General features: G+C 33.2%; 37 protein-coding genes, 1 long non-coding RNA gene and 18 other non-coding genes across 70 annotated transcripts; 35 read left to right on the top strand and 21 right to left on the bottom strand.

Annotated features, from left to right (window-relative positions):
• Nucleotides 1-11,909: 11,909 nt before the first annotated feature.
• Nucleotides 11,910-12,335, top strand: LOC130453212 (uncharacterized). The gene has a single exon (XM_056792836.1). The coding sequence runs from the start codon at nucleotides 11,910-11,912 to the stop codon at nucleotides 12,333-12,335; it is 426 nt and encodes a 141-aa protein (XP_056648814.1).
• An 11,729-nt stretch (nucleotides 12,336-24,064) lies between these two features.
• LOC130453255 (forkhead box protein L2-like) lies at nucleotides 24,065-104,065 on the bottom strand. Its single transcript, XM_056792892.1, has 5 exons — nucleotides 103,727-104,065; nucleotides 75,559-75,658; nucleotides 40,753-41,141; nucleotides 37,906-38,135; nucleotides 24,065-36,945 (listed from the first exon to the last, which is right to left on the bottom strand). Exons 1-5 carry the CDS (start codon nucleotides 103,802-103,804, stop codon nucleotides 36,720-36,722), a joined length of 1,023 nt encoding a protein of 340 aa, XP_056648870.1. The 5' UTR covers nucleotides 103,805-104,065; the 3' UTR covers nucleotides 24,065-36,719.
• A 37,469-nt stretch (nucleotides 104,066-141,534) lies between these two features.
• LOC130452835 (tRNA N6-adenosine threonylcarbamoyltransferase, mitochondrial) lies at nucleotides 141,535-166,393 on the top strand. The gene is made up of 7 exons (XM_056792310.1): nucleotides 141,535-141,771; nucleotides 142,267-142,400; nucleotides 162,377-162,633; nucleotides 164,202-164,409; nucleotides 165,726-165,874; nucleotides 165,955-166,100; nucleotides 166,155-166,393. Exons 1-7 carry the CDS (start codon nucleotides 141,575-141,577, stop codon nucleotides 166,321-166,323), a joined length of 1,260 nt encoding a protein of 419 aa, XP_056648288.1. The 5' UTR covers nucleotides 141,535-141,574; the 3' UTR covers nucleotides 166,324-166,393.
• On the bottom strand, nucleotides 145,868-161,981 carry LOC130452834 (E3 ubiquitin-protein ligase TRIM37-like). The gene is given in 9 exon segments (XM_056792309.1): nucleotides 145,868-146,195; nucleotides 147,538-147,707; nucleotides 149,384-149,582; nucleotides 151,275-151,465; nucleotides 153,807-153,976; nucleotides 155,088-155,268; nucleotides 157,660-157,956; nucleotides 160,391-160,550; nucleotides 161,942-161,981. Coding segments are annotated over 9 exon segments (1,641 nt in total). The 3' UTR covers nucleotides 145,868-145,962.
• Nucleotides 166,334-172,606, bottom strand: LOC130452836 (GTP-binding protein 10). The gene is made up of 6 exons (XM_056792311.1): nucleotides 172,416-172,606; nucleotides 172,142-172,359; nucleotides 171,872-172,090; nucleotides 169,782-170,020; nucleotides 167,408-167,531; nucleotides 166,334-166,616 (listed from the first exon to the last, which is right to left on the bottom strand). Exons 1-6 carry the CDS (start codon nucleotides 172,541-172,543, stop codon nucleotides 166,393-166,395), a joined length of 1,152 nt encoding a protein of 383 aa, XP_056648289.1. The 5' UTR covers nucleotides 172,544-172,606; the 3' UTR covers nucleotides 166,334-166,392.
• Nucleotides 172,607-173,106: 500 nt separating this feature from the next.
• Nucleotides 173,107-174,144, top strand: LOC130453076 (uncharacterized). The gene is made up of 2 exons (XM_056792667.1): nucleotides 173,107-173,447; nucleotides 173,611-174,144. The coding sequence occupies exons 1-2, from the start codon at nucleotides 173,229-173,231 to the stop codon at nucleotides 173,989-173,991; spliced, it is 600 nt and encodes a 199-aa protein (XP_056648645.1). The 5' UTR covers nucleotides 173,107-173,228; the 3' UTR covers nucleotides 173,992-174,144.
• A 2,696-nt stretch (nucleotides 174,145-176,840) lies between these two features.
• Nucleotides 176,841-199,357, bottom strand: LOC130452967 (sterol regulatory element-binding protein cleavage-activating protein). Of its 2 annotated transcripts, none has more exons than XM_056792521.1 (12): nucleotides 199,134-199,357; nucleotides 195,524-195,708; nucleotides 193,084-193,311; nucleotides 192,813-192,990; nucleotides 189,423-189,568; nucleotides 186,682-188,015; nucleotides 184,538-184,849; nucleotides 181,876-182,320; nucleotides 180,755-180,926; nucleotides 179,732-179,950; nucleotides 177,632-177,905; nucleotides 176,841-177,561 (listed from the first exon to the last, which is right to left on the bottom strand). In XM_056792521.1, exons 2-12 carry the CDS (start codon nucleotides 195,676-195,678, stop codon nucleotides 177,176-177,178), a joined length of 3,849 nt encoding a protein of 1,282 aa, XP_056648499.1. In that variant the 5' UTR covers nucleotides 195,679-195,708; nucleotides 199,134-199,357; the 3' UTR covers nucleotides 176,841-177,175. The 2 variants fall into 2 exon arrangements, with proteins under 2 accessions (XP_056648499.1, XP_056648497.1); XM_056792519.1 differs by having other exon boundaries at nucleotides 184,538-184,861; nucleotides 199,134-199,325.
• A 3,218-nt stretch (nucleotides 199,358-202,575) lies between these two features.
• LOC130452690 (uncharacterized) lies at nucleotides 202,576-226,916 on the bottom strand. Of its 2 annotated transcripts, none has more exons than XM_056792089.1 (4): nucleotides 226,820-226,916; nucleotides 209,281-209,475; nucleotides 207,811-207,948; nucleotides 202,576-202,745 (listed from the first exon to the last, which is right to left on the bottom strand). In XM_056792089.1, exons 1-4 carry the CDS (start codon nucleotides 226,832-226,834, stop codon nucleotides 202,587-202,589), a joined length of 507 nt encoding a protein of 168 aa, XP_056648067.1. In that variant the 5' UTR covers nucleotides 226,835-226,916; the 3' UTR covers nucleotides 202,576-202,586. The 2 variants fall into 2 exon arrangements, 1 of the variants encoding a protein (XP_056648067.1); XR_008910990.1 differs by lacking the exons at nucleotides 202,576-202,745; nucleotides 226,820-226,916 and adding exons at nucleotides 203,729-203,860; nucleotides 213,986-214,063.
• Nucleotides 214,003-249,097, top strand: LOC130452689 (serine/threonine-protein kinase OSR1). The gene is made up of 11 exons (XM_056792087.1): nucleotides 214,003-214,292; nucleotides 224,270-224,374; nucleotides 234,505-234,716; nucleotides 238,969-239,187; nucleotides 239,926-240,070; nucleotides 240,139-240,304; nucleotides 241,425-241,598; nucleotides 243,104-243,280; nucleotides 243,580-243,797; nucleotides 243,977-244,163; nucleotides 245,868-249,097. Exons 1-11 carry the CDS (start codon nucleotides 214,243-214,245, stop codon nucleotides 245,943-245,945), a joined length of 1,731 nt encoding a protein of 576 aa, XP_056648065.1. The 5' UTR covers nucleotides 214,003-214,242; the 3' UTR covers nucleotides 245,946-249,097.
• A 2,883-nt stretch (nucleotides 249,098-251,980) lies between these two features.
• Nucleotides 251,981-272,117, bottom strand: LOC130452688 (5'-3' exoribonuclease 1). The gene is made up of 20 exons (XM_056792086.1): nucleotides 272,039-272,117; nucleotides 271,643-271,952; nucleotides 271,149-271,589; nucleotides 270,182-270,346; nucleotides 269,438-270,093; nucleotides 268,210-268,402; nucleotides 265,282-265,455; nucleotides 264,908-265,198; nucleotides 262,907-263,070; nucleotides 262,685-262,813; nucleotides 261,313-261,589; nucleotides 261,108-261,255; nucleotides 260,763-261,048; nucleotides 258,663-258,852; nucleotides 257,205-258,080; nucleotides 256,254-256,406; nucleotides 255,192-255,410; nucleotides 254,320-254,409; nucleotides 254,034-254,222; nucleotides 251,981-252,192 (listed from the first exon to the last, which is right to left on the bottom strand). Exons 2-20 carry the CDS (start codon nucleotides 271,715-271,717, stop codon nucleotides 252,121-252,123), a joined length of 4,788 nt encoding a protein of 1,595 aa, XP_056648064.1. The 5' UTR covers nucleotides 271,718-271,952; nucleotides 272,039-272,117; the 3' UTR covers nucleotides 251,981-252,120.
• A 628-nt stretch (nucleotides 272,118-272,745) lies between these two features.
• Nucleotides 272,746-281,236, top strand: LOC130453139 (geranylgeranyl transferase type-2 subunit alpha). Its single transcript, XM_056792747.1, has 6 exons — nucleotides 272,746-272,847; nucleotides 272,942-273,177; nucleotides 273,251-273,456; nucleotides 273,540-273,771; nucleotides 275,672-275,766; nucleotides 277,744-281,236. The coding sequence occupies exons 1-6, from the start codon at nucleotides 272,845-272,847 to the stop codon at nucleotides 277,926-277,928; spliced, it is 957 nt and encodes a 318-aa protein (XP_056648725.1). The 5' UTR covers nucleotides 272,746-272,844; the 3' UTR covers nucleotides 277,929-281,236.
• A 1,079-nt stretch (nucleotides 281,237-282,315) lies between these two features.
• On the bottom strand, nucleotides 282,316-289,203 carry LOC130453211 (lipase 3-like). The gene is made up of 4 exons (XM_056792835.1): nucleotides 288,911-289,203; nucleotides 286,066-286,391; nucleotides 282,817-283,061; nucleotides 282,316-282,753 (listed from the first exon to the last, which is right to left on the bottom strand). The coding sequence occupies exons 1-4, from the start codon at nucleotides 289,201-289,203 to the stop codon at nucleotides 282,316-282,318; spliced, it is 1,302 nt and encodes a 433-aa protein (XP_056648813.1).
• A 1,714-nt stretch (nucleotides 289,204-290,917) lies between these two features.
• Nucleotides 290,918-312,212, bottom strand: LOC130453138 (lipase 3-like). Its single transcript, XM_056792746.1, has 4 exons — nucleotides 311,856-312,212; nucleotides 304,651-304,976; nucleotides 300,573-300,811; nucleotides 290,918-291,465 (listed from the first exon to the last, which is right to left on the bottom strand). Exons 1-4 carry the CDS (start codon nucleotides 312,146-312,148, stop codon nucleotides 291,028-291,030), a joined length of 1,296 nt encoding a protein of 431 aa, XP_056648724.1. The 5' UTR covers nucleotides 312,149-312,212; the 3' UTR covers nucleotides 290,918-291,027.
• A 1,238-nt stretch (nucleotides 312,213-313,450) lies between these two features.
• Nucleotides 313,451-326,652, bottom strand: LOC130453210 (lipase 3-like). Its single transcript, XM_056792834.1, is given in 5 exon segments — nucleotides 313,451-313,888; nucleotides 315,067-315,243; nucleotides 315,245-315,312; nucleotides 321,302-321,627; nucleotides 326,351-326,652. Coding segments are annotated over 5 exon segments (1,311 nt in total).
• A 5,047-nt stretch (nucleotides 326,653-331,699) lies between these two features.
• Trnar-acg (transfer RNA arginine (anticodon ACG)) lies at nucleotides 331,700-331,772 on the top strand. The gene has a single exon. It is a non-coding gene; the product is annotated as a tRNA-Arg (tRNA).
• A 92-nt stretch (nucleotides 331,773-331,864) lies between these two features.
• On the top strand, nucleotides 331,865-331,937 carry Trnar-acg (transfer RNA arginine (anticodon ACG)). The gene has a single exon. It is a non-coding gene; the product is annotated as a tRNA-Arg (tRNA).
• Nucleotides 331,938-332,872: 935 nt separating this feature from the next.
• Nucleotides 332,873-343,670, top strand: LOC130453182 (lipase 3-like). Its single transcript, XM_056792797.1, has 2 exons — nucleotides 332,873-333,278; nucleotides 341,246-343,670. The coding sequence occupies exons 1-2, from the start codon at nucleotides 332,921-332,923 to the stop codon at nucleotides 342,091-342,093; spliced, it is 1,206 nt and encodes a 401-aa protein (XP_056648775.1). The 5' UTR covers nucleotides 332,873-332,920; the 3' UTR covers nucleotides 342,094-343,670.
• Nucleotides 343,671-347,515: 3,845 nt separating this feature from the next.
• LOC130440852 (protein 5NUC-like) lies at nucleotides 347,516-382,600 on the top strand. 2 transcript variants are annotated; one of them, XM_056774223.1, is made up of 4 exons: nucleotides 347,516-348,096; nucleotides 364,250-364,424; nucleotides 370,176-370,511; nucleotides 377,421-378,361. In XM_056774223.1, exons 1-4 carry the CDS (start codon nucleotides 347,752-347,754, stop codon nucleotides 378,293-378,295), a joined length of 1,731 nt encoding a protein of 576 aa, XP_056630201.1. In that variant the 5' UTR covers nucleotides 347,516-347,751; the 3' UTR covers nucleotides 378,296-378,361. The 2 variants fall into 2 exon arrangements, with proteins under 2 accessions (XP_056630201.1, XP_056630200.1); XM_056774222.1 differs by lacking the exon at nucleotides 377,421-378,361 and adding an exon at nucleotides 381,276-382,600 and having other exon boundaries at nucleotides 347,558-348,096.
• An 8,326-nt stretch (nucleotides 382,601-390,926) lies between these two features.
• LOC130440850 (uncharacterized) lies at nucleotides 390,927-439,927 on the bottom strand. Its single transcript, XM_056774220.1, has 25 exons — nucleotides 439,635-439,927; nucleotides 429,344-429,596; nucleotides 425,983-426,190; nucleotides 424,479-424,762; nucleotides 422,964-423,168; nucleotides 421,453-421,677; nucleotides 420,864-421,028; nucleotides 407,843-407,997; nucleotides 407,571-407,772; nucleotides 405,316-405,574; nucleotides 404,964-405,200; nucleotides 404,109-404,404; nucleotides 403,242-403,485; nucleotides 402,174-402,360; nucleotides 401,729-402,117; nucleotides 400,757-400,992; nucleotides 400,395-400,699; nucleotides 399,898-400,034; nucleotides 399,592-399,831; nucleotides 398,008-398,409; nucleotides 395,984-396,301; nucleotides 395,350-395,769; nucleotides 394,144-394,424; nucleotides 393,755-394,070; nucleotides 390,927-392,682 (listed from the first exon to the last, which is right to left on the bottom strand). Exons 2-25 carry the CDS (start codon nucleotides 429,586-429,588, stop codon nucleotides 392,525-392,527), a joined length of 6,114 nt encoding a protein of 2,037 aa, XP_056630198.1. The 5' UTR covers nucleotides 429,589-429,596; nucleotides 439,635-439,927; the 3' UTR covers nucleotides 390,927-392,524.
• On the top strand, nucleotides 439,488-458,892 carry LOC130440851 (all trans-polyprenyl-diphosphate synthase PDSS2). The gene is made up of 5 exons (XM_056774221.1): nucleotides 439,488-439,522; nucleotides 450,136-450,368; nucleotides 452,119-452,427; nucleotides 455,254-455,481; nucleotides 457,217-458,892. The coding sequence occupies exons 2-5, from the start codon at nucleotides 450,164-450,166 to the stop codon at nucleotides 457,402-457,404; spliced, it is 930 nt and encodes a 309-aa protein (XP_056630199.1). The 5' UTR covers nucleotides 439,488-439,522; nucleotides 450,136-450,163; the 3' UTR covers nucleotides 457,405-458,892.
• Nucleotides 458,893-459,804: 912 nt separating this feature from the next.
• LOC130453209 (lebercilin) lies at nucleotides 459,805-477,117 on the top strand. The gene is made up of 7 exons (XM_056792833.1): nucleotides 459,805-459,839; nucleotides 460,093-460,149; nucleotides 463,752-463,965; nucleotides 464,061-464,125; nucleotides 466,913-467,324; nucleotides 473,726-474,293; nucleotides 476,423-477,117. Exons 1-7 carry the CDS (start codon nucleotides 459,805-459,807, stop codon nucleotides 476,821-476,823), a joined length of 1,752 nt encoding a protein of 583 aa, XP_056648811.1. The 3' UTR covers nucleotides 476,824-477,117.
• Trnar-acg (transfer RNA arginine (anticodon ACG)) lies at nucleotides 467,867-467,939 on the top strand. The gene has a single exon. It is a non-coding gene; the product is annotated as a tRNA-Arg (tRNA).
• On the top strand, nucleotides 468,529-468,601 carry Trnar-acg (transfer RNA arginine (anticodon ACG)). Its single transcript has one exon. It is a non-coding gene; the product is annotated as a tRNA-Arg (tRNA).
• Nucleotides 469,136-469,208, top strand: Trnar-acg (transfer RNA arginine (anticodon ACG)). The gene has a single exon. It is a non-coding gene; the product is annotated as a tRNA-Arg (tRNA).
• Nucleotides 469,301-469,373, top strand: Trnar-acg (transfer RNA arginine (anticodon ACG)). Its single transcript has one exon. It is a non-coding gene; the product is annotated as a tRNA-Arg (tRNA).
• Nucleotides 469,908-469,980, top strand: Trnar-acg (transfer RNA arginine (anticodon ACG)). The gene has a single exon. It is a non-coding gene; the product is annotated as a tRNA-Arg (tRNA).
• Nucleotides 470,073-470,145, top strand: Trnar-acg (transfer RNA arginine (anticodon ACG)). The gene has a single exon. It is a non-coding gene; the product is annotated as a tRNA-Arg (tRNA).
• Nucleotides 470,680-470,752, top strand: Trnar-acg (transfer RNA arginine (anticodon ACG)). The gene has a single exon. It is a non-coding gene; the product is annotated as a tRNA-Arg (tRNA).
• On the top strand, nucleotides 471,287-471,359 carry Trnar-acg (transfer RNA arginine (anticodon ACG)). The gene has a single exon. It is a non-coding gene; the product is annotated as a tRNA-Arg (tRNA).
• Nucleotides 471,452-471,524, top strand: Trnar-acg (transfer RNA arginine (anticodon ACG)). Its single transcript has one exon. It is a non-coding gene; the product is annotated as a tRNA-Arg (tRNA).
• Nucleotides 472,059-472,131, top strand: Trnar-acg (transfer RNA arginine (anticodon ACG)). The gene has a single exon. It is a non-coding gene; the product is annotated as a tRNA-Arg (tRNA).
• On the top strand, nucleotides 472,224-472,296 carry Trnar-acg (transfer RNA arginine (anticodon ACG)). The gene has a single exon. It is a non-coding gene; the product is annotated as a tRNA-Arg (tRNA).
• On the top strand, nucleotides 472,389-472,461 carry Trnar-acg (transfer RNA arginine (anticodon ACG)). Its single transcript has one exon. It is a non-coding gene; the product is annotated as a tRNA-Arg (tRNA).
• Trnar-acg (transfer RNA arginine (anticodon ACG)) lies at nucleotides 472,554-472,626 on the top strand. Its single transcript has one exon. It is a non-coding gene; the product is annotated as a tRNA-Arg (tRNA).
• Nucleotides 477,118-478,298: 1,181 nt separating the features above from the next.
• LOC130440848 (iron-sulfur clusters transporter ABCB7, mitochondrial) lies at nucleotides 478,299-492,758 on the bottom strand. The gene is made up of 11 exons (XM_056774218.1): nucleotides 492,339-492,758; nucleotides 491,871-492,288; nucleotides 491,208-491,360; nucleotides 490,345-490,488; nucleotides 489,121-489,269; nucleotides 487,619-487,793; nucleotides 484,830-484,987; nucleotides 484,610-484,773; nucleotides 483,075-483,233; nucleotides 481,493-481,739; nucleotides 478,299-479,356 (listed from the first exon to the last, which is right to left on the bottom strand). The coding sequence occupies exons 1-11, from the start codon at nucleotides 492,486-492,488 to the stop codon at nucleotides 479,132-479,134; spliced, it is 2,142 nt and encodes a 713-aa protein (XP_056630196.1). The 5' UTR covers nucleotides 492,489-492,758; the 3' UTR covers nucleotides 478,299-479,131.
• Nucleotides 492,710-496,317, top strand: LOC130440849 (vacuolar protein sorting-associated protein VTA1 homolog). Its single transcript, XM_056774219.1, has 4 exons — nucleotides 492,710-492,954; nucleotides 494,709-494,937; nucleotides 495,034-495,305; nucleotides 495,363-496,317. The coding sequence occupies exons 1-4, from the start codon at nucleotides 492,852-492,854 to the stop codon at nucleotides 495,779-495,781; spliced, it is 1,023 nt and encodes a 340-aa protein (XP_056630197.1). The 5' UTR covers nucleotides 492,710-492,851; the 3' UTR covers nucleotides 495,782-496,317.
• A 1,252-nt stretch (nucleotides 496,318-497,569) lies between these two features.
• LOC130440847 (all trans-polyprenyl-diphosphate synthase PDSS2-like) lies at nucleotides 497,570-502,151 on the bottom strand. Its single transcript, XM_056774217.1, has 5 exons — nucleotides 501,669-502,151; nucleotides 500,955-501,067; nucleotides 499,549-499,819; nucleotides 498,259-498,430; nucleotides 497,570-498,196 (listed from the first exon to the last, which is right to left on the bottom strand). Exons 1-5 carry the CDS (start codon nucleotides 501,920-501,922, stop codon nucleotides 497,816-497,818), a joined length of 1,191 nt encoding a protein of 396 aa, XP_056630195.1. The 5' UTR covers nucleotides 501,923-502,151; the 3' UTR covers nucleotides 497,570-497,815.
• A 28,933-nt stretch (nucleotides 502,152-531,084) lies between these two features.
• On the top strand, nucleotides 531,085-558,066 carry LOC130453208 (zinc finger protein 578-like). The gene is made up of 6 exons (XM_056792832.1): nucleotides 531,085-531,219; nucleotides 534,971-535,399; nucleotides 538,203-538,666; nucleotides 549,213-549,400; nucleotides 555,173-555,340; nucleotides 557,308-558,066. Exons 1-6 carry the CDS (start codon nucleotides 531,085-531,087, stop codon nucleotides 557,523-557,525), a joined length of 1,602 nt encoding a protein of 533 aa, XP_056648810.1. The 3' UTR covers nucleotides 557,526-558,066.
• Nucleotides 558,067-572,358: 14,292 nt separating this feature from the next.
• Nucleotides 572,359-597,858, bottom strand: LOC130440846 (novel acetylcholine receptor chaperone). The gene is made up of 3 exons (XM_056774216.1): nucleotides 597,576-597,858; nucleotides 583,629-583,767; nucleotides 572,359-573,201 (listed from the first exon to the last, which is right to left on the bottom strand). The coding sequence occupies exons 1-3, from the start codon at nucleotides 597,699-597,701 to the stop codon at nucleotides 572,990-572,992; spliced, it is 477 nt and encodes a 158-aa protein (XP_056630194.1). The 5' UTR covers nucleotides 597,702-597,858; the 3' UTR covers nucleotides 572,359-572,989.
• A 5,293-nt stretch (nucleotides 597,859-603,151) lies between these two features.
• Nucleotides 603,152-807,863, bottom strand: LOC130440844 (afadin). Of its 5 annotated transcripts, none has more exons than XM_056774210.1 (21): nucleotides 807,571-807,863; nucleotides 757,580-757,705; nucleotides 727,704-728,003; nucleotides 727,430-727,589; nucleotides 725,207-725,332; nucleotides 719,377-719,625; nucleotides 647,483-647,691; nucleotides 634,026-634,327; nucleotides 633,723-633,872; nucleotides 630,771-631,037; nucleotides 628,172-628,523; nucleotides 626,508-626,769; nucleotides 626,116-626,444; nucleotides 625,737-626,058; nucleotides 616,489-616,804; nucleotides 615,955-616,434; nucleotides 615,697-615,895; nucleotides 612,864-613,226; nucleotides 612,479-612,811; nucleotides 610,519-610,890; nucleotides 603,152-608,998 (listed from the first exon to the last, which is right to left on the bottom strand). In XM_056774210.1, exons 2-21 carry the CDS (start codon nucleotides 757,694-757,696, stop codon nucleotides 608,678-608,680), a joined length of 5,529 nt encoding a protein of 1,842 aa, XP_056630188.1. In that variant the 5' UTR covers nucleotides 757,697-757,705; nucleotides 807,571-807,863; the 3' UTR covers nucleotides 603,152-608,677. The 5 variants fall into 5 exon arrangements, with proteins under 5 accessions (XP_056630188.1, XP_056630189.1, XP_056630190.1 ...); XM_056774211.1 differs by having other exon boundaries at nucleotides 633,723-633,869; nucleotides 807,571-807,826; XM_056774212.1 differs by lacking the exon at nucleotides 633,723-633,872 and having other exon boundaries at nucleotides 807,571-807,826.
• Nucleotides 807,864-808,904: 1,041 nt separating this feature from the next.
• Nucleotides 808,905-814,810, top strand: LOC130440842 (putative uncharacterized protein DDB_G0282133). Of its 2 annotated transcripts, XM_056774207.1 has the most exons (4): nucleotides 808,905-809,162; nucleotides 809,259-809,350; nucleotides 809,404-810,236; nucleotides 810,720-814,810. In XM_056774207.1, the coding sequence occupies exons 2-4, from the start codon at nucleotides 809,264-809,266 to the stop codon at nucleotides 813,376-813,378; spliced, it is 3,579 nt and encodes a 1,192-aa protein (XP_056630185.1). In that variant the 5' UTR covers nucleotides 808,905-809,162; nucleotides 809,259-809,263; the 3' UTR covers nucleotides 813,379-814,810. The 2 variants fall into 2 exon arrangements, with proteins under 2 accessions (XP_056630185.1, XP_056630184.1); XM_056774206.1 differs by having other exon boundaries at nucleotides 808,906-809,350.
• A 7,535-nt stretch (nucleotides 814,811-822,345) lies between these two features.
• Nucleotides 822,346-844,796, bottom strand: LOC130440843 (aldo-keto reductase family 1 member B1-like). 2 transcript variants are annotated; one of them, XM_056774209.1, is made up of 5 exons: nucleotides 844,672-844,796; nucleotides 825,446-825,730; nucleotides 822,974-823,168; nucleotides 822,512-822,867; nucleotides 822,346-822,452 (listed from the first exon to the last, which is right to left on the bottom strand). In XM_056774209.1, exons 1-5 carry the CDS (start codon nucleotides 844,741-844,743, stop codon nucleotides 822,413-822,415), a joined length of 948 nt encoding a protein of 315 aa, XP_056630187.1. In that variant the 5' UTR covers nucleotides 844,744-844,796; the 3' UTR covers nucleotides 822,346-822,412. The 2 variants fall into 2 exon arrangements, with proteins under 2 accessions (XP_056630187.1, XP_056630186.1); XM_056774208.1 differs by lacking the exon at nucleotides 844,672-844,796 and adding an exon at nucleotides 830,822-831,192.
• A 3,320-nt stretch (nucleotides 844,797-848,116) lies between these two features.
• Nucleotides 848,117-851,080, bottom strand: LOC130440841 (puff-specific protein Bx42). Its single transcript, XM_056774205.1, has 4 exons — nucleotides 850,049-851,080; nucleotides 848,872-849,123; nucleotides 848,422-848,818; nucleotides 848,117-848,365 (listed from the first exon to the last, which is right to left on the bottom strand). The coding sequence occupies exons 1-4, from the start codon at nucleotides 850,821-850,823 to the stop codon at nucleotides 848,179-848,181; spliced, it is 1,611 nt and encodes a 536-aa protein (XP_056630183.1). The 5' UTR covers nucleotides 850,824-851,080; the 3' UTR covers nucleotides 848,117-848,178.
• A 277-nt stretch (nucleotides 851,081-851,357) lies between these two features.
• On the top strand, nucleotides 851,358-863,190 carry LOC130440839 (cohesin subunit SA-1). Its single transcript, XM_056774203.1, has 10 exons — nucleotides 851,358-851,777; nucleotides 852,615-853,063; nucleotides 854,760-855,143; nucleotides 855,306-855,536; nucleotides 856,836-857,246; nucleotides 857,297-857,512; nucleotides 857,567-857,845; nucleotides 858,865-859,074; nucleotides 859,629-859,765; nucleotides 859,823-863,190. The coding sequence occupies exons 1-10, from the start codon at nucleotides 851,486-851,488 to the stop codon at nucleotides 860,589-860,591; spliced, it is 3,378 nt and encodes a 1,125-aa protein (XP_056630181.1). The 5' UTR covers nucleotides 851,358-851,485; the 3' UTR covers nucleotides 860,592-863,190.
• On the bottom strand, nucleotides 861,617-894,900 carry LOC130440840 (sodium channel protein Nach-like). Its single transcript, XM_056774204.1, has 9 exons — nucleotides 894,643-894,900; nucleotides 894,236-894,591; nucleotides 883,276-883,453; nucleotides 881,829-881,971; nucleotides 879,673-879,952; nucleotides 876,082-876,265; nucleotides 874,623-874,776; nucleotides 863,006-863,094; nucleotides 861,617-861,884 (listed from the first exon to the last, which is right to left on the bottom strand). Exons 1-9 carry the CDS (start codon nucleotides 894,790-894,792, stop codon nucleotides 861,721-861,723), a joined length of 1,698 nt encoding a protein of 565 aa, XP_056630182.1. The 5' UTR covers nucleotides 894,793-894,900; the 3' UTR covers nucleotides 861,617-861,720.
• Nucleotides 894,901-895,730: 830 nt separating this feature from the next.
• LOC130440837 (MPN domain-containing protein CG4751-like) lies at nucleotides 895,731-913,576 on the top strand. 5 transcript variants are annotated; one of them, XM_056774197.1, is made up of 9 exons: nucleotides 895,731-896,262; nucleotides 896,399-896,521; nucleotides 897,061-897,117; nucleotides 900,898-901,050; nucleotides 901,571-901,820; nucleotides 902,549-902,651; nucleotides 904,654-904,823; nucleotides 904,880-905,128; nucleotides 907,632-913,576. In XM_056774197.1, the coding sequence occupies exons 2-9, from the start codon at nucleotides 896,399-896,401 to the stop codon at nucleotides 908,750-908,752; spliced, it is 2,226 nt and encodes a 741-aa protein (XP_056630175.1). In that variant the 5' UTR covers nucleotides 895,731-896,262; the 3' UTR covers nucleotides 908,753-913,576. The 5 variants fall into 5 exon arrangements, with proteins under 5 accessions (XP_056630175.1, XP_056630177.1, XP_056630179.1 ...); XM_056774199.1 differs by lacking the exon at nucleotides 896,399-896,521 and having other exon boundaries at nucleotides 896,115-896,262; XM_056774198.1 differs by lacking the exon at nucleotides 895,731-896,262 and having other exon boundaries at nucleotides 896,420-896,563.
• A 5,730-nt stretch (nucleotides 913,577-919,306) lies between these two features.
• Nucleotides 919,307-924,214, top strand: LOC130453206 (uncharacterized). Its single transcript, XM_056792829.1, has 2 exons — nucleotides 919,307-920,086; nucleotides 922,430-924,214. Exons 1-2 carry the CDS (start codon nucleotides 919,307-919,309, stop codon nucleotides 924,212-924,214), a joined length of 2,565 nt encoding a protein of 854 aa, XP_056648807.1.
• A 5,176-nt stretch (nucleotides 924,215-929,390) lies between these two features.
• On the bottom strand, nucleotides 929,391-929,462 carry Trnac-gca (transfer RNA cysteine (anticodon GCA)). The gene has a single exon. It is a non-coding gene; the product is annotated as a tRNA-Cys (tRNA).
• Nucleotides 929,463-929,950: 488 nt separating this feature from the next.
• Nucleotides 929,951-930,022, top strand: Trnac-gca (transfer RNA cysteine (anticodon GCA)). The gene has a single exon. It is a non-coding gene; the product is annotated as a tRNA-Cys (tRNA).
• Nucleotides 930,023-931,359: 1,337 nt separating this feature from the next.
• On the bottom strand, nucleotides 931,360-931,431 carry Trnac-gca (transfer RNA cysteine (anticodon GCA)). Its single transcript has one exon. It is a non-coding gene; the product is annotated as a tRNA-Cys (tRNA).
• A 3,004-nt stretch (nucleotides 931,432-934,435) lies between these two features.
• Nucleotides 934,436-956,752, top strand: LOC130453204 (uncharacterized). Its single transcript, XM_056792827.1, has 6 exons — nucleotides 934,436-934,726; nucleotides 937,765-938,892; nucleotides 941,977-942,673; nucleotides 942,918-943,381; nucleotides 949,270-949,972; nucleotides 956,275-956,752. Exons 1-6 carry the CDS (start codon nucleotides 934,561-934,563, stop codon nucleotides 956,750-956,752), a joined length of 3,636 nt encoding a protein of 1,211 aa, XP_056648805.1. The 5' UTR covers nucleotides 934,436-934,560.
• A 1,935-nt stretch (nucleotides 956,753-958,687) lies between these two features.
• LOC130453203 (radial spoke head 1 homolog) lies at nucleotides 958,688-964,102 on the top strand. The gene is made up of 4 exons (XM_056792826.1): nucleotides 958,688-959,018; nucleotides 960,514-960,679; nucleotides 961,563-961,783; nucleotides 963,897-964,102. The coding sequence occupies exons 1-4, from the start codon at nucleotides 958,688-958,690 to the stop codon at nucleotides 964,100-964,102; spliced, it is 924 nt and encodes a 307-aa protein (XP_056648804.1).
• An 18,377-nt stretch (nucleotides 964,103-982,479) lies between these two features.
• LOC130440836 (uncharacterized) lies at nucleotides 982,480-1,003,465 on the bottom strand. Its single transcript, XR_008909563.1, has 3 exons — nucleotides 1,003,301-1,003,465; nucleotides 1,002,899-1,003,139; nucleotides 982,480-982,851 (listed from the first exon to the last, which is right to left on the bottom strand). It is a non-coding gene; the product is annotated as an uncharacterized LOC130440836 (long non-coding RNA).
• Nucleotides 1,003,466-1,006,166: 2,701 nt separating this feature from the next.
• Nucleotides 1,006,167-1,015,028, top strand: LOC130440835 (facilitated trehalose transporter Tret1-like). 2 transcript variants are annotated; one of them, XR_008909562.1, is made up of 3 exons: nucleotides 1,006,167-1,006,405; nucleotides 1,009,365-1,011,163; nucleotides 1,011,202-1,015,027. XR_008909562.1 is itself a non-coding variant. In XM_056774196.1 (2 exons), the coding sequence occupies exons 1-2, from the start codon at nucleotides 1,006,324-1,006,326 to the stop codon at nucleotides 1,010,669-1,010,671; spliced, it is 1,389 nt and encodes a 462-aa protein (XP_056630174.1). In that variant the 5' UTR covers nucleotides 1,006,198-1,006,323; the 3' UTR covers nucleotides 1,010,672-1,015,028. The 2 variants fall into 2 exon arrangements, 1 of the variants encoding a protein (XP_056630174.1); XM_056774196.1 differs by having other exon boundaries at nucleotides 1,006,198-1,006,405; nucleotides 1,009,365-1,015,028.
• A 2,858-nt stretch (nucleotides 1,015,029-1,017,886) lies between these two features.
• Nucleotides 1,017,887-1,030,313, bottom strand: LOC130440834 (facilitated trehalose transporter Tret1-like). The gene is made up of 2 exons (XM_056774195.1): nucleotides 1,030,208-1,030,313; nucleotides 1,017,887-1,025,258 (listed from the first exon to the last, which is right to left on the bottom strand). Exons 1-2 carry the CDS (start codon nucleotides 1,030,290-1,030,292, stop codon nucleotides 1,023,937-1,023,939), a joined length of 1,407 nt encoding a protein of 468 aa, XP_056630173.1. The 5' UTR covers nucleotides 1,030,293-1,030,313; the 3' UTR covers nucleotides 1,017,887-1,023,936.
• An 11,247-nt stretch (nucleotides 1,030,314-1,041,560) lies between these two features.
• Nucleotides 1,041,561-1,051,480, top strand: LOC130440833 (facilitated trehalose transporter Tret1-like). Its single transcript, XM_056774194.1, has 2 exons — nucleotides 1,041,561-1,041,745; nucleotides 1,050,104-1,051,480. Exons 1-2 carry the CDS (start codon nucleotides 1,041,637-1,041,639, stop codon nucleotides 1,051,414-1,051,416), a joined length of 1,422 nt encoding a protein of 473 aa, XP_056630172.1. The 5' UTR covers nucleotides 1,041,561-1,041,636; the 3' UTR covers nucleotides 1,051,417-1,051,480.
• Nucleotides 1,051,481-1,072,655: the final 21,175 nt, after the last annotated feature.

Genomic DNA, 1,072,655 nt, shown 5'->3' with positions numbered 1-1,072,655 from the left:
ACTGTTTGCCGCGCGTTTCGATAACCAAGTTATCGTCTTTAGAGACTGAAAGTAAACTTTACATACACCAACACTCGCAATTACACTGATTGGCGCGCGTTTCGATAACCAAGTTATCGTCTTTAGAGACTGAAGGTAAACTTTACCTACACCAACACTCGCAATTACACTGATTGACGCGCATTTCAATAACCAAATTATCGTCTTTAGAGACTGAAGGTAAACTTTACATACACCAACACTCGCAATTACACTGATTGGCGCGCGTTTCGATAACCAAGTTATCGTCTTCAAAAACTTAAAGTAAACTCTATCTACACCAACACTCGCAATTACACTGATTGACGCGCGTTTCGATAACCAAGTTATCGTCTTCAGAAACTTAAGGTAAATTCAGCGTAACTGTGAGTGTTGTAGTGGTTGTGTAGATAGGGCGCTCAGTATAAAGATAAGAAATATACTATTCAGAAAGTATCAAAAAAATGAGATTAGAATATTTACAAAGAATCAAAAATTTTGATTGCAATTTTTGATTTTAATGCAAACCACAACAATGATGTTATTTTAAGATAAAAAAGTAAACAATTGAGAAGTGGGAATTAAAAATTAGTAGGTTTTTTGAGATTTAGTGAGGAACGTGTTTATTAATAGGGGATTTCGGGATTGTGAAATAGGAATTAAAGTATTTAGAATATCTTATGGAGGCATTTATATCGTTTAAATCGTTTCAAATGAGCTCCAGAGCCATTGTGGTACATTTAAAAATACACTTGGGCTTAAATTGAAAAACATTTCATCGTAAATAACATTTAAAAATACTTGAATACGGTATTTTGAATAAAGTAAAACATATAAACAGATCACTATTTCTAGGCCTTTCCTTATTACGTTTCTTATTGTGGGGGGGTCAACGATAGAGTTCGATATAAATAATCAAGAAATCAAGAAAAATACCCATTTTTACTTTTCTTATATACCTCACAATGAATGTTTTCAGCTGGGGTGTAAAAACCGTATTTTTTTCTTATTGTGCCAGATCGTCGGTGTTGCAGGTTTTCTGCAGCTTCCCTGTTCTCCAGCCAAATGCCCGATGATAGGGATTAACGTAGCCGCAGCTGAACCCACCCGTCCCCCTCGAAAATTTTTCAAAAATTAAAAAAAAATCCAAACCGAAAGATCCAAGTTTTACTTGCAAGCTCTCTTTTCGTTTTATTTTAGCCTAAAATCCTAAATCTTCGTTTTTCCTTACCCAGAAAAGTTAGCAAACACAATCCCACACAGCCACCACAACCCCAGCCCTGCAGAGGAGCAATTCCTATATCAGAGCCCACTCCAACAAACCCTCCTCCTATTGAAATTTTCCTTTTCCTACCTAATTCAATCTAACAAATCTCTCTGTCTTTTATTGTGCCTTGCAAGATTGCATATTGGATTGCAGATTGAATATGGCAATCACATTGACTAGCTGATTCCCACTTCAAACAACTGTTCGTTGCTATGTATCCATCTATTCCCAGATGTTACTTAACCAGGATATATATTTTTTACTACGCTCCTGCGACCCTCTATTTTGCTCTTCATTATAAGTCACATATAAACAAAGAAACATCTAAAATGTCTGAACCTAAAGGACGAGTACCGTCAACTTTGAAACACCTTCTTCATCTACTTTTTTCCAAAGAAGACTACGATATCTACATTTGGAAATACATGGGGAGTGAGAGCATTATGTGAAGATTTTTTTGACGTAGAGAGTAATAGAATGAAGCCTTGTTATCGATAGACGTACCAGTTTTAGTAGACACTTAAAATATGTTATACCTCGAGTATTTTCGTATGAAATAACATTTTATATAAATAGAATGAATATATCGGGTGTCCACTTATATTTTCAAATATTGATTTTATAGATACTTGGAAGATTCATCTTGGTCAAAAGAGCAACGTAGGAGATCAATTCTCCATGGCAAAAAATCAGGGTAACCAATCGCAAACAAAAACGTTTTTGTACAGTCAGGAAATCGAATTGATAGGTTACCCTCAATGATGTCTTCTTATTCTCACAGATCAAAAATAAGTTGCGAGGTTAACGTTTTTCTACAACCCGAAGAAGAAGTTGATGCGTTCAAATTATAGGTACTTCAATCGGAATGGAACAAATGCTTCGACAATTAGTTAAAACCCATGCATAAGTGTATGGATCTTGATGGATAATATTTTGGAAAACAATAAACAGTAATAACTATTTATCTGAATAAAAAAATGTTTGTTTCCTTGTTATGTCAAAAACTTTCCAAAAAAACATTAGTACTTCTAAATATCAAATCAAATGGTAAGTCTAAAATTAGATCTGGAATTTTGTTTTTTCTAACTCTTATTGATCAGGAAGACGAACAACGTTAGAAAATGACATGATAAGTGCAGAAGTGGTACCAATTCAATGTTAGAAAATCGAAGAGCATCAATAACCGGACTTGGTCGACCATTTAAAAACAAAAATAAGCAAAGCAGGTAATTGGATTCCCTATAACATGTCCGGAGAGATCCAATTCATCACGTATTGCTTCAACGGCACCATACAGTACCGATTTTTAATCGCTTGATTACTGGAGACGAAACTTTCTCCAAGGATGGTCCCAGAAGTACCTGGCCTGACCTAGAGATGGCGGTAGATGCTTGAAAAATACCACTGTATTAGAAAGTACACAATCTGTACAGCATATGTTTCAAGTTTGAAGATGCCAAGTTATTTAGTATTTGTTTGACAGTTATGTGATACAATAATTTTATTTGAAAGGCATTGGCCCAACCACTATAAAAGCTGGAATAGTTTCTACTCTGGGTGGCACTACTCCTTCATTATCAACAGTAAAATATTGAGTAGCAGAGTTTAAACGAGGCCGTACGACCTGCGAAGACCAGCATCTCAGTGGTCGCCCAAATGAGATAACGACTCCAGAAATGTTAAAGAAAATTCACAAAGTGCGCGAGCTAAAAGACATGGTAGGCAATCCAAAAAGTGCAGACATGAGAAAGCTGTGCATAAATGGGTGCCGCGTTTGCTACCAATGGAACAAAAACAGAGTCGTGAAGATGTTTCCATCTAGTGTTTGGGCATTGTTTTATGGAAATTAAGCTGAATTTTTGCGCCGTTTCAAAACCTCGGATCAAACGTGGGTTCATCACTTCACACTAAAACAAAAGAACAGTGAAAACAATGGATCGAAAAGGAGGAACCGGCTCTAAAAAAGGCAAAGACCATTCCATCTGTAGCCAAGGTCGTGGCGTCGGTTTTTTTGAATGACTATCTTTAAAAAGGAAAAACTATCAACGCGAGTATTATGTGAACTTATTGGCAACGTTTGAACGAAGAGATCACAAAAACAGCCTCTTTTGGCTAAGTAGAAAGTGTAGTTTTATCAAGACAATGCTTGAGCTCACACATTCGTTATTGCAATGGCCAAAATTAATGAATTAAAGTTGAAATTGCTACCTCATACACCCTATATGACAGATTTAGCCCCCTCGTATTATTTTATATTCCCAAACTTGACAAAATGGCTCGGTGTCAAAGATTTTCCATCAATGAAGAGGTGTTGATTGCTGTTTTGGGAAGTTTGACGATCCTTATTAATAAAAGGGTATCGAACTTATTGAATATCCCTGGAAAAAGTGTATGAAGCTAAAAGAAGATTACGTTGAAAAATAAATATATTCTGTTCCATAATTTTCGTATTTTCTTGTTGGGCCTGGTACTTCTGAGACCATCCTTGTATATGATGAATAAAAACGCAAAAAGCTCTCTCCAAGTGAATCATCACGAAGCACTTTGAAGTCTGAAAGTGTCAAATGATCCCTTTTGACCCAAAAAATTGTAAGGCACCATCATAGACGGAGAACGGCATTGCGTAAAATAAAAGAACATAATTCTCTTTGACTAGTTTTTTATCGTTCCTGTTTAATTACCGTCGCCGGCGACGCTGATAATCCATAGGGATTATTTAGGAATGTTTACGAGGTAGATATTCTTTCAAAATAGCAACATATAAGCGACGACACAGCGGACCCCAACTCGCGAGAGTTGACAAGACGTACTGGCAACAGCTGACTCCCTGAAGATTTGGGAAAATGTAGATAGATATGTTCCAGTGAGTGATGAGATTCAACTCTCGGTGGTATGTTACTCTAAGTAGTTGAATGTCGACGAAAAATAATTTACCTATTTACAAAAAAAATCGAAAACTCCGTCAAGAAGAGTAGCTTTCGAGTTTCAGATAATATTTATCATGTGAGGAATTTTCGAAATGTTTATAATTTGCTCTAAAATAAATTGTCCGTGAAGAATTTTAAACCGATATTTTTGGAAATAGAAATATATTGTAAAGATACGATTTATAAGATAAATTCCCGCCATTTACACATTTAGTGATATATCTCGGAACAAAAAAAATGATATCGATGTGAATCTAGTTCAAATCCTTTTCAAACCCACACACCTACCTAAAATGGATGTATTGCTGTTTCTACGAGGGTTGCTTCTTAAAGTTGGAGAAAGACAAATATTTATAATTGGATATGGATTTATTGTTTTCCAAAATATTCCCTATTAATATTAATACAGGTTTGCATGTGTTTGAATCAATTGCCGATTTTCCATTCCGATTGAGCTACACCTAAATTAAAATAATAACACTTTTTAATAAAAATATTTTTATAAAATTATACAAGTTGAAAAATAGTTATTAAAATATAAAACAAACACTTTAGTTTGTAACGAATTTTTGAACCTTAGGTAAGTAGACTATAAATATTAGATACTAGATACTATAACATATAGTTAAAATTAAATAGTAATTTGACTGGATAGCTCTGTATGTCTAATGCAAGATTAGAGACGAGGCACGCGAATTTTAAAATTTGAAAACCCAGCGCTGTTTCAAAACTATTCAGGACGTCCCAGGACACTACAAAAACTAGAACTACTTAATCCTAATTTAAACGCTTCAAATTTTTCCTTGGGCGTAGAAAAACGTTAACCTTGCAATTTTTGTATCTGCGGGATTAAGAAGAAATTATTGGTTGCCAAACAAGGACTGTACGCCGGATGACCCATCCATTCGATGTTTTGACTGTTTTTCGTCTTCTGCTATTGGTCTCCCCGAATTTTAATATGAATTCTACGAATGGAAAAATTACAACTACGGATATACGTGGCCTGCTAGTTAGGTTTCCCTATAAACCGGATAATTATACATCGACAAAACGGCAGCCATTTTGTGTGTGTATGTGGTTAGGTTGTGTAGGTGTTGTGATTGCTGTGATGTGCTTCTTCTTTTTGTGTGCTATCTTTTACCGAAAATTGGCGACCATCATTTGATCGACTTTCTCTATTTTGCGCCGCATGAATTATATTCGAAGATTCTAGTATTTGGAACCATTCGCGTAGGTTTTTCAGACAGGATTTTTTCTTTCTCCCTAACCGTCTCCTACCTGTTATCTTGATTTCCACTATAAGCTGTTCTTTTTTTAATAGTTACAAGCAATTCTAATTCTTTAGCCATTCTTCTCAGTACCTCCTTATTGGTTACTTTATCAATCCAAGGTATTCTTAAAATGCGTCTATACAGCCACATTTCAAAAGCTTCTAGTTTTTACATTGTTACTACTTTTAGTGTCCACCCTTCCACATAGTAAAGCAGCGTGGAGAGTACGTAACTTTTCATGGCTCGCCATCGGGTACCAATGCTCAGGTTGCTGTTGCTCAAGAGCTTCCTCATTTTTATGAATGTGGATCTTGCCATTTCAATCTTAAGACCAGCTTTGTCGCCTATTGTAGTTACTCTATTGAGAATCATCTGTAGATCTTCGGCGTTATCTACCAATTAGCAGTGGCGGAATCACGAATTTGTCGCCTACGGACCAGATTTGATTTGCCGCCCTGCCCAATACCATGTAATAAGGTAGGGGGGACTTGTGAGTAGGTGTAGGGGAGGTGAGATGCTTTCAAGGTTGGCAAAGTTGGAAACTAACATGACCAAGAAACTAAATCTCAATAAAATTGTCTAAATACGACGATAGATATTGATGGGATCTAGTCTTAGCTTTTACATTATCTCTGCAGCCAGTTGAATGATGAAACAGATTTGTCTCTATCAGAATATTATAAACATTGTAAGGGAGAATGGAACTAAAATCGCAACTTTAGTTTAGTATTGTACAATTTGACAGTTGACAGTGTGTGGCGTGGGAATGACTTAAAGCAACAGGGTGCACAAATAGACTGCAAGGGGCAGCACGGTAAACTACTTCATCTTCCTGCTTTGCCGGTAGTCAACGGTATCATCACCCCGAGTTGCATCTACCTTATCATTGCACAATCCAGTTTACACATGCACATTTTTTACTGACTGAACAGTCCTCTACATCGTGTTTTAATTATAGTTTATTTCAGAAAGGTATAGAGTAATAAAACCTCATTAGGTATGCAAGGGGACCACAGAGTGATGAATATTTAAACCACTTTCATTGTTTGGCATTGATTTCATTGTAAAATTCTTTATTTTTATCAAGTGCGAGTAGTACCACCTAGGTTGGGATCAATATATGGGTTTAGCTTATTGTTATTCATTCGCAAACACTGAAAATAGTTTGCCAAAGGTGTGCCGGTAGGATACTCGTAGAAGGAAAGAAGCATCCTTTTCCTAATTCTCTTACGCAATTACTTGAAATTTTAATATTACAAACAATACTATTTCAAGACCTACATCTATGGCCGGCACCGGACGGAATTCCCCATTTTATTACTCTATATCTTTCTGAAATAGACTACAGAACATTTTAAACGGAAATGGTGAAACGGAAGGCGTTTATCAAAGTGATTTTATCATTCATCAATTGTTTACTTCAAAGTAAAAAAACTTATTTTTCAATTTTGCCTCCACGAAATTCATCCTGTAGTGATGTGCCACAACGATTGAATTCGGAAGCCCAGCGAAGCACGGTGGATCGAGATGGCGTTTCATCACCAAACACTCGAAGCGAGTTGATCGGTACACTTCTGTTGGTTTAATTCAAGGTTACTAGAATAATAGAAGGTTTGTGACAATAACAAGATGCACAGTAGACAAGTGACGTCGCCGGTTCTTCACAGCTGTGAGTCTCAATAAATTAGTTAGTTAGAAATATATTCGTTTGTATAACCAGAGATAAGACACATTCTCATAACTCGAACATAATGTTAGTGAGGTTCTGTTTGACATAAAAATATATATTCAAAACAAAAATATAAACATAATGACGTAGCTGGTGTTCTAGCAGCTGATCGTTTGCTTACAAAAACATGCGCATGTCACAAATCTTCTATTATTCTAGTAACCTTGGGTTTAATTCACGTCGAATGTCATGTAACTGTAAACAACTCAAATAGTACTCGTATGACAAGTACGGTCATTGTCAAATTTGAGATATTCACAACAGCATCGGCATACTTTAAAACTTAAGTAGCAGCCCTCGTAACGTTGCATTTTGATTAAAAAATCACCTCAGCGCCAATTGTTCCTAAATTACTTTTTTAGACGACGCCATCTGAAAGTTGTTCGTTCTGTGTTCATTTATATACCGAAAGTTGCGTTTTGAGTGTTCCATGTAGTGAAAGTGACAGTTCCGTACTGCAAAACACTTTCGGGACGCTCTGGAGTAGACAACTTTAACTTTCTAAAACGTGACTCTAGCCGCTTCAATGTTGACAGTTGACATATTCACTTCGATGATTTTGCATAACCTTAAATTTTTAATTTTCTGATATCATTTGTTTTATCCGAAGTTTTGTTTAAATTAATGAATAACAATGAATGATGATGAAAAAGAAAACATCAGTGATGAAGAGTTACTTCTTAATTCGTTGCCGGATAAATCTCGTGCAAGGTACGAAAAACAGTATGAGTTCTTTATGAAGTGGTGTCACCAGAAAAAATTATAAATAAAATGTTTATTTTCTTTCCTCAGTGTAATTGAAAAAGTTTTGGATCTTCTGCGTCGTCTAAAAAAATGTTGTGTACGCCTCGGTTGAAATAATACTTTGTTGGACTCGTCCAACAAAGTAGCACTCTAAGTCCTTGACATACAAATAACTATTTTTTAAGTACCTCACCTTTTCTTAATTTAGCAGTGCATAAATGCGAAAATATTCTGTATTTGGAAAAATATCTATTTGATACCATTAATGTTTCATCGTTTAATTATAAAATATTAACAAACAGAATATCATTTATTTTCAAATTTTGTAATCCTTAAACGCTACAAATAAAAACGTTATATAAATAAATATTATCAATACGAGTGTTGCTCGGTTTCTAACAGTGTCATTATTTATTTCAAAAAAAAGTTGTTTTAAAAATAAACCCACAACACCTGTCGTAAAACACTTAAATGTAGACTTCCACACGTCTAAGTGATAAGTAATAACGATATTTACTATAAAATGATATGTTTGTAATACAAAGATGATTGTTTGTTGAAAATTTTCACTTTCGTTTACTAAACATAAAGATTTCGTTTGACACTTTTCAAAATAACCACGCGAACAAGTTTACAATTTGCGTATCCCTTCTACCTACTCGCTAGATATGTTTTTGTTAAAAAGTTCAAATGATTTAACAGGTGGACCAATAAAAACCATCATCGTTACGTGAGATAAGGAAAAATTTGTTTAAAAACATACGTGAGAATCATAAAAACGAAGAATACATTAACTACACGAATAAGAAAATAACTAAAACACCATGGTTCTGTAAGGAAGTGAGAGCTAAATGTCAAGAAAAGAAAGAAGTTTACCTGAAATACAGAGCGTCAAAAATCCTGAATTCTTTTGAATATTACATAATGAAAAGATTACATAATGAAACAACAACATTAGTAAGAGAAATCAAGAACAAATATTGGGATCAATTTCCAAACAGACGCAGAATGATTTTTACGGCCTCCAGAAACAGATATGGCGAATGATAAAGGGACAATGAGCTCTTCGAGACAAACCAAATACAAAAGGAAACATGGGTCAAGTACCTCCAAGAACTGTACGGGAATGAAGACGAAAATAGAACGAAATAACTACGGACGAAGATCTACAGTTTGAACTGACAGAGGTGCAAGCGGTTATCAAGCAGCTCAAAAATTGAAAAAGTCCAGGTCAAGATGGCATAACTAACGAACTACTCAAATACGGGCGAGAAAGCCTTGCCATGCAACTAATAACTCTCATTAAAAAGATCGTGTCACATCAAAAATCCCAGACGATTGGACGATTGTCATGTTCAAAAAAGGAGATAAAAACATACCATCTAATTATAGAGGAATCAATTTGCTTTGTAGAACTCTGAAACTTACAACAAAAGTCATCACAAACAAAATAAACAGTCTTATCACGAGCAACAGGGATTTAGATCGGGAAGGTTGTGCACAGATGCGATCTTCGTCATCAGATAGATCACAAAAAAATCGATCAGGGGCCTATTCCACAATAATACTTTGCAACTTTGCACTTGCCACTTTTTTTTGTAAAGACTTTGCGGATAAGGACTTACGTCAATTTGACATTAGATTAAATTTTGTTAGTTCCTGACTGAATTTTGCTGAATATTTATAAAAAAGATGTTAGAATTTGAATTAATTTATTCAAGTGAAGATAACGACAATGCTGTCCGAAGACGCAAAGTGTATAAAGAGCGCTTCAACTTTGAACACTTGGATGATTTTCATTTCAAAGAAGATATTGTGTTACAACATATTTAAGACATCCACAGGAAAGAGTAAAGCGCTTCAGCCGGAGCGTCAGTTGCTGATTACCTAGGAAATGGAAGCCAACTTCATGGTATAGCCGCAATGCATGGAGTTAGCAAAGCAGCCGAATGCAAAGCTGTGCATCGGGTTGTCAATGCTATTATACAAAATATGTTCCCAACATTCGTACGTTGGCCCGAAAATCCTGTGAGAATAGCACAACAATTTTTCAACATTGCGGGGTTTTCTTCTGTACCATTCTCTCAACCGCATGATTGTTTGCGGCCCTAATTTTCATTTTTACGGTGTCAATGCTAATTGGCCTGGCAGTGTCCACGATGCAAGAGTACGACGTAATTCAGCAATTGCGCGGGATTTTGGTCAAGGATTCCGACCTTTTCCTCACGCAGTGATCTTGGGAGACAGCGCATATGGACTGAAAGAGTGGCTTATGGTTCCCCTGAAAAGAAATCCAAATGATATAACCAAACATAATTATAATAGGAGGCATAAAAGCACACAGCGAGTTATTGAGAATGCTTACGGCATTTCGAAGGAGAGATTCCCATGTCTTAACCATCTCAGAGTTTCACCACGAAGAGCGGGGAAGATTGTACTAGCCTGTGCCACGCTACACAACATTTGCTGCCCGAAGGTGACATTAACAGACTAAATCGCCTTTTGCAATTACTTAGCGTATAAACTGAAAATTTTTCGGTAGATTCTCTTCATTGATGTTTATAGTTTCTTATAATTGTTGAGATGTGGCAGCATGCACATGATTGATTAAATGTGTTATTTATGTTAATTCATTGGTTATTTTTTAATTTACATATCACTGTCACTCTAAGTATTATCCACTGGTTTTGTAACACTTTGTAACCTAGTAAGGTGATTAATAAACTGATTACGCAAGAGTTTAAAGGTCCATTTTGTATTGCTGTTTTCCAATGTAATCAAGACTAATAGTTACTTGATAGAGGAGGTTTCTTTCGCGGATATAATTCAGAATCGGATAATATTTGATTGTGTGATATAGAAGCTTTCAAAATAGGTCCTGAAACAAACTTGTTTTGCGACGACTTTTGATGCCTCCTTAAGAAATAAACATGAAACAATGTATTAATTTATTCATGCTATATAACAAAAGCTAACCTAAAAAACAGAAACTACATAAGACAACATTACACGAAATGGGTAGATACTAGATATTTATCCCTCATAATGAACTGCTTAGTCATAAAATTCTTTTGTAAATATACTTGGTTGTAAACCTAAGTCTTTTTCCAGTTTTAATACCTCCGGTTTTTTTATATATCTCAATCTCCAATAAAGACTCTTTAGTTTGACTCTCATATCTTCATTGTGGTTTTTCTTGTTTTGCACACAATTTTCTGCTGTCTTCCTTCTCTTCCCCTTGTGGTAGTCAATTTCAGCTTTCAAAATTTCAGTTTCAGTTTCGTTAGAAACTGTGTTCCTGTTCGACGTGCGTTATCTTGTTTATTCTACGAAACACAAACAACTCAAATGTACTGAACATTTTGAATTATTTATTACGTGAACTTACCAAAGTGCGGTTTTTCCATAAGCCGAACAAATTGTCTCTTACATGGGTCCACTTTTTTTCTGGAGACGCCAATTCTAAAGACTTAGCCAACGACGATATACTCTTCCAGGCATTTTGATTGTCTGCATTAGAGGATGTTTTGAAATTTCCAAATAATATATCGCATTTTTTTTTGATGGCAGCTAAAACAGCTAGCTAGATATATATTGTGGAACAAAAATCGGAAAAAATATAGCTTATCGATGTATTTTTTGCACTTAGCACTTCTCACTTTGCATCTTCTTGTTATTGTGGAACAGGAATTTGAAAATAAATTGCAAACTGCAAAGTGATAAGTGCAAAGTATTATTGTGGAATGGGGCCCAGCATTTATGTGCTTCATAGATCTACAAAAAGCCTTCGATCGAGTACAATTAAAAGACGTAATACATCTACTATGCGACACACAAATCCCTTATGACTTGATAAAAACCATTGAAAATATATACATAGACAAAAAAACCCAAGCCAAAATGATCTTCAAAGGCTTTTGTATGTGCTTAACTGCACTGAAAAATCTTTCAAAATGATAATATGTGCGTCCAAAACAAAATGTATGACCACATCCAAAACTCCGATAAGATGTAAGCTAGTCAGAGACGACCAGATAATTCACCAAGTGATGAAATTCAAGTACCTAGGAATCGAGATTTCAGGATTTGGAGGCGCAGAAAACGAAGTAAGAGAGCAAACAACTAAAGCCTTAAGAATAGAAACATGTTTCAACGAAACCATATGGCGAAATATCGGAACAGAAGCCAAATCGAGAATATACAAGGCCACGGTGAGACCCATAATGACCTACACCGCAGAGACACGACCAGATACGTCGAAAACCAAAAGAATGATGAAAACAGCAGATATGAAAGTGCTACGCAGTATAGCCGGAAAAACCCTACTGAACAAGGAAAGAAGTAAAGAAGTGAGAACATTAGAAGATTGTGCAGAATAGATGACGTCAACGAATGGGTTCTATCAAGAAAGAAAGAAAAAAAATACCGGCCGACCCAAAAAGGTGGAGCGATAACCTTGGAGAAGGATAGAAGGCAAGGATGTCGAAGATAAAACAGATGACTACGCCTCATACACGGAAGAAGAAAAAGAGAAGAAGAAGACATTAATAAGGTAAAAAGCGCGTATACAGGGTGTTTCAAAAAAAGGTAATCCTTTCTCTAGGATAGTTAGAAAAATATTTGGGATTTGCTCGGTGAAAAATCTTCATTCAAGATAAACGGCGTTGAAGAAAAAATCCAATGAGTTTGTTTTATGACTGACTCCCATAGATGGCGCTAGTTACACGGTTCGTACCAAGTAATATTGAATATAACCTTTTCACTAGATTTATTAAGGAAAATTTCACGTCAACTTGAACATCATGTAATTTTACCCAAAATCTTGATAAAACTCTATACTGTATACCGTTTTCGGAATATTTTGATTGAAAATTATGAAGTAATAACCGATGCTGATATAGAGTATTGATAAAGTTATTAAATATTATTATTATTAATTAGTAAGTATTGATAAACCGGATACATTAAGAAATGGGACTGAGGGCTTTCGTTTCTTGTAATGGTTCACAAAAATCCAGTCTAATCAGTATGGAATCTTGTTTTTCAAAGTTAAATAAGTATGGGCACTGAGCTATTGGAGCTAGTATAAAGCAAACAATTTTGTATTGTATTGCGGTTCTGGAACTCAAAATTTTATTTTGAATTTTACACAGCAATAGCTGAGCAATTTTTCTGAATTTTCCTCAGAAAACTGTCATTCATTGATAGTTATGACGTTAAGTTAATAATAATTACATTTTTGAAATCTTGTTATTTGTTAAATTAGATATTGTTAATCAAAATGTACTCAAATTTTGAATATACTGACATGTTAAGAGCCTCGAGCGAGTGTGGAGCTGTTACAGAAAAGTTTCCTCGAAGAAACTTACCAAGTAAAAATACATTTAGAGCCATTGAAAGCCATTGTCGAAGAGCTGGGAATGTCAGACTTAAAAAAATAAATTCTGGTAGACCAAGAACAATAAAAACCATTTATAAAGAAAATATCATCATCTAGAAACATCCTTATCATTATAGACAAGTCTAGTGGGAAAGAGCTCTTGCCAGATGATCTACCGGTTACAGTGGATTTTCGTCAAACATTACAAAAAAGGAACGGAAGTCCTCTATCCAAATTTTTACAAGACAACACTCATTTAAAATTAATGCTTACGCAGTAACTTCAGGTTAATAGGTTATCACATTCTACCTGGAACTTTTAATGGTGATATGTACCTGGATTTTCTAACCAATCACTTATTCAAGATTTTAGCAGATTTAACGCTAAAAGAGCAAAGATCTCTATTTTTTATGCACGATGAAGCACTTTGATTTGATTTGTCGTAATTGGTTGAGTAACCATTTTCTGAAACGATGCATTGGTTGAGGTGCAGAAGTTCTGATTCGCCAGATTACACAGTTTGGTCGTATCTTAAAGAAAAACTTTATTCTACAGAGGTAAGTTCCTAAATTACCACAACCCAACTCTTTCGATGTTATCACCCTTAAAATATGGTGACTTTCGCTGGATTTTTATTTTTTTTTATGTTTTCGTCCATGAATGTGATGAATATATATATATATATATATATATATATATATATATATATATATATATATATATATATATATATTATGTATGGAAATAGCTGTTGCAGGAAAAGACACAGAATAAAATAATAGCAGCAAAAATGAAACAACTGTGAGGAATATTATCACGGAACTAACGATTATGCTTGTTAAAAATCCAAACTATACAAAGAAAAACATCAATTTCAACAAAAATAATCATCGCTGGATCATTGGAAAGAGCTTGTTTTGTAATCATTGAGTTGTACTATAAGCAATTGAATTTCCATAGAAAAATATTCATAACGAGTTTAATGGCAAATATTATGAAATTCATTCATACGAATACTTTTTTGGAAAAAAAAAATATAAAACTTGTACTGGGCCACATTGTAAACGTGGTCCTAGTACTTCGAAATACTTTACTGCTCTGGCAGAAATATTTTTTAATACTTGAAACGACATAAAATATATTGAAACACATGCAATATTTTCTAAAATCAAAATTTCACCCTAAATACTCCTCCTGAACTTATTAACGCTGGTAAAGGTGAGCTGCAGGAAGAAAAGACATGAAAACGACAGCTGAGAGGGAAAAGCAGTTATCTCGATATCTCTTTGCCGGATACAGATCTAAAATGTACGACTTCCATCCCTTCTAACACTTGCTTATATGTTTCATAACAGTAGCGCAACTTTCTTGGTAATAAAAAATATGATTTTGGATAAAAAAACCTCTTAGAAATCAAATGTAATTTGAATTGGTATTTCATTTGTAACTGACTTAATTCTCAATCGAAACTTGTATCGTGGCTTTGAGCTTGTCTCAAATGGAAAGAAAAGGAAATTAAAAGCGAAATACTTTAGATAAGAACGAAATACTTGAATTAAGACAGGAAAATGCAAGATTAAGAGAAGAAAATGAACAAAGAAAATGCTAAAATCAAAGAAGAACTAAAAGATTTTTCAATGAAAGAATAATGAATGCAAATAGGGCTTTCCACGCTAATAGGAAATTATTGGAAAAATAATAATATAGTAAACTATATTATTATGATAAGACCAGAAGTGGTATACTCAACAGTAACAAGAAATGGCGAAGAAAAATGGAGAAAAATGAAAAGAAAGATAAGCAGAACAATAATGGATCAAGTTTAAATTAGTAATGGAGGATAGAGGATAATAACGAACTGAGAAATAATTGACGGGCTAAGCGGCGAAGAGTGAAGTGCTTGGTGTGTATTTGGGGGGAAGGAACAAAATCTCGATGGACGCGCCAGGCCTAGGACAAAATAAAATACTCTAAATAGAGAGCAGTTAAAAACTGACAGAAAAAGCCAAGAGATAGTATGTTGTTACGAGAAATAAGTGAGAAGGTTTAGACATCGATTATGGGGGCTGATCTATCTCAAAACGAGGATGCAGAGAGCTTTTTTACGAAGCAACCACATTAAAATATATGTACGGGTGTCTCCTATGATGAATATTTTTTGTCTGTATTATACATTTTTCCTAAAACGTTGGATATCTAGCCAAAACAAAACCACAAAAGATAAATACTGAAAGTTATGATAACTTTACTAATAATATCGTTTCCATTAGCTCTACACTCTACATTTACACATAAAACAATTCAAAAGACATAGTTCTTTTAACTCTTGAAGTCAAGCATTGCTTCAACATTGATGTGGTGTACCTATAAAGGTCTTTGTTTCTATAACATCAAGGACTTCTTAGTACGTTGATCTGTTAACCCCATATTTCTAGGTTATGCTTTATGGAATAATCCCATAGCTAAATGCCATATGTCCATACGGGCCCAATAGCTTGATTGTGATGATTTGGAATTTTTTAAGCATTCAATGTCATAGCCAAATAATTTTGGTGTTAGTGCGGTTCATGATTCCTAAGCTTAACATGAGAACAAAATATTATGAATAAAAAAACTGTGATTATTTCTAAATATATTTTCCCTTCACTCTCAGAACTTCTGGTTAAAGTTCCTATGTTACTACAAAAATATGATGCATCTTTAGGGTTAAAATTTTCGTATACTACCTGGGTAATTTCATCGTCGTTGTAAAATATTTTACACCTTAACTCAGTCTTCTATTTTGAGAACAAAAACTAGTCGGATGAAGTTAGACAAGGGTTATTAGGGCAGTGTGTCCTGGAGCTGGTCATGACCCACCTCTTAAAGTTGATTTCTTCAAGGTAATCAAAAGGATACCCTTGCAGTCCAAAAATGTTGTAACAATCATTTTTGGTGATTTTCGTGACCTTTTTTTGGCACGGTCCCTCTTCGGATTATACTTTTTTAGACCTCGCAGCGATGCCTCAAAAACCGCTGACATTCTACTCGTCGTTGCTTTTGCACTGCGCTAAAAATTCCAGGCACCCACTTGAATTAACTTTTGTCATAATTAAATCCTCGAGTAGGATCCTTAGAACACTTGCTCTGGAAACGGTGGTCTGTACTACAACTAATTCCATTTTCAGGCGCTGGTCCCTTAGAACAATTTCTAATTTCACAAATTTAATATTTTCTGGACTAGTCAACGTTCCAGGACCTGCCGTACGTGACTCAACTTCTAATGACTCTCGTTCCCAACGAAACAACTTTTTAATTGTTCACAATGATGGACACGTCACCATAAACAGCTTGAGCTAAGAATTGTAAAACAACAACAAATTTGAAGTTATAGGATCAAAAGTCTGAATAATTATTGATTTCACATCAATTGTTTGAAGTCATGAAAAGTTTTTTTCTATTTTTAGTTATTATTTTGGTATTATCTTGTTTCTTATCACAACGAGATATTTTTCTGTAGAAGCTATAGAAAACTATCGTCATTTACAATCTCTTTCATCAAGAATTTCATGTAAGAATTGAAGAGCAATGACGAGATATTATGTGAGTACGCCAATGTTATTTAGTTCACCACCCCCATGCGTTCACACTCCTCATTTAGTGCTAAATACTTAAATAGTATTTACTAAACAAGATATTTTACTCAACCTTGCCGACGACTATCCGACTCTTAAAAATGTCAAACATAAATCATCAGATGGGTAGTTAAAAGGACCGCCACGAAGTGCATGCTAAAATGATACATTCATTTTATAAGGGGCATTTTTGAGAGAAAGAGAGAGGCTTTATTCTCAATAAAATGTTACAATTTGAAGACAAAAGTTTATACAAACTAAAAAAATACATAAAAATAAATAAAGATACAAAAGAAATAAAATTTTAATAAACAGAAGAAAACCGCAAGTGGCAAGTGATTGTGCATTTTTTTTATTGTAAAATATTGAGCCCTCAAATAATTTTGAATGTGGAGTAGGTAGGTAAAGGTTGTGCTCCGCGTTAGTATACAGTCTCTGAAGAAGATAACTTTGGTGGGTGTTAGTGGTAGTGTAAACAGTGTGTTTAGCATGAATATCACCAACGGTTCCAAAAACTTCAAACTTCAAATGTAAAATGGAGAAATGAATTTTCAAAATTTGTGGAAACTGTAATTTGTAAACTTCCATTTAACATAATAATGCACAGTTGCAATTGGGTAAAATTCTACCCCCAGTGGGTGTTTGTGATAGGTTAAAAATGGCACTGTTAGGTTTGGTTAAAACAAAATGTGATATTTTTCATTGTTTGTTCATGTATTTAGAATATAGAATATTTTTTACTGGAATACACCGTAAATAAATACTTAATCTTTGTTTTTCATTACAAAATTGAAGTACAGAGCTGCATAATCTTCCGTCACGAGTTGTTTAATCTTCATGACAACAACGATCACAAGCACATTGTAATAAAAGTTGAAACTTTATGGCGGGTATTATTAAAATAAAAATCGCTCAAGGTTAATCACTTTTTAAGGATGGGAATAGCCGCCAGACAAACAAATTACGATATCTGTCGGAGTGTTGAGACAGGTATTTCGATTGAAAGAAAGTCAGGTTCAGGAAAAAAAAGCAAAAGAATGCTAAAAAAGAAGGGAGAAGCTTTAGTTGAAGCGGCTCACGGAACACTAGGAATCAATTTCCGAAACTTCAAATTCAAAATCGATGATATCGAAATATTTTAGGAAGCAACAAATTGAACAAAAATCACAATCAGTTTTCGCCCTCTAAAAGTTTGGAAATCATCACCAAGGACGAGTCATGTTTTACTTCTGACGGTAGTGAAACGGCTTTTCTGTAAAACTTTTTTCGAAATATTTAGACAACTCTGTAAAAATATTCAAAATAAACGAACTAAGATTGTGCTTTGATAAATAAGAAAATGATTAAAAATAATTTGTTTGGATTTTTATTGGTAATCTGATACGAGGAATATTTCAAAACGTATATAATTTATTTTCTTTACGTGATGGCATCGGCCCTTCCTTTCGTACACGCACTATAACAAGTTTATATTTAAAAAAATCGAGACTTTAGTTCTCGTATGGCAACACTGTATCCTCCGCTTCCTAACCTAAATAACAGTTAGACATTTGTGACCACAATAAATTTAATTTTATGGGATTGCTTATTTTGTAATGTATACATAACCAGATTGATATATATTTTGTTTTCAATATAAGATATAATTTTTTATGGGTTTTTTATCATTATAGCCTATTTGAAACCTATAAAGTAACACGAGACAAAATAATAATAATAAACAAGTAAATAATTAATAAGCGTAGCTTAATAACATTATCTAAGATATTTTTAAATTATGTAAATAAAAAGGTGAACAGAATATATTTCGAAGATATTGGTACGGTTTGGAGAAACTTATCTTTAATATAAAGCAGGCTGTAGGGAAATTAAAGGCAAAATAGAGCGGTTGAATTACTTTGAAACATACTAGAGCCATCTATTTGTTGAGTAGTAAACCTAGTCAAACCCGCACACTCCGATGTGGGTCAGTATCGGTGAACGTGCGCAGAACCGAGCTGGAACCTCGGAGGATAGAGAAAGCGTTATCATTTTGCCTTCCTTAGTCGGAACAGTTTCCAATTATAGAAAATGACCACATAGAAGTATTACATAATGGTGGGAAGAGCTTTTTTTCATATTTTGATGTAAAAAACGTCATTTTTAATCAGCCTGTACTTTTGTTGTATTATACAGTGCTTTTCAGATAAAAGTATCCACCTTTAATAACTTTTGTAATACTGGTATTTAGAAAAAATCCAAAAATACGTCAATTTATGTTGGAAGGGGCAAGCATTATGGCTTATTTGAACTTACTGGAAAAGCCACCCCCTCACCCCTAGCAGCATCCCCTTTATTTTTTTAAATTACTTGTCATATTTTTTATGTAAAATTTGAATACTCCTCTTTGAGCTGATTTCAAAAATGTATAATACTTGTAGGTTAAAGTGGTTAGTTTATGAGATAAACAATTTTTCTTTTAAGAGCACAAATTTTACTTATTATTTACTTTCACCTTATTTGCCTGTACTAAAATGGGTTGTACAACAGTTCAAACTCTTTAATCTTTTTAACTGTGCTATTTATTCTACTTAAAAAATCCAAACAACAAAAAACTCTACTTTTTATTAAAGTTTGACATTGTCAATTAGAATTTGTAGTCACTATTGATAGTGTAATTTGATACATTATTTATTTTGTTTCTCTGAAATGGTTTACTCTTTGCAAGAAAGAATTGAAATTGTAGGTTTATACTACCAAAATAATAATTGTGCAAGAGCTGCTGCTAGAATATTTAACGAATTACATGATGGAAGACATGCAACTCATAAGTATGTAATTCAACTCATGGAGAAATTTACCACAACAGGGTCTGTTTGCAATAAAGTGCATAAGCGAGAGGGACTCGTAAATAACGAAGCAATCCAAGTGGCAATTTTAGGGCAAGTCAGCTTAGAGGCTCAACAACCCCAATCGTTGTCAACAATAAGTAGAGCGATCGGTGTTTCATCTTCTACAGTTTTCTGAGTTCTACATAAATTCAAGTACCACCCATACAAAGTTAAGTTGGTGCACGAGTTGAATGAAGATGATTTTGATCGTCGTCTAGAGTTTTGCGAATCAATGACGCAAATTATCAATAACAATCCACAATTGTTAAACAATATTTGCTTTTCTGATGAATGCTCATGGTCATTAAATGGCTTAGTAAGTAGGCATAATTGTAGATATTGGGCTGAAAGTGATCCACATATTATGCGTGAATTCCATACACAACATCCCCAAAAGTTAAACGTTTGGTGTGGTATCCTAGGTGACCACATTGTCGGACCTTTCTTCATCAACGGAAATTTAAATGGTGAATCATATCTTGAGTTACTCAGGGAAGGGGTTGACCCACATGTTACAACAATAATAGAAAATGATGATAACCTTTCCGAAGATTTACTGGTATTTCAACAAGACGGAGCTCCCCCACACTATGCTATGCCTGTCCGACAATTTTTAAACGAAACATTCCCCGCTCGTTGGATAGGTAGAAGGGGGCAGATGATGGGCTAGCCACCTAGGTCACCGGATTTAACACCCCTAGACTTCTTTTTATGGGGGTATTTAAAAACAAAAGTTTATGCTACCCAACCAGAATCTCTGGATGATTTACGAGAGAGAATAGAAAATGAATGTCGACAATTAAATCCAGCCGTATTAAGCAATGTCAGAGAGGCATTTCAAAATAGATTATACCATTGTATGGAAGTGAATGGTACTCATTTTGAACACTTATTGTAACTTCATAATAAATAGCACAGTTAAAAAGATTAAAGAGTTTGAACTGTTGTACAACCCATTTTAGTACAGGCAAATAAGGTGAAAGTAAATAATAAGTAAAATTTGTGCTCTTAAAAGAAAAATTGTTTATCTCATAAACTAACCACTTTAACCTACAAGTATTATACATTTTTGAAATAAGCTCAAAGAGGAGTATCCAAATTTTACATAAAAAATATGAAAAGTAATTTAAAAAAATAAAGGGGATGTTGCTAGGGGTGAGGGGGTGGCTTTTCCAGTAAGTTTAAATATGCCATAATGCTTGCCCCTTCCAACATAAATTGACGTGTTTTTGGATTTTTTCTAAATACCAGTATTACAAAAGTTATTAAAGGTGGAGACTTTTATCTGAAAAGCACTGTATATTGTTAATTAATTGATATAACACAATCACTTGCATCGTTTTGTCCTAATTTTTGTCTCTAAAGAATGAAAACAAGTTAAATACCTAACCTCGAAATTTGACATTGATTCAAAAGCGCCCTAATAAAATTCGTTAATTTGTTTTATTGATTACTTGAGATGGTTAACAGATATATAAGAAAAACTACTAGATAGTCATTAGACGAGGAGAATATGAGAAACAGTGAAAAATAAAGAAATGGAATCCAAAAAGACAGCTGCAATCCGTAACGTACCAAAGACTACACCAAAACGAGGATTCAACACATATAAGGAAATAAATGATCTAGAACAAGCGACTGTGAAAAACTACGACGTTTTGAGCAGATATTTAGCAAGAAAAAGAGTTGGATTTATATATCAAAAGCAATACAAATTCACAACGAAAAAATCTTCAAAGTTAACGAGACTTGCATGACTGCGGTATCGAAAAGTTTGCCGCGGATTGTTGGTATTTTACATAGGATGAAGGATAAATTACTGAGAAATTCTCCACGAGGATCTTGGTTTGGATACAGAAGGATATATTTACCGCATGATTCAAGAAATTCATTCTGTTCTTAAGAGCATCTCCAGAAAATCCCTAATTGACGGATAAAAATTTAGACGTTTTTTATTTGGGACAAGAACATGGAGTATATTTCCTGTCGTCTCAGTCGCTTTGCACACACCGTCTTCAACCCTTAGATGTGGGATTTATGAAGTCAATCTCTGCTTATTATGCAAACAATTGGCTAAAAATTAGTGGAGGAAAAGTTAAATAACTCAATTTCAAATTGCTTCAGAAGTTTTTCAGAAAACTACCACTAAAACGCAGGCATCTGGCCTAGAATCGTTTCACAGAGGTAGATTTTTTGGCGACTTCTACAACTGATATCGCATTAAATGTCAGTGAAAGGTTGATAGTTAACGAACCCTAGCTACCAAATACAAATGGACCATCTCAAGTTACTTGAAACAACTATGCAAGAACTGATTGATTACTAACGCAGTCGTTCCACTTCACGAGCTACTCAGTACTCTGGAACAAACTAGGAACTCATCGTAATCGAGCCTCAGCCGTCTACTTCGGGAAATGTGCCTCGAAGGTCAGTTTTTTGAGGCACAATATCTAGAAATGTATCGCTTTCTACATAATTACAGCCAACTGAAAACACTGTAAAAGATTTTTCATCAGAAGATCCATAAATCCTAGCATTAACTTCAGAAACCAATCCATCTGTGATAGAGTGGAATAAAGAAGAGAATAGCGAATTTCTTGTCAGTTCAAAAATGATAATGCTATTTCCAAAAACATCTGTCCCTAAAAGATGTGGCAAAACAGCAGTGATAATGTCTTCACCAGATCGGAAGAATCTTGATATAACATAAGAAGCAAAGAAAGTGAAAAATAATCTTAATCTGAACCTGAAACTGAAAAGAAGTTCAATAAAGGAACAAAGACAAAAAAAAATACTATAAAATGAGGAAGAAAGGGACAAGAAGGATTTAATATCTGACGACGTGCTTCTATTGCTCTCATCTCTTTTCCATATCGAGTATTGGTGCAATGCCCGATTATTCTCCTTTGAGCACATTGTTGTGTAGATTAGACTGCGAATGTCCGTCATTGGGTCCATTTTGCCCTTTAACGTGGTCCATTTTACCTTCCTGTTTAGGCAAAATGGACCGTATCGAAGATTTTGGAAATCATCCAATATCTTCTTATTCTCTGTATTTGAGATTTATAAAAAATATCGATTGATTTCTAATAAGTATATTACATACAAAGTTCCTAAAATAAATATATATTCTGTTGATTACCACCAGTTCTTCCTAATATACCATTTTACCTTCAGTTCCCTTACTGAAAGAGATTTTATTTTTCTTACCACACCACCGGTCAAATAAAAACAATAAGATCGATTTTTATCTATATATTTCAAAGGACATATAAAGGACAACATAGTAATAATGAAACTACACATTTCAATTTTTAATTCGTCGATGTAATTCTCTTTTGCTTATATTATTTCGGTGCACAATTTTGGTTTGTCTGTAACAATTTGGTGTCTTCACTGCCCTCTTCTAAAAAGTCCAGCTTCTCTCAATCTCCTTTTCATTGTATAAGTACTCCAAAGCAGATCACTAGATTCATTGATCTCAACTGATATCTCTGGACCTGTGAGTTGTAGATAACGTTTACTGATCAATAAAATACGTTTATCTTTACCATTTTTGGCGAGGCCGTCCTAAACGTTTTCTATCGGCTTCAGGTGGATGTATATTTTTTCACGATGTACTTCACTTTTACCTAGACTATGAAGACTTGTGGTTCGTAAACGAGTTTCAACCGATAGTTCCTTGGTTTTACCCATTTACAAACTTACAAATCTGAATTTTCCAGATCGAAAACAATTCGTATAGGTCTTGGTCTAATGGGTTAACTGAAGCACAGTTCCTGGTCTGTTGCAGAGTACATGAAGTGGAAGGCCTGGGCTCGTTATCAATCAGTTCTTGCAAAGTTGTTTCACGTAACTGATATGGTCCGTTTGTATTAGGTAGCTGAGGTTCGTTAACCATCAGCTATCTTGGTGGAAAAATTATAAAGCACAGAACGTTCTTGCGTCCCTCAGGCCTAACTAGGACTAAACTACAATCATAAACGCCGGGTAATAATTCATAGTCAAAGAATAATAAACAAATCAGCCGCTACTTACAAATTTTTGACTTATCGCATTCACCTAAAAAATATAAACATGCCATTGTATAAATTAAACAAATAACGGACACTAGGTATTATTTTTGGTTATAAGACACCGTTTTGAACTTCGCGCTAGACGTACTACGGTTTTCAGTTGATAATTTTCACTTTAAACTTTAACCAACAGGGAAATTTTGAAAACAGGACAATAAAAATTCAAGGTATGTTTGGATTATATATTTAATTTTCATTTGCTATTACAATAAAAGCGTTTTTAGTAACTTTTAGAATTAATTTTAAGTTTCTAGAATGTAGTATTTCCAATTAAGTTACAGAGTGAGGAAACTAGTTTGATTTTAAAGTTCATTTGATAATGAAATTTTAAAAAAAACTATCAATTCAGCATTTTTTGCAGTCTTATTGCAAATTAGATATTCAAAAGCAAGTTTTCCAGCAACCTCATCGCGGGGCTTCTTAAAAAGAAATATAAAATTATTTTCTATTGGGAAAAAGTGAGGCTTACATTTTTTGCTCTAAAACCGTTAGAGCTCCTTAAATCAGCTTGACATGATGCAAGACAACATGCAAGGAATTGCATGCAATTTATTGCAAGATCAATATATTGCATAGCTGCACTTCGCTTGCTATTACATCATGGTTGTCACTAGTCATAATTCCATATAAGTAAAAGTAAACAATTTCCTAACCTCACATTTTATTTAGTATTTGTGTGCGGTTTAGAAATGGAAACAAAATCAAAGTTAATTAAAGTAAACAAGGAAAAAGAAGTAAGTGCATGACTAGCAATAATTATATCGTCTCTACCTTGCTTCTGCCTGGATAGAGCAAGGAGAAACATTAGTTTAGCTATAGAAAAAAAAAGACGAGCAAATATGTGGATGAAGAAACAGTTAACAAAACTCCCAACGAAAATAAAATGTGAGCTAACTAAGAAATTCTTGGGGAGAGACGTACTATCAGCAGATCAGAAAGTCATTTCTCCTTAGTATTTCAACGTGTTCGCAATGAAAATGCCATCAAACCAATAATATTGTGAGTGCGAGATCTTGCATGAGACTATCAACCTGGATTTCACCTGAGCATGCTTTTGAATAGAAATATTGCGTCTTGCATTGCATTGAATTGCACGTTGTCTTGCACCATGTCAAACTTCCTTAGTAAAGTAAGTAAGAAAAAAGTGGTCGTTGCATCACTGGAAATAATTATATCTGCCTCTGCCTTAGATGAAGAAGCTCATTTCTCTCTAAAAGTGCAACTTTCCCGCAATAAAATTTGCACCAAAACGATAAAATTGGAAGTGCAAGATCTTGCATGAAACAATCAACTGAACTTAATTTTCGCATGCTTTTGATTAAAAAATTTTGCGTCTTGCATTCCACGTTGTGTTGCATCATGTCAAGCGGCCTTTAAGGTTTGAAATATTTAGTTTTACGGTATCAAGCAAGCCTGTATTTTTGAAAATTTAATTCATCTTACATTTGAGGGATATATATTAGAAAAATGTTTCAATTGGGGGGAGGGGTATAAATAACTACATCAAAAATAATTTGCTGAAACTATCTTAATGAAAAAGTCTTAATTTGAAAATATGTAATATATGTAATTATTTCTTAAAGGAGTTTTTCTAATATGATTTTTTATATTTTGATCATATCAAAATACAATTTCTATATCAATTTGCTTGAAAGATACGAAAATTTAAACAGTGAGGATCATCAAGTCTTCCTCCCCCTGTTATCTTATTTATTATGAAGATTTCACAAAATTATTAGATGTGATCTAAGGGTGTGAAGACAAACTGTTTTAATTGTTTGCAATTTACTCTATTGAACGATGGTTACTACACTATAATTTCACAAATTTACAAATTTTATGCAGAGTTTTCTCAAAATTGTCTTTCTTTTAATTATTCATGTGTAGTTTTGTTTCCCATATATATTTCTCCAGAAACTTTCAACTGGCATCAGTTGATGCATATTAGGAGCATTCTTAGACTTATCAATAAAGTTCGTTTATTTTATAACTATTGGGAATATATAGAAGCAGTAATAGATATAATTCAATTACTTTTTCTTTTGATTGATTGCTTCTGTCTCTCTCTATTTAAAACATTAATATAAATTCTATCAAATTATCAAAGAAACTTTTAATGATATATGTAAAGTAGAAATGTATATTTTCACAGTTTTCTATCCCCCTAAATATTTGAGATTTAATGTACCCGGTACCCCTAAGTGTGGTAGTCAAAAATTCTATTCCAAACAGTGGCATAAATACATAATAGATCAAGCTGGTTAAATCCTCTTGAAAGTAAGTATCAACAGATAGAAAAATGGTATGGGTTAGTATAAGGAAAATAGACCGAAGAAATCGAGTTTAAGATGGAAAAAATTTCTTTATGATGCTTTTTTATGAACTGCATTAATCTAGATCTTACAAACTCTTTTTCATATATTTTGGCGGATAAGGGATTTTCAGAAAAACAAATTTATGTTGAAGAATGACCACCAGAAAATATATATACTTTCGAATTGAGCTTTTTGTGTCTTTTTAAATACACTTTGAATTTATTTCTTCGCCTTTCTGAAAATAATAAGACTTATTATTTGCCATTTTCCTCTGTCAAATATGACTCGTTGACTATAGTGATTTTCAAACCTTTCGGGCGAAAATTCGTTTTCAGTTTTGATGTTTGTTCCATTTGTTGCTTCTCAGAATATTTGGGTGCAGATTTTCTCGATTTCTAAACTACATTCTGTTCCTTTAGAATGTTTTTGACTTTTCTGCCCAAAATTCTTACCGTAAACGATTTCTTCAGATCTTGATTTTGTTCAGAAAACTTGGCGATCATTGTACGTCGTTTTTTATCTTCCAGTTTTTCCACACTTGAAATTAAACTTCTAACAGAGAGGTACTGTTCATATTTGGGATATTTGACAACAACAAGAAAGTGTAAACCAAATTGTAACGAGTGGTGGAACTATGATCCGACATCCAAAAAAGATTCTATCGAGTGGCATCGAAAAGGAGAGACCGTGCCAAGAAAGGTTACCAAAAACGCGAAAAATATATTACAATATTCTTGAACTGCGAGGGTATACTTTTGATTTGAAGGAATTAAATACAACCGTACAATTTTGTTTTACTAAGTTGCGACAAAAAAATTATTGGTAAAAGACGCGGCAAAACCATTGTTTGGCTTTCCATGGCTATTGTACATGAATATGGTTTGAGAAAGATTGAACGCCTACATTATAGCCCTGATCTAGCTCCCTCAATTATTATTTGCTCGCGAAGTTAAAGGGGAAAAAGATTTAACAGCGACGATGAAACTTTGATTTACCAAGTTGTACTAAGTGTTTTGATATAAAGGAAAAATATATTGGAAAATATCACATTTTTGTGAGCCGCGATAAAAATTTCCGGTTATGGATGTAGTTATTTGTTCAACAATTAATTTTTAGATGTTGTTATAATTTTTTTTTTGGTCGCGAGATATTTCTCATAAACTTTTTTCCACCCCCAAAATAAATTCGAGATGTTTTCAACTATAAATCCTTTTATTTTAATGATCAATTTACTAAATGCTACGACTTGTGGTTTAAATATTAAATTATAATTATAAATATACACCACAAGAGTTATATATATTTTTTTGATAAGATTAAATATTCTACATACTCAAATCAGCATTTCTCAATCTTATTAGGGCGCAATTTTAAACGGTATATTCGCCGGAGACTAGCTACTTTTCTGCAAGCTACATCACTCGCTTTATTTGATATTTGAAATTATTTTTTTATGGGGAAAACAACCAAGAATCGTCAATCACGCTGCAAAAAGAGGGTAGTTGATCGAGAAATTAAATATCCGTAGTTGTCAGTTGTTTTTTGTAGAAAGTTAGAGCTGTGAAGCAAAAATATTTACAAATGTCAATGATAGTCCAGGCTACCAAGGTAAAAATGGGTATCACCTCCGATTTCCATGAACCTGCATCACTTTACATGAAAATTTGGAATTAAGCTTGATTTACCCTTATCTCAAAAATTTACACTAGGCTGATGTGTGCTTATTATTCTTAGGGATGAAAACTACCCCTTATTGTAACAAATCACTAAAATTTTAATTACAATTTTAATTAATGTGTAAAAAAATACTTTTAAGGTTTGAATAAAAGTTCTTTAATGCTTTAATATAGTATTTATAATTTTTCAATTCTGTTTGATATATTTTATCCCTTATAAAGCAACCCCGGTTAATATAAAATTAAAAAAATATAATTTAATTACTTTGTTGTGCTAATATTAAGTTGACTCATTTTGTTTGTGTTGAACTCAAATATTTTACATCCAAATCTTCAACCCTTATAAATATTTCCTTATTTACAAAAAAATATTTATAGACGTATTTATTCTTTTTGATGATTTATTTATTTTAAATGGATATCTCTTTATCTATTTCGATTTGAATATTTTCTATTCACAATTTTCAACTTCCATTTCGGAAAAAATTGAAAAAAAAATATTTACAGACGCACTAATATAATTTTTTGATATATTTATTTCTAATTGACATTTTTTTATATCTTTTAACTTGAATTATTAATAAAATTTGTACAATGTTTAATTACACAGGAAACTTTTTAAATTAAAAAGGAAAATTATATTGTATTTAGTTTTTTTGCCATATCTCCGTTAATTTTCAAGCAAATTAGTCGCTGAAAACGTAGATATATAAAAAATTTTATAACCTATAAATTTATAAACTTCTTCACCTCAGTTATATCAAAAGTTACAGAAAATTTAAAAAAAGAAAATATTTGTTAAAAAAATACTAACTTTTTGTTCTCAATCGATTTTCGTGTACCTATATCGTATAGTTTTTGAGAAATTTTGAAAAACAGGAGAAATTTTGAAAAGGTTTTTGCTAAAAATGATAACGATAACTTTGTTTATCCAGACTGTTTGTAATAAAATTAGGTTACAGTTTAAAAAAAGTTTCCCCCCTTTCTTAAAAAAATAAAAAACTTTGGTTTTGTTTTGGAAACTATGTTATTTTTAAAGTTATATAGTTTTTGTTTTCTTTGTGGTTGAGTTGTTATAAAGACTGAAGATTATTTTTTTTAAATAAAAAAAAAAAATAAAAATGAAGAATACTTACACATACTTACATAATAACAACATACTATGGGCATTTAACCAATCTATGTACAGTTGTAAAAATTTAAAAAAAAAAAAGAAAACTGAAAAATAGATAAAGAACCGTTTTTTTGTGTTGTATAAAGGAATCTTATTAATCTGAGCATATTCCCTTTACTTATTTTATAAAATCTTCTTATGAGAAGCTGAGCAACGAATTGAAATTTTGTATTTTTAACGGAATTACGGCTATGAGTAGTCTACTTCATACTTTATAGTCTACTTGTACAAATACAAATATTTGAGTGACACAAAGCATTCAGTGAAAATCGTCAAGTCGTTCAAAGCTTAACTCATGCTAGTCCACCATTCTCCTCTTTTGAAGACTATAATATAATGGTAATGGTACTTATAAATGGTCGAGACGGAATTTCAGAGATAGTCGAAGCTCTCGTCTTGTCTTGTGGACGGACTGACAATATTTTGGTTAATGTTTTGGGTACGAAGTGGGTCAATTCTAGACTCGTACCAAAAGGTCCGAAGATAGATTCTGTATAACGTAGTTAAATACCCCAAATTATTGGTAAAGAGACGTGGATTCATGAATATGACGTTGAAACTGCCTGACAATGAATGGAACTCAAAAATTGAGCCGAAATCGGCAATTACTGTCGAGAGTTTCTCCATAAATTCGTTCCAGAGGATCAAAAGGTCATTGTGGAGTAAATAAGATTGACATTAAGATTCGTTAATATTATTTTTTTTCGGTAAGTTAAGGTATAATTTAATCACATTTAGAATAATTAATTATATTAGTTCAAACGTGTACTCTATTAATTTAATTGGTTGTTACATCGGAACGAATATCATTTTGCTTTTATTTTTGTGAATCATATATTTTTCAATATTATCAATCGTTTTTCTTTTCATTTTTAAGTACTGGCAACCACTACGAGAAGTTATGGTGGCCGCTTATGAAGGAGCGTCCCATAAGTTGTGAAACGCTGATATAAATGCATTTTATATGACTATAAGTCTTATTTTTTGTACAATGAACACAAAATATCAGTAACAAGAGTTAACAAAATATAATAGGAAATAAAAACTGTAATTCTGTCTAATAGATTCATATCGTTTATTTAATAAGAAGATACTTTAATAGTAATGTAGACAAATTTGATATTTATGAAGTTGAACTTTGAACACTTTTTATAGACACCCCGTATAAAATAAAAAATTTTTCAACATAGATTCAAATACCTCCAATCTTGCTAGAAACAACCGAACAGAAACTATTTTCATATATTTAAGGATATTCTCGTAAAAAAATAATTATAAGGGTCTGCAACGGTCAAATTTCTTATAAAAAAATTAATAACTCAAAAATTATGCATTTTTTGAATAAAAATTTTAAACAATATTATACTAAAATTTTTCGTATATTTCAAAATTGTATTAATATACAGGGTGTTCTATTGGAAATAACAGCCGGTAGATCCGGAAGTCGGCCATCTTTTAAAATATTTTAGTAGTACACCCTGTATATGTGTCAACCTATCATCTTTAATCGTAAAATACTCTATCACGTCATATTTTTCTTCTCCAAACCAATCGTTTTTTGACATATAGACAAATGGGCCAAGCGCCAGAGCCAAAAAAGTAGGTTCATAATGCAAAGTTCTAGAAGGATTTTTTTGGTTTATGTGCATATATTCAGGGGACTTCCCCCCTGAATATAAATCCAAGTTGGGCGTTATGGGGGGCCCCGCGTCATCCGCCATCTTGAAAAAAACGTTTTATTGAATAACTCGTAAACCGTCCATCCTACGACAATATTGTTTTTGCTAAGTATATAGTTAACAGTTAACATGATAAAGTTTGGAGCGCTATAATTAAAAACCTATACATTATATAAAAAAAAAGTTTCAAATAAAAAAGATGGCGAAAATCATTATGTATAGAAATGATATGTATTATTTTTGTGGTACAATGCTCGATTTGCGTGATATTCGATGAAACGTGTTTTTCAAGATGACGTCTGACGCAGGTGGTGCCCCTACTTGGATTCACATGCAGGGAACTCACCTGAACATATTTAAAAAAAAATCCTTTCTCCAGAACTTTGCAAAAAAAGTACCTGGTGCTCGGCCTATAAACACCAGGCTGATTTATGGTTCTGTCGGAGCTGCATCTGCTATGAGCCAGGTCAAGTCTTTCGATAATTTACCCCTACAGTTTTATTCTGAAAATTAATTCCTCATTCCGAAATTATTAGTGATTGATGATTGACCTTGGACAATTTGATGGGTCCTCTAAACTTCTATGGGGGAGAGAAGTCATTTTTTGATCGCGAAACTTTGGGTTATTTTAACGATAAAACAGCGAGTTTTTCTTCAGAGACTTCTTCAACAATTTTCTTCATAATAAATAAGGAGACCCAATTCAAGGAATTATTATCTTTGCAAAAACTCAGAGTCAACATTATCAGAGTTAGATGACTTCAAAATGAAAAGTGCCCAAAATGGTGTTTTTTGAAGTAATTTCAGAATATCTTAAAAAATTATTGTCTTATCAAAAAAAAACTGTAGATTCAGAAAGGGCACAAAATTTTACAAAAAAAAGGTTCGTACAACAATTTCGCCAAATTGCACCGTATTCCTGAAAAAAATTGTTGAAGATAAGCGTTTTCGCGATCTGCATTTTTTGAACCAGCGCGGGGATTAAAAATCGATAACTCTCGATAGAAATGCCCGATTTTGACGAATCTTACGTCATTTTGAAGATAAATATTTGCTCTAAATCACTGAAATCTTGTCTCTATCTTTGTAGCGAGTACTTAATTTTTAAATTCCATAGCATTTATTCGGTACCAGTAATGCTGGTTTCAAATACGATTATTTTCGAATGTTCGCTTTTTTTCGGTTATAAAATCTTGACAGAGTTGATAACTTCAAATGTTGATATCTCAGGAATAAGCGCACGTATTAACATGAATCAAAGTGGAATCTGGAGGGGAATATCTAATCTTTTTGAGAAGCTTTATAAAAATGCGCTTACTTTAAGGGATTTTAGATAAAACTCAGCCAATCTTGTAGTAGCTGAAAACATAACTATTTCGACGTTTACAATACATTGTCGGCCAGGGACCTAGTTCGAGCGGTGATAGTTCCAGACTGTGAAAACGCAGATAGTGACTATGAGAGGGATGATGAGTTCGATGATTAAATAAATACTCGTATATTGTTCTACCCATTTCTTGATGGTGATTTCTCGAGATTTCATTTCTTTGTACCCTCCTCAATATAAATGAAAAAAACGAGTGATTCCACATATTTTTTCATATATACCCCTCAAACACGTTTCTGGGATAACATGAGGGTTCTATGGCCCTGGGAGGGGAGAATTAGCGCCAATAACTTTTACTTACTATTTTTAACAATTTTGATTATATTCATTACGTAAGAGCGATAATCTCTAGAAAACACTTTCAGGAAAGATATTTTATCGATTTGGGGAGGGAGGATTTGTATCCCAAAACTGATAAATTGCACGTTTTTTAGAGAATACCTCCCAAAAATACGTTTTTTCCATTTTAGGGGGGTAGCACCCCTCTAAGACGGTGATAAGATCATTAGTAATGATTTAGCACACTGCGACGACCACAAAGCAAAAAAAAATCGTACGAGCAATTTAAGTTGAATCTTTGGGAGAAAAATTGCTCTATTTACTGGCCTATAATAATTCATAAGTCATATGCAATCTCTACTGATATCTAAATTCTACCTGACTCTTGTACCTTCTCCAGAAATAGAAGTCATGGCATATACAAAACGGCTAAATTTCGGGCAAAATGAACATCAAATATAAGTCTAACTTTGTGAAGGCGCTTAACAAGAATAGTGATGCATTCCGGTATTGGCATATAATATTTCCAAATAAAAAAACATGCTACTCTATCAAACCGCCTGGAATATAACACGTGAGTGTAAATTATGGAAAGAGTAGGCAGAGCAGAATCTTGTATCCCAGATGGATAATGAAACTGAAACAGCGTATGAAGAAGAATATGAAGGTGGATTCGTTAATTCACTGGTCGACTCTATTAATATATAATTTTTGTCTCAGTAATAGAAAATGTTGTATGTATTAATTTAGAGTATTAATATTCAAATTATGTAATTATTATTTTTATGCATCTAAATGTTCATGATTTTAGGTCTCTTTTGTTTTGAAATTAGTTTTGTTTTGATAATTTTTAAAAGAAAGACAAATTTTGACGTTTCGACTTTTCTTTAAGTCTTTATCTAGTCGAAACGTCAAAATTTGTCTCTCATTTAAAAATTGCTAGGTCTAATTATTTTTTAGAACTCTCCAGTACTTTAACGTTTATACTGTAGCGACCCCTGCAAAAATCACAAAATGACGTTTTGTAAGTAAGGTTATGAGTCTCACAATCACAAACATTTCAGCAAAAAATACAAAATTAAAACTTTTACATTATTTTAAATTTTATGTTTAATTTGTATCATTTTCTCTGACGTATAAAACCAAATTAATGATATTAATGTACAATTACTGGATCTTCTTATCAATATTGCGTATAATAATTTTAAAACGATACGGGGGTATTTAGATAATTTTTAACAAAGTATTACTACGATAAAACATATATACAATTCCCATATTTGTACATTATATAAACTAAGATTAGAAAATCCAAAATGTAAGATTACAAGAAAGGTTTATTTCAAATAAAACATTGTAGTATTTTTATATAGGGTTAACTATGAAGAACTGTACATCCTTCTATCATATGTTGTACACTTCCTAGGGGAGAAGTATGTAAAGTTCTTCATGTCTCATCCCGTAATATACTAGATGGAAAAGTTAAAAATATTTTGTAATTACTTTTGCGAAACATAATTAAATGTATATATAGATACTATTGGATCATAAAATGGTACACTGAGCACTATAAACAATAATTAACTAACTATAAACGGTTAGGCCCAATAAACATGTATCAATTTAAAAGGAACTAAGCTCAAAAGTGACGGAAATCACCAAATGGTTGCCAACTTACAAGTGATACGTCTCTGCAAACACAGCAGATTCAATTGTGACCAAAGCCTGACGCAAAAGTAAACAATAGTTCATTTTGGTTTATAACAACGTGAGGTTTGATAAGAAATTCTATTCTACACACCCTTCTCAAGTTTAACTATAAAAAAATAAATTATCCCACTATCGAACCAAAGAATCCAGTCAAATTTTTTCTCTTAATAATGCACAAAATATCCTATTCGTCCATCTTTAGAATATTGCTCGCATAGTTAGAGCTCGTACCTTCAGAGGATGTTCGACTCAATACAGATGAGAGTAATTAGAATTACAGGCGTTGATCAGAAACTTTGAGGATAGAAGAAACGTCGCTGAGCTGATTCTATTTTACCGATACTACCAAAACGCATGCTCTTCCGAATTATCCAACATAATCCCACCTATAGCAGTTTGCCTGCAGACATTCAGATCGTCAATTAATAAAATCAACAATTATTCCTTTGCAGAAGTCTTTGGAATCAGCTACAAAGGCACACTATAACCAACTGAAGTTCAAGATCAATATCTACAGACGGTACTACTCCAATTACAAGAGGGTTCAATAACTTGTCCTTGCTTTTCTCATAAAAAAAATAATAAATAAATGAAGAAAGTAATTCTACTAAAACAAATTACTAACTTGTTGAAGTGAAAAAGTAGTGTCGTGATTAGATTGAAACTAAAATAACCATCGTCCATTAAGAAGACCTTTGAGTTGATTCAAGTTGTTATTTAATCCACTAGTCGAGTTTCTTTAAACAGGTTAGCAACCAGTTGCCCGTTGCCCCGTCAGTAGTTTCCCATTCTAATACAAATGTTGCAAACTGAGGTCTTTTTTGAGTTGATTCCTGTATTCTTTCACTTGTGCACTGATTTTAGTAGTGTACTCTTCAAATACACTATTGATAGCGGTAAACGCGAATTGTTTCATTTCGTTTTAAACTTAACACGTGTGGTGTGTTTTTTCAAACTTTTCTCATGAAATAAAAAAAATGAATGTTGAGACTAGTTAAAACTGTCTGTATATGGCAAAATACTAACTAAAAAAGATAACCGACTTCAGGTTCTATTCTATATATTAATACATTTTTGAAATCTACATGAAATTAGTATACTTTTGTGTGAAAACTTTATTCTAAAAATGCATACTTTTTGAGTTATCAAATTTTTTGTAAAAAATTTGACCGTTGCAGACCTTTATAAATTATTTTTTTACGAGGAAACCCTTAAAGATATGAAAATGGTTTCTATTCGGTTGCTTTTATCAAAGTCAGACGTATTTGAATCTATGTTGAAAAATTTTTCATTTTATACAGGGTGTGTATAAAAAGTGAAAAAACCGGGTGGTTCTATTTGAAAAAATAAAGAAATTTGGTATTTATGAAGTTAAACTTTGAACACTTTTTCAAATTCAAATTCAAATACGTCTAATCTTGCTAAAAGCAACCGAACAGAAACTATTTTCATATCTTTAAGGGTATTCTCGTAAAAAAATAATTTATAAGGGTCTGCCATGGTCAAATTTTTTACAAGTAAATTAATAACTCAAAAAGTATGCATTTTTCGAGAAAAGTTTTTAGAGAGAAGTGTACAAAATTTTTCGTAGATTTCAAAATTGTATTAATATACAGGGTGTTCTATTGGAAAGAAGAAAGTTACAGTCGACTTCCGGTAGATCCGGAAGTCGGCCATCTTTTAAAATATTTTAGTTAAAAAGATCGCAGATTTCAAAAATGTATTAATATATAGGGTGTTCTACTTAAGCCCAAACGTAGAAATTTTCATGATTTTACTAGTATTTTGCCATATACAGATAGTTTCAACTTGTTGTGGGACACCCTGATAAGAAATAATAAAATCTAGGTACAAAACCTATAGGTACTAAAATAGAAGAAGCGCAGCTGAGATGGTTTGAACTTGTAATAAGAAACGGAGACAACAAAATGCTTAGGAAAGTATAGGACAAGAACAGCAAAAAAGAAAGACCAAGAAAACATTGAGTGAGGAAGTTAAGATGAAATGGAATAAAACAAAAAGAACGGATGAGACTTTAGAGAAATGAGACTACATCGTAGCTAGATTCCACACACATCTAACACCCGCGAAGCTAGAAAAGCTTAGGAAGTAATTATATTTTTTGTTCAACCCATTTTTTTTGTTTTATCATATACTTTTTCGATTTTTCGTTTGTGTGCGACGTTCGGATGACATGCTCAAGTAAATCTGCACAGGTAACTATTCCAGTAGGCCGTAGCTTGTATGATATACTTTGAGCGGTACGAGGTTTGAAGGATCAACTAGTTAGGTATAAAAAATAACTAATTCTTTTGGGTGAGTCCCAAGTATTTTTCTCCGACTATTATAATTCTTTGGTAGATAAAAATTTGTTTTATTTGATTGCTTAACAAGATCAAGTGAATTTCTAAAAAATCTAGATAATACTAATAAAAATTAGAAATAATTTTATATTTTACCTTTCATTGCATCCTTACATTAAGATAAACTCATCATAAAAATCACAAGAAAACCAATTATTTTACAAAATCCTATAAACACTTCACTATCGACAATCAACCAACCTCTCTTTATTTAAATCACATTCCTTTATTCAACAAGAGTCACCATTGAAGTAGTAATTGTGTATCAGTTGGTGGTGAACCGTGTGATCCAGGTGAATAGTCTCCTTCGGGAGGCCAATAAGGTGGAGGGTATCTGGTCGCTGCTTCTTGTCGTACGTTACACGCACCGAAAGCTGCTGCGGAAGGATAACCTTGTTGGGGGTACGCTGCCGTATTGCAAGTTGTATAACAAGGAAGTTGGGACTGACCAATCCAATCACCGTACCTGAAAAAGAATATAAACACTAATAAAAACATTACAAAATGTTTATAGACTCCTTAACTTTAAGAATCTTTATCAGTATTGTTCAAACTAAATTCTTTAAACAGATCATTATTCTGTCCGATAGCCTGGCAGCCATTAAAGCTCTAGTCTCGAATATCATAAAATCTAAACTCGTTTGGGATTGCCTAGGAAAATAAAGTTCATATACAATAGATTCCGGGACACATCGCAGTAAAGGGAAATTAATCAGCTCGTTAAAATTGGGGTAGTTGGATCAGCTCAGAACAAAAGAAAAAACGTTGAAAAAGAAAGTAGATAAAAGCAAAACCAATTATTGGGACAACCTACTAGGGCTGAGACAAGCAAAGACTCTTCTGGGAAACTATAACCAGAGTAGATCTGGTGCATGTATCCATCTGAGTTAGAAAAATTTACGAATACTTATAGGAATTATATCAGGGCACTGTCGCCTCAATAAACACCAAAAGACGCTGGACCTAGCAGATAATGCGGCGTGCAGGTTTTGTTGCACAGAGGATGAAACCTCTATCCACATTCTCTCGAAGTGTGAAGCTCTACGAAGCTCCAGAGTATTACACCTGGGAGCGTATGGAATAGAAGACGAAGATTTCTGGCAGCTACAACCATCCCACTTGATGGACTTTCTAAAAGGAGTGGGATTGATGGATCAGTTGTAAGCACTGGGTTACTCAGTACCGCGGCAAAAAAGGGGGGTACAACAGATAGTTTGGGTCGCAGTGTATATGATACCCCAATATCTACATACATACGTAGATCCATTTCAGGTCTATGATCATTTCCAGGAAGAAACGTACAAGTATAACATGAAGATGTTATTTCACTGTATTTAATTTCAAAAATTTCGATATGAATGCATTTATGGATGTCATCTATACGAAATATAACCACTTAGAATAATATATAATGTATACAACTAACCTTGAAAATTCTGGAGGATAAGTAGGTGGCGTAAATATATTTCTAGCTAAAGGTAAAGCGTGTTGACCTAGGGCGTCGCCGAAGAAGGCTTTCGGATACGGTTGGGCGGAGCGATAAGGTCGCTTCATTCTTCTTCGTCTTCTGTAATTGCCGTTTTCGAACATGTCTTCGTATTGAGGATCCAGCGTCCAATAGTTACCTTTGCGTTCACCGCCCCCTTCCCGAGGTATCTGAAATTAAAAAAGATCAGGTGTAATATGGCCGTCAAGAGAGTAAATTGTAATTTTTATTATTTCCTAAAAAGTGATGGTGTTTTCATGAAAATTTGGAGCATGGAATTGGAGTAGATTGTCTTTGAAACAAGAAATTAAAAACCAACGGAAAACAAGAAGAAGAAAATATGAAAGAATCATGACAAAAACTTCATCATAATATCATAATAACCACGGCGGAAAATATATTTTTGGTATAACAATAATCAATATAAACAGAAAACTAACAAAATAGAAGAATAATAAAAACTAAAAATAAAGAAGAACTTATGAGAAAGATATTTGGAAATATAAAGAACATAAGTGAAACAATTTAATATTATTTCAAAAATTTGGACGGAAAACGGAGAAAGATGCAAAAGCAAATTGAAAGCTATATGATAAGAGCTTGAGGAAAAACAAGTAAAAGAGGAAAACCACGAAATAATGACAGATAACCAGGAAATAACGCAACGATGGAATGAGTACTACTAGAAAATGCTGATCACAGATCAATACAAAGAGGAAGATAGAGAAGAAAAATAATACACGGAGCATAATGGAGGTGATCAAAGGAAACATGGAAGAGATCGAAGAAAGTATTAAAAAGTTAAAGATGGGGAAATCGGAAAGAAATGATAGAATTTAACCTGAAATAATAATGAATCTACTTAGTTGTTTCGGAAAAGATCTGCAGTATTCAACGGTTATGGTCCACCACGATAGGGATTTGGTTTTGTCACGATACATATAAAAAGGAGAAACAATCAACAGTTTGGGAAATTCTGAAACCGAGAAATGCAACTAAAATACTGCTTAATGCAATCACAACTCTATTTGAAAACAACAAGGATTACGACAATAAAAACAAATTGGAATCTCAAAGATTCATAATAGAAGATGGACTAAGACAGACAGAGCACTCTGTTCTCTATAATTCTAATGGATACAATTAAAGCTACAAAAAGAATACCAAAAAAGTAAGAATGGGATAATTTAGGTCAAACCCAGTAGAATTCTCGGAATGCGCCATTGCAGATGACCTCATGATATATGCATTTAGCGATATAGATTTAGTGAAAAACTGGATATGGGGAAGACAATTACAGAAGAGAAAGGCAGAAGAAAAGTAGTATATACTTAAGTGAAATAAAAAAACAGATGAACATACGATAGAATTGGAAAAATGGAACAAATCAGCGATGAACAGACGACGTGCAAATAAATGAAAGAATTTCTATTGTCTTGAAACTACAGCATGCACTTTAGACAAAAGCTATCAGCGGGAAAACCAAGATGACGGAATATAAAACAGTATACCGGCCAATATTAACAAATATGAAAGAAATAATCGAGATAAACAGATCAAAAATCAGAATATAAGCAATGGAGATAAGATAAGAGAAGAAAGAAATGAAGCAATAAGGGAAGAATTTAGTATTGAATTGATAGCTGAAACTATATAAAATAAGCTAAATTGGACACATATCTAGATTTACAAATGATATACTAGTTGGGGACCAGTTGAAGCTATATTAGAAACACGAAAAAATAACAAACAGAAGAGAGGTAGACCTCAAAAAATTTGGAATCAAGAGATAGCGATAATACTGAAAGGAAGGAGGTTAATATGGCACTAAGTAATAACTATGGGCCGAGTTTATTCATGAACAGCAAAAATAGAAGGAACTGAGCCCTATACCTCTCGGTGATATACATATATGTTCGGAAAGGTTTCCGCGGAAAGGTGATTACTCCGATTCCGTGGTGCAGGATCTTCAAACCTCAAGGTTTTCGTACAATCTTTCTACAAACTCTCCGACCTAATCAGATCCGTCAAAGATAAAATATCTAATGAACGTCATGGAAAGTAAAAAATCCCCTGCTCACATTGTTTCCGTTTCTATATTGGCCAGACAAATCGACTTATTTCCGTCAGGGCAAATGCACACTTTTTGACTGTCACTAAATCCAATATTTCCTTCACCTTTTCCCAACATCGTGTCCATACCGGATACAAAATCGATTTCAATAGATCCCCAACTATCGCTCCACCCAGCTCCTAAACTGTCTGAATACAAAAGAAAATAGCCAGAGATTGCCTTCAACGTGGAAACACCTTCGTCCATTTTTTCCCAATACCTCCAGCCCCCGAGAAGCGTAGAGTATGCAGATTAAAACCACGGAATCTGACCATTTCTTCTTTATATTGATAAAGACTAAAAGAAGTCGAAACGTCAAATTTTCATTTGTCTTTAAAAGAAACCAATTTTGAATCAGAAGATATAACATAAATGTATCAAAAGGTCTAAAAAATAAGAAATTAAAGAAATATATGTACGCACCCTCTTCTTAGAGGTATAATTATAAATTGAGAGAATCAAATTAGATTTTTTTAAGTAAAGGTATAAACCTGAAATTGTGAATTCCATGTAGCCACGAATGCATAGCCCCCCGTATTTCCTTCAATGTTTATATTACATTATAAAGGGGTGAAATTAGCCATCCTTACAATGTAGTTTATTGAAAGAGGCAATACTTAAGAATTTATTTGATTGATACATGGATAAATGAAGGACGATATGTCAATACCAACCTTAACAAAGCATTCGTTGAGACTCAGATTATGTCTTATGGAGTTCTGCCATCCTTTCTTATTTCTCTCGAAGTACGGAAACTTCGACGTGATGTACTGATAAATTTCCGATAGCGTCGCCTTTTTAAGATGACTACTCTGTATGGCCATCGCTATAAGAGCTACATACGAATAAGGTGGTTTACTTTGATTGTTATTCGAAGAAGAGGAATTGGAAGTTGAAGTCGCCGTCGACGAAGATGGTTGAGGTTGGGGCGAATTGCAAGATGAGGTAGACGGAGCACGAGACTCCTCATTGGAATCGATGCTAGGTGTGTGCGGACCCGGTGTTGTGCTTCCCGCCAACGCAGTATTGGTTATCGATGTGAAGGTGCTAACAGGAGGCATTGCTGGAATAGAAAACAAAACTAATTAGTTAAGTATGGATGAATCTACAAAATATTGGAAATTGTGTGATGAACTACACATACTAAACTATACAAAATGATTTGAGAGCACGGAAATTAGTGTTACTGCATAAGAAATATAAAACATTATTTTGATATCTTTGGTTTCTTATGTAGACGTTGTTATCATCAATAAACGAGTGTATTCGATTTGGATTAGCTTAATTCTATTACCATTAGAGTAGTGGAAAGTATATTCAATGAATTTTTGAATAAATAATTAGAATCACCACAGCTGTTTCGACCAAACAAAAATGTTCATTTTTTTCAATTGTTCATAGTTATTGAATATAATAAAACAAAACGTTACATTGTATAAAAACCTCGCCCTTTGTGTCTTAGGAAAACGGCGGCGCAATAAATGCCCTCGGCATCTTAAGATGATTCCTTGGGTAGAATGTTTTCATCTTTGGAAGAATCAGCAAAGGAAACCTCATCACTTCTTGAACCATCAGATGAGAAGTAACTGATCTGTTCTTACACAGTTTTAGATTTCTTAGGCTTGAGCTTAACGTCCTCAACCAGTACCAGCTATTACTTTGTTTGCTGCTGGATGGTATTTTTCTTCGTATATTTTCCTATTCACATGATTTCTAGATTTTGGTATCTTAGCAAGCGAGAATGATTGCTATAATTCATTCTTATTAGGAATCGATGATATTAATTCAGCTTTGCCGAGTTTCTGCCCTCTGCTTCCTTAGTCAAGATTGAAATTGTTTAAATTTCAGTGCGTATAATTAAGCCTATGCCTAGGTAGGCGTTCTACGCTGCATATCAGGAATTTTCAAATTCTTATGATTGCTACTGTTGATGCTAGTCTTTCCAAAACCATTTACAGCTGATCCCCACTTTATGCCTTCCCACAAAGGTCACTAATGTCAAAGTGATTTACTGAACGGTTGTTTATTATCAAAAACTGAGGAATTTCCTCGCTATAAAGTTCTTAATGATGGGATGGTAAACAAATCATAATGTCAAAATTTTGCGGCTATGACAACACCTAAATTTTTCGTGTGACTGTGATATATATCTAATATTAGATGCACAGATCTTGCGGCAGTTGGGGAATATATTTAGAAAGTTTTTGAACCACTGTGTGAATATTTCAGTTCAGATCCAATCTAAGTGAAAAGCAGATGATTTTCTAAGACTTTCTTCAACGTTTCGCTACAATTTTTACGAGGGAAAATCATTAACGATGGAACAACCCAGCTGTGCTGATACATAAAACAAATGTGACTGTTCGTTTGAAATATAAGCTCCCTCTCATCGAAAAGACTTCGGCGCATTTTGACTGAACAACGCACAATCCAGTTTAGTCGACATTAAAAACTCTATCGGTTGTGAAGCTGTATCTGTTGATTTCCTCCTCCAAGATATCAAAAAAGACACCGACATATTTCTTATTAAGCCTCAAAGCTCGAGAAAAGAAAATTCTTAAAACATCTTGTAGTCTTTTTCTAAATCTGCAAAACCAATCTTTGCCTGCTGAACCATTTATCAAAGATTTTTCTTCTTGTAAGTTGAAAATCAATATTGCAGACATCTCTGGATCTAGCACAAATTATAGCGCTCCGAAACATGGCATCTACACCAGAACGTGTTGAGTTTGAAGCGTAAGTGTCACCCAACGATTCCGTTAGGGTTTCGTAACAATTGGCCAACAGTTTCGTTCGCCGAAAGCGACCAATGCTTAACTTTTTCTTTATTCGCAGCACTTGTTAGATATTTTTAATAGTTGAGGTTATGTTACCTTGTTAAAGTGAGATATTTACGCTATGATACATAAGGCGGTGAAACCATTTTGTTTTAAACGAAATACCCGACCTATTCCATAATACTCTACTAATTTTATTAAAATTAGTTTACGTTCGACGTGTTGCTAAGAACATGATGTTTAAACATTCCATTTATTCCAATATTTCTCCTAAATTCAACAACTTATGTCAAAATTTGACTCTTCAAAACGTATATAATCGAAAAAATCTTGTATGCTATACACTGTATATGAAAATAATGTTTTCAAATTTAAATGTTTTTGTTTAGCTCAAAATCATTGATTCGAATGGATCCTTGATTTAAATAAAATACGGAACAAGATATTTATTTATTAAAAATGGAGAATTGAATTTGTTTATAAAATATATACATGTGTATAACTTGAAACTAATACTATTTAATCATAAAGAAATATTCATTAATGAGGCGCATGTACTCTATCCGTAGCGATAACCCCAAACCATCAAGTTCATCGTTTTAATTCGATTTGCAGCCTCGAAGGAAATTAACCATTCTGATTAATATGAGACGAGTTTCACTAAATTTAAAAAGACATTTTTATTATGTTATTTTTTTGTTATTACAATATTTTCTTCACTTTCTTCATTAGTTGATTGATTGTGAGTGAATCCGCAATATCGTAACACAATTTTGCGACACTTAAATACCTCAAATCCTTTTCAAATTTAAAACACTTACTTTAAATTGATGTACTTTTCGTTTCTGATATTCTATTTTGATTAAAAAAACTCACTTCAGACACAATAATTAAATAAAATGAGCACCATAATTTCCACGTCAAAATAAATCTTTTTGTCTGCAAAAATTTGGATTTTTCGCAATCTTGTTCACGCTTATCTCTTTTCTGCAATTTAATATCTTTATCGAGTGTCTGGTATAGCAGTTTGAACTGTCAGTTGAAGCTGTGTGCTCAATAATTTCGTTGTCCTTTCTATTTCTTCCGGCTTTTTATGACTTATCTTCGAATCAGCCGCTTCATAACCGTAATTTGATTCTAAATGCGTGTAATCTGAGTTGTACCATTCTAGATGGTGAGCTCAAGTTTTGGGTATCCAAGAAACCGCAAAATTATTGCACTATTTCAAGTTTTTTGCTTGTATCATGAAAACCGGGCGTCGAGCGGAAATTGTATCTATTTGAAAATGTAAAGGACTTAATTCTACATCCCAAATATAAAACTTCAAATACGATTAAGTGCTATAGCCGAAATTGAAAACGAAAAAAAAATAGTATTTCGTTGCAAACTCATATTTTGTGGCTTTCCAAGATCACCCAGATACTTCTATTGAAAAAACACGTGAAATAAAAGGCGCAGAGAAAAAAAATTCTCAGTCATTTCTCATTTCAGAAGGTCAACGGTTCTTTGCAGATGAGACCTCTTTGAACCAGAGACATTTTCGAAGTCACTAACAAACGCAGCCGCCGCCCAACATATTTTGCTTGTGTACCTTCAAATCCAGAGGAGGAATGATAGACCAATAGATGTTATGAGCTGGGGATTGAGGAGGAAGGATCTTGGCCAGTAATGGTCCAATCCAGCATTTTTCGAGGTTGAGGATGTGATTCATATTGCCGTAGAAGCAAAATTGGTGAAGATAGTCCCGTTGAAGTTAATCTCGATTAAGAGGACCTTGATATACAACCGCACCGTCCGAGCTTCTCAGATGAACCAGCTACAAGCAAAAAATGGTAAAAAGTGCAAAAATTCGGCAGTTTTTTAACTACCAAAAGATAATTTAACCACCTGGGATGGTGCAAACTCAAATTACACGCATTTAAGACCAAATAGAGATTTCAAAACGATTTCCAGCTTCCTCAAAATGGAATTTTTCGACTTAATTTTATTGGCATACTAGTTTCCAGTTTTTTTTGAAGTTGTGTAATTTTTGTGATCGGCTTCTAATTATGCGATAATACAATATGTCCGCCGGGAAGGTGTACTACTTTGTTTTGTCGCCATTTTGATAAACATTAGTTTTGACAGTTCATATTTGGCAGTCGTGAAGTAGAGACTTGGTAAATTTATGATGGAAAAATATTCGATAAACTAACGTGTTTTAATCGTTAAAACATTTTATCAAACTCAATCATCGATTACTGTGACGATTAGAAAGTTACGTGAAATTTTTGGGAAAACAACGTGCCAACAAGACGCATTATTTGTCGTGTAGTAAATGATTTCGAAGAAAGAAGGACTGTAGTTGATAGGCACAAGCATGGACCTCAACGTACTGCAAGATCAGCTGAAAACATTACTGATGCTCAATTCGACGCCGTGCTCAGGAACTTGGTCTTCAAAGAACAACTTTGGCCACAATTTTGCACAAGGATTTACATTTGTTTCCATTTAAGATTCAGTTGACACAAGAGCTTCTTCCAGAAGGCAGCTCGCCCATGACAACCCCGATTTTAAAGAAAAACTCATAATGGGTGACGATGCACATTTTTATTTGAATGGATATGTGAATAACCAGAATAGTCGGTTCTGAGCAATCGAAAACCTTCAAATTATTCATCAGTCACTTTTGTATCCATTAAAAGTGACACAGTCTCGTGTGCAATTTGGTAAGGAGAAATCATTGGACCTTACTTTTGAAACGGCGTAACGGTGGTTGTCAATGGGGAGCGATATCATGATAATTAACGCCACGAGTGCATGCTTTGGGCTTTATTAACATTTGGTATCAACAAGATGATGCCACATCGCACACAGCCAGGATTATAATGAAATTACTGCGAGACCTCTTTCCAAAGTTATTTCCAGAAATGGTGATGTTGATTGGCCTCCACGGTCGTCTGATTTGACTGCTCCGAACTTGTTTTTGTGGGGATATTTTGAAAAGTAAGGCTTAAGCAAACAAACCCGAAACGCTGGAGTAGCACAAACAAAATATTCGTGATGAAATTAATGAAATACCGCTTGAAATGTGTGAGAATGTAATGAAAAATTTATCCGATATTGTATTTCATATATAATTGCCGACATTAAATAAAACATTTATCAATATAAGTTACATTCTTTTTCATTTAATCAAAAATTGTAAACAAACAAAGTAGCATACCTTCCCGGCGGACTCCTGTTAGGTTAGTGGTCAGAATTTAAGTCATAACAGAGCAGGATGTCCGTATAATATGGATTTATGCCTTGTGTAACGAAGAAGTATATTGTGTGGGTAAGCTGACCAGTATGTCGGAGAAACTGTCAAGCTAAATTAGTAACGAAATAAATTTTATTCTTAATCATAGTATGTATTAAAAATTAATTTAAAGCGACCTAGAGTACACTTATAATAAAGCATACATATTCATTTAAATATTTATAATACTTTTCACAGAGGCGGCGCAAAGCGTGGACGGTGTGGGCTCCCGCACATGGCCTCGCTATGGTATAGAGCACTACCTCCTGTGTCCGCCGAGCGACCAGACTACTATATACGCGAATAATCTTGTGTTCATATTTTACAGGTAATATCGAAAATAAGCTTTCAAAGGACCGTAAAAAAATTCACTTTATCAGTCACAAGATGGGAAAGCAGAATCCAGGCGGTGAAGGCTGTATTATGTATTGCAATTTGATGATGTTGAATGCATAGAAAACTTAAAATGCCAAACGAAACAATCGGACACACTCAGTGATTGCGATTCCGAACGAAATGTTTAGTTTATTTTATCATTAGATATATGGTATGAGTTATTAACGCGTGTCAATACCATAAGCAAATTATGGCAATCTGTACAAGTCCATCTAAGCATTACTCTTGAAAATTTGCGTACATTTTGTGACTGAATCAAAGAATATAGACAAGATGGATTCTAAAAATGCTTATCTGACGCTCGTCAGTTTGTTGAGGAAAGCAGTTATGATTTGCCAAAAGATTTTAAAAATAAAAGAGTAGCCAAAAAAAAAGGATGTTTGATTATGAAGGCAGCGATCAACCTATAGAGACAGTTAAAAGCCGGTATGAAACAGAGTTTTTTTAACACCATTGATTCTATTATAGGTAACATGGATTCGAGATTTACGTCTTTAAATAAACATTTCGAAAATTTTGGTTTTCTCTATGACGAAAAGTAAAAAAAGGAAATACTGAAAAACTGTCAGGATTTGCATAGTTCTGCAAGAGAGCAGTGACTTCCAACCTTATGAGTTGCATGAGGATCCCAAATTTACCCAATTCCTTTAAAAGTGAAACATCTGCTCCAATATATCATAGAGAACGATTTGAAAGAAATTTAACTAAATATTAACGTTGTCACTAAAAATTTGTTAACAATACCTGCTTGCGTTGAAAGGAACTTTTCAAAATTAAAACTAATTAAAAATTATTTAAGAAATATTATGGGTCAAGAAAGACTTTGGCAGTTTTATCTATTGAAGCAGATATAGCAACTAAGATAAATTACGAACCAATCATTAAGGAGTTCAGTAAAATCAAAAGTAGAAAATTTCTATTTCTTTTTTATTCATTTTTGTTTAATGTTCCAAAGAAGTATAAGTGAAAATTAAGTTATTTTCTTAATGAATAAAAAACTGTTTAATTTCAAGCGATTTTTTATTTTATATTCCCTACTTTTGCACCATCAGAGGCCTCGGGAAATGTACATTGCCCACAATAAGGTTAGGTCTTGCGCCGCCACTGTCTTTTGAACACTGGGCGGTCATTTATAAAACGTTTGGGATATTCGAATATTCGAATCGCCCTCTTAACAATAAAATTTCCTCCGGACCAGTTAGTTGTGCTAGTAATTTTGTTAATACTTTCTATTGTGCATTTATTATTGTTAATCACTCATACAAATTTTATTCCTCATCCAACTTGTTATTTATGTTATCGTTAAAGAAACTTTCGATAAAAGCAGTTGATTTCAACACCCTTAGTTTTTTACTTTTGTAATATCACCATCCCTCCTTACATAGAAATCGGTAGCCCTTGACAGCCAAATTTGTTTAGCTTTGTGTTCCAATCTGGTACGAAAAACAAACATAACTCCAGATAGAAATGCATAAAATGCACAAAATGTTTATAAAAACACTACATCATTTAATTCCGCCAAAACTATCCATTTTGAATCAATTTAAGCGAAACTTTTGAATTGTCAATAATATTCGATTGTCAAGAGTCAGAACTGTCATAACTAGTCAATATTATCTTACTGGTAACCCCATGAAAGTTTTGTTTCACTTTGTGAAATTGAAAGAAAAAATTATGAACCGTCCTGTACAATTCTAGTCCTATTTTAGGATAATAACTATCATGAACTGATGATATTTTTAAAAATGTATTCAATTCAGCGTTGTGCACCTTAACAAAAATTTTTGTAACTTAGACAAATATCAGAATGTAGATTTGCGACAATAAGGACCTGAGACCACGATAATTTTCGAACGGGTACAATCTGTACTAAATTATATGTTATATAATTTGTTTTTAACTTTATCTGGTATCCACGTGTGAAAAGTGGACTTAAAAAAATTGATAATTATTGACCTGTGCCCATAACCTCTCTCTGAACTGAATATATCTATATTTGTCGGTAACCTTAATATAACTCGACCATTCTAGTTTGGCATTTTGGATGTCCCTGAATACAAGAAATTTTGTAATTTCATCTTTTATCCGAAATTAAAAAAAACACTTTATGAATATTTATTGTTAAGTAGAAATGCCAAACTTATTTTTTGTTAATATTGTGTTGGATTTTCTCTCAACTATTTCATTTAGGTTATGGATGTGAATATTTGCTTAATAATATCAATAAATAAACTGTAATATTCAATATAAAAACATTATCTTTTATTTATTTTTTAAGTTTAATCTTTTTATATTAGTACCCAGATTTGGAATTCAATCTTCAACAAACCGATCTACAATTTTCTTTCCGTTTATCCTCTATAAATTCGTTTTCCTTAAACATGGTTGTGACCACGTGGGAGTTAGAGCATCAATTATACCATAGAAAAGCAAACAACCGTCTATACTTAATATTAATAGAGAAAAGGTTTTTGAAGTTTTGAAGTCTCGAAAGAAATATTGTTGAACCGACTTGGCAATAAAATACAATATTGGACAATGGACAAACATTTTAGTCGTAAATTTCTGATCTCTCTATAAAAACCCAGTCTATGTATTCATAGTTCAGAACGTTGCTGGGCATTACGTCGATAGTTAAAACTACCTCCATGCTAGCCCTAAGAGACAATCCAAATGTGATTAGGTTACAATCACATGGAGCAACGCAATTTGGATATACGGTAATATTAAACTACAAGAATCTTCAACTTTAGCTAATTCAAAGCTACCTTCACTTATAAGCGAGTTTTTTAACACACAGATCAGTCCAAGTTGCAATTGGCAGCAGAAGAAATTTTTGGTAGTGACGACCCGAGAGCAGAGATGACTCTAAGGCTCAACCCACTAACCAAAAGCAGCCATACATGCAATTTGACCTCATTCACCTAAAAAAGAATAACAAACATATTTATAACTGTTACAACAGCCGATTAGCCCTCAAATCACTTGAAGTGGTAGCTATCATCTCAAAGGTGATACAAAAATGTATTTAGCTGCTTGAGAAACTGTCGAATAATTTGGAAGAGCCTGAGTAGGTATCTAGACATTCTGGTGTTTGAAGAAATGATAAGACAGAGGGGTCATCGAAAACTGTACCCGATGGTTCCAAGTCTACTGGAGAGAAGGGCTAGAAATAGTTGTCTGAAGAGGTAGCTTAAAAACCATCGGCATAAGAGCCAATAAAACTCTTTCCATAGATCTTATTTCCATTTAACTCTAAAGAAATCAACTATGGTTGATCATGGTGTTAATTACTGGAGCCTGGTATACTGAAAACTACCTCACACGATGGGCATCACTTAAAATACCCAAGATGAAGAGGATAATCCACGTATTGTTGAATTACGTTTTTCTCCAGCAGCAAAAGGAGACAAATATATGATAGCACGAGAGTTAGGCACTGTCCTTTATAGGGTGTAATGGTTGAATAGACTTATACAAAGTTCCATTCCCTATTTAACCTTGTATGGGGTGCAAAATATGAATTTCTTGTATTTTCGAGCTGTTTTTTTTTTCATAAATTGATTTAATGACGTCTTTAACACGTTGAGCCCCGGCGCGGTCCATAGGCCCGCAACTGAATTTTCCTCACAACCCAGAGCGGGCCTATAGACCGCACGACGTAATTTATTTTAAACCTTCTCCAAAGCCCAAGGGACCGCGTTTTCTTGGGTTTTATAGTTTGGTTGGACCGCCCTGGGTCCTTCACACATTACCTTACACTTGGGCCGTTTGATTTTTTTTCCTGATTTTCAACTCAAAACGCTTACTTTCATATTTTGGTTAGGTTTTTTCGACATTATTCAAATAAACTTGGATTATAACATTAAATATGTGAAATGTTTACATTACTTGTACATATTTTCATAAGTCTTAGATGCAGTAGCTAATGCTAATTGCACTAATCTGCTTCCGCTTGAAATTGTTGGCTTATTCATATTTGTCGAACTGTTGTTCTTTCAATACTGAGGCAAATCTCCAGTTATTTGGAAAGTAAAAGGGTGAAAGGATTGCAAAGAAGGGGTGAAATTACTACAATGAAGGGATGACATCCATTATGAGGACAATAGAAAAGTTATAAATCACCCATCTAGGATGCTTGGGCAGGTATAAAAATAATCACTAATACGTACATTTCAAAATGTTTTGACACAAAAATACAAAAACATTGAAAATAAGTAAATTTTTGGAATAGTGAAATTTCAATTCTCCAGAGCCAAATGCCTAGCATTTGAGCATACCTAAAAGCATTATTTTTGTAATATTTTATATGAAATATAATTTTTCATTTTACACATCGTATACTTTTTTTTGCTTTTATATGAAAACAGGTTCAAAAGTTAAAAAAGCGAGAAAAAAATTATTTTTCAAATTTCATGCTGCAAGTAGGGTGTAATTTCAAAGAAAACAAATGAAAAGATTTATTTCGAATAAAAAGTGTAAACAAATTCATTTTTTGTGTGCGGTCCAAAGACCCGCTCTGAGCCCTGGGGACAGTTGTACCGATAAACTTTTCTTGTGTGGACCGCACACAAAAAACATGATTTTTTCGCACTTTTTATTTCAAATAAATAAAATTATTGGGCAAGGGGGAAATTTCATCCATTTTGGTTGGAGCTCAACGTGTTAAGATTAATTTTCAGCATGAATTTGCTCTACTTTTCCAAAAAAAGTTGCTTATGAAGGATATTGAAGTGTTCTGGTATTATTATATAAATTTGCAATGTTTATTATAGTTTTATTGCAAATGATGAGAGGGAGAAGTATTTTGAAATGTGAGCTCCTCATATTTTATGATCTAGGAATTGGTCGAGTGATTAATCTTCATAAAATTTTCATTCCAACGTCAGGCAACATTGTTTTTTATTAATTAAATTAAAAAATGAAACTACTATACTTAGAATCTACTCTTGGTTTAACCAAAAGTGTAATTATTAAATCTCTCAGTAGTATGTTCTGCTGAGATGGTTGGAAACAACAAGCTAAGGTATACAGTTCATCGTTGAGTGCCTAGCTTCACAAGTAGTAAACTCGTACAAGTCTTACAGTTTGTCCAATAAGGTTAAAAAGTTCCATCTGAGGTCCCTGATTCGCTTTTTAAAAGACATCAGCTTCTGGTAGTTTTGAGTTAGCTTATCACAAGCCCAACGGCCCTTGAACTTAATTAAGAACTATAGTGCTATCAAATTGTAGTAAATTTTTATATTCTTTGAGGGACAACAGTTTTTATTTCTTCCTTTGGTTAATTTTACAGTGTGTTTCAAAAAAAGTTGATTCCGTCTCTAGGATAGATAGAAAACTGAATAATATTTGGGGTTTTCTTAACACCTCTCGAATTCAAAATAAAAGATGATGAAGCAAAAATTTTTTTACGATTTTGCCGCAATAAATATGTTTGAGAAGCTAATACATCCGATGAATTTGTTTTTAAGTCTGACTGTTTCAAAAGGCGCTAGTTACACGGTTCGTACCAAGTAATATACAACATAACTTTTTCAATATTAGATTTATTAAGCAAAATTTCAAGTGAACTTACACCAAAAAGGTATTCTTGATAAAACTCGATACTGTCTACCGTTTTCGGAATATCTTGAATAGGGATAGCGTTACGAAAATTTTTTACTAAATAAACCCGAAATATTTTTCAATTTTCTATCTATCCTAAATATGGGATCACCTTTTTTTGCTTGAACAGTCTGTAATAGGAGGTTTACTCTTGGAGTATACAAACATATGAAAATGGGTGAAAACAAGTTGTTACTTTTCGACATGTCTACTTCAAAATGCAATAAAAAATGTTGAATTTTTAATTTAAACATACATTATTTTTTATTTCACCTTATATATGTCGCGAAAGCTTCAAATGAGTTTGAAATTGTTTCCAACAGATAATTTCTATAGAAATACGAGTACCCTGTATATTAGTATAATTAAATCTGTAACAGATTTATAAAACAAATAGAATCAAAAGACCGTTGTTTAGATATTGTATTTAAACAAATCCTTTATGGGTGTAAAATATTATGAAACAAATCGAAATCAACTGCAAATATTTTAAATTTCTATATATAAACAAATAAACATCCAATAAATTATTCACAAATAACCTCACGAACGTTACTTGAAAGCAATTGAATGAAAAGTAGAAGTTTTTTCAAATATTACGCCAAGATAATATCAATTATTATAAAATAAAATGAAAAGCAAAATTTTCTCATGAAAAATGTTCCAGCGATATATTCTAAAGTACAAGGTTTGTTGTAAATGTAAACAAAGATTTTCCAGAACTCGATATCAACATAACCTTAGCGTGAATTCCAAAAATCCTATTTGAAGTTCTTTTAATAGATTTGAGATAACTAAATTTTTTGTTTTTTTTTTAAATTATTTTTTCAACTAGTTATTATTTAAAACTTTTAATATTATGGAAACCAAAGTTTCCCCTAACTTGGAAGTGCCCTCTCTGCAGTTCAGAGTATTCTTGTATTTCAGCAAAAAATAAACATTCAAGAAATATTCATAACCAACGGGACGTTAGTACTTAGAAGAAATCGCATATTATTTACCCATTGTGAACTAAAAATGAGTTAGTATGTGACTATAAACAACTGGAATTACAATTGGAGGCGAACCTTATGATTCTGCTAACCAGAAGAATTATGAACAGTGATTAGAAGAACAAAAATTTGATAAGTATTGCTTATGCAGCTTCCAGGACAAATAGATTTAATGGTTATGTGAAACTTTCTCATATGATGATGATTCGACTGAACTTAGGTTCTGCTCATAAATGGGCCGAATGTTTCCGAGGTATCTGTGACTTTTAATGTCGTCTTTGTTGTAACTGTCGATTTTCTAATTACGTTGGAGTTTCTGGAATCGTTGGTAATCTTTATATATCTTTATACACTCACAATTACAATGTCTGACGCGCGTTTCGACCTAACCTAACCAAGTTATCGTCTTGAGAGACTGAAGGTAAACAGTTTACACCAACACTCACAATTACACTGTCTGAGGCGCGTTTCGATAATCAAGTAATCGTCTAGAATTTTAGTAAAATGAGGAGCACAGGGCATAATTTTCAAAGATTATATTCAAGCACACACTTTTGAATATATGGAAACTTTGAAAAGTCGATGTTTAATTAAAAAATTGTAGTTTCTTCGATGTTCCACTAAAATGAAGTGCTCCGAACAACATTTTGACGTTTTCAAAAAGCCACGTGCTTCAAAAGATATAAAAATATCGCAAGATTGATTTTTAACTGACAAAACTGGAATTTAGTTGAGATTTCACTAAGAAAAGCTCAAATCTGGATTTTGACAGTTTGAAGAAACTCTTCTTAAGATATGGAAACAATGTAGAATCAATTTTTTATTGGAAAAACTTTAATTTTGTCAAAAATTTACTAGAATGAGAAGTTCAGAACTACATTTCTATATATTATCGATTATTGATAGAAAAACCTGTAATTTTGACAATACTTTACTAAATTGAAAACGTCTTAGCCATATTTTGAAGCTTTCAAATAGCCACATGGTTCATAAGATATCAAAATGTTGCAAGAATGATTTTTTACTGACAAAACTATAATTTCGTCGAGATTTCACTAAAAAAAGCTCAAAACTAGATTTTGACAGTTTGAAGAAACTCTTCTTAAGATATGGAAACAATGTAGAATCAATTTTTAATTGGAAAAACTTTAATTTTGTCAAAAATTTACTAGAATGAGAAGTTCAAAACTACATTTCTATATATTATCGATTATTGATAGAAAAACCTGTAATTTTGACAATACTTTACTAAATTGAAAACGTCTTAGCCATATTTTGAAGCTTTCAAATAGCCACATGGTTCATAAGATATCAAAATGTTGCAAGAATGATTTTTTACTGACAAAACTATAATTTCGTCGAGATTTCACTAAAAAAAGCTCAAAACTGGATTTTGACAGTTTGAAGAAACTCTTCTTAAGATATGGAAACAATGTAGAATCAATTTTTAATTGGAAAAACTTTAATTTTGTCAAAAATTTACTAGAATGAGAAGTTCAAAACTACATTTCTATATATTATCGATTATTGATAGAAAAACCTGTAATTTTGACAATACTTTACTAAATTGAAAACGTCTTAGCCATATTTTGAAGCTTTCAAATAGCCACATGGTTCATAAGATATCAAAATGTTGCAAGAATGATTTTTTACTGACAAAACTATAATTTCGTCGAGATTTCACTAAAAAAAGCTCAAAACTGGATTTTGACAGTTTGAAGAAACTCTTCTTAAGATATGGAAACAATGTAGAATCAATTTTTAATTGGAAAAACTTTAATTTTGTCAAAAATTTACTAGAATGAGAAGTTCAAAACTACATTTCTATATATTATCGATTATTGATAGAAAAACCTGTAATTTTGACAATACTTTACTAAATTGAAAACGTCTTAGCCATATTTTGAAGCTTTCAAATAGCCACATGGTTCATAAGATATCAAAATGTTGCAAGAATGATTTTTTACTGACAAAACTATAATTTCGTCGAGATTTCACTAAAAAAAGCTCAAAACTGGATTTTGACAGTTTGAAGAAACTCTTCTTAAGATATGGAAACAATGTAGAATCAATTTTTAATTGGAAAAACTTTAATTTTGTCAAAAATTTACTAGAATGAGAAGTTCAAAACTACATTTCTATATATTATCGATTATTGATAGAAAAACCTGTAATTTTGACAATACTTTACTAAATTGAAAACGTCTTAGCCATATTTTGAAGCTTTCAAATAGCCACATGGTTCATAAGATATCAAAATGTTGCAAGAATGATTTTTTACTGACAAAACTATAATTTCGTCGAGATTTCACTAAAAAAAGCTCAAAACTGGATTTTGACAGTTTGAAGAAACTCTTCTTAAGATATGGAAACAATGTAGAATCAATTTTTAATTGGAAAAACTTTAATTTTGTCAAAAATTTACTAGAATGAGAAGTTCAAAACTACATTTCTATATATTATCGATTATTGATAGAAAAACCTGTAATTTTGACAATACTTTACTAAATTGAAAACGTCTTAGCCATATTTTGAAGCTTTCAAATAGCCACATGGTTCATAAGATATCAAAATGTTGCAAGAATGATTTTTTACTGACAAAACTATAATTTCGTCGAGATTTCACTAAAAAAAGCTCAAAACTGGATTTTGACAGTTTGAAGAAACTCTTCTTAAGATATGGAAACAATGTAGAATCAATTTTTAATTGGAAAAACTTTAATTTTGTCAAAAATTTACTAGAATGAGAAGTTCAAAACTACATTTCTATATATTATCGATTATTGATAGAAAAACCTGTAATTTTGACAATACTTTACTAAATTGAAAACGTCTTAGCCATATTTTGAAGCTTTCAAATAGCCACATGGTTCATAAGATATCAAAATGTTGCAAGAATGATTTTTTACTGACAAAACTATAATTTCGTCGAGATTTCACTAAAAAAAGCTCAAAACTGGATTTTGACAGTTTGAAGAAACTCTTCTTAAGATATGGAAACAATGTAGAATCAATTTTTAATTGGAAAAACTTTAATTTTGTCAAAAATTTACTAGAATGAGAAGTTCAAAACTACATTTCTATATATTATCGATTATTGATAGAAAAACCTGTAATTTTGACAATACTTTACTAAATTGAAAACGTCTTAGCCATATTTTGAAGCTTTCAAATAGCCACATGGTTCATAAGATATCAAAATGTTGCAAGAATGATTTTTTACTGACAAAACTATAATTTCGTCGAGATTTCACTAAAAAAAGCTCAAAACTGGATTTTGACAGTTTGAAGAAACTCTTCTTAAGATATGGAAACAATGTAGAATCAATTTTTAATTGGAAAAACTTTAATTTTGTCAAAAATTTACTAGAATGGGAAGCTCAGAACTACATTTTTATATATTCGAGAACCTATATGTTTCAGGAGATGTGGGACTATATTGAATTTGAAACAAGCCCTAGTTTTGGATAGAATTGTACCAAAACAAGGGGCCCAGGGCAACATTTTTAAATATCACAATAAAAAACACTTTTGAATATATGGAAACTCTGAAAAATCGATTTTTACTTGATAAAAGTGACTCAAATATTGAGATATTCAAGAAACCAAACGCTTTGGAACATATAAAAACGCTGAAAATCGATTTTGCGTTAGCTCTCCATTTCAGTAAAGTTCTTGACTAAGTTAGAGCATTTTCAATTTAATATCGATTTTTTGAGGTTTCTATATTTTCAGAAGAGCAACAAATGTTGGAAGCATCGAAATGTAGTTCTCACTTCTTCATTTGAGTGAAATCTTTATATAAAAATGAGAAATTTTTGAGGCAACAATCGATTTTTAGGATATTTTCGAAAGTGTAAGTTTTATTTAAACTTCTAAAATGTGGCTATGAGTTTTTTCATTTCAACTTTATTCAATGTAGTCATTAAAATAATTCTGACTTTTTCATTTGAGTAAGGTCTTTCAATAAATTGTGAAATTTCCTAATTAAAAGTCGAATGTTCATCTATTGGATATTTTCAGAAGATTATCAATTTTTCATGATATGCAAATATGTTCCTGACTTCGTTTGAGCCAGTTCTTTCCCGATGAAATTGAAGTTTTTCAAAGTACCCATATTTTCAAAATATTTCATTTATTTAAACCATCAAGATACGATTCTGACTTTTCTGTTTCTAGAACAATATTATAGAATTCGCTTGGTTAGTAATCGTCTCATAGATATTCAGAGTATGTATTGAAAAAATTATGAAGCTACTAAAATATTACCCTCAATACAAAACCAACCCTTTTTTTCATTTAGAAATATATATAATTATATTAAGTTATTGATACGTGACGTACAGACTTACGTCACGTATCTGGAGTTGTTTGTCCCGCTGACCTTTTGACCCTCCTTTTTTCTGATAAGTCTCTTCAGGGTCATCCAAATCCATCGGATAACTCGACCGGTTACTTTTAATTCTTTCATTAATCAATAAAATGTATCGAAATTAACTTTTAACTGACATAGAGAAACAAAATTTTATATCTTATGTTATATAATTAAAAAAAAACTAACCTCAAAGAGACAGTAGAATGTGAATAGTATACAGAAAATATTATTTTTTATATGAGCACATTGTTTATAATAATACTACACCAACACTCACAATTACATTATCTGACGCGCGTTTCGATAACCAAGTTATCGTCTTCAGAGACTGAAGGTAAACAGTTTACACCAACACTCACAATTACACTGTCTGAAGCGCATTTCGATAACTAAATTTTTATCATCAGAGATTGAAACTTTCAGATCAAAGCTAGGAATAAGGATGATAAGACTTTAATACGTTAAAACAAAATTCCCTCGAATCAGCGATTCGTTATTGAAGAAGAGGATCTTTGTGGGTCTCCAAATACTGATTAAAAACTCAAATTTTGACATTAAGCTAACTAAAGCTGAAAAAGAAAAACAGTTTTCGAAGAAGACCGTCGTAATATTTTTGGAAACAAGAAAAGTGAAAGCTGCAAAGAACTTCTAACTTTTAATGCTTTATTTTAAATAAAATGTCTCCACAGTCTATTTCTTTATATTATAATCTAATCAATGGGTAATTTTTGTTATAAATTAATACATTAGTCTTGAATAATTAAAGTCTACTCAGTAGTATACGAGGATGGTCTCAAAACTACCTGGTCCAACGTAGAAAACACAAAAATTTTGGTAGATAATATATTGATTTTCCAACGTTATCTCCTTCTAGCTCCATACACTTTTCCCAGAGTTTCTATAATAAGAATCGTCAAGCTCATCAAAATAACCATTAACTTCCGACATCACCTCTTCACTGTTGGAAAATCTTTGACCATCGAACCATTTTTTCAATTCTGGTAACAGGAAATAGTCCGCATGAGCTAAATCTGACCAATAGGGTGCATAAGGTACAAATTCAAACATTAATTCTTGATGGAACAAAACTTTCTTTTTAGGTAAATGGTTTTTACAGCCATTAATACGAACTGCGAGACCAGAATTGAAATGTTCAACTCCAGAAATGTTGAAGAAAAGTGGTACTGGATGATCATCAACTGAAAGTGCGTGAGCTAGCAGACATAGGGCATTTAAAAAAGTGCGGAACATCGCTTATTAACTAAAAATTTTGACATGAGAAAGCTGTGTGTAGGATAGGTGCTTTGCTCACCATGGAACAAAAACAGCGTTGTGAAGATGTTTCCATCGAGTGTTTGGTGATGTTTCACAAACATAATGCCGTATTTATGCGTAGTAGCATAACCATGTTTCAAACGTGGTTCCAACACTTCCAAAACAGAAGAACAATCAAAACAATGGACTGAAAAGGGAGAATCGGCTCCAAAAGAAGGCAAGGACCATTCCATCGGTAGGCGTCGATCTTTTGTGATGCGCGTGGAATAAATTTCAATGACTATTTTGAAAAAGTAAAAACTATCAACCGCGAACTTATTGCAACTTTTGAGAGCGAAGAAATCAAGCAAAAACGACCATATTTGACTAAGTAGAAAGTATTGTTTCATCAAGACAATGCAAAACCTAGTAATGTTTGAAATAAAGCTTGAATTGCTATCTCATGCACCTTATTCGCCAGATTCAGCCTTCTCGGATTATTTTCTGTTCCCAGGCTTGAGAAAATGGTTCTTGTTGTCAAAAAATAGGTGATGTCGGCAGTTAATGGCTATTTTGAAGAGCTTGACAATTCTTATTATAAAAAGGTTATCAAACTTATTGAAAACCGCAAAATTTTTCTGTTTTCTTTGTTGGGCCAACTACTAGAATAATCCTCGTATAATAATCTTGCATAATAATGAGAAGTAACAGTGTAATTATCTATTCCATGATATCCGTCTAAAAAATTGCAATTTATCTTAAAAATCCCATTCTGCATACTAAAAAAAGTGTATCGAATTATGCCTGGAAGGGAATCACTCCCAATACAACTAATTATTCAATTAAACCAATTAAGCATCACAAAAAACAGGTAAATTAACCTTACATTTCAGATATGGTATCCTCCCTAATTTGAACACGAGATAACGACAAATGAAATGGATCTGTTTGCCTCGAGGATAACAGCCGAATGAAAATAACGAAGTGATCCCCGCTAATTAATAAACAGCTCTACTTCCGCTTGTACTTACATCTAATCTAGACTAGAATTGAAATATGATATTGATGATACCGAAATTATTGAGATGTTGTTTATGAAACTTGGTATGACGTTCCCGTAAGTCGTTGATATAATTTTAAACTTTCAGTAATTTCACCAATTAAACTATTATCTTTTACACTAAATCGCTCACTTTGGACAATTTTAAGTTTGAACAACTAGAGCAATGATTTAGAGAGAGAGAAGCTTTATTGTCACTAGTGAAGTTTTACAATTTTATGGACCAAGCTACATAATTTTATATTACACGATATCATCATCATCATCATCAAGCCTTTCAATTCCATGTGGATTATGGCTATTTATTTGGCTATGGCTATGGATTATGGCTATTTGGCACTTTAAATCCTTTTTTTTTTTAGGTGGATTACTCCTAGTTTTCTAATTTTTGTTTTCCTTATAGTGTGTCGATTGTTTGGGCTACTTTTGTTATTATTTTCCATTCTTTTTGGTTCCGGCATTTTGCTCTCCAGTTTTCTATATTGAGTGCCCTTATATCCTCCTCTATTTCGTTTCTCCAAGTTTTTGTCGACCTGTCTCTTCTCCTTAGCCACAATGGGATCCATTGCGTTATTCTTTTCATCATTTCAATTGGTTTTCTTCTCGTTCAGCCACAGAATAATAAGATCTTTCAAGCAGAAATGCCTTTGTCAAACAACTTCGAAACTTATCAAAAGTGTTTGCCATTTTTATTTCAGAATGTAGCTGATTGAATAATTTTTTGCACTGCAAATAATAGAATTTTTCAGCAGATTAGAAGTAGGTATAGTCAAGTAAATGTCCAACTTCTTTGTTATAGTAGGGTAGGTATGCATGGTTCTTCCAGTTAAGTTGTGGAAGTATTTCTGAAGCAAACAAGCAGATTCTAAAATGAAAAGAGCGGGGAGAGTTAGAATTTTGTGTTTTTTAAAATAGAATTCGCAATGCGTTGTACTACTCAAATCATAAATACAACGAAAAGCTCCTTTTTGTAATTTGAAGATAGAATCGAAGATGTGCAAATTACAAGACCCCCAGAAAGGCAAACCAGAAGACGCGATTCGAATAACGAGTATTAAGTTGTTTAAACCAGTATGAAAATCGAATTGTTCAGATACAGATTTAATGGCAAATCAAGCAAAGGATAATTTTTTTGTCAGGTTTTCTGTATGTACAGACCATTGAAGGACACCGTCAATATATAGACCAAATTGATCGAATTTGACATGTTATCGTTGAGCTTTAGAGGTTTTAAATGATAAAACTAAAGTTTTCTCAGTGTTTAAACCGTTTGCGTCAGACCAGGACTTAATAGTTATGAGATCATTGCCTTGGTCGAATATAGATCTTGTATATCTGGATTACTCCAGGTTCCTCTGGTATCATCAGCGATTAAAAAATTGTGAAAAGAAAAGGAAAATATTCAGCAATCTGCTAATGCAATCATAATAAGAATTGCTGCTTTAACTAGAGTAAATAAATTTTCCATTAATTCTAGTAGTCATGAAAGGCGTTGCTGTGGATCATCCACAGAACCGAAAAAAATGTAAAGAAAAACTGAAATTAGTTGACAAAGCTACTCAAGATTTTCTACGTAGAACAATATTAAGAAGAATAGGGTTGTGACATTGGAAGTAATATAGTAAAAGGTTTTAAATACAAAAAACTGAATAAACGGATAGCAATAACCGAATTGTCAAGGATAGTTCGATAGCGACAAGATTATTTGCGTCAGATAAAAGACTACCGAATTTCTAATAGACGAATGGGGTACAAAAAAAGCTCAGTTCACGTCTGGTATCCTGTTTAAACCAAACTTCCTTACAGGCAGATACATCTAACACGTCTATTTACGTTTTGTAATTTAATATTCAGTTGTAGCAAGTTATAATGATTCGATTGCCTTTTAACTCGTATAAAATCTACATATTTTCAAAAGTATTTATAAAAATAATAAATTTATATATTTATTTATAAAATGAGGCAACTACGCGTATGGTAGATCAAACAAAATTGTTGGAGAGGGTTTTTATAATCTGCAATTGATATTGGGAGAACTAGTATCATATATCATAACAGACAAATAATATTAACGGATTAATTTTTACACAAAAAGTCGTAAAATGAATTCATTTCAGCATATAATTTTCAGGTTGAACATCTAACAAAAGTACTGTTTAAATACATTAAAGACTAACAAATTACTTCGAAACCTTATTTTACGTTACGAAAAGTTATTTGCAAATAGCTTCTCTTTGATGTCACCATGTAGGTATATTTATAAAACATTCGGTGAACGTGTGAAAAATAAAAAATGGCAAGAAATGAAATGATTTACTCAGGAATTGTGACGTTTAAGAATTCTCGAGAGAATTACCACCTCGTTATTTATTATTTTGATTTAGGAAGACTAAGTTCGGGTTTACAGATGGTGTTTATACCCTTAATTGCTTTTTAACACCACTTTTCAAGCTCGCAGATTTATCTGTCTTCGGATGTGTTATCTTTTTTTTTTTTTTTGTTATTTTTGGTTATATTTAGTTTGGTATGTTAAATATTTTTGTAGTGAAATGAACGTACGTACTAATATCAGCAATGTGAATGTAATATTTAGATATGTTTTCAGGTACAAGTCTTTTTTGCAAACGAAGCTTCCACAAAGTTTCTTTCCGAACGCTGTTATTTACCAGATCTGGCCTCCAACGACTCTTCCTGTTTCCTAACTTCAAATTTTTATGTATAAACGTCTATTTTGATAATAATATTACTTTGCTAGATCGGAAATGTTTTATGGAGCTCTCTTATTTAACTGGTCATAATTTGCAGGTTTGTCTTGCTCATTATATGTTCCAAAGCTCTTCTGTCATTACTGCCTTCCACTCACATGTCCCAATCATTTTATTCTCTGTTGCTTCATACTCCGGTTATTCTCAAGCTTTCCCTTTTTTGAACCTTCTTCTATTTTCTTGTTTTCAAAAAATTATTCTCAATCTTTTGTGGCAGAATTCATTACTTTTTATCATCATCTTGTATATTCATATCTCTGCTTATTGATCGATTGCAATCATCTTATTCTTTGTGGCTTTATATTTTGGTTATCCCTAAGCTTTCCCTTCTTCTTGACCCATCTTCTAGTTTTTTGCCTCCAAAATTTTCTTTGAGTATTTTTTTCAACCACATTTTAACGTCATTCTCAATATTTTGTACCAGTATCCATTACTGTTTATCATCACCTTGTATATTCTCATTAATCGATTGTAACCAACTCATGCTGTTCTGTCTTCTTTTAGAAACCCTCTCATCTAATTTAATTTCACCGGTTTCATCATTCACATTGTTAATTGTTTCTAAATCGAATAAATCCATAGATAAATAGTATCCCTGTTTCAATGCTTGTTTTGAAATAATATTTTTGGAAAAATTTCTTCTGTCGATTATATTTTTTCAAAGATAAGTCTTATGATGTCAACTAAATTTGTGTAGCTCCAAAATGAATCAATTTCAATCTTGAAATAGAGTCATAAGCTTGTTTAAAGTCAACAGACATTAAATATAATAATAATAACATTTTCGTTATGGTTTGACCTCGTTCCAGGTAATAGATGAGGATAATAACACCATATGAGTCCCATAATATTATTTTCGTAACTTTAAGAGAACAAATTCCTTTCATAGTGCTTGTGGAGATGAAATGATGATGTCAAATTTCGTTCTACATGTTATCTTCTCATTTTTTCGTCACCGTACACTTCCATGATACTCACTGTGGATGTCAGATCAGATTTTCCAAACTTCAAAACCAGTTTCAAACGTCACTATATAAAATTTCATCTAGTTTTGTTTTATTTCAAAAGGAAACCCAAATATGACTGGACTATATCGTTTACAAACACAAATTGCTACTGCTCTCGTATTTGTCTGTGAAGTGTTTTTATTTCGAGATCATCTTCGATGTAATAAATTACATTTGACTGCTAATTAATATTATTGAAATTTTTATATGACAATATTGTTATAACATTATCTGGCACTTCATTTGAAAATATTTCCAACTTATTCAACAGTTTTTGAGACAATTTTTGAGTATTTTCGAGTTTTAACATGTTCTATTTCGGTTTAATCTATTTATATCTTAATAATTATCATTTTGTATCTTTTATATACTTTTGATATTTGATACCAAAGTTATAAAACATTCGTAGAGGAAACTAATGAAGTCTAAAAGCTCTAAAAAACATGATTCATCTTTCTGTTCACATTGCGATCGCGGGCCTTATTGATACGGCCCGAGGGCCGGAAGCGGCCCGCGGGCCGTATCTTTGACGTGACTGTTCTAGTATATCTCTTAATATTCTCATCCATCTTGGTGATAAATAAGTCGATGGTCTTTACTACATCTCAAAATGTTTATATCGTTAATAATTTTCCAAGAAGTCTTTGATGAGATTTAGGCTTCCTTCTTACGAAATTATTTCACGGTGTTAATTTCATGAATTGTTTCTCTTGAATCACTCTTGAATGATTTTTTTAGGTTTATAATTATTCTTATCTTCTCTTCATATGCTTTCTGTGTTCCTTTTTCTATGTAATCATATGTTAGTCTCGCTAAAACTCGAGAAAGACTAGACAGATTTGGCTAATTTTGGTGTTGAATTATTTGTGGAAGTCCAGAGAAGGTTTAAAAGGTGAATAAATATCAAAATACTCGGAATTAAATAAAAATAACAATTTTGATTTTCGTTGATGTTTTATCACAAATTTAATTTCTGAACGCAACCATAATATTTGACATTTGACAACCAACTATATGTGGATTGATAAATCTTGAGTATTGTCACAAAGTACATTCCAGAACGCAACCATAATATTTGACATTTGAGAATCAACTATATGTAGATTGATAAATCTTGAGTTTTATCACAGATTAAATTTCTGACATTTTACAACCAACTATATGTGGATTGATAAATCTTGAGTTTTATCACAGATTAAATTTCTGACATTTGACAACCAACTATATGTGGATTGATAAATCTTGAGTTTTGTCAAAAATTAAATTCCTGAACGCAACCATTATTTGAAATTTGACATCCAACTATATGTAGATTGATAAATCTTGAGTATTGTCACAAAGTACATTCCAGAACGCAACCATAATATTTGACATTTGAGAATCAACTATATGTAGATTGATAAATCTTGAGTTTTATCACAGATTAAATTTCTGACATTTTACAACCAACTATATGTGGATTGATAAATCTTGAGTTTTATCACAGATTAAATTTCTGACATTTGACAACCAACTATATGTGGATTGATAAATCTTGAGTTTTGTCAAAAATTAAATTCCTGAACGCAACCATTATTTGAAATTTGACATCCAACTATATGTAGATTGATAAATCTTGAGTTTTGTCACAAATTAAATTCCTGAACGCAACAATAATATTTGACATTTGAGAATCAACTATATGTAGATTGATAAATCTTGAGTTTTATCACAGATTAAATTTCTGACATTTTACAACCAACTATATGTGGATTGATAAATCTTGAGTTTTATCACAGATTAAATTTCTGACATTTGACAACCAACTATATGTGGATTGATAAATCTTGAGTTTTGTCAAAAATTAAATTCCTGAACGCAACCATTATTTGAAATTTGACATCCAACTATATGTAGATTGATAAATCTTGAGTATTGTCACAAAGTACATTCCAGAACGCAACCATAATATTTGACATTTGAGAATCAACTATATGTAGATTGATAAATCTTGAGTTTTATCACAGATTAAATTTCTGACATTTTACAACCAACTATATGTGGATTGATAAATCTTGAGTTTTATCACAGATTAAATTTCTGACATTTGACAACCAACTATATGTGGATTGATAAATCTTGAGTTTTGTCAAAAATTAAATTCCTGAACGCAACCATTATTTGAAATTTGACATCCAACTATATGTAGATTGATAAATCTTGAGTTTTGTCACAAATTAAATTCCTGAACGCAACAATAATATTTGACATTTGAGAATCAACTATATGTAGATTGATAAATCTTGAGTTTTATCACAGATTAAATTTCTGACATTTTACAACCAACTATATGTGGATTGATAAATCTTGAGTTTTATCACAGATTAAATTTCTGACATTTGACAACCAACTATATGTGGATTGATAAATCTTGAGTTTTGTTAAAAATTAAATTCCTGAACGCAACCATTATTTGAAATTTGACATCCAACTATATGTAGATTGATAAATCTTGAGTTTTGTCACAAATTAAATTCCTGAACGCAACAATAATATTTGACATTTGACCTCCAACTATATGTAGATTGATAAATCTTGAGTTTTATCACAAATTAAATTCCTGAACGCAACCAAAATATTTGACAACCAACTAATATGTCGATCCATCCTCGATCGATACCTCGCTAAGTGCGCGAGAACTTTACTTACAATAATCCTTTGTGATAGTGACATTTCAAGTTATGTGATCTTTTTTGTTGGTCTTTTGTGATAATGCTAACATCCGAGTATTTTGGCAAAAAGATGAAACTGCAAATGTATTTGTGAAGCAGTTATTAGACATTGGAAATAATTCATCACATTACCCACATTCTGTCACATCACAGACTCAACAAAGGAGCTTATTCAGCGAGTTTTCCCAGATATAGCACAACAGTTCAATATCCATAATTGGCTGGGTATTGGCGGCGAAAAATAAAAATGTCGCGGATCTCAACGCGACCATTCAAAATTTTCTTCCGGGACAGTTGGTTTCCTTCACATCAGTGACACCGTTATGAATCAAGAAGACGTAGTCAACTATCCCTCGGAGTTTTCAAATTCACTGGAATTGCCTGGATCAAAAATTTGCTGTTAAAAGTAGGATCAGTTGTCAGCATAGTGCGTAACATTAATCAACCTCGACTGTGCAATGGAACAAGACTGAAAAAGGTGATGAATAACGTCATTGAGGCAACAATCATAAATGGAAAATATAAAGAAGAGGATGTCTTGATCCCGCTTATACCGCTGATTTACCATTCGATTTTAAACGTTTGCAATTTCCGGCAATTGCGATGACCAGAAATAAATCGCAAGGCCCGTCGCTGAAAGTTTGCGGATTCAATTTGGAATTTCCCTGTTTCACGCATGGACAATTATACGTCGGAAAACCGTCATCCGAGTTTATTTACGCACCACAAAATTCCCAAAACAAAAAATATAGTTCATCAGAAGTTAATTAACAGACTGTATCATAACTGTGTGTGTCTGTCAATATAAAATTGAAACCTTATAAATAGCCAGGAAAACTCTGTTTTTTAAGTAAGCAGCACCATGTATAATTAATCGAAAATCATTAATTTCTTGTATTCCCCTTCAATTCCCCATGTCATCCTAGTTGCTACGGCTACTTTAAACTTTTATTTCCAATAATATCTTAACGTCGTCAATATGAACAAAGAGAAAATTATTGAAAGAAAGTAAAGCAATGGAACTTTTCATAGATTTTTAGACTAATCTACTACAATTGAGGCGTAGAAATTTCCACATGTGAAAATCGACATTACTTACGAAACGCCCTCTGTATAATTTGAATCGCTGACGAGGAAATTTTGATTTAAATTAAAAATTCAAAATTAAATTAGGTCAAATTATCGTTTCGAAACGTGTTTACAATTTAGTAAACTGTAACTGAAGGCGCAAAATATTATTTATATAATAACTGATTTTATAGTAAACAAGCTGGGCATGCGATGTTCTTGTCCTTTTTATTCATTATTGCGAAACATTGAATCTTCCAACCAACGATCGGCTCTAATCTGAATAGTTATTTTTAGAATTCAATAGTGATTTTCATATTAATATCATCAACAAATCGAGACAATTTAAATTAATTTTGAAATTATATTTATTTATACCGTTTCCTACGAGCTCAGATTTCATTTTACCTCATAACCATAATTGTTAACGTTAATTTGCATAAACCAGTTACTGTGCAGATTAACAATGTATTCTGCAGATTATCTGGCTAAAAAATTGATGCAATTCTCACATTAACTAGGTAATTTGCAAACTAATCACCATACATACGGTAAATTCCTTAAAACAGGTTCTTGTTTGAACAAAACATCTTAATTAGTTGTTGGTAATTATTTAATATAATTTCTGAGATGCATAAACGCTTTCTTCTTCTTTCTTACGTAATACGAATAATAAATTCTGTTAGGCCAAGAACAACAAGAACCATCAATAAAGAAAATATGATTTTAGATTTACTTGATCAAAATTCAACAGTAAACGTATGGAATATGGCAAGACAAACAAATACGTCTTCTTCAAGTACTTGGAGGATATTTAAAGAGCAACAGCTACATCCTTATCATTACAGACGAATCCAAGAGCTCTTGCCGGACGATCTACCGGTTAGAGTGGATTTTTGTCAAACATAACAAGAAAGGACTAAAGTTTTCTCAGTGTTTAAACAGAGACCGTTCGTTTAAGACCAGGATTTAATAGTAATGAGATCTTTGCCCATGATAGAATATAAAGCTTGTATATTTGGACCACTCCAGGTGAAACTGGTATCATTTGCGAATAAAATGAATTAATTAATACCAAAAAAATATTTAGACCTAAAACTAAACCACTACCAAATGGTAATTTACTTGAAACTTCACCATTAGCTTGTACCAATTGTTTTAAACATTCAAGGTTAGATTCAAACCATCTTCGGATGCCATAATACTCTAGAAGGTCCAAAAGAGTAGTGCTGTTAGTAGGTTCTTCTTCTACTATTATTTTGCAACCTCAATATCCCCTTCTCAAAATTGAAGAAAAGGATCTAATAAAGCGCTTACGTCATCGTCTGATGAAAATCGCTTTCCTGCAAGTGAAACTTTTAGGTTAGGATAACCGAAAAAGTCACTGAGTGCCAGATCTGATGAATACGGTGGGTGTTCAACCAATTCTCAGGGCAAGTTTAGCCATGGTGACCATAGAGGTGTGAAAAAAATGCGTTGTCATGATGAGAAAGCAATTTCTTTTCAAACCACGAAGCAAATTGAAGAAAAAGATATAATAAATCTAAAACGAAATCATTTGTTCAATTTCTGTCATTGTTCTCACTTGCACCTTGTATAAAAATTGTGTTGAAACATCTTTTGTGATAAAAATCGTTATATTTGCTGCTATCAAATAGAAAAGTTTCAGGAGTTTCGGAATTATAAACAAAAGTCTTAGAGATACATAAAATTGTCATCTCTCATGGAAGGTAGAAGAAAATGGAAGATCAAAGAGGAGGCTGATAATTACAATATTCGCTCATTTACGCAAGTGTTTTCAAAAAGACGTGTAATGCCTTCTATAACGAGCTATTGACCTAAATTATTTATACACGTTAATTCTAATTTGAATTTGAGAAGAATGTAACATAATTATGATTTTCTCTAGTCGCGGATCGTTAACATTTAACAAATACGAAACATCGATCATCTGGAACGATATTAATTTTAATATGCGACCTTAACAAGAACGATGTAAATTACTTTTGGCACTTACTTACAAACAGGTTACAAATGTGCAAACGGATCTAAAAAATACTGAAATTCTATATATTTGTGTATAATTTCAATAATAAAAGAAAGTAGACCCAAGAAACTGTAACGATTATAAAGAAATCACCTTAATAATCACAGTTAGCAATATACAGGGTGTTACTAAATTCTTGCGACAAAATTCGGATAATTGCTCGTATGAAATTAAGATGGGTTTTTCCTGAAACAAAATGTCCTCAGTCCACCCCTTTTCGGGATATTTTGAATTTAGTGATTAAATTTAATTTTTTTTTTCTAAAATTTTAGTGAAGCTAGAAACTTGAAACTTTGTAATTTTAGCGCATTCGCAAAGGGTCTTTTCTAAATATTCCTGTTACATTATACGGGGGTGAGATTAACAACCCTTACTATATTTCATATTAAAACCTCTTGTTCAAGATGAAGCTCTATGCGATTAGATTATAACTTGCAATCCTTGTTTTATTTGAAAATATTTTGATAATTTTATACTTTCGCAGTTCCCTCGTTTTTTGGCTTTAGAAAATCGAAAAATCATCCGATTTCGCTTAATTTTTTTTAATTTGTGTATCCGGTGGATTTATGAAAAAAAATATAGGAAATATCTCACCTAGAGATTTCATATAGTTTTATGACTTTAACTATAACTTTTTTATAAAACATCAAACGCAATTCATATACAATAAAAAAAACAAACATTTTGGCAAGGAAAATTGAAAAATGTTTGTTTATCCATTTTTTATGTTACTTAAAGATTTCATATGGTTTTCATTTTTCATAAACGGTCTAGAAAATCAAAAAATCATCTGATTTCGACGAATTTTTTTTAAAATCTTCGTTCTTATACCGAATTTATGTGAAAAAATATAGGAAATATCTCACTTAAAGATTTTATATGGTTTTATGACTTTAAATGTGGTCATAAATGCACTTCTTGAGATAGAATCATTCATAACTTTTGTGCCAAGCATCAAACGAAGTTCATATGCTTTTTTGTTAATCTTAATCTAAAAATCTAAAAATCTAAAAAAAAACAAATATTTAGAAAAATAAAAATCACATAATTATTTTTGTTTATTAATTTCTTACAAAATCAACTTTTATTGTTAATAATGGTACATAAAATTTATGTTATATATAAATTTATATAGTCAAAAATACTTATTTCTTTGGTCTACACAAAAAAAAGAATATTTGCAAAAAAAATCATATACAACTGATGATTCTTGAATGTTAAGTTACTTAAAATAATATTTATGACTTCAAAATTTGATATTTTCATGTTTAATGGCAAAAAAATATCATTTATTTGTATTTTAAACAAAAAATAGAATAACTTTTTTTTCAATTTTTTCAATCGTTTTTCGTTTTTGTTCGTTTTTTGTGTAGGTACCAATCCGCCGTAAAAACGAAAATTTAGAAAAAAAACATCGAAACCGGATGCTTTTTCTAGAGCCAAAAAACGAAGGGACCGCGCAAATATAAAATTACCAATATTTTTTATTCTCAAATTTTTTCCCACAATCAATAACTGGACGGAAAAAATACACCACAATTTATGATTTTTTTAATGAATTGAGTAGAAAACAGTAAACATACAAAATGTAATACGATAACCACCTCTAGCCACGTTCAAAGATTTGAGTCTTACGTATTTAAGTATATGGTAAGATTCAAAGTAACCCCCATAAACCGAAATCACAATCATTTAACTCTGGATATCGAGGAGGCCAATGCTGAGGCTCGGATAATTTTCGAAAAAACTGGTGTGGTGATATTCCATTCAATAGCTTAGACAGAAAATGTAGCCCAATTAAGTTATTCCCTACCAATTCATACGTTCACTGAAAAAACATTTTTAAAATGATGCTCTATAATTTCATGGGGATACTGCTAAAATGTGTCTCGTTCGTAAACAATACACTATTTAAAACTTGAGGATTTTGTCTAACTTCGTCTGTTAACAATTCACAAAATCTAAATCGTTTAGGTCTCCAGGTAAAGGGTTTTAGTCACCACATTTTAAGGGCTATATCTCGGAATAGGGGTGGGCTGAGGAAATTTTGTTATAGGAGAGACCGATCTTAATTCCATACAAGCAATCGCCTACTGAATTTTGTCGCATGAATTTAGAAACACCCAGTATATAAGAGAATAATAGAAAATACACTAATAGACGATCCAGAAAAAACTATAGAAGACTCACAACATAGATTTTGAAAAAGCATTAGACCGAGTCAATAGAAATGACTTATGAATAATTCTAGTACACAGAGATAAAAAAGAAAAACTAATAAACGGAGAACCGACGAAGAGTTATGTCAGAATAAGGCAATAAGATCAAATAGATTGGAAACGACAAAAGGTGTGAAGCAAGGATGTATACTAAGCCCATCATTATTTACCCTAGTGTTAGATGAAGGAATGAAAAGAACAAAGAGACAAATTAAATAGTATAAAGTCGGACATTGGAAAATGGAAGACATTGAAAAGGAGAAAATACATAAGATAAAATTAGAAGAATCAAATATAAAGCATGTTAAAAGCTTTAAGTACCTTGGAATCACACTAACACAAGATGGAATATTGGAACAAAAGATAAACGGGAAAGCTTGATTAGCTGGAAAATTATTCAGTAAAATTAAAACTGAGTTTCCAGCTAAAAAAAAATACGTGGACATTTTTACTGAAACAAAATATAAAGTACAGAAATGAGATTTCTAAGAAGAATTGGAAAATCAAATAAAATAGAAGAAGGAAAATTAAGATGGTTTGGCCATATTATGATAAAGGGAGAGGAATGATGAATACGGAAGATATATGAAGCACGAACTTATGAAAAAAGGAAGACCGAGGAGGAGCTGGACAGACATTGAGATGTCAGGGGAAAATCGAGGAATAAGATGGCAGGAAATAAAACAAAAGACATAGAATAGGAAAAAAAATGGAAACTGTTGTGAAATAAGGAGCCTATGTAATGGCTCAACTCCAGATGCCTCACACCTGAAAAGGCCTCAGAATTAAGTTTTAACATTATTAATGGGAAGAAACTAATAGCATGGTTAAAATGAAAATAAAATGGAAAACTGGAAAACTAAGAATAACGATTTTGTAGCAACATTTTTAGAATTTCTGGAAAAAAAAATTTTGTTGCAAAGGAAACTTTTCAAACAACTCTGATACACTGTTTCTCCGGATAGATGAATCGACTTTTGTAAATGATAAGAATTTCTCGATTCAATTTAACGCTTGCTTTAAAGCAACGCAATGATGATCTTTAGTTGCTTTATTAATTTGATGTAATGCTTCAACTGCAACGTTTTCTTTATGAATTTATTAATGTTACAATCTGATCATATAATTCGATCAAAGAGTAATTTTTGTCTAACTTGAATTAATAGATGAGACTTGAATAACTAAAGTCTACTCTCTTGTAAACCTTACGTTCTGTTACACCCAACGTGTAACATAACAAAAACTATTAGGGTTGTTAAAACAATTTTTTAATGTAAGAAAATTCCTGAAGATATAAGTTAGTTGAATGCATTAATGAGACAGTCCAGTCGTCTAAATGAATTTATTCAAAAAAAGACACGTACATCATGTCAGAACTGAAATATAGGGTTGCTGTTTAAGTTGTTTACAGATAAATGAAACATTAATATTCGTCAAAAAATGGAATTGGATCGTGCGATGATTTTCTATGATTTTAGACGTGGATTGAATCAATAGTAATGTACCGATCAATTCGCTTTGACTTTTGGTGATGAAGCAGAAGCACTATCTCGAGCTACAGTGTTTTGCTGGTTTTTCTAATTGAATCGTAGTCCCGCTTCGATAAAGAATGAATTTCGTGAAGGTCGTTTGGCTATCGAAAATATTTGTTCGCGTTAGATACCCCATAATTTGACAATCGCTTTAAAAAAAGCTGGCGTCGGTTGGTGCAAATAAACGCTGAAAAAAATTCAATCGCAGTGCTTCAAAAGGCGTCTATAAGATCATGACAGGCGACGAATCATGGATCTATACATATCAACCCGAAACTAAACAATAATAGACTGTATGGGTCCAAATCCAACAAACGTTGTTCGCGCACAAGGTTCTTCGGAATAACTGGACATGTCACCACCGTTCCGAGCAACTTAGAACGGTCAATTCTGAATGGTACACCAGCATTTTTTTGCCAGAAGTGTTCGACAACATCAGGGAAACCAATCGCAGAAGACAAATCACATTCCACCACGACAATACGAGCTTTTACAAATCAGTTCAAACTAACAGTCAAAACATCGAATTGACGGGTGATGCACAGTCCTTGTTTGGTACCCAATTATTTCTTCTTATTCCCACAGATAAAAAAATAAATGGTGAAATCAACGTATTTTACGTCTGGAAAAGCAATAAAGCCATATCCAATCCTCGTGTGTAGCTGTCACAAAACAACTGGACGTAATTAAAAAAAAATTGTTATATATTGTTAATGAGATAACATAATTTTCTATTATATTCTTAAAAATACAAGTGACTCTCAAGAAATAAAAGATTTATCAATTAACAATCGGAATTTCGAGTAAATTTTCACATCTATGATATCTAAGATTCATTTAACAAATTGCTATATCTAAATCAATTTGATTGTCGCCGAAATATGAATTATATGATAGAAGTACAATGTACTTTAGTAATTAGTTTTATTCATCAAAGTAAATGAACGAATAATCAGATCTTTGACCCGAAATAAATCTAACCTAGAAATCGAGTTCCTTCAATTCTTCTAAAGGCACGTTTGCCCGTCGCGCTCGCGACAAAAAGAAGAAAAAAAACTGACGACACGGGTTTGTGTATGTACGTGCGTGTTAAAGAATGAAATTCAACTTCTACGTGCACACGAATTGTTCGATAGTCTCTCTTTTACTTAGTAAAACGTGCTCGTAGAGTAATTGGAGATTATTGAGACACCTACAACTTAACACCAATCCAGCACCTGCTCTTGCATGTCATTTTGTATCAGTGGCGAAGATAAAAGTAGTTTCTCTAAAAAAACATATCGGAATTTGTTTACTTTATATCTAGACACTACTGTATGTTTATTTAATACACTTTTCAATCAATCTACTACATTTAAATAAATAAGTTTCTCTTAGTAAATTATTCATGCCAATTACATCCACGAATTTATGTACCATACTTTGAATTTGTGTAACATACTTGTGAAAGTAGTCGACGTACGAGGATTGTACCAAAACTAAGGTTTCCAATGAGCTATAGGATCGAGTAAAGGTGCTGATCTGACAACAGCACCGCGCGTAGTGATTCCATCCACTTTCGAGCCCATTCGAGTTCGCTCGGCAGCCGACAGAGATGAAAGTATCGATCTCCGCTCACTCCAAATGCAAACTTCCAGCAGTAATCCCATTTCCCCAAGCAAGGAAGTTATCGCCTGTAGAAACCCATCGGCATTTGACTGAGGTTTATGCTGAGGAATAGATATCCGTTCCTCACGTCCGCAAATGCCACAGTGCTTTTACTGATCGTCGCACGGAGGTTCACGATGAAGCTCGTCGATTTCGGATGAGTTTGTCCGTAAGATCAAGATCAGGTTACTATACGTGAAATTGTCGAACGCATTCCTGAAGCTTCCCGCGGCATAATTAAAGGAAGGAGGGTTGAAAAATGGAGACTGCTTTCAAGGAATATCAAAAGATATTATTTGGAGTAATGCGAAGTGACAACTTTACAGAATGTGAAACACGAATATGAACAAATTATAACAGGAGAATAAGGAATCATGGAAAGATGGAGACGATGTTTGAAACAATATGTTGGAAGGAAAAGAAAGAACAACAGAAGGAGAAGTAAACAGGAAACAGTTCTGCTAAACCTAAATGGACACGATAATAGACAGTATATAATACAGGAAGAAATAACAGAAACGATTTAAAAAATGAAGACAGGATAAGACTGCATAACAGTTGACTTACTGAGAGCAGGTAATGAAGAGGAGAAAGAGAGAATAAGGAATCATGGAAAGATGGAGAATATACGTTACAAGATACGAAATCCAAATAGAGGATTTATAGATGCGAACTGTATAATAGTCCAAGTTCCGGAATACCCTCTATATGTTGTTTATGAGTCAGTAGTCCTTCATAAAACTTACCATGATTGTGTAAAGACAGTGAGAGGGAAGGAAGAATACTATTGTAGGGTACGACATCTGGTTCAGATTTAATTTTGTGTAAATCTGATCCCAATAAGTCCTGAAACAGAAAAATAATCATTAGTCAAATATTCCTGCAGAAAAAGTGGCTTAAATGTTTAGTGGTTACATCTAACGCAAAACTTACGGATATTTTAAATAATATTACAAAATAATCTAAATATTTCTTATAATTTTCATATATGTACCTGAGGTAATACACGTTATCGGTCTGATATGGGTCTTATACAACTTATGGTTATAAAAGACCCATATCAAATCGATAACTTGTATTAGTTCACAACTTATGGTTATGAAAATAATAATATAAAAATAAATAAATTACGTATGTGAGTAAAAAGCATTGTGTATAAATCCACTTCACCAAGAAAAACATTGAATCATCTTCACATGATGATATTGTTTACTAAACTAAAAAACACGTTGTTTCGAAGCAATTCTTTCCAAAGTGGTCCAGGTGCGCCCCAGAGGTCCACGGGAAGCTCTACAGCAGGAATTTTCTTAAATTTTCATAGTGAGATCTGATTTTTTGACGAGTTGATTATATGGTGTAAATATATCAATTAAAATTAGTATTTTGAAAGTAGATTACGAGGAAAAAAAGTAGATGCACCTTGTGCGTCTCACACCAAACAAAACTGCTCCAACTAATTAGACATACTGTCACCTAAGACCCCATGGCCATCACGAACGATCCGGAGTAACGCTGGTGCATGGAGGAGGATGAAACCGCAGACCACGTCATCTGTGAATGTCTAGCATTCAAACGAGCGCTATTTAAACACATGGACAAGCCTCACATTTTGCCTAATAACATCAAAGGGTTCAAGCCAAAGCGCCTGATCGGCTTATCAAAGGACATCGACCTTTGTATGTGTTTAACAGCCTCTTGCCGCTCACAATGTAGCTAAGAAACTCAAACCTAATGACAACACATAGTAAACAGAATTTGTTGAATAGATTATTGAGGATCAACATGCAATTTTTCGCTTTGATGGATTTGTTGATCGCCAAGATTGCCGGAGTTCTGAGAATGTAATTCTCGAAAAACAAATGCATCCATAACGTGTCACTGTTTGGTGTGTATTATGGGCATATAATTGGACAATACTATTTTGAAACTGTTGTTAATATTGATGTGGGTTTCAACAAGACAGTGCCACATCCCATAGAGTCAATGTAACACTTCAAATATGAGACATTTCAATGGCGTGTACTTCCTCGTTCCGATTATCACAATTGGCACCCTAGATCGTGTGATTTAACACCCCCAACTATTTTTGCCTGGAGGAACAACTTGTGACCTGATTGCGTCATATCCAAATCGTGCTTTGATCGGACAACAGCTAAGTTTCACATATTTCAACGTAATTCGTGTGAGATACATCCTATTCAATTTATTAATTAATATTGTGAAAGTTACAACATAATAATTGATAATTTCGTATATTTACATGAACAGATAATCATAATAAGTGGTATAATAATATTGTGTACAGAAAGTGTCAAAACATTAATATTTCCAAAATAAATTTTGAATTATTAATAGAGTTATAAACTAGTAGAGCGTTGACAAGTAACGGGCCAGAAATTAATTTGAAACGCCTCTTGTTTCCGGTTTCAGAAATTCAAAATGCACTTTATATTTTTTTATGTATATATCTATATTGTGATTATTTATTTCTAACTTATTATTATTATCAATCTAATTCAAGTAACGATATAAAGACGATGTTTTCGTTAGTATTTAAACATAAACAACTATTTTTATCATGAAGTATTCTTCTTCTTCTCTATTGGCCTTTTACCTAACGATATACATCCAGGATCTGTATTCTGCTAGTTACCAGCTTATTTGAAGAGTGTACCATGTGGTACGTATAAAGATCTGCTTCATGCCCTTCAAAATGGGAATAGGTTACTACAAAAGGGAGCAGATAAAGACTCTTATCGTCCTGTGGTGTATCCAGAGAGTTGCACCGGGAGAGTACGATAAAAAAAACTTTTTTTTCTATTTCTGGAAGTGAACAACAAAAAAAATAGCTTTAGAAAGTAGCTCCTATGGAAGTAAAAGTATGGTCTACGATTCTAATACAATTATAAGCTAAGCCATGCATTACATAATTGGATATAAGCGCCTACTGTCTACTCAAAGTGTTAAGCCATTTCGCATCAGATATTTGACTAAAAGCTCAACTGATTTTGACCTTGGAACCAAAAGCAACGAATAGATATTAATGGGGCCTTTATTATACTTAAGCAGTTCTTTGTACAATTCGTCGCTTTGATATGATCTAATTGTGCATCTAAGAAAAGTGTAGTTCAAGTCTCCAAATTGTCCACAGTCACAGTAAGGATCTTCATTAGCTTTTATTTTATATAGATGTTGTGGAGTGCCACAATGTGTTGATCTCATTCTATTTAGCATTGTTAAACCATGGAATTTTCCTAGGTGTATTTTCTATAGAGGAGAAATTTCTTACTTTAATTTTGCTCTCATTTCGATAAAATTAAGTCCAATTTTTCCACAATTCTTCTTTTCTAGTCGCGCCTGACAGATAGCGAGAGCTGGCAATAAATTCTTGGCCACAATTTTTGCTACTTCTTCAGCTAGATCTGAACTTACTTCTAGAATAGCTTCATTCAGTAAAACGCCATTTTAAATTAATTGAAATGCATGTAACATGCAAATGGATGCTCACTTGAACAGTGTAAACGCCCAATGGTAGTGTTTGGACATAATATTTTCCCATTTAAAATTATTTAAATTCAAACTCACCCCCGGTGCGAGTTAGTCATTTAGTTGAAGTATACTTATATTTACCCTCCATTAACTTATCCTCTCGGATTACTAAATTTTTATCTTATATTAATATGGCTGTGAAGAATCATAAATTTAACTACTTAAATTCAAGGTTTATTGTATTCATTGAGATTTATGGTACACGATCCTAATGGGGACCCACATCATAGATGATTGATTCCGGTTGTCCCTTGGACGCTTGAGTTCCGTTAAGGTATCAAATTACATACTTTATTTTGTATCGATGTGACCTTTCATATTATTTAAGAGCGGTATGTAAACAGATAGTTGTCTTAATATTCTAGCGTTCGTTCGAGTATGATCGTCGGATTATTGAAACCACGTTTAACTACTTATTTTATTATTTAGTTAATAGTTTTGATATTTTAATACAACGAATATCGTCAACCATAATTATCTCGAAGATACTTCTCTTTACCATCATTTTTGACAATAAAATTTTGGAAAGGTTTTTGAAAATATTCTTTCTATCTACTCGACATCCATGGTGAGTTTAATTAATAATATTGAGTTTGATTAACCCAAATATAATATTCACAAATTTAACGACGTTTCTCGGTTAGTGATATCTAACTAGACGCTCACGATGATTCTTAATAAAAACTAATAGAAATATTTGTTAGTTTTTATCGGTGCTTCGTATTATTTTTTTCTGCGAACTCAAAATCATTAAGCGATAAAATGTGTTTATCAGAAAATTTGAGATTTTCATCGAAACGATATCTCAGTAAATTATTTATATTGCCAATTGTTCATCAGGACAATTAAACTAACTAGAAATAAAAACAACTAAGTAATGATTAGATTTCAAGTATACTCTTTTGAAAATTTGAAAGTTTTCAGGAACTGATTTAATCTTTCCGTCTTGGTGGTTAGTGTCACTAACCAGCTATTTCTGATCCTAGTCTAACCTAACCTAACCTACTGATTTTTTATAATGAAATTTACGCCATCTAGCGTCTATACTAATGAATTTCGGCTGAACTTCCGAAAAACGCCAATGAAATTTTACAGGCGACGTCGATATTTTTGAAATTCCCGCGTCCTCGCAAGGTCGAAAATCGCGGTCATTTCGTGCGCAGGTAAGTAGGATCAGAAATATCCGCCATTCTGCTCGTTCATTGAATTAGAGGTAAATAAAATATTGCAAGTTCAAAACATTTTTTGTGGTTTGGTTTTTTGGGTTAAAATTAAAAGGAATACTTTCAAAAATAATTCGATTATCGTATTCAAAGTAATGGACCCAAGATTTCGAAAATAATTTTCACGTGATTCTTAGAACCATTTTTGTTATTATTACAACTTTTTCCTAAAGCTGTAATATAATCCGTTCCCGCAATATGGCCGAAGAACGTCCTTGGATACAAAAAGAAATTTATGAATCCTGGACAATTTAATCAAGATAATCACATGTTTTTATCAAATAAGTATATTGTCGTCAGTCTGAAAGTAGGTCAAAATCGGGGCCAAAAAGTCATTCACAAACCTACGGGTGAATCTAATAAAAGCGTGAAGAAAATTTGAAAAGCTTCAAAAAACCGTAACAAATTTATTTATTCACTGTACAGAATACTTAGTAATCAATGTGTTACTTTATGATTTTATATTTTTTTTTTTTGTAAAATAATTAGAATTGACCGATTTAGACCACCTGTATATAAAATGACGAATAAAAGTCGATCGAGTCCAAGTTGCAAAATTACGATTTCGTTGTTCTACTTGTCGGATTCTTAGCAAAACTCACGTTCTGCTGAATTTGCAATATTTCTATTTCTGCTTGCTTCTAATATGTCATGGATGACCTCGTACAAGCTACACTTTACTCACGTTTACAAATGAACCCGAAATTCATAAGGGAGCTTGCACGTGTCTTATAGTAAATCAGATCCGTTTATTTATTATTTTAAAACTTGATGAACACTACAACGCGTTCAAATAATACAATGTGTTGCTTTTAAGATGAAGACATTGACTTATTTTCTGTTTCATTAAGTTGTTATTTAGTGTGCTTTGAAAATTCATAATTTAACATGTTAACATGTTAATCATTTATTAGTCTAACATATTCAAAAATATCAATAAAACATACATAAAACATTTATTTAATAAATTAAACGTTGTTTTAAACGTTTTAATACTGTCTAATAGTTTAATATGTGATACTCCTATATGGATAGTTTCTATAAATGGAAGCTGATAACAATTTCTCTATTCTCCGAGGTTGCAGCTCGATTCTGCGCATTCTCAAGCATGCGCAGTATAGATGAAGTGTCTCGAACGAGGGAGAAAATGAATATTGTCAACACCGTAACGTATAGACGTTTTTTCCCATAAAAACTCTCCACATGGGAGTTTTACATATATGAGTTTATTAGAAACTTGACCTAAAATATTATACATCAAAAGTGGTTTGTTTGTTTATTATACTCATATTTGATTAGTTTAGATTTGGAAATATTCGTCATACAATGGATGCTTTCCAAGATTTAGAAGATTTGTTTGATAAGGAAATATAGCTAATTCCAGAAAAACGAGCTTATTTCGTCAATTTTTGGTCCCATGATGATTTTTTTCCTTTCCTATCAATTATTTTCAATATAAACACAACTTTCTCCATCTAGTGACTACTTCAACATTAACCTTAACAAAACACGTGCAAATATGTATAATCAAATATGTATAATTAAGCACAGTATACACTATACTGCGCATGCTTCATGTGCGCAAAATATGCGCAGAACTAACTGCAGCGCCCAGAGGAGAGAGAGAACGATACATTATTTCTTTCACATATATGACTAAACTTTTAAATTGACAGTTGTGACTGCCTAATAACTTATTTGGCAAATGACTCAATTAATTTATCAGAAGAAGAAGAAACCGAATTTTTGGTTATTCGGTAAATAATAGGTAGTAGGGACTTTATTATGAAGTGAAGAAACTTCGCCCTATTCAATTTAAAATTAAATATCGGCCTAATTATCAGAATACTTTACTGGGACCAGTAAAAACTATTTATTTTTACTATGCACGGAAATCATTTGATTGCAATCATTAATGTAGTAGTAATAAATATCAAGGAACTCAATTTTACAATTTATTTCAAAATTTGCAAATTACATTACTAATAAAATAATAAAACTTTTCTTTAATGCAGTATCCCACCTTATTTGGAGCTATGAAATATGTGTGGAGCTTTTTATTCTTCTTATTTATCTTTTTGCTTACAACATACTAGGTTATAATTTTGTGATAAAAGTCGAAAATATTTTTACAAAAACTTCTTATTCGCAGATAGCGACATTGTTAATCACAATCAAATGTCAGTACTAACAATTAACAAAAAATTTTCAACAAAACTCTCAGTATTATAATGTATTTAGAAACCTGAACTCCAGCTATAGTACCACCTCATTGAAGGTCTGCCTACAGGTCTGAGTGTGTTCGGTCTCTGAGTTTTAGCTCACTTTGCCCAATCCTCCAGAACCTTTGTCGTGCCCTGACCCATCTCACCATATCCTGTACGCCCAACACTTCTCTTATCTCATCACTCCTTATTCGGTCCGTGAGGGTGACTCCCTTGATGGTTCGCAGTATTTTCATCTCTGTGGTTCTCATTATTCTTTTTGTTTTTGATGTCTCCGCTCTAGTTTCTGAGAATAGGTCTCGCACACGTTTTATAGATTCTGGTCTTTCTCTGTAAGCTCATCGCTTTGTTTCTCCACACTATATCTCTCAGACAGCCGCTGACTTTTGATGCCTTCATCGCTTGTGTTCGTGCCTCCTCTGTCAGGTTTCATTCACTAGATATCCCAGGTAATTGAATCTTGATACCTGCTGTATTATTTAGCTATTTTTTGATATTACCATTGATTGTGTCTTGTTGACTGAGATGCTCATATTAAATTTTTCGGCAGAAATTTTCATCTTCATTTTCTGCATAAAACAATACCTGCAATCCTGCATTGACTTTGTTAACTTTTTCGGTAATTTGATCCATTATGATGTTAAATAGGGTTGGGCTAAAACTGTCTCCCTGCCGAACGCCAGTATTAATTTGAACCTCTTCAGAGAGTCCTACCTTAGTTTTAATTCTGGTTCCGGTATAAAGTGTTTTGATGACTCGTTGGTACTTGAGAAGAAAAAAGAAGAAGATTGTGATTGAGAAGAAGAGAATAAAAAGCTTGTAGGAACAGTGAGAAGAAGCTTACGGTTGAGATACGATAAAAAAAGTTGAAATACAATATAGAGATCATAATATGATGATAAAGGAGTAGGGAGTTTACGTGAAATTGAATGGAGAAGACTGATGATGTGATACGAAAAGAGAATCCGTTTAAATTCTTGTTGATTTTTGAATTCTTATATATTTCTTTTATAAAAAAAACTGTGATTAAACCAATAAAAAAATTACTAATAATCGTCACAAAGTGAGTTTGAAACGGAAAGTTTGTACTAAGAATTTTTCGAAAATATGTAATACTACATTAGTATTTTTTTAAATTATTTTCTGAATAGTGGTTAGCAAACTTTACATCGTATATGATACTATGACTGCAATATATGTATGTTTGAACAAATCCCAAGTTAATTCACCTAAATCCACACCTGGAATTAAAAAATTCCTAAAATTTAATCAGGATCAATGACTCCTAATCACGTCTCCCAGGCGTATTCTATCAAATGCTTTGGTGAAGTCAACAAAACAGACAAACATGGGTTTATTGAATTCTATCGACTTTTCCACCAACTGACGAACTATGAATATTGCGTCCACTGTTGATCTATTAGACCTGAATCCTGAATCCCAGTTTTAAATCTCTTTATTTATTTTCTAATAATTAACTTATAAAATATAAAACATAGATCTTTTGTAAAGTCTTAGGTACCTAGTAATTTAAGAATAAATTAACTTTTTAATGAAGTTTCTAGTTACACTAAAGTAGCAATGGCACAAAATCAGTCTCAAAGTTTGGTAAAATGTTATGTACATATATAAGTTTCTATACAATATAAAAAATATGATTAAATTGAAATTAAATTTGAAAAATGAGGTAAATTATCATAATAATTATGATCTATCCATCATCTGTATACCACGGAGCTCTTATATTAATCATTGTCAGATCACCTGCCCTTTTTCCAGGTCCGATTGACTTGTAAGAAAGAAATGCTGTCTTAAAATCTTTGAATCACAATTTTGGTTGGATTTGGTTTGTCTTGAAAGACCCATACAGTAGATTTTTGTCTAATTTCGGGTACATGTGCACAGATCCACGATTCGTCGGCTGTCATGATTTTATAGACGTTTTTTGAAGCACCTAGATTGAATTTTTTCAGTATTTCTTAGCACAAATCAACAAGAGTTTTTTTTTTGAACGATTTTTAAATTATGCGGTATCTAACGCAAACCAATATCTTCGGCAGCCAAACCTTCATGTAATATTGAATGTATTCGTGTGGAAGTGATGCCCAGGTATGCCTCAATCCCACAGTATGTCACATGACGCACAATTTCGGAGGACCTTCACGAAATTCATTCTTTAGCTAAGTGCGACCACGATTCAATTAGAAAAACCAACGAAATACTGTAGCTCGAGATGGTGCTTCATCACCAAAAGTCAAAGCGAATTGATCGGTACATTGCTATTGATTCAATCCACGTCGAAAGTCATAGAAAATCATCGCAAGAATTAATTCCATTTTTTGACAAATATTAATGTTTCATTTATCTGTAAATAACTCAAATAGCACTCGCATGAAAAACGTTCACCATTACAAATGTCAAACTTTATGATGGCAATGTCAGATTTGACATATTGACATCAGTGTTGCCATATCTCAAAACTTAGATAGCAAACCCCGTACAATTTATGATTTTTATCTTTAGCAGAACTCTATAATATAAAGTTGCTACCGGTATTAAATTCAAGAACAATGAGTCATATAATTTAACGAGACGCTTAATTGTTTAGCAAAATAGTGACTTGAAATGGGACTATTGTTTAAACAATTAAACGCTTTATTTGGCCAACACATAAATCATTCAAAATAGGTACTTAATATTTTAATATGCGACCGTTTTGTACCTTGTTTCTCTAATTTATTGGATGCAAAAATTCTTTTCTTATCATCAATATATTTATTAACTACCGACTGTGTTGAAAAAATCTGATTTGAACAGATTATTCTTCATACCGTACATAAATTATTCCTTTCTTTAATTAGATAGAGATTATAACTCATACAGGATTAAAGTATAAACTTACATCTCGACTGTTTAAACATATATGGGAAAAAACGTCTCTGAGTTCTGAAGTTCTAATAGACGAATGGGGTACAAAAAGGTCTCAGTTCACGTCTGATACTCTGTTTAAACCAAACGCCCTTATAGGCAGTTACATTTTACTCGTCTATTTACGTTTTATAATATAATATTCAGTTGTAGCAAGTTAAAATTGTCGGCAAGGGTTTTTATAATCTGCAATTGATATTGGAAGAACTATAAATTGTAATTTTTGAGTCTTTCGACTCAAAAAGTTGCCGGTCATTGGTCTAGGCCATACGCAACTGACCTATAGCTACTCATTCGATGATAAACCTGAAGCCAAATGTGACAATTGAAATTGTAAATTGACTATAAAGCAAATAATCGCAGAATATCTATCAATATAAACAACCAAAAGAAATTTGAATCGCTAATAATCATCATTTGGTTCGTGCGAATTTTGGGATTAAAAGCACTTTTCTTCTCAAGTTGAAATCACCTAGATGCCACTGGAACTGGAGTTATTTAATTAATTATTTCGTTCAGTTTTTCCCTACTGTATACTTTCATTGTTCTCCGAGCAAGTTGTTTATCTTCTGATACTCAAATTACTTACAACTAATTTAATCAACTTCTCGTGTCATTTAAACAGCTTACCGCTGATAAACATGTTAAATGATTTTCTCCAGTGGAAGACTATCAGTTATATTTCTCGGTAACTGTTAGGTTTGTAGTCTTACCATGTCAACGATCTATATCCTCGACGAATATTGAATTACAGTTACAGCTGATAAACATGATTTCGAGTCAGCAGTTGGACGTTTATATACCTATAGCAACGAGGGTTTTCTGAAAAGTTTCCAGCCTAACAAAGAATCAAGACATTTTAATCCATGATCATTTTTATTTTTATATAAGCTTGTTCTAGCAATTCTCCATCCTTAGAAATAATAATTCTCGTCTTTCTCCTCAAAATAGTGGAAATTTCAGGATAATAAATATGAAAAAGTCGCCGGGGGCCAGATCTGATGGATACGTTGGATGGTTAACCAACTCAAAGAAGTGCAATTTGTGAATTTTAGCCAACGCTATAACCGAGTAGTTATAGCCTTGTTAGTCTAGTGGTAGATTCAGATTTATCTATTAGTTATGAACTGGTGAAAAATAGATAGATTTTTCTTAAACTGCTTCAATGGGAAATGTTCATTCGAATCTGTTTTCAGTCCAAAGTGAGCAAAAGCTAATAGCAGACAGTCTTTAACTCATTAAAGTTTAACTGAGCTGAAATTTCTCTCCGATTTAACAGAAGAACTTGGTACGCAAAAAAATTTTGAGGCTAATTCTTGTATAGAATTTAATTAACAAATATTGACCTAGAAACAAGAAACATAAAACTTACTGGTTCATCTGAATAAAATAAACAAATTACTTTCAAAAATAATAATGCATTAACATCTTTGGGCAGATTTTGTCTATCTAAGAATTGTCTTCGTACGATAATTGTGTTAGCAACATAATGTTTTTATGTTACATTTTTGCAGCCTTAAATCCGAAAAGAACTGATTCGGTAAAATTATTTAACACAGCTGATTAACTTCCTTCAGCTCTTCGATTTGTTTCTAAAGCTTTGACTAATTGATTCATTTCCTGCTCTCTAAAAAACAAGAAGCCTGATTAGCATTTTGCAAGTTTCCGATTTATGTAAGAATTAGCCTCAAAGTATTCATGCATCCAGGCTCATCTGTTGAATCGGAAAGAAAGTTTGACACAGTGAAAGAAGATGTAGGATCAACGCAAAATATGTTGATATTTGTTTAACTATTTGAATAAAAGAAAATGTTAAATTCCAAACATTGATCAAGATTTTATACACCTTACATAAAATTGCAAATAACGTAATTAAATATCAAACTATCGATTGTTTACAAGTGGAACATCGACTAAATCGATAGTGCCCACTATCGATAGCTTCGTATCACTAGATTGAATGACTACGAGCGTTCGGGATGGTAAAAACTGCGAAACCTGGCAGCGAAATCTTCATCACCATCAGCGCGTCGGACCAATTTGGACATTTGAATGAACGTTTCCCGGGCCTTATTGACGTGGTTTAAGTAAAATATCACTATTTTTGCGTTAATTCTAGCACCACACTCCCGAAAAGAAAAACCAGTCAATAGAGTGGATTACAAAGAGTGAACCTGGTTTCCTAAGCCGAAAAAGTGTTGGTGGGCATTTTTTTAAGATAGTAATGGGATTGTGTTCATCGATTAGGTAGAGTTTGCATATAAATTAGAGATTAAAAAGAATAAACATGTTTTTAGCAATAATCAAACTAAAAAGTAAAAAAAGTCAGTGATAAATATATAGGTTAAACTAAAAAAAGCGTGCTGAAAAGCGACCGCATTTGTAGAAAAAAGAAGTGCGTTTCCATTAGGATAATGCACCTTGTCACGATTCGGTTATAAACAGGGCTAGCGTTCACAAATTGCACTTCGAGTTGGTTAACCATCCAACGTATCCACCTGATCTGGCCCCCGGCAATCTTTCATATTTTCTAACCTTAAATTACCACTTTCAGACGAAGAGTTATTACGTAAGAGGATGATCCCAGAATCGTCAAGTTCCTCAAAATAGCTATTAACTGCTGACATCATCTCTTCATTGTTGGAAAATCCATGACCACGAAGCCATTTTTTCAAGTCTGGAAACAGAAAATAATCCTAGGGGGCTAAATCTGGCGAATAAGGTAGCAATTCAAACTTCAATTCATTAATTTTAGCCATTGTAATATTGGATGTGTGAGCTGGTGCATTGTCTTGATGAAACAACACTTTCTTCTTAGTCAAATGCTGCCGTTCAAGCTTGATTTCTTCACTCAAACATTGCAATAAGTTCTTATAATACTCGCCGTTGATAGTTTTTATATTTTCAAGGCAATCAATGAAAATTATCCCTCGCGCATCCCTTTTCAGTATTTTGTTTTGATTTTCCTTTTGTTTTCATCTTCACGGCGCTATTTTTGTACCATTGTGAGGAAACGCGTCGCCAATATTGCACACAGCTTTCTCATGACCAAATTTTCAGTTGATATGGGATGTACCGCACTTTCAGTCTACGATCCAATACCGCTTCTTGGTGGATTTTTTTCAACATTTCGGAGTCGTCACCTCATTTGGTTAGGTGTCCACTGCGATGCTGGCCTTCGCAGGTCATATTGCCTCGTTTAAACTCTGGAGAGCAGTCTCGTCCAGAGTAGAAACTAGTTCAGCTTTTTTATTGATTGTGATAATGCCTTTGAAATAAAAGTTTTGTATCACATTTCGATGGACAATTTTTTTACAATTTTCACTGAAAACATTCACTATCGATGGCTGTCGAAGCAACGTGAAGTCTTTAAACTTATATCATACACTGTATAGATTGTGTACTTTCTAATACAGTGGTTTTTCCAAGTAACTACCGCCATCTCTAGATCATGCCTGGTACTTCTGGAACCATCCTTGTAAAGGTTATTTCGAAGAGAAACACGACAATTGTTATTTGAAAAGTGTTGAGACTTAAAAATAGACAATGTTGATAAATTAAAATAAAATGGTTCTTTGTTAGATCGGAAACTTCTCAAACAACCCTCGTAGTCCACTGAATATAGTGGTGAATAACAAGTTTTATTAAAATCAAATAATTACTTCTTTTTTTACTAGCTTTAAAAGAATTTAGCTTCAATAAAACTTTTGCGAGATGATGGGTCATTGCACAATGCACATTAGCTGCAATTTTTTTATAGATTCTGCAGTATTAAATCTTTGGTCGAATTTCTTAGAATGCTGCTTTTTCTTGGATGTATTGTGAAACTTTTGCAATATAATGTTTTTACACCTGCGACAGATGTTTGAACATTTATAATGTTAACTACAAGTTCAGTGAACTTAAAAGTTAGTAAGCAGTTTTCGTAAACAAATTCCAATCAAAGTCGAATAATTTTGCAGAGATTGTTGATACTTTCTAAAAATGTACTTCAAAATTAAATTCTTTTTATCGTTCTTACATATAAAACAAAAATCAAATTATTATAAGATTGCAAAATGTGAAAATTTTAAAAAAATTGTAGGTAACTTGTGTTATTTAAAAAAATATTTATTAACGTTTATTCCATAATCATTGCTGTCGTTTTCTTCCAGTTAAGTAATCAAGTATTCAAATGCAACATTTAGATTTAGGTGAGAATCTTCTGTTTAATTTAATATCGCCATTATTTTGGATCGAGAAGAACTGGAAGTTGTACTCGCTTTGGACGTCATCCATTCCATGGGATTTGTTCATAGGGACGTCAAGCCGGATAACATACTTTTGAAAAAATACTTAAAATTGGCAGATTTCGGTACTTGTATGAGAATGGACGAAGGAGGTTTTGTTATATTGAATAACGTAGTCGGAATTTCGGATTATATTTCACCAGAAGTATTGAAAAACCACGGGAAGAGATTTATGGAAGTTAATGCGATTGGTGGTCGTGATCATGTATTAAGAAAATAATTTATCGTTGTCCGACGAGAAAAATTTTGGAAAAAAATATATTTATTTTTTGACGTAATCTCCTTTTACCTCCATATACTTTTCCTATTCATTATGGAAAATATTTGACCAACAGCCATTTCAACAAGTCTGGAAGCAGAAAAAAATCAGAGTGGGCTGAATCTGGCGTATATGGTGGATGAGGTAGTAATTCCAACTTTAATTCATTAATTTTGGCCATTGCAATAACGGATGTGTGAGCTGGTGCGTTATATTGATGAATCAACACTTTCTTCTTAGCCAAATGCGACCGTTTTTGCTTGATTTCTTTGCTCAAACGTTGCACAATACTCGTCATTTACAATTTTTCCTTTTTCTATATAGTCAATGAGAATTATTCAATGCACATCCCAAAAAACCGACGAAAGGTCATTGCCTTCTTTGTAGCCGATTCCCTCTTTTCAGTCTTTTGCTTTGGATGTAACGTGATGGACCCACGTTTCATCCATGGTAATGAAACGGCTTTATTTCGGTGTTTCAGCGAGTGTTCTTAAACCAAAATGAAGTCTCTATCTTGAATAGAGCCTGAGATATTGAGAATAGAACGTGTGTATGTGAAAAAAATCCATAAGTAATGTACAGGGGGAAATCGCATTTGAGTATAACTTGAGAATGGTGAAAATTAGATGAAATCCGATGGTTGATGACTGATCTGTGCATCAATACCTTTCATTGAAAAAAAAAAATTAAGCAAATCGGTTGGGTAGAACGCCTGAACGGACTCGGAATGAAAATCATCAATTTTTTTAATATATAAGATAAACTATTCAAAATTTGATAAAGGATATAATACTAGAAAATGGATGAAATAATGATAATAGACCAGAACAGTGGGATTCAAAATGGGAAATACATTCTTCCAAGTCATCTTCTATGCTGACGATTCTATCCTTATTGCCGATACTGAAAATAATCTGCAAAGGCTACTAAAAAGAAAGACTGAACTGAACTGAACGAGCTCATCAACACCATCAAGACCAAATGCCTAGTAACATCCAAAGAGCTGATATTATGTTAGCTGAAAATCAATTTAAAAATCTCGAATCAAATACTTGGGAGCAAAAATAATGAGTCAAGGAAACGTTTTAACAAAGTAAGAGAACAAACAATGAAATCGGTTCGAGTTTCGGGATGCTGAGAGATACATTTTGGAAGAATTAATATCTAAATACCGAAAGTAAAATCACTATAACTATAACTATAAGACTATAACTATCATTACGTACGCAGCAGAAACAAGACCATTTACGATTAGGACACTACAGACGATGAAAACAGTCCAAATGAAAATATTGAAAATACAAGGCAGAATCCTACACGATTGAATAAGGAATGAAAATCTTAAAGAGTGGAATACAGGACATAGGAAAGTGTGTGAGTCAAGAAAGAATTATCTGGATCAAACATATAAAAAGAATGGACTTGTTAACAATGCAAAAATGCACAACCCAGAAGGAAGAAAATCACTTAAACGATGGCGGGAATGCTGGACTTTCTCTTGCGGGGAAGACTTTCTGGCAATGGTTAGAAATAAGAAAAGGAAACAAGAAAATGAAGAAGAAGAAATAGTTTTTTCGCTTTCCCTGCAGTTTCAGGGGACAGGAATATCTCAACTTCAGGATGATTATGAAGTTACAAACCAAGACTCGTGGCAATTGTTTACGCAAAAAATAACGCTTAATAAATACGTGAAATAAGCTTTGCTCCATTTTGTTCACAAATTACGACACAGTCTAAACTAAACTAAGCGACTAAACTTCTTCTTTTTCTAAAGCAGCGATTCCTCCAATTGATTGTCTATTATTTTCCTCAGTCTGTACTCGTGAACTTTCAGTACGACACTTAGCAATATTATTCATCTATAACTATTGAATTTTTCTTTCATCCAAATGCGTTACAACAACTTTATTAGCGTTCCTAGACCTCTTCCACCCAAATTTTTCAGCATTTCTAATGTAATATTGTTGTAACCAGCTGCTTTACCTCGTTTTAACTTCTATATCGCTTGGTTAACTTCTTCTGTTTGTATCAGTTGTTCGTTTTCATCGTTTTCTAGTTCCATATGCCTCTCAACTGGTACTTTCAGATGTTTCTCTTTTACTACATTAATTAGTTAGTCAAAGTAATATATAATTTCTTCATCTTATCTTAATGCAACATTGATTTTGTTTTTTTTATGTTGTACGATATCCCCTTTCTCAACCCCTTTCTAGCCTAATATTTTTTTCTTTGAATTTTATTTTGTTTTATTTTATACTTTTATTATGTTCGTTTTTATAAAAATTTGTTCTACCATCTTTTTGTTGCCACTAGTTCCGGTAATGCTACATATTTTCATTGCTGTCTCCAGTATTATTTACTCAAAGTTCCTCTACATTTCTTCTATGGTTACACTCAAAAATATAGGGAACAGTTTTTTATAACATCAAATTTTGACTTTTAGTCCAGTGATCACAGCTCCTGACCCACGAAAATTAGTTATGTCGCTGATTTTCAGGATTTGGGTAGTTCTCAGGGAGCTTTATCGATACAGTGAAAATTAACATAAAAATTTTGGCCGGTAAGCGATATATTTTTGTTTAAATGTTTAAATTTTCAAAATTCCGAATTTTGCCAATAACTCGAAATCTATGCCAAATTTAGGAAAAAGTGAACAAATTAAAAATGTAGATTAAAAAATTTTCTACAAAAAAGTTTTATTATAATTTTTCTCTAAGAGTTGTCGTTTCTTTGTAAAATGCACTCAAACTTCGGGGTCGCATCTTACTAAAAAGTTTTCGCGCCACGTAGAGTTTGAAGGAAATTACGTCCCCGGCTGAAGAAGAAACTTCTGTATCTCCTCTCAACCTTTTGTGACGAAAGAAAGTGTATTTTACTCGTTAGAGTCTCTACTTTTCAACTGCATCGCCAAAAAATTCAGACTTGTAAAATTTTCTTGGAAAACAACACGAATGGGATTGTTTTTTGATGGTTGTCTGGGTGAGCTTAAAACACATGTGTTTGTTACTCTGCTACACCCAGTAGCGAACCCTTACTTGAGGTCGTCAATTAGACGATTACCTTTAAAATGAGACCAATTATACCTTTGAACTCACTCCGTGATAGGAAAAAAGCTACTTTTACAAATATAATATTTTTTCATAGTTGACAAGTTTGTTTACTTTTTTATAAGTTGTTGAATACCAGCCATTTTCGCAAAATAATAAGAAAACTAAACCATACATTTTGTAGCTGAGTTGTCGAGCTTCAATTTCCTCCCCGAATAAGTTCGTAAAACCTTCGGTTTCTCCCATCAAAATTTAAAAACTCGCTCAAAAAATGACTTTTTCTTAAATCTTTTTGGGATTTTGGGGGGTTTGGATTTAACGCATCATACTGGGGGAACTGAAAGCTTACGTGATAGAGAATTACAAAAAAGAAACCACTGTCTACTGGGAGAGTTTTTTCAATACATTAGCCGAAGATTCTACGGGTGTAGAGGGCGCTGTTGGAGCAAAACAGACAGACGGCAAAAGAGATCTTATTAGTGCACGTGTAAAGTTTTACCGTTAATTGTTGATTGATAATTGTAAAAAAATAAATAGTGAAAATGGCAGAAAAGGAACCTAAGGTTAAAAATTAATTATGATCCTTTTTTAGTACATAAAGTATCATAAATTACAGCATCAAAACACTATTTGAATAGTGAAATGTGGAATTGTTTTTATTGTTTTGATCGCGATTTTCTTCGATAAATATGACGAGTCTGATGTAAATATTCATAGCAAATCGCTTGTCCAGTTCAAGACTGGTTTATTTCAAAAAAAGCGATTTCTCAGGGGAGCTGATTAAAGTTTATGCTTTTCTCTTTTCGCTTTGCACGAATCATCTAAATAAAAGTACTCCTCTATAGATTTACAGAGGTTTTTCCCTCTCCCTATACCATTATTATTTTTTATAAGTAATTATGCGCAAAATTCCAAGATGATCCTATCTTGCGCCGAAATATTTCAGGTTTTTATAGATAACTACAGTTATTAACCATTCGAAATCTTTTTATTTTTTATAAAAGTACAAAAATAAGAACAATATTGTAAAACATAACATATATCTGCATGAATTGAAAAATCCTTGACACTACTGAGACATTTTTAGTGAAAAAAGTCATGAGTCTTTATTCTCAGTGGTAACTACATCTTTCTTCAGACTTGGTAGGCAGTTTTATCACAAATTGTAGATAAAATAAGCATTTTCATTATTATAAGATGATCACAACTTATTACAAAATATGGCTCTGTAAAATAAATGCATGTAAAACTTTTATATCTACATACTACAAAAAGAGAAAAAAAATACTGAGCCAATTCGTTTCCTACTGTAGGAACTCAACAATACAATTACTTGGGAAAAAATGCATGTAAATACTTTTACACCAAGATACTTAAAAAAAGAGCAAAAAAAATACTGGGCTAATTAATTAATTATTAAAATAATTAATAAAAATAAAATAACAAACACTGTGGGAAAACCAGGGAAGCGATTAGTTTGCACCTTTTATAAATTTTTGTAAAACTCTTTGTAACACAGAGGCGTGACAGCTACACCATTGGTTTTTTCAGGAAAAGTCAAAGTAATGCTTCTTTTTTTTATTAGTGATACTAGACTTTTTCTTGTATAGGCCTTGGAGAGTGTTACAGTTGGAGTGAAACTGAAACTGCAAAAAGCAGATGAACTGCTTCGACGTTTCCTGTTCTGGTTTGCTATGTTGATAGATTTGAAATATTGCTGAGAGAATGATGTTTTATATCGAAAAAATCCAGGCCCATCTTTATGGGTCTTAATTACAGAGATATCAGCGATTGGTACCTTAACACTGTCTTCATTGAACAAAGCGTCCTTTATTGTCAAGTCAGCTGTCAGCTTTTTCAAATCGATGGTTTCGAAGAAATCTATTTGTTTGATAGCGTATGCTGGAGGTGTCTTCTTTGCTTGTGAGATGATAGAAATATAATTTTCTGGGACATAGATGGCTGAGGCTTTTCTATATTTCTTTAGAGCCCGTTCTATAACAGAGTGAACGTTGCCGCCCTCGTTTTGAGTATGTCCAGTTACGAAGAAAAGATCGATACGAAAAAGTTACTTACTGTTGGTTTATCACATAATAACCCACTATTGCACAATAGAACTCCACTGTCTCTATGTGTGGTAAGGATCAAAACTGAAATGATTCACTCTTGCACGGCCCACCCTCCACAAATCAAACATGGCCCACTTACGTGCACTCCATCTAGGGGTGATCCACTAAGTTCTTTAAGAAACGGTCTTGCACAGAATTAGGAGTGGCAACTTGAAGATAATTTATGCAAAAAACTGAAAATCGCTTTATTTTGAGTTAGGCCAGTCTTGATCTGGACAAGCGAAATGTAGTCCAGAGTTTCAGTCGTGAAATAAGGCTTTACTATAAAATGTGGTTAGGATAGCAGTTTAGTTAATTGGACAGGCATGATGGAGAACAAGGAGCTGCTATGTATTTATAATTTGATGATGGATTATAAAATGTTAAGCCGTGATCTTGATAAGCCAACTAAATTTGACTCTGTAGAGTCTCTCTTGCACAAAATTTATCAGCAAATAGGAATTTTGGCTTTGCCCGAGTACGGTTACATCGTCCCAAACAAAATTACAACAATCAAGATTTTAAAAGAGGATTTCTGGCATTTTAGAGTTGTTTGTAGGTTACGAAAATCACATTTGAGCTTCCTCGAAGTTAATTTTCTGCTCGGCATTTTTTTTTAAAAAATTCCAAGTCTTTTTTGAGTTGGACGCAAAAAATGTAATGTTGAAAAAATCCAATAACACGAAATTCGCTTTTTGTATGAGTAATTTTGAGATTAGGAAAAAATCAGAGGGTACCTTTTTTATAGGAAATTTTTTGAACTACATTTTTTATTCCTTCACTTTTTTCAAAATTCGGCATAGATTCCGAGTTATTTGCAAAATTCGAAATTTCGAAAATTTAAACAAAAATATATATCTAAATCCAAAAAATCAGCGACATAACTAATTTTTGTGGGTCAGGAGATGTTATCACTGGTCTATTTGAATAGGTTTTCGACACCCATGGGATATCAATGTAAACTTTATTTCTACTGGAGTCTTTACGAACATTTAGCTCAGTCGGAAGTTTTTTTTATTCGATCTATGTTCAAGTTGATAAGACACTAGGACAGTTCTTCACATGGTAATCATTTCAGTGTAATTTATAATTAGATATCGATTTCTGGCCTCAAATTTAATGAGCAAATAAAGAGTTTATAAAAATTATTGATAGTTATTATTCGTAATCTGGCAACAGTGAGTAACATAATATGGAAACACATTAAAAAGAAGATTTTTTTTTTTCGAGTTCGTCAGCATTGCTCGTACGTGCTCTGGCAATATCTTAAGAAACATAAATATCAAGTTATCGTCGTTGAGAAGTGAAATAAATCTATCAAGCCGAAATAATCGTCCATTGGAACTGCTGAATTCGTAAAATAATTCTAAAATACGATGTAAGCTCGAACTTATCCGTGAAACAATCGGTAATTATAGAAATTTTTTCGTTAAATCAATTTACAGGAAATCGTTGGATATTTATAACCTGGCGAAAGTATTTATTTCAAATAGGAAAATGTAATATGTCAGCTATTAGTAAAGACGCTACGTATATAACGAAAAAAAGTTATGGTAATTTTATCCTTTCGCGGTCCCCTCGCTTTTTGGCTCTAGAAAATCGAAAAATTCCGATTTCGATGAATTTTATTTAAAATCTTCGTTTTTACGCGGATTTACGAGAAAAATTATAGGAATAAAAAAATGAAAACTTGTATTGGTTTCAGGCCTTTAAATGTTCATGAAAATACACTCATTCACGTATAATTTGTTGATAACTTTTTTCTAAATAATCAAATGGAGTTGTTACAATTTTATTCATAATCTACACAAGAAAACGAACAAAAAAAAATTATACAAAAATGTTGATTTATCATGTTTTTACAATTAAAAATTATAACAATTTCCCTTAAAATTGACCTTTTCTCGTATTTAATCGTTAATACCTTTTTAATTAAGTAATCATTAAAGTTACATGAACAAAAACATTCTTAAAATCACTTATTGCAATCAAGTGTACAATATTGAAAGTTAACTTTAAAAAATTGAAAATTTTCACCATAAAAAAATGGTAACTTACCAAGGTTAGAGATAAAAAATGAATAAACAAACATTTTTCAATTTTTTTCTCAAAATGTACGATTTTCATGTATATTAACAAAAAAATATTATATGAACTGCGTTTGATGCTTTGTAAAAAAGTTATAAACGATTATGTCTCAAGACGTGTATTTATGATCACATTTAAGGTCATATGTGCCAAAAATGGGCTTAGTATACATTCTTGCTTCACACCTTTTGTCGTTTCCAACCTATTTGATCTTTTTGCCTAATTCTGACATAGTTTTTCGTAGGTGTAGATGAATCACAGGTGTACTATCTTCTCTTATTACTATTTCAGTTATTTGTCAAATTATGAAATTTTCATCTATTATTCATCTGTTTGTTTTAAATCCTTGTTGTGAGTCTTCTATAGTTTTTTCTAGATCGTCTATTAGTCTATTTTCTCTTATTCTCGTTTATACAGGGTGTTTCTAAATTCAGGAGATGATTGCTTGTATGGAATTAAGATCGGTCTCTCCTATAACAAAATTTCCTCAACCCACTTCTTTTCCGAGATATAACCCTTAAAATGTGGTGACTAAAACCCTTTACCTGGAGATTTTCCTCAACGATTTAGATTTTGTGAAAATTCGACAAAATCCTAAATTTATAAATAGTGTATTGCTTACGAATGCGACACATTTTTGAAGAATATCTATCATGAATTTTTCACAATAATCTCGTAGGGGTAGCAGAATCCCCATGAGATTATAGGGCACCATTTTCAAAATGTTTTTTCAGGGAACGTATGAATCGGTAATTGGACTACATTTTCTGCCTAAACCATTAAATGGAATATCTTACAACAGTTTTTTCGAAAATGATCTCCCTGAGCTACTTGAAGAAATCGCACTTAATATCTGACAAAACTTTTGGTTCATGCACGATGGGGCTCCAATACACTCTAGTCGGATTGCTTAGCAATATTTAGATGTAACATATCCCAGCCTGGTCGAGAAGGAGCCTCAGCATTGGCGTCCTCGAATCCAAAGTTAAATGATTGTGATTTCCGTTCATGGGGGTTACTTTGAATCTTACTAAATACTTAAGACTCACGGCAATCCATGACACGTTCATGTATTTTGGTTAGAGGTGGTTATCGTATGACATTTTTTATGTTTACTGTTTTCTACTCAATTTATTGAAAAAATTATAAATTGTGGTGTTTTTTTCCCTGCAGCTATTGTTTTTGGGATAAAATGTGAGAATAAAAATATTGGTAACTTTATACTTTCGCGGTCCCCTCGCTTTTTGGCTCTAGAAAATCGAAAAATTCCGATTTCCATGAATTTTATTTAAAATCTTCGTTTTTACGCGGATTTAAGAAAAAAATTATGGAAATAAAAAAAATGAAAACTTGTATTGGTTTCAGGGCTTTTTTATTTGTTCTTGAAATTGCACTCATTCATGTATAATTTGTTGATAACTTTTTTCCAAATAATCAAATGAAGTTGTTATATATTTTTTATAATCTAAACAAAAAACGAACAAATTGGAAAAATATTTTTTTCTATTTTTTTGTTTAAAATACAAATAAATTAAATTTTTTGCCATCAAACATGAAAGTATCAAATTTTGAAGTCATAAATATTATTTTAAGTTACTTAACATTCAAGAATCATCAGTTGTATAAAATTTTTTGTTGTAAATATTTATTTTTTTTGTGTACACAAAGAAATAAGTATAATTTGAGTATGTACATAAATTTTTACCATTACTAACCATTATTAACGATAAAAGTAGTATTTGTAATAAATTAATAAACAAACATTATTATGTGATTTTTATTTTTCAAAATATTCGTTTTTTTTTAGATTTTTAGATTAAGATTAACTAAAAAACATATGAACTTCGTTTGATGCTTAGCCCAAAAGTTATGAACGATTTTATCTGCAGAAGTGCATTTATGACCACATTTAAAGTCATAAAACCATATAAAATCTTCAATTGAGATATTTCCTATATTTTTTCACATAAATTCGCCGTAAAAACGAAGATTTAAAAAAAAATCGTCGAATTCGGATGATTTTTCGATTTCCTAGAGCGTTTATGATAACATTTAAAATCAAAAATCCATATGAAATCTTTAAATGAGTTAAAAAATCAATAAACAAACATTTTTCAATTTTTTCTTCCAAAATGTTCGTTTTTTTTTATTTAGATTAACCAAAAAGTATATAAACTGCATTTGATGCTTCCTAAAAAGGTTTTGAACAATTATAAGCGAAGAATTGCATTTATGACCACATTTAAAGTCATAAAACCATATAAAATCTTCAATTGAGATATTTCCTATATTTTTTTACATAAATTCGCCGTAAAAACGAAGATTTAAAAAAAAATCGTCGAATTCGGATGATTTTTCGATTTCCTAGAGCGTTTATGATAACATTTAAAATCAAAAATCCATATGAAATCTTTAAATGAGTTAAAAAATCAATAAACAAACATTTTTCAATTTTTTCTTCCAAAATGTTCGTTTTTTTTTATTTAGATTAACCAAAAAGTATATAAACTGCATTTGATGCTTCCTAAAAAGGTTTTGAACAATTATAAGCGAAGAATTGCATTTATGACCACATTTAAAGTCATAAAACCATATAAAATCTTCAATTGAGATATTTCCTATATTTTTTTACATAAATTCGCCGTAAAAACGAAGATTTAAAAAAAAATCGTCGAATTCGGATGATTTTTCGATTTCCTAGAGCGTTTATGATAACATTTAAAATCAAAAATCCATATGAAATCTTTAAATGAGTTAAAAAATCAATAAACAAACATTTTTCAATTTTTTCTTCCAAAATGTTCGTTTTTTTTTATTTAGATTAACCAAAAAGTATATAAACTGCATTTGATGCTTCCTAAAAAGGTTTTGAACAATTATAAGCGAAGAATTGCATTTATGACCACATTTAAAGTCATAAAACCATATAAAATCTTCAATTGAGATATTTCCTATATTTTTTCACATAAATTCGCCGTAAAAACGAAGATTTAAAAAAAAATCGTCGAATTCGGATGATTTTTCGATTTCCTAGAGCGTTTATGATAACATTTAAAATCAAAAATCCATATGAAATCTTTAAATGATTTAAAAAATCAATAAACAAACATTTTTCAATTTTTTCTTCCAAAATGTTCGTTTTTTTTTATTTAGATTAACCAAAAAGTATATAAACTGCATTTGATGCTTCCTAAAAAGGTTTTGAACAATTATAAGCGAAGAATTGCATTTATGACCACATTTAAAGTCATAAAACCATATAAAATCTTCAATTGAGATATTTCCTATATTTTTTCACATAAATTCGCCGTAAAAACGAAGATTTAAAAAAAAATCGTCGAATTCGGATGATTTTTCGATTTCCTAGAGCGTTTATGATAACATTTAAAATCAAAAATCCATATGAAATCTTTAAATGAGTTAAAAAATCAATAAACAAACATTTTTCAATTTTTTCTTCCAAAATGTTCGTTTTTTTTTTATTTAGATTAACCAAAAAGTATATAAACTGCATTTGATGCTTCCTAAAAAGGTTTTGAACAATTATAAGCGAAGAATTGCATTTATGACCACATTTAAAGTCATAAAACCATATAAAATCTTCAATTGAGATATTTCCTATATTTTTTTACATAAATTCGCCGTAAAAACGAAGATTTAAAAAAAAATCGTCGAATTCGGATGATTTTTCGATTTCCTAGAGCGTTTATGATAACATTTAAAATCAAAAATCCATATGAAATCTTTAAATGAGTTAAAAAATCAATAAACAAACATTTTTCAATTTTTTCTTCCAAAATGTTCGTTTTTTTTTTATTTAGATTAACCAAAAAGTATATAAACTGCATTTGATGCTTCCTAAAAAGGTTTTGAACAATTATAAGCGAAGAATTGCATTTATGACCACATTTAAAGTCATAAAACCATATAAAATCTTCAATTGAGATATTTCCTATATTTTTTCACATAAATTCGCCGTAAAAACGAAGATTTAAAAAAAAATCGTCGAATTCGGATGATTTTTCGATTTCCTAGAGCGTTTATGATAACATTTAAAATCAAAAATCCATATGAAATCTTTAAATGATTTAAAAAATCAATAAACAAACATTTTTCAATTTTTTCTTCCAAAATGTTCGTTTTTTTTTATTTAGATTAACCAAAAAGTATATAAACTGCATTTGATGCTTCCTAAAAAGGTTTTGAACAATTATAAGCGAAGAATTGCATTTATGACCACATTTAAAGTCATAAAACCATATAAAATCTTCAATTGAGATATTTCCTATATTTTTTCACATAAATTCGCCGTAAAAACGAAGATTTAAAAAAAAATCGTCGAATTCAGATGATTTTTCGATTTCCTAGAGCGTTTATGATAACATTTAAAATCAAAAATCCATATGAAATCTTTAAATGAGTTAAAAAATCAATAAACAAACATTTTTCAATTTTTTCTTTCAAAATGTTCGTTTTTTTTTTATTTAGATTAACCAAAAAGTATATAAACTGCATTTGATGCTTCCTAAAAAGGTTATAAACAATTATAAGCGTTTGTGATCACATTTAAAGTCATAAAACTATATGAAATCTCCGGGTGAGATATTTCCCATATTTTTTTTCATAAGTCCGGCGTATAAACGAGGATTCAAAAATAAATTTCGATTTTCTAGAGAGAAAAAACGAGAGCACCGCGAACGCAAAATTATCAAAGTTATCATCTAATATATAATGAAAAAATAATTAGCGCCAATTTGACAACCTAAACTAAAGCTGGAGATTAAACTATGGTTAAACAGACAATTTTTTTCCAGTTGCCACAAATATAAACACAATTTTTTCGATATTAGATTTAAATAGACAAGGGTGCAATTTATCATATATTCAAAATATACTTTCAGGAAGCTCTGAGTAGTTGGAGAACTAAAATGGTGAGATTGGAAATTGAGATAGAGGATAAGTGCTTATCAACTCTATTTTACGCAGACGATGAAATTACTACAACTGGCGAGGAGGACGATGCAGATTATATATTGACAATGTTGGACGACGAATATGCATATGAAAATGTCAAAAATAGAATATCTGGCGGTAGGAAGCACTCAAGGAGACCCCTATCTACAAATAAATAAGGTTAGACGATGTAGACAATTCAAATACTTAAGAAACATAATTTCAGAAAATGGAACAACAAAAAACGATATAAGAAATCGAGTGCCACAAGGAAAAAAGCTACACAAATGGCAATATACAAAGTCATAGTGGAGCCCATTTTAACGCATGGATGCGAGCGCTGGCAGGAGATGGAGAGCAAGTCGAGTATACACGGCTTCAGAGAGAATACAGACTAAGAAACTCTGGCACAGACATGTGATAAGGATGGAGCACAATAGATGGCCGTAGAAAGTCTTGATGTGGGTATTAACCGAAGAATAGAAGAAGACGAGGAAAACCCTCAAGGAACTGGTAGGAAGGAATTGAACAAAATATGAAAGACACAGCTATCCAGGGAAAAGAGTGAATAGATAGCAAAGTGGGATGCGGCAAAGAAAGCTGTAATACCCCCGCTGGATGTATGATTTAAATTTGAACTGTTTGAGAAAGCTTCCTACTTTTCGATTGTGAGATTTTTTCTTCACTTGACGAAGAATTCAAAATGTAACGTATACGGAAGCTTGTACAAATTGACATTAAGAATTGTTTCAAAAATGTCACAGCACGTAAAATATCAATAAAAATCTGTTTTCCTATTAGATTTCTGAAATTGTCAAAGAAAAATAAAGAAATACTTGAAATATATCATAAACAAATAAGTGAAACTAGTAGATTCTGTTTTTAACATTTGTATCTTTGAAATGCTCAAAAATAAATAGAGAAATAGTTGAAATATGTTAAAAAGTTTCTCAAAAAGTAGTAGACTTTTTTCACATTTGTATTTTTATCATTGTCAAGATTAAATGGAGAAGTAGTTGAAATATGTTAAGAGCTTTAAGTGGCACTAGTAGATGCTGTTTCTTACATTTGTATTCTTAAAACCGTAAAAGTAATTGTCAAAACACTTATAATATGTCAACAATTTCGTGTCAAACTGATGAGAATCTGTTTTCCACAGTAGTGACTTTGAAATTGTCAAAAATTAATTAGAAACCACTTGAAATATGTCAAAAACTCTCTGCAAAACTGTCAATTAAATTGTAAAACACTTATAATATGTCAAAAATTTCGTGTCAAACTGATGAGAACCTATTTTCCACAGTCGTGATTTTGAAATTGTCAAAAATGAATGGAGAAACTCTTGTAATATTTAAAAAGCTTCATATAAAACTGGTCAGAATCTGTTTGTCTCAGTTGTAGCTTAGAAAATGTCAAAAATTAATTAGAAACCTCTTGAAATATGTCAAAAACTCTCTGTAAAACTGAAAAAAATTCTTTTTCCGTTGTTGTTTCTGTAAAACTGTCAATTAAATTGTAAAACACTTATAATATGTCAAAAATTTCGTGTCAAACTGATGAGAACCTATTTTCCACAGTCATGATTTTGAAATTGTCAAAAATGAATGGAGAAACTCTTGTAATATTTAAAAAGCTTCATATAAAACTGGTCAGAATCTGTTTGTCTCAGTTGTAGCTTAGAAAATGTCAAAAATTAATTAGAAACCACTTGAAATATTTCAAAAACTCTCTGTAAAACTAAAAAAAACATTTTCACCACTATATCTTTAAAACTATAAAAAAATAGTAAAAACACTAATGATATGTCGAATCTCTCTAGTTAAATTTTCAAAAATCTATTTTTTCTCTGAAATTGTTAAAAAAGAGAATTAGTCACAGGGTAATTTTCAGTTAAAATTTTTAAGAAAATAATTAGTACCCCTAGTGAAAGGTTGGTAAATAATTTTATATCACATTATATATTGAGCTGATTTAGGATTTCTAATTCATAATTACGTTGAAGTAGCTCTCGTTAAATATAGAAATTTCAATAATAATCAGTTTCATTTTTGTAATAAAATTGACAATAATTTTTAATAGAAAAAAATACTTTCCATTAGCAGAAATTCTGAAAAATATTCAATCCTATAACTATTACTGTAATTTTATCGAAAATTCATTAATGTTATTTTCAAATGAGAACATTGAATTTTAATCAGATTTTTTATCATTTGATACAATTTTGTCAGAAAAAAATTAAACTTACAGCATTAAGTCCATGATCAGTATTCAAACTACTTCCTCCCCTTCCCGTAAAGTTCAAAGCTTCTGGTATTTCTTCCATAGTCGTAAAAATTTATATAATTAAAAGAATAAAACACTAATCCTAACACAGCTCAATAACACATTTCACTCAAATACCCGAACAAAACTTATTTGTTTTCTCAATTTTTTCCCATCCACTGTTTGTAAACCAATCAATAATATTTACAAAATTTGTCCAAAAAGTCGCAACCGTTAAAATTGTCTCAGCAATGTTCAAATAGTGTCCCGAACACGCTAAGCGCAATTCGACGTCCACATACGACAGCAAACGGTCTTTTCCAAAGTAATTTCGTCGAGCGCCAACAACCACGTGACGACGACCCGTGTAGCGAGTAGTGGGAGATGGGGAAGCTTTTGGGACGGTACTGGGGTTTCAATTAAACCCCGCCTATTTTATATTCGATATACGAGCTTTCATTGAAACTTTAAATGTACTCACATGTACAAATAAACAAAAATATTTCATACCAAAGTTGCACAACAATTTTTGAGGAAAGTCAAAAACCATTTCATTTCTCAAATGACAATCCTGTGTATTTTCGTTCGCTAAAATCTTTATGCAATATGCACGCGTTAGTAACAAGTCTCAACAAGCTTTATACAATCTTTCTATTTGCTGCTTCGATCCAATTTATTATAGTAGAGCTCGAACGAACACTCAGGCAACTTGTTTTGATATAGCTATGACTCTAATTGAGTTTCTGATATAATATTTTTGACCAAACAAGTATTAACACCAACACAAATCAAAAACAGAATCGTGGTTGTTTACGGTGGCTTGTGTCCATCATTTTCAACAATTAAAAATTGGTCTAAGTTAAGGTACAGTACTGATTTTTAGGGCATAAGTCCTGGTAATCATTAAACAAAACCAGTACACGAAATGTACTGGTTTTAGATTAGAAAACAAACAAAAAAGGATAATAACATAAAAGTAATAAAATTATAACTGGCAACACTGATAATTCCATGTGATATCGTCAGGTGTCGCATGAGCAGGACCGCCACGACGTCTTACAAGCCAAGTGGTGATCTGATGTACTAACTACTGCGATGTACCTTCCTTATATATCTTGATCCTAGTGAAGTATATTGTGAAAAATGTAGAGGTACGTTTTCTATTGCAAATAGTGGAAAAAGCGACATTAAAAACCACATAAAAACAGTTAAAAATCAATGAGCAGTGTCAGCTGGTCTTTAACTATGATCGGACATCGAAAAGAGATTCCATGGAGTGGTATCTGAAAGAAGAGATCTAGTCTAAAAAGCAAAAGTAAAGAAAATCACCAAAAAATTGATGACTACAATATTTAGGGACTGCGAAGGTATCCTTTTGATTGATTTTTAGGAATCAAAAGGGGGGGTAAAGTTAGCAGCGATAATAAAGCTTCAACTAACTAAGTGATGTGATCAGCTTTTATTAATAAGAGGTCTAAATTCTAAGGGCCAATTCTATAACACGGTAAAACTGTAGGGTCTCTAAAGGCACAAGGATTGGAGTCGCTCTACTGCTTTTCTCCATATATTTTTGTTCATGGCAGCTTCACGACAGTTCTCTATTCCTATTCTTTCTAAATGTTCTCTGCATGCTTCTATCCCTTTTCCTTTTCGTTTCTTCTCCCCTCAATAAGGATCTTTTCACCCGAACATTGAATAAACAAAAATGAAATAAAAAAACGATCTCGCCATTACTTTGGTAATGAAGTAGGTAGTCCTTTTGGTTAACTTCGTGAAGAAATACAAAGAAAGAGTTGTTTCCAAAAAAAGTTATCTTGTAAGGAAAAAATTTATCAAGGGAATGATAAGAATAACAAAAACGTTTGTCTTTTTGACAGAAACACAACAAATTTGAAAATTAAGTGTTTGTTTTCGCGGCGCGTCGACAATGTTAATAATTTCTTCGTTATCATCGTCGATTTCATCTGATATAAAGTGTAAATCCTCAACCACCTTACCAAAAACATTTACGATATCGAAAAAATGTGAACAATTTGAAAATGTTAGTTTTGGATCATCCGTTTCACGTTAAGGGGCCATCCATAAATTACGTCACACGTTAAGGGGGTAGGAGAGGATCGTCGAAGTGTGAGGGTGGGAGTGGTCCTATATTTCGTGACGTCACATTTCAAAACCTATTACAATCTAAACGCTTTAAACTATTACGAAAACGTTAAAAACGTTAATTCAGCGATTCTTATTATGATTACATCATAAGATTACTGATTATTTTTCTTTCCAAACATTTGAATATATTTAAAACAACTTGCTGAGTGTGTTTATCTAAATCTTTATTATTAAAATCACACCTGTCATTCTCACAATTTCATTTTCTTCATTCGCAATGATCTAAAGAACGCCACATTTCTATTTATTTAAAAAAAATTATGAATTAAATGAATCTCATCAAGCCACGCCACTGCTTATCGCAGACTATCTGGCAGGAATGTATCGAGGAAATTGGGTACATACGCTTTCCGATAGCTTCGGCCAATAGAAATGCATTTATGTTTTCATTGGTTAACAGAGGAGATGATGAGTCCACGTGGTTGACAATGCTTACCAAATTTTATACGGGGAGTAAACATTATTTTTCATTAGTCTTCTTGGTGCGTCGACATTGTTGATCATTTCGGCGATTTCATCAAATATTTTATTAATACCAAAACTCATTACTCAAGGTTATATCGTAATATCCTTAGTTTTATGTTTAACTTAATTTAAAACTAACTTCAAACTACCGGTAACATTGAGGATTAAACTTATAATTGCACTTAAGTTAATTCCGAATCATACTTTATTTGAATGGACAGTCTCTTCACATGTTTAAATTACTGCAAGTGTTAATTTTGTTCAAGTTTGTAAAGGATTCCATTTGTGCTTAAATTGGCTGTTAGATCACATGTCATTTATTGTAATTTGAAAAAGAATGTTTTAAAGGTTATAAAGACAGAATGTTAAGGTTAGAAAAATGTTTCATTATTATAACTTAATTCTTTTTTATAATAAAATATACTTTATTTCGAAGAACTTAATTCATTAAAACAGTGATGACACTGTACAAAGTTATTCAAAACATTTTTGAAAATTGGAAAATTTAAAAAACGTTTGAAGGAATCCGAGGCAGTATATATAACTCTCTCTACAGAGAGCAGCACGGAGTTCATTGCTTCTCTGAAGAACGTCAGCTGTCAAGGTATATAACACGTTGCGCAGAAATTCATGTTTGCTTTTCCTCGTAAAAGCTACGGAAATTTCGAGCTTACCACTAAATACAATCTGGTGTTCTGGTGGGTAATGGATTCGTTGAACCATAACTTCATATTCGCGTAGCTGGAGGTGATAGCCTTCCAAAAGCGATTCCAAGATATATACAATGTTGACAAAATAGGCGTCACAACCGTCCAATGGTCTGATAAAGTAGTCGCGTGGCATACGGCAAATGGAAACTCTTGTGCGGTAAATCCCTTGGATAACTTTTCTTTATTCATATTTTCACGAATTTTTCATCACGATGATTTAATTAGAGATAGAGCAGTTAGAACCGATTGCGATAGCGCATAAAGTCTGGCTAGTGGTCGATAATCATTTCTCTCTATACTATAATAAAAACGATTTGCTTCTATTTCCTTCACACTACTCTCATAAAGTGCAGCTCTCAGATTGATCAATCTTAGAACCTTCAAATGAAACGTTAAATACTACTTGTGATGTATAGATGCAGAGTGAACCTAGAAAAACTATGACAATATACCAGAAGTGATCAAAACCGCCACTCTTCTGGTTTTCGAACTAATGAACTGTTTTGCGAAGCTGGTAGATATGTATTTATATTTATAATGGTAATTTGCTCCAATAAATCGACTTTGTAATAAACAGACCAAATCATGAAACTGAAGAAAATAGTCTCGCAGCACCATGTTTTGTAACAGACACAGCAATATCTCACATTGGAGAGACTTATCCTGCAGATCATCTTTTGTAACGAAAGGACCAAACAATGAAGAAAACAACGAAATATCACCAATACAAAAAGTTAGATAGATATGAAAGATAATTTTCAGCTTGCTTTGTAACAAACGGATATTGATGAGCAAACTTAAAATCAAGACCGGCTTAGTCTTGGTTTTAATCTTGGTCTTGCAAGTGTCGTCCTGGTCTTGCAGCCTCATATGTGATCTTGGTCTTGCACACTCGGTCTTAATCTTGGTGTTGTAAGCCTTTAGCTTGCATACTTTGCAAGATCAAGACCAATCCACTACAAACAGACCAAGCCCTGACCATGGAAAGAGCAACCCTGGATCCATCGATGAAATCCCGCGAATTTTCAATTCCAAATCAAAAATCCAAATTGTCAACCAACTGCGTCATTCTCAAACACATCATCTGTTTTTTCGCCTGAAATTACTGAAATTATTCGGCGTTTACACAAACTTTCCAAAGAAAAACAAATGGTTATAGAACCAAAAATCCACCATGTATACAGAACGAGGCAATTAAGTAAGTCATAACTGTGATGAGTTTGACTAGGTATCGGCATCTTTTTTACAACTAAAAACGAACTTTGGATGCTTTCTATTTCTTCAGTTTGGTTTTCAATACTCACACAAATGTTTAGTTTTGTTGAAGAAGATGTTTTGAGTCAATATTTACTTAGTATTTTAACACAGTTACTACAATATATTCGAAATGTTATACCGATTAGATTGTGATTAAAGTAAATACTCGTAATTTGATAAATTGGGCTGATAAAGTTGACTAAGGTTTTTGAGGGCATGAACAAAAGTTTAGAGATAATCAACGCTATAAAGCAAGCTGTTAAAGAAAGGAAAATTTTACCCTATCAAAATTTAAATTGCTTACGAACTCTCAGAAGACGATCCAAAAGACAATCAAAAATCAACTTGCTTACGAGCTCTCGGAAGATAATTCGGACAAACAATCGAAATTCAACTTGCTTACGAGCTCTCAGAAGATGATGCAGACAGACAATGAAAACTCAACTTGCTTACGAGCTCTCAGAAGGAGATCCAGACAGACAATCCAAATTCAACTTGCTTGCTAGCTCTCAGAAGACGATCCAAACAGACAATCCAAATTCAACTTGCTTGCGAGCTCTCAGAATATGATCCAGACAGACAATCCAAATTCAACTTGCTTACTAGCTCCTAGAAGATGATCCAGACAGACAATGAAAACTCAACTTGCTTGCAAACTCTTAGGAGATGATCCAGACAGACAATCCAAATTCAACTTGCTTACAAGCTCTCAGAAGACTATTCAAATGGACAATCAAAATTTAGGTTGCTTACGAGCTCTCGGAAGATGATCCAAACAGACAATCCAAATACAACTTGCTTACGAGCTCCTAGAAGATGATCCAGGCAGACAATCAAAATTCAACTTGCTTGCGAGCTCTCAGAAGATGATCCAGACAGACAATCCAAATTCAACTTGCTTATGTGCTCTCAGAAGAGGATCCAAACAGACAATCAAAATTCAACTTGCTTGCGAGCTCTCAGAAGATGATCCAGACAGACAATCCAAATTCAACTTGCTTACAAGCTCTCAGAAGACGATTCAAATAGACAATTAAAATTCAGGTTGCTTACGAGCTCTCAGAAGACGATTCAAATAGACAATTAAAATTCAGGTTGCTTACGAGCTCTCAGAAGATGATCCAAACAGACAACCCACATACAACTTGCTTACGAGCTCCTAGAAGATGATCCAGACAGACAATCCAAATTCAACTTACTTATGAACTCTCAGGAGATGATCCAAACAGACAATGAAAACTCAACTTGCTTACGAGCTCTCAGAAGACGATCCAAACAGACAATCAAAATTCAACTTGCTTGCGAGCTCTCAGAAGATGATCCAGACAGACAATAAAAGCTCAACTTGCTTACGAGCTCTCAGAAGAAGATCCAGGCAGATAATCAAAATTCAACTTGCTTACGAGCTTCTAGGAGATGATCCAGACAGACAATCCAAATTCAACTTACTTATGAGCTCTCAGAAGATGATCCAAACAGACAATGAAAACTCAACTTGCTTACGAGCTCTCAGAAGACGATCCAAACACACAATCAAAATTCAACTTGCTTGCGAGCTCTCAGAAGATGATCCAGACAGACAATGAAAGCTCAACTTGCTTACGAGCTCTCAGAAGAAGATCTAGGCAGATAATCAAAAGTCAACTTGCTTACGAGCTTCTAGAAGATGATCCAGACAGACAATCCAAATTCAACTTACTTATGAGCTCTCAGAAGATGATCCAAACAGACAATGAAAACTCAACTTGCTTACGAGCTCTCAGAAGACGATCCAAACAGACAATCCAAATTCAACTTGCTTACGAGCTCTCAGAAGACGATCCAGACAGGCAATCAAAATTCAACTTGCTTGCGAGTTCTCAGAAGACGATCCAAACATACAATCCAAATTCAACTTGCTTACGAGCTTTCAGAATACGATCCAAACAGACAATCCAAATTCAACTTGCTTACGAGCTCCTAGAAGATGATCCAGACAGACAATGAAAACTCAACTTGCTTACGAACTCTCAGAAGACGATCCAAACAGACAATCCAAATTCAACTTGCTTACGAGCTCTCAGAAGATGATCCAGACAGACAATCCAAATTCAACTTGCTTGCGAGTTCTCAGAAGACGATCCAAACAGACAATCCAAATTCAACTTGCTTACGAGCTTTCAGAATACGATCCAAACAGACAATCCAAATTCAACATGCTTACGAGCTCCTAGAAGATGATCCAGACAGACAATGAAATCTCAACTTGCTTACGAACTCTCAGAAGACGATCCAAACAGACAATCCAAATTCAACTTGCTTACGAGCTCTCAGAAGATGATCCAGACAAACAATCCAAATTCAACCTACTTACGAGCTCCTAGAAGATGATCCAGGCAGACAATGAAAACTCAACTTGCTTGCAAGCTCTTAGAAGATGATCCAAACAGACAATCCAAATTCAACTTGCTTACAAGCTCTCAGACGACGATTCAAATAGACAATCCAAATTCAGGTTGCTTACGAGCTCTCAGAAGATGATCCAGACAGACAATCCAAATTCAACTTGCTTATGAGCTCTCAGAAGATGATCCAAACAGACAATGAAAGCTCAACTTGCTTACGAGCTTTCAGAATACGATCCAAACAGACAATCCAAATTCAACTTGCTTACGAGCTCCTAGAAGATGATCCAGACAGACAATGAAAACTCAACTTGCCTGCAAGCTCTCAGAATACGATCCAGACAGACAATCCAAATTCAACTTGCTTATGTGCTCTCAGAAGAGGATCCAAACAGACAATCCAAATTCAACTTGCTTGCGAGCTCTCAGAAGATGATCCAGGCAGACAATCCAAATCCAACTTGCTTACAAGCTCTCAGAAGACGATTCAAATATACAATCAAAATTCCACTTGCTTGCGAATTCTCAGAAGATGATCCAGACAGACAATCCAAATTCAACTTGCTTATGAGCTCTCAGAAGATGATCCAAACAGACAATGAAAGCTCAACTTGCTTACGAGCTTTCAGAATACGATCCAAACAGACAATCCAAATTCAACTTGCTTACGAGCTCCTAGAAGATGATCCAGACAGACAATGAAAACTCAACTTGCCTGCAAGCTCTCAGAATACGATCCAGACAGACAATCCAAATTCAACTTGCTTACGAGCTCTCAGAAGAGGATCCAAACAGACAATCCAAATACAACTTGCTTACGAGCTCCTAGAAGATGATCCAGGCAGACAATCAAAATTCAACTTGCTTGCGAGCTCTCAGAAGATGATCCAGACAGACAATCCAAATTCAACTTGCTTATGTGCTCTCAGAAGAGGATCCAAACAGACAATCAAAATTCAACTTGCTTGCGAGCTCTCAGAAGATGATCCAGACAGACAATCCAAATTCAACTTGCTTACAAGCTCTCAGAAGACGATTCAAATAGACAATTAAAATTCAGGTTGCTTACGAGCTCTCAGAAGACGATTCAAATAGACAATTAAAATTCAGGTTGCTTACGAGCTCTCAGAAGATGATCCAGACAGATAATCAAAATTCAACTTGCTTGCGAGCTCTCAGAAGATGATCCAGACAGACAATCCAAATTGAACTTGCTTACGAGTTCTCAGTAGACGATCCAAGCAGACAATCCAAATCCAACTTGCTTACGAGCTCTCAGAAGAAGATTCAAATAGACAATCAAAATTCAGGTTGCTTACGAGCTCTCAGAAGATGATCCAGACAGATAATCAAAATTCCACTTACTTGCGAACTCTCAGAAGATGATCCAGACAGACAATCCAAATGCAACTTGCTTACGAACTCTCAGAAGACGTTCCAAACAGACAATCCAAATTCAACTTGCTTACGAGCTCTCAGAAGAGGATCCAAACAGACAATCCAAATTCAACTTGCTTGCGATCTCACAGAAGATGATCCAGAACGACGATCCAAATTCATCTTGCTTACGAGCTCTCAGAAAACGTTCGAAACAGACAATCAAAATATCACTTGCTTGCGAGCTCTCAGAAGATGATCCAGACAGACAATCCAAATTCAACTTGCTTACGAGCTTCTAGAAGATGATCCAGACAGACAATGAAAACTCAACTTGCTTGCAAGCTCTCAGAATACGATCAAGACAGACAATCCAAATTCAACTTGCTTATGTGCTCTCAGAAGAGGATCCAAACAGACAATCTAAATTCAACTTGCTTACGCGCTCTCAGAAGACGATCCAAACAGACAATCAAAATTCAACTTTCTTGCGAGATCTCAGAAGATGATCCAGACAGACAATCCAAATTCAACTTGCTTACAAGCTCTCAGAAGACGATTCAAATAGACAATCAATATTCAACTTGCTTGCCAACTCACAGAAGATGATCCAGACAGACGATCCAAATTCATCTTGCTTACGAGCTCTCAGAAGACGTTCGAAACAGACAATCAAAATTCAACTTGCTTGCGAGCTCTCCGAAGATGATCCAGACAGACAATCAAAATTCCACTCACTTGCGAACTCTCAGAAGATGATCCAGACAGACAATCCAAATGCAACTTGCTTACGAACTCTCAGAAGACGTTCCAAACAGACAATCCAAATTCAACTTGCTTACGAGCTCTCAGAAGAGGATCCAAACAGACAATCCAAATTCAACTTGCTTGCGAACTCACAAAAGATGATCCAGACAGACGATCCAAATTCATCTTGCTTACGAGCTCTCAGAAAACGTTCGAAACAGACAATCAAAATTCCACTTGCTTGCGAACTCTCAGAAGATGATCCAGACAGACAATCCAAATTCAACTTGCTTATGAGCTCTCAGAAGATGATCCAGACACACAATCCAAATTCAACTTGCTTACGAGCTCTCAGAAGATGATCCAAACAGACAATGAAAGCTCAACTTGCTTACGAGCTTTCAGAATACGATCCAAACAGACAATCCAAATTCAACTTGCTTACGAGCTTCTAGAAGATGATCCAGACAGACAATGAAAACTCAACTTGCTTGCAAGCTCTCAGAAGACGTTCCAAACAGACAATCCAAATTCAACTTGCTTACGAGCTCTCAGAAGAGGATCCAAACAGACAATCCAAATACAACTTGCTTACGAGCTCCTAGAAGATGATCCAGGCAGACAATCAAAATTCAACTTGCTTGCGAGCTCTCAGAAGATGATCCAGACAGACAATCCAAATTCAACTTGCTTATGTGCTCTCAGAAGAGGATCCAAACAAACAATCAAAATTCAACTTGCTTGCGAGCTCTCAGAAGATGATCCAGACAGACAATCCAAATTCAACTTGCTTACAAGCTCTCAGAAGACGATTCAAATAGACAATTAAAATTCAGGTTGCTTACGAGCTCTCAGAAGAAGATTCAAATAGACAATTAAAATTCAGGTTGCTTACGAGCTCTCAGAAGATGATCCAAACAGACAACCCACATACAACTTGCTTACGAGCTCCTAGAAGATGATCCAGACAGCCAATCCAAATTCAACTTACTTATGAACTCTCAGGAGATGATCCAAACAGACAATGAAAACTCAACTTGCTTACGAGCTCTCAGAAGACGATCCAAACAGACAATCAAAATTCAACTTGCTTACGAGCTTCTAGAAGATGATCCAGACAGACAATGAAAACTCAACTTGCTTACGAGCTCTCAGAAGACGATCCAAACACAAAATCAAAATTCAACTTGCTTGCGAGCTCTCAGAAGATGATCCAGACAGACAATGAAAGCTCAACTTGCTTACGAGCTCTCAGAAGAAGATCTAGGCAGATAATCAAAAGTCAACTTGCTTACGAGCTTCTAGAAGATGATCCAGACAGACAATCCAAATTCAACTTACTTATGAGCTCTCAGAAGAGGATCCAAACAGACAATCCAAATTCAACTTGCTTGCGAACTCACAGAAGATGATCCAGACAGACGATCCAAATTCATCTTGCTTACGAGCTCTCAGAAAACGTTCGAAACAGACAATCAAAATTCCACTTGCTTGCGAACTCTCAGAAGATGATCCAGACAGACAATCCAAATTCAACTTGCTTATGAGCTCTCAGAAGATGATCCAGACACACAATCAAAATTCAACTTGCTTGCGAGCTCTCAGAAGAAGATCCAGACAGACAATCCAAATTCAACTTGCTTACGAGCTCTCAGAAGATGATCCAAACAGACAATGAAAGCTCAACTTGCTTACGAGCTTTCAGAATACGATCCAAACAGACAATCCAAATTCAACTTGCTTACGAGCTTCTAGAAGATGATCCAGACAGACAATGAAAACTCAACTTGCTTGCAAGCTCTCAGAAGACGTTCCAAACAGACAATCCAAATTCAACTTGCTTACGAACTCTCAGAAGAGGATCCAAACAGACAATCCAAATACAACTTGCTTACGAGCTCCTAGAAGATGATCCAGGCAGACAATCAAAATTCAACTTGCTTGCGAGCTCTCAGAAGATGATCCAGACAGACAATCCAAATGCAACTTGCTTACGAACTCTCAGAAGACGTTCCAAACAGACAATCCAAATTCAACTTGCTTACGAGCTCTCAGAAGAGGATCCAAACAGACAATCCAAATTCAACTTGCTTGCGAACTCACAAAAGATGATCCAGACAGACGATCCAAATTCATCTTGCTTACGAGCTCTCAGAAAACGTTCGAAACAGACAATCAAAATTCCACTTGCTTGCGAACTCTCAGAAGATGATCCAGACAGACAATCCAAATTCAACTTGCTTGCGAGTTCTCAGAAGACGATCCAAACAGACAATCCAAATTCAACTTGCTTACGAGCTTTCAGAATACGATCCAAACAGACAATCCAAATTCATCATGCTTACGGGCTCCTAGAAGATGATCCAGAGAGACAATGAAAACTCAACTTGCTTACGAACTCTCAGAAGACGATCCAAACAGACAATCCAAATTCAACTTGCTTACGAGCTCTCAGAAGATGATCCAGACAGACAATCCAAATTCAACCTGTTTACGAGCTCCTAGAAGATGATCCAGGCAGACAATGCAAACTCAACTTGCTTGCAAGCTCTTAGAAGATGATCCAGACAGACAATCCAAATTCAACTTACTTATGAGCTCTAAGAAGATGATCCAAACAGACAATGAAAACTCAACTTGCTTACGAGCTCTCAGAAGACGATCCAAACAGACAATCCAAATTCAACTTGCTTATGAGCTCTCAGTAGATGATCCAAACAGACAATGAAAGCTCAACTTGCTTACGAGCTTTCAGAATACGATCCAAACAGACAATCCAAATTCAACTTGCTTACGAGCTCCTAGAAGATGATCCAGACAGACAATGAAAACTCAACTTGCCTGCAAGCTCTCAGAATACGATCCAGACAGACAATCCAAATTCAACTTGCTTATGTGCTCTCAGAAGAGGATCCAAACAGACAATCCAAATTCAACTTGCTTGCGAGCTCTCAGAAGATGATCCAGGCAGACAATCCAAATCCAACTTGCTTACAAGCTCTCAGAAGACGATTCAAATATACAATCAAAATTCCACTTGCTTGCGAATTCTCAGAAGATGATCCAGACAGACAATCCAAATTCAACTTGCTTATGAGCTCTCAGAAGATGATCCAAACAGACAATGAAAGCTCAACTTGCTTACGAGCTTTCAGAATACGATCCAAACAGACAATCCAAATTCAACTTGCTTACGAGCTCCTAGAAGATGATCCAGACAGACAATGAAAACTCAACTTGCCTGCAAGCTCTCAGAATACGATCCAGACAGACAATCCAAATTCAACTTGCTTATGTGCTCTTTGAAGAGGATCCAAACAGACAATCCAAATTCAACTTGCTTGCGAGCTCTCAGAAGATGATCCAGGCAGACAATCCAAATCCAACTTGCTTACAAGCTCTCAGAAGACGATTCAAATATACAATCAAAATTCCACTTGCTTGCGAATTCTCAGAAGATGATCCAGACAGACAATCCAAATTCAACTTGCTTATGAGCTCTCAGAAGATGATCCAAACAGACAATGAAAGCTCAACTTGCTTACGAGCTTTCAGAATACGATCCAAACAGACAATCCAAATTCAACTTGCTTACGAGCTCCTAGAAGATGATCCAGACAGACAATGAAAACTCAACTTGCCTGCAAGCTCTCAGAATACGATCCAGACAGACAATCCAAATTCAACTTATGTGCTCTTTGAAGAGGATCCAAACAGACAATCCAAATTCAACTTGCTTGCGAACTCTCAGAGGATGATCCAGACAGACAATCCAAATGCAACTTGCTTACGAACTCTCAGAAGACGTTCCAAACAGACAATCCAAATTCAACTTGCTTACGAGCTCTCAGAAGAGGATCCAAACAGACAATCCAAATTCAACTTGCTTGCGATCTCACAGAAGATGATCCAGACAGACGATCCAAATTCATCTTGCTTACGAGCTCTCAGAAAACGTTTGAAACAGACAATCAAAATATCACTTGCTTGCGAGCTCTCAGAAGATGATCCAGACAGACAATCCAAATTCAACTTGCTTACGAGCTTCTAGAAGATGATCCAGACAGACAATGAAAACTCAACTTGCTTGCAAGCTCTCAGAATACGATCAAGACAGACAATCCAAATTCAACTTGCTTATGTGCTCTCAGAAGAGGATCCAAACAGACAATCTAAATTCAACTTGCTTACGCGCTCTCAGAAGACGATCCAAACAGACAATCCAAATTCAACTTGCTTACAAGCTCTCAGAAGACGATTCAAATAGACAATCAATATTCAACTTGCTTGCCAACTCACAGAAGATGATCCAGACAGACGATCCAAATTCATCTTGCTTACGAGCTCTCAGAAGACGTTCGAAACAGACAATCAAAATTCAACTTGCTTGCGAGCTCTCCGAAGATGATCCAGATAGACAGTCAAAATTCCACTCACTTGCGAACTCTCAGAAGACGATCCAGACAGGCAATCAAAATTCAACTTGCTTGCGAGTTCTCAGAAGACGATCCAAACAGACAATCCAAATTCAACTTGCTTACGAGCTTTCAGAATACGATCCAAACAGACAATCCAAATTCAACTTGCTTACGAGCTCCTAGAAGATGATCCAGACAGACAATGAAAACTCAACTTGCCTGCAAGCTCTCAGAATACGATCCAGACAGACAATCCAAATTCAACTTATGTGCTCTTTGAAGAGGATCCAAACAGACAATCCAAATTCAACTTGCTTGCGAGCTCTCAGAATATGATCCAGACAGACAATCCAAATTCAACTTGCTTACGAGTTCTCAGAAGACGATCCAAGCAGACAATCCAAATCCAACTTGCTTACGAGCTCTCAGAAGAAGATTCAAATAGACAATCAAAATTCAGGTTGCTCACGACCTCTCAGAAGATGATCCAGACAGATAATCAAAATTCCACTTACTTGCGAACTCTCAGAAGACGATCCAGACAGACAATCCAAATTCAACTTGCTTACGAGCTCTCAGAAGATGATCCAAACAGACAATGAAAGCTCAACTTGCTTACGAGCTTTCAGAATACGATCCAAACAGACAATCCAAATTCAACTTGCTTACGAGCTCCTAGAAGATGATCCAGACAGACAATGAAAACTCAACTTGCTTACGAACTCTCAGAAGACGATCCAAACAGACAATCCAAATTCAACTTGCTTACGAGCTCTCAGAAGATGATCCAGACAGACAATCCAAATTCAACTTGCTTGCGAGTTCTCAGATAACGATCCAAACAGACAATCCAAATTCAACTTGCTTACGAGCTTTCAGAATACGATCCAAACAGACAATCCAAATTCATCATGCTTACGGGCTCCTAGAAGATGATCCAGACAGACAATGAAAGCTCAACTTGCTTACGAGCTTTCAGAATACGATCCAAACAGACAATCCAAATTCAACTTGCTTACGAGCTCTCAGAAGATGATCCAAACAGACAATGAAAGCTCAACTTGCTTACGAGCTTTCAGAATACGATCCAAACAGACAATCCAAATTCAACTTGCTTACGAGCTCCTAGAAGATGATCCAGACAGACAATGAAAACTCAACTTGCCTGCAAGCTCTCAGAATACGATCCAGACAGACAATCCAAATTCAACTTATGTGCTCTTTGAAGAGGATCCAAACAGACAATCCAAATTCAACTTGCTTGCGAGCTCTCAGAATATGATCCAGACAGACAATCCAAATTCAACTTGCTTACGAGTTCTCAGAAGACGATCCAAGCAGACAATCCAAATCCAACTTGCTTACGAGCTCTCAGAAGAAGATTCAAATAGACAATCAAAATTCAGGTTGCTCACGACCTCTCAGAAGATGATCCAGACAGATAATCAAAATTCCACTTACTTGCGAACTCTCAGAAGATGATCCAGACAGACAATCCAAATGCAACTTGCTTACGAACTCTCAGAAGACGTTCCAAACAGACAATCCAAATTCAACTTGCTTACGAGCTCTCAGAAGAGGATCCAAACAGACAATCCAAATTCAACTTGCTTGCGATCTCACAGAAGATGATCCAGACAGACGATCCAAATTCATCTTGCTTACGAGCTCTCAGAAAACGTTTGAAACAGACAATCAAAATATCACTTGCTTGCGAGCTCTCAGAAGATGATCCAGAGAGACAATCCAAATTCAACTTGCTTACGAGCTTCTAGAAGATGATCCAGACAGACAATGAAAACTCAACTTGCTTGCAAGCTCTCAGAATACGATCAAGACAGACAATCCAAATTCAACTTGCTTATGTGCTCTCAGAAGAGGATCCAAACAGACAATCTAAATTCAACTTGCTTACGCGCTCTCAGAAGACGATCCAAACAGACAATCCAAATTCAACTTGCTTACAAGCTCTCAGAAGACGATTCAAATAGACAATCAATATTCAACTTGCTTGCCAACTCACAGAAGATGATCCAGACAGACGATCCAAATTCATCTTGCTTACGAGCTCTCAGAAGACGTTCGAAACAGACAATCAAAATTCAACTTGCTTGCGAGCTCTCCGAAGATGATCCAGATAGACAGTCAAAATTCCACTCACTTGCGAACTCTCAGAAGATGATCCAGACAGACAATCCAAATGCAACTTGCTTACGAACTCTCAGAAGACGTTCCAAACAGACAATCCAAATTCAACTTGCTTACGAGCTCTCAGAAGAGGATCCAAACAGACAATCCAAATTCAACTTGCTTGCGAACTCACAGAAGATGATCCAGACAGACGATCCAAATTCATCTTGCTTACGAGCTCTCAGAAAACGTTCGAAACAGACAATCAAAATTCCACTTGCTTGCGAACTCTCAGAAGATGATCCAGACAGACAATCCAAATTCAACTTGCTTATGAGCTCTCAGAAGATGATCCAGACACACAATCAAAATTCAACTTGCTTGCGAGCTCTCAGAAGAAGATCCAGACAGACAATCCAAATTCAACTTGCTTACGAGCTCTCAGAAGATGATCCAAACAGACAATGAAAGCTCAACTTGCTTACGAGCTTTCGGAATACGATCCAAACAGACAATCCAAATTCAACTTGCTTACGAGCTTCTAGAAGATGATCCAGACAGACAATGAAAACTCAACTTGCTTGCAAGCTCTCAGAAGACGTTCCAAACAGACAATCCAAATTCAACTTGCTTACGAGCTCTCAGAAGAGGATCCAAACAGACAATCCAAATTCAACTTGCTTGCGAACTCACAGAAGACGATCCAAACAGACAATCCAAATTCAACTTGCTTACGAACTCTCAGAAGACGATCCAAACAGACAATCCAAATTCAACTTGCTTACGAGCTCTCAGAAGACGATTCAAATAGACAATCAATATTCAACTTGCTTGCCAACTCACAGAAGATGATCCAGACAGACGATCCAAATTCATCTTGCTTACGAGCTCTCAGAAGACGTTCGAAACAGACAATCAAAATTCAACTTGCTTGCGAGCTCTCCGAAGATGATCCAGACAGACAATCAAAATTCCACTCACTTGCGAACTCTCAGAAGATGATCCAGACAGACAATCCAAATGCAACTTGCTTACGAACTCTCAGAAGACGTTCCAAACAGACAATCCAAATTCAACTTGCTTACGAGCTCTCAGAAGAGGATCCAAACAGACAATCCAAATTCAACTTGCTTGCGAACTCACAAAAGATGATCCAGACAGACGATCCAAATTCATCTTGCTTACGAGCTCTCAGAAAACGTTCGAAACAGACAATCAAAATTCCACTTGCTTGCGAACTCTCAGAAGATGATCCAGACAGACAATCCAAATTCAACTTGCTTATGAGCTCTCAGAAGATGATCCAGACACACAATCCAAATTCAACTTGCTTACGAGCTCTCAGAAGATGATCCAAACAGACAATGAAAGCTCAACTTGCTTACGAGCTTTCAGAATACGATCCAAACAGACAATCCAAATTCAACTTGCTTACGAGCTTCTAGAAGATGATCCAGACAGACAATGAAAACTCAACTTGCTTGCAAGCTCTCAGAAGACGTTCCAAACAGACAATCCAAATTCAACTTGCTTACGAGCTCTCAGAAGAGGATCCAAACAGACAATCCAAATACAACTTGCTTACGAGCTCCTAGAAGATGATCCAGGCAGACAATCAAAATTCAACTTGCTTGCGAGCTCTCAGAAGATGATCCAGACAGACAATCCAAATTCAACTTGCTTATGTGCTCTCAGAAGAGGATCCAAACAAACAATCAAAATTCAACTTGCTTGCGAGCTCTCAGAAGATGATCCAGACAGACAATCCAAATTCAACTTGCTTACAAGCTCTCAGAAGACGATTCAAATAGACAATTAAAATTCAGGTTGCTTACGAGCTCTCAGAAGAAGATTCAAATAGACAATTAAAATTCAGGTTGCTTACGAGCTCTCAGAAGATGATCCAAACAGACAACCCACATACAACTTGCTTACGAGCTCCTAGAAGATGATCCAGACAGCCAATCCAAATTCAACTTACTTATGAACTCTCAGGAGATGATCCAAACAGACAATGAAAACTCAACTTGCTTACGAGCTCTCAGAAGACGATCCAAACAGACAATCAAAATTCAACTTGCTTACGAGCTTCTAGAAGATGATCCAGACAGACAATGAAAACTCAACTTGCTTACGAGCTCTCAGAAGACGATCCAAACACAAAATCAAAATTCAACTTGCTTGCGAGCTCTCAGAAGATGATCCAGACAGACAATGAAAGCTCAACTTGCTTACGAGCTCTCAGAAGAAGATCTAGGCAGATAATCAAAAGTCAACTTGCTTACGAGCTTCTAGAAGATGATCCAGACAGACAATCCAAATTCAACTTACTTATGAGCTCTCAGAAGAGGATCCAAACAGACAATCCAAATTCAACTTGCTTGCGAACTCACAGAAGATGATCCAGACAGACGATCCAAATTCATCTTGCTTACGAGCTCTCAGAAAACGTTCGAAACAGACAATCAAAATTCCACTTGCTTGCGAACTCTCAGAAGATGATCCAGACAGACAATCCAAATTCAACTTGCTTATGAGCTCTCAGAAGATGATCCAGACACACAATCAAAATTCAACTTGCTTGCGAGCTCTCAGAAGAAGATCCAGACAGACAATCCAAATTCAACTTGCTTACGAGCTCTCAGAAGATGATCCAAACAGACAATGAAAGCTCAACTTGCTTACGAGCTTTCAGAATACGATCCAAACAGACAATCCAAATTCAACTTGCTTACGAGCTTCTAGAAGATGATCCAGACAGACAATGAAAACTCAACTTGCTTGCAAGCTCTCAGAAGACGTTCCAAACAGACAATCCAAATTCAACTTGCTTACGAACTCTCAGAAGAGGATCCAAACAGACAATCCAAATACAACTTGCTTACGAGCTCCTAGAAGATGATCCAGGCAGACAATCAAAATTCAACTTGCTTGCGAGCTCTCAGAAGATGATCCAGACAGACAATCCAAATGCAACTTGCTTACGAACTCTCAGAAGACGTTCCAAACAGACAATCCAAATTCAACTTGCTTACGAGCTCTCAGAAGAGGATCCAAACAGACAATCCAAATTCAACTTGCTTGCGAACTCACAAAAGATGATCCAGACAGACGATCCAAATTCATCTTGCTTACGAGCTCTCAGAAAACGTTCGAAACAGACAATCAAAATTCCACTTGCTTGCGAACTCTCAGAAGATGATCCAGACAGACAATCCAAATTCAACTTGCTTGCGAGTTCTCAGAAGACGATCCAAACAGACAATCCAAATTCAACTTGCTTACGAGCTTTCAGAATACGATCCAAACAGACAATCCAAATTCATCATGCTTACGGGCTCCTAGAAGATGATCCAGAGAGACAATGAAAACTCAACTTGCTTACGAACTCTCAGAAGACGATCCAAACAGACAATCCAAATTCAACTTGCTTACGAGCTCTCAGAAGATGATCCAGACAGACAATCCAAATTCAACCTGTTTACGAGCTCCTAGAAGATGATCCAGGCAGACAATGAAAACTCAACTTGCTTGCAAGCTCTTAGAAGATGATCCAGACAGACAATCCAAATTCAACTTACTTATGAGCTCTAAGAAGATGATCCAAACAGACAATGAAAACTCAACTTGCTTACGAGCTCTCAGAAGACGATCCAAACAGACAATCCAAATTCAACTTGCTTATGAGCTCTCAGTAGATGATCCAAACAGACAATGAAAGCTCAACTTGCTTACGAGCTTTCAGAATACGATCCAAACAGACAATCCAAATTCAACTTGCTTACGAGCTCCTAGAAGATGATCCAGACAGACAATGAAAACTCAACTTGCCTGCAAGCTCTCAGAATACGATCCAGACAGACAATCCAAATTCAACTTGCTTATGTGCTCTCAGAAGAGGATCCAAACAGACAATCCAAATTCAACTTGCTTGCGAGCTCTCAGAAGATGATCCAGGCAGACAATCCAAATCCAACTTGCTTACAAGCTCTCAGAAGACGATTCAAATATACAATCAAAATTCCACTTGCTTGCGAATTCTCAGAAGATGATCCAGACAGACAATCCAAATTCAACTTGCTTATGAGCTCTCAGAAGATGATCCAAACAGACAATGAAAGCTCAACTTGCTTACGAGCTTTCAGAATACGATCCAAACAGACAATCCAAATTCAACTTGCTTACGAGCTCCTAGAAGATGATCCAGACAGACAATGAAAACTCAACTTGCCTGCAAGCTCTCAGAATACGATCCAGACAGACAATCCAAATTCAACTTGCTTATGTGCTCTTTGAAGAGGATCCAAACAGACAATCCAAATTCAACTTGCTTGCGAGCTCTCAGAAGATGATCCAGGCAGACAATCCAAATCCAACTTGCTTACAAGCTCTCAGAAGACGATTCAAATATACAATCAAAATTCCACTTGCTTGCGAATTCTCAGAAGATGATCCAGACAGACAATCCAAATTCAACTTGCTTATGAGCTCTCAGAAGATGATCCAAACAGACAATGAAAGCTCAACTTGCTTACGAGCTTTCAGAATACGATCCAAACAGACAATCCAAATTCAACTTGCTTACGAGCTCCTAGAAGATGATCCAGACAGACAATGAAAACTCAACTTGCCTGCAAGCTCTCAGAATACGATCCAGACAGACAATCCAAATTCAACTTATGTGCTCTTTGAAGAGGATCCAAACAGACAATCCAAATTCAACTTGCTTGCGAACTCTCAGAGGATGATCCAGACAGACAATCCAAATGCAACTTGCTTACGAACTCTCAGAAGACGTTCCAAACAGACAATCCAAATTCAACTTGCTTACGAGCTCTCAGAAGAGGATCCAAACAGACAATCCAAATTCAACTTGCTTGCGATCTCACAGAAGATGATCCAGACAGACGATCCAAATTCATCTTGCTTACGAGCTCTCAGAAAACGTTTGAAACAGACAATCAAAATATCACTTGCTTGCGAGCTCTCAGAAGATGATCCAGACAGACAATCCAAATTCAACTTGCTTACGAGCTTCTAGAAGATGATCCAGACAGACAATGAAAACTCAACTTGCTTGCAAGCTCTCAGAATACGATCAAGACAGACAATCCAAATTCAACTTGCTTATGTGCTCTCAGAAGAGGATCCAAACAGACAATCTAAATTCAACTTGCTTACGCGCTCTCAGAAGACGATCCAAACAGACAATCCAAATTCAACTTGCTTACAAGCTCTCAGAAGACGATTCAAATAGACAATCAATATTCAACTTGCTTGCCAACTCACAGAAGATGATCCAGACAGACGATCCAAATTCATCTTGCTTACGAGCTCTCAGAAGACGTTCGAAACAGACAATCAAAATTCAACTTGCTTGCGAGCTCTCCGAAGATGATCCAGATAGACAGTCAAAATTCCACTCACTTGCGAACTCTCAGAAGACGATCCAGACAGGCAATCAAAATTCAACTTGCTTGCGAGTTCTCAGAAGACGATCCAAACAGACAATCCAAATTCAACTTGCTTACGAGCTTTCAGAATACGATCCAAACAGACAATCCAAATTCAACTTGCTTACGAGCTCCTAGAAGATGATCCAGACAGACAATGAAAACTCAACTTGCCTGCAAGCTCTCAGAATACGATCCAGACAGACAATCCAAATTCAACTTATGTGCTCTTTGAAGAGGATCCAAACAGACAATCCAAATTCAACTTGCTTGCGAGCTCTCAGAATATGATCCAGACAGACAATCCAAATTCAACTTGCTTACGAGTTCTCAGAAGACGATCCAAGCAGACAATCCAAATCCAACTTGCTTACGAGCTCTCAGAAGAAGATTCAAATAGACAATCAAAATTCAGGTTGCTCACGACCTCTCAGAAGATGATCCAGACAGATAATCAAAATTCCACTTACTTGCGAACTCTCAGAAGACGATCCAGACAGACAATCCAAATTCAACTTGCTTACGAGCTCTCAGAAGATGATCCAAACAGACAATGAAAGCTCAACTTGCTTACGAGCTTTCAGAATACGATCCAAACAGACAATCCAAATTCAACTTGCTTACGAGCTCCTAGAAGATGATCCAGACAGACAATGAAAACTCAACTTGCTTACGAACTCTCAGAAGACGATCCAAACAGACAATCCAAATTCAACTTGCTTACGAGCTCTCAGAAGATGATCCAGACAGACAATCCAAATTCAACTTGCTTGCGAGTTCTCAGATAACGATCCAAACAGACAATCCAAATTCAACTTGCTTACGAGCTTTCAGAATACGATCCAAACAGACAATCCAAATTCATCATGCTTACGGGCTCCTAGAAGATGATCCAGACAGACAATGAAAGCTCAACTTGCTTACGAGCTTTCAGAATACGATCCAAACAGACAATCCAAATTCAACTTGCTTACGAGCTCTCAGAAGATGATCCAAACAGACAATGAAAGCTCAACTTGCTTACGAGCTTTCAGAATACGATCCAAACAGACAATCCAAATTCAACTTGCTTACGAGCTCCTAGAAGATGATCCAGACAGACAATGAAAACTCAACTTGCCTGCAAGCTCTCAGAATACGATCCAGACAGACAATCCAAATTCAACTTATGTGCTCTTTGAAGAGGATCCAAACAGACAATCCAAATTCAACTTGCTTGCGAGCTCTCAGAATATGATCCAGACAGACAATCCAAATTCAACTTGCTTACGAGTTCTCAGAAGACGATCCAAGCAGACAATCCAAATCCAACTTGCTTACGAGCTCTCAGAAGAAGATTCAAATAGACAATCAAAATTCAGGTTGCTCACGACCTCTCAGAAGATGATCCAGACAGATAATCAAAATTCCACTTACTTGCGAACTCTCAGAAGATGATCCAGACAGACAATCCAAATGCAACTTGCTTACGAACTCTCAGAAGACGTTCCAAACAGACAATCCAAATTCAACTTGCTTACGAGCTCTCAGAAGAGGATCCAAACAGACAATCCAAATTCAACTTGCTTGCGATCTCACAGAAGATGATCCAGACAGACGATCCAAATTCATCTTGCTTACGAGCTCTCAGAAAACGTTTGAAACAGACAATCAAAATATCACTTGCTTGCGAGCTCTCAGAAGATGATCCAGACAGACAATCCAAATTCAACTTGCTTACGAGCTTCTAGAAGATGATCCAGACAGACAATGAAAACTCAACTTGCTTGCAAGCTCTCAGAATACGATCAAGACAGACAATCCAAATTCAACTTGCTTATGTGCTCTCAGAAGAGGATCCAAACAGACAATCTAAATTCAACTTGCTTACGCGCTCTCAGAAGACGATCCAAACAGACAATCCAAATTCAACTTGCTTACAAGCTCTCAGAAGACGATTCAAATAGACAATCAATATTCAACTTGCTTGCCAACTCACAGAAGATGATCCAGACAGACGATCCAAATTCATCTTGCTTACGAGCTCTCAGAAGACGTTCGAAACAGACAATCAAAATTCAACTTGCTTGCGAGCTCTCCGAAGATGATCCAGACAGACAATCAAAATTCCACTCACTTGCGAACTCTCAGAAGATGATCCAGACAGACAATCCAAATGCAACTTGCTTACGAACTCTCAGAAGACGTTCCAAACAGACAATCCAAATTCAACTTGCTTACGAGCTCTCAGAAGAGGATCCAAACAGACAATCCAAATTCAACTTGCTTGCGAACTCACAAAAGATGATCCAGACAGACGATCCAAATTCATCTTGCTTACGAGCTCTCAGAAAACGTTCGAAACAGACAATCAAAATTCCACTTGCTTGCGAACTCTCAGAAGATGATCCAGACAGACAATCCAAATTCAACTTGCTTATGAGCTCTCAGAAGATGATCCAGACACACAATCCAAATTCAACTTGCTTACGAGCTCTCAGAAGATGATCCAAACAGACAATGAAAGCTCAACTTGCTTACGAGCTTTCAGAATACGATCCAAACAGACAATCCAAATTCAACTTGCTTACGAGCTTCTAGAAGATGATCCAGACAGACAATGAAAACTCAACTTGCTTGCAAGCTCTCAGAAGACGTTCCAAACAGACAATCCAAATTCAACTTGCTTACGAGCTCTCAGAAGAGGATCCAAACAGACAATCCAAATACAACTTGCTTACGAGCTCCTAGAAGATGATCCAGGCAGACAATCAAAATTCAACTTGCTTGCGAGCTCTCAGAAGATGATCCAGACAGACAATCCAAATTCAACTTGCTTATGTGCTCTCAGAAGAGGATCCAAACAAACAATCAAAATTCAACTTGCTTGCGAGCTCTCAGAAGATGATCCAGACAGACAATCCAAATTCAACTTGCTTACAAGCTCTCAGAAGACGATTCAAATAGACAATTAAAATTCAGGTTGCTTACGAGCTCTCAGAAGAAGATTCAAATAGACAATTAAAATTCAGGTTGCTTACGAGCTCTCAGAAGATGATCCAAACAGACAACCCACATACAACTTGCTTACGAGCTCCTAGAAGATGATCCAGACAGCCAATCCAAATTCAACTTACTTATGAACTCTCAGGAGATGATCCAAACAGACAATGAAAACTCAACTTGCTTACGAGCTCTCAGAAGACGATCCAAACAGACAATCAAAATTCAACTTGCTTACGAGCTTCTAGAAGATGATCCAGACAGACAATGAAAACTCAACTTGCTTACGAGCTCTCAGAAGACGATCCAAACACAAAATCAAAATTCAACTTGCTTGCGAGCTCTCAGAAGATGATCCAGACAGACAATGAAAGCTCAACTTGCTTACGAGCTCTCAGAAGAAGATCTAGGCAGATAATCAAAAGTCAACTTGCTTACGAGCTTCTAGAAGATGATCCAGACAGACAATCCAAATTCAACTTACTTATGAGCTCTCAGAAGAGGATCCAAACAGACAATCCAAATTCAACTTGCTTGCGAACTCACAGAAGATGATCCAGACAGACGATCCAAATTCATCTTGCTTACGAGCTCTCAGAAAACGTTCGAAACAGACAATCAAAATTCCACTTGCTTGCGAACTCTCAGAAGATGATCCAGACAGACAATCCAAATTCAACTTGCTTATGAGCTCTCAGAAGATGATCCAGACACACAATCAAAATTCAACTTGCTTGCGAGCTCTCAGAAGAAGATCCAGACAGACAATCCAAATTCAACTTGCTTACGAGCTCTCAGAAGATGATCCAAACAGACAATGAAAGCTCAACTTGCTTACGAGCTTTCAGAATACGATCCAAACAGACAATCCAAATTCAACTTGCTTACGAGCTTCTAGAAGATGATCCAGACAGACAATGAAAACTCAACTTGCTTGCAAGCTCTCAGAAGACGTTCCAAACAGACAATCCAAATTCAACTTGCTTACGAACTCTCAGAAGAGGATCCAAACAGACAATCCAAATACAACTTGCTTACGAGCTCCTAGAAGATGATCCAGGCAGACAATCAAAATTCAACTTGCTTGCGAGCTCTCAGAAGATGATCCAGACAGACAATCCAAATGCAACTTGCTTACGAACTCTCAGAAGACGTTCCAAACAGACAATCCAAATTCAACTTGCTTACGAGCTCTCAGAAGAGGATCCAAACAGACAATCCAAATTCAACTTGCTTGCGAACTCACAAAAGATGATCCAGACAGACGATCCAAATTCATCTTGCTTACGAGCTCTCAGAAAACGTTCGAAACAGACAATCAAAATTCCACTTGCTTGCGAACTCTCAGAAGATGATCCAGACAGACAATCCAAATTCAACTTGCTTGCGAGTTCTCAGAAGACGATCCAAACAGACAATCCAAATTCAACTTGCTTACGAGCTTTCAGAATACGATCCAAACAGACAATCCAAATTCATCATGCTTACGGGCTCCTAGAAGATGATCCAGAGAGACAATGAAAACTCAACTTGCTTACGAACTCTCAGAAGACGATCCAAACAGACAATCCAAATTCAACTTGCTTACGAGCTCTCAGAAGATGATCCAGACAGACAATCCAAATTCAACCTGTTTACGAGCTCCTAGAAGATGATCCAGGCAGACAATGAAAACTCAACTTGCTTGCAAGCTCTTAGAAGATGATCCAGACAGACAATCCAAATTCAACTTACTTATGAGCTCTAAGAAGATGATCCAAACAGACAATCTAAATTCAACTTGCTTACGCGCTCTCAGAAGACGATCCAAACAGACAATCCAAATTCAACTTGCTTACAAGCTCTCAGAAGACGATTCAAATAGACAATCAATATTCAACTTGCTTGCCAACTCACAGAAGATGATCCAGACAGACGATCCAAATTCATCTTGCTTACGAGCTCTCAGAAGACGTTCGAAACAGACAATCAAAATTCAACTTGCTTGCGAGCTCTCCGAAGATGATCCAGATAGACAGTCAAAATTCCACTCACTTGCGAACTCTCAGAAGATGATCCAGACAGACAATCCAAATGCAACTTGCTTACGAACTCTCAGAAGACGTTCCAAACAGACAATCCAAATTCAACTTGCTTACGAGCTCTCAGAAGAGGATCCAAACAGACAATCCAAATTCAACTTGCTTGCGAACTCACAGAAGATGATCCAGACAGACGATCCAAATTCATCTTGCTTACGAGCTCTCAGAAAACGTTCGAAACAGACAATCAAAATTCCACTTGCTTGCGAACTCTCAGAAGATGATCCAGACAGACAATCCAAATTCAACTTGCTTATGAGCTCTCAGAAGATGATCCAGACACACAATCAAAATTCAACTTGCTTGCGAGCTCTCAGAAGAAGATCCAGACAGACAATCCAAATTCAACTTGCTTACGAGCTCTCAGAAGATGATCCAAACAGACAATGAAAGCTCAACTTGCTTACGAGCTTTCGGAATACGATCCAAACAGACAATCCAAATTCAACTTGCTTACGAGCTTCTAGAAGATGATCCAGACAGACAATGAAAACTCAACTTGCTTGCAAGCTCTCAGAAGACGTTCCAAACAGACAATCCAAATTCAACTTGCTTACGAGCTCTCAGAAGAGGATCCAAACAGACAATCCAAATTCAACTTGCTTGCGAACTCACAGAAGACGATCCAAACAGACAATCCAAATTCAACTTGCTTACGAACTCTCAGAAGACGATCCAAACAGACAATCCAAATTCAACTTGCTTACGAGCTCTCAGAAGACGATTCAAATAGACAATCAATATTCAACTTGCTTGCCAACTCACAGAAGATGATCCAGACAGACGATCCAAATTCATCTTGCTTACGAGCTCTCAGAAAACGTTTGAAACAGACAATCAAAATATCACTTGCTTGCGAGCTCTCAGAAGATGATCCAGACAGACAATCCAAATTCAACTTGCTTACGAGCTTCTAGAAGATGATCCAGACAGACAATGAAAACTCAACTTGCTTGCAAGCTCTCAGAATACGATCAAGACAGACAATCCAAATTCAACTTGCTTATGTGCTCTCAGAAGAGGATCCAAACAGACAATCTAAATTCAACTTGCTTACGCGCTCTCAGAAGACGATCCAAACAGACAATCCAAATTCAACTTGCTTACAAGCTCTCAGAAGACGATTCAAATAGACAATCAATATTCAACTTGCTTGCCAACTCACAGAAGATGATCCAGACAGACGATCCAAATTCATCTTGCTTACGAGCTCTCAGAAGACGTTCGAAACAGACAATCAAAATTCAACTTGCTTGCGAGCTCTCCGAAGATGATCCAGACAGACAATCAAAATTCCACTCACTTGCGAACTCTCAGAAGATGATCCAGACAGACAATCCAAATGCAACTTGCTTACGAACTCTCAGAAGACGTTCCAAACAGACAATCCAAATTCAACTTGCTTACGAGCTCTCAGAAGAGGATCCAAACAGACAATCCAAATTCAACTTGCTTGCGAACTCACAAAAGATGATCCAGACAGACGATCCAAATTCATCTTGCTTACGAGCTCTCAGAAAACGTTCGAAACAGACAATCAAAATTCCACTTGCTTGCGAACTCTCAGAAGATGATCCAGACAGACAATCCAAATTCAACTTGCTTATGAGCTCTCAGAAGATGATCCAGACACACAATCCAAATTCAACTTGCTTACGAGCTCTCAGAAGATGATCCAAACAGACAATGAAAGCTCAACTTGCTTACGAGCTTTCAGAATACGATCCAAACAGACAATCCAAATTCAACTTGCTTACGAGCTTCTAGAAGATGATCCAGACAGACAATGAAAACTCAACTTGCTTGCAAGCTCTCAGAAGACGTTCCAAACAGACAATCCAAATTCAACTTGCTTACGAGCTCTCAGAAGAGGATCCAAACAGACAATCCAAATACAACTTGCTTACGAGCTCCTAGAAGATGATCCAGGCAGACAATCAAAATTCAACTTGCTTGCGAGCTCTCAGAAGATGATCCAGACAGACAATCCAAATTCAACTTGCTTATGTGCTCTCAGAAGAGGATCCAAACAAACAATCAAAATTCAACTTGCTTGCGAGCTCTCAGAAGATGATCCAGACAGACAATCCAAATTCAACTTGCTTACAAGCTCTCAGAAGACGATTCAAATAGACAATTAAAATTCAGGTTGCTTACGAGCTCTCAGAAGAAGATTCAAATAGACAATTAAAATTCAGGTTGCTTACGAGCTCTCAGAAGATGATCCAAACAGACAACCCACATACAACTTGCTTACGAGCTCCTAGAAGATGATCCAGACAGCCAATCCAAATTCAACTTACTTATGAACTCTCAGGAGATGATCCAAACAGACAATGAAAACTCAACTTGCTTACGAGCTCTCAGAAGACGATCCAAACAGACAATCAAAATTCAACTTGCTTACGAGCTTCTAGAAGATGATCCAGACAGACAATGAAAACTCAACTTGCTTACGAGCTCTCAGAAGACGATCCAAACACAAAATCAAAATTCAACTTGCTTGCGAGCTCTCAGAAGATGATCCAGACAGACAATGAAAGCTCAACTTGCTTACGAGCTCTCAGAAGAAGATCTAGGCAGATAATCAAAAGTCAACTTGCTTACGAGCTTCTAGAAGATGATCCAGACAGACAATCCAAATTCAACTTACTTATGAGCTCTCAGAAGAGGATCCAAACAGACAATCCAAATTCAACTTGCTTGCGAACTCACAGAAGATGATCCAGACAGACGATCCAAATTCATCTTGCTTACGAGCTCTCAGAAAACGTTCGAAACAGACAATCAAAATTCCACTTGCTTGCGAACTCTCAGAAGATGATCCAGACAGACAATCCAAATTCAACTTGCTTATGAGCTCTCAGAAGATGATCCAGACACACAATCAAAATTCAACTTGCTTGCGAGCTCTCAGAAGAAGATCCAGACAGACAATCCAAATTCAACTTGCTTACGAGCTCTCAGAAGATGATCCAAACAGACAATGAAAGCTCAACTTGCTTACGAGCTTTCAGAATACGATCCAAACAGACAATCCAAATTCAACTTGCTTACGAGCTTCTAGAAGATGATCCAGACAGACAATGAAAACTCAACTTGCTTGCAAGCTCTCAGAAGACGTTCCAAACAGACAATCCAAATTCAACTTGCTTACGAACTCTCAGAAGAGGATCCAAACAGACAATCCAAATACAACTTGCTTACGAGCTCCTAGAAGATGATCCAGGCAGACAATCAAAATTCAACTTGCTTGCGAGCTCTCAGAAGATGATCCAGACAGACAATCCAAATGCAACTTGCTTACGAACTCTCAGAAGACGTTCCAAACAGACAATCCAAATTCAACTTGCTTACGAGCTCTCAGAAGAGGATCCAAACAGACAATCCAAATTCAACTTGCTTGCGAACTCACAAAAGATGATCCAGACAGACGATCCAAATTCATCTTGCTTACGAGCTCTCAGAAAACGTTCGAAACAGACAATCAAAATTCCACTTGCTTGCGAACTCTCAGAAGATGATCCAGACAGACAATCCAAATTCAACTTGCTTGCGAGTTCTCAGAAGACGATCCAAACAGACAATCCAAATTCAACTTGCTTACGAGCTTTCAGAATACGATCCAAACAGACAATCCAAATTCATCATGCTTACGGGCTCCTAGAAGATGATCCAGAGAGACAATGAAAACTCAACTTGCTTACGAACTCTCAGAAGACGATCCAAACAGACAATCCAAATTCAACTTGCTTACGAGCTCTCAGAAGATGATCCAGACAGACAATCCAAATTCAACCTGTTTACGAGCTCCTAGAAGATGATCCAGGCAGACAATGAAAACTCAACTTGCTTGCAAGCTCTTAGAAGATGATCCAGACAGACAATCCAAATTCAACTTACTTATGAGCTCTAAGAAGATGATCCAAACAGACAATCTAAATTCAACTTGCTTACGCGCTCTCAGAAGACGATCCAAACAGACAATCCAAATTCAACTTGCTTACAAGCTCTCAGAAGACGATTCAAATAGACAATCAATATTCAACTTGCTTGCCAACTCACAGAAGATGATCCAGACAGACGATCCAAATTCATCTTGCTTACGAGCTCTCAGAAGACGTTCGAAACAGACAATCAAAATTCAACTTGCTTGCGAGCTCTCCGAAGATGATCCAGATAGACAGTCAAAATTCCACTCACTTGCGAACTCTCAGAAGATGATCCAGACAGACAATCCAAATGCAACTTGCTTACGAACTCTCAGAAGACGTTCCAAACAGACAATCCAAATTCAACTTGCTTACGAGCTCTCAGAAGAGGATCCAAACAGACAATCCAAATTCAACTTGCTTGCGAACTCACAGAAGATGATCCAGACAGACGATCCAAATTCATCTTGCTTACGAGCTCTCAGAAAACGTTCGAAACAGACAATCAAAATTCCACTTGCTTGCGAACTCTCAGAAGATGATCCAGACAGACAATCCAAATTCAACTTGCTTATGAGCTCTCAGAAGATGATCCAGACACACAATCAAAATTCAACTTGCTTGCGAGCTCTCAGAAGAAGATCCAGACAGACAATCCAAATTCAACTTGCTTACGAGCTCTCAGAAGATGATCCAAACAGACAATGAAAGCTCAACTTGCTTACGAGCTTTCGGAATACGATCCAAACAGACAATCCAAATTCAACTTGCTTACGAGCTTCTAGAAGATGATCCAGACAGACAATGAAAACTCAACTTGCTTGCAAGCTCTCAGAAGACGTTCCAAACAGACAATCCAAATTCAACTTGCTTACGAGCTCTCAGAAGAGGATCCAAACAGACAATCCAAATTCAACTTGCTTGCGAACTCACAGAAGACGATCCAAACAGACAATCCAAATTCAACTTGCTTACGAACTCTCAGAAGACGATCCAAACAGACAATCCAAATTCAACTTGCTTACGAGCTCTCAGAAGACGATTCAAATAGACAATCAATATTCAACTTGCTTGCCAACTCACAGAAGATGATCCAGACAGACGATCCAAATTCATCTTGCTTACGAGCTCTCAGAAGACGTTCGAAACAGACAATCAAAATTCAACTTGCTTGCGAGCTCTCCGAAGATGATCCAGACAGACAATCAAAATTCCACTCACTTGCGAACTCTCAGAAGATGATCCAGACAGACAATCCAAATGCAACTTGCTTACGAGCTCTCAGAAGATGATCCAGACAGACAATCCAAATTCAACCTGCTTACGAGCTCTCAGAAGATGATCCAAACAGACAATGAAAGCTCAACTTGCTTACGAGCTTTCAGAATACGATCCAAACAGACAATCCAAATTCAACTTGCTTACGAGCTTCTAGAAGATGATCCAGACAGACAATGAAAACTCAACTTGCTTGCAAGCTCTCAGAATACGATCCAGACAGACAATCCAAATTCAACTTGCTTATGTGCTCTCAGAAGAGGATCCAAACAGACAATCTAAATTCAACTTGCTTACGCGCTCTCAGAAGACGATCCAAACAGACAATCAAAATTCAACTTGCTTGCGAGCTCTCAGAAGATGATCCAGACAGACAATCCAAATTCAACTTGCTTACGAGTTCTCAGAAGACGATCCAAGCAGACAATCCAAAGCCAACTTGCTTACGAGCTCTCAGAAGACGATTCAAATAGACAATCAAAATTCAGGTTGCTTACGAGCTCTCAGAAGATGATCCAGACAGACAATCCAAATTCAACTTGCTTACAAGCTCTCAGAAGACGATTCAAATAGAAAATCAAAATTCAGGTTGCTTACGAGCTCTCAGAAGATGATCCAGACAGATAATCAAAATTCAACTTGCTTGCCAACTCACAGAAGATGATCCAGACAGACGATCCAAATTGATCTTGCTTACGAGCTCTCAGAAGATGATCCAGACAGACAATCCAAATTCAACTTGCTTACGAGTTCTCAGAAGACGATCCAAGCAGACAATCCAAAGCCAACTTGCTTACGAGCTCTCAGAAGACGATTCAAATAGACAATCAAAATTCAGGTTGCTTACGAGCTCTCAGAAGATGATCCAGACAGACAATCCAAATTCAACTTGCTTACAAGCTCTCAGAAGACGATTCAAATAGAAAATCAAAATTCAGGTTGCTTACGAGCTCTCAGAAGATGATCCAGACAGATAATCAAAATTCAACTTGCTTGCGAACTCACAGAAGATGATCCAGACAGACGATCCAAATTCATCTTGCTTACGAGCTCTCAGAAGATGATCCAGACAGACAATCCAAATTCAACTTGCTTACAAGCTCTCAGAAGACGATTCAAATAGAAAATCAAAATTCAGGTTGCTTACGAGCTCTCAGAAGATGATCCAGACAGATAATCAAAATTCAACTTGCTTGCGAACTCACAGAAGATGTTCCAGACAGACGATCCAAATTCATCTTGCTTACGAGCTCTCAGAAGATGATCCAGACAGACAATCCAAATTCAACTTGCTTATGAGTTCTCAGAAGACGATCCAAGCAGACAATCCAAATCCAACTTGCTTACGAGCTCTCAGAAGACGATTCAAATAGACAATCAAAATTCAGGTTGCTTACGAGCTCTCAGAAGATGATCCAGACAGATAATCAAAATTCAACTTGCTTGCGAGCTCTCAGAAGATGATCCAGACAGACATTCGAAATTCAACTTGCTTACGAGCTCTCAGAAGATGATCCAGACAGACGTTTCAAATTTTTGAAAGTCCTCATGAAGCATTGTAATGAAAATCCAAACTTAATAGTTTAGTATTTTTAGACGAGGAATCGTTTTTTGCCGCTACTGAGCTCCCCACTGGATTCAAAACACCCCCATAAAGATTCTTTATTGGGGGGGGGGATCCTGATTTTAATCTATTCTAATTAAGACTTTTCTAGATTTATATGTATGTAACAATAAACAGATACATTTGGTGTCTGATTGACATTAACTTTTAGTAAAAAAGTTGCGCATACACCATGACACGAGATATTTTAAATGATTAAAACAAAGTAAAATGATGCTGGTGTTATATTATAATCCCACATAGTTTTTAAGCGAACTCACTCACCAATAAGAAGAGGGGCGCTTTCCAATGGCGCTGTAGGCGTGGCGAGCCCCGCCTTCATCAGTAGGATTCCGCCAGGATAATGAAGGACTTTTAGGGTTAATATAATATACGATGTAAGCTTAGTCGAATCAGAAGTTTGGAAGGGAGAGGCTACTGCTTATTGATTATTTGCTTTACAAAGAAAAAAGAAGTAAAAATTGTATGCGTATACAATTTTTTCATGTACAGGGTGTGCTTCGTTAATAAGTATGAAAAATGAACCTAAAATATGGAGATGTAAATCGAAAACTTTTAATAAAATTTCAGTAGTTGGACACAGAAATTACCTCAAAAAAAATTTTGATAGACTCGAATAAAAATTTTTGAATGGGAGGAAACAATTAGAAAAACTTTGTTTTTAAGGAAACTATGTTGGAAAATGTTTTTATATCCATATAAAACGTACTTTATCCATTAAAAATACGGTTAAACAAACAAATTATAAAACTTTCTAAGTACAATTATTGCTTTTTAATTTAAATGTTATTTTTAGCCATCAACAACCCTTGTTAAAAAGAAATATTGATTTTAAATTATTCGCATTCGCCATTTATTTGACGTATTATATCTAATAAATAAATCAACTATAGATTATCCCTTTGTTGCTTCAAATTCTCTCCGTTTCACTTTATTCATTAAAAAATACAAAAGAATTTTTCAGTATTTGAAATATTATTATATAGTTTTAAACAACGTTCAGCAAACTGTTCGAAGCCTTGGTAAAACCATTCTTTCGGCTTAGATGCAAAAACTTGTCGCACTGCATTTTCAACATCTCTTTTGAAATCAAATTTTTTCCCCAGCTTAAACTTCGCCACGGATTTGAATAAATAATATATAATCTGACAGTGCAAGGTCAGGACTAAATGTTGCATGTGGAAGGTTAACTTAACCTGCATATTTCCACAATAAAACCTCATTAATTTTCATCGGCTGTCCACTTCCTACATCGGCATTGATGTAGGAAGCTGTAGCACAATAAACAAAATTCAATACACAAACTTACTATACTTACTTATATACATCAATAAAACAATATATCTACACAAAAATATATACAAAGCGTGAAACTAAGGTAAGTTGCGCGTGCCGAAACTCTAGAGGCAGCGTAGCTCCGCATAGGTCCAGGCGTTCGTTAACTGCTTGTTTCGCTGTCCCGAAAGAGAATAAACGCTCCTCGATTCAAAACGTCTCGCCTGGGTTCGTTTAACTCGATTCTCTTGGGGATATCTCATATCGTATCTCCGTAAGTCACATAAGTACTCAACAAAAAAAAAATTCAACTTTCGGAAACTTTGTCTAAATGAAATATGCAAATTTGAAGACGAGCTCCCCAAAACTCAAAACTTTCAAGCAATTATTGAGGCTGTGAGCTTATTCTGGACGCCCTTATAACACTGAAAGATGTATTACAATCCGAGGCGAGCTCCCTCGTTCATGTGTGGTCTCGAAAGAGCGAGCTCAAACTGAGAAAAACCAGATAAAATCGGTAGAATCACTGTCAACCGGTCATAGCACCCTTATGAAACTGAGAGCCGATCAAAAACAGGAAGTGTGTCATTGGTTTAGGATAGGTTAGGTTAGGTAAGAATAGGTTAGGTTAGGAAGCAGCAACTGTCCGGACAACCCGGAACATGCCATTTAAGTACGAGTGTGTGAGATGGGAAAAAGAGGGGAGGGAAGTAGGATTGCTTATTGTAGAAAATACAATAGGAAAAATAATGGAAAGTAGTGGAGCACGGGATAACTATCTAGTAAAGGTAATGATGAGGCAAGAAGGTACAAAACGCGAAAAGGAGACGGAATACGTAAGTAGTAAGGTGAGAGGAAATTAGGGGAGAGCTCACCTCAATCCAACTCCTTCCTGCGTATAGATAAGGGCGGCTTGATGAGGTGAAAGTGAGGAAGAACCATATTTACAAAACCTCTTCTTAAACGGGAACTCGTGAGACTATTTCACTCAGGAGTTTAGAAAACTTTATATTCATAGCCCTTCAGATAGGCCCGTTGTGCCAAACTTGACGTTTCCAAAGTCCGATGTCGTTTGAAAAGCCGATAAGGCTTGAGCCCTTTGATGTCGTTAGACAGGTTGTGGGGTTTGCCCAAGTGGTCTAACGTGGTCTGCAGTTTCGTCCTCCGAATCATCCGTGATGCCCACGGTGTGAAGGTGATGTCTTAGATGGCAGTGTTCGGTTAAAAGTCCGGTCACTAGTCTGATTTCGCATGTATTTAGCTGGAGCAGTTGTATGGTTAGAGACGAGCGGGGTCTATCTAACAGGCATTCATTTGTCGCATGCCAAGCGTCTCCATCCATCTCTGAAACTTTATATTAAATTCGCGAAAAGTATTGGGCATTATCAGCTCGTAGTTTATCCAGAAAGACGGTTCATCAATGCGTAAAGTGTTTTAGAACAAAACCGAAAACCATTCCATCCCACCACAGGGAAAAAAGTTAGGTTAGGTTAGGTTAGATTAAGTAGGGTTAGGTTAGGTAAATGCCTTTATTTTAAACTTGTATATCATCTTTGCGTTCGGATTCCTTTTATATTTTTTAGAGTCCTTCAAGTAAGAATACACAAAGTTCATTAAACTCAAAGAATGTTTATCTAAAATGATTTGATAATTTTTTATTAAATATGAAAGATATTGGGATTTTGCGAGTGAAATATTTTGGGTAATTCCGGGGGAGATGACCTTAGTAACTTTAAGACTCTAATGGGAAGGAATATAATTAAATAAAACATTGAGTTTATATAAAAAATTGAATTTTATTTATAACTCTCATCAAAAATCAACTTACTAATTAAGCACCCTGTAACATTGGACCAGATAAGATCGATCTTAAATTATAATCTCATTCAATAGTTGGACATTTCAACCACATTTTTTAATTATGCAGAAGCAACAGTAAAGTATGTCACTTATAAAAAATATCGCTGACATTATCAAAATTTAAACACTAGGTCGTCGCTGATTCGACACTTATTTCACATACGTTATCGTCTAAAATTAAGTAATTACTTTTCGTCAATGTTCTATATTCCGATCATTTTTATTGCAAGGTCATCAACAATTAACAATTGGTACTACAGGGTGTTATTTACAGTCACATTTTTAACATCCTCAATAATAGATAACATTTAGTGAAAAATTATTTCAGATTACTTAAGACATACATTTTAAAATAATTTTGTGATTCGTCTTCTTCTTCATACGATAGGATTAGATCCGAAGCTTTCTTCAAGTGTTCATTACGTAATAAAAACCAGCTTCGCTGGCATCTTAGGTGTTTTCACTAAACAGTTCCACTTAATGTAGAGCGTAATAATTAATCTTAAGCCCAATTGGAATAGCTTGCGAGACGTTTTGAGTGTTGAGATAGATAACAAATTGCAAAACAGAAATAATGAAGCAAAAGAGATTATGTTAAAATTGGTTGTTCACTGAATTTTTTAGTGATTAAATTATTTACATTAACGTTCCGTCAGACGGATTTAATCTATGAGATGAGAAGTTTCGGACTACCAAGTTTCTGTGTTTCACAACAGAGAGCAGAACCTCCAGGTATCTTTCAACTGATTTCTTATAGTTACAGACGTTACTTTACCCGGCTAAGATACTAAGGAGTGATCGGCAATCTTTGGAAGAGTTGAGAGGTTAAGAGGAAACGTTATCAATTATTAGAGAATCAAATTTCTTGTGATATGTACTCGATTTGATAATAACACCAAACAAGATTTTAGAAAAATTAGTATCTGTGCGTTAATAAAATATTTGGTGGTGCGCCACAAGAATACTTCAAAAGTATTTATAATATCCCACATCGCACCAAAAGATGAGATAGATTCTCATGGTTGTGATCAGTGTTGCTGCGGTTTTGAAAATTTTTTCAACGCTCACCCACCTATTGACAAGGGTCGTCGTGAACGTTAGTCATGACGTCATAAGTGATGTTCTTGCCTTGACTACAACGATCGTAGTCGCTATGAGTATTTCAGCCTTCGTTAATGCTTAGTAGACTGCACTATTAATACTGTCTTCTATTTTTCGTCGCCCATCTCACTACATCCTTCACATCATCTGATCAAGCAAGGTTTAACCTGTACTTGATCTGATTACTCTAGTAGTTCTTGTGCTCTCTATTCTTCTTTCTTCGAATTTGTATAAGAAATAATTTGAAATATTTATAAACTTCAATATCAATACATAACACAACTATTATATTAGTAGAGAAAACAACTAAGCCCGTCATCAATCTAGAATATTTTAAATATTAAATTTTGAGTTTCAATGAAAGTTGCCTGAAATTTTCTTATTTTAAATAGAATACCCTAAATAATATTATTATGTACTTCGATAGACATTTCTATTAATATATTATTTTACAATCTCATAGCAATATTATTGGAATAAAACCTTTAGTATTCTCTATTTTTGGCATTACAAAAATCACTCACGAAAAATTCACTTTTTGGTAGTTCAAATGTATCATGATTATCTAACCTCAAATTTCAATAGTAAAGAATGTTTTTAAATAAAGGAAGAAATATATTATTGCTATCCAAAACTATATTAAAAAGTAATAATCGCCTATGTAGTTATGAGAAGGGTATTATTCTTGGAATAGAAACATCCTGTGATGATACCGGTTGCGCAATTGTTGACACAGACGGTAATATTCTAGGAGAGGCACTCAACTCTCAAAATTTAATTCATTTAAAGTACGTTTTAATCAAATTGAATTAATTTTTTTTCTAAAACTACTACTTTCATCTTTCTTGATTTTGTTATTAAACTTTTAGACCATCGTGTTATGTAGTTTCCTTAAAAGTTATGCACGTTCATATGAAGCTTAAAACAAAATAATTCAAATAGGGTATTAGAATATCGTGAAAGTTAACTTCATACTTAGATTATTAATGCTATATATATATAAATATATATATATATATATATATATATATATATATATTTATATATATATATATATATATATATATATTTATATATATATATATATATATATATATATATATATATATATATATATATATATATGAAACGAGAAGTTGATTTTTTCAATATAGTAATTTCTATTTGTGAATCAATTTAGTGCATGTGTAATTAGTGTTTTCTTAGTTTCTCCCTTATTTTTCACTATAATAATCGTATACTGAAATATTCGTCTTTGGATTAGAAAATTTCATTATTTTTAGTAATGGAGGAATAATTCCTCCTATTGCACAAGATTTGCATAGAAATAATATAGAAAATGTAGTCAATGAAGCTATTAAAGCTGCTAATGTATCAATTAAAGATGTAAATGCCATAGCCACAACTGTAAAACCTGGTAAGTTATTATTATTTGATTAATTTATAGTTTGTATTCCTGATAACAACTAAACTAATTTAAAACACAATGATTAATCCATTTTTTATTACACTACAATATATATAAACAACCAGCAAATTTAAAGCATAATTTGTTATTTGGCTAAAACTTTTTATAAAAGAACTTTAAGGATTTTTAGATGGCTGAATTTTGTTGCTACCTATTATTTTCACCTTCAATGAAGCCACATTTTTAAGATTGACATGAACTTATTGAAATGTTGTCATTTTGTATAAATATATCCAACTAAGTAACTTGATTGAAATTTTATAATGAACCCTTATGTTCACCTTCATATTACCTCTGAAAGTGCTGCAACTATTGCTAGAGAAGGTTTTCACAAGTAGCAGTGGCAGAATTGCTGTTTTCTAATGTGTAAAGAAGCAACCAATTGATAAGAAATAAAAAAATATCCAATGGAATAAATTTTGTGAGTAAGCAATGATACTATGAAGAAATTTTTTAGATCTTGAATCAAAGCCCAGATTGCCCATAACTGAATATGAACCCCAGCAAGAGTACAATTAGTTAGAGATCATTTGGACTGTGAAGACCATCAGTGGTCAAATGAGATGAGTTCATATTTTTCCTATTTGTTGAGTATCTATGTCTTCCAGTATACACAAGAGATTTTCAGAATCCTGCAAACTAGAGTAGGCAGATCATTAGTAGTATATATGTACACTGTGACACAAAGGATCAGTTGTGTCCTCTTTTCCTGCTGTGATATTAGGGAACCTCAGTATTTACAGCTAAATATTTAAAAAGTTCAGAATGTGTTTTGTCTTCTATTTCATACTCTCCTAGATGTAATGTTCTGGAGTTCCATAGTGCCTTACACTTCAAGAAAATGTAGATGGAGGTTTTGTCCTTTACCCAACAGAATCTGCTTGTTGCATTCTCTACTAAATCTAACATTTCAGGTGTCGATTGAGGCAACAGTACTCTGATAAGGGTCCTTTGGTAGTTTGCTTTTGCCTAAGTTGATACGTTCAACAATTCGTTTCAGTAATGATATGGAATAACATCAATACAGGAAGACCATACTGAAATGGTTATCATTGAAAGACAGAATATTAATGCTTACAGGTACAATGTTGATATATTAGAACTATAATTTGTCCTGGAGATGGAAGTCATGACAAAAAAAAACTTCGATTTCATAACAATAACTAATAACTATAATAACTATTGACAAAAAAAACAAAACTTTGATTTCATAACAATAACTAATAACTATAATTTGTATAATACCAAAACCCAAAAATCAAAAAAATAAATATAAAGAGGTTTTAAAATATTAAATAACTTCATTATTATTATTGTAGTAGAATTCTTTATTGTTTTTGTTACAGTTTATTCAAATTTGACACTGTTTCTAAAGATTAACAATTTTGTAACATATACAGTCAGTTTCTGGTTATAATAAGGTATTTTTCAGTATAAAATATTAAACAAGTATAAGTAAGTAAAATATGTTGTAAAATATTATGAAGAAACTGAGGTATGTGGTTGTTGTGACGTTTCTAACGTAGGTGTAACTTCTGCATCTTTTTCTGCAACAGAATTACCGGATTCTGGATTTTGGCACTCATAGGATTCACAAGAAACATTACCACAATCTCCTCCAGACATTCCTTCAACGTCATTTTCATTTTCATCGTCAGCTGCTACAAAAACATTTTCATTTGAAATACACTCGCGAGAAAAAAAATCTACTCAAGTCGCACGCTCGTGGTCAAAAGTTTCTAGCAAAAAAATCTGTAACTTCCATTTTTGATTTCAACATCTCAAAGCTATTAGTCTAAGCTTCATAATGAGTGGTATATGTTGTTATTGTTATTATTTTGGTAAAGGAAAAATATCAAACAAAAAGGAATCAATGAAAAAGGATTTATTTGAAATTAGCCTATCAATGTTTAGTGTTTCCTCCACTGGCCATAATAACAGCCAGAAGACCTGGAAAAAATTTAAGGGACTTGAAAGGAAGAAGGTTATAAAAAATATTGAAGAAGAATGTGGTACGTTCAAAAATTTAAGGGACTTTAAAGGAAGAAGGTTTTAAAAAAATGTTGTAGGTTCTGTTGGTAGAAAATTCATTTTCTACCATGTCAACGATCCCCAGCATTCCTCGAAGCTGTGAAGAAAGTATTTAAAAGAATTGGAATACACTGAAAGTAATTATTTGGCACATTCGACCGATCTCAAATCGATTGAGTTGCTGTGGGACAAATTGGATGAGGAAGTCAGAAAACAGTATTCTAGTTCCACTTCACATCTTTGGAATATCCTGGAAAAGGAATTGAATTAAATAGATGACGATTATTTGTCGAAATTGTTACATAAAATGCCAAAATTGTGCACCGAAATACAACCACGTCAAAAATGAAACCTACAGACAAATATTAAACACAAAACAGCAGGACAATACAAAATATTGAGAACATGAGCAAAACACCGAAAGAAATTTGGAAGGAATCTATAAAAAAAAGAAACTCAATCCCAATTCCCACACTTGTAAGGGTAGATAGACATAAGTATTTATTGAGTTTCATATTTCTTGGACTGTTTGATATATTAATGCTTCTAAATCTTCTTAATTTTAGGTCTCTTCTGTTTTAAAATTAGTTTTTTTCAATAATTTGTGAAAGATTGATAAAAAATTGACGCGTTTCGACTTTTCTTTAAGTTTTCATTAAAATATATTTTGATAAATTAATAAATTATTAAAAAAACTAATTTTAAAACAGAAGAGACTTAAAATCAAGAACATTTAGAAGCATTGACATAAGGATTTAGTGAAAAAAGTATTCAAGGAGTTAAGGGACTAGTACTGGTTATAATTTTTAAAAAATTGATTTCTTTTTACATTAATCGAAACTTTGTACTTTCAAAAAACATCTAAAATTTTATAGCGAAATTCAAAATAGTAAAAAAATTATAATACTCGTAGTTCGAGTGCTCTACCAGCAGTTTGGAGCGATCGACAGTTGCTCTTAAAACGTTGAGTCCCAACCAAAATAGATAAACTTTCCCCTGGGCCCAAAAATTTTGTTGTGTATTTACACTCCATATGATGTGTAGATCCAAGGAAAAATTTATTTGAGATAAAAAGTGCTAATAAATTATGTTTTTTTTGTATGCGTCTATAGGCCCGCTCTGGGCCCGAGGGAAAGTTTATCACATTCCCTAAGGTCCAGAAATTATTTACCCTTATAACCGATACTAGTCCCTTAAATGAATATTTTTTTGACATACCCATATATTCGCTGTTGTTTACTCTGGCATCAAATTCTTCTATAAGGTGCTCAGTTTCGCTCATGTCACTTTCACTGCTGCTGCTGCTCGAAAGTATCAACGATACCGCCGAATTTAACAAATTTGGAGAACTTATCGATGCTTCCACACCAATCAGTTGTTGACAATCTTCGTTACTTTGTATCGATGAATTTCCTGCCGATTTTTGACCGCTTACCTTAAACATTTACCTGTTAAAAATAAACAGAACTATCGTTCATGATCATACCTGAGTTTGTATCGAAGATTCCGATGTAGAACTACATATTGAATTATTACTGGATACGTTTTTGTTATTACATGAACAAGGTTCTATCGCATTAGTATTATCTCCTGAGGAATTCTTAGTATTCACATCACCGGCTGCTAAATGCGGATTATCAGTTGATACGGATTTCTCAGGAGCGTCTGCCTTCGAAGTTGATGGTGGAAAATTGCAGTTATCACCTGCAGTTGCTATTAAATACAGAAGTCGGCATAAGTCCGGCAACAATCTCCAAAAATCGGCATAAGTCCGACAACACTGTCGAAAAAGATTAAAACGAAGCATGTTCGTGCTTCAGACAGTTGTGTCTGTGTCACAATAACACGTGATCGTCTAGTAGACGCGTTTTCAAAATGATGAACCGATACAAGTTCAAGCTTCAAGAAAAAGTTTTTTTGTTACGTTTGAAAGTATGTTTATCGAATTTCAACAACTCGCCGCTACCAAATCGTTCAACAGTGTGAAAGACGTACCAGAAATTCTTAAAAACGGGCTCTGTTACTGGCATCATCCTTCCTATTTAACCTTGGCAATGTAAATAGCTTATACTAGGAAAATAGTACAGCCCTTGAGTCACATAGAATCAAATATGGGGCAAATTAGTTTTGTGTGAATCAAATTATTTTAAATTTACTCGTATGATTTCAATATATCCTACTTTCTATTGAATACAATGTAAAACAACGAAAATATCGTCTCTCTGAATATGACTACCATTAAAAAAATAAATTTTATGGTCAGATACAAAACAATTTGGCCAACTTCTTGGTATCAACCAATTTGTAGTGCGGCGAGAATCGAGAGAACTCCAAATCTTCGGTCGTTCTTTACGACTATCAATTTTACCGCTCGCGTCTCCTCCACGCGCTTCACGAGGATGATACCGCAGATTGGAATTTTGCGAGTGGTACCTTGGATGCAGTCAGGTTGATCTGCAATTCCATTTTGTGGTTGGATAAAGCAAGCTGACCGATCAATCGTTATAAATCCTTGTTCCGGAATGACCAGAATCCTCAAGTCTTCACTAAAGAAGAATTAAATCTGTCTGGGGTGTGTGTGTGGGCAGGTATTCATGCGGGAGGTCTCGTGAGTCCGTACTCTTTTGAGGATCACGTGGTGGGCCATAGTTATCTGGAAATGCTAGAAAATTTCCGTGTGCAAATGGACAACGATCCAACACTCGCAAACAGCCGTCATTTCAGAATGAAATATCTTGATGCTCATTTTGGAGAATGGATAGACAGACTTTGTTATTTTCCTGTGGGGCCTTCTCAAGGCCCGCGTTTTTTCAAGAGGACCACGCACTCTTATTGACCTCCGAACTGCAATTGAAGAAGAATTTTGAAAGTCTTCGTTTGATTTGCTTAGCCTGATCTGCCTCTCAGTTGATAAACGTTGCCGTAAAAGCATTGATCAATTTGAACACTTACAGTAACCCTTTTTGTAATTTCTTTTAATAAATTCATTTTGCCTAACTTATGCCGAACCGAAACATCAAACTATTATGCTAAAATAATTTTTTTAGTACTTTACCTGATACGTTTTTAACGTTTGGTACTAAATTATCGGTATTTATTTTAACTACTCGATCTTTAACTTCGTTTCCTTTGGTAGCATGTTGACATTGTGCAGCTTTTAATTGATTTATGTACCACTGTTGGTCCCGGCATTTTTGATAGAATGTTGGAGCTCTCACTTGAAACCTTTGAATGAAATTAGTTTCTTCGTCAAAAAACCGTAATCGACCAAGCGTTTCTCAGGTGATAAAAATTAAAATGTTTATTTTGAAATTTAAAACCAAAATTTTAACAAATTCCTTGCTAAAAGCTAACAGACAAGATTTTTTGCAACGATAGTCAATTCTTCAATTATTATTTCTATATAAAGAAATGCTGATTTAGATTTTGTTATTAATAGTTTGGAAAAATATTTATTTTCAAACTCAAATGAAATTTCAATTACGAGGTGTCACTTTTATGTAACGGAGTAGCGCTGCTACAGGAAAAGTACGCATGCACCAAAGGTTATCGACTGTCAGCTATTTAGCCTAACGTCTATTTTTTCGAATGCGATGTCTACCGTGTTTGTAGACAAACCAGTAAAGCCGTGGCCTTCGTTTTGTTTTGTTATGACACATGAAATTTGGAAAAATTGTAACTTAAACTTTAATTTAATTTATTGAAACGAGTGGATGGCAATGAATATTTGTGGCATCTAGGTGTTTTTTAGTGGTTTTCAAGATGGCGGACAAGATGTTTAAGATAATTAACGTTCGGGTCGCCCATCCACGTCAAGATATCGACAAAAACGCTAATATTGTTCAATCTGACCGTCGGCTAAGTATTCGTGAGACGAATCTATAAATAATGTGTGCGGCAAATTTCGTATAAAAAATTTACACGCGAAAAGTGTACAAAACCGTTGCCCAAAATCCTCGTATTTGAACAACAAGAGATTGAATGAGATTGAATCTTGAATATTGCATCGTGCGACTTCTACCTCTTTCCTAAGGTCAAATCTGCATTAAAAAGAACAATATTTGAGTGTGTTGAAGCTGTGAAGAAACTGACAAAGAAAGACTTCGATGTAACCCCTTTTTTCTTTTAATATGTCGATGCACAAATTCGGCATTCTCTGTAGCAATTTCGACAAATAATTGTCGTCTATTTGGTTCCATTTGTTTTTCAGGATATTCCAAAGATGTGAAGTGGAAGTAGGAAACTGCTTTCTGACTTCCCTGTCCAATTTTTTCCACAGCAACTCAATCGGATTGAGATCGATCGAATGTGACGACCAAATCATTACTTTCAGTATATTCTTTATTTTCAATTATTTCAAATACTTTTTGCGCAGCTTCGAATAATCTTGGGGATCGTTGTCATGGCTAACGGAGGAAACTTAACTCCAACTTAATCGGGTTAAGGTCGGGCGAGGTTGATAGCCAAATCATTACTTTCAGTAAATTCCTTCATGCGCTGACCAGAACGTACCACATTTATCTTTAATATTTTTTTATAGCCTTCTTACTTCAAAATTGCTTCAATTTCTATCAGGTCTCCAGTCGCCTATCCTCCAAAAGATCCGAAAAGTTGCTAGAATCCCATCTCTATGTACAAAATTAGAGATTTACAATTAGTTCTATCCAAATCAACCATTTTTGGTAAACATATGTTTACATAAACTATTCTTATTCAATGTTTTACGAGAGAGACGTCAAAATTTTTGCCGCTATTAATTATGAACCTAGTTACAGGAAAATTTGATCAAAAAAGTTTTAACACTTTTTAAATTCAATTTTCATAAAAGAAACTTATTTTAAAAATCATTTTATAAAAGAAATTGAGTTTAATCAATTATATGAACTTATATAACAACTTACTTGAGTACCAAGGTGTCATTGATCAAATTTAAATACCCCTCGCTTGCCAATAGATCTAATCTAAAGAATCTATTGTAACCCCAACACTCTCCTACTTCAAAATCAGACGCAAACTCCCTCACGATATTTTTGGAAGGGTCTCTACTCACTTGATGTATCATCTCTACTCTGTATTCATATTTGGACGTTTCGGGATAGCCTGCAATAATGTGTTGATTCGCATTTGTGTACGGCATCTTTTTTTATTTCGTTATACGAGGTCTGGCTATTGAATAACGAGACTGCGCGCTTAGAGGGCGCCTTAGACGGGTGGGGTAAAAAAGGAATAGCGTGTTGGGTATCTAGGTATCTTGTCTATGCACGTCCCAAAACACGTTTCCGTCACTATTATAATATTTGTGTAATAGCGGTTTGAAACGAACGTGTCTTTTTCTCGTGCCAAAAACCATGAGCAACGTATCAATCTCAAATTTCTCGTGAAATTGAAAAAAAAAACGCAGACTGAGTGCTGTAAATTGTTGCAATAGGCCTATGGGGACAATTGAAGGCCGAGAGAACACTGAAGATGACCAGCGTCCAGGTCGCCCTGTGATTGTTTCAACTCCGGAAATAGTGAACAAAATCAACCAAATTGTGCGTGCAGATGGTCGAATAAGCATCCGGATGATTGCTGAGACTGTAAACGTCGATAAAGAAACGGTTAAAAATTTTTTATTAATTATTTCACATTTTCGAAATTTTTGTACACATGCAGCCCTCCACTAAAAAAAATATATTTCTAAGTTTAAGTGAGTCAGATCTAATATTTTTGGGATTTGAACAAATAACACTTACACCTTTCAAAATCTGGGAAGACCTTGACAAAAATTTATATAGGGCGTTCAGAAAATGGTGCCGAATTTCGCCATCTAAAAACTTAATTTTTTCAAATAGCAATCCCCATTTTTCTCTTTACCTTTACGCTTTAAATTAAGGGAACTTTGTTAGTAAATTCATATATCTCAAATTAACGGTTTTTGTAGAAACTTGAAAAAACTGAAATCTTCATGGTTTTTTTATTATTTATTATTAAAATACTTTAGTTAATTAAAATATATTTAAAACACTACACTAAGAGGAGAAGAACAAAAATTTAACTAAAGTAAATGTTCGAAATGGTTGCCCCCAACTTCAAAACAATTTTGGATTCTCCCTAAAAACCCGTTTCAGTTTTTTCAAGTTTCTACAAAAACCGTTAATTTGAGATACATGAATTTACCAACAAAGTCCCTTTAATTTAAAGCGTAAAATCCAATGGTAAAGAAAAAAAATTGAAAAAATTAATTTTTCGAAGTTTTTAGATAACGAATTTCGGCACCATTTTCTGAACACCCTATATAAATTTTTGTCAAGGTTTTCAAAGATTTTGAAAGCTGTAGGTGTTATTTGTCCCAAAATCTCAAAAATATTGGACTTGACTCACTTAAACTTAGAAATATAATTTTTTTAGTGGAGGGCTGCATGTGTCCAAAAATTTCGAAAATGTGATGTAATTAAAAAATGGTGTACTTTAGCCAAACGATGCCTTATATAAAGTTATATTGAAATTTCGCGTAGATTCCAAAAATTTAATAAAAACCATAGAATTCCGTTTAAAACAACGAAGTTTGGGTCCTGGAAGTTTCAGAAAACTGGAATTATTTAGCATTTCGGAAAACCCATGCACGCAAATTTTCAGAACACTAGTCGCAGTACTTTCTCATGTACATATCGATTCAGCTCGTCGTGAAGGACCCTGTACACCAGCTAACTTTTAATTTGAATACAAAAGCAATTAGGAGAAAATAAAGTAAAGGAAGATGAATTATTAGATGGATTGTGCATGTGTGTGATTATGAAAACTAAATTTTACCTGCAGTCAATTCAAGAAAAACGGATAAATAATTTGTTCGTACAACACCGTTGCCTTCCGGATACACTTTAAGTCTCCAACAGAGTCCGTTACAGTACAAAGGATTGGAGTAAACAGGATCTGATTTTCTTTGGAGTTGAGAAAAAGGATACATCACATAAGTACTTGAATCGTACGGAGGTACTATTTCACTAAAATAAGTATTTCATTTTTAGCGAAAATTATTGATCATATTTTTTGGAAAATTGGTATATAGGGGTTTTCCGAGCAACTTGCTTTATTTAAAATGTTTCAGTTGTATATTACTGTTTTTCTTAATGGAACACGATAAATTTCAATGAAATTTTACTCGATATAGTCGATAACAAAAATTCCCATAATGCCAAATATTGGTGGAGAACTGGGGTTTACCATTACAAATAAAGTTTGAAAAATCCCCATCAATCCTGTGTGTACTACAAATGTTATTCAGGCTCAAAACTCAAAATTTGAGGGTTTTTTTTTTGGATTTTTCTCTAAAACAGTAAGTTTTATCATAAAAAACCTCAGACCAAAGTTATAGATCCTAAAAATTTTTCTTACGAGTTACCATTCCTGAAATATCGCGATTCTAAGAGTTACATTATACATGATATACACACATTTCCATGCCACCTATGAGGTAGTTTATTCAGCGCATTTTTTACCGTGGTTTTCCCTGTAGGGCTACTCCACTAACTGTTATGACAATTTTAGGATAATTTAAGGGAACAATACCCTAAATATTACCTTATTATTGATATTGGGTTAACTATTGTTATGATTTCTCTTAGATATTTTAATCAGATTTATAATCTTGAAAGTCTACTTCAACAGTCATGTCTTCTTCTTCTTTCGTTGGTCTCTTCATTAAAATCACAGGAATCTTCCTCTATGAACACAGCAACCAGTCTTTTTACCGCCACATTTGGCACCACAACCTTCTCTGCAATTGCAAAAAAATAGTGTTGATGAGTTTTTCTGGTGTAGGTGGGAGTAAAAGTTTTAATCGGTTCCAGAGTATTATCTATCAATTTCTAATCCCTTTCTTCAATTCGAGACAATCCGTTTTTGTTTGCAAGCTCCCTTTTCGTTTTCTTCAAGCCAAAAGTTAGGCAAACACAACCCCTCGCAACCAACACAACCCCAGCCTTGCAGAGGAGCAATTCCTATATCAGGGCCCACTCCAACAAACCCTTCTCCTTAACATACCAAATTTTATCCAATGAATCTCTCTCTCTCTCCCTGGTATTTATACTTGTCTTAAGTGATCGATATGTACAATGAAACCTGGTTAATTGGGATCTCCAGGGACCAAGACATATGTATGAGTTTCCAATAATTCAGTTTTCCAATTGAGCAGGTTTAAAATTATAGCTGTCTCATTTGTAGTGGCCCCGCTTACATAAAAATGCATATTTTTGATGTTATGAATTTAACGTAGGTAAGAATGTATATACATAATGTATTGCGTCAAAAAAAAACAATACGGTAAAGTTTATGACTTAATGTAATCGGTTATGTATGATTGGTAGTTACTAAAATCTGTTTCTAGATAGAATAAATTTGATCAAAAATATTAGAATTATCAATATATGACATTTCGAAATAGTTGTGTAAAGTTTCTAAATCTTCCATTGCCTCACGCTTTGAAATTTTTACTGCAGTCTCTTCACAGTCTTCTTCTTCTTCTGTGTCCAAAGAAGATACATAGCAACTATGTCATCATCTGCTCTGAAATGAGTACATTATCATCCATAGAAACGAAATCCTGAAAAGTCGCCTGCTGCTCATTTTAGTCATTCCTACATGTGGTAAATATTCTATCCCATTCTGGAACCGTTCCACAGATCTCCAGCTTCTCTTGTAGGCTCTCAGGTTCAGATACATTCGTCACTTTGCATCCAGTTTTTTTGCAAATTTCATGGACTGGAGAAAAATCCAAAAATCCTTTAATTTTAACCTTTAACCCTTAATAACTTTTGTAACACACATAGGATCGATGGGGATTTTTCAAACTCTATTTGTAATGGTAAACTCCAGATCTCCACCAATATTTGGCTTTCCGAAAATTTTTGTTATTTGACTACTATTTTTATTTCTAAATTGACCGGACTAATATATCTTATGTCTAAAGTGATTTCAATTATTTCGAAGACTTTGACAGATGCAGTTCTTTTTGGAAACAATATTTCGAAAAATAATGCGTAATTGAAATTTAGGGAAATTTTATGCTTGCAATCGTATACAAATTTTCCATAGAAATTTTTCACAGTGTATACAGGTTGAATCAATTTAGAAATATGACATAATCGTTGATTTTGTTAGAAGGCAACAATTATCATTTTGATGGATAATTTTATGTAATTTATTAATTGCAAAATGCCATAACTTCCAGGTAAACTAGACGAGGTTGCAAAAACAAAAAACTGTGAATAAGTAGTCATAAAATATCACCTCCGTATGATACACGATTAAAATAATCATAATTCTAAAAAAATTCAAATAAATTACCTATGAAAATCCGCCGGAACCGCAGCTGTAACAAAACTTGTCATCGGCTTTTTTCTTATAGTATTAATCATTCTAGACAATTCCCCCTTCTTGGATATGAGCTCTGATTTAGTACACGTATGTAATTGGTGTTCTATCTCGTGTAAGAGGTGTTCCAATTGTTCAGTTTCCTATGACAGGTGTGTTAATATTGATAGAAAAAACTAAGAACAGAAACTTCAAAGTGTACCAAGCATTCATAGATTTAGAAAACCCTCTTGATCGAGAACCCAGAGAAATAATCAAAGAAGTAATAGAGTCTATATTATCTGGTCTGAGAAAAGAAGATTGTCAACAAAAAAAAATAATGGTGGTGTTATTAAAACTGTGAGAACTCATACTGAAGGGGCAACCTAGGCGGTTATATTAACCTTTACAAATGCCATGGGGATCTTCGTGACGTCGGGCATCTGCAGATATAGACAAAAAAACTGACAAGATGACACGGGTTGAAGGAAAGGGCGATAGAGCTACCATGGATCTCCAGGCACAGGGGATTCAGAGGCAATGAATGTGAAAAATCCCTATTCGAGATTGAATCATACCTGAAGTTGTGAAAAAACTTGACTAAACTCGGCATTAGGATTGGTACTGTAGAGTTTATCATCCATGAACAACTTCTTTATCACAAAATTTTCACTACAAAAGAAACATGGATTCACTTTTACACTCCTTAAAGGTGTCGTCTAAAAAGTGGAGAATGAAGAGGCGCCAGTCAAAGCGAAGACAGCTAGGGGGTCATATTATTTATTATTGTGGACTGCTGTACATTGGGTTTCTGCAAGCACAACGTTTCATAATTCTGCATACTACTGTAACCCTCTGAAAATACACGTGAAACGAAGTGCGATTCTTCTTCAGGAAATCGCGCGCCCTTATACAGCGGGTCTCACGCTCGGTACAATATCAGAACTGCGGTGGGAGGTATTACAACACCCCCGCCCCCTTCAGTTCGGACTTATTACCTTGCGACTACCACTGAAAGAAATCCTCGGAGGTCAAAAATTCAACACCGACGACAAGGTATTGTCCGAGTTGCCCTAGGGATTCTTCGATACTCGCATCAGAAAGCTTCCGGAGATATTGCAAAAATGTGTATGTAGTGAAGAGAATTACCTAGAAAAACTGTTATGTTTTGCGTGATTTTAACGCTTTAAAGCTCAGAAACGACATTTTACAACCACTCGGAATCTTAGTACTTGATGGTACTGATGGAAAAATTGATAATATTTTGAAATTTACCTGTGTAAGAGAATCCTTTTGTCCCATCAAAGTCAACAATTTACTTTTCAATTGCGAATCCAATCTGGATATCATCAATTCAACGGCATTTCTAATTTCTCTAACTCTCTCGTCCTTCGCCGATCGCACGGAATCAACGTTTCGTTCTACTTCTTGTACTATACTTATAAGTTCCATTAACCTTATAAGCAATTATTTCATTTTGAGAATACGAAAGAAAATCTCTACATTATTTTTACTGAGCTGTTTATTTTTGTAACGAGAGAGTAATAAAACCTAATTTCTCATGCAAAACTTAGTACGACCATTATAAATACTTTGACTGCCATGTGTATAACCGAATATACACACGGCGCTGCTGTAAACCGAATACTCTCTCATTTATAAAAATAGTGTTCAGAAACATTTCGTTGCTGTATTATAACAGATAATAATGTCAATTACAAAAAAAAATCAGCCACGACTAGCTTTGGTCATAAACGGATGAAAAAATTTGGTTTTTATAGCTTGAATGACTGTAATTTCCATTAAATGTTTCTTTGTCATCAGAGAGTAAATTTATATTAGTCGCATTCATATTTTCTTTGACGTACTACACCCAATAAATAAAGTATCGTCAAATTATCACTTCATTGTCTAAAATTCACCTCAGACGTTTTTTAAAAAATGTAAACAACTGATTCTTCCACACGTGTAATATGTCGTCTAAACTCTTCGATTTACTCAATTTGCGGTATCCATTTTAGTGTGGATCTTAAATAATGTTCATTACCCATAATGGAAGAATCCTCAGACGCGTGAGAAGATTCTACATTCCAAGTAAACGAAGTTTCGTATGATACGGCAAAACCAGCATTAAAATGTTTTAAAAATATAGTGGTAACTACCCGCCGTAAACTGGAGTGCGCATTATCTGGTTGATAAGTGGTTTTATACCAAATCATACACCATCAGCATACAGGCTGAATATCTTCAAAGAACTGCATAGTAAACGAACTGACCATGCGAAAACCTCGGATTTAGTGCACGTATATAATTGGTGCTCTATCTCGTGTAAGAGGTGCTCCAATTGTTCAGTTTCCTATGACCTATTGATCGAGAACCCAGAGAAATAATCAAAGAAATAATGGGGAGTCTATATTATCTAGTCTGAGAAAAGAAGATTGTCAACAAAAAAAAAATGGTGGTGTTATTAAAACTGCGAGAACTCATGCTGAAGCTGCAACATGGGCCGTTATATTAACCTTTACAAATGCTCTGGGGATATTCGTGGCGTCGGGCATCTACAGATACAGACAAAAAAAACTGACAAGATGACACGGGTTGAAGGAAAGGGCGATAGAGCTACCATGGATCTCCGGCCACAGGGGACTCAGAAGCAATGGATGTGGAAAATCCCTATTCGTATGATACGTCAAAAACAGCATTAAAATGATTTAAAAAAATTAGTGATAATTACCGGGTATAAACTAGTGTGCGAATTATCTGGTTGGTAAGTGGTTTTATACTAAATCATACACCATCAGCATACATCTTCAAAGAACTGCATAGTAGACGAAATGGCCGTGCGAAAACCTGCGGTGGACTGATGACTTTAAACCCGTTATACAAAATATTGTTACCATTTGTAACACATATGGCTCCCGAATGAATTTCTAGGCAGGAGTAGGCTTCTGCGGAGAACACTCCGAAATAAGCGAATTTATATCGTTTAGGGAACATGATTCAATGTTCCAAACCAATGTATTTGCTGTGATTTAATGTAATATCAATCTGTTCAAACAGCACAGTTGCCATACAAGCCGGTGTGCTCTAGACTTGTGCTGTAGTGTAATGATGAGTGATAACGGCAAGATCCAGCTCGTTTGGGCATCGTAGTAGGATCGCTCGGCAGATTGGGATCGGCAAATCCACTTATGGGCCTAGAATCTATTCTTGATGTAGTCAAAAATGTTGGTATTACGTCTCTCGACGATCTGCTTGTAATGTAGGTTCTGTGGAAATCGATAGAGACACCTGGCACGAGACAAGTTAAGGCACACTTAGATGGTTCTTTTGCCTGTCTTACCAAACAAAAACTCCAAGTAAATAGGCGCAATATCGACTGGTGACTGGACTTTTATCCAGACACAGTCATCTAAGACGCTATCTCCACACTATGGACATCAGGGACGATCCACAGTGCCGCTGGTGCAAGAGGAAGGCTAAAGTATTTGACGCTTACTAATGACAAAAAGTTCAAGCGAAAAAGCCTTATCAACTTTTTAAAGGACATCAACAATTGGTAATAGGGCATGACAGCTTATCATAAGGTCTATGTGCTTATCAGTCCTTAGCCGCCCGCTATCCTGCAATTTAACTATTATACTGAATCATTTAATATACAAATCTGTACCAGGTTGAATCTGCGTCACTTAAATGGTGTTACAACAAAAAATGTGTTTACATCCAGTTTAGATAAATTTGAAAACTGTTTGGATAAGTTTCGTGACCGAAGTTTTTGATTGATAATGGACTATAACTATCACTATTATAATGAAAAATCAGAGTCATTGATAGGAATACATCTCACCTTCTTCTGAGTTGTACTACTTCGTCTTTTATCTGGGAAACATGTTGATCGTAAACCTCATTCAAAGGTTTAAAGGTGTGACCGGAATGAGTACCTCCCCAAAGGGCGCATTGATGACATATACAACAACGGCACGTCCAACAATAAACTGATAATTTTTCTAAATGCGTAGTACATTTATCTCTTTCGATATCGGTCGGTTTCGACATACCAGTAACGGATTGCAAGCAGTCAAGTTGTTGGGTAACCTCTTCTACCCATCGACAATTTACGAGTTCGTGAAGATGCAGAGACGCTCTAGAAAAAAAAATACGAAATTTAATTTCTTTGGAAATACTTTTGGATCTGCCCGGCTCAGATTTATAATAAAAATATGTTAAAATGGCGTTTTCGTGGTTCTAGAATACATTAATCGACATTCCAGATGTCAGAGGTACTTCCGGTCCGGCTTTTCGAACTGGATTCATGAATTCCTATTTATTGACTATGATATCGTATAACAACCTAATCTCAGTTAAAACTTAACTTAAGTAAAGCTAATCTAACCAGAAAATGGATCCATTACTTGGTTTGTTCAACGACATCAAGAATATCAGTTTCCAATTCGATTTCAAATGAATGTTGAAATGATAAAACAGCAAAAAATAATTATTTTTGACTCTTTTCTTACAATGGATGATTACAATTTGTTCGCATTCTTGTGCCCAATTCTCTCTACCCTAAGTAACACATAACTCAATAAATCGATTTTATTCATCAATACGCTTCTCTAACTTCTCGATGTGGTGCTTGTAGAAGGAGAGCTCAATTTCTTACCGGCGAGCTTTTTTTGAGATCAGCGAATAGTCAATAGTTACTGGGTGCTAAATCTGGACTATACGGTGGATGAGCAAGCAATTCGAAGTTTAATTTAACCATCGTTACCATCGACTTGTGAAACAGTGGTTTTTTCTTCGTCATATGAGGCTGTTTTCCCTTGATTTTTTCATTCAAATCAACTCTATGTAGTATTCGCGATTGATTGTCTCTCCCTTTTGATAGTCGAATAATCCATGCCGATCCAAAAATACTGAAGCTATAACCTTCACAGCTGACTGGGGCCTTTGGGGGCTTCGGACGTGGTTTCATCCATTTTTACATATCGATGTAAAAAATCTGATTTATTACGTGTAATTATAGTCACCACAAATAAGTAGTAAAGTAAATTCCATTCGTTTAATCTAGACCCCAAAAGCTCAGTCTAATTTTTAGACAGATTCAAGTCACATATTGAATCGTTTAAATCAGTTTGTGTCAGTAAATGTCAGTAAAGTTGATGGTTCAAAACTTGGGTCACCATCTTCAATTACCTTATCGTGTTGATTTACAACAACTTCCGACGTAGAATCCTGACTTCTTAATCGATTTGGAGGCTTTGTACAATAGGTCTGTTGACCGAAGACAAATTTGAAAACTAGATAGTTTGTTTGGACTTGGTTGTATTGCCTTTTGTTCGTGCCAAACAAAAATAATCACTTAGATATGATCCTTTGGTTCGGTTCAAATCATGGGTATAGCAAATGGCATATCTCTGGGTTCTTGTTTACCCAACCTAATAGCAATTCACACACGTTATACATCATTATGTGAAACCTAGCATTCATCTTGATTCCTCAAGGGAAATCCAAAATAATCTAAGTAATCAATTAATGGTTTGAAATTTTACAAAAGGGTTACTGTAAGTGCTCAATTTGACGCCCCTCTGGATCGTTTCTCAACGGAAAGGCAGATCCGGCGAATCATCTCAAGCTATCCGCGAAAAGTTTCTTCAATAGCAGTTCGGAGGCCAGAAAAGATACATGGGTCTCTTGAAATAACGCGATCCTTGAGAAAGTCCAACAGGAAGAAATCATAGGGTATCAGTTACATGACCGTATGGGTCATTCAACGAATCCTCATCTGCCTATCCACTCTCCAAAAATAATATTAAGGTATTCTCGCACTCGCGTAATACGGCGAAGCTCCATCCAGCATAAAATGAAGGATGGTCGTGAGTGGTTTTTTAAACGCGTCTACTCGACTAACTCGAGCACGTGTTATCATGACCCAGACACAACTGTCTGAAGAACGAACATGCTCCGTTCCAATCTTTTCGACAACGTTGTCAAACGTATGACGATCTCTGTATATTGTTAGTGATACAACACTAAGTTCGTGTGACAAAAACGGTGTTAAACAGTGATATTCTTCATTCCAAAGCTCTAATCCTATCATTTGTAATTAAACTTGTTATTTGTGTCCAAAACATTTATATTCAGGACGACGCCATTGAACATCATCGGACAATTGGTACCAACATATCTATGACGTCGTTCAAACATTACGGTTTACGTCCTCCAAGTTTCCCAAGTTAAAAATCAATTATTTGGAAAAAATGTTGTGGTTATATTCTTCAATTTATTTTGACTTCACTCATTGCTTTCATATTTCTTTTATTAAGTGCTCAAATCTGTCCATCTTTTGTTTATTTAATAATCTGTTTGGCCCCATTTTGTCCTTGCTTTTTTGCAGCCATTTTGTAGATTATTGAACTTAAAAATTATATTAAAATATACAGTGATTTTGTATATTCCCTTAAGCAAAGTATGTTTATATATATATATATATATATATATATATATATATATATATATATATATATATATATATATATATATATATCATTTATTATGAATTATGTTAATTATTTTACCTGCAATGAGGGCACTGGGATCTTTGTTCCGTCAACCATCTTCTTATACAAACGTAACAACATAGTTTGGAGCAATGCGGACAAAGATGAGCGTCTCGAAGTTTTTCCATGCAGATAAAACATCTAAAGACTTCGGTTAAAGTTGATTCGGAATTAGTATTGAAACAATCCATGATTTTGAGATTTTTTTTAAGGTATTAGTACAAAAAAAGAGTTGTAGAAAAAATTATTATTGTCATTAACTTGACATGTACTGGATGTAAATAGTACCTACTTGCGTGACAATTACGTTCTTTGACTGTAAAATGTTGTACATTTTAAAATATAAGTAACCAATGAGTTTTGATGTCGAATGTCAATTTTAAAAGAAAATTATTCAAATTCAACAAAACAATTGAGACAATTGAAAAGAAGAAAACTCCTGTATTTTATATGGTTAAGTATGGTCAGTCAATTCAAAACTTGTCTTATCCAAATACCCAATAACAATGCTTAATTCGGCATAACGTGATTCTAACCTTCTTAAGCGATTCTGTGTTATTCAGACTGTTTTGGTAATGTCTACTTTCTTAACGAATCTTTGTAGTAATTTATGAGGAATATAAAGGTTTTCTTGTGAATAGATTCGATTGTTTAACTAATGTGGTACTTGCAGAACTAAAAAACCTAACCTAACCTAACCAAAAAAAGCCAAGCCAACCTAAGAAATCGAAAAAGGGAAAGAAAAAGAAAGATATGTCATAGTTTTTTGGAACGCAGTATAGTTTATGTATATATTTTTTATTGTCTGGTATTGTGCTAAAAGTCTGTGCTAGATTTTCAGTATGGGGTCATAAGGGTGCCAAAAATTGACCCAAAGAGATATTCGTGCATTTCATGCTAATTTTTATTCCAATGAAATAAAGATATCAAAAGACGCTTTCTTACTTAAGTTTATGTCAGAAAAAAAAACCTACAAGAAGCAGGAATGTTAAGGAAAACAGTAGTAAAAAAGGCGATGCTGCAAAATACTTCGTTACATTTTCAGTTACAAGTGTGCAAGAATACTTTTATGCGAATCTTGTTTATTTCAAAAGAAAATTGCTCGGGAATATATCTTAACAGACCAACTGCAAAACGCAATTTTCAATTGACTACAAACAACAACTCACACCATAATGACAAAATAGTTGAGGTTAATGTTAAATAAACAACGTAAAATTTAGACCGGAAATGTTATTGACAGTCTGGAACTGTCAGTGTTGCCAAAAATATTAATAGCAAATCTTGTAAATTATCTAAATGCGTAAAACCAAAAACGAAATGTCATATCTATCGTCCTGTATATAATGAATATCTAGTTGTTTTCCATTTTTATATTTTTATCGATAAAATTAATTGTATATACGAGGAGTGGTCAAAAAATGCTAGAAATCGAGAAATAGACAGAAAATCTAAAAAGAAATGGTCAATTAATCCGTCTTGATAGAATCATCTGGAAAAACAAAACCTCTCCACGTAGTTTTCAACAAGGAATAAAATAGTTATACATAAATTATCATTCCGTCGACCCATTTTCATTTATTGTACTTTATTCTCCTTTCAAACTCATAAATTCAATTCTACGAGTGCTAAACCAAAAAATCATCGCAACCTGAGCACTGCAGAGGAAAATTGCTCGTATTTCAGGACCATTCCTAAAAGAAACCATATCCCACCTAAAAGTTCCCCACAAAACAAAGCATCTTTCGATCTGTTCTTTCCTCGTATTTAATTATTTTTTATTTTGTAAAATATCTTGTTTGGGGCCAATGTTTTAACAGTATTTAGGCATTCGGTTAAAAAAAATCGCCAAAAAAATACCACGATTCAATCGTAGGAGGTGAAAATGCCATAGAAATATTACAGATAGGTGCAACAAGCCATAGACTGCTGTTTAAGTGAGAATGTCTTCTCATTCAGAGGTTTTTCTTTCTTTGTCTGTGTACGTGTATGTTTGAATTTTAGGTATGCCTCTGTCCCTTACGATTGGTATGAAGTACGGAAAACACTTGTGCAGATTACATAATAAACCTTTTATGCCTATTCATCACATGGAAGCGCACGCCCTTACAGCAAGAATGCATGATAAAAATATCCAATTTCCATTTTTAGTATTACTAATCAGCGGCGGACATTGTTTAATTGCCGTTGCACAATCGACTGATAAATTTTTACTACTAGGACAGAGTATGGATGACGCTCCGGGCGAAGCATTTGATAAGGTAAATATTCTACAAAGATTAGGGTCAAGATTTGAAACTTCCGCCATTCCCCGAAAGAGAAAACAAACACTTTCCTTACAAATACCGCGACGAATATTGAATTACATATCATACGAACAACGTCGATTGACTTCTTGGCCGATCTCGACATCTTTGTTGGCTCGCAATTAGAAGGAGAGAGGTGTAATCCTCTTACCGGTTTCGAAGTTGTTACATCACATCAGAGCGCGATCCAACACCGGAGTCTTTATTGCGAACTGAAGATTCGGCGATTGGTAATCTCCTAAAATGACTTTCACATTTAGGAAACAGCTTTAATATGAAATAATTTCTAAAATCTCGCGGTTTATTAAGTGTTCACTGTACTATACTGTTTATAAAAGTGGCAAATGCAACCTCAGTTGCCCTGTAACCTGGTGAACTCGTTCAAATAGCCTGCGACAACAAATAAAGCAATCACAGCAGTCCCTGTCGTCACCTGGTGAATTCAATCACCAGCCAAGCTGCCAATAGTCGTAAGGTGAATTCCAAACTCTAAACGTTCCTTAACCATTCATTAGTGTTTTCCTCTAACTTGAGGACCTCGTTCTTCATCCAAAAGATCTGTTCCAATCACTCGGTGAACTCGAGCATCAACCAAATTGGCGACGACAGGAAATAATGCAACTGCAGCTATTCCTGCTTCCCCTCTACTGGCATTTTCCTGGACAGCTCGCCTATAATCGTAAGATGGATCCCAAACCCTAAACTCTCCTTGGCCATTCATCGATGTTGCAGGATTAATGCAGCATTAACGCAACCGCAGCTGTCTCTGTAACCTGGTGAACTCGATCATCAACCAAACTGCCGACGACAGTAAATAATGCTACCGTAGCTCTTCCTGCTTCCTCTCTCCACGTATTTTTCTGGACAAATGCCTATAGTCGTCAGATGGATCCCATAACCTAAACATTACATGACATTTCGTTGGTGTTGCAGTTTTCCTCTTCATCCACACTATCGGTCTATATAATTGTAGTATGTTTTTCTTCGAGCAATTTTGCTTCGGCCACTAAACCAAGAACTATCGTGGACCTTTCAGTTCACTTGCGCGACTCCATCCCACAAAGAGATCCCAATCCCAATATTATAATTCGACGTAAAATTGAAAATTTTCCGTCCACCCAAAGAACCAAACTTCTCTCTCGCTCTATCTGTAACATATATAAGTTTATATATGCTCTTGCTCTAGAACATTATAGAAACTTCTATCTAGTTATAGTTAACTTCTACTTGGAATTATTTAGAACAAAAGGCAATAAATGCAGCCACCCGCCATCTTTTATAGTTTATATTATGACCAGAGTCTTTAGATGTCGTACACACTATAATTTCCAAAGTATTAGGTTATAACCGGCAGATGGCGTGTGGCTATGTACCCGTCACACTATACTTTAATTAAGGCTCGTTTAAGCTCCCAATTGAGTACCTCTGAGCTGGTTTAGGAACTATTTTGAAGATTTGTTAGCTCCATGGATCAATGGCTCAGGGAAACAGTTTTTTTGTCAATTAGTAAATTTTTGTTGTAGGTGGCTAGAAGAATGAAATTGAAAAATTTACCGGAATATTCAACGTTATCTGGAGGTCAAGCTGTCGAATTGGCAGCTTCCAAAGCTGACAACCCTTTAGCTTACAAATTCACAATACCACTTTTGATGTATAAAAATTGCAATTTCAGTTTCTCTGGAATAAAAAATCAGTTACAATACCAACTTCAGAAAGAAGAAAAGCAAAAAGGTACTTGTAAAATCAAACATAATTCCATGTATCTGCCCTAAAAATTTCTCCTTAATACGAGAGTTGCTAATTATATTTCTAGCAACAATACTTTACATTGTTGAACATAACCTCAACCACGAATTTTTGTCATTTGAGTGGGTTTGCAATCAATTGGAAAGCACAGTACTTGGTAAAATCCATGAAGTCCATTCTGTTGAATCTGATCAATCAGATAGCGTGCAGCTGTGTACCAGTCACACTATATTTCCAAAATATTAAACTATGAATGAATGAATACTCTTACACCTTTGATCAAACAATTGAATTTTTAACCAGCAATAATGTCGATTTGAAGGGCCATCCACCGTAAAACCTTCATTTGGCACACGATGTCTACTTTTTGTCCCCACATATCAAAAACAAACTGATAAGTCTAGTTACAGTTAAATTCTTCTTAGAAACATGTGAAACAATAGTTTAACAACGGTTACCTAATAATAGATGGAGCAACTTACCATCTTTTACAGTTTTCACAATATTGAATTATGATCGGCATCGTTAAGTGGTGTGCAGCTGTGTATCCGTCACACTATAGTATGCACATTAAAATGTGAATGAATAACCAAACAATTTAATTCTCAACCATTGAGAAAATCTATTTGATGAACTATGTATCATAAGGCTTTTATTAAGTATATATTTGTTTCTGCATATCAAAAACAAACTTACAAGAGCAAAAGGTGTATTGAAAACGCATATTTGGGAGCTGTATCTCTTAAAGTGCTTTGAAAATTGGTTCAAACTCATGGAAAACTGTATAAATCGTGATGAAGGAAAACAATAAACTTGTTTTTCACCGTTGGACCAGAAATATAAATAGCAACTATCATATTCAAGAAAATAACAGTTTTGTCAGTAATTTCTGTTATTAACTTCGTCTATCTATATTTCGAGTTCATAATGAATATTTTCACAAATTTTTATTAGTCTACTTCGTCCAAATCCATCAATATTGTTTATAAAAAAAATAGTTGGAATGGAAATAAAACTCCACAGGATAGTTACACATCTGAAAGCTGTAAAAATGCTGCAGATAATATTTTATTATTAGTGATAAATCATCTACTTAAAACTACCAGAAATGGCATCATATTTTACTATTATCAGAATTTTTTGATAAAATCAATGCACTATACCTTCACCAATACTCACAATTTCACTATCTAGTCTTGGAGTTTCCATAGGTTACTGTCCGGCTCGAAAGACCAGATAATGTAATTGTAGCAAACAGTTCCGGAAATACCAACTAATGAAGAATTTTAAAATATATATAGATGTTCCAGCAGATGGGGTGATCCCAGGTGTTTACAATATATGTGCTGGCTTCCAATTGGTCGTAACAAGACATATTTGTCATAGAGTACAAAGAGCTATGGAATATGTATTTAGAAAAAATTTGATACCACCGGATAAACAGACTTTGGTAAATAAATTATTTTATTTACTTCATAGATAAGTACAAATTTTATAAGATGTAGATTAATTGAATTACTTGTTTTCCAGGTGGTTTCCGGAGGTGCTGCTTGTAATAATTTCATTACTAAAGGTCTCAATATAGTTTGTAGCGAATTAGGTTATAAAATCGTGAGACCACCGCCAAAACTTTGTACTGATAATGGTGTAATGATCGCTTGGAATGGCGTTGAAAGGTAAATTATAATCATTCGCTATAAAATTATTATTAAAAAATTCATTTTTTCCAGATGGAAGGAAAAAATAGGCATATATACAGATTTTGAACATATCGATATTGAGAAAGATGCGATTATCGGTGAAAGTTTAATAGAAGACGTAGAAAACGAACAAATTAGTTGTAAGTGGATAAAATTAACAAAACTGAATTATCCACAAAGCAAATGGGACGATGTTTAGTGAAAATAACTTTATATATATTTATATATTATTTATTATTATATAATATATAATTTTTTCATTTAAAACTTAAATAAGAACTGGAGCTTTTTCTTTAAAATCGTTTTCTACACCATCAGTTTCGTGACTTGATTTATTTTCGTTTAGTTCAGCTATCACATCTAACATCTTTCGTACTCTATGTTTCACATAATTCACATCATCTGGATTTTCTTTAGCTGAAACTGGAATCACGTCGAAAAATTTCATGCAGTTTAGAGGTCTTATATCGTCTGGATAATTAGCAAAAACACCTAAAAGAAAAATAAATATCTTCATTTTCGTCAACTTGAAAGTGAAAATCAATGTTAATATTTGAACTAGAAACTAAAGAAATTAGAAATAATGAAAGAGAATGATTCGTACAGGAAAAGGTAATAGAAATGATAGGCATAATCCTGGAAATGAAAGAAAATTGATCATATAGAAAAAGGAAGTGGAAAGGATGGCATAATCCTGGGAATTATTCCAGATTTTTCTACAACTCTTATGTCACTTTTAACATCAACTAAGCCGTGTAGCATTAGTTCATTGAACTAACTACAAGTAGCATAATCCTGGAAATGAAATACAATGATTCATACCAGAAAAGGTAGTGGAAAGGATGGCATAAACCTCGAAATGGAAAAATGACCAAGATATAAATAACTAATAAACCGAACATTATTGAGGTACGACAATGCAGTTAATTCTTATTGCCATGAAAAAGTGTGACTATTAAATAATCAAAAATTTTATTTGAATTCATCCATTAACATATCTATTCCTACAAATTTCCATGTCACCCTTTCTATTTTTCATCATAATCCTGGAAGTGTTTTCAGCATGAATTCAAATGTCCAATATATTAACAACAAAGTAAAAAATGTGAATTAATTTCCTTTGAAATGATGCATATGGCTAGCAAAGTATTAACCCAACGTTGAATTTATGACTGAAAACATATCTGCAGGCTTCTTTGGAAACACCTTTAATCTGCTGTCGCGGCTTTTTCCGTTTTAGGACGTGAAAACATATAACAAAGAAATTATTTATATGTACATACTTTCTAAATTTTTCAACTGTTCCTTTATTTCCTGGAATTTACTAAGGGCACCATCAGTATCCATTTTATTTATTAGCATCATTGCTGGTTTCGACAATAAAGTATCGTTGTACATTTCCAGTTCCTAAATTGAAAAAAAAATCAAACTAACCGAAATACACTTTATTTTATGTACATTCATTCTATTTACATGTTAATTTCACTCACTGGAAAATCATTTTGTAATAAAAATTTTTGCCTTTACGAGCGTAGCCCCATACGTCCGTAACTTTGTTAATCAGTTTGATTAACGGTTTTCTCACAAATAATTTTTTTATGAGATGTTATTTTGTCATTGTAACACGCCATTCAGCTTTTCTTCAAACATTTTGAATATTCCTTTGTTCACGTATAATAGCACAGTGGTTTGGAAATACGTAATAGTTACTAGGAACTAAATTCGAAGAATAGGATGACAGTAATTCATAGTCTAATTCATGGATGTTTGCCATAAAAATTGTACATGTGTGTACTAAAGTGGCCTAAAGAAAAATTCATACTATCGATAGTGACAAGTACTATCAAAATTCTGATAGAAAGTCTCAAAATTTTTTTATTTGTCTAAAAACGAATAAGGTTTGGGTCATGAAAAGGTTATTTTTTCATGTTTGGAAACAAGTAATAGTCACTTGTGGCTAAATGGGGAGAATAGAATGACAGAGTAATTTGTAGTCGAATTCATGGATGTTTGCCATAAAAACTGTACATGTCTGTACTAGAGTGGCCCAAAGAAAAATTCATAATTTATATATTGACATGTGTCAAAATTTTGATACAAAGGGAGGATACAAAAAATCTTTTTTGTTATTTTATCATCATCCTAAAATGTTACAACTGTTTCCATTGTTTCTATTTCTAGCACTACATTATGGAACTCTAAGAAAAGTAGATGTTCTCAAAATCCAACAGGATCTCCCAAGACAGGGTCAGAGATTACTATTTGTTCCTAAAAACCCTGGTTTCTCTGATGCTGGTGCCACCTAAACATTACTTTATCCATTTTCAAGCATTAGTTTTCATAAAATACACGGTCACTTCGGAATAAAGTTGAGTTAAGGGCACTTTTTGGTATCGACGCACCTATGAATAACACAAAAAAATAACTAACTTAGTCTGTCTGGAAGTATAAAAAAAATTAGTTTTCAAAATTTAAATAGAATCATCATGGCAAAATAACTAATTTAGCCTAAAAAAGTTGTGACGATTATTGAACCAGAAGATCGTTAAAAACTAATAAGGTTAATTGGAAGCCACGATAAATCAAAAACGTGTAATTCGAGTCAATTAAAAGACACCTTCCTTTAGAAACGTTAAAATAAAATAACCCTTTTTATAACATTCTATAAAATAATGTCACGGTTCTTAATATTTTGTATAAATATCTTAATCAATAAAATATATAAACAGATAGACAGTTTTTATCATTGTCAAGCTTACATATTATGGTCATACACATGTTGTCAGAAGTCTTCACGTTCTACACTTTTAGTTGTTATTAAATGTGTAAGTTATAAATATAAGGGTGATTTTGAAGATATAGTTTTATTGTATTCCCACGGATTAGAGGCCCTTCATCTTCAATCATTATAACGTTATTCGGAATGCATAAATTGATATTTGAACAATTACAGGTGATATTTTATCAACTTAAGGATATGGAGTACATCAAATGGAACAAATAAACACTTAATATTCAATCATCATTGACACAAATGTAGAGACGTGAGAAAAAATCAAAGACTTGATTGTAACATTTTGTAATAATGCAAAAATTTTTGGTGTTTTCTTTCCTTTAGCTCGGGTGAGTTTTAATTTCCATCACCTTGAACGTCACAAGATTTAGATGATGATTAGAATAGAATTGTAAATCTTTTGGTAATCAAAACTTACAATTCTAATCAATTATTGTATTTCTTCCTTCCTCAATAGGGATATCCCGTAAATAAATAGTGACAACTGGTAAACATATGGGATTAACATACTTAAACATTGAAATGAAAAATTTTTTCACAAAACATACATTTAGTTCAAAATTTGATGAAAACTTGATGAAAAAATGTGGAATAAATAAATAAGAAATTTCAACAGTTTCTTTTTTAATATATGTTACAGCTTTTTGATGAAAAAAATGTCTACATAACAATAAGATTAAAATGATTTAATATAATGAATTGAACAGTGATAGGAGTTTGCATTTAATGAAAACTAAACTTCTAATAATAATAACTAAGGTTTAGAGAATAATCTGCTTTTTTAAACTTATATTTGAACTGCTAGTAGGATTGTGTGATAATTTAAAACCAAAGTCTATATGTGAAATAATAATATGTCTTACCTTTACCAACAACATTATGGTCTCTAAACAACTTCTATGGGGATATTGGGGACTTAATTGGAAACCATTAATATCAACAACCATAAGAATCAATTTAGTTCTTTCCACATGTTTGAGAAATTTGTGCCCCATGCCTTTATTCATGTGAGCACCTTCTATGAGTCCAGGTAAATCAGCCATGGAAATTTGTCTATAATCCTTGTACATTAAGATTCCTACATTTGGTTTTACAGTTGTGACTGTCAAATTTAAAGCATACACATTAAATATATAAGTGGATTAAATTATTCACGAATATAAAAGAAAATACTTAAAGACCAGAAAGTAAGTAACATCAAAATAATTGTGGAGCCAAGAGAAAATGAAATGACTAAATTAAATCACTAGATCTTAGAAAACGCAATAAATTGGACAGCATAAGGCTTATGCAAGAAATGAAAAATAATACCAAAAAGAATAACTAATTGGATACCAGAACCACTATCTACAAGATCAAAGCGACGATCAAATTCAAGATAGAAATAACAAATAAAATCTTGAAAGTGAAAAACTGGAAAAGAATGAAAACAGGCTGCTGCGAAAACTTTTGTATTAGTTACACTATTAAACTCGAATGATATACAGTAAAGAATCAAAATAATTGTGAATAAAAGCATAAAACAACATAACTAAACCACAACATTGACGAGATACTGAAGAGAGAAAACATTTAGATTCTTTAGAGCCCACTTATACATGAGAGAAAAAAGTGACAATAACTTATGGGATAGTGCCACTAACTACAAGATTAAAGTGACGACCAAATTCAAAAGGAGAAGATAAAGTAGAATTAGACCTCAAGAAACCTGGAAAAGAATAAAAAAAATTGCTACGAGAACAAAAAATATACCAAAGCATTTAAGGAGAACGAAAAGGTAGAATTAGACTTCAAGAAACCCGGAAAAGAATAAAAAAATTGCTATGAGAACAAAAAATATACCAAAGCATTTAAAATTGCAGTTAGTCAAGCTTTATATTTTACCCAATAAATATTTATTCTGAATGACAACAGATGATTTTTTCAATCTATAGAAGTTCGTACTAGTCACACTAATGTAGCAATAGTAAGATGATTTAGAGAAAAATGTCACACAAAGAAGATTAACTGATACCAGTACCAGTTAATTCAAGACTAAAGCAAAGACCAAATTCAAAATTGAAAGAAGTAGAATCATTTTTCAACAAACCTTGAAAAAAATTAAGAGAAGTTGCTACAAAAATATAGCAAAACATTCAAAATAGCAATGAGACAAGCTTTAATTTATATTTTACCCAATAAATATTTATTCTGATGACAACAGATGATTTATAATCTATAAAAATTTTGTCACACTAATATATTGAAATAATATATTTTCTCAGCATTGCAAAGAATAAAAATAATTGTGGATACCAGAAGAAGAAAAATTGATTAAATTAGACCACTGATGAACCAGGAAATTGAAGATATACTAAAGAAAGAAAACTTAGTTAGATTCCTTTGAGCCCACTTATACATAAAAAAGAAAATGTCCCCAAGAAAAAGAATAACTGATTGGATACCACTAACTTGTAGACCAAAGTGGCCACTAAATTCAAAAACAAATAGAATCAGATCTTAAGTAAACGAAAGTAAAAAACTGAGATTGAAGAGAAGTCGGAAAGACAACAGATAATTTGCAAGAATCAGACTCCAAAAAGACTATAGTAAAAAAATATGAAGAAAAGTTGCTATGAAAACAAAATACACCAAAACAGCACATAGTCAAGCTTCAATTTATATGTTATCCAATAAATATTTTCAGAATAATTTTTGAAGATATATTTTCATCATGATGATTTGTCTTGATTTGAGGACTCTTTAAATAAAAAATCAGTTGAAAAATTACAGATTAAAATTTGATATTTTGACCTACTTTGATCTTAATCAAAATGGAGGTCAAAAAGTTAAATTTTTACCAGTTATTTTTTTTACTGATTTTATATGAAAAAGAAACCTAAAATTAACATAAATCATCACAAAAATATATAAAAAGGTCTAAGTAAAAAAATACATCTATATAAACACTTACAGGGATAACTTGCAATTTTAGGTTTAGCGTGAGATATAGCCTTTAATAAAGTACTTTTTCCAGCATTTGGGAACCCAACCAATCCAATATCTGCGATAAGTTTCAAGTCGAGTTTAACTGAATAAGCTTGACCTTTAGTACCTAAATAACCGTTTTTACTGTGTCCACCTGTGCCTCCTTTAGCAACAACTATTTCTTGTCCTTCATCATTTACTTCCCCTACAAAAAAAATATGTAAACAAAAAAACTTTAATGACTTGTTTTATATACCTAATCGTTTTCCGTGTTCAGTATCTAGAATTACACCTAATGGTACATCAAATTTGATATCTTCACCTGGTGTACCAATAATAAAATTATGTGTAGAGTGTTTTCCTCCTTTTGCAATATATCTTTTAGACCTATTTGATTTGAAAACATGTTCTAGAGTAATATCTTCTTTACCAACAGCTATAACATCGCCACCTTTACCTCCAACACCTCCAAATCTAATGTAAAAATTGTGAATGTATAAATTCAACTATTCATTTTATCACTCACATACTTTGGGTATCCGTTACCTCCGGGCCCGCCTTGTACATATATTCTCAAGTTATCCCTAAAACCGAATCGTTCATACTTACGAGTTGCCTGTTTTATTTTCCCCAGTAATTTAATAGACAAGTGAACCATTTTCTATCATTCTACTTTTCAATGTTTTGGTTTCTTAATTTTGAGGTTAGAGCATAGATCAACCCAATCCATAGATGAACAACACCACATCCATAGAAAAAGTTTCCACTTAAAGTAAGACCTCATGCTGTCGTCTGTCGCAATGATTCACACAATGTAAAATTTATTTTTTGGAAATTATTAGTAATGTATAAGATACAACTGAATTTTCAATGATTTTAAAAACAGTAGTCGGCGAAAGAAGATATAAATAAGAGCAAAAGAAAATGCTATAAGGCTCGTTCAGTATATAAAATAAGGAATGAGCTGAATTTGTAGATAATTTTACATATCTATATTATATTAATGAAAAACTATTATGATATAAAATTTATTATTTTCATCTTTATTGCTATAATTTTTCAATTGACAGTAAAATTGAAAACGTTTAATGATAAAAAGAGCGATTATATGAAGCCGCACCTTTAGGCTACAGCAGATTTGTTGACGCGTAGTACAATGTGATACACGGAATACATGAAAAGAGTATTTGTCAGCTTGTTTCAAATGTCAAATTTGAAATTGAAAGCGCGCGAATTTATGACGAGTGCAGTTTTTTGTTCAATTAAAAGTAAAAAAAATTAAGTCTCATTAAATTTGTCACATTATTGTTATATTTCTACACTCTATATTTTATAAGGGCGAAATGGATGATACATACAGATTTACTGGTAGAAGGAGAATTTTAAAACCTTCTCAACAAAAACCTGAAACACCTTTGAAACATTTATTGAATTTGCCAAAAAGGCTTAAAGATAAAATCATTGAAAAAAGTAGTTCCATGTGGAAATACCCATTCAAAAGAAACACATTAAAACGAAAATCAAATCACGACGAAACCAGTAAAAATCCACGTTTAAAAAAGGTTGGTACATAAATCATTAATATACATATCATAATATTTTAAATTTTTAAACTACATTACTATAATAGTATTTGTATTGAAAACAACCAAGATTCTAGTCGTTATGTTTATTATTTAAAATTTTCAAATCTTATCTGATTATAAATCTAATTTATTATTTCAGTACAGATGTGAAAGCAGTAAACAAAATTCTGAATATAGGGAAATTAGTATGGCCGTTATACATACAAAATATCCAGAATTAGATTTGGGCGAAGAACAAGCAGATTTAATTGAAGAAAATATCCTGAATAGTATTAAATATGTTCGTCAACCTCACAGAAGTCAATTAAACATTATAGAAATGAAATATAAAGAAGGGATACTGTATATAACATGTGGAAATCATGCAACAGTTAACTGGATTTGGGAAACTGTCCATTCTGTGGGGGATACCCATAGGGGGAGGTTATTGAGAGTTATCGAATCCAGATATTTACCATACAAACCAAAAACTAAGTCCAGCAAGGACTATTTTAATATAAGTGGATTGTTATTATTTTAAATGATCCTTAATTTTGTCAAATAACTGCGAAACTTTTACTTAAAATAAGTTAATCACTTTTGTAACATTATATCTTGAATTTTACACTTACAATTTTTTTGTCTTACCTGTACATAAATACAAACTAAAGCTCACTTGTGTATAAATCTCAATTATATATCACCATGGGATTAACTCATAATGCACACTAGAGGTTAATAGTTTTTTTTCAGATTTTACTTTATACTGAAAATTTGAACTTTTTTATACAATTTCGAATGTCATCAACTCTACTTTGAACAGCGACGGGGGGGGGGGTGATTTTCCATGATAATCCGACGTTTAATAAAAATTAGTTAACAAATATACATATAGTAGATACTCAAACAATATTGCATAAATATTTTTAACAATACATGAAAACACCAATGGTTTTTATAAAATATTCCAACTAGGATTTTGTTCAGGATCTTGTGGTTGAATTTTCCTTGTTTTGTTGTCATCCGCTGTACGATAAGACCTTAACCAAGTTTTTACGAATCCGCGCTCACGCTCTGCCGAACTGCAAGGTACAATATTTATGTATCGAATTAAGATTTCTACATCTACAGGAATTACTATCAATATAATCTCTAAACGCATTGATACATTGCATCGGTGATGTTAAATTAAATCTGGTGCATAATCACTGGATTTCATTTTCTCCATAGCCAATTTCAATATCTGCTGGCCACTCCGTTGGATCTAGTACTCGAAATTCACTTATTAAATCATTTTCTGTATGTAGTCTTCTAGTCATATTAATAATGAGATTTACAAGGAATTGATTTCTGTTAATAATAGTAATTTTTTATTATCTGTTAAAGTTATTGTTCATAATTTCATCACTTGAACAGCCTCTGATGCTTCTATGAGTTTGTTTCCTTTTTTAACGTCTTTTAGTGATTCCAAATAGTGAATAGTTCGACGGATTAGTTTGTGCGCATATACTATCGTTACACTTCTCTTCTGTAACGCTTCTGACAAGATGGAAAGTTCATACAAAACGTCAAACATTAATGCAAAGTTAATTATAAACTGTTTAGACATGATATATTTTTTTAGACCAATGTCTATACTCTGATCAGTTTTTGAACGAATTTTATCAGTTGCGGCTTGATGAAAATGTTCAGCAAGACATTTTAAATTTTGCCAAACTGCATTAACAGTTCTGAATGAACTAGCTATCCACCTTATTCCTAAAACACGTCCTATTTTTTTATTTTCTTCTCCCAAATTTACGCATGACTCTAGTTCGCGTTGATTTTTAGGAGATTGATGATAAATGGTAAATAATTTATCCATAAATATGTGAAAATGGTTGATACCATTTACTTCCGCGACAGCATCGTTAACAGAGAGCTCCAAACGATGATTTAAACAGCGCCACGTGATTATTTTTGAAAATTTCAATAATTTTTTTATTGAATATTTTTTTCCAAATTATTTAAAAGGTATTCTGTAATACACATACGACAACACCATTGAAAATAATATCTTAATAGGTGTTGAGTATAATACACTCGACTCAGGTCAAGTCAGGTCGACACCCTTGCCATCGTAAGTCACTAGCAAAAAAACAGAACACGAAATTGTATTTTTCGTAGTAAAATATTTGGAGCTAATGGTATATTGGCTTCAAAATGATATAAAATATTGTAATGTTTCTTGCCCTCACAGTCCTGAAACAATATGTTATGATCGGTAACCACCTTTGTATGCTTGTTTACAATTGTTCTAATTAAGTAACTGACCCTTATAAAAGGTTATCTACCTGACTCACCATTATTAGTCAGCCATCAAACTTCAACGATACAAATCTCAATGATCAACAAACAAGAATTCTACCTAAAAATAAACATAATAGTTGATAAAGCTGCTCAAGCGTTCATCCAGTTGTAACAAGGTCAGAGTCAGCGAGAAGTGGCCAGTGCCCTGAATATGAATCAGTCGGCTTTTTCCAGAGTTCACCGTCGTTACTGGTAACTTTCATCAAATATGCAGTTCTAGATGGAAAAGGTGCACTTCCAAGAGATATCACCGATTCATTGTCAGCACATCGCAGAGAAATCAGGCCCTCACTGGTGTTCAAGTTGAACAAGAACTCAGAAGACTTAATAGAAGTAACCAGTTTAGAGTTTAAAAGGTGCACATCCAAGGGAAACGTAAGGAGTAACTATGAGTAACTGGGCAGTCAGAAGAAGACTTGGGCAGATAAATTTGGGACAAAAAGGTCAGATACTAGCCCCAAATTCACCTCAGCCTGGGCTCCATTCTCTTCTGAGAAGAAAACAAAGTGTACCTGGTTAGTAGCAATACAAGAGGACGAGTCTACAGAAGGCTTGGAGAAAGATTCGCGCAGAGTTGCATGGAAATAAACGTGTAACTTTTGAAGGAGGTTCCTGAATGATTGGGGCGAGCATGGGATTAACGGCAAACCGATATATAGAAGAAATTTTAAGATATCACGTCATTTCCTACGCCAGTTTAATCGGCGAAAACTTCACCCTAATGCAGGACAATGCCCGTACACAAACTGTAGGTTGTTGTAGATCCATGAAAAGCGATTTGACGATGTTATTAGGATCAAGGGATGGAACACTAAATATTGATAGGTTAATTTCAAATAAATTATTATTTTTACGAATTTAAGCTTGTATTTTCTTTATTGTTAATTATAACGCTTTTTCAGTGTTTAGGATTCCGTTTCTTAGACAAAGATATAACTCAATATGAGCATAGACTACTCATTATGAAGCTACAGATTTTTTGCTAGACTGTATGCGATTTGATTGATTTTTTTGTTCAGTGTATTCAAATAAAACTACCAATTGTTATTGTAAAAAGATTTATTAACAATTACAAAAATAGTACAGACGTAATTGTCCAAAGTAAGGCCAATTTTTTTACGACATTTGTTGTATTCTAAACAGTATTTAAAGCAATCAATCCGCTTGACCACTTGCTTACAAATGTCGCGTTTCATTTTTTTTAAATAAATAGTTATATAATTCAATAAATTAATAACAACGATTTTTGTAATAAAATAAAAAACAATAATCGAAAAAATAGTGAAGGCACGAATATTATATTCATATATTAAATATAAATTGTATCTTTGCGACTACAGGTTAAATTTGATTAAATAAATTAAATCTTTTTGGTCTTAATCGAATTTGTGTGTCATTAAAGGAAATCTAACGAGCATCAATTGTTTTCCATAATCGCACAACACTGCGTCCCTAAGTAACAACAACTTATTTATAAACACGAAGTGTTCCCGTCCTAACGTTATTGTCCTTACGCAATCACCCGTTCGAACGTCCCAAACGATCAAACCACCACTACGAGCAGTCACTACTAAATGTTGCGCCAACATTAAAACTTGCGTAGAAAACGTATGCGAAACGTGAATAGTTGTAAGTAGATTTCCTTGAAAACGTTCCCAAACGCAAAGTCTTTCGTCTGTACCTAAGGAAATTACGTAACTTTCCGAATAAGTCAGCGAACTTATGCTTCCGTCGTGGGCTTGGATGCTGTACATACATGCACCTACAAGACAATTTGTAAATAAAAAAAAAACAGCTTCTACGTATATTCTCCCTCAATCACTATTTTTTACCTGTGAGTAAATCCCAGACGCACAACATTCCATCCTGCGAACCACTTCCGGACGTTGCAGGATTTACTCTATCTATAAACAGACAGGTAATAGGTCCGCAATGTCCATGTAAAGTGTATACAGGATTACCATCTTCTAATTTGAAAACTTTCAATGTATGGTCTTGACTTCCAGTCAAGATCCTTCCTCCTTCGCAATCTAAGCACATCACCGGTTGCTGGTGGGCTTTGATGGAATGGATTTTGATTACACGCAAGTCTTCATCACTATAAGTCTAAAATATGGAAGGTAAAACAAGATAAAATTACAACTTTATAATATTTGCGGTTTTAGCAATGCAATTCTTAAGAATTTGTAGATCCTTTATTGACATGAATCATTCCTAGGTTTTCCTTTATTTTTTTCTCTAGTTTCTTGCAGCTGTTGTCTGCATTGAATAAATTTTTTGTTACTTTCTGTTTTGCTCTTGTTCTCTTCTTTCTTCTCTATTATGACTATCGATCTTCTTGTTATGTGACCAATTCAATCAATCAAAACTATTACTTATCATTGATCTTATTTTCTATTATTGTGTGATGTTTGGTTTTAATGTTGTTCTCTTATATATCTCTTAACTATATTTAATTCCTCCTCTTTTCATTTTTGTTTATTACTGCAATTTTTATCGCATATGTCTACTAAAGAGGATTTTATACAGTTCCGTTTTTTATGAGTTAACATATGCTCATTAAACCATTGAATTCTCAAAACTATGACAAACAATTTAGGCATTTCCAAATACTATCTTTAATTTGAATCACTCTTTTATTTCTATAGTAATTAGTTGGCATTGGCTCCTGTTACATTTTTTGTTCCGTCATATGTTTTTCTTCAAATTCATCCTTAGCCTATTGCTTCTAGAATGATCTTCCTATTATATGCTAAAGCCCGAGTTTTTGAGCCTTTATCTATCTTTGATATTCTTTTATCCACCACTTTATAAACATCCATTCCTTTCAATATAGTTTTTCCATGATCTATCCCTTGTTCTCAATAACAATTTTACTTTTTTAATTATGTCTGTTGAATTTTTGGTTTCCTTTTCCCTTATGGTGTCATGTTTTATACCACGTAGATATCACATAGTTTATAAATAAACAGCCATTCCTTTTTTAATCTTGTTTCTCCAAGTCTTTCTTGACCTATCCTTCCTTCTCAATAATGTTATTTTTTTCTTATTAGACGTTCCGTTCAGTTGAGTCTTTGAGCTTATGTGCATCTTTGGACTCCTTTTAGAAAGATATTTCTATTATTACATACATCCATTTATTCCAATCTTATTCCTACAAGTTTTTCTTAATCAACCTCTTCTTCTTGATCATAATGTCACTTTTTTTATGTCTCTTTCTTGTTGTATGTCCAGTCCAGTTGAATCTTTAGACTCCTTAACTCTTCTGGTGTCATGTTTGGTCTCATGAAGAGATGCATAAAATTTAAATCTATTTATTTTCTATCTTGTTTCAGCAAGTCTTTTTAGAATCTAACCCTTCTTGGAGGGCATTATGTTACCTTTCTTATTATATTTATCGATATCCTTATTTTTCTGTATTCAGTCCAGTTGAGTATTCGAGCCTTTACATATCTTTGTTCTTATTTTCTCTTCTGGTTTCACATTGTTCCCAACAATTATCATATATCTTTCTCTCCACTACATATTATTCTTTTTTTCCTTTTTGTTTATTGCTTTTATGGCATAAGCGTTTGTTGTTAAATCTGGAAGGAGATCTCATATACTTTTCTTTGTTATTGGTAAAACCTTATAAAACTATTTAATAACTTAGATTATGGCTAACGCTTGGAAGCATTGTTAAGTATTTTTTTAAAGGTCAATCATTCCTTGTTTTAAATTATTCTTCTTTATAGTTTCTCGTTACTCTTGGCTGCTTTCGTTATTTGTTTACCATTCAATTTTATTTCGTCTGTCGAACTTCTTGTTTTGGATCTTTTATGTATTTTCTGGTGTTACATTTGGCCCCATTAGATAAAATAAAATTTGATTATACTTCATATAGGTATCCTAAATAAATATATCGAAAGTTTATAACGGATATGTGTCCTTACCTGTTTTTTAAGGTCTTTCTCTGAAATAGATCCAGCAGAGGCAGTCCTAACGTGCATTCTTCTATAAGCGCACGTAAAATTCCAATCGACGGGCCTACCCTGATTAAACGTTTGTAATTGAAACAATTCCAATGAACCGCACAGTCTTACAGCTATTACTTTGGCACCGACTATTTTCAGATGGTTTATTCCAGATTCCGAACCATCTTCGAAAATACACTGTAAATTTATATTAGTTATTATTAGAACTATATGGGACTCACCTTAGGTAGTCAACTCCTCTGGGACAAACATGAAAAGAAGCCAGAGAAGAAACCTTGATGGTGTGCAGAAACTTCACAGGGAAAAATTGGGATTATGACCTCAAGATGTGTTCATACCGAATCGGTATGAACACAAGAATCAATATCAGAAAGGTACAAATATACCTCCCTCGAAAAGTGATCAAATTTGGGACATGCAGCAGCAAGATTGATTTCAAAGCCAAACAGTAAAAGTAAAGGGAATCAAAATACCATATCAGAAATGGTATCTAATGATAAACAGATGGCTCTAAAACAGCAGAAAAAACTGGAGTAGGAGTGTACGGGCTCAGAACCAAACACTCTACAAGCTTGTGCAATATGTATTTATCAAGCAGAAATTGAAAAATGTGTCCAATTCAATTTAGAAAGGAATTATTACAGTAATCCAGAACACACTGGAATGGAGAGAAATGAAATAACGGACATACTTGCCAGTGTAGGGCAAATACACTCATCATATGATCTGTGGCAATCTACAAGGGTTGACACAGACAAAGATACTCCTGGAAACCTAGAACCACAGAAAAATCTATGCAATTAGATCAATTAATCGAATCTTCTTTACACCTTGGTGCAAATGAAACAGAAGATGAAAATATTTAGCTGCCACATCCTAAACTTTTTAAAAGGAAAGGATTAATAGATCAAATAAGTGCCGCAGCAAGACAAGGGGACATTAGATCCCTTGCTTCGCAGTGTATATTGTACACATACATACCTTCAAGTCTCCAGAGGAGGCTTCCCAAAATTCCAATCTTCCATCTGCGCAGCCTATGACAATTAAATTATCTAAATAGTCCATACACCATATCGGTGATAGTTTACAATCTGAAATATCCACGCATTCGGTACTTTCGTCTGCAGATATACCATCACCTCCAGAACTAGATCTGAAATAGGAAAATTGTTAAAGTGGGATGTACTTTATACAAAATTACATTACTACTTTTTTTATTTGTATATAAATCAGCAGTCAAATCTAAAAATATTCTATACGTTAATTAGCTAGCATAGAAGTTCTTCATTGGCACAATAAGGTCTCTTCCAGAGAAGGGGCCACTATATTTCATTTGAAATCTATAGGGAGTAGTCTTTCACTTTGGGGTTCTAATAATGGTTTCATTAGAGGATTATATGTCCTGGTAGTGGATCATGATATTTGCTGCTATGCTTCTGAATTTCTTCTGTGATGTACTGTATGCCAAGACCTTTATGGAGAGTATCATTCGATGCACACCAAGGTGTATTTACACGATTGGGACCTCTAGAGGTACTCGATTTATTGGCACAATCCCAAAGTTTTATGCTTCAAGTTCGTATTGGTTTCATCACAATCTTATAGATAAAAATCTTTTGGTCCATAGTTATCATTCTCTTTTTAATTACGTACTTTTTCCAGTTTAGTTTTGAATCCAGATGTATTCCAAGATAACGGACTGAATGTGTTTCTGGTATTTTTTGTATTATTTATAGTGACTCATGGTTCTTGGTTTTTTCTCAAACTATTTGTGAAGATGTTTCATTTATTTTTATTTTCCACTTCCTCGTCCAATCTTCTGTTGAGTGATTTTGAAGGTGAGCTGTCATAGTTGCTGGATCTTCGTGACCTCAGAACGCTGCCTTGTGGTACTCCAGAATGTGTCTAATTCTTCTCCATTGATATTGGTTCTGAACTCTCTGCTTGTTAAGTACGACTTGAGTAATTTGAAGTAAGATGGAAGAAGGCCTTTGTGCCACACCTTATCAAATGCTTAACTATTACTACCACTTGAAAATATTTTCTGTTGTGAGTTAATTCTTTTTACTATAAAAATTAATTTTTATAGAAATAAAACTCACCCGTTATACACCATAACGTCTTTGTGATTTTTGAAATCTATTTCATCGCATTTATTCAAGCTTCTTCTTTTTATGAAATTTTCGTTAACGCTTTGCCTTTTGGCGGCTTCTTCTTTAAGAGACTCGTACCGATTCCTCAATCGAACATCGAAGTTGTGATTATAGTAGAAGTGCCTGTATGATTTGTTGAAATTATATTTCGAATCTATGGAATTGGAATGATCTGAATAATCTTCAGTGCTAAAAGAAAAATCGGTGTTGATGCGATTGAGTAGTTTAGGAAAAGAATCTTCCCGTGACGGTGGAGAACCGGATTCGTAATCTGAAAGCGTTTCGTCTAATTCTGACGCCAGGTCAGGTTGTTTGGGATCTGTGAAAATTAGTTTCCTATTGATTTCGCAAACTAATTCGGCTGTATTATTATCGAAAACTTTTATTTGGCCACCTAAAAACAAAAAATTCGCAATTTAATAATAATACATACGACAGTAATTAATAAAGGGTAGTCCTAAATTATTTTTAATTTGTACAGTTGATAGGATGCTCGATCTTAATCATAAGGGAGGTGCTATTTTTTAGAAGTGTGGATGGAGAATCTTTTTTTGGATAGGGGAATAGAGCAAGTGGGCAGTTTGAAATCCCATGCTTTTTATACTTATCAAAATGACAATAATTTAGAGAAAAAGTACTGGTATATGAACATTTTGAAGATATATGGATAAAAAAGGGAACAATAGATGCAGAAGTGGCTAATGAGGAGAATAAATTAACAAAAAATTAATATTTACTAAATAAAATAATACCGAGACACAAAAATACAACAACAAAAAACAGTAACAAAAATATAATAGAAATTGTGTGATACAGTAGATGGGACAAAAGAAAAAAGCTATAAGGTTATAAAACAAAGGGTAGACTGGGAAATAAATGGGGTTAAAAGGAAAAATCATAGAAGTTTCGGAAAATAGTAAAAAAAGGTGGAAGAAATGGGTACAAAAGGGACTGAAAACCTCATCAGACCCTAAAAATGTGAAAGGAAAATAAATATTTACCAATTTTAATCACAAAGTTCATATTTTAGGAATAATTGTAATACATTAGTTTGATGTTACTACCCACTCCATCCTATATAAATACATGGTATTCTTTTGAGGATAAGTCAGTATTATTGAGTCAGATCTAGCACTTTGATAATTCAAATATTGTTTTATTAATCAAAATGATTTCCTATGAAAGTGACACAAGCATTCTAACTCCAATTCTTCATCAGTTGATTGATATTTTTCTGCTTGTAACCTTTTTCTTCAGGTATAGAAACAGTAAATAGACGCTGGGGGATCAGATCTAAAAGATAGCTACCAAAATAATGAAATAAAGTAGAAAATTTTTTGCTGCAACATTATCAATCGTTTGGACAATTCTCTAAATCTCATATTACATTTCCCACTCATGAATCTGTGAACTGCTGGCTAATGTTATATATTTTTAGAATGATAAATGTATTATATTCTTAAATAAAAGATCTATTATTCTCTTTTATCCAGTTTACATGGATTATCTCAAAAACTGATTCCTTTATTCTTGTTCCTTCGATTAAAATTTTAGAGCATCTACCAGCTTCAGTTTGGGCAAGTCTTCTTGCTCTATCCAGTAGAATCTGTGATGCTTTACATTCGGCAAATGTGTGGATGGGTCCACAGAATCTGCAGCAATCTTTTTCCATCAGTTTGAATCCATTCATGCGAATCTATGTTAAAATCCTCAGTGCAAACTTGGTCTAGCTAAGCTATTCATCTAATCTTTTTAGTCATAGTTACTTCTCTTGTTGCAGCTTTACTATGATGTCCCAGTAGTTCAATATTTTCTGTTTATTTTCCTCATATCATATCAGTGTTTACACCATGGAAAAGTTTTGATTTTCTTAAGGATGTTTGAACCCCTTTCTTAAATGCAACACTTAGTAGTCATTTTGACAACTTCTCTAACCTCAAATAAGATCTCTCATTCATGAATCTTTTAACTGCCGGGTTATTTTCATAGTTTTTCAGAACGATCAATGTTCTCCTTTATCCAGTTTTAATGGATAAAGGATGGATCGTCTCAAAGAATCATAGTTCCTTTATTCCTGATCCTTCAATTGTAATTTTAGGGCATTTACCAGCTTCAGTATGGGTAAGTCTTTTTGCTCTATCCAGTAGTATTGAAATCTGAAATTTTGTAGTGCACATAAAGGTGTGGATGGGTCCACATAATCTGTAGTTGTTTCTTTTTTTATTTATTTTCCTCCTATATGGTTTCCTGAAGGATGTTTGGGGCCCTTTATTTGTAGTTTCTATCTACTGAAGTATACCCTAGTACCCACAACATGGAACTGTGTTGTCCTTGACTAATTCCTTTATTTGTTATAAAAGGCTAGCCAGTGATAGTATTTTCTCCCCTACTGCTTTTTGTTACTGTATTTAATATTAAATTTCTTGAACATAACCTAAAAACTCAAATTGGTCATCACAATCAAAATAATATCTAAGTATACATTGTTTTTCAATTTTAAAACAAAATAAATTATATTGTTGAAAGTTGGAGGATTAAAACATAACAGAGAAAACTATTCAAATTAGAAACGATAATGGAGAGAGGCAAAAGCAGATATCTATGTGCTTACCTAAACAAGCGCTTACAATATTCGTTCCATCAGTTGCTATACATTCTATTTCTTGACTATGTCCTTCTAAGCTAACCGGCATCGTTTCTAGTAGCACTTGATCTTCTTGTTGTTCAATTACTTTTTCATTGAACCAAGAAGCCCTCCATTCGGCATAATTTCTCGAACAAATGCATCTGTAGAGAACGACGAATGCATATGCGAGAACGACGACGCTTATTAAACAGAGAATTGTCGTTAGGAAAATTTCCATTGGAGATGTGGGATAGAACGGTTGATCAGCTTGCGGAAGAACATGTCCAGTAACTTCATCTAAAATATTAACTGTTTATATAAAAATTAATAAGCTGCTTGGTCCAATTTTGTTGCTTCTAATCCCAATACGGGATTGAATCCAAATTGAAGTACTATTTGCGTGACGTATAAGCATTTAATCCCCTAACCAAACACTGGAACACCAAACTATCTCATTGCCCTTTGAGAAGCAGTGTATAACATCTTATCAAATATAGAGCTAATTATAATCAGAAGAGATTTTTTTTAGAATTTCTACTATGGGTACTGAGTCAAAGTTTATTTGAAGGTAAACAAATTGGTAATCCATAGTACGATAAGAGACTAGATTATATAAAATAGCAGGGAAAGCAAAAACAAGAACGCGACTGGACAGTTTCAGTATCACAAGGTCCATGCATACGTTCCCAACTAGGGCAGTTGGAAGTCCTACTGGGCCTTCCGCCAAATAACTCCTACAACCGTTAACAATAAGGGTTTTGAGGCACAAATAACTAAGCGGGAGCAGTGGATCGGTGACTCCAAGCCTGCTATACTGAATAATGGAGCCACCTGGTAAACAGACGGCTCCAGGAGGAATGGCTTGGACGGAGCAGGCTTCTTCACCCCAAAATAAACGAATCTTTTTCGCTTGTGAACACGCTGGTGTCTTCCAAGCCGAGGTATTCGCAGTGATGGAATGCGGACGCGCGATCCTCAACGCCACAGGAACACACTCAAACTACTCAGATAGCAGAGCTGTCCTACAAGTTACAACGTCCGAAAAGGTGTGCTCTAGGCTAGTGCTGGAGTGCAAAAAAGTCCCACAAAATCTGGTGAGTGATGGCTGCAAGATCCAGTTCGTTTGGGTCATCTGTGAGTGCCCGGCACTCACACGAACGCGGTTTAAACATTTTGGCAAGCCTCACAGGTTGCTTATTGACGTTAAAAGGACAAAGTCAAAGCGCTTGATCGACTCCTCGAAGGACATAGATCTTTGGTAACGTCACGACGGGTCTATCTGAAGGCCCATGTGCTCAATGGCACCTTGGCCAATGATACCATGAACCATATAAAATAGAGGAATGTCATCTTATTAAATAAGAATTTTTTTCAGACGTTTATGAATTGGAGGAGCATTAGATGTTAACACTAGACAAAGAGGATTGTTGGGATAGGCGTTCTACGATGAGGATGTCTCTAAGAGTAATCTAAATTGGGATTTGAAGAGAAGTTGTGGTTTTTTTAGTCACAGGGAAGGTTCTTTATACAAGATTATTAATGTAAATGTTTTTATAACATTCAAAATGAAAGTTAACAGCTTTCTTAACTACTGGACTGTTCATGTTCGATAAATGACAATTTTAAGAGAACTTGTTGCTGTTTTAGCCACAGGGAAGATTTTTTATATAATAATATAATGAAAAAATGTTTTTATATCATTCATACAGAACTATTGATGTTTACATCTGCTAGCTTAGTCAGGCTTAACTGTTCATCTAGATAAGGATGTTCAGAGAAGTTGTACTTGTCTTAGCCAGAGGGAAAGGTCATTATCTTCACATTTATTGGATTTTAGGGTTTTGTAGATGATCTGGATGAGGATTTTCAGAGAAGTTTTTCATATATGGGCCATACCACGGATTTGTCTTTGCTAGTTAGTGGTTGTATAGCTTCGCAGGTACCCTATTTTCTTTTAGATACTAGATCTAAAATCTACGTTTTACGAATTATATAGTTTAAAAGAATAATTGAAATGGCAAGTCAAGATTAAAGTAATGAAATAGATACTAGAATAAAAGAAGAGAAAATGGATCAAAGAAGTAATAGAATCAAAGTTTGCTCGAATGGCAATCAAAGAGTTTACTTACCGCTAAAATCTATAGGATCTAAAGCGACAGCCAAAGCTTGCCAATGGAATGTATCACCGTACTTCTCATTTGGATTACGTAACATAACTGCTTGTTCTGGTCTGACAATGTGAGAAAGTTTAATATTTGGCAAAACTGCAATCACCTGGCCACCAAGAGAAACGTTGTATTTCTTCAATATTTCCGACCAATGCCTAGAAGGTGGTTTCAAACCTCCGGCATAATCAGGATGTTTCAATTTTTCGATACCTTGAGTTTCATTATGTTCGTACTGTTCTTCCAAAGGACTATACGTAACATAATTTATATTTACAGACCTATTAGGAATTGGATATAAATTTAGAGTAGATAGTGTATCATGATAAAACATTGTACTATTTTCCACAGATTTTTCTTCAGTTTTAAGGATGTATTGATTCATCAAATCGCTTTTATATGCTATAATGCTAATGTAGATTATCATTAGTAACATAAACGATCTTTGGAATATCCTCGTTTGTGCCCAAATGTTGAACAATTTCACTCTTTTCGGTATTTTTTTCTCTTGGTTACTCGGTTTTTGTGGGGCTACAATATTAGCGGGATAACTTGTCAATCTCGGATGAGATTTTGATCTAACCATACCTTTAACACCTGTAAAAGGTCTATCGAAAACGTTTTGAGTTTGGAATAAGCTACTACGGATTTTTTGGTTTTTTTCGATCGCGTGTGTCATACGATTCATATCTAAACCAAGGACCGTTAAGAAGAAGAATAACTGCAGAAAAGAATCAGTTATTAGAACGACTATTGAGAATATGGAAAATTCTTGTATTTCCGGTATGAAAGTAAATATACCAAACGTTAATACAGTTATTTCTAATAAGAGATTTTTAGTTATCGACCAACCTTCGTTGCTTAAACCTTGAGCGTTTCTAATTTTAACGTCTAAATTCAATGGTGTCGCTGCTACGCTTTTCGTAAGAACAAGAACATTCTCTAAACCCACCAATAGAGTCAAATAAGGTATGATTCCTTTACCGCCATCCGAATTTAATGTTAAACCGAAGAAAAAACAGATTCCCATTGTCATAGTGAGGTTGCAAAATATGGTGAAAGTAGCGGTAAACGCCATACCCAATTTCGATTTGATTATTTCAATTTTTCTAACGGAAAAATAATAGTAGAGAAAAATCAAAAAGAACGCCACTAATAATGGAATGAGTTCGATATATTTTATTTCCCCTGGGTAACTGATTAATACCACATCATTTAATTTGTGATTTAATATCTGGGTTGTATCTTGATGTAGGGGATAAGCTGCTGTTAATTTGTTTCTCAGTCCTTCCACAAACCTAAAATAAAATCAATTAATTAGTGTAAAAAGAAAAGTTTTTATTAGATTATTATAAATAAAATTTATTCATAAATCTATTTTGATTTTTATTTTAGATCAAAATAGAGGTTTTGCTGCTATTTAATTCAGCTATAATAAATAAAAATTGAAATATCTCAATTTTGAGCCCATTTTTATGATTTTGCATGTAACTGAATGTATTTTCTGTGATTATGTTTTACTCAAGTTATAAGTGGATGATTTTATTGGTTTTCTGTGTCTTTATTTAACAATCTTTTATGGTAAATACTTGGCCTCGAAATGATATCACAAGTTATTTTTTTTTAATCAAAATTAAGTAATACTTTTTGTTCAGATTTAATTAAAAAATTCGTTTCTATTGAACTAATATTTTTTGATAATATATATTTAAACAGACCAATAATCTTCTGTGACAAAAAATTTAACTCCAAATGTTGCCACAAGTCAAAAAATTTGTAAAAAAAAATAAAAGTACATCATAACTTACTTATCTCTGATTTTAAGTTAACAAAAAACTAATTTTATCAAGTAATTTTATACGATTTACTCCCAAAGCTCTCAGTAGGAGATGTACCAGTTTATTGATAAAAATTGGTATTTTTAGTTTTTGTAGAATGAATTTTATCATTTTTGTTAATTGTTCTATTGAACAAATATTTTTTGCTGTTAAACATTTAACATATAATCTTCTTTGGCAAAAAATTAGACTCTACATATTGCCACAAGTCAAAAGGTTTTTGAAAAAGGCTGAAAAATACATCAAAACTTGCTTCATCTTTGATTGTTGACAAAAATCATTCTAAACAAATTTTTGTAAAATATTTCAAAAATAACACTTCTTGTTATGATTTACTTAAAAAATTCGTAGTAAGTGATGTACCAGTCGATATGGGAAAGCTATTTTAAAATTTTTTTCGGTGTCACATACTCAACAAGATCAATAATCTTCTGTGGCACAGAATTAGACTCCAAATGGTACTACAAGTCAAAAAGTTCTTTGTAAACGGAAAAAAGATCAAAAGTTTGGAAGATATCCATCAAAATAATTTATAGTAGGATTTTTTGTAAACATATACTTCAAAAATTGACAATAGTGACGCACCAGTCGATATTTATGAATATTCATAATTCTAATCTTTTATAAAATGAATTTCATCACTTCAATTTTTTGAAAAAAATTGCACAAAAGTTCCATAGAAGAATCATCCCATTGTGTTTTATTTCAAAAACTAGTTTGCCTATCATAGAAAGTAGATAATCCATATACATTATTTTGAAAGTTTTTTATAAACTATAGAAAAATAAAAATTTCATGAAATTTTACATCAAGTTTCAATATGTTTCACATTTATTTATTCATAATGATGACATTTGTAATACTTACACTGAATCATATTCTTTGAAAAACAAAGTTAAAGCATATTGCATTATTCTTTGCCTGCTTCTTAAGGGGTACCTTTTAATACCAGTATCAAAAAGCTGCATACCGAAAACCATATCAGAAATTGATGTTTTCCCTTTTTGGAAAGTCTAAAAATAGAAGATAATTTCAATGTTACTTAATAATTTTCAATCACAAGTACTTCATTACATTTGGCACATATTTTTATTACAGATAAGACAATTCTTGAAAATATTTTGACGCAACTAGATTTCAATTATTTATTCCAAAAATTTACTATTACTTGAAATTTGAAAATTCTTGTTCTTATATCCTAGAATATTCGATTGCTACATGTATAGAAAAGTCAAATTAGAAGGAAGGAAAGAGTGATTCTTCTTCATTAGCCATTGTCCATCCAATCCTGGACATAGGCCTCTCCTTATCCGCCTGCTACTCTCTTAATGTAATCAAGCCAGCTCTTTTGGGCTTTTCCTACTTTTTCTCTGTTCTATGTTGGTCGCTATGTTGTGACCATTATGGTCCATATTTATTTGTCTTGTTTTCCCACATGACCTACCCACTGCCCTTTCAACTTCAGCTATAAAGTCAGTTGTAAGTCTTCTAATTTATGGATCATAGCAAGGCTCTCTTCATTGCCTTATCTGTTGTTCTTAATTGATTTACGCTTTTTCCTTTGAGTGTTTCCAAGACGTGAAGATAGATCATTCATATACTTTTTAGGTTACTGGGAATGGGTCTGTCTTTTAGGATATGACGAAATTTACCAAATGCTACCCAAGTAAAACTAATTCTTCTGTTCATTATAGTATATTATCAATATGATATTCTATGATTATATATGTTATTGTATCCCTCATTATCTTTGTTTCGCTCACATTCATTCTTAATCCAACTGATGGTTTTTCATCTCAAAAAGTTTTGTTCTTCCTGTTGTTAACTTGGATTTTAATACTTTTATGTTCATTGTTCTCTATACACTCTTTTATTAAGTTGGTCTCATAAGGTTATATCTTTTCGGATTTCCTTTTCGATGGTTTTATTTATCTCTTTACATTATACGGATTACATCCTATTCTTTCTATTTATTCCCCTTTTCCATCCTTAACCACCTGTTTTTGTATATTCTAATAAATATCATTATCCAAATTATTTTTAATAATGAAATTAATGATCTGTTTTTTTTTAAATCAAGTTTTCTTTATAATATACTAATTGCTATCATTATAGTTTTATTCTATTTAAAAACAAAATGGTTTTTATCTAATATATTTATGCAGCAACTATATTTAAATCTTATCTTGTTTTTATATTAAGGTAAAATTTTGCAATATCGTTTTTTCGTTCGGTAAATATTTGTTTTAGGATAATCTAAATTTTTACATCAAATTTACTCGTACAATAACATATCCAAGGATAATGCATAACTAATTTAAAACACGAAAATATTGTGCACAATCGAATCTAAATAAGGATTTAATCTCTAACATTCATTTTATGAAGTGATTAAGACAATACGCTGCTAGAAAGGTCATGGGGGTATTCTTGTAATCTTGAGGACCAATTTCTTATTTGACGTTAGTCAATCGAAGATCTTTTTGTCATTCTTAATTGTAGGTCAGGATTGTTTGTTCATCATCACTTTTTTCTGACCCTAGATTAGCATTCTATGACTATTGAAGTCAAATATCAAAACATTATTAAAGGACTGATAATGAAAATGATAAAAAAACCCAAACATGTGAACGCAGATTACAAAATGGGACTCGATCATGTACTATTAGGATGTGATGTATACTGCGACCCCAAGGATCTATTGTGCCCCCTTTGCTTGCTGCTACTTTGGGGATCCTCAGTGCCTACAGCTGATATATTAATACCACTTCTTTTAGAAATTCCAGAATGTGGAATGATGGTGACTGTAGCAGGAGTAGATTGCTTGGGGAGTCTGATAGTTGGAATTTGGGGATATCGTCAAATGTCATTCAAGCCCCAACTACCCTAAGTACCTTGTTTATTCCTGACAGGAGATTTATATTTCTGATTTTAGAGGCAGAAATGATCAAATTCTGGGATGCAGTTCAACAATTTTTGGAAGAAATCTCCTATCAAGTGTCTCTTGAGTTCTATTTAATTTAAATTTGTGTTTTAGTATGAAAAATGAAGTATTTTTAAGAAAGCACATACTCATATAGGTCCTGAATCAGCTTCTGTTTAATAGAATATTTCAAAAATTAAAATTTTGGTGATGGGGATACTTTTTATTAGTAAATTATCAGATTCCAAACATTTGGCAAAAAATTTCTAAACATTCGACAATTGTACTGCAAGGGTAGTTTTATTAGAATTGCAATTGTGATACAAATAAAAGTCAAATTACATAACTAGTATGTTGACCAGTGTCTTACTCAGATTGTTGTTATAAGGTACTATAAATAAATTAGATTTAATATACTAAGAGTTTTAAATTTATCCCACACACCAAAAAAACCATTTTACATAAATTATTGTTAAGAACTCGTCCACGAAACGGATCGTGAAACCAGTCCTGATTATGTGGTGGACGCGCCAGGTACGCATTTCCAGGAACGGCAAACCTATTCTAAAACCTTCGGTTTTTTATTCTAGAACCGAATTACCGAGAGATCCGTTTTGTATAGTAGCTTGCTTATGTAATGCAAATAATCTGATATAATCCCGAAAAATTGGTAATAGACAAGTAAACAGCGTGTTTAAATACATTAATATGTTAAAAATTAAATAAGTGTTTAGTGTAAATAAGTCTTAGTGCGTGGTTTAGTGTATTTAGTGTAAAGAGAGAAAGAGATTCGTTGGATAATTTTTAGGTATGATAAGGGAAAATTTTTATAGGAGGAAGCTTTGTTGGATTTGATATGGGAGAAGCTCCTCTATAGGGCTGGGGTTGTGGAGGTTGCATGGATTTTGTGTTTGCTGTCCTGTTTGGAAAGGAGGAAAACCGAACGACCATTGGCCAGAAGAAAATGAAAGGAGAGCTCTGGTGTAAGTGAAAACGGCTCTTCTCGATTTGGTGATATATATTTTTATTTTGTTTTTGTAGTAGTGTTTTTTGAATTTTTTTTATTTAAATGGGGGAAGGGCGAATACAACTGCGGCTGCATTATTCCTTATCGTCGGCTAGAAAACCTGCATCACTGATTTGGTGTAAGTGTATAAATGAATTAAGTAATAAATCCACCCCATCAAAACAGTTCAAATAAATGAGAAAAACGAATAAATTAAATTTAAGTATACACTACAGTGTTGTATAAGTTTACAGAAGCTTCGGATTATAATAATAGAGAACGACATGTAACTGAAATGTACCAACTTCGATATAAAATTGTAACTTACATGATGATTGAATATCGTAGTGAGTAATGAACTATCTTGAGAAAATTCTTGTACGTCTTGATTCCAGAGATTCGCTGGCGACAATATCAAACAATTATATTGCGGAAGAATATTTGATTTGTCATTTGTTTTTTTAATTGCTTCCACATGAAGACAAACATGACCCAAATTTTTCAAACTAAAAAAAAACAATGTTAATTTAACTACCTACAGGTTACCATGAACCATTCACTTCATCAACGGACACATTTAATTAAGAAGAAATTGTTACCTATTTTGGTCTTGATAATTTCTTACAATATCTAACAATTTGAAAGCTTCATAGAGGGGAGCTCGAAAGGCATCCCCTAACGTGAGATCATCTTTCCACGGTAAAACTGCTACTCTTAGAACTACTTGCTGGACATAACAGTAGGGTTGTTGAACATCGGTTGTATTGAAATTTGCTGTCCACACTTGGGGAGCTTCCCCAGGGAACGATACGTTCATTAATGGCAGCCTGCAAAAAAATTGTACAAAGTGTAAGAATTGATATAAAAAATTCCGTTCTGGAGATGTTATGAAATTTTGCACATAGTTTTTTGAAAGTTGGTACTTCGTAAACGTCATATGGATTTGACAATGACAGCGCCATTTGTGTGTCAGTCACACGACTTATTGAGTGATGTAATATGAATATGATTGAAATGCTTATCAGTATCTTCATGGTTGGTTAATCGGCTGATTAAATAATGGAACATTACATAAAAAATTTTGTGATTTTAAGAATAATCATGGGTATTTCAGTATTTGAGAAACTTTAATTATCTTATGTATATACATAATATTTGAATCATACAAAATTAATGATTGTAACAAAGTCCAATATAATTATTTTTACGAAATAATTTTGTTCTAATCTAATGTAAAAATATTTATACAAATTTGATAATCTTTTCTTGTTTGGTAAGGCGTACTTGCAAAAATCTGAAGACAGTCTAGTTGAATTTCATTTATTTTCATTTTCCCAGTCAGATTTAGTCAAATATTGGTTTTTCTAACCATAGATTCGTTCCAAATTTTGAATTTGATAAGTTATTCTTATTTTTTGCTAAACATTGAATTTTCAGATTCAATTAAGTTTAACATTGGAATTTATTGCTTGGATTAGATCAAAATTAATTATATCACATCACATTTTTTTGTTAATAGGTTTCTTATCAAGTGTCCTTTGCAATAGTTAAATAAAGTTCGAAAACGATGCGCGTCAGCGCTCAAACGTAAACTTTTTTTTACGTTATAAAAAAAACTTGAACCACAATTTTTTGTTAAAAGATTCCTTAGTAAATGTCCTTTGCAATAGTTGAATGAAATTTGAGCTTCGATATCAAAACGAACGATGCATGTCAGCGCTAAAGCGTAAACTTATTGAATTTTTTTTGACGTTATGAAAAAAACTTGAACCACAATGTTTTGTTAAAAAATTCCTTATTGAGTGTCCTTTGCAACAGTTCAAAGAAATTTGTAAAAATTTGGGGCTTCGATATCAAAACGAACGATGGTGCGTCGGCGCTAGAACGTAAATTTAAAGAATTTTTTTTGACGTTATAAAAAAACTTTAACCACATTTGTTTGTTAAAAGATTTCTTATTAAGTATCCTGTCCAATAGTTGATTAAAATATGAAAAAATTTTGGAGCTTCAATTCAAAATTGTGAAATATGTTCAAAAACACGTGTTTTAAAAGGTTATGAAAAAAGTTATTCTTGATAAAAAGTTCTGCATGGTCCAAAAGTTAAAATGCAACCATCAGATATCAACTTTTTAAAGCAGTATACGAGGTTTGTCAAAAAATTTGAAATTTCTGCAAGAGTAGTGTTTTTATTTTTCACAATTTAGAAAAATGTTATTAAGTTATTTTGATTTAAAAGTTATATTCAAATATGCAATTACAGTCATTTATTATAAAAATTCAGGTTTTGTTAATATTTACTAATGGTTTCGTAATAGTTATTCTGGCTGGATACAATTTATCTCTCTTACCTGATAAAAATAATAGAATAATTAATACGGAATGATTAGAAAATAATAACAAAACCTGAATTTCATAACAAATGACTGTAATTGCATATTTTAATATAACTTTTAAATCAAAACAACTTTCGTTTATAACATTTATCTGAATTGTAAAAAATAAAGATAATTTATTACTCTTGCACAAAATTCAAATTTTTTGACAAACTCGTATACTGTTTTAAAAAATTGATATCTGATGGTTGCTTTTCAACTTTTGGACCATGCAGAGCTTTTTATCAAGAAAAACTTTTTTTCATAAAACCACTAATAAAAAAGTTTTTCACATTAACCAATTTCCAACTTAAGTAGACACACTCTGAATGTTTGTAAATTAACCCATGTAATTAAAAAAAATGATCAAGGACCTTCATTCATTTATTCATTGGCGTGAAAATAAATTATTTACAATAAAAAATTAATAGCTCAATAAATACATAGTAAAGGCGGAACATAAAAACACAAATTAAAATTCTCCAGATAATAACTCTTCAAAATAGTAATTAGATATGTTGAACATAGATGAAGATAAAATTTAATGTGGAAAACATGTAAACAAGTATTTGCACCATACTGTATGAAATCAACAAAGGGACGTTTGTTGTTAAGATGCATGAACACTTTGAAGATTACGAATTAAAAATTATATTCTATACTTACCATGATACAATAATTATAAAAATAGCAAAGCACAGAACACAAATTGGATAAGTGATGCAAAAGAGTCCTAATGAATAATAGAACACACCAACTTTTTCTTGTAGAGTTGATTTTCCCGCTTTGCCCCTCAGATGGGGGTCATCCCGAGGAATCATTTACTATGCACCTCCAGTGTTGAAATTTACCTGAAAGAAAACAAAATCTTCCATTCCATTAATCAATTATTTGCTATAACATAGCAATACAATGATTCAGCACTCATGTTAGTAGTTATTTATATAACAAGTGTATAAAGCAGCTTTTTTCGACGATTATTGTCATTATATAAGTAAAAAAAGTCCTTTACACATAAATAGCATGAATGTGCCACTGTTCAAACCAAATCTGTATTTTGTTTAGATTTAGCAGCAACTTCCTTAAGGCTGATGTAGAATCAATGTAGGTTGATAATATGGAAGTGTCATCAGCGATTGTTGCCCCTTTTGTTTTACCGGTAGATCAGCTGTATACGTTAAGTGCAGAGCCAGTTCTAAGACACTTCCTTGGGGGACTCCACACAGGATTGGATGGAGATCGGTGTGTATGTTATTGTATCTATTTGTACAGTAGGATTCCAGTAATTTGTAGTGAGTAAATGGTAAGTCTTTAGTGTAATCCTTCGTGCTATAAGGCTTGTGTAATTTCCAGGAAGGCTGATAAGCTTCAAAATCTCCATTTATTTTATTGACTAGCCTATGAGTGTTGCTGTTATAACTTTACTCTCTTCCAGGACGCCATTTAGTAGATTTTTTCAAATCATTTATATAAAATGGTGAGCAAGCTAATAGGTCTTTGATCTATAACTATAACTATTTGGTCCCCATCTAATGTATGTTGCAGGTATAGTTGAAACACTTAAGTGAAACCATAAAATGTAATAGAAAACTTGGTTTACCAGACTTTTTTCGACCACCTACATTCCATTATTAAGTTATTTTGTACATGATCCACAATTTTTGCAATAATTTAGTGTTCCAGGACTGTTTGTAATATATAATCAAACAAACTGATTTAATGTATGCAATTAAAATTTTTTAATGTTATCGGTGATTATTTTGATTGATTGCTTTTTTTATTGATAAAAAAAAAGTAATAAATATAATTTAATGTTAAGCTAAGGGGTTATCTATTTATGTTGTTTATCTTAGAAATAAAATAAGTTGATTAAGCAAAACTGCAGTCAGTACAAAATGTTGTGAGTAAGTAAATGTGAATGAGAATGGGTTACATAAATCACAAAATGGACAGATAATTATCTTTCTTAAAGTGGAAGAGTAATCAAGTTTTGTAACTACAGCTTCCATTATATTGCAATATTGTTTTCAAAAATTCAATTATTTCATATTCATATACACTCTATTTCAGTTCTAAAGTAGTGAACCACAATCAACAATCTATTTTTTTCAACCAATGTGAGCAATTACTATTTTTTAACAAAGGAACTTTCAATCCTGTGTAGGAGATGTGGCTATTAAGCCCCTATAAAATTGAGTGGTCCAAGTCAAAAAAAGGACTAAAAATTTAACATAAATAAGGGGCTTTTAGGTGCCATTTAGGTGCGCAAATCAAATATTACGTGCATTTATAGTTTTTGAAAAATTCAAAAAAAGAAAAAGGTCTGCCAGGTTTTTCAAACTTGGCGATCCCTATTTAAATAAAAATAATTTTGTGCCTTTTCTTCTTTTTCTCAAAAAATATTTCATATTCAACTTCTAACCATCAAAAACTCCTCGAATGTCTTTTGTTTTGATGACCTCACTACAAATGGTGGATCTTGCTAAGACAATTGCTTGTTTCAATATCAAATCGATTTGATCTTGAAACGTGCACAAGCTCATCAAGATCCACCACTTCTAGTAAGGTCATCTAAAAATTCTTCTGATGGATACCCGCACAGAGCCATGTATGAAGTGTTCCTGGAGGACGGTGACTGAGAAGACCCCGCCTTCGTTGGTTGGAGGACGTTGGGGCGGACCTGATCCAGCTAGAGGTTCGACGTTGTAGAAAGAATTGGCAGTTGATTGTTGAAAAGGCCTTGATTTTCAAGGACCTTACAGCTGGTTAAATAAGAAGAAGAAAATAACTACAAGAATAGAAAAAGATGATAGCCCAAAATAGAACAGCTCAAAAGATTCCAAAATTTATGAGCAAAGCTCCCTAAGACTAAAAATAAACCAACGAATAGAGAAAACAAGAAAACTTTAGTATAATGTAGGTAATGCAATCGTTAACAAAAAAGTAATCACCCACGAGACCAAGTTAAAAATCTTTACAACAATATATAAACTAATCTTTATGTTCATTGGAAATCTTGGATAACAAATTAAAGTACAAGCAATGGAGGAAAAATTTTAAGAAGAGTATATTTATTTACAAAAATAAAGTATGGATGGTAATGCTGAGCAATGAAATAGAAATAAAACCTTTAATGGATAATATAGAAGAAATACAACTGCGAACATGATCAATGCAGAGCACTAGACATGCAAAAAGAATATGGAAAGAAAAAAAAATGTAAGTGAAGACTGAATCAAACATAGAACTATATGATAGCAGACAGGAAAGTGGAGCAAAGCATAAATATAGCAAAGACATCTAACATAATCCATAGCAATGACTATTTTGTGTTTCTATCCCATGGACTTCTAAATGAAATATCCTCTATTGAAATTACTTCTATATCTTTCATTCAACTGTCCATATAGTAGATTTTCCTTTGAAACTGTTTTTAATTTCCTTTCTTAATATTTCTATACATTTTCCTATCAAATTTACGGAATTAATTGATTCTTATACTCATTCATCATAATTTTATATCATTCTGACAATATTCCAGCATATTTTAATTATATTTTAAACTCCCAATGTTGTAAACCCTTAGTCAACCTCATTTATCACAATTATTACAAAAAAAAGTATCTTTGCATAAACCATCAACTGTTAGTCGAAAAAGGTATGTATCATTATATATTACTTAACTATTAGCAATTGAAATAACTTATAAACAATTATTAATGTGGTGTTGTTGTTTTTTTGCACCTATTTAAACTGATACCTGCACAAGTAAAAATAAGAAATTCAATCACTTATATTAAGAATTATTAAGTACTCTGATTCAATTACTTCTTGATGTCAAGGTTAAAATAATTTAAAATTATTCAATTTATTAACCGAGTATTAAAGGATAAATTGAAATCTGAATAGTTGATATAAAATTTAATACCTGGTTTTATTATGTTAAAATAAATATACATACAACGCAAAATATAGCATTACTCATCGATTATTACTTTTTTGCTTGTTGTTAATAGATTCGGCTTTTCATATGGCCACTAGAAACAGGTATAAGTAAGGTCATGTATATTATTATCTAACAGTTGGTTATCCTTAATAATTCTTATGGATTTTAAAATAATAAAAATCTAGTAGTATCTATTTATAATTACTATAAAAATATATCGTATTAACGTTTAGTTTCAATATAACTTGTAATATAACCCTACTTCTTGATGTCTATGACGCAATTTCTGCAAAAAATATAACTATTAAACGTTGGAATAAAAAAACTTACTTAAATCATATATGAACGGATGCTCAATAACACCGAAAATATTGTTATCCAATTACTGCACTAAATAGTAAAAACACTTATTTGCAAATTACGAAAATCGTCTTTCTAATATCAAAAACACGCGTATAAAATATATTTGATATATGTACACTACACCAACCAACACACATTGACTGAACATGAGTAAAAACTATTAAATTAGTCAACATTTCCAAGTATACTGTGACATTACAGATTACTGTCTATATTCAATATATTTTGCGTATTTATCAAGTAGATGGCGCTCTCCTATTGACTATCTAATTCCTACCAGAATAATGTTGAAAATGGTGTTTGGGCTTGTACCTATACCAATTATCTAAGATGTCTCCCTTCTCTACATATTTCTGAGTTATTCGCAATTGAAAATTAAAAAATAAACACGTTTCTCAACATTTTTTCACGAAAAACTCGAAAATTACGCGTTTTCTGGAAAAAATTATTTTTATCAAAAATGAAGCTTATAAAAAAACAAAGAAATTAGTTGGTTTAAATTGAATTTTTTAAATAATATTCACCATGTTAGGAGTCACGGAAAGTCAATTTTTTCTTTTTCGTAAATTTATGCAGAGGTTTGAGCTCAAAAACGGAAAAACGATCAATTTTTCATAAAAAATTGTGATAACTTTTTAAAGTACTTTTTCAGACCTTTCAAATGAGCTTTTCTGAAACCGTTTAACATGAAAATTAAGCGAGTTATGACGAAAATAAGTTAAGTAACTCAAATTTAAAAAAAAAACGTTATTTTTTCAAAAAATCTCAACAACTATTGGATAAACGAAAGAATATTTTGTAACTAAAATTTAGCTTGTATTTTATTGAACATTTTGCTTTTTTTAAGCTCACGTAGCTTGAAAATTAAACGAGATATAAGATATAAGTATAAGTAAGTCTTTTTTACCCTTTAACATCAAAATTCTTTGAGGAAAAGGGCCTAGAAGGGTTGCAACTCTCATGATTTTGTAGCTTATGAAATTCCCTACAAAATGATGTATGGATGAATGCAAAAAGCTTAAGGGGAAGCCGAGTTATTATTAAAAAACCGAATAAATTTTTCTAGAGATAATGCTGCAAAATCACGAAACGTCAAGTTTTCATCTTTATGGAGTATTTATTCTTTTATACATGCTGTGTCTCCTCTGGATTCCCACGCGCTTCTTCCGACGTAACTCTTAAAGAAAGTTTTTAAGTTTATTAAATAACTGTATTAGGGTAGTTTTTAAGGGTAGTTGCATATAAAAAATAGAAATATTACTTACATTGTAAAAAAACAACAATCATTTCACATGTTTGAATAAATGAGCCCAATAGTTGCTTCCATTTAGTAATTTGCAATTTTCTCCATTCTGAGGGGTGGTTTTTGGTGGTTGCATTATTAAAAATATTGAGGGTCAGATTTCTTATACTTGAAGAAAGAAAAATGCTCCTATTGCGATCCAAAATAAAAAAAATTTCATATTTTTTACCACATTTTTTAAATAATCTTTATATGAGGGGTTGTTTTTAAGGGTAGATAAGCTGTAAAATATCAAAATATCAAAGTCTTGATACAAAACAATCAACATTTATTATATTTGAACATAACTATAGCTCATTACCGCTTTAATTCATTAGTTTTCAATTTAAGGGGTGATTTTCACCCCTTAAAAATAAAAAGCATACTTTGCGACCAAGTCGGGTTTGAAGAGGAGAGTAAGATGATCTTAATTCCAAATGTTCCAGAAGATCGATGAAGGTCTTTAAAATTGCGATCGTTTGAATGGGAATGGCTGTACTAAAGGCTCAAGTAAAGCTAGAACAATCAAGGCCGTCTCTATGGATAGGTCCAGGAGACACAGTTTTAGGGCCCCACTCTATGTTAGACCTAGTCTAGTCTAAATTATACTTTCCGTTTTGCAAATGTCATATCTTTGACATTAGAAAATCCAAAATATATCCTGTCTCGCAATCACACAATAAAAAAAACTTGTCGAATCTGCCATATGTTCGATGTTTGAGATTGATTCGAGTTCCCTCACATCCAAAATTATATCCAAAATATCTGCAGCACTTCCATGCTGATTACGAAAATTTTCAGGATCCGATAGGTTGTCATATGGAAAAGCGACTCATATTTTTGGTCACTGGCATCGCTTTTACATAGAATTTCATTCATAAACAATCCTTTTAATATAAAAACTCATCAGTATAAGTAAAGTTACTTTTTAAAAATATAAATCAGAATCTGAACTATTACAATCAATATTCACCATCATTTCATCAGTAATTTTGTCCATCTTCAACATTTTCTCTACTGCCCTTATTGCTACAAGGTCAGAGTCAACAAGAAGTGATCAGTGCACTGAATGTGAGTCAGTCTGCTGTGAAACGTGAGGAGTTGTTATGAGTAGTTAGACAGTCAGAAGTATATAGCTAATCTTGAACTAAAAAGACCAGCTAAGGGTGTCAAATTAATCCTAATCAACCGAGTAGCACGTCTACGATTTGCTAGAGAACACGTTAAATGGACTGTCAAAAAATGGGACTCTGTTCTCTTCGGAGACGAAAGCAGAATATTTCTGCTTTGTAGCGATAGGAGAGGACAGGTCTCCAGGTCTAAAGAAGACCTGGAGAAAAATTCGCGTGGTGTTGTATGGATGGTTTAGGCAGGCATTTGAAAGGAAGCAAAGATTTGGTTTTTATTGAAACTGGTGGTGAAAAAGGGGGATTCGGAATCGACGAACCAATACATGGAAGAGATGCAGGGTAATGCCCGTCCACATACTGCACGCAAAATAGCATCGAAATTATTATTTTGACGAATTTAAGCTTGTATTTCTTTACTGTCAATTATAACCCTTTTCCGATGTTTAACATTCCTTTACGTTTTTTCGTTTGATATTTTTTCCGAAAAAATAACTCAATAACAACATAGACCACTCATAAAGCTAAAAGACTTTTGGTTTTGAGATACTAGAATCAGAAAAATAATGGAAGCTATAAATTTTTTTGCTAGAGACTTTTGAGCGCGAGCGTACGACTTGAGTCGATGTTTTTGTTCACGGGTGTATTATGAATCCTGGCGAATTTAATAAGGATAATCCGATATTTGGATTGAATTATTACTTTTTAGTTAGATTTTGATAAGTGTGAAAACGTGAGCAAAATCGAGGTATACAGGTGAAACAAATAAAAGCGTGTCGATCAACGGAATTATTTATAACAATTTCCATTTGTGATTTGTAAATGAAATTCTTGGTAGTGATTATAAAATGTTTTTAGAATATATTTTCATACAAATCTGTTTTTTGATTATGGTATATTGAAACCGATATTTAAGCACCTAGATACTGAAGTGGGTGAAAAGAATTCTTGGAAATCAAATAAACAGTATATATATTTTCAATTTATTGAAACACGATTGGAATGTACAGTCTAAAGAAAATGGTGTTTAATGTGATGTATACAGTTGCATCCAACTTTAACTGGTTTTTCGTGTGGTTCTAACGAGCAGTTTGTTGATGGTGCTATCAACTGTCTTGCGAAGACTAAAGTCCTTTCTAGTGTTTTACATTCTATTAATGTACATATGTCCTATAAAATAAAAAGTGAGGTTATTTCATAGATATATTTTTAAAAAAACACGCTTTTGGGATACTAGGATACTAGGATAATTAGAAAAAAAAACGTGGAGCGCTTTATTACGTATTTTTCGTACATCGAGCTAAGTTCGACATTTTTTTTTTCACCATATAACTAGTATTTTTTATTTATTATTGTTTTAAATTATTTTAAAAATTATTTTCAACTTTTTAGTTCGCTCTGATTTAAAAGCGTGTTTTTTAGTTTTTTCATATTATATTTCTCACATTTTAGGATGGTTATTTTTAATTAATAATAAATTTCACTTAAAACAGGTAAACGAAACAAATTCCGATTAAGAAGAAGGGAAACCAACTAAATTAATAATAATAATATGGCGAATGACATTCAGACAATCACAATTTTTTCATTTCTTGTAAAAATCTCCAACTTCTTGTACGATCCACACTGGAAATTGACTAATAACTGGATGTTGTTTGACATAATCATTTTTTCTGTGTCTCGTATACCTTTTTGATAAGTCACGTATAAAATATTTTTCTATGTCGCGCCATCGCAACGTTATAAGCATATTTTTTCTATGGTCCGTTTGATCGTATTTACAACCCGCGTTTTTTTAAATTGATATCACCCTCCTATATTGGCTTCGCTGCTTATATACCTGCATCTTGTCGAAATTTATATCGAGCCGTAAGGGTGTAGTTGGTAAGGTTGTCGAAGTGCTTGATTTCCAACACGGATATCGGAGGTTCGAGTAGTGATAGAAAATTTTATGCTTATAATATAAATATTGAATTTAAAACCGAGGGTTAAAGACATAAAATCACTTTTATTGATAAGATATTACAAAAAACAGATTTTTTGGCCAAACAACTGGACTAATATCTGTGGTTTAATATTCTAGAAAATAAATACGAATGTAAGAAAAGTCGAAAATAATTTACTAAATATTTTTTATTATTATATATTTATATAGTTGTTATACATTTGCATCCTGCTTTTATTTTGACTATTTCCATTCGCCAGCATTTTTCATCAACTTTCTTTTTCAAAAATCTGGATAATTTATATACCGATGAACAATTAAATTCGGAGATACAACTTTCCTAAAACAATAATTTGAATTACTTCGAAAAATAGTATCAAGATTTGCATTATTGCGTTATCTTATATACAGGGCGAAAAATTCGTGAAAATAATGCCGTAAGAAATTTTCTCATACAACTCTTCGTTTTTGCTGATTTATTGCTTCTATGTTATCATCAAATTAAAATCATTGAAGCATGTTTCACGTAAATCTTTTGCTCTTTGCATTTCATAAAGACTTTGTCACACATTGTGGTCCCAGAAGTACCTGGCCTGACCTAGCCATGGCGGTAGTTGCTGTTTTAGAATGTACACAATCTATACAGCACAAGTTTGAAGACCTCACGTTGATTAGTATTTGTTTGGCAGCTATTAATACTGAACGTTTTCAGTGGTTTTGTATAACTTGATATAATACTTTTATTTGAAAGGTCTAAGCCCAACCAATATAGAAGCTGAACTAAATTTTACTCTGAGTAGGACTGCTCTTCAGTTCTCAACAGTAAAATATCGGGTAGCAGAGCTTAAACGAGACCAGCATTGAAATGGTGAACTCCAGAAATGTTGACGAAAATCCATAGAAGCGGTACTGGATGATCTGGTTGAAAGTGCGTGAGATAGCAGATATAGTAGGTATTTCAAAAAGTGCGTTAACCGAAAATTTGGACATGAGAAAGCTGTGCGCCAGATTGGTTTGCTCACAATTGAGCAAATCCGAAAAAAAAGAACAATCAAAACAATATGGATTAAAAAGGGAGAACCAGCTTCAAAGTAGGCAAGTACCGTTCCATCTATAAGTAAGATCGTGGCGTCGATTTTTTGGAATTAATTATCAACGGCGAGTTTTATGAGAACTTATTGCTTGAGCAAAGGAATCAAGCAAAACCGGCCGCATTTGGCTAAGAAGAAAGTGTTGATTCATCAAGATAACGCACCAGCTCACACATCCGTTATTACAATGGCCAGAATCAATGAATTAAAATTTGAATTGCTACCTATTCGCCAAATTTAGTCCCTCGGATTATTTCTGTTCCCAGACTTAGAAAAGTAGCTTGGTGATGAATTATTTTCTAACAACGAAGGATATACGTTGAAAAATAAATAAATTTCTCTTTGTTTAGCCTTCTGGGTTCATCATCGCATTACAAAACGGAGATCGTGGTTATTGTCGAAGCTCCACTATAAACGTCATTCCATAGAAACGAATTTTCGCAGCTTTCGTCGCTGCTATAGTTTATCGCAGCTCGAACATAAATTCCCAATATCTTACATACAAATGTCTCTATACCTTTCGAGAAGGAATCATCTCTCTTTAATATTTAATTTCAGGTTAAATTCAGACTCAAAATTAAATCTAATTGGAACTTATCAACATCGTTGCGTGAAGATATTGGAATGTTTTAAACTAAATCTAATTTAGAAGAAAATTTTATTATAGAATTAAACTTACCAAAAATATTATCCTTAGAACAAATATCACCTGCACGTTATTAAATCGAATTTCAATACACAGGGTCCTTCACGACGAGCTGAATCGATATGCATATGAGAAAGTACTGGAACGAGTGTTCTGAAAATTTGCGTGCATGGGTTTTCCGAAATGCTAAATGCTAAAATAATTCCAGTTCTCTGAAATTTCCGGTTATACCGGAAGTGACCCCAAACTTCGTTATTTTAAACGGAATGCCATGGTTTTTATTAAACCTTTGGAATCTACACAAAATTTCAATACAACTTTATATAAGGCATAGTATGCCTAAAGTCCACCATTTTTAAATTATTTCACATTTTCGAAATTTTTGTACACATGCAGCCCTCCACTAAAAAAATTATATTTCTAAGTTTAAGTGAGTCAGGTCCAATATTTTTGGACTTACAGCTTTCAAAATCTGTGTAAACCTCGACAAAAATTTATATAGGGTATTCAGAAATTTCGCTATCTAAAAACTTCGAAAACTTAATTTTTTCAAGTGGCAACCCCCATTTTTTTCTTTACCATTGTTTTCGTAGAAACTTGGAAAATTGAAATCTTGATGGTTTTTAATTGTCGGTTGTCTGGAGCGACCAAAAAAAAAAAACAAAAGCTTCTATATAAACAAATAAACAAACAATGAAAACAGTTTGACATTTAAGCGTTACAAAAGTGTTCATCATGTCCCATTTAGGATATATTAATGAAGATTATTTATTGATATGTTAGCTTTTGTTTTTTTTTTGGTCACTCCAGACAACCGACAATTAAAAACTATGAAGATTTCAGTTTTTTCAAGTTTCTACAAAAACCGTTAATTTGAGATATATTTTCTGAACACCCTATATAAATTTTTGTCAAGGTTTTCACAGATTAAGAAAGCTGTGAGTGTTATTTGCCCAAATCCAAAAAATATTATCCCCGACTCACTTAAGCTTAGTAATATAATTTTTTTAGTGGAGAGCTGCATGTGTACAAAAATTTCGAAAATGTGAAATAATTTAAAAATGGTGGACTTTCGGCATACTATGTCTTATATAAAGTTGTATTGAAATTTTGTGTAGATTCCAAAGGTTTAATAAAAACCATAGCATTCCGTTTAAAATAACGAAGTTTGGGGTCACTTCCGGTATAACCGGAAGTTTCAGAAAGCTGAAATCATTTTAGCTGAAACGAGAATTTCGGAAAACCCATGCAATCAAATTCTCAGAACACTAGTCCCAGTACTTTCCTATATACATATCGATTCAGCTCATCGTGAAGGACCGTGTACATAAAATTTCTAGATATCAATTTTTTATTATGAAATTCTTGTATCAACACTTCTTTGACGATATTGTTTCCATAATTAAATGAAAAAAAATTTTCTCACTTCACAAAATATCATTTTCATAATAAAAATCAATTAAGCTCGCCAAAACTTTTGATTTTAGAACTGTTCGACATAACCGAAACTTGATAAAGCCTCTACGTACTTTTGAGCGAAATATTTTAAAAACTGGTCTAGAAGGTGTCGATGTAAGTAAAGTCATACCAAATTAAGGAATGAAAAATTCGGTAAACATCTAACAAACCGTCAATCCACGTGAATTCATTATCTCTTCTGTTTACCAATGAAAACATCGAATCGTAAACATAAATAATGCATGTCTATTGGCCGAAGCTGTCGGAAGGCGCATGTACACAATTTCTTCGAAATATTCCTGCGATATGCAGTGGTGTGGCTTGGTGAGATTCATTTAATTCATAAATTTTATTTAAATAAATAGAAATATGGCGTTCTTTAGACCATGGGCGAATGGAGAGAATGAAATTGCACTCAAGATTTTATACGTAGGACAGTTTAAAGTTCATATAAGGAGACACAAGAGAATTCAAAAAATAAAAGGTCTTTTAAGACCAAATAGTAATATACTCCACACCGCTTATCATCCTCTACAAGGTCTAAATAGATCCATCTTTGGAGTATTGTTGCTACATCTGAAGCAGGGCTCTCAAATATACTCAATACAGAAAAAAGGCATTTCAACTTAAAGGTGAACCAGAGTTGACTAGAAACTTGAAAGGCCGCTAATCTGACCATGTTTTACAAATACTACCAGGTACTTGCTCATCCGAGCTGTTCAAGATGATCCCATCTAGAATAGTATTTACAATATCTATTTGACACACAGTCGTAGCTTCATGAACACCTGAAGACGCCCAGAACGTCAATTATCGAGACTCCTACTTTTGGAAAAGCTCATGTATGTGGAATTAATTACCAAGTCACATATTTCCTGAACAATATAACCTACAGAAGTTCAAGATCAATATCTACAGGTATCTTCATAGGGTAGGCACCACTCGATCTAATCGATAGAATTTACCCTCTTCTACTTTTTTTCACATCAAAAAAATAGCTCGCACATATTTTCTTGACGAATGCAGTATTGCCAGTTTTCTAGTTCCGAGGAATTTCAAAATTTATACAGTGGCCGTTGTATAATATGTTATTACCTGATCTGTGATTCCGTTTTCAAGTTCTTGTTGAGCTGGTACGCACTCATATTCATGATAATGTCGAGGATGATACTCATAACCGTCTTGTGGATGAGTTCTTAACACCTTCCGTACGGTACAGAGAACTGGACTTTTCTGGAACAAATTGAATTGATACTGTAATGATTCAACGTCACTCAATGAAAGAATTTTTGAGAAATGTATCAAAGCGGTGACATAGACTAACGAATACAAGGGTTGTCTTAAAAATTTCCGATTTTAAAAAGAAACAAGATAAAACAAAAACTAAACGTCGAAGAGAGTTGACATTTTATTGCGAATCTTTCAAAACTTTTTAGACAACCCTCGTAAAATAAATATTATTATATTAATTTTTTTGGGAGGAAACGATGAAGACATAATAAATAACAATTGGAGAAGAATAATTAAATTTTGTATTAGGAATGGATTGATAATAAGAAACTCATAAGATATAAATAAAACAATATAAAAGAACACACGAAAGATATTTTAGAGAGCTGGAAGGAATTCAGCCGCAAACGTAGAAACTTAATAAAAGAAGAAGAGTTCTAGGAGAGAAAATTACGGAAGAGGAAGTGGAAGAAGGTATAGGGAAAATAAAAATAGGAAAAGTGTGTGCAGGTGACAACTTAAATGCGGAAATGATAAAATATTTAGCAATGTATATTGCAGATAATCAATTTAACATGGGACATAAATTTGATATCTAAAGAATAGGAAAAAAATCGATAGATAAAACTACATAAAAAAGAAAACGACCTAATGTGTGAAAACTACGTACCAATATGCTTCTCGTCATTTGGTTAAAAACATATACGATAAATCATCGAGACAAAGATAAGAAAATATACTGATAAGGAAATGGACGAAGAGCAAAGTGCATAAAGTAAAGAAAAACAAACGGTAACATATACATATTAAGGAAATCAATAGAAAGGAAAATAGAACAGGGAGAATAATTACATATTACATTCATCGATTTGAAACCTGCATTTCGACTCAATAGATTGAAAAATAGTATGAGATAGTAAGAGGAGATGGAATGAGACAATTTTGGAGAAACTCAAACAGGAACCCATAAGAAAAAAATAGTTAAAACATGTTTAAATTGGTACGGACACGTAAAGCCTAATTAGAGAAGCAAAAAATATAAGAAAAAAAGGAAAGAAAGACCCAGGAAAACTCGGCTGCAACAAGTAGTAGAGGAAGGGAAGGAAAAACAATACGGCTGATGAATGGGGGATCAGAAAGAATGCAGAAATGGATAAAAGGAAAGTAAAAACTAAAATATCAATGACGCTTGAGAGGCCAAAAAGAGTTATAGAGAAGAGGATATCAATTTTGATAAGTAATACTAGTCATTGGATTGAATAGATAGAAGTAGTTCCAATAACCTGTTTATTAATTTAAAAAATATTATTGTTTTCAAAATAATTCTACCTTTACCTTTGATCTAAGATCTGTGGGTTCTTTTTCCTCCGTATCGATTACATTGTTCCTTTTATAATCGTCTTCAGTAATAAGTTCGTCGTAATTTCCGTCACTTTCAGCGTATTCATTTAAATTCCTCTGCCAAATATCCCCAATTCCATAATTCTTTGACGAAGCATATGTTAACAATAATAAAGTAATCAGAAGAATCTGAAATTAAAAAGAATAAAAGTGTTAGTACATAAGTTGGATGATAATATTCTTGGAGACTTCATTCGGACCGAATATCTAAAGCCTCATAACATCTATGTATCTAATCTCTTCTTTTTTCCATGCTTCTCTATCTTGGGACCGTTGCGTACATTTTGGTCAATTTTAAATATCTTCTAGCCAACGTATTTGTGGTCTTATTCTTTTGTCCTTTGTTCCATTTTTTTTATCTTTAGGACTGTCCTACGAATTTCCACTTTAATTTCGACACCTATCTAAAGACATCCTTATTTTTGTTGTGTTATGAATCTAGTTGTTTCTTTTGCTGCCACTTTGATGTCTAAAATTTGTCTTTCCATTGATCCGATTGTTTTTTCTATTATATCGATTTTTTCTTTTATAAATGTCCAGTTTTGACATCCGTTATGTGACATTACGCAAATCTCTTGCCATTTTACTGACTTGGGTAATCACTGGTTATGAGGACCAACTAATAATGGATATAGATAATATGAAAAAAGTGAGAAATCTTGCTGAGCCGATTTCTTGAAGAGAAAGTGGAACTTTTGAAGAGAGAAAATACTCATCTTTGGACTAAATATCCTTCAAACGATAAAGATTTAATTAATTTTGTGTTCATGGTACTCCTAACGACATCTTTCAACAGAGTAAACACGCGAAGTGTCTGTTCTACATAATAATTTCCTATTTAACATTAGGCAACATTGCACGAATGTAATCCAGACAGAGATACAACTTCTCGTATTGAGAACCATTAGGATCTGTTAATCATCTAGTTAAATGATACAAAGTGTCTCTTATTTTACCCTCCATTACTGAATTTTTGTCTTATATTAATGCACCTACCTAACTTCTATTTATTATTGCATTCGTTAAGATTTATTGTACAATAATCGCTCCTAATGAGAACCAAAGTTATAGGTAAGCAATTCCAAGTGTTCTTTAGAAACTTGAAGTTGTATTAACGTATCAAATTACTTATATTTTATATTGATGTGACTCTAACGACAATAATAATGATTATTTATAACTTTTGTGTACAATAGGATTTTGGTATTTTAAGCGGTTTGTAAACAGATACGGAGGTTCTTAATAGTTTGTCGTTCGACATTCGTCGAGTACGGTACTCGGATTATTGAAACCTAGTTTAATTGATTATTTTCTTCCATAATAAATAGTTTTTTACAAAGTAGTTTCAATGTTAGATACATTACAGTGTCTTCTCTAAGTTGAATGGAGTAAACATACGACTGCAAACGGTCAAATGCAATGACAAAGAGAAGAAGGAGGAATCCTAAAAGAGGATAACAAGCAAACTGTTTTAATAAATAAAATGTTGGGATTATGGATAAGGTAACGGTGTATATATGATATTTATGAAATAAAAAACTAAATACGTTATCAATTGGAAGATTATTTTATTTCACTTAGAATTTCGGAGTTATTCCTTACAATGTTAAGTATCGGAGAGAACTAAACTACCTACTTCCTAAAATAAATACATTTTGGATTTTAAAATCCACTCTATAGGTTTGTTCCAGACTGTTAGTCGGGACCGTACTTGGAACGGTTATTGGTAGCGTTTATAGACATTTTCTGCGCAATCTCCAACCATGCACGGCTCTTGTAACAATACTTGATATCAACCAAGTGTCAAAAAGACATTCCTAGAAACGATCGACTCTATCGCGTAGAATATGCACCGTACCAAAAACGGTTTTTTGATGGGTTGGATCGAACCTATAACTGGTTTTATGACCTGTAGATCAGAAACCTTTTTCTTCGACAAAGTTAAAATGTCTTTTACAGATATTTGAAAGTATAGGGCACATTATGCTCAAACATGTGAAATGATTGTTTTCTTACAATGTAAGTAATATTTCTATTTTTATATGTAACTATTCTTAAAAACTACCCTAATACAGTTATTTAAAAAAGGTTGAAAGTATGAAATCATTTTATTTTCGATTTTGAGTAGAAAAAATATATATAATTTAAATAAAACAAACCTGATACATAAGTTTTTAATTTAATTCAACCCCTAAAAACTACCCCTTATCACATAAATTAGGGAAAAATTTTTTTGAAAGCTGAAAGTAATAGATTTCGTTAAGAAAATGAAAATGAATTGTTGCTTCTGATATAGTGAAATATTTCTACAATTTTTTACCCCCTATAAATATATATAAATTATTTTTTTGCATGTATTTATACATGTGGGAATCCAGGTATATAAATACAAAGGAGACACAGCATGTATAAAAGAATAAATACTCTAAAAAGATCAAAAGTTAGACGTTTCGTGATTTTCCAGCATTATCCCTAGAAAAACGTTCTTTCCTTCCCAGGGTTTCTTTCAAATAATTTTTTATTTGGAATGGGTTTCCTGGATTTTAATGTGTCATTTGAACGTGGCTTCTTTGATTTCCCATTTCTTTTACAGTCTAGGATAGATAGAAAACTGAAAAATATTTGGGGTTTGTTAACTAAAAAATTTTCGTCATACGTATTCAAGATAAAGTAAATACACATTTTTTACGATTCTGGCGCAACTACTGGCAACGTTGTATTGGAATTTTATACGAATATGTTTTGGAAGCTTATACATCCAATGAAATTGTTTTTATGTGTGACTCTCCTAGAGGGCGCTAGTTACACGGTTCGTACCAAGTAGTATTGACGTTTCACGATTTTCCAGCATTATCCCTAGAAAAACGTATTCGGTTTGTTAATAATAACTCGGCTTCTCTTTAAACTTTTTCTTCTTCTCTTCTTCTTCTTCTAAGCCCTTTTCTTCAAAGAATTTTGATGTTAAAAAGTAAAAAAGACAATACTTTAAATGCTTATATCTCGTTTAATTTTCAAGCTACGTGAGTTTACAAAAAAGCAAAATGTTCAGTAAAATAAAAGATAAATTTTAGTTACAAAAAATTCTTTTATTGGTCCAATAGTTTTTGAGATTTTTTGAAAAAATAATGTTTTTTTTTTAATGGAAAAAAAATTTTCACATTAAACAACTTTTTTCAAAATATACGTATACCAAACCATTAAAACTTTTGGAACGTGTTGTTAGGGCTTAAACAAAGATAATTTTATATGGGCTACGATTAATTTTAATTTTGCCGCACATGATATCAAATTTACCGACATTTCTTTTTCAAATTCGAGTTACTTAACTTATTTTCGTCATAACTCGCTTAATTTTCATGCTAGACAGTTTTATAAAAGTTCATTTTAAAGGTCAAAAAAACGTACTTCAAAAATGTTTATTACAATTTTTTATGAAAAATTGATCCTTTTACCGTTGTTTGAGCTCAAACCTCTGCATTAATTTACGAAAACGAAAAAATTGGCTTTCAGTGACTCATAAGTTGCTGAATATTATTTAAGAAATTTAATTCATACTGACTAATTTCTTTATTTTTTATAAGCTTCAATTTTGATAAGTGTAATTTTTTCCTGAAAATGCGTAATTTTCGAGTTTTTCATGAAAAAATGTTGAAAAACGTGTTTTTTTTAATTTTCAATCGCGAATAACTCAGAAATTATTGAGTTAAATAAAAAACTTCACTCTACATTTTCTTCATAAAATTCAATTCTGTATCGAATTCCGGTGTTATTTGGAAATTTTAAATTTCCATCCCCGAGTAAGGGTAGCATTCACCCCTGGGGTAGAAGCATACATTGGAACCAAATCAGGTTTGTTATTTGCATCATTTCTGATGCAAAATACAAATATTGTATTCTTTTACATTAAAAAATTTATATTTTTCGAATTTTTGTATTTAATTTTAACACATTTCGACATTTTTCAGTGCATATATACGAGCAAATTTCATCACAATTTTTCGCAAATAAATCCACTTATGAATAACCCCATACATAATCTTACATTCTACTTAACAGTTAATACCTAAAAAAAAATTTTTTTTATTTATAAAATACAGTGTGTTTCAAAAAAAGGTGATTCCACCTCTAGAATAGCATAAACTTTTTCTTTAAGATAAACTGTGTAATTCAAGGGATTAAAATCGCATGATCGAGGAGGCCAATGAATCGGAGCTTCTAACTCCACCTGTACCAATTCATAAAATAGTTAATCAACCAAATTACGACACCTTCAATAAAAGTGCGGTAAAAGAGATCTTCGTTTTTTTTAGCTTTATATCTTCTAATATGCTTGCTTAAAAAATCCAGATACATATCACTATTAATTTGTTACCTAAAGTTGCTGCCCAAACATTAAATTGAAATGAGTGTTGGTAATGTGGATTCGCATCACACCAGTAGGGAATGAAACACCCTGTAGATAAAAATCAACGACTTTCATATGAGGTATAAAAATTAATTGAATTTATTTTATTATGGTACATATTAAACTTGATTTGCCTCGTATATTAAGCAAAATTCAAACGCACATATCTACAAACTCATCTCACCTACGTTTTAGTCGCTAATTGGCTTTAATAGATAAATTAGGAATATTTACCAGTAGCCCCTTCAATCGAGATACGTAACTGACAAAGTTAATATTCAAAGACAAATATTTTTCAACAGATCACCGTCATTAAACCTCGACAAGACAAAAAATCATCGTACTTGAAAAGAAACGTGATATAAAGTTGTTTCTCACATTGGTAGTGTTTATAATTTAGTCTATGACGATAACTATCTAATGAAAATAAATCATTTTTAATAATTTGTGGGATGAACTTTGTGAAAAAGTGATTTGGTGCTTGTACGATCATGTTGACTTCCGGAGAAGATGTTAGTAAAAACCCTAATGGAGATAACACGTTAGTATATATTTTATTTTTTGTTTATTAAAAGAAGAAGCAAAATATTGTTTTAATTGAACCGTCGACAGGGTCGTAATAAGCATTTTCTCGATTTTAAAAATCGTTTTTATAAGATATTTTCTTATTATTATTTTTTGCATATTTTCCGAATTATAATTTTCTTCTTTCGATATATTGACAGATTGTAATTTTTGCAAAAGAATGCAGGAAGTGATTGCTCGTATGAACAACGGAATCAGCCCTCTTATAAACGCTTAATAGATTTAGTTTAACCTAAATTGTTGTAACAAAACCGGGCTACTTTTGATTTATATTTTTCACATATACCTGATATAGTCTATTTTTATTAATGAGAGAGTAATAAACTGATGAAGCATTCGAAATCCAAGTGCGTTTCACATAGACAGTTAGAATATTTTTTCATAGAGTATTTTTATGAAATAACATGTATGAATATAATGAATATATAGAGTATACACTTATATTTTCATCTAATCGAACTGCTTATATAACTTCCAGGCAACTGAAAGTAAAAGAGTGTAATTTTTTCTAAAATGTTTCATTTTTCCACAAGGTATGTTAAGAACATTGGTTATACAGGGCTATACAGGATGCAAAAAATTTGGGAGTTTGTAACATGAAAGTAATGCTGAAAAATGAATTTTTCAATCGGTTTTTAAAACTGTACTCTTTGTGCAACTTGATAAATTTTATGCCTTATGCCAAGGAAATCGTTCGCCATAAGGAAACATTCTGAAGAAAATTATCATAAATTGTAAATATATATTGAAATTACTTATTAAAACAAAAACCAAACATTTCTAATTGGAATACATATTGTCGAAAATAGTTTTACTTACAAAAGGAATAAATTGAAATGTAGGAAAATTTATTTTTTCTACAAAAAAAACTTTTAAAAGCGTGTAAGATCTGTCTACTGTTGGAAATACTTTTCTAAATAAGAACGTATGCATTTTCCTTCCCAGGCTTTCTTTCTAATAATTTTTTATTTGAAATGGCTTTCCTGGAGTTTAACGTGTTATTTGAACATTTCTTTTACAATCTAGGATAGATAGAAAACTGAAAAATATTTGGGGTTTGTTGACTAAAAAATTTTCGTAATACGTATTCAAGATAAAGGAAATACACATTTTTTACGATTCTGGCGCAACTACTGGCAACGTTGTATTGGAATTTTATACGAATATGTTTTGGGAGCTGATACATCGAATGAAATTGTTTTTATGTGTGACTATCCTAGAGGGCGCTAGTTACACGGTTCGTACCAAGTAGTATTCAACATAACTTTTTCAATATTAGAATTATTAAGCAAAATTTCGAGTAAACTTAAACATTATTTAATTTCACACCAAAAAGGTACTCTGGTAAACTGGTAATCTCCATAATAGGATATTGTTTATTGTTTTAGGCAGCCCTTTTTAGGAAACACACATGTAAATCGAATGAAATACCTACATAACCTCAATTCTACAGTTTTTGTTTCAAGCGTATAATTTTGAGTCTCATAGAACATAAAACATAAGTTTGAATGATGTTCAAATTGTGCAATTGAAAAGAAACAATTGCTCGCTATTTATTAAGGCCGCTTGACATGATGCAAGAGAACGTGCAATGCAAAGCAAGACGCAATATTTCTTGATCTTGATCGCAGATGCAGTTCAGCCGATTTATCGGTTTGGTGCCATTTTTATTGCGTACAAGTTACTGATATCACGTTATATTTTCCAATGTTTTTCAAATGTTTCTTCATCCATCCATCCACCTCAACAAATTTTTGTACGTTTTCTCGTCAAATCCTATAGCTAAACTCATATTTCCTTTTGTTATATCTAGCCAGGGCCTGGCTCACCATCTCCTAGTTGATATTTTCTGTCCATCAGACAAAAACAAGGCAACAGCAGATATAATTATTGCCAGTACTGCACTGACTACTATTAAAATCTCCAAACAAGGAGTCTTATAATTAATTTCTCCTTGAGCCGGTCGAATTTATGGGTGTTACCTCTTTTTCCACGTTGTCTTATTTGAGGTCAATTTGGTAAATCAGAAGAAAAGTAGCGTTTCTTTAAAGAAAAAATAATTACTCTTCTGACTATGTGCCGCGACGAACATTGAATTACATCTCATCCTAAGAACGTGGTGACTATTATGTTCATATATAAGACTATGTTACTGCCAACATGGGTGGGATTAAATTTTGAGCATTTGTTCTTAATCAACATCATTTTTTATACGAGGGTAAGTCCATAAGTCCGAGGCATTTCAAATGAAACATAGGTTTTTAAATTTTGTTTTTTTCTCACGTTGTCTTCTTTGGAAAGATGAATTTTCTTTGAATTTGATAATTCCGAAGAAAAGGACTGTTTGGTGGTGACTATTATGTTCATATACCGGGTGTTAGGCAAATCGTTGAACATAGGCGGGGCCATTTTCATTTTTTTGCCTCTGACCCCGTGTAACTTTTTCATTTTTATAGCTAGGCACAATTTTTGTTCGTTATTAGAATCTTGGTGCATGGCATGGCCAATGAAAATTAATATTTGTCGCGAATTATGGCTAGAAACTATCTTGTGGACCGCCGAACTCCAAAGAAAAGTTAAAAACGATTTTAACTTCAACTTTGCGTTGCGTTTAAAAAAAAGTAAGGGTGATAGGAAGCTTCTGATTTTTTAAAAACATCGCTAAAGTGTAGGCTTTCTAACGGTATGTACTTTGTTTCGATTTGTTTTCCCTAAACCGATTTTTAATTTTTTTTACGTAGTTGGACCATTTCGACGAAATTCGACTCATGTAAAGTTACAGATTTCTTCTAAAATCAATACAAGGATTAAAATAATGAAACAAAAGTATCAAAACTTGAATTATTCATTTTAAAATCAGTTAGGAGCCCCTCATTGGTTATGCACGCTCTGTATCGGTTGCGTATTTCCACTGTAGTAGTCTGCAACAACATCTCTTGTTTCATTGTTTCAAATGGAGCGTCAATCCAATTCTTCACAACTGTGGTGTATACTAAATCTTTGGCCCTTCCTCAGACATAAAAATCGATAGAGATGAGGTCGGGCGAGCGCGGGGGCCAAGGAATTGGACCACCCCTAGCAATCCACGAGTTGGGGAAGGCGTTGTTTAAGAATTCCCTCACATTCAAGCTCCAATAAGCCGGGTAGCCGTCGTGTTGAAATACAATTCGCGCATCTTCCTGAAATACTTCTTCCACTAACTCAGGTAGGTCATTCATCAGAAATTCTAAGTAATTCTGTCCATTCAAATTGTCGGGTAAATAATACGGCCCTATTAACCGGTTGCCGATCACACCTGCCCAAAAATTTACGCTAAATCTTCTTTGGAAAGCTCTCTCTTGACGTGTGGGTTTGCAGGTCTTGGTGTCCAGTAGTGTAAATTAGGCTCGTGGTACTCCAAAAGTGAAAAAGAAAAAAGATATGATAATAAGCGTGCTAGAGTGAAACACTACCATTATTACCAGCTTAAGCATTCCACAGAGAGTAAAAGAGAGTGGGAATTAAAAAAAAACCTACCTGCTCAGTAACCATCCCAAAAAGAGCATTTATATTGTTTTCAACTTTGCATTTATAAATTTGGCAAAACATGTAACTTTGAACAAGTACAACTCTGGTTAGGAAAAAGATATCGAAACAAATTATATACCGTTAGAAAGCCTACACTCTAGCAATGTTTTTAAAAAATCATAAGCTTTTTATCACCTTTACTTTTTTTTTAAGCGCAACTCAAAGTTGAAGTTTAAAATCTTTTTTAACTTTTCTTTGGAGTTCGGCGGTGTACAAGTTAGTTTCTAGAAATAATTCGCGATTAATTTTCATTAGCCATGCCATTCACCAAGATTCTAATAAAGAAAAAAAATTGTGCCTAGCTATAAAAATGAAAAAGTTACAGGGGGTCAGAGGCAAAAAAATGAAAATGACCCTATCTTCCTATGTTCAACGATCTGCCGTACACCCTGTATAAGACTGTATTACTTCCAACAAGGTGGGTTTAAATTTTGAGCATTTTTTATTCTTTATCAACATCATTTTTTATACGAGAGTAAGCCAATAAGTCAAATGAAACGTAGGTTTTTAAATTTACGTGCAAGAAATTGCATTCAATTTTTTGCAAGATCAATATATTACATAGACGAAAATATCACGTCGCTTGCCATTATACAAGTGAAAGTAAACAATTTCCTAACCTCAAATTTCATTTAATATTTTGTGATCGGTTTAAAAATGATGGGCGCTGGTTAGCAAGGCCCTGGCTACGTATAACAAAAGGAAACATGAGTTTGACTATAGAACTGACTATAGAAAATATTAGTTGAGAATATATGAGGAAATATTTGAAAAACGCCTAAAGAAATAAATCAACGATAAAATTATCATCTTAAGCCAGATATACATTATTTACTGTATTTCGATTGCTGTTAACACAATTTGACATTCTGCTAGTACTTTTTATACATTAGATAATAATAAAAAACATTTTTTTAAAATCATTTATAGGGAATTAAATTAGTACGCAAGATTTATTTGATAAAATAAACAATTAGTTTACAAGGTTAAATATTACTAAGCACTTTTAATTTTTATACAACAATTTTGTGTTAAAATTATATCGAATGGCGAAGCTAAGCTCTATACGGCGTGGTAAAACTAATATTCGTATATAAATAAAAGAGGGTGTTTTTGGGAAAACACTACGACTGGTCTTGCAACTATTTCGATAGAATTTTATACAAAAATTAACATCGAAAAAAGAATATAATTTTGTTTCACTAAAAACTAAGTTTTTCTATTTTTCAATAACGTAAAAAACAAAAGAAAAACATTGATGTCTTCTGATTCAAAATTGTTTTTTTAAAACACTTTTAATTTGACTATTTGCATAATTATATTAATCAATAAATCACCTACAACATGAATATCAAAATAAAAATAACATCAAAATATAAATCTGTTTTAACAAATATACATTAATTTTTCCATAGTTTTTCGCAACTCAAAAATATGTAGCAGCCATCAATCAAATTATTTGTAGTTGTAAGTTGTAGGAAACAATCCCGTGACTTCATTTGCTTTAGCTACTTGTACTATTACCTCGTCTTCTACATCTTAGCTGCTCTAAGCAGACTTTACAAGATTTCCTTCTGGTTTCATTGGACTTTCTCATCAATTCCATTGATTTAATCATAACTTTAATAGATCTTATTTGTTTCTTCTTCTTTCTTCCGTAATAGATTTAAATCCTGTTCCTTCTTCCATTTTTTTCCTCATCCTGTGTCTAGATTGTCACTTCACCTCTTTCGTGGTCGACCTTTACTCTGTGGTTCGATTAGATATTCATCCCTTACCATTTTTACCATCCTATCGACTGTCATTCAACTTATTTGTTGATTCCATTGTTTTTTACGCTTTTCCAGAAGTTCACCTGAGAATATGTGTCTTGCTTTGTTTCAGATGTCCTCCTCATATCTTGTCTTCTACGTCTCCTTAACTGGTTATTTCAGTTTCAAGGTACTTCAATTTCATTCTCTGTCGTATCATTCGTTCTTATTTGAATCTAATGGGTTCTTTTAATGTTTTATTGTAGATAAATATTATACTGTTTTCCTGTGAGATTAAAGCTATTTAATAATCCTTGAAGATCATTTTCGGTACATATCATGGCGTCATTGACATGTTTCTATTGTACAACAGGTGAATAACTTCTTCCACTTGAATACAGTCAAAGGCTTTTGTGAGGTCTATGAATGCTGATTTGTTATATTATGTGGATTTCTGAACCAGTTATCAAAGGATCTTCCTGATCTGGATCGTTGCTGATCGTCTTCTAATGTTGTGAAGGATTTAATTGTGTTGACCTTCTTTTGATTTCAATTATTTGAATACAACTTCTTGTGACTTTAATCCTTAAACTGGCAAGATATAAACCGATGACTTTTTTTCTTGTTTTCATGATTTTTGGTTTTGGATTTGATAGAAAGCAGTATGGATTTCAGAAAGAAAGTAATACACTCAGTACCACCGTAGACTTACTTGAATACATCAGCAGGGAAATTGATAAAAATAAATATGTAGCTGCAGTGTATATAGATTTGCAGAAAGCTTTTGATACAGTGGACATAGAGCTAATGTTGGAAAAGCTAAACAAAATGGGACTCCAGGGAACTTATCGAAGGATCTTCCTGATCTGAATCGTTGCTGATCGTCTTCTAATGTTGTGAAGGATTTAATTGTGTTGACCTTCTTTTGATTTCAATTATTTGGATACAACTTCTTATGACTTTAACCCTTAAACTGGCAAGATATAAGCCGATGACTTTTTTTCTTGTTTTCATGATTTTTGGTTTTGGATTTGATAGAAAGCAGTATGGATTTCAGAAAGGAAGTAATACACTCAGTACCACCGTAGACTTACTTGAATACATTAGCAGGGAAATTGATAAAAATAAATATGTAGCTGCAGTGTATATAGATTTGCAGAAAGCTTTTGATACAGTGGACATAGAGCTAATGTTGGAAAAGCTAAACAAAATGGGACTCCAGGGAACTTATCGAAGGATCTTCCTGATCTGAATCGTTGCTGATCGTCTTCTAATGTTGTGAAGGATTTAATTGTGTTGACCTTTTTTTGATTTCAATTATTTGAATACAACTTCTTGTAACTTCAACCCTTAAACTGACGAAATATAAACCGATGACTTTTTTTTTCTTGTTTTCATGATTTTCTATCATTTAGATCTCAAGTAAGATTTCAAATTTTCAATCACATCTTTTGTTTCCTTTCTTTACATTTATATAGTCTTTTTAATTTTTTTCTTCAACTAACCATACAAAGACGACATGCTCTATGTCGGCTCAAAATAAATATGAATAATTTTTACGCAAGCCATTAAATTTAGATAGTAATTAATTTTGATTTGCTTTTGTTATATATTTTTGTTTAAATAATGGTAAAACAAGGCCCATGGCCATTCAATCATACCAGTTAAATGAGAGCAATAAATTAAGACATCAACGCATCTTAACTCAAAATAATTTTATTAAAAATAATAATTTATATATATAATAATACAAAAAATAATATAATAAACAATTTAATAACAATTTAGTTATCAAAAGCGTATTAATTTTGATTAAAAAAAGTCATATTAACTTTTAGCATAAACGGGCAAAGTATCAAATATGATAACTTCACAAAATGCATTTTCTAAAACAGAAAATCAGTTATCACGTTTTTCCTTTCTATAATTGCATTCAATACAGTATTATGAAGCTAAAACAATTTACCGAATTCCAAAAAACACTAAATTGTTTGTACAATAACAAAAAACAAATTACATTTTTAGGATGAGACGCCATTTCAGGGTTTTGTTGATAAATGTTGTTATAACTTACGTTGGACGTAAAACAATGTGACCAACACATTCACAATGAAATTCCCTTGCCCTGAGAGAATTAACCAGGTCCAAAGATTTACCGCCGATTTTTAAAAAAATTATTGAACATATGTGATACCATGCACGTTTAAGGGTTAACGGATTTCCTTGATTCTGTACGCAATCCTTCCTTTTTTAAATTTATTACTATTCTTGATATCTGATATACTATTTCAGATCCTAACATAAATAATTATAGGATTTTTAATTAACGGAACACATGTTTATTTCCGCCGGAAGTACATACTTTACATACGATCGTAGTAAATTATCGAACTTGAGGACTTTATTTATATTCGCATGAGTTAACAAAGACAGGCGATCTAAATATATCTTAAGATATATTACTTAATAACAACCTACTATAAATAGCCTTTATTCTTCATCGGCTGTCGTGGTTTAAGGTCATATTCATTTTGGACCTTGCAAGTAGAGTTTTATTTGTTATAAGTTTTATTTTAAAAAAACAACAAGAAATCAGGGGAAAGTGAAATTAAGATGAAATGTTAAAATACGAAAGAGAAAAGTTGCAAAAAGATTTATACGAATTAATCCAAATAATATGGAAAGAGCAGAGCGTACCCCAAGAATGGAGGAAAGCACTAATATGTCCGATTCCAAAAAAGGTGATGACTAATTTCCGGTTATACCGATGGTCGACTATAAATTTTTTATTTTAAATAGAACACCTTATATATTGGAATTTACGTAAGATTTTAGTATACTTTTGTCTAAACACTTTTTTCGAAAAATACATACTTTTTGAGTTTTTAATATTTTTGTAAAAAAATTTGACCGTTGCAGACCCTTGTAAATTATTTTTTTCACGTGAATATCCTTAAAGATATGAAAATGGTTTCCATTCGTTTACTTTTAGCAAGGTCAGACGTATTTGAATCTATCTTGGAAAATTTTTCATTTTATACAGGGTGGATATTAAAAGTATTCAAAGTTTAACTTCATAAATATCAAATTTCTTATTTTTTTCAAATAGAAACACCCGGTTTTTTCTATTTTAATGCATTCAAGGGTGAAAAATAAGTCAAATTTATGTATACTTTCCTATATTTATCTAAACCTCGCCGTTATCCAGATATTAAATGTTTTCTTTAAATTTTTAGAGATTTTATTTTTATCCGTTGATACAAGAACTAAGATATTACAGAAAACATTGATTATCTGAATAACGGTAAGGTTTAGGAATAAGAAATTATACATGAATTTACCTTACTTTTTACCACTAAATGCATTACAATAGAAAAAACCGGGTGTTTCTATTTGAAAAAAATAAGAAATTTGATATTTATGAAGTTAAACTTTGAACACTTTTTATACACACCCTGTATAAAATGAAAAAATAGAAACATAGATTGAAATACGTCTAATCTTACTAAAAGCAACCGTACAGAAACCATTTTCATATCTTTAAGGATGTCCTCGTAAAAAAATAATTTATAAGGATAAGATAAGGATGGTCAAATTTTTTAAAAAAAAATTAATAATCCAAAAAGTATGCATTTTTCGAAGAAAGTTTTTAGACAAAAATTTAACATAGATTTCAAAAATGTATTAATATACAGAACCGGAAGTCGGTCATCTTTGAAAATATTTTAGTTAAAAAGATCGTATCCAAAAACCTAAACATATAAATTTTCATGATTTAACTGTAAGTATTTTGCCATATACAGATAGTTTTAACTCATCGTGGAACACCCTGTATTGTTTCTATTTTTCATACAGTGCAGAATGAAATTACAATATAATTATCTCACACAATTAGTTATTTTAGACTTTTTTGGTCATGTAAAAAATCAAATACAATTGTTGTCTGAAAACCGGGACGTTGGACAAGCCTTGTTATAAACTTTTACCTCAACAAATAATCTGTATCTCAATAAATATCATTAAAGTGGTATTAATTCATAATTAATTAAAGTTTTCCATCAAATTGGACCGAATTTTTCGTATAAAATTAGAAATGTGATCAAATATAGAGTATTCCACTTTAAAAATTGTCTTATGGATTTATTTAGAACTTTTGGGACATCCTGTAAATGATATTAGATGTTAGCCGTAATTGATGTTCATAAGGCTATAAAAAAATGTCACCGTTTGCTATTAACCGTAAAAATGCAGATGAATCACTCTAATATATTTTTAAAACTTAATAACCACAAGTTGGGATGTATTACTTTACACAATAGCAACATTTTTTATGTATTTTGAAGATTGAAAGATTTTTTATAATTTTTTTTTCTCTGCACAGTTGACAGTTTGACTTGAAACGGTTAGTACACACGTGACTGGTGATCGGTACAGGAAAACCTTTCCGGTATACCGGACGTGTGTGCTGAGCTATATTCATCTATTTATAACAATAGAACGTGACATTGTGTTATCTACTGATTAATATTGCTATTTAAAAAGATATAATTCAATCTAATTCTTCTATACATTAAAATAAAAATAATTCTCTCAGATTTAATTTTCATTTTTTCAGAAACATTCGTAGAAGACGAACCGGTGTATATAAAATATCATCAGCTTCGGAAGGTTTTCTATTCAAGGACAACAGCATTCTTAGTACATTGAATATTGGAAAGAGGTATAGTATATCTGAAGTCAGTGTTTTTATTTAGCCACCCATTATATAAGTACAAAGAAACAGTTTTTCTTCGGAACAGCTGGTTACTATTCATAACGATTCACCCTATACACATGTCTTGGTAAGTAAAAACCGACATATACAAGAGTTGCTCTGAAAAGTTGGCGATGTTAACCTGATTATATCACAACTTATCAATAAAATTTAATAAATACATTTGCACATGCATTGAGAGATTATTCACTTAAATTTCAGCCATTTTGAACATTTAGTTTCTGTTTTTCAATCGTATAAATGAGTCGTTGTACGATTGGATATAACCAATTTTTGGACTTTTTTGAGTGACCACCTCTGCAGAACGTTCACCATCATCGGTGTCTGTACGACCTCGTTTAAATTCAGCAAACCGATAACAAATGGTTCTTTCCGATGGAGCCGAGTCCGGATAACACTTTTGAAAGCCATTGCTGAGCTTGTAAAGTATTATTTATTTGTAAAGAAGCAATGATAAATTGACAAACGAAATGATTCTGACTAATCGAAATGTTCTGAATTTTTACACTTTTGAAACTATATAAATGTCATATGGATTTGACACTGGCAGCGCCATCTGTGTGTCAATTACACGACTTAATTGAGTGATGTATTCATAGAGATATTACCATAGAGTAGGCATGCCTACAAGTGAAAGCGTCTCGCGAATGAAAAGAGAAAGAGAATCATTTATGTATTTCTATCTCTTTCTTTCGTTGCGTGCTGCGCATGCGTGTCTGTGATTCAGTGGGCAATGGTAAAGTGCGTACACGAAATCTAATCAACGCGCATGCGCCATTAAACAGAGACAGCAATACATAAATTATTCTCTCTCTCTTTCTATCGGCCAGACGCTCCCACTTGTATGGGCGCCTATAGCATGCCTACTCTATGTGTAATATCTCTATGGATGTATTACAAAGTTTCTATATTCGTCGGAGCATTCTGAATTCCATTTGTCAATGTTACCAAAGCAAATTCCTTAGATTTGCCTGTTTGGTATGTATTGACAAGGATGAAGTATTGTCCGCTTCAAAAAATTGACATTGACAACTTTTTTCATCGATGTGAGGTTGATTGATCTGAAAGTCTTGGGATACGTAGTGTTTTTTCCTAGTTTTAGTATAAAAACTGCTTCGAATGAGGCCGTCCTTTTTGAAGAAGGGTTGGTAAGATTCCGTACACTCCTGGTGACTTGAACGGTTAAAGATATAGCCCATTTTTTCTTTTCCCTTAGTCATTGCTGCAACTTCCTTCATAGCATTGCTATGTTTTTCCATTCTGTTTTCTGAGATCGATCTACTGCTCCCAGGAAAGTGAGCTTCTAACAATTTACCAAGAGCCGTGCTCTGTGTTTCTTGCCCTTCGCCAAGACCTTATGTCTTGTAGCCGTTGGTGTAGAGTCAATATCTTAAGCTTTATTAACGTGGTTTAAGCAAAATGAGTTAACTATAGGTTTAAAAGAAGAAGAACTAATTATTGTGTTACATTGGAAACTTTTTAAACAAACCTGGTATATCCACTAATTATCTTATAAATTTATTGATTCCGTTCCTGTAGGTGATTATTTGACCATCAACATACCAGAATTACAAAAAAATGCAGATAGTTATTTGCTCATATAAGAATTCTAACAATACAGATCATGTGGTAGAGGGTTGGGTATTTACAGTATTCAATTAAAGTAAGTGACCGTTACTTAAGTTTTACTAGATGCGATTAACCTATTAAACTGAACGTACAATATTTTGCCTCAAAGTCCAATTGCAAATAACATTTCTTGAAATAGTGATCGTAGTATTTTTGCATAAAAATAGGTATATGTAGAAAAGGATATGTGTGAGGAATATTTTCAAAATAACACTAAAATACCTAAAAATGGATGGAGTTTCAGGTAAATAGTAATTAGTAACATTTATTCACTTGGTTTTTATGCTCTATTTGTAAGATTTTGGATATAATTATAATGATTTGGTAAAACATAATTAAGCCTAACGTGTTTAATGTGTAATTGGCTGCCTAACTAATCATCATTAAATGTACTACTAGTTGCCTATTATAACGTCTATAACAATGGTCACATAGAGCGGACATAACGCATAGCGCTACTGCCACCTACCGGTAGTGATAGTGATCGGGAATGTGTTGAACGTTCGTTGTAAAGCCGTTTTTTATTTCCTATAAATCAAAACTATCATTTGATACAGTTAATTCTTACTCATATTAGTTATGTATGATATACAGGATAAAATAAAACAGCTTATGTTGAAATTAAATGCGGAAAAATCATTCAGATGCACATTTTATTTTTCAGTTTTCTTAATGTGTTTTAGTTTTTTGTCTCCTATTTGTTATACATTCATTTAATATAAATACATTATACATATTATTTCATACTATTTGAATACTTACTAAATATGAAGACATATCGGCGATACACCAATTAAACTGAACATTACAATATAGACAATTTCATTTTTATACTCGACCTTACTAATGCAAACACTCCCCCAATCGCAAAATTTTTACTTGTGTTAGTAAAAAGAGATTTATACCAAATCCAGATAACTTATGTTTATTTTGATTATCCCAATAACATGTATTTGTTAGAGATTAGATTTGGACTTAATTAGAATGTATTAATTCTTGTTAGGGAACCCTTTTAATTACTACAACTTATGTACTGTGTGTCCCAGATGAGTTTACATCAATTTAATGTAGTGAATTTAAAATAATGCTCGCTACACACTGGGAAATGTGTTTCTGTACCACAATTGGCGATTTTTATATTTAGACTTAATTAGAATGTATTAATTCTTGCTATGACACCCTTCTAATTACTACAACTTATGTATTGTGTGCCCAGATTAGTTTACATCAATTTAATGTGGGCATTCAAAATAATGCTTGCTACACACTGGGAAATGGGTTTCTGCACTACAATTGGCGATTTTCAAATTTTGACTTAATTAGAATCTATTAATTATTGCTAGGGAACCCTTTCAATTACTACAATTTATGTACTGTGTGTCACAGATAAGTTTACATCAATTTAATGACGTGAATTGAAAATAATGCCTGTTACACACTGGGAAATGTGTTTCTGCACTACAATTGGCGATTTTCAAATTTTGACTTAATTAGAATCTATCAATTATTGCTAGGGAACTCTTTCAATTACTACAACTTATGTACTGTGTGTCCCAGATGAGTTTACATCAATTTAATGTAGTGAATTTAAAATAATGCTCGCTACACACTGGGAAATGTGTTTCTGTACTACAATTGGCGATTTTTAAAATTGGACTTAATTAGAATCTATCAATTATCGCTAGGGAACTCTTTCAATTACTACAACTTATGTACTGTGTGTCCCAGATGAGTTTACATCAATTTAATGTAGTGAATTTAAAATAATGCTCGCTACACACTGGGAAATGGGTTTCTGCACTACAATTGGCGATTTTCAAATTTTGACTTAATTAGAATCTATTAATTATTGCTAGGGAACCCATTCAATTACTACAATTTATGTACTGTGTGTCCCAGATGAGTTTACATCAATTTAATGACGTGAATTGAAAATAATGCCTGTTACACACTGGGAAATGTGTTTCTGCATTACCATTGGCGGTTTTTAAAATTGGACTTAATTAGAATCTATCAATTATCGCTAGGGAACTCTTTCAATTACTACAACTTATGTACTGTGTGTCCCAGATGAGTTTACATCAATTTAATGTAGTGAATTTAAAATAATGCCCGCTACACACTGGGAAATGGGTTTCTGCACTACAATTGGCGATTTTCAAATTTTGACTTAATTAGAATCTATTAATTATTGCTAGGGAACCCATTCAATTACTACAATTTATGTACTGTGTGTCCCAGATAAGTTTACATCAATTTAATGACGTGAATTGAAAATAATGCCTGTTACACACTGGGAAATGTGTTTCTGCATTACCATTGGCGATTTTTAAAATTGGACTTAATTAGAATCTATCAATTATCGCTAGGGAACTCTTTCAATTACTACAACTTATGTACTGTGTGTCCCAGATGAGTTTACATCAATTTAATGTAGTGAATTTAAAATAATGCTCACTACACACTGGGAAATGTGTTTCTGTACTACAATTGGCGATTTTTATATTTAGACTTAATTAGAATGTATTAATTCTTGCTATGACACCCTTCTAATTACTACAACTTATGTACTGTGTGTCCCAGATGAGTTTACATCAATTTAATGTAGTGAATTTAAAATAATGCTCGCTACACACTGGGAAATGTGTTTCTGTACTACAATTGGCGATTTTTATATTTAGACTTAATTAGAATGTATTAATTCTTGCTATGACACCCTTCTAATTACTACAACTTATGTACTGTGTGTCCCAGATGAGTTTACATCAATTTAATGTAGTGAATTTAAAATAATGCTCGCTACACACTGGGAAATGTGTTTCTGTACTACAATTGGCGATTTTTATATTTAGACTTAATTAGAATGTATTAATTCTTGCTATGACACCCTTCTAATTACTACAACTTATGTATTGTGTGCCCAGATGAGTTTACATCAATTTAATGTGGTGCATTCAAAATAATGCTTGCTACACACTGGGAAATTTGTTTCTGCTCTACCATTGGCGATTTTAAGATTTGGACTTGATGAAAATGTATAGTTCTTGTTAGGAAATCATTTTATCTAGCACAATGTATGTGCTGTAAGTCCCAAAAAGGTTTTATTCGCATCAATTTCATGTTGTTAATTCAAAATAATGCCCGCTACACACTGGGAAATGGGTTTCTGCACTACAATTGGCGATTTTCAAATTTTGACTTAATTAGAATCTATTAATTATTGCTAGGGAACCCTTTCAATTACTACAATTTATGTACTCTGTGTCCCAGTTAAGTTTACATCAATTTAATGACGTGAATTGAAAATAATGCCTATTACACACTGGGAAATGTGTTTCTGTACTACAATTGGCGATTTTTATATTTAGACTTAATTTAGAATGTATTAATTCTTGCTATGACACCCTTCTAATTACTACAACTTATGTACTGTGTGTCCCAGATGAGTTTACATCAATTTAATGTAGTGAATTTAAAATAATGCCCGCTACACACTGGGAAATGTGTTTCCGTACTACAATTGGCGATTTTTATATTTAGACTTAATTAGAATGTATTAATTCTTGCTATGACACCCTTCTAATTACTACAACTTATGTATTGTGTGCCCAGATGAGTTTACATCAATTTAATGTGGTGCATTCAAAATAATGCTTGCTACACACTGGGAAATTTGTTTCTGCACTACCATTGGCGATTTTAAGATTTGGACTTGATGAAAATGTATAGTTCTTGTTAGGAAATCATTTTATCTAGCACAATGTATGTGCTGTAAGTCCCAAAAAGGTTTTATTCGCATCAATTTCATGTTGTTAATTCAAAATAATGCCCGCTACACACTGGGAAATGGGTTTCTGCACTACAATTGGCGATTTTCAAATTTTGACTTAATTAGAATCTATTAATTATTGCTAGGGAACCCTTTCAATTACTACAATTTATGTACTCTGTGTCCCAGTTAAGTTTACATCAATTTAATGACGTGAATTGAAAATAATGCCTGTTACACACTGGGAAATGTGTTTCTGTACTACAATTGGCGATTTTTATATTTAGACTTAATTTAGAATGTATTAATTCTTGCTATGACACCCTTCTAATTACTACAACTTATGTACTGTGTGTCCCAGATGAGTTTACATCAATTTAATGTAGTGAATTTAAAATAATGCTCGCTACACACTGGGAAATGTGTTTCCGTACTACAATTGGCGATTTTTATATTTAGACTTAATTAGAATGTATTAATTCTTGCTATGACACCCTTCTAATTACTACAACTTATGTACTGTGTGTCCCAGATGAGTTTACATCAATTTAATGTAGTGAATTTAAAATAATGCCCGCTACACACTGGGAAATGTGTTTCCGTACTACAATTGGCGATTTTTATATTTAGACTTAATTAGAATGTATTAATTCTTGCTATGACACCCTTCTAATTACTACAACTTATGTACTGTGTGTCCCAGATGAGTTTACATCAATTTAATGTAGTGAATTTAAAATAATGCTCGCTACACACTGGGAAATGTGTTTCTGTACTACAATTGGCGATTTTTATATTTAGACTTAATTAGAATGTATTAATTCTTGCTGTGACACCCTTCTAATTACTACAACTTATGTACTGTGTGTCCCAGATGAGTTTACATCAATTTAATGTAGTGAATTTAAAATAATGCTCGCTACACACTGGGAAATGTGTTTCTGTACTACAATTGGCGATTTTTATATTTAGACTTAATTAGAATGTATTAATTCTTGCTATGACACCCTTCTAATTACTACAACTTATGTACTGTGTGTCCCAGATGAGTTTACATCAATTTAATGTAGTGAATTTAAAATAATGCTCGCTACACACTGGGAAATGTGTTTCTGTACTACAATTGGCGATTTTTATATTTAGACTTAATTAGAATGTATTAATTCTTGCTATGACACCCTTCTAATTACTACAACTTATGTATTGTGTGCCCAGATGAGTTTACATCAATTTAATGTGGTGCATTCAAAATAATGCTTGCTACACACTGGGAAATTTGTTTCTGCACTACCATTGGCGATTTTAAGATTTGGACTTGATGAAAATGTATAGTTCTTGTTAGGAAATCATTTTATCTAGCACAATGTATGTGCTGTAAGTCCCAAAAAGGTTTTATTCGCATCAATTTCATGTTGTTAATTCAAAATAATGCCCGCTACACACTGGGAAATTTATTTCTCATTTAATAAATATAAAACTTGGACTCTTACAATCACTGCTACTTATGTACTGCGTGTCCTCTAAGAGTTTACATGAATTTTGTGTAGGGAATTCAAAAGAATGCTTGCTAAACACCGGAACACTTTTTTCAGCACTCCAATTAGTGTTTTTAAGACTTGTGACTTAATGAGAATGTATAATTATGAAGCATCTTATGTACTGTGTGCCCCAAAAGTTTATACATTAATTTTATGTGGGGAATTCAAAATAATTCCCGGTTCATATGGGGAAACCTGTTTTACCTGGTTTCAGCATCAAAAACCCTAGTTTGCAATTAAATTGTGTAAGTATTAAGTCCGTTTTTCCCCTTCAACAAGAGTGTTTGTATTGCTTAATGAGGCGTCTACATAGTTCAGAAATTGAGATGAATATAAACTCTGATTGATTATAATGCATCAAGAAATAGCCTACATTGATATTTTATCAATTATTTTTGCTCCTTTACTACAAATAAATGTCCTTTAATTGTCCTTCATGAAACTTTTATGTTTTTTACATTTTATACTAGCTTCTTCAAGATCAAAATTTATTTAATCTTCAGGTACTAGGCTAATTCTCGTGTAATAAGGATAAAAGGTGAATTCTTTTTTCTTTTGTTCATAGAAATAGGATAGTTTTATTCCATAAATTTGAATAAAAAAATTGAAATTAGTAATTAACGAAGTAATCTTGTTTTATTAATATCTACCTTGCTCAAAGCTGAGCGCATATGTTATACATGTCAATATTGTGCAAATATTTTTAATAAGTGCGAACATTAATGGGTGGTAATCATATTGAATGTGTCGATTTCTATTTGAGTATGTGTATATACAGTGTGCAAAGAAAAGTAACTTAACAATTTAACAATTCCATTGACTTAGGAGAATAGAAAAAAATTCCACTGTTCTTATTGACTTTTTCTATAATAAATGAAAAGAGAAAGTATCGCAAAATTAAAATGTTCCTAATCGTTTTACCATTACTTTAATTCTCTATCTTGAAAGGTAGTGAAAAGACTCAATACAATAGATATAATTCAGAAATTGTCTAATTTCGTTCAGAATGTGAGATACCCCCTCAAAAAATGGGTGATACGAATAAACACAATTAGCAATAATTGAATATGGGTTTATTATTTTTCAAAATATCCCTCAGGTGTAGAAAACCGTTGACCTCTTAATTTATTTTTGATTTGCGGGAATAAAAAGAAATCTTGGGAACCAAACATGGATTGTACGGCGGAAGATCCATCAATTCGATGTTTTTCAGCATTTCTTTGCACCAATGGACACAAGCTTTTTTCAGTGATTGTCGAATTATGAGGTATCCAATGCGAACAAATATTTGCTCGAACTAATGGAAAAAATGAGAGCTACCCCTGCATCTGCATTGTGGGACATCACGCTTAAATAATATGGGAACAGAAATCTCCAATATGACGGAAGGTCAAAATGGCTTCGCCTTCTAAAACAAGGATGAAATATCGGGAAAAATTTATTCACCATTTTCTTTTTATGTTCTCAGAATTTGCAGCAATAATGATGAACGTAGTAGCAGCAATTTCCTCCAATTTTTGAACGACACTGATCTTGGTGTGGAAATCCAACATTGTTAACAGATACAAAAATGTTGCCAACATCTTCAATGGCCACATTTTGTATACTGGCTTTGACATTTTGCCATCTTCGTAAGTCTTCAACTGCTGACCCGGCAGACTTCGTACTGCCTTAATCGATAGATAAAAGACCTAAACTTTTGTATAAAATAAACTTAAATCAAACAAAAAGAATCCTTTTTTTATTGAAACAAAAAAAAGCTCGGTGTGAATGAAGTTTTATTACTTAAAAAACAGAAACTTCCAACGACTGTCCTTGCGATTTATTTATGGTCATCACAAAGGCCAGACATTGTGGTACGATATGAGTTTGATCTTTGATGCCATTTTCTGAAGGCGTTATCCTCATGACTCAGCGCTGCTCTTTCGACACTGGTTTTTGTAGTCTTTGGTTACTATTTTCAGACCAAACTTTCTAACAAGTATAAGAATTTAGTTATAGTTAATTTTTATTTAGCGTCATAAAAAACCTATTTACGTATGATTTTACACACCGCTAAAAACTATTCTTCCTCAACTTTTTGCCTCCAAAAGTATGTAGGTGCCGTTTTATTCTTTGCTTAAATCAATTTTGAATAGTTCTTATCAAAACACTATCGTCGACTTTTTTTGCGTTTTATATTTATTGTCTTTGAGATGGAATGATGCAACTTCACCCTTATCAATATTATTAACTGGCTTGATAATATTTTTCACTCTATCCTGGTTAATACCAGTTGTTTGTGTAATCCATTTCTGTATTTTTGCCAAAGGAATTAATGTCTTATCACGTTTAGTCGCCATCGTCATAAATTTAAATACTTTCACAATTTATAGCATATATACGTGCCTAGAGTATGAAATATTCAGTTTACTTAAGTATAAAAAGCAAACTCACAATATACTTATTAGTTCTTCTATTTTCGCTCAGACAATAGACCAAATTAAAATATTCATACTATTGAATTTCATTTCAAAATGATATTTATCAAAATCCATAAAACTATAAAACCATATGACTATTCAACTTCCCCACTCACCCCTACCAGTTATTTTACAAAAGAACAGAAAAAAGTTTATTTTGAAAATTCACTAAACTTCATGCATTCAACTAAACAAAAATACGACAAATAAACTTATATGAACCAATTGATTACATTGCTTTTCGAAAAATTTTTCAAAATGTCTTTCAGCTTCAGTACATATTTGTATACGGTTTCTCCCAGATAAAATTGTAATTAGGTGTTTTTAATATTTTTTATCGAATCTACCACTTAATTTGAGATATACATATATTCGGTAGTTAATTTGGAAAATAATCTTTACATTCAATTATTACTCATACAATGTTTGGATATTTTCTTTTGTTTAAAAACATTCTACAATACTCTAATTATGTCGATAGTTTTGAGATGAATGAGCAATAGATATCAGCAAGCAATTTCAAAAATAATGTACCTATTTTAAAGTGGACGTGGGCTAGTGACGCCTCTGTATACTGTTTAATTGGATTTGGTGTCTATACGATTGAAATAGCTGTCTTAACTACTTATTTTTATATATATCTAATAGTGGTTTACTTTCTATTAAAAATCTTTTTAGAAAAATATCCGAAGAAATTTTGCCACCTGGTAGCCCTGGCATCTTCCGGCAAAAAGCTACAACATGTGATCACTTATCTTTCACTGGATACGCTAGAGTGGCAAAGCAGTCATTCGGTAACCTTCTGTCAAGAAAAATGGCGACCACCTCAAGTCAGACTGCAGTGCCTTGGCCGAATACCAAAGATGATTACGAACTGGGAAAAGTTATCGGTTAGTATTTTTTATTAAAGTGTTTTGCGTGAAAAGTTCTGTGTCACAGTGTATAATAGTTTATTGGTCAAGTAATGTATCTGCAGTTAAAATTGGATTTTGTGTCAGTTTTAAGGTTATGTACTTTTTTGGTGTTTTTAATCCGGTACAAGTTTTTATGGTTAATGGCCATTTGTACGTATTTAGTAACTACATATTACTTTCTATAAATTTTATATCTTCAATTTCTTAGTAACTCTTCTCGAAAGGCCTTTCATTATCCTAGTAGAGATTGAAATACATATTGAAATATGCAGTTCACCTAGATTTTTAAAAGTTAACGGGTAATATTTTTGAATTTTAATATAATTATTTTACATATAATTGGGATTTATAAGTTGAAAATAATTTATAAAGTTAATTTTTTGTAGTTAGGTATATAAATAACAGTAAAAAATATATTCTTTACTATCCTATATTTTTAGAACTTGTCACATATAGTCTATTCTTCTCGCTTTCGTACTCCAGATTCTTAATTGTTCAATTGTATTTCTGATAACAGAATTTTAAAATATCTTAAGTGCTCTGATATCCAAGTTAATTATTGTGAATGAAGAATAAATAAACAAGCAATTTTAAAAAAATTAGAGATACATTATACATTTAAATGAAAATAGTATTTGTATGATTCAGAATGTGAAAAAGTTGTTTGTATATTTGAATATAATTATTTGTTTTATCAAATTTAGTAAACACATAACAGAACAATTTATTATCTACTGAGAAAATATGTTTACTCATTAATCTATTAGAAACAAGGTTCATTTGTAATTGTATTATGATTTTTAGATTCCAGAACAAATAATTCCATTTACTTATTTTTTTAATATTAAAGTATATTAATACAATTTTAATCTACCACCATGTATATTTCTTTATGACAAAATCAACTACCTACAGAGCAAAATCTGAATACCAAAAAGGCTCGAATAGCAATTTTCTGATTAATTGTTAAAAACATGAACTTGATCTTTTTTTAAATTTAACTTGGGTATTTGAGTGAATCATATTTATAAAAATATCTTAGAGATCTTGAAACATATGGTAAGAAATTTTTTGGTTTCCATATATATTAACATGGAATATCAAGTTTTTCATTTTAAATGTTGTCTCCTATCCCTGAGATTTCCTTTCATTTCATATTAAAACTTCTAATTGATCAATAGAGAACACTAAACTGTTGTCACTTAATAAAATCTGTCTGGTCTATTTATTTAGAAAGTATTAACATAAGATGAGAAGTGAATGTTTTGAGGGCACAACTTTTTACCAATCGCTTAAAAATATTTTAGGGAATAAAAGTATACTTTTAATCCTTGTTTTTAGGGAATAAAGAGGGTCCATTAGGACCAATTTTCATAAGATGGTAATGGAGAAGTATCCTCCAAGAAGGATCTTCTATTAAATAAGTTTTTATAACAACACAGACTATACTTTATAATTGACATTTTTTATATTCTGATTACTGAGAGTTTTTATATTTTAATTAAATCTCTTTACAAGCTCGTTGGGTTTGAATCTTTTAAGGCGATGTACCTCTAAGTTTTATTTGGTTAGTTTCCTTACAAGTACATTAGGGTGGGCCAATATTTTAGCCCTGTAACTTAAAATTTCATCTCTTACCCAAGGCACTAGAAGGTCTCTTTTGAAGATAAAATTGGGCATGCACCACGGGGCGTTTACAAGAGTTCTAAGGGCTTTGTTCTGAAACCTTTGAAGGATTTCAATGTTGGAGTTACTTGCAGTAACCCAGAATTGAATTCCATAGGTGGGGGTTTTAAAATTACCTTATAGAGGAGCAGCTTATCTTTAATGTGAATTTCTGCCAATTAACCAGTGCATTTCTCTAAATTTGATACCCAATTATTTCTTCTTTTTTAATATATGTTTTCGCCATGTTAATCTCCTACCTAGGTACATAACCCAAATATTTTGTTTCATTTTCTTGTTTTAATGCAATGTTGTTTAGTATCACTGGTGGGCATGTGTTTTTGGGTAAAAGTAAATGTTACCTGAGTTGACTTATTTACGTTAGGCTTGAAATTTCACTTGTTCATCTAGATTTTAATTTTATTTAAGCTCTCTTGTAAATGCATCAACGTAGTTTGAGGATTTGGATGTCTTGCAACAAAAACTATGTCATCAGCAAACATTACTATTTCTGTTTTTCTGGTGGTTGGCAGATCAGAAGTATAAATTAGATAAAGTATAGGTCTAAATATACTTCCTTGTAGTTCCCCTGAATTTGACAAATAAATGTCTTTCCTCCAAATATGATTTTAATATTAGGTAAAAGTGACATGATTTTTTTTATTGATTTTATATAACAACCCTTCGTGCCAAACCTTATCAAAGGCTTGGTGGATATCTAGAAATGCTGCTGAGAAAAATGTTTTTTCTTAAAAGGCTTTATTTATATTTTCTACCACTCTATGGATTAGCTATCACACCGGGTTGTTTAAGGTAGCTGAATTGATTGTTAGGGATTATTTTTTGGGTTTCTATAATAGGTAATAAACGATCCAATAGTTTTTTGAGTACCTTGGATAGAATAGGTAATAAGCTTATTGGACGATATAATGTTAGATCACTTGGATTCTCCCCAGATTTTGGAACCATTATTATTTGGGCAACTTTTCATAGTTCTCAGTTGTCTACAATAATGTGTAGAAGCACAATGTAGTTGGAACCAATCTAGTTGCTAATAAAACAAAATAATGCAAATATATAGCTGATTTAAGTGAGTAAGGTAGATTTTTAGACATTATTTGATATTTTCATCACATATTTTTATTGGCTATTATCAAAAGCAATATCAAAGTTTGATGTTTAATTATTAAATTTGATATACTACAAAGCCAGGTGTCAATTTTTATATATTATATTTAATAATATATTTTAAATATACACTAAAATATGAAAAAACCTACCGCAAGTACTTGGTTATATTTATTCAAAATAATATAGGTATTAACCAATGTCTTTATTGAAGAATTACATCAGCAACATGCATACTTTTTAATAAACATGTTAATTTAATTGATTTAGATTTCTATGTATTTCAACTTGTCTGGCCCCTATTACTACTGATCACATTAATTACTTGTACTGGCTTGCTGTATACATTTAATCTTGTATTTAATAAAAAAATTGTGGCTATTTATGTATCAAAGAAAAAAATGGACAGAGAAGTTTATTGAAAGAAAAAAATTGCAGCTGATTTGTTACCAAAATAGTTAATTCTCTTGCAGTTAGCCAATTTCCCAAAAACGTTGTTAATGCTAATTTTACATTGGTATAATGAAATTTTTGCAGATTCAATAATATCAAATCGTTATTTATGGGAAACTTATTTGGAAAACAATTAAATTTCTTGCTTTAGGCCCTAGAAATTTATTTTTGTGTGCTTCAAAATTTTTAAAAATTCACTTGATATCGTTTGGAATTTGTTGCTTATTGATTTTGCTGTTGTACTTGTCTACAGAGTCAGTAGCTATATGGGAATAAGAAAGAAGCCATTTTTTTCTAGAAAAATAACCCAAAATTACTTGATAGATCATTTTAATTCAGTTAGCGATAATCAGGGATGTTTCTCATGCGTTTTGCTATGATACATGTCTAGAAAAAAAACCGCCATATTATGTGATCTTAGAACCGAAATTTCCCACATTTACAGATTGTTCTAAAGATCTTTTAGATCATTTAGGAATTGTGATGCATTTTGTCATAATAATTATCTACAGAGCTGACAATAAAGTAAACAGGGAATTATAAAAAAATTTGCTATACCAAGTTAGCATTAAGGTCTGAAGCATCGTCTGGTGTGTTGAAATGATTTTTTTGGGTAATTAGATAGCTTGTTAGATAGAATTTTTTGTTCAAATCTAAACTTTTTGACCTTGACCTTTTCCTTCTTCCTGTCCAAGTTTTTCTGTCCTTTATAAATAGTTTTTCAGTAGCCTCAAAATGAGTTTTATTTCTGTTTGTACATTATTAACAAACAATCCAAAATATTTCTATTGACACCATTGAATTTTTAATGTAATAAAAATATGATAAAATATGTAATTTCATTATAGATTCATATTGCTAGTTGCTACCTCACTATTATACATATTGATATATATTTCGATGATTTTAATAAATGTTATCTTTAAAATATATATTGTAGTTTACCTCTTACATAAAAAGTTGATTTGGTATTGTTTTGTAGGAGTTGGCGCAACTGCAGTTGTTCATGGCGCCTTATGCAAACCCAGAAACGAAAAATGTGCCATTAAACGTATAAATTTAGAAAAATGGAATACATCGATGGATGAACTCCTAAAAGAAATCCAGGCTATGAGTAGTTGTAATCATGAAAATGTCGTCACTTACTATACCAGTTTTGTTGTAAGGGAAGAATTATGGCTTGTCTTAAAACTATTAGAAGGTAAGTGTACTCGAACTCTATCTGTTTTTTTCTTTCATTTGTTTCTGTTCATTGACCATCTTGAATGTTTGAGTAAAGTCCTTATCTGTTAGATTTGTTATTATGTCTGTATATTTTGGGGCAATCTTCTTCTGATCTTCCTCTTCCATTATGTGTTTAGATTTTTCAATTTTTCTTTTCAGTCATTAGCTCAATTTTGACCATCATGATTCAATATATTGTTTCAAATCCTTCTGATCTTCAACCATCTTGAATGTTTGAGTAAAGCCCTTATCTGCTAGATTTGTTATTATTTCTCTGTATCTAGGGGGCAACATTTCTAAGTATTAATTATTCATAAAATACTTAATAATAATAATTTTGAGTTGTTTTTTCAACCCATGCATTTTCAGTTAACATAATAGCTCTGTACAGGAGCAAAATACATCCTTATCAAAAATAATTATTATGAGTGAATAAATTAAACAGCAACACAATTAGGCCAGTAAGAGAACAAAACAAAAAAGTCAACAAAAACCAAAGTTAAATTAAATTGTCATTAATGATAAACACATGTGCTTATAAAGTAATAAAACCAATCCTTTACCCAATCTATTAACTCTATTTAAATGATTTAAACACAATGTCTTGTATTGATCTATTTAATAAGATTTATTGTCATTTAGGAAGGATGGGAATATTTGATTGGATTAATTAATTTGTTAATTAAATCAATGTTTTAAAGATTGTTATTTTCAGGTGGCAGTTTGTTAGATATAATCAAACACAAAATGAGGGCAACCAATTGTAAACATGGAGTGTTTGATGAAGCAACTATCGCCACTGTTCTGAAAGAAGTTTTAAAGGGATTAGAATATTTCCATAGCAATGGACAAATTCATAGGTATAATTTCCAATTTACCAGATTATAATTATATTCAAGTATATTATTTTTGAGTAATTATTTTATAGGGACATAAAAGCTGGTAACATCTTATTGGGTGAAGACGGTACTGTCCAAATTGCTGATTTTGGAGTTTCCGCCTGGCTGGCTACAGGTCGAGATATATCCAGGGAGAAAGTTAGGCATACTTTTGTTGGTACACCCTGTTGGATGGCTCCAGAAGTAATGGAACAGGTACCATACAAATTATTGTTAACATTAAACTTGATAATTTTTGTATTATGTAGCATCCTGGAATCTATATGGTACATTTACTATTATTTTGTACGTTTTCGTCAATGTTATCGTCAATTACAAGTGTATATCTGTTTTGAAGCTGATCTAGGGTTGCTAATTATATTTTTCCTCATGTCAGCACTGATTATTTCTGTTACAATGTAAACTTTTTTATTTTTGAAGAAAACCTCCTCAAGCAACCTCAATTATTTTTTGTAACGTTTAATTTAGAACATCACAAGACCGCATTGATGACCTTAATACCTTACATAGTAAAGAATTTCAATTTTACAACAATATAAAAAACTGGTATAATTAAATTAAATGTGGCTGTATGATGGATGGATGGATATGAGGCATCTTTGAGATCATTTGATCAGTGGATCCCTTATGGTTTGACCAAAGCTCTAAAGAACATTGTATAATATCTGTTTGACTGACAAATCATGGATCTATACATATAAATTCGAAACCATGACCATGTAATGAGCTGTTTGGGTTTTTGAAGACTAAGAAAAAAGTTATATGAGCAAATGGTAGCCTATTTCTTAAGTATTACCTGTTTTGTGACAAAAGAACCCAACCATTTGCTTGCCAGAAGTCATTGAACAAATTGGGAAAATGTTAAGAAGAGGCTTCATCATGACAATGAAACTTCACACACTGCTTTTCAAATAATTGAATTTTTAATCTACCAGAAAGGTGGAGGTGATGGGTCATCCACTATACAGCCCTGATTTGACACCAATTTTGGTTTGTGCAGGCCAAAACTATATTTTGGGACTACTTGTTGTTGCAGTGTAAGATTTGCTTTAAAAATTGATTCAAATATATGGAAAAATGTATTAATCTTATTGGATAACAATTATTTAAATAAAATAAAATTTCTAGAACGGTTGGTGATATTATATACTTACATATAACATTCACCATTAGTCTAACTCTACATTTAGTCTTTGCAGATGATAACTTTGCTATAGAAATATGTTACAACATAGTGAGCAACTTCCAAATCACCGATTTTATTTGTAATCTAACAGCCTTGGTCTAATTTATACCAACGATTTATTCTTTTCAGGATCATGGTTACGATTTTAAGGCTGATATTTGGTCATTTGGTATCACAGCTATAGAAATGGCTACTGGTACTGCACCTTATCATAAATATCCTCCTATGAAAGTGCTTATGTTGACTCTTCAAAACGATCCACCCAGTCTTGATACAGGAGCTTCTGAAAAAGATCAATATAAGGTAAATAAAAATATTTTCAGCCTTTTAGTTGGTTTATTAATTCTGTCTTGGTAAGTTCTCAGAAAATGTAAAATCAGTGACAAAGGAACCTGAAAACCCAGTAAAAATGATTTTATTTCTGTAATATTTGTGTTATCAGGGGGTTTATAATGTTAATAATAAAAATAAGTTTCTGGTCAAAAACATCAGTAGATGTTCGAAACTCTATAATTATGAGTATTCTTCTGAGATATCATTCCACGCCAATTGAATCTAAATTCCTTAACTTTCTACTGATTATGCCCAATTGGAGGTCAATCTGGGGACCAAAGTACGACATTAATTAAAGCGTAGTAGAAGTAGGTCAAAGCTTGTCTGCCTTTATGTGATTTGAGGAAAGAAGTCAGATGACGTACCAATATTACTTGATTGTATTAATATGCTTATGAGCTATAAGCAATGTTACCCCATACTATATCTCTGAAAAATCAAACAGTGCTTTGAAGGTTATGATGTTCACCACGTTTCAATTTTATTCTCGTTCTTATTTCATGCATGCCTAGAATCGGTACTCATTTTTTCATGTCCTGAGTTAAAAGTAACTAAGGTCGTTATGAAAAAAGTCCAAACCTTTATTGTCTATAAACACTTCATATTTCAAGAGCCCTTCCATATTCTGGAACCCATTAAATAGTCAATGATCTCATAAAATTAATATTGTAATATCCTAATGTAGCTACCAGTCCACTAGACTATACCAGCCGATAAGGAAGCGGACATGTCACAACAACGAACTGAATGGATGGCTGAAGTATCAGATGGAATCTTATTGAAAAAATATTTCAGGTCTAAGATAATCAGACCAAAGATTCATTAGCATATCAGCTAAGAAGCATGAAGAACTACTTGTGATGTCCAGAAACATTTAACTGGTGTCACTATCGTACTTATGGTAACCGAGCTAATCAGGTGTCCCGAAAAATGCCAGCAGGAAACCTGGCGAAATTTCAAGGGCACTGCAAAAACAGGGACTATGATATATTTTGTTCTTCCTACCGAGGGCTCCCAAAGCTCAAAGCTTCGACATCTATGTCGAAGCTTTGACTAGTGCTTTTGAAACCAAGCGACCACAGTTTTCCCTTTTCGGCTGATTAGGAATTATATCTTAATTCGTTAAAAGATTCAAGCCAAAGTGTCTGATCGACTTTTTAAAGGACATTGACGATTGATAATTTCAAGTGGGGGTACGAAGAGCCTATCAAAAAGCCTATGTGCTTGGTCGCTCACCATTCTATTCTGAACCTAATAAATTCATTTGTGTGGGAGTTATAGTAAAAAATTATCGAGATCTGGTGGAATATTGGCTTTGTTCTGTTCTGTCATCAATATCTTAGATAAATTATCACTTTTCAGTCGATAGAAGGCAAAAGAGAACTCTCTAAAATACCTTGAAAAGTGTTCAAATGCCCTATTTGTTGATATATATTGTTTTATTTCGTTCAACTAACGTTTTGTTATACTTATAGGCATATGGTAAAACTTTTAGAAAACTAATAACGGATTGTCTTCAAAAAGAACCTGGAAAAAGGCCCACCGCGGCCGACTTATTAAAACATACCTTTTTTAAAAAGGCAAAGGATAAAAAGTATCTTCAGTCAACGTTAGTAGCAATAGGACCCAGTTTAGAAACCAGGGTGCAAAAGGTAGTTCAACTTAATGTTATGTGGACTCCAAATTAAGTTTAGTTGATATTTTGCACACAATTTTTTCAAGACTTGACTAATTTGTTAAAAATTTACATAAAATTTTTACCATAGTAACCAAAATACAAATTTAATATTAAGTCAACTCAAGTACAACAACAATAATTAGCTTGAAACCGTTGCGTGCACTGAATCCACAGTTTGGTATTATTACACAATGTCTGGTTCTTCGAGCCTTTCAAAGATATTTGTTTCGTATCCGGCTCGAAGGACCAGACGTTATGATATGATCTTTTTAGGCGTCTAAACGGCAACCTGGTGCTTCCGGACGTTTGCACAGGAAAGAAACGGGAGAGTGGGTTTGGTCTAGTGAAGACGAAGATGGCGGATCGAGTGATAGCGACAACGATATTAAGCCTATGAATACTTTAGTATCGGTAGGATCGTCGGGTTCGGATCACGATGAACCTAGCGAAATTGGCGATCCACCACCGGTGAATCTGGTTCTTAGGATGAGGTAAGGTAAAAATAATACGGAGCTACAACTGCCTCGGTTTTGTTACCCTTAACTTTTGTCCTTAGAGAACCCCACACGCAGTTTCATACCTTCAGGTACGTGAATTTTTCCTTTCCCATCCTAATTTCCTTAATATTATACAATTATGTTATCGAAATAAAAGATATAACTTGTTTTAGAAATGCGAAAAGGGAATTGAATGACATTAGGTTCGAATTTGCTGTCGGTAAGGATTCTGCTGAAGGTATAGCTAGTGAATTAGTTGGTGCCGGTTTAGTAGATGGCAAAGATATTATGGCTATCACGATAAACTTGCAGAAATTAATCGAACAGAGGAGTACTATGAAAGTAGTCACGTTCGCTTTGGTAAGTTTAATGAATACAGTAGGATCTCGTTAATCCGATCCTATTAGGGGATTTTTAATACGGGATTTACGAAAATGTGGGATTAGTAAAGGTGAATTAAACAATTTTAAATAAACTACATTTTTATTGATGTGATATAAAATAGCAAAAGAAAATTTACAAATAATGCTTAACAACAAAATAGTTTTTATTATTTTTTTGTTTCTAAGAATCAAATAAATCCTCAAAACATTTTCCAGGAGTCTTTTGAGTGTCAATATGTCGGAAACTAAAGCTCCGTTTTTTTCCACTCAAATTATCGCAGTTGCGTAGGCACAGAGCGTTGAATCCGTGTTTACTGTACGTGCAACTTCACCTTCCTCCCATCACTGTCTAGTACGTTTTCGATAATCTCTGCTCCTTCCAATCAGGCGTTAATGTCAGTTGATGTCAGATAATCAGGATCATATACTAGTTGTTCGACAATTACTTATTTCGAGTCATTTAGCTCAACATCTGGGTCACTTTTTAGATGTTGGGAAAGTAGGGACAACTTACTTGGTTTTCACTCTTATTTATTTAATCATTCTCAATTGTTTCTAGTTATCTTAGGCTCATTGACTATGAGTAACACAGTTTTTTTGGTTAATAAAAAATGTAACTGATCACAAAAACCATTTTGTCCGTAGAGTACGGAAAAAATTAAATGTAAGGACATATTGACATATTAATTTTTAAGAACACAGTTCACAAATAGATCGTTTGGTGCTTTTTTAGACATCAGCATATGATATATGATCACAAAGGAAACAATTCATACATTATAACCAATCTTCACCGGGATTAGAACGAGAAAATAGGTCATTGCAATAAATGTAAACAGTCACCATCTTCGTCTTTTCTCACATAATAAATCTTTGCTTCCTGAGCTATCATATATCAGAGCAGTTGTACGATGCTCTCAATCTATTCTTTGTTAGAGCTTTTTTGGAAGCAGTAGCATATTTATTTCATCGTCTGCTGGTGAAATAGTATCAATTGGATATGACAATAATTGCTTTCATGGACCAGGTCTCACACCATCATTATACTCTGCTCCAACTACCTTAACTTTATTAGACTCCTCTACACATGTTTCTGAATTCAGATACATCACATCAGAAACAACTCCAATATCATCATTGGTGGTGGCTTGCTTTGTTTTGTGAAGAATCCACTTCATCATCATTTGTTGCTGATGAATTCAAAATAGATGCCAGACCGTTACCGGGATTTTCTTGGATTGACGGGGCGTTGATGGCAAATGTGAGCTGGGAATTGTGGATGTACTGTCTTCAATATCTTCCTGATTCAACGTAGTATTTGTGGTCTCAGCCGGTTTCAACATGTAGAGATTAAATTGCATTCAGAACAGTTGCGGCTTTTCCATGTGCTTCATTAAATAAACACATTCAAACTTTTTATTGGGACTGTTATTTTGTTTTCTCGTTCCTTGTAGTTTTTGTTTGATTTTCGCTATTAGTAAAAAATTATTGCCGCCTGTGACTCCTCTTTGATAACTGCGTACATTGTTTACCTTATTCTTAAACTGACTCTGATTATTATATAGGAGAATAATGAAAATTTCATTTTTAACTTTCTCGTTGGTCAATATACAAATTGTGTTCAGCAGAACTTGTAATAATAATGAATAATCCTGTATTCACTATTTTAATATTGTTGCAGAATTCGCCTTTACATCCCAACGAAGTTCCAGATGACAAAGCCCTGGTAGGGTTCGCCCAAATTTCCATAATGGACTGAAACAGACTGGTTTTTCCCCTCTCTTGATGCATACCATTTTCTTTTCTGGAATTTACTGATCATTGTGTACATACTGTAGATAGGTTTTATAAAATATATTATATTAGTTCGATTTTATGTCTCGTAAACCGAAAAGGTCAATACATCCATTTAAAATTCTGAAAATTAAAACCTCGATTTCGTATTTTTTCGGATACTTAGGGTATTTTACTATCGAATGCAATTTTTCCAAAACTGTAAAATGTAGATTAGCTACTTGGCAACCCGTTTTGTAAGTACAAACATAAGACACGCCTCAAAATAAGTCTGAATCGAATAAAAAAATAATGATATTGAATCGTTTATTGTTACAATGTCAAAATTTCAATAATTTATTATATTTTGTAATTTAATTCAACGAGATGTATCAAAAATGTAATTACTCCCAGTAAAAAGTATTTTCCATAATTATAGTCAATTTTTTTTTAAATTTTTATCCATGAAAATAGAATACTATAATTAATTTTCCCATTTCAGAAATTAATTCAATAGTGGTGAGACAGCTCCTATTACGACAATTTCTTTTCTTCTTCTGCCTGCTGTTTTCTATTGGTTTCGATATTTATAGCTCATCTTCTAGTTTCGAAGTTCTAATGATTTTCAGAATTTGTACTTGTTTTAAGGACGTTAGATCTTTGTTCCTAGAGGAATCTTGTCTGTAACAAGAATTAGATAATCTAGAGGTTCTTCTTCCTCAAGGTGTATTGCTTGTTTTGAATTAAATTAAAATATTATATCAGTCATATGTCTGTGAGTTATATCTTACCAGGAGGCACCTGAGCTTCTTAAACTATTTGCTTGTGATTGCAAACCACTGTATTTTAATATATTACAGATTTCAAATGATGAGCAGCGATTGGTTTAAATAAATGTCGGTTCATAACAATAAACGAATCATTATTTTAATGGAAAATACATATCTAGTTTTGAATGTCAAAATTTTACATCGAAAGTTGTGATCAATGTCTCTTCTTATTTTTTGTTTGTTTTTATGTTTTATTTTAATTTATATTTATGCAAAAACCGTGTATGAAATAATGCTATAAATTGTAATTAATAATTTTTAGGTGTATTCCAAGTATGAAAATAGTTTGTCATGAATAATTTCCAGAAAAATGTTGCCACAATAGTCTTATAGACACCGTTACAAGATAGGGAAACTAAAGAATCTTTGATCCAGAATAAATGCTGATCAATTTTCAGCAAAGTCTAAAGATTTGTAATTAATTTTTTTTGATTCTGTGGTTAATGAGTAAACATTAGGGAGATATATGAAAAAAAGCTGGAAGGAATTAAAATAATTGAGAACTTTTCGGCGTAGAGTGTAGAAATTGTCATATGGAATGTTTTAATTCCCTGTAGGGTTGAACATTGGAAATGTTTATATGGGTCAGAGTGAAGAATTGATCTTGTATGAGTCTTTTTTGGTAAAACTAGTAATCTTCATGACACTATGGGAAGGTAAAGAATCTGGGTCCGGTATGAATTCTGGTTAATTTTCTAAAGTAGTTTAAGAATTCGTATTTTATTGGGTCCATCCTTAATAGGTAAAGGTTAGAAAAGTAATAGAGACTGTAAGGAATTGAAATAGAGGAGTACTTTTTGGTCCAGAATTTTGATACAGTTTGGTAATTAAAGATCATGGTAAGGAATTTGGAATCTTGTAGATACCATAAAAATGTAGTGAAAGCGAAGGATATTTGGTCTAGGACAGTGTTGCTCAATATTTTACTCGATCTTAAAGATTTGCAAGGAATTTTACCAGTTATGTCATAAGAGGAAAATAGTAAGAAAAGGAAGATGATAGATAGAAGGTTGAACTGATTGAAGTAAAAAAGTACTTTTTGGTCTAGGGGGTTGCGATTCAGTTTTAGGGTGAAAGATGAGAACGTCTCAACGGTTAAAAAAGTCGATGATTGATCATTTGCTAGTCAGATGATGGTAAAGAATATGGAAGCTTGTAGATATTATGGCAAAATAGGAGAAAGTAAAGAATTTTTGGTCAAGGATAAATGTTGCTCAATTTTTTACTTGAGGTTAAATATTTGCAAGAAATTTTACCGATCCTGTCCGTAAAGGATGAAGGTAAGTAAGAAAAATGATAGGAGCTGAATTGAAATAGAAGAGTACTTTTTGGTATAGATTTGTGATTCAGTTTTAACGAATGAAAGACTCGATAATTGACTTTTTTGGGGTTGACAAGATAGGAAAAAGGAGTCTTTGGTCTGCTCAATTTTCTACGAATTTCATTCTTTGTCCATAATAGGTAAAGCTAATGGAGAAAAAAGGTACAGTTTGGAAGCTTGAAATTTGTCTTTTATGTGAGAAATTTTTCAGTTTGGGTTAAAAAATGAGACGGTTCAATGAACAAAAAAGTTGAACCGGATGATTGTGAGGAAATTGAGAACAAATATTGCTCAATTTTCTATGTGAATTAGAAGATTTACATAGAATATTACTGATTTTATCCTTACTTAGAAAATAAATTGAAGTAGGGGAGTATTATTAGGTGTGGAGTGTTGAAATTTGTCTTTTATGTGAGCTTTCTTTACCATAATTATGTTTTTTTATTCAGTTGGTCTTAAAATATAGATGGAAGGGTTGATAACTTATATTTACTAAGCCGAATTATGGTCTAGAACATGGAATTTTGTATTCATCATTGAAAAATATGGAAAGCGTGGAATCTTTGCTCCTGAAGTAGTGTCTTCATTAGAAACGATATAAATTAATAATGGATAAATTCTACTACTAATAATTAACTTTAAACAATAGAAATAAATTCTAAAGAATGTTGCTAGCACATCATGCCATACTGTTTTCATACGAAACAATTTTTTTAACAAACTTTTTTTATTCAATATTTCCTAGTTAGTTGCTCGAGGTGTTGTTTTTATGAATATTGTATAAAAATCTTAGTTGCCAAACGTTATTTTTATCTACTATGCAGATATAAACTCTTTATTATATTGCTGACAATAAATATTTGCCTAAAACGCTACATTTGTGATTGTTATTTTACGTCAAATTGAGCAAAAATGATTTTCGAAAAGTTATCTGTAAACTGAAATTATAAATATATTCACAGTTTACGAGTACTGCAATTCAATAAATATAACCCTTGTATGTCTTATACAGAGCCTTCCATTTATAAATGGAAATATTTTAACTATTTAATCTTGAGTTCATTACGGAGTTACATGGTTTGAAAACCTAGAAACTATTTGTCCCTAGTACTTTGAAACTATTTGACATATCTTTGTCATAGTTGGCGTAAAGTGTAGATATTAATTAACAATAAGTAACTGGTGAAGAATCTGAATAAGGGCCGTACGGTTCTATACAAAAACTATGATAAGGAAGTCAAATAGTTACAATGTACTGGACACAAATAGTTATAGTTTCCAATCAAATATCTTGTAACTTAGATTTTTAATATTTTGAGCACTAGTATTAATAGAAAAGTATTTCCCATTATTAATGAAACACCTTGTATATACTTGCATGCTGGCATATTATGGTTTCCTTTGTTGGTCAACATGACTACTCAATTCTAAGCATTTATTAAGAAAATCACAAATAATACACTGAAAAATCAAGTACATACAAACATCATACACATAGTATGTCCTAATAATCAACTAAATCTATTATTTCTTTATATATACTATACAGGGCATTCTTTATAAAAAAATATGTGAAGGCGCCAAAATGGGTAATATAAAAAAAGTAAATAATTTGGTATTGGTGCTAACTGTTAACGAATCAAAGACCCAAGTACTCAAATTGACCACCATTGGAAAGAACAAGACGAGATCTAGCGATAGGTGAAAAGTGCATCAAAGAGAGAACAAATTTTGACTAAAAAGTATAGGTTGCAAATAATCATCAGGTCAGCCAAAACGTGGCGAGGATACTTAGACCAAAGGAAGAAAAAAAACTTTTGTTTCAAGGTTTCAAACTGTATCCGATGTCCTTAAAAAGACCACTATGAAAGAAGCTGTTTTTTCATTGGCTGAAAACGAACCTAATGAAAAAATCTAGGTTTCCCTTGTGGCCTCTATACAGTCTATGACTATGAACCTGAAGATGAAATTCTTTTAGTTTTTTTTCTTTGATAGAAGCCTTTCTATATTGATGGCCTAAATAGAACTAAACTTCTTACTGATAATGAAATAATAAGACAAGTAACACGAGAATGTAAGGGCGAAAGTGAAGAAATGTCTCACGTTAAACCACTAGCACGCGTTTCCAATTCAAGCGCAGTGGTGTCTGCCGTGGGCTGATCAAGTGGATATATCTATACATCCCGACAGACCAAAATATTGGATTTCTTCAAAGAAGTTCAATAAATATATACAGATGAATATAAATTCAAAATTCCATTATACTATCAGTTTTATTTCATAAAAAATACTCTAAAGGATTCTCTGTGCTATAATCCGAACGGGGAGTTTGGATTAAAGAGGTCCTACTGTATGTTATCAACTATTCTGGATTGTTCTAAAATGTAATATAAGGACCTATGAAAATATTAGAGACAGAATCGGCGCACAAAAGGGAATAAAAAGGAGAAGTTGATATATGGAAATATAGAAAATGTCAAAATAAAGTTATAAAGTTTTGTTGATAAATAATAAAAAATTATATGAATAGAAAAAATTCCCATTTATGATATTTCGAGTTATTTTTCTACTTTTTAAATGTGTCTCCTTCAGATTTATATAGGGTGGTTAGTTTTTATCGCTTTGTATAGAGTCAGTTGTTGGGGCTAAATGGTAATTAACAAAATTAAAGTGACTCTTCAGAGTGGGATTTGTACCATAAAACGTGAAAATTAATTTTTTCACTGGATAATACATTTCATAAATATATACGATGAGTAGGAGTATGCTATGTTTGGAGGCATCCATTAATTATGTGAACTCAAAATGGGGGACGGGTTCAATGGAATCTCACTAAACCTCATTTAAACCGAGGGGAATTATCGAAAATTTCACATTAACTTCCAAAAATATTACAGATATTAAAGAAAAATTCATTTTTCGGCTAACCCAACCTAACCTAAAAATCATCAAATTTGAGACTAGTATGAACAAAGAAAAAAATTTGTTCGAGTATATCAAAGAATAGATAATAGTATCGATTATCAAATTCAGGATGAGTCGTCATTTTTAAAGATATAATTTTCATATTTTTAGTTCACTATAATTTGGAATAACAGTTGGTAAACACATTGTCTGCAAAAGAATTTATTTTAGTAGTTTCCCATTATGATGGGAAGTACACTTCCAGAAAGTTTCTATAGTTTAATAGAGAGTTATAATATCAATAAACTCAATATTTCTATCAAGCGTCAATTTGAATATTGATTTTTGAAATCGATGAATTTAATGTCTTTTAAAAGAAACAACGAAATTTAAAACGGCGCAATTCTCGACTAATCAGTTCCCAGACGATGGATACATAAGTATTCGAAAACTCGGAAATATATTAGAATTAGTATACTTTGGTGTTTAATTTTGTTACAATCCCACGCTATATATCTGTATCTTGAAACAAAAAGGGCCAATGCCTATTTTCGTCAAATGACAGGAAACCCATTTTAAATTTGATGAATTGGCCATTTTTGCATTTCCAGTAAATAACTTTGGCCGTGAAAAAATATTTGAGTTTCAATGATCTAATAATAAGAGGACTTTGGTCCTTTTAACAATTACTATATGTCGCATCCTGAATTCAATTGTGCATTTAACTCAAATTTTGAAATTTTAGACATTGGCCCTTTTTGTTCCAAGGTACAGATATAACATAATACTACAATACAACACTATATGTTAGTGTATTGTCATAGGAATGAATCAAGTTGCTGAACTAATTAGAATTTGGTTGAACATCCATTGTTAAATTCCATCAGTATAGAAAAGCAGAGTGTGGCAAGTATTTCAACAGTATAAAAACGTCTTAAGAGATCTATAAATGATAGTTTTTCAATTTATACTTCATGCAACCCCTAAATGTCAGTTTATTCTCTTTGTTAGAAACCATTTTGTCCTAGTTACATCTTCATTATTGTCAACTAAAAATATTATTTTGTCAGTTTGTAAAAATATACATCTTAATATATAAAAGAAATTTAGTTATTTTTTACAAAGTTTGCTGCTATTCTAGTTTTCCTTTCTTTTTTCGGACGATGTTCTGTGTGATTCTGAAAATAATAGAAAAAATATGTATAGTTTATATTTACTAAAAAATATTGATAAGATTAGATACAATATTTGTTTATTTGGAAACGATACACCCAAATATCTTCGAAATTAGAAACTACAAACAATTTAACACAGAAAAAGTCAATTTTAAACAAATCTAAATTGAAGAAAGTAATTTCATGTCCAATTTAAATAAGCCTATCTATTATCATATAAAATTTAGAAAAATTGAATGGTTACAAAATTAAATTGAGGAAAATTATTTTTAAGCCAATTGTCACTTAGTAATACCATTTTTTTACCAAATTGAAATAAGAATGCAAATTTTTGACCTAAATGAAATCAAAAAGACAATTTATGAACAATTTAAGTTCGGAAATGTCAATATTTGACCAAATTATTTTTAAAAAAGCTATTTGCGCCAAACAACCAACATTTGACAAAATTAAACTTAAAAAGCAATTTTTGGTCGAACCTAACTGAAAAAGCCGATAGACAAAACATTGGTTAAATTTAACTTGGGAAAACAATGTTTGCCAAACTAAATCGAGAAAAGCCAATTATTGTTAAAAAAATTACATAATTAAATTTAGAAAATTAATTTTATTAACCAAACTCAACTAAAAAAAGGAGAAATTACACCAAATTGAAGTTGGATAGGACATTTTTTGACATTTGACATTTTTGACTAAATTGAACTAAACTAAACCGAGAAAAGCCAATTAATGTTAAAATGACATAATTAAATTTGGAAAATTAATTTTGTAATCAATATAGATTGAAAAAATTAATATTCGATCAAATTAAACTTGGAATAATCATTTTTGTCAGATACTAAGCTGAGAAATTGGCTTTTTTTGACAAAATTACACAATATAATATGGACTATAATTTTTTCAACCCAAAACGACTTTTTTAGGCAAATTAAACTTATAAAAACGATTTTTGGCCAAAATAAATTGAAAAAAGTCAATTTTCACCAAAATTGAATGAGAAATTTGGAAAACTAATTTTATTAATCAAACTGAACTGAAAAGGAAACCGAAATTTGACAAAATTAATCGGAAAGAAGACATTTTTTGGCTAAATTAAACTTTTTGTCAAAATAAGCCAATCATTGATAAATGTACATAATAAAATATTGAAAATTATTTTTTTAACAAAACCCAAAGAAAAAAGAATATTTGATAGAATTAAGTTGATACATTTTTTGTTTATATAAAACTTAGAAAAACCATTATTGGCCAAACTAACCTAAGAAAAGTCAGTTATTGATAAAATTACACAAATCAAACTTTAATAATCATTTTAGCAAAACTAAACTGAGAAAAGCCAATTTTTGACTGAGTTATACAATATAATTTGGACTATGAATTGTTTTTCCAAAAACGTCGATTTAAACTTAGATAAGGCTTTTTCTGTTAAGTTAAACTTAGAAAAACCATTTTCATAATATAACAAATTGAGTAAATGTTTGACAGAATTAAACATTTTTTGGCTAATTTACAATTAGAAAAATCATTTTTGGCCAAACTAAACTTGGAAAAAAGAAATTATTAAAATGAACTTAGCCAGGACTTTTTTAATCAAATTAAACCATATTTCTGACAAAACCTCATGATTGAATTTGGAAAATGAATTTTTTATTGAAACTAAATTTAGAATAGCTAATTTTCAACAAAATTTAATTCTTCAAACTCAGTTTTTCAATTAGTTAAGCGAGGTCTTCTTAACCTTCCAAAATTTATTTATATGAAATCTGGTCTGTCTAATTACTTTTCTCACGTACCTGATCAGCCCTAATTTAATCATATAATCGTGTAAAACTAGATATATTTACCTTATTTTTTTCTTCTATATGCTTCACCTCTGCGGGTTCGTCTTGTACGTTTGTACTTGCTACTTGTTTAACGTTATCACCAAGTTTAGTATTGTTGGTTTTACTGATATGATTTTTTACAGCTTGCAATGGAACGAAAGAATTGTTCAAAACAGCAGTTGCATCATTTTTTATCGATTTTTTGGTTTTCTACAAAAAAAATATATCTATTATAAATTATCCACCCCTTCATTGTTATTATTTTTCATAACAAACGAATGGAGACTAGTTTTAGTGTGGTTACTACCTGTTTCCCGTTGTCAGTTTTGGAATTTACCCAATTCGTAGGAGGAGCTGGAAAATGATCGTGATTATTTTTCATCTCCATACCTTTTCCCTAAAAATAATGTCACTTTAATGTTACTACTTACGGTTTAATTAATTATTTATGTTAATCATAAGATATTGAAAAAAAATTTAACAAAATCAATATTGTAACAAATTAACAAAAAACAGACGAACTGATTTAGACATATTGTAAGAATGAAGACAGATATATGAACAATAAATTAAAAAACACCATTAAAATACGAAAAGGAGAATCAAGAAGGAAACTGGTGGTAAGTTTTGAGGAAGACAGTGAAAGAAATGCGTACAAGACACATCGTAACAATGAAGACAAATATATTAACAATAAAACTGAAAACGTTATTAAAATAAGATGAAGACCAAGAGAGAAATTGAAGGAAGTCTTTGAAGTGGACAGTGAATGAAGACAATGTTTTGACAAGAAACGTGAGTTATTCCAAGTGATAAATTAAAAAATATTTTTTATGATAAATGGAAAATGTGCAAAATATTTATCATCGATGCAATAGAATTTTCTCCACAGTAAAAATATAAAATTTTACGATTTTCTGGTCTTTCGAGTCGGATATGAATCAGCGACCTATTCAAGGCTCGTAAGACCAGTGTAATTGTGAGATATGGAGTATTGGTTATTAAACATTATGTAGGGTATGATTATATTTCAGAAATTCCAATTCTTTGTTTTGTCAGTTGTTAGAAAAGTAACTGTATTTATCCATCGTTCTCAATCTATTTAAACCAAACCTCTTTCAGCTTATCGTGAAAATATTAATACTTTATTTATTAGAGATGATGTTTATAAATACTTACTTTTTTTAAAAAATCCTTAAGAACAATAGCTGCTACATTTTCGCTAGCATCTTCTCTGGTTTTCTTTGGTTCGCTTACCAAAATTTTGCCATCATTTAAAGTGATTTGAGCTTGGATCATATTATGTTTGACGGGAAAATACTGATACCTAGGTAATCCTAATTGGTTCGATTGGTAGTACGTCAATAAACGAACACTAGCTGGAGTATTAGCAACTTGCTAAAAGTTCAACATATATAATAACATACAGTAATTTATATACAATGTGTGGGAAAAGTAATGAGACTAATTTTTCATGTTATCTTCTTCAAAGCAAGGTACTTGTGCAGCTTTATACCTGTGAGGTCGTTAATCCCACTTTTAGTAACAATGGAGAACTGGTATCGCTTTTAACAGTCGGTTACCGTCTTTTGAGTGTTCTCTCTCTCTCCTGAATTACGTTCTTTTAAAACATTTCTCAATTTCAGGGAAAGGAAAAAGTCACAAGACTCAAATCAGTTGAGGTATAACAGAAAACACATTATTTACAGTTTTACCTAGTGGAACAAAGCCTTTGTCCACCTTTCTCCTTTTTTTATCATACTCACAAAACAGTATTTATCACAACCTTATCAACAAGATAGGTTTTTTAATTGTCTTATTCAGTACGATTTTGGCACAAATGTCAAAATTTGATGTACAGTAGAAATGTTTAAAATGAACTGTTCATTCATCATCCTTATTCATCAACTATTTACACATTCGATGTTTTCGTCAGTTTTTTTTAATTGACGGTTTTTTGAACTTCTCGGCCTTTCAAAAATGATTTGTACCAGTAGAAAACTGTATGTTCGACAAGCAATTTTCCCTATTTAAACTTTTCAAAAGTAATACAGATTCCCCAAACACAAAAATTGTTTGCAAATAGTTACTCTAACATCATTTGCCCCATATAACACATAACTTCATTGATGGCATTGTCAACAATAATGTGTTGTATGAGTTAAAGGTTGAACTGAGAAATGTTGCCAGTCAAATTACTTTTATCACACATCTCGTATATAAAAATACATACAAACTTACCGCTAACATGTCAAAAGAAACATTCGCAGACTTTTCTTCATCATTAAAATTATTTGAAGCCACGTTTCCTTTATTGCCAACGGTCCTGACATTATCTTGGCTACCTATTTTTAATAAATTTTTCAAGAAATTTGTATCGACCGAAGGGTGGTCCTAGAAAAAATATTTAGTAAATAAATAAATTTTTAGAGGGGGGCAAAATGATTTATATCATTAAACAATATTCATGATATCAATGTAGGAAATATTAAATTATGTCGTTCCTTTTGAGCAGCATGCATAGATTCTGATCATCCATGTCTCTGTCTCATATGCTGTTTATTATATATTAACCAGTGCTTCACAGATTTGGTCTCACCTTGCACCTTGTGAAAATGTGCAGAGGTGTGTCAACAATACTTCCATTGCAGGTATAGAAAGTAGTTCTTACGGCCTCTATAATACATAGGCAAGCCTAACTATGCATGTGCATAGTCAAAGGGTCATTTTAGAAATAAGTTTCCAGTTTTTACCATACATTTTTCTGTACCTGCCTAATGACATGCTAGCTTTTTGTATGGTTTTTAATATGTGTATTCTCATGTAAACATATAATCAAAATGTACTATAAAGTAGCTTATTTCTTTGGTAAATACAATTTCTGTTATCCCAGTACTGGTTTTAGACATGTATACAAATAGTAATAATTAGACTCTCTGGTCCTTCGAGCCGGATAGGAACTAATGAAAGAAGGAAAGCCAGAAGGCAGTGTAATTATGAGTTTTCGTGTAGTGATAGTAAACGCTACCAAGATGAAATATCATATTTAGTATCCACATTATGTAAATACATTAAAGAGGTATAAATCTGATGTGACTAGTAGACTTTAGGCTTTCAAAAATTTGAAATGCTTTACTTGGTTTTTGATTCATCAGTTGTAAAACATAATAAAAAATTCTGAATTAATATTACCTGTTGCTTATGTTCTTTTTTAGATCCGAAAGCAGGCATAAAATCATTAGGGACTCTATTATTATTCTGTGGAAATCCTTTCTGTCGTTCATTTCTTTTGGGATACGGTTGGTTGCTATTTTCTTCGCTTTGGTTATTAGGAGGTGCTCGGAAATCTTCAGGTTTCATCAATTTTTGATAATTGCTTTTATTTTCTTCTGGTGATCCAGAATTTCCATGGGTGTTTAAAAAGCTGGAATCATTTTCTACATTTTTTTTGACTGTCTTTACATTTTTATTTTGTGACTGTTCGTTTTGTTTATGTTTGTTAAAAAATTCGGTAACATTAAAATTGTTACTATCATTTTCAGTCGCCACTGGTTTCTTTACCGCATTAATAGAATTAAAATGTGCAAATGCGGAATTCGACTGAACCTCGGGTTGATTCAATGGAGAAAAAAAGAAATTAGATTGTTGAAATTGTGGAGGAGTCCAAATTGTTTTTTCTTGCTTTTGGAAAGACGGTTGAGGTTTTATTAAATTGTTAAAGTAATTCGAGTTAGTGGTAGCTTCTGCTTTCGCTATTAATTCATCTGGTTTACCCGTTTTTTCTACCATCAATCTCTGTCCATAAGATAAATTTATAAAAGCGGTTTTAGGTAGCAAATAACCTCGACATTCTAAGCAATTCAACTTCAAACCGTCCCTAAACGGTTTGTCGAATATCACTTCATACATAGTATCTCTACTGTTGTTGGTGGAAGATGTTCTAATTGCAGTAACGGTACCTTTGTAACTAAAAGGTACTGTATAACCATATCGGACATTTACTATCCTATCCAGAATTCGAGTTTCGGTTTTCGGATCTGGTTCTAGGGTGCCATTTTGTATTTCTGACTGTAACATTACAGAAAAAAAATCAGTTTCCTCAATATAAAATTTAACTCACTGAAAGGAATACAGCTTGAATGGGATATTAGGATATAGATGGAAATACATATAATAACGTGAAATGATTCAGATGGTTAGGTTAGTATAGCCTTCTTTTTCTTGTAACTTGTCTTTTGCCTATATGATTATGCAGTTATTAGATATCTTGGAGTGTTCTAAAATGTCCTAGAACTGCTGAAGGACAAAAACATATTCCAGGTTTATTGGATTAGCTATAATACACTTTAGAAGGGATTTTGACTAAATAAAAAGACAAAAAGTTTAAACTGAAACTTAAAACTCAAAGAATGCAGAAAAAGCTTAGAGAACCATATGAAGGCGTAAAACAAGATGATCTAAATTTGAAGTATGCGTTGTTGATAGTAGGGCCACAAGACCTAAATAAAAAGGTGTCTTTAAAAGAAAATTAAGTTTTTAGTTCTTTTTATTATTTGGGGATCCATGTCAGTCAGTGGAATGAGAAAATTAAACTTGTAAAAGGAATTGTGTTGTGCGAAGAAGACTCTTATATATTGATAAATCACTTACTCTGTACAAAAAGTTTGGTCTAACTTGCATTGTAACTTTTTTAGTACTTCCGCTTTTAAAAGAATCCATCATTTTCTCCAATTCCTGCACAACCTCTGGTTCTAAATTAATACTGTTACATGTCTGTTTTTCAATAGAGTTTGTTGGTAGTGTTTTTAACCATTCCTGTAACTCTTTAAACCGTTCTTCACTATAAATAAAGAAAATTAATAATTACAACATAAATCCCTGGTACTCTTTGTAAAAAAATTAAGCTGTGGATATTAAAGATGCAATAAAAACGATAATAATTAATTAAAGGGAAAAGAATCAATTAAAAACGATATTGAAGAAGAATTGGAAACGCCAATAATTGACAAAAGAGAATAAGATTTACTTAAAAAGGCATTAAATTATAAATGGAAAGGAATATTAAATATTAAATGAAAGTAACAATAATTTAGAAAAAGAAAAAGCTAAAAATGATATCGAAAAAGAATTATCATCAAAAATAAGAAAAATTAACAGAAAAGGATATTAAAGATGCAACAGAAACACCAATAACTGACTAAAAGAAAAAAATGCACTAAAAATGATATTAAAGTAGATAAGACAATAATTGACAAGAGGGATTAGGATGAATAATAAAGGATATTATAGATTGAATGGGAATAAAAATAACTGACAAAAAAATTGGTATTGAAGAAGACAATAATTTACAAAATAGTTTAAATAAGCAAGGGTATTAAAGATGCATCAGAAACGACAGGAAATGAAAAAGAATAAAGTAAAGATGATATTGAAGAAAAAATGGAAACAATAATTATCAAGAGGGATTAGAAGGAAGAAAAAAAAATATGAATAAATTAAATTGAAAAGACAATACTAATAATATTGGATATGAAATGGTAAAACCAATAATTGACAAAGATTATATGACGAACTAAGAAGCGTGATATTACATTGAAGCCACAATTTACAAAATGGAATAACAAGAAACAAAATTAAATATCAATCAGAAATGAAAGTAAATCACAAAAAATAACAAGAATGCAAAGAAAGAAGAAGAAAAACAATAAAGGATAATAAAAATGTGAGGCAATGATAATAATTGACTAAAATGAAAATAAGGAACTCAAAGTGATATTGAAAAAGGAATAGAAATGACAATTATTGACAATAAAGAATGGGCAAAAAATAATATGAAAAATGCAACAGACATGACAATAATTGTCAAAGAGGGGTGTAATAAATAAAGGATATTAAATATGTATGAGAAATGACAATAATAAACAAAATGTAACAGAAAAATAAGGAAAGATATTAACAATGTAAGAAAATCGAAGAAGAAATGAAAAAGAGAATAATTGACGCAAGAGAATACAGTGGACAAGAAAGAATATTAAAAATACAACATAAATGATGATAATTGACTAAAATGAAAAGAATGAACTCAAAATGATATTAAAGAAGGAATAGAAAAGACAATTATTTATTAAAAGTTAAAGAATGTAATAAAAATTATGTTGAAAGAGTGGAAAAGACAGTAATTGACAAGAGGGAATAGAATGAACAAGAAATTATATTAAAGGTTGAATAGAAGTCACAACAATTGAAAAAACAAAAAGGATGACATTGAAGATGAAAGGAAAACACCAATAACTGACAAAGAAAACATAATGAACTTAGAAGAATAATATTAAATTGGAAAAACAATTTACAAAATAGAATAAACATAAAAGACATTACAAATGTATTAGAAATGACAGTAACTGACAAAAGGAAATAATAAAATAAAAAAGGATATTAAATATGTGAAGAAATGATAATAATTGACCAAAAAAAAGAATGTACTAGAAATAATACTAGAAATGAAATGAAGAGACAAAGAAAATATAAGAACATAGAAGGGTGTTGATATTAAATTAAAATCGCCATTTACAGAATGGAAAAAGCAAGAAAGGATATTGAAGATGTAGTAGAAATGAGAAGAGAAAGAATGTACTAAAAATGATATTATCGAAGAAATGGAAATGACACTAATTGACATATGGAAAATTAATGTAGTAGAGAAAATTAAATGAAATAATTATAACATAATAATGGGAAAATATATCTCACCAATTTTTCACAAAAATGGATTCGATCCTAATATCATCATTGTTCATATTTTTACTTAGACATTCCAAAACTTCTGGAAACATATCAATGTAACTCATAACCAGTTCTGCCGCTTTATCTGTATAATACCAATAATTATTCACTTTCTTCGTGTATCCAGGGGTTTCTTTGTTCTTCTTATTCAATTTCAAATCCAGACCGATATTTACCCTCCTAGTTTCAGAACCAGATAACGGTTTGACAAATATAGAACCGGTTATTTTGGAAAATAAAATATTTGATATACCTAAAATAACGAATTAATAATTATAAAAATTGGAAAAAAAACTATATAAATATATTTACATAAAGGATTAGCAACTTGATGTGCTGGTTTATATCTTTTTACCATGGTATCGTGCATCTCTTTTATTTTACTTAAATCGGGTTCCTCTAATACAGATACAGATATTTTTATCCTGGCCGTCGTTGTAACTTGTGACGAATCTAATATCTAAAATATTTGGTGTTACGTAAAACAATTTAAGATTAAGATCAATTTGTAACTCACCTCACCCTGGGAACCGTAATAAGGATTTGTAAGCGTGAAACAAATACTGTTTTTCGGAAATATATTCTCCACATCTTTAGTTACGTTATTTAGAGGATCGTGGAAACTTATATTGTAAACAATTGTTTGTAGAGGATGAGCAGAAATATTTGATGCAAACTGTTTTTCCAAATTCAATTTTCCGTTTGATTTAACGGTAAATTTTCGTCCGATCAGCTGTTTTACGTATACTAATACTTTTGTGTCGCCCAAATTGATTCCCATTCGTGATTTTTGTCTACAATTCATTGAAAAATTTTTACAACGTTCTTGTAGTTTGAAACATAACAATTAGATGGAATGTCTTCAGCTAACTAATGTTTAATTAATAAAAAGTAATAAAAGGGGAAATAAAAGGGTTGTATCACAAAAAATACTATTTTTAGCTTATATTTCAATTAATTTTAGATGCTATACTATCTAAATAAACTATATAAATTATTTTTAAAATTTAATAGAACAATAACAAGAAATAATATTAGAAATAACAAGATGCATACTGTTTGTTTATAATTTAATTTTTTGATCATTGTAAAATTGCTGACAGCAAACTGGCTGTGATCTAGTTTGAGCAATCAGAACACCACAAACTTGCTAACTTATCAATTTGCTCCTCCTATAGTGTGTTTTTAAAATGGAAGGATCATAAACCTAATTTAAACCACTAAAAATCTAAATAAATTGATCGCTAATACACTAGATCGTTTCAGGGGAGAATGAGAAACATTGTTAGTACTAAACTTATTTTAAAATTATTCCTGGTAAGAGCTGTTTTTGTTGTGGTCAAATCACTCTTCCTTTAGTCTATTTGTAAAGCAGGAGGACCTTAAATATGATATAAACCACTAAAAAAGTAAATAGCTAATACACTAGATCGTTTCAGGGGAGATTGAGAAACATTATTAGTACTAAAATTATTCCTGACAAGAACTGTTTTTGTTGTTGTAAAATTCACATAACTTTGTCGTTACTCTGATGCAACCTGAGGATTTTTTGATTTAAAAAATGTAGCTACTTCTAGATTAAGTACAACAAAACTTCAGATTTCCACAATCCAATGGATTCAGATCTCAGCGAAAACCCAGAAGTTGCTTGTAGCACGTTTCTTCAGAAATACCACAAAATATTTTAAATTACAAAATCTATTTCTAACGAAGGTTAAACATTATAAACTAAAATCAGGTGGTAATAGCTATTGGAAAACAAAGTAACAAAAATATCAGGTCAAACAATTTTAGAATATGAATAAACTACGTTTTTTCACAAAATTATATTTCTGGCACTTGGCACAGTTTTCATTATAAGTCTTCAAATATCATCACGAAACACTTACTCTTGAGAAATTCCATTTATAGTCATTTGAAACTGTTTTCTATCCGATTCGGTTAGGTCAACAGTATTGTACTGATTTGGTCCTCCCATACTTATAAACTTTATGTTATAATTCGATATCGCCACAACTCTAAAATATATTTTAAGTCATTTATTATTCAAACTGTAGTACAATATTTGAAAAAAAATGTATTTTAAATGAAAGTACGTTCCTACAGCTTACTTTGCTTCAATCAGATGTGGCCAACCGACGAAAATATTGGTACCTAAAAGATCCACAGGAATCATATCTCCAGTAAACTTAGCATCAGGTACTAGGTAAATGATCATACTTTCATTCCGACTCGGTTGTTCAAAAACTTTAACGTGAGCCTTCTGTAATTCCCCCTTAGAAAAAATATTTTTTTTAATTACATTATAGTACTAATTTGGAATTTAAGGAACAGTTGGTGATATTTATACTTAAACTTTATAAATATAATTAAGAAAAAGAACCACTGAAAAATAAGATTGGATAAATCGAATAAAGGAACTGGGGAAGATTGCAAATATACAAGAAATTGGTATAAGAGGTACCAGAACCTTCATCCGACACCTGAAAAGTTAAAAGGAGAAGAGAAGATGTGAATTATATTAAATGGTTAACCACAAAGTGAATATACTACTCAATTACACAATTAATTTACCGTCCCGAGCTAAATCAGATGTAGATGTAGATGTAGACATAGTATTAGTATTGTATCATTAAAGTGATGACGAATTTTATTTTTCGAAAGCTTTCCGGACAGCTATTTTTCAAAAGTGAGAACTTGATGTGTAAATTCTATAACACACCTGCTGCACCACCATTTCCATTTACTGAAAACCTGAAGGTGAATTTTGATGTGGAAGGCCATGAAAATATACTACAATGTACAAAAAAATTTTTTGTTGAACAATTTAGTTACAGAATCTGATACGCAAACAAATTTAAACGAACTAAGGGTGTTTCTCACCCTTATAAATTGACGTGGTATAGTGAACCAAAAATCCTTTGTTTTCAACACCAATTTTTCCCCAATACATAACAGACAATAGATTTGCAAGTTCTAAAACGTTTTTTCCACATTTCGAATAAAGAAGAATTTGATGCAGACACACATCCTGCTCCAAAACAAAATTTAGCTTATCTATAAGGATTTGGTTACGGAGTTTGAAAATCTATGCACTCCTGAGCAAAAAGTAACAATCGATAACTTGTTATAGGAAGAACGATTGGGTTGGATCCAATATATACCCCTCAAGAGGGCCAGATTTGGGATAAAAACTTAGTCGCTCAGTGAATCCAAAAGTGGATATATTTGGAACTTCATAGTTCATACTAGCAAGAATACTTAGATTGATCGGGAATTTCAACAACTTCCAGTTTCGTCCAGGTTGTAATGACTCATATGAGACCTCTTTCGAATAAAGGGTACTGTCTCCGCAACTGGATCTATTTACTGTTACTGTTTATGGAACATTGAGAGCGGCAAAAAAGAAGTTCCTAAAGAGCTGAAAAATAAAAACCTGAATAAAGATGAAATTATATTATACCCAAGAGTCAAAGTGGCAGTCCTCAAGTGTTAGGATAAGAAGAATGTTGTTTTGATTTCTGCAGTACATTCCATGGCAACACAAAAGTTTTAGGAGTGAAGAAGAAGGAAATCAAAGACCTATCCTAATGATTTATTATAACGATATGATGAGAGATGCTGATCAGTTGGAGCAACATCTTTCTGATTATGTAATTCCGAGAAATAGAAGGAAATATTAAAAAAAAATTTTTTTCAATTATTTAACTTTGCTCTATGGAATTCGTTCATATTATATCAAAAAACAGGTGGACGAAAATCAGCACTGGACTGTTGGTCGGATCTGGTAAAACAAATGGTGGAGAAGTACCTTGAAGGGCCTGTAAAGGTAACAGCAATGCCTTTGTCCGCTTATCATTTCCTAAAAGAAGTATGAAAGGAGAAAAAGTGTCAAAAATCATTGTTCGGAAAACTTATCGGAGCAAGCATTTAGATTATTTGATTAAATATTATATGCAATGTTATTTATACCGTCAAGTTAACTCGGTTCTTTTTTATTTTTTTAATAAAAATAATTGAGCTTTGAGATATTATCTAGCTGGTCATGTCGTGAAAATTTTGACCCTATTGGGGATAATATCTGGTGCCTTAAGCGGTCAATGATGTCTTACCCGATAATGCAAATGCTTCATTGTCGGAAATCCAGGATAGTAAACATTCATATGCGCTCCTGGATAAGCCCCTTTTACTAATTCTTCTTTGGAAATTAAAATGTCATCATATTTTAATGTTTTAACTTCCGTATGATTCTGTGCTACTTCTGGAAAGTAACATGGTGCCGGATAAGGTCCGTTGTTTTTTGGTGTATAAGTGTAAATTAACATCGGACCATGGGTATTTCGTTTTCTTTCTTCCGTTGTTAATTTATCGTTATAATATTGCATAGCTTCTAAAAGGCGTTTCTAAAAATAGAAATTTACACTGTGGATTTTAGTTCAATAGGAAAAAGAAAAAAATGAAAAAAAAACTCTAGAGAAATACTAACTTCATCAATGAAAGGTATCTTTACGACGGCTTCCCAAGCTTGCTTCTTCCCATTAAGGTCCGTTTCGAATTTTTCAGGATAATAATCGATAATCAAAGAATTTTCTGCAGTCATCAAGTCATGGTAACATTCTGGTAGTAGTTGTTTACTAGCGGCTGGTAAAACCGCCAAGAGCTGGAAGATATTTGATATAGATAAAATTAAAACAAAAATAAGAATAATTCACTTGTGTATTGTTTGAAACTCTGTAAAAGGATTTAAGATAAAGTATCGTGCTAGAAGATTAAAACAAGGAGATTCCCTATCAACGGTACTATTTAATCTAGCTTTGGAAGACTTAATAAGAAGATTCAGTATCATCAGAAAGAGCATGATATTTAATAAGTCATCAATGCTTAGCTTAAGATGTGACATTGATAGCAAAAAACAAAAGAACACTTGAAACCAAACAAAAACAGAAATAACAACAACAGAAGAGGTAGGGAATAATGATAAAACAGTTTATGGAAATAAAGAATAAATGTACAAGCAAGACAAAAAATAATTTCAAAGTACTGAAACATGATAGGACGTTAATAGAATTAGAGGAAGTAGAAAATTTCATGTATTTGGATGTACTACTAGATAATAGATGCCAAGAAGAAAAGGAAATCGAACTAAGAATTGCCAAAAGTAACAGCTGTGTAGGCAGCCTTAGAAGAATATCAACATCGAAAGAGTTCGAATTTATAAGACAATTTGGAGACCCACCATGACATATAACTATGAAACTTGGATAATGACGAATAAAACTAAACAGAAATTGAGAATCTGGGAGAGAAAAATACTAAGAAGAGTTATTGGAGGAAAGCAGAGTTAGGATGGGAGAGAACATCAAACCATGAAATTAACACACAGAAGAAGATTACAATAGCAAGGTCACTTAGAAAAAATAGATGAAGACAGACTCTTGAAACGAGTTGCATGGAAGATACCAGAGGGCAAGAGGAAAAGAAGTAGACCAAAAAAACGGTTGAGGGAAGTAGTGGAAGAGGACCTTAGAGAGAAAAGCATCCAAAGCTGGAGAGGAAAAGCAAGGGACCAAAAGAAGTGCTAGAAGTTAACTTCATGTTTTGTAAGTTACAATTAATTGTTTGCAAGTAAAGACTACCTAATTATCCAGTAAAATAGTCCGGTCAAATTAGACCAAAAAATAAGAGTGAAGCTGCATAAATTCCCACCAAGCTGAAACTGATTAAAATTTTTTGAATTATAATTAAAAATGAAATTTGAAAGTTCCCCGTTATTCCCGAGTATGGAAAATTTTTATTCAAGGTGAAGGGTCAAAAAATGAGATTTTCAGCAAAGCGATAAGTTTTAGCATAAAAATACCTTATTCAAAAAACGTTTTAATATTTTTTTTCTATCAGCCACCGTTTCTGAGATATAAAGAGTCAAAAAGTTGTAATTGTCATATAATGCACACGTTTCCAAGCTACCTATTCCACGGATCTGTTGTGATCATGGTTAATTTGAAACTCTAATACTCTAATACCGTGTATGTGTATAGAAGTTTCAACTGTTTGGAATTTTTCTTTATTTGTTACTTTGTTACTTTTTTCCGTCATTATATATGCAGTATAGAACTATTTGAATTTTTGAGGTTAGGTGTCATTTTTGTGGCTATTCATTATTTTAGATCTTACTCTTTGATTTCAATTCTTACTCTTCGGTTCACGCAGAGATGAAAAGACAACAGCAAGCAGAGCGACAAAGTGTTTTGAGAGCAGCTGAAACTCCTCTTCAGGTACTAGTTCGTTCAGAAAGGCAAGCTACGCTGCAAGAAGCTAGAAGAGCGATAGAAACGCTAGAGCAATCGCAAAAGATAAGAATTCAATGGTACTAGGTTTCAATATGATCTTTCAATTTAATAACATAATCATCCTGAATGAATAAAAAATGTCACTAATGCGATGCTTTCAAATGGAAAGATGAAACAGTTGGAATGAGCTGTTCCAGTGGTAAAGTTTCACTTCCATTGCTTGGTGAACCAGAAGAGCTTTTAAAAAATGTATTGTTAATTTGTACAGACGAGTCAAAGTAATTTTTAAGCAAAATAAGAAATTATAACTCTTGTTTTCAATCATATTGATTTTTTTATATTCATTGTAGATTGTTTATAATTTGTAAATTGTTATTCAAATGTTAAGAAAATAAAATTAGCTATGAAAATGTGTTTGTAAGAGACAATCCCTTATGATAAAGTTTCTAAGTCATAGATAGTTAATAATTCGAAGAGTTTTTAATTTTCCTATGTTTAAGAAAGTTTGAATTACTTTTGATAGATGGCGTAGCTACGCCGTGTGTATTAATGCTTAAGTCAACACCACTTAAGCCTCTTATTTTCAAACAAGCATCAGTAACATATTGATATTAGGTGAGGGGGAGATTTTTTTTATTCAAAAATTAAAACTGAAATATTAATCACAACACATAATTTTTACATTCTCAAATTTAAAGCATGTTAACTTGTTGGGGACAGATAGTTGGAAATGTATATACTCTATATTATAATGATTACAACTTTTTCAGTCGCTATATCTCAGAAACGGTGGCTTGTAGGAACAAACTTAATTTTTCCTTTTTTGTAGATAATTTTATGATCTACAATTTTTGTATAAGGTATTTTTATGATAAAACTTACGGTTTTGCTGAAAAAACTTATTTTTTTCTCCTTTGACCTTGAATAAAAATTTTTTCATACACTTTCAAATTTTATTTTTAATGATATTATAAACAGTTTTACCGATTTTCAGCTTGTAACATCATGTATCATCTAATATCTAGATTCACTGGACTAAAAATCAAGAATTAGTAGATAAAGTAAAGTGATCTTTTCACATAAAATTTTTTTTCTTTAAATAAAGTTATTGTGTTAACTGTGTTTACCTGTTCGTATGCTTGAAATGGTTTTCCCATATCGAATTCTATTTTTAAATCAATGAAATTTTTTATATCTGAAATGTAAGGTGCATAATGGTGAGGATAATACCAAGACCAGGAACAACAACCATTATAATAATAATTCAAATTCCACTGGATTGCCCGTACATATCCTTCAGCTTGATCCTTCAATACTTCCCTATAAAAAATGTATATGTTGTTAAGAAATAAATTTTGATATGAATTTATGAATCCTGTTTTTCCTCGTGCAAAAAAATCTTTTACTGCCCTGTATTGTAATGCTATCAGATCATTACAAATCGTTATCTACTAGTTTGACCTAAAATGTTTCATATGTATACATCCTTTGCAATGAATCAACATGTAACATAAAACACATAAAACTAGTTAGACTCAATATTTAACACTAGTTTTTGATATCTATGTGTATGGAAAGTAAAGCCTGAGTCTACCTTCAGGTAGGTCTTCAGTATTTTCAGATTGGAGAAAGATCTCTTCACGTTGGTAACAGAAACGGGAAGAACTGCTAGAATTTCCAAGAGTACAAAAATATATTAGGAGAGAAAATCTGTTTGCAAAAGAGTCAACAGCAGTTTTTCGTAAGATTTTTTCTTGGCTTTATTTTTCTTTCCACAGTATAAAATCATTCTTAATATGACGAATTTTTTTCATAAAATTTTACAGCAGTTTCCAATGAACGAAAATAAGTTTTTTTAGTTCAAAACTGTAGAAGTAGACTTTGTAACAGCCCAACTGTTTCCTTGTGTGATTCAAAGCCCTCTGTCAAGACAAACTCGTGGAATATATTTTTTAACCTCAAATTCTATAAACAGGGTCTTTGGGTCGCAGTCGAAATTTTTTCATAAAAAGTGTCTGCACACCATCAGGGCTTTCAGATCAACAAGATAGTTTCACATAAATTTTTTTTTATTAGTAAGAGTAACGTGTTTTAACAAAACTAGATAGATTCTTCTTCTTAATTTAAAGAATATTTTGGAGAGTCCTTAAGTGTTCTAAATAAGTTACTTGAATATTTTAGGACATGACTATGAAGTCAATGCACGATTGGAAGGTGGAAAAAGTCAATTTTTTTCTTGTTTTAATAAAATTCAGAATGGATTAGGAGTAATTAATCTATAATATACAATTTTTGGGGTCTAAGAGTGGATTTAAAATAATTTGAAATTTTATTATTAAAACTTGGCATACTTACGGGGTAACATCCATATATTCCATTTTAGACTTGTAATAGTCTTTTTTAAAATTAGCAAAATCATCATCACTAGTATAATCATCGTCATCATCAATACATAGATCATCTGCAGATTTCAAAAGATTAATTAAACCACCATCTTTAGGAACTGATGTTTCAGGTTCAAGTGATTCGAAAACAACATTATCGTCTTCTGCTTCCCACTCATCTAATTCTCTTGTCAATTCATTTCTATGTCCTCTCTTTGATTCTAAATATAATATATCATCTTTCACTTGTTCATAATAATCTACATCCTGTACACTAAGTTTGTCTAAAAAAGCTGCGAATCGTTTTAAATTCAAAGTTCCACTTTCGTTGATATAACCATCTAAGGTAGGTAAAACTTCCATGTACGTCCTGTATAATATAGGTAAAGCTCCTTCCGATATATGTAGATTTGGTAGATGAGGAATGAAATCATTTCCTACCAAGAAACCCATAAGGACCCAGTCATCTATAATTTTTTCCAAATCATAATCGAATCCTCTCAAATTGTATCTTATTGGAGCAAACTCTAATTCTAAATATTCCCTTAGAAGAGATAAGTGTAATAAAAAAAATGTTATCTCTTCAGGTACCTTTATATGTTTAGTAGATTTCTTTCCAAACTTTACCTAAAACAAAAATATAATAAATTTAAAATATATTCGACAGCTTTACAAAATAATAATCATCACATAAATTGTAATATCAATATCTTACCTCCTCTCTCAATAAACTGAAATGTGGTTCATGTGTGCACAAACCCAACATAATTAAATCAGCATCGAGACCATAAAGACAGTGCCTAGTATTTGGATTATAACCAGGTTGTGCTCTCATATATCTAATATAATCCATTATTTTATGTTCTCCTTCGCCCGGTGTCTAAAAATTTACAATATTTCAATGTATGTTAGAACTATACATCTAAATTATCCATTATAGGGTTCTTTCAACAAAAATTCCAGGACATTTACAGGATAAAATCATGATTTCTAAGACACTTTCAAACCAATGAAAATTTCAAGTTATTATATCAAATATTTAAAATTAGTTCATTAGGCTAAATATACAAAGAATGTACAGAAAATTAGATCAATAATATATTATTAAACAAGATTCGTCAATAAGTATCATTAAGTGTTTGTTTGACACTAGTTCAATATTTTCTCAGAAATATATAAATGCTCCACATTTTTGTATTTTGGGCATTTGTCAAGAAATTTTTGAAGTGCATAACTTATAAATGATTAGACATTTTACGTCACTAGGCTGCAGTAGTTTGCTGGCAGTTCAACTGATCGCAGCTCCTTAAGATGCCAGCTTCTTATGTAAGAAACAACCAATTAGGTATAGTAGAACACCCCAAAAACCATATATTGAAAGCCTCACACAATGTATTAATTTGTATTTAGTGCGCATTTGCTTTAGCCCAATTGTAAGATTCAATTATAATTTAAAAATATGTATCCAAAGATAAAAAAAATGGTTACTGTTGCTTCAAAATATTAACAACATAGAAACTATTTCCTGAAAAAATATCTAATTGATGCAATTTTGTGAAATTCTTAGAAATGGGAATATTTTTAAAAACCTATTGTTTAGATACTAGGATACTATACCATTGGTGGAGGATTGTTCATTAGCTAGAATATTTTGGAATTAATGTAAAAATTAAGAAACTTACTTCATGACCAGATAATATAACTTTACATTTTTGCCATAGAGGATCATTTGAAATCTTGTCAACAACAAAGTACTTTAGTTGTTCATGTAATTTAGCCATAAATACAGTGCCAGGAGTTATGCAGTTGGAATCAAATCTAGCCTCTGTTGGAAGTGTTTCACCTTTCTTCAACACCTCGGCTTCTGCTTTAGCAGCATCTGCTGCTGACCTAAATCTTCGCCCTCTTTGTTGATTCATTTTAGCTCTTGGAGCGACCCCGTCAACTGCCATGAAAAACAATTTCTGTGGTTTTATCATACGGAACAATACTTCAATATAATGGAATATATCTTGAAATATTTTTTCTTCTGTAATACGAAAATGTGGATCTTCGTCATTAGGATGTGAGCAATTGTGAATTATTCCATTCATGTCCAAATACAAATTATCAAATTCAGGTATCTATAAAAAAATATGTTAGAAAATTTAATAAGCATTTTAATTACGAAATTTACCTGATAGTCTTTTATTAGTTCACTTAAACATGGATATCGTTCACTAATATAACGATAGAATTTCGGTACCCCCATTTTAGTTTGTTTCTAATATTTTTAAACAACAATAAACTCCACAAATAAAAAAAATTCTCTTTAATAAAAATAACGGCTTACTGTACTTACAACTTGTCGCTATGAACTGTCAAAATATGCCCTTTTGTAGTTCAAAAACTGTACACAAACATTCGTGACATAATTTGTATTTTTTTTTTCAATATTTTCCCGATATTATGTATTACCAAGTTATTTACAAAAGCCTGTAATTCAGCTGCAACAAAAGTCTCTGTTACTACGCTTGTAAATTTAATCTTATAATCGAAGGCACTAAAAAATAGCGAATATTTAGATATAAACCTGGGTGAATAATTATCTAGTTTCAGGTGAAAGTATGAAGAAAAATGTGATAACCGATGTGAAGATAGCTTCCAGATATGGTTGTCCACTTTTTCGAAGCTATCAAATCATCAAATATGACATCCAAGGATGCCAGATGTTCAAAAACTAAAATCGTTGGAAACCGTGAAATTTCCGAATAAAGCTCCTGGAAAAGAATAAAAGTAGGAAATACAAATAAATATGAAAAATAAAATACCTAATAAAGAAATGGGAATATGAATAATGTAAGGAAGAGATCTCATAAAATAAATGTATTCATTCAGAATCCGAAACACTTTTTCATCATTACCGCAGGAATGTGGTAAAGTTTAACTTCTGGCAATTGCCAATAGTTTACAGCGTTAAATGTAGATGACATACACATTTTGGAAAATATTATGATGTTATGTGGTTCTATTTACTTTAACGACAGCTCGCTTATCTCTCGTAGTGTACCAATGATTCTGTTTCCTCGACTCATTAATACTGAATTTTTCTCCTAGTACATACTGATAATAAAATATTTTAGTTTAGTTTTCGTGTATTTCTACCAGTGGTGTTGTAGTATTATGGATACAATATTTATATTTTCAGAAATATAAAAATCGTGAGAATAAGAACAAATATCGGGAAATCTTCCGATAAATCGTGAGATCTGGCATCCCTGATCTACCTAATTTCACGTCGTTGATAAAAGTTAGGTTATATGTCAAAGCCATTAATAAAATCTAGTTTGAATTATTATTTTAATAGTTAATTGTTGCCTTCATTTGTTTAATTATAAAATGGTAATTATATTTTTTATTCTATTTACAATACTTTTTATAAATAATGTATATTATTATGATAACAAGAACTCTATTAAACTAATTAACATTCAAGCACGGAAGATTAAAAGTTCGTACTTCTGAAGAGCAGAAAGCTTTAAAACAAAAAGAACAACAGAAAAAACTTGCGGCATATCATATGGGGATGCACAAAATTTTATCTACAAGGAAATCAGATAGTTATGACCCGGAGAGTCTTCAAATTAGCTGCCAAATTCTAATAGCCAATCCTGATGTTTATACTTTATGGAATTATAGAAAAGAGATCATTTTAATGGAAATAGAAGCAAGGTAATCTAAGTGAACCCATCATAATACATATTAAAGCTTGTTAGAAGTAATAAGTTATAGGTTGTATTTTTAGTAAAAAGGATGAAAACGAAGGAGAAGACAAGCTAATAAAATTTTTGGAAAATGAAATAAAATTTACAGAACAGTGCCTACCGGCAAATCCGAAATCTTACGGAATTTGGCATCATAGGTATTGGATAATGCTGAATCATCCAAGACCTAATTGGGAAAATGAATTTTCTTTGTGTACAAAGTATCTTAGTATAGACGATCGAAATTGTAAGTTACGATTAGCAAATAAATTTTTGAACTACTCTAAATATAGATAAACCAAAAAATAAGTCTTAAGGAATTATTTTTAGTTCATGTATGGGATTATAGACGTCTACTTGTTAACAAAATTGGTATAACTTTAGATCACGAGCTTAAATTTTCCACAGACAGATTGAATATAAATTTTTCCAACTATTCGTCGTGGCATTATAGAAGTACATTAAGAAATTTAGATGAAAAATGTGTTGAAACAGAGTTAGATTTGGTAAAAAATGCTGTTTTCACAGATCCTGCTGATAGTAGCGCTTGGTTTTATTTAAGGTAATTTCTATGTTAAGTGCAAACGAATGTGCATAATGACAGTGGAAAATTTCTGAGAAAATTTAGTCATTTACTGCAAAAAGACTAACATCTTACTTTTTTTGTATGGTTTTGTTGATAAATTATCTTGATTTTAGGTCTCTTTCAAGTTATATACTATCAAACAAAATTTTAATTGAAGAGAACTAAAATCTAGATAATTTATTAGAAAAAAAGTATTCTTATTAAAGCCAAATTGATGTTTATTGATAAAAAAAACTGCAGTTGTATAGCAATCTGCTATTACAATCACAATCTCAAGGAAACTTAACACCATAGTATGATGCAGTAGTTTTTAATTTATAAGTAAAGGGATTTAGGTTTTGTTTCAAATATGGTTGGCTCAACTTTAGCAACATATTTTCGAGATCGAAAGGCGTCATTCTATAATGATAACCCTTGACCTCTGAAGAGCACAGCAGATCTGATTCACTGCTAAAAAATATGATTTCATGTGTTAGCTTTTGGGAGGCTTAATGGTGAAATGATTAGAGTGATTGACTAGGTTAGTTTTGAGTCTGGGATCGTAGTAGAAGGTATCCTAGTATGGTCCACACAGAGGGGAATATTGACTTGAAGTGTACCCACACAATGAGTGTTATAAAGACACTCTGATCATCAACCATATGGTTTGAGGCACTGAAATCCAAATGGATGAGTGGGCTGTTTACTTTGGACTAGACTAGATCTTGGGGTAAACTATATGCTCAAAACTATGAATCACAGTACAGGCTGGTTTATGAACCCTCAGACATACCCAAATTGTTGAAGGCCTTGTCGTCATTCAAATCAGCCTCCCCAATAAACTTGATTAACACCCAAATCCATAGACATTCTCATCACCATTCTCAATACCTATCTTGAAAACATTCTACAGTGAGGGGAAGGCAATCTGATTGAATAGCAATGACCGAGGCTGTCTGTTTTATAAAGAAGGTTAGCATTGTAGTTCAGGGTTTAGTGCTGTCTGGATATAAATTAACACAATCACCGCAAATTGGCTTGGGATTTTGAGGTTGAAAGCAGGCAGCTTCACAAAAACTTGAAACTGTGTAAACGGGTTTAGCCTCTAGTGCTTGCTTTTTACATAAAAGAATGATAATATGTGTTATAAAGACAAAGAGGAGTTGACCTATTCGCCCAGCTATGTCAGGACAAAAGACAGAGTATCCTATTGCAGACAATGTGTGAGTGTAGAGTAGTACTGTTATTGTGAAAGAACATGGGGTAGTAGCTGTAGTAGAAGTACCGAAATCTCCTTTTTGTCAAGCTAAAGTTAGGTTAGGTTAACATTTTATTCATCTATTAAATTTGGTTAATTTGCTTTTGTACCGTATCGAATCGGTCTTTTAATCCCTACCATTAGGCCCCAAAAAGTCTGAAATATGGTATGAAAGCTCTAGAAAACTCAAGAGAGTGAAACCAATGAGTCATATTTGTGGACTTTTTAAAGGTAAAGGCCCATCCCCATATATGTTGCTAATCTGCACCCAAATATTTTGTGTGTTCAAATAATGTTTTTACTAAGCTGGAATTTGTGGAATTGTTATTGATATTTGTACTGACCATACTATTCACTACCAACATTGTAATTACACTGTGGGGTGCTACGAACCAGTTATAACATATAGAACACTCGAAGGACTAAACAGTGTAATTGCAAGTGTTGGTTTAGGGGCAGTAAAGTATGTTCAGTATCAAAATTTGATGAATAAACAAAAAAACTTATTCTGTGTTATTTAGATTATTACATACCTTAAAAAAAATGATATTTTGACTGTAGAATAAGTTTCTGAACACAATATAAACCATTGTAGAATTTATCTTCAATTTCATTTTTTGTTTTAATATCTCATTTTAGGTGGATTTTAAGTAATCCGTCTATTACCAAAGAAGCTAGAGAAGAACTGTTGAATGCATTTGAACAATTAGAAGAACTTGAACCTAACTGTAAATGTAAGTAGTGAGAAGATAATGCTTGATATACTCATTATATTATATTATAACATCAAAATTAGTGGACAAATATGGATCAAACCAGTAAATTTCCAGAAAATAAGTTGAAGATTCAAGGAAATTACTTGTAGATGGTGATCTTCACACTTTTTCTCGATTCATTGTGAATTCTATGCTTCTTTTAGATTTTCCACATTCTCTTTTATTGTTCTCCAGCTACAGGACATTAATCTTCTAGATCTTCCTATACTTTTTTTTTGTTTATCTGTGTTTTTACTACTTTACCCACATACACATTTTTTTCTCAAATTTACACCCAACATAACCTTGTTCATGTCTTTGAAGTTACTCTTTTTTGTGTGGTGCCCTTAAAGTCAATTATTTTATTCTTTTATATCTCTATCTATGTATACACCCTGTACACTAACTGTTAATTATTTATAACCAGGTCACCTATGTTTTGGTGATATTGCAATTTACTGTCTACGTGGGTAAACTAGGTAAACTATATCGTAATTATGAACCATTATTATGTGTCATCATTCATCATCATGTAAAAGGTAATTCCAAACTATTAAGACAATAGAGAAATGGTGAAGTTCAGTCGCTGTTTAATTTCTACCCCTCGTTATGGCCCAACATTACATTTGTTTTATAATTTTTTTTGTTATTACCATGTCTTTTATTGGAATTTTAAGAGCTCATCAACTGTTGTTATTTTCTTGCATTCTTGAAAAAAAAAAGAGTAGTAGACCAACACAAAAGGACATATTCTTTCCCTAGTATGTATTATGTTCTTACTCTTCGGCCCACATTCTATATTAGTATACTTACACTAATGATAATGCGAAGAATGGACTACAAATTAAAACTAATTCCTTCAAAGGTTCGTCTAATCCTTAGGCTGGGCGAAAATATTGTAGCTAGACTAGAGTAAATAGTGGTAGATCTAATCACAAGACATGCAGAAACCTTGCCTCAAATCTAGCGATGCCCAGAGGAGTATCTAATTCTGTAGATCCTTTAAAAATAATGTAAAGGGATTGAGTAGGAAGTTAAGGCTGAAAAACCGTTTAACAGCTGATAGGACTTTAATTTGCAGTAGGAATCCCTTATTTACACTTTAAGAAATACATTGTGGAAAAGAAAATAGACAAATAATTATTAATTGATGTGTTGTAGAAAGGAATCACTATAAAACAGATTCAATACACTGCCATATAATAATATGTTTGGTGTTTTTTTGGCATTCCTCCGGAACTTAGTGCAAAGTGAATATAGCGGGGGAAACCCCACGAGAGTTCCAAATAGGACGAGATCTCTGGCAAGGAGACGTCCTCTTGTTTACCCTTTTCAACCTGACACTGTAAATATCGAAGGTAATAGAGGAAGAATTTTACTAAACAGGCAATACCTGGCCTTCACTGATGACATTGATCTACTCAGTCGAGGGGAGCATGAACTGAAGGAAAGCTTTGACAAGCTGGAGGAGGAATCCTGTAGAGCGAGGCTCACCATTAACGAGTTCAAAACAAAATACAGGGGATTTTCGAAGTAGGCTGGTATAAAGTGTACCGTCAGTCAACTACCTGGGATCACTAGTGACGGAAGATAACGACCAATCGATGGAAATAAGAGAACGTGTGAAATAGAGCATATATCAGACTCCAACATATATTAAAATCACGTTTACTGAAAAAAGAGGATGTATTGCAAGAAGAATATATATTAGGTGATATTTATAAACATTGATTTATTTTATTAGTTGTAATATTTGTATTATCAATAGTATTAATAATTATATCACCACCATTCTAGTTTTATTTAGGTTAGGTTATGCTCACTTTATTTTTAGTAACTTCTCCTCCAAAAGCTTTTCCTTTTCTTTATTATTTTTTAGATCGATATTTCGAAAAATAACAATATCTTATATTTCTCAAATAACGATTTCTAATGAATAATTTTTGTTTGTTATAGGGGTAATTCTAGCAAAATGTTGGTTAACTGGAAGTCTAGTTTTAAGTGATCCCCAGTATTTGGATAAACGAATAACTTTTTACAAAAAGCTTGCAACTTTAGATCCTCTAAGAAGAGGACAGTATGAAAGTTATTTAAAAGTTGCTGAAGAAAAATTGAAAGGATCTTTAGATAAAACTCAATAGCATTTGTACATTCCTTATCTTGTAAAACCAATATTATTGTGGCGACTGGAGTTCCAGAAACTCAATGATACTTCATCACACATTAGATGATTGTACCTAAGAGGATTTTTAGCGTCTCGCAAGGAAAGAGGGTAAAAAAAAATATTGAAATCAGTTAATAACTTTACAGAGTTTTACAAGAGAATTATTAATTTTTTTTATATTCTTTTTATTTATTTATATTACACTTGTCAGCACAAAATTTTTCTTTGACTCTAATGTATAAAATTTCTATAGTTTAGTTCGTAATTACACAAAAAAAAAATTATATAAAATATAGTATTTAGAAGACCGATTAAACCACATTTTTCAAAATTTGTAGCTTTAATGTTTAATTGAAGATATAACCATACAAATAAATATTTTATCATCAAGCTTTACTATCAAAATAGATTACAAAAAAGTGAAAAATACTTTAGTGTACACTTTTTCTTTTATAATTTCGAATGGTGTTGCGAGTTGACGACTCAAAATAAAACTGTCCTGAAATATATTCTGTGGCGATGGTAAATTATTAGGTAGTGCTTCAAAAGTACTTATAAGATCCCATATCGCTAAGTTGGAATTTCTGGAATCGTTGGTGATATTCATTCATTCAGGTGAACTGTTTACCTTCAGTCTCTGAAGTCGATAACTTTGTTATCAGACGGTGTAATTGTGAATGGTGGTGTAAACAGTGTATTCAGTATCCCATACCGCATCAAATAATGAGATATATTCTCATCGTTGCACTCCGCGTTGCTTGATTTTTGAAAATTCTTCTAATTATTTCAAAGCTCACTTCGACCTACCTTATGTCAAGGGTCGTCGTGAACTGTAGTCCTGACGTTACATGACATGACATGAATGACGTCCACAACGATCGTAATCGCTATATGGAACGACCAAAAGAGCTGAGCAGTGAACCATAGAAGTTTTTTTTTTATATTTTGTTGAATAAAATGCTTTCTGATAAACTGAAATTAATGTTTATTCTAGTCACTAGTCACATGTTCTTTTCACACACCTTAACTTACATTACAGGAAGTAACATTTGATATATGTCAAACAATAAAGAACACAGAATATAACAAACTTATAATTTGATTGTCTCAACATTTCAGGCACCGTGAACGCTTGTGGAATGTACCATCAATGGCAAAAATAATTGCCAAGAACTTTGACAGCTGCCAAAAGAGATCAAAATGATCCTCTTGCATATATGTAATACTCCCGTTGAATATTTTTTATCGCTATCTCTTCTCAACATTATAAGGGACAAATAGAACTTATTTCTGTAGAAAATGATAGAATGTATAAAGTTCATGTTTACTGTTAAAGAGGTGGGTCTGTGTTTGTCGAAATGAGTTGAATTACGGGGATGCAACAATAGTAGTAGTTACAGAGGAGTTTTCTCAAGTTATATCTAGCAAATAATGTTTGATTATGATATTAGTTGAAATTTTAATACTATACTGTCCTTAATTACTCTAATGATGAAACTTTTTTAAATCAATATGCTTTCATTCTGCTACATTAACATTCATATAATAAAATGTATTTGTTCGAGTGTCCTGCTGGAGTTATTGAACTATAATATGAAAAAAAAATTGATTAGCAATTCACTTCCCTTTCCTTTTAAATAATTGTAATGAAACGAATGTCTAAATCAAGTTTTATTTCAATAATCAACAAAGTTAGAAAAATTTCCAAAATATATCTTAATGATCTGGTATTTTTCTTATCTACGGAACGTCCTGTAAAATGAAGATATAAAAAAGCAAGTTCAATAACCCAGTGAATAACATTTTTTTATTATTTTTATCATCAAAAATAAATTATCATCAGGTGAAATCGATATTTAATTAAAAAGCGACAAAAAATTTGTTATATTCAATATTTTCAGTGATATCTAAAAGTTCATTTACTTTTTTTGATTGAGAGGCCTAAAATAAAAAATTTTATCAACAATCAAGATTAATCGAAATTATTCCATATTATTTAATCAAAATATGATGTTGTCAACTTTTTTTACAAGACATAAAATATATTCATATCTATAACGGATATAAAACAGTATTTTAGAAAAATGAACAGTATTTTATTCATTTCTGTTTTAAATAAATATTTTTTAGAGCTTCTCGCCAATTTATTAATTTAAAATCTTCCATAAATAAAAATCATCCATACCAATTGAGTCTATACAAATTTAGATTATCTATAATTTTCTCGAAATGATCAAATATAACCGAAGACTTCAATGATTCGAAAATAGGTTATATTTCTACGTTACGGTGCCGACAGTATTCATTTCCTCTCTCGTTCGAGACACTTTATACTGCGCATGCTTCATGTACGCAAAAATGCGCAAAACTATTTGTTTCACTTAGTCGGAACACGTTCCACTTATATAAACTGTCCATATAGAAGTATCACATAAGGGGAACGCACACACTTGCATGTCTGTCAGTAAGTGACAGTCTTAAATATTTGACATTGACAGATTCGTTCAGAAGCGCAGTCTTCTTTGTTTGTGGCTGTGCTGCACTGAGCAGTGACCGCTCTCTGACAAAATAAAAACAAATTTGTGAGGCCATCTAAGTGTAACACATAATAAGTGATGCTGCAAACGGTATTTTGTTCAACGGTAAAAAGTATAATTCAGTGAAAAACAATATAGAGTTGGCTAGCTCTAGATGTAACAGCGGCTGTTAGGTTACTGAAATTTTGTATTAAAAATATGTATTAATGAGGACTATCGGATTTGAATTTGAGCCTAGAGACGCTTGTGGAAAAATGTCTTGCTAAATGTCACTGTTTGGTAGCTTTAATCATATATGTCCTCCTAAGGACAGTTCTTATGGGAAAAACGTTTCTACGTTACGGTGCCGACAGTATTCATTTTCTCTCTCGTTCGAGACACTTTATCTATACTGCATATACTTCATGCGCGCAAAAGATGCGCAGAACTAATTGAAGCGCCCGGACGAGAGAGAGAAGATACACTATTTGTTTCATTTAGTCGGAATAACTTCCACTTATAGTATAGGAGTATTAGATTTATGACTTTAATATATAATCTTCAGGGCTGAAATGTTTTTCGTAAATAGTCGAAAACTGAGAATTTCTTTCATTCAATGTAGAAGCATTAATTTTGAGGATTATAGTTGTCCCTGGACGGTACATTACCTTCTTTTTGTTTAAGAGGAATCGCTACATTTCATCTAATGTATTAATGAATGAAATATTATGTTCTTCTCAAATAGCCCACTTTTTACATAAAAAAAAAATTGTAACTAGTAAAGTACAAGTATTATTTAGTTCATATTAAAGATAGAGAGATTAAGCGAGGTATGGGAGCTTGTTCAAGTGGACCTAAACTGCTGATAGATAGAGAACGTACATCGATATCCCACTCTTTATCTCCCTCTACTCTATTCTAGTTAAATCTTTGATATTAACTTAATGCAGAAATCACGAATCATCAGCTAGTAAAGAGAAATAGAAAGTGGTGACCCGATCCTAAATCTAAATAAAATTTGTGAGCGTTGATTGGTTCTTTGTGCCGTGATTCAATGTAGATTTCAATAAAGTGAAGTTGGATGCAGTCATTTTTCGATTAACAAGTAATAAATTTTCACATTTTTTATCGAAAACTGTTAATTCGTGGTTTAAACTCAGCCACAACGCAAATTTCCATAAATAGATCTAATATTTACTTTTTTCCGAGTTTTGGAAATACACTGGACCCAGTGATTTTGGTAGTAAAAAAATGTTTGGGAACCTCTGCTCTATATCTCTCTTTCATAGTAAAATTCTACTTTCATGCTCTCTGTCTCTCTTCCAATAGTAAAATTCTACTTTCGTCTTCTCTAGCTCTCTTCCATAGTGAAATTCTACTTTCATGCTTTCTATCTCTCTTCCAAAAGTGAAATTCTTCTTTCGTGTTCTCTATCTTTCTTCCAATAGTAAAATTCTACTTTCATGCTGTCTACCTCTCTTCCATAGTAAAATTCTAATTTCATGCTCTCTATCTCTCTTCCATAATAAAATTCTACTTTCATGCTCTCTATCTTTAATATTATCTCTATGACAAGCGTTCAAAAGTCTGAAAGCCGGCGCTGAACAAGGACAAGTGACAGGCATGAAAGATGTCATCGGATTCGTAGGTCAGTTTTCGCGTGAAAATTTAAACCGCTAATTTAAAACCACATTTTTTCCGATAAATTATAATGTTCTAATTTTTTTAATACATTTGTGGACTATTCTACAAGGAATTTTAAAAAATGTTGTGTATTAGAAAGTAGTTTTACAAAAAATATTATACCTCATTTTTAATAAAATAAAAATTTGACTTTATTCACGTTCGTCAGTAAGTAGATAGTATTTTAAGTACTTTAGTGTATATAACAGAAGGGGCATCATTTCCAAAGACGAAATCTAAATGACTCCAAGTCGGAATTGGTACCAAATAATTAAGTTTAAGATTCGGTAACATTTTGGCTAGTTTTTCAACATCGATTGTAGCAGATAACCAATCGTTAGAACTGTATATGATTGAAATCGGCGTGGAAATTTGAGATAAGTCATATTCTGGAGGACTGATTCGTTTGTAAGTCGCAAGATTTTTGATCAAACCGAAATCGTATTGAGCGAATTTTCCAGAATTGTATTCTTGACAATAGTGCAGTACTTGTCTCATGGATTCACCAGCTGGATAGTGACCGAAGATGATAGGCATTGCCGAAGCATTTATTTGATTCGGGGTGAAACCAGCAGCTAGGAAAAGAAAATTTTTGCAAAGTACCTGAAATTAAAGGAAAACCTAATCATATTCAATTCAAAATTGCTGCTATTACATCCAACTTACCGTTCCTAAACTTTCTGAACACAAGCCCGACATTATGTCCTTTAAAGGTCCTTTGTTGGGAATAAATTCGAATTGACCGAGGCTGTCCATGGTTTCTCCGATAAGAAATGCAGACGGAGACATTATTCTCATTACGGGGCTGTACAAGTGCTGCATAAACGCAATTGGTGCTAAGCTGATATGGTGCTCTATCTTTTCGTTGTACTCTGGTTTCATGGATGCCATCACATAAAATGCCGTGGTACCTTTATTCATAAATGAAAAAAAAAGAATAGAAATTCCATGGACAATCGAATATTTTTTGTTATTACAAATATTTACGAGGATTTTTTATAAAGTGAGTAACTGGTCGTTAAAGTTAACAAACACACACACACATACGCGCGCTCATCATCCGCTTCTGGATAAATCTACAGATGGATACCAAGCAGTATATTTCTACCACCCCCTGTCATTTTGACAGGTCCTCACCGTAATTCGCGTCACGTTTTGTGTGTCGACTTTTTCCTCTCCCCTATGTTGTATGGGAGATTCGGAAGGTCTTCTATTTTTTTAAGAGTTAGGCTATAGACCCTTATCTTTGCGGTTGTATGGTAGTCGTAACCTTGGTTACGTCCTCATAAGAGTTATGAGCGGTTTCGTTTATCCTACCTCTTTCATCTTGTAAAGAGAGTCCTCGAACTATACTCGAAAGAGAATTTTGCTTATGTCTAGGAAGATTACCCCTGTGGATTCTTTCTGGTTGAAACCTACTACCAGCCTCAAGATTTGCTGTTTTGTGCTGTGGTTTCTCATAAATCAAAACTGTTCTGTTGATATTGTATTCAGAGTTCTTGTTCATTCGTTTGAAATCCTCAGTATCATTATGCGATTTTACTCAAGGCAGGTAATTAACTTATCGATCTAAATTGTTGCGGAAAAGTGGGATCTTTTCTGGGATATCTTAGCATGATGATATTTGCTTGTTTCCATCTCGATGGGAAGTAGCTCATCCTCTACATGCCGAGTTAAAGTTGATGATAGGAATCGTAAAAACTTTCATTCATAAGAAGCAGGATTTCAAGTTTTGCAGGATGTTTTGTTATCAGGAACGATAAGTTATTTTTGGCGTAGATAATAAATTGTTTTCTTCATTTCTTATTGCATTTTGGTAAGAAGGATTTTACGACTTAAATGATAACGATAAAACAAAAAGGTGATTTTTTAGAAATAAAAAAAGTTTTGGAGAATGATATGGTAAACTCGGGACAAGGTAAAAGTTTTAAAGAAAAATAAAATCTTGCAAAACCTTTTCGGTGTGGATGACATACTAAAAATTTAGTTTAAATGCAAGATATCTCAAGAAAAGAAAGAGGGAATGATAGAATACCTGGAGGGATAAGAAGACAAGGGCATTCTACTTGTCCATTGTTCATAGACCTCAGCAACCTGCTGTAGAGGAGCAAGAAGAAGACGACAATCAGGAGAAAGCCGAAGATGACTCCAAGGGACTACTAGAAGGATGTATGTGTGCGTTTTTTTTTAAATAAAAGTTTATTATATGTGATATCTTTTAAAAACTTGACATTCTGAACATAAATAGGGTAAAAATTTAAAAAAATAAGTTTAACAAATTAGTTTGTATTTAATTACTTCTGAGATTTATTAAGGATTCTATATTTTTTCAAACGACTATGAACATATATGGTTTACGTGTAATGAGCACTGGACTTCCAGCTATTTTACCAGGTATGGCACTTACAACGTGTCCCAAAAAAAGATATATTGGCACTTTTAGCTTTCCACGTGAAAAATCGATATATGTATATATATATATATATATATATATATATATATATATATATATATATACAATAAACAAACAACAACCAACAAATAAAAATTTATTTTGTACTTTCAATTAATTTTCTAAATTTTTAAAGGGTAAAGTGAAGGTTTAGACAGTTTTTTTTGATGACTTGATGACTGAAAATGTTACTTTGTGGCACTTTCAACCTTTTGCACATTCATTACATAATTGTAACAAACACACAGAGATGGCGCTGTCATTGTCAAATCCATATGATGTTTATGAAGTACCAGCTTTCAAAAGACTGTGTGTAAAATTTCATCACATTTCGATTAATCAGAAAAAAATGACAGATATTTAAGTGAAGCTACTTTTGTTATTTTTAAAACAATTTCGTGTGTTAATTTATCATTGCTTCTTGATAAAAAAAATACTGTAGAAGCTTAGCTATAGATTATAAAGTGTTATCTGGACTCTGATCCATCGAAAAGAAATATTTGATATTGGTTTGCTGAATTTAAACGTGGTCGTACAGACATCGATAATGGTGAATTTTCTGGTCGTCCAATTGAGGTGGTGACTTCAGAAAACATCAAAAAAGTCCACAAATTGGTTATATCTAATCGTAAATTGGTATTGTTCGAGATAGCTGATGTTGTAAAGACATCAGAGGGCAGCGTGTTCATAATTATGTATGAATATTTGACCATGAGTCAAAGTTCAAAGTGGGTGCCGCGTTTCCTCAATGTGAATCAAAAACAACAACGTGTGATTCAGAGTAGTATTTGGCCACGTTTACACGTAATAAATCGAATTTTTTGCATCGATATGTGACAATGGATGAAACATGGATCCATCACTTTAGTTTGGTGTCGAAACGATCATCATCTGAGTGGACTGCAGCCGGTGAACCACGTCCGAAGCATCCAAAGGCACAACAGTCAGCTGGAAAGGTTAAGGCTTCAATATTTTGACATGCGCGTGGAATATTGCTCATAGACTATATCCAAAAGAGACAATTAATAGCGAGTTGTTGGATCGTTTGAATGCAAAAATCATGGAAAAATGGCCTCAATATATCCACTGTTTCACCAACATATTCCACCTATTAACAAATCGATGGCAACGATGGTTAAATTAAACGAATTACACTTTGAATTGATTCCTCATCCACCGTGTAGTCCATATCTGGACCTCAGTTACTATTGGATATTCGCCGAACTAAAAAAATGCTTGCCGGTAAGAAGTTCAGCTCAAATGAAGAAGTAATTGCTGAAATTGAAGCCTATTTTTAGGCAAAAGACAAATCCGTCTACAAGCTCGGCATCTAGAAGTTAGAGATTTTTGGCAAAAAACGTGTTTTTCTTAGTTAGTTATGCGACATATCAGTGATGTGTATTATAAATGAAATTTTAACACCACCATATACAAAAAACGTTACAATAAATGTGTTTAATTACCTTGAGAATGTCCAATGTGATAAAGAGTTTTATTTCCAGTTTTTTCAAGGACGAAATCAATGGCTCTTGGTGTATCATAAATCCCTATTTCGTGCCAACTGTACATCCAAAATTCTTTATCCTTATCTGGATCAAATGTCGTGTGGTTTCTTGAATAAATATTTCCTCTGCAATTCATCATCCAAACATCGTAACCATTATCAGCTAGTATATAAGCTAAACCTTGTTGGGGTCCAAAGAGCACGTAATCAGTTGAAGCCAGAAAGAGACCGTGCTGCAATAACACTACTTTACCTATTTTTTTACCAGTTTTTCCGTATGGTATCCTATAATATATTGATATGTTTGTTAGAGGTTAGAGTCAGAGTAAACAGATTTTTCGTACGAAAATTCAAAAAAAGCAAGGTGTTAAATAATCATGTTTTTTTTAATCAAAAAACGCGGTGATAGGTATAGGACGTACATGAATTGTGTCTATAATTATCTGGAGAATTCAAAAAATAAATAATATACAGGGGATCGCATTTAAAATGAGATTGTTGGTATTAGCCACTCTCATATAAAACTCCCTATACAATTTTTTTTCCGAAAAAATGAGTATTTGAAAATACTACATCGATGTGTCAAAGTGATTTTTATCTACACGGTTCTATTTATCTATTAAAAAATTTATTTATTGTTCCACACTGTATATTGAGAGTTTCTTTTAATATAATTTGAATTTTAATCATTTCTTTTAGCAAATGAGTAATTAAAAAAATGTTAAAATGGCCTAACTCTCGTATTTGTCAAACATTGAAAATTACTAAAAAATATGATTTAGGAATAATGTACAATAAATTTCAATTCATTGGCGTCCAATTATAGATTATGGGTTACAGTAAAAAGAAAAGGAAATTTATTTTTGTTCTGTAATTTCATCTACAAATACAAAACGACACATCACTAAATTTACGTTGTTTTTCATATTTTCACTAGAGATGGTTTAATAAACATTTATTCTGAAATTGAATTGGACCAATCCTTACCAGAGGGAAACACATGGTCTGTGTCAAAATCATTATTCAAGTTATTTTGAAAGCGGCCTGTTGTTTAAACAAAGATAAATATTTTAACAAATGATTTTTCAAAATATTTTATTTTGATAACAATATAAACTGGATTAAAAAAATTATTTTTCCGTCCATTTACTCGATCGATACGAATGTCCAAGAATCGGTGGTATCGAGAATCGACTCATCCCTAGTTTTTACGCACTGAAATTACAAAACTTCATTTCAAAATTGCTATTTTCCCGCATGTTATCATTTGTATGAAATATTTTCGAGTTAGATTAGATTTGAAATAAGTTTGATCTAACTATCTACATGTAAAATTACCTGTGAAATTAAATTAAATAATTTTTTTAATTTTCTTTCCAAGTTACCGGATCACTTTTTTTGGAATCGAGGTTCTTTGTATTTCTTCGCAAGGTTAATCAAAGGCATAGAAAGTACTTCTATTCTTTGTTCATTATTATATATAATTTTACAACCTGGATATACCTGGAACTATAGTTTGAGCTCTAGTTGAAACCAAGAAGTAACAAGGTCACAGTTAAATAGACATTTTTCTGCCATTTGTCACAAGTATAACCAAAATGTCTTCGATATTTGTTGTTGAATTGTTTAAGAAAGTTGTATAAACAAAAATGAAGAAATGATAAGAAAAATTGTGCAATTTCTATGACGCAGTACTTTTAGTTAAGATTCTACTAATATTTTTGTATAATATTATAGAAAAGTAAACAGTATGTAAAAGTTAGGTTAGGATCCTCCGTTTCATGACTGTTGTAAGTTTAAACTACCCCAAATTGCCGGTAACGTTTAAGCCGAAGTTTGACAGTAAACATCTATAAAACGTGAGATTTATACTTCACTTGTCAAATTGGATCTAAATGCTGGAGAGTGAGTTGTTTAACGCGGTAAATAGAAGATCGGTAAACTTTTTGATAGAACAAGGTCATATTTTTCTCAGACTACCTTCTTACTTCTTCCATATTCAACCCTATACAGTTAATATGGGCAGATGTATAATCAGAAAATGTAATTAGTCTTCCAGAACTGAGTAAAGAAATTGTAGAACTCGCAAAGAAAGTTCTAGCAGTAGACCGCCAAGAGCTTTGGAAAAACTGTATTGAACATGTTATCAAAGAAGATGAATATGTGGTATCGCCCTATTTACAACCCATCATAGTTTCAATCAAATGATGAATCTAGTTCAGATGATTCTGACTACCATGATTATTTATAAAGATACTTTGGAATTGAAATGTTGCTTTTCTTTTGTTTTATTTACAAAGAATTCATTTTCCTTTATGGTTTTGCTTCGAAATTTCGTTTATTCGAAAAAAAAAAACGAATGGAATACAAAAAGGGCCCAGTTCACTTTTGGTACCCTGTTTAAACCAAACTTCCTCACAGGCTGGGACATTTTACTCGTCTTTTTACGTTTTATAATTTAATATTCAGTTCTAAGAGTTCATAAGATAATGAATTTATAAAACGAGGTATCTACGCCTATGGTAGATCAAAAAAAATGTCGGCAAGGGTTTTATAACCTGCAATTGATATTGGAAGAACTATATCGAAGTAAAATAAATTTTTTTGTGGTCACATTAAGAATGTAGTGTACAAAATACCTCCATCAACAAGGAATGACATGATAGTGAGAATACGGAATGTTTTTCATAAAAATACTTCCTAAAGTGTCAAATGTGTCACTGAACTTTATCACCCTAATCAATCCCCTGTATATATTTTTTATCACCTACTGAATTTTTTTTTAAACAAAAATGATTATTTACCTGAATATGTTGAGGATGTAACCGTCTTCAGTTGTAACATAATAACTTTCCAAAGGATATCCATATCTGTTTACTATTTCCGGTAAACGTTCAGTAGATATTTCACCAAATTCAAATGCTTGACTCACGATATCTTTTCCCTGTTCTTCGATGACTTGTTTAAATGATTTCTCAGCTATTTCTTGATATTGTTGATCGCTCTTTACGAATTTTTCAATGTCGTTTATAAAATTCGACTTAACACCGAAATCGACAAAAATCGTAACGAACGTTATAGCAAAAATTAATCTCATCTTTAGAATATATACAAAGACAGTTGATTTGAGCCCAATTTATACAAAATTTCTACTGATTACAATTAAAAATAAATAATTATCAGGTACAATCTAATTTCGATTATGATTCAGATATTAGATAATTGGGATTTGTATGAGAAACATTATAAAGTGTGTTTATCTATGGTAACTTTACCGGAAATTTATACCGACATAATCGAAAATTTACTTCCTTTTTTCGAATAATATCTTTAACTAGATTAAAGTAAAAATGATGTTTAGGTTTGCTAACTCAATGATAAGTTCAATTAAAAAAAAATAGTGATAACGTCATCACACAAAGGTGGTTTACCTTATACATTAGATTGTAATGTGAAAAAATTGAAATAAAAGATTTTACCTTATTTGGAAATTTCTAAACATTGTTTGTATAATTATTAATGAATTTATGGGTTATATTATGGACGCACTGTATATGAAAACTTGATAAATACCTATTCAAACCCTTTAAAAAGCTATAATTAAATTTTTTGACGAAATTACAAAAAGGCTGAAGATAAAATATATTATTCTAATAAAAGAGTCTTGAAGAAGTGCTTATATTACTATAAAATACTTACTACATCCATCAATCTGGGTTCTTAAGTGTTCCTCTAACCTAAACAATCAACACAACCGCAACAACTTTTTGTGATTTTTCTAAGGCTTTTGGTCGTGTTAATCTTAATATTTTGTATACAATCAAATGTATATACCTTAGCAATAACTTGGATATGGTACCAATGGATGGCTTAGCATCAACCCTCCAAAGACAACTCTAGTTTCATTCACTAAAGGTACTATGTTCCACAATCCCTCATAATGAACGACGTGGAACTAGCCCTTATAAATCTTCCGATCTAGCTGATCTAGAAATATGAGGCCCACAAAATAGAAAAACAAGAAAAAGTCAGAAACATGGAATAGGACTCCAGGTATGAAAAAATCGAAGAGATTTCTTTTTTATTTCACAAAATGTTCCCAAAAACCCTTTCATTGACCAAAAATGGATAAGGAGAGTTACTGGTATGCTCATTGGACTACGTTTAAGTATTTAGGCGTTGTTTTTGTTACAAACCGGCTAAATATAGAGATATTTTCTTCCATTTTCTTTTTGTTTGTTACATTTGATTTCGATTTGTTACTTTTTTGTTTTGCCTATAATTTAGTTTTATATGGAGAAGCAGTGATAATAATTGCTTTTTCTCGTTTTCGAACTTGGTATTGGTCTTTTTTGGCCTTTCGGCATTAACTGTTTAGAGCTAACCAGAATAGAATTATTCACTGTTGCTTGCTGCTCTTGGCTCTAATAGAGTGTTTGCTGAAGAATTGGAGTCGGTGCAAGTGGCCGGAGTTGACGATGTTACTGTTGGTGGAACTGTGTGATATTATTGCTGTCGATGATGTTGGAGTTCTATCAGCTTCGGGTTTCTTTCTAGCGTTCAATTCAATTTAGTTCACCTCTCCAGTAATGAAATTATCTTCTACAGAAATTTGTGTATTATAAGGGAAGATCCTACGTGCTTCATATGTATCAATTGCAGTTTGTATAGTTGCTGCCAAATTAATCCAAACTAACGATAATTTTGAAACAAATTTAAACTAAAAAATAATCACAAATCAGAAGGTAAGATGAGGTACCAACATCGTCATGCCCGTAAATATGTACTTCCACTCTAAAAAAAAAGTAATATTTTTATGTAATATTTAATCTATTTACTATTGTATATCATAATATATTTTAATAGTTATTTTTACAATAGGATGCCGCTGATGGCTGATTTATTAATATTAAAAGATTATTTAGAAGGTGGAAAGTATTTCCAATATCTTCGTGTATATAACTGAGGGAACGTCATTTCCAAATACGAAATCCAAATGATTCCAAGTAGGAATTGGTACCAAATATTTAATTTGAAGATTCGGTAACCTTTCCGCTAGTTTATCTACATCAACTGTAGCCGCCAACCAATCGTTAGAACTGTATATAAGTGAGATAGGGGTAGAAATTTCAGATAAGTCGTAATCTGGAGGAGTCGCACGAAGGTAAATCATGAGATTTTTCATTAAACCGAAATCGAATTGAGCGAATTTTCCAGATTTGTTTTCTTGACAGTAGTGCAGGACTTGTCTTGTAGATGCACCAGCTGGATAATGTCCTGCGATTAGAGGAATGGCTGAAGCATTCACTTGTTGGGGACTATAACCGGCTAATAGGAAAATGAAGTTCTTACAAAGCACCTGCAATTAAAATGTTTTTCAATATGCGAGGTCTACTCATTACGCAAATACAGAGTGTTTAAAAAAAATGTTGGTGTTTTATCTTTCATTTCAATGGAAAGATTCCGGAAAGTTTAGGAGTAACTGTTTTTATATATGGCAAAGAGGCCTAAATAGGAGAGCTGTTATTGTTAGATATAGTGCTTATAATTTTATTTGTTAAAAAACCCAACTTTTTGGGCCTCTTTTGAGAACCACTCTGTTCTGACTGTTGTTTGTTCTCTGGCGTATCTTAGGAGATCTGCGATTACGAAAATCGTTGAACACCAAACATCCCTGCGATTTTCACACGATTGTATGATTGCAGGAAGGTTTTTAAATAGGCTTTACTCACACTTCCAATATTTGATTTACCAATAGTGATCCAAATGTGGTTTTACTAGTCCAGTCAAATTAGTCCTTAAAATAGAAGTATGGTTACAAAAATTCCCATAGAGCTAAAAATTGGTATGAATGTTCAGAATACTATTATAAATGAATTGTGAGAAGTCCCCATCAATCCCCCTTGTGCAAAAAATTTTATTGATGGTGAAAGTTTGCAAAACTAGGTTTTTCGCGTTTTTCAACTAAACCGTGAGTTTTACAGCAATAATAGTTCAGACTAAAATTGTAGATCATCCAATTTTCTATAAAAAATGTAACCACACTTTTTTTCATAAATATTGCCATTTCCGTAATATAGCGGTTGAAAGAATTGAACAAAATTCGTAATATACACACGTTTCCACACTACCTATGAGGTAGTGTGCTTGGCGTTTTTTATAACGTGGTTTCCCCGGTAGGCCTATTCCACGATCTATTCTGATCCGATTGAATTCAAATTGAGTATTGAAAATGATGAAAGATGTGTAAATTATGTAATTTATAAATGAAAAAATAATTTAGAAAAATTAATCATAATAATCCAAGAAATAAGTCAGTGACTTTGGAATGTCTGTATCAATATCTTCAAAGATACGACCTGGTGGAGGATAATTAGAATTATCTAAAACTGCACATTTTTTTCGTACTAAGCTTGATTTAAAATATTATGGTGACTATCAATAAAACATACAAATGTTCACGATCCTGATTTTTCTGTAATAATAATTTTATCACCATAATCCAACTTCAATCGCATTTTAATGGTTGTTGATTTTTCACAAATACTTTTCAATTCGTCTAGTGTGAATTAAAAATCATCGTTATTTTCAATATACTTAAATATTTGATAGCTTCATCTTGAGAACGACCGACTTTACCCCCAGTGGTCGGTTTCAATAACGAATTGCAGCAATCGTTATGATACTTGCATCAATTAATGCTTTCATGCAGCGATCAACAGTAACAACTCCACTTTCAGTCAAAGGTTCACCACAAATGCACAAACAAAATATAAGCGATATCCACGAGTTGTCACTACGAAGGAATGCTTACCACAAACAGTATAGTCCCAGAGCTGGCTACATTAAACTGTACCGATAAAGTACACGACGTTTGAGTTCGTAAACCTCTAGAAAATAGTTGTGACGTTACCAAATGCATATGAAAATGCCAGCCGAGTTTCCACGTCGAACAAATGTGCCTATGGGGTACACGCGTGAAAATTTTTTTATAGGTTTTTATAGAGTTCAAGTAAGAGCGGTAAAGCAGTGGCAGAAATGTAGCCGTTCAGAAAACCTCCGGCAGAAGCGATAAAGACTGTCGGAAAACTCATGTGAAAAAACCGATGGGGTACACGTGCCAAAATTTTGTACGTGCTTTTAGGAATCTCAACTAAGGTTTATATGATAATGGCAGAAATTTAGCCAGCTGGAAAACCTTCGGAAAAATTCAAAAAATGTCGACGTACATGTAAAATTATATACATTCGGAGCTGTTGCATTCAAAACTTTTTTTTTATGATGCTATTCCAAATATCTTTTTGTTCTACCCCAAATTGAAAAAAAAATCACCTTGATACGCTGAAAACTCGCTGAAACATCATCATTTATAACAGAGCGCTCGATTTGAAGCAGGTTTCTCCGTTTCTGGCGCATCGCATCGAATGAATAAATTAAATGTAGTTGAAGTTGAAAGAGAGAAAGCGAGAAAAACTACTCATTCACTTTTTCTTTGTATTTTGACCATTATTACAATAAAGCATTTAATGATTTGCGTTCAAATTTTAATACTTTTAAATCTTATTTAAGTATACGTTTCTGTTGTTGTTCATGTAGCAATACACTTGATTATATACACATTTTTCAATAGTAAACAGAAAAATTTTGGAATAAAAGTATAATAAATAGTTATAAATTAGTCGTCCAAAAATGTGACGATTTAATACTTACTACAATTTTATAATTATCTTGAAAAGCCAACAACACAAGTAAGTATAATGATAAAATATATAACAGAATGCAGTAAACATATATGAGGTTAAGTTGCTTTAAACTGTTTTTTTCAATGGAATAAGTAAATATTTGCTTAATTAATGAATTTTTTCATTATTTTTACTTAAACCAAAGACATGGATATTATTATAAAAACAGGATTTCAGTCCATCAACCATCAAATAAAATTTCAACCAGAAACTATGACCAAGGGCAAAAACTTTGACAGCTTTTTAATAAAGTCTCTGATAATTGAGATACTAGTAACAAAGAAGATGAAAGTACATCTGAAAAATGAAGCTTTACTGGGAATGATCTTGCAAATATTTTAATATAATTTATTTTCTATGATATATAATGGTGTAAAAGTCAATACAGTATTTTTATAATTAGTTACTAAAAAAGCAATATTTATTAAGTGAGTAAAAACTAAAAAGTGTTATTGTGTGTTACAATAATGTCTAAATAAAAGAATATAACTTTTTATTACAATAAGTTTAATTATTAATTTTATTAAAAGCTTACAATAAATTTAAAATTTCTTACAAATTTTCGTTTGTATTATCAGTACTTAATGAATAATTTTCATGAGAAATAAAATATTTTTATCCCTCATTTTCAGGATCTTTTTTATCAGACATAATTGGAGGCTATAAATTTACCAAAACACAACAAATATGCAAAATATCGTCAATGCAGTGGAACAAATGTTGTGGAATTTTATGCAATATTTGATAATCCTAACCCTTGCAACACTGTATGTCTGTTGAGTTTATTCACTTGAAAATTCACTTTTCTTCTCTAGAAAAAGTAGCATTTGCACTTTCTTGTCACTTGCGTCAGTCACTGTCAGCGACAACAATGTTACCATCTTCCACTAAAACCAACAACCCTGACTCTATTGTAAGCTGAAAATCTGATTTCCGTCCTCCAGCTACATCAGATCTTAAGGATATAAAACCTCCAGCAGTTATGCCAATTAGATCTTTGGCCGTGAAATTCTTTTTGTATTGCGAGTACGTAAAAACACGATTATCAACACTTGTAGGAATATCTATTCGAAATTCAGTGCAATCAATTATGACCCTGGTGTTATTATAATCAGGTAGGAAACAATCAGGCATAGTTTCTTGCATTGCGTCAATATTTGACCAAAATACTAAATTTTTTGTAGCACTAGCAAGATGTTGTAAGATCTCATAAAAAATTGTTGAAATGGTTGTTCTAAATAATACACCGAGTGCCGAAAACGTTAATACAGTTTTAATTTTCATTAAAAAAATTAATAGTCGGTCTTTTTTCGATACAAAGTACTTTCGTGACGTTGGTGTACATATTCTAGTCAATAAAAAATCAAAATTAGGAAATGATACGCCTGCCAGATCAATGATTTCTTGATCCTTTGTGATCGATACGAATCCATTGAAGAGTTTCTTATCTCCTTGACTTACCTTATCAGCAAAAGTTTTTTCATCAGTACCACATTCCTTATTAACAAATTTTTTATTACTAATATGTATTTTTATCGGTCTAGTATCTTCAACTATTTCTGTCTGAGTTTCAACATGACACAAATCATGTGTAACATAATCAACGTTTGAGAATTGACATCAGAGTTTGAATAAAAATCAACTTGACACTCTTGGTCAATTTTTAAAGACACAATCGGAGGATTATCATATTCATTTATCATTTCCCATACAGTGGACTCGAAACTTGATTTTGAAGGTGATGTTATTTTCATCCACCGATTCATTAAACGCTTGTATCTGAAATTATTATTATTATTATTATTATTATTATTATTATTATTATTATCATTATTATTTTATTATTATTATTATTATTATTATTATTATGTTATAAATATTGATCTAGTTTACCATATCGTTTTTACCTGTTCAAGGCCGAAGATTCATTTATTTTTGGAGACCTGTAAATTGGAGGAAATATCGTTGGAATGTAGCTAGGACTCAACTCCTCATCTGATTTTTTTTACCTCCAATAAAATGATCACTACAAATATATAATCATATGGCTTGGGAACCCACGGTGATCCATCAACGATAAAAATTATATTTTTTATTAATTTTATCATAGTAATAATTAAACTGCTTGCAAAATAAAAATTTTTTTACTGTAATTCATTTTTCTTTTAATCATTACATTTTTATAATATTAAAATTTATTCATTTATAAATTTTAATTTTACTTTTTTATAACCGAATTCCAGAAAAACGATTTACTTATACTAAACTTAAAAATTTTACAAAGATTTAAAATACTTTGAATTATTATTTTTGATAACAATAAGGTGACACTACTTACTTGAACCTGCAGCTATCCACTGTTCCGTTGATTTATTTTCCACGTAGCGATTGGAAATTTATAAAATTTGCACTTACTTTTTCTGCTAGTATTTTTACAATTCACTATACAACAACTCTGGTGACCCATTTTTATTTAATTTATTATAATTAGAACAAACAAAAAATTTTAACGTGTATTTGTTTATGATTTCGGTTATAATAGCCTCCCATAATGCTCAAAGTGACCACTGCGAACGCTTCAATCGATTTAATTTCCCCTACCATGCCTTCCCTCACAGCGAATACGCTGACAATTGAATGGATGTTGCTCAAGACCATGCGACTAAAAGAAAATAGGGGCGGAGTTTGACGTTCATTTATAAGAATTTTATAATTTGTATGTACAAGACTTGGGGATTCATATTTTTACTCGTATAACGGTTCCAAAATGTATATAAAAGTTTGTTCAATTCTTTCAACCGCTATATTACGGAAATGACAATATTTATGAAAAAAAAAGTGCGGATACATTTTTTGTAGAAAAAACGCGAAAATAGTTATTTTCCTAACAAGTGCGGAAAGTGATACTTTCCCGCACGCAACTGCAGTTGTCCCGAACGATGCGGAGCGGAGTTCTGGCAAGCGGTCAAGTGCGGCAAAGACACTTTACGCACGAGTTAGGAACATTATTTTTTCTACGACCGTATATACAAAAAAGTGTACGAAACCATTTTTCTAAAATTATTTGATTCCAACAAACATAATAATATACAAAACTTTAACTGAAAACTACTAATTATTATAAATATTAATATTGAAAACACAATTTGTTGTATTCTGTAGACTAGTAAGAATTGCCGGTCCAGTGGAGTTATTTGGTTTCAACTGGAAGGTAGATGACGTCGATGAGGATGGCATCGGTTGCAGGTCGCATAAAGATGACGATGACGGCAACGGTTTGAAGTAATTTGGTAGGTAACAGCTCGGAATTAGTTTCATTTGTAGCCTTCAAAATGGCTTCGGGAAGTTCTTCGTCGGATGAATCCATTAATATTAGTGTATCGGATTCGATTTAATGTGGTTTAATTTAGAAAAAGATTGCACATATTCGGTCACTTCCAAGACGTTCTGAACAACTTTGACGTTTTAGTAACAATTACATGGTTAAATAAAAAATATCTGTATTATTTTATATTTTCAAAAAATGCTACAAAAAGCTAGAAAAGGTTTAAATTTTATTTGATGCACTATTTCGTAAATATTTATTTACCTGTAGTAACAATAGTTATAATCTCAGAAGTAAAAAACTATCTAATAAGGTCAAAATTTAAATAATTTTACTTTCTCGCACTAGTGCACACTTTCAAAACTAAAATGCGTGTGGGAAAGTGGGTTAAAACGCACGGTCGTAGAAAAACCTATTTTTGCAAACTTTCATCATCAATTAAATTTTTTGTACAAGGGGGATTGATGGCGACTTTTCAAAATTCATTTATAATAGTAACCTGAACATTACTACCAATCTTTAGCTCTATGGGAATTTTTGTAACTTTCAAAGTATTATTTGACTGGACTATACGGCCACTGCGCAATTCAGTAATCCAATCATTTATGAGAGAGTATCAAAATAATGAAGTGTTTCCAATACATAGGCGTATTATTTTATATAATAACAGTTAATATATTTTTTTTGTAGTAACTAACCCGTGTATATCTGAACAGCTGAAGGTAAAAAAGTATAATTTTTCTAAAAGGTTTGTTAAGAACATTGTGTCATACGAGTTATACAGGGTGTTCCTGGTCTTAATGCAAAAAATTCGGGAGTAAGTAGATGATGTGAAAATGAAACTGTGATTTAAACAAGAATTACGGAGTCTACGGAGACTATTATTCTATCAATCATTCTATTGTATTCAATTTCAAGAAACGTAGACCTACCTGACCAATTAATCTATTAGAAAAAATGTTATTTTGATGATTTCTACGATTATTATCAAGAAATATAGACCTACTTAATTTATTACCCACAAGCTGTTTGAAATGAACTGTTGGTGGATTTAAATCAATAGATAAATTATTTAAAAGCCTGCCCTCGACTTGCAACAGTCTCATCTGGCTAAAATTTATTTGATGTATGTCCCTCGTTTAAATAAAACATATGTTTTCTCTGGTTTCTCATTTCTTCCACAATCCTTAAATAATTTATATTTCATACTAAAATAACGCTTCTTTCTATTCAAAAAAGTCTATTAAAAGTTTCCATAGTGTGCTAGGACTCATTTCAAGGTAAACCCCATTATCTTTAAGCGTGACAAGAGCTGTCTACTGTTGGAAATACTTTTCTAAAGAAGCATGCCTATACTTTCTTCCGAAGTCTTTCTTTCAAATTATTTTCTATTTGAAATGATTTTCCTGGAGCTTTACCTGCTGTTTGAACCTCGCTAAAGTTCAATTTTTACTTCCACTATGTCATCAACACATCATCACATTACAGTTTGTAAATGAATTAAAACAGTGAAATATTTTTTTGTCATTAATTGTTAAGAGACCGATTGAAATTATTAATAATCACACAATACACCACAGCTGCAAGTTGCAACGAATCTAAACTAATCTGCTAAGTTTGGACTTCCATATTACATGGAAAAACCTAAAATTGTATTTTCGGTGAAATATGTTGAAAAAAGATTATGGGAATTAAAATAAAACAAAAAATCTAGCCTTTATTGGTAAATAAGTACTTTTGAAAAATACCGTGTGATACGTAATCTTAAATACTCAGGGCTTTTAGCCACTCCAAACTATGTACCTTATAGACCAATATAAGCTCATACTCCCTTCGCCATACACCTTTCCATACGTTTTTTCCATTGATCGAAGCATATCTTTTCCTAACCTTTTAAGGAACCCTTGACACAAGAGCTTTTGGTCAGGAGTCAGATTTTTTGGCACCAACTTCGTAAAGATTTTTGTCATGTGTAATTCCTCATGTAAAATTTTTCTAACCGTTTCTTTATCGGCGTTTACAGCCTCGGCAATCATCCGGATGCTCATTCGACGATCTGCACGCATAATTTGGTTGATTTTGGTCACTGTTTCCGGTGATTAAACAGTCACAGGGCGACATGGGTGCTGGTCATCTTCAGTGCTCTCTCGACCTTCACTAAAGCGCTTACATCACTCAAAAACACGCGCACGTGATAGAGAATTGTCCCCATAGGCATCTTGTAACAATTTATAGCACTCAGTCGGAGTTTTTTTCAATTTAACGAAAAATTTGAGATTGAAACGTTTTTCGTCACACATGGTTTTCGGCACGAGATAAAAACACGTTCGTTTCAAACCGCTACTGCACAAATACTATAATAGTGACCGAAACATGTTTTGAGACGTGCATAGACAAGATACCTAGATACCCAACGCTTTCAACACACCCGGGCGCCCTCTAGGCGTACATAAAAATATACTACAATTAAATAACTATCTCTAATAATTTAGCAGCTCACTGTATATTAAGACATTTGAATACATTACTATATTATGCTTTCAGATGTACGAGGGTTCCTACTTAAGTTTTGAGATATAACAACACTGATATATGTCATATCTGACATTGCCATAATAAAGTTTGACATTTTTAATGGTGGAGGCATTCAGAACGTGTTGTCATACGAATTCTATTTGAATTGGTAAAAAATGGAATTAAATTGCGAACATTTTCTATGATTTTCGACGTGGATTAAACCAACATTAGTGTGCCGATCAACCCGCTTCGATTTTTGGTGATAAAGTACTAACACGAACAACCGTTTTTTCGCTGGTTTTCCCAAACCAATCCAATCCAATCCAATCGTGGAAGAGGAAATGCTGAAAAAATTCAATCGCGGTATTTCAAAAACGTCTAGTCTATAAGATCGTGACTGGCGACGAATCATGAAACTATGCATAAGAACCCGAAGGTAATCAACAATCGACTATATGGATCTTTCAAGATGAGCCAAATCCAACAAAAGTTATTCGCGCTCGAAGCACTTCGTAGCAAATGTTTCTTCGGAATAACTGGACATGTCGCCATCTGGTACACCTGGTAGACCAGCTGTACAGTTTTGATTGGTACCCAATGGTTTTTTCTTATTCCCGCAGATCAATAGTGAGATCAAAGTTTTTCTACATCTAATGAATCACATGTTTTGGAAGTACCTTAATCGGAATAGAAAAAATGCCTTGACAGTTGGTTTAAACGCAGGCAAAAGTTTATTATTGATCTTAATGGAAAATACTTTGAAAACCATAAAGCCATATCCAATTATTGATATTTGTTTTTATTTGTTTATCTCAAAACATAAGTAGCAACCCTCTTAGTACTACTAAAGTGTAAATTATGATTAATGGTAGAGGTACTCACCGTTCCTATACTTTCTGAACACATGACAGATATTATGTCACTTATCAATCCTTCGCTATGCCCAAATTCGTATTTATCTAGCTGTTTCATACCTGCCCTTACAATAGTCGATGATAGAAGTTTTATTATAGGACTGTGCAAGTGTTCCATAAAAGCAATTGGTCCCAAACTGATATGATGTTTTATTTTATGGTTATATTCTGGTTTCAAGGAAGCCATTACATAAAAAGCCGTGGAACCTTTATAAGGACACAAAAGTAGAATATGAGTGACTAAACATTATAAATGTAAATCCTGTTTATAAGTGATTTTATACAAGGGTTGTCTAGTCTAAAGAGTTTCCAACTTAACAAAAAAACAATTTCTATAATCATATTTTTGGTGAATTTTTTTACGAAAAAAAATGCTAATACTAGCGTTCTGTCCGTCTGTTTGTGGCAGCGATATCTCCTCACAGAAAGCATGTGGCGTGTTCTGGTTTTTTGCATTTTATTCCTGTATAGCTGTAGGTGTACCGAAACGATAGAAATTTTGGGTATTATTGTAAAAAAATTAGTTAATCCCATTGACCTCAAATGAGATGAATTGACGTGTATCGACATCAATCGACGTCAGTAGACATCATAAAACATCAATGGACGTCAATTTGAGGTCATTATTCATTCCACAAACCAATTATTATGAGAATGAACACAAAATTATTAAATAAATGAAATTATTCATATTTTTCTTGTTTCATTCAAGATTTTTTGTTAATATTTACTAACGGTAAAAATGCGCTATAGCATTTCGCGCCGAAAGTCCGACGACTTTTTTACTTGATTAATATACAAATTTGGTCTCAAAAGTACCAGGTGCAACAAAATTTTTGGAAAAAATATCTTTATTTTTCAACGTAATCTCCTTTTAGATCCATACACTTTTCTCGGCGATGTTCAATAAGTTCGACATGCTTTTTATAATAAGAATCCACAAAATTGCCCGTAATTGCCGGGCATCTCTTCTTCATTGTTGGAAAATCTTCGACCACCGAGTCATTTTTTCAAGTATGGTAACAAAAAATAATCCGAGGGAGCTAAATCTGGAGAATAGGCTGCATGAGGTAGCAATTCAAACTTTATTTCATTAATTTTGATCATTGTGATAGCGGATGTGTAGCTGGTGCATTGTCTTGGTGAAACAGCATTTTCTTCTTAACCAATTACGGCCGTTTTTGCTTGATTTCATCGATCAAACGTTGCAATAAGTTCGCATAATACTTGCCGTTGATAGTTTCTCCTTTTTCAAGATAGTCGATGAAAATTATCCCACGCGCATCCCAAAAAACCGACGCCTTGACGTTGATAGCAGTTGGAACGGTCTTTACCTTCTTTGAAGCTGGTTTTTCTTTTCCAGTCCATTGTTTAGATTGTTCTTTTGTTTTGGGTGTGAAGTGTGAACATTCTATGCAAACATCTTCACGACGCTGTTTTTGTTCCATTGTAAGCAAACGCGACATCTAACTGGCGCCCAGCTATTTGAAATGCTTACTATGTCTGCTAGCTCACACACTTTCAGTCGACGATCATCCCGTATCACATTTTTCTGGATTCGTCACCTCATTTGGTCGACCACTGTAATGCTGGTCTTTGCAGGTCCTTGTTTAAACTCTGCTACCCAATGTTTTACTGTTGATAACGAAGGAACAATCTAACCCAGAGGAGAATATTTTGATGACTGCCAAACAATTACTAAGCAGCACTTTGAGGTTAGAAAATAAGAAAAAATCACTGGGGCCAGATCTAATGAATACGTCCGGTGGTTAACCAATTCGATGTGCAAGTTGTTATGGCGATCACCGTGTTGTGTATTCTTGGAAACGGATTTTTTGTTTCGAATGCAGTCAATTATTTGCAGCTTTTCTCTTTACCTTATCAGCTGTTCAGGTATATGTAATAACTATTCTTCAGTAATTGTTTCATTCGTTAGTCGATGAAAAAAATTCCATGATTATCTCAAAAACGTTCGACGTAGCTTATTCGGACGATAAAACCGCTTTTGCCTTCTTCACAGAGGGTTTGCCCTTTGCAATCCACTGTCTTGACTGTATTTCAGCAACGGTAGATGCAAATTTGATCTACAGTCATGAATGGACACAAAAAACCGACTCTTTTCGCTTAAACTGTGTCAATAAGCTCTGGGAAGTGTTCAGTCGAATGACTTTTTTGTCCAAAGTACCCAACACTTTTTTAGCTTACAAATGCATCATTCTTCAGTCAGTATGTGCCCCAACGTTCTTTTTATACTCCAATAACCTATTTTATCTCTCTAACCTTAAGCCTACAGTTATCTAGTACCATTTGGTGCTGAAACGACCACGTTTGTATCCAGCTTTCCAGCACTTTACAGTCGTAAATAATAATGCTGAGTCTTGATATTCAATTTTTCCCATTTCCCACAAAAATCACTTATGCGATTGTCTAATTGAAGCATCCAAAATTGATGGAACTCTCAGGTATTGCTTTAATCGAAAATGGACTTGGTCAGCGAGTTGTTGCTGGACAATTGGATGTGACCCGAGCAGTGGTTTGAAGAGTGTGCTAGAGTTATGAGGAGACTGAATCCTTTCATAGGCAACTTGGAGCAGGGAGAAGGTGATTTAAAACCAGTAGCTTAAAATACCTGCGATTGCTCTAAAACTTACTTCAATTCATCGGCATCTGAATTGGACGCTGGAATAATGGGGATCTGTTCTGTTCTTGGATGAAAGCAGAATTTGCCTACATGTAAAATAACGAAGAAAGAAATTCAATCCAAGACCAAGAGAGTGATTTGCAGATTGCTGCTTTGAAGAGCGAAGTGCTTACGGGGATAATTCCTGCATGATCTGGAATGTAATTTCTATAGAAGCATGAACCGATCCTCTATTTATTATTAGGAGAGGTTTAAGAAGGAGATTTTAACAATTCACGTGGTATCTTACGTCGACTACATTGGAGATGAATTTACCTTAATGCATGACAATGCAAGGCCGCAGATTTCATTGCAGTGGTCGGTTTTCGGGTTATCCAGCATACAGTCCTGACTAAATCCGATAGAACATTTATAGAATGAGCTAAAGAGAAAAAATCGAGCTGGATTTACTACTTCAAAACTTAAGTCTAGAGCTTATTGTTGCAATAGCAGAAGAGTTTTTTAACATCTCACATGAAACAATAGCTAACTTGATTAGATCTATATCTAATCGTATGAAAAATGTTGTTAGCGCAAAAGAAGGTCATACCCATTATTAAGAAATTAAGTGTTAAGTTTTAAATTGTCAATAACTCTATTTATGTTAATAATAAAATTAAATAACTCACTTCACCAACTTGCTTTTTAAAAACAATTTATTTAGGAAACTGATGATTTAATAATTTAAAGTTACAATTGGTTACACTAATCTGACTGGCGTACTAGACGAATATCAAATTGAATGAATCCAGTATTAGTTTTACAGGCTTCTTTATTTATTAGTTCTTATCTTATACAATAATAATGATAAAATTAGATAAATATATTTATGGTTCATTATAGTCACATTAATAATAATCAAATTATAAATCATTGAAGACGATACCTTAATGGGGTTGAAGTTGAATCTATAAAACTGACAGACAGACTAAACACAGCCAACTTATAGTAACGATAACTTAATGAGGTTAGAGTTCGTAATAATAAGTAATTGATGATGATGCGCCGGTGTGAAAAGGGTTGTTTTGGATTACGTAACTATAAAAAAAGCTTAATTTGCTTAATGCATTAGTTTCACTATGTTGAACATAGGAAGAATAAGTTTTTATAAATTTATACTCACATTAAAGTATATTAAGTTGTCTTTTAAATAGTATATTTTTTTTGATCTGATGAATATAATATTTATATTTATAAGTAGTGACCTCCACAGGATGAGATTTGTTTGTAGACTTTTATACAATAGTATTGTTCAATATAGTTTTAAATGTTAAATTAAGGTATCTTCAATTTTTATCATATTTTTTGGGATAATGTATAAAGTTTAAATATTGTTTCGATTGTTATTAGAAAAGTCTCTAATTACCTTCAGAATGTGCAATGTGATACAAAGTTTTATTCCCAGTTTTTTCGAGAATGAAGTCTATAGTTGTAGGTGTATCATAAATTCCCATTTCGTGCCAACTGTACATCCAAAATTCTTTATCCTTATCTGGATCAAAAGTCGTGTGGTTTCTTGAATAAATATTTCCTCTGAAATTCATCATCCAAACATCGTAACCATTATCAGCTAGTATATAAGCTAAACCTTGTTGGGGGCCGAAAATCACAAAATCAGTGGCAGCTAGAAATATACCATGCGATAACAATATTACTTTTCCTTCTCTTTTTCCATTTTTTCCATAAGGCATTCTGTAATATGTATTAGTATTTTCAAAAATAATATTTACAAGTTTTAGGAATAATTGAACGAAATAGTAAAAAATAGTTTTTAGCATAAGAATAAAATTACTGAGAAGAAAGTGTGGGGTGCTTTCTATGATATTTTGAATCAACTTTTTGCGTTTTGTAACCAATAGATCTGAGTCTGATTACCAGTCTGAAAAGTATCCGAATCCTTTTATCGATTACTAAAAATTAATCACTCATTAATAAGCTCGAAATGGCTTTCTACGGTAAGATGGACGGTAGTGTTTCTCGGAGGGTCTGTTAAGTAAGTGACTGAAATATAAATGAGGTACGTGTCTTTAAGATAGCTCAACTGGTAAACCATCTAGCGTGAAATATGAATCGTCTCATGGAAACAAAAACTTTTACAAGAAATACAAAAATATATAATAAAATTAAAAATACAACAAAACTAAAACCAACGTTAAACTGAGTTGTATAATTTTGGTTTGGTTAATTTATATAAAAAATATTAATGAGTCGGTATCGAATGTACTAATGTTTTCTATAGTTGCAGTCTTCTTCTCTCAGTCTTCGCTCGCTTATTATTCCTTCCACCCATGTTTACCTTGTTCTTCGTCTTTTGCAGATTTCTGGTGACATTTCATTACATTATTTGGTAATTTTGCTTCTGTCATTCTGTGAACCACTTGCTTATTTTCTGTACCTGTTATAATTGTCTCTTCTACCCTCCATATGCTCCGTAATTCTCTCATTAGTCAGTATTTCCAATCTTGATGTCTGTGGCTTCAATTTTCTTTTTTTCTTTTAGTAGCTACCTCTTTGAACCATTTATTAACACCCTTTTGATCATGGTACCATATATTCTAATTTTTTGTTTGCCTATCTTTGTACTCTACAGAATTCCATTGAGTGCTTTCATTATCTGTTTTACCTTTTTTATTTTTTATTTTATTTCGACGTCTTCCATCCTATCTTTATTAAAATTTGCGCCCAAATATCTAAATATTTTTTTATTTTTCCATTTTCCAGAACAAGATCCGTGGTCTCTTCACCAATGTAAAAATATTGTGTTTTCGTAATATTGATTTGAAGACTTCCTTTTTCATTCTCTTTTTTAAGTTTTTTCGATTACTGCGATGCAGGTCGTACAGCCTCGTTTAAACTCTGTTATCCAATATTTTACTTACAAAGGAACAGTCTCACCAGTGTAGAATCTAGTTCAGCTTTTCAAATCAAATAATATCATAATATCACATAACGATGAGCAAATTTTTTCATGTTTACGAATTTACTGAAAACGTTCACTATTGATTGCTGCCAAACAAATACTAAACAACTGTACGTGAATCTTTAAGTTTAGAAAATAAGAAAAAATCGCTGGGGGCAGATGTATTCAAGATCCTCATTCTCTTTAGTACAAATCACCTGATCATTAGCAAATTGTAGAGTGTAAAAGCAAGTATCGTTGTCAAAATCTATGCCCATTCCTCTGCATTTTCTTTTCCACTGAGAGAGTGCTTTTACCAAATATATCTTGGAAAGTGTGAGAGAGATACAGCTTCCTTGTCACAGACCCTTGTCAATTCTAAATGGTAATCTGACATCTCATTACCTACTTTTACACATGGATATGATAATGGATATGATTTAAAACTATTTCTTGGAATAGTTCCTCTTATTTTGTAATGGATACGGATATCGTAAGCTCTCTGTGTAAGTCAATGAACAATAGATATGTTACCATATTTATATCTACTTTTTTCTCTATGATTTGTGTTTATATTTTTCTATTATTTTTCCATAGTCTCTACTTATGGTATTAGTTACAGATAAGCCTCTATAGTTGTTGCAGTCTAATTATTTGCTTTTTAAATTTGTTTTTTATATGTACAGATGCGTTGATGACTCCATCTCTATTTTGTAAGTCTAGATTGCGCGCTTACGCAGTTAACCGAGAAACTCTTTGTTTTTTATCCTCGTGCAAAAAATACAAACAGAAATTTATGGGTCCTAGCGAAACTAATCAGGATAATCAGATATTCTATGTCTGTTTCAAGTGTGCAAAGTTTGAATTAAATATGATCGCTCAAAGTACAGTTACAAATATAAATTCGTTTCCTCGAGGTTTGCAAAGCCTCAGAGACGGTAGTCAATTCTTCATTCGACTCAAACTTCTGCCTGGTGAGTAAATGTTGAAATAAAGAAGAAGCCAAACAAGGAAAATAGCCCAATTCTTATAATTGGGCTGTGGTAAGTTATCATATTGGAACAACACTTCTTTCTTTGCCAAAAGGAGCCCGAAAGGTTCTCTATCATTTTAAGGTAAGTCCATGAAACAAAGGAGAAAAACGTTGAAATTTGACTTCTGACGCCTTGTTAATACAGTTGAAGATATTACTGCTTCTAAGCGACTGGAAGAGCAGAAGGCTATGTGGATGTTTCTATGACAAACCAAATAAATACGGCAAATAAAATTTTAAAACCAAATCAAGAACAGTTAGATGCATTAATATATTTGTAAATATATAGAAACCATTTTGTAGGAAAATTTTATAATTTATTAGGCTAAAAAAGTGGAACTCCGTCTGCATGATCGCTGGGTGGATTGAGTAGCTTAGCGATTGTGTTGCCGGTCCCAAGCCCGAGAAAAGGAGGAGGGTTAGTGGAACGGGTTTGCAGCCCATCCACCGTAAAACCGAATATAGCTCATAGACCCACAAATTTGCCTCGGAATAGGACTGATTTAAAGACGACGACCCATGCGAGAAAAAGGCTAACGAATTGGAGGAGGAGAGATGTTCTGCGATTTGCTACCTGGAATATAAAAACTTTTAACAACAAAGAGCAAGAAGTTATGATAGAACTAAAAGACCACCGCATCGATATCTGCGCCCTTGAAGAAACCAAAAAAAAGGGAAATGGATAACAAATATACGACGATTACATGGTAATATACAGTGGAGTCAGCAAGGACGAACGTGCGAAAGAAGGAGGGGCACTGGCAATACAAAAGAAATATACAAACAGCATAGAAGAATGTCAATATACATAATCTTGCATGCTAATCGTTAAACTACGAACAGAAACTCAATTATTAAATATAATATCGATATATGCACCCGAAGATAATAAGCCAAAACAAGAGCGAGAAAGTTTCTATGAACAGCTTCAAAATATTACAAAATCACTACCACAGAATGAATCGATAATAATCCTTGGAGATTTTAACGCACGCATTGGTAACGAAGTGATATCAGGCGTAAAACAACGCTTTAACGAAAATATATTGAACGACAATGGGGAATTGCTGATGAACCTATGTTCGCTATGTGATCAACAACACCTTCTTTGATCTCAAACCACAGTACAAATCCACCTTCCGTAACTCCCGGGGACAACTATCAACAATAGACTACATCGTAACCAATAGACATATACACCCCGCACATATACAAGAAGTAAGGACATTAAACTCCGCGAATGCAGGAAGTAATCACAGTTTGCTTCTGGGAAAAATCAAAATGAAACTTAACCTGGGAAGGAATAGAGAACCAAGAGCACACACAGAAAAAATAAACATCGAATCCATGTGGGACACAACCATAAAAGAACTATATAAAAACCGTTTAAAAGGGAAAATCGATAAAAACCCGATAGAAGAAAATGATGATATTAACAACAGTTGGAAGAGATTAAAAGAAAATATCATAGAAGCAGCAAGTGAATCGCTTGGAACTCGGACTATAAGACCACAAAAACAAGGAACGAACAAAACATTATGGTTCTCCAGCAAGGTCAAAAAACAGTGCAAAAAGAAAAAGAAAGCGTACTTAAACTACATGTCGTCACAAACGGCAGAAGCATATAAAGAATACAAGAGAATCCGTAACGATACAAAAACACTAGTGAAACAAATGAAAGACAACTACTGGGAAACCTTCTCCAAAAGAATGGAAAGCGACTTCTATGGGCTACAAAAACAAATCTGGCGATTAATAAGAAATCAGAGAACAGAAGCAAATGAACTCATCAGAACCAGACACGTAGAAAGAGATACTTGGGTAAAATATTTAGAGGAACTATACAAGGAAGAAGAGACCGAAACCGAATCAAATACACCAGAGATAGTAATAAGTGATGAGACTAATATAAAAAAGGAAGATATAGAAACAGCACTCCAAAAACTAAAAAACAGAAAGAGCCCAGGTCCGGATAACATCGCCAACGAATTACTTAAATATGGAGGAGAGAAGCTAAACCAACAACTAACAACCCTAATCAAAAAAATATTTACCCAACATAGAATACCAGATGAGTGGAGAAATAGCATTACTATTCCACTATTTAAAAAGGGAGATAAAAAAATGCCCGAGAACTATAGAGGAATAAATCTACTATGCACAACGCTGAAATTAACCACAAAGATAATAACAAATAAAATAAATGAATGTATCTCACTAGCAGATGAACAACAGGGTTTCAGATCGGGAAGATCCTGCACGGACGCAATATTTGTCATAAGACGAATAACGGAAAAATCGATCGAATATAAATCGATCAGCCTTCATGTGTTTCATTGACTTGCAGAAGGCCTTCGATCGAATGCAATTAAAAGACATAATACACCTTCTTTATGATTGACAGATACCATCATATAATGTCATTAAAATAATCGAAAATATATACTCAAAAAATACAATCCAAGCAAAAATAAATGATGACCTAACTGAACAGATACCTGCAAATAGGGGCAAGGGGACTCTCTCAGTCCGCTCCTATTTAACATAGTGATGGATGAAATCATAAAACAAGTACGCAAACTAAGAGGATACAAAATGGGAAATAAAGAAGTTAAAATCCTGTGCTATGCAGACGATGCGGTACTGTTGGCGGAGAACGAGGACGATTTGCAAAGGCTACTGTACCAATTTAACAAAACAGCAAAAAAATTTAATATGATAATATCAGCGGCAAAGACAAAATCAATGGTTACTTCCAAGACACCGATCAGATGTAAACTTGTGGTGGATAACAAAATAATACACCAGGAAATGAAATTTAAATATCTGGGAATCGAAATATCTGGACACGGGGACGTGGAGACGGAAGTAAGAAACCAAGCTACAAGAGCCTCAAGAGCAGCAGCATACCTAAATGACACAATCTGGCGAAATAAATACATTAGAACTGAAGCAAAAGCCCGCATTTACAAGACCGCAATCAGACCTATATTATCCTATGCAGCAGAGACCCGACCTGAGACCTCTAAAACGAAACGGATATTGGAGATTACAGAAATGAAAATGGTTCGAAGAATAGCGGGAAGACCACTACTGGATAGAGAAAGGAGTGAAAACATAAGACGAACAAGCGGGATAGATAATATCAATGACTGGGTACTGGATAGAAAGATAAAATGGAATGAGCACATTGACCGCATGACGGAAGAACGAATTGTGAAAATATCAAGGGACAAATCACCAGCAGGACAAAGAAGCATTGGAAGACCTAGGAAAAGATGGAGTGACAACCTCCCAGGTGACTGAGCAGAGGCAATGACGTGAAGAAAAACAGGCAATGATGCCTATACACAGCAGGAAGAAGAAGAAGAAGAAGAAAAAAGTTTGGAATATATTGAGACTTGTATTTTAAAAAAATGGACGTTCAAATGGTTCCAAAACGGTACCAGTCACACGCTACTGTGAAATTCTAGAGGTTATATCTCGCTTAATTCTGAAGTTCAGAAAAAAAATGGAAAAAAACAAAATTTTTATTGAAAAAATGTTGACGTATATCTTTCATAATTTTCAAGTTATTTTCAATGAAATATAATTTCTTCAAAAAATTAAAAAGTGCTTTCTCCATTGTATTTCGTATTCAATTTAAGTGATTTGGAAATTCATAACATTCTATTTCAATTATGGTGGCAATATCAAGGACAGAAATAATCTTTTTTTCCATGAAATATCTTATTTTCCTCATAACTTTATGCATTACAAAGTCATATAAGGTCTCATTTGAGGTTCTTTGAAAAAGATTCAATACATTTTTGTCGTAAAATTGACCTTATTCAAATTTTACTATTACTAAAAAATTAAACATTTTTTCCTTCTCTTAAAAGCTACATTTAACCTTACAGTTTTTTCGATAAAAATTTTTGAGTTATTTGTGAAAAATCTATTAAAAATGCGTTTTTTGTAACAAAAAATCAAAATTTCAATCACGAGTAAGTCAAAAAGTATTGATAAAGAAACTCCATAGAATAATTTGTATTTATAACGCATTTTTCTAAAGATTTTTACGGATAGTTTAAAAAAAAATCACCATCTCCTAGTTGGGGTTGTATTCACCCCCCAGAGTAAAAGCACATATCGGCATAGGGTAGACTTTGATCCCTAAGGTATTTACTAGCTACTGTTAAAATTTCAAGCAAATTGATGCGTCTTCATGGATATCTGAGGTAAAAACCGTTGTTCACTGGACTATAGTAAATATATTAATTTTATCCTATACCTATTTGATATGAGCACATGAAATACGTCTCGTTTGGCTGTTTTTGTCATAATGAAAATGTTTATTTAATTATTAGAATAGGCTGAGTAAAAATAAAAACATTAAAAAGTTGGTATTGGCCACTGTCACATAACACGCCCTGTATAATTTGTGGTTTTTGAAAAAAATGACGTGCCGAAGTGTTTTCCCCGTCTTTTATTATTTTATTTTATTAATTCAATTTAACTGTTCCACACTGGAATACTGCACTAAGCAAACCATAATTATTTGTCAGTTTTATATTTTACAGACCTTACTTTGAAACGCTCTGTAGATAGAAAGTTCTAGCCTTTATGCGTATTTGATGATGAATGAAATAATAATTACCTGAATATATTAAGGATGTAACCGTCTTTCGTCGTGATATAATAGCTTTCCAATGGGTATCCACATTGATTCACAATTTCTGGTAAACGGGCATTGGGAACTTTATTAAATTCAAAAGCTTGATTGAACACATCATGTGCCAGCTCTTTATCAATCTCGTTGGATGTCTTTCCGTGGATTTCTTCATATTTATTATCAATTTGTATGGATTCCCCAATGTTATGAAAGAAAGTTGCCGAAACTCCAAAATATACCGAGATGGTAACTAAAGTTGTTAAAAATATTAACTGCATCTCGAAATTTTGATGTTACACAAAAAAATAACTGAACACTTTTTGTTATTAAAATAAATTGAGAGATAAGTCACGATTTGATATTATATATACAGGGTGTTTCTATATTCGCAACGCTCCACCACAGATATATCACAATAAATGATTCATTTTGATATAGGAATACGGACCATTACGGGGCATAGTTACTGAGATATAGGGTGTTCAAAATTTTAAATCTAAATAAAAAATTTGCCATAAATCAAGAACACCTTTAATTCTTTTTTCAAATTTGGTGACCAATATGCTCCTTAATAAAGTATATTTTGACACGTACAAACTTCAGCCAGTGGCGCGCTGTAAGGATTTTGTGTCACTTTTATCCCCCTATTTTTACGCCACTGGAGCAAATTCTTTTTTTTTTAATTTTGTTTTAAATTGCCTGATTATTTTTAGTTGAAAAACTAATAACCTTTTATGGTTATTATTATATTATGGCTTTTTTCATCTCGTAAACACTGTTAACATTTCAATGAATACTCAAACCATAATAATTTGTTAATATTTTTACAACTTTATCAGTTAGTTTCCCTCTTCCTGAAAGTTTCTTTTCTTTGTTCCCATTTCTAAGTCTAGAACCTCTTTCTTATTTCTACATGACCAATACATTCACTCTTCACAACTGGTAACTCATTACCGTAAGGTTAAAAATCTAGAATAGCCTTGATGTTTTAGAATATCGGTTGCTAATGTAGTTATCATATTTTTCACCGAATTTTTCTTCAGAAGTCGAGACCATTTCGGTCATGGCATCGACGAACCTTATTTATTTTTTGACACTTATCCTAGTGATCCTCAAACCTCTTACGGAATTCTTCTGTATGAGTCTTATTTTCGTTGAATAATATCCTGTGAGCGTTGAAATCCCGTACAATAATTTGAAGCCACGTTTTTTCCACGTACCATCTCCAGAGACTTTTAAAATATCCTTAGTTCTTCTTTGCTCGACATTTTTTTCTATCTCTTCTCCCACTGCCTTCTGCGATAGTAATTCGAACGATGATTTCACTGTTTTCTCAAACCATTTCTTCTCTTGCAACACCTAGAAGTCTCATGACAAACACTAAGACTTCTACTCCTATCACAGCTTTCCACGTGTGATAAAACATGCTGAAACGCGTGCATTGTTTCCTACACATTTTGGGAGCTTCGAGGAATCCTAATTCCCGAAAAAGCATTCACAACACCACTACCAAACAGAACAAAAACAAAAAATCCTCGACAAAAACTTTACTTCCAATTCATGTAATATACAAAGATTATTTAGAAGGTGGAAAGTATTTCCAATATCTTCGTGTATATAACTGAGGGAGCGTCATTTCCAAATACGAAATCCAAATGATTCCAAGTAGGAATTGGTACCAAATATTTAATTTGAAGATTCGGTAACCTTTCCGCTAGTTTATCTACATCAACTGTAGCGGACAACCAATCGTTAGAACTGTATATAAGTGAGATAGGGGTAGAAATTTCAGATAAGTCGTAATCTGGAGGAGTCGGACTTAGATAAGTCACGAGGTTCTTCATTAAACCGAAATCGTATTGAGCGAATTTTCCAGAATTGTATTCTTGGCAGTAGTGCATCACTTGTCTTGTAGATGCACCAGCTGGATAATGGCCTGCGATTAGAGGAATTGCTGAAGCATTGATTTGATGGGGGCTGTAGCCGGCTAATAGAAACATGAAGTTCTTGCAAACTACCTGCAAATAAAATATTTTATATATTCAGAACGCATTTTCTACATAGTCATCAAAAATAAAGGAAATTGAGCTTTAAGAATAAAGGTATTATTTTCTTTTTGTGAATACGAGGGATTTACGAGGGTTGTCTGAAAAGAAAGAATATATTATTGACATTCAAACCCTTGACTCACCTCAACTATCCAGTGAAATTAAACCTCATGATAATATTGTGCTCTGTAAGAATATTTAATATTTTTATACGGATCAGTGTTTTCTTTATCCTGTATTTTCTAAAATAGCTCCATTTTAAAGCGAAAATTTAATTTCTCTTTTATCTACCTCTCCTAATGTTTTAAGTTCCGCGTTTCATTCAAAATTTAACCTCTCGCTACAGTGGCGCTTTTCTAACTTAAAGATTTTGGATGGACACTTTCTAATACGCAGAGATGCCTTGATGGTGTGCGTAACTTTACAGGGAGGAATTGCGGTTGTAATCCTACGGAGGATGTGCATGGCAATTTTGAAACCAACATCACATTTGATGCAGAGGTTCGGGGTACTAGAGCTAGTCTGGAAATTTCCCAAAGGTACAAAGACTGGCTTGTTCATGTACAACTAGGCCATGAAATCTTTCCCAACAATTGCACTAGAAGTGATTCTAAATCTCCCACCTCTCCACATAGTACAGGAAAGCGTGGCAACCCTTGGACATGCCGCAAGACGTTGCATATGAAAATGCTTAGCAGTAGACGGAACTGGAATAGAAGAACCAAACATTCTGAAGTTGTATTCTTTCAATGGGCCCCAGTTCTACAGGAGATTCCTGGAGGTCTTATTTCTTGTTAATGGTTAGTTTCGGTGGCTATACACTCTTTTCATCGTGGCTGTTCGGTTGTCGTAATATGTGTGTATTTCGCTGCCTTGGATGAACCCTACTTCGACATGAAGATATCTGTCCAAGTGGTCCTTCGCCTTCTCTAAAGCTTTCTCCAGCAATTGGTTATGAAGCACGGAGTTACGTTGTCGGAAGATATCCGTCATAAACAAAAAACTATGATTACTTTCCAATATGTGTTGATAATATTGTAAATGTCGATGAAAATATTATAAATATAGATTTCTGATTCATGAAACTGTTTTCAACTAACTTTGAACAAATTTTATCGTCAAAATATCATTTGCGTGAAGGTACTTACCGTTCCCACACTTTCTGAACACATTCCCGACGATATATCCCTCATCAATCCTTTAGTAGGCATAAATTCATATTGACCAAGCTGTTCCAAACTTGCAACCGTGAGAGCCGAAGTTGGAGCTATTAGTCTCATTATAGGACTGTACAAGTGTTTCATAAACGCAGTTGGTCCTAAACTATATATGATGTTTTATTTTATCGTTATAATTCTGTTTTATTGACGCCATTACATAAAACGCTGTGGTACCTTTATAAGGAAACAAAAACAGTATATAAGTGAAGATAGCACGAATAAATAAAACTCGTATCATAAGCTACTGTTTGTATATAATACTCTGCTTTTGATTTTCGCTGTACCTCAATTTTAAATACATTTATGTAGGGCACAAAGTCAACCGGTAAATTCGTCGAAGCTTCTATATATTTCGATGTTTTACCAGCGATGGTACAATGAAGAATCCAGAAAGCCGCGGACCAAATCGACGACTGGTGTACAACGTGGAAGATAACATCAAAGCAAAGAAGATTCGAGCAGTGCGATTAAAGAAAAATAGTAAAATATCCAAAGACAACGTGGAAATCGTAAGAATCACCTGAATCACGAACGCCAAATATTTGGTGGATGATTCGAGCTGGAACTGGCAATGAAACTCCAACTTATCCGGGAAATCCTTATTCTCATCGTGCTGTACTCATTAACCACGTGAAAATGCATATCCAAGATTTATTATAAGAATCTCCAGGATCTATAGAGCCTGAAGCAAGTGGTCAAAGCTTTTTTGGACTTTAAGATCTAGCAGATACACCGACGGCTGCAAAGACAACATCGAAATAGAAAGAATCGCCTGAACCACGTAGGCCAGATATTTGGTAGATGATTCGAACTGGGACTGGCAATAAAACTCCAGCTAATCCGGGAAATCCTTTTTTTAATCGTGTTTTACTCATTAACCACGTGAAAATGCATACCCAAGATTTATTATAAGAATCTCCAGGATCTATAGAGCCTGAAGCAAGTGGTCAAAGCTTTTTTGGACTTTAAGATCTAGCAGATACACCGACGGCTGCAAAGACAACATCGAAATAGAAAGAATCGCCTGAACCACGTAGGCCAGATATTTGGTAGATGATTCGAACTGGGACTGTCAATAAAACTCCAGCTAATCCGGGAAATCCTTTTTTTAATCGTGTTTTACTCATTAACCACGTGAAAATGCATACCCAAGATTTATTATAAGAATTTCCAAGATCTATAGAGCCTGGGACAAGCGCTTATAGCTTTTTTGCACTTTAAGATCTAGTAGATATACCGACGGTTGTGAAGGCAACGTAGGAATCGTAAGAATCACCTGAACCACGAAGTCCAAATATTTGGTAGGTGATTCGAGCTGGGACTGGCAATAAAACTCCAGCTAATCCGGGAAATCCTTATTTTCATTGTGTTTTACTCATTAACCACGTGAAAATGCATACCCAAGATTTATTATAAGAATTTCCAAGATCTATAAAGCCTGGGACAAGCGCTCATAGCTTTTTTGCACTTTAAGATCTAGTAGATATACCGACGGTTGTAAAGGCAACGTAGGAATCGTAAGAATCACCTGAACCACGAAGTCCAAATATTTGGTAGGTGATTCGAGCTGGAACTGGCAATGAAACTCCAACTTATCCGGGAAATCCTTATTCTCATCGTGCTGTACTCATTAACCACGTGAAAATGCATATCCAAGGTTTATTATAAGAATCTCCAGGATCTATAGAGCCTGAAGCAAGTGGTCAAAGCTTTTTTGGACTTTAAGATCTAGCAGATACACCGACGGCTGCAAAGACAACATCGAAATAGAAAGAATCGCCTGAACCACGTAGGCCAGATATTTGGTAGATGATTCGAACTGGGACTGGCAATAAAACTCCAGCTAATCCGGGAAATCCTTATTTTCATTGTGTTTTACTCATTAACCACGTGAAAATGCATACCCAAGATTTATTATAAGAATTTCCAAGATCTATAGAGCCTGGGACAAGCGCTTATAGCTTTTTTGCACTTTAAGATCTAGTAGATATACCGACGGTTGTAAAGGCAACGTAGGAATCGTAAGAATCACCTGAACCACGAAGTCCAAATATTTGGTAGGTGATTCGAGCTGGAACTGGCAATAAAATTCCAGCTAATCCGGGCAATCCTTATTTTCATTGTGTTTTACTCATTAACCACGTGAAAATGCATACCCAAGATTTATTATAAGAATTTCCAAGATCTATAAAGCCTGGGACAAGCGCTCATAGCTTTTTTGCACTTTAAGATCTAGTAGATATACCGACGGTTGTAAAGGCAACGTAGGAATCGTAAGAATCACCTGAACCACGAAGTCCAAATATTTGGTAGGTGATTCGAGCTGGAACTGGCAATGAAACTCCAACTTATCCGGGAAATCCTTATTCTCATCGTGCTGTACTCATTAACCACGTGAAAATGCATATCCAAGATTTATTATAAGAATCTCCAGGATCTATAGAGCCTGAAGCAAGTGGTCAAAGCTTTTTTGGACTTTAAGATCTAGCAGATACACCGACGGCTGCAAAGACAACATCGAAATAGAAAGAATCGCCTGAACCACGTAGGCCAGATATTTGGTAGATGATTCGAACTGGGACTGTCAATAAAACTCCAGCTAATCCGGGAAATCCTTTTTTTAATCGTGTTTTACTCATTAACCACGTGAAAATGCATACCCAAGATTTATTATAAGAATTTCCAAGATCTATAGAGCCTGGGACAAGCGCTTATAGCTTTTTTGCACTTTAAGATCTAGTAGATATACCGACGGTTGTGAAGGCAACGTAGGAATCGTAAGAATCACCTGAACCACGAAGTCCAAATATTTGGTAGGTGATTCGAGCTGGGACTGGCAATAAAACTCCAGCTAATCCGGGAAATCCTTATTTTCATTGTGTTTTACTCATTAACCACGTGAAAATGCATACCCAAGATTTATTATAAGAATTTCCAAGATCTATAAAGCCTGGGACAAGCGCTCATAGCTTTTTTGCACTTTAAGATCTAGTAGATATACCGACGGTTGTAAAGGCAACGTAGGAATCGTAAGAATCTCCTGAACCACGAAGTCCAAATATTTGGTAGGTGATTCGAGCTGGAACTGGCAATGAAACTCCAACTTATCCGGGAAATCCTTATTCTCATCGTGCTGTACTCATTAACCACGTGAAAATGCATATCCAAGATTTATTATAAGAATCTCCAGGATCTATAGAGCCTGAAGCAAGTGGTCAAAGCTTTTTTGGACTTTAAGATCTAGCAGATACACCGACGGCTGCAAAGACAACATCGAAATAGAAAGAATCGCCTGAACCACGTAGGCCAGATATTTGGTAGATGATTCGAACTGGGACTGGCAATAAAACTCCAGCTAATCCGGGAAATCCTTTTTTTAATCGTGTTTTACTCATTAACCACGTGAAAATGCATACCCAAGATTTATTATAAGAATTTCCAAGATCTATAGAGCCTGGGACAAGCGCTTATAGCTTTTTTGCACTTTAAGATCTAGTAGATATACCGACGGTTGTAAAGGCAACGTAGGAATCGTAAGAATCACCTGAACCACGAAGTCCAAATATTTGGTAGGTGATTCGAGCTGGAACTGGCAATAAAATTCCAGCTAATCCGGGAAATCCTTATTTTCATTGTGTTTTACTCATTAACCACGTGAAAATGCATACCCAAGATTTATTATAAGAATTTCCAAGATCTATAAAGCCTGGGACAAGCGCTCATAGCTTTTTTGCACTTTAAGATCTAGTAGATATACCGACGGTTGTAAAGGCAACGTAGGAATCGTAAGAATCACCTGAACCACGAAGTCCAAATATTTGGTAGGTGATTCGAGCTGGAACTGGCAATGAAACTCCAACTTATCCGGGAAATCCTTATTCTCATCGTGCTGTACTCATTAACCACGTGAAAATGCATATCCAAGATTTATTATAAGAATCTCCAGGATCTATAGAGCCTGAAGCAAGTGGTCAAAGCTTTTTTGGACTTTAAGATCTAGCAGATACACCGACGGCTGCAAAGACAACATCGAAATAGAAAGAATCGCCTGAACCACGTAGGCCAGATATTTGGTAGATGATTCGAACTGGGACTGGCAATAAAACTCCAGCTAATCCGGGAAATCCTTTTTTTAATCGTGTTTTACTCATTAACCACGTGAAAATGCATACCCAAGATTTATTATAAGAATTTCCAAGATCTATAGAGCCTGGGACAAGCGCTTATAGCTTTTTTGCACTTTAAGATCTAGTAGATATACCGACGGTTGTAAAGGCAACGTAGGAATCGTAAGAATCACCTGAACCACGAAGTCCAAATATTTGGTAGGTGATTCGAGCTGGAACTGGCAATGAAACTCCAACTTATCCGGGAAATCCTTATTCTCATCGTGCTGTACTCATTAACCACGTGAAAATGCATATCCAAGATTTATTATAAGAATCTCCAGGATCTATAGAGCCTGAAGCAAGTGGTCAAAGCTTTTTTGGACTTTAAGATCTAGCAGATACACCGACGGCTGCAAAGACAACATCGAAATAGAAAGAATCGCCTGAACCACGTAGGCCAGATATTTGGTAGATGATTCGAACTGGGACTGGCAATAAAACTCCAGCTAATCCGGGAAATCCTTTTTTTAATCGTGTTTTACTCATTAACCACGTGAAAATGCATACCCAAGATTTATTATAAGAATCTCCAGGATCTATAGAGCCTGAAGCAAGTGGTCAAAGCTTTTTTGGACTTTAAGATCTAGCAGATACACCGACGGCTGCAAAGACAACATCGAAATAGAAAGAATCGCCTGAACCACGTAGGCCAGATATTTGGTAGATGATTCGAACTGGGACTGGCAATAAAACTCCAGCTAATCCGGGAAATCCTTATTTTCATTGTGTTTTACTCATTAACCACGTGAAAATGCATACCCAAGATTTATTATAAGAATTTCCAAGATCTATAAAGCCTGGGACAAGCGCTCATAGCTTTTTTGCACTTTAAGATCTAGTAGATATACCGACGGTTGTAAAGGCAACGTAGGAATCGTAAGAATCACCTGAACCACGAAGTCCAAATATTTGGTAGGTGATTCGAGCTGGAACTGGCAATGAAACTCCAACTTATCCGGGAAATCCTTATTCTCATCGTGCTGTACTCATTAACCACGTGAAAATGCATATCCAAGATTTATTATAAGAATCTCCAGGATCTATAGAGCCTGAAGCAAGTGGTCAAAGCTTTTTTGGACTTTAAGATCTAGCAGATACACCGACGGCTGCAAAGACAACATCGAAATAGAAAGAATCGCCTGAACCACGTAGGCCAGATATTTGGTAGATGATTCGAACTGGGACTGGCAATGAAACTCCAGCTAATCCGGGAAATCCTTATTTTCATTGTGTTTTACTCATTACCCACGTGAAAATGCATACCCAAGATTTATTATAAGAATTTCCAAGATCTATAAAGCCTGGGACAAGCGCTTATAGCTTTTTTGCAATTTAAGATCTAGTAGATATACCGACGGTTGTAAAGGCAACGTAGGAATCGTAAGAATCACCTGAACCACGAAGTCCAAATATTTGGTAGGTGATTCGAGCTGGAACTGGCAATAAAACTCCAGCTAATCCGCGAAATCCTTATTCTCATCGTACTGTACTCAATAACCACGTGGAAATGCATACCCAAGATTAATTTAAAAAAATTCCAAGATCTATAGAGCCTGGGGCAAGTAGTCATAGCTTTTTTGGACTTTAAGATCTAGTAGATACACCGACACCAGAGGAAGTTATGACAAATCGTGTATGACATCACCAGGAGAAGATTCGGACTCACATCTAGCTGTGGGTACTGATGGACTACACCAGCGAAGAGTACACTAAGGCTGAGAAAAACTTTGGACCACGACAAGCAATGAAACTGGAGAAAAATTGTTTGTATTTGGAATTTCCTCACAAAACGATGTGTAAATGATTTATTATATGCGCATAAAGCTACTATTATTGAAAATGTTGCTTGACTTTAGTTAATATAATGGATATTTGTTGATATTATCGCTATTTGTAAATATTTTGAATCATTCCTTTAGTATAGATATAAATTTTCAGGTGAAAATAGCTTAAAACAATATATTTTAATGAATAAACATTTTTTTTCTTGTTACCTTGAGAATGTCCAATGTGATACAAACTTTCATTTCCGGTTTTGGCAAGAACGAAATCAATAGTTGCAGGTATATCATAAATGCCTATTTCGTGCCAACTGTACATCCAAAATTCTTTATCCTTATCTGGATCAAAAGTCGTGTGGTTTCTTGAATAAATATTTCCTCTGCAATTCATCATCCAAACATCGTAACCATTATCAGCTAGTATATAAGCTAAACCTTGTTGGGGTCCAAAAAGCACGTAATCACTGGCAGCTAAAAAGAGACCATGCTGTAACAACACCACTTTCCCTTCTCTTCTTCCAGTTTTTCCATAAGGCATTCTGTAATATATATTATTTTTCTTTATTTTTTGTTAATAATTATAAAGACACCGGACAACAGGGTGAATTGTCCCGTATAAAAAACAACACGGAGCAGAGGCGTATAGAGCAGTCCAAAATATAACGATTGAGGACAAGTTACCTCTACACAAAGTTATATATCTGAGCATTTATAGGGCTTTAAAATAGGACAAAAAATTTCGAAAAAAATTAATTTCTTTGCCTTTCATACAATTTAAAAATACAGGCACACAGTATGCTGCTGTTAAGGTCACTAATTAATGGTAATTGATGGAACCAGTCGATTCCACAGAAATTTTTCTATTTGTCAGTTGATTTGGAAAACTTCTTCCTTATATTGTGTATAATTTAATTCTAAAACAATTTTTATTCTCGCAGTTTTTTATAAAACTTTGTAATGTTCAAGAAAATCTCCGATAAGCAAGGTCATGTTTTCAGCAATATTATTTAAAAAGTTACGAGGATAGAACTTGGTGTAGAAGTAAATTGTCCTTAATTGTCATATTTTGGGCTCCTCTTGGTCTGTGTCGGTGGTTATGAAAGACGCCCTGGGAATATTTGTATAAACAATAAGAAATTTGGGTTATTGATAAAATAATGGTTGTTGTGATTACAATCATATCCTTAGAACCAAGCTTATCAGGTAAGCGACAATCATTTTTACAAATCTTTACTTCATATTATATGGAGGGTAGAAAGAAGTATACTGAACACGTTTACTCTAACACAACACCAAAACTGACAATTACACTTGGTTATCGAAACGCGCGTCACACAGTGTAATTGTGAGTTTTGGTGTATTAGTGGATTCAATAGGAAGATCACCAACGGTTTCAAAAATTCCAGCTTGGAGAGAAAGAGAACAAACTGTTTATATGAAAAGTGTTTTAAGTAGAGGTGGCGCCCCATTAGTATAAGGGTTAATTTTTTTAGGTTATATTTACTACAATATTTTGTACAGTGCAAGTTGTTGAAATTTTCAATAATGAAATAAGATATCAAATTTTTTAACTCGGCCTATTACAATTGCTACATTCTTACCATACACTTTGTCTACACCAGAGCCAGTCTCGCCTGCAAAATCTGAAGAGTTTCTTGAAAACTAACAAAGAGAACGTTGATCCATGATAAGTCAAAATGGCTTACCAGAATTCCTAACTATTTGTCAGTATTTCTTTGCTATCTGAGCACATAACACAAACGTTGAAAAAGTTTTTTCCTTGATAGATCAGCAATGGACGAAAGAACGCAACAGATTACATTTTGACATTGTTGCCAAAATGTTGGTTGTAGAATTTGATTTAAAATATTTGACATGTAAGGATTTTTAGAAATACATTTTGAAATAAACTAAAACCAAAAATATAAATCATCATTTTTATTATGTAGCTCAAACAGAAAAAGTTTTTTTTTGTTTTATTATTTAACTTAAAGTACCTGGAATATTATTTTGACTAATGACTATTTGACTAATTAATAATAAACCACCTATCTAAGACTGATTTGGCATTCGATTTATTTATTTCACTAGAATTTAACAAGATTTATGATAATAATAAAAAAGTTTGATTTGACATGAAATTTTTTTGTTGTACCGATAAATACTGAGACAAAATCCTCAATAATGTAGAGCCGCCATACTCAAAGTGTGTTCCGCGGAACCCTAGGGTTCCGCGAAACCCCTGTAGGGGTTCCGTAAGAATTTAGAACTCAGTCGCCACCCAGCAAAGTAAAGTAATTTCATTCTAAGTTGATACAGTGCATTTTACGAGGAGAGTTTAACATCACGCCGCTCTTCAATAAAACTTTATGGCAAACCTATTGCAAGTTCTTTACTTACATCGATCCCTGTACAAAATACGAGAGTCAGAAGATTGAAAAAATATATCTCTACAGTAGCCCAAATATTTATTCAGGACGGCACGCGCCTAGATAAAAAGAATAGACTTAATACTTAAGTTTAAGGTGATTTATTTATGCTTTATGTCTCACCGATGAGATCCGCAAGCGGCTTTAGCCTTTGTCTTGATGAAAAGCGACCGCCGATATCTACTTGTGAGCGCGCAGTCACTTTGATAAAACCCGCCGCTGAGATTAGACGCTATAGTTGTAAACAAGCGACTTTCGGCTATATAACTTCAAAACAAGTCGAGATTGTTTACACCGCATTTTTTGTATTTCTATTTTTATTTCGGCTTTTTATTTATCAAAGGCACCAACTCGAGTATATTTAAGAGATCGAGGCTAAGACTATAAAAGCGACCATCGCGCTTCGACACTCGAGTCAGTCGACGATTAGCGTTCGGAGCGATAAGTACCTATTTGCTAGAAAAGTTTTTTTTGTTCTACTGCAGTATTCTGATTGTATATGTTTTATACATATCTTCTTTGGACTAAACTCTTCTACTCAGTAACGATCGTGCGTTAATTTGACCCCACCACCCTGACAAGTAATTATTAATAAAGAAGAATGGAACGTTGGCTTAAAGGCGTTAAACGTGTTGCAACAACATCTTCTAACGAAGCCGAATGTTCAAAAGCAGTACGCGTGGAGTGTACAGCAATTATCGATGATAATGATGCAACGACGTCAAGTTCCACGGTTTCAAAGGCGAAAAAAAGGAAGTATGATGAATCATATATCAGTTTCGGATTTGTTGATTCCAACGGCTCACCTCTCTGCATGTTATGTAGTAAACTGCTTCCTAATAGTTCCATGGCACCTGCCAAGTTGCGCCGACATTTAGAAACTGTACACCCCGAGTCTAAAGACAAGAATAGAGAATTTTTTGTACGTAAAAAAGAACAGTTATTGGAAAGTCAAAAAACTATGATGCAAGTAACCCAAACTATCAATGAAAAGGTCACAAAGGCATCATATTTAGTTACCATGTGTGTCAGACATAACAAAATGTATGCTTGATGAAAAATCTGCAAAGCAAATTTCTACTGTGCCATTATCAAACGATACTGTTTCACGTCGAATTCATGATCTGGCAAGCTACGTCAAATAGGAGCTAGTTACACGTCTACAAAAAACACGATTCGTCTTGCAAATGGATGAATCTACTGATGTCGCTGGTTTGGCTATCTTGCTGGTTATCGTGAGATATGAAAGTTCTTTTGAAGAAGACATACTTATGTGTTCACCGTTGCCCACAAACACTACCGGAGAAGAAATTTTATTAAAATAAATATATTTTTTGAATAAAATAATCTCAGTTGGAACGATTGCATTGACATTTGTACAAATGGGGCCAAGGCAATGACGGGTCACGAATACAAAAAAAAGCACCTAATTGTGGTTCCAGTCATTGTCTCCTGCATAGACAAATACTAGCAATGAAGCAAATGCCGTCAAACCTAAAATTAGAAATGGATGAAGCGGTAAAATTTATCAATTTTATCAAATCACGACCTCTACAATCCCGATTGTTCTCATTATTGTGTGAAGATTATGGTAGCAAACATAAAACACTGCTGCTCCATACAGAAGTGCGATGGCTGTCTAGGGGTAAAACTTTAACAAGACTATTTGAACTTAAAGTCGAGCTACAAATGTTTCTTTCAGATACTTCTTTTAATTTGAAACACCGTTTGTATGATGTATGTATGGTGCAGAATCCGTGATGAATACCCAATGCTTGCCAAAATGGCTCTGAATATTCTTCTTCCATTTCCAACAACATATTTGTGCGAAACAGGATTCTCAACCTATGCAGCCACGAAAACAAAGTACCGGAATAGACTGGACGCCGAACCTGATATGAGACTTCATCTGTCTTCTATCAAACCTGATATCAACCAATTAATGAAAAATAAAAAACAGTTTCACACCTCCCATTAGTTATTTTTTTTCTTTTTTAATATCTTCTATTTCTATTATTATACTTGTTATGTAAGTAAGTTATTATGCTTATTAATAAAGAATATACTTTTAGAGACTATTGTTTTATTGTAGGGTTCCGTCAAGTATTTCGCTTTCCAAAAGGATTCCGTCACTAAAAAAGGCTGAGAGCCGTTGATGTAGAGTGTCTGGCATTTCTACGGAAAAAACTGGCTGGTCTGTTCGGATATTAGATTTAGCGACCTGGCAACCCTATATGCGATGATTTAAAGATTGTAAAAAAGTTGTAACAGAGAAATACCTATTTTGAATCTTCTGGAATGTTCTTGGATGAAAATGAGACTCCCAATTGAGTTTGTAAATCGTGTAAAATCTTTATAAACAAACTTTAGAATTGTTAGCATCAAGGCTGAAAGAAAACAATTTGCTTTTCTCAAATAATTCTTCATTTTAAGAGAGACAAAGAATTACTGAGTTATTTTTAAGAAAGTTAACAAATCAAAAAAATTCCACACTATTTTAGAACGTCTGACGTCTTCAATGTCACTATTAAAATATGATGCATCTTTAGAGTCAAAATGTTTATAAACCGCCCGTTTCATTTCATCGTCGCTGTTAAATATTTTACCACTTAAATTTAACCTTCAACTTTGCGCACAAAAAATAATCTGACTGGGCCAGATCAGGGCTATATGATGAGCGTTCAATTTCTATGAAGCTACAGCCCTTTTTTTAAATATATTGATAATTGAAAATCGATCTACTTGCATACCATTAGCAAGAGTTAATATATTTTGTGTTTAGAAAGTTCTAGTCTTTATGCCTATTTGATGGTGAATGAAATAATAAAATTACCTGAATATATTAAGGATGTAACCATCTTTGGTCGTGATGTAATAGCTTTCCAACGGGTATCCATATTGGCTCACAATTTCTGGTACACGAGCATCGGGTACTTTGTTAAATTGAAAAGCTTGATTGAAGACATCATGCGCCAATTCTTTATCAATATCGTTGGATGACTTTTCGTTGATTTCTTTATATTTATTATCACTTTTTATGGATTCTTCAATGTCGTGGAAGAAATTAGCCGAAACGCCTAATTCTACCACGGCAGAAACGAAAGTTAGAATGAATATTATCAATATTAATTTCATCTCGAATATTTCAGGGTATACAAAATAAACAATATGAAATACACTCGAATTTATATCACATTTTTCATGATAATTTTCTTTATTAAAATAATTTATCAGTGACAATCTATATTTAATTTGTAGTAACATGATATTATAAAGAAGGAAATGTTTTTATCCTGTAAGATTTCTCAGGAAATCTCTACACTGCGAATAGAAAGTAGTTTTTGATTTAGCTTGTGATCAAGCTAAAACTTTTCTAAGCAAATGAAACTGTTGTAAAATCAAGTACAATAATATAGTTCTTGTTGATTACACTCTATCTCTATCTTTTTTTCTTTAAAAATTGCCATCAATAAAACTTCGATTGAATCATTATTCATTACTCATAAATCAATATTTCTTGGTGATGGAACGATAAAACAGATCAGTTTTTGCTGGGTGGTAGTCTCGTGGTGCGTTCCGTTTGTATTTAGTTCCCAGAGTTGTTTAGTTGATACGAACTCATCCAACTGAAGTGTCATTTCGCTCGCGCCCGTCTTTTCGTAAACAAAACAAGTAATTTTTGAGGTTATAGTCAATCAACTTCTAATGAAATCTGGACTTACTCGTATTTTAGACTTCTGAATTTTGGGAAAAGGGTTGGATTTGTGAGACTTCGGAGCACTTGTGTCCATCTTATGATTTAAAGTATCCCCCGTACTTCTACTACACTTCTTTTATCTGCGATAAATGATATTGCAAATTTAACCAGAAAATATTCGAGTGCCAGAAAATATTCTAATTACTCATTACATCGTTATTTACCTGCGATTTTTGGTCTGATATTTCTGAAATTTTACTATTGATTAGAGAAGAGTTATAAAGCAGAATTATTGTGTTAATAGTAGAAATTTTCAATGACTACAACTGAGAAAATATAGCTAATAAACTTGAAGAAATCTTGTCGTTATGGGAAATACCCAATGGAAAAGCGGCATATGTAGTTAGAGATACAGGTGCTGATATGAAAAAATACATTACCTTTATTAATTGTACTTCACATAAGATTTAAAATGTGTTGACACAATAGATGGAAGCTCAAATACGGTCATGGTTGCTATAATAAAATCATTTTCATCATTCGAGTTCTGCTCGAGATGAGCTTGCTAATATGCAAAAAAAGGCTTAATCAAAAACCCCTAAGATTTAACGAAAATGTGTAACTAGGTGAAACAGCACGTTTTGTATTCTGGAACGTATTTTAAAGTCAAAGAGTTTTCATGTGTTTACGCATCGATGAATAATAAAATTTCTCTACTAACACCTGAAGAGGAAATGATTTTTGAGAAGTTTATGACTGTACTAAGACCATTTAAAAAACTGACTAAAAACTTAAGGGCTACTGATTTCCCCATGTCTTCTATGATGATTCTTTTAATGGCCTCTCTAGAGACAATTTTTAGTGATCTATCTAAATCTAATTCACTGATTTAAAAGTCGATGTTATTAGCAAATATTCTGGTTTTTAGAATGAATTTTTCTCAATAACTGCGACCTTTATTGGCGCTGGATACAAAATCCATTAAGAAAACTTCCACTAAAGAACGTGTCATAAAACAAATTTTGGATTTGACGACGACAGTCAAACCGACATTGTCTGAATGCAAAGTGTATAGATTGAATGAAATTAAAGAACAATTAAAAGTGCATTTTTGAAAGAATCAATCAATTTATTAATGGATGATTTTAGATAGACGATTTAAAAGTAGATGCAGCTTGAAGGACCAATGATTTTGTATGAATTACGATAAGAGCACAATTTTGACTACATAAATGAAGATTATTACACTAAAATTTAACAAAATATTGATGCAAAAATCGCTTTTCACATCTTAAAGATTTTGAATAACCCAGAAAAACCAACTGCGATTAAAAAAATTGTTAAATGCATTGATATAGATGAAATGAATAAAATCTGGCTCGAAAAACCATTGATTTTGCATGAACTACAACAAGTACATATTTATAGCTACATAAATGTAGATAATGGTATTGAAACTGGCCGAAAACTGAAAAATGTTGATGCAAAAACCGCAATTCACATCTTAAACATTTGGAACAACTCAGAAAAACCAACTGTGATTTAAAAAATTTGTTAAATGCATTGAAATAGATGAAATGACGAAAATCCGGCTCGAAGGACCAATGTTTTTGCACGAACTACAACATATTTATAGCCACATAAATGTAGATAATTATATTGAAATTGACCTAAAATTGAAAAATTTTTAAGCTATTCGCATTTTAAATATCTCACAACAACACAATTATAAAATTTATAAAATGAATTGAAATAGATGATTGAGAAAAGAATTCGGCTCGGAGGAGCTACATTTAAATTTACCAATAACTGAAAATAAGAGTCGAGTATAGAGGTTATGTAGGGTTGGTATGCTCAAGGTGTACTCATTATTATTGAAAAAAAAAATATTTTTAGCTCATTCATGTTTTTCGACATTATCAATTTTGCTCTATATCGTTCAAAGTACTTTCATCCGTGCATTATCAACAAATATTTTTATATGGTGAGATTAAGATAATAATTTTGAGTAAACAAAAGGTATTTACAAAATACCGTTGACTTATTGACTTTTTATTTTGACTGATAATGAGCTATTTCAGAAAATTCCTACTTACAAGAAAGAGAGAGAGGGGGAGAGAGAGGATAGAAAGAGAAAGAGAGAGATATTCTTGGACGATTTTGTGGTTGGGATAAGAACATTATTCATGTAAGGGAAGGGATTTATTAGTTTTTACCCCGATATAGGAATTACTCCTTTGCAGGGCTCGAGTTGCTGTTGATGTTAGAGTAATGTGTACTAAAATAGGCTGAAAAAGAAAAAAAAAAAACAAAAACCCAAAACAAATAAACACTTAACCGCAGATTATGATGAAATTTTTTTGTTTGTTTTTTCTGTTTAGGTAAGTGGGTAGCTGTGTGAGCGATTACCGCTGCGGAGGAATTTGACTGGTGAACCGGTTCACCAGGTTGCAAGTAAACCGTGAAACACGTGCAACATATTACTTACTCCATTATGTAGAAGTCAAAAACGATCTAATACTTATTATTTAGGTTAGTAACAAACTTTCTTAAAAACCAAAAAAAAAAGAAATAATTTGAAAAAAGGTCCTATGACTAGAATCAACCCACAAGAGAACATCATAAGTAAGAAACGAGATAAATATCGGGTACAGCTTTAGAGAAAGCGAAAGTTTGGAACTTTACTCGACAAAGTAGTCTAGGAAGGTTCTATCCTAAGAAGCAATACACACCAAATGAATTTTCTATGTAAAAACAAGCTCAAAAGGGTAAACGCTATTACAGTTTGAGTGGTGCCTGCCTTGTCTGTGGATATTGATCTTGAACTTCAGTAAGTTGTAGCGTTCGGAAAAAAGGTGCTTTTGTAGCTGATTCCACAGGCTTGCACTTCTCAAAAGAAAGGAGTCTCGATAAATTGACGTTCTGGCGGTTTGCAGGCGAACTCGATGCTCATGAGCCATATCTGTCTGTCGAGTGTCGAGTAGGTTTTGCAAAAATTGCTCTAGGTGTAATTATGCTGGACTGCTAGGAGGAGCATCTGCAGTGGTAGTAATGGTGAAACAGGATCAAGTCAGCGACCTTTCTTCTATGCTCTAAGCTATCATCTAAGTTTCTGGTCAACTCTGGATCGCCTGTAAGTCGAATTGCTCTCCTCTGTATTGAGTCGAGCATCCTCATGGTGTGCTTGGAAGCCGACCACCAAATATGTGGGCTATATTTCAAAGATGGACTTTTGTAGAGGATTAGAAGCTGTTGCGGAGTATGTTACTTTTTGGTCTTAAAGAGGACTCTAAGTTTTTGTGAAACCTTAGCTAATTTGGTCACGTGACTATACTAGGGCATATTGCTCCTCACCTCAACACTAAATCAGCAAATTTGCGGTGATGATGATATTTTGTATCCTGAACTGCAGTCCCAGTCTTCTTTGTAAAACCAACAACCTGGGTCTTTGCTACTCAATCATATTACTTCCAACCCACTTCAGAATGTATTAAAGATCGAGTTTGTAGTTTTGTGGAGTAAATTGTTTGTGAACAGGAGAAGGAGAGTAGGTAACAAGATGGGAACACCAGCTTTGATCTCAAACCTTTCTGTGTGTCCATCGATAGCGACCTAGATTGGTACATTTAGATTTAGATTTAGAAACTTCTAAGTGGGGACGAAAAACCGTACGGTCTTAATTTATTTAGAAGGTTAGTATGACAAATTCGGTGCGATTGCTCTAGATTCTCCATATTTTCTGTAGCTTCAGACCATACGTTAGTAGCATATCCTGGTAGGAGATCTTTGATCTATCTCTGGGAAGCCGTATTGATGGTCGCTGATGATGTGTGTATAGCCACTGGAGTCCTTAATGACTAGAGAAATTGTTCCGGAATCCTCAACAAAACAAGCTTCGCGTGGATTTTATCACAAGCCATTAAATAAGGTTTTATTGATGTTGGGCGGTACTTATTCCAAACATAGTAGACTATATGAAAAAATGTGTTAGACAAAAGTTGTAGAGACTATAATTATCTATAATTTTTTATCATTAATTAAAATGTCCATAGAAATATCCGGAAGGAGATATTTGATAGAAACTAATGCTTGTAACCTGCGACAAATATCTTATGACTCGGACACAAGGTTAAGTTATACTTTTGATACAAATATACTAGTGAATACCTCATTTTCCCACAATCAAATAGTGATCCGTTTTTCCTACACTAACTCCTCACCTTGAGTAATATCTATTTCATACTTCATCTTCCATCTTCCGCGTCTTTGCCAGCTAGATTATGAGTGTTTTTTTATTGGGAATGTGGCAACAAACACCAAACTCATTTTAGTATATATTCCGATGGTCATAACCACTGACTAGTTTCGACGTTGTGGCGTAACGACCGAACTGAAGACCCAATCAGCCGGTGCTGTCACTTGATTCATGTAGTTTCAAATCTAATCATTTATAATTTATCTTATCAACATAAGAATGATTTATCAGGTCCTGTGGCGCAACGGACAACGCGTCTGACTACGAATCAGAAGATTCCAGGTTCGAATCCTGGCAGGATCGTTTGTGTTTTTTGACATCGTGATTATGGTATTATAAGTATTTCAGATCTAATCATTTATAACTTATCTTATCAACATAAGAAAGATTTATCAGGTCCTGTGGCGCAACGGACAACGCGTCTGACTACGAATCAGAAGATTCCAGGTTCGAATCCTGGCAGGATCGTTTGTGTTTTTTGACATCGTGATTATGGTATTATAAGTATTTCAGATCTATCAGAAGATTCCAGGTTCGAATCCTGTCAGGATCGGAAATACTTTTTTGGCATACTTCACAAGGCATTAATAAGAATATTTATGACCACTATACAATAATCATGATAATGAAAGTAATCAATATCAAAACTGAGTAAATACAAAACCAAGATCAATTTAATCTTGGTTAAACATTCCTCAGTAGACGACATCTTTACTTTCAACTGCGCTTAGGGATACCAATTTCGACGGATTTTCGATGGCATCACGTTCTTCGGAGGAGATGTAATTCAATATTCTTCGTGGTATTAGCCAGGAAAGTAGTTGTTTTCTCCTTTGAGGAACGCCAACCCAACATTTCGAATCATGAAATTCCAAATTATGTTTCTAGATCGTCTTGATTTTAGGTCTCTTCTCTGACTACTTTCAGTCTTCATTAAAATAAAGAGTCGAGAAGTAAAATTTTTATCTGTCTTACAAAAATTATGAAAAAAAACTAATTTTATAACAGAAATATATGTATGCACTAAAAAATGACGAAATATGCTCAAAATAAACACAAAAATTTAGAAAGTGGATATTTTATATATTTTCAAAAGAATACAAGAAATAGGCATGATCTGGCAACAATGTAAATACTACTATAATACCGGCTTTATTGCAAAACCCTTACAAACAAGATTATGAAAAATTTGTGCAAACGGTTTTCGAAATGATTGTGAAACTGAAAGAAACTACCGATGATTTTTTTTCGTCTAATTTTATTATCAAAATAAAACTTTTTAAAAGCAATAAATTTCGATATATTTCAATTATATTATCATTAAATGCCATCCTAATCATTTTATATCTTATTGTCATCTAGATAATCTCTAGAAAATACTTATAAATCACCGAATTAGTATAAAAACAAATGAACAACGAACGAATTATTTGTTGGGAAAATTACAAACGATGTTTTTGCAAAAATTGTTTTTCCTAATATACATTCATAGTGTATTCGTGAGATCAAACCCGATAGACCCTCCGAATAATGTATATAATAATAGTGAATTCAATAAAACCACCCCAGTTATGATCGCTGAAGCAGGTTACCCCGTAGAAACTCATTGGGTAACTACGCCTGATGGATATAATCTATGTTTACATCGAATTCCCCATGCGAAAAACGGTTCGTCAAACAAGAAAGTGGTTTATCTCCAACACGGTATTTTGGTATCTTCATCTGATTGGATCTTGTTCGGTCCCGGGAATTCTCTCGGGTATATTCTAGCAGATTTGGGCTACGACGTTTGGATGGGAAACGCTAGAGGTAAAATATTGTGATTTATAAATTTATTTCTGAAATTTTCAAATTTCATATTTCCAGGTTATGTTTTTGACGTAACTATGTATTTTGTTTACAGTTTCACTTCGATATCTTCATTTTATTCTGTTTCTTATATTTGTAGAGATTTTGAACTTTTATAGTATAAAATTTACTAACGTAGTGCTCTCCACGTATTCTTGGCGTCATATAATAGAATGAGTTCGCAAAAATATTCATGCACGAGTCAGTGACAAGTCTCAACAAGCTTTTCAGAACATTTCAACTTGATGTTTCCATCCATTTTATTATGTAGAGCTCGAACTATCACTTAATCAAGTTGTTTTGGAAAACGTTTTATAAAATTTTTTATGCAGAAGGACTAACATCGAAAACAAATCAAAAATAACTTTTTACGGTGACTTGTGTTCACCATTTTCAATAATTAATAATTAGACAAAGCTGCTTCGTTGGGACGAGAAACGTTAGAAGATGACCCACTTGCAGGAGATTTTGTGATGGCGACTACTTCAGAAAACATTATGTAAAAACAAAGAAAAATTGCAGCATTGACCGGTATTTCCAAAACAAGTGTGCCTCGAAGTGCAAAGCAGCGTTGAGAGATTCCATCGTGTGGCATGGGGAAAGAAAGTTCGTGCCAAAAAAGCAAATGTCACCAAAAAAATTATGGCTACAATATTTTGGGATTGCGAGAGTATACTTTTGACTGACTTTGAGGAATCAAATACAACCCTGAACGCGGCATAATACTCTGACTTACCAATGCGGTTGCGACAAAAAATTATCGAAAAAGGCCAAGCAAAATCAGTCGAGATTTTCGCTTGCTTGAACAGAGATTTAACACCCACCATATAGCCCTAATTTGGCCTCCTTCAAAGCTAACGCAAATTCAATATTTGTTTTTTCGTCATCCGGAAAAGGTGTTTCTAATTATTTACACCTTAATATTCACACAATTCAAACTAAAGGATACACCTTTTAATTACAAATTACTAATAACAAACTCAAGCTATTCAAAATTTGATTTTCCGCACTTGTCAACGCAGTACACCGTGGGAACGAGAGAGTCAGAGCTGTGTGCGCAAGGCCATATGACTCGGAAATGTGTTCTGCGCATGCACCAACTCAAGACGCACGATGTTTGCAGCGTCAAAACACCGATCGGTTCCTAGTGGCGCTGCCATAGAGATATTACCATAGAGTAGGCATGCCTACAAGTGAGAGCGTCTCGCGAATGAAAAGAGAAAGAGAATCATTTATGTATTTCTATCTCTTTCTTTTGTGGCGTACTGCGCATGCGTGTCTCTGTTTCAACGGGCAATGGTAAAGTGCGTACACGAAATCTAATCAACGCGCATGCGCCATTAGACAGAGACAGCAATACATAAATTATTTTCTCTCTCTTTCTATCGGCCAGACGCTCCCACTTGTATGGGCGCCTATAGCATGCCTACTCTATCTGTAATATCTCTATGGGCGCTGCACGTTGCATGCGACTAGCACACATGTTGCATGATGCCAGTCGCATATGTTTGTAAGCTTCACGTGATTTAGTCGCACCATGCGAGATGCATGTCAGACGTTCTGAAAAGTGTTTGGAAATAAAGGAAAAATAAATTGAAGTTTCGTATTTATGACCTTCCTTTCTAGTTAGTAAGGAAGGTAAAAATATTTCTTAAAATTTTAATGAAGCATTTCTGAAAATCCTCTGTCAAAATGGTTTGCATCTTATCAATTGAGGATCAGGAATAATGTCAAAACGTTTCCGTTCTAGCACCTTCTGTATTTTTAGAAAGAAATAGTCGCAATCTGGTAAGTAAAGTAGATGTAAAAAGGCATTTGTTTTACATTCACCACTACACATCAAACTTGGACTAATGAAACAATTTGTTATGGCGTTAATCAAAAAGAAAATTGTTTTTAATATTTGTGTAAAATATTTCCGGCTATATTGGAAGCGAAATTGTAGGAGGAAATCTTTGTAGAGCCACAGATTAGTACTTGATAAAAGACATAAAATTTGCAAATGTCAATGGAAGATAAGGATGCAGGTGCTTTCAAAGAAGTTGTTCATGCATTTCACTTTAAACAGTCTCATTTGGACTATATTCCGGAAAACCTTGATGACGTGAGTTAAAATATCTCTTACAATTTCTCTATGGATATGATATTATATTATATATAATATATACATGGTGATTCATCAAGAATGTCCAATCTCTGAACTATAGATTCTAGATCTCAAAATATGAGGATTCTGCTCAACATGCCTTATGCAAATATTGCTAGTTTCCGAGATACGGGGTGTTCAAAGTTTAAATTTTGATTTTCGCAATAATTTTTTATGTTTTCACAATTTCTCTTTGGTAAATTTGCAAATTTGCGTTTTTTGGCATGAGGAATCATAATTTGCACTCTAATTTAACATTGCTAATAGAGGGCGCTAGTTACACTTGCTGCTTGTGTTAATTAAATCAAAGTAAACTTTTTTTGGGCTAAACTTACAACTAAAATAATAAAAAAATATTAAAAAGCGTTAAATTCTAGAAAATAAAGTTACTCTTCGTTTTTCGTGTAACGCAATCGGTTATCGAGTTATTAGCTTCTAAAAAGTTCAATAAATTTTAATTTTTTCATAAAAAAATTTTATTATTCCTTAAATATGTAACAATAACAAATTTTTAAATAAAAATAAAAAACTTCAAAGCAAATGCTCAAAATGCTCACCATTTACTTCCATACACTATATGATCCGCTTTCGTAAAGGTTCTTATTATAAAATAATCCTTGTCTATTATTTTTAATTAAATCCGCGGCTTCTTCTATTTTCCGTCGCAATTGTGGAAGAGAAGTATTTTTTTCTTTGTAAACTATTGTCTTCATTTGCGACCAAATTAAAAAATCCAAAGGATTTAAAACAGAGCCTCTTGGTGGCCAAACAAACTCACTTCCACGACCAATCCATCGATGCGGAAACTGTTCGTTTAACGAACTTGTAAAGAATAATGTGGTGGTGTTCCGTCGTGCAAAAACCACATATTTTGTCTTAAAGCGAGATGTATATCCTCTAGTAATTCGTGTAAATGTTCTTGAAGAAAATCCAAATAAAGAAGTCCATTTAAATTGGTTGGCAGTTCAAAAGGACCTATTAAATACCCACATATTACACCACACTAAATTTTAACCTTAAACTCGTGCTGAAAATGTGTTTCCCTCATAGCATGTGGATTTACAGAGTCCCACAAATGATTATTTTTATAATTAAATATTGCCTCATCAGTAAAAAGAATTGTATCCAGAAAATCTGGGTTAACATTTTGTTTATCTTACAAATTTTGTTTATCTTGCAAATTGTAGACGCTTAGGTAAAACTTGAGGCAATACATTCTGAACAGGTGTGTAATGATATGGATGCAATTTTTCCCTCTTCAGTATCCTAAGAATAGGTGATTGGCTTATATCTGTTTGCAGATTTAAACAGCGAGTACTGATATCTGGATTCTCCGTAACACAAATTAAAATTTCATCTTCTTCATCGGCAGGGATTTTTTTTGTAGCACCGTGTTCAGTTTTAGAGCGTAAAGACCCCGTTTCACCTAAGCGGTTGTAAAGATTTCGGTTCAGTTTGTAATTGGGTTGCCTTCGATTTGGATATAATTGTGAGTATCTTGGAGCCGCAGCTGGACCACTATAATTTGACTGAGCAAACACACAAATCATATCGCGCATCTCATTATTGGAATAATCGTTATTCCTATTACTAAATTGTTAATAAATGGTATGTATACTAATGTATTACTTATTCTTATTATTATCCAATTTTTACTTCTACTCAAACTGTCTAATAGCGACACAAGCCTACTGGAAAAGAAAACGAAAAATTAAACCACGGCTTAATTCACGAATGTGATTTTGATATTAAGAGATCTTTACGAAAGCGGATCATAAAGTGTATTGAAGTGAATGGTGGGCATTTTGACTATTTGCTTTGAAGTTTTTTATTTTTGTTTACAAATTTGTTATTGTTACATATTTAAGGAATAATAAAATTTTTTTATGTAAAAATTAAAATTTATTGAACTTTTTAGAAGCAAATAACCGATTGCGTTTCACGAAAAACGAAGAGTAACTTTATTTTCTAGAATTTAACGCTTTTTAATATTTTTTTATTATTTTAGTTGTAAGTGTAGCCCAAAAAAAGTTTACTTTGATTTAATTAACACAAGCAGCAAGTGTAACTAGCGCCCTCTATTAGCAATGTTAAATTAGAGTGCAAATTATGATTCCTCATGCCAAAAAAACGCAAAATTGCAAATTTTCAAAGAGAAATTGTGAAAATTATTGCGAAAATCAAAATTTAAACTTTGGTAACTAGCAATATTTGCATAAGGCATGTTGAGCAGAATCATCATATTTTGGGGTCTAGAATCTACAGTTCAGAGATTGGACATTCTTAATGAATCACCCTGAATATTATATATAATATATTATAAAACTCAGATGAGATAAATCAGAGTTTTTCTATATTTTTTAGGTTTTGAAAAGTAACCCAACTAAATGCAGATCACTAATCACTAGAAAGCAGTTCAAATTTTCAAATCAACTTTCAGACTATTAAAAAATACTAGCATATTTAATTAATATACATATAAATTGATGATTATCATCATGCCCTTCAATCTCTTAGATTATGGCTAAAGCTTTGTTCACCTAGAAATCCCTTTATTGGGGTGGATTACTCCTCTTGTTCTTTTTGTTATAGTTTTTGTTTATTCTGGCTTTGTTTGTCAGCTTTCTACACTCTTTTCGGTTTCTGCATTTTGTTTTTCAGTCTACTATTCTAGTATTCAGGTATCTTCTTCTATTTCGTTTCACCAGGTATTTTTTGGTCTCTCATGATGTGTCCTGCTCAATTTAGTCTTTCCAGCGTGTAGGTGTTCTCTTGTCCAAAACTTCTATTCCATTATCTGAAGGCATTCTTCTTCTGCAAGACGAAAAATTGTTACCGCACCTTGAATGCCACATCAGTCTTTTATATTCCGTAGCCAAGAATGTTGTTTACGCCCTGCCCTGGTCATCTCCTTCCGTCGATCTTTCCCGTCAGAATAAGATACTCTTCGTTGTTCAATTACCGCGCGATCAGCTCTCTTTCCATACCAGCTCTCCTTCATTCGGTGCTCGGTCCATGGGATCCGTAGAAGTCTGCACAACAGCCACATTTCCATTGGTTCTATTCTGTTTAAGGATTTCACTTTCAGGGACCACGTCTCCACACCATATAAAAGGATTGGCCGAATATAACATTTTATGACTCTCGATCTAAGGCTTAGGGAGACTTCTCGGAGGATTAAACTTTGTAAAAGCTGTTTTTGCAATTGCTATCCGAGTTTTAACTTCAACAATTTTAACAATCCCATTTTTAATTTAACATATATCCAAGGTATTTGGTTCTAATTTAGTTGCTAGAATTGACTAGCTCTTGTATGTCTTCTACGTTCTCTGCTATTGCTTCTATATACCTGCCAATTCTTTTATTTTTTATTTGTCTTTAATCTCCTCTCTCCATCTCCTTTAATATTTGGTCCGAGTATAGCTGTCAGTATTTCTCTCTCGATTATCTTCAGATCTTCATCTTCCTTTTAATTTATGACTGTTGTTTCCATGGAATACGTAATCACTGTTTTTATTATGTTTTATATATTTTTTTATTCTTTTTGATATTTTGATAATAATAGACATATGAATTAAAAAGAGTAGATAAAAGTTTTTTCGAAAACAATATAAATATAAACAAAGCGATTATGACATGCGATGACATCACGAATAAAGAGTTGTTTTCAACAATAAGTTAATTTTGTAAATAATAATTCTACTCCGTCACTTATTTTTTTTTTGTTGCAATTAGTTTTCGCTTCGTTTTTACCATAACTATTCCGTATTTTCGAATTTATTACATTTTTGCTATTGCTTTGATTTTATTTTTAACACCCTTTCATTAATTTCACCTCTCTTTTTGCAACTGACTTTTGAGCCTGGATTTTGCCCTACTATAAGCAATCAGATTTAATGTACACTTTGCACACTCGTCAACGACCGACGAAAATACAACGGCAGGCTACATAGATCAACCACATCCTAGTGATAGCCAACTCGACTTCCCGTTCCAGCGTCATCTCTTGGTTCATTAGCAGTACTAAACGTACATAAAACAACAGTTTCCTTTCTGCTTTTAGCGACATACTTCAAATTCAAATCTTCCGTTCATTTATTTTTCGAAACAGTTCAATCGAGTTGTATCAACCAAAACGATCATGGAAATTTAGATTAGATCATATACATCGCGACTCAAAGGATCTATTGTGTTTCCTTTTTCGTCCAAAAAGTCCTACATGTTGTCAGAGATTAAGACCAAGTCAACAGTATGTATCTGTTAGTGTTAACCCACATTCCATTAATCCTAATTCCCATTTCCTGAAAAATCGCCTCCAAATATAAATTAAACAGGAGGGGAGATATACTTTTCCCCCCTTTTTGATTTTTATAGTATTAGATATATTATTATCTATTTTTATTTCTGTTAATTGGTTCCAATATAAATTTTTAATGCATCAAATTTACTTCTGATCTATGTCGAGTCCTTTCAGGAGCTGCATTAGTTTGTAGTATAGTGCACATCTGATACGAATTTATAGGGTTTTATCGGAGACACATCCAGGTTTCGTGAACAATGCTAAGCCAATTACATGGAATAAAATCGATGAACTTAATGGTATTGAACTACTACCACATCCAGCATTTATTCCGGACCTTGTACCGTCAGATTATTATTCATTCAGATCCATGACAAAATTTTTGGGTGTGAAAAATTTCAATCTAAAGGAGATGTTGAAATGTGAGAATTTTTTGTTTCCATGCCCAAGAGCTATACATGGAATATCAAGGCGTTCTTTTTATACAGTGTGTCCACGGAAGTTGGCGGCATATGGGAAAGTTTTTTATTATTAATTTTACGAAAAAAAGTTATTATTTATAAAACGTTCTGTGTGGTCCAAAACCTAAAATTCAATCATCAGATGTGAAATTTTTTCAGTCATATACGAGGTTTGTCAAAAAATGTGATTATTGCTTTAGAATAAAGTCTTTTTGACAATATCGAAAATTGTTATAAAGAAAAGATGTTTAGAATTAAAAATAGCTTCCAAATATTCAACATTGTTTATTTATATTAAAAAAATATTTTTTTCTACATTTTCTCTGCGACTACGTTGGAAATTTAAGTTTGTACATTAATGCACTGCATTTATTAATTATAAATTTGATTAAACAATTCTAAATAAACTTTTAATAACAATTATCATCCAGTGCATCCTAGATTAATTATGCATTAATGTGCAAACTTAAATTTCCAACGTAATCGCAGAGAAAATGTAGAGAAAAATATTTTTTTGATGTAAATAAACAATGTTGAATATATGAAAGCTATTTTTAATTTTAAACATCTTTTCTTATAACAATTTTCGATATTATCAAAAAGAAAGGCAAAAATCACATTTTTTGACAAACCTTGTATATGTCTGAAAAAATTCAACATCTGATTATTGAATTATAGGTTTTGGACCATACAGAACTTTTTATAAGGGATAACTTTTTTTCGTAAAATTAATAATAAAAAACTTTCCCATATGCCGCCAACTTACGTGGACAAACTGTATAATTATTTAATAAACAGAGTGAACAATCGAACATATAGAATGTATCATTGACGGAATGCAAGTTATCAACGAAATCTAAGTGATTTTTCGTTTTAAGGCATTTGTCTTTATAACAAGTGTTTTCACTTTATTTCTTGTTTATATATTCAGTGCATTACTACTATTTTGATTTATATTGAATTTCTAAGCTGAACATATCTAGTTTCAAAAAAATCTAGTGATATTTTTTTATTGTTTCAGGAACATACTATTCTCGCAATCACACAACGTTAAACCCAGACACAGACAGCAATTTCTGGCAATTCAGTTGGCACGAAATTGGTTATTACGATTTACCAACTATGATAGATTATATTCTACTAGAAACAGGAACTGATGGTATATATTACGTGGGACATTCTCAAGGTACCACAACATTTTTCGTGATGACATCAACACGACCTGAATATAACGAAAAAATAAAAGTACAAATCAGCTTAGCTCCGATAGCTTACATGAGCCATATGACCAGTCCTCTATTGAGAATACTTTCGTTTTGGGAAGGATCCTTCGAAACTCTAATGAATCTCATTGGAATGTATGAATTTGTACCCGAGGAGAGCTTCTTACATATGCTTACAGAAGCTATATGCGAAACAGGAATCGGACCTATATTATGTGAAAATGTCTTGTTCGCTATATGCGGTTTTAGTTTAAACGAAATGAACACGACGAAAATCCCGCTGATTGTCGGACACGCTCCTGCTGGTGCTTCTACTAAGCAGATACTCCATTACGGCCAAGAAATTTCAAGCGGGCATTTTAGACAATACGATTTCGGCGTAATCGAGAATTTAAGAAAATACGGTGCAATGCAACCTCCGGATTACGATTTGTCGAAGGTTTCTGCTCCGGTTTTTCTCTTTTTTAGTTACAACGATTGGTTGGCTGGAGTTGAAGATGTCGAGCGATTATCTCACGAACTTGGGAATCTCCAAGGTAAATTTTCGATAGCAGAAACTTCTTTCAATCATCTTGATTTCACTTACGGAGATCATGCTAAAAAATATGTGTATAATGAAGTGGTTAGCATATTTGCTAAAAATTAGATGTATCAATGTGTTTATTTGTGGCATTTCTCATTTTGTATTTTTTAATTGAGTTTTCTAAACTAAATTTTACAAGTAATTAATATCTACTGTGTGAACATGTCTTATAAAATCCAACAGCTTACGGAAAAACTGCAGACATCCTGCAACAACAACGTAATTTGACTTTTGACTTGAGTTAAAAAATATCCCTTTCTGAGATGAAATTCTGCAAAAACTCTTTTGAATGATAAATTGGCTGTTCAATTTTTATTTTCTTGAAAAATTGTCGTTATTTAGTTCAATCTGTTTGAATTTTTGAATTTTCAAATTAAATTTGATAGAAAATTAGCGTTTCTAAGCAAAACTTTTAAATCCTTAAGTAGTTGAGACCTTTTCTAAATTAAGTTTGATGAAAAATTGGCCTTTAATACTTAAGCTTGTTCGAACATAGACTATTTCAAGTATAATTCGAGAAAAAATATGTTTTCCTAGTTTATTTTTGCATATAAATTTGTTTTTTGGAATTAAAAGAATCAATAATTGATTTTTTAAAGTTTATTTTCGTTAAAAATTGGTTATTTCATGTATAAATTGATCATAAATTTATTTTCTTATGTACTACTTATGTAAAAATTGACTTTTTTGAGTTTAAATATATCAAAAATTGGCTTTTTAAAGTTGATTTTGATCAAAATTATAAGTTCGATTAGTTTCGAGATTCTCTTTTTTGAATTTTTTAAATTTTCTCATTGAGTTTGATAAAAAATTTGTGTTTTTGAGCAAAAATATGAAATATAAACTTTAATGTTATCCAAATACAGCTTGTATGTAGGTATGTATGGTAAAGTCCTGATTAATTTGTGTACTTTTTTTGTAATTTATATTTTGGCGGTAAGTGTTGTATGGTTTGTAAACTCGTTGGTTAGCTTACAAATCAACCAATTCTAGTAGCTAGTTTAGTTAAACTAAAACTATATTTATCATCAAAATAACATCACGTTTGGATAGTTTGTATACTAACGTCACCTAACTAACCTGACAGCCTAGGGATGGATATCGATGATTCAATGTTATCAAATCATCGAGGGTTTTACGAAAACATCGATGTTTTTTCAATCGATGTTTTGCAGTTATCGATGGTTTTAAATAAACATCGATGTTTTGGTAATTTAAATAATTCCTGGTTGTTGAAAAGCTACTTCAATTAATAAATTTGCAATTAGCCAAGACTAATTATTTCATTATTTGAATCACCTCCAATGAATAAAGAAGGTTGTGGAATACTTTTGTGTTGTGTACGTTTTGAGTGAGGTTCAGGTATTGTTATTATTCATATTTATTCGTAAGTTGTATTGTATCGTTTTTTCCGTTAGTCTGTTACAGTTACGTTTGTGTCAAATTTGTGTCGTTTACGCTTTTAAATTTCAAATATTAAACAAAATGGGCCCAAAAAGTGAAATATAGCTTCATTTCGATCAGTGTGAAAAAAAGAAACAATCGACAGATAAATCAAAGCCCGAAGAACTTTCATTATTATTACAACTTGAATTGTAAAATTTATTTCTTTTTAATAAAGTTTGATTTGAATCTCATAACCTTGTTTTTCTCCTAATTATTTATTGTTGTGGAATAATGAGTGAAAAATTACAGATGATTTAATTAGGTAATAAATACACATTAAAAATAACTGGGTTTTGTTTTCGGTTTTAAAAATTAATTTCAGGATTTTATTTACCAATGAATTTTAGAGTCCTATCCGAGGCTACTTTCTTCGTTCTCTGAGCAAATGGCTGTTTTACATGAGGTAGGTAGCTAGCCTTGCCTTACAACCCTCCTCTTTTATCCGGGCTTGGGACCGGCAGCATGGTCGTTGAGCTACTCAATCCGCCCAACGGCCATTCTGGCAGAGAAAAGGCCATAGAGTACAATAAAACCGCGTTTATGTGCTTCATAGATTTAAGAAAAGCATTTGACAGAGTGAGCTTACATGACGTCATTGAGCTACTAAAAAAACGAGGCGTAAACCAAAGGACAATAGACATCATTCGGGACATGAACAACGGAAATAGCACATATGTAAGAGTAAACAACGAACTCTCCAGTAAAATGCCAGTATCAACAGGGATCAGACAAGGAGATAGTCTCAGCCCAATACTCTTCAACATTATAATGGACGAAATCATAAAAGAAGTCAAAACGGCAGGCAGAGGATACAGAATGGGAAAACATGTGTTTAAGATAGTTTGCTACGCTGATGACGCGGTTGTGATATCTGAAGATGAGGATAATCTGCAAAAACTGCTACACAGATTTGAAACAGTTGTAGGAGAATTCAATATGATCATATCGAAACAAAAGACACAATCCTTGACAATAGCGAGAAAACCAAGAAGATGTAAACTGGCAATTTATAATAAAAGTGTAGAACAGGTTATGTCTTTATATTTAGGGGTTAACATTACGAGCAATAGGAACTTGAAACAAGAAGTCAAAACGCAAACAACAGCAGCATCTAGGATATCAGGATTCCTTCGAACCGTGATATGGAGGAATAAATTTTTAAGTATCGAGAGCAAAACACGGATATATAAAACTTGTGTCAGACCAGTAATGACATACGCCATAGAAACGAGGACGGAGACTGCAACTACTAAACGGATTCTTAGAACAACCGAGATGAAGACATTACGCTCAATCACAGGGAAAACACTAAGAGATAGAATAAGGAGCAATGAAATCAGAAGAATGTGTGACGTTCCGGATATAGTGAGATGGGCCAGAACTAGAAGAAGAGCATGGAGAGATCATGTCAATAGAATGAACAACGATCGACTGGCGAAAATCGCAAAGGAAGGGAGACCCAATACAAGTAGACCACCTGGAAGACCACCAAAGCGCTGGTATGAGAGCTGGTCCTCGCAGTCACAACTTAGGCTGCCTCTTTGAAAACACAAGACACAGTCTTAAAATAAGAAGAAGAAGAAGAATTTTAGAGAAACACAAACTTGTATTTACCTATCAGCTATTACGCAAAATCAGTTAATTTACAGACAGAAAAATCAGTTAATTTACAACGCTTCTCTCATATTTTCATGAAAATATGATCTGAATTGTTTTTTATTCCTTTTTTGCTCTTTTAGGAAAACATCGATGATTTTCTTCCGATGATTATCAACCATCGATGTTCATTAAATGAAAAAACATGAAAAAAAGATGTTTTGTCTACCGGTACCCATCCCTAACTCCTGACCTAACCTCCTGGTTTATAAATTAGCCAAGCTAAACTTTAACCATAACAAAATAAAATGTTCCGTAATTTGGGCTTTTTACGAATTGCCTAAAAATCCATTATATAGTTTGATGAGATATGTGAAATGTATGTTTAAAAGAACGTTGAAATGCATTTAAGGTGCATAAATGCTGGATCAAGAAGTGAAATTTGGTTGAGAATCTAACTTTTAACACTGATAGAATGTTTTTATGCCTTTACAAGTCAAAAAACATAAAATCATTGTCGCTGGTCGACGCATTAAGGGCTCTAAACTCGAAATAGAAAATTAACTCGACTTTTAATCATTTGTGTGAACCGTGTATAAAATATTTTAAATCTTGGCAAAACGATAAAAATGTATGTATGTACATAGAATATCTGAATTTGTTTTTTTTTATATCATACTATTAAAAGGATACCTAATTGACATTAAAATTACGGTTGAATCGAATCAATTGCTCAACAATGAATTGTCTACGTTATATATTTTTAAAATAATGCTAATTTGTTGTTCCTTTAGGATATCAAATTTCCACGTAAAAGTTGATTACGTCGCTGGAATATGTAGATATTATTTTTGATATTTATTACAGCACATTTACAGGGGTGTTGAAAAATATTTTAGAGTATAATTCAATTTCGTTTTTACTAGATAAGTTTTATTGTCATGTGAAAATTTTACACTATTTTGGTAAGCATAGATTTACTACTCTTTGCTTGGAATTTTACTATTTGAAGAGGTAGCATGGAGAGATAAGCTACATTATTTATTATTATTTCCATACCTCTTTTAATATTTCCAAAATTCATTCTTTTCCTGTTTTTTCTATTAATTTGGCTCTATTTTTGATCTCTCTGTTTTCATATTATTCATCCATACCGCTTTCTAAATTGTTTACCTGTGTCTAGAGCTATCGATTTACTACAGGATGCTTAAAATAAGTAACCCCATCTCTAGGTTCTTACTTCATAATTTTCAAATCAAAATAACTTTTTTGTGTAACATTGCATGTTGTTTAAGTTCAATCGAAATTTTTATTAATACATCTACCCTTAAAAAAGTTATTTTCAATATTACTTGGTAAGAACCGTGCAACGAACTCTCTCTATGATGAGAGATAAAAACAAATTTATGGGACGTATCAGCTTTCATTACATATTTGTATATATATTGTGTTCAATGTTCAATTCTCCTGTACTGGTTATATGCTCCAACAAATATTGATTACATTGCTTGAGTTTAGAGTTTTACAAGTAGTTTTTCAATAAAAGCGTAAGATTTCAGTGTTTAATGTGTTTGTAACAAAGTATTAAAATATTTATTAATGTAGAAAATATACAATATAGATGTAGTGATATTTCATTAATACCTCGTCTAATTTCGAGTTTCAATACCTCAATGGTTGCGGGCTTATAGGCATAAACATATAATTTAGATAAGTTAAAAGTTTGAAGGCGTTAAATCGCAAAGAGCGGAGGCTAATTCTGGTCACCAAATCGGTAAATGACACGACCAGGAGCAAAATCGTTCAAAATCGACAATGTTTCACCATCTTGCTGCAATCACATGTCGTCAAGATCAATGCTTTCCAAATTAGGCACAAGAAACTGTGTGATCACAGCACGATAACATTCGCCTTTCACCATTACTGCAATATCTTCTTCGTTTTCCAAGAAAAATGGTTCCTCTAGATCATTCAGTAACCCGTTGAGGATGCATTGCTTCTTGATGAATCATTCGTGGATTTTCTATGCCCTAAATACGTTGTATATTTCATTACAACTCTGCCAGTAGTTTCGACAAAGTCGTAAGAGATGTATATAACTTTTTTTCTTCAACGCCTTCTCGAAAATTTTCTACTAAGCAAATTCAAATTATTTTTTATTTTTCTGTCTATCCTAAAGACGTACTTTCAAAAAACCCTGTATACTATATATTTATGTCGACAACTTTATTTTTTCTTGTTCTATAGTATTTTTTTGCAATTTTCTTTTCCTATTCTTATCATTTTTACTTTCTTGTGGTTTTAACCAGTTTCATTGAATATATATATGGTTTCAGTAATTTTTATTATTATTACTTATTGACATAACTTTGTATAATTTAAATTGTGTAATATAATCATTTCAAACTCAAATATTTAATGTATTTGTCAAGGCTACAATATAAATACAAATTTAACGTAATAAAAGCCTAACTGCTAACCCCCGTAAAGCTGTCATAAAAAATTGCTTAAATTTACGTTGTCTAGTGAACATTGAGCTACGGTTTCAGTTTTGTACGACCAGCGTGCCATTTCTATCTCTAATGTCGCCACTACAAAATAGTTAACAGTTGTATTGTCCACCGGTGTCTACCTCAAAAGCAGTGCGGCGTGTCAAAAATAATAAGTGCGACGTCAAAAATGAAAAGTTTAACGGTTATTTTTACCATTCTCAATTTTCTGTTACCTGTTTTATGCAACTTTGACCTTTTAATTTTGCATAATAACGACATACACGGCAGATTCGAAGAGACTGAAAAAAATTCGGGAACTTGCCAATCTAAAAACAAAAATAGGACTTGCGTTGGGGGCTTTGCGAGAATCGCTCACGAGGTGAGGAAGTATAGAAAAGCCGCTGCCGATCAAAGTGGACCGGAAGTTTTGTTTTTGAATGCGGGAGATACTTTTATAGGGACCGTTTGGTATACGGTCCACACGTGGAATATTTCTTCAACGTTTTTGAATGTTATCAGCCCCGATGCTCAAGTAAGTATGAGTTATTAAATTAGTATCAAGAAACAACTATGTACAATTATATAAATTATACAGTGACGTCAATTGTATACCATTTTCAATTTATTTACTTTTTAAATACATAAATACGGGGTAATGAATAATAACTTTTGAATAATATCCCAGGTAAATTGTTTGGAACTGGGATCCACAAAATTATTATAGAATAATTGAATTAAATAATTGTGGAATTCACGCAACGGTACAAAGAACGTATAAAGAAAATCCTAACCTAAATTGACCTTAAAAATTTTCAATAATTTGTAAAAATTGTTCAAATTATCATATTCAATTGTTTTTTATATCTATTCGTTTTTATATATTCTTTTAAATAAAAATATGACATTCTAAGATGAAAATTTTAAACTAAAAATAGTTTTCTGAGAAATATCGGGAAATTTGTTTTTTTTTTCATTTGCTAAAATTTTTGTTTTCGATTTTGGTCTCTTGTTGCATGCACCGAAAAAATGAATAAAATGGAAAAATTATTGAAAATACCAATTTTTTTATTTTTTATGGCAAAAAATAGTGTGGGCCCCATTTTCAAATAATATTTTATAAGTTTATAGGCATTTATCGTAATTCTATTCTAACCTTTTTAAATTTGAAAAAAATGTTTTATACCAACTACTCGCTTTGGTTATAATACGATGACATTAGTTGGACTTTTCATAGGATTTCAATTTTTTTGACATTAACAATTTTTGTTAGAGAGAAAATATAAAATTTAAATTATTATCCAATAAATAAAGCAACTGTAGATTATCACTTCATCTTTTTAAATCCACTTCGCAGGTTTTTATTAAACTTTATTATGTCTAATTATGAAAAATCGAATCAATAAAATATTCAATGTCTTTTTTTATCATTTTGTTTATTTTTTGGCGCATTTAAATTAAAATGAGACTTTACAACTTTACAAATAAAGCATAAAGAAGCTGAATCCTAACCTAATCTCGATTAAAAATTATCAAAATATGCTGAAAAAAATATCTCTTGTGTTTTTTTTATGTATAATGATACTACGAAATCAAGTTTCAGATCTTTTAATAGATAATTCACATAATTTCAGTTGAGAAAAATTAAATATAATTGAGACGATGATGAAAACGGCAACAAACAAAATATTTATGAATATCTTCTACATATAGTATGTCCAGGAACTTTTATCAACATCTAGAAGTTTGAACAGTTTTTGACGATCAACCAGGGTTGCTACTTAAGTTCTGAAATATGGCAACACTGTAGTAAATACGTCAAGTTTGACATTGCCATCATAATGTTTGGTATAAGTAATGCAGAACGTGTTGTCTTACGAGTGTTATTTGGGTTGTTGGTCAGAAAATTGGATTAAATCGGGAAAATTTCCATGCTATGACTTCGCTACCAATTGCAGAAAACCAATTACACATCAATTCAAACAAAAACGTTTTTGAACAGTTGAAGGATGATCCATCGTACAGTCCTTGTTTGGCATCCCTAATTTCTTCTTATTTCCACAAGGTCAACACCATGGAAAGCAGTTGATGCGTTCAAACTTTTTATCTATCTCGAAGCTCGAGTAGCAACCCTCGTAATTGTATTCGGGACATGACATGACATTATTTCGTCGCGGTTTCTAGCTCATCTCAACACATTAGTAGCTCTTCTCTAACATCTTGACTTGTAATCTTAGCTCTCAATCCTACGTGCGTTACGTGCTTTTTGATTTTTCATCTTTTACTTCAATTTACTCAACAACTTCTTCTAAAGTTATTATTTAGTGAGATTTATATCGTCTGTTATATCTATTTTGCTCTTCTTCTTTAGTTGTCGTATTTGATTATGTCTCATACTCGTCTTCTTTTTTGCTTATTAATTTTTATGTTAAATGCACAAAAAATACATATTTCATTGTGACAATGAAACACATTTATAAAAACATATAATACTAATAAAATAATAATAAAATGGGAATTGGTTGATGCGAAAACTTGCAAGGAAATAATTTTGCTTATTAAATGTTCGGATAATTCGGTCACACTACCTGTAATTTTGTTATTTTGTACATACTTAGAATTTTTATCTCTCTAACCCTGAAACACGTTTCAAAAACTATTAACCATAATTTTATTCAAACCAAATAATTAGTGAATCGTCAGTTACCTATTATCTCGCCATATAATTTAAATAATATCCAAACATAATAATTATTATCGTGAAAGAGTTAAATACTTACAATCTTGTATTATATAATAATACAGGGTGTTTCCCCCACACAGAACAGATGCGTATAGGAAAGCGACGATTGAGGATAATTAACCTCGATTCCAATTTGTATCACTAAGGAGTTATAGGATCTCGAAGTAGAGCCTAATATTTCGAAAAAAAAATGATTTCTTTGCAACCCTTTAACTCGAAAATATCAAATTTGGTACAATATAAAAGACTGCTAGTTATGGTTAGTAGAAGGTTATAGAAGAGAGGATTAACCTTCTACAATATTCTTCAAGACGTTATAAGTTATATAAGTTTTTGACAATTCAAATAGCACTCATATTCTGAGTACATCACAGTCAGTTGCCATATCCCGAAACTTAAGTAACAACCCTCCTATGAATTAAAATTAATTAAAAAAAATACACCAAATTTGGCAATTTGCAAGTCAATTTCTGTAGTAATGAAATTAAATTTCAAGCCCTATAACCTCTCAGGGGCGTAACTTGGTATAAAAGTAAATTGCATCCAATCGTCATATTTTGGGCTTCCCATAGGCATCTATATAGGCTCTATGTCGGTTCTTATACGGGACACCCTGTATATATACTTCTTACATCTACAAAATACTGATGTTGACCAATAGAATAGGTAGAAGGTAGAGGAGCCTGTCCTGTGAATCTCTTTTTGTAAAATTTATAGGGAATCATTTGTGTGATGTAATATGTCGAATACTTCGAAAATATCAAATCAAATTTTTTCACATATCGATATGATAATCGATTATATAAAAACTTTTTTTCATATTAAAGCTGAACTTTGGAATAGTAGCTTCACAAAAAAAATTTAGAAGAGCTCAATCGTTTGATCTATTTAACCATCTGTTTGCCTATCCGTTGTTCAAGATATAAAAAGTAGTACATTAGAGTTTGAAAGTGCTACTTTCCATTCAAAGTAAAAATTTGGTTTTCAATAAGACTTATATTAACTTCCGAGAGGCAAGAGAAAAATTTCGGGGGGGTTTTGATTCGGTACCGGTAGTAAAAGATATGAAAAGTGTGACTAACTAAGAAAAACACATTTTTTGCTAAACATTTATTTGATTCGTCAATATAATCTCCTTCAAGAGCAATTCCAACGCTTCTCTAACTTCTCCATGTCGTGCTTATAAAAAGATTTGCCTTTTGCCTCAAAATAGGCTTTAGTTTCAGCTATTGCTTCTTCATTGGCCAGATCTGATCCCAGGAGTCACTAGGGTCCAGATCTGGACTATATGATGAATGAGAAAGCAATTTAACCATAGCTGCCATCGACTTGTGAATCAGTGCATTGTCTTGGTGGAACAGTGGTTTTTTCTTCGACATATGAGGCCGCTTTTCCTTGATTTTTGTATTCAAACGATCCAACAACTCTGGTATTCGCTATTGATTGTCTGTATCTGATAGTTTTTAAACAATATTCCATGCGCATCCCAAAATACTAAAGCCATAACCTGACCTTTTCGCTTTTGGACGCTTCGGACGTAGTTCATCGGATTGCAGGCCATTCATATGATGATCGTTTTGATTCCGGAGTAAAGTGATGGATCTATGTTTCATCCATTGTTACAAAATCTGATTTATTACGTATAAACATGGCCAAACACTACTCTGTATCATCAAAATGTTGTTTTTGATCGACCGTGAGTAAACGCGGCATCCACTTTAAAAACAGCTTTCGTATGGTCAAATATTCTTGCATAATTGTAAACACATTGCCTTCTGATATATTTACTGTTTCAGCTATCTCTATTTACGATTAGATATAACCAATTTGTGGACTTTTTTTATGTTTTCTGAAGTAACCACCTCAATTGGACGACTGGAACGTTCACCATCATCGGTGTCTGTACGACCACGTTCAAATTCAGCAAACCAATGACAAATGGAACACAGGCTAAATAAAACTTTTAAAGCTATTGTTGAGCCTACACCGTATTTTTTATCAAAAATTTAGAATCCATTGTTTTGAAAATAACAAAAGTAGCTTCACTTAAATGGCTGTCATTTTTTTCTGTCTAATCGAATTTTACACATAATCTTTTGAAAGTTGGTACTTCACAAACGTCATATGGATTTGACAATGAGTGATGATTTATTTATGATTATTGACATTGATATTTACTTATAGTGCGATCTCCGTTCTTTGTGCATCTTGCAGCCAAAATGAATTAAGCTAAGTTGTATGATAAAATAAAAATAATAACAGAATTCTATTTTTGTCTCTACTTTTTCAGAAAGTAGATAGTTTTTCAATAAAGAATACTCGAAAAAAAAAATGGAAGTTACCATCCATACAATGTCAAAATAACAAATAATTTCGCGTATTAAAGTGAATATTATTGTTATACTTTTTTCCAAAAAAGTGTTTCCTTAAAAATACTAATGCTGACGTTATCGATAAAAAGGAAGATTATTATAGTGTCCCCAATATCTACCAAAGGAACTAACGAGACAAAATTTATGTCATAATATTTAAAATAATTTTTTGTGGTGCAAAAATAAACATTTAATTATTTTTATCTTAAACTATCAGACGCATGTGGTATGTCAAGGCCCTTCTAAATAAAATTAAATAAAAGGATTATAACAAAATGTAGATAAGAATTTGCTAGATCATAGTCTAATGTTCCAACGCTCTGCAACATATTGAAATGTTCATATTAATTTACAGGGTGATGAAGAAGATATCACATATACAAAAGTTGCTATTGAAGTTTTGAGATAGATAAATAAAAAAAATATTTATAATCGGATATTGCTTTATTGTTTTTTAAAATTTTTTTCATTAAGATCAATTCGCCAAGTCCTGTTCACAGAAATCCGAGACACGCAGCATTTATCTTGTTTAAAGTTAGACAAAAAATCAGTACAACTCATCTCTAAATTTAAAGTTATGATAACGTCGACTCTTGTCAAATCATATGAGATAATATTTTCAACATAGATAATAGAAGAAAGTAGGACAAAACTGTTTTTAGCGCAGCGCTTTTTTTGGCACTAATGAAAATCTGACCCAATTTCTCCTGAATCGTCAAAGTTGAACGGCTTATAACTACAGCTATAGAGATGAACGCCATTTCAATTTAGTAGCAAAGCATCAATTAACCTGTTACATGTTTACTGTTTAACTACCAAATCTGGAACCATCCGTGTTCCGGGGGTAGACAAGGCGGGATACGGGACAAGCGAAATAGGGACTGTCCCGGGGATCCGAGACTGTTGGCAACCGTACAATACATCTGTATCCTGCGTTTGAACCAATTATCGAAGCATTTTTTCCATTCCGATTGAGGTACCTCCAAAACATGAGATTTTAACGCATCAACGGCTTCTAAAGGTGTCAGAAAAACGTTGACATCGCAATTTATTTTTGATAAATCATTGGGTGCCAAACAAGGACTGTACGGCGTTTAGATGATTTGACTGTTCAAAAACGTTTTGGTTTGAATTTATGTATTCGCATTTTCGTGGTGGAGAATGATTCGTTTCCTGCGATTTTTTTTAAAACTTCTGGTCAACAAATCATAGTGCATCATTCAGAATTGACCGTTTTACGCTGCTCCAATGGAACGGATGCGACATGTCAAGTTATTCCTTAAAAACAGGCGACCATTTGCTTCGATGTGCCAACTTTTGTTGGATTTGGTTCATACATTCCATTGTTGTTTAGTTTCGGGTCATATCCATAGATTCATGATTCTTTGGATATCATGAATTTTTTCAGCATTTTTGACAGCCAAATTCTCATGCAATATCAAATGTATACGAGTGGAACTAATGCTCAAATATGCTTGCTGGCAAAACAGCCGATTTTGAACGACTTTCACGAAATTCGTCCTGTAGCAAAGTGCGACCATGATTGAATTCAGAAAACACCATGGCTCGAGATGGTGTTTCATCATCAATATTCGAAGCGAGTTGATCGGCACACTGTTGTTGGTTTAATCCACGACGAAAATCATGGCACAAATGTTTTTTTGCCCAAAATGTTTAACAACACGTTCTGAGTACATTCACCAATAGAAATGTCAAACATCATGACGGGAATCTTAATTTTAACATATTCACATCAGTGATGCAGTATCTCAAAACTTAAGTAGCAACCCTCTCATATATTTCAACTGCTTGTGGTAGTTTATTTTTGATAAATTAATAGACAAATAGGACATCCAATTTGGAAGATACGTCCTATAATGGTATAATTAAAGATAAACAGGCTCTCAAAATTGGTTACCGAAGCTTCGGCACTTTTTAAATCTCAAACGGTGAACGATTGTCTTTAAGTGGGATTTGTACTGCTTCACTTTTGATGTACGAGTACATCCAAATTGTTTTCATCATCGCTACTCCTCAATTTAATGTCTGCACATACTGCTACCTGGCAGGGTAGGTATATAATGTAGACATCCAGCTACCTTGCCAAATAGCAAGATATTTATATTATACCAAGTTTATTGAGAATTTAGCATTAACAAAGACGTTGATGACTGAAACTATGAGCCTCGCGGTGAGAAACACTCTTGGCTGTTATCAAAGACGTTGACTGATAGAAACATGTCTATCAAGATGAAAAATTCCTGGAATGGTAACTGTCCATTATTTTCCATTTTATAAGTAAACTCCAGGAATGGACATCTTGAATTAAGTTTAAAAATAAAATCCTCTACATTTCGTCTAAAATATATCCATCCACAAAACTGCACCAAACCACTGAAACTCTTGACTGAAAATACTACCAACAGTTTGTTCGTTAGTATTGTTTGTAAAATTCGTTTTTGTACTCAAAATAGTTTTCCTCCATACATATTTTCATTAATTGTGAATATTCTACGACGTATTATCAAAAAATATTTTTAAAGTTCTAGTTATTCGTATTGTGAATCTTCAACAGAGGGTGCACGCATTTAAAATTCTTCCGAATCCGGAGGTTGCTGCCTTAAGGCTGGCACACACGGCTGCAGGACGCGTGTCGGTTGAAATTTGTATTTGAGTTTTAACAATGTTTGTTTTTTGTTACTAAATTGGCAATAATGTCGGGTACAAAATCGGAAGAGCTTATTGAAGAAGTAGGAAGTATTGAAGAAGAATTTACGCAAAATCTACGTTTTCCTCTGTTTTCCATGAAATCTCTCCGGTTTTCTTCATCTTCCTGTTATAAACAAATTGAAACCATGGCTAAATCACAATTGATAAAATTTTTGAGCATTTTGCACCTAGAACCTTTTGCGATTTCAATTTAATCGAGACTGGCAAGAGTGGCGAATGTATCGAGTCATACCTTTAAATCGGAAAAAACTCAGAAGCTTGTAGGACGCACCGATCCGTTATTTGAAGCAGAATCGGGCCGGAGTTGGATCGGAGTGGTATATAACATTTTTTTTTCACGAAATTTTGTGAAGGGTTACCTTCTTATGTCCCTTACACAATGTAATTTGTTTGAAATATTCATTTTTTCACGTTATTTTGACATAATATCGAAAAAGCACCGTAATATTCGATCGAAAATTCTCTCTTCAAAACATCAGCTTTTTTAAAAAGGCGCTGAGATTTTTGTTCGTTGAGGTCCCTACTATCTGATGGAGTAAAAATATATTACCATCAAAAGTAAAGGAAACCATTCTCAATTAAAGTGTTGGGATATACTAACAGTAAAGAGCCACAACAAAGAGTTGCATACAAATCAATAAACAAACTCACAAACAAAATTATTCTAACTATTTTTTCCACAAATTTAGTATAATTACTAACTTATATATGTTTCCATATAGCTAGTATTGTATAGTGACAGTAATTTTAGAAAATATAAACTGACAACCTTGTATTTCCCATGTCTTAAATGAAGAATATTTTTTTGAAAAACAAAAAAAATCTTATTTCAGTATTCACGAACAAAAAACTGGTTTTCTTGTATATCAAAACGACCTCCGATTTTTTTACTTATAATGTTACTCCCTATTCGTCGGCAGACATATATTGCATCGTCATGATGTCTGAGCAGCTGCTTAGTAATCTTCAAACTACCAGTGACGTGCATTTCCTAATTTTTAATTAAATCGGTGTAATTAATTCAAATATCTACTACCTCTTGGTTTATTCACCATCCTATACGAATCCTATACGAATTACATACTGATGACTGATGAAATATGAATAATTTTTCGATTTTACCGAGTAGTTATTTAAATGATAAATCATGTGTGCAATTAGTTTAATATTATATTAGAAACAAATACTTAGAGAGAGAGAAATGCTTTATTGTCAAATAATTGTTATAATTTGTAGAAAAAAGCTTGTAAAAATTAAAAAACAAACATAAAAATAACTAAATAAAGATACAAATAAAATAAAATTTCAATATACAGAAAAAAAACTACAATGAATAAAAAAATTTAGTCGTTTACAGAGTAGAAGGCACTTTCCAGTAAATATGGCCTCAAATTATTGCGAAATGCGTGAAAATATGATATCGATTTGTTTTCAAATGGCAAGTGATTGTGCATTTTATTTGTATTGTAAAATATTGAGCCCTTAACTAATTCTGAACGTGGATCGTGCTCCGCGTTACTAAGTGGATAGCCGTGCAACGATCATTCTGAAAATGGAGAAGCGTGCTTAAAAATCAGGCAAACGGATTCAAAGATAAATAAAAAAGAAAGAGTACCTGCAGCGAGTCCTATTGTTTAGTTCGAGTAAATATCAAACAGCTCCCTTTTGTAGTTTGGAGATTCGTTCAAATTGAGTCGCACCACACGTACCACAGAAGGGAAGGACATATCGGAGATGCGACTCAATAAGGACATAACAAACTGTTAAGGAGGTGGATAAGTTCAGTTATTTGGAAACTAATCTCATCTCAAAACAGAAGGAACTTCATTCCGCAATATGTAACTCCCATTTCAAGGATTTGTCCACAACAAGCTCTAAGAATATTACAAATTTAATGACATGGTGATCTTATTTGATAAAAAAGGCTTCAATATATTTTTATATGATAAAACTCTTGTTTTAGAAACGTTGATATAGAAAAAATTAGAATCGTACCATGACTTAAGGGTGATTAGGTCACATTCTAATGTAACTTGGTGACGCTGCATCCCAGCTGTTCTTTTGAAGCGTCAAAGGTTATCGTAGGTATATGTATATGTGAATTTTTTACTATGAGTCTTACCCCATTACCCCAAATCATATAAAAGATTTTGTACTCTCCAGGAAATTTTGGCATCTATATCATCATTAATTTTTTCAACATCTTTGTTAAGAGACGCGATTATTGCTATGCCTTTCATCCCCTCATAATCTCCAGTAGCTACGCAGTTACTAAGTTTCATTCAATAAGATTATTGCTTGAAATGATATTCAGTGGCAATTCAATTTCTTCCATAGTATTTAGGGTCAATTCATCGTTGCTTAATTTTAGTAAATAATCAGCAAATTGTCGTTGCTCTTTATCTATATATACAACGAGGATCTTACAGTTTTCCAGGTCCCTGAGGGTCAATTCATCCTTTGGCCACATCCATACGTTAAAATAGGTTCCAATATGACTTTGTATATTGCCTTTTTCGTGTTTAGGTTAATTTTTTCTGTCCATAGCAATGAGTTCAGAATTTGTGTAACTTTTCTCTTTATTTCTTATATCGTCTTTTGTTGTTTCATCTTTCGAAATTATACTTTCTAGTTATTTGAATTGTCTACATCGTCTAAACCTATTTATTTGAAGTTCGGGGTCTCGTTGTGTGTTTCCTACCGGCAGATATTCAGTTTTTGATTATTTTGCATATTCGCCGTCCAACTTTCTCAGCATATAATCAGCATCTATATCAACGCGCAAATTTTCTTCCGGTTTAAAAGTCTTTAAAATGGTCCATAAGGAGCATCGCTTGATAGAAAAATCTAATAATTAAGTCTGAATAACATGACATTTTCTAAAGATAAATCTTAGTCGATTTATCGCTCTCGAAATCACCTGTATACTAAATTCGATGAAAAGAAAGCAAAGCAATAAATACTGTTTTGGTTAATTTTTCAAAGGTATATTTGCAAAAATCATCGCCTCGTATAAATCAGCATTAAATTCTTGTTGTTCATTAGATGAAATCATGATCGACAATCGACAGGCTTTACAGAATATTTTTCCATTAATGTAAGGAAGCTTGGGATAGCTCCTGATCCAGATATTAACCAGGATGAAATTGTCTTTGGTATTTTCAATAACAAAAACACTTTTACCCAAAAACTGGATGTTGGAGTGGTGAAGGGATGATGAAAAACATTGAAAAACATCAACCCCCACCGCATCTATTGAGAAAATCGTTAGAAATCTTCAATTGACTACCTGATCTTCAGGGTTAAACCGGAAAGGAGTGCAAACTAGATCGTAATGAGTCACATTAGGACACCCACATTTTCTGAAGAATTAAGAAGTTTAGTTATTTCGATATGTATATGTACGGTGTCAAGATGAACACACTGTTTACACCAACACAATTACACTGACGCGCGTTTCGATAACCAAGTTATCGTCTTCAGAGACTGAAGGTAAACTTTACTTTATCGGTTATCGAAATGCGCATCAGACAGTGTAATTGTTGGTGTAGTGGTGATGTAAACAGTGTGTTCAGTATGAATTCCAGAAATTCCAACTTAAACATATTGCGATGTAGTGTGCAAATTTGCAATGATGGTTTTTTGATGTAGCATTTTTATATCAGTGCCACTAAGAAAATGTGCAATCCAGATAAATTGAAATCCAAGTGTGAGATATCAGGCGAATATGGTGGTTGAGGCAATAATTTTTTCCAACACGCATTGTTATTCTCGAATCGAATATTTTTATGATTAGAAAATGATTTTAGATCCTTTCACCTTAATCCTTGTTGATATTTCATGTTTTCATGTACTGAATAATACATGAACTTAATAATTAGTCGTCACCTGTTATATTCAACAACATAGTTCAATGTCAAGTATTGTTTTTAAATAACAGTGTAGGTTACTATTGTATTAAATATTATTATAAATTATTCGTGCCACTAATCATTGTTAAAGTCGATTTCACGTAACTACAGGGTGTATCAACAAACTTCGGTAAGGTTATTTTGAGAGATATAAAAATATGTTTATGCGAAAATTATAGGTGAACCGACACCCTGTAGATTACTGTACCGGGTGAGTAACTAAAAACGGAATACCTGAGGAACGGATGAGCAACTTCAGGAAAAAAATTTACCAAAATGGGGCCGAGAAATACGTGGAAACTATTTTCAGAATTTCAGGTTCTCCACTATAGGGCGTATTTGGAAATATAAAATTAAAAAGAGAAGAATTTTCAAATTTACTCAATTAACTTACACTTTATATACGATAATCGAATTATTTAATAAATTTTGTGCATTTCACATTCACAAGTTTTAGTATATAACTTCGAATAAGAGGTAAAGGAAAGTGGGAACTTCGTTGTGAAAACATGTCTGTTAATCCGGCTCTGCTTAGGCCCCATTCACACAAAACGAATCCGAATCAATCTGGATCACTCCGAATCAAGTTGAGTCTGATTCGTCATCTCCACTCTTTCAACCATCTGAATCAACCTGAATCTATAAAAATCCTTTTTCCGCCAATTTTACACCAAAAAATCCGCTAATTTTCCTCCACACAGAAGATATGAGATTTCTGTTGTTGTGATTTTTATCACTGGCGCCATAAATCGCACTAACTTTTAAAATTAATAACTCCACGTCCATCTCGTATGGTTGTTGATTCAAGACTGACCGGACGAGGAATTTGACAGGTTGAATCAAGTGCGACCTCGAATCAAACCTGATTGAACCAGATTCGTCCGGTCTGAAGGCGGGAAAAGAGTCCCTTCACATTTAAACGGAGCGCTCGCAGCCGAATCTTGGTCAATCAGATTCAACTTCATTCGGAGTGATTCTGATTGATTCGGATTCGTTTGGTGTGAAAGGGCCCTTAACCGAATTTTATAAACTTGACAAACCCTCCCTGGGCATCCTCCTAGAACTATCGAAGGAATTCGATGCCGTAAACCATGTTTAACTATTAGATACCCTAGAGGACGTAGAAATGAAAAAAACTGCCTGGGAACTATTCAAAAGCTGTTTGATTGGTAGAAAACAATCAGTCAGTGTAAAAGAAAGAATTGGAACTCGACTTTGAACCAAGGAATTTCTGTTTGGAAATCGTTGTTTCATTAAATCCGTTAATTCGTGCGTGTGTTAAAGTCAAACTAATTAAGGGAATTTTCTTTTTACAAATGGTATTAATTTTTAAAAACAACTAAATATCTTTACCTTGACATTGAATTGTTATACTCTTCTTGGTAGTTGGAACAAGATTGCCTCCTGATAAGGACTTCTGAACCGGATTTCTGAGCTTGATATGTTCCAAATTATTATCGATTTAACATCGAAATATACTTTATTACTTGATATCAATTTCCTTTTGACATTGACATCTATTATGTTCTTGACTTTCTTCCGAACTAGAAATGCAAGCACGTCACTTTAGGCTTATACCAGGCTTGTTCATAAAATAAGGTTCCTAGGAAATTTTCATAATGAAAAACATTTTTATTGGCATTAAATCATACATGTTTAGAAAGCTTACACTTTCCTCTGTTTTTCGACATAATCGTCGTTCAAATCAATGCATTTTTGCTTGCGGTGTATCATCTGTTTATGCCTGAGTCGTAGAAGTCTGTCGCCGTTATCTGAAGACAGCTTAATCCCTTTCAGTTCTTCGATGATTGTGAAATGAGTCCCTCCCAAGAGTTTCTTATATTCAGGGAAGAGATGATAATCTCCGGGCTGTAATGAGAGTATATCCATCGGAGGAAGGTTTTTTGCTCATGAAAAACGCATCTTATAGCATATTTCGCTTCTGGCTCCTAACAGCGTTCCTATCTGCAGCAGATATCTAAATATCCATGAGCTTTTCATCAGCATTAGATATCGCAGTACCCTACTTCGGGATAGTCCTTTTTCTCCAAATTTACCCAACGCCGTGAATAGTTTTATTATATGCGTATTAAACAGCAGTCAACTTTAAATGAAGTTTATATTAAACCATCCTCGTACTTATTGTTACAATTATGAACGGTTTAAAGTTTCTAGTGTAAATGTGATATGAAGCTATGTAAAAGGTCAATATCAGTTTCGAGGTTAACCAGCTACGCATCTTTATCTGACTCAATTTAAATTCGATAAATAAAAATAATTATAATAGCATTAATTAATAGCTGACTATGTTTTAAATCGAATGTATCAAATTTCGATTATAAATATGATAAACTATCAATCAAACACTCCACATATACGAGGGTTGTACATAAAATAAAATTCTCAAAGTGCTGCGGTGTAATTTGGTTCCCATTCTTCCAGTTTCTGTCCCGGAGAGCTGTCAACAATGTTTATTCTTGTTTTGGTATACGTTAAAAATTGGAGCTTCCACTTGATTCTCACACTAGACGCGAATTATGCTCTGTGATTCGTTTTTTGTGTATAAAAAACGTTCTTCTGGTGAACATTAATTCCCAGTTGTGTGAGGTGTATGTGCAACATTTGCACAAATGGTGCAGATAATTGAAAGACAGATGTACAGATGTCCAAGTCGAACAACGTTCTGGCCGACCATCGTTTACGGACGAAGTTGTTCGCTAAAGTGGAAGAAGCAATTTTGAAATATCAAAAGTTTCGGGACATCAGCGAGATGATTCCTGATGACAGCAAGGGACGTATTCCACAACCGACGAAGAGCTGATGGATTGAAATCCATTGTGATGGGTGATGAGACGTGGACAAGCCCGGAACGGAACGACAATCACCTGAATTTTCCAACGAGATCCACAAAATTCCAATGATAGCCGTAAGATTATGACAACTATTTTTTGGGATAAAAAAGGTTGCTTATAGAATTCATTTTGTCTGGAACAACAATTAATGTAGATTCATATTGTGATATTTTGTGACGCTTATGAAGAGCCATTGGAAGAAAACGAAGAGGCATGCTGACTTCTGGAATTTTTCTGATCTACGACAATGCCTGTATCCATAACGCTCGTGTAAAACAATGACTCTTTCAGCAGCTTCAATGGGACATTTTCGAAAAACCAACAAACCGTCCCAACCTAGCTCCGAGTGATTTTCATCTTTCTTCTGAACTGACTAGTGACTAGGAAGACGGTGCCATGCCAATAACATGTTTCTTATTGTGAAAATTCGTTAGGATCCTAATTTTATGGCCTCATTCAATTAAAAATTCGCACTAAATCACAAAAATCTATCTTCTTGTCGAGGGGAGATAATTTTGGAACACCCTACATTTATTTTTAAGTAATTAAAGGATATTAAAAAAAAATTCTCTTAGATTTTCACGTGAAACATAATGATTTCCTGTTGTGTTAACCTCAATTAAGAGTTAGTTTCTCAGTAGCTTTGTTAATTTCGTCTATTCAGATGTTCCTTGGCAACTTGGCAACTTCTGGCAACTTTTCAAAATGTCACAAGCAAAACGAGAGGCATAATTTTTCAAAAATTGAAAAACGTGATTGAAAAAATTGTGGATTTCAATTTCTTAGTCAAGTAGCCAATATTTTAGAGGAAGAATTCACTTAATCCATTAATTGGGATCCTGTAAATATAAAGAGACTTCTAATACACCAATAAATTTTTATATTTATACAGGAGACAAAATTTTTTCGAGAGAGAAATGCTTTATTGTCAAAAAATTGTAGAAAAAAAGCTTGTAAAAACTAAAAAACAAACATAAAAATAACTAAATAAAGATACAACCCAAATAAAATTTAAATATACAGAAGAAAACCACAATAAATACAAAAATTATAGTTAATATTAATAGGTAAAAATTAGTATATAAGTTAAATATTCTTATCAGAAGTAATTTACAGACTACAAGGCACTTTCCAGTAAAAATACACTTAAATTATTGCGGAATGAGGCAAAAGATGATATCGATTTGATTTCAATTGGCAAGTGATTGTGCATTTTTTTGCATTGTACAATATTGTAACTCCACGACAAGCCCTAAGAATTTTACAGATTCAACGACGTCAATGGTGGTGTTGTTTAATAAAAAAGGCAATAATGTTGTTTTATATGATAAAACTTTGGTTTTAGAAACGTTGAGAGAGAAGATACTAGAATCGCACTATGATTGAAGGATGATTAGGTCACTAAATATGGTCCTATGAAGTGCCGTGAGATCAGGGTTGCTCCAAGAGAAACTAATCTTCAAATAGACATATTTTGCCACTGATTGCCACTAGATAAGCGATGTTTTTTATAAACATAAGAAACAAAATAGGGCCTAGTACTGAGCCTTGTCGCACTCCACATTCTATTGGCTTGTATCGACCCTTACAAGCTGACTTATGTTGGTTAGGTATGACTTACACCATGCAAGAGTTGCTTCCCCGTAGTTCTGCACTTTGTTGATTAAAATATTATGATTAACACAATTGACAGTCTTAGAAAAATCACAAAAAATTGCAGTGGAGTGATTGCTGTTTAGGCTAGAGTAGACATTATTTAGTAGTATAGCATCATTTGTGCATTTGTTACTTAAAAACTCAAATTGAAGGTTTAATTGAGTCCGTTTTTATATCTAACTACAATGTTTTTTATGTAATAAACGCTTATTCAGTTTTAGTTATGTACCCAATTAAAAAAAATTAAATGTTTGTTTATTTGATATGATAATTTTTTGCATATTTTGTCTTAATGATTTGCATATTTATGTGCATATTTTGGGTTTCCCATTTGCTTATTGGGGTTTCCTCATTCATAAAAATTGCGATATATTTTCAAATGAAGTATAACAAAACCATTTAATCAATTTATTTTTTATTACAGTCTCTGGGAAATCATGAGTTCGATAAAGGACCAGACGAATTAGTAAGATTTCTACAAAAAGTAACGTTTCCAACAGTAACTTGCAATTTAAATTTATCACAAGAACCAACACTTCAACCTTACGTGAAAAATTACGTCGTTATAGAAAAAGCAGGAAGAAAAATCGGTATAATAGGTGAGTGTTTTATATTACGTGAAAATACTTGTAAGTCCGGTTCTGCAAACTGATCTCGTTTGAAAGAACTTTTATCCAGAAATACAAAGTAAAGCTAGAGGGCGCTGCTGAATATATATTAGAGATATTGTGATTTCTCTTGACTAATTTAACTAGAACTATAAGAGTTTAAGAAGGTCTTATAAAAGTAAAAGTAATTTAAAATATGATGTCGATGTCTTTTTCTGTCCCAAGATATCTTAAGAAATGTGTAGGCTGCAATATTTTGACGATTTTCAGATTGGATTACATGATGATGCGCTCTCTGATTAGATATGTCAATCGATGTTGAATTTTTCGGAAAAGATGTAATATTTTTCGCGTTATTATCTACGAAAGTATGTTTATACGTATTACGATTTACGTTATTTTACAATCAGCTAATTTAACGTAATAAAATTAAAAATATGTAAACTTAAAATAAATAATAACAAAGTAATATAAAATTATCAACATTTTTTCCATTTTTATCACAACTAATTATACAATAAAATAAATCTATTCTTTTGTCAATTTTATCATAAATTTTCTATGGCGAAATAAAAATATTTTATGTAGTAATTTTTTTTGACGACGCCATCTGTTACATACCAAAAGTTGCGTTTTGAGTGTTCCATGTAGTGAAAGTGACGTACTGCAAAACAATTTCGGGACGCACTTCAATGTTGACAGTTGACAGATTCACTTCGATGAGTTTTTATAATTCTCTATGATTTATTTTCTTTCCTCTGTGTAATTGAAAAAGTTTTGGATGTTATGCGTCGTATGTTGTGTACGCCGCGGCTGAATTATTACTTTGTTGGACGAGTCTGAAAATTATGAGACGAGCGAAGCGAGGCGAGCAACAGACGAGTAGCACTTTCAGTCCTTGTCATACAAATAACTATTACCGGCTTCCAATATGTGAAAATAACTTATGTTTTTATATTTATGCAAACAAAAACTTCTTTTCATTAATAATAAACCCTGATTAGTGAAATCATAAATAAATATGGTCCCAAAAGAATATAATTTGAAAATTTATCAACTTATAGAACAACCTGTAAATTATAAAATTATTTTACGCTTTAAGAAATCCAAACACAGAATTTGCAAGTATGCACGGATAAAATAACGGTCAAAAGTTTTTGCCCACCCTATAGTTTGCGTGATACACATCAAATAAAAACAAAACGATCGATTTTGATATTTCAAAGAACATACATAGATAAAACTTTAGTAATAATATAAACTGCAGTCTAACATAACCTAAAATTGTTAAATATTTTAATTTTTGATCCATCAATATGATTCCCTTTTGCTTCTTTTTTTTTTGCTGCACAATTTTGGCATTCTTTGTAATAATTTTAACTAATCGTCTATTTGGTTCCATTCGTTTTTTATGATATTCCAAAGATGTGAAGTGGAATTAACACACTGCTTGCTCATTTCCCTGTCCAATTTGTCCCATAATAACTCAATCGAGTTGAGGTCGGGCGACCGTGACGGCAAAATCATCACTTCCTTTCCAATTCTTTCATATACTCCGCACAATCGCGGAACGCTCGGGATCGTTGTCATGCTGGAAGATAAATTTTCTACCGATTCGGCGCTGGTAATAACATACTACATTTTTCTTTAACATTTTCTATAGCCTGGTTTCTTCAAAATCCCTTCAATTTTTGCCCTTTCTCTAAAGCATCCCCAAACCATCACTGAGTGTCCAGCGTGTTCCATCTTTGAACTGCGCAAAACCACTCTTCTTTAATGGTAGGTCCACACGATACAGACTTCCATAAAATTCTATAGAATTTTGTCTGTACAAACTAGACAGTACAGACAAATGTCGGTGCGATGCAAAAGTCGGAGTATACATATATGTAAGTCTGCGTATTTATCGTAGGTAAGAAATTTAAATTGTATTTTCGAACGAAACGAACGAACGAACGTGAAATTACGACCATCATCACAAGCTAATACCTAATACCTAGATCGCTGTAATAACCACTTTTTACGCCATACAGATCTTTTTTTATCAGTTCTTTTTCTTCTTCTCTAACAATAATGCCAGCTGCAGCTGCTAATAATAATTGACGTTTTCTTTGCAATAAAATTTTATCCTTTATTTAGGCACCACTATTTCCACTGAAGTTCTCAACAATTCTGATACCGGAAACTTTTAGGAAGACTGAAACTTTGATTGAGCAATGAAAAGTTTTTACAGAAATTCTATCCAAATATTTGGATAAATTTTTTTACTCCGACTTCATAGTCTGTACATATATCTGTACGAACAAAAGTCTGTATCGTTTAGGCCCACCATTAGACCCAAAAACCGCAAACTTCGAATTATCACTCTGTAAACCTCTCTCCCACTACTGCAACTTCTTAATTTTATTTTAACTTCTTCGAACCTGCCATCCCTTCCAAAAAGACCAGCTTCTCTCAATCTCCTTTCCACTGTAGAAGTTCTTGAAGGCATATCCTAGATCATTGATCAGAGCTACTATCTCTGGGTCCGTAAGTCGTCAATTATAGATTTTTAATTCGGCGGTAATGGTACGGTAACTTTTGCCTAGGGTGACCCGTGGTTAATGCACGAGTTTCAACTGATAGTTCTTTGGTTTCACCCCTTTTAAAACCTACAAGTCTGAATTTTCCAGAATTAAAACTTCACAAAAAGATGTCTTTGTCCATAAAGCATGAATCGCAGCACGTTCTTGGGTCTCACAGGGCTAGCTGGGAAGTTTAATGAATAAATAATGGGGTGGGCAAAAACTTGTGATCGGTAGTTTAGATTGGTTGTTTAATTAACGCCAGAAAAATGATGACTCAAATATATATTAAAAAGTAGATCAAATAAGTTGAAAAATGTATATTCCATTTCTGTTAAAACAAAAATGATGTTATTGTTGAGGACGTCGTGGATCTTGACCTACTCAGTGAAAAGTCAGGAGTTTAAACAAACTCTGAACAGAGTACAAGAAAGTTTTGGTTTTGCGACCTCGAAGGAGTCGCTCCGCGGATACCTCGGCAAATTTCGCGACGAGGCAAACAAAAGCATTGAATAGTAGTGTACATTTTCTTTTCGAACAAATAGTAGTAGTTGATAGTGCCTAGTACGCGAAGGAAATTTTTCGTGTAAGTCCAAATTTTCTTTGAACAAGTTAGGCTGATTTAAGGCTTTGCGGTTGTTTAATATAATCACGACTCTACAAAAAAATTTTCGTTCTTTGTCCTAAAGTTTATACTATTATTTTCCAGTTAGTTATGCACAAAAACGAAAAGAAAATACCTTTTTTCGGTATAAAGTTTGCTTTTGTGATAGTTATAATAATAATAATCATTTTTAAATTTTTTCATAAATTTTAATTGATTTTAATATTTTTAAAAAGACCGCGCGGTGAGAGTGGGGTATTAACGTTTACACTGTGCCGCTAGATGGCACCCGAGTGATAAACAACCATCGGGTGGTCAAATTTGAGCCGATTCTTAGTTAATGTTAATGCCGCCTTTACACATTAAGTTAGGGTTGATGAAACAATTTGTTAAAAAACTGGATGAAACTTCAGAAGCTTTTGGATACTTAAAAAAATTTTTTCCGAAGTTATCGGAAGCAAAGGTTAAAGCTGGGGTTTTTGTTGGTCCGCAAATAAGACAAATTTTCGCCGATGAAAAATTTCCAACGTTGCTGAATCGTACTCAAAAAGCAAGTTGGAACAGTTTTAAGGCAGTAGTTTCTGGATTTTTAGGAAATAATAAAGCTGAAAAGTTGGTTGAGGATATGCTTACAAATTTTAAGGCCATGGGCTGCAGGATGTCATTAAAAGTACATATGCTGCATGCTCATTTGGATAAATTTAAAAACAATATGGGAGCCTATTCCGAAGAGAAAGGAGAACGTTTCCATCAGGACATCATGAATTTTGAACAACGCTATCAAGGCCAATACAATGAAAACATGATGGGCGACTATATTTGGGGTTTATTGATAGAAAGTAGCTATGAACGTAAAAGAAAAAGTAAAAGTGTGCACTTTTAAGTTATTTTCCACTTTTCTGTAAGCTAATTTGATAGTAAAACTTAATAAAAATAATAAAAATTTTTATTTCAATAGTTTTATTTTCAATCAAAAATTAAAATCCGCGATTTTTGAAAATTTCGTTCAATCAGTCTTCTAAGCACAAAAGCAAAGTTTCTCATGCCATATATTTTTTTCCGTCTTATTACGACCTAAACTACCGAAATTTAATGCTTTGCAATCAAAGTCAAATTTCATGTTGACCCAACCGTGTTTTGGAAGTTTTCAGAATGAATTTCATGAAGGTGGTGTTGTGCCAGGAAACATCGATACACAATCGCTTAAAAAAGCCATGTCGACAGGAGCTAATAAATATTGAAAAAATTGACGAATCATGGATCTATGCATATGAACCCAACGAGCCCGATTTAATTTCGAAACGAATGGTTGCCTGTCTTTTCGGAATAACTGTACATTAGAGCAACGTAACACGGTCAATTCTGAATAGTACACCAGCATTTGTTTGCTATAAATTTCCAAAAAAAAAACAGGTCAACCAATCGCAGAAGTTGGATCATTCTCCACCACGACAATGCGAGCTCGCACACATCAGTTCAAACAAAAATCAAAACATCGAATTGATGGGCACAGTCCTTGTTTAGCATCCAATGTTTCTTCTTATTCCCGCAGATCAAGATTAAATTACGACGCCAACGTTTTCCTACACTTGAAAAAGCGGTTGATGCGTTCAAATCACATGTTTCGGAAGTTAATCAGAATGGAAAAATGTTAATAGAGAATATTTTGAAAAACAATAAAGCCAAATCCCATTATAAATAAAATTAAGTAGCAACTTTCGTAAACTCAACAGTTAGGACAAGGTTTGGCACTTTCACAGTTAAACGTGAAAGATTTTTTTGGTCTATTTTTGAGATATTTGTTTTTTGTAGGTAGAAGTCATATATTTATACGTTAATGTTGACTAGTTTCATCTGAGATAATATTTAGAAATAAGTACAGTGAAAACAGAAGCTGTAGACACATATTAATCTAGAATTTGATTCCAGTAGTAGGTAATGGAAGCCAAATAATAGGAGGTTGTAGTGGGCTAAGAATATGAGTTATATTTTCAGAGGCTCGGGAATGAAAGGCTTATCTACTTCTAGGCATAATACCAGAACATCTGTCGAAACCACCGAAGAAAATAGTGTGTTTTGGATCTAAAAAAAGGTTTCTGGCTTACGTGAATCGTATTAGTTTTCTGCTTTCTCGTTGTTGTTTTGTAACATCGCTGCTCCCCAATTATTTATTCAATCATTTTTGTCTCAAAGATCTGTAATCGTCGTCGAATATGGCATGTGTATTTTTAGGAGATAATTCTTCAGTGCTTTCCTATCCTTTTATGCAAGTGCTTATGATCTATTGTTAGTCTTCGATTATGTTTATCTTATTGTCTCGTATGTCCCAAGTTCGTGTAATTTTTTAGGTGAGCTTTGGTTATATATCTTATGAACCCTACAAAAGCACAATTTTCTCTTTTCACCCGTCATTCTCCCTTATATTTGTCATATTTTGTCGTTCTCACTAGGTATGTAACCATGAAAGAAGAAGTTTTCTTTATGCTTTCATCTTAGAACGACTAAATATTAATTCTACTCCCATATAAAGTGTAATTTTTGCGATTTGAAGTTTTTTTTCTTCTTTTTTTCCAGGATATTTAACTCCAGAAACAGTAAAAATATCTAGCCCTCGGAATACGATATTTCTCGATGAAATCGAAGAAATCAAAAAGTACAGTGAGATATTAGATAGTGAAGGGGTAAAAATTATTATTGCTCTCGGTCATTCCGGTTACCTAAAAGATAAGGAAATAGCAGAAAAAGTACCGTTGGTTGATATAGTTATCGGCGGTCATACCAACACATTTTTGTGGAACGGTGCTCAACCAGACACAGAAGCTATAGAAGGACCGTATCCGACTATGGTTAAACAACCATCTGGGAAAGTTGTACCTGTTGTACAAGCTTATGCGTATACTAAATATTTAGGTAAGTACTTTTTATTATAATTATAGTTACTAGTGACTCATATTTTCAACGTAGTGAACAAAAGCTCCCAAGATATCCTCTAAATGAAGAGAAATCCGCGGAAACCTTATAGTAACCATAACCTTGATCCCCAACTAAGTGTTCGCTGGTAATTTCGATACAATTACCAACATTCCACTCTTGAGCAAAACAAATAAACTCAGGCGACACCGCTAATGGCAGTAGCTTCAAAATAATACAAAATAATGTGATGTATTTTGCGCTTAACATGAGTCAGTCTACTGTTTCAAGATTTTACAGTGGTTACCAACAGATTGGTAACTTTAATCGAAGACGGTCTAGATGAAAAATGTGCAGAGATAACCAATTCGTTGTCAGCATACAGAGAAATCAGGATTTTACTTGTATTAACATGCAACAAGAGCTCAAAGAAACGCGAGGAGTGTTTATGAGTGACTAAAAAGCTAACCTTAAAATAAAAACGCTAGATACTGACCTCAAATTAATCCTAGCCCACCGAGCACCCCTTCTACGATTTGCCGGAAACAATAATTAGACTGACGAACAATTGGTTTCCGTTCTCTTCTCAGACGAAAGCAGAGTGTAACTGCATGGCAGCCATGGAAAAAGACTGGTTTACAGAAGACCTAGAAAAAGATTCGCGCAGAATTGCATAAACGTTACTTTTGAAGGAAGTTCCTGGAGAGTATGGGCGGTAAGCAAAAACCAAATTGGTTTTTTATTGAAATTTGGCGATGGAGCGGAGGGATCTTGTCGTTATTCGTTATCAGCATACCTAAAAATCAGGATCTTACTTATTTTAACATGCAACAAAAGCTCAAAGAAACGCGCGGAGTGTCTATGAGTGGCTGAACAGCTAACCTTGAAATAAAAAGGCTAGCTATTGACCCCAAATTAACCCTAGCCGACCAAGCATCCCTTCTACGATTTGCCACAGGACACAATAATTAGACTGACGAACAATTGGGCTCCGTTCTCTTCTCAAACGAAAGCAGAGTGTGCGTGCATGGTAACCATTGAAGAAGACTAGTTTATAGAAGACCCGGAGAAAGATTCGCGCAAAGCTGCATAAAAGAAAACGTTGCTTTTGAAGGAAGTTTCTGGATGATATGGGCGGAAGCAAAAACCAAGTTGGTTTATATTAAAATTGGCGGTGGAGCAGAGGGATCATGTCGTTAGTCTCCTTGGCGAAAACTTTATCCTAGTGCAAGACAATGCTCGATGACATGTTACAGGTTCCTTTCGGCAGTATTTTCAGGATGCCAAAAGGAGTGGAGAAGGACATAGGATATTTTTTATCTCGTTTCCATGGGTTATATACATAAAAAAGTTGGATTATTTACACTATTTATAACCCAAGAACGGCCTAACCGAATCAGCGGAAAACTGGTGGAGAGATAGTTTAGAACTTGGAAAAGGTCATAGAATACTTTTCATCCCGTTTCCGTGGGACGTGACATCAAACGTACTATAACAAAACGCAACAAACAACAGAAAAACAAAAAATTAAGTCAAATCATCAGTCTAGCCGTTAATTTGTTAAAAATTTTATAACAAAACGCAACTGACATCTAAACGAATCTTTCCCGACAAATCCATAATCTAACTAGGATTTGGATCATTGAAAATGAAAAAATGAAGAAGATTAAGTAATTGTACGTGAAGAGCGCTGCGATAGTATGCCTCGACTTCGTGCTTTTTAATCACAAGTGCAATGCTAGGCAACTCGGGAAACGGCTCCGTTGGTGATGCGAAATCGTCGAGCAAACCTCAGAGATCAACAATTAGATAATTTCCAACGCACAAGAAGAAATTTTTGAAGCGTTTCGATACGATTGCAGTACTGATAACTGATAATTCGCAATACGAATTTCGCAAAATGAGCAATCGCTTTCATTGCTTCGTGGCGAAACCCACGAATAAAGAAATTTTCGCACCAAAAAATACAATGGTTATTTCTAAATGACCTAATTTGGGGCTGACATTATGTAAGAACGAGGATTCCCGCCGTCATTCAAGGAACTCATTTATTTGGAAACGCCTGACTTACCACCGCACAGCTTAAGATTAAAAGTTCGTATTATAAACCAATCAAAACTATGAAACGGAACGCGTTTGGTGGTAAGTATATTGACGAACGTGATTTACGCGACAACACCCAGAGGATAATTCAATGGTGAGGCATTTCTCATACCGACGATCCCGATGATCCCAACTAATTTGCCGTTTGAGTTTAAACGACTTCAATCTCCGATCCGTATTGCATTCGCTATGTCCATTAACAAATCACGATACTATTTTTAAAACTTCGTTGTTCAATTCATGTTCAATTATGAGTGGCATGCTCACGGGTCGGAACATCATCAGTGTTATTACTTCTTGCGCCTAATAAGGGTCAAATTTGAATTGCGTCACGAAGACTTTTCCAGAAATGTGGTACTAAATACTTTTGCAAACTAATTATACTTTCCAGAATTATCATTATCTAAATATTGAATACTGATTAACCATTTTCTTAAAGCAGCTTGACATTGTGCAACACAACTTGCAAGCAATTACACGCAATTTTTTCAAAAGTCAAAATATTTCATAGATTAATATTGCACGTCGTTTGACATCACCACTACCATTACTAACAAAAATTCCATAATTAAATTTTATTTAATATTTTGAGTTTTGAGGCAGGTTTAAAAATGAAAATAACAAAGCTAAGTAAAATGGTCAAGAAAAATGTGGTCACTGAATAATTTACTATAATTATATCTGCCGTTGCCTGGATTTTGCAGCCTGATGAACAAGTTGGTTTTTACGCGAAAAGTATCTAGACTTCTCCCTAGAATTGCAGCTTAGATACACGCAATAATATCAAATCGATAATGTTGTAAGTGCGAGATTTTGTACGGGGTTTTCCAATAAGGACTTGACACTTTATTTCAAAATAAAATAAAAACTATTTGAGATATTTCAAAAACTTTATTATTGGGTTGAAGTAGATTCAAAACACTTATGAATGGAACTCAACTTCGCTCATATGGCCACCGCGGACACGTTTGCAGCGGTTGATTCGTTGGACCCAATTTTCCATGACTCGGCCACTCATTTCGGCTGCTATTTTGCGTTCAATGTTGACTTTGAGCTCTTCCAATGTCGTCGGCTTATTAGCATAGACCAATGACTTGACGTAGCCTCAAAGAAAAAAAATCTAGAGGCGTTAAATCGCACGAACGAAGCGGCCAATCGACTGGTCCATTTCTTGAGATAACACGCTCATCTAACTTGTTCTTCAATTTTAACATGTGCTTTGTGGCTTGTAGCGCCGTCTTATTGAAAGCACATGCTGTTCAAGTGCATATATTCAAAATTGGAGCCAAAAATAATCAATAATCAAAGCGCGATAACGATCACCATTCACAGTAACGTAGCGACTACTACCGTCGACGACAAAATATGGCCCTATAACGCCGCCGACATGCAAACCGCACCAAACAGTTATCATTTGTGGATGAAGAGGTTTTTCATCAAGCACATGTGGATTCGCACCCGTCCAATACCGTATATTTTGTTTATTGACAAACCCATCGAGCCAGACATGAGTTTCGTCACTGAAGATAATTTTGCGATGAAATTGATAATCTTGGCGCATCGTTTCCAGAGCCCTATCGGAGAACGTACGTGGCTTCGAATGGTAAAATAAGATCCTTACGCAAATTTCGCCATAAAGTGGTCTTAGCGATGCCCAACTCTTGAGAACGCCGTTGAATTGACTGATTTGGACCCTTTGCTACGGACGTTTGAACGGCAGCGATATTTTCGACACTTGGACCAACCCGTAGTCTCACTGGCACGGCAACATCACACAACGAATATGTAGACTGAAACTTTTTCACTAAACTTGTTACTGCCTGTCTACTAGGTCGAGAGTTACGACCTAAAATCGGAGTTAACACTCTTAAAGTAGCGGTCACCGACTCCGAATTTCTGTAGAAAATATTTAAGATTTGCAGACGTTGTTCATCCGTGTACTTCAACATGATGAAAAGGTTATGTCTACTGAATAACCTGATAGTGACAGTTCGATGTTAAGTGAAAAGGTGCGCTCACAAACTAAATTTAAAATTATGTAAGTTCCTATTGGAAAACGTATTATAAAACAATTAGCCGAACTTCATCTGCGCATGGTTTTGATCAAGAAATACCATTAACTTATTAATAATAACCTCTCACCGTTGGGAAAACCACCGTGGATATGTATAAATTTTAAGTAATTGGTTTTATGACCTAACCTAACCAAACCTTAAAGGTTCAGTTGACCGCGAGACGCTACTAGTGTACAGCGCACCATACGCACTAAAATATCGCTAAAGAAGAATCATTAAAATACTATTTTCATTTATAGTTGTCCTAATAGAAAATTGAACTTAATAAAATTCAAAATTTGCGCATTCATTGCTTATAATGTGGACCAAAGCTCGCCGGGTTAGCTAGTTATTACATGAAAATCTCGTTTTTGTTCATATATATTTGATCTTCTGATTGTTTATAAGTTTTTCATATCATTTTAACGATTATTGAGTCTAAAGGATATCAAAGTTTGTTTCTTAATTGTTCGTATGAGGTTTAAAAGATTCTATTACCAAACAAGTGAATCATGCTGACTATTAGAATTATAACCAATAATTAGACACTAATAAATGATTAATGTACCATAACTATAAAGTTTGTTTAATTATTTCAAAATTTTACTGTCGAGAATTGAATCTTTGTTAAAATGTGAATCAAAGGAATTAATTAAGCTATAAAATTAAATTTATAGATATTACGAATCGACTTTATGTTCAATTTATTTTTTATTGATATTTAACTTAAAGACGAAGCCAATTCTAATTTTATTTTTTGACACCTTGGTTATAGTAGATATAACGAATTTAAAATGTAATTATCGAATTTAAGCTATAATTACACAGAAATCGCAACAACATACGTTAATTTCCTAACAGTGTCTGAACTCTAGTTTCGACTATGGCGCCAAATTCAAACTGTTTGTTTCAAAATAAATGTATTTGAACTATTTTTATTAATGAAGAGATATATTATTAAATGATAGTATACATCTTATATTTCAATATTCAACTTTTATATTATATTAATTATCAGGGATTTTCTTGTCTGTCTTATATTGCGATGTCCCTAACATCCTCAATTCATTATATCTGCCTAGAACCACGTGCAGAATTAATCCTGAATTATTTTAAAATCTCATTAGTTCAGCTGCGATTATTATACACGTGTTAATTTTGCTTGTTAGAATATTTTTTTCCAATATGTTCATCATACGTCCAGGAAAATAAGTTCTGCTATTAAAATCGTTTTCCATGAACTCCTGAGTAGTTGGATGTTATATGTGGGCTTTTCTCAAACTTACTAATTTGAACTCATTGAATTCATCACTTAGTACATAAACAGTTGCTTATTTCATCTGCTTCACATGACAAAACACGCGTAACTGCTTCTTTATATTCCTAAATTGTTCCTTGGGTCATTGGAAATGCCTTATAATATCAGACTGATGAGTTAATCTTCTAGTTGTCTCTACACCGTTGGAAAATTGAAACCAAAATGGTATTTTGACATTTGTTAATGTTTTTTCTTCCCAAAGCTTTATTTTGTCTTGTCTAGTAAGTAGATGCGTTAGATCATATCAGGAAGTAGAATCAAGATTCCCTCAACCTTGAAGTCTTTCGAACCGTGCCATCTGCCAATATGTGTACTACGCTTTGGTGATGCTTATCTGCAGTGCCTTGACACAAATTGGAATCCTAGGGTATTGAGTTACTCCACTCAGTGAGGTTTTTTTTGATAGTCCTCTTTTCCCAGTCCAGAAAAACCTGAGAGTACCTTACAGCTGTCTCCAATACCTTGACGCAGCAGCCGCTTGGTTCCCGTGAGGTCCACGCACGCTTCCTCCAGATAGGACTTCCAAGAAAGTTTACTCTAGAAAATTTTCGTGATTTCGAATAGCAGGAATATTTTATTCTTATAAGAGGACACATATTTCCGAGCACAATTTTGGGATTCTATGCAACAATTTTAGTAAATAATTGTCGTCTATTTGTTTCCATTCCTTTTTTAGGATATTCCAAAGATATGAAGTAGAAATAAGACACTGCTTTCTGACTTCCATGTCCAATTTGTCCCACAACAACTCAATCGGCGACTATAACAACCAAATCAGTACTTTCAGTACATTTGTTTGTAAATTCTTTCAAATACTCTTTGCACAGCTTTGAGCAATGCTTGGGGTTTTTGGTATGCTGGAAGATAAATTCTCTGCCGAATCGGTGCTGGTCAGAACATACTACATTTTCTAAATATTTTTCACTGCCTTTTTCCTTCAAAATCCTTTCAATTATAACCAGGTCTCCAGTTGCCCTTCCTCTGAAACATCCCTAAATCATCATTGAGTGTCCGCCGTCTATTATAGTCGGGATTACATCGAACATCCGTTCTTCCTTTGACCTGCGTACTATCACTTTTCTCTTAGACCTAAAAACCTCAAACTGCATCCTCTTAATCTTATTTTGACGTCTAAAAGGACGTCTTCACTGTCGCACTTCCGAGAAGGCCAGCTTCTCTCAATCTCTTTTTCACAGTAGAAGAAAGTACTCAAAAGCAGATCCTTAAATTCATTTATCTGAGCTGCTATCTCTGAGTTGTCGATCAAGTTTACTGATCAATATAATATGGGGTGGGCAGAAACTTTTGACCGGTAGTGTAAATGTAGTTGATTGGGATGTTATTAGATTAGATATTATGAATTTCCTTATGATTCCAACCCCACTTGCATGATATGATAGCTTCATACGGCAAATATTTTTTTATATATTACAGGCAGACTTAACGTGACATTCGATGATAACGGCGAGTTAGTAGTGTCATCAGGACAACCGATTCTTTTGGATAATTTAACGCCACAAGACGAAGATGTTTTAGAACTTCTAGAAATTTATAGACCAGCTGTAGATGCACAAATTGATACAATAATCGGAACATCTTTGGTTACATTAGAAGGGGCCGATATATGTAGATTAAAAGAATGTAATTTTGGAAATTTGGTGGCTGATGCAAATGTTATTTATAAATCTTCTCTTTCTACTTATACTTGGACAGAGGCGCCAATAGGTCTCATGAACGGTGGGGGTGTACGGGTAACGATAATTCCAGGTATTGGGAAATCTATAAACAAAGGTGAAATAATGGCAGCATTACCATTTGGAAAACAAATAGTTTCTTTGAAATTAACCGGAGCTGATTTAATCAAAGCTTTGGAATTGGGTATAAGAAGTAACGGAGAAACTTCCGGTGGAGAATTTTTGCAGGTATCCGGTATCAAAGTTGTGTATGATAAATCAAAACCTCCAATGTCTCGAGTAGTTTCGGTTAAAGTGAGATGTGGTAACTGCAGTGTTCCGATTTACGAAGACATTGATCTATCAAAAATATACGGGATTATTACTACGGATTTTCTAGCTGACGGTAATGATGGTATATACGTACTCAAAGAAAAAGGAATGGATAAAAAAATTGAGGATTTGGGTGATGTAGATGTGGTAGAGTGGTATTTTAAACATTACAATCCGATATTCGCAGAAGTGTCTGGTAGAATTAGCTTCATTGAAAGCGATAACAAGAACGGCGGAAGTATTATTTCAATTTTTATGTATTCGTTATCAATAACTATAATTTTAATTGTACAAATATTTTAACACTATTTATAAATTTAACTCGTAATAAATGAAGTTTCGACTCATTTGACAGTTATTAACGACTTAAAGGGTGATAAATTGATTAATTACTAGGAAAATATTGACTAGTAATGACAGTTTTTAGTAAGTATTGTCAATTCGATTGAATGATATTCAATCGTCGCAAAAAGGTTCAAAAAACATAAAAAATCACTGGTTGAATGTTGAAACGTGTTTAAATTAGATTAAAAGTTTATAAACAAAATGCATATTTAAAAAACAGATTATCAGAAGATACAAGACGATAGAGTAACTATAAAGTAAGGAATTGTGAAGTAATAACTGAAGTTTATTTTTGAAAATAACACCATCTGAATGATCCTTTAACCGTAAACGGAAATGATTGAAACTTTCTCCAGTAATTCTAATGTAATTGCTACCATTTAATCACGGATACTCTCGGTGTTTCTCGGATTATTACTCTATATTTTGTGTTTTCTTTTTGTGCTCATCCAAAACTAATGTTGGCGATCATCATAGCAACATTAATTCAGCCAGCAACAATACGAAATAGTTGAGAGAACTAAGTTAGGATAATCGTTTTCTTCCTGGACCTCTTTATCCAAATATTTTACCTACCAGGATGGTTCGGAGCAATGCATATCTGGATTCATTTCGTATTATGCGGCCGAAATCTTCATTTGTTACCCGGGCAGTCCTATGGATCTTCAGTATTCGTGTAGGAAGTCACATTTCGAATGCTTCCAGTTTTTTGCTGATTACTTTGTTCAAGGTCGTTAGTGTTTATTCCTATTTCTTTAAATATCTCAATCATGTTTCATTCGATCGAATGCTTTTGTATCTTTGTATCATGACCTGTACTAAGAAGCTTCCTTCATACAAACAGCATTTATAAACCCGAATTCGTTGGAGGATATTTGGCTCCCACATTATTTGTAAATTCTGTTGTGGTTTACTCTAAGCACGAGCTTTAAAAGATGGTTCATAAGACTAATCGTTAGGTATTCTTCAGATTTTTAGGCTCCTGGTTTCTTAAAGAGTGCCATGAACTCGGGTATCAACTAATCTGATGGTAAAATTCCAGCATAATATGCTGTTGAACATCTTCGTAATCAACGCTATCGTTTTGGTATGAAGCAATTTGAAAAATTCTGAATGTACATTATCCGAGCCTTGCCATCTTTTAGTTGCATTACTGCTGTTTGGATTTCTTTTCCTGATTTTGTTTTCTTTCTTTATTCATGATTATATTGCCTGTTAACATTCCTTGTTGCCTTCTTTTCAGCCCGCAATTAATTTTTTGATGTACATTCTGGATATGTTTGAGGTGCCTGGGAACATTTGTTTCTCAACCACCATGGATTCATTTGATGTGCGACTAGTAGTTCCGTCTTGTTGAGTCCTAGAATTCACTATTTTGAAGTTTCAAGCTCTGGATCCAATAAACCTTCTAACATCGCAACATTGCGTTCGGTATTAACAGTGACATTTTCCCCACGTATTTCAAAGAAAAAATGAGTGGTTTTGGAGCTTGAGTTTGGGATTCTCACTGTTAACTATTTACAAACCAATTGATATTGAAATGAGCCTCATTAGAAAAAAAGGCTATCGTCAAAATTCGGCAAATTGGAGCCTTTCTATAAAGTCAAATTCTTCCAATTCTTGAGTTAATTGTGCCATGTCAGGCTCCCCTGGAGTTGGCAATGACGAGATGATCCCTGTTTTCAGCCACTCTAAACAAACAATTGTTGTTATGATGCTGTCTGTCCATTCCCGGATGTTCCTCAACCAGAAGAAGAATTTATTATTTTCATACAATTTTGAGTTCTTAGCCTAGCCAGATTTTTGAAAAGCGAGGCAGTGTGAACTGAAATATTATCATGAAGCAAGCGCATACCTCAGTTGATTTTGCGGCGCCTTTTTTCGATAATTTTTGAAACAACTACTTAAGTAAGTAAGATAAATATGCCGCGTTCACAGTTGTAAGTCATTCCTCGAAGTCAATCAAAAGGATACTATCGCAGTTCCAAAATATTGAGCTTTTCGTGACCTTTGTTTTTTTGGCAAGAGCTCTCCTTTCCAATGCCTCTACATCTCTTTTGGATATCGGATCATAGTAGAAGACATAGTTTCATAATGTCTTGTCCAATCCATCTAGTTTCTTGGATTGAGGCAATTTTTATGTCAGCCTCTATATCTTTATCTTATTTTGATTCTGATCTACGATTACTTCATATCCTCTTTCAGAATAAAAGTTTTTTTGTAATAAAAAAATGAACCAATTAATTTTTTGGTAATTATCTAGATTAGGTTGCACCCCTCTGATTTCGTTAAAATTTTAGTATGTTATAGAGAAAATGATGCTGAAAAATTTGATATATATGTAGGACGCGGAAATCATCCCTTCATATAGTTCCAGAAAAAGAAAAATAATTTAAACGTCATAGTTTATCTTCGCATGTCTTCATTATCTAATGATGACATCATGTATCATAAAATTTGCAGAGAATCTATCAATATTTGTTATTTTTATTCGTGTTTGACCATGAAAAAGATAAATTCTATTAATTTTTGTGTATTGCTGTTTATTGATTTATATTCTTAGTTAAAATTAGTGGTTAGGTTAGGTTAGGTCAGGTTAGGATAGACATGCGAAGATAAACTATGAAGTATAAATCAAATCAAATTTCTTAGCATAATTTTCTCTATAACATACTAAAAGTTTAACGAAATCGGAGGAGTGTAACCTAATCTAGATAATTACCAATTTTTTTTATACTGAACATACGGCACTCATAATTACACTGTCAGCGTTTCGATAACCAAGTTATCGTCTTCAGAGACTGAAAGTAGGAGTTTATCTTCAGACTCTTACTTGGTTATCGAAACGCTTGATAGACAGTATATGTAAACAGTACAAATATCGCCGATGGTTCCAGAAATTCCAATTTAGTCAATTGATTCTTTGATTCTCTTTTAGGAATCTTGAATGCGACATTCGATGAAAATGGAGATTTACTAAAATCTTATGGTAATCCATTATTACTAGATAATTCAATTCCACAAGACGAAGATTTATTGGAGCTGCTGGACGTTTACAGTCCGGCCGTTAACAAAGTAAATTTAGAAACTGTTGGTACTTCGAATGTTCTTCTAGACGGTAACGATATCAAATGTAGAAGACAAGAATGCAACTTCGGTAATTTAATAGCAGACGCGTTTGTGATGTACAAAGCTACGATGTCGCCTGTTTCTTGGAGTGATACCCCAATAGGATTTATGAACGGTGGCGGAATTAGAACTTCAATAACACCCGATGATAGTAAAAGTATAAGTAGGGGAGAAATATTAGCAGCCCTTCCTTTCGGTAACCAAGTTGTTTCTCTCAAATTAAAAGGAGAAGATTTGATAAAAACTCTCGAGTTGGGTATAAGAGGTAACGGTGAAACGTCGGGAGGAGAATTTTTACAAGTTTCGGGATTACTTATTGTCTACGATAGATCGAAGCCGGCCATGTCGAGGGTAGTTTCAGTCAAAACTAGATGTGGAAATTGTGATATACCCAAATACGAAGATATAGACCCTACGAAGATTTATAGCGTGGTTTTGATCGATTTTTTAGCTAATGGAAACGACGGACATTATATTTTAAAAGAGAAAGCTTTCGATGTAAAAAATGAAGATTTGGCGGACGTAGATTGTATATCGTGGTATTTTCAGCACTACAGTCCAGTGTTTGCTGAAGAACAAGGAAGAATCAAATTTGTAACGAAAAACGTTGAAGCAAGTGACGCAGTATTACATCAACCATTTAGATTTAGTGTTTTATTTATGATTTTTTCGTTTTTATGCATTTTTCAATTTTAAATAAATGATAAATGTTGTTATGCAATTACTTTCTGCATCTAGATGCCGGTTGATATAGTTTAAATTGTAGGAACGAAAAATTGCGTGCTAAATATGAGGGTTGCTAGTTAAATCTTTAGATTGACAAATAAAAACAAAAATTTATGATTTCATATAGCTTTATTGTTTATCAATGTACTTTCCAGTAAGATCAATACACTTTTGCATGTGTTTGAACCAATTGCCGAAGGGTTTTTCCCATTCCGATTGAGGTACCTCCAAAACATGTGATTTGAATGCATTATTTGCTTCTTCGGGCTTAGAAAAACGTTGACCTCGCAATTTGTTTTTATCTGCGGAACCATTGGGTCCAAAACAATGACTCTATAGCGGATGACCCATCAATTCGACATTTTGACTGTTTGAACTGATGTGTGTGGGCTCGAATTGTTGTCATATTTTGCGGTATCCAACGCGAACCAATCTTCTTGGTTGCCAAATTGTCAGAAATAGTCTTGGTACAAGATTAATATCAAGACTGGACCCTACAACATCAAGACTACTTTACATTGTAAAATGAAGATCAAGACTGGCAAGATTGTCGTGGCGGGGAATGATTTTAGAGTTCATATACATAGATCCATGATTCGTCGCCTGTCACGATCTTATAGACGTCTTTTGGAGCACGGCGATTCAATTTTTGCAGCATTTATTTGCACCAACCGACATCAGCTTTTTTTGAGCGATTGTCAAATTATTCGGTATCCAACGCACATAAATCTTTTCGTAAAGTCCAATTCGCATATCAGGAGATTAGATCAACAAACAAAAAGTTAATTTCAATGGGTATGTTTAGTTAGAACAACATTAATTTTGTTTTTATATAAAATACAAGCACTCGAGTGGGATCTGCTGGTGAAAATGCCTGTGGATATTGATCTTGAACGTATTGTAATTGTAATTGTAATGTTCGGGAAAGACGTTCCTTTGTATCTGTCAACTGGTCAACTCTGGATCGCCTATATGGAAATTGCTCTCTTTTGTAATGAGTCGAGCATCTTCAGGGTATGCTTGTATGCTTGGGAACCAAGTTCCAATTGTGCGAGCATTACTCCTAAGATAGATGATTGGTAGAAAATTGGAAGCTATTACTGTATACAGCGTTTTGATCTTAAAGAGGACTCCAAGTTTTTGTAAAGCTATGAAAAAGAGTGCAATGTATTTTTAAAGCTTTAGTTTCAGAAACGTTGAGACACAGAAGATTATAATTGCACTATGATTTTATGGTGATTAGGTCACTAGATATGGTCCGTGGATCAGGGTTGCTCCAAGAGAAACTAGTCTGCAATACTATCCTTGTAGCGCTCCACATTCTATTGGCTGGCAAGAAGACATATTTGCATCAACCCTTCTGTTGCTTGATTTTTACCTCCTCTTTTACGTAGAGGTATAATTATAACTGTCTTAAGGCAATTAGGAAAAGTGCCATTTTGAAATAAAACGGTAATTAAAGTGATAAGGTGATTTAATACGCAATTGGGGAGACTCGAAAACATTTTTGGTCCATCAGTACCAGATGAATAATTATTTTTGATGTCATTAATTGTACTGTGAAGCTGTGCTAAAACTATGGGCAGAAAGAAGAAACTTTGTTAGGTAGCATAGCATCAGAAAGATGTGAAAGCGGATCTTGAGGAGAAATTGAATATGATAAATTTTTGGCTACATTCAAAATGTAATTATTAAGGTTATCGGGTGAAGTAGAGATTATGTTCGATGAAGAAGCCTTTTTTTCTTAAATCATTCACAATGGACCATGTTTCTTTAGAAACATTACGAGGATTTGGCAGCTTTTATTATCTTATGATAAATTTTTCTGTATAGTTTCACGTAATTTTTTAAGAAGACACTATCCGAGAATTTCCTTTGGTCAGATAAAGATCGCATGTTCTTTGCACGAGGATGTATTGATATCTAGTTAGCCTAGGCTAGTTCCTTGCATAAATAAAATATTGCGTTACCATAGCAACGAACAATAACTTCTAATAAGTTATTGTTCGTTGCTATGGTATTATAAGAATTTTTCAATATATCCTCGTATATGTAAATCTTTAGTGGACAAGGGTTTATTTTGATCATTTGGATGCCTGACCAATTAGTATTTTTATAAATATAGAAAGTCTTTATCACCTGAGAGAATGTTGTGTCAAAACGGTGCTTGAAGTTTTGAAAATTTTTCTCCCAACCTCAACACCCAACAAGTAAATCTGCGGTGATGGTAAAAAAAAACAAAGTTACTCTGCTACTTTATTGTCAAGTGTTTAAGTAAGTTTATTATCAACATTAAATACAATTCTGAACTATTTTAGAAACAATGAACAATTAGAAATATATTACATCACTTAGTTTTAGTACTAAGGAAAGCAATGATTTATTATTTAATTTAGGTTCGATCTAGGTTGTGAAATGAGGTCTATAAACCTAAGCAATGATCGCAATAGTGTATTACAAACCGAGCTGGGAAGATTTTCATTACTGTCGAGAGATTAGATATAGTTAACAAAGACGCGAAGCGTCGAGGTGATATCAGACGGATCACTTTTTATTCATTTTTGTCTTTCATTCAGCATCTTTAATTGAGAATAAAACGTCTAGGCAATAAATGAATCAAAAGTGATGAATGAATTTATTAGTGAACAAATCCAGATGTTGGATTTCGGCATTCGGCATCAATCACTCGCATTTCGAATTAGTACAGCTATTCAAGCTTAAAATCGACCGAAACCTCGCAATTTTAAAGATCTTCATCGATCTTCTTGAACATTTGGAAATAAGTTCATCTTACCCTCCTTTCAAACCTGACTTGGTCGCAAAGTATGCTTTTTATTTTTAAGGGGTGAAAATCATCCCTTACTCCAATAAATTAAAAACTAATGAATTAAAGCGGTAATGGGCTATAGTCATGTTCAAATATAATAAATGTTGATTGTTTTGTATCATGACTTTAATATTTTGATATTTTACATTTCACCTACTCTTAAAACAACCCCTCAAACAAAGATTATTTAAAAAATGTGGTAAAAAACATTTTTTTATTTTGGATCGTAATAGGAGAATTTTTTTCTTCAAATATAAGAAATCTGACCCTCAATATTTTTAATAATACAACCACCAAAAACAACCCGCCAGAATGGAAAAAATTCCAAATTACTAAATGGAAGCAGTTATAGGGCTCATTATGTTCAAACATGTGTTTGTTGTTCTTTTACAATGTAAGTAATATTTCTATTTTTTATATATAACTACCCTTAAACACTACCCTAATACAGTTATTTAAAAAACTTAAAAACTCTCTCTATGAATTACGACGGAAGAAGCGCGTGGGAATACAGAGGAGACACAGCATGTATAAAAGAATAAATACTGCAAAAAGATGAAAACTTAGACGTTTCATGATTTTCCAGCATTATCTCTAGAAAAATGTATTCGGTTTTTTAATAGTAACTCGGCTTCATAATCTACAAAGGCATGAGAGTTGCAGCCCTTATAGGCCCTTCTCTTCACAGAATTTTGATTTTAATAGGTAAAAAAGAATCCCTTAGCATCGAAATCAATACTTTAAACGCTTTTATCTCGTTTAATTTTCAAGCTACGTGAGTTTACAAAAAAGCAAAATGTTTGTTTTAGATCGCATTTTCGATGTTGATTTTTTTGAACAAACTTTCGGTTTATATTCCAGAATACAAAACGCATACGAGACTACATGAATTTGAAAAAACATAGAAATCGATAAATTTTTTGTTCAACTTAGAGGAGGAATAGTAAGAAATCAAACAATTTGGCAAAATACAATTGCTAATTTTTCTCAAAATATTACTACTCTTTTGAATTTAGAGGACTCTAAAGGCTTTACAGGCCGCTACATTACTTGCCAACAGCGGTGCAAATGTACCCCAATTAAAAAGGCGGAGTGAAGATGGAAATCTAGTACTGTGGAAGATTATGTGGATAGCTCAATGGAGAATAAAACCAAAACTGTCAATATGCTTTACCAATGTACCATGTTTTCTGAAGCTGCTGCAAGTAGTTAACAAACCTCAGTCACTCAACAGCAAAGTAATTTCTCGATATGAGGACAGCAAGTAGAGGTGTGTAATATGACACTTTCTAACCTTCAATGACGTTAGTAATGACAGCATCGCATATATGGTTGTAAATAATAGTATATGACATAAAGAGTTTGGAAAGTGATACATTTCCCACTATTTACTGTACGAGCGCGAAATACACTTTCCAACGAGTTATGTACACTATTTTTCCTACGTCCACGTAAAAAATTCTTCAAAAAAAAACTTATTTTTTTAATGAGAAAGTTAATTAAACAATATCAAACAGGTGTGCTGAAAAGTTAATAATAACAGAGATGACAAAAACGAAAAGAATGATTATAAAATATTTTATAACTAAAGAATATAAAAAGAACAAATAGAACAATAAATTTTTTGAAACTATATTAGATACCTAACAAAAACTAAATAATTATTAATGTTTTTTGTTCTACTTTTCAAAAGTTAAATTATTAAATTGCAGTGTATTTTGTAAATCATATTGACTACTTCTTCAGTCTTCTTAAATTTGGTCCAGCCAGATTCATATTGTATTCGCGTATTCCCTCTATCGTTCGAGACCATATATATCTAACATAAGAAAAAGAACCATTCCAATACATGTATGTTTTGTTATTTTTTAGTACATCTGTGAAATAAGCTACTTTCTTAGGAGAAAATTATTGTGCGATCTATCATTTTCATAAGTGGTCGTAGGAAAAAGCCTTTTCTAACTAACCTCCAAAATTCATTATTGAGTAGCGACCTTTAAAAATATTCAAGTAGTGGGTAATAATAATTTTAAATATATAAATTGGTCACGATTATTTTCAAAATACGTAACCTCCCCTATAACAGGGTAGATTGGTTTCGCGTTGTAGGGTTTTGTTTCCTTTTCGTGGCTTAAAACTAAATATTTTATTTAAAATAGAATTTTTAATACATAAACTTAAACGTAAAATAATTTTATAACAACACAATTTACACACATGCAATACTGTACAAATCATTATAAATTCCACAGTACGAGAATATACAGTTTGGCAAATACAGGAGTGAATATCGAGAAACGTACGAGAGGCACGAAGTTAAAATGAAAAAGTATTCGGGAGACAAAGAGGGTAATATGCGTTTGGTGAATTAATACGGTAAATAATCATTGAATTCTGTACCCCAGAATAAATTATATATTTTATCTGGGTATCAAGTAAAAACAATGAAATAGGTACCAACGCAGTGCTCATCACTATCTAACAGAAACAATAGAATTGACAATAGTAGTCAGTCAATCCATGCTTGAGGGACCGTACTAATCCCTACTACCATCATCAAGTAACGCGCATTGACGAGCGTGACTATTTTACATTCATTCCTGTATATGCGAAAGTGTTATTTTGGATGTATCCGCTTTATATGGGGGAATTTCTGTTATATGGGGGGATCAAAATCGCGAAATATGAAAATGCGTTATAAGAGTACAATATTATAAAGGGGATTACATATAGATTGTCCAAATGTAAAATTTCGAGACTGAAAATTCTATTACAAATGTTACTGTTAAATATAATAGTAAAACATAACATTTATCACCAGAAATTACTTTTTTTTCAAAAGTAACTACATTTTGATGGAAAAAAAATAATATGAGTCAAATTAGTATGTTATAAGCAGTGATTTGTACTATAGAAGCATTATACTTACCCAAAAAGTACAAATTACAAACAAATAAAACGAACAGTAGTGATCAAATGTTGTTACTTTCATTTCACTAATTTTAAAAAATAAACCATAGCCTTCCATGATGATAAAAACTAGTACTTTACAGTTAAGACATGTATGGAAAATTTCCACATAAATCATCAGCTCTAATGTATGAATACAATAATTATCAATATTGAATTACAATATCAGTAACCCACCACAACATAAATATAAAAAATTTTGAACAAATACCATTGAATATATACGGTAACTTGGGACATCTGGTATAAACGAATCACTTTTAACCTTTCGTGGGACGCGGTTGAGCAGATTGATACACAGCGAACTATATGTAATACTCCTATATGGACAGTTTCTATAAGTGGAAGCTGAAAACGATTTCTCTATCCTCACGAGGTTTTAGCTCCGTTCTGCGCATTCTCAAGCATGCGCTTCTTCTTCTTAGCGTCTGTATCAAGTCCCCTTGACGTTGGCGAACAGCATGGCAAAACTTTCTCTATCTTGAGCTAGTCTAAATAACTGTCCTGCTTCTCTTATCCCAGTCCAGTTCCTAATATTCTTCAATCGAGAGGCTTGTTTCCTTCCAATTCCTCTTTGACCTTCAACTTTATCCATCAGAATTAACCGGAGGATATTAAACCGGCTACCACACATTATATGTCTCAAATAAGATATTTTCCTGCATTTAATGTTATCCACCAAGTCCCGAACCGCATTTGCTCTGTTAAGGACTGTATCGTTTGTTTGCATAGCTGTCCACGGTGTCTTGAGCAAAATCCTCTAAGCGATTAATGGTGGATATTTTTAAAGTCCATGCTTCGACACCATATAACAGAACTAACCATATGTAACATTTGATCATTCTATATTTTATTTTCTTATCGGGATCCAGTTGTTCAGTAAAGTAGCAACCAAGATATTTGAAACTGGACACTCTTTGAATGGTTTGTCCGGCAAGGGACTAAATACAAGCATGCGCAGTATAGATAAAGTGTCTCGAACGACAGAGAAAATGAATATTGTCGGCACCGACGTCAGTTTCACTATATTCCATCTGTTCGATAATAAAAAGTTTATTGTCTCGTCTCAACTAAGACTACTGTGTTTTCTATTTCACAATTTGTAAATAAATACGAGGGGTGAAAAAAATGTTATAAATCAATTACACCTATCTTCAGGTAGAGTCGCTAGCTACTCGAGGCGAAGGAATTGCAAAGGACAACAACTGCAGATGAGTAAGCCGTGGAAACAACAGAGGATCTAATCTGTGAATGTCTTGCCTATTTCATGAAAAGGCTCTAGTATCTCGAGGAGTACCTTGAGAAGTGGGACGCAAAAACCCCATAAAAATAGCCTTCTTGAGATATAGGAGGAATTTATCAGAATTTCATCAGTAGAAATCAAATTTTTGTCGATAGAACCAGGTATTTCACAATAATTTCTCAATTCTCAGTAACAGGAAATACTCATTGGGTAGCAGTTCTGGAATATATGGGGTGTGACGCTAGAATCACCACAATTCTTATGTTGTTTCCACAGTATGAAACCTAGGATTGTCCTGCAGGAGGCTGACACCTTCAGCAAATATGTCGAATGATACAATAACTCTTCGAGTTGATAATCTGACCACCCTTCAGGATAACATCAAATTATTATGCCACAATTTTACCAGCAAAGGATGTAACATTAGATTTGTCATTGGTGACCAAGGGTATTACCACCCCTTGTGACCTTTTTTTGATCAACCCTCGTAATTATAACTAAAACTTATTTAGACATCTTAGAGCATGTAAAGGCAGACAAAATATAGTTTTTATATATTTTACCAGAGACTTGAGGTGTGTAGTAACTTGTAACTTTGAATGATTCAAAGATATAAAAAATACCCAAATAATTGCTAGTTTTGTTCAAATTTTGAAATAGGTCACTTTCAATCTACCCCTTGGGAAATATTAAAAGGCTAGGGGTGTAAAGTAATACATCATTTTGAAGTCACATATACAACCCTGTCATATTTTATTTTGAATCGTTTTTTTCTGGAAGAGGAAAATAAGATTTTAGAATTATTGTGATTTTTGCAATTGTTAAGTTTATTATTAGGAATTAAGTAAAATATTTTCTCGTCTACACTAATTGTTGCTTTTAAGTGTTACAGATAACAAAAAATTATGGTTAAAAGTGATAAAAGCTAAAATTCTTATTATTCACAGAAAATTCTTCGTAAATAACTTTGTTATTATCAAAATCCCAATGTTTAAAATGGTTTATTGTACCATCAAGACATCGCTAAGATGAAGAAGAGATTTTCAGGGAAGTGGAGTGCAAGCATGTTGGCGGAGTACTTCTGATTTTTGAGACGAGAGAGCTGTACCTCGGGGTATAAAAGAGAAGCAAATACCAAATAATAGTACATATCTTTATTATTTATAATTATTTCCAACTAAAATAGTTCTTTTTGCCCCTTCAAATAAAATCAATGACCATAAGTTTATTATTATTATCGAAAAGTGGTAAAAATAGAAATGAGGGGCTCCCCTGAAAACGGCAGTTATATTTGGATTCAGGACCTCATTTTACATAAGAATCACCAAGGGATTGATTAAATTTTTTTGCAGACCAGTGTTATTTACCATGGTACAAACTAAAACATATTCAAATAATTTATAAAGCTGAAAATTACAACATAAACATTGGCATTTCTGTTCGTCAGTGTAGCGGGTTGCTTACTGGCTTACAACAGTGGAGTAGCCACTTATTCATTCTTAATATTCTTATTAAACGGGTAGAATAGGGAAACAGGATGCTATGCCGGATGCATAATATGCATTTTTTTTTACTATTATAAAAGGTCAATATAAAAACTCATTTACTCGTTTATAGATTTTTTGTATAGATTTGTCTGCCTTTCATGAATTTTTTTATGAAAACAAAAAATTTTTACAAAATAAAAATGCATCTTAATAACACCATCTACTATTTATTCTAAAAAAATTAACAGATACGACGGAATTAATAAATAAATTAATGAATTTATAATTTAAATACAATAATGTCAACCCACAACAATTTTTTATATAATTTTTGATTTGTCTCTCTAAGAATCCATCCTTTTTAACCAACCTCGGAACTAATAAAAACTATTTAATGTATTAAGCGTGTTTATTTTCAACAATAATGCGATTTTCTTTAATAAATATTCAATTCTACTTGAAATGCAATAAATATATCCACAAGATTTTTTTAATTATTTAATTTTGATAATATATAAATTTGGAAGCACTTCGTACGTACCTAAATCGTTTTATGAATTAAAAACAACTACCTACTACATTTGATGATATATATTTCAACTATTGGGTGTCCCAACATTAACGCAAGATTTAAATTTGCCGCCATTTAAGCGATAACGTATTCACAACCCTAAAAAAAACAAATCGACAACTAACTGGTTTAGAGTTAGAAAAAATGAAGCGTTGCTTGACAGCCGAAATTCGAATATTTTATACAAAATATGGTCCGAATAGTGTTTTAACTTCGTCGACTGGAGATGCCAAACACACTGGTCGTTCAAAAACAAATCGTTCAAATGTCAATATCGAAGCGGTGCGTTAGAGTGGTGGTGACAATCCAGGAACCTCAATTCGGCGTCGTGGACAAAAATTACAATTACAAGAAGGTTTTTATAGCGTTTACTCACTAAAGATCTGCGTATTCATGTTTATAAAGTTCATATACACAACAACTGAAGCCTAATGGCCTTGCACAGCAAAGAGAGTTTGTTAATCGCCAAAATTGCCGCTTTTGGGGTTCTGGGAACGCACATATGAATGTTGAAAAGCACATCCACAACGTGTCACTGTTTGGTGTGCATTTCGTACTGGAGGCATAATTGGACCATAGTTTTTTGAAAATTAAGCAGGTAAAGCCAAATCAAATGATATTGATGTGGCCAATATGTGGTTTCAACAAGAAAGTGGTACGTGCCATACAGTTCATGAAATACTTCAATTACTATATGAGACATTTCCATGTCATATACTCTCTCGTTTAGGTGATCAGAATTAGCCTCACAGATCGTTTGATTTAACACCATTAAATTTGTTTATATGGGGTTATTTTAAATCACAAATCTACGTCATTAAACCACTTGTACATTAAAAGAGAGGATTCAACGTTACATCAACGAAATTCAGCCAAATTTATGCACAATGATCAATAAAATATCGACAAACGAGTGCGTATGTGTATACAAAGCCGTAGAGGCCATTGGTCCGATGTGTTCCTCCACAAATAACCCCATCCCATGTACTTTATGATTTATTAAAAAAATTATAATCAAAAGAATAGAAACTATGTTTTCTATTTTCGAATCGTGCGTTAATTTTGGGACACCCTTTATTTATACCTGACTACCAGTACATTATTTTAGTTTTCAAAAACAATGTCACATTTTATAAATAGAACACGCTTAAAAAAATCTCTATAAAATATACTAAACAGAAACTTAATATGCAAGCACAAAACATAATTATGTAAATTTAACTTCAAAATGTATTTAAACCGGACAAGATACTGTATGTACTGATGGCTGTATAATACCCCCCGGGCCTGGTAAGAGAGACCGATCATGTTTCAAGAATTCATCTACGGCCTTTGCAGCCTGACGACCTTCAGAAATCGCCCATACAACAAGAGACTGACCTCTTCGGCAATCTGAAACAATTAAGCATATAAATTATCTTCTTACAGGGCGAGGCAAAGTAACATGTCTTTCGGCTTGTTACGTTTTTCTTCAAACATTTTGAATATTCATTTGTTCACATATTTATTGTAACAATTGAGAAATTAATTTGTTATCGTCCTCCCATTTAACTAGCAAAATTCAATAAAATCTCGGAATGTATTCAAATTCTTCCTCTACCTATCTACACTTGAAATCAAAATAAATTTTAGTAAATTTGTTGTCATTTGATTTGTTATTTTGATATAAATTCTTATTTTATATTTATTGCTATTTGGTAATAATTTATACAAAATATAAGTTCAGTTAGAGTATACGTTCTTTTTTATTCAAATCTATTCTTCCTGCTCGTTCGTTCTTCAGTAATTTCCATCTGTGTTCCCCTTTCCTTCCTGGTTTTAGTTTCTCCCGCAGTTCTACAGCTGCCAATCCACTCCTTTATAGTTAAAATCCAGAAAATGCGAAGTCGATGTTGCACGAATTTCTCAGACTTATAGGCACTATAAAACTTTGGAATCATTCGGATTCTTCCCAATTCGATCGTTAATTGAAGTTAGAAGTCTCTAAGAACTTTACTTGGATCGATTTAAATCAATACATTTGGCCAAGATGGCCTAATTTGAGACAATCTGAAGTATGCTACAACTTGAGTGGACTTAAATATAAGTTGTAGGGTATATAAGTCATTAAAAATAAAGAATGTGTCAATATTAGTGAGACAATGTTGTTAAATGAGATGTAAATTATGTGAAAAAAATTGTGAAACTCTAGAAATAATAGCAGCAGCTTTTATTCATCTAGTCTTGTTCTTATATTTTGAGCAAATAACAGTAACACCATATGATATTCAATACGGTTAGTATTGCGATTTACACTGAAATCAAACTAATAAAATTGATACAATTGAAATTTTTGGAAAATAATAAATCGTCACTCTACAATTTTTAACCATTATCCACTTAAAATTAATATTGTAGCAATGCCGTATCAACAATTTAATTATAGGAACAGTGACAATTAACTATATATTTAAATTCATCTTACCTCCAGCGGCAAATACGTTCTTCACATTGGTTTTATAGTCCTTTGTACTAAAGTTCGATCTAGCATCCAAAGTGAGTTCCAGTTGGTCACCAATAGCCCTTTCGGGTCCCAAGAAACCCATGGCTAAAAGTACTAAATCAGCTTTAAATACTTTTTCAGTTCCAGGTACTTGGTTCATCTGCCAACGTCCACTATCATCTTTTATCCATTCTACGCTCACCGTTTTAACTCCGCTCACATGACCCTTACCATCATCTAAAAATTCTTGAGTCATAATGCTAAATACTCTAGGGTCTGCGCCGTAGCGGACTTTCACCTGGGAACAAAAAAAAATCGAATTTTTATTAAATCCAAAAAAGGAATACATTTGAAAGAAAAAAAAAACATACTTCTTCATGACCGTAATCTACTCTAAAGACTCTAGGCCACTGCGGCCATGGATTGTCGTTGGTTCTCTTCGTTTTAGGTTCAGGTAGAATTTCAAAAGTAGTAATCGAAGCAGCGCCTTGTCTTAAAGAAGTTGCAATGCAATCACAGCCTGTATCACCACCACCGATAATTATCACATTTTTGTCTTTGGCATGAGGCCCGTCGAAATTAGCTCCGAGTTGTTTTTTCTGCCAACTTTCCAAAAATTCCATGGCAAAGTGGATGCCATTTAATTGACGACCTATGAAATTAATTAGAAACTTTGTTATACATTAATTTCGTCCTAAATATCGAGTTTATTATATATTATTATCAAAATTTGGATAATGAAAATACCCATATATATATTGAGACGATTTATATCTAAACTTCCAAGTCGAATTTATCCAAAATGAAATAGACATTGTCACCGGGAAACGAGAAGAAAGGCTTCACTATTATCCCAATCTCAAATTACTCCAGCTTCGAGATAACCAGCCTCAGATACTAGAGCTTAAGAGAACTAAACCGTTTGAGCTTGTGTAGTCCCGATAGAAAAGTGGACATTCAAGAATTTAACCGAAAATGTTTATTAATTTTTTAGGTTAGATGCATTAGCATTGTCACATTTTGCAATTTATTGATTTAAATATCTATATCTAGAAGGATTTGCCGTTTGCCTCAAAATAGGTTTCAGTTTAAGCAAACGCTTCTTCATTTGAGCTGAATTTCTTACTGTCGAGCATTTTATCGAGATCAGCGAATAGCCAGTAGTCATTGAGGGCCAGATCTGAACTATACGGTAGATGAGGAAGCAATTCGAAATGTAATTCGTTCGATTTAACCATCGTTGCATGGTGAATCGTTGCATTTTATTAAACAGTTTTTTCTTCGACATATGAGGCCATTTTTTCTGTAAAATATAGTCTTTTGATAGTTGGTACTTCATAAACGTCATATGGATTTGACAATGGCAGCGCCATCTGCGTGTCAGTCACACGACTTATTGAGTAATGTATTATGTCACTAGATATAAAATTGTTAAAAATCCAGATCACAACACAAGACAAATTCGACAAGAATATAATCAATTTTGTACATTTTGAAAATGGAAAGACCAGTATAATTCCAGATAAATTAATCATAACAGATGCTGTAAAGAAGAATTTGTAAAAATCAAAACTTACCTGGAAGTGGCAAATCTCTCGGCCACGTTGCCCCAGTGGCAAGTACGACAGCGTCGTACTCATCACTTAATTCATTAGCTAAAATATCTTTTCCCACATTGACATTGGTCTTGAATTCGATCCCTTCGGCAGCTAAAAGATCTACTCTTCTCTGCACTACAGTCTTACTTAATTTCATTGTGGGAATTCCGTACTGAAGTAACCCCCCGATTCTGTCATTTCTTTCGAAAACTGTAACTAGGTAACCTGCTTTATTCAACTGATTTGCGCAAGCCAGACCAGCCGGACCGGATCCTACTATAGCTACTCTCTTGCCATTGCGTACTGTGGGTATTTGGGGAACGATCCAACCATTTTCGAAAGCATGATCTATTATAGCACATTCGATATTTTTGATGGTAACACTTGGTTCTGATATACCTGAATAGAAAAATAATGAGTAAGTGACACAGACGAAACTATCTTAAGCAAACTTAACAAAAATATTCCATTCTTTTTATGTTATGGAGATAGCTGTATTACTGCTGTACCAAAAAGTTCAATTAAAAGTGTAAGTCAAAATTCAGATCTTATCAAGAATTTGTTGCTGCTTATATACATACAGAATGTCCGTCAAAATAATGAATATACATACCAAGTACACAAGCAGCTTCGCAAGGTGCAGGACAAACTCTGCCAGTAAACTCCGGGAAGTTATTAGTTTGAAGAAGATGATTCAAAGCTTGCCTCCATTGATTCTGGAATACCAGAAGATTCCATCGGGGAATTATGTTACCTAAAGGACACCCGTGACTATTCGATTGACAGAACGGCACGCCGCATTCCATACAACGGGCAGCTTGTACGCGAAGTCCTTTACGTACGTGAGTAAAATTGTAAATTTCATCCCAATCTTTCATACGTTTATCAGCAGGACGGTAGGGAGCGGCTTCACGAGGATATTTCATAAAACCTGATAAAAAAAATGATCAACTGTTCGAAAATAGACTTTCAATATACAATAAAGTCGATTGTATTTTTCTTATTTAGTGCGAGCAGTGTTTACTGTACTAATTTATTTGCCAAAATTAGTGATTAGTGTTTCCTAAGTATGTCTTCACTTTACACAATTAATAATCAATTGTTTCAGAATATAATACTGTGACATATTTGGTTTTGAGCAGTTAAGTAGTTATTGTAATAAAAATTAAAAGCGTTAGAACGGGAATTCTGTTGAAAAAATATTGATTAAATCGGCATCGGTTTAGAAGATTGAAAACGTAACAAAAAATCTGTCTAAGACTACTGCATATTAACGAAAAAATCTTGTCCAATTTCCACCTTAAAGAATGGCGAAAAGGAACGACATAGTTTGAACTGAGAAAGTCTTGGTGTTACAATCTAAAATAAAAACCGCATGGACTTTTACTGCCTATCCATTTATAGAAGTCTTAGGTATTGGAAATTAGTATTTCTTCTTTATTATAGAATATAGCTTTCCTTAGATAGAAAATTATATTTTTCCCGAGTTATCGGCCAATTAAATAGCTCAATATAAGCTAAAGTAAACCTAATCTAATTGACGCTCAAGTAAATTTAATCTAATCGAAGTTAAAGTAAACCTAATCTATTAGAGACTGAAGAAAACCTAAGCTTATCGAAGGTAAAGTGAACCTAAACCAATCAAAGCTAAGAAAAACGTAACCAGAAAATAAAACTGTTCTTTGGTCTGATCAACAACATCAAACGACAGTTCTCAATTCGAATAATATTTATTTATGCCTTTTTTTCTTACTGTTTCATCTGGATTTGGATTATAAGAGACATCACAGGTGATTATGGACTAATTTATGCTCAAGCTGAAGTTAACCTCACCTAATCAAATCTGAAGTAAACCTAATCCAATTGAAGCTAAAGTAAACCTAAGTCAATCGAATCTAAAGTAAATCTAATCGAGACTAAAGTAAACCTAACCTAGTCGAAGCTATAGTAAATCTAATCTCATAGACTAAAGTAAACATAACCTAGTCGAAACTAAAGTAAACCTAAGTCAATCGAAACTAAAGTAAATCTAATCTAATAGAGACTAAAGTAAGTTCATAAGCTAAAGTTAACCTAACCAGAGAATAGGTACGTTCTATAGTCTGCTAACTAGTTCCCAATTTGAATGTATGGATCTAGATTATAAGAGACATTACATGCGACTAAGGACCAATTTATGCTATTTAGTTATGATAAGACATGCAACAAAGTTGCTCAAAAAATAACAGATACATGTTTCTAATGTCACTTGTCACAATTTTACATATATCAATACTTATACTAAGAAAACTGTTTCCGTTATTGACTAAATATCGAAAAAAAAAAAAAAAAATTCGAGTGCTAAAACGTGGAAAACCGAGGACAAGTTACGTAAATATTATTTATCCCTTAGTCTCTCGGACAGTTTATATGTATTCTTTTTCATAACCATATTCTATTCAACAAGCAATAGGAAAAATTCTGAAAGAATACTGGGTGAGTCATCACAAATTTGATTATTTTAATCCTTATTTTGACTATTTTCGGTTTTCAACTTTTTAACACTTTATTTTATCCAACCTTGACCAGGGTTAGTTAAAAGGGCTTCTACTGTATAAATTGATATCCGATTATTCACAAGAAAAATTGAGACATTACCCCTGGTCTTATCCAGAGCCCTTTCAACTTTCTTTTGCTCGTGAGTAGCATCGCCAATGGCGTCTTCAATATCCAGTATCTTGGGTTCCGCAGCTTGAGGTTGATTGACGGGTATTTCCGCAGTTTTTTGTTTTAATGCTCTCTGGTATTCGTACGGAAAAACTTTGACGAATTCTCTCTTACGGATATCAAATTCATCTATTAGAGTTTTGGCTACAATACTTCCGGTCAATTCTTCGAATTCTTTTAGAAGGGATATAACGAGATCTACATCTTCTTTATCTTCCAATTTGCATAGTTCTACGGTTTCCATGTTACATTTTGTGGAAAATTTACCGTCTATATCCCATACATAAGCGATACCTCCAGACATACCAGCTGCAAAGTTTCTACCAGTCAGACCTAAAAAAAAGTATCCATTTTTTTTAAATTCGTATACATATTTATGTAAAAACTGCTACTGAATTACATTGTAGTACAAATAAAATAGGAGCTACTAACCAATTTAAATTTGCCAAGAACATTTACGCAATTACTATTTTTTTAAAATATTTTGTCCAGCAGAAAAAAATTTAAAATTGATTTACTCAACAGAAATTAGTATCCTCTATCAGCAACGCTAAATAAGAGTCCAAGTTGGCAATCTTGTTTTTTAGGTAAGGCTCTTCCACTAGGTCAAATCCCAAGATTTTCCTCCTTGAGCTAATAAGAGTTGACAATTGCAGACGACGTGTCTCGTTTTTGCTATTTCTATTCCACAGAAATGACAGTCCGAATCAACAGCACCGTGTTTAGTTTTACCAGAGTCTTAGGTTACGTTTTTTACTCATAGTCCTCATACATCCATTCTGACTTGCGGATCGGAAATTTCAACTACGACGAAAGTAACAGAGCAAAAACTCTTAGTCTTTGAATGAATTTCGAGCAAAATATATGGTTCAGTAAAAGAAAATATTCCTGTGGAGGATACTCCATTACAAACAACCTCCCACTATGTACAAAGAGAAGTATGTATGTATAGTTTAGGGTGTCACATATACACCCAAAAGATTTATAGTATCCCCTATTCTTGCTGTGGTATTGGGAGTGTTCAGAGTTCACATCTACTTTTTTTTCTATCACTGTCTCCTTTGTCTTGTAGCAGATTCCACAGAAGGGTTCAGGTCCCCACATTAGCAAGTCTGTGTACTATTTCATTTCCCTCTGCTTCAGTCTGACCAGGAACCCATTAGAGGAATTGTATTCTTTAAACGTAGCTCATTTATCATACACAATTCAATGTTTGGACATATCTAGAACTCACTATAACTTCAGATGCCTAATCTTCAGCTCCCTCTATGAATCTAATTTGCATAAATGTCTTCTTCTTTCTGCCTCCAGTTTCTACCTGTTTTAGCTATTATATCCACCATACATGTGCAAACCAGACCAACTAAATGATTTTTTGTAATGTTAAGTAAATATTTAAAATCAAAACAAAACAGTGGGAAAATAACTAAATAAGATACCACACTACACACATAAAAGTGGCATTATTTTATCTATAATTTCATTTTTAACTGCTGTATTTATAACAAATTTTACCTAGAATTAACACGATTCCTCCGGTCATATATTCGCATCCATGGTCTCCTACACCTTCTACAACAGTAATAGCTCCAGAATTTCTAACTGCAAATCGTTCCGAAGCTATGCCCCTCATAAAGGCTTTACCAGACGTAGCTCCATATAAACAAACGTTACCAACGATGACGTTAAGATGGGATTCAAACGGTGACGTTTTGGGAGGGTAAATAACAATGATTCCACCAGAAAGGCCTTTCCCTAATATTAGAAAAATTTAAAAAAAACGTTAGTTCATATTGTCATATTTTATAAGATAAAACTTACCAACGTAATCGTTAGCATCTCCTTCTAGTGTTACGTTAATACCTTTTGCTAAAAAGGCGCAGAAACTCTGACCAGCAGATCCCGTTAGGCGAATATTTATTTGACTCCCTTCTGGCAAGCCGTCTTCATTATATTTGCTTGAATTTATATAAAGAAAATTAATTAACTTTATGGAACAATTAGTTATAAAATTTCTAATAATTTAATTTAAGTAAAATTATGAATATCCATTCAGTACTTTTAGTACTTTTAAATAAAATTATGAATATCCATTCAGTACTTTTAGAGTAAATTGTGTTACTATAGTTAATATAAATCGTTAAGGCCGATATACGATGGTTATACCAAAAGTAAGATCCCAATGAGTTACAGCCTTAAGGCCTTAGAACTATTACTGTATAATAAAATTATGTTTGCACAAAATTCAACTGCATTTAGAAACAACAATCAGAAGATGTTTTAACCAGTTTAGTTAATGAAATATTTTAAAAACTTACCGAGATATATGATAGCTAAGAGTTGATCCAAAAGCTCGTTCTTCGTTATTAATTTTCATCTCAATATCAATCGACTTCTGAACCCCATCGATAACCGGTTGTGATTTCTCTATCAATTCATTATCGGGTCGTTGTTCCAATTGAAAATCTTGCGATACGGATCCACCTTTGATGTTAACTCCAGGTCTCATATGTAGAGCATTTTGTAATATCAAGTTCAAGTTGAGAGATTTCGTTTTTTGGGAACCGGTTTCTAATACCTTAAGAAGATCCGTTCGTCCAATCAATTCTTGGTACGTGCGGATCTAAAATGTATAAATAATTTCAGTCAGTATAAATGACATATTTAAATTATTACTTACCCCTAAATTGGCCATGTGTTCCCTAACTTCTTCTGCGAGCATGAATAGATAGTTGATGACATGTTCAGGTTTACCGGTGAATTTTTTCCTCAAAACTGGATCTTGAGTTGCTATACCAACGGGACAGGTATTGAGATGACACTTCCTCATCATTGTACAACCCATTACGATTAAAGGTGCAGTACTAAAGCCTATTTCGTCTGCGCCCAATATGGCGGCTACCACTACGTCAAATCCTACATCAAAATTTTCTTATTTTAAACAAGCTCATTGTTATAAATGGCTTTCAAACACAAAGTGGATGACGCAGATCATTGAAATTGTGACAAGAGTCTAATAACAGGCCCAATAACTGCTCTCAAAGGTTCTCAAACACAAACTTGATAATAGTTTATTCAAATATTGGCAGGAGTCAAATGACAGGTATATGTCCACAGGAGCGGTACTACTTCCCAATTACCCAACACCCTATCATAAAAATTCACTTTCTTTAACTGATTTCAATGGCTCTTAAACACAAACTTGATATTGCAGTTCATTCAAATTTTGATAGGAAACAAATGACAGATATCTGTTCACAGGACCGGTACTGCTCCCCAATCAGCTGATACCCTATTATGAAAATGAATTGTTTTCAACTGCTATCGAATGCTCTCAAACACAAACTTGATAACACAGTTAATTCAAATGTTGACAGAAGTCGAATGACAGATATCTGTTGACAGGAGTGGTACTGCTCCCCAATTATCCAATCACCCAACATCCTATCATGAAAATTAATTTTTTACAACTCCTATTAAAGGCTGTAAAACACAAACTGCATGACACATATTGTCAAATGACAGACATCTGTTCACAGGAGCTTTATTGCTCTTTCAATTAAGATGATGAAATTTCGAAAACTCACGGATTGATGAACCAGTCTTAGTAAAAAGATTTTTATACTAGAAACTATATTTTAAAATCACTTACCAGTTCTTATATTTCCATCAGCTTGTAGAACAATTCGAGATCTCAAGTTATTTAGAACTAGAACTTGATGTGTTTCGGCGATACCCAATTCCCACGGTAATCCAGCACTTTTAATCCCCGTCCAAGAACTAGCACCAGTTCCACCATCATGTCCAGATACGACGATGTGTTCAGCTTTACCTTTAGCTACACCAGAAGCTACAACTCCGACTCCAACTTCGGATACGAGTTTAACTGAGATACGAGCTAACGGATTGGCGCATTTCAAATCGTAAATCAATTCGGCTAAATCTTCTATGGAGTAGATATCGTGATGAGGAGGCGGAGAGATAAGACCTACTCCGGGTACAGAATGTCTCGTCTTGGCTATATCGGCAGATACTTTATAACTACAAATAAATGGCGTTGATACTATATTACCATGAATTGGAAATCTGTTACTTACCCAGGAAGTTCACCGCCTTCGCCTGGTTTAGCGCCTTGTGCCATTTTAATTTGTAGATCATCGGCGTGCGCTAGATATGAGGAAGTCACTCCAAAACGACCAGAGGCGACTTGTTTGATGGATGAACGTTTTTCTTCGTCCAAATATCTTTCCGGGTCTTCACCACCTTCACCAGTATTACTTTTACCTGAGAAAGAAATGATAGTTATTAATGAAAGGTAACTATTGTCATTATAGCTATAGTTTCTTATTAATTAGAGCCATAGTTGGTTCATTATAAACTATATAAAATTAATGACAGTAATACAGAAAATTGTAATCAAACATCACTATTTATTATTGAAAATACTTGATATGATATTAGTACACCATTTCAATTCATTCCATTATTAAATAGTGACAGTTAAGTACAATTATTCTTAAAATGACTGAGCCAACATGTTTTGAAATGAACTTATTGATGTCACTAAAAAAATTGTAATCAAATATCACTATTTATTACTGAAAATACTTGAAATGATATTACTACACTATTTGAAGTGTTTTCATTATTAAATAGTGACAGTTAAGTACAATTATTTTTAAAATGACTGTTTGGTAAGATACAGGGTGAGCCAGCATTTTTTGAAATCAATTTATAACTCTCTTCCCTATAAGTAAACAGTGTAGAGCTAATAAACGTTATCAAACAACTTATGATATTATTTCTCTAGACAATTTGTCACGGGTTTGATCACTCAGTAAATAGATTGTGATTGAATTTCCGACCAGGGAGTTCGTTTAGCCACCTCAAGGGAGTCGCTCCGCGATACCAAACAGAATCAGTTAGCGATCCCCAGTGGAGTCGCCCTTGTAAACAGTAAAAGTGGTATTTTGGGCGACCTAATATCCAGGAAAAAGTTCATTTAAGTTGATATTTATTTTTTTAGCTTTTTTGGGTTTTTTATGGGGGGAGGTTTTTCTAGAAAACAGTGTATGGTTAGTAATAAAATCAAATAATGAGCACTGTAAATAAGTTATCGCAACTAAGTTAAAGGAGAATTTTTGAGAATCAATATAGAAGCTCACCTCCTACTTTATTCATAGCGATAGCAAGAGTCTGATGCGATTCTAAGCTAATTGAACCAAAACTCATAGCCCCCGTAGCGAATCTTTTAACAATTTCCGAAGCGGGTTCTATTTCGTCCAAAGGTAGAGGTTGATCGAGCCTTCGTAAGTCCAGTCTACCTCGTAACATACAGTTTCTAACAGATTCCATCGTGGATTCCTTGAAACGTTCATACGCCGTTTTGTTTTTATTTACTGCCGCTTCCTAAGATAAAAGAAAAGGATAAAAAATTATTTTTTTATTTTCATTAAGACTGAATATGATTTTAGAAAGCGGTGATTCTCTATTTAATGTATTTCTAGCTTATTCAATGTGTTCAAAATAAGTTTGTTCTTAAATAAAAAAAATATTGAAAGAAAAAATCAATTAAGTAACTAGTAATTGAATATACAGTGTCAAAATAACTTGCGTAATAAAATTTTTTGTCCTTATTATAGAGAATTATAACTAGATGTATCACCCTGTATATTGAAATTTATGTTTAAAAAGCATGTATTTTTTATAAATATGGGCTTAAACAATTTTATTTTATAACCGGTTTGCCATCTTGAAGAAGATTTAATTATAACTAAACTCATTTGATTCACATTGTATATAATTGTATGTTTTTTTTACTTATTCAGTTTCATATCGTGTATAATGAATATACTAAGTTACCGTGTTCAACTCCTGAAGAAGCTGTCTACAATGGATGACGAAACGTCGAACTCAACAATCACAGCGACACAATTCCAATCCGGAAGTAATGTTTCTGACATTGACTCTAATGATGGAAGCCTACGTTCTTATCTGTTATATTTTAATAGATAGTTTAGATAAAATTTTACCTGTAAAGAGGCAATACTGGCTGGTTCGTTCAGATGCTTCTCTCCTCCTGCTCTCCAATGATAATTTCCTGCGTCTCTTATAATTAAACTGTCGGGGCTGACTTTGTAAGCATTTTGATGTCTTTCGAAACTTTCCGTTGCCAATAGATCCAAATTAACTCCGCCCAATCGCGATGGTGTTCCTTTGAAGGCCTTTTCGATAACGTCCTCAGCTAAACCAACTGCTTCGAATATTTGTGCAGATTTGTAAGATTGTAGAGTGGATATCCCCATTTTTGCCATAACTTTACTGATACCTGCGAAAATAATGAAACAACGAATTTGAAATTCATCCAAAAATTTTATATACAAGGTGGTCAATACTTCTGAAAATTAATTTGATTTAAAAGATATGAATAGAGTACTTTATTTAACCAAATACGACGGCTATTTGGAAATTAATGAAAAAGTAGCATTATATTATATAACCTGGAGAAAATTAAGAGGAAAAATAATAATATATAAGATGAAATACGAAGACATCAGAAAAATAGCAAAACAAGAATTGGTAAAAGAAAAAAAGAACAAGTAATAGTTGAATTTAGGGGAAAGAGGAAAAATTTTGAGGAAATTGAAGATAATGAAGAAGACAAAGAAATAAATGCGTACTATAGAGACACTAGAAAAGTTTTTTTGTCGCCACAAGTTAATATTCAGTAGCAACAACTTCTATTTCACTTAATTGATGATATTGAAGAAACTTTATTGAAAACCATTTCAGAGTGATACAAAAAACTTTTTGATGAGCGAAAACAGAAGTTTATTGTTTCCAAGGGAACCTTATAGTTCCTCGTTAATCGATTGAATAGGTCTTACCGGTAGACATAGCTTGTGCATAATTTTGGAAAATAGCTTCGTCTGTTAGATTGGTATCCAATACTCCTTGGTCTCGAAGACTAGAAGCCAGTTCAAGAGCCAAGTATGGACAAATTGCATCTGCGCCATATCCAAGAAGAACACAGATATGGTGAACTTCTCGAGCTTCAGCTGTTTCAACTACCAAGGCTACTTTCATCCTAGATCGAGATTCTATCAAGTAATGGTGAGTAGCACCTGAAAATTAGTCAATACTACAATAATCGTGCTATAAAAAACCATGTATTTGGAAAAAGTTATCAGATAGACTATGATAATAATAGAGTTAAGGAAAAGTGGAAAAAAATCTTACCCAAAGCTAGTAAACTACTTATAGGTACTCTGTTTGGTCCTCCTAATCGGTCAGATAAAATGATAATTTGATGTTTGGCGGACATTTCGTTAGCTTCCTCACATACGCTTTGTAATTTCTTCAAAAAACCAGGGATTCCTTCTTCTTCGGGAAACGTTATGTCGATGACATGAGCGCTCCAATTCCGATGTGTCGTTTGCTTAAGAATATCCAAATCAGCAATTGAAATTACGGGATTCTTTAGCCATAATCTGTGAACCTTAAAATTATACAAAAATGTATCCAGTACTGGGAATATATGAAAACAAAATTGAATTATTTGAAATAAATTGAAATTTAGAATATAAAATACGGGGAATTTCTGGAATTTTCAGACATAAACAAACAAGCAAATAAGAAGCTGTAATATTTTAATCATTGTCATTCTCGACAAAATAAGTGTTTACATCCTCTTTTGAATAAAATCTCTCTCCTGCAGGAAAAATTTTATGGTTAAGAAGCAGGACAAAGTCACTGGGGACCAGATTTGTTGAATAAGGTGGGTGATCATTTATGAAATAGATAATTTCAATAATGAAAGTTGTTAAATATTCCATACTGAATGGACTCAATAATAACTGAAATAGCATTTCCGTGGGTAGAGCTTTGTAGTACGCAGTTTTTCCGCAAGATGTTAAATGGTGTCACTTATTACCACTTCAGTACTATCAGTGAAATTTTGTTAAAAATTTTATAGATTCACGTTTTATAAAATTAAGAAATTATCCGATTTTCAGTTCCTTTTAAACTATTTATTCTTGTCAATAAAATTCTGTTATCTATTTATTGCTTGCGATAATTTCTTCTCTTACTTTTTAGGTCTATTTCTTTATTCTCGTTTCTTTGTTTCATCAATATTTGAGATCGAATAACGCCTCGACCGTTTTTAGTTCTCAATTGACTTTTTTCTCCTTTTAAATCGCTTACACCACTAGGAAACATCCTCCAAAATCAATATATAATACCCATAGACAAATATGAACATTTCGTGAGCTTCCTTGGTACTTTTTTCGACCTTTCAATATCCATGTTTCATGACAGACACCACAAAAACGTTTTCGCTAAAGTGATTCATGAGATATAGTGCATCATAATCACTAAGTAATTCCCATAGACAAATTTGTACATTTCGTGAGCTTTCTTGGTACTTTTTTCAACTTTAAATATCCATGTTTCACGACAGACACCACAAAAACGTTCGCACTAGAGTGATAGATGAGATATAACACATCAAAATCAGTAAAACATTCCCATTGACAAATTTGAACATTTCGTGAGCTTCCTAGGTACTTTTTTCAACTTTCAATATCCATGTTTCACGACAGACACCACAAAAACGTTCGCACTAGAGTGATTTATGAGATATAGTGCATCATAATCACTAAGTAATTCCCAGAGACAAATTTGTACATTTCGTGAGCTTCCTAGGTACTTTTTTCAGCTTTCAATATCCATGTTTCACGACAGACACCACAAAAACGTTCGCACTAGAGTGATAGATGAGATATAACACATCAAAATCAGTAAAAAATTCCCATAGACAAATTTGAACATTTCGTGAGCTTCCTAGGTACTTTTTTCAACTTTCAATATCCATGTTTCACGACAGACACCACAAAAACGTTCTCGCTAGAGAGATACATGAGATATATCAGATCAAAATCACTAAATAAACACAATTTTAACATTTTTTTATATTCTTTAGTGTTTTCTCCAACTTTCAAGATCTAGATTTCGAGATACACACCACAAAAACGATCTCATGAAAGAAATACATGAGTCATAGTAGTTAAAAATCACTAAATCACCATAGACAAATTTTAACATTTCACAAGTTCCTTTGGCACAATTTCACTAAACATACATGAGACATAGCAAGTTAAAATCATTAAATCATCACCATAAATGAATTTTAACATTTCGTGAGCTTCTTTGGGATTTTTTTTCAATTTTCAAGATTCGCATTTGAACACAGACACACAAAAACGTTCCCACTAGAGTGATACATGAGATATATCAGATCAAAATCACTCTCACTTTCCAGATATATACTTCAAAAACGATCTTACTAAAGAAATGCATGAGTCATGGTAGTTAAGAAGTTGATATAAAAATATATCCACTGTATTTATTGATCACACCACGTATTTCACCTCCCCTCGTACAAAAAGTCAATGATGTATATTCAGTTTATATAAAAAGTCGTTTATTGTTACCTGTCTGGAACTGGGTTTTAGAATATTATCCTCGGGTCCTATGGGACATTGTAAGGACATAACAACTTTTTCGCGGAACGGATCAATAGGAGGATTCGTAACTTGTGCAAAAAGTTGTTTGAAGTATTCGTAAAGTAGAGGAGAGAAGTTAGACAGACATGCTAGTGGTACGTCGTTGCCCATACTACCCAAAGCTTCTTTCCTGTAAATTAGAATAAATTAGAAATGAAAATTCAATATTTAGCAATCAAACCAAGTCATTCATCACTTACTTGTTATTTATCATGGGTAATAACAATAGATGAATAGTTTCAGTGGAGTAACCATACAAGGGTAATCTTTTGTCACCCAATCCACTAGTTTCGTATTTCGGTTTAGGTGACCTACCAGCATCCAGATGAGCTTTTCTAAGTTCATCCATAGAAATCTAAAGTCAAAATAAACATATATTTATATAAATCAATACTAATGATTAAAATACTTGAAGAAATTACAGCTTCACGTAAGATAGATTGATTTATACGAGGGTTGACTATTAAATAACGTGTTAGCGAAGAATGCGGTACAAACAAATCAGTATAGCCGTAGATTTTGCAACTGAAACTCATGATTTATTGAAAAAATTATTGGTAGTAAATGTTTATAGCGTGTACGTGTTTTTGAGTGGTTTCCAAATTGACAGAATGACAATAATGAATAAATTGGTAATTTTATTAAATATGATTAAGAAAAATTCTAACAACAGTAAGATGTGTTTACTAATACTTTGAATACCACTGAAAATAACGCAAACTTATTGAAAAAGATAATAACATGATTTTTTTTAACCGTAAGTACCAGTTCATGAAATGAACCCATCCCATTTGCATCGGGAGCCAAAAGAGATGCATATGCAAACCAAGGTTCAAATCAATTATCATTTTTTTTTCTTCGTTTACTTCCCAAGGCTTCTGAAGATCAAAATATTCATCACGCTTTCAACTTTGTGAAATAATCTCTCCATCAAGACCCCAACTCATTTTGTATTGCCATTCAAGATATTTCTATTCTATTTGAGGATCCCAGTGTTACTACATCCGACTCATTCGCCAGATCTTGAGTCGTGCAATTTCTATCGAGATTTGAGTTCTTCGAAGCTATCAACGAGGAAAAGACGGAGCTGTTGTGAAGTTGTTAATTAATAGTCACACCTCGTATAAAACAACAAAATATATTTAAAAAAAATAAACGTTCAAAAAAAGTTTACTACATAGGAAAAGCCGATAGTAAAGTAATTTCGGAACTTATCGTAGATTAAAGACTCAATGTATACACACCCTGTTTTATCAAGTTGTTTACGACCCCCATGGGAATCGGAATTTAAGTCATTTGCCTTTTCTAACTTGATATTTGTATAGCAAGCGAAGCTGTCAAGTATAAATTTTAGATTAGTTTATCGGAGGACAGTAAGACAGAATCTTGGAAAGTCTATGAAAGTAATAATTTTATTAAAAAACTAGCTCTCCTACTATAGTTCTGAGAAATTGTAAGAACAATATATTAGTCGAACAACTACCGGCTTCTTTCATAAGTCACAAAGTGTGACACCCCATTCGTATCTATATATGACATTTCAACAATTGCAGTAGAAACTATAAAATTTGAGCATATGAAATGGTAGATATGGAGCGTTTACTCCGTACTGAAATAAATGAAGAACCAAGCTATAAATCATCAGCAGTGCTACTACCAATAAGAATATGTCGGTCCTTTTTGACTGTGTAATCAATTTGCAATTCTCCGGGAGTCACTGGCTTGGAAGTGAAGTTCTTCCACTTGGTGCAGCACCCGGATCACCAGGTCTGTTTTCATGCTGAAGAGTTTGATGTACCTATAAAGATTATAGCCATATAAGTTTCACACCCTGAGGGGTTTGTCTCAGCTATACAACTTGTGGTATATTTGTAGCTACATAAATGAAGCCTTTGTTTATTTTAACAGTTAATCCGCGAGTAAGGAATTATCAATGCAGGTATGGAAACTGTAGCAACTTCCAGATTGATCAAGTCGTCGGTAATTTCATTGCTCTTGAATCCCACACACCAAAGAATCAGAGCAACTCTACTGCCTTTGCGCCATAAAACATGACCAATATTTCAAATTTTATATCAATATTATGAATAATTGAAATTCATCCGTTTACTATGTTTGAAATTGAGATGTTTTGATAAACCGATAATGTAGCTGACTAATTATAGTTTTAGTTTGTTATACTATATAGAAATCTGTAGATTTCATTAAAATACGCGTTTAACGGTGTGTATCTGAGATGTCTTTAAACTACAATGTTGTGAATTTTAAAGGTGATGGGTGTTTTGAGTATACAGTGGAAAGTTTTCATTTTTGTTTAAAAGAAATACATGAAAAACTATACCAGTTGATTCAAGTACACGGTTGTGCTTAATAAACAGGTATACAGTGCATTAGTGCTGGTGTAGGTCAATGTCAGAGCTTCAAAAACATTTAGGCCCATCGCAAATTGAACACACCTCCCATTAATTTGTGAAACTCGGTCAACTGAAACCCAACTAGTTTCGAGTGGGGTTGTACTTGTAAAAAATTTTCGTGGATCATGGGTAGCTACTTGTGGAAATTTTACTTATTTGGCTTCTGTTTAACCGAGGCTACTACCTACCACACTTTCTGGAATCTCATAAATAACTTGAACCAAAAGTTTCCGTTTTTTGCAACCGCTCATTTATTTCATTTCTTTCTCTATCATTTTTCAGATAGATATCATTCAATACGACATTATAAAATGGCGTTATCAACAATAAAAACGACATTTGAAAATGATGTCACGACTAAAAAGGCCATCGGCACTAGAAACGACATTCTAGAATGACGCCAGCAGTGGAAACGACATTCTAGAATGACGCCAGCAGTGGAAACGACATTTAAACTTGTGCCACCTGCGAAAACGACATTATAAGATGGCGTCAACACTGAAAACGAGTAGTAGTAAAAATGGTGTCACCAATGTAACAGTTACAAATGGCGTCACCAATGAAGACGACATTTAGAATCGGTTTCACCAGTGAAAGCGACATTTAAAAATCTCGTCACTAATGCAAACGACATAGAAATGGCGGCACCAATAAAAACAAAATATAAAAATAGTGTCATCACTGAAAATGACATTTTGAAATAGCATCAGCACTAAAAATAACATTCTAGAATGCTGTCAGTAGTGAAAACGGCATTTAGAAATGTATCACCAGAGAAGACGATATTATAAGATGGTATCAGCACTTAAAACAATACTCAAAAATGGTGTTAATAAAAAAATTCAAAAATTGCGTCACCTATGAAAACGATATTTAGAAATAGCTTCACCAGTGAAAGCAACATTTAAAAATACCAGTCAGTAATGCAAACGACATTTTGAAATGGCTTCACCCCTAAAAACGTCATTTAAAAATGGTATCACCACTGAAAACGACTTTAAGACTAGGGTCAAAAACGACATTTAGTGTCACTAGTGAAAACTACATTAGAAGAAGGCGTTACTACTGAAAACGATATTCAAAAATGGCGTCGCCGATAAAAATGACATTTTAAAACTGCGTCAGCAGCAAAATCGCCATTTTATAATGGCGCCAGTAGTAAAATTGATATTTTAAAATAGAGCCAGCAGGAAAAACGACATTTTAAAATGGAGCCAGCAGTAAAAACGACATTTTAAAATGGCTCCAGCAGTAAAAACGATATTTAAAAATGGTATCTTCACAGAAAGGTACAATAGAAGATAGCGTCAGTCAGATATTTTAGAACAGGGTACGTCAGCAGTAAAATTGACATTTTAAAATGGCGTCAGTCAGCAATAAAAGACATTTAAAATTGCGTTAGCACTAATGCGGCGTATTAACACTTGTCGTGCATTTGAATCCTCTGGTAATATGTTTGGTTAAATTTTAGGTATAATTTGTAAAAAAGGTGGTGGGAAAAAGAGGTGAATAATAAAAAAATAGTTTTCCAAATACAATAGAAAAAAAATTGGATTTTAGTAACAATAGAAAATAAAGGAAAGGTTTTTCAAACACGAAAAAATAAAGCAATAAAGAAATTTTAAGCATTAAGCAAGTTTAGATCAAAATCGTTAATTTGAAAATGAATAATGGCACGATTTTGATGACCTGAAAGGTAAACCACATACAACATCATAAAAATCAATGATGAAGAACATATAACATTTAGAGACAAAACTTTGTAACAGTAAAATAGGAAAATTGAGGAAAACTTGAGCCTTTGTCAAAGAGAAAAACGGTAGTAAATCTTTCTCACATTTAAGAGATTAGAAAATTTGAAAAGAAGACAAAAATATTATTATTTATTTGGATGAAGCATGAATAAATGAAGGACATATTCTGATAAAAGTTTGGCAAGATAAACTGGTCACAAATGTTAAAATAATTATCACCTTAATGTTCACTCATAAATATTTTATGATGTATTTGCATTCGAGGTATTTTTAATGTGGTCATATTAAAATCTAGTGAAAATTTAGATATATTCACTATTTCTTTTGCTTTATAGTACTTTGTCATAAAAAACTGTGTTATTATGAATTTTCAAATAAACCAACGGCTAGGATAAAAAGTTTCTAAAAAATCATGCTAAAGCTATACTGCCTTATATATAAAGAGTCTTTGACAACATTGTTTAACCTTATATGTGTTTCCATTTGAACAACGTTGCCAAATTTACTAAGTAGTTTTGAGATATATGAAATTTGTAACAATATCTCAGACTACACAGTTACATGAACTGCTCCTTTAACCGAGAATGTGGCAAAACATCTGAAAGGTCTAACGTCAAACCGATTTTGAATAATTCTATATTTCCTGAGTTTTTTTTTAATGATTTTATGGTTCGAAAATGGTTTCTGATTTGTCCACAAGCATTTCAATTGTTTTAGAAGAATGATAAAGTAAAGTTTCATTTCTCTTTTGGTAAATACATGAATTGGAATTGATTTTCGAAAAATTGAATTTCTGTCTTCATTCAAAAATCTCCAGGTTGGCGTTAGTCCTAACAGATGTTTTGACACTTTTCTTTTGCTGAAGAGAATAACAGGTCCATATAACTGTATATTCAAGAACAATATTTGATGTTAGTTTTTCAGTTATATTGACAATAATGTTTAGTGCTTTATATTTTCTTGTAGCATTTAAAAACCTTTTTTTTTACAATTTAAAAATTATTAGTAAACAAATAAATAGCAGAAAGCACCAGCAAATAGTTCTATTAATCTACGTATCACACAGCGGTTTGTTCACTCACCATCTAATTGATCATCGAATATACATGAAAGCAAAGGAAAATTTTAATTTATTAAAACCATTTTAAGGATTAAAATGGCGACTGCATATGATATAAAATAAATTTAATAGCATCAGAGTTTCAAATTGACAATTTCAGGAGGTTCTGAAACTAGAAATTGTTGTAAATATTTTTTCTCTTAAATTTAATACATTTTGACGCGAAAATAATACGACAAAAAAATGCTACACTACAAAGTTGCCCGATAAATATTTTCCACTGATATCTAAATTTAAGTAGTTAAATAAAAAAAATATATATTCATACACAAATAATTTAAGTATTTGTTTTATTTTATACCACAGATCAATAAATCTCCGGTGTAACACTGATAAGAGATAACCATAGAACACATCTGGTGTACCATCTTTTATTTGACAGCTCTCAAATTTTTAGTTCATTCCCTCCGATAGTTTGCGAGAATTTTTTATAGTAAATAACGCATAGAGTTAATGTTAAAGACATATAAAGCGAGGTATGGGAGCTTCTTAAAATGGGGCGTCTACTACTAGAGATAAACATAGGTATACCACTCTCAGTCCCTGTCAACTGTATTATGATTGGATCGACATGACTTCGAAGTTTCGAATGTTAAGATAAACGGATACTCTTTCTCCCTCGTCCAGTCCAATGGTACAGTTTTCCTTACCTTTACCATTAACTCTACAAAATAAAAAAGAGAGAGATTCATTGTATTGTTTGTCAACGGGATAGGAACTTTTTCGTATGGGTTGAGGAATATTTTAGGACCTTCTCTGTAGGGCTGGAATTGTGTTGATTTTCGGGATATATCACATTCTGAAAACCTACTCCTCTCTCGGTGTTAAGTATTACTTCGCGGAGGGAGGATCTAGTAATCATACTCTTCCTTTAGGTCCTTGAAGTTCATATCTTCTTCTTTTTAGTCTTCAACTGCCTGCTATACTATCTACTCGATCCTTTTCTAAACAGCGGAGTTTTTTGAGAACCTCAGTCACAAAAGAGCTTGTCTCTTTCCAAGCTGTTTCTGATCAGAGCATGGTCTCTGGACGAAGCTTCTGCTTCAACAGCTTCGTAAGTAATGAGAGTATGACTCGAAACAAGGACACGCAAAAAATACATGCTCAGAATCTTCGTTTACATCGGCGCAAGACGGACACTCGAGAGACGTATTCTGCTTAAAACGATACTGACAATCATGCATTGATATCATCTGAGTCAAGTAATAATTGACATCTTTATGTTCACAGTTCAACCAGGTGTCTGCCATCGTTGTAGGCTGTTCTTCCGTTCTTCATTCGTGAGTTTGATTTGGGTTAACTCGGTAAGACCTTTTCGCCGTAGAGGGCACTTATCTCTTCAGTAATCTTATAGGTAGCATTCTAGCTACAACCAACACTGCGTTTTGAGACACCGTTCGCTTACCACTCATAAAGCACTCAGTAAATATACTAGACTTACCATACATCGTGATTTTTGTATTTTTAATGCATCCCTGTATCGCAATACCATAAGTGACTACAGAGGTTACCACAGTTTCCTCTATTTATGCTTTGGACCTCCTAGGGCTGTGCTAAGACTGTTCTGACCATCGTCGCTTTGTCGTTGTGCCTGCTGTTTGAAGTTAAGACAAGCGTCAATCATTACATCATTACACCTAGGTAGCCAAAATAAGAATTAGACGTTATTTTATTCGCCCCGACTTGCAGTGTGCATCTGCGGAATGGGTTGACACCAAGCAGTACTTCTTAGTCTCTCCTTTCCATCTACTCCCTGCTGTCGAGTCCTTAGCTGTGTAGACGACGAAATTAATAGCATCCAGGGTAGAGTGGGTTTTTCGAAAGCCATATTGGTCATAAGAGAGAGCAGCGGTTTAATAATTCGTTCAAGCCTACCGTGGATAATCCATTCCAGTATTTTTCTCGCAATATCTAACATACAAAATGGATGATAGTATGATGATTCGTCAGGAGGTTTTCTCTCCTTACATGGAGGCACTGGTCTCTGTTGTTTACATTTCATAGGAAAAGTCCTTCCTCAAGACACTCGTGATAAACCTCTAAGAATAGTGAAGTGTCAATTTTATGGCTTCTTTTAAGGCAATGTTTGGAATTGCATCTAGTCCCGGAACTTTTGTGTTTCCGACTCTGGAACATGTTTCCATTAACTGTTTTCCTGTGGAATTTCTTCAATACTGCTTTTTCTATCTTGTATTGGAGTTCCCATTGCTGCGGGAACAGGGCTATAACGATCCTGTCAAGGAGTTTGGGATTTGTGTATCATACATGTGTGTGTTTGTAACTACTACCGCGTGAGGGGTAAAAATGAAAAGTAATTGGATCAAAAAGTGGCTTGACGAACCAAACAGCTTTGGAGTAATTTGAGTGGGTCTTGTTATGAAGAATAACGTCAAAGTATAAACATACAATGGAACAAAATCTAGAGTTGATTAAACATTGTTTTTTAACCGGAGAAATATCGTCGAAACAAAGCCTTGGTTTTACGTCAGGAAAATCAACCATCATTGACCATTTGACTATTATGTACAGTTTAAGCATGGCCATATTAGTACTGAACAAAAACGACAACAAATTGATTATTTAGATAACTATTTGGAGCTGATAAAGTCAAATATGCGGTGTCGTTGAGTGGACCTATATTAAGAAAAACAATTCTTTTGCTAAGATAATACCAAATCTTATTTTTAGGCCAAAGAAATCCATTTTATAAAAATTATAATGAAAAATTGGAAATGTATTTGACTTATTATCTTAAAGAATAAAATGAAATTTGGATTGATCGAAGTTATTCATAAAAAAGTAGTTGTATTTTTATTTTATACATTTTTTATTAATTATAACATATTATTCGCATTTTAATGTGCTGTCAATTTTGAAACTCCTTACTATCCACATTGTAAACGTTTACACGAATTTTAACCATAATAGATCAAATACTTTTTATCTAGAAGCATTATCTACAATTTTAATAAGAAAAAAACTATTTTTATAGTATAGAAAATCATTCAAAGCCTTTAATGCAAAAACTACAGCACATACGATGGTCTATTGGTAGATAAACATGAAGCTGAAAGAGGGCAATCTAAAGGGGCTACACAGTCACAAGATACAGCTTCAATAACAATTGTGTTATAGCTTTCCTAGTAAACTTGATAATACATTTTTCAAACGGAAATTATGAGAGATTATGAGTGATTGAAAAAATTATATTAACAAATTAGTTAATCAGACATAGTTTAGTGAATAAAGAACCAATTATTCCAAGAGGAATCGGCGCATGAATACCGAAAACTATTGCACCTTAATTTTTCTATTCGATCGTCTTCAAATTGTCCTACTGATGATATAAATGCATGTTGCCACGTGGCAGCCCCGAAATTGCTTAAACAGTTGCAAGGAATTGTTATTTATCAGCCGGACAAATGTTTTTGTATTCCTTAAGGTGCGTCTCCATTGAACAAACAATGGGGAAATAAGTTTGTCAAACACGTTGATTAAAGTGCATTTTTAACAAACATTTCTTATTTCAACAAACAATTTCGATTCGGCATAAAACATTATTTTACTAGTATTCTAATGCAAGAACCTCGTTCTCGTCGATGGTGACAGAGACGATTGTTTTTACAGCGTTATGAATATAAATGTGATGATTTCCGCAATGATTTGATAGCCGGGTATTTGTTTAGAAATTTTACGAGAATGTCAATTGGGGATTTTGAATTGTTAATATCGATGATAGGACCGATGATAAGTAAACAAAATACTAATTTTCGCCAAGCAATCAAGATCGTCTGGCTATAACACTCAGGTTTTTGGCTTTTCCTTAATTTATATAAGTTAATCCCCACCAAGGCTTCTTATTTTCTGTGGCCCCCATCCCGGACTTACAATTTGTTGCTAGTAACTTTTTCTCTCGTCTATATTGCACTAGAAGAGTTTCAATATTTCTTTTAATCTCGGCGACATTATTTACACCTAAATTTTTTGCAATGTCATCTAATGCATCTCTTCTTTTGATTTTGTTTTTGTAATCATCATTATTAGGATCCCACAATAAAGGTTTACCTTCGTAAACGTTAATTAACCTTATCAAATTCTCCTGGCTTCAAAACTCTTTACTCATTTTGCCGAAAAACCACACACACACACACACACACACACACACACACACACACACACACACACACTTTCCCACTCAATATTTTCAATAAAAAAATACAAATAATATATATATATCCAAAAATTACGCCGGAAAGCCACTTCAAAATACACTAAAACAAGCCAAACAGGTGGTAGGGGAAGTCACTGATAAACAATGTTCGATCTAGGACGGGAACATTCTAGACAAACAAAAATGCCGGCCCCTTTTCCTTCCATACATGAAATGTTTGTTGGGATAGCGTTACACCAAAAACACCGACGAACATTGTTTGTCGAAATTTTCGACAAATGTTTAGCAAACAATGTATGTCCAGTGGGGACGCGGCTTTACTGAAATTCTATTCCTCCTCTTCAAATTGTCAACCCCGTGATATATTGTTTAAACCAAAATTGCTTAAACAGTTGCAAGGAATTGTTATTTATAAACCGGACAATTTTTTTTATATTCTTCTTTGCAATACAAATAGAAAAGGTCATATGATTTTTCATGATAAAGTTAATATTTTTAGAGATATGACTTTTTAAAGGTTCAAAAAATCTCGAATTTGGTACTTTTGACCCATGAAAAATGTATTAAATATTTTTTTCAATTCTTCATACAATAGTTAATGATATTGCTAATAGAGATTTAAAAATATATATATAATTATACCCATTTTTAATTGTTAATTTCGCGCGCTCACTAGTATCGCCGTCTCTGAATCATTATTTATCATTTATCTTAAAAACTATTAACTTAATCAAAATTGTTAAAATTGTCTTCAACAAATTTTTTTCTGGAATCAATTTTACAAAAGTTATTTAAGCATGAATCGGAATATGTACTTAAAATTACTTTTTTATCAGTTTATACTAATTTTTTGTTATTATTATAGTAGTTTATTCATTTTTATCAATAATATCAAGATATAATGGCATTTGTACATTTTTAAGAATCATAATTATATGTAAATAGTAAAAGGTAAGCGACGTTAATTGTGAGCGCACGAGAAAAAAACATGTATAAACAGAAATTGTTTCAAATCTCACATTGGACGACACAAAATAACTATGAAAAGTAAAAACTTGTTTGATTTGTGCGTTGTCAATGCTTGGGTTCTTTTTACCAGAATAAACAGCATAAACGGCAAAAAATAATGTCTCCGAAACAATTTCGAATATATTTAACATATTCCCTGTGTAAAATTAGAAGGAGTGATACTCCCAGATGTCGTCGACCTGCAAGCGCTCAAATTAGATCTGCTGCCCCTAGACCAATAATAGTTGTTCGTACTGATGGATTTGAGCATTGGCCAAAATTTGAAGAAAAAAGAAATAGATACAAATATGATAGCTGTAAAGCATTGACCAATGTCATATTCAGGAAATGTAGACTGAATTTTTGTATAAACAAAAAGAGAAACTGTTTTTTTGAGTTTCATCGTGGAAACTAAGAGATTATTTCGCAGTGTTATTTGAAACATAAATAAAATTTGAATAGATCTTTGTTGAGTTTTAATCTCATATTTATTTTCCCTTTAAGCATAATGTATCATATATTTTTTATTTTAATTATGACAAAAACGTAATCAGAATTTTTTAAACAATTTTCCCTGTTTAGGTAGGGTCAGATCAGCAACCCTGAATTTTTTACATGTACATAGTTAAAATTACTTTTTTATTAGTTTATATTACTTTTTTGTTATTATTATAGTAATCTATGCAATTTATCAATAATATTAAGATATAATGGTATTTATACATTTTTGGAATGACGATTATAAATAAATAATAAAAATTGTTTCAAATTTCTATTAGGAATATTATTAACTATTTTATGAAGAATTTAGAAAAAAATATTATTTGTATTTTATTTCTTTTTTTAATATATTTTTCATGGATCAAAAGTACCAAATTCGAGATTTTTCGAACCTTTAAAAATTCATATCTCTAAAAATATTAACTTTATCGCGAAAAATCATATGTCCTTTATTTGTATTGCAATAAAGAATATAAAAAAATTTGTCCGGTTGATAAATAACAATTCCTTGCAACTGTTTAAGCAATTTTGATTTAAACAATATGTCACGGGGTCGCTTCATGGCAACATACATACATAACAATAGTAAGACAATTGGAAGAGGAGGAATAGTTTTCAGTACTCATACGTCTGGACTAAACAATAAATAATCGTTTTATGATATAAACGATAAATTTATCAAAAACTATATAGACCAGTCAATGTAGGCTTTTGATCTCTTTTTTTTTTCGAGAGCATACGAAATTGTGCACACTTATGTATTTTTAAATGAGGAATTCGATTCTGAGCTATGTCGATATTTTTTTGCCCAAACCAGGAATTTTCTCGTAATTAGTCAATGAAATTGAATTTTGTCCATTTTGGCAAGATTATTTCATATATTTGCTTATACTTAAGTTATTAAATTTACTAATTTTTCTCTCCTCTGCAAAATATATTCATTTTCATCAAAGATATTTGATGAAAATGACCATTTTCTCCTGATTTTTATTCTATTGGAAAGAGCATCACAACATGAGAGATTTCATTGAAAAAACAGCTAAATTGACTGGACTAATATTAATAATATAATAATATTAATAATAGTAAAAAGTTTTATCAAAGTGATCCTCATTATAAGCATGAGTGGTACTTGTCTGTGTCAAGGATGCTTCTATCGAGTGGTTACTAAATTTTGTGTACTTTGGAGATATGAATTTGAAAGTCACACATACAAGTTAAATTTGACATAGCCTGAAATTTATTGATAAGTATGTGGCAAAGATCATTAATGGGAATGTATTGACGAAATCTGTCATAAAATTATTATTTTTCAAGAAGATATAGGGTTAGTCATGAAATAAAATCAAATTAAAAAATTGGCCAGCATCCCTATTCTTATATTATGAAAAGAAATGTTTATCATGACATCTTTACATTTTGAAAGGAATGATTTACTGATAAGATTCCATAAATATAATATTTTATCTCAAAATATTTAATACATAATTTCTGGAGCCGCGGTAATTTTCAAACCGAATAAACTGCTCCGTACTACACCTACAACACTATCTGGTCCTTCGAGCCGGATATGATCCTATAGAAGACTCGAAGGGCCAGATAATGTAACTGGGAGAGTTAGCGTAGTCGTAGTAAACAGTTTGCTGGGTTTATAAAAATCAAAAAATGACTAAAAACAATAATCGAGAGTCCATGAAACAATGGAAAAAATGAGACTTTAACCCTCATCTGTCACCGAAAAGTATACAGAAAAGAAATAAAATTAAAATTATTATGAGAAATCCACCGAGATAAGTTAAATTTGACCTAGCCTGAGATTTATTTATAAGTATTTGACATAGATCATCATCAAATGAGAGTTTGGAGTGTTTTGTCGAAATTTTCAATCCAATGCATATCATGCTATCTATACATTTTAAAATGATTAATTTACCGATATATCCCTATGTAGATCCCATGAATATTATATTTTATTTCAAAATATTGCATATTTAATTTCTGGGGTTGTTAGTAATTTTCAACACTAAATAAACTGCTCACTACCATACCCAAAACACTATATGGTCTTTCGAGCCGGATATGATCCTATACAAGGCTCGAAAGACCAGATAATGTAATTAGGAGAGTTGATTTAGTGGTAGGAAAATATATGTTTATTCATATGTGTATAAATGTATTTCAGTAAACAACTTCCAATGGATAGGTTAAAATCGTGTAAACGGCAATTATTTTTTAAATGAGAAATATTTTTACCTGTTCCTTTAACCATTCGGAATGTGGTCTAGATCTTGCGATATCTTGTTTTAATGTGATATCTTGAATAACTGTTTTTTCTTGAGTGTCGACCAATAACATTCTTCCTGGTTTTAGACGACTTTTTAGTATAACTTGAGATGGATCGACGTCGTATACACCAACCTACATAATAATCGATAATTATTTTACTCAATTCATATATTGGAACACTACTATGTAAAACTCTTCATTAATCCCTTATGGTATAGAGGCATAGAGCTATAAGGCAGCGCCAATAAATACAACATATAATACCTGATTACCGGCTCTATGAAGAGCCCAGCTTGGTAAAATGAGTCAAGAGGGCCGGACTCAGATGGCTAGGCCACTTAAAGCGTATGCCAGAGGAGCGGGGGTGCGCAAAGCGTGCCGGCAAAAGCCCGGGGGCCGGCGACTGCGCAAAGTAAACGATGGCTGGATGATATAGAAGAGGATCTTTGGGAGCTGGGTGTGAGGGGGTGGAGACACCGAGCGTTAGACCGTGATAACTGGAGAAATGTGATGGACTCTGTATTTAGGCTTCTACGTCAAAATTGATTGCACTTACCTCACTGGCCATAATCATTATATTATCTTTGGTAATGTAAAATCTGGAAGGTCGTAAACCGTTACGGTCTAAAATGGCACCTATTAATCTACCATCTGTAAAAGATATCAGAGCTGGACCATCCCATGGTTCCATAGTACATGCTGCCCAATGGTAGTAGTCCCGTTTTTCTTCGGACATAGTGGGATCGTTTTGCCAAGCTTCAGGAACCATTGTCATTACGGCCTAAAAATGACATTTCAAATGAATTAATAGAATAGGGATTAGATTGTTTGGAGAGTCGTTTTGGCTCAATGTTCCGCCGCGTCCAAAATACGTATACTCTTCATTAATGAAGATATTTGCCAGGACTTTTGTTCCTCCCACTTCCCAAGGTGTTAGCACTCCTGAATCGAGTTACCTTTTTCCCGAAGAGTGTACAGAACATTCGCAAAGTAGACGCTCTGATGTTTCCATGACTTGCTCGTAGAATCTGCAGTTATCATCTTCTGCCATAGCTATAATCTTAAGGTGGTATTTGACGTGGCAAATGACCGGCCACCAGTTTAATTTCTAATCATCTCGAGAAGTTCCTGATATGGTTATAAAGCTTTTGGACTGTCTTAGGTATTGAATTTTTTTCCAATAATACTCCATTTGATCCTTTAGCCATTCGTTCAGATAGTTATTGATGTGACATTTCATGAGACCACCACTCTTCTCCAAAATATGCAATCAATGTCCTTTTTTGAGAAAGCTGTCTGCTTTCTTTTTGTTTGATACATACCAGAGGACTCATCAAAGTATTTGTTTGTGAGATGATTACATTATCGAACTCATATCTCTTGCCACTGAGTAATTTCTTCAAGTTTGACAGCAAAAAATCACTGGATACTAAGTCCTGATAATAGAGAGAATCTGAGAGAAATTTATAGCCTAATTTATGGATTTTTGTTATAGAAACTACAACCTTGTAATCCATTTTTCAAAATAATACCTGTTTTTCAACGTTTTTGTGCTTTTTTATCTATTTACAAAAATAATTATTGTCTAGGTCATCAAAGTATTTGTTTGTGAGATGATACTAAGACCTGAGAATAGGGAGGACCTGGGAGACATTTATAAACTAATTTATGACATAGAAACTGGACCCTTATATTCTTCTAGTTCAGAGGAACTTGATTTCTTTTTCAAATGTGTTTATTTTTTCAAATTCTCGTCAAACCCATTGTTTTTATGACTATTTGGTCTTAAGTGTGCTGTAGTTAGAAAAGTCGCAAGAGCTCGTTTGGGGTTAGATTGCAGAGTCGATTGTAGGCAAACATGATACCTGATCGACCAACCAGTTGAAAACCAATTTCATTTATTGAAAGAATACAGGGTCTCACCATCTATTAAAATCTAATTTAATAATTAGTCAACGTCTTAACCTTCCAGTTGTTTTAAAATTTTACGGAAATTTCGAATAATGAGAAAATTATTATTTTAGTTCATATTTAGAACATAAACAACTTAAATAATTCATGAATTACCTCTGGTAGTGTCCTGTTACCAGCGTGAACCAAAAATTCCAAGACGCAATCCGCAGAACCGGAATCTGACAGATTAGGTTCTACAACTGGATATAAAGTTTTCAATTTATCACCCAAATCCTCGTTTTTCATTACACCTTCTCTGGCCTTCATCAAATTCACGTTGCCTCTCAAGGTGTTGATTTCTCCATTATGTGCAAGCATTCTGAAACAGAAAATCATTTTCTAATTACAAAGGGAAGTCAATAAGTATCTAATTTTTTGAACTTCCCACTTTTTCACTTGATTGACATAAAACCCAGCCTCATTTTTTCAGAAGCAAATCGGAAAAAATTATCAAACATTTTTTTGGTCCAAAAAAAAACCATCAATCAACCGACGTTAAGCTTGATAAATACCATGGGAATATCATTGATTTAAATAGAGATAAAGTGGTATATTCAATTGATATGAGATACACAAGATTCTGGATGGAAAGTTGAGATCGAAACAATCTGGATATTGAAAGTGACTATGGGCGTCTTACAAGGCCCAATGGTTTCATTTTTGATGGATCATTTGGTATGAGAAAGGTTTCCTGAATATAGACGAGTTTTTACTACGCTTCATTCTATAACAGAAAAAAATAGTGGAGTTCTCCGGCTAAATCAGTTTTAAAGAAGACCAAAGAGGAGTTTATCAGCTAATAAAATCATAACTACCATTTATTCTGGAATGTACATTGACTACCTTCAAATTGATCAAGCTATCAATGTATTTGAGTAAAAAATAAGTTTTTCTACACCAGAACCAATCAAGTGTGCGTATATATATATATATATATATATATATATATATATATATATATATATATATATATACAAGTTTCTTGGAAAAAATCCTGCCTAATCCACACTATACTCCAAATTTAGTTTCAAAACCTAAAGGAATGGCTCAAAGGTAGTTGACTCCAACTACGCAATCATCAAATACTTTATTATTGTTAAGAACTCGTCCACGACATGGACCGTGAAACCGGTACTATTCGGTTATAATGGAAATCCGAAATAGTTTGATATTATTTTTCTACATGTTTTTATATATACAGCGGTGATTTGTTTATGTTGTGCTTAGAAACAATTTCCAGGGAGGCCTGTTTATTGATTTGTTTGTTTATGTTCTAGAACTATTCGAGAAATTCCTTTTTGTTATGAATTCGTGCTTGTTTAACAGCGAAAGTCAGTATATAATTGAAAGTCAGAGAGAACGGAAGGAAATAGTCAAAAGTTACAGGGAATTTAAATAAATTATAGAAATACTGAATATTTAATCAAAGAAGTAGTGATAAGTTAGTGTTTAGTGTAAGTGTCTCGGTGTAAGAAAAAGATAGTGTTTATAAATTCATCCCGCCGTTCGAAATATGAAATTAATTGGAGAAACGTTGAACAAAGGTTATAGAGCTCAAAAGAGACTACTAAATAATGTTTTTTAAAGATGTTCAACACTTGGTGAAATAAATAGTAAATATTTGCTTACCTCAAGGGATGAGCCCTTTCCCAACTAGGAAATGTATTAGTTGAGAATCTAGTGTGCACCAAAGCCAAGTAAGTATCGTACATGGGATCCGATAGATCAGGAAAATATGTCCACAATTGATCGGATGTCAATTGTCCTTTGTAGACCACGGTTCTACGACTTAAAGAGCAAATGTAAAAACGCTTTCCAGGCGCTGGAATAAGATGGCTGGAACGCTTGCGTAATATAAAATATGTTCTGTCCTGTTCAGCTTCGTCTCCTGGATTTCTCAACGTAATAAACACCTGAAATAATGTTCAATTGGACTCACACAAAAATGACAAAATTGACAAACTCTGAACAATTTTAATGACAGAACCAGAATTCTTTGTTGCCATTTCTCCCACAATTCCCACACTGGGGTTGGTATGAATAAAAATTTAATAGTTAATCTGCTCTATTTAGTAGTTTGTTACAGTTTTTTCTATCGAATTCTGAATATTTTCCAGATCAGTCATCTCTTCCTTGGTCTTCCAATCCTAGTTTTTTCTGTAGCACTATTTTTACCATCCATTCTGTATTTTATAGTTTCAATAATAAAGTCTCGATCTGATTTGTGCAAGTGAGAACAGAATGTATTATCCAAGAAGTAGCCAATACTCCATAGTGTACTATGAGGATCAAAACTGGGATTGCTTCTAATTCTTGTTGGCATTTACGATATTGGATCTGTGAATAAAAATGATAATCTTCGCACTGCTCCATTTAGAAATAAAGTTCTCCAATTCTGAATGTCTTCCAGAACACATTCGTCTCTTTCTGGGTGTCTCATTCTCTTTTACCCATAATTTTTTTATGTAGCACCATTCTTAGCATCCAATTTATTCTATAGTTTTAGTGATTTAATCTTGTTCTGATGAGGGGATATCTCACAATGCACGTGGAGCATTATGTGAAAGAAGTAGTTAATACTCATTAGAGTACCACAAAGTTCAATACTGGATCGCTTCTAGTTCTTATTATTTTTGATGACACTGCAATGAATAAAAATTTTAGTATTTGCACTGCTCTATTTAGAAGTGAGGTTTTCGCTATGATTAGTGCAAGTGAGGACAGAATGTATTGTCCAAGAAGTAGCCAATACTCCATAGTGTACTATGAGGATCAAAACTTGGAATTCTTGTTGGCCTTGAAGACATTGGAACTGAAGAGTTATGTTGGACCGTTACTGATCTAAAAAAACCTGCTTGATATTCCTCTAGTTCTTTCCTGGTAAACTTATTCTTGTCCTTCTATTTTCGTTAGCATTTTACAGCTTTTCGCCCCCCCCCTATTTTTTTTCTTCCATATAATAATTCGTTTATCAATTTTTCCAGCAACTTCTCATTAATTCAGCATTTATATCATGATTTTACTTTCCCCCTGTTTCTTGTTGTTCTTTTGGTTTTTTGTCACATGCTTTACTTCTTCTATTTTGGTTTATAATAAATTAAGTAGATAATATTTTAATTGTTGGGTTTCTTACCTGCCTCATGAATGGTTCGGAGTTTTTGGCGACTGCACCTATGGAGGAATTGTTGGTTGGTACGGTACGCCAAGCCAACACGGACACATCCAATTCCTCTGCCAACTCTGCGAACTTCTGTTCGGATTGCTGATGATGCAGTTTGTCCAAGAAGAAAATGCCAGTAGCGTACTGACCGAACGGGGGCAACTGAATATTTTGTTCATCTCTATGATAGAAAAAATAGTTTAATAATAATATCAGAAGGAAAATAATTCAAGGGAATTGCGTTTATAACGGTTAACCAGATAGACAAGTCCGAACGCGGAGTCATCCTGAATCACATCGACTACCCAGTGGATAAGACGAGAAGAATCTCCATCTCATCAGGGCCTTATTTATCTCATGCATCTTCAGCGTGAGGATATACTACCAAAAGTGGTTGGAAGAAGCTGAGTCCAGCAGTGACATCCCTTGGAGAGAGATCTACCGAAATAGGGACCAATAGATCACAGAGGAAACAGTCAGAAGGATATTTCAAGAGATAAGGACCCATCTCAACTAGCGGCTGAGGAAGTTGACGGACTACACCAGAGAAAATTATTGGTAATGAAGTTCAAGAAAGCAGGTGGATCACGACCAGTTGTGAAGACAAAAAGAGGAGGAAAACAAAGAAAAAAATGAGAAACCACCCAATCCGGTATGGGAAGAATTTGGAGTGGATTCCAGCAACCAGTTGAGGGGATACAACTGGAAATATTACGCCAGATAATTAAGGTCGTGAAAGCAGTTGGACCGCGACTAGCAGTGAAAACAACAAGAAAGAAGAAAGAGGACGGACCACCCAATCTGTGGATGGGTAGGACCTTACGTGATTCCCAACAACTAGCTGAGGTTGCTGAGGAACTACATCAGAGAAAATTATGTAACAAAGGTCGTGAAAGCAGAGAAAATAAGAGAAAAACAAAGAAAAAATGAGTAATCACCCAATTCGTGCATGGGCAGAATATGGAGTGGATTCCAGCAACCATTTGAGGGAATACAACTGGAAATATTACGCCAGGAGAACAAGGTTTTGAAAACATGACCACCAGTGAAGACAACAAGAACAAATAAAGATAAAAGCTATCCTCTGTGGGAGGGCAGGATCTCGAATGGATCCGCTTATCGAAGTTGTTTTTAGTGGCAATAAAAATTTGAGAAAATTTCTGGTGGAAGAAAAGTCAAGTGATAGAAGAAGATAGAAGAGGATAACTGGACACAGATTCATCCCTTTAACCAGAGGAAATAAACTGAAGATGGAACGGCACAGAAGACCTCATCGGACGAGTTGAGAGGCGGTGGATGGAAGCTATTACCGGATGTAAATGGGGAGGAATAGGTGTGTTTTAAGGCGAATTCTTTTATTTTGTTTCATTTACGTATTTTACATGTTTTTAATTTTCATATGTAATTTTTAGTAATGCTTGTAATAAAAGTTTTCAAACATAATGGAAGATCATCAATACCATTTCATCTAAATTCCCATAATAAAGAAATTCATTTGGGGATAAATCTGGTGAGCTGGGAGTCCACTTGATGAGTTCAATACAATCTATCGCGATTTTAGATCGTTGGATCTTTTTACAAAGATATTCCTATGTATTGCAAAACATTTTTTAAAGAATTTTTCGGTTCACCTACGGTAATTGCTTTATCTATTATAATCATCATAACATAAAAAAAAAATGAAGGTACGCTAAATATTTAACACTATCGATGTTAAAAATGTATCATGATTAAACTATAATTACAAGGTTACCATAATGTTTATATTACATAATAAAGTGATAAACGAATTTACGATTCATAGGTAGAATAAACAAAAAAAAAATACGTAGGTGTCGTCGGTATGCGGCCTGTTTAGACAATAGTGATTTTTTTAAAATTTATCCCGTACTTTTTTTTAAGAAACTTAATATGTGGATGCCATATGTTTTACGTTAATAGGTCTCACGACGAATAAAATGATGTATTTGACATTTTTGAATAGAGCATTGAAATGGCGAAGTTTTTTACGTAGTATTGGGATTGCTCAGCAATTGGCTTAAGAGTTTCAACAAGATATTTGGCCAGGAGTTGGGTGGGACAATTAAATGCACTGAAAATAGTACTTAGTGGATGATCGGGTTTGTGGATGATCGGAAGATCGAGGAATACGGGAAGATTTTTCCCGGAGTATGAGTTTGGTTTTAATGTCTAAATGAATTTTGGATTTGTTGAAAGGAGGGTTGCTCGCTTTTGGCGATGAAGCACCATCTGGAACCACAAGAAAACATCGATACTGCAAGATCGTCATGTGACATACCGTGAGATTGAGGGCATTAATTTCACTCGAAAACATTCAATATTACATGAACATGTGGCTGTAAAAAATATTTTTTCGCGTTGGATATCGCATAGTTTGACAATCGCTCAAAAAAAGCTCGTGTCGATTGGTGGAAAGAAATGCCGAACGACAAGCCAAATGACATGTCGCATCCGTTCCATTAGAGCAACGTAGAACGGTCAATTCTGAATGGTACATTAGTATTTGTTTGCCAGAAGTGTTCAAAATAATCAGGGATATCAAACGTAGAAGACGAACAATTCTCCACCTTAACAAAGCGAAATCTCACACATCAGTTCAAAGAGGACCGTTTTTTAGCAGACAAAACATCGAATTGATGGGTCAGCCGCTATACAGTCTTTGTTTGGCACCCATTGATTTATTAAAAATAAATTGCGAGGTGAACGTTTTTCTATACCTGAAGAAGCGGTTGATACTTTCAATTTACATGTTTTGGAGGTACCTCAATCAATGGGAAAATACTTCTACAATTTATTTAAAGGCATACAAAACTGTATTGGTCTAACTTTCATCATCATCATCATCATTTGTTTATCGCCTTTATTAATTTCCCTCTGTCCATTTGCTATGATAGTCACATCATCTGTCTATGCTACTATTTGCATTACACTCTCTTAACTTAGAATATTAAAAAAAAAACCATAACCAAAATTTATTCTCATTTGTCTATCTTAAAACTTAAGTAGCAATTTATCTTTTCCGGATATTGTTGGGGTAGTTGGGGACAATGTATTATATTATTATAGCTTTCCTTAGTTGTTCAAAAAATAAAATGGGCATTATATTTAATTTCAAATGCTACAAAGAAGTTTGTGAACTGTGTGAACTGAAAAATTGAGGACATGATTTAAAGGTATAACAGAAATTTTAGGTATCAGAAAAAACCTACAAAATTATAGGTCTACATTTTCTTTTTTTGCAACGAACACTGGTTTATTACAGTTATGACGTATTGTAAATATGTCAAACAATGACAGTTAATAGTGTACTTACTTAAGTTTGGCGTAATAAAAATCGTGCGGAATAGCAGTAAGTACGCCGGCGCCGTCTCCCGTATCATTATCACAGGCGCAAGCACCACGATGGTTCATAGAAACGGCCAATCGTTGAGCATCGCGCACAATCTTATTTTGACGTTTACCATCAATGGCAGCTATAAAACCGACGCCACAAGCTTCTCTTTCGAATTGCGGGTCGTACAGGCCCTGCTTTGGAGGAGCCTGCCACGATTCAGCCATTTAATTTTCTGAAACAATTTTTTTTTAACAATTATGGATAGATTTATGAGTAGAATTGTGATAAATATGAAGTGCAGGTCCATGAGATCTTTGCCTACATTTTATTATAGTACATCTCGAACGTCAACTCAGTCAAGTTGTTTGGAGAAATATCCCAAATTGAGTTTCATGCTTAAAATTTTGGCATATGAAAGATTAATACCAAAACATTATGAATGCTGTTTACGATGACTCGTGTCAATCGTTTTCAACAATTAAAAGTTGTTTTGATGAGGACGAGTATCATTAGAAGATGACTCACGTGCGTGAAGTTCTGTGACGCCCAGAAAACAACAAATTAAGGAAGCAATTGTTGAGGATCAAAAAGTGTAATCTGTTCAATTGTACCTGGTGATGAAACTATGGTTTTTACGATTCGACTTCCAAAGGTATACCATGTGCAAAAAAATGTACAGATAATGAAAAGCACTAAAAAAGTGACGGCTACAACAATATCAGACTGCGATGATATACTTTTGATTGAGTCCTAGGAATCAAAAAGAACCATAAACGTGGCTAAAAGTCCCAGCAAAATCAACCGAGGTAAGTGGCTTCTAAGAATATGGATTCAGAGAGATTGAACACCCACACTATAACCCTGATCTGGTCCCGTCTGTCTAGTTTTTTTTTTCGCAAAGCTTAAGATCAAGTAAATAGGTAAAAGATTAAACAGCGACGATGATGTTAAACAAGCTGTATACGAATATTTTGATCCTAAAGATGAAACTCAACCTCAAGAAAATACTTATCTGAACAACAGAGATCAAGAATACCCATTCGTTTTGAATAATAAACATTTTTTTTTCAACTCGAATTTACGAATTTTGTATTTTTATATGCAACATTACCTTGAAACCTTGATTTTGGTGAATAACAAGGGGCCTTTAAGGAGGAACGATGAAGTACGACACAACAGATTTTCACCTTAAAAACAATGAAGCTCAAAAAATAAGATTAAAATCTAGAACTGCATTTACTGTTATTACTACATACGACGACATAATTTTATGAGGCTTTAGTTGCCTCAAGAATGATGAGACTAACTCTGGTTAAAACTGAGATCAAAGTATTATCGGAAGGTAGGTTTTCAAGGAAACAAAGGGTATCTTAGAAAAACACAAATACAAACACAATTTTCGATGTATGCAGACAATATTATACTGTTAGCAAGACCCCAGGTAAGTCTGAAGAAGAATACACAAAACTTGGTAAGATTCGCGTTCAGGGTGAACGTCGATAAGACTAAAGTTATGGAAATATAACTACAAAGATAGAATCTGGAATCAGAGTTCTAAAATCAGAAAGTAAACGGTTGTAGAATAATGGGGTTCCTAAATAATATGGTGAGAGCAAAAGATATATCCAGAGCAGCAAAAATACGACTCTACAAATCGATGATCAAGCCAACTGTACTGTATTGGGGTGAGTCCTGGGTACTAAACTTGAGGAGTGTTCTCACAGTATGAGAAAGGAAAGTGCTTCGAAAAATAATGGGGGCGTAAAAATTAACGATTCATTGAGGAAAAAAGGAGTTTAAAGAATCCAATATTGTAGATTGTGTTGGAGGTTATTTTTATGGGTTTCTTGTGTGCAACTTCCCTAGGTGTTAGTACTACTTCTTCAAGATACTTAAGCCTTCTAACGAAATGGGCAGGGCATTCGCAGAGAAGACGCTCTGCTGTTTCCATGGCTTGCTCGCAGAATCTGCAGTTGTCGTCTTCTGCAAATCTAAAATTACACAAGTAGTCAAAGCACTAAGAACCGGCTGGTTGCGACATAACTATGGACTGATTTCAAAACAAAATTGCCCGGAAAGCACAAATGGAAGGAGAAAAGGCTGGCAAAAAAAAGAATGGTAACGTTAGATACAAGAAGACTGGATTGAAGAGAAACAACAGAGGACAGAATCGTAAAGAGAGTAGACGAAAAAGAGCAAAACTTAAAGAATCACCCGTGTTTTTGTCGTTTAATATGTCGAAGTGAAAAATTGAACAAGTTATTTCTGCTAGATTTACCAATAAATATTTGTATTTATAAACAGTAAGAGATACACAACCGCAGGCGCCAAAAAAAAAATGTAAGCCATCATTTAATTTTCGTGACTGATGTCTCTGAAACACTGTTAATAGTTGGCAACTTTTTAACACAAGTTATTTATACTTTTATAAGTGAATGTGCATTTTCATAACATTCTTTTCTACTTTTAATGATCATGTAAAGACGAAAATAGTATCGAGAAAATTCGCACTAATGATGCTTGAAACAAATCCAATGTGGATCGGAATAACGACTCAAATTATGAAATAACAAAGCTATTTTCTCGACCTCATTTCTCTATCGAATAATACTCCATTTAGTCTAGTTACCATGGAAAAAATATGGTAATACCTCGCATGGAAATGTAAGAAAACCGTTGAACCGTTTACATAGAAAGTTATACAAGGTAAAGGGCCCAAATTTTGTCCCCCACTCACATTTCCATTTGTAAAATCCTTAATTGACGAGAAAGAAACTCTTAAGATTTGAACTTACTGTCAAATATTCATAAATACATAAATTAGGAATAATCGGCGCCCAAATAGCTTTTTCTGTCGGGAACAAAAATGATTTTGGCAAAAAGTGATCCTATTTTCGTCCCCCAACAAAAAACTTGAAAAAATGAAGGAAAAATCAAGCACTTCTCTTAGACTAACAGTGGTCTGCTGGATAAGCCCTTGGAAGAGCTGTCTAAATTGGCTACAATATTTTCACATCGCGATGGTATACATTTGATCGACTTTAAGGAGTCAAATAGAATTATAAAGATTCGGGCTCAAGTTAAATGGTGATAAGACTAAAGGCATGGAAATATGAAGACAAAGATAGAATCGGGAAAAAAACAAGTCTTTTCTGACGAAAAAGGGGAAAGATCATTTTAAGAAGAATTATCTGAAAGTGCTGATAATAATGAGACGAAAGAGTTCTAAAATTCTAAAATAGGATCAATGGGAACACATGATGGTTAGTGCAAATAATTTGGTTCCTAATAATTCCCAAAATTTCTTTCGTTTCTATCCCAAGAAATAATTAGCAAAATAGAAAAGCCGTTTCACGAATTTGATAATGTGAGACAGATAAAAAAAGTGATGATACGGAATTAGTCTAATAAGTATCCTCACTGGATGCGGGAAGAATATACGCAATATCCTGAAAAGTTCATTCTTAGACAGCAATTGTTGGAAATCATATCGTATGACCATTTTCCATCGATGGCAACTCGAATGGAGATGAATATTTAGTACTGCTCGGGAATAATTTTTAGAGCAGTAATTGGGGGTTCGGCAAGATGGATCACCGCCTCATTACCAAATCAATGTTGAGCAGTACCTGAACCAAATTTTTCCAAATCGGTGATAAGAAGAATTGAATCGATAGAATGACCAGCACGCCATTAGACTTTTTGTAAGGATATGTCAAAGATATTGCAAACAAAATAAACTGCTCAACTTAGATTACTTAAAAAATAACGCTTGAGATGTTGAGTCGAACATCTCCTACATTGACATTAATGTTTTGTTTTTTACTTATTCTTCTTATACTTCAGGATCAGTTAACGGAAAAATGAATACAATACAGGGGGTTGCATTTAATATAAAGTCTCAGCACGCCCTCATTATTTTTATTTCACCTTTCCACACCGTAATTCGTGGCGGGAAATTAGAAAATGACTAATTGCAAGAATTCAAATTTTTACCATATACTCTATCAAACACGAGATGATTGTACCTAAAAAGATTTTGTCTCGCAAGGCAAGGAGATGAAAAAAAATTCTTAACCTAACCTAATCTAACCATGTATCAAAATAAAAGATTTCTACTATACACCTCCAAAATAATTCCGTTCATAAAAGGAGAAAAAACTACTTTCCTGGCTAATGTCTCGAGGAATATTGAATTACAACTCCTCTGAATAGCATGATGTTAATCGCCGTTTTTGTCGATTGTTTTGACTAGACTAGACTCATCAGAGCAGTTTAACAGCACTCGTTCGGTCTTGAGACCCGAACTGAAGACAACATCAACAAACGTCGCTCTTTAGTTCATGTATTTAAATATTCCCCAGCGAACGCTAGCTGGCGCCATCCTCACTTCCAGCTGCGAACCACTGGTCAGGTAGAAATCTAGCTTAGTCGCCGATACTATAGATTCTGATGGTAAATGAGGTGTGTAAAATGTAGACAAAAACTGCAAGGCTTTCAATTTTTACCATACTCTATCAAACACTAGATGATTGTACCTAAAAATTTTTTGGCATCTCGCAAGGAAAGAAGATGAAAAAAAAATTCTTAACCTAACCTAATCTAACCATGTATCAAAATAAAAGATTTGTACTATTCACCTTCGAAATAATTTCGAAAATGTATTCTGCCGTTCATCAAAGGAGAAAAAACTACTTTTCTGGCTAATATCTCAAGGAACATTGAATTACAACTCATTTGAAGAGCGTGATGTCAATCACCCTTATTGCCAATATTAAGATCCCCAATGGTTAGCAATTGTAAGGAGAGGTTTAACTAGTGACTAGTTTCGACGTTATTACGTCTCATCAGAGCAGTTTAACAGCCCTCGTTCGGGCTTGAGACGTAGATGTAGAAATAATAAATCGATTTCTCGTATCATCAATAGTCTATGTATAAATTTTCATTATGATCGTTGTGCGGTGGCTTATCATACTTCTGCCTATTTTCCCTTCAATTTCTTTCTATAATTAATTACAAAAGTTTTAATGATAAAATTAAATTAATCGAAATGTTTTTATAATCAATCCATTGAAATACAACAAGTCGCAATAAATTTGTTGATATTATACGATAGGAATTTATAAGTAGTCATTCTTGATTGCGTGTTCCAATTATTCACATCAAGATAATTATTAATTATATCACAATGATTAATTCGAGTGTCAGCACATTCTTTATATAAATAAATAATAGCTGATAAACGCATTTCTTCTACCTGTTTTGAAAAATTGGTAATTTGAAATACATTGACTCTCATTGAAGATGCAGTACGTTTTGTAAAATAAATAGTATGGTGTGCAATAAATATAAAATTCGTATATTGTTGGAATATTATTGATAAAAAAAGTTTAAATATTAGGGAAGACATACTGAGCGAACAGCACAGCGTTGGTTTAGTCGTTTTAATAGTGGAATTTTGAGGCTTGAAGATCATTCGCGCAAGATATTGAGGTTACAAGAAGAGCAGTATCAAAATCTATGATGCAAAGGAAATAGATCTTTTTTCTACCACCATACTTTAAGCAGTAGTGCGTAAAAAACGTATTACTAAGGTCTCCTTGGCGTAGTAATTAGAGTACGAGGCTTACATGCGGGAGGTCCCAGGTTCAAGTCTCGCTCATTCCACTATTTATTTTTGTAGTTATAAAGTAATTAATATTTTTCGACTGTTGCTTTGTTAATTTGTTCCAATCTTGATTAAGATGTTTAGAATATTAAATATCTTTCATGAAGACCCTTCGCGTCGCATCCATGTTCCATTTTTTCACAAGGTATAAAAAACATTGTGTCATACTTGTTATAGAGGTTTAAAATTTGATAACCTTAAGTAAACAAATTTCTAACCTCAATTTTTGTTCAGTAATTCGTGGCCGGTTTAAAGATAAGATTAACAAAACTAAGTAAGTAACGAAGTGGATCACCGTCAATAATTATATCTACTGCTGTCTTGCTTTTGGAGTCTGAAGGACAGTTTGTTGGTTGGTTTTAAGCCGAAAGTAACTAGTTGAAAAGAGGACAGAGCGAATTCTGAGAGATTATTACAACGGAAAACCACGTTCCAAACGTTAGGCGATGGGACCGTCAACCAACCGCCCCGCAGACTCGTGCACTGTGTAAGCTCAGTGTCAACCTACGCCACTAAGGAGACAGCTCTGGCTGAAAGCCTGCCGCCCCGGACCGTAGCTCTATGGTAAAGACGCCACTGGGTACTTATATATCTTATATTTGAATTCTTTTGTACGCAGAGCTTCTAACCACTCCAAACCTTCTTCTATAGTATTGTCCAGCTCATGGTTATAAAAGACCAATGAGGGTCCGAGAACTTTTCGATTTCGATATTTCGATTATTCTGTAATAATATTGAAAAAAGCCGTACTAATTTTTGGATTAGTAATTAGGTTTTATCACTTTCTTGTACATAAAAATAGACTATAATGTGATAAGTTCGAAGTTATCTAGAGATATTTCAAAGATATTACATTCCGGTTCCCCTTCATACTTGAATACACTGCGACAGTAATTTTTTTCGTCGTCAAAATTAGGTTGCCACCTTGTACGGTAAACTAATCAACCATGTAGGTATTTTTATAAAGAAATAGAAAAATAATACAAGCGCGTTTAAAGATTTAATTACAAATATGTATATCAAATTTCAGAGACGTAAATAATATGTCAAGGTCAAACGAAAAATTATACAAATATTAAATGATAAATTTTGAATTTCCATTTAATTAGAAAGTTAACAGATAATTGCAAATATTAGAAAGAAGTTTATAATTATCAAAATTCAATATCCACTCCTAAGAAACATCTTGACGAAATAACAATTTATTGACGCTAGGGTTAAACTGGATTCTAATCAAACCATTGTAGCCGACTATTATGAAGATCTACTTCGTATGGAAAACAGAGAAGAAGCCTACGCATATCTATCTACTTGATGTCGATGCGAACTACCGCTTCTTCACAGGATATGTTCGCAAACTCACCGGAGGTGGAGGCGATGGCGCAAATGAACAATATGGAGTATAATCTTAAAGGACTTTCCGTATACTAGTACTGGTTAGTAATCAACCCGATGACCAATCTTAGTTTATTTCTTTCGAGCTAAAATATCCCCCCAGTACCTTGAAGAGGGTTTTGTTATCTTCAGATCATATACAATTAGAATTTTGTTATTAGAAAGCTTGATGTCAGTCTTCTAACAAATCGCTTGGTGACACACAGATGGCGCTGCCATTGTCTAATCCATATGACGTTTATGAAGTACCAATTTTCAAAATACTATGTGTAAAATTTCATGACGTTTCGATTAGTCAGAAAAAAGTGACAGCCATTTAAGTGAAGCTACTTTTGTTATGTTCAAAACAATTTCGTGTGTTAATTTATCATTGCTTCTTGATAAAAAAAATACTGTAGAAGCTTAGCTATAGATTATAAAGTGTTATCTGGACTCTGATCCATCGAAAAGAACCATTTGTTATTGGTTTGCTGAATTTAAACGTGGTCGTACAGTGAACGTTCTTGACGTCCAATTGATGTGGTTACTCCCATAAATCATCAAAAAAGTCCACAAATTGGTTATATCTAATCGTAAATTGAAATTGCGTGAGATAGCTGAGGCAGTAAAGATATCAGAAGGCAGTGTGTTTACAATTATGCATGAACAATTGACAATGAGAAAGCTTTTTTCAAAATGGGTGCCGCGTTTACTCACTGCCGATCAAAAACAACATGTTGATGATTCAGAGGAGTGTTTGACCATTTACACAATCACAAACCAGGTCCGAATCGTCCAAAGACAGTTAGCGGGGAAGGTTATGACTTTAGTATTTTGGGATACGCATGGAATATTATTCATCTACTATTTCCAAAAGAGAGAAACGTTTGATTGCAAAAATGAAGGAAAAACGACCTTATATGTCGAAAAAAAAACACTGTTTTACCAAGACAATACACCGATTCACAAGTCGATGGCAACGATGGTTAAATTGAACGAATTACACTTCGAAGTTCTTCCTCATCCACCGTATAGTCCAAATTTGTCCCCCTGTGACTACTGGCTATTTGCTGATCTCAGAAAAATGCTTGCCGGTAAGAAATTTACCTCAAATGAAGGAGGCAAAAGACAAATCCTACAAGCACGGCATGGAAAAGTTAGAGAAGCGTTGGATTAATTGTATTGCTCTTGAAGGAGTTTACATTGATGAATAAAATCGATTTTTGACAAAAAATGTGTTTTTCTTAGTGAGTCACACGACTTATTGAGATATGTGTTACGTAATTGATTTCGATCTGATCCCCCGCTTCTTCAATGGATATCCCAAAAAACACTTTGGAGAACAAGTGTATTTGAACAACACGGGTAGTTTTAGGATGCAATCCGTATACCAGTGGCCGATACTGATTAATCCTATCTCTTAAGAGCTGGATGACCCTGTTCCCCCACTAGCTTGGATGACCCTCTGAAGAACCTATTGGTGTGTCGAGTGCCCGTGGTTTCCAAAAACCTTATCAAAAAGGTGTCTCCAGGTTTTCTATGATTAGACTTTTGATGAAACTATCGCGTACGGAAATTGGGAAAACCGGTAACGTACTCGTGACCATACTTTTCGCCAACCCTTTCATTTCTTAGGATACCACAATGTCTAAGGACACACGAAATCTTGACATAGTCATACTTCGACAGCTTTTGAACCTCTACACAGTTTTATACTTCTAGTATAAGTTTATTTTCATTTCCTCTGTGAAATTCCAAGGAGTAGGTAGATTAAGGCTTAGAAATCAATCAAAAAAAGGGGGGATTCTTTACGTGTAGGAAGCAGAATGAACGAATAACAACTCTCTTCAGAAGGGCTTCAAAGTGGAAGCCAAATCGTCAAGAATTTTCAAATATTAACGTAGTTTTCTCCAATTTTTTTTATAATGGTTCCAAAAGTGGGGCCGAATAGTATATGGTCCTATTTCACAAGAGGAAACAACTACTTCCATGCCTATATCGCGACGAATATAGATTTATATCTGTTCCAAAAAACGTGATATCTATCGAACTTTTTGCCGATATCCCTCATGGTGCGCTATTGAATGGAGAAGATCGTCTAGTTTCGAAGTTTTTGCGTCTCATCAGAGCGGTGTCACAGCCTTTCGTTCGATGTCTCTTATACGAACTGTAGACTGAAGACAACACCATTAATAGCAGAGCTCGCTTGTGTTATCTTCAGTTCGAATTAGAAACACCGAAAGAGAGGATCTTGTGAGACGCAAAAACAAAAACAAGTCAGCGGTTACTACTTTCTTGTTGCAATTGTATTATGTAAAAAAACCTCCGAGATATTTTGGATTTTTATGACCATTATTTGAGTTTTTTTTATTTATTTTTTTATATAACAGAGATGGGGTTTAAGCAACCGCGCGGAGCTATATTTTCAATAGCACGTAAAAATTATCAATCAATGACCTTAACTTTAGGGAGTAGTCTGTATTGTAATGTATTGTATTATTTGTATATTGTATTATTTTAAAACCACTCTTAACATTAATGTTAATTAATTTCAAATAATTTCAAATTTAGATTTTAGGGATTATGACCGCCCCCGCTAGAGTCGTTGTAATTAAATTGAAAACCCGCCTACAAACTTCCCTTAAAAAATAAATATTATGTGGTTATACATATTTTTTAATTTTTTATAAATATAGTACCTTCTCAAATTGACACCCTGTATATATTAGACCTGAACATTATAATAAGTCAATATTATTGTTTAATCAAACTTATTTTCTTTATCAACACGGTGTGATTAAAAATTGTTATCGGTTTGTTGAGTATTGCATTGATAAAAAAAATTACGAATAGAAACACGCGATCCAAAGTACAGGTACTGAAAAATTATATCAATGCGTTAAAACTGTCCCAAGTAAAGTTTATGACTAAAATGTAAACAGAGCAGTATATAGTAATAAATTTTTTATAAGTTTGCAAAAACCGGTAGCTCAGTTACTGGTATCGTTAGAAAATATGGAGCAAATATTGATTTTTGTTTATAACATGCGCGGCTGATTTTGTAAGGAAATCTACATTTAAATATGTTTTAATGACTGGTATTCTGAAAAACCAAGGTATTTTTAGATAGTTTCTATAACCTATAATAATTATTATAATATATATTTATTACACATTAGTTAAAAACTGAGAAATATATTATTTCAAAATTGATTTAATAGTACTTACCTCTAACCAAATTAAATTGTACACGTTTTCTCAAAACTTCCACTTAAAACTATCACAATTTTTACAGATTTACAAGTTTTAAATAAAACGATATAATATTAGAGAAAATGTACTTAATTAGTACGTAAATGAAGTGTTTAGAAGTTTTTACTACCGGTACTTGACAACTCACTATCTGTAGACAAATCAAACAAGTAATTTTACTGGTATATGCAATCAACTGGAATGACTCCTCTATACTCAAACGCTGCAACCTTCAATGTGTCAAGTGTTGTGTATGCCGGATAAACGTCTGCCGCGCACACAGTTTCTTCACTATGAATAGCTAACCACACACTACTCTAATATATATAAAAAAAAATGGGGAAATTATTGTATTTATTTTTTAAGTTTTATCTTCAATTGTACAAACATATTTTGTAATTATTAATATAAATACAAAATTATTACAATTATAATCTTCAAACCATATTTGTCGAATTTTACAAAATCGAATGTTAATCGTGGATTTTCCTTATTGACAATATTTTTCTATTAAATATTTGAATATTTCATATATTTTAGATAGATTTAATGTAATCCTCAAATTTATATGATATAGTCTCCAATGCTATTTTAAAATATTTTTCTATTATTATTTTATTATTTCTCTAATAAAAAATAACAATATGGAAATAAATAGATTAAAATAGCATAATTGAGATTTTTTCAAGGAAATAGAAAGGGTAGAAATACGCATAATTGAGGTAATAGGCACGTGCAATTGAAGCCAGAAGTACGAACACAGATTCGTACTAGTAAGAATTTCATTTCATGGCCCTAGAAAATCGAAAAATCCTCCAATTTCCATAAATTTTTTCTTAAAACCTTTTTTACGGCGAATGTACGAAAAAAAATTATGGGAATAAAAAAATGAAAACTTATATTAGTTCCAGGGCTTTAATTGTTTATGAAAATGCACCCATTCACCTATAATTGTTGTGGACTTTTTTCCAAATAATCAAATGAAATTGTTATATTTTTTTTTTCATAATCTACACAAAAAAGGAACAAATTGAAAAAAAATTTACACAAAAATGTTGATTTATTATGTTTTTACAATTAAAAATAATAACAATTTCTCTTAAAATTGACCTTTTCTCACATATAATCATTTATATCTCTTTTATTAAGTAATCATTAAAGTTGTATGAACAAAAAAATTCTTAAAATCACTTATTGTAGCCAAGTGTACAATATTAAAAGTTAACCCCCCCTAACCTAACCTAACCCAACGTAACCTAACCTAACCAATATAATTTTTGGATTTTCTAGAATCAAAAAACGAGGGGACCGCGCAAGTATAAAATCTATTTATTTATTTTTAATTTATTTAATATTATATAATAATATATAATAATAATAATAATAATAATTAATATTTATTTCCAACTATTTATTTTTATATATCGATCAAAACATGTTCTATATTCAATATAATGAATAAATAAATTTGTCAAATGTCTATTTCTTTTAAATCTGAGCATCTGAGCCCAAAGAATTGTTTTATTTAAGTACTGCGACTTTCTTTTTGTATGATTATTTAATAAACAAAGTGATCATTGGAAACCGAAATTATTTATGAGAAACCCCTCTATATAATCCATACTCGAAATCTATAATGAAAATTTTATTTGGTGTATGGCCACCTATAAATTAGTCTCGGAAGGCTTTTATTCGTATTTACGTTCTTTCTCCCACCTCGAAATAGCAAGTCTCGTGATAAAAAGAGATGGCTGTTCTTACGTGAATCTTATCAATTGTGATTCAATGTTTTTGGCGTTTATAGTTGATTTAATATTACAGTAATGATGACGACAGAGGCTATGGCGTCGTCTGTTGGTTGTTGGAAATCAATTTGTGGGTCACTCTGCATTGCGTGGAAAGCTTATATTGGAAAAAATGAAAAAAATTTATTTCTATTAAACTTTGAATATTTTTGGAAAATAATGATGTTATTCATCTGAATATAAATAGAAATATTTTTTAGATAAATTAATAAACACATTTATAATATTATAAATACAGATTTTTTCATACTGTGTGAGCCAAAAAATATGATTCAGAAAAAAATACTTGAAAAAAAATAAAGTATCAATATGTAATTATTACAAGGGGAAAAATATAAAATAATGATATTCGAATAAGGATACAAGTATTCTTAGTTGCTTTTATTACGAGGTGTGATAAAAAATGAATAAAAAAACTTTTATGTAAATTTTGAGTTTCATCTCATTTTGAGACACTGTTGTTTTATTTTGTATAGGATAATTATTTGAAAATAAATGATTTTTAATGACCCACGAGATAAACCATACTATAATATTATAAATCAGTGACGGAAGATTTCCAAAATAGACTGTTTGTTTCAAAAGAGAAAAAAATTTGAAACTTTCGGCATGAACGCGGGCTGTACTTTGATCGTAGACTAATGTGATAGCTTTTTGGCTATCAAATTATATTTATTTACAATTTATAAAGTGGCAACTGGAGTCTAAAATGCGATTCAAGTTTCGAAACAGAGAAAACAACATTTTTGTTTTTAGTTGATCAGTTTTTAGTTATTGCCAGAATTTGCAGGTGTCTGATTTAATTAATCACATTCATAACAATAAATACAGGATGGGCCAGAAAGGCGTACGATTTTACAAACTCCTTTGCGTTTGACCGTTATGAGTGGGAGGGGCGCGGGTGGTGGAGATGAGTAGCTCGGTTCTCGAAAATTTAGTCGCAATAGATCACTTCACCGGAGCGCAACGTGCATTAAACATTATTACAAAACAATAATAATGTTGGAACAATCTTTGACGATGTCAATAGACAGAATTGCCGTTACTGGGCTGCAGAAAACCCTCGTGCAGAACATCAAAAGCCTCTTCATTCGCCGAAAGTAACCGTTTGGGACCCTATTTCTTTTAAATTCAATAGGGGCCATATGTCACTGTAAATTATGTACGATACATAGCCATGTTAAGGGATTTTTTCTTTCCGCAATTGCTACAATTTGAAGCCTATAATCGTAGGACATGGTTTAAACAAGATAGCGCGACATGTCATACTTCTAATGCCTCTTTGGCGGTCGTAAACTAGATGTTTACTTCGAAACTGATATCTCGCCGAAGTGGCATTGCATGACCGGTCCTAGCACCACCGAATTTTTTTATTTGGAGATACCCTGCACAATGTGCCAGCGGTTTTCAACCAATTTGAGATCTAGATTCGAGGAATGTTTGCAGCGCGATGGTGCACACCTGGATAATTTTTTTTATTAAGAAATGAATTTCCCAGATGTTTATTTCAAATAAAATAAAAAATTGTGTGTGGATTATATTTAGGTTTTTTGTTATTAATTTTTGGAAGATGATCTATCACTTTTATACGTTTTATAAAAGAATCTAAGAGAATATTGATTGATTTTATACAAAAATCGTACATGGTTAACTTTGTTTTTATTTGTACTAATAGAAAAATACTATTAAATAATTTGCACTCCCCTAAAAAAAAACGAAGAAAATACCGTGTTCTCGGGTAACCTAGACTTCTGGAAAAAAAACGGAAGCTTAGATTTAAATCAAGCGATAGACAGCTTCATTCTTCTTCTTCTTCTTATTTTAAGACTGTGTCTTGTGGTTTCAAAGAGGCAGCCTAAGTTGTGGTCTTCCAGGCGGTCTACTTGTATTGGGTCTCCCTTCCTTTGCGATTTTCGCCAGTCGATCGTTGTTCATTCTATTGACATGATCTCTCCATGCTCTTCTTCTAGTTCTGGCCCATCTCACTATATTCGGAACGTCACACATTCTTCTGATTTCATTGCTCCTTATTATCCCTGTGATTGAGCGTAATGTCTTCATCTCGGTTGTTCTAAGAATCCATTTAGCAGTTGCAGTCTCCGCCCTCGTTTCTATGGCGTATGTCATTACTGGTCTGACACAAGTTTTATATATCCGTGTTTTGCTCTCGATACTTAAAAATTTATTCCTCCATATTACGGTTCGAAGGAATCCTGATATCCTAGATGCTGCTGTTGTTTGCGTTTTGACTTCTTGTTTCAAGTTCCTATTGCTCGTGATGTTAACCCCTAAATATTTAAAAGACATAACCTGTTCTACACTTTTATTATAAATTGCCAGTTTGCATCTTCTTGGTTCTCTCGCTATTGCCAAGGATTGTGTCTTTTGTTTCGATATGATCATATTGAATTTTCCTGCAACTGTTTCAAATATGTGTAGCAGTTTTTGCAGATTATCCTCATCTTCAGATATCACAACCGCGTCATCAGCGTAGCAAACTATCTTAAACTCATGTTTTCCCATTCTGTATCCTCTGCCTGCCGTTTTGACTTCTTTTATGATTTCGTCCATTATAATGTTGAAGAGTATTGGGCTGAGACTATCTTCTTGTCTGATCCCTGTTGATACTGGCATTTTACTGGAGAGTTCGTTGTTTACTTTTACATATGTGCTATTTCCGTTGTTCATGTCCCGAATGATGTCTATTGTCCTTTGGTTTACGCCTCGTTTTTTTAGTAGCTCAATGACGTCATGTAATCTCACTCTGTCAAATGCTTTTCTTAAATCTATGAAGCACATAAACGCGGTTTTATTCTCTATGGCCTTTTCGGCAATCTGTCTTAAGATGAATATAGCGTCTATGGTTGATCTATTTTTTCTAAATCCCTGTTGTTCTTCGCTCATGCCGCTACTTGAGATTTCTTCTGCAATAATTTTTGTTAGTAATTTTGAAGTCGTGCTTAGGAGGCTGATCCCTCTATAATTATTTGGATCTTTCTTTTCCCCTTTTTTAAAGACGGGGATCGTTATGCTTACTTTCCATTCCTCTGGTACTTTTCTCTGGTCGTATATCTTGTTGAACATGACATGCATTTGGTCTATTAATTCATTGCCACCATATTTAAGAAGCTCGTTATTAATGTTATCCAGTCCTGGTGATTTCCTATTTTTCATCTTGCGCATTGTTGCTTCAATATTGTCTTTTGATATTAATTGTTGTTGGATGTGTTCTCCTTCCCCAGATATATTTTCTTGTTTCTGTTCTGTGGGTTGGATTGTTATTGTGTCACCTTAGAGTTCATGGAAATACCTTTCCCATTCTTTTAACGTTATTGTTTTCGTGTGGATGTATTCATTGATTGGTCTTTTGATGTTCCTTATCATATTCCAGATCTTTTTTTGTCCTCCATATAAGCTTCATTCTAATTAATTAAATTAAAGACCTACCTTGTTTTTTCAGAAGAAAACCTCAACTTGTCTTTAGGGACTGCCTTTTTGAATCATAAACCGTCATTTGTCTGTAAAGACTGTCTTTTTCAAAAACAAAACGTCATTTGTTTATGGAAACTGTTTTTTTTTTCTAAAACAAACCACAATTTGTCTTCGAATCGCAAACCGTCATTTGTTTTTAGAGTATTTTCCAAAAACAAATCGTCATTTGTCTTTAGAGACTTTAGAGGAATCAATCAACATCTTTTGTTGAAAATGTCTGCTTCAAAGACAAACTGTCATGTGTCTATGGAGAAATTAATCTTAGAACAAGTATTCAAACGGTTCAAAGAAAATGATTGATCCCGGTCTGAAATTTAAAATAAGTCGTTTTAAACACGTTACTCAGAATTCTATCGGGTGGTCTGCTTAGGGCGTAGGCTTTGTGACTTAGATGAGATAACATCGATTTGTGCTTTGTAGTGTTGAAGTAATTCAATAATTTTTATTAGTAAAATATATAAAATTCTGCGTCAATTATTTTCATATTTTTTTCAAATCAAAACGTCATTTGTCTAAGGAAAACGTTGTTTGTTCAAAAGCAAACTTCAATTTGTCTTTAGGGAATGTCTTATCGAATTGCAAGCCGTTATTTGTTTTTAGAGTATTTTTCAAAATAAATCGCCATTTGTCTTTAAAGACAAAAAATCAAACAGCTTCTTTTGATGAAAATGTCTGCCTCAAAGACAAACTGTCATTTGTCAAAGGAAACTGCTTTTCTTCAAAAGCAAACCACCTCAACTTGCCTTTAGGGACTGTCTTTATCAAAATAAAACATCATTTGTCTCTGGAAAATGTTTTTTCTTTCAAAAGCAAACCTTAATTTGTCTTTAGGGAGTGTCTTATCGAATTGCAAACCGTCATTTGTTATTAGACTATTTTCCAAAATAAATCGCCATTTGTTTCTAGAGACTGCCTCTTTCCAAAAAATCAATCAGCGTCTTTTGATGTAAATGTCTCCTTCAAAGACAAACTGTTATTTGTCTATGGAGATTTTGTTTTGTCAAAAGCAAACCTCAATAACTCTATAGGGACTGCTTTTGCACAGACTGTGATTTGCCTTTAGGGACTGCCTTTTTGAGGCACAGACTGTTATTTGTCTTTAGAGACAACGAATGGTTTAGAAGGCCCTGTTTTTCATTTCATTTAACTCTATTTTAAACAAGGATAAATAGCAAAGGCACACACAATGCGAACGCAAGTCCTGCACAGCTGAAAAATTCCTATATCAGAGCCATTCTCTAAAATCAAACCACCTCTCACATAAAATTCCACTTATCCAACAAAAAAATGAATCCAAAGAACTTTTCTCCTTCTCTTTTGACAGTAATTTATTGTATGGACCTATCAAGACTAAATAAATCCAGCAAAATTTTTACGGAATAAGCACACCGAAATAAATTGCATACTTTTCTTATTAATAATATTAATTCCACATTATTAATAGAGGTGCCGCTGTAGGCGGCAGAGTCCTTTGTTATTTTCAATTTTAGCGTTTTTTTTGCTTCTTCAGTGACAATCGAACTACTACATAATATATAGATTCCTCGCTTCGACGTTCAAGAAATCTACACGTTTTATTTGGAAAGTGGGTCAACTTTCACTAACATCACCTTGTATAATATTATACACTTTCTTAAATTCGTTATACGATTTAATTTTTGCGGAGTATTTTGTTTCAAAAGGTACGTTAACAATGTCCTGTTCAAAAATTTCTAATAAATTGTTTCGGAAAAATTTATTATCGAAATCTTGTGCCGTGTACCAGGTGCGTTCTGAAAGATCGAGTAGCATAAATGTACCATCTTCGAAAAAACCGAACTGGAATCGGGCAGTGACCGAAGCAGAAAAAATTGTTGGTTATCCAAATAGTTTTTTAAGTTTAAGATGGTTGTTGAGTGACGAAATTGCCAATGTGGCGCTACAACTGCGGAAACTTGTAGGCTCTAATCATCCTTTGTTGAAAACTGCTAAGTAAGTATAAATATTGTTGATTTATTGTACTGAACCAGTCTACGGCCGCAGAAAATACCTTGTCGGTCAGAATCCATCTCTCAAAATATTAAAATGGTTGAAAAGAAGCTAATTTCAAACTATATTTTATAATACAATGTGTTATATGGTGTGAAAATAATACACAAAACGAATTTCTATCAACATAAACGTATTACGGTCCGTGAGTTTCCAGTCTAGCATAGATAAAAACAGGTGGGTAGAGCAGTGCTATATAGTGGGTGTTCATTCCACATGAAGCCACATCACAAGAGGACACCCCCCGAGACGGTAACTACCCATTTCATCAACAAGTGCCGAGTTATACATCGGGAACAGCTATAGAGAAGGCGAAGGACCACTCGGATTAGATCTTTTCCTATCGGCATGAGGTAGGAAGAGGTTTACCTGAGGCATCGAAGCACACATTAAGACGTCCAGACCAAGAAGCCAAGAATGTATAGCCAACAGGCTAGCTCTTAACAAAAAGAAGACTTCCCAGAATCTCCCATAGAATTCTGGGAAGAGGGAAGAGTCTACGCGCGAAACTGTGAGGCAAATGAGGATGAAGACCTGTCAAAATGACAGGGGGTGGAATGTCTTTCTTCGTACCCATCCGTGAATTTACCAGGGGGGGGGTTCTCACGCGCACGTATGTGTGAAGCTACATTCGTGTACAGTAGTCTTGGAAAACGATGTAGTAAGGACTGGAGCATAGTCATTTCGGCTGACTTTTCCGCGCTTTTTTAAATTTTTTTGAAGCAACTACTTTAGTTTGAGTAATATTCCGCGATCACTCTTGTATTTGATTCCTTAAAGTCAATCAAAAGGATACATTTGCAGTCCAAAAATATTGTAGCCATCACTTCTTTGGTGCTTTTCAGAAACTTTGCTTTTTGGAATGGAATCTTTTTTCCGATTCCATCCATGGAATTTCCTTTTCACATACGGATCAAATAAAAATATTATAGTGCAATTCTACTTACATTTGATCGAAATACAACATTTTTGGTTCTTGCGTCAAAATTTGCTCACAACATTCGAGTCGACATTACTTTGCGCATTGCGCTGAGAATTCGAGGCACCCACCCTGCCTAATTTTTGTCATATTCAAATGCTGCTGTAGGATTCTTAGAAACTTCTTTTGGAAAAGCCGCTATTTCTTCTGTTTTTAGGCGCCGATCTTTTAGAACAATTCCTTCCGGGACCTCACTCCATGGGTCATCTTTTCATAATAAAGATTATGCGACTATTTTTTTTTTCATTTCCAGTTAACTTTCTACATTGTTTTGAACGCCGGGCTTTGGATTACGTTAATTGCCACGACTTTATACACATTGTAGGTTATGATATCGATAAAGTGTCATCAGTCATCGTCGTAGATGATTATCAACGTCACAAGAATAATCAGAATCTGAATAATGTTATTTTCGGTGGGTTTGGGTTCTTTGTTGAGAAATGATGAAGTATAAAGTTGACAAAATGTTCAGTTTATTGGACAGAGTTTCAAAAGGTACCTGTCAATGTACACAAAAAACAGTTTATAACTTTCAATAAGAGAAATATTCAGAACTTCATATAAAAGCAACTTATTTGTTTGTGTACAATTCATAAAATTCTGTGAAAAAAAATTAATGAACAAAGTTTTGGATTATGGCGGCAAGATTTGAATACAAAAATGAAGCTTAATTTAATACGAAATGAACATACCTTTAGAATAGTTTGATAATACTTGTTTAATTAACAAAACTCTTGCTAAACAATCGTCGGATTGTTGCTTAATACTTAACAATTCTTGAGATTACAAATTGGAGCACGTTCAATTCTATATAAAACAAAATAGTATGGGGTAAGGATGGGGTCAAGGTTGGAATAGGTCGGGTCAGCTGTCAATTTGTTCAATTCTCAACAGAATCTAAAAACACTTTGGGAACAAAAAAATAAACAAGGTTTCTCTTTCAAACCCAACCAACACTATGCGTGAACCTCGATCAATCCACGTCGTATCATTTGACGTCACGACCAATGATGATGCGTTTATAAAATTTGAATTTCGCTCTCTTATTTGGCACTCTTCCATAATGATTTTATACAAATGAGAAAAAATTTAACGATCAAATTATAATTTTATGATAAAATTGCGAGTATTAATCCCTGAGAAAAAATTATTACGTGACACTACTTGACAAATGACGTACATAAGTCACTGTAAACAGCATTAATTCTGTTTCTGATCTTTGTTGGTAATAACCCCAAAAGAACGTGATTTTCCATCACCATATCCACTTCGGTGATTCACGAATTACACCAGATTTGGCTCCCAGTGATTTTTTCTTGTTTCCGAACCTTAAAATTTTAACCGCAAGAGAGAAATTTTCATTAGAAGAGGATGTAAACGCTTATTTGAGGAGAAAGACGGCAACAATTATTCGAAAGGGTTAAAAAGGTGTTTGAACTTAAAAGGACGAAAAATAAAAATGATTATAATTAAAAATGTGTTAAGATGGAAACTTTTAAGTCAACCGAGTTTTTTCTATCTCGTGCTTGAGCATATATTTTTCATAAATATTTATTTCAACATAAAAACTTTTTGAAAATAGCCTTTTCGGTTTTATTAGATACATGTAGAAAAATATATTTCTTCACTTTATGAGTTTCAGATTATTTATGTTTATTTTTACTTGGTTATCGTTTTTTGTTTTCTCCCATTCAATTCTATTCAGTACTTAGAACATCGTTTATGCCAGCCGGCAACATCATGACGATTTCAGTTTTAAGAGGGGTCACATAAGGGCCTTATCGTACTAGTGGATTGCGAGCGTCTTCGGAGATCGCTGCGATAGCAGAATAGACGCCATTTTGTACTTTCGCGTTGTTTGGCGTGATTTATAGAAAATATATTTCTCATAAATTAATGCTCGTGCAAAATAGTTTCTATCGCAGTCTGTGATATCCTAAGAGACGCCTTTTTCTGTCTGTAAGTCAATTGCTGATCTTCATCAATCATTTAACCTTACCGCCATCAACGACGGACGAAAGACCATGACGAAATTCTGCAAACCAATTGTAAACAGTCTCTATTCAATACCAAAAAATTCACGAATTGTTCGATTTTGAAAAATTAAAAGGCAACCTTGATAAACCTTAAAATAACCATTGTTGACAATAAAAATTGTTATATTCCTTTTCAGAGGTTTGTTTTTTAATGGGAAAAACAACATGCAAGCATGGGGTCTAATAGTTTTGTTAGTTTCAAAAGCAGCTGGACATTCTCCAGATATACCAGATATGGAAGAAGATAAATCCGCTGGAGTACTCCACAGTCAAAGGGCTTTAGCCGAAGTTACTGAAATGATACGCACCAGCCATTTGGTACACAAAGGATTGGTTAATTTACAACCGCCAATAAAAGTGGATGCACCAGGTAAATTCGCTTTTTGAATATGACAGTAACAAGCCTTATTTATAAAATGATTGTAAAAAAACACTGGTTTTAAAAAAAAATTATTAACGTTTGTCACAATATTACGCAGTTACATGTAAGTAGTAACCCACTGAGACCCCAGAGGGGCATTAAGAGCTGCCAAATTTGATAATAGAAATAAGGTGATTGCGGCAGATTTGGGTTAGAATGGATCGTATCCCACTCGAGCATGAGGAGGTATTTGAAAACCCCAATACAGATAATTCGTTCGCAGTCGGTTTTGATGAAGAATCTGAGAACGATATCAATGAAATTTTTTCGGAAATAGAGGACGATATAGAAATAGTAAGTGAAGAAGATTCAGATCAAGAGCCAACTTCTCAAGCTGTCATACTATAACCTCAAACCGTTGTTCCAGATTTGAAATTTCTCGTATATACTTCAATATCTGGTCTAAAATGTCAAACTGTACCATTTGCCCGTATCAAGTGACAAAGATGAAATATTAAGAAGCCCTTAGATATTACAATAACTGGAATGAAAAAAAAGGGAACTAGATAGCTTTATAAGCATTCTGATCAAAGCTGGGGCACTGAGATGTAGAAAAGGATCAACCCGAGAAATTTGGTCCATGGACCGATCTATACGTCGGCCGTTTTTTCCATGTCTAGCTATAGATTTGAGCAAATAGTTTGTTTTAGGGATAAGTGGTGCCCCTTCAGACAGTTTATAAAATCAAAACCGGGGCGTTTATGGCATGAAAATTTGAACGACCGTACACGGCAGCGGATCTTTGTAATCTTCAAATGTACATCGGGAAGTAGTTGAATGGAAAAATAGAGCGATATCAACAGATAATTTTTTTACAAGCTTCCCTTTATAACGAAACAATTAACACTTTGGTAACACACAACATACACTGCCGTAGCTTAGTGTACCTTCCAGGCTTCCAGAATCATCAATGTTTGCATCTACCTGAGTTTCAGAAGAAAAATAGATTACGTCGTCGTTCATTTTTTCTACTACTGGAAGAGAGCCTTACCGAAAGTAACATGGAAAAACGAAGCAAATTCAAGTTTTATAAATTACATGTAATAAGAGCTTTGCAAGATTGTGGCGTTTTATCCGAAGCTTGAAACAAACAAGTTGATCTTCTCCAAGATGCAGGTGCGGTAGGTGTTAGAAAACGAGCAAGATGTTACCAGTATCCACGTAACTGTGACAAAAAAGTCAACACTAGATGTAGATATTGCAAAAAGTTTGTGTGTGCAGTTCATCAAAAGAAAAAGACCAAACATTTTTATGCGGAGTTTGTTGCTTAGAATAGGAAATTATTTGTTAAACTTACGAATATTATGTTCCCACTGTAACTTTGTTATTTCAAATAGAACACCCTGTATATTAATATATTTTTGAAATCTACGTAAAATTTTTTTCGAAAAATGCATAATTTAAGAGTAACTGATATTTTTCATTTTATACAGGGTAGGTATAAAAAGTGCTTAAAGTTCAACTTAACATAAATATCAAATTTCTTTATTTTTTTTTAAATAGAACAACCCGGTTTTTTCTATATTGATTCAATCAGAGGTAAAACATAACGCAAATTCCAGACAGTTTATTATATCAACTGAGCTTAATCTTTCTAATTCTTTCGAATAATAATAACAATTATCAAGTGGAAAGAGACTTTGGGATTAACATATTTGAAACGTTTCTACGTCGAATAAACCAATTTTTATTTTCGTAGGTGATATGATATCAGGAAATAAAATAGCACTTCTTTCCGGCGATTTTCTCTTGAGTAACAGTTGTGTCGAATTAGCTAACTTAAAAAATCAAGAGTTGGTCGAATTAATGAGTTCGGCGGTTCGAGATTTGGCCGAAGCAGAGTTTGTCGAACCGAGAGATATTCAAAATGCACCGCTTCCCGCCAAACCGAGACCGTCAGCTAAAGCATACGAACAATTTGTAGATAACACTTTGGAACCGTTGGTTGTTCATGAAGCTTTAGGTAATGCTAGAGCCGAATGGACTTTACGGCATGTCTTGAATGCGGGTAAGTGAATACCGATTTATTATATATGTAAATTCTAATCGCATTTTGAACAATATGACTCACTATAATTGGATACATGTATGTAAAATTTGATAATACCTTCCCGAAATGTTAAAATCTATCTATGATGATGATGTAGTAACTTTCAAGGCTGTTGACAAGTAGTATGAATGATTTGAAAGAAAAAAATCGATCTAAAAACCGATAACAATATGGGAAACGTTGAGATACGTCTATTGCTAGCAAAGTAGCAAAATTTGAAAGAAGTTACGAGTATATCATATGTAATGTTACCTATTGTCCAAATTTCGTATGTACAGGACGTTCCGGAACTTGTGATGAGTGAGTAAATAACATGAAAATAATGCCGCGTCATAAAAAACAATGTCTCATACGACCCCTCGTTTTTGAGTTATAGGCGTTTAAAGTTGCGAAATCAGAACTTATATTTAAGTTATCTTATAAAATTATCCATTCGAACATTATGAATATTTAAGGGATGATTATATATGACCATTTAGTTTGACGGAATAAATAATTCTACATTACTATCTAATGGCTAGGGTCGGCTCATGGCCGATGATTAACATTCCGTAACTTTTACAGGGACAACCTTTACAATCTAAATATAGCAGAAATGACTTTTTCAATCGATTTTTTAACAAAAAGATACTCTTTGTTTAACTCGATAAAATTCATGATTTAAGAGATATGTAGATTTTTGAATCGTTGTACATGCCAAGGAAACAGAGAAACATTTTGATTCTATAATTTAATTCGTGCGGTTTGATAAGAGATGGCGTAACTTGTATAATATTACATCGTTCCAATATTCCGAATCTGCGTTGGAAAGCTACTGTTATCGTACGTCTTTTCAGTAAATGTTATTCATTTGAAGCGTTAACAACAATAATTTTTTTTCTCTCAAATATGTCAAATATTGTTCCTGAAAAACAGTTCTTGCGGGGAGTTCTTCTTCATTAATTTAATATGAAGAAAAATGCTGCCGAAAGTCATCGTATTTTGGTGGAAGTTTATGGTGAACGTACTCTAGCTGAGCGAACGTTCTAAAAGTGGTTTGCACGATTTAAAAGGGATGATTTTTGCTTGGAAGACGATGAACGTCCTGAGCAGCCACAAAAGTTTGATGATGAAGAACTGGAAGCATTAATCAATGAAGATTTTTGCCAAACACAAGAAGAGCTCGCAGAATCTTTGGGTGTCACTCAAGTAAGCCATTTCAAAAGTAGCTGGATATATTTAAAAGCAAGGAAATTGGGTTCCACATGAACTCAAGCCGAGATACGTCGAAAAGCGGTTTTGCATGTCCGAAATGCTACTGGAACGCCACAGAAGTCCTTTTTGCATCGGATTGTTACTGGTGATGAGAAATGGATCCATTACGACAACCCCAAGCACAATCATATGTGAAATCCGGCCAACCATCCAATTCAACGGCAAAGCCATCAATGGAGAACGTTACCGAACACAATTAATGCGTTTGAAGAGAGCAGTACCCGAAAAACGCCCGGAATATGCGACCAGACACGAGGCAATAATTTTCCATTATGACAACGCTCGGCTCAACGCTGCTATTCCGGTTAAAAACTATTTGGAAAACAGTGGATGGGAAGTTTTACCTCACCCGCCTTATAGCACCGACCTTGCCCCTTCTGACTACCAATTGTTCCGGTCGATGCAGAACGCCCTCCCTGGAAAACGGTTTACATCAGAACAAGATATCAAAAATTGACTTAACTCATTCTTGGCTGCCAAGCCGGCGCAGTTCTTTTGGTATGGGATCTACAAATTGCCAGAAAGATGGGAAAAAGTCATATACTTTGAATAATACTATCGTACATGTTTTTCTTAAATAAACTTTCAAATTTTGAAAAAAAAAAACGCACGAATTAAGTTATAGACTACAATAAATTGTAATTATTTATTAAAAATACTTACGGGAGGTATTAAAACAGGCTTTTTACATAAATTAAGCAAACTAAACTCTTGGACAAAATTAACACACCACTTCAATTAATCTAAATAGTAACAATATAAACACAAAATAAAGCTATAGAGCATTGAAATGATAATGAACACCTACAAATTAATCGAATATGACCTTAACATAACCTCAATTTGCCTTATTTTTTTCTATCATACCTCCAAATTGAAAAAAAAGAAGATGTGTCACTCCCAATGCCGCGTAAGCCCTCCTCTACTACGTCATGGCATGCTTGTTACCAAATTTTCAACAAAAGCTTGCTATATATTCACCTATTTTTCAATAGCGATTTCTATGAGTTGGTTATGACTTCAAATCCTCTTTTTGAGATAGTCCCATAGATGTTCTTCAGGATTCTTATCTGGACTGTTAGGTGGCCACTCTAATAAAGAGATATTGACATCATGTAAGTAGCCAATAATCTGACTAGCCACGTGGGAACGAGCGTTGCCCTGCATGAATAAAAAATTAGGCCCAACAAACAGAGAAAAAGGCATTACATGTTCGACAAAAATGTTGTCTAAGTAATATTGGGCATTCATAGACCTTTATGAGACTTTAGGAGAGGTATTACGTCTGGCAAACCTTTCTCCTTGTCTTCGCCAGACACGCTGACGTCCATCTGGAGCTTAAAACCCTCTTCTTATCGCTCGAGACGATATATCGATATTTTGAACATCTGATAATTCATTTTCACTTCCGAATTTTTTTGCATCAAATCCCGGAACACCCTGTATATGGCTTCAAAGTGTATTGATATTATATCCAATTTAAACAAATGGTCAATTTTTTTCTAAATAATGGGCTTTTTATCTATTCAGGTAGCTTATTGGGAAAATCATGCCAGGGAACTTTGAAACTAGCAGGACATTCACACGATTTGCAACAAAAAGGTTATTTATTTGGAAAACATCTGGCTCTAGCTTGGCAAGCTTGTTTAGACAGAGAACCATTTTCAGTAGGATCTACAGGACCGTTCAGTTTAATCAGCGCCCCAGTATTATTTGCCCTTGAACATAATCCAGACATGTACAATTTAATAGAAAAAGGTAATTGAAACATTGTTTACTAGTTCCATTCATTATTAATTATTATTTTGTTTTCAATTTATGGAGAATACAAGACAAAAAACAGTCGAAATATTTTGTTATTATAAAAAATTGAGAACTTTTTTGTTTGTTTTTTGTTAAAATACCTGGTAATACAGTGTGGAAACATGAAATAAAATAAATTCATTATTCATGCTATATCGGTTGGTCCTTCGTTTTCTATGGTTTTAATCCAACTTTCAGCAACCTCTTGGTAAAACCATCGTTTAGATTTAGATTCTAACAATTCCCTCACTGCATTTTCAACATCTCTTCTGGATTCACACTATAATTTCGCCATAGACCTCAAGAAGCGTCTCAAACCCTGTGAGACTTTCTAATCACTTAAAAGGAAACAATATTCTTCGTTTTTAGAGCTCATTACGCCCTTTCTAACGGCAAAGTATTGGAGTTATAGTCCTTATGTCTTATTGCTTTTATTATCCTATCCCTGAATACTATACATAGAAGAGAATTAAGACTTTCTTCTTGTTTCATTCCCTCTCCGTTCTCTTGATCATCTTCCGAATACTTTCATATATTTCTTTTCCTTTTTTTGAAGATTCCCATTTTCATCATTTATACTTTATTCTTCCTCCATTGTCTCACAATGTATTTTCTCATAGTATTTGTCTATAATTTTCCTATAAGTGTTCTAAATCATTATTTTCAATCTTCTCCCTCTCCATTCAATCCATTCTACCTGATTTATATCCCGCATGACTTCTTGTAGCCATTTTTTCTTTGGACACTCCCTTATTCTTTTTCTTCTTTCTCTCTCCGGCACAATTCTCTCCTTTGGCAATCTGGAAATTTGACTTAAACATCTTTCTCTTCGTGCTCTAACTATTGGTGTTATTTTCAGTTCCTTTTCTTCTTTGAGCTCATTGCTATATGAAACATTTTTAACAGCCTTCAATATTTGTTCATTTTAGCTTATATGTTGTCTTTTTTTTTCGAACTTTTCTTATTCTAATATTGCTTCTTCGCCCTCTCTCCCTTTATCTCCTATCGTCTTATAATTCATCTTCATCTACCAATTTTTCTACTCTTTTCGCATATTTCCGTCTCTGTAAGTGAATTTTTCTTCGAATAACTCCTTCCATGTCTCCAATATGTCATCCGTATTGATTTTTCTATTGTTTCTTTTATTTCTTAGTCTCCTTATTGTTTTTCTTTTCTTTTGTCTATTATTGTCTTTATTTTCTCTGGTAAGGGAAACGAAGTAAAAGATAAAAAAAAATTTCTAAACCAGGTTTCGACTGTTTTCTGAATAGAACAACCATTAATCTTGGCCTATATGAAACGACGGATATGGGATTATATTTCTCTCGATATCCATTTTTATTGGAGATAAACTCCATTTAATAGAAACACAATAGATGTTTAAATCGATTTTTAGGTCTTGCCAATAACGTACTTGGTGTTTATACTTATCTTCTTCAATTTTTATTCTATATTTCCAGATATCAGTCGAAGATCCAGCTCCTTGCCTTTTTTTCTAATCTTCTATTTCCCCACTTACTGTTTCCATCACTGTTCATTATATCTGTTAATGTTTCTATCTCACTACAACTTTTATTTATATATCTTTTATTTATTTTCCTTATTATTGCTTTCTTCTTGTTTTGTTATTCTTATGTAAATTTCTTTTGAATCGATTTGGCAAGTGAAAATTTCAATTATTGGTTTCTAGGTTTAGACGATATTGAACAAGTTGACTTCGAGGCCGTTCGAAAAGCAGTTATGAGTGGACCAGCTTTGGATATGACCAAAAACTTGCAGAAAGATCATTCTAAAGCAGCGCTAGAAGTTCTTAACGAACTAAAAGAATCTGACGCGAGAACTGCGTTAAAAAATATAATAGTAGCCATCCAAGATTGACGTTTCTTGAATATTTTTAATATATAAAACATAAAAATGTACTTTTTTCCATCCTGATTATTTCATTATTTAATGGAGATAGTTTCAATACAACAATTTTTGTTCAAAACAGAACTATGCTCAAGTGTAGAAAGGTATCACACAATTGAATCAATTTGCATTCCTTCTAACTATATTGTTGTACGTTATACGTTTCATCATTTTGCTGGTGGTCGATAAATTGTGTCACATTGTTTAAATTACGTTTTAATCTTCTTTCTAAGCTAATCGCTTAAATTTTCAATAGGATTTAGTAGCTGTAAATGAGCAGGTCAATTTGAGTTATCCACCTCTAAATTAGATGAGCTACTCACATTAGAGTGAATTTGTTGTTTGCTCTTATTGAGTTTAAAAATTTGGTGCATTCTCAATACTAAATTTTACAAGTCAAGGGTTGGAGGGCTGCCCTACTATCTGCTATACGTTGCGCTAACAGCATTCATTTAATCAAGAACTGAAATTACTTTCAATTATGCCAGGGAAGTCGAATTGTTAGCGTAAACTTTAGATTTGACAGAAATTCACTAGAATGTTCTAGAATCGGATCTGCGTGGACGCCAACTTATGTCACCTCTTCTGTATCAAGGAAAAATTTCACGACGTCGTGGCAGAGATCTATTGGACGAGTGTGAAGCTGCTCGGCTCTGCTGAAACCATGCCCTTTAATTATAACCATTGCAGTTTTGCACGAAGAAGTTGCCTAACATTTGCAAATGTGAATTCACTACAACTATTTCGTCTTCATAGCAGCTTATATTCATTTTAGATGAATGTAGGTGGTTCTGATGTTTGTGTTTTGGATTGGTTGCTCTGGAATAGCGACAATTTTGCTAGGAGTATTTTTTATCAGCACATCTATTAGTTTCCTTAATCCTTAGACCTTAATCAAATCAAGATAACTATCTTTTCTGTACTGAATACTATTAAACACTAAAATGTGTTTCTTTTTTATTTGAACAGTTTTTAAACGGTGGTGTGAATATATACACTCGGTTTTTCTTACTTATTTACTTAATTTATTTATACACTAACACTAAATACACTTAACTATTCACTCATTTATATTATCTATTTAAATCTGCTGTTTACATCCAAGTATTCACTGAATACTAGGGCTGTTAGAAATTCGTTTATACACATTATAATCTTATCCAGAATGTTCGTTATCTCGAATTTGTTGTAAATAAATAAAAAGACCTTTTTAGAAATGATCATAACATTTTGTAAAACAATTCAAAGGCTTTCTTGGAATGTGTATCCAGCGCGTTCACTAAAATCTAAATTCTATCAACATAATTGAACAGAACCGGTTTCATGGTCTATGTCATGGACAAGTTTGTAACAATACAAAATTAGAAAATTAAGTAAGATCAATTTTTCTCTTATGTTTATTTATACAAAAAAACTTTGATAAAATGTGATTTTCAATAAAAAATATAAAGTTGTTTATTTCATCCTTTTTATTTTTTACAAAATAGTTTTAGAGCAAATTTGTATGTATGTAAGTGTAGAAGATCTTCATTTTCTATTTCATACACCTCCTCGTGTAATATTCTGGAACACTTCAAGTGAATGTGTTACGTAGCAAAATCTGCAGTCTGCATACTCTGCTAAATTTAGCCTCTTCAACGACATGCCTTTTGTTAGTATTTGTAAATTATTGTTAAGTTGATGTTTTCTTGGAGTTTGTTGGAGGCTTCTGAGGGTACCTTTGAATCAACCATTGTATATTATTCCAGTAACTGATTTTTTACTATCTACCTCCTTTTTGTTCATGCCTATAGACTTTGGCAAGAAAACCTGCTATTCCATCTACTTCAGTGCATCCAGACATTTCAAAACCAGCTTGGATCTTAGTCTCTGAACCCATTAGAGGATAGCTTGATTCTTTTTCATTCAATTTGTTGAGTCAAAGCAATTCCAAACAAGCCCGGATCTCAAGACATTAGTGCTCAGAGCTTGGCTATCGGACAAGATGATAATCTTCTGTTTGCGATCATTCCTTCCAAATTTCGAGACATCCACCCACAAAGAGGTGTGTAACCATGTTGTGTTTTATCGTTTACACTGTTTAACATCTGTAACGGAGCTATAATATAAATTTCAGAGAACATGAAAATTTTAAGGTGACCTCAATTATTTGCTCGCCAGTGTATATGAAACTCGTTATAATCGTTTTAAAGAGTGGTGCTTCGATAAAAAGTTGTAAATCTTAGAGAAAATGTGCTACTTGCATATTTAACCCTCATCACGTTGGTCTGAGTACTAAATGGTGAGAGAATGGACAAATCTCAGCGTCGGAGAATTGTTTGATGTTGCAGAACGCATTAAAAATCGTGGTTGCCAACCTTCAATGAGAAGATGGCATGGGAAGAAGAATATCAAAAACTAACAAGGTAAGAAAAGTGTCGTGATTTATTATCCGTATTCGCAAAATTCTTAGTTATAAATTCGGTTTTATAACAAAAAATAAAAATATTTTTACGTATACACATCGGGCTAAGCCAACCATTTCTATCGTTTCTATGGTTACATTAACCGTAAGGCTTTATACAAATATGTCAATTCTGCATTGCAGTTTTTGAAAGATAACATTTTTATACAACTTTTATTTAAAAAATATCTTTAATCAATTAGAATTATGACTAGCTGCAGTAGTTCAGTTTCAGTTGATGTGAATAATACTCCTAATTCGGATGCTTCGAGGTAAGTAAGCGATTTCTGTATTCTTTTCTAAGGACATAATATTACCCAACCTTTGTGTTTATCATTCTTTATAGACGTGAGATATTATGCTACGATGTCATTAGAGTATTTTTATCTTTCTTATATTTTATTTTGTTGACTAAAGTTACCTACAAAGAGAATTACATAATAGGGCAAAATCTACATGATTTTCCAAAATATATCACAATAATTTGACTTTAAATCATATTTTTTTTGGTCATTATTAGATATATGACACCAAAAAGTTTACTTTTGTCTTTAGGAGGCTATTTTTCAATCTATTCAAAAAAATACGTAGTACAGTCCATGAGTTCTTGGCCTCATATAGTGAATAAAGTGCGTTCGTATAAATATTTATGCACGCGTCAATGACAAGCTTTACACAAAGTTTCAACCTACTATTTCCATCAAGCTGAACTAGATTCTACTGTGAGTGAGACTGCTTCTTTGTTATCAACAGTGAAGTATTTGGTAGCAGGAGTTTGAACGATCTGCGAAGAACAGCATCGCAGTGATCGACAGAAAGCTGAAGAAAATTCACTCGATGATCGTCAACTGAAAGTGTGCGAGCTAGTAGACATAGTGAACATTTTAATATTAACTAAAAATTTGGATATGAGAAAGGTGTGCGCAAGATGAGTGTCACGTTTGCTCACAATGAAACAAAAACAGCGTCGTGAAGATGTTTCCATCGAGTGTTTGGCAATGTTTCACAGAAAAAAAGCCGAATTTTTGCATCATGGATGAAACGTGAGTCCATCCCTATACACCCGAAACAGAAAAACAATCAAACAATAGAATGAAAAGGGAGAACCGATTCCAAAGAAGGGTAAAGACCGTTCCATCTGAAGGCAAGGTCATGGCGTCGATTTTTTAGGATGCGCGTGGGATAATTTTCATTGACTATCTTGAAAAAGAAAAAACTATCAACGATGAGTATCATGCCAACTTATTGCAACGTTTGAGCGAAGAAATCTAGCAAAAACAGTCACATTCAGCTAAAAGGAAAGTGTTGTTTCATCTAGACAATGCACAACTTACCACATTCGTTATTGCAATGGTCAAAATGAATGAATTGAAGTTTGAATTGCTACCTCATGCACCCTATTCGCCAGAGTTAGCCCCCCTTCGGATTATGTTCTGCTCCGAGACTTGAGAAAATGGTTCGATTTCCCAACAATGAAGAGGTGATGTCGGCAGTTAATGGTTACTTCTGAGACCATCGTCGTAGTGCTCGAACGACCACTCAGGCCAGTTTTTTTGAAAAATATATCAAATTGGATTGACACAAATCAAAAACAAAATAAAGGTTTTTTACGGTGACTTGTGTCCATCATTTTCAACAATTAAAAGCTGTATTGCTGGAAACGAAATTCATTAGAAGATGATCGGCATACGGAAGGTTATGTGACAGTTTACTCCAGCAAACGTTAAATTAATGAAACAAATTGTTTAAAGTGACCGGCGCCTAAAAAGAAAAAAATTGTAGCACAGACTGGCATTTTTCCAAAACAAGTGCTCTAAGGGTCTTACTTGAGCATTTAAATATGTGTGCCAAAGCAGCGTCGAGTTTTATTATGATCCAAAAGAGATTCCATGGATTGGCACTAGAAAGGAGAGCCCATGGTCACGATTGGTTTCAAGGAATCCAATACAACCATGAACGTGACATATTACTCTGACTTACTAAAGCAGTTGCTTTGCTTTCCAAGGCTATTTTATATTTCCATAGTGGTATAAAAGCTTTATTCAAACGTTTTGAAAAGTGTTGGAAATAAATATCCTCTTCATCTTCTTTCTATGTTAAGCTAAGGGTACAGACATAACGAGAACCATCGACCTTCGACTATAGCATAGTATCATAGAGAGAAAAGGCCGCAAAAAATACTGAGCTTGGCCTTTACCGTAGCATGTGATTCAGGATTGAGTATCACGCATATGCGCCAAGCAATGATCGGTCAGGCCATCCAGTTAAGTGGCAAAGAATTCTTCACATAATTCCTGACATAATGATTTATTTGGAAAGGATATTTTTTATGCTACATATCATATTAAGCAAGCTCAGACCAGCTAAATTGGATCCTTTATTTTCTACTACAGCACTCTATGAAGAAGTATTGGATATTAATCGACATATGATCGTTATAGTTTCCTGTTTAGTATCAGATTTGAGAAAAACCGGCAGCTCCTTGAACAAAACCATATTCACCACCAGCATGTACAATAATCGAAAGATTCTCTTTTGATGTGGGTTGCTTAATACCATTATCCTCTCTCCAACTTTTGCTTGTGGTATGTGTTGAGTGAATGTATGTATAACATCACTCAATAAGTCGTGTGACTGATACACAGATGGCGCTGCCATTGTCAAATTCATATGATATTTATGAAGTACCAACTTACAAAAGAGAATTTATAAAATTTCATTACATTTCAATAAGTCAGAAAAAAGTGACAGCCATTTAAGTGGAGCTACTTTTGATATTTTAAAAACAACTTAGAGTGTTAATTTATCATTGCTTCTTGATGAAAAATGCTGTACAAGCTCAGCAACGGCTTCAAAAAGTGTTATCTGGACTCTGTTCCATCGAAAAAAACTATTTGTTGTCGGTTAAATGAATTTAAACGTGGCATAGGCACCGATTCTGGTCGTCCAATTGATGTGGTTACTCCCATAAATCATCAAAAAAGTCCACAAATTGGTTATATCTAATCATAAATTGAAATTGCGTGGCATAACTGAGGCAGTAAAGATATTAGAAAGCATTATGTTTACAATTATGCATGAACATTTAACAATGAGAAAGCTTTTTCCAAAGTAGGTGCCACGGTTACTCACAGTCAATCAAAAACAACAACGTAAAGCAGTGTTTGGCAATGTTTACACGTAATAAATCAGATTTTTTGCGTCGATATGTGACAATGGATAAAACATGGATCCATCACTTTACTCAAAACGATCATTATCTAAATGGACTGCAGCCGGTGAACCACGTCCAAAGGCACAACAGCCAGCTGGGAAGGTTATGGCTTCAGAATTTTGGAATGCACATGAAATATTGTTCAGCGACTATATACAAGCTATAGAGAATACTACATAAAGTTGTTGGATAGTTTTAATGCAAAAATCAAGGAAAAACGGCTTCATATGTCAAAGAAAATACCACTGTTTCATAAAGACAGAAGCACTGATTCACAAGCCGATGGCAGCGATTTTTGAAATAGATTGTCTTTATTTTTCTCGTTCCTAAAATTCTGGTATTCCCAAAATTTTAGCGCTCTTTAAATTATTCCGCTTTAAGCTTGGGCCTCACGCTCCTGAGCGTAAATCCATCACTGTATTTTCTGCGGTTCAATATTCTGAGTGTCTGCTCATGATCCTTTCGAAGGATTTAAACTTCTAACTCTAGATTTCCATCAGTGTGTTTCTTGGAAAAATCCTTTCTTTTCTTTGAGGCAATAAAATCTATTTTTCACATGTTCTTTATACTTTTTTTACACTGTTTTTATCATACCAAACCAACAATATTTTCTATCAACTATTATACAAACTTAAAATGTCGATATACATATTTTTTTAGAACTAAAAGTTGTCAGTCTGTATGTACAACAAATTCTAGTTGTTATCTTCAAAAAAGGAAAGCGAAGAATCCTCTAATGTATCCATTGCGACCGAGTTATTCGAAACCGTCGAATAGTGTTACAAATTCAGTACGTCAAAGAGTTTTGTCCGCAAAATTATTAAAACTGAGATCTATACAGAGTCAGTTGAACGATGCCAACTTTCATTTATCGGTAAGTAATTAATATAAGTATAAGTAATTAATATAAGTAATATGTATAAAATGAAATGAATCAGACTCAAAATTCATGTCTAATTTTGTTTCAAGGAACTCGCAAGAGAAAATCAGTTTCTGAAGAATCTACAAAAACGTCAAGATAAAGCTCTATCGAAGTAAGTTTTAGATCTATATAAATTTTTGTGATGGATTTATTACTATAGTTTATTTGAAAATAAATGATGGCACTATATTTATTATCCAAGCGGTGAATCAAACAATAACATCATAAATCAGTGACGGAATATTTGTAAAATAAAATAATTGGTTCGCGTCATTTCAGTCAACAACAAAAAATTGAATATGTCTCCAGAGACTCAAGGCAAACTAAAACCTATTAACCTATTAACTTGACTTACCTGTTTTATATATATATATATATATATATATATATATATATATATATATATATGTTTTCATTTTGCAATTTCAATGCTTTCAAATGCATCCAACAATTTATTATTGGATACATTTTTCGGTCCGTCCATATTTTAAATAGCTATGTGCTCTTTAAACCGAACTTCAACGGATCTCTTAGTTTGCCCAATATACTTCGCATCACAATCACCACAGCTAATTTCATATATACCATTATTTTCCAAATTTTGGATTTCATCCTTATGATTACCCAACAATTGTTTTAATGTATTGTTTGACTTATAAACCAATTTTAAACCCACTCTGTTAAAAATTCCATTTTCTTGTTTTTCATTTTGATTTTCATTTCTGTTCAATAAAACTCACATCTAACGACACGTTTCGATGTAGAAATTAAAGATATGCAACGTTGATTCGAAACTTTTTTTAAAATTTTTGAAAGAAATGAAAAAACCAAAATTTTTCATAGTTATTTATAATTGGGCTCAAAAAACACTTAATAGTGCAATTAGCAAGGTTTAAGGTGATTGTTAATAATTTGGCCCAGAGTATTTGTACTACACAAACAAATTTTGGAAAACTTTATATAAATTGAATTTAGTTTGGGGAGAAAAATATGGAAAATTTGCGATCATTAGTCCGGGAAAGTAAGATCCAGAAATAAATCCCGAAATTTTTTCGAAAACAGAATATTATGTCACTAATTGAATATACATCGATCCCTAATCATTTTTCTGAATTCTCTAATAAATTCCGATGAATTTTGCGACCACAGCTTAGTTGGTGTTTTCAAATTTTGAAAGTTCAAATAAAAAAACGCATAAACTGGATATCTTAAATCCTAAATCTGACGATTCGAGGCAATTTACCTCTATACCAAGCTGCATCCCTGAGGAAGTATAGGGCCTCCAATTATGGCCAAAAATTTCGGAAATTATTAATTTCATTGTAACCCTTCAATTTAAAAATACCAATTTTGGTTCACTGTATCAGACTGTTAAGGGGTAATCCATCCCTAAATATTTGAAATTGTTTTTACAATATTATCAACTTATTTTTCCATTAAATTGTGAAATATGAAATAAAATTCATTCTCAAAGCTCTGTAAAAAATATTTTTTTTCAAATCAACATTGAATAGCATTTTAAAAGAAAGTTCCCAAATTAATCCCTCAAAATGTGCCATTAAAAATATCAAATTACCCTTAATCGTCATATTTTAGATTGCCCTATGTATATATATATATATATATATATATATATATATATATATATATATATATATATGGACTTGTCAAGTTTGAAGTATAAATTATTGACTTTTCTTTAAAAATGACAAAGTTTCGTGAAAAAGTAAAAAAAGTTTCACAATTAAATTATCCTTTGTATGAAAATTTTAAATCAACTGGCAAATAAAAAATGAAATTTTAAGGTTAGGTCACTCCTACATAACCCCCCAAAATGTTTCTATTGCCTTATACTTACCATTATTTAATGTCCTTAACGATCTCATACAGTGTACTAAATTTGGTATTTTTAAGTTGAAGGGTTACAAACAATTTAATTTTTTTCGAAATTTTGGGCCCTAATTTGACGCCTTATTACCCTTCAGTAATAAAGCTTGGTATGGAGATGAATTGATCCAAATCGTCATATTTATTTCAACCATTGTTTGTTTTATTAATATTAACAATTTCGGAATGTTGAAATCGAAAAAAGAAGAATTTTACTTTGATAGAAAATATCAATAAGCATTAACTATTATTTCAAAAGAATATGCCTTCAAAAACCACAAATTTTGAAAAATTATTCTAGTTATTCTAAGTCGAAGTCGGCTAGATACTGAGAAAATACTGTAACGAAATTTTAAATTTATGTTAGATTGTTCAATCCCATCTGTAAATATATTTTTTAATCTTCATCATTTCTTCTAAGGCATTTTATCTTGCAACATCACCATTATTATGTCCAACACAGTTTCTTTATATTCCAACTGCTACTTTTTGTCTATACTTATCATTCTATGTTGGTCTACGTCTTTTCCCTGGAGGCTTCCATTTCAATATTTATTCTGGCATTCTTTGGTCATCATCAACAGTCCTCTGTTTACTAGTTTCCTTGATCTACTCCGATTGGTTGCCATATTGGCTATACTTCTTGCACATATAAAGTATTAGTCTGTAATATGCTTTGAGAGATTCTTTTTTTGTTTTCTTTACTCTATGGAGTGCTTTTAAGACTTGTTTTCCTAATATCTCTTAGACTCTAATCATCTCGGTGTACTGTGAGTCTTAAATACATATATATAAATAGTTTCCTCTTCTAAAACTAAATTTGTGGTTTGTTGAATAATACATTTTACTCATATTAATTTTAAATCCTCATTCGTATTCTTCTTTCAACCTTCTTATCATTTATTTTGCTATTATTCTCTTCAGGTTGTTGAGGTACACCTTATATTTTGAAGTTTTATGACATTAGGAATCATGTCTCGTTTTTATCATATAAACAAAGATATTTTCTTAGGTACGAAAATACTAGCGCGGATTTACCTCGTCTTATACGGTCTCACGAAGAACAACTTCGAGCCGTTACCGAAAAGAACAAAGCGCAACGTCTAAAGATCAAAGAATTGAACGATCTACTTAAAATTCGAGACGAAGAACTGTCAAAAACACAAGAAAAATTAATCCATTTCGAGAAACTTAATAAAGATAAACGTCTACTTGATAGAGAAAAAATGTTGGAACAAATCGAAGATTTGAAAATGAAATTAAAGAATGCAGATGAAATTAATAGCGTGTTAAATAGAAAATTAGCTCTAGAACAGAAAACGGCGAAGCAAAGACTGAACAACGAATCGATGAAATACAGACAATCGCAAAAGGAAATGGCGCAAGCGCTAGCAGAAATAGATAGACTAACGTCACTTTTAGAGGTGAGTTTTTATATTTTAGTACCTACGTCGATCTATTTACTAACTTTTTTGGATTCAGTAATGTAGCAAACGTAGCAGCTACTTCCTCTACAACAATGTAAGCCATTTTTGAAGTTATTTCGTTGGATATTCATCTAATCGTCTTATATGCTTAAGCTTTTTCAAAAATCTTCGCATTGATGTCGTGATGGCAACTGTCAAACTGTCTTGTTTATTTGTTGAAAAATAAAAAGCCATCACCGAAGAATGTTTACGTTCAGTGGAACGTCCTTCTAGCCGGGCTACTTAAAGAGTAGCCCAGACAGCTTTCGAATTATCTTTGCCACATTTTTAAGTGGTTCAGGATCTAAAGAAAGGCAAAAGCCTACGGTTATCTTTATTATCAAATTTTACATATCCACAGTATCAAATCCTGGATCTGACGAGAAGTACAAATCTGATATTTGAAGTAATTTCTTATCTTATTGTTTGAACCTTATACACTAAGTTGATATATCTATCACTTCTATCTTTATCTTATCAATATTTGTAAGTATTTATCAGGTCCTGTGGCGCAACGGACAACGCGTCTGACTACGAATCAGAAGATTCCAGGTTCGAATCCTGGCAGGATCGTTTGTGTTTTTTGATAATAGACATAACCATGTTATTATAAATATTTCAAATCTAATCAACGTCCTTGAAAGGTCAGAATGTAGCTATCGCAAATGAAGACCAGACATATTCTTCGATATTCGAGGCGTGCTAAACACTGATTCTACGAAGACGTTTTCAAGCAATAGTGTGCTAGGATTAAATGCTACCACAAGGGTGAATTATTCACCATAATAACGCACCAGTGCTTGCCGTTAAGAATTCAGCAGTTTTTGGCCAAAGGACACATTTCAACGCCTCCAAAACCTCCGTACACTGCAGATCTGGCTCCAATGGACTTTTAGCTATTTCCTAAAATACAGTGCCAATGGAAGGGAATTTGTATGAGTCGATTCACCAACAGACGATGGCGATTTTAAAGACCTTGACATCGTCTGACTTCCAGGTTTGTTACCAGAAGTATTAGGGGCGATGTAACAAGTGTGCGGTACACTAGCGTAGTTGTTGTGAAGGGATGACTGCTTACAATGTACCACTTGCTGTAAATACAACGTTTATAATCAAATTATCCTCATTTAATTGACACGCCTCGTACATGAATCATTCATCAGGTCCTGTGGCGCAACGGACAACGCGTCTGACTACGAATCAGAAGATTCCAGGTTCGAATCCTGGCAAGATCGACTGTATTTTTTGGTTTCGCAAATGAAGACCATATTAATTCGATTCTTTGATATCCAGAATCTAATCTACAATAAGTGGGTACCACACAACTAAACACAGGCTTAGTATCTACAAGGTGGTGTACTAGGATTGCGCGTGTATAGCCAGAACCACGACGCGGGTGGATTCCTCACTATGACAACTCGCCATCACCTTCGTTGTAAATAGTTCAACAGTTTTTAGCTTTTTACACTTCCACGCTCTCCATAGAACCCAAATCTACCTCCGGTAGACTTGTAATTATTACATAAAATGAAAATGTCAATCGAAAAGAATCTGTAACAGTCAATTGAGTCCATTCACTAGCAGACGATGGCGGTTTCAAAGACGGCAACATCAGCTGGTATCCATGGTTACTACCAAAAGTAGTAGCATCGCTGGAACAAGAATATGGCACTCCAAGGTGGTTGATATAAAGGATTGACTACTTAAACTGTGATTACAACAAATGTTCTTTATTTCATTGCCGTGTGTTGCATACGAATTATACATCAGGTCCTGTGGCGCAACGGACAACGCGTCTGACTACGAATCAGAAGATTCCAGGTTCGAATCCTGGCAGGATCGTTTGTGTTTTTTGACATCGTGATTATGGTATTATAAGTATTTCAGATCTAATCATTTATAACTTATCTTATCAACATAAGAAAGATTTATTAGGTCCTGTGGCGCAACGGACAACGCGTCTGACTACGAATCAGAAGATTCCAGGTTCGAATCCTGGCAGGATCGACTGTATTTTTTGGTTTCGCAAATGAAGACCATATTAATTCGATTCTTTGATATCCAGAATCTAATCTACAATAAGTGGGTACCACACAACTAAACACAGGCTTAGTATCTACAAGGTGGTGTACTAGGATTGCGCGTGTATAGCCAGAACCACGACGCGGGTGGATTCCTCACTATGACAACTCGCCATCACCTTCGTTGTAAATAGTTCAACAGTTTTTAGCTTTTTACACTTCCACGCTCTCCATAGAACCCAAATCTACCTCCGGTAGACTTGTAATTATTACATAAAATGAAAATGTCAATCGAAAAGAATCTGTAACAGTCAATTGAGTCCATTCACTAGCAGACGATGGCGGTTTCAAAGACGGCAACATCAGCTGGTATCCATGGTTACTACCAAAAGTAGTAGCATCGCTGGAACAAGAATATGGCACTCCAAGGTGGTTGATATAAAGGATTGACTACTTAAACTGTGATTACAACAAATGTTCTTTATTTCATTGCCGTGTGTTGCATACGAATTATACATCAGGTCCTGTGGCGCAACGGACAACGCGTCTGACTACGAATCAGAAGATTCCAGGTTCGAATCCTGGCAGGATCGTTTGTGTTTTTTGACATCGTGATTATGGTATTATAAGTATTTCAGATCTAATCATTTATAACTTATCTTATCAACATAAGAAAGATTTATTAGGTCCTGTGGCGCAACGGACAACGCGTCTGACTACGAATCAGAAGATTCCAGGTTCGAATCCTGGCAAGATCGACTGTATTTTTTGGTTTCGCAAATGAAGACCATATTAATTCGATTCTTTGATATCCAGAATCTAATCTACAATAAGTGGGTACCACACAACTAAACACAGGCTTAGTATCTACAAGGTGGTGTACTAGGATTGCGCGTGTATAGCCAGAACCACGACGCGGGTGGATTCCTCACTATGACAACTCGCCATCACCTTCGTTGTAAATAGTTCAACAGTTTTTAGCTTTTTACACTTCCACGCTCTCCATAGAACCCAAATCTACCTCCGGTAGACTTGTAATTATTACATAAAATGAAAATGTCAATCGAAAAGAATCTGTAACAGTCAATTGAGTCCATTCACTAGCAGACGATGGCGGTTTCAAAGACGGCAACATCAGCTGGTATCCATGGTTACTACCAAAAGTAGTAGCATCGCTGGAACAAGAATATGGCACTCCAAGGTGGTTGATATAAAGGATTGACTACTTAAACTGTGATTACAACAAATTTTCTGTATTTCATTGCCGTGTGTTGCATACGAATTGTACATCAGGTCCTGTGGCGCAACGGACAACGCGTCTGACTACGAATCAGAAGATTCCAGGTTCGAATCCTGGCAGGATCGACTGTATTTTTTGGTTTCGCAAATGAAGACCATATTAATTCGATTCTTTGATATCCAGAATCTAATCTACAATAAGTGGGTACCACACAACTAAACACAGGCTTAGTATCTACAAGGTGGTGTACTAGGATTGCGCGTGTATAGCCAGAACCACGACGCGGGTGGATTCCTCACTATGACAACTCGCCATCACCTTCGTTGTAAATAGTTCAACAGTTTTTAGCTTTTTACACTTCCACGCTCTCCATAGAACCCAAATCTACCTCCGGTAGACTTGTAATTATTACATAAAATGAAAATGTCAATCGAAAAGAATCTGTAACAGTCAATTGAGTCCATTCACTAGCAGACGATGGCGGTTTCAAAGACGGCAACATCAGCTGGTATCCATGGTTACTACCAAAAGTAGTAGCATCGCTGGAACAAGAATATGGCACTCCAAGGTGGTTGATATAAAGGATTGACTACTTAAACTGTGATTACAACAAATGTTCTTTATTTCATTGCCGTGTGTTGCATACGAATTATACATCAGGTCCTGTGGCGCAACGGACAACGCGTCTGACTACGAATCAGAAGATTCCAGGTTCGAATCCTGGCAGGATCGTTTGTGTTTTTTGACATCGTGATTATGGTATTATAAGTATTTCAGATCTAATCATTTATAACTTATCTTATCAACATAAGAAAGATTTATTAGGTCCTGTGGCGCAACGGACAACGCGTCTGACTACGAATCAGAAGATTCCAGGTTCGAATCCTGGCAAGATCGACTGTATTTTTTGGTTTCGCAAATGAAGACCATATTAATTCGATTCTTTGATATCCAGAATCTAATCTACAATAAGTGGGTACCACACAACTAAACACAGGCTTAGTATCTACAAGGTGGTGTACTAGGATTGCGCGTGTATAGCCAGAACCACGACGCGGGTGGATTCCTCACTATGACAACTCGCCATCACCTTCGTTGTAAATAGTTCAACAGTTTTTAGCTTTTTACACTTCCACGCTCTCCATAGAACCCAAATCTACCTCCGGTAGACTTGTAATTATTACATAAAATGAAAATGTCAATCGAAAAGAATCTGTAACAGTCAATTGAGTCCATTCACTAGCAGACGATGGCGGTTTCAAAGACGGCAACATCAGCTGGTATCCATGGTTACTACCAAAAGTAGTAGCATCGCTGGAACAAGAATATGGCACTCCAAGGTGGTTGATATAAAGGATTGACTACTTAAACTGTGATTACAACAAATTTTCTGTATTTCATTGCCGTGTGTTGCATACGAATTGTACATCAGGTCCTGTGGCGCAACGGACAACGCGTCTGACTACGAATCAGAAGATTCCAGGTTCGAATCCTGGCAGGATCGTTTGTGTTTTTTGACATCGTGATTATGGTATTATAAGTATTTCAGATCTAATCATTTATAACTTATCTTATCAACATAAGAAAGATTTATTAGGTCCTGTGGCGCAACGGACAACGCGTCTGACTACGAATCAGAAGATTCCAGGTTCGAATCCTGGCAGGATCGTTTGTGGTTTTTGACATCGTGATTATGGTATTATAAGTATTTCAGATCTAATCATTTATAACTTATCTTATCAACATAAGAAAGATTTATCAGGTCCTGTGGCGCAACGGACAACGCGTCTGACTACGAATCAGAAGATTCCAGGTTCGAATCCTGGCAGGATCGTTTGTGGTTTTTGACATCGTGATTATGGTATTATAAGTATTTCAGATCCAATCATTTATAACTTATCTTATCAACATAAGAAAGATTTATCAGGTCCTGTGGCGCAACGGACAACGCGTCTGACTACGAATCAGAAGATTCCAGGTTCGAATCCTGGCAGGATCGGAAATACTTTTTTGGGATACTTCACAAGACATTAATAAGAATATTTTTGACCACTTTACAATAATCAAGATATTGAAGATAATTAATGTCAAAACTGAGTAAATACAAAACCAACATCAAATTCAGATATCAATCTTGGTCTTGCATATGTGGTGTTGACCTTAATTTTGCAGTGTAGAGTCGTCTTGATGTTGTAGGGTCCAGTCCTGTATCAAGACTATTTCTGACAATTTGGCTACCAAGAAGATTGGTTCGCGTTGGATACCGCATAATTTGACAATCGCTTAAAAAAACCTGGCGAAACTAAACAATAATCTGTTGTGGGTCTTTAAAGACGAGATGAATGCAACAAAAGTTGTCGCGCACGAAATACTTCGAAGCAAATGGTCGCCATTTTTTAAGGAATAACTGGATGTTTCACCACCGTTTCATTAGATCAATGTAGGTCAGTCAATTCTGAATGGTATCAGAAGGGGGAAAAATCAGGGAAACCAATCGCACAAGACGAATCATTCTCCGCCACGACAATCCTGCCAGTCTTGATCTTAATCTTGTACCTAGACTATTTCCAGAGTTACACTTTTTTATTGATTTTTATTGAAGAAAATTCAAGAATGGAATAGTTTTTCAGGTGATTTATTATAAATGGAGGATTTAGAAATACAACGATTTCCATTCAATCAAGCATTTTTTGTATGGAGAAACGAGCGCAAGATGTTGCTTCCATTCATTAATTTTTGGAGGAAATTCTCTATATTTTTATTCAAAAATTTTGCCCCTAAAATTAAGAGCAATGTTTGAACAAAAAATGCATGTTCGGACTTAGTTTTGTGTGAATTTTGCATTACTCGGTCTTGGTCTTTGATTTTGAGGAGTTGAGGCTGATACTCCTTTTGCTTTTTCTGTAACACCTAGACCGCAAGAAAAATCTCGCTCATCACTCTCCCTAAGTATGAAAATAAACAAACAACATAATTAACAGAAGCAGATAAACATTTTCACGTCATTGAACTCTATATGAAGCTCTTTAACAACCAATATCTATTATAACCTTTCAATCTTTCAAATTGCGATAAAAACCAATCATCATCTGTTTTAGGCAAAGGAAAACGTTGTCCACCCTCGTAGAAATAGATTCAACCGTGTGCCTGGTCAATCGGTATCGACGATAACCCTAGGCGCCCTGCATCAATCGTCAAAAACAAAAAATACTGATACGAAAGAAAAGTTGACGACTATCGTCGACGATTTGGAAGAAACAAAAACGTATACCAACATAAAATTAGAACCGATCAAATGTCCTAAAAACGAAGAAACTTCGAAAAAAAACAACGGAATACTGACACTACCATCAGAAAGTATAAAAAATAGATTATCAAGTGGTTCCAAATCGAGAGAAAGCGTCGAATCCGACAACGGTTCGGAATTGTCTTTAAGTAACTTCGACAGTTCCGGCGAAGAAAAGAGTCGATGTAACGATACCAATGAATCGAGTTGTAGGAGTACATCCGGTGATGCGAATCGATCGATGAACAGAACGAGTTTGTATGGATCGAATGATGAAATTCGATATTCTAGCGATGAGAAATTAGAAAAGGTGCAGTCACATATAGATTCGGCTATTGAGAAGGCAGTTAACAACGTCGATACGGAATTTGAGAAAATTGGTAATTTTAACACTCTTTTAATAGTTGTACATGTATGACTTTTCGGCATTGATTTTGCTCTACTTTGATCGATCATATTTAATAACACTAAAAAGTTGTATAGTTGTATAGTTCTTCCAATATCAATTGCAGATTATAAAAACTGGTTCGAAACCCTTGCCGACAATTTTTTTTTGATCTATCATTGGCGTAGATACCTCATTTTATAAATTTATTATCTTATGCGAGAAAGTATTTGTTAAAAGGCAATCGAATCATTATAAATTATACGCAGTTATTTAGACAGATATACTTAATTGTAGTTCTACTTGGAACTTGAAAAAAAATCATTATTATACCTCGTTAACTTGTTACAACTAAATATTAAATGATAAAACGTGAATAGATGAGTAAAATGTACCTGCCTGTAAGGGAGTTTGGTTTAAACAGAATACCAGACGTGAACTGAGACCTTTTTGTACCCCATTCGTTTATTAGAACTTGGGTAGTCTTTTATTTGACGCAAATAATCTTGTCGCCATGGAACTAGCCTTGAGAATTTGGTTATTGCCATCCATTTGTTCAGTTTTTTGTGTTTAAAACCACATGCTGACAAAACTTGACGCAATTACATGTTTTTCGGTTCTGTGAATGATCCATAGCAACCCCTTTTGTGACTACTCGATAAATAGAAAATTTATTTACTCTAAATAATTCCGCAATTCTTATGATTGCATTTCAGATTTTCCTTTTTTTTTCACAATTTCATTGTCTTCATTCGCCCGTGGTCTAAAGAACGCCACATTTCTATTTATTTAAAGAAATTTATGAATTAAATAAATCTCATAAAGCGACGCCATTGCTTATCGCAGACTTTCTGGCAGGAACATTTGTGTACATACGCCTTTCGACAGCTTCGGCCAATAGAAATGCATTTATGTGAACGATTCGATGTTTTGATTTGTAAACAGTGGAGATGATGAGTCCACGTGGACTGACGATTTATTAGATGTTTACCGAATTTTATACGGGGAGTAAACATTATTTTTCATTTCTTAATTTGGTGCGTATTTATGAAATATTGATTAATCGTCGCATAAGACACAACAGACTTCATTATTGTGTAGTTTCCTCTATCTTTTTAGGGTGTTTGTCTTCTTTCTTCCATAATATGTCAATCGCCTTTTCCTTCTTCGATATCTTTCGTAATCCTAACTATAGGTTGTCACTCCGCATCTTTTGTGATTAACCTCTTCTCCATGTTCCAATTGGATATTTATTCTTTGCTATTTTTACCAGCTTATCGTCTATTGAGACTCATTCATTGATGTTATGTACGAGACATGATCGTTTGATGTCTTCACTTCTTTCCACGCCCTATTCACCACGAGGGAAGTCTTAATACTCCCTCATGTAACACATTCCACAGTTTTTTGGTGGGTCTATAGGGGTAAAGATCTTTTATTCGGCTCCACAAATAAAAATCTGAGCAAATTAGTTCGGTAGATCTGGTTGACCAAATAAACTTCAAATTCCACCTCCTATTCGCCTATCGGGGTATGTTTTATCTAAAGAATGCCCAATATATATGGAATATGCTGTAAGAACATGTCGCTACGAATAGCTAAGGGTACGTCTACTTAAAGAAGAGGCAATTCGTTTTTTCAAAAGTCTAAATATCTTCCTCCATTAACTATCCCATTCCAAAAATGGTCGATGACTTAGAGGATTTATTTCGAACTAGTAGTGGACATTATCACGATTTACGTAGCCTTATCTCTCCATAAAATTTGTGAAAGTATTTTAGAATCGTCGTTTATAATATTTACTTGCTGATATTCGACAAAAATTTAAGTTTTTCAATTTTATATTTTCAAAATCACCCTCTAGTGGAATCTTTTACCCATTTTCTTAAATACCTTTACTTATATTGAACACAATATTTTCAGTAACACTAACAAACACTCCCAATTACACTGTTTGACGAGCGTTTCGATAACCAAGTTATCGTCTTCAGAGTTTAAACTTCGAAGATGATAACTTGGTTATCGAAACAGTGTGTTCAGTATGAATATCACCAACGGTTCCAAAAATTCCAAATTATTACATTTGCTTATACTATTTTCTTATAATTGGAGCCTATTTTTTAGGTAATTACTGCTCTGGCGTTGTGTCGAATGTCAGAATGTGTTCAGAGCGGTTAGAAGCCCAAAGAGAAAGCCTCAGGTCGTACAAAAAGGATACAAATACCATATTGGAGACTTTTGAAAAAACAGAAAAGTTCGAGAATAAATTGAAGGAATCTTTCATGAACTTTGATCCTCTAAACGATGATTTTTTGAAAGACATTCTTTCGGACGACTATAAAATTAAAAGTAAAAAAGATAGAAATGAAAACGTAACGAAAGAAACTAAATTTGGCGTTATTGATAGGAAGAAACTGTTGAATACGTTGAAGGCTATTGATGCGGGTGATAGCGTGGATAGTTTAGATGATTTACACACGAACAACATCCACAAGTTTAGAGAAGTCGATCAACTGATTGGCTGACGTTGATAGTATAATGTTACGGGGTGGACCAATGTTTATCCGAAAATATTCATCAAAAAATTTCTCGTACAAAATATGTAGCTTCAACTCAGACAAAGCGAGATATTATTAAAAATATATTTTTTTATTAAATATGTTCAAGTAAAGTAAGAAGTATAAATGTTTTATTTATATTTGAAGTTTGATGTAAAATTACACTAGAACGGTTCGTTGGTCCATACGGTACAAATTTAGTTATTGTAATATATTTATTGGACATAAACAGAGAAATAAAATATCTATTTATAAAATGTTGATAAGAAATTTATCGATATTACCTCATTTAAAAACATTTTCAAAATGTTGTTCTCGCTTTGTAAAACCACAATCGGCTTACAAAATTAAATATAAAGATGAACTTGATGATTCAAAGGATTCCATTAGGCACACAACCCAATAACCGTGGTATGAAATCCTGATATGAATGTTATGAAATGCTGAAAGAAATTTGACATAGCATCGTTAACATAAAAATATCATTAGAAGAACTGAAGCTACATTTAAGTCATGATGAAAACAACAGTGGCATGCTCTGACTACAAACATATCCGAAATCGCGAATGGAATAGGACGAGATGGGTTCCAACAAATAGAATCAAGTGACATTCAGGAATTGTTTGAATCGCAAGATGAAACCGACTTGGAGGGAATGTTAAATTCACAGCCCATTGAAGAAGAGGCTCCAACCAGTACTAGTAACGTCACACTTAATTTGAAAAATGTTGGTTTAGGAATGATAAATGCGATTTCTTTATGAACATTGATGCTTTTACAGCCAACCAAGAGAAAATTACAAAATTCCTTAAACCACTGTCTAAGCTTTAAGATGATTAATCAAAATGTACAAAAACTTCAATTAAATTGATCGTTTTATTTTTTTACCTAGGAACGTATCATAATTATTTTACTTTACTTTAAATTCGCTTTTATTGCTCAAAAGCTTACAAATTCACTAAAAAAAGTGGAAAAATACTCTTCTTCTGATGTATTAATTTTATTGAAACGGATCTAAAAAATAGCGAGAACAGCTCGTGGAGGTGCAGAAGAATGCTGAGCTGAGGCAAATGTGTATCGAGCCAAATCTGAAGCAGTTCATCATGGAGTGTGTCTGAAATCTGGGACACGTGGAGATAGATAGATACCGTCGTATAGTGTGGAAGACGACGACTGAGAGGAAGACCGCGCCTTCGCTTGGTTGGAGGACGTCGAGACGGACATGATCCAGCTAGGGTTTCGACGTTGGAGGCACCATGCTCAGGAGAGAAAATATTGGGACTCGATTTTTGAGAAGGCTCTGGTTTTCAAACGACTGATTAAAGAAAGAAAGATCTAAAAAATATCTATAGATTCCTTTTAACACCATGAAACAAAAAACAATACAAAACAACTTCTACGAACGGAAAACACTTTCGAAATGTTTAAGGAAAATGAGAATATACTAAAATATAATTCATTTAATGGTATTTTATACAGTTATTTTGTACAACATTTTTACAATAAAATATATATTGTCAACAATAAAAATAAGAAAAACAATCCAAAGAAAAAGCGAATTTATAAAAAAAAAATATTTAGTGGGTTGCAAATCTACAATGTACATTTTCCTTTATTCTGGAGAAGCTTAGCTTCTTTACAATATATCAAAATATTTGGAGCTCCTAAGGGATGAAACCAAAATAGAAGTCACAGACTACGATCAGACATTTTTTTGTACTTTTGAGTTGATTAATTATTTTATATTCCAAATACTAAGCAAGTATTTAAAAAGTTTAATTTTGGAATGACTCATACTAAATTTGTATCAATTTGAGAACTGCATTATTTCCATAACATTAAATTTTAGTGTGGAAAATAGTACTATGTCAAAATAAAAACAAAAATGACAGAGAACTATGCTATTGTTAAGTGGATTATTATATTAAACCCACAAATTTAAAAAATAAATTGAAATGGAACAATTAGAAAATTTTAAATGAATTTTTTGTTACGTTCATCATCGAAAAACTAGTTTCCACAATTTAACTCACAAGAAAAATCTGGTAACATGTAATTTTTATACTTTTAGTCTGAAAAGGAAAGTTCTTCGATTCATTCTTTAAATCGTATTTCGCTTAAAATACATTTCCAATTAAATGTTGGCAACATAAAATTTTTACCTGGTTATAAAAAAAATTACTGCGTTAAAATGAATCAAACTAAACGGACAATTTTCTTTAAAACATCCACATTATTCCAGATCCCAACTTTTTGTGTTTGAAAATAAATTAAGTTAAAGTAATTTTTCATTGAACTTATGAGTTTGATTTTGAGTACTCCATAATTTCCAATAAAGACCTTCGTTACTCTCGAGTAAAGATTTATGTGTACCAGTATTTGCAACTCGTCCATTTTCCAAAACTATAATTTCATCAGCATCCATGATCGTACTGAGACGGTGAGCTATACAAATACTAGTTCGACCTTTAGTTGCATTCCTCAATGCCAGAAGGATATTCTACAAATAAATAGTAACATTCAACCAAAAAAGTATCGCAATGCTTGAAATATTGCAAATAATTATATAAATATCAAATATATGGTCAATTTTTGTCTTCAAGATACAAAAAAATAAAATTAATACCTTTATTCACTATAATACAGGTACAAATTCGTTACGTTCATTTTATTGGGAGAGATAGGGACATTTTTATGTATGATTCCTTTTTAAGAAGGATTTTTTTTAAGAACAATTTTCCTAAGCATGGGTGGGATTGACGTGGTTTTTATTTATTTCTAGATTAGGATAAAATATATAATCAGAACCACTATACAATATATATAAAGTGCCTAACGCTCCTTGTGAGGTTTACTGTTCTATATCAACTTTCTGGGATGGATCTCAACTATTTTTAAAACTTCTGATTTCTTATATCCATTAGATTAATGAGCTAATTCCTAAAGGTTGTGAATTGTTCTAGCATTTTAACCTAAAATATGAATGTAAGTACCGTAGCCTTTATCGATGGACAACTTCGCTGTTTTTTTTGGTTCCTTGCAGAAACGACAAGATATGTCGGGAGTTTTTCTGATGGTTTCAAGGTGGTACTTCACCAGGCAATGTCCAGTGAGCTTATTTGCTAAATGAAATGATTTTTTGAGTTCAGTTAGTAGAATAAGAAAAAAATCTCTCAGATTGTTTCAGACCTGGGATCTTACTCTCGATTTTCCATTATTTTATCATAATGATGGCTCTTTGTGATACCTACAAAAGCTTGTGATCCCTTAAAAGGAATTGCTTTTCTTCGCCAAGTAATCAGTTTGTTAGTTCCCAGTGTGGCTGGGCATCCACATTAAAGAAACTTTGTCGTTAGCTCCAAGTGAGTTCAAAGATTGCGTGCATTCCCATAATAGCTTTAACTCAATTTTATAAGAATCGAGTGCTTCAAGGGGCGCTGTGTTATCTGATAAAATAAATTTCTTTGTATTGGCGGTAGCTGCGTTGTGTGCCGTGACCTGTCTTTAGTTTTTTCTTTCAATCTAATAATGCCTTTTATTATTATTACATCTTCCTCTTCTTCTTTTAGACACTTAGATTTGGGCTTTATTGGACTACCTCCTGGTTCCCATTGCAAAATCGTGGTATTTACTTAGCAACTATCATTTTCTTCAATTTCTATATGAAAAATCCATTTTTGCTTTGGGAACAATAAGAGTTAACCACTTTTCGAATCCCAAGCTACTCTCTGAGAAGGGATTGGAAGCAAAAGGGAGTGTTGCTTCTTGTATTTCACTTGTTGGTGTCGTAATAACATGGTATGATAAGAAATTCGTTATTATAGCATCCAATTCCATTCGGATTAGAAAATGAAGTCATTGTGCTAGATGGGACACAGTATCCAAAACTTGCCTTCAAATTCCAAAAGCGTAGGCAATAAAATAAAATAATGAGAATACTGGAGGTGTGGATAAAGTGGAATATGTTACGCTCATGTGTCAGATCTAGAAAATAAATCAAAATGACTTAGCACGAGTTAATTCATAGATAGAATATAAATAGCTAGTTGTTGCACTGGGACATTAAAAGAAGAGTGTTGCAGGGCTCCCCATACTAGTTTGAAATCCTCTTAAGGGGGTAAGACCAAGGGTTTCATATCCCGCAGCTCTCAAAAAAAGAAAATGTGAAAACTTCTGATAGAAATGAAGTATGAGGTTACATACACCAAATGTAAATGAAAAAAAAAAAGAAGATGCGAATATAAGACATAAATATTCTGTTTCAAGTGTAAAGTTCATCTGTTCTTGATGAAAGGGGGGTAGTTCATTTTTTTTCCTTTTGCAATATTTCCATTACTTGATCAGTACTTTCGAAAATTGTGGATATTACTTGAAAAAATGTTTCAGTTTTTACTACTCTTAGACATAAAGGGACATAATAATGAAAGCTTTAAAAATGTGTTTGTTTCTATAGCTATTATCAAAAATATGGTGAACAAAGTGAATAACAAAATAAAATAATTTTTTCTACTAAAAATAACTGATGTACTTGAGGTAGTGTCTCTCTGTAGGGACAAAAACATTGAAAGGTATAAAGAGAGAATATATAAAGGAGTCTCGTTTTGAATATATGAAATGATTGTACAAATATATTTACATGCTCAGTTATAGAATCCAGTGAGCTTGTAGCTTCATCGAATATTAGAATGGGAGAATTCTTCAAAATGGCTCTGGCTATCGCTACTCTCTGTTTTTCTCCCCCGCTTAATTTTAACCCCCTTTCACCGACTTGTGTATCGTAACCTTCGGGCCAACTTATTATTGAATCGTGAATTTCCGCCAATTGCGCTGCTTTAATGACTTCTTCATTACCAGCACGTAGGTCACCATAATGTAAGTTGTGTCTGAAAATTCATAAATTAATTTATATTAACAACATTCATTATAAATTGTATCAACTTTTTGATAAAACTAGTCTGCAAAGAAAAAATATTTTTAATCCAGCACACTATTATTTCAAATGTAACTTCCGCACTTCTATTTTCACTAATTTTTGATAATAATAATAAACTTATGGTTATTGATTTTATTTGAAGGGGTAAAAAGAGCTATTTTAGCTGGAAATAATTATAAATAATAAAGATATGTACCATTATTTGGTACTTGCTTTTCTTTTATACCCCGAGGTATAGCAGTCCCATTAACAAAGCAGCAATATGTTGTGAATCCTGATTGCAGGACCATGCTTAGAGCAGCAAATTGTAAGTCAGTGCAAAGTTTCCATTGATAATCAAGATGTTTCCGCACGTCTCCTTCAAGTCAACAAAGTATACAACTGGAAGTTACGGTAAGTCATTTCCATTTGCGAACAGGATAACTTTGAAGACGAATTTATTAATAGTCCTCATTTGTCTGAGTCACATGGAATTATTAGCGCGAAAAGTAATCTAGAGGTTCGACTGTCTGGTCCTGTGAGAAGATATTCCACTGGTTGAAGTCGCGAACCAAGAAATCTCTGACTAGATCATTAAATTCCTATTGAGTAAGCAGATGAGGTTGATAAGAAACTGAATCAGCCAAATACTCTTAATCATCGGGGAACGTATCATTCGATACCAAAAGTTGTAATTCCTCTTTCAAATCTATTTCTGTCTCTAGAGTTAAGTTTGTTTGGAGCACTGGGTTTGGCAAACGTTTGTTGTGAGGAAGAGGTCTTAGAGCTCAAGAAACATTAGGAATTGTATGCGTAATTTTGCTTGGAAAACTGATAGTGGAAGTTATAGCAAAAGTCAGTAAGATGATAGAGGAAAACCGAGGTCATATTTGGATTCGGACACTATAACCAAGATTGTAATTGTCTTTCGGTATGTATGAACCTCAAACATAACAAAAACTATCAGGAAACTTTATAAAAACGCAAGACATGTTTGCTGGGTAAATAGAGATGGGATTTTTAAAGTAATTTATCTATGGGTATCTTAGGTGTCACTACATTTTAAATAAGTAGTATTTAGGTCACAATAGTCTGAGAATACCAGCTCTAAACAAACACATTTCGTATAGAAGTTGAAATAAACGTATAATAAGTTGAAATAGTCACTATAACACTTCTTAATTAATAATTTCTCAATGTTTTTAATGTATTTAATGATAGTATTTGGCTATAAGATTTCGTTGCATCATTTTGGGAAAGGTTTGCCTAAAATTATAAATCCCTGTTTTAATATTGATTAACTTACCTAATAGTATCATGAAATAGAACACTATCTTGTGGTACTATGGCTATTGAACGTCGTAAACTTTCCAAATCTACATCACGGATATCCTGATTACCGATTAGTATCCTCCCTTTTGAAGGTTCGTAAAATCGATATAGTAGACGAACGAGAGTTGATTTCCTTAAAAAATATAAAAATTTATACCACACATCGAATGTTATTCCGACAAGAATGTCATTTACTTTGAGAATAATGAGAACTGTTATTCATTATAATATATATTGATTAATTTTTTGTTACTATAATTAAAATTTTGAATATATTGAGTTAAAACATTTTTGTTTAGTTTGTATAAATGTATAAATTAAAAATGAAATATTTTACAGTAAGGGTAAGTCAAGTAAAACGGATAGAAACGGCCGTTATTATAGAGCTTCCCTTCATTTTAATGCTCCAAAAACCATGTTCATTTACCCAAGGAAACGAATGCAACACACATGTTTTGATAGTTTGATACTTGGAGGTTCTATAGAGATAAATGATATGGGATATATTGATATGAACTTATATAAATTGTTCAAGAAATATGAACAATTTTCCATTCAAAGGAGTCCCCTGTACTTCTTCTGTTTAAAATATGGACACGTCTCATATACAAAAAATCTTGAAATTATAAATTATGGAATCATTTTTATCTGCTTTCTACCCCATACCATGCATCTGTTCCAAGGACTAGATGTAGCCTTTATGAAAAAGAGCAAAATAACAAAGACGTCTCAAATGAGCATCAGTTATCTGGATCAAATAATAATAATGATACACACCAATCTCTGTCATCAATGACTGCAGCGCCAAATGGAATGGGAGAAAGGATTCCAGTAAAAAATAAATCAAGTCTATTACAGTGACTCCATATTCACATCCAAAAATAAAAATTTTTAAATAATCTAAACAAAAATAAAACCACTACTAGCAATGTCCTCAGACAGGCACATCTAAAACAAAAGATTACATATTTCCAAAGGAAAGGACTCCAGAAAAAATACAGACTACACGCATGATTGAGCCTCAACCAGGCACTGATGTTTTTTCTATTCCACTCAGTGCAAAAGCTATTATTGCATTTCCATAGACTAATAAAAATTTGAAACGAAATTCAAGATAACAATGGAAAACTGCAGTATTAACGTCTACACCCTATAAAGAAAAGTTATATGAATATCTTAAAAAAAAAACATCAAAAACAAAACACTAAAAGACAATATCATAAAAAGAAATATAATGGCCATAGATGGTACAAAGAAAAGTGATAATAGTGGCGAAAAAAGATAAAACTACAAAAAAAGTTGTTCAAATGATAGTGAAGATAGTCAGTCTTTGGCTATTGTTATTCTATGTCTTCTAGCAGTAGGTAGTTAGTTAAACACACGACTTGCATGTTTCTACTCTAAATGCCTTAGTACTCTATTTTACTTGCCTTTTCTGTTATTAAACAAACACACCTCGTATATTTTATATAAGTAAATAGAGTAAATAACAAACAAAGAATTGCTTACCCTGATCCCGATCCACCTACAATGGCAACTTTCTTTCCTGGCTCAATAGTTAAATTTAAATCTTTAAAAATTTCCTTTCCGGATCCATAATCGAAGCATACATTTTCGAATTTTATTATAGAATTTTTTGTATCGACATGTAAATAAGGCGCATTAGGTTTACTCTGAAATTTTATATTCAACAATTATCTGGATAAAATATTTATACATATTTAAGTACCTTAACGGCACTATCCATAGCCATAAGTGTGAACATGGTTTGCATATCTATAAGGGCTTGTCTAATTTCTCTATATACACTTCCCAGGAATCCTAACGGTATCGACAGTTGAAACAATAATCCGTTTACCATAACCAAATCTCCCACAGTCATATTACCTAAATTGAAAAGTATTAATTTCCAGAAAATAAATACATGAAGTTAGAGGGAATTGTTTTAGCTTTCCAGCTGCTGTGTACTAACACCTGAAAACATATTTTTTGCATCTCGTTAATCTGTTTCCAAAATACCTTCCAAACGAGTTTATTGTGCTTTGGGTTTTTGTCCCACTTCCTAAGTAATAGCACTGCTCATTCATATACCTTTTGCACAGTAGATACTCTGCCGTATCTATGGTTTGCTTCCATCATCTTAAGGTGGTATTTGACGGGACAGTAGCCTGTCAGAAGACTGACCATCATCAGTTGACTTTCCTGGACATCTCAAGAGGTTCTTCAGATGGTTACGAATCTTTTGGATTGTCTTAGGTTTGGAGGTGTTTCTCTAGTAACACTAACCTGATTCTTTGGCCACCTGTTCAGTTTGATGGTGTTGATGCGACGTCTTATGGGGCTAGAGTAGGGCAGTGATCCAAAATAAGAAGTTTTGACCCTTTTAGTATATGAAGTTAAGACTTAAACAATTTTTTCCACCTTATAGAAGAATGTTAGTTAATTTCATAATTTTTTGATAACGGGAATCTATATGTGAAAATGGAAATTAAAATATATTGTTTACAAATTTTTATTGGAAAAAATTATAAAAAATAGATATTCAAACTTTTTATTTTAAAAAAATTGCATTTTTATTAATTTTCAATAATAAATTTCAATTGTTTTTTTTGCAAAAATCTCAAATTCGATTGTAATTACATCAAAAGTGATCTGAAACAATTTTTGACATAATTTTAATATCTGCATATTTCATTTGAGACCTTTCCACACTTTTCTATTTTTTGCTTGCGTTTTCCAGTTCTGAAGTCCTCTCTGTCTCTCTTAAATCTTTCATTACCTCTGGGTACCATCTTCCTTTTTCTTGGTCTTCATTTTTTTCTTGTTCTTCCTTAATTCATAATCTCCAAACAAGTATTCTCCATCTCGACCTTCTTTCTATGGACTTAGCCATTATTTTGTGGTGTATCTAGTAGTGTGATACCTCTATAGTTTCTTGTATATTAGTACCACTATTGCCACTTATCACGCTTCTTGCATTGTCTCTTGTTCCCATACATTACTTTTAGTGCAGTTCTACCGCATTTGATTAATTCTGATTCTATTTCGTCTTCTGTTGGGATATCCTCTTTCAATGGTGACTCCTTCGATGGTGAAAATAAATTTCTGTTAATATTCCAATCTTGGGCTGTAAAATTTCTCCAATTTTCAGCCATCCTTTTCTGCATTTAATATTTCTCTGAAGTATCCCCAAAGCTCTTATACTTCTCCACTATTCAAGATTATGTAGTTTCCTACTTTATTAACAAACTCTCCTATTTGATTTGTTTCTTATATTGCTAATATTTTGATTTTATATCTATCTATTTCCTTACATTCTTATCCTTAGTGTTACTTTCTCTTCTTTTTCATTCTCTGGTTTGATTTAGTATCCTTCGTTCTTGTGGGTTTATCTAGTGCTACTTGTTTTTTTTTTTGATAATATGTTATGACTCATTTTTTCCAACTTATTCTCCTCTATATTCCATTTCTATTGTTGTGATTCTATAAATAATGGTTCCTATATCCAATTTTTATCCTTTTCCCTCGTTTTTTTCCTTTGCTCTGATTCTGATTTTTTTATAGTTCCCGGTCTTTTTGTGACAGGTTTAGTTTTTCTTCCTTTTTAAATCTCAGTTTTTGTTTGTTCATCACTTTCTTTATTTCTTCTTGAATAGCCAATCCGGGATTGCATATTTCTCTCCTAACCTCGCCGAGCTTTCTACTACAATCTTTACATGTAGTTTTTTTTCTAGGAGGCTTACCATTTTGTTTTTCAGTTCTTCTGAGTTATCTCTTTCTATTATTATTTCTTGATCTTCCTTTTCTGATATTCTAAGCGATCCAGTTTGATATCTATATTATGATACTTTTTTCCATTTTGCTATGTCCTCAATTAGCTTTCTTCGATTGTTTTATTTCTTTCTTGTATTATCTTTGTTCTTCTCGTGTTTTCTTGATCTCCTCGGCCATTTTCTTCATTTTGTCTCCTATATGTTTTTCATCATATTCATTATTTTATCTATAGTATGTTCTAGCTTTTCTCGGTTCTTTGCCAGTGACCTGCTAGGACTTCTGCTTTTTTTTAAATTTCTTTATCAGTTTTTCTATCTTCCCCTCCGGCGCTTTTTCTCTTTCTATAATATTCATTATCACTCATTTTGTTTATATTTGTATTATATTTATATTTGTTTATATTTCTAAGTCTTTATCTGGCTTGATTATTTTGTACACCACTAATAAGTTCCAGTTTATCAGATTTTATCTATTTAGAACTTGTTCTTAATAATTCTATTTACCACACCAAAAGCCCTTATTATCAATTAATTTTCTCGATAATGAAGTTTGGTTTGGAGCAGAACTTTTTACGTAGACAGCAGGACTATCTCCCCCTTATAAATGATGTAAATCCTTCGAATGTTTGCAGACTTTTTCCAATTGGGATGATAGTTTGACTCTTCAGTTTTTTGAACTATTTTCATCTGTCAATGCCCACAATATTGTTTTTAATTAAAAAAAAATATCGATCAATAAATTTACCTTTGAGAATTTCATTAGCAGCCAAAATCATAATTCCACTTAAGGCTGCACTGAATATAGCGTTCTGTCCAAAATTTAACAAAGCTAAGCTAGATGCTGTTTTCAAACTGGCGGATTCATATTTTTTCAACGAACTATCGTATCTTTCCGCTTCGTATTTTTCATTATTAAAGTACTACAACATAAAAATAAAATAAAGTGAATAACATGATAACGAATGAGATAAAAAATGTTAAATTGAGCTATGGTCCTCAACCTTAAGCCCATCAAGCTAAACGGGCAAGGCATTGAGTAGAAAACCAAAGGGAGATATCTGGAACTTACACTAGGTACTAAACTCCTCTGGAATGAACACAAAAAGGAGATAATCACTAAATACACAAAAACCCTGATGGTGTGTAGAAACTTTGCAGGGAGGCATTGATGTTGTACCCTAAATATGTACATGGCAATTGTGAGACCAATAATCGCATTTGGGGTACTAGAAGTAGTCTGAAGACCACGAGGAACAATCTCTCGAAAATACAAAGACTGGCTTGCATTTGTGCAACTGGAGTCATGAAAACAACTGCATTAGAAGGGATTCTAAATCTCCCACATAGTACTGGAAAGTATGACACTAAAAACATCACGTAGAATGTCCAGAGACGGAATTATCAAAGAAAACCCGTACCTAAATAATGACTAAACCAGAGACATGCCTCAGGATGATGCATCAAAAAAGTTTAGCTTTGAGAAAAAATTTACCTCAATACTAAGCTGTAGAACTAAACGGGATCAAAACAACATACAAAAAATGAACAGAAATGCAGGCAACACCAACGGGGGACAGACAAGTCCTTCATGAGACCTAAGCCCTTCTGTGGTATTATCTACAGAACAATAGAAAAAGCATTGGAACAGAAGGTAGATAGGAGCAAAACCAATTATTGGAACAGCCTACAGGGACTGAAACAGGAGAAGATCTGCTGAATGTATCAATCTAAGTTAGAACCATCTAAAAATACAGGAGTTCTATTGGAGCCTCAATGGTTACCAGGAGACGCTAAACTTAGTAGATAGTGAGGCATACAGAGAAACCCAGAGCACTTAAGCTTGGAGTATATGAAATAGAAGACAATCTCCGGCAATTGCAGCAATCTCATATTTTCGACTTTCTAAAGGAAGTGAAATTAACAGATCAGCGGTAAACACTGGTTTTCCCAGTATTGTAGGGGGGACACAATAGATCCTTTGGGTCACAGTGTAAATGAGACCCCAATATCTACATACATACATACATACATGGTCCTTTTCATTCTATTATTACTGAAAATCATTAAAATCTAAATTCTGATTACTAAACTATAAAACAATTTTAATAATCTTATTTAATATGTAGATTTTTTTATGCTACTTACTCATAAGTCAACTTTTTCGAAAAAAAGTAATGGAAACTAACAATATTTTCGATTTTCAAAGAAAAAATTTCGACATAACATTTAATATTTTGATTAAATTACCTTTACGGTTTCATAATTTATTAGTGAATCAATAGCTTTATTTCCTGCCTCGTTTTCAGCTTTATTCATAAATATTCTAAACTGCGTTCTCCATTGTGTTATAATTAAAGTATAAAACGTGTAAATACTAACACAACCCAATGAAATACCTGAAAAATAACTATGTTTTGTTATTTATTTCTTATTTATGATCCTCCTAATATTCTTTTTTTGGACTAAATTGGAACGAAGTGTTTGCCAGCTAGATTCAGAGCGTTTCCGTAGTGGGATTGTGGCTAAATTAAACACTAAGGTGTACTAACTCGAGTCCCAGAACATGAATACTTAAATATTCAAAAGCCCGGAAATATATTAGAGTTAGTACACCTTAGTGTTTAATAAACATAGTATATTCATCTATATAAAATGCACTTACCACCTCTTATATTATTTCAAATTTTAATATTGCGAAATTATTGTTTGCCGTTCTTCAAAAGAGGAAACAACTTTCCTGGCTAATGCCGCGACGAATATTGAATTATATCCACTAAGAAAAACGTGATATCCATTGACCTTGTTGTCGATATCAACATCCCTAATGGCTCGCAATTGCAAGGAGATAGTTGTAATTGCAAGGAGATAGTTGTAACCACTGACAAGTTTCGACATTATTAAGTTTCATCAGAGTGGTATTGCAAAGTCTTGTTCATAGTAGACTCCGAACTGAAGACGGAATCGGAAAGCGATGCACTGCAGTTGGAAATGAAGATGGTGCAGAATAGCGTTCACCGGGCAACATTCATCGACAGGATCCAAGTAGCAACGCTCTCCGGATTCTGTCTTTAGTTCAGAGTCTACTATGAACAAGTTTGTTATACCACTCTAATGAGACTTAATAATGTCGAAACTAGTTAGTGGTTACAACTACCTCCTTGTAAATGCGAGCCATGTTGATATCGACAAAAACATCACTGGATATCATGTTCTTCATAGGGGATGTAATTCAATACTCGTCGCGGCATTAGTCAGGAAAGTAGTTGTTTTTTACTTTGAAGAACGGCAAACAATTATTTCGAATTATTAAAAGGTGGCAAGTGCATTTTATATGTATATTTTTGACTGTAAGGGTTTTTATGGAATTTGATGTATAAAAAATTGGTATTATCCGAATTTGGCTTTATGGTACAAGAGATCTGTTGAAAATGTAACATTTAAACTGTTTTTTTGTATACTTTGTCATGTTACCTGCAAATATAGCTCCACATTTAATTCCCAATATGGAAGAAACCAAGGCAAGTTCAAAAATCGTAGGAACAATATTGAACACCATAGCTGTTAATACAAAATTTATACCTCTTGATCCCCTATCTATTGTCTTGGAAAGAGCACCTAAATATAAAAGTATCATTGGATGATTATGCTAATATAGATAAAAAATGTCAAATTTTTGATAATATCCTGTCGTCAACATCTCCATATCATACACAAGTACAATGTTTATAGTCTCTTTGTACAGGAAGCTCAGTTAATATTCATGCTCTGTAAAATACCAAAGAGATGACTAATCAGTACAATTATACTCATGTTTAAAAAAGGAGATCAGGAAAAACCAGCTAACTACAGGACAATAATTCAGCTGGTTACAATAATGAAACTAAAAAATTATCAGAGCCAAGATGAGGAAAGATATTGGAAAAGGTACATGTAATAGACCTATTAAGTAAGAAAAAATGGGAAGCTCTATTAACCCTATTTTATTGAAGCTCCATTATTCTTTAGTTCACTATTATATAGTTCTAGCAATCTGTCTTTCTATGAATATTTTTTTCTATTATAGGTTGATATGTCCTTCAATTAGAATTGAATATACTAAAATAAATATTGATAACCTCTGCCTGATTAAGTTTTAAAAATTCCAAATTTTGTTTAAAAGTTACACATCTCATTATTAGTGTAATGTAATAAAATAAATTAATAAAAATCAATAATGTATTAGATTAACTACAATTGTTAGATTCTATTGAGTATCTGTTATTTGTTTAATTTTTTCGATATTCTTATAAAAAAGTAATATAAAATGTTTTGAAACGAAAAAATTATAAATTTACCTGTTTGTCGTTGTAAATGAAAGGCCAGATCTAGATTGTGGAGATGGAGAAACACATTTTTCGCTATTTTTCTAATGGAATGTTGAGCAACTTTGGCAAAAACTGCATTTCTTAATTCATTAAAACCTGCAGCACTTGCTCTAGCTATACCATCTAATAAAAAAATAATTTTGTGATAATTTGTCTTAGTTTTAGCTCTTCTTGATTGTAAAATTTTAAATATAGAATACATATAAAATAACAAAATATTAAGTTAAGGGACAACCATAGTAAAATTATTGTAATTATCTAGTTCTTTCCTATCTACAACATTGTAAAAACATAATTCTGAAACTCTAATTTGAATAAGACAATCTTCAAATTTAAAGTCTTCAATTATTTTTGTAAATATACCATTACATAATCCATAATCCCAACAATAAAAGCTTAGAAATCGATGGTACTGTTTTTATTTGTTGTGTATCACACAAACTATAGGTTGGGAAATAACTTTTGATCTGAGGATTGTGGTAAATTTACAAAAACCTAAGAAGTAAAAAGAAATAAATATATTCAATTCCATCCCCTTACTATATATAATAAATTAATATATAATATTTTTATTTGAACAATGTAACAATAAATATTAAAGTGAAATATTATTATAAATATATATGTACTTACACCCTAATAATAAACTAGTTGCTATTGTGGCTACCGTCTCAGGAGCTGTATCCATATTTAAAGTATGTCCAACATTCAAATAATCCACGGAATATTTAAAAATAAAAGGAACACAAACATTCATTAGCTTGGCTCCGACTAGTAAAGACACTGCTAATTTCACCCTATTTCGTAAATATTGGTCATTTGCAGGCCAAATGTATTGTAACATGCTTTGTATCATTTGAAATCCCGTAACAGGTGTATGATTTTTTAAAGGTATAGATTCTCTCGCTAAAGCTGAAGCTCCTGGGTGAAAACATCCTCTAATTGGTTGAGGCTTTGGAGCACTGTTGTTCGTTTTACTTATAATTCCTGCCAAAATACTACCCTGGGCAGTTTTGCTTTCTGTATTTTTTTCAAGTTTTGTAGTGTAATCCTAAAAATTATTATTTAGTTTATATAACCTGGATACAATCCTAATTTTACCTTTTGTACAGAACATGTTCCAACTATATATGGGTTTAATATCTTCTTTTTATGCAAATTAAATGATAATTTTCTTTTGTATGTAATAAATCTTAAATTATGATTTAATAGTATTAAATGAAATTTACTTAAATTTAATACGGTAGCCATCTCATTGAGATAATTGAACTACGAAATATACGGGCTTTTCGAACTACTAGTCTTCTTTTTTAATGCGGATTAGTCTACTTACAATTATTCCATAAAAATAGGGAGTAAAGATTTATTTTGATTCAGAGTTATATATTGAATAATTTATATTTATAATATTTGATATATAAAATTTATCATTATTACTAATAAAAGTTTCTGTCTAGCTAAGTTTGTCCTTTGTTGAAAATGGCTGTCAAATAAAATCATATGTTTTATGTCATTTGTTATGTCATGTCATATCGTAATAAATTGTCTAAATCCTTGATATAACAATAATCAGTTTTAATTGTTTATTATAATTATCTGTGCGCATTAAGAAAAATGGTAAAATTTCCTCCTGTACCGGCAGAGGTTAAACCGATAGCTCATCTATTAAAATTAGCCGATGAACATGACGAAAGAAATATAGTTATAGCTTATTGGGGTAAGAATTTTGTATTCAATTTCAAGTTACGCCTATATTGAAGCAATTTTATGATTTCTCATAAATAAAATTAAAAACAACCTTTATATCATGGAGAAAGACCCCATCACTTTATAAATGACATTGCTAAATTGCCAAAAACGTTATTTGATTTGTTAATTTCCTTTTGACAATATTTATAGAAATTTTACGTCTTTTGTTTGAGCAATAAACAACTCAATTGCTCACTACCGGCTTTACTGATCAGCTAATGTACATATTTGAATAAAAACAATATTTAAAACTTTGAAAAATGGTTACAATATTGAGCAAACATAACAATATTGTCTCTGAAATTTAAGCAATTTTAAAGTTATGGTGATTATATTCACCATAATTCTGGTAATCAAATAGTGAAAATGTTATCACAGATCTTCTCACTTTGTAAAATTATAATAGCCTTACAATCATAGATATCGAACCTATTATTAAGAATTGTACAGAGTTGTACTTGATATAACAAGCGATGATAATTTCAGTGAAATTAAATACTAAGATTAATTTGTGGCTCCAAAGTTTTATTTGCAACTTAAAAACTAGAGGGAAAGTTACATAGCACTTTTTGTTGAAAGTTACTCATAGAGCTAAAAAATCTTGACAGAAAAAATTGTTAAAACTATATTTTGTGCTTGTTACCATAATATAGATACAATAAGTGAATACTTATTAACTTTAGATAATAGACAGTCGAATTGGATGTTCATATTTTCATGGCAAATAGTTTTTCAGCTTTATGTGACTTGTTAAGACGCCATTTTATATTGTGTCATGCATGGCGTGTACAATGTTGCCATTGATCAATTATGGATAAGATTTTGGCTTAATTAATGTAATTTTCTCAAGAATACTTTTATGGTTACAATACCTCAATTCAGTTTCATATTAACATTTTTATTTTACAAATTTGACTAACTGGCCTTTTTAACACGCTGATATCAGCTTCACTTATTTGTGGGTTTATTTGTAACCCCTCTTTGGACTAAGAGCAAGTGGCTTATTCAATAAAAATTTCGATCTCTATGTTGGAAATTAAGCACTTCGACAAACTAATGAACACCATTATGGCTCGATACAAGTTTTGACGAGATTTAGGTATATACCCATTATACAAAGGTGGTATCAATTAAAAAAACACGGGGTGTGAATACAGTCAATGGGCGATAAAATGAAAAATAAATATAGTTTTAAAAAAATGGAAAACATGCTTTTACTGCACATAAAGGTTCTTGTATCCATTTGTCTCACTCTTGAGTCTTTTGCAGTCTTTTTCAATTTCTCCAAACTTCCTTCTTTTCTCCTTTGTTGGATCTAGTCGTTGCCTTCTTTGTCTCCCACTTCATTTTGATAGTATTTACTAGTGCCTTCATTTTCTTCCTCTTTTTTATATTCTTACAATATGTTCATACCAATTCAGCTGTTTCTTGTTTATTTGTCCTTTTGTTGATTCCTGTATTCTTTCTTTTCTGATGTTTTGATTGCTTATTCTGTCATATTTAGTTCCCATTCTTCTTAGGTCTAGTTACTGTCACATTTATTTTAGTTTCAGCTTTCATCCTATTTGTTCAAATTTTTCCTGCTTGTGTTAGTACAGCTATTGCACAAACGTCTAAATACCTTTTTAGATAACACCATACCTCCATCTCTACATGCAGAATATTGCATCTATTATTTTTACAAATCAGAAATGTTATGAACTCTTTTTTCTTATTTGTCAGCTCGTATGGCAGCTTGTTTATTAGCTCTTCAACTAGTACCAACCAAAAAGAGTCCACAAACTGCAGAATTAATACGAAGTTTACTGGATTGGTTAGAACAGGTTAAAAAAGCTAATGCAGATAACGAGGGAATAACAAGTGATACCATAGCACAATCCCTTATAGAAGAATATGCTTTACGTTTGTTCAATTATGCTGACCATCAGGATCGTGAGCAGATATTTAACAAGTAATTTTTATTCTATTTAGTTTTTAATTGTGCTTCCATAAAAAACCGGTTTTACAAGGTTTTTTTCTAATTTGTTCTCTATAAACTTATTTTCAGAAACACCATCAAAACTTTTTATAAAGCAGGTATATTGATGGATGTTTTGGATCAATTTGGTCCTCTTCCTGATGATATAAGAGAAAAACGAAAATATGCTAAATGGAAGGCTGCTTACATTCACAATTGTCTTAAAGCTGGAGATACTCCATTACCAGGTCCTCCCAGACCTTTCAATTCACAAGAAGATGACGGCATTGTTCATAATAGCCAGTTGACTGATGAGGAACTAGCTACGTTCACTAAATACACAGGACCTGTGAATTTTGATGGTATTTAACTATCTTTATCCTGTTTACATAATCATTTTGTATTTATTTAATTTTCAGAAGCCAGGAAACCGAAAGTGGATACATCTCCTCCACCAGATGATCTAATTCCATTCAACCCACCAAAACCGTTACTACCACCAGATAATTCAAATTTTAATCCTGCTCCAGCTCCATCTCCAGTAACTCCGCAGTTTCCTACAAACACTCTACCTTCTGACACTCCGCAAGATCCATCTCCATTTGATTCGACTCCTTCTATACCATCTTCTTCACAAGCTTCTACACCAGCTAGCATTTCTACACCCCCAGTTGTCAAACCTACCCCTACCGGTTACATACCGACCCCGGAAGTAATACAGAAGGCACAAAAATATTCTAAATTTGCAACATCAGCTTTGAATTATGATGATACCAAGAATGCTATTGATTATCTTCAGAAAGCCATGAATTTACTCCAGTTTGGTAAAGAAGAGTAATAATTATTAAATTTGAAGTTTTGTGGTATTTAAAAGAGATTTTTGCATTAATACATTTTGTTTTGACAATTTTTTTGAGAAAAAAAAATTATGCTTTAGCATCTATAAACATTATAATAAAAATATTTTTGTTGGTTCCTTTTGTTCTCTTTTAGGATTTCTTTTTGCCTCATCGGACTTCTGATCATTATTTTCTTCCTATTCTTCGTATCATCTTCTACTATTTTCTCTATCATTTTTATTTTGTCCAATATTAAGTTTTTTGTCATTTTTCTACTAGTTGAATATATTATTACATTATATGTTTTATTTTTAAAATTATAGAAAGCATTATTAATTTAACGAGTAGAACTTTGTACATTGTTTATATTATGAATATTATTTACAGTTAAAAATGTTGTTTTTTTTAAATGATAAGATATTCAATTATAAGTTCATTAAAATTAATATCATTATCTAGCTTTTATAATGCACTGTTACAAATAACTAGTTTTGTATTTACAGCTTAAGAAAAAATAAAATTATTTAAACCTAAGTACGTCTCTTTAATCATATTGTGACACACCCAACAGTTTATAACCTTAAAATCAAGAAGAGAGAGTATGATTTAATTGTGGGTAGGATGAGGAAATTTTTTCATAGCGAGGAGATTCATTGGATTTAGCCCTGATATAGGAATTGCTTCTTTGGAGAGCTTGGCTGAAAAAAGACAAAAAACGAAAGACCAAACGGGGTTTGAAGAAAGAAGAAAAAAAGGGCCATTTAGCTGGTGAACCAGTTCACCAGGTTACAAGAAAACCTGCAACACCCACGATAACCTTATAATCAAAATTTTGACGTTTTTATAAATTTCGTTCTGTCAACTTTTTTATGCCGTGCGTTGCTTTTATTGCCATTACGAGGCCCTAGAAGATTTTTTATGAGTAATTAAATAGGAAAGGGTCAAGTTAGAGTGGAAGATGAATAACCTGTATAGAACGTCGGCTGTATTGAGCAATCTAATGATTTAGCCGGAAAATGGGCGCCGTGGGGTAAATAAATGCTTTTGCGGTAAGTTTCTGTATTTGTGAAGTTATTTGTTGGATTATACACCTCATTATTACCAGTTTTATGGTTGGGCTTCTTAAAGAGTTTCACTGAAACATGTAAAAAGTATCTATGAAGTCTTCTTAGCACCATGAAACAAAAATAAACAATACAAAACAACCGAATTACCGGAAAAAATCAAAACTAACACGAGGAAGTCGATTGTTTATCCTACAGTCGTCATTTTGACATAGATCACCTGTTTTATTAGATGTAGTCAAAATCAGCTGAAAATGGGCGCGGTGGGGTAAATAAATATATTTGCGATAAGTTTCTGTGTTGGATTATTTACCTCATTATTACCAATTTTATTGAGACATGGCTTCTTAAAGAGTTGATACTTAAAGAAGTGTAAAATTTTTCCCTAGAACGTGGATCACTTAATGTAGGTAAGCAGTGAATTTAGTGTGAAAAACAGCTAAAATGAGTAGGATTCTGACAATGATTCGTCGATTGCTTACCCCAGGACCGTCATTTTGACATTGATTGCCTGATATAGCAATCTGACGTCAAAATCGGCTGGAAATGGGTGCAGTGAGGTAAATAAATACTTTTGCGATAAGTTTCTACACCTATAGTTTCGCAACAAAACGTCGTAGGTAATTTTAGTGCTCAAATGAATGTCTTGAGCGCAACAGTTTATTGGTTAGTTTAAAAATCTCTTTGTACATTGAAGACAAATAATAGGAAAATTAAACGCAATTACAAAAAAAATAATTATTATAATTGACTAGCAACGTTTATCATCAACTAAGAATTTCAATTATTTACAATATATTACACTAAATATAGTTTTACTATAAAATTCAGAACTACAATATCTGGTCCTTCGAGCCTTCACTTTCCGACTCGAAGGACCAGAGTGTATAATTTTTAGTGTTATAGTTCAACAAAATACAAAAAGTAATTCATTTCCAACAAATTATCTATTTTAACCAATAAAAAATATTAAATAGTTTGTAAAATATTATCTAGCGCCTGTTTGGTATTACTTTCTGGAAATATTCTCAAAGCATTCCTTCCATTAACAATAAATTCTTCTTGTAATTCTAAAGATTTTTCTATTCCTTTCCCTCTAGAAACGATGTTTCTAATTCTATTGTAATTAATACTATCATCTTCAACATCTACCATAAGATTTTCATAGTACTCTGGGTTATCTTGAATATGGAACATGAGAGGAGCGTTAATCAAACTAAAAGATCCATTTCGTCCAGAATTGTATTGAGATATATCCTTTCTAATTTGTAAAGCTAAAGCAATGTTTCTACCGAATAAATACCCAGCTTTTTCCAGTTCTTCTGGATGATCAGCCAACATTAATGACGCCTACAATTAAAATAACATAAAAAATCCTATAAAATTGTTGATATTGATTCTAGTAAAATTACTTGGCAACATTTTCCTAACAGGGTACCACCGCCCAAAAGATGCCTTAAAGTCCATTCAGCCTTAACATTACCCATAACTTCTGACATCTTCAATAAATCTTTTTCATACGAATGAGGCAGTAATGGTTCTTTTTGTTTAGCTAACGGTGACGCTGGAATAGGTCTGTTTTGACTTGAATAAAAACATATCACAAATTAAGAATCGAATTTACCACCTATATACTTAGGTACATTTTAAAAAGCCTTATAAGCAGATTACAAAAATAATCATTCAGAAATTGATACTAGCCAACTAACTGAGTATTAGTTCTCCCTGTCATGTCATATAACAATGTCATAAAGTCAATGGTGATATGGATATATAAAAAAAACTTATAAAATAGGTAAAAATAATAAGAATCTTATTAAATATGGTCAATAAAAGCAAGCTACTCCTCCTAATTTGCTTCCTTTGGAGCCTTTGGAAGCACCTCATGAGAATAAATCTAGCAGAAACTGAAAAGTAGACAAGAAAAAGAAATTCATGATATAGCCCTTTCAGATAAATGAGTATTGGTTCTCCCTGTAACTTCACAACAAAAAATGACGAAATAAACTCAATGCTGATATGGATATATCAATAAAAACTTATGAAATAGGGAAAAATACTAAGAATCACATTAATTGAAGTTTCTGAAGTGGATAAAAACAAGCTCAACCTTCTCATTTGCTTACTTTGGAGCTTTTGGAAACTAAACTTGGTGAGAATAAATCTAACAGAAACTGAAAGGTCTAAGTTATGTGGACAAGAGAAAGATACTCTCTTGGTCTAGTATTGGAATAATAAAATTCATAGTGAAACAAAAAATGCTTTAGACAAAAAACTTCTAGGAGTGGAGATTATATAAATATAGTGGAGACAAGAGACCTTAATATTTTACAGAATAACAATATATAATAATAAATAAATAAAATAGATGATGGAATATTTTTAAATAAAAAAAATTATTAGCGAAAGTTCTGTAGTGTTAAAACTTAATCCCAATCATCTTGAAATTATTTGATTTTTTTCAAGTTTAATTGTTTTAATGGTAGAGTCATGATCATTTGTTTGAATACATAAGATTCGCCATTGAAAATTATATAATTACAAATTTAACATATACATATAATATTTGGAAAAGAAAATAAATGAAATATAAGGAATCCCCAACCAGAAAGTGACGATATGAATAAAAGCAGTGAAATAATAGTGAGCAGAAAATATAAACAATGATAAATGAAGGTTATAAAGAGAAATTTTAAACTTACCTATCTCTTGGTTCAATAAAAGAAGCTTCAGTTAAATCTCTAAGGGAAGTAGATACGAGTTCATTTACAGGATGGCACTTTAAAGCAGCTAATTCCTTAAAACTATTACTCAATAGGTAGTCACCCGTTAATAGTGATAGTTTATTACCGAAATGTAGATCATCTTTGAATTCATCATTGGATGATATATTTAAAACACTATTGTGAATTATGTTGCTTGTGCGTACCATTTCTGTTATTTCAGCAAGTACTCTTTGGCTATGTAAAATACCTAAAATTGTTATTAAATTTGTAAAGCATGAAACATCCACTATACCTACACCAAATATATAGAATAACTCAATAAGATAATTTAACAAAAATTGTATGGCACCTTGGTATTCTTGTGCCAGGCTTTCTAGATTCCTCTACAAAATTACAGAACTCCTACCTCTGAAATACTTTATATCAGTCTCCCAAAATATTGTTCTGGGATCAGTGCTATTCGATATTTATACAGTTGATCTACCAATGATAACAGAGTGACAGTAACATGAAAATCCAGAAATGGCTTTAAAAACAACTAGATCAAATCTAACAGAAGTTAGAAAACTGTAGAAATGCTCAATGTGTAGACTATACACTAAAAAGCATGTCTATTCATAAAACAACAGTATGGAACTACTCGGAGTAGGAAGTACAAAATACCTACTTGGTACTTGGTCAAACACAAGACAACAACAATAGACTTACCGTTTGAATATTCATTGCACAGTGATGTATCTCAAACTATTTTTTTGACATTAATGTTCAATTTGTAAGTGTAGTTGTTTTTAATCTCACTGTCAAAAGTTCTATTCCTTTTTTAATTTGAATTTAACCCAAGAATAATTTCAAACTTTTTTTACATTTGTCATATTTTCACTTAAGCACAACCATACTTTGTTTACAAAATGTATAAAAAAAAAGCCTCTTGTAAGCCCCCCTAGACCTAAGGATCAGGGGCAACTTAAAACAAGTAGATGTTGATGCAAGGCCCATAATTATTATACAACACATTAATTTAATTCATATTAACTCATATTCAAAATGGAATTAAACATTCCAGTTTTTCAAGGTTTTTATATGGAAGTTCATATTTTGTTTATATATTTAAGTGAAAGTTGAAATTGGACTCTTAAGGTTTCTACATAATGAACTTGACAGCGTATTCATTACCAAATTGTTCAAAGTACTGTAAACAGAAGACAATGATGATAAAAATCGTTATTATAATGTTTTTATTAAAATAAATGTGTTTAATCCTGATATAATATAATGGCTGGCCATACAAATTAATAACAAAGCCCGCAAAAGATCTTGCTGGCTCCACTCCTACTTTTGTTTAATAAACTATTATTGCATATTAATGTTTCAAAAATACTCACCAGCATTTATATCACAGTCAAGTTTAGAAAATTTATTACTTAAACCACCAGCTTTGGAAATCAATAGTACTAGAAGGCCCCACGATGGAGTTTCCTTATTTAAAAGTAATTCTCTGCAAATAAATATCCTATAACTTATACTGAATTTAATAAAAATACAATAAATATACAAGATGAAGAATTTACTCGCTTTTGTGCAAACATTCAACCAAATAATCATACAAATAACTTACAGCTTTAGTTTTTTCACATTCATCAGTAGGGTTCATGCCAGCATGGCGACATAGCAGCAATTGTCGCCAAATCATCAAGAAATGTCGCCAAAATCATACACATCGACGACAAATTTGTCGCCCAAAATATTTTTAAAAAAACCTATGTTTTATATTCACTGTGATGTTTTTGCATAAAAGAATTTATATATGCTGTAAAAATATGTATAAAAGTGTGTATAGCATGCATATGTTAATTTTTTTACTTTTGTCTACCACGTTATATTTTTGGACCACTAAATCATAACTTAGGTGGTCTTTTTGGACCACTAAATTTTCATTGCTGGTGTGAACCCTATTTATCAGCATTTATACTTTTTTTCCTTTTGATATCAGGCCAATGTCATAAAGTAGAAATTGATCATAAATATAAACAAGAAGATTATATTCATTATATCATATCTACAAACAAGTAACTGTAATTTATAAACAAATATCTTACCTTGCAGTATTCACAAGTGGATGTTTTGTACCAATTAATTTTTTCAAATGTATGGCTACATTTGCAACTTCGTCATTCAATAACCACCTAAGATTCAAGAAAGACGTTGGGTAACCTACTAATTTTTCAGCTTCATTCACAGCTCTATCACTTTGTTCCATAGATTTTGTACTTAATTTATGGGAATGAATAAACGTCGCTCTATTTATACCACATATTTTGGAAACATTTTTTAGCTGAATACAAATATTCATTTTGTTATTTAAAACGATTCTACACAAACTGAAAATTAAGTGCCAATGTCTGCAAAAGTTAAATTACGTCTCCTTCAACTTGCACATTGTTTTTAAACAAAACTTGATTTGAAGGTTATAACACATTGTGTTGTCAGTGGGTATTAATTATAAATACCAAAATTAGTTGTATATCTATCTCAATTGCTTTGTGTGAAACAGATAGAGAAGCCCACATTCAAAAGTCAGTCGATGATTGGTATATAAGGAGCCACTATTAATATTCATATGCAGTGTTGTAAAATTTAGTCAAATAAATTCCTAATATTCTTCATACAATATCGACCTTTTTTATAAACATAATATTTTCATGCAATAATGTATACTATATAGTTAAATTTATTATATTCCTTTCTATTGATATGCATCTACATTTTTCTATATAATGTGAATAATCGCTTTCAAATTTTTACCTACATCAATTGTTATAGAATGATCTTTGATGCAAAAGTTAATAAAAATAATCTTTAATCACATTTGTAGATGTTGCTTCGAAGAAAATTGATGCGTTTTTATTTATTATTTTTTATAAATAAATTCTTATTATATGAAAATTGACCTGAAAAGTTCACAAAAATAAGAATAGTCTTTGTAGGAGTTGTTTGGAAGAAAATTGAAACTTTTTCAATTATTATACTTGTACTAGATAATTTTATTAGTTTTCACAATTACATAAGAATTTAAGGGCTGAAATTGCATTTGACAAATAAAATATTGGAGTATCGGCAACATGGGCAATATTAATTAAGAAGCCGTATTGCCCGCACATAGATGCCAGAGCTCACAATTTCATACGCAATCCCACGATATTCTAATTCTGACGATTTTTTTAATTTTTAAAATTATACATATTGTATCCATAATACTTCAATACCACTGATATAATTACATGAAAAAAAACTAAATAGTTATACACTTTTCTCGAATGGGAAGCAATATTTTTTCTACTAGCGAAATTTTTATCAAAATACAGAAGTTTAATTGTAATTTTTCTTATAAAATATTTTATATATTTATTAATATTTTGAACATTTTAATCAATATTAGCATGAGAAAATAATTTTTACTACATAATTAGAAAAATAAAAAATAGCATCAGCGCGTCTTGAACCTGGGACCTCCAGCATGTGAGCCTCGTATTCTAGCCACTACATTACGCAGACCTTAATAATACGTATAAAAAGTTTTACGCACTCGAAAGTGTGTATATAGTGCGTACTTTACGCACGGTAACAGAGAAAATATTTTATGATATGTACAAGAAGAAAAATTCAGTATCCAAGAGCTTTCGAACAAAAAATGTAAACCACGCAGGGAATGCCGTTCCTCGATTCAAGAAAAGGATCCCATAACATCACAATATTTTTCGAAATATTTATGTCATTTATATTTGACGGTGTGAACTATTAACTATCACCTGAAGGTGAGCTTTCTAGTATTCAGCGCTAATGCCGAGTGGTTTCACAAGTAAATCTTAACAAAACCCAGCTAAGAAATCGCCTTAAAACTTCAACGTTGGAAAGAACCTTCGTTTAAAATAGCGTTAATTGCTACAACTTTACAGAATTAACAAATAAATTTAATTCTACAGCGATGTACCCCTAAAAAAAGTGATTCAGATTCGAACTGAATAAATTTATCTTATGAGATCTCCTAACATTATTCCATACACCATTCCTTTGTTAGGTATTTTAAATTTTGAATTTCAGTTCATTTTACCAAGTCAGTTATTGTTCATATTTTTACAAAAGTAGGTAAATAAATAGAATATTTCTTTTTTTCTATTTTCTACTTTCATTCCCACTCCAGGAGTTTCATTTAAAAATATTTAGGATTTTAACTTCTAACCATCTGGCATCCCTGTGCCCACAGGCAAGGATGATACTGATGACGTTGAAGAAGTTGGATTTTTCCACAAGTACCGGTTTATAGAAAAACATGGAAACCTTGTAAACATTTGGCAACGGGGTCAGATTAATATACAGAAGTAAATAAATTATAATAATGGTTTTTTAAAATCCGTTTCGTTAGTTGTAACTGTGCTTAAAATGAAAATCAGATTCATCAGCAACCACCTGTACCTTTACGCCACTAAACTATTCTAACTATTATATCCTGGATTTTTTGTAATAGCACTTATATATGTATAATAATAAAAAAATTATTTCGACATTTCTCATCGTGGAATGAAGTTTTTTAAAACGAAAAGTTCTCAGACTAATTAAAACTCAGTGACTCAGCATCTCGAAATTACCATGAACATTTAATTGTGTTAAAGAATCTTACAAGTACAGATACTGTACTTATAAATTTAATTTAATTAGACAAAAAAGTTGCTTATGAAATGGTTTATTATGAACCACTATAATATTTTGTTGTGGGAAACTGGAGAATTAGTGGTAGATTCTAGCTATACAAATCTGCTTTGCAATATATTCTGCATACAGGGGAAACTTTTACTATGTGAAAAAAACTTGAAACAGTTCGATTTTTATTCTTACATTGACAATTTACAGTAAGAAAATATCATCCTCCAGCACCCCCTCTGAATTATAATCATGTCGTGTGGCACCTTGTTGGAAATGGATTTTAGTCCTCTGTTCAGCAATATAAAGTTTTTTTGGTAATTATCTAGATTAGGTTACACCTCTCCGATTTCGTTAAAATTTTAGTATGTCATAAAGAATGTTACGCTGAACAAGAATATGTATATATAGGGCACGGAAATCATCCCTCCAGGTACTTTTTTCCGTTTAAAGAATCAAATAATTGTAATGATTATCCAGTGATTGTTATATTCAAATTAATTGTTGAAACCCAACTTAACCTAACCTAACCTACATACTTCTTTACAAAATGAAATACAATCACAAGCAGGGGTTGCTGTTATCGAAAACTCTTCCATGATATTTTCTTGATGAGGTGGTTGTCAATAAATAAAATAAACGATGATTCTACATACAGTTTGTATATCCATTAAGTTAAGTTAGGTTAGGTTAGGTTAGATTAGATTAGGTTTCAACGATTAATTTGAATATTACAATCACTGAAAAATCATTATTTAATTATATATATACATATTCTTGTTCAGCGTAACTTTCTTTATAACATACCAAAATTTTAACGAAATTGGAGGGGCGTAATCTAATCTAGATAATTACCGTTTTTTTTTCAAATTTGATGCAAACATAACTGATAGAATTAATTTTTAAGATGTAAAATTTTGATAATGTATCCATAACAAAACTTTTGGATTTTGGAATTCTCGTACACCATTTTGTATGACATCAGGGGTTCTTTTCTTGATTTCTTCTGTTATCCTAACTTTTAAATCAGCATTATTGTCTGGTCTATTCAAATATACTTTAGAAAAAATCAGGTATTTTCGTATCTGTTCTGCTAAACATCAGGGAAAATCTTTGAGGATACTAAAATATTAGTCAAAAAGTTAAATAAACAATTAATATGAATCTCGTAGGTTGCCGTCATTTAGGTATATGAAGTTACCGAAAGATGAAGAATAGACATTTCAATTATGATTGATTGTGGTAATGAAACACACATTCAAAAGAAGGCTTATGAAATTTTTAATAATAAATACCCTGGTCAACACGTTTCGCAGTATACAGTTCGCAAAATTGAAAAAAAGTTTCGTGAAACTCGACATGTAAAAAATACTGAAAAACTAGGTAGAAATGTTCTGAAATGTTTCTTGGTCCGAGCCTGGGTTGACAATAAATTGCCAAGGCTGGGATACCCAGGCTTGGCCCAAGCTTGGGTAATCATTGGTATGGCCAAGGCTGGGTCAACTAACCTTGGCTCAAGCCTGTGTGGACAATGAATGGCCAAGGTTGAGTATCCCAGTTTTGGTCCCATCTTGGGTAATCATTGGTATGACCGAAGCTGAGTTAAGTAGCCTGGCCCACGCATGGGCCTATACAGGTACGCCGAAGCTAGGCTTCTCGGGACTGGCCCAGGCTTGTCCGCTTTGTCAACTGTGGGGTTTCCTGTATGGGTACTGATCAAAAAAAGTTAGGTGTACTTCTAGAGATTGAGGAAAATCCGTAAAAGATAACTCGAGAAGGTGCCGCGAGAACTTGAGAGAATAAAGAAAAATACCACCCTTATAAAGTTCAGTTGGCTCAAGACTTAAATGAAGATGATCCTGATAGAAGGCAACAATTCTGTGAATTGATGATTGACAGAATGAGCGCAGATTTGCGGTTCATAAGCAAAATAATTTTATCTGATGAAGCGACATTTCATTTAAACGGAACGGTTAATATATAGTAGATATTGAAGCAGAGAAAATCCTCACTGGATGTGTGAGGCTCATACTCTATATCCTAAAAAAGTGAACGTTTGAGCTAGTTCATTAATAATAAAATTATTGATTCTGGTTAGGATATTGGTGAGTTTTATCTATACTTTTTTATTAACTTCTTAGTGCCTATATTACAAAGACTTTTTCCTGACGTTAATCATCCAAATGAGATAGATCGATCTATTTATTACCAACAAGACGAAGCTCCACCGCATTTTCCATGTACAATAATTTAAACGAGATTTTTCCCAATAGGTGAAATGGAAGACGTGGAACGATCGAATGGCCATATAGATCCCCCGATTTGACTCCTCTCGATTACATTTCTTGGGGTTATTTAAAATCCAAAGTATATTTTGATAGACCAGATAATGTTGCTGATTTAAAAGTTGGGATAACGGAGGAAATTAAGAAAATAACCACTAACGTCATACAAAAAGTTGTACGAGAATTCCAAAATCGCCTCGGCTGTTATCAAGAAGTGAATGGTGGTCATTTTGAAAATTCAAAATTCAATTGTAAAGTACATTGAACAATACTTTATGAATATTAAGGGACATTATCATCTTCATTTTTCGTAAAGCTTTGTGATAGGGACATTATCAAAATTTTACATCTTAAAAATCAATCAAAAAAAATAAAAATCAACTGTTGCAGTTTTTTTTCACATAGTACATAATAACGGTACAATTGTATTTATTCCGTACAAAAGGACCGCATTGTATGTCTTACATCACAGGATATGTTTAATCATTTTTAGTGATTACAAATTAACGAATTTTGATAAAAAATTTGCAGTAGAACTTTTCTAAAGAATTTTTGAGGTAATTGCCTATAGAGGATAGCAAATTATTGTACATACGAAAGTTATAGATAAAGGAAACAAAAAAATTGAACACAGGCATTTTTAATCAGCACCTATATACAGGGTGTCTCACAATATTTCTAAGTGCCTCATTGCAGAGTATTTATGTATATACATTGAAGAATCTACTTTTTTTGGATTTTATATTAATGTAGAAGACATCATTGATATTAATTTGATAGTTCTTTCACCATATGTTGACGATTAGATAAATTTCTGGTGATTTAGAATGTTTAATATCCTGTTGTACATCGTATAGTTAATGGATTTTGTGTATAATTAAATTATCAATTAATGAAATCCATCGGATATACAACTAGATCGTTCCTCGTCGTTAAATGACTCATTTCCGCTTATAAATCGCTTGCATCACTTGTAAGGAATTGTCACATTACGATAGACCTGTGCTTCCCAATATATCAGCATTCTGGGTCAAATTTTCATTAACTATTTAAATGGAGTTTGTAAAATTTCGACTCTAATCAATACATTACTGCATTTTAGACTATAGGTTTAGGACCCTAATACAGAAATAATATAATGAACCAGAGGACAAAATACTAAAAAGCAATAGTCATAATTTGTTAAGCAATGGATGAAATTGGCAATGTTGCCAAATTAGCTAAATGACGATAATTGTAGAATTTTCCTTGTCAACTTGTTATAAAAATAAAGCTTAGTTATTCCAAACACACCCTATTGAAAATGCAGAAATACTCCCACTATCAAATGGGCGTTTCAATCGGATTCCAAATAATTTTTCCATATCATATAATGAATTTCCTTGTCATTTTTTCTTATAAGAATCCCAAATTAATCAAATCAATTTGTTAGAATTGGACATGAGAAAAGTTATAGACTGTAATTTTCTCTTCCATTCCAAGATAGAATCTATCAATTTCTCTAGTCCTATTTGTTTCACTGATCCTTTCTACAGAGAAAGTCCGAGAAAAAAGTAGGATACGGAATATTACCCAAATTAATCTTCTTGTGTGATCAACTACCTTCCCATTTCTCTATCTGTTCTGCAGAATGTTATCTCAAATTCCAATATCTTTAATGCTATAATCTGTAATCTATAATCTTCTATGATTCCCAGAGCGCAATCAATTCCATATCTATCTTTCTCTTCATCCTTCAATCCCTTCTTAAAATAAGGGAACTACTTTATGATTTGTATCAACCAGGAAAAGATATTCGAATCGACTGGATACCTGGACATCCTCGTATTGAAGGAAATGACAAAGCAGACGATCTCGCAAGTTATCTTCTCTGTCCGACCCCATTCAGATGTGATCCAGCTCATTAAAAGTAATATCAATTTATCGACTCTCCGAGTTAAGAGCTAACTTATCCAGAAACTTGCATAAAATTAACAAAATGTCCTTCGATCTATGCCATTGCGGCGAAAAGCAAGACCTATCTCACTGCTTCTTAAATAACTTTAATATTTACTCTCTCCACAGTTATCTGAAGACTACGAATAGAGCTGACGGTCCAATTATCAGACCTTACCAAGCAGTGAAAACATAAAACTTTTATCAAAATTTTTATTAGCTTCACACATGAAATTATGATCCTAGAGCCTGGTCAGTATTAGCAATTCTACAGCGTATATAAAACATAATACTACATACTTACCCATAAATAGATAGAAAGTTGGATAAAGTCATTAAAAAACAGGCTGAAAAGCCCTGGAAACTGAGGCCTTTCCAAACTTAAGATGAAGAAGAAAAAAATAACCGTCTGAACAGCCGATGTGTACTATTAACATTTCGCGTCCATTTTTTAATGGTGGATTTGAACCAGTATATAAATTCTGTCTTAAACTTGAAATAGTTTCAACCTGCCAATCTTTATTTGATTTATACCCCTCGTTTTTATAACCAATTATCGACTTCAGAGACTGAAAGTAAACTAAAACTTACCTGATTTATACTAACTTTTCCCAACAATAAACCTTCTCCCGTGAAAATTAATCCCAACCTCCTAGGCGGGAATTTATTCCTTGTCTATAATCTTTAATATCAGGGTTTTTGACTTGTCCAAGACAAATAAAAGACCGAAAACTTGTATTAGTCCAGGTACATTTATAACAAATTTTAGGAAATATGATTATACTGTAATAATATTTAAAATGATCGTAGTTTTGTATTAGCAATTGGGTTTTATTACTCTCTTACTACTATTACGAAAAAACTTGCTAAATGGGTCCTTAGTCCGAACCTGTCCAGCTACAATGAATTCGGCGAATTCGCGCGGCGCAATTCACCTGTTTTTTATAAATGGCGGAAGCGCCTTTGATGAAATTTTTATTATAGAAAACGGTTTATTTTGAGTATTTCTTTTAAATAATTTCTAGGAAAGTCTATTTATTTTGTTTATTTTTGTTCTAGAGCTTTGTAGAATTTTATTTGGGTATATAAATGATTTATGTAAACGCAGTTTAGTTAATTTTAAATAAATAGTAGTAGTGAAAAGAACGAATTAGTAAAAGTTATCGCAGAAATCATTTAATTAATGTTTATAAGTAAATTATTATAAGTTAAGTGTAGTGTATAGTGTGTAAATAAATTGAGAAGGAAAGAAAATGTTTATTAATTCACCCCACTAATGGAAAGAGTGTAAATAAATATTATTTAGTACAACTGGTACCATCAATCGTCCAAGCCTTGTTTTTTTATAGTCAAAATCGTCTGTTAATTTGTTTTGATGTTGAACGATTTATAGAATGAAAACAAAATTTTATGTCTCACATTGTATCATCACTTTCCCATTGATTTCATTTGTACAATAAGGAGAACAACAAAATGTTGACTTTAATTGCCGTGTAGATATTAATTAAATTTACAAGAAACGACAATGTTAAATGGAAGTCGGTATGTATAAAAAAAAACGAGTGTAAAAAATCCGTGATACATGACAACCATAAACTTGACATTAATTTGTTCATCTCTCGTGTCTCGAATTCTATCGGCCGTGAGATTTACTGATTACTGACGAAAATGGAAGTCTCAACATTCTTGTTTTAAAAAGAATAGTTTGCTTAATTAATTTGTAATGAGTTTTAAATGTAAAAACAATTTGAAACATCGTATTTAGATTACTATTAGTTTGAGTAGTTACCATATTTGAAGGTGCAATAAATACCACAAATTAATACAGGTCGATAAAAAAGATACTTTAGTTTGCTGTTTAATGTTTCATATTAGCCCAGACATTTTAGGTAGATTTAGACAAGAATTTCGGAAATTCGAGATACCCAGCTATAAAGTCGTTCAAACTTGTTCATTTGACAATATTGTAGAACATTAAATTCTCTACAACTTTTGTTTCAAAAATTTTTTCATACGGTGAATCGTTTCTGAGATAGAGGGCTATAAATAGAAAGGTTCGTACGATATAAAAGGGGCCCGATTGCCAGGTGTAATTTTCAACGTTATAAAGGAATTTCAGAGTTTATAGATTTTAAACAAGTTGTTTTATATTATTTCCTACTTGAAATGTAATTAGCATAAATAAGAATATAATTAATATGTAATTAAAGTATATCCCTTAGTGATTGTTCAAAGACAGAAATAAATTATTTTTGTATTTTTGAATTCATAGTTCATTACTGAAAAAAATATTTAAATATAATGTAATTGTTAACAAAAATTGAAAATTATTCATAATTATATATTTAGCAATAATATATCAACTTATAAGAGATCATGACTACAAGTTGATTTCAAATGGGATTCTAATCGCGCGCTCTCTGCCCTCTATCTGAGAAACTATTCACCGTATGAAACATTTTTTTAAACAAAAGTTGTAGAGAATTTAATGCCCTACAATATTGATGCTAAATTCAAATAGCGTAAAATCCATAGGAAACGAGTTATTTGCAAAATATGTGCAAAAATCGATTTTTTTCATTTTTGACCCACGATTTTTAAAGTTGCTTACATCGAATTATATGTGAGTTTTAAGAGGAGTTTTAGGATATTACATGAACAAGTTTAAACGACTTTATAGCTGGGTATCTACCTTATATGACTGGACTATATAAATAAATACACTTTGAAAACCTATATTTAATAGCAATAACATTTGAAAATCGTTTTAGTATTACCAATTTAGTTAGTAGTTATCAATTTTAGACTACAAACATTTCAAACTAGGTACGCTCGCGCTCTCCAGGGTTCCCAACTTAGGGGTTTTTCCCCAAATTCAGGGGAAAAAATGTGGGATAGGATGTTCTTAACGATTTTATATTTTTAGTGATTTTTATAACTTTAAATATTAATTCTTTTATAATTTAAATAAACAAAATTATGGGAAATTATTTAATATCAATACGTATGATTTAAAAAATCATAATCAGAAAATGATTTGTTACTTAAAGTTTTTGCTAATTTATGAATAAAGAATCCAAAAAGATTACGTTGCTGAATGAAATTCTTTATTGATTGTTTGAAATTTATTAATCGCTTAATGACATTTCATATTTTTAATGTATTATTTATTTAAATATTCAAAAAATACAATTTTTTGAGAAGGAATCCCTAGTAACGTTGAGAATTTTAGTGGTTTTTGATTGCAGATTTAGGGAAATACATTTTTGATATTTGGGAGCACTGTCGTCTGTTGAGTTGTAGCTGCGAACTTTGAGAAGATGGACATATAAAAAGTAGCTTCAGCTGTTACGCTATACGCTATCAATAAATTACGATATATTTTTGTTGGTCAGGCGTTGCCCAGAACGTACTACATTTTCCTTCAATATTTTTCTCTAGCCTTTTTTCAGAACACATTCAATTTTCACCAGGTCTCCAGCCCTTTCTCCAAAACATCTTTAAATCATCACCAAGTCTCCGACGTGTTTTACAGTCGGGATTGCACATGGATTTAACAGCTGTTTTTGCTTTGATCTGGGCACAAACACTTTTCTCTTAGACACAAAAACCTCAAACTTTAACTCATCACTCCATAAAACTGTTTTCGACTCACGTCTCACGCGTCCAATGTTTGTTATTCTTTGGCACATTCTGGAGCCTCCTAACTTTATTTTTACATCTTCAAAGAGGTTTTTTGTTCATTGCCACCCTTCCAAAAAGACCAGCTTCTCTCAATCTCCTTTCCACTGTAGAAGTACTTAAAGGCATCTCCCTAGATTCATTGATCAGAGCTGCTTTCTCTGGTCCAGAAGTTTTTATTTTCCGTTAACCATATTAAAAAAAATATAGATGGTTATTGTTTCACTTTAAATTCAATGAATTGCAAAAAACTATTTTCAAAGACCGGTTCGATCTCGGAAAAAAGATCGCAAGGAATATCGTCCACAAGATATACGATAGTTATTTGTGTGTGTGTGTGTGTTTGTGAAACAGCCTTTTTTCGATGGAAGTGAATATTGTATGCAGGCGAATGCAACAATCACATAAGCCTAAAAGAGGCCTTTACATACGAATAGTATAAAACATTTTTTCTACTAACGACTATTTATCAAAATACGGAATATTTTGAGCATCAAGTCCAAAACTTACTAACAAAACAACAGCCAATGCCATCCAAAAATAATTATTACCACATGAGACCTTAATAATACGTTGTTTTACGCACAACTGCTTAAAGTATGTTTCTTGTGGGTACACTAAAGTTTTACGCACTCGAAAGTGTGTCTATAATAACTACTTTACACACTCCATCTTTGAATTGATTTTGAGAGGAGGTGCTGTAAGAAAAATCTTGCTGTTATCTCTCCGCCCACGTGTATATTAACCCACGCTATGGCACTGACCCCTTTTCAGTTTATCGGTAATAAATCAAAAATTAACGGTAATAATTGATGTCGATTCCTAATGAGAAGATTCATGAAAACATAATATGTACTATCATTACTCAACACATTTATAAGTAACGAAAAAATTTAATGTAGTACTTTTCTCAATGATTTTCTATAAAAGGCTGTTCACAAATTATATAATTACATTAATTTTGCTACTTAATTCATATCAATACGAAATATGGGACATTTAGAATTATTTTTTTAATAAAAGTGGTTTGAAATACCCATTAATAGTCCAAGAAAATTGGTCCTAAAATAAGAATTCTGGGTAAATTTTTCATATTGTCAAGCGAAGATCGAAATAGTGTTTTAAAAACCAAAAAAATATAGTGACCGTTATTTGTTTACTATATACGAACGAATGTGAATTATTTCTTAATTGTTTATGATTGTATGTTAGTCCCAGCTAGCCCTGTGACACGTAGGAACGTGCTGTGATTTATACTTTGTGAACCAAGATATTTTTGTGAAGTTCGTATACGAATTGTTTGTGTTCTCGCAAATTCCGACCTGTGGGCTTTAAAATGGGCAAAACCAAGGACATGTCGGTTGAAACTCGTGCAATAATCGTAAGTCTTCATAGTTTAGGCAAAAATAACCGTACTATTATAACCGAATTAAATATACTTCGATATACTGTGGACTATGACGTGAAAAAAACGCATCCACCAGGATGCGTATTTGACCATACCAAATGAGAAACAGAGAAAATTGTGGCTCAACAAGGACAAAAACAAGTAGGGGCAATTACTTTCGCTAAAAGCGGTACTCTTGTATGCGCCTTCTTGCCTATGTTCGTTTTTCCAAAGCTCAGGAAACACACTAAATTCCTTTTCGTCCATTTTTCAAAATAACAGAAGTTGCTCCACTCAAAATGCTATAACTCACAAACTAATAGTAATGCTACGAACTCGTCCACTGACGTAGACCGTGAAGCCGGTTCTGTTCTATTATTTCAATAGAATATAAAATTTGGTGCATGCGGATACAATTCTCAGAAAGACCATTTACATTATGTTTTTATATACAGCGGCAATTTGTTTTTAACATTTTTAATAACTTATTTACAGTTTATTGAGGCCGTTATCATGAAATATATTATAAAGAAGGGCTTTTCATATATTTACGTCAAATTACAGATTTTGAACATTAAGAATTTGATTAAATTTTAAGTCTCTAGCCACTGTAGCAGTGAATAAATTATTGGATGCCATAGTGGACTTGGTAATAGAGATTATTTTGTGAACCTGAATTTTCTGAAGAAAAAACTAATAACAAGAAGAAGAAGTTAAAATTCTATAGGACTCTAATAAGGGCAATCGTAACTTAAGGCATTGTGATGACACAAAAAAATTTTAAGAATATTTGAGAGAAAAATTATCAGAAGAATATACTGAGGAAAATGGAATAACTTGGAAGAAGAATTATAAAGAAATGGGGATCCAAATCGATGATGACACCTGTTTATATACTCTTCAATTGGCAGATGATCAGGTAATATGTGCTAAGACAGAGATGACTTAGAATACATGGCACACAAACTAAAAAAAGAATACGGGGACTGCAGATGAACGTAGAATGTATAGAAGAGGATACAACTAGAAAACAATGAACTTATGAAAATATGTGAGTATTATGAATATCTAGGAATTATTTTTGACAAAGATGGAACAGAAGGTACAGAAATATAGAATAAAAAGAGCGAAAACAGTAAGTAAATCACTAAATGGAATACTGAAACAAGATAACAACGGGAGCTGAGGATCTACAAGAGAAAAAAAACAACAAAAAAAAATAGAAGCCACGGAAATGACGACCTGAGAAGAGCAAATAGAACGTCAAGGTTAGATCGAATCAGAAACGATACAGTAAATTGAGCTCAAGAAACAATTATAGAGTATATTGAAGACAAGCAGATTCAGTATGGGCACATGCAGAGGATTTGTGAATAATGAAGTGAATTCCACAGGAAAACAGAAAGAGAGGAAGATCAAGATTATCATATCGGGCAACGTTGTAAGAAGTTTAGAATCCGAATTTATTTATTTAATATATGGAGGAAATTGAATGCCACACCAGTCAGGTGTTGTTTCTATCCTGGTCCTCTCCTTCCGTCGATCTTTCCCGTCAGAATGACCTTGAGAGTTGGATATATCGGTCCTCGCAGTATGTATCCCAAATAAGATACTAAGCAATGAAAATATCGACCAATTAATTGAACACCAGAGATTGAGATGGTTTGGTCAGCTTCAAAGAATAGAGGACAAGAAAATCCTGAAAACCAAAACATTTAACAGTAAAAAAAGAATTAGAACGTGTATCAAATGGACTGGAATGATCAAGTTCACAAAGACTTACAAATAATGAATGTGAGAAGATGGGGAACGTTGATGAATAATAGACCACTTTGGAAGCCAATTTCACGTCGAGTTTTAAACCCAATTGGTAAGGTAAGCTTAAAAAATCGGAATAGTAAAAAGTAAATATTGGATTTATATAAATTATACAGGGTGGGTGTTCCGGGACTTGATGCAAAAAATTCGGGAGTAATTAAATGACATAAAACTCGTTTCTGAGTCATAAGACTCAAAGTTGCGAAATAAGAACTTATAAATAAGAATAGTTTCTAAATTATACATGAATTTTTAATGGATGATTACGTATGTCCATGTAGTCAGTGGCTGCTCATGTCCAATGGATAAAAACTTTTACTGGGACAACCTTTACATTCTAAAGATAGCAGAAATGACTTTTTAAGTTTTTAGTGTCATCAACAGCTCGACGAATCATCAACTCGTTTTGGATTTACTACATTTGTGTAAAGCTGGAAGACACTTTTTTCCTCTAACTTATAACATTTACGTAATTTTTTATCTTAAATCACCTTTAGTAAACGGTTTATCCTTCAAGTATCGAAATTCTGATTTACTTAAATCAAAAGTTTATTATAGTAAAAATGATATTAAAGAATTTTAAGGAATCTTGTAGTGCCCCACTCTATAATTCAGTTAGAAGCACTCAAACTTTGTCATTATGAATTTTCAGTGCTTCAGTATTCATTGAACCAATACGGGAAGTGTGTCGCTCTTATTTAGAAAATATTATACACGTGTATTTCATGTCGTCGTTTAAATTTCAATTTTAACACTAAGTTTAATATACAATTTGATTCCGTTTAAATAAGTTTTTGTTTTGTTTCTGATGTGCTAAAATTATATCTGTTGTGCCTGTTGGTTTTTGATTCATTACGATTCGATTACATACATTTACCAGGTAATATATATTTTTAATACATATCCGAATTAAAGTTCGAGGGAAAGAAGAAACAAAACATTTTTCCCATAATCAATTTTATTTTTCAACGACGTCTTCTTTTAGGTCTGCGCAAACTTTTTCTAGCGAATGCTTCAACTTTTTGAACCCTTCCAAAGCATTTCGTTATTAAATTTTTCAATTCATACCCGTATTAAAGTTCGATGGAAATAATAATAAAAATTTTTGAACTACGATTTTTTTAAGTACGAGGGTTGTTCGAAAACTTTCTGACCTAACAAAGAAACAAAACATTTTTTCCATAATCAATTTTATTTTTCAACATCGTCTTCTTTTAGGTCTGTAAACTTTTTCTAGCGAATGCTTCCAAATAATTTTATCCTTAAAAGAGGCATTTCATAATCCTAACTGGCACTTGAGCTAAAAGTTCCTTAAGATTAAAGGGCCCTTTAATTTAGTTGTTAAAGCGAAATGGATTCATAATCGATTTGTAACAGTTTCTAAAGTAAAGGCTCCTTTAAGGCGTTAAAAAGAGACAATACTCTGTCTTTTTCTAATATGTTTCGTTAGAAGAAGAAACAAAATGAAACGTAATGATTGTTATTTTGTCGCTAACTTTTCTTTTGACTTGATCGAGCTCAATAAACATGCGGCGTGCAGATTTTGCTGTACAGAGACGAAACTCTATCCACATTTTCTCGAAGTGTAAAACACTAAGGAAGTCCAGAGGACTACACCTGAAAGTGTATGAAATAGAAGACGAAGATCTCTGATAATTAAAGCCATGCCATATTTTAGACTTTTTAAAAGAAGTTGGATTGATGGATCAGCTGTAAACACTGGATCTCCCAGTATCGCAGCAAGAAAAGGGGATAAAATAGATCCTTTGGGTCGCAGTGTATACGAAACCCCAAATCCATACATACATGTTTTGAGATATTGAGATATAGATACTGTGAAACATTGACCAAACTCTGGCGAGCGATCTAGAATGGTCGAAGACAACGACAATGCTCGACCACACATCATTTATCAATTATAAGAGCTTTTGAAAAAATTTGTGTGTACTGGTTATGCCCTATCTCTCCTATAGTCTCAGCGATTATGATCGTTCTCTGAAGCTAGAGGTGGTAAATGCTTCAAGAGCGACAATGAAGTTCGAGTAGAGGGATTGGCGGGAGCCTCGACTTAGGAATTCAAAAGCTGGAAGCACTGTCTACAAATGTGTGTAGAAGAAAATGGAAAATATGTTAAGAAATAGATAACAGTGTAGATTTTTGTAAACAATACAGTGACCTAATTTTTGGTACAATCCTCGTAAATAGTGTTTATACGCAGGCGAAAAGTGTGCAATAATATCAAAAAGGCATTATATATCAAATATTTTATTGTATAAAATATTATGGTATAAAAAAGGAAAAACTAGAAACGATTCGATGATTTTAATGTACCTTTACAAATCGTCAATTCTATTTTTTGCTTTACACAGTTTAAGTTAAATTGAAATTACAAACCAAAACAAAATAATTATTTCTCTACGACGAAACAAGCCATTGTACTGAAACGAAAAATTGATACAGCTCGTAAAGTTCCAACGAATAATTTTTAATTGCAAAAACAAAAAAAATTGACACAGAAAATGAAGAAAAAATAAGACTTCGTCGACGACATCGTTCTGCAAAAATGAACTAGAAACAGAATGTTAATTTCAGTCATCGAAACAATAGTAATCAAATTTAGTTAGAGTGGAACAAATTGATTGTTGGGAATGTGAAGAAACGCAACAATAAACAACGTTATACACTTATACAGGGCCTTTTCCACTACATATCCATATAATAATAATAATGAAAAACTTTTTCTTTCCAATTCTTATTTCAAATACGAAATTAGGAATCCAAAATTAGATGTGGCTGAAGCTCAAACTTGACAAATATAGAGTCAAGTCAAGAAAATAAGTCGTCAAATTTGACAAAGTTTTAACGTCCTTAATATATTTTTTAATAGGAAGCTGGGTTTTTTACGTTATTCTATAAAGTTTGTTTATCTGCATTCATCTTTACATTTCCGCCAAAGAGTTAAGGACCTAACGATACAAGTTTTAAACAAAACGTCGCCTTCTCTGAAAATACCACACTATTAAGAAAATGTGAATTTTCATCACAATGCCTCAAAAATATTTCACAAAATTCCAAACGTCTGTATGGATCATCTCCAGAGAGTTCGTGAACAAGTTCAACTTCATATAGATGCAGTTTTTCTTGTTTTAGCGTGTGATCTATAACATCCTTCACTTGTACTATCCAGTGTTGAAATGTGGAATAAAAATCAATGCGTTGAGCATTTTTATACTAATCTCCATGTTCAAGTTTCATCATAGAGGTTGAACATGTAAATCTTAATGTCCAGACTCTCGGGAGACTTTTGGCACTACTGATTCAACATCGTTCTGAAAAAACATCGATATGTTAAAACATCGATATATTTTGAAAAATATCGATGTGCAAAAATATCGTAGATAAGAGCGATATATCGATGTTTTTGTCGATGCTTCATTAACGCATTGGATTACATTAAAACACATCTTACTACATGCACAATATTTATTTTGAATTTAAAAATCTAGACCCTAACAATCGTTTACTTAGGACAGACATGGCAACGATGGGAAGGTACTTTGGAAAGCTTAATGTTTTTGCCGATGTTTTATTTTTTTAATAGGATATTCCATTGACGCATTTGATTACATTAGAATACATATTACATGAACAATATATAATTTGAATTTAAAAATCTAGACCCTAACATCCTTTTTCTTTGTTGAGTAATGGTTGCTCCAGCTTCCGAGAACAATCGTTTACTTGGGACAGACGTGGCAACGATGGGAAGGTACTATGGAAAGCTTTCGAAATAGAGATTTCATATCGTTCCAAATACCAATGACATCTCTCTTTATTGGTATTACAGAGGATGAAAAGTACATTTGGTCCTCGGTTTCAATAATATAGCCCGATAGTGGGATAGCGGTAGCTGATGTTATTATGTGTTAGCTGCTTATAGTATTTCCAAATGTCAAATTCAGGATTATATGTATTAGATTCCGTGTCATTCCTTGTTGCAGTTCCAGGCTATCTTTTATATTCCCGTACATATTTATTTGTGTAATTCAATACTTTACTTTTGGCCACCGCATCTTTAAAATGCATGAGCTTAAATCTGGAATCAAGAGTAGTTGAGATAGATAGGATTGAGGAATGCGATATGAGATATCAAATCTTCTGGCTAGTTGTTTTTTTAATTTCTCTTTAAATTGAAGAATTATTTCATTGATGTTCACCAGTACTTCACAGAAACAGCTAGTTGGCTTTGTTTAGTGTTAAGTAACTGTCTCCAGAAAACTCTTTAATCAATTCCATCATTTCTTTGGTGCAATCCAATTCATTGCTTGTGACCATTGGTGGAGCTTCAGGTCGAGTTGAATGTATTGCTTCTACAATGGACTCAACTCCTTGAATCGTTGAAGTATATAAAAACAAGAGTTCCATTTTGTGCGAACATCGTGTATCATTTTATTTAATTGGCCTGCTTTCAGTCCCATCTCTAACCGTCTCTTCCGTAATTTGTCACTTGCATTGACGCTCCTTTTTATATACTTCATTATTTTCCTAACTTTGGTTATCAACTGTTACGTAGTCAAAAAATCGAATTATATTGAAACAAATTCACCTGAACAGACTGAAGAACGATGTTTGTGAATGTAGCGGACGATGTATCAACGATATATCGGTCATCAAAACATCGATGTTAACATCGTTGCTTATGACCGATACTTCGGTGTTTCACAAACGTCGATATATCGTTTGCATCCCTAATTGTGACTTGCCTTTGTTCGCATTAAGGTGGTCATCCCAAGTGATGGGCTCAAAAAATCGATTTTTTTTTCATAAATTGCTTTCTTAACATGTCTGGCCCCCCTTTTATACATATATACATTTATATAAGTTTAGACAAGTTTCTACAGGCTTAAACAGAAATTTCTATAATTATTGTTGACTGTTTATTAAAATTTGTTTCCAAATAAAACAGGACCTAAACGGCTTCTGTAATGTGGTACTAAACAGCGTTGATCGATGTTTATTAGACGATCAAAAGATTGCTGTGTTCTTTTCTTAACTGTAAGGCTTTCATAACAATGTTTCTTAATAGAAAACGACTTTTTTCACTATTAAACGCATCTTCTACATCAAATGATTGCCGTCATTTAAAAGGTAACACTCTCAATTAAATTTTTATAATAATAAAAACAAAATTTCAAGAATCGCAAGCTAAACTTAGATCCAAAAAACATTTTAAAATAATTATAACATGCCTTGAATACAACAAAGCGAACCGCCATTGTTAATACTTTATTTTCATTGATTTTATTAAGGTCTACGACTGAATAGACATAATAAAACTAAATGAAGCACTTGAAAACGTAAAAGTACTGAAAAAGTTGGTATTAACCAATAAAATATCAATTGTACACTATTTATCGCAAAAATTTATAGTGGAAAAGGACTAAGACACGATGATTCTCTCTCTACGAATCTAATTAATACTAAGAAAATGTAAAATATAAACAACGACTCCATTTTCATCATAAAACACAGTGCGTTGCATGTACCTATGACATATTGGTACTAACAAGATGGAAGAGATATGGAGAAGGTTTTTATTAAAATTTTGGATGAAGCAAACAACTTTGGATTATAAATAAATGAAGTCATAGATGAAAGCAAAAATACGAAATGGATAACAAGTAAAAATCACTAAACTATATGTAAGACCAGCAGGTACTAATGCATTAGAAATATGGACGATCACAAATAAAGATAGGAATAAACTGAAAATATGGGAAAGGAAAAGTCTCCGGAAAATATTAGGCGGTGTCAAGATAGCAAAAGGTGTCTGAAGGAAACGTACAAACAGAAAACTAATGATGACTAGAAACATAAATTAACACAAATAGTTAGAGTACAAAGAGTAAGATGGTTAAGACACGTTGCCGGATTACCGCAGCAGAGAATTGTGAGAATGGTGATAGTTGGAAGAGAAGAAGAGGTTGCCAAAAGAAAAATGGCTACAAGATTTCAAGCGGAATATATAGGAAATAGGAAGGATTGAGTCGAAGAGAAGTAGCGAAAGACCGAAGCATGTGGTGAAGAATAGTGAGGAAGATTGAAGATAAGGGTCTAGAAAACCTATAGAGCTGACCTGTACGCATGTGATTTATGTCGATTCCTTAGTAAGAGTATGGAAACTAGTAAACTTCACTACTTTTGTCCAGCAAATGGATCGTTGATTTAAAATTAGTCCCGGTAAATCAGTTTTACGGATCGAAACTCTTTGTTACTTTTTATAATCCTTCAAGTAAGAATAAATAAATTATACAACAATGAATTACCTGCAATTTGAGGTTATATATGAGATTATAAATGTCGTCAATACTTGGAGGAATCTTGTGTGTTGCTCTCTCTTTTTTAACAATGTAATTGCCTATTTTATGTATAACCATTTCTTGTGAAAACGTTGTTGCATGCTTTTTAGGACGATTCTAAATTTGATATAGTTAAAACAATAAATTTAACGACGATAACGTTACAGTTAACATACTGACATTGTTTTATAAAGTACAACAAAGATCACGATTGTATTTGAAAAAAATAGGTAATAGTAGCTTTTAAATATTTCATAGAAAAAAAATTTAAACACGCACTGGCATAATAATACACATATTTAGAAAATAAAAGAACATTCCGGCTGTTGGTTAAACATAGCTGTAACTATACAGGGTGTATCTTATAAGAAACGCCACAGCAGTATACAGTATACAGGGGATCCCAAAATATAATGATTGAGGAAAATTTATATCTATATCAAATTGCGAATAGAGCCCAAAATGTCGAAAAAAATTAATATCTTTGTAACCCTTTGATTTAAAATTACAACACTGTATAAGACTATTTAGGGTATTAAGTAATGGTGAGTAGAAAGCGATCGAACCATTCTAGTAGTGAATCAATCTTAAAATTTTACAGAAATTTTTTCATATGCTAGTCGATTGATAAATTTCATTTCTGTACCATAATTTAATTCCGAAACTTTTCATTTTCAAGAAACAGTTGAATAATTAAAGGTATCGGAGGATGGCCCCTGAAGTAACTGACGCAATAAAGAAAGCACAATTTATTTTTCAAAGTAATCTCCTTTTAGCTCCATACACTTTTCCCAGTGATGATCAATAAGTTATGAATCGTCAAGCTCTTTGACCACCTAGCTATTTTTCCATCTTGGAATAGAAAATTATCTGAGGGAGCTGAATCTGACGAATAGAGTGTGCATGAGGTAGCAATGTAAACTTAACAATAATTTTGACAATTGCAATAATGGATGTGTGAGCTGGTGCATTGTCTTAATGGAACAACACTTTCTTCTTAGCCAAATGCGGCCGTTTTTGCTTGATTTTCTCGCTCAAACGTTGCAATAAGTTGACATAATACTCGCCGTTGGTAGTTCTTCTTTTTTTCAAGATAGTCAATGAAAATTATCCCACGCGCATCCCAAAAAAACCGACGCTATGACCTTTCTTGCAGATGGAACGATCATTACCTTCTTTGGAGCTGGTTCTCCCTTTTCAGCCCATTGTTTCGATTGTTCTTTTGTTTCGGGTGTGAAGTGATGGACCCACATTTCATAGATAGTTATGAAACGGCTTTATTTCTGTGAAACATTGCCAAATACTGGATGGAAACATCTTCACGACGCTGTTTTTGTTCCATTGTGAGCAAACGCGGCACTCATCTAACGCACAGCTTTCTCATTTCCAAATTTTTAGTTAATATGCGATATATTGCAATTTTTTAAAGGCCTATCATGTCTGTCACTTCCAGTCGAAGATCATCCAGTACCGCTTTGAGGATTTTCTCCAATATTTCTGGAGTCGTCACCTCATTTGATCGACCACTGCGATACTGGTCTTTGCCATGCCAATATATGGTTAACAGATCTTAAATGGTTTCCATCAGGAGTGACGAGATTCCGCCGAATCAAAAATAATTCGACATACCACACACTACAACGTCAAAAATTTGTATCCACCAGGAGGTTTGATAATTAAACGTGATCGACGACTCACAGACCCAGTAATAGACACGTGTCTTTCAGTACTTCTTCAGTGAAAAGGAGACAAAGGAAACAATTGAAAATATTAATTAAAACGCATGTTTTTACTGGATAACATTAATTTTAATTCTTTTAATTATCTAGTTTTTATTTTTCATTTTCATATTCATTTTATCATAATTCAGTATATTTAAAGTGTCGAAAAATAAATTAAAATTCTAAATGTTTGACTGTACTAGAATTCTGTGGGAGAATTTGTGCTATAAAACAAAAGACGGTTTGTAGAACGCGACAATGTAGGAATATTTAATCAAAACACGTTCCGTTTTATTCTTTCTGCTCTAAAAAAATGTGGGTAAATCGAAAGATTGTTTATCATGTAAATCTTTTTAAGGGTCAAAGTAATAAATTATTTAAATAAAACTTTTTTTATGTTCGAATATATTATTTTGCGAAATATTCAGTTATTAAACCCGTTAGAAATGATTATAAAAAAATATTTCGACGAAAATTTCACTTTCTAACTTATACGACATCAAAGAATATGATTCTAATAATGATGCTTCATTTATTTTTACCACACTTTATCTTACTTTATTAGTTTGTCTATTAAGGGACTAGAACCGGTTATAAGGGTTGGAAAATGACGCATAACTAAATTACAAAAATTTTTTTTTTTTCAAAATCATTTAATAGAGGTCACCAAAGCTGAGACAGTGAAATTGATAGAGATAACCTCAAATTTGGTAAATCTAAAACAGAAAATTCGAAAAGCTTTTAGCTTATATAGTAATTTACCACCTTTGAATAAAAAACTAGAGGAACAAACAAAATGGCGGCTGTTAATGTAAATATGTAAAATTGTCGTTTTTTTTCCATGACAATTGTCTGGTAAATTAAAATGCGCAGCTGTAGATCGCTCCAAATTGCTTGTAGAGCAATGCGCTCAAGGTTTTATATCTTTCTTATTATTTCGAATGTCGTTATGAAATTTTAGTTTTTTGAAAGTAAAAGGATTAGAAAATTGTAAAAAAAATCAATTTTTTGAAAATTATAACTGCTACTAGTTCGTTAATGTGAAATATTCTAATGACAATTTTTGTCTTCACATAAACACTATTTAACGTATTAAAATGATAAGAATTGGGAAAATCTCATCGTCTTTGAAAATAAGAAAAAAAACAACTACTTTCTTAGCCATATGCCGCGAGGAATATTAAATTACATCTTCTGATAAAAGCGTGAGTATTATCAGATTTTTATAACATACTAGGTGTGGCTATTAACAAGACCTACGCATGCGCCAAATTTAACAACTGTTTGGAGCTACTCTTTTGGATTCGATGTCTACCGTGTCTGTAGACAAATCAGTGTAGCCGCTGCCTTCGTATATAAGGGTAGGTCTTTTGTTTTGCCGTAAAAATGATCGACGTTAAAATAGAACAAAGAATTGTTGTAAAACTTGGAAAAACTGCAACTGAAACTTATAATTTATTGAAACAATTGTATGGAAATGAATGTTTATCGCTTCCACGCGGTTTTTAGTGGTTTAAGCGCTTTCAAGATGGCCAAGAAAATGTTGGAGATGATTCACGTTCGGATCGCCCTTGTTCGCACTTGATCATGTTCGATCTAAGCATCAGCTAAGTATTCATGCGATTGCTGATATTGACAAAGAATGTGTACGCAAACCAACATTTTAACGTGCGAAAAGTGTGTGCAAAATTTGATCTCAAAATCATCACATTCGAATAACACGAAGTTCGCAAAAATATTTGTATTGACACCTTGAATTCGATTGAAAATGACTCAAACTTTTTTTAAGCAAGCACAAAAGGGTAAACCCTCTTGCACTCGAGTAATTCGACTGGTGCCAGCCGTGTACAGATGCCTGTGGATAGTGATCTTGAATTTCTGAAGATTGTAGTGCTCAGGAGAAACGTGTCTGGTTCCACAGGCTTTCACTTCTACAAAGAAAGGAGTCCCAATAAATTGACGTTCTGGACGTCTACAGGAGAACTTGATGTTCATGAGCTGCAACTGCCTGTCGAATAGGTCTTGAAAAAACTGCTCTAGGTGGTATTATGCTGGACACCTAGTAAGAGCATCTGCTGTGGTGGTTAGGTTTCTCTTCAACTCTGGATCACCTCTAAGTCGAATTGCTCTCTTCTAGAGTCGAGTATCTTCAAAATATGCTTGGGAGCCGAGCTTTAAATTTTGCGAGCAATATTACAAAAATGGATCAATCTGGGCCTTTTAGACGATAAGAAGCTGTTGCTAAGTATATAACTTTTGTTCTTAAAGAGTTTCTAATCTTTTGTAAAGCTACCTTAGCTAATTATTGAAAAAGGTAGGATACAATGCTTTTGGAAAAGCGGAAATGAGGAATTCAACATTTAAAACAATTATGATCATGATTTTTCGATATTTATGGAATTATATACCTTCACCGGGTGCATGAAGGTGAAACCGTTGACCAACATCATTATCTTCACGTTCTTCAGCTTATTTCGCACGTCCGTCAAGAGGTTCAACCTCTTTCCTAAGGCTGAATCTGCATTTAAACAAACAAGATTTGAATCTTTTGAAGCTGTAAAAAATATGTGATCGAATTAGATGTTTTTTTATGAGAGCACATTTACAGTTCATGGTCATGTTAATCGTCAAAATTGCCGCCAATATTTTAATGAGAATCTTCAGTGGATGAGAAAAAAACATACATAATTTCTTGGAAAAGTTAAGGTTCGACAGGAATTTTTGGAAATATTTATAACTTTTACAAAATAATGTCGTACCAACTTTGACAAACTTATTTCCTGATCCAGTAAAACCACAACTTCTTGTGAATGAAATATTGCTACAGCAAGATGGAGTACCGCCCAATTACCAGCAGTACCTAAACCAAATTTTTCCAAATCAGTGGATATGGATGCGCGTATCGAGAGAATGGCTTGCACGATCTCCTGATCTGACATCATTAAACTTTTTTTGTGAGGGTATGTCGAAAGTATTGTAAACAAAATAAAACCCCTTAAATTGATGACTTAAAAAGACGAATCACGCTTAAAATTAGATCAGTTACACCTGAGATGTTGAACAGCGTTTCTATAACAAATTAACATGTTGACAAGACATTCGCGGCGAGCATTTTGAATTGAGCATTTCAAGATAGGTATAGGATATTGTACATGAATTATGTCTATAATTTTTCAAAGAATTAGAATAATAAATAATATATAGAGGGTTGCATTTTAAATAAAAAAGTTAGTATATGAAATGACACATAATGCACCCAATTTGAAAAAAAATTCGCATTTCAAACAAATTATTTCACCGATTTGTAGATAGTCGATGAACACAATCTCATGACTATCTCAAAAAACGTTCGCCATCACTTTCCCAGGCGATGAAATCATCTTTGCGTTGTTCGGAGTGCAGTGGTTTAATCAACAGTCATGAATCGACGCAAAAAATTTGACTTATTTTGCTGGTTTTTGGTCCGAGGTTACCAAATGCGATAGACAATGCATGCAGAGTTTAGTCAATATACGGTAAAGGCTGACAGCCTCTTCTTTCTGTCTAACCTCAATCCGACGATAGTACAGTACAGTCCAGTACCGTTTGATCAATATTTTAAATTCTACCTCTGTTTATCGCAGATGGTTTGACCGTTACCAACGCTCGTCGTCAGTCCTGTTGATACGACCACGTTTGATTGCAGCTTTGATTTCAGCTTATTTTTTATTTGCATGGACGTATTCCCTTTTAAAAACAAATATATAAATATCTAGATGTTCAATTTTATACAAAAAAAGTGGAATTTCAGTAAGAGTCTTCCAATTCTGGCTTGAGAAACTTTTCAAGCAATCCTTGTAAGAATGTAAAACCTAATAAATATTACAAGATATCTAAACATATCAATTACATATTTTTCTAAATAATTATAATCTTTCAATTATAAATGATAAAATCGTGGCTTAATCCATTTATCATATTCATTAAACAAGCATAAAATAAATGGTAAGAATTTAGATTTTCGTGAAAGATAATCTGTCAACGCGCTAATAAGATGTAACTAGTGTTATGATTAACATGAGAAATTGTGTAGGTAATTATTGATTTATAACATGCAGAAGGTGTGTTATTAACAATGTGTTAATTAAATGAGTTTGTTTTAATATTAGATCTTTTGTTGATAAACGAATGAAATTTAGTGTGTAACACATTTAAATCTTACGCACATTTTATTTACCATTGTAAAATTAAATCAAGTTCGACAGGGTAATAAAAAAAAGAATTAAAAAAATAAGTCATGATGTTTGTTAAAGTAAAAATTCGGAAGAGAGGTGGAAATATTTAAAAGGAAATGAAAAATACAAAAATCTCTACACCTTCATAGAATACGATATGTATTTGACTTACAATAGAAAAATGAAAAATTTGGAGAAGTGATTAAATTGCGAGTTGAATTCACAGAATACTTGATTACCTTAGAAAGCCGTTTGCTAGCAGGTGGTGACTATCCCAGCTATCCTGTTTTATATGATCTGATTTTTTTCGTCTTTTGTTGATATTTTTATTTTGATTGAACAAATAAATTCGTTAATCTTAACCACGATTCGAACCAAAAAAAACAAGTAAATCTAACCACAAACTTTTCAATCATCTCTCATATGTCAAATTATCTGAAATTTCCCTCAAAAAGAACGCCAAAAATAAAGTCTGGTGCTTAAGATTCACGGGTACTCGCCGAGGAACTAAAATAAGCTCGTAGACTAGTTACTTCGAAAAGTATTTCCACTAGATATCTAGCAATAGAATTAAATCTAGATTTATCCTCTGACCACACATCTGTAACTGTTACAGTTAATGGCACAATTATCTAAAAAGGAAAACTGGATATTCAGTTCAATAAGAAAACCTACTGGAAATAATTTAAAAATCTAGTTGAATTCAATTATTGCTTTAGAAAATTCACACACGACATAAAAGCACAGAGACTACAATAAAATTGCCCAAAATGCCCAAAAAGAACATGACAACTAACTAGACAAAAAATTTATTAGTGACTTCAAATCTAAATCATTTAAAGAATACTATTTAGCATTGAGGAATTCCTGCCGGAAACATGAAATATCTTGAAGAACCAATTCCCTCAATCCGAAAATCAGACAGAATATGGTCCTAGACAGACCAGGAAAAACAAATAAATGTGCAAGTCATTTGTAGAAAGTTTTCTTCATAATTAAATCAAATAGAAGGGGTAAAAATTAATCAAGAAGCCCTATACCAGATGTTACCCATACTTTTAGTCCTCATGGTAAAAGAAGTAAAGAATAGAAGCAGCCTTCATCCTAATAAAGCCCTATTTTATGACGATAAATGGAGCAGCAGTTCGTAGCCCATTTCGACCGATTTGGCTGGGGTACGTTGAAAGGACACTCTTTTTTGTCAAATAGAGCTGTTTTGGAGTTTACTCCTTAAGAATCGATTTGCATATATAAGGGGCCCGGTATGAGAAAAATGTGAGGAGTAAAATCTATCGATGAATGACCTCGTTACGTTTTTGGTGCGCACCCTATGATGCGCAACTTTCTAATTTGTCAGTCTCAACATACTTATATTGCTGTCATTGTGAAGTTTTATTATCATTGTGTTCCGCTAAAGTGAACTGAAAGTATTTTCAAATAACTATGGCAGAAAGAGGTGTAGATGATATTGCCGGAACATCTAACAAACACGTGGTTGCAAGGAACGTTATAATTCATGTGTTATATGTATGAGCATGTGCAATTTGTATTTATTAAATATTTTAATAATTATCGATGTAGTTCATATAAATATATATTTGAAAACAACACATAAAATTAGATAATCAACCCAATATGATTTATCGAGCGCATCCACATAAAATAGAAAATTTCTAACCTAACCAAAAATTAATTTTTTTGTCGATGTCTATAAATTCTTTCACGTTATTATGATTTATTTTATAAATAATTTTTAAATATTAACAACTGTAGTCAATAATTCGATAATATTATCAGAAAAATCGACAATATTTTTTCATTATAATAATGTTTTTATATAATTTTCTTTCGAAAAGTTATTTTTTAGCTTATTTAAATAATTTTCATGTACTATTTATTATTGTAAGTAAAAGATTTTGTGACATAATTATCTTTTTATAAACATTTTTGTTAATTATTAAGATAATATTATATTTTAAATAAAAAATTAATTATAATAATTTAAAAAAAATGTTTATAAAAACCTTTTTTTATCAATTTTCTTAAAGTCGGTTAAAAATTTTATAATTATGCATTTATAAACTTTCTAATTTTTTTTATATTTTTTGACTAGGAAAAAATCTAAGCCTCCAAAAACTCCAGCCGAGAGACAGCGAGCTTACAGATTAAAAAAAAATTAATGAAGGAAGCCCAAAATATTCTGGCAATCAACCAATCTTTTTTAAGTTAAATAAACTCTTTTTGCGTCTGGTTAGACTATCGAACTTAAGGAGTAAACTCCAATAGTGCGTCGGAGCTGACACACAATTTTTTTTCTTCAATTCGGTATCGAATCGGTCTAATAATCTAGCAGAGTACAGCCCTATGACTATTTTGACTTTTTCACATACCTTGAGAATCCCAGTAAAAGGTGGCTATCACCTATTCTGGTCGATAAGACAGTCTTCGCCTTATTTGGAGTATATTTATCGAATGAAGTTTGTTTCCACTGTTTTTTCATCTCGTTAAATATTTTGATTGCATTTGTCGAATACTGCTCGGGAAGTGGTTTCATGGTTGCGCTTCTTATACACAAGAGCCGACAGCTTTGTTATGCCCAAACATTCTTACAAGATATGATGAGATATTTCAAAATTTCTGCTGTCTCAAATATCTTGCATATCTTCAATCGGTGTTTCGCCAATCGTATATAGTGAATTTTTGACACGTTATCTTCCGTGGTAGCCGTTTTCGGCGCACCTGAACGTGTATCATCAAAAACCGACTTGAAGCTCTCTTATTTTGCTACGCATAAAAACAAGAATCGATTATGGCTCCGATCCTGTTGAAATTTGACAGTAGCCGTTTACTTTTACTACATGTTAGTGAATTTCTCTTGCAACACTGGTACGAATATGCGGTGAGGCTATGTATTTATAGGACTGTCCTCGTATATACGGAAAAATATTCTTTCTCATTCTATATAAATTATTTGCCACTAAATTTCTATAAAATACTGTTATTTTTTGCCGTTTCTCATCATAATCATTTTTTTCCTAATTTATTGTAGTTATTTAAATAATGATTTGTTTTTATTTTTAATTTGAAATTAAAATTAATGATCTTCGATTATTGTAACGTCTTTACAATTCGGTGTTTTCTTTGCGATAATTTTTACAGTGGTAAATTGTACAGTGTACCAAATTTAGCATTTTTGGGGAACCCTATTGAAATAATATTTTTAATCGTCTTATGCTGAATCTGAATGATTTCGAAAAGCGTTCAACTGATTAACATTTTTGAAAACTCAACAGAAGTCGTAATATTAATAAAATTACTGTGTATTAATTTACATGATTTCCACAGTATATTGTAATATAATTTAGAATTAAATGTTAGTCGTTTTAATAAAATTTTCTCTTTGATTACAGATGTAAAATGGAAAGTGTTATACGAGAAGGCACTTTAAAATTACTAAAAAACGAGAGTACCTGTGATGTTATTTTGAGTTGTCAAGGTCGCCGATTGATGGCTCACAAAGTCATTCTATCGATGGTTAGTCCTGTTTTTCGAGTAAGTATTCCTTCAATCACAACATTTTCTATTCGAGTCCACAAATAAAAATCTAAGGACGTTAGGCCTGGAGATTTGGGTGGCCAAATAAATGAACTTCCGCATCCTATCCACCTATCAGGGTATGTTTGATCTAAAAAATAATGTGCCTGGCAACTATCATGTCACGACGAATGGCTAAGGGTATGTCTTCTAACAGATGTGGCAATTCGTTTCTTGAAAAGTGTAAATATCTTTCTCCACATCACACACTAGAATCACTAGATGATTGTAAGAATTTTTGGAGTCTCGCAAGGGAAGGTCCACGAAAAATGGTGGTGTCCTTTTTATCATAAAAAATTAATTATTCGTAATAGGTACAATTGAACCATAATAAAAAAATAATTGAGTTTTGAAAAAAGCACACATGAAGGCTTAGTAGGTGAGGTATGAAGTTTTTCCTAACCTAACCTAACCTAACCTAATATAACCTAACTTAAGCTAATCTAATCTAACCTAACCTAACCTAAGCAATATAAGTTTGTTTACAGCTACTGCCTATATTTAGATGTCTTATGACACAAAACTCCTTCATCCAGCACCGTCATATTCTTTATATGCTTTTTGCAATCTCTTTTCAATTTCCTTATACCAAAATAGAGTACCTTTAGCAGTCCTTTCAGGTCCAATCATCTAGTGTGTGCCAATCGGATGGTTCCCGTTTTCGGAACTCCAACCATTAAGTTTTTTTGTTAGGTCGGATAATTATCAGACAAACCTCGTATCCTGTCTTTGTGCTATTATTATTTAACGTTGACGTAGGCGCGTTGCTAGCCCAAGGCTGTACTTTGAGGAAGATTGATTCAAATGTTACCCTCGTAATACTAAAAATTATTATACTCGAAGATACGGTTGTTAGAAGATTCAAAACCAGTTTAACCACCCAAGAATACATTAGAAATTCTAGATATTGTAATTCAAACAGCAGATAGAACGCTGTAGATAATAATATGAATTTTTATTTATGAAATTGATAAATTAATGAATATCGTGTCTGTCTTCTCATTTTACCATAGAATTAAGTAAGGCCACAATTACTATATATGCGAATTAAAAGATGGATGATTAATTATTTAATTATTACCAATACTTTGATACGTTAGTCACGAATTAGGTGTAATTTGCTCTATAATATAATTATTAAACGTACTATTGAGGGTAGTCTACAGAATAATTATTGTAGGTTAGTTTCGTAGTTTTACTTGAAGAAGCAAAAAGGACGGTAAGAGTAAAAATGATAAAAGATTGTGTCGTCTTCAGTCTTGTTACTTTTTATAATCCTTCAAGTAAGAATAAATAAATTATACAACAATGAATTACCTGTTTTTAGGCTATGTATGAGATTATAAATGTCGTCAATAGTTGAAGGAATCTTGTGTGTTGTTCTCTTTTTTTAAACAATGTAATTAAACAATGTAATTGCCTAATTTATGTTCACCTAACCATTTCTCGTGAAAACGTTGTTGCATGCTTTTTAGGACGTTTCTAAATTTGATATAGTTAAAACAATAAACGATCATGCACACCATAAAATGGACACAATAAGATAAATCGAAACAACATAATTTTGATAAAAAATATCAACAATTTGCACGCGTTGCTTTTGTGTTAATCTATTCGTAACGAAAGCAGTTTTTTGCTTTACCGCTTCCATCGACTCAAACTGGATCCCTTTCAAAGCAGATTTTATCTTTGATCGCACGGTACCAAATCTGGTAAGTACGGCGGGTGCTCGAGCACTGGAGTGCGCTTGCTGGCCAAAAACTGCTTCACAGATAGTGCGTTGTCCTGGTGCAAAATCCACGGATTGTTTTTCCATAATCCGTTTTTTACGAACTCGTACTCGCAGTACTCAGTCATCATTTTACCGTCGAAAAAAATGATCAACATTGCCTTGATTTGCTCTCTCGGCCCTCACTAAAGCGCTTACAAAATTCAAAAACACGCGCACTAGATAGAAAATTGTCTCCATAGGCTTCTTGCAACAATTTATAGCACTCAGTCAGAGTTTTATTCAATTAAACGAGAAATTTGAGATTGATACGTTGCTCAAGGTTGTCGGCACGATAAAAAGACCTCATAATATATCATAACTTACTATTCAAGCAATATTTGCATTCTTCCAACATCCCTTTGCTTCGTGATCGCAACTAGGCCATGTAAACACCCACAAACTCAAGTCAATTCTTCCCTTACAAAACATGATACATGCTGTAAAGGAATACATCATTTTATTGGATTATCGAGTCTTGAATTTCTTCAATTATCTATGAAAGTGTTTGTTATCTTCTTCTGTTATATTAGTGCCATACAAATACACATTGCGACTATCTCCGTCTTTCTATGTGTAGGAAAACAAAATTCCCTAAAATAAAAGAGAAGGAAAAGCTTGGGGCATATGAACGTTTATAATTAGATATAAAAACTCTAAAAATATATTGAAGACCATTATAAAAAAAAAGACGTCGATGTTGAACTATTTTGTAAAGATATTGCAGAAGTATTCAGGAATTTTACTTTACAAGATACAATAGAAGCCAAAAACCAATCGCGAATGGTTTTGTTTGAGTATGAAATCTTAGCAGCAAGTTATAATACCAAGAACATGTTAACATATAATACGATGTCGTTTTATAATTCAAATACATCCTGAACCCTCCGTTGTGAGGAAATATCCATGCTAGCTGGAGTCTAGGTCCAGGGTCTCTTTTTGTCCTGTTTTGCGTTAGAGAGGTAAATCCATTTGTTGAATTACTCATTACTCTAAGACATTGTAATGATCTCTCTGTGCTCTTTCTTTCCTTAGTATCAGAACTGCTAGTTTTTTATTTCCTCAACGCGTTAAGACGAGCTTCTTCCTTTGGTAATGATTCAATGATTCTTTTTCCTTTCCAGTTCTTGGTACAGTAGCTGATGTACCTTTGAGCGTGGTCCGCGTGCCTCAAACTGATGTTTTGTTGGGTCCGGCGCAGTATCCAACTCCTTGCGTTGGATACTGCATTTGTGTACCAAATAGATTAATTACGAGCTTGAAAAAAATCTTGCCTTGACCCATGAATGGCGTTAGTTACCATTTCGAATAGGATATCTTTATCCACCATCCTATGCGTTTATTCCATTGGTTAGTCACTGCTTTCTACCTCTATTAATTCTAGAATTTTTAGGTGAACTATCAAATTTCCTGGCTTAAATTTTTTCTGTCTAGTTCAGTCTGTGGGCGATGCTAAATGCTTCTCTTTTTATTATATTGTGGAGAGAAGGCAGGTTTGGCAATGTCTCTAAATCCAGGGTGCTGCAGGTGGTCATTGCCCCTATAATACCCAGATAGATCAGCCCTTGATTCTTGTTCAGCTTTTTCAGGGATGTTGTTTGTTCTGTTTTCGAAATGCGTTAAATGACTATTTAGTATACCCAGTATACCATATTAGGCTTAAGTCCCCATGTCTTACCGAAAAGCTTGCGACAAGTTCATATAGTCGCCGTGGCTTTTGAGATTACCTTTTCTAGATGAAGTGAATAATTGTTTTATCCTGGAAGGTCTGTTCTTGTAAATGGGACTAGTGTTGTTTTACATGAGTTGATCGAGAGTTGCTCTTTATCGTCCCAGTTTTTAATTGTGGTGTATCAGTACTATAGGAAATTGGGACGCATGCATTTACCACACAATTGATTTGCTTCCTTTCTTGTTCAGTAACTTTTTATTTCCTTACAGGATCTTTTAAAAGAAGATGGAATTAATCCTGCAGTAGTTATATTTCCTGATTCGTCGAGTAATATAATGGCACTAATTTTAGACTATATTTATACCGGTTCAACTATGGTATATTCAAATTCAATGGAAGAATTTGTAAGTCTCATGAAATTTTTGAAAATAAAGTTGGACAAAAGTTTTCCGATACCACCAAAGACGGAAGAAAAACAGGAAACCCTATATAAGGTGGATACGCATACCTTTATTAAATCTGGAATTGAAAATTACAAAAAAAATAAAACATTGCCTGAGTTGATTCCCATAAAGAAAATTGAGGAGTTGAGGAAGCGACAAAAAATGAGTTGTGTTTTACCCAGTCCGTGGAAACCGAGAATCGAAACTATTTATGGAGATCCTAGAGAAGCTATACTGGAACAACCGGATTACATGGTGAGTAATTCTATTTTATAGGGAATGAATAACACATGAAAGACATTAACTGAAACTAAGATGTTACTCAGTCAAGTGACATTCTATCCAAAACCTTAACATATGACATAAAAGTTACCTTGCATTTCCCATTTGTTTTATTAGATTTTTTCCACATACCGACCAAGGTTATTCGCAAAAAATAATCCCTCTCTATATTTCGAGAGTGACAAACAATCACTTTATTCCAAAATTGAAAAAACATTTAGTTTTATATAAAAAAAGCCAATCAAAAACGATTCTACGATTTCCTCGATTAACTCGCAATTCCTCGGCGATTAATAGATTTTTTTTACGAAATTGCAATTAGTCCCAAAGCATTTCAAATTCAGGTAATGAATAGTTGAAATTAACATTCCTCATAAAGATCCTAGCTTCACATGGACTTACATCCCTGAAGCCTGAAGAAACTTTAGAACTTTAACCCTAAATCAGAAGCTAAAGTCTATCGTCATATTAGTCTTCTTTCCTTTGAATGGAAAAAATTATTGATTCCTACATCAGAACGGATCTGCTTAAAAAAAGTTCCCTCTCCATAGAAATTAATTTGCATACCTAAATGGTAAGTTCACTGTCCTTATAGATATTGAATCTGCCTTCTCTAACAAGCTAAGACATTCCATTCCATCCGTAAAGCGAGAATTCGAGCCGAGGATGATAACAACCTCGGATATTCGCATTTTCAATACCAATCAAGGTAATAATTGCAAAACCAGGAAACGGACGCCCACAAGGCGGCTGCCTATCGCCATTAATATTGTAAATAGAAGTCGACGATCATCTGCTTATTAATCTAACCAACGCAGGATATGGAGTCAGACAGGTATTTCACTTTGCTACCTGACTGTTGAACAGCCTGGGATACACAATAGCTCAAAGTGTTAGCGAAGTAGATTCAAGGCCTTTACTTCCTAGCTCCTCATCTTATCTTTTTTCTTCGAATTTCAAATAACTTAACGAAAATACAGGATCTCTTGTGCGACATAACTGAGATGATGGTTTGCATGAGTCATATCCTGCATGAGATTTTGGTTATCAGAAAGCTGTTGGCGCGATGGGTGCCCTGGTCAATAAAAGCGAGACAACTTCAGAGCATTATGTGAAACAGGTCAGGTGTAATTAGTCAATGAAATATGAGTCAACTAGTACGAGACCAAAGAAGAGTGGATTTCGCTCGGTGGAATTGTTCCAAAGAAAGAGATAGTAGTATCGGCAGGAAAAGAAATTGTCACCATTTTTTTTGGGATATACAAGATGTGATCTACAACGAATACCTGGAGAAGGGCTGAACGGGATATTATAGGGGCCGTTTCGATACCTAATTAAAAAGCAAACGGCCCCATTTGGCGAAAAAAGGGCCCTCCCATTATGATAACGTTACCACCAATGCTAAGCTGGTCTAATTGGGTTACGAAATGCTAATTCTCCAGATTTGCCGTCGGGAAAAAGTGTGGAGCGTCTTTGAACTGCGCGCCGTAATTTACATCGAAACTGCGGGAGAAAAATTGTTATTTCTTAGTCGTTTTGATGGAATTTGGTGGAAATTTATAGAAAAACTAATGAAATTGATTGACTTGTGGCAAATGAAATTATGACGATATAATTTAATTTTTCCTTGTAATTTGTGGAAAAGGCATGAAACTGATGGAATTGGGTATAATAAATAATTTGCTCTACTGCTGATGTGTTGATAATGAAATCACTAATTCGATGAAATTTTGTGGAAAATTAGGAAAAATGCATAAAATTAATGGAAAAATATGATTTCTTAACAATCTTTATTGAGAAAATTAACATACTTCAAATAAAAACTCGAAACGTTTAGAAAAATAAGACCGAAAATTTCAAACTCAACGTAAAAATTTTCCGAAAAATCGCGACACAATTCCTCAAAAGTATCTTCCTGCTAATCTTCTTCTTTTTCCTTCTCTACTTCTTGCTCCTCCTTCTCGTCTTCTTCTTCGTAGTCTTCCGCCGAAGATCCCATCTCATCACCCAACTTCGCACGTTTCTTCCGTTTATCGCGTTTCTGTGACATTTCTTCTTCGAAGATTTCTTATATCTCAGTAACAAGCTGTACTTTTCAGTCTGTCGAGCAGCTTCATTTCGACGGCTTCTATAGCCTGTTTGACGGCTACGTTGTTCCTGAGTTTGAATTTATTGAATTTAACGTTGAACACGTTCATAAATTCGAGTCAATCACCACCATGGAAACCTACTATGTATATCTCGAGAAAACGTATTTTTCAAACTGGTCAAAGGAATTAGACCATTTCAGAAACAAGCTTATCGGTAAAAAGGAGACTATTTCAAAATTAAATTTAAAATAAATAAATAGAATTCATCATAATGGTGTGAACAGAGCAGTAACCGTGGTTCAAACCTAGACTTATTTTTTAGAATCGACAGAAATAGATTCAAAGGTCTCGAAATGAGATTGAGTTCAAATACTACTAGGCTTACTTCACTTTGCTTCGCTTAAATGTATATTTCGTCTAGAAATTAAGAGATCTATTTTGGGATTAAAGATTCAAATCATTCACATTCGGTGGAGATTTCCGAGTTCCCCAAAACGCAGTTATAATAAGAAAATTGCAATATCAGCTTCACTTGTACGTCCATATTGATAAGTGTGTAAAGTCCGAGAGAGCTATTACAAGTTTGTCTCAATCTCATAGAATTAAACTATTGAATTATATACTTATTTTCAGTAATATACTAATCTGTATAATACCAAGCATCTGTACCAACCTTTTTGTTACAGATTTCTACAGATCCTCATCATCATTCGTACGAAAATGATTCTAACAACAATTACCGATTCCCCGCGAGAGTAAGGTATAAACAAAATTTGTTAAAAAAAGAAGAAACGTGCTCCTTAGAGTCTATTTCTACTTTGGATGCAGTATTTTTAAATACACATCAAGCACCAAAGGTAGAAAATGGGTTGAATGTTGATATAGATAGAAAAAATGATAAACTCATCTTACCAGATTTATCGGTTCGAGAAACACATACGTCGAATCAAAATTCATCTCGTCGTAGTTCTTCAAGTGAAGATTTTAAAGACAATTCGAACGGATCTATGAAAAGCTATGGATACAAAACAATTAGTGATAGAGAAGATGAAGCAAAGTTTGACGAATCGAACAGTGATAAACGGAAACCTTTCAAATGCGAACAATGTGGGAAGTGCTTTAGTCAACTAAGAAACTATAAATATCATCGGTAAGTATTTTTTTTAATGCTCATTTTTAGCAAGGTATAAGTGAAAAAAATTCGAACTACTTTGTTGAAGTTATATAAAACCTATGATGTAGTTAGTTCTAATCGTTTGGTTTTTATTATACACTCCAAGTTTGATATAACAAATCGAAAATAAACAAGTGAATTTGCGTTATATCAAGTGATTCTTCAAACTGAGGTTTGTTATGTTGAGGTTGAATGGGTCTAAAATTTGTTGTAAAAAGGTAAACAATTAGTTTTACTCAACTCAACATTACGTACTCAGATTTCAATCATTTATTTATTATTTCCATATCTTCTACTAATAAATTACACAGTTCTACAAGCCGATAAGCCCCAAATAATCCGAAACTAGTTTCAACATAACCGTGGGTGTGAATGTGAAAGGCAATGGCTTGGAATTAAGTCCATCAGCAGCAGAATTTTCCATTGATTCAACATAAATATTAATTTTAATATTCCTGATAAAGTTCACAACAGATTTGAAGTATGTGGGTTATCTATGCTAAAAAGGTGTATGAGGTTTAAAGGTAGGGACTAGTTTTGTTTAACGAGTTACTGTAATTAACTGTCTGTTTTATGAATGGCATTGATGCATTTGAAGAAGATGTGATTGAGATCAGAACAAGAACTCAGCTGGTCGGGGCATCTCCCACTTTATTCTAAGTATACTGAGTAAAATTTCGAGGTAAAAATATAGTTCGGAGGTGAGGATAAGGTAGGATGAATTTTCAGTGTGTTTCTGCCAGGATATGTACATTTTACTTTCCAATGAATTAATCCTGTATATACTGTAACGTTTTTCGTATTTATTCACACTCTTTCTATTCGTGGGATGAATTAATAAACACTGTCTCTAACGTTCTTAATTTATTTACACACTATACAATACACTTAACTTATAATAATTTATTTCTAAATATCATTTAAATAATTTCTACGATTATTTTACTAATTCGTTCTTTTCATTACGACTATTTGTTTGAAACTAACTAACTGCGTTTACACAAAACATTTATATACCTGAATAAATTTCTACAAAGTTCTAAAACAAAAAGAAACAGAAGAAATAATAATAAATTATTTAGGAGAAATACTGTAAATAAACTGCCTGCTACTAAAAAATTATAAACAAATAAACATCAAACGAGTTTATAAAAAATGTGAAAGAAGCAGCTCGAAAAGCTTCGCGCGAATTCACTGAATTTTTAAAATTCCATAGTAGCTGGACAGGGCCGGCTATATTTACTAAATTAACAACATTTTTAACAAGGGCGCTTGACTTGATCTTTGAAAATTTGTTGCACAAAGTTATGAGCTTCATATTTTCGATTTTTCTTGTAAATATGCTAAGAAAACAAGTTCACCAAAAAGACCTTCTATATATTTTTCTATTTACACCAGGCCAGATAACTGTTCCATGCAAATCGTACTGCTGAGCTGTTTTTTTAGCCCAAAGCTGCTCTTCTTGCAGACTCATCAATTTTTCTACAGGAACAATCAAGCCAATACATTCAATTATTCCACTATCGACAAAGATATTAAGCAGTATGAACTAAAGACAAAAATTTTGCATTTGTCATTCCACAACAACCTTGTGATTATTTGAATATTAAAATGCATTTTGAAGTTTAATTTCATCCCAAATTCGTTTATTTTATTATCAAAATAGGGCATTTATATTTGAGATTGCTCCTTGGAGATTTCAAATAGACAAATAAAAACAAATATTTATAATTGGATACGGCTTTATGGTTATTAAATTAAAATATTCTCCATTAAAATTAATACACTTTTGCATGCGTTTGAACCAATTATTGGAGCATTTTTCCCATTCCTATTGAGGTACCTTCAGAACATATGATTTGAACGCATCAACCGTTTCTTCAGATATAGAAAAACGTTCACATCGTAATTTATTTTTTATCTTCGAGAATAAGAAGAAATAATTGAGTGCCAAACAAAGACTACACAGCGGATGACCCGCCCATCCGATGTTTTTGTTTGAACTGACGTATAAAAGCTCGCATTGTCGTGGTGGATACTGATTCGTCTTCTGCGATTAGTTTTCCTGATTTTTCGTTGGATTTGGCTCGTTTCGAAAGATAGTCGATTGTTGCTCAGTTCATATGCATAGATCCATGATTGACGATCCATGAACTTGAACCAGCCAGATTTCAAATATTCACATCAGAGTTGCCATATCTCAAAACTTAAGTAGCAGCTCTTCTAGTACGACAGTCGGGTATCGTTTAATCGACCATGACATTCTTTTTTACATTTTTCTAATATCTCCGAGCATTTTTACATCATCTAATGAAAAAGCGTACAAAATAATCTAATTCTCCTTCAAATTATATTCGTAGATTTTTATATATTTAATTTTACATCGGATAATTGGTTTCGTTTTAATGCTTGATGTATCTGACAAAAAAATTTGTACTCGTATCGATTAATTTACGAGAGATCTACATCAATCGCCATTCAGGCAATAAATCGCAGTTTCATATCTTTTATCTAGTTGAAGATATAATAAAATTGTATGAAACAACTTTTTTATCCTGTACTATCTGTCGATAATAATGAAAACTGATTAAACAGTAGACATACCGTGATGTAGCAAGAATACAGGATGTATCACAAGAAATTTTAATATCGTAGAATACTTAGGAAGCAAATAAAACCAATAATTTCTCTCTGTATATCAGGAGAATAAAACGAATTTCAATCTGCTTTTAAACGCCGCATTAGTATGACTAGAAAGTGTAGATCAATATCTTGGTTCGTTCCAAATAAATCAATTTTGAGATTGATATTTTATTTAATTAACATAGTTGAGATAGGTAAATAAGTTTTTGTCATTTTTTTTAATGTACAAAACGCTACAGAATTCTATGAGGAACTGATACAGAGGTCGACATAAGTCGGCATGCAACTTCAAAATGAATTTATTAAAAGAAATTACAAAATGGATTTGAAAAAGGATTACTGTAAATGTTCAAACTGATGTCCATCTTAATCAATGCATTTACGGAAAGGCAATTCCAGCGAAGCATGTCGAGCTGTCCACGTAGAGTTCCAATTGCAGGTCATGAAGGGTACGTAGTCCGCTTGCAAAAACGCAGTCCTTGAGAAGGCCTCACAGAGTTTCAGATCACATGAACGTGAGGTTTACTCAGCGAATCCTCGTCTTTTGTATCGTTGTCCATTTAGCCACGTAAATCTTCGAGCATTTCCAGATAACTTTGGTCCGTCACGTGACCTTCACAAAAGTACACATCCATGAAACCTCCCATATGGATTCCTGCCTACACACGCATACACCAGGCAGGTTTAATTCGTCTTCAATGATGACTTGAGGATTCTGATAGTTCCAGTACACGCAGTTATGCCGATTGACCGTACGTTTGAACTTAAAGATTGCTTCTTCCGACAACAAAATGGAATGCTGGAACGGCAGATCATCCTGACTGCATCAGAGGTATCAATATTGCAATCTGCGATCGAAATAGTCTTCTTGAAATGCTTTGAGGAGACGCGGAAGGTGAAATCGAAGGTGGATGCGTTTTAACATTCGTCGTAAATAACCAGCTGATATTAGAAGCTTCCGATAGCCTTACAGCAGATTGGTTCGATTGCTCAACTAATGCCAGTACCACTGTTTCCATATTCTCGTTAGTTCTTACAGATCCAGAACATGGGGCGTCGGCAACAGAGCCCGTTTCAAACATAACAAAAACACGTGAAACGTGAACTTGTGTCGATTATTCATTCTGAAAACGCGTCTACTCGACGAGCACGTGTTCTCATGACACAGACACAACTGTCTTTAAGCACGAACATGCTTCGTTTTAATCTTTTTCGGCAGCGTTTGGTTTTGCAAGATCGCTGCAGTGTACTAAAAAGCAAATTCATTTAGATGAACACTAAGTGTACCAGTAATTATAGGAACTGACGCGGGTATATCTCAGGAATGGATTATATTTAAGCTACAGGGGAAAAAATTACATAAAACGCCCCGAGAAACACGTGGAAACTATTTTCAGAAGTTTCGGCTTACTCCTGAAAGGCGTAATTGAAAATATAGAATTGAAAAAGTAATACAATTCCCCAATCATAATTCCGGAGAAATTAAATGATTCATTTACCGATTTGCAGCCGGAGATTCCGTTTATTAGTCCACTCGGTATATTACAATTAATAACAGATGCCGGTAGGTGTTCTTCTAATTAATAACTATAATAACTTTGGTATTTTCCTATTATAATATGGCTTTAAATCATATCAGAATAAAATCAGATCATGGCAATCAACAAGAAATTAATCATTAACATCTTGATTAATTGTAACTTTATAAACAGAATGTAATAACAGTTAATCATTTTTTTTGTAACTAGACCAATTTTTATTTAAAAACTTTTAATACTCGAATTACAATTCTGATGATAAATTTTATTGGCTAGGCAATTGTTCATACGGCTTCTACTGGACTGAGCTAGCCTTGAAACTACTAGATCTCAGACACAATATATCTAAAACTCTTCCTCAACTTTTAGACAGTATACATCTTAATTTACTGTCTACTGGATTTTCATGCCTCATTTAATTAGGTTCTTAAGTTGCACGTGGTTTTATTTCTTCAAGAATTGGTCAATGAAATACTTGTACAAATAAAGATTGATTTAACCTCTTCCTCACCAAAAAATTCCTTACATACATACAGATTTATTTAATTTGGATAAAATATTTAACATTAATAACAATAATTAAGATAATGGAATTTTATGAAATAAAACCTACCGTTGAAGACATTGGCGGAGAACGGAAACTTCTTGAAGATACAATTATCACAAATATTTGAATCAATTTTTATTTATCAATATATATTTGGATTGTAATGAATTCATTAAAATCATCGCTTAAATATGAACATCTAGCATAATTAGAGATATGATTATAGGCAATCATATGTTCCATTGAAAGGAAATTATTTTTTAATTTGAACGTAGAATCTTTAAATTTATGGATGTAAACAAGATGATTATGATTTTTCAGTCTTAGTTTTATTATTATTTCATTGCATCATCCGTTACCAACGTTGACTATTGTCAAGGGTATTCTTATCTTGTTTACTGCGTCTTGTCCCTGATCCTCTCTCACTATTCACTTTGCCTTGGACAATCAGCTGCAATGACGGTATTTGTCATGTTTTAGTATGTGACCAAAACACTTTCGTTTCCGTTTTTTTCTACTATAAATACAACTTCCTTCTCTTTCCCATTATTTGCACAATATGCACGTTGGTGATGTGTTCTGATATATCCACATCCACATTTCGAAAGATTTCTTTTTTTTTAAGTAGCTTCAGTTGTCCCAACCTCTGCAACTTAGCAAAAAATATGTAGCACCTAAACAGTCTTTGTGGTACCATGCCTGGTACCATTTCGCGTTTACTGTGGTTCCGAGGTATCTGTACGTTTCTACTAGGTCTTGATGTCTTAACCTTTTTTTGTTAGACCTACTGAATAATGTTGATTTTTGTGTATATTTTATGTGTCTCCTGGATATCTAATGTTGCTGATTGCTTTTCCATTGATTTTGATTCCATCTGCCAGTAATTTTCTAAATATATCTTCGAAGTAAATGTTGAATAAGAGAGGTGTCAGATTGCAGTCCCGATACACTTCTCTCTTGGCAGTACTTTATCTACTGAGAAAATTACCTACTTTTTTTCCTTCATTTTGACTTCAGTACGTATCGTTAATACGGATACGTTGTCCGTCAATGTTTATGAGAACCTCGATAAGTTTTTCGTATTTGACGTTACCGAAAGCCTTGGAGAAATCGATGTACGTCTTAATTTATATGTCTGCATCTCTGAATGAGAACCTGTAGGTTAAAGATGATTTCTTCTATACCTAGTACGCTACTAAAATCAAACTGCGTTTCACATTATATGATTTATTATTTTTTTTCATTTTATTGTTTTACAGAAACTTTGTGCTTCTATTTTTACGTATATTTATAGTATGTATTCTTTTGTGTCCCTATACAAAATTATCTTCTCGTCTCGTCAAAAAAAGTCTCGCTCGAGATTCTCGCAAAAGTTTCGCAAATTATTTGTTTCGTACCCAAATAAAATCAAATTTTTTTATAATAGATTGAACGTAGTGCAGTCCATGAATTATTAGCCTAACATAGAAAGAAAAGTCATAAAGAAAAAAGCTGATTATTTTTCTACCTTCATTTCCACACAGTTTTCAGAACGTCTGACTGAAGCTTCTTTGCAACTATAAAAATATGATACATCTTTAGAGACAAAATATCTGCCTTCGGCTTTGCAAAAAATGGCCAGATCAGGGCTATATGTTAGATGTTCAATATGTGTGAAACCACATTTGTGTACAATAGCCTTGGAAAGTGAATAAGTGTGAACTGGAGCAACATTGTTAGGAAGCAAACGCACACCTCGGCTGATTTTGCTGCGCCTTTTTTTGATAATAAACTGCCTTAGTAAGTCAGATGAATATGTTATTGAAGTGTTTAAAAGCATCACTGACTAGCCGTGTCGGCATTTTTAGGCTAAAATACGAGTTTTTTGTAATCGATACATTTGTTGACCATTTTTATATCTACTGGTTTAGTTTTTCGTTTATGTGTATGTTTTGCTAACGCTCTGTTTTTGTTTAAAGAGGTCTGAAAAGTGTATCGTATTTTTACTAGAGTCAGTCCGTTATTTGCTTTTCTTGTAAACGATAGAGTTACGAGTTTTAATTAAAATATTCAGTTTTCACGAGTTTATTATTTACTTCACCTGATCCACAAAAATTCTACAACATATGTTACATTCACTGTCAATCAAAAGGATATCTTCGCAGTCTCAAAATATTGTAGCCATCACTATTTTGTGATTTTCATGACCTTTGTTTTGCTTTTTTAGTACGGCTCTTCAATGAAATCTTTACATGGAGGATCATAGTTTCATCATCTGTTAGAATTCATCGAAATACTTTCTCTTTGTCCTCGTGGCGAAGCTCTAAAAATCGCTCACAACATTCTACTCTACGCTGCTTTTGCACTGTGCTTAGAATTGCACCCACTAATTTTTGTCATATTTAAATGCTCATGAAGGATCCTCAGAAAACTTTTTTTGGATATGCCGGTATGTACTGCAATTACTTTTATTTTTAAGCACCGGTCTTTTAAATTAATTTTTTCTACTAATTTAATGTTTTGTGAAGTAGTCATCATCACAAAACCTCCTGTGTGTCATCTTCTAATTATTCTCACCCCCAGCGTAAGAATTTAGATCACTTTTTAATTGTGTTGAGTGTTAATCGTTCTTTAATAAAAAATTTGAGAGAGTTTTCAAAATAACTTGACTGAGTCTGAGTCTTTTGAGCTCAATTATAATGAAATGGATCGAAGCAGCAAGTTGAAACTTTGTGTAAAGCTTGTTTACTGACGGGCACGTGCATTAGTTATTTGTATGCCAAGGACTAAAAGTGCTACTTTGTTGGAAGAATCTGAAAATTGCGAGACGAGCGAAGCGAGCCGAGCAACAGACGAGTCCAACAAAGTAGTATCTCAGATCCAAAGCTTTTTCAATTTCACTGACACAACATTACTTTTTCCAAATAGTTAATAAATTAATATTGACATTGCAAATATCATTAAGTACATTATATTGTTCAATAAATAAAATGTATATTTCTCTATTATTTATTTTCTTTTCTCAGTTTAATTGATGAGTTTTGGATATCTATTGATGCGAACATCTTGTTATATTGCGAGAGTACTTTTAATCATTGAGAATGTAGAACTTTTCCACATTTTAAATTTTTCTGAAAAATAAGCGAACACTATGTTTTCCGTTGGGTTTTTCGCCTTTTTCTGGTGACACCACTTCATAAAGAGCTCGTACTGTTTATCGTACCTTGCACGAGATTTATCCGGCAACGAATTGAGAACGGCCGCATTGCTTTCTTCATCGCTGATGTTTTCTTTTTCATCATCATTCATTGTTATTCATTAATTTAAATAAAACTTCGAATGAAGCAAATAATTTCAGAAAATTAAAAATTTAAGGTTATGCAAAATCATCGAAGTGAATCTGTCAACTGTCAACATTGAAGTGGCTAGGTCACGTTTTAGAAAGAAAGAAAATTCAAGTTGTCTATTCCAGAGCGTCCCGAAATTGTTTTGCAATACGGAACTGTCACTTTCATTACATGGAACACTCAAAACGTAGCTTTCTGTATCTATATGAATACAGAAAGAACAACTTTCAGATGGCGTTGCCTAAAAAAAATTTTTGCGAGCTTACGCTATTCACGGTCAGGCCAAGAATTCCTAATAATACGATTCTTCTTTCAAACTTCTGTGGTATAGTTATTGTATGTTAGAAAATGAGAATATGGAAAGTACATAATTGAGGTGTTTGAGTGGATTCATAAAGAGTGTATTTATCAAATTTATTGATGAGTATCTCTATTTTTAACTCAGACATTCAAACATAAAAGGCAATTGCATCAGCTGATACATAATTTAACCAACTCATATGTTTCCTTATGGTTAAAGAATCCTGGGAAAACAACATGTCTATCAGTGCTATTATGATTGCAAAATAATTAAATATACAACAATTTCCACATCCACACACTTTCTCTTAATTTTATTTATTCAAATTAACATATTTTCGACTACACATTGTTAAACAAATACACCTGTTGAGTAAGATTTAGTTGATCTATATTAGATTAAAGATTTAACGTGTTCAATTTGGAAAGGTGATGAAACGATAAAGGTAAATTTCCAAGAAAAACGCAACGGTAGTTTTAATATTTAACTAAATTCGTAGTGTTAATGGCTAGCCAAACATTTATTCTCACATAATGGAATTTAAGCATCGAATCCGACAATATCCGTGTTTTTTGAAACGTAACAGAGTAAGGAGACATTCTTATATTAAGTACTATAAATATTATTTAGGCACGCACTTACCGCTTCGTTATACAGGTGTGAAAATTGTTACTAAAAAATCATATAAACCTACATGTATTATTGATATTATATTTCCATAAGCATCTGTTTTTGTATAAAGTCATACATATTTTTTAATACACTTCATACTATCAGTAAAGATAAATGAAAAATAGTTGTCGACGATACCTCAGAGAAAACTGATCAAAGTCTAAATCCTGATCCATTTGGGTATTGTAAGAGCCTGACTACAACCTGCAGATGGCTTAATGGCTGTGATTATCGCACAAACAACGAAAGACCTGCAAATACTGCTGAATCAGACCATCCATTCCATAATTTCATTTAAAATTTGTTCCAGTGTCTTTGGACGTTATTTTAGTGGGTTTAAACTAGTTGAAAAGGGCTTATCTTAGTCCGCACGATCATGATATATTACTTCTAATAATACTTACGAGGATATATTGAAAAATCCTTAGCCTACTATAGAACCAATCTCAAAATATTTTATTACTCAACATATTCTCCTCTTAATTCGATACATTTATTACAGCGAACCTGCAATGTCTCTAAACCTTTCAAAAAAATGTTTGTTCTTGCTCTGCAAACCAGACCTCCACGTTGGAAGAAAATTTACGACCTTTTAAACTTTTTTCAGTTGAAAAAAGAGATGATAGTCGGACGGAGCCAAATCTGGTGAATAAGGGGGGTGTTCTAGTAATTCAAACCCTAAATCATGAATTTTTTGTATAGCAACATGAGATCTGTGTGCAGGAGCATCCTGCAAAAACAAAACACTTTTGGATAGTTTTCCGCGTCTTTTCTCTTTAATTTTTTCCCGTAGAGTGGTAAGTAATGTCGAATAGTAATCTCCAGTTATTGTTCTACACTTATCCAAAAAATCAATGATGATTACTCCAAGGCAATCTCAAAAAACTGAAGCAAGAACTTTTCCAGCAGATTTTTGGACATAAAACTTCTTAGTCTTGGAGAAACAGAGTGTCGCCATTCCAACAATTGTTGCTTTGTTTCTGGATCGTAGAAATGTACCCAAGTCTCATCCATAGTAACAATTCGGTTTAAGAAGTCTACATCGTTTTCAAATCGAGCACAGATCGAACGCGATGTTTCTACCCTTTCACGCTTTTGGTCAACATTAAAACATTGGTGTATCCATTTTGCAGCAATTTTTCTCATGTCCAAATTGAAGTGAACTATATGATGAACGCGTTCGTATGAAATATTCAGTGCTTCAAATATCCGTTTTAGCCCAATTCGACGGTTATGTCATGAACTGCATCGATATTATTGGGGACTGAAACAGAAACTGGCCTCCCCGATTCACTTTTTTGACGTCAAATTTCACACTTACACTTCTAATAAGTTATTGTTTGTTGCTATGGTAACGCAATATTTTGTTTATGCATGGAACTGCTCTAGGCTAACTAGATATCAATACATCCTCGTATTATTCAATAACTGACTCTACAAGCAGGACTAATGAGCCCTAAACGAACGGTTTCATTATTATTTATTTTATTTTCAGATCAGTTCACGATGGCACGAAGGAATTCGCTGCTAAATGCCCTGAATGCGGAAAGATATTTAACGATAAAGGCTACCTTTCAAGTCATCTGAAGATTCATAGAGATAAGAAAGAATACGCCTGTTCACATTGTCCCAAGAGATTTAATCAGAGAGTAGCCTACAACATGCACACTAGAATACACACAGGTAAAATATTAAGCTATTGTTATATTTTTTTAATCGAATATATACGAGGTGTGATTATAAAATTTAGTGAATTATTTCATTGAAAACAAATCAATCTAAGACGAATCTTCTTATCCTAATATTGAATTCACGACCGGAACCATATCTGAATGAATTATTTCTCGATGTTAGGAGAGTTGTAGAACTTTTTTTAGCACATTTTTCTTTTTCGGGATGAATCAGAACTCACGTGGTATTAAATCTGGTTTGTAAAACGGATATGGACAGATTTCTAGTGTTTTAATAATGCAGAAGCAAATCGTTAGCTCAATTTGTTTTTACGAATGTCGTCTATTAGAATCAAGTTTATTAACTAACCTGGTGTGTAACTAACTTATTTTCACTTCTATATCAATTTTATTACTTGTAATTACTATAGTTCCGTAATAGACATTTTGTGAGCTTATGTGAGTTTCTTTTTCTATTTGAGACAACTAGAGAAGTAAAAATCATTCACAGAAACGAAAGTATAACAAGAGAAGAAGGAAGTGAAAGATAATAGGAAATTATACGATGACAGGGGACATCACGGAAGAAGAAATAGAAGAAGCAATGAAGAAAATTAAAAATAGTTAAAGCTTATTGAGATGAATATATTTAGATCGAAACATGATCGAAAAGGAGAAAATCACTTAATCCTCAAAAGCCTTGATGGTGTGCAGAAAATTCGCAGGGAGAAATTGAAGTTGTAGCCCAAAAATCCTGCTGTCGATGTACACGGCAATTGTGAGACAAATCATCATATATGGGGTAGTGGCATGGGGTACTAGAACTAATTTGAACACCACGAGGAAAAATATCTCGAATGTACAAAGACTGTCTTGCATATATGCAACCGCGGCCACGAAATCAGCTGCACTAGAAGTGATTCTAAAAATTGCACATCACTTAGAATGTCAGAGACGGAAAAACCAAAGAAAAACCGTCCCTAAATAATGAACAAGTTCATTCATAAGGAAAAGTTTAACTTTGAGATTTACCTCAATACTAAGTTGTAGATGTTGGATCATAACACCATTCAAGAAATGAACAAAAATGCCGTTAAATGGATATGAAGTAGTAGACAGAACTGGAATAGGAGTGTACAGACCCAGAACCAAACACTCGGAAAGCATTTTCAAGCAGAAATTCATGCAATTGAAAAATGTGTTCAGTTCAATCCAGAGAGCAGCCAATATTAATTAAAGGAACTAGGGAAAAAAATAGAGCTACCCTACAATGGATTCCAGAACACTACACCTTGAAGTGTATGAAATAGAAGACGAAGATCTTTGGCAGACATCCCACATTCTAGACTTTTTAAAAGGAGTGGGATTGATGGATCAGCTGTAAACACTGGGTTTCCCAGTATCCCATCAAAAACGGGGCCAAAATAGATCCTTTGGGTCGCAGTGTATATGATACCCCTATATCTACATACGTACAAGGTAGGAAACGTAAAAACAATAGAATGCAAATGACCTGAAAGAGTAGAAAAAATTGAAGGAAGGGAGGAAGAAAGCTGAAACTCGAATACTCCGAAACTCGAAAATTAACGATAAAATATAAGATGCAATTTTATGCTGACGCTGTATTCGAGGTTTAAATTCAGTCACGTGATACGACTTAATCTAGAGTACCTTCTGAAATATATTAAGCGTCAAATGTCGAAGCATCAACATTAAACATTTTCAGCTTTGAAGTTTATCTAAATAGAATTATTATTTATTTAAGGAAATCTAACATTATTTCTTTCTGATTATGTATGGATACTGATCACTTAGTATTTACTTTTCTGTTCTCTTTACATCTATTTCAGATTACATTTTAGTTTAGTATTTGTATCGCGCCGGTCGAGCTTCGATCTTGTTCGGTTTTTTGTCGAAGTGCGACCTACGTTCTATACGTTCTAGTTTTAATAAAATGCATAACTCTCACCTTAGTAATGAATAATAATAAATAAATAAAATGTACTTTCTATAAGTAATAATCGTTTGGATACTAAATTCATTACGTCCTTTTGGTTCGAAAGCTAAAAAATAACTAAAACGACGTTTAACCAATTTGAACAGGAGAACGTGTCATGAACGTGATGACATCGCAAAAGCGGCATCGCTTGAGCGTCGCCAATGTGAAGGCACACTTAGTCCAATTTGTAACCTGCGTTTAGCGTACATACGCGATGTTGCTTAAAAAAATTAATTAATCGTAATTTCTGTTCGTACCCCGTAGTTTCTATATCAATTTAATATATAAATCGTTAGCCTGACTATATGCTAGAATGCTGAAATTGGTCACCTGTATTTCCTGAGCGTGAAATTCATTATTTCTCTGTGTTTCACAAAAAAACATATGACATCATTATATTCTGAAGCTGATATCGTTAATGACATTATTTATTATTTTTTAAAGTTAATGATTCGACCGTGGGAAGTTAATGATTATCTAGTTTACCAGTTCAGAAATATTCTAAATTAAATAATCATACTTTCCACATCAGTTGCCATCATTAACTTTTCCACATTTCTTGAGCATTTTCATAATTTCACCGATATAAATGTGGTTTAGTGATTATAAATTTAAAGACATGATCTTTAATCTATCTAATTTATCTATCAAAAAAGTTTTGCAAAGATCGACACAAACAATAGTCAAACGATGCGATATCGGGGCTATACGGTGGATGCATTAAAATTTCTCAAACACCTTCAGTCAATTTTTAGTGAGTTATCAAAGCTGTGGGTAATCCGGCGTTGTCGTGGTGACATTTAACGCTCGAATATTGACCAACTTTAAGGTATTATTATCTGTGACAAGCTCTTCAATGTACGAGGTGTGGCTATCAAATGACAAGACTGGTGATATTCGCTTCACGCGATTCTTTCATTGCTCCAGAACAGGCAGTCTTTTCTTTCACAGCTTCAAAGCTTCAACAGACTCAAATCTTGTTACTTTTGATACAGATTTAATTTGTTACCTTTTCTAATAAGTTTGAATCGTTTTCAATCGAATTCAAAGTGTCAATACAAATATTTTTGTTTTTGAGTTTCTTGTTGTTCAAAAGTGAGGATTTTGGGCACAAGTTTTGAACACATTTTTCACGTGATGAAATTTGCCGCACACATTCTTCATCGCACAAATACTTAACATTAACACCTCGAAAACGATGAAAACCTCTCAGAAACATACTTGTTTCATTAAATTATAAGTTTTAGTTGCAGTTTTTCCAAGTTTCATATGAAATTTCACTACAATCCTTTGTTATATTTTTACGTCGATTATTTTTACGAAAAAACAAATAAAAGCACCTATGTAAAGTAAGGAAACGGCTACACTGGTTTGTCTACAGACACGGTAGACATCGCATTCGAAATAGTAGACTTCCGTCTAAATAGCTGACAGTCGTTAACCTTTGGCGCCTTTACTTGATATAGGCGAGCGGCAAATCCCCAAAAAAATGATTAGAAACACGAAAAAGTGACCAGATTCGTACTAATGCCTAAAAGTGGTAAAACTTCATGTTTTCGAGGTCGCTGTACCCGAATATGAAGTTTGTTTCTAATTAAATTTGGGGAAGCCTTGTCAAAATCGAATTTTAAAAAGAATTTACTCATTCAACTTCGAGGGATAGTTTTTTGGAGCTTAGTGAACAACGGACAGAAATACCACGTCTATCAATAAATTATCAAATAATAAATAATAAAACGCAAGAGTTTTTCATAAAAATATCAATATAATGTACAAAGCAGATGGAAATACCGAAACATTTATCGGCCAATTGGAGAGGTCCAAATATTTTTCTCATTACCTATGCTTCTTGTAAAATAAACAAGGTTAATTAAAAAATTGCTACATAATTTATATAAACTGCTTCATAATCATTTATTGGATATATTTCATTACATAAATCATGACATTTCAAATCAGCTTTCACGCAAGGTCCATACATCAGTAGAATAACAAATACTTTGCAAATACTCCATTGCTAAATATCCATCGTACTCATCTGGATAAATATTTCCATCATAATCAACTAACCATCCATATACTTTCAAGTCTTTACTAGTTATATTTGAACTATCGCAAAACGTGTTTTTGCAAGGCAGGCTTGGATAGTAGTAATTTGTGAGTACTTACATATTTGAATGTTAACTGAAGCTATCTTTGGACCATATTGAAGAAAACGGGAACGCCAAAACACCTGGATCAACTAGTGCACAACCTTAACCGAAAGTTAGAATCGATTTAATCATTAACCATACCAGCAATAACAGAAATTATGACCAAACTGTCTATTATCGGCGAAAAATATGGTTTAAAAATAGATAGATCGAAACGAAAATTATGATAGTTGATAGACAAGACAACAATTCTTCACAAACATCAGAAATTCAGACTACGAAATGGTAAATGAACTACGCCGTCTGACTATGGCAAAATCAGCGACTACCAAGTTTAATGAAATATGGGAAGACAAAACTATCACGAAAACAACAAAACTCCGCCTAGTTGATGTTCTTATCTTCCCCATTGCAACGTACGCAGCGGAAACATGGAAATAAAGCAGATAAAGATATAGAGGCTTTCAAAATGTGGGTATTGGTCCACGTACAAGGCTGCTAACCAGAATTTTACGCATGTATCTGCAGTACCTGATCATATAGCTAAAAGATCAGGAACAATGGAACGATTAATCATAGAAGGGAAAGTAACAGGCAAACGCCCAAGAGGCAGATCTCCAACTAGATGGGTAGACCAAACCAAAACCCTCAATAAATATGAGACTGCATCATGCCAAAAAGATTGCACAGGATAGGCAAGCATGGAAACAACTGCTGAATCAAATAAAAATAGTGTCACTTTATCCTTTAAGGGATAATGGAAAGAGAAGGACATATTTGAATATAGCTAAATTGTATCTTGAAGAATTAACATCTAATTGGATTGCTTGGGCTTTATTTTTTGGTCGTATAACATAGATATGAGTTTGCTGACTATCTCCATCGCGTCTTCGAAAAGAACGTCTTCTAAATTAGTAAGGCTATTCAAGTCAACTTTGTTTCTTATTATTTAATAATTTATTAATAGACGTGGCATTTCTGTCCGCTGGTCACTAGGGTGCAATTTTAACGATTTAAAAAAATTTTCATATTACTATTTGGTAAGTGCACATACACAAAAAACTTTCAATTATCAATTATCCCCCAAGATTGGGTTAACTTATTTTCTTGTTTCTATTACTGCATACTACACAGAAATTGAAAAATCGACAGCTTTTTCTCTAATAGATATTAAGGGCTGAAAATTTCTGCAAAATTTCCTTAAACTATGTATGTTCAGATGGTAAAAGTAGTGATAGATAATTAAAAACTTTTTTACTCATCTTTTTCATCTCAATGTGCAAAGTCATAATACCATGAAAATGTCGGACAGCTCTTGATACTGTACAAAATAGTTGAAAAATATGTTAGTAAATTTTCACCAAGAAATATTGATTTTTCGCGGACTTCATATTCGGATTCAGTGACCTCTAAAAGATGTATATCGAATATTATTAGCCATTAGTACCGATCTTGTCAGTACTATGCGTTTTTGGGGGTGGTAGCTGCTCGTATGTTGGTAGCTTTTTGTACGCTAGGTCCAATTTTATGCAAAATAATCCGGTTTCTTGCTTTCAATGCGAGCAGTTTGATTTTGAAATTTTGATATCGATTTAAAATGGAAAAGAGATTAGTATTATTTATATTGTTTCAGGTCTAAAACCTCATGAATGTTCAGCTTGTGGAAAAAGTTTTTCAAGAAAAATGTTACTGAAGCAACACCAAAGAGTACATACTGGAGAAAGACCGTATTCTTGTCCAGAATGTGGTAAAACTTTCGCAGATAGATCCAACATGAGTCTACATGCCAGACTCCATACCGGTGAGTTATATGAAATAATTAAAATAAATACAGATGGCCATTAGGGTCTTTACAAAATAGTTGAGGAATATTTGCTTCTTAAATTGACCAAAGGTTAAAAAATTTCAATCGTATAACTGTGGGAAATAAGAACATCTTCAAGCTTAGCGCTTAGTGTGATAGAAGCGACATTAGAAAAACGCTCGATTCACGAGAATCTTGTAAATTATTTTGTCCTACGTGGATTAGCGTTGCGGTCGATACGAGCCCACATGAACGTCAATAATTTTTGAAATATTGATTGATGATCAAAGAAAAGAAGCGGAAACTGATGGGTTTAGAGATAAATCCATATTTACTTTGCTTATTTAGAAAGAAATGTTTAATGTTAACATACCTAAACACGTAAAACATTTTTGTATCATAAACTTGAACAGAGACATTTGCGGAGATTCATATTTTGGAAGATTTCTCTATTAATTACAACGACAGGATCATTTTGTAAAGAAGTGTCTCAAAATAATTATTAATAATAATAATCTTTACATTATAGTAATGCATATCAAAAGTCCAACATGACAGTAATACCAGTGGTAGTAACTGCACTTTCTGAGCAACAACAGCAAGATACAAAATAAACGCTGCCGAAACTTCGATCTTATCGCCCACTTAGGATTCTATTATGCTCATCATTGGCTTGAAATTTTGTCGCTTCTATCGACCACGTAGGAAGGAGCTTAAGTTCTTAGAATTCAACCAAATAATACGAGAGAAATTTCGATCTTTCATAGAACCATCCAAGGGCGTCGCTAGCTTATTGCTGAAGGGGGGCAATGGGGCAATATTGTGGAGAATAAAAAATATGGACGCCTGGTATAGTCGAGAGCATGAAGCGTTACACTTTGGAAGTCTTTGCTTCGATGATGATTGTAATTTATTTATTATACACTCATAAAGGCCAGACCATGGTGCTTCTTAGTTATGTTTTTAGTCTTCTGAGGCTGCTAAAAGATTGCACTACTGTACAGGTCGTTCATGGTAAAGCGATCAAAATTTTTAATGCTTTTCTCCTTTCGAAAAAGATAGAATTTGTTTCTTTTAAGACATCAACAACTGTTAGATTTGTTAGATTAAGTCTATCGTGCCACAATTGCTGTCAAAGTTCGGTAAAACATAAAACTGGGCAATAGATTCAGATTTTCAGTTGCCATCTTTTGCATCTGCGCCAGTTGTAACTTAGATAATGCGAATGATGGCAAACGTATCTCAAGAGAGGTGATAATTGAATCCAAGTATGATATTACTAAAGACCTTTTCCAGTATTCTTAAAGGCTTTCTGCTGGATGATTGCTTCTATGACGTTGTTTTCCCGTAATACGCGGCATTGATGTAATTTCCTCCTCCAGTCGGACTTTCTCTGCAACAACAGCATCTTCCTTTTTAATTAAAAGTAAAATCCTTTTAACGTGTTCCGAGGCTTTGACCACGTCCAAAGCTACAGATTGGAGTACGTTGACAACGGGCTTCATCAAAGCCGAGTATTTGGTTACCAACATAATCCCGAGAATGAAAGAAATTCTGGAAGTAGCCGTGTGCAGTTGGCAGGCACTTTTCCGAGTTGTCTTATAGGAGGCTTAACTGCCTCCACCTGGCGACGCCCTTGGAACGATCAGAAAGACCTACAGTCGAGTCTTCAAGCTATGAGCGCAGTTTTTTAGATTTTTGTTTTTCTAAACGATAGAAACAAGATTTGTTTGAAAAGTTTCCGACCCCAATCTGAAGATATATTTGCGCATGAAGATTCTCACCGATTTCAGCCATATTGTATGCTTAGTTTCTGTTTGAATCTAGAATTTTGTTGTTTGACAATTTGTTTTTCGTTAAAAATAAAAAAGAGCGGGTTTCAATGGATAATTGAGGCACGTCTATTTCAAAATTAACCTATTTAGGCGTATTCTATTCGAAATACGTTGTATGTTTATTTTCAGGTATTAAGCCATACACATGTAGCTTGTGCCCAAAAAGTTTCACCAAAAAGCATCACCTCAAAACTCACATGAATTTCCATACGGGTCTCAAGCCGTATACTTGTGAAAAATGTGGTCTGGCTTTTTCGCAAAGTAGCAACATGAGAACACATTACAAAAAGTGTCTTTTGAAAAATCAATATACCGAAAAGAAAACACAAAATGAACACTCATCATGATCATTAGCAATCAACATTCAAATAATTTCAAAGATTATATATACAGTATGTCGTATTTATTATTAAATTACCTTTACGTTTTTATTTATAAAAAAATTGTGAATCAGCCTTGTTTTGTCCTTGTTGTCCTAGTGACCGAGCATCCAAATGAGCTGGACTATCTTCTTCATTTCTCTATCCTTTATTTCCGCTCCCTTATATCGTATTCTCAGTTATTTGAAAGTGTCTTCAAATCCTACATCTATCTTTGGTATTTCTGTTTTTTCCACCTCTCTTGCTTTGTTTTCTTGAACTTGTGGAAACCTTAACTTCAAATTTGATGTTATATACATCAGTAGCACTTGAAAAATATTTGGGGAATATCAATACGGCTTCACATAGAGTAGTTCGACAACAGACGCAATACATATATTAAAACTAATGATGAAAAGAGAAATCGATCACCAAATATATATAGCAAAGCTCTTCATCGATTTTCCGTGAGCCTTTGACTCAATCAAAAGAAACTGCCTATTGACAGTACTAAAACAACAAAGTGTAGATGCAAAATTGCGAAAATTAATCTAGTTTACTTCGAGCGAAACAAGCATCAGCTTACTAATATCTAAATGAAAATATGACAATGTTGAGCGAGATAGTTAAAATGCAAAAATAATGAGATAGCAAGCAATGTAAAGTTGGATAGGTGAAAGTTGACAAGTATGAAATTATGGGAGTGAAAAAGCTTAAGTATCAATAATAGAGTACTGAGATGAAGATACTAACAAGAAACTAATAAAGATAACATAACATTACTAAACCAGTAATGATATGTACAGCTAAAGCAGTGACACTAACAAGAAATGATAAAGAAAAATTGATAAGAACAGAAAGAAAGATAATAATATAGAATACGAACCGATATTGAAAAATAACAAACTGACGAGCTCGGCGACTAGGATGTTGTAAAAAAATCGAAACTCGACGAGTTAAGTGTCTAGGACAAAATGCTTAATAGAGGTTCAAGATGATATAACCAGAGAAGAATATTTCTCAGGAAAAGACAGGAAGTTGTGGCGGGAAATAAGCGAGAAGGTGTAGAGATGGATTATGGGGACTTATCCACCCCAACAAGTGCCTGCGACCAAATGTTCTCTTCTCATATTGTGACTATTTAACGATGACATAAACTTACCTACCCGACCAAGAACACAAAATGAAACATTAATAAAAATACGAACAAAATGTATACACCCCTTTGGGGATGTAAGTTTGATAAAAAAGTAACCTTCCAAAAGTTACTTATATTGTTAGTTAGTTAGAAACTGGCCAGTTTCTGATACGTTTTGATGCCGATCTTAAGATAAAACGAAAACATTTGTTGAAGACAACTTTTTACAAAACAACATTTCAAATTTTTCTCTATTTCCCATGTTTTGTATCCATCATGCGTGGAAATAAGAAAAAGTCACAAGGGGCCAAGTCAGATCGAAGGGAAACATTTATTTTACTTACAGTTTCTGAAGACGATAACTTGGTTATCGAAATGCGAGTCAGTTCGTGTAATTATGAGTGTTGGTGTAGAGGCAGCAGTAAATAGGTTCAGTATCCTCAAAGAAAGTAATTAAACAACGTTAAATTTGGGGATCTAGTTAGACATTACACACTGATGGATAGATAATGAACTGACCCAATAAAAATACCCTACTCTGACTAGGAGAAGACGTATCTTAAGTATTCTTATTTTCACCCTCTTTATTCATAGGCTTCCTACAGTTTTCTTTTGCTCCAAATTTAATGTTAAGTAATTTAAACCAAGGAAACACACTCTATAAAATTATTCTTTTTATAAATACAAATAAATCTTCATGAAATTCACCACGAAGGGTCTATAGAGTATTTGGGAGGTTTTAGTATTTCAAAAAGAATTCTTTAGGCCGATTCATAAACTTGACTTTCTGTTTGCCGTTACCGTTGACGTTTGCTGTTTCAAAATTAAAAATATTGAAATGCATAAGACTATTCGTAGTTGCCGTTTACCGATTGGCCTACCGTTGCCGACTTTCAGCATAAATAAATTTTATTTTTTCTCGTCGGCCGTTCGTAGCAACTTTCGTAAAAAAGAGCCAATCGCATCCGTTTGCATTCGTCACATGATTTTGACGTATGACGTTAGAGCGTGTAATTTAGATTGCTTCTCTTTCAGTTTGTTTGTTTATGATGGTATTTTGGTAACAAAAACACAAAAATAAAACGAAAACAAAAAGCAGTAGTCACGTCAAAAAGAATAACAAAATTTTTAGGTTAACGGCAGCAACGTTAAGTTTATGAATAGGGTTAACAGACGTCAAACGTCAAACGGCAAACGACACCCACGAACGGCAACGGTAAACGAAAAGTTAAGTTTATGAATCGGCCTATCGATCTAGTTTCAAAAATCGTGTATTCCTTTAAATAACAATGCGACATACTGTGTATAGTACAAAAGTATAAAAATTATGTTGTATATGTGTCATATCCTAAAAACCGGGTTGTCACTGCGCGAAACCGGTTCGCGAAACGAGTCTCGTCTTCATACTTACCCTGAAACTTGTTTCGCGAGTATGTCAGCCAACGCCAGTCGGTTTTTGATCGCGCATCAAAATGTTTCGCCTTCCGTATTTTTCAAAGTATATACGGCCACCATGTGTATCGCCAAAGTGCGCCAAAAAATGGACCGGGAGAGCAGCATACGCCTCATTCAACTTTACCAAATGTACCAATTTTTAAGGGATGCCAACGATAAGGCTCATCATAAGAGAATGAAAAGAGAGGATGATTGGAAGGAAATGTAGCAGCCTGTCGCTGTTTAAAACATTGGTGGGCTCCTACAGGAACGAAAGATCCTCTGCTCCTGACGGCTTACACTTTTTTCGCCTGGAAACCCAAACGTTTCGTCCAGTGGACCGAAGACATTTTCGCGAAACAGTTTCGCGCAGTAACAACCCGGATTGAGTATATTATAAACAGTGAATCATCAGACTCTTTTTTATTTTATTTATTCTAAAGACGGCAATATCTTAGGAGCGTATTATATTTCAGCTTAACATTTCTTAAGATATCTCGAGCTGCTAATTAAATTGCTTAGAATCTATTTATTTTGTATTACTGTCCACAAGCTCTTTGAAACAACATCAAGTTTATAAAAATGAGCTGTGCAGAGCCGGACTTATAAGCATTTCTTCATAACAAGGCTCCCACTCTCCCCCATCTCTTATTTGAAGAGGCTACTTTTGTTATAATTTTTTTCCTGAAGCTGTAATACAATCCGTTACTAAAATATGATCGACGATAGTCTTTAATTGCCCACCCGTTATTAACCAATTTTTCTGTGATATAATTTATTATAATATAATTTTCTACACTGTGTAGTTTTCTTAGTAGTCTTAGTTTTTTCGAGATTCTGCGGAACAAAGAACAACAATGTATATATATCGTAGGTCAATAGACAAGTTGGGATTTTAGCTAATATCCCAGGACAATAGGCAGTTGGCGTGCCACTGCTGCCTATTCTTCCGGAATATTAGCTAAATGCCGAACAATAAATTATTCGTCGAAAAATGACCAAGCGTTTGTCTATTCTCCTGGGACTAAAATTCGGATAATGAATATCTATTGAAAAAGGCCAAATTGTTTAATAGTCAGAAAGGTAATCGCGGTATATGGGATAAAGAACAGTTAGGTAAAGTAAAGCAAATTTTACTCGCTGGTCCTGCAGAAAAAGAAGAAGCTGGACATAAAGATTACAATACTTACTATCACTATGTGAATAGCTATGAATGTCACGTAATCGTAAAAAGAAAAAAAAACAAACAGATGCTGTTATTTACTGTGTACTTGTAGAATATTATTATGAGAAAACTTTAGAAGCTCATGCTCAGACTGGTTAGGTTAGATTAGGTTAGGTTAAGTAAAAAATGTGGAACAAACTGGTGTTCTTGTTTTAAAAATAAAATAAAATGTACATCACAATGTCACCAAGCCTCTACGTGGTGCAATAAATGATTGATTGAAATGCAAAAATAAATAAATAAGAATTCTTTTATCCTATTTTTTTATCTTATTCTGTAAACCTAATAGTCTGTTATCAATTTGGCCTTTTTCAATAGATATTTTATTATCCAAATTTTAGCTAAAGTCCCAGGAGAATAGACAAAGGCTTGGTCATTTTTCAATGAACAATCTATTGTCCGGCATTTAGCTAATGCTCCGGGAGAATAGTCATGCGTGGCATGCCATCAGCCAACTGCCTATTGTCTTGGAGTATTAGCTAAAATTCCAACTTGTCTATTGACCAATGACTTATACAAAATATCAAAATATAGTCTTAGATAATTTTTTAGTTCAAACGTTAAAAGAATATGTAAATAAAATATTAAATATTTTGTTTATCAATGTTTATCAAAGTAAAGCTCTTTCTCTATTAATTGCAGCAAACCTCATTTTGAAATTGTTAATATCCAATTACGAATGATTTTTAAATTGCCAAAATTTCGATCCTTTGGTTGGTAATTTAAAAAAACTCTTAGACGGTTTAATTTTGAGTCCACAGTCTACAACACTATTCGTAATTTCGGTAATTTTATACGTGGTCCCCTCGTTTTTTGGCTCTAGAAAATCGAGAAATGATCCACTTTCGATGATTTTTTTTTTAAAATATTCGTTTATATGGCGGATTTATAAAAAAATATGGAAATAAAAAAAAATGAAAACTTATATTGGTTAGTTTAGGTTAAGCTAACTTAACCTAACCCATTTTTTAATGGTGAAAAGTTTTAATTTTTCGAAGTTAACTTTTAGTATTTTACACTTGATTACAATAAGTGATTTTAAGAATGTTTTTGTTCAAATAACTTTAAAGATTACTTAATAAAAAAGGTATTGTTAATATTTTTAATTATAAAAATGTGATAAATTGACATTTTTGTATAATTTTTTTTTAATTTGTTCGTTTTATTGTGTAGACTATGAAAAAAAATATAAAGACTTTATTTGATTATTTGCAAAAAAGTTATCAACAATTATACGTGAATCAGTGCATTTTCATTAACATTTAAAGCCCCGAAACCAATAAAAGTTTTCATTTTTTTTTATTCCCATAATTTTTTTCGTAAATTTGCCGTAAAAACGAAAAATTAAAAAAAAACCATTGACATCAGATGAGTGTCCGATTTTCTAGAGTCAAAAAACGAGGGGAAAGTATAAAATTACCGTAATTTCATACTACATAAGAAGGACAGAAATATCAAGAATGATATTGTTAATATTGAATATATATATATATATATATATATATATATATATATATATATATATATATATGTATAAATTTTGTTTCTTGTATAATAAGTAAAATAAAAGTTTAAATTAATATGTGTTTCTTTTATACAAACGCTGATTCATTCAATCTGTCCCTGACTCATAATTATTGAGGATTAACGAATTATAAAGTAATAACTTCGTATTACAGATGGTCTGATTTAAAAAAAAACATGTTACACGTTTTAAAAAACGAATACAAAAAGTAACCTAATTTTATAACCGCGCTGTATTAAAGGTTATTCCAAATCAAGTGATTTTGACATTTTTGTGCGTTTTTTGGGGCAAATAAATATAATTTTATCATAAAGTTTTTATTGTTGTTCAAATATATAGTGTTGAGTGCGTTTTATTTTGGAAATTACCACGTTATGGCTTTAAGTGACTATTACCACAATAAAGCTGGATTTGTGCAAGTTGTGTTTGTCAAGAAAATGGAAAACAACTACTTCGTTGTTTTTGGTAATGTGAGATATTTTTTTAAAAATTAGCTGCAGTTAGTAATGATGTTTTTTGACGGCTTTAGATGTAACAAATAATATATGGATCTATATTATAATTGTTTAAACAGGTTTTCAATGTATATTTTAAGTTAACTGAATGGAACATATCTTTATACAAGAAAGTTTTGCTTAGATTACAAATATACAGAACCCTCAATTTGGTCTTCTGTCTTCTTTGCAATCTTAGAACACTTTCTACCGAAGTACCAAATTTTATATAAAAAAACATTATTTTTATAAATCTGTTTACCTGATACAAATTGAATTCTCGCATTATTTGAAAAGAAATCACTTAAAATTGTTTTCCATTTTGTAAACTTTTGGGAATCCTAAAAAAACGGACTTTGGCGCCTGTTAGCTCTTTCAGAGCAACTCTCGACTGGATAAAATATGGCCATTTTTACATAAATCCACTTCCAAAATATCTCTTTCCAAGTTGTTACAATGTGATTATCACAACTAAGTTGGAATTTCTAAAACCAAAATTTCTGGAACCGAATCACTACACCAACACTCACAATTACACAGAGACTGAAGATTAACTTTACTTCACTTTACAGTTTACCTTTAGTATCTAAAGACGATAACGTAGCGTCAGACGGTGTAATTGTGAGTGTTGATGTAGTGGCGGTGTAAACAGTACATTCAGTATAATGGGGTTAATATGACCTATAAGTAACTGTGTCCATCTTGAGCTGTGCCCAGAGGTCAGCTCCATACATCATATTAACTAAAGAAATAACAATACACCGACTACTGGGTACTACAATTTTACGATTTTGTTCCATATATATCATGTTCGTAAAGATCACACTCTGAAGTATAATTTTACTCTTAAAACTATTAGTAGGTATAACTAATAGTCAGCCGCCTGACAAAATTAATAACAAAAAAGAACCCATCTACATCACTAAGTTCAACATAGAATCGCTGACAGATGATAGCACAAGAGGATTATACGAACAGAGACTTAATGAAAAAATTAGAGAAGACCATATATCAGAAAACGATGACGTAGAATTAGTCTGGAAAAAAATTAAAGATAATATAGTGTAAAGTGCAGAGGAAGCCGTAATAAGAATAAGAAAGGTGAATATTAATGTTAAAGGGAAAACAAAACCTTGGTTCACCAGCTAAGTTAAGAAAGAAAAGAAAAAAGCGTACATCAAATATATCTACGACAGAAGCCCAGCCGAATAACAGAACTATAAAATAGTTAGAAACCAAATAAACAACAGGATAAAACAATTAAAAAAGGAGTACTGGGAAAAATTCTCGGTCGAAATGGAGGAAGATCTATGGTGGCCAGAGGAAGATGTGGAATATGCTTCGAAACAGAAGGAAACAGGTGACGGAGGAAGGACAGGTGAACACAGTAGACATGGATTAGATATTTCGAAAACATGTATGGTACGCCCAATAACAATGCATCGACTATTGAAATCACGCCAAATGATGACAACAATGAACCCGAAATAACGATGGAGGAAGTTCAGAAGACAACAAAAAAACTGAAGAACCGGAAGACGCCTGGCATTGATAATATAAACAATGAACTTATTAAGTACGGAGAAACAGAGTTACAAAAAGAACTCACGCGACTGTTACAGAAGATCATAACCTCTGGCACTATCCCAGATGAATGGAAATCGAGTATATCCCTACCAATATACAAAAAAGGAGAAAAAAGAGATCCGAATAATTTTAGGAATATAACTTTGCGCTCTTCGGTTCTTAAACTTTTTACTAAGATATTGGCAAATAGAATAAGGAATAAGGTACCAACTTCTGAAGAACAACAAGTATTCAGGTCTAATAGATCAACAGTGGACGCAATATTCATAGTTCGTCAGTTGGTGGAAAAGTCGTTAGAATTCAATAAACCCATGTTTGTCTGTTTAGTTGACTTCACCAAAGCATTTGATAAAATACGACTGGGAGACGTGATTATGAGTCTTGAGAAAATCAACATAGACTATAAGTATCAACGAGTCATCAAAGAACTTTATACCGGCCAGAACAAGAATTAGAACTGAGGTAGGACTCTCTGAAGAAATTCAAATAAATACTGGTGTTCGGCAGGGAGACAGTCTTAGCCCAACCCTATTCAACATCATAATGGATCAAATTATGGAGGAAGTCAACAAGGTCAATGCAGGATAGAGAATGGGTCAACGCTCCCTAAAAGTATTGTTTTATGCAGACGATGGTATTGCCGTAGCATAAAATGAAGACGACTTACAACGTTTACTATATAAAATGAAAATTTCTGCCGAAAAATTTAACATGAGCATCTCAGTCAACAAATAATAGTAATGGTAATGGTAATATCAAAAAATTCTATTAGATGCAAATTGGCAGTCGATAGCGGAATAATACAGCAGGATAATACAGGATTCAATTATCTGGGACGAACACAAGCGATGAACGCATCAAAAGCCAGCGGCTGTCTGAGAGATATAGTGTGGAGAAACAAAGCGATGAGCAAGACAGAATCTATAAAACGTGTGTGAGACCTATTCTCACATATGCCTCGGAAACTAGTGCCGAGACCTCAACAACAAAAAGAATAATGAGAACCACAGAGATGAAAATACTGCGAACCAACAAGGGAGTCACCCTCGGGAACCGAATAAGGAGTGATGTTATAAGAGAAGAATTGGGCGTACAGGATGTGGTGAGGTAGGTCAGGGAACGAAAAAGATTCTGAAGTGATCACGTAGAAAGGATGCCAAAAGACAGATGAGCAAAGTGGGCTAAAACTCAAAGACCTAACACACGCAGACCTGTAGGCAAACCACCAAAGAGATGGTTCGATAGCTGGAGTTTAGCTTCTAAGGAAGATCCAGGAAGAGGGCCAAACGTACAGGATTGAACAGGACCTGCCCAAGTAACATTTTTGACTTTAAGAAAGGTTTAAAATCACTTACAAAGCTAGATATAAATTCTCTTAATAAAGCGTATAGGCTGTAACAACTGCCATGAAGTAATCTTACAACATTCTTAAAGCAGGAAGGGCCCACCTGTCACAGCTTAACTTAAGTCAATGTTACAGCTTAGAAGCATTTAAAAGAAAGCTATTACAGCAACGTAACAGCAATGATAAAACATGATATTAAAACCTCTTTAAAGCACTTACTCTTGGGACTTAATTCCTAGAAAAATTTCTTTACAGTAATCAAAATTACTAAAATGACACAGGATTAGTATCTGTTGAAACAAAATGTTTCTATGGATGCTATGAAATGACTTCCGATTTGTATGTCGCTGAAAACTTCATTATGGCTGATTGAAGATTTGATATAAACAAAATATTTTATAGATAGAGTATATTATTAATCGGAAATCCAAAGAAAAATTTCCAACGAAGGCAAGTTTACTGTAAAAAACGTATAAAATACGAGTGTATATTGCACGCACCATCGATTTATTGAAGTTTGCTCAATTGAAAATAAAAATAGTCTTTTAAAATTCAACTTGTATATTTCAACTAAACAGCATAATAATAGAAGTAAAACATTTATAAAAAAATAATTATAACCTTAGAAATTATTAAGACAGACGGCATGAAAGTTTCAAATGACAATATTACTACAAAATGGCCGCTACATAATCTTCAGAAAAAATGGCTAAAATGGAATAAAGCTAATAATATTCCTATGGGTATGCAATAACTACTTATGACTGCATTAAAAGTTTCATATCTTTTAAAAATAAGTTTTTTTTATCCTTTCTTTTAAAAATTTCCGGCTTTTTTCACTTTTAACCACTTTGGTCGACATTTTCTTACACAACAACCTAAGTTTGCTTCTCGTTTTAAGAAGTCTGAAAGAAGATGTTATTTGATTACTATCAGTTTTAAACCAACTTTAAGAAGTTCCAAAAAAATGCAAACCAATGAGTCATAGAAGTATAAACAGATTTCATAAAGCTAAATAGCTTTATCAGAATAAAGCTTTAAAAAAGGTTTGTCATTACGTTTGTAAATGTTGTCTGCCTGTTGGTGCAACCATATCAAAGCTCCCTAGTTCTTAACTACTCTACAAAACTGAAATGTTGAAACAAGGCAGTAGAGCATTTACACTTTTAGAACCACATTGCTGCCGACAACCAATAAGCTTTATCCTTCAGTTTTTAAAGCACTGTATTACGTTTTAAGATAAAATGGTTTTAAATGGAATTTAAAATGTTACTTGGTCTGGTCCTATTGAAAGAGGAAAAAGAAGAAGAAGAACTTGGAGCTTCCCTGTTTCTCGCATGGACAATTATATGTCGGGAAATCGTCATCTTTGTTTATTTACGCACCACAAAACAAAACAGAACATACAGTTTATCTGAAAGCTTTAAATTGTTTTGTAAGTTATCAACATCATGTGTAATTAATAGAAAATAATAATAAAACTTCATTCATATGGAGCATTTTATTTGTTTTAATGAAAATTGATTCCTTTTGTTTGTTTTAAGTTTATTTCATACAAAAGTTTAGGTCTTTTATTTATCGATTGAGGCAGTACGAAGTCTCTAAGAGGAAATAAAACTATTTCTATTTTATATATCATTTTTAATGAATTTAGCTAATGGATTTTATACAAGTGACAGTGATATTAACATCTAACAATAATTTATATATATATATATATATATATATATATATATATATATATATATATATATATATATATATATATTGTTATGGTATGAATATATTCAAAATAAATTATTAAATAATAATAAGATATAAATAAAGCAATAAGTTCAGTTCTGTTATTCGGTCACTTAGAGCAGTTTATCACAATAAAATAAATAACATTCTTTATATTAAGTTTTGGCCAACACTATATTCTAAATTATTATTTAATTTTGACAAATCCTGTATAATCAAAGAATTTAATCCATAAATTGACAGATAAAAACAGGAGCACCAACTTCAAAAATTTGTGTGACATACCAACATAAATTTTAAGGTTATAAATGATAAAATTTAAAAATTTTGACAACTGCAATGATAAAATTAATAACATAGGAATGAAATAAATACAACAAAGAAATTATAGAATAATATTATTTGAATAAAGTCACAATAATTTAAAAATTTAGAAATGACAATTTAGTAACTAACTTTTAAAATAAATATCATTGGTTAAAAGAAAAAAAAAAGTTTGTTTAAAAGAAAAGGAAGGAAGAAAAAAATCAACAACGAAAAAAAATTTTTTTTGGCAAGAGAAAAAAGAGTAAAATAATTTAATTGAAATTTAAAAAAAAATTAAAATCTTGATAAAAAAGGCATAAAATATTCAAAGGATTGATAATTAATAATTGTATAAGTGTAGTAATAAGAAATTAGTGAAAACAATTAAATAAAGTGAAATAAGTGAGAATACTCACAAAGGGACAATTTCCAAGATAAAGAAGTTGTGAAAGGAAAAGAACAGGAGTGGAACTACAGCGGAGTATCTGTTTATTCTGCAAGGCCGTAACAATTTCCAATTAAAAAAAAAAAAAATTAAAAAATACAACATAACAAACACTTAAGGTACTGTTCTATTAAGTTTAAGTATTTCTTTTAGTATATAATATTTGAGTTCACATTTCCATATAATTTAGTTTTATGAATGTAATTATGAGTATGAATGAATGAATGAATGTTTGTAAAATAAAATAATTGTAATAGCTAGTTAAGAAATTGTATATTTTGAATATTTTATTCATTATAAAGAACAGACCCGGTCTTAAAACTATTATAATCTGACCTTATAACCATAACAATTTATCGCAATAAAATTTTTTAATTTGACCTCACAATATAATACCCTGAGAATAAAAAAAAATAATAATAACATAATAAAATAAAGAAATTCAAATAATTATTAATGGCGCCCAAATTAAAATCTGATTTTATTTAAAATAAAATTTATAAAAATAAACATTACACACATTAATACCATAACAATATATATATATATATATATATATATATATATATATATATATATATATATATATATATATATATATATATATATGTATATATACCTAAAACAATATTTTGCAGATGTACAAATTTTAGTTTACAAAACCTTACATGATACACACCCCTTAAAATCTAACGATTTTATAAAGCAAATTTACATCGAAAACAAATACCAGCAAGTTTATAAATGTAACTAGAGTTTATTAAATTTGGAATTTGCATTGAAATTTTTGCTAAAAAACTACGAACCATGTTTTTCACGTGAGCACAGTTTGATAATCACGCGTCTACATTTTTGCGTTCAGTGTTTCGTCGCGAGAACTATAAAACTACGGGAATAAGACAATTGATTTTAATTTTTGAATAAGTAGATAGATACGACCGTTAAATAAAAGTAAGGAAAATATTTTTCCATTTCGTATGTACAGCAGTTAACCTCACATTATCTTATTTTTAAATAGATTGAGACTTAGTTCTAACCAACTAGGCACTGTATTTTTCTTAATAATGAACAACTTTTCTACCTCAACTCAAGTTAGTTAATAAAACTATGGAATAATAAATTTCCTTGAAGGAATTTTTCTAACATAATTCTACTACAAAATAATTTTTTAAGTCTATATTTTCTACCTTTGGGTGATAAATATTCAAATAAATGTTTTTAGTGATAAAATACAATTAAATCAAATTCTATACATTAACTTATGATAAGTCCATACGATACAGATCTTTGTTTGTACAGATATCTGTACAGACTATGGAGTCGGAGTAAAAAATTTTACATTTACATTTGGATAGAATATCTGTACAGATTTTTAGTTCGAAAATACAATTTAAATTTCTTAGCTACGATAAATACACAGACTTACATGCACACTCCGACTTTTGGATCGCTCCGACATTTGTCTGTACTGTCTAGTTTGTACATACAAAATTCTATAGAATTTTATGTAAGTCTATATTGTGTGGACCCACCATTAGTACCAGTTAACTTGCTAAACTTGCAATCCATAAAATAAGATTACCAAGGAGCTGCGGACGCTAGGAAAGCTGTTAGGCGAGATTTAGCGAGACAGGCGTATATCTTGGCTCCCTGTATCCCAGTTACCACCCTTGTGAGCAGTCGTTTTTGTTTGCAAAAACGTTCCTTATTTTAACATACACTCCCAACATGTTTACAAAGAGTGCAGAGAATTTAAGGACGGACGTATAGACGTCCATGACAAACAACGCTCTGACCGGCTATAATGTTCCGATGCGAAAGAGTAAGAAGCCATCCTGAGAGACCGAAGGGATCTCAGCTAGATAATCCCTAATGTTAGCATATTCTGCTTTCATAACATCTTAGATACTGCTTAGGATATGCCAAGATTTGTGCAAGGTGAGTTCCAAAAATGATGAACCAACAGCAACTTGTGGAATTTCTTTATATCTACGAAACCGATGTTTAGACTCTGTTGTCACTGGAAACGAGATCTGGGTCCACTATCTGACACCGGAAACAAAAAAACAATCCAGTGAAAACATCCAAGCTCGCCGAAGCCGAAGAAGTTTAAGCAAATTATGTCTGCCGGCGAGGTTATGGCGAGTGTCTTTTGGAAAAGGAAAGGATTGTTGTTGTTGTGCGAATTCCTGCCTACGATAAGAACACTATGTCAGATGCTGAAGGGCCTTCAGTTCTCTATTCAAAACAAGAGATGAGGCATGCTCACAAATGCAGTGTGTCTCCATCAGAACAACGCGCGTCCGCACACCGCCCGTGTCCCAACTGATTTGGATGGAATAACCTTACAGGCCAGACTTGACCTCCAATGATTACCATAACTTCCGTGAATTAAAAGAGGGCGGATTACACGACCGATGAAGAGCTAGAAAAAGAGGTTTTAAGCTATCTTCGCGACACGGTAACAGACTTATACGACTCGGGCATAAAGAAGATGGTACACCACAAGCAAAAATGCATTGATCTAAACTGCGAAAAATAGACTTTTCCAAACATGTATTTACTCAATGCCAAAAAACATGTTTTGCATTGTGAAAATTCATTAGGAACTTCATTTTATGGAAAAAAATTGTTAGTTAACAATTTGGCAGCACTGGTTGGCAGCCCGCAGATGCCAATGCGGCATTTCGCTACCTCAGAGCTATGGAGGGTAGAGGTAAGGAGAACCATCTCTGTGCTACAGAAAGTGTCCATCAAATTCTTTACGTTAGGGAGGCGTTACTATCGCATGAGTGTAAATTTTAAATAAAGCGACGACACTAGTCGTTTAAAATTTTTTAATACTGCATATTCAAATAAGACGGACTGAACTGAACGATCATATGATATCCCGTCCGACAGAAGCGCCATTCTGGTCAAATTTTGAATTATAATTTACCGTCTACAAGCGGACAGTTTCTAAGCTAAGCCCTCCATACCTCACAGCATCACTGAGACACTTCATTATATTTCAGTTAAACAGTGGGATATCTGAGTTGTCTAAGTGCTGCCCTCATATTCCTCTGTGCTTTTTATCAGAGTACTAAGATGTCTCACAGTTACAGCAGCTGTTTTTGTCTGCTAAAGCAGTTGTTCATTCTGTTTAGGCCTACTCTTGTGTTTCTCTAGAGTACCGTACGTTTTTAATTGATTAATACAATAATTAATATTGTTTTGTTGTCATGTTTTCATCTAGAACATTGAAAATAATGAAGAATTCTAGAAAGTTGGCCGATCAAGATAAAACCAAAATCAAACTTATGAAAGGTAAGTGCATTTAACGTTTTACTTGCAAAGTAGGTGTTACATAACCTAATTTAACCTTACCTTCAATCTAATATTTAAGAATGTAGCCTTACTGATGTTAATTAATCCATGCTATTTAAATTAAATTAATTCCATAAATTTTATCAGTTGAAGCGTACGATTGTTTGTGACTCTTGAGACAATAATTGACAGTGCCGCTGTCTGACGAAATACGATCTTTATCTGTTTTCTGTCTTCTGCTAAATTTCTAAAACCGATCTATTTCCATCGTAATTTTTATAATGTAGATTAGAGAGCGCAATAGCCGTCCTTCTGTCATTACCTTACAGTTTATTCAAGTTTCTCGAAGTATCTTTAAGGCCGCTTGACATAATGCAATATAACGTGCAAGAAATTGCATGCAAGTCTCTGTAAACAGTAACAGTAAACAAATTCCTAACCTCAAATTTTTACTAATATTTTGTACATCAATGAAAATAACGAAGTTTTACGAAAGTCGGCTCATCTTCATGCTTTTGATCAAGAAATATTACGTCTTACATTGTACTACAAGTTGTATTGCATCATATCAAGCGGCCTTTACGAAATTATGCCGTTTAAAATAAAAATGTAAACATAAGTGCATGACAACAAGAGTTTGGGTATTTTCCTCCTCCAGTACGACGAAAATGTCGCTAAGTTTTAAGCTAGATACTGACGAGAAAGATGAAAATCTATTGTGTGTCTTTTTGAAGGAGTGTTTTGATTCTCCTTTTTCTTCTCGTAATTTTTTAATGCAAAATTTTCTATTAAAAATATGTTTTACTTCTTTTATTCTCAGTTATATTTGTTTTAAAATATAAAGTTGTCGAAAAACGAATAAGAAAAATTTAAACCCAATTCCAAATTTTACTTATACTAATTTCTATTCCTGTTTGAATCCATTTGCGATGGGCTCGCGTTGATCTTGTTCTCGTTTATGAAGTTGGAAGAATACCACCAATCGACCGCTTAACATGAAAAGAAAGACTAACGCCGGTGCCGTCCTCTCGAGCTTATCTGCTACCATATAATGGGAGTAGACAGCCATCAATGTTAACATGAGAAGTATGATGTTGGACAGGTTTTTAATTTTATCTGAAAAAAAAAAAAGAAATTGATCGTTAGTTGATTTTAACAGCACATTTTTACAACAAATAATTATACTTGTATACTTTATTATATATGTTATTACTTGAAGGAATGTCAAAGGTATCAAAAATATCAGAACTTATATACAGGGGCAAGTTTGAAATAAGCGTTTTTGCAGAAGGTGTCTCATATGCAATATAAGTTTTCATATTTGAAAATTCCTGCAATTTAAATATAACTTGATAAGAGTAGTCTCTAATTCTATGGAGGGTACAATAGTTTTACTTTCTTTTTCAGGGAAAGATACAGTTGATCAAATAATTTAATAATTTTAATAGTGGAGATTCGATACTTGAAGATCGTTCGCGCTTGGGTCGTTGGGTCGTGGGATATTGACGTTAAAAAGAAAACAGTAGAAAACCAACCTATTATTAGTACTCGTCCATTATTGAGCTCCATTGGATACCATACTTTGCTATTTAGAAGCATTAGGTACCATTTAAGCGAAGCCTCGAGTGGAGGTGTGTAAACAGCTGCTTACTCTGTCGAAAGATGATCGTTTTATTGGAAGTGTTTCTTGCAATGAAAAATAGATTTATCTCAACATCCAAGATATGGAAAATCAGTAGTTAAACAAAGGACAATTATCAGAATTCGTCGCAAAAAGAATTCGATTCTAGCTGAAAGTCTTGTACTGTGTCTGTTTAATATACTTCCAGATGGTCGAACTATTAAAACCAAGAAATATAAACTCATGGTCATAAATAACGCACAACCATTTATTTCAATATCAAAACCTAAAATATTAATCTTTTGGGTTTCTTTTTTTCCATCACAAAAAGTTAGAGAATCTTAAATGTTAGTGATAAAATGTAGCAAAATTTCTTATCAGCAAGTAACTGTTTTTGCGGTTTTTTAAAATTTTAATTCTATGCATATTTTAATGTTTCTTTCATTCTATTGTTGTACCAAGTTGTGGATAGCCGTAATTCAAGGTGTGTTAAAGTCGAGACTAGTTAAACAAAAAATGAATAGAGTTAGGCAGTTAAGTGAACGTGAAACCGAGTTAGTTGGACAGGGACAAAGTTATCGTGAAGTGGCAAATCTGTTTGGTGTACACCACTCATCCATTGTCAGATTGATGCAAAGTTTTCGAGAGACCGGTTCACATTCTAGGAAGCCTGGACATGGACGTCGTCAGTTTCAACTCCTCGAGATGACCGTCTTTTGCAATTAAATTCATTAAGAAATCAGTCAATGGCAAGTGTCGAGCTCAACAACCTTTTAAGAGAAGTCCGAAATGTAAATATCTCTGATAGATCAATAAGACGACACCTTCAGAATGCTGGTCTACATAACAAAAAAGCTCTCCAGGCACCTTTGCTAACCAACCAGGCAGCATCTTGTTGCTAGGCTAAGATTTGCAAAGCAACATTTAGATTGGAATTTAGAAAATTGGTACCAAGTTTTATTTACTGGTGAAACAAGAATCAGTCTAAGAGGTCCAGATGGACGTTATCAAATTCAAAGACGGCGAGGAGAAAGATTTGCGCAGTCATGTATTATTCCCAGGGAGCCGTTCCAAGGAGGGTCTATCATGTTTTGGGAGGAATTTGTTATGTTATCCGCACAGATTAGTTTTTAATGCATCATAATGATAGACCACACGTTGCGGCAAATGTTATGAATTACCTAAACGAAGTAGGAATTGATACCCTGGACTGGCCACCAAGAAGTACAGATATGAAACTGTCGAGCATGTCTGGGACATTTTAAAACGCCGCATTCGTGGTCGAAATCTATCTCCTCAAAATTTAAATGAGCTTGACCAAGCGGCATTAGAGGAATGGGAGAACATACCTCAAGCACTTAATTGAAAACATGTCCAGGAGAATGTTAGCAACAATTACATCCAGAGGTGGAAATACACGCTACTAGCGTTGTAAAAAAAGGAACATTATTGTTTAGAATACAAGTTTTATTTTTAAGAAAATTTGGTTTTATTGCAATAATTTTTACTCATTAAAAATCACTCAAAATTACTACACATTTCTTATTATTGCGTCAAAATGATTGAAAAGAATTTGAGCAATAGCAATATTAATTTATTAAACAAAAAAACATTTCCAGAAATCCGGGTGGTGCGTTGTATGAGATTTTATGTGCGAAAGATCCAGTTTTAGTTAACCAAAAGAGGGTTCTCTTAGAATAAGACATTGCTAAACCATATGCTGCGAAAGTTACGTGAAAAAAGATCTAAGAGCTGATATTGAGCTCCTACCACACACGAGGGAAAAAATTTAATCCAGAGGAGATGTTGAAAATGTTATGCGAAAACTTTGAACATTTAAGCTCGAAGATTGGTTTTATCTAGGTCACAAAGAGCTTGCTGAATATTAAGGCTTAAGGCTATTTCATAAAATCTCTAAATTATTTCATCTTTACGATCAAGGAGTTACGTGGACAAAAAACAATGTTTTTTAATTTGCATCGTATTTTTTTGGAAAACTTAACAATAGTATAAAAATTATATATAAAAACTTTTATAGTATTATTAAGTATTGTGGCTGAATCCTTGGATATTTTCAACACTCAACGTATTTTTTGCTTTTTCCAAGTAAGAATAGAACGACTAGATATCAATATTTGAAATAAAAAACAGCTATGTGATGTTGTTAACACGTTGAGCTCTAGTGCGATCCATAGGCCCGCAATTGAACTTTCCCCACAACCCAAAGTAGTCCTATGGACCGCACGACATATTTTATTGCGAACCTCCTTCGCCGCCTAAGGGACCGTATTTAAATACATCCTGAGTCCTTGGAACATTACCCTACACTTGGTTCATTTGATTTTATTTTTCATATTTTATTATGTTTTCTTCGACATAATTCAAATAATAATTGATTACATTTGTATTAGGCTTCAGATTACCTGTACCTATTTTAGTTGATTTTGTTTTTAAGGGTATAAAAAACATGACGAAAAGCATATAAATATAACATGGAAAGATTGTTGTTACAATCTGAATTATTTATGTTTTTCGCAAAACACTGATTACAATAATGTGGTTTTCCAAAACCAACACTACAAAAATTAATTCCTTTTTTTACTATGGATTTTACATTTTTTTTACTGTACCCTACTCCCTCTTCTCACCTTTTGACTTAGACCTATTTTTTCAATAGGCAATAGTTTTTTTTGTTTTGGCGTGTCTTGATCATCATCTTTGCTACACTTAAAAAATCAGTAAATGCTATATTTTCTTTTTTGTTATTCTTTTATTTATTCATTTACCATTTCTGTATCAAATAAGAGATCAATAGCAATGTTCCTATGCCATTTCAACGTTCTTCTCAAAAAGTGTTGTAACTTGTCATATGCTCAGATAGATGTATAGAAAATTTGTCTTTGTTATAGTACTCCTGATCGTCTGTCAATGCTTACTGTCTCATAAGCATGCTTTGTAGAAACACCTCACGCTCTGGGGCCTGGGTACAGTTTTAGCGGTCCCGAGCGCGCCTATGAACCGTACACAAAAAATATCATTTTTTCGCACTATTTATCAAAATAAAATATTTTTTTTCTATGTTTCCTTGGATCTACACCACATATGGAGTGTAAATATACAAAAAAAAAGTTTTGGGCCCAGGGAATAGTTTATCAATTTTGGTTAGGTCTCAACGTGTTAAATATTTATTAATTTTATGTAGAAAGAACTGTTTATTCACATTATTTTTTTTTGGTATACTGCTTGTTTATACGATTAAATGAAAAAACGTACTAGAAATAGTTTTTTTCTCAGTATTAAACCTCTCGTTACCAATTTATTTCGTACTTAACCTACACTACTAAATCCGCAGTTCTAGAATGAAAATTATGTCGACGCCAGTCGATATACAAATTATTTTCGTAAGTTTAATTAAACAATAAATGCAAGTATAATATTTATCATGACTCTCCTCGACAGTATTTATAGTCAATTAACATTGACAAAATGTAGGTTGCGGTCAAAAATTCTGCAACAACTTACCAAAAATAAACACACGTTTCACGAATTCTACAAATAAAAGCTGATTTAATTTTCATGTTATTTTCATATAAACACACCGAACTGTTTCTACAAAATATAAAATTGAGAAGTATTTATTTTTCTAATCATCAGCATAAGAAGGTATAGGAAACACCTTTATCGCATAATCAGAAATTTCTTTCTCAAAATATAAACGAGCCTTTTACATAAACAATATTTATTTTAAAAGAAACAGCTGCATTGCTACCCCTAAAAAGTTGGCTCCGCACTTTGGAGATACAAAAATTTTGGAAGTTGCCCAGGTTATTATAGATTTGTTCCACTTTGTTTCAAAACCGGACATAAACGAGCTGGCAGCGCATTTTCAAGGTATCCCGATTTTGACGGTTGTTCTGGATTATTCTATATTATTCACATTGGTCCATATTATTCTAAATTGTTCAATATTGTTCTATATTGTTCTATATTGTTCTATACTGTTCTATATTGTTCTATATTGTTCTATATTGTTCTATATTGTTCTATATTGTTCTATATTGTTCTATATTGTTCTATACTGTTCTATACTGTTCTATATTGTTCTATATTGTTCTATATTGTTCTATATTGTTCCAAAATAGACCATCAAAATAAATTTATTTTCCACTAATTTTGTTCAAATTAATTTTTAAACTAAACCATACTTTTCAGGTATCGCGATTGTAATCTTTGTTCTGAGTTGTTTCTAATTTTTTTCTCAATTGGTCTAGAATATTGCTCTTGGAAACAAAATATTTTGCAGGATTAAAGGAAAATTTCGATAAATCACTATTATACGGGTTATTCTAAGGTGCTCAACCTTTTTCCTAGATTTTACTTGTTGTTCCGAATTATTATGGTTTGTTCTACTTAGTTTCAGAATGGAATAGAGCTTAGAATGAATCTACTAGGGAAAATTGAAAGGAAAATCTGATTTTTGAGCTGTAGGAACGCATTTTGAGCTATAGCACTGCATTTTGAGTTATGGGAGTGCATTTTCAAGATATCGCGGTTTTGATAGTTTTTCTAAATATTTTAATTTTGTTTACAATTGTTCTAGATTATTGCCTTAGAAAAAAATTGTTTCGTTATATTTTTAGGAATATTTCAAGAAATTCTTATTATGTGTGTTGTTTCAGATTGCTCTATATTTTTCTACTTTGATCCAGAATGGAATAACCTGAAAATAAATCTACTAGGGAAAATTGTGAAAAAATCAGATTTTCGAGCGATAGGATTACATTTTTACATTTTGAGTTGTAGAACTTATCGCGTTTGTAACGTTATTCTAAGTTTTTAAAAGTTTGTTCTCGATTCTGATATATTGATTTCTAAAAAAAATTATTTTGCGGTTATGTCAATTGTTCGGGATTGTGTCATATTTGTTCTCAATTGTTTTGAAATTTTTTTCTCGAAAAAGAAAATATTTTGCAAGAATTTCAGGAAACCTGGAGAATTTGAGAATCTCGGGCTCCTACATTTAGTTTAAGTCATTAAACTTGTTAGTTACTGAGCCGATTATTATGGCAACTAGGAAAAATTTAATTAAAGATACTGACAAAATCAATGGAAGATATTGATGTTGTTCAAATATGTTTGTATTGGAAGACAGGGGACAATTTCTTGTAATGTTGTTTTAGCTTTCTCATTAGCTGTGCATCTAACTTCAAGATTTGATATTTGTAAAGCTCTTTCAGTTAAAGTATTTTCTGTACACTTCTAATTAAGTAGTTAATTTACGATGCGTGGGTTGCCATCGAATAGTTGAAGTAAAAACAAAGCGAACACACATTGTTACACATATAAAACTTAATGGACGGAAGAATATATAAAAAACGTTTGAAATAGACCGGTTTTCGTAGATACAGTTCGGTAAAATATTGACAGTGATTAATGTGAAAGGTATTAGAGATTGAAAGGTGATTTTTAAATTTCAAAATGGTACAATATACCGTTCAATATTATAAGTAATAAATGCATGAATTAGTTACTCCTTCTCACGTTAATTTCCAAATAAATAAGATAAAGTTTCCAATAGTCGGCAGAACTCTAGTTATTGAAGATGTAAAACATAAATATGTTTAAAAAGCAGATTCATAGGTAAAATGTAATGCGGTTTAACTTTTATTAATAGTTTAATAGTTAAAAATTCGGGATGGGATTTTGAAAAAAATTACAAACACGCTCACTACTGGATATTTTATTGTATCCAAATCCACTGCTGCTAATAACTGTATCACTTAAAATTTAGTGCAAAACAGTTATTATTATTTTATGCATTTCACTAAATTTTCAATTCAATATATATTTTAGAACATTATAGAATAAACTGGTAATTTCCATTTCATACTGTACATCCAAACCAAAATGCTTGCTGAATAAACATTACATAAAGTATACTACTGATTATTGTATTATTATATAACTTCCTATTAAATATATCATTTTGAAAAAAATTAAAAAATACCGAAAGTGGAGAATCGTGCAATAAAGTGATTGTTTAGAATTCCATTGAAGCAATGGCATTCCTGAAGCTAAAGCTACAGAAAAGTGATGAAGAAAACTTATTGAAAAAAGGATTTCGAAGAAGGCGCGGTAATGTACAGGCGACAATAAAATACTATCTAGATAAAAGTCCTTTCAACGTTAACACCCTAGGCAAACACAGGTATCAAGCGTTTCTAAAAAGACATCCTTTACTGATTCATGGAACTTCCAGAAGCGTTACATCTTCGGTTGTTAATGTGACTGAAAGTTGGTTTATTAAAGTTCTAAATTATCCCAAGAAAAAAAATTTACGAAAATTCTTGAAGATAGGACGAGAATTTATAATAGAGATGAAACCTGCTTTTTGCAGTACCCTAAATAAGACAAAGTATTGGAATTAAAAGGAAAAAGAATGCGTATGAAGTAGATGAAGGCTTGGAAAAATCTAATCTACTTTTTCGGCAGCAGGTTTTATGTCTCCGCCCCTATGAGCGCATTCCAGTAAATATTCCAGTAAAATCAGAATGATGAAAATTTTTGTTTATTAAGGGGCTACTAAAATAACGCTGGTTAACAAAATTTAAGCTGAATTGAATAGGTTACTGGAACCGAAGCAAAAACATTGCTATTATCTGGAAGAACACATTGAAGAATCTTTTCTAAAAAGTTGAATGAAAGACCTCAGTCTTAAGGTATGTACTCCAAGTGACTAGATCAGCAATTGCTTGGCAGTACCCCAGTGGTTCGTTTCGTGCGAAATATTTGACACGATTTCCACACCAAGTAGCTTCTGAGGTAAGCTATTTTTCGTATCAACCCAGACACCAGTAATTTATAGAGATTTTCTGGAAAGTTCCAAATTTCTTACTAAATCGTTCAGTTTGACTTGTGAAAATAGTTGTAGCTGGTTTCGACCTGAGGTTGATGATTCAAAATCCCTATCCAAAGCATGCAGAAAAAATATTATAAAATGGTCATTTTCAGTTTATATTTCCTGAATTATCTATCGAGAATTTGTGTGTCTCGTCGAAAGGAACCTACTCAACCTTATTATTCTCTAAAAAAAAGAGAGTGGCTTCTGGATTATCACGACTGTAGTCTTCGATAAGAAAAATGAGAATAGAAAGTAGGAGTTATAATTAATGAGATTGAGATTAAGAACGTTATTTATTCGTTGTAGATTTCCAAGTACTTTTTCTTTTTGTTTTTATAATTTCAATCGTTCAGTTTTGCTGCTAGTTTATAGTTGATTTATTAGAATCTTTAATTTTTACTTTTTTCTTTTATGTCTTTAAATATGGCCAATCATTTTCGAGCGGCATAGAACTGAACAGTTACTCATTCAGAACGTAATTAATTTCCACTTAAAATAATTTAGTTGTCAAGAGGTGCGTGATGAGTTTGTCTTGGTTTTTATTTTATTTTCTTAATTATTAACAACTAAACGGTATTACGTGAGAAGTTATCAATATGTATAATCAATCAAATTCTACTATACGAAATGGTTCGTTGAAAGTAGACATTAGACGTTTTTATAAAAAATTTAGCATGTAAAACTTACTTATATGTTTTTTTTATAAATGTATATAATTAGAAAACCCACAATATGCGCATAAATATGCAAATCGTTTAGTCAAAATACGCACAATAAATTTGAAAAATATGCAAAAAAATTTTCATACATCGATTTATTGATGTACTTTTAAATGGGCAAAGATTTAATTGTTTTTTCACATAGGTATTAAACTTAACCTAAATTTCTTTAATTTCTTAGACCTTTTGATATATTAATGCATCTAAATGTTCTTGATTTTAGATCTGTTATGTTTCAAAATTAGTTTTTTTCTATAATTTTTAAGAGATAGATAAAATTTGACATTTCGGCTTTTCTTTAAGTGTTTGTAAAGAGAAACGTCAAATTTTATCTATCTCTTAAAAATTATAGAAAAAAACTAATTTTGAAACATAACAGATCTAAAATCAAGAACATATAGAAACATAAACTTAACCTAAATAATACATGCATTTATTACACGAAGCAAATTGTCCTTAGCTATAAACAAAGATTTTGTTATTCGGCTAAATATAAAAAAAAACTTGTTTCCACACCAACTGATGTAATAATTGCTGATTGTCGCAGAATGGAATCAGTAAATTTTCCCTCTAAAATATTAGCTGCTTGGCTAAGTAATTGAAATCTACCATTTCTCCCAACCACATAATTTTTTAAAAATTATGCCTGTGACATTTATGAAAAGATTGGGAAAGATAGGTACCAGATAATATAAAATAAAAATTTGGCTCAATAATAATTATAATAAAATATGAATATCTTACTCCATACTATACTTTGAATTATGCTAATCCATCGTAAATTGTGGAAATCAGCCACAAAAGAATAAGATCTTCCAAGCAGAAATGTCTTTGTCAATCTCCGGAACTTTGATTAATTAATTATTAAATGAATTTGCCACTTTTGATTCTAAAGGTAGCTGATTGATAATTTTTTGATATTGAAAGTGATGGAATTTTTTTAACATATCAGAGGTGGTAATCATTAAGTAAATGTCCATATTTGTTCTTCTAGTAAAGTAACTATGAATGGACCTCTCACATGAGTTGCGTTTAAACAGATTCTAAAATGAAAAGGGCGGAGAGGATTGAAATTTTGTATTTTTTAAAACTAAATTCGCAATGATTTAAACCACACAAACCATAAATGTAATGAGTAGCTCTTTTTGTGAATTAAAGATAGATTCGAAGAGGTGCAAACTACAAGGCCTTCAGAAAGGCAAACTGTAGCGATTCGAACGAGTGGTAAGTTCTTAAAGCAGTACGAGAATTGAAATGTTTAGACACAAACAACAAATTAGGATACAACTGAAGTTTTCTCACTGTTTAAACAGCCCGTTGCGTCAGACCAGGACTTAGTAGAATGTAAAGGTTGTACATCTGGACCACTCCAAGTTACAGTGGTGTCATTTGCGAATAAAGTTAATTTACCAGTAATTCGTAAGTCTGTGATATCATTAATGAATGTCAAAAAAACCCTGCCCACTGGAAAATTATATTCGAAACTTTACCATTAGCTAGTAACAGTTGTTTTTCACATTCAAGGTGAGATACAAACCAATCTGAAGAAACACTTCAGACGCCATAATACTCTAGTTTGTTATCCAGAATTTTATAATCAACACAATCGAAGGCCTTAGAGAAATCACAATAAACCGGAGCCGTATAAAAATTAATATTAAGTGCATCAGAGTAAAGTTTGATTTTTGTAAGCGAAAATTGTTGTTTTATTTCTGAGTTTTCGAATAATTGCTTAACGTCTGTAAAGTATCCGAATATTCGTACTGAAATTGACAAACATTCTCGCAATAAAATAAGCGGTTTCCAACTAAGCAGCTCCATCTTGTAATAATGGGTTGAGGTGAGGTAATTTTTCTTCATAGAACTGAACCCTTATAGGCGCTTTCATATCTGAAATTAAATAATTTAAAAAACGAAAATGTTTCCTACTCTCTTCAGCAACCCTATTCAAGCGTGAGTAAGATACCTTGTATGTATTTGGTTGGTGTAAAAGACCAGTACACTTTTCCCGTACTCATACGTAGTTCTTTGTATGGCTTAATCCATACTAACATTGAACTGTCTTTAGTCATTCTACTAATAAAAATTAATAAGATGTTATCTGTTCAAAATCACTAAATAAATAAGAGCCGACAAAAATTGGTCTTCGCCCAACAAAACTCTGAATTAAGTGTTTAAAACGACTTATATAACAGATTTCATTGTTTAATTATGCACAATATGCAAATATTTAGAAAAATGTGTATTATGAAAAATTTGCTTTTTGCATATTTGGGTTTCCCTAATGATGCGTGATACTTACGATTTGGCCAAAAAGCCATTGCACTACCACAAAGAATTTCTAATCCACCAACAGTTCTCCTATACCATTTTGATGGAATTTTGAAATCCAACATCTCCGAGAACGGAAAGACTTTCGCATACTTCACATACTCTTTTCTCTGAAAAAGTAAAATTATTTCAATTAAAATATGGATCAGTGATTGCTAAATCAATTTCTCGGAAAATGACATCACCAACATTGTTTCTATTGAATCTGAATCCTAGTTTGCCACAGTCTTTACCTATTGTTATAAATACTGTCACCAAAATTCAGACCAGTGGTTGTTAAATCAATTTCCCGGGAATTGACATCAACAACATTGTTTCTATCGAATATTAGTTTGCCCCAATCTTTACCAAATGTTATAAATACTGTCAACAAAATTAGGACCAGTGGTTGCTAAATCAATTTCCCGAAAAATGACATCAACAGAATTGTTTTCATTGAATCTGAATCCTAGTTTGCCCCAGTCTTTACCAAATGTTATAAATACTGTCAGCAAAATTCGGACCAGTGGTTGTTAAATCAATTTCCCGGGAATTGACATCAACAGCATTATTTTTATTGAATCTGTATCCTAGTTTGCCCCAGTCTTTACCAAATGTTATAAATACTGTCAGCAAAATTGGAACCAGTGGTTACTAAATCAATTTCCCGAGAAATGACATCAACAGAATTGTTTTCATTGAATCTGAATCCTAGTTTGCTCCAGTCTTTACCAAATGTTATAAATACTGTCAGCAAAATTCGGACCAGTGGTTGTTAAATCAATTTCCCGAGAAATGACATCAACAGCATTGTTTTTATTGAATCTGAATCCTAGTTTGCCCCAGTCTTTACCAAATGTTATAAATACTGTCAGCAAAATTCGGACCAGTGGTTGTTAAATCAATTTCCCGGGAATTGACATCAACAGCATTATTTTTATTGAATCTGAATCCTAGTTTGCCCCAGTCTTTACCAAATGTTATAAATAATGTCAGCAAAATTCGGACCAGTGGTTGTTAAATCAATTTCCCGGGAATTGACATCAACAGCATTATTTTTATTGAATCTGAATCCTAGTTTGCCCCAGTCTTTACCAAATGTTATAAATACTGTCAGCAAAATTCGGACCAGTGGTTGTTAAATCAATTTCTCGATAAATGACATCAACAGCATTGTTTTTATTGAATCTGAATCCTAGTTTGCCCCAGTCTTTACCAAATGTTATAAATACTGTCAGCAAAATTCGGACCAGTGGTTGTTAAATCAATTTCTCGATAAATGACATCAACAGCATTGTTTTTATTGAATCTGAATCCTAGTTTGCCCCAGTCTTTACCAAATGTTATAAATACTGTCAGCAAAATTCGGACCAGTGGTTGTTAAATCAATTTCTCGATAAATGACATCAACAGCATTGTTTTTATTGAATCTGAATCCTAGTTTGCCCCAGACTTTACCAAATGTTATAAATACTGTCAGCAAAATTCGGACCAGTGGTTGTTAAATCAATTTCTCGATAAATGACATCAACAGCATTGTTTTTATTGAATTTGAATCCTAGTTTGCCCCAGTCTTTACCAAATGTTATAAATACTGTCAGCAAAATTCGGACCAGTGGTTGTTAAATCAATTTCTCGATAAATGACATCAACAGCATTATTTTTATTGAATCTGAATCCTAGTTTGCCCCAGTCTTTACCAAATGTTATAAATACTGTCAGCAAAATTCGGACCAGTGGTTGTTAAATCAATTTCCCGAGAAATGACATCAACAGCATTATTTTTATTGAATCTGAATCCTAGTTTGCCCCAGTCTTTACCAAATGTTATAAATACTGTCAGCAAAATTCGGACCATTGGTTGTTAAATCAATTTCCCGAGAAATGACATCAACAGAATTGTTTTTATTGAATCTGAATCCTAGTTTGCCCCAGTCTTTACCAAATGTTATAAATACTGTCATCAAAATTCGGACCATTGGTTGTTAAATCAATTTCCCGAGAAATGACATCAACAGAATTGTTTTTATTGAATATGAATCCTAGTTTGCCCCAGTCTTTACCAAATGTTATAAATACTGTCATCAAAATTCGGACCAGTGGTTGTTAAATCAATTTCCCGAGAAATGACATCAACAGCATTGTTTTCATTGAATCTGAATCCTAGTTTGCTCCAGTCTTTACCAAATGTTATAAATACTGTCAGCAAAATTGGAACCAGTGGTTACTAAATCAATTTCCCGAGAAATGACATCCACAGCATTGTTTTCATTGGATCTGAATCCTAGTTTGCCCCAGTCTTTACCAAATGTTATAAATACTGTCAGCAAAATTGGAACCAGTGGTTACTAAATCAATTTCCCGGGAAATGACATCCACAGCATTGTTTTCATTGAATCTGAATCCTAGTTTGCCCCAGTCTTTACCAAATGTTATAAATACTGTCAGCAAAATTGGAACCAGTGGTTACTGAATCAATTTCCCGAGAAATGACATCCACAGCGTTGCTTTCATTGAATCTGAATCCTAGTTTGCTCCAGTCTTTACCAAATGTTATAAATACTGTCAGCAAAATTCGGACCAGTGGTTGTTAAATCAATTTCCCGAGAAATGACATCCACGGCATTGTTTTCATTGAATCTGAATCCTAGTTTGTCCCAGTCTTTACCAAATGTTATAAATACTGTCAGCAAAATTCGGACCAGTGGTTGTTAAATCAATTTCTCGATAAATGACATCAACAGCATTGTTTTTATTGAATCTGAATCCTAGTTTGCCCCAGTCTTTACCAAATGTTATAAATACTGTCAGCAAAATTCGGACCAGTGGTTGTTAAATCAATTTCCCGAGAATTGACATCAACAACATTGTTTTTTATTGAATCTGAATCCTAGTTTGCCCCAGACTTTACCAAATGTTATAAATACTGTCAGCAAAATTCGGACCATTGGTTGTTAAATCAATTTCCCGAGAAATGACATCAACAGAATTGTTGTTATTGAATCTGAATCCTAGTTTGCCCCAGTCTTTACCAAATGTTATAAATACTGTCAGCAAAATTCGGACCAGTGGTTGTTAAATCAATTTCCCGGGAATTGACATCAACAGCATTATTTTTATTGAATCTGAATCCTAGTTTGCCCCAGTCTTTACCAAATGTTATAAATACTGTCAGCAAAATTCGGACCAGTGGTTGTTAAATCAATTTCCCGAGAATTGACATCAACAACATTGTTTTTTATTGAATCTGAATCCTAGTTTGCCCCAGTCTTTACCAAATGTTATAAATACTGTCAGCAAAATTCGGACCAGTGGTTGTTAAATCAATTTCCCTAGAAATGACATCAACAGAATTGTTTTTATTGAATCTGAATCCTAGTTTGCCCCAGTCTTTACCAAATGTTATAAATACTGTCAGCAAAATTCGGACCAGTGGTTGTTAAATCAATTTCCCGAGAATTGACATCAACAACATTGTTTTTTATTGAATCTGAATCCTAGTTTGCCCCAGACTTTACCAAATGTTATAAATACTGTCAGCAAAATTCGGACCAGTGGTTGTTAAATCAATTTCCCGATAAATGACATCAACAGTATTGTTTTTATTGAATCTGAATCCTAGTTTGCCCAAGACTTTACCAAATGTTATAAATACTGTCAGCAAAATTCGGACCAGTGGTTGTTAAATCAATTTCCCGAGAATTGACATCAACAGCATTTTTTTTATTGAATCTGAATCCTAGTTTGCCCCAGTCTTTACCAAATGTTATAAATACTGTCAGCAAAATTCGGACCAGTGGTTGTTAAATCAATTTCCCGGGAATTGACATCAACAGCATTTTTTTTATTGAATCTGAATCCTAGTTTGCCCCAGTCTTTACCAAATGTTATAAATACTGTCAGCAAAATTCGGACCAGTGGTTGTTAAATCAATTTCCCGATAAATGACATCAACAGCATTGTTTTTATTGAATCTGAATCCTAGTTTGCCCCAGTCTTTACCAAATGTTATAAATACTGTCAGCAAAATCCGGACCAGTGGTTGTTAAATCAATTTCCCGAGAATTGACATCAACAACATTGTTTTTTATTGAATCTGAATCCTAGTTGGCCCCAGTCTTTACCAAATGTTATAAATACTGTCAGCAAAATTCGGACCATTGGTTGTTAAATCAATTTCCCGAGAAATGACATCAACAGAATTGTTTTCATTGAATCTGAATCCTAGTTTGCCCCAGTCTTTACCAAATGTTATAAATACTGTCAGCAAAATTCGGACCAGTGGTTGTTAAATCAATTTCCCGAGAATTGACATCAACAACATTGTTTTTTATTGAATCTGAATCCTAGTTGGCCCCAGTCTTTACCAAATGTTATAAATACTGTCAGCAAAATTCGGACCATTGGTTGTTAAATCAATTTCCCGAGAAATGACATCAACAGAATTGTTTTTATTGAATCTGAATCCTAGTTTGCCCCAGACTTTACCAAATGTTATAAATACTTTCAGCAAAGTTCGGACCAGTGGTTGTTAAATCAATTTCCCGAGTATTGGCATCAACAACATTGTTTTTTATTGAATCTGAATCCTAGTTTGCCCCAGACTTCACCAAATGTTATAAATACTGTCAGCAAAATTCGGACCAGTGGTTGTTAAATCAATTACCCGAGAAATGACATCAACAGAATTGTTTTTATTGAATCTGAATCCTAGTTTGCCCCAGTCTTTACCAAATGTTATAAATACTGTCAGCAAAATTCGGACCAGTGGTTGTTAAATCAATTTCCCGGGAATTGACATCAACAGCATTTTTTTTATTGAATCTGAATCCTAGTTTGCCCCAGTCTTTACCAAATGTTATAAATACTGTCAGCAAAATTCGGACCAGTGGTTGTTAAATCAATTTCCCGATAAATGACATCAACAGCATTGTTTTTATTGAATCTGAATCCTAGTTTGCCCCAGTCTTTACCAAATGTTATAAATACTGTCAGCAAAATCCGGACCAGTGGTTGTTAAATCAATTTCCCGAGAATTGACATCAACAACATTGTTTTTTATTGAATCTGAATCCTAGTTGGCCCCAGTCTTTACCAAATGTTATAAATACTGTCAGCAAAATTCGGACCAGTGGTTGTTAAATCAATTTCCCGATAAATGACATCAACAGCATTGTTTTTATTGAATCTGAATCCTAGTTTGCCCCAGACTTTACCAAATGTTATAAATACTTTCAGCAAAGTTCGGACCAGTGGTTGTTAAATCAATTTCCCGAGTATTGACATCAACAACATTGTTTTTTATTGAATCTGAATCCTAGTTTGCCCCAGTCTTTACCAAATGTTATAAATACTGTCAGCAAAATTCGGACCAGTGGTTGTTAAATCAATTTCCCGATAAATGACATCAACAGCATTGTTTTTATTGAATCTGAATCCTAGTTTGCCCCAGACTTTACCAAATGTTATAAATACTTTCAGCAAAGTTCGGACCAGTGGTTGTTAAATCAATTTCCCGAGTATTGACATCAACAACATTGTTTTTTATTGAATCTGAATCCTAGTTTGCCCCAGTCTTTACCAAATGTTATAAATACTGTCAGCAAAATTCGGACCAGTGGTTGTTAAATCAATTTCCCGATAAATGACATCAACAGCATTGTTTTTATTGAATCTGAATCCTAGTTTGCCCCAGACTTTACCAAATGTTATAAATACTTTCAGCAAAGTTCGGACCAGTGGTTGTTAAATCAATTTCCCGAGTATTGACATCAACAACATTGTTTTTTATTGAATCTGAATCCTAGTTTGCCCCAGTCTTTACCAAATGTTATAAATACTGTCAGCAAAATTCGGACCAGTGGTTGTTAAATCAATTTCCCGATAAATGACATCAACAGCATTGTTTTTATTGAATCTGAATCCTAGTTTGCCCCAGACTTTACCAAATGTTATAAATACTTTCAGCAAAGTTCGGACCAGTGGTTGTTAAATCAATTTCCCGAGTATTGACATCAACAACATTGTTTTTTATTGAATCTGAATCCTAGTTTGCCCCAGTCTTTACCAAATGTTATAAATACTGTCAGCAAAATTCGGACCAGTGGTTGTTAAATCAATTTCCCGATAAATGACATCAACAGCATTGTTTTTATTGAATCTGAATCCTAGTTTGCCCCAGACTTTACCAAATGTTATAAATACTTTCAGCAAAGTTCGGACCAGTGGTTGTTAAATCAATTTCCCGAGTATTGACATCAACAACATTGTTTTTTATTGAATCTGAATCCTAGTTTGCCCCAGTCTTTACCAAATGTTATAAATACTGTCAGCAAAATTCGGACCAGTGGTTGTTAAATCAATTTCCCGATAAATGACATCAACAGCATTGTTTTTATTGAATCTGAATCCTAGTTTGCCCCAGACTTTACCAAATGTTATAAATACTTTCAGCAAAGTTCGGACCAGTGGTTGTTAAATCAATTTCCCGAGTATTGACATCAACAACATTGTTTTTTATTGAATCTGAATCCTAGTTTGCCCCAGTCTTTACCAAATGTTATAAATACTGTCAGCAAAATTCGGACCAGTGGTTGTTAAATCAATTTCCCGATAAATGACATCAACAGCATTGTTTTTATTGAATCTGAATCCTAGTTTGCCCCAGACTTTACCAAATGTTATAAATACTTTCAGCAAAGTTCGGACCAGTGGTTGTTAAATCAATTTCCCGAGTATTGACATCAACAACATTGTTTTTTATTGAATCTGAATCCTAGTTTGCCCCAGTCTTTACCAAATGTTATAAATACTGTCAGCAAAATTCGGACCAGTGGTTGTTAAATCAATTTCCCGATAAATGACATCAACAGAATTGTTTTTATTAAATCTGAATCCTAGTTTGCCCCAGACTTTACCAAATGTTATAAATACTTTCAGCAAAGTTCGGACCAGTGGTTGTTAAATCAATTTCCCGAGTATTGACATCAACAACATTGTTTTTTATTGAATCTGAATCCTGGTTTGCCCCAGTCTTTACCAAATGTTATAAATACTGTCAGAAAAATTCGGACCAGTGGTTGTTAAATCAATTTCCCGGGAATTGACATCAACAGCATTATTTTTATTGAATCTGTATCCTAGTTTGCCCCAGTCTTTACCAAATGTTATAAATACTGTCAGCAAAATTCGGACCAGTGGTTGCTAAATCAATTTCCCGAGAAATGACATCAACAGCATTGTTTTTATTGAATCTGAATCCTAGTTTGCCCAAGACTTTACCAAATGTTATAAATACTGTCACCAAAATTTATATTGCAAGAACTTAGAGTGAGATGGCTACGAGGAGGTTTTCGTTTAACAAATTTTGAAACTGTTTTTGAATGTCTGTTGATGTTTTTATAACAAATACTGATTCGGCAGACGTAGTGTCTCAATTGATAAAGAAAAGCTGTAAGTTTTATATAAAATAAACTTAAAACAAACAAAAGGAATACTTTTTTTATTAAAATAAATAAAAAAAATGCTCGATATAAATTTTTTTATTATCATTATCAATTAATTACATATCATGTTGCTCACTTACAAAGTTTTCCTGGCTATTTATAGGAATTCAATCTGATATTGACAGACACACAGAGTTATGATATAGTCTTTTAATCAATTAAAAAGCTTTTTGATAAACTTTATTTTTTTTTGTTTTGTGGTGTGTATATAAATAAACTCTCCGAGTAGTAAAATTGGACTTATTTCCTGCAATATTTTCCCAATCAAGAATTTTTCATTTTTCAAAATCATTTTCCCCTGCACAAATGCAGTTTTCATTTCTTATTTCTAACGTTCGTTCACAAAGTTTCCCGAGACTCTCCCCAATCGAATGCTCTTTGTTGCATCTTGATCGTCTTATTTCTAAGAAACAAATTTCCACGTGGCACCAGGAAACTTCGTATAAGCCAGTCATCAGGTAGAACGCGTAATATTCGTAATCAGTGACCATGAAAACTCCGAGTAGTAAAATTGGACTTATTTCCTGCAATATTTACCCAGTTAAAAATTTTTCATTTCTTAATCATTTGAGAGATGCACTTTTCAAAATGCAGTTTTCATTTCTTAATCATAATGGATGGACTCCCGAATCGAATGCTCTTTGTTGCATCTTGATCTGTCTTAGTGCTCATAATCCGGTCAATTTAGACATTCGAGGTTATATAAGTTCCCATCAAGCTGAAAATTAGTAAAATTGTTTAAAATACAATTGAAAATAAAATTTGAATGTTCCCCATCATTTCTTGTATGGAAAAAATTCAAAAATTATTCAAAGTCAAAAGTCAAAAAAATGAGTTTTTCGCAATTTTCAGCAAAACGGTGAGTTTTATCATAAAAATTGTAGATCATAAAATTATCTACAAAAAACATATAAATATTTTTTTCCTAGGAGCAACCGTTTCTGAGATATAATGATTCAAAAAGACGTAAATGTTGGTTTCACCAATTTGTCGTATTTTCAGCAGTAAACTTTTCTTACAATATTGAAATGAACCGAGACTTGTTGTGAGTATTTATAAGAAATTTCTGTTGACTGTTTGAACTATCATAAGTCAATAAATTAACAATTGACAAAGATGTTACTAAAATTGGACGATATTGAAATATTATAACTTTTACAACTTTTTGAATTGTTCTATCTCAGAAACGGTGGCTCATAGGAAAAAAAATTTGATACGTTTTTTGTAAATAATTTAATGATCTACAATTTTTGTCTAAGATATTTTTATGATAAAACTCGCTGTTCTGCTGATAATCGCGAAAACTCATTTTTTTGACCATTGACCTTGAATAAAATATTTTTCGTACACAGAAATGATAGGGCACATTCAAATTTTATTTTCAATTATATTTTGAACAATTTTACTGATTTTCAGCTTAATGGGAATTTATATAGCTTCACTCTTATTTTTTGGTCTAATTTGACCGGGCTATTGGAAATTCCTAAGTTTTGTAGTTTATTGTCCTCGACTATAATGATTTGGTAATAATCCCGTTTCATTTTTTTAATGACATCCTATATATTATATAACCAGTGTACAATTTCTGAAATTGTATTATAAAATCTCAAAGAAAAGTCCAAAATTTGTGTTTTACTCAACATTCGATCTGTGAATGTAATTTTTGGCTAGTTGCCTGTCTAGGATTGTTCGAAAATATTTTTAAATGCATGAAGGAATTAAATTATTGTGACTAACACTTACACGTCATGTTATGTGGTTAGAGAAAAATGTGGACTGTATGCCAGAATGATCGTATGTTATTTATATTGTAATTATTCAGGTGAATTTATAAATTTCTAATTCATGAATGGATAGAACAAAACTCTTAATTGTTATTATCTCTATGATAATTGTGCAAACATTTTTGGATTAAAGAAAACCCCTACAAATTATAAATTAGATATCGAGAGAAACTATCAATACAAATGCTCCAGTTTTCCCTTTATAGGCAGTTATTAGCCGATTTCCCATGGAATTTCGATAATCAAGGTTGATTTTCTTCAAAATTGGTATAAAGGTAGTATTCATATACTTCTTCAAAATATACCCTATTCCGAAGGGTGCTTTTACACGTTTGCCGTTCTTGTAGATGAAAATGTATGTCATCAAATTAATCGTTAGCTAATTCTAAACAAATTCTATTCTACAAAGCTTTTTTCTAAAGTTGGTACTTTTAGAGTTATTAACGATTGAAACTGCTCATTTTTCATTGAGAACAAAACAGATTTTTCACTGTTTTTCGTGAATAACTTAAAATTTTTCCATTTTATCAACAAATTTATAAACAACAAAGATGTAGCTAATCAAAAAACAAAGAGATTCATTTTTTAAGGATTTCTGTAAATTCAATAATAACTGAGTTAATGCTCGTTGAAGGATAGCTATTTTTGTGGAATCCCGATATTGAAAACCTTCAACCTCAAATAACTTGAAATTGATAAAATTTTTGGAAAAAACTCAGGAGATCTTTTTCAAAGCACATAGAAAAACTTCAAAATGAACCCTATCAAAAGTCTTTTGCATCAAAGTTGACTGATTTATAACGAAAATTAAGTTTCTTCTTTTTTCTTTTTAGAAAAAATGTAATATTCCATATTCCACTTGCAATTAACTTCATTTATGTATTATTGATATGATCAATGTGATTTGACTAGTTTTGAATGCTTATTTTAGAAAAAATAATTGATTACATTGAACATTACATTTCCGTAATTTCGTGAAAAACAAATTTTTCTTAAATAAATTCATGTCATGAGAAAATATTTCAAATATCAATTGTAGGGTTTTTCTTGCCAAAAATTTTTAGCTTTTCTAAATCTATATTTAATAAAAATTGAAGGAATACATTAGTTCAATGTTTGCAGCCTCTATGAGCTGCACCTTTTTCGAAACCGAGGGTTGAAAATAGTTTTAGTTGATAGGCAGTTGAAGTACTTGAAATTCACTACAAAATGCTTTTTTAAAAAAGTTTCTAGTTTGAAAATTGAGATAGTTATTGTCGCAAAACCAACTTTTGGAGTACGAATTTTGCTCATTTGGAATTTGGTCATTACCACTCATTGTTTACAAGAGTGAAAGAGATAGACTCTGAGTAGCAATAGAGCTCCTATTGCTCGGCCATTTCGATCGTGACTCTGAGTGGTATTGTGAGTGTTCATTGTGGTTCTGCTGGGTACGCTTTTTATTTGCATCCATTTTGTCCTGGATCACAAAATATGGGACCCAAGAGAAATTGAGTTAGTAGTACCGGGCAATAGTACCGGTTATAAGGGTAAACAATGACGCATAATTGAATATTTTTTTCTCTTTCTTTATTATAATTCCATATACAACTTTTTGTTTTTTAATTTTTGATCATAGAGTATAAAATTAACGTTCCTTTTTACATTTTTATGGTAAATTACGATATAAGTTACCTTCCTCTTTAAAAAATTTTTTGAATTTTTTGTTTCATATTTACCAAATTTGAGATTATCTCAGCGCCGTGGAAAGCTATCATTTTTGCAATCTCAACTTTGGCGCCCTCTATAAAAAGATGTTGAAGAAACAAATTAAATGATACGCAAAAAAAAATTGAAAAAATCTGTCGATTGGTTACAAAAGATAACTGAAATTTTAGGATATGTTTATTGAAAGTAAAAGGATTCGAAAAATGTGAAAAAAATGAATTTTTTTAAAATTTTAACCGGTACTAGTCCCTAAAATCTATTAATTTGTCATAAATGTTAAACTATCATATACGGGATGCTTTAAGTTGTTCGTATTATTTTGAAAAAAGCTTATGTACTAATCTGGTATGGATATCTTTAGAAGTCAATAAAATATTCAGTTTCACGATTTTGAGCTGTTTTTATATAAAACGTACGAAAAGGATCATTCAATTGATGATGAATCTGAAGCTGTTGAGGATGTATGTGATTTATACAAAGTGAGAAAAAATTCAGAACTCACAGTACGTCTTCTTTGGAAGACATTGAATTGACTGACTTATGTTAACCATGCAACAAAAACTGGTACAATATTATTTATCAGACCTCAGAACACTCTGAAGACGAACATGCTATGGACGTCACAAAACCTAATTGTTCAGCCAACAAGGAAAACCAGCCAATGCGGAGACTTTCTACTGGCAAAATTTCGTGCCACTAAAGGTATGATTTCCAAATATGCTTGTGGAGTTAATAAATAATAAAAAAACAGTCTTAAAATTAATCATATATCTGATATTGACTACCCAGACATAATTGGAATTGTTCCTCAACCCAAAGTTACAGAAAACGGGTACAAACGTATAGCGATTTGTCAATACAAATCGCTGTTTTTGAAAAATGATTTTTCTATCTTTTTATAATATCTTTGTAGAATGAAAAGCAATAGACCGCCAAAGAGCTTTATAGAGAAATGGAAAAGAGAAAAAGAGGAAGCCCAAATTAATCTTAGTAAAACAAATGGCGCAATATTAGAAGAAAAAAATAACATGGGCAAAGGTTATAATAGAAGCTAGACACACAGTCGATACCCAAAAAGGGTGCACACGAATTTATGATTTATAATATAATATTTTGACTACGCAAATAATAATCAATATTAGCATAAAATGAAGTTTTCACATGTCTAACTATCAAAAATGTTGTGAATTGCTTCTGTAAATTCGAATATTCTCGGATCGTTTTAAATTCAAATTTAGTTTCACATACTTTGGCTAAAATGGTCTCACAAGTACCTGGCCCAACAAAGAAAACACAAAAATTTTGGAAAAAAATATATTTATTTTAAACGTAATCTCTTTTTAGCTCCATACTGTTTTTCCAGCGATGTTTAATAAGTTCGATACCTTTTTATTAATAAGAATCGTCAAGTTCTTCAAAATAGCCATTAACTGCCGATATTATCTCTTCATTATTGAAAAATCTCCGACCACAGAGTCTTTTTGTCAAGTCTGGGAAGAGAAAGTATTTCGAGGGGGTTAAATCTGGCGATTATACTGGACGAGGTAATAATTTGAACTTTAATTCGTTAATTTTGAAATCTTCTTTGAAATCCATTCCCCCTTTTCAGTCTATTATTTTGTTTACTCTTTTTTTTTCTAGTGGAGGACCTATATTTCTTCCATTGCTATGAAATGGAGGAAAAATTTTACTTTATTTCTGTGAAACATTGCCAAGCACTCGATGGAAACATCTTCACAACGTGTTTTTGTTTTGTTCCATTGTGACCAAACACGGCACTCATCATGCGCACAGCTTTCTCATGTCTTGCTACCCAATATTTTACCTTTGATAACGACAGAGCAATCTCATCTAAAGTACAATCTAGTTTTTATATTGGTTGAGCTAAGGCCTTTCTAATGGAAGTATGGTATCACATATCGACGACCAATTTTTGCCATGTTTTCTGAAAACGTTTACTATTGATGGCTACCAAACAAATATTAAACAACGTGGTGTCTTCAAACTTGAAACATTCGCTGTATAGATTATGTACTTTCTAATACAGTGATAATTTTCAAGCAACTAGTGCCATCTCTAGATCAGACGGAACCATCCTCGTAATTTTCATGTAAAATCCTCAATCAAGTTAAATGTAATGCAATAATTTAGTTTGGATAGAAGGTTAATTTCTTGAACAGTAATTCTGTTCTTGTACATCAATAAATATAATGTAAAAGACGAATTCAATTTATTTAACTGACATATTGAAAGAAAAGAATATTAATTAATTAATTTTCATTCGATTTATTTTTCATTTAAATATAATTTACCCTATATTTTCTGTTTTTTGTTCATGAAAATCTCAGTTTTATTTCCAATCATCACTGGAATAAAATTGAACTTGACAACATAACGTTTAAGTCACACTTATTGACACAAGATATGCACCTATATTCACACCAATGTATAATCATTATCTTATCACTAAATTTATTTCTCAATTATTGGTATTGACTATGTAATAAATATTTCTAAACAAACAATAGAATCCCATTGAAGTAATAAAAATTCTATTTTTTCATATTTGAATTTTGCCGCTATCACCTAACCTATAAGAAACTGTTCTGTTTATTATGCTAGAATGTTGCAATGTTGTCAAATTTCATAATATAAGTTTAAATTATGTCACAATTAAAATTGAATTCAGTCCAAAAAATATCATAAAAATGAGACTATTCCAACACGTTAAGGTTAGTTCTTCATGTCAACAAGAGAAAGATATTTAAAAAGGATGAATTTTACTATTTCTTTATATCTACAGTGTTTAATTTCAATTATTCCATAAATACTCTAAAATTGATTTACTTTACTATGTCTAAAAAAATGCTTCTCAACTTTGTTAGATAACCTTATATAATATAGATAATGGGCATTTAAAATATGAGATGTAACAATACTCACCAAATCTTTGTGAAGTTCTTTAGAAAGGGCACTAGAAATTTTTATAAATCCAACAAAAATGAAAAACAAACCTAACAAAATCGATAACGATTTCAGCACGATAGAGCCCATTTTTGGATTACTCATTTTATCAACTAGGTTTTTAATCACTAATTCCACTTTAGCACATCTTGCATATCTGAAGAATTACGCACAATAATATTAATTGATTACCTACGCGAATTTTGTTCGTATTTTTTATTTTCTATTTAATACTTTTCCATTCGGATCATCGCGACGCTTTGAGAAATCAATAGAAGCGCGTTTCGCGCGATCCGACGCTACAGAATCGGACTCAGATGGAACCAGAGAGTTTTAGAAAAAGGAAACAAATAAAACTGTACCTAAATACCACAAAAAATTCCAAATTTACACTCTGATTTAGAAAAATTTTTATTAAACTTTTACTTCACACACTATAAACTCGTACAATCGCTCCCCAAAAAATTTAACTGTTTTATTACTTCGAAAAGCGCCGATTGACATTTACAACACACTTCGAGACTCCATCGCAGTTTACAATTATTTTGTTTTAATTTGAATCAACGCTTTTACACTAGCAGTACATTTCATGAGTTCTTGGTCTCATTTAGTAAATACAGTGCGTTTGCAAAAATTTTTACGTACGCGCAAGTCAGTAACAAGTTCCAACAAGCTTTTACACAAAGCTTCTACTTGATGCTCCGATGCATTTTATTATGGTAGAGCTCGCGCGAACGACTAATCAGTCCAGTTGTTTTGAAAAATGTCTCAAATTGAGTTTCGCAAATCAAAAACAGAATAGAAACTATTTACACCTGTTTACCTGTGTCCACAATATTCAACAATCAAAAGTTGTTTCGTTGGGGACGAGAATCATTAGAAGATAACCCACTTGCGGAAGGTCTTGTGATGGTGACAACTCCAAAGAACTAATTAGCAGAAGAAATTGTGACTGGCGCCTAAAAAAACAAGAAATTGCAGCACATTTTCCTACATAAGCATTTAAATATAATAAAAATTAGTAGAAGTGCGCGAATTTTAAGCGCAGTGCATTGAGTTGAATGTGGTGAACGATGTTGAGAGCTTTGCCGGAAGGACTAAGAAAATGTAATTTGATTAATTTCGACTATGATCTTTTACTATGATGCGACATCCAAAAGAGATTCATTTGATAAGCATTAGAAAGGTAAGCCGTATAAAAAATGAAAAGGTCAAAAAAGTCTTTTTTTTCTTATTCATTTTAGGATCTCATGATCTGTTAGTTTTGCAGGTTACTCTGTATCAATTCCTGGGAGGTGAACTGCCAGCTATCCATCCATCTCTTAGGTGTTCGTCCAAGTTCCCTTTTCCCTATTGGTTTCCCTTCAAGTACGATGCGTGGCAGTTTACTCTCTTCCATTCTTCTAACGTGGGCGTACCAGTATATTTTTCTTTGTCTCCCCCATCTTACGATGTCTTGCACCCCACATTGTTCCCTGATATCAGTGTACCTGATTCAATCTACTCTTGTTTTTCCCACTATAGTCCTGAGCATTTTCATTTCGGCTAACCGAAATGCTCTTCATTTTGTTGGTTTCATCTCTGGTTTTTATTCCGTATGTCATGATTGGCCTGATACAAGTCTTATAGATCCTAACCTTTCTATCCTTTCTCATGTATTCGTTAGCCCATAGTGTCTGTCTTAAGCAGCCCGATATGGCAGTCGCTTTGTTGATCTGGCTTCTTAAGTCCTTCACTGGGTCGTGATAACTCGACAGGTCCATACGCAGGTATTTAAATTCGATTCGATGATTTTGTCCTGAACTACCAGCTTATATCGTACAGCTAACCTGGCAGAATTTGTGTAGTTGTCTCTGTAGGTCGTCCTGCGTTTCTGCGAAAATAGCTGCATCGTTGGCGTAGCATACCATGCTGATTCTTTTATTCTGTCCCATTTGGTATCCCATATTTAATGATGACACTTCGTCTATAATTCTGTCCATTAAGAGATTGAACAAAAAGCTGAGGCTGTTCTCCTTCCTGATGCCTCCTGTTGTTGGTATGTCTTCCGTATAAGTGTCTCCTGTCTTTACTTTGGTCGTGCTGTTCGTATTGAGACTGCGGACTGCTCGCTATCAGTATATTTATGATGTCAGAGAGGCGGACCCTATCCTTAGTCAAATCGATAAAGCAGACAAACGCTGGTGTATTAAATTCGATCGATTTTTCTTTTAGTTGTTTAATAACGAATATGGCGTCGGTCGTGGATCTGATTCATCTGAAACAAAAAAGTGATGACAGCAATATGTTAAGGACTGCGAGCGTTGACGCGACATATTACTCTGTCTTACTAAGGCAGATGCGTTAAAAAAGGCGCGCAAAATCAGCCGAAGTGAGCACTTATTTCATGACTGTGTTTCTGTGCACACTGCTTAGCTTTCCAAGGCTACTGAAAACAAATGTGGCTTCACAGATATTAAAAACCCACCATATAGACTTGATCTAATTCCGTCCAACTTTTTTTGTTCGCAAAGCTAAAGGCCTAATTGAGGGGAAAAAGTATAACAACGTCAATGAAAATAAGCAGGCGGTATGCGAACATTTTGCTGATAAAGATGCACGATATTTTTATAGTGGTATAGTCAGACGTTTTGAAAATGGTGTGGAAATAAGGGAAGAATATATTCTTTCTATCTTTCTATTAGTCTAATAACACATGGACCGCACAATGTATTTTGTGGAGCTTGGAAAAAATCGTAAAAGCTTCGGAAAAAAACGTACGTTGCGAAGAAACTAAAAGTTCAAAGTCTTAAAATTGGTCCAGATTTTCGATGTAAACGATCAAGTGCTTCTCAAAAATCAGTGAATCAGAAAGAACAAAAATATTAAAATTCATGACTATCTTCGTTCGAATACTGATGAAAAGCCATCCCACCAACGCAATGTAATAAGTAAATATTAAAAAATCTCTTTAAAAAAGTATCACTCGATCCCCCCTTCAAATTTACATTTTTTTGTAGTGACTGTTCTTTCTTCTATAATATTTTATCTATTAAATTAATGCTATGATATACACTTATATAATAAATTTAATCAATCCGGACCTGCCGTGTCCAATCTAAAAATATTTACAGTTATTATTTTCGGCATTCGCAAGCTCGCAATTTTTAACTTTTTGCACTTACTAAAAATAATTTATTTTATTCATAATAATAAAACATTAATCATCACTTTAATCTACGAGTTAATTGTTATAATCTGTTTTAAAAGATTTTTTATTGCTTCAAATGAATAATCACACGTACTTAAGTTTCATTCAATATCTACATCACATACCGCTTAAATAGTTTGGCAAAAAAATTATTAGTTTTTACTTCAAAGACCTTTTTATATGTCATTCGCGATAATAATTTCAAAATAATACGTAAAAATCAAGACTTCCACAGGCAACTCCTCATGGTAGGCACCACTCGATGTAATAGGTTTCGCCCTCTTATGCTTACTTTTCACATAATAAAAAACTATCGAAAGCCTAATCATTTAATTAATTATTCCACAAACATTCACTTTCCCCAATTATTTCAAGATTTTTTTAATCTTTTACTCTTTTCATACTTGAGTAAATGTTAAATTCTTTCACAACTTTCCACTATAATGGATATCTAGAAATAAAGCTTATCGCCAAACGTATTTCACACATATTGTAACATAACCTCTTAAAGTGGAGCCACTGGATAGAAGACACAAAATGTTTCGCGCATTTATTCAAAAATTCCAGTTTATATTCAAACTATCCTCGTATTTTCGGATTATTAGTTTAAATAAGAACAATTTAATGGGTTGATAGTATTTTGATGTTTTTGATGGTTATGTTCAAGATTTCTAGTGACAGTTGATTATCAGTTTACTGTGACATTCTTCACTATAAAATTTCTCTTTTTGTTTATGTATCGGCTTATACACATTTTTAATACTTGTTTATTGCTAATCCTCATAAGTGGAAGTGTTTCCAACCAACTGTGTTGATGACTGACTGTGATGGAGACAGATGTGTATATGTCTCATATATGTAATATTCCTATATGGACAGTTGGTATGGGAAAAAAACGCCCCTATGTTTAGGAATCATGCGCGTAGCATTCTTTGTCCCTGTGACGCGAGCACCATCTAGCGGTCATATACGACAACTGGACGTCGGCCATATTGTTCACACGTTTTTCCTAAACAAACTAGGGTGATCATAGCACCATATATTTGTCCTTCATATTATAATTTAAAGAATTACTGAAAGATAAGGTGAGCTGCGCTATAGTGAACACTATTCATAGGACAGATAAATACCTAAAAAATGGATCGTGGGGTGCGTGAAATTTCTATCGACTATCCGACCGCTCATATATATTAAATGCTATTTAACATTACACCAAATTTCAAAAGTCTAGATTGATGGAAAGAAGTTTGAAGGATAGTACCAAGGACTAATTACCCATATTGCTTTTTTTACATGAATATAATAGAGGACATTCAGGGTTTTTCGCATAGGTCTCTGGAAATATCGTAATGTCAAATATGATCTGAGATCCTGGATCTAAATCTCTGAGAAAACTCTCAATTACTCATAGGGACGCAAGATATAAATTAGTTAAATCCTGATTCCAGACGAACACCAGGAAAGAAGAACACTATGGGGCCGCATTCACAACAACTGGAATACAAACCTTGCCAAACACTATCACACGTTCCCCTGGCAGCACTTTCACTTACACACAGCTTCTAAGCTCTTGTAATTCTTCAAGGCTTCTTTGGTCGTGAAGTTCGTGCGGAAAACTAGGTACTCCAGTATGTCTAATTCTGTCACGCGTGGCCACTGGTCTTATTATCTTCATCAATATCTTCGTACCGCTGCTCAAAAGGGTCACAACCACACTCCTAGGCTGTCAATTTCTCACTATATCCCCTCAAAAAAGCCATACTTCATCAAACAATAATCACTAGCAATGCTCTCTCTACGAAACGCACCAAGAACATGGCTGATGCCTTGTTGACTTGACTGCTCAATAGATGGCGCTCGCGTCGCGGCGCCCTGCCGAGGCCTCGTGCACCTGAAGGGTATATTAGTTTTAAATATATGGATTTATATCAATATTATCACAACATTTATACTTAAATTCGCCTCTTCGTTTTCTTTGTGTAGTATAGAGACATCGATTCAAACCGTAGTTTCTATATCTTTTTGAGGTAACACAAGATTTATTTTGTTTGAAAACCCATATTTATCACAAAATTAGGAAATGTATTTGAAGAAATTTTTCCACACTTCATTTTTATTAAAATCGAGTATACTTGTCGTGTATACTGGGTCCCCAGCCCTGTCCCATACTTTTCCAGGTTTCAGTTGAGGGTTTTAAGTCCCTCTTGCAACCATTCCTTTCACTATTTTCCATTTTCCTTGATTCACTTTCTTGTCTCCGGTCCTCTTTTTTTTGTTTTTCTCCAACGATTTATAAAAAGTTTTTTGGTTTTATTTACATTTGAGTTAATTTTGGAAATATAGGAAAAAATAAAAAAATAAACAGTTTATTGAGACATATGTATTTATTGAATAAATCTTTATATTTTAAAATAATAATTATCTGAAAATGTGGATTAGTTAGAAATTTTATTTCAGATAATACATAATTTTTTTTAAACAAACGATAATTCTGTACTTATATCAACTATAAAACTACCTTTATTACAATTTTATATACAACTAATTTACGAGATTGTTATCTACGTAAATACACACATATTGCTCGTAGATTGACATCAAAAGCAATGTATACTGAATGTTCCATAAATATTTCATACATAATATTCCATAATTTTATTAATATCAAAACCGTTCACTTTAAACTATAATAAACCCAATTTATAAAGGCGGTTATCGAATAATTTGATCAGATAGTATTTGGTATAGGAAATTTATAACAAAAAAAATTATCCAGATATATGTCAAAATATCATTAAAAATGTTATTTCCCTGATTACATTCCTTTGAAATTCGAAATTGAGATTTACTTCCTAACCAACAACAACAATTATTAGCTCCCTTTTTGTATAAAATATTATTTTTTATCATATTATCAATGAAAATCTACTAGAAAACAAAAATACATTCCCTAATAACATTCTTTTTATTTTAATGATTGAAGTGCTCCGTTAGAAGTTTATATGACATTACCATTGCTGTAGATGTCAAAACAGTTCTTATAGCAACAGTAGCTCTATAGTAGAACTCAATATACCTACTAGAGTTCCTTGGAGCCCTGAAGCTGAAGAACGTGATGTTATTAGGGTCCTGACACTGAAGGACGTGTTGTAGATGTCGAAACATTTCTTAAAGCAGGTCACAATTTACCTACCAGAGTTCATTAGAACCTTGAAACTGGAAAACCAGCTGTATATGTCAGAAACAGCTTTTATAGCAGATGACATTATACCTACTGAAATTCATTGGAGACCTGGAGCTGGAAGACGCACAGTAGATAAGAAAACAGATCATATAGCAGATCACCGAAGGTTGAGTCTTGAAATTGGGAAGCGTGCCGTAGATGTCAAAACAGCACTTATAGCAGAGCACAATACAACTACAGAAGTTCATTAGAGTCTTGGAGCTGGGGGACACGCTGTAGATGTCAGGCCAGTTGAAGATGTACTAGCACTGATAAGGGACATACAAGACCTTAGGGTTGTAGCACAATATCAAGATTTTGTATGCACTAACCAACAGTCTCTTCATAAGCTCTTTTTATACGTAGGTGATTTTCGCTAATAAGAAAGAAAATTCTCTCTTAATAGGTGTATAAACATTAGCCACCTTTTGGCAATTTTATCAAGGGAATAGGAAATAACAGGATACAAATGGTAAATTTACCTTGAAAATAGTTTTTAAATTTTTTGTAATTTGTGCTGCTTGCTGAATTTTTATATTTCACTAGATCTGGGACATTCAGTATACATAATAATCGGTTTTATCTACTAAAACTATACAATAAAATTTAATGTTTGATCCTTGGAATGCGTATATGATATATTAAATTTAGAGATGTTCCTATAAACCAAGAACTTTTCTTTTTTAAATTAATTAACATATGAATATTTTCCCATATTATATAGAAGGGAGTGATTAAATTAAATTAAACACTTAGGTGATAACAAGAGTCCAAGCGATATTTATAATAAATTCTCATTTTTGGTCCATACTATCGTGAGAATTTGAGTAATATACCACCCAGCAGATAAATAAGGACTACAATTAGGTCCTTAAGTAACATTTTCATATGTACCCTGTATAATCGTTAATTGAAATGAAATTCTATCTCAATGAATTTTTTCTTCACTGAATTGTCCAATTAATTAATCAACATTCAATATTAGAATAATTTACTTAAATTTATGACAAATTATGCCTCAAAATTTGTCAAAATAATGACTTGAAAATCGAGACTTACTTTTCGAAAATTAAAAAAAAAAGAAAATTTCTTGGCAACTACTCTCTTTCTCAAAAGGTTATAAATAATTACAGTATAACATTTGGTCCGTATGTGCTACTATTTTTAAAAGTTAATATTGCTTCGAAAAAATTTAAAATATCCAAAAAATCTAATCCTAAAAGGAATAATTTTTTTCAAGTATAAATCGACAAAAAAATAGGGATTCTATGATATATATTATATATAGTACAATGTATAATAGACACTTTTATTAGAGAAAACGTTCAAAGGATTCACTTCGCAGCCATCACTTTTTTATAAGCCACTAAGTATAGGAAAAAAATGTACACACAGTGATGTAAATAATACGCAATACAGGAGAAAAAACATCACCTATTTACATACCTATCATAACAATAAAATAAAAAGAATAATACCTGCATTTTGTAACATTTCCCATAATGCAAATTATTTTCACACACCGTATAAACAAATAGTACAGGATGTCCCGTAATAGCTGCCAATTTATATTAAAATACCAAAGTATTGGGGTATCTGTAAAGTCGTTTATACAATCGCCAAGCGAGGCGTTGGTGTAGAGTGAACTTTCCTCTCAAATGTCACAGTTTGCTTCAAGGGTTTGATGAATTCGAATTTTTCGCTAGTATAGATTGAAGTATCTAAAATTTCCAGTCAAATGTCACTTTTTTCTTTGGAGGCTTTACTGCATTCACAATTACCGCTGGTATAGAGTGAAATATTTGAAACATCCCGTCAAATGTCACAGTTTGATTGGAGGGTTTGATGCGTTCGAATTTGCCGCTAGTATAAAGTGAAGAATCTGAAGTTTCCTGTCACTGTTTACTTGAAGGGTTTGATGCGTTCAAAATTTGCGATGATACAGAGTGAGGTATCCAAAATGTTACTCAAATGTCACAGTTTCTTTTATGGCTTAATGCCTTTAAATCTACGGCTATTGTAAAGTATACGAAATGCCATTGTTTGCTTGGAGGATTATATGCGTTCAAATTTGCCTTTAGTATGTTAGGTTAGTATACAATGGTGTAGATAGAAATTGTATAATTTGATTATAAATTGAGTGATCCAGAAGATGTCGTTCATTTTCAACCATGTATTCCCCTTTGATGTAAATCTTTATTTTCATTAATCTTCCGAGTCGGCATAATACTTGAGCTCAACGTAACCATACACCACAACCGGAAAAAATCAAAAATTGGTTAAAATACACAAAACATAAACTAATATTTTTGTAAAAAATTGTATAGTGACATTATTAAAGGAATTGGAGACCCCAGTTCATTAAAAAAAGTAAATAAACATGTAACGTACTATATAGAAGATTAAAACATTTTCTTAAAATTAGGACATCCTGTATATATGGAATATTATTTTTGGTCGTTGTAAATTCGCTACAGCTGCGTATTGGACGGTATATTAGATATTAGTTGGTAGATATGCATAACATAGATGCTTTGAAAAATTGAATAACATGTACACTTTCAGACAAAATAATTGATCCATCCAAGAAAATTGTTGAAATTTGCTTGTTAACAAATTTTTTATTTCAAAATCGAGTTGAATTTTTAAAAAACTGAATATAAATGTAAAAGTAACAATTCAAACTGTAGTATAGGTGGAAAGGGAAACCAATTAAGGTTAATTACCTCCAATAATCATTATTTTGTACGTTGTTAATTATCTTCATTACTTAATTGTGATTTATAGTTAGTGTAAGTGATAAAAATTAACCTTTGTTCTGCCTACCAGTGGTTTTTCGAATTCTCATATATTTGAATTTTGAAATATTTTTACATATTCTGGTGGTCCTTCGGTTTTTTAATAGTTATAAACCATGACTTGAAAAATTGTACGAGTTTTCAACAATCAATACAATCAACACCGCCAGTTTCCACCACAATACAACATTTTCTACAGAATGAAACAAAGTGGCAAGACACTCAAAACCTTTCGAGATGCTATTGGTTCAACTAGCTAAAGATACTTCTGAAACCATTTTTATCCAAAGGAATCAGTTAACTTGGTGATGACATGGGATGGAATAACTTCTGGAATTCTTACTGAACACACTGTTTACTCTACCAGTACACCAACATTCACAATAACACTGTCTGACGCACGTTTCGATAACCAAGTTATCGTCTTCAGACACTGAACCGCGCGCCAGAAAGTGAAATTGTGAGTGTTGATGTAGTGGTGGAGTGTGTTCAGTATGAATATCACAATAGTTCCATCGGAAGTTGATGTCCTATTAGTAAATTGTTTTGCTTTAGCTGAACGAAGAATATTGAAAATACTTTTGGGAATAAAATATAATTTTTTGAAAAATTAACTGTAGTTTAGTGATATTCCAATTTAGGAATGTAATTAAATCGATTTTACATTCAAAACTCAATTGAGAAGATCAATGTAGAAGAAACATTTCATCCTTTATCTTTTCCAAATCGAATTACTGTAATATGATCGTCTATTTATAAACTCCAAAAAAGCATATGACACTGACCATCGATTATTATTGAAAGCAGAACAATGATATGTAGAGTATTATATCTTCTAGGTATAGATACACAGTTGCTGTAAATCCGAAAAGACTCTCCAAATTATCTAAAACCATTGAATAGATGTATGGCATACATTAATTGCTGATAAAAGCAGTTAATCTGTTATATACGGGGACGTCCACAAAAATAACACTATAAACAATGAGCTTCTATTAACTAATGGACTTAAATGAGGATGCTACCTGTAAATGTAAGACTATGAGTTTATAGCTCAACTAGCACCATCTATACACTCAGAATATAGAGAACAATCAAGTTGATATCGAAAAACTATAAAAATATGGATTGTATAAGAGAGGTGATATACTATGGGATAAAGGAGAGTAAAAAAGTATCTACAACACCATTATAGAGAATATCACGATAAACAGTTTAGAGATGTGAACGGAGAAGATGTTGGAGGTTGAAGAAGTGGATCTTTGACAAAGAACAGCACGAAGATATACGATGGAGATGATCAGAGAGATCATTAAACCCAAATATACACAAATGGTAGTTATAAGATATAAATAACCGATCTAGAATGAATGAATACAGAGAATGGGGAAAAAAAGTTATCCATTGAGTAAAAACTAGTAAAGAAGAAGCTGGATGAATGGAAAAAATGAAGAATCAGAGGAGATAGGACTTGAATGTGCAGAATAGCTGGAGAACAGGCATCATGGTATAACTGATTTATATGCAATAACTCTAATATTTCACTTGTGGTTATCAAGTTACGAAGAGCAAAATACACTTTGTTCACCCTGTGCAAATTGATGTACATCGAATTCAGAACATGTGTTAGATTTTGTATTAATTTATATGTAATTCCAGAAAGAAATTAATAAAAACGATTGTGTTAACTAGCAACATTATAAATTTTTTAATGGACAATTCTGTCGGTAAGTGACAATTAACTGCTTCAAAATAATTAAAAAAATATAATCACGTTATAAATTTGAAAAATATGAATAATTTTTGTAATAAGTTCGATTTTATGGCTCGATTAATAAATTGTTTAAAATTAGTTGATATTTGTCAAATTTTAATGCACCAAATTTGGAGAACCTAAACCGTCGATGTCTCTCTGTGCCCTACTAATTTTACTCTTATCCTTCGGGGTTTCTTGTTCGCCCGTCTCCATGGCGAACATCTTCATTTTTTCTTTAAACGAAAGTTTTTCCGGCACCGCCGCATTAAGATTTTGATCTTTGCGCTGTGCCTGTTCTGCTAATCGTCTCGCCCTTGGGTCTCTGTAAACTTCTTGTGCGCCAATTACACCTGGAGTCGCGTTCGTAATTCCCGATGTAGCGTCGGTGGGCGTCGTGGGAGATGCCAACATTGATTCAGCTTGACGAATGAAGCTCTTAAAATAAAAACAATTATTAATTTCATTAAAATTGTCAAAAGGAACTAGTTACTACTCAAATTAATTCAAGTACTAAATAAATTTAATTATAAACTTTTTGTTGATAATTGAAACTTAGGACTAGGGTTTAGACGTAAATTTGAAGACTAGGTTGCTGGGCCTACCAAAACTATGATGAAGATGGGCTAAAAAATATCTCTCAATGAAATCAAAGGAGGTATATTAATTAGGAAGCATAAAATTCCCCAAAAAAAACGCTTGGAGGAAGAACAGGAAATAATGAAACAGTAACTGGTTTGCACTGGTTTTGTTATAAAAGTAAATCTTTATTATGATAATGATGATAACATCGCTGTTTAAACGATTGAATTTTGAACCATCAGAGAATTGGTTTAATTCACCATACAATCCTGATTTGGTATCTAATAATTTCTTCAGCGGTACGCGGATACAATGAAACAATAACTGACTTATATTGGTTTTGATATAAGAGTAAACAAGAACCTCCCTCTAGCCCATCTTCAAAATTACCAGTGAACTGATACCTCCTAAATTGTAAAATAAAAAAACTAAATGGAAAATCTGCTAGTGATTTATTCTCTAATATTTCCTGGGGAAAACTACGAAATTCCATCCATCTCTTTTGGTGATGTATGTGAAATAAAATAAATGGCTGGCTTGTAACTGGGGATAAGGATATAAGGAAATCAGATCTTACACATCGGAAACTGTTTCTTCATTTGTTTTTTTGGTAAAAAATTGTTGAAATGCATTTTCAAATGTTCTTTAATGTCTCGCTGAAAACCCCATATGGGTGAAACTACTCAATAATCAAATCTCTGATCTTTACAATCAAGGAAAAGACTGGAATGGTAAAATTGCCCTAAATAAAGGTAACTTTCTATATATAATGGAAAAACTAATTCTATTCACCAATGATCCAACATGTTAAAAAAATGTTTTTTCAACAAATCTACATGAAAAGTCATATTTGGTTGAAGAATGTGAAAGAAGTTTTCCTAGTTATTGATATTTCTTTGCTTGGAAATTTTTTCAGATTCGAAAATAATCAGTAGTCACTAGGGACCAAACCTGGAAAATATGGTGGGCTTGGAAATGAATTCATCGTATTTAACCATCATTTGTATAGCGCTTTGTCTCGGCGAGAAGAGAATTTTTTCTTTTTCATATAAGACCATTTCATTCTGGCTTCCTTCTTTAATTGGTACAAGAATATACAGTACTAGTCACTGTTAATGGAGTTTTCCTCTTCCAAATGGTCGACGAACAAAATGTTTTGTAACCGCTTCTTTTGATGCTTGTAACGCCATGTCTTATCTCTGCGTACCAGTCAATGATGGTTGATTTTCAAGGAAAAGTGTTATCATAGTACTTTTCAAGCCTTAACAATTTTTCCAGTAAAAAAAATGCTCGATCATATTAACATGTGATTCATGTCAACCTCATACTGGAGACTTAATTAGAAAAAAATAATAAAATAAAATTATATAACTTACATTGGGATCTTCCCGTATAGTTTCCTCTAACTGTAAAGTGTTAGGAGGTTGTATAGGACTCGCCGAATTAGTAGCAGCAGCAGCAGAAGCATCATTGAAGGATACTCTCTTTGTCGACTCTTTAGTCCTCATTGACATTACAGTGAAACTAGATCCCCTTTCAGGAGGTGGTGGTGCACTATCGACCTCTGGAGGTGAAGGTTGTTGTGTTTGTTGTTGAACATTGTTGGTCATGTTCGGCTTAAGAATCGACGTTGGAGGTAGTTGAGACGGTTCTTGTTTAGTATTGGAGATCAAGGTAGGTGGTGCTGTATTTGTTGGTGGTTGATTTGGGACAGTTTGAGGTGAGCCTTGTGGAGTCGTCAGACTTTCCTAAAAAGACAATCACAAATAGTAAAGAAGTTTTCATAAGGTTTTCACCAATTAATAGAGTGAATTACGTATATATAATTTATCAAGGTTATCTATTGAAATATAATAATACTTTTTGGAAATATCAGACGAGGTCGAATTGACTAATTCCTTTGAAAATAGTGGGATATCCTTTTTTTTTATAGATTTAAAAGAATTCTCGAGGATATATATCTTTTATTCTATCAATTCTAAAAAATGGTGGCTTATGAGATTAAAAACAAAATACTTGGTCAATGATGCACTAATGCTAATGTGGAATCCATTAATGGGAACATTTTTCGTTGAATAATTTAGGAATTATGAGAGAACGAGAGAAGTAGGTAAAACGGATTTGGACCAAAAAGAGGACTTGAGGTTTGAAGATAAAGTAGCCGTTTGCTTCTATGTTTAACAACAAACACTGTAGTACATGATCTCACTAAAGAGGCTATACCAGTAAACTGACAAGCCAGAATAAGTCCAAGCTTTAATTTTTGATCAAATTACACTCCGAAAAAGCCCTCCTTTTCTCTAGATTTTACAGAGAAAGACTAAGGTATGTTGAAACTAACCAATGTTCATAGCAAATTCATTTATAAATGCCATTGTTTTAGAAAATTATACTCAGAAAAACCATTTTTGATCATTTTTTTTTAGAAAAACTAATATTTGATAAATTTAATTGAGGAAGTCATGTTTTTACAAATAGCTCTTAGAAAATCCATTTTTTCACCAACTAATCCTCAGAAATTTAATTTTTTTCACCAAATTTAACTTAGGAAAAGCCGTTTTTTATTAAATTGAACATTTAAAAATCAATATTTGTAGAAATATCCCTTGAAAAATCCATTTTTAGACCGAATTAACTCAGAAGAGCCGTTTTTCACCGAATTGAGCGGAAAGTCAGTTTTTGTCGAATCTATATAGGAAAGCCACTTTTGACAAAGTTGAACTCAAAAAAACATTTTTTTGGCCAAATTTAACATAAAAACCCAATGTTCGTGAAAATTTTACTTCTAAAAATGAATTCTTATGGAATTAAACTTGAAAAAGAAAGAAGGACAAATTTAATAATCAGGGAAGTCATTTTTTCACCAAAATTAATATAGAAAAACCTGATTGTAGAAAATTTATTTATAAAAGCGATTTTTTGATCAAATAAACTTGAAAAAGACAATTTCTGACAAACTTAATTCATTAAAGCCAATTTTCAACCAAATTAAATGCATAAAATTTATTTTTTGACTAAATTAAATTTAATATAGAAAATTCATTGTTTGATCGAAATTTATTAATAAAAGCTATTTTTGATAAACTTAACTAATAAAAGTCAATTTTTGACCAAATTTAACGGAAAAAAGCCAATTTTTGGTTATGTTGAGCTTAAAAAAATGAGTTGATTTTCGACCAGATTAAGTTTTGAAAATGAATTTTATGACCAAAATAAACTCAGATATTTACAAAGGAAAGAACAAAACAAAGGAAACTGAATCTAAATTCTTGGCAAACTGCCATTTTATAAAAAAGAAAATAACATGAAACTGATTTTTTAAATTCCATTATATACCTTCTCCGTATCTTCATCTCCTTCTTCTGCAGCTTCCATAGCTCTTCTTTGGAACTCCCTCTCCAATTGTAACACCCTCAATTGCTCTTCCTGTTGTACCGTCCTGTATGGTAGAGCCGCAAGTTCTCTAATCTGTTGTTCTTGCCACTGCCTGGCCGCTTCTCTGCGAGCTTCTTGTTGTCTTTCTTGCTCTTCTCGTGCCCAAGGATCTCTCGGTGGTTTCGAAGACGAAGGACCAGAAGTAGGATAAAACGCCATCTTTGGCGGATCTTGAGTGCTCGCTTGATAAAGAGGGTGTGTCGTGGAAGGCGGTAGTTCTGGTGGTAAGTCATCCTAAAAAAAATTATGTTATTTCATACATTACCAGTAATGTTGATCAACTTACTTTTCTTAGCGGTTTCGGGGCAACGGGTGGAATTTTAGTGTTATAGCTTGGAGAAAGAGTATTCGGTTGACCATAAGATCCAGGTTGTTGACCATAATGAGGGTTGATACTTAAATTTTGCATACTTTGCGCATTCTGAGACATCATGTGATTGTAATATTGTTGTTGGTGTTGCAATTGTTGCTGTTGTTGTAACTGTTGTTGATTGTAGTATGCATTTTGTTGTTGTTGTTGTTGCGATTGACCGTATTGAACACGATTTTGCCGCCTTCTAACTTCTTCTGACATTTCGACTAATTTTGCTGCACCTCTAAGGTTTCTGTCATCATTGTTGAGTCTATTGTGTGACAACTGATCGTGACTCTAAAAATTTAGATAGGAAACATGAAATTGGAATACTTATGCCTACTAAATGGTTACTCAACAATCTAAATAAAATCTGTACTCATTGGAAATCATAGTAAATTTAATATTAATTCGTCGTTTTATCTATTAATACTTAGGATCTATTCATTTGATACTTGATAGAAACATTCAAATATTCTAAAAAATTTCGCTTCGTGTGGGAAATACCTCATCTTTTTTGTACAAATGAGTCAGCTAATCAATTTTTGACCAAATTGAAGCCAAAAAAGTCTTTTTGAGACAAATTAAACTAAAAATGACATTTTTTGACCAAATTAAATTCAGAATAGTTAATATAAAGAACATTTTTTAACAAATAGACTTTGAAATCTAAACTTGGAAAAGTTATTCTTCACTAAATTAAGGTAGAAGGAGCTAATTTGTGAAAAAAAAATATAATGAAAAGGCCATTTTTGACCAAATTGTATTGAAAATAGTCAATTTTTGGACTAAATTAAACTTGAAAAGCCAAATTAAATTAAGAAAAGAAAGTTCTTGTTCAAATAAGAGATGGAAATGCCAACTGTAGAGCAAACAAACTAAAAAAAAACTCGAATTATCAAGTATAAATGTTGCCTGAGCCATTTATTGTTAAATTTAAACCCCAACAAGCCATTTTTACCAAATTGAACTTATGAAAGCTAATATTTTACTAAATTGAAGTAGAAAAAGGTGATTTTGGAAAAAATTATACTTTAAAAAGACATTGTTGGTGAAGTAAACTTAGAAAAGACATTGTTGACCAAATTAAACTTAAGGAGTCAATTTTTTGGGCAAATTAAACGTGAAAAGTCATTTTTTACAGTTAAGTCTGTTTTGTCTAAATAATACTTGAGAAAGCCAAGTTTTACTGAAGTTAATTCCAGAAAAGTAGTGAAAGCCATATTTTGATCAAATTAAAATTCAAAAAATCATTTTTAGCAAACGAAAAAAGCTATTTTTATCAAATTTAGAGTTGTAAAATCCATTTTTCACCAATTTAATTTGAAAAAGTACTTTTTATCAGACTAACATCTATGAATCTAGCTTTTCACCAAATTATAGTCGGAAAGCCAATTTTTGATAGTAGAAAATACCAACCTTAGACGAAATTAAAATGTGATAAGGCAATTTTTGACCAAATGACACTAGGAAAAGCTAATGCTTAACGAAATTGACATCAAAAAACCAATTCTTATCCAAATTATATTGAGGAATTAGAGCGGAACAGCCAATTTTACCCAAAACTCAGCACGATCAATTTCTGGCCAAATTATGATCAGAATCAACAACTTTCCTCAAATTAGAGTTGCAAAATCTAATTTTTGACCAATTTAACATGAAAAAACCATTTTGGGACTCAAAAACTTCAGACAAATCAATTTTTAGACCAAATTTAACATGAAAATGTTAGTTTTTTACCTGATTAAACTTAAAATACCATTTTTATGCCAATTAAAACTGATCAATGTTAGTCTAAATTGGCCTAGGAAAAATGATGAATTTGGAAAATCCAAATGAGAAAACCACTTTGGAACAAAATAAATTTGATACCAAATTAAAGTCAGAAAGTCAGTTTTTGACCAAACAAAACTTGGAAAAGTAAATTTTTGGACGAATTCAACATAGAAAAGTCATTTCTGATCAATTTAAACTTGAAAAAAACAATTTTAGACCCAATTAAATACAGTAAGTTAATTTTTTACCAAATTGAACTCCTATTAGTTAATTTTTTACCAGAACTAATATCAGAAAAGCCAACTTTTGACCATATTAAATTAAGAATTCTAATTTTTGACAAAATTGGACTCAATCTTTGATCATAATATATCTCAGAAAAGTCAATTTTTCATGAAATGAATTTGAAAAGCTATTTTTGACCAAAATAAAATAGAAATCCAATTTGGACTAAATTTATTTGAAAATACAAATTTCTGAACAAAATAAAACTTTCTAAAGTCAGTTTTTGTTGTATTTTGTTGAAATTTACAAAATTCAGTTTTTGGACAAAATGAAACCTATAAATGTCTATTTTTGATGAAATTGGTTAGAAATGGCTTTTCTAAATACCTAAAACTTAAAAATCCAAATTTTGGACTAAATCAATTTGCAACATGCAATTTTTGAACAAAATAAAACTTGGAAATGTCAGTTTTTGTTGTAATTGGTTAGAAAAGCCACTTTGGACCAAAAGAAAATGTGAAAATCTAAATATTGGACTTAATTAATTTGCAAAATCCAATATTTGAACAAAATAAAATTTGAAAAAGCTCAAATTTAATTTTGTATCATAAAAATATTTGAATTCAACAGCATGAAACTTTGAACTGACATATCAGTCTTCACAAAATACACGAGATCAAATTAATGCCTTCCATTCTTCTTTTACTTTATTTATTGTCTGTGTAAAATTTTTGTTATACATAAAAGACATTTATGGAGCTGTTACCTGTCTCAGTTGGGGTAAGTCTAGTTGTTTCCCGTCTCTAATATTTCCGCTGCTAGCATATCTGGTCAGTTCGGGATGTTGTTGTGCGTGTTGTTTGAGTAGATCTTCGCTTTTTGACGATCTCATTTCGTTATATCGAGATAAGTCACTATTTTGTATCTGCGCCTCAGAAATTCGTATATTACCTTGACTCGGATACCTAAAAAATTGTTTAAAAAATATCATATCACAAATTAAAAAATTTATTTATATTTGTACCTCATCATCTCGTCGTGTCTGGAATTTTGGGACTGTCTAATAACATCTTCTCGAAGCAATCCACCACCGTTATATCTCATTTCTGGTCCTCTTTCATCGTGTCTTATATTCGGGTGTAAGTTGTTGGGGTATCCCTGCATGGAACTATGCGTGGGACTAGGAAACGATTGATTCTGTCCGGAATAGGGATTATTATAAGGCACCTTGATCTCTTCGGGATTAGGATAATTGTTTTTAGGATAAGTTGGGTAATAATTTTGACCGTACTGGACATTGGGATACGATCCTGTACGAGAAGACTCTTCGTTCTGTAGTCTATAAATATTCGGAGGGTTTTTCAGATTTGGTATCGACTGGTGAAGATTATTTGGACGTGGATTATTTACCGATGAGGATGGGGGGTAATACGCCGAAGAAGGTCGTTGAGAATTAGCTATCGATGAATGAAGTGAGTTCTGAGAACTTCGAAGAGCCGACGTTCTGGAAATGAATCGAAATTTAAAAAATTATTATTTATAAATCGATTTTTCTTACCTATCTCCTAATTGTTGAGGACTGGGAATTTTATTCCTGTAAACACTCAAATTTTGATAAAACCCTCCATCCTGTTGGTGTAAATTGTGTGTTGATCTACTTCTTATCGAAGAACCGTTTTGATTGTTGATACTATTATTCGAAGAAGTACGGCTGTAAACGTCACCAGTAGGAGCGGGATTGGATCTAGTTGATTGCTGATCGTTAACGATAGGAGAATGGATTTGGTGAAGGGCGGGAACTGATTTTGAAGAAGGAATAGAACGTTCCGAATCTACCCTAGACGGTAGATCGCGTTCCGACATCCGTCTCGGACCTAATTAGCAATAAACAATATTAGTTTCAACTCAATAAAATAATTTCAATATATTTGCGTTCTGATAGATAAAAAAGGGATAATTTAAAAACAAATTATAATTTAAACAAAGCTGATTAAAAGTCTCCATGACCTCGACACTCCAAAGTCCCGCAATCCCTTCAAAACTACCCCTGAAGTAAGCGAAGATATCCTGGAAGGAAGGGGATTGGTTGGTTTCAGTCAATTGTTATGAAACTTGGAGCAATGATAGTTTGCAGCAAGCTAATTAAAAGTCTTACTGGGTCGTAAATATGGTAGATAAGTTACATAAGTAATTCTATGTACTTGAAAATTGTTGAATGAAGAGTAGGGTTTTGGGGTTCGTGACCATTGAGATATTTAATCAGCTAGTTTCAAACTATCATTGAGCCAAGTTTCAGAGAAATAAGCCGAAACGGAATTTTCATTAGGATTAAACGGATTTTTTTGTTCAGGCTGTTTTATCGATTAATATAAATATTAATTGAAACAATGTATACAGATCTATTCAAAACGTGTGAGATTCACCATAACATAGAAAACAGCTATTTTTACCAATTACAAATGATCAATTTTAGACTAAATAGAAGTAGGAAAACTGATGGATTTGGAAAATTCAATATTTGACAAAATTCAAAGAAAAGTCAGCAAATTCAATTTGATATCAAATTAAAGTCAGAAAGTCAATTTTTGACCAAACAAAACTTGGAAAAGTAAATTTTTGGACGAATTCAACATAGAAAAGTCATTTCTGATCAATTTAAACTTGAAAAAACCAATTTTAGACCCAATTAAATACAGAAAGTTAATTTTTTACCAGAATTAATAACAGAAAACCCAATTTTTGATCATATTAAATTCTATTCTATTTTTTTGACAAAATTGAACTCATAGAAGCCAATTTTTGATCATAATAAAACTCAGAAGAGTATGCCCAATTCCCTTTCTTCCAGGGTAACTTTGTATATTTAAGGGGTAGTTGTGACGGGGTTAAGGGGTTGAGAGGTTTTGGTGACATTGAATCATTGCATGTGTATCATCAGATAAAATATTTAATTGAAAACGAATGTTTGATATTTTGCATGACGCATATTTGAATATTAGACATGGTGGTAAATATCGTATACATAGTGAATGTAAGCAAAAGTACAAAAATGTGTAGGGAGTCAAAAAAAATCTGTCAAAAAAGGGTTTGTGGTTAAATCGATGGTTTCTTCATTAATGAACAGCCGTTGTTAAGTGGACATAATTGACATCCCATCCGGATGGAAAAATGGATAAATTTATGATGGTGTATCAGGACCACTTAACTAAGTTTGATCAAATATGTTCGTTGTAATCAAAATGGGCGGAGAACGTTGCTAAGAATCTGATAAGGCAAATTTTTGTATTTTTGGCGCCTTTTCTATATCACAATCCAACAACGACTGGAGTTCGCGAACCGTGTCATTAAAGACTTATGGTCCATGTGAAGTAGCTTCAAAATAGTGCATTGCAAACCGTGTCAGAGCCAATCACAAGGCAGAATGGACAGGGCGAGTCAGGATATACAAAATATGCTAATGACGTGGATGGATGATGAAAACTTCAGGCAATTGTCAGACGGTTTGAGAGTTGTTTAGTTAATGAAAAATGGGGCTTATTTACATCAGCTTTTCCAAAAGAAACTATCGGAATTCTACAAACCGAAAAAGAGCTGGAGAAAGTCGTCGGAGAGTTTCGTGGAAGGAAAACAACTACAGGAAAAATAAAACGAAGACCAGTCTACGGATAGCCACCAGGAATTTACTGAAGCTAAAGATGATAGCATAAAAAATATTATAGAAACTTCAGGAACTCAGACCAAAAGTGCAGAAGGTTATGAGAACACCGAGAATATAATCTGTGAACTTTGTACCAAAAGAATATACAGTCAAACACACTAAATGAAAAAATAAATATAGAAAGCCAAGATGAAAGCTTTTTCTTATATCAAAGTTTCCTCCATGTTTTATCGGAGATACAGTGAAGCTACCAGAAGTTGATCGAAGGGGAGGTGATTTTAGAAACATTATCATATCAGTTATAGAGAAAATCGACAGCGATTTTTATAATCTAGCAAACAAGAGAGGATTTATCGAGGAAATGTTTTCCAGGAACCAGTTTTCTGTGTGTAAAGACAAACTTATAGATATGAAAACTGCGTCACCAGAAAAAAAAAGTTTACGAGAACTTGCCGACGAACAGTCAGGAGGTCAGGGATTTGAAAGATATAACAGTAAAACTAAATGCATGACCAAAAAATGTAAATGTGAAGCTATCAGGAAGCAGAAAACGAATAGATTATATTTTTTATAATATCCTTTATTATAGCAAGGTACAGATTTAGTGTTCGAACTTTTATTCGTGAAACATGTTCAATTTCAGTTATATTTCCTACTTTACTCATATTTCTTGGGTATTCTGCAAGTTTACTAGGGTAAACCTAGGTTTGACCGTACCACACACACTCTACGGCTGGACCACAGTATGGCTAGATTAATAATTTCCTCCATTTTTTGATAATAACTGACAGTTTGACATTGTCAATGAAATAATAATATATATGATGGTATAGAAACCGGTCAAAGCAACTCAAAATATTTATTCTATAAGGGATGAAAGTATATTGACTTGTCTCCAACTTAATCACCAAATGTAGCTTGTAGCTTAAATAACTAAACTCATGAGTAAAAAAATCGACTCAAGTCGCACGCTCGCTGAAAAAAGTCCCCAGTGAAAAGTCTGTAGCTTCCATTCTTTTTTTGATTTTAGCATCTCAAAACCATTAGTCGTAACTTTATAATGAATGGGCAATGTTATTATTGAGTTATTTTTTTGGCAAAGAAAAAATATCAAATGAATAACAATGAAAAAGGGTTATCATTTACAGTAAAGAAAATACAAGCTTAAATTCGTCAAAATATTTAGTATTCCCTTCCCCGGTCCTGATAACAGCTTCCAATCTTTTTTTCATGGATCGAATGAGTTTCTTTATTCGATCTTGTTCGATGCTATCCCATTCTTCAGTAAACGCCGTTTTGAAGTCCCATATCGGAACTGTTTCAATTTCTAGCCCGAACTGTTCATCCAATAAATATTCGAAAAGATTCAAATCCGGGTTACACGCTGGCCAAAATACTTTCGTACGTAATGTGCAAATTGATGTAGGGAACGACGTGAGCCCCTATTATTTCTTCTATGTATCCATTCTCCGTTAATATTCCATTCCGCCGCCAGTTTTAATAAAAACCAACTCGGAAATGCCCATCCAGAAACCTCCTCTAAAGGTCACGTTTACTTTTATGCAATACTGCGCGAATCTTTCTCCAGGTCTTCTGTAGATTCGTCTTTTTCTATCCTTACCATGCAGGCACATTTTGTTTTTGTCTGAGAAGATATCGGAGCCCCATTGTTCGTTAGTCCAATTAACCTATTCTCTGGTAAATCGCTTGGTGAGCTGAGGTTAATTTTGGGGCCTTTTTGGCTCAAGAATAACTGCCTTAAGTGTTCTTCTGGCTGTCCAGCAACAGTTCTTTTTGGAGTTGAACACCAGTGTCAGTCTTCGATCCTTTTTCTTCCGGAGCCGCTTCTTCTATGAAAGTTACTAGTTTCTTGGTAAAGACGGTAAACTCTAGAAACATTTCATCGGTTACTTCTCTCCAACACTGACCTTAATGCAAGAGGGTGACCGCTTTATCACTCGTGTCCATTTTAAGGTAAAATTATTAACAGAGATGTATGTTAATTGACGTTTGAAGATATAGTGGTGGGTCAGGGTGGTTACCGATCATAACATATTGTTGGAATATAATAACATTTTATATCATTTTGAAGCTAATACTACTACTACTAATAGCTTCAATATTTTACTACTTTCAGTTTTTTGTTAGTAACTAGCGATTGCAGGGGTGTCGCTTGAGTCGATTTTTTTGCTTTCGAATGTATTTCGCGGTATTAAATAAAAAAGTGCGCAACAGATAATCGTAATCTTACGACTAATAACGCCTTCAACTCGGTTTAAAGCACCTAACCTAGCGGCAGTAGCAGCAGTGGCGGCGGCGGATGTTTCTATCTCATCTTGTTCGATGCACGCGCAGCTCTGCGTTTTTCTAGCGGCTCTAGGTGATTCCGAACAATTTTTCGATACGGGACAACTTTTTTTGGCGTATCTACAACACTTCCTAACGGTTTTTTTACTTTTAATATCCGAACAACTTTTCCACGTTTTCGGTAAATATTTCTTTTTCACGACGATTTTTTTCGGCGATTTGATGTTTTCGTTTTGTATTGCTCTTCGAGCGCTGTTACGTCTCGTAACGACGTAAGCTTCGGGAAATTTTTTATGTCGTTTCTTCTGTAGATCGTTTAATCTTTCTAAACTATCGCATCTTACTAATTGGTTATTGAATTGTTTAATATCTATTATTTCGCTATATCTACGAGTATATTTGGGTTTCTTTTGTAAATTGGTTATGTTGTTGAGACATTCCTTTGGATCTTTGGATTGCTTTAGTATGCTTTTCGGTTTGTTTTGTATATTCGAGTCTTTATCTTTGGTCCCTACATTGAATATACAATTCCTGTATTCACAATTATGGTAAAATTGGTCCTGTTGTGTTTGGTTAAGAGAATGGTCCGAAGAAAATTTCGTTATAACTACTTTAGGCGATAAATCCGGTTCCGAATTAAATTTAACATTTTCTTTTCCGAACGTTGTTTTATTATCCGCGTTATCGCCGGTTAAATTTATGTTAAATTCGGTTTTTGAATCCGATCCGTTCAAACTCCAATCGTATAATAATTTTAAAATTTCCATTCTTTCGTATTCGGTAAGTTTATCATTCAGTCTTTCTTCGCTGACGCTTTTACTTCTATTCGTTACATATTTACGTTTATTTAGAGTTGGAACGCTTATAGCTTTGTCTTCGAATTTTTTCGAAAGATCAGTTACGTTTCGATGTCTTATTTCGTACGGAGATTTCCACGTTTTATGTTTTAGAGGCGCGTCCGTGTCTATCTGACTTAGATCTAAGTTAGATTCGTGTATACCACTATTTATACTCGACGTAGAGCTGGAAAGATCTTGTAGAGATGAACTGATAAGTCGTTGTTGTCGTATCCTTCTAGCACCGATACTTAAAAATTTATCAGTTTCGCTAATATCGTCGATATCGTAGGAACTATCGTGAACGTCGATAGAAAAACTTTTCTGTTGAGCAAAATTATCTTTTAGAGATTTAGTTTCGGGTTTGATACAGAATTCTTCGATTTTTTCTTCTTTTAATTGGATTCCGGTTTCGTCGTAAGTTAGCGTTACGTTTTTTGGACACGGATCCGAAAAATCGGTTACTTGTAAATTGAAAACCGGTTCGTCAGATTCGATTTCGATACGCGGTATAGTAAATTTTCGTTTTTCCGATTTAAATAGACTATCATCGGAATTGAAAAATATATTTTTTTTCGGTTTAGTCGCCGGAGGCGTGAAAATACGTTGATTCGTTTGAGGATTGTAAAGAGACTCCGTTGAGTCGTACGTTTCGTAGTAATAACGGGATTTGTCCAAAGCTGCATGCACAGAAAAACAAAATACAACACTAAGAGTTGTATTTTATGAACGTTCAATATAAAATGATTATGAGGAAATAAAAAAACACAAAATTAACTACCCGAAATTACTAGCATACACTATTAAAGGAAAAATTAACCAAACGAAAATTCCAATTGTTACATTTTGTTTAAAATATAAAAATAACTTATTTGAACGAAAATTTTGTATATTGTATAATATACAATATGCTCTCTATTATTTTTTTTTGTTCGCCAAAAAATTTTAAATTCTTTTACTTTATGTGAAGAAAAAAAAACAATAAAGCTGCAAGGAGGGAAACATATGGCATTAAGGAAAATATATTTTAAAGAAATAGACTGGTAGAGAATGATTTTGATTCTTTCTAATGTTGCTGGAAATGCTTATTTAATGAAGCTGCCATAAGATTTTCAGTTCTCTATAAGATGTAGAACATTTTAGAGTACAAAGTAACGTTATTTATTCTGCTTTAAGGTTCTAGAAATTCTAAAAAGCTACTTTCGTCACATTTTACTTATACTTTTGATTTATTCTTTGTATAGTCCTGATAACCGACCAACAAAGTGACACAAGGTCATCGATCAGAACATTGATAAGTGTTCAAAGTTTATAATGATAAAAATATGAAAATATACAAAATTACTTTTTTGCCAACTCTATATTTATAGCTGTGTGAAGGTTTTTCGAAAACTTTAAATCAAATAAAATTACTTGAAACTTTCGTTTGGTTTTTCTTTACAACTGTTTATTTCAAAGTCTATCAATAGGGTACCTGCATGGTTTGAGAAAAAATAGTTTTGGATAGTTTATATACAACTTTTATTATAATTTTTGTTCCAATTCTTATATCAATATTTATAGATAAAAAAATTTTTGAAAATTATAAAATTTTGTAGGTAGTTTAAACATTTCAGTTAATACGCATTATTATTATACTTTGATTAATCTGAAAAATGGTGTTTCATGCCAGGATGTACAAATATCTGATAAAAGTTTTTTTATGATGCCAAAATTTCGAATATACAACTAAAATGGTTTGAAAGTGTTTGTCGTTTTGACGATCCTGCGAGATTTTTGTTGCCAGTATCATTTTATAGTACAGTAAACTCCCGGTTATCTAAGTCTCGGATAACCGAGCCTCCGGGTTAACCGAGCCTGTAATTCAAAAATAACAATCATAAATAAAACGAGATAATTCCCAAAATATCATACACCGACGGGCTGAAGGCGATCGGTGCGGCTCTTGCTTCCATAGAGCAACAAGAAGAGTGTATGTCACACGACATCCTGTCTCTACAGCGTTGGCGCAACATTGCATCGTCCAAACGAGGGAAGTGGTTATCTCAGAAAATGATCAAAAATATTTGTAAGAAATTATCGGTTTCCATTTGCTTACAGGTCTGTAATTGTGATTATTTCGTTTTTTTTACCCAAATACCTCGGGTAATCGGGGGTCTACTATAATTATTTTATTATGCTTTTAATTTTTAACGTGATTATGTAATTATGTAAGAACTTAACTTTTAAAATGTTAATTCACTAACTAATAAATAAAAACTGTATTATAACAGCACACTCTACGTTGCCGGCAAAGATAACCTCGCGCAGACAAATGCTCAATGTTGTTATTGAATTTATGAAGTTACAACTGATAACAAATGATAATCGTGTATAATATGTGTATATAATAAATGTAGTTGAAAATTTAATTAAATAATTTACTTTCTGACATTATTTCATATTAGAGCTTATAAAATAAACAACAAATAAATACCCTTTAAAAAATGCAAGTACCCTGTTGTGCGAACCTAATAAAATAGCAGGGAAATACGCTACTGGTTTACGACATGTTATCGATAAATTGGAACCAATAGTACCAAAGTACAAGTGGATAAACTTCAACCAGAAAAATACTTTCTAGCTGAATTACAGTTTATAATAATTTATTTATACTTCCCATAATCACTAATGTGAATGTGAAGACATCTACAAACTATCGCTTGAAGAAAGAAATATTTTCATTATTAGTTTCTATCCGTTTAAGTGAAATAAAAATACACTCACTCAAAAAGTTTTCATTTTGAAATTGAAAATTTAATATTTCAAGAATTTCTCAATTGCTTCCAGAATTGGTTATAGTTCAGATAAAACAAAGTTAATTTTGAAGTTTTAAAAAGTTATCTACTGTTTTATTCCTATCGCATACATTAAATTAATTTAGGTTTGAATAGAGATCAAAGATATAAGTTAAGTAAGCAGCAATAATAGAAAAAATTGACAAACAAAAGAAACACATTAAAAAAACAAACTCAAAAAATTGACAATAAAAATAATATACGAAGAACATAATGAAACCAATAAAAAAATTTGTCATTCAAATAAGGTATCTAGAAGCAAAAAGTAGAGAAAGTTTGAAAAACAGTTGAAAAGAAATTAAGAAGAAGAAACAGAGAAAGATAGAGAGCAGAACCTTTATATCATGGCTACAAAAGTAAAAGAAGACTAGAGGTCGAAGAGATATTTGATAGATTAAGGAATAAAATAATAGGGAAATAATTAAAAAACAGAAGGATGAAACCAAGAAGAAACTTGTCATTCAAATGGAGTATGTAAATGCAAAAATTAAAGGAAGTTTTGAAAAAGGGTGAAAAGAAGTGAAAAAGAAGAAGCAAAGTAAACAATGGAATAGATTAAGGAATAAAATAATAGGAAAATAATTATAAAACAAACGTATGAAACCAATAAGCTCAAAAGACTCATTTTCTTTATTGTAATTTGTTCCATAATATATGGTTATAATAATTTATGGAACTTCATATAAACGTAAGAATCAATACAGAAGGATTAAATGGTAAAATAATGAAGGGAATAACATTTAAAACAAAGAGAGAAAAACAGAATAAAATGTGAGAGGAACTGAAAAAGATGACAAAAAATAATAGACTGTGGAAGAAGTGAGTACAAAAGAAGAAGAAGAAGAAGAAATAATATGTTTGAAACTGTATATCATCGTTATTTGTATTATTTTCAATTCCCTATCTTCCATGGAATCGTACACATTTTCATCCAAGGCTGATGAAGTGTTTTACAAAAAATAAAAAAAAATCATTATTTTTTTATTTGAAACATTTTCAACATTTAAATTGTCTTCATTATCTATTTAATCGTCAGCAACAAGTGAGTGGATAATTATTTAAAAAATTAAATAGAAAACGTGACTGGAATCCGCATTAAAAAACTTGAGAACCAAAAAAGATGAGATGAACGATGAATTAATTGGAAAAAAAAAATTAATAAAAATACCTCGATGCGGTGTCGGACTTGGTTGTTGCAATAGAGTCGCCAAACCATGATAAACAGCTCCAGCTTTAGCCACTTCTAAAGTTACGATACTACTAGTCCTTTGCAGGAATTCGGCTGCTTTTTCTTGCGTTATACCCAACAAAGATTGTCCATCGACCGATAACAATTGATCACCAGCGGCTAAGCGTCCATCTCTATCGGCAGCTCCTCCAGGTACTACGGATTTTATATAAATACCTAAACGTTCTTGACCTGCACCTTTAGCCGCCACTATCGATAGACCCATACCGCCACCGGCTTTATGTAAACGTATAACTTGAACCTAAAAATTGACGAAAAAATCTAATAAAAATTCTATAAAATATAACGAGGAAATTACCTCCGGTTGAGTTGTGCTTAGAGCACTAGGAGGTCTAGGAGCCGTCATATAAACTGTCCAATGTCCTGAACTGGTAGGTTGAGCGGCCAGCCTGCATAAACCGGAAGCTTGTAGAGGATGTAAAAAGTCTGCCAAACCAGGTGGTACACCTTGAACAACGTCACAACTGAAACCATCATCGGGTAATAATAATTGTAGAGTTGGAGCAGGATCTTCGTACAGAGTAACTTCTCGACCTTCTGCTCTCGCTAATTCGTCTGCTACACCTTCGGCTGCTTTAGCTGCCTGTTCGAGGAGGGAAGGTGACGCGATTTTTTCACCAGATTCGGCTACAAGAGGAAACAATAAATATGAAGAGAGGTAATACATATAACAAAAAGATTATTTCATACCCTTGTATTGCATCAATAATGTTCCTAGTTGCATTGAATTTAATTTGAAGCACGCCGCTGAAAGGTTGGCTAAATCTTCAGGAACACTTTTGGGAGCTTGAAGTAGATGGGCGCATTGTACAATTTTTGCAAGATGGCACTCGGCCGCTAATTCCAATCCCTGCGATTCCGTCCAGGCTTGTAGATTCCTCAGTCTGTTGAATAATTTTTGACCAAAACTTCTTGTGCATAAATTAGCGTTACTAATAACTGTAGAAAGTGCCTGGAAAATGGAGATTTTTAATTGGAAATTATTTCCAAGTTTGGTAGACAGGAACAAAAACGGTATCACAAATAATTCATGGAAAGCATGTGAAAACACAATTGTTTTATATACCTTACAGTGGGACCCAGGAAGTAGAACTAGAAGAAGTGGAAAGCCTAAATTACTTGGAGAGCAGGCCAAGACATATAAGTTTGTCATAGCTCTAGTGGGATTTAGGAGCTAGAAGAAGAAGTGGAAGGCCTAGATCACTTGAGGAGCAGACGAAGACACAGTAACTTTGTCAATGGTAGAGAGGGATCCAGGAAATAGAAAAAGAATAAGGGGAAAACCTAGATCACTTGGAGAGCAGGCGAAGATACAGTAAGTTTGTTAATGCTACAGTGAGATACAGGAGGTAGAAGAGAAAGTGAAAGGCACAGATCTCTTGGATAGTAGTAGACGCAGTAACTTTTGTCAATGTTACAGTGGGATCTAAGAAATAGAAGAGGAAGACCTAGATCATTTGGAAAGCAGGCAATTTTACAGTGAATATGTTAGAGTGGCATCTAGGAGGCAGAGTATAAGTAAAAGGCCTAGATTACTCAGAGGCGAAGATACAGTAAGTTTGTCAATAATACATAGGATACAATAAGTAGAAGAAGAAAAATGGGAAATCCCAGATCATTTGGAGAGAAGAAGATACAGTAAATTTGTATATGTTAAAGTGATATCTAGGATGTAAACGAAAAAACAAAATGTCTATATTACTTGCAGAGTAGGCAAAGACACAGTAACTTTTTCAATGCTACAGTGCGATCCAGGAGGTGTAAGAAGAAGTACAAGACCTAGAGCACTTGGATAGGAGGCAAAAACACGGCAACTTTGTCAATATTGGAGTGACAACCAGGAAACAGAGGAAAAAGAAAAAAGTTTAGATCACTTGGAGAGCAGTCGAAGACGCAGGAGCTTTGTAAATATTATAGTGGAGGAGGTAGGAAATGGTAAGTCCTAGATCAACGTGATTAAAAGAAGTAGAGGAAGACAAGAGGATAATGGGAATGGGATAAAATACCAAAAACTGTTTCAATTTTCCAAGTTCTAAAGCTTCATTTTTATAACACCATTTCTCTTCTGGCTCCGTCTTTTCGCACATACCTTGTATAACCTGTACTGTTAATAGCAAATCAATCTCAAGAAATATTGATTAAATAATTATTTTGAACTATTATCATGGATTATTTTTATTTTCTTCTTTTAGCAATTATAAAAAAGTGACTTAGTTTCCGAATTATTTCAAAAGCTGTTTTCGAATCAATACATATTAAATACATTCTTATTTCATTATTTCTTGCTAGAAATAAGTGCTAGTGGAAGCAGTAATTAAGTTTTTAGTTAATTCGTGTTTGGAAAAAGGACTTACCTTTGCCGATACCCAATGGAACAATTGAGAGAACAACTGTATAGTCAAAGCCGCGTTTACTCTACATTTCCTCAATAGATTCATAGCACCACTTAAAACGCTGATGATTTCCCTCGGGTGGTCGTCTCCTGTTAACGACATCAAATAATTTAAGGCCGAATTTAATTCGTCTGTTAAGCACGCTACAAGATTTTTAAATGCCAATTGGACAGCGTCTGCTAGGGTGTCTTGAGCTTGCAATGAAAACGCACTCACGTGTCTGTCGGATTTTAGAAAATGAAGTAATTCGCTAGCGTTGGCTAACCAGAACGCTTGCGAAGTACTTTCTGTGCTGCGATCTTGAACCGTATGTCTGTAAAACAACAATTAATGATAAATAACTAATTTCCTGGCTACGAATATTGAATTATATCTCTTCTGAAACACGTGACATTGACCATTGGCTCGCTATTGCAAGGAGAGAAGTGTTAACCTCTGTCTGGTTTTTACGTTATTGCGTCTGATCAGAGCGGCGTAACAATCTTTCGTTTGGTTAGTTAAAATCGAGCCGATAATATAGGATCGGTGACTATAGTTCAAAAATTGTGTTTTTATCATAGATCATCGTATTGAACGTTGCCAAATTTACATATTTAGCCAGTTTTATAGAAAGACTGGGTTAAGTCATTGTACCATGCATTTAATTTAATTGTGTTTCCTAGAAAAATTACAAATTGTCCATACTGGATTTTCAAAAATGATATTTAAAATATGTACTAATATTTTGAATAAGTCGGTTGCTGTTTCCATTACAGTTTTTCCAAAACGTCTGTTAAAAGCCACAATTTTTTACAAAAACACGCATTTGAGCTTGACACTACCCATCATCGTTCAGGTTTGATTTTGACTAAATTTTCGAATTTTTTCTATTGATCTCATGGATCTTGAACGGCATGAACATTTTTCATGAGTTTTTGCAATTAAACCCTCTGAAAACTATGATGAGAAGAAGGAAAAGTTTTTTTCTTGTTCGGAGCTCTTTGAGTATAACTGTGACCTTGGAATGTTACTGAGAATACTCAGCTTTTGTGCACATCAATTGAGAAAGAACATAACAATATTAAGGCCATGAATGACCGCGTCAAGTTTTTACTGATCCATTCATCCAGTTTAAAAAGAAGTACTCGTAGACTTATCATTAGTTGCCTCACAATACTATTTTCTTAGTATTATTCAGTAGCTACAGCAGTCTATTGCTGGTTTCGTTGTTTCACTCACAGCAACTCTAAGAATGTGATTTTTCACTGTTTTGCAATTATAAAAAGAAAATTTCCTTGGCACGTAATTTATTCGAGGTCTAAAGGACACCTTGAACTTCTTTTCAAGACTCCAAAATCAATCATGTAGATGATATCTTCATTTTTGTCGCTCTGGATATGTGAGGTTGGTAATTTGGAAAAACTTGCAGATAAGACTTCGTAGTGAAGTTAAGGTAGACACATGAAAAACCGTTAAAATTGGTCGTCACAACCTTCGGTTGGCAAACTAGTCTTCATCTACATCAGCGCTTTCAGGCACATATTAACTTGAACGATGTTGAAGTTACTGAGTGTTGATGTTTCCATCTCGCTGTACATGACGATTCTAATCGAGAAACCTAAAACCCACTCTCATTCAAGCAATCTTGAGATGAAGGGAGGAGTCACTCTAATCATGATCAAAGAACTGAGGGAACCGAAAATTTGTATGAGGTTGGACTAGAACCGATTTTCTTGGTCTTCTTCTTGACGGCTTTCCATATATTCCATTGTAAACTTAGTTACTTCACTTGAAGATATTTTCCAGAAGTACTAGTTCATTTTCGAGGACAGAATTGGGTGCGTTCCCAATGTCCAATTCAAGATGCAGCTCTTTCAGTCGGACACAGAGCCATTTGATTTGCTAAGCCGGATATGGAACTGATGATATGGAATTGACAGCTTCACTTGAGGTCATTTCACAGAAATACTCGCCCATTTTCGAGAAAACAATTGGGCCAGCAACTTTTTTAGCCAGTAGGAGTTAATTTGCTTTCCATCTATACATATTCCATTGTCAACTTAGTTGCTTCTCTTGAAGATATTTTCCAGAAGTAATCGTCCATTTTACAGGAAATTGAGTGCTTTCCCAATGTTACATTTAAGCTTCGAAACCAGCTAGTATGACGTTCCATATACCTTGCGGGAATAAGAGAGACTGTTGAGGATTTATCAGTCCTGTTGCAACCAGCGATTGGGGCTATACATTAGTTGTGATAGCAAAGCCAAATAATTGATGGAGTGTTTGTGGCTAGTCACTTCTATCTATCAAATCCGCCAAAATCCTAGAGGATCGAAATTTTTGAATTTAAGACATAATTGCATCTGAGGAAGTTAGAAGTAAATCATCACATAAAGGTACAGTTAAAAAGATTTTTTTTTCATTCAAAAGTGGTTAAAGGACCTGTTTAAAGTCGAAGCATGATTTGATAATTAATTTTTCACAGCGCTACGCTTTAACAGTGCATCAAGAACATGATCACGTGCTTAGAGTACCTTAAGTAAATTCATGTATCTAAATATCACTAATAATTTTATCTCACCTTATTAACATAGCTGCGTGTTGTAATAGTAAAGTCAATTTGTGAGCCCGTTCTGTCGGTGTCAATTCTGGTCGATAATGCGTCGAAGCTCTATACCTGGCGCATAAATAAAGAGTATAAGCTGGAGCTAGCCGGAATGTCGGTGTCGTTACATCCAGATGAGTAATCACCCTGGCTAAAAATTGTTCTTGAGGCTCTTCCGGGAACTCTAGTACGGCGGGTAGTATGGGATCTTGACCCCGGGGATACCTATCGAGACCGCTTAACCTTGAAACGATTTTTAAATAAGTATAATAAACAATAATTCGTTATTGAAATAATTCATACATAAAAAGGCGACAAACAAATATTGCATGCAGTTTCATAAAGGTTAGCTGGCACTGTGTGATGTTCTTTGTTGCTTTGACCGATTGGTGGCTAACGCCATCTAGTAGGAAAAGTTAATGTGAAGGAATTTTCATCTTGCTATCCCGTCAACGTAGAAAGTGTACTTATACAGCCGTTTTACTAACTCCACTGTTACTTTATTTCTTAGTATGAAAGCATTTGATCCACAAGCTAATTAGGGGAGTCAAAGACAAGGACAAAAAGAAACTATTTCAGAAGAAGAAGACGACCAGTATAGTTCTGACTAAGAAAAATGGATAATATGAAACAAGAATTAGATGGGTTCCCCTTAGGTACTCATGTGAAAGATGATGGGAAAAATCCTTTGTGCTTATCGTCAGAAAAATAAACCAATAGGGATTGGAAAAGAGAAGATTAAGGATCTCTAAAGACATGAAGACAAAATAATACTCAAGCAAGAGTAGCAGGTGGTTATTAATGATAAAATAAGACTGGGGTTTCAGTTGATAGGCCTGATTTGTAGTTCTGAGTTACACCTCCTACTTCGTGCATGATAGCTTTCAAAAAATGCTTCACATGCAGACGATAACAAGAATTTACGTTGACTGCACTGATACTTACTCCAAATCCACTCTTGGCTGCTTAAACGATCCATAAAAATCAACGAAAGTGCATGTTGCCGAAACAAATATATGCGCCACGAAACGAAGTATCAGAGTAAACAGTGGCTATAGAGAAAAAAGTGAAACCACCCACAATGCGGGGGTGGTTCATAAGGAGTTAGATCCACCAGGAAACAAAAAAGGATCAACAGAGTGCGCTCCGACATTACAAACAAATAGATTATAATGCATGCAATTTTTAGCTTCCAGAAAGATTTCGGCTTGTTACATTTTTCTTTAAACATTTTTAATTTTACTTTGTTCAAATATTGTAGCACAGTATCACTTATGATTTATATATTATAACTATTTGAGTTTTTAAATACATTGGTTCAAGAAATTCAATGAAACCTCGGAATGTATTCGAAATCGTCCTCTACCTATCTATACTCAAGTGTTTGAATCAAAGTAAATTTTAGTAAATTTGTGGTAATATTTTTCTTTATATTCGCTGGTAAACTTTTCCAATTTTTATTAATTTCCTTTTGTTTCAGGCAAATTTTGTATAATAGTTTTCATATAAATTCCTCTTTGTTTATATTTTAAAAAATATAAATTCAGTTTTTTTCATATGTTAGAGCATAAGCTCCATTTTATTCAAATCTGTTTTTCCTACTAGTTCCTTTTTCAGTAATTTTCATTTTTTGTTCCTGTTTCCTTCCTCAATTTATTTTTTACCGCAGTTCTACAGCTACCAAGTTGTGAGTTTCAGCCACACCTAAATATTCAACCGGGGCACAGGAATCTGTTCTATTCATATTGGTTCTGTTCCTCAAATAAATAGAAAATTCGAATTTACACGGAAACTTTTATACAAAATATTATTAAAGCAAAAGGAAATTAATAAAGATAACTGGAATTTTTGTGAGCACTATAATACAAAAGCAAAGTTAAAAAGATATTTGAAAAACTAACCAGCGAATATAAAGGATATTATCACCATAAATTTACTAAAATTTATTTTGATTTAAAGGAGGTTGATAACAAATTAATTTCCTCAAAAACTCGAGCAGTAAAATAAATTTACAAAATTACTAAATTTACTTTGATTTAAACACTTGAGTATAGGTAGGTAGAGGACGATTTCGAATACATTCCGAGGTTTCATTGCACTGCTTGAATCAATTTCTTTGAAAACTCAAATGTTATAATAAATAAATCAGAAGTGACTACTGTGCCACGTGAATAAAGTAATATTCAAAATATTCAAAGAAAAATGTAACAAGCAGAATACCATGTTACAACAACCACCCCATTTGCCGGATATATCGCCTCATGACTTCTTTCTCTTTATCAAAATTAAAAACGTTGTGAAAGGTATCCAATTTTACAAATTAAAGATGTATAAATAACTCTAACGAAGATGTTATCAGAGTTCCAAAATTCCTACTATCCCTTAGGAAAATCGGTGTATCAGTACGAGAGAATTTAATTTAAAGGGGATAATGTTCTCTTTGGAATTCAGCATTCAACAAGAAAAGTTACGGGCTATTTCTAGTAATACCTATGTCTTATAATACACTTATCTTAACAATTAGATTACGGAACACACTATTTTGCACTACCACTACACCAACACTCACAATTTCACTGTCTGACGAGCGTTTCGATAACCAAGTTATCATCTTCAGAGATTGAAGGTGAACCTTCAGTTTCTGAAGATGTTTATCGTGTGAGTGTTGATGTATGGTAGTGTAAACAGTGTGTTCAGTATGAATATCAACAATGGTTCCTGAAATTCTTATTATCATTCATATGCACACTAAAACTTCAAGATTTTTTCTCATATTTGACTATCAAGTTATATAAGAAGAATATGGAAGAAACTGGAGAAATAATCATTAAATTAGTTGAAAGTAGATCCGGTACCTATATGGTATAATGGGATTCAAAATATATTTGTAGATCCACAAAATTTTCGAATTCTTTCTTGGCCACTTACCGATTCTCAGAAGACGATCCCAAGGATCTGTTATCCTCTCTAGCCCCGCTTGCGGTTGAAACTGTTTCTACGTTACCATCCAAATCAAAAGTGGTTTCGATATTTTCTCTAGATTGATCTGTCGGGCTCAAAGCACGTGGTGAACGACTACTGCGAGATGTTAAAAAATAAAATGCAAAGAAAACAAAATTAAAAAAAAAAATAAGCTGATGCGAGTTATATGGAATGATGATGATTTATCTTCCAATCGAAATGTTATCACTATAACAGTTCTCGTGCACGTGCGCCACAGAAATCACTTACCTATCGTACATCCTCCCACCGATTTTATCCAATCCACCAGAACTACCAAAAGCCGGCCTGGTTCTATCTTCGTGAGCCGGATCCAGGAATCTATAAGTATTGCTGTGACCAAACTTTACAAGGCTGCCGTGTTGGAGGATCGTCGTTTGATGGATACGTTGCCCGTTGACGTACGTATGGGCGTCCGCATGGCAAGGCGTCAACGATGTTACGCCATCTGTGGCATTTATCGTGATAACACAATGACGGGGTTGAATATGAGGACCGTATAATTGGAGAGCTATACCGTTAGCCGAACCGACCTGAAACAGAATTGACAAAGCGTTTGAATTTTATATACCTTGAAGGAAAAGTCTACTTTAAATAATTGTATTAGGAATAAAAAAACATATATGTAAAAATGGCGTCCTTTAATAAAGCTGCGCCTGCATTTACGATTTAATTGATATTACGAATAATCCTGATGTACGGGTAATTAGAAGTGTTCACTTGAGTAATTGGATAATCAAACGAGAGCGTGGAGAAGCGGCAAAGAGGTTTTATCAGTTAATAAAGTTAAACTACGCAAGGTAAATGTTAGAAATTGATAGAGACTTTGCTGTATAAAATGATTTACTAGTCAAAATTATCGTCTTGAGAACATTGGTTTACATTCCAGCTGAAAGTTATTAATTATACAGACCCCTGCATTTTTTAATTCTTTGTAAGTTGTTGTGAAAATTATAACTGCCTTCTAACGATTAGGTAGTGTTTCATTGTTATTTTTCAAAATAGTAAAATATAAATAAATAAATATTGAAGAAAAAAATACAAAAATATATAAAACATCCATACAGAAATTGTTCATATTTATTTTTTCTTTATGCCATCATTTTTTACTACAGAAGACTTCTTTTGGTTGATTTTTTATCATATTCAGCTAAACAACGATCTCTTGTTAATGTCCAACAGTAACCGGCTATCGTTTTCCCGTTCTAGCACTCTTGGTATGATGCCATATTTTGATTATCTTGATTTTTTATGCCCACATTACAACCAAAATCCTGAATCTCAACAAATACACGTGAGTCGTTGGCAAAAAAACTGAACACATGTGATTAAGCCTCACAAGCGGTCAACCCTATTGCGAAAAAGTTAAAGTTAACGAGAAGTGGCCAGTGCGCTGTTTTTAGAGTTTATCGTCATTACCAATAGACTGGTAACTTTCATCGAAGACGCGGTTCCGAAAAAAAAGCTGAAAATCTCATAGACATCTCATAGACCCCCGCTTGTTTTCAAGCCCAACAAGAGCTGTGACACTCAGAAGAACTAACCTTGAACTACTGGTCCCAAATTAACCCCAGCCTACTAAGCAGCCCGTCTTAGATTTGCCAGAGAACACGTTAATTGAACTGAGGAAAGCAGAGTGTGTTAGCCCAGTGAGGTTAGAAGTGGACGAATCTACAAGACCTGGATGTGACTATGGATTGGTCAGCACGTAGCCATCCTATCAAACATTCATGGGATGAATTTAAGAGAAAAGTTCGGGATAGAAATTGACAATTGATCCGTAGGTCTGTGAGATCATTGATGAAAATCAAATGAAAAACTGGACCCAAAACTGAACCCCGAGACACACCACTGCCAATTGGCAATTTACTTGAATATTTACCATTAACTCGTGCCAATTGATTTCGACATTCAAGAGAAGATAGAAACCATTTTAATGGAATACCTCGGATGCCATAATATTCTAGTTTGGTTAGTCAGAATTTTATGATCAACTCATTCGAAGGCTTTAGCGAAATCACAAAAAACCGAAGAACAGAAAACGTAGCGTCATTAGTGCATTTATTAGGTAGGAAACCAAATTGTTGAGCTGTCAGGATTTTATGTTTTAAAAGAAAGAGTTTTTTATTAGTCTTTATATTATCTTCGATAGGATTGGTAATAATGCAATAGAACGATAGTTACTAGTTATTTTTCTCACCACCCCTGTGTAGGGGAACAATTATAACTGTTTTTAGACAACTCAGGAAAAGCCCCTTTTCAAAGGATTCGTTTATTAGCGAACATAAAACGTCAATCATTACTTCCGGAAAACCCAAAAATAACTCAGCTGATAATTCATCGATGCCGCAGGTGTCTTGTTTTTGATACTGAGTATGGTTTGCTCTAGCTCAGATCTATTCACAGATCTGAGGAAGAGACTATCAGTGATCGATAATGTTTGTTGAACGCTATTTGTTTATCAAATCATTGATAACAGACCAAGCTGCTTTCGACGAATTTTTAGCTCTCGAGATGCGATTGTAGTAACAATTTGGATCGATGTCGCAGGTGTCTTGTTTTGGATTCTGAGTATGGTTTGCTCTAGCTCAGATCTATTCACAGATCTGAGGAAGAGATTGTCATTATCAAATCATTGATAATAGACCAAGTTTATAGTTTATAGTAACAGTTTTCAGTTTCAGTTTTCACATATTCTTGAATGGAATACGTGTTCGTGCTGTTTTGTAACACCTGATAATTTTGACGAAAAATTTCGAGAATTTGAGAGTCAATATCGTCAGAAAGATCTATCCAATCATTTGCTAGACATAAGTTGTGAAATTTGGTGAAGTTTTGTTTAGAGTGAATCCTCATCAACTGAATGTGTTTTTTAAGAGATTTATTAGGTATTACAACTTCGGCGAATACAGCTTCATGGTCAGAGAGACCTGAATTAATTACAAAGTGATTCATATCATGGGTGGGAATACGATAATTCTCAATTTTGAAATATATAATTTTAAATTTGTTAATTGTAAAAATTTAGTCATGAACCTTCAAGTGCTGTAGGTAATATATGTAAATGGTCTGAAATTTCATCAAAAACATAAAAAAAACTGTCTAGTTGAACCTTATTTGTTTGCTATACTCAAGAATAAGTTGCTGGAAAATTATCATACTTACTTTATTCTAGTACTACGTTAGGTATTTCAATAGCTTCCGAATTTACAGAAAACACCAAATAGAAACTAAATTCTAAATAATTGAGTTCTATTTCTTTTTTAACCGAAACGTTAACCACACATTAACGACATAATATCATCTAGTAATTGAAACTTGACTGAAATTTCATTGAAATCGATAGCTCGTATGGTTTTGAAATGAACCTCCAGGGAAATTTGGAATTTCATTTTAAACAAACAACATTTTGTGTATTTATTTTTATGATACGGTTATAAACAGGTTTCGTGTGATAGGTTGGGGTCAAGATTTTGTTTTTTAATGAATTAGTTCAGTCGACAGCCAATTTTGAGAAACGAACACTGATTTTTTTGAAAATTTGATTTTAGGTAGTATTTGAGACCTGTGTCGAAGTGTGCCTTTGTATCAGGGATTTTTGTTAAAAAGTTTTTTCGAATTATTAACTAAATTTTTTACTCATAAAACGTATGTTTTTAACACTTCTTCATGAATAACTCTAACTATTTTTCGAGAAACCCGAAAATGAGAACTGTCAAGGGGATACCTTTTTTAATAACATGAAAATCCCTTTGAAACTTCAAACAATTCAACATCGCCCTAATAGAAATTAATCATAACCCATGTGATTCATTCAAATGTTATTCATATGTTTCATATGATTTAAACTTTTTAGGATACTTATTTTGGAAAAAAAATTCATTGAATTCGAATTCCAAAATTTATGTCTTAACTAATTATTAAAACAATATTTATGGTATGAAAACGCGTTCCAACAATTAATTGTAAGGGGCTTTTCCCAATTAATATTTTAATTTTTTATTTATTATTGCATCATGAAAATTGAAGGAAATAAAACGGTTCAAAATTTGCATTCGTATATTAATTGATGGTCTTTCAAACCTTTGAACCTACTTTCGCCACATTGAGCCTCTTGCAATATCCTGAGAAATGCTTTTTAAAAAAAATTATATCTTGAAAATTTGAAAGTTATTTTCAATCATCCTACTGTAGTAGCAGCTGGGAAATAGTGAAAGTAGTTGAACGATCTTTTCTAAATTGTTTGTATATTTCAGAATGCATGTATATATAAGATGATTTTCAAATTAATTTAAATAAACACAACTCTTTCTTAAATAAGCAATATTTCTTGACCTACATTAATTAACCTCTATTATCTTTCTAATCAATCAAAATTGACACTTGTGACATTGACATTTGTGACATTGACATTTGTGACATCCATGACAGATCTATCATAGACATCATAACCAACAGATAAATAAAGTAAACCATATTAAAACTAAAGAAATACTATTTCTTTACATATACAGTGCTTTTCAGATAAAAGTATCCACCTTTAATAACTTTTGTAATACTGGTATTTAGAAAAAATCCAAAAACACGTCAATTTATGTTGGAAGGGGCAAGCATTATGGCTTATTTAAACTTACTGGAAAAGCCACCCCCTCACCCCTAGCAGCATCCCCTTTATTTTTTTAAATTACTTTTCATATTTTTTATGTAAAATTTGGATACTCCTCTTTGAGCTGATTTCAAAAATGTATAATACTTGTAGGTTAAAGTGGTTCGTTTATGAGATAAACAATTTTTCTTTTAAGAGCACAAATTTTACTTATTATTTACTTTCACCTTATTTGCCTGTACTAAAATGGGTTGTACAACAGTTCAAACTCTTTAATCTTTTTAACTGTGCTATTTATTATGAAGTTACAATAAGTGTTCAAAATGAGTACCATTCACTTCCATACAATGGTATAATCTATTTTGAAATGCCTCTCTAACATTGCTTAATACGGCTGAATTTAATTGTCGACATTCATTTTTTATCCTCTCTCGTAAATCATCCAGAGATTCTGGTTGGGTAGCATAAACTTTTGTTTTTAAATACCCCCATAAAAAGAAGTGGTGTTAAATCCGGTGACCTAGGTGGCCACTCCATCATCTGCCCCCTTCTACCTATCCAACGAGCGGGAAATGTTTCGTTTAAAAATTGTCGGACAGGCATAGCATAGTGTGGGGGAGCTCCGTCTTGTTGAAATACCAGTAAATCTTCGGAAAGGTTATCATCATTTTCTATTATTGTTGTAATACGTGGGTCAACCCCTTCCCTGAGTAACTCAAGATATGATTCACCATTTAAATTTCCGTTGATGAAGAAAGGTCCGACAATGTGGTCACCTAGGATACCACACCAAACGTTTAACTTTTGGGGATGTTGTGTATGGAATTCACGCATAATATGTGGATCACTTTCAGCCCAATATCTACAATTATGCCTACTTACTAAGCCATTTAATGACCATGAGCATTCATCAGTAAAGCAAATATTGTTTAACAATTGTGGATTGTTATTGATAATTTGCGTCATTGATTCGCATAACTCTAGACGACGATCAAAATCATCTTCATTCAACTCTTGCACCAACTTAACTTTGTATGGGTGGTATTTGAATTTATGTAGAACTCGGAAAACTGTAGAAGATGAAACACCGATCGCTCTACTTATTGTTGACAACGATTGGGGTTGTTGAGCCTCTAAGCTGACTTGCCCTAAAATTGCCACTTGGATTGCTTCGTTATTTACGAGTCCCTCTCGCTTATGCACTTTATTGCAAACAGACCCTGTTGTGGTAAATTTCTCCATCAGTTGAATTACATACTTATGAGTTGCATGTCTTCCGTCATGTAATTCGTTAAATATTCTAGCAGCAGCTCTTGCACAATTATTATTTTGGTAGTATAAACCTACAATTTCAATTCTTTCTTGCAAAGAGTAAACCATTTCAGAGAAACAAAATATATAATGCATCAAATTACACTATCAATAGTGACTACAAATTGTAGTTGACAATGTCAAACTTTAATAAAAAGTAGAGTTTTTTGTTGTTTGGATTTTTTAAGTAGAATAAATAGCACAGTTAAAAAGATTAAAGAGTTTGAACTGTTGTACAACCCATTTTAGTACAGGCAAATAAGGTGAAAGTAAATAATAAGTAAAATTTGTGCTCTTAAAAGAAAAATTGTTTATCTCATAAACTAACCACTTTAACCTACAAGTATTATACATTTTTGAAATCAGCTCAAAGAGGAGTATCCAAATTTTACATAAAAAATATGAAAAGTAATTTAAAAAAATAAAGGGGATGCTGCTAGGGGTGAGGGGGTGGCTTTTCCAGTAAGTTTAAATAAGCCATAATGCTTGCCCCTTCCAACATAAATTGACGTGTTTTTGGATTTTTTCTAAATACCAGTATTACAAAAGTTATTAAAGGTGGATACTTTTATCTGAAAAGCACTGTATATTAGGGTACCATGTACACCGCGACCCAAATGATCTATTGCTGCAATACTGCTGCAAGCTGAACTGTTAATCTCAATACTCTTCAGAATTTCAAAATGAGGAATTTCACTAGCAGATCTGTATGTGTCTCACTCTTCGAGAGAATGTAAGTAGATGTTTCGCCTTCTGCGCAACAGAATCTGCACGCTGCATTATCTGCTAAGTAAGGAATTTCACTAGCAGATCTGTATGTGTCTCACTCTTCGAGAGAATGTAGGTAGATGTTTCGTCTTGTGCGCAACAGAATCTGCACGCTGCATTATCTGCTAAGTATAGCGTCTTCAGGTATCCATTGAGGCGACGGTATCCCGACAGGACTCCTGTTAGTATTGGTAGGTATTAGAAAGTTATGTTCCAGATGTATTCCGTATAAAACACGCCAAACAACTAAATATTTGAAGAAGTAAAACATTTAATTAATGTCTTATTACTCGTATTCACCCTTATCGCCTAATCGCCTAATGACTTTTTCGTGTTCTGTTAAAGACAGTCTTTCAAAATCATGTTTCTACGATATCAGCTTTCAAATGAGAAGAATATTTTTTAGAATTGGTTCGAGCGTATGAAAAAATGTATATCGAAAGCAATAAAACACTTTGTTTTGAACTTTTTGTGAAAAAAGGCAACCGTCGTATAATACAGGCTGGCGCAATAGAACGTGCATTTATTAAGTAAAGGCTAAAAAATAAATACATAAGGTATTGTTGAAATAAAAGACACTATGAATGAAGTTTATTTTTTTAAAATAACATCATCTAAATGACGGCCCTCTCGAAGACGGCATTCCTGTAAACGCGAACGTAGATTTTTCCTTTAACTGACTGATTGTTTATGTAGACTTTACGTTTGAGATGTCCCCACAAAAAAAATCAAGAAGCGTCAAGTCAGGGCTGCGTGGGGGTTAAGGGATATCACCTCTTTTGGAAATTAGTCTTGCTGGAAACATCTGTCTCACAGCCACCATAGAGTCATTTGATGTGTGACAGGTCGCTTCATCCTGTTGGAACCAAATTCTCGTATTCGCAATTCTCGCAAGTTCTGGAATCAAATATATCTCTAACATTGCAGCATAGCCGTCGGTGTTAACGGTGATGTTTCGTCCTCGTGAATCTTCAAAGAAGAAAGGGCTAATAATTCCTTTGCTTGAGATTGCTGCCCATATCGTTACTTTCGGACTATGCAGTGGTTTTTGATGTATAATTTTTGGATTTTTTCAGTTCCATATTTTTGTCGGTTTACGAACCCATTTAAATGAAAATGAGCCTGTCAAAATTGGAAAATCGACTAATTTTTCTTTTAATTCCTGTGTTAACTGGAGATTATAAGAATACAGTTTAAGATCCAACTTTAAAAGTTCTGGCGACAAGTTTAAAGCCGCCGATTGCTTCCGAGTAGACTCCTTCACCCTATCAATTTGCTGGAGGTTTAAACGTGGTACCGGTCTCTTCAAAACGCTTAACCCATAGTTTAATTAAATTTGCACTCGGAGCTTTATTAATGTGTCTTAAACCATAGTTTGAACTATACAGTTGCCTTGTCAAGACGTATGAACGACTGTTCTCGTAAAACATGCGACTATCCAACCACGCTAGGCTCCCCCGCCCACACACCGTTTACCTCGCGAAAAACGATAGTGCAATATGCACGTTATATTGTGCCACCCTATAACAAAATTTTTCGAGCTTATTTTGTAATTTGTTGCTCTCAAAAGATTATTTAAACAGGTGGCAAGTGTCGAATTAATCATAAACATTTTCGTAGGTGTCAAGAAATCTACAACTAATTCATTTCATTCTTATGTTGATCAATTAAAGTTAAAATTTAAAATTTTTTAAATTTTTTTTATCAATAAATAATAAAATTTTCATCAAAATTTTACGGTTTTATAATTTTTTACTACTCGTGACTGGACTATGTATATCAAATCAAAATATTTTTGATATTAATTTTTGATAACAATAGATTCACCCTGTATTAGTTTGATTCGCTACATATGAAACTAGGGGTTGGTATTCTGACACGTCACTGTCCCGTCAAATACCACCTTAAGACGATGGGCTACCAGAGCATATTCTGCGAGCAAGCGATGAAAACAGCAGAGCATGTACTTTGTGAATGTCCTGCCCATTTCGCTAAATCACCCTGTATTAGTTGAACGATTGAATCGCTTCATATGATACCGCACCCTTATTTAATGGATATGTTTACGTGAAAAAAATCAAATTGATAAGTACATATTTTTCATAAAATAAATATTGATTGAAGCAGATTGAGCAGGACTATAATTTTTTTTTTCATTGTCCTACCATCTAGGTAACATTGCAATGAAATGGTAAATATACAGTGTGTAAAATTGGACTGAATTTGAAAATTTATTGATCGGTATCCTGCTTCATGGAGATTTCCATGCGGAGACTTCATGGGAGGTTTTCGTGTCATAGGAATGCCCTTCATCGACCTCCTCGTATATGCTCTAATGTTGTCCATGCTTTCAAAATGTTATTTCAGTGATATCTTGAGCCGAGGGAACAAAAAGAAGTCGAGCGGGACTGTAGGTCGTTTGGGGTATAAAGATAATTTTTTGTTAGGTAGTCGGTAATCGTCGATGTTGCAGATTTTCTGCGGTTTCCCTGCAACCTGGTGAATCGTTTCTCTAGCCAAATGGCAGACGTTAGGGAATAATGCAGCCGCAGCTGCACCCGTCCGCGCCCCAAAATAAATTTAAAATAAATAAAACACAACACAAAATTTCAAAAAACCAAAAGAAAAAAACAATTAAAACCCCTCAAAAATAAAAAATAGAAACAAACCGAGAAAGACCGTTTTTGCTTACAAGCTTGACTTTTTTTTCTTTTGGGCCAAAATCTGCCCTTAGAGATAGTTAGGCAAATACAACCCAACGAAACTACCCAGCCCTGCAGAGGAGCTATTCCTATATCAGGGCCTATTCAAATAAACCACCTTCCTTAAAAATATCCTCCTTAGCGGTCGTAAGGTATACTTCCAAGAATCCTTGGGCAGTTTGTTTTAATTATTCATAAAATTTAGCAAAATCCCAAAACATCTTGTGTCGTATGTTCGACTGGGATATCATTCATCCCAAAAGATATGCAGGAGCGCAGTCCGATAATAGTACATGTTGGTGTGTATCGAACATTGTTTGTAAAAGCAGCAACAGCGCTTAAAATAAAAGTCAGTTTACCGCAAATGCCCAGCAAGGTAGAGTTTAGTGTAGTACACGTCGACCGTTCAAATGGTTTTATTAGAGGTGGTTCATTGACTTTTGAATCTACTCGTTTCGGTAGTTACCATGAGAACATAAATGTTAATGTTTTTAGAGAATGATTTGCCCACAGGATAATCCAGACAGTAATAAACCTAGAAAACTATGAAAAACCAATGGACCAAATACATAGCATGTTGGAAAAAGATACTCCGAATTAATAAGTAACGACAGCCAATCATAGAACAACAAAAATTTGGTTCGAAGCTGGCGCAAGGAACTGGACTGGGCATTTCTGAACCAAAATACAAGCTCTCCGTACCTCTAGGAACCTCACTAGTTTTCATAATGAGTTGCTAGCAATGAACAAATGTACTCTGGAGTGGTTGGATAGAAACCTCTCTAAAAAGCTCATATACATTCTGTCATATAGCCAAGCGGCCTTGAAGGTCCAGAAAGCTACTGAGTGCACATCCTAACTACTGTGGGAGTGTAAACAAACTCTAACAGGACTAGCTAACAAAAACAAAGTAACTCTAATATGGCTTCTAGGCCTCCAGAGTGTAACTGGGCAACGACTCTATACATTGGACTGTGGCCTCACGAAATACCATGTCAATAAAGAACTGAACGAATGGTTAAAGAATCAGATGAAGTCTGAAGTCTGAAAAACTTCTGGTGATGACCAGAAACGACATTAAATTGGTAGTTAGTATTCCGACAGGTCACTGCCTCATAAATACCACTTTAAGATCTATGGGCATGGCAGAGTAGTACTAATACCTTGGGAAGTGGGATGCAAGAATCCCCAAAAAATATATTCCTTTAGGAGGAGTTTATATATTTTGGAAGCAGAACAATAAGATTTAGAGTCTTGTACAAAATATCTACCAGGTATAGGTGGCTGCACCAACACGACTCCCCAAAACAATCTACAATTATAAGATAGCGCAGCTCATTCCAAAGGACGAAGCATTTTAATTATAATATTTAAGTAACTTTTCTTTGATTTATTCACTTGTTTTCGTATAATTAGCATTCGGTGTTTTTATTTATGGTAATTCCTGAAAAGTCAGTCTTCCGTGCAATCTCCCTCGTAGTTTTATTTGCATACTTGTTTCTGAAAAGATCGATCCAGAGTACCTATAAATAGTCGAGTACAATACTTTCCCACTTAATAACAATGACTGTATATTGTCTGATTGTACTTGAAGGGTATTTAAAAGGGCTTCTTTATTAACATTAAGTAGACACTCTGAACCTCAAATTACCTTTCAAGTCTCGATGGATATCATAATTTGATCCGTGTTTAATAGGAATAAAGAAAAACTTTCAATGGATGAATTTTCCTTTTTTCTTATTCAAGTATAAAGTTTTATATGAAACAAAAACATTTACCACCACCAGCCCTCAATAAAAAAACACAAAAGCATTCTAAAAAATGACAAAAAGACAGAAAAAAGTTGTAGTCTAAACATAGAGCATAACTAGGTGCACAACGTTGCCAAATCAGTATTTATAGTGGATATGCCGTGCTGATGATAAAAAATGCTATGAGCACAATATTCGAAATGCAAATACTATTTATCGACTTCAAACAAGCATTCGACACTATAAAAAGAAGGACAATTATATAGGACATGGTAAAATTGAAACTACCACAAAAGTTATATTGTTCAACATTGCAATGAATGGCATAATAAGGGAATATAATATTGTTGAAAGTATTAATAAATAAATAAAAAATTACAGCATACGAGGTTTGGCTACTAAATAACAAGACTACACGCTTAGAGGGCGCAGTAGACGATTTGAAACGAACGTGTTTTTTTTCTTGTGCCGAAAAGGGGCAGGAGCAACGTATCAATCTCAAATTTCTCGTCAAATTGAAAATAAATCCGACTGAGTGCTATAAATTGTTGCAAGAGGCCTATGGGGACAATTCTCTATCTCGTTAAAGGTCATTACCAAAGAAGACTTCCAGCACGGCTTCGATCAATGGAAATAAAGTATGGAAAGATGTGTGGCGAGAGGAGGAGATTATATTGAAGGGGAGTATTCGAATGTAGAATAATTTTTGTAATAAAACACTTTTTCGTAACCTGCCTTGTTATTTAATAGCCAGACCTCGAATGCTGATGATTGAACTTTAATAACAAGTGGTCGCAAAAGTCTTGAAGAGATAATAGAAAGAATTGTAAAAAAAGGATTGAAAATGAATGAGAAAAAGACAAAATATATGAATATTGGAAGGAAGATGATAGTTGAAACAACAAGAAACAGTAAATATAAATTATCTCAGCTTCAAAGTAGTGGACGCCTTTAAGTACTTAAAACAATGTATGAGACAAGAATAATAATCCATGCAAGATATAGGGCATATAGTAAGTATAAAATCATAATGTAGAGCAAGAAAAGTCGATCAACCAAATTATGAGTCTACAAGAATGCGATAAAACCAGTAGTTACATATGCCGTGGAAACTATGAAACTAATAAATATGGACGAAAAACAACTAAGGATATATGAGAGGAGAATAATTAAGAAAATTCATGGAATCTTTGAAACAATGTGTATAAAGCACTTATCAACTGTGAAATTAAGAATAAAATAGAAAATGAGGATAGAGTAAACACAATTAAAGCAAAAAATTACGATGGTACGGACACAATAAAAGAACGGAATAACGACAAGGAATACAGAATAGAGACCGAACGAGAAAAGATTGCCAGGAAGAAAGAAATAGAGAACAATAGTCGATGCTACAAAAACATGTATTAAGTTGTAATTAAGTAGTGGTTGACCACTCACAAAAAACAGGGTCAAAAGAGGTCAATTTGAGTGGCTACATTTCGAAATAGAATATATAGCCTTTTTTTGATAAAAGTGCACCACCTTCAATCCAAAAGAAAAACAAAAAGTTGAAATCTGTTACCAAGAAAGAAAAGCAAAAAGCTGATGGAAAAATGATACTTACGAGGAGGTACCCAAAAGTAACCGGAATAGCATTGCCATGGGTGGAACTTTTTTAGTCTAGCGCAACTCGTCGCCAGTTGAGTGCTGTGCGGGCCGTACTGTCCGTCACTAGTGACCGTTTTTGCTAGTGTTGTTTTATAGCTGCTTCGTTTTTTTATGACGGCAAATTTAAATGGACAACGTACCGCTGTGAAATTTTGTTTTCTACTCGGTAAAAACGCTGCCGAAACTGTTGAAAACTGCTGACAATGATGCTTTGGGAAAAACTCAAGTGTATGAGTGGGTTTTTTCTATTTAACAATGGCGACATGTCGATTGATGACAAACCTCGCTCTGGACGTCAATCAACTGCCCGAAACGATGAAAACGTTGATAGAATTCGATAGCTTGTGCACACAGACCGTCGACAGACAATTGATCAACTGTCTGAAATCAGTGGAATATCTTGGAGCTCGGTTCAGCAAACAGGTGACTGGTTCTTCCACCGTGATAACGCACCTGCACACTCAGCCATCACTATTAGCCAGTTTTTGGTTAAAAATAACATGGTACCGCAGCCCCACGCACCTTACTCGCCTGACTTGGCTACATGCGACTTTTTCTTGTTTCCACCCTCGAAAAGGGGCATGAAACGGCGATTTGAAAACATTGAAGACATCAAGAAGAGACAAAGACAGCAGCTATCTCTAAAGATGAGTTCAAACAATGTTTCGAACAGTGGAAGCACCGCTGCGACAAATGTATTACTTGTAATGGAGAGTATTTTGAAGGGGATGAGGTTGTTTTGTAAATATATAGTATCTAAAAAATAATTCCGGTTATTTTTGGATGCCCCTCGTATGTCTACTAGCGCATCGTTGTCAGATCAGTATTTATAGTAAATATTCCGTGATAACAAAAAAACTATTTTGGTTTGTAACGAAAACATATCATACTATATCTCACCTCCATGACATCGTTTGTTAATCTGATTGTTCTAGCGGTATCGCCTGGGTGAGGTGCCGATCCGTCAGGTCCTAGTTCGACGAGCAATGGTGCGGTATCTCCTCGGACGTCGCGGGTGCTAGCCGCTTGACCTAGAGCTCCCGGTTTCTTTTTTCTTTTTCTCGGAGCGCAGTCCGCAGGTCTTCTCCTCACGTGAAACATTATGGAGCCTACAACGAAATGAGGAAATTACTTATGTCCTAATTGACATATCATTCAAATTTAGTTTTATTTATAAATAGACAAAACTGTTTCAGAAAGGTATAGAGTAATAAAATGGAGAATTCCGTCCAGTTCGGCTCAAATTCGGTGTCGGCCATAGGTGTGTGTTAATCATAACGTCAAAAGGAGATGACAGTTCCTCAGATGACGAAGATTATTATGATTCTTAATAATTTAATTTCTGTATAATGTATTTTTTGTATAATGTTCAATAAAAACTAAGTGTACCTAATACTATGTACATAATGCCTAATTTTTATTCTGTTAACATAAAATTCTTTCCTTTTTACGTGTATCCTACCGGCACGCCTTTGGCATACTATTTTCCAGTGTTTGTGAATGGATAAAAATAGGTTAAGCCCATATATTGACCCCAACCCGGATGGTACTACCTGCACTTGATAAAAAGAAAGAATTTTACAATGAAATTCATGCCAAACTATGAAAGTGGCTTAAATATTTGTTGGGTCACTCTGTGGTCCCTTTGCATACCTAATGAGGTTTTATTACTCTACACCTTTCTGAAATAAGCTAGAATTATAGTTTATTTGGCGTTAAACATAAATTTTTATTCTTCTTAAGACGCACCACAACTTTATCAATTGTGAATATTTACAAACACAGATTTAAAGTATAAGAGGGTTGTCTAAAAATCTCCCACCTCAACATGATGATGTCGATATTAATGAAGTTTTTTCTTCTTCTCACGTAAATTTTAAACCTTTTCGACGATTAATTTCTGTTTAACAATTGTATATGTGAAAATTTTTCAAAAAATAGAACAAATTGAGCATCGAGCTGTCATTAAATATTTGTTTTTGAAAACAATATGTCCACGTAAATGAAGGAGAAGATAAAAACTGTGTCTGGAGACTCTGCTCTATCATTTATGACCGTAAATTGCGACAATCATCGAATTGAAAAAGTTCGCCAAATGGTACTGGACCACTGTCTGATTAAAGTTAAAGATATGGAAAGGCTATCAACAAATCAAGATCGCATGTGTAAACTACCCGTGCTAAAAGGACGAAAAATAATAATGGAAAACAAAATATTTTGTTTCCGTTTAGGTTGGAAACTTTTCAGACAATTCTCGTATGATGTCAAAGAAATGGTAACTTTAGATGATATATCGTTGATAAACCTTCCCCGTACCATTGTGGACTAAATCCTTTTGAATTAATATGGGTAGAAATAAAATGAACGGATTATTAGACGAAAACATCATTAAAAAAAAAAAAATAAAAAAATACGAGGTTATTAAATGACGAGAGTGGTTACGAAGAAGGGCCCCACACTTTTCCTTTTTTCCATTGATCGAAGAGTGCTGGAAGTCTTCTTTGGTGACGGCATTTAGGAGCTCTACCGTTTTTTGTTTTACCGCTTCCATTGACTCAAATCGGGTCCCTTCCGAAGCTGATATTTTCCTAACCTGAAATCTGAGGAGACCCGTTTGACGGAAGATATTTTGGTCAGGAGTCAGATATTTTGGCACCAACTTCGCACAGACTTTTGTCAGGTGTAATTTCTCGTGTAAATTTTTTCTAATCCTTCCTTTATTGGCGTTTACGGCCTCGGCAATCTTGGTTGATTTTGGTCACTGTTTCCGGAGTTGAAACAGTCACAGGGCCACCTGGGCGCTGGTTATCTTCAGTGCTCTCTCGGTCCTCACTAAAACGCTTACACCCTAAACGCGCACGACATATAGAATTGTCTCTATAGGCTTCTTGCAACAATTTATAGCACTCAGTCGTAGTTTTTGTCAATTTAACGAGAAATTTGAGATTGATACGTTGCTTCTGTTTTTCTTCACACATAGTGAGAAAAAACACGTTCGTTTCAAATCGCTACTGCACAAATACTATAATAGTGACGGAAACGTGTTTTGGGACGTGCATAGACAAGATATCTAGATACCCAACGCACTACTCGTTTTTTACCACACCCGTCTAATACGCCCTCTAGGCGCGCAGTCTCGTTATTTAATAGCCAGACCTCGTATTATGTGTCCTGTATGTTTTTTTGTCAACAAGCTTCATTTTGAATATTTAAACTTTGTATTTAGTATTAGTTAGAAATAAAATAATACACACCCAACTTCACAAACATATCTTTAACACCCATGATCACCGTGAAAGAAAAAAGTTTTCCAAAACGTAAAAACACTCGAATCGGTACAGGTTATTAGAAATAACTACGGGAAAGGTGACGTTGCAACATATGTATTAGAATTCTTGGCAATGAGAACATTGCCAATAAAAATAATGCGAGCCGAACCGAAGTTCAAAATTTCGGATTATCAACAAAATGATTAAATTTATGATTGTTGGCAAAAATATCCAAATACCATATGGTGAACCAGATATATTTTTTTATTTTAATTCATTATTAAGTTGGAAGTTCTGAATACAGTTTTGTTGATATTAATACTGTTAAATATGAGGATTGCTACTCAAGTTTTCGGATATGGCAACACTGATGTGAATATGTCAAATCTATCATAAAGTTTTTCATATTCAATGGTGAACGTATTCAGAACAAGTTGTCATAAGTGTGTGATGATTTTCTATGACTTTTGACGTGGATTAAAGCAACAGCTGTGGGCCGATCAACTCGCTTCGACTTTTAGTGATGAAGCACCATCTCGAGACATCGTGTTTCGTTGGTTTTCCGAATTGAATCGTGGTCGCATGTCGCTACAGAATGAATTTCGTGAAGGTCGTTCAAAATCGACAGTTATGTCATAAAACATCGATGATGTACTGAAACTGATATTGTATGATCGCCATGTGACATACCGTGAGATTGAGACATACTTGGGCATTAGTTTCACTGGCATCCATTCAATATTGCATGAACATTAGGCTGTCAGAAAGATTTGTTCGCATTAGATACCAATCGCAGAAGACAAATCATTCTTTACCATGACAATGCAAGCTCTCATACATCAGTTCAAAACAAATCAGTCAAAATATCGAATTGATGGGTCATCCGTCGTATAGTCCTTGTTTGGAACACCATGATTTCTTCTTATTCCAGCAGATCAAAAATAAATTACGAGATCAACATTATTCTACACCTGAAGAAGCTGTTGATGCGTTTAAACAAGCCATATCCATTTATAAAGTTTTGTTTTTACTTGTCTAACTTAAGAAGCAACCCTCATATCGCTACAAAACTCACAATGATACTGTCTGACGTGTGTTTTGTTAATAGTCTTAGGGACGGAATATCTGGGACAATAATATTAATTTCTAAATTTTACTTATTATCTGTTGCCACGAATTTCCACTTTTTTTAACGGCTCGAGTTAATTAGTTTATATTTTTAATTATAAATTACAATGTCAAGTGCAGCGCTCACCTGACTCACTTGACTCATGCCTTAGATCTATATCTGAACTTTTAGAACAATACATGGATTTGGGGTACCATATACACTGCGACCCAAAGGATCTATTCTGTCCCCCGTTTTGCTGGGATTCTAGAGAACCCAGATAAAGTTACAGCTGATCCATCAATCATACTTCTTTTAAAAAGTCTAGTATATGAGATGGCTCTAATTGCCAAAGATCTTTGTCTTCTATTTCGCATCCAGGTGTACTGCTCTGAACTTCCTTAGTGTTTCACACTTCGAGAAAATGTGGATAGAGGTTTCGTCCTCTTTGCAACAAAACCTGCACGCCGCAAATTCTGCTAGCGTCTTCAGGTGTTTGTTGAGGTGACAGTGCCCCGATAGAACTCCTATTTCCCGGAAGAGTCTTTGCCTGTCTCAGTCCCTGTAGTTTGAAACAAGACATTAAAGGACCAAGCTCATCATCAAATGATGCTGATTTTGAAAGTATGTCTAATGAGTCAAAGTGTTCTCGTAAGAGACTAAAATGTTTCTAAACAAGCTTCAGAATTGTTAGCATCAAGACTAAAGAAAAAGTTTTTATTGTGGGAGATATCAAGAATTGTTTTTACTTTTCTTCAAAATAAAACGGTGTTACCTTTTTGACCTACTGGAATGAACTCGTTGAAAACAACCTAGTTTCTTCATAATAGTATAGCTGATTTAAATAGCTCACGCTTACTCCTGAAGAAGTCAACTCTAGTGAATTGCCGGTTGGGGTTATGAAGCATAAATAATTTTTTAAACAGTGTATGCTAATACAATTTATTGTTAACTTTTCTTCAGAGGAATCTTCCATTTAGCGTACAGCTATCATCGAAAAATCATAAACTCTTGTATTGGATAGGTTTAGATCTCAATATTTCAAATTAGTTGCCACTCATGGGAGATTCCATTCTTCCTCTATAGCATGAACAAGTTCTTGATGATTTCTACGAGCTACTCTTTTAACAATCATGGTTAACAGACTGTATATTTAGGAAAATAGTAGGTCGGTTCAAAAATTGATTCCTACAGTTTTTTTTCGAACAATTCATCCTAACCCAATTGTAAGCTAAGAGTAGTCTTCCATCTAGCGTACAGCTTTCATTGAAAAATCATAAACTCTTGTATGAAGGCAGGCATTGTTACTAATTGTTTGTGACTCATTGGAGAACAAATCTATGATTCCATTCTTCTTCTAAGGATGGAAAAGTTTTTGATGACTTCAATAAACTGCTCTTTCAAAAATCATTGTAAATAACCGTTATATCTGGGAAAACAGCCGTTCGGTGCGAAGGATTGATAAAATTTTTTGTAATAATTTAGGCTAACCCAATTGAAACCTTTTGTTGAGTGAAATATTTGATTTAGCGTCCAGCTTTCATTGAATAAATTAGATTGCGCAGAGTTCTCTTTGTTTATTATTGTTTGTTATGCATGGAAGAACAAACCTATGATTCTTCCTTCTTCTATAGTTTGGACAAATTCTTGGTGAACCCCACAAGCTGCTGTTTTTACAATCATGGTTGACAGACTTTATATTTAGCAAAACAGCAGGCCGGTTAAAAGGATTGATTCCTACAGTTTTTTTTTAACAGTTTACGTAGAGTTTCCATTGTTACTAATTGTTAGCGACTCATTGGAGAACAAATCTATGATTCCATTCTTCTTCTACACGATGGACAAGTTTTTGATAACTTCAACAAACTGCTCTTTCAAAAATCATGGTAAATAACCGTTATATCTGTGAAAACAGCCGTTCGGTGCGAAGGATTGATTACAGTTTTCGTAATAATTTACGCTAACCCAATTGAAAACTTTGTTGAGTGGATTATTTGATCTAGCGTCCAGCTTTCATTGAATAAATTAGATTGCGCAGATTCTCTTTGTTTTTATTGTTTGCTATGCGTGGGAGAACAAACCTATGATTCTTCTTTTTCTTAGTTTGGACAAGTTCTTGGTGAACCCCTCGAGCTACTGATTTAACAATCATGGTTAATATCTGGGAAAACAGCCGGTCGATTCAAAGGATTGATTCCTACAGTTTATAGCTCTAATAGTATGAGATTGAGTATTAGCGTCCATACAAATTATTGGATCTCCAATAGCCTCATGAAACATGATACTTCCTTCTGCGAAAAGAAATGAATTTGAGCAAACTGAGTTGCTCTAATTGGCGTATTCGACAGATCATCATTTGAAATAAACAATGAAACCCATGGTAGTGTCACCTAACGAGCTAAAGTTGCAGATATGCCCTGCATATGATGTAGCGCTGAGTGGTATTAAAGTAACAGAGTGATGATTGTGTGACAGACTTGTTATTAAAACTGTATTTTAATTGAATGTCAAAACCGCTTACTCATACTCATCAATTAAATCTTTTAATAAAAATTATTTCTTTTGATGTATTAACGCTAGATTTAATTTAATTTTGTCCCAACAAGTTAATTCTCAATTCAAAAACAGGAAATAGAGAAAAAGAAAAAAATTCGTCAGTTGAACGCACACATCAAAGCAATTTACTCATAGTTTATTGACAGCGAGTCTTCTATATAAACATACAAAGAACGTTTTCTCTTAGCAGTAACGACGAAACCAAAAAATAGAGATAAATTGGACGTATATTTACACTTGGCGTTCACAAGAAATTACTTCAGAGGTTATTTTAAAGGCTACTGATAAATGAGCATTTCATTTAGACGGTGCCGAACGAAACTAACTAAAAAAGGCAATTAAATAACAAGAAATTGGTTATAAACGTTCGATAATTTTTGGACGCAACTGCCTTACGAAATCAGAGTTCATGGTTATAAATCATTCTTTAAAGTCAATCAAATTTACCCTCACAGTCGTAAAATATCGCAGCCATCACTTTTTTGGTGCTTTTGGTGACCTCTATTTTTATTTTCACGAACTCTCCTTTCCAATGCCAATTGATCGAAGCAGCAAGTTCGAACTTTGTGTAAAGCTTGCACACTGAGGCTAAGAACTCATGGACCAGATATAAACCGTCTTCAAAACTACTCATACCTAGATCTGGGCTGCACGGGGGGTGTGGGAGCATTGTAATGTATCTACTGATCAAAAACTGCAAATTTAAAACGCGTCGTCTTGGTATTATAGAGTCCACCAGTGTCGTAGCTCTAATCGCACACGCGCAATCCTAGAAGTCAGTGAAACGAACTAATAAATAATGAAAAACCTATTTCCAAAGGTAATCGCCACACGTAATAATTATTGTTGGAGGAAAACAGTAAAATATTACGTAGGATTGTTATAGGTCACGAAACTTTCCATAAAAGTACAAGACTTGATAATCTTTTTTACCTCTAAAGGCCACAGCTTATTAAGATTCCCCTTTACTATCCCGATTTGAATCCGATTGAATTAATATGCACAGCAATGGAAAGATGTTTCCCTTTCGAAAATATAACTTACTATAAATTTGTTAACCGATTCTCTGTTGAAGGCGTTGTATGTTTATAGGCTGCGCATGTTAAGTATATTCTTTCATTTGCCAAGCAATACTGATTTTATTGAAAAGGCAGATCTTACACGAAAGAGAACAAACTCCAGACCACATCAGCTAGTTAGAAGAGAATAAACTTCAGTTTTAAGACCTCATGAGTTAGTTAGAAACAGAAGGTTACGTCCACGAGCTAGATAACAAGAAAAACACTCAAATCAACATTGGATTTTTATTTCTTGAACAATTAGTGGTACCAAAAACAAGATTGGATGGAAAACTATGGAAGAAATTGATAAGGATGAAATATTAGTAAAAAGTGAAGAGAATCATTATTTTATTATGGTTTATACGTGTTGGAAAATTTTATTTTTCCAGTTAGTTCCCTTTATAAGGGCTGTAGAAACTCCAATCGATATTAACATAGTTTAGGTTGAAAGATTAAAATTAGGTCAGTTCTTTGTAGGTAGCTATAGAAAATTACCGTGTTAATAATTTTCATCTTTTGTTAACTCGACGAAACGGAAATAAATGAAACTGAGCTTTTTTCATTTAATCGATAATACATGGGGTCTCCTAAATTTTTAATAAGTCTGCGTGAATGTAATAAAAATCTAAATTGACGTTTTCATAGATTTTCTCGGTTATCTTCGTAACGGCTTTAACGATTTTTAACCAACTTACATCAACTATATCTCACAGAATCGATTGATATAAGAGGTAAAACTGTTTTTTTGCTAAATAGCTTTCCTAATTTTGTAGGCACTTGTCATAGCCAGGCACAATTTTTTGTATGTCTTTTTCATAGAAGGTTTCCCCCGTTTTCAACCAAGTGGTAACATGTACTTTCAGCTCGTCCTCATCGTTGACCTCTTTATCACCAATGAAATAATTTAGGTGTAAGCAGGGATGTCCGGACTAATGGGAAGATGATCAAACACGTCCCAATTAGGTACTTAAAAGTTTTTTTGTCACATTTGTAGTATGAAGTCGAGTAAAACAACACATTTTGACAATAATTCTCGTAATTGTTCTGTATTGCGCGGCCCAATTTCTTAATATTCCTGAAAAATGCTTCACATGAGTTTTCAAAGTGTCAAGATTTGGTTAGGTTTGCCTTTTGTTTTCTGGGGTTTCAACTTCATGTCCCGTGATTGTCCGTGACAGAAAATCGCCACTGTCTTCATTACATATAGCTTGTCAAAAATTTAAGAGCACTTCCCGTCCGTTGTGTTGTGTTGTTTAGAAGAATTTTGGGTATCCTACGTGAGCAAAGTTTTGGAAATTTCAATTTTCCAGTAACAATTAGCAAGAGCGTTAATTGTAAATTCAAACTTCTCTTCAATTGTATGAACCAGTTCTTCAGCAACCAAATACGGGCGTCCACATCGATCTTCATCGTGGACTTGATCTCGTCCTTCATTGGACTGTCTGATTTATCTTCTAATCAGTTGCCGATACCTTTCACTCGATTTAACATTTTTTGCATTTAGAAAACGAATCTTATTTCAAAAGCGGCGCGATTTTAAATTAAGTGTGACATAAAGAAGCATTATAATGAACTGCCACGCTTTTTCGGGACTACGATCGCAGCGCTGCCGTTGAGAGAAATAGAAACAGAACTTTCAGTCAAGGAACAGAAAGTGAAAGACTATGAATATGCAAAGAAATGGGAACTAAATCGAATAAAAACAAATAGTTGTAAGTCAAGTAAAGAAACTCAATTTATCATACATGGATAGTGTTGGAATTTCTACGGATGGCTATTCAAAATACTCAAAAAAATGGTGATCTCGTGGTCAATTGTCGCTGTTCAAAGTCATGCATTTAAAATGAGCAATTCTAAATCATCTTCTCGGTATTTCGTTCCTAGTGCATGGGAGTAATTAAAAATGTTGTGAATAGCGATGTATTCTTTAGAACCAACTTAATTCTATTTACGATAGATACTGGCAAGTTCTGAAAGATTGAAATACCTACTTGGTTTAAGAACTTGATTTGGTCTTTCTGGATTTAATATAAGGTTTTTTCATGTCTCGATTTTACCAAATTCTTATAATAATGTGGAGATATTCTTCAAATAATTCAAAAATGGACAGGACTTCCATAAAGGCACAAAACTATGCGTCTGCTTTAAGCACAGATAGATAGATAAGTTGCTTCAGAAAAAAACTTGAACTAAGATACCGCTAACGATGCAGTTTTGTATATATTGGCAAGTAGTTCTATGAGATTATAATAGAAAAACTTAATTTGAATTCTCGGAAACAAACTTTTTAACAGAATTTGGAGGTTTTTAGTTCACAGAGTTCAAAAGCGAAACGGATATGAAACTTTACTAAGCTAAATAAGTTTTATCTTAGATAACAATATTTCTAGAAATTCATATCACACTTCAGTTTGTTCCTATCTACACGCGTGAGCAAAAAAAATCGTCTCAGGCGACACCCCTTCAATCACAAATCGTGCATAAGCCTCGAATTCGAACTTGGTAATAATTGAAAAATGGGATAGAATCCATGAAAAGGAGATTGGAAGCTGTTATTAAGCCGAGAAGGGATTAACTTCAAATAAATGATTATTTAAGATTCCTTCTCGTTTGATATCTTTTTTAGCATAAAAATAACACTCATTTTAAAGCTAAGACTACCTATATAGGATTTTACGATGGGCCCAGACTTGGGCCAACTATGTACAACTCTGGCCCTAGCAATATCCATAAACTATAAACTGAACCTTCATCATTGAATGGAAATAAATAAATAAGAGAAGTGAAAGAAATGTAGAATACAAGATGTTTTATAAATTGTGCATGAAATAGGAAAAACCCCGTAGATAGAATGCTAAATGACCGTTTTTCATCATACTAGGATTGTTAATTTTGAATTTTATTTTATTCTAAATAATTTTATTTTCGTTAGTGTTGCAATAATAATCGATAGTCGATATATCCAAAAACTTACGCATCGAACATTGTTGACTTTTGACATCGTAATGTTGACAAAAAACACCAAAACACACCACCATTTTTTAACTTAAAAAGACCACTCTTCAGAATATACAATATGCTGCACTGTTTTCCTTGTAATAAAGACTAAACTACAACCGTCAATTTCCAGACATAAAAGAATGTTTGACATACGTCTTTATGGTACTAACACAAGATATTTTACAGACTATTTGAAGAAGGTAGGGTATTTATAAAATATCCACTTAAGTGAATATTGACTTAAGTGGATTTTTCACAGAACTTGATCTATAAATACGAGGGTGATCAAAGCGTAATTATTCAATCTTTAGAAATAAGAGTTATAGTCAAAAATAAATCCAATTTTGAAAAAGAACATTTCAATTTACTTTGACCATAATATTTTTAATCATATTAATTGATAAATAAATAAAGATGAGGCGGTGAATGAAGAGGGAAGGAACTATAAGCAACTAGTCTAATTATTCAATCTTTAGAAATAAGAGTTATAGTCAAAAATAAATCCAATTTTGAAAAAGAACATTTCAATTTACTTTGACCATAATATTTTTAATCATATTAAATGATAAATAAATAAAGATGAGGCGGTGAATGAAGAGGGAAGGAACTATAAGCAACTAGTCGAGAATGGACAAAGATAATGACAGAGGAAGAAAGATATTAAGAAGGAGAAAGATAAGTAGAGAGAAAAAAACAAATATCAAGAAATGTAAAGTCATAATGAAATAAATAGAATTGCGAGGCAGACGAATGTGAAAGGAGAAAAATAATGAGGAAATACATGAAGGAAATGACAAGGCATATAGGAAAATTAATCGATATAATTGAACAGAAAAAGAGAATGTAAAAAAGTGGAGAAAAATGAGGAAAGAAGCGGAAAATAAATAAAAATAAAAAAATTGGAGATACATGAAAAGATAAGCAGAAAGAGAGAAATACGGAGAGAAAAAGACGAATAGAGCACGCATTAGAAGAAAAGGGACGAAAGATGTGGCCAGATATAGAAAAATATACGAATGGATAAAGATACGCATAGAGAAGACAGAAGAAAAGAAACAAAATCATAGATAAACGTGAAGAGATAGTAAAAATATAATTGAAATGAGTAAAAAAGAAGGGGGAAATGAAGAGATACGGACAGATAGAAATATATGAATCGAAACAAATTAGCGAAGGTGAAAAGATAAGAAAAAACAGAGAGAAATGGGGAGAGATGTGTAAGAAGAAGAGGAAAATGAAAAAATCGTTGGCACGAATACATATGAAAAAGAACATAGTAGAGGATGAAGATGAAGAGATAGTTGAAACAAAAAGATTAGGGAGAGATAGATGAAAACAAAAGGTATCTAGAGACAAAAAGAAACAAAGTAATAATAAAGATAACTCAAAATAAAAGAAATTGAAATGGATATTATTTAGAATGATTGATGGGGATCAATACAATTCATTTAATAATTTCTGAAAAACTATATAAAAATGACAAAACAATTTTAGTTCAAAAAATTTCAAAAGGCAACAAAAACGTATGACTGGGCACATTGAAATAAATATTTTTAAATTGATTTCGATATTTTTTTTCAAGTCTACTTTATTTCAGTTTCTCGAAATTTCAGACAAAGCTGGGTCATTCGAATAAATTGTAGTCGCCTTAAGTAGTTTTGTAATCGAAGGGAAAGATCTATTTCCGGTAAGGGTTTGATTTATGGTCGGTTTTCGACAACAAGTAGTTTCGTTCACAGGAAAGGAGATGTAAAACTATTTGCGATAACACAAAATTATTTAATCGATAAAGTTATTTTTAGGTGCGTCAATTTTAATTAATCATAATTGAGATAAAAAACACGAACATGTCTAATGGTTTAAATTTTTTTTATTTTTTCTAAACGTATACACGTGGCAGGTAACATGTGAACTGAAAAATTCATCCACTGCGTGCATCGACCTCGTGCTTTTTTCGCATCGTTTGAACTTAGCAAACCACTTCTGAATGGTTGATTTTTCCGGGTCCAAACACATAAAAATGTTGATCAAGCCTAGCAATGACTTTTTATACTAACAAAAGTGAACTAAAAATGGTATCGCCATCTATTTGTCACTGTACGAACTTTTCAGTTTACCTAATAATGAATCGAAAAGACGTAGTTTCTCATAGATTTGAGAGTGAACAAATACATAGAAACAGTCAGCAAATATATATAAACATAATTCTGTCCAGAAACTCACAAACAGCACCAAGAGTACGTTAGTATCAACATTTTTCCCTGTGATTTTTGGGGATTATCAAATTGTTCCATAACATCGCCCTGGATCTGAAATGAACGTAGTGCGGTCCATGAGTTCTTGGCCTCATATAGTAAATAGAGCGTGTTCGTCTGCAAAAATCTTCATAGACGTGTCAGTGACAAATCTCTACAAACTTCACAAGTTTCAAATTGTTGCTTCGATCCATTCTGTTATAGATCACTCCGTTAAGTTTTTTCGAAAAATGTTTTGAGAGTTTAGCGCTGTTACGAGGATTGCTACTTAAGTTTTAAGATAGACAAAAAAAAACAAATATTTCTTATTGGATGTGGCTTTATTGTTTTCCAAAATATTCTTCATTAAGATCAATACACTTAAGCATGCGTTTGAACCAATTGTCGAAGCATTTTTTCCAGTCCGATTGAGGAAAATAAAGGCTGGTCAAATGCAACCGTGAACACGGCATAATATTATGACTTATAAAGCAGTTGCGTCAAAAAATTATCGAGATGAGGCGCGACTAAATCAGCCGAGGTGTGCGCTTGCTTGATATCAATGCCCAAGTCCACACTGCTTCGCCTTCCAAGGCTACTTTATACGAATGTGACTTTACAAATATTGAACACTCACCATATAAAGCCCTGACCTGGCCCCGTCCAACAATGTTTTGTTCCTAAAGCTGAAGGCTTGTTACACACTACGGCTCACATGGACCACACTACGTACCTCAATTCCTTCCATTCCAGTCATTCTAAAACCAGCTCAGATCTAATGACGCTGGAGTTTAGAGCTCTAATGGCTGCTTGGCTGTTGGACAACATGATAATATTTTACTGCGACGACGAATTTAAGCAGACGGTATACGAACATTTTGACACCAAAGATGCTTTGAAAAGAGTATGGAAATAAACGAAGAAAATATTGATAAATAATCACAGTTTTTTTATTTAAGGAGTCATGTATGAATTATGTAACTTGTTGCTTTGATGTTATACACAATCGTACACGCGACTACGGCTCGACAAAGAAAAGAAATTATCTAACGATTTAATTCACGCTAAAACGATGCAATCGTCACGTGTTGTTAGATTTAAATAGTTCACCGACATTTCGTCAGTAATTGTTGTCGTTACAGCGGTAGAATAGAAACTAAGAAACACTTGCTCGACCCACAAAGAGGACCTTTGATAATTAAAGAACGGATTTTGTCCTAAACGCAAATTTGGGCATTTATAAATTTTTTGCATATTTTTAAAAAACTTGCATGTATATGCATAAGAATTTGTATCGAAATAACTAAATTTTCACGCTTTAGAAAAGGTGGTTATCCTAATTAAGGTCTAATTTGCGTCCCTTTCCATCTTAACCAAGTAGAAATTCCAGATAGTCAATTAGAAATATTTAGCTAGTGTTTATGTTTCGTCGTTACTTCATTCCTTCACTACTTCTTCAGCAACCGTTAGCCGATCAATGTGAACATTTAGTTTTTCCATGATAATAAAACATAAAAAAACTGGAGCTTAGAACTATTCGAGGTCTGGCTATTAAATAACGAGACTGGTTATGAAAAAGGGCCACACATCTTTCCTTATTTTCCATTAATCAAAGAGTACTGTAAGTCTTCTTTGGTGACGGCATTTAGGAGCTCTGCCGTTTTTTGTTTCACCGCTTCCATCGACTCAAATCGGGTCCCTTTTAAAGCAAATATTTTTCTAACCTTTCAAGGAAATCTGAGCTGACCCGTTGGATCAAGAGCTTTTGGTCAGAAGTCAGTTTTTTTGGCACCAACTTCGCACAGACTTTTATCATGTGTTATTTCTCGTGTAAAATTTTTCTAATAGTTTCTTTATGCTGATTCGAAGATCTGCACGCACAATTTAGTTGATTTTGGTCACTGTTTCCGAAGTTAAAACGGTCTCAGGGCAACCTGGGCGCTGGTCATCTTCAGTACTCTCACTCTCACTAAAGCGCTTACACCACTCAAAGTACCAGATAGAGAATTGTCTCCATAGGCCTGTTGTAACAATTTATAGCACTCAGTCGAATTTTTTTTCAATTTAATGAGAAATTTGAAATTGATATGTCGTACAAATCATGCCAATCGTTAGCTCGGAGCCCCTCAACGACATTGTAAACTCCAAGTTATGGTAGAGGACTATGATGTCAATTCAAAAAATAAATGAATTTAGAAATGTAAATCAGAAAGTTTAACTTTAATTACTCTTACCAACTAAAACCCTAATCTCATCTCCGCATTGGCGATAACCTAAAACTCCTGTTAAGTATTTCTTCGTGATGCATTAGCACAATGATCGTATTGACTTGTTTTTAACATTTATAGATCTGTCACACATAATTTCAAGTGTGAAACCTAAAAATTTTGAGTCCCACAACGAGTATTTGTACTCTTAACAGATTGGCATATACTGCCGTGTCAACATCTCACGTCTCTACGTAGCATTCGGCAAAATTTTTTGCGACTCACATGATTTAAGTTAAGTTTACTGACGCACACATTTTCCACGCGAAACTTTTTGTCAGACACGACGTACGCCAGAAGTACCTGGCCAAAAAGGAAAACACAAAAATTTTGAGAACAATATATTTATTTGTCGACGTAATCTCCTTTTAGCTCCATACACTTGCCCCAGCGAAGTTCAATGAGTTCGATAACCTTTTTATAATAATAATCGTCAATTTCCTCAAAATAGCCATTAACTACTGACCTCACCTCTCATTGTTGGAAAATCTTCTTTCAAGTATGGTAACAAAAAATAATCGGAGGGGGCTAAATATAGCGTGCATGAGGTAGCAATTCCAACTTTGATTCATTAATTTTGGCCGTTGTAATAACAGATGTGTGAGATGGTGCATTGTCTTTGAAAAACAACACTTAGCCAAATGCGGCCGTTTTTCTCGATTCCCTCGCTCAAACGTTGCAATAAGTTCGTATAATACTCGCCCTTGATAATTTCTCCTTTTTCGAGATAGTCAATGACAATTATCACACGCGCATCCCAAAGACCTACGCCTGTAGATGGTACTGCCTTTGCCGTCTCTGGAGCGGGTTCTCTTTTTTCAGTCCATTGTTTCGATTGTTTTTTTGTTTCGGGTGTTAAATTATGGACCCACGATTTATCAATGGCGCAAAATTCGACCTTAAACAAACAAGTATTCCACTTTTCGAAATGCCTACTATATCTAACTCGCGCAATTTCAGTCGACGATCATTCAGTACAGCTTTTTGGATTTTCTTCAACATTTCTGGAGTCGTTTCATTTGGTCGATCATTGCGATGCTGGTCTTTACAAGTCGTACGGCATCGTTTAAACTCTGCTATCCAATATTTTACTGCTGAGAGTAAAAATTAGTTCAGCTTTTATATTAGTTGGGCTAATGTCCATGTGTACAAATTCACTGAAAACGTTTACCACTGATGGCTGAAAAACAAATATTAAACAACTTGAAACATAGGCTGTATAAATTGTGTATTTTCTAATGCAATGATATTTCTCAAACAACTACCGCCATCTCTAGATCAGGTTCAGGAACTTATAGGAACCATTCTCATATACAGGGTGCGGCAGCATAACTTCCTTTTTTAAAAAGTTCGCCATTTAGTCGGTAGATGTCGTAACGGAGTGCTAGTGGTCTCGTTCGAGAGGGGGGACTATAAAGTTTTGTCCCGGCACAGTTCAGTCGCCATCATGCGTTGAAACAGTGAGAAGCGTGCGTTTGCCGTTGAGGTTTACTTTTCGAGCGGATGTTCTGTGATCGCAACCCAGCGCGCCTTTCGGAATCGCTTTAATTTAGCCCCCTTGGCCCCTGTCCCGGACCGGAAATCAATTGTTACGTGGGTCACTACGTTCAGACAAACTGCAAGTGTGACAAGACGAAGAACTGGAGTCCCTCGGCCCATTAGATCACCGGAGAACATTGAGTTAGTTAGAACTTCAGTGTTGCGATCACCACGGCGTTCTGCGCGCAAACATGCGTCTGCCCTTGGACTTTCCGATCGTTCTGTGAGGAGAATACTTCATGATGATCTTCATTTTCATCCATACAAGATGGCAATTGTGCAGGAACTTTCTGAACGTGACTTCAATTCTCGGAGGAACGCGTGTGAGGTTTTTCTGGAAGTCGTTCCTGAGGACGCTATTGTTTTTTTTAGTGATGAAGCCCATTTTCATTTGTGTGAATCCGTAAACAAACAAAACATGCGCTACTGGGCTGATACCAATCCTCGACAATTGCATCAACGGCCTTTGCATTCACCTAAAGTCACAGTGTGGTGTGCAATTTACTCACGTGGAATTATTGGTCCCTGGTTCTTTGAGGAAAATGAAGTCACAGTGACAGTGAATTCGCACCGGTATATAAACATGTTACAGGAATTTTTTTTCCCACGGCTAGATGAGTTGGACTTAGGGGACACTTGGTTCCAACAAGACGGAGCAACGGCACACACTTCAAGAACATCGATGGCTGTTTTGAGGGAACACTTCCCAGAGCGCCTTATCTCAATTAGGGGCGATTTGGAGTGGCCAGCCCGCTCTCCCGATTTGACCCCTTGTGATTATTTCCTATGGGGTTTTTTAAAATCCCGTGTGTATGTGAACCGTCCAAGGACCCTACAAGATTTGAAGTCGAACATCCAGGAAGAAATTGCCAACATAACGCCTGCTATGCTGGCAAGAGTCATGACAAACGCCAGAAATCGGTTTACTCAGTGTATGGAGAATGGGGGACGTCACCTAACTGATTTGATCTTCAAAACTCAGTAAAACAAAACTTTATGTATGTGCCTGTATTATAAAAAACGAATAAAAATTTTCTGATTCATACAATAAGTTTTATTAACTTTTGAAAAAAGGAAGTTATGCTGCCGCACCCTGTATGTTGACGTACTAATTGCCATTTGGTCTTTCTTACTCTTTGTCGTACTTCTTTTTTTATTTTCAATACTATTTAATGGCTCAATCAGAATAAAAAAATGTGCCGTTTTCATCATTTTGAATTACCAATAAGAAGGCTAAATAAAAGAGTAGTTTGTTGGATGAAGAATCCTCAAATAGAAATGAATATGGTGGAAATCAATTACTAAATATATTATCCCTGGATGGTCATTTTAGAAATTTCTTACGCATGTCTCCTACAGACTTTGACACTCTTAAATAAATTAGATCGGACCAAAAATTGCGAAACAACACACATTTTTTCGAGAGTGCATAACCGTGAAAGAAAAATTAATTGTCACTTAACGCTTTTTAGCAAGTGGTGATTCGTTTTCAAAATACAAAGACAAAATATATAATGTCATCAATTGCGGGTGCGACGTACAGACTGAGCAACAATGCACAACGCACGACGCAATAATTTACGTTTTCGGGCACAAATTTTTGCGCCGTATCGTTATGACTTAAAACACCAGAATTTATGTGAGATGTGAACCCACCTTAAGACAAATATTCTTATATTAAATGATAAAAGTTCTTAATTAATACGATATGTGAAGATTTAATAAAAAGTAGACGTCAACTAATATACTGTCATACCTCTTTCGGCATTTTTATTCGAAAAAAATTATGGTGAAAGTTACAGAAAAATAATTGACGGTAAAGTGTGAATGCAGCTTTCAACATCATCAACTAATTAATGTCGAGCTGGATAAAATGTATCATGAAAATTGAATCTAAGCTGTTGACAGAAATCAATGATTTTTTAATTCATTATTAATTTATATTTCAACAAGGTGAATATTCCAATTGGATTGAATGAGTAGGTGAATAATGTATTATTATAGCTACATGCAATTATACAGGGTATCCCTCATAAGAACTGGTACAGGACACAGGCGTTTATATGACGGTTGGGGGCAATTTACGTCTAAACCAAGTTGAGTCCCTCAGAAATTATAGAGCCTCTAAGTAGGGTACAAATTTTCGAAAAAAAAATCATTTTTGCAGTCCTTTTAGTTAAAAATACCAAACTTGGGGCACGAGTACGATTTTCGTGGCGTCTGGATTTTGTAAATCGACCCAAAATAAGTCGAAGATGAAGAATAAAATTTTTCAATTTCTCGCTTCGTTTTCGAGATGACGATACTTGAAGTTGGAAAAATTTATTTTTATTAAATATTTGTATATATAAACCTAATCTAACCTAACCTTCTCGTGGTGCACTTTGAGTGTAAAAAGCTCAAAAATCGTGCAGCCAAAATTGTCTAAAAAATGTTTTCTTCGCGTGAGGATTATTCAGTTTTATTTTATTATAATTTTTTTTCTTATGGGGGGCCTCTACATTAAATTACTAACTAAATCTTCAATTTATCATCAATATTTTTTTTATTTTGTAAATAATGAAAAACGACCGACAATTCTTTACGAAAAACATCAAATTATCATCAAAATGGCTCATTTTGTTATAAAAATCTGATTTTTTCAATATAATTTCGGAGTATCAGGGTAAATAATATAAAAATTGAATAAAAAATCTTGTTTATTGAATTACCAGATTCATATTGAGTCTGTTCAATAAAGCGAATTTCAAACTAACGTTTGATTATAACTTTAAATATCAATATCTCGAAAAGGAAGTGAGATAACAAAAAATTCCATTTCTCATTTTCGATTTATTTTGGCTTAATTAAGCCAAATCAGCTGTTAAATCGCGGCGCCACGGAAATCGACCCATTCTGGGGGGTTGATTAGGAGTGACCTAATATTAAAATTTACATATTCTTGTATTTACCACTACTCAGAGAGATCCTCTTCTATATCTAAATATGGGAGATGCAACCTCCACTTTTTCTCTATTACAAAAATTTTGTACAACTACGTTTTGGAATATCAGAGTAAATTTGTGTCGCATTTTCCATTAGCTGTAATGAATTATCCAAATAGACAATTTACAAACAAATGGATAGGTAGGGGATGTCACTAGAGTTGACCACCTAGATCTGACTTGGATGGAAATAATTTTAAATATCCCCGTTTGCCAAAAGGAAACTGAATAAATACAGATGATTCACATTGTACAGAGGTCGGCATAGGTCAGCAATGATTTTGCATTAAGAAAAAAAAATGCAGCGTCAAAATGAATTTATTAAAAAAAATTACAAAAGAGATCCGAAAAAGGTTAACTGTGAGTGTTCAAGTTGATGCCCATCTTGATCAATGCATTTACGGCAACGTTTCTCATCGGAGAGGCAGGTCCGCGAAGAGTTCGGGAAAGGTGCGTGGTCCTCTTGAAAAAACGCGATCATTGAGAAGGCCCCATAAGAAAAAAGCACAGGGTATGAAGGTTGCTTCATTCCCAGACAAAATTTAGTGCTGGAAGTGCGGATTATCCTCGCAAAATTTCCATGTGCGATTAAAATCATCTTCGTAAAGTACGTGAAGGAGACGCGGACAGTAAAGTCGATGGTGCATGCGTTTAATACAGATTAGTTGTTACAGACACCGGTCGTTCAGAACGCGGCGCGTCAGTAACAGAGCCCGTTTTTAAGAATTTATGTTACGTCTTGCACTTTGTTGGAAGATTTGGTAGCGGCGAGTTAGGAAATTGTTGTTGACATTCAGTAAACACAGTTTTGTCCTTAGACATGACGTAACGAAAAAACTTTTTCTTAAAGCGTGAACTTGTATCGATTATTCATTATGAAAACGATAAAACACGAACACGCTTCGTTTTAATCTTTTTCGACAGCGTTGCCAGATTTATAAGCGTTGCCGGATTTATGCAGATTTTTCGAGAGCGTTGCATGATTTATGCCGACCTCTATATATAATAAATATTTGATTGTTGTGGGTTGTGCCCAATAAATAGCCTAAATGAATTTATTTATCACTCCAGTCTTAATTCGTCCGTTTATTTTTTTTTTCGTTGTAGCAAAAGCATAATATAAGTTTTAAAATTAACCGTATGGATATAAAGGCATCAAATGAAGCAGAAACAAAGTTTGATCATAGTTGAAGTTCAGTATGAATCCACCCACCGGAACTAGATATCTCTAGTTCTGTTATTGATTTGGCACATTAGTTATTCACGGTTGGATGTTATTATTAATGGTACAATGGAAACGTCGAGATGATTATTAGATATACAAGAAGAATTGTTGCATTTGTATGTACGCCGGTCTCTCTAAATAGGTCACGAGCAGTGAGGTACTTTCATAATTTTCTATAAAATTACTATGTAAAAAAAAGGTTATTTCACCCGCAGAATATTCTCGAAAATACGTAGAGTCGACGATCAAAATAGTAAATATACTAAATACACAGGAAGTCTCATTAATAATTTTGGTTTCCAATGTTAATTTTGTTTATTAATCATAACAAATTCATGCTTTTAACCTTTAAGTAAAATCAATCTTTGGGTTTAGATGCAAGCAATTGTCGAACATCTCCTTTTTTCCCACGCAAAAATTTCACCTTGGACATAAATTGAGGATGCAAAGTCAAGGAGTTCTTCAATTTTATTTCGCAGTAAGTCATTTAGCAAAGTCTTGTTTAACATCACAATATTGATAGGAATATATGACCCAGGAACCAAGCTCGCTATCCCAATGAGCTCAGAACCTTCTATTTTCCAGGCGGAAACAATGCTATTGTTGCATGCGTAGCTCGTTATGCACCACATAACTACTACGATACAAAGATATTTATCTTATCAGATAGCAGAGCAGCCCTTCAAGCAGTCGACTCTTATGAAATTGAATCAAAGTTAGTATGAAACTGCACCTAATATTTGAACTCACTGTGAGCAAACAAGGAAATTAATAAAATATGGGTACCAGGTCATACCGGGTCCTATGAAAGGAGTTGCCAGTAATATTTTATAGGTTTACCAAAAAGCCATTAAGTCGTGGTCATAAGAAGTCGGAAAACGAGAAGAAAATTGTGGAGTTCAATGTCTGAAACAATCGTAAATATTTTATTATACTAACTGAGCTTAAACGGTCCTTTCATTGAGCAAAGAAGAGTTATTGGTGTTTTAGCTGGACACATTTCGGTGAAATACCATCTGAGGAACATCAGAGAAGCTCCAACAGCTCTTTCTACAAAGAACGAAAAAAACACATATGTGAGTGCGAGGCTGTCCATAAAAAAGCTGCGATACTTACATTCGAGCTGGTATAGCTCCCTTTGCAAAGTCGCTGCTACCTGAGCAGTAAATAAGCACAATCGATAAAAGTATTAGCAAAGCAGATTCTTTACGACCTAAATCTAATGTAATTAGCTTCAAATACTTATTGGTTTGGGCAGAATAATAGAAAAACTTTTTTCAATGTCCTCTATTTTGGATAAGACTTGCGCTAGGAAAATTTTTCAGTCTTCTACCCCTCTTAGACACGGGGTGACCGTGTATTGAAATACCCCACAGAAGAATCTACTTTTAACATATATAAAAATGAAAGTTTTCATCACGACTGTTCGAGTTGCAGATGTAGAAAATTTTAGACTGCACATTGTGGTGCTTTGTTGTGATATTATTTTTTATAATTGATAAAGTTCATACCGTCTTAACAATAAACGAATCATTTGATATCATTTTTTCATGACTAACTACTGTTTCTTCGGCAGTGGTTAGGTTTCGTAACTTTTTCTTGCTGTCTTAATCTTTTGAGATGTATTTTCCAATAAGAAGACGTCATACAGCCAAGAAAAAAAAATTATTTTAGTTTTGAAATTCTCCCATAATGCAAATTCCTTTTCGAATGGAGCCTTGTGGCGGAGCATATAGGAAAAATTTAGATCGTTTCTCGCAAGAACTATTTCAGAATTGCAAACTCACCAGCAAGAAATATGGAACAGTTTTAAACAAATTTGAAACCTACTTCACTTGGATGAGGCTTGTATATACAATCTTTCTGTTGAGAAATAATATTATTTGGAAGCAAAGGGAACATGAAAATTCAAATATAATACGTACCTAACAAAATCTCGCATTTCGCATTCCTGAGCCTTTTATAAGATCGAAATCCCATCATTTCGAAGCCGGTCTATATGTTCCAAGATGATTTAATCAAAACTTACACAACTCCATTTTAGTAAAAGTTTATTTTATCGCACAAAGTTTTAACACCCACTTCGTTTTAAGGACGTTTTAGATCTAAGTTTTCGAGAGTAAGATACCGAAGGTTTTTTTTTCTACCGACTCTATTCGAGTATAAATAGAAATTCATGTAAAACCGAGCATTTTAATTATTAACTTCAATGAAATAAAAATGAAACAAGTACGTTGAGAGTTTAGAGGTAAATATTCGACGACGATTTGCCAAATCTACAGAAATATGGTTTTTTGTATTAAGCCATAAGCATTTACGACAGGACCTTTGGCGAGTATCCAGATAACTATTAAATTCGAGTTTCATATACTATTTTTTCTACGATCAATCATAAGAATGAAAAACAATAACTTTATAACCAAAAGTTATTAAACTTATAATAAAATTGTGCGTTATAATTCAGGATAAGGTTTCCAGCGCCATACGGATTCTGAGAAGAAGACTATCGATAGCCGCGAAAAATTCAGATCTGATCTTCTGGATCAAGAAACAGAAGACAACATTTGACAATATCCAAGCGTTGAAAATCGAAGAGCTCTTTATCCAGACGCAAGAATTCATAAAATATTTGGGATTCACACTAGAAAGGGAAATGAGTTTTGGTGAAATATAAGAAGACACAGACAAATCATCACACAATCGCTAAGCCGATTAATGAGAAATATCGGGGGTTCGAATGCCACCAGACTCAATACTTCTGTAGGTGCAGCGATATGGGAAAAAACTACGAAGATAAAGAACCATCGCAAAAATTGGGTCCAATGCAGAGCAGCTTTGTTTTAGAACGAGTAGAACTAGCTTTTACGAAACTATCCCAGTAGCGCACGGAAAAATTGGAGATCGGAAAATATTTTCCGAGCGCTGTTGTTAAAATACCACTTTTGGGTCTTTGTAAAAACAGACGAAAACGCGTTTTCAGTATATTAAAAATAAGTTTATGGTGAATTTTATTGTATACTATTCGTGGAAATAATTTCTTTCGAATTGCAAAAATGCAAGGCCCACCAATATCTATCACCAACAACTGACGTACATTAGAAATTACCAGAAAAGTATCTAATAACGTTGTTGCAACTTTCATTACCACTTCATCCCCCAGGGTCGATCATTTTGAAACCAAAAGAATATTAATACGATGAAATCCATTGGAAAAGGAGGAGAATATGATAAAAATAGAAGGAAAAATAATTTACCGGCGATCTGGGGTCAGGAAGGGGAATGGGGTAAATTTTTAAAGGTAAAAAATAGCAAAGTTATGGGTAATAAGGAGATCTACAGCTTTGGTTTTCTCACTTTTTTCATATAACCTCAAAATTTATGTGAAACTTTCGAAGATCCACGTTTTTCCGTTTTTAATTTTTTTCTTTTACAAAAATTTTGTGAAAAGTTACCTTTTTATGTCTCATTTACAATCGAACGAAAATTTTCAGATCAAAATATCAGCTTTTTTTAAAAAGTGAAATTTTTGTTCGTTGTAATCTCTACTTCTTGATGGTGTGAAAAAATTTAAATTTCACCATGGTAAAAGACAAAAAATAAGACAAAAAAAACTCGCATTCCAATTTTTGTTCAATCATAATGTACAATTTTTAATTATTTACTAAAATTTTCCACTCTAATTACACGAAAAACGTGAATTTCATTTTAAATTGATAAACGTAATTAATTAGAATATAAAATTTTCATGAATATTTAAAAATTATACATTATGAAATTTTCGGATGAGAATTCGTTTTTTTTGCCTTTTCGAAGGAAGTTTACCATGGTGATGGTAATATATTTTACACCAGCAGGAAGTACAGATTTCAACGAACCAAAGTCTCAATGATTTTTTTTAAAAAAAGCTAATATTTTGACAGGAGAATTTTCATTCGAAAATTAGGGTGCTTTTTCGATATTATGTCAAAATAAATCTTTTTAAACAAACACATTACATTGTAAATGAGACATAAAAAGGTAACAAAATTTCACGAAAAAAATGTTTTTTGTAAAAGAAAAAAATCCAAAACGGAAAACTTGGTTTTTGAAATTTTCACATAAATTTTGGATTATATGATAAAAGTGAGAATACAAAAATTGTAGATCTTTTTATTACCTACAACTTTGCTATTTGAATTTTTTCCATAGTTTTGCCGGAAATCGAAATAAATCGTTTTTTACCCTTAAAAACTCATCCTCTTACCCACAGATCGCCCGTAAATTATTTTTCTTTTTATTTTTATTATATTCTCCTCCTTTCCTAATAGGTTTCATTCTACTATTATTTTTCTTAAATTTTTTTCTTTTTAAAGGCTTCTACCCTGGTCTATTGCAATTATAACCTGGTGGCTTCCTCTACTTTAAATATTTTGAAACCGTGTTGAAGTTAATAAAACATGATTCCCACTGTTTATGAATATTATAAGTGAACTTCACAACAAATAGTCCGGTCAAATTAGACCAACAAATAAAAGTGGAGCTATATAAATACCCATCAAGCTGGAAATTAATAAAATTGTTTAAAATACAATTGGAAATAAAATTTGAATGTTCCCCATCATTTCCGTGTATGGAAAAAAATTTATTCAAGTCAAAAGTCAAAAAAATCATATCTTATGTCTGAGTAGATTTATAAAATTAAATTTATTCTTATAAATATAAGATGAAGTCAAGATATGAAGAAGCCGTAACAATCAAGAATACGCGCCAATATCACTGCTACAAGCCCATAGATGCAGGAAAGCTAGCGTGCAAAGTGTTTTCGGATGCAAATAAAACTACGAATAATGTAGTCGTGAAAATTGATAAGAAAAAAAATCACGCGAATCTGCGTAAGTCACTTGAATTGGCACGCTAGATCTTTTTACTTTATTCAATGTACGATCGATATGTGTGCATATTATGAATTGAATAAATAATATAATGAATACTGCGTTGTTTGATTGCTGAATACTCTTCAATCTTCAAAATAGAAGTTGTTTTAATCGAAAGCAAAAAATAAAGTAACGAACACTCGCCGCGCAGCCGGGCGGCTTTGCAATTATTTATTTTCCGAGCAAACTTATGGCGGACAGTGAAATTTTTTTTCATATTCTCGTTCTTAAATAGTTATTCTACATATAACCGAAAGCCTGGGCGATTAGATCATTGAGAAGCTAATAAAAATATCAATTGTTTATAAAAAAGTTATTAAAAATACTGAAAAATTGTTAATAACACATCGCAATATTTTTTATGTGAGAGGGCGATATTTCATAGGTATGCACATCAATTTTCATGTCATAACATTCAGTAGTTCGAGAACAATTGATTATTGTCTAAAAAAAGTCATAAATCTTTGTTGCTTATAAAAAAATATTTAAACAAATAATTACGTTAAAATACTATCTTTTCTATCTTTGTGTTTGCGGGTAGATTCGATTGAAATAATTATTTTATGACATTTGCTTGGGTTAGAAATTGGGGTGCTCACTTGACGTGATTTATCTCAAATGATAATTTATTTGATGAATTTATGACAGTTCCAACCAGTCAACAGAAATTTTTTCTTACAAATACTCACAACAAGTCTCGGTTCATTTCAATATTTTAAAAAAAGTTTACTGCTGAAAATATATTGGTGAAACCATTAAATACGACAACTTTTACATATTTTTGAATCATTATATCACAGAAACAGTGGCTTGTAGGAAAAAAAGTATTGATACGTTTTTTGTGAATAATTTTATGATCTACAATTTTTTTTGTCCAGAGTATTTTTATGATAAAACTCACCGTTTTGCTGAAAATTGCGAAAAACTCATTTTTTTGATCATTGACATTGAATAAAAAATTTTCCATACACGAAAATGATAGGAAACATTCAGATTCTATGTTCAATTCTATTTAAAACAATTTTACTGATTTTCAGCTTGATGTGAATTAACCGGATTAAAAGTTGTGCTATTGGTGGTATTTACGTCCGGTTTCCTATCAATACTCTCATGACATGTTTTTGCATTTTTTTCCAAAATGAGTAGTACGTTTCATGAAATTTATGCATAACTTCATCATAGCTATGTATATCGTATGTTCTAGTTCCAATATACAAACACAGTGATTTAAAATAAAGCATAGCGCGATAAAATAGATATATACACTATAACGCAATGCAGTTGAACAGTATACGAATACACCATTAAGATCCACGCCAAACGATAAGTCCCGTTATTCTATTCTAATGCATTTTTTGCCACCAATATCACAAAAGTAGCGTCAATATAATTTATTATATGATACGAGGATTGAACGAAAAGTTTCCGACGAAACAAAGAAAGGAATTATCGCTCAAACAGGAAATTATCATGTTGTCCAACAGCCAAGCAGCCATTAGAGCTCTAAGCTCCAGTGTCATAAGACCTGAGCTGGTTTCTTTCCTGTTGGCTACGCATTTATAAATCACAATTCGTAACATATTGAGAGAGGGCGCTAACGCGAGCACGAGCCTAAAAGTTGAGCTTAACTCGGCCTTCAACTTTGCGAACAAAAACTAGTCGCGCTGGACCATTTCAGAGCTATATGGTAGCCTTGGAAAGCGAATAGTGTGGATTTGAGCTTGTCATGAAGTAAGCGCTTTTTTCCATAATTTTTTGCCGAAACTGCCTCTGTAAGTCAGAGTAATATACCGCGGTCACAGTTTCATTTGATCCCTAAAGTCAATCGGAAGAATACCCTTGTAGTCACAAAATATTTGCCTTTGCTTCTTGGCACGTGCTCACCTTTCCGATGCTACTCCCATTGAATCTATTTTAGATGTAGGATAATGGTGGAAAACAATAATTTCATCACAAGTTAGAATTGATCGGAATCGAGGAACTCACCTTGCACTAGATTTTGTTCTATTCAAATGTTGATGTAAGATCTTTAGATTACTTGTTATGGAAACATCGGTCTGTGCTGCAATTTCTTTTGTTGTTAAGTGTCGGTTACTTAGAAGAATATCTTCCACTAATTTGAAGTTTTCTGGAGTAGTCACCCTCCATTCTGAATTGATTTTAGTGTTAACACTTCTTTAGTCAAAAAATGCGAAAATAAGAGGCAGTTCGAGTTCTATTAGAACAAAATGGATCGAAGCAGAAAGTTGAAACTTTTTGAACTTGTCAGCGAAGATTTTTGCGAAAAAAGAGGTGGAGGACCTTAACTCTTTTATGGAAATAATCTACAGAACCTTCATGCGTTGGTATTAAGTGAAAACATAGCGATAGTGTTAATTATTTTCTCAAAAAACTAGTAAATCATTTTCTAGACTTTCTATTCTTTCTGTATATTCAGAAAGGTTCTAAAAATATTTTAGTGTGTCCATAAACAGACGATATATCAACAATAATATTAAAAAATTACTAGAATAACTTGATTTTTCATCTAATTACTACTGGTTTTTGGAATCATGAATCGAATCATCTTTTGTTAAGCTGATTTGAAAGATGTATATGAATATACCAAAAGCCAAATCGATCATGTACTAGGGGAAAGGAAGCATCCAAAATTGATAACAGATGTCAGATGCTATAGAGGAGCGGACGCGGACTCAGATCACATATTGCTGGTAATAAGACTAAAAGAAGAAATACCAAAGAACAAAGGAAAGCCTCAGGATCTAGTGAAATACGACGTAAGCGCATTAAAGGATGAAAGATATCGAGATGGAATGGACGGAGATTGAGAAAACAATGAAGAATGTGACACAACAACTAGGAAGAGTGTCGAAGAAGATAAAGAAAGAATAGTTTGATGAAGACTGCAAATAGGCATTAAAAGGAAGAAACCAAGCAAGATAGAGAATGTTGAAAGACCCAAAGGACCCAAACAGGATTACGCACAGGAAAGAAAGAAAGCAAAGAAAATGTACAGAGAAAGGTAACGAAAAAGAAGTGTAATGTTATCAGATCAGACAATCGAGCTGGCCATTATATCGGTCCACGGTCTCTATCCACCGATTTGGAAAAATTTGGTCCCACAGGACATTAATTTGGTCATGGGGTGATGCTCCATCTTGCTGGAATCAGATTATTATATTCGCAGTATTGATGAGCAAGACCAAGACCGGCTTAATCTTGATTTTGATCTTGCAGCTCCATATGTGGTCTTTGCCTTGCATAGTTCGATCTCTCTGTTGCAAGAGTCTTCAAGGTCTTGCATTTTGAAATATATCAAAATCTAAGAACGAGAATATATTATCTGCACCAATAGCGCCCGTCCGGTATTTGGAATGTGTATTTTTGGAATGGGAGGTAATTATTTTTCTTAAAATGAAAATCGTTTTTGAAATTGAATTAAAACCAAATTAATTCATGGTCGTGTCTCGGTAAAATCTATGGTAAAATTAGTTGTGATTTATAATTAAAAATAACATGTATTAACCATTTTTCAAAAAATGAATTTGAAGTTCTACTAGTTGGTATGTTTCTGTAAATATGTAATTTATCTTTAATATAATAAAATCAAATTTTTTCAGAAAGTTCCGTTTGAAAGTTTATCTAATTGTGAAAAAATGACGTTTGGTTTTTTCGTATTTTTGTCGCAAAATACATAAACTAGATACAAAAAATTTACCTTGTATTTTCCATATTTTGATAAAAATTCAAATAATGTTTGTATTTCATACCATAAAACCCTGGTATCGACATAACTAGGTACCTATTTAAAAAAAAACGCAATAAAATTATTTTATTAATCAAATCAAACCACTTTGTATAATACATAAATTTGAGAAATAGAAATATAAAAAAAAAAAGATTTATTGAAACAGAAGACGTAAACAGATTATTCCATTTCTGATGCCCAGATTATGGTAAACGTATAATAAAATTATCTCATAACTACTCCCATAAATCAATAAGCAACCCTTCATTTTAAATGAGTTTACAACAAGATTAACTGTTAATTTGAAGTAAAACTACACATTTTGTAAATATTTATTTGGAAAATTATTGAATAAAAGTAAAAAGCAAGACTGCAACAGTCTTGCACAACTTGGTCTTGGTGTTGCAAGCCTTTAGCTGGTTTTTGTCTTGTAAGCTTTTAGCTGGTTCTGGTCTTGCAAACCTTTAACTGGTTTTGGTCTTGCAAGCCTTTAGCTAGTTTCGGCCTTGCATTTTTAGCAAAACCAAGACAAGTCTCGCTCATGACTAAATCGCAGGAATTTGTCAATATGTTTTTCAACAATTCCTTTACAAACATTAACTTTTTCAGTATATTCCGTAACTTTTTCTCTCATCCAGTGAGCATACTCATTTTTGCGATAAATATAGCCGTTGAGTGTAAATGTGCTGTTATTAGAAAACACCTTCTAATAGTCCTTGGGCCAAGCGAAAAATTTTTTATTTATGACCACACCGTTGAAACTTTTTGTATCTGTTATTTTGGTGGAGTCAGAAAAATTTTGGAGTTGGCGCATTATTGCGTTGTCACGAAGTTACCAATTATATGCAAGAAGAAATTTATAATCACATTCGTAAATTTATTTTCATCATATAATTATCAAAAAAAAAAAATGTGGGAAAAAAATAATGGGTCATTTGGCTCGCCAAATATGTCTAGTTCATGAAAAAAATTATTACCACACGACTAATTTCAATAGAATCTACCATAAAGATTTTTGAAATATGTTGTAGCCTTGTCTGACAATTTATACGAGGTATATGCGATGTCAAATGCACTTAAGTTGTCAATATCCTGCAAATCTTCTAATTACAACCCTTTTTGTGACAAAAGGGATTTATTATAATCATATAAAAAAGCCTATCTGTCCGGCAAAAATATTGGGACAAAACAATTTAATTTTTATTGGTAATCGATATTCCCAAACTGCTTCCCTTATTTTCACAAGCATTTTTCTGACAAAATTAGGGTTACAAGTAATTAGTTTTAAAAATAAAAAAGTAATTGTCTGAAAAAAAAAAGAATTGGGGCGAACGCATTCCAAATAAAAAATAAAAATTGGTATTGACACATGACACACCCATTGAAAAAAAAGGGCATAAAGCACATTTTCTCAACATGCCCTCATTTATTCATTAACGAATTTATTCCCTTTGGTTGTTCCACACCGTACAACACATATAATTGGTACCGGGTGGACAAAAATTTATTATGGAAATTTGTATACAAAAACGGTTCGGTACAATCAATAATCAATTATTAAAATTGAGAAAGAAAAGGTTGCCTTCCACGGAATTAGGTTTATAGGTTAGCAATTCACATTTCTATTATTGAGAGATGAACAAATATCCTATTCGACACGCAAACACATTTTGATACATTCGGGGTATAAGCAGAAGTTATAGTAAATTATATTATTTAAAAAGTTTTTTCAAATTGACTTTCATTTGGTTGGTAGTCACCTTCTTAACCCATTAACGCCTGGTTTATTTTTTTAAAAAAAAGTTTGTTGTGATTTACGATTTTCTTTTTGATTTATATTCAGAACTTTTCGAAATACAGGATATTATCATATGATAAGGATTTGCTTTGACTAGGTACCTGCTATTTTTCAAAAAATTTATATTAATAATTCTTGAATCTTGATTGTTGTAAATTCTAGCCTTGAAAATATTCCACGGAGAACGATATATTTGCAAAAAAACATTTTTATGTGACCTTTGGCATTGAGTATGTTTCATAGGAAATGATATATTTTCAAAACAAGCTTATTTTGACCTTTGGGCTTGAGTAACTTCTAAAAAACACCTTTCTGTGACCTTTGTCTTTGAATATGTTCAATAGCAAAAGGTGTAACTGCGGAAAACACTTTTTATGTGGCTTTTAGCATTGAATACCTTCTATAATGAACGATATACAGGATGCTACGATTGCTAGTAAGAAATTAAGATGGGTCTTTCCTACAACAAAATTTTCTCAGCCCACTCCTTTCCGAGATTTCATTTTTTTTTTAATTTTAATAAAGCTAGAAAATTGAAATTCGTGCACTAGCAAAGGATTAACTACGAGTATTTTTTCAATATTCCCGTTACATTATACGGGGATGAATCGTATTACATTTTACATATTTACTGGTTTTCACTCAATTTATTAAAAAATTATAAATTATGATTTCTCCTTTTTTTTCCGTGCAGCTATTGTTTTTGGGGAAAAATTTAAGAGTAAAAAAATTATTTAAAAACAAAGTTGTCATAAATCTTATTCAAGTTTTGATATGATGTTAGTCTTGATAAGGGTTGCTAATTTCACCTCTTTATAATGTAAAAGGAATATTTAAAAAATACCCATAGTTAGTCCACGAAAAAACTGAATTTTAAATTTCTAGCATTACCGAAATTAAAAAAAAATAAGAACCCAATTTTAGTCGCTACCTTTTAAGGGTGGGCTGAGAACATTTTGTTATAGGAAAGATCCTGAATTTTTTCGTAATAATTTAGACATTTATTTGCAAAAAAACCATTTTTCTTACCTTTAATCGTGAATATGTTTTCTTTTGACCTTAATATGTTTCGTAAAAAACTAACATTTGCCAAAAATTGTTTTTTGGGATCTTTGACCATGAATATCTACAATTCTACAAAAAACGAATGATGCGCAAAAAAACGTTTGACTTTGTAAACATTCCAAACGGAGTGATATATTTGCAAAAGTCCTCTTTCGTGTGACCTTTGGCAGTGAATATGTACCATGGAAGCAATATACTTGAGAAAAATGTCCTTTGGGCGAGATTTCTTCTTAAATATCTTCCATAAGAAACAACGCATTTGCCAGAAATACTTAATGAACTTTGGCGTTGAAATTTTCCATTATATTCACACCAAAATGTTTTGGTATCTTTCGACCTGCCAAAAACATTTGTGACCTTGAGTTTTTGTCATTTTGGTCTATCATATGTGAAGTGATTATTTGCAAAACAGACTTTTTTGTGACCTTTTGACTTTGAATACATTCCATCGCAAAAGTTGTATTTGTAAAAAACACCCTTTGGTGACCTTTGGCATTCAATATGTTTTATAACAAACCATTTTGTGACTTTCGACCTTTCATTCCATTAAGAATTATATATTTGCAACCATCACCTTTTGAGTGATTTTTGGCATTGAATATATTCCATACGAAAATATATATTTAAGACAAAAATCCTTTTAGTGGGCTTTCTCCTTGAATATGTTCCATATGGTTGATTTCGACCTTTGAATATCTTCCATAAGAAACAAGGCATTTGCCAGAAATACTTAATGAACTTTGGCGTTGAATATTTTCCATTATATTCACACCAAAAATGGCTTTTAATTTTAATTTCAAACACATTCCGTTTTTTTTGCAAAAAAATCGTTTTCTGTCACTTTTGATCTCGAATAACTTTTAGAGGAAATGATATATGTGGAGATTTGAATTCAACTAAATATCAATTTATTGGACAAAAGAAGAAGAAGAAAACCAAAGTTCTCCACGGACAACTATGAATCATTGAATCAATAATTTAACTAAAAATAAAATGAATTACAAAAATATAATACAGAATATCATCTTATATTATATAGGACAGAAGTCGAATTGGATTATAGAAGAAGTGTTCTAAAAGTTACAAGAATAGAGAACTGTTGAGGACAAGAGCGAAAAAAGTCGTAGAAAAAATACCGGAGAAGAAACGGATTTTCTTGAGCTTTTCAACAAACTTTTAAAAGATCATTATTATAAATTCCATTTTCTACAGTAACATTATCAAAACTGATTAGTCTCCAAAATACGTCAATAAGATTACGATGAGAGACAGTCAGAAATCCCTTTATAAAAGTGGATTTCACTCTCCGTTCATTTCTATTCATTCACTATAACATTTCTTAAGTCTTTATCATATTAACTGCGGGATTCAATTATCCCAATTTCACTTTAATCTCGAAATGTTCCTTCTAGAAAATATAATATACAGATGAATCCAAGCAACGCAATCTGTATAAGTAATGTTTCCATTGAGACAATTGGGATCTTTGAGCAAAGAGATTTAATTGCAAAGGCAGTCACAAAAACATTTTTTGGCAATCAATCGTTTTCTAAGAAACTTATTCAAAAACAATCGTTATCTTTTGAAGGTATTACTTGCCAAATGTCACAGAAAACATTATTTTACAAATATACCGTTCCTATGGGACATATTCAAAATTAAAGGTCACAAAAGTTTTTTTTTTCTAATATATCGTTTCCCACTGGATGTACTCATAATTAGAAATGACAAAAAAATTTTTGTATATATATATATATATATATATATATATATATATATATATAATTGCATATAAGTATTCAAAGTGAAAGGTCACAAAAACGTCTATTTTGCAAAGAATCACTTCATATAGAACATATGATAGACCAAAATGACAAAAGCTAAAGGTCACAAACGTTTTTTGTAGGTCAAAAGCTACCAAAAACACCTTGGTGTGAATATAATGGAAAACATTCAACGCCAAAGTTCATTAAGTATTTTTTGCAAATGCATTGTTTCTTATGAAAGGTATTCAAAGGTCGAAATGAGCCATAGGGAACATATATAAGCAGAAAGTCCACCAAAAGGATTTTTGTCTTAAATATATATTTTCGTATGGAACATATTCAATGCCAAAAATCATTCAAAAGGTGATGGTTGCAAATATATCATTCTTAATGGAATTAAAGGTCAAAAGTCACAAAAAGGTTTCTTACAAAACATATTGAATGCCAAAAGTCACCAAAGAATGTTTTTTACAAATACATCATTTGCTATGGAAAGTATTCAAAGTCAAAAGGTCACAAAAACGTCTATTTTGCAAATAATCACTTCATATAGAACATATGATAGACCAAAATGACAAAAGCTAAGGGTCACAAACGTTTTTTGTAGGTCAAAAGCTACCAAAAACACCTTGGTGTGAATATAATGGAAAACATTCAACGCCAAAGTTCATTAAGTATTTTTTGCAAATGCATTGTTTCTTATGAAAGGTATTCAAAGGTCGAAATGAGCCATAGGGAACATATATAAGCAGAAAGTCCACCAAAAGGATTTTTGTCTTAAATATATATTTTCGTATGGAACATATTCAATGCCAAAAATCATTCAAAAGATGATGGTTGCAAATATATCATTCTTAATGGAATTAAAGGTCAAAAGTCACAAAAAGGTTTCTTACAAAACATATTGAATGCCAAAAGTCACCAAAGAATGTTTTTTACAAATACATCATTTGCTATGGAAAGTATTCAAAGTCAAAAGGTCACAAAAACGTCTATTTTGCAAATAATCACTTCATATAGAACATATGATAGACCAAAATGACAAAAGCTAAGGGTCACAAACGTTTTTTGTAGGTCAAAAGCTACCAAAAACACCTTGGTGTGAATATAATGGAAAACATTCAACGCCAAAGTTCATTAAGTATTTTTTGCAAATGCATTGTTTCTTATGAAAGGTATTCAAAGGTCGAAATGAGCCATAGGGAACATATATAAGCAGAAAGTCCACCAAAAGGATTTTTGTCTTAAATATATATTTTCGTATGGAACATATTCAATGCCAAAAATCATTCAAAAGATGATGGTTGCAAATATATCATTCTTAATGGAATTAAAGGTCAAAAGTCACAAAAAGGTTTCTTATAAAACATATTGAATGCCAAAAGTCACCAAAGAGTGTTTTTTACAAATACATCATTTGCTATGGAAAGTATTCAAAGTCAAAAGGTCACAAAAACGTCTATTTTGCAAATAATCACTTCATATAGAACATATGATAGACCAAAATGACAAAAGCTAAAGGTCACAAACGTTTTTTGCAGGTTAAAAGCTACAAAAACATCTTGGTGTGAATATAATGGAAAATATTCGACGCCAAAGTTCATTAAGTATTTTTTGCAAATGCATTGTTTCTTATGAAAGGTATTCAAAGGTCGAAATGAGCCATAGGGAATATATATAAGCAGAAAGTCCACCAAAAGTATTTTTGTCTTAAATATATATTTTCGTATGGAACATATTCAATGCCAAAAATCATTCAAAAGATGATGGTTGCAAATATATCATTCTTAATGGAATTAAAGGTCAAAAGTCACAAATAGGTTTCTTATAAAACATATTGAATGCCAAAAGTCACCAAAGAGTGTTTTTTACAAATACATCATTTGATATGGAAAGTATTCAAAGTCAAAAGGTCACAAAAACGTCTATTTTGCAAATAATCACTTCATATAGAACATATGATAGACCAAAATGACAAAAGCTAAAGGTCACAAACGTTTTTTGCAGGTTAAAAGCTACAAAAACATCTTGGTGTGAATATAATGGAAAATATTCGACGCCAAAGTTCATTAAGTATTTTTTGCAAATGCATTGTTTCTTATGAAAGGTATTCAAAGGTCGAAATGAGCCATAGGGAATATATATAAGCAGAAAGTCCACCAAAAGTATTTTTGTCTTAAATATATATTTTCGTATGGAACATATTCAATGCCAAAAATCATTCAAAAGATGATGGTTGCAAATATATCATTCTTAATGGAATTAAAGGTCAAAAGTCACAAAAAGGTTTCTTATAAAACATATTGAATGCCAAAAGTCACCAAAGAGTGTTTTTTACAAATACATCATTTGCTATGGAAAGTATTCAAAGTCAAAAGGTCACAAAAACGTCTATTTTGCAAATAATCACTTCATATAGAACATATGATAGACCAAAATGACAAAAGCTAAAGGTCACAAACGTTTTTTGCAGGTTAAAAGCTACAAAAACATCTTGGTGTGAATATAATGGAAAATATTCGACGCCAAAGTTCATTAAGTTTTTTTTCAAATGTATTGTTTCTTATGGACGGTATTCAAAGGTCGAAATGAACTATATGGAACATATTTAAGTAGAAAGTCCACCAAAAGAATTTTCCTATGGAACATATTCAATCCTAAAAATCAGGCAAAAGGTGATGGTTTCAAATATGCAAAAGTCAAAAGTCACAAAAACGTTTCTTATAAAACATATTGAATGCCAAAGGTCACAAAAAGATGTATTTTACAAATGCATAATTTGCTATGGAAGGTATTGAAAGTCAAAGGTTACAAAAAATTCTATTTTGCGAATAATTGCTTTCTATAGAACATTTAGAAGGCCAGAAAAGACAAAATCTAAAGGTCACAAATACGTTTATCGTAAACCAATCGCGCCAAACAGAATATATTCAAGGTCAAAGGTCAGAGACAACATTTTTTTCTTCAAATAATCATTTTCTGCCTAACATATTCATGGTAAGAAGTCACAAAAAGTAGTTTTAGAAAATATATCTTTTCCCAAGAAACAAATTTACGGTCAAAGGTCAGAGTTTGTTCGCAAATAGTCGTTCCCTATAGAAAATTTTTAAGGCCACAATTCCCAAAAAGTCGTTTATTCAAATATATCTTCACTTGTAACACATATTAACAGTCAAAGGCCACAGGAAATGTTTTTTTTTAAATACATAAGGCCATAAAAAGATAAGTTTTGCAAATATATTATGGTTTTTTCGCTAACATATCGTTTTAGCGATATGTTAAAGAAGAAACGGTTTAGTGCAAACATATCTCTAGAAGATGTTTGAGACCAAAGATCGCAGTTTCTCAAAATTTTATTTAGTAGAAGGTTATAAAAGATAGATTTGTACAAATATACAGTCTCCTATAGAAGATATTCTAGAAAATTTTGGAATATTTACTGCTTTACATTCATTTTTATATTTGCTCCGAAAAAGTTGATAGTAAACAAATTTTGGGCAAGAAAATAATTGAGGATCAAAAATATAAAACGTTTGCCTACTTGCATTCCATTATTCAGTCACTCAACTTTTATAATAACCCTTGTATTAAAAAAAGCACTTTCATATACAATTATTTTAGCGATAAACACCGAAAAAAAAAATAAATAAATAAACAGATTAACAAAATAAACGAACATAACGCGACATCGAATTCGTGGCGATGCGACACATTCCGGTGTCCGTCATCTACAACTGCTACCCCGTAGCGAGTAAAGTAAATACAGAACACGGCGTCATGTTTGAAAATGTGCTCTGAACGATAACGGTGCCGCATTAGGAAGGATGTTATGCGCCAGACATCCATTATAATATAGTTTAAAAGCAAACGATTTACGATGAGTATTTGTGACATTTTATTAACATTTGGTGATGGAAGGTTTCGGGGTAAGCGGTGGTCTCGTTTTAAATGTTGAATTAAAACCTCCAAACATTATATTTACATTGTTTTTGTCACACGAACATTGTGATGTTTTTATTCATGTAGATGTACCATCACAACACGCGAGGGGTGCTACTCAAATTTTGAGATAGATGAATAAAAACAAATTTTTATAATTGAATATGGCTTTATAGTTTCTCAAAATATTCTGCAATACACTTTTGGATGTGTTTGAACCAATTTTTTCCATTCCGATTGATATACTTCCAAAACATGTAATTTGAACGCATCAACCTCTTCTTCAGGTATAGAAAAACGTGAAAAAAAGAAGGAATCATTGGGTGCCAAACAAATACTGTAAGACGGATCTATCAATTTGATGTTTTGACCGTTCAAAAACGTTTTTGTTTGAAGTAATGTGTGAGAACTCTCATTGTCTTGGTAGATCATGATTCGTCTTGGTTTCTCTGATTTTTCGAAGCACTTCCAGAACACAAATGCTGTTGTACCATTTAGAATTGACCCTTCTACGTTGATGCTCTAATGGAACGGTAGTGACATGTCCAGTTATTCCGAGGAAACATTTACTTAGAAGTGCTTCGTGCGCGAACAACTTTTGTTGGATTTGGCTCATCTTCTAAGACCCATACAGTCGATTGTTTCTGGTGTCATGTCACGTCTTTTGAAGCACCGCGATTGATTTTTTTCAGAATCGACACGAGCGATTGTCAAATTACGTAGAATTCAACGCGAACAAATCTTTTATTACAGCCTAATGTTCATGCGATATTGAATGTATGCATGTGGAACTAATGTGCGACAACGATTGAATCCGGAAAACCAACGTCGAAGCGAGTTGGTTTAATCCACGCCGATAGTCATAGAAAATCATATCACGAAAATGTTTGCGATTTGATTAAATTTTTTGAAAGTTTCAAATATCTATAAACAACTCAAATAGCAGGCGAATGTCAGTACGTTCTGAGTACGTTTACCATTAAAAATGTCAATTTTATGTTGACAATTCAGTCAGCTTGGGATATGACAAGGAAGGCTACAAATAACTATCTTTTGTCATTCAAATCCTTATAAGTTTGATTAAATTTCCCTAGGGAGTTGCCCTCCCGTCCCATTCTTATTGCGGAATCCGAATTTAGTATTATTTTGGATTATTATCTTGTTGAGATAACCCTTTAAAATTTGTTTAGTCCTCAATACTTTTTGGTAAAATTGGTAATAGAAAAAACGTATTGAGCTTGCCGCATGCCTGTGATTTTCTTTTTTCTTGGGCCCGGAAAAGTCTACGATGAACATGAATAACAACTCTACTGAAGAGAAGGAAGTTTCACCACAACATAATAAAAGTAATCGAAAACCTGAACACCGGTATCAGACAAGGAGACAGCCTCCGGCCGATCTTGTTCAGCATCATAATGGATGAGATTATAAACGAGGTAAAGCAAGCTGGAAGATGATACCGGATGGAAAACAAAGAAATAGAAATAGGATGTTAGGCTGATGACGCAGTAATCATCTCAGAAGACGAAGATAAATTACAAAGGCTTGAACGAATAGCGAAAGCTTTTAACATACAAATTTCCCTGAAGAAAACCAAATCTTTTACAATATCCAGAGAACCAAGAAGATGTAAACTCGCAATATACGATCAGAGCTCTAGAACAAGAGATGTCATTCATAAGAATGAAGTGGAAGCTCAAAAAACAAAGGCTTCATTCATCTCAGGGTACTTGAGAGATGTTATTTGACTATATGACTACCAGGAGCAAAGTCAGACTATACAAGACCTGTGTGAGACCAGGAATGGCATACGCGATAGAGACCAGAGCAGAGGACACAATAACTAAACGGCTTTTGAGAACTAGTGAAATGCGAACGCAGAGATCAAAGCGGGACACACAATATTTGACCAGAAAAGAAATGATGAAATATGGGAGATATGTGACATCCATGATGTAGTGAAATGTGCGAGAAATCGGCGATTCGACCACGCGGACAGAATGTCAGATGACAGGTTGGCAAAAATTGCAAAGGAAAAAAAACCGAATACATCCCGACCACAAGGACCACCACCTACAAGATGGTATGAAACCTGGTCTTCATTATCCCAGCTGCAGCTAGGCAACCATTGATGTAAACACAGGACTAAATTTGAACGTACGATGAAGAGAAGAAGAAGAAGAAGCATCAACAACGGTTTCTTTGTAGATCTTGAAGGATATAATTCTTTAAAATGTTCCTCTTTTGTTTCCTCGAATTTTACGTTTATATAAATATAGAAAGTTCATCATTTTTTATGAAAAATAGGAAAAGAAGAGTAATCGGATGCCCTTAAACATACTATTGGTAGTAAATGATAAAATTTTGTTTATTGTCAGGAAAGGAAGACAAATTGTTTGAGTATTGCAGTTTTTAATTGGAGGAAAGTATATACACAATGCATACCTTTATGGCTATAATTTCAATTATTACATATTTTATGTAAAATACCCATAGTTAGTATTTCTCCAAGGAAATCATATTAATGAAACGTTTACTCATTTTAATATATTTTATAACATAATTCAAGTACAGAGATTTAATTGGTTGGGGATTAGAATATGCTGAACTTTTATTATGTAATCAATCAAGCAAAATCGATCCTCCCTCTGTTTGTTTTCTTATTGTGGAATATTGATGAAAATTTTCAGTTGAGGTTTGTATATTTAAACTTCATTATAATGAAGCAATTCACCCACTGATATAGACAGTAGAGCCGGTCCTGTTCTAATAATACTATTTTGGCAGAAGCACCGGTTATTTGTTGTCGCTTTTTAGTGACTGTTTCCGTGGAGACTATTTCTAAGAAAACCTTTAATTTGTTTACGGGATCCTAGAGATTTCAGTTATTCGAAATAAGTCAGTTATTCGAAGTAACATGTGAGTTTGACGTCGTAGTGAATATATCGGGATATTGACAAGTGAACTGAAGAGTGTATTTAAATAAATTAGATGTTAAGTGTAAAAAAAATTAGTGAATATTTTAGTGTATCAGTGTTAGTTTGGGTAAAAATAAATAACATAAGTGCCTAATCTAACCTAATCAATATCAGTTCTATGATAATATTCAATCTTTTATTGTTTTCCACATGAAAAATAATTTATAATTATTGCTAGAAATTATTTTTTCTTCATAATTACCTAACAGAATATCCAAACGTTCACTAACTCAATGATAGAAGATGAAAAAAATTGTAAAAATGATCTACTTGCATAATTTCAAGTCGCAATTCCTCTGAGGAAATTTTTAGACATAGTGCAATAATAAACATAAACATAAAATAATGCATAGTGATTTTTAAACAACGTAATTTTAAAAAAAAAATAATTTTAATATGAAACGTATAAGTAGAACTACTTCTTACAAATCCCAATCAGAATCGGAATCAGAACTTGAATTGTTGCAATCAATATTCAAAATGAGTGGCTGGATCTTTTCATCAGTAATATTGTCACACTGCACCTCGCAACTAAATTAATCTGTTAAGAATAGAAAAGTCTTTACTGAATAGACTCTACAATCGTATTTTAGGTGAAATTTATTGGACAGAGATTCTTGAAAGCCCCAGACTCCTTCTATTGTTCTATACAGCTTATAATTCCAAAAGATCGATCAAAAACCGTATTAGACTTGTATTAGCTCAGATACATTAATAAAAATTTTAGGAGAGAAAAAAAACGTTACAATTTGTAGACAAAAGCTTGTAAAAACTAAAAAACAAACATAAAAATAACTTTTCAGTAAATATGTCTTCAAATTATTGTGGAATGCAAGAGAAGATGATATCGATTTGATTTCAATTGACAAGTGATTGTGCATTTTTTTAGATTGTAAAATATTGAGCCCTTAACTAATTCTGAATGTAGTGTAGGTAGCTAAGTGGATAGCCGTGCAGCGACCTTTCTGAAATTGGAGAAGTGTGCTCAGGAATTAGGCAAACGGATAGTGTGAATAAGGAAGGAAAAGTCAGAATTTTAAATGTTTCAAATACCTGCAGTGAGTCCTGCTGTTTAGTCCAAGTAAATATCTAACTTTTGTAGATTGAAGATTAGCTCAAATTGAGACGCACCACACGTACCCCAAAAGGGAAGGGCATAACGGAGATATATATATATATATATCCCCTTTTATAGCGTTATACGCCTTTGGGTTCCTAATCTCCAGGCCTGTCTATCTTGCCAGTCGTCGACTGCTAGGTTCCTTTCGGACATTGCTCTAGTGATTCCTTGTAGCCATGTTCTAGGTGGTCTTCCCCTCTTTCTTTTTTCTTTGGGGGTCCATTCTAATATTATTCTTGGTAGTCGTTCTCTTCCCATTCTCTTAACGTGTCCGTACCAAATCAACTGTTTCTTTTCTATATCTTTTACTAAAGTTCTTTCTACTTTCAATTGTCTTCTTATTTCCTCGTTTCTTATATGTTCCGTTCTAGATATTCTTGCTGCTCTCCTCCAGAAATCCATTTCCACTGCATTTAAGTTATTTTTTTGCTTTTCTGTAAGTTGCCAAACCTCGGAGCTATATGTAATTATTGGTTGTAAAATGGCGTTGTATATTCTCTTTTTTGTTTCTGGTCTAATATTCTTTTGCCACAGCACTGAGTTCAGGGCTCTTATTACTTTTCTTCCTTTGGTTATTCTGTCCCTAATTGTTTCCTCGTTTCGTCCTGTTGTTGTTAGTTTTACACCTAGGTATATGCATTCCTTACAGTTTTTAATTATTTTTCCCTCTAGATCTAAATTCCCAGGTGAATCTTCTGATCCTATACATATGTATTGTGTCTTCTCCGTGCTAACCTGTAGACCCCACTTTTGGTATTCTTCTATAAGTTTTCTAGACATGTACTCCAGATCTTCTTTTTCCTGTGCTACCACTACCTGGTCATCGGCATAGTGCAGTGTATACAAGGTGCTCTCCCCAATAGTTAGTCCCATTCCTTTACATTTTTTTTTCCAAACTCTTAGGGCTTCATCTATGTATATGTTGAACAGAGTTGGGGATAAACAACACCCTTGTCGCAAGCCTTTGGTTGTTTTGAAGCCGTCTGTCACCTTGTTACCTATTTTTATTTTTGCTGTTGTGTCTCTGTATAGTTCTTTTATAGCCTTTATTAGAGTGGTATTTATGCTCGTTCTTTCCAGAACCTCCCATAATTTTGAGACAGGTACTGTGTCATACGCTTTCTTCAAGTCTACCAATAGTAGGTGCACTTCTTGTGATCTTACGGTTCTCTTTTCGATTATTTGTGATAGACAGAAAATACTATCTATCGTCGATCGACCTGCTCTGAAGCCGTTTTGTTCCTCGGATTCGTATGGGTGATATTCTTCACAAATGATCTCCTTTATTATTTTTCCGTATAACCTACTGAGCGTACTAGTCACTGTAATGCCCCTATAATTATTGCAGTCTTCCTTATTTCCTTTCTTGTATATGAACGTGATCCATCCTTCTTTCCACGTTTGCGGTATTGGTTCTCCATTTAGATGTCTATTGATAATTTCTGTTAGGATATTAAACAGCCTATTTGTTCCTGCTTTTATTAATTCTGCAGGTATTCCCTCTGGACCAGGAGCGCGCCCATTTTTAAGTAGTGTTATAGCTTTCTTTGTTTTTTCTACGTTGATTTTTATTGGTTCACCTGTAATCCGTATGTCTTCAGCCGGCATGTTACTATATTCAGATCTCTGTTCTCTGAGTAATGAGCGGTAATAGTCTTGCCATTTATTTGGTGATATGGTGCCTATTGGGATATTTTCTTTTCTGCCAGATCTAACATTATCTATAAATCTCCACGATTCCCTGGATTGGCGTCCTCCTAAATAGGTATCCAATTCCTTGCATTTATTTTCCCAGCTGAGGTTTTTGGCCTCTATCGCAGCGGTTTTAAATTTTGATACAGCTTCACTATATTGTTCCTTATGTTCTGCTTTTTTAGTGCTTAGCCAGGTATGATACAATCGTTGTTTTTGTTCTTTTAAATTTTGCAGTTGTTCAGTCCACCAATAATTTCGTGTTCTCTTTTTCATTTCTTTATATCCTAATGCTTCTTTGGCTGCTTTGTGTATGCTGTCAATTACTACTTTGGTAAGATTGTCTGTTGGTTCTTGTTCGTACTCCTGTGGGAGGTTTTGGTCCAGTCTTTGTTGGTATAATAATTTTGTGCTCTTGTTCATAAGGCTTTCTATATTATAGTTTGGTATATCTATATCTGTTAAATCTTTACTGTTTTGCAGTTGATTCTTTTGTTTGTTGTCTTTGATTATTGGCATTATTAACTTAGCTTTTATCAGATGATGGTCACTTCCACATTCTGCGGATCGATATACTCTGACATTGTGCACTTTTATCTTCGTTTTTTGTTTCATTATAAGATAGTCGATTATTGATCTTAGATTTCTAGTTATTTGCGTCCATGTATATGTGTGTATTTCCTTATGTTTAAAATACCCATTCATTATTCTTAGTAAGTTATGTTGACAGACATCTATCAACCTGGAGCCATTATCATTCCTGGTATTTTCACCGTAGGGCCCTATTATCTCATGCTTCGTTTCTTTGCCAGTTCTAGCATTTAGGTCTCCCAGTATTATGATTTCTCGATCGTTACCTGTCTGAGATATTAGCTCATTTAGCGTTTCATAATACTTTTCTTTTTCATCTACCCGTGCGTCTTCATTAGGTCCATAAGTAGCAATTATTGTTATTTTGCAGCCTTTTAAATTGACATTAACTTTTATTGTTCTATCGCTTATTGCTTCCCAGCTGGAGACGTTCTTCTTATACTTCTCATGTATAAGGAGCGATATACCCCTTTTTGCATGTTCTTCTTTGTTAACGCCGCTGTATATGTGGATATATTCCCCGAGTGTTTGTGTACCTTGTCCTTTTTTCTTTGTTTCAGAGAGAGCAATAAAGTCCAGTTTATGTTTTTTAATTTCTTGTAAAATGTCATCTACCTTCGTTCTAATTCCCTGTATATTCCATGTTCCACAAATCATAGTCCGTTTTCGTTGCCATTGTCGTTTTCCATTTTGATCATCCATATTCCGAGGCCTAGTTTTCGGATTTTTAGCCAAAAGAAGTTTTTTCCAAGTGATAGGGGGCTGGCCTATCGACTTGACCCTCCTCCTTTATCCGGGCTTGGGACCGGCAGTTGTGTCCAGCGGGCTACTCAATCCACCACACCGAAACACACCAGACGGAGATGCGAGTCAATAAAAGCATAATAGACTGTTAATGAGGTGGATAAGTTCAGTTCTTTGGAAACTGATCTCAGCGCAAAACAGGTAACATGTAACTCCCATTTCAATTGTTCACAAAAAGCGTTGAGACAGAGAAGATTAGAATCGCACCATGATTTAAGGGTGATAAGGTTACTAGATATAGTCCTATGAAGTGCCGTGAGATCAGGGTTGCTCCAAGAGAAACTAGTATCATCTGAAAATAGACATATTTTACCACTGATGTCTTGATAGGCGTTTATAAACAGCAGAAACAAAATAGGGCCTAGCTCTTAGCCTTGGGGTACTCCACATTTTATTGGCTTGCAAGAAGACATCGTTGTATCAACCCTTATAAGCTGACTTCTGTTGGTAATGTCGTAATTATTTTCACCCTCTCGTCTACTATGAAAAAACTTCTTCAATCGAAGATCTTTTTACTGGTAAAAAACTGAAAAAACTCTTTGAGATATATTATCGCATAAGAAAGTCTTACAGATTTTGCCATTATCTCTATTGAATGGGAATTCTTTCAAAATGTTGATTTTATAAGAAAATTATTGTTATGAACTCGTCCATGACATGGTCCGTAAAGCCAGACCTGTTCGGTTATGATGGAAGAGTCTGAAGTTTGGCATATTCAGGCTCTCGGAAGGGCTGGTTATTTATCACAGCGGCGATATGTTTACATCGATTACAAAAAAACAATTTCTAGGAAGGCCTTTTTATTTGTTTGCTTTCTAGAATCGAATTATTCGAGAAATTCTTTTTGGTATAAGTACTCGCTTGTTTAAATAAATTAAGTTAGTAAGAAATAATGTGTAGAAGTTTATATACTTTTTTTATTGTTAATTTTTCTATTAATATAACCTAGCCGATTAAAAGAAAAATTTTTAGTTGTCAAATTTCATTCGCTTTTATTATTGTTGTATTTTTTGTTTTGAGGGGGGTAGATTAGTTATCGTTAGTAGTAAGAATATGGAATATTCTCAAGAGGGCGGCACGGTAGGTCTTTGAACGCGAGCGGCCAACACACTAGGATCGGCCCTGGGTGAGAAAAATCTAATCAATCCCCTCAAGATATACATCCATACACCACATGGTAATATAACTTTGGATTAAATGAAAACACAATAAATTTCATTTAATAAATGGTGAAGAACGATTTTTTATTGGGATTTGGAGTATGTCGAACGTAGAGCGACATCTATGATTACGAAGCGTAATCCCGCCAGTGTGGAGCATTGATCGATATTAGACGAACCCGACGAATGTTCACATTTTCCGTTAGATATCACTTCTAAATGATCTTTTAATAAAGTTTATGTAGGTTATTATATTTTCCAATAATTTTCTTAAATATCTGAACATTGATAACCACACGAACGTTTTAACCCTTAAGACTCCCTTTCTTTTCAAAAGTAATAACACACACTTAAAACAATGTATATAGTGGCGTTTTCTAATTGTTTCTTTACATTGTACTCATTACACATAATTTTAAAGAATATGATTTTTTCAAAAATCGGAAAATATTAGAGAGGAAGAAATGCAAAAAAATTGGAGAAATTCGGGAATGTTAGTCATGGCAATTACCGAAAAAGAGTAATCGCCTCGCAAGTATTAGTATAGAATTGCCATGACCAAAGAAAATATGTCTGTCCATGCTTCATTGACTAAGGGAGGGCATTCGATAATGTGCGACAGCAAAAACTAATGCAGCTACTCTGAAAATTGGGCATAGATCAGAAGGATAGTCGATGCATTGAGAACATAGAAAATAGACATCAAAAGGGGAGTAAGACAGAAATGTGTGCTGTCATCACTCCGATGATTTTCCAGAAGGCATGGAGCACGTTAATAGGGATCGGTGAACTCACAGAGGGGACCAGAGCTCATCCTTGGTGTGGCTAAAAGTATTGCCATCGCGTCTCACAACGGTCTACTCGCGAGGCGGGCTCGACAGAGATGGATAAAGACAACTGGAATGAGACAAGCGAAGGCTTCAACTAAACAGGCGCGAAATCCGACTAGTAACCGGACTTTTCGACAAATATGTTATCCGGAACGATATGGCAAAGGATCAATGAGAGAAAACAAAAAATACAATAAGATTCAAGGGAGATTCAATCCAAAAGACCATTAGGTGATCACTGGACGTTGTACTTTTTGTACAAGACTCTAGAAATGGAAAAAAACGACCTTAAATGCCTTAAAAGTCATAGTAGATTATCTCGAAGGAATAACAGAAATAGAAAGAATACACTTTATAATGAGTTGGGAATGTGTTTAAAATTAAGCTATAAAATGAAAATTAGAAGGAAGGGTAGTTACATAAGTTTTTAAATTGTTGTAAATTAAGGGTAATGCTCTGCTCTGCCTTGATGGAAAAACGACGCCGAGTGCTGGGTTACGACAGAGAAAATTGTCTCGCAAAAATAAGAGAATTGGAAATAGAAAAGGTGGATTCTTTTTGGATTGGAAATGCTTTGAAATAAGCTATAAAATGGAAATCGATGAAAGAGTGGTTAGGTTGTTAGCTTCCAAATTGAGGGTAATCCTCCGAGTGAACCACGATCAAACTACATTACTCATACCAAGCTAACCTAACCTACGAAATTATATTTGTTAAATTCATCTTTCCTGTTTTTATGACGGTTTCGATTTCCGGTTATACTCAGCAATGGTAAAATTTAATTAAGTTTCACGAATTATCATGTCTTTGATTGGAGCAAATAACTAAGTCGATTGGTTAATATCCTTGTAACTGTGTCTGTGGAACAAACAACGAACAAAACATCAATAAATCATACATTAAGACATATATTTATTTGTTGTTCAGTATAAATAAAATAGAACATAGTTTCCTCGTAAAAACGTCCATAATGTAGGATAATAATTACGGTATGGCTCTTTTAAATTATGTATACGTTCATAAGGAACAATACAAGTAATATTTTGTACAGCATAGAATAGTTTGTGAAGGCGATAGTACGAAAGGTGTGGTAGGGAGTCGTGGATAAATCGAAGATCCGGTTTGTAATGTCAAAGTTCAAACAGTTCACATTCGACCAATTCAATCGTTACTCCCTAAAGGAATAGTTCAGTGGCGTCTTCTAGACCTTCCACTGAAATGGATGTAAAATAGAGGAATTGCTAAGCGCAAAGTTTGAGTAATGGTTAAGCAATTTAGCAGATTTTCAATTTGCTTTTATTAGCTTTGCCTGTATAACAACACATAACTCAATAAGTCTTGTGACTAACTAAGAAAAACACATTTTTTCGACAAAAATCGATTTTATTCATCAATGTAATCTCCTTCAAGTACATTACAATCATTTCAACGCGTCACTCATTTCTCGATGACTTGTTTGTAGATGGATTTGTCTTTTGCCTGAATATAGGCTTCAGTTTCAGCAATTACTTCTTCATTCGAACTGAATTTCTTACCGGTGAGCATTTTTTTGAGATCAGCAAATAGCCAGTAGTCAGATCAGGACTATACAATATCAATTCAAACATACATCGTGAATCGGTGCATTGTCTTGGTGAAACTATGGGTTTTTTCTTCGACATATGAAGCCGTTTTTTCTTGATTTTTGGATTCCAACGTTCCAACAACTCTATGTAGTATTCGCTATTGCTTGTCTCTCCCTTTTGAAGATAGTCGATGAACAATATTCCTTGTGCACCCCAAAATATTGAAGCCACAACCATCCCAGCTAACTGTTGTGCTTTTGGATGCATCGAACGTGGTTCACCGACTGCAGTCCACTCAGATGATGATCATTTAGATTCCAGAGTGAAGTTATGGATCCATGTGGATCCGTTGTCACATATCGAAGCCAAAAATCTGATTAGCCAAACATAGCCAAACACTGTTTTGAATCGTCAACACGTTGTTATGTTTGATAGATTGTGAGTAAGCCACTCTAAAAAAAGTTTTCTCTTGGTCAAATATTAAAGCATAATTTACGCAATTTCAATTTGCGATTACATATAACCAATTTGTGGACATTTTTGATAGTCATGCATAATTGTACACACTGCCTTCTGATATCTTTACGGTCTCAACTATCTCACGCAATTGGATATAATCAATTTCTGGACTTTTTTGATGTTTTCTGAAGTAACCACCTCAACTGAACGACCAGAACGTTCACCATCATCGGTGTCTATACGACTACGTTTAAATCCATCGAACCCATAACGAAATGTTCGTTTCCATTGATCCGGACAACTTTTGAAGCTATAGCTGAGCTTGTACACAGTTTTTTTCATCAAGAAGCAATAATAAATTAATACACGAAATTATTTTGAAAATAACAAAATTAGCTTCACTTAAATGGCTGTCACTTCTTTCTAACAAACCGAAATGTCAAAAAATTTGACACATAGTCTTTTGAAAGTTGGTACTTCGTAAACGTCATATGGATTTGACAATGACAGCACCATCTGGGTGTCAGTAATTGACTTTTTGAGCGATGTTATATATGCACTTATAGGAAAAGTTTCAACCTAAAAAAGAATCTGATCCAAGCGAAGTTCAGAAAACTATATAATAGGATAATGAAACAGGAAATGATATGGGAAAAGGTATTATAGAAGATAATGAATATGAAGTTTTCAGTGGCATGAAAAATGACGCGGGAAACAAACAAGCTGCATGTAAATTTCTCGCAAACATTATCAATAAACAAGCCATAAAAATAAATGAGAAAGAAATAAAGATTTCACAAGATATAAATACCTCCGATCAATAGCTCATTCTTGGATCATATATATCAGGCAGAAGAATCCCCCCCCAAAGAATGCTATAAAATTGAAATCAAGGAGGCTGCCATCAGTAACGTGTCTTTAAAATTATAAAGATAAATAAAAAAGGAGAAAAAACATTAACTATTAGCTGGTTAACTCTACTAAGTCTACCGATGCTATAACCTTTTTAACCCAAATAACAATTGCCGTCTTTCTCTTCATAATAGGCGTTTACATAGTAAGGGAATAAAAAAAGTCGCTGGGGGCCAGATCCGATGAATACGGTGGGTGGTACAACCTTCGCGATCACTGAAGTATGAGAAAGTGCGTTGTCACACAACAACACAACCCCATGACCATCCATAAAAACCATCACATTTTCCATTTTAGCGAATACCTTGGCTTGGAAGAAGGTAACGTGTTTCCCAAGTGAAAACGATTCATTTATTTTGGGGTCTCCTCCGCAGAAGCTTACTTCGTCCAAGCCATTGATCCTGGATTCACTTGTCTACCAAGTGGCTCCTCTTTAAACGGGCTTAGAAACACCAGTCTACTTACTTTCTATCAGTGATGGGTGTCACCAAGACACTGACAGAGCTGATACGGAGTATAAAGCTTTTTGGTTTTAAAGAGGACTCCAAGTTTCTTCGAAGTTGCCTAAGCTTATTCGGCCACGTATCTATGCCAGGACATATTGCAGTTTTGTTGTGTAGATGATTGAACAGGTGACAAGATGCATCCCTGGGGAAAACCAGCGTTGACCTCAAACCTTTCTGAGATGTGTCCATCGATAGCTACCTTGATGGATCAGTCTTTGAGAAAGCCACTAAGCTAGTCGATGATTGAGGACGACAAACCGTACGATTTTAATTTATTTAGACGATGGCATAATAAAACTTGTCAAAAGCTTCCGATATGTCCAGTGAGATTGCTCTGGATTTCCCATATTTCTCTATAGCTTTAATCCGCGAGCAGAAAGGATTCAATGAACACTATAGTTTGATAGATATTTTCGATAATTGTTTCCATTGGTTCATTCTGGGCAACGAATCTTTTATTATTTTAAATTTTCCAACCCCCCTGTTTAGGAATTAACCCTTTTACCACTAGTTTCTCGGCTATATTATAAGCATTTCAAATTATAGGCTTCGATGGAAGTTTTAAATGCGGTTTACGATTTACAACATTCAGTCGGTATAGCAGGAGCCCTTTAAACTGTACCTAAACGATGTTATGTTCCAAACAAACCACGATTCGATTAAATCTTCCATTAAAACTTGAGGATTGGTAGGGAAAATAAAACGATAAACAATTTTATTGTACAAAGAACAATAAAAGATAAATAATAGGAAATAACACTATAAAATGTGTTCATAAAATATGAGATTTAAGACTTCAAAATAATTCCCTTTGGCATTATCTGAATAAATGAAACAACTTCAATTATTTGTCCGCTGTAGCAATACTGGATGTCTTTAAATGGATTCATGAATTTAATTAGTAGTAATTCCTACGCCTCAATATTGTACAGAAAGATGGATCATGTGTTTTAGATCTTTTAGACTTTATTCGATTTCTCTACAGAAGTTTAAAGTGCGCACACTATTTTTATAAGTAACTTCAAGGGCAACGTATGCCCAGACAAGCGAAAGTAACTCCATCTCTTAACAATAAGCGGGAATACCTTTATTTTTTTTGAAAGCAATAGAAGGGCTTGCGCATCAATACGATGCGAGTCAGTTGTGTCGAATAATCGAAACGATCCGGTAGAAAAAAGATTTTATATTTGTACTGTATATTATATACTATATAATTAAATATTATAATAATTCAGTATGCAATATTATAATAATTCAGTACACTTTTTTTATTTGAATCTGGTACGCCTACACACTTTAAATGTATGGCCCTCTGCAAAATTGAGTTTAACACCCGTGAATTAAAGAATTATGCCACTTTGAACCAAAAGCGCATTCGAACAAACATTTCCCAGGCATTATTAACACAGTTTAAGTAAGATGAGTTATTTTTTGTTTGCGTGGGTTCTTAACTGTATATGAAGCATCGTTCCACGACTACACTTTTGAAACGAAAAAACAGCAAGACAGTAGATTGAAAAGGGCAAACGTGTCCCGAAAAAGATAAAGTCTTGTTCCTTTTTTAGGTAGGAACCTTTTCCAACAACCCTCGTATTATAGAAAAAAAATCAATGTTGTATGAAGAAACTTTCCTAAATTAATATTTTCTAATTTTCTGATACACAGACACTTCTAGAAAAATAGAATTTTTGTGCCGAATATCAAATCTTATCCGAATGAATTTCATCATCATTTTCTTTTATTCTCCACGAAAGCGCATCCCAATTTTTATTTTTTCGTCCTTTTTGGTAGTTTATTGAATCTCATGAACGTTCTTTACTCGATTAGATGCTTCAGTTGAGACATTCAACTTGAAAATTGTGGCAGTTTTATTGTTTCGGCTCAAAGAATTTTAATTCCTTCTAAGATATCTCGACGTACCTATCAACAGAACGATTAGACTACACCGAGATTCTAGAAAAATAAGTTATACGAGGTTAAAGTAATTATTTAGAATTGGGGCTTCAGGCAAAAATCTTTCCATAAAATTTTTCACGCATTTGTGGTTGTTTCTGAGGCTACAAATAGTCATTGATTTATCATATGTACCATGTAATGTCTAAAATAAAGGAAATAATATGTCTCCCCCGCCTTAAATTTACTATTTGTACCCTCAGAAACAACCCCAAATGCGTGAAAAATTTTATGGAAAGATTTTTGGGTGGAGCCCCAATTCCAAATAATTACCGAAGTTAATCTTTTTGTGAATTCCCCGGTAATATTCAATGTTCCGTATTCAATTCGTGTTACTTAATTTTTGGATAGGATGTCCCACGACGAGTTAAAACTATCTGTATATGACAAAATACTTTAGAAATCATTTAGAAAGTTGGCCGACTTTCGGTTCTACCGGAAGTCGACTGTAACTTTGTTATTTTAAATGAAACACCCTGTAATAATCATACATTTTTGAGATCTACGTAAAATTTTAGTATACTTTTGACTAAAAACTTTCTTTGAAAAATGCATACTTTTTGCATTATTAATTTTTTTGTAAAAAATTTGACCGTTGCAGACTCTTATAAATTATTTTTTTACGAGGATAGATATTAGAATGGTTTTTATTCCGTTGCTTTTAGCAAGGTCGGACGTATTTGAATCTATGTTGAAAAATTTTTTATTTTATACAGGGTGTGTATAAAAAGTGTTCAAAGTTTAACTTCATAAATATAAAATTTCTTTATTTTTTTAAATAGAACCACACGATTTTTTCTATTTTAATGCATTCAGAGGTAAAAGTAAAAAGTAAGGCAAATTACTAAAAGAAATGGATTACGAATTCTTCATAATTTCAATACTCTTTCAGTCATAAAAATAGACTATAGTTGTTAGGGATTACCAACTACCTACTCATGGACTATAACAGGAAAGTGCCCGATTTTTGTTTGGGCTCTGAATACATCGAATTAATCCCATCAGAATTAGTAATACGTGTTAAGACTCAGATGAAACTTATTTGTCTTAGGGGTCCTTTATGTGACGGTTGTTGAACCAGAAGATCCTTAATAAATAGTATGGTTAATTGTAGGTCATCATCAAACAAAAACGTGTAAATCGAGTCGATTAACAGACACGTACCATCCCGGAGGTCAATGCTCATATTAGATAGTATTAGTTGCTATTCAAAGATTCTGAGGACATGGTTTTATCATGTTCCCACTGATTAGGGGCCCCTCACTTTCAATAGTTACAATTAATAGACGGTTTTTTAGTTTTGATCCAGAATAATGGTTCTTTCTAATATGGACGTATGTCGAGCTGATGCCTCCGTTATATCGCAGAAACGCTTGGACTAGCGAAGTTCACCATTAACGATAAGTTCCAGCGTTTTTGAGAGACTGAAAATAGCCGATTGAGGACCATATCTCAGTTGAGGACTCCTTTCAGTATCAAGAAACCATCAGTTGCTCTCTAGGTTCGGAATACCAAGAAAAACGTAGGCTGGAGGATCCGTTATAACGGAGAAACTCTTGGAGTAGCAAAGTTCACTGTTAATAATGGACTCCAGGGTTTCCGGGAGACTAGCAGTTACGAGCTCACAGTGGCCGACGAAGGACCACGTCTAAAGGTTGACGATGGTTTTATCACACTCTCAGTTTTAATAAACCGTTAATTAAATGCTAGGTTCCGAATACCAGAATCGGTTATTACTTCAAAACTTCAAATGAAAATATACAATATTTTGACAATGGGGTTGTATTTGTCAAAGTAGTCAATAAATCATTCAAATATTTCAGAACAAGGTACTAAGGAGTATCGTGGATGCACCTTGTTTCATTCGAAACAATAGTTTCCGCAAGGATCTGGATATAGACACCAAATTATGTTATATCCACTGGATATAGACACCAACATAGTTTGGTATCTATATCCAGTCATCACCATACTAATGTAGAGGTAATCCAGTTGGTAGACACTTGAAGAATATAGAGAAGACTTGATGGGATTGAACCTTTCGGGTTGGCGAAATGAGTTCAGTAAAAGCAGAGTAATATTTTGAGGCGTCGAAGGAAAAAAATTATAATGAAAGTGTTAGATCTACCCCTAGAAGGAATATTCAAAAATATTAAAGTGAAATAAACAAGATTTCATCCTCCTTCATGCACCAGCCGCACTCCGTATCTTCCGTAATGGCCATGGTATGGATATGGCGTTTTAGATCACTGTGTCCTCACCTATGAAGCAGTTGTGAGACGTCCATCTATGTGAGCCTCCATGCCAAGTATCTCTATTCATCTTTACCGAGACATTATTGCAAGTAGACCGTTCAAAGAGGCGATAGTAACACTTTTAGTTACGCCAAAGATCCCGATCCTAGTCTGGTGTCGTTGCCTTTGTTGCCCTAGTGGCCAGACCCAAACGAGCATGTCGATATCTTTTTTTTTTGTCCCAACACGTCTTTTATCAAAATGTTAGCAGTGGTTTCGTCATAATCGTCAAAAATGTGTATATTTTTCACAATATGAAATTGTGCATTAGCAGGATACGAAAAGTTTGAAAGAATAGAAAAAAAATAACAAATTTATATCAAATTATTCACCCTTTATATGAAATCGAGAATCAAACGCTCGGTCAAAGAAACCGGTATCGAAATAAAAAAAAACTTGGCTCGTGACTACCTTATACATATCAAATAACACAGAGAGAAGAAGAGAAAAAACAAGTATACTATCAACTTTCCATACACATTGGTGTATTAAAGAAAAAACCAGTTTCTTCTATCCCAAGCACCACAGCCCATTACAGAAACGAGAACTATTATTATACTCGGTACCGTACCTTTAAGGATATGGATTTAAGGATGTAATGTATATCCATTAACGATATTAAATTATTCATTGATGTATGTGAAAGAAAAAAATAAACATTAAATTTTATTGAGGATAATTATTTGAAATAAAATTGTAAAATTCTGTTTCCTGTTTAGTATTTCCGATACGTCGTCATACATATTGGAATACATTTTGTTATATTTATAGTGAACAGAAACGGGGACTGGAAAGTAGTTTCGCTTCCTTAAATTAAATTCAATCAAATAAATTTATGAATATTCATAAAATTCTAATAAGAACTACTTTTTAATATGTTTTTTATATTCTTTGATGGAGGGCTAACTTAACACGTCACAAAATAAGTCGTGTGACTAGGAAAAACACATTTTTTTGACAAAAACCGATTTTATTCATCAACGTAATCTTCTTCGAGAGCAAAACAATAATTCCAACGCTTCTCTAACGTTTCGATGACGTGCTTGTAGAAGGATTTGTCTTTCGCCTCAATATAGTTTTAGAAATTGCTTCTTCATTTGAACTGAATTCCTTACCGGCGACCATTTTTTTGAGATCAGCGAATAGCCAGAAGTCACTGGGAGTCAGATCTGGACTATACAATGGATGAGGAAGAAGTTCGAAGTTTAATTCGTTCAATTTAACCGTTGTTGCCATCGACTCGTGAATCATTGCATTGTCTTGGTGAAACAGAGATATGAGGTCGTTTTTCCTTGATTTTTGCATTCAAACTATCCAACAACACTATGTAGTATTCTCTATAGCTTGTCTCTCCCTCTTGTAGATAGTCGCTGAACAATATTCCTTTCACATCCCAAAATATTGAAGCCATAACCCACCCAGCTAACTGTTGTGCCTTTGGATGCCTCGGACGTGGCTCACCGGCTGCAGTTCATTCAGATGATGATCATTTTGATTCCAGAGTGAAGTTATGGATCCATGTGTCATCCATTGTCACATATCGACGCCAAAAATCTGATTTATTACGTGTAAACATGACCAAACACTGTTGTGAATCACCAAGACGTTGTTGTTTTTGATCAACTGTGAGTAAACGCAAAACTCACTTTGAAAAAGGCTTTCTCATGATCAAATGTTTATGCATAATTGTAGACACATTGCCTTCTGATATCTTTACGGCCTTAGCTATTTCACGCAATTTCAATTTACGATTATATTTAATCAATTTGTGAAAATTTTTGATGTTATCTGGAGTAACCACCTCAATTGGTCGACCAGAACGTTCACCATCATCGGTGTCTGTGCGACCACGTTTAAATTCAGCAAACCAATAACAAACGATTCTTTTCGATGGAGCAAACACTTTTGAAGCCTTTTTTGAGCTTGTATAGTATTCACTTAATGGCTGTCACTAATCGAAATGTCTTGAAATTTGACACATAGTCTTTTAAAAGTTGGTACTTCATAAAAGTCATATGGATTTGACAATGGAAGCGACATCTGTGTGTCTGTCACACGATGTATTGAGTTTTAACAAAAAATATAAGAATTTTAAAAGAGGTTGTTATAATATAATATCAAAATGGTCTTGTAAACAAAAAATTGTTTATTTCTTGCACCTATAACATATTTTTCAAAAAGAAAATAAGTGAAAAATCAATAATTTCATTTATTTAATAATTTTGGCCTCATTATTTCTTAATAATTCTCCTAATAATTGGTTTCTCAAATGAAAGATATGATTCATAAATAAAAGTTTCAATTTTGTAAGCCTTTAATTTTGCAAAGATGTGGAAAAAATGGCATTCTAGTTAGTTTAATCAATTTTTGACTAATAATGCCCAAAATTTCTTTACTTTCTGAACATCTACTGCTACAGGAATTGAAAGCAATTAATACGAGCACGCCACATGCTTCCTATGATGAGATATCGCTGCTACGAACATTCATCCAATTGAAGACTTTTGAGCAATTAAACTTAATGACTTGACTTACCTGTTTTATAATGTAAAATTTCCACCAATAAACCTTCTCCCTAGCGGGAAAACCTTTGCGGGAATCCATTTACTCCTTGATTATTAAACTATAGAGTGGGTTGTAAGGAATTGACCCTTTGTCCTTATTTAAACTACTCTTACATTTAAAAATTTCAATGCTTTCAAATACAACCAACAATTTATTATTATGTGCTCTTTAAACCGGACGGTAACAGATCTCTTAGTCTGCCCAATATACTTTCGGCACAATCACCACATGTAATTTCATATATACCATCTCGCAAAGTATATGATGAAGGATGGCAAGCCGAAAATAGTTTTTAGAAAAATATGTGAAATGGATACTAAGTTGAAATTTCTGGAACTGTTGGTGATATTTATACTGAACAGACTGTTTACACCAAAACTCATAATTACAATGTCTGACGCACGTTTCGTTAACTAAATCATCGTCTTCAGAGACTGAACTGTTTGATTGCTGACGTGACCGTTAGGATGAAAATGAATTTCATCCGAAAACAATATGTTTGAATTTCTGGTTGGTGATATTCATCCTGAACACACTATTTTGTTTAATTCCACTGGCTGTCATTAGTGTCATTATTTTACCCAATTATTTGACATACTCGTTTTTTGGTACATTTTGACTATCGGTCATTAGGGTTAGTCCTATTGTTTCGTCCAATTTCACTGTTATTAATGTGTGACTCACTATTTTCGTCTATTTTGACTGTCATTAGTGCTGATTATTTTGTCCACCACCACTCACAGATACACTGTGACGCGCTTTTCGATAACCAAGTTATAGTCTTCAGAGACTGAAGGTAAACTGTTTGATTGTGGACGTATCCGTTGAGATGGAAATTAATTTAATCCGAAAACAAGATGTTGGAAAACGTAGATAAGCGTTGGTTTACGGAGTCGAGCCTATAATCAACATTCCGAGGCTTCAATTCGAGTACCAACTGAATTTTGTAAGTGTGCAACACCAAATATCACGGTAAATTGCGTTATAATGATAATCTATGCAAGTTTAAAGGTAGTCACGCACTTATTGTCATTGGACCGAGCGTTCGCAGCGAACGGATCGGATTTATTTCGACGGCTGCGCATACAGATACGCAAGCTCCACAAATTACCGATTCCGAGGTCTTTCGCCAGTCGTGAGTTTGAGTGGCATCCTGTCACTGTGGAAATCTCGTGCGCTTGATTTTTGACTTCGTTTAATATAAAAATGTTGATTTTTGTGAAATTTGAAGAAATTATAATAATTTCTTGCTTGCTGGCAAAAGAAGAAGAGTAGGACGTAAGTTGACCAGAAAGCTCTCAATTTGGGTCCATAAAATCAATCAGAAAAGACAGGAGTATGGAGAATAGCGACGACACAAGGTCCAGCACGTGCTAAACGTCGGACTGAATATTCTAACTACAATCGGCTCTGTACGGAAAGAAAGAAGGGGGCACGCATATTCCAGGAATTCCTGATACTGTTGACACTTACGGATGATTCGGGATGAATGCCCCTTCTCGAATTCTCGTCGCAATTGCCGATCTCCGATATGTACGATGCGAATTTGTGCGCGCAGATCCATTTAAACAATGGTTTTAATCACACTCGGAAAATCCGAACAGTCCGATGCGTGTGTATACTCTACCCGATGACGTAGACTATCTTAAAGCAACAGCACGCTTCCGAATAGACAAATCAGACTCGGTTAAGTTTTCGACAGTTCTACAAGACCTTGCAAAAAAATAGAGCTTCCCACAAGCTTCCTGTTGGTGATTATTACACTGAACACACTATTTCCACCACCACTACATCAGCAGTCATAATTACACTGTCTGACGCGCGTTTCAATAACCAAGTTATCGTCTTCAGAGACTGAAAGTAAAATAAAACCTAATACCTACCTACCTAATACCCTAAAACCTTTCCCCCATCGGGAAAACTTCCTTGGCGGGAAACCATTTACTCCTTGACTAATAAACTATACAGTGGGTTGTAAGGAATTGGCCTTTTGTCCTTATTTAAGCTACTCTTACATTCAGCATTTTCAATGCTTTCAAATGCATCCAACAATTTATTATTATGTGTTCTTTAAACCGGACAGTAACGGATCTCTTAGTCTGCCCAATATACTTTCGTCACAATCACCACAGCTAATTTCATATATAGTCCACTTTTCCAAATTTGGTGTTTCATCCTTAAGATTGCCCAACAATTGTTGTTTTGATTTAATTAATTTTTAATTTAATTAAATGAATTGTTCCGTAGAGGATTAGCGTTTACTATTTTCGCTTATCAAATTTTGATAGTTTGGCCGATTTTTTTTGTATTTGTTTACACAGTGTAATTCCTTGAATATAAAGTTAGACTTTAGGCAAAGATCAGATGACGCTTCTAAATAGTCTTTCAATATATAACAGGCAGCCGAAAAAAAATAAATGAGATATTTTTTTCATAATAGGCGTTAACGTCTTCGTCTGATTAAAATATCTCCTGCAAGTGAAACTTTAAGGTTAGGAAACAGAGAAGTCACTGGAAGGGGAGGATCTAGTGAATCCGGCACTTCTTTTCCTTCAAAACTTTGCAGTTTTTTTGCAATTTCGCCCTTTACCTCATTAAGAAATGACCTGTTATTATTTTCCCTTGTTAAAGATAGTTAATGATCACAATTTTATGACTCGACTAAAAAAATCGTCATATGAAAACAACTTTGCCTTTTTTAGAGCAAATTTTTGCGTTTGAAATCCAATATCTTGACTATTGTTTAGTTTCTGAAGGGTAGTGATGGACCCATAGCTTAAACCGCGTTAATCAGAAATGTTCATTCGAATGGGATTTGGTACAAAGTCACCAAATACGGCACCTTCTAATCCTAGTACACTATTATAATTCATTCGTTCTTTTTGCACCACCCTGTATTTTATATGTATAGTTTATGTAGAAATCTAGAAATACAAGATGTTCAAATTAGGATAGCACAAAACTATAAAGAATACATATGCAATTCGATGGAGACTTATTACTATTGCTTTCAGTTAAGTGATTTACCTCGCCCTCGAACGGACCATAGATATATTTGATATATGGGAAATTATGGAAATTACAAATCACAAATCAAAAAATTGAATTTAAAAGCTAAAACTTGGTAACCTTCATCATTTCTTTTCGTCATATCCAAACCATTCTGGGAAGTAATAAATTTGAATTGGTTGATTTAGGGTCACCCTATACATTTTAACGTGAAACTTTTTCTATCAGTCATACGTTAATCCTAAATAATGTAAATCGACCGAAACTTTCCGAAAAGTTGCCGATCTACTTTGTTTATTCGTCTAAACGTAATTAAAACTAATTAACTTACGTCTAATGCCCCAATCCATCATCTTTCAGTTCACATTTTCTCTATAATAATATCGGACGTTGATTTTCCTTCGTTGAAATCACATCTCGACGTAAATATAACAAAAAAAATCTTGAAATTAACCATGATGGTCGATTTTGTGTTACCACCCGCCGTCGCACACACACACACTCACAGACAAGACAACTAAAGAACGTAAACAAACGCAGTGTAGCTGAACGTTTAGGAGAAGAAGAATACGTAGACTCGCCTCCTTTGATTTGGGCATAGAACGACGACACCACGCGAGATTCGTAACGCGCACCGCGCCGCCGACAGCACGTCGTTGTATCGGCGGAACGGTCGACGATCAACGAATAGTTTTCGTAGGTTGCGGATGAGACGAGGACGTGCGCACGGAATGGGAATTAGTTCTTATACAGAGTGTCCCAGGACGAGTTAAAGCTATCTGTATATGGCAAAATAGTAAAATCATGTAAATTTTTACGTTTAGATTTTCAGATACAATCTTTTTAACTAAAATATTTTCAAAGATGGCCGAAGTCCGGTTCTACAGGAAATCGACTGTAAATTCATTATTTTAAATGGCACACCCTATATATCAATACATTTTGGAAATTTTTTCGAAAAATGCATACTTTTTGAGTTATTAATTTTTTTGTAAAAAATTTGACCGTTGCAAACCCTTATAAATTATTTTTTTTCCCTTATATATACCCGTATACCCTTAAAGATATGAAAATGGTTTCTGGTAGGTTGCTTTTAGCAAGATCAGACGTATTTGAATCTATGTAAAAATATTTTTCAATTTATACTGGGTGTGTATAACAAGTGTTCAAAGTTTAACTTGATAAATATCAAATTTCTTTAAATAGAACCACCCGGTTTTTTCTATTTTAATGCATTCAGGGGTAAAAAAGGCAAATTCATATATATATATATATATATATATATATATATATATATATATATAAAAGTATTTTTCTATAATAAATAAAATTTAGACTACACCTGCATCTCTAAAAATTTTCAGAAAACATTTAATATCAGGATAACAATAAGATTTAGGTATAGGAAAGTATACATGATTGTGCCTCATTTTTTACCCCTGAATGCATTAAAATATAAAAACCGGGTGATTCCATTTAAAAAAATAAAGAAATTCAATATTTATCAAATTAAACTTTGAACACTTTTTACTTAAACATGAGTTTAAGATAGTTTGCTACGCTGATGACGCGGTTGTGATATCCGAAGATGAGGATAATCTGCAAAAACTGCTACACATATTTGGAACAGTTGCAGGAGAATTCAATATGATCATATCGAAACAAAAGACACAATCCTTGACAATAGCGAGAGAACCAAGAAGATGCAAACTGGCAATTTATAATAAAAGTGTAGAACAGGTTATGTCTTTTAAATATTTAGGGGTTAACATCACGAGCAATAGGAACTTGAAACAAGAAGTCAAAACGCAAACAACAGCAGCATCTAGGATATCAGGATTCCTTCGCAACCGTGATATGGAGGAATAAATTTTTAAGTATCGGAAGCAAAACACGGATATATAAAACTTGTGTCAGACCAGTAATGACATACGCCATAGAAACGAGGGCGGAGACTGCAACTACTAAGCGGATTCTTAGAATGACCGAGATGAAGACATTACGCTCAATCACAGGGAAAACACTATGAGACAGAATAAGGAGCAATGAAATTAGAAGAATGTGTGACGTTCCGGATATAGTGAGATGGGCCAGAACTAGAAGAAGAGCATGGAGAGATCATGTCAATAGAATGGACGACGATCGACTGGCGAAAATCGCAAAGGAAGAGAGACCCAATACAAGTAGACCGCCTGGAAGACCACCAAAGCGCTGGTATGAGAGCTGGTCCTCGGAGTCACAACTTAGGCTGCATCTTTTAAGACATAGTCTTAAAATAAGAAGAAGAAAAGAAGAAGACACTTTTTATACCCACCCTGTATAAAATGAATAATGTTTTAACATAGATTCAAATACGTCTGATTTTGCTAAAAATAACCGAGTAGAAACCATTTTCATATCTTTAAGGGTGTCCTCGTAAAAAAATAATTTATAAGGGTCTGCACCGGTCAAATTTTTTACAAAAAAATTAATGACTCAAAAAGTATGCACTTTTCGAAAAAAGTTTTTAGACAAAAGTATACTAAAATATTACGTAGATTTCGGATATGATTATACAGTATATAAAGATCGTATCCGAAAACTCAAACGTAGAAAGTATTTTGTTATATACAGATAGTTTTAACCCGTCGTGGGTCACCCTGTATAGAACGAGTATTATCATACAGTATGTCCCATAAAACAAAAACGATTAATTATTCTTTAAATTTCTTATTCTTTACTGCTTTCTTATTCTTATTCTTTAAATTTTTATAGAAATGCGGGATTCTTCATGAAGAACAGACATAATTTTAATTTTGTTTGTCATTTTTCTGTATTTATTTTATGTTTCAGCTAATGAAAACAGAATAATATTGTATTGCGGTACCTCGTAAACATGGTCAGGGCCGGATTTAGCTAGGAGCTAGGGGGCCTCATCATTTATAAAAGATTTTGTATTTTTTTATTTGTTTTTTTATCGGGTTTCCCAATTCCTTAAGGCAGGTTCACAAGTATTTTCACGACCGATAATGTACGATCTCCAGTTCACACTAATTAGTGTCTGAAAGGCGTCGCGACAAGAAACGAACTGCCGTTAACGTCAAGTTGTTCATGGTGTGTTTTTATTGTGTTTTATCATGGCTAAACAGGAAAGTGCAAAAATTGTGTGCGAACTTTTAATTAATGAATCACAACGTTTGAAAAGTGTTAATGATTCCAGCAGAATCTAAACTTAATGACACCTCAAGACAGGGTGTCTAGACCTGACGTACATCTCAATTCCCGCAGTTTTCCCGACAACTTTTTCTAATTTTCCCGATATTAGTAAACCAATTTTTAGTAATATTCAATAAACAATAGCATTCAATACAAAAAAAATAATTATCGCTTTTTTATTGTTTTTTCATAAAGAATGATACATATTAGTTACTCATAACAAAATATATTATTGAATTAATGACTACTTATATTAATAGCGAATCACAATAGGTTCATTTATTTATTCTTTTCTAAATTTTTGATTTGGTCCTTTAAAGCTGATGTTTGTTCTAACAAGTTCTTTCGTTTTGCTTTCAATTGTTTAACTTCTTATGCTTTTCTTTTTCTTTCATTAGACTCCTTTTGTTTTTGTGCATCTTCATTTTTTTTATTCTGACAGAACTCCACATATCTACTATGCGCCATTCGCACGTTCAACATCATTTTAGATGTGATAGATACGTGTTTGATGCCCCCTGCCGCAGTAACTGCATCATAAATGATGCGCAAGGCAACTAGACTGTTTTCCGCCTGATTTACAACGATTGCCTCTTTGTTTACGGAAAATCCGCGCTCAACTGCTGCATTTCCATGAGATAAAATGAAAATTATTTCTAGAAAATTAATCAAGTTCGGGCAGGTCAAACCGGAATCTTCTATCAATTCTATCCAAAATTTATCAAGCCTTTTTACACTTCGATTATATATCTTCATGGATTGAATGGTGTTAGAAAATTGTAGAATATCTCGATACTCTTTTTTTATTTTGTCAGCCGTCGAGCCAGAAATCAACTTGTTCGTGTCAACCAGAACAGCCAAGCAAGAGTCAAGTCGCTGTAGAGCTACGTTGGATTGATGTGCGATTAAATTTGGATTCACACAAGTTATGTACTTTGTAAGTTTATACAATAGAGGTGATCGTTCTTGATTTTTTTTAATAATTTTAACAAAACAATTCTTACAATCAATCATGAATTTAGTCAATAATTCACCAGAGGGCTTGATTTTAGCATTCTTCAATGCGCTCTTAGTTGAAAATCCTATATCAATTTTGCTAGCAGGAAGCAAATTATGTATTGAAACTACAACTTTCTGTGCATTTCTCCGAAAATTCCCGATCTCGAAAAAAAATCCCGTTGTTTTCCCGTCTTTTCCCGCTGCCAAAAAATTCCCGCTTTTTTCCCGCTATTTCCCGATGGCTAGACACCCTGTCAAGATTCTTACCGACCGGAAAAATACTTGAATACTTTTTAGATAGAATCTGAAGAATGAGAATAGACCGATGATAAATAAGAATCCCAACTGTCCTCTTCATGACTAGGTTGATTTACTTTTGAATTATCCCTCGTGCTTGGTTGCAGTTCAGTTAAATGTGATTTTGAGTTATTTCCGGTTGATATTGATGGTTGTTGGTATGCAGAGGTACTAGCTTTACGATGGTTTCCCGATAAATCATGGTTTCTTTGCATTTCATATTCGACTCTTTTTTTCTGGCACAAAATTTTACATTTAGAGTTCAAGTGTTCTCAAAGTCTCATGGTGTTTAGCTGTTTTGACAAACTTTCACACCAAATGTCAAATTCTGTTTCTAAAGATAAATTTTTTTGAATTCTATCTAACTTATTAATAGCTTCTCCGATATATGATGGTGGAGCACAGTGATTCTGCAGTCGCCTTTTTTTATTAAGCTGTCTGATCTAATTTTGATTGAAGTTTGAATGGTTCACCAGACAAATTTACTTTGACTTGGTTATTTAAAACACAATTGTCTTTGTCTTCTAATTGCTTTGATGTATTGTCACATTGAACTGGTGAACGGTTTCGTTCATTTCTTGATTTTGTTTCAGAAATGAATGGACAATCGTAAACCACGGTACCTTAGGTTGATAAATATCAATTAAAGATGCTCTTGATTTTTTAGAGTTATTCATTTTTTTAATTCTTGATAATAAACTGATCTAATATTTTTAATCTTCTGGGCTAATTCACGAATACTAAAACCATCGAAACCTCACATTTGGTGGGTATTTTATGACTACCGGTCGTGATTACTCCGTCATGTTGGATCTATTTTTGGTCGATGACAACTCCCACTACCACGACAACCAGTTCACACCAGGTAGTGATCGCGACTAACTCTCCTAATAGTAGTATTCTCGCCCAGTTTACGACTCCATGTGAACCCGCCTTAAGGGGGCCCGTCATTATTTTAGCCTCGGGTCTTATAAATCTTAATCCGGCCCTCAAAAAGGTCGATTTTTACGATTAATTTTTCTGTATCGAAACTTATTATGCTTCCGTCTTCAGTTAGTTTGAATTTCTGGAACCGTTGGTGATATTCATACTGAACAAACTATTTTGTTTAATTCCACTGACTGTCATTAGTGTCATTATTTTACCCAATTATTTGACTACTCGCTTTTGGTACATTTTGACTATCTGTCATTAGGGTTAGTCTTATTATTTCGTCCAATTTCACTGTTATTCATGTGTGAGTCACTATTTTGTTTATTTTGACTTTCATTTCGTCGATTTTGACTGTCATTTGTGCTGATTATTTTGTCCACCACCACTACACCAACACTCGCAATTACACTGTCCGACGCGCGTTTCGATAACCAAATTATCGTCTTCAGAGACTGAAGATAAACTGTTTGATTGTTGACGTATCCGTTGAGATGAAAATGAATTTCTTCCGAAAATACGATAATGGTAAACGTAGGGACGCATTCAATCTTGTTTACGAAGTCAAGCCTATAATCAACACCCTGAGGCTTCAATTCTAGTAGAATTTTGTAAGTGTACAGCACCAAATCTTACTGTACAATGCGAAATAATGATGATTTATACTCATTGAAAGTAACAGCGTGGTTCCTAATAGACAATTCAGGCTCGTTTACGTTTTCGACAGTTCCAGAAGACCTTGGAAGTCCAAACTGTTATCCAGTGTTGATACGGTCTCTTCAAACTTCAGTCGAGTACCCGGCGCATCATTTAACCATCGAACATTGTGAATATTGTAGCATGCACTACAGTCGCCGATTTAGCATTTTTGTAAAACTTACGCGCGGTCTGTTCTCAAAAGTCAGGCACCGATTGACATACCTCCCAAGTTTCTCCGGATAGCTGCGTTCACGCAATTAGCAATTCAAAGATGAACTTTCTTTTGTATATAATTTGAATAAATATTCAATATGGAATGCTCTTCCATGCTATGTTTTGACTACCCTACTTTATGGTGTTGAGAGCTGGACTTTGAAGGTCTTTAGTATGCGTAAGGTGGAAGCTTTTGAAATGTGGCTCTTTAGACGGATCCTTGAAATACCATGGACGGATCAGGTGACCAACGACGAGGTGTTAAGACGAATGAACAGAGAACGAGAACTATTAACCATTGCAAAGAGAAGGAAAGCTTCATACTTTGGCCAAATTTTTAGAAATAAAAAATGTGCCTTGTTACAGCTGTTCATGGAAGGGAAGATAGAAGGCAGGCGTGGCCTGGGTAGAAAAAGATTTTCATGGTTGAAAAACCTTCGAGATTGGTTCCATGTACGTGATGCCGTAAATCTAATACGCATGACTGCGTTTCCAAAGGATGATTGCCAACCTTCATTAGAATGAAGCAGGCACTGGAAGAAGAAGCTCTTCCAAGTTCAATGAAATATCCTCCGTAGACTCCGGAAGTGTGTAGAGGTGCAAGGTGTCTACTTCGAACATTTATTATAGTTTTTTTTTTTGTTTTTATTTGATAAGTTGTATGCTAACCAACTAAATTATATACCTCGTGTATATAGTATATAGTATTTATAATAAATAATTACATCTTATGATAATTTTGTTCAGAATGTCTCTTTATGGCGAACTATCTAAAAATCAACATATCTCCCAAACCCTTGATTTTATCGAGTTAAACAAAGAGTACTTTTTGTTAGAAAATCGATTGACAAAGTCATTTCTGCTATATTTAAATTGTACAGGTTGTCCCTGTAAAAGTTACGCACACTACATGGACGTACGTAATCATCCATAGATTCATAATGTTAGAATGTACAATTTATAAAATATACTTGAATATAAGTTCTGATTTCGCAACTTTGAAGGCCTATAACTCAGAAACGAGGGATCGTTCATTATGTTCACGTCATTCATTCCCAAATTTTTTCATCGAGTCCCTGTAGAACAAATTTAATGAATTACAAAAATTTATTCTTGTTCTTTTGATTTTTTTAGACATAATGTTCTCTGTTTAACAGAAATTTTATGTTTATTATTACATTTTATTGATCCAGTTTTTTTCAAAACAAAAAATCTAATTATATGAATCTGGAACACACCTGGAAACTACATTTTCCTAATTAGACAGAAGACAGTTGAAGTGATAGGACGACCTCTAAAGAAAACAATGGAAGCGGATACGTGAGAGAAGAGAGACATTGAGACTACTTATTAAAAAGTAACGACATTACAAATAGGGTTGTGAAAATACGAGAAATTGTGTCTATTTTAGTATAGTCTAGTTCAAATTTTCTCACGAGTGACAAAAACTACTTTTCCCACATGTATTCTCTAAACTGTTAAATAATATTACTAAGAATTGTAGTTGATTGTGAAATTTTTACAATTTTGTATAGTTAAACCTGGAACGTCTCATTTAATAAAATAAACTATAATATTAATACATACTCCACCCTATAACAAAGAAATTGTTATTAAAATTGGAAAAAATACAGTCTAGAAAGGTGAATAATGAAAACAATAATAAAAATAGTGCTTTCAGAAAAGATTTGTAGAGATAGATCCGTTCGCGGTTCGGTTGTATTTGAATTTTGCGCACTACTGTCCCCGCACAATCTCTAACCGACAACAACGTTTTATACCTTTACAAAGGACCGTCATATAACATTTTTTTTTCAATAATTACCTATTTGCCTTACATACTTCACCCAATAACTTTCATTGGAAAAAATACAGTCCATAAAGGTGAATAATAAAAACAAAAATAGTGTTTCCAAAAACATTTGTAAAGACTGAAAAACAAGTTTGGCCAAACCAAAAACTCTGTTCATTAAAAATTACATAGCCGTCACATAAGATTTTTTTAATGATTACCTATTTGCCATTAAAGGTTAGAATTTTTTTTTATTGCGCTATTTATAAGTTCTAAACAGATTAATTAGGTGAAAATATAAGGAGCGCCCTATATATTCATCATTTACATTTGTATAAATGTTATTTCATACGAAAATACTCGAGATATAAATTAAAAAAATATTTTTTTTTATTTATGTCTACTAAAAGAAAAAGATACGCCCATGGATTACGAATACTTAATCATTTTATTACTTTCTCATTTAATAAAATAGACTTTAACATAAATACAGAAATATTACGTGAAAATATAAGTATACACCCTATATATTTATACAAATATCATTTCATCATAAAATAATCGAGATATAAAAAATCTTTAACTGTATACTAAAAGAAGTCTATGGATTACGAAGTGACAAAGAAATTGTTATTTAAATATATCTTTCATTGAAAAAAAAAACATTCTACATAGGTAAATGATGAAAAAAAATAACAAAAATAATGTTTCCAAAAAAATTTGTATATTATCTATAAAAATTACTAATAGTAATCATTTTCTCTTAAAAATTATTATGTATATTTTATAATTTATAGACAAATTTCATACTAGAAGCGCCATCTGTTAACGAGAGGAAATAAGTCATTAAAATATGTAGGAAATTTCTTTGGAAATCGCTAAAAGTTTTATAATTATAAACAAGAGGTCGACACTTACGAGTTAGTGAACTGGTAGCAGTAGTATTAATATACGAGGGCAATACAAAAGTTATTTTATAGAAACAAAATTATTTTATTTTTAACTAGCGAGTTTCCATTTATTTTTTATTCAAATAATCATTTGTATCTGCAATCATCTCGTCATTTATCTACATCGATTTTGACCAAATTGTTTTTTTTTAATTTAGTACCTAAAATAATCGGAGAAAGCCAAGTACGGATGTCGATTCTTTCGAAAAAAGATCGATTTTTGAATCTAATCGAATCGCAATCTTATAAATCGATTCATAAAAAAAATTTAAGTATAAAAGATTGATTTCTAAAAAATCGATTTTTTCCTAAGTTTCACGAGGTAAATATGAATCCATTTTATGGAAAACAAGAGAGACACCATGATAAAAAATCTCTACGATCTGTTATTAATAACATTTGGGATTTTATATTTCAGGAAATTCGATAATAACAAGTCTAATGGGATCCGAGGGGTTTTGCTCATCATTTGCGATGTTGCCGGAAATTAAAGAGGCGCTTTCGAATACTCATATACATAATGGCTATTCGAGTAAACGTGGTAATGAATAGTTTTTTTGTTCTATTTTGAATAGGATCAAACATTAGGTGCACAACTGTTTGCGTCTAATAATGTTAAAATTCTTCGTTTAATCATTCATTTAACCGGTAACATCGTAATATTCCGATTACACTCAGCAAATTGTAAAGAATTCTATTGTTTTTACCAAAACAGAAAAAAATCGAATGTCGATTTCCAAGGGTGACATTACGATTCCCTGAATCGATTTAGTACAATATACCGATTTAAAAAATCGATTCATTCGGCACGAAGAATCGATTCTTGTCTAAGTCTATGCCAAATCAGAGAAATATAGCGGATGACACAATAATTTTTAACCAAGTTCCGTTTATTATGACTCATGACGGGAAAATTCTCTTTTATTGCGTGTGTAAGATTATTACTTTGAACTATGTAACATCCCCTTCAGCTTATTACGGTTTCCTTCAAACATTTTGAATATTACTTTCATTTCAATGAGACCTAGAAATGTGTTCTAAATCGTCCTCTACCTATCTACATTTTAAATCAAAATAAATTTGAATATTCCAGTTATCTTTATTAATTTCCTTTTGTTTTAAGCAAATTTTGTGTAATAGTTTTCATATAAATTCGTATTTTCTATTTATTTGGGGAACAAAACAAAAAGAATATAACAGATTCCTGTTTGGTGATATTTTAAATAGAATATAAAATCAGTTTTTTTATATTTTATAGCATAATCTCCTTTTTATTCAAATCTATTCTTCCTACTAGTTTTTTTTTCAGTAATTTCCTTCTGTGTTCTCGTTTACTTCCTCATTTTATTTTTCTTCCGTAGTTCTACAGCTGCCAGGTTGTAGTTTCAACCATTTCCAAAAGACTCAACCGGTACACCACAAAGAAACAAATTCAACTCATTTCTAACAACTGGGAATTCCGTTGAGGGTAGTTTTATCTTTACCTAATCCGTATAAATCTGCGTTGTTTTAAATTTATAACTGCTTTTATTTATTTTATATTTTTTCAATAAACTTATTTGTTGCTGAAACTTTTTTATTGTTCTACGCAATAAATATTGATTTGGATAATCGTGTTCGGGGATAGTTTTAGTTTGTTTAGTTTTTATTATTAATTTAGTGCATGAGGTGTTTCCAGCTTCCCCACCTTTTTTATTTATTTGTAACGTTCGTTGAAAAGCTGGTGGTGTCCAATTTAATATTGATTGTTCACCGCATCCTAACCCCATCATAGTTATTTAAATTCTTTAACTGAGGAAGAGTCTCTTGCCAGGGAAGTAAAGTTATATGTAATAGTTTTAAACTTAATATATGTCAGATGTTTTTTTCAATTGTCTCTCAAGTTTTAACACCGCGTAAGTCAAAAATGACAACTGTTTAGCAGGGCAGTGTAGCCTCAAATTTAATGAATGAAATTCCAAAAGCTATTTATGGCAATGTTTCTCAACGAAGAGGCAGGTCCAGCGAAGAATGTCAAGTTGTCCGCGAAAAAAGGTCAGAAAGGGTTCAAAAACGCTGGCCTTGAGAAGGCACAGCAGGGTGTTAGATCACATGAATGTGGGTGCTAATCAACGAATCCTCGTTTGTTTATCCATCCTCCAAAATAACGCGTGGTGCGGCGAATTTCCGGATAACTTTAGCCCTTCACGGAACCACAAGACCTGCTCAGACACACCCCAAGCAGGTTTAATTCTTCTTCAATGAAAAGTGAGGATTTTGGTAGTTCCAGTACACGCAGTTATGCCGATTGACCGTAACGTTCATCTTGAAGGTTACTTCATACGACTACAACATGGAATACAGGAACTGCGGATCATCCTGACTGCATCCGAGTTCTTCCGATAGCCGCACTGCAGATTGGTCGGCGCGTCGGCAACAGAGCTCGTTTTTAATAATCTCTGGTACACCTTCCACATTGTTAAACGATGCGTTAGCGGCGAGTTCAGTTGTTGAAATTTTATAAATCGTAATCCGTGTATGCAGCAACGTAACGAAAAAAATGTTTTTGAAGCGTAAATTTCTATCGGTTATTCATTCTGAAAACGCATATACTCGACGAGCATGTGATATCATGACACAACTGTCTGAAACACGTACATGCTTCGTTGTAATCTTTTCGACAGTGTTGCCGGACTTATGCCGATTTTTCGAGAGCGTTGCCTGACTTGGACTTACGCAATGTTAGAACTTGAGTGATGAAATGTTAATATTCTACAAGACTTTTAAAATGTCAAATAATCATTATATTCCTAAAAAAATAGTGACTTACCAGTATTTGGAGCAGTCATAAGGATATTCAACGGGCACTCGTCGTCGTCTAGAATGTATTCGGTGTCAGGACAACCGGGTTGTTGGGTCACCTGAACAAGACACCAAAGAGACGGATCCGTTCGCGTAAGGCCGTATTTGTCTAACATTTCGCGCACTACAGTCCCCGCACAATCCCGAACCGACAACAACAACGTTTTATACGGTACGTCTTTACAAAGAGCCTCTCCGTAAATCTTCAGAGTACCACCTGAAATTAAGTTTCGTATCTATCACAAAGTAGAAGTATCCAATTCATTTGACTGATTTACTTAGCATTGATCTAGGGTTTAAGGAAAACGAAGGATCATTATTTAGGACCAAATATCAACATTAACAAAGGAAAAGGCGTTTCCAGGATATTCAACATACAAATTCAGTAACTAGAATCTTAAACATACATATTTAGTAGGACCGTATCTGGAGGAAGTGCCAAGCCGTGCTCTATCATTTAAAACAATATACTGAGTATTGAGGATCTTGAAAATATAGATTTACCAGGTTCAAATCTAAAAGGAAAGGCAATCAACAAAGGAGTAGGTATATCCAGAATTCTGACAAACAGATTTAGTAAGGCGCAAATTTATAAGGTGATACAAACTAGGGTCCATGATCAAAGACCAAATATTCACATCATCAGAAAGAATGAAGTATCTAGGACTTCTTTAATACACAAATTTAGTAGGAAAAGGAGTCCCCAGGATATTTAACATACAGATTTAGTAGGATCGTACCTGGGGAAAGGATTTAGTCGAGGTCCATTTTTAAAGACAAAATATTGTTATCACCAAAAAAAAATTAGTAGTCTCGGAATTGCAAAGAGGACCAGGCGAGGTCTATCATTGGAGAAAAAAAAATTAACGTTTCCAAAAGAAGAGGGTTATCCAAGATCGCGGCCAGATTTGTAGGGTTCGTATCTAGAAACGGGGCAATTAACAAAGGAGAAGATATATCCAGAATTCTGACAAGCAGATTTATTAAGGCACGGATTTATAAGGTGATATAAACTAGGGTCAAAGATCAAAGACCAAAAATTAACATCACCAGAAGTAAGGAAGTATCCAGGAATTCTTTAACATACAAATTTAGTAAGCCCGCACCTGCCGTGGCCCATCATTGGAGACAACAACAAAAGTAAAGTATCCCCAGGATATATAACATACAAACTTGAACATACAGATTTAATAAGATCGTACCTGTGGAAAGAATCTAGTCGAGGTCCATTTTAGCCTAGAAACGGGGCAAACAACAAAGGAGAAGATATATCCTGAATTCTGACAAACAGATTTAGTAAGGCGCAGATTTATAAGGTGATACAAACAAGGGTCCATGTTCAAACACCAAATATTAACCAGAAGGAAAGAAGTATCCAGGACTTCTTTAACCGACAAATGTAGAAGGCCCGGATCTGCCGTGATCCATCATTGGAGACATCAACAAAAGAAAAGGAATTTCCAGGGTATTCAACTAACAAATTCAGTAGGCACGGAGGATCAAGGAGAGAATAATTTCTGAAAATATGGAGTATCTAGATACTTAAACATACAGATTTAGTAAAGGCAAGCCGAGGTCTATCATTGAAGCATAATAGAAATATTTCCAAAAGAAAAGGGCTCTCCAAGATCATGACCAGATTTATAAGGTTCTGATTTATAAATGAGGCAATCAACAATAGTAAAGGAATATCTAGAGTTTTGATAAACATTTAGTTATGCCTTTAGTCTATGGAGTAATGCAAATTGGACCATCATCATATACCAAATACTAACCAGTATTAGATGTAGGTGTTAAGACGTAGTTTATAAATAAAGACAAAATAACAAAGAAGGATATTGAACACACATGCCTTAAGTAGTAGTAGAAGTTGGAAAACTCAACAACTAGAACTAGTATTATTACTAAGGGGATCTCTAAACATGGTAATAACGATGCTATCAATACAGACAAGATTCATATCTACGGTTCAAAGGAACCATATGCTTTTTTATATTCGATACTCAGTATATTTTTTAGGTACCAGGACCAGAATGACATATCGCGCAATTTGTAGAGCAATGTGACTGTTAACTTGTAAAAATCAGCTGGTTAGTAATAATTTTTGATGACCTCTTTATCGATACATACTCCTTGATCAAAGTGCAAAAATGGATCCTGGACTAATATGAAGTATTTAAAAGGAAATTATCATTTTTATACCGGAAACGGAAAAAATAATATCATGTATAACATCACCCAATAAGTCGTGTAACTGATACACAGATGGCGCTAAAATTATCAAATCCATATGACGTTTAACAAGTACCAGTTTTCAAAAGGCTGTGTGTCAAATTTTATGACATTTCGGTTAGTTAGAAAGAAGTGACAGCCATTTAAGTGAAGTTAATTTTATCATTGCTTCTTGATGAAAAAAAAAATACTGTAAAAGCTCAGCTATAGCTTCAAAAGTGTTATCTAGATCTGCTCCATCGAAAAGAACATTTTGTTATTGGTTTTCTGAATTTAAACGTGGTCGTTCAAACACCGATGATGGTGAACGTTCCGGTCGTTCAGTTGAGGTGGTTACTCCAGAAAACATCAAAAAAGTCCACAAATTGGTTATATCCAATTGCGTGAGATAGTTGATACCGTAAAGATATCAGAAGGCAGTGTTTACAATTATACATGACCACGAGAAAACTTTTTTCAAAATAGGTGCCGCGTTTACTTACAGTCGATCAAAAACAACAATATCTTGATGATTCAGAGCAGTGTTTGGCCATGTTTACACGTAATAAATCAGATTTTTTGCGTCGATATGAGACAATGGATGAAACTTGGATCCATCACTTCACTCCGGAATCAAAACGATCATCATCTGAGTGGACTGCAGCCGGTGAACCATGTCCAAAGCGTCCAAAGACACAACAGTCAGCTGAGAAGGTTATTTGGGGATACGCATGGAATATTGTTCATCGAGTGTCTCCAAAATGAAGAGACTATCAATAGCGAATACTACATAGAGTGTTTGGATCGTTTGAATACAAAAATCAAGGAAAAACGGCCTCGTATGTCGAAGAAAAAACCACTGTTTCACCAAGACAATGCACTGATTCACAATGCAACGATTGTTAAATTAAACGAATTGCTATCTCATCCACCGTATAGTCCAAATTCGGTCCCCAGTGACTACTTGCTATTCGCTTATTTCAAAAAAATGCTCGGTCGTAAGAAATTCAGTTCAACTGAAGAAGCAATTGATGAAATGATTTTTGAATCACCACGTCAGCCTTTCTCTCACGCATCTTATACATTGAGATGGGAGTGAGATAGAAATACTTCTCTATCGAAAGTGTCTTAGGGGGCATATTATTATAACATAAATAAAATATATAAAAAACAAAATTCTTCAAATCTATTTAGGTTAATTTGTTCAAGATAGTAGAAATATTTGATAAAAAATCAAAAATTATAACATTTCAAATTTTTAGGTAAATTATTTAATTCAGGAAAATTAGGATTTTCGGCGATTTTGAATTTTAGAAAGTTCATAACAATTAATGTCCTGGAGATAAGATAATAGGTGTACGGACTTTTTTCATTCGAAATATTGTAAAGAATATAAAAAAAATTAATTCATTGAAAAAAATGCATTTCTTCTGGATTAATCAGTTTTTCGTTGTTTAAACAATAACATCAAAATATATCAAGTGCCAAACAATTTTGCAAACGAATGCGCCACTATGCTATGGTCTAAATTATTTTATTTTTTTTTTTAAATTTGATTTGTAAATACGGGAATTTTTGGTACCGATTCTATTGAATAAATAAACATAAAATGGTCGTAAACTATATCAGCGTTTTTTTGTTCTCATATATTTCGTGACCGTGACATGGTAACTGTTAATTAAATAAAAAACAATACATTTTGCAATAGACCTAATCTTGTTTTACCACAATTATACACTTAAATACAACGCGATTGTTTCATTTGCAATTAGTTGGACACTAGTCTTTTGTTAATTAGTTGCCATTTTAATGATCATGGGTATGACACAGAAAAAGTTAAAATGCTCAAAGAAAAAACATGAGCGACTTGTAAACACAACTTTGAACAAGTTTCATCATTCAATTATTTCCGATGCCACACTCGTTAGTGAAAAAATCAACAAAGGCGACTCCGGCTCTTTCACCCTTTATCTACCTGACCCACTACTATCAGTTGTAGATTGTAGATTGTTTAGGGAGTCGTGTTTTAGCTTTACAGCCACTCTGCACCTGTACCTAGAAGATATTTTGTGCCAAAATCTACATCTAATTGTACATAGACCCATCCCAAAGGAGGATTTTTTTGTTCCACTTCCCTAGGTGTTAGAACAACTTTAAGGTACTTAAGTCTTTTAGCGAAATTAGCAGGGTAGATGTTCTTATTCTGGCTTGTTCGTAGAATCTGCAGTTGTCGTCCTCTTCCACGCCTGTAGTCTTAAAGTTCTATTTGACAGTGCAATCAGCTGTCCGAAGAGCGAACACCAGTTTCATGTCCTTTGTGGTCATCACGATAAGTTCTTCAAACTCCTAAGCTGATATGGTTATGAATCTTTTCGATTGTCTTAGCCTCCATCTGATTATTCAGCCATTCGTTCAGTTGATTGTTGATGTGGCACCTCGTGAGGTCATAGTAAGGTTTGAGTCCAAGGTATGGAGTCGTTGCTCCTGGTAGCCACATTAATGTTACTTAGTTTTTGTTAGATAGAGTTTCAGGCTATCTGATAGGATGTATATGTGCTTTTTAGGAAGGTTTCTATCCAAATACCCCTAAGCACATTTGTGTTTATTGCTAGCAAGTTGAAAAATGATAAGTTATGTTCCTAGACGTATGGATTGGTTCAGAAATGCCCAATTCAGCTCCTTGGACTAGCTTTGAACCGTCTGTGTACCACAGAGATCCATATCCATCTTGTGGAAGATTTTTCTTGACCTATGACTGGCGGTAATTATCAGTTCAAATGGCATATCTTCGTCTAGCATGCTATACATTTGGTCCATTTGTTTGTCACGTGTTCCTATCTTTATTAGGTCTAGAATCTTTAGGTGACGTATCAAATTTTCTGGCTTTAGTTTTTTACTGTCCTAGCCTGTGGGCGTCATGCCTACTAAAGCTGTAATAGGGTAGGGCAGAGCCTTTACTGCTATTTGAATAGAGCAAGAACTCAGAGAAACGCGATAAGTGGCTAGACACTAAGAAGACAGCTAACTTTGAACCAAAAGGCCAGCTACTGTCCCCAAATTAACCGTCTATGATTTGCCAGACGACACTTTAGATTCACGGAGGGCTGCATAAATAAGGTAGCTTTTGGAGGAGGTTGCTTAATGGTTTGACGGGCGTTTCAATGGAAACAAAAAACGAGTTAGTTTTCATTGGAACTGGCGATGTAGCTTAAATCCTATCGAGCATATATGGGATCAAGTTTAGAGTTCAGTTCGGGCTAGAAATCCTGCATTAGCCACGAAATCGGATAGCACCGAACAAGATAATTAGCAACGTGAATGTTAGAGGGCGTTGTTCCATATATTTCGCATATTGTGATTTATCTTGACTAATTTAAATATTATCGCTAAGATTAAGACAAAATCTGTAATTAAGTTTCTTTAATGGAAAATAAGGTTCAATACTTGGTTTACCACATTCGACGGGGTCTTACAGCCGCTATTTCCAGTCCCATAGAGAAAAATAAGTTAAAATATCAAATTATCCTTTAGAAAAAAGGAATGAAGCACTGAATAAAAAAATTTCGAAAAATGTTAAATAAACTCACCGGTATCCGGACCCCCGTCTTTTGATCGAAATTGTTGTAATTTTTTCTCTAGTTGTTGCTGCCTTCGTCTCCTCATAACTGCTTCGGGATTCGATATGGATCTAGTAAATGATGTTTCAGGTAACTCTGAAATAAAAAATTAGATTTCAGCAGTATAACTTCCGATTTTCGCATTTGTGTCATTCTGGCGGTAGCTCGAGAGACGAGACTATAAAGTTTTGTCCAAGCCATCAAACGATGAAACAGTGAGGAACATGCGTTTGCCGTTGAGGCTTACTTCTCGAGTAGATATTTTTTTATCGCAATCCCATCGAAATAGTCTCAAATTAAGGTCCTGTTGCAGACCAGAAATCAATTGTTAAGCGAGGAACTAGGTTTAGACAAACTGCAAGAGCAACATATCTAAGAACTCGAGTCTCCTGGACTAATACGGCGTTGTGCGCGCAAACATGCGTCTAGTTCTTGGAATTTTCAATCCGTTCTCTGAAAGGAAGATCTACATTACTATCTGCACAAGATGGCGATTGTGCAGGACGTGACTAGAATTCTTGGAGCGTATGAATTTTCCTAGATGTTCCTGAAGACGCTACTGTTTAAATGGTATTCGCATTCAGCAAAATTCACAGTCAGTGGTTGATATCGTAACTGTTTCGTTCGAGAAGAAGAGCTATACGATTTTTCCCAAGCACTCGCCATCTAACCTTGAATCAGTGAGAAACATACGATTGTCGTTGAGGCCTACTTTTCAAGTAGATGTTTCATGACCGCAATCCAACACGCCTTTCGGAAGAGCTTCAAATGTAGCCTTGGTTCCGAATCAGAAATCAATTGTTAAGCAGGGAACTAGGTTTAGACAAACCACAAGAACTAAGAACTAGAGTCTCTAGGACCATTAGATCGTGTCTGAACTTTGAAGCAATAAGAGCATTTCTGTTGGAATCAGCACGCGTTCTGCTCGCAAACATGCTTCTGCCATTGGACTTTTCAATCGTTCTCAGAGAAGACGGCGGTTGTGCAGGACGTGACTAGAATTCTTGGAGCGTATGGAGTTCTCCTAGAGGACGATGTTATTTGAAAGGTCTTCGCATTCAGTTAAAGTCAAAGTTGAGTGGTTGATATCTTATCGAATTCGTTCGAGAAGCGAAGCTATGAAATTGTTTGCAAGCATACTTCAGTCGCCATCTAACCTTGAAGCAGTGAGAAATATGCGATTGTCTTGATGCCTTTTTTTCAAGTAGATGTTTTATGATCGCAAACCAACACACCTTTCGGAAGGGGTTCAGATGAAGCCCTGGTTTCGGATCAGAAATCAAAGAAAGATTTTTCGCTATCAAACTTCAAATCAGTACGTCTCCTCTTGGACTTTCTGATCGTTCTGTGAGGATATAATTGACGTTTCCAAACAAAATGGTGATTGTACAAAACTTGATTAGAATTCTCGGAGGGACGCGTGTAAAAATCTTGTGGATATTATTCTGGGGAGGTTCTTATTTTTACTTTTTTAATTATGTGGATTCGTCAATAAATAAAACTTGCACTATTGGGTCGATACAAATCCTCGAGAACTGCATGGAAAATCTTTGCTATTACCTAAAGTCGCAGTGTGGTTGGTTCTTGGTTCTTTAAGGAAAATGAAGTGCCTATGTCAATGAATTCGGATCGAAATGTAAACGAATAGATGATTTGGACTTGGAGGACATTTGGTTAAACTACAAACATCGCATGAACATCTACGATTATTTTGAAAGAATACTTTCCAAAATGCCTCGTGTCAATCGGGAGCCAGTTGTCGAAGCCAGCTCGTTCTCCCGATTAGTTCCCTTTGTGATTTTTTCTATGGGTTTTTATTTATAATGCCGTGTTTACGGGAAGCATCCTTCCTGATTTCCTGTGGTATTTGAAAAATTCATGACAAACGCCATATGTACGCTCAATGTATCTAAAATGATTTGCCCTTCGAAACAAAACTTTAAGTAAGTACCTACATTACAAAAGCCGCACTCTGTATAAAAAGAGAGGAAAAGATAATAGAAATAAGTTACCCTCTTTGTCTAATTACTTAAATCACTCAATGGCTCTATCAGTGAGCTTCTACTTCTTCAGGTAATTTATTGTTTCATTCCATAGCGTGTTTTTTTTTGGAAAAACCACTTTTCGAAGTAATTAAAACCATCTTAAGACATTTATCATTGTGACGAATACGAAAATCTTATAAATACTCACCAGTATATAGTTTTTCCGCAACGCCGTCGTTGTCATGTGCATCGCCGTTTTCCAATTTCATTTTCGACATTTTTTCTTGTTTTTTCAGTTGTTTTTTGTCTCGTTTCGATAATTTTCGTCGAAAGCTCGCATTCGAATCCAGTGATCCCATCGTACCCGTCTGAAATACACAACACACGGTTGTTTCAATACCCAGGTTAGGTCAGCAGCATTTTACCAAAATCGAAGTGGATTTGTTAAATATAATGAAATTGAATTGATTAGTTCAACTCACCGTTTTATCGTCAACGTTTTTCAACAAGAATCTCCCCTCTCTGTCGTCCACATGCCATTTAAGTTGCACTAAAAGGGGTTTTTCGTCGGGCGCCATTTTTCTTTCGGGACATCCTTCGTGGAGTTCGTAAAGAGCGTAAGACGGTACCGATAACATCCTCATGTCCGGACGAAATTTTTCTACGAGAGTACCGATGACATCTTCGACGGTCGCGTCCGAAGCAACGCGTATACATTTCGTAGCGACTTTTTGACCAGAATCTTGAAAATAGAAACGCATCACCCCGTGAAATTCGAGATCCTGAAACAAAATAATTATTATGACGTATTTATAACGTAGACAAGTGAAATATGGTCTTTATTCAATTGTAAAAACCAATGTTAATATCAGAGTTCGAAGATAATGCTGAAAGAACGACGAGCAGCTGCTTTGTAGGCTTTTAAAAATTAGTCAAGTAAAAGATGAAGCAACCGAGTGCAGTTTTAAAATTAAATTCTGTGGCTGATGTCATTTTCTTTAACTCTTGTTTATATAAAACTAATTGTTTATATTTGGGCTAATATTAGTACAAAGCAAGGCTTGATTGACGTACGAGGCGGTACCCAAAAGTAACCGGAATAGCATTGCTATGGATGGAGCTTTTGTAGTACTGATTTCTGCTGCTAGGGCCTGCTTAGCGCAACTCGTCACCAGTTCAGTGCCGCGCGGGCCGTTGACCTGCTACTTTCTGTTCGTCACTAGTGACCGTTTTTGGTAGTGCTGTTTCACTACTGCTTCGTTTTTTTATGATGGCAAATTTAAATGAACAACGTGCCGCTGTGAAATTTTGTTTTCAACTCGGTAAAAACGCTGCTGATACTGTTTTAATGTTGAACACTGCTTACAAAGATGATGCTTTGGGGAAAACACAAGTGTATGAGTGGTTTCTCGATTTAAAAATGGCGAATTCGAGAGCTTATGCGCACAGACCGTCGACAGACAATTGATCAACTGTCTGAAATCAGTGGAATATCTTGGAGCTCGGTTCAGCAAATAGGTGACTGGTTTTTCCACCATGACAACGCACCAGCCATCACTTTTAGCCAGTTTTTGATTAAAAATAACTTGGTTTCGCAGCTCCACGTACCTTACTCGCCTGACCTGGCTACATGCGACTTTTTCTTGTTTCCACGCATGAAAAGGAACATGAAAGGACGGCGATTTGAAAACATTGAAGACATTAAGAAAATAACGAGACAGGAGCTTGCAACCATCTCTAAAGATGAGTTCAAACAATGTTTCGAACAGTTGGGGGACCGCTGGGACAAATGTATTACTTGTAATGGAGAGTATTTTGAAGGGATAAGGTTGTTTTGTAAATATAGCATTTAAAAAATAATTCCGGTTATTTTTGGGTACCCCCTCGTATGTTAAATACGAATTCTTTAATATTTTAATAATGGAAACCTAGAATCATATCTAAGGTTAAACTCAGTGTATTCTTGGAGCGTATAAATTTTCCTAGATGTTCCTGATGACGCTACTGTTTAAATGGTATTCGCATTCAGCAAAATTCACAGTCAGTGGTTGAAATCGTAGCTGTTTCGTTCGAGAAGAAGAGCTATACGATTTTTCCCAAGCACTCGCCATCTAACCTTGAATCAGTGAGAAACATACGATTGTCGTTGAGGCCTACTTTTCAAGTAGATGTTTCATGACCGCAATCCAACACGCCTTTCGGAAGAGCTTCAAATGTAGCCTTGGTTCCGGATCAGAAATCAATTGTTAAGCAGGGAACTAGGTTTAGACAAACCACAAGAACTAAGAACTAGAGTCTCTAGGACCATTAGATCGCGTCTGAACTTTGAAGCAATAAGAGCATTTCTGTTGGAATCAGCACGCGTTCTGCTCGCAAACATGCTTCTGCCATTGGACTTTTCAATCGTTCTCAGAGAAGACGGCGGTTGTGCAGGACGTGACTAGAATTCTTGGAGCGTATGGAGTTCTCCTAGAGGACGATGTTATTTGAAAGGTCTTCGCATTCAGTTTTTGATTAAAAATAATTTGGTTTCGCAGCTCCACGTACCTTACTCGCCTGACCTGGCTACATGCGACTTTTTCTTGTTTCCACGCATGAAAAGGAACATGAAAGGACGGCGATTTGAAAACATTGAAGACATTAAGAAAATAACGAGACAGGAGCTTGCAACCATCTCTAAAGATGAGTTCAAACAATGTTTCGAACAGTTGGGGGACCGCTGGGACAAATGTATTACTTGTAATGGAGAGTATTTTGAAGGGATAAGGTTGTTTTGTAAATATAGCATTTAAAAAATAATTCCGGTTATTTTTGGGTACCCCCTCGTATGTTAAATACGAATTAATACGAATTCTTTAATTTTTTAGTAATGGAAACGTAGAATCATATCTAAGGTTAAACTGAGTGTATTAGTCGAGCAGAACAGAACGTCCTCGTAGGAAGCTCAGTTTTTTCTGTGTTTTCTTATAGAGAGTGTTTTTAAAAAGGTGATTCCGTCTCTTAGAATAGATAGAAAACTGAAAAATATTTGGGGTTTGCTCAGTAAAAAATTTTCGTAACGCCATACGTATTCAAGATAAAGTTTTGGAAGATGATCCATCCAGTTAATTTGTTTTCATGTCTCACTCTTCATAGAGTAGTATGCAACATAATTCAATATTAGATTTATAAAGCAAATTTAAAAGTGAAGTTGAACATTAAGTATTGATAAAGTTATTAAATAATATTATTAATTAGTAAGCATTATGTTAATTAAAATTTTTTTGTCGCGTGAGATCCCATCGAAAAAACGAATACATTAAAAAAAAATGAGACTGAGGGCTTCCGTTTCTTGTAACATTTCGCAAAAATCCAGTCTAATCAGTATGGGATCTTGTTTTTCAAAGTAAAATAAGTATGGGCACTGCGCTATTGGAGGCTTTATAAAACAAACAACAATTTGATATGATCATGCGGTTCTGGTACTCAAACTGTTTGTTTCATACTAAGACCGCCAATAGCTGAGTACCCATAATTATTTAAATTTGAATTTTACACGGCAATAGCATTCATTTTCTTTGAGTTTAATATGGAAAACTGTCATTTCTGGATAGTTATGACGTTAAGTCAATAATAATTACATTTCTGAAACCTTGTTATTTGTTAAATTAGATATTGTTAATCAAAATGTATACTTTGATATGTTATTTGGCGAGTGTATGCAGAAAACTGTCCTCGAAGGAACTTACCAAGTAAAAATACATTTAGAGCCATTAAACGGGAATGTGAGACCTAAAAATATAAATTCTGGCAGGCCAAGAACAATAAGAACCATTAATAAAGAAAATATAATTATTTTAAATTTGGTTGATCAAAATTCAATGTGGCATGTGGCAAGACAAATGCGTCTTCTTCAAGTACTTGGAGGATACTTAAATAGCAACAGCTACATCCTTAGAAGATCTTGAAAGAACGATCTAGCGGTTAGATTGAATGTTTGTGAAACATTACAAGAAATGTAAGCCCTCGATCCAAATTTTTTAAAATGTATTCTTTTTACGAACGAGGCCCCTTAAATACTACTTGGTACGAACCGTGTAACTAGCGCCCTCTATGAGAGTCAAACTCCAAACCAAATTCATTGGATGTATCAGCTTCAAGGGCGTCGCCAGCTTATGACTAAGGGGGGCAATGGGGCAATATTATGGAGAATAAAAAATATCAACGCCTGGTACCGTCGAGAACATGAAGCGTTACACTTTGGAAGTCTTTGCCTCGATGAAGGTTTTAAGAACGGTTCTAATGTCAATGTATAAAACTTTACAAGTCCTCGACAACACAATAACTAAATAAAACGTTTAAACACGGTAATAAATATTTATTTTAACAAAATCAATATTCAATTAGAACATAACATGCGGGGATTTCTTGCGAAACTTTCAACCACTTTATCATTCGAATTATTTAGGTTTTTATTTATTATACACTCATCATGGCCAGACCATTAAGACGATCTTCTAAAGTACTGCTAAAGTACTGTACAGGTCATGCATGGTAAAGAGATCAAAATTTTTATTTTGCTGCGAAAGTTCGATTTCATTCTTTATGTTCGGTAAAACATGAAACTGGGCAATAGCTTCAGATTTTCATTTGTCATTTTTTGCATCTGCACCAGGTGTAACTTAGATAATGCGAATGATGACGTGTTTTCTTCAGCAAAACGTACTTCAATGGAGGCGATAATTGAATCCAAGTTTGGTATTACTAAAGACCTCTTCCAGTATTCTGAAGGGCTTTATGCTGGATGATTGCTTCTATGACGTTGTTTCCCCGACGTTCTCTGCAACAACAGCAACTTTCTCACAACTTTCTCACTTTCAATCACTTTCTCCGGATTTTCACGGTGGTTTTTAATTGAAAGTAAAATTCTTTTAACGTGTTCCGAGGCTTTGACCACGTCCAAAGCTACAGATTAGAGTACGTTGACAACGGGCTTCATCAAAGCCAAGTATTTGGCTACCTACATAATCCCGAGAATGAAAGAAATTCTGGAAGTAACCGTGTGCAGTTCGAAGGCACTTTTCCTTCCTGAGATAATGTTTGTAAGGCAAAGTTGGAAATATTAGGTATCAACTTCCTCCTCAAAATTGATTCCCGAAAAAAGTTTATAGTATCTTTGGTGGTTCCCATGGCATTTCTAATTTCAGGAAGTGAATTTAGATCATTGATAACTAGATTCAGTTTGTAGGACGAGCAATGAAAGTAGAGGGTTTGGTTAGGGTAGAGGGTTTTGCGTAAGATCGCTTGTACCTCTCCGTCTTTTCCTGACATCGTTGTACAACCATCAAAACCAAAACCAACGCAATGATTTAAATTCAAAGCTTCTTTTGTCAAAAACTCATCAATGCTATGTGCAATCGATTTCGCATCCAAATTTCTTGGACTTTCTGTGTTTCTTCATCAAAATATCGCATCCCAATCGACAGTTGTTCAGTGCCAGAAATATCAGCTGTTTCGTCTGCTACACTTTTTCCTTAATACACATATTTTTATACTGTTTAATGGCCTTGCATTTTTGTAAATCTGATATATTTGTGATGAAAATGACGGCAAAACAAATGTCAAAATCTTAATGTTATTTTGAATTTTGAAATACTTTCTACAATATACATTAAACTTTTATTTGTCATGCGATGCGGAATTTATTAATTTTTTATTTATTTTTTATTTTATTTATTATTAATAGGTGAGGAAGTCAATTGCTCGCACGGCCTTAGAACTTTAATCGCTTTGCGACTAGCTACATTTGATCTATAGGGCAACTGCCCCCTCTTGGCGACGCCTTTGATCATCTTCCAAAATATATTCGTATAAAAAACAATGTTGCCAATAGTTGCGGCAAAATAGTAAGAAATGTGTACAATTTTTTTTTCAACTACCTTCACCTTGAATACGGCGTAATTTTTTACTGAGCAAACCCCAAATATTTTTCAGTTTTCTATCTATCCTAGAGAACTTTTTTTGAAACACCCTTTGTAATACGTATGTTTCCAACTTAATATTCTCATTTTTTTCACTTTTAGTAATAAGAAATCTTTGAACAAATAAATTAAAATAATAATCCTCTTCATGTTGCTAAATTCATGCCGGTTTTAAACTTGTATGATTGTAAATGTAAAAACTATTTATTTTGTCCTAGTTTAAACATTTTACGGCTGTTTTATTCATTTTTTCGTTCAGGTTAACAAACGCTGACTTACTTGAATTTCCTTTCGTAGTACTAATTATTATAATTAAAGTTAATAAGGCATTAATTAAAATTATCGGCATTCTTTGCGAAATATTATAGAGATATAGTTCTCAACCATTATAATTTTTTCCGAATAACATCTATAATGACGCAATTATTACAATCTGAATAGAATCGATTACAAGGTGTGTTTTCAAAGTCACACACAAACACACATGCGTTTCGATTTTATTTAATTTCGAGATTAATATTTAAGAAAATTCCCATAGAACATCACGTTTTCTGATGGAATTATAACGGCGGCTCTCTGCGACACATGCCGAGTGCAAGACATCCCTAGAAATGCCGAGTGCGAGACTGTACATGGAAGCCCTCGCCTCGTTTCGCCTCGCTCACTCGCTGCTTTGTCGGTTTTTCGTGCCCTAGTCAAAGGGTCTCGGCTTGTTCCGAGAGGGTATCGAGAGGATTGCTGTAACTCTGGTTACTTCAGTCTCCATTTAGCAACTATGCGACACGTGTCATTACAACGTAAAAGTAACGAATGAAATATGTGGAACAATGAATCTAAAATAAATTTTTTAGAAATACAGGGTGCGGCAGCATAACTTCCTTTTTTAAAAAGTTCGCCATTTAGTCGGTAGATGTCGTAACGGAGTGCTAGTGGTCTCGTTCGAGAGGGGGGACTATAAAGTTTTGTCCCGGCACAGTTCAGTCGCCATCATGAGTTGGAACAGTGAGGAGCGTGCGTTTGCCGTTGAGGTTTACTTTTCGAGCGGATGTTCTGTGATCGCAACCCAGCGCGCCTTTCGGAATCGCTTTAATTTAGCCCCCTTGGCCCCTGTCCCGGACCGGAAATCAATTGTTACGTGGGTCACTACGTTCAGACAAACTGCAAGTGTGACAAGACGAAGAACTGGAGTCCCTCGGCCCATTAGATCACCGGAGAACATTGAGTTAGTTAGAACTTCAGTGTTGCGATCACCACGGCATTCTGCGCGCAAACATGCGTCTGCCCTTGGACTTTCCGATCGTTTTGTGAGGAGAATACTTCATGATGATCTTCATTTTCATCCATACAAGATGGCAATTGTGCAGGAACTTTCTGAACGTGACTTCAATTCTCGGAGGAACGCGTGTGAGGTTTTTCTGGAAGTCGTTCCTGAGGACGCTATTGTTTTTTTTAGTGATGAAGCCCATTTTCATTTGTGTGGATCCGTAAACAAACAAAACATGCGCTACTGGGCTGATACCAATCCTCGACAATTGCATCAACGGCCTTTGCATTCACCTAAAGTCACAGTGTGGTGTGCAATTTACTCACGTGGCATTATTGGTCCCTGGTTCTTTGAGGAAAATGAAGTCACAGTGACAGTGAATTCGCACCGGTATGTAAACATGTTACAGGAATTTTTTTTCCCACGGCTAGATGAGTTGGACTTAGGGGACACTTGGTTCCAACAAGACGGAGCAACGGCACACACTTCAAGAACATCGATGGCTGTTTTGAGGGAACACTTCCCAGAGCGCCTTATCTCAATTAGGGGCGATTTGGAGTGGCCAGTCCGCTCTCCCGATTTGACCCCTTGTGATTATTTCCTATGGGGTTTTTTGAAATCCCGTGTGTATGTGAACCGTCCAAGGACCCTACAAGATTTGAAGACGAACATCCAGGAAGAAATTGCCAACATAACGCCTGCTATGCTGGCAAGAGTCATGACAAACGCCAGAAATCGGTTTACTCAGTGTATGGAGAATGGGGGACGTCACCTAACTGATTTGATCTTCAAAACTCAGTAAAACAAAACTTTATGTATGTGCCTGTATTATAAAAAACGAATAAAAATTTTCTGATTCATACAATAAGTTTTATTAACTTTTGAAAAAAGGAAGTTATGCTGCCGCACCCTGTATATCAAACAGAATGTGAGTGAACATCATAGCGGTGGTGGATAAGCCTCTTAGGCGAAAGCACTCGCTCGAGAGTGTACAGACGCTATAAAGATTTAGCCCAATTCTAATACAATAACTTGATACAATTGAACTCCCACCAAATCCAGCATTTGAATTTACTTCAAAGAAGATGCTGGAAATGCAGTGCGACTATTTTTTGCATACAAGCTTGAAGAATTGTTTCACCAAGGTCTCAAACGTTGCATTATTAAACTTTTCACTGTTAGTATTACTTTATCAATAATTTCTGATAGCCATTAGAATGCGTTTATGCAGGGGTAGAATTTTAAGATGGGTTCAGTATAGGTCTAGACTTGGGCCAAGTATGTACAGCTCTGGCCCTAGCTTGTAGCCGTTAGTGGCCCAGACTCGGTGGGAATCTGGGATGATAACAATGTCCCTCGCTTGGTTCGCAAGCCTGGACCAGGCATTCAACTTATAAAGAAATAATACTATTTTTTATTGGCTTTTATGCATAACAGAATTTTATTCATAAAAAAATTATTACTTTTAATGTTAAGAGTTCAGCCAGGCTTGGGTGAATATGTGATGGCCGAGGTAAGGTTACATATAGTTCAGCCAGGCTTGGCTTACTGTAGAATGGCCGGGGCTAAGTTACCCAGACCTCAACTAGGCTTGGGCCATTATTGGTTTGCCAAGGCCGGGTTTCCCAGCCTTGCAAAAGCACAAGCACAAAACATTTTTTGTATGATGTATACACACTAAATACAAAGTGAACATTGGATATCGATAATATTTATGGAACACTCTCTATAGTAATCATGGCAAAATTTTTACAAATTTAAGTTTAGATACGATAAATTTTACGTATCAACTGACATCTCGTATATTTTGTTTCTTACGGGTTCCGATTACTTCGGATAATGTGAAATAGCGGAGACTAATAGTTATGAACTGAGTCAACATCATCAAAAGGTCAACGTTCTTTCCCTACCTTGTTTTTCTCTCATTACAATTCGTTCTAACCTACTATTCTCATAATAAAGATAGACATACTACGTATACCAGTTAGAAAAAAATTCAATTGGAAAATAGGTTAAGGGTAGGTTATTATACGACAAAGACAATCACGTAGAAAATTTAATATGTTTGTTTATTTGGAATCAACTTCTGAAGCTTTAAATTTAGATAATATGAGAAAGTGATGTTGAAAATTCAACTCACTTGAATTTTTTCGAAGAAAGAATTAATTATCTCACCACTCCTGATGAGAATCAATTAAGATTTGTTAACTATATATCATATTATACAATATGTCTCTTATTTTTTGCTCTTTTAACTTATCGTCTCGGATTACCTAATTTTTGTCTTTTAATGTGACTGTGAAGAATTGTTAGTTACTATTGTATTTATTGTAAAATGAACGTCCCTTGACGGGAACCAACGTCTTACTCAAGCGATTCCATATGGCTCTTAGACACTTGAAGTTCTATTATCAAATTACTTACCTTTATTTTTGTATTGATGTGAATGTAACGACCATAAATATAATTAATCAATGCATCAATATACCAAAAGGTCTAAGAAATGTGAAATTGAAAAATATAATTAATTATAGCTTTTGTATACAATAGGATTAGTATTTAAGTAAGCATAGTATGTTCTGAATAGTCTTGATATCCAACGCCTACGGTAGTCAGATTATTATTTTATGTTATTAAATTGTTTTTACAAAATTGTTAATGAGTTATTTAAACTAATGTCTGTATTGAAATATATATTTACTTCATTCAATCATTTTCTTGAATTTTTCTCTTGCAATCTCAGCAAGGGGATTTCGAAATTTGAGTGTTTTGAGTGATTTTTCATTTTGGCTCGTACAAAAAGTACAAAAAAGATGTTGGTATCAAATTATTGGGAAATTTTATGTTATATAAGACGATGAAACAGAATTTTCCGAAAAAACTGGGCTCTCAATTTTTTTAAAACTTTTGAATAGAGGAAATTTTGGAAATCCAACTTGGCGATTGCGTAAGCTAAATTTATACACATATTTTTCAATCGCTAATCATGTTATTAGTACGAGGGTTGTAATCAAGTTTTGAAATATGGCAACACTGTTGTGAATATGTCAAATTTGTCAAACAAAGAGTTTCACATTTTTAATGGTGAACGTACTCAAAACGTGTTGTCATATGAATGCTATTTGAGTTGTACACAGATACTCTAAAATTTTCGTGCAATGACTTTCTACATGAATTAAACCAACAGCAATGTGCCGAACAACTCGCTTCGATTTTTGGTGATGAAGCATCATCTCGAGCCCACCGTTTTCGCTGGTTTTCCGAATTCAATGGTGGTCGTGGACATAATCAACTCTTGTACCGAAAAACATCGACGCTGCGCCTAAACTGATATTGCGAGATTGGCATGTGACATACCATGACATTGAGGCGCATACATTCAATATTGCATATTTGGCTGTGAAAAAATTTGTTCCCATTGAATAATTATATAATTTGATAATTGCTGAAAAAGATTGGTGAAAAAAATTTTGAAAAAATGCAATCGCGGAGCTTCAAAAGAAATCTATAAGATCGTGGCAGGCGACTGGACATGATGCCACCGAAGATGAATTGCGAGGTCAACGTTTTTCTACACCCGAAGAAACGGTTGATGCATTCAAATAACATGTTTTGGAGGTATCTAAGCTTAATGGAAAATATTTTAAAAAACAATCAATCCATATCTAATTATAAATATTTGTTTTTATTTGTATTTCTCGAAACATAAGTAGTAACCCTCGTATTATATCGAAAAAATTTCCGAAAACACATGAGCAAAACACTAGAAACTAAACAAACAGAGACCACTAGACAGACCAATAGAAAGATGGTATTAGAGCTGGAGAAGGACCCAGATTCCTTTGAAAGATACAGGAGATGCATTTCATATTTTTTGTGGAAATAAGCATATTTAATCACTTAAAAGTTGGTAATAGTCTTCGTCTTTTGATTCCACAATATGAAGGTTATATGAAAAGTTTTGGTCTTCAGCCTAAAAACGTAAAAAATCGCACCAACATTTACGATTTACGAATAGCTGAATTGAAACGTGGTCTAAACAGCCCAAAATTGCGACAACCAGTGATATCATTGGAAAAATTGTCGAAATCTCTCTAACAACTGTCGGATTAAGGTTAGAAGACATATCCAAAGAAGACATTTGCCATATACTGACTGAAGAAATCATCCGCGCGTTGCGTTTCGCTTTTGCTAACTTTGGATCAGCGTATTTAAATGAACATTTCCTGTAACTCATTCAATTGAGCAAAATGAGCGATCTATCACTACACACCCGATATGAAACAAGTAAAAAAGTCTTTGCGCCCTACTTTGATATTCCTGTAGCAGATGATCTATTGATCAGTAAAATTTTGTCAATATCAAGTAATATTTTCGTAAAGATAACAACAGGTAAACAGGTCAAATTTTCTGTATATAAAAACTAATTTTTTCCTAATAATGCCCAAAATTTCTCTGGCTTCGTCACATCTACAGCTATACAGGAAATGAGTGCAAAAAGCTGAGTTCGCTGCATGCTTCCTGCGAGTAGATATCGCTAATAAGAGCGTGGATTGGAAAGGATGAAACTGTTTCATCGCTCACAAAAATGATGGTTACGTACATGAGATCGGAACCAAAGAAAAACAACTGGAAATCCGTGATGCAGCTAAGAAACTGTTAATCTAATTTCCTTGAATTTGAAATCATTAACATTATTTTCAAATTGAACAGCTTTTGACTTTGAAGCACCAATTTTATATAAAAAATTGACTAGTGTTCAAGTTCATTCTATTTTTAATTGGAAGCATTATTTAATTTAACTATACACTCCAAATACTTGTCACAACTTGTTTTGATAATAACCTTTAATGACAATTTTTAGGATTTGAACCCACGACCGGCGAAGCTGGAGGTTGACACCTTAACCCGCTCGGCTAACTAATGCAATTCAAGTTTTTATCCGGATAATAGTCTTTCAAATCCTCATTATATGTAATTTTTCTGGAAATTTCAATAACACAGTTTATCTTGATGTATTTTTTGTACAACGTGAACAGGATTTGAACCCGCGATCGGATAATCAGGAGGTTGACGCCTTAACCCGCTCGACTAACTAATGCAATTCATGTTTTTATCCGGATAATAGTCTTTCAAATCCTCATTATATGTAATTTTTCTGGAAATTTCAATAACACAGTTTATCTTGATGTATTTTTTGTACCACGTGAACAGGATTTGAACCTGCAACCGGCGAATCTGGAGGTTGACACCTTAACCCGCTCGGCTAACTAATGCAATTCATGTTTTTATCCGGATAATAGTCTTTCAAATCCTCATTATATGTAATTTTTCTGGAAATTTCAATAACACAGTTTATCTTGATGTATTTTTTGTACAACGTGAACAGGATTTGAACCCGCGATCAGATAATCGGGAAGTTGACACCTTAACCCGCTCGACTAACTAATGCAATTCATGTTTTTATCCGGATAATAGTCTTTCAAATCCTCATTATATGTAATTTTTCTGGAAATTTCAATAACACAGTTTATCTTGATGTATTTTTTGTACAACGTGAACAGGATTTGAACCCGCGATCGGCGAATCTGGAGGTTGACGCCTTAACCCGCTCGACTAACTAATGCAATTCATGTTTTTATCCGGATAATAGTCTTTCAAATCCTCAATATATGTAATTTTTCTGGAAATTTCAATAACACAGTTTATCTTGATGTATTTTTTGTACAACGTGAACAGGATTTGAACCCGCGATCAGATAATCGGGAAGTTGACACCTTAACCCGCTCGACTAACTAATGCAATTCATGTTTTTATCCGGATAATAGTCTTTCAAATCCTCATTATATGTAATTTTTCTGGAAATTTCAATAACACAGTTTATCTTGATGTATTTTTTGTACAACGTGAACAGGATTTGAACCCGCGATCGGCGAATCTGGAGGTTGACGCCTTAACCCGCTCGACTAACTAATGCAATTCATGTTTTTATCCGGATAATAGTCTTTCAAATCCTCATTATATGTAATTTTTCTGGAAATTTCAATAACACAGTTTATCTTGATGTATTTTTTGTACAACGTGAACAGGATTTGAACCCGCGATCGGCGAATCTGGAGGTTGACGCCTTAACCCGCTCGACTAACTAATGCAATTCATGTTTTTATCCGGATAATAGTCTTTCAAATCCTCATTATATGTAATTTTTCTGGAAATTTCAATAACACAGTTTATCTTGATGTATTTTTTGTACAACGTGAACAGGATTTGAACCCGCGATCGGCGAATCTGGAGGTTGACGCCTTAACCCGCTCGACTAACTAATGCAATTCATGTTTTTATCCGGATAATAGTCTTTCAAATCCTCATTATATGTAATTTTTCTGGAAATTTCAATAACACAGTTTATCTTGATGTATTTTTTGTACAACGTGAACAGGATTTGAACCTGCGATCGGCGAATCTGGAGGTTGACGCCTTAACCCGCTCGACTAACTAATGCAATTCATGTTTTTATCCGGATAATAGTCTTTCAAATCCTCATTATATGTAATTTTTCTGGAAATTTCAATAACACAGTTTATCTTGATGTATTTTTTGTACAACGTGAACAGGATTTGAACCCGCGATCGGCGAATCTGGAGGTTGACGCCTTAACCCGCTCGACTAACTAATGCAATTCATGTTTTTATCCGGATAATAGTCTTTCAAATCCTCATTATATGTAATTTTTCTGGAAATTTCAATAACACAGTTTATCTTGATGTATTTTTTGTACCACGTGAACAGGATTTGAACCTGCAACCGGCGAATCTGGAGGTTGACACCTTAACCCGCTCGGCTAACTAATGCAATTCAAGTTTTTATCCGGATAATAGTCTTTCAAATCCTCAATATATGTAATTTTTCTGGAAATTTCAATAACACAGTTTATCTTGATGTATTTTTTGTACCACGTGAACAGGATTTGAACCTGCAACCGGCGAATCTGGAGGTTGACGCCTTAACCCGCTCGACTAACTAATGCAATTCATGTTTTTATCCGGATAATAGTCTTTCAAATCCTCAATATATGTAATTTTTCTGGAAATTTCAATAACACAGTTTATCTTGATGTATTTTTTGTACAACGTGAACAGGATTTGAACCCGCGATCAGATAATCGGGAAGTTGACACCTTAACCCGCTCGACTAACTAATGCAATTCATGTTTTTATCCGGATAATAGTCTTTCAAATCCTCATTATATGTAATTTTTCTGGAAATTTCAATAACACAGTTTATCTTGATGTATTTTTTGTACAACGTGAACAGAATTTGAACCTGTGATCGGCGAATCTGGAGGTTGACGCCTTAACCCGCTCGACTAACTAATGCAATTCAAGTTTTTATCCGGATAATAGTCTTTCAAATCCTCAATATATGTAATTTTTCTGGAAATTTCAATAACACAGTTTATCTTGATGTATTTTTTGTACAACGTGAACAGGATTTGAACCCGCGATCGGCGAATCTGGAGGTTGACGTCTTAACCCGCTCGACTAACTAATGCAATTCATGTTTTTATCCGGATAATAGTCTTTCAAATCCTCATTATATGTAATTTTTCTGGAAATTTCAATAACACAGTTTATCTTGATGTATTTTTTGTACAACGTGAACAGGATTTGAACCCGCGATCAGATAATCGGGAAGTTGACACCTTAACCCGCTCGACTAACTAATGCAATTCATGTTTTTATCCGGATAATAGTCTTTCAAATCCTCATTATATGTAATTTTTCTGGAAATTTCAATAACACAGTTTATCTTGATGTATTTTTTGTACAACGTGAACAGGATTTGAACCTGCGATCGGCGAATCTGGAGGTTGACGCCTTAACCCGCTCGACTAACTAATGCAATTCAAGTTTTTATCCGGATAATAGTCTTTCAAATCCTCAATATATGTAATTTTTCTGGAAATTTCAATAACACAGTTTATCTTGATGTATTTTTTGTACCACGTGAACAGGATTTGAACCTGCAACCGGCGAATCTGGAGGTTGACGCCTTAACCCGCTCGACTAACTAATGCAATTCATGTTTTTATCCGGATAATAGTCTTTCAAATCCTCAATATATGTAATTTTTCTGGAAATTTCAATAACACAGTTTATCTTGATGTATTTTTTGTACAACGTGAACAGGATTTGAACCCGCGATCAGATAATCGGGAAGTTGACACCTTAACCCGCTCGACTAACTAATGCAATTCATGTTTTTATCCGGATAATAGTCTTTCAAATCCTCATTATATGTAATTTTTCTGGAAATTTCAATAACACAGTTTATCTTGATGTATTTTTTGTACAACGTGAACAGAATTTGAACCTGTGATCGGCGAATCTGGAGGTTGACGCCTTAACCCGCTCGACTAACTAATGCAATTCAAGTTTTTATCCGGATAATAGTCTTTCAAATCCTCAATATATGTAATTTTTCTGGAAATTTCAATAACACAGTTTATCTTGATGTATTTTTTGTACAACGTGAACAGGATTTGAACCCGCGATCGGCGAATCTGGAGGTTGACGTCTTAACCCGCTCGACTAACTAATGCAATTCATGTTTTTATCCGGATAATAGTCTTTCAAATCCTCATTATATGTAATTTTTCTGGAAATTTCAATAACACAGTTTATCTTGATGTATTTTTTGTACAACGTGAACAGGATTTGAACCCGCGATCAGATAATCGGGAAGTTGACACCTTAACCCGCTCGACTAACTAATGCAATTCATGTTTTTATCCGGATAATAGTCTTTCAAATCCTCATTATATGTAATTTTTCTGGAAATTTCAATAACACAGTTTATCTTGATGTATTTTTTGTACAACGTGAACAGGATTTGAACCTGCGATCGGCGAATCTGGAGGTTGACGCCTTAACCCGCTCGACTAACTAATGCAATTCAAGTTTTTATCCGGATAATAGTCTTTCAAATCCTCAATATATGTAATTTTTCTGGAAATTTCAATAACACAGTTTATCTTGATGTATTTTTTGTACAACGTGAACAGGATTTGAACCCGCGATCAGATAATCGGGAAGTTGACACCTTAACCCGCTCGACTAACTAATGCAATTCATGTTTTTATCCGGATAATAGTCTTTCAAATCCTCATTATATGTAATTTTTCTGGAAATTTCAATAACACAGTTTATCTTGATGTATTTTTTGTACAACGTGAACAGGATTTGAACCTGCGATCGGCGAATCTGGAGGTTGACGCCTTAACCCGCTCGACTAACTAATGCAATTCAAGTTTTTATCCGGATAATAGTCTTTCAAATCCTCAATATATGTAATTTTTCTGGAAATTTCAATAACACAGTTTATCTTGATGTATTTTTTGTACCACGTGAACAGGATTTGAACCTGCAACCGGCGAATCTGGAGGTTGACGCCTTAACCCGCTCGACTAACTAATGCAATTCATGTTTTTATCCGGATAATAGTCTTTCAAATCCTCAATATATGTAATTTTTCTGGAAATTTCAATAACACAGTTTATCTTGATGTATTTTTTGTACAACGTGAACAGGATTTGAACCCGCGATCAGATAATCGGGAAGTTGACACCTTAACCCGCTCGACTAACTAATGCAATTCATGTTTTTATCCGGATAATAGTCTTTCAAATCCTCATTATATGTAATTTTTCTGGAAATTTCAATAACACAGTTTATCTTGATGTATTTTTTGTACAACGTGAACAGAATTTGAACCTGTGATCGGCGAATCTGGAGGTTGACGCCTTAACCCGCTCGACTAACTAATGCAATTCAAGTTTTTATCCGGATAATAGTCTTTCAAATCCTCAATATATGTAATTTTTCTGGAAATTTCAATAACACAGTTTATCTTGATGTATTTTTTGTACAACGTGAACAGGATTTGAACCCGCGATCGGCGAATCTGGAGGTTGACGTCTTAACCCGCTCGACTAACTAATGCAATTCATGTTTTTATCCGGATAATAGTCTTTCAAATCCTCATTATATGTAATTTTTCTGGAAATTTCAATAACACAGTTTATCTTGATGTATTTTTTGTACAACGTGAACAGGATTTGAACCCGCGATCAGATAATCGGGAAGTTGACACCTTAACCCGCTCGACTAACTAATGCAATTCATGTTTTTATCCGGATAATAGTCTTTCAAATCCTCATTATATGTAATTTTTCTGGAAATTTCAATAACACAGTTTATCTTGATGTATTTTTTGTACAACGTGAACAGGATTTGAACCTGCGATCGGCGAATCTGGAGGTTGACGCCTTAACCCGCTCGACTAACTAATGCAATTCAAGTTTTTATCCGGATAATAGTCTTTCAAATCCTCAATATATGTAATTTTTCTGGAAATTTCAATAACACAGTTTATCTTGATGTATTTTTTGTACAACGTGAACAGGATTTGAACCCGCGATCAGATAATCGGGAAGTTGACACCTTAACCCGCTCGACTAACTAATGCAATTCATGTTTTTATCCGGATAATAGTCTTTCAAATCCTCATTATATGTAATTTTTCTGGAAATTTCAATAACACAGTTTATCTTGATGTATTTTTTGTACAACGTGAACAGGATTTGAACCCGCGATCGGATAATCAGGAGGTTGACGCCTTAACCCGCTCGACTAACTAATGCAATTCATGTTTTTATCCGGATAATAGTCTTTCAAATCCTCATTATATGTAATTTTTCTGGAAATTTCAATAACACAGTTTATCTTGATGTATTTTTTGTACAACGTGAACAGGATTTGAACCTGTGATCGGCGAATCTGGAGGTTGACGCCTTAACCCGCTCGACTAACTAATGCAATTCAAGTTTTTATCCGGATAATAGTCTTTCAAATCCTCAATATATGTAATTTTTCTGGAAATTTCAATAACACAGTTTATCTTGATGTATTTTTTGTACAACGTGAACAGGATTTGAACCCGCGATCGGCGAATCTGGAGGTTGACGTCTTAACCCGCTCGACTAACTAATGCAATTCAAGTTTTTATCCGGATAATAGTCTTTCAAATCCTCATTATATGTAATTTTTCTGGAAATTTCAATAACACAGTTTATCTTGATGTATTTTTTGTACAACGTGAACAGAATTTGAACCTGTGATCGGCGAATCTGGAGGTTGACGCCTTAACCCGCTCGACTAACTAATGCAATTCAAGTTTTTATCCGGATAATAGTCTTTCAAATCCTCAATATATGTAATTTTTCTGGAAATTTCAATAACACAGTTTATCTTGATGTATTTTTTGTACAACGTGAACAGGATTTGAACCCGCGATCAGATAATCGGGAAGTTGACACCTTAACCCGCTCGACTAACTAATGCAATTCATGTTTTTATCCGGATAATAGTCTTTCAAATCCTCATTATATGTAATTTTTCTGGAAATTTCAATAACACAGTTTATCTTGATGTATTTTTTGTACAACGTGAACAGGATTTGAACCTGCGATCGGCGAATCTGGAGGTTGACGCCTTAACCCGCTCGACTAACTAATGCAATTCAAGTTTTTATCCGGATAATAGTCTTTCAAATCCTCAATATATGTAATTTTTCTGGAAATTTCAATAACACAGTTTATCTTGATGTATTTTTTGTACAACGTGAACAGGATTTGAACCCGCGATCAGATAATCGGGAAGTTGACACCTTAACCCGCTCGACTAACTAATGCAATTCATGTTTTTATCCGGATAATAGTCTTTCAAATCCTCATTATATGTAATTTTTCTGGAAATTTCAATAACACAGTTTATCTTGATGTATTTTTTGTACAACGTGAACAGGATTTGAACCCGCGATCGGATAATCAGGAGGTTGACGCCTTAACCCGCTCGACTAACTAATGCAATTCATGTTTTTATCCGGATAATAGTCTTTCAAATCCTCATTATATGTAATTTTTCTGGAAATTTCAATAACACAGTTTATCTTGATGTATTTTTTGTACAACGTGAACAGGATTTGAACCTGTGATCGGCGAATCTGGAGGTTGACGCCTTAACCCGCTCGACTAACTAATGCAATTCAAGTTTTTATCCGGATAATAGTCTTTCAAATCCTCAATATATGTAATTTTTCTGGAAATTTCAATAACACAGTTTATCTTGATGTATTTTTTGTACAACGTGAACAGGATTTGAACCCGCGATCGGCGAATCTGGAGGTTGACGTCTTAACCCGCTCGACTAACTAATGCAATTCATGTTTTTATCCGGATAATAGTCTTTCAAATCCTCATTATATGTAATTTTTCTGGAAATTTCAATAACACAGTTTATCTTGATGTATTTTTTGTACAACGTGAACAGGATTTGAACCCGCGATCGGCGAATCTGGAGGTTGACGCCTTAACCCGCTCGACTAACTAATGCAATTCAAGTTTTTATCCGGATAATAGTCTTTCAAATCCTCATTATATGTAATTTTTCTGGAAATTTCAATAACACAGTTTATCTTGATGTATTTTTTGTACAACGTGAACAGGATTTGAACCCGCGATCAGATAATCGGGAAGTTGACACCTTAACCCGCTCGACTAACTAATGCAATTCATGTTTTTATCCGGATAATAGTCTTTCAAATCCTCATTATATGTAATTTTTCTGGAAATTTCAATAACACAGTTTATCTTGATGTATTTTTTGTACAACGTGAACAGGATTTGAACCTGCGATCGGCGAATCTGGAGGTTGACGCCTTAACCCGCTCGACTAACTAATGCAATTCAAGTTTTTATCCGGATAATAGTCTTTCAAATCCTCAATATATGTAATTTTTCTGGAAATTTCAATAACACAGTTTATCTTGATGTATTTTTTGTACAACGTGAACAGGATTTGAACCCGCGATCAGATAATCGGGAAGTTGACACCTTAACCCGCTCGACTAACTAATGCAATTCATGTTTTTATCCGGATAATAGTCTTTCAAATCCTCATTATATGTAATTTTTCTGGAAATTTCAATAACACAGTTTATCTTGATGTATTTTTTGTACAACGTGAACAGGATTTGAACCTGTGATCGGCGAATCTGGAGGTTGACGCCTTAACCCGCTCGACTAACTAATGCAATTCATGTTTTTATCCGGATAATAGTCTTTCAAATCCTCATTATATGTAATTTTTCTGGAAATTTCAATAACACAGTTTATCTTGATGTATTTTTTGTACAACGTGAACAGGATTTGAACCTGTGATCGGCGAATCTGGAGGTTGACGCCTTAACCCGCTCGACTAACTAATGCAATTCATGTTTTTATCCGGATAATAGTCTTTCAAATCCTCATTATATGTAATTTTTCTGGAAATTTCAATAACACAGTTTATCTTGATGTATTTTTTGTACAACGTGAACAGGATTTGAACCCGCGATCGGCGAATCTGGAGGTTGACGCCTTAACCCGCTCGACTAACTAATGCAATTCATGTTTTTATCCGGATAATAGTCTTTCAAATCCTCATTATATGTAATTTTTCTGGAAATTTCAATAACACAGTTTATCTTGATGTATTTTTTGTACAACGTGAACAGGATTTGAACCTGCGATCGGCGAATCTGGAGGTTGACGCCTTAACCCGCTCGACTAACTAATGCAATTCAAGTTTTTATCCGGATAATAGTCTTTCAAATCCTCAATATATGTAATTTTTCTGGAAATTTCAATAACACAGTTTATCTTGATGTATTTTTTGTACCACGTGAACAGGATTTGAACCTGCAACCGGCGAATCTGGAGGTTGACGCCTTAACCCGCTCGACTAACTAATGCAATTCATGTTTTTATCCGGATAATAGTCTTTCAAATCCTCATTATATGTAATTTTTCTGGAAATTTCAATAACACAGTTTATCTTGATGTATTTTTTGTACAACGTGAACAGGATTTGAACCCGCGATCGGATAATCAGGAGGTTGACGCCTTAACCCGCTCGACTAACTAATGCAATTCATGTTTTTATCCGGATAATAGTCTTTCAAATCCTCATTATATGTAATTTTTCTGGAAATTTCAATAACACAGTTTATCTTGATGTATTTTTTGTACAACGTGAACAGGATTTGAACCCGCGATCGGCGAATCTGGAGGTTGACGCCTTAACCCGCTCGACTAACTAATGCAATTCAAGTTTTTATCCGGATAATAGTCTTTCAAATCCTCATTATATGTAATTTTTCTGGAAATTTCAATAACACAGTTTATCTTGATGTATTTTTTGTACAACGTGAACAGGATTTGAACCCGCGATCAGATAATCGGGAAGTTGACACCTTAACCCGCTCGACTAACTAATGCAATTCATGTTTTTATCCGGATAATAGTCTTTCAAATCCTCATTATATGTAATTTTTCTGGAAATTTCAATAACACAGTTTATCTTGATGTATTTTTTGTACAACGTGAACAGGATTTGAACCTGCGATCGGCGAATCTGGAGGTTGACGCCTTAACCCGCTCGACTAACTAATGCAATTCAAGTTTTTATCCGGATAATAGTCTTTCAAATCCTCAATATATGTAATTTTTCTGGAAATTTCAATAACACAGTTTATCTTGATGTATTTTTTGTACAACGTGAACAGGATTTGAACCCGCGATCAGATAATCGGGAAGTTGACACCTTAACCCGCTCGACTAACTAATGCAATTCATGTTTTTATCCGGATAATAGTCTTTCAAATCCTCATTATATGTAATTTTTCTGGAAATTTCAATAACACAGTTTATCTTGATGTATTTTTTGTACCACGTGAACAGGATTTGAACCTGCAACCGGCGAATCTGGAGGTTGACACCTTAACCCGCTCGGCTAACTAATGCAATTCAAGTTTTTATCCGGATAATAGTCTTTCAAATCCTCAATATATGTAATTTTTCTGGAAATTTCAATAACACAGTTTATCTTGATGTATTTTTTGTACAACGTGAACAGGATTTGAACCCGCGATCGGCGAATCTGGAGGTTGACGCCTTAACCCGCTCGACTAACTAATGCAATTCATGTTTTTATCCGGATAATAGTCTTTCAAATCCTCATTATATGTAATTTTTCTGGAAATTTCAATAACACAGTTTATCTTGATGTATTTTTTGTACCACGTGAACAGGATTTGAACCTGCAACCGGCGAATCTGGAGGTTGACACCTTAACCCGCTCGGCTAACTAATGCAATTCAAGTTTTTATCCGGATAATAGTCTTTCAAATCCTCAATATATGTAATTTTTCTGGAAATTTCAATAACACAGTTTATCTTGATGTATTTTTTGTACAACGTGAACAGGATTTGAACCCGCGATCGGCGAATCTGGAGGTTGACGCCTTAACCCGCTCGACTAACTAATGCAATTCATGTTTTTATCCGGATAATAGTCTTTCAAATCCTCATTATATGTAATTTTTCTGGAAATTTCAATAACACAGTTTATCTTGATGTATTTTTTGTACAACGTGAACAGGATTTGAACCCGCGATCGGCGAATCTGGAGGTTGACGGCTTAACCCGCTCGACTAACTAATGCAATTCATGTTTTTATCCGGATAATAGTCTTTCAAATCCTCATTATATGTAATTTTTCTGGAAATTTCAATAACACAGTTTATCTTGATGTATTTTTTGTACCACGTGAACAGGATTTGAACCTGCAACCGGCGAATCTGGAGGTTGACGCCTTAACCCGCTCGACTAACTAATGCAATTCATGTTTTTATCCGGATAATAGTCTTTCAAATCCTCATTATATGTAATTTTTCTGGAAATTTCAATAACACAGTTTATCTTGATGTATTTTTTGTACCACGTGAACAGGATTTGAACCTGCAACCGGCGAATCTGGAGGTTGACGCCTCAACCCGCTCGGCTAACGAACGCAATTATAGTTTTTATCTGGACAATAGTCTTTCAAATCATTTAATCTTTAATTTTCTTCGAAATTTCAATAAAAAAGGGAAATTGTAAAAAACTGACCGCATTTGAAGAAAAGAGTCAGGACAACGCACTATCCCATACCAATTCATAAATTGATGGATTACCCACCGTATCCACTAGATCTGACCCTCAGCGATGTTTTCCTGTTTTCTAACATTCAAGTTTCACTTGCTAGAAACAAATTTTTATCAGACGAGGGCACTTGTTTCAAGATGTATGAAATGATCAAGGAAAACAAAGATCTTGTCCCTTTTTTTATATCAAAAACTTGTCAAACCCTCGCACCTGTTTCCAGTAATTCAAATCAGTAAATTTTTTACTTCACACTATTTATATTGTTAGCCATTGCCATATCAACACTTCTGAATGTAACATCTTCATCATTACCGAAAGTAAAATGATATTCATCGCAAAAAAAGAAATCATCATCCTCAATTTTTTTTGAACGGGAGACACGCTTCAACGGAGGCTAGGTAGTGGGTTAGTCTCCGTTTACTTCCTATTTTGCATTGTTGAAACGCATCTGGGCGTGAATTGAACGCGAACGTTTTTCTTTTATTCTAATCTGTAGATAAATCGGTAACTAGAATTATACCATAAACGAAACTAGATGAATTTAAATTATACAGAATGTCAACATGATTAACTTTATATAAATATTCTTGGTAATTGTGCAAGTTCATCAACGTTATTGATAAATTTTTAAAATTTTTTTTATAACTTGCATTCTGTGCAGGAAAATCTAAAAACAAACGATTGTAATATGAAAAAACTGTTGATATACGGGTTTTATTTATGAATATTTCCCGAATTAATGGGATTGGAAAATTGGAAAAAAAATATTCTTTTTAAACAAATAAATGTGTTTATTTCAAGAAGATATTAACAAATTTATGAAGTTTATATGTCTGGATATTCTTCATATAGTCCTAGATCCCCTCCAAATAGATATTACGTCATCAGCGCCGATTGTGTTGGAGAGCGGCCGGCCTGTTTGACAAAATCCAACTGGCTTATCGCTATTTTACGAAAAAGAGTTGATTTGTTGATAAAATTGAAGCAAGGATTCTTTCGTGGTTCTTCAGCAACTTGCCCCAAATAGATTCCTTTGAAACGGCTACTTATTTGCCACAAATAACGACTTTATAACTGTTAAAATCCACGGGATGAATCAGATGAACTAACAGGAACAGGAACAAAAACAAGAAAATTTATGTGCATGGACCTCTTAATTATGAGATAACTCATCACTCATAAGTCATATTTTTGACAAAAATCGATTTCATTCATCAATGTAATCTCCTTTAAAAGCAATACAAATATTCAAACGCTTCTCTAACTTCTCGATCTCTTGCTTGTAGAAGAATTTGTATTTTGCCTCAAAATAGGCTTTAGTTTCAGCTATTGCTTCATTATTTGAGCTAAATTTCTTACAGGCGAGCATTTTTTTGTGATCGGCGAATAGCTTGTAGTCAAATGGTCGCCGTGGGGTGAACAAATGCTTCTGCCCTAATTTTCTTTGTAGTTAGTGTAGTTAGTAAGTTATTTAGACTTCATTAATCCCAGTTTCATTGCGAAATAATTTCTTAAATAGTAGCTACTTAAAAAAGTGCGAACTACCCACTCGGAAACGCGGCTTTGTTAGTTTTTTTTTCTTTCGACCAGCCAGTGTAGGTCTGAAAAGCTAGTATATTGGATACTTGTGGACGCTGGTGCACGGAGGCGGATGAAACTGCAGACCACGACATCAAAGGGTTCAATCTAAAGCGCCTGATGGGCTTCTCATAGGTCATCGGACTTTGGTGACGTCAAGTGGGGCACGATGGGCCTATCTGAAGACCTATGAAAACTTGTGGAAAACTCTGAAGCTTTAAGTTTGTCCTTGTACCTTTCAGCTGCCACGGGGTTATCATTTTGCAACCTTAAAAAGTATGTTTGATAAACCTGAACGCAATGGTGGAAATTAAAGTCCAAAAAACGTAATTTAAGTAAGCACGAAATAAATACATGTATCCTAAATTGCTTAAAAGATTACCGACTAAAAAAAGTTACAGCTGCATTCGTTTCACTGAAACAGATCTAAAAAGTATCTATGGGATGCTCTAAATACCATAAAATATAAAAATAATACAATAATACTCCCATTACAAGAAAAAACGAGGAAAATCTAACATAGGTACATACACAGGGTTGTCAACCCACCCGGATTTCCCAGAACAGTCCCGATTTTCATTCGATTTTCCAATGTCTGGTTTGGCAGTGGAAATGTAACAGGAGAATTGATTCTTTGAAAGAGTTCTGGGAGGAAGCCGAAATATAATGGCAAGAGTTTGTTAAACATGTATCAAGGAGTTGGTTGCCACTAGGCCCATCTCTTAGGAAGATTTTAAATTTTTATCCCGCTCTTGTTTCGTATTTCCTCTCTATGGGAGACGATTGCCCAAATGCGTTGAAAGAACTGCTGGGATTAGAAGATTTGGAGCAAAATCAACCAGAAATATTCGATCACTTGAAACCGCTCTCTAATATATGTGCCACCATGGAAAAACAAAATAACCTTTTTCAGAAAACTGCAACCAGCGCTACTGAATTCATTGCAACTATGAAACGTTTGAAAGACAGAATAGTTTTTCGGAGGACGGCAAAGTATTGAAGAGATGTAGACGTTTTTTTAATGCAGTTTCCGGTTTCCAAATTTTTTAAGAGATGAAATTTGCCATTATTTAGATAAGCATTTTATTTCAGTGATAATCTTTTGAAGAAAATATTTAATCTAACCATGAGAAACGATATCTCTTTAGATTAGCTGCCACTGCACTGGACATTGAAAGAAATGATCGATAATCATTCTAATTCAAAACCAGTTTTCTCTCAAATTAGCCAAGCGTTCTATTTCGACAGTTTAGGAGAAATGGGGTCAGATTTTTGCTAGTGCCAAAAGTCGAGAAGGTATTTTCCCACATGCAGTTCAAATCGACGAAGTCCAGAAATCACTGCAGCGTGGAATTGGTAAGATTTGAACTTCTTATAACTTTAAATATAGATATGTGTTGCCCTGATTTTTTGTCTAATATAGTAGTTATTGGTTGATTTCTGTCGCCAGCAGTTGGCAACCTTGTAAATCGATTGTTTACCCCACGGCCGCCATTTGGGCATAGATCATCTGTTTTCTTAGATTGCCTAATATTATTCACTTGACAAGAATAAGAACTGTTATTATTTGTCAATATTAGTAACCATTGTTGAAAAAGTAACATCTACTAAATGCAGATGAATTTCATTTGTGATTATACTTTTTATTTAAAGAACAAAGCATACGACAAGTAAGTTAAATATAGCCAATGTTTACGTTTTGAATCACGTCTTTTTTCCAAATAATTATAAATAATGTATGCGGAATTTATGCTTTCATTTTCAAACAAATTGAAATTAAATACTTTTTTTAATTTCTCTCTTGGATATCAAATTAACGTGAAAAACACGTGTGGACGATTTTTAATTTAATCGGTATATGAAATTTAGAACCACTTTCTTTGTCAAAAGGTTTTTTGGAATGTCTCGCCTTTTAACCCTTAATTGCTAAGTATGCTGAACAGAGCTAAAACCTTTGAAAAAGGTAATAAACGAGAGAAGTAAGATCAAACCCATTGGGAAAAGAAGGAAATACTTATAACAAAAATGAAAGGAAAAAGAATTTACGAGTGATTTGAGGGAAGTAGAATTTTTTAGGGTACATCTCGACTATGGTCGAAAGTTAAGCAAAGTTGTAGAAACTAAGAAAACTCCGCTGGAACTCAAAATTTAAATGAAAAACTGGTAATTATTTAGTTAAGGTTGCATACGAACGATTTCCTTGAAATTTTAGTATGTTGTGGAGAAAATTATGCTGATTAATTTAATTTAATATAGGGCGCGGAAATTATTCCTTCACATACTTTTTCGAGGTTGAGAATTTCTATTTAAAAGACATTATTCATATTCAAATAGAATTGAAGCATTTATTGAAGAAATGTCACGAATGTATCCGATAGAAATGATTATTTTTACATGTAAATAGAAACTGATTTGTGTCATTACATTAGTCGTAACTAATTATAATTAATGTTGGGGAGGATTGGGGGCGGGCAGGGGGGTGTTAAAAGATAGTCTAAATGTTCAACAAACCTCTCCCCCCGCCCTTAATCCTCTACAACATTAAGTATTTGTAAAATATTCACTATCCAAGATAGCGTACATTTTCCAATGTTCAAACCTTATGTTTTTATGTTTTTATATATATATATATATATATATATATATATATATATATATATATATATATATTATTTTTCAGCATAAAAAACTGTATTAGATACTAAAATTTCGTGGAAATCGAGCGTATGCAACCTAAAAATTAAAATAACCAAGTTTTTGGTTTTTTTTTAATTTAATTTGGTGAAAATTTTTCATGTCCCAAGCCGAGTGTACGTTTTCTAATTAAAATATTTATTTTTTCACCTTATTTTGACTTGATAAGGTTTGATAATGTACATAAATGGTAAATATGCAAAAAAAACGAAAAACGAAAAATTTTTTTAATCATTATGTACAATTTTTAATTGTTTATAAAAATTTTACAATTTAATTAATCGAAATAATTCCATGTTATATAGATAAACATGAGTAATTCACACCATCCCTGGATAGCAGCGCCGCGCTATGGCTATTTCAAACACTAAAAACCCGGACATAGGGAGAACAACGCCGCACAGTGGGGCCGAATGGAAAATTGCAGAAAAAATAAATATCTTGAACACATATTAAAAATAGATCAAGTTAAACTGTTTTTATTGGAATTTCGAAGAAAATTAAACATACAATGAGAAATTAAAAGATTATAGGTGAGATAAAAATTTCTGAAATTTTCGTTCTTTTTATTAAATCAAGTTGTAACAACTGATTATTTGAAAGAGAATTAACGTCAAATTGCCCGAATTTACCCAATTCATTGCCTAGTGACTTTTATTTGTTCCCCAATATTAAACAAAAGATGCGCGAAGAGTGATTTTCATCAACTCAAGAAGCTATTGATGACTTTCAAAACCGCAGTTCTACAATATCAGCTTCAGAATTGTTTGTTTCCAGACTTAGTTTCAGCGTATGCAAAATTTGTAGACCTTAAGGGGAAATATTTAGAAAAGCAATAAAGCACTTGTCTTCGAAGTTTGTTTCTGTTTCACATTTTGTAAAAACTAGAGGTAACCTTCTTCAAAAAAAAAAAGAACTTGTCCTGGCTGACAGATTCATAAATGCGTAGCGGAAACTCTCAGAGATACAACTATGGCATTTGAACAGTAGTTCTAAAGGGCTATGTGTTTATTTACAAAAATACAACAGTATAATGTAATATGTGTAAACAGCAACTATAGATATCATTCACAGAATGCACATCGTTCGATTCACCTACTTTCTTTTTCGTATTAGTTTGAGAGAAGAAAATAGATTTCACTGTATTCGGTGACACTGAAATCTTAATCATCATAACATCAAAAAAACATGACAATAAAAAAAAGTTATTATAAAAACTGAGCAAGCTTGATACACTTAGATTTACTAAATTGGTACTTCTGGAATCTTTGGTTACATTCATACTAAACGTAGTACGATGAATATCTGAAAATTACTGACCTCAACCAGAAGATGTCACTGGTTATCAATAAGGCTTTTCGAAAACTAAGATTTGAGGTCAATTAGATCATCAATCAGCTGTTGTTAATCCTCATCCAGAATGAGATCCTAGTTTCCGAACGTCGCGTTCAATGTTCGGTGGAAATTTAAAATTTAAAACAATAACTTTCGATTTTTATCACTTATTAAGCGTTGATTCTTCCATGAAATTAATTCAGTTGTATAATAGAATCTAGATGTTTAATAATTATTAATGAACAGTTTTCAACATATTTTGAGATAAAGTTTAATACTAATAAGCTTTAGTATACACGAAGAGTCTCAGAAGTGCCTGGCCCAACAAAGAAAACACAAAAATTTTGGAAAAAAATATATTTATTTGTCGACGTAATCTCCTTTTAGGTCCATACACTTTCCCCAGCGATGTTCAATAAGTTCGACACTCTTTTTATAATAATAATCGACAAGGTCCTCAAAATAGCATTAACTACTGACATCACTTCTTCATTGTTGGAAAATCTTCGACCACCGAGACCTTCTTTCAAGTATGATAACAAAAAATAATCGAAGGGGGCTAAATCTAGCGAATAGGGTGCATGAGGTAGCAATTCAAATTTTAATTCATTAATTTTGGCCATTGCAATAACAGATGTGTGAGATAGTGCATTGTCTTTGTACAACACTTTCTTTTTATCCAAATGTTGTCGTTTTCGCTCGATTCCTTCGCTCAAACGTTCGCTTAATACTCGCCGTTGACAGTTTCTCCTTTTTCAAAATAGTCAATGACAATTATCACACGCGCATCCCAAAGAACTACGGAATGACCTTGCCTGTAGATGGTACTGTCTTTGCAGTCTTTGGAGCGGGTTCTCCTTTTCCAATCCATTGTTTCGATTGTTTTTCTTTTTCGGGTCTAACATTATGGATCCACTGTTCATCCATGGCGCAAAATTCGGTCTTAAACATTGCCAACGACGCTGTTTTTGTTCCATTGTAAGCAAACGCGGTACTCATCTTGCGCACAGCTTTCTCATGTCCAAATTTCCAGTTAATGTGCGATGTATTGCACTTTTTGAAATGCCCTACATCTGCTAGCTCGTGTACTTTCACTCGAAGATCATTCAGTGGATTTTCTTCGACATTTTTGGAGTCGTCTCCTCATTTGGTCGACCATTGCGACGATGGTCTTTGCAGTTCGTCCGGCTGTTGATAACGAAGGAGCAGTCTCACCCAGAGTAGAATCTAGTTCAGCTCTTATATTGGTTGGGCTAACGCCTTTCAAATCCACTAAAAACGTTCACTATTGATAGCTACCAAACAAACAACGTGGCGTCTTCAAACTTGAAATATATGCTGTATATATTGTGTATTGGTATTTTTCAAACAACTACCGCCATCTCTAGGGCAGGCCAAGTACTTCTGGTACCATTCTCGAATAGCCCACAGCCTACAACTTACCTCATTGGGTTCGGAAAGTTCGAACAGATCCAATCTATTGGCGTTCCATTGATTAATGACATTTCGCAGGGCCTCTCTTTCAAGCGCCCTGCGGTCATTTAAATTCCCCCCGTGCATCTACGACACCTGAAACAAAACAAAATCACAGTTTATCATAAACTCAAATTATACAAGTTTACATAAGGAAAAAATAACAACAATAACAGAAAGCACAACTCAGTTGATAAAATGAAGAATTGCAAAGAAAAAAAATTATGTTGAGTATTTTCACTACCGTTTCTCTTATTCACTTTATTATTATACGGAACATCTTGTGTCAGTGAATTCCCTCGTTTGAAAATTTTCAAAATAGGTCGAACAATGACGTTTCAACCGATTTCTTACGTTCATAATTTGAAAAATACTTACATTAATTAAACGAGAATTAAAATCATTACGTTCAAAAGAAAACCATTTAAAATGATAACAAGACATAAATATTAAGTTTGTTACTTTTATTTGCTATTCCATTAATTTTTTGGAATTGAAATTCATCCAATTGAAAGTTAGTTTAAGTTGTTACGAATGTCGTTAAGTTTTTTATAGAATTTCTTTATTAAAAATCTAAAAGATAATCACCCAAAGGTTATTTAAATCAGTTTGGTCTCTCCCCCCTCCTAGCAAGCTGTTGGCCACGATATGTTGATGATACTTTTGTCATTTAGCCCTATGGAAGACATCCTTTAAATTCCTTTATGTTCCATCTGAATTGCATACATCCTTGTATACAGTTCACGATAGAAGTAGAGGAGGAATCATCCCTACCATTTCTTGAGGTTTCTCTAACTTCGTCTACTGCAAACTCATTCATACCAACCGTTTTCTCAACGCTCAACTCCATAATCATCCGGCCCAACTTAACTTAACATTAACTGTCATTGATACACTCCAGCATCCTTAACTGATTTGAAGAATCAATTGGAGGTATCCTTCTTTATATTAAAGGTGTAACATATAGAAATTGCAAAATCTTCCAACCTCAGGGTATTCAAACAATCTTTAAATTGAATCAGAATCTCTTCCATCTAACCAGAGGCTTCGAAATCAATTTTACATATTCATTACTTAAAATTTTTAGTCTTCTATTTCGTTACGAGAGTTTTTTTCTCTGAAGTATTCAATGAAGTACGAGGTAATCCCAGAAGTACCTGGCTCAACGTTTCCTAATCAAATTATTGTATGACATAACGATGACCAATTTTTTCCATGTTTACAAATTCAATTAAAACATCATTCATCATCGATGGCTGCTAAACAAATACTAATCAACGTGGCCTACTCAAACTTGAAACATATGCTGTAAAGATTGTGTACTTTTTATTACAGTGGTATTTTTCTAGCATCTACCGCCATCTCTAAATCAGGCCAGGTACTTCATTTTGCTACTTCCTAGACCCTTTTGACAAAAAGTTATTTTCAAAAAAAAACAGATAAAAAATTGACATTTCGACCTATTTTGGAGAAAGGACTCAAAGAAACAAAAAACTCAACCTCACGCCTTACATTCGTACGAATATAAAGGCACTATTATATGATATCAAGATCAGTTTACTTAATTTTCTTTTATCACTATAAAGTATTCGCCGATGTGATTTATAGTTATTTGTCCATCCGGTATATGAAGTTTAACGACTGAAAAATTACGTCTGGTATTTTTCAGCCTCCGGTCTTTGATTTTGAGGAAAAATAAACTCCAGACAGACAGCTGAAATGTTATTTTCAGAAAATCCATAAGCCATGACCTAAGTTTACAAAAGAAAGTTGAAGAAAAAACTCGCTGAAAAAGTATTCAAAAATACATTAACAATAGAGAGACGATGTTGACAATGAACAAATACAATACGTGTTTTGATAAGGGGTAGTAAAAAGAATTTAACGTTCACGGAATTGATATAAATAAAATTTTAGTTATTTCTTCTATTTAAATCGCATCAACCAGCGGTATAAAGAAAAGACAAAATACATGTATGAAAAATAGTTTTTTGTATTCCCTCGATTATTTTTTTCAAATATTTAAAAAGTAAATGAACAAAACGGATGATTTGTTCCATTATAGAACGTTTAATTATACCGTGGAACGGGGTCAAAATGCGTTTCCATCATGAAAAATGGCACTTGAATCGTAGAGATGCCAAAAGTATGGTTAGCTTATGGTAAGATGTAAAAGAGCTTATTAGTCTTGATAAAATGTTTGTACAAAACGCATCTTGTGAAAAGACATTCCGCGTTCAGTTTTAATTTTGAAAATTATTCAGTTTTGGTGTTTCAGTGATAGTAAAATGATAGGTTATTAAGAAAATGATCAATTAATCCTATGTTTAAATTCAAAGTCGAACAAATTTATTGAATACTATGGGCCGTATCCATTCCAAATTACATAATTTTTAATTATCTTACGTAATTTACTTTATACAAAAGAATTATGCTCAATAATTTGTGTAATACTTACAATAATTTCTATGATAATAATTGTAGTATTAGATTGAAAAAAGTATTATTTGATAGACTTTAATTTTTTCATTGTGTCATTGTTTTCTCTTTGGAATAATTTGAATTTTTCTTTGGAATTCCTTTAATGCCAATTTCGCCGCGATTATAATTTTTGACAAGATAAATTGAAGCATCTCTAGTTAGCCCCAGTACCGCGTTGCGCTTCTACATATTATAGATGTAAGCCTTTCTTGTAAATACTTTTTGAATTTACGAGGGGGTACCCAAAAATAACCGGAATTATTTTTTAAATGCTATATATTTATAAAACAACCTTATCCCCTTCAAAATACTCTCCATTACAAGTAATACATTTGTCGCAGCGGTGCTTACACTGTTCGAAACATTGTTTAAACTCATCTTTAGATATGGCTGCAAGCTTCTGTCTCGTTCTTTTCTTGATGTCTTCCTTTTCATGCGTGGAAACAAAAAAAAGTCGCATGTAGCCAGGTCAGGCGAGTGATGGCTGTGTGTGCAGGTGCGTTGTCATGGTGAAAAAACCAGTCACCTGTTTGCTGAACCGAGCTCCAAGATATTCCACTGATTTCAGACAGTTGATCAATTGTCTGTCGACGGTCTGTGCGCACAAGCTATCGAATTCTATCAAAGTTTTCATCGTTTCGGGCAGTTGATAGACGTCCAGAGCGAGGTTTGTCATCAATCGACATGTCGTCATTTTTAAATCGAGAAAACCACTCATACACTTGAGTTTTTCCCAAAGCATCATCTTTGTGAGCAGTTTTCAACATTAAAACAATTTCAGCAGTGTTTTTACCGAGTATAAAACAAAATTTCACAGCGGCACGTTGTTCACTTAAATTTGCCATCATAAAAAACAAAAGCCGCAGTGAAAGAACACTAGCAAAAATCTAAAATTCGTCACTAGTGACGAATAGAACGTGGCAGGTCAATGGCCCGCGCGGCACTGAACTAGCGACGAACTGCGCTAGGTAGGCCCTAGCGGCAGAAATCAGTACTACAAAATCTCCACCCATAGCAATGCTATTCCGGTTACTTTTAGGTACCCCCTCGTATATATAAAGTTCTTGTCGTTTATATTTGGTATACTCATTGATGATTTTTTTATTCCATGCATCCTTGGCAATCTTGGTATTCCTCTCTTTCTGTTTTCCTGTGAGATCCACTTTTTTTAACAATATTTTCTCCCCCATTCCCTGCACGTGTCCGTACCAAATCAGCTGCTTTTCTTCAATATATTCTATGATCAAATCTTTCAGATTCAGGTGCATCTGCACCTGATCCAAACTTGACGTTCTTAAGAGGTTCATTTCCGTGATTTCTATTTTTTTCTTTAGTTTTTCTGCTATCCATATTTCCGATCTATATAGAAAGTACTCCTAATAATTCCATTGCAGATCCTCATTGTTAATTGTTTTTGTTTTATATGTCCCTTCTTTATTAAAAATAACTCATAGATATTTATAGTTCTCACATCTCACTATTATTTTATTGCTTTTTAGTACTACGAGTTGCTACTTATATTTTGAAATATGGCAACACTGATGGGAATATGTCAAATTTGACATTGCCTTCGTAAAATTATGAAAGTACTCAGAACGTGTTGTCATGGTTTTCCTAATTCAATCGTGGTAGCACTTCGCTGCAGGATGAAGTTCATCCAAAATCGTCTGTTGTGCCAGAAAATATCGATTCTATGCCAAAGCTGCCAATGCAAGATCGTCATGTGACATACCGTGAGATTGAGACACATTTGGACATCAATTCCACTAGAATACATTCAATATAGCATGTAGAATTGGTTGTTAAAAAGATTTGTTCGCATTGGATACTGTATAATTTGACAATCGTTCAAAAAGGAGCTTATGAAAATTTAATCTCGATGTTTTGAAAGACATCTATGTATGGGTCTTTCAAGACGAGTTAAATCCAACAAAAGTTGTTGGCGCTCGAAGCACTTGGAAGCTAATGATTGCCTGTTTTTTCTGAATAACTGGACATGTAGAGCAACGTCAATTCTAAGTACATTAGCATTTGTTTGCCAGAAAGATTCGAAGAATCAGGGAAACCAAAACGAATCATCAACCACGACAAGGCGAGTTCTCACGCATAAGTTCAAATAAAAACGTTTTCGAACAGTCAATTGATGGGTCAATCGCTTTACAATTCTTGTTCTGTACCCAATGATTTCTCTTCATTTCTGCAGATCAAAAATAAATTGCGAGTTCAACGTTTTTCTACACCTGGAGAAGCGGTTGATGCGTGCAAATCATATGTTTTGGAAGTACCTCAATCGAAATGGAAAAAAATTATTGATCTTAATGGAGAATATTTTGAAAAACTATAAAGCCATATCCAATTATAAATATGTCTTTTCTATGTTAATCTGTAGTCCCAAATTCCGCATTCTTCCTTTTTATGAATCTTCTTCTATTAAATCCAGTATGTTTCCTTCTTCTTTTAAACCATGTCTAGTAGCTTATTCAGATGTGATCCTAGTTTAATTTTCTCATACAACTTGTTGAAAACTCTGATAAACATGTTTTAGTTAAGATGTATTTGATGTGGGATTAAATTATTGATTAAACAATTATCATATTTGGTTTGATCACTACGTAAACTATCCAAAACTATTTTTTTCTCAAACCATGCAATTACTTTTTGGTAGCAAGCTAGCGAGTAAAACTAGTATTACTAATATAAACTATATTCATGGCGTATGCGAAGGGATTTTAGTTGCAAAGCATCTAGAAAAGATGAAGGAAATTAACCACGTATAAGACTGAAATTTATCATAAAGCTGATTTGATTTTTTTCATTTTTTCGATGATGGAGTAGAAATCAATCTGTTCGTATTAGCTAAACTTGGGAATTCCAGGACGAATTAACAAATAGAAGGATTAACAATCATGAACCAACGTTGTACAGGACACTATCTAGAAATAAAGCCCAATTTACAAGAAACAGGATAAATGATTCTCGTAATTGACACATATAGGCAGAAGACAATCCTCATGCTAATCATCAATTTAAGAATCATGAAATTACAACTCAACTCAATGATTGATTACTTCACATGCGTACAAACGAAAGCATCTACATGCACTCTGATCAAATGTCCAGTATATCTGGATACAATGTCGTAATTCGTAATTTTATATTATAAATACCCTCATAAGACTTGACAAACGTCAACTGTCTTTTTTTGAGAGTACAGAGAACAACCGAGAAACGTTAACAAACATTAAATAACATTTAAGACGCGAACACTCAGTATTCAATAATTCTGAAGAAATAGGTGAATGTGATGTACCATACGACAGGTGTTGTGACATTTATTAGAATGACGAACGTGTAAAAACATAACAGATGCTGTTGAACTAGATCTAGGGTAATTGGTTTAACGGATACTAAAAAAAACGGCACTTTATAAGTTAAAGACTCACAAGAGAATCGGTTCGTTATTACTTTGAACCTATTTACGTTGTAATCAACAACTCGTTAAGTAGTTGATATAAGAATCACGATAATACTTATTTAATTGTTTAAAATAATGACAGGATATAGTTATGATTAACTAAGAGAAAAAAAATAAGGTAATTAAGTTGTCTTTCGACTTTTAGTGAAACTTGACGTAATGAGATTTTAACATTAAGGGCCTTTTCATACGAGCAGATTGCGAGCGTCTTTAAAGCGGAGCGGGCGCGCAACGATCACGCCGCGCTTGCGTAACGAATTCGTTGCGGACTCCATTTTGTACTGTCGCGTAAAAACGCCAATTCATTCTCCATTCAGTTCCTAATTAGAGACACGAATCTGAGAGGACGTAGGTGCTCACTCGTATCATCATGGCATCATTGGGAAATTCGAATATTGGTAAAGAGTTATTTATATAAGTAAAATTCAAAATCGTTACGCAATAAGAGACCAAACAAACAGAGAATTTGGTAATCGTAATTAAAAAAAAGGCATAGGTAAAGGATAAAACTATTACAAAGTTAATGCAAAGGATGGACGAAAAGGACCCGGATACAACTTTGCGTAGTCCCTGATTGAGGATTTAAAATCAATTCATCCAGACTATAAAATGGATGCCAAAATGAATTTTGAAAAAAAAACAAGTATATGTCTAACTATGCTACAAACTATTCAAGACATTTTAGTCCAGAGCCAACCTGGAATAATTCATTGTAGCTAATTCGTTTTTCATCAAGTGTTTATGCTACTTACCACCGACGTGTTCGCGACGCATTCGTTGCGCGCTCGCTCCGCTCGGCAGCCGCTCGCACACCGCTAGTATGATAAGACTATAAATCATTTGCGATTGGAATCGATGTGTGCATTGTCATTTTGAGCAAGAAGTGATTCAAAGGAAGTCTTTTACAAGATGGTATACGTAAATTTTGCTACGAGACTTGTTCTTAACAATGCAAATTTTAGAGCAACACAACGGCGCATTTGGTTTAGCAAGATATTGTTTTCAGTCGTGAAGGAAATGAATGCTGTATGAGATGAATTTTGTGAATGCTATGAATCAAAAGGATAAGGATTTAAATACTAAGTGACGCAATAGAAAGCGTACATTGTATTATATATTTTTGAGTGGTTGAAATTGCGCTGGTGTGGGCAGTTCACTATCATTGAGCATACGCTAAATTGCACACATTCCAACCCAATCAGGAAGAGTTCTTACCCGGCTGTAACAACTTTACCCGAACACTTCGAATGCCAACGACGGTGATAAAATTGAATGATAACTTAATTTTCTCAACAGACTTTCTTTCTAGAATTTGCTTTCAGTCACGTTCGCGCTTCAAAGTGTATTCGAAGGCCAAATTTAGTAAACGCTATGATTGCCATAAATTGCTGGTACTTTACCAAATAAACCATAGTGATGGTGATGACTGGATAAATATAACTGATTAGATTGTCTTTAAAACTTTACGTATTCTATCTATTATATTTGAAAACAATCTGCTTGTACAAGATTTTCCTCTAACAAGTTTATTAGTGTTGACAACACCATCGATTGTCTCAAAGACCCATTGTGCTCAGAAATAGTGAAATGGGGACCAATATTCTATAAAAACCAAGTTAAATTTCTTTAATTTCTTAATTCTTAGACCTTTTGATATGTTTCTAAATCTTCTTGATTTTATGTCATATCATATTTTGATAAAGACTTAAAGAAAAGTCGAACCGTCAATTTTTTCTATCTTTCAAAACATTCAAACTAATTTTGAAACAGAAGAGACCTAAAATCAAGAATATTTAGAAACAAAACCAAGTTATCGATATTCACAGATATTTCGAGGAGTATTTTAATTGATTCATACATGAAAAAAAAATGCGTAGGAGTCTAATAAATCTTCTGATGTGTGTAAATCCTGTACGACAAGAATTATTGTTGATGCAAACATCGCTAAATAGAAGAAGCAGGTGCAGTAAACTGTTCCGCAACAGTGCATGGGAATTGTTATTATGCAAGTATCCATAGAGAGGGTTTGAATTAATAACATCGCTTCTTCTTTTACGTTTCTCACTATACTTCATGTTTGTCAGACCGATTTCTAATTGTATTTTTAGTTAAAGGGTAACTGACAATACGATATAAATTAACAGGGTTTATAACGGTGGGGTTTTTAATAAAATATTCGAAAATATTTTTTTATTTATTTTTCAATAAGCAGCTTTCGTACATTTTTTATTATATTATTTTCTTGGTGGTTTCGTGGTTTGTTTGAATACTTTGAGATGAAAAGAAACTAATGTGGTTCTTTTTAACCTCTTTCATTTGTTCAAGAGGTATTACACTCAAATTAATCAATTTAAAGACATTTCTATTCATATTTATTCTAAATGATAGACCCATTTTTAAAAATTCGTATTTATTAAAGTACACATGCAACATGAATAATTTTTATACCATTAAAAAGGGGAAGTTTAATTTTTTTTTTAAATGTATTACAAGTGTAGGCAGGCGGTGATGGTTCCTGCTAGAGCTCTCGTGGCAATAGGCTGCCATTTTCTGTCACTGCCAGTTGTGAGTGAGATGGCGACTGTGGAGTACAAGTTGTTCTGTGTTATTGAGTTCGCAAGAAGTGAGTCTCTCAAATTGTAGTGCAGCTTTTCATGCTGATTTTGGTATTAAACCACCTGGTAGAATAAGCATTACTCGTTGGTTTAATCAATTTAAAAAGACTGGAAGTATGTGTAAAGGAAAAAACATAGGCCGACCGCGTGTGTCAGAAGATGATGTCAGACGGATAGAAGAGAGTTTAGTTCGCAGCCCAAGTAAGTCTATCAATACAACTAGTAGAGAACTTGGAATACCCCCAACCAACTGTATGGAAAGTTTTGATACGGAAGATCTACCATTTAGAACTCGCGCAGGCTCTAATGACAAAGAGAAGCGTTTCGAATTTTGAGTTAATGTCCTAGAAATTATGGAACATGACACACACGATGACGCATAGATGTTTGCCGTGCAGCAGCTGTAGGTCACATTAAACTCTTGTAATACATATAATCTTTGAAACTTCCTCTTTTCATTGGTGTAAAGATGATCCATGTAGCATTTGTACTTTGATAAATACGAGTTTTTAAAAATGAGTCCATCATTTAGAAAAACTGCGATGGAAATATCTAAAAGGGTAGAGATGTTTCGTTAAAAAAGGGAAAATAATCCAAACACCATTCAGTCAGACCCCTCGATTAAAACTAGAAAACACAAAAATGTATCCAGAGGAACCCAAATATATAATATGAATGAACAAAGTAAGTCAAATGAAGGATTAGTAGAAAATGCAAATTAGTAGAAAAGGACGCACTACTTCGTGAAAAAATATGGAATTATCACTTGGCTAAAAGCTCGCAAGACCTCAACTATTACAAATTTCCGAATGAACCGAAAAGAAAAAGTTTATGTTATTGGAATCTTAAGGCTACTATCCTACCATTGCGAATGCAATGGCATCGAACTGATTTGGGCCTACTGCAAGACGTATCATAATAAATATATCAATAGAGACGGATACGATGATAAAAGGGTCTTGAGTATGTGGAAAGAGGCATTGGAAAAGTGTAGAGCAAATGAAATAATTGTGTTAGACATACCGAAAAAATAATTGAATGCTGGTTTGATGGAGAACGAAATTTGGTGAATATAGGAATCCAAGGAAGATTCGCATGGAGCGATGTAGTGCTAGAGAAGAAGTATATATTGTTTTTATAATATATATTTTGGTGAAACAGTATCTAAGGGCAATTGACAATTTGTTTGGAAAAATTGCAGTCTCTAAAGACAATTGATAGATTGTTTTGGGAAACAAATGACAATTCATTTCGGTAAAAGACACTTTCCCAATACACTTGAAGGTTTGTGTTTGAGAACGCAGGCTCAGAGGCGAATGGACATTTTGGAGAAAGACAAGGCGATTGACAATTTGTTTTTAAAAATGATAGTCTCTAAAGACAATGATGGTTTATTTTTTTGAAAGACTGTCTCTAATGACAATTGATGGTTTGTTCTTGTGAAAGAATATTTCTAAAAGCAATTTATTTTGTGTAACAGTCTCTAGAAACAAACGACAATTCATTTCGGTAAAAGACACTTTCCCAATACACTTGAAGGTTTGTGTTTGAGAACGCAGGCTCAGAGGCGAATGGACATTTTGGAGAAAGACAAGGCGATTGACAATTTGTTTTTAAAAATGATAGTCTCTAAAGACAATGATGGTTTATTTTTTTGAAAGACTGTCTCTAATGACAATTGATGGTTTGTTCTTGTGAAAGAATATTTCTAAAAGCAATTTATTTTGTGTAACAGTCTCTAGAAACAAACGACAATTCATTTCGGTAAAAGACACTTTCCCAATACACTTGAAGGTTTGTGTTTGAGAACGCAGGCTCAGAGGCGAATGGACATTTTGGAGAAAGACAAGGCGATTGACAATTTGTTTTTAAAAATGATAGTCTCTAAAGACAATGATGGTTTATTTTTTTGAAAGACTGTCTCTAATGACAATTGATGGTTTGTTCTTGTGAAAGAATATTTCTAAAAGCAATTTATTTAGTGTAACAGTCTCTAGAAACAAACGACAATTCATTTCGGTAAAAGACACTTTCCCAATACACTTGAAGGTTTGTGTTTGAGAACGCAGGCTCAGAGGCGAATGGACATTTTGGAGAAAGACAAGGCGATTGACAATTTGTTTTTAAAAATGATAGTCTCTAAAGACAATGATGGTTTATTTTTTTGAAAGACTGTCTCTAATGACAATTGATGGTTTGTTCTTGTGAAAGAATATTTCTAAAAGCAATTTATTTAGTGTAACAGTCTCTAGAAACAAACGACAATTCATTTCGGTAAAAGACACTTTCCCAATACACTTGAAGGTTTGTGTTTGAGAACGCAGGCTCAGAGGCGAATGGACATTTTGGAGAAAGACAAGGCGATTGACAATTTGTTTTTAAAAATGATAGTCTCTAAAGACAATGATGGTTTATTTTTTTGAAAGACTGTCTCTAATGACAATTGATGGTTTGTTCTTGTGAAAGAATATTTCTAAAAGCAATTTATTTAGTGTAACAGTCTCTAGAAACAAACGACAATTCATTTCGGTAAAAGACACTTTCCCAATACACTTGAAGGTTTGTGTTTGAGAACGCAGGCTCAGAGGCGAATGGACATTTTGGAGAAAGACAAGGCGATTGACAATTTGTTTTTAAAAATGATAGTCTCTAAAGACAATGATGGTTTATTTTTTTGAAAGACTGTCTCTAATGACAATTGATGGTTTGTTCTTGTGAAAGAATATTTCTAAAAGCAATTTATTTAGTGTAACAGTCTCTAGAAACAAACGACAATTCATTTCGGTAAAAGACACTTTCCCAATACACTTGAAGGTTTGTGTTTGAGAACGCAGGCTCAGAGGCGAATGGACATTTTGGAGAAAGACAAGGCGATTGACAATTTGTTTTTAAAAATGATAGTCTCTAAAGACAATGATGGTTTATTTTTTTGAAAGACTGTCTCTAATGACAATTGATGGTTTGTTCTTGTGAAAGAATATTTCTAAAAGCAATTTATTTTGTGTAACAGTCTCTAGAAACAAACGACAATTCATTTCGGTAAAAGACACTTTCCCAATACACTTGAAGGTTTGTGTTTGAGAACGCAGGCTCAGAGGCGAATGGACATTTTGGAGAAAGACAAGGCGATTGACAATTTGTTTTTAAAAATGATAGTCTCTAAAGACAATGATGGTTTATTTTTTTGAAAGACTGTCTCTAATGACAATTGATGGTTTGTTCTTGTGAAAGAATATTTCTAAAAGCAATTTATTTAGTGTAACAGTCTCTAGAAACAAACGACAATTCATTTCGGTAAAAGACACTTTCCCAATACACTTGAAGGTTTGTGTTTGAGAACGCAGGCTCAGAGGCGAATGGACATTTTGGAGAAAGACAAGGCGATTGACAATTTGTTTTTAAAAATGATAGTCTCTAAAGACAATGATGGTTTATTTTTTTGAAAGACTGTCTCTAATGACAATTGATGGTTTGTTCTTGTGAAAGAATATTTCTAAAAGCAATTTATTTAGTGTAACAGTCTCTAGAAACAAACGACAATTCATTTCGGTAAAAGACACTTTCCCAATACACTTGAAGGTTTGTGTTTGAGAACGCAGGCTCAGAGGCGAATGGACATTTTGGAGAAAGACAAGGCGATTGACAATTTGTTTTTAAAAATGATAGTCTCTAAAGACAATGATGGTTTATTTTTTTGAAAGACTGTCTCTAATGACAATTGATGGTTTGTTCTTGTGAAAGAATATTTCTAAAAGCAATTTATTTTGTGTAACAGTCTCTAGAAACAAACGACAATTCATTTCGGTAAAAGACACTTTCCCAATACACTTGAAGGTTTGTGTTTGAGAACGCAGGCTCAGAGGCGAATGGACATTTTGGAGAAAGACAAGGCGATTGACAATTTGTTTTTAAAAATGATAGTCTCTAAAGACAATGATGGTTTATTTTTTTGAAAGACTGTCTCTAATGACAATTGATGGTTTGTTCTTGTGAAAGAATATTTCTAAAAGCAATTTATTTTGTGTAACAGTCTCTAGAAACAAACGACAATTCATTTCGGTAAAAGACACTTTCCCAATACACTTGAAGGTTTGTGTTTGAGAACGCAGGCTCAGAGGCGAATGGACATTTTGGAGAAAGACAAGGCGATTGACAATTTGTTTTTAAAAATGATAGTCTCTAAAGACAATGATGGTTTATTTTTTTGAAAGACTGTCTCTAATGACAATTGATGGTTTGTTCTTGTGAAAGAATATTTCTAAAAGCAATTTATTTAGTGTAACAGTCTCTAGAAACAAACGACAATTCATTTCGGTAAAAGACACTTTCCCAATACACTTGAAGGTTTGTGTTTGAGAACGCAGGCTCAGAGGCGAATGGACATTTTGGAGAAAGACAAGGCGATTGACAATTTGTTTTTAAAAATGATAGTCTCTAAAGACAATGATGGTTTATTTTTTTGAAAGACTGTCTCTAATGACAATTGATGGTTTGTTCTTGTGAAAGACTATTTCTAAAAGCAATTTATTTTGTGTAACAGTCTCTAGAAACAAACGACAATTCATTTTGGTAAAAGAAAATGTCTAAAGACACTTGAAGGTTTGTTTTCAAAAAACCAGTCTCAAAAGGCAAATAAATATTTATTTTGATAAAAGACATTATCTAAAGTCAATCGATAGTTTGTTTTTGTGAAAGAAAGTCTGTAAAGGCATTTACATTGATTAGTTTTGTAAAACACAGTGCTTAGAAACAAATGACGATTCATTTTGGTAAAAGACACTCTCCAAAGACAATCGACGATCTGTTTCGATAAAAGACACTCTCTAAAGACAATTGAGGGTTTGATTTTAAAAAAGGCAGTTTCTAAAGGCAAATGATTATTTATTATGGTGAGAGACAGTATCTACAGGCAATTGAAGATTTGTTTTAATAAATAACAGTCTCTAAAGACAATGATGGTTTATTTATGTAAAGGAAAGTTTAAAAGATATCTATCTTTTAAATCTTCAAAGATACTTGCAGGTTTGATGGCTTGATGGCAATTGATGGCTTGATTGCAATTGATGGCTTCATGGCAATCGATGACTTGTTTTTGTAAGAGACAGTTTCTAAAGGCAATTTAAAACTTTTTTTGTGAAACAGTCTCTAGACAGGTTTGCTTTCAAAAGACATTCTCTAAAGGCAATTGGTGGTTTTTATTTAGAAAAGACAATCTCTAAAGGCAATTAACTATTTATTTTGGCAAAAGACAATGTCTCCAAAGACAATTAATAATTTGTTATTGAAAATAGGCTATAAAAACATAATTTGTTCTTTCTTCCGAACAACGATGCCCATCATAAACACATTCTTTCTAAATGATAATTATCAACGCTATTAAAAAAATATTATAACTAATAATTTTTATGAAGGTCTTTATTCGCTGGATTATTATATAAATAAATTTCCGTACATGATTAAATATACTTAGACCAAATTAAGTTCTTCCTTCTCATTGGTTTGAAGGTTACATCCTCGTAAGGTCAGACATAATTGATATTAACGGTAGCAAAGGGAGAAATGAATCGAAAACCACCATGAATAATCAGTGCGGGTTTGTAATTTTTAAAACGAACGCTTGCCCGTTGAGCGACCTTCAATATTTATTAAACAAATTTAATTAGTTGAGAAAATTTAATGAATAAGGCAGTCGTTGAACTTCATACGAAAATAATAGTATAATTGCTAGTTGAGGTTTAAATGGATTATTTATTATTATTCTTCGAAGAAAGCTGACTGTGCTAGAATAAACTAAAAGAGAAATTAGTCAGTTGAATTTCGTTATAACGAAATGTAACGTTCAATATCCAAGCCTGTACAGTTAAGTTAGTAATGTGCATCGTTTGGACGTCAACAAAAAATCATTATGAATTCTAATTAAACTGTTTTCAAGAAAGACAGTCCCTATTTTTAAAAAAGATAGTCTCTAAAGTCAATTGACTATTTCTAAACATATTTAATGGTTTGTTTTTGTAAAGGAGAATTTCTAAACCTAATCTAAGGTAGTCTCTAGAGGCAATTGACTGTTCATTTTGGAAAACTACATTTTCTAAAAACAATTGACCATGTGTTTTTTAAAAGTCAGTCTACGAAGGTGATTTGGCAGCTTGTTTCTGTAAAACACATTCTCTAAAAACAAATTTAAAGACAATTGAGGATAACTTTTTAAAAAAGGAAGTCTTTATAGACAAATGACGATAAGTTTTTAAAAAATGCAGTCTTTAAAGACAATTGACGATAAGTTTTTAAAAAAGGAGGTCTTGAAAGACAATTGACGATAAGTTTTTAAAAAAGGAAGTCTTTATAGACAAATGACGATAAGATTTTAAAAAATGCAGTCTTTAAAGACAATTGATGATAAGTTTTTCAAAAAGGCAGTCTTTATAGACAATTGACGATAAGTTTTTAAAAAAGGAAGTCTTTAAAGAAAATTGACGAAAAGTTTTTAAGGAAGAAAATCTTTAAAAGACAATTGATGATAAGTTTTTTAAAAAGGCAGTCTTTAAAGACAATTGACGATAAGTTTTTAAAAAATGCAGTCTTTAAAGACAATTGACGATAAGTTTTTAAGAAAGGCAATCTTTAAAGACAATTGACGATAAGTTTTTAAAATAGGCAGTCTTGAAAGACAATTGACGATAAGTTTTTAAAAAATGCAGTCTTTAAAGACAAATGACGATAAGTTTTTAAAAAATGCAGTCTTTAAAGACAAATGACGATAAGTTTTTAAAAAATGCAGTCTTGAAAGACAATTGACGATAAGTTTTTAAAAAATGCAGTCTTTAAAGACAAATGACGATAAGTTTTTAAAAAAGGCAGTCTTGAAAGACAAATGACGATAAGTTTTTAAAAAAGGCAGTCTTGAAAGACAATTGACGATAAGTTTTTAAAAAATGCAGTCTTTAAAGACAAATGACGATAAGTTTTTAAAAAATGCAGTCTTTAAAGACAAATGACGATAAGTTTTTAAAAAATGCAGTCTTTAAAGACAAATGACGATAAGTTTTTAAAAAATGCAGTCTTGAAAGACAATTGACGATAAGTTTTTAAAAAATGCAGTCTTGAAAGACAATTGACGATAAGTTTTTAAAAAATGCAGTCTTTAAAGACAAATGACGATAAGTTTTTAAAAAAGGCAGTCTTGAAAGACAATTGACGATAAGTTTTTAAAAAATGCAGTCTTTAAAGACAATTGACGATAAGTTTTTAAGAAAGGCAATCTTTAAAGACAATTGACGATAAGTTTTTAAAAAATGCAGTCTTTAAAGACAATTGACGATAAGTTTTTAAGAAAGGCAATCTTTAAAGACAATTGACGATAAGTTTTTAAAAAAGGCAGTCTTGAAAGACAATTGACGATAAGTTTTTAAAAAATGCAGTCTTTAAAGACAAATGACGATAAGTTTTTAAAAAATGCAGTCTTTAAAGACAAATGACGATAAGTTTTTAAAAAATGCAGTCTTGAAAGACAATTGACGATAAGTTTTTAAAAAATGCAGTCTTTAAAGACAAATGACGATAAGTTTTTAAAAAAGGCAGTCTTGAAAGACAAATGACGATAAGTTTTTAAAAAAGGCAGTCTTGAAAGACAATTGACGATAAGTTTTTAAAAAATGCAGTCTTTAAAGACAAATGACGATAAATTTTTAAAAAATGCAGTCTTTAAAGACAAATGACGATAAGTTTTTAAAAAATGCAGTCTTTAAAGACAAATGACGATAAGTTTTTAAAAAATGCAGTCTTTAAAGACAAATGACGATAAGTTTTTAAAAAATGCAGTCTTGAAAGACAATTGACGATAAGTTTTTAAAAAATGCAGTCTTTAAAGACAAATGACGATAAGTTTTTAAAAAAGGCAGTCTTGAAAGACAAATGACGATAAGTTTTTAAAAAAGGCAGTCTTGAAAGACAATTGACGATAAGTTTTTAAAAAATGCAGTCTTTAAAGACAAATGACGATAAGTTTTTAAAAAATGCAGTCTTTAAAGACAAATGACGATAAGTTTTTAAAAAATGCAGTCTTTAAAGACAAATGACGATAAGTTTTTAAAAAATGCAGTCTTGAAAGACAATTGACGATAAGTTTTTAAAAAATGCAGTCTTGAAAGACAATTGACGATAAGTTTTTAAAAAATGCAGTCTTTAAAGACAAATGACGATAAGTTTTTAAAAAAGGCAGTCTTGAAAGACAATTGACGATAAGTTTTTAAAAAATGCAGTCTTTAAAGACAATTGACGATAAGTTTTTAAGAAAGGCAATCTTTAAAGACAATTGACGATAAGTTTTTAAAAAATGCAGTCTTTAAAGACAATTGACGATAAGTTTTTGAAAAAGGCAGTATTTTTCCTGCGATGTTTTCCTGGATCGATAATAGTTTGTTGATACCGTTTTCAGAGCTTCAGATCTCAATGTGTAAATTAAATCATTAATTTTGATTTATTTAAAGTGCATACGAAATATAAATAATATAAGTTGATTTATTAGGATGTTCAATTTCTAGACTATTTCATTAATTAGAATAAGAAAGTCATTTTTCCAACGGTCTCATTTAATCGAATAAGTTGTTTTTCGGTTAGTAGGAGATTCCGCTGGCTGAGCACAACAAATTGCAAATTTCAATGGAAGGGAACGTACCGTTAAGATAGAATTTCGATGTTCATAACCGTCCACAAATTACGTTCATTAATTAGTTAGATGAGCTCTTGATTGGTTTATAAAATTTATTTGCTTCCCTAGTTGATTTTCAAAATATAAGGGTACACGACATATTTACTTGTTTAGATGTCCTGAATCGGTTCAACGTTTTACGACGTTTTTGGGAATAGAAAGAAATCCAAGGTGATAGATCTGGCCAATGAGTGGGCCATGGTAAGAGTAGAATCTTTTCATGTGCTATGAAAACGAGTTTTTTTGATTTTATTGATAATATTTAATTAATTGACACCACCTTTGTATAGTGGCTTCGTTGTTTACATACCTACATCTTGAAACTTGCCTCGAGCCGTAACGGAGTAGTTGGTAAGGTTGTTGAAGTACTTAATTTCCAACACGGAGATGGGAGGTTCGAATCCTCTGTTGAACGAAATTTTTATTGAATAAGCCACAATTTTACAGAAAACAACGGAAAAAATCAAAAATATTAAGGGATCAAAGAAGAATAAGGAAACAAGAAAAGGCTACAAAGTCAAAACGTAGATACCTAAAGTATGTTCGAATTTATTATCTTTGTCAATTATTGAGTGAGTTGTTTTAAAAACATATCTAAAAAACTTATTTAAATTAATAAAGGCTGATTGGGAGACCTTGTCACTGATGAGTTCACTTTTTGTTTATGTTAACTAATTGAAAACCGATTTTGATCTAAATACTGCCGAGGAAAATATATCAGGACCGTCCAACAAAATCCTTTTTAAAATTTTTTCCCTCCAACGGGATTGTCTATTGTATCCCATATAAAAGAAATCTCTAAAAATAAATTTGACAATTTGTTTTTTATAAAGAAAGACACTTGACGGTTTTAAATTAAATAGTCTCAAAAGACAAAAGACAGTTTATTTTTAGAAAAGACAGTCTCTAAAAGCAATTGACTGTCAGATAATGACGGTTTTGTTTTTGTCAAATACATTTTCTAAGCACAATTCCAGGTTTGGTTTTAGAAAAGACAATCTCTAAAGATAATTAATAGTTTGTTTTCAAGAAAGACAATCCCTATTTTTAAAAAAGGTAGTCTCTAGAGGCAATTGACTGCTCATTTTGAAAAAAAAAACATTCTCTAAAGATAATTGAAGACTCGTTTCTAAAAAAGACAGTCTCTAAAGAAAACTGATTTGGTTTTAGAAAAGACAATCTCTAAAGATAATTAATAGTTTGTTTTCAAGAAAGACAGTCCCCATTTTAAAAAAAGATAGTCTCTAAAGTCAATTGACTGTCTCTAAACATAATTAACGGTTTGTTTTTGTAAAGGACACTTTCTAAACCCAATCGAAGGTTCTGTTTTGAAAAAGACAGTCTCTAGAAACAATTGACTGCTCATTTTGAAAAAAGATATTCTCTAAAGACAATTGATGATGTGTTTTTTAAAAAGTTAGTCTCCGGGCGATTTGATAGTTTGTTTTTGTAAAACACATTCTCTAAAAACAAATGACGATTTATTTTGATAAAAGACACTCTCTAACAACAATCGACAATTAGTTTTTAAAAAAAGGCTGTTTTTAAAGACAATTGACTATTAGTTTTTAAAAAAATAAGTTTTTGAAGACAATTGACGATTTATTTATAAAAAAGGCAGTCTCTAAAGTCAAATGACGGTTTATTTATAGAAAAAACAGTCTCTTAAGTTAATTGACGGTTTGTTTTTGAGAAAGACTGTCTCTAAAGACAAATGACGGTTTATTTCTGAAAAAGACAGACTCCAAAGACATTTAACGGTTTGTTTTTGAATGAGCCAATCCCTAAAAACAAATGATGATTTATTTTTGGTAAAAGACACTCTCTAACGACAATTGACGATTTATCATTGAAAAAGTCAGTCTCTAAAGTCAAATGACGATTTATTTGAATAAAAACAGTCTCTAAAGTTAATTGACGGTTTGTTTTTGAGAAAGAGTGTCTAAAGATATTGGACAGTTTTTTTTTAAATGAGACAATCCCTAAAAACAAATGACGGATTATTTTTAAAACAAGACAGTAACTTCCTCTCGACATTGAGTTTGTCTCAAAAATTATTTCTCCACGACGAGATTGTCCATTGTATCCCATATTTTGAAATTTCATATTTTATGTGTGTTAAGTTTCTCTTGATAATTTTTGATACCATAAAATATTATCGGAAATAAGTAGTTACTCAGCTTTCTTTTCATAGTTCAGTGCTAGCTGAAAGACCCACCCACTAATTTAACTAAAATAAATACTTACGACCGGCGAATCATGACAACCGTGTTTTTCGAAGCATTCTGAGTAACGTACGGGTCACTTTCACCTCAAAATATTCCATATATCTACGAGGTGTGATTAAAAAGATACTCTGAATTGATGGTCACAAATAAAGTTGTCTGTTTGAGGTTAATTGAAATATCAATTTTTTCGAATAGATTTCAAGTGAAAAAGTTTTAGAATTGAATTATAGCTGTTTTGAGTGAAGCCCCAAGCTTAAAAAGTTCATTTCCAGATAAAACAAGAATGCGATTTGTTTACTGCAAAATACTTAGACAGACTTACATAAGTCGATCAATAATCAGTAATTTGATGATGTTAAAACCATTCTAAATTCTGGATGTTTTAAGGTATCAGAAAATGAGAAACTGATGCTGTATTAATAGATAATTTTCATAATATTTCACGCTAAATTGCAGCGGATGTATTCTGATAGACGTCTAAAGTATCATCCGTACAAAATTCAATTAAATCAAGAACTGAACCATGATCCCCGATTGACGTGTGCAGTAGGCTCAATACTGAACAATGCAAAAAAATGCACAATCATTTGCCAATGGAAATCAAATCTTATAACATCTTTTCCCGCTTTACTTGATGTTTAATACGAATTTTTACATTAATTAGGATTGTTTTGTAGTTATTTACAAATTTTAAACAATTTTTTGATAACAAATCATTCTTCTCTGTATATATTCACTGTCAAGCTTCACGAGGATTAGTGGGTCTATTGAAAATGATCTAATAAAATCATAGTAGGGATAGTTTGCTTTGTAAACCACTATGCAATCTGGTGATTGTTTGGATTTACGACCAATAAACCTTCCAGTATTTAGTCTCTATTATACACTCGTGAATAGTATACTATTATCCACTAAATCTTCAAATTTTTCCTATGGAATTGAAGCACGAAAGATATTTGTTCCAAGTCATTCAGGATGTCTTTGTAATTGGGACTTGAACTGGAGCTGTAATTTTTGGGGGGCATATTTGTAGCATTCAGTCAATATGTGTTTTATCGTCAAATTAAAAGTACAGTTGGTGCAAATGAGTCTGGCGGTAGAAGACATTAGATAACCATGGGTGAGTTTTGTGTAGCTGATTCTTATCCTTCTTACAATTATTAAGTCTTATCTGGAGAGGTTTGCAAAGTTACTTGGTTGAGGATGATGTATAGAGCGTAAGGAATTTCTGCTACCACGTTAATCTAGTTGTTCTAAATTATTTAAAATCCTTAATAATGAATTTGTATCACAATTTATCAGCACTCCTTATATATGTATACATAAACAACAAATAGACTTGTTTAATTTACCGAAAATAACTATTGGAATTGGCCAATTCTAAAATTAACCGTTAAGAGGAAGTTTATAATTGAAGTTAATAAAACAAACAAAAAACGCGCGTTCAGCAGGTTTAATATTTATAGTCCAGTCATTAAAGGGGATTGTTCTCGGAAAATCGAGAAACCCAGTATATTACCACGTGAAAACTTGTACCTTGACATCCTAAAATGATCCTCAAAATTCACGTATAATTGGATGATCGCAAGTTTCACAGTCAGTGGTCAAATGTCTACATTTGTTGAAAATATCTCGTTTTATATGGGTTTTACGCTATTTGTATTTTTTAATAATATTGTAGAGAATTCAATTATCTACGACTTTTGTAGTTAACATTTTTTTATACCATGAACTGTTTTCGAGATATAAGGCGTAGAGCACGTGGTCAGAGGTAGTCCCGATGAAAAACTAATATTAATGTTATAATAAATTGCTAAATATATAATTATAATTTTTTATCAACTTTTAGATTAAATGTTTGTTTCTAATAATTCTGAAATTTATCAATTCAATAACACTCATAATCTGTTTCGGTAATTGAAAAATTACATTGTAATTATATTCTCATTTACACTAATAGCATTTGAAGTAGAAAATAATTAAGTGCATCTTATTTAAAATTCGTAAACTTGCTGCAGAACTTGAAGAAGAAAGCTGTCCGGTTCAAAAATTATTGGCTCCGAAATCTGTGGATAATATCGATCATCTCCGTCAGGAATTATACGTCAAGACATCAAAATCGAATAAACCTATGCAGTTATCCATGCATTCCACCAACGAGTGGAGCAGCTCACAAATATTTCAATCGCGTTTATTATCAAATTCAAATTTGGTTAGGGCATGATTCAGAACCCCTGGAATGGGTTTGGAAAATGAGTAACGAATTCCTGGAAGCTGTATTCTTGCATCAGATGAATTACTCAATACAATATTCTGTAACTGTAAAAGTGGCTGTGGCTCAAGATGTGAATACAGGAAAGCTTGCGGCCAGTGTAACGGACAATCTTGTCTCAATGCTGTACCATATCAGACCGATATTAATAATGAAAGAACCTTTGACCCAGAAATCATGAATTACTTGGAGACAAATATCGTTGAGGATGGTAATTAAGATGAAATTCTGCGGCAGAGGAACGATGATCAAGATGAAGACAAAGAAGAAGATGGAGTAGAAGAAGAAGAGAATTGAAATTAAAACTAGTTCTCGCAATTTTTATTAATTTTTACGATAATAAACCTATAAACTTTAATATTACGAATTTTTGATCGGGACTACAAGTTGATCTCAGATAATTCTTTGACCGCGCGCTCTACGCTCTACTCATAGAAGACGAGATATTTGCAAAAAATGTTGAAAAACTCGATTTTTGTGACCCGACTTGCAAACTTGCGATCATCCAATTATATGTGAATTTTGAGGATAATTTTAGGATGCCAAAATACAAGTTTCTACATGATATACTGAGTAAGTCGATTTTTCGAGATATTCACCTAATTTGGTCTAAGATGACTGGACTATTAGGCGATTACGTTTGGAGCGTCTTACTCTAAACCGATGTTTTCATTTAAATACAGTAAACACATCGGTCGTAAGAGAAACTCATTAAACGAAAAACGGTTCGTATTAACATCGATCATTTGAAAGTTTCACACATGTGTCTCTAATAGTTTAGTTAATAATGTGTTTATTTCTAAAACCACTAGGAATAATATAAATTAATTGAGGAAACTATAATAACGATGTTGCAAACAGTAAATTAATTACGTCTAAATGGAGCAGTTTTCCATATACAAACATCGTTCTCATAAATTTTATTTGGAATTTGAAAATTATGGCGCGTTCTGATTTTCTATTTAAATTGGACAAGTTTACAACAATTATACAACAATTATTTCAAAGAAATAATAACTTATGGGTATAGGTTATAGGTTAGGTTAGTACTGGCAACCGCGATCTAGATTGTACGGGGTTCATTCGGACGCACAGTGGACCCGATGACACTAAAATTTGGGAGAGAAAAGAGAGAAAGGTTTGCCGTCAAAAAATTGTTACAATTTGTAGACAAAAGCTTGTGAAAACTGAAAAACAAACATAAAAATAAGTAAATAAAGATACAAATAAAATTTCTATATACAGAATAAAACTACAATGAATAACAAAATTATAGGTAATAATTAGTATATAAGTCCACAGCAAAATTGAACCAGTATGCAGCATGCCCGCAATTAAATATTATTATTAGAATAGAAATCGTTTACAGAATAGAAAGCACTTTCCAGTAAAAATGCCTTTAAAATATTGCGAAATGCGGGAAAAGATGTTATACATTTGATTTCAATTGGCAAGTGATTGTGCATTTTTTTGCATTGTCAAATATTGAGTACTCAACTAATTCTGAACGTGGAGTAGGTAGATAAAGGTCGTACTCCGCGTTCCTAAGTCAATAGCCGTGCAACGACCTTTCTGACATTAGCAGGCGAGCTTACGAATTAGGCAGAATTTTCGATCTTTTAAAAAAGTCCCTGCAATGAGCCCTGCTGTTTAGACTCAATGACGACATAATAAACTGTTAAGAAAGTGGTTAAGTTCAGGAGGAACTTAATTTTTTAGATATGGCGGCAATATGTAACTGCCATTTCAAGAAATTATCCACAATATTTTACAGATTAACTACGTCAATGGTGGTGTTATTTAATAAAAAAGGGCAGCAATATATTTTTATATGATGAAACTTTAGTTTTGGAAACCAGTGTCGTCTGAAAATAAACATATTTTACCACTGATATCTAGATAGGCGATGTCGTTTAAGGTGATATCAGACGGTCCACTTTTTATTCATTTCTATCTTTCATTTAGCATCTTTTCATTAAGAATGAAACGTCTAGGCATTAAATGAATCAAAAGTGATAAATGAATTTATCAGTGAACCAATCCAACGATGTTGGATTTCGGCATTCGGCATCAATCACTCGCACCAGAATGAACGAAAAATTAAACGTATGAACACGAAGAGAACGTTCACTTGAGTTCGTTTGACGACATATTCGAGGAAATGAGCGAATAAAGTTTATTTTTTTGTCATTTTATGTGTGTCTTGTGAGCATGGAATTAAAAAAAAAGAGAACATTCACGGCGAAGTGATCATTCATCTTAATGAACCGAAAAGTGAACCTTTATAAACACATTCTATTGGCTTGCAAGATGACATCGATGTATCAACCCTTACAAGCTGACTTCTGTTGGTTAGGTATGACTTCAACCATGCGAGAGGTGTTCCCCTGAAACCGTAGTACTGCAATTTGTTAATTAAAACATTATGATTGACACAATCGAAAGAAAAATCACAAAAAGTTGTTGCAGAGGAGTGTTGGCTGTTAAGATTAGAGTAGACATTATTTAGAAGGGAGAATATAGCATCATTTGAGCATTTGTTACTTAACCTTCAAGTACCGACGTGTGGTCTGACGGACACTTTGGGTATTCGATTTGTCTAGTTACCTGTGTTAGCGAAGACGTATCCCCCCGCGCTTTTCTCTACCCCTCGAGAAGTCACCCGGCAGCGTTTGAGGAGAGTGGTTGTGTCGGCGCGTGCGATTCCGGTGAGAATTTTTTTGAATGAGACTTGTGTGAGGTTATATCGTTTTTATTCTTATATTTTTAGTCAGATATGAAAATGGATTAGCCAAGTACTTCTATATATCAGGAAATTCTAACTTGAACTAATGTTAAGTTGTAAAAATACAAAGAAACGTTCAAGACTATAACAGAGTTGCACGATATCGATGAAATCAAGCTAAATGCTTTCTTTGGACTCAGGGGCATTCAAGTCCAACCATGAAGACTGTGATTTGTTGTTTACAACTGATGATACTGCTTGCGAAATTTTCAGATGTGTTTTATCAAAAAACAGATTTATGTATCTCCTGAATTGCCTTCGTTTCGACGACCCTAACAAGATCAGAAAAACAAACGGTAGACAAAACCGCAGCAATATCGTTTGTTTTCAACGCGTTTGTAAACAACTGTCGAAAAAATTATAGGATGGGTATAAATTTGACCATTGATGAGATGTTGATTGGCTTTAGAGGCCGCTCGCATCTCATTATCTATATGCCTCAAAAGTCTGCTAAGTACGGGTTGTGATTCGAAGACATTTTAATTTTTATGATAACACACAATGTGTATTGAGATTAATCAGGGACATACACTGCAGTAACGGAAATATCACTGATGATAACCGGTACACTTCTGTTTAGTGTGATGAAGAGCTGAAAAAAAGAGGCTTGACATATGTTGGCACCCTGAAAAAGAATAAAAGGGAAATACCACCTGATTTTCAACCAAAAAAACTCGTGATGTTGGTTCCACACTTTACGGATTTACGAAAGACATTACGCTTGTCTCTCATGTTTCCAAAAAGAACAAAGCAGTTATTCTTCTTTCATTAATGCATCACAGAAGAAAATAAACCGTAAGTTATATCTTATTATAAATCTACAGAAGGGGGTGTTGACGAAATTGATAAAAAATGTGCAATTTATAACGGCAGTCGACGAACACGGCGTTGGTCAACGGCAATATTTTTTCGAATGTTAGACCTAATCGCCATAAATTTAGATATTTTGTACAATTTTCACTCGCACAATAACACAGTAAACAGAGTTCTTGGACAAGATGCACCAGAGCATGTAAGGGAAGAAAATGAAGCAGAAGGAAATCAAACTAGAAAACTCTATCACATCTGTCCTTCAAAACTAAAGCGCAATACTGCTTATAAATGTGACACTTGCATGATACATGTATGCTTAGAATGCAGCAAGCCTGTATGCAAAGACTGTTTGTAGAATTTGATTGATTCGAATATTTTGTGCATTGCCATTTCCAAGAAATTATGTTTATAATTAGTAATAAATGTGAAAACTTTTATATTTTGTTTTATCTTTACGAAAACTAGATAAGTCAAAAATATATATTAAAATAATCCAGAAACATAAAATTTTTGATCAGTTAACCTACGGTGGTCTGCCAGACGTCACGTCGGAGCTTTTGTAACTAAAATCTTACCTCGGCACTTGAAGATTAAAAACCCAAATTGATTGGTAGTAAGTATTGTATATTTAAACAGAACTGATAAAATCCTCTTTTTGACCATAAGAGACGGTTGGTCAAAAGTATATGTGAAATTTCTATTGTTAAAAACTGACTTGGTATGTTGATATATATATATATATATATATATATATATATATATATATATATATATATATATATATATATATATAAACAAAAAATAGTCCAACTGGGCTAGATAAGTGCTATATGGAGGATGTTCGATCTCTGTGAAGCTACATTCTTGTACCATGGTCTTGAACGGTGATTAAACCAGAAAGTTGTTAAAAAATAGTATGGTTAATTTTAAGGCCACGATAAATCAAAAACGTGAAATCCGACTGTTTTCTGGAGTAGAGACCGTCACGTGACGTTCCGCGAGTGGGTCCACGTCCCCAGTGAAACAAATTTTAATTCCTGGTAATCATGGACACAAGTCACCTTATCTTTTTTTTGTATTGATATTAATCTTCCTCTAATCAAAAATTTTATGACAACGAAAAACTCAATTTGAGACATTTCTCAAAACAACTTGATTGAGTTGTCATTCGAGCTTTACTATAATAAAATGGATCGAAGCAGCAAATTGGAACATTATGTGAAGCTTGTTGAGACTTGTCGTTGACGCGTGCATAAAAAGTTTTTCTAAAACACTCTATTTACTATACACTGTGTCCACGTAAGTTGGCGGCATGTGGGAAACTTTTTTATTATTAATTTTACGAAAAAAAGTTATTCTTGTCAAGTTCTGCATGGTCCAAAACCTAAAATTCAATCATCAGATGTTAAATTTTTTCAGTCATATACGAGGTTTGTCAAAAAATGTGATTATTGCTCTAGAGTAAAGTCTTTTTGACAATATGGAAAATTGTTATACGATGAGATGTTTAAAATTAAAAATACCTTTCAAATATTCAAAATTGTTTGTTTACATTGAAAAAATATTTTTTTCTACATTTTCTCTGCACTGGATGATAATTGTTTTTAAAAGTTTATTTAGAATTGTTTAATCAAATTTATAATTAATAAATGCAATGCATTAATGTACAAACTTAAATATCCAACGTAATCGCAGAGAACGTGTAGAAAAAAATAGTTTTTTAATTTAAATAAACAATATTCAATATTTGAAAGCTATTTTTAATTCTAAACATCTTTTCTTTATAATAATTTTCGAAATTGTCAAAAAGACTTTACTCTAGAGCAAAAATCACATTTTTTGACAAATCTCATATACGACTGAAAAAATTTAACATCTGATTGATTGATTGATTTTTAGAACTTTAGAACTTTTTATAAAGAATAACTTTTTTTCGTAAAATTAATAATAAAAAAGTTATGTCCCATATGCCGCCAACTTACGTGGACAAACTGTATATAACCCAAGCAAGGACCACACTACGTACCTAACCACCTTCCCTGCTTCCTTTTTTCTGTTTTATAACTCATTATAAAGCATTATCAATTTAGAATGGATTTAATGAATTTTTTTACTATTTCTACTTCTAATTCTGTTATTTCTGCGAGACTATTTATTGCGTCGTCTCCCAGCATTTTTCTATCAAGGCAGAGTAGATTCTCGATTCTCTCTTTCTCACAACCAATCTTTGCAATAGTAATCACTTCTGTTCGACCATACAACCTGGTATTTGACTGTGTCAATAGCATCTTCCAACAATTTCATTAAGCAAAAAAAATATTAATTTAACTTGGTTTCAATAATCCGACTAACGTACTCGACGAAAGTCAAACTATTAAGAACCAAGTATAGGTGTACAAGATGCCTTAAATACAAAATCTTATCGTATACAAAAGCTATAAAAATACATATTTATGGGCGTTGAGAATGACATCAATATAAGCAATAACAGTAAGTAACCGTTAATGAAACTTCGAATGTCTAGTCGTAAATAAGGTACACTTGGAAACACTTAACTATGACGTTGGTTCCCATTAGGAGTGGTCAATGTACAAACTGTGATAAGTAGTGAATCTTATCGTATACAAAGACAAAGAATAGGTAATCCGAAATCACAAAGATTCCCACCAGGAGTGGTGAGATAATTTACGGTTTCTTCGTAGTCCGGAATAACTTGGAAACACTACGAAACCACCAATACAAGCAGTTCTATCAGCATTAAAAATGTCGTTAGAAAGATACGGGAATTGTTATCTCACACGACTTATCATAAGACCAAAGAATTGAAAGTAAAAAATATATAGTAGATAAAGAGAGCAATTCTAAATAAACAGTTTGAAATTTACATCAATTTTTTTTTTATAATGAGAGTTCTTGTATCTCTTTTTCTTTACAGTACCTGTACTAATATGGTGCATCAAACTATCAAGTATTTCCTTTAAATCAGTAAATTTTGCTATATTGGCGCCTGATGTCACTATTAACAGATAAAAATTATCTCTAACATCGAAAATACCACTTATATCAGTAGACCACAAATTTTAATTAAAAATGTGTATATTATATACATAGACAAAATTATCAAGGAGGCGCAGTCAAAATATATAATCAAATTCCATTTTTTCTGGTTTCAACTACAAAAAATAATTTTCTTTTGTCATATTTCAAAACTAGGTATCAGTCATCTATAAAATCGAGATTCTATTCAAGTGGTTTAGGTCTTTAAACATCTTTTTCGTTCCCATGGATGTGAACCATTCCTAAAATTCTCTTTTCCTTAGTATTTTTGAATTTTTAGAATTAAATATTTGTTGATTTGACAATTCGTGGTTCTTTAATGCAGTTTTATTTGTTTTTATTGTATTGATGACCTATTAGTCTATTTTCTAAATACTGAGACGTCTGCCCTATGTAAACAACGTCACAATCAGTAGAAGGTACATGATATATAATACTACTTCTTTTGTTTTTGAGCGTGTTAAATTTTAGTGAAATATTTCATATTACATTTATTGAAATAATCCGAAAATTGTCGGGAAAGTCCTTGAAGTACACCACGAGAGGGCGTATTCGAAAACGCAATTAATTAGTACTTTATAAACAATATTCGAATTCGATAAACTCTACACATTTTTTATTCGACAAGTTTTAGTTTATATCTTTAAATAAGAGATGGGAGAGAGTGGGGAAACCTTGTTATTTAAAAAAATGCATTAAGTCCAGTTCTGCTTGCCCGATTTTTATAAATTTATTATTATTTGAAAGACCCTTTTTCCAACAATACAAAATATATAAATTCTAAGCAATTCCATAAGCACAATGAATGCTAGAGGGCGTTGTGATTTCTATTTTCTGTTTCGCGATATCTTAAGATATCGAAGAAAACGACGAGATTTTTTCCAAAAGCCCAATAGGCTGATAAAGTAAATTATGTTAAATCCGATGATCCTGAAATATTTTTAAGAATTTTGTAGACATATGAGGCTTTGTTTCACTATAATATGCACTTAGTCTGTAACGAATACCCGTGCACGAGATCCAACATCAAGATCGTCACACTGATAATTTGGCCATTTTTTTTAAAGAGACAAAGGGTGAAATTGCTAATTAGCAACCACATTTGGAGAAAGTGCTTTTCCATTAAGACAAGACCCTTTTTATACTTCGGTGATTGCCACATGAAATGTTTGACCACCAGATCTGACCTCCAGCAACTTTTTCTTGTATCATAACCTTAAAATTTCACTTGCAAGAGAGAGAGAGAGATATTCTCATCAGACGTTGACGTAAACGCTTATTTTGAAGAGAAAGACGATAACAATCATTTGGAAATTTGGAAAAATATTAAAAAGTGTGTACACTTAAATAATAAAAATACTTTTGGAAAAAAAATTCTTGTTTTTTGTTAAATAGAAAATAACCCTCGTATATATATAATAATATAAACATTCCCTAAAATTTATAGATCCATTAAAATATTTTCTCTTATCTTTCTTTGGTATGCAATAACCAAACAGAAAGGTGTGTGTGTCTTCTGTTATCATAATAATATGCTGAAAGTATTTTTAGAAATAGGGCAATAATTCTGACAAACGCGCACTTCTAGGTTTGATAAATTTACGACATGGACGTCAAGAGAGTTTGAAACTATTCAGAAAATATCGAATACATTACATGGGATAGAAATCACGTATTAAGTAGTTGGGCGTTTCAGAAATGTGACAGATATCGTTGTACAAACAATAGTACAGTCAAAAATGATTTATTTAATAGGGAGGTGTGATGGTGAACATTCTCTGGATTGTCGAAAGTTTTTATAGACAAAAATCTATGCAGGCGACACCGCTGCAATCGCAAGTAACTGGCAGAATAAATTGAACACGTCCAATAATATGTTATGATCAATAACCACCCTTTTCATGTTATAATTAGGGGTAATTGATCCTTTTATTTACTTGATGATTCACCATTATCAGTTAGCCATCAAACGTCAACCGATACACGTTTCAGTTAAGAATAAACAAGAATTCTACCTGAAAATGGACACAACAATTGATGAAACTGCTGCTGCAACAAGGTCAGGGACAGCGAGAAGTGGCCAGTGCGACCAAGAGACTGGTTACTTTCATCGAAGACGCTGTTCCGGAGGAAATCATCGCTGAGAAATCGGACACTCATTGGTGTTTAAGTACAACAAAACATCAGAGAAACGCGAGGAATAGCTGAACAGTCAGAAGAATATAACAAGGCCCCAAATTAACCCAAGTCCACCGAGCAGCCCATCTAAGCTTTGCCAGAAAAAACGTTAATTAGAATGATGATACATAGAAAGAGACCTGGAGGAAGATTTACGCAGTGTTGCATAAAAGGAAACGTGGCTTTCGGAGGAGTTTCCTGGATAGTTTGAGCGGGAATTTCAATTTTATTTAAATGTGTGAGCGGTCCATCTACGATTTGCGAGAGAAAACGTTAATTAGAATGATGAACAATGGGGCTCCGTTCTCTTCTCAGACGAACGCTTGCCTGATAGCGGTAGAAGCAGACCTGGAGGAGTTTCCTGGATAGTTTGGGCGGGAATTTCAATTTTATTTAAGCCGGTAAGTGGCGCGCCTAGGTTTTGCGAGAGAAAATGTTAATTAGAATGATGAACAATGGGGCTCCGTTCTCTTCTCAGACGAACGCGTGCCTGATAGCGGTAGAAGGAGACCTGGAGGAGTTTCCTGGATAGTTTGGGTGGGAATTTCAATTTTATTTAAGCCGGTAAGTGGCGCGCCTAGGTTTTGCGAGAGAAAATGTTAATTAGAATGATGAACAATGGGGCTCCGTTCTCTTCTCAGACGAACGCGTGCCTGATAGCGGTAGAAGGAGACCTAGAGGAGTTTCCTGGATAGTTTGGGCGGGAATTTCAATTTTATTTAAGCCGGTAAGTGGCGCGCCTAGGTTTTGCGAGAGAAAATGTTAATTAGAATGATGAACAATGGGGCTCCGTTCTCTTCTCAGACAAACGCGTGCCTGATAGCGGTAGAAGGAGACCTGAAGGAGTTTCCTGGATAGTTTGGGCGGGAATTTCAATTTTCTTTAAGCCGGTAAGTGGCGCGCCTAGGTTTTGCGAGAGAAAATGTTAATTAGAAAGATGAACAATGGGGCTCCGTTCTCTTCTCAGACGAACGCGTGCCTGATAGCGGTAGAAGGAGACCTGGAGGAGTTTCCTGGATAGTTTGGGCGGGAATTTCAATTTTATTTAAGCCGGTAAGTGGCGCGCCTAGGTTTTGCGAGAGAAAATGTTAATTAGAATGATGAACAATGGGGCTCCGTTCTCTTCTCAGGCGAACGCGTGCCTGGTAGCGATAGAAGGAGACCTGGAGGAGTTTCCTGGATAGTTTGGGCGGGAATTTCAATTTTATTTAAGCCGGTAAGTGGCGCGCCTAGGTTTTGCGAGAGAAAATGTTAATTAGAATGATGAACAATGGGGCTCCGTTCTCTTCTCAGACAAACGCGTGCCTGATAGCGGTAGAAGGAGACCTGAAGGAGTTTCCTGGATAGTTTGGGCGGGAATTTCAATTTTCTTTAAGCCGGTAAGTGGCGCGCCTAGGTTTTGCGAGAGAAAATGTTAATTAGAAAGATGAACAATGGGGCTCCGTTCTCTTCTCAGACGAACGCGTGCCTGATAGCGGTAGAAGGAGACCTGGAGGAGTTTCCTGGATAGTTTGGGCGGGAATTTCAATTTTATTTAAGCCGGTAAGTGGCGCGCCTAGGTTTTGCGAGAGAAAATGTTAATTAGAATGATGAACAATGGGGCTCCGTTCTCTTCTCAGGCGAACGCGTGCCTGGTAGCGATAGAAGGAGACCTGGAGGAGTTTCCTGGATAGTTTGGGCGGGAATTTCAATTTTATTTAAGCCGGTAAGTGGCGCGCCTAGGTTTTGCGAGAGAAAATGTTAATTAGAATGATGAACAATGGGGCTCCGTTCTCTTCTCAGGCGAACGCGTGCCTGGTAGCGATAGAAGGAGACCTGGAGGAGTTTCCTGGATAGTTTGGGCGGGAATTTCAATTTTATTTAAGCCGGTAAGTGGCGCGCCTAGGTTTTGCGAGAGAAAATGTTAATTAGAATGATGAACAATGGGGCTCCGTTCTCTTCTCAGGCGAACGCGTGCCTGGTAGCGATAGAAGGAGACCTGGAGGAGTTTCCTGGATAGTTTGGGCGGGAATTTCAATTTTATTTAAATGGGTGATGGAACGGGGGATTGACGGTGAATCCATACATAGAAGAAATTTTAGGGGATCACGTTGTTCCCTGTATAAATTTCGTTCCTTTTAATATTGTATATAATATATTGTAATTGAAAAAATGAGAAAAAGGAAGAAATTTTGTCTTTCAGTAGGACAACGATGCTTAAATATGAACATTAAGTGACATTTTCGGGAATTAACGGCCAACCGATACATAGTAGAATCTAGATCACATCGATCCCTACACCAGTTTCATCAACAAAACCTTCATCCTAATGCAGGTTCAGTACTGCAATATTTACAAGATGTCGAAATTGCTAGTTTGGAGTGGCCAGCGCGTCGCCCGGAATTGATTTCTATTGAGCATTTATGGGATAAACTCAATAGAAATCAAGCACTAGCCACGAGATCGGACCTCAAAACAGCGCTCATTGTAAGTTGGGTTAGCATCGGACAAGATCGAGTGTATAAATTTATCCCCTGGAAGTTGTTTTTAGGGCCAGGAAAGGTTAATATCAAATATATTACTATTTTGACGAATTTAAGCTGGTATTTTCTCTATTGTTAATTATAACCCTTTTTCATAGTTTAATAATCCTTTTCGTTTCATATTTTTCCTTCATCGAAAAAATAACTCAACATTTATGAAAATGAGACTAATGAATTTGATATGCTAAAATCAGAAAAAGAAGCTACAGACTTGATTCGATTTTTTTGTTCACGAGTGTAGTTAATGGGAACCATCAATTATCTATTTAAGAGATGCAAAGTGTCCATTATTTTACCTGCCATTGACGTATCGTTTCGGATTACATAATTTTTGTCTTATATTAATGTGAATGCGAAAAATCATAAATTTACTCACTTAAAATCTAGTTACTATTGTATTCGTTAAATTTTTTGTACACCAACCGCTCCTAATGTCCAACGTCATAGTTAAGCGATTCCAAATGTCCCTTAGACACTTGAAGTGTCATTAATGTATCAAATTACTTAGTTTTATTTTATATTGATTTGACTCGAACGACCATAAATATAATTAATTATAGCTTTTGTTTACAATAGGATTATTATTTAAGATAGCATATACACCCATAGTGTGTTCCGAATAGTCTTTATATCCAACGAGTACAGATTTTTTTTTGCTTAATGATGCCAATTGTTTAACTCAATTACTATCAAGGTCGAAAAATTTTTGATGCAGTTTTTTATCGCGAAATTATTTTAAGAAGCTCTTGCAATTTGTATGTACGGCGGGGTTATCATTTTCTTAATTCTTTCCGATTTCTACAAGTTTTAAGAAATTTCAAATCAATACAAAATTTATAAAATGTTAACAGTACAATCGAATTTGTCGTGAAATCGAAGGTCTAGCTAAGATAATTAAATTAAATAATTCGAAAAAATATACGTTTTGACCTAATTAGAAATGCTATTTCTCGAAATAGAATTCGTTATTCGTTAATTCAAATTTCCGGTAACCATAAGTTGATCGAGTTCGATAATCCGTACCAGGAAGTACGAAGCGAAATGGAAATGATCAAAATAAGGGCATCAGCCCTTTTATAATGCTATGTGAATCCATGAAAATCCATTTGATATAATCTTGTTCTAAATTTATAATAAAAATAAACAAAAAAAATGTATCTATATTAAACATGATATCCTAAAATTTAATGTGTAAATTTCGGCAGCGAGTTTTAGTCTATTTTTATGCATGAAAGAGTATTAAAATTATAAATCATTCGTAATTCACAGACGCACCACTTCTTTTAGTAAACTTTTTGAAGTTATACCTCGAGTATTTTCGTATTTGTATTTTGTACATTGTAATATGTAGTTTTAGGGGTTGTTGTTCTACAACTTCTACTAATATTGCGATTTTTAGGTACAGGGAGATTAGGAAGATCAATGACATGTTAAGGGCAAAAAAGGAGGCAAATACATGCCAAATTCACCATTAACCAACGTTAGGAAAATAAGTAGATCAGATATTTGGGCTCCCATAATCTCTTCGAAGTAACTGATCTACCAAATCTTAGTTATTGCTCGAACAGCACCATACAGAACAGTTTATTGACAACTGAAGACGAAAAATGGGTCCTGTATTATAAGGCAGTGGCTCTCTTCAAATGGATCACAACAAAGTACTTATGTATACGCAGACTTGTACATTTTGAAGTATTGATATCTAAACCAATCTTTATTTTTAAATTATCGGCAATTTTCAAAAGAAAAAGCGTTATACAGCAACGTTTCTTGTTCGAATTAAATTTTAGGAAGCGACATTACTTTCGGGTCTTCGTTTTATTTAACAATCCTTTATTTTAACAATTTTTGAAAGATCTCAATTCCAAATAGTGGACAAAGTAGGATAGCACTGTGACGTATTAAGAAGGAATCTGGTGATGCTCTTGATATTACAGAAAAATGGTTTGTAGAAGCTGAAAACCTTTTTTTCGATGTTATATTTACTTGCAAAACGCATTCTAAAAATCCTCAACTCAAGTTTTGGTTAGCGGAGAAGATAGGGTAGTCATCCATTCGTTTTATTCTATATTCACGTCGTCACCTTCTTTGATTCGCGTCCAAAAAACCGACACGAAGCGAAGAAACAACAAGGAGAGGCAAGGGACACGAGCGCACAATCCACACTCTCGCACTCCACGTTACTCGTGGAAAGCTCAAGTGTTGTTATCTGGTTTACGAGGTATTTCCTCAAAGTAAGTTTCGTTTGGATCTATAAAAAGACGTATATAGGTACAGAAGAAATATTTATTATACAAATATCTATAAATGTTAACAAATTTCCCAGTCAAATTACTTTAAGAGTTTAAGTTTAAGAGCAGCGCAGTTTCTTATTGGTCTCGCAGTAAACATGTGCACTGATTATTTGGTGTCGTGTGATTTCAAGATTTTCATCGTATATCTTTTGCTTGAATTGCGTGAACTTGTGCACTTGAATATGTCCTTCATTGAATTGTTTGACCCATCTATGAATATACCTTATAAACGAAGTCTAAGTGCCTCTTCAATTTTATCGATTCCTTTTGCAATTGAACTTTAGCATGCACTTTCTAAAATGCATTTCAAGTAGACCCTACGACAATTTCCTTCCTGTAAAACGTGTTCTCAACCCTCAAAGTTGATTGTCGTATCTCGTTTCACCATCGACGTCGAATAAACTAACTGAAAATAAAAGTTACTAGGTCAGGGATGAATCAGATTACAGTAGGGTGTACGAAGGGGTTCCTAGATACTTTGTTTGCTCTATTTAAAAACAAATTTGTGTAAATATCGGAATGAAATTAAATACGATGTAAAAGTCGTTCGAAGATAATGTAAATATGGCAGATGCTACAGTTATTGTTGGGATATGAGATCGTCGATATATAAAGTATCGATTCCAAGGAGAGTAGATAGCGAAATATAGAAAAAAGTGGAAGAAATCGGTACCAGGACACTACCTGAAAATGTAAGAACAATAAGAAGAATAAAAAGATAACAATGTATTCGAAACAATAACGCATAACGCTGATAGGGATTCAAGGATAACAAATTAAAGAAAATAAATAAATAGATTGTGTTATTATTATTGATCCTCGACGTTGTAGCTAAGATATTCATATAGACAAGTTCACACCTTGATGGTATAAAGTCCAAAAATCTACACACCCTGCAACTAGCCTATAAACTGTCTTTACTCTATCTGTCAATCTCAGATTACTAAGTGACTGAAAGACCCTGAAACGGACCGGAAATTTTTAACTCCCAAATACACATTCCATTGAACGTCCCTCTTCATTTAGCCTTCACCGTCGAGGTGGTTTAATCGACTAACCAAACAACTTGCTAGAGGAGATCTTTACCTCGCTCTGTGAGTCATTCAATTCCTTTTTGGGATTTTGTAACTTCCAGCGATACTGGAAGTTAAAAATGTTACAAAGCCTGAATCTTACTGTGTAGTTATTAAACTTTAAATAGAGGAAAGCATTTGGAACCGCTATAAAGAGCACATCATTCTAAATTTTCAATTCAGGCCCAACTGTCTACATGTTATCGAAAATGAAGCTTCAGAACCTGCCGAACAAGGGAATTGATATATTCATATGAACATTTTCTTCTTGTTCATCATTGTCGTCGTCATCGACCCTCTGCTGCAGAATTTCAAGTTCCTTTTTTTTTCATTACCATCTTCAACGACATTTGTCTCCAAGTCATACATGATTTCTGTGTCACAGGTTATTTCATCATTAATATCGGTCTGATATGGTACAGCATTGAGACAAGATTGTCCATTACACTGGCCGTAAGCTTTCCGCTTCTACATATTAAGCCACCGCCACTTTTGCAGTTACAGAATATTGTATTGAGTAATTCATCTAGTGCAGGAATGCAGGTTCCAGGAATTCGTTACTCATTGTCCAAACTCATTCCTGAGGGTCTAAATCATGCCCTAACCAAATTTTGACTTTGATAATAACGCGATAGAAATGTTGGTGAGCTGATCTACTCGTTGGTGGAATATTTGATAACTGCATAGGTTTATCGATATTATACCCATATTTCTGAGCATTATAAACTGCTAATAAGGTTGACATACAACTCTCAAATAAATTTTGAACCGGATAATTTTTTTCTTCAAATGCTGCAGCAAGTTCATCCAAATTGGGTCATAGCCAGATAATTCTCTGACCGCGCGCTCTACGCCCTATATCTCGAAAACAAATCAAGTTATAAGAAAGACAAAAGTTGTAGAGAATTGAATTCTCTATAATATTGATAATAAATACAAATAGCGTAAGACCTATTGAAAACGCAAAAATTGTTAAAAATAACGATTTTTGTGACCTTTGACTTTAAAACTTCGATCATCGATCATCCAATTATATGAGATGTTTGAAAATAGGTCTATTATACTGGGTATGTCGATTTTCCGAGGTCAACCCCCTATAATGACTGGATTATAAGCAAAGAAAAGCTAAGGAGAGTTACGGTAAATTACCTGAAGAGCTGACGATAGCTCTTGTGGTTTCTGCAAGGCGACGAAGAAAACAACCGAGCACTTCCTCTGTCAGGGCAAAACTGTCGTTTGACAAAGGCTACGTACTTACTTTCACACTTCATGTAATTAGGTAAGCTGCATAGCTCCCGCACACTTTTTTTAATTGTCCCTGGTATAATTTCGGAGTTATAGCTACATTTGCTTATCCCGCCGAAGTTAAAATAATACATTTAGGTGAATATGACTGCAACAGTAACAAATTTGACGTTTCAATAAATGATTATTGTTGAAGTTTATTGAAACGTGTAATATCTTTAATAATTTATATCCTAACCGAAATCCCATAACAAATCTACTGTCAGTAAAAAATTTTGACGAAAGTGGTTCAGTAAAAGATTTATCTAAATCAGGGCGCAGAAAAACTGCATCAACTCAAAACAAATCTTTAGATGTTTGTGTTGCAAAATGTATTGCAAAGTTTTGAAAATCGCATGGTTTTTTGTTTTCAAGTAAATGGACAACATTTTGAGCATCTGCTGTAGTCGTTTTTAATGTATATTTTCTAAAATTCATAATTTTTCTACTTCACAAATGTGGATCTACTTCTAACATGACACTAACATTTAAAGATTTGTTTTCGGTGGGTTTTTTTGCGCCATGATTTGGATAAATATTTTACTGAACCAGTTTCATCAAATTTTTTACTAACTTACTGACACTAGACCAGGTGTCAAATTTAATTTTGCAGAGGGCCATATATTAAAATTTGAATTTGTAGGTGGGCCAGATTAAATATAAAAAAAATGAAATGAATTCTTATAACATTTCATTTCATATATTTTGTGAAAGTCTTCAAAACGATTGTTGAATTACGTAATCAAATTTTGCGTTGAGACTATTAACCCAATTTTTTTTGGTTCACTGTGCCAAATCATTTTAAATGTGGGAAAAGTTTGATTTTTCACCTGATTTTCCCACAGCCTCAACTTTGTTTCAAATGCTTGAATAAAAGCTCTAAAAAACATGATTCTTCTTTCTGTGACAGATTGCGATCGCGGGCCTTAACGATACGGCCCAGGTGCCGAAAGCGGCCCGCGGGCCGTATCTTTGATATGACTGCACTAGACTTTGTTACGAGATTTGTATTAGAACATAAATTTTATTAAAGAATATTCAAATTAAATGAGTTTATTTAATCGGAGCCATGTAAATGTACAATATTTATTGTAACTTTTATGAAAATACTGTAAATGAATAAGATCCGACAACAATGAACTAAAAATATCAAAATTTACCGACCTAACCAAGCTTGAATTTTCCTTACATCGAATTAAGTATTTGCTTCAAGTATAAATTCAATTCTAATAGGAAAAATCTTGCATGCACTCACCATGTTTTTTTTTAGTGTTTAATGGAAGAACTATTTACTTTATCAATTTTTAAAATTTACCCTTTATCAATGTTGTCCTGGAAAAAGGTGTGCTGGAATTTCAAGTATTTGTTTGTTTTTTTTTTCTCGTTTGAAGATAAAAAGTTTTAAATGTATACATAGGGTGTTTTATCAATAAATTGAAATATTTCAACTAGTAAACATTGAATTAAAAATATCAAAGTTTACCGACCCATCAAAGCTTGAATTTTCATTACATCGAATTATGTATTTGCGTTTAAATTCAGTTAATTAATTTCCACAAACAAATATTTATAAACAATTATAAAATTATTCGGTATGTGAATAACAAACACGTTCATTAGATTTTCTCGAGATCAGCTCATGAAAAACACGTAGATAAAAGTGTAATAAATAATCCAAGATATATTCAAGGTCTTGTTAACCTCAAACAAATAGCGCATACACGTTTATTACAAAGAAGTGCTTGAAGGTGGGAAGAAACATTCAGATTTCAATAAAATCTAAAAAATTTCTATACCACTAGGAATATTACGACGGTTGCTACTTAAGTTTTGAGATGTTAGTTTATCATTTTGAATGGTGAACGTACTCAAAACGTGTTGTCATACGAATGCTATTTGAAGCATTCATCATTTTCGTACGATGAATTTCGACGTGGATTGAACCAACAACTCTCTTCGACTTTTGGAGTGCCAAAAAACATCGATGCTGTACAAAAACTGATATAGCAAGATCGATATGTGACATACCGTAAGATTGATGCACCCTTGGACATCAGTTCCATTCATTATTGCATGCACAGTGGCCGTTAAAAAGATTTGACAATCTTTCAAAAAAAGCTTGATGTAAAAAAATGCTCAAAAAATTCAATCGGGGTGCTTCAAAAGACATCTGCAAAAACGTGTAGCGTCGTCGGATTTTGGGTGGGGTCTAAGGGGGACTGAAGCCTCGAATCCCAAGCAGGTGGGGGTTTCGCAGAGTTCCCGCAAAATTACTAATTTGATCAATCATTTTAAAAGCTATATTGGATCCGTAGCAAAATTTGCATTTTCTCCAAAGATTGTTCGGGAATGCTTAAGAAATTTCGAGTTAATTTTGATTTCCTTAAGTGGAATATGGATCGATTTCAGCCCTACTGCTTCTTAATCCAACGCTGGGAACGTGACCGATGAGGAATCATGGATTTACATTTATGAACCCGAAATTAAACAGTCGCCTGTATGGGTCTTTCAAGAGGAGTCAAATCCAACAAAAGACATGTTGTGTGATGTGGTTTTTCAAGAATTTAGGGGGTTGTGCACAATTCTTGTACTCCATTAGATGAACTAGCTCGCTCCTAATGGTATCGATGGAAGGTTCTAGGCGGAGTGAAGGCGCTCGAACGTATTCTAGTCGGGGTAGAGGCTTCCAATCAATGAGTCGACTCCTAAAATGATGTTATTAGATTATTCTGTAGCTTCTTCTTTGTGCACTCAATGTATGTAGATAAACATTTGCATTTCGCTTTCAGCTTCTACTAAAGCAGATCAATATATTACCTATTTTCTTGAATATTTTTCTGGTGTGGTTTCAGAAGAGTTTTTGAGGGGTTGTGCACAATTCTTGTACATCTTTAGGTGTCCTAGCTCGCTCCTAATGGTAGCGATGGAACTTCTAGGCGGCGTCGCCACCAGGGTTTTTTGTTGGTGTTATTGGTACAGATATTTGTCACGTATATTTGCTGATTATGTAGACGGAGTCCTGCAACAATTCCACAAGTGAATGAAGCCACTGAGCGTATTGTAGTCGGGGCAGAGGCTTCCAATCAATGAGTTGACTCCTACAATGATGTTATTAGAGTTTTTTTGGTTCTCGTCTTAGGAAATTTTGGGTTTGTGCCCTCAAATTCCACTAATGCCTTGTTCATTTCGAGTGACACTTTATCGACGATATTTGGTTCGGTATTGTCTAAATCATGTATAGTTATAGTTATAGATATTACTTACCTATCCCTGATACAAAGTATCGAAAATATTAGGCTCGTTTTACATAATGAACTTGCGCACTGTGTGGCAAGTATTCAATATTACAGCTTTCTGGATATCGGCGAAGGTGATTTTTGGTAATCCCAATTTGGCGATGCTACTGTGCAGGGTCTTAGGCACGACACCAGTTGCTGACATAATAACTGGAACTACGTCCACATTTTCGCTGAGCAACATCTCAATTACGAGATCTCCGTCTTTGTCCAGTTTCCCCTGGTGTTTGTTGAGAACGTTATGAGTGTTCGGTATAGCTATATCGCCAAGAAGGACTGAATTGTCTCTTCTATCAACCACCACGATGTCACGTCTGTTTAGTAGAGTCTAAAATTGTCATTTTCGAGCACCTTCTGCGGCTTGTAATACGGTGTATACGTATTGAGAAGACCGAACTTGTTGACCAGTTTCTGGTGGATGATGTTGCACACTTGGTTATGCCGGTATTAGCACACTACAAGCAGATGTTATATATTGGATGGTCTCTGATGTTTGTTGGCACTTACTGCATTTGTCAGATTGAGTGTTCGGATTCTTAATAATATTTTTCTTGTAGTTATTCGTGTTGATAACTTGATCCATCATGAAACCTACGGTCTCTGGAAAGAGATTTCCGCTAGTAAGCCATCTGTTTGAAGCTTCATTGTCAACATGCGGTTGGTTATGGTCATGATGATGTCTACCACGTAGTGCCTTTCATGACTCCTGTTCCAGTTTCTCTGTGTTCAATACTATATTTAAGTCAGATTCTGGTGATGCGAGGTTGAGTGGTGAATAATTCTTATCCGTTTTGGATATAATCAGGTGCAGAGTTGATTTAATTTGAAAGAATTCACGTAGTTTCATTACCTGTCGAGCATGTTCCACCCTTTTTTCGGGATAATATTGTTCTTCTTCATCATTGTTCTTGTCAACCTCTATATACCTTCTAGGTTTGTTTTTGTTCCCTTCAGGATTCTAAAAGGTTACGTTAAAACACGTGTGGCATAGGTGTTGATTACCTGGACTAAGTTACGTGCATTTAATTCAGATTTCATAAGTGACTTCACTCTTTTGATGTATTGATCCTGGATTTAAATTTTTGCCTGCTTGTGGTCCAGCAACTTAGCCCGTTGAAATCCTATGTGTTTGTAGGTTTGTACTAATTATTATTATTATTATAAAATCCTTTCTGTAAATATTACACGTACGTTCATGTATTAGACCTTAATTTGACATCGACTAGATGGTAATTAGCCAGCATTTGTTTATGTTTGCTGATGAGATCTTTGTTCTTTGTCTACGTTATATATTATAAACAAAATGGTTATTGAAGTAATTCTAGAAAGGCTACGTTTGCAAACGACTCTCATACATTTTTTTTTAGTTATTTTTGAAATATCTCGGAAGATCAGGTGTTCAGAATTAAAATGACTCAGTTGCAACAAAATACGATTATAATAGAAAAAAAATTATTTCAAGGTTGAGAAAATTGCGTAAGAAATTGTTGGCGTCAGCAAGCGGCAAATTAAAAAAACGAAATGAAGGGCTTAAGACTGATTGTGTGCGAGCATATTTTGATTTTTTAATGTACAGGGTAATACATAAGAACTGAACGAAAATATAAGTTGAGAAAGAATAATTGCATAAAATGCAATGGGTTTAAGCCTGCTCCTTAGTGAGTATCATCAGCATCATATTTTGGGCTTCCCTATACGTTTCTGATCCGTATCGGTTCTTATTAGGTACACCCTGTATATATAAAGTGTCACTTAATATTAATAAATGTATTTTTGCAAAATATTATCAAATAACATATCATTTTAACGTTAGGTTGAGACTTTTTAGTAGCCTCATGTGGGACTCTGCATGAGGTATAATTATATAAAGTTAGTTATTATAAAAATTCTTTTTAAACATTTTTTAGTTATTTTAAATAACAGTTTTTGCGCGAGTTATATCTAGAAAAATCCCAATTATTTTAAAAATTAAAATGCATCATATTTCACATTTGACAGCATTTATTTTAATATAAAAATAGGATGTTGTAAACATCTTTCAATTAATTTTGTTAATTTGATTGTTGAGATTAAGTTCATTCGATATTTTGTAAGATTTTGTTTTTGTTGTGAATTAAATTTATTAAAAATAAAGTTTCGAAAGTTAAATACACAACTCGCGTGGTAATTTTTATCATAAAGCAATAGAAGCAGAGATAAAATATTCTAACAATGATTCATAGACAAAAACATTTATGATATAAAATGACCTAATATTCTACCGATAAACACAAAATCCGTATGCACGGTTTTTGCATCTTAAAATGCATATCAGAATATTAATAAAGACCACCACATATGTTCCAAAGCAATTTATTTATTCATTTCGAGAATTTATGTGAACGCTGACGTTTAAAAACATACACTGCTCGCAATTATTAAAAAACACGTATTCACGATTTGATAATATTTAATTATAATTCAATGGAATTAAATCATGGGTAATTACATGTAATGCCAATAAAATGATTACAAATAAGTTCAGTTTAGAAATGGTTTAAATCAGAGGTGTCAAGCTCAATTTTGCACAGGGCCAAATATTAAATTTTGAATTCGAAGATGGGCCAGATTGAAAATAAAAAAAAATGAACTGTATTATTATAAAATTTTATTTATTAAATTATATAAGTATATAATATACGATTGATAAAAATCTTATCAAAGTTATAAAAGATGGTACATTATGTTGAGCTCGAGAATCCAGATACCTGACTTCTCTTGTTTCATATTCGTTGTAGTTAATTCAAGAATTGATTGGAGATGTTCATTCGCAAGTCTTGTGCGATGTTTGTTTTTATTTATTTTCATGACGGAAAACATCTATTCACATAAATAGGTGCTACCAAACATGCAAAGAATGCGTGCTGCATACTTTTTTAATTCCGGGTAATTATCCAAATTTTTGAGATGGGAATGAATCATAGGCAACTTTCAACATACAGTCTTTAATAAATTCACCAACAGTGAACGGTTTCTATATTTTCGCGATTTCTAATCCAATAATAAAAATATTCAATTTTCTTAGAGAAACATTTTAAAAAAACCCTCGGTTTTCATTCTCCAAAGATAACTCACAAACAAATCAACTAAGTTCGACCAGACTGGCGGCAATCGACGTGGTTTTTTGAGGTTAAAAGCTGATAAGTTTTTAAAATCGATCAGTAGAGCCGTTTAAAAATCATTTCAAAAGGATCACATTTAAAAAACGATTTTGTTGCTTATTCTTTAGGCTCATTTGAACATTGTTCAATGTAGCAACTAAATCTTCTCTCCGTTTTTCGTGTAACAAGTCGAGTTCAAGCTAGCATGTGTCAAGAAAATTATTGCTAGTATAAAAAATTCGTCCGGTCTTTTTTTTCTTCTAATTTTTGGTAGTGCTTACTTGCAGCACCAAATTACTAACAAATTTTGGTTGACTAGTGGACTCGATATTTATTGATTTATCAAAATTTTATGCTAGCTTTATATGAATTTAGCAGTTATTGCGATTTTTCGCGAACGGCTCAAGCAACAAAATCGCTGTTTCGGCAACTAAATAGGAAGAAAAAAAGTTACGTTTTTTTGTTGATTTTTGCTAATTTGACGCTGTTACCTTGACAGAGCTAAGCCGTACGACCTGCGACGATCAGCTTCGCAGTGGTCCATCAAATGAGGTGACAATTTTTGTGCCTTTTCATAACCATTGACGCAACGTGTGTCCATTTTCACGCCCGAAGCAAAAGAATAATGAAAACAATAGACTGAGAAGGGATAACCGGCTTCAAAGAAGGTAAAGACCTTTCCATCTGCAGACAAGGTCATGGCGTCGGTTTTTTGGGATGCGCGTGGAATTTACTACCTCGAAAAAGGAAAAACTCACAACGAGTATCTATCGAACTTAATGCAACGTTCGGTATCGAAGAAATCAAACAAAAACGACTGCATCTGGCTAAAAAGAAAGTGCCGTTTCGACAAAATCAATGAATTAAAGTTTGAATTGCTACCTTATACACCCTATTCGCCAGTTTTAGCCCCCTCGTATTATTTTCGGCTATTTTTTGTGTGTTTTCTTTGATAAACCAGGTACTTTTGGAACCATCATCGTATTCTTCCATAGTAATAGGACAGACGGACAACAATAAAATTATATTGAGTAGTATATATATATAGGAGTGAATCATTATTAAAGAATGTTTTTAGAGTGGTAAAATTTTGTACGGTTATCTCTTAAACCGTTGATGCAATCGAGAAAATGCAATATACATGTATGCTAATAAAAATTGTCCTTGACGAGTTCAATGTAAAATACGAGGTCTAAAAGAGAACAAAAAATAGCAAGACGAATAAATGTTTTTGTTTTGATATCAAAACCCGGTGCAAGTTTTGAAAAGGTAGTTGGTTTTGAATGTAGTAGCAGCAAATAGCTAAATATTTTTCAAAAAGAAGTCGATGATCTAGTACGTGATTTAGATTTTCCCAAAGGCACAAGTATTTGCATCAGTGGAAATTGGAATAAAACAAATTTTCCAGTTATTATTGGTAAATAGATACTTATAGATCTCATGTCATGGCTATGTAATCTTTAATACAGTGCTTTTGACCTGTCCAAACCATTTTCTAGATTATTAATTTGATAGTTATGAAAGATGAGATTAAAAAGAGGAAAGCTCAAATTGGCACTGTATCATCGAATTCACACATATCAAAGACAGTAGTTAATAAAATTTGGATATTATATAGTAACCTCCTAAAAACGCCTACAGCCTGGTTTACGATGAAATCGTTGAACAGATTAGATTCCGAAAAAACTGGAACGCCTTCCTTATAGTCCCGATTTATCGACATGCGATTATTTATTTGGTCAATTGAAAGAGGTACCTGGCGGACTCAAAAGCAATGCGATGATAGAAACGAGAGATTTTTATGAAAAAAGAATCCGGTTTCCGGAGAATTGACTATTTAGAAAAACTAAAAAGCTAAATAGACGGGGAGTTGGCTACAAAAAACAGGTGCGCGCCTTTTCAGCTTGTAAACTGGCGGCCCCAACTTAGTATATCACCAAACGCCACTTCTTAAGGTCAGCATAGGTCGGATATGAAAATGCCAGCCGGCGTTCCCGAACGAAAAAATTGGCTGAAAAACCTCATAACGGGCGCGCGGGAAACCTTTTGTAACGTGGGGTCTAAACCTCAAATAAGAGCGGTGTAATGGCGCAAGAAGTTTTTCAGGCCGGAAAACCCGACCTGTGCTGACCTTAAGAAGTGGAGTTTGGTGATGTGCTAAGTTGGGGCCGCCAGTTTACGAGCTAAAATGGCGCGTACCTTAACGACGCTGTTTTTTATATCCAGCTCTGGGACTAAAAGCTTTGTAACTTAATAATAAAATTGTTTAAAGCGAAATTTCAATTTTTATTTGTACCAAACTCGTATTGAATATTTTTTCAATAAAAAATTTTGTATTTCAAACTAAAGAGTGACTCAAGCGGTTGAGGTGACGTCACTAGTCGCTCATTTAACGTGATTTTATCGTTAACTGGATGACTGTTCAATGGATGACGACGAACGAGTCATTGGCAGAGGGATGTTCACTTTCTGCTCTCGCGTCTCACTAACTAACACTCTCTTCAATTCTCACGGGTCAAAAGAACATTTATATGGGGGAAATTACTAATTGTAAATGGCCAGTGGAGCATAAAGAAAAGAATACGAATGATATTTCCAAGAGAAAAAATTTACAATGCTCAATAATTGGAAGAATACATATTTATATTTAAATAATTTCTTTTTCTAATAACTAATAAAGTATTTTCTCACAACGAAATAAAAACAAAATTTATTATTCAGAACGATGTTTTGACCTATTTAAACAAAAATTACACGCACCTGAATAAAAAAGGCAAAAGTAGTTTTTATGCCCAAAATCTTAGAAAAAGTAAAAGCAATTAACACTGACCGTTACTGTATATTATTGAACATATTGACGAAAGAATTAACAAAACACATGGTAAAATAAAAAAAATTCGATAGTCAAACTCAATGGATTAATTCCACCGTATTGTAAAGATATAGTCATCAGGCATTAAAAAAATTCTACAAAAAATATCTGTCAAGATTTTAAAAAAAACACTCTCCATCTAAAAATTCTTAACAAGAAAATATTGATATACCCGTAATATATCATTATCAGATAAATAAATGAAAAACTTTGCGTGTGTCAGCTAAACAACGAATATCGACAAAAGCCAAGAATTATTTCTAAAAAGTATTATTATAATAATACTTTTTATATATACTTTTTATAATACGTAAAACCTTGTCCAAAACATTTGCGCTGAATAATAAAATAATGAAAGAGTAGATGCAAATAATCTTATCAAAATGGATTTTTTTAATGACGACTCACCAATTCAATAGTTTGATTTTGTTCCATTAGAAACCAGTCGAGTTGCTAATTCAATACCACTTGTCTATAAGGTTAAGCAACTGTAAGTTTCAGTCAAAAAAGATAAAAGGGAATAGTCAATAAAAATTAAATAAATTTTCTAGAGAATTTGTTGAAGGTCATTTTGATTTTTCTACTAATTGATTTTGCTATTATAATTATCTAAAAAGACAGCAACAGAAGTAAAGTGTGATATCGATTTTATTTTTTGAGAAAAATATTTTGAAACGAATTCCTCTAGATTCAGAGTTATTTTTGAATACTTTTAAATCCCATTTTGTATCTGCTGCTAATTGATTTTGCTATTATAATTGTTTAGAAGGTTAGGAACAGAGTAGAAACATCAAATCGTCTATGTTGTTTGATAAAAATATTTCGAACGTTGTCGATTTTTAATTTCTATTTTGTTTTAAATAATTATTATAGCAACATTCATTAGCAACAAGTTCCAAATAAACTCACATGTATTTTTGAAACATCAATCGCAATCAGCAATCGATTCTGAGGAGTCAGCTGGTATAACAAATTTTTTTTGGTAAATTATGAGCAGCAATTACTCCCCCAAAGTCGTTCAGTTATACTGCTTCTGATGAAAAAATACGTACAGTTTTTGGCTATGTTTACACGTAATAAATCAGATTTTTTGAATCGATATGAGACAATGGATGAAACTTGGATCCATCACTTCACTCCGGAATCAAAACGATCATCATCTGAGTAGACTGGTGAACCACGTCCAAAGCGTCCAAAGACACAACAGTTAGCTGAGAAGGTTATGGCTTCAGTATTTGGGGATACGCATGGAATATTGTTCATCGACTCTCTCCAAAATGGAGAGAATATCAATAGCGAATACTACTTAGAGTGTTTGGATCGTTTGAATACAAAAATCAAGGAAAAACGGCCTCGTTTCACAAATTCAATGGCAACGATGGTTAAATTGAAAAAATTTCACTTTGAATTGCTTCCTCATCCACCGTACAGTTCAGATCTGGCCTCCGGTGACTACTGGCTGTTCGCTGATCTCAAAAAAATGATCACCCGTAAGAAATTCGGTTCAAATGAAAAAGTAAATGATGAAACTGAAACCTATTTTAAGGTAAAAGACAAATCCTTCCACAAGCAAAACATCGACAAGTTAGAGAAGCGTTGGAATTATTGTATTGCTTTTGAAGGAGATTACATTGACGAATATAATCGATTTTTGGTAAAAAAAAATGTGTTTTTCTTAGTTAGTCACATGACTTATTGAGTGATGTGTTATTAATTAACAACCAGTTCGTGCATACAAAAATCCGATCATTTTCTCGAATTTACTGAATGAACCTCGTACAGAAATATTTACGAAACTTCATCGGAATATTCTTTTATGTATAAAAAATTCAGTTCGAATCAGTAACCGCTTCATACCGAGAAAACCACGACTTTATTAATCATAATAATGATCGGTGAATGGATCTAAAGCTACATTAAAGAAAAAGTAAAGATTTCTTGGAAGCTTAATCACACCTATACATAGGCATTTCAGGTTAAGTATAAAACATGAAAACATGTGTCTATTGTTTGATTGTTTATTGTAATATGTCTTTTTGTATTCAGCACAAGTAGCACACAAACTTACAAGCCGATTATTATTCATTTGAAATGTTTATTTCTCGATACCTTCTGGAATTATCAACTTACCGAAGCCTTACAATAACGATGCCAATTCAGTCCGGTCCGGCAAGTTTTTTTATATAAATATAATATAGGCCGAGCAAGAACGCGTGCCTAATAAGTGATTTTTGTCAGAAATTAATCTCCATGCAGTTATTTTCCTTAATAATAATTATTATTATAACCTGGATATCGCATTGTCACTATTATATAATTTCAATTTATTGTAGGTACTTACTATATTAGACTTATCGTGTTTACCAATTTCACCCTGTATAATATCTACTTTATAAATACATTATTATAAAATTTTATGATTTTTATCTAATTATTATTTTGTTTGATCTAACAATTTTTCGTATAATTTATATATAGAAATAACACGTCTAGGCTGATGTTTACCTTTAAAATAATTTATCAGTAAAACATGTCAACACAGATAGTTTACTAATCACCGTTTTTATCTCAAATTTATCTTACACCAAGGAATAGTGTATGTTATTGACTTAACGAATTAGACAGTGTTAATATACAATTTATATGTTCAAAGACTGGACTAGAGTTGCTGTTTGACCTAAACTGGACATTTAAATCTCGTGTGTATGAAATCACCTAGTGTGAACATGGCTTTTACCTGTCTGCAATAATTTTTAACATTCCTTATATTAATCAATTAGTTGTTATTAGAAAACATTCACACTGTTATCAATTAGTTGAATCGTACGCGGAATATATCTAACGAGATTACATTTAAAAAAACACCTACCTGTTGTGAAGACACAACTACTAAAAAATTGCACTAAAACAACAAACACATTTAATAACAACACACTTTTTTTATACTTCCAGTAGTTTAAGGCACTTCACGCACTGTAAACTTGAAATTCATACATCCTTACATGATTTCAACAGACAAACAAAATTTTCAAAACTTTTCCGATTCTGCGTAAAACTTTTCACAATGTGTTATCGTATCACTCACTAATCGCGAGACTACAAACAAACGCAACGGTATAATGGAATGGAATGCTGTCATTCATTGCTGTCAACTTAATTCCCTTGGCATCACATAATATCGTTTTGCGCACTAGCAAAGTTAACCAGCAGCTCACGCTGTTGCCGCTACCCGTAGAATTTCTAGGTATTGAAACTTTGAGATACAGACAAAATAAGGGAGACTTTGGTACAAATCTTTTGAAAAAATAACACGTCGTATTATGAAAACAGTTTCTTACAATAGTCTGGATAAAATTCTGGTGATAATTTAAAGACAAGTGTATCCAACAATAAACCTAGTTAATTTCTGAGGATATGAAAAAATCAATTAAAACGTATTTGCCTGATTACGAGACGTATCGCAGATATATTATTTCAAATGCAAAATCCAATTCTGTTTAATAAAAAGTTATTGTTCCATTAAACTAACAGTTTTTTATCTACAGATAAAGAAAAAAATGTTTCATTCAATATTAAAAATTGACGCCCTAGTTACGCAGCATCTTATAACACGAAATTAATTGAATGAAAGTCGTAGGTAGATAGGAATTTTGTATAGTGAATCATTACCGGTATTGTCTATTAAATTGACACGTTAAGTAATCACAATTGATGAATAAATAAAATTTTACATGTTCGTACGTCAAAATAATACCATTTTCTTCTCTAGTAATTTATTACGAGACACGACGACAAAAATAAATGCTCAACTGTACCAATGATGACTTAAAATTAAATATATAGTTAGTTATTGGATAAAAGGTATTTAAAATTAATTCAAATGATAGTATACAATTATTTCTTAAATAATTTATTTAATAATGACGAGTTTCTATATTTTGGCTAGATAGGCAACACAGCAAACGTTAATTTGATAGTCTTAGAAAAGAGATGTATAGTATGTTGTATATCTTTCTGTTTTACGTGTTTTTATTTTGTGATAATATATAGAAAGTGACCGTTGTTTAAAATATCTGCTAAAATAAACAGTACTTATAAACGATAATATTTTATTATTTCAAAGCTTTTGTCACGTACTTCCAATGTGTACAATGACTCGCGGGTTGAATAATAGTGCTAATATTTATTTTTTAAGATAAACTTCAGTTGAAATTTGGCTAATAACATTAAGCCCAAAATATCTAATGATATAAGAGATAAGTCTGAAAACAAGTTTAATATCGAAACAATACAAAATTTGCCGTAATGCAAAATTATTGGGATATTATGAAACAGCGTTGGCAATGATGTAAATTAAAATGAATCGCCGCCATTTCTTCAGTTATACCAATAGAAGTTTACAAAAACATTTGTTTAGGTTAAGTTTGTACAACACAACAAAAATTAAAAATAAATAAATGTGTAAGTTTATTCTTGATATTTCCAAATAACATATTCGGTTTTTAATACTTTCAATGTTAATTGAAATTTGTGGATGGAATGAATAATTGTTTTAAGGAAACATGAATAATCAAGAGACGCATACATCTCCTTTGGACAACCTTTACGATGATTTCGAAGACTTCGATTTAGGACAAACAGTAGAAAGGGTAATTATTTCGTTTATATGAACATTATATTATTAATAAATATTAATTTATAGTTGAAAAAGGAAATCAAAATGTTGAGAGATTGTATAAAAGAGCAAAACAGAGATATCGCCAAACTTGCTGACACAATCGTTGAACTAAAAACAACTAATGAAACATTATCGAATAATATCAGTTCTTTATATTCTACAGCAAAATCTGAAATAGATAGAAAGGATAGATTGATAGCTGAATTAAGAAGGGAAAAAGATAATATAACTTTCAGGAGACAAGATCGTTTCCATAGCAACAATACGCCTACTACTGGATATAATTTGGAGATTAACAACAGTCATACTTCCGATCGTCAGAATAACGTTTCTAATCATTTCAAAGAGCAAGCTATGGATATTTCTACAAATTACAACATGAACAAAGACTTATGTAAATTACATCGACAGAGATATACACAAGAAAAAAACAATAGGAATCATCAATATATGGAACTCCCGATCCCGAAATTTATAAATGAAAGTAATGTTGAATCAGAACATCAAGATAGTAAACATTTTGAAAATCTAAAATTCTATAGAAACGATATGGGTTATTTGGACGAAAGAAGTAATAATAAAGGAACAACTAGGGGAACAGAGGAAATTGCTGACAAAAGAAGCGATAAAAGTGCCGATAGAAGGAGTGATAAAAGTAGTGACAGAAGGAGTGATAAAAGTGCCTACAGAAGGAGAGGTAGGAGTAGTGACAGAAGGAGAAATAAAAGTATGGATATAAGACGAGATAGGAGTACTGGCAGAAGAAGAGATAAAAGTAACTATAAACATAGAAAGGAATATGGTAGATATGAGGATAGTGATAAAACTGATTATGCAAATGACACATTCTCTAGAAGGTAAGAAATTTATTTATTCTACTAATTTTTAAAAATGATTATAAATTATTTTATCTTAGCACCGTAGTAATTTTATCAGGTGTTTAAATTGTGGTATTTTCACATCCTGGCATAAAATACGATTTTTATACACTTTTCAGATTGGTCAAGGTTTATTTTAGAATAACCGAAACAATAACTGTTGTATTTACTTTGTATCATATGTTCAGTGTTTATTTTATACCTATGATTTTACGCAATATAGCGACCTTACTGAAATGTTTAAATTACCTACAAAATTTTTGAATATCCAACAATTTTTTTTCTATAAATATTGATCAAGAATAAAAAAAATGTAATAAAAGTTGTAAATACATTATCCAAAACTATTTTTTCCCAAACCATACAAATACCATATTAGAGAAAGTAGTTTATTATTTTTTTTAACACACCATATATTTCTTAATGATATAAAGCAATTTTTTGTGGTATTTGATTTTCCAGGAGATACTATTCCACAAAGGACAAATATTATGAGAGAAGCAAATCTAGAAACCGACATTCTCATGAACATAACCCAGAACATAATTTGGAAGATTTAAAACCATACAAATCCTCTCAAGGTAAGAAAAGCCTTAACGTTGTAGATAAAGTGGAAAGGGAGATTACAGATTGGACTAAAAGTGAAACTTTTGAGCAATTGCTTAAACTACCAATAAAACAGTGGAAAGAAGATAATAATGATAATGTTAAAGGAAAACTGAGCAAAAATGAAGAAATGGTAGAAACTAAAACTGACAGTACTGATAATAAACGTGTAATAAACAATTTTTTTGCAACAAAAGTGAATAATATTTTAGATGATGTCATGGATAATATAAAAAGTAAAAATGTAATAACTGTGATGACTAACAAAAAGGAAGATGTAATACAAAAATCCCCACCATGTGTAAACGATGTTGTTACAAAAGAAAATGCGATTGAAATTGATGAGGAGGAAAATAAACTGGATGAAGATGAAGATTTGAACCACATGGAAAGCATTCATAGAGAAATGCTGAAATTTATAGAAGCGACAAAAAACAAAAGTGAAGGGAGATTGAAAGTAGAAGACGTTTTCAGTACAGATTCTAGTGACAAAAGTATTAAAGAAAAAAACAGTTCTCAAGAATTTACAGATACAGACAAAAATTTATCTGCAAATATTAACGATGGTATTGAAGAAATAAATAAATTCGAAGAACCATCAATTTTCCAGTATGTTTTCGGAGAAGACCCGGATTCAAAGGAATTCCAACAATTAGTACAAAATACAATAGACGAAAGTGATAATACTCATATAAAAACAAAAAATATATCGAGTATAACCAAAAAAAAAATTACAAAAATGAAAGATAATAGGGAGGAAAAGGATGAACAGAAAAAAATAATAAAGGAAATTAAAGCCCTATCTGATCCAGAATTGAAAGTCGGCAGTTGTGATAAAAATACAAATTCAATTTTTGTAGAAAATATACATAAAAATTCAAAAGAAGCAATAAATGAAGATAAAATTATTTCAGTTGATAATGCAGATAAAAAGAATAATAAAATTGATGATTTGGTATCAAATATTGTACAAAAACCTTCTCTAATCGAAAAGGATAAATTTAAGGACAAATTGAAAACGCCTGAAGTTGTAGAATCGATAATTGATACAAGTTCAAATTTAATTTTTGTCAAAGACTCACAAAAAACATCTAAAGTAGTTAATAGTGATAAAATTATTTCAGAAATTAATAAAATCGATAATTTCCATTTCAATATTGAGACTAAACCTACTCCAAAACAACATAATGATGAAGAATTTAACAATAACAATGATAAAATTAAAAAACAAGTAGGAACAAAGTCGTTTACAGTGAAAGACAATCAGAAACTATCTGATGATAAAAAAATTATCATTGTAAGTGATGTTGTCATTGTACCTAGTCCGCCGAAGCCAAAAATGACAAGTATCAACCATATGCCAGATATAAATGGAGTAAATCAACCACAAATTAAAGAAATAAAAAATGTACCAAAATCTGTATCGAAGAAAGAACGATTATTAGAAAAATTTGCTTCAGAAGAAAGTAACAATAAATGTGATATTGATACGAAAAATGATGGTACGAAAAGTTTGAAAAGAAAATTTAGTGAAGACTTGAACCCACCAAAAAAAAGAAAAATTTATTTGGATACTATAGAAGATGAAGATAAAGAAACAAATAATAGAATCAGTAAAAGACCCTCTACTGGTTCCAAATATAAACCAAAACCTACCAGACGATCAGAAAGGATTAATACCAAAAACAAAATTGAAACCAATACTACAAATATTAACACAGAGGAAGAAAATAACCAGAAAAATAATTTTGATAACGAAAATAAAGAAATTGACAATCATAGTTCGGTAAAAAAAACTGTCGATTTATTAAATACACAAACAAGTGAAAAATTATCTTCTTCTGAAGAAAAAAGTTTTTCTTTTGATACCCAATTGTCTAAAGTTACTGATGGAGTGGAAGTAGTTAAACCGCCAAGAAGGATCAAACCCACCCCCGTTAAGGACGATCCTATTTGTTCTTTTAAGAATATTTTAGCTAAAAATAATAATACAGTGAAACTTTTTTCTAAAACCGTCGCAATGGAAACTAATTTAACCGAAGACAACGACATACCGATTCTTCATTTAGAAGAAATAAATCTTAACAACATGGAAGACATAACTCAGAAAACGTTTGATAGCAGCATAAAGAAATTGTTGGATTATGTGAATTCTGATACGGGGGCGAAAGAGGATGTTTCGTTTGTTGATGCTATAAATAGAGTGGATGTTACTACAGGTGGTGATGTCGCAATGACCCCCACAAAGGAAAGTTTATCGAATGTGATTACTTCCACTCCTAAAGTGACTACTGATACTACAATGATGTTTAAGAAAGATATCGGTAACATTGATATGTGTATTGTTGAAAGTGACGTACAAAATGATCGAGGTACTAAAGAGACTCAAGATACAGAAAAAAATATCATTAAAACAAAAAGTGATGACGACCAAATTGATAAATCTACAAATGCAATTGCTCCAGCGAGGTTTAGGAGGAGGTGTAGGATAGTAGCTGTTGTAAAAAGTGATTAATTTATTTTCTTATTCAACTTATATATAGGGTTTTTCAAAAAAACGGTTTGTCCTATAGAATTTTCAGTATTTATAATTTTTCTTTAAAATCAAGCTCAAATTTTTCTGAAATTTTTGCCTTACTTTGCTCTTGATTGAAGAAGTTAATCCTCAAAAGGATATTTACCTATGATGCTTCATTTGCTCCCCAGCTACATGTAAATTTATAACAATTTTACAAAATTTATCCGAAAATATTCATTCTAGAAAAAAAAAGGTTTATATAAAAATGAAGGTCATAAAAAGCTCTACAAAAAAGGTCCTATAAATTTTTTACGTAAATCTGTTTTTTTGCTGTAATAATATACCGACAAGGATCAAAATAGCTATTTTTTCGTTGTTACAGAGGGGGTGATTAATACCCACTTACAAACATGGAGATATGAGCCGAATTAATAGATTTACGTAAAAACTGTATATAACCTTTTTTGAAGAGCTTTTTATGAGACTCATTTTTTATTTGAAGCTTTTTCTTCAAAAATCCAAATTTTCCAACATATTTAGTACAATTGTTATAACTTTGAAGGGGACTGCAGTCAATAAATTCATTTATTGATAAGTACTAGTTTCCGACATGTGGGACTTCGATAGATGGATTCTACGATTTCCAAAACGCCAAATTAGCGTGTTTTTGTTATAATTCTCAACCGGGTGAATACGAAATACGTAAGAAAAAGTAGGAGTTCTAAAGAGATTTTGCTGAAATTATTGCCTAACCTTGTTCTTGATTAAAGAAAATAATCCCCAAAAGGATATTTATCTATGATTCTTCGTTTGCTTCCCAGCCATCTGAAAAGTTATAAGAATTTTACAAAATATTTCCGTAAATATTCATTATAGAAAAGAAGTTTTATATTAAAAAATGAAGGTCATAAAAAGCTCTACAAAAAAGGTTATATACATTTTTTATATAAATCTGTTCTTTTTGCTGTTATGATCTAAAGTATATCGACAGAGATCAAAATGGCGGTTAAACAAAGCTTTAGGAATTATCTTCTCTTATCAAGGACAAAAAAATTTCTTGAGAACTCTACTCTACCTTTTTAAATACTTTTGTATTTACCCGGTTGAGAATCATAAGAAAACACGTTAATTTGACGTTTTCGAAATCGCAGAATCCATTTATCGAAGTCCCACATGTAATGACAATTGACAAGATAGGTTTGACTCGATCGATGAATTTATAGTTTGCTAAACGTTCATTGTGTTTAATAAAACATTTTTTTGAAAACCGTTGAAAGTTGAAAAATCCTTTACTTATTTTAAGTATTTTCCGTACTCAGGTACTTTTGTTTTCATTATTAAAACGATCCTCATAATAAATTTGACCTCAAGTATCGAAAGTATTTTGCGTCTATGTTGCACAGTAATTTAATTTAAAAAAAAGATATGATGTGGTAAAAAATTATTTATTTGAAAGTATAGTATTTTACAATCTAATATTTCTCATTTCTATAGTTACCCCCCCCCCCATAGTTTTTCTAACTATACTAGCAAATAATATTCATTTGTTCTAATTTTCTCATATTCGAGTTAAAAATTTCCAGTACAACATTCAAAATTACACTATTTTTTCTTTCAAACCTAAATGGAAAGCTTGAAAAACTAAACAGTTAATTTGTGTTCATATGGTGGTAGAATTCAGAATCAAGTTATAACTGGTTCGCAGTAATTTTTATTAAAACCTAATCATCATACCGTTTAATCTCTTGGACTATGGCTGGCGCTTGGAGCGTCTACATACCTCTTTATTGGAGTAGATTACTCCTCTTGTTCTTTTATTATAGCTTTTTGTTGATCAAAGCTTCGTTTAACAGTTTTCTCCATTCTGGTATCTTTTTTAATTTGATTTCTCCAGGTACTTCTTGGTCTACCTCTTGGCCATAGAGGTATCCGTTGTATTATCCTTCTTACCATTTCTGTAGGTTTCCTTCTCATGATTTGTTTTGCCCAATTCAGTCTTTATGCTTTTACATACTTTATTACATTTTTTTCATCCCAGTTTTTCTTCAACCATCTCTCTCCATCTTCTGTAATATTTGGTCTGAGTATAGTTCTTATAATTTTCTCTCGATTATCTTCAGATCTTCTTCTTCCTTTTTATTCATGACTGTTGTTTCTATGGCATACGTAATTACTGGTTTTATAAATTCTTTTTTATTTGGTTTTTTTTATTCATATTCTTGCTTTTGAGTAACTTTATTTTTTCCAAATGTTCGAAGTCTGTCCTATTAGCTACTCCTAGATATATGAACGAGGTTAGTTTCAAATAAATATTTCTGTGTCCTTAAGGGGTCCATTCAACTTTCGACTTATCGTGTTATCTTCGTCTATTTGGTTTTTTCTGTTTTTTTTCTTGCTTTTATTTCCAATTTGTTAATTGCCTCTATTAGTTCTTCTCTTGTATTAGCAACACATCACATGCCTACTAGGTCTGGCTATTAAATAACGAGACTGGTTACGAAAAAGGGTTTTATTATAAAAATTATTGTACATTCGAATACTCCCCACCTCTCGCCACACACCTTTCCATACGTTTTTTCCATTGATCGAAGCAGAGCTGGAAGTCTTCTTAGGTGAGTGCCTTTAGGAACTCTTCTTTTTGTTTTACCGTTTCCATCGACTCAAATCGGTTCTCTTTCAAAGCAGATTTTTTTCCAACCTTTCAAATCCGAGTAGACTCTTTGACGCAAGAGCTTTTGGTCAGGAGTCAGATTTTTTTGCACCAACCTCGCGCAGACTTTTTTCATGTGTAAAATTTTCCTCAGCAATCATCCGGATTCTCATTCGACGATCTGCATGCACAATTTGGTTCATTTTGGTCACTGTTTCCGGAGTTGAAACAGTCATAGGGCGATCTCACTAAAGCGCTTACATCACTCAAACACACGCTCACAAGATAGAGAATTGGTCTCTTGTAACAATTTATATCACTGTCGAAGTTTTTTTCAATTTAATGAGAAATTTGAGATTGATACGTTTTTCGTTACACATGGTATCCGGGACGAGAAAAAACACGTTCGTTGCAAACCGCTACTGCACAAATACTATAATAGTAACGGAAACGTCTTTTGGGACGTGGATAGACAAGAGATCTAGATACCCAAAGCACTACTCGTTTTTTACCACATCCGTCTAGGGCGCCCTCTAAGCGCGCAGTCTCGTTATTTAATAACTAGACCTCGTATGCTACTGCTCGTATTTGGTTTGTTATAATATTTTTAATATTTAATTTTGCTTTTCTCATTACGTTCTCGAAAATCAAATTGAACAGGGTTGGAGAGATTAAAACTTAATATTAATTGAAAAAAAGAGTTGAAAATATAAATTCAGTGATAGGTTATTAAAAAATTTATTTCTTACTATGTGTTTGAAAACATTACAATTTGAGTTTTAAATTTTCAGGATTTTGAATATGTCCGAAATTGAAAACTAGTTCGAGGGTCTACATTTTAACATATTTTCATGATTCCCACACATTTCTTGAAGACCCCAATCGAGGGAATTCACCAATTTCTTTTGTATCAATTGATTGTTATTATTTCCATCACTAAAAATTATTTATAATCATTTTTTTTTATAAATACAACAGATTTAGTCGTATCAACACATTTTTTCATACCAAGACAAATATTTACAGTCTTAGATCCGGCTGCAGAATTAGTGAACTCATCATTTTTTTATTAAAACCCAAATTTTTATAATTTGGAGAATATAAAATTGCCAAGTTGCCTATAAAATTTTGGTCGCTGGTATTTTTAATTTATTTTTGGGCAAAATTTCCGTTCTATTGTTTTTTAAATAAAATCTCGTCTATATCACGGCAATTTATATATGTTTATGTGATTTCGAATTTCCATTACCATTCAAAAGTTACAATTTGTTACGTAAAATTCGGTAAAAATATAAAAAAATTCAAAATTATCGACTTTAGTTCACGTGTGTAGTTTAAAAGAAAAGATAAAATTGTTTAATAGTTATTTATGCAAAATACATAAAGTAATACTTTATTATATACACCGGATTTCCTTGAAATTTTAGTATGTAATACAGTTTTTTATGCTGAAATGCCACCTAAATTATGGGCGGTTTCTTATTGGGAAAGTGGCAAGGAAACACCAAAGTGGACTAACTTCAACATATTTTCCGAAGCTTTCGATTACTTATGTATTCATCGTCTGGGAAATAATTAATTAAGATTTCCGGTAATTTTTGATATTATTAATGCTTGTAAAAATTTTTAAAACTCATAGAATTCAAAATTCAATATTCAAATTGACGTTGATAGAAATATTGATTAATTGAAATATTGATTCTATCAACGTCAATTTGAATATTGAATTTTGAATTCTATGAGTTTAAAAAATTTTACAAGCTTTAATAATATCAAAAATCTCAATTAATTATTTCCCAGACGATGAATACATAAGTATTCGAAAGCTTGGAAAATATATTAAAGTTAGTCCACTATGGTGTTTCGTTGCCACGTTCCCAATTAGAAACCGCTTATATGTTGGGCGCGGAAAACATTCCTTCACATGGTTTTTATGGTTTAAGGAACATTGGAAAATGTACATTATCTTGAATAGTTGATATTTTGCAAATACTTGATGTTGGAGAGGATTAGGGACGGGGGGAGAGATTTGAATATTTAGAATATTTTTTAACATTCTGAAGGTGTCGCCTTATTGATCTATCAGAGATATTTACATTTCGGACTTCTCGCAAAAGGCTGTTGAACTCGACACTTGGTAGAATTCTTTTCACGCTCTGAACTATCCCTAGGTCGCTTTCTCGCGGTTCCAATTATAAATATCCATAAAAAATTGGGTTTTAATAAAAAATCAATGAGTACACTATAAAACTATATCCGATCTGTTGTAAACAAACAAATCCTAAAAAATGAGTATTTGAAACGTGTTTAATCCAGATGGATATTTATTACTAACCTTGTAATATTTACACCAAAAAAATGGTCAAAACATAGCAATCGAGTATTTGTTTTCTTGAACATATATTGAAAAGTGTAATATATATTCCAAATACTTGTTTTTTAGTTTCAAATAACGTTCAACAGTTTTCTGATCTTACTTTGTTAGTTAATTGGTTTTCAATGAAAAAAAAATTAGTTAAAAAATATATTTCACACAAATCACCATTTGTGCCTTAAATTTGATTAATTGTTAATCGTATCTAAAACTTTGATGTACTATATGTTGAAATAACATAAGTTTATCCAACCTAATATTTACATTTTTTGCTATTTTTACATATACAGGGTATCCTGCTTAAGAATTGACTCTATACCAAGTTGCAACCCCTTAGGATTATAGGACCTAAAAAAATGCAACCCTTTAACTTAAAAATATCCAATATGGTTCATTGCATGAAACTAGTAATTTTTATAATACATAGATTCAAAAAAGTACAAAATTTTTGACAAGATAAACCCCACGATAAATATTTGAAACATTTTCTCATAACATGAATAGTTTTTGGGTTATTTTTTATTTCAAGTTTACGGAAATGCAGTGTTCAATTTAATCAATTATTTTTTCTAAAATAAGCATTCAACACCGGTCAAATAACATGGATCATATCAATAATACGTAAATTGCAAATGAATTACGATTAATTTCAATTAGGGCGGTAATTTCCAAAAAGAAACCTCATTTTTGTTATAAATCAGTCATCCTTGTGCAAAAGACTTTTGACACTTCTCATTTTAAAGGTTTTCCTATGTGCTTTGAAAAAGATCTCTCGAATTTTTTCCAAAAATTTCATCAATTTCAAGTTATTTGAGGTTAAAGATTTTCAATTTCGAGGCTCCCCAAAAATAGCCATCCTTCAATGTGCAATAACTCAGTTATTTTTGAATTTACAGAAGTCGTCAAAAAACGAATCTCTTTGTTTTTTGATTAGCTACATTTTTATTCTTAATTATTTTGTTGATAGAAAGAAAACTTATTCAAGAAAAACTGTAGAAAAATATGCGTTTTTTCAATGAAACATGAGTAGTTTCAATCGTTAATAACTCTAAAAGTACCAACTCTCGAAAAAACTTTGTAGAGTTAAAGTTGCTTAGAATTATTTTGGTGAAATAAATTTTCATCTCCAAGAAGGAGTGGCATTCATCCCCAAAGCAAAAGCACCCTCCGGCACAGGGTAGATTTAAAAAGTGTTAATTACTACCTTCAAACCAATTTTCAAGAAAATCGATATTGGTTATCAAAATTCCACGGGAAATCTGCTGGTACCTGGTCTATAAGGACAATAAGTAATGTTAAGTAGAAAGCGATCGAATTTTGGAAGGTTAATTAGAGGTTACCTAACCTTGAAACTTCACAAAATTGTTTTATCTGTCAGTTGATTTAAAAAATTTCATGTTCATTCCATGAATAATTTGGTTCTAAAACTTTTTTCGCTCGTGTAATTTTTCATAAAATTTTGTCATTTTTAAGGAAAAGTCACATAAATAAATAATATATTCATAGCCTCCTTTTTAACCCTCATCTGGTATCTTGGTTAGTGTGTTTTTCGACAACCCGTTTTAAAACAATAATTTCAAACAAAAGTTTAGAAAATGTTTGTATTATTTAATTTCCCTTTGTTCAAAACAGTATTGAAAATAGCAGTTTACAAGAAAAAATTGAACATAAGTTTTAAAGTTAAAAATAAACCTAAACAGTAACCACCGTGGAAAATTTGACGCAAAAAAATGTAGCAATTAATAATGATCCAGAAACTAAATAACCGAATATCCAATTTGATACCGTAACTTTATGATTGGTAACAAAAAAATACTTATTAATAAATAAATAAAAATTTTGCCTCGGCTTTTTCATTGTACATTTACCTATTCTTCTCGCAATCCTGACATACACGTGTCTTTCCTTCGATGTTTGATGCGTAGAATCGTTTTTTAACGGAAATTAACCCAAATTTGCTCGATTAATTTGTTATAAACAATTTAATTGTTTAAAAAGCTATAACTCTAAACAAAGAGATATATGAAAAAAAGTTTCAGATAAAAAAGAATTGTTTTAAAAAGTTCTACAAAAAAGGTTTGTAGAGGTTTTTGCAAAAAATCAATATTTAAAAAGTTATCGTCAATATAATGCAAAATTGACGTTATTTTTTTTTCGCTTTATCATTATTTTGTTCCTACACGACGTAGAAAGATTTAAAGCAGTTCATTTCAAACGTAAAAGTTTAAGCTTCAAAATGAGATGTTGTAGACTTTTTAAATATTATCTGTTAAAAAAAGTTTGAATATACAAATTTTCATGAAAAAAAACGTAGTAATTTATTTTTAAGTGTTTTAAGGGTATATAAATTTTAAAAAACGAGATGCACCTTATAGTAGCTTAAAGTGCTAATCAATACGAACATTTTGACCACTTCCAATAATGTTTTCGACCCTTAGTTGTAAAATTATGTAGATTTTAAACTGCGCGATCAGAGGCTAAACCGATTACTTATTTACAGTATTCGTTATTTCATTGTTTTATTGCACCTTACATGACTTGGTTATTCGAATGTTTTATGATGAATTACTAGAGCAAAAAAGTTTTAGAATCCAATTATCCAATCCAATTTTAAAGTTAGATCACTCCTAATTACTTATAATCACTTCTTGGGGTATTTTCAAGTTAAAATATTGCAAAGAAATTGTTTTATTGCTCTTTAGCTTCTCAGACATGCAACTTGTTATTGGGATAAATTACCCCCTATCATATTTTGGGCTCCCTTATATGTCTCTATTCGATGTCATTTCTTAGGTACATCCTGTATATCATTTGACTTCAAAATAATGCTGGTACCAAAATTGTTTCTTCATAAACAGTTCGATGTATTTAAAGACTGTAAAACAACCTTTATAATAAAAAATATACCATATTATAAATAATAATAGTAATTGTATACTGAAAAAAAAAATATTTCTCATATTTAAGTTGCTGATTGGATATTATGTTATGAGACCAGTTACTACATATTTCAATTTCCAATTATTCTACCCATCTCGATTATTATTTTCTTTGCATTTGTCTATATGTAGTTTCTCAAAAAAAAAATAATTTTTTGTACAAATGCATCAGTATTATGTATGCTAAAACCCGTTTAATTAAAACTTTTGTTCAATCAACATTCTTCATATTATGTATTGAAATATAATGAATAATTTGCTTAGTTTAGTTTGAGATAAATACAATTTTCGATCTAATTTATTCAAAATCGTTTATTTTGAAAATTTGAAATTGTTAATTAATATTTCATACTGTGCAACATAGAACCAGTTATGTTTCGTACTGCTCTGTATATTATTACTTAGCTATTTTTTCAGTTGAAATTATGTATATAGTTATAGACGTTTTCATTCAAATTTACCTTATAAAATTAAGGTAATTTACTGTTAATAGAAGTTTTAATAAATATTTTGTTTTTTAAATTGGATTCTTTTTATTTTTATATACCTGACCCTAGATAAAGTACGTATGTCTGTTAATAAAATTTTAAATAATTTTTGTACACTTTATATCCATCTATGCTATCCATAAACTAAAAATAAAAAATTATTTTGACCTTGTAACATTTGCATGAACTGTATAAAATATGTAGTTGTAAAATCCAAGTTTTGTTGACATCTGTCATTGAATCGAACATCAAGTTATTAAGTCATTGTAGCTGTAGACAAGAATTTATTTGAAAAAGAGAGATCCATCGTTAAATCAATAATGATAAAAAAGAAGAAGTAGTATTTGTTATATTTTGAATCTGTTAATAATTGTTAGTTATTTTTTGTTAAAAGTTATTAGTGAAAATGTTTTTTAGTATTCAAATATTATTTGTAGTAATATTTGTAACAAAAACGATAAGAAATAAGGATTATTACGGAAAATTAGAATAATGGAAGTAAGTGAAGACTAATTATACCAAATTACTTTATTAGTATAAAATTTTATCGTAGAACGTGATTTTTTTTAAATATATTCAATCATTGTGTCTCAAATGGGTGATGAGGATGTCCAATTGCTCTAGAAAATAGAAAAATAAATAAATGAATTTGATTTATCACTCCGTGGTTTCCACTTACGCTTCAAGTTTAAGTATCCTTCCATTACAGTTGAAACTATCCAAAACCGCCAAGTCTTCACTACTCAAAGTGAAGTCGAAAATATCAAAGTTTTGTTGAAGTCTGTTTTTATTAACAGATTTAGGTATTACTATGATTCCTCTATCAACTTGGAAACGCAATAAAATTTGTGCTGGTGATTTATTATATTTGGCAGCAATGCCTGTTAGTTTTGGGTCTTTCAATAGTTCAACATCGCCTGGTTTGGCGAATGGACGATCTGGAGAACCAAGGGGACTGTAAGCAGTTACGGTGATACCTTTAGACTTACAGAAATCAATAAGTTTCTTTTGGTTGAGGTAAGGGTGGCATTCGACCTAAAATCATCATTTTTTCACAACAATAACCTTTTAATAATATCTATTCAATTATTTTTCTGGTAAAACATTAAAAAAATATGAAAATATTATTGTAATTACCAACCTGAAGATTTACCGGTTTGATTTTAGCGATTGACAGTACTCGTTCGATTTGTTTCTCATTGAAATTTGATAATCCAATTGATTTTACTAAACCTTTCTCTTGTAATTTTTCCAATTCTTTCCATGTATCGACGTAATCTACGTCACTGAAAATTATTGTACCATCTTCTCTTCTTGGGAAAAGTTCAGCTTCTTCCTAGAAAATTCATTAAATAACCCAGCAATGAAACACTGTATTATACACTACTACTAAAAAGTTTTTGTCCACCCCATAATCCTTTTGTTAAATTTAAAAATAATACATTTTAACAAATTTCAATTTCACATTGTCAAGCGAAGGTCGAAACGTTGTCGGTTATTTGTTTACGCATTTCTTCTGTGTTTATGATTATAGTTTAGTCCTATAAGATGCAAGAACGTGCTGTGATTTATACTTATTGGACCAAAACATCTTTTTGTGAAGTTCGTATACAAACTGTTTTCGTTCTCGCTAATTCACACTTGTAAGTTTTAAAATGGATAAAACCAAGGAACTATTAATCAAAAGCCTTCATGGTCTAGGCACCTTTGCCATCGAATTAAAAATACCTCGACGTACTGTTCACTACAACGTGAAAAAATATGCATCCACCAGGAGCTTTGGCGATGGGAAACTTTCAGGGCGACTCACAAAAATCACAACCACTGAGGATGAACGTATTGTATTGTTTAGTGAACGCGATCAATAACTCACGGGCACAGAGATAGCGGCTTAGATCAATGAATCTAGGGATCTGCCTTTGAGTACTAGGTAAGTAGATTGAAGAAAGCTGATATGTTTGGAAGGGTGGCAATGAAGAAACCTCGCAGTGGACTAAAGAACATAAAAATTGGACGCATGAAGCTTGGGGGAGAGTTTTATGGAGTGATGAGACAAAGTTTGAGGTTTTTGGGTCTTATAAAAGAGTGTTTGTATAGAGGATTTTACATTTATGTGTAATGACAAGAATAAACCATGGCGGGAGTTGGGTAATGGTTTTAAAATGTTTTGGAGAAAGGGCGACTGGAGATCTGGTAAAAATTGAATGGATTTAGAAGAAAGAATACTATCAAAAATATTGAAGGTGAATCCCAAGCATTCCTCAAAGCCGTGTAAAGTAGGAATGGGCAAATACTTCTAAGCGCGGGCTATAATGAGATGTTCAAAATGTATCCCGCCCGGGGGCCGTATGCCATGGACAATGAATGTTTTAGGTGGAGTTTTTTCTCTACCCAAGAAATTTTCTTGACAAAAACATTACAATGGTCATTTTAAAGAAATTTGACAGTTAATGATGAATTGTCGGGCGAACAATTTGTGCCCTGTATAATATGTCCATAATTTTTTAAAAAACTAACATTAAATATTTAAAACAATGCATGCAGAATTTCTCAACGGGCCGGCTTTTGCCCCCCTGATGTAAAAAGTATTTGAAATAATTGAAAAGGAAGAATATACTGAAAGTAATGATTCAGCCGTCATAGTCGCCCGACTTCAACCCGATTGGGAGTTGTTGGGGGACAAATTGGACAGGGAAGTCAGAAAGCAGGGTTTTAGTTTCACTTCCCACCACCATCCTGAAGAATAAATGGAACCAAATAGACCATTATTTGTCGAAATTTTTATAGAGAATGTCAAAATTGAGCAACGAAATAAAAGCAAAAAGAGGTTACATCGACAAATCAAAATTTTAAATATGTTACAATTACAGATTGTAGTTTTATTATAAGTTCGTTCTAACCCATTAAAAAACCGTCCTTGGTAGGGCGACGATTCTGCGCAATAGAGACTACGTGTTCCCACTGGGCAGTTACCGTTATACGTATAATTCTGTTTTGCGTCCCAACTGACTTAAGCAGGCCCGTGCATAGCCGGAGATGGCGCAGAAAATATCATATAACGCTTCCAATAACCATTCCAAGATTGATCCAGACTAGCAGGTTGGAACAAACCTTATTAGTAAAAAGTGGCGCAAAAAGAACGCATGAATTTCAAACCAGTACAATTTGCTTTATTTTGATTACAAATAAAATGGACTCTCATAGATACAATGTTTAGATTATCCAATTTATGACTTTGTTCATTGGAACCTAGTGGAGCGGCGAGGACTTTGAAGAACTGACGCCCTAACTTTGTCGACATTTTGTGGAGTTCGCGCCGTGCAGGTACGACCAGACGACTTTTACTTCATAACTGTTCCAGTTGTGCAAAAAGAAGCAACCCAACTAAGTATTGTGTTGCGATCAGGTATCCAACCATTTCGTGGAACATTGAACTCTGCGCGGAAAAGCCGTTGGACAGTAACAACAGATTTTTATATTCTTGTCTATACATGTTCTTTGAAATGTAAATATCAAAAGCGATCGTATTATTTTTATTTGTTGTGTATTACGAAAACTACGGGGTGGACAAAAACTTTTGACTGGTGGTGTTTATAATGAAATAGATAATTACTTTGTAAGCCATGGGCCAATGGATCAAATACAAATCTAGATAATCCAATTTCAGATTGGTTAAAGTTTCTTTAAGAGCTTTTTCGACCAAGTCAGGTCTGTGGAATGTATTCCATAGTTTACTGGTAATGAAAACATCCTCCCTTTTGACGATACCTTCAGCAAATACGGCCGACAGAGCTTCTCCTACTTCTTTTTCGTTTCCATATACATAAGCGCAATCGATGAGTCTGTATCCAATTTTAATGGCATCTTTAACGGCTTGAGTTACCTCACCTGGTTTCGACTATAACAGAAGATTATTAATGACATCCTCTTATATAGGTGATAGAACTACTTGTTGATATGTTTTATCTGTTAATAATAAAATTTAAAATAACTTCTAAACGAAGTAGCTGACAGACTCGCTAAAAGTAGGGACACACAAATCCTTCTGTGGTATCAGCTACAGGACAATAGAAAAACCATTGGAAAAAAAATAGATAGGGTTAACTGTAGTTACTAAGTAAGAGCAGCTTACAAATACTAACAGGAGTCCTGTCGAGGCGCTTTAACCTCAATCGACATCTGAAAACACTAGACTTGACAATGCAGCGTGCAGATTATGTTGTGCAGAAGACGAAACCTCTAACTACATTCCCTCGAAGCGTGAGACACTACGGAACTTCAGAGCACCACACCTGGGGGTGTATGAAATAGAAGACAAAGATCTCTGGCAACTACAGCCATCCCATAAAAGTATCAACGCCAACACAAATCAAAAACAGAATGGAGGCTGTTTGTGGTGACTTGTGTTCATCATTTTAGCTGGGACCAGACTCATTAGAAGGTGACCAACGTGTAGGAGATTATGTGATAGTTATCACTCCAGAAAATCTTGAATTAGTGGAAGAAATTGTTCCAAGAACCTATTAAGGATGTTGATTTACAAAGAATGTTACGGTACGATACAATCACCATCCAGTGGAACAAAGATAGCTATACAATAGACCAGAAATAGAAATTATATATATTCAGAGTCTAGAATTACTATGTCTATGCACACAACACATAAGTACAAACAACGGTCGAATAAAATTGCTAATAAATGATAAAAATCGAATTGTCAATAGTCAAAACAAATCTTTCAAGATTTAGAGCAATGAGATCTTACTCAGAGTGTTCCAAAATTTATACAGCCGAACGCAAACCGAGCAGTGAGAACAAAATAAGTATATTGCCGAACGCTACTGTCAGAGTCATAAGATGTAAGTAGCCGAACACAGCATGTATGCTGTCAATTTGCCGTTAACAATCTATATTACTACGAAACTGTTCTTTTAAGAACAAATTATTTGGGAATTCACGATAATTATGTATCAAAACTACTACAAAGCCATCATTAACCTACAATGTTGATCGAAACAGCAATAATAAACCATTACTATCTTTACAGGTACATAGTATAAAAGGTAAGTAAAGATGAGAAATATTAATTGATACTATCCAGTCTTTCATAAGCTTTTTATTTGTATTTTACCGAAAAATACAATTTAAAATGAGTGGAACCATTTGATTATATTATTTTACTGAAACTTAATCATATCACTAAAAATATGCATTTATTTTGACGAATTTACTATATAAAAATAAAGTTTAAATATATTTGTCATGTAAACTGTTTATAAAGTTGTTACCAGTCTAATTCCTAATAATTTGAAAGCAATAAAAAGTACAGGAAGCATCAAATTATCACTTAATTTTTAATGTAAAATAATTAAATTTGATAAAAATCTTACTAGTACAACACTGATTAAATATTTATAAGTATTTGTCTGTTTTCTGTTCTCCTTGAACATATTATATAACATATTTTACTGATATCTATAATGAATGTTATCAGAATATTGGAATAGTTTACTTTTCAATCAAAAATTATCAGATTCATCTCATTACTGTAACATTATTGAGATATCATGTCTGATTAGAATTTAAATTAATTCTTATATAGCAATGACTTGCATAAAATCAAAGAGTCGTCTGAATCCTATATAAAACTCTTTATTTGGAATATAATTTTTATATAATAAACTCCATTCTCCTTACATTGTTTAAGGTTACTGGCAATTCTCGGAAATTCACATTATTTGTACATAGGGCTGTAGTTCCAAAAACGGGAAACTCCCGATTGGCTTCCAGATACTCTATCACAAACTACATGATTGTGCCTAAAAGGAATTTGGCGTCTCTCAAGGAACGAGGACAAAAATAGTTTTTGTCAACCTTAGCTAAGCACGCATTTTCAGCTACTGATATTTTGTGCATATATTTAGATTTTTTATTGCACAAAAAAACTCCGCAAATTCGTTTATCCAGCACCATCATATTCTTTCTGTTCTTTTTGATTGATGAAAGACATGAGGTCGAGCCATTATATAAGAGCCACAATGCGTTCCGAGTTTTCCTAGACAATTCTCCCAAATATATCAGATAAAACCCAACCACATACACTTCTATCGTCAGTGTTGAGGGTTTTCTATGGTTTCCCTGTAACCTGGTGAGTAGATTCTCCAGCTAAATGGCCGACGATAGTAAATAACGAGGCTGTACCCGCCTGTCCCTTATTTAAATTGAAAAAAAAATTAGAAGCACAAAAAATATATGTATCCCTAAATCGAGAATAGCCATTTTTAACTCCACGCAACCTCCACAACCCCAGCTCTGCAGAGGAGCAACTCCTATATCAAGGACAACTCCTTTAACAAACCTTCCTCCTACAAAAAATTTCCTTTTTCCTACATAAAAATTCTCCAAAATCTCTTTCTCTCTTCTGGACGTTTAATATTTGCCAGAATCTGCTGTAGCTGTTTTGGGAGAGTCGCTATACAAATTATATAAAATAAAATATTAGCTACCACTAAACCAATTTTCGATAATCAGTTTAACGTTAGCAGCTGTAGTTTAGGGTGGTGGCTAACACTTTATTTCATATAATTCATGTAATGACTCCCAAAACAGCTACACCAGATTCTGGTAAAATATTAACTACTCACACACACACACACACACACATTTCCCTTGAGACGAGCCCGTCCCTCTAGGCATCCACCCCCGGATAAATCCACGAGTGGGTGCGAAGAAGAACATTCCAACTACCCCCTGTCAATTCCGACAGGTCCTTATCCTCTTTCACGTCGCAGTTTCGCGTGTAGAATCCCTCCTCTCCCCTTATGTCTATGGGAGATTCTGGGATGTCTTATCTTTTTATTAAAGAGATTAGCCTGTTGGCTATACACTCTTGGCTTCTTGTTCTGGACGTTTTCGTGTGTGTGTGTGTTTCGCGGCCTCGGGTAAACCTCTTCCTACCTCCTGCCGATAGGAAAAGATCTAATCCGAGTGGTCCTTCGCCTTCTCTATAGCTGTCCCCGATGTATAACTCTACATTTCCTTGTGAAATGCAGAATTACCGTGTCGGGGGGTGTCCTCTTGTGGTTTATTTTTGTTGAGCAATGAGTGTTGCTATGAGTATCTGCATATTTTGCAACATACTCAGTAGCTCCGGTGTTTTTTCTTCTGTCTTTGTTGTTTTCTTCGCAACTTGTGCGTAAGTGCGTCCTGTTTGCGTGGTGTTCCTTGCTTGGTTGTTCTCCGTCTTTTTCGGGTGTTTCGGGTTTGTAGTTTGCGGGGTGTTCTCCTCCGCAGTTCTTGCAATTCGGTTTTTCCGTCTTGCTGAGCGTGCATTCCGCCGCTCTATGCGCTCCCGCGCATCTCACGCAGTGCACGTCCATGTTGCACGTGCTTTGTCCGTGATGGAATCCCTGACACCTATAACATTGTACAGGTCCGTCGTGCCTTTTTTGTTCTACCACACTTATTTTTGTGTGGCAGAGGTATCTCAACTTCTTATAAGTTGGTTCTTCTTTCGGTTCTATTACTACCATGTATATAGGTAGTAGTTTTCGTGTGTTGTCCTGATTTCTTTGAGTACGGCTTGTCAACTGCCATACTTTCTTCGGTCTAAGTCCATTTTCCTTCAATTCCTCCTCTACCTCCGACACTGGGGTGTTAACAGCAAGTCCTTTTATGACGAGCTTCCTCTCCTTTTCTTCATTGAGTAGGTATGTATACCACTCAATCTCCTTGTACTCGCTCAGGAGCATCTTCATCTTGTTAAAGTCGTCTTTAGTTGCCGTCGTTATTTTGCCCGTGTGTATTCCCATTTTACACTGGGCATCGATTTTTCTTTGCACTAGCTGTTTGCGTAGTGCTGTCCACATCAGTGGGGATTTTAGAATTATCGGAGGTGGCCTTCTCTCCGGTTTTGTCTGTTTCCTTTGTTCGTCACGTTTTATCTTCTCCAATTCTTCTTGGATTTGTTTGTCCGTTGATGTTTCTTCTTCTTCATCTGAGGATTGTTTATCTGCTTTCTTCCTTTTTTTTGTTTTTTACTTCCGTGAAGTCTCCTTCCATAGGGCAGTCTTCGATTTGTGTCCATTCTTCTATTTTTTTTTCATGAGTTTTTATCTCATCTCTCAAATTTACTATTTTATCTGCCAATTTGTAGTTATCGGCATTGACTTCTCTAATAGTGTCCTCTAAGGACTCAATTTGCTTGTCTTTAACGATTATCGTTTGTTCGTAATTTCTCATTCTTTCTTCGAGGGATTTGATTTGCTGTCCCATCTTCTCAACCAGCGCTTCATAATCAGCTTTTTGCTGAAATATGATTTTGGATAATTCATTTTTTTCCCTATTTTTGGAGTTTTTAGGCTCCATGCCTGTTGCTCTCTGTCCCGGTTTTCCTATTTTGATTTGGTATCTAAAAGTTACCTAAAAGAAAAGTTTAAGCCGTACTGATAAGTACGGCTGTTTCGAAAAATGGATAAATTCAGCACAATCAAATTTGTGTTGACAAACACAATTCTTTCATGCAGAAATGTTTTTTAGCATTATAAATAAAAGGCTGTGTCAAGGCACAGCTACCTGCTGAAAAGAAAAAGGAAAGTTTTATCAGTGTCTCACCTGACTACCTGAGTCAGCTATTAACTACTCTGAAGGTGTTGTGACTTTTATACCTAACACATCACGACATGGATATTATGAAAGATCCACAATGCATTGTGATTGTTTGAAACCGCAATTGGCCATTTTTGGTCTTGAGGTTTAATATATACATTAGTAAATTGTGTTATATATATATATATATACATATATATATATATATATATATATATATATATATATATATATATATATATATATTCATACTTTGATAAATACTACTTTATAGGTAATCAAAATGTATGTTTTCTATGCCGAGAACTGATATTAAAGAAGATTACTCTATAGTAGATTCAATAATAAGTAAGCTTTACTAAATAACTTTATAAGCACTTACTTTCCATGTTCCTAATCCAAAAATTGGTATTTCTTTACCATTGTAAAATTTAACTGTTGGAACTTTCACCATTTTGTTAGCAGTAGATAAAATACACTCAACGGACTCGTTAAAAATAAATCAATTCAAGATAACTCCGTTATTTTCATAAAAATTTAAGATAATAAAATTCATTAACAGTAACAATGTTATCATTTATTTGCATTATTTAATAGCAAATAATTAAAACGAATAGTCGATCCGCGTACTTTATGTAATAAATAAATCAATAAAAATGTTAAAAGTAAATTAATTACAAAATTGTTTAAGTTTATTTCCATATATTGGTTATGATGTGGCATGGGTTTGTTTTATCAATTTTGAAATGTCATTTTCTAAGATTTGTTCCAATTAATGTTTCCTAACATTAGGTCTGTGGTTTGTATCCAATTTGTGTCTAACCATAGAGATAATATTAAAGATAGAGTACAAACAATGTATAAAGAATACGATAGTAGAACAGTGACAATGTTAAAACCATTTGAGGCAATTTTGCACGACAATAAAGTTACTTTTACGCTCGTTCCTCATAAAAATGACCCGTAGCTTGGTGCCATTGAAATAAACAGCACTATTTTCAACAACTAAATTTTTTTTGTAAGACCCCCAACTGAATGTGAAGTTTTCTTTATCTTCGAAATTCGAACCGACAGTTCATTGTTGCCGATTTTACTTTTTATTACGAAAGTGACACAAATTACCTATTCGATAGGAATCTTTACAATAGATGGATAGGGCGTATTTTGAAATATCATGTTTCTAATAATGTTATAGCATGTATTCATCTCTAACCGAAAATAAAAGATTTTTGTAATGAGTTCGTGTACCACTAGCAAATGAAACAAATAATATTTCATTAATCTGTTAATCACTTAAGTTTGGTATAGAAAAAAGTATCCTTGCACAAAGGTATATAAAATATATATACTTTCCTTTGGTGACTGAAATAATATGAATTTGCGATTTCAGAACCTCGGCCATGAATATATTTTTGAAACATTCATATTTTGATATTTTGAAGAGGCGAAAAAATAAGTCCTGGCTATTTTATATGTTTTTTTTAACTTTCAGTTGATTTATGTGGTTTATCCATTTTCCCCTTTCTTCCTGGAAAAAATATTTTGGATTTTGTTCCGATTTCGTACTGTATGATAATATATTTGATAAAATCAAAAACAATAACTTGTAAAAAGTTCTAACTATACTAATATTTTAAACGTAACGAGATGAAATATACTAAATGTTTCATAATACAATATCGTACTAATAATTCAATTAATGACATTGTAGAATTCTTCAATTGTGCAATATATCCTTTCTTGAAGAAATACCGTCGTCGATATTCGGAACTTACTAAATCTATTTGTTGCTTATAATTCTAAAGATACCTAGATGATAATTTTTTAGCATGAAGGTTCTAACAGGTCAGAGTTCGGTTGGGCAATAAACATCTTATGGCATTACCTAATGCTTGGACTTTCAGTTAAATTGTAAACATTTGGATTTCAATATAAATAGAGTTGGATGAGTTAAAATTTTGTATTTTCAATACAATGTCAAGTTATGAAGTACATTATGAATAAATTGAAATAAATGAATGTAAATAAAAAAAAAAAATGTTAGATTTTGGCATAAACGCCAGGAATCACGGATTTTTTCTCTGAGGTAATTGCATCCTTCATATATGATAACTAAATAAAGCACTCAAAGTTTTATTAGTAAATTAATTTATTAGAAAATATCGAACAGAAATATTAAATAAAGCAACAATAATAACTACACTTTTTATGAAATTGTTGATATAAAATTATAATAATTATTGCGTTTGAAAAAATGATCAGAAACTACAAGTAGTACGGTCCTGTATATATTCCTTGTGTATTTTACAGCTACAACATTGTTGGTGGGAAATTCGAATGGCCAACAAATTGAGTAAATTTATTGTAATTTCAAAACTTTTTCAAATTCTCAAAATGTTTGTTAAAAAGTATGATAGTATGCTGCTTCGCAACATTATTCACATTCTAATATTTTTGTTTTCTGGAAATTATTTTTTTTATAACCAGTACCCGACCCATTTGGACTATGTGTTATCAAGAAAATATATACAAAGTAGCTCTTAATTTTGACCACAGAAAGAAATGGCAAAACCCACTAAACAACCTGAATCTCCGTTAAGAAGACTGTAAAACTCCAAAAATGTAGTACAACATGTAGAATCTACTCGCGATGACCTCTAGATATTCTTCACATTTACTATTAAAACATCTACTATAAATAAAAACGTTGATTATTATTGGTTATTCATTATTCTTTTTGTTGTTGGATATTGGAAATCAAACCACAATCCACACAAATATTTCAATATTCACCTTTTATCGAAAATATAATCTACTGCGAATGGACCTTGAAAAATGTACGACAATTTTTTGCATCAGTCTTAAACCATATTATTATTGTATAATAATATATAATATTATTGATGTTCTAGTATTCGAATTTTTTTCATTAATGTCAGCTAGGGACCAACAATTTTATAAAATATTATTCTTCATAACGGTTGGACCTACAACCCTATCGAAAAAGATTGTGTATTGATTTACTAAAAAAAAAAACAGAAAGAATATACCATAATATACCGTAAGAAACATACAAAATATATTGGTTGTTCAGTTATGCTGAATTATTGATAATTTATCATTTTTTTTAGTTTGTCTAGTTTTTAATGAACTTGAAAAAGTTTTACAATATTTGAAAATCTGAGTTCGCAATAATAAATTGAAAATGTATTGCCTATGACTACAACAGATTGCATTTGTTGCATACCACTCGGGAAGAATTTTTTCTATTTTTCCAACAATTTTCTTTTTAAAATTTAATATTATTTTATTATATGAGCTTATTTAAACGATCCTAAACAAAGGACTCTTCCACAAAGCATGGGATGTTCTACTTAACCAAATCTTTCACTGTCTTCTGACGTCACAAATTACATGACATAACCTCTCTTTATAGTAAAATGTAAAGAAATAATTTAATAATTAATAAATCGTAAATATCAATTTATAAGGTGAATAAAATTTGAGAAATTTGTTAGTAACGGAGATGTGTATCGGTTGACGTTTGATGGCTAACTGATAGTGGTGGGTCAGGTAGATAATCTTTTATGGGGGTCAGTTACCCTTAATTAGCATAAAAAAGGTGTTTGCCGATCATAACTTTTATTTTGGACTGTAAAAGCAAGCAACATTACAATATTTTGAAGCTAATTTACTAAGAAAAATACAATTTCGCGTTCAGTTTGTTTGCCAGTAACTTGGGATTCTTTTGCTCACTACTGTATGTTGGCCTGTGTGATGACGTTATTTTTAGACGCCATATTTGAAATAACGCTTCCGTTTAGTTGCATTGAATTATATATATAAGTTAATTAATATTGTCACATGGTCGATATTGGCGTTTTTCAACTCTAATCACGTGTACTATGCGTGAATATGTTTTGGTTTTTCTATGATAAATAAGCTTTAACCAATGTTATCAGAATATTAGAATAATCTACTTTTCAATTAAAAATTATCAACTTCATCTCATTACTGTTACATTATTGTGATAACACTAGCATTAAATTTTTAAATTAATCTTTGTGCAATTGACTTTTACCATGGATTAAATCAAACACTGGTCGAAATATTCAATATTTCAATTAATTAATTCTGTCAAGCATCAGTTTTAATATTGATTTTTGAAATCCATAAATTTTATGTTTCTACAAGAAACTACACAATTTAAAACCACCGAATCTTAACTAATTATTTCCCACATGATGAATACATAAGTATTCGAAAGCTCGGAATATATTAAAGTGAGTACACTTTGGTTTTTAATTTTGCTACTATATTCCCAATACGAAAAAGCTTGATGCTTCTTAATGTTCTTGATTTTAGGTATCTTCGAAATCGGAATTAGTTTCTTTTATAATTTTTTAAAGACAGATGAAAATTTGACGTTTCGACTACGTTTTTTTTTACTTTGAAGTATACAATTGATAAATAATAAAATCACTTTGACAAAGTCAACGCCTTCCGTTTCCGCTTTAAATTGTCTAATTAAAACAAAAACCCACAATGTAGAGGACTGTTCAGTTAGTAAAAAATTTGATTGTATAGAGTAAACTAGATTGTGCAATGATATGGTAGATGCGACTCGGAGTAATAAATCGGTCGTAAATTTTTTTCCAACGAGGAGGTAATAAAAGCTGTGGAGGTTTGGTTTGCAGAGCAAGAAACATTTTTTAAGGTCTAGAGACGTTGCAGGTTCGCTGTAATAAATGTATCCAATTAAGAAGAGAATATGTTGAGTAATAAAATATTTTGACAATTTTGTTTGGTTCTACATTAGGCTAAGAATTTTTCAGTATATCCTCGTAATATTATTTATTATAAAAAATTAAATGTAGTTATGTATGCGTTTAATATTTATTCAATGTGAAACTAATTACTATATGTTCCATAATCAAATCAGTTCTACTAATCGTTTATATTGGTATTGTAGTTGTGTGTGGGCATCAATTTATACGTACCATTTTATTTGATAAGAAAATCTTTGGCAAGGATAATCCAATACAGTTATTTATTTAAAAACAACTTGTAATTCAAAACATTTTCAAGGAAAATGTACTCTCATGTAGATTCTCATCATGAGTGACGGGAGGAAAAGACGGTAATTATACACTTTCACGGTCACCTGTTTTTTTGGCTCTAGAAAATCGAAAAATGGATGGATTTCAATGATCTTTGTCTCAAAATGTTCCATTTTACGGCGGATTTATAAAAAAAATTAGTAGAAGTAGCTGGAATGAAAATTTCTCATAGTTTTACTGTTTTAAATCGTAATAAAAAACGGGATTTGCAAAATAATCCTTTACAAAAAATTATCTCATTATCAGATAAAGTTCTTATATTTTTTTTGTATTCTACATAAATTAATAAACAATTTCAAAAAAAAATCCAAAAAGAGAGATTTTTTCAGTTTTTATAGCTTAAAATGAAATCGATGAAAAACAATCAATTTTCGTGATTAGTTTCGTACTAGAGTCTTCAATGTTAATAGTTTTTGGACCATTAAACATCGAAAAATAGATAAATTTTATAATTTTGGTCCCAAAATGTTCCATTTTACGACGAATTTATGAAAAACACGGGGGTAGTGGCTGAATTTGCTGTTTTTAATAGTTTTAAACCTTAAATAGTAGAAAAAATATACGAACTTGATTCCACGACGTCAGAAACAGTTACGAAGGATTATATGTAGAAAGTCATTTTTTTTGCAGTCATGAAACTGTAAAAAATATTTATTTTTTTTAATTTTCGTATTTTTTTATAAATCCGCCGTAAAATGAAACATTTTGAGACCAAGATCATTAAAATCCATCCATTTTTCGATTTTCTAGAGCCAACCTAACCTAACCTAACCCAACCAAAAAACCAGGTGACCGCGAAAGTGTATAATTACCATAGTTTTTTGTAAAGGATTATTTTGCAAAACCGTTTTTTTTACGATTTAAAACAGTAAAACTATGGGAAATTTTTATTCCAGCTATTTCTACTAATTTTTTTTATAAATCCGCCGTAAAATGGAACATTTTGAGACCAAGATCATTAAAATCCATCAATTTTTCGATTTTCTAGAGCCAAAAAACCAGGTGACCGCGAGATTGTATAATTACCATAATTTTTTGTAAAGGATTATTTTGCAAAACCGTTTTTTTTTACGATTTAAAACAGTAAAACTGAGAAATTTTCATTCCAGCTATTTCTACTAATTTTTTTATAAATCCGCCGTAAAATGGAACATTTTGAGACCAAGATCATTAAAATCCATCCATTTTTCGATTTTCTAGAGCCAACCTAACCTAACCTAACCCAACCAAAAAACCAGGTGACCGCGAAAGTGTATAATTACCATAATTTTTGTAAAGGATCATTTTGCAAAACCGTTTTTTTTACGATTTAAAACAGTAAAACTATGAGAAATTTTCATTCCAGCTACTTCTACTAATTTTTTTTATAAATCCTCCGTAAAATGGAACATTTTGAGACCAAGATAATTAAAATCCATCCATTTTTCGATTTTCTAGAGCCAACCTAACCTAACCTAACCCAACCAAAAAACCAGGTGACCGCGAAAGTGTATAATTACCATAATTTTTGTAAAGGATCATTTTGCAAAACCGTTTTTTTTACGATTTAAAACAGTAAAACTATGAGAAATTTTCATTCCAGCTACTTCTACTAATTTTTTTTATAAATCCTCCGTAAAATGGAACATTTTGAGACCAAGATCATTAAAATCCATCCATTTTTCGATTTTCTAGAGCCAACCTAACCTAACCTAACCCAACCAAAAAACCAGGTGACCGCGAAAGTGTATAATTACCATAGTTTTTTGTAAAGGATTATTTTGCAAAACCGTTTTTTTTACGATTTAAAACAGTAAAACTATGGGAAATTTTTATTCCAGCTATTTCTACTAATTTTTTTTATAAATCCGCCGTAAAATGGAACATTTTGAGACCAAGATCATTAAAATCCATCAATTTTTCGATTTTCTAGAGCCAAAAAACCAGGTGACCGCGAGATTGTATAATTACCATAATTTTTTGTAAAGGATTATTTTGCAAAACCGTTTTTTTTTACGATTTAAAACAGTAAAACTGAGAAATTTTCATTCCAGCTATTTCTACTAATTTTTTTATAAATCCGCCGTAAAATGGAACATTTTGAGACCAAGATCATTAAAATCCATCCATTTTTCGATTTTCTAGAGCCAACCTAACCTAACCTAACCCAACCAAAAAACCAGGTGACCGCGAAAGTGTATAATTACCATAATTTTTGTAAAGGATCATTTTGCAAAACCGTTTTTTTTACGATTTAAAACAGTAAAACTATGAGAAATTTTCATTCCAGCTACTTCTACTAATTTTTTTTATAAATCCTCCGTAAAATGGAACATTTTGAGACCAAGATAATTAAAATCCATCCATTTTTCGATTTTCTAGAGCCAACCTAACCTAACCTAACCCAACCAAAAAACCAGGTGACCGCGAAAGTGTATAATTACCATAATTTTTGTAAAGGATCATTTTGCAAAACCGTTTTTTTTACGATTTAAAACAGTAAAACTATGAGAAATTTTCATTCCAGCTACTTCTACTAATTTTTTTTATAAATCCTCCGTAAAATGGAACATTTTGAGACCAAGATCATTAAAATCCATCCATTTTTCGATTTTCTAGAGCCAACCTAACCTAACCTAACCCAACCAAAAAACCAGGTGACCGCGAAAGTGTATAATTACCATAATTTTTGTAAAGGATCATTTTGCAAAACCGTTTTTTTTACGATTTAAAACAGTAAAACTATGAGAAATTTTCATTCCAGCTACTTCTACTAATTTTTTTTATAAATCCTCCGTAAAATGGAACATTTTGAGACCAAGATCATTAAAATCCATCCATTTTTCGATTTTCTAGAGCCAACCTAACCTAACCTAACCCAACCAAAAAACCAGGTGACCGCGAAAGTGTATAATTACCATAATTTTTGTAAAGGATCATTTTGCAAAACCGTTTTTTTTACGATTTAAAACAGTAAAACTATGAGAAATTTTCATTCCAGCTACTTCTACTAATTTTTTTTATAAATCCTCCGTAAAATGGAACATTTTGAGACCAAGATCATTAAAATCCATCAATTTTTCGATTTTCTAGAGCCAAAAAACCAGGTGACCGTGAGAGTGTATAATTACCATAATTTTTGTAAAATGAGAAATTTTCATTCCAGCTACTTCTACTAATTTTTTTTATAAATCCTCCGTAAAATGGAACATTTTGAGACCAAGATCATTAAAATCCATCCATTTTTCGATTTTCTAGAGCCAACCTAACCTAACCTAACCCAACCAAAAAACCAGGTGACCGCGAAAGTGTATAATTACCATAATTTTTGTAAAGGATCATTTTGCAAAACCGTTTTTTTTACGATTTAAAACAGTAAAACTATGAGAAATTTTCATTCCAGCTACTTCTACTAATTTTTTTTATAAATCCGCCGTAAAATGGAACATTTTGAGACCAAGATCATTAAAATCCATCCATTTTTCGATTTTCTAGAGCCAACCTAACCTAACCCAACTCAACCTAACCAAAAAACCAGGTGACCGCGAAAGTGTATAATTACCCTTTTGGTAATATTTTGGTTAGGTTAGGTTAGGTTAGGTTGGCTCTAGAAAATCGAACAATGTGTATAATTACCATAATTTTTTGTAAAGGATCATTTTGCAAAACCGTTTTTTTTACGATTTAAAACAGTAAAACTATGAGAAATTTTCATTCCAGCTACTTCTACTAATTTTTTTTATAAATCCTCCGTAAAATGGAACATTTTGAGACCAAGATCATTAAAATCCATCCATTTTTCGATTTTCTAGAGCCAACCTAACCTAACCTAACCCAACCAAAAAACCAGGTGACCGCGAAAGTGTATAATTACCATAATTTTTGTAAAGGATCATTTTGCAAAACCGTTTTTTTTACGATTTAAAACAGTAAAACTATGAGAAATTTTCATTCCAGCTACTTCTACTAATTTTTTTTATAAATCCTCCGTAAAATGGAACATTTTGAGACCAAGATCATTAAAATCCATCCATTTTTCGATTTTCTAGAGCCAACCTAACCTAACCTAACCCAACCAAAAAACCAGGTGACCGCGAAAGTGTATAATTACCATAATTTTTGTAAAGGATCATTTTGCAAAACCGTTTTTTTTACGATTTAAAACAGTAAAACTATGAGAAATTTTCATTCCAGCTACTTCTACTAATTTTTTTTATAAATCCTCCGTAAAATGGAACATTTTGAGACCAAGATCATTAAAATCCATCCATTTTTCGATTTTCTAGAGCCAACCTAACCTAACCTAACCCAACCAAAAAACCAGGTGACCGCGAAAGTGTATAATTACCATAATTTTTGTAAAGGATCATTTTGCAAAACCGTTTTTTTTACGATTTAAAACAGTAAAACTATGAGAAATTTTCATTCCAGCTACTTCTACTAATTTTTTTTATAAATCCTCCGTAAAATGGAACATTTTGAGACCAAGATCATTAAAATCCATCCATTTTTCGATTTTCTAGAGCCAACCTAACCTAACCTAACCCAACCAAAAAACCAGGTGACCGCGAAAGTGTATAATTACCATAATTTTTGTAAAGGATCATTTTGCAAAACCGTTTTTTTTACGATTTAAAACAGTAAAACTATGAGAAATTTTCATTCCAGCTACTTCTACTAATTTTTTTTATAAATCCTCCGTAAAATGGAACATTTTGAGACCAAGATCATTAAAATCCATCCATTTTTCGATTTTCTAGAGCCAACCTAACCTAACCTAACCCAACCAAAAAACCAGGTGACCGCGAAAGTGTATAATTACCATAATTTTTGTAAAGGATCATTTTGCAAAACCGTTTTTTTTACGATTTAAAACAGTAAAACTATGAGAAATTTTCATTCCAGCTACTTCTACTAATTTTTTTTATAAATCCGCCGTAAAATGGAACATTTTGAGACCAAGATCATTAAAATCCATCCATTTTTCGATTTTCTAGAGCCAACCTAACCTAACCCAACTCAACCTAACCAAAAAACCAGGTGACCGCGAAAGTGTATAATTACCCTTTTGGTAATATTTTGGTTAGGTTAGGTTAGGTTAGGTTGGCTCTAGAAAATCGAACAATGTGTATAATTACCATAATTTTTTGTAAAGGATCATTTTGCAAAACCGTTTTTTTTACGATTTAAAACAGTAAAACTATGAGAAATTTTCATTCCAGCTACTTCTACTAATTTTTTTTATAAATCCTCCGTAAAATGGAACATTTTGAGACCAAGATCATTAAAATCCATCCATTTTTCGATTTTCTAGAGCCAACCTAACCTAACCTAACCCAACCAAAAAACCAGGTGACCGCGAAAGTGTATAATTACCATAATTTTTGTAAAGGATCATTTTGCAAAACCGTTTTTTTTACGATTTAAAACAGTAAAACTATGAGAAATTTTCATTCCAGCTACTTCTACTAATTTTTTTTATAAATCCTCCGTAAAATGGAACATTTTGAGACCAAGATCATTAAAATCCATCCATTTTTCGATTTTCTAGAGCCAACCTAACCTAACCTAACCCAACCAAAAAACCAGGTGACCGCGAAAGTGTATAATTACCATAATTTTTGTAAAGGATCATTTTGCAAAACCGTTTTTTTTACGATTTAAAACAGTAAAACTATGAGAAATTTTCATTCCAGCTACTTCTACTAATTTTTTTTATAAATCCTCCGTAAAATGGAACATTTTGAGACCAAGATCATTAAAATCCATCCATTTTTCGATTTTCTAGAGCCAACCTAACCTAACCTAACCCAACCAAAAAACCAGGTGACCGCGAAAGTGTATAATTACCATAATTTTTGTAAAGGATCATTTTGCAAAACCGTTTTTTTTACGATTTAAAACAGTAAAACTATGAGAAATTTTCATTCCAGCTACTTCTACTAATTTTTTTTATAAATCCTCCGTAAAATGGAACATTTTGAGACCAAGATCATTAAAATCCATCCATTTTTCGATTTTCTAGAGCCAACCTAACCTAACCTAACCCAACCAAAAAACCAGGTGACCGCGAAAGTGTATAATTACCATAATTTTTGTAAAGGATCATTTTGCAAAACCGTTTTTTTTACGATTTAAAACAGTAAAACTATGAGAAATTTTCATTCCAGCTACTTCTACTAATTTTTTTTATAAATCCTCCGTAAAATGGAACATTTTGAGACCAAGATCATTAAAATCCATCCATTTTTCGATTTTCTAGAGCCAACCTAACCTAACCTAACCCAACCAAAAAACCAGGTGACCGCGAAAGTGTATAATTACCATAATTTTTGTAAAGGATCATTTTGCAAAACCGTTTTTTTTACGATTTAAAACAGTAAAACTATGAGAAATTTTCATTCCAGCTACTTCTACTAATTTTTTTTATAAATCCGCCGTAAAATGGAACATTTTGAGACCAAGATCATTAAAATCCATCCATTTTTCGATTTTCTAGAGCCAACCTAACCTAACCCAACTCAACCTAACCAAAAAACCAGGTGACCGCGAAAGTGTATAATTACCCTTTTGGTAATATTTTGGTTAGGTTAGGTTAGGTTAGGTTGGCTCTAGAAAATCGAACAATGTGTATAATTACCATAATTTTTTGTAAAGGATCATTTTGCAAAACCGTTTTTTTTACGATTTAAAACAGTAAAACTATGAGAAATTTTCATTCCAGCTACTTCTACTAATTTTTTTTATAAATCCTCCGTAAAATGGAACATTTTGAGACCAAGATCATTAAAATCCATCCATTTTTCGATTTTCTAGAGCCAACCTAACCTAACCTAACCCAACCAAAAAACCAGGTGACCGCGAAAGTGTATAATTACCATAATTTTTGTAAAGGATCATTTTGCAAAACCGTTTTTTTTACGATTTAAAACAGTAAAACTATGAGAAATTTTCATTCCAGCTACTTCTACTAATTTTTTTTATAAATCCTCCGTAAAATGGAACATTTTGAGACCAAGATCATTAAAATCCATCCATTTTTCGATTTTCTAGAGCCAACCTAACCTAACCTAACCCAACCAAAAAACCAGGTGACCGCGAAAGTGTATAATTACCATAATTTTTGTAAAGGATCATTTTGCAAAACCGTTTTTTTTACGATTTAAAACAGTAAAACTATGAGAAATTTTCATTCCAGCTACTTCTACTAATTTTTTTTATAAATCCTCCGTAAAATGGAACATTTTGAGACCAAGATCATTAAAATCCATCCATTTTTCGATTTTCTAGAGCCAACCTAACCTAACCTAACCCAACCAAAAAACCAGGTGACCGCGAAAGTGTATAATTACCATAATTTTTGTAAAGGATCATTTTGCAAAACCGTTTTTTTTACGATTTAAAACAGTAAAACTATGAGAAATTTTCATTCCAGCTACTTCTACTAATTTTTTTTATAAATCCTCCGTAAAATGGAACATTTTGAGACCAAGATCATTAAAATCCATCCATTTTTCGATTTTCTAGAGCCAACCTAACCTAACCTAACCCAACCAAAAAACCAGGTGACCGCGAAAGTGTATAATTACCATAATTTTTGTAAAGGATCATTTTGCAAAACCGTTTTTTTTACGATTTAAAACAGTAAAACTATGAGAAATTTTCATTCCAGCTACTTCTACTAATTTTTTTTATAAATCCTCCGTAAAATGGAACATTTTGAGACCAAGATCATTAAAATCCATCCATTTTTCGATTTTCTAGAGCCAACCTAACCTAACCTAACCCAACCAAAAAACCAGGTGACCGCGAAAGTGTATAATTACCATAATTTTTGTAAAGGATCATTTTGCAAAACCGTTTTTTTTACGATTTAAAACAGTAAAACTATGAGAAATTTTCATTCCAGCTACTTCTACTAATTTTTTTTATAAATCCTCCGTAAAATGGAACATTTTGAGACCAAGATCATTAAAATCCATCCATTTTTCGATTTTCTAGAGCCAACCTAACCTAACCTAACCCAACCAAAAAACCAGGTGACCGCGAAAGTGTATAATTACCATAATTTTTGTAAAGGATCATTTTGCAAAACCGTTTTTTTTACGATTTAAAACAGTAAAACTATGAGAAATTTTCATTCCAGCTACTTCTACTAATTTTTTTTATAAATCCGCCGTAAAATGGAACATTTTGAGACCAAGATCATTAAAATCCATCCATTTTTCGATTTTCTAGAGCCAAAAAACCAGGTGACCGTGAAAGTGTATAATTATCGAAAAGATTTAGTGGAACTGCTTATAAGAAGTTAGCGAAACAAAAAGCTGACAAAATTAATTCAAAATAAAAAGCAAATTCCCAAAATATTCAGTATTTTTAAAAAACATGGTGATTGTAACACTATCACGACAACCGAACTGAATCTTGTAGACCAACAACCAATGACATAATCGAATGATACTGAACCGGGTTCCTCAAGCGTTTCCTCTCTAGTTACAGCTGAAGAAGAACCGAAATGCGTCAGCTGAGTTTCTTCCTCCTCTCCACCTACTCGCAAGTCCGCCCCCCTATTACATGGTATTGGGCAGGGCGGCAAATCAGGTCTGGCTCGTAGGTGGCAAATTCGTAAATCCGCCACTGCTTAGGAGGTTTTGAAATACTCATCATATGATGAATACTTAGCAGTCTTGTTAAGCATTTATTATTTTTAGGAAGTTTGTATGGTTTGTTTCGTAATTCATTTCTTACTTTCAATCAGTATAATGAACAAATTTAAATTTAAACAAAATTATATTGAACACTCTTTAAAGGTCGATCCACACATGTGTGACCTTCAGTGGAAAAAAATATCAGCTGACGAAATTCTTAGTAAACTAAAGGGGGTGTTTCAAACATGAATGGCAACGCGACAACTTGGGGTCCTTCATATTGTAAAGAACTAGTTCCCGAACCAACTCGATGAGAAGCTCGTCGTCGTATTACAAAAATGAGGTGCATACAGAAAATATTAAAAAGTGAATTGATCAAACTCTTTTTCACGGTACGGTCACGGCACGGACATGTATGAATCGACCTTAATACTTGATTTAATCGATAACGTAAACTTTACTAAATAATGTTTGTAAGTACTCACATTCCCAGTTCCTAATCCAATAATTGGTATTTCTATGCCATTGAAACATTTAACTGTTCGAACTTTCACCATTTTGAAAACAATAAATGAAATACACCCAACGGTCTCGATGAAAATGAATCGATAATTACTTTGTTAGTTTCAATAAAAAATCCGATAGTCACTTTAGGTTCATTTACAGTAATAATGTTATCATAGGCGTAGCGTGCCTTGGCAGAGCCCCGTATAAATATTTGTTTGGGGGCTCCTAAGAAGGTTAAAGATTTATTACTAAAGAAAAACAAATAGCATAAAATTAAAAGGAATATTTATTCATCATAATTATCTATTTGTCACTTTTTTCAAAAACTGTACAAACAACGGAATCCTAAAAAATAGGATAAAAGGGTTGGGTAGTACTTACCTTTGCAATCTAAATCACTCACAGGAGCTGAAAATATGAAGAAATTTTGGATAAATTTTTATAGACCTTCTCCCTTTTCTATTCAATTTTTCTTTAGTTGCTCCACTAGGATAATTTCTTTTCCTTTCATTATTTTTTTTACAAATCGCTACTAATTATTTGTATTGTATTACAATGTAATACACAAATAAAAAAAAACGCGTTAATAAGCACTGCTCCGTGATTTATCTCGTATCGTATGAATATCAATTATTGTGGGATTCCCCCGTTGAAGTAAATGACTTAAACGGGGAAATCCCGCAGCCCGCGATAACCGATGTTGTCAAATTTTTTAAAAAATGTGAGAAGTTTTTTATTAGTTTTTGCTTACGCACGTTGGGGGCCCCGTATAATTGATACGGCGGTAGCTACGCCCCTGAATGTTATCATTTAGTTGTATAATTTTTTAACAAATATTTCAAACTCATTAAGCATAATTAATAATATAATAGATAGCGCCATAAAACTATTTTTTAAGAAATAAATTACAAAAACCAAAATGAGCAAATGCGGCAACACTGCAATCTTTTTTTTGTTATGGCACATCCGATGTGATATTTCTGTAACTTTATTTTGAACTGTTCTTGAATCGTTAGAGGAATTTTTATTTGGGTTCGCATTTGATTGGAACTAATTATCATATCGTTCTATTTTCAAATTTATCTTCAATCTTAATTATATAAACTGTCAAAAATCACTAGTGGTAATAACTTTACGAGTGGGTTAAATTTAGAACCGATTCAGAATCAGTTTAGTATGCTTGCGAACACGGAACTGCTACTAAAAGTTAAACTGATTCATAATTAGGCCTTCTACACACGGAGAATCATAATCGATGTTATTCAATGGAAAATAACAGATGACGCTACTAGTTACTAACCGTTACTAACTAGTAGCGCCATCTGTTATGTTCCGTTGAATAAGATTGGTAGTGACTCAACAGGGAGAGAAATGATTATTTTAGTTTGAGCTTCAGGCTTGTTGTACCCTTCGAGTTCTGTCTTTTCAGCTTTACTTGGCGTTTCAGATGAAAACTCAAACTTCTTCCTGGTACCTTCAACGATTCTGACTGCATCGTACAACTCCAGCACGTCCATTTTACGTCGGTAATTCTCCTGCACCTTTCAGTGGTTTGATACCTTTCACGCAATTCATTGTAGAGTTGGACGAACTCGAACTTTGCAATTGAGGATCAAGCCTAGGCTTCTTGGATCTCAACTAACACAACTTAATGCAGATTATCCTGCTAGCGAAATAGGCATCACTGTAGCCGTCGGGTATTAGGTTTACAGCTATACACTAACTTGAAATCGACCGTGTCCGCCGTGTAGCGAATAACTCTCTTGATTCCTACCACGTCTTCATAGGTGGGGTTCTCCAGTCGACTCGACAGCTTCGGTTATACAAATAAGGTAAAGTGTCGAAGAATTCCGATCTAAAGTTAGCGGCTGCCTGCGAAAATTGCAATTTTCGTTTTGAGTGGTTGGCGGCCATGCCTGTGTCATCCAGTGCTGTCATCGTGACTTACTTCACATGTTCAGTTTCGCTTGTATTTTAATTTCATCTTTTCAAGTAATTAAAACTCGCTAAGACCATAAATCGTGTAGATCTGAGTTTGTTTTAGAATAGAACCTGAAAATAACATCATTTTGGACGCTGCCTACATCTACCTAAATATCCAGATTTAGCACTACGCGACTAGTTTTTTTTTACCGCAAATTAGAAACTTTTAGACACAAATTTTGGTATTAAGACCGCGCGAAGCCAGTTTGTAAAACGTGTTCCAGGAATGGATTCAACGTTTGAATAAGGACATTATCTAGCTAATGCAGTATACCGAAGGATGTTAATTGAAATTTTATATTACTGCTGCTTTAAAACAAGTTAAAATCCCTGAAACCGTTTGTGGTATTCATACTGGATACATTCTTTATACTATTTCACCAATGTTGTAGTAAATTGATTGGAAAAGACGCTGGTTATGTGAACGGAGCTTGTATTGGTTGAAAATAGATCGAATAATAATAATATGACAGTAACCGAATGATTGATAAACTTTATTGGAACCAGGAGTGCCGCAACAACAGATCTCCCCCATTAATATGAAGGTTGATATAGTCTCTGAGGTAGCCTGGGCTTTTGCAAGTGAGTCTAGTTCTCTTTCGACACGATCTCTCAGTGCAAAAGGTACGTTGTGCTCCTTAACAAAATTTGGGCGAGCTACCTTCCAAAGAACCAGTGAAATTTCCATAGCAGAAATACAACTTTTTTTTCTCAAACACATCAGGAAACTCATCGATTTTAGAGAATTTGGCATTTGACTTGATATCTGACATACTGAGACATCTCGTTTGTTATCCACATTTATTTGTTTCAACTCAATATCGAGCTTACCTATCCAGTCGCGCCTTAAAAGTGAGTCGTGTTCCTTGCGCACAACGTAGAAGTCCGCCTGTATATGTCACAGATTCCAGAGCTTCACCTTTGCAAGGTATCAAGTCCTTTGAAAATGCACAAAAGGTGACGTTGGAAGGTTTCAACTTAATACTCAAGTCAAGCTTCTGTAAAACATTTGGTAAAATTGAAAATTTGGTACCAGTCTGATTGTAGATTGGCTCATCAAGCCCCAAAAACGCCTCTGAAGATGATAATGATAAAACTACACCAACATTCACATTGACACTGTTTGACGCGCGTTTCTATAATCAAATTATCATCTTCAGAGACTGAATGCAAACTGTTAAGTCTCTGAAGACAAGTTGGTTATAGAAGCGCGCGTCAGACAGTGTAATTGTGAGTGTTGGTTGTGTAAACAGTGTGTTCACTACCCATTTTTTCAAAATCTTAAGGTAAAATTAGAGGCCTATCAAGTGTAGGAATCAATTTTATTTATAGGATAAAGTAAAATGGCAGCCTAGTCAAAAAGTCTGTTACTTTCTAGACTGACCTCGTATATACAACCATGAAAAAACGTATGATGTATGGCTGGGGAAAAAAGCAATATTTCTAACTAATAAAATTGTATATTGATAATTCTATAAATACAATTAACTTAAAAATTATTTTTAATCTCTTCTAGATCTTTTATCCCTGTCATCCCTTTTTTCCGGTTCTTTTCTTTTACTGGCTCTCTTAGCTTGCGACAAGAACTGATCTAGACCGAAGGGATCCTCTTCTTTTTCAAACTGTACAGGTCCCGATCGACTTGTACCAGAACGATCGGTACCACCAAACTCCTTATCCGGTACAAACCTAAGCAATTAATTTTTTTCAATAAAAAAAAATAGAAAGATGAAATTAATACCGACCTATTCGTCCTAATAGCTTTCTCTATATCTTCACCTCCATACATATCTTTATCTATATTCTTACTAGGCCTGTAAATATTGTTAGCCATAGAACCTCCTTCTCTCCAAGGTTTGTCATATACATTATAGGCTTCATCATCGCCATATCCCTGACCTAAACCTTGGGCTTGTCCAAATAATCTCTGATCAAACTGAGTTTCATTGGAGGTTGCACTTTTAGCTGGCATTCCTAGAGCAATTTGCTCAGAAATATCTCTTTCTCGTTCTCGTTGAAGTTTGCTACGCTTATCTGGAGCTGCACGTGCTAGATTCCTATCACGTGCACGTTCTTTGTGACGATCTTGACGCAACAAATCACGTTCGTGTTCTTCCTCATCAACAGTTCCTCTAGAATGGCCTATAAATCCAAAAAAATTTCAAATCTGTTATATTAAGCAGAAAATAACTTACCTGGTGCCGTTTTAATACCAGCTCTTTCATCCCTAGCTTTCTGTGCCAATTGTCTCAGGTGCTCCTCCTTTGCTTCTTTTTCTTTTTGCGCTAATTTCTTTTCTAATTGGGCTCTAGTTTCTACAGCTTCCCTAGCTTTTCTGTCAGCTATGTACAACGCTTCCGCGAGTTTGGCAAAGTTTTCATTAATGTGAAGTTGTTGCAAACCTCTGCCATCAGCTGCAAGTCTTTTATCCAAAGGCACAGTGTATCCTTGAAAACATTTTTTTATTGAAGACATGATTTCTATTACAAGTGGACAAACATTTCCCGCCCTCGTATTTAATGTTTTGGCAACTTATCCTAAAAATTCTGTTTGTATTCCCCTATATATGTTCTAATTCCCACCCTTTTCTTGCAGTATGAAGTACTGGGGATACTCGGTGTTTAAATCTTCAACTTCTATTTCATTTGATCCTCTGAAGTTCTACAGTCTCTCACACATTGGGTAAAGGTGCCGTCCTCTTTGTAGCAGAATCTACATATTTCACTATCTGTTAAGCCATTAATACATTCAACAGATCTTCCCTTGTTATAGTTTCCTATCTTTGCTTATCTTATCCCCAACAACTTAAAATGGGACCAGAACCCATTCTTGGTGTAGCTAAAATTGTCACAATCACATCTCTCAACAGTCTGCTTGCTTTAATAAAATCAGCGCAAAATCGAGTAGTAACTGGATATAGTCGTCTAAGATGCCATTTCCACACCATAGGCATCACAGACGATCCAGAGTGCCTCTGGTGCATAGGGAGGGATGAAACTGCAGACCACATTATCTATGAGTGCTCAGCACTTACATGAGGGCGGTTCAAATGCTTGGACAAGTCGCACAGTTTGCCCAATGACATCAAAAGATTCAAACCAGGCAATAAAACACAAATAAAAACAATATGGAAGGGCTTGGCAATAAACACAAAAATAATTTCTACAGAATCAATAAGATGCTTTTAGATTAGTATACACCAAAAAAGAACTGTATTTTATTTAATTATGACTTCAAATCTATCTATTGCAATATTTTGCATGTAGATCTTTGTTTCTAGTTTTTTTAATTAAGTTCTACATACAGGGTTTAAAAAGATGATAGCTGCACAACCTTGTTCTCTATATATAAAATTTATCAAGTAAGACTCACCTTTAGCATTTTTCCAATTAGAAATACATGGTGGTATTTTCCATTCTTTTTGTTCCTTAACAGTAACTCTTCTTGTAGGACTATGTAAAACAGGGGCAGGGGGAGATGGAGGACCTCTTGGTATTTTTTTATTAATCTTAAATCTTGGAGGTTCCATAGGATCAGTTTGGGCTTCTACAAGCCTTATAACTCTCTGTTTGGCACCTGAATTGAATGCCGCGCCTTGTTGAGAGGGAGTGTATCTGATAAATTCCGCTGGGCCTTGCTTATCTGCTGCTCTAACAGGCATAGCGGCCGCTATTTTGGAATTGGTGAGTTTCATTAAAGCCTGTCTGGTCTTTTCCGTTATATCATCAATTTCTTCTTGAGTAGGTTTTTCCAAACTCGGGTCATTTTCGTCTACTACTTCTACTGGTAATAAATCGGATAATTTTGAATATACAATTTTATCTTTACCGTGGCCTTGTCTGGCGATTGCATCGTATTTTACTTTACCATCAGAACCCAGTTGCACAGCTAGCGCATTTGAAGTAGAATCTTTTTTTTGTCCCATTTCAAGAGGATATTGTGCGACGTGAATTTCGGGAAATGCACCACCATCTCCGTAATCTGTAACATTTCTGGGAACCCATCCTCTTCTCTGACCATAGGGTGGTGCAATACTTTGAGCACTGACCAGTTGTTTTGAAGGTTGAGAAGCTGCCCTCTTTCTGCGTTCATCATCTCGATCCCAAATTAGTTGAACTGGAGCAGGTAGAATACTGGACAATTCCATTTCAGATATAGAAGTGTGTTTTAGCTCCTATTCGAATATTCAACCGCACCTTCAAAAATGATATAGAATCTTCAATTTAAAATATGACACTTTGATTGCACTTCAAGCTACGTTTTGAAATTTTAATCTTATATAGATTAGAAAGTTATTGCATTTTGCTGAAAAGATAAATATAGGAGAAAGACGCCGAAGAAATATTATTGGCTTTATTTGACTATAATATTATTGACAGAGTAGACAGATCTTATACGTGTGACAAGTAAGGTACCAACCGAATATAAATCATAGAGCTAATATATAACTATGATATAAACATCCTTGTCTATTGTAAGTGTACAATTTTCTGAGCTTATTTAACACAAGTGGAAAAAGACTATGAATATATTTTTTATTAAATATCTTGAATAGACGGAATAAAATCAAATAAAGGCCTATTTGTAATCAAGTTTTTGCAGATTTACGGAGGGTGCTTCTATCAGTGCTGCTCTATAGTGAATTATATAGTTCTATGATAAAATTTAAAGTGCCAAAACTGATTGAAAAATTTTTTTCAGGTTATGTATCTGTAACTGTTTGTTTGGTGTTCTGTTGTTTATTTCATAAGAGACTTTAATATTATACAAATTAATATATTTTATTGTGAAAGTAAATATTTAGCCAAAATGCATCGACGTGGAGGTAAGAGAATTCGTATGGATGATCCCCCACCTGAATACGAAAACCCCATGACTCCCCAACTAGAGCAAGATAACTACGGTGGATATGTACAACAAAATATCTATGGAGATCAGTATGGGGATCAATCAGGGGGCGATTTCGAATCTCCTCCAACTCCTGGTATGAGGAGAGTAACCAGATCCAAAGCCAGAGGCCTGAATAATCCACCACCTCCTGTTGTACCACCTTCCTATTCTCCAACGAGTACCGGAACTCCAGGTAGAGGAAGGGGAAGAGGTAATTCATTATTTTTTATATATATTTATATATTTTAAGTGAATAATAACAATAAATGTAATTTTTTTAATTGTTTATTATGAAAATGCTTAAAAAAATGATTGTGGATTATAAACATAAAATGAGCATTATAGACTCCAAGGTCTCATGCTAATTTTGTGTCTAAGTAGCTTTTGATAAAGGATTTTCAGTCTAAGATACCTTTCAGAATTTTATGTATCTGTAGACTAATATTTTTTTGTTTTTCTTCAGCAATATTTACTTGGAAAGATATTTTGTAAATACTAGAAAGTTTGTTATTTTATTTAATGCCTATAATACTATAGCACTTTTTAGCAATTTTTTCCATTTACTACAGAATCAGAAACAAGCATTATCATTGATTGTATATATTTGTATCCGACTTATTCTTTTTTAATATGAACTAGCTGTTACAAAGATAATCCATAATGCATCTTGCTACAAGTCAACAAATAGTCTAAGGTTTTTTTTCTGAGTAATGAATATCTGAAGAGTAGTATTTTGGTCCACAAAAATTATAAAATGATCTATAATTTTCCTTGCAAACTTTTTAAACAATTTTGCAGATTAACATCCATACTTTTTGGTAGCTTTTCATCTAAACAATAACTTTGAAGTCAATTCAGATCAAAGGAATTGATTTTGTATTCATCTATTTGAATTTAGGCAGATTTTTGATTCTATTGAAATGTTAGTTTTTTGACATATGATGTTAGAACTTAAGTAATAATATGTGGTTTGGATACACTAACATTTTTACTTTGATGGAATATATTTATTCTTATATGTAGATTTCTATTAAAATTTTTATTTAAGGTAGACCTCCCGGTAGAAAAAACACTGTAGGAGAAATAATTCACAGTCGCGATGATGACGATTCTTTATACCATACAATAAAAAACAGTAAAAATTCATTGACTCACATTGTGGATGACTGGATAGAGAGTTATAAAATAAATAGAGAAGCGGCCCTCATTTCATTGATGCAATTTTTTATAAATGCATCGGGCTGTAAAGGTAGAATTACCCAACAAATGCAAGCTTCCATGGAACACGCTGCCATAATTAGAAAAATGACTGAGGAATTTGATGAAGAAAGTGGTGAATATCCTTTAATCATGGCCGGACAGACTTGGAAGAAATTTAGATATAATTTTTGCGAATTTGTACAGACATTGGTAAAACAGTGTCAGTATACTATTATATATGATCAATTTTTAATGGATAATGTCATATCATTGCTCACTGGATTGTCTGATTCACAGGTATGATATTTTTTCAAAGATACAGTTATCTACAATACCTACTAATTTATTACATGTAAATTTGAGGTTCAAGATTTCTTGTGAGTCTTCTACTTCTTCATTCACATTTTCTTTATTTGTAAATTTACAATCCATTTCTATTGAGTGATAAGTAAATAATATGATGCAGAGGTGAGTGTCTTGAGGCAAGTATTGTTCTGTGAGTTTATTTTACAGATCTTTTGACCATTGTCTTTTTAGTCTTCTTCCTTGCAGTGGAGGGCTGAATAGAATGCTGATTAGTTGGTTACTATTGTTTGCACAGTGGTCTTTATATTTGCATTATATGTATGTATGTATTTTGGGGTATCATATATACTCTATCCAAAGGATCTATTGTGTCCCGTTTTCTTTCTGCGATACTGGAGAACCCAGTAAATTTTGTTTAGATTTTATGATAGGCTTAGATATCTAATGGCTGCTTGACAATATGATGATTGCGATAGTTCCTCTCTAAGATATGACATCGTTGATGAATGGTATATTTAGGTCAATGTAGATGGTTAAATTTGAGGCACTTCATGAAGGGTTGTGTAGCATTTGCAGAGTTTTGGATTAAAATGAGTAGGGAATTTTTATGTGTAAAGGCTTGATCCTTTACATCCTCTGAGCTTGATTTCGTAAGAACAGTTTTGTATATTGGAATTTTGTTTTCTATTGTTAGCTGCGATTTTCTGTTTATTAGTCAGTACATATTTTTGGTTTTTATGTCTAGTTTTTTTCTTTTGGTCTTGATGCGTGTTTTTCATATAAATATTTGGTCTAGTTGAAGACTTCATCTTTCATTGGAATAATGCTATTATTAATGAAAATTTGAGGATAATTGATGATTTTTGTGATGAACATAATTTGGTTTGGTTTATTTCTGTTTACTTGTATCAATTTTTGAGCCAGGATTCCAGGAGCGTTAGGTGATTTTGAAGATTTTCTGATGCTTTTGTTTGATGAAATTGCTGCTGTATCATCTGCACACTCATTGCGATGAGTGTCTTAGGAGTGGGTGCTATATCGGAGCCAGAAACTTCTCTGGGGTACACTTGAATTTATTTCATAATACTCTAATAGTAGAAAACTGCAGTGGAGGCACTGCATCTATTCTGTCTAATAATAACGTTCAAAAACTTTGGATGTTATGGAAAGGAAGTTTATTGGTCTGTAAGAGTCTGCTCCTGTTGAAGGTTTTCTCGGTTTATTTATCTTTAATATGTGTGTGAGCTTTCGATAGATCAGTTAGTATCATAACCTTAACATGCTAGTCAATATAATAGTAGTTAATAATTGCTTTTCTAGGGACAACTGCTCTGTATGTTTCATTGTAATAGAGGCTTTGTATTATGGCTGATGTTTGGAATCTTATTTTTGAAGTGTTTCAACCACATTTTTACTTTTTTTGTTTGTTGTGGTTCTTTCTCTCAGTCATAGTGGAAGTCATTGTGTTATTTTTCTAATTATCATGTTTTATATTTCTTTTATTATGTGTCTTACTTCTATTTCTTCTATGAAGCAGGTCTTCTTTTGCTTCTTATTATGCTACAAAATTAGGAATCCGTCTTAGAAATATTTTTTCTCTACAGAAATCAGAAAAAAAAAATAATTTTGGTAGTTTTACCTTTGCTATTGTTAATTATTTTTTTTTGTTTAAATGAATATTATTTAGGTTCGAGCCTTTAGACACACTGCTACTTTGGGAGCAATGAAACTTATGACTGCTCTTGTAGACGTTGCTCTTACTGTATCGGTTAATTTGGACAATACTCAACGTCAGTACGAGGCCGAACGGCAAAAAACAAGAGAAAAACGTGCCAGCGATCGTTTAGAAGCTTTATTAGCCAAAAGACAAGAACTGGAAGAAAACATGGATGAAATTAAAAACATGTTAACGTACATGTTCAAATCAGTATTTGTGCATCGTTACAGGGATACTTTACCGGAAATTCGGGCTATTGCTATGACTGAAATCGGTGTGTGGATGCACAAGTTTCATGCAAACTTCTTAGATGATTCATATTTGAAGTATATCGGTTGGACACTGCACGACAAGGTAATTAGAATATTATTTTTTTTTTCAATGTGTCATAATTATTAGCTATAAGAACAAAAAAGCATTTAATGCTCTGATATTTTTACTGATTGCTCCTCTATACATATCTAGTATAATTATTAACAAAGAGTGTATTATGCCAAAATTTACTTTTTCTTTCAGGTTGGAGAAGTACGTCTTAGATGTTTGCAAGCATTACAACCGTTGTATGCCAGTGAGGAACTAAAAGGAAAATTGGAATTGTTTACTAATAAATTTAAAGATCGTATAGTGGCTATGACACTCGATAAAGAATATGAAGTAGCCGTTCAAGCCGTCAGGTTGGTTATTTCCATCTTAAAACATCATCATGAGATTCTAACTGACAAAGATTGTGAACATGTGTATGAATTGGTGAGTTTTTATTTTGTTTTTAGAATTAACAGTGCAGTTTAGTGAATTTAACCCACCCTTATAACTGGATAAACCAGTGTAAAACCTCGTATTTTTTTGTGACAAACCCTATAGTAATAATAATATTTTTGTTTCTCTGTATATATAATGGGGATAATTATTCATCTGCAAAAGGTGTTTATAGATTCCATAGTGTGTAGTTTTTTTCAAATTAATTGTGTTTTATTACCAATAAATAACACAATTGTCTTATAAGCTAATTGGTTGGTTGCAGTGTTTTATTTAATCTACAATTACTTTTTACTTTGATCTATGATTATTTCTTGTATGTTGGGAGTTTTTAAGTCTTCATTTAGAGACTGGTTTGAATCGTACCAAAGTGGTTAGTTATCATATGTAGAATGATTGTTTCCTAGACATATTTTGTCTACTTTTAATAATTCTCTCCTCCATTTTTTTCTACTGATTTTTCTAGATTTATAAATATCTCATTTCATTTTCCAATTGTCCCTTTTCTTCATTTTATTGTATTTTTGACAGTTTTTTTAATCCTCTATAATATTGATACCGTGTATGGTCTTTTTTATTGTGTATGGGGTTGTTAGTGCTATTTACCATTTTTTCTGGAATTGTTATATTTTGCCAGACTCTATTTATAATAATTTCAAATACTACATCCAACCCCATATTTTCTAGATTTTTTTACATTTCCGCTGCTGCTATTTTTCATTTTTGAAAATTTTTAAGTCCTTCTGTTTCTACATATTTAAACTGATTTTCAGTTTTCAAATGTTTTTATTTGGTCAAGTTCATTGGATCCATAAATTTATTTCATTTGGTAAACCTTGTGCCTATAAACTGGTATGTTTTTAATTTTAATTCATTTGTTACCAGATCATTTTCTTCTTTCAGTTCCCACCAAATTCTAACCATTGTATTTTTTTCAATATACACTACATTGAATTATCTTTCGTTCACCCCTTTTTTCTCTTATAGCAATTTTCCTTTCTCATATTACAAATTTAGTTGCTTATTATTATTATTAATTCAGTTTTCTTACTATATAGTACAGTGGGCCTTTAATTTTCATTGCCATAAGTGCCTAAATTTCATTTTTTTAAGTTTACAGAGGTTTGGTTTTATTTGATAATTACTTAATGCCCTTAATAATTGTATTTCGTGTCGTAGGCCGTTTTGGAGTTGTTAAATAGCGTCTATATTATAGTAAGCCTGTAAATTTCATTGTTATTGATATAGATTTTCAGAACCCATCTGATTTAATTTAAATATTGATAACAGGTATATTCTTCACATAGAGCTGTAGCTCAAGCAGCTGGAGAATTTTTAAACGAACGTCTATTCCAACCTGGTGATTTAGATGCAGGGAAAACTAAAAGGGGAAAACGTCGGTTACCCAACACCCCTTTCATTCGTGATTTAGTTCAATTTTTTATTGAATCCGAATTACATGAACACGCCGCGTATCTGGTAGATTCTCTTATAGAATCCAATAATATGATGAAAGATTGGGAATGTATGACAGATTTGTTATTGGAAGAACCCGGTCATCACGAGGAACCACTAGATAATAGACAAGAGACCAGTTTGATTGAAATTATGGTTTGTTGCGTGAAACAGGCCGCAACTGGTGAAGCACCAGTCGGTAGAGGTCCTACCAGAAAAATGAATTCCGTAAGGGAAGTCAAACAGGTAATATAGAAGAATCGAATTGATTTTTTTTTGATAATTATTTTTTTTAGGCTGGAGAAGACAAACAAAAACTGACCGAGCATTTTATAGTGTCTTTACCGCCTTTGTTGGATAAATACTCTGCTGATCCGGAAAAATTGGCGAATCTCTTGAGCATACCTCAATATTTCGATTTGGATTTGTATACCAGTGGAAGACAAGAAGGTTCGCTGCAAGCCCTTTTAGCCAAGTTGAAATATATCGTACAAGTCCAACACGAACCGGAAGTAAGTTTTGTTTTTAACATTATTTTTATGTAAAATTATTTTTTTTTGTTTTAGGTTTTAGAAACATTAGCAAAAACTTTAGAAATACTTTGTACAGACGGCCATTCGATATTTACTAGATGTGACGTTGCCAGATCGACTATCATCGATATGATAGTCGCTTCTTACAAAGAAGCCATCGACGATTGGAGAAATTTGATGCTCGGCGAAGAAACTCCTAATGCTGACGAAGTATTTAACGTTATTAGTTCTTTGAAGAAATTGTCCATGTTTTACGCTTGTCACAATTTAAATAGTTGGGGATTGTGGAATACGATGTTCCAGGATGTGCAGGTAAATTAATTTAAAAAAAATTCGTCCCTGGTAGCAACATAGAAAAATGAAATGAACAAGTTTCTGGTATAAAAAAATGTACAAAGTATACAACCGATAATTGATCTCAAATTTCTTTTTATATAGTTTATAACACAAAAAATCACTTTTAATTCGAGTACTTACAATAAGTTACCATCTATGATCACCCTGTATTAAAGCTGCCCTCGTTGGTGGATTCTTAGTTCATAGTATAATAGTAGGTGGTTAAGGGCCATTAAGCATCTTCTGAAAGGCCCGTCGTGCCCCACTTGTCCTGTGAAAAGCCGATCAGGTGCTTTGACTTGAATCTTATGACTAATTGGGATATGAATCCTAATCAGTCCAAGAAAGAGAAACTGTGGTAGTTTGTTTGTTGACTGAAGCTGTTTTACCATGAAACAGATATCAGATTTTTCCTTTCGACTCACAGTTAACTATTGATTCAATCTTCCCTCCGATTTCGCATTACTAGCACCAAGTCCTACTATGTGTGCTGTTTTATAGTCAATTCTAGTCTCATTGGTCGTTCCTGGGGCCTCACTAGCTATTAAGAAAGAAAGTAAGAAGCTGCAACATATTTATACTGTTCCTAATGATCCAGTCCTAATGGAATCCATTAGAGCATGTTCCTTCTTCTGAAAGTCTTTTTAAAGATCCATTTTCCTGGATTGGTAAAAGTATATTAACCTTTTAATTTTCTGGGATTCCCAGGATTTTAATGTTCTCTTCTGGTTCATTCAGTTTCCCATAGCATTTTAAGAACAGTTTTTAATTAGTAACTCGGGAGTTCGAGGCTTTAGTGGCAGTCTAATTGGAAGAATGGATTCCAACATCACACTTATTTCCACACATCTTTCATTGGCAAGTATTTCTGTATGGACCCTAACATGAATAAAGAAGAGGCTCTATACTGGATGAAAATACTGAAGAAGATTTTGTGGAGCAGATTTTGTCTTAAAACTTTTCAAATGCTCCAAAATAATAATTTCTTCTTACAGGATTCCGAGACAACTTTGCCTCCTGAAGCACTCAAATATTGTCTGAGCTCTTGCTATTATTATCTTCTGTGGGGACTGAGAGATTTGGAGATTACCGTAGAAGGAGGTGGTTTAACGCATTCCAGTATTCAAGATCTGAGAGAAAAATTAGACGATTTCATTGAAGCTTCGCAGATGTTGATCAAATCTTCACCCCACAATATCATTAAGGTATATTTTGGTTTTTCTAAAATGTATATTCAGAAAATCACTAGTTTTTGAGATATTTTTAACGATCTCTACGATCATTTTTCTCCGCCATACAGTATTTTACCGTTATTACATTCATATACATATGTATATATATTTTCTGGTTTCTATTTTTTTTTTATTTTTTATATATATATATATATATATATATATATATATATATAATGACTCTAGACATTTAATGAACTTCTAACAGAAAAGTGGTACTACTCAATCATGACAATTGACATATAGTTGAGTATTGACACTTGACATCTAACGAAATGACAATTACACTTGGAATTTAGTATTATAATGACAGTTGAAATATCAGATTATTGACGTATTTCGTATTTTATATATATATTTTACTGCAAAATCTTACAGTGTATAAAAAATAATTGACAATTTATTGAGCTCAATTTTCAACCTCTTCATAAATTAATCGCGCCCCTTCTGTTTCGTCATTGAAAAAGTCATTCTCAATCATTTATTTCTTGCAATAACCTTATATAAAATGCAATTCGATTGTTTAGGAGGAAGCTTACGTAGGATTATGCGATCTCTTGATCGTTTACAGCGAACAGTTGCACAGCTCGTCTCCATCTTTGGCCGAATTAATTTGTAAACCGGATAAGAACCTTCAAGCGCTGTTAAACGAATTCGTACAAATGTAAGTGCAAAGAATTTCACGGTCGATTTTAAATTCTTTCTATAATTATCGTTACAGGTACGTCTTCGTCCCGGAACAAGATGCCGAACACGACGAACTTCGCATCGAAGGTCTCCACAAACGACGTAACTTCCTAGCCGCTTATTGCAAACTTATAGTTTACAATATAATGGCGACGAAAGCGGGCGCCGACGTCTTCAAACACTACGTTAAATACTACAACGAATACGGAGATATAATAAAAGCCACTTTGAGTAAAGCTAGAGAGATAAACAAAGTGAATTGCGCTTTGACTATGTGTTTGAGTTTGAACATGATGTTCAACGAGGTACAAAAATTGAGCGGCGGACGACAAATTCGTCAACACGAGGAATTTTTCGCTTTGAAGGAATTAGCGAAACGGTTCGCGTTGTCGTTCGGTTTGGACGCCGTCAAGAACCGCGAAGCTATTACGGCGCTACATCGAGCCGGTATCATATTCGCGGTAACCGGTTCGGAAAATGTTAGCGACGACCCGACGGGGCCTCCGCCTAATTTACCTTTCTTGGATATTTTGACGGAATTTACTAATAAACTACTCAAACAAGATAAGAGAGTCGTTATGGGTTTCTTGGATAAGAGGATTACGACTGGTATGCCGAGTAGTAAAGGCGAAGATTGGCAACCTCTGCTACTTTATAGAAATTCCTTGTTGCACGGAGAAACTGATCAACTGCCTACTACTAGTAAAAGAGCCTACGGAAGAAAACGACACAAGTCTCCTGATTCTGATGCCGAACAAGACGATCTGTCGGATCAGGATTTTCCCGGTAATTTGTATGGTTAAAGAAACCATTGTATTTATTTTATTATGATTAAGTAATTTTTGATATACCCAAGTGTAGTTTAGTTATTTTTATTAAATTCTAAAACATTTTACTCCCTTATTATACCAAATTCTATTTCCATCACCTTTAATACACTGTTTACACTATCACTACACCATTACTTACAATTACACTATGACGCGCGTTTATCTTCAGTCTCTCAAAACGATAACTTGGTTATCGAAACGCACGTCAGGCAGTGTAATTGTTAGTGGTAGAGTAAACAGTGTGTTTAGTATGAATATTACCAACGGTTCCAAAAATTCCAACTTAGTTTAGTACTCGTTATCAATTTGTTGAGAAAGGTTCATTTGCTCGGCTCACCCATGTAACATCACAGTAGGGATGGCGATTCTTTTCTTAAAAATAGCGATTTTTAAATCGATTCGGATTGTAGCCTGATGAATCGATCCATAAGTAAATTGAGGTCAAAAAGATCGATTTCTAAAAATTTTTTTCAAATAAACCTAATCAAAGAAAGATACAATTTTTTAGTTCAGGGAATTCGATAATAACCATTATTTTTAGTACCAAAAGAAGACATTTATTTTCTAAATGTATTTGTAACTTTAAGAAGAAAATAGTTAATATAGCTTACAAACGTAACCTTATTTTATTGAAGAAAAGTGATGAAAACTAAGCGAAGAGCCATCTCGTGAGTTTTTTAGTAAGCAAGCGTTTAAACGGCAACACCATAATATTACGAGTAAATTCTGCTAATTTTTAATTATTTTTTTTACCAAAACAGAATAAATCGAATTGTCGATATTCAAGGGTGAAATATCGATTCAGTACAACATATCGGTTTAAAAAATCGATTTATTTGGTCCGAAGGAACGATTCTTCACTTAATTGATTTCAGATTGCCATACCTACGTCACAGCTTAGTCATTATTTTCATAAACCTTTTACAAAATGGCCGCTGGCGTGTTGATATTTGTTGAGTAAATTCGGAGGAAACAATAAAGGAGAGTAATAAAACAAATTGATCACTCGTACTTATTATTGACAGTTGTAAAGATGACAGAAACGTTTCTCTACTATAGTTAAAATTTGCTGCGATTATTAAAATAAATATTACTAAAATGACTACGGTAGAAATTTTCGTTTTGTTTCTTTTTTTGATTTGTAATAAATATTTCTCAGAAAATATCGAAAAAAATAGAAAAGAATTTTGTAAATCAATATCAGAAATTCAATTAAATTTATAAAGCTTAATCCCATCAATAAGGATAAGTAACCTCCGAAGGAACCTGAAAATATATTTTGAGGTTAGCCTAAAATATGGACTGGTTTATATGAAACAAAGACTGTTATTATCCTGAAATTGATATAAACACCAAAAACGAGGCTACCAGAATTATAAACAGTAAAATCTTTCATGCTAACATATTCCTGATAACCATTAATCGGCTTTGGATTCAATACATGATTTCGATTCTAAATAACTTCATGAGGCGGTTCTTTGTAGGCAAAATTCAGTTATAAAATAGGCATTTTCAAAAAAGAAACCATTGGTTTATTGTGCAACCTCAAATAAGTGCAAAATATGGATTTATGGTATACTCCCAGAGCGGTTTTGAAAAATGCATTGGGGCCAAAGATAAGGACATGTTAGTGTTTCGCAGGGATTGTAGAAACTGTTTGATGTATACTGTTTCCAAATTTTTGAAAGAATACCCATATTAACATTTAAATTAACTAAAACATTGAGTTGAGGGCTTTTAGAGATATTATTTTGACGAATCAGATCACTCTAAATAAGATGAAAAACTATTCCAGATGTGATAGAGTAGATGATTTTTGGATGGAAATTATCTAAAACAGTAGTTGTAGTAAAAAAAAGTGTTGCCACTTCCTCTAATAATTTCTCATGGCAGTGCGACAGTACAGAGAAGATTTTCTGTCAATAAGGAGATTCTGGTTGAAAATTTAGGAGATTCACTTATAGGGCAAAGATTAGTGTGAGATTCTTTACGAAAAATTGGTGGACTAAAAATGTAGATCAAAATATCTCGAGGAATGCCTACTCAAGGTATGGCGCAGCACAAAAAGACAATTTGACGAAAACTGGAAAAGGAAAACTAGAAAAACTGGAAACGAAAAAGAAAATAATCATCGAAGACTCTAAATAATAGATTTGGAGCTAGAATTAGTTAAATTAAAAAAAATATTCATCATAATAAAAGTGAAATGAATTCACGAAATTTCAACCGGGAAAATGTGAAAATCAACCGGGAAAAACCGGTACAAAAACCTGATAAGTTATGTTGCCCAGTTAGTTTGATTTAAAAAATGATTAGGAAAAAATTAATAAGACAAAATTGTATTAATAAAATAATGTTTGTTATGTTATATTAAGATTGGTACTTACTGACCATTTCATACCATGTCTGTTGTACATCAATTTTAAATGACATACCCGCTGGTTTATTAAAAAAAATATTGACAATAGCATTATTTCTAAAATTGAAAAATGTTATTTATTATACAGAATGTAACTATGAATTAACAACATAAAAATGTCCTATTTAATTGAAATATAAAAATACTTTAAAATGTTGACATATTTTTATTTGACTCGAACACACATTTTTCCTTAATATTCAACATATACCAAAGTCTGGCAACGTTATATAAATATAACTCTTTCCCCAATCTTCAATTTATTTAGTCTTGCAACGCTGTTTGTATGACACTCGAATTCGCATCTTTCATCAATCTCCAACTTCTCTCAAAGTCTGGCAGCGATGTTTAAATGTGACTTGAAGCCGCAACTTTCCTGAATTTCCGATTATTTTTAAAATCTGGCTACGCTGTTTGTATGACACTCGAATTCGCATCTTTCATCAATCTCCAACTTCTCTCAAAGTCTGGCAGCGATGTTTAAATGTGACTTGAAGCCGCAACTTTCCTGAATTTCCGATTATTTTTGAAATCTGGCTACGCTGTTTATATGACACTTGAATTCGCTTCTTTCCTGAATCTTCAACTTATTCCCAAGTCTGGCAACGATGATTAAATGTAACTTGAAGCCGCAACTTTCCTGAATTTCCGATTATTTTTAAAATCTGGCTACGCTGTTTGTATGACACTCGAATTCGCATCTTTCATCAATCTCCAACTTCTCTCAAAGTCTGGCAGCGATGTTTAAATGTGACTTGAAGCCGCAACTTTCCTGAATTTCCGATTATTTTTAAAATCTGGCTACGCTGTTTGTATGACACTCGAATTCGCATCTTTCATCAATCTCCAACTTCTCTCAAAGTCTGGCAGCGATGTTTAAATGTGACTTGAAGCCGCAACTTTCCTGAATTTCCGATTATTTTTGAAATCTGGCTACGCTGTTTGTATGACACTCGAATTCGCATCTTTCATCAATCTCCAACTTCTCTCAAAGTCTGGCAGCGATGTTAAAATGTGACTTGAAGCCGCAACTTTCCTGAATTTCCGATTATTTTTAAAATCTGGCTACGCTGTTTGTATGACACTCGAATTCGCATCTTTCATCAATCTCCAACTTCTCTCAAAGTCTGGCAGCGATGTTTAAATGTGACTTGAAGCCGCAACTTTCCTGAATTTCCGATTATTCTTAAAATCTGGCTACGCTGTTTGTATGACACTCGAATTCGCATCTTTCATCAATCTCCAACTTCTCTCAAAGTCTGGCAGCGATGTTTAAATGTGACTTGAAGCCGCAACTTTCCTGAATTTCCGATTATTTTTGAAATCTGGCTACGCTGTTTATATGACACTTGAATTCGCTTCTTTCCTGAATCTTCAACTTATTCCCAAGTCTGGCAACGATGATTAAATGTAACTTGAAGCCGCAACTTTCCTGAATTTCCGATTATTTTTAAAATCTGGCTACGCTGTTTGTATGACACTCGAATTCGCATCTTTCATCAATCTCCAACTTCTCTCAAAGTCTGGCAGCGATGTTTAAATGTGACTTGAAGCCGCAACTTTCCTGAATTTCCGATTATTTTTAAAATCTGGCTACGCTGTTTGTATGACACTCGAATTCGCATCTTTCATCAATCTCCAACTTCTCTCAAAGTCTGGCAGCGATGTTTAAATGTGACTTGAAGCCGCAACTTTCCTGAATTTCCGATTATTTTTAAAATCTGGCTACGCTGTTTATATGACACTTGAATTTGCTTCTTTCCTGAATCTTCAACTTATTCCCAAGTCTGGCAACGATGATTAAATGTAACTTGAAGCCGCAACTTTCCTGAATTTCCGATTATTTTTAAAATCTGGCTACGCTGTTTGTATGACACTCGAATTCGCATCTTTCATCAATCTCCAACTTCTCTTAAAGCTTGGCAGCGATGTTTAAATGTGACTTGAAGCCGCAACTTTCCTGAATTTCCGATTATTTTTAAAATCTGGCTACGCTGTTTATATGACACTTGAATTCGCTTCTTTCCTGAATCTTCAACTTATTCCCAAGTCTGGCAACGATGATTAAATGTGACTTGAAGCCGCAACTTTCCTGAATTTCCGATTATTTTTAAAATCTGGCTACGCTGTTTGTATGACACTCGAATTCGCATCTTTCATCAATCTCCAACTTCTCTTAAAGCCTGGCAGCGATGTTTAAATGTGACTTGAAGCCGCAACTTTCCTGAATTTCCGATTATTTTTAAAATCTGGCTACGCTGTTTGTATGACACTCGAATTCGCATCTTTCATCAATCTCCAACTTCTCTTAAAGCCTGGCAGCGATGTTTAAATGTGACTTGAAGCCGCAACTTTCCTGAATTTCCGATTATTTTTAAAATCTGGCTACGCTGTTTGTATGACACTCGAATTCGCATCTTTCATCAATCTCCAACTTCTCTTAAAGCCTGGCAGCGATGTTTAAATGTGACTTGAAGCCGCAACTTTCCTGAATTTTCGATTATTTTTAAAATCTGGCTACGCTGTTTGTATGACACTCGAATTCGCATCTTTCATCAATATCCAACTTCTCTCAAAGTCTGGCAGCGATGTTTAAATGTGACTTGAAGCCGCAACTTTCCTGAATTTCCGATTATTTTTAAAATCTGGCTACGCTGTTTATATGACACTTGAATTCGCTTCTTTCCTGAATCTTCAACTTATTCCCAAGTCTGGCAACGATGATTAAATGTGACTTGAAGCCGCAACTTTCCTGAATTTCCGATTATTTTTAAAATCTGGCTACGCTGTTTGTATGACACTCGAATTCGCATCTTTCATCAATCTCCAACTTCTCTCAAAGTCTGGCAGCGATGTTTAAATGTGACTTGAAGCCGCAACTTTCCTGAATTTCCGATTATTTTTAAAATCTGGCTACGCTGTTTATATGACACTTGAATTCGCTTCTTTCCTGAATCTTCAACTTATTCCCAAGTCTGGCAACGATGATTAAATGTAACTTGAAGCCGCAACTTTCCTGAATTTCCGATTATTTTTAAAATCTGGCTACGCTGTTTGTATGACACTCGAATTCGCATCTTTCATCAATCTCCAACTTCTCTTAAAGCCTGGCAGCGATGTTTAAATGTGACTTGAAGCCGCAACTTTCCTGAATTTCCGATTATTTTTAAAATCTGGCTACGCTGTTTATATGACACTTGAATTCGCTTCTTTCCTGAATCTTCAACTTATTCCCAAGTCTGGCAACGATGATTAAATGTGACTTGAAGCCGCAACTTTCCTGAATTTCCGATTATTTTTAAAATCTGGCTACGCTGTTTGTATGACACTCGAATTCGCATCTTTCATCAATCTCCAACTTCTCTTAAAGCCTGGCAGCGATGTTTAAATGTGACTTGAAGCCGCAACTTTCCTGAATTTCCGATTATTTTTAAAATCTGGCTACGCTGTTTGTATGACACTCGAATTCGCATCTTTCATCAATCTCCAACTTCTCTCAAAGTCTGGCAGCGATGTTTAAATGTGACTTGAAGCCGCAACTTTCCTGAATTTCCGATTATTTTTAAAATCTGGCTACGCTGTTTGTATGACACTCGAATTCGCATCTTTCATCAATCTCCAACTTCTCTTAAAGCCTGGCAGCGATGATTAAATGTGACTTGAAGCCGCAACTTTCCTGAATTTCCGATTATTTTTAAAATCTGGCTACGCTGTTTGTATGACACTCGAATTCGCATCTTTCATCAATCTCCAACTTCTCTTAAAGCCTGGCAGCGATGTTTAAATGTGACTTGAAGCCGCAACTTTCCTGAATTTCCGATTATTTTTAAAATCTGGCTACGCTGTTTGTATGACACTCGAATTCGCATCTTTCCTCAATCTTCAACTTCTCTCAAAGTCTGGCAGCGATGTTTAAATGTGACTTGAAGCCGCAACTTTCCTGAATTTCCGATTATTTTTAAAATCTGGCTACGCTGTTTGTATGACACTCGAATTCGCATCTTTCATCAATCTCCAACTTCTCTTAAAGCCTGGCAGCGATGTTTAAATGTGACTTGAAGCCGCAACTTTCCTGAATTTCCGATTATTTTTAAAATCTGGCTACGCTGTTTGTATGACACTCGAATTCGCATCTTTCATCAAACTCCAACTTCTCTCAAAGTCTGGCAGCGATGTTTAAATGTGACTTGAAGCCGCAACTTTCCTGAATTTCCGATTATTTTTAAAATCTGGCTACGCTGTTTATATGACACTTGAATTCGCTTCTTTCCTGAATCTTCAACTTATTCCCAAGTCTGGCAACGATGATTAAATGTGACTTGAAGCCGCAACTTTCCTGAATTTCCGATTATTTTTAAAATCTGGCTACGCTGTTTGTATGACACTCGAATTCGCATCTTTCATCAATCTCCAACTTCTCTTAAAGCCTGGCAGCGATGTTTAAATGTGACTTGAAGCCGCAACTTTCCTGAATTTCCGATTATTTTTAAAATCTGGCTACGCTGTTTATATGACACTTGAATTCGCTTCTTTCCTGAATCTTCAACTTATTCCCAAGTCTGGCAGCGATGTTTAAATGTGACTTGAAGCCGCAACTTTCCTGAATTTCCGATTATTTTTAAAATCTGGCTACGCTGTTTGTATGACACTCGAATTCGCATCTTTCATCAATCTCCAACTTCTCTCAAAGTCTGGCAGCGATGTTTAAATGTGACTTGAAGCCGCAACTTTCCTGAATTTCCGATTAGTTTTAAAATCTGGCTACGCTGTTTATATGACACTTGAATTCGCTTCTTTCCTGAATCTTCAACTTATCCCCAAGTCTGGCAACGATGATTAAATGTGACTTGAAGCCGCAACTTTCCTGAATTTCCGATTATTTTTAAAATCTGGCTACGCTGTTTGTATGACACTCGAATTCGCATCTTTCCTCAATCTTCAACTTCTCTCAAAGTCTGGCAGCGATGTTTAAATGTGACTTGAAGCCGCAACTTTCCTGAATTTCCGATTATTTTTAAAATCTGGCTACGCTGTTTATATGACACTTGAATTCGCTTCTTTCCTGAATCTTCAACTTATTCCCAAGTCTGGCAGCGATGTTTAAATGTGACTTGAAGCCGCAACTTTCCTGAATTTCCGATTATTTTTAAAATCTGGCTACGCTGTTTGTATGACACTCGAATTCGCATCTTTCATCAATCTCCAACTTCTCTCAAAGTCTGGCAGCGATGTTTAAATGTGACTTGAAGCCGCAACTTTCCTGAATTTCCGATTAGTTTTAAAATCTGGCTACGCTGTTTATATGACACTTGAATTCGCTTCTTTCCTGAATCTTCAACTTATTCCCAAGTCTGGCAGCGATGTTTAAATGTGACTTGAAGCCGCAACTTTCCTGAATTTCCGATTATTTTTAAAATCTGGCTACGCTGTTTGTATGACACTCGAATTCGCATCTTTCATCAATCTCCAACTTCTCTCAAAGTCTGGCAGCGATGTTTAAATGTGACTTGAAGCCGCAACTTTCCTGAATTTCCGATTAGTTTTAAAATCTGGCTACGCTGTTTATATGACACTTGAATTCGCTTCTTTCCTGAATCTTCAACTTATTCCCAAGTCTGGCAACGATGATTAAATGTGACTTGAAGCCGCAACTTTCCTGAATTTCCGATTATTTTTAAAATCTGGCTACGCTGTTTGTATGACACTCGAATTCGCATCTTTCATCAATCTCCAACTTCTCTTAAAGCCTGGCAGCGATGTTTAAATGTGACTTGAAGCCGCAACTTTCCTGAATTTCCGATTATTTTTAAAATCTGGCTACGCTGTTTGTATGACACTCGAATTCGCATCTTTCCTCAATCTTCAACTTCTCTCAAAGTCTGGCAGCGATGTTTAAATGTGACTTGAAGCCGCAACTTTCCTGAATTTCCGATTATTTTTAAAATCTGGCTACGCTGTTTGTATGACACTCGAATTCGCATATTTCCTGAATCTTCAACTTATCCCCAAGTCTGGCAGCGATGTTTAAATGTGACTTGAAGCCGCAACTTTCCTGAATTTCCGATTATTTTTAAAATCTGGCTACGCTGTTTGTATGACACTCGAATTCGCATCTTTCCTCAATCTTCAACTTCTCTCAAAGTCTGGCAGCGATGTTTAAATGTGACTTGAAGCCGCAACTTTCCTGAATTTCCGATTATTTTTAAAATCTGGCTACGCTGTTTATATGACACTTGAATTCGCTTCTTTCCTGAATCTTCAACTTATTCCCAAGTCTGGCAGCGATGTTTAAATGTGACTTGAAGCCGCAACTTTCCTGAATTTCCGATTATTTTTAAAATCTGGCTACGCTGTTTGTATGACACTCGAATTCGCATCTTTCATCAATCTCCAACTTCTCTCAAAGTCTGGCAGCGATGTTTAAATGTGACTTGAAGCCGCAACTTTCCTGAATTTCCGATTAGTTTTAAAATCCGGCTACGCTGTTTATATGACACTTGAATTCGCTTCTTTCCTGAATCTTCAACTTATCCCCAAGTCTGGCAACGATGATTGAATGTGACTTGAAGCCGCAACTTTCCTGAATTTCCGATTATTTTTAAAATCTGGCTACGCTGTTTGTATGACACTCGAATTCGCATCTTTCATCAATCTCCAACTTCTCTTAAAGCCTGGCAGCGATGTTTAAATGTGACTTGAAGCCGCAACTTTCCTGAATTTCCGATTATTTTTTAAATCTGGCTACGCTGTTTGTATGACACTCGAATTCGCATCTTTCCTCAATCTTCAACTTCTCTCAAAGTCTGGCAGCGATGTTTAAATGTGACTTGAAGCCGCAACTTTCCTGAATTTCCGATTATTTTTAAAATCTGGCTACGCTGTTTGTATGATACTCGAATTCGCATCTTTCCTCAATCTTCAACTTCTCTCAAAGTCTGGCAGCGATGTTTAAATGTGACTTGAAGCCGCAACTTTCCTGAATTTCCGATTATTTTTAAAATCTGGCTACGCTGTTTGTATGACACTCTAATTCGCATCTTTCCTCAATCTTCAACTTCTCTCAAAGTCTGGCAGCGATGTTTAAATGTGACTTGAAGCCGCAACTTTCCTGAATTTCTGATTATTTTTAAAATCTGGCAACGCTGTTTCTATGACACTCGAATTCGCATCTTTCATCAATCTCCAACTTCTCTCAAAGTCTGGCAGCGATGTTTAAATGTGACTTGAAGCCGCAACTTTCCTGAATTTCCGATTATTTTTAAAATCTGGCTACGCTGTTTATATGACACTTGAATTCGCTTCTTTCCCGAATCTTCAACTTATTCCCAAGTCTGGCAACGATGATTAAATGTGACTTGAAGCCGCAACTTTCCTGAATTTCCGATTATTTTTAAAATCTGGCTACGCTGTTTGTATGACACTCGAATTCGCATCTTTCATCAATCTCCAACTTCTCTCAAAGTCTGACAGCGATGTTTAAATGTGACTTGAAGCCGCAACTTTCCTGAATTTCCGATTATTTTTAAAATCTGGCAACGCTGTTTGTATGACACTCGAATTCGCATCTTTCATCAATCTCCAACTTCTCTCAAAGTCTGGCAGCGATGTTTAAATGTGACTTGAAGCCGCAACTTTCCTGAAGTTCCGATTATTTTTAAAATCTGGCTACGCTGTTTATATGACACTTGAATTCGCTTCTTTCCTGAATCTTCAACTTATTCCCAAGTCTGGCAACGATGATTAAATGTGACTTGAAGCCGCAACTTTCCTGAATTTCTGATTATTTTTAAAATCTGGCTACGCTGTTTGTATGACACTCGAATTCGCATCTTTCATCAATCTCCAACTTCTCTCAAAGTCTGACAGCGATGTTTAAATGTGACTTGAAGCCGCAACTTTCCTGAATTTCCGATTATTTTTAAAATCTGGCAACGCTGTTTGTAAGACACTCGAATTCGCATCTTTCATCAATCTCCAACTTCTCTCAAAGTCTGGCAGCGATGTTTAAATGTGACTTGAAGCCGCAACTTTCCTGAATTTCCGATTATTTTTAAAATCTGGCTACGCTGTTTGTATGACACTCGAATTCGCATCTTTCATCAATCTCCAACTTCTCTCAAAGTCTGGCAGCGATGTTTAAATGTGACTTGAAGCCGCAACTTCCCTGAATTTCCGATTATTTTTAAAATCTGGCTACGCTGTTTGTATGACACTCGAATTCGCATCTTTCATCAATCTCCAACTTCTCTCAAAGTCTGACAGCGATGTTTAAATGTGACTTGAAGCCGCAACTTTCCTGAATTTCCGATTATTTTTAAAATCTGGCAACGCTGTTTGTATGACACTCGAATTCGCATCTTTCATCAATCTCCAACTTCTCTCAAAGTCTGGCAGCGATGTTTAAATGTGACTTGAAGCCGCAACTTTCCTGAATTTCCGATTATTTTTAAAATCTGGCTACGCTGTTTATATGACACTTGAATTCGCTTCTTTCCTGAATCTTCAACTTATTCCCAAGTCTGGCAACGATGATTAAATGTGACTTGAAGCCGCAACTTTCCTGAATTTCTGATTATTTTTAAAATCTGGCTACGCTGTTTGTATGACACTCGAATTCGCATCTTTCATCAATCTCCAACTTCTCTCAAAGTCTGACAGCGATGTTTAAATGTGACTTGAAGCCGCAACTTTCCTGAATTTCCGATTATTTTTAAAATCTGGCAACGCTGTTTGTAAGACACTCAAATTCGCATCTTTCATCAATCTCCAACTTCTCTCAAAGTCTGGCAGCGATGTTTAAATGTGACTTGAAGCCGCAACTTTCCTGAATTTCCGATTATTTTTAAAATCTGGCTACGCTGTTTGTATGACACTCGAATTCGCATCTTTCATCAATCTCCAACTTCTCTCAAAGTCTGGCAGCGATGTTTAAATGTGACTTGAAGCCGCAACTTCCCTGAATTTCCGATTATTTTTAAAATCTGGCTACGCTGTTTGTATGACACTCGAATTCGCATCTTTCATCAATCTCCAACTTCTCTCAAAGTCTGGCAGCGATGTTTAAATGTGACTTGAAGCCGCAACTTTCCTGAATTTCCGATTATTTTTAAAATCTGGCTACGCTGTTTGTATGACACTCGAATTCGCATCTTTCATCAATCTCCAGCTTCTCTCAAAGTCTGGCAGCGATGTTTAAATGTGACTTGAAGCCGCAACTTTCCTGAATTTCCGATTATTTTTAAAATCTGGCTACGCTGTTTGTATGACACTCGAATTCGCATCTTTCATCAATCTCCAACTTCTCTCAAAGTCTGACAGCGATGTTTAAATGTGACTTGAAGCCGCAACTTTCCTGAATTTCCGATTATTTTTAAAATCTGGCAACGCTGTTTGTATGACACTCGAATTCGCATCTTTCATCAATCTCCAACTTCTCTCAAAGTCTGGCAGCGATGTTTAAATGTGACTTGAAGCCGCAACTTTCCTGAATTTCCGATTATTTTTAAAATCTGGCTACGCTGTTTGTATGACACTCGAATTCGCATCTTTCATCAATCTCCAACTTCTCTCAAAGTCTGACAGCGATGTGTAAATGTGACTTGAAGCCGCAACTTTCCTGAATTTCCGATTATTTTTAAAATCTGGCTACGCTGTTTGTATGACACTTGAATTCGCTTCTTTCCTGAATCTTCAACTTATTCCCAAGTCTGGCAACGATGATTAAATGTGACTTGAAGCCGCAACTTTCCTGAATTTCTGATTATTTTTAAAATCTGGCTACGCTGTTTGTATGACACTCGAATTCGCATCTTTCATCAATCTCCAACTTCTCTCAAAGTCTGACAGCAATGTTTAAATGTGACTTGAAGCCGCAACTTTCCTGAATTTCCGATTATTTTTAAAATCTGGCAACGCTGTTTGTATGACACTCGAATTCGCATCTTTCATCAATCTCCAACTTCTCTCAAAGTCTGGCAGCGATGTTTAAATGTGACTTGAAGCCGCAACTTTCCTGAATTTCCGATTATTTTTAAAATCTGACTACGCTGTTTGTATGACACTCGAATTCGCATCTTTCATCAATCTCCAACTTCTCTCAAAGTCTGGCAGCGATGTTTAAATGTGACTTGAAGCCGCAACTTTCCTGACTTTCCGATTATTTTTAAAATCTGGCTACGCTGTTTGTATGACACTCGAATTCGCATCTTTCATCAATCTCCAACTTCTCTCAAAGTCTGGCAGCGATGTTTAAATGTGACTTGAAGCCGCAACTTTCCTGAATTTCCGATTATTTTTAAAATCTGGCTACGCTGTTTGTATGACACTCGAATTCGCATCTTTCATCAATCTCCAACTTCTCTCAAAGTCTGGCAGCGTTGTTTAAATGTGACTTGAAGCCGCAACTTTCCTGAATTTCCGATTATTTTTAAAATCTGGCTACGCTGTTTGTATGACACTCGAATTCGCATCTTTCATCAATCTCCAGCTTCTCTCAAAGTCTGGCAGCGATGTTTAAATGTGACTTGAAGCCGCAACTTTCCTGAATTTCCGATTATTTTTAAAATCTGGCTACGCTGTTTGTATGACACTTGAATTCGCATCTTTCATCAATCTCCAACTTCTCTCAAAGTCTGGCAACGATGTTTAAATGTGACTTGAAGCCGCAACTTTCCTGAATTTCCGATTATTTTTAAAATCTGGCTACGCTGTTTGTATGACACTCGAATTCGCATCTTTCATCAATCTCCAACTTCTCTCAAAGTCTGACAGCGATGTTTAAATGTGACTTGAAGCCGCAACTTTCCTGAATTTCCGATTATTTTTAAAATCTGGCTACGCTGTTTATATGACACTTGAATTCGCTTCTTTCCTGAATCTTCAACTTATTCCCAAGTCTGGCAACGATGATTAAATGTGACTTGAAGCCGCAACTTTCCTGAATTTCTGATTATTTTTAAAATCTGGCTACGCTGTTTGTATGACACTCGAATTCGCATCTTTCATCAATCTCCAACTTCTCTCAAAGTCTGACAGCGATGTTTAAATGTGACTTGAAGCCGCAACTTTCCTGAATTTCCGATTATTTTTAAAATCTGGCAACGCTGTTTGTATGACACTCGAATTCGCATCTTTCATCAATCTCCAACTTCTCTCAAAGTCTGGCAGCGATGTTTAAATGTGACTTGAAGCCGCAACTTTCCTGAATTTCCGATTATTTTTAAAATCTGGCTACGCTGTTTGTATGACACTCGAATTCGCATCTTTCATCAATCTCCAACTTCTCTCAAAGTCTGGCAGCGATGTTTAAATGTGACTTGAAGTCACAACCTTCCTGAATTTCTGATTATTTTTAAAATCTGGCAACGCTGTTTGAATGACACTCGAATTCGCATCTTTCCTCAATCTTCAACTTCTCTCAAAGTCTGGCAACGATGTACAAATATGACTTGAACTTACAAGTTTTTACAATTTATTTCAAAGTATGGCAACTGAAAATCCCTAATCTCTTCAATATTTTCAAAATCGGATAATTAACTCCCCTAAAATTTTTCCAATGTAGCCAAAAAAAATTATAATAAACTTACAAATTAGTAGCCGTATCCGTTTGATCCACTGACACTTTGTATGTTACATGTTCACAAGAAGGGAGACATTCTGAGCACCGTATTGATTCGTATTTTTCAAATTCTAACGCTCCTAAATTTTCTTCGGCGTAGGGAAAATAATTGTTCCATTTTGCTAGAAGAAAAAGAAATCAAATTCCCAATCAGTTTAGGGACGGATCACATGCGCATTTTCAAAATTGTCGTTCGTGAGTTGATGACTTCTTCCACGTACGACAAGTTTGAAAGTACGCATGCAATCCGCCCCTCAACTGATTCGGAGTTTGACCCGCGACCAAAGATATTGATGTCATTGTTCGAAATAATGACAGATTCCTCAAAAAGACAGAAGCGTGAGACAACTTAAAATAGCCACAAGTGATAAAGCTGCTTTTACGACAAGACCAGAGTCAGCCAGAAGTGGCCAGTGCGTTGAACATGAATCAGTTGCTGTTTCCAGAGTTTACCGTCGTTACCAAGAAACTGGTAACTTTTATTGAAGACGCGGCTTCAGAAGAAAAAGGTACACACCCAAAAGGGTTGACCGATTCATTGTCATTCATTGTCTCATCTCGCTGAGAAATCGGGCCCTAATTGGTGTTCAAATCCAACAAGAGCTCAGAGAAACGCAAAGAGTAGCTGGACAGTCAGAAGCAAACTTTGAGCCAAAAATTGAACCCCAACCCACCAAGCGATTTGCCAGAGAACACTGGCGAACAACGGGACTCGGTTCTTTGATCAAACTAAAGCAGAATATGCCTTCATGGTAGTGAGAGAAGAGAACGAGTTTACAGAAGACCTGGAGAAAGTTCCGCGCTGTGTTCCATAAAAGAAAACGCAGCTTTTAGAGGATATTTCTGGATGGTTTGGGCGGGCATTTCAACGGAAGCAAAAACAGAATTGGTTCTTAATGAAACTGGTGGTGAATTAGCGGCGAACTGATGAATAGAGGAAATTTCAGGAGATCACGTAATTTATCCTAATGCAGGACAATATACTGTACGGCAGTTTATACAGGATGTCGGAATTACTGATACGAATCGGCTACCGCGTAGCCCGGACTTGAATCCTATCGAGCATTTATGGGACAAACTTAAGAGGAAAGTGATAGAAATCCTGTACCAGCCACGAAATCGTAACTTGAAACGACGGTTACTTAAAAATGGGATAGCATCGATCAAGTGAAGAAACTTATTGGTTCTGTGCAAAAGCTATTGGAAACCTAAAAAAACTCAAAAACAACATAGACCACTCATTATAAAGCTAAGACTAATGTCTTTGGAATGCTGAAAATAATGGAAGCTACAGATATTTTGCTAGAGACTTTTGAACGCGAGCGTGGGACTCGATTTTCTTGCTGACGAGTGTATATAAAAATAGTATTTGTTCGATGGAAAGTTTTATTTAATTACTATATTACCCAATACAAAAATTTTCTCACTTTTGTATTTATTCATACACTGTAGATCACTTAGTGTACAATAATTCGAAACGTCCAAAGGTTGCGTGAATGGTTTACATCGACATAGGGATTCTATAGCGTGTAATCTGCATTGTGCAAAACAATCACTTTGTCGATAATTTCCAAATTCTGTTTTCCTCTCTTCGCTACGTATGCAATTCCTCTGAAATTGCAAACAAATATTCAATACCTCGAGTTTCCTTCCAAAACTTTTATTTTTTTATTATGTACAAGGTTTGAGTGTAACCCATTGTTTAAAATTTATCTAAAACTCATTTCTGCCTTTCATTCAGCATCTTTCATTAATAATTGAACGTCTAGGCATTGAATGAATCAAAAGCGATAAATGAATTTATTAGTGAACCAATACAGCGTTGTTGGATTTCGGTATTCGGCATCAATCACTCGTACTCCGATTGAACGAAAAATGAAACTTTAGTCACGCCGGATATCGACCGCTGTTAATATTTTAATGTGACTGTTTGTAAAGTGGTTTTTAAGTGGATTTATCAAAACACGGTGAGGTTTTTGGAGTGTTAAAAATTATGCTTGTCTTTGGAACCACAAGCTCAATGAATATGAAGACAGAAAAATACTGAAAGTGGCTTGGAGATCCGTGCCTGATAACTGAAAACAAAGAAATCGTGGAGTTTTGCCAAAAAGTGAACTCCCACGTTTGCTAATTTGCTGGAATTCGAACTGCAAAAAACGTCATTGAAAGACGTTTACACCACTAGTACACCAACATTAAAAATTACAATGTTCGACGCGCGTTTCGATAACCAAGTTATCTTCAGAGACTGAAGGTAAACAGTTAACCTTCAGTCTTTGAAGACGATAACTTGGTTATCAAAACGCGCGTCGGACAGTGTAATTGTTAGTGTTGGTGTAGTGGTTGCGTAAACAGTATATTCAGTTTCAATAAAATGAGAATGCTGAAGAAGTCAAACACCTCGTGGACAAGTGCTTTCACTATGCATTTAGAAGACACCAGAATGGGTACATCCAGTGGAGTTAGTAGAGCCAAAAAGATTGATGTTCAGCCCGGAAAAAGCGTGATTATCAGAGAGGAAGACGATGACAAAGAGTCAGAATTGAGTAGCGATGTAGAAGGGGACATTGAAAGCGAGGAACTAAATGAGGACATAGAGGATGAAATTGAAGAAGCTGAAATTCAGGAATGTAAAGATCTAGAAAATCAAAATGACGGAAATAAAGATGACGAATCAATTGAAATAAATAAATATGTTTTAGTAGGTTTTCCTACCAATAAAAGACTAAGAAAATTTGTAGGCAGAATTATTGAATCATGAATGATGATTGTAAGAAAAAAATAAAAATTGACTTCGTGCGAAAGAAATTAAATTCTAAACAAATTTATTTCTACTTTCCTGATGTCAGGGATGTCAATGAAGTAACTGCAGATCAAATAATTGAACGTTTGCAGTGCAAAGATATAGGACGCGGTCGATTTGTGTGCGACAAAATAAAAGACATAATCATACTGTCGAATAAGATCAAAAGTTATAATATCTACACATAATTGTTAATCAAATTTAAGTTATTACAACCATATCTCATTTTAATTTGAATTTTTGGCACATTTTATGCCTTTAAGTGTTGTATTGTCAGATTTTTTTTGTTGAATAATGCACTATTTTTTTAAAAAAACTAATTTAACTGATCGGTTTTACTCATACGTATTTCTAAAACTAATTAGCACACAAATTAGGTGCTGATCGGTTTTACCCCTCACTTCGGGGATATATATTTTTATTAGAACAAATCCTGCAACATCTGAATATTGGTTTTTGCATATTCGACTGACAAAGAATCATAAATTTTAAATATTGTTTGTCAGACTTTTAATTTTAAAATTACAACTAAAAATGTTTAAAAAAACTCTGAAAATTGATTGGTTTTACACCACTTTACGGCATCTTCTTTCGTTATGAAGGGAATAACAAATTATTATTAATTAGTTATTAATCAGGATCTTCATCTGTTAATTCTCCTGCTCCAAACACATTTCTCCTTGCAATCCATGGTCGTACACACCAACGTCGACTTTTTCTTTGCCTCTTTTTTTCAAATTCTTCGATGAAATTAGACGAATTATTCCACGGCGCACAACTTCGTTTGACGAGATATTCGAGGAAATGAACGAATAAAGTTCATTTTTTTGTCGTTTTGTGAGTGTCTTGTGAAAAAAAGAAAAACGTAAAGAGAAACGTAAACCGTCTGATATCACCTTTATATGCACTAGAGAACTGTTTCGAAAAAAAAAAACGTTATACGAATACAGAATACGGGGGTTGCTATTCAAGTTTTGACATTTGACAACATTGATGTGAATATGTCAAATCTGACATATTCACATCAATAAGTTTGACATTTTTAATGTTGAACGTACTTAGTACGAATGCTATTTGAGTAAGTCAGTAGTAGGTATTTGTTTGTTATTTACTTAGTTTTGTTATTCTCATTTTCTAACCGGTCACAAAATATTAAACAAAAATTGATTTTACTGATGGAATTTTTGTTAGTGGCAGCCATAATGCAATGGAAAGGGACTTGCATAATATCGAGCGACGTGAAATATTCATCTATGCATTATTTTGACAATGCGTGCAATTTCTTGCACCATGTCAAGCGGCCTTCACAGATACTTGAAATATTCATCTTGATTCTAAGAAGGACTTAAGTCGCGAACATTTTCGTGTGATGATTTTCTATGACTTTCGATTATTAAACCAACAGTACTGTGCATATTAATTCGCTTCGATTTTTGGTGATTAAGCACCATCTCGAGCCACCGCGTTTCGCTGATTTTCCAAATTCAATCGTGGTCGCACTTCGCTACAGGATGAATTTTGTGAAGGTTACCCAAAATCGGCTGTTGAGCCAGAAAACATCGAACTGATATTGCAAGATCGTCATGTGATGTACCGTAGGATTGAGGCATACTTGGACATTAGTTCCACTCGCATACACTCAATGTTGCACAGATTTGCTCGCATTGGATACCGCATAATCTGACAATCGCTCAAAATAAGCTCGTATCGATTGGTGCAAAGAAATGCTGAAAAAGCCTAAACAACAATCGACTGTATGGTTCTTTCAAAACGAGCCAAATCCATCTTCGTAGCAAATGGTCGCCACCGTTCCATTAGAACAACGTGGAACGGTCAATTCTGAATTGTACACCAGCATTTCATTGCCAGAAGTGTTTGGAAAAATCAGGGAAAGCAATCGCAGTAGACAAATCACTTTCCACCTCGACAATGCGAGATCTCACACATCAATTAAAAGAACAATGTTTTTGAAAAGTGGAAACATCGAATTGACGGGTCATCCGTCGTTGTTTGACACCCAATGATTCCTTTTTATTTCCGCAGATAAAAAATTGCGAGGTGAACATTTTTCTAGACATAAAGAAGCGATTGATGCGTTCGATTCACATATTCTGGAGCTACCTCAATCGAAATGGAAAAAAAACTTCGACAATTTGTTTTTGTTACTCATTTTCAAACTTAAGTAGCAACCCTCCATTTTATAAAATCTACGTACCATTCCGGTAGGTAATATTCTAATATCGTCGGTGCCCGATATAACGCTGGCTTCAATACTTATAAATGTTTCTTTGCCAAAATTCGCAATAACTTCCGTTAAATCTCCACTTGATTTATCAGGAAAATCTTTAGGATTGAAAATGTATATCAGGTATCCATTCGTTTCGGTTGTGGTAACAAAGTAATCGTCTGTGTTGTCTTTTAGAGTAAGTTGAAGGCCTTTGTTGACGCCAGCCCCGCGAGCATACAACTTTTTGAAAATTTTTTCTTTCCTATAACTGTAATATGAAAATATTCATCATTTTTTGCCATAATGAAACAAAACGATTATATATCAACTTCAATTCAGTAACTGTTACTTCCAGTTGGTAGAAGAAGGAATTCCCTCTCTAATAATAATAGTTATTACAGATTTCTGTGATTCTGTCATATATATACCCTCTCTCTTCTCGATCATCATGACGATGAAGTTTGTGTTAAGAAAAGTGTTTTTAGTGTCCTTTTTACAATGTTCGTGTGTACTCTTCCGCCACCACCCAGGAAATCTTTTGCATCATCAAAAAGCTGAAAAACAAGTATCCTAGGATACTGTCGAACTCTATAAATACGGTGGGGAGGCGGTATAGAACGCCTTCTATGAACTAATCCTCTTAATTTCCATCATTTCCATCGACTTCCGCCAGAGTACCACAGTATCCTCAGAGACCAGCTGTATAAGTATCTGATGGCTGGTGTGTATGGTTAGAATGACAATGAGGAACGCCTCTGGCAAATTGAAGGTATCGGGGTCTCTAGGCACAATTTTTTCTGTGAAGACCCACTAACGAGAAAACTATTCCATATCTCACTGAAAAATACCGTAAGGAACATCCGAACGAATTCCGGAGGAACTATCTACAATAGGATTATGCAGCACCTCGCCTATGCGAATGATGTTGATATCATGGCACGAGTCAGTTTGGCTCTTTCAGGAGTTCGAGCGAGCAGCTGAAGCAAAAGGGCTCAAAATCAATGAACAGAAAAACGTGTACATGAGAATCTCAAGTAGAACCCCGACCTCCCAAACCAAGTTCCAAGTCAGAAAACACCGCTTGATAACTGAAGATAATGACAAGGCAAGAGTTGCTAGGGGGAACAGATGCTTCTAGGCAGTTCAGAGATCGCTCAAGTTTAGAGGGCTCTCACGAAGGTCAAAGCGCTCATAATTTACAAGACCATAATGCATCTCGTAGTCACATACGAAAGATTTTTGGCCTTGTTTACGAGAACGATGCGTGGAGGATTCGAAGGAATGCTGAGCTGAGACACATTTTGTGACATTAATCCGGGTGGCGCGTCTGAGGTGACTGGGATAGGTGGAGAGGATGTCTTCTGATCGATATCCGCGCATAGCCATATATGGAGTTCCTGAAGGACGGCGACTGAAAGTAAGACAGCGCTTTCGCTGATTGGAGGACGTTGGGACGGGAAAAAGAAGAAGATTAAAATGTTCGTTTTAGAAACTTTACTAGTTAAAATGTAAAAAAAAAAGAATTTTACTTCTTGACAAGACACATATCGTTGTACCAGTATTATTTTGTTTAAAATAAGAAACTCTTAAATGAAGGTTTGAAGTGGTGAAATCGGCAAAGGTGGAGAATAAAAATTAATAGCGAGTAGAGAGGGATAGAAAATGGTGATATACTTTAACTTTAATATTAACTCTATCGATTCTATACAAAAATTGACATTTTGAGTTTAAAGTTGACAGTGAAGATGGCGCTATTAATATATCTATTTTAAAGTATTGGAAAATCTGGACACGAACGGTCGTTAACACGATTGATTGGCCTCAAGCCAAGAAACTAATGACAGCTCCAATAAGAGAAAAAATAATAATGAAATTACAAAAAGAAACGAGTCAAATGACAATGTTTAGGTAAAATACAACGTAAGCAAATGCTAGTCTGGAATATTTTACATTCGCAAGATCACATGTCAGAAAAGACCGACGCTGGGCGCAATCGCGGGCGCCATTAATTCCTTGAAAGGAGAGAATAGAAAGGGACACAGAGTTTTCTCTCTCTCTTCCACATGGGCGCTATAGCTCGTGTTCAGACTTTCGAATACAGGAACTTTATAATTTGAACATGAGAATGAGTGAAGTAAACTTACTTTTTATTTTTAATGGTTGGAATATAATTAAATAAGCAACATTGCCCATCGAACGTGATTCTGGATTGTAATAACTCATCACAGTTGTATTCAATTCCTCCCCAAACACACTTAAGTAACGTTTCATCACACTTTGGTACCAACTAAAATATCGAAGATTTTGTAAAAAATTTATTTTAAACTTAATTTTCTCTTGGAAACAAAAATATACAAGGTGTTCCATTGTAAAAAATGCCGTAGATGTAGAAGTAATTGTTGATAAAAAAAAGTGACTGAAGTAGCCAAGGCGAAATGCTGGAAATTATATCAAGTTTCACCTCCCCGCCAAAGGGGAGTTCAAACTTAATCAGAAATAAATGTCAATGAAGTCAAAATGGCTGAACTTAAAATCGTTGCAAAGGAGTTAGGTTATCAACGATCACATGGCAAATGGTCGAACTAATCGATTTAGATACCTCATATTACCGCTAGAGGGTGTTTGACTGCTTTCTTTTTTCTTTTATAAAAGAAAATGGCGAAAGAAATGAGTGTCAGTGAGTTCAAAATGGCTGAACGGATGTTGTCAAACTTGGAATCGTTGAAAAAGGGTTAGATTATCTCCCAAACTAATTGATACAAATAAATTATAGCCAGATGACGATTTTTTGCATTGTACTTTCTTTTAAAGGAAAATTGTGTGGATAATTCGATTATTTTCAGAAAAAAATGTCAGTAAATTCAAAATGGTTGAACGGATGTTGTCAAACTTGGAATCGTTGAAAAGAGGTTAGGTTATTAAGGATTGTTCGAATTAATTGATTTAGATATCATATCGGTAGAGGGCGTTTTGAGACACTAAAAATAAAACTGATTTGTTCAAAGAAAAATGCCGAAATATGATATTTATTACATAAAAATATAAGGCCCGAAGAAGCTAGTTACAACCTAACAATTTAGATATTCAGTTCCTAACCTAAAATATAAAGTTAAATAATTCTAAATATCAAATAATGTCGTATCTTTGGGAATATTTTCAGTATGATTACAATTGTTACTGTTAAATTATTTAAATTATATTTAGAACGTAATTTAACATTTTTTTTTTGGCGGACATTTTAGAAGCTTAAAAATAATTTACAGTACTTTCCCTATTAAGGTGTAGACGAACACAACAGTGAAATTGGATGAACACTGATTTTATTGACAGTAGTTTTTTATATATGACACAAGGTTAGATAACCTGAAAAAAACTGAAGCAATAAAAAAGACAGTACAAACTGCGCAGGCACGGTATCATCTTTTTACTGTTCTAGTTTCACGATGACACTGTTTTCACCATGAAAGTCACAACATCCCCCTTGACTACTTTATTTATAAATCTTTTAACACAATTTTTTATAACGCTATACATGTTTTTATTATATATTTTTGAGATTCTCTGTATATATAATTTGTTTGTTAACGATACCTTTATAACTTCTCCAATGATTTCAGTAGTTGTTAGGTTGAGATAATCGTCTAAATACTTTTGAAAACTCAAATGTCTATCTCTGTCACTTAAATTATAATCGTATAAATCTGCGAACAATTTGATATTTTCCAAAATTTCAGATTCAGAATACATTTTCTGATACTGATGAGTATTTCTGAAAAAAAAATTGATCAAATGATGTAGCTTTTGTTATAATACGTATTGAAGAAGAATCTCTAAACAAACGATTTCCTTCAAAAGAACGTGTAATGCTCGATGAAATATATGAGAAAAATCCTTCCAATTCTTCTGTGGCAAGTACAACAAAATATTAAATCGACCTTTTTTTAATGAAATAAAGACGAAATCATCAAAAGATTCATTTTTTAAACGAGAACAAGGGCATTTCGTGTTATACGAGAGTTGCTACTTAATTTTTGACATTTGACAACACTGAAGTGAGTATGTCAAAACTGACATTGACTTTTTTAATGGTGAACGTACTCAGAAAATGTTGTCATATTAGTGTTAATTGAATTGTCCAAAATCGGCTCTTATGACAGAAATAGTTATTTTCCTAACAAGTGCGGAAAGTGATACTTTCCCGCACGCGACTGCAGTTGTCCCGAAAGACGCGGAGCGGAGTTCGGGCAAGCGGTCAAGTGCGGGAAAGACACTTTACGCATGAGTTAGGAACATTAATTTTTCTACGACCGTATATACAAAAGAGTATACCAACCCATTTTTCTAAAATTATTTTATTCCAACAAACATAATAATATACAAAACTTTAACTAAAAACTACTAATTATTATAAATATTAATATTGAAAACACAATTTGTTGTATTCTGTAGACTATTAAGAATTGCCGGTCCAGTAGAGTTATTTGGTTTTAACTGGAAGATAGATGATGTCGATGAGGATGGCATCGGTTGCAGGTCGCATAAAGATGACGATGACGGCAACGGTTTTAAGTCATTTGGCAGGTAACAACTCGGAATTAGTTTCATTTGCAGCCTTCAAAATGGCTTCGGACAAGTTCTTCGTCGGATGAATCCATTAATATTATTGTATCGGATTCGGTTTAATGTGGTTTAATTTAGAAGAAGATTGTACTTATTCGGTCACTTCCAAAACATTTTGAACAGCTTGGACGTTTAGTAGCAATTACATGGTTATATAAAAAATATCTGTATTATTTTATATTTTCAAAAAATGCTACAAAAAGCTAGAAAAGGTTTAAATTTTATTTGGTGGACTATTTCGCAAACATCTATTTACCTGTAGTAACAATAGTTATAATCTCAGAAGTAAAAAACTATCGAATAAGGTCAAAATTTGCATAATTTTACTTTCCCGCACTAGTGCGGGAAAGCGACACTTTCAAAACTAAAATGCGTCCGGGAAAGTGGGTCGTAAAAAAAGATTTGTTCGCATTGGATATTAGTCAAAAAGCTCTTGTTGATTGAGGTAAAAATACGTCTAGAAGATCGTGACAGGCGACGAAACATGGATCCCGAATGAGCTGAATGAGCAAAAATCGACTATATGGATCTTTGAAGACGAGTCAAATCCAACAAAAACTGTACGCGGTCGAACCACTTCGAAGTAAATGGTCACCTGTTTTTTCAAAATAACTGGACACATCGCCACCTTTCCATTAGAGCAACGTGGAAGGGTAAATTCTGAATGGTACACCAGCAAACAAAAACGTTTTTGAATAGTGAAAACATCGAATTGATAAGTAATCCGCCGTTTGGCACTCAATTATTTCTTCTTATTGCCGTAGATCAGAAAAAATTGCGAACCAACATTTTTTATACCTGAAAAAGCGGTTGATGCGTTCAAATGACATGTTTTGAAGGTACCTCAATCTAAATAGAAAAAATGCTTCGACAATTGGTTCAAATGTATGCCAAAGTGTGTTGATCTTAATGGAGAATATTTCCAAAACATTAAAATCATATCTAATTTTAAATATTTGTTGTTATTTGTCTATCTAAAAACTTAAGTAGCAGCCCTCAGTCAGCTAATTAATCGTATTAGAAATAAAATTTTTCAATTATTAAATCATTGAAATTTTCACGAAATATATAATTTAATCTCACAATCCATTAAATTTGGGTAAATACTTTCAATCCTTCAGCAGTAGAAATTGTAGTCCACAAATCTTTCATATTAAAGAAAAAAGTTTAATTCTGGCAACACTGTGAAAAGAGTAATGAAATACCAAGATGGCGATTAAAAAATGAGGTTAAGTCACTGGCGCAATCAAATATTAATTTTGATTATTACGTCTTCAAATATTTCCACGTTGAAAAACGACAACTTTTTGTTGAAATTAAATTTTTTTTTACCCCATTAAAAAAAGGGTCTTTTGAAATAATTTTTTTGGTTAAAAATAAGTATCACTTGAGATATTACCTAAATAAGTTATCTGCAAGGATTTTAGCTTTACGTTTGCTAATTTTATTAACGCTGCAAACTGCTACACCCGGAAAACTTATCTTCTGAACAGGTATTTGATCACTATCTTCAGTTACCAAGACAGGATCGATAAGAAAATCTTTCCATAAATGTTTTAGCAAAAAGCTTGTTATTAACATAATAACCAAGCCCAAAACTATCCAAAATACTCTAAAAATGAAATATTTATAATCATAATAATCGACTAAAAAGAGAATAGAGATAGGATATTATTTTATGACAGTACGACTTAACGTCATACTCTGTGTCAACTTAACCCAAAATTTTTTAATAATAAACAATGAAACACTTTTTGACAATCAATATACCTGAAAGGTGCAAAGTAATATTAACAGACCATGTTAAAGAAGGCTGTAGATAACTAAAATGATTTTTCAGCAAAAAATCGTCTTCTACATTCATCGACTTTTTCTAAGTCTCGGTATACGGTCAATAAATTTTTTGATAGTGTCTTGTTATACAGGGTGTTCCGGGACTTAATGCAAAAAATTCGGGAGTGAATGAATGACGTGAAAATAATGAACGATCCCTCGTTTCTGAGTTATAGGTCTTCAACGTTGCAAAATCAGAATTTACTAAATTATACATTCGAACATTTTGATTTTAATGAATGATTACGTATGTCCAAGTAGTATTAAGGCAATTTTCGGCTCATGTCTAATTTACAGGCACAATCTAAATATAGCAAAAATGAATTTTTCAATCGATTTTTCAACAAAAAGTTACTCTTTGTTTAACTCGATAAAATTTATGGTTTTAGATATGTAGATTTTTAGATCGTTGTACTTGCAAAGGAAAAAGTTCGCCACAAAGAGACATTCTGAAGAAAATTATCATAAATTGTAATTATTGAAAATTTTTTGTCGCAGCATTATTTTAACGTCATTTACTCAATCCCGAATTTTCTGCATTAAGTTCCGGAACACATTTTTTCTCGCGAGAACCATAATTATTACGGACGTTCCCATTAAGTTCTTTCCACAAAAGTTCAATGGAATTGAGATCCGGGCTCTGATGGGGCCAAACCCTGTTTATTAACACAGCAAAGCCGAAGGAACGGCATTTTGTTTTAAAATTCCGTCATTTTTGATCAAATCGCCAGTTCCATTGCTAGAAAAGCAACCCTGGACAATAATTGAGCTACCACCATGCTGTTTTGTTGAGACTATACAGTCTGGCATCATCTTTTTTTGGGCCTTGCTTCGACCGCAAATGCTTCGTTTTCAACCAAACAGCTCAAAATTGGATTCAACGATCCCAAGAACTTTTAAAGATCTTCTTTAATTCGAACACGATGCGCAAGGATCCACTGCATCCGTTTTTTTTCTTGTTTTGTGACCTTAGTAAAGGTTCGAACGGCGACACGACCATATACAGCAGGTTGTCGACCAAGAGCTAAGCTAAGGTAACTAATCTAACGGGAGCTAAGGTAGAAATACTCAACCCAGAAAATTTTATTACCTTATTTCGTGAATTAGACGAAGAATATTTCCAGTATTTCAAGATCACAGTTTTATGAGCTGCTGTCAAAGATCGCTTCGAATATTATTAAACAAGACACTAATTATGAACTTGATTAAAGGTGAATAACATTGTCAGTTTGTTCCTAGGGTATTGAATGGGAACAATCAACTTTGCTCAGTTAAAAACGGAGCTAGTGCACAACTAACCCATCTTGACATAGTTCACTTAGTTTAGCTCTATTAGTTCCTGGTCGACACAACTACGCGTACAAAATATGCACAGCTACGTGAGCTAAGCTAAACTAACTTAGATTAGCTCTTGGTCGACACCCCGCTTAAAACTTCGCATATCTCATCAGCCGTGGACCTAGTTTATATGGCAGATCTGCTATCTGAGCAGATTTAGATTATGTGTTCCCATAGCGTTGATTGAGTATCGCGCGTCTACATTCCATCACAGCGATACCTCGGCTTGAAAGACTGTCTCCCAAGCGAAAAATATTCGCTTATTATGAGGTGTCCTCCGCAAAAGCCTGCTCCGGCCAAGCCATTCCTCTTAAAGCCTTCTGTGTATCAGATGGCTCCATTATTCAGTATGGCGGGCTTGGAGTCACTGATCCACTGCTCCCGCTCAGTGATATGTGCCTCTAAACCCTTATTAATAAGTCGCTATCCATCGAAATGAATGAGCATTCACCTATGGCTGGCGTCCATATTTTTGCATGGCCAGTTGATTCAGCCTGCAGTTCTTTGTGGATGCGCAGCCTGTGAATTCTACAGGTGGTGTTTAAAGCACGATTTTCAAGCACTAATTATTTATCTGTGGTTTGTGGGGCAAAAGAAAAACGCAACTGTGTTTGACGCTCGATTGGGAGCTGAAATTGTGCAATTCTGCAACTATTCTGTAGTCGTAGTTAAGATCGAATGAATTTTTCGAAACACATATACCAATACGTCAAGCTTTGAGTTATTCAATTTTATTATGAAATACACTAACCTTTCAAATGAAGATGTTTTGTCGTTGATGATTCTGGTGCACCAAGGAATATTTGTATTGCAACAAAAAAAAGTGAGAATCGATTTTAAATTTCGTCGTTTTTGTTTCTTATACATTTTTATATAAATAAATTTATTTGAACGCAATAAGAATGATATTATTTTTTGATAATACCGATGCTATTTCGTGGAAACAACTAGGTCACTCCAGGTAATTAATTATTAAAGAATTCATGACGGGAAGCGTGAATTATATTCATAAATAAATCAAATGTCAATGTAAATTTTACGAACACACAAAATTTATTATATCGAATTAAAAAACATGGGAGGATTTTTTTATTTGTTTCGAATTTTTTTAATACAAAGTGGACCACAGAAAATAGTCCACCCTAGAGATTAGCTCAAACGTCATAGTTAGATACATTATTCACGTACGTTATAAATAACAGATAACTCAATAAGTCGTGTTTGTCAACACACATTTTTTGTCAAATATCGATTTTATTCATCAATGTAATATCCTTCAAGAGCAATACAATCATTCCAACGCTTCTCTAACTTCTCGATGAAGTGCTTGTAGAAGGATTTGTCTTTTGCCTTAAAACAGGTTTTAGCTTCATCATTTGAGCTGAATTTCTTACCGGTTAGTATTTTTTTGAGATCAGTGAATAGCCAGTAGTTACTGGAGGTCAGATCTGGACTATCCAGTGGATAAGGAAACAATTCGATCAATTGAACCATCGACTTGTGAATCGAGGCATTGTCTTAGTGAAACAGTGGCTAATTCTTCGACATATGAGGCCATTTTTTCTTGTTTTTCGCATTAAAACGATCCAACAACTTTATATAGTATTCGCTATTTTGGAGATAGTTGATGAACAATATTCCATCCGCATCCCAAAATACTGAAGCCATAACCTTCCCAGCTGACTGTTGTGCCTTTGAACGTGGTTCACCGGCTGCAATCCACTTAGATGATGATCGTTTTGATTCCGGAGCAAACTGATGAATCCATTGTCGCATATCGACGTTAAAAATCTGATTTATCACGTGCAAACATGGCCAAACACTGCTCTGATTCATCAGCTCGTTATTATTGATCGACTGAGTAAACGCGGTACTCATTGTGGTCACTGTGTTTGTTTGACAATGGCAGTACCATCTGTGTATCAGTCACACGATTTTTTATTTATGTAATATATTACTACCTACCTAGAAAACGCCTACGAGATGAATCAAAATAGAAAGCATGATCAACTGCATGTCTCAGAAATGAAGAACATTAGTATCCCACTCTCTATCTTATTCTGATTAGATTGCAAAGACGTCGAAGTTTCAAATGGCGTAAACGGAAAAGAAGGAGAATAACAAATTTTGATTTCAATAACGAGTAGAAAGTGCTTCTTGTCTCTCTACCTATAACACAACTTCAGTGACATGTCGCTCTTAATCTTGTAATAAAAGGCTTTATTGTCAAATATGAATCGATCCCTAAGGGACACACCCTGCTCGGTTCCAAACTCGCATCCTACCTCTAAGCTTCGTATTATACCAGCCCATTGGGCCCATATTTCTTTATTGTCATGTAAAATTGGTACCTTAAAGCAAATACGGATTGCTCGGGCTTTAAATTATTCGTCAAAAACCTTGATAATCTGAGATACAGTTTTTTCTTCTGTCTTGGCAGGACTTACTGAATCAAATATAAATTTGTACACCTCTTCAAAAAGATTATCGTTTTCGTTACTTTCCTTGCCGACTTATCCCAGTTTTTTTCCTTCCTCCAAGTTACCGTATCATTTTTTTTGGTTTGACAATTTCTTTTTTTTTTCATAAGGTTAACCGAAAGCTTCATAGAAATTGTATGATTTTTTATTCTTTTTCGTATTTCGCATCAACCATGTTGGTTATTAGCGATGGATCTGGTAATATAATTACATCTTATAGGCATTATGTACGTCGCAATTCTTTCCTAGCAGGATTTTCATGTCATTTGAGAAATTACATTGTTGTCTAGCAACACTTAACAAAATTACGGGCACAGATTTTCGACTTGCGACTTGAAGTTCAAAAATATTTTCAATCGCGAATAACTAGAAAACTACGAGGAATTCGAAAGAAAGTGCTAGAGCAAAAAATGAACAGCACAAAATTCTGTATAGATTAGCCTTCAAGCATTTTTTCCTAACCTCAAAATTTTCACCGTAAAATGGGTTCATCTAATAAAAACCATTTTGAATTGCGGATAACTCGAAAACGACGTAGAACTCCAAAAAGTGCCGGTGCTTAAACTGTAAAGTACAATATGAGTACCCACATTTTTGCGAAAGAGAAACTATTAAGAAGTCTGTGAATATTGATATAATAATCAACAACAATCAACATTTGAAACTAAGAAGTAATTCATGTTTGTTATATTCATGAAAATATTCATAATAACACGAACGACAAATCTCTCGTTTGATTTGAATCAAGTGCTTATGTGGTTAATGTACCTCTTCATCTCGCAAGATTTTCGAAATTTTCCTAAGTCGAAAATTATGCCAGCTTATCCGAGTAGAAAGTAAAGATCTTAATCATCATCATACATTTTGATTTTTTGAAAACGAAGTAGTTTTCCAAGAGTTAGAACAGTTTCCATGTGCGCTTGGAACGTAAATTGGCTTAAATTCGCACTAGTAGGAATTCTCGAGCGGATGCTTCGAATTTCGATGTTGAGGGAGATTTACTCAGAAATAGTGGCTCCAACGAAAAAATGACTTTAGACTTTTTTTGTAGACAATTTTGTGCTCAATATTTTTTGGGCAATTTTTTCGAATAAGGGAATAACGGAAAGTTTTGGGTGAATAAATAACAAAATATTTCAAATAGTTTAATTTTAATAAAATAATTATAACGTGGAAGGTCGATTTGTATGTATTTTCATATGAACAGTTAAATGGTAATTTCTCCTGAAGGTTTTTCCGCAACTGATACATAGATACGGTTTATGTCCTGTATGTATCAATTGGTGTTGCTTGAAATTCTTAGGATCATAGAATGATTTATCGCAAGTGTTACAAATTAGAGGTTTCTCGCCTACAAGTTACGAAATTCATCATTTTCAATAATACCTTTCAAGTTACTTAACATTAGAATGTGAAACTTGAAAAAAAGTAACTGAAACGTGTTTTTGTATACTTTTAAACAAAAAATTGGAATTTGGCTGAATTTTAGATTATCGACCATCGAATTGGATGTTAATATTTTTACAGCAAATAGTCCACGAGGCAAGGAGTCAATATACAAAATTTTGAAATGAGGATATAAATAAATAGATTGTGAGAAATTAATTTTTGAAAATGTGTTTTTCGACTTTATGTGAAACTCGTTTAAGACATCATTTTGTATTGTTTTATGCATGGCGTGTCCAATGTTGCTATTAATAATTCAGGGATCGGGTTATGTTATTTTTTTATTGTATTATAACCTAAATATAACAAATTATAAAAATTATAGTCTTATTGAAATTTACGTAAGAATACTGTTGAGGTTACGGTGCAATAATTCAATTTGGTTAGGTTAGATTAGAGATCTGTCCAACTGTTTTAAAATACTAAAAAAGCTATAGTAGCAAACTGACGAACCAGAACAAGTACAAACTTGTTCCTACGATTAACAACACACGAAAGTATGAGATGTACCAGTTGAAATAGATGCAAAAAAATTGGGTCTCGATATTTTTTATGACACCCCGTATGTATACCGTCTAATGTCAAACTAATATTTCAAAGGTAGATTTGACTACAGCATTTGAAAAATGTGAAACTAAATTGGTTGAAAAGTTTTCCACCTGAAAATTAAAATGACAAAACTTTTCAACCAAATTTGGGTATTGGTGACTTTAATCACAAGCATACGAGGATCGTTTGAAAAATGTTACGCCTTAACATAAAAATGTCAAAACTTTTTAACTGAATTTAATAAATTTCAGCCATTTTATGAAAAAATTATGTGGCACTAAAATGAACTCGAATATAAAAATTCTAGAAAGATTTCTGTCAAAAGTACATAGCAATCTTGTAAAACCCAAAAAGTTAGGTTAGCACTAAAGAAGACGCACACTAACTAAGTGAAAGAGATTAGGTCGAAATATCAATAAACTGTACTGTTAATAGTCTGAAGATCACAATTAACAATCAACAACTGCTACTACACAAAATCACGCTGAAACGCATCTGGAATTATGGTATACAATTATGTGGCACTAAAATGAACTCGAATATAACAATTCTAGAAAAATTCCAGTCAAAAGTACTCAGAAATCATGTAAAACCCAAAAAGTTAGGTTAGGTTAGTTTTAACATAAAGATGGCACAAATTTTCAACTGAATTTAATGAATTTCAGACATTTTATAAGAAAATTTTTGTCCTACAACCATTCTAGTAAGTCCTTGTGAGTTATAGACCGACGACCAGCACTAAAGAAGACGCATACTAACTAAGTGAAAGAAATTGGGTCGAAATATCAATAAACTGTACTGTTAATAGTCTGAAGATCCCAATTAACAATCAACAACTGCTACTACACAAAATCACGCTGAAACGCATCTGGAATTATGGTATACAATTATGTGGCACTCCAATGAACTCGAATATAACAATTCTAGAAAAATTTCAGTCAAAAGTTCTCAGAAATCTTGTAAAACTCAAGTCAATATCCCACTTCTACCTCTTTGAAAATCATTCCATTGGGCAATTTTTCTACAAGTTAATTTTAAATTGCTATCAACCATTTGTTTATTGTAAATTTCACATATTGCAAATAAATAAGGTTTTTAATAAAAGAAACATTCCGGGTCACCTCGTATATGCAAATAATTATCTATTACCCTTACCTGTATGTTTTCTATGATGAATATTGCGATAAGAAGAAGACGAAAACAATTTGGGACAGTAGTTACATTGATACTGTTTAACATTCAAATGCGTTTTCAAATGTTTATTCATTCCAGTAGATTGAGTAAAGGATTTATGGCAAAATTTACAAGAATACAGTTTCTCACCGGAGTGGATCCTTGAATGTGATGATAATAAACTATTAGATACAAATCTAAAATTATACAAATCCTATACAAATTAAAAAATTACACTGCTCAATATAAGATTGACTCCTAGTTATATTCATGGAATGGTTAAAAGAATTTATTTATGAGTTTTTGTTTCATATTCAACTTAACCTAATGTGAGAAAGAGAAAGGTTCATTGAATTTTTTGCGAATGAAATTGTTCATGCAGGGTGAAGAATATTTTAGGTTTGGTCCTGATATAGGAAAAATTTTCCTCTGTTAGGCTGGCATTGTGATGTGGACTGAAATGAAAGGAGCACAAAAAGGGAGCGAATAAACAAACAGCTTTTCGCAGAGTGAGATGAGATTTTTTTTCTTTATTTAAGTGAGCAGTACAGTTGTTCATTTGGCTGGTGAACTGGTTCACCAGGTTAAAGGAAAACCTACAACACCGACGATTATTATATAAATTTTGATAACATACCTTTTATTACAAACTTTACAAACATATGGTTTCTCTCCGTTATGGCTTCTTATATGTATCGTTAATGTGGATGATTGTTTAAAAAATTTTCCACAAGTAGAGCACAAATGAGATTTTTTTTCTACAGATTTAATATTGTTTTTTACATGAGTATATTCTTTGTGCATTTGCATATGTAACGATAGCGTCCCAGATTGTGTGAAAGATCGATGGCATATTGGACATGAATGTGGTTTTAATCCACTGTGAGCCGTCATGTGTCGTTTTACACTCGAATACCTCAAAGATTGATATTTTTTATATAATTTTAATCAAAAGTGAATCACTACATCATAATAACACAACAGAAAACATAATTTTGTCCTTAATACAAGCAAATATTAAATACATACTCATTTACTTCAGAAAAATACTATAAACTTCAGTGAATTTTCATTTAACCATTATTTAAATATTTAATTCAAAATAAACTTACCTGCTAAAAATTTTTCCACAAACTTTACAAGTTAGTTTTTTTATGTCTACATGTTCGTTCTTATGCTTTTCTAATTCCTCTAAAGTCATAAAAGTTTTATTACAAATTGTACATCGATGTTTGGGCTCATATGTTGAACTATTAGTATCTTCATAATTACTAAACGCAGGAGAAAGTTTATTTTCTGCATCGTTATTCAAATCATTTTCCGAATTTGATAAATATCGATAATTGTCTAAATCACTCTCTATTTTTTTTATAGAATTATAACACTTCTGTTTGAATAAAAACGACTGTTCAAGTTGTTGAACACATAATTTACAAATAAAATGAGGAACGTTATCTTTCCTTGAAAGCTAGAAATTCATTATCAAATAAATTTATATTAATTCAAATGTTGTAGGTACCTGCAATGAAGTAAATTTTTCTAAAATATCGATTATGTATTCTTTGTTGTCTTCAATACTAATTTTATCAAATATAGAACACATTTCATTGTAGGAAAGCAAACATGTTCGACATATATTAGATTTGGTAAGTAATAACTCATTTTCCATTACAGGTTTCGTAAGTAAAAATTTTAAAACTGGCTTTTCAGTAACAGACTGATATAAAATTAATTTTAATAAAATCTATTGTTTATTCCATATAAATCGAAATCACTCGAACATAGAATCGATCTAATTTTTTGAAAAGCTATTGATATTTTCCAATTTTCTTATGAAAACTTTTAGTCTGTTTCTTCGTAACACAATCTATGAGTTAACGATAGTAACTCCGCGCGAAAAATAATTGAACAATTGAATAGTTAATACTATTATTTACTAGATATTTTGAAAATTACTCGATACTGAAAAAAAATTCATGATTTCAATTGAAGCATCAGAATAATATCGATGTATGGAATAGAAAAAGATCGATTTGCTTTCTAAACAACCACCTCTAGTTTTGGCAATCATTTGTGAAAAAATATTTCAAACTACCTGAAATCCAATCAAAATAATTTATTTTCCCAAAACGTACGTACCCCATAGATTTAATATTTTAAATTTATGGCTTACTTAAATTTGTTGCAAAGGGTGTGTTCCACAACGCTTGAAATACTCTTTTAGTCCTTTCACATGTCAACTACGATCGTTGAGGTCAAGAAAAGAACGTCATAACTAACGGTCATGCAAAGCTCAGACGATCCGTGTGAAGGGGTGGGTCGAAGAGAGCGTTAAGAGAATAAGCGGCGTTTTCAAAACTCAAAGCAACAGAGATATCAACCGTAGACATTCAATTTTTCAACCAATATTTAAGAAAATTCACTGTTATGACTCATAAATTGTAACCTAATATATTGAAACTTTTATTTTATTTTTCTACCTGATCATTTGTTACTATTTACCTCACCGCTAAGAACGCTCCATAATTAATTTTACTTGTATTACGATTCATCATGAGCATGATTCTCACGAATGCTTAGTGGAACGCATTAGAAAAATATCCAGGTGTCAATGCTGTCAGAAAACCAAGAGTGTTAGAATTAGGGTTGAATAATTTTAAAGAAGACATCGAATTTATGGAAAAATTAATTTTCAAAATTCATTTATTGTGAATAACTTCTCCTAATTTCTACTAAAATACACTATATTAATGTTATTGAAGTTTTTATATCTCGGAAAAATATTGAAAGCTTGAATATCAAAGATGTGCTACTTCCTGTTATGATTGGCTTGCGTTTACCTCTCTTAAAAGCCACAAAAACCTTGACTAAATTGACACATTCTTTCTTAAATGTCGAGAGTGTAATCAATCTCAAGAAACTCATTTATGTCCTTTTCTAAATAAATGAAACAAGAGGAAACAAAAATTGGGAGGTAAAACCGATGCAAGAACGGATCACGCCCGTTGTCAGTTGTTATCATTTGGCATGTTGACAAGGCAAACTAAAAATATTTAATGATAAACGTTTGTTTATGTGTAAATAAATGTTTAGTGGTCAATTTCGAACGTCTTAGGGATTTTCGAATTCCTGAATAAAGGTATATTATTGTTTAATATATTTGAGGTTGATGGTGTATAGTATTTTCATTTTGTTAGCTTTTAGCTTTTTTGGGTGTCAGAATCTTTTAATATTACTGGCATTATTTTCTTCTATTAACACATGTTTCTCTTAAGATGCAGTCACAGCTTGAAGCAGCATTATTAGGTCAAACTTCTCAAAGCAATAACCAAGATGTGGATGAAAACAAAGACAATAATTCTCAAGGAAAAGAAAATGAAGAGACGGAAGAAATTGAGGTTTCTTTGTTGATTTTACTTGATTGATTGTATTTTGCATGGGTTGAGTATATTTTCCTACTTTCTTTTATTATTTAACTTTGCTTTTATAATGTAGTTAGAACTGCATGTACTGATGGCTTTATTTATTTAAATATCAGTTCTACTTTCAAGCATTATTGCTTTATATGCATTTATTATGTAATTATTGCAAGAAATTACTTATATTTGCTGGAGTGATCTATTTTACCCATTTTTGAAACAAAATATCATATAATAATTGAAATTTATAGAGTACTTAGTTACACTAGCAAAAGTAGTACAGAAATATTTACATGCAAATGAAAAGAAATATTCTCAATAATATGATTTTGTTTTGAAATACAGCGTGTTTTAATAATTACTTTTGTGTAATGATATAGTTTTTTTTTCACCTTTGAAATACCATGTAGATAGCAGTCTCCTTAATGCGAAATCGGAATATATAGTTAGCTTATTAATAGATAATAGATTAAATCAGATTATCATTAAAACTTTGTATCTATATTTAAATATTTCAGAAGTCGGGAATGAGAGTAAATGGTCGAATTAAGTCACCTTCAATACAGACGGACAAGGTAATAAATTTTATTCTTTTGCTTTATTAAATCACATTTAAATTCATTATAACAAAATATATATTGAAAATTTTTATTACATCAATAATTAAGTAGGATACAAAATTTGGAAGACCTAAATGATTTCTTATCAATGGATGGACATTTGACTACTGAAGGATAAAAAATAGTTCTAGTGGAAATTATAATAAAAATTCAACAAAACACATAAAGTTAGAATAATTAAAAAAAATTTATTAAAAAAAGAAACGCCATGTGAAGAAAATTGGGATATTATTTGATTTATTACAAGAGAAATTTATATAAGAGGAATCAAATCGAGAGATAAGATAAAAAATAATAGCGAAACATACATTGAAAAATTGGAGTAACAATAAAAATGTAGGTGAAAGATGGAAAGACAAGAGGATACAATTTAGTAGTTAAAAGGAGGACAAAGATGTAGTAAAAAATATAAAAATGTAAAGAATAAAAAACAAAACTAAAAATTGATCTACAAGAAGAACAAGAAGACTAAAGCAAAGAAAATGGTGAGGATGAGAAGAAAAATTATAAAAATCTAAGAAAAATGAGAAAATAAGGCAGAAAACTCTAGAAATTGGTTTGTAAGAAGAATAAATTGAAAAGAAATGGAAGAATAAAAAATTTAACCATAAAACCTATTTAGGAAAAGAGTAAATCAAACAAAAAGAAGAGAATGATGGAGAAAATTGACACAATTCATGTACATGTAGAACATATGGGGAGATAAAAACAAATTGAAACCATTGGAAACAAAAGTATAGAAATTGGTCAGAAAGAGAAGAAACTTGGAGAAAATGGAAAGAATAAGTGAGGAAACTTTAGAAATTGATCTACACAAAGAATAAATTGAAGATAATGGAGATAATAACATAGAAAAGTATACAATTGAAGGACAAAATGAATAAATATTATAAATTTGATCTGAAAAAGAAATAATTTGAAGAAAATAAGTAATAATAATAATAAAAGAATGAGTTATGGAACTATAGAAATTGATGATTAAGAAGAATAAATTGAACAAAATCCAATAAAATGAAGAGAAGAAAAGAGGAAATTATAACAATTGAATATAAGAAGAAAAATTGAAGAATATAGGGGGAGTTAGAGATAAAACTTTATGAAAATGGATAAAAAAGATTAATCAATGAAACTTGAGAGAATAATAAGAAATACTATAGAAGAAATAAGAATGGAGACTATAAAAATTGATGAAGTAAATCAAAGAGAGTGGAGACAATAGAAAATTAAATTTTGAAAATAAAAATAAGGAAGGAAACTCTAGAAATTAACAAGAAAAACATGGAGAGAATAATAAAGGAAACTATCAAAACTTGGGCTCGAATGTATGATATCTAAATATTATAAAAACTGATTTCCAACAAGAATCAAAGAGCAAAAAAAAATAAAGAAATTTTCGAGAGAATGACATGTGGAAAGGGTAAACTGAGAAAGACAAAAGGACTCTAAGAATAGAAACTACAAATAATTAACTAATTGCGTTAATTACTCTAAAATAAAGAATGAAAAAATTGAATATGTTAATAAAAACAAATTCTGGTACCTCATAATGAATCAGATGATAACAAGAAAAAAAGATATTTTTTAAAATTTATGCTTGTTTAAAAAAAGTATGCAGAACTTAGTAAAAAGTTTCTTCTTTTTCCAAATACTTTACAGGGCCAGCACTTAATTGACTTTTGTGTCTAAACGTTTGTTGTAAGTGAATTTATGTTCTGGAAACTATTGTCATCCTTTTATATATTTATACATAATATTTAGGAAGAGAGACATGCCAGCAAAGAAAAAATATTATGTTCGATAACCTGGCCATTGTCTGTATGATTACGTAGTTATAGGATATACACTAGTGCCCTACAATGATTACAAACTGTTCCAAAAGGGCTTCGGATTGAAAGCAGTGAACAAAAAAAAATGATTGAAAAGTGGTCAGATGAGTTTAAAAAAATTTCCAAATAGTTCTGTATTTTTACAAAGTTCTTTGATTAATGTGACTTAATGTGACGGTGCATGGATTTTGTAATGTCATTTTAATGAAATATTGACAAGAATAGAAGAGACAATTTTATTTTATAGCTTATACATATTTCAAAGGTGAAAACCAAGCCATTTAAATTCATTTGTATTGGATATACTATAATTTGAATTTGTCATTCTATTAGTTATTTTCCTGGTATCTCGATCAGTGGAATAGCTAGATGTGGGCAAAGTGAGCCCCCACACCTTACCACAGGCAACTGAATAACTTTTACACCTCAAATTAAGAGGGTATTTGTTTGGGTTGATGTAATAGTGGTTGCAGCTACCTTCTAAAACAGTGTAGCTAGGCTTGGGCAAAGTGGGCTCCTACACCTTACCACAGGCAACTTAATAACTTTTACACCTCAAATTAAGAGGGTGTTTGTTTGGGCAGATGTAATAGTGGTTGCAACAACCTTCTACAACAGCGTTACTACGTGTGGACAAAGTGAGCCCCCACACCATACCACAGATAACTAAATAATATTTACCACTCACATTAAGAGGGTTTTTGTTTGGGGACATGTAAGAGTGATTATAACTACCTTCTAAGACATTGACTGTTAGATTGATGGAATACCAGACCTGTCAGGAATTATTAATAACATACGTTGCATTAGAGAAGAAAGGGGTCTTGCTAATGCTACTTCTTCCAAGCCTACACTTTTTATTCCAACTTATTGTTTAGCTTCATTTGGTATTCTCTGTTATTCCTAGATTGTTATGTGATGTTACATAATGACAAACATAATTTTTTGGTCTGTGTTAGGCTGCCTTAAACCTATCTGAGTATCGATTGTGGTTGTAATGGTTATATTGAGTTTCATGTAAAAATGTTACATTTGCTTGTTGAAAAGGAATATTTTTACTTAGAAGTATGTCTCTGACTATTAGAGAGATAGTTACAATGTTTGGTGTGGGAAAACTAAGTGTTTCCAAGAGTTTTAAAAACATTACAAGATTCTGGTCTTTGTCAAATCCAAATCTAACAACTGATGAATTCTTAATAAGAAATTCAAAAGAAGACGAGCCCAGATCTTCAATAGGGCTTCTTGAGTACCTAAACTGTAACAAGTAGGCTTTTTGAAGTAGAACGAATGACAAGAAAATCAAAAAACAAATCAGAATATAATCATGGAATGTTGATAAATGGCAAAAAGTGATTTTCAGTTATGAAACACATTTATATGTACAGAGACACCAATTAATATCCAACAGACTTTTGAACACCCTTTTAAAACATGTTTTGGATTTTTTCATAACAAATCAGTCCAGACATTTATACAAGAAAATGAGTGAAAAGTGCTTGATTAGCAATGCCTATGTGTGTCTTTAAGGTCATTTCTGCCAAAGGGGAACATACTTCATACTAAAAGCAAAGCAAAAATTTCGAAATAAATTTGTTTTTCATTATTTTGAGGCAGTATAATCACTATTCTTGATGTGTTTCGCTTTTCTGATATATTTTAATGCCTGTTATAAAGTATTATGAGAACTGGAATGTTAGACTTGTCAATTATGCCCTTAGTGCACGATCTTGTGACACTCTACACCTGATAGGTTTAATCTCTTATTAAAATAAAGATTTCCACGTTATTCTCCTAGTTCTAACTATTTTTTTTCTTGGGTTACTTTTGTATAACATCTGCCTTGCGTTACATATTACCTTCTGCCATGTTTGAATAAAATTTTTGGAATCCTGTGGATTTTTTGTTTCAGGAAAGTGTAGAAGCTGCAAAAATTCAGCCTATAAAACCACCGGCGCCGCCAGTTTTTGGCAGGGAGTCTAATAACAGGACAGTAACACTGCAGAATTTACTTTCTGCAGGTATTTTGCAGCCCGGTCCTGGGGCTATGACAATAGAGTATTTGGTAAGTATTTTTTTAACTTTTCTTATGGAAATGTTCGTAGATAAAATTGATTTATTACTTAAGACTTAATTATACCACTAATTACAATACCAAAAACTGATCCTGCTCTAAGATAACACTTCATTAACATCCAGAGTACTTGTATTGTACGCCTAGTTGCTCTATTAAGAACTCCTGCCTTATTTATACTCTTGTAATGACTCTAGAACATTGTAGAAACTTTTGTCCAATTACAGTTAACTTCTTCCATAAATACATTATAGAACATTCATGGCTACCCAATGAAAGCCACATGCCATCTATATTAGTTTTCATTTAATTAAATTATGACCAGCGCCGTGAGATGGCGTGCGAATGTGTACCCGTAACATTATTAATCATCTAAAAAAAATAAATAACCAAGTAATTGGCACTAAGTATGTTGTTCTCAAGATTTAGAAATTTCTAGAAACTTTTCTGATGCTTACCGATTTAGATAACTTTATGTGATTGAGTTTTATTTAAATATTTTTTAATGTAGGGTCAAAAATTCGTTGGTGATCTTCTTGAAGACGGAAAAATCCGTAGTCAAGAAACGAATACGGTTTTTGCTTCGCCCAGTGCTTGGGCAATAGCTTGTAAGAGGTTCATTAATCCCGATAAAAAATCCGGTTGCGGTTGGGCTTCTGTGAAATATAGAGGGAAAAAATTGGATGCTTTCAAGAACGTGTGGTACAAAAAGAAGAAAGAAGAAGACGAAAAACAGGAAAAGCTAATGAAAGAGAAAGAAGGTAAGTATTATATGATAATATTTTTTCAATTAGACAACGAAATCAGAATTTATTAAGAAAATGCAAAAATAAGTTCTTTAGGGGAGAGCTGGAAGATGAATGATCAGCAAAATCGCTGGATCTATCACGTTATGAGGAGGTTATCAAAATTAGATTACAAAATTTATATTTCTGTTATTTGGTTGAATTTGGATTAAAATTTTTCCCCACCCTGTATGAAATATTTTATTTGAAACGTCGTGGTATAGAGATTTGGAAAACTTTTCGAATGAGGTGTCATAATCAACTTTTTACGGGATTTTTTAAAAAATATAGTAGTTTTGAAAATAATAATTCATTGCATATTTTTTTGTTCACTGTGTATAAAAAATATTGTACTGATTAAAATAATTTTTCCAGTTAAAAATAAAACTTGGAGTGAATTTTTTATTTAGGTCATCGAAGACAACTAGAAATATTCTAATAATTAGTCATTTAGCTTTTAAATATCCAAACAGCTTTTATTGTTGTTTTGTTAATTTAGTGGAATTTCAATTATGAATTTGGAAATTTTCAAATGTAAAAAATATTAACAGCCATTTTGAATTTATTGTGTCACTTTATTAGACAATGCAGAAATATTTAGTTATAATTTAAATCCATATAATTTGGAATCAAACACTTAAATACTCAAATACTACTATATTTATTGAATTTACCAGGGCATTTAACAGTGTAATACATTTTAGCCGCTAATATGGAACAGTTACTGCAAAGAAGCATGATGAATTCCATGATGTATCAACGAATGGTATTGAAGCACAATACCATCACAAATAGAACAATTACACAGTAAGTATATTTATATCTTTTTATTGCTTTTTAATTATTCATTTTTTTAATATTTATGTGAATTTTTAACCCCCACAAAGCTTTAGTTGAAATGTGTATGTTATAACCAATACCCATAATTAACAAAATTGCTCAAACCAATAATAAAAATTTTGAGAATTAACCGTGTATTGAGAAAAAAATGAATACAAAGGAGTTACATAGTTAAAATATCAACTCTACACTTATGTACTCTTGAAATGAAAAAGAGAAACTTATCCGGAGAAAGCTAGGTTGTTGTAGTTCTGAACTTTGATCTAACGTAGAGGTTCTCAAACTTCTTTTCCTCGTGGGGACCATATTCAAAATATTATTGTTTTCGGTGTTACACTGTTTCACTGTTACTACATTCTAACCATATTCCCAAAATATATCAAAAGACGTGAAGATCTAACGATGGAAATATGTGTGGGCTCCTGTTAAGTGTAACATGGTCCTTTGGAATTACACCTGAACCACTTGTGGTTCAAGGATGGCAATTTTCTTATACATCCATTGCTTGGAGCTCTGGAGTTCATTTGAACTACTTTGGAATTAACTAATTAATTAACTATAGAATTAATTAATTATAGAATTAATTAATTGTAGTAGTGTAAACAGTGTGTTTAGTGTGAATCTAACCAATGGTTGTAGAAATTCCAACTTATGTTAATTCTGATTCGATGCTCTGGGATTTCACACAAATCAGTTTTGGAATCACTGGTTTAAGGATGACACTTCACTTATACGTCTGTTAAGTGTTGCATGAACCTTTGGGGTTGATTTGAACTACTTTTGGAATAACCTATCTAAGGATGAAAATTTCTGTATACACCTATCAATTCTGACTTGGTGATCTGTGGTTTCACCTGGATCACTTTGGGAATCACTCTTTGAGGTTATATTCTGAAATAGATTGTAGATGTTGTCGTATCTTTATCCTAGAATGACTTTTTGAGGTTATATTCCGAAATAGCCAATAGACGTTGATGCTTCTTCACACTACAAGTACTTTTGCAGGTTATATTCTGAAATAGTCTATAGATGTTGACATATCTTCACTGTATTAAGACTTTTTGAGGTTATGTTCCGAAATAGCCTATTTACGTCGACGTTTCTTTATCCTACAAACAATTTTTGAGGTTATATTCTGAAATAGCCTATAAATGGTGACTTTTATTTACACTACCAGCAATTATGAGGTTATATTCTGAAATAGCCTATAGTCGTTGACATATGTTTACCTTATTAAGACTTTTTGAGCTTATGGTCTGAAATAGACTATTTAAGTCGACGTTTCTTTACCCTACAAACACTTATTGAGGTTATATTTCGAAATAGGCCAACGTTGATGCTTCTTTATACTCCAAGTAATTTTTCAGGTTATATTCTGAAATAACCTACAGACGGCGACTTTTCTTTGAACTACAAACGATTATGAGATTATATTTTGAAATAGCCTATAGATGTTGACATATCTTTACTATTATTAAGACTTTTTGAGGTTATATTTCGAAATAGCCTATAGACGTTGATATTTCTTTGCGCTACAAGTATTTTTTCAGGTTATATTCTAAAATAGCCTATAGACATTGACGTATCTTTATCTTAGATTGATTTTTTGAGGTTATATTATGAAATATCCTACAGACATTGACGTATATTTACCCTAGAAAGACTTTTTGAAGTTATATTTTGAAATAGCCTACAGACGGTGACGTTTCTTCACACTACAAACATTTTTGAGGTTAGGAAATAATTTTCCAGGTTATGTTCTAAAATAACCCATAAATTTATAATATATCAGTGATAGTTTGAAATAATAAATGTTGCCAAGGTCAAATGTATGAAAAGCAAATGTTTTAATGTACTTGAACATAACTTATATGCGCGAAAGTAATATTACCAATTACAAACTTAGCTTTCAGTATTTTCAATTTGGCGCAATATTATTAAAAATGGATTTTTGAACAATTTTTTCTAGCGACACAAATACAATGATAGAATGCGTGCCATTTTCGAACTTAGGAAAATTACAACCCTTCTTAATCACCATGACAACAAATTCGGCGTTTCTAATGGATTTTCATTGTCATTTAACAAAATCTGAAGTGTCCGGTTACCTGGCCGGCAGTTGGGAACCCAGTACCCAAAGTAAATAATTTCATGTAAATTTCATATATAGGGTGATTATCGAAGTTTATTTACAGATTTATATGTGAAACGAGCGTTTCCTTGTCGATGCACGAAAAAAGACAGGACGAATTCTCGGTACGTGGAAACCGAAATAAAAAGAACGATGGAAAGAGAAAAACTTTCGTTGGTAGGATGGTATCATTCTCATCCCACCGCCGCAGCAGCACCGACATTACGAGACATCGACGCTCAACTAGAGTACCAAATTAAAATGAAAGGTGTTAAAGATAACAGTTATACACCTTGCATAGGAGTTATAATATGTAAGTTATTAGATTTTTTAGGTTCCTAGTAAATCGATTTTCATTTTCTTAAAAAAAATATGGTAAAAAAAATTGTATTAGTTTCAGGACTTTCAGGACTCATTTACATATAATTCTAGATTTTTCAGAAGTTTCAAATTATTTTTTTTTCATTTATCCAAAAAAATATATAAAAATTGTTTTTACTGCTTAAAACAATCACACTTTCTCTCAAAATTGACCTTTCCTCTAATATTTGTAGCGTTCTTGTTGTTTGTACTCATTCAAGTTTAACTCATCTAATTCTATGTTTGAATTCTGGTAGGTCTCCAACAGTAATCTGCTAGATGGACTTTTTTCCCATTTCTGTTAAGGAAATGTCCTGATGAAATCTTTCGTCTTATTCATCACTCACAGCACCCAAATTCTCGGGAAAGAAATCCGTATGAGAGTGCAAGATATCTATTTTAAATGACATAACCTAACCAAAGCATTGTATGAAATTATAAGCCCATTAATTAAGTATTTGTAATTTTCTGCTCTACATCCTTTAGAGACACCCCAAGCCAGTAAAACCTGTATTACAGTCATGGTTTGCGCTAACTTGCGTTACTTATTATTCAGAAAACAAAGCACCCTAAATGTTTTAAGGGTATAAGCAAGCTCCCAGTTATATACAAAAATAAAAAAAATCCTGGTTGGAAACAGAGATTTTTGATGACTCGTATTGGAACGTTTTTATCTCACAGGTGAAAAGACACCCAACAAAAAACAAGTTCAACCGGTAAAGTGCTCTTACTCATAGATACACCAACTCACCCATCAGACGTCGTTTTGAGCTCATATGATGGCAAGTTCAATGTTTTGTTTTTTCCTTCAAATGTGATTTCAGTCCTACAACCAAAGTACCAGGGTTTAGAAACATTTAAACGTTTCTACAGAAAGCGATTGCTTCAAATACTGTGTCCTAAACTACGAGTCTCGCAAGAAAATGGTGAAACTGATCCAGATAACCCTCAAAACAACAAGAAAGTAATGTTCCGGATACAGATGGTGACTTTTCTTTACACTCCCAACAATTATTAGATTATATTCTGAAATAGCCTACAGAAGTTGACATATCTTTACGTTATTAACACTTTTTGAGGTTATGGTCCGAAATCACCTATTTAAGTCGACGTTTCTTTACCCTACAAACACTTTTTGAGGTTATATTTCGAAATAGCATCTAGACGTTGATGCTTCTTTACACTACAAGTACTTTTTCAGGTTCTGAAATTACCTATGAAATAAGATAAATCTCAAAGAGACACCAGGTTTTGAGGAGTGTGACAATATAAACTTGGTTATCAGATTCCTCTGATGAAAAAATTGTGCAGCAGATAAAGAACGATAATCAGGAAGAGTTCTGACCCACGAGAGGTGTTTACCTGTTTGGAAAAAGCTATAAAGTGGCTAGAATGTTAAACTGAGTGTAACACCATTCAGCTTAGTGTTCTTTAAATTCTATATCACTATAATTAAGGCAGAACTCAAGAATGGACTGCTGGTAGTGCCGAAAGCGAGTTACAAATATATGAAGTGTTAATTGATGAATATGATGAGCAAGATGAAGACAATAGAGTTGAAACTCTCGCCTCCAAAAAAATTAGAGAATCAGAGGCAGTAGAAGCTTTAAACATTGCTTTGAAGTGGGCTGAAGATAACCAATTTGATAGCCACAAAGTTATGTTTCAAGAAGAATTAACTAATGTTTTATTTTAACTTGTTTTTCTTACTTGGTTGTAATTTTCAACATGTACATTTTTGTCTTTATGCTTTAATGCAAAAAAATATTAGTTAAACCAAGGTTAACCAAGTGTTTTATTACCATTGAATATGGCATCTGGACAGGGTCTTGTTTTTGCCTCTTCGGATTACAGAGGCCCTAGTGTACTTGTTTTTTAGTTGGAATTCCCTATAGTTTTGGGAATTTATTTCACTTTTATATTGACGAGAGAATTTTAGGTTAAATAGAATGAGCTAAATGAATGTTTCAGTTTATCATTCCTAGTAGTAGTAGTAGTTGCGTAGCTAGGCGTTGTCGAAATTGGTCCTAGCACTTGACGGGACCTGGACAATTATAAATTACTAAAATCTATATGAAAAACAATTTTTTTGCAGCAAACTTTTAGTTTTATATATTATATATATTTAATTAAATTCTGCTCGCTAGTTGTAGATAATCTACCAGGTATAGTATCTTGATGAGGTTTAGATTTCAGAGGTGCTTGGTATGCCGATAATACTTACTTAAAACCTTAAATTTAATTAATTAATAAACTTTTATTAGTAAAAAATTAATAAATAAACATTTGAAGTCATAAAACCATGAAAAATCCTTAAATGAGTTATATTCCCACATATTTTTTCATAATTACACTGAAAGAGCGAAAATTTTAAAGAAAATTCATTGAATATCGATAAAAAAATCCAGTTGGTATAAAATTTTTTGTAGAAAATAATTTTTTTTTTAATATTTCAGCTCCATATAATTACGATACCCCATCATTGGAATCGAGTATAGTAGCCTATTGGGTCGTACCGCCTCCAGAATCCAAACCGAACGAATACGGTCGACCGATGCTTATGTCATACAGTGTGATTCAAGATTCGGTTGTTTCTCCTCATATAAAAGACGAAATGAAAAAGTGCATCGAATATTATAAAAAAGAGACTGACTATATAAATTTTACAGACGTTTATATGGGAACGACGTGCTACGTTGACAAATTAAGGACTACTCTAATGTCTAAATTCCCTCGAGAAGAATCAGAAACTTCTCTTTGGAAATTTATAAAAGAACTTTTAGGTTTACCCGTGGAAGAAAAAGAACCTTTGATAAGTATACCGACCGTATCGAAACCTAGCCAGTTTTTCCATACTTTCACACCCCCACCGTCTAATTACATGTTACCTTCCGATATATCGAGTATGTTGTATAATTCCGGCAAGTTTCCCACCGCCACGAGTCTACTAGGTCTACCGGATCCGATGGCGCATAGTACGCTAGCGGCTAACAATATGTTTTTACAAAGTAATTATTTTAAAATGCAAGATATGTTTAAATCGTTTTCGTCCGAAGCTCATCTACCTCCACCGCCAGTTCCTCCACCTCAAAGAATGAGAAGCGACAAGGCGCATCCGACTAGCAGCGCCACTTTGGGAGCCCCGTCGACTTCTTCGCCGAAACTACCATCCGAAACTAGAACGAAAAAGAATCACTACCACAAATCAAAACGGGAATATCCCCAACATGAATTCACCATGCCCAAGATACCCAAAGAAGGATTTTCGATGACTGATTACATATCTTCGTTGGGAAAGGCTACGGTGACGAAACCGGAGTTTTTAATGCCCGATTTGAGTAGTATAAACAAACATCTGAACGAATTTAGTTTAAGTATGGGTAGGAAAAAAGATTACGGCGAAAAACCGTCTAAAATACCGAAATTGAATTATTCCAGCGGTACGCTAGATTTGAGTTTTACGAAAAAACCTCCTACCTCTTCATTTATTTCGGACGTACCGACAGATCTTACCGTCAGTACGAGCAAAAGGGTGAATGAAGGTGAAAGTAAACCGTTGAATCTAAGCGCGGGGTAGTTAGTAGGATATAAGACGATTGTTTTCAGGTTTAAATGCTCTAAGACGGTTGAGTGTGTTATTGACAGATGACGGCCTTTTTTCTGGTTTTAATGAGATCTGGTGGGGTATAGGAAATGATGGTTGAACAGACGATAGCGAACGGTTAGATAAAATATTGTAAAAAATAAATACGGAAACCGATAAGTAAATATATTTTTTAGTAACATCCCTTTAATAATGAGATAAGTTCGGTGTATTCAAATCTAGTAACGGATATTTATACTGTGAAGCGGAGGGGAAATCTCTATCTACTAGTGTGCAGCTGGAATACACTAAAACCCACTCTACTCATATCTCCTGTAAACTTGCACTCCCTCGCAGTATCCGCCGTCAGGCATTACTTTCTAGCAGAGGCATTAGCTGATTTGCTTTTGATAGTTTCCTCACGTCTTCCAAATGATGCTGATTAATCTGAGGTTCAGGATTCTTCTTGTTCCCTTACTTCATTGTCTTCTAGTGCATCATTCGGTCGTTTTCTTCTTTCGACATCTTCCGATCATACTTAAAACAGTTACTGTAACATTTTTTGAAACAATGATAACTACCATCTTAAATTATTTCCAGTTATACAGGATGTCTCAAAAGCAGTTAAACCAATCAAATATATAATTTTTTTTAATGAATCGTTCTATATTTAATTCATGCTTCCCCCAATCGTTGCTGGTTAATTTTGGGATCAGGATGATAAGTTGTACTTTGTTTTCTTTTTCTCACTTCTTCTTCCTACTGCATCATCTGGTCGTCTTCTTTTTTCAATATCTTCCGGTTATACTTATACAGAGTGAGTGTATTTATACGGTCTCTAATGGGCGACTGGTGACATTTTTTGAAACACCAATTATAACTACCATCTTAAATTGTTTCCAGTCATACAGGTTGTTTCAAAAGTAGTTAGACGAACCAAATATACGATTTTTTTAAATGGAATGTTCTATATTTGATTCCATTATTGAAAAAAAGTTTTATAGTTCTTGAAGTATTCAATTTTTTTGGTGAAATGAAAGTTATTTGATAGGGGGTATGAAATAGCCTCTCTACCCATTTTTTTCTCTTATATTGTCATGCAGTTCCATGTGGTTTATCCTTTGGGATGACGGGACTAATGTAAAATGATCTATATCAAATGTTCACTCATTTTACTATCTAAATTATTAATTTAATAGGTTATACGTGTACATTTTGTTTTCTACAACTTATCATGCTCTTGCTTCTCCTCTTTTATATAAAGCTATCATATAGATGTATATTCCTAATATTTTATATGGTCTTCTCATGAATACTAGAATCTTCAGGTCAGGAATTTCTACTACTTCTATGTGTATTTTGCGTTCTTCTAACTATTCGAGTTTATCTTGTATAATACTAACACTAACAGGTGTTTCTTCATTTATTGAGCTACTTAGAGACTTTGGTAATGTTCACGAAATACCATTATTGGTGGTAAAAAATTATTCGATTCAACAAGTAGCTGATTGTATTCCCAGTTCATTACTTGTTTCAGAATTAACTTTTTTGGTAATTATTTTTCTGGGCTTCTGTACAGTGGTAGTTTCAGTCTCATCGAATTTTAAGTTGTTTGTGCCATTCCAAACCTACATTTTTATTATCGTGCTAAAATTCTGGAAGTTCCATATTAGCTACTACCAGTTCGTATGCCCGAACACCTTTTTTGATTTACCATAGCTACTTTAGTACACTGGATTTCATATTCAGCTACGCTATTTTCTTGAACCTTGAACTATAATTTTTAGTGAACTTCATCTCCAAAGTTTTTCCTTTCTTAAACGTATATATACAGTGTTGGAAATTTAACCCCAGTTCTTTCTGCTACTTTTTTAGTAAGTTTTTCTTCGATTACTAAATTCTATTGGAGTTTCATTGTAAAAATTTTCATTCGACAATGAAACTTTTCCCTACATTTACCACCAAGGTTAGGTTAAATAATTGAATAGTTTAAATTAATGAGATGATAAATTAATCATTAGAAGACAATTTATCGTTTAGAAAAAAAATACCCCATACAGAACGAGGCATTTAAGTATCCGGTGCTACTTGTTAAATGGATGTTATTCCGATCACCATTTTTTCTATCAGCCTAATATTGTTACTCCGAATAGAATTGGAAAATCTATTCGAATAAAACCCAAACACGTTTAATTGAATTTACAAATTGAGGAAAGTATCGGTTTCCGTTTTATATAAATTTTTCTCCCAGAGAAACGAAAGTTTATTTTTGTAGAAATGACTACTGCTTTTTTTTTAAATATAGTTGGGAGATAAACGAATTTCAGTCTCTTTATCCACCAACTAAAGCGTTAAACTTGAATTTTTATTTACCTCTCTATAATACTAAATGTTCTTTGAAATTAAACATCAGTATTAGTATCACAAACAAAATTTTCGAGAGGAAACTGGCGTTGTAAATAAGATGAGTTTTCGACTTTTTTGATATTATATCTGTTTGAATGGTATTATAAATAATAAAACCCATTTCAATTATTAAAAATTTGTATGTATTTGATTAGGGTGAATTATACAAAGGTTTTCCTTGGTATTAGATCTGTTCAGATGTTATAAGAAATAATATAAACACTTTATTTTATCAACAATCACATTTCTAGCCCTTTCTCCTCATTTTTGTATGTTATTGTAGTGAAATATTTTGATTAGTTGCTATTCAAAACCCTTTTTTGGTAAAAATCTTACACCTGCTACGTTAATCCTTCACCTAACATCTTCTAGTCCTTTCTCCTCGTTTTTTTTTCTTTTTCGTTGTATTAAAATATTTTGGTTGTACTGAAGATTAGTTACTAACCAAATGTTTTTTGATATTAGATCTGTTTAAATTTTATTATAAATAATGAAAACCCCTTTTTTATCAACAACCCCACTTTTGCTACATTAATACTTTACACAATCTCTTCTACTCCTTTTTCCTCATTGATGTTGGTCACTGTATTAAAATCTTTTGATTGGTTGCTATCCAAATGTTTTTTTCCACTAAATCTATTTAATTAGTATTATAAGTAATTAAAACCCTTTTTTGACAAAAATCTTACACCTGTCATGTTAATCATTCAGCTAACCTTTTCTAGTCCTTTTTCCTCGTTGTTGTTTGTCACTGTATCAAAATATTTTGAATAATAATTAAAAAATCGTTTTTAAAACTGCCCTGTATTTATAAGGAATAGTGCAAAGTGCTACTGGTAATTAAAAAACTTTTGTAATAAAAAAAGGTCGAGTCTACCTATTCAAAGAATTGTATTTAACTTTTTGGACTATCAGCTCTTTAAATTATTATACATAATTCGGGTCCACCTTGTACGTTATTAATTAATGTTTCGAGTGATCAATGGTACTTTAATTTATATTTATATCGTACTTTTCTAAGTCCTAACATTTTGTTACATGCCACTTGATGAATATGACAAGAATAATGGTACTAATTTATTAAATTTTATATATTCTTATCGGTTCTTGTCAATTGTGCAAAATTTTGGATTTATCTAGTCGTGGGTAAAGTCAAGAGATCCTGTTACATGATATCTTGGTATTGATATTGGCACTAATTAATTCAATTATCAAATTCGGCACTTGTGTAAATTGAATCGATATGTGCAAAATGTTAGGCTTTTGACAAAAAAAATTGAACTGAATTTTTGTTTATTTGAGTTATTGTTGAAAAATTTTTGCAGTACAAGGGAGAAAAAGACTTGATACAAAGCAACTTAATGCATGGCAAAAGAAATTTGTAAACCTCTTCTTTCTTTCACAATAGTTTTGTAGCCTTTTCATTCTTCGATATCTTTTCTTATCTTGATTCTGGGTTGTCCCTCCACCTGTTTCGTGGTCGACCTCTACTCCTTATCTGATTAGAAATCAGTAAACTTGAATATTTATAGTACATTGGTCTTTCTGCACCTTCGAAACTATGTTGTAACCTATTATATATGGTACGGGGACTTTTTTAAATTTCCTCTCTTTTAATAATATTTTCCACAAATTCTTCGTTCATTGTTTTTTTTTAATTATTAACAAAAAACTAAAAAAATATTCACAATTCCAATAAAAAAGTTTTCAATACATTTTTCCAGACATTATTGCAGATAATCTGATCTACAACACAAACTGTAAGTTGAGAACACATCTTATAAATAATATATTTTCTCTCATAGTTGTCAAAATTTAATTAATGAGTACCATGTGATGTACAGGTATTTAGGTTGTGTGTACAGTGCCCAGTCTCCATTAATTTCGGTATTTTAACTATTTTTACTTAAAGCAGTTTTCAAGGGTATTTATTTTGTATTATATTTTTATATGTTTGCCTTTTAAGGATTCAACTTTTACTTATAAACAAATTGAATTCAGTCTATTGATTTTTTAAATCCTATTGACTGCGCCAATTGATTTATTCTCTTGTAAAATATTAATAATCTAATTCACATTTTATTTAGAGGGTGTTGTTTATAAATAGTTTTTTGTGTGAAATAAAATTATTTATAACTTTTTTTTTATATTTAAAAAAGTTTGTAATGGTGAAAATAATTCGAATAAATACCCTGATAATTTTAAAATCCACTGTATAGAGATGTTTATTAACTTAATGTATTATAATTTTTATGTGATATTTTTAACTATATTTATTATTTTTTTTTATTTTTACAGAGACTGAATTTTATGTGTTTGTACATGTTTTAATTTATGTCACACATTTTGTAATATGGCTTTTTTACCGAATTTTTATAGATTGTATATAAAATTGAAAATACATTTTTTATTCTTTTACATCGTTTATTTCTTTGCTCATAATACTCTAATACTTTTCATATTTATTCAAACACAATTCATTTTTAAACTTACATCTTAAACTAAATCCACAAAACTATTAAATTAAATTTAATTATTTTAAATTCAATTAAATGGACGCTACCAGCTCGACTTATTGAGTGATGTAATAAAAAGCAAAGTTGAAAAAGACATTAGAAAAAGTTATCAGCGAATAGAAAGAATAATATCACGACAAATCTTACTAGATAAATTTTGATTTTACACTTGTAAAGTGTAGAATGTAGATAGAGGAAGTTTTAGCAACTAAACTGGATTTTTATTGAATTCCTTCAAAGGTAACAAGCCGTATGGTATGTTACAAAGGTCTTCTTGGAAATTATCTCTATAAAAACGGCCACGATATAATGTAAACAACTTACAAAAACATACAAAGAATTAGTCGCCACATAAAAAGTGCATGACGCATATGCCAAATTATCAACATAATAGAGCAGGACCGGCTTCACGGTTTATACTAGTTCGTAAGAATACAGTTGACAATTTTTTAACTGCAGTATATACGAGGCGACATCAAAACGGTAAACAATAAATGAGGGATAGTCTAGTAGCATTTCTCCATAATAATTCTTTTCATTCTCCTTGAATTGAATCAATTTTCTGCTAAAATCAGAATTTTCTACCGTACGTGCGCAAAAGGTATAACCATTTGAGCATATAATCCGCCCTTAATAAATTTTTTCTTGGTTTTCAGAGGGGTGCAAATAAATAATTTGATATTATGGGATGATCAGAATTTAAATTAAGCTATTTACTCTTTGATTTAAGCAAAAACCATTTTTAGTATACGTTTTCATAGAGATTTTTTTTTATTTTCTTCACTTTTCTGGTGATACAAATAGAAACGAGGCTAATTATCTGCGATTTTTCTATAAATCAGTCATTATTGTCTCAAGGTCTGGTAGACCGGCGAGTAACTGTGATCAGCTCACGGATTGTTTCATCTATCTATGTTTTTGTGAATTTTAAAACTTATTTAATAATAATGATTAAACATTTAGAATATATTACACAACTAAGTAAATATCATGGAAGAATAAACGCACAAAAAAGTAATAAAAATCAAAAGTTCTTATAGATCAAGTTTTAAATTTGAAATTTTCATCGTGATCTGAATCTTGTTCTTGATTAGAATCCACAATCAGGTAATAAGTGATCTACCTGAACCCGGAGTATAGTTCTGTATTAAGCATTATAATGAAATCAAAAATCTATTTAAAAATGGCCGCAGTGGGGTAAGCAAATGCTTCTGCCGTAAGTTTATATGTGGTTTCTGAAGTTATTTGATGGATTTTAAAGCTGATTATTCCCAGTTTTATTGCAAAATGGATTCTTAAAGAAATGCGGGTTTGTATAGATAAGTGATAAATATACTCTAAAAAACAAGTATATTGGAAACTGGTGTAGAACGAGCAAGATTCTGACTAAACATTTTTTCGTCTAATGAAAAGGGTTTAACTCCACCTAAAGCTTCAAGTTTGTCCTAGCACCTTTCATCTTTATTGGGTTATCATCATTGATGATCATTATTGTTTGATAAATTTGAACGCAACAGTGGAAATTAATGTGGAAGAATGACTTAAAAAAACTGCGAAAATACTCAGTTTCTGCTGTATTAATTTCACAGAAACAGATCTAAAATTATCTACATAGTCCTCTTAATACTTAAAATAAAAAAATATTACAAAACAACCGAACTACCGGAAAAAATCAATAAAATCCAACACGGGTACATACCAGAAAGTGGATTGTTTACCCTACGGCCGTCATTTTGTCGTAGATACATTTTAAGGCGTGTTTTCACGATAAAAATATTGTTGATCGATTTAAGTCAACAATAGATAAATAAAATAGTCGTTTGACCAATAGTTTCAATCAATCAATCAAGTTCGGCTAGACTTACTAGAGTAAATTATTGATGACATTATTATATAACTGAGCACACTGCTTACTACTACCATCATAAAACATACGTTAAGGTATGTTCTGTGACTACCACTATACCAACATGTATTTAGTAACAATTGTGAATTGCTAAAGAGCTGAACGTCTAAAATACTTATTGTTTAGGGTAAATTTAAATGCAATACTTGACATACGAGAAACAATGTTATTATTTCTAATGCAATTCAAGATTAGAAACCTGCTGGCACGGTCCACAGAGATTGCAAGCAGTAAGATTTTGAATGAAATATGCGCGCAAGTTCGAAACGTCATATTTCGCATTTTGATTTCAAATAATCTAAAATGGTGTTTCTGCAGAAGAAATTCATCATTTATTTTGTCTTCTTCTTCTTCTTCTTGTAGTAGGACGAGGTCCTGTCAGGTCTGTCATCTGCCCTCTTGTGACGCCGATGTCCAGCTATCGTACCAGCGTTTTGGGGGCCTACCGATTGGGCGTCTTGTGTCTGGTTTCTGTGTTTTGGCCCATTTGGCAATCCGTTCTGGAGCCATTCGTTCTACATGGTCTCTCCATTGTCGGCGTCTTGCTCTTACCCATCTAACGACATCTTGTACTCCCAGTTCTCTTAAGGTATCTGTGTTGGGTATTCTATCGTGGAGTGTGGTACCCTTTATTGTTCGTAATATCTTCATCTCTGCTGTTCTCATTTTTCTCTTTGTTTGTGTTGTGTCTGCCCTTGTTTCTGCGGCATAGGTTAGTATGGGTCTGATACAGGTCTTGTAGATTCGCGTCTTACTTTCTATGCTCATATACTTATTTCTCCATATAATGTCCCATAAATATCCCGATATTCTAGTTGCTTTCTTGATCTGCTTATCTACCTCGTCCGTTATGTTTCTGCTGCTCGTTGTTTCTACGCCCAAGTAGTTGAAATTCATTACTTGCTTTATAATGCGATCATTTACTACCAACTTGCATCTTATTGGGTCTTTGGATATTACCATGCTTTGTGTTTTCTCGCATGAGATTTGCATGTTAAGTCTCAGTGCCGTCAGGTTAAATTTATGAAGGAGGCGTTGTAGATCGTCTTCATTTTCAGCTATAAGTATAGCGTCATCCGCGTAGGAAAGGATTCTCAGGCGACGGTTATTCATTTCGAATACTGCATTAACTTCGTTTACGCTCTCAATTATTTTGTCCATTATTACGTTGAAAAGGCAAGGGCTGAGGCTATCTCCCTCTCTTATGCCGGATGAGACTTTGAGTTCTCTTGTTAGCCCACAGTCTGTTTTTATTCTTGTTTTGGTGTTGATGTTAAGTTGCCTTACTAGATTTGTATAATGCTTCTTGACGCCTTTTTGGTTTAGTCGGTGGATTACATCGTTGAGTTTTACTCTATCGAATGCTTGCTTTAGATCTACGAAACATGTGTACATGGGTTTATTGTATTCTATGGATTTCTCTATCAACTGGCCTAATATAAATATTGCGTCTATAGTGGATCTGTTTGGGCGGAAGCATTGTTGCTCTTCTGAGATGCCTACCTTAGCAGTTATCTTATTTGCAAGTATCTCGGTAAATAACTCTAATACACTACTAAGTAGCGTTATGCCTCTGTAATTCTTCGGATCTGCTTTTAAACCTTTCTTCTATATAGGTATAGTTATACTAGTTCTTCATTCTTCGGGTATTTCTCCAGTTCTTTCTATTTTATTGTACAGTTTTATCAATTCTTTTTCGATTTCTGGGCCCCCGTTCTTCAGTAGTTCATTTGGGATATTGTCTCTACCTGGTGATTTTCTATTCTTTAGTTTCTTTATGGTTGTTTGTACTTCTTCTAATGTGATGGTTTCTTCCTGTTCGTTTGGGGATGGCGGGTTTGCGACTTCTTCTTCGTCCCTGCTTCCGTTGTTATCATATAGGATCTCAAAATGTGCTGTCCATGTTTCCTCATTTATAACATTTATCACTACCTCCTCGTTGATTGGTTTCTTCCTTTTTCGTATCATGTTCCATATTTTTTTCTGGCCTCCGTACAAATCATGTTCCATTTCCACTGAGAAATTTTCCCAGTATGCTTTTTTCAGTTCTTTTATTGTGTTGGTTGTTCTATTTCTCACTCTTTTATAGACTTCGTATTCTTCCTGTGTTCTATTGGTAATGTATTTTATGTACGCTTTCTTTTTTTCATTTGCCAGTTCCTTAATTTCTAGAGTGAACCAGGGTTTATTGTGTGTTCTATTCGTGTCTATTGTTCTTTCTCCTAGGGATTCCTTTGCGCTGTTCTTTATGTTATTCTTTAGTTTCTCCCAGGCGGCTTCTACGTTGTCGGTTTCTTTTATAGGGTTTTGGACAATTTTTTCGCGGAGTCTGTTTTGATAGAAGTATTTAATGCTTTCATCCTTAAGCGACTCTATATTAAATTTCGATACGTAGTTGGGTGTTTTTCTTTTCTTTATTATGTGGGATACGCGGTATTTACACAATACTAAACCGTGTTGTGTGCCGATATTTGCCGATATTAATACCCGTACGTCAAGTATCTGGGAGGGGTGGACTTTTCTGTTTGTAATTTTGTAGTCAATAGTTGATTTTTGGCCTCTCGTGTTAGCGAAGGTGTACTTTTGTTGTTCCTTATGATCAAAATATGTGTTGTTGATACGTAATTCGTTGAGGGCGCATACATCTATCAATATATCTCCGTTATCATTCACTGCTTCTTCGTTAAAACTATACATGATTCCTGGGATAACTGTGTGTCCAATTCTTGAGTTAAAGTCGCCCATAATAAACACTTTGGCTTTACTGGGTATTTTGTCTAACGTAGCTTGCAAGGCATCAAAAAAAGCTTCCCTTTCTTCTTTCGGTTTGCTTACATCCGGTGCATATATACTTAGTAGGTGTGTTCTTTCGTTGGCCAGCTCTACTGTTATCTGTATGATGCTATGACTTATATACTGTACTTCCTTAATATCTTTTTCAAATTTTTTATTCACTAGTAACCCTACTCCTCCCCGTGCTCGCAAGTTCTTGTCGATTCCACTATAAAACAGTATGTAGTTTTGGTACCTTTGACTGCCATTGCCTTTCTTCTTGGTCTCTGAAAGTGCGCAGAAATCTATTTTGTTTTTCTCTATTTCTAAGACCACCTCATAGTCTTTGTTGCTCCATGATGTAATGTTCCAACTTCCGAGTCTTACTATGTTTTCTTTCCATACTCGTTTTTTCCGTTTTCGTGCCGTGTCGTCGTCAATGCTCCGTCCAGTTTCCGAGGCTAATGTGACAGTTCTGTGAGCGTTTTTTCTTTTTACGAGGGGCAGGTTGCTGGCCTCACCCCTTAACTCTCCTCCTTTATCCGGGATTGGGACAGGCAGTGATAGTCAATGGGCTACTCAATCCACCCATCAACCACCCTAGGCGGATTTATTTATTTTTGTATTCATATTAAATCAAGATATTGAAATTAACCTCAAAAATCAGTTTGACCTTGACAGTTCATCTAACCAATCATAATTCCGAATAACTGTCAATTTATGTTCAAATAGTTTAATTGAAATAAGAACAGTTATTATTTGCTAAATTTTGTCTTTTTTTATTATATTAAACTGAAAAAGGATAGCATATGATTCAAATTTTATATATTTATATTTTATATATTCGTCTATAATAATATAATGACAAATAATGTCAGAATATAAGTGAGTGATATCATATGCATTTTGATACGATGTGGGATATTTTTGTATTGAAAAATTTAAGTAATGGCGGATAATAGAGTCCAGAAATTACTTTTTTCCGAATACTGCGATTTCGAAGATATGGTATTGATAGAAAGTCCGTTTGCGCAAACTACAAAAGACGGCGAAGGTATCCGTCAAGTTCATCTAGGCTTAACGCCGTCAAAACTCGTATTAGCTACAGACGTTTTACCGCCGGTCGAATATGTCAATTTCAAATATGCTCCAGGAGTCGATCCTGAAATCGAAACTTTCGAATTAGTAGCAATTTATCCAGTGGAATGCGTTAACCTCAGTATATATAAGACTAAGAAAAATCAAGCTTTGAAGGCGAGATTTTGCAATAATAGGGTGCTTTATTTTGAGCTTGGTGGTTTTGAACATCGTGCCATGTTTTGGAATCTTTGGTGTGAAAGAATCAAATTTCTTTGTCCGGATAATTCCGGGTCGTCGCGTTCTGAAACTTCGGTTGGTACTTCTACTACTGGTAGTACTTTATATCTTGTTGATAAAAAACTCGTAGCCGTCAACGGATACAAACAACTCTGGTGTACGTTTGGGATGACTCCCAGTTTAGTAGAAAATATCAGTAATAAAATGAATTATAAAAATGGTTGGATGGATAGGAATATATATTTGGGAAAGTATTTCGAGAATTACAATTATGCTCCAATAGTACAAAGTCCTACCATAGAAGAATTTGTAAAAACCCCGAAATCCTCAAAATTAGGTTTAGCAACTAAACAATCTGATGTTATCAGTTACATGGATGCAAATGAATTAAAAATTGGAGATTGCGTTCAGGTAAATTTCTAAATCTTATATCGTCAAAAGAATTCTGTATTAATTTTCAAGTACTCAGTGAGTTCTTTCACTTCGTTCTTGATATCTTGGTCCATTAACTTTCTTAGGTTTCCTCCTTGACAGCTCCTGGTATTTTCCTTAAGATCTTTCTCTGCAATTATTGTAAGATCCTCCTCGTCCTTTCCCGATAGGCATATGGTTTCGGCTCTATATGCAATAACTGCTCTAATTCCTATTTTATATATTTTTAACTTTGTGTTATTGCTCAGATCATTACTCCTTAAAAACCCCACACTCTGCCTCTTTTATGCTTCTATTACTTGCATAGTTTGCTGTCCCACCCAAATACTTGAGCTCTTTCACTCTTTAGAGTTGATAGTTTCCCAGAATTATCTCACTCATTCACCGCCAGCCCCATTTCACCAGTTTTTTCCCATTAACCGCACTAAAAGCTTTTTAAGCTTTTCAATAAGAGAGCGTTCCCCTGCTTGACACCTTTTAGTACTGGAATCACCTTTGTTAGCCCATCCTCTGTCAAAATTTTGCACTTAGGGCTGTTCACCGTCACATTTTCCAATTTAATAAGCTTTTTTTCTCATCACCTGCTTCTGTTGCCACTATCAAAAGTCTACAAATATGACATGCACGTCCGTTCCATGTTTAGAGAAGTTTTCTACTGTTTGTAATATCACATTAACTGTATCCATTGTTGATCTGCCGGTTCTGAAACCCTGCTGATAGTCTTCGAGTTTCTTCTCAATATATCTCACTGGTCTATCTCTTACGAGGGTACTCAGAATTCTCTAAGGGTTGTTTAGGAGTGTTACTGGTCTATAACTGTCTCACAGTTTGGCTCTCCCTTTTTCAGGATTGGAATCATCAGTGTTCTTTTTTTCCCCTATTTCATTGATAATATCGTAGATTTTGATATTAGATATAAACCGAAGTATGCGCTTGCTTCATGACAAAGTTTCAGTCCACACTGATTCGCTTTCCATGTGGCTTCATGGAGATTGAACATCCACGGTACTTCATAGGACCATATCTAGTTACCTAATCACTTTTAATTCATGGTGCGATTCTAATTTGTATCTGAACGTTTCTAAAACTAAAGTTTTATCAAATAAAAGTACATTGCAACCTATTGAATTCAATAACACCACCATTGACGTCTTAAAATTTTATCCCTAAAATTAAGTTCTTCTTGTTTTGTGCTAAGATCAGTTTTCAAAGAGCTGAACTTATCCACCACAGTTTATTATGCCTTTATTGAGTAGCATCTTCGATAAGCCCTTTCCTTCAGGGGTAGATGTGATGCTACTCAATTTGAGCAAATCTTCAAACTACAAAAAACTCGGACTAAACAGTACCGCTCTCTGTCGGTACTTCATGAATAGATTAATAATATTGACTCTTCCTTATTAATTTTTGAATCCGTTTGCTTAATTTGTCTACCTACTCCACGTTCATGATTAGTTAAGGGCTCAATACTTCACAATGCAAAAAATGCACAATCACTTACTAATTTAAACTAAATCGATATCATATTTTCCCGTAGGTATTCCGCAATAATTTGAGGGCATACTTACTGAAAAGTGTCTTCAACTCTGAAAATGACTTTTCTAATAATAATATTCAATTCAATTCAATTCAAAATATTAACTATTTTAAAATTGTCGTATAGTTAATTTTCACTTGTGTATACTTCATATTTAGATTTTATTTTATTTGTGTCTTTATTTAGTTATCTGTATGTTTGTTTCTTAGTTTTTTACAAGCTTTCGTCGACAAATTGTAAACAATTTTTTGACAATAAAGTATTTCTCTTTCTATCTCGTATAACCCTGAGCTGGTCCCGTTGGACTTTTTTTGTTCGTAAAGCAGAAGCTTGAGTTGAATGGTTAAATATTTAACAGCGATATGCGTTCCCTTCTAATGTTGCCAATATATGGAATTTTTCGCAAAATTTTGGGAAGTAAGCCTCGCTCAACATTTCGCCGGCAGCGTTTCTTAACACGCCGCTACTTAACATGAAGTAAAACCTTAAGATTAATAATAATTTATCATGGTAGGTTCAGTTTAAAAAACTTCAATGCATTCTGACTTTAACTTTGAATTTTATTGTTCACCTTACTTTTAAATGTCAATAATTTTGTTTGGTAAAGTCACTCTACAAACCAAAATATTTTCAAGTTTTGTACGAGACTGCACCGGCGATACGAAGTGCACGAATACAAAAAGTGTTACGTTCTTCATGCCAAACTCGCAGAGTATAGAAATTATGAATGCAAAGATTACGTGTTATTATTTTCGCAATAATTTTTCTGTTTGTTTTAATTGTAGATCAATCGTTTTGGAAATGGTATAGACGAAGGATGCAACATAAGACTTTTCCTTACCGCCGACGATTACGTCCCACCACAACGATTTAGCCTCATAGATAAATCGTCCTTACCTAGTATCTCAGCTATTTTAAACTACGAACATTTAGCAGAAACAGCCGTTTTGGCTTGGGAATTTTTTCGAGTATCAGATCCGCAAAAATACAAAATTAAACACAGAAGACGATACGGTTTGACACCGGAATCAAATTTCCATTTCGGTTTGGGACCTTTAAATATATCTAAAGGTGATAAATATTCCGTTCAAGTGAAGAAAGTGGTTTCGTCGGTATGTTTGTTATCGAAAGAACGTACTTGTGTTAAAAAACATTTAACCGCTTCCATATCTCAACAATTCGTATCTCTTAATAAAAGAAAAGGATGTAATTTTATCACAAACAACGAAAAAACACCGATTACTCTATTTTGGACGCCCTGTTATAAATATAGACCGCAATCGGCCAAGTTGATATATCGAGGGATACTCAAAGATCTAAAATCGATCAAGGATTATCACGAATCGATTAAATACAAAAAAAAGAAAAACTACAATTTCTTTCGAAGATTCTATCAAAATAAGCAAAAAATAAATTCTGACGAAGAATCTGAAGAGGAATATTTCAAAACGAAACGTAGAAAGAAACATGGTTTTATACATACGATTTTTCCTAATAGCGTCGATGTTTCCGACGTACTCGATATAAAGAAAAACGAAACTCCATTACAATGTTTGAAACGTCAATTGGAGTTAGATAAATATCTATCAATATGGGATTTTGATTCGACGGCGCTAGCACAACATTTAACGATGATTGATAAAGATTTATTTTTGAAAATATCCTCTATGGAATTAGATACTATATTATGGCAACAATCTTCTACCAACACCCCTAATATTAACGCCCTTATCATATTTTCCGAAAGGATAAGAAACCTTTTCGCTTTCGAAATACTTAAAAACGACAATAATAAAGATAGAGCTAGATTAATAGCTAGACTTGTCAACGTAGCAGATAAATGTCATAAAATATCCAATTACCAATCGTGTAGAACCGTTCTAGCTTCATTACAATCCCCAGCAGTTTACAGATTAAAAGATACCTGGGCTTATGTTAGAAAGAAACACGGTAGTAAATACCAAACCTTTGAATTCTTATGTAGATTTTATAGAGACCCCAGATTGGCGACATACCAAAAAACCTTTTACATGGTAGCGCAAAATCCGCCGTTTCTACCTTACATAGGCGATGTCTTGGGCAAACTTTTAGGAAAGATTCCCGATTACCCACCACCGTTTAATCTTTCGCTTTCAAGAACTCCGAGTTGTTATACTACGACAGAATCTCGTATTAGTGAAAACGTAACGAACGTATCCAAATGTCCTCCTCTTATTAATAAACTTTTGAAATTGTTTACTCTATCAGATGCCAACGACGCTACGGTTAAAACGAAAAAAGTTAGAAAACGGTATCCGACTAAACGGAAGAAAATCAAATTTAAAGGTTTGTACGAATATTACAAACCTTTAGATTGTTATGAAGATTGCAGGGAAATTAATTTAGAAATAACTAGAGAATTTTTGGAAAAGTCTCAATTAGGTGCGATGTGTTATAATTTCAGGACGGATGATTTGGTGAATTGCTATTTACTTAAAGCGCGATATCAAGACGAACAACAAAATTTTAATTTATCTTTAAGTATAGAATCGCCACGTAATTATTATGAACCAAACTTTAATAAACTATAAAAAAATATTATTGGTGTTTCAATTTACACTGCCGGTGAAAAGTTTTGCCTACCATATAATTCATTTATTAAATTTTATAATAATACACATGCTTTTATAAATCAAAGGCTTAATAGCACAAAAAGGCGTGCAAGATGTAAATAATAGACTAACCAGGAAATTTTTGTATCTTAATAACACGGCAATATAACGAAGAAAAATTGAAACCAATTGAGGAAAAATTTCTGAAGAAACAGATAAGATCTCCTTTTATCAAGAAACGAAAAAAATGCAAAGGGGTACCAAACAATAAACAGAAGAAAGGATAATGGTATATGAACCACAAGAAGTAATGCAGAAATGGAAAGAACACTTTCAGAAATTACTAAACGGAAATGAAGCAGAACAAATAAGGGACATAGAACAAAGTGATCTAGAGGAAGACGGCATTAAAGTAGAAGTACCAAGTGAAGAAGAAGTAAGATCCATAATAGAACAGAACAGAACCAAAAAACAACAAGAAACCAGGGGAAAGTGAAATTAAAGCTGAAATTTTAAAATACGGAGGAGAAAAGTTGCAGAGAGATTTATACGAATTAATCTAAATAATATGAGAAGAACAGAGCGTACCCCAAGAATGGAGGAAAGCACTAATATGTCATATTCCAAAAAATGCGAAAACTATAGGGAAATTGTATTGTTAGATGCCTTTTATAAAGTGCTAACGAAAATAATATAGAACAGACTAAAAGAATATGCCGAGAAAATACTAGGGGAATATCAAGTAGGCTTTACAGCTAATAGGTCAACAACGGACAAGATTTTCTTTCCAAAAGAATTACAAACCACCTGCTATGAATACAAGATACCATTTTATTCATTATTCATAGATTTTAAGCAGGCATATGACGAAATAAATAGGAACAACATGTATGCAAGACTAAGCAAATTAGGAGTAGAGGCAAATTATAAATTAAAAAGCGATGGGACAATCTTCAATAACGAATGCCAATGTCTAGCTTTCGCAGGTGACGTAGCGTTGATAGCAAAATCCAAGAAGCACTTAAAGAAAGCAGTAATAAGATTGGAAGAAGAAGCCAAAAATTTTGGACTAGAAATAAATCAAGAGAAGACAAAATATATGATCATGGGAGATACACAGAGAGAAACAGAAGATTACTTGCCCTTTAGAACAACCAGACACAAAGAATACAATTTCGAAAGAGTTTCCAACTTTGTGTATCTAGGAGTAGTAATAGAAGACAAGGGAGTAGGAGAATTAGAACTGAAAGCCAGAGTAACTAAAGGAACACAAAAATTCGGAGGTATTAGATCACTGATGAAGTCAAAATACGTGTCAAGAAAAACAAAAATAAGAATATATAAAACGGTAGTAAGACCCAACGTAACATTTGCATGTGAGACATGGATATTAAAAAACGCAGATAAAGCTACGTTGGAAAGATGGAAAAGGAAGATACTAAGAGGAATCTACGGAGGAGTACACACAGAAGAAGGCTGGAGGGGAAGAACTAATAAAGAATTGGAGGAACTTTATGGAGAAGCTACAATAAACTCGTTTATTAAGGGATAGAAAGTGAGATGGTTGGGACATGTTGAGAAACTACATAGAGAACGGATGCCAAAATTAGTACTGCAAAGAAGATAAGGAAAAAGAGAAAGGGGTAACCCAGGAAGAGACGCGTAAGCTAATCAAAGCCTAATTTATGCAATTCTACAATCGTTTTCTTTGATTTGTAATACGGTGCTTTCTCTTGATGAAACAGCACTTTCTTTTTCTTCAAATGAACCTCTTTATGTCGCAAAGTTTCTATCCAACGACCGTCCTCTTTAGGGATGAGAACAGGAAAAGTCGTTGAAAGTCAGATCTGAAGAATACAGTGGATGTGTAAGGTATTCAAAGCCTAATTTATGCAATTCTACAATCGTTTCCTTTGATTTGTAATACGGTGCTTTCTCTTGATGAAACAGCACTTTCTTTTTCTTCAAATGAACCTCTTTATGTCGCAAAGTTTCTATCCAACGACCGTCCTCTTTAGGGATGAGAACAGGAAAAGTCGTTGAAAGTCAGATCTGAAGAATACAGTGGATGTGTAAGGTATTCAAAGCCTAATTTATGCAATTCTACAATCGTTTTCTTTGATTTGTAATACGGTGCTTTCTCTTGATGAAACAGCACTTTCTTTTTCTTCAAATGAACCTCTTTATGTCGCAAAGTTTCTATTCAACGACCGTCCTCTTTAGGGATGAGAACAGGAAAAGTCGTTGAAAGTCAGATCTGAAGAATACAGTGGATGTGTAAGGTATTCAAAGCCTAATTTATGCAATTCTACAATCGTTTTCTTTGATTTGTAATACGGTGCTTTCTCTTGATGAAACAGCACTTTCTTTTTCTTCAAATGAACCTCTTTATGTCGCAAAGTTTCTATTCAACGACCGTCCTCTTTAGTGATGAGAACAGGAAAAGTCGTTGAAAGTCAGATCTGAAGAATACAGTGGATGTGTAAGGTATTCAAAGCCTAATTTATGCAATTCTACAATCGTTTTCTTTGATTTGTAATACGGTGCTTTCTCTTGATGAAACAGCACGATGAATATTATACCATGCGCATCCCAAAATATTAATACCATTATACCCTTGCCAGCCGACTTTTGCGTCTTTCTATGCTTCGGAGTCGGTTTATCACGTGCCATCCAATCGGCTGACTATCTGTGTGAAATAATAGATCTATGTTTTATCCATTGCCATATATAGATGCAAAAATTAGAGTTGAACAGCTTAGAATCATCAATTTGTTGTTGTTTTTGGTCGTTTGTCAGGTCGCGCTGCACCACTTTGAACGGAGTTTTGCCATACCTAAATTTTTATTCGGGGTAAGTCCAACACGACCTTGAGACGTAGATTCTTCACGTAACTCAAAAATTTAAAAACACTTGAACATTATTAAAAGAGAAAATGATGTAATATAGAAAAGTTTTCCAAATTATATGAAAAATAAGGTGATTATTTCCATTTTCTTCCTTCACTATTCAGAACTGTGTAACGACGATGTTTGCGTTTTTATCTATTCCAAAGTCTGAAAATAATAATTTAGAAGATAAAATTCTAACCTTATTTCAAATAGGAATTAATATTTGGGGTGTAGCTCTGTAAAGTCAACGTCCTCAATCTACTTGGCAAGCGATTTCTATCTGGAAATCAAACTGGAAATTTACAAAGACTTTTATTCGGTTTTCGTTTACTGACTCTCATTTAGAAGGCGAAGTCATTGGGAGCAGTGAATATTTGAAAAGCGCCAAATGTTTCAAACGAGTCGAAGAGACGATGGAAATTTTTGTGATTAATATTTTTTTTGCATCCCATGATTTATTCAAAAAGGACTGTCTCTAAAAAAGTAGGTCGGTCGCAAAGGTAAAACGAATTTTTATATTTCATTTTGGATAATAATAAAAAGATCGCATTCTTAATTTAGTTTTTAGAGTGGCCCTCCACTTCCGAAAATAAATAGGAAATTTCCGAATAACTACTCACTTAAATATGTACATACCTAAATATATTGACTACGGATTTTATTGCACAGATTTTAGACCATCTTAAACCATGGTCTCGCCTCTAATTGTTGGTAAATCTATATTAAAGATGGTCGAATGTGGCGCCGATAACAAACTAATAATAGAAACAACGAAAATAATGATAAATATTTAAAAGAAATCGAAACCAAAAAGGATAGGTTTAAATAACAGAAATTTAAAATTCATCTTCTCAAGGACAAGACGATAAAAACACTATACTATAACAGATTAGATAAAAAATTGATTGAATTCCAGTACAATGAAACAGAACAAATATAATTGTGGATAAAGAGCACCATAAATATGCTGCATTTGAAGCATTAGGGGAAATAGAAGAATCGATAAACACAAAAACAAATTTAGTGATACAACCATCGCGACGATAAGAGGGAAGAAGAAGTAGCTGATCACAAAAACACAGGAAGATCACCAAAAATACGGAAAGAAAAATGAAGAAATGGAAAGGTTGACAACAAAAAAAATTATCAATGGCAATATAGCTGTCAAGATATTGGACAACAAATGGAAGGATCAAGATGTACAAAGTCTTGGAAACCTACTTACAGAAAATAGACAGAAGATTCATAGACATTGGACACATAGTACGTTAAACAGTGAAATCACATAAAAATAGGAATTAATCAAATACGGATCCAAAAACTACTAAGAATACTACGAAATGTGCAGAATATTTGGAAAAATATTGGAAGAACAGGTGGGATTCGTAGGAGGAAGGTCAAAATTAGATCACATAGATCTACACAATTCAACAACTTCTAGGGAAGAAAAAGACCAAAAAATGTACATTTAGTATTTATCGACTCGAAGAAATATGGAGAGTCATGGAACGAAATGGATTCTTTAAGAATATAATACAAGCAACGAGAAATTTAATGGAAACTCAATCGCTATAAAAACTGGATACAACACCATCAAGAGCTTCTATGGGGATGTTCCACATCGCTACTTATTTGTGATTTCAATGGAATACACCCTGATACTTTGGGAAAATGAAGTGAGAGGGAATACCAGTCAGAAATGAATGAAATTTTGAGGGGGATCAACTAGTAATGAAACAGGATGATGAGGATCTGGGTTTTATGGCCAGAGGATTAAAGTAGGAATGGAACATTGGAAAAACAGAATATCCAGCAATTAGTTAAAGTATCCCGGGATCAAGTGAAACCTGTTTTTTATCTAAGTTGGAATTTCTGGAATAGTTAGTGATATTCTGAAGACGATAATTTGGTTATCGAAACGCGCGTCAGACAGTATAATTGTGGGTCTTGGTGTAGTAGTAGTTTAAATAGTGTATTCAGTACTGTTTTCTTATCTAGATGAAGTTAATCAAGGACATACTGTACAGTACTATAAAACTACACCTTGTATATTATTTAAATAATTGAAAATCTATTTTTTTTCTATATTATCCTAAACAATATAGAAATTATGGCTAATGATGTTTACCTATAATCTGATCTAATCATTTAAAAAAAAAAAAATTTAACACAGCGTACGCTCTTGTGCTGAGGATACTCTCAAAAAACATATTAATTTTTAAAGCTGAAAAAAGTTTATTGAAAAACTAACAAAAAAATAGGCTAGGGGACACCCGGGTTTGAACCGGGGACCTCTCGATCTGCAGTCGAATGCTCTACCACTGAGCTATATCCCCACAAATATATAATACTATAAACATATAAAAGTATAAAAAAATATACATCTATCAAAAAATTTTTATCTTTATCTTTAAATTAAATAATTCTGTTTTACAAATTCCACTGTAACTATAAAAATTGATAATCTAGTATATATCTACAACTAATATATAATGAATTTTAAAAATTTTTTATTTATAATAATTTTCGTTATGGTAATAAATATTTTACTCTTCAGAAAATGTCATATTTTTGTCAAACCTCGATTGTTAAAAATTTTGATATCCGATGTTTGCATTTAACTTACTTTTTATTAATACCTTTTTTATGAAAAATTAATAATGAAAAGTTTTATATACGCCACCACGTAACGAAGACACACTCTATGTTGATACATATATACTCACACCTACCTTTTATCGTACTTATACTTTATAAAATTAATTGAAATTAATTTTTTTAAAATTTCCAATACGTTATAGATAAATAGGTTGCGTTATATCATGGGGATATAGCTCAGTGGTAGAGCATTCGACTGCAGATCGAGAGGTCCCCGGTTCAAACCCGGGTGTCCCCTTTGACCTTTTTTGATTGCTTATTTTTTTGTTATTAGTATTTTTGTCGACGTTGACTTGTAAATCAACATATACATAACGTTGTAAACAAAGTCTTAGCTATACTATAATCTAATATATTTGATTCATTTTCCACATCAATAGAATTATATATTTTTTTTCTACTTTGCAAGATTGAATTGAATAATCATAAATGGTTTAATTGATTTTGGTTAGTTTGAACTTCCTGCTTCAACCGTTTTCCTTGCAAGTTAAATTTGATCCATTTCCCGGTTATGACATAGAGCTGATCTGATGATGGAGGTGGCCATACGAATTCCGTAATTGAACGACGCAATCTCATCGAGTTTGTGCTCGTTTAATTCGTCTTGACGATTACTTTGATACTAGATGGTAACCTGGGTCTGGCGATGGTGCTGGAAGGTGGCCATGGAACTTCGTAACTCAACGACGCAATCTCATCGAGTTTGTGCTCGTTTAATTCGTCTTGACGATTACTTTGATACTAGATGGTAACCTGGGTCTGGTGAAGGTGCTGGAAGGTGGCCATGGAACTTCGTAACTCAACGACGCAATCTCATCGAGTTTGTGCTCGTTTAATTCGTCTTGACGATTACTTTGATACTAGATGGTAACCTGGGTCTGGTGATGGTGCTGGAAGGTGGCCATGGAACTTCGTAACTCAACGACGCAATCTCATCGAGTTTGTGCTCGTTTAATTCGTCTTGACTAGATGGTAACCAGGGTCAGATGATGGAGTTGGCGTGAATATGCAACCCTTTTTGAAAATAAACTATCATTGTTTGTTAATAAAACTAACTAGAAAGCTGAAAATGATAAAAGCTTCTTCGTCCATGACAATTCAATTCCATATATTTATAATTATATATTTTTAACACTAAAACTTCTTAATTAGTATTAAATCTTCTCGTTTTTATCATAGTCCCAATTTTATAAATAAAAGCGTGTTGCATTGTGATAGCAAAAGGAAGAAGAAGTTGCTAAATGTTCTTAATTACACCATCAATTATTTTTATCCTAACCTCACAAAAAGTTCAGCTTTATTTTTTCCTCGAAGACGACCATGGGACTTCCAACCATCATAGTAACAGAGCATAGTTGTGGGCATCAAAGTAGAATGTACTAATGAAGCACCGTCAATCATTTTTTCATTAAATAGCATTGATATTGAAGGTAATAATGCTTGTTGTCTAACTGGATAATAAAATGTGCTTGAAACTTTTATATTTCCGCCTTTTCAACACAGTGTACGTGTTTGCGCTGAGCAAATTCTCAAAACGCGTATCTTTAAAGTTGAAAAAACTAGCAAAAAATGACTAGGGGACACCCGGGTTTGAACCGGGGACCTCTCGATCTGCAGTCGAATGCTCTACCACTGAGCTATATCCCCATTTATTACTTTTATTATTTATTTGAAATATAGATAATGCAGTGATTTAATTTCTAATTAAAATTGGAAATACATTATTATAGATAGTTTTACTTAAAATTCATTTTCGATTTTTGGGCATGTCATATATATACCTACCCATTTAATCCACACAGTAAAGCTTTTTAGTAAATATTCATTTTGTTCCGTTTCTTCGTTCTTTTCATAATATATGAGGCTTCTTCCGAAAGATCAACTCAGCCTACTATAAATTGAATGAATGCCGACCTTTTTATTTGTTTTATTACAAAAAGTTGGTTAATAAATCTGCTTCGAATGGCTTCATATATTTTCAATTGTTCGGGTTTTTTTTTCATTAAATAAAGTAGAAAAGTAGTTTTTGTTGGGCGTCTATAATGAATTGATTTCGTTTTAATTACAGAATTATTTTATTTATTCTAACAGATTAGATGATTCGAAAGAAGTGATGATGCTTTAAGTAGTCAAGAGTAAAAAGACACAAAACATCTTATGGGGCTCATACCAACTAGTGAGGATTTTCGATTCAAAAATCGATTCCAATTTATACATCGAAAACGGCTTGTCCATTCTTTTTGAATTATCAAAGCAACGAATGTAGAATCGTGCAAAAGTTTAAGTCCTTTTTCGGTCAAAGTAGTAGTCCTTGGATCAAGCTTGGACCAGCTACGAAAATAGAAATTTGATTTCTTACTTTTTAGACAGAATGGTATACGAAACGTACTTGGTCTTCGAGATATTTGAACTTCAATTCGTGTTATCCTATGTCACAAAAAAGATCAGTGATAATAAATTTGGCTGATAGATCTATCCAACTATCAGATCCAGAATTTAGATGCTTAGCTATTCAAAAAGGAAAATCTACATTGAAAGAAAATAATTATCCGGAAAAACTGATAAACAACAATTTCAAAAAAAAGGATAAACAGATACTACTATCAATTAAAAAACAAAACAGAAACGAAACATCAAAACATACCATATGTACAAGGACTTTTCCAACAACTATCAAATTATTTTAATAAATATGATATTAGTAACATAATACGTTATCTAAATATTTCAAACCAAAAAACAAAAGAAGTAATATTATATATCAAGTGCCTTGTCCTAATTGTGACGCTGTTTACATAGGGCAGACATCTCAGTATTTAGAATATAGGCTAAAAGGGCATCAATACGTGCGAAAAATTCGGGAGTGAGTAGATGACGTGAAACTAATGCTGTGATATAAAAAATTTCTCATACGATCCCTCGTTTCTGAGTTATAAGCCTCCAAAGTTGCGAAATCAGAACCTATATTTTAGTATATTTTCTAAATTATACATTCGAACATTATGAATTTTTAATGTACATACGTATGTCCATGTATAGTGTTGGACGGAATAAATAATTTTACTTTGAAGGCTGGGGCAGCTCATTAATAATCCGCAACTTTTACAGGGACAACCTGTACAATCTAAGGATGGTAAAAATGAATTTTTCAATAAATTTTTTCCCCGTAGATTCCGGAAGTATGTAGGAGTGCAAGGTGCCTACTTTTGAGTTACATTTATTTATATTATATTTTTGTTTTGTTTTTATTTGATAAGTTGTGTAGGATAACCAACTAAATTTTTTTACATTTCAATTTTTTCCTCATATATCAAGATTTTCGGTAGTATGCAGTTCAATTAGAAATGTTTGTTTGTGTTTCAATAGCTCCTGTAAGTATTTTCAATAATTGATTACAATTTATGATAATTTTCTTCAGAATGTTTCTTTAAAGCGAACATTTTTTGGCATGAACAATGATCTAAAAATCTATATATCTCCTAAATCATAAATTTTATCGAATACATTTTTGTCAAAAAATCGAATAAAAAAATTCATTTTTCCTATCTTTAGATTGTACATGTTGTCCCTTTTAATGTCAAGGATCCACTCAATCCCGAATTTTTCGCAGAAAGTCCCAGAAATCCCTGTATTTCTCGAAATTACTGGAAATGCAAATTTTAAATGAAATTTTATTGTTTATCCGTGTAATATCATATATTTCAGAAGTTTTATCATTTTTTCAACTGAAAAAACTAAATAAACAATAGTCAGAGCCGAATTGAGCTGATTCTCAACACTACTTCCTACATAAAGATATTTTAGTGAGGGAATTCACTTATTCGCGTTTTATTTCCAATAATTAGATCGATAAATCATATTTGAGAAGATTAAATATTGCAAAACAGGAAAAATCTGATATTCATTTATGTATGTATGTAAGCACCAGAGGGTGAATCCTATAACATTCGATCACTTCGAGAGGTGCCTGCTTTGTATCGATCTTGACCTTCTGTAAATGGTTGTAGTGAACGGGGAAGATGTGCCTTGGTAGCTGATTACACATACTTGCACTTCTCCAGAGAAAATCCCAATGAATTGACTGAAGGCTAACTCATGAGCCATCTCTGCCTGTCGAGTAGGTCTTGCAAAGACTGCTCTAGGCGAGACAACCCTGAGGAGCATTTTCCGTGGTAGTATAGGTAAAACAAAGTCAGGTCAACGACCTTTCTTCTATGCTCTAGTCTGCCCAAGTTTCTGGTCAACTATGGATCTCCTATAATTGCTCTCTTCGGTATTGACTCGAGCATCCTAAGGAAATTCTTGGGAGCCGAGCTTCAAATATATAACAAAGAGTCAGATATAGAAAGAAAGTGAAATGGGCAGACGTAATCTTCGAAAAATAACGTTCTACTAGGGGTAAGGTAAACTATAGAAGGCAATCCAGGAGGTATAAAGTAAATATTGTTTTTGTTACTGTATTAATTTGGTATACTGATTACGTTACTAGTAGAATAGAAAAACCAGTCGTAATATATTTGAAATTATTAGATAAAATTCGTTTTATTATAGGCTTCTACATTGATAAGAATATTCTCTTAGTCCTCTGATAATAAGTAATATGAAATCCTTTTATCGTGTATCAATAACTTGGTGGATTAAGTTAAATTTATAGACATGTCACTATTTGATGAAATATGATAACTATCACTTGGGAAGTACCAATTTCAAAACAAACTCGTTCAAAATACTGTAAAAAATTGATCGTACTTCTATTATATATATTATAAAAAAATAATGATTGAAAGAGAGAAAGTGTCGAGCTTTTTCACACGAAAATGTATTGGAATAAGTTTTTTTATATTAATTCTTGTGGTAGTTATATTCACTTGGATTATGATTTCAAAAGATAATACATCGATTCGTAAAACGGAATCTACCACTCAACATACTCCTACTTTAAGTAAGTTTATTATTTATTTTTTTGTACATACTCTAGAAAAGGCTCCGGTATCGACCCTGTCACAGGTGGCCCGGACGACTCCCCTTTATGAAATCTGATTTTTGTGATCAGAAATCTTCTTCGTTAAGAGAACAAAATTTACTATACGTGAATTGAATCGTCACAATTTTGGTTTGAAGCTTTAATGAAAAGTAAGTCTTGCTTTTGATCGACATTTAAACTCCACTATCAACACTGTCTGGTGTATCCGGTTCCTATTATGCTCGTTTCAGATACGCTGGAAGATAGAATCATTGTTTGTTCTCTTTCACTATCATCAGGACTTAGTTCTCGGTGCTAGTGTTCATATTGCATCACGATAATGCATCGTTACATATTGGACAGGCCGTTGAATGAAATTGACGCTTGATATCTCTAGAACGAATCACCCCTTTGTTTGATTTATTTCTGCTTAATACTTAGAATTACACCGAGGAAACGGAAAGCTAAAACACTATCAATGCTGGTCTTGAGCTAATTGGAAAGCTAGCCGCATGAACCTTGTAATTAAAGAGGACCTGTTGCCGGGTTTTGGGACGGAGTGGCATCGGAAAGAGGTTGAGAGCTTGCTTTTGATCGAAATGTCAACTCCACCATCAACTAAATCAAGCTTGTAGCAACACTGTCTGGTATATCTGGCTCCTATCATGCTAGTGTTAATATTGCATCACGATAATACATCGTTACATGCTGGACAGGTAGTTGAATGAAATTGACGCTTGATATCTCTAGAACGAATCACTCCTTTGTTTGATTTATTTCTGCTTAATACTTAGAATTACACCGAGGAAACGGAAAGCTAAAACACTATCACTGCTGGTCTTGAGCTAATTGGAAAGCTAGCCGCATGAACCTTGTAATTAAAGAGGACCTGTTGCCGGGTTTTGGGACGGAGTGGCATCGGAAAGAGGTTGAGAGCTTGCTTTTGATCGAAATGTCAACTCCACCATCAACTAAATCAAGCTTGTAGCAACACTGTCTGGTATATCTGGCTCCTATCATGCTAGTGTTAATATTGCATCACGATAATGCATCGTTATATGCTGGACAGGTAGTTGAATGAAATTGACGCTTGATATCTCTAGAACGAATCACTCCTTTGTTTGATTTATTTCTGCTTAATACTTAGAATTACACCGAGGAAACGGAAAGCTAAAACACTATCACTGCTGGTCTTGAGCTAATTGGAAAGCTAGCCGCATGAGCCTTGTAATTAAAGAGGACCTGTTGCCGGGTTTTGGGACGGAGTGGCATCGGAAAGAGGTTGAGAGCTTGCTTTTGATCGAAATGTCAACTCCACCATCAACTAAATCAAGCTTGTAGCAACACTGTCTGGTATATCTGGCTCCTATCATGCTAGTGTTAATATTGCATCACGATAATGCATCGTTACATGCTGGACAGGTAGTTGAATGAAATTGACGCTTGATATCTCTAGAACGAATCACCCCTTTGTTTGATTTATTTCTGCTTAATACTTAGAATTACACCGAGGAAACGGAAAGCTAAAACACTATCAATGCTGGTCTTGAGCTAATTGGAAAGCTAGCCGCATGAACCTTGTAATTAAAGAGGACCTGTTGCCGGGTTTTGGGACGGAGTGGCATCGGAAAGAGGTTGAGAGCTTGCTTTTGATCGAAATGTCAACTCCACCATCAACTAAATCAAGCTTGTAGCAACACTGTCTGGTATATCTGGCTCCTATCATGCTAGTGTTAATATTGCATCACGATAATGCATCGTTACATGCTGGACAGGTAGTTGAATGAAATTGACGCTTGATATCTCTAGAACGAATCACTCCTTTGTTTGATTTATTTCTGCTTAATACTTAGAATTACACCGAGGAAACGGAAAGCTAAAACACTATCACTGCTGGTCTTGAGCTAATTGGAAAGCTAGCCGCATGAACCTTGTAATTAAAGAGGACCTGTTGCCGGGTTTTGGGACGGAGTGGCATCGGAAAGAGGTTGAGAGCTTGCTTTTGATCGAAATGTCAACTCCACCATCAACTAAATCAAGCTTGTAGCAACACTGTCTGGTATATCTGGCTCCTATCATGCTAGTGTTAATATTGCATCACGATAATGCATCGTTACATGCTGGACAGGTAGTTGAATGAAATTGACGCTTGATATCTCTAGAACGAATCACCCCTTTGTTTGATTTATTTCTGCTTAATACTTAGAATTACACCGAGGAAACGGAAAGCGTTTTAGCTGGTCTTGAGCTAATTGGAGAGGTAGCCTCATGAACCTTTTAATTATAGGGGACCTATTGCATCGGAAGAGGTTGAGGATAATATCTGGTTATCGACGCTTGTGTTCAAACAGTTTTTTCATTTTGATAGCTTCTAGAATTATTTTGGAGTTGGAGGAGCGATTTGGGGCGATAGTTTTGGTTCAATTAAAATCGTTGTTGTGTCCAACGTGGAAGGAAATAGTGGAATCAGTGACAAACAACAATTTTTCTTTTGCATGATGGAAATACGTCGATTTGTATGGTCAATGTAGGAACGGGAGCAATTTGAGCGAGGGATTTCATACACTCCAAGGTGTTCATCAGATATTCTATCTTTGAAAGATCTGAATAGGTGAGGTTGGGTTTGAAGATTACGCAAATAGCGTTGGGCTTGAAGATTTTGCAAATTCCGCCTGTCACATATTTGATATATGGAAGGGATGAAAAGGAGGAGATGATAATTTGTGGATGCTCCTAGAAATTTGAGATTTGTCGTAACCATTCTGATTCAATTTTTGTTTCAAACAATCGATGTCAGGTGATCAACTGAACTCATCAGTTAACAAGATTTTATCGTGATACGAGTGTATTAATTTAAGTTGGGCCGGATGATGATGGCATTGAACGTTGAGAAGACAATTGATGTGAGTGGATTTGCGATAGACGGAATGTACAGCGTTTTCACATTTCACATGAACTAAAATATACATTGTAAAAATAGTTTTTTAATTATCCTATAATATTTAATTTTTTTGTAGGTACTTGCGAAATTAATCCATTGGGTACATCATTAACTCCTCTCCTAATTAAAAATAATGCTATAATATATCCACAATTTAGTAACGGGACAGTTGAATTATCTCCGTTTGAAGTACTAGAATTTTCCTGTCCATCTGGTAACGTAATCGCTAATGGCGTTACGTTCAACACAACAGTCAAAGCAGCTTGTCATCATGACGATTATTTCAACATAAGCGGAATAACTTTTCAATGGAAAACCATATCTTGTTCGAAGACTTTAACACCTACAATAAAAGAAGCATCTATCAATGATTTACCTGATAATGATTTTAATGAAATTTGTTACGACGATTCGCTCAAATTAGGATTGATTGGCTTCGATTTAGATCCCGATAGATTTGTAAATATTGTTAGTGTTTGTTTTAACACTACAAGTAGGGTAGCTCTTTATTCTAATCATGTTTTAACCAGTTCCATATCTATTTTCGTAACAAACTCTGATTTTAAACAAGATGATACCTTCTATAAAATGGGTGCTTCTATTAATACTATTTATACAAACAGTCAAAGTACCATTAATAGAATATTAGGATTAGAGGAAAATTCAATTGAGTATATTAACGATGATATTTATATTAATAGAGGTCATCTGGCACCTAGAGCTGATTTTTATTACCCGTGCATTCAAAGTGCAGTTCAAAGATACATCAATGTAGCACCTCAATGGAATACTTTTAATGGGGGTAACTGGCAACAAGCTGAGAAAGATGTAAGAATTTACGCTCGTGACAATAACGTCGATTTACAAATTTGGACTGGAACTTATGGTAACAGTATGCTAGAAGAACAAAAGTTGTATTTATATACGTACAAGGATTCTCCAGTTCTTCCTGTACCGGAATTGTTTTGGAAAATTGTTTATAATCCAGTAAACGCGACTGGTATCATTCTGATTGGTCACAATAATCCTTATCACGATAATTCTACGCTAAAAGATGAAATTATATGTCAAGATGTATCTAGAAATGTGGAATGGTTACATTGGGATTCCGGAAATATTGAGAAAGGTTATTCCTATGCTTGTGATTACAACGATGAGAAATTTCATAACTTAGTAGAGTTTGTACCGAAATTGAATGTTAAAGGTTTATTATAAAGCATAATTAATGAAAAATTGATTTTATTGAATATTCTTGTGATAGTTCTTTTGGAAATAAAATATTTGATATAAAAATAAGGGCACTTTTTTTGGTAATTGGAGTCCGTAGTAAGCGTCTGCTCATATTCCCAGATCAAACGCTCACTGATATAGTTCTTCCAATATCAATTTCAGAAGACAGTTATGCTGGGAAAAATCAATATTTCATAAATACCACTGTGATCTGGACCGAGTTACGATTGGTGAAATGGAGGCCTGGCGTGGTGAGTTTACTGTATTTTTATTAACGTATTTCAAGGCGCAAACAGTATATTAATTAACAAAATCACTTGGTTTGAGCTTAACTCGATTGCTGTGAACTGAACTGAGTAATTGTTGGTGAAATGGATGACATGGCGTGATGAGTTTACTGAATTTTTATCGATATATTTCAAAGCGCCAACGCCAAGGTTCGTCAAGGCTGCGTTCTTTCTCTTCAACTCAACGCCAAACCTACTAAAACAGCATATAAATTAGCAACCACACTCGGCTTGAGCTCAACTCGATTGCTGTGATCTGAACTGAGTAACGATTGGTGAAATGGATGACATGGCGTGTTAAGTTTACTGAATTTTTATCAACGTAATTCAAGACGCCAACACCAAGGTTCGTCAAGGCTGCGTTCTTTCTTCTCAACTCAACGCCAAACCTACTAAAACAGCATATAAATTAGCAACCACACTCGGCTTGAGCTCAACTCGATTGCTGTGAACTGAACTGAGTAACGATTGGTGAAATGGATGACATGGCGTGTTAAGTTTACTGAATTTTTATCAACGTAATTCAAGACGCCAACACCAAGGTTCGTCAAGGCTGCGTTCTTTCTTCTCAACTCAACGCCAAACCTACTAAAACAGCATATAAATTAGCAACCACACTCGGCTTGAGCTCAACTCGATTGCTGTGAACTGAACTGAGTAACGATTGGTGAAATGGATGACATGGCGTGTTAAGTTTACTGAATTTTTATCAACGTAATTCAAGACGCCAACACCAAGGTTCGTCAAGGCTGCGTTCTTTCTTCTCAACTCAACGCCAAACCTACTAAAACAGCATATAAATTAGCAACCACACTCGGCTTGAGCTCAACTCGATTGCTGTGAACTGAACTGAGTAACTGTTGGTGAAATGGATGACATGGCGTGGTGAGTTTACTGAATTTTTATCGACGTATTTCAATGCGCCATCGCCAAGGTTCGTCAAGGCTGTGTTCTTTCTCCTCAACTCAACGCCAAACCAACTTGAACAGTATATTAATTCACAACCTCACTCGGTTTGAGCTTAACTCGATTGCTGTGAACTGAACTGAGTAACGATTGGTGAAATGGATGATATGGCATGGTGAGTTTACTGAATTTTTATCTACGTATTACAAGGCGACCTCAAAATATTGAAATTTTTTTGGTTTCGATAAGTATTATTGTTTAAACTATGTAATTTCTTCAGTTCTTGGTGCTTATGGGCCAGTCGCTTCTCTTAAGAAGGCACGTGTACATCTATAATAATACTTCTTAAGATCTCACCGAATTCAATAAGTTGATATTAAAATAGTATAGGCAATAATTTAAAATTAATACATCTAATTTTACAACAATATTAGTTATAAACCCATAGGATTGCTACACATCAACTTTTTAATTGTTTTGTTAAGAAACAATTATAAAAAACATATACTTTTATGGTTAACAGCAGTAAATTTAATTGCCACAATAATAAACGGTGTATAAATTGTAGTATAAATATTTTGGTTACCTATACCATATGTTCGATATCAAAATGATATATTTCAGCTTATTTTTCACATGGTTATGTATCTACCTCACCGACTCCACTTCAACAAGTGAGTTTTTAATTTATTTTACATAGTAATATATGTTATTTTTCGTTTTGTTTTGTGGTGCATAAATAAATAAAGATGACGGTTTTCCGATATATAATTGTCCATGCGCGAAACAGGGAAACTCTAAGTTGATTCTGTAAACTTCCAACGATTTACCTTGCGATTTATTTATGGTTATCGCAACAGCCAGGCGTATCGGAAATTGTAAACATCTTCATTTTTCGCTGTCAATGTTGCTCGCTCACCCAGCCAATTATGGTTATTGAACTGTTTTGCGCTATATCTGAGTAAACACGCTGACTAAGCTCCTCTTTTGAGTCTATGATGTGACAGAAATCCGTGGGTAATGTGATGAATCCGGTCGAGGTATCCACTGCGACTTTATTATTTCCAATGTGCAACAACTGCTTCGCAAAAACATTTGCAGTTTCATCTTGTTGCAGATGTTAGTAGTAAAATGTCACTATAACAAAAGATCAACAAAAAATAAAGCATATAACTGGAAATGTCACCATCACAAAGAATCACCGAGGTAAAGAAAGTTCTCGCGGACGTATCGGTAATCGTCACTCACAAAGATAGATGGACTCTTTGTCTGAGGTATCGATCGACATATCAGTCGGTTGTCAAATGTCAAATATTATGGTTGCGTTCAGAAATTTAAGTTTTGACAAAACATCAAGGAAAAGCAAAATTATTGTTTTCATGTAATTTTCATATTTATTCATATTTTAAACCTTCTCGGGACGTAAATAATTCGAGATCAAAATTAGCCAAATTGGTCCAGCCGTTCTCGAGTTTCAGGCTCAGTACCCTTCATTGTCTTAATCCATCTTGATCTAATGAAGCTTAGAGATTTTAAGTTATTTTTATTGACATAACCTTTGTCGTCCGTAATTAGACCTTTAACTGTGTTTATCCCCTTTTTAGGCATATTTCATTGATTAAGGCTATCGCAAACTGTTGTTTTACACTGTCGAATGCTTTTGTAATGCCTTAACGTCAAGAAAGGCAATGCATATTTCTTTTATTCTGTTTTTCTCAATGAATTGTCAATTAAATATGGTGTGTGAAGGAAATCCACCTGTAACTTTAAATAATTGTATTAATATTCATATATGCTATACTAATGATACAAAAAATGAGTAGTTGCCATCATTACTTGCTAATTGAATAATATACTGTTTTCAGATTGTTCAATTGATCCTTTTATCACGAACGCGCCCATCTTTATCCATCCAGAAACCACAGAACTAATTTACCCCGAACATGGTCAAAATACGCTTGCGTTTACTACTTCCTCGGTGATAGAATTAGCTTGTCCTAGTGGAGAAGTAACTGTAGATGGAGTTTCTAAAGGAACTGTAGTGATAGCTGTTTGTGCAGGTGATGATAAATTTAATGTAGACGGAGATACAGTCACATGGGATCGAATAATATGCTCTAAAGAAATAACACCTACAGTTGTAGATGTTACTGATGTAGCACATGATTATGATGTGCACAATCAATGTTTCGACACCGAGGGAAATTTGAAAATCATTCAAATCGGTTTCACGTTGGATACTAATAGATTTTTGAATTTCATTGATATTTGCTTCAGTACTGTTACTAAAATTGCTGCATATTCTTATTTTGTTATACCAGCTTCTATAAATAGTAGAGCTAAGGGCGTCGTGAGTCCCTCATTCAAACAAGATGACATTTTTTATAAAATGGGGAAGTCTGTTAATCAATTCTATAAGGATAGTCAATCTACGATCAATGGAATTCTGGGGCTACCATCTACGTCCGAAGAATATATTAACACAAGCACTTTCATAAATCGTGGACATTTGGCTGCGAAAGCTGATTTTGTATACGAACCATTCCAAAAGGGCACTTACAGGTATGTAATTATTATTGGAGTTCCATTTAACCCGATCTTGTTTTACATTTTCTTCGTTTCTTCAGAAATCTAATTTCAGATGTCCAGGGTAATTCATCATCTGTCTGTTGTTGAAAATGTAAAATACGCCTTACAGTTGAACTTTTATGTCTATAAATCGTTATAATTTTCTTATTTCTAATTTTTTGTGATATCTTCTCATTTCTATGTGGGACACCCTATATAAATATTCATACTTTTCCAGATATATTAATGTCGGACCTCAATGGAGTACATTCAACGCAGGTAATTGGAATCAAATGGAAACAGATTTGAGAAACTACGCAGATGCCAATAAATTAGATTTACAAATTTGGTGTGGCGTCTACGGAATTAGCGAACTTCCGAATGATCAGGATTCTGAATTAGAAAAATTATATTTGTACGTAGACGAAACCGATAGCAAAAACTCTCCTAGTTTTCCAGTGAGTGAGGTTTTCTGGAGAGTTGTTTATTCACCTGCAAACCAGAAAGCTGTGATTCTTATTGGACATAACAACCCTTACGAAAGTGAAGTGGAGATTTTGTGTACCACCGATTTGACAGATTCGATAGCTTGGCTCAAATGGAATCGGACAAATATTAGAAAAGGTTTTTCATATGCGTGTGATTATAATGATGACAAATTTAGGGCATTAGTTCCGGTAATTCCGAAATTATATGTAAACGGTTTGTTGGAGTAGAATATTGACATTAGATTTTATAATAAAATCAAAAAATATTCAATTTTATATAACAAACTGCAGTTTTATTTAAGATATATAGAATTTCTAAAGTAAGGAAAAAATTTGATAAAACAGATTAAAACGAAGCATATCTGAAAGTCTGAAGTTCAGACAGTATTGTTTACGACAAAATAAAACGTACTTGTCGTTCAACAATGTGGAAGGCATACCAGAAATTCATAAAAACGGGCTCTGTTGCCGACGCGCCGCGTTCTGGACGATCGCTATCTGTAACAACTAACGAAAATATGGAAACAGTAGTGCTGGCCTTAGCTGGGCAACTGAATCAATTTGCAGTGCGGCTATCGGAATTGGAGTCTTCTCCAGGCACTTCACGAGGATAATTTTGTTCGCAGATTGGAATTTTGCGGATGATACCTCGGATGCAGTCAGGATGAACCATAGTTCCAGCATTCCATTTTGTTGTCGGATAAAACAGCCTTCAAGCTGAACAGTACAATTAATCATACGTTACGTCTTCATTAAAGAAAAATAAGACCTGTCTGGGTTATGTGAATGGACAGGTATCCATGTGGGAGGTCTCGCGGCTCCGTATTTTTTTGACGTAACGTGACGGGCCAAAGTTATCTGCAAATACTTGAAGATTTACGTGAGCAAACGATCCAACATTCACCGTTTCATGAAGGATGGAGCTTCTACACATTACGCTTTATATGTCCGGGAGTACCTTTATGATCATTTTGGAGATAGCCAAACGAGGATTCGTTGAGTGGACCGCACAGTTATGTGACTTGACACCCTGGGGCTTTCTTAAAGACCGCGCACCCTTCCCGACCTCCAATCTGCAATTGAAGAAAAATTTGAAACTCTTCGCGGACAACTTGATATGTTTCACTGGACGTGCTTCTCCATTGAGAATCGTTACCGTAAATGCATTGATCAAAAATTGACGCTGCATTTTGCGTTTTTTTCTCTTAATTCAAATTTGTAATCTGGTTTATGCCGACCTCTGTATTATCAGAAAATTAGAAGAAGCTATTGCCATTTCAAAAGAACGTATTTACGAACTGACTAAAGAATCATGCTGAGGCCCGTTTTCACGAGTTTAGTGAGCAAGTATTAGTTAAGTGTTTAGTTAATTTTAAGCCGTGTGAACAGACAGTTTAGTGTTTAGTACAGGTACTAAACTCACTAAATCACTAAACTCGTGTAAACGGGCCTTGACTTAAGGTATCGGCGCTTTAGATGCCACATTTGCCCACTTCAGACCAAAAGCGCATTCGAATAAATATATCTTGGGTCTTATTGACGCGGTTTAAGCAGTCAGTCATTGATATAAATGTTCTATATTTATGTAGACATTCCAAATATACAGTTTTTTTCATTTAGTGTTGGAATATAATTTCTCGCAGTATCCAAAAATTTCTGTAAATTAATGTGATGCTATTCCTTAGCTTTTTCACAAATAGACACGTCGTTCAAAAATGCAAAAGTGTTTTGCAAAACTTCTTGTTTATTTATAGAGTTATTATTTTTTTCAAATCAATCAACATCATTGGTGATGCCTAAATGAATTCTGGTGGATTGCCAGAAATTTCCGCACGCTTTTTGGTGTATATTGAACGTTGTTGGTAAAAATGGCAACGGCGTTTAAAATAAAAGATTTAGTTTATCACAAATCAGCGCTTCAACAGCTGTATAAATTCGCTCTTCTTGGAATTTGATGGTAGGTTCTACGAAGAGATATTATATTGTAATGACATGTTCATACTGGGAAATTTGGTTCACCATACTGGATGAAGGATGCGCAAATATCCATCCAATAACGTGAATTTGTTAATTATCAATAAATAATCTATAATAATTCTCTTTTTAACACTTTTTATCAGCTTCACCTGTAAGTGGGTTTGTTTGCTTGTATCTATATCTATCTATCCATTAGACTAATATCAAGTGGATTATTTAATAGAAATTTCGTTCGACAGAGGATTTGAACCCTCGATCTCCGTATTAGAAATTAAGCACTTCGATAACCTTTATAACTACATCGTTACGGTGTAGTTAGCAAGATGGCGCAGAATCGATATAATTACATCTTGACGTTTTGTTATATAATTAAAATATCCAAACATAGGTGTCATTAATGATACCAAGAATAACCTTATTTGATTTGTACGTGTAATTATCAGGTGTAACTCACTTAATTATCCATTTTGAGGCTGCATAAGTTTCACAAATCTCTTGTTAACGTATAGGAGGTAAAACTATGTATGTAAATACCTCAAAAGGAAAAATTTTTTGCTCCTTAAGATATTAATATCTTCAGGATCGCGTCGGGTATTGAATCCACAGGAGGAAACGAATCATTAGTGTTTTTAATTAGATCATTATATCTGGATGATATAATAGCACTCATACGTTGTGTTATTTACAACACCTCGAACATATTTTTGTGTTGAATGGTGGGCATGAGTCCACATGGTTCTAATTGGACATTGGTGCGCAACTCCATTGAATGTTTAGGTATGTTACTTACGTCAAGTAAATGTCATAGTCATGTATTTATAATTTGTTCTAGTTTAGAAATTATTCAAAATTTTCAGTGCTATTCTATATAATTTTAAAACAAACTCAAAATATTTTAAAAGATAAGTTTCACCATGAATTATGGAGCTAAACAAGTTTTAACATTATCATGAAAATAATTATTCTGATTAGTTTGTTGTCGTTAGCAAATGCACAAACAATAGGTAAGTTTTTTCATATTTTTTCGATCAAAGTATTAAAAAAAGGCCTTAGTCTCATTCTATATTATTTTATTGACTTATTTTGAAAAAATGTCACAAGTTAACATCAAATCCTATTATTTTCAAATTTTATCTGAAGCTAGTAGAACTAAAATTTAACCTAAAAATTTGACATTTGACATTGAACTAATTTAATAGAATGTTTTAGCATTTACATAACTCTAACTATAAAAATATTTTCTATCAAAAAAGCCCTGAACATTTTTAAAATAATATTTAATGTCACTGTTAAATTTGACTTGTTTTGAACGCCTCTATTTTTCGCGGGCTTTGGATGAGATCACTTGCCAAGTCCAGTATTTGTTTACATTAAGAGATAATTATAGATACTTATACAGATTGTACGTCATGTTAGCGATAAAATCTATGGAATAAGTTAATAAACCATATTGTATTATACTCTAATCACTCCAATAAAAGGACACCTGATCAAGTGTTTTTTCAAGTTTCGAGATATGCGAAAACAAAAAATGTTATGGTGTAAATGGTCTATAATAAACAAGTAATTGAAAAAGATTCTTCATTTTATTTATAGGTTATGTTTCAGTTGCTAAAGATGACTGTATACCATATGCTTGATAATAATTACCTTGCAGCTTTCACTCCTTTGATCTCAGCTAATGTAAAATCTTGATTAGATTGGGAATTATGTATAAAACAAAATATCTTGTAGATGGCCACGGCTTTGCTGTGCCCATGTGCTCATGTGGTGGTATTTCATTGATATAGCGTCTAATTTCGCCTTTCAATGATTCGATGTTTGCAGGTTTATTGGCATTATGTGACCTCCGATAATCTCACAGCCAGATGTCTAAAGGCGTTGAATCGCAAGAGCGGGGAAGCGAATTCTGGTCACCAAATCGGGAAATTGCACGACCAGGAGCAAACTCGATATGACATGTGGTACCGTCCTGCTGTAACCGCATGTTGTCAGAATTGATAGCTTCCAAATGAGGCAAAAGAAACTGTGTTATCACATAGCACGATAATGTTCACTATCCACCACCTATTCGTGGATTCTCTAAGCCCCAAATGCGACAGTTTTGCCTATTAACAAAGCCGTCGATGTAAAAATGGGCCTCGTCACTGAAAATGATTTTGTTTGCCAAATCAACAGGTTGCTTAATGATCTAATTGGTGAATTGTCTTCGCTGGTCATGGTCTAATTGCAGAAGTTGTTGGGTCAGTTGGATTTTGTAGCCGTGCATCTTTAAATCTTTTGTGAGAATTCGCTGACGAATGCCTGTTGAAATGTTGTGCACGATAGCGAATTGAAGTCACTGGATTTTCTGTTATAATCTCGTGAAATGTCGTCATTTTTTGCTCTGAACGAATTCTACGAGATTCTTATCAATTAGGTACATCATTTCGATGCACTTTACAAATAGTGAAAATTAAACTTTCACCATTTTGATAGTAATTTTTGACAATCACTCCTTTTATTTAGTCCAGAATGTGGGTTAGCTGTAGCTGCCAGAGATCTTCGTCTTCTATTTCATACGCTTCCAGGTGTAGTGCTCTGGTGTTCCTTTGTGTTCAAGAGAATGTGGATAGAGGTTTCATCCTCTGTGACCCAGCATAGATTAAATGATTAGTTATTAGTATCATATGAGTAAAAATGAACTTTATTCGTGTATGATCGTAATACAAATTATTTTTAATATTTAATTATACTCTATGTAAACACTAGGATGTTATTGTACGAGGTCTGGTTATTAAATAACTAGACTGGTTACGAAAAAGGGTTTTATTATAAAAATTATTCTACATTCAAGTGCTTCCCTTCAATATACTCCCTTTCCTACGCCATACATCTTTCCATACGTTTTTTTCCATTGATCGAAGCAGTGCTGGGAGTCTTCTTTGGTGAGTGCCTTTGGGAGCTCTGCCATTTTTTGCTTTTTGCTTTTATCGACTCAAATCGGGTCCCTTTCAAAGCAGATCTTTTTCTAAACTTTCAAGGAAATTTTAACGGACCCGTTGACGCAAAAGCTTTTGGTTAGGAGGCAGATTTTTTGGCACTAACTTCGCACAGACATTTGTCATGTGTAATTCCTCGTGAAAAATTTTTCTAACCGTTTCTTTATCAGCGTTTACAGCCTCGGCAATCATCCGGATGCTCATTCGACGATCTGAACGCACAATTTGGTTGATTTTGGTCACTGCTTCCGGAGTTGAAACAGTCATATGGCGACCTGGGCGCTGGTCATCTTCAGTGCTCTCTGGACCCTCACTAAATCGCTAATACCACTCATAAACACGCGTACGAGATAGAGAATTGTCCCTATTGGCCTCTTGCAATGATTTATAGCACTCTAGACGCGTAGTCACTTTATTTAAATGCCAGACCTCGTGTTTGTGGCTTCCTTAGCGATAGGGCGTTTAGTAAGCTCCTACAGGTTCTCTATGGGGCTCATATCGGAAAGGTTGCTTGGTCAGGGACAAATTTATGCTTCTCTTAGTCAAGGCAACAGTTGAAATCCCACACCATAACCCTAACTCTTACTACAAGGCAGTAGGGACAGAACTACTCATCAAGCTGTAGTCGAACGATAAACTTTTGTTGACGAAAGTTTGAAATGCTATATTGTTAGAGAAGCATACCTCCAATTGAATATAGTCATGGTGATTGCCCAATTACACACTAGACTGTTCATATTTCCCATAAAACGTGTCAACGACCGATCAGTTTCCATTCGATCAACCGCTTTCTTACTATTATTTAGGAAACGATATCTCCCTTACCATTTATCAAAGAAATCTGTCTTTCTGAAGAAACCATTCTTCGAGTTATGGCAGTAGCCTTCTAATACTTGTTTGTATTGGTCCTTCCACAATATATAAGCGCTTCATGTCTTTAGCCGAGATGACAGACCACACCATGATACCAATCGGGTGTTTAACTTTCACTACAAGGCAACAAAGTCTGACGCCTTATCCATACCAATAAAAAAAATATATACATCCTTCAGTTCATAACAAATCTTATAAATGTTGTTGATGTTCTCAATTCAAAGTTTGTTTCTACTTTTTTTCAGTATCCTTTTTATAATTTGTCTTGTAGGATGTATTATAAATCCTTTTCGTACCGGAGCTCCATTTTTGATAGACACAAATACCGCAACTTTCATCTACCCACAACCAGAAAAATCGATAGTGGAAATTTCCCTTGATGATTACATAGAATTCTCATGCCCCGGTAAGGATATAATGAGAGATGGTGTTTCGTTAGGATCTCTAGTAAGCGCTAGATGTAGCAAAGAAAATATTTTCAACATAGATGGAACAGATACTAGTTGGGATAATTTGCAATGTAGTACTGAACCAGTGCCTATAGTAAGAGAATTGAAAACATACGAATTAGATGGCGATAACCCGAATGTTAATTGTTTTAACGGAAAAGAAAATATTTTGAAATTGCTACAAATCGGATTTCCTTTGAATGATGAAGTATTTATAGGAATTGTGGAAGTATGTTTCAATGTTAAAGATAAAGTACCTGTTTATTCACATTTTACCATTTCGGCTTCTATAAATAGTAGAGAAAGAAACGTACAAAATCCATTTTTCGAACAAGATAATAATTTATATAGAATCGGTAATAATATTCATTACATATTCAAGAATGGAAAAATGACGGTTAACAATTTGTTAGGATTACCCTACGATTCAGAAAAATATTTTAAAACACATATTTTTATAAACAAAGGACATTTAGCAGCTAAAGCTGATTTTATTTACGAACCTCTACAGAAAGCGACTTTCAGGTAAGAAAGAATAAACGTAAATGTTAGGTTAGGTTATATAATAGACCGTTTCCTTTCAAAAAGTCTACCCAACATATATTTTTTCTAAATTTAGTCAACTCTGACTAGTTTTACCATATTTCGATTTTGTGTTTTTTTAAATTTAATCTTCATAAATAATTTATTTCGATTCATTTCTTTACTATTCACTGATTTTTACTTTGTCCTACATAATTTTACCTAATTTTGTCCTCCCCCGTTAATTTGTTCTAATTTGCATTTTAGTTTCATAAATTCAAGTCGTGGTTACTAAAGTTCAATACTGATCCTACTCCAAATTTTATTTTCTTATTTCCTCCTTTCTATTCATATACTTTCATTTTATTCTGCAGCTTTTATTCACATTCTACTACTTAGAGACCGGTTTATATATGTTTCTTTATAAATCGTCTTGATTTTAGGTCTGATACTGATACAAAATTATTTTCTAAAAAACAGGTGAAAATTATATTATAATTCATGTTGCCTTGTGTCATAAAAAAGTGATTATGAGCTCGGCTGATACCGCTAACCAACTATCAGATCCTGAAATTAGATGCTTAGCTATTCAAAAAGCAAAAACTGCATCATAAGAAAATAATTAACCTAAAAATGATGAATAATATATTCACGAAAAAGATAAACTATAATCAATTAAGGAAGAAAACAGAAACTAAACATATATGCAAGTGCTTTTCCTATATTTATGTAAAATCAACTGCTCACTCAAACTATCCAGGAGCCTCCTCCAAAAGTCACGTTTACTTCCATCATCACTTCTCGAATCTTTCTCCAGTCTATCTGTAAACATGTCTTCTTCTTTAGCTACCGTTTTGGAAACAGCAGAGTGGTTCATGTTCAGCGCACTGGCCACTTTTAGCTGACTCTGGCCACTTTTAGCTGACTCTGGCCACTTTTAGCTGACTCTGGCATTATTGCAATGGAATGACCGTAGGAGTAGCTTTATCACAAACGATTCGCCTAAAGTCGAAAATTCATTGTGTGGGCCACTGTCTGCTAAAGGTTTCATATGTCCTATATATATTTTTATAAAAATCGACGAGGGTAGTAAAGTCTACAGCTGTAGGTGTTTCAAGGTTTTAATAAAACGGTGACACTTGCCATACATCAAATCAAGCGATTGCAACTCTTAATGACTTCCCTAATAATATGGAAATAGAATTATGATAAGAAAATGGCCCCATACCAAGGGTTACATTGAATAGCAGTTTTGTTCTTAACCCATGAGAGACATAATAATAATGGTTCTAAATTCGCCCGATTTAAAATTATTTTTTCGTCATTTTAAGAATTGTTTTATTGTTTATTGAATCGGATGAAATTAATATTTAATAGTAAATTTGTGATACTGCAATTCTTGTGTAATTAAAACCCTTAACCACAGACATGAATTTGATTGACATTACAACAGGCAGGAGTCAAATTGACTCTTAGTATTTTAAATGGGTTTTTTTTTAGAATTAATATGAAACACTTGAAGATTTATCTAATTAAAAATTATTTTCAAGTTTAAAACCATTTATTATAAAAATCATAATTATAAAAAACAAATAAAAAACACATTCTAAGAAAATGAGTAAATAATTATTTTAAAATTTAAAAACGTTTAAAACAAAACAAATTTATTCTAAAAAAATAGTAAAAAAATATATTTAAATGCATGTTGAACATATAGGAGATGAACATTGTAGGCATACTGGACGCCTGCATCTAGAGCATAATGTAGAAGTTTTCCTTTTTAGTTTCTTGGCGCAAATTGAACAGTATTTTCTAATGGCGAGTTTACCTACTGGTTCTATTGGTTGCTCTTCTTTTCTTCCCAAAATGTTTCTAATAGCTACTTTTATTTCCTGTCTTACACGTGAATTACTCTGTCTTCTCTCTAATTCTTCAGTGATAAGCTGCTTTCCAAGATTTTTCATAAACTCCAGTCTTGTGTCTTTTCTTTCAATTTTGGTACTTTTAAAAAGAATATATGCATTTGCTGCACATATATCTAATATTCTAAAGAAAATTGCCATAGGCCAGCTTTGCGTTCTACGGCCAGTAGAATATAAAGCACATTTTTGATCTAGACTGTCAACGCCAGACGTAGTATTATAGAAGTGAATCATTTCTGGTTTGTCGACATCAGGATCTTGAGCTGCGGAGGAATGCATTGATGACACGAGTAATACAGCCTTCTGTTTTTTTGGTACATGTGATAATAAAGTGACATTTTCCGAAAAACCATAAAGGGAACTTCCAATTTGTCTCGCCCTATTAGGCTGAAACTCGGGAGGTATTTCCGATTTATTTTTTTTCAAAGTACCGACGTATGTCAAGTTTTTGGTCTTCAAAACATTAACCAATTCGATGGATGAAAACCAGTTATCAGCAGTTATGTTTCTATTGCTTCCTTGAATAGGTATTGATAAACGTAGTACTGCTTGTGTTGGAATCAACAATTTTTTTTCAGTTTCAGTAAGCGTATTCCCATCAGTTTGTTTCCCACAATACAGATATCCGTTATAAAAATAATTATTTCTTGAATCAGTTAGTGTCATTAGTTTCAGGCAATATTTGCATGGTTTCTGAGGTATATACATTTTAAATTTGGATCTTCCTCTAAAACTTATAAGCATTTCATCCACACAAGCCAAATGTCCTATAGTGTAAGCAGCTTGACAATTTGCAACAAATTTCTCAAATATTGCAGAAATAGGTGCTAGCGGATCATTCTCCTTTCGTTGTTGTCTGGTTTGTGAATCATCAAATCTAAGGCATTGTAATAAAATAGCAAATCGATTTCTGTTCATAACACAGCGAAAAATATCTCTGACTGTACCATCCGTTGAAAACAACGAAGTGATATTCTCCTCATTTGATTTGAAAGCCGCAGTATATATAAGTAACCCTAAAAAGGCATTTAGTTCAATCATGTCCAAGTCACGTAAATCCGATTTTGTGGGATCCTTATATAAATCTCTCATTTTTGATAGCTTTTTATTAGAACATTTAATAATTTCTTCTAACATATTTACGTCTAGAAGGCACGTCCACGATTCTTTTTCGGATATTTTGTCCCGCTGGCGCAGAGGATGGCGCAATCCAGGAAGTTGCCTTATTATATTATGTTTTGGTGTTCTCACATATGAACTTACTAATGGCGTCTTAGACCAACGAAATTTAGATTCTCCTTTTTTTCCTTTACCATAAAAATATTTATTTTTGTCTTCCGTTTCTAAATTTTCATCACATTGTTCATCTTCCTCCAAATATTCACTTTCTTCTTGATCAGTATCACTGCTATGATCACTAAGAATGTATTCAGAATCACTGACATCACTATCATTGTTGTGATCCGTCTAAACTTCATCACACCACCTTGTTAGGGTTTCCTCAAAATCTCTGTCAGTTACTCGAACCCTTTTTCTGGATGGTCCCGAATAAGAATCCATATTTCTATAAAAAATGATAGAATATAGAATCCCTATACAATAAATTCTTTAAAAATATTAAAAATATTTTATTATTTACCTTGTAAACTCACCGGTTTATATATTAAATATTTATCACGTAACAACAGACGGGAGTCAATTAGACTCCAAAGATGCGCGCAAACTTTAAAACCAAATAACGTAAACAAAACAATGTTGTTGATCACTTCAAGCTTTCAAGCGTACTGAAGAATATTAGATTCGAGGGTACCTCGAAGCTTGAGCGCTGATGCGCGCGCAAACAAAAAATATTTTGATTATAAATTGCACATGGAGTCAATTTGACTCCTGACTGTGGTTAAGGGTTAATAATCTGATGATGAATACTAATCTTATACGAAAGCTTGGAATATATATTGGAAAGAGTACACTTTGGTTCTCAATTGTCACAATCCCACAATAATCATTATTATTATTTTATTATTATTGTTCGACAAATAGTATACGGTTAAAAAAACCGATGAAACTAATGTTTTATAAATTTAAATATGAATGTTTTTTAAAATATTGTCCACACTTTTCAGTCTAGTGTGTTACTACTAAAAGTAGTGTACTGATTATTTGTAGCTGAGTTTCCAGCATCAAGTCTGTCCTTGAAAATTTTTGTATTTGCAGTCAGTCACTGTCTCTTTTTCGAATGCATTCCACATATATACTATACGATTTGTCAAAAAGTTCTTCCTGGGCAACTTGCCGTTTCTTTCCTTAGATAGTTGAATGCCCTTTTAATTGCTGATTTGTATTCACATGGAAAATGTCCAAATCGCAAGTGTAGATATGTGTAAGAATTTTATAGGTTTCAATTGAGTCTCCTCTAAAGCGACGTTCTCTGAGAGTGGGTAGGGCAAATATTCTTAGGCGTTCTTCATAGCATAAATCTGTCAGCGTAGGAGGTACAGTAGGACCTCCATATAACGAAATTGAAGGTTCCAAAGTAAAAGTTCGTTAAATAGAAACTTCGTTATAAAGAAATTGTATTTTTTTAAGTTTGAAAAAACATATAAAAATAGTATTTAACTTGTGTTTTTGTGAAATGTAACACAGGATATTATAATATTATATAATAAAATATAATAACAACAAAAATCAGTACATTTCATGAAGCAATAGGAAAATGTATACTAATCAATTGGTAATTTATTTGTTTTGAGCTGGGAAATATTTTCTAATGAACTCAAAAGCAGGCAGCATTTCGGACTTTGAGGGTTTCGGTCTTTCTGGTTCCTCAATATAATCTGTTTCGTCGTCCTCTTGGTGTTCGAGATCTTTTATCGAGTCTATTTTATCATATTCAGTGGGATATTCAGTCACAATAAAGTCCTTGTCTACGGCTAAATAATCCGTCAAGCTAATGTTGTCATTTATTGCACCAGTTGATTGAAGCTCGTTCCAGCAGACATTGATGTCTCGTAAATCATCCTCTGGTTCCTCTGTCGGCAAATCCAGCTTTGGTAAAACAATTTTTTATCGTAATTTTGCCAAACCTTGGCTAAATCTGTTATGAAAATACGCTGGTCAATAACCTTATCAAGGGATTGCTTATTTTCTAATGCGTTAATCATTCTTCTCAGAATTTGTTTCCGATAATTTGCCTTAAGGTTTTTAATTACACCTTGATCCATCAGTTGTAATTTTGATGTCGTATTGGGCGGAAAAAATTCAAGTCTTATCCTTGTGATCCTTAAAAGCTTTCTGTACCATATAAGTGAATGAATTGGCTTTCTTGACTATTTGGTTAATATGTACATCCCATTTCAGGTCACTTTAACTCCAAGATCACATTGCTGATTAACTGTAATAATCTCCACTCCGTTTAGTGTATAAGCTCTTCTGGGATTGTTTGAAGCAATATGTATGACACTACATGTCATTGAGTTTAATTTACTGTGTGCAAGTCGTCTTGGAGTGACTATTGCTCATAAGTAGATTTGGCAGAAATCTTTGCATCATCACCAGAGAATGATATATTTGTTTTAATGTGCACAGCAAGATCACTAATGTAGATCACAAAGAGAAGGGAACCAAGAACAGACCCTTGAGGTACTCCACTAAGAACCTCGTGCTTATTTGACAAAGTACCATTTGCTTTTACTTGAAACTGCCTAAGCTGGAGAAAGGATAGAATTAGGGCCAAAAGATTCCCTCTTATTCCAAGATGTTCTAGTTTGTGTAACAATAATTTATACGGGACTTTGTCGAATGCCTTTTCAAAGTTCAGGTATATGACATCCGTATCTTCTTTATTATCATAAGCAGTGGTCCCCACTGGTCTAGACATGCCAGAAGATTGGTCGTTGTGGAACGACCAAGCATAAACCCATGTTGGCTTCTGGGTACAATGTCATTATCAATTATGAAAATTATTAGTTCCTTTGCTATTATCTTCTCCATAACACTGATGACAAGTCAAACCAATCATGTTCATAAATTAGTTGGCAAAGACATTCCCATTTACTTGCAATTATGGGTTACTTTCAAACCATTTCAAGAATTTATAGTCAAGTAGCTGTTAAAATTTCAAAAGCATGGTACAAAATCAAACTCAAAATTACGCGAAAGAATATAATAGAAGATAATTTTGATGATTTTATTTTCTATTTCCTTCTCTTTCAGTCCTTTCTCTCTACTATCTATGCTTATTGGATATGTTGTTTTATTTTACTTATAACACTTTTCTTCTTATTCTGAAGATAATATATTTTTGATTCATTTCATCACCAGGTTATGATTTGTATCATAAATCTCTTTGTAATTTTTCAATATTGCATTTTTGACTATTCACAGATATATAAACGTGTCTCCACAATGGAGTAGTTTCAATGGTGGCAATTGGAATCAAGTTGAGATTGATGTAAGAGATTATGCCGCTAGAAAAAAACTAGATCTCGAAGTATGGACCGGCATATATGGAAATTCAATATTGAAGCACGAAGAAACACTCGAACCACGAAAACTTTATTTAAATTATCAAAATAAAGATTCGCCGACGTTTCCCGTACCGGCAGTATTCTGGAAACTTGTATATGATTCTCAGAATAAAAAAGGAATCATTCTTGTCGGTCATAACAATCCCTACGAGTCAATAACTGGTGAAAACCAGATGGTATGCGACATAGATGTTTCTAACCAAGTGAAATGGTTACGTTGGTCTAAAAATAATTTAGTTAAAGGTTATTCATACGCGTGTGATTGGAACGATAAAAAATTTAGAACTTTGATAGATGTTTTACCACCAATTCATGTTAATGGTTTACTAGATTAACAATAAAAGTGTAAATGTAATTTTTTTTGTGCAACAAGAATTACATGTTTCTCTTAATTACATAATTATACGTATTGACATGTAACAATTCATGTTATGGATTATTCCAAGAATTATTCTCATAATATCTGGGATAATGTTAATGTTAATTTAGTTTACTTTCAAAAGATCTAAGAAGTCCAAAAAAATGTATTTATTGTTCACCGAAATCTCTTTTTAGCTTCATACACTTGCCCCATCGATGTTCAATAACTTCGATACCCTTTTTATAATGAAAAGAGGGTAATTTTGGCGAATAGGGTGTATGACATTGTAATTAAAATTTTAATTTAGTCATTGCTATAACGGATGTGTGTGCGGGAATGCTTGATGAAACAACATATTCTTCGTACCCAAATGTGGCTATTTTGCTAGATTTCTTCTCTCAAACGTTTCAATAAGTTCGCATAATAGTGGCTGTTGATAGTTTTGCCCATTCCAATATAGTTAATGAAAACTAACCCACGCGCATCCCATAAAACCGACGCCATGACCTTGCCTGCAGATGGAACTGGTCTTCTTTAGAGCCAGCTCTTTCTCTTCAGTTCATTGTTTTGATAGATCCTTTGTCTCGAGTGTGAGCTGATGGCCCCACGTTTTATCCATGGTTATGAAACCACGTAAAAATTCGGCTTTATTTCTGTGAAACATTGCCAAACATTCGATGGAAACATCTTCAAAATACTGTTTTGTTCCATTATGAGCAAACGCAGCACCTATCTTGCACAAAGCTTTCTGTTGTGTAAATTTTCGATTAATATGCAATTTCCGGCACTTTTTGAAATGCCCTATGTCTGCTAGCTCGTGCACTTCCAGTCGACGATCATCCAGTACCTCTTTGTTGCTTTTTTTCAACATTTCAACATTTCTGTAGACATCACCTCATTCGGTCGACCACTGTGAAGTTGGTCTTCTCAGGTCATTCGGTCTAGTTCAAACTCTACTACCGAATATTTTACTTTTGATATTGAAGGAGCTGTCTCACCCAGAATAGAATCTAGTACAGCTTTTATATTGGTTGGGCTAATGCCTTTCAAACAAAACGATGACCAATTTTTCCCGTATTTACAAATTCACTGGAAACGTTCACTAGTGATGACTTCCAAACAAATATGAAGCAACGTGGCAATTCCAAACTTGAAACATATGATGAATAAATTGTGTACTTTCTAACAAAGTGGGAATTTTACAAGCAACTACTGCCATCTCTAGGTAAGACCTCGTAAACTTTTATGCTTTTATTCAAAGTTATAAAGAGAAATCAAAATATATGAAACAATTTTATAAAAATCGGCTAAGCAGAACCGAACTTACAGGTTTTTTTTAAAAAACAAGGTTCCCACTTGTAGAATGGGAAATGTGCTCACCTGGTACATTTTAATACAGTACTGTAAAAAATTTACGAAATACGACGTATCAAAGATGTTTGCGAGAAGTGGGAAAACATCTATTAGGCTAGCATCACCAGTATTTTCGATTTGCTTTCATAAAAACGAGATTTCAAAATTATTTCAAATTTTTGTAAAAGAATTGAGAACAATTTTTAAAGTATAAAAATACTTGAAACGTTTTTTGATTCCGTTGATGTCATTAGAAGCAACCAAGAGAATATAAAACCGTGTCAAAGTTTCTATAAGCTGTTCCAACTAAAGAAGACAGAATCACAACGATTTCTCTATCCACGGAGGTTCCAGCTCGGTTCTGCGCATGAATACTGTCGGCACCGTAACGTAGAGACGCTTTTTCCCATAAAAACTGTCCTTATAGGAGTAATACATATATGAAGTAACAAAAAACGATATACCAGGTAACGAAATATGATAAATAAAAAGACATTTGTCATAACTATTATGTCATTTTCATAAACTTCATAACGTACTTTGGACAAAGTTGAACATGGACGATGAAGAGTTTGATGAAGAAGAAAAGCTAGGAGGAGAAGGAGGAGAGGTACAAGAAATATATCCTTACGGAGAATACGAAGGTGGAAGAGATGATCAATTAGACAGACATGGTTTCGGTAGTGCGTTGCTTCCGAATGGTGACATATATGAGGGCGAATACCACCACGGAAAGAGACACGGAAAAGGGATGTATTGTTTTAAAAATGGTGCTAAATATACCGGTATGTGGAGAAAGGGATTGAAACATGGTAAAGGGGAATTTATCTATCCGGATGGTACTAGATATATAGGAGATTGGAAGAAGGATTTTAAACATGGTATCGGTAAGTTATTACTATGAAAATTTCATATTAGTTATATAAAAAAACTAATACTATTAAAAATATCATTCGAGGTATTATAATGTGCCTGAGAAGATATAAAAAATTTTTTACGAGAGTACAGATATTTGCAGATCAAATATCTAATAGTATAAATCAGAAGGGCTTAGGTTGAATATTTCAATGTAATAAGTAAATGCATCTTTACATTATTTTTATAAATTTTGTTTTCGGAAGCTCATCTTTGCCGCCACCACTTCTTATATAAGAAATCGCTTTCCACTAGATAGAAAGCGAAAGCTAACAATTGTAGACCTCTGAGAAGTCACTTTTCCGCCCCGTTATTGCATTAACATTTAATAGTAATATTTTTCTATGTAAGAAGGTTGCTTTTTCTCACATTCCGATGGGCCGTAAAGAAAAGATGGTTTAATATATAGAAAAAATTCTACCAAAAGTAAGGTACATACAGCTGATTTCTCTACATAACAAGCTTAAAACATTCTCTTCATAAAATGTAGTCGCCAATTCTTGGAAGTAAGTTGTAAAGGTTTATTTGAGCTCCACGGCGCTGCTCCCAAGCCACTGCTTCAGTTCAGATGAAAGATAATAATCAATCGATGCTAGGTCAGGACTGTGTAATGGACGTTCGAAAATGTCCCATTAAAAATGCTTCAAAAGTCGTTGGGTTACAAGAGAGCTATGTGTTTGGGCATTGTCGAGGATCAGATCAATTCCAAGAGTCAGCATGCTTCTTCGTTTGTATTGAATATTGCTTCATAAGTTTCAGAATATGAATCTCAATTAATTTTTATACAAGTTGCATAAACTCTACAAGGAACACACCTTTTTGGTCCCAACAGTTACCATAATCTGTTGCAGGTTCATTTGAATTTGATGGACCATTTCGGACCGTTTCGTTTTGGGCGTGTCATACTTGTCACAATGGATTTCAAAACATCTCTCTTATTATTGTAACGGTCGAGAAATTCCAAAGCTGCATCAATTTGACGAGTTTGTGAGTCAAAATCGTTGGCTTAAACTCAAACCAAACTTTTCTGAAGCGCAACTGTTCAGTACATGCCAGATTTTGAGATTCCCTAACCTCTTAGTTAATTCACTGACCAATGTCGTCTTCTTCATGGAAATCAGTTCAGTAACTATCAAATTTTTTACACACGAACCTAACCTAACTCATTATTTTTCGCTGCACTCTTCCCTTCTGCCTGCAAGAAACGAATAACAGCACGCATTTCACACTTTGCGGAAGAATCGAGAGCGATTGACATTAATGTGACATCAACTCAATCGGAAATAGCCTGTTGGAATCGTCAGTCACAGAGCGTCCCAGCAGGAAAGATGCGTAGTCGCCTACTATGCACACCAATTACCTGCTAGATTTCTGGTCATAATACTGTGCGATGGGAGGTTGAAATAAAAACAGACCTCATAATAATCTCCTTAATACTCATAATTATAGTAAATTGGTTTTCTTCAGGTACTTACTATTACATCAACGGAGATACATACGAAGGTTCTTGGTATTTGGGTTTTCGTCATGGGTTAGGAACATACACGTATAAATCGTGTAACGTAACTCATTTTGGTACATGGAAAAACGGTAGAATGGAAGGACCAGGTATAATCAATTATCCATATTACAGGTAATGTTACAACTTTTCAAAATATGTATTAGTTGAAGAATGATTTGTTTTGTCCACTATTGCAAATTTTAGAAGCGCTAGTTTTTGTTGTGAGTAGATTTCTATTGATTCAGAACTTCTGATTATTGACCCATCTACTCATATACCCCAGTTTTGGAAACAGAAATATCTCGTGGTGTTTTTTCCGTTCAAATGAATCGTGTCGTTTCGGAATTTCGTTCAGGTATTCAGCAATACAGCAAAAAAACTTGTTTTTGGTGAATCACCTGCTGGAAGTCAGCCTTTGATCACCGTAATTATAATCGCGTTGATATTACACGGGTATTATCAATTTTTGTGAAACAGAAAGAATCTACACTTAATTTCTTACTCAGATATCACCATGCCGACTGTTGCTCAAGTTTTTTCTCTTTCAGGTAATTGAGGCATTACAAACATGCGACATTTAACTCTCCATCTATTACCTGCCATTCATTCAAATAACACAAAAGAGAAAAAACTATGTATAGGTCATACATTATATGAAAATTGATTTATTTCAATGAAATTATTATATCAGTTTCGCAACGTTTTTTTTTGTGACTTTATTACATCTGAAAGATTGAGGGCTCTCAAAGTTGTACTAGTTCTTGAGATCGACTCAATTTTGAGTTTTCCTCAAGTTGTTTTTTAATGAGGTTGAGGTTGATTAAAACTAATATTTATTATGTTTAATTACAAATTACTCTTTACTCTTATTATATTGAAGCAGTCGCTACGAAACGGAAAATACTTAAAAAAAGAACATGCGCAATATTGGTCTGATAAATGGATGATTGCATATCCTTTAGAACAAAAATCGGGCTTGGTTTTCTTTCCTACATATAGAGAACGTTATTTTTAGATACCATGGTCAATTCGATAAAAATCTTCCAAAAGGACCAGGATGTTTTACTTTTGACGGTAAATATATACAACATGGTTTCTACGTGAACATGCGCGATCCTAAATTCGATTATGTCGGAGCGGATGAATTGGAGCTGCAAGAAACAAATCCAGATGGTACGGAATTTAGGGGAAATCCCAGAGGAATTGTACCCATTTGGCGTGCCAGAACCGTAACAGGTACTAATCGAGCTTTTTTACTGTAGAATAGGATAGAATAAAAAGCAAGAATGACAGGATAAACCACAAAACACACCTAATAAGAAGGTCAACTTGTACCTAAATTTCAGCCACACAAATTTAGTTGTGCTGTTTATCAATCGTGGCGCTAGTGTTACAGAATGTGTCATTACTGTCAATATTAATTGTCACATAAACATTTGTTTCAAATTCCGGAACGATTTCCCGATATGTGTTCTAAATGGGAAGAAATTTGTAAAATTCAATGATTGAAATCAATTTATCGCTTGTGTGAAAATCATTTACTGGAAAATGATTTAAGTAATTTCGATAGAAAACGTTTGAAGTATAAAGTTACTCTATCCCATATCAGGATAAAACTGCTGTGATATTATTTTACGTATATCTGGTATCAATATTGCTCATTTGTGACATATGCTGGTGGACAGATCGACTTAAACCTTTTAACGTACCTTGAGATATTTACGAAATCTGGCTATTAAATAACGAGACTGGTTACGAAAAAAGGTTTTATTACAAAAATTATTGTACATTCAAATGCTCCCCTTCAGTATACTCCCCACCTCTCACCACACACCTTTCCATACGTTTTTTCCATTGATCTAAGTAGTGCTGGAAGTCTTCTTTGGTGAGTGCCTTTAGGAACTCTGTCGTTTTTTGCTTTACCGATTCTAAAGAATCAAATCGGGTTCCTTTCAAAGCAGATCTTCTTTTAACCTTTCAAGGAAATCCGAGCAGACCCGTTAACACAAGAGCTTTTGGTCAGGAGTCAGTTTTTTTGGCATCAGCATTGCACAGACTTTTGTCATGTGTAATTCCTCGTGTGAAATTTTTCTAGCCGTTTGTTTATCGGCGTTTACAGCCTCGGCAATCAACCGGATGCTCATTTGACGATCTGCACGCACAATTTGGTTGATTTTGATCACTGTTTCCGGAGTTGGAACAGTCACAGGACGACCTCGGCGCTGGTCATCTTCAATGCCCTCTCCGCCCTTACTAAAGCGTTTACACCACTCAAAAACACGCGCACGAGATAGAGAATTGTCTCCATAGACCTCTTGCAACAATTTATAGTACTCAGTGGGAGTTTTTTTCAATTTAACGAGAAATTTGAAATTGATACGTTGCTCATGGTTTTCGGCATGAGAAAAAAAACGTTCATTTCAAACTTCCACTGCACAAATACTATAATAGTGACGGAAACGTGTTTTGGGGCGTTCATAGACAAGATATCTAGATACCCAACGCACCACTCGTTTTTTACCCCACCCGTCTAGGGCGGCCTCTAGGCACGTAGCTCGTTATTTAATAGCCAGACCTCGTACATTCATTAACAAATTTTTATGTACTTTGGCTCACTTGTATTCACAGCAATATTTTTTTTGTTTAATCTCAAAACTATATCATTGTGATTATGTTCAATGTGTTCAACTGAATGACTGTTTCATTTCTGGTTAGTATCTATTTATATATTATACTTTTTACTTAGAAAATTCTGACATTGTAATCATGTCTACTAATTTTCCTGGGTTTCATTAAAAATGCATGTAAATATTATTTTATAAATAAACGTGTCCCAGTTCCAAGATGTTTTTTACCATCGAGGACACTGCCGCCGAAAATCCGTCCTTATTATTTCCACTGAATAACAGATGAGTTTTCGTTGCTTCTTAGGGTATGTTCCTTGGGGTAAACTCTGTTACATTTTTGTAGTAGATCGAACGGTACCTACAATGTAGAGAGACCTGGAGATATTGGTCTTTTGTAGTGTTCGAGATAGACATTCCTAGGCCAACATTTCTCCATAAGAAGTATTTCCGATAAATTGACATTCTCAGCATCTGCAGGTGTATTTCGATGGCCATGAGCCACGCCTGATTGTCGATTAGATCTTGCGTGAGAGCAGAGTTTGTTATTTCCTATACGTTTCAGATGTTGACACATTTCATCGGTATCGATAGGAAATAATGAAATCACGTTCTTATTTATATTATTCGCCAAAGCTAAATATTGAAATGTTTTTTCCACTACATAAATGTGAAAAATCAAAATGTTTTCTATATTTTTTCACATAATTAGTTATTTATTGCAGAATATAAAGCAGAGCTGCTACCTCCTGAGCCGACGCCGATTCCTGTTCAGGAAGAAGAAGATTCAATGATTGACATTATTGATTATTTGCAAAAATATGAGGTTACAGGATATCCGACCGAGGAAGAAGAGGAAGGTCATAGAACTTCCCCTGTACCCGAAGGTCTCGTGGTCGATATACCCGACATGGATATTTTTGATCTCTAATAGGATAATAAAAATATTATAGTTTGTTGTATCTAAAGAAATAAAGTAACTTCCAAACTTGCATTTGATTTTTATTCATATCCTCCTGAAGATTACATTTAGTTTTTACATCAACGAACCTTCCTGTATATGATACGAGGAATTTTTCGCAATGCAAACTTATGATATATTAACATTTATGTGAAGAAAATAAGGGTGGAAATGGTATGAATACACTTTCTTAAAAAATATTTTAATCTTATCACTGTTTAACATTATTTTCAAATTTCTTCTAGCGATCTAGTTTATCCATTCGCTCGAATGTATTATATGAAATTAAGTAATATATCACAAAGGTAACTGCCCTAAAAGAATGGAAACTCGATGAAGAATCGACCACCTACTCATGTATGCAACACCATACACTCTAAAAGAACGTGGTACTTTCGTGTGGTTATGCTATTTAAAAACAGTGGCGGAGAAGATGAAAATTTAGAAAAATGTGTTACAATATTATCACAATGATATTGGGAAAATGACAATACAGAATGTTTAAAGAAGGTCTAAGATATCTGGAAAAATAAAAAATAATTTGGATTTCACAAATCAATTCGTATTTAAGATAATAATAATAATAAACATCTCCGATTTTTCAAAAGCTACATTGTGATATTTTATATGAATATGTTTTGGAAGATGATACATACGATGAATTAGTTTTTACGAGGGTTATTTATAAAATAAAGTTCCCAAGGAGCTGTGGACGCATAGTGGTTTCAAATGTCAAAAACGTGGCCAAAACTGGAAGATATTGAGACAATTTATTGAGATTTTGATATAATGGTTTTCCTAAAAACAAAATGACAGCCAGCAATGCTAGAAAATACTTATTTTCTAATGACAATCGGTGGGCTTTAAAAAATACATTTAATATACTTTTAAAATATCTGCATTGTGGTGGTTTTTGCTGCACCTTCGAACAAATTAAACTGTTTTTCACGTGTTTACTCTATATGTATCGTGTCAGACGCTCTCAAAGAAATGAATTACCGTTTAAAGTAAAACCATAGATTTTGACAAGGTCAGGTTATCCAAAATTTGTTTTATATTGTATAAAAAGACCAACATTCCATGTACTCATTCAATTATTTAGATATTTCATTGCCTCAAATTGATGTGGGGTCAAAAAGAGAGTTAATAAAATTTTTAGGCTCATCACGGGCATTTTCATTAACCTGATGCTTCACACGTCGAATTCTTGTTTTGACTCTGAATACAGGTTAAATTCCGAGCTCTTCAGCAAATTCTTTCTGAGCATTTTCAGATAACCATATTTGTTGATTGTAGAATACATTATGACCATTCCAAAATATCGTGCCCAACTAGAACTACAGAAGAACGCTGTTTTGCACAATATTTTTTCGTCATTTCAGATAAAATGTTTGGTATAATAAAGCCATTACCAAGAGAGAGGTAAGTGTAGGTTATCTGTTCATTTATTCTATTCCGTGATCCTATTCCGCGGTCTCATATTGCCTACTCTATGCAACTAATCTGGTCTTGTGCCAACTGGTAATCTAGCCATCTGGACATGGTAAATATAGAGGATCTATTGGCAGGTTTTGTCTTTTTGGCACGGGTAGAAAGTATGATTAATAAATGTGTGGAGTTCGGCTTCTCGGGAGGTTGTAGATGGCTTTCATCCATTCTGTTCATTCAGAATATCGGAATTAGTAACAGAAAACAAGTAATCTTTTACACTGATGGAAACATCTCGAATTGTCTCATCAAATGGGAATAGGGATTACAACTCCTCCGAGGAGCGTGATGTCAATCGACCTTTTTGTCGATATTAACATCCCCAATGGCTCGCAATTGCAAGAAGAGGTTGTAACTACTGACTAGTTTCGACGTTATTACATCTCATTAGAGCAATTTAACAACCGTCTTCGGGCTTGAGACAAGACTGAGGGTCAAGAATACATTTTCGAAATATTTAATTTCGAAATTATTTTAAAGGTGATTAGTAAAAATCTTGATTGATATTTTTTTTCGCAAAAAATGCAAATTTTTATATCACGAGCCGTCACTGGCATGAAGTGAGATTTATATAAGAGCACGATTAGATTTTGTTGTCTCGAATGGGTGCGTTGAATGCTCATGGATACATTGCCTAAGCGTTGTTTCGTGTTATTCACTTCTTCCAATATTTTGTCCGTCAACGATTCACTCATCAGGGTGTTTTTATTTCCCTTCACTTCTCTATACGTATAACTGTAACTGATGACATTATCACGAGAAGTTACTGAAGATTTTTTTTCCATAGACAACTATAGGATTTTTCTTAAACTATAATTCTGGTTCGGGTACATCACCGATCAGCTAATGAATCTTAAACCAGAACGAAATTTAGATGACAGTTTCCGAACGTCGCGTTCAATTTTCGGCGGAACTTTTTTTAACTTTTCATTATAATTTTGTGCGTTATTTTTTAAGTTAAATATTTCTGACTATAGATTTTAAATGAATGTTTCCACATTGCAAAAGACCACCGCTCAACGTCGCGCGATGCAACGTATCTTGCCGCTCGAGCTTTGATCTTGTTCGTTTTTTTTGAGCCGCATCGCCTTTGTGGTGCGCTCATATTTATATTTTTATTCAGTATGGAGTCTAAGTGGAAGAATTTAAAAGATAAAGACGTTTTAGCTCCAAGTATTATGCAGGGAAATTTGGGTAACTCAGCGCTAGCAACTGAAAATAGCGATACAGAAACTGATACTGATACTACTCTTACATCACCAGTTTCACCTGCGGACTCTTCTACAGCTTTTTAAAATAGTGAGCCTACATGTTCTAGGTCTTCTTCCCGCAACATTGGTTCTACTGACACTCCGGTAAACCCGCGTAAAAAGAAAAAAGAATAAACTGAAATTAAAACTTACTTAGAAATTGAAAAAGAAAAATATGAACTATTAAAGAATGATCATAATAAAAATGACGACTTAATGAATAATCCGGATTATCACTTTCTGGTGAGCTTATTACCATATTTTTCTGAATTTGATTCGTTGGAAAAGCTTCAAATGAGGGCACGTCTTCAAAATGTTATGATAGATGCTCTCCAAACAAAAAAAGGGAAATATTGGTCTTCAACAAAACCAGCAAAGGTATTCAGTGTCTTCACGATACGCTTTAGGAACAAATTCTCAAGAAAACCAACAAGGATATACAGTGCCTCAAGAATATCCTTCAGAAACACATCCTCAAGAAAACCAACAAGGATATACAGTGCCTCCAGAATATTCTTCAGAAACACATTCCTCAAGAAAACCAACAAGGATATACAGTGCCTCCAGAATATTCTTCAGAAACACATCCTCAAGAAAACCAACAAGGATATACAGTGCCTCCAGAATATTATTCAGAAACACATCCTCAAGAAAACCAACAAGGATATACAGTGCCTCCAGAATATTCTTCAGAAACACATCCTCAAGAAAACCAACAAGGATATACAGTGCCTCCAGAATATTCTTCAGAAACACATTCCTCAAGAAAACCAACAAGGATATACAGTGCCTCCAGAATATTCTTCAGAAACACATCTTTAAGAAAACCAACAAGGATATACAGTGCCTCCAGAATATTCTTCAGAAACACATCCTCAAGAAAACCAACAAGGATATACAGTGCCTCCAGAATATTATTCAGAAACACATCCTCAAGAAAACCAACAAGGATATACAGTGCCTCCAGAATATTCTTCAGAAACACATCCTCAAGAAAACCAACAAGGATATACAGTGCCTCCAGAATATTCTTCAGAAACACATTCCTCAAGAAAACCAACAAGGATATACAGTGCCTCCAGAATATTCTTCAGAAACACATCCTCAAGAAAACCAACAAGGATATACAGTGCCTCCAGAATATTCTTCAGAAACACATTCCTCAAGAAAACCAACAAGGATATACAGTGCCTCCAGAATATTCTTCAGAAACACATCCTCAAGAAAACCAACAAGGATATACAGTGCCTCCAGAATATTCTTCAGAAACACATTCCTCAAGAAAACCAACAAGGATATACAGTGCCTCCAGAATATTATTCAGAAACACATCCTCAAGAAAACCAACAAGGATATATAGTGCCTCCAGAATATTCTTCAGAAACACATTCCTCAAGAAAACCAACAAGGATATACAGTGCCTCCAGAATATTCTTCAGAAACACATCCTCAAGAAAACCAACAAGGATATACAGTGCCTCCAGAATATTCTTCAGAAACACATTCCTCAAGAAAACCAACAAGGATATACAGTGCCTCCAGAATATTCTTCAGAAACACATCTTTAAGAAAACCAACATGGATATACAGTGCCTCCAGAATATTCTTCAGAAACACATCTTTAAGAAAACCAATATGGATATACAGTGCCTCCAGAATATTATTCAGAAACACATCCTCAAGAAAACCAACAAGGATATACAGTGCCTCCAGAATATTATTCAGAAACACATCCTCAAGAAAACCAACAAGGATATATAGTGCCTCCAGAATATTCTTCAGAAACACATTCCTCAAGAAAACCAACAAGGATATACAGTGCCTCCAGAATATTCTTCAGAAACACATTCCTCGAGAAAACCAACAAGGATATACAGTGCCTCCAGAATATTCTTCAGAAACACATCCTCAAGAAAACCAACAAGGATATACAGTGCCTCCAGAATATTCTTCAGAAACACATCTTTAAGAAAACCAACAAGGATATACAGTGCCTCCAGAATATTCTTCAGAAACACATCCTCAAGAAAACCAACAAGGATATACAGTGCCTCCAGAATATTCTTCAGAAACACATTCCTCAAGAAAACCAACAAGGATATACAGTGCCTCCAGAATATTATTCAGAAACACATCCTCAAGAAAACCAACAAGGATATACAGTGCCTCCAGAATATTCTTCAGAAACACATCTTTAAGAAAACCAACAAGGATATACAGTGCCTCCAGAATATTCTTCAGAAACACATCCTCAAGAAAACCAACAAGGATATACAGTGCCTCCAGAATATTCTTCAGAAACACATTCCTCAAGAAAACCAACAAGGATATACAGTGCCTCCAGAATATTCTTCAGAAACACATCCTCAAGAAAACCAACAAGGATATACAGTGCCTCCAGAATATTCTTCAGAAACACATCTTTAAGAAAACCAACAAGGATATACAGTGCCTCCAGAATATTCTTCAGAAACACATCCTCAAGAAAACCAACAAGGATATACAGTGCCTCCAGAATATTCTTCAGAAACACATTCCTCAAGAAAACCAACAAGGATATACAGTGCCTCCAGAATATTCTTCAGAAACACATCTTTAAGAAAACCAACAAGGATATACAGTGCCTCCAGAATATTCTTCAGAAACACATCTTTAAGAAAAACAACAAGGATATACAGTGCCTCCAGAATATTATTCAGAAACACATCCTCAAGAAAACCAACAAGGATATACAGTGCCTCCAGAATATTATTCAGAAACACATCCTCAAGAAAACCAACAAGGATATACAGTGCCTCCAGAATATTCTTCAGAAACACATCTTTAAGAAAACCAACAAGGATATACAGTGCCTCCAGAATATTATTCAGAAACACATCCTCAAGAAAACCAACAAGGATATACAGTGCCTCCAGAATATTCTTCAGAAACACATCCTCAAGAAAACCAACAAGGATATACAGTGCCTCCAGAATATTCTTCAGAAACACATTCCTCAAGAAAACCAACAAGGATATACAGTGCCTCCAGAATATTCTTCAGAAACACATCCTCAAGAAAACCAACAAGGATATACAGTGCCTCCAGAATATTCTTCAGAAACACATTCCTCAAGAAAACCAACAAGGATATACAGTGCCTCCAGAATATTCTTCAGAAACACATCCTCAAGAAAACCAACAAGGATATACAGTGCCTCCAGAATATTCTTCAGAAACACATCTTTAAGAAAACCAACAAGGATATACAGTGCCTCCAGAATATTCTTCAGAAACACATCCTCAAGAAAACCAACAAGGATATACAGTGCCTCCAGAATATTCTTCAGAAACACATTCCTCAAGAAAACCAACAAGGATATACAGTGCCTCCAGAATATTATTCAGAAACACATCCTCAAGAAAACCAACAAGGATATACAGTGCCTCCAGAATATTCTTCAGAAACACATCCTCAAGAAAACCAACAAGGATATACAGTGCCTCCAGAATATTCTTCAGAAACACATTCCTCAAGAAAACCAACAAGGATATACAGTGCCTCCAGAATATTCTTCAGAAACACATCCTCAAGAAAACCAACAAGGATATACAGTGCCTCCAGAATATTCTTCAGAAACACATCCTCAAGAAAACCAACAAGGATATACAGTGCCTCCAGAATATTCTTCAGAAACACATTCCTCAAGAAAACCAACAAGGATATACAGTGCCTCCAGAATATTCTTCAGAAACACATCCTCAAGAAAACCAACAAGGATATACAGTGCCTCCAGAATATTCTTCAGAAACACATCTTTAAGAAAACCAACAAGGATATACAGTGCCTCCAGAATATTCTTCAGAAACACATCCTCAAGAAAACCAACAAGGATATACAGTGCCTCCAGAATATTCTTCAGAAACACATTCCTCAAGAAAACCAACAAGGATATACAGTGCCTCCAGAATATTCTTCAGAAACACATCTTTAAGAAAACCAACAAGGATATACAGTGCCTCCAGAATATTCTTCAGAAACACATCTTTAAGAAAAACAACAAGGATATACAGTGCCTCCAGAATATTATTCAGAAACACATCCTCAAGAAAACCAACAAGGATATACAGTGCCTCCAGAATATTATTCAGAAACACATCCTCAAGAAAACCAACAAGGATATACAGTGCCTCCAGAATATTCTTCAGAAACACATCTTTAAGAAAACCAACAAGGATATACAGTGCCTCCAGAATATTATTCAGAAACACATCCTCAAGAAAACCAACAAGGATATACAGTGCCTCCAGAATATTCTTCAGAAACACATCCTCAAGAAAACCAACAAGGATATACAGTGCCTCCAGAATATTCTTCAGAAACACATTCCTCAAGAAAACCAACAAGGATATACAGTGCCTCCAGAATATTCTTCAGAAACACATCCTCAAGAAAACCAACAAGGATATACAGTGCCTCCAGAATATTCTTCAGAAACACATTCCTCAAGAAAACCAACAAGGATATACAGTGCCTCCAGAATATTCTTCAGAAACACATCCTCAAGAAAACCAACAAGGATATACAGTGCCTCCAGAATATTCTTCAGAAACACATTCCTCAAGAAAACCAACAAGGATATACAGTGCCTCCAGAATATTCTTCAGAAACACATCCTCAAGAAAACCAACAAGGATATACAGTGCCTCCAGAATATTCTTCAGAAACACATTCCTCAAGAAAACCAACAAGGATATACAGTGCCTCCAGAATATTCTTCAGAAACACATCCTCAAGAAAACCAACAAGGATATACAGTGCCTCCAGAATATTCTTCAGAAACACATTCCTCAAGAAAACCAACAAGGATATACAGTGCCTCCAGAATATTCTTCAGAAACACATCTTTAAGAAAACCAACAAGGATATACAGTGCCTCCAGAATATTATTCAGAAACACATCCTCAAGAAAACCAACAAGGATATACAGTGCCTCCAGAATATTATTCAGAAACACATCCTCAAGAAAACCAACAAGGATATACAGTGCCTCCAGAATATTCTTCAGAAACACATTCCTCAAGAAAACCAACAAGGATATACAGTGCCTCCAGAATATTCTTCAGAAACACATCCTCAAGAAAACCAACAAGGATATACAGTGCCTCCAGAATATTCTTCAGAAACACATTCCTCAAGAAAACCAACAAGGATATACAGTGCCTCCAGAATATTCTTCAGAAACACATCCTCAAGAAAACCAACAAGGATATACAGTGCCTCCAGAATATTCTTCAGAAACACATCTTTAAGAAAACCAACATGGATATACAGTGCCTCCAGAATATTCTTCAGAAACACATCTTTAAGAAAACCAATATGGATATACAGTGCCTCCAGAATATTATTCAGAAACACATCCTCAAGAAAACCAACAAGGATATACAGTGCCTCCAGAATATTATTCAGAAACACATCCTCAAGAAAACCAACAAGGATATATAGTGCCTCCAGAATATTCTTCAGAAACACATTCCTCAAGAAAACCAACAAGGATATACAGTGCCTCCAGAATATTCTTCAGAAACACATCCTCAAGAAAACCAACAAGGATATACAGTGCCTCCAGAATATTCTTCAGAAACACATTCCTCAAGAAAACCAACAAGGATATACAGTGCCTCCAGAATATTCTTCAGAAACACATCTTTAAGAAAACCAACATGGATATACAGTGCCTCCAGAATATTCTTCAGAAACACATCTTTAAGAAAACCAATATGGATATACAGTGCCTCCAGAATATTATTCAGAAACACATCCTCAAGAAAACCAACAAGGATATACAGTGCCTCCAGAATATTCTTCAGAAACACATCTTCAAGAAAACCAACAAGGATATACAGATATACATAAATTTGAAATTTCCTTTAAATGGATAAACGACACAAGCTTTTCGCGACAAAAAAATCTCTAATGATGAACGATAATCTACCCCGTCACTGATTATATTACAAAATGACTTTTTTCAGGTAAACACGCAGTTTCAGCGGAAATGTATAGCAAGAGTAATATGAAAAACCCTATTTATGACCGGTTTCTCGGAAAAAATGTCGAATATACCACAACTGGAGGAATTATAATGGTAGTAGCACTTATACTTTTTTTTTGTTTTAAAACCAGCGTTTTAAAAAGCAGGCATTTAAACGAAAATGAATAATGGTAGGGGAGTCGGAAGAAAACGATTGTTTGAACCGAACGTTTAGATTGCATTGGCATCGAAAACACAGTTTTAATTACTATTGTTACTCATAGAACGATAATTATATTTTTGATGGCCGAAAATATGTTTTTAAAATATTTATTAAACTCAAAATTATAATAACTTTATAGAGTTGAATGAACAAAATTAATTTCACAAGCGAATTAACTATAATTCATGAATGAACTTAATTCATTAAAAAGTTATTTACAACATTCATATTTATAATATTTATAATTTATATTTATAATAAAATAAATGCTGACAAAGTATTTATGATATTTGATACTATTGCGTTTTATTTTACGAATCTTCTGGAATTTTCTCCATGTAATTTCATATTCTTTATTTCAAATCTATGCGAAACTAGAATAAAAAATAACACTGGCTGACAAGATTTTTGTAACACAGAAAAAATATTTATTAAGCACTAACACGTATCACTTTTCAATAGCTTAATTATCCCTGTTAACATTTGTAGGTAAGTAATTTTATAAACGGACGCTTAATATCTGTACTGTATTATTCAGAATAAACAACATAAAAATAACATCAAAAATTAGTATTCTGTTGAGTTTCATTGTAGGTGGGTGCTCTGTCCATAGTGCAAAAAGACGAAAATGTCGAGACAGTTGCAAGACTGCTCCTGACAAGTTTTCTATATTTGTGAAGAATTTATGGTAAAATCGCAAACCAGGTCATTTTCCAAAAATGTGAAAAAAGCCTATTTCAAATATTTTGCAATATCAGTTTATGTGCGAACTTCACATAATTCATCCTGTAGCGAAGTGCGACCATGATTGAATACGGAAAAATATCAAAACACGGTAACTCGTGGTAGCGCTTCATCCCTGTAGGTCGAAGTGATTGCTGTTGGTTTAAACCTTGTCGAAAGTCGTAGAGAATCATCGGAAGAAAATGTGACTTAATTCCATTTTTTTTCTAGTATCAGTAAAAAACTCGGATCTCTATGGCAACCCATTCTCAGTACGTTCATCATTAAAAATGTCAAACTTTCTAAAAGCGATGTCAGATTTGATATATTCAAATCAGTGTTGCCATATCTCAAAAATTATGTAGCAGACTTCGTATAAATAATTTTTATTTTCATGGTATATTTCCAAGGAAATCTAATATATACTACGATTATTATTTCAGCAATTCTTGTATCCATTAGCCAATAAATTGCATAAAATAATGAAGAATTTCCAATGAGTAGGGCCAATATTATTCAGTGACTTTTCCGGGTTTTTGAATTTAACCATAGGAAAAAACTTTTTTTATTTTGTATTGTTTTTGCCCTTTCACAAAAACACATTCTAATTGAACACTGTAACATTTGAAAACTGAACATTAAATGTCTTCTTAAAAGATGTGATTGGTACGCACCCTTGATCAAGACTAAGTTAGATCAAGACTCGGTTATATTTTCCCATAAGTTAACCATACTTCAGGCTTTTCTCTGCGGTTCAAGTTCTATTTCCCTCCTTTCACGTTTCTATGATTCAGCAGTATCATATTTTATAAGAAGTTGAAAAACCAAAATGAGGAAAAGGAAGACAATTTTCTTGTCAAGGCATTTGTCAAATACTCATCAATGTTTGCAAACAAAAATCTAAACCTCCACGTCAGAACTGGATTCGTGGAAAGTTATATGTGGTCAGTAGAGCGGAAACTTGGACCTTGAATGCTGAAATGACCAAAAAACTTGAGATGTGGCTTTATAGACGCATCCTGAAGATACCCTGGACTGACAGAATCACCAACGACGAAGTTGACAATTATTAAGATAAGAAAAACATCTTACGCAAAGACAAATACCTACTGCTACAGAACATAATGCAGGACATACTAGAGGGAAAGAAAAGCATCGGCAAGAACACGAAATACTGGCTTCGTAACATAGAAGAATGGACAAATCTCAGCTTCTGAGAATTGTTTCATAAACTAAATCTTTCATTCATTGCAAATAATGTGACGGCTTATTTGAAATAATCATCTGGCTTATTCGATCTGAACCTGCACGTGTTTGTTGGGGATAGGTTGATTACTTACAAGGGTTGCTAGGATTTCGTGAATTCTCTAGTTTTGTCGTGGGGATGGGTATATAAGCGCTTCTTCGAAACTCGCATTGGCATATCAATTTTGTGGCCAGAACTTTTTGATACTTTCTATATTCCTAGAAGTAAAAATATATGAAATATATTTTTTAGACGGCGTCATCTGAAAGTTGTTCGTTCTGTATTAATTTTCATACCGAAAGCTGCGTTTTGAGTGTTCCATGTAGTGGAAAGTGACATTTACGTACTGCAAAACATTTTCGGGACGCTCTGGAGTAGACAACTTCATTGTTGACAGTTGACAGTTTCACTTCGATGATTTTGCATAACCTTAAGTTTTTAATTTTCTGAAATTATTTGCTTCATTCGAAGTTTTGTTTAAATTAATGAATTATGATGAAAAAGAAAACATCAGCGATGGAGAAAACAGTGCGGCCGTTCTTAATTAGTTGCAGGATAAATCTTGTGCAGGGTACGAAAAACAGTATGAGTTCTTTATGAAGTGGTGTCACCAGAAAAAGGCGAATAACCCAACGGAAAACGTAGTGCTCGCTTTTGTTCAGAAAAATCTAAAATCAGGAAAATTTCTACTTTATGGTCTACATTTTCGATGATTAAAAGTACTCTCGCAATAAAATAAGATATTCACATCAACAAATATGCAAAACTCATCAATTTCCTGAAAAAACAAAACTTAATAAGCGACAAATAAGCAACATTATTTTTTTTTGATAAAAAAATTCCCCCCTCAATACGTCTATGTACTTTTTTCGCGTAAAAAAAAACAATGGATCCAATGTACTTACCCTAGGAAGAATGTTATAAATCTGTCGCCAGTTACGATGAAGTGGTTGTTCATATATACGGAGGGAGCTACTACGTTGGCAGTAGAATGCTGCAGAGGAGGGATAATTTGCCACCCTTGGTGCCGTTCATTTCAGTTTCTTTCAGTCTCTTTGATTAGATGGAAAGCTTTTATCATCTGAATAGACGTTTTTCCCTTCGGCGTACTTTCACAACATATATTTCCTTATTATATAATGGTATAATATGGTTAATAAAAAAAATGTACATAAAAATTATTTTATCATTTAGAATATAATAAAAGTTGAGGCAGTTGAGGTTTCAGCTCTTATGCAATGATCTAAACCTCAGAATTATACTTTTCTGGCCCAACGGCGATGGTAGAGCAAGGAAAACTGAACTGGTGCCTACAAGGAAGATTGAATCAACAACAACGGCTGTTCTAGGGGTGCTGCTGAGCATCGGAACTCTATGGATTCACCAGTGTGCACACTGCTTGGCAGACTACAGGATAGAAGATAATTCAAAGTAAAACTGCGAAACTGTCATGGAAGTTTACTTTCAATTTTTGAAGAGGATTTGTTATAAAAACACACTTTAGTATAAATATTATCAATTATTCCAGAAATTCCAACTCAGATGGAATGCAATAACTTACGGTCAAGGAATCTACATGGTGCTACCTTACAAGAACCAAAAAAGTACCTACTTGACAAAAAATTGAATGTCAATTTTCTCAGCGCGAAAAATGCAACCAATTTACATTCTTATGGGGTTATTTACTAATTGGGTGGATCCAGGAGAATCCAAGAACAAAGAAGGGAAGGATGGTCGCAGAAGTACATGACCTGACCTAGAAATGGGGGTAGTTGCTTGAAAAATACCACTATATTAGAAAGTACACAATCTGTACAGCATATAGTTCAAGTTTGAAGATGCCACGTTTTTTCATATTTGTCTGGCAGCTATCAATAGCTAACGTTTTAAGTGAATTTGTAAACATGGAAAAAATTGGTCATCATTTTTGAGACACAATACTTTTATTTGAAAAGCAGTAGCCCAATCATTGAACTAGATTCCACTTTAGATGAGACTGCTTCTTAGTTATCAGCAGTAAAATATTGGGTAGCAGAGTTTAAATGAGGCTGTACAACCTGCGAAGACCGGTAGACATAGTAGGTTTTTCAAAAAGTGCGGTACGTCGCATTTCAATTGAAAATTTACACTTTTAATATAAGTAGGTAGAGGACGATTAAGCAACGAAGCTGGAACTTTATCGATTTCTTCGAATGGAGTAGGAGGTCGATAATACCTCGAAAACCCGAATGTTAGAATTAAAATAGATGTGACTACCTCGAATTGGTTATTATTTCTCCTCATATGGTTCCTTGTTGTTTCATATATACTCTTGATATTGTTTCTCAATTTTACTCCAGCTCCTCATCGTTGTAAACTATTCCATATTTGGTTTCTTCGGACGCTGTCAAATGATTTTTGGATGTTCATAAACCGAGGTATAGTTTTTGATTTGTTTATAGTTGTTTCTCTATTATCTGTCTCAATGTAAGCAGATGATCTTCCTTGTCTAAAGCCGATTTACGATTCCTCTAATTGATTATCTATGGTTTTCGTTAATCTGTTCTTATTGAGGTTTGATTTGTAACTTTTTCTAAAAAGTGGTAAAATAATTATACATATTTCACAATCCATTTAAATTTTTTCTTTCTTAATCTGTCTTTTTGTTATCTTTTCTTATTTCTTTTTTTTGTACGTTCTTATATATTTCTTCTTCTCATATTCGCGATCTTTCAATGTGTCTCTAATATTTTCCTTTCTTCGACTTTTTCTCTGGAGTAATCTTTGTCGAACCAAATATTTGTGCCAATTAGTTTTTCACGCATTCAGTGCTTGTCTAAATTTCTAATGGGAGTCTAGAAAGAGCTCTTAGACTTGTCTGTAATGATCAGGATGCAGCTGCTGGTCTAGTAGTATCGTCCAAGTAATCGAAGAAGACGTATTTTTTTGTTTGCTATATTCCTAACGCTAGCTGTTGGATCTTGATGATTCAGCAATCTCCAATAATTTTTAATTGTTTTTTTTTTATCCTAAAGACGTGGTCAAACACTCTATATATAGCGTCACTCACTAGTACAGAAATTAGGTTAGATTTAACTAAGCACTTATTGAAGCTGAGCATTAAGTTGTCTAAGCAAGTTTTTATGAAACACGTAATGCCTTTGATGATAGAAATGTTGATACCGATGGAAGTGAACGTTCTAGAAGATTTATTGATTTTTCGTACAACGTACATTTTGTAAAATCCCTAACATCCATTAAAACGTCATAAGAACTTAGATACTATACGTACTATCTCACAGGCGTACTAAGGAGGTATTTCTTAATGTATATTTTCTTTATTTTATCGGATAATCACCAAAAAAAATTGCATTACTTGTTGTTGCTCCAGGAACTACTTGAAAACTTCGTTTTTAGTTTGCTGTACTTGGTTTCAACGTACTTTGTTTAGTTTCTGAATGTACGAGCTTTTTATTGATTGTCTCAATGTGTGAGAGTATTTACTTTTTCACTTTTTCTAAATGAGCCAATGAGAAATTTTCAAATATCTTCTTGTGATCCGCGAGATTTGCACTTCATTCATCCTGCTACCTAAAAGTCATTAGCTTGAAAATACAACAGTTTCAGTTGGTTTTTTGTTAATCAAACGAACCGTATATTTACGTATTTCCAGGTACATGCAGTGATTCTTCTAGTGTAAAATGGCTTGATTAATGTCGTTAACTAACTTCAGCGGACGTCACAAATAAAATGTTTGCATTTGAAATGAGATTTACAATTTTGAAATGGCTAAAAAGTTTATCTAAATTATAATGAGAGAATGTAGTTTATAGAGGGTGATTTATCATCACCCCATTGAATATTACAACGAACTGGGTGGCAGAAGAATTTTCAATGAATTTATTAATTGTATATTTATATGGAAACACCATAGTGGTTAGCAATCTACTTAACCCATTAAGTACCAAATTTTTCAGCTTTCTACATTCGACATGCAAACTTATATTACATTCGGCACATTATTTTTTCACGTTTGTCTTGCATACTCCACATTTTCTTTGCTTTCTTTCGAAAGTTCTTGTCAAATAATGATTTTCACTGTTGCTGGTCCGTACATGAAAGCAAAAATTTCTTCGGATTTGACGTAGACGAGATTTTCAAATAGTGCATCGTTATTTCACGTTAAAAACCAGAAATGACATTTTACCGTTCACTAGACAAAAATACACATTCGCATTCATAACTGCTGTATTTAAAATTTGAGTAAATATAGGAGAGTGCCATTTTTTTCTACGTATTTTGGTTTTCTACATTTGGATGGTCCAATCCAACAAATCTACTCCCTTCATAAACTTATATATAATTATATTCTGAAATCAAATATAGTTGAGGAATATTTTTTTTCGCTTTTTCTGTTCTGGACCATCTATAAGCTTTTGACAGAGGTAATATGTTTCCATGGTTGGAAAGCATTTTTAAAGAATTATTGTCTTTCCATATTACTTTACCATATTACAAAAATTTGTAAAGAAGTGGACAAAGTAAAAGCTATTTAGTTAAGGATTCTCAACTTTTGAAATCAACCTCATTACCACGTCTCCTCCTAGTACATATGATACTGCAGGTTCTTTTTTCTTCATAAATCTCGAAATTGGTAACAATAACCACCAACCGAACAGCATAGAGCCCACATTTTGGACCCGAATCTCATGGGTTTTCCTCTGATGAATTATTTGAGGTAGTGTCGTCCGAAGTATTTTACCATTTACTCATGAATACTTAGGACCTGGTTGAAGAGTCCAAAGGTCATGAACTTCTTATTAAGATGCTCAATTAACGGTCGAATCTTGAACAATTTATCTCTTTGGTCCTTGGGAATAGCCTTTATTTCTGCATTATTTACGAAATGGAGATTTTTTTACTTCAAGATAACGACTTCAACTTTTGAAATCAACCTCATACAACGTCTCCTCCTAGTATATCTGATACTGCAGGTTTTTTTTATTCACAAACTTCAAAACGGTAACAATAACCACTAATCGAACAAAATAGTAGTATTTTACCATTTGCTCATCAATACTTAGGTCCTGGTTGAACAGTCCAAAGGTCATGAACTTTTTATTTAGATGCTCAATTAACGGTCGAATCTTGAACAATTTGTGTCTTTAGTCGTAGGGAATATCCTTTATTTCTGCATTATTTGCGTAAAGGAGATTTTTTTTATATCGAGATAGCGATTTCTAGACATACATTTTCTAACGACTGGTACGTATTTTCGTGTTGTAATTTGTGATAGTCAGACTACAAAAGAGCACCCAAGAATTTTTTCAATCAGTTGGTGGACATAAACATTGACGGTTGTTATTTTGAGCAGCAAACAACTAAGAGATTATGGAACAGCCCGTGTTTTTCACAAAATACAAACATTTGTTTTATCCAAATTTTAATTTAAAGCTTTCCAAAATAAAGCACCTGAACCACGGGATAGATTATTTTTGACTCCAGAACTTGATATTACAAGAATAGTGATTTCTTGATAACAAATCAAATAACTCTATATTGGTTAGAAAGCAAATGTTCCCAAGGCAAACTGATTTCGAAAAGGGGTGATACTCCAAGGCCACCTCGTAGTCCAGATTTGACGATTTTTTTGTCTACACTGATAATACGAGAAACATCTATCAGCTCGAGGAGAATATCTGTGGTGAAATGGCAAATGAAATGATGGTAACATCAACGTTACTGAAGAAAGTTTTCAATAATTTCCGTTCGCGGTTGAAAGAGTGCTGTAGTAGAGAGGATCATCATTTAGATGGTATTATGGGAAGAAAATTTACTTCAACAATTACTTTACATCTTTTCAGTTTTATTTTAACCATATCTTTTGTATATATACAAACTGTTCCTTTTTTAACCTATAGGGTTCAGTTTTCAGTCTTTTCTCGCTTTGACCCACGACTTTCCTATCTTTTTGAGTTTTTTCCTAGTGTTTTATCTCATGTTACTCGTGGTCTAGCTGGAACTGTGTTATCCATCCTTTGTAGGTAGCCCCATCATCCTGGTTCTTCCTTTCTATGTATTCTCGTATGAGTTCAACTTTTAAATATTCTTTTATATACAAGCTTCTGAGTCTATCATTTCTGGTTATTCTTTTCTTTCCTTGAAGGCTCAAGATTCACAGCCATATGTGAGAATTATCCTGTAAATTGCTTTGTAAACTTCCATAAGAGTATTCTATTGTAAATACGGTCTTCCTGTTTCTTCCAACACAATTCCTAGATTCTGGAAGGTACTTACTTTATTTTTAAACCTGATTTCAATTTTTTCTTCTGCATTAATCACTACCACAACTTTGGTTTTCATTTGGTTCATTTTCATTCAGTTTTCTGTCAATTTTTAGTTTTAGTTGTTCAATTTTTCTTGTAGATTTTTTTGGTTCTTCTATATTTTCGTTAGTGGGATTTCATCGAAAGCTTTTTCTATTAGATCTTTCCATTTTTCTATCTTCTGTATTTATTTTTTTTTAAACATTTTATTCTTATATGAAAGTTCTATCCTATTATTGTCAATTGAAGTCGCTATTCAAAGTAATTCTTATACTAATACCAACATCTGACAACATTGCTAAAGTACAACTCAAATAACTTTCTTTGTATTGTGTATACTGAAAAAGTCGAAATTTTTGTGTTGAACTCGAAATTTTTTGTCTGTTATAAAACAGACAAAAATAATATCAAGGAAGGTTTATTCACCCTAATTTGCCAAGATAATTTAGAAATGTCTCGATAACTTTGAGTAAAAATGCCATGAAAATGTGTTCATATCAATTATCTTTAACAGGAGAAATATAAAAAGGAGAAAAACGAACGCCATCGGGAACATTTAGCAAGGACTATGAAATTTCCATCACATTATATCAACACCTTCTAAAGAAAGAATCTAATCTCATAAGGCATTAATAATGGCGAAAAGGGAAAGAGAACAAAGAATAGTATAGTAGAGGAGCTTAGGTTTAGTTTTCTTGAAAAAATATACTTTTAACTGTAATCATGGATGAAGTTAAGATACGATGCACATCATTTTCTGGTGAAAATAATAACAATAATGTTGTATAAGAAGATTCAATATCGTAATAAGGAAGAAAAGAGTATAAAGTTAGATTAGAGGCTCTAGAGGAACAACGAATATGGAAAGAAAAAGCTTAGTTTAGTAATGTAGGACGACCAAAATATGAAAACAACGTTTCTTTTGATGATCCCTATAAGAAGGTATTTAATTGCATCATTATAATATTGGACGGATAGCCTCAACACATTAAGAAGCTACTGAATGAAGAAAGGCACAAACTAGAACGGAAAATGATCACCTAGAATAAGGTGATACTAGAAATATAACCATCTGTGTGTTAAGAAATAAATAGTTTCAGTGTTTTCGATTGTCAACATATTTTATTTCAATTATTATTCCAGGAGTAAACTCTTGGTTAGGTTTTTTAACATTTTATATCTTTTCTGAAGAGGCCTCCACCACCAACCTGGAAGATCATGGTTTTATTGGAAACGCCCTTCTCTAAGATGAATTTTTTTCTCCACAGCTGAGAGCTTCATCTGCCCAATTGATTTACGTGTACCCTAATAGCTCGGGTTACCGGTTTCGTCGCGTTGTTGTCTTCGTGTAGGATAATTCTGAAGGGAATTTAATAGATTTGGACAGGACGTTTGGAATGGGAAAATAGTTTGTCCCATATAGCATTGACGATAGGCAATAACCTTGTTTTAGATTTTTCGTAGCTGAGTTAGTCTGGAACAAAAATTGAACACATCAAAATCAAACAATTAATGCGGTATTTAAATGTAGAAAGAATATCAGGCAACGGAATACCTAAACAGGATAAAGTGGACACGAAAAAAGAAAAGATATAATTAGCTGGTGAAAGGGTAAAGATAAGGGAATTTAGGAGAAATAACTAATATAAGATCTATGACAGGATATAGATAGATGGCGGTTAGAAATCGGAAGACGTCGGAAAACGTTGTAAGCCGAGCAATAATAAAATCTCCTTCGGAAGCCGAAGCAGCGAAAAATTCAATTTTCAACAAGATTCACCTCATTTTTTTATAATTCCAATCGCAGAAACCTTCTTTTACATATCTTCTAGAGGTCGTACGCCGATTCATTTTTTTGTCGATATTCGAATATCTCTAATAAGGAGAGAGAGGTTTATTTCTTTGACTGGTTTCGATGCTATTCGATTTCATCAAAACAATCCAATATACGGTCGGAATCTCGAATCCAAACTGAAGATAATCCAATACTGTTATTAGCAGTTGCTCGCCACCAGTCAGTTATTTCGTCGTAGTCACCCATGATATGGAGAAAAATTTAATTTTATACGAGGTGTATCTAAAATATGAAAGTGTTCAATACTCCCTTTAAGCTAAATATCATAACATAGATTGAATTATTTCTAGATACACAACGTATTTTTATATAAACCTATTTTTGAGATATGGAAATTTTGACCATACTCCGCTGAACGCAGAACATAAATTTTCGTCGTTTACAGATATTTCTAACTTGGAAGTTGCCAGATGGAAATTTCAACTCAAATTCTTATATATTAGAAAGTATAATTTTGTTTATAAGCAATAAAAATGTCCACCACTCTTGTCCATGAGGTCTTCAGCGACGTTTTTTTTTCAAAACTGTATTACTATGGTTAATAAAGTTCAAAAAGCTGATGAAGCGATACCAAATCTCTCTACATCCTCATATTTTATTGGAAAGTATGGCGGAGAAAAACTTACTCAGAATGTTAAGAAAAGAGGGCAAAAGATAAACCGAGATTTGATTTCTTAGAAAATGACCAAATTTGGAACATACGGGCTAAGAATCACACATAAAGCTGGAGCAGTATGCAATATTTTTCATGCAGACTTATATGCAATCGAAAATTGAGTCAATTTAGAAAAATCCTTTTATTCTATAGTTAAATAACCATTAGAGCTCTAGCTCTAATGTCCAAGCTGGTTTCAGAGTACTTAAACAAGTCAAATGAGCTAAACCGTAAGAATAAGGTTACTAAAGGGTTTCGGGATAGATTGGAGTGGGGAGCGATAAACCCTTTATTGAAACTGAACTTTTCTGTGGAATCAACTACAAGACAATAAAAGGAACGCTAGAAGAGAATGTAGGTAGGCAAGAAATCAGGTACTGGAATCTGGTTGGGTATTGCTGCCTGAATGGATACCTGAAGACGCTAGAATAAGTAGGGATAATACGTACAGATTCTGCTACATACAGAGCCAAACCTTTATCCATGTAACGAAGTGTGAGAGAGGATAATCCAGTGAAGGGGACACTTTAGGTAAAGTAATAGACAAAAATAATAAAACGTCCACATATACGAGTATTAAATACTGATATTATCTGGTTCCAATAAAATTCAAATTTCTGCAAAGTTCCAGTAGTATCGAGTCTTATTGACTAATTTATGCAGCTCTAAGAGTAGTCTAGAAGTCAGGGGAATGGAGCTCGAAAATTTTAGAAACTTCGGCATCCTATACGATAAAACAAATTCTCCGCTTTTTTTACATAAAAAAAAAACAACAAAACGAACTGGTTTCTTGATTTCCTGTGTAGTTTACATGACAGCAAGCATCCTCGGGAATTTATTTTATAAAGATAAAGATTCTAAGGATGTTGACTTTTAGAGAAAATCATATATAAAAAATAAACAATTCACCCAAAGTGGATATCATATGAAGGAGATAAAGAATATCATCTATAGAAAGGACAATAATCAGAAAATGGTCATAAAATGTCCTAAGAATGTCAATTACATAACAAGATAGTAGTTTTGTTTTGAACTAATGTTAATTATTGAATTCTATAATAAACTTATAAATCTATCCAATAGGATACTTCTCGACATAATAATTTTGAAAATACAAATTTTCGTCGTCGCACAATTTTTGGTCTCTTTTTTGTATTACGAGAAAGGCCGATTGAAGACACAGAGAGATCCAGACAGTATTAAGATAATATGGATTGGACCATTTCAATATTAAGTCATGAAAGTATCAAATCCATCGCTGGTATAAAACAGTATTGAGTGTAGAAATTATCTATTATCTAATGTTGCTTTTATAACAATGGAATTATACAACAAACTTTCTTTTGACTATCGTTTAACGATAGAAAGCAATCAAGATCACGTGAATATCTTTGAGGTTTAACTAGCAATGTTATAGAGCTTGTTGATCGGACAAATTTATTGAATACATCATTTTGATTAGTATAGATAATTGAATCTGATAATGACGATCTTTGTTGCCATTACCACACCTTCCAAGCTACCTAACTATCGCGGTCTGTAATGTAGCAAGTTTCCTGTTGAAACGCATTAACTCTTAACTGGTAATAACGGAAAATGGAAGTAAGAGGTACGTTTTGTTTCTGAAGCTATTCACTTTAACTCAAACTTCGCAGCAAGTAGCACAGATTACAATATGGGGTGCATTTTGGCACGCTATCAAGTTTGTTGTATATGTTCCTTAAGTTTTCTCTTTTCATAGTGTAGTCACTTAAGTTATTAAGGCGTTTACATCTAAAATAAAACGTAATAAGCTGCAAATTCAGAGACATAATCATTATCGAGATTTGATTCACGTTTCACAATTCTACTTAAAAAATTAGACTAGAAAATATCATCACTAAGAACAGGGGTAGTAGTTTACAGTATATGAAGCTTCCGAACATACAGCTAGGCTGTTGATTTCCTGAATTATTTCAAAGATTCAACAGCTCAAAGATACAGATCTTTGGGTCTAACGACATCAGTTGTGATCAGTTCCGATTGACGAAACTGTGAAGCTGAAACTCACAGTACAGCAACCAAACATTATCGTATGTATCAGTTTTGTTTGAACCAGAGGACCAAGTGAAGAAGATCGTATTTTACAGGGTTCCGCATCACATGATCTGATTTATAGTGTTCTATTCCTAAAGTTTTGTTGTAACTTGTATCCACCAAATTTATCTTTAAGTCATGGTGATAAGCCCACATCTCAAACAGTTCCAAACGTTTGAGCACGTCAGGTCAAGGCTACAAATTTTTTATAACCTGCTCTCGAGCCAAATAAATGATAATATAAATAACAAGGATAAATTTTGGCATGATCTGACAGAAACAGTAGAAAATACATAAGGAAAAATATATCTAGTAGGGGATTATAATGTAAGGATAAGATAGCAAGATGAAATAGATAAGGGAATAATTTGTAAATAAAAAGAGAAAACAAGAAACAATAATGTTTTTTACATAATCTAATAATAACAAATACATAGTTCCTGCACAAAAGTTTACACAAGCACACGGAAAGGGAAGAGTAGAGAGGAAAAATCTATTACTGACAATGTTACAGTGGATAAAATAAACTGAATAGTCATAACTGAAGCGTGGAATGTTTTCAAAACAGCGGTAAGTTAAGGAACAACACAAGTATGTGGAATGTGCAGAACGCCATGGTGGATAATTCAAAAAAAAAAAGGAAAAAAAAGACACATAGAAGCGTTATCTGGCAAATAGAATAATAGAAAACTATGAAAAATATAGAGAACAGAGAAAAAAGGGAAATATATTGTAGCCGAAATGAAGAAAAATATTTCGACAAACGTCTGAAACCAGAAATTATTTTACCAACCATTTTTGGAATGTCAAGTCATATTTTGATAAAGACCGAAGTAGGTCGAAAACTGAAATTTTTAACCTGTTATTTTCGTAGTGAGATTATGACAAAATTAAACTCCAAAGTGTACTTACTCTGATATATTTCCAAGCTATCAACTATTTATGTAATCATCGTCTAGGAATCAATTAGTTTATAATTACGGTGTGTTAAATTTTGTAATATCTTTTGAAAAATTTGATTCATCAACTTCAATAATCAATATACTAGATGAATATAATGTTGTTTTATATTATAAAACTCAACACACCGCAATTCTTAACTTATTAATTCCCAGATGATGATTACATGAATATTTGAGAGCTTGAAAATATATTAGAGTTAGTACACACGGAATGCTCGTAAGCATATTACCTTCTATTTCTTTATTCTATTTCAATCATTTCATATTTTTTTTGTTTAAGTTTTTCATTTCCTTGGAGAAATTCCAAGGAGAAGGCAGATGGAGGCCTTGGAATTCACAAACAAAGGGGTGATTCGTTGCGTGGAGTAAGCAGATTGAAACTACGGAATCAGATTACTTCTTACTAATCAACGAACAGCTACACAAAACACCTCTCCTCTTTTGATAATTGCTCCAAAATGGGAGTCAGAACGTTTTCTTTGATTTCTTACTTTTCAGATCTTTTGTATACGGTTTTGTTGATAAATTATCTGGATTTCGTCTAAAAACAGATAAAATCTTGACATTTCGACAAACTGCTATCTTCATCAAAATATTTTTATGAAGAGTAAGCTATAGACAAGCAGAAAAGCATATAAGATATAAAATATAAGTTATAATTGTGGGTGTAGCCCCACCTAAATGAAGCCAAAGTAAATAATAAAGTTTTTTTAAAACTTTTTTGTGTAATGTAAACATTGAAATAAATTCAAAGTTAGAATCAAGCTAATTATCATATCTGTTGTAATTTTAACTTTTGTTAGCGTTCAAAAAATGTTAATTTGAGAAAAAGTATTCATTATTCTGGGTTTGTTCCATCTGTAAGTTTAATTTGGAAGAAACTACAGTTTAAATTAGATTTATACCACATAAATACATCAAGTTTGAAGTAGATTTAAGAAATTGTTTTCCAACGGCAATGAATAACAATTTGTTAACATATTCTACGATGTGTTTACTAAATTTGAATTATAAGGAGTAGCTCGAATTTAAACTGTTATGACGAGAACGGGCTACAGATTTTAAAATCCCATCTGGTAACCTATAGGGCATGCAACTATTCACACATTCTTTCAATATTAAGCGTTTGATTTTTGTAAAAAAATGATTATTAAAATTAAAAAATAATAAAAGTTCAATTATGAGGAAATTTTTGTTGAGTGACACTAAAATAAAGGAAGGTGTATTTGTTGGACCCGACTTCAAAAAAGTAATTGATGATCCGGCATTCATTATTGTCTAAATTGAAAAAAAATAGGAGTTTGGTTAGGTAAGTACAAATTTCCTGGCATTGATAATATGAACTATGTACTTATTAAGTGCGGAGGAACAGAGTTACAAAAAGAACTCATGCGACTATTCCAGAAGATTATAACCTCTGGCACTATCCCAGATGAATGGAAATCGAGTACATCCCTACCAATACACAGAAAACATATTGGCAAACAGAATAATGGATAAGGTACCAGCTTCGGAAGAAAAACAAGGATTCAGATCTAATAGATCAACATTAGACGCAAAATTTATAGTTCGTCAGTTGGTGGAAAAGTCGATAGAATTCAATAAACCCATGTTTGTCTGTTTTATTGACTTCACTAAAGCACTTGATAGAATACGCTTGGGAGACGTGGAGCTTTGAGAAAAATAACATAGACTATAAGTACCAACGAGTCATCAAAGAACTTTATACCGGAACCAGAACAGGAATTAAAACTAAGGTAGGACTCTCTGAAGAAGTTCAAATTAACACTGGTGTTCGGCAGGGAGATAGTCTTAGCCCTACCCTTTTCAACATCATAATGGATCAAATTATGGAGGAAGTCAACAAGGTCAATGCAGGATACAGAATGGATCATCGCTCCCTAAAGGTATTGTTTTATGCAGACGATGGTATTGTCGTAGCAGAAAATGAAGATGACTACAACGTTTACTATATAAAATGAAAATTTCTGCCGAAAAATTTAATATGAGCATTTCAGTCAACAAGACACAATCGATGGTAATATCAAAAAATCCTATTAGATGTAAATTGGCAATTGATAGCTAAATAATACAGCAGGTATCAATATTCAATTACCTGGGATATCTAGTGAAAGAAACCTGACAGAGGAGACACGAACACAAGCGATAAACGCATCAAAAGTCAGCCGCTGTCTGAGAGATATAGTGTGGAGAAACAAAGCGATGAGCTCACAGAGCAAGACCAGAATCTATAAAACGTGTGTGAGACCTATTCTCACATATGCCTCAGAAACTAGAGCCGAGACATCAACAACAAAAAGAATAATGAGAACCACAGAGATGAAAATACTGCGAACATCAAGGGAGTCACCCTCAGGGACCGAATAAGGAGTGATGACATAAGAGAAGAGTTAGGCGTACAGGATGTAGTGAGATGAGTCAGGGCACGAAAAAGATTTTGAAGGGATCACTTAGAAAGAATGCCAGAAGACAGATGAACAAAGTGGGCTAAAGCTCAGAGACCGAACACACGCAGACTTGTAAGCAGACCACCGAAGAGGTGGTACAGGATTGAACAGGACATGGTCCTATTGAAAGAGGAAGAAGAAGAAAGATTTCCTCAATATTCTGACTAGCTGGTCAATGCATATTATAAATTTGGGTAGTATGTCCTTGAAGAGACATTTTTAACATTCCCATGTGAAATTTTTTCCGGAAAAATGGGTGCTTTAAGTGACAAGCATGGAGAGAACTTTCATCAAGACATCACCACAATTAACAAGTGCTACAAAGGAAAATGATAACCAGCAATGCTTACTGTTACTATTTGATTAGAGACACTCTGGATTCCGAATATAGGAGACGGTCTACGAAAACAATTTTTTTTAGTGCTGATAATAAAACTGAAATTTCACGACCATTTTTGTAGTTTACATTTTATAAATGGTAAATATATAACAATTTTAATTAAAGTAACTAAAAATTTATAGTCTAACAGTCCGAGAAATCTAAACACAAAGAACTAGTATATAAGACAGCTTCTTTAATGCCTTTAATGTATTCCTGTCTGCATTTTCTTGATTCATAATTCCAATTTAAGAGGTTTTTCGTCGAGGAAGATTCTTATTTAGGCACCACGTTGATTTTACGGTTGCGCTCTTGAATAAAATATAGTTAATGAGAATACAAGAAAAGTAGATGTTATTCTTTTTATCAATAAAAATGTTGAAGATGATATGGAGAGTCATAGACATAAATATAATAAGCCTGTTCGTTTTCAGTAAGTTAATTAAATAAAAATATATTTTTGAATAAATTGGCCTATCTTTATAAATAAATTATATTTAAAAAAAACTCAAAAATCCTCTTCTAGCATTTATCGAGCTGAAAAAACTATAGATCGATAAGTTTGCTACCTGCCATGAGTAAAATCTCAAAGTGATACTAAGGATTTCAAACGAACAGACAAGAACTTTGGATACAATACCAACAGCACAGTTTGGATTTAGGAGAAACCACAGCAAATCTAGCCAATAGAATATACCATTCAAAGATTTTATCCAAAGAGTATTTATTCACAGCGCTAATTTTCCTAGATATAAGCAATGCTTTCTATCGAGTTTGGCACGAGGGCAAAAAATAATAAAAGTTCTTAGTTAAAGTGCAATTATGAGGTAATTTCTGTCAAATATAAAAGTATACGAAGTATGGCTTTTAAAAACGGGTGTTTTTCGTCAGTTTCTTCAAGATGTGCACAGTTTTTCCTTTCAAAGCTCCAACAGACTCAAATCTTGTTCCTTTTAATACTGATTTGGCCTTAGGAAATATGTAGAAGTCAAACAATGCATTTGACTACAAAACTCTTAATGTACAGTGCGGAATGAGGCACTAGTTGCCCACATACTTTTCGCATGTAAAATTGACTGCACACATACGTTGTCAATTTTTATAGATTCAACAATCCACGAATACTTAGTCGATGGTCGGATCCAACAAGATTACCGATTGTTTCGATATTTCCATTAGGTTTTGACGTGGAAACACAACCAGAAAGTGAATCATCTTCAACATCTTTTCGACCATCTTGAAAACGCTTACACCATTCATAAATACGTGGATGCGATGAAAATTCATTACCACACATTGTTCCAATAAATTGTAAGTTTCAGTTGCAGTTTTTCCAAGATTCATATGAAATTGCAAAATAATCCCTTTCTCTATTTTAACAGCCCCTGTATATACTAAGGTAACGGCTATACTGATTTGTCTACAGATAAGGTAGACATCGTATTCGAAAGAGTAGACTTCGAGCTAAACAACTGACAGTCGTTAACCTTTGGCGCATGCGTATTTTCCTATAAAAGCGCTAGTCTAGTTACGTAATATCCACATATTGTATAATTATTTCCTTACTAATTTGAAAAGATAACGAAAAAACTCAAAAACCTCTTGCTTACAGCCTTTCTGCTTTCAATTTGTATCGAATATAGCTCAATAACACTAGGCAACACTCAAAGTTACTTGAACAAAATCTGTAGTGCATTTTATTGTTAGCGCCTCGAAGAAGAAAATCAGTTTCTGTCATTAACGTCTAAAATAGTTTCAAAATTTTCTTACCAAATTGTCTCCTACCATTAACCGAGCTGAAAAAACTATAGGTAAGTTTGAATACAATACCAACAGAACAGTTTAGATTTAGAAGAAACCACAGAACCAAACTGCAAATCTTGAGACTATAGAATATACTATTCAAAGGTTTTATCCAGAGAGGATTCATAGCGCTAATCTTCCTAGATAGAAGCAAAGCTATACTAAACCGATCATAAAACTTCTGAGCACGCCCTTCAAAGACAAGAAGTTTCAGGTGAAAGTTACAAACAAAAAATCGGAGAATACACCATTACAGCTTTATGTGGGAACGATACCGCAATAGCAACATGAGTGTGAAGGTAAAAAATCTCACGAAAAGACTCCAGAATGGTGTAAACGAGATTGGCGAATGATGCAAAACATGGCAAACAGAAGTAAACTGTGAGAAAAGCCAATACGTTCTCTTAAGAAAAGAAGGATCCGCCGAAACACAAAAATGAACGACGAAGAAATCCAGTTGATAAAAAAAATCAAACGCCTCAGCGTAACGTTGGATCAAGGTCTCACTTTCAATGAACACGTCAAAAACACCGTCCACAAAGTGTGATCCAGACCATGTGGTTCAATCGGTAGAAAAACAAGCTGAAGACGAAACAAAACTCAGATTTATCAGAAGTATAATAATTCATTTGCATGAGGACACACATTTGAAATGAACAGAACAGAAACTACAGCTCCAACAAAACATAACGCTGTAAATGTCCAAAGGGCAACAAGAAACGAGAAACTATACAGAGAAACAGGACCGCGAAAAGTATTGAAAATCATGCATGACAGGGCGAAAAAGCTATTCGAGAAGCATCCTAACGAGGTATTAAGGAAGCTAATCAGATACACCAGAAAGTATAATAAGAAACAGGGGAGGCCGAGAAAACAAATAGATCGATAGGTTAGGTTAGCGAAAAAATACAAAAAAAAACACACACAAAACACTTCATAAGCAAGTGCCGATTTATAGATCGCGGACAGCTATAAAGAATGCGAATGACCACTCGGTTTAGATTTTCTTTTGCCAAAGAAGACTGAAAAGGGTTTATCCAAGGCATCGAAAACACAAACACATACATTAACTTGTCCAGGCAACCAAGAAGACAAGAGTGTATAGCCAACAGGCTAATTCTCAACAAAAAAATTAGACGCGCGAAACTGCGACGCGAACGAGGATGAAGACCTGTCGTAAATGGGTGCTATGTCCTAAGACTTCGCATTCATTCTCGGATTTATCCGAGAACAGGTGCTTAGAAGGACGGACTTCTTTACGCGCGCGTGAAAAATGATTTTTGTCATAAGAAAATTAACCGCCTAACGCACCTGTTATATTCCAAAAAGTATCAAAATTTGATAAGTTTTTTTATCGCATTTGTTTAGTTCCTAGTTAGTAACCATCTGGATCGTATATCAAAAACTCAACAAAAGCGTTTATTTTTCGTAAAAAATAAATAAAAAAGGACCATTCTTGCGTAACCGAGTTAATTCAGGGATACATATATCATATATACGACTCCAATTATGCAATCGATTTAGTCTCTGAGAAGTAAATTGTACTTGGGTTCAAGCGGGTTCACATTTTTCATTACGTCTCCAAACCTTCCAATATTCGTCTCCGATGTTGCTCCTATCGTCCTATCGTTCATTCGTTGTATCTTGAGTAGACGTAGGATAAACCCAAAATCAGCTTTTTCTGGTATCCTCCACTAAAATTCTCTTCTCTCAAACATAGTGCAGTCATTACTACATAGCAATAATTGATTTTTCGAATATTTTGCACAAGCCCTTTTGTTCCTATCCCAACCTTAAGTAGTAATAAATAATCAGAATACATCATACACACTTCTGATTCGACTTCGATCAGATGGTATTCCCCGAAAACGGATCTTTGTGGGATTGTTATGATGACGATATTTGGAACAAGAAGATGGAGAAAATCGCAAAAAATTTATTTCGGTAAAACTTACAAAAGCATATTAATAACGTGTTTTTCATATAGAAAAGATTTTTTACGTTTCGATATTACTGCATATGTTATAAAAGTATGATAATAGGGGTGGATAAACTCCAGGGAACTGGGAACCTTTAACCAAAGAAGATCTATTGATTGTATTAAGTTGAAACAATTAACGAATACTAATGGGAGTCTTTTCGAGGCATCGCTGTCTCAATGCATTCCTGAGGTGTTAGTGTACATTCTGTTCGTAGAGGATGAAATGTGAACAACTACGGAGCTCCAGTACGATACATAAGAGAGTGCATGAAACAGAACCTGAAAATCGGATAGAGCTATACGATATCCTGAACTTTTTGAAAGGAGTGAAATTAATAGATCAGCAGTAAATACTCCCACAGTATCACAGCAAGAAAAGGGACAACTAGATTTGTAATTTAGTGTTGATATTAATGTTGTCAATTGCTTAAATAACTCTTCTCTATAAGCCAACATGTTTCAAAGTAATTTTAGGAAAATAATTAACTCTGTATTCTTTACTTCAACAAGATATTGAAATTTCGTCTTGAATGGCTTGGTAGCAAATTATTATTAGAAATATTGGATGAACAAAATCTAGAAGTGTATTTGTTTGTTTTTATGTTAGACTGGAAACTTTTAAGACAACTCTTGTATAATCATTAATTTTCGTGCGAAAAAAAGCAATAAAATACTGTATTCTGGCTGCTTTGAATTTTTCCTAAATCCGCAAAAACTGTAAAGGTTCATATATGCGGCATTTCGTACATCTCCCGTTGAGATATTGTCAATTTCATGTTGTTTGGCAGTATTTTTGGGGCTTACCATCCCCTATAACGCGAGCTGCGCGAAAGATATGAAAAAATGAACATAACGGAGATCAAAAAGGTATTTAATTTTCACATATTTCAGAGGAAAAAAGTAATCTCACAACTGGGTTAATTTCGCATTCAATAAATTCATCAATTAGAAGGTATAATACACAGTTAATGAATTTTCATAAAATATTTCTTCTTAATGAATTTAAAGAAAGTTTGAAAAAATCGAGGTTTATGGTACGATAGCTAAATATTGTGCTACATTAACTTCAAGCTCAAGCTCAAGCTCAAGCTCAAGCTCAAGTTCAAGCTCAAGCTCATGCTCAATGTCGCCTTATAGTGTAAACCTGTGAACTCACCTCAAGGTGTTTTTGCAAGCAAAGGAAAAAACCAATGAGTAGTTGGTTTATTTAGGAAAATTTTGAATCAAAACCTACAAATTAATTAAGACAACTGATTTTTTCATTGTTTTATCATATAAAAGAGAGCAGTCATACGAAAATAAAACATAGACTTTTCATTTTTGTCTAGAGGTAATTATACTTATGGAACACCAAGTAAACTATGAACTAACTGAAGCAAATGAGGTGGTTATGGCATGAATTTGAGACACATATTAGGAACAGAATGAAAACAGTTATTAATAATACTTGTGGTTTCAATTATCATATAAAATTTCGATCATTGTCAGGCAATGATATCTCTTTAAATATTACAGAGTTCGAACTTACCGGCAGTGATTTTTTATTTTCGTTAAGGTTTGTAAGCTGAGTGAATGACAAAGATACTATTGGTGACCTTTTGTGCGGCATTGTTTGCCATTCATCTCTACTTTGTACTCCAAATACCAACGATTAAAAATAATAAAAATGATTGTTTGCTTGAATAATTGAAATGAATTTTTTTATTGAAAATTAAATTGGCCAATACAAAACACAACCACTCGCCACCAAAGATCAAGCCAGAATAAATGTTACTGACAAAATAAAACTTCTACATTTCATTTTGTTCCTTTTTTCTCGCGAGAAATATTGAAAAATGACGAATTATTGTCAGTAGTACTCGTCGAAAACTTTAAAAATACAGTCAGTCTTGAGAACCTACTTTTAACGTCCTAAATGACCTTTTAATTTGAAAGAACCTTTAGTTAAAGTGTCAGCTAGTGTGTAGATTATAAAACCGGTCTTAATACTCTTGTAGATACAAGCATGTTTTAATCTGTAGCGATTGGATTATTTTTACTAGATCTTAACTGAATCTACACTACCACTACTCCAACACCACAATTACACTGTTTCTCGCGTGTTTCGATAATCGTATTCAAAGACTGACACGTGGTTATCGAACAGCAGGTTACACCGTGTAATTTTGAGTGTTGGTGTAGTGGTAATGTAAACAGCGTGTTCAGCAATGGTTCTAGAAATTCCAACTTAACTGCGAGGTTTGATAAGACTAGAATCTCCGGCAGTACACAAGTAATAGTTGTTTGGATATTATCAATCAATTAAAAGTTTATCCCTTTTATTTTGTTTTCGATTTTGGCGAAGAGACTGAGACTAAAAAAGTGCTAAGGAAGCCAACGGAACATTGTAATCTTTACATGGTGATAATTTAGTGAATCTGAAGACTATTTATATATGGTATGCGGGTCCACTTAGACACGAGGAACGTTTTTTACTATAGAAACAGAAAACATGGATAAAATCAATCGTTTAAGCTGATTGGAGAACTATTGTAGAACTGTGCTCTTTTCCTTTGGAAGGATCTCCCTGTTTTATTCCTGTGTTGGTCTGGAAACATTTTGATTTTTTTTGCCTTTTTTGGAATACTAAGATCGTTCATAAAGCTGTTAAAATGGTTTCTGTTCACACTACCGTCAGATTTTTGGAAATCTATGAAGACTGCGTTTATCTCAGAGTGAAAATGTGGCCTGTGGCTGAAAACGCATTAGTAGTCTCCGGAGAAGCCTCCTCCAAATTTTTATCTATGGCATTAGTCAAGGTTGTAGGTTATATCTAGTAGCGCTAAACCTCTGTAGTTTCCGCACATTTTTTTACTCTCTTCAGTATTGGTACTATTATCGCCTTTTCCCGCATTTCTGGTATTATCTATTTTTCCCATATACTTTGTATGATAATGTATTGAAAAATATTAACAAATTATTTTTACGTATTCGTAGCAAATAAATCTAAGTGCCGCCCAAGAACACGTGGGACTGGAAGCATTTAAAATATTCATTTCTATTTCAGTTATTGGTAGTTACGGTTCGCAATGTTTTATTTAATGCCTGTTAAAATTATTTCAATTGGTTTTTTTGGATCCTAGTTGAGTTTATGATATAAAAAAAATGGGATATCAACATTCAAGAAAATATAGAATATCAATATTTCTAAAAAAGCTTTTTTCGTATTTTCCACGACGATATAACTTTATCATTAGGTATCTCTATTTGAGAAGTAGTTTTTTCAATATGAATGGTATAAAAAACAAGAAATGTCTTATCCCTTATGAGAGAGAAAATGTCCATATGTATACGATGAATAACAGCTCAAAATCCTTCCAGAATAGAGTTGGTATAGATAGAATGTATGGCAATTGTAGATGAATAGAGCATGCTGAGTTGGAAAATTTAATATTATTATTGACGCAAGTAGTTTTTTCTTGAATTATGTACAAATACTTACGTAGTACTTGTAGTAGTAGTAGTAGACGAGGTAAGAGGACAAGTAACTAGAGAAAATAAGGTCGTGGATGTCTCCAGAACGTGGTTGAACGGAACAAACACCTGAGACTAGAAAAAAAGGCATGAATTTACAAAGCGACAGAATCTCGGGATCTCGGGAAAAAACACTAGTAGACTGAGAAAGAAGCGAAAACATGAGACAATTATGCGACGTAGATAATATTAAAGAATGGTATCAGAGCGTAAAAAAAATTGGAATCAACATACAAGGCGAACGGCAGACGATAGACTGGTAAAAATGGTAAGGAATAAATCTCCAACTGGCATACGGAGTAGAGATCGACCGTGGTAGAGGTAGAGGGACAATTTAGAGTCGGGATGAGGAAATATATCGAAAAAGAAACAAGTGTTAGACCTATTATGGAAAAAAGGAAGAGACGTACGTAGTACAAAATAATGTAGTGAATGAAACCTAAAAGATATATACAGATAATAGTCCTTCACTCTCCAAAGTAATCAACTTCTACCTAAGATAATTACTAATTCAGCTATTTTTAAGAACATTGCGTCATACCATTGACGACAGAGGGTAGAAATATCCAATAATCAACCCTTTAAACCATAAATGTCATACTTCGAGATACCATTGATGATTTTATACAGAAAGCATAGAATGTAGTATGTTTCGAAACGAAATAATGAAAGGAAGTTATAAAATGGAATGATTCTATTTCGAAGGAAACTAACGGTTTTCATCGCTCCTTTATATAACTGATCTAGGGCTGATAAATGAAAGTAGGTCGCAATCACAACGGAATAAAGTAAATCCTCGTCTCTCCCGGCCATTGTAGGCGAATACTCAATGTTTGTTTTGAAAATTGCATGCACTCCAATTTTCAATTAACTAGAGAGATTGATTGGAAGAATTCTGATCAAGATAACATGGATTAGTTGCATTGACTAATGTCGAATACTAATCTGCGAATTTTTTATTATCATCACGTTATTGCCAGATTTTTTTTTTCGAACTCAATTTTCAATTTAATAAAATATTCTTAAATCTTCTTTCATTTTAGGTCTAACACTATGTAGGGTATTTTATTAAGAATTATCTATGAAATGATGGGAGAATTCAACAGAAAGACTTCGAATTATAGTAAATTATATAACGAGGACAAAAATTAGGACACGAGCCTCAGGGGAGTGAATAATATCCATTATATGTAAGTAGAACACTGTATTTTGTCTACGACTATACAAAGAAAAAGTCAAAAAAATAACAGATTCTGATGTTCTTACTTAGCCTATTCTAATTAAAAATGGAACATTATCTTTATAAAAAAACGACTGATCAAAACAGATATTGTATACAGAGTGTCCCGCATAAGAATCGGCAAATAGGGGAAGCTAAAAAATATGACGGGGGCGATAATAAGTATTTAATGTTAATTTAAACGAAGCGATGATTTGTGCAATTTTATTTGATTCTTATAAAAAGCATTGTATAATTGTTTTTTGGTACATAATATATTGAGGCATTTTCTTTCAACTATTTTTTTATGTGAAATTTTGTTGCAATTCCCCGAAAAAAAAATTTCCTTAATATTAAATCCTCGGTAAAGGGGTGTGAAGATTTTCCCTTAAAAGAAAACAAGCTTTGATTTTTTATTTTCAAATTTCTATACCTCAGTGGAATTTAATAGCATCCCGTCGACCATGGACAGATTTATTTCAGAATTGAATGCTCTACAAAAGTGTCCATTGCGGCCAAGCCGTAACTCGAACCGGCGAGGTTCCACAGGCGTTTAAACTTGATTTTTCAATTTTTGTTTTGAAATTATCTCGTGAATGACAAGAGCTACAAAAATATTTAACCTGTCAAATTATCTATAGATGCAAAACCTTTTTCTACAATCGATACTAACATATTTATGACATATTTAAGTAATGTAATTTGAGTATTTGTAAGTATTTACAAAAACTTGATTATTAAATATTTCCGAAAATATTGATTTTAGTGACTTGGTGCTTTAAATCTTTTTTGTAGAATATTGAATTATCTACAAATCTGTTGTCAACATTTTTTGTAGCTCTTTACATTTATGATGTAAATGCGAAAAAACGTGAATTTTATTGAAAAATCAAGTTTATAGAATTGTGCTACCTCGCCGATTCGAGTTATGGGTTAGTCGCAATGGACACTTTTGTAGAGCATTCAATTTTGAAAAAAACCCGTCCACGGTCGAAGTAATGCTAGGAAATACCACTGAGATATAAAAATTTTTAAATGAAAAATCATAGCGTATTTTCTTTTAAGGGAAAATTGCAACAAAATTTAGCATAAAAAATAGTTGAAAAAAAAAGCCTCAATATATTATGTATTAAATCAGCATTAAATACTTTAGGGCCTCATAACTCCCCGATGATGCAAGTTATTGCCCGCAATGGTGATATTTTAGCTTCACCTATCCGTCGGTTCTTATGCAGGACACTCTGTATACAATATCTGTTTTTTTTTATAAAAAATTGGTACATTAATAATTAAAATAGGCTAAATAAAAATAAGAACATCAGAATCTGTTATTTTTTTGACTTTTTCTTTGTAAAGTCATAGAAAAAATACAGTGTTCTACTTACATATAATGGATATTATTCACTCCCCTGAGGCTCGTGTCCTAATTTTCGTCCTCGTTATGTAATATACCATAATTCGAAGTCTTTCTGTTGAATTCTCCCATCATTTCATAGACAATTCTTGATAAAATACCCTACATAGTGATAGACCTAAAATGAAATAAGATTTGAGAATATTTTATTTAATTGAAAATACTAGGAAATGCCATTGAGATATAAAAATTTAAAAATTAAAAACCCGAGCTTCTATTTTATTTAAGGGGAAGTTTTTACACCCATTGGTCGACGACTTAATATTAATATTAGGGGCCTTAACTTTCAGAAAATTTCATTATGGACACAAAAAAATTGTTGAAAAATAGCATCCTAAAATACATACGAGGGTGGTTCAAATATAAACCAGATTTTGCTAATAAATTTCATTATCATGTTATAGACCTGAATTTTTACAATTTGCCTAGATAGTCGCCAACACACCCTACAGCTACCACTTCCTTGAAAGCTTTTGTATGCCCTTTTAATGAAAATCTCTCGTCTTGTTACGTAATTATTCATGCCCGAAAGATTTTACCTCCGCGCCGCTTTCGAATCTCAGTCTGCAAAGTGCCTTTTTCAATGAACCAAATAAATAATAGTCGCATGACAACCTATCGGGATTATAAGGATGGTACTCCAGTGCTTCTGAATCCAAACCGTTCAACATAAGTCGAGTTGGCGATGTCTTGCTGCAATATCGCACTACAGATTGAAACATCGCGTAGTTTTGATCTATAGGCGGGTCTCACCGTGCTTTTTAAGAGGTTACTATAAAACTGCGCGTTTACAGTTCGTTGTTCAATGATCGAATCAACCGAAATTACTTCTCACGTGTCTTAAAACACGGTTCACCTTCTCTGCTAACAGTGTAACCTTCGCTATAACTGTCGCGCCATTGTTTGTCTTCCTCTACGTCATAGACGCGCATTTACTTTTCGGAATTTAGTTGAGTACCAAAGTCTCCTAATTTGATAACTTCTACAGCGCTAACGTTCTAAATTGTAACACTTGTACTAACATATGGCAAGTTTGCCACCATTTCTGAGCTTCTTCTGAGAGCGGAATACCATTCATACACTTGTGTCTTATAAAAACTCCGAATTACTCAAGTGGTTATCGATAAATTTCTGCGGATTTAACTTTATCTTCAGCTGTTCCCTTCGCTTCGTAACGGACCAGTGCAGCCAATTTTACGATAACAAATTTTTCGCGCCTTTATCCAAAAATTCCGCTTTATATTAGAACCACCCTCGTATAAAATGTCATTATTCTTTATTTTGCTGGGAAGCAAATGTTTAGTATTTTTTGATTTCCCACGTTGAAGTCTTCTAACATCGAGTTACCACTCGGTATTATAAACTTTTGTTGAGTCCTATAAATGATAATATACAGTTCCTTAGGAACTGGTAGGGCTTTTTAAGGGTCTCTAAGGATAATTCAGTTTCCCTCGAAAAATTGAAATGTAGACGTTTATAAAACTAGGTCAAAAATTCGTGAATAAGTCAAGTCAGTACATTGTTAATAATATCCAGAACAAGATAGTCCTGGAAGTGAAAATATTCACTGAATGTGACTTTAAAAAAGGATAAAGTTGTGAATAAAGGAAGTTATATGTGTTTCCATTTTTCAACTTCTCCTTTACACTTTGCTTCGTAGTTTGTTTGTTTGTGAGTGAATTCTCAAATCGCTACACAATTTTGAGGTATTTAAACAGCTCAAATCCTTCTCAAACTTGAAACAATTACTTAAATGTGATGTAATGTTTGTTCCTAATTTTGATTAAGAAAGCTTTATTAATTAATTGAAATAACTACTTTAGAATTTCCACGTGAAAACTAATTTTTTTTCGTAGCAAATACGCACATTTGAGATTTTATACGAGGATGGTCCCAGAAGTACTTGGCCCTACAAAGAAAACACAAGAGTTTTGGAAAAAAATATGCAGTTTCCATTGTTATCTCCATACACTTTCCCCAGCGATGTTCAATAAGTTCGATAACCTTTTATTAATAAGAATCGTCAAGTTCCTCAAAATTCCACCGAGCCATTTTTTCAAGTCTGGGTACAGAAAGTAATCCGAGGGGGTTAAATTTGGTGAAGAGGGTGCATGAGATAGCAATTCAAATTTTAATTCATTAATTTTGGCCATTGGAATAACGGATGTGTAAGCTGATGCATTGTTTGACGAAACATTTTCTTCTTATCCAAATGCGGCCGTTAATAGTTTTTCCTTTCTCAAAATAGTCAATGGACATTATCCCACGCGGATCCCAAAAAACTGACGACATGACCTTGCCTGCAGATGGAACGGGCTTTGTCAGGCGGTTCTCCATACACAATAATAGCTTACAATGAAACTTTGTCATATCTGACTGTCAAAAATTCATTCAACATAGATATACTCGAGTCGTTGTTATAAAATTTGAATTCAGTTTCTAGTAAACGACAATCCATAGATTTTTTATATTGATGGTACTGATTCGTTCGAAATACTTTTCCAGATACTTCAACAGACGCAAATAATGAAGCAGACTGATAATTTTTACATAGAATTTGCAAGTTTAAGTTTATTTTTACAATGAACTTAATAATTTAGTTTAATATGCAGTGATTACACGTAATGAAATCATTTTAACGCTCAGGTCAAGCTGCACATCAATGCTAAGAAGAAGAGAAAGTGTAAAACCATCACAGTTAGTTTTGCGATAAACGAGGTGGATTCTAATCTTAAGGCACTGGTTAAAAAATACTTCACACAAGAAGACAAAGCCGTTGCTTACAAAAATTGTCTACCATCAGTCTTTATTTTAACTAGCTATCCTCATTTCCTATCGGAACTGATCTTATGATTGGAAAAATAATTAAAAGCCCCCTATTTCAATACAATTTCACGCCTCTTTCACGTCGAAGTTACTAAAACGAGTTGTGAGGATATCGTATCCGGAGGAGATGGAATTTCTAGTGAGTCATTAAAAAACTTGCCTTACGTGACTTATTCTAAGCTCTACGCCTATTCATAGTCTGTCAGGTATTATCCTATTTTCCTCTATCTTGTGAACCTGCTTACACGATTTTATGCATTCTAAAACCCGACAAAAACCTTACAAAGACTCTATCTTTTCACCCATATCGCTTATCAACAGAACTCAATCTTTGTACGTCTAAATCAAGCCATAATCTTACCAAACACACCTTTTTCATACTTTTGATTACTACTAGGTAGCTCATTTCGTTGAATCCCGAAGGAAAACTTCTCAAATCACCTTGGTTTCTAGCCAACGCTTGGTTTCTGCTCAACATACTCCAATAGCTATTTAATTTGTCTAGTTATTTCGCCTTATCGTTATTATTTCCTCAAATTATTAATTTTTTCCAAACGGAATAGTAGATTAACGCACGTGCAAGCTTCTGTTGCGGAAAATTTTTCTTGTCTCTGTAACATAGGTTAAGTAGCCCTCGTATACGTTTAATGATAATATTTTATTTTTTAAAACAATGTATATTTATCTCTAACATAAAATATTGAATAGTATAAAATTTCAATTTACTTATATGTCTTAAATCACATTCTTTTTGAATTTAAATGAGGCTTACCTGGAAAATTCTATGAGGCGAACGTTGTACCTATAATTTTTTCATATGCAGCAGATTCGTACAAGTACGTTGTTGAAAATTATCGTGGAAAATTGCAAAGTTGCGTTTTTAGGGAAAATGAAAAAGGGTTTCCAAAACTCGTTCAGTAGATTCAATTAGTATCGATCAACTAAAGGTGAAAGAAAAGCTTTACTACAATAAAAATCGACATATAGAATGAAGATTTTCAATTTAATTTTCTCCAGTATAAACAATTCTCAACGCGTGATAGAGCTTCTTTTATCGAAAGGGAGAGGATTATATAGATTCAATTCTATTTTGAAAGAATGTTGTGATTTAATTGAGGCAACGAAATAAAAGACGTCTTTTTTTCATTTATGTTAGAAATGCTTTGTGAATATTAACATTCCACAACTTTTTTTTTACTTTTCACGACACTCTGTTACATTTTAATATCTTTGGACATTCTACAAGTTTTTATTACTTTTTAAAAAAGAAATTAACCATCATTAGCTAACTTATATAACTTTTTATATATTTGATTTAATTTACCTTACTTTTCTACGATTTCTGAAATTAATTGATAAATTGATTTTGTTTATTGTTTCAATGCATAAAATTTAATAAATTTCCGTAACTTCTATTAACATTTATATAACTATTCACTATATCTTCTTATGAAAATTTTCCGCATTTTATAATACCTTGATTTTCATTGAATATTTTCCCATAACTCTCAATAATTTTTTATCACTTTTTTCAGCTATCTATAATTTTTTAAATACCTGTAACTTTTTTATACATTTCTCTAATACTTTTTGTATCTTTTTTCAACTGTTTACAGCTCCTAATAACTTTCTTCAGCTTCTCCGGCATTTATTTAACTCTTCACAAGATTACAGCTTCTTTTGAATATTTTCCGCATTTTATAATACGTTGATTTTTCCTTACATATTTTCTCAAAACTCTCAATAACTCTACATTACATTTTTCAGCTATCTATAACTTTCTAAATATCTGTAACTTTTTTATATACTTCCCTAACACTTCTTGAATCTTTTTTTAACTGTTCACAGCTCATAATAACTTTCTTTAGCTTTTCCAACATTCCTATCATCCTCTATGCGATTCTGATGAATTATACCTCTTTTTAGTATTTCTCTATTTCAATTACCTCTATATAGCTTTGTACAATTCCTAACAAGTTTCTATAATTTTTTCTAATACAACTATCTATAAGATTATACTTTATTTTCTATAGTTTTCTAATACTTTGTGTCCATAATGTCATCAACTTTTAACGAATTTATCAAATTTTTAACGCCTTTCTATAACTCCTTATACCATTTTGAATTTCTGTAACTTTCCCTATAATTTTGAAAATCTTTCAGTAACTTTCAACAACACTTTAGAACTTCCTATAATTCAACTGAACTTTCTCTGTAATTTTATATTAACTTATTTATCTTCCCATTACTCAATATAACTTTAAAAGTTACTTGTGAAGCTTCTAATCAAGAATTTAATATCTCTTTATACTTTTCCTCATAACTTTATTTAATTTTTTATAATTCTCTGCAACTTTCTACAACACTAATAATTCTCTATAACTTTTTTAATTCTGTAAATTTCATTATACTACTTTTTATTATATCTATATATAACTTTTTATTAAATTTCCTGTAACGCTCTAAATTCTATAGTACTACCTTGTGTAACTTCTTATAACTTTTTACAGCACTTTGTAATGTTTTAAAACTTTCTTAATTTTTCTTCCTTTATTATATTATATAATTTCTTTTAACTTTCTATCACTTTATAGAACACTATAATTTTCAAACTTTTAGTTTTTTATAACATATGTGCTTCTGGTAACCTCCACAAACTAGTTATCCACAAATTTTCAAAATTCCCATAATTCTTTAGATATATTCTAATACTTTTTCTAATGTCTTTCTGTAGCTCTGTACTTTTCTACTTTCTCAAACTCTATTTCAAATTCTATAACTTCTGGTAACTTTTTTTAAGTTCCAAGCATTATATAACTATTTTCTTTTATTTGAAAGTTTCTATATATGATTTTATAACTTCCTACCGATTTCCACAACGTTATAGCTCTCCACAACTCTCTGTATTTTTCTCTTTTGTATTCTATAATTTAAGGAAACTTCTTATAACTTTCAATCATCCTATAACCCTTTTTAATTTATTTATAACATTACATACTTCATTTTATAACTTCTTGTAACTATCTCAAACTTTCTACAAGTCTATAACTTTTCTGTTACTTCCATATTGTATTTAGTAACTTTAAGTAACGGTTCTATAACTTCCTGTAACTTCCTCGCACTTTCTAAATTGCAGTAGTCCTCTACGCATTTCTATATTTTTGTTATTTCTATATATTACTCTATAAATTCTTGTAACTTCCTATAACTTTTTACAACACTATAACTTTTATGAATTTTCTATATTTTATTCTATAACCTCTCGTAATTTTCTACAACTTTGTAGTTTTTATATCTATATTTAAAATTATATAACTTCCTATAACTTTTTAGAGCTATCTAGAAATTTTTTGCTTCTAGTTTTAGTAACTTCCGACATCTATTTAAAATTTTCTACAACTTTTCATAGATTAATATATCTTTCCATAACTTTTTGTCACTAATCACAATTAACTTTTCGTTTTTCTGTTATATCTATAGACTAATTTTCTCTAAGCTGTATCTACACCTTAAGAAACAAAATTCACTGTTATTTGTTGTAAAAAAGGAATTTATTATAGTAATACGTTATCAAATATTTATCTAACCTTTTCCACTATTTTCAACCGAGTATTTATCTATGTCTTTATTTTTGCGTCAATATACATTTTATCTTCATAATACCTTAACACTAGCAATGATACAGCAATTATCACGAAAATTTCGTTGCGTATATTCAAATATTATGATACATTATGATACAGTCTCGTATAAAGAACAATATACATTGCATAATTCAAATTAAAAAAAACTATAATGACGTCAAAAATTACCAAATCAAAAAATGAAGATGCAAACAATGGAAAAACATGGTTCGAAATATTGGTCATTCTTATAGGTAAGTGGTCAAACATTCATAATATTAAATTTTGGATCTTTTCTTTTTGTATTTTACTTTATATTTATTGCATAATGAGAATTTACACCATTTGTGTTGTTTTTAGTTTCTTTATAATAGCTAACTATCACAAAAAACGATTAAAAACTAGGTTATGTTAGTCAGAACGATATACAGTAGATGGAATGGAGGTCTTCCGTCACATGATTAATATGTCAGCAACAATATTCATATGAATCAAATTAAAATATTTCTGTCAAATCGTTATGACTAATATTGCAAAGTTATACTATAGTTTTTCCGTTACTTATGTTTTTTAACGTATTTTTGTATAATTTTCGGTTGTACAAATTAGGGAGTAGGGAAAAGTTGTGCGATTTAATCCCTATTCCAAAATCCGCTCATAAATGATTTTATTGCAGAAAATCATCAGCACTGACCGACTGGCATAAAAGACTTTTTATTTTTTGTTGTTTCTAAAAGATCAACGAGGGTTGTTTGAATAGTTCTTAAGCTCAAACTGAACATATAAGCCTTCAGCAAAGCCCTCGAGAATACAAGTGCAGGTATAAAGATTAAGGTGATACCATGGTAGTGGCCAGTAGTCTACCAGAACTTCAATCTCTTATAGACGTTATTGTAGAATTTAGTGAGCAATTCGACCTTTGTATGAATACGTCCAAGACCAAACTATTGGTATTCTCAAAAGTACAAAGAAACGCCATCCTAAGACTCCATGGAGAGATCATTGAACAAGTGTTATCTCTAAGATACCTGGGCACGCTCGTCAACCGGCAATGCGATCCAAAACTCGAAATCAGATTAAGAATTGAGCAGACGCGGAAAACTCTGAACTCTGCAAACCATAACCTCAGCCTGGAACTCTGGACCAGAATACTTCGCTGTTACATCTTCCATGTTCTTCTGTACGGATGCGAAAGCTGGACCAAGAATGCGACCACAGAGAAGAAAATTGATGCGTTCGAAATGTACGCCTACAGGCGAATGCAGCGGATATCTTGAACGGAACATAAGACAAACATAGAGGTCCTACAGCAAATGGGTAACTTCTCACATCAATCAAGGAGAGAAAGTTGAAGTACCTAGGACATATAATGAGAGGCGAGCGATATGACATTGTTCGCCTGATAGTAGAAGGGAAGATCGAAGTAAAATGGTCGGTAGAAAAAAGACTTGCGCAGAAGTCTCGGACAAACGTCGACAGAAATTTTCAGAACTGCGGCTTCTCATCGCCAACCTCCTTAGGAAGACGGAGTCGTAAGAAGAAGAAGGCAGTCAATTTGAAAAAAAAACTATTATGTATGTCTTGTAGTTGGTCATGCAAAGTTTTTTGTTGTTATGTGACATAATTTAAGATATAATAGAGGCAACAAAACTGAATTATACAAAAACTTGGATCTTTCTTCAATACTAAAAAGCTATATACTTCGCAACAGCCTCCAATCCCTCCCTTGAAGCTCGGCTCCCATCATACACTTAGGGTGCTCGACTTAATTCAAAAGAGAGTAATTTGACTTATGTAGAAAATATGTATTTGATAAATCGTAGATTGATTCACGTGATGGAAGACTTCTGTTTTAACTGATTTGTGGGACTAGAAAATAATATAATTCCCTTTAAATTGCTGATGAATTTAAGAAAACGAAACGTCAGATATAAATATCAATAAATAACAAATACTTATTTTTCTCATAAGCGTTTTGTATTTGGGACTTACAGTATATTGGGTCTGACATATTTTACGAATTGGTGATTAATAATGTGAAAAGAGAGAGGCGGATTCTCGTTTGTTTCGTGTTTTTATTAGGCTAGGATTTCTTTCAATGATGTATATTCATTCTCTCTGCAGGGTACGAGTTCAGATGATTCTCGTATGTGTAGTCATATATAGATACAAGAAAAACTCCGACAGATCGATGAAACGTTAGAAATTGCTGCTGTTTGATTAACTAACACATTGCTTCAAATACTTTAAACATATTAATTCAGGAAATTAATAATTTCGAATACAGCCCTGAGCCTGGACTGTGTAACAAAATTTGTGTAGATTTTTATATGTGACAAGTGACTTCTGTTACCATGTTTGATAACGTACCCATCACAATGTAGAATACACTAAGAATGCGTTTGTTAGATTGATGAAGAAGATGAGACGAGACACCTAAAATTGTCACTATATATTAAAGAATTAAAGAAATATGAGCGGAATTGTTGTAAGATGAAACAGGAAGCGTGAGGGATATTCCAAGATCTGGAAGACCAGATGCAAAGTCAGATGTTTATTTGTCATTAGAAGACAAACCTCACGCAACTACAACAGAAATCGCTTTACAACAAAATGGTAGTCAGTCGTTTGCAGTAAAATTTAGAGAAAGATGAATTGCACCCATACATTTCTTGCACTTTTTGGTTATGATATAAATGGAGTAAATTACGTCTAATACTTAGGTATACAGATGATCTTCATATGTCACTTTGTCTACAGTTCTACTGCTAATTTGCCGTTGATCGTCAATGGTATTCAAACTAAGTTCCTCATCTGGAGTTTGTCGATTAACATTATAAAGCTTTCCCTGCTTCTTCTACAGTTTCCTTCACGGAAGCCTAACACCAATAACTTATCTACTTGTTATGCGGAACATATTGTTTAACCAAGGCGCAAAACTTATTTCAAAATGTCAATTTTTCTACAATAAAACTGCTAACGTTTAGAGAAAAATTCGACTCCGCCTTGATTAGAGAAGAGATTGAATCAGTTTCGAACACACTGTTTTATCTAAGCTGTCAAAAGAAAATTTCCTCGCAGTTGGTACTTGACGTGTCACGTGCATGACAACTATACAAAAAAACTTATTTTCATTCCAATTATAACTAGACCAATAAACTTTGAGGAAAGTTCAACCAATAAATAATAATTCTTCACTTATTTTTGTTTCAGTGTCATTCGTTAGCTTATCTGCAGGTATACTAATGACCTGGCCGTCACCTTTCATCATACAAATAGTGAATAACAAGGAAAAATATGATATAACCGAAGAAGAAGCATCTTATTTCACAGTATTCAACACAGTGGGTGTTATAGTGTTCCCACCTTTATTAACACCAATAGTTAATCGTTTTGGTAGAAAAAAACTGTTATTACTCACTTCAGTATTTTATATGATCACATTTATTATCAAAGCGTTTGCTAGATCATTGTGGTTGTTCTATTTCGCTAGATTTTTAAATGGATTCGGGGATAGTATTACTTATACTTGTGTAGTTGTTTACATTGGAGAAATCACAACTCCTAAAGTAAGAGGTGTTTGGGGAAATGCAGTCGTCTGGTTCGGATTTTTGGGTCAATTCATCATAAACGTCCTAGGAATATACTTTGATGTAACCACTACGTCCTTCATATGTTTAACAATTCCTACATTTTTGCTGATAGTTTTTCCATTCATGCCCGAAAGTCCTTATTTCTATTTATCTAAAGGTAGAGAAGAAGAGGCTAAAACAAGTTTGAGAAAGTTACGACGTAAACTTAATATAGAAGATGAATTTATGAGGATGAAGACGGCAATAGAGAAAGAAGAAACTGGCTCTTGGGGAGATTTGTTTAAAAATAAGGTTAATAGGAGAGCTTTAGTTACAGCGATGTTTCTAAGAGTATCACAAATTTGGTGTGGAATTTTCACATTCGGTCCTTATATACAACTGATATTTCAGAAATCCGGTAGCAATTTGAGTCCAGAGCTTTGCACTATCATTTATACATTCGTTAATTTCCTTTTCTACTCTTCTGCGGCTTATGGTTCAAATAAACTTGGTAGACGCGTTTCATTGATATCATCGTTAGTTTTAACTTCAATAGTATTCATTTTAGAAGCTATTTATTTTTTTATTGATGATTATTACAATATTATAGACCTTACATCGCTAAGATGGTTTCCTTTAGTAGGATTAATGGTTTTCTTACTGTTTTCATGCTACGGAATCGGAACTATACCTTTTCTCATGCCTGGGGAATTGTTTGCTCCTAGTATAAAAGCAAAAGGTGTCGCATTAGTGATTTGCATTTTCGGTCTATCAAATTTCATAGTTAATACTTTGTTTTATAATTTAATGACAACAGCAGGTTTGGGAGCGCCGTTTTTATTTTTTGGAATATGTAGTATCATTTCTGCGATCGTATTTTACAAAATTCTTCCAGAAACAAAGAACAAAACTCTCGAAGAGATTCAAATCATCTTGAGTAAAATGTGAATGATCTGTATAGGAAATATACTCATCCGCATGAGATATATTGACTCATCACCGAAAATTAAGGATCTTGGAAAACTAATGCAGGGTTAATTTAAAGTATAAACATTTTCAAATTTTACGAAAGAATTTGAGAAGTATTGCATGGTTGCAATAGGAGCATATTTTTTGTTAAAAATTTTGTAATAAATTATTGAAAAGCCATGTTAATTTGAATTTTACATTTCAATCTAAATATGTTCACTGATGCGCTATATTTTCGCGATATAACGAAAATACCAACATAACATATACCTTTCTATTTTTGCTAAATTATAATATCAAGTTTAGGTTATTTCAAAAACTGTAGAGATGAGATTTTTCTTGCTAATGAAATGTCTAATTACGAAAAATATTTTTTCTACGACCGTGCGTTTTAACCCACTTTCCCGCACGCATTTTAGTTTTGAAAGTGTCACTAGTAAAATTATGCGCAAATTTTGACCTTATTCGATAGTTTTTTACTTCTGAGATTATAACTACTGTTACTACAGGTAAATAAATATTTACAAAATAGTCCATCAAATAAAATTTAAACCTTTTCTAGCTTTTTGTAGCATTTTTAATTTTTTGAAAATATAAAATAATACAGATATTTTTTATATAACCATGTAATTGTTACTAAAACATCAAAGTTGTTCAAAACGTCTTGGAAGTGACCGAATAAGTGCAATCTTCTTCTAAATTAAACCACATTAAACCGAATCCGATACAATAATATTAATAGATTTATCCGACGACGAACTTCACAAAGCCATTTTGAAGGCTGCAAATGAAACTAATTCCGAGTTGTTACCTGCCAAATGACTTAAAACCGTTGCCGTCATCGTCATCTTTATGCGACCTGCAACCGATGCCATCCTCATCGACGTCATCTACCTTCCCGTTGAAACCAAATAACTCTACTGGACCGGCAATTCTTAATAGTCTACAGAATACAACAAATTATATTTTCAATATTAATATTTATAATAATTAGTAGTTTTTAGTTAAAGTTTTGTATATTATTATGTTTGTTGGAATGAAATAATTTTAGAAAAATGGGTTGGTATACTTTTTGTATATACGGTCGTAGAAAAAATAATGTTCCTAACTCATGCGTAAAGTGTCTTTCCCGCACTTGACCGCTTGCCCGAACTCCGCTCCGCGTCGTTCGGGACAAATGCAGTCGCGTGCGGGAAAGTATCACTTTCCGCACTTGTTAGGAAAATAACTATGTGAAATGACATTTCTAATTGTTCCAAATAGAGCCAGTAAATCAACAACGACCAATAGGAGTCAAAAAATAATTTCCAACGCAAAATCGAACGTGAACGTAACGCCAACGAATATATACAACTTTAGACGATACGCATGAAAGAGAAATAGAACTGCAGATTCTGCAATTGCTCTGTCCGTTTCTTCAAAAATCTTAAATACCTTGAAACAATAATACTGACACATTGAGAAGTGGGACACAAAAACCCCAGATAAATAGCCTCAAGTGCTCAAGATGTACAACACCCACGATCTTTTCACATTAGTGGATGATCGCTCTAGCGAAGAAATAAATAACTGAATGAAATTCCGAAATTGACATTGTCAAAAATTCTGCCATAAATTCGTGGAAGTCTGTTGAATTTACAATATATGTATTCACTAAGCCTCCATATTGTAAGTCTATAGCGCTGAAGATGTGCGTTTCACATATACAACACCCACGATCTTTCCACATTAGTGAAACGTCTTCCTGGGCATTAACTCGACGCCACAGATCGATTTCATTCATCTATGTGATCGCCTTCAAGAGCAATATAATAATTCCAACAATTTCTTACCGGCAAGCATTTTTTGAGATCAGTAAATCGCTAGTAATCACTGGTGGCCACATCTGGACTATAAGGTGGATACGAAAGCAATTCTAAGTGTAATTTATTCAATTTAACCATCATTGTTATCGACTTGTGAATCGGTTCATTGTCTTGATGAAACAATGGCATTATCTTCGACATATGAGGCCGTTTTTCCTTGATTTTTGCATTTAAACGATCAAAGAACTCTATTTAGTATTTTCTTTTCATTTTCTCACCCTTTTTGGAGATAGTGAATGAACAATATTCCATGCGTATCCCAAAATAATGAAGCCATAATCTTCTCAGCTGACTGTTATGCTTTTGGACGCTTCGGACGTGGTTCACTGGCTGTAGTCAACTCAGATGATGGTCGTTTTGATTCCGGAGTGAAGTAATAGATCCATGTTTCATCCATTGTCACATATTGATGCAAAAAACTTGATTCATTACGTGTAAACATGGCCAAACACTGCTCTGAATGATCAAAACGTTGTGTTTTTGATCGACTGTGAGTAAACGCGCTATCTACTTTGAAAAAAACTTTTTCATGGTCAAATGTGAAAGTTCTGATGTCTTTACGGCCTCAGCTATCGTGAACGTGTGTTAGTCACACGACTTATTGAGTAATGTATTATGTAAAATTGTAAAACTTACGTTGTGAAAATGGGGTGAGATTTGTCAAAAACTCTGTCATAAATTCATGGAAGTCCGTTGAATACATAAATTTATTATTACATATTACAAGCCTACAGCGCTAAAGATTTTGGTTCCATTTATAAAACACGACTTTTTTATATTGATGGAGTGGAAATTTCAGCTTTCAAGGACAAGTGGCGTTGTGAATTTTGAATGGAATGTAACCAAATGAATCATACTAAACTCATGCAAGGTTGCTACGTTATAGCCTCCAAAATTTGAATTCTTATAAATAATTTGAATCCTTAAAATAATCATCCCGCAACATATACAAATATCCAATTTGTACATTTAGAAGTTACAAACGTTTTTATTGGATTATATTCTTAAAATGTTTATAATTCAAATGTATAGAAAATTGTCTTAAATTTACTAAATGCTAAAAGCTGATGCACATTATAAGTTCGAAAAAACCTAAAGGTAAAACCAATCAATATTTAGAAACCAGATAACGTAGACCTCGGCTTTAAGAAAAGATGAAAGTAGAAAAGATTGTAATTTCTTCATACATCAGTCGAAAATACGTAATTTCGCAGGGTCGAAAGTTTGATATTTGCTCCCTGTGAGAAGAACTCGCGTGCCAAGTCTGGTGAATAAGGTGGGTGGTCAACCAATTCGTAAGTTTTAGCCTTGGCAATCACCGAAGGTGCGTTGTTCCTGGAAAACACTTTCTTTTTCTTCAAATCCAATCACTTCACTGCAATAAGTGACATCTTAAGGTTGAGATCGGAAGCCTTTCAGATAACCATATTAATATACAAGACATAAATCTGGTATCATAGTTTGAGCATTTGGTACTAAGAGTGAGGTTATAATATTGATACATTAAAAATTTTGAGGTTTAGTACGCTTCTCATTATGTGGATATTATTTGCCCCGATAGTTTTACAATACGTGTGAATAGATACCTCTGTGTTTACTGTTCGGGAAAGATGTGCCTTGGTAGCAGATTTCACAGGCTTGCACTTCTCTAAAGAAATGAGTCTCGATAATTGACGTTCTGGACGTCTGCAGGCGAACTCTGAGTTCATGAGCCACGTCTGCCCCTCGACTAGGTGTTGTGGGATTATGTTAGACAGGTCGGAAGAGCATCTGCCTTGATACTATCGATAAAAGAGAGTAAGGCCAGTGACTTCTATGCTCTGAGCTATCCAGGTTTCGAATCAACTCGATCGCCTATAAGTCGAATTGAGTCCAACTTCCTAAAGGTATACTTGAGAGCTGAGCTTCAAATGTGCGAGAAACTGTGGCAAAGTATATAGCTTTTTGGTTTTAAAGAGGGCTCCAAGTTTTTGTGAAGCTTCCTTAGCTAATTCGGCCTAGTGACAATGGCAGGACATTATATTTGAACATAGAGTACTTAACAACAAAATTGATGTATTAATTCAGCTTATAGAATTTATAAGACAGTAAAATTACATCAATGCTATCACTACAATCAAGAATATCCTGTATGTTTTGTTTTAATTCTAAAATATGCTCCTAAATACATTTCGTGATATTTAGTTAAAGATAATCAGATTTTTCCGTATTTTAAACTAGCCCTGTATAAGTTTATTTTTTATGCTTCAAAATTCAAATTATCATTATTAATCCTTCGTTTTTTTTTTGTAAATTGAAATTAAGTTTCAATAGCTCCGTTTTTGGTTTGTTCTGGAAATTTATTTTTTGTTGTCGTCGATAATTTCCGGATAACCTGATGTTAGTTATTATTGTATTTATAATAACAATATGGAAAATTTAGTTGTTTATGGGGATTGTTAAATCTTTAATTATATTTAAATAATGTTGTATACATTTACTTGATTGTGATAATAAATTTATTTTTGTTAATCAACCTTTATTTTCCAAAAAACATACTGAAAATTAATCCTTTTGAAACAGGGATGACTTTCTCAACCAACCCTTATTCATATATTTTTCAACTACTAGTATAGAAATCCTATTCTAAGCACGTCATAGCCAACCTTGAAGTTTACATTCACCACCTCAGATTTTTGTTCATTTTTCATTTTTGTTCAACTTTGAGATTAGTACTGGAGAAAAAGCAATTAAAACAAAATGTTCTAAATCCAGTATATTATACTCAATGTATTTAGTGTACTAATTCACTTAATCCAACATCAGAGCTAGAAAGCCATGGCAAACCAATGGACAAAATGCTTTGTTGGACATACGAAGTGGTAATTAACACTTGCCAATCATGGATTAACAAAAATCTCGAAATTTTTCTCGCTAGCTCACAGACGGTTCAAAACTAGAGTAAGTAGCTTGATTGGGCATTTTTTGGCCAAAGCGCAAGCTCTCCGTACCACTAGGAACATCACTCACCAACAGATTTGTTAGAACATATTCGTCCTCTTTGATAGCCAACCGGCCTTGAAGGTCGTGCACGTCCAAACTAGTGTGGGAGTGTCAAGAAAAACTAAAAGCACTAGCCAACAATAACAAAATAACTCTAGTGTAGCTTCTAGGCCACCAGGGTTTATCAGGAAATGAGGAAGCAGCCTTGCCAAAAAGGGGCAACGATTCCATACTTTGCAACCAAACTCTACTCTGATTTCACGAGATGCCACATCAACAATCAACTGAAAGAATCGCGGAAGAATCATATAGAAAAACACTTATGACCATATCAGATAAAAAGACTGAAGAACTTATCGTTATGACTAGAAACGACATGAAACTGGTGGTTGGTCTTCTGACAGGTAACTGCTTCGTCAAATACCACTTTCAGACGGTAGGCATCGCCGAAGATGACAACTGCAGTAGAGCATCTACTCTACGAATGTCCTGCCTATTTCGCTGAAAGGCTTAAGTACCTTGAAGGAGTTGTACTAACACCTAGGGAAGTACGACACAAAAATTTCCTTTAGGAGGAGACTACGTATTTTGGAAGCAGATTAATAAGATGTAGTCTTGTACACAATATCTTCTAGGTATGAATGCAGATTCCCCAAAACAATCTACAATATACTGAAACACCAAAATTGCAGTTTAATATTATGATAAATTTAAAATTTGCGCTTGATTTGATTTTTGACACCTTGCTAACTATTGACAAATCATGCTCGTTTTGAGGTTAGGTTAGGTTAGAGCAATACTCAGTATAAATAACAGAGAAGAACATTTAGTTATTATTAACAAAAAGAAAACCACATTGAATAACATAGAATTCAATATTCAAAATTGATAATGAGAAGAAAAATTTTGAATTCTATGAGTTTAAGAATTTATATAAACATTAGTACTATCTAAAATCACCGGAAATCTCAATTAATTATTTCCCAGATGATGAATACATAAGTATTCGAAAGCTCGGAAAATATATTAAAATTAGTCCACTTTGGTGTTTCGTTTTGGTCTTTCTTGTCTTTTCGTGTATATGAATACATTTTTATTTATTTTTTATCAAAGGAGTAGTTCTTAGGGTTGAATTAGTAAGGACAATTAAAAATTACTTCAAGTAGAGACAAGAAACTTTAATACCAAAATGAATACAAAATCTAAAAGTTGGCAGTCATTATATTTTATTTTTATTTCATTCTCTGCAAAGGGGTAGTTTTTGAGAGTTGAATAATTAAAATTAATAACCAATTGAATTTTACTAAAATGCTATAAATTTTTCTCAGTAAAAATGAAATTGCAATGTTATAAATCGTTCAAAGATATTATTTTCATCAGAAGGGTAGTTTTTGAAGATTTTTAAGGGTTGATACTTTAAAATATATAAATTTCCTATTATACAATATGTTAAGATGTTCATGCTGCATGAACGAAAAACATTTGAATTGAAAAAAAGTAGGAAAAACTATAATATTGGTATTTTTCGATCAGGGGTGGTTTTCACCCCTTAAAAACAAATTGCACACCTTGCGACAATGTAGATCTTGATATGGAGAGTAAGATGAGCTTAATTCTAAATTTTCAGGAAAATCGGAGTTGCATTAAAGAATTCGGAGGTTTGACACTATTTTAAGCTGAATGCTTGCACTACATACAATATGAGACCTCAGATTGGACGATATTTATCTTTTGTATATCCTTTAAAATAAGTTAGTTGCACATTTTCAGCAAAAACAGGTAGGTTCTTATTGGTGCATCAGTTTTTAAAAGTGTCATAAGGTACAAATCTTTTGATTTATCCGGTAATAGCTTTTCAGTAGCTTGTGCAGCTGGCTCTCTCATTTCAGAAGGAGTACAAATTAATTCTTCACAAGTCACAATCTATTAAAAAATTTGCATTAAAAACAAGAATCAAAAAAGAATTCTGTTCAAATGTCAGTTTCGATTTCTATTCTACTTAATATCTTTATAAAAAGTAAATAAAGTTCAGTTTGTTTTTTCGTGCTACTTGGTTTTTACAAAAAAAATTCGTATTTTTAATTTATGCCTTAAATTTAGTTAGTAATGACCAAAATAGTACATACACCAATTTGGTGAATACATTGTTAGGCCTCGCACCTTATTATGTTATTGACTACCCACCTTTTACTAGATCAGACTCTTAGTGACTTTTTCATGTTTTCTAACCTCAAATAATACATAATTCCATTAAATTGTCAACATTATTCAATTGACAATTGTCATTACTTGTCAATATATTCTCAATAATCCATAGATTACCTAATCGTGAATAAAAAACTCGGTAGTTGATTTAAAATTTATTACAAAATGTATTATTGTTCCATAAAATTCATATTACATAATTTTCACATTCATATAATTCATTTTCTGCTTTTTCGCCATATTGTTCAACTTATCATCTTAAATGTTTCGTGTTATTGACTTGCATTCTAACAAAGTGGCTGTTGCGGCAGATTTTGTAGAATCACTCTGTTTAATGTGACAAAATGTAATTGAAAAATGTTTATTAGGCGCTACAACTTATTCGTATCAACCATGACAGTTTAAAGAAAATGATAGACAATCCAATATTATCCTATTATAAGAGGAAATAATTATCTTAGTAGAAATAAAGAAATTTTATATTTCATATCAGGGGACATTTTCAACCGAGCTTTGATAACGAAATATAGTAGTACTAAAAGCATTCATTTAGGGAAAAAATCAGTTTAAAAATAAAGTAGGAGGATGCTTTTTTCACATTACTTCCGCATTCCAGATATAAATTTGAAAAAATAGATGAAATTTAAAAATAATATAAAAAACTGGAAAAGTTAAAAAAAATCACTTCATCACATTTTTCAATAATTTTTGCAATTTAAAATCAAAAATATTGGAAATAATACCCAGTATTGAGTACAATTATTTCATAATACTTGGTGATTAGTTTCTATTTATTGGTAAATATACAGGATATCCCACCACGAGTTAAAGTTATCTGTATATGGCAAAAATTTCTACGTTTCGGTTTTCGGATACGATCTTTTTAACTAAAATATTTTCAAAGATGGCCGACTTCCGGTTGTATCCTATATATTAATACATTTTTGAAATCTATATGAAATTTTAGTATACTTTTGTCTGAAAACTTTTTTCGCAAAATGGATACTTTCAGAGTTATTAATTTTTTTGTAAAAAATTTTACCGTTTCAGACCCTTATAAATTATTTTTTTACGAAGATACCCTTAAAGATATGAAAATGGTTTCTGTTCGTTTACTTTGAGCAGATTAAACGTATTTGAATCTATGTTGAAAAATTTTTCATTTTATATAGGGTGTGTATAAAAAGTGTTCAAAGTTTAATTTCATAAATATTAAATCTCTTAATTTTTTTATAATTCAACGAGCCATTTTAACGATTTTCGAAACTGTCAACAATTGATTAGTGACAGTTAAATGAGTGTTATTTATTATAAAGCCTACTAAAAGTATACATAAAAAATTAAAACTTACTAAGAAATTACAGATATAAGAAATTTGATATTTATGAAGTTAAACTTTGAACATTTTTTATACACACCTTGTATGGAATGAAAAATTTTTTAAGATATATTCAAATATGTCTAACCTTGCTGAAAGCAACCGAATAGAAACCATTTCCATATCTTTAAGGGTATCCTCGGAAAAAAAAATAGTTTGTAAGGGTCTTCAACAGTAAAATTTTTTACAAAAAATTTAATAACTCAAAAAGTATGCATTTTTAAAATAAAGTTTTCACACAAAAGTATACTATAATTTTACGTAGATTTCAAAACTGTATTAATATACAGGATGTTTGATTTAAAATAAGAAAAATACAGTTAAATATTTTAGTTAAAAAGATCGTATCCGAAAACCCAAACATCGAATTTATCTTGATTTTACTATTAAGTATTTTGCCCTATACAGATAGTTTTAGCTCGTCGTGGGACACCCTGTATTGTTAATAATAATCATTATTACTACTGTAAAGAAATAAGAGAATATAACAATCCAAATTATATTAGAATATTAAATAAGAAGATCGGAAACACCAAAAAAAGATATAGTCCCAATACCGACAATAAACTCCATGATACGATTTTATAGTGTGAAAACGCCTTTACGAAATGAGTAAGTAGACTCAGTAGACCTAACCTCAATTCTGTTCCAAATCGATTACGCTTGGTATGTAGATCAGCAAGTAAATTGAAGGAAATTTGAATATAACACAAATAATAGCAGTCAATTTGACACTAACTACTTTTCGAATAGCAAATTAGCTAAATTCTTCATATCTTGACAATAAAAAGATCTAAAACTACACTAATACGGAGATAGATCGTATTAGTTCGTCTTGAAGAAGTTTTACCCTTACTAATTTATGAATAAATTGAAGGAATATACAAAAATGATTCTAGAACCCAATATTCTGTACCATTACCATTGAATTATAGACCCAGCAGTATTATAATATCTTTTATGATGTCATTTTTCAGGCCTTGAAATATACACTTTGTAACATGTAGTAATTATGCTACAGTAGTTGGTAGACAGAATAATTTATGTATAATTTTGATTGGATACTGATTGAACCAAGTGCTCAACAGTTGTAGTTCAACCATTGTGTAGGTCATATGAGTGACATATACCTAGTTCATGTGCTAAGTAAGCAAAGAAGTCTACATCTGTCGTGCTCCTTGTGGCACATCTCTGATGGGATCGCAATTGAGCAATAGCAAGGAGTTGCATATTGGATACTAAACGACTTTCATGATACAAATGAGGCTCTTTTCCGTATACCAATGGCCAGAAAATATCTCATTATCAGTATGTAGACACTCCTAGATTAAAGCAAGGAAAGAATAAAGACTATTAAACACTATTATGATGATTTTTTGAAATCAATAATATTTATAATAATTTATATTGCAAAATATAATAGAAAAAAACTACTAAAATGATAATGATGATAAAGAATGGTTTATTTATAACGAAATTTAAAATTAAAAATATAATGAAAACAGCCATTACCTTATGAAAATTGAATTTTCGTTACATTTTTCCCAATTCAACAAGCTGGTATTTCTCATTTTATTAAATTTCTATTACCAAACCTGTATTTTTTAGAAAAAATTGAGAACAAAAAGATGTTTGCAGATTTTTAATTGTTTTTAAAAGCATCAATATTTGTTTAATAATTTAAAAAGTTTTTTGGTGGATTTTCAATAATAAAACTCCCTTCCATTGATAGAATCTTTTTTTTTTGGGAAAATTCCTGATAGTTTTTTACTATTTTCTATTTGGAAATCAACTTTTCCCTAATTGAGTATTATTAATACAACTATTTCACGTTATCAAAACCCTGTTAAACTTTTTTCTGACTACATCACGAAAAAAGTAATAGAATTCCAACAAACTAATAATAACCTCGACCTTCATACTATCTTATACTATATCATATACTAGACATATCACATTGGAATATTAGTTTCATATACAAGCTAAATATATGAAAGCGACATCAACAAATACTATAATTGATAGCCTATGGAAAGATCCAATAAACAACTCATAAATTTTTATGAATAATAACTTTTGTTCCGTGCTGCTTGACAACATCGTGCAAGCATAGTAGCTTTGAATATTTGGCATTGCTCGACCTCACTCGCATCGAGCATACTTAGAACCTGCTACAAAGCCTTGAACTTTCATCAACATACAAACACTCACATAGCTTTCACCTAGACTTAGAAGACCATTCGATCAAATTTACTTCAACGAAGCTTTCATAAAAGAAGAAACATTCGGCGTATAATTCATGAGGTATGATTATTGAATAACGAGATTGACGGGGCTATAAAAGAAATGTAAATGTAGTGTTCTGCTAGAGATAAATCAGTATAGCCGTAGTCTTTATGTAAAGCTAATAATATAGTTTATGGCGATAAGGTTTATATCTAAGTGTATTCAACATGGTTGAGAAGAAGTTCTAGACGATTCACGTTATGGCGGATTGTGAAAATCGAACAAATCGTCAATTAAGTATTGTAAAAACTGTAGGAATTGTTTTAAAATTTGTACGAATTTTTCTACATGATAATTTTAACATATCAAATCGTTTGTACAACAAGAAGCTATTAAATTTTTACTAAGATGTCATTTAAAATGACACAAACTTTTTGGAAACGTAAAATAACAGTATCCCATCCACTTTATTCGCCCGATCTAGATACATGACGTTTTTTTAAAATTAAATTTATATTGAAAGAAGTTGGTTAAAGCTACGAAAGAGAAAGGGGAATAAATCCTGACGGATCTTACAGTAGGTTTCCAATTTCAAACAATGGAGTTAATTGGAGTGAAGAAAAGAAAAGCGATATATGGATTCGAAATGAAATATTTTATAGCTCAATTTCGTTATTTGATAGTCACACCGCCTATGAAGACAATCTTCGAATGTCTGAATTTCCTCAATTCTTGCTATCATTAAAATGTTCATGTTTGGCTCAAGATGGAAGAATTTTCTTGAATAATTCTGTTATACTCCTTGAAATATCTCAAATTTAGTTCAATTATTATTCAATTACTATAGATATTCATAGAAAATTAGGAAATATCAATAATTCAAATTATAAACTGACATTTTGTAAACTGATGATTTGATTCTTATCGTTAATTTTTATATATTTTATAACAGATGCCTGTAGAACATCCTAGTTCCTAAATGAATTATCTTCATCGTCCTATTGAATGATCAACATCAATTATTCAATGTTACTATCAATCTTCTTCTCCATAAAGAAATTATTACACTGTCTGACTGTTTTATGCTGAATTATCCCACCAATATACTTTCTCCCGCGAAAATGAATTCCATTTGAGAGAAAATTTTGTTTAAAATAGGTAAGTCAAGTCATTAGATTTTAGTTTACCTTCAGTCTCTGAAGACGATAACTTGGCTTTCGAAACGCGCGTCAGATAGTGTAGTTGTGAGTGTTGGTGTAGTGGTGGTGTAAACAGTGTATTCATTAGAAGAATGGGGGTTGTACATGTAAGTTTATCATTTAAATGAATATTTTTTTATAATTTTCTATGTACATATTAGTCATTTGGTCAAAAAAGGGGTTACAAAAAAAATTTACAGTAGTATTGAAAATGGGTGAATTTTGATTTTGTTTTCACGAATTTCCAATTTGCCATGTCGTATCTATGCCACCATATTGAAAAAATGGCGTCCAAAAGCAATCTTTTAACGATAACTTCTATCTCACTTGTTTTAAGATAGAAAAATCTATTCACAAAGTTAAGCTAAAGAAAATCTATTATAATTTTTTGCGTAAAATTATTGAGTTCATGTTGTTACTGAATAACTTTTTGATGAACTACCTCGAGATATGGTAAGTACAGTATCCCATTCATTCGCAGTAACAAATTTTTTCATAGTATGGTAGGTAGGTACATACGGTATGTATAAGTTAATATATTGGGCTCCTCTGTTTTTTCCACATAATATTTGCGTAAAGAACTCTTTAGAATATTTGGTAATAGTCATCACTGAACGTTTTAAAGTGTCATTAGCGTTTATAAAGTCAAGGATTACAAACTTTTCGTAAGTAGATTGTAAAACGGAAAGTGATATTTTTGAAGGACTAGCGTGCATAGTAGTTCACGTAGTATGTAGAAAACAGTACAATAATGTCACCTCCTTATTACTAAACTGTATTTTAAATGTAAAAAAAGTTGTTAAGAAGTCTGTTAATGCAAAAAAACCGGTATAAAATTATTATAATTCAAATTACTTGGATGTTGATTGCGAAAATTGATTGCGAAAGATAAACAGTTTTCAATGTACAAAATGATGAAATTTAAAACGAAGAAGAAACTAACAATGAATTTGTAACGTCTGAATCGTTACTTAATCGTTGCTCAATGTACCGTTGACTCTTCCTCAACGTAGAGAAGAATTATTTCGGAAAACGCCTATAACAGACGATTTTACGCGAAAATTATCCATTTTATGGAGGAAATTTTTTCTGGTTTAATTATGTAGATAGATATTTCTATCGTAAGCATATCAAAATCTATGAAACTACTCATTTTCAAAACTCTCGGAATTTTTTCCAGGTAAAACTACCAGATGACTGTACTATATATATATATAGTAATTAGAATAATAATTGTGGGTATAACAGATAAAAACAAATGTGTGTAACCCTATGTAAAACCAATGTTCTACACATTCATATCGAATGTCAAATATTCAACAACGTAATCATGTTTGTACGAAAACAAACAATTCCGTGATTAAGGTTAGATACAACATTTAATTTTTTTTAATTGATACCGCTTATCAAAGTTTGTTGAATTTCTGCTAATGTTTTGTTCCTAGTTTCGGGTATAATATAATAAGTTACAATAGCGGATGCAAAATTACAAATTGCGAACAATAAGAAAGGTCCTGCTAATCCAGTGTAACTAATGAGATAATAGAAAATACTATTAGCAGCTACACTCCATAATCCGAAAGATACTGTCACAATTGCGCATCCTTCAGCGGCTATATTGGAGGAAAATAATTCCGTAAGCATCAAAGGTGGTACTAGCCCAACACCAAAGCATGAAAATACCAAAAACAACAACATACCAAGCAAGGGAAATAATTGTACGGAAGATAAATCCAGATCCGGAAAGTTGGATTCAACAAAGAAAAATATCGACTCTGCCAATACGTTGAATCCACATAGAACAAGAGAATATATAAGAGATTTTCTCCTCCCTAGTTTACTAGAGAAATATGCTCCGAAAGTATATAAAACGAAATTTACAGCCGTGTAGATAATTGTCGAATATTCGGGGCTCATATTTGTACCAACTTTTTGAAAAATGAATTGAGTATACGACCCAAATACAAATAACCCCGAAAATATTTGAGAAAATCTCAGAAATACAGCAGCTACTAAAGCTCTTCGGTGAGCTACGACCGTAATCAAATCAATCCAAGAGCTGCTGGTTTTCTCTTGCTGTTTTGTAATCGACATTCTAATTTGTTCAAATTCTTCATCGATGTTTTGTTTGCGTCTGAGTTTTCTCAAAGTTATTTTAGCTTCTTCGTATTGACCTCTGTTTATATAAAAATAAGGAGTTTCGGGCATAAATGGGAATGTAATGGTGAAAAGAATCAATACGCATATACAAATATACGAGGTAGTTTGGATATTGAAATACAAACCCAAAACATTTATGCCCAATTGACCTAGAAACATAAAACACATCGGAACGTTACCCCAAATGTTTCTTATCTTAGGACTTGCTACTTCTCCCACGTAAACGAAACCGTGGGAGGAGACGATAGCGTCACCGAGTCCCGACAAAAGTCTAGCACCGTATAGTAACCAGAGATTGGTTGCAAAAGCTTTTATCAGCCAACATAGAAAATATGGTATCGAGGATAGTAAAAGTGATTTTTTTCTACCAAGCCATTGAACGATGGGAGTGAAGAAAAGCGATCCAATTGTCAGAGTAATCAGGTTACATACTGCAAAATATGAAGCTTGTTCTTCTGTTATGTTGTATTTTTCTTTCTCTGCCACTATTTTTGGTATAAATGGAGATGTCCAATAGTAACTTAGACCACTATTTAACATCGAAATAGAGCCTGAAATAAAATAATAAAATTAACTTTATAGGAAATTTTGTGACAATAATGTTGAGAAAACCTTTTCAATTAATTACCCACTTTATTGTAATTTATCTATACATGCAAACAATATTAATGCCTAAGGATATTGAAGCTCATGACCAGCATCGCAGTGGTCGACCAAATGAGGTGACGATTCCAGAAATGTTAAAGAAAATACACTATGCGGTACTGGATGATCATCAACTGAAAGTAAGCGAGCTAACAGATATAGTAGACATTTCTAAAAGTGCGGTACATCGTAACATGGTTTTTTTAGATGCGCATGGGATAATTTTTAACTAGCAACGGCGAGTATTATGCGAACTGAATTGCAACCTTTTGATCGAAGAAATCCATTAAAAACGATCGTATTTGGCTAAGAAGAAAGTGTTGTTTCATCAAGACTATGCACCAGCTCACATATCCGATATTTCGATGGCCAAAATTAATGGTTTTACACATTTAGCCCTAACCAAAATTGTAAAACATTTTTTTTTGCGTTTTTACACTCCATATGTATGTTTATCCAAGAAAACGTGAAGAAAAAATTATTTTGAAATAAAAATTGCAACAAAAATGCTTTTTGTGTGCGGTTAAAACTTTCCCTAGAGAGATCGCACCCAAAAAACATCATTTTTGCACTTTATATTAACAAAAACAAATTTTTGTTCTCTTTTTCAACCTTAGAATTATTATTTATACTTTTATGTAAAATGTAAAAAAATGTACGATGTGTTTTGAAAAATATTATATGAGTTCAAAAATGAATTTTGTGTGAGGTCATATTTACTAATCTGCCCTGTTTATTTTGTGTTCAAACATTTAGAATAATGCGCAATAGACAGTACCAAATGACTTATTTATACCTGAACTCTTTATCAAAAAGTTGGTTGAATTAATTTGATTTTAAATGGATTGTTTTTTATACCCTTGAACATAAAATTTACCAAAAATTCAGTTGCGGGCCTATGGACTGCACCGGGGCTTAACGTGTTAAAGTTTGAACTAATACCTATTCACTAGATTTAATTTCCCCGGAATATTTTCTGCTTGATGTGAGTTTTAAACATCGCTGTGAAAAGTGTACGGGGATAAAAGGAGATTACATTGCAGAAATCAATTTATTTTTTTCCAAAACTTTTGTGTTTTCATTGTTGGGCCAGATACTAGGACCATACTCGTATATAAAATCATGTAGAGGGGAAATTTCCCTTTTAAAGTTATTCAACGGTATTTCAGGATGTTTGTAACTGTCTTTTTGAACTCTATTTCACCCTACTTTGAGCGATCAAATTCAATTTGAATCTTGAACATTTGTTAAAGGATAACGATAATGCAATAATTCGATCAAAATATCTGATGATCCTGATTCATAATTTTTTTTCTTGTATACTTCGCATGACAATGAAGAGGATAGAGCTGGGAGAGGACTACGTAAGCGCGCAGTTCCATACTTACAAAATCGAGATGCAGCCACCAACATAATCAAATACAGTTTAAAAAGGCTAATAAACATATTTTCAGAGTTAGTTATACTGAAATAAAACATTCATTAGCAATAATTAGAGACAAAAACTGAAAAAATAATACTTGGCAAACGAATAAAATGACTGATGTTTTATTTATATGACATTTTAAACTAATTTTGTATTTTGGAAGGAAACTAGTTAAAAACTAGTGACGTCGAGTCTTGAAATTTCGCCCTCACCATTTTGCACGAGTTAGTTGAATAGGAAAATGAAGAATAAATAAATACAAATAATCATACATTGTCTGATTCGGCAAGTCTAGTATATCAACGTTGGATGGAGATGATCCACAATAATTTTTGATTTTTCGTTTTTGTAGAATCATGATCCATTTAGATATTTCTGGAAATTATCATATTGTAAATAAAGCTGATGTAATAATCGTAAACTTTTCATGTGTCGTTTTAAGCGTAGATTGATTATTATGGAAGCGTCATTCTTTGGCAAGAATATTTATGAAGAATTAAGGCATACAGAGTTCCAAACAGAAAGATCATACACATGACATACTTGAATCTTACTGGTTTGATTATTATAAGAATAGTATTTTGCATACTTCTAGCTGAAAGAGGAAACCACTAATTATTCTTCGCGCTGGTGGTAAAAATAGTTTTGCAAAGTGGTACCAAATGCATTGCTTCTAACCACTAAAACATTTTTCAATCACGCCGATTAGCACGAAGACATTATCATTATTTAAAAAATGAACGGAAAAATTGTATTTAATAGGAGATATAAAAAATTAAATCCGAAGAGTTTTTCTTTTCAGTTCAATATGTTGTTAAGTTTTTTAAATGTTTAGTAAAGATTTTTAAATGAATTATATTGTGAAAAAATTATATATATGAAACTAATGCGTAATGAATAATGTTTAATGAATTTCTACGAATTGGATTTGAAACAATTGAATAATTATCTACAGTTGCTTTATTTATTGGGTATAATACGTTAAATAAAATTTAATAAGTCAAATTCAATAGGTTGTTGCTCATGAAAAGAAAACATTTCAATCAAACTTCAATCTAGTTTACCTCTAAACCATTTCTTTATGACTAAAACTGTAGGCAAAAGTAAACAATTTTAACTAAAAATTTTACAATTTTCAAAATCCTCCAATAATTGTTGTTAATATATATAATACGTGCCAAGGGTTATTTTTTGAAGAAGTTAAATTTGTAGGGTGGTTACTTTTTCCACTTTAAGTGGAAAATTATGAATATAATAAAATATAAAATAAAAAAAAATTGTTATTGAAAATTTTTCGTTCGTATTAATAAATAATTATATTGATTAATTTTTTCCCGTTATATTGAACTTACTTTCATAGAAAAGAGACATAAAATCTAGAAAAATCATTACGAGAAATATATGAAAAGAACTAAGAAGTGGAAAGTTGAGGAAAATGAATTATTTTATGTGGGAGAAATCATACCCCTGTGAGGTGGATTTGAAGCAATGTAGTGGTGAATATACAAGTCGCTTTATTTATTGAATGTGTTGAATAAAATGTGAATGCGAATAAATTGAATTCTATTTTCTTGTGGCTAGTAAAAAAAACATTGAAATTTAATCCAGTTTTTCCATAAAAATCTAAATCATTTATTTCTTTATGACCAAAGCTGTATGCAAACAAAATATTTTTTTTCTAAAAATTTGATAATTTTTGATAATGTACATAATTCCGATACGAAAATTCTATTATACTATTAGTTATATATTTTATTATATATACTTTTATTTATTTATTTATTTTATATATATATATATAATTATTGCGGGGGGCTATTTTTTAAATAAAGGTTGTTGAAGTTAATGTGGTAAAATAGTTACTTTTTCTTCTTTAAGTCAAAAAGTATGGATATTATAAAATATTTGAAAATTTCCGTCATTATCGTGAAATTATTTTCAATTCAAATTCACATATCTTGTAATAAAAATGAATTTACTTGTTATTTTAAGCTTATGTTCATAGAAAAGAGACATAAAATTTATAAAAATCAACACGAGAAACATGAAAAGATCTAAAAAATGGAAAGTTAACGAAAGTAAATTATATAAAACTATTTGAATTAAAATTTAATCCAGTTTTTCTATAAAAAGTCTAAAACATTTATTTCTTTATAACCAAAGTTGTAGGCGAAACAATTTTTGATAATGTACATAATTCCGATATGCAAATTATATTATACTATTATTGTTTTTATATATAATTCATGCAGGGGGCTATTTTTCAAAAGATGATTGTTGAAGTTAACGTGATAGAATGGTTACGTTTTCTACTTTAAGTTAAAAAGTATTGATATTATAAAATATTCAAAAATTTCCGTCGTTTTCGAGAAATTATTTTTAATTAAAATTCACAAATTTTGTGATAAAAATAAAAGGTTCGTATTAATAATTAATTATATGAATACATTAAATAATATTTGCCCGTTATTTTGAACTCATTTTTACAGAAAAAAGACAATAAATCTAGAAAAATTATCACGAGAAATATATGAAAATATCTAAGAAGTGAAAAGTTAAGGATAATAAATTATATAAAACTATTTGAATCAAAATTTAATCCAATTTTTCTATAAAAACTCTAAAACATTTATGTCTTTATAACCAAAGTTGTAGGCGAAACAAATAATTTTTTACTAAAAATTTGACAATTTTTGATAATGTACATAATTCCGATATGCAAATTATATTATATTATTTTTGTTTTTATATATAATTCATGCGGGGAGCTATTTTTCAAAAGAAGGTTATTGAAGTTAATGTGATAAAATGGTTACGTTTTCTACTTTAAGTTAAAAAGTATTGATATTATAAAATATTCAAAAATTTCCGTCGTTTTCGTGAAATTATTTTCAATTAAAATTTACAAATTTTGTAATAAAAATAAAGGGTTCGTATTAATAATCAATTATATAAATACATTAAATAAATTTGCCCTTTGTTTTGAACTCATTTTTACAGAAAAAATAAATTAAATCTAGAAAAATTATCACGAGAAATATATGAAAATATCTAGGAAGTGAAAAGTTGAGGAAAATAAATTATATAAAAACATTTAAAATAAAATTTAATCTAGTTTTTCTAGAAAAATTCAGAATTATTAATTTCTTTATGACCAATACAATAGGCAAAACAAAAATTTGATAATTTTTTATAATGCACATAATTCCAATATGAAAATTTTATCATCTTATATTATTATTGTTTTTATTCATAATTCGAGCTGGGGATTATTTTTTAAAGAAGGATGGTGATACTTTTTCCACTTTAAGTCAAAAAATTCGCATAATTTTTGTAAATTTATTTGAATAACAAAATTACATATTTTGTAACAAGAATAAAGGATTTATATGAATAAATTATTATATAAATACATTAATTAATTTTTACCTGTTATAATAACTAAAATTTGAAACCAGTCTTTCCCATTATTGTCCCGCACATTTTCTTCAAAACTTTTCTTCTCGTCTGTCATGGTTGATAATTTATAAGTGAAGAAGAGTCTTTTCGACGGACGGTTTATATACCATGCAAAAAAATGTAATTTCAAATAGATATCATTTTTTGTTGATTTTAATTTTATTTAATCAAATATATATTTGAGAAACGATTAACTTTCACTTATTTATAGAACAAATGGCAAATATGTAGAAAACACTTCTTAATATTATTTTAGCAAATCAGACAATTAAATTTTCCAAGGGATTTAAGTGAAATGTGGTTTTTAATGTTTATTGGAATGTTTCGTTTTTTGTTAATAAATATTAACTTTGTTTTAAATATTTATAAATCTCTTAAATTAAGTCAATAATTATATTGCTATGAAAGGCAACGACTTCTACATGTCAATTCAACCAAATATGATCGAGCTCTTATAATGCTAATTTGAATAGGACATTGCATAGTTTGTTTATATATAAAATACGCTATATATTCTATAGTTTCGATGATCGGTCGATTAGCCTGTAACAACATTAACAAACTTTGACTAGCTATAACTATTAGTTCAAATTGAATGAAATTTAAAATATACACTATCTGCTTCGTTACTGACACTTCAGCCTTCTAATTTTACCTAAATCGAAGTTATAGAGAATGAAAAATGACTTGAAAAACTATGAGAAAAGCTGGGTATGGTCTTGCCGCTAGTTTAAGTTACACCTACGTGTATAATACAGAAAAACTTTATTAAAAATTCATTGGGAGGTGAAAAAATTTGTTTTATTGCTCTTTTCTGATATGTAGTCTTTGATGAATGATGTATCAGTGACTAACAAGTCACACATCATATTAGTATCTTAGAAATCATCTCTAGATGACTATGAACAAAGTGAAGTTTTTATTTTTCAGATTTCTCACTTATCAGAAAACTTGCTATCACCGAGACGAAATTTGTCCAAATCTCTAGCTCCAACTCACTCATAGAATTTCTAAATTGATCATTTTTCGTAAGTTGTCTAGATTAGGGCCATCAAAAATATCGGCTTCAAACTTTTTCATAGTGATGTAAAAAGTTTCATTATGCCCAGTTTCACATCCAATGGTTGAAGGATGATTTTGCAACGAGCTCTTAATAAATTCTGTACCACTTTTCTTTCTACCCAATGATCTTGTTTAGCTCCACTGTTCCAAAGACATATGAAATAGCGGCAATTGTTAATACTATTTTCAAATCGACACAAATTTAATCATAACATCACAACAGTCATGTGAATGACACACAGATGACGCTGCCATTGTCAAATCCATATAACGTTTATGGTGTACCAACTTTCAAAAAAAGTGTGGAATTTTATGACACTATGAAACTACTTTTACTATTTTCAAAACAATTCATCTTTGCTTCTTGATGAGAAAAAATACTGTACAAGCTCAGAAATGACTTCATAACTGTTATCCGGACTCTGTTCCATCGAAAACAACCATTTGTTATTGGTTGGCTTAATTTAGACGTGGTCGTACAGACAGCGATGATGGTGAACATTCTGGTTGTCCAGTTGTCTGGTTGTGTGATGGTTACTCCAGAAAACAACAAAAATATCCACAAATTGGTTAAATCTAATCGTAAATTGGAATTGCGTGAGATAGCTGAGGCCGTAAAGATTTTAGAAGGCCGTCTTTTCACAATTATGGACAATCATTTGACCATGAGAAAGTGGGTACCGTCTTTACTCACATTCTATCAAAAACAACAACGTGTAAGTGATTCAGAGCAGTGTTTGGTCATATTATGTGACAATGGATAATACATGGATTCATCACTTCATTTCGGAATCAAAAAGATCATAATCTAAGTGGACTGCAGCTTGTGAACTACGTCCGAAGCATCCAAAGGAAGAACAATCAGCTGGGAAGGTTATGACTCCAGTATTTTGGGATGCGCATGGAATATTGTTCAACGAATATCTCCAAAAAGGAAAGGCAATCAATAACGATTTCTACATATAGTTGTTGGATCCTTTGAATGCAAAAATCAAGGAAAAACGACCTCATATGTTACAGAAAAAACTAATGTTCCAGACAATTAAATTGAACGAATTACACGTCGAATTGCTTCCTCATCCTGCGTACAGTCCAGATCTGGCCACCAGTAATTACTGGCTATTCACTGATATAAAAAAATGCTTGCCGATAAGAAATTCAGTTTAAATGAAGAAGCAGCTGCTGAAACTGAAACCTATACTCTTGAAGGAAATTATTTTTTGGTAAAAAATGTGTTTTTCTTAGTTAGTCACTCGACTTATTGAGTGATGTGTTATAATAAGTGGATATTACCAATTTGCAGTAACAGACAAAACGTTAATTTTTGAAAACTAGTATTATAGTTTGATAGGTGAGTTAAGTTTTTTTTTAAATCATATCTCAATGCTTATAATATTAATTGAAGATTATAGTTTACCAGCACGTGCCTCAACATTACACGATATTGATACTATTTCAAATTTAATCTGAAATCTGAGATTTTAGTACTGTATGGTCATACGTTCGTAAGCAAGTCCAAACAAGTTCAAACCAGTCTTGCTTTGTTGCTGTCTTTTCTATAAAATGTTGTCAGTCTAGATGTTGCTAGCAAATACATGTCACGCTCAATATCAAATGTGTTTTTATATGTGCTGTGTTCGGAATTGCCAAGGAAACTATTTATAATTTTGTTTTTGAATGAATAAGCCTTTATCAGACAAAAAGCTCCAAGAATTAAACCTATTTCAAGACAGTGATATAAGTAAAAAGTATATGCAACCATAAATCGATGATGATTCTTCAGTTGCAGTTGAAGATACTATATTGACAGAAAAATTTTAGATGAAGCGTTCACTTCTGAAAATGTGATTCAACGGCAAAAATGAAAATTTGATATCGAAACATAATATTCCACAAAAGAAAAAACAATTCTATTGTATAACATAATAAATATAAATGGATGCTTATTTGTACGGATTGCCCAATGCACCAATCAACGATTAGAAATTGTAGAAAAAACATCTAAAAGAAATATTAAAAGACATTGAGTGTTCTCTCATAATGAGTTACAATCGTTTACCAGCATATCACATGTATTGGTCCAACGGAAATTCTTCAGGTAATGATGAAATTGAAAGTTCCATAACTATTACAACTGTACTTCAATATGTACGACAACAAACATTCGCAGGTTTCAATTCCATCAGGGAAGACTCAGAAACGATTTTGCCATATTACAGGAAACTGGAGTCCAGATACAAAGAATTAGTGCAGAGTTATTATGAAATATGGCGGAAAGGCGGGTTTAAACGGCAAAACAAAACCGAAAGAGAAACAGTAGTGATGACCTACTCGTTGGGATTCCCCAACGATACAGGACACTTAAGCGACTCCACGAGATGGATATACTACCCCATAGTACACACATGAACCACAAGATGCGCCTCGGACGGCGGATGCTTATCCCAATCGCTGCGTATTATCAAAAACCATATTGTGATACACAACAAAAAGAATCTGGAAGACGCTACAGGTTTTATAACCACCCGTATTGTAACATACCTGTTTGTCGCAACTGCAGTATAATTGACAATTTTTAAACCTGGTAGTAGAACATTGTCATATCACATGGCGGAAGGTTGACAGCTTCTAAAATAAACAATCAGAAATGATGCCGAACATCGCTCTTCCACTGCTCCAGATGGGAAGAAGTGAGAAACTTGTATACCAAGCAACGTTGGACAACGTGAATGAATGTCTGTTAGAATCAGAAGAAGCGATATGGGCTATATTAGAAACCAACGAGAAAGAGAGTAGGAACTAGACATAAAAAAAGACAGCCTTTGCAACGAAGCAATGCTAATTGCACTTCGAATTGTTTCACCAGTTACCGTTTTTACCAGATATTATCGCAGTGGTTTTTCTCATTTCATAACCTCAAAGGTTTACTTGTAGGAAAGAGATTTTCATTTTCATTCACACGTAAACGTTTATTTCGAGTAAAAAATGACAACTATCATTTGGGAGGGTTAAGAAGATCAGAATATCGCCAAGCTAACTGTATAGACTTGAAAAGGAGTCTGTTGAAAGATAAAAATTACTATGGAAAAAATGTTCTGTTTTTTGGTTAATTTTATGACACATCTTCCAAATTATTTGTAAAAATAGGAATTATGGAGCTGTTCTAATAGTATTTGTTTTAAATCAAACCTTTTCAGCATGAAGTAAACAAATTTGCCTTTTGGGGTTGATCTTCTTAAAGAACTAGAGTTATAATTATCCTTTTTGGAATTTGTTCACACCATTTCCTTGATATTTCCATTCATATTCTATTACTTAAATCTATTTAAAAAAGTTTCCATTATAACTAGAATGTAACCAATCTTTTTGTTGCTTCTCTTTTCAGATGAACGATAAGATAAAATTCTACTAATCGTTAAAAACAAAAATTGTATAAGTAATGATGGAAGTGTCGTAAAAGATAATGTTGACGTGGTGCAAATATAATAAAAATATGAATTTTGTAAATATTTGGATTAGATTGTTTAAAAAGATTAAACGTTGATTTTTATGAAAGATTATATTTTTGGATTTTGTACAATATGTTCACACATAAGTTAATTGTTGTAATGAAAAAAATTCTATAAATATAACAAAGTTTATAATTTATAAATTCACATGTAAGCTCTGCTAATAAACTTATTCTCTCTAGAAACAGAATGTATGATTTTTTGAAATTCTAAATTGTTACATAAATTTTGAAATTCGAGAGGAAAATTTTTCCTGATAACTATATTTGAAATAGTTGTGTTCAAATGTTGATAAAATATTTTAAATAAAATTGCATCATTAAAGATTTTAAAGCAATTGATAGTATCTTTAAACAAATGATACGATGGTAAGAGTATGATAAGCCATCCCACGACGATCATCATGAAACTCTATACTTATACTATTGATGATACGAGGAATCGATTTATCATACCATTATCTCAGAAACGCTAACAAATATCGAAACACTAATAACTTTGTTCGATAGATCTTATCAAGATCTATCTGTGTGAAAACTTGCGATTTGCTTGTGATAGCGGGATTCATACCTAAAGAATTGAGGCCAGCTGGAGACCTCTGAGAGCATTCTTCTGCGATAGGTATGAACCTTCGGAAGATTGGGAGGACAAAATCATAGAATACACATGACGAAGGGAATCTGAACCAAACATAGACCCATTCATTTCATTAATAGAAGAAATCAAAAAAGAGTTTCAAAGATATCGATTTAAGTCCAATTAAAATATTTGATCGAAGAAAATTATTTTTGTTTACCTTTATTTCAATCTCTAGCACAACCTAACCTAACCATACCAAACCTTACAAACATTACTAAATTTCTTTTCTTCTATACGTTTCTACTTTGAACTAAAATATTTAAAAATATCAGCCGCACCCGATTTTTGTTTGCATGTAGTATGAAAATCAAGTACCATCAAAAACGATAAAAAATTTGGTTCCTGCGTTCTTTTTCCAAAGCAGCGTACAGAGTTTCAATGGGCACCAAAACCTCCAGTCCCGTCAAAACTCCCCTGAAGTGTCCGAAGGTACTTGACACCATGATCGTTCAAAGAAAACTGTTTAAAAGTATTAAAATGCACGAAGCTCCAAAACCACATCAAACTTGCCTTAAATAGTCGGGACTATTTCATCTTGCCTTAATTGACTGATGAATGAACCTACTTTATTGACGAAACAGTTAGGATTTTCTATCAGCTTAGTCCAAACTATCAATGTGCCAAGTTTCAGGAAAACTGGACGGAATCCTTGGTTTTATAATACCATGGGATGCTTCTCATGTAGTTTTGTCAGGATTCAGTGGAGGAATTGGGGTTTTGTGCCTATTAGAGCTTTTAATTAGCTTACTCCAAACTATCAATGTGCCAAGTTTCAGGAAAATTGGACGGAATCCTTGGTCTTATAATACCATGGGATGCTTCTCATGTAGTTTTGTCAGGATTCAGTGGAGGAATTGGGGTTTTGTGCCTATTAGAGCTTTTAATTAGCTTACTCCAAACTATCAATGAGCCAAGTTTCAGGAAAATTGGACGGAATCCTTGGTCTTATAATACCATGGGATGCTTCTCATGTAGTTTTGTCAGGATTCAGTGGAGGAATTGGGGTTTTGTGCCTATTAGAGCTTTTAATTAGCTTACTCCAAACTATCAATGTGCCAAGTTTCAGGAAAATTGGACGGAATCCTTGGTCTTATAATACCATGGGATGCTTCTCATGTAGTTTTGTCAGGATTCAGTGGAGGAATTGGGGTTTTGTGCCTATTAGAGCTTTTAATTAGCTTACTCCAAACTATCAATGAGCCAAGTTTCAGGAAAATTGGACGGAATCCTTGGTCTTATAATACCATGGGATGCTTCTCATGTAGTTTTGTCAGGATTCAGTGGAGGAATTGGGGTTTTGTGCCTATTAGAGCTTTTAATTAGCTTACTCCAAACTATCAATGTGCCAAGTTTCAGGAAAATTGGACGGAATCCTTGGTCTTATAATACCATGGGATGCTTCTCATGTAGTTTTGTCAGGATTCAGTGGAGGAATTGGGGTTTTGTGCCTATTAGAGCTTTTAATTAGCTTACTCCAAACTATCAATGTGCCAAGTTTCAGGAAAATTGGACGGAATCCTTGGTCTTATAATACCATGGGATGCTTCTCATGTAGTTTTGTCAGGATTCAGTGGAGGAATTGGGGTTTTGTGCCTATTAGAGCTTTTAATTAGCTTACTCCAAACTATCAATGTGCCAAGTTTCAGGAAAATTGGACGGAATCCTTGGTCTTATAATACCATGGGATGCTTCTCATGTAGTTTTGTCAGGATTCAGTGGAGGAATTGGGGTTTTGTGCCTATTAGAGCTTTTAATTAGCTTACTCCAAACTATCAATGAGCCAAGTTTCAGGAAAATTGGACGGAATCCTTGGTCTTATAATACCATGGGATGCTTCTCATGTAGTTTTGTCAGGATTCAGTGGAGGAATTGGGGTTTTGTGCCTATTAGAGCTTTTAATTAGCTTACTCCAAACTATCAATGTGCCAAGTTTCAGGAAAATTGGACGGAATCCTTGGTCTTATAATACCATGGGATGCTTCTCATGTAGTTTTGTCAGGATTCAGTGGAGGAATTGGGGTTTTGTGCCTATTAGAGCTTTTAATTAGCTTACTCCAAACTATCAATGAGCCAAGTTTCAGGAAAATTGGACGGAATCCTTGGTCTTATAATACCATGGGATGCTTCTCATGTAGTTTTGTCAGGATTCAGTGGAGGAATTGGGGTTTTGTGCCTATTAGAGCTTTTAATTAGCTTACTCCAAACTATCAATGTGCCAAGTTTCAGGAAAATTGGACGGAATCCTTGGTCTTATAATACCATGGGATGCTTCTCATGTAGTTTTGTCAGGATTCAGTGGAGGAATTGGGGTTTTGTGCCTATTAGAGCTTTTAATTAGCTTACTCCAAACTATCAATGTGCCAAGTTTCAGGAAAATTGGACGGAATCCTTGGTCTTATAATACCATGGGATGCTTCTCATGTAGTTTTGTCAGGATTCAGTGGAGGAATTGGGGTTTTGTGCCTATTAGAGCTTTTAATTAGCTTACTCCAAACTATCAATGAGCCAAGTTTCAGGAAAATTGGACGGAATCCTTGGTCTTATAATACCATGGGATGCTTCTCATGTAGTTTTGTCAGGATTCAGTGGAGGAATTGGGGTTTTGTGCCTATTAGAGCTTTTAATTAGCTTACTCCAAACTATCAATGTGCCAAGTTTCAGGAAAATTGGACGGAATCCTTGGTCTTATAATACCATGGGATGCTTCTCATGTAGTTTTGTCAGGATTCAGTGGAGGAATTGGGGTTTTGTGCCTATTAGAGCTTTTAATTAGCTTACTCCAAACTATCAATGAGCCAAGTTTCAGGAAAATTGGACGGAATCCTTGGTTTTATAATACCATGGGATGCTTCTCATGTAGTTTTGTCAGGATTCAGTGGAGGAATTGGGGTTTTGTGCCTATTAGAGCTTTTAATTAGCTTACTCCAAACTATCAATGTGCCAAGTTTCAGGAAAACTGGACGGAATCCTTGGTTTTATAATACCATGGGATGCTTCTCATGTAGTTTTGTCAAGATTCAGTGGAGGAATTGGGGTTTTGTGCCTATTAGAGCTTTTAATTAGCTTACTCCAAACTATCAATGTGCCAAGTTTCAGGAAAATTGGACGGAATCCTTGGTCTTATAGGTTTTCGCTGGAAAAAGCATTTCAGAGAGTTCATTTTAATAAGAAGAAACGGAAAGAGGCTCAAACTGATAACACTGGCCAACAAACTTTAAATAACTTAACCAAAAGGAGTTATATACGAATACTGCATCATTTTAGTACTCTTCCAGAGGGTTTGAATCGACTAGATCATAGAATTTCCCTACATTCAAAAAGCTAATTATTTTACTAAAGCATGATGTCTTAATCCATTTATTAGAAGGTTATCAAGCACATGACGTTTTTAATGAAAATAAAACAGGGTTGTTATTAAAACTGAATAGAAATTCTGAAAATGAGAGAAGAATTATATTAATGGACGAAATACCGCATGGCACATTGACGTTAAACCGAAGATTTGATCAGGATTTGGTCAGCATTCTCTCGATTTTCATAAGTGAACCCTTGAAGGAGAGAAGTAAAGAAGGAATCCAATTGCAAGTTAAGACTAGTTTCTCACCCATAAAATTATTATCACACAGACTCGAATCGGTACATTTGAACGACATGTGACTGCGATGCCGAGATAGTGGATAAAGATTTGGAAAATGATTTCCAATAACCAAATTAAATCGTTAAAAATTAGCTGGATATCATGCTATTTAAAAGCCAATAAACATACAAAAGACTTTCTATATGATAATTTAAATAAAAGTCAAGCCTTTATTGAAAATCAAAACAAAGATTCCAATTTTTGGTCATAATTAACTGACTTTTTTACAGTGAACAGAATCAACGATAACAAGAATAAGAAGTAATTCTGATTCAATCACCAGGTACGCACATAATCTATGAAAAAAGCGAAAAGTTAATAAAAATTTCGATTATACGAACTTTTGATTATTCGAACCACATCTGACGACATTAGTTCGGAAAATCGACGTTCTATTCTACCTACTTACACTACCAGTCAAAAGTTTTTATCCACCTTATAGTTTGTGAGATACACAACAGATAGAAACACTATGATCGATTTTAATATTAATATTTACGTTATATAATAATTTCGACAAATAATCGTCGTCTATTTGGTTCCATTCGTTTTTCAGAATATTCCAAAGATGTGAAGTGGAAATAGGACATTGCTTTCTGACTCCTGTCCAATTTGGCCTACAAAACTCAATCGGCTTGAGATCGGGCAACTGTGACGGACAAATTATTACTTTCAGTACATTTTTCCTTTCCTATTCTTTCAAATAATCTTTGCACAGCTTCTAGAAATGCTTGGGATCGTTTTCATGCTGAAAGATGAGTTTTCCGATAATCTATTCTCCCTCCAGCCCTCCAGTCCTCCAGCCCTAAACTATCACCGAGCTATCACAGAGCAATGAAATTATCCTACAATGGATTCCGGAACACACCCTTTTGTGGTATTAGCTACAGAGCAATGGAAAAAGCACTGGAAACGAGAATAAATAGCAGCAAAACCGATTATTGGGACAACAAGCAAAGACTTTTCTGGGAAACTATAACCAGAGTAGATCTGCAGAATGTATCAACCTAAGTAAAAACAATATAAGAATACTAACAGGAGTTCTATCAACAAAAACCTGAAGATGCTAGGTCCAGCAGATAATGCGGCGTGCAAGTTTTGTTGCACAGAGGAAGAAACTTCTATCCACATTCTCTTGAAGTGTGAAACACTAGGGAGCTCCAGAGCACTACATCTGGGAACGTATGAAATAAAAGACGAAGATCTCTGACAATTGGAGGCATCCCACATTCTACACTTTTTAAGTGACCCCAAATCCATACATACATACATACATTCCTTTAACATTTTTTATAGCGTTCTTTCTCAAAATCTCTTCAATTTTTACCAAGTCTCCAGTGGCCCTTCAGATCTAAACTATCACCGCCGTTTTTTACAGTCGGTATGACACGTGGATCTAGCATCCAGTTTTCCTTTGACCTCTCTTGGACCCACTACCTCAAACTTCAACTCATCGCTCCATAAAATTCTTTCAAATACTCAAAGACAGATCTCTTCAACAATTGATCTCAACTGCTATATGTGAACCCGTGTGTCTTGGAATAAGTTTACTGATGAATACAATATGTTCATCTTCAGTGGCTGTGGTTTTTCGAGGCCGCCTCGAACGTTTTGTATCGTCAAAGCTCCTGGTGGATGCTTAAATTTTCACTTTGTAGTTCAGAGCACGTCTATGTATTTTTAAATCAGCGGTTATAGTACGAGTTTCAACCGATAGTTTTTTGGTTTTACCCATTTTTGAAACTTACAAGTCTGAACTTGGGAGAACAAGAACAATTCGTATATAAACTTCACAAAAAGATGTCTTGGTTCAAAAAGTATAGATCACCTCACGTTCTTGCATCTAACAAGGCTAACTAGGACTAAACTACAATCATTAACACTGAAAAGAATAATAAAGTATTAAGCCGGTAGTTGCAAGCTGTATATAATATAAATATGCGCTCGTATGAAGTAGTCAAATAACGGACACTATTATTTTTGGTTTGTAAGATACCAATTCGATCTTCGCTAGAAAAAAGTTCATTATTTTGAAATTTAATGAATGTATTATGAGGTGCGCATAAACTTCTATATGTATATACAAAAATATATCTTCATTAAAGTAGAAATATTCTGTTGTATCGACCCCACACCTGGTTCCATTTCCTTCAAGACATTTTCCAAATTTTACAACATGGTAGATTCGTTACGTGCCTGTACTGATATCGATGGTTCAATACAGGAACTTGATATCAAGTATTCTCCTTGTGAATTACGTTTGTTCATATATATCATTTCACTCTTTAAATCTGGATTATAAACGTTATAATCCTCTAAAATAAGTATCATGTCATCTATCAACACTAAGAAGAAAATGAATAAAAGTTCATGAACAGTACAGTTCACAAAAAAGGAATTTCAGTTTTCACACGTTTTAGAAACTCATTAATATTAATATTTTTCTCTCTAAATAAGGTGATGAAGGCCAACTCTTATCATTCCCAGTGTGTATATGCAGATATAATATAGAGTAATAAACGTAAAATTTAATTAACAATTATAATTATGGAATGAAAATTTATTTAGTTTTGGATAAAACGGAACCAAAAATGGTTGTAGCCGTAAGCGAGGAAGCGGAAAAAGAAAAATCGTGGCCACAAGTGATTGCTATACTCACAGGTACATTAATCATTTTAATTTAAAAAGTTTTATTATACCACCACCATCATAAAAAAATTACATAATCAGTGGACCTAACAATATTACTAAATTTTGATTCAAAATATTTATTTACTATTAATCACAGATAAAATAACAGTACGTGTTTATGATATAATTCTATTGAAATCCATAAATTCAGTACAGTAGCGTGTAATAATAAATTTTAAGACAAAATAAAACACTTTCGTGTGGTGAATTAATAAACACTGTCTCATACATTCTTAATTTATTTACACACTATACAATACACTTATAATAATTTACTTATAAATATCACTTAAAAAATATCTGCGATTACTTTTATTATTTCGTTCTTTTCACCACGACTATTTATTTAAAACTAACTAACTGCGCTACGTAAACTTATTTATATACTACAAATATAATTCTACAATGTTCTAGAACAAAAAGAAGCAAAACAAATAAATAAATAGACTTTCCTGGAAATTATTCAAAAGAAATAATGTAAATAAAACGCTTGCTATTAAAAATTGTTTACAATCAAACATCAAACGAATACCGTCCATTGCGCCTTCACCTAATTTTAAAATTCCATTGTAGCTGGTCAGAGCTGGCCTTCGGACGCAAACAATATGTTAGGTGGAGGTCATCTTGTATCTCTTGACATTATTACAATGTTTATGAATTTTCATAATTATAAAGCGAAGAAATTAATACCTAAGTTACCAACCAAAGAGTCATTGACATTGGGCGTTCATACTTAGCATCCAGAACAGAAGACGTGAGTAGGAAGATAGCGCTTCAAAATCAACAATCTTAACAACAACGTTAATGCCAATTTAAAACAATTGATGAAATGAGGACAAATGCGGATATTGAGCTTGATATGATAGAAATATAAAATAATGAAGTTTTCGAAAAGATAAGGAAAGAAGAAGTAGTAAAAGTAATTAAGGCACTAGAGCTAGGGAAAGCGCCAGAAAAAGACAATATAACTGCTGAAATGATTAAATACAGAAGAGAAGGAAATAAACGAATTATCAGAATTACTCATGGAGTAGGAAAAAAATATCTATAAATTGGAACCTAGCAATTATACTACCTTAATATAATGAAAGAGGCGACGTAGAAAATTGTAAAAACTACCAAAACATACGAGCAAAAATAAAGAAAAGAATATTGAGATTTACAATTAGACAATGAAGCGAGGAATCAATAGATGAAGATAATGAAATTTATTTATGTTTTATAGATTTAGTAGAAGGATCAAATGATCAAATACTTAATAATAATATAGATCAGAAGACAATAACAATAATAAAAACAATAAATATTCAGTACGAGGAAACAACGGAAAATCGATGAAATTCACCAAAAAAAAAATAGAAATAGAAGAAGAAACAATAGAAAGGACAAAGAGTGAGATGAAAATTTGATATGAGGACTTGAGGATTTCATATTCGCAGATGATTTCGTATTGACAATGAGGTCGGATAAACATCTACAGCATAATCTGCAAATATTAAATAAGGAAAATTGAATTAGACTGTTAGAGATAAAAAATGAATGAACAAAAGTTTTTCAATTTTATCTTTTATTTTTCCAAAATGTTCGTTTTTTTTGTGTAGATTAACAAAAAAATCTATGAACTGCGTTTGATGCCTGGTAAAAAAGTTATGAACGATTATATGCAAAGAAGTGTGTTTATGATCACATTTAAAGTCATAAAACTCCAGGTGAGATATTTCCCATATTTTTTTCATAAATACGCTGTAAAAACGAAGATTTTACAAAGAAATTAATAGAAATGGGAGATGTTTTGATTTTCTAGACCCAAAAAACGAGTGGACCGTGAAATTATAAAACTACCTAAATTTTTATAATCTATAATAAAATTTTGAAATTAAAGATGTAGAATAATTGGCCTTAGCATTCCCGAAAAGCACCGAGAAACGATTTTAGAACAACAATTTTTCCGGGTTTACAATCGTTTGATAATTTTTCGAAAATTTATGCAATTGCAAAATGCATTTATTACTCTAGAAAGCAATTCTCGAAAAATGGAGGACAATGCAAGAAACCGTGTCTCGATATCTACTTCTTACCAGTTTTTCCGATTTGTTTCCCATCTTCCCAGGACTACTACCCTTATATAAGAACGGAGGAATCGATTTTTGTGAGGTTATGTGAAAAATTGTTACGAAAGTTTTTCAATTAGTTACAACTGCGCGAAATATCGTTTTTCATTCCTTTTTACCTACCCCAACAGCAACCTCAATACAGCTGCTTCAATTTATTTGCAATTACTTTTACTAGAGTTTTGTCTCTTAGAAAACGTCTAATTCACAAAAATACATTTTCTACATATTCTCATAATTTAAATTTGATCTGTATTAATAATAATTATCACCTTTTCCTTATGAAAACTCACACGTGATTAACTGCTTTGTTTGTATAGCGAAATTATTTTATCACTATTATTATTATTTAAATAAAAGAACTATTTACAATATTATCATTCCAAAGGTTGTGTAAACAGATATTTATGCAAATAGAGATAACATTAAATCATAATGCTGGATTAATAATTTGCTTTAGAATAATTATTATCGAAATAAAAGTTATGACATATTTATATTCAAGCGTAGAAATATCCAGCAGTCAAACCAAGTAAGAAAGCGATCAAGAAACCAATGTACAAGCGGCGAGAAGAGCGAGTTTTTGCTTTGGTTGGGTTTAATTAAATGTTTTTCTGTTCACTATTTCATACAAATAAAATTATTTGACATCAAATAAAAAGTATAATATTCAATTTAAATAATGACATAATTTACAGACAAGTGTACATTTGTTAAGGTTAAACAAAAAGAGAAGCTAATTTAAAATCCTGTGTTCGTGGAGCACAGATTTCTAATTCCGAACGAATTCTGAATACGTCCAATGTATCTTGGGAACTGAATAAGGATTATCAATGTTGCGCATGTACACGTAGTGTGTTTGACGGAATCAATAGTTCTAGACTACTATCTGAAGGCTGGAGGTGGTTCATGTCCAATGGTTAACAATCCGTAACTTTTACAGGGACAATCTGTACAGCTAAACTGTGATTTAAAAAAACTCTCTGTTTAACTCGATATAATTAATAGTTTAGGAGATATGTAGATTTGGAGATAGTTTTACGTGCCAAGGAAACGGTTTGCCATAAAGAGACATTCTGAAAAAAATTTTTATAAATTGTAATCACGAGGATGGTCCCAGAAGTACCTAGTCTGACCTAGATTCTACCTTGAGGAAATTCCACAAAGCAGTACTAAATGATCGTCGACTGAAATGGATGAAACGTGGGTCCATCACTTCACATCCGAAACATTCAAATGGACAGAAAAGGAAGAATCGGCACCAAAGAGGGTCATAGTGTCGGATTTTTGGTATATGTAAAGGATAACTTTCATTGTCTATCTTGAAAAAAGAAAAACTTTCAACAGCAAGTAATTTGCGAGGTTATTGCAACGTTTGACCGAAGAGATCAAGCAAAAACGGCCACATTTGGCTAAGATGAAAGTCTTATTTCATCAAGACTATGCACCAGCTGAAGCAATCAAAGAAAAATAGCCAGAATTGTCAAATCGTTAAGGTTATGATAATTTAAAGCCTCACACATCTTTGGCAACTCGTGGGAAACTATTGGAGCTTGACTGATAAGTGATGCAACATCCCCCATACAGCCCTGATCTGGCACCATCCGATTTATTTCGAAGTTTGCTGAATTCTCTGAATGGTCAAACTTTCACAAATGACGATGATCTTCAATCGCACCTAGTTCTAAACTATTCTTGGTTTTAAAAAAATGTTTTGTTTTATACTACAAAACCTATGAGGACAATCTCGTGAGCGTGTTTTTGAGGGGTGTAAGCGCTTTAGTGAGAGCCGAGAGAACACTGAAGATGACCAGCACCCAAGTCGTTTTGTGACTGTTTCAACTCCGAAAACAGTGACCAAAATCAACTGAATTGTGTATGTAGATTGTCGAATGATCATCCGAATGATTGCTGAGGCTGTAAAAGCCGATAAAGAAACGGTTAGAAAAATTTTACACGAGGAATTATACTCCTGACCAAAAGCTTTGGCATCAACGGGTCTGCTCCAATTTCCTTGAAAGGTTGGAAAGAGATATGTTTTGGAAGGGACCCGATTTAAGTCTACGGAAACGGTAAGCTCCTAAAGGCCATCACCAAAGAAGACTTCCAGCACTGTTCGATCAATGGAAAAAAAGTATGGAAATATGTGTGGCTAGGGGAGGGTAGCCTTCGAATGTGGAATAATTTTTATAATAAAACCCTTTTTCGTAACCAGTCACGTTATTTAATAGCTAGACCTCGTACATATATATAATTAATAATGAAAATATTTAACTCAAATAAGGAAACGGTTCTTGAAAAATATTTTTATTAAGAGCAGAAACTTTGGCCAACAGCCTGTATTGGAAAATAAGATTGTTGAGATCAACAAAACAATTGATGATATTTAATAAACACAATTACATTATTATTAAAATGATAAATTATTAATTTATGTAAATATTTTCCAAAAACTTTATATTCCTTTATAATTGAATCACGCAAGGGCATTGATTTTTTTCAAACGTATATACTGACTTTGAAAAAACAATTAATTTATTTATTTAAGATATCCGACACGTAGACTGTTATTTTCAATCGATTACACAGACTAATGTGTACAGGGTTGTCTCAACTTAGAGATATGATATTGTTTAAAGGAGCGCTGTCATTTCGATAACTAGTTTTATGGGGTGTGCGAAGTATGTAGTTGCCAAATAATATTCTTAAAAATATTTGATTCCAAATTTTTTATCTGCTTCAAAATAATCTAATATATTCATTCCACCGGTGCTTCCACTGTTTGAAACTTTTTTGTACTCATTTGTAGTAATAATAAACAGCTCCTTCCTTGTTTTCTTCTTACTTCTTCAATGTTGTGGAAAAAAATAAGAAAAAGTTGGGATCATAAATGAATAGTGTCCATTTTGTTTTTCCTTGCGCTCTTGTTATTGTTTAATTAAAATATAGAAACAGTTCTCGTCGGGACTAACTTGAAAATGGACTCAGATAAAATTCCAAGTACTAACAGATATCATTCGCCCACCTCAAAAAAGGGCTCTGTAATTTTGACCCACTTATGGTCTACAGAAAAGCGGAACATTGTATGCTGTTCTTTAAGGTTTGAAAAATCCATTTTGAACAAATGTACGAAAAGAATCTGGAGATTATCATGAAAATATGAATAGAATGGTTATTAAAAACTAGTTTATTGAATTTCTAAGACTATTTAGGTGCTGTAATTATAATGGACAATAGATCTTGCCACAGCTATAGGAGAGAAAAGGTTCCAACAACATCTACAATAAAACAAGATAAGTAAAAATTGTTACCATCTAACATTGTACAAATTTGATATAAGAACGGTTCTATTTGAATCATATTACTGTGAATTGAACCCTATAGAATTGATTTGAGCTCGAGTGAAAAATGAAGTTACAGTCAAAAGTACTACTTTTAAACTACAAGATATAAAGGATCTTTTGACGCAAGCCTTGGAAAATGAGACAAACATTCACTGTCAAAATCGTGTTGTGCATGTCATGAAAGAAGAATATGAAATGTTCAAATTAGATAGGATTGTTTATGATCTTATAGAACCGATAATTGTTTCTTTCTGAGACATATTCTCAGTGAATCGTTTTTCATTACTTCATATAAATTTATTAACCGTTTCTTGAGTTACAAAATAATAGACAACATTCACTGTCAAAATCGTGTTGTGCATGTCATGAAAGAAGAAGATGAAATGTTCAAATTAGATAGGATTGTTTATGATCTTATAGAACCGATAATTGTTTCTTTCTGAGACATATTCTCAGTGAATCGTTTTTCATTACTTCATATAAATTTATTCACCGTTTCTTGAGTTACAAAATAATAGACAACATTCACTGTCAAAATCGTGTTGTGCATGTCATGAAAGAAGAAGATGAAATGTTCAAATTAGATAGGATTGTTTATGATCTTATAGAACCGATAATTGTTTCTTTCTGAGACATATTCTCAGTGAATCGTTTTTCATTACTTCATATAAATTTATTCACCGTTTCTTGAGTTACAAAATAATAGACAACATTCACTGTCAAAATCGTGTTGTGCATGTCATGAAAGAAGAAGATGAAATGTTCAAATTAGATAGGATTGTTTATGATCTTATAGAACCGATAATTGTTTCTTTCTGAGACATATTCTCAGTGAATCGTTTTTCATTACTTCATATAAATTTATTCACCGTTTCTTGAGTTACAAAATAATAGACAACATTCACTGTCAAAATCGTGTTGCGCATGTCATGAAAGAAGAAGATGAAATGTTCAAATTAGATAGAATTGTTGATGATCTTATAGAACCGATAATTGTTTCTTTCTGAGACATATTCTCAGTGAATCGTTTTTCATTACTTCATATAAATTTATTCACCGTTTCTTGAGTTACAAAATAATAGACAACATTCACTGTCAAAATCGTGTTGTGCATGTCATGAAAGAAGAAGATGAAATGTTCAAATTAGATAGGATTGTTTATGATCTTATAGAACCGATAATTGTTTCTTTCTGAGACAGATTCTCAGTGAATCGTTTTTCATTACTTCATATAAATTTATTCACCGTTTCTTGAGTTACAAAATAATAGACAACATTCACTGTCAAAATCGTGTTGTGCATGTCATGAAAGAAGAAAATGAAATGTTCAAATTAGATAGAATTGTTGATGATCTTATAGAACCGATAATTGTTTCTTTCTGAGACATATTCTCAGTGAATCGTTTTTCATTACTTCATATAAATTTATTCACCGTTTCTTGAGTTACAAAATAATAGACAACATTCACTGTCAAAATCGTGTTGTGCATGTCATGAAAGAAGAAGATGAAATGTTCAAATTAGATAGGATTGTTTATGATCTTATAGAACCGATAATTGTTTCTTTCTGAGACAGATTCTCAGTGAATCGTTTTTCATTACTTCATATAAATTTATTCACCGTTTCTTGAGTTACAAAATAATAGACAACATTCACTGTCAAAATCGTGTTGTGCATGTCATGAAAGAAGAAGATGAAATGTTCAAATTAGATAGGATTGTTTATGATCTTATAGAACCGATAATTGTTTCTTTCTGAGACAGATTCTCAGTGAATCGTTTTTCATTACTTCATATAAATTTATTCACCGTTTCTTGAGTTACAAAATAATAGACAACATTCACTGTCAAAATCGTGTTGTGCATGTCATGAAAGAAGAAAATGAAATGTTCAAATTAGATAGAATTGTTGATGATCTTATAGAACCGATAATTGTTTCTTTCTGAGACAGATTCTCAGTGAATCGTTTTTCATTACTTCATATAAATTTATTCACCGTTTCTTAAATTACAAAATAATAGACAACATTCACTGTCAAAATCGTGTTGCGCATGTCATGAAAGAAGAAGATGAAATGTTCAAATTAGATAGAATTGTTGATGATCTTATAGAACCGATAATTGTTTCTTTCTGATGACAGTGAGGCAGATTCTCAGTGAATAATTTTTTATAACTTTATATAAATTCATTTAGTATTTTCTGAGTTACTGTGAAATGTCTATTGGTTACAAATAATGTTCACTAAAAAATTATGCAAATAGTTCAATAATTAAACTACTTTTATACCACATCTGATTTCGAAGTACTGAAATCACTGTTTTTAAAATGAGGATTAACTATTATAGATCATATCATTTGAGAATTTTCTGTTCTATATATGTACCGAATATCTCTATGAAATATTCCAAATCTATGGAAGAAATTTATTTCTATTTTCAAATCAAATAAGGTCTTGTACTGGCAATGGAACATTTTGTTATATTTTATACTCAACTAATTTCTTACATTTCTTATTCAACCGATCTTCAGTTCTCATAAAGCTCAATTTTCGAAAATTAAACTTCCTTTTCTCTCTGAATAATTTGAGTGTGTCGAGTCGAGAATTTTTTATATGTTGCTTTACCTATTAATAGGGTTCCGTAGTTAGTAAGTAGCATTGAAAATTTCTTTTCCTTTATTTGTAATACTATGATTCTATAAGCATTGTATTTCTAGAATGTCTAGAGAGGTAAAAATAAGGATGAAGAGATAGAAGATTCCAAATAGGTTGAAAATAGATTTAAGAACAAAATTTGTCTTATTGGAAACTTTTTGTAATTAGTTACGCGTTGTGTAATACAAAATTACTAATATACATATATGTTTTTTACAGCATCCCTAGTGGGTTTCACCAGTGGATATCTGTACGCTTGGCCATCGCCTTTTCTATTAAAGATAAGTCAAGATAACGTTACTTACAACATATCCGAAGAACAAGCATCCTACTTCGCAGTTTGCCATTCATTAGGAATGTTAGTACTACCGATATTAATATCCCCAGTTGTGAATATATTTGGCAGGAAGAAAACCCTCCTGATAGCAGAACTACCAATGGTGACGAGTTTATTAATGAAAGCATTCGTTACCGACGTGTGGTTGTTGTATCTAGCTAGATTTTTAGCTGGATCTGCAGACGCTATAGTTTTTGCGGGACTTCCGGTGTATATTGGAGAAGTATCGACCCCAAAAGTTAGAGGAATATGGGGAAACTCCTTCATTATAGCTGTTTTTACTGGACAATTTATTATAAATGTAGTTGGGAGCTATTGCAGCGTGGCGGATACGTCTTATATCGGTTTAGTAATACCCGTTTTATTCCCGTTTCTTTTCTATTTCGTACCCGAATCTCCATATTATTTGATTATGAGAGGAAAAGAAGAGGAAGCTAGACAAAGTTTGAGGTTTTTAAGAGGCAAACAACACGTACAAGTCGAATTGGACGCACTAATAACTTCAGTTAAAGAAGAAATGCAATTGAAAGGAAGTTGGGCGGATTTGATAAAAATAAAAGCGAATCGAAAGGCTTTAATTGCTGGATTGTTCTTAAGAACCTCTCAATTACTTACAGGTGTTTACGTATTTATGTCTTATACGCAATTTATTTTTGAAAAAGCCGGAGGGAGTATCAGTTATCAAACATCGGCTATTATTTATACGGGATTAACGGTATTTATGTATTTGTGTTCGGCTTATGCGTCTAAATTGATTGGAAGACGTAAAGCTTACATGTCATCATTATTATTAGCAGGAATTATTGTTTTAAGTGAAGCAGTGTATTTTTATATAGATAGTGTATATACGTATATAGATTTAGAACCGATTAAATGGTTTCCCTTGGTGGGAATGCTCAGTTTCGTTGTAGTGAGTTCGTTTGGTGTGGGTATAATACCAACTTTGATGTTGGGTGAGTTATTTGCAACTAGTGTTAAATCTAAAGGAATAAGTTTGTTGACAGTAGCTTTCGCTGCGAATATTATAATAACAAACAATATTTTTTACTATTTCAATAGTTATACGGGACTGTATGGCCCTTTTTTCTTATTTGGTGCTTGTAATATGTTATTTACTGTGTTGGCGTATTTCATCGTACCCGAAACTAAAGGAAAAACTTTAGAAGAGATTCAAGAAACTCTGAAAAACATGTAACAGATACTTTTCAATCGGAGTAAACTATGTTTATTATTATAGAAATAAATACTGTGATTTCTTCGTTGCTTTTATTTCCATAATACCTCTACAGCAATTGTAAATATGAAATGATTTATTGTAAATCTGGAGTTAATATGTTGGAAAAGTTCTATTGAAAATGATTGGCTAAAAGGATAAGATGGTGATTGTTTGATATAAACTTTTAAATATTAATTAACACTGTTGATTTCAGTTGAAAATGTTAGTGTAGATTCAGGAAAATCTTCCACTAGAGCAGAGGTGTCAAACTCAATTTTGCAGAGTGTTATTTATCAAATTTTGAATTCGTAGGTGAGTCAGATTGAAAATTAAAAAAAATTAACTGAATTATTATAATAGTTTATTTATTAAATTATATAAGTATATAATATACGATTATTAAAAGTTATATCAAAGTTATAAAAGAAGGTAGGCAGTAATGTTGAGCTCGAGGATCCAGACACCTGACTTGTCTTGTTTTTGACAAGCTCATTGATGTCAGGTATCATATTCGTTGTAGATATTTTAAGAATTGATTGGAGATGGTCATTTATAAGTCTTGTGCAATGCTTGTTCTTATTTATTTTCAAACATCTGCTCACATAATTAGGTGCTACCAAACATGCAGAGAACTCGTGCTGCATGCTTATTTAATTCCGTGTAATTATCCAAACTCTTCAAATATGTATAAAATATAAAAGCGTAGATATCATTAAATTTTTTTTTCAAAATACTATCCGATTGAAGATCTATCAATTCCATTTGCAAATGAACTGGTGCCTGTAAAGCTTCAAATTGAATGAATTGTTGAAAATTGGGAATTCCATTTCAATCATTTTGTGAAAGACACGATTGTTGAATTCCGTAATCAAATTTTGCAGAAGTTGAGAATATTCATCCAATTTTTTATTGGTTCACTGTGCCAAATGATTTTAGATGAGAGAAATGGTCTAAAGTTTGATTTTTCACCCGATTTCCCCACAGCCTCAATTTTGTTTTAAAGACTTGAATATATGAATACATTTGATTGGCAATCAGGTTTTTATCCAATAACTTTATATTCAGATCAGTCAAGTGTTTATTCATATCTACCAAAAAGGTACAATTAATCCTCCAGTCATTGTCATAATCAATTGGTTTGCTTTTTTCTAACATGAAAGCTTGACTAGGGTCACTTATAATGCAAAAAATCTTTCTAAAACTACTCCGCGACTGAGCCAACGAACTTCGGTGAAATAAGGGACATCAGAAAACTTTTAGAAAATTTACAATTTTAATTATAGGTTGCATGACAAGATCCATTTTTAAATGTTTGGGCGCCAATGATTCCTGATGAATTATACAGTGAAATCTCACAAAATTCCCTGATGTTTTCTGTTTCAATTTAGTTACAACGCCCGAATGTTTGCCAGTCATGATAGGAGCGCCATCCGTAGTTGTGCTGCTAAGTATATTCCAGTTCATATTCTAATATCAAATATTCAATTGCAGAATAAATATCATTTGCTATTGTAGTACCTGTCAATGGAACGAAATTTAATAGTTCTTCAGTTATTTCAAAGTTACTGTTAATACCTCGTATAAAAACAGCAATTTGAGCTGTATCAACAGTATCAGTGTCTAGTCAACAGCCAGTGAAAAGTTTGTAATTCCTTAATTTTCTCTTTCAGTTGGAGAACCAAATTTTGAGATAAATCTTTTTTATTTGAAGCAATAGTGTTTCTTGAGAAAGAAAAATTTTGAATAATGGACTTTCTGGACTTTGGAGATTTCTAATACAATAATAAAACTTGATTTCAGGGCATCTTCGCTCAGTTACTGTTCTATTACAAATCAAACACAGTGGTTTACCTTCCCATCCTATAAAATTGTAAGCAATTTTCCATTTAGACTGAAAAACTCTACACTCACTATCAACTATACGTTTTGATGACAATCTGCCAAAATCGTAACAATTATGAAATTATGGATATCGCACACGTACGACACAATCAAATGCACAGTACCTTCTCCAACCCTATCGCTTCGATTACTCGACTCAACTGACTCACGTCGCGCCGACGCACTCATTTTATATGGTTAAAGAAGGTTCTAGTGAAGACGCGAGGCGCGTGGAAGATTCTATCGTTCCTGACAAAAATAATATGATAAATGATATTTTCGCTTGCTGCTAAGAGATGGCGATGCTATCTTTCTATTTCGCTTGTATAGGTACGTGCTGCCCTTGAAATTACTTATAAACATCCGTAGACTTGAGACTACGACTATTTAATACGTCCAAATGAAGTATAAAAGCTCTAAAAAACATGATTCTTCTTTCTGTGACACATTGCGATCGCGGGCCTTATTGGCGGAAGCGGCACGCGGGCAGTATCTACAAATGCTACAAATGAAATATGCTGCAACTCAATTTTTCTATCGCCAAAAACTGTGAGATGCATGAAATATCAGATCGGTTAGTTTTATTGGACTTGAGAGTCTTGTCTTAAGTTTCTAAGTAATTAACTATATCTTATGTCAATGAAAACTAATTGTACCGGGTGAGTAACTGAGAACGGCTATATCTTAGGAACAGTTTATATTACAGCATCAGAAAAAAATTTATACGAAAATTAGCCCAAACACGTGGAAATTATTTTCATATTAGATCCACCAAACTAAAGGACTTATTTGAGCATGTAAAATTGAAAATGCAAAATGCTCAAAAATTCATCTGAAGTTGGCACTTTGTATGTGTTTGACCGATGTTTTTAAACTTGATGTATTTTAGATATTGTGGATTTTCTTGACAATGTTAAATAGAAGCATAAAAGTTTGTGTAGATCTTTTTATAGTAAACTAAATTAACATCAAAATAGTGAAAACCGCATCTCGATATCTCTTTTCTCTCCCAAGATATCTTAAGAAATGTTAAGAAAGAATTTTTCTTCAAATGTCTTAGGCTGGGTTCGCCTAAATGTAAATTGAAAATTTATTCGAGATTGAAAGTTCTTACATTGGCCTATTAGTAGTAATTTAAACTGTTCTCATAATAATCTTATTATTGCTGCTAGATGGCGTTATCTAAATGTAAGGTTGATATTAGTAACAATGATAACAAATCATTCAATAAACCATAAAATGAAAAGTAAATATACAATGCTTGCTTGGTTACTAAAAATTCAGGATTCTAGTTTTATAAATAACAAGGTATAGGTATAAATTGTCTGAATTTGGTAAAAGGATTATGCAGCCGTGCTATTTGTTTTGGCTCATATTAGATTCATAAACCTTTGACAAATCTGTAATATGAAATATATCTGCGGCTTCGTTGATCACTAGCGCCTCCTGTAGGTTTAAACAGAAATTTTAGTGCGCTCTACGTTGATTTTCTGCGCACACAATGTTGCACACTACTCTAACATTCTGAAAACACAAAAACAAAACTGTGTATCACTCCAAACAGAGGAGCATGCTAGCAGGAAGTCTTGGAACTCTCATATGATAAAATATAACTTCTGAAAAAAGCTTTCATAGGTCAAAAATTCCACAACGACGGAGAGGTAGAGGAGTAAAGGATTTCTTCGATAAAAGTATTAAAAAGCTTTCGGAGAGGTGACAACAACGTTTAATTAGAAAGGGGAATCAGCTAGAAAAACTACAAATTTTTGTAAATATTTTCGATAATAAATGAATGTGTCAAAGCGTTCATATCGATCATATCATTATCGGTTTATCTAAGTCAATTATATTATTAAAAAATCCAAAGTCCAAAAAATTATTTCTCCTTCTTCTATATTAACTCTGTTAAAATCTTCATATTTCCAATTCAAATATAATTTACCTAAATATTCATTCATGGATTATGAGATCGAACGTATTTATTTTGGTGTTTCTTTAATCTCTAGTTCTTAATCGTTCAATTGGTAATTACGTATATAATTGGTCTTGGGGGAATCATAGTTCAGATTAAATGAAAATGTATCGTGGGATTTGTATTCATACGTTTATTTAGTAAAATATAAATTTACATTTAAATTGATACCAATATAATCAACGATTTGTTCGTAGAATTACTGTATAAGTAAAATAAGATTTTTGATAGAATTACTTCCAAATTGATGCTACAATAATAAGAGACATCACAAAGGTAAGCGAACCAATTATAAGTATAAAGAGAAACCAAAAAAACTTAAATTATTAGGAGGGCAGTTCAAATATAATCCAGACAAACGCTCTGACACATTTATTTATTATTGAAAATATTTACAAAGATTAACAGTTTCCTATGTACTTTCTCAAACTATTTACATATTTTTACCACCAAATTTTTGACCTCTGGGGGCTTTGATATCTCGCCAATTTTCTTTGACAATTTTGTGTTAAACTGCCCAACAGAAATCAGAAACTATAATTAATTTTATAATTAATTTAATGAATGCTTCTAAATGTCTTTGATTCTAGGTCTTTTCTATTTTAAAATTTGTTTTTTTAATAATTTTTTGAAGAAAGGTGAAATTTGACGTTTTGACTTTTCTTTAAGACTTTGTTCAATCAAGCTACATGTACATATTGGAAAGAACAAAAATATGTAGTTACGTGCATACAAAATAATAATCCAAGTGTATCTAATAAAAGATCTATAATTGTCTTCAGTTGTAATAACTGCGCTTGGTCTGACTCTTCTTCACGTTCGAGCCATCGGAATGCAAAATCCAGTGCTTGGAATGCCTCACCATGAGATTATCATAAGTCATCGCCTATCAGCAACTGAAAGCCTAGATTATCACACATAAAATTTTCAAACCAACCAGAACTTGCAATGAAGATTCTCACACAAAATGAGCTGTCCAGAAGACCGTTTTTACACCGTTTTCGCTTTTTTCATAGTTTTAAAATTTGAACTGCCCGCCTAACTGTCAAGATTATGCGCGTACCTGGTAATTGAATCAGAATTATTTTTTATTCCTGTTATAGTTGATTCACAAACATCGAACTCGATAGCTAATGTGTGATCCAATTCACTTTTTTTTAACTGCGTAATAATTTCCTTTTATCCTTCTATGCTGTAGCATAAAGAATGTCTTGTCTGCTTCATTGTCAACTTTCTCTCATGGCAGCTAGATCTCTAATCGTCTTCAGTTGTAATAACTGCGCTTGGTCTGACTCTTCTTCACCTTTGAGCCATCGGAACACCATGAGATGATCCCGAGTCAACTTCTTCGGGTTCCTCAATTACATCATCGTCCTATGTGAGATCTTCACCAAGTATTAATTTTTTAACAATTTCATCGTCGTTCTGCAACTGAAAGCTTAGATCATTATACAAGATTGGTTTACCACTAAGTTTCAAGTTTAATTCCAATGCTTCTTCACATAAAATGGGCTTACATAGTTTTAAGATTTGAGCTTCCCGCCTAACTGTCAAGATTATGTGCGTACCTGGTGATTGAATCAGAATTTTTTATTCCTGTGATATTTATCAAATAAACAGAAAGGGTTTCATATGATCAAAGGCAATGAACAAATTAGGTATATAGCTCTAAGTAAACCTCAACATCTAATTTCAGATAGAACAGATACACACTTATGAACCAGATACAAATATGTCACGAAGCAGTTTCTGATAAATAATTTAAGATGGCTTCCGTGACAGATGTTCTAAGAAAAATAATTTTCTTTTCGTTTAATTTTATTCAAAATAACAAAAACTAATTCCGATAATCGAACGTTCGGATAATCGACGCTGTACTGTATTCAAAATTAAAAACTATATTTTATAACTTGACTATCATAACAAATAACACAAAAACACAAAATAACACAAAAAGGAAGGTCATAGTCGCACTCGTAGGTATAGTAAAGAAATGCTTTATGCGGTTTAAATCAAAGTTTTGTGAATGGTTCACGATCGGTAGGGTTTCATCCTAGAATGCTTCGGACCTCCCCATCGATCTTGTACACCCTAACCGTATTTGTATAAAATTTTGTGAAGTATATGTCGGTGCCGTATAAGCTGTGAGAAGCAGAATATATTTTCTAAAAAATGACTTTTAAAATATAATTATATAGTATATGTTATAGATTTAAATTATCCAAATATATAAGGTGCTTCTGAATTATCACAAAAAAATTCAAATAAAAATGTAATATGTCTTTTATTATATCAGAAGTTATCGTATAAATGCATCAGATTCACTTATAAATCGTGGACAAAATAAATCTGAATACGAAAATAATCAAAAAAAGGTCTAGCAGGTTGATTAACGTTGTGTATTGATTATACATAATTAATATTTAACACATAACAAATCTAAAATATCAGATTCTGTTTTTCTATAAAGAGTTACATCTCTTTTTAAAAACCGGCAATAATCACCCATTGTAGCCGGAGTTTTTAGAACTTGTTACATTAATTTCCTTTGTTCTCATAGCTTGGTGTAACCTTTCACCTCGCTCATCTCTAATAACTTTTAAATTCTCATGAAAAAGTGGTGAATGGCAATAAAAGAAATCAATTATTAATGACTTACACCTGGTAAACGATTTTTAAGAATCTAAAAGTTCATTAGCTAGCCAAGTATTCATAGTTAGCATCGATATTGTTGCCCAAAAATCTTCTCACAACACAGGAAATGATTATCGCCCAGACAAGTTTCTAATTTGTAAATTAATAAAAATATTCTCTATAAATTTGCTGATTTCAACTTTCCGATATTTAAATTCTTCATCTTCTTTATGGACAGTCTTTTATTAGTCAAAGTTTGATGCAAGGCTGACATTTCTTCTATAACAGTCATAAATTCAACATTTCAATACCCGATTGAAATTCTTCCCGGCAAATTGGTTTTATTTAAGGACTTTTCGGAAACTATGATTGTGTTAATCCAATCATGATCTGAATATTCAGAAATTAATTCGATTCTTGTTCTTGTAGACCAGAATGTAAATGTGATTAGCTAAAGGATAGTTCCATTTGGGTATGTTTTTTTGAAGTTTAAAATTGTTAATTCCTTCTTAAGTTCGAGTTCAAATCCTTTTTGTTAATATATTCTTATCAATGTTAAGATTAACTCTTTCTAATTGTCCCTCTTGATTAACAATCAACCCTGGATGTTGAACAATCAGTTTGTTTGTAGTGAAGGGTGAGATATTCCTTCGTTAGAGTGAAGTTAATCTTTCATTTAGATTATCCTGGTCAGTTGTAAGGATCTCAATTTCCGTAGCAGTGGCGCAACGATTTATTTTAGTTTATTGATGATTGAGTCATATATAAAGTGGTAGAAATAGAAAAAAATTGTTGAGCTAAATTTATTAGAAAATGAGTATTCGTAAATTGGAATATATCGAGAAAAATTCGAAGTTTTTACAGAAATTTGGTGATATTTTCTGGAATATTTTACGACTAACTTCGAATTTCTCGCATTATCTCAAATTTTTTGAGCTTTTTTTATAAATCTTCAGCCATGTAGAATATTTCATCTTCTTCTATTGTGTTTTTCCAGATTTTTTAAAATTTTCCCCGAATTTTTCAAATTCAAGATTTCTGAGCCTTACAAATTATTTTCTAGTTTTCCAGGTTTAATTCTAACCAAAAAATTCAATAAATTCTGAAATAATTTTTAAACTTTATGTGGAATGAAGAATCGAATCACGATTTTTTTTAAAATTTTGTTCTTTTTGTCAAATTTTTTTGTCGTATTGTTCGTATTCTGCAATATTTGTCAAATTTTTCCACTCTTTTTTTTAATTCTCGAAAATTCTTTGAAATTTCCTAATATTTTCAATGTTTCAAGTTCCTTCATTTATTTTTTACAAATTTTTGATGATTTTCGGATGTCTTTTTTTCCTATTATTCTAGCTTTTTTATAATAATTCCATGAAAATCATCCGAATTTTATGACACTCTGGTCGGAACTACCCAATTCTCCTTCAGTTCCCCTGATGCGACATTTTTCACAAATTTTTCAGATATCGTTTCGGATTGTTATAATTTTGTCACATTCATAGAGTTTTTTCCAATTTTTTTCCTAATTCATACATTTAACACCAACAGATTCTTCTTAAAAAGATACAAAAATAATTTGGAAATTTCTGTCAAACATCTAAAATTTTTGTTATTTTTTTCGAATTTTTGATTCTGAATTGATCCGAATTATACAAGTTCTCAAATATCAACTTCGTATCATTCATATTTTCCAAGTATTTTTTCAGATTTTTAGAAATTCTTTAGAATTTGCCAAAGTGCAAAATTTGAGAATTTTCGAAACTTTTGATAATTTTATCGAATTGTCTATACTTTCACTAATTTGTTAATATGTTTTAATCCTTTGTACAAACTGAACTTTTAGATTTATTTCGTCTGATTCTCCCAATTTTCTTGTTTTTTATTTATTTAATTTTCTCTCAAACAGAATTTTTCCAAATCTTGCAATATTAATTTAGTCTTTAAAATTTCTCTTTTACTTTAATTCGTTTCGAGCAAAAAGGTCAAGACATTATTAACAAAATACAAAAAAAAAACATGTTTATTTCAATTTTTGTTTGTTTTTTTTTTCGATTTTGAATCATTAGCTTTCGAAGTTTGTTCGTATTCTATGCATCAAAGATTTTTTAATTTATCATGCATCGTTTTTAAACCTTCCCTGTAACAAATTTCGGTATCATTCGATAAAATAAATGAGAACAATGAAATTGTACGCCAATGAGAAAACGAAATTCCTAAGGCCCTTGAGAACTCAATAGTAATTAAAGTAGGAAGCAGGATATATTACCAGACCCCCGAGGAAACCTACAAGATACGTAATCTTCTTGATGATGATTTGTATGCTCAATGAAAACTTTGTACAACAAATAAAATAGCTACACATGAGTGACTAAAACATCTCCCTTTTACATTCAATATTTCATTCTTCCATAGTTTGAACTAATGACCAAGTTTCTTGTAATGTGTAAGTATTTAAAATTATTTATGTGAAAAAATGATTTATATTCTGTTCTCACAAAGTTGTAGTAAGATGCATCAAAATGCTTTTTTATAATAGCAAAGGATCCTTCTACCTTCAGCGACAACCCATCATTGAAATAACTAAGTTGTATTACGAGTGTATTTTCTAACGTATGATGACAACCAAATCAGCTGACGACTGAAAGTCCGCCAGCTAGCAGACATAGTAGGCATTTAGAAAAGTACAGTACGTAGCATATTAAGTGAAAATTTGGACACGAGAAAGCTGTGCACAAGATAGATGCCGCGTTTTCTCACAGCGTCACGAAGATGTTTCCATCGATAATCATGGGTCAACAAAAATCTTCCTCCAGCTCGAAATTTATCTCGCTGGTACACAGACGGTTCAAAGACAACGCAAGGAGCTAGACTGGGCATTTTTGGGCCAAAATACAAGCTCTCCATACAACTTGGAACATCACACAACATTTCTCAGGTAGAGTTGCTAGCAATAAGCAACTGTACTCAGAAGTAATTAGTTAGAAACCTCTATAGAAAGTACTCTTATATTCTTTCAAATAGCCTTAAAGGCTCTGAAACTTAACCTAATATAACCAAACTAGTGTGGGAGTGTTAACAAACTAGAAACACTAGGGGGATGGCAGACAGCATTGCGAAAAAAGAGGAAATGACTCCATATGACGTCACTATATACTACATCGATAACGAACTGAACGAATGACTGAAGAATATAAAATGATATCAGCTGAGAAGTTTGAAGAACATGTCGTGATGACCAGGAATGACATTAAACCGGTGGTCACTTCCCCGTTAAGTACTACCCTAAGACAATGGTTATGGCTGAGGAGGTCAAATGCAGATTCTGCGAGCAAGCCATAGAAACAGTAGAGCATCTTCTCTGCGAATAATGTCCTGCCCAATTCGCTAAAAGGCTTAAGGACCTTGAAATAGTAGTAGGGAAGTAGGACACAAGAGCCCTCAAAAAATAGCCTCCTTTAGGAGGAGTCTATGTATTTTGGAAGTAGAACAATAAGATGTAGAGTCTTGTACAAAATATCTTCTAGGCTGTAAAGCTAAAACGACGAAAAAAATTTACATGTGAATGTAGGTAAACTAAATGTAGGTATTACTCTAAAAACATCTCATACATTAACATCAGATGTCTCTGTATACCTAGGAATTGATGACTTGACCATATGGAATTATTTTAAAGTACACTAAACATTCATAATTCCACCAGACCTACAACAGTCGACCTTCGCTTGCGACGGGCTCTGATAAATATCCTTTAAGTAACCAATGATTTTCCAAGTTTGAGATGTTAAAATAAATCAATTTCTCATAGCATGTAATAATTCGTCTAATAAAACGAACAGTTTTCGACAAGTCTAGGAGATGTTTAAATTCGACGATTCGGTTAATTCTTGTGACACTTTTCGACAACTTTTTTAAATCTGAACGTATGATTTGTATCTTTAGAAGGTCCAAGGAGTCCCAGTATTTACTGCTTCTCTTGCAAGAGAGAATGATTAAAAGGAAGTAAAGTAATTGTACTCTTCATAGAACTAGAGACTAGTCTTGTGGCCGTAAAACCCTCAAATGTTATCGAAAGTTGGCATTTCAAATTTTTCAGCTGCTTCCCATGAACATTTATTTCTACTCCTCATACTCAGGACAACGGGCATAACCGGGTAAATTTTAGATTTGACTTGTGCGAATCACTTGGACTACCCCAATCAACCCAAACTTCCTCAACCCTCAATTGGTCCTTCTCCAATCCATTATTTGACAGAAACCGAATCGGATGAAAGACGTTGGTGTAGAAAAGCATAAATAAGATGTCGGAATTGCTCCAGTAAACATATTAAAAAACTGACCACATATTTTTGTGCTGTTTGCCCAGAAAAAATAGAGCTATGTGTTTGTGTGCTTCAAAGAGTACCATGGCTATTACCATATAAATATGAGTACGTATTTTTAAATGTAAATAGTATTTTTGCAAACTAAAAGTGTAAATGAAAAGTTTAAAACTAAATTGTTTGTTGTTGCTTTTAAAATAATCCTAATAAAAATTATAATAGTGTTTTATTGATATAATATTTGATTGATCATTTCATTTATAATAAATTTTAATGAAATATCTATTAATTAAATATTATAATCTGTATAAACAAATAATTTTCAAATTCTATATCCAAATGAACGGTAATAACAAATTAACTTGTTGATATTAAATTGCTGAGTCCACTGCTATAAGGGTTTGCCTAACTTGTTTCTAGTTAGAGGGCGCCCGTCTTTCTGGAATGACAGTACCTTTTTGCAGTAAATATTAAAAAAAATTTTTCCCTTAATCTATATTAAAAAAATTTTTAAGTCCACAGGTTGTTACCCTTATCATAAGGTCAGCATTGAACGTGATAAATTGAGGCATAGGAATTTTCACTAGATGAAAATCGAATTATTCTGTACACTCTTGCCATAATTTCAAATATTTTCTGTAATAATAATTCGTGATACTATTTTTTATTAATAATCAAGATATTTCCAAAAATATTTAATTTAAATTTGATAAGAAGAAAAAGAGAAATATCAATTTTGACTTCCAATAATCACATAACAGAATATAATGTATAAATTATAGTTTTATAATGACTACTTTAAATATATATTTAATTATCTATTACAATTATCAGTGTTTGAGCAATTATCAACTTGTTATTAATATTTTGAATGATGAAATATTTAATTTCATTTAACATTTCCAAAAGCTGCTATTTTACACGTTTCGAATATCATAGTCGATATAAAATATGAGAATTCGTAAATTTTATATAAAAAAAATGAATTTCAGGAAATATTTTTCGCCCGATAGGAGACTTTGATGTAACATTTGTCTCTTACGATTTACTCCATCTCTTCTAATTGAGTCACCCAACCCAGCTTATAAACATCAAAGACTTTCTTTGAATCAGATTTCTTGCTAAATTAGGTGCTTAATCTTTATTAACCAACGCCATTTTGGGAATAAAAAATTTCATAGTCTGGCAACAATGAACGAAAATTTTCTTATTACGTATTTGAATAAAGTAAAGTTTATGAATCATTGATGTTGGGGTCAATAATAAATTTTTAGGGTATAATATAAACGTGTTTTTTATGATTGAAATTTGTAAAAAACACACGTTAAGCTCGATGTGCTTTCGTAGCTGATTACCATGAACAATTCACGTTAAAAAATCTGCTCCCATCTCAAGTTTTGCGTTTTATTTGTACTTTTTTGATTCGTATTCTGGCCCTCATAATCTATGTAATCAAATATCTTTTTAAACACTTTAAGCCATCTTACTCACGTAAAATTATCTAGTAGGATGAATATATATCTTTTTCCAAACTCTTAAGTTGTACCTCGTAGCTAACTCGTCGTGTTTTATTTCTTCGGGGATCTTCTATAGTTGTTTTTATTTAGCATTTTTGATATTACAGAGAAATTTGAACTTGATTCCACTTTTTTCATATTAAATACTCAGTTTTTCGATATATGTCATTTAAGACAGAGATTTGACCGGGGCTCTTCATTTCCTCATGTTTTTAACTATGTAATATGCCATTCGGCTTATTAAGCTTTTCTTCAAACATTTTAGATATTGCTTTGTTTACGTATTGTGGCACAGTAGTCACTTCGGATTTATTTATTCTAATTTTCAAGTTTTTGAAGAAATTAATTTGTTATCCTACTCCATCTAAAAATAAATAAAATAAAACCTCTAAATTGATTCGAATTCTTCCTTTACCTATCTACACTTCAAGCAAAAGTAAATTTTAATAAACTTGTGATGATTTTATTCTTTATATTCGCTGTTCTACAGCTGCCAGGTTAGGAGTTTCCACAACAATCACCAGACTACAAACTCAACCTCAATTCTAACATCTGTGACTCTAGTTGAGAGCTACAACCATCCCGGATTTCCATAGATAAGTCCCAGCCTTATCTTTAATATACAAGGTGTCTCACGACGAGTTAAAACTATCTGTATATGGCAATATAATTATAGTAAAATCATGAAAATTTCTACGTTTGATTTTACGGTTACGATCTTTTTAAATAAAATATTTTCAAAGATGACCGACATCCGTTTCTAACGAAAGTCGACTAAATATTTTTTATTTTAAATAGAAACACTCTGTATATTAATACATTTTTGAAATGTATGTAAAATTGTAGTATACTTTTGTCTAAAAACTTTTTTCGAAAAATGCATACTTCTTGCTTTATTATTTTTTTTGTAAAAAATTTGAACGCTATAAATTATTTTTTTAAGAAAAAACACTTAAAGATATGAAAATGGTTTCTGTTCGGTTGCTTTTAGGAAAGTTAGACGTATTTGAATCCATGCTGAAAAATGTCTCATTTTATACAGGGTGTGTATAAAAAGTGTTCAAAGTTTAACTTCATAAATATCAAATGTATTTATTTTTTTATAATAGAACCATCCGATTTTTTCTATTTTAATGAATTCAGAAATAAAAAAGTATTTTTTTTCATCTTTCAAGGTCTGTGTAAAAATCAAATGAAATTGTATTTACTAATCCTATTAAAAGTTTTAGTCATTTCCGAGATATTTGAGGTTTTAAATTATTTTAACAAGTTTTAATTTTTTATGTATACTTTTAGTAGGCTTAGTAATAAATGACACTCATTCAACTGACAATAGTCAATTGTTTATACTTTAGAAAATCTTTAAAATGGCTCGTTCTCAATTAAATAACGAATAAATAAAATTTAGACCACACCTGCATATTTAAAAATTTACAAAAAACATTTAATATCTGGATAACAGAGAGGTTTAGGTATAGGAAAATATCCATGAATTTGCCGTCTTTTTTTAATGAAATGAAAAATTTTTCGACATAGTTTCAAATACGTCTGACCTTGCTTAAAGAATCTGAACAGAAACCATATCTTTAAGGGTGTCCTCGTAAAAAAATAATTTATAAGGGTCTGTAACAGTCAAATTTTTTACAAAAAAATTTTAATAACTCAAAAAGTATGCATTTTTTGAAAAAAGTTTCCAAACAAAAGTATAATAAAATTTTACGTAGATTTAAAAAATGTATTAATATATTGAGTGTTCTATTCAAAATAACAAATTTACAGTCGACATCCGGTATAACTGAAAGTCGGCCATCTTTGAAAATATTTTATTTGAAAAAATCGTATCTGAAAACCCAAACGTAGCAATTCTCATGATTTTACTATAAGTACTTTGCCATATTCAGATAGTTTTAACTCATCGTGGGACACCCTGTATAGACAATTCTGAGTTGTTTTTGGATACGCAGTTAATGCGAATTTATTATTTTTTCAATAAATTTATTTATTTGTTGCTGAAACTTTTTTTATTTTTCTTACCAATAAATATTAATTTGGATATTCGTTTCCAGGTATAATTTTAGAATGCTTAATTTTTATTTTAATTTAATTCATAAGGTGTTTCCAGCTTTTCCGCCTTTTTTATTAATATTTAATGTCGTTCGTTAAAAAGTTGACGACGTCCAATTTAATATTAATTGCTCACCCCATCTGAGTACTAATTTTTATATACTTTAATTGAATAACCGAATACCACTTCCTGAGGAAGAGTCTCCTGCCGGGGATTTAAGATAACAACTATTTCTATAGTCTCTTTTCATGTTAATTTTATCTGTTGTAGTTCTTTCTCGGTAGTCCTCCATGTTCGTATAGGTCTGACTCTTTTCCTTTTGTCTATGTTCCAAAAATTTGCATTTCTATTATTCTTTCTATTATATGTCTCCATATAACAGTATAGATTTTATATTGGTATGGAATAGTCGTAGTTTTGTTGTTTTTGAGATACTTGTAGAAAACAATATTTTATTGTTTTACTCTTCATTCAATTTCATTTTTAGTATCTGCTTTTGTACTGATTATGTTTATGTTAAATCGTATTTAAGTTGAGTTATTAAGAAACCTGTTACTAGTTTCCTTTCCCATGTAATTTCTGTGTTGTTAATAATCATCATCGAGTTCAAGATCCTCCAGTTTTTCATATAAATCCCTGTAGATTCCTGATCTTTTATCGTCTGTTTTTTTATTATTCAATCTGTTACAACATTAAACAGAGTTGAAGACAGAACACTTCCCTGTTTCACTATCTAAGTGGTATTATTCTCAATTTTCCATTTACTTATAGCCTCTTAAGAGAAATTCTTCACGAGTTAATCATGACCAAATATATTTTCGATACATTCGGAAAGTTGTTAGATTAATTGTTCAAAAGCTCCATGTCCTTTTTCTTTAAGCATTTAATTGCAGAAAAAAATAGATTTTTAGAAGAGTTCCACAGAAATGAAGCACGGTTTCATAATCTTGGATGAAACGTGGATCCATCACCCGAAACAAAATAAAAATGGACTGGAAAGGAAGAACGGGCTCCAAAGAAGGCAACGACGGTTACATTTCCAGAATAGAGAGGAACTATCAACGGGCGGCGAGTATTATGCGAACTTATTTCAATGTTTAAGCGAAGAAACCAAGAAAAAATGGCTTAGAAGAAGGTGTTATTGGCAAATCAATAGATTAAAGTTTGGGTTCGCCAGATTTAGCCGCCTCGGATAATTTTCTGTCCCCGGATTCCAAAAAATGGCTCGGTGGAAAAAGGTTTGCCTACGATGAAGAGGTGGCGTAAACAGTTGATGGCTATTTTGAGGAGCTTGACGATTCTTATTATAAAAAATATATCCAACTTATCGAATATCGCTAAAAAAAAGTGTATGGAGCTAAAAGGATATTACGTTGAACGAAAAATATATTTTTTGTGCAAAATTTTTCTGTTTTCTTTGCCAGGTACTTCTCATATATATCAACAAGACTATTTGTTAGCTCACTTGTTAAAAATTTCGTGTTTGTGAGCGTTGTAGTTCCATTTAAATAAATTCAACTCAATCAAAAACTTTTAACTAAATTTGGCGGGTTTTTGTTATGTTTGCTAAACAAACATATATGCAATTTAAATTTCCACTTAACGCCTTTGAGAAGCAAAGTTTTATTCAATTTTAAAGCTCGTGAACCAATCTGGAAACTTATACAAACATAAAAGGGTCTCTAACTAGAAAACTAAAGGATGGAAAGAGTAGCTTAATATTATAGGTCTGATAGTCTGATAGGCTGATGTGAATAATTTTGAAAAATACCACAGACAACATCAAGTTTACGGAGTATAATTGGAATCATAAAAATTAACTGCCTGATAAAGGATATTGAGGAAATTGGAATGTGTCGTAAAGATATGTTTATAGTTTAAAGGTCATAACTTAGAATATTATGAAAATATTTATGGAGGAGATGTTTCAATTGGAATCCAATTTTCAAAACGAAGTTTTTGAGCAGCAAAAAAGAAACCAATAATAGAATAAATAAACAAAATATTGGTATGATTGCAAATGGAGAAGGAGATCAATAAAGAAATAAGGAGATCAAATTAAAAATTTTGGCAATAGTTGGATTTATTAGAACAAGAATTTAGAGCAGGATAGAAATTAAATATGAGTGTAAAAGACAATATAAGCAATTGGTACAAAAGGAAACGAAACCTCAACCAGCACATGGGAATATGGGAGGAAAAAAGGAGAAGAAAATGTAGCAAAAAATAAGTTTTTCGGATTTTAGAGATTTCAAAAATAGTGAGAGCAAGATTGAAGAATTAAGAAGTAGGTCAGCAAAGAAATAGATGGATCAAATAAAAGAATTTGAAGCAATCAAGGAATCAACTAAAACTGTGGAAGAAATCAATCAAGAAATCAACTAAGACAGTGGAAGAAATTGGTATAAAAGGAAATAAAACTTCAAACATGAAAAGATCAAAGGAAAAAAGTAGAATAAGAAAATGAGTTTCTTCTTAATTTTATAGAATTTAAAAATAATGAATGCATGATTGACGAATGGAGAAGAATATTAACAAAGAAATAGATAGATCAAATAAAAGAGTTTGAAGCAATAAAGGAATCAACTAAAACTGTCTATAAGACGGTGGAAGACATTGGTATAAGAGAAAATGAAACTTCAACAAACACGTGAGAAGAAAGTTGAAGAAAAGAAGATAAGTTTTTTTTATTTTGAAGTATTGAAAAATAGTGAAAGCATGATTAACGAATGGAGAAGAATATTAACAAAGAAATAGATAGATCAAATAAAAGAATTTGGAGTGACAGAGGAATTAAGTGAGACTGCAAAAGACAGTATATAGAATGGATGAATGAGTATATACGGGAACGAATCAATTAACACGAGAAGGTAAATGGAGAAGAGGAAAAGACAAAATAGTAAAAAATATAAATTTCAAAAATAGTGTAAGCAGTATTGAAAATGGAGAAAGAGATCAACAAAGAAATGGATAGATCTAATAAACGAATTTAAATCAATAAAAAATTGAGTAAGACTGCAAAAGATACATCCGAAAATAACAGAAAAAGAGAGCAAGAAAAATGAACAGAAAAGGAGTTTTCCTAATTTTATCGTTTTATATGATGAAAAAAATCATTTCGTTTAATTACATTTTACTCTATTCGTAAAGTATGTGGAGTAATATAAAAACCAATTGTTGCAGAGTATTTCCTATTAGTTCTTGAAGAAATATCAAACTTATTAGTTTCGTGAGTTCATTTGATTTTTAAAGTTCCATCCAGCTACGTTTTGGTGTTTGTAGTTGCCTGTTGAAGTGGCAAATTGTAATTCCTTCTTCTAAATAGAAATAATATCGTAGCTCTGCGTGAAATTAGGAACAAATGATACAGAAACATTATATTATTTAAATGAGACATGAATTGGAAGCCCGCTTAGAAAGATTTTTTGTCTCCTACCATTTTAACGTATCCAAGAAGCTTTATGGATGAATATTCGTACTAATAAGCTGTCTCATACATTTTCAATGAAGAAAACTTGAGATACGCTTAACAAAATGTTTCAAATCAATACAATATATGTTTCAATAATTTCATTCCATATTGACGGTGGAAGACTTTGTCTTTAAAGTAGACAGCGTCATCATTAAAGAATTTAATAGTGAACTTCCAGTCGTTTAATTCAAGTTTTGCAAGAAATTTAATAACTGTTTGTCTGAAGTGACATCAAATGATTCTCCACTCTACCGAAATTTTATTTTCGTTCATTTTATTAGCCAAATTTCTCAAAGACATTCGTAATAAGTATGAAGATTAAAACCAAAAAAAAAATGGAATTTAAATTTATAAAAATTCGACAAGGAGAGGCGAGTTGATGTAAACAGAATGTATACAATTATGTCAAAATTATCAATACTGAATCCTAAGATGTATGGCTTATTGATTAGAGGTTATATACTTTTTGCTCCTTGTCTTTCTGCGTTTTATAAAATCTTTTATTCCTTCCCACTTTTTTTCTTTATTTCTTTTCATTGTGGCTTGATTTTTTATCTCAATGTTATTTCTCTTTATGTTTTGGTTTCATCATTGTTTATATTAATTGTCTTTATCTTATACACTCTGCAGCTCGATAATGAAGACTCTTTCTCATCAGTTCTGCGCATCTTTAATTTGAACATTCATATCTAGCTTCTCTTCAATAAATATTTCAATTATCAAACCCCGCATGACCACATGACCTTCCTTTGCCTTCCAAATCACTCGATCTTATTTTCTAAACTGTTTTCTGCTCCTTGATGTATTTATTCTCCTTTTTTAAATTGTTTGTTTTCTTCGTGTAGTGTTTTATTTTCATCTCTTCTTCTTTCTCTAATGTAAGCAAAATGCTTGTTTCTCCTCGTATCCTCTACCGTTTAATTATTGGAGAGGTTGTCGCTCTATCTCTTGCGGGGTTTTCCAAAGCTTCGGCGCTCTAAGGGAAGCTTGTCTCTAGCTATTTTGACCATTCTGTCGTCTTTCATTCAACCTATGTGTTCGTTCCACTCTAAACGCTTACTTTGTCAATCTTACATGTTCATCTAATGTCCTCGCTTCTCTCCCTGTCAAAAAGTGTTTTTCTAGCGATCCTGCGCACCATTTTAATTTTATGTTCGATGTGCCTGGTCTAGTTTTCGCTGTGTATGTTAATATAGGCAGGATGGCAGCCTTGAAGATTCGGTATTTGATCTTGATTCCGATATATTTGTTTCGGAAGATTGTATCGTTCAGGTAAGCTGAGGTTCGTGCTGCTTTTGCCGTTTGGTTTCTATGCCTAGATAATTAAATTTCTTTTCTAGTTTTATAATTTCATCATCTACAACCAGTTTGCATTTCGTTTTTGCTGCAAATATTTTCATTTACAAACTTTTTGCCGTTGTGTTCAATTTGAATGGTTGAACAATATAGAGCTAAAAGAATCTTCTTATCGAATACTTTGGTAGTTATGACATTGATTTTAGCCTGTATTTTGTTTCTCTGGTAAATATTTTCGATAGTTTTAATGATGTTATATGGGATTTGCCTGTTGTATAGAAGGTGTACCACTTCCTCCAGTTGTATTCGGTCAAACGCCTTTTCCAGGTCTATAAAACACATGAACGCCGGTTTGTTATACTCGATAGATTTTTCGATTATTTGTCGCAAGACAAATATCGCGTCTGTACAAGATCTTCGTGATCTGAATCCATGTTCATTACTCAATGTATTGTTAGCTGTTGTTTCAGGCTTCTCCCGCCATATTTAAGAAGTTCATTTGGAATGCTGTCTATGCCTGGATTTTTCTGTTTTTAAGTTTCATTAATGCGGTTTCTATATCTCTTTCTTCTATTTCAGCTACTTCGTTATTTGTGATTTCTGGAATGTCCAGTATACTTTCTGTATCTTCTTTTTTGTACAATTCTTTAAGATATTGGACCCAAGCTTCTTTTGTTATGTGGTTTGAGCTAATATATTCACTTGCTTCTTTTCTTTGAGTTCTGATGAATCTCCACATCTGTTTTTAGAGGCCATAAAAGTTATTTTCTATTTTGTTTTTAATATGCTTCCCAATACTGTTCTTTTTTGCCTAACTAGTGTATTGGTATCGTTTCTTACCCTCTTATAGTCATCGTAGTCTTTTGGCGTTCTTATTGTCATATATTTTAGATAAGCCTTCCTTTTTTTGTAACATTGTTCTTTGACTTAGTTGCAGAACCATGGGGTTTTATTGGGATAGTGTTTTTGCTGTTTTATATTTCGGGTGCCAAGGGCTTCTGTTGCAGCTTCTATTATGTCTTTTATGTTTTTCCCAGCTTTCATTCTCCAACTCCTTCTGCTCCGCTAATTGGGTTCTTGTCAACAATTTTCATCTCTAATTTTTATAATTTCTTCAAGCGTATGTTGTTCCTTTTTAATTGAAAACATTCTTCAACTCCTTCATCATTTCTTTTAGAATTTCCATATTATCATCTTCTTCGTATACACTTGGTGATAATCTTGCGATTTTCAGTTTTTTTCCGAATAGGTCATCAATTTATTTCCTCTAAAATCTCCCTATATCTAAAGAATACTCGTTACTTCTCATTTTTGTCTTAATTTTCAATTTTATGTTTTTCTACATATTTTATATTAGATTTCTTTAGCAAATTTTCTAATAATGCATAGGACTCTTTATAACCAAGCAACACTGTCCATTTTAGGTTGTGATGGGCAAGTTTTCATCACTAGGGAACTCGGCTTCAAAGAATACTTTGAGGATGATCGACTCAATACAGAAGAGAGCAGTTCAACTCATAGGCGATCAAGAGCTCACCTGAAACTTGGATAACTTAGAGCATAGAACAAAAGGTCACTGACCTGACGCTTTTTTACCGATACTCGAAAGACAGACGTGGATTATGAAAACCGATTTTGCCTACAGACACCCAAAACTTCAATTTACCGAGACTCATTTAAGAGAAGGGCAAGCCCTATGGAAATAGCTACCAAAGTTCGTTTTTCCGAGCACTACAACCTGGCAGGCACTACTCGAATTACTTGCTTTTTACATAAAACAAAATCTGACAATGAGTGTCATTTGGATAAGTTATACAAGATTTTACTAAAAATGCATACAGAAAAATGCAAAAGACATTTTTTGTAGATAATTCTTCTAGGAACTTATTTTCATAAATTCAGCTCACTAGGAATTTTTCCGTAGATTGAGGTTTAAAAAGCCTAAAATGACTGTACTATAGCCTCAAATTGTCATGACTACAAGATATATAATAGTTACATTGCCAACAATATTTCACATACATTTTTATCATGATATCACCGATTTTATTCTCGGATGTAT

This window comes from Diorhabda sublineata, chromosome 2 (assembly GCF_026230105.1).
Source record: "Diorhabda sublineata isolate icDioSubl1.1 chromosome 2, icDioSubl1.1, whole genome shotgun sequence".
Lineage (NCBI taxonomy): Eukaryota > Metazoa > Arthropoda > Insecta > Coleoptera > Chrysomelidae > Diorhabda > Diorhabda sublineata.
This window is presented reverse-complemented; position numbering and strand designations above follow the sequence as displayed.

Bases quoted from the DNA above. Each gene is read 5' to 3' on its own strand.
- LOC130453212 (XM_056792836.1), top strand. From the start codon at position 11,910: ATGATAATATGTGCGTCCAAAACAAAATGTATGACCACATCCAAAACT.
- LOC130453255 (XM_056792892.1), bottom strand. From the start codon at position 103,804: ATGGAAGAAATACCAGAAGCTTTGAACTTTACGGGAAGGGGAGGAAGT. The intron at 41,142-75,558 runs GTAAGTTTTATG...TTTCTATTCCAG, and splicing joins ACTGTCTTTACACAATCATG to CAATGCCTCCTGTTAGCACC. The intron at 36,946-37,905 runs GTTAGTTGTATA...ATTCTTTTTCAG, and splicing joins TATCCTCCAGAATTTTCAAG to GTACGGTGATTGGATTGGTC.
- LOC130452835 (XM_056792310.1), top strand. From the start codon at position 141,575: ATGTTTTTAAATAAAGGAAGAAATATATTATTGCTATCCAAAACTATA. The intron at 164,410-165,725 runs GTACTTGTAAAA...AAATATATATAG, and splicing joins GAAAGAAGAAAAGCAAAAAG to ATGTTCCAGCAGATGGGGTG. The intron at 165,875-165,954 runs GTAAATAAATTA...CTTGTTTTCCAG, and splicing joins CACCGGATAAACAGACTTTG to GTGGTTTCCGGAGGTGCTGC.
- LOC130452836 (XM_056792311.1), bottom strand. From the start codon at position 172,543: ATGGTTCACTTGTCTATTAAATTACTGGGGAAAATAAAACAGGCAACT. The intron at 172,091-172,141 runs GTATATAAAACA...TTTTTTTTGTAG, and splicing joins TGAACACGGAAAACGATTAG to GGGAAGTAAATGATGAAGGA. The intron at 167,532-169,781 runs GTAAGACATATT...TTTTCAATTTAG, and splicing joins CCATAATGTTGTTGGTAAAG to GAACTGGAAATGTACAACGA.
- LOC130453076 (XM_056792667.1), top strand. From the start codon at position 173,229: ATGGATGATACATACAGATTTACTGGTAGAAGGAGAATTTTAAAACCT. The intron at 173,448-173,610 runs GTTGGTACATAA...TTATTATTTCAG, and splicing joins AAAATCCACGTTTAAAAAAG to TACAGATGTGAAAGCAGTAA.
- LOC130452967 (XM_056792519.1), bottom strand. From the start codon at position 195,678: ATGATTCCTCGGGATGACCCCCATCTGAGGGGCAAAGCGGGAAAATCA. The intron at 189,569-192,812 runs GTAAGTTACAAT...TTCTATTTTTAG, and splicing joins CTACGATATTCAATCATCAT to ACTTTCCAAAAAGGGAAAAC. The intron at 184,862-186,681 runs GTAAGTAAACTC...TTATATAAACAG, and splicing joins AGATCCTATAGATTTTAGCG to TTAATATTTTAGATGAAGTT.
- LOC130452689 (XM_056792087.1), top strand. From the start codon at position 214,243: ATGTTGACTTCCGGAGAAGATGTTAGTAAAAACCCTAATGGAGATAAC. The intron at 214,293-224,269 runs GTTAGTATATAT...TCATTTTTTCAG, and splicing joins AACCCTAATGGAGATAACAC to AAACATTCGTAGAAGACGAA. The intron at 234,717-238,968 runs GTTAGTATTTTT...ATTGTTTTGTAG, and splicing joins CGAACTGGGAAAAGTTATCG to GAGTTGGCGCAACTGCAGTT.
- LOC130452690 (XM_056792089.1), bottom strand. The intron at 207,949-209,280 runs GTAAAGGTAGAA...AATTTGTTCCAG, and splicing joins CCACAGATCTTAGATCAAAG to AAAAGTCCAGTTCTCTGTAC. The intron at 202,746-207,810 runs GTAATAACATAT...TTTATTTTATAG, and splicing joins AAAACGGAATCACAGATCAG to GACATATGTACATTAATAGA.
- LOC130452688 (XM_056792086.1), bottom strand. From the start codon at position 271,717: ATGGGGGTACCGAAATTCTATCGTTATATTAGTGAACGATATCCATGT. The intron at 271,590-271,642 runs GTAAATTTCGTA...ATTTTTTTATAG, and splicing joins AACTAATAAAAGACTATCAG to ATACCTGAATTTGATAATTT. The intron at 265,456-268,209 runs GTAAACACAGTT...AATATCTTCCAG, and splicing joins CATTTCAAGCATACGAACAG to CTCTTGGCGGTTTTACCAGC.
- LOC130453139 (XM_056792747.1), top strand. The intron at 273,457-273,539 runs GTAAGTTACGAT...AATTATTTTTAG, and splicing joins TAGTATAGACGATCGAAATT to TTCATGTATGGGATTATAGA. The intron at 273,772-275,671 runs GTAATTTCTATG...ATCTCATTTTAG, and splicing joins AGCGCTTGGTTTTATTTAAG to GTGGATTTTAAGTAATCCGT.
- LOC130453211 (XM_056792835.1), bottom strand. From the start codon at position 289,203: ATGAGATTAATTTTTGCTATAACGTTCGTTACGATTTTTGTCGATTTC. The intron at 283,062-286,065 runs GTAATTAAACAC...TTATGAATAAAG, and splicing joins TCACATTGGACATTCTCAAG to GTACCACGGCATTTTATGTG. The intron at 282,754-282,816 runs GTAAGTTGGATG...CTTTAATTTCAG, and splicing joins GTTCAGAAAGTTTAGGAACG to GTACTTTGCAAAAATTTTCT.
- LOC130453138 (XM_056792746.1), bottom strand. From the start codon at position 312,148: ATGCAGTTAATATTTTTAACAACTTTAGTTACCATCTCGGTATATTTT. The intron at 300,812-304,650 runs GTAATTAGAGAC...GTCCTTATAAAG, and splicing joins TCACATTGCACATTCTGAAG to GTTCCACGGCTTTTTATGTA. The intron at 291,466-300,572 runs GTGAGTACCTCT...TTTTAATTGCAG, and splicing joins GTTCAGAAAGTATAGGAACG to GTGCTTTGTAAGAACTTCAT.
- LOC130453182 (XM_056792797.1), top strand. From the start codon at position 332,921: ATGTTTTTGCAAAAATTGTTTTTCCTAATATACATTCATAGTGTATTC. The intron at 333,279-341,245 runs GTAAAATATTGT...TTATTGTTTCAG, and splicing joins TTGGATGGGAAACGCTAGAG to GAACATACTATTCTCGCAAT.
- LOC130440852 (XM_056774222.1), top strand. From the start codon at position 347,752: ATGAAAAGTTTAACGGTTATTTTTACCATTCTCAATTTTCTGTTACCT. The intron at 364,425-370,175 runs GTGAGTGTTTTA...CTTTTTTTCCAG, and splicing joins AAGAAAAATCGGTATAATAG to GATATTTAACTCCAGAAACA. The intron at 370,512-381,275 runs GTAAGTACTTTT...ATTCTCTTTTAG, and splicing joins TGCGTATACTAAATATTTAG to GAATCTTGAATGCGACATTC.
- LOC130440850 (XM_056774220.1), bottom strand. From the start codon at position 429,588: ATGGCTGAATCGTGGCAGGCTCCTCCAAAGCAGGGCCTGTACGACCCG. The intron at 421,029-421,452 runs GTAAGTGCAATC...ATTATTATGTAG, and splicing joins TAATGATTATGGCCAGTGAG to GTTGGTGTATACGACGTCGA. The intron at 402,361-403,241 runs GTGAGCTTCTAT...TTTCTTTCTCAG, and splicing joins CGCTATGAATAAAGTAGGAG to GTAAAAGTAATACTGGTGAA.
- LOC130440851 (XM_056774221.1), top strand. From the start codon at position 450,164: ATGCAAGCATGGGGTCTAATAGTTTTGTTAGTTTCAAAAGCAGCTGGA. The intron at 452,428-455,253 runs GTAAGTGAATAC...TTATCTATTCAG, and splicing joins ACGGCATGTCTTGAATGCGG to GTAGCTTATTGGGAAAATCA. The intron at 455,482-457,216 runs GTAATTGAAACA...ATTGGTTTCTAG, and splicing joins GTACAATTTAATAGAAAAAG to GTTTAGACGATATTGAACAA.
- LOC130453209 (XM_056792833.1), top strand. From the start codon at position 459,805: ATGGCATGGGAAGAAGAATATCAAAAACTAACAAG. The intron at 460,150-463,751 runs GTAAGTAAGCGA...ATATTTTTTTAG, and splicing joins CCTAATTCGGATGCTTCGAG to AACTAAAAGTTGTCAGTCTG. The intron at 464,126-466,912 runs GTAAGTTTTAGA...ATATTTTCTTAG, and splicing joins CAAGATAAAGCTCTATCGAA to GTACGAAAATACTAGCGCGG.
- LOC130440848 (XM_056774218.1), bottom strand. From the start codon at position 492,488: ATGGCTACCGTATTAAATTTAAGTAAATTTCATTTAATACTATTAAAT. The intron at 491,361-491,870 runs GTAAGTACATAT...TTTTTTTATTAG, and splicing joins AACTAGTTTATTATTAGGGT to ATGGTATAGCTAGAGCAAGT. The intron at 479,357-481,492 runs GTAAATATATTT...ATTTATTTGTAG, and splicing joins TGGATTCTATAACTGAGCAT to AATATCCTTCTGGCATTGAG.
- LOC130440849 (XM_056774219.1), top strand. From the start codon at position 492,852: ATGGTAAAATTTCCTCCTGTACCGGCAGAGGTTAAACCGATAGCTCAT. The intron at 492,955-494,708 runs GTAAGAATTTTG...CTTATTTGTCAG, and splicing joins TATAGTTATAGCTTATTGGG to CTCGTATGGCAGCTTGTTTA. The intron at 495,306-495,362 runs GTATTTAACTAT...TTTAATTTTCAG, and splicing joins AGGACCTGTGAATTTTGATG to AAGCCAGGAAACCGAAAGTG.
- LOC130440847 (XM_056774217.1), bottom strand. From the start codon at position 501,922: ATGAATATTTGTATTCAGCTAAAAAATGTTTCCAAAATATGTGGTATA. The intron at 501,068-501,668 runs GTAAGATATTTG...ATTTATTTGCAG, and splicing joins CCACTTGTGAATACTGCAAG to AGAATTACTTTTAAATAAGG. The intron at 499,820-500,954 runs GTGAGTATTTTT...TAACAATTTTAG, and splicing joins TGACTGTGATATAAATGCTG to GTATTTTACATAGCCAAAGA.
- LOC130453208 (XM_056792832.1), top strand. From the start codon at position 531,085: ATGGAAAGTGTTATACGAGAAGGCACTTTAAAATTACTAAAAAACGAG. The intron at 535,400-538,202 runs GTGAGTAATTCT...TTTTTGTTACAG, and splicing joins TGGAACAACCGGATTACATG to ATTTCTACAGATCCTCATCA. The intron at 549,401-555,172 runs GTAAAATATTAA...ATATTGTTTCAG, and splicing joins GCACACTAGAATACACACAG to GTCTAAAACCTCATGAATGT.
- LOC130440846 (XM_056774216.1), bottom strand. From the start codon at position 597,701: ATGAGTAATCCAAAAATGGGCTCTATCGTGCTGAAATCGTTATCGATT. The intron at 583,768-597,575 runs GTGAGTATTGTT...TTACTTTTTCAG, and splicing joins AAGAACTTCACAAAGATTTG to AGAAAAGAGTATGTGAAGTA. The intron at 573,202-583,628 runs GTAAGTATCACG...TTTTTTTTTCAG, and splicing joins AATGGCTTTTTGGCCAAATC to ATAAAATTAAAAACCTGTCC.
- LOC130440844 (XM_056774210.1), bottom strand. From the start codon at position 757,696: ATGCACGGGGGGAATTTAAATGACCGCAGGGCGCTTGAAAGAGAGGCC. The intron at 647,692-719,376 runs GTAAGTCACTAT...ATTTCGTTGTAG, and splicing joins TATGACTGCTCCAAATACTG to GCTCCATAATGTTTCACGTG. The intron at 626,445-626,507 runs GTATGAAATAAT...TTCCTCTTGTAG, and splicing joins ATTATTGATGCAATACAAGG to CCGAATCTGGTGAAAAAATC.
- LOC130440842 (XM_056774207.1), top strand. From the start codon at position 809,264: ATGAATAATCAAGAGACGCATACATCTCCTTTGGACAACCTTTACGAT. The intron at 809,351-809,403 runs GTAATTATTTCG...ATTAATTTATAG, and splicing joins TAGGACAAACAGTAGAAAGG to TTGAAAAAGGAAATCAAAAT. The intron at 810,237-810,719 runs GTAAGAAATTTA...TTGATTTTCCAG, and splicing joins AATGACACATTCTCTAGAAG to GAGATACTATTCCACAAAGG.
- LOC130440843 (XM_056774209.1), bottom strand. From the start codon at position 844,743: ATGGTGAAAGTTCGAACAGTTAAATGTTTCAATGGCATAGAAATACCA. The intron at 822,868-822,973 runs GTTGGTAATTAC...TGATGATTTTAG, and splicing joins TCAAACCGGTAAATCTTCAG to GTCGAATGCCACCCTTACCT. The intron at 822,453-822,511 runs GTAAGTGGAAAC...TCTATTTTCTAG, and splicing joins AGGATACTTAAACTTGAAGC to AGCAATTGGACATCCTCATC.
- LOC130440841 (XM_056774205.1), bottom strand. From the start codon at position 850,823: ATGGAATTGTCCAGTATTCTACCTGCTCCAGTTCAACTAATTTGGGAT. The intron at 849,124-850,048 runs GTGAGTCTTACT...AATGTTTTCAAG, and splicing joins TAATTGGAAAAATGCTAAAG to GATACACTGTGCCTTTGGAT. The intron at 848,819-848,871 runs GTAAGTTATTTT...TTGGATTTATAG, and splicing joins TGGTATTAAAACGGCACCAG to GCCATTCTAGAGGAACTGTT.
- LOC130440839 (XM_056774203.1), top strand. From the start codon at position 851,486: ATGCATCGACGTGGAGGTAAGAGAATTCGTATGGATGATCCCCCACCT. The intron at 859,075-859,628 runs GTATATTTTGGT...TCGATTGTTTAG, and splicing joins CACCCCACAATATCATTAAG to GAGGAAGCTTACGTAGGATT. The intron at 859,766-859,822 runs GTAAGTGCAAAG...TTATCGTTACAG, and splicing joins TTAAACGAATTCGTACAAAT to GTACGTCTTCGTCCCGGAAC.
- LOC130440840 (XM_056774204.1), bottom strand. From the start codon at position 894,792: ATGGAAAATGAGTTATTACTTACCAAATCTAATATATGTCGAACATGT. The intron at 874,777-876,081 runs GTGAGAAAATTT...TTTTTCTTCTAG, and splicing joins GTGTATGAATAAATACAAAA to CAAAATGGAACAATTATTTT. The intron at 861,885-863,005 runs GTAAGTACCAAT...ATATATTTTCAG, and splicing joins GACATGGTATGAAATGGTCA to GTTCCTTCGGAGGTTACTTA.
- LOC130440837 (XM_056774197.1), top strand. From the start codon at position 896,399: ATGCAGTCACAGCTTGAAGCAGCATTATTAGGTCAAACTTCTCAAAGC. The intron at 897,118-900,897 runs GTAATAAATTTT...TTTTTGTTTCAG, and splicing joins CTTCAATACAGACGGACAAG to GAAAGTGTAGAAGCTGCAAA. The intron at 905,129-907,631 runs GTAAGTTATTAG...TTAATATTTCAG, and splicing joins TTGCATAGGAGTTATAATAT to CTCCATATAATTACGATACC.
- LOC130453206 (XM_056792829.1), top strand. From the start codon at position 919,307: ATGGCGGATAATAGAGTCCAGAAATTACTTTTTTCCGAATACTGCGAT. The intron at 920,087-922,429 runs GTAAATTTCTAA...TTTTAATTGTAG, and splicing joins AAATTGGAGATTGCGTTCAG to ATCAATCGTTTTGGAAATGG.
- LOC130453204 (XM_056792827.1), top strand. From the start codon at position 934,561: ATGATTGAAAGAGAGAAAGTGTCGAGCTTTTTCACACGAAAATGTATT. The intron at 934,727-937,764 runs GTAAGTTTATTA...ATTTTTTTGTAG, and splicing joins TCAACATACTCCTACTTTAA to GTACTTGCGAAATTAATCCA. The intron at 938,893-941,976 runs GTTTATTATAAA...TACTGTTTTCAG, and splicing joins ACCGAAATTGAATGTTAAAG to ATTGTTCAATTGATCCTTTT.
- LOC130453203 (XM_056792826.1), top strand. From the start codon at position 958,688: ATGGACGATGAAGAGTTTGATGAAGAAGAAAAGCTAGGAGGAGAAGGA. The intron at 959,019-960,513 runs GTAAGTTATTAC...GGTTTTCTTCAG, and splicing joins GGATTTTAAACATGGTATCG to GTACTTACTATTACATCAAC. The intron at 960,680-961,562 runs GTAATGTTACAA...CGTTATTTTTAG, and splicing joins ATCAATTATCCATATTACAG to ATACCATGGTCAATTCGATA.
- LOC130440835 (XM_056774196.1), top strand. From the start codon at position 1,006,324: ATGACGTCAAAAATTACCAAATCAAAAAATGAAGATGCAAACAATGGA. The intron at 1,006,406-1,009,364 runs GTAAGTGGTCAA...TTTTTGTTTCAG, and splicing joins AATATTGGTCATTCTTATAG to TGTCATTCGTTAGCTTATCT.
- LOC130440834 (XM_056774195.1), bottom strand. From the start codon at position 1,030,292: ATGACAGACGAGAAGAAAAGTTTTGAAGAAAATGTGCGGGACAATAAT. The intron at 1,025,259-1,030,207 runs GTAAAAATTAAT...ATTTTATTTCAG, and splicing joins AATTTTAGTTATTATAACAG to GCTCTATTTCGATGTTAAAT.
- LOC130440833 (XM_056774194.1), top strand. From the start codon at position 1,041,637: ATGAAAATTTATTTAGTTTTGGATAAAACGGAACCAAAAATGGTTGTA. The intron at 1,041,746-1,050,103 runs GTACATTAATCA...TGTTTTTTACAG, and splicing joins AGTGATTGCTATACTCACAG to CATCCCTAGTGGGTTTCACC.